We start from the raw sequence: 1,153,433 nt of genomic DNA, 5'->3' as shown, positions 1-1,153,433 counted from the left end.
CCAAACTCTAAATGTGTACTGAAGCTGCAATAAATATTTGAATCATGAGTTTTCTGACTGAACTAGAAGTCAAGTCAAGTCAAGATACTTTAATAATCCGTAAAGGAAATTGTCATGTCACAGCAGCAGCATTCTTAGACAGACACAAGAGGAAACGGAAACCATTAAATACAACCATTAAATAAAACAGATTTAAATAATTAAAACACTATTTGAGATAAGAACAACTTAAAAAGTCTTATGGCCGCAAGCAGAAAAGATTTTCTGTACCTCTCTGTCTTACATCTTGGTAGGATCAGCCTGTCACTGTGTGTGCTTTTTATAAAAACCTCTAATGCATTGCTGAGGTGATGGCATTCATTTTTTTGAGCATCCTCACTCCAGCTACCTGCTCAACTCTTCTTGAGTGATACCAGTGATGTTATTTGCTTTTTATTGACCTTGTTCGATCTGTTCCTATCAGCTGTACGAGCACCCTCCCCCAACACACCACACCCAAAAACACAACACTGGCCACAACAGAATAATACACTCAGTGTCACCATGTGTTGCCATCTGAGGGTCAGACAAACCTCCGGTCAGACCATCCATGCCTTGAAGAAAGGGAGCATGTCAGAGATAGTACACCACATGTGGTTCTACCTCATTTAGCCCAGGGCTGGCTCTACGCAGGGGCAAGAGGGGGCATCGCCCCCTCAAATAAATGTCTTGCCCCCTCAAATCCAAATTTTAGAAGTTGAGAAAGCACATTTTAATATACTCAAAAAATGTGTATATTACAAGTTGACAAAATTATCTGCAGTAGCACAAAAATCTGCCGAAAAGGGACACTGTTCTTTTCTAAAATGTTCTGTTCTTTTTTTTTTATTTTTTTTTTTAGTATTCTTAAGACTACCTTTCAGTTTTTTCAGACCCCCCTACAGGGGTTTAGCTACTCACCTTTTTCATCCCCTCTGGGTTTGCAATGCATCTTCAGGTATATGCACCCCTAACCCCCCATATAATGTGGCTCTATGTATTACGACAGTAACACATTTGGGCTCTAAGACCCTGGTTGGCCACCCCGGCCCCGAGATGGACAGGTCTGAAGGTAGAGGCCTGACAAAGTGCAATCTGCTTCTCCAGGTTGGGGTTGGACACCTAAGTCAACAACCCAATTCAATGAAGTTACTATAAGGACGGAGAAAAAAAAGTGCTGGAGCATGATGTGTTCACATGATGCCCCCTTCACATTTCTGACTGCCCCTCATATATGCCTGCCTAGAACCGGCCCTGATTTAGCCTCACATTTGCATTTATAGTGTAAAAAGAGTCCATGTATTTTTGCATGGGCACATTAGCCAACACCTCTCTGTCTTTTGAGGTTCGTATCTCTTATTGTTTTCTTAATGCTGTGTTCAAGTTGATGTAATCCATGTTTCATCATTTGAGGTGTTGCCTGTGTTGGGTTGTACCAATTAGTGGTCCATCATGACTGAGACTTCTGTGTTGACCTTCAGTGAGAGTTTGTGTTCTGTATTCAGGGTTCCATGTTAGGTTAAATGGCAAAACCCGTCGTTGAGAGGTTGTTTGGGGCACAGGTGTTGCTTTGGAAACTGAGATCTCTGCCCTCCACTATTCCTTCTCTGCACACTCACCACAATACAATATGCAACAAGCCTGCCAAAGCTCACTGAGCTCTAAGACAGTGTGGCTTACACATATTCACCCTGAAGATGCCCTGTATTATTAAAATATCCATGCTGATGTGTTGTTGTGCTGAGGTATTACACCTTTGGCATCTTGCAATACTTATAAGTTCTGTCTACATCAGTTGCCATGATCACCATTTTTTTTCATTGATGTTCATTTGTATCAGACTGAAAGTGAGAAATCAATACAGGCCAAATAAACAATTTGACTGGAACTGACAGAAATGGTTGAACTTCTTTTAATGTGTATTTACTCCTGCTGTGCCAAGCTTTTGTAGCGCTTTTTTAGTTTTTTTTTTTTTAGTTGACTTCTGCTGGGAGAAGCTGAATTCATCTGTTCATTAAAATGAGGCGTAATTAAACATAATTGCATTTACCAATTTTAATTTAGAGAATGCTTTTATCAGAGGCAGCAGAGCAGGCTTAATCCCTACATTTCCTGTTGTATTGCATTAAATGTTAATTTAGAAACTTCCTTATTGGTAGAATTACACCGATCAAGAAAAATTATGTTCTCACTGCAAGAACTGTGTGACCTGAGGATTTAACATTGACCTATTTATTATTTCCTGAGCTCCTTCTCTGAGTTCTCTCCTCAAACCAACATAGACACAAGAATCCTGCAAAGACACTATGGTTGTGGGGGGGGGGGGGGGGGGGGGGGAATAACATATGTAGTTATTTTCATATGTAGTCCCTAGGTGTGCCATTCACACCACCTATACAGTGAGAAACAATTGTTGCCTGATGTGATATTAAAAAAGTTGATTAATTGGGACTACGAGCATGATTTGTGACACCACAGTTTAGAAGCCAATCCTGGTCCAAAATGTAATGTTCATAAGTGTGATGTGTAAACCTGAAGTGTACAATACAAATGCCTACGATTTACCATAGTGAAGTAGATTATATACATATGTCCGGCAGGTAAACTTAGGCTATGTGAACAATGTTTGTTCAAACAATAACTTTGATGAAATGGATTCAAGATAAATTATGTGTGGTTATTTGCTTTGCAGTGAATCGTGCAATAGAAATACTTTTTACTTTTAATAATACTTTTGAGTAAATTTCAAAGCCTGTAGGCCTACTTTTTACTTTTACTTGAGTAGATATTTGGATCAGTACTTTCACTTTTACTTAAAGCAGAAGTAAGCGATCCGGTCGTTTTGGCTAATGCTGCGTTCCATGTAGGCTTTTGAAACCGTAAATTACGGCTTCAAGTCACGACTTACGACTTTGTAGCGTTCCAGGCAACCCGTAAATCTTGTTTTTCCGACCTGTTGCCTGTGAAAGTCACTATAACGGTCACTCGTTACTTCCGACCCATGAACTTGTACCAGATCGAACTGGTACGACTTCACAGGTCAGAAAAACACGAGTTGCCTTGAACGCACCATAACTTCTTGTCAGCCGATGGAGTTAGCAGCCCCCGCCCTCGTCATGGATCTATTGGTCCTCGTCCCTACGTCACCACATTCAGGCGCATCCCTTGGCTGCACACACAGCCCTTCATGCCGTTCTCTCTCCTCATTGGATAAAACTTTTAGGATAGGCTACAAGAAAAGTTTTCTCCTCGGCTCAGAGCAGAGCAGAGTGACTGACAGACCCGTGTTTCGGTCCAAACACTCTATGTAAGTGATTGCTGTCGGAAGATATAACTATTTAAGACTTATATTAACACAAAGATATCGCTTACTTCTGCTTTAAGTCGTTTTTTACACAGATACTTTTACTTCTACTCAAGTAAAGAATCTGGGTACTTTTGCCATCTCTGGAAGGTGGACAGAGTAGAGTGGATTCCTATTTGTTTTTGCCTTGTCAGACGACAGATGTATTTATGTGGACAGACACCCTGTGATTAGTAACATCCGTGCCGATGCAACTGATCTGATCATGTTCAGATGTGCTGCAGCAAATCTTCAAACTGAGCCGACAAACTGTCACCAACAAATTGCTGATTATCAAATAACATTTTGATAAATTATTGTTTCAGCTCACGTCTGCATGGCTGCTGTCTGGACAGCTACTTACATTCAGACCAAGCTGTCAGACTCCTCATATCTGGTTTCTCTTATTCTGATAAATAACTGCTGCAAACTCTCTGTTAAAGGTGAGGATTTTCAAAAGGACTCAAAATGCAAACAGAGACCCTGAACCAAGCGAGGTGGGTTGAAGATATGATTTATTGACTTACAAAATGACACAAGGAACTCGCTGGGGAACACAGAAACAGGCAGGTACACACAGGAACACATGAAATGACAAACGGCAATGGGAAAACACAGAATTAGAATTACAGAGTAAGGTCTCGCTGCAGCCTGTAGGACACGGCCAGAGGGCCAAACGGCCAGGTGCTGTCACATGACAACGTAGCTGTAACGTGACGACGTAAAGATGGCGGACCCGGTAGATTTAGGTGATTTAGATGATAGAGAGAGTAAGTAATGAATGAATGAATTACTATTGAATATTTATTGAATGAACAATTATTGGAACTTCGGTAAATGTTCCGGTACATTTTGACGACATAACTTGACATCGTAATTCTTCTGTATTTTTTTTTGTAGGATAGGTCCGGCCTCTGATTGGCTAGAAGGGCTCTCGCCTGATTGGTTGTTTGTTTTGGCTGTGAAACGCAGGCTGTCAGTTGTGATAAGTGCCTATCTACCTGGACTCTCTCTACTTATCTGGCCTGTCTACACTCTACCTGGTCTTTTTACTAAACTTAACCAACTCCTTTCTTCATTGCCTAAACCTAACCAATGGCACAATTACACTTCTCACTCAAACTCAAAATGTAAACTTGGAATATAAATTAAAAAACTAAATGTGAATGTGAAATCAGCGGGGATCGAACTCGGATTCACCACACCGCAGGCGAAAATGCAACCCGCTTCGCCATGGCACCAGATTACATTAGAAATTTCAGTTTGTGGATGTGGCAAGTGGAGGGATAAGGTCACGTGACAGCACCTGCCGTTTGGCCCTCTGGCCATGTCCTACGGGCTGCAGCGAGACATTATAGGAAATACAGGAGGATACAAGACACAGGTGAGACACATGAGGTAATGACAGGAAGGAGGACACAGAAAGACAGGGCAAGGGGAATTTCACAATAAAACAGGACGAACAGGAAACAGACAAGCCATAAAACTGTCTGTTTCAGCAGCTTGTTTGGCTCTCGAACAACTTGGCTCGTCCTTCCACTGGGCAGCCAACAGATTCTGAACTGTTGCTGCTCCTAAAGTACTATATAATGCATATTAGAATTAATAATATAGGCTCTTTTTGCCGCTTCATTTTTCATGCGCAAAGTGGATTTTAGCGTGGTTAATGAATGTTCCATCAAAAAGAGGTTTCCTAATGATGAACATTTCATACAGTGGCATGGGAAGTACACTGCTACTACTACCAATATTACTACTCCTAATAGAAATGTAAGCACTGGGTTTTGTTTGTGTGCTTTCACTGAGAAGGAGAACTATAGCCAGAGGATGTTCTTCTACAGTCTGTCGTTTGACCTTTGTCTGCACTGTATGTATGTAAGTAGGTCAGTGAGAGCTCCTTGCTGCACATACAGGACAGTGGAGGCAGCTGAGGCCGGAGTAAAGATGGCTGAGGCCCAGGGGCTTTATTCATAGACAGAGAGACTATTACATCTAGGGTATGAAGCTTATCAGGAGGCTTCATCACTGCTTAGGTAAATATTGGCATAGTAGCAGCAAATTCCAGGTGCAGATACAGGGTTTTGGGTCAAAAAGGAATGGATCATTTTAAGACAGACTCTTAAAATGTGTAAGAGGGAGTGGTACTTGTGAATTTAGAGTGAGGGTAAAATAACAGAATGTTTATGGTGAAGTTTAGCCACAAGCCGTGGAAAACAAACACTTATCCTGGTGACATTAAAATTAGTTCCCCTTTCTTTTTAGTTTTAAGCTGAAGATTAAAACAATCCATCTTATTTTAGGGGGTAAGTCTTATGTAATAGGAGCCTATCAGGGTCAGGCAGTAAAGAGACAGGGAGGAGGGAAATGAAAACAACCAAGATGGCATGCTGCAGAGTGACAGAACGAGAAACTGCTTATATCACACTTGTTTTAGTTTCTTGTTGAGTGTTAACACAACCTAAATGACAAGCATATCTGACTGTCCAGTTGACTTTTGTGTTGGGAAAAAGTCAAATTCCAATATTCTGATAAAGCTTTCAGGCTAACCACAATTGTGTGTTCTATCAAATAACACACTGAAATAATTCTGACCCTTGGGAATCAATTCAGAAGATAAAACAGTTTTTTTTCCCACCACGTTGGTTGTCTACAAATCCAGAAAATTGACCTACAACTATAATGGTTTAGACATTCACAAGAGTGGCCACTTGTGGGACAAGGGTGGAAGATCTTGCTCTAAAGCAAGTTTACAATTTTCACACATACTCAGAAAAAGAGACATACTGTATGGTAGAGGAAGGTACAGATGGACTTAGACTAAGACAAAGACTAAATAACTACCACCACAAATGAATACTTCTAAAGTTCACCATGAAGATGCTTAAATCAAGACATTGAGGTTGTTATAGTTGTCTGTGAAGTTGGCAGGTACAGTAACCAGAGAGCTACAGTAGTCCCAGCTGGACCACCAGATGTGACAGTAAGTAAACTGAAGAGTTGCTGGTATTGGAGATTCCGCTCCTCTTTGGATAGTTAGATCTTGGTTTAGCTAAAGGGACATTTCAACATTTTGGCTAATTTGCCTATTGCCAAAATCCCTATAGTCATAGCAGATTCATTAGGCCTACCTTTAATTGTCAGTGTATGTTGTTTTGAGATCCATCATAATGTTACATAATTATACGTTATTATTTCATAGCATGGTGAATGTGCAGGTCACAATTTGTCCACGAGTGTTATGGAGTTGTTGGATTGTGTATTTAGTTTGATGACTACTACTGTATGCAGCTCGCGTACTGCCCCGCTGATCTAAAAACAGCTTGCACCAACAATTAAAGGTAACAAACCTACTCCTAAAACTAAAGGGATTATGGCAAAAGGCGAATTTGCCAAAATGTTGAACTATCCCTTTAAGTTTGGGTCTTTGTGCTTAGTCGAGTTAAAGTGCTGTTAAATACAGTCGTAATTACTGTTGGTACAAAAGTGCGGTATCCAATATTTCATTCGGTTTTTTTTTTAAAATATTGAGGGATTTCTTTAAATAAGTTGCAGAACTTAGTCTAGTTTGGTAACTTGCTAACTAGTTACTAACTAACAATATCATTTAATGTCAATTGTCAAACCATAAAGTGACAGATAACTGTTGAGACCATAGTAGAATGTCCAGCAGACTGACACATGAAACCGTCTCTAAGTTCTGCCCATAAAAAAACAAAACAAAACAAAGAAGGAAAGAATTGTCATTCTAGTTCACCCAGTATGATGACCAGCTTCTCGCCCACCAATTACAGGGAAGCAACATCACAAAGAAATATGACATGCACCTCCTGTTGTAGCTAACCGTGTGCTGCATAATGCATGTCTGACAGTGAGTTGAAGGGTTGAGATGGATTGTCAAGACAGTAAGGTATCTGATCAGATGCATCATTTTCAACATGTGGAATGCTAATATATTCTATATATATACTAGCTTTAACACCCAATGCTTGCAGATCTGTCCACACTATATTGCCTTGTTTTTTTTTTGCCCGAGTAAATTTTGCTGGGCTAATTCTTTTCCCAGTATCACCACTCCATGGAAGCTGTAAGGATATTGAAGGCTACATTTAGGCTAACGTGGGCAATGCTGAGCTGCTGAGCTGCATGATTGTGATGCACTGCCATTCTGACGGGTAGAGTTGATTGACACATCCCTGTGAAGTTATACATGAAACGTCTGCTACTTTATTCAAGGCCCGAGCGGTTGTTCTGTCTGCTAACCATGGGTTCCCTCACAAACCTCTGATTTACTGTCGCTAAAGCTTTGTTTGACCGCTGCATTTCCTTGGTTAGTTAGTGGGTTTGCATAGAAAATTGTAGCCTATTAATATTTTATTTTGCCGACAAGAACAATGTGTTGTTAATAAAGTCGAATAATGCATCTACATATCAAGTTACAAGTTGTGTATGACATTCTGGATGTCCTTTTTATAATCTTCAAATATTTGCGACGACTAATAGAACTACACAGGTGCAGAGTGAGTGGTATCAGTCTTCTCATAAGTCTGTAGCTACACCTCTGCAGCTAGGCTACACATGGTCATAAAATCACATTCACCAAGAAATGCAGATCACATGACATCTGAAGAGCATCAGTTGTAGCTCACTCTATGAACACGTGTTTTCATTGATTTCATATCTGATGTGTTGGGATATAAAACAGAAAGTCAGTGTTGTGCTCTATTACTTCATGTCTGACGTCACATGATCACACAAGGCCTGCAGCACTTCACAGTTTTACATGTGATGAGGGGAGTGGATGTGGATTCTCTGCCACTTTACCACAGCTTGACTTGAGTCCCTTCAGATAAAGAGTAAATGTAGTATAAATGTAAATCTAAGTCAGACTGCAGACATTTACCAGAGACAGAAGATGCACAGGAATGTGCTGGGATCACAGAGAAAGCTGTTGGCAGTAAATACACCAGGATATAAGGACTTGATTGCTGATCGTCTCACTGTGTCTCACCTCTATAGCAAATAAACAACTTTTACACTTGTATCATTATTACTAAAGCAGTCAGACGAAGAAAATCATAAAACACACCAATGTTTCATACTAATGACCAACTCCAACTTCTGGAGTTGAAAGTAAATTAAAGCCAAACAAATTATAGAGCCCAGACAGATGTGAGACAAAATAAGAAATATCGTCTATGTTTGCCCCTGCAGCCTGGGTTCAAGTCCGGCCTCTGGCAAAAACCTAAATAAATAGCTTACAAAGAGAAAGATACTCTGTTTCTCCTGCTCTTTCCTCTGAATTTTTAAGAGTAAATAAAGTTGAAAACACAGCTGAGTCTATGTCTTTCATTTGTGTGTTTTGTCAGATAGCATCACTGTCATGAAATCAGGACACACACACACACACACACACACACACCTGTTGCTGCGCTGTCTCTCTCTCCTCTGCTCTGTGTGCGAAAAGGTTTTGATCTAGTTGTGTGTTTTTTTTTATTTTTTATGATGGATTTCAATCCACATAGGCAACATTTGTGTATTTGTCATTGGTCAATCCAGTGACACCACATATATTCTTCTCCTCGGAGCATAAATTGAAGCAGGCCCAGGCTGAATCAACTGGAACATGGCTCCAGACGAAATGATGACAGAGGCCGAATTTCCTTTACAGTGCAACCAGTGGAAGGGTTAGTTCGGAAGTTCTGAATTTACCTGCTGGGTTGGAAAAATCTGCATTTCAAGAAACAATGCAACTTCCGTTCTTGAATCAACTGCAGGTGAGGGAAAGTCAGGTCATCAGATCATGTGTTGACATTTGAGTTATGTGAGTCCTTGTAATCCTCATACACAGAACATAACTTTTCCATGATCTCCGTAAATACTGTGGCTAATGCACGTCACCACCATATTTGAGCAAGTGAAAGTAGAGCACTGTATTTTCTTTAAATATTCAGGGAAAGAGCAGCTAATGGCTTCGATAGCCTTCTTGGATATTTTCAAGGCTGAAGTTCTATTTTTTCCTGTTCATTATCAATACTGTCAAAGGCTGCTTTCAAACCAAGGTTACATAAGTGCTTATGCCACATCAGGATGTTGTTGTCCGGACATCAGGTGTATTCAGAAAGGTGGAAGGGTGCTCATTCAGTAACTAACAACAAGTCATTCGGGAAATACTTCTATTGCATGTGGTCTTGCTCTAAAGCTCAATCTGTATTCCTCTTGAATCCTCTTCGTAAACCTTTCAGCACAAAGTCAGATGGGGGGAGTTGATTCTTGTGCTGGGAAACAGAGAGAACAGTTGCAGGGCTTTTGCTGTGTCGATTGCTGTTTCAATGGCCACATTTGCTTTGTAGGTTCAGCTGTGAGAGTGAGCAATATTTTCTCATACAGTACAGCAGTGCAATAATCCTCATTACAACGGGTATGTCTGTAAAATGTACTCATAAATAATACAGAAGTTACTTTACTGCATATTGTCTCCATTCCACTGGAAAATAAATCGAATTATCCTCTGTGCTTCAGGTAATTGTATCATGTTTCTGCTTTATTGCTTTGTGTGGAACAAGAACAAAATGTGACATGTTTGGAATTTGCTACTGTATGCAGTGATCTACTGGATATACTGTCCTCAGCAGAAAAACACCAACATGGATTGCTCATCCGATGTATAACTCAACCTGGAGAATAAATTAGGGGTGAAGTAAAGCCTAATAATTGCATCCGTAAAGGTCACGAAGGTCACTAAACAGTTTGATTGAGTACATATAAGAAGCCCTACACCAGATATAAACCCATCATCGAATCACCAAATGAAGGAGTATGTTTTGGATGGATGGTGTTCATCCCTGCAGTAAATGTCTGGTTCTTTTTTACTGTAGAGGCTCATGATATTGCAGCACTTTACTAAGTTGACTAAGACAGTAATAATACATTTATCAGCCAAACACCACAAAGAAAAGAAAAGAAAAGAAAAGAAAAGAAAAGAAAAGAAAAGAAAAGAAAAGAAAAGAAAAGAAAAGAAAAGAAAAGAAAAGAAAAGTAAGGAGCATGAAAAATCTTAAATTGAGGCAAAATATGCTTGGTCTTGGTTTTTACCAGTGTTTATGTTGAAAGTATCTCACTTGTTTCAGGCTTCATTCCTTCATATATTCTTTTAGAGTGCTGGAGGACGGGAGTGGGAGTGGGAGTGGGTAGTGGGTGGTGGGTGGTGGGTGGTGGGTGGATTGGAACAGACTCCAGCCGATATTGAGAGAAGGTGGATGTCCCTAGCAGAAATGCTAGTGACAGGACCACCTGGATAGAACGAGATCCATCTCCAGCCAGCAGGTTCAAACCCAGAACCCTCTTGCTGTGAGGCGTTTATTTTCTGTAATATTTCCTCCATTTCAATATTGCTGTGTTTTCTTTTTGGAGTGTAACAAGCAGTCTCTTGTGGTCATGTGCATGACATTCTGCATGTCCTTTTTATATTCCTCAGATGTGTGTGATGATGACTAATGTAGAACTTAAAGTAGAGTTCCTGGCTACTTTTTCACTTTCTTTGAAGTGCTGGGTGATTTTGTGTCGGTCGTCTCCCGATGTTCCCAGTCTTTTCATCAGTTCAACCAACTTGGCTGTGGCTCAGGTGGTAGAGCAGGTCGTTCACTAACCGGAAGGTCAGTGGTTCGATTCCCGGCTCACCCTGTCTGCATGTCGAAGTGTCCTTGGGCAAGACACTGAACCCACACCTGCCCTGTGTGTATGTGTGTGAATGATTATCTCCCAAAGCCTGTCTGCGAACAGTGCTGTATGAATGTGTGTGAAAGCGACCATTACATTGTAAAGCGCTTTGAGTGGTCCGAGTGACTAGAAAAGTGCTATATAAGTACAAGTCCATTTACCATTTACCTCTGGTTATAATTCCATATTCTGGTGCACAGGAGCGGTATCAATCTTCTCATCTTGGTAAGTCTACAAATAAATACATAATACAAAATGGAGAATATTTTGGAGGAAAAAAAACATTCACATAACTTGGTCACATCATGGTCCTAGAAGAAAGTGATTGTAGAAGGCAATGAGATAGAATCCATTCTGTTGTTTAGGCTGGAGAACTTAACACTTGTACCCAAAACTCAGTCTGTGAAAGCATATTGAGACCATGACAGTGGAGACAATTTTCTGCAGTTAACAATGAGCTAATTAGCCATGTGTCAAGTGCATACTGCCCTGAGATGAAGTGTAGTCACTGTAAATGAAGCTGTCTTTTTGTGCAGCAATCAATACCCATTCAGCAGCAGAGGAGGATGAAGTCCTTGGGGCACAGCAAATGAGTGAATCCTATTTAACCTGTCTATCCTTTCTGTCTTCTCCCAGCCTTGTCTTCCACTCCTCATGTGTGATTTGCTTTCCTCTGCAGTCACACACTCATAGACATTTCAGGGTGTACCTCGGGTCAGACCAGGCAGGCATGGTCCTTTTATATTTTCTTTTTTTCATATGTGTTTATCACTTCCTGTTTTATTTGGGTCTGTCTCACCTTCCCTCTCATTTTAGATGTACACTTCCTGCCATATGTTTCCTGCACCTAATGTGTAGCACCTGTGCCCCATTGTCTTCCCCTCCTTGTGTATTTAGCCTGCATGTTCCCTGTCTTCTGCGCCAGTTCATCTTAATTTCCTGTAACATGCGTTCCAGGATTCAGCCTTGTGGTTGTGTGCGCGTGTGGGACCAGTTTCCTAGCTGACCATGTGTAGCCTATAGACCTTCAATAGCTCCATCCCTTAGTTTTGTCTTCCTGATTTGAGGTTCATCAAAGGCAGCTGAGTCACAGTGGTTGTTAAAGGAATAGTTCACTCAAAATTGAAAATTCACTCATTATCTACTCACCCTCATGTCGACTAAGGGCTGGGAGAAGTTTCAGAGTTAATTTTTTTCAGAACAATTTCGCATTTCGGGGCTTCAGTACAAGACGGACATTACATACAAGCAGCATGGAGGTATTTGGATTTTGTTTGGTGTGTCTTTTTGTTACGAAGACAGTTGGTATCCATTTGCAACCGTTATATTGACATGCACTGCTACGCCGAGACTCCCTGTAACTCTGAGAAGCCACGGAGGACTCTGAAACTTCTCCCAGCCCTTAGTCGACATGAAGGTGAGTAGATAATGAGTGCAATTTGAATTTTGGGTGAACTATTCTTTTAAAACAAAGCCTTCATCATGGGCATCAGGAGGGCTCATATAAGAGCCAACTGTGACATCCTTCCTGCTCTTGGGAGCTCATGTAAAGACGGTAACTTATTAAATTAAATAATTTTAGCATTGAGATACAGAGACTATAGCATGTAAACAAAATGAGCACAACAGAAGTCCCCTCTTTTATATGACATCTGATAATAGGACTGATATTGATATAATATTGTAATACAGTCTCTTGTAAAGGAAAGTCATCTCCTGTTCTCCTATTCCTGCAAACCAATACATTAACTTAAAGGAGTATTATCGCAAAATTCGGCCACTAGATGGAGCCAGGCGGAGCTTATCAGATATAAACAAGTGGGCAGCTGTCAGAGAGAGAGAGCAGCCTCGTTTAGTCCCCCCCGCCCCCCCTCCTTCTCCCTCCCCCCTCCTCCTCCCTCTCCAGGCCGAATGAACGTGCAATCGCGGGAAAAAGAAAACTCGCTAGTGGAAGCGGCAGCTCTACGTCGCGCACAACCACAACAACGACAACAACAACTGAAACGTCCTCCTCCTTAATAACGCTGAGAGGACAGCTGAAGAAAGACACAGGGACGTGGAGACAAAGTGTTCTACCAGCGATTCAGTGACTGTAAGCAGCCTAACACTGCTACATTACTTACTGTTGCATATTTGTCCGGTTCGGAGGTCGGATTTGCGAGTTCCGAGTGCATTTTAACGCAGCAAGCGCCGGGCCGGCTTGGATCATAACAAAGACAAATGCTGCATTTGCCCCAAGGACACTATACTGTTGGCGATTTTTTTTGTAAATTTACTTATGGCTCCCCCCGACCCATCTTTTGCATATGTCAACTTATTTTATGCTATTACTGCTGTATTTGCGATAATGCTTCTTTAAGTGTTTTAACATCTTAATCTAACACTTGCCTCCCAACTGCAGGGTGCGTGGCCATTCTTAGTTGGTGCGACCCATGGTAATCCTAATGTGAGCTATGCAGCCTTCCACAGTAGTCACGTGTAGCGAGGCCTCACCTTGATGTGAACCCAATGCTGAACAAGCACTGTTTGCTCCTGATCTCTGGGGGTGTGGCTTCAGAGAGATTTTCAAAATGTGGACTGCTAGAACTGCTTTTACAGGATCTCCAACCCTACCTTTAAGCAGGTGAGAGAAATAATTTAATGAGCTATTATTTTGAAAATATATATTTCTATATCGAACGCTGAACTGAGGTACTTGTGTTTCATTCAGATGGCTGCTGTATGCCATGGGAATCAAGGAAAGACGGCATACTGATATATGGGGGTTTGGGGGTTGCCCTATCTGAGCCAAAGGCAGTTGCCTCAGTGATTGTGGCCACCTCCTTAGTTAAAGCATGTGTGTATGTGCATGGGGGGCCGTTCAGATTTATGATGTATACAACATTTATGTCCTGTCTGCCCGTCCTGGGTGAGGGATCCCTCCTCTGTCTCTCACCCTGAGCTTTCTCCTGTTTTTTCGTGGGAGTTTTCCCTCAGTGGATGTGAGGGTCTAAGGGCAGAGGATGTTGTTATGATGCCATGTAAAGGGTTAGGGTTAGCCTGAACTGTGGTAAAAGTGAATAATTCACACTGATTCATAAGAGACCAATTACCTTATGGCACCATGTGGTGCCGCTCACCCATCATGAAGATGTACCAGAAAAGACTGGACTCCCACGTCAGAGGAAAGGCCACACCCCCCACTGTGGCAGTCTGGGAGATGTTCTGAGCATCAGCATCTGACATTTAAGTTTTTGGAAGCAACAGGTTATAGAAGAGCATGTCAGTTCATATGTAGTCAGCTATTTTAAGTGATTCTAGAAACTTAGAAATAGAAACACCGTTGTAATACATACACTGTGCTCCTAAACATGAATTTCCTTAAATATACTTTACAGTAGGTAGAATCAAGAGACAGAGAAATAAATCTACATACATACTGTATATTACACGTACACAATTGATATGAATTTATTTGTTGCATTTAAACACTGAAGAAAGGTTCAATACTGCTGAAAACATCCGCAGGTAATAAGTGCCCATACAGTTCTTTACTGTATATCGTTACATTAAACACATCTATATAATCTTGAAGGTCATAACATTAAACACATCTACTGTATATAATCTTGAAGGTCATAAGGAAAAATTCAACATATGTAGCATTTAAAAAACAGCTGAAAACATGGCTTACTGATAACCAGGTCTGTGAAAATTAAGGGTAGTTCTCTTATTTTAGATTACGAAAAATAGTAGTTAGTTTGTTCATGAAAACGCAGAGTCCCGTTACAAATAAACAAATAAATGAAAAAATGATCAGTTAATGAGGTTATTGCATTTTCATGTATAAGTATGTGACTAATCAAGTGGTAGTAGAAAGAATTGGGGGGTGGGGAGCTATAATGACTGCCACCTGCTCCCAGCAGACCATGTGCTACAGCAGAGAAAAGTAGTGCCTATATTTTTATGTTTGCTTATACTGACATAGGAAAACTAACGCATATATGTCAACACTGTAGAATGGTGGCAAGATTGGAAAGACAGCCTGGTTAGACTAGATGGAGAGAGGACTTGTATTATCTGTCAGAAATGCTTTTTGGCTTCCGTTTGAATGATCCCACATGTGGCCCCTGTTCCAGAGAGATCCTCCTGCAGCTTCATGCGAACATGTTTTTCCCAACATCTGCCATCCCATTCCAACAGCTACAGGGGAAAGGAATTCATGCACCTGCTACATTTCCACTCGTGTGTGTGGAACTGAGGATGTATCCAGAGACAGTAAGGGTCTCATTGCATCAGCATGGTGATAAGGCCCCCCAGGGCACTGCTGACTGACAGACTGGGCCAGGGTGACTGGATAACCAGCCAGCAGCATGTCAGTCATGACTGAGGAGAAACACACTGCTGGCTGACACAATGTGGACGGAGGAAGGGTGCTAGTGATATATAATACAATCACATGTTGCTATTGGACTGTTCTTGTAGTCAATGTTTCTTCTAGTAAATGTATCTCATTGGTGATGAGAAATGAACACAGTGTGCTACGGAAGCATTGAGGCTTTCGGGCCAACCAATTTATTTATTCTTTTTTTTTGTTCTTTTGAAAAAAATCTTTATTTAGTGTAATATTTGGCAGTACCCCAAGGTTTTAGGATCATTCTGAGTTTCTGACCCAAATGCTAACATGCTTACATGCTCACAGTGACAGTGTTTAGCAGGTTTAATGTTTACTTTTGTTGCCATCTTAGTTGCATGTTACTGTAGCATGTCAGGATGCAAATGTCAGGTGATTAACAAAGACTAAACCACTAACAAATTGAAATGTTGGTGTTAAAAGTTACAAGGATCCCCAAGGTTGGTGAGGATTAACAAAAATGTACTGGTATAATAATGATAATAGTCATTATAAACATTAAGAAATCAACCCAGTATGTATCGAGACATTTTACATTCACTCTTGCAACCTGCTAAGAGTTGCAAGTGAAAAGTCTGGGGATCACCCAAGTCAAACTGAAGAATTCATCAAGAATGTGTCATGGCAGTCCGTCCAAAAGGTGTTGGGCTGTTGAGTTGTAGTCAGTCTACAGTGTGACTAAAAAGTGACTCACAGTGAGGAAAAAGAAAGTAAGCAAGTCACTTTGTTGAATTTATATTTGGACCATAATGTGTATCAGCAAACAGACAAATACAGTAAAACAAAGCTTGTTAGAAGGATATACTGCAGTAATACATGCTGCCTTACTTTATCCTTATTTATGGAGGTTCTGAGGCTTCACAGGCCAGACAATCTGTTCTGTCTGCTGTGACAAAAGAAGCTTTCATGTGCAGCGTTTGATAAATGCATCGTTGAACTTGTAATCAGCATAAAAACAAGATGCAATGCCACATTATAGGTGTATTTTGTTTGTTTTTGGTCATCACAGTGTTTGCAGTGATTACTGGGATCTGGAACTATTAAAGTCTGCACATCAAAAATCAAAGGTGATATGTCTTCTGTAAAGTTTCCCATCACAGACGTGGCAGCAGATCATCAGTACGTGTCCTCATAGAGAGATGCATCTACGGGTCATCTGTCAGGTCAGTGGAGAACTGGGCAGCTGTGGAAAACCACACAGGATGCCATGACAGTGATGCATCACACCAGGTTGAGCAGAGATTTTGGGGGGATTTTTTTCACGGCAGTTGAGGGGATGATGTGTGGACCCAGGTGTCAGAAAGTTGCCGTTTTTGATCATGGCTGACTGGAGGCTGCTCTGTGATATTAAAAACTGGTTTGGGTGCTCACATGTAATGCCTAGAATGATCCTTGATCAAATCACCTGCAGAAAGATGTAGCATGCAGCCATGTGTGTCTACAGTCTGCATCAAAAGTCCTGACTTTGTATCTACTGTCTAGTTTTTCCCAACTGAACAGATTCAAGCCTAGTCCAATGTCACTCTTAGGGGGTTCACTCTGTGCTGGTTCCAGTTCCTGCACCCAATTTTGAACCGGCCAGACCCTTCAGACTGAAAAAATAGCAGGTTCAGAACCTGAAAAGTTGGTTCCTTCCTGGGAACCAAGAAAAAGTTGGTTCCTTCCTGGGAACCATGACATCACCAGTGGGTGTGTCTTCTAACCTGTGAAGATGAGCAAGAAGAAGGAGGAGAAAAATAATTTGTCAGGGTCTGCTGAGGAAACTAAATGTTTGGGGGTTAGGATTTGGGCATAGACAAAATTTCAAGAAAAGCTAGAAAGCAGAACAAGAAAGAACAAGTTGTAAGAATTTACTTCTGGGGCTAAATAAAGTAAAGTAATTCTCATCTTTGAACTCTGGGAAGAGATGGTCAAGGGCTGGTTCACTCTAACACCAGACCAAATAATGAATAGACTTATGATGTGAATGCAGGCCGGTTCACCAGAAAGCACCAAGGTTTTGAGACTCCAGAACAGAACCAGAGCCAGAACCAGAACTGTGTCAGTCTGAAAGCCTTCTCTGAGAGCTGAGGCAAGAAAAGGACTTTCCCAGTCAGACCAGTGCAAATGAACCAATCCTCCAGTCATTAACTCATTAACCCAGATGTCAGACCTTCCCCCTAGCCACAGCTGCACCTATAATTACATTCTTTCTTTCATACAGGTTTGTTCAGACCTTTAGACGTGTCAAGAGTAGATCTTTTCATTTACTTTTTTTTTCATTCATGTAGGACATTTTAAAGGAAGCACAAACAGTTAAAGGATAATTACCATTTTATTTAACAATCTGGACCTTTTTCTAGCATAAAATACGATAATTTACTCACCCAGATAACTTTGGTGTCATTACAAGTCGTTCCGACGAAATTAGATCCATCCGAGAGCCGCGTATATCCGTATAATGCGAGTACACGGGGCAGCGGAATGCAGCCTCTAAATAACACATTATCTGCCATGAAACTGGTTCATTTCAACAATATTTTGTTATGATACGCTAGTGCTATTCCCCTCTGAGTCTGGGGTTACCTGTAGGTTGACCTACTAACCTCTGACCTAGATGATATCATCTCTGACCGCCGCGCAGTGTGTTGCTACCGCTAATCCTACGGTTTGTTTCTGCGTGTTTCCGACTTGTCAGAACAAAATGAGCAGCTGGATGAAGTTCAGCTTCCACAGGCTTCCTCTCTGCAGCCTGGACTTACTTAGCGGTCGGAGATGACATCATCCAGGTCAGAGGTTACTAGGTCAACCTACAGACCACAGATGTTGATAACAGCTGATCCCGGACTCAGAGGGGACTAGCACATAGCTTATCATAACATAATATTGGTGAAATGAACAAGTTTTGCGGCAGATAATGTGTTATTTAGAGGCTGCATTCTGCTGCACTGTGTACTCGCATTATACGGATATACGTATAATGTAGATTCTCGGCTGAATCTAATTTCATCGGAACGACTTGTAATGACACCAAAGTTATCTGAATGAGTAAATGATCGTATTTTATGCTAGAAATAAGGTCCATATTGTAAAAAAAACGGTAATTACCTTGTTTGTGCTCTTCTACTCCTGTCACAGAAATTTGTAAAATGCTTTATTAACCCTTTGATGCACAACATATGCACACCCCCTCTAATGCGCAACATGGGTCTAAAATGACCCGCATTCATTTTCCATGTGAATTCATGCTGGGTGAGTGTTTCTTTGTGGTATCTTTTAAAATCAATATATTTTATGATTGAATCCTCCAAGTATCATTTGAATATCTTGTTTTTAATTAGTACAGGGTGTTATTTCCATTTTTACTTTCTTATTTTATGAACAAATAGACAAAACGTCTCAGAGAGTGGACCAGTTAGCTAGCTAGCAGTTGACATTTCTACATTCTACTGTATTAGCTAACTACAGTAGAACATGTCACCAGCTAGCTAGCTAGGTAGCTGTTGACATGTTCTAGCTGGTGTCTACAATAGGATATTATTCTATTGTTGTCACCAGCTAGAACATGTCATCATGTTAACAGTTAGCTAACTTGCTAATATTAAGGTATTTCCCTTTATGACAAGTAATGTAGCTACTTATTCAAGGTAACTAAAACCTTATCAATTATGCACAGTTATCTTTAATGAGTCATCAAATGTTTCTTTAGGTAAATTGGAATAATTGTAAAACAAGTAAATATGATTATATGTGCTTAAAAAAGAATATTTACTGAAGAAAATGATAAATACTGTGCAGTGATTTCAAAGATATAACATTGAAATAGCCTACTCAGATAGAATAAACTATGGCTAGCTGTTGACCACAGTAGAATATGTCAACAGAGCTATTAATGGGGAAAAGGGACAAGTAATGACTAGTCATTATTGTAATCAAGGAAACAATGGTCTGTTGTTGGTATAGATAGTGAGGGAATGCTAAAATTAAAGTATTCTTGCTATACTTGTTTTTTCAACTGGTCCACTCACTGAGACATTTTTGTTCATTTTTGTTCACAAGTAATAAATGAAAAATGGAAATAATGACCCCACTAATAAAAAACAATATATTAAATAATACTTGGAACATTCAATCATAAAATAGATAGATTTCAAAAGTTACAGCAAAGAAACTATCACTCAGCATGAAATCACATTGGAAATGAATGTGGGTCATTTTAGACCCATGTTGCGCATTAGAGGGGTAGTGATACAAAATGCGTTTTTATTAAAAAAGTGAAAAAGTAAAAAATAAAATAAGGATGTATTATGATCAAAAACAAGTTAATTGAGGAATACCGGGAATTCTATATGATGAAATACATTTTTCGCAAAGATATAGCACAAAAAAACTCACTCGGGTCACTTTAGACCCATGTTGTGCATCAAAGGGTTAATGATTATTGATGATTGAGACTCACTCTCTACACTGCTAAAGTGCTGCTTTAGTGTGAATGCCCAACCAATCAGACTTCACTACGATATCCATCAGCCAATCGTGTCTTGGCTGTCAAACCTTAAATCTGTTCTGCTCTCTCCTCCCATCACACCCCTCCCCTCCTGCCCTCACAGCCTCACAGTGTCCAGGTCGAACCCATCGCATCCACATCTTCAGCATCACCACTCAGATTCCTCTGCCAGTAGAATGTCATCATGATGTGATCTAATCATCAAAGTGTTTGGACCGAAACACGGGTCTGTCAGTCACTCTGCTCTGCTCTGAGCCGAGGAGAAAACTTTTCTCGTATCCTACAAGTTTTATCCAATGAGGAGAGAGAACGGCATGAAGGGCTGTGTGTGCAGCCAAGGGATGCGCCTGAATGTGGTGACGTAGGGACGAGGACCAATAGATCCATGACGAGGGTGGGGGCTGCTAACTCCATCGGCTGACAAGACGTTATGGTGCGTTCAAGGCAACCTGTAACTCGTGTTTTTCCGACCTGTGAAGTCGTACCAGTTCGATCTGGTACGAGTTCACGGGTCGGAAGTTACGAGTGGCCGTTATAGTGACTTTCACAGGTAAAACAGGTCGGAAAAACACAAGTGGGTTTCAAAAGCCTGCCTGGAACGCAGCATTAGCCAAAACGACCGGATCGCTTACTTCTGCTTTAAGCAACGTTTCGGTCAGGAACATGACCTTCATCATGCAAATGGAAAACATTTCAAACATGATTCATATACGTAGCCTATATACTGTATATTCCCGGTGGGACTGACCAATCAGGGGACTGGGGGGCTCAACTTGTGATGAGCATCACCTGTTGGGGGGCGACAACATTCAATTAACACATAGACACATAAAGTATAACATGATATGAGTAAGAAAATTAAAAAATATATATATATTTTTAATAAAGACATTCTTAAAGAGAACCATATCAAAACACAAAGATTAGCAATATATAAATAGGGGCAGCTATGCCAATTGTTAAAAAGTTCTATTTGTTAGTTTTTTTTATATCAACAACAGATCTAGGGGCTATGATATCAAAATAAATAGCCAGCATTCTATATTCAAATCAAGGATGGAGGGATAGCCAGAGCTGAAGCAAAGGAGCACATTTTAAATTATTTTGTTCATTCAGAATAAAATGAAATACCTACTGTAATATGTGTCCTGCTTTCACACCCTGCCTTTGCTTATGATCCATTTTTTATTTATATTTGATATATTATTTATATGTTTACAAGACACAAAATTTCCAAACAAATGCAGGTGGAAAAATGTTTAAAAACCTGTCACCTCCACCAGCCTGCACCAGAGCAGAGAAAAAGAGCCCGGTGTGTTTAAATGTGTGTGTGGATGCAACATATTATCGCCCCAGGCCTTCCGAATTTGAGGACAGAGGTTTCTAATTTAGCTGTAACATTACATATAGTAGAACAGCTTCTGAAATGTTCATCTTGTGATGGAGAGTGAGACACTAAAACCAACACAGAAACCCTCCGGCAGTGCGCGACTGCGCGCCCTCAATTTAATATAGAACCTAAGCAACATGTTCATTCCACCTGAGAGCCACCATGTTACCTGTTACATTTACATTATTACTTAGATATTTATGGAGACCTGGTGAAGAAAAGTAGGTCAGTCAGGACATAATCATTTCCAAACCACAGCACTCCATAATGAGGTCATGATTTCTTCTACAAATAATGTCTCATGCTCAATAGCCAGAGAGCCACAGTGTGCCAGATGAAATTAGGATATTATATTTGGTTGTTTTTACAAATGAATTCTAGTAGGGGACGGATTTGAGACTGAGAGGATGATAAAAAATTGAAGGGTTGCAGTGTGCCGTCTTCCTTTGTCCATTCTATTCATTATTGTTGAAGGTAAAATTCATCACCTAATGGCCTTTTTGGCTGCAGTGCCAAAGGAAAATCACAGTCACACTGGGACAGGAGGAACTGCTGCACTAAAACACTCTAATTGCATTAAGATATATGCCCCAGCCTACATTGTTCTGTCAACATGTTTTTAATCTCTTGCACTCATGACATTACTTTAAGAGAATACGATATGGTAGAAATTATACAACCCTAAAATCAGATTAAATAAATCCTTCTCTGATGTTATGAAAACAGCATTCCTGGTAAACCAAGTGGTGCAGCTGTGGCAGTGAGGTTTTTTTTTTTTTTTTTTTTTTATGATCACCTTTAAAACTGTCATCTTGATTTAAATCCAGTCATTAATCCATTTAAAAATACAATTCCTTCTTGAAATGATTTACAAAAACAACCACACATCTAAGTGGTTCTGTTGCTCTCCTGCTGTCCACCAGCTGTTTGAACATTTGGCTGTTTATCACAGTCCCCTGTCTCTGCCTGATCACATAATCAGGCAAATAATGAAATGTCATAATATGATGTTATCAGTTCAACAGAAGTTTTGATTCCTTTAATGGGTCGAGGGAAATAAAAGCAGGCAGCGTGAGAAGAAATGTACCACGCTGGGATGGAAAATACTTTTACCTCTGCTTAACATTTCCATACTTCACCCAGTGTTCTCTCTATAATAAGATTAACTTTCAAAGGATCCCATAATCCATCAATGACATTAACTAAAGAATTCCATCATACCAGCAAGTCAAGCTACATTACTGATTAAATATGGGATAGATGGGTCTGGCCTTGAGCTGGCCATGTGGACAACGCATGGTGCACTGTCAGGGTCCTCGTCATTATACATATCTCATTGGTGATGAGAAATGAACACAGTGTGCTACATACGGAAGCATTGAGGCTTTCGGGCCGACCACTTTAGCTCATCTAGTGGCGTCCTCCCCACCTTTGCCATCTGTCTCCGTTTGTCTCCCGCTCTCTAAACAGTGTGGCTCACTAATGGCTGGATGTAGGAGATGACGCACCACCTCCCTGCCCAGCACGGAGCGTCACTCAGGCAGTGAAGTAGCCACACTGCTGCTGCTGCTAATGGTCTCTAGGACTCACCGTGTATCTACCCAGATTAAAAGATTCATGCCTCGTACTGATGTCCACAACCACTTTATGCTCTCCACAAAGTTATGGAACGACGTGTAAACTATAGCAAAATAAAACACCTTTCACATACATTATTTCCACAGATTTTTTTGTTGTTGTTGTTGTGAAGAACTTTTTTTATTGAAGCACAGTGAATACAGCAACATTCGTACCCTCCACCCACCTCCCACCCCCCTGGCAGCATCCCTCCCTCCCCTCCCAGGTCTGGACCAGGGAGGGGACATCTTCAAGTGTCAACAGTACATTGTAGTGAGTGGTGTCCTCTTGTTCACAACCCAAGAAGTTTATCCTTTATCTGCGCAGCTGCACCTAACCACATCTCCAAAGTGGAGGCTTTAGCATTATTAATCCGTGCAGCAGACAACTCAAGTAACACTATATCGTGAAAATAAATCAACCATTTCCTAGTATAAGATCATGAGCTGGTAGCCATCTTTGCACTAGAAGTTTTTTGGCAGCTGTGAGGCCGCTCAGCAATTTTTGCGCTGTTTCTCACTTATATGTATTTGAGAACCATCATTAAGGAGAAGTAAAATTGGATTGCATGTTATGACAGTACCTAGTAATTCAGACACTTACTTTAACCATTTTATTTCAGCAAACTTTAGTCTTAAGAAACTCTGAAATTTTGTTTTTGTCTATTTCAATGATCAAAATAAAAATATTTCAGCCATATTTCAGCAAACTAGAAGAATAATATAAGGCTTTATAATGAGAATTTATTTGTATGGCTTTTTTTATGGTCAACTCTCAAGTCTGGAATGAATAGGATCAGAAAGAAGAGTAATCTTAACCTGGTGTAGATACAACTGATCATTTCTACTTCGATGACATTTCCATTGCTTTTAACAGCTGTCCCGTTGCCAACATCATTGCAAAATTTTATATTTTAGGTCTGATTTGAGCCGTATCTGTATCTCCATCCTTAAAACATGTTTCTCTTACTGTGATTTTTCAGAACTGCATTAATAATCTGTCACTTTAGAAAAATTACAGTTCAGACTTCTGTTGAAATGGATGATAGACAGTTCCATCATTACTTCATCATTAAATTGCTCCTCCATATGTACAGCCGTTGTTGACAGAGACAGTGGTAGATAAGTTAATGTTTATTGCTTTTCAAAATTGTGTATTTTATATTCTGATTCCTCATTTAAATGTGTGTACAGTATATACCTGTGTTCCCATGTATACGTATTACATACCCTGTCAAAATGCTCTGACTCAATTTTCATCTTCCATGAATCACTTTTCAATACAATGGGCCTAATATAAAAAAAACATATAAAAGGACTTAAACTAAATTAAATTAAATTAGTGTCTCAAAAAGTGAATAAGTTAAAATCGGAAACTGACTGTATATCTCCTCAGGAAGGTTGTTCCTGACAGCAAAGTCCACGTCTCCTTTAGTTTTTAACCCAGACCTCAGAACAAGCAGCAGTGATATACAAGAGGATCGGGCTCGTGGGGAGAAAAAAGCTTAGAAAGATCTGCTTGTTAACTGTATTCTTTATGTATTATATATTTCTTGGTACATGAATAAAACATCTGAATCTGAATCTGATATCACAATAAATCTTAAAATAAACAGACAACCAGACATGGTAAGACTGAGGTGGACTGATGTCTGTCTGAGACAGGTTTGATACAGAAGTCTGTTTCAGAGGAAGCATGGACGGCTGCAATAAAAGCCTTAACCTTGGCTATACTTCTGAGATTATATAAGAATAGACAAAATCATAATGAGATTTTGTCCACCTGACTGTGGGCCGGGAGAAAAAGTCCAGGTTGTATGATGAGGAATGCAGCTTCACAGAGATGGCGTCTGGTCAGATGTGTTTAATTCAAGCAGTACATCCACACATCAAAGAGGATAGAACAATGGTGTCTGAGGGGATACAACAACATAACCAACCCAATGCTATATGATCTCAACTTGATGTATGACGACACAAACCCTGAGCAGCCTGTTCATGAAAAACAAAAGTAGAACCTGGTCTGCTACACCAACACATAATTAGCAGTCTGATGGTGAACAGGGTGGACTGGAGTCAAATTGCCTGAATGACTTTTTCAGTCCACCGCTGGTATGTGCACAGCTGCTGTAGCTGAAGAGCTGGGAGCTGAAATGACAGCAAGGAACTGTTAAATGGTATTTCAACTTGCCTGTCTGACATAAGCAAGATTGCTGTCTGACAGGAAGCCTGAGCAGATAACCAAGTGTATACAGGGTGTGATAATAATTGTGAACCAGAGACATTATGTTCATAGACAAAGCAATGAAGTCAAACTGATTTCCTTGCATAAACTTATGTAACCATTCTGGAAAAAAAAACTCATGATGAGAAAATGATTTGATTAAGATATCCATCCAAATAGAAATCCAATTCGCCTGATACAATAACTATTTAAGTCAAATGTTGAAAGAGAATAATTATGTAACATCTTAGAGATCAATTAGTTCGGATCGCTATTTAAACAAATTTCCTATTCCAGTCAAAATATATCACTGACATCTATCTGAATTACCCAACAACACATGCTCTTTTCATTCACTTTTCTGCCTGTGCCTTTTTTCCCCCCAGGGATAAAATATTAACCTTGAAGTCTTGACAAAATGACGACACCTTATCAATTAATGATGGGTTTAAAAGTGCAGGGGAAATAGAAAGCCCTAATGTTCTTTTTCATCTTGTGGAAAAAAGACAGATGTAGTGGAATATTTATATACCAGCAATTAGATCCAGCCCAGACCCAGAGTACCACCTCTAGGCAAATCGCTCATCATGTGAGAGACATTGATGGTGTTTTGTTGTATTGGGACTCCGACTTTTCATGATGACGTCATTTACAGACAGGGATTCCCATTACAAGTCTGTCTTTTTGTTTTGCTTCTTTACTTTTTTACTTTATTCACCCTTAATTCACTCAAATGGCCAATTTCTGCCCATGTTCATGTAAAATGAATCAGTCGGTGTTGTGTTTCCAAATTATTGCAAAAACAAACATCAGTGAATGCAGACTTCACACCTCTCCTAACATGAAAAGCAAACAAAACATTTCATCTCACTGTATCTGAGGGGATGAAGGCAGCTAAGTGTGATGATTTGGCCTTTTTTTTTTTTTAAACTTGGATTCTAGCCTATTTACAGTTTATTTTTCATTCACTGTAGCAGTTTCAATAATGCTTGCATGGAGCTGTGCCAGCCAATTTGATGGGTGTTATGTTGGCTTTGTCCTGAGTTTCAGCTGTTTCAGCTGAGGCATACTAGAATTAACAATGCCAACATTTTGGTAGTGTTCTCTATTTCTTTAAAATCTCAAATCCGTCCCCATCTTACCTTTAACTTGTCATGGTCTGTGCCTCTCGCCCTGTTTTATTTTGAAGTTCAGTGTCCTGTCTTCCTGTGTTCACTCTCTTATGTCCCACCTGTGCTGATTACACCACGTTTCCTTGTTTCTTTAATATAATGTTTTCCCATTGTCATTTGTCGGATCATCATCGTTCCTGTGTTTCCTGCCTGGTTTTCCTAGAAGTAATTAATAAATAAATAATTTTTATTCCACTGTAGCTGTTTTGCCTGCGTCGGCATTTTTTTTTTTTTTTTTTTACAAACCCTGACAAAACTGTCGTATTCAGAGTCTAATGGTGAAAACAAACACATCACTTACTGGTTTTATTTATCAGTAACAGCACATTACCACTACAATTACTCATATTTTCATTTTTAAACTACACAGTTTAACTCATGTACAACTGTCCACTTTGAATTAATACTGCTTACACTGCATATCTACAGATAGTTGACATTATGAACCCAACACCTGTTCAACATCATTTCAATAATGTTGTAATAATGTCCGTATCAGAGCTTTATGAAGCCATCGTCTGTGATGATATAGATTGTCCTATGGCATATTATAAAGCGTACTGTATGAAGTCCTGCACGACAGAAGGCCTTTGTTCCTTTGTTGTTCGTTTTAAACTGAGTAGATCTGCATTTATTCAGCTGAGGAAAGAGTTCAGTTCTTCACTCAGACACCAAAATGAGACTGTTGACATTTGAGGAGGAATGTGTGGCTGTCTGGAACTGTGACTGCAGATGATGATAGACCAAATTCATTATTGGACTATTTGAGTCTTATCTCAGCTCTCCCACTGTGCATTTGGTCATCTGTTTTTGTCGTCTGCATACTGCTCTGTGTAAATCAACAAATCAATAATAACAAAGTGACAAGATTTAAATGCACACGGTAGCATCCCTGTGCATTACTGCAGTGCAATATTGTCTTTTCACTTTTATCTGCCCTTCTCAAGACTATTACTTATACTGCTAAAACCTGTTTTTAAGTATGTGTTGAATGTGGTGTATGTTGTATGTATGCTAGTGTCCTCAAATTTAAAGCAGAAGAAAGCGGAATGTTTGTGTTAATATAAGTCTTCAATAGTTATATCTTCCGACAACAATCACTTATATAGAGTGTTTGGTCTGAAACACGGGTCTGTCAGTCACTCTGCTCTGCTGTAAGCCGAGGAGAAAATGTCCTTGTATCCTACAACGGCATAAAGGGGCAGTCCTCTCTGTAGCTGCGTTTCCATTACAGATTTTCGCAAAATAAAAGCGATATTTCTGAAACTTCGAAAAAGTGCAATTGCTATTTGCGGGTGTTTCCATTGAAAGGTATTTTGCGAATGAGCCGTAAGGCGTCTTGCGTTTCTATAGTGACGGCACAGCGATCTCAGCTGCCTACAGCTGTTGCTGTTATTGTTTTTAACAAAGACAAAAACAGTGCTTGATTACTGAAAGGCAAAGCCCGTGTGGCGCTGGCAGCGGCCACAAATAAGGGCACACTCACACGGGCCAGTTGTTCTGTACCGTGCTGAAGCCCGAATGCCCCCTCCTCTCTCCCCCGCTGGCCCGCACTCACACCACCTCGAACCCAAGCTGATCAAGCACGGTTGCCTCCGTTGATATAGAGGGATTATTTGTTTACCAACACGGCGGATGTGCGCTTTAACCTGACTGCAGAAAGAACGGAGCCTTTTAAACACCAGCGGTGATGAGGCGCTGACAACAATATAGGTGGTTGTGTCCACACACCCGTACTGGTTTATGTGACTTAAGGTGACATTTCGGCGCAGGAGGGAGTGGGAGCGTGGATGCGAGCCAGTCTCCTTCAACCATGCACGGAAAAGGGGAATGATAGGAAAGGTTTTTCTAATTTAATTAGAAACAATGCCCAGGTCAGCAATGCATGACAATAAACATGTGGTTCATTTGTCCCCTCAAGTTACGTAAACCAACACAGCGTGGACACACATAACTCCGGTGACGCCGGTGACGTGTAGAAAAGCGAAAAAAGTGTTTCCATTACACTTTTGCGATACACGTTTGTATCGATACGTCTCAAAAACCACCTCATGAGAGCGTAAAAACTTTTTTGCGATATTTGAGAGTTTTTTCGAAATGTTGGTGTTTCCATTACCAGTTTTTAATTTCGATATTTAGGTTTTGCGCATTTCAAGGGGTAATGGAAACGCACCTTGTGTGTGCAGCCAAGGGATGCACGTGAATGTGGTGACGTACTAGGGACGAGGGCGGGGACTGCTAACTCCATCGGCTGACAGAAAGTTAAAATTTAAAGCCAAAATGACCGGATCGCTTACTTCTGCTTTAATTGTATCATTTGTACAATGACAATGAAGGTAATCTAATCATCACCATCTTCCTGCAGGTCACAGGAAACGGGGCACACACAATTGTTGTGCAGCTACCATGGTCAAATGTTGTGATCGTCATTTTCAAAAAAGTGTGAAACTTTTCTGTTGAATTAACCCAACTGTTAGAACCTGCAGTATTTCCCCCTGTCATCCTGTGTTTGTGTTGTGTGTCTGTGTGGGCTGGGCGCTCCACTGATGTCTACACACCTGCTCTGTATCAGCTCATCAGCCTCCTCCTTTGTCTGCATGAAAAGATCCCATCTGTGACTTTGCGCTTTCTTTCTTTTTGCATTTACTCTCAGTTTTTTGTATGTGTCATGTTTGTTCCAGTCTCACTATTTGCCCTGCCACCCTGCTGCTTAACCCCGCTATGCCGTCTTCTGAGTTTTTTCTTCCCATGGACGACACAAGCCCTCACAGAACCAGCCTCATTCAACCTCCCAGTTTGCCTCTTTCTCTCTGCTTTGTTGTGAATAAAACTTAGAACTTTGAACTGTATTCTCGTGGTCTTGTGGGACTCGTTCTGCTTGATAGTGCAAGCTTAAAGGGATAGTTCACTCAAAATTGAAATTTCACTCATTATCTACTCACCCTCATGTCGACTAAGGGCTGGGAGAAGTTTCAGAGTCCTCCGTGGCTTCTCTGAGTTACAGGGGGTCTCGGCGTAGCAGTGCATGTCCATATGACGGTTGCAAATGGATACCACTTTTCTTTGTAACAAAAAGACACACCAAAAAACATCCAAATACCTCCATAGTGCTCGTATGTAATGTCCGTCTTGTATTGAAGCCCCGAAATGCGAAATTGTTCCGAAAAAATTAAATAAGTCTATATTTCAAGCTTGTTTGTAGCGGAAGCTCCTCTTCCTGGTCCGTCCAAATCAGCTTCCAAATTTAATTGTTCGCATTTCGGGGCTTCAATACAAGACGGACATTACATACGAGCAGCATGGAGGTATTTGGATGTTTTTTGGTGTGTCTTTTTGTTACGAAGACAGTTGGTATCCATTTGCAACCGTTATAATGGACATGCACTGCGACGCCGAGACCCCCTGTAACTCAGAGAAGCCACGGAGGACTCTGAAACTTCTCCCAGCCCTTAGTCGACATGAGGGTGAGTAGATAATGAGTGAAATTTGAATTTTGGGTGAACTATTCTTTTAACACCAACTACACAATTAACTAAATAGTTAATACTACAAAATGAACAGTGTACAAGTCCAAATGCATAGCAGTACAGTGAGCCTGGATGTTTTTTTGTATGTTTAATCTGTTAGCATGCTAACATTTACTAATTAGTATCAGAATTGGAAATTGTGCTTTTGAAATAATAAGGTTACACATTAATTATTATTAACATGTAATAAAGTGTTTTGATTACTTAGTTTCAAACTAATGTAACTTTTATTGTTACACTTGCTGTAGTAACTGTAAATTAAGAGTGTTTTTTTTCTCTCTAACTGCAACTGATTACTATTATATTTATTTTTGTAATTTAACTATGTAAAGCTACATCTACAGTGAACAAACAACAGTTATTGGTATATAACACAACATACAGCTGAGGGCAGTGGGGATGGTAGTGGTTTCACTCATTTTAAAAACCATATGCTTCATGAATGATGATCCCCTGACACATAAGCTGCTCCTCCTCATCAACAAGCTGCAGCTTTATTTTTGTTGGCAGCGAGGAATCTGTTGTGCTGAGCTCAGTGAGGAGACACACATCTACCAGGAGGACAACAACAATACAACATCACATGCCTGCAAGGAAACAAAAAAGTAAAGGTCAAAGGCAGAGTAACCTTGAATTCCCTTTAGGATGTGGAAGCAAAGGAAAAGAGCCGTGTGTTTTTACAGCACTTGAAGAGGCAATAAACTTTGTCCTCTTTATAGAGGGTGAATCTGAAGCGCTGAGGAGCAAAGGGATCTTAAATTACCTGGGAACTGCAGGCTTGCAAGGAAGAGTTCAGTTAAATCTATGGGCTCCTGCTAAGAGCATGTCCCCCCACAAGTCAGGAGTTTAGCTCACTTTGTAGAGCTGCCGCCCCATGTTGAGGCTACATAACAGTCCTCACTGCAGGCGGCCCCGGTTCAAATCCTGCATCGGGCAGACCTTTCCTGCATGTCATTCCCCCTCTCTGCCTCCCCATTTCCTGTCTCTCTCTCGGCTGTGCTATGAATTAAAGGCAATAAAAAGCCCCCAAAAATATACATAAAAAAAGAAGATATAAGATATTTCCTGTCTTTAGTCACCAAGTCTCGCTGAGTAGACGTCTCCTCTAATCAAAACTTTCTCTGATTGTATCAGGCATTTGAGTTCTATGGCATAAGCCTCACACCAAGGCTGGTTTTGTCCCATAGAACTCTTTTCTCTATAAGGTAGTAAGGTATAAACCATGACATGTTTGATTTTGTATCACCCATGGTCAGCAGAGATAAAAGATGGGTCACATCTGTGCAAGGAATTAGATAAAAGATGACCATCAGGCTTGCTGACTCAGCCATTTTTATTCCCAGCAGTAAAACATGCCCAAACAACTCTAATAGAGTTGTTTGGGCATCAGCCTTGAGTGGGTCAGTTGGTAGAGCACATGCCGTTACCGCATGCAGCATGTCGTCCTCTTTCCCTGAAGTCCCTAATTGTAAAACAGCCTAGGCTACATTTTCTGTTACTCTTGATATTTTTATATCAAGGGTAATGAGCACATGATGAGTCAGTATTGGCGTTTTGAATTCTTAAAGGGATATTTCAACATTTTGGCAAAATCACCTATTGCCATAATCCCTAATGTTTTAGGAGTAGGTTTATTACCTTTAATTGTCACTGCAAACTATTTTTAGATCAACAATCCAACAACTCCAAAACGCTCTGGTGAACAAGTTGTGACCTGCACATTCACCACGCTATGAAATAATAACGACAATGAAGCAAATACTCAGAACTACTTTCGCTACTACTTTTTCACTCTAACTTTCGTAACGTTATATGATTATTTAATTGCGTGGTGAATGTGCAGGTCACAACTTGTCCACGAGAGTGTTTAGGAGTTGTTGGATTGTGTATTTAGTTTGATGAGGGAAAGCCTGGAAATACCGCACGCCGTGCAGACCTCACGTCTCTGCCCTGCCGATCTAAAAACAGCTTGCACCGACAATTCAAGGTAACGATCCTACTCCTAAAACTATAGGGATTATGGCAATAGGCGAATTTGCCAAAATGTTGAAATATCCCTTTAAAAAGTGTTTAAAATTCAAACCACACAATAGCCACTGTCAGAGCTGAGGGTCATGTGATATTATCTGATCCAGAAAAATAATGCAGGAATTCTAATATGCATGATGTCTTAAGTCTATAAAACTCACCTGCACTGGAGTTACACATGCATGAGCCAAGTTACCAACAGTGCATTGGCTCATCACATGTTAGCCATCAGTAGATCAGCCTCTGTGATGTTTCAGCATCTTGAGCAGACAAGACAGATGAGTTCAGTGCTGTCCACAGCTCTCTCCTTCATTCTCACCACATCTTGTCACCGTATTCACACAGATGATGGACGGCACCTGTCACTGTTTGGACTTCACAAGAGTATGAGCACTTACAATGATTTATGAGAGGGTTAAAAAGTTCTCTAAAGATGAATTATTAAATGAGTGAAGAAGAAGGCGGCTCTTCTATTTGAGCATCATCGTGAAACAAAACATATTAAGACAGATGATCCTGATATTTCTACCACTTAATGTTCATATTCACAGGTGGATGACGTCCATGCCATTTTATTATGAGGTCATTTGGTTTTTACACTTCAGAGAATTTCTTCAGTATCTTCATGGGCCTACAGTAATTACACTCTAAGAAAACTGCATCCAAACTGTACATTTCTTTTTTTAGAAATCCATATTTATCTCAACATACATGTAAATGAAAGTGAACCCAAGTCTGAGGTTCCTTGTTTTATTAAATGGACTAACTGTATGACACTTGCCCAACATTCAATAACACACATTGTCTAAGCTGTGTGTTTTCAAATGAGTCCTCTTGGTGTCCTGTGTTGTGTCTTTTCTGGTCAAACCTGTGTCTGTCTGTACTCCGGCTGAACTGAGGCAGCACTTTAAGGTAGAGCTGACTACTGATTTGACATCTGACTATAAAAGACAAGCAGGAAAACTACCTATGCTAATGCTATATATTATATCATATAGGTGACATGTGTGCTAGGTGAGTATCAAAGAGTATCACTGGTTCTCCGTTTTTAGATAGAGTTCTGTCTAATTCCACAGTTCAGGACCACATAGTTCAGGGGGTTTGACATGGTTTCTGAAATAGTTATGTCATATATGATGTTTCTGCCTTATACAATCTTTAAATTACAACTGAGAAGCCCAAGAAACCTTACACTTATTACAGCAGTCGTTGCCTCTGGGACCGAAAACCTCTGCTACTTTGTTTTTGTGCCATCCTCTTGTTCTCCCCTCTCCATCTTTGCCCACATGGATGCTTTCATCTGAGCTGTCATTCGTGGCATGTACTTCAACAATCTTTGTAAATATTTATTATTTCTTCAGCTTGAAGGATATGGAGTCACTGGTGTCACTATTGCGTCAAAGGATGGATAGAAATCTCACACTGTGTGCAGGGGAGAGAGGAAAGACCACTTGAGAGCAGCAGAGATGCTGATCAACAAAGACCTTTGAGCGCAGCACTGAATCTCAACTAGTCCTCCTCTGACTGTTCCACCCCTCCACTGTCCAACCTCATAGGGTTCTGCACAGATCACTGCTGGTGTATGCCTCCCTGTATTAATGCAGCACACAAGCCCAGGCTGCCTTACAGTAGCTGATGATAGCCTTCAGTATGAACTGATTTCTATCAATCATTGTATACTGCATCAACACCATCATCATAATCATCATGATTCACAAGCCACCAAAACCCAGAGTATGCTTTCAGTGACAGGAGCTGCTCTTTCATCCATCCACCAGGTCTGACACCAAAAACAGACGAAAGAAAGAAAGAAAGAAAGAAAGAAAGAAAGAAAGAAAGAAAGAAAGAAAGGGTAACACTTTAGTTAAGCATTAATACCAAATTATTCATTTATAAAGCATGAATACTCATTGGTATGTAGTTTAATATAGTTAGTGCTTATCAATGATGAGTAAAACATTTTTATAAACTATACAAATGAGTATTCATGTGTTATAAATGATGAATTCAATATTTAATGCTTAACTTATGCTTAATAGTGTGTACTTATTATAAAGTGTTACCGAAAGAAAGAAAGAAAGAAAGAAAGAAAGAAAGAAAGAAAGAAAGAAAGAAAGAAAGAAAGAAAGAAAGAAAGAAAGAAAGAAAGAAAGAAACTGGCCGCTTGATTTACATTAGCCTACTAACAAAACCTTAACCACATGCAAAAAACAGCAGTTGAAACGTTAATACTCCTTTAAGTTAGATGTTTGACTTCAAAATTCAAAATGATGAGTGAACTACACACAGAGAGAAGAGATTAGACAGGAGACAAATTTGAGGGGAACACAGGGAGGGAGTTACATTTTATTTTAAATGTATTATTAAGTAGACCTCATTTATTTAAGGATTCACATTCTTTAAAAGCTCTCTGTCATCTACAGGTGCATCTCAATAAATTAGAATATCATGTAAAGTATTTTTTTTTTTACTATTATATTATATAAGTCAGTTTAGTGAATATAGTGGAAAAAGTTCACTATCTTAACCTAATGGTGTCACACTCTAATCAGCTCATTAACTCCAAGGTTTCCTGAGCCCTTAAATGGTCTCTGGTTCAGCAGCTCCACTGTCATGGAGAAGACTATTGACCTCCATCATATTCTACTTTACTGAGATGCACCTGTACTTATTACAGGCCTTAAGTTCCTTTAAATGAGAACATTTAACCTTTTTTTTTTTTTTTTTTTTTTACCACATTCATGGTGGGATGGGTGACCTGCACTTTAGAGGAATGACCTGCTGCACCACTGTCCCCCTTTTATACATGGATTCTAAGAGGTGAGAGGGTCACATTGATCGTCACAGTCTGGATCTGTATTGGCTGTGAGGGGGTTCAGAGAAGTGGGAGGAGATGAATGAGAGGGTTGACATGTCCCCGAGCACATCTCGATTGGAAAGCACACCCTTTAATCTACAGCAATTACGTCAGTGTGTTCACCTGAGTCACACAATATTAGGGACATTTCCTATTAATGTCGTCCTAATAGGACATCTGATGGGACCTGAGGACGTACATGCAGCCCCCTGATGGCTGCTGTATTGCAGGGTCAGTCGATACAATTACTTTACAATACATTTCATGGTGTATGTTACTGGCTGTGGAACATGCATGTGATCAAACATCCATCATCACAAGTAGGTTACAAATATTGATTGGTTCAATGTAGGAGCAGGAGAGGACCTTGAGAGTACCTACACTGGACGAGAGAGAAACTGACAGAGAATGAAGACAGAGAAGAGAACCCTTTCTGCAGCAGCAGAGACAGTTTTACACCTTTATCAGTTAGTTTGTGCTGCATTTTTGGCAGCAGCTGAACTAGTTATGGATCAAATAAAAGGACTGCTCACATACTGTAGCTCCAATTTTGCATTTTTTCATGCTTTACAATCTAATCATATGTAGTGTTTACTGTGTAATGCAACTCAGTGGAGTGTAAACACCAAAATCCACACCATAAATACAACAAATAACTGAGGGAATGTGACAATGAGACACCCAAATACCACATATTCACATCAGCTCCTTTCCTTCACTCCCCCACTTTATTCCATCCCCATCCTCCGCCAGCTCTGGACGACAGCACAAACTCCTATCACTACTACCGGAAGAGATGTAAGAAAAATAAATAAAAAGTCCACAGAAAGGGATACTTTAGATCCACAACTTCCTGTCCCTGTCGTTGCTATGGGAGAAACCTTTATGCAGAACAACATATCCCGAGTGTTGGGGGAATGAAAACAGGTGCAGTTGTATAAAATGTGGCATGAAATATGGATTTGTGTGCTCAGATTTATGGTGGATTATGTCTTCTTGTTCTGCTGGACATCCTGTGCCAAGCAAACACCTGCTGCTGCTGCATGCTGGCTCCTCCTGTAGGAAAGTATGATTCTACATATACTCACGTTGTCTTTAAAAGCAGTTTTGATAAAGGCTATCACTTTTGTTTCTGTACAGCTAAACAGCAGTGTTTGACTTAATAAAGATGAGTAAATGAAAGAAAAGGTCCATTTCGGTCGAATTATAAATGAAGGTTCCTTTTCGATGAGCAATGCAGACTGATAATGACATTTTTTAAATAACACCCACAATACTGAGAAGTTCATATGTCAACTATAATATCACAAAAGAATTCAGGCAGTCAGATTCATAACTTAATACTGAATTGGCTACTTCATAAGGCTAGCTAAGCCCACAATGACAGATTTGATGATTCAGATTTACATGTGAAGAGTTCATTTGCAAAAGCAGACAACTAAAAAATATTTGAATTTTTTTAATTATTATTTACACCAGGGGATATCAGTCAAATCAAAGTTGAGTGGCTTTGACTAAGGAGATGAGATGTACAAAAACAGATGTAACTCAAAAAAATAAAGCTTTATTGAAAACAACACTATGTAAAGAATAATTCAAAAGCATCAGCTATTTTTTTTTCAAAATGGCACTTATCTGCTTTTTACAAATTAACTCTTCATGTGCAAATCTATTTTTTGTGAATTGTAAACAACTGAGCATAAAGACTTTGGACTGCAACCTCAGACTGCACTGGTGGAGTTAAAGTAGCTCCCATTTTAATTTGTATAGCTGCAAAATGTAAGAAAACAACACAGTTGCATAACTACTTATTAGTATCCAGTGCAGTCTGTAATCCTTGCACCGCTGGTTCTGCTAAGACTTCTACACTGTCCGATCTTCAAGGTGACGTCACTATATCATGTTCGGAGAAACGCAGGACCCAAAAGCACAACAGAGTCAATGGTGTCAGGTAAAGTTTCTTTACTGGATAAGTTCAACACAAAGCAAACAAAGCAGGCAGGCGACAGTACAAAGGGGTGGCAGGTAGAACTCTTATGAAGCAGGCAGATAGGAATCAGGCAGGTACACAAACAGAGGTTTACAGAGCTTAGCAAATAGCACAAAGACAATCTGACAACTGGTGAGTGGAGAGAGAGAGGTCTATATATACAGATGGGGTACTTAGGTTGATGAAAACAGGTGTGTGTGTGTGTAGGGGCAGAGGGGCCAGCAGACGGACATTGGGTAGAGAAGGCGTGGCTGGGTCACTGAGAGTGAAAACCATTCCAAAAGCCCCTACACACCTACAATATCCACAGCTGTAGATAGATCTGTGTGTGTATTTGGGTGTGTATATGCCTGAAATAAGTAAGGAGGGGAGGGAAAGGTGATTTTTTTTTTTGTACTGAGTTGTTAAGACAGTGCGTGTGGACATTTTAACAGTAAGTCTGGATTTAGTGGGACTCGCTGGCCAGATTTGATATTGATGAATGGATGTTAGCTAAGGTCAGCTTTACAGTGGTTATGGATCTCCAGCAAGACGTTGCTTTGTTATCCAAATATAAACAACTGACATCTCAAGCCACAATTATAACTCACACACTGGAATGAAACATCATGTCCTCTCCGGATTTTCATTTTTCATTTGTCCAGGTCATAGTTATCTCAAGGAAATTTAAATCGAACGCAACTGGACTTGGTAATTTGTCTAGGAAGACGTTTCACCTCTCATCCAAGAGGCTTCATCAGTTCATGTTCGCATCTGACCAGGCTGAGACTTCACTGGACTGAGACTGGTACTTTCCTGCTGACGTAAGCTGGTGCTTTACTACACGCTCACAGGAGCCTTTGATCGTGGCCCACAGCAAAGGTTGGGACATCACATAATAATAAGGTGCATGGACGATTCACTTTTTCTTCTTCTTTTGTTTTCCTGCTGTTCATCTTTGGATTAAGCCCGCTGGGAGATCTACAACCACAGTATTCCTTGGCGGGGCACATGTCCACACATTTCCAATGAATAACTCAGATCACATCACATCAAAGGAAGCTGAGCTACCGCTGCAAAACCTAATGTCCAATGTACATTTACTGACAAAACAACAGATGCACAGCCACCACCATATCACACTGTAATGGCTAATGAGTTAACAAACAGTTCCCGACTTACACGTATACATATTGAGCAACAGAGGAATATTAGTATTTGTTCAGAGTGCTTGCTTCCTTCAACCTTCTTCACTAGCTGTGTCTGTCCAACAAAAACAAAAAGAAAAAAGGAAAAGGAACATTAACTAATGTGCATTCAAGTTCCAAAGGTGAGGGTTCCATAGTTAACAACTAAACAACAAGGTCCATGGGAAAAATGAATTCATTCTGGTAAACATGTCTGCGAGATAAAGGCTATGCCAGTTGTCAATCATATCGAGGCATCACTATTAATTTGATACAGATGCATTGTGGTTAAAGATGCTAAATGTTACCTTTACCAGACTGGCCAAACATTACTGAAACACACGATCAGTACATTGCAAACAGACACCATTCTGATAATTTTTTTAAACATAGTGAATTACGGTGCAGCATAGAGAATACATCTGGACAAATATGCAGTAATAGTGAACAAACATGCACCACAAAGTCAAGTAGAAGACTTTAATACTCATACTCATACATCTAACGTAGCTAACACTAAAGTGTTCAACTGTGTGACAGTATTGATCTTTAATATTGCTGTTGACCTGTGCTAATGACGGGAATACTCATTGCTTTTGTACATGGCTGCTTAGCAAAGCCACTCTTGTGCTAGGATATTTATTGGTGCTTCGCAACATCTTCACAGTGCCTATAGAGAGCTTATTGTAATACAGGCAGTGAACTGCAATCTGAGTGTGTGAGTGTGAGCTTGTTTTACAATATTTATGGTAACCAACAACAACCACCACCACACTTGTGGGCTCTCAGTTTAAACTGCTTTTTGAGGTTGAAAACTTTATTTTATGTTAAGGGTTAAAATTGTGTTAAGGTTAAGGTTAGGTATTTCATCATTACTTCAGTCAGTGATGGTCCCCATTAATATAGTAAGACAAGAATGTGTGTGTGTGTGTTTGTGTTGCCTCTGTGGGACCTTCTCCAGTATAAACACCGACCCTGTAAGGACCGCTACTTTTCAAGTATTTCTGGGGACCACAGACGGGTCCTAATGAGGGCCGGTTTTTCATGTGTGTGCATGTGCATGTATGGGCCTATGCACATGTGCTACTTGTTGTTGAGTGCATGATTGTATGCTCTTTGATGACCTCCTGGCAGTTCAAAAATATGTTGTCCTCCTACGTCTGCAGCAGAGGCAACAGGAGACCGGCATCTCAGAGTCCGATTGACCGCCTTCATTAAAGTTGAAAGCTGTGAACAAAACTAGTCTGCGTGGGATAAACTAAAATAGAAGTATCCAAATTCAGAAGACCATTCCATCCTCTTGATGCATGGAGATGAATGAGGATGTGCTGCCTATGCACAGAAACAGCATAGAAAAACAACACTTTCTGCAGGGATTAAGAGGAGCCTGCAAGGACAAGGTGAAAGGCGGGATGCATTGTGTTTCTTGGAGAACATTGACTAGCCCTATACTAAGTGATGTCAAGGTTTCCCGTTCTTTCATGGAGATATGGAGGCAGACGCTAGGTCAAATCAAGTGTCCTCTAATGAGACAAACTAGCAGGTGTGTAATGATAGTTGAGACAACACCCGTGATATTTCTCATTTGAGGACAGAGGAGTGTCCAGAACAAGATATCTTGCGGGGAAATCTCTTAGCATTTCTTTTGGCACAGTTCTTGTCTCTGGTGTTGTGTTGTTTTTTCAATCAAATATGAAACAAACTGATGAAACATCCTGGAGCACAAAACTGTTTGTTCAAGTTTTGTCTCTATCCTTAATTACATTTAGAAGTGAAATATAAAAATGTGCTAAAAGCATCCACCCATTAGAAGATGACTCTCTGCTAACACTGCACCGCCAATCTCCCCAAGACATTAACAAAGTTCTGCAAATGTCCAAACAGTTTTGCAAACATCTAGATCACAGCTGGAGGTTATCATGGACTCTTGGGGGTCAGAGGACAGTAAGAGGACATCTACTTAAACGAGGATTACTGTTACATTGGACACACTTTGTTTTCTGGGATGGGCAGCTGAGCAAACGAGCCGCAGTCAGTTGGAGAATCATCAGACCTCGGAGATCCAGTGCCACCCACAGGGATGCGAGCCGCAATGGCTGACATTTCTCCTGTTTGACTCTCTGCGGTTATTCCAGGTCGCTCTGAGGTCTGGTTGAGGTTGCTGTCTGGTATGGTCCCCCTGCCGGTGAAGAGCTGGATTAGGCACTTCCTGAACTGAGAAGAAAAGAAGTGACATTAAGCGATTAACATTAAATTAACTTACATTTATATGCAATTACAATGAGGTATCAAGACATTTAAAAATTATGTTTTTAGATATTTGGTTTATTAGATCTCATGTGGAACAGGCAACAATCTTCAGTATTGTTTTATAATCGTTTTTGCTCCAGTGTATAATACCTGATGACAATTTTCTAAGCGTAATATCATTCTATCATTCTATCATTTTTTTTTTTTTTTTTTTTTTTACAGTACTATACCTGAGACAAGTATCACAAATCTGAATTGATGAATCTAATTTTGACTGTCCGTGTAATTTCCATGTTGTTCCTTAGATGCAGAGGTTTTAGTTTCTTTATTGAGTTTCATAATCTAAACTTTTATATAAACTATGCCTATTTTCATAACAGGAGGAGCACCACTCACAGCTAACTCCTACACTGTCAGTCACAGCTCAGTTTGAGTCTTTCAGTGTCCTAATAATGTTAAGTTAGACAAAGATGAGTCAAACTGGCCTTACCTGAGCTTCATGTTTGTAGTTTTAGAAATAATAGTTCCTTTCATTTTAAATCTTTGATTTGTGTAACTTCATCAACACTGACAAATCTGTCATCCAATTTGAGAAAGCAGGTCAGGTAGACCTTAACACAGACATCTAGTAGTTTGGGTTTTATGCTGCAGTTGGTCAAAAACATTTTGTGAATTTTTCCACCAATGTATTGTACTTGCAATTTGCAAATCCACTGCTAACATATGAACAACATGACTTTACCCTGAAACACATATTGTCCAGGAGTATACTATACTTTGACACAGGTAGATACAGAGGTGTACATGTCCAGCTCTGACTATATTATACAACATTAATTTGTGTCAATCATGTCCTTTCGGGGACACACAGTGGCAGGGATAATGGTGCCCTGTCAATAGCTGTTCTTGGAAGAACACATCTATTGTCAATCAGTCCTCACTAAAAGCCCTACAATCATTGGTTTTCCACATTACTTTAAATCACAAAAAAACACAAATTGACCTTTTTCAGTGTGCAAGCTCTCACTCTGTGATGCCCTGGGGAGAAATCATGATTCCTCACCCTTAATGACCTGTCTAATTTAACACGCAACCCTCCCTAGTCCCCCTGTCAAGCCAGTAATGCTTTTGGAACAGTGGCATTAACTCCTCCATTACCCATGTGAAAAGCAAAGGGCTGCTCATGACTTTGTTCACTCCAGGACCTTCAATATGCTGTTACACCTCAAACAACACTTCCTTCCACTTTTGAAAAATAGAGGTTTTAAAACACTCGTGAGGATAAGATCATAAAATGCTATAATGGCCTGCGCTTTGCACATTCGGTGGGCCTTATAGGAGTAAAAAAAGGAACACTGTAATTTGGTGAAGAAACTCAGTTAAGTATTCTGTGTGTGGTGTATAATGTCATCTGAAATCTACATTTTTCTATTTTGAGGCAGCACAATGTCAAAAATGTATTTGAAAAACTGCTAAATGTATCTGTAACAATAGTGGAGCCACTATAAACATCAGTTCATGGTCTCTCAGAACTACTTCTATAAACCTTAACCTTTAGCTACAATGGGCACCAGAGTAAGAAAACTGTTGAGACTCAGTATTGTTGTTGATTGTTGAGCTATGTTGTATGGAGTATTAAAAAAAAAAACTGCGACAGTTGCTGCATCCAATTTGTTCATGAGCGAGTTTGCATTTACATGTGCTGCCTCTTGCGTTAGAAATGAGGCTGGAAAAACTAAAACAACGAGCTGAAAGAGGCTACAATGATGACAGTAAAGTCAGGTGAGAGCTGCAGGTTTAACATTCTGTTTGAATTGTAAAGCTGCAGCTCATGACTTTCTTAGTATGTACGGCAAGGCAATTTTATTTGTATAGCCCATTTTTATAAACAGTTTGTCACAAAGGGCTAGTATACTGACTACATTTCATTCCACAGATGATTTTGTGATGGTCATTATTTTGTGAATTGAGCCCATTACATACCTCCATACCATAAAAACTCAAAATCTCTAAAAGTTCAACCTGGACCAAGTCCTTGTTCCTTGTTTAGAGGTAGGTAATGACAGATAAATCTACGACCACCTCTATAGCTGCTATTCACTGTCAACGACCCCCTAAGGTATGTGATGACAATGGTGAAGCCAAGGGCTTGGGGATGGACAATACAGAGGAGAGAATTCTGTTGAGATAGAGCAAATAGGCTATGTGATGAAGGGGAGGTACATGGAGCTGTCGGTGGTGACAAAATTCCAATGCCAGGAAACGACATCCCTCACAGAAATTAGACTGTGATTCACAAGTCGTGAAGTCAGTGAGTGACAAGATAATGATTAGAAAAGGATGGACAATGAGGGGCGTTGCTACTGCAGGAACTTCAGCGTAATTTTACTGGGCCACGGCTGTTGTTGTGTGTCTTCATAGCAGGAACAGCCCCTGAAGGACCATCTGCTGGAACTGTTGTTGGGGCTAAATGAGTCCCTGCCCAGGGGCAGGTACTCAGAGCGGCCCGAAAAACTCCCGGTTGGGGCTTGAGGTATACTCTGTGATGACTGGGTGTAAACAACAACAATTATAGTTGCTATGCAGCAATGGTCGGAGCTGGGAAATTCTAGGCAAAATTAGGCAATTTGAAAGTGAAAGTTCCAAAGCTGTAGCACATATGGTTGATTTTTTATGAATTTTCAAAGGTTTGAAATTGAGATGCATGCTGTAACGCCACCATCAGGACTATTGTTTGTGTTTCCAGTTGGGGACATCTGGCATTCCTCATGGTCAGGAAACCAAACAAACCACAACATCTTCCAAGAGACGCCTCTCGTCACGTTCCTCCAAATCTAGCGGCTCTCCAGATGGTTCTCCAGCTGACAAACGTCCTCGTCTCGCTGGCGCAGGACCCGTCCACAGCCCCCAGAATCATTCCAATCGCTCACCTGGTAGCGCCTCTGACACCCCCCCCCCCCCACCCCTCTCTCCACACAGCTGATCCGCTGCGAATCCACTTCCTTCAGCCATGCTAATGTGGCTAGCGCAGCGAGCCCGGTGAACCGTCACCTCCCACCTAAACTCTCAGTGTACGGCGACACTAGCAACAAAAACCCCAGCGATCTGGTTCTAGGGGACTCCATTGTAAGATTCGTGGACCTTCCTGGTGCCTTAACCTACTGCCTCTCTGGTGGCAAAGTTGTCGACTTTTTTAAACTCACACCATCACAGATAGATCTTCACCCCTCCGCTCATACCATCATACTGCATTGGGGGACGAATGACGTCATGTCCAGGCAGCGAATCAAACTCCAGTACGAGTTTGAATCTCTCGTAGTAACTATTGAGAGCCTGGGCAAACACTGCCTCCTATCTAGTCCCATTCCCACCACTTCTAAAAAACCAGAGCGTTTTAGCCGCCTTTTCAGCCTCCATCAATGGCTGAAATCCTTTTGTATAGCAACAGGCTATGGTATTTCAAAGGAGGTTAAATCGAAAGCAACTGGACTTTGTCTAGGAGGACGTTTCACCTCTCATCCAAGAGGCTTCATCAGTTCATGTAGCATCTGACCAGGCTGGGACTGGTCCCGTGAAACGTCTTCCCAGACAAATAACTAAGTCCAGTTGCTTTCAATTTAACCTCCTTTGAAATACTATGACCTGGACAAATGAGAATATGCACAGGCTTACAACAGGCTATGGCTTTATCAGCAACTTTGATGCATTTTGGAAATCTGATGGCTTGCATCTTAACTCAAAAGGAATCAAAACCTTGACATCTAACTTCATAAACTATGTTGCTTTTAACCTCATTTGACCAACAGCTCAGCATGACCCAAATGTCAGCCTCTCTCCCATTCTTAACAGAGAGGGTCCTGCTGACCATCATATGACCGTCCAAGGAAAGGTTTATTCCTCTCTACCTGCTGCTTCAAATTGTTTAATGTTACATCTCAAACTCTATCTTCAGGTCAACAAAGTGCTGCCTGCTCCCCCTACTGGTCTCAGCCGACAGTGATTCTCTCCCCAGTCTCTTTTCCTATCCAGACAATTATAAGTCAAAGGGCTTCACGTCCACGTCCTGTTGTCCGTGAGGGCTCTGGCCCATGACTTCGCCCCCTGGCTCAGACTGTTGTTAAAAGTGGGTCTGTGCCTCTTAAGATGGCACTGTTAAACGCCCGCTCTATTGCAAACAAAGGCCCAATCCCATTTCTCTTTTTTACCCCTACCCCTTGCCCCTCGCCCCTTGAAACGGAGCTACAAGGGGTAGGGGTAGAAAGTCAACCCCTCCGAATTGGGACACCCCTTCAACAATCACATACGTCATCACGTAGTCTCACTGGCTTTTACGTAAGCTGATGCGGCGAGCTTTTGCCAGAAATCAAATAGCGTGTTCCATATAACTTAATAAAATAAGATAAAACTTAATGCAGACTGATCGGTTCATTGTAAAACATTTATTTACTGATGTAAATGTGGTGATTTCTGTACACAGAGCCCAGAGGCAGCGCTGCCTGCCCCTCTGACTGGTACATGAAGCATAACTTTTCATCCAAATAAACTAATGCTACTGCCACAATTGTCAGATTTCATCAATGAGACCAACATTTAAATGCTGAAAAGAATTTAACATGCTGGTGGTAAACCTCTAAAAACCCGCGGATAAGTTAATTAACGACCGCCTTCTCCTCCGGCGGGACCGGGACTAGGACGTAATTTGGCCGGTGGAGCAGCGCTGCAGACCGGCTGCTGTCTCTGTGAGGAGCCGCTCCTCCTGGAGCTTCACTTCTCCGAAAAATCGTCGGAGCAAACTTCTAACCCGCCGTCATTTGGATAAACTAACCGCACATTTGGGACCTAAATAGTTACTTTCTCGCAAGAAAAAATATTAAAACTTAATAAAGTGACGTAATAACCGCGCTACAGTGAGAAATAAAACAGCTTTTCGTTTTACAGCCACCGCTGCCGGCTGCCGCAAGATGCATTCTGGGAAATTTTCATACCCCTCCGTTTGGAGTGTGCCTCTGAAAAATCTCCGTTTGGAGGGCTATGTAGCCCTACCCCTTCCCCCTACCCCTCTGTCCTAACGGGGATTGGGACACCCCTACCCCTACACGTGAACGCGCAAAACGGAGGGGTAGGGGTAAGTGGTAGGGCCAAGGGGTGAAATGGGATTGGGCCAAAGTATTTGTTTTGAATGATCTTTTTACCTCAAAGTCCTTAGACTTTCTGTTTTTAACCGAGACCTGCCTATGGACCTGGGCCACCTCATTGAACTATGCCCTCCTGACTGTACGTTTATCTCCACTTCTAGGCCTTTGGGCCGGGGAGGTGGTCTTGCTGCAGTTTTTAGGAAGTGTTTTCAGAGTTGGAAGGTTAGCACTGGTGTTTTTTCCTCTTTCGAACTGCAGATAACGCATTTTATTGCATATTGATTTACCGCCCCCCAGGGTTAAATGGTTCTTTTATATCCGAATTCAGTGATTTTTTATCCTCCATCATAAGGCTGGACAGACTTATTATGATTGATATGAATTTTAATATTCATGTTGACGATGCCTCCTGTAATTTTGCAGCTGACTTTCTAAATGTCACAGAATCTTTCAATTTTATTCAACACATATCAGGTCCCACACATGCAAAGGGGCACACGTTGGATGTTTTTACACATGGTCTAAACATCGACTCCATTTGCTCTGAGGAGATGCCTATCACTGATCACAACTGTCTCTTCTTCAACTTATTTTTTGACATTGATTCTCTGCCAACTAAACGCTTAACGTGCTCCCGCATCTTAAACCATGTCACCACTGAAAAATTTTCGCCAGCATTTGACCCAAAAGCAGTGTTGCCTCATGATGCACATGTAGATTTCTTAGTTCAATCCTTCAATTCACTCTGCTTATCTGTGCTAGACTCTAGGCCCCTATACAAACTCGACTTAGCTCCTTCTCCCTGGTTAAATGATTCTATTCATTGCTTTCGGCGTAAATGTTGAAATGCAGAGCGTCAGTGGAAATCCACTGGCCTCCAAGTACATCGGCTCCATTACAAAGATCTTCTCACTGAACTAAACAACATGATTAAAGTTGCGAGGGCTTCATACTTTACCGATCTCACTGCAACTAGTAAACGCAATCCCAGAGTCCTATTTGACACCATTAATAATATTGTCTCTCCTGCACCTCCTGATGTGCCCATTGTAGTCGCTTCCTCTCCTTTTTTGTAGAGAAGATAAAGAATGTAAGGGATAGCATTATACCCTCCTCTGACCCTCTCATCCAGTTCAGCCATTGATTTTGGATGCTTTCACCCCGATTTCCCTGCAAGACCTCAGTGATCTAGTTGGCAGCCTAAACACGTCTTGTCTTCATTTACTGCAATTGTTTGCAGTAAATGAAGACAAGACGTATGACTATGACTATGTCATTATGGGACAATTGAAACAGCATTTTTAAAACCCAGCATTATTAGAAAGCGTCTACACTGCTGGAAAAAAGCAACAACAACAAGAGCAGTAAAAAGGAAACTGCTGCACAAGCACAACCATCGCACAATGAACAAAACTGTTGCACAATGATTATGCCTGCGGCCAAGTGGGCCAAGTGAGAGGACAATTCCTGTGAAGTCCCCCCTGCCTCCCCTTTGCCAGGGATTCCTTAGTGGAAATGTGGCAGAGGGTTAAAAGCACAGACAGTCATGACACAACACAACATTCATCACACTTTCTGTTCTAGTCTTTATTGTTGAGCTCCTTGTGTGCTAAGTGGGTGGTCTTAGTTGACCGGGACACCATTAATGTATGAAGGGTGGCTGTAAGGCTCTTGCCTGTTGAAGGCAGCACTGTTTTGCCACTTGCTCCAGGCATTGCCATTGGCACTGTTTGTCTCCTACAGGGCACCACAACTGTAAGTTTTGCTAGCGTGGGGTGCCACTGTCTTTTAATGTTGACTTCCCTTTGTCACATAAGATAAACTTGTAATAACAGTGTTTATTTTCATGTGACATTTTATTTTTTATGTTAATTTTCATGTGTGAGATTTATTTGCTATTATTTTGACTTTACTTGCCCTGCAAGGCCCATGCTGCTAGCAGCAGATAAAAGATGAATGTTTGCAGGAATGTTACTGCCAAATAAAGAACAGGGTCCCCGCCACGATCCAAATACTGCACCTGGGGCTTCTTTCTCTTTGCACAAAACTACTCACAGAATAATAAAAACAAACACAGAGTCCATGTGAGGTGCAGCGAGTCTGGCAAGGGGTGTGCCAATGCAGTGAGTTACATATGCATGTAATTAGAATATCAACAGTTAGTGATAACAGTTTTACTGTGTGATGCCATTATTGCTTTATAGTCCAGTCATTTTATGAGAAAAGGTTAAACAAATTGCAACAGAATCAAACTCAACTGATTTTGTATCCTCAACATGTCCTGAGTGAGGGAAAAAAAGCCCCGAAGAATCCCATTAGGGGAAAGTTTCGAAAAACACCCAAACATATCCCATTTATATGCATAATAAACATTTTTTTCACATGAATAGGGTAAAATCTTTAACCTTTAGATATCTCCATGAAAATTACTGAGTTGATTACTTACATTAAGACAAACAAAAAATGTATTACAAGTTTTTTTAAATTATTTGTTAACATGTGCAAATGTGCATAAATCTGCATAAATCTGCATAAATTGCACCGTTTTGACGGCACATGTATATATGAAGTTGCTGTGGTGGTACCGGCATGGAAATTGGAGTGAGTTGACTCCATCGGTCAACCGACAAGTTGACCACTTTAAATTTCAAGATGACTGTAAAATCCCCTGATTCGCACAAACTGAAATACGCTGCTATGGCCGGGTTTTGGTTGATTTTTCAAGACAGCCACATCCTTAGTAGAGCAGGTATGACATGAGCCAACAGTGCATAATCCAATTACGTATGGCTAATTTGCATACGGACAGCACCTGATCTAAACATTGGGTAGAGCAGTTGAAATGTCTTGTTCAATCTTGTTAACATATAACAGTTAAAACACTTAAGGAATGGAACCAATTTAGGCTACCCATGAGCATTAATAGAGACGGAGCATGTCATACCTGCTCTACTAAGGATGTGGCTGTCCTGAAAAATTGCAGTCATCTTGAAATTTAAAGTGGTCAACTTGTCGGTTGACCGATGGAGTCAACTCATTCCAATTTTCATGCCGGTACCACCACAGCAACTTCATATATACATGTGCCGTCAAAACGGTGGAATGTATGCAAATGTATGCAGATTTATGCAAATTTGCTCATGTTAACAAATAATTTCAAAAAACTTGTAATACATTTTTTGTTTGTCTTAATGTAAGTAATCAACTCAGTAATTTTCATGGAGATATCTAAAGGTTAAAAATTTTACCCTATTCACGTGAAAAAAATTTTTTATATGCGTATAAATGGGATATGTTTGGGTGTTTTTCGAAACTTTCCCCTAATGGGATTCTTCGGGGCTTTTTTTCCCTCACTCAGGACATGTTGAGGATACAAAATCAGTTGAGTTTGCTTCTGTTGCAATTTGTTTAACGTTTACCCCTTTTTTGGCCTAAAATTACTGGACTATTAATGATTGGAGTTTAAACTCATTCTAAAGTAAAAGGAGAAAAAAAAAAATCTCAAAAAGGATCAATAAACTTTTCCTGTTTCATCAAGGCAAATAATCAACTAATTTATATTTAAATATTTCCTGTCAAAACAGTGTGTATGTAGACTGGCCACCTGTCCGGGGTGTACTACTATTACCGACATACAATATGACGAAAAAAGAGGAGATCATGAAATGACTTTTTCCCCCCTTAATGCAGCAGTTCTGTTTCCTGTTAACACAACAGTTAACTGGATTAAAATGCTCTGAGTGTCTGTGTCCCGACCCTCTATCGGCGATTGAGAGGATGATCGACTATGTATTTTTTCTTGCCGTTATAAAACACACACACGCTGCTACAGATGTGCAGCGCCACACATCCACTGTGCTCTGGCTCAGCTGATTGGTGGTTAGATCTTCACATTTTGAACTCTTTTTATACAAAGTGCAGCCAAACACCATGGTGAAAGAGAGCAGAACAGCAGAGCTCCTCTGACAGCGAGGCTCAGCTGCAGGTCAGTTACAGGTGACTGTGAGCCGGCTGGAGAGCGTTTTCTCTTCTACTTTTTTGCGGCACATGCAGATGTCTGTTTAAGTTTGTTGTCTGACCTTCTTTCACAAGGACTGCGCCACGTAACTGGCACATACTGTAGGCTAAGTACCCCCTCCCGACATGCCCCCATGAGTTGACGACATAAAGAGCTAATTGTATTAATTGGTCAAAGTTCTTGTTATCGGTTAACGGTTTAACGGTTAATCGTGTGCATCCTCACTGTGAGAACAACATGCCATGTTGAGATGTGTATTTGAATCAGTCAGTGGTTTAAACGGTTTTAATAAATAATTTAATAAATTAGCAAATAAGAACATCTCCCATGTCTGGGTGTATTATATCAGTTTTCATTGGCTAAAAGGACTAAAATAAAACTAAAATGCTAAGACTAAATATGAGACTACATATGATAAAAACTAACAAGGACATTTGACACAGGACTAAGAGTAAGACTAAAAATAGCTGCCAAAATTAACACTAGGGTGTACCCTGCCCCTGCACTGTGTCAGCTGGGACTGACTCCATCCCCTCCCCTGACCCTCCCGGGACAAGATGTAATTTTCTCACTCTGACTTCTCTTTTCATTGATCCAGCGGTGTGACACTGAGTAATTAAAGCCTGTTTGAGTCACATGTGGAATGGATTGATGGAAAAAAAATACCAGCAGAACTAATAATTAGATATTTCTGTACTGTTCTTTCACCTTCAACCTTTTGACCAAGAAGATCCCAGAAGGCCATGTAAGTCAATGGCTTCTACTACAAGTAGATGTGGTCATGAATCATGGAAATCCTGGATTTTGTTATGTGAGAGAGAGAGAGAGAGAGAGAGAGAGAGACAAAGGGAGGGCTGCCACGATCAAACACTAGAGATCAGCTGACTTCCACAGGCACCCATTGGCCCTTAGTGAGAACTGCCTGCTAGCTTTCTACCTACATCCACTTGATGTCTTATTGGAGATTCTGGCAGATGGTAAAGTGGGATCAGATGGAAGTATACAGACTCCATGCAGATCCCTGGACTGGAGTCTGATTTAGGCATGCACTATTCCACTTTCTGAAAATAGATCACTTTAACTTGCGTTCCAATTGATGTTCATCATAACTGGTCTTGACACTTTTAATATTCACTATACTGGCAGGACAGTAAAGAAAACTTGAAAGAATAAAACCTGTCTTGTCCATTAAAAACTTGCCACACTCAATGGACCAGTGGACAAGTGTTGAAGAAAAGATGTTAACACGAAAAGGCTGTTAAAGAATGTCTGTTTTATATGATCTTTGGTAAAGTGGAGGCTGCAAACTGTCGCGAGAAGTAAAGAAGACTGATGTGGTATCAGTAAATTGGACACAGCATGCTCATGTTTTGCACAGCTACAGCAGCACAAAAGTACAAACTTCAGTGTTCCAGGAGGAGAGAGCCCTGCAGTTGTGTTTTACTTACGCACACTACATTTCTGCACATGGGAACTGTTTGGCCGAAGAGCAGAGTGAAACTATTTGCACAAGCATCATTCTCTGCATCTACATACAACTGCCACCGTTTTTTTAATCTTTCTGCTGCTTGATGAAGTCATGGAAATATAAAAGTTTGCAGATATAACATATCATATGTGTGTACAGGCTGATGCCAGCTGCCAGAGCATCCATCAAGAAAGAGTCTTTGATATCCTGCTTCATGGCTCCAATCTGTAGCTTGTTGAGTAGTCTTAGAGCTGCATGTATAAGCACTTCATCTTACAAAGGCTCACAAACTGATGACATGAGAATGTGATCCCAATGCATTCATATTTTTAATAAATAGGCTACCTGTAATTCACATACTTTACCTCCACTGCCACTACACATCCACATGAGTTTTCAGTTAATTTCAGCCACCCACAGTCAAAGTAGTGGAAAAGGGAACTTACATGAAGTGTTAGCTTCATTGAGGGTATTGTGTGGTGAAGTTATCATTGGTAAAGTAGCCATTTTATTTATTTTATATCACATCTGACATTTAAAAAAAGCACCACATTAAAAGAATCGAATGCTTGCCAATCAAATACGTCCCTAAATCCAGTCGTTTGGAACGTGTTTTTGACCGCTATGCTCAGAGGAAGTAAGTGTCAGCTCACAACACAGCTCAAGACATATGGCTGAATCATTTAAGGATGATATACACTCTTGCCCATAAAGTTAAGCCTAATAAAATATATTTTTTTACCTCTTCTCATAAAATAATTGTGACTATGTGATTTATTTTTGTTAGATAAACTCTATATCTTCTCAAAACTTTATTGATCAATCTCTTCCAAATATATCACTGTGAAAATTAAACAACGATTAACCTTTGCAAACTCAACTCAATCATGTTGATCCTATTGAACAAATAGGATTGAGAGCTTGGTTTCAATTTTTCAGCCTTGGTCAGTTTAACTAAAACACATATTCTCTGGAATTTCATGCATGAGAATGTCCAATATTACTCTTTCAAAAATCACTAAGTCAATACTATTGATATGCGTCGTGGCATACTGTCCACAAGCATGAATTGGTTTCACCTACAGGGACTTAAGTTAGTATGTAATCATTGCACCTGGTCAAAGCTGATTATTGATGTGTATAAATAGGAATAAAAAGAGGAATGTGTCTGAAAACGAAATTATTCCAACTTTATGGGCAACTGCCTAGTTGAAAACACCACTGAACTAATATCATCACACTGTTTTAATTCTGCCTCATCGTGTCAACTGGTTTAGTTTCCATTTGTTTGTTTCTCCTCTACTCTTTGTGCTCACATAATACACTGTTTTAATACAGCTGGATTATTATTTGTTTTTCTTTCTCTGTTGTCAGACAACACAAAAAGAAACTGAAATAAGACTGTAATATCCTCCAAGATGCTGACTTTATAACATAATCTGACACCATATAAGTTAAAGATAAATAATGCACTTTGACTTCTATTTACTTATATGTGATTTATAGAGTGACCGCTTGGAGAATAAGTTATAAGTGGCAGTCTCTTTGTCTAACTTTGTCTCTCACACACGATATGTATCGGGGTAACAAACTACTGCTCTAGCTCTTTGACACTCACTGAACAGAGCAGTCAGAGAAAGGTCAGTCACATACAGAACAAAACCAACAACTGACTCAAGCAGCAGAAGAGCAATACAGCCTCTTTACACAAATTCTTTTAGAAAGAGCGTTGACCTATGGGAAAGTCCAACATGCCAACTAATGATGTGGTTGTACAATATTTAAATATAGGACTAACAATTATTTTACAGAGGAGCCTTCAACATAATTGAACTGTGGGTTAAACCATAAGTATTTCAAAATGCAACCATAAAGACATTTTAATCACTGATTCTATGAGAGGTCGTAAAGAACTAGATACATCTCTCTTTTGTAATAGCTGCTGCGTGACATCAGACTGAGAAAAGGAGCTCAAATCAACATGATGTAAAACTAAACTACCCTGTCAACACCAGCCCGTTCATTTTTGCACATCGCACAAGCACATTGCAGCTGGTGGATGTATTTTTAACAACAGATGCATTCATGGACAATTTTGATTAATTCATAGACTATACATTATTGAATGACAGGTTAAGAAAAAGAAAAAAAAAACGTGTGAGTGTTCTGCAGCAGCTTTTATCTGCTGCATACGTGTTGTGATGTGTCAAATGTGTCAGAGGAACAAATGGAGCTTCCTACACCGCGGTAACCTGTTTGGTTCTGGGTACTAGTGTGCAGCCAAATAAGAAATAAAAAATATCCCTGATTCCCTACCTCTGAAATGGTAAAGTTACCTGTTTGTTCATGAAGACATAGATGACTGGGTTGTAGACAGTAGCTGTCTTGGAAAAGAAGGCAGGTATGGAAGCCATCCTGGGATCCAGTTCGACGCTGGGATGAGCTGTGACCAGTATGGAGAAGGCTGCGTACGGCGTCCAGCCCACCATGAACGCCACGATCATGACCACCACCATACGGGTCACCTGCCGCTCCGGCTTCCTGGCCGTGGCCAGACGCCCATGGGATACCTGGAGGAAAGAACCAACAGCACTTCAACCGATCATTGATGATTAAAGAATTCTGAAAAAAAAAAAAAAAAATTTGAAAAAGTTTGAATATTTTAATTTTGATAAGAAATTACTGATATAATGACTTCCTGCATTTTTGCAAGACACCAGTCACTCTTATGTAATGCCAAAGAATTTTCACATGTATTTACTGTCTTCAATCAATTAATTAAATAAATAAAAGAATTAGGAGTTGGGAAATAATGATGATAATAATTTAAAAAATGCATATATATATATATATATAATTTTAGTTAGTTAGTTAGTTGATTTTATTGTCTCCCTTAGGAGAAATTTGTTTTGGACACAAGAGAATGTCACATGTTCACATATAGATCTGTCTGTTTACATAGATTCCTATCAGCACAGAAGGCCGGCCTGGGCCTTATTGTTACTAATGAAGTCCCTGTTGAACCTCTTTATGCTCTTAATTGGCTATGGGCCCATTTACAGCAAGTCATCAAAATATGCAGTTTGTCCCTAAAGGCCAGTTTCCTGTTTCCTACAAATACCTCGAAAATATTTGTTATAATGCTCTTTTTCCCCCGATCCATGAACATTAGATCTGTGCAGGGAGATATAGTAAACCTCCTGAGTTGGATACATGTTTCTTTACTTCATGTGTCAGCTAAAAACCACAAGACTAACATTACAGCTTGTTTACTTCATGCACATCACATCAAAGAAATGTCACATGCCAACATGGCAAACTATGCATCGCTGCATGTCTTTGTGTGTGAGCATGTGTGTGAGTCTGTGAGCAGCGATGCCATAAGAGATACTTTTTCAGCTCACTGACTCACTCAGTGGATGTGAATATGATCCTCCTGATTCCTTCTAAGCTGCTGACACAAGTTTCTCTCTAAGTTCTCAAAAATTGAAAAAAGTTTTACTTTATACCTGCCATTTATAACACACAGGGATAATGGTATTACAGTTGCATGAAATCTGAAAACACACCTTAAATAAATGTCTCATGAATTCAGTCTCAGAAACAAACACTTTTCCCGTGTTCTGTGTAAGAACTGACCTTCCTGAGCTTCCGGAGGAGCTTCCCATAGCAGAAGATAATCACTCCAAGAGGGAAAATGAAACAGGTGGCGAAGAAAGTGAGGATGTAGCTGTGATCTATCATGTTGGTTGAATACCTGTTTGGAAAAAAAGTTATTAATTACTTTAATGCTATTTAAACATTACATAACATCCACTATTACACTGATTACATTTTTTTTTACTTCTAATATTTTGATTTCTGATGTGGATGTCTCGATAGATTCACAAGATGAAGCCAAACTCTGTGTCTGAACTGACTGAAGTGTCACTTTAAGGACAAAATGATCATCAAAGCCATGATTTCCCAGCTATGATCTGCCTCTAAAATGTCATGTAGAAGCTTTCATCTGGCTGGAGAGAGAGAGAGAGAGACAGCCAGCAGTGTTACAGCTCATTTGTGCCTCAGCTAACAGCTAAGACAAATCCCTGTTTCACAATTAGGGGCCCCGAGGCCTCTAATTTAGTCTAATTATGGTATTTCCATGAGAATGCCTACCACCGTCAAATGAAACAAGCCTCAGATTAATTTGCAAGGAACCACCTGGCACACAGAGTGGTGTAGTGTGTGTGTGTGTGTGTGTGTGTGTGTGTGTGTGTGTGTGTGTGTGTGTGTGTGTGTGTGTGTGTGTGTGTGTGTGTGTGTGTGTGTGTGTGTGTGTGTGTGTTTGTGTGTGTGTGTCTGTGTGTCTGTGTGTCATGCATGGTTGCACCTTAATCCTTATCAAACATGTTTGTGATGCAGCACAAACCTCAATCCTCACTCAAACAGTCATGTGACACGTTTGTAAAAAATCAGTTCATGGTGCATAATGATTTCACAGTTAAAAAAAAGAAAGTGTTTCACCAGGTGTTTTCCCACAATGTTACACTGTGATTAAAAACACATTAGAATCTCAACACATAACTGCACCAAACAACTGTGAACATGGAGGAGCACTTTCTGGCAATTCTTATTTCTGTCAGAGCTCTTCACTTCAGGCCCATGAACTGATAATAGGGACTGTGACTGCTACAGCGGCCACATAGTTCACTAAGATCAAACAACATTCAACTACAAATACAACATTTTATTGCTACTTCTTGGCACTCACTCTTTTTACGTCAAACTAGTCTTTCTTCTGTACACACAGTCAGTGGGCAACATTTAAAATATTAAGTACGTCACGGGCCAAATGCTGAGACGGGCCAAACGTTCACTTTTTTTGCATTTTGGAAAACATTTTTACATCATAAAACAAAATGATATTCGATAACACATTTACAAGATCTGGCCCCCGGGCCTTGAGTTTGACGTGTGAATTTGGAGTCACATCTTGCTGTATAGCCACTTCTTCAACCACCGCTGCTAAAAGTCCCTAATAATTGAAATCTCTGATCTGTTCAGGGGCCCATGTGCTGGTTTCATCCCTGAATCACACCTCCCAGCATGCTCAGTGTTGTCCTACTTGCACTCTCTGCAGTAAACATAACATCGTCCTGTGTCCCTTTCAAGCCATTTAGTTTGATCAGATGTGGCATGTGGCCCAGCAGTTAATTGTTGAAATGGACGTGTTGCATTAGTCACAGAACAAAACACACTGAGTGTGATGGGGTCAATCACATGAGTCAGATTTCCAAACATGTCATTAGTTTAAAGGGATAGTTCAACATTTCGGGAAATTGGCCCATTGCCATAATCCCCAGTAGGTTCATTACTTTTATTTGTCGGTGCAAGCTATTTTTAGAACGGCCGAGCAGAGCCGCAAGCTGCTCAGAGCTATGCCATGGAGGCTAATGGGATTTCTTGGTTTTCTTCATCAAACTCATCAAATTCACAATCCAACAACTCCAAAAATGCTCTAGTGGACAGAGGATTATGGCAATGGGCCAATTTACCAAGATGTTGAACTATCTTTCACCCTTTATAGTGAAACTAGTGCCCCCCTGTCCACGAACAGTCCTCTCCACTGTAAGAGTGTATGCCCTCATTCACACTGAGGAGTTTTCACAACATTTGTTTTTATATATTTATATAGGCAGTAAACTGTGAAAACCAAAATATACTGACAACATTAAGAAGGAAAATGAATTGCTATCAGAAATACAACAGGAATGTTTTCACTTATTTACTCATCTAGTTTATTCAGAAGAGTTGCACAGAAAAGGAGGTCACAGTCTGTCCACTGGCCCCCGAGCAGTTTTCTAGTTAAGGACAATGCCCAAAGGCACCACAGTGTGTTGATGGGGGAGGGGCAAGCATTGTTTATTTTGTTGTTGTTGTTTAGTTTTTTTCCTTTTCAACAATAATTATGATTATTGGAAACATTAGAAATCACAGATGCAATAGCTACACAGAGGGCAGTGAAGCCAGGTGGCTCTGCTTTGAACAGGTTTGTATGGAAAAACAAATTCTGTTCATGGCTCAACTCTCTGCACTGTCTTTATGATTTGTTAATGTCATCTCCTGCTTGATAGAGTTACATGATTTAACTCTTCATTAAATTAAGTGCCAGGTCTTTTATGTCAAAACTGAAGTTTTCACATTTCACAAGTAACACAACTGTAGCAATGATCAGTATGGTCTGACATAGATAAACTTACAACAATTTCTCTACAAAAAAAAGCTTCTTTTTTTTAACCCCTTTTTATTTTTACACAACATCTATCTGGCCATCCTGGGTGAAGTATCCCTCCTCTGTCTCTCACCCTGAGGTTTCCCCTAGGGTTTCCCTGAGGATGTTGTTACGATAAGCCCTCTGAGGCAAACTGTTTGTAAAAATGGGTTGTACAAATAAACTTGCCTTGCCTATTGACACTTTATATTCACAGCTCAAAAAACAATATGGCTGTCCTAACCTTTGAAAAAAATAAAAAAACATATTATAAATTGCTGTGGCAAAGTATAAATCTCCTTCCTTGATACCTTTTTATTTAAAAGGGCCCCAGGGTCATCATAGAGAAATGTACAGACATGAAGGAAATGAAGAACTATATGGAGGTTTATCAATCTATGCATGGGGGGAAATATGGGAGCAAACAGAGATTCCAACTATATTACCTAAGACATACATGTAACCTGTCAAAACAGTAACATCCTGATACCTGTACTAAGTGTCATGATTATTGTACCATTGGAAAGTCAGTTTCAGTACACCTCCCTGCAAGATTTAGTTAAAAATTCTTATTATCATAATGTTATCAGGGAACATGAATGCTACTTTAAACTTTCTATTTTTGCAGGATAATGTTGTTGTGGTTCAGCTATCTGAATCTTCAACCTGAATTATTGAAGGCTAATTTCAAAGTAAACTCATAAATCTGAGGCAACAGGACAGTGACGGCGGAGAGCACAGGCAGCTGGACTGATGCCAAGTCAGCCACAGTTGGTAGGGAGGTAATGAAATGGCTAAAATATGACTCAAATTACATTAGGACTATGTGGAAAACAAAATCAAAATGAAGTCAAAACAAAATAAAAACATGACTGCATCAATTTTGAGTACTTTCCAATAAGCTTGGCAGATGCTGCCAGAGGAGGGCAGGGGGTAAGGTCTCTGATGTAATGTTTATGAGCAGCTCCAGGTACTTAAGCCGGAAACTTCCATTATCTGTGTGTGGTCTGATGTTTGGTTCTGCTTGTTGTTGTTGAGCCTTAGTTGCGAATAACACTGTCTGTTTTCATGAGTGAGAATAGCTATGATGTTCATTCTGCATGTAGTACAACACACATTTCCCCTTGGGGATAATAAAGACCACCTAACTAAATTAATTTTTAATAAATGTCCTCCACAATAGCTGAGCAACAGCAGGGCTTTGAACGAAATTGAACAACATTCCTGTGGCACATTGTACCTGAACCTCTCTGCAAGGACACAGCCACTTGCCGACAACCCAATGACACCCACTCCTCCAGTACAAACCTTCCATTTCTTTTTAACGCCAACATTTTTTTTATGTGTCTTGCCTCACTCCTGAGTCCATGACAAGCAGATAGACACCATCCTTTCGACTGTGCGTGCAATAACAAGGGAGATACGGGCAGAGCTGGCGCACCGCTAATTAGCTTAGCTCAAACGCTGGCCTGCCTCCACCTTAAGTCATCAGAGAAACTCTTCTAGCTACATCGAGGGTAGGTTAGCTTCCTATTTCACAAAACACAAATTATATCGTCATGGTTTTCTGTATGTAAAGGGAAACTGGTGTTTTATTTTGTGAAAGTAACCGCTGCGTTGGTCACAATGGCTAGCTTGAATAGCGCCGAATTCGTCCGAACAAAATTGTAAACAGCTGGTATTTAGACAAATTAAAGCAGAAGTAAGCGATCCGGTCGTTTTGGCTAATGCTGTGTTCCAGGCAGGCTTTTGAAACCGTAAGTTACAGCTTCAAGTCACGACTTACCACGACTTTGTAGCGTTCCAGGCAACCCGCAACTCGCGTTTCTCTGGCCTGTTGCCTGTGAAAGTGCACTATAACGGCCACTCGTAACTTCCGACCCGTGAACTCGCACCAGATCGAACTGGTACGACTTCACAGGTCGGAAAAACATGAGTTACGGGCTGCCCCGAACGCACCATAACTTCTTGTCAGCCGACGGAGTTAGCAGCCCCCGCCCTCGTCATGGATCTATTGGTCCTCGTCCCTACACCACCACATTCAGGCCATCCCTTGGCTGCACACACAGCCCTTCATGCCGTTCTCTCTCCTCATTGGATAAAACTTGTAGGATACAAGAAAAGTTTTCTCCTCGGCTCAGAGCAGAGCAGAGGGACTGAGAGACCCGTGTTTTGGTCCAAACACTCTATGTAAGTGATTGCTGTCAGAAGATATTAGCTATTTAAGACTTATATTAACACAAAAATATCACTTACTTCTGCTTTAACGACACACTGCTGATCTAAACGGCTACTTTCTCTCCTAAAAATGTTTGAAATGTCGATAAAGTGATGTATTTACAGAGTTTAGAGCTAAAATGAAATCAGCTTCTGCTAAGCTAATTAGCGGTGTGCCAGCTCTGCCCGTATCTCCCTTGTTACTGCACGCACAGTCGAAAGGATGGTGTCTATCTGCTGGTCATGGACTCAGGAGTGAGGCAAGACACACACAAAAAATGTTGGCGTATCCCTTTAACATTCAGAGGCCAAACTGTGCTGGACATTTGGATGTACCCAGTTCTATATATAAACATTAAATAAGGCATTTAAAATGCACCAGACCATGCATATGGCTACTTGTGCCGTGTGTGCTACCGCTGTTGACCAAATGGTTTCTGACAGAACTCGTGCTGAATGCAGCCAGAGGTGGACTGGGTCATCTATGAGATCACCTTATGGAGATACTCTTAATTGTATTGTCTGAGCCATTTGTTCCCCCTGTGCTGAGCAATGGTTCCCTCGCAGGGCTGGAGGCAAACACTCAGCTTCATCTCTGTACGCCTTTGATCAAAGCAGCTAAATAGCATTACCCAGATGGCACCCTGAGGGCCAAGGTTAGAGCCGACCTGTTTCTTGACTTTTTCCACGAGACACATTTACACTGTTGGAGCAAATGCATTTGAAGCAGCACTGTGGATCTGAGCCACAGGGCTGAGTGTTGAACGTCTATCTTTATCTGTCTGTCTGCCTGGAAAAATAATGAGGAGTCAGTATTTCAGGGTTAAAGATTAGGTTGTGGTTAAAGCTTATGTAATCAACATTCTTGAAGTATCAGAGTATCATATGTTTAGGCAAGGCAAGGCAAGGCAAGGCATTTAATGTAAAGGGGTTGGCTGTAAGGATGAACATGCAGAAAATCCCCTCTTCCTGCCCATTTTGGTTTTATCCATAATTCAACCGTTTGGTTTGGTAGATGAACAGATACACCACTCCCACAACGCTGAAGCTGAACAACAACAAAGTTAGAGCCTGACCAAAACAGAGCTGAGGTGTGACTGATTACTGGAATTATTGCTAATATTGTTCCCTGTTACCTGGATGTTTTACATTTGAGAATATCTGGTAGTACTTCAGCCAGATTATTAATATAAAGATGTTGTTTTTACCAATTTGTTGCGCTGCCACCAAGTGGTCAGAAAATCAACTACTGCAGTTTTAAAGTGTGTGTGTATGTGTGTGTTTTCTAAAACCATTGGCAGAGAACTGTGTCTATGTAAATAAGTTTGCCTCAGCTATTCTTCTTCTTCTTCTTCTGCAAATGGTAGATGAACTGCCAGGCAAATGAGTTTCCCTTTGGGGATTAATAAAGTCATTCTTATATTATCTTATCTTATCTTATCTTATCTTATCCTATCTTATCTTATCTTATCTTGTCTTGTCTGCAGCTGCGAGTACAAGTATTTTTTAGTACATTAGTGGATGTTAGTTAAAAAAAAAAGACTGAAAACACTATTCAGTATTACAGGGCCACATGGAAGAAGACTTATTTTCTTCACTCTATTGAGCTGATTTTGTGCCATAGTGCTCTGTAACTTGTGCTGCCACTTCAGCTCCATTGAGAATAACAGAATTGTATTTGCACTGATCAAAGCACTGGAAACAAAGTCTGTAGAACTCCACAGTAAGTTTTCTCTCCAAGAACAATGCCCTGGGCTGTGTCTCAATTCGAATACATGAATCCATGAGTGCACTGTCATGTAGTATACTAGTGAATACGGTTAGTGTTGTCTCAAATTGAATACTGTCGTTGTGCACTTACCGGAACTAATGATCGCAACGGTTGCCAATGTTTTCGGGTTTTTTGGATCGTTATTGTCAACTCATGCTTGTTTTGTTTGTTATTTCAATTTAGCGATTTTTTTCTTTTCTTTTTTTTGCTTGTGTGCGCCAGCTGTTAAATGAGAGGTGGAGATTATGCCGCCACATCAGCCGGGTCTTCTTACTGGCGGAAAACATTTGCCTACCATATATTCTCTGCTACGTAGCTGAGACGGTTATCATGGAGAGTGCAAAGTGTCCATCGTTCCACACTCAACTTTTGAACCGTTTGAGTGCACCATCCGGGTACACTGCATTTTCACATACTTGTGAATTGAGACACACTTACATACACAAAATACTTAGTTGAAGTATGGAAGTATTCTAATTGAGACACAGAACTGGTATCAGAATGATATTCAACACCCTTTCTATGAAACATGTTTGACAGGAGATTAAAAACTGAAACAAAGAGGCAGAAAGGGAAGATAAAATGTGTGTCGACTGACCCTTTGACATGACACTCACTCTTTCGTGTGACGGTTCAAACACTCATTGATCACAGACTTAGTAAAACACTCATTTCTTACCAGTCAGGCTCACAGGTGGTTCCAATCTTGCTCACAGTGTATCTGTTCCAGCCCAGCACAGGTGGGAAGGTCCAGATGAAGGAGAAGGTCCAGACGAACAGCAGACCCAGGACTGCATGCTTGGCTTGCAGTCGGATGTTCCCCAGAGGACGGCAGATCACAAAAAAACGCTCGAAGGACAGAACGGCCAGGGACCACAGGGCTACAATCCCTGCAGCAGACAGCAGGAGGTCAGAAACACACAAAACCAACTCCTGGGATTAGTTTTTATCATCTATGAGAATCAGGGCTCTGTGTTCTGCTTTACCTATCTCACTGTAATAACCCCAAAGAAATGACATTCTGACATTTGAGCACATAAGTGTGTTTCTGTCTATGTGTGTTTTTTCTTTTTGTGTTGTTTTTGGATTTACCCCCTTAATCAGCAGAGTGTGAAATCTCACGACTTAACACTTTTCGAACTCATCCCACTATTCATAGATATCATTTGAAGTCACACAGCGGTCACAGCGCCATCTTGAGGACCGACTTACAAGTCTCACAAAAAGAGTGGATTAAAATTTTTTTATGACACGGCTCTATTGAATGCTGTATTTTGATTACACATACACTCTGATTCTACATTTCTACATTCTACTTTTATTTCTGTATAACAGACCGTTGCTAGGGATGCCGGTCGGATCAGAGCAGCCCAGAGCAGAAGAACTATGCAGGATATTTATCTTCTGTTTCATTTTTACCGTCATTAAACAGCTTGGGACTTATTGTGATGTTAGATAAATGACTTGTGGGAGAATGGAGGCTTTCTGCCTTCCACACCGCTGCTGGAAACCAAACCTGCGATCAAACCCTCAGACCTGGTGTCACAGCTCTCCTCTCTACAAACACATCCCATGATCTCTTTGTTTATGACAGATACGACTACACAAATACACACATAGTGACATGTATGTGATAATCCATCGATCCCCTGATTGATTATAAAAGGCTTCATTGAAAACAAATGCACACGACCGGGAGGAGGCTTAGCAAAACAGCAGAGAAGTGACCGGACTTGCAGATTCCCTAAATGATGCAATTTATAAATCGATAAAAGTCGTATTTTGATCAACATTACGTCTGAGCCGTGTAATAAGCGGGATGATGTAGAGTTAGTCTGTTGTTATGGGGAAATAAAGACTGAGACATCCTTCATCGTAGCCCATAGAGTCTAGAATCGTAGCTGTGCCTCGGTCCCCGGTAGATCCTCAAGATGGCGCTCACAACAGCAACGTTACATGACTGAAAAACCTATGAATAGTGTAACCATATTTCTCAACTTTGACAAAGTATCCATTTGTGCGCTGCACACAGGTGAAAGAGGAGGTGCTGTTACCTGAAATAGTTTAATGATCGGAAGTGAACGCATTACGCTGTCTTTCAATGGGCTAAAAAAAGCTGACTTTAATTATGGTAATAAGCCTCTGTCACAGACTGGTTAATTAACTATTCCTCCACAGCCAGAGACTATTAGAGTCTGCCCACTGGGCTCACGAGAGACGACAAAGGAAAGGGGTGAAAATCAGGATGTTCAGGTATGTCGCCCACATTTCAACAAGAGAACTGCAAATACGATCAAAAGCAACACTTTAAAACAGCTGCATTTTGTTTTAAGTTACCTAAAACTGATCATCACAGACCAACCTGACTCTGTTCATCCAGTTTTCATGTATTTGTCAGTGAAACACATGGCACATGTCCACAGGACAAACTCCGGCTCAGAAAACATGCGTGCCCTGAACAGAATATTAAGCGGAGCATCCATCCCACTCATGGGGATGAGCTAGGTCAGCTTAATCACTTCCCAAACTCACACACACACCACCTCACACACAGTTGTGTTGCAGTAGTATCACCTGCACGTGATACTACTGCAACACAACTGTCAGTCACAGAAACTGCTGTCAAGGCTGGAACTGGTGTGGCTTCTTCAACATATACGCCTACATACATTTTGGTTTCTTCGGTGTTAACTGTGAGCTGCAGATGCTCTTTGCCCTGACCTATTTATTTTTACAGACTTTTTCCTTCTTCTTCCTAATCACAAGTGGTCAGGTGGTAATTCATTACGTCACTATGCACCCGGAACACCAGGACCCACTGTGCAGTACGTTTCGCACAATAAAGCCGCTGTAGCTGGATTACTCTGGTCTTTCTCTCTAGCATTAGTATTAAAGGCTGCTATATATCTTAGGGAAAAACGTCATGCCTTCAGTTAACACACAGTGTAGTGAAAGTCTGGCATGTGGAACCAAAGTTGTCTCGTTAAATCACAATGATTCATGTGAAAGTAAGCATTCGCACAGAATCATGAGACTCATCATATCCTCCTAATTATCTGTTGTGATGGCTTAATGTTTTCTGCTGATGGTGAATCTGGCAATCTGACGGCGTGTAAAACAAACATCCTGTGACTTCCTCTGCAAGTTGTTGCACAAACCTCGTTACCTAATTGAATAAGGAGCCTCTTTGCCCGACAAACAAGTATTCTCCTTCCTCTCTGCGAATTGCAGGCTGCTCCGCCACACACCTACTTTTCCCACTCGGAATCCTTTATTGTTTTATTTGAAATGTGGCTTCAGTGGTAAAGCTGTGAAACCAATCCACTGGCTTAGTTAAATGTTATTGGTGGTCATGGTGCAGGTAACCTACTTATGGCTAGTCATGCACGACTACAGTATGTGAGGAGGCTTCTGCCCCACACTGCTGCTAACGTTTGCTGTGAACGCAGCTTTGAATTCTAGGTTGAAGACCCACAGTGGGCTTTGTTACTGATCCTAGTGCGTCTGCTTTTATACACACATCACAGCACGAGCAGCAAATGTCTTGCAGGCACAGTTTTCGAAAAATCAGATACACCGCAGTTAACAATGAGCCAGACATGTGACTTTTTGTTACCGTGTTTTGTTTTTACACTGAAAATTTGGATTATATAAATATATATAAACTTTAAACCTCCTGAACTCTGTCCATAACCCCGACTCTGACCTTGGTGCTCTGGTTTTAGTGTGCCATGTTCTCCATAATAACACTTTAAGAGGTGCATTATGGGATTATATGACCTTTACATAATGTTATTTACAAATTGGAATTTATAACACATTGACACACAAAGATTCCTGGTCAAAAAGTTAAATGTTGTAAAAAAAAAAAAAAAAAAAAAAAAAACTATTATTTTATCATTATTAGTGTTTTATCAATGTATTATTTTCCTGCCGTCGATACATTCATTAAAATATGTTGCTAAAATTGTAAGAAAGAACCGAGCAGAACTTCACCCTCAGCCTTTTCCCTCTGACTGCTGTTGTAGTGGAGTTCATTCATCATTTGTCATTTTTATTTCACCTTCATCCCAGATGCTCTGATTTATGAACAGATGCTGATAGAAGTGTGAGAATGAGCCATGTGCAGCTGGCTCTTCATCATCTTCCATCTTTAGCAACACATCAATTAAAAAAAAGCTCCAACACTGACATCTACAGTTGTGAAAGTTGCGCTTCTGTAGCGCTGCAGTTATAGTACTTGAATAAAATAATAATAATAATAGAAGGACCAATGTTGAAACCTACCGAAAAATGTCACAGCAAACCCTTCCAAGACGCAAGCCCACTTCCCCAGGAAGAAAAAACCCCTGGCGTTTGTCAGGAAACTTATTAGTCCACCGGTGAGAGAAACAAGAAAGTCAGCGATGGCTAAATTGACTATAATATAGTTCAGGGGCTGTCTGAGTTGTTTGAACTTGAAAGTGACAAACATAACCAGGAAATTCTCGCTCAGAGACAGCGACGTCACCACGAACATGAGCACGGCCAGGATGGTGAAGTTCCACGGCGCGATGTTCCTAACGGGTGCGTTAAAAGGATCATCAGTATAGGCGAGTTCTGCCGCCACCGTGTAGGACACGGCGTTCACTGACAGACTTAGAGTATCCATTGTCCACGCCCAGATTGTAGGCTACTTGCTTGGTGACCCTAACCGAGGAAAAACCATGTTTGTCTGTCTGCGCTGTGGTGGAGCATCCTGCGCGCCCTGGCACTCTGCTTTCATAAAGTTCTTGCACTGAAATCCGCGTCGCTCGGGGCGCATGGTGGAAAAGAGGAATCCCACAGAAAAATCCTGAGTGGAGCCGCTGTGAAGAGCGCGCGGGGGTCTACATGTGAGCGTGGAGCGGTGGTGACGGAGCGCACGGTGCACGGCGCAGCCAAAGTCTTGGAAAGCGTTTGCAGCAAGTGCAAGTGCGTGTGAGACTGATCGGTAGCATCTTGGAAGCTCTTATATAGGCGGCTCGTGCACCGCTGCTGCTGCTGCCTTCAAGGAGAGACGACAGGACGCCACGCGCCCCCTTCATGTGCGCGTTTCTCAAACTGATGACAACAAAGTCTCCAGGCTTGACGCACACACTCTGGCTGAACCCGCGAGTTTATAGCTGCCAGCCAATAATCACTCTCTGTCCCGATTAATACACCAGGGAGGGTCTGTTGTTAATTAATTATACATTGACACGTGGTGGCTTTTCCTTCTAATTCAGTAATCATGCGTAATTAGGCAGCTGATTGGTCTCACTGTAGTTGCATCCACCCAAATTAAGAGCTACATCTGTTTTGCATATTACCTGTAGAGCTACAATCAACTATGTGTAGGCTACAACACGTGCGTGGTTAATTGACCAGCCCCAATTAAATGAAGCTTTTTAATCAACTTTGACACACCGCTGTGCATTTGCGCAAGTCCACACTTATGAAATTATGACTTCAAAAGTGTGGACTTGTTTCACCGGGGCCTGATCATTAGAGTTAATGGTACTTCTTACTGCAGTTAAATGTAGCATTAAGAGATCAAGTCACCACCGCTGGGCTTTGATTATGTTAGTCCGCTCTCACCACAGCACGCAGCATCACACCAGTTCACTAATCATCAAATAAGCTTCACGTGCTCATACTGTGCAAGGAGTCACAGCCACATCTTCCAAAAAATAAAAATCTCAATATAACAAACATAATCACTTGTTAAAGTCCCAGCAACACAGAGACAGAGAACTTCAGCACCTGAGTCTTTCACGATTGAATAAACCTGATAACCAGGTCTGTGAACACTAATTGTAGTTATCTTATTTTTTAAAGCACTTTATTACAGATGCACTTATAAAAATTAAAAAAAGGCACTTTATAACAGATGCACTTTAATGAATCTTAACAGCGCTATACGACACTCTTGTCGATTAAATGCACTTTAATTTTGCTACTGCTCCTTGCTCCTTCTGGCTGAAGCTACTGTATGATGTATTGTATGTACAGTATCATGATGTGGTATTTGTACCATGTTGTGTTTTGTTCTTGTTCTCGTCCTTGTCTGGTGTTGTTTTTGTGTGAACTGCGGGACTGCAGATTGAAATTAGCCTTAGAGCTAAATCTGGTGTATTTACATATTGTATGTTCATGAATATGCAGAGTCCCCTTACAAATAAACAAATAAAATAAAAACATAACAGGTGATCCATTGGCACTTGTTTTCAAGTGATATGACAGCAACAGGTGACTTAGCAGGTGTATTGCTTTGCTCTGCATATTTAACAGCACATTTAAACCACAGCAGTTTTTAGAAGGGGTTTGCATAAATCCCAAAACAAAGATAAAAACTATTTGGAGGTCATTTAAATTAGCATGAGAGGATGTGACACACACCCAACACATCAGATGATTTGTTAAAGACTATAGATAAAGCTACACTTTCAAAATTAGAGGTTTGTGATTTATAGGGTAAAATAATGGGAAATATTTGACAGCATGTTATGTAGTGACTGTTGTCTGTTTCTAGTCCTTAATCCTCATAGTCAGTATACAAAAGGACATAAACTGTACCATTTTTGTGCCTATGTAGAAAAGGTGTCATTTCATTTCCTGTCTTCCACAGCACACCGTCAGTACTGTCAATTAGAGGTAGCTCCAATGTAAGATGGGAAATAAGGCATCCCTCACATGACCATTTCTATTTTTATTATTTGGGGGAAGGAGGAGTATTTCTTCTTTAGAAACCTGCCTGTCTCACCCTTTAGCTATCTGTCCAAAACATCCTCTTTGAGAGTGGAAGGTGTGAGGAACTGTCTCATCAGTGACTCCAGTGACCATAACATATGGATCTGACCCCCAGATAGTATCAGTAGCTCAAAGGCTGGAGAAAGCAGCCACCAGCTGAACCTAATAGTGTTGCAGTGATCATATCGGATGAACTGTGCATGGTGCAGCTGCACTGAAGAGCTGCTGCCGACATTAAAATGATTTCACCCAGACATTTTCTTTTCAATGATTACTTGATTGTTTTTGATTCAGAATCAGAAGGATTAGGAATTTTAAAAAGATTGGGAGTCAAATACGTCATTTTTATTTCAGCTCAGTTAACATGGAGCCAGAACTGAAGGTCAAGGCCACAGAACTTCTCCTGAGAGGAATGAATCACCTTCCCTCTGTCCATCTTTGCCCAGTCTTTGATCTAGTTCCCTCTTGTGGAAGCCAGCTTGTCACACCTCAGTGACCATCACGTAAATGAGGATTTATTGCCTGTGCTGTCTGTCCAGACCTCTGTACTGTATGACTGTTTTTTTTTTTTTGGCAGGTGTTTTAAAGTGCCAATGCCAAGTCTAACCTTGTGCTTTGCACAAGAAGAGTCCAATTAGATTCACTCCAGACTTAGTTTCCATGAAAAACTCTCCATGATTTCCTTCAAACATGCTTCATTCACTCTGCAGTAGCACTGACACAAACACAGGTTTATATTGTACCTCAACGACTCCAGTGTTATAGATGAAGCCTGCAACACAACTGAAGAAATCACCATTGTGTAGTAACACCATTGTCACTGTGGCACAACTTTATGTTGCTACAACAAAACTCCATCTCACCCGTCCTCTCTATTACCTGTTGACCAGACTCATCAGGGATGTGACCTGTGGAATTGACTGGTTCTCCAGAGGCTGAAGACTGGAAATACAAGTCCACAGGATCAGTACTCCATTACACCGTGGCAATGTTGACAATGACAGAAACCTTGCATAGATATATTTTTTTCAATGACTCAATGAAAAATGTATCCCGAAATAGAAGGTGCATTGTAACATACAGTAGAATGACACATGTATGACATTAGAAAATGAAAGATACCTTATGCAGTTTAGTGTTTGTAATTCAACTTGTATAAAGACTTTACCATCCTAAAAATAAAAATTACAAGATCTAAATTCTCCAATTGTTATTTCAATGCTAAGTACCTGCTAACCTCTACAGAGAGGCAATATCAGCAAAGAAAAAGTAGTATTGGAAACCTTGAGCATGAAGCGACGGCTGTGGATTAGATTTGGATTTTTTCTGCAGCAACAAAAAAAAACACTTTAATCCCTTTTTGTTTTAGATGTCCAACAGCAACACTGTCTCCTTATCTCCATGTCATCTCCATGGATCATCCGAGGATTTAAACCTTTGTTTAGCCCCAGTTTGTTTTATGTGGTTCATTATACACGTTGTTGTTGTGAAAGCAGTTATTTATCTTGTTCGCTGGGCCTACTTCACACAATAAAATCCACAGGAATTGATCAAGCATTCGATCGATAAATAGAATCCATAATGGCTTGGTATACAATTTAACTTAATTAATCTAATTCAATACAGTCAATCTAATTGATTCCCATTCCTACTGGTTTATCTGAAAGGGATAGTTCAACATTTTTGGCAAATTCTCCCATCGCCATAATCCCTAGTCACAGGAGTAGGTTCATTAACTAATAACGGGGCAGAGACGTGAGCTGCTCAGTGAACACAATGGAGGTGAATGGTACAGGTCCCCTGTCCCTCATCAAACTCATCAAATACACAATACAACAACTCCAAAGCGTTGCGACCTGCACATTCACCACACTATGAAATAATCATGTAAAATTGTGTAATATTACAACATATGAAGCAAATAGTTGGAACTACTTGCGCTTTTGAAATCACTCTGCCCAGCAGCTGTGTCTGGAATGTAGTTCCGGCTATGTGTTTTGCTCGAAAACAACTCTGTCTCGTAATGTTACACGATTATTTCATAGCGTGGTGAATGTGCAGGTCACAACTTGTCCACCAGAGCGTTTTGGAGTTGTTGGATTGTGTATTTGATGAGTTTGATGAGGGACAGGGGTCCTGAACCATTCACCTCCATTGTGTTCACTGAGCAGCTCACGTCTCTGCCCTGCGGATTTCAAAACAACATGCACTGATAATTAAAGGTAATGAACCTACTGCTATGACTATAGGGATTATGGCAATAGGAGAATTTGTCAAAAATGTTTAACTATCCCTTTAAAAGCAAGTGCTCAAAATCAGTAACCTGTTGCTTTACCAAGAACTTAATAGTTGAGGTTCAATGGTCATTTTCCTCGAATCTCTGCAAGTGCATCCAAGGTTCATTTTAGCCCCCTTCAATTATAAATTCAGGTTCCATACCCGTCTTAATTTGAATTGAACAGTTTCTACCTAGCCAGGCTCGACCCACCTACAGTATGTTCTTCCGCTCAATTTTCATTTCCCTTCAGTATTCCTCCTGAGACTGAAACCTACCGGCCAATCAGTGAACAGAGGGAGTGTCTGAGAACAATGACATTGAGGTTATGCACCAAGTTTGAAGTTGAAGTTCAGTAATGGCGGCAGAGATTGATGATTGCAAAGCCATTTGTGCCACCTACCAGGAAGGGTTAGTACTAATTAAACAAAGTACAGGAGGCTGATTAGGACCAGGAAACTTTCTAACTACCGTATTTGCACTAATCAACACAGCAGTCAACTTGTTGCAGCAGCTCTGATGAACTGTTATGGTACATTCCATTTGTGGCAAACCAATATAGTCTTGGTTTTCCTCCTGTCCTCCTCACGCCAGCTGCAACAGTTCCTCAAATAAGATAAAATCCTATAAAAATGATAATAATAATCTTAATGAGAATGAAACACCTCAACTGCATTCCTTCCTTCCTGCTCCCCTAGTTCTCTCATACTCAGCCCAAGAGTCACAGGTTGGATCATACTCTGTGTTCCTAGTAGACAGGAGATGAACTGACTTCACAGGTCTTGTTTATTTCACTTACCAAGCTCCAGATCACCTGCAGTGTGCAGAAACACCCTCCAGCCCTGTAGCTTTTGTGTCTGTGTGCGAGTGCAGTTTGCAATAACGTTATGTGACTTATTTAGGTGAGTGTGGACATGACTGTTACACTCCAGTCTTCTACTCGATGATGTAGTGAAATACAGAAAACAGTTTGGAGGCCTGGCGGCGAATTCTGTCTCACCCAGGGATTGGACTAAAATGTTTGAATATACACATGGCTTTGGAGCTTATTGTGTATTCAAGCTGTAGTATATGTAATATGTTTAAAGTTCCCTCACAGACCTGCCTGGTTATCAGAAGTCTAATAAAAAAAAACAAGGGATTGTTAGAGCTGTGCTTTTTAAAGGTCACAATTAGTTACTACCACAAACGTTTCAGGCATCAGACATTTGAGGTCTCTGAACATGTAACGCACGTGTGTACTGAATGTGTGTTCCCAATGTTCTGCATCCAGCAGGTCCGCTTAAAACAGACCTGGCAACAGTGTCAGGGATCATAACCAGTAATCATAACCAGTGGGAGAATAAATGTTTTACAACCACCTCGTTACATCTAAACAAACACAAACTCCTGTTTTAATTTCCCATGTTCACCCTGAATTTAGAAATTACAACGACTTTTACCAAGTGAAATCAAGTGTGCATTTGTACGGTGGCCCTGAAAGCTCAACATATAGCAACTTAAGAAAACACGTTCATAGAAAAAGAAAGTGCTGCTAATTCAACAGACATCATCAATTTGAAGATTTTCAAGATGTGCTGCAAAACATCACAACACAGGCAAGTAAACTAGTAACTAAAAATTCAACACAACATAAGTGTTTCCAGGGGACAATAAGAGTGACGGACCTGGCTGAGACTTGTAGTTTAATACCCAAGAGTGACTTCTGAGGTTAAAAACATCAAATATCCAGTGTATCTTGTTATTTCTTTAAGATTTTTATCCTTTAACCTGAGTCCACCTGGAACACACTGTATTTGCAACATGTTTATCTATAAATGAAATGAGTTGGCTTGAATTGTGAGGTGTTGTACAGATTCTCACCACACAAAGATGCTCCTGACATTCACAACCCTATGATGTGAGTGGGATTACCGCAGCGTGACGAGTGGCTGAGCAACGCGTTGTAGAATGTGTGTGACTGGCTTTAATTTTTACTCCCAAATTATTTTCACATTTTGCAGTAGATCCATTCATTTTTTGGTTTTCTTTCAATTCAAAATACGAGTAACGCCCCATTAATTGTGCTTATGCAAAATGAAGGGTAGTAAGTTGGAAAGCTTTGGAGAAAAAATGTCTCTTTGACACACTGTTGCCAAGTGACATGTATGAGCAGATTATGCCTTTATTGTTAAGTGTATTATCATATGAATTCAAAGAATGTCAAGAGAAACAATGGGAAGAAAGGCAGCACATTAGTGTAGTGCTTCTGTGACAGGGTGAAGCCAGTAGCACTGTGCACTAGTGCTGTGCAAACAAACCAACAGTGTTCACATTTTACATTGAAGTAGCTCCTTCAACCATTTAGCAACAAATAGCATGAAAACAGCAAAGCAGCATTGAAGTGATACTATAACAACTTTTATTTTCTGTTGTTTGTGAATGACATGAAATGAGACTAGAATTTGTGATCTGTTTTCAAGGAGTTATTTAAAGGTTTTTGTTTTTTTAATTGCCACATTGTCAGTGTTGAGTTTGATGAGGGACAGGGGACCTGTACCATTCACATCCATTGTGTTCACTGAGCAGCTCATGTCTCTGCCCCGCTGATCTCAAAACAACATGCACGATAATTAAAGGTAATGAACCTATACTGCTATGACTACAGGGATTATGGCAGGAGAATTTGCCAAAATATTGAACTATCCCTTTAATATACATTGTTAAAGACACAACAACCGCTTAGCTACCTCACTGTTTTCTGTCATACTGACAGTGTCATCAACGTGATGACGTCTCAAAACGCCAGCTGGAGAGATTCGTTTTTTTTAAAGAAGCCCTATGCCGATTGGACGTAAGCTGGTCAACCCGTGTTTAAAAAACCTGCGTCGACCCGCTAACTTCAGTGGGAAAGCAGTATAATGCAATACTGGCTGAGCGTCTTGTTAAGTGAGAATCACGACCACAGGGAAGAAACCACACTGGGTGCTACAGAAAATGTACAAATGGTCCCTTTACAGATTGAAATCTTTAGAGGGAGCCAGCGTGTCTGATGGCTGATAGCTGTGTTGCTAGTTTTGATACTTTAGGGGAATTTGTTCAGAAAAATATCAAACAAAAGAGTTCAATATAGAGTTTAATATAATTGTTATGAAGAAAATCATCTGCAGCCACAGTCAACACTGTATAACTCAGGTAAGACTTGCACCATAAAATCCACTTTATTACCTCACTGGCCTATATCCAGTTTTCAACGCATCTCTGTTTATGGCAATGACAAATAGTGTGAAGTTGGTGAGCCTGATGAAAACAACTTCTTCTTCATCATAAAAAGCGCTGGGGCTTTTAGAGACAGTTTGTGTCATTTGCTTATAGACTTAACACTGGATGTTATAGCCTAATTATTCTGACATGCTAACATACTAGTGTTGACTCACTTGTGATTATGATTTAATTGATGATTCTTTACCTTCAGGAGCAGATGAATCCTCTGTGATAGATGTGATGTCCCTCTATCTTTGGCCCACGGCTGTCAAACAGAGGTCACACCCATTTCATTCTTTGTGAAATCACAATGAGGTGAATCGACCCCCCCCCCCCCATCCCCCCACCCCCCTCCCCAGCTGCTGCAGACTTGGCCTGTTGACCTCTGCCATTCTTCACACAGCTCTCTGCATTTCCAAGAATTTTTTTCCAGGGGTTTTGAGTAATGACTTGGTGAAAGGTCTTAACTTGATTACTCTCAAGGCTCCACTGGACACTTGGCTCTGTGATGATCTGCCAGGTTCCCCGGGGAACTGCACAGTCCCAATGACACAACAACACTGATTGGACACAAATCTCCACAATCCCAGCAATCCCTCCTGGCTCACCTGTTTCCTTTAGAGACAAATGTCATTAGGTGTGACACGCACTTTGGGGAAAAAAGAACAATGCATTAAATGGACACCATACCTCCATTAGGAGGTGTGACTATACCCGTGCGTCTAACCTTGCTAGAAATGTCATGGTTACTATGAAAATCAATTAGAGAGCCACAGTGACAGGCGGAGCCAGTCAGAGTAAAGATCTGTATAATTACAGGTCACCTCCCGGTATTGATTGTTAGATTAGGTTTTACTAATTTGAAATGGAAGTATAATCAGATAATCAGTTGCTGTTACTTGTGTACTTTAAACACAACCTCCAGTCATCCTCAGCCTGTGTTGAAGTTGGTCTCCGGTGAGATTGGTATTGGAATCATAGGGATGAGTCCGAGTATTTATGTTTCATACAGTGGGATATGTCCAGGAAATAACCCTGGAATCAGAAATAATCTAGTTTGGATTCTCCAATCCAAATCATAACTTCTTTTCTATTAAATTTCTCTCAACTCCAAGAACTTCAATAACGGTGTATTTCAAAACACAAATCTTTTGGCAACTTGAAAAGATGCCAAAAAGAGTTGAGGCCTCACTGTTGGAGGATTTATATGTCTCCTCTGTCCTTCTCTTTCAGAGATTCTTACCCAAAAGAAAAGTTTATCTGATGTCCTGTAGCAATATATAAAAATGCAGTTACAGCGGATTAATGGTCTACGGTAAAAAGACAAAATACTCAGAGTAACATGAGTCATGTGTGCTTTATCTTCGCCTAATGGATCATGAAAGACTCAGCAGAAACTCGCCTGAATCCATCCCCACTGTCTTTACCTGACAGTGTGTGTGTGTGTGTGTGTGTGTGTGTGTGTGGGGGGGGGGGGGGGGTGTTAAATGGATTTTTGGTCCTCTAACTTGTCATTAAAGCCTTAGTCTGTGTGAAACGCAGTTTCAAGATTTAACATTTGCAACAGGCTGCTGAGGTCATTTTCCTGTCATATCTAAATGTGTTGCTGTGTTGGTAGGTAGATCAATTAGCTACGTGGAATGTTGCTCACAGCTGCAGCTGCATTGTTTTCTTCTTTTCTATCTTTTCATCTTTTCATGCATACCTAATATTTAAATAATTTTATGATGCAAATAGTCTTTCTTTGGGTTTTTTTCCATATATGAGGGAAAAGCATTTGTAGCTTACTGCTGAAAGCCGTGGTTTATGGTATAAGCCTGTGTGTGTATGTATATATATTTATATTTATGCTCTACTTGTTTTTGGACAGCCACAGTGTGTAACCAGCATCTCTGCCTGCCCTCCTAACAGAAGCACCTACCGTCATCATGGCAGTTGGTTAAGTCAGTGGATCATTATGATCCATTCAGACCACATTTGGAGCAGGAGGTGACCATGGTGCTTCTTTATCTTTGAATCACAACAACAGTAAAAATGAAATGATCAATTAGATGATAATCTGCATGACAAAATGAAGAATAGCTTATAATAATCATAACCTTCTTCTATAGTGATGTGATAAACCCCTCCCCCCAAAATACAAGAAAAAAATAATAATAGCGATAATAAAAAATAAATAAATAAAACTCATTGAGGGTTCCCTTTGGGGGACTTAGACTCAGTGTTCATGAAGCTGTAGCTACGGCTCTGCTTATCATTCCATGTGTGTGATCCACAATGACAAAGACAAGATAAGGGGGAATGACACATCACAACAGCTTCATTTAGACTCTGGTAGAGCTCATAGGGCGCTGAATGTCACTTTGAGAGACAGCGCGCATGCAGACCTGTAAACGCTGAGGTGAAAACCCTGAAAACAAATCACTCCACTGCTGCAGATCAGCCGAGGAGAGTCGTCCAGATCACACCGGGTTTACACTCCTCACCCCGATTTCTCACCCTCTGAATGAACACCTATTGAGTTTGCAGGCCTATGGGAAGCAAAGATGACCTACAACAGAGAGTCAATATCATTCCTGCACCTTGAGCCCAAGATAATTTCTTCCACTCCGTGGACCTTTCACAGATCAAACAGCTGTGCCGCTGACTCTGTGTGTGTGTGTGTGTCTGCTCTGGGAAGGCGACGGAAGAATATTTTGTTGACTTGTTTTGATGACACTCATCCTGGGACCTTTCTTCACATGCCAGTCAGCCAAATGACATTACACGTTTCTCTTCCCCAGTTTATTTGCCTACTCTCTTATCTGCCACATGAGAGGCCCAGACAACCCCCCATCAGGAGACGACTGATAATTGTCAGCGCCTTTCCAGGAAGACGCGGGTTAGGGAAATGGACTGGCATTTATCCACCCATTAGTTTATTGGTCCAGCCATAGAAGATGGAAGTGAGGCTATACGGGCCACAGGAAGCAATCTGATTGTGCCACTTTTGCCGACCACATGAGTATAAATCACAACCTCAGCAACTACATTCCTTTCATGAACAAGATATGAAAAGCTGTAAAAGTTCAAATCCTTTTATCTCATTTTCATTCTATACCATTAGACGTCATGTTCACCAACATGTGTTAATTGATCTGAAGGGAAGAATGGCATAATAGCAGAGTGGGATGTAATTGAATGCTCTCATTAAGGCGAATGGATCAGAGGAAATAAGACCTCAGCCTTTACCCCTCATGTAGTTATCTTAATCATGTCCCCTTGCTACACGTGGAACCTATATAAATGCTAATTGCTCTTTTGTAATTGTACACAAAGCCAGCTGTTCTGTGCACATGTTAATCATATGCAACAGTCCCATAAAGCCGCGGCGGGCTTTGTGATTGGACGAACGAATGACTTTGGTGTGAAGCTGTTCATTTGTTGTAACCTTTCAGCATTAGGCTGAATCGAGCAGCATTATGCTGTTCATTTGGTGTAATGTGACACTCTCACAGACGGGCCTCCACTGGTGCTTCAGTGGTTTGACCTTTCCAAACCACACTGCGGGGGCCAAGTCTGTAAATGTCGAATCACCTCCTATTATGAGGAAAAAGTTACTCGTGTCTTACTTCTTGCTATCCCACTCATGGAGCAGGTACAGTATGTTTACATGTTACAGTGTGGCAGCATCAAACACTCAAATGAATCCCCTGTGGTCTCAGTCTTTGCCTGATATTTGAGTGATGAGGAAAATATGAATCATTTAAAGGGACACGCCAACATTTTTTTTTTGTGTCTTGCCTCACTCCCGAGTCCATGACAAGTAGATATCACCCGTTTCGCCCGTAATTAGCTTAGCTCAAACGCTGGAAGTGCATAGGTAGTGTTAGCCTTCCTCCACCTAAAGTCATCAGAGAAACTCTTCAGCAACTCTAAACAGAAACTGGCGGGCCGATCTTCGTCTCAGAGCTGACAAAACTCTCCGGTAAGGCATCTTGAGCGGTCCAATGCCGGTAACGGGACGAGATTGGTCAAAACGGAGGGTTCAAGCAAAGACGGTTTATTTTGGTTCAAGCTAGCTACATCGAGGGTAGGTTAGCTTCCTATTTCAAAGTAAAAGCACAAATTCTATCGGCATGGTTTTCTGTATGTACTGTAAAGGGCAACGGGTGTTTTATTTTGTGAAAGTAACTGGAAGTGCGTTGGTCATAACGGCTAGCTTGAATAGCGCCGAATTTGTCCGAACAAAATTGTAAACAGCTGGTATTTAGACAAATTAACGACACACTGCTGATCTAAACGGCTACTTTCTCGCCTAAAAATGTTTGAAATGTCGATAAAGTGATATATTTACAGAGTTTAGAGCTAAAATGAAATCAGCTTCTGACTACTGATTTCGGCTCGGGTAGGAGGCAGGCTAACACTACCTGTGCACTTCCAGCGTTTGAGCTAAGCTAATTAGCGGTGCGCCAACTCTGCCCGTATCTCTTGTTACTGCATGCACAGTCGAAAGGATGGTGTCTATCTGCTAGTCATGGACTCGGGAGTGAGGCAAGACATAAAAAAAATGTTGGCGTATCCCTTTAAAGTTGCAATCTTTTGAATTTCCACAAAATTCAAGTTTTGATACTTTTAATGCATTTTCTGCCAATAGTCATTCACAATCATCATTTAGTTTGGTGAAGGCAGAGTCTGATTCCCATGTTAAATTCTTATTCACGTCACAGAGTGATGATGCATTGAAGTAAAACAAGCCACTATTTACTCATCACACTTTCCAGAGCCGTTAGACATTGCTGCCAATGCAAATGGAACATCCTGCTGCTGCTTCACAATCAAAAACATTTGTCAAAAAACAGTCGTTTGTCGGATATGCTTCCCCTGCCTGCTTCCCTTAGTGTGAACTGGATAAGAGGAGCTCACTCTCATGTCTGAGCCAGCAGCCTATTGGCATCAAGCTGAGGCAGCAGGGGAAAAACAGCTTGCACATGAAACCACATATTTTCATTCTTACACTTAAGACTTTTCAACAAACATTAAACAAACAAGGTATTTAGTGTTGAGCGGTGAGCGTTAGAGGTGCTGGTAGGTGGATTTTGGCAGGACAGTTGTTTCTGGTGTTAATGCCAAGTTAAACTTCCAGCTTTAGTTGGAATTTAACATGGGTGCCGTCATGGGAATTGTCAAAACCTTCTCACACAACTAGTGGATGAAGGTATTTTCCAAAATGTCAAGCTATTCCTCTCAGCCCATCAGGAATCTAATTTGTTTCTTCTTTGTTTGATGCTCTTTCCCCAGAGCATCAGTCAGAATCAAATTGTTGTTCCATTGTCAACAGTATCAATGTTCCTATAATCTTCAGGGCCACCAGTGGGTCGCAGGCCACAGGTTGAGAACCACTGCCTACGTGGCTCTATAAGGTTGGATCATCATATTCTATTGACACATAAATGACTTGGCAAACCAGGTGCAGCCTTTCTATCAAGTGATTATTCATGTTGAAAAGTCGAGAAGCTCAGTCCAGACCCACTTTATCATCCTGATCCAGATCCTGACACTTTAATATGTCTTCAGTTTTCCTAACATACCGCAGCTAAAAGACAGATTGCTAATAAAGAATGATTTGTTCATATGTTCTGACAACACAATTTCTTTTAAAACGTCTCTTCATCTTCAGAGTGAACAAACAACTTGAAACATTATGAACAGTGAATAGAATATTAAAACCAGCTGCAACCTTTGCTTCCCATTGTACAGACACTGCATCACACATTTCCCCATGGTGCATTGGGTGTCTTTATAAAACTTAAATTCTGTATAGCAAAATGTAAAATAAAGTTCTATGGGCATAGAGTTTGGCTGAGCAGTGTGGGCCGGTGACGACCGACCTGTGAGGGAAAGTCAAATGTGCACTAGTTCCTATAGCATACATGTCATGGCGGAAGTCCTCAGTCTTCATGTTCAGTCCTTCTGTCCCTCCCACACATGTCATCTGTCTTTTCATCTCTACTACTACAACAACTAGGCCTACAACTTCCTTTTTCTTCGAACATAGCTTTTATGTGTTGTGTAATGTATTGTATATGACGTGGTTGGATGTGATGTGGTTTTAATGCAATTACATGTAACTTGTCTCACATGTAAGACAATGACACATTTATGTCATTGCAAATGGTGGACAATTAAGTATTTTATATTCTATTCTAAGAATATTAATTATTAATTTTTATGGACTGACTTCTCTTCTATTTGAGCTTTATTTATATTCAGACTTCACTTTGAGGTCAGAGCTGGGCAGTAAAGGTGAAAACCCTGATTAGCGGCTTGTTAGCTCCCCATGTGGCTGCATAGAGTATCTCAGTGTTGCTAAATGAGCATGGCCTCAGGTGACAAGTGTGATGGAGCAGCTGGCTGTCTGTTGGGACCTTCAGCACCGCTGGAAATCCAGGCTGGGTGCCCCTGATGCATGTCTCCAGCCACAGACATTTCTGAGAAAGTCAACCAGATTTATCTGCACCCCCCCACCACCCCCACCCCAACACACATCCATTCCCCCACACCCAACACATACACATACACACACTTCTCTGTGTGTGCCTGTGTGTGTGTGTGCTTAAGTAAAAATACATGAATGTTTGCTTCCTGTGATAACATATGGTGTAGTTTGTGCTTAGACTGGCATTTGTAGGTTTTCAAGCTGACTGAAATGTGAAGAAAAAAAAGTCAAAATCCTTACATCTTCCTTTAACACTCTTTCATACTCTGGGCTGTATTGCATTGCTGTATGTGTATTTTTGAAAAAAGATGTAAATCACCTTTAAATTTTTTCACATGCCAATGGATTGTGCGTTTCCCAATTTCTCTAGAATTTAGTTCTTTTTTATTATTATTATAATTTCGCCACATGATTCCTTTCTGTCCCTCTGATTTTCTTTATTTATCATTAGTTGTTTATGACTTTTAACAGTTCAGTAAAGGCGAAAATGCTGCATAAACATAAAGGGATCATTACATAACTAAATTCACACCCTAATAAACACCTCACAGATTAATACAAATTCTTTTCGGGATATCAGCTCAGTTTAATACTCTTTAAAACACACCTGGAATTGCAGTTGGGAGCGTCGTAATTCCAAGGTCACAAGTTTCTCTGTTGCTCTAATGAGCTGTGCTGCAAATTTTAAGTCAAACACAAATCACGTCAGGAGGGCAGCGGGGCACGGCGAGGCAGGCGAAGACGGAGCTCCGAAAACGAGGCCAGTCTCAGCTGTTCGCCCCGAGACTCGAGAAAGCCAGGGAGATGTTAATCTGTCTACATGGAGAAAAACCATGTGTCACTTCAAAAACACAACCTTCCTCCCCCATCATCCCACTGAGACCACATGGGGACCGGGGAGACATGATGTTCTTCACTTCCTTCTTCTTTATTACACAACATGACCCACTTTGTTTAGGTCATCCAGATAAGGTCATACTAAGAGTTGGAGTTTCTGACGGCAAATGACAGACGATCATTTTATTTGACCACATCTCTCTGTTACTTTGGGTATGGACAAAGAGAAAATAGAATTCTTGTTTTTCAGTTTAGCAACCAAACAATTCTAATGTCAATTAAAGGGATGTTCCAGCTATGGAATTTTCATATAGCATTTCTGTCTCATCAGTGACTGACCGGCCCAGCAATGCTACTTCTAACCCTCTCAGTGGAGGTTTGAAGCCTGTAACCTGATAAGAAACAATAAGAAGATCTTAAATTAAAAACATGTAAAGAGACAGGATTAGGATGAGGATCATTTAATCTAGCAACGCGTTTCACCTACGGCTTCAAACTCATACGGGAAGTGACTTACAGTATATAGGAAATGGTACTCAATAAATATACATTGTTTCAATGGCAAAAACAAGTACCATTATACCATACAAATATGGACTAGCCTCACAAGATCAAATTCATTCAACAAGTAATATAAAAAGATCATCATAACTTCTGCAAAACCTCTGCAATCGTATAGTGTTTAAGAACATCAACTCAGAAGTATGGTACTCTCAGGATTACATCACAGAGGGGGGGAAAAAACAAGAAAATCACGAGTGGTGGTAGTAACAGCAATGCAGTCACAATCAAGATGGTGTCAAACAAATAGAACAGCAATATCACATCCATCAGAATAATGATCATGGTGGAGTCACAAGAACACGTTGCACGTTTCTATTTTTAAGTTAAAAATAAATAAATAAATAAAAATGCTGTGAAAGTTCTACACATTTTATTTCAATATCAACCGCAACGTACCTGGACCAAAAGGCAGATTTCTTAGAACAAAAAAAGTTTGCTTACAACCTTTGAGCCACAAAAACCACTACATGAAAATATAGACACATCAGCAGTCAGCAGCTTAACAGATTGGTAGCACAGGCAAGTGTCCAAGTTAGAAGTGGAAGAGAACAGCTTGAAGGCTAATGAGCCAGTCAAGTGGAGATCCTCTAGAAAAATATGACAGGAGCTGCGCTCATCTCAGTGATGTGCTGCACTGAACCATGGCTTAATTCCTCTTTAGACACACAGACCCTTTTTGGAATCTTTAGATGAATGAACCAGAATAAACCTATTAACCTGTTGGACAACATGTAAAAAATACCACATCACCACATTCAACATCTATCACACTCAGGAAAATCCCTGTGAAAAAATACAGAAGGGGCAGTCTGCTGCAAAAATGTGTAGAACATATAAGCATTTGAAAAAAACAAAAAAAGACTAAATCTGTCTGGATTGGGAAAGAGGGATTATTGTCTCAGGGGCAATACTGATGTGCAGTAGGGTCACTCTCATCAGATCAGCCACCATGTTGACCTGGATATAGATCCCTCTGCAGCTGTAGCATTTGGAATTATTGATTCATGAGAAATCCACCAATTACAAATGTATAGTTTTCCTTCAACAGAGCATCTGAGTGTGGGTGACTGGTTCATTAATAAACAGTGTTTCTTCAGTGCAGTCTGAAGTTCAGCAAAACTTGATATGAGCCTTGAGCTGTCTGAGACTGACAAATTAAGTGGATACTGTATCTAAGTGTAAAATAGTGTTTCCACAAGAGGGTTTTTTGTCCGTGCGACCCTTCAGACTAGTGTCTGATGAATATGGGTTGTGTTCTTTAAGCAAAGCACCAGGCTCATGTAAATTCATGAGGGCAGAGTGGGAGTGACTCTCCCTGTCATGGTAACAGCTCTCCTGGAGTGAATCACTAAGTGGCCCGTGAGCAGCAGCCCCCAGGGAAAACAGTCTGAAAAGCACCTGGCTTCCACCCGAGGGTCACCTGGACGGGAAAAGTTAAGGTGAGACCCTACAGGTAAAAAGGGGAAAGAAAATGTAACTAGCAGATATCACCATGAAACTTCCCAAGTTTATCACTTACATGAAGACAAACATTTTTTATTACAAGTTTTGCCAAATGTTATGTTTGAATATGTAAATGAGGCAATATCTAAATAAATATGTGCTGATTTGCATTTCCAGAACAGAAATCTGAGCCACTTTCAAAATTCTTGTTTTATTTTGTTGACACATTGCAGTCACAAAGGGGCTTATCTCATTTTTATCACTTTGTGAATGAGAAAATACTGTCAAAAAATCAATGTTTTTAAATCAGGCTGTGAATGATATATCAACAGCTCTGTAAAAACCTTCAGAATATAGAAAGGGGTCAAACTGGAAGGTGTGGTGTATGTGCTGATGAAGTGGAGATTTCCAGGTCAGAGTCTGAGGAAAAACACATTTTGAGAAAATGGCCTTTAAAGACATGTACTGTAAAATTCCATAGATTATTATCATACTTTTACGATTGGTTGCTGATGACAAGAGAGAGAGCTTTACAATGATACCTGATATGACATGGGTCAGACAACAGGCATGGCACAGTTTGCCACAGTAGCATGTTAACCTTTGGTGAATTTAGGAGAAATCTACCAACGATCAAAATGAAGTACAATAAATGTGGATTTTCTACCATTTCTTTCCACTATTCTGGAAGAAGACATGTTAAGGAAGCAAAATAGCCCCAGATCTCAAAACCTTAAACCTAACCTTAAATCTTGACATTGTTTTGTAGTAAAGCAGGGATAACAGGCAGTGTAACTCTGCACCTGACTATCAACCCAGATAGCTCCAATTGTAAAGCAAAGCTGTGACGGCCTGTGGGAGAGAGAACGCAGCAGGGTTTAATAGAAGTTTTGCATAAAAATAATCAGCCCTGCAATTGTCCAGCTCTCTCTGATTGAGTGAATGACCAGAGTTGTCTGGTCATTGTTCTTGAAAATGATTTGGTGTGATCATTTTCTATTACATTGTACACCAGACTTGGGCAAATCATTCCACAAAGGGCCGGTGTGGCTGCAGGTTTTTGTTCCAACCAAGAGCAGACAGTTTAACCAATCAACCGTCTGAAACTGTCTGAAACCTGCAACCACATGGGCCCTTTGTGGAATGAGTTGCCCATGCCTGATGTTGGATGATGTACTGTAGAAGATCCACAGTAAGTCTCAACTTAAACATCCTTTAAAAGAAAATGCACCTAGTGACAATTTTTCTTGTGAGGTGCCTCGCTGTGATAAAGCCCCTCCTTTATCATAGCAAGACACCCCACAGGAAAAATGAAACAAAAATATCCCATTAATGAGGTATAAAGCCTGCACAACATGAATCATCCACTGTTAATTGGTTCCATGAGCGACTGTGCTTGTCTTTGGTTTAAAGGGATATATTGTGCTTGGAGACAAATAAATGTTTCTTTGTTGGGATTTGTGTTAGTTACTAGTATCACCTCAATTTAGTTGCAAAAACCCAGTGTTAACTCTTTTCTCTGTCACATCTTTTCTTCCCTTGAGGTAAAAAAATGAACCAACTAGTTCCAAGTAATAACCAACAGCACCCATGCAAGAAGAAAGTAATCTTTGTAAATGTTCAGGAGTTCAGAGAAATCACAACAACATGTTGACAGCAAAGATTGCAACATTGTCCAACTAGTGCTCTAATGTAGTTACAGTATATGTCAGTAAGTAGTTTCATCAACCATGTGATGTCTTGGTTCTCCTCCACAGCTGATGTGACTGTTTTTAGTGTATAGCCTCTGAATCTGTATGAGACAAACTCATTAAGCCCCAGTGTTCATTAAGAAATTGATCTTGTGGGGTGTGTGGCTTACACTGCAACAAGAAGTAAAGGCAGTATCAGTTCAGATCAGTTGTTGGTGGTTATTCCAGTCGATCCTTATCAAAGCCTGAAAAACACAGAAGAAACAAGACAGCGGTTCACAGTGAGGTCTGTGGATTGTCATCCTGACTGTGTCTGGGAAGAGGGTTAAAGTCAGGGTTATGTTCCTGTTGATATTCTTAAAATGTCTAATTAACCACAGACACCACAAACAAAATTATACTCACAGGGCCTTCCACAAGCGCCGGCTGCCGGCCATATAGCCGACTACACAATTAATGACTTTAATGACTATTATTTTTATAGGCTATAGGCTATATATTATTTTTTGATTTTTATAAAATCATTTTCTAACAGACTGACAATAATGTCAAACTGAACTACAATCATTTAAGTTGTGATTTGCTCTGCTTGTACTGATAATAACCACAAATTACGCTGATCACCGCCAACTTTATTGGTAACTGCTTTCACAATAAACATTACTTCATGGTGTCTTCTTCCTTCTCCTGTGTTTGCCTCCCCACAACTCATAGTCTCTGTTCGGTCACCAACTCTGCTGCAGTGCAATGCACAAAACATCCAGTGTTATCTTGGAAATGTTTCAAGTTATTGATAAGTGTTGAAATCCTCCAGGACCCCCTCTTCCTGCTTTAGTGAGCAGGGCATTGATTAAAGGGATATTTCTACATTTTCGCAAATTTGCCTTTAGACAAAATCCCAATACTCCTAGGGGTAGGTTTGTTTCCTTTAACTGGTGCAAGCTGTTTCTCGATCCGCTGGACAGAGATACGAGCTGCTCAGCTAACCCTATGGAGGCATATGGTATTTCCAGGTTTCCCTCATCAAACTCATCAAATACACAATCCAACAAGTGGACAAGTTGTGACCTGCACATTCACCACAAATATTAATGTAACATTACGAGACAGAATTATTTTCGAGGCAAATGTGTAGCCGTACCTACATTCCAGACACGGCTGCTGGGCGAAGTGATTTCAAAAGTGCAAGTAGTTCCGAGTGAAATCTTTGAATCCAATATCCTGAACTACCTCATGGCATTGTTTTGCAGGCACATGGAACCAATCATAAGGAATCGATAAGGGTATCGATGAGCAAAAAGGATTGATTGTTGGAATAACTGGTTGGTCACTTTGAACTGCAGAGAACCAAACTCAGTCTCATAGAAACAGATTTAAACAGCCAGGGAATCATGCTTTATAAATCTTAGAAAGTGGTGAATTATCTTTTTTGGTGCACGTGGTGCAGGTCTGCTTGCTGCCCTGTGTGCTCTGGCTTAAGGACGAGGAACGACAAACCCACCAAACTCTCCAAGCCACGGCATATAGGCTACAGCACAGCAAGCAAACGAGATCCGCCTGCACCAAAACAGGATGATGCCACACTAACAGACAGCCAGGACAGATGGGCAAACAACCTATTGGACAGGGAAGTCACCATATCTGAATAGAATGTTCCAGAAAATGGACTCAGTTTTGCCATTTCTCCACTACAACTGCCCATTCCCATCCAGACCATTCCCACAGAGTCAGTGATAAAAACCAAGCTGACACAGTCTGTGGAGCAAAATCAGCATGACGGTATCAGCTGAACTCACCAATGGAAAAATACAATATAATAAAATAAAAAATATATATAGTCCTTTTGTATATAAAATACAAAAGGAGGGCTATCTCTTCCCTTCCAAGGACCCAAGTGTCACCATTCTGTGGACTACCACCCCAAAATATCCTTACTCCTCAGTGATAGTAATACTTCTGACACCCCAACAGGGCCTGAGTGGGACTCATTTTCAGCCCTGGAGTTTCATGCCGGTCGCAAGCTATTATATTAAAAATAATGTAATTATAACCTTACATGTTAAGTCTGTAATAGCCCACTGTTCTTGTTCACACTCTGTTACAACAGCTCACTTGTTCCTATACTGACAGCAGCAGTCATCTCTTGGCAATTTTGCCACATTTAGCTGTGTCTGTTCTCAGAGCTGTCCTTTTTTTTTTTTTTTTTTTTTTAAATTCTGGCCTTTTCACTGTCATCCTTGCTCTTTTTTGTTCTAATTTCTGGCGTTAGCTTAATTCTTAGGCCTACTTGCATGACTGCAATGTTGGATTAAAAACAAAGGTCTTCAACAGGGCCAGTTGTAATCAGAGACCTTTATTCTAACAACCCATAGTATAAAAATCATAGTCTCCAAGCGTGTTTCATTTCATTTCTACTTTAATTGTCCCCGTAGGGAAATTTGTCGTGGACTCTCCGATGGTCCGCAGTTTTCAAATAAAAGAAGAACAGCAACATTGAATGATCGCACCACGCGGCACACATCACACATGCAAGACAAGTGCACAGCAGCAACAAGCATCAGTGGCCCATATCAGCAAACAACAAATGTCAATCTATCAATTACCCGTACTGTTACAGTACAAAGCAGCATAAAATATCAACCAATCAATCAATCAAGCAATCAATTACCCATACTGATACAGTACACAGTAAATAACACATATCGATCTGTTACCCATACCGTCACAGCACACAGCAACAATCAATGGCAGTTGCCCAAACCATTACAGTACACAGTGTTTTGTCAACTAAACTAACAGATGTTGGAATAAAGGAATGTTTGTAACGGTTCAACCTGCTCCGGGGAACTCTAATAATAAGTAATTCCATACCTTATACAGTAGTACTCTCCAGTACGGCATGATAAAACAACAACATAAACTTCTGCTCAACACCAAAACCTCTCAATCTGCGCAGAAAGTACAATCTCTGTTGCAGTTTGGAGCAGAGACTCTCCACATGGACCCTCCAGCTGTGTGTGTGTCATCAATGTAAACTCCCAAGTACTTATATGAAGAGACAGCGATGAGTTCATTGTGGATGACCACCGACCTCAAGTCGTCCACAGCTTTAATATTTAATAAGACCATCTCTTCGGTTTTCTTTACATTCAGCATGTAGTTCAATAAGTAAATAAAAATGCTCAACAATGTGTCAGGATAAGTCCTTCAAAATGATCAGGACAGACTGAGCTTGGTGCAGCAGGCTTTATCCCAGTGGAAATTGAGCATAAACCTGAGTTGTTGGTCTCTGTGTCTCTTTTAATTCTCAAATGGGGTGAGACTCCACTATTTCTTTCATTTCCAATACAAATTCTCCCCAAATAAGGATGTAAACTGTCTTCAATGCAGTCTCCACCTTGACCAGGTGCAGTTTTAACTGTGTCTACTAGAGCTGGGTCATAATGGTCTGGGTTCTTTTTTCAAAACTTTTCATAACTGTAATTTTTTGTCTGCAAATTCCTCTCACTCCCTGAATGCATCATGGTCAAGATAAACTTAAAAACTCTTCTGAAAACCCACTTCTTTTCATTGGCTTTTCATACCATTTGTATGTGCACAGATATTTTATCTGAGGTGGACAGTCTATTTATTTATTATGTGTATATGTGTTTTTTATCTTTATTATTTTATCTTTTTATTATATTTTCATTGTGTTTATTTTTACTGTACAGTCCTTTGGAAACCTCTGTGTTTATTTAAATGTGTGCTTTATAAATAAAATGGATTGGATTGGATTAAATATTGGTTTCACAGTAACTTGTCTGCCGTATCTTTGCCCCAATCTGCTCACAGATGTTAGTGAGTAGGTGAATATGATTTCAGATTTTTTGGGTTAATCTGAATTAGGAGATGTGAAAGCGAGGTGAATACAAAATCTGTGAGAAACATTCCCCACTCCACTGACAGTGACAATGAAAGTCATTCACAGCAAAACACAATGAAAAGTAATGGCTTCACTGCTGCTGAAAGGAAGCCGGGTCATGGTGTGCTTACAATCTAACCCTGATTTTGTTAGTAAATCAGGATAATTGTATGAATGATAGGATAAATAAATGAGCCGAGGTTATTAATTGGTCTGAATGGCCATGCAGTCAGTCTCTTTGAACAAAACCTTCATCTGTTCCTCCCGTTGTGTGGGTGGATGTTTGCCTGTCTGACACAATGTGTGCAGTCCTGGTCCCCATCTTTTACACAATCCAGCCAATCTCCTTTACAGTCAGTCAACACAATGAGGTATCCGCCTGAGCTAAATGGTAATGAGACCACGAGAAAAAAAAAAGTGACAGGGCGCTATCGTCTATCAGCTTTTATCCTGGTCCACACAGACCTCCTTCAGGCCTGCTTCTATAATCAGCTGTGACATTAGTGTGTGAAAGCTCGTCACGTGTGCATAGGACATAAACAGTATATGGCACTCTTACATAATATTATAGTGTTTTGTCCTCAGCTGCCTGGTACACGTAGACACAGAACCATGACCTTTAACCACACAGGTATTGGACCTGAGTGGAGATGGAAGAGTTGGACGGTCTTTTTCCATCTCTGCCCCGCTGCAGGATACGTCTTCATTTGGTTTGATACAGGACTGTATGTCAAGGTCCTGTTGTGATTCCAGCCACTTCTCACATGTTTTCTTGTGTTTGTCCTCTTTTCCCCTCTGTCTCCTCCTCCTTGTGTGGGTCTGTCTGTCTCTTTCTCTCTCTTGACAGGGGCGTGGCGCAGCACTGGAGTCTACCCCTTCCCCTACCCCTTGCCCCTCGCCCCTTGAAACGGAGCTACAAGGGGTAGGGGTAGAAAGTCAACCCCTCCGAATTGGGACACCCCTTCAACAATCACATACGTCATCACGTAGTCTCACTGGCTTTTACGTAAGCTGATGCGGCGAGCTTTTGCCAGAAATCAAATAGCGTGTTCCATATAACTTAATAAAATAAGATAAAACTTAATGCAGACTGATCGGTTCATTGTAAAACATTTATTTACTGATGTAAATGTGGTGATTTCTGTACACAGAGCCCAGAGGCAGCGCTGCCTGCTCCTCTGACTGGTACATGAAGCATAACTTTTCATCCAAATAAACTAATGCTACTGCCACAATTGTCAGATTTCATCATGCTGGTGGTAAACCTCTAAAAACCCGCGGATAAGTTAATTAACGACCGCCTTCTCTCCCGGCGGGACCGGGACGAGGACGTAATTTGGCCGGCGGAGCAGCGCTGCAGACCGGCTGCTGTCTCTGTGAGGAGCCGCTCCTCCTGGAGCTTCACTTCTCCGAAAAATCGTCGGAGCAAACTTCTAACCCGCCGTCATTTGGATAAACTAACCGCACATTTGGGACCTAAATAGTTACTTTCTCGCAAGAAAAAATATTAAAACTTAATAAAGTGACGTAATAACAGCGCTACAGTGAGAAATAAAACAGCTTTTCATTTTACAGCCACCGCTGCCGGCTGCCGCAAGATGCATTCTGGGAAATTTTCATACCCCTCCGTTTGGAGTGTGCCTCTGAAAAATCTCTGTTTGGAGGGCTATGTAGCCCTACCCCTTCCCCCTACCCCTCTGTCCTAACGGGGATTGGGACACCCCTACCCCTACACGTGAACGCGCAAAACGGAGGGGTAGGGGTAAGTGGTAGGGCCAAGGGGTGAAATGGGATTGGGCCTTAAGGTGTTCAGAAATGGCTGTTTGTCCTGTTTGTCGTGCCAAGTTTCCACGAGTTGCCGCACAAGTTTACCCGAGTAAGGAAAACAAATTTGATTGGTCGTTATCGAGCGGGTGTGTGTGTGTCTCAGGCGTTTGATTGATGGATGACGGATCCAATATCAGTGGCTGATGAATTGTGAGCAGCGTGACGCATAATTTGTGCACCTGCATTATCCAATGCGGAAAAAAACTACCCCACATTCATCCCGGATTTACTCGAAAATATAATTTTGCACAAAGTTTGGGCTACATCGTCTGATAGATGAGTTATTACACTAATTTTATGAATGGAATCAAATTCATTTTTCTTTTCTGTACACCTTTAAGATCAGCAGAAAATCCCTGGTCCTCACCTCACTGAGTACATACATGGTCAACAACACTCTGATATTAATGTGATTATGACAATACTCTGATCCTGTTTTAGTCACATTACCAAACACATGTACACGTTCTTAACGTTCTGTGGGAGTTTTACTGTATTTTGCGACAGGACAGGTACACACATGGCAGGGGTCAACGGCAAACAAGAGATATTGCATGGTCAGAGACGGTTTCTTGGCATGGTTTCAAAGAAAAAATCTCATTTGGATGGAATGTGCTGGAGGGAAAGTCAGACAGTATGACGGTGTAAGCCTACAGACATGTGTCATTAATTAATCTGTGGATGCTCTATAATATTCTAAAAGCAACCCTTAAACACCATAGTCAGAATATTTTCTCATTCGGAATAAGGTCAATAGTCAGATTACTACTGTCCATGTAAACGTAGTCGCTGCTTGCCAGATTGTTCTGCTTCAGTGGTTGCTAGTGAAGTTCGAAACCTTTTCTGAAAGTTTTTACCGTGAACTGACGTCGTAATCTTTCTTTTGTGTATCGCCAGCTCCAGTGGTGCTGCCTGCTCTTGTCCTACTTCACCTCTCACCTGCTGTGCTCCATCGCCATTACCAACCACACCATCCACCTGCTGCCTGCCCTGCCATACCCATCTCCATTTCTGAATCATCTCCCCTTCTAAACTGGAGTGGTTTGGTCAATAAACCATTTTTTACTTCCATTAAATGGCTGTTTGAGTGTGTGAATCAGCTCCAGGAGCCAAATAGCAATTGCATCAAAATGTTACACTCCAAGGTGCTGCAACATGTTGTGATGTGATGAATGTAATTAATTACAGCAGTGATGGTAGGAGACTTGTGGCACTGGTGCCTGGAGGAAGCAGCACCAACCCCGTCCCTCCGACTGCCCCCATCAGTTCATCTCTATTAGGGAGCAAATGAGCTGTCCAGTTGCCCAAAGAATGGGACTCCTCTGGAGAGGCTCCATGGGCATGTACGTTACACATGCATCGATCAGTAACCTGGACACTGATTGCCTCTTTAAAAGAAAAAGTAAGCCTTTATAAACCACTTTAAAACATTGATTAAAAAATTATGTTGTTCCACAAACTTGTTCTTCAGGGATGACTTAGCTGATACCAATGGCCATTGTACATGAAATATCTCTGGTTAAAGTTCTGACCCACAAACAAAAGCTTTGAGAGCAGACAGCGCTTGCTAGTCCTGGACACTCATTTATCTTAATCTAGATAAACTCTTTATCCTTCATCTGCCTTTAATTCTCTCACTTCTTATTCACTCTGTCCTCAATACCGGCAGAAGTGGGCGAGCTGGCCTCCAAGGAGAGCAGACAGCAATACCGTTGGCTGACAAATGTCCTCAAGAAGGGAAAAAAATGCTAAATGTTTTCAGGAAAGAGGAGAAAATTCAAACAGTTGCGGCTGCCGAGGCCTTCGGGGCTGCATCGCAAGCGGGCGACCCTAGCGGTGCTGACCTTTGGGTGTCGGAGCGATCAATCAGCCCGACCCTGTGGGTGCTCCGGCTCTCCTTAAACAGCCCGGTCTGTACCCTTGATATCTGCAAAACAGGATGCGTTACATTAATCTCACTGCTGACAACACATTGCGGGACCATCAGAACCTCCCTGCTGCTCCAGCTCCACCTTCACACATCTCACCTCAGATCACACCTCTGATCTGCCTAGTGATGATCTCACAAACTTTTTAGCTCTAAAAACCCATCTCATGTCTACACTGCTTTACCCACTCCCTAGGATGTTAACACTCACAGTCGGAGATCCATAAATCGACCAGCCAACTTCCTTTTAGACTAACAAAACTATCACAGTGAAAAAAAAAACTGTTTTTTCTTCCAAATAGATTTGTTGAAACACAGTGACTCACCAAAAGGACACAGACATCATGTGTTGGAAATCATTGACAAATGAACTTTCAGAATACTCCAAACCAATGTTTTTTTTCAAGACATTAACATTTTAGCGAAAGGTTAATGTTTCGTGATTGGCAGATATTTCTTTTCTTTGCTCAAGCCCCCTCCCCTCTAGAAAAAAAAAATCTAAATCCAACACCCTGAATCCAGACATGATGCTGTCATCATCTGAGTGTCTAAACCACTGCTGCCTCATGGCTGAATAAACATTATCAACATTCAAATAAGGACTGGTGGTAATCATCCAAACAGAATGTTGACAGCAGCTTCACCCACCTCATCTCCTCCTTCAGCGTCTGCTATGATGTAACTGGAACAATGCAAATGGGTTCAATTCAGTGTTGGGCACATTAGCTACGTTTAAAAAGCAATTAGTTATAGGTACTGGTTACTTTTCCAAAAAGCTAACTGAGTTAGTAGTTGAAATAATACATTATAAAAGAAACTAATTACCAGGAAAAGTAACCATTGCCTTACCTTTTTATAAAATGCTCAAATATGTCGAATTACTTGGACTCGCCCCCCTAACCCACAGATAACGCAGTTTGTCTGGAAGTTATTTGATAATGTTGTTATTACTTGTTAAATTCAACCAAAGTGAATCCTAATTGTGTGTGTCTCTGATGGGATACCAGGTTAGAGAATGGAAATGGAAATGCTTACATCTTCCTCATGTACTGTGATGTATGATCATGGTGTGTAGCGGCATATTATGTAATAACATTGCATTATGTAATGTAATACATTTCCACCTCATGATGTAATAACACCGCATTTTGTAATAATCTCCCACATTTTGTAATCTGGAATGTAATAGACCAGCGGTTCCCAACCTCTTTCAACTCAGGGCCCACTTGAAAATCTAAAAACATGTTCACGCCCCACCTTCGTCCCTATAAACAATACATAGACCAAATGATGCGTTCTCTGAACACTTTTTTATTTAAATTTAATGATAAAGATTGCCTCCTGAAAGCAGGGGGATGTAGGAAGCTCCACAGTCACTAACACAGCTGATGCTGCCAGTTGGAGGAGCTTCCTGACTGGATCCTGAATAACAGAGATGGGGGAGGACATTCACTTTAATGTTCACTGAGAGAGAGAAAGTTCACAAGTCCACAGTTTGGTTTGATTCATATTGTTCCCTATTTTTAACTCTCCAGAAACACCATTTTGTTCATTTCAAAGAATATTAATATTTTATTTTTATTTTATTCATATATTTTATTTTTTTTCATTATAAAGATGTTGATGCCTCTCTGTTCAATGTTAGACTGCATTAGGACTAGGCTACCTGCAGTGTAGCTGCATCTACATCTGTCATCATGATAAGATAGGATCTCCTTCTATGGTTCTTGATGAATATTTAGCTTTTTTTATTGCTCTGACTCACAGCTCACGTCGGCTCAGGTGATACGATGCAAAGCCTGCGGAGCTAGTTCAGGCAGACAACTCAAGCCGCGCCCATCCTGATCAGCTGATCAGTCATATGCCCTCCTCGCCCAAATAGGGCGGGTTATTTAAATCCCCCAGTTTACCTGCTCATCCCTGGCTCTTCTGCTGCTACTCTGCTGCTGCCTTGCTGCCCATGAGGTTTTGCAAACCCACCTCCTCCCCAGCATCCACCTGTGGGCTCTGTCTCTTGATTCCCTGTGAGGGGTCTGCTTCATTCCCTGTAATGTCTGGCAAAGCAGGTCATTCAGGGAACGAATATGAGACAGAGCCTGACGCCAAACCTGCTGCAGCCATGCTCAAGAATATGCTATCCATGCTGTGCTTCAGCTTGCTATGCTTACAATCAATAAATGATTTCTCATTCCAGAGTTGTCTGATTGAACTGCAGGTTTTTTATTTTATTTTTATTTAACCAGGAATAATCCCATTGAGATTCTTGAGTGTCTTTAAAAAAATATTTCCCAGTTTTTTTTTAACGTCCTGCACGTTTCCTTTCCTGGGCAGGAGAGCAACAACCTGTGGCCCTGCAGTAATGAACCTGCTTTGAGGTTTTCATTAAAAAGCAGAAAAAAGCCAGAAAGGAAAGAGATAGCATCTTTCTCCGCTGTGTTTTGGACTTGGGACTGGACCACCGCATCTTGTACTTTGGTGTCCAGTAGGCAGGCTTAAGCCATTTCATTAGTCTCCAGGATTTTAATATATCCTTGATTTCCTGTGGGCTCACTTTTACATTTTAGTCTCCAGATCTCTAACAGATCTAGTGATGTCATGTGTGACACTGAGAGTGTGCTGCTGATAGTGAAGTTTAATCCACCTTAGTCCTCCCATGGTCCCACCACTGCCACAGACTGGTGAACTTACACCTCCTCTGTCTAAAGTAAGTCCAAAAACAACTGAGAGCTCCTCTAAAACTTTGGTCAACAGCTCAGTCAACTCCAAGCCTGCTGGGAGACTGGGTGAGGCTCCGCATGATGACAGTCTGAAACCTAATGTTCTGTACAATTAAAATCCACAAACAGGCAGACAGACAGATGACCTACAACCTCAGAGTCCCTGATTGATCTCCTCAAGGTCTTTGTTGTTAACAGAGGTTTTTTATTTATTTATTACTTTTTTGCATCAAATATTCTTGGCTGAACACTTCTTGATGAGTGAAGCCAGACTCTTTCGAGTGATTTGGCAGGATAAACCATACCCAGCTGACTGGTTGACTGCTGAGTGTGGGACAGGTCACTATGACCTGATAGGCAATTAAGAAAAGTGCACGCACATCCAAAACAATCAACATGTGCAGGACAAAAATGTAATAGAACAAGGAGAAAAGATGTCAGTACACTGCTGTTGTTGCTCCCAGAATTTAATGGGGAGCATACATCAGTCCAACTGCCCAAAAGTCCGATGGCTCATTTTTCCGACTACCCATTCTACAGTGTTAAGGTTAGGTTTAGGGTAAGGTTAAGGGTTAGGGCTACTTAAATCGGAGAAATGGGAGGTCGGACTAATGGACGCAAAAATAAAGAAATGTATGGTCGGAGAAATGGGTAGTCGGACAGACGTCATGCGTCATTTACACCCTTTTCTGAAATCAAAGTACAGTTTTCATGTTTGGCCCATGACATACTGTGTCTTAAATTTTGGCCCCTTGTGTAAGAGTTTGACACCTCTGATCTACACTAAGCAGTAGTTATACTCCCCAGAGCTGTCTTCTGTGAGACACAACATGTTTCAACAGAGACTTCCAGCTCTTTAACAGCAGCACCTTCCTGAGTCTGGACAGCTCTCTGCTCACTAACTCAGCACTAATGAACGGAGGCACATAAAACACAGGAGTGATTGTGGTGGTGCAACACAGACTCAGTCCCGACGCTGTGGGCTCCATCATCATCTTCCACACCACAGGCCTCTATGTTTTAACTGAGTGGTTCTCAACCTGTGAGCCACAGCCCTCTGGTGGACCATGAAGGTACTGCAAGTGGGTCAACTAATTAACCATTCCAGTCAGAATGACCACTGTCAAAGTAGTGTGTCTGATGTGTCCACTAATACTAACCACCTCAAGACACACGTATTAGCTAATGAGCAGCTATTATGGGCTGCTGCCAGGGCCTGGTTCAGAATTTCTCCAAAAAAAGAAAGATCATAGCAAAGTAAACATGTCCGGAGGGGAACTCAAATTATGAACGGAGGTCAAAGAAACATGATAAGTCATACAAAGGTTTTGCCGGGGGTTTTTGGTCAGTGCACCACAGGGGAGCTGTCAAACTGTCAGACACACCAACAGTGACCATGCCCTGCATGTTCTTTGTGCCCTGCAAATATTATTAGGAGGCAAAGCTCCTCCAGGGAGAGAATTACTGGTTGAATTGAACCTCTGTGCTCTGAACCAAAATATAATCACTTTTTTTTTTTTTTTTTTAGAACTTCTTATTTAAACATTTTAATTATTTTACAGAACATTTCCTGACATATGAGTTCATATAATAATGACAGGCCGTATATCAGTATAAGTTACAATTAAAAATAAATAATTAAATAAATAAATAACAAAAAAAAGTAGAAGTTATAATAATAATGATAATGATAATAATAGTAATAATAATAATAATTACAATAGGGTCCTCCCTGTGACGTTGTCACTGGCTCGGGCCCTAATAATAATTTAAAAGAGGACAAAAATGGGGAAAAATTTAAATAGGAATTAAGAGTAGAAATAAATGAATTAGTTATATAAGCAGTTTTTATACAAATGTAAACCGTATACAGAGCAAATCCATGTAATCTATTACAGTACAGCATCAGAAGATGAAACAAGTGCAGTTCCTTGACACAACATGTTGTTATAATTTCCACAGGAATATCCTCAAACAGCATTTCTAGAAGTGCAATGTAATGGATGGTTAATCAAAACCATTTCATAATAACATGGTTTGTCTGTGGTAATGGCCAAGGGCAGCTGTGATGCAACAGGCAGCAGGCAGTGTGTGTGTGTGTGTGTGTGTGTGTGTGTGTGTGTGTGTGTGTGTGTGTGTGTGTGTGTGTGTGTGTGTGTGTGTGTGTGTGTGTGTGTGTGTGTGTGTGTTATCTCATTACCTCAAGGTGTCTGGCTCTCCCTTCATCTCACAGAGGAAGTGATTCAAACAGAGATCGATGTGTAAGGTCAGCTTCACTATCTCCATTAGTTATGTAAAATGCAGCCTGGGGGGCAATTCACCATTATTAAGAGCAAATGTCATGCAGACTGGCGCTGCAACAATATGATATGCAGTACCAGCAGTAATGCAGGTCATCGAACATCACATTTGTGCCATGTCACCATACATGTACACAATCAGTGCTGTCTCTCTCATTCTTGTTCATGTTGCAAACACAAAGCAATAAGCTGAGCATGGAGCCGCTCTAAAGCCAGTGTTCACTCAGGTATCCATGGGAAATTTAAGTGGATGATATTCCAAAATCCTTAACAATCCATGGAGATATGACTCTCTGCAGTCCTGTGCTGCCCTGCCTGGGACAGGCTAATAGGCTGCTTCAGAGGTTGGCCAAAAACAATGTTTTTCTAAGCCAAGATGCTCCACCCAACATTTTCATTTCCCTCAAGTCCCCCAAGTTGCTTCCTGATCTTTGTGGTAATGCAGCTCTCAGACAGAACGGATAAGATACTTTTGTGTGGCGTGAAATGTGTCCTGTGATAATTATCATTGTGATTCAGTGGGTCACTTCAATAAAAATGGGGAAAAACATGAACATCTGCATTCATCAGACCTCACTTTAATGTACAGACTGTCAGAGGAAGCTGAAGCACCTGCAGACACCCAGTTTAACTGGAAACAAGAAGGATGAGGCCTTCAGACCTGTTCAAACCCTGACCTGACCTATTGACCTAAAAGTCATTTATATAAACAAGACTTCACTTGGATGCTTTGCCAACATGTGTTGTGTGGAACCAGATATTCAAATCACAGCATTTTTAATTACTGTGAAAATGAAATAATAAAAACGACTTGCAACTTGCAGCTTCATTGTAGGAATGATGGCAGCTGCCTGCCATCCACCTGTGGACTGCTCCCATTACAGTTGTCATTACAGTTTCCTGTCCCTTTGATGCAGGGCGCCATCTAGTGGCTTTACTGGGTTCATTCTTACATCTAATGTAAAGTGTTCAAATTCCTACAAGGGGGAGAGGCCTCATCATTAGAGACGATAGTAAATTTAAAGTAATTACACTGTGTGAATTTAATTTTATCAAATGGTCAATCAGTCAAAATCATTAGCCAATACAGTCGTGCCATCAAGAGGCAAGGGGCGCAACTAACTCATTGTTTTCCAAAAGTCTGGTTGAACATAGTGCAGTGAAAATAAAGAAGACTTTTTTTTTTTTTTTTTTTTTTTAGATATTAAGACTTGTCATAGACATAGACACAGGTCACTAGTAACCTAAATTGTTGCCACAACTAGGGCCCTTTAAGTCAGTCCCAAGTGTGCTTTATCATTTATTTATTTAAAATGAGCTGATGGAAACTGTTACGGGTTAACTGTTTAAGAAGTGTATAGGCAAAATAAGCTGAAGCTGCAGCCTACACCTTTCAGTCAAGGAACATTTGTTTTGTTTTGTTTTGTTTTGTTTTGTTTTGTTTTGTATTTATTTATACTTTAAGGGAAAAGGAGATGTGTCTATATAATGTTGTGTATTGATGTGTGTACTTGATTCAAGACCAAAATACACTCACTAAACTCAACAGAACTCAACTCAACTCAACTCAAGTCCAAGTGGAAACATGTGGATATGGGTGATAAAGCATATGAAAAACTTTTTGAATTCACTGTTGGTTTAGGCTATCATGTATGTGTTGTGACAAAGTAAACTAAAGATACATTTTTTCATTGCACAACAACAGAGCCTTATTACTGTAAATATGACTGAAAATGCATCTCTGGTGTTAATTTTGTTACCTGGCCCTGAGGTAGTTGGTAACTTTTAGGCCACAATTGCTACATTTATTGCTACATACGATTTGTAGCTGTTTATTACCAGTCTCACATTGCCAGACTACAGTCCCCTGTTAACTTGTTAGCTCCAACAGTAGAGAGGGGTCATCCCTATTTTCCCTGGGTTCTATGTTCCCCGCTGTTTGGGTGAAACTAACACTGAATATTTACCTTTACTAACTGGAGTTAATATTGTGTCTTACTGATTGATAATTAAAACAGAACACAAATGTCTTACTGACTGATGAGATAAAGCTGAACCTGTGTCTCTACACTGGAGATTGCCAAGCTGAAGCTGCACACAGTTACCTCATCAGAACTAACACTGAACAAGTATTCTCCACTTTGAGATTACTAATCAACACCGGATATATCTCACTAATGATTGTTTTAGTAGATTGAGCACTTAATTTAAAAAAAAAGTTAATCTTGAGTGATGTGAAACTTTTGTCTTTATGTAAGTTGTTTTTGAATTGTTTTTTTTTTTAGCTGTTGTGTCCTGTTGAAGAATGTGAGGGAGTCAAGCATTAACCCCGTGGTACGAAGGGTTAACACATGGAGAGAGAAGTACCAGTACCAGTACCAGTACCATATAGAAGGATTTATGTACCTGTTTATGCTTTCACTTTGAGTAGCAGTAAAGTTTAGTCTCATGTTTTTAACTAACCTATTGTGTCTTATATTTTTGACTAACCCATTGAGCTTAAAGAAAACTAGAACTTGTAAGCAAACCCTATAGATTTGTGTTGAGCTTAATTCATAATGCAGTAAATAGGCCTACCAGTAACCTGTTGGCTCATTCAGAGGCACGTTGTGAGCACACAGAGCCACATGGTAAGAAAACACCTGCAAGGAAAGGGAGGTGAGCTTGAGAGGCCGGTGTGGCCTCTGTGGTGGCAAAAAATGTTGTTCCTTCAACATAGTATTTAAAAAAGGATGAGTGGACACGTCAGCTGTCTTTCTTGAGTTTTAATAAAGGACATTCATGAATGGAGTCACACACGCAACCGAACAGGAGTACAGTCAGTGAGTGAGTGAGCTGAAGAAGTTTAGAGACACGCTATCTTATAGTAAAACAAAGCTTTGAACAGACAAAATATATGGCGCCCTGACAGCCATGCCTGGCTTTACCACCTGATAGTGAGAGTGGTAAATCCACAGGCACTGTGTCAAAGCGATCCTTCAGGTCCTGACCTCGGGCCTGCTCTGTGTGGATATTGCTTCCCCTGATAAGGCCACATAAATTGTCAGCACAGGAATGTTCACTCGAATAACATGTTTGTGCTCTAGTCTTAAAGCATACACTGGGTTATATCAAAATTTGCCATTACACCTCCTGATCAGAAACATTGTGCAGAAGGGTTTTGAATTATCAGTGTTACGGCCTTAGACTCTCAGAGACCTGGGACAAAAGGTTATGGCAGTGTAGGGAGGATTTCTGCTTTGTTTCAGGTCCAGAGGCTTGTGTGCTGAGAAGATGGAGGGATCACAAACAAATCTCGCTCTCTTAGGATGGTGGTTGCAGCTAACTGCTTGTAGACTGCAATTTCTTGAACAGGAGAGTTTCTTGTATTTGATTTGTATGATGATCCAATTGTTGTTTGTCCTCTTTTGGAATAAACAAACACACATGCCAGTTTTCCTGTTTTCATCCTGACACTGCTTACTAAAAAAAAAAGGTCCCCACTTATCTAAAAAAAAAAAAAAAAAGGCAGGGAACACAGCAGTAGGGTTAGGGGTTGGATTATGGTTTATGTTCCGTTGTGTGTGTTAATGCTACTACCTGTAGGTTTCCTGCCTTTTTTTTTTTTTGGATAAGCAGGGAACATAGGCTACAGTAGAACCTTTTTTGGGTAACTGTGGAACATAGAACCTTTTTTGCAGGGGTAAGAGGGGAACATAGAACCAGGGGAACATAGATGCTCCCATAGAGGGCCAGTGCAGCAGCAGCAGCCAGTCCGCCCTGAGGAGGCAGCACAGGGAAAACTGCTAAACATACAGCTAACAGCTACTGTAACTGAGGACATGGAACAGCTAAACTGAACTCTGTAGCTTTGCTCTGCTGCTTTTTCACTTTATCTTCATATTATGAAGAGAAAGGGTTTAATAGTTAAATTTGAAAATTATTGAAATTCAAATGAAATAGCCTATTAAATTGCATAGGCCTAATTTGAATAACTCATTAGCCTATACTCATGATGACACTTTCTAGCCACGAATACAAGAATTAGTAGGTTTGTAGAAAATCAATATCCTTTTGTCAATAATTGATCAAATTTGACGAATAACTAAAGACTGTGATTGTTAAGATATTATAGCCTAATATTGAATTTTCACAGGCTATAGCCTATAGGCCTGCATTTAGGAAATTTGAATTATAACCCTGAAATGTCACTTTCTTCAAATAAATCAGTGAAATAGATAAACAGTAGAATAACAAATACGTAAACTCCAAAAACAATAACTATTTGAAAATGTAGAAGCTGTGCTCATATTTTTGTTTTCTTTAGTTTTTGTGTGTGACAGTTTTCTTTAATAAAATTTTCATCCTTGACAATCAAACAACTGAGTTGCAACATCTGTGTTAGTAAGGAGGGGGAAGTGTATGTTCAACCTCTATCAGTGACATAACCTCATACTCAGTTTCCACCAGACATCATTCTTAATGTGACATTTCCTTCAAGGAGGATTAACTATAGCATCGCCTACTCCTACATTTAGTCTCATCAGAAGCTGTAGATTCTATAGCCGACACATTGTTCCTTTAGAAATTGTCTAGGCCTATACAAACTGTGCAGCTCAGGGTAAGTTTGACGTTGTTCCACTAGAGGGCGCTCCTGGTCAAATTATACATGTTTTCATGTTGCTCCAGGTCACTGACTAATTTACATGCAACCGCAACTTTGACAGGGATTCAGTCCATTTTCACCCATTGGATTTTCCACTGGGAGTCTGGAGACAAAACGTTTGAATGGTGAGAAAACACCAGCTAATGAAACGGTTTAACACGGTCAGCTTGTGAAATTCTATTGCTGTATAAAACTAAGGGGCTGTAGGCATCCTATATTCAGGCTTAGTGCCAAGAGCTTTTAACTTTTAAATCAGGAGTAGTATTTAGGATTGTATTTAAATGCTGTATTTTTCTATACTAGTTGTTTAAGGCCAGAGAGAGGCAGTGAGTGGTGTTGAAGCAGCTGCACGCCACGGTGACTGAAGCAGATCTACTGCCACCATACAACAAATGTCTCTTTTTTTTATCCAAACATCTGCTTATCAGGCCTGTCACTGCTCTGTCAATTCCCATTTGTGTCGTAACACTCAGATAAGATTATCTTTACGCTGTTTATTAACCTATCTCCCTTCGTGGGACAAAGGCCGGTGGTCTGCGCCATCAGCAGGCCAACGAGCCATTATTAAAAGTCACTATAGAATTTACTGCACACATCAGGACTGCTGTGTAAAGATTCAGCGGCCTGAGCAGCACGTTTACACCATGAAAATAATAAATGCATCATGAATAAATTCTAAAATCAAAAATATTCAGGAAATTATTATCATTATTATTATTATTATTATTAATATTATTATTATTGTTTGGATTATGATGTCATTAGGTTTTATTTTAGGACCAATAATGTAGACCATATCAGTGAATACATGGATGTTTAAATGTTATTTCTTTGATTTAATTAATTTTTTATATCAATCAGGATTCTCATATTCTATTTCTTGCGCATCGTCTATTTCTTTAACAAATCTGAGTTTAAGGGTTTAAACTTTAAATTAGTTGTAAATTTACGAGATAAAAATCCAAATCATTCATTATGTTAAATTGCGATTATGGTTTTGCGGTGACGGGCTGCTTGGCAGCTCTCGTCTTTGGCTGGAGATGAACTGGAGAAAGTGCCAATCTTTCAGTCATTGATCTCACACTGGGTCAGCCACTAACTGCTGTATTTAACTTACTGACATTTTACAAAGACGGAGGAGACTGAGCAGCGGCTCTCTGCATGCGGCAAGATATATAAAGTGGAATATTCTACTAAATATATATAGTTTTTCAATAGCTTTCCCATACTGCTCATTTTAGAAAGCCTTTAAAACAAGATAATAAAATCAATGATATATAATGAGGGGAAATATATACGGATATAAATTAGCAATAAAGGGACAGAATTAGAAAGCGTGTGTGGCCTGCTGCTGCTTTCCCTCAGCTTGGAGAAATACAGTCCAACCTGTGAATTACCTCCCGTTGAAACCCCTTTAAAAACCACAATCTTTCCCCGGTGAGCAAATGGGCAGCAAGGTGCATTTGCTGGAGCCTTTCAACCGCTAACGTGGCCATATTTCACTCTTACAACCTTCTCACATCTCCATAAAATATTACAGCACTCAGAGTGATGACTGGAGCCTGGCGCCTTTTCTCACGCACTTTCACCATAATAACGCAGTTTGTATCTGAAAAACACTGATGATCTCCCTCATATTAAAAAAAAGAAAAAAGAAAAAAAAACACACACACACAGCTCCGTCCTTTGAAAAACTTTGACTGCTCTTAAATGATCCACATCAGTTTTATCCCACAGACCATAAAGCTCTTCTTTTCGTTTCTGTCAGATGAAAAAACAACACAGACTCATATGGGATGTTCAGCAAAATGGGACTGAGTGAGTGAAACGAAAACCTAATCTCTGACGAAGGCAGATTACAACAGAGCTGGAATAACTCAGTTTATCAGACCTCATCTGCCAAAAGCACCGACATCAATGACAAAACTGCCCAGAGAGGAAATGGAGACAAGTCCTAACCGCGTCTATCAGGTCTGTCTCCTCGGATGGAGGCTTTATCCACTGGAAACAATGTGGAAATACACACAAATCAAGTTGCTTCGAGTTGTATTCCCGTGGATCTGTATTATTTAAGATTTAATCCCGTCTCCGTCATATTCACTAAAAATCATAAAGACCCCCACCCCCCCTCCTGCCGCTTGACTTTAATACACTCACACTGTCTGTGCAAACAGCTCCTAATGTGAATGTATATTCTTTGTTTTATAAGGAAACAAAGATTTCCTCGGTGGGAGACGCATCATTAACAACAGCGCTTAAGATCTTAATAGAGTGTTGCTGCGTGGTGCATTCAATGTCTCCTCTGGCAGATTGACTTCCACTCTTTTAAAGCCAGTTAGACCACTTGGAGCAAGATTCAACAGATCTTATAGTTGCTATTTTCCTGCCAACAGGGTTTTTGTTGTTTTCTCTGATCAAATTGAGTAATTTAGCGATTGAAATTAAAATGTTATTATTATAATTCATTGTATGTTATGTTGGCTATCTCACTGGATTTGCAAACTGAGTGCTTGAATAAAAAGAAAAACAATGTTTTATCATTTAGAAATTTAAAAAATTTAGCCAATAAAACCGGCATAGGCTGCTTAGTTTTTTTTCTCTTTTTTTTTACTATATTATATACGTCCATACTGTTATGAATACTACATTCAGTCTGTGGTGAGAAGCACTGATATCCTTTATGTTGCAGTTGAACAAAAAAGTCTCTTATCTCCGACAGCACCTAAAGGCACCATCGTTCCAGCAAAGACGCACGTGTGTATCAGCGGAGTTTCTGTCCCCTCCAATCACGGCGCCGTCTCACTCCGCTCCGTCCAATGGGAATAACGCGCGTGCAGGTGGCTGCGCTGTTATCAGCTGGTCCCGCTTCACTCCCACCAGAGAGCGAGTCAATTTATGGCAAGAGAAGCCGACCCTTTAATGGTTTCCATCAAAACCACTAAAAACATCATCAGATCGCCCGACAAGAAGCGAAGGATCCTGGCGGCGGGGAGCAGCAGCCTCCTCCCTCCCACACCAAAACAAACAGCGGACACACATTTAGGGAGTTTGATCGAGCTCTGCGCTTCCCAAGAGACAACAAGTTCATTTTTTTTTTTTTTTTTTTGCTCAAGTTTTTCCAACATTTCCAGAGTGTTGTCCTGCAGCAGACTTTTGGAGACGGAGGAACAGTGGCGCGGCTCCAGCTCACCACCGCTCTGCTTCTTTTCCTCCTCATAACCTGATTTTTTTTTTATTATTATTATTATTTCCCGTTTTTGTCCAAGCGAGTTCGGTGGTTCATGTTCACAAATGTTAGCGGTCGGGCAGATGGAGGCTAACCGGCAGAGTGCTTTCGTCCTGGGCAGCACCCCGCTGGCGGCGTTGCACAACATGACCGAGATGAAGACGTCTCTGTTCCCGTACGCGCTGCAGCAGAGCCCGGCGGGCTTCAAGGCGCCCACCATGCTGTCCAACCTCAACTCCCATCTGGCCGGGGGCACCCCGCACGGAATAAGCGACATCCTGGGGAGACCCATCACCACGGCCGGTCAGCTACTGTCCGCCGGCTTCCCCCGGATAAACGGCCTGGCCACCACGGCGGCTGCTGCGGCGGCGGGGATGTACTTCAGCCCGGCCGTGTCGCGGTACCCCAAGCCCCTGGCCGAGCTGCCGGGGAGGGCGCCCATCTTCTGGCCCGGGGTGATGCAGGGCTCTCCCTGGAGGGACCCGCGGGTTCCCTGTCCATGTAAGTGTTTGTTTACTTTCTTGAAGGGTTTAGTTTATGATGAGTGTAAACTGAGACAGAGCTGCTCATGTTTTTATATAGAGCTCTGTTGATCTGTGGACATTATTTAGGCCTGAAGAGCTGCTGTCACTGCAAAAAACAAACAGCACATTTAACAACCACATTTAATTTTCACAATAACTACTGGAAATTTAAGTCTATGCATTTAATAATAATAATAGTAATAATAATAATTATAATAATAACAATAATATTGCAGCTTTACCAAACCAAACGGTTATAACTAATACAATGAAGATGGCTCCTGATAGAGGATCAAACGTTAGTGAGGCTCCACTATGCTGTTCACATTTATAGTTGTGTGTATGTCAATGTATAAACTTGTGCATCATACTTCAGATCAGTGCTGATGCATAGATTGTGTGGTTAACTGTCACTTCTCTTGTGTGTAACTAGATCTCCTTGTGTCTCCTCATGCAGCTCAGGGTATGATGGTGGATAAAGACGGCAAGAAGAAACACTCCAGACCCACGTTTTCAGGACAGCAAATTTTCGCACTGGAAAAAACTTTCGAGCAGACAAAATACCTGGCGGGTCCAGAGAGAGCCCGGCTGGCCTACTCTTTAGGAATGACCGAGAGTCAAGTCAAGGTAAACACCGTCTCACACCCGCTCACTACATTCTGACTAATACTAACCTATAAACTGTAGGGTCACTGGTCAGGTCAAGATCCACGTTAATACTGAATAACTGTATTATTATTATTATTATTATTATTATTATTATTATTATTATTATTATTATTATTATTATTATTATTATTATTATGTATTTAATTTAATGAATTATTATTTTTTGTTTACACATGCTGTTGTTGTTACTTTGACCTGTGCACCAGCTCTGCTTTGTGCCTTGTGGGCCTTCTGCTTGACGTGCTCGTATCTTGGACCTGTTGAGCGTCTCAACATGTTGTGTAACTTGTGTGTTTCTCTCCATCCTCAACAGGTCTGGTTTCAGAACAGAAGAACCAAATGGCGGAAGAGACACGCGGCAGAAATGGCCACGGCCAAGAAGAAACACGACTCTGAGACGGAGAAGATGAAGGAGAGCTCGGACAACGAGGAGGACGACGAGTACAACAAACCACTGGACCCAAACTCAGACGACGAGAAAATCACGAGACTGTTGAAAAAGCACAAGGCCACCAACCTGGCGATGATCAGCCCCTGCAGTAACAGCTCGGACACTTTGTGATGCCCACGGCCTGAGGGTGGAGAGCGGGGGGGCCAAAGGGTCATCATAGGAGAGACTTGTCTTGTCGCACTCTTTCACCCGAACACTTGACTTTTCCAACATGCGTCTGAGGGAATGGCATTTTACTCAGACAGAACTGAAAAACTAAAACAAAAACAAAAAAAACACCACAAGTGTGCGTAAAGACGCACCGAAGACGCGCTCACCACGACGTGGCCCAGAGACCGAACCCCGCTCACAGACACTTGTATGCACGGAGATATCAGACCGCCAGTTGAAGGACTCAAACACTGGACAGAGAACTGGCGATGCAAATCACCTTTTACATACAACTGGAGTTTAACAACACGTGTAAATGTAAAACAAATTATAATGTAGAATCCGGATCAGTGTCGGACTCCACAGGTCATGGTGTTTCACTTCATTCATGACACTTGTTACATCATTTTCCTTCACACCTCTACCCAACCTCTGTCAGCGAGGCCTTTACGTTTAGACCTTAGAATATTCCTATAGGACCACACAGCTGGTATGATATATTTTTATCAGGAGAGAGATGATGACATTATTGTCTGTTCTGTTTCATCCTGCTGTGAAGCGAACTCAATTCTTATAGCTCACTCAGCCTTAATGTAATTTAGATTATTTTGGTTTAAACAAAATCGACAATTTCCTCCAGTGGTTGTTGTGAGAGGTGACAGGAAGCTTTTTTTTTTTTTTTTTTTTTTTTAAGTAGAGGTGATTTATTTCCAGCCGGCCACTGATCCGGATCCCATAGGCGCATGTTTTAAAAGGCAGGTGTAAACGGGGCCTGTGACTGTGACGCTTCTAAAGCTCAGTTTAACCAGGGTATCCACTGGCCTGGGGGGGGCGAGAGAATAAAATGTAGTGAGGGGTGTGCTGTTATAGCCTAAAGACGACGGTGTACGTGAGATTGTATATATTTTTTACTGAATAAGTTATGTTGTTTTAACGAGAGGAACCGTGGCAGCCTTCCTCAACCCCCTCGCAGCCCTGACGCGCTTATCCCTCCTCAGATAAACCAGCTGCTTGGTTTTTTTTTTTTTTTTTTTATCCCTGCGGAGTGAATGTCGCCCATTTTCTCCACATTTCACCCATTCTCTCTCTTCCAGGCCCGGCGCACACGTGTATAGACGCAAAATGCTGTAAATAATCAGTGTAAAGAAAAGCAGCTTGTTTTAACGACGTCCCATCAGTATCCGCTTCTCTCTGGATTTCAGTTTTCAGATTTTTGATGTTTTTACCTCATCAGCACACAGCGGAACAGACCCTGGACCAGCGTCTACGGTGGAATGAAGGAGAGTATTATTGCTTCCTGGAAGGTTATAGGAAGAAAAAAAAAACACTTTGTATTATGAATAAATTATTTAACAAGCATTTTTGTTTTATTATGGATTTTGTTTTAATGTATGGGCTTAATATAAATTAAAGACAAATTCATGACTATCAATAATTGAATTTCATTATTGATGCTTTTAGAAGATTAATGCTGATATCACTGTTTTATATTTCTGTTCTTATATTTCAGATTATATATATATATACATAGGCCTATATATTTATAACAGTATTATTTCTATATTAAAATATAAATACATTAATTATATTTATTGTTATCCTTTTAATATTATTATTGCAACAAAAGGTCAAATTATTATTATAACTAGAGCTCACTAAAATAATCATTAAGAATATCTAATATTCTTTTTCCGTTTTTAATAGTATTTTAATAGTGTATAATTAACAGAAGACTTTTGGACCTTTCCTGGCGGCAACACTCGTTTTTTAATTCATTATTTATTGAAGGGAATTATTAATTATTAAGACTTAATACTTTTGGTGTTCAGCTTATACTCAGTAGACTGGAGCTCAGTGACAGCAGGGCGCCCCTCTGTCTCTAACGTTGTCACGGCGTGGTCAGTGTTGAATTCAACCAATCAGGAACCAGAGGTCATGAAATAAAGTACGACAGGAACCTCCAATGATTCGAGCATGAAGTTTATATTTCCTGTCATATTATCAACGTGGGAAACAGTGAGTCATGTTCCAATAAGTTTATAATAAGTTACTTCCCAATGATGATGTAGGTTTAACTTCAAAGGCCATGTGTTGTTCTCATAGGGAGTTCAACATTTTTTTGTATTTATTTTATTATTATAACGAAATTAACCCTTAGTTATTTTTTTGTCATTTACCATAGGATAATTAACCTAACTGTTTACAATAATATCCAGGAAGGTTTAGTGTCATTAGTATATTAAACAGCCCACTTTATTTATATATATTAAAATAGTCTAATAAGGATTTCTCTGACTAATTTCTGGCCTCTGGCCTCAGTGAACTTTCCTCCACTTCAGCCTAAAGATAAATATTCTTTACTGAGCAAAATCATAATGTATAAAACATCCTATGGGGATAATAATAAATGTGTTGCTTCCTAAAGCAGACATATAATATGAATATCCTAAAAACAACTACTATTTCATGGTAATATTATATTTTAGTGTCAGAGTGCAGCTCTAAGGAAGACAACCAAGAGAGGAAATGTGTGCTAGTCCCTGTTGGTGAGGCCCATCACTCTGTAACAATCCACTAATAACACACTGATGATGCTGTGGATACGGAACCGAGAGGAGCTGTTCATCAGCAGCTCTTATTGGGCAGCAGAAAGGTGAGACCAGAGGTAATGAGGACAAACAGCTGTTGAGCTCTAATGGTTTTTATTGCTTGAGAACTGCATCACCTACAGTAGAGGCCAGGTCGTCCAGAAGGGGTATAGAATAAAATCTCTATCTGCTTTTATAAGATGGAGTGAAGAAAAACTGCAGCTTATATTTCCTACGGTTTACTCACAATGACCAGCAGGAACAAAAACAAGCAGGGATTTGTCTTTTTTTTTCTTTTTCTTTTTTAACTTTTTGCCTACAAACCAAGTCACACAAGACAACATAAATTCTGCAGCAGGCACAAAACCATTTCTACTTGCAGTGATTTAGATGAAAAAAAAAAAAAAAAATCACGGAAGATCAATCTGACAGCTTCACACAGTCTAAATTCTGTAGTGTAGTAAATGAAATCAATAAAAAGAAACAGTGGCGGCTCCTATCACCCCTGTAATGCTCAAATTATTTGCAGTGAAGGCTGCTGAGGGCTACATACAAAACAAATAAAAAGCAAGTCTCCCTGCTTCTTTCCCCACATTTAGAGTTTCTCTTTACACATGTCATAATCAACACCTATATACCATCTGACTTAAGTATTTTATATAACTCTTACACACTTCATCTCTGTGTAGGATACTTGGCACCATAATGCAGTAACAAAAATAGACAAAAAAAGTTTACATTTTAAAGATACCCAAGCCTATCTAAAATATCACATTCAGAACCATAATATTATAGAAATAAGTTAGAGTAAGAATAATAATGTGAGAGTGCTATATATGAAACATTATCTTATATACTTGCATGGTCTATGGCACTGCTTAAAACATTCTTGGATAGGCAATAAATCACTGAAGAGTTGTCTCTGTTTCTCCTCTTGTACTGACTCAAAGGTCACTGTTGCTGCGGGAACCAACTCCCCGTCTCTGCACTTCAGCATCAACATTTTGGTAAGAATTATAAATTATCTCTTTAAAAATGACAGTATATAAAATGAGACTCAACTGATGTGTCAGGCATGGCAGTGTGTTGTGCACACGACAACGGCAACAACGACAACAACGACAACTCAAAAACAAAACAAAATATATATATTTATATAGAAACTGCCGAAATAAAGTGAAAAGATTCTATCTATTCCAACAAAAGGGACCACAATGTTTGGTCGGAAAAGAGAACGGCACTAAAACCATCAACAACTCTATGTTATACTGTCCAATGTACAAATAAACCTAACAATATAGATATACAACTTTTTTTGCATTGCACTTTTCTTTTTTTTTTTTTTAAAACACCTTACATACTGTATGGAAAGTAGCTCCTATACATAGAGGCATACCTAAAAATGGCGAGTACGGTGTCTAAAAGTATGTAGTAGGGTTGATTTCAATTAGAGTTTTGGCAACAAGGCTGTGGCATGGAAAAGAGTCGTCCGTCCTTCCTTTTCTCTTCTTGGGGAATGGGGTTGCATGGCAACGATGAGGTCAGCGATGTGTGTCTTGTCTGGAGCCGGGCCCTCGGGTGCTCGTCCACATCTCAACAAGTGTTTTATGGAGAGAAAACGGCCGGTTTTCATATGAATGAGGTGTCAGGACAACTGCAACTGGTCAGCACTGCTGAAAAAAGTTTGTCTAGGCTCTTCAGTGTACGCTGTGCAAAGTGTGTGTGCATATACATGTTTGTGTGCATGTGTATGCCTGTGTGTCTGTCTGTGTGTGTGTGTGTGTGTGTGTGTGTGTTGGTGTCCTGTTTGTTTCTCTGGTGTTCTCACAGAGGCGCTTCGCGAAATATGTTCTCCCCCCTTTGGCAACACTTCCCTGCGGAGGAGAAGAAGGAGAGGGTTGATTCATAAATACACAGCAGTGGTTTCAACCTGAGAAAAACAACATGCCCTCTTAGGCCACTCTTCTCTGCTATGTTAAAGGGATATTTCAACATTTTGGCAAATTGGCCTATTGCCATAATCCCTTTAGTTTTAGGAGTAGGTTCATTACCTTTAATTGTCGGTGCAAGCTGTTTTTAGATCGGCGGGGCAGAGACGTGAGCTGCTCAGCTAATGCAACAGAGGCTCATGGTATTTCTACATTTCCCTCATCAAACTAAATACACAATCCAACAATAATTATGTAACATTACAACACATGAAGCAAACTCAGAACTACTTTGATGCCCAGCAGCCGGGTCTGGAATGTAGTTCCGGCTACACATTTGCCCCAAAAACAACTCTGTCTCGTAATGTTACATTATTATTTCATAGCGTGGTGAATGTGCAGGTCACAACTTGTCCACCAGAGTCCACCGTCTCTGCCCCGCCGATCTAAAAACAGCTTGCACAGACAATTAAAGGTAACGAACCTACTCTATATGGCAATAGGCGAATTTGCCAAAATGTTGAAATATCTTTTAAAATATGAAATGAAGCTTTAGTCTGTCAGTACATGTCTTAAAATGTCTGGAGCATTTTAAGCAGCACCCATGCATCATTTTTTTCCACTGATGATGTTTTATTCTGGAATAAAACTCTTCAAAAAGGGGGCAAAGCCGCCTCTAGAAAAATCTGTGCAAAGTCATGAAAAATCAAGCAAAACAAAGCAAAACATAGCAACAATGAGAAGAATTATAATAAAGAAAAATTAATATTTACCACGACATCACTGCACCACACAACACTTGTGCTTATTTGCATTAGGTTTACCTGCCCCCGCTGTTATTCGGAAGGACAGGAAGACAGGCTGGAGAGGGGGACAAAGACAAAAACCACAGTTAGAAACAAGGAGCTGGAGACTGTGCTGACGCTCCGTGGGACGAGCGTCGGCTCTCTGGCTCCCTCAGCACCTATGACACGCAGGTTAAACTCACATACCAGGCCCCGTGCGTTTTGGGGCCAGGGTGCTAACTACATCGGACATTTTTTAAACATAGCCCGCTGTGATTTTAGCAGCAGTGTGTGGTTCGGAGGTGACGGCCGCCGCGCTTCTCCGTCGGTGTGCTCGGGTCACCTCGCACACACACACCACTGTCTATATCACACTAAGTAATGATGAAAGACCTGACTTGAGGCGCCTCTCTTTTAGCATAACCCTCTGTCTGACACGGCCGCCTCTGAGGGAGCTGTGTGAAACGCTCTCTATACACTCAGCTCCAACAGACAGAATAACACTCCGCTCTGCAGCTTCATCCTTCACACTCTTTATGCTTCTTCCTGAAAATGTTGATGTGAAATTGAGTTATTTTGGTTGAAATATATTTGTTGCTCCACATGACATTTTTCTTAAAAACTAGAGCTGCAACAATGAATCGAACAATAATCGATTATTGAATTAATCGTCAACTATTTCGATAATTGAATAATCGGTTTAAGTAGTTTTTTAAGAAAAAAAAGTCAAAATTCTCATGCATTCAACTGCTACTTATAGACTTGCTTTACCTTTAGAAGTCCAAAACTCTTACCTATCAGGACATTTAAATATTGTATCATCAGAGTTAGAGCTGCAACAATTAATCGCATAGTCGATTATTAAAGTAATCGTTAACTATTTTGATAATCTAATAATCGGTTTGAGTAGTTTTTTAAGAAAAAAAGGCAAAATTCTCTGATTTCAGCTTCTTAAATGTGAATATTTCTGGTTTCTATGTACAATAAACTGAGTCTCTCTTTGGTTTGTGGACAGAACAAGACATTTGAGGACGTCATCTTGTGGTTTGGGAAACACTGATTGACATTTTTCAACAACTAATCGACTAATCGTTTAAAAAATCGACAGAATAATCAATAGTGAAAATAATCGTTAGTTGCAGCCCTATTAAAAACTCAAGAGGGATTGTTTAGGCATCAGAATGTTCATCTGCATTGACATTACGGGAAACTAAAACTTAAAACCTGAACTCAGAAGAATAGCAAATTAAGATACAATATTGAGATATCATTGATAAGTGTTACAAAAACAAAACAATTAAATAAAATACAGTAAAACTAAATCATATCCTTATTTCTAATGACATTATGAACTCCACATACAAGTAGTTGATTCCCCCAGTGAGGTGCAGATGTGCTGAGAGTTGGTCCACCCTCTCCAGCTGCACGCTCAGACTCACACACTTTACTCAACAACAGCACGACACAATCACACAGTGAGTGAGGGTTCCGTCGTTACCTTGTGGTCCCCCATGCAGACATTGGGCCCAATGTTATCATAGACTATAGACTTCTCTTCATTTTCAGGCTGCAAGAGACACAAAAACCAGAACGTTTGTGATGTGAACAGGTGATAAACAAGAGTTGTATTCATGATGTGAAGGAGCCGGCCCCCCCTGCCCCCCCCTCGCTGCTGCTACTGCTGCTTCTGCTGCTACACAGTAAATACACACAGGATGCAGAGTCAGCAGCACCGTGTTGGTGTTTACACAGGCTACTCATTACAGGCTTTTATCACGTTTTATGACATATTCATGGATGAGCAATCAATGTACCAGCTTCATTAGACACAATTAGCAGGATTATGTTGTTCCTTCCTTTCAAAGTAAAAGTCACCTGGGGGGTTTGCTGAATAAATCCAAGGTTCAGGCACAGGAGAGGTGAAATAACACAAAGCACAGTTTATTGCGCTGCCACTGAGATTCTTATTGTGTCGCCCATATGCGGTGAAGATCCCTGGGTAATATTTCCCATTTAAAATGAAACACCCACTGGACCTGATAAATAGCTGTGGTTTTCTCATATGCAGACACCAGAGAACCGTGGTAGCCATTAGTGGAATGAAGCCAATTTACAGGCACAAAGAATGAATCAGTGACCAACAGAGAGTCAAAAGCATATCTATCTATCTACAGGACATGTGCAACGCTTTATGATGATAGATTTAAGGCCAGACATTAAAGGTGAACAGGGTAAAATTTTTAAACTAAGAGATATCACCATGGAACTTCCCAAGTTTATCACTTATCAAGACAATTATTTTTTGTATTACAAGTTTTGTCAAATGGTATGTTTAAATATGTAAATTAGGCAATACCTAATTAAATATGCGCTAATTTGCATATATTTCCAGAACAGAAACCTGAACATCGAATAAAGCTACTTTTAACATTCTTGTTTTATTTTGTTGACACAATAGAGTAAAAAGAAAATTAGGGGGGATTTTGGATATCTCTTTTTATGTGTCCATTAATGAGAAAATACTGTCACCAGCCCTAAAAAAACAAACAAATTTCGCCACGTTTTATATGATATGATATATCAACAAACTCTCTCTGTAAAAACCTTCAGAATATAGAAAGGGATCAAAGAGGAGGGTTTGGTGTCTGTAAGTGCTGCTGAAGTTGAGATTGTGTGTGAGGTAAAACTCATTTTGAGAAAACAGCCTTTAAAGATTGTATTGTATAAATTCCATAGATTGTTATTGTCAATTGTACTTTTACGATTAGTTGCAGATAGAGAGGAAATGACAATGTTTGGAACCTACATTATTGTTTAGGGTAAAGAGAGCACAGTATGTCACAGTAACATGTTAACTTTTGGTGAATTTAGGAGAAATCTACCAACAAAAGAGACAAAATGAAGTGAAATAACCACCTTAATGTGGATTTCCTACCATTTCTTTCCCTTAGTCTGAAAGAAGACATGTTTAGGAAGTAAAGTTGCCCAAAGCCTCAAAGTTTGACCAGTGCGTGATGTTTTTGCCTGTAGTGCTCGCCTTAATGTTTCTGAGAAACTCAGGAAACATCACACATTATATACATTGTTTCGTTGAATCTTTTCCTCTCACACAGCGGCAGCATGGTGTCTGATTTATGGGAAACACACGGCTCAACTGAACTGAAGTGAACACACCTTCAGAAACTCAGCACAGTCTTTACTTTGAAACTTGTTCAGGGAAAAGAGAAATGAAAAGCGGGAGTGATTTACAAAGTGGACATTTGCCTCTGGGCCAGATTCACTTCCCTGTGTAATCTAAGAGCTCATCCCAGAGAATCGTGTTTCAATATCACTCTCTGCAACACAAAGAAGCTGTTACCCACTCACACATGAATCTGCAGACTGGAGAATAAATCACACTTGTCTGGTTGAACTAAAGACTTTTTAAACAGCCGCCACAACCCCCCCCAACACACACACACACACACACACAGAGAGGCTGCTGGGTGCTACCAGTTGTGACTCGGTGAGCTGCGCTATGGCACTTCAAGATGAGAAGAGACAGAGAGCATGAGAATGAACCATAAAGCGAAATCCAAATTAACTTCAGACCAATCCTGCGGCGGAGCAGGGTCAGCTCACCGTCTGCCTCCACCTCACTACCTTTCCTAGCGGGCCACGCACTGCCACCTTCTCTATTTGTCTGGCAGCCGGGGCCCCCGAGCCGCCGCCCGCCCGCTGCCTGCCACAGCCGCGGATACATTCATCAAACACACACTTGATAATTTACAAAGGCAGCATAAAATTGTGGATTTTCGGGCTGCATAATCTTTAGACAGATAAACAAATTACCCGGGGTCCCTACGGCAGAGAGGGAGCGCTCGCTCGGCTAAACATTCATTACCGGCGTTCCCAGAGCTGGTGCCGCGCCGCATGGCCGGCGGGCAACCTTTGGCGTGTTAGGGCTCGGCAAGCAGAAAAAAACATGATGGCGAGTTAACCGACCGTGCCATGATAGATGACGCCACACACCGGGCTGTTTACGGGCCCATGTCTCAACAATCTGTAACGCTGTGAGGCGGAGAAGCGTGTGCTCAGTGAATCATCAGCCAATCTGCGAAACACACTTACTGTTCCACTCCGTCCCCGCATTACAAGCAATTAGCCGCGTGCTTGAGGGGAAGAAAGGCAAACAACCCAGCTGTGGGTGTAAAAGTGGGTGAATCACTTCTTTTTCTATATACAGCTCTGGAAAAAACTAAGATACCACTTCAAAAATGTTCAGTTCCTCTGGTTTTACTATTCATAGCTATGTGTTTGAGTAAAATGAACACTTTTGTTTCATTCTATAACCTACTGACAACATTTCTCCCAAATTGGAAATAAAAATATTGTCATTTAGAGCATTTATTTGCAGAAAATGGCAACAGGTCAAAATAACAAAAAAAATTCTGGTGTTTTCAGACCTTGTATAATGCAAAGAAAACAAGTTCATATTCATTTTAAAACAACACAACACTACTTTTTAAACTTAGGAGGAGTTTAGAACTCAACTTTGGTGGATTAATCCCAATTTTTAATCGTAGCAGTGTTTTTTTTATTCATTTATAATCTTTCTTCCTCATTAAATATGATTTGGTTGAGGTGATCAGCTAAGTAGAGTGAGGTGTGCTTGTGTTGGAGTTCAATAGACACTGGAATCGATGGCTGCCATAGCTACATGTAGAGAAGCTGATTTATTAACAACATTTTGGACTTGGTCTCTTAATTTTTTCCAGAGCTGTATATACTGTATATATCATTGTGACTAATGAAATGGGTGAAACAAAGCAGGTGTTTATCAGGTTGAAATGCTCCACAGCTAACTGTACCACAGTCAGAGTTATTGTTCTGCTCCTTGTGATGCTTCAGTCAAGTGAAAGAAGAAAGCTCAGGAAGGAATTTCTCATTTGTGGCAGACAAAAGAAAGCCAAACTTCCTGAGCAGCCCCCCTGCTGCAGCGCGCTACTGTACAATACACTTTCACACACATTAACAGATGAAAGCCACTGGAAACACTCAGGCCTCAAAGCTTCAGCTTAATGGTTTAAGAACCCAGAGTTTAGGGATCTAAAACATACAAACTGATCTTTGGGTTGTCATAGCAGCCTGATTTCTAAATCAAGAGGCGAGGGCTCTGCGGAGTAAATCCAGCAAACAACACAGTCAGTCAGTCAGTCAGTCAGTCAGTCGGTGAAAAGAGAGAGGAGAGGTGGCAGATTGTCTGGGATGGGTCCTGGGTTTTATGAAGAAAATATAATAAGGCCCACTGGAACTCTATAAGCGCAGGGACATATACACTGTCTGGGTGGACCCACGGCTTAGTGCTCCAAATTAATATTTACATACACTTCATCCTCCCATCTGTGAGGCGGCAGGAGGAGGGGAGGGCGATGAGGATCAAGGACGATGGAGTTGTAGAAATAATTAGCAAGGTGTTAATAAAGAGCGTGTATATTAGCTGAGTGAGTGGGTGTGACATTTAGGTCAAAATATGAACAAATCTGACATTTAACCTTTATCTTGTGTCAACTTTCTGCTACCATCTCTTGTGTTTTGACCTGTATCTTAAATCAGCGGTAAAACACACTAAAAACATTTTTTTTCCCATCCAATTCGTTTTTCATCTCTTGGTTACATTGTTAGGCTTCTTTATCCATGAAAATGTTGGTTTTAATATTTTTGGTGTGCCCCCCTGGGCCTTTTTTGTCAGTATACCACTTGACTTCAATGTAACCTTCCTCTTGTCAGCTTTCTGCTGCCATCTCTTGTGTTAGGGTCGGTTCTGACCCGAGTCTTAAATCAGCTGTACATTAGCCTATACTATGCACTAAAAACATTTTTTTTCATCCAATCTGTTTTTCTTCTCTTGGTTACGTTGTTAAGCTTCCTTATCCATGAAAATGTTGGTTTTAATGTCTGGTGTGGACCCCTGGGCCTTTTTTGTCAGTATACCACTTGACTTCAACGTAACCTTCCTCTTCAGTCAGTTTTCAGCTTTCTGCTACCATCTCTTGTGTTAGGGTCGGTTCTGACCTGAGTCTTAAATCAGCTGTAAAACACACTAAAAACAGTTATTCATCATTTAATTTGTTTCTCATCTCTTGGTTATGTTGTTGGGCTTCCTGATCCATGAAAAGGTTGGTTTTGCACTCATAATTTCAGTTTGAACTCCCTAACAACACAAATTTTAGAATTTTGTGAAATTATTTTATTTTATTTTGTTTAAATATAAGTTCCATCCTGACAAAGTCCAAAAGCTGTTACGCAATAAACAAACTTAAACCTAAAAACGGGTCAGTGGCGACTCTAACACAGGTGAAAGGTTAAAAACAACCTCCAACCCCTGAGCTGGTCCAGTCCAGGAGTGGGAGGTTGATGCTCACCTTTAAGACCAGCTCTCTGGCAGAGGAAGACATGAGGATTCGGTCACACCAGGCGGGGCATCTGGTGTTCATGTACTGCTTCCCCTGGCTGCTGTCTTCACTGTACGGGTAGCTGTGAAAACACAAGGGAAAAAAACACCACCAATAAATGCAAAAGTACAGACACGTGTTGGTGTTGCGCATCAATAGGCATTTAGAAAGGTTTAGGTGGTGTCCAGGCAATAAGGAAACTTTGTACAGTATTCTAAAGGAACAAGACACCAAAGCAAAGGCAATAAGGAAAGCAGTAAATATGATGCATATGAATCAGAGTAATAAATATGAGACGTCACGTCATCTGCCTTATCTCTGAGACGGAGATCAAAATGTTTTCCCCAGAAAACAGGAGGTCCATTAGTATGACCAATCATCTGAGTAATCTCCTGAATCAACACACATGGATGGCTCAATCAAAGCAATCTTTCTCTGCCAACTGTGCAGGTTGTGAGTGTGTGTTTGCGAGCAAGACGGAGACAGTGCGAGAGAGAAAATAAAAAAAAATAAAAAAGAAGAGGCAGAATGAGAGCAATTTAAGCGGAGTGGGCCAGAGGGAGATTCAGTTGCCCATATGTATAGCTACATCCCTACATGGTCATCAAAAACAGATTAGGTGCCACGGCAAATGGCCAAGAGAGATTGTGTCTTGGAACAGCATGGAACAATTGCATGATTTAAGCGGCGGCGGGGGCTGCAGTCGGGTGGGGAGCCATTGAGCTGATACAGATTTACATTGTTGAGAATTCAATTTGCTCCTTCGGCTCATCAAAGTGCTTCAGATTTACACGCCACCAATCCAATTTGTTTGTCGGCATTCATCAGGATGTAAGAGCCGGGCTTACATACTGTAATACCAATCCAATTTGCTCCTGCAGCGCCACATGTGCTAACTGTAGCACAACACATAGTACATCTTCTCCGAGGACGGCCAATCCTAATGATAAAATAAACACACGCGCCGGGCTCTCCATTCATCACACTACCCGGGCTCTCACAGCTTAATTGGTCTTTGTGCTCACACAGAATATGTTTAATAAGCATTTGGTTGCAGTCGTTCTCTATGTGTGTTTGCGTGCATTCAAATGACTCTGCCTAATTCAACTGCTAGTTATAGACTTGCTTTACCTTTAGAAGTCCAAAACTCTTACCTATCAGGACATTAAATAGTTAGGGCTGCAACAATTAATCGCATAGTCGATTATTAAATTAATCGTCAACTATTTTGATAATCTAATAATCGGTTTGAGTAGTTTTTTTAAAGAAAAAAAGTCAAATTCTCTGATTTCAGCTTCTTAAATGTGAATATTTCTGGTTTCTTTGTTCCTTTATGACAATAAACTGAGTCTCTCTTTGGTTTGTGGACAAAACAAGACATTTGAGGACGTCGTCTTGTGGTTTGGGAAACACTGATTGACATTTTTCAACATTTTATTGACCAAACAACTAATCGATTAATCGTTTAAATAATCAACTGATTAATCGATAATGAAAAGAATCGTTAGTTGCAGCCCTAATCAGAGTGGTTACAAAATGACAGTTGTTGAGACAAATACATTTTGACAGATAGAGTCTCTTGACTGTGATGGAACCAAAGAAGAATTTAGAACTTGATAATTTTATCATGAATCCAAAGGAATTCAAAGCTCATGTCATTTATTTCAGATCAGTCTGTGACATGAGGTTCAAAACCATGTTTTCACATATTGAAGAAAAGACTGAAGATGTTTAGTAGCTGTGCAACTCAAATCCAGTCCGTCACTGGCAACTTCAGTACTGAACATTAAGATACTTGCAGTGCTGTTATCTTTTATATAACCATCTGTTATGGTGTTGCATTATTTCTTGTTTCTCTTTTTCTGCTGATCAGTTATAATCTTTGTCAAATAAACTAATAGATAAAAGTAAATATTCATCATCAGATGAAGTGAGGATTGGCCAACAGAAGATAGGTTCTCCTGTGATAGACTGCACCGGTGCCGACATGACACACTGACACTGTTCTGCCTATGATGAAGTCACACACACACACACACAAACACAGATATGTGCTGACACGATGACCATACATAATGACCATGTGCTATCTGTGTGAGTATGTTTTCTCACAGCCTCTGTGTTGGTTTGGGGTTAAAGCTAGGGCATGAAGGAGCTCATCAGCACACCACACACACTCACACAGTCACACAGTCACACACACACAGCCCCCCCACTAGGTGTACAAATAGACCTGCAGAGAGCTACTTAGAGAAGTTCCCTGCCTCCAATTAGCATTAATAGCACTTAAGCCGTGGGGGGGGAAATGCCCGGGGTTTTGCTATGCTAATCAAAGTGATCCTGGGATAAAAGGGAGCATGAAGAATGGATGAGTGACACAGATAGACAGGGAGGCAGAGGAGAGGGGATAAAGATGGATCAGACAGAAAGAGGCAGCGTGAGGGTGAAAAAGAGCAGAGTCTTCAAAGGGCTGCTGGAGCGGCTCCACTCCCGGGTGGCCCCGCCGCTTCCTGAGGGACCGTCCCCGTCCTGCTGGACACTCCTCCTATCAGGGACCCTCTTATAGCTTTATTGACTAACAAGCTGAGGTCATTTTGGTGTTAAACAGATTGAGAGAGAGTAAAGTTTCCCCCCCCTCCCTCTTCACCTCCTTCAAACAATGAACTCCTTCCTGATAGGAAACTTCCCAAAGCACTTCAGCAACAAAACCTCTGCTATCGTTCAGTCATTTTTGATGACAGGCGGCCATTGTAAAAAACTGATTAAAAATACTCAGCGTGGCCATTAAAGGGCCATTCTGCGTCCCGGTGTGTGTGGGTATAGGTTGTTTCCCTTGTCTGTTACACCGCACACTCCTTTGGCCCCAGTACAGATAACAGGTCTTAATGCAACAGCAAACAGTTGAATGGCGCGCTGGGGCCGCGTGATTAATGCGTCCGATTAGCGAGCGCACAAACTTATCAGCGAAGGTAAACGGTCCGAGAGGGCGTGTGGGCTGGAGGCCGTCAGCACATATCAGACCCTTATTGCCCGCAGCAAGACTAATTACACTAATTAATGGGCCGAGCTGATAACTCCAACAATCGTGTATCTGTATAAGGAGGGGGAGCTGCACTTCCAAGGTATCCACACACAGACACACACACACACACACCACTTACTCCGAGTCAAGACGTAAAATAAGAGGAAGTGAGAGGCTTTATTATAGGTTCAAACGCTAAGGGACAGATGTTAGAATGAAGGATCCATATGTTTCCAAGACAAATACATTGTTGACGGTTACAGGTCACCCACATATCAACACTTTAGTTTAGTTTTAGAGACAAATTTGTTCTTTCACATGCTCAGTTGGGCTGAAGGTTTCCCACAAACACCTGAGAATTCTCAAATAGATAGACAAATTTGTTGACCGAAACTAGATTTGAAAAATTAAAGAACGAAAACACAGATTTGGATTTGCCATCCTTCTAAAATTAAATCTAAAAGGAGGGTAATCTATCAAATCCCAAAAACTTTGAATCCAATTTTGAGCTGGTTTTCAGTGTGTACAAACTGTAACCACATCAGGCGCTGAAGATAACAGTCAGTATGCAGGAAAAAAAAAATCATAATTCATAACGAAAATGGAAGCAAGTGTTCATTTTGCTGTCTCTCTAACTGCTAGACTGAGATGGTTAAAGGTTGATTTATTATACACTGAATGCAAAGTCCAATATATTAAAAAGATTAGGATGCTTATATATCATATTATATTATATTGTATTGTATTGTATTGCACTGTATTGTATTGTATTTTATCGCACTGTATCATATTACATTACAGTATTAAGCTGGGACATAACATCTGTTTCACCATCCTTCCTTGTTCCCAGTGACATGTAAAGGGATCTGCACAGTGCTTTAAACAGATTGCTCAGGTCCAACAGGTCAAGTTTATATATAAAATGATACTTCACTTAGATGCTACTAAAGTATAGAAGTGACGTTTCTGACTCTCATCAGTAATAATAATGATGCTGAGATTTCGTGTGATTGTTGTTTCACCACCCGTCTTTGTCCTGTTCAGTGGTGGTTCTAATCTTTTACGACTCTCACCTGCTTGTTCCTCCATTGTTTCGTGTTGCTGACCACATACGGTCAAATATCGAGACCACCCCCGCCCCCCCCACCACCACCACCCTGCCCATCCAGGGCCCATTCATTCATGCTTGGTTTGGGGTTTAATGTTTGACTTGGCTGCTGACACATTACTCACATGTGTTCCGGTCGCTGTCAGCTTGTTTATCTTGCAACAGTAAAAAAAAAAAAACAACTGGCGAAGTGGGAACAGGCCCTACCTAGTGTGTCACCAAGCCTCACCCAGCAGACACAGAGGCTACTGTCACATACAAGCTGCCGCGGATACACACTGGATTTCAATAGCCCTGTTTTCTAAACATTAAAACAATGAATAATTTAAAGGGATATTTCAACATTTTGGCAAATTGGCTTACTGCCATAATCACTATAGTCTTAGGAGTAGGTTCATCACCTTCAATTGTCGGTGCAAGCTGTTTTGAGATCAGCGGGGCAGAAACGTGAGCTGCACAGTGCACAGTTCACCTTTTGCTCATCAAACTCATCAAATACACAATCCAACAACTCCAAAATGCTCTGGTGGACAAGTTGTGACCTGCACATTCACCACGCTATGAAATAATAATGGAACGTTATGAGACAGAGTTGTTTTCGAGATAAATGGGTAGCCGGAACTACATTCCAGACACGGCTGCTGGGCGACTTACATAATTATACGTTATTATTTCATAGGCTGGTGAATGTGTAGTTCACAACTTGTCCGCGAGACAGTTTTGGAGTTGTTGGATTGATGTGTTTGATGAGGGAAACATGGAAATACCGTGCAGCTCGCGTCTCAGCTCCGCCCATCTCAAACAGCTTGCACCGTCAATTAAAGGTAATGAACCTACTCCTAAAGCTACAGGGATTATGGCAATAGGCCAATAGGCCAATTTGCAATGTTGAAATATCCCTTTAAAGATTTAATAAAATGTGTAAATGTGAAGAGTTTGTGATAAGACAGACTACCAACTACCAGAGCAGAGCTTCCTGTCCCACATTCTCCTGTCTTCTGAACAAAAGCTGTTACTGTGTCCTACATTATGACAAATAAGTGACAGGCCAAACAGTGGACTATTCACTTGCCTAGTATTTAATGAGGGCAATATAAACTTGGATACACAGGCAGGGCAAGAAACTACAGATAAGAGTCATAGGATCGGCAACATGGGGTCAAGGGTCATCATGGGATGTCGGAGTGGCTGGTGGAGGGCCGGCATTGGCTAAAAAAATCAGAAACAGTGGGTTTCAAATGACTAGCTGCCCCTACAGCTATGTTTGTTTGCCGTTGTCAGGGGAGGCTTGGCAAAACACACACACAGGCGCACACACACACACATACACAGATTCAAAAAGATCAGCCAAATGCTATCAATAAAGCTGAATGTTTGCTTCAGTTTGCAGAGCTGGGAGGCTCGCAGGCACAACATTGGCATAGTGCAGTACAAACAGAGTGAAATGCCATCAATAGCTCATGGCTCGCAGCCTGCCGGGGGTTCAGCTATGACACGTTCTGCCTTTAACTGCTCTAAATGAAGACAAGAAGACACAGATGGCGTCCGTTTCGTTCTCTCCATGTAAGATTGTGGAAACAAAGCCTCCCCTCTCAGTGGCATCATCTCAGACAAGAGGCAGTGACACACGACAGTGAACAATCTTCAGCTATTATCACCACAATGGGCTCTCATCATTTTCACGGGCTCTCCAGTAGTTAGAATGATGGATGTGCTGATGGTTGTAAAACAATGTTCCTGTTCAGTAGATCAGCCTGTGAACCCTGGGATGGTGTGCCACACGCTTACAGCGGCTCAGACACACTCCTAGGACCAAACCCGCTCCTCTGCTGCACCACGGCACCACTGTTCACAGTGCAGAGAACAAAAAGCCTCCTTCATACAGGACGCACACAGCACTGTTACAGGACTAATGTATTCACAGTGAAATACACATGGAGAGAGGGTGACATCACTCGTACAGGCCCTCTGAACGCAGCACAAACATCTGTGTGAGCACTTCCTATGAGCTCCAAGGACTCTTGAGGAATTCTCCATCGCTCCGTTAACTCACTCATGTGCACTTATTAGTGTAGCAGATTCACCAAAACATTGTCTCACTTGAGCGGTGAAGTCTTTCTGGAGTTTATAAAAAACTGTAGAAGCAGCATGCACATCCCAAAAAAATAGAACTGGGTACTAGACAAAAAATTTATCAAAATAGTAAAACACAAGGTCTGCACACCAGAAGTATGGGATGTTTCGGGTACTTATCACCAAAACACGAGGTGATAATGAGCTTTGGAGCTACTTCTGGTGTGCAGACCTTATTTTGCTGATGTTGTAAATCAGGGGTCACCAACCTTTTTCCCTCGGAGAACTACTTTTACAAAATAACAATGGCCGAGAGCTACTCGTGTTTTGTAACATAAATTCTTTACATTCGTAAAACAAAACTGTGTTTCCCTCTCTTCATGGAAATAGTCTGTCTTTAGCCTCTATCATACTGATAACTGAAATGATCACTGTCAGGTATTGTCCCTTCTCTATTAATATGAAAGGAGGCTGAAAATCACAGGACATGTCTGTTCTGATGATACAAGTCAGTGGTTTTGAAATGTGTGTTTCTCTTCGATAATACACATTCTACATCCCGGGGCAGACAGGGAACAGGGATTTGACACTACACCGACAAGCACTGAGGGCCGGGTAGCATGTCGCTGTAGGAGAAGCAGGCCCGTGGAGCTGATTGGTCGATTCTTATCACATGACATGCAGTGCGCTTGCTGCCTCCCAAAAAGTTGAGATCTTTCCACGCCATGGAAATGCGCGAAAAAACGTTACGGCTTCGCTTTAGTTGTGAGCGAGCATGGTGCACATCTACACGTTACATCTGAATGGCTCCATGCACATACACACACTTTAACCAAGGTAGCCCGCCTTGCAGGGAAATCCTGGATGTAAGGTGCAGGTTTGCTGAGTGACCAATCCAATTTTCAAATGCATGTATGATCCATTAATCCTTTGGCAAGCTACTGGGAAAGGGGCTGTGAGCTACTGATAGCTCTTGAGCAATGTGTTGGAGACCCCTGTTGTAGAGTTTCCCAGCATCCTCATGGATCCTCAGCTGTGGAAAATGCATGCTAACGTGCTAAGGCTGGTCCCAGGATGCATCTCACACAGTGAAGACACAACTGTTTATATTTCTGGCTCCTCACTGCTTCACCTCCTGACCTCTGGGCCGTACCCTAGTGCTCCTGCTTGTCCCAAAGTCTAGACTACACCAACACTGGAGCCATCCTGTCAGGTCTGAGGCCTCCCCATCATTCTATATGCTGAGAGAGACAGCTTCTCCTACACAATGAAATACATAGAAGTCAGAGAAGTATGTGTATTTAGGGGATGCCCAAAATGCAGCATTTTAAGTTTTTGGCAGCCAAACCTTTAGAAATGTCCAGCTTGATCCCAGTAGGGGATTTTAAACTCATTTTAAGGGCACTGAAAAAAGCACTATTGGAAACTCGTTCCTGTTTTTAGTAACTAGCGAAACTATCTGTGATGCTAACCCTCCTCTCCTCCATGTGCATTTGTTTTCAATGAAGCCGGTGAGAAATCAATCCACGGAGCGGTGGATAACGTTATTTATCATCTACCATGTTACCATGTTATGTGTATATTTGTGTAGTTTAATCTGTCATAAACAAGAGATTACGGGTTACGAGGCGCGTTTGTGTGGTGGTGCCGCAGAGACGAGAGCTGGGACACCGGGACGGAGGCTCTGATCTTACAAGGTTGGTTTTCAGTCAAGAGACGCTAGGTGGAAGGCAGAGAGCCTCCATTCTCCCTGGAACAAGTTACAAGTCATTGATTTAACCAGCACTAGGACTCTGAAGCTGGTAAATTAAGGTAAAAATGTAACATAGTTCTTCTTTAAATCTGCTTCTATTTGGCATTTTTATGTAAATGTTATTTATTGTATTGTAAGTCTGTCTGTCTGTAACTAATTGCTGTCCATCTGAAACAGGTCTCTCTTAGATGGGACCCCCTGCCTAGTGACACTATAGTACCCTGATCTTGGCTCCTCTTCCTCACGTCTCCTTCACAGTTCCAGACATGGCACAGATGCCTTTTTTACTTTTCTTCTTCTTGCCACTGCACAACTCCCACACCATCTCCCTACCCTGAAATCACTCAGGATTTGTCCATCGATGGAGTTGTTCCTCCGCTCTGATGTCACTCAAAATCTCCCTCAAAGCCCACTACCAGTAACCACGTTACAGGCAGAATACATTCTTCCACTGCTCCCTCATTGTCCACTGCATTTCCTCCTGCAGCCGGGGTCCCGATTCAATTTTTGCATCGATCTTGTGCAAAAAAAGGGCAAAGAAATCAGATCAGAGGAGTACTAAAAGCTTTCCCTTAAATCAATCAAAATACATGAATAAGTTACAAGGGCCTTAGTATGTTTTAGGGGATATTACCTTTGTTATGCCATTTCAAATATGAAATCAAAGCACCATAATGTATAGTATCATTATTTTTAGTCAAATGGCCATGCTGTAGCATGTGCAAAGATAACCACATAATGGCTGAATGGAGTATCATACATTACGCCCCACGGAGAAACTCTGTCTAAATAAATGATTGGTTTCTGATTACTTCTCTCCCAGAACGCCGGCTACGAAAAACCCGTAACCGTACATGTGCGTGTATATAAGTCGTGCTGCGGCCAATCAGAGCGCAGCAGCCAACTGGCTCCAGATCCAACTGTGACAAGGCCCGGGCAAATTCCTCACCCCGGTGCCCAAGTACTTAGACTTGTCACGGCCAACTTTGACAGACACCTTCTTGAAAGTAAAGAAATGCATTTTACAGCCTGAAGCCTCTGCAGCAGCAGCGTCGAGAGAAGAATTCATGTGTCTATGTTCGAGGGACAGAGATATATGTCTGCCAGGAGTGGATGTGCATTCCACAAAAAAAATGAAACAAACTGCTGGCCAGGGACGCTTCAGCTGTAGAAACATGGTCAAAAATAGAAAGCAGCGGACATTACATTTTTTACACTGTCACTTTGTCACCCACCTCGGCTCAGCCCTGACCACTCCGACCCAGCGGGCAGAATTAACTTGCAGATTAAATGTTTGCAACGACTATTGATTTGCAGATTTGAACAAAAGTGAGCCGTGTGCTCGCATGAGTGTGTGTGTGTGTGTGTCGGTGAGGGTGTGTTCTGATGGCCTGCATTAAAAAAGAGTAATAACCTCACAGATGGCGAGGGGCTGGTCCGGCGCAGGCTATGAGATGGAGAACAATCCTTGAGGCTTGATTGCTCAAGGAGCACAAGGCAGACCTGACAGGGGGAGGGGAAGTGGTATATGTATGTGTGTGTGTGTGTGTGTGTGTGTGTGTGTGTATGTGTGGAGGGTGTGTGCGTGTGGGAAGTGGGAGGAGGGGGTTGTTTAAGTTTAACTAGGCCACTGCTAGCCATTACAAGGCAGACAATGTAATATGACGCACACACACAGTAGATCAAATCAAATTTCTTATGCTGCTCCCGAGTTTCATCTATTTGATTCATCATCGCCTCAAGTATGTGGAAATCATTTGTATTCTCCCACAGCCGCGCATTCATCCCTCCCTGTGGAGAGATGATTCAGTATTATATGGATAGGTGCAAAAGTCAGCTAGTGTAAAAGGACAATAAATCCACCTGTCACTTATGCAAAGTGATGTAAATGGGGTCTCTGATTAAGACACAGAGTCATTTAAAAAACAGGGACTGGCAGAACCTTGACACACACACTCTCACACACACCGTTTCCCCGGCTGGTGCTACACATGTATGCACACACTCAATTTGAAAATCGCACTCAAAGCCATACACACACACACACACACACACATACACACACTAAAATCCCCCGCCGCCCTGCGCCTGCCACTAGAGCAGTTTATCAAGTAATTATTGTTTGATTACAGCGTTTCATTATCTGCACTGATTGAGTCACAACCGACGGCAAAGGTCAAGCACCATTAACGCGCTGCTCCCGAAACATATTTCCACGCCGGCCGCATGTTTGCCCTCCCTCTCCTCTGAAAGGGCTAATTGCAAATGCATTTGTTTGAGGAAGAGGAGAGGAGAGGAGACTACCCCGCTCCAATCTCCCATAAGTCCCACTGAGACAGAATACCAATGCAGGCCAAAGACAACGCACAGTGACAAACACTACGCACATATACGCGTAATACACATGGGAGCAGTTTGGGACCTTATCCAGTTATATTTAACAAGTGATAGCCATCAAACACAGATCCAGCAGAGTAGCATTTTGAACAATAAGAGAGGGGGGGGGGGGGCTGACTCCTGGTTTTACATATTAATAATGACTCCTCATCTCATGACTAAGATCACTGCGGTTACCAACATTAGATGGGGCCTGTGTAGAGAAACCTGCAGCTCAGGGTCTGCTCTAATGAGGGCATTTCATCCAATCAAGACCCTGCATCTTCAAATTAAAGGTTAGGGTTAGGGTAAAAAAATTACCCCAGTTTCATCCCGGATTTACTCGAAAATAGAATTTTGCATAAAGTTTGGGCTACATCGTCCGATAGATGAGTTATTACACTAATTTTATGACCCAGAGTGGAATCAAATTCATTTTTCTTTTCTGTACACCTTTAAAAACATAATGATTTGTTAAAGTTTCAAATAGACTGAAGGAAACCTCTATGAATTCTTTCATTGCACAAAACAGACTGTACCAAAGTTTTAAAAAAAAAGTTGAGATCAACACATGTTAAGAAATTCACAGTTATCCATTCAGCATTGGTTTTCAGTCACAAGGAAAGAGTTGGACAGAAAGGCTAATATACACACCAACACCATCCTGGATGAGTGGCTCACACATCCAGGACCTGATACTGTATCATTACAAGGATTTCAGAAAGAAAAAGACAAGAAAAAAATATGAAGCTAACGTCTCCATACCTGGGTGGGAAGGCGATCTCCAGTTCGTGCAGTCGATCCTTGAAGACAGACAGCTCTTTGTCAAACTCTAAAAGCTGCAGAGAAACAGAGACACAACAGGAATAGTCAGAGAGGTTCTTCACTATTTTTAATAGGAGGGGGAATCAAACACAAGCTGGTTTCCACAGCAGACCTCTGGGCATTTGAAGGTCCTGATGAAAAGTCAGTGAGCAGAAATGTTTTTTTTTATTCATAGGTTTCAGAGAAAAGGATAAACCTATACAGATCAAAGACAACTTCTGTCTCCTTCTGACTCAGACATCTAAATATGATGTCTCATCTCAACTGAGAGCAGTATCAATAGGCCTCAGTGTGGATAAGGCTGAACCAGAGTCAGACGATATCGAGGCCTATAGTTTTACATCAACACAGCCCAACTTTGACAGCCACTGCCTAGTTGTTGGGAGTGTTCCCCGTCCCGTCCCATCCACACACTCTTCATCAATCATGTCTCCTCACCCAGCTGTACTCCCTCACCAGAGTCTACACACATCCTTCCCCCAATTTCCCCCCTTTCACAAAACCCATAAATCATTAGTGAAATGTGCAATTAGCGGCTTCTTGTACACATTAATTATCTGGGAGATGAACAGGTAGCTCGGGCACCTGCATGACTACCTCCCTGAGAGACTGACGGGCGACGTTTCCCGGCAACCCCCGGAGGAAACCCCCCCCGCCCGCCCTTCCTCCTCCGCGATAGCCCCGCCCCCTTTCCTTTCAACCAGGAAAAGGTGTCAGGACGGAGCTGCGACGTGTTAGTTTAGTAGTAAATTGGTCTGTTGTCCATGTTTCAAACACAAGGCGACAATTATGTCCTGATGAAGACGCTGCCAGCCTGACAGCAGCTGTAAGGAAGCCTGACATTAATGACATTACATTGGTGTATTACATGCAGCGATATGTTGACGGATACATGATGAAATATCAGTGTTGTGCACACAGGGGAGGGATATCTGGAAGGACATCCTCACAAGGTGGAGACATGGGAGGAAGGTATTATTACTACGCCGCACTGACATCTTTATGTTGTGCATATGTGAGCATCTGAACAGCGTTTGTCTTCACACGACTGCCGAGAACACGTGTAAATAAGACAAAGCCGGGTATCTGCTCTCTCTCTGTGTGTGTGTGTGTGTGTGTGTGTGTGTGTGTGATTATGTGTCAGTGGTGTAGAACAGTGGCCATTACTTGCAGGCAGAGGGGCCTCCCAGACGGAGTCTCGGTGGTTCAGGAGGGCAGATGTGGCGCATTCATCAAACTCACACTGCCGGGGTCACAGGAGAGACTCACACACTGTGGATGAGGGATGGCAGAGCAGGGGATGCAACCCCATGCACACTCCACTGTACACCCTCTATCTCACCATCTATCCACTGAGAGCTTTCACTGCTCTGTGTGTGTTAGAGTCTGACTGACGGTGGATTTTACAACAGTCGATAACAATATTGTTCATATCAACATGATAACATGTTTGGAGGGAGTTACTGGAGTGTTCTTAACCTTCATCTTGTGTCAGCTTTCTGCTACCATCTCTTGTGTTAGGGTCAGGGATCAGCTGTAAAATACACTAAAAACATTTTTTTCATCCAATTAGTTTTTCTTCTCTTGGTTACATTGTTAGGCTTCTTTATCCATGAAAATGTTGGTTTTAATATTTTTGGTGTGGGCCACTGGGCCTTTTTTGTCAGTATACCGCTTGACTTCAATGTAACCTTCCTCTTGTCAGCTTTCTGCTGCCATCTCTTGTGTTATGGGGTTGATTTTGACCCGACTCTTAAAGGTATAATATGTAGGAATTACCCCCATCTAGCGGTGCGGTTGCATATCAGAACGTGTTCTTGATGTTGCATTCACGTGAAATGGGGCAGACGTCAGACAGAGAACAGACGCTGCATGTAACAGGATAAACAAGTGGTCCGCCAGCACGAGGCAAAACAATACAGGCGTGACAATATGTTGTCATGGTGATGTCGTATTGTTTACCTGACCCACGTTTTACCGTCTTTCTCTCGTCGAGTAAAATGACATCCGGTTGGTTTGCCGACGGAGGCGCTGATGTTGCATTCAGCTGCATTCAGGTGCATATTTGATTTTTGCTAATAAAAAGCCAAATAAGTTACACACTGGGGCTTTAAATCAGCTGTAAAACACACTAAAAACAATTATCATCCCATTTGTTTCTCATCTCTTAGTTACGTTGTTAGGCTTCCTCATCCATGAAAAGGTTGGTTTTACACTAAATGATTTCACTTTTAACTCTCATTGTATTTATCCTTGGTCCTTTTAACCTGGTCATAACCGACCCTAACAACACAAATGTCCTAATTTTTAACTGGAGCATTTTAGAATTTTGTGAGAAAAAATAAGTTTTGTTTTATTTTATTTAAATAGAGGTTCCTGACAAAGTCAAAAAGTCTTGATGCAATAAACACATTTATGTGTTACTTTTATGCATTAAAAACCTAAAAACGGGTCAGTGGTGACCGGAACACAAGAGGAAGGGTTTAAACCCATTAAAAATCAGAATAGCACCGCTGATGCCAGAGACTACACTCTGACCTTTGACCAACAAAAATAAGTGCTGATGATACAACTCCACACCACAAATTTAAATGAAATGCTGAGTTGGAAGTGGAGAAAATGCATCAGGAGCTCTAAAGGACCAAACTTGAGATGGAGCAGTGGATGTTACAACTGGTTAAGAAGGAAGTAGTGTAGGGAAGGATGTGACTGGCGTTTTTTTTTAGGAAAGATCCTGTAAATGTTAAGGACCTGCAAACAGAAAGAAAACCAGACTCATCTTGAGTTTGCGCATTATCTTGGTGCTGGGCCACATGCGGATAGTCTGTGAGAATGAATGACGCTTGAACAATGCAAACATTCTGTACCAGTGTGTATAGCTATACTACATCTGTGAACAAAAGGCAACATGGACATCAGTTGGTTGGTCAGTGCTCTGAGTCCAGTTTGACCTAGATTCACTTTTCATGACCTGGATGAGTGAGACCCTGCACAGAGTTCAGTTGAATAAAACCATTAGCTGGTGTCTCCCTCCTTCTCTGGCCTGGCTCTGAGCCGGGTCCTGACACTGTGGCAGTCAGAAGTCAGAGGTGCAGTTGTGTCTCACTGAAGTTTCACTTCATCTCACCCCTTCTTCAACCCACAACACTCCCTGCTAACCCTCAACATTGCTTATTTAGAAAGTGACACTGTAGAAACTATGCATGCACTGTAATTAAAGACAAACTAAAGCTACTGTTATACTCCTCAACTATTTAAAGGAAAGTATTATATTACTTTAGTTCTGTATTTTCTTCATGAATGAAAATTTTAGAAACAAAACAACTTATAAAACGTAACATATTAATTATTCTACATACATATAGTCACAAGGACCATTTGTCTACATTCTTAGATAATTAAATTAATATTGTGCTCATATTTTCATGCAAACAGAATATTTTTATATTGCAGCTCTGCAGCCTGCAAACTGAAGACTTCCTCCAGCACTAAACACACCGACCCTTTAAAGCAGACACAAGGTAAACCCCACTGTCTATGAATGAAACTTCATATGGAAACACTATGTAGCGGATGTGCTCATCACGCTCTGAGCTTTTTATGTCGTCTGTGCTTTCACTCCTAGATACTGTTGCTAATAATTGCTATCTGCAGTTCAGTTAGAGAGATTTAGTAGTTTTCACTTTTTCAACATTTAATTAACAATATGTTTTATTTATATTTTAATGACTTGCTGCCATAATGTCTAAAGAGAAGGATGTAAACATGCTCTCTAGTGGACAACCTATAAAATGACATTTTTCGGCTTCCTGCTACATTTAGTGTGTGTGCATGTGATATATGATGCAATATTGGACTAAGGTGAAAGGTGTTTATGTAAGAGTTTATTTAGCGATGCAGGGTTCAAATCAATAACTACCAATCACATGTATCAATGTACGTGGTCAGAGGTGTGTGTCTGTTTGAGGTAAAGCTCCTCAAGTGTGTGACACAGTTTAAACAGCAAAAGCATGAGCAACATATGGCTGTGTGTATCTACAGCACGGGGGCTTTAACTGAATATTGAGTAAGCTGCAAATTTCACACTACATTTCCTCCCAGGTCAATTAAGCAGAACGCTCTGCTGCTCCGCTAGGTGAGAAAAAAACAGCTCGTATTGGTTCAAGGTGTCATGACTTGATAAAGCCGGTGGGGGGGGGGTTTGGGGGTAGTCTGTCAAGCAGAAGTGACCTTGGGAGTTGTGTCGATGATGCAGCTCAGAGGGAAAAAGATGAAGAAGTGTCTGAGTAAAAACTAGCCTGTCATTGGGCTCAAATTTCTGCCTCTGCTTGGGCGATCAGCACACTCCTAAATCAGAGCGCCGGTGATAGTTAAGAGGCAGGAATTTGAGGGAGGTAAGAAGAGAGGGACGCGAGGGCCGTGGCCCCCGACCGTCCCCCTCAGTGTGCCGGCTCACTGTCCACCACCTGTAATTGTGCTTTGATTTACGCATTGTCAAATAGGGCCTGTGACAACACCTGCTGCCATTAAAAACCATCAATAAATGTTGGGGTGAAAGGTCATTTAATTTGATTTTTACACCGCACACTTGGCTTTCATTGCGGGGGCTGTATTTTCATGGGCTCTTCATTATTATGTGTGGAATAAACTGTCTCTGACAGGGCTGGGGTGGTGGATGGGAGGGGCTGGGGTGGGGTGGGGAGGGGGGTCCACCCAAAATAAACCCAACACCACAATGAACTGCAATAGAGTCTGCCAGTAAACCTGGAACTCTGGTTCTCTCAATATGTTTTTTGAATGGGATTTTGGTGAAATACCTCAAATCAGGTCTGTGGTTAAGAAAAGCTTAAGCGACTTTCAGGTTTTGTTCTAGGACATAAAAAACGCCAGTAATACCGTACTGGAGAATTTTGAAGCTTTTACGTGTGGTAAAAAAGGCGGTTGCTAACAAGTTGCTCAATACATCTACAAACCCTGTCAGGGACATTAAACGTCATCATCCCCAACAGGCCAGAGTGTTCTTATGGATGTTATTTTATGTTATTTATGGCTCTTAAACAAGTAAAAACACTCCCATTTCTGCAATGTTTTTAAAATAAAGCAGCTGAAATCAGTGGAAAGCTTAGTGGTGGTGACGTCCGTTAAAGCCTAACGTTAGCTTTTTACTTCTGGCCATCGCATTTAAGCTTCAAATACGGTAGAAAATGTTCATATGTAAAGATTATCTCGCTGAACAAAACTTGTATCATAAACTTGTGTTATTTTCTGACATAATCCAAAAGGCAATGCAAAAATCCCATTCACTTTCTTTCCCTGAAACCAGCACCGTGATAAACTTCCGGGTTTTGACATCAGCCTTGGCAACACTCCATACAGTAGAATGTTAGTTTCAAGTCTGTTAAAATGTGTAAGTGGGGAGGAAGGAAGGAGAACTTTACATGGGGAGGAGTGAAATTAGATGAGGAGCTCTGATACAGATGGAGGAAGTGATTTCATTAAGGACACCAGAGGAACAGGCTGTCGTAGTGAGACATAAAACTATTCATTCTCATAAAGCTACAGTATGTAAATTGACTGCTCGGAATGAAGTCCAGCTAAAGTAAAAGATAAAACACAAGGCAGGATTAGTTTATAGAAATCCCTTCAGGTCAGATTTCATTTAGCACGGCCCCTGTTCGGAGCTCTGACAGGTAAAATATGAAGCAGCAGCATTTGTTCTGGTGTTTTTTATGTTCCTCTCATGTTTAAAGTGTTTGTGGGCTTGAGTAACGCTGAGGGCTACGCCGCCCGCATGACAAGGAGAGGCAGGCCAGACAGAAAGGTTCATCACTTACTACAGCTAGTACACAAACACACCCTCCTCTCCCAGCCCCCCCCACCCCCTTCCCCATCTGCCGACACCACACTGATAAAGTTACAATAAAGAGATACTGAAACAAAATCAATGGGGACGGCCCTGTGGGTGTGTGTGATCCTGGAGAGGGAGAGATGGTGCAGATCTATGGATGCACGGCGCAAACATGCACTGTATGCATGCACACACACACACACACACCTCCCATCTCTCCACCGGAGCAAAGCCCCGCGCTGCCCCTTGACGCCACGAGCGCCCAGAAAATTTAATCTTCCCAAATACTCATCAGGGCTCTCCATCGTCCTGCTGTGACAGCTCTGGGGATAATTAATTATACAATTTCGATGGGAATATCGACTAAACAAACCTATTAATCATAGCAAAAGTCAATAGGCATGGACACATTCAATCATGTCCTGGCCAATGATTACTCCTCTCAAAATACTATAATTATTTTCAAGAGCTGCCTCGAATTAAATTTCTGTCAAGCTGGTACAAGTCTTAGAGTTGATGAAGGATGCAATGGATTTTTTCTCCCCCTTCCCCAGTGGAGGAGTGTGAGGAGGAACATTTATCCTTTTGGAAAGGTAGTTTGTTTTATAAGGATCATAACATGGTGTGTTTAACTAGACCATGACCATCAGATTATCTCTGATGCCCCATTATGTCATCCATCTTGTCTGGCTTGGTGGGGAGGGAGGATGGGAGGAAGGGAGGGAGGGAGGGAGGGAGGGAGGGAGGAGGAAATGAGGGGGCACCTCAGCCTCCTACAGCTTCTGTTACATCCATGACTCCTACATATTTCTGCTGATCAAATTCTATGATGTCTTATGGCACAATGTGAAGTGCCAGCATCTGTGTCCTCCAGCCTCCACCTCTGGTTAATCAGCTGAGTGATTAAACGTCCCCGCCTGCTGCTTTAGGGAGGGAGGAGCCTGTTGGTGTGCTTTCACAGAGGAAACAGAAAACCACAAAATCACATTCATTCAGGATAAGCCTTGATTATTTCGCTTTTAAGAAATGAGGCTGTCTCCTATTGGTGGAGCCTGCAGGAGGCTGGATCAGAGTCAAACTGCAATGATGTGACTAATCATTATTTAACCTACAGACGAAATAAATGTAATAAAGTCTCCCAGCTTCCTTCAAGAGCTGGAAAAGCTGATGATGCCCATGAAACGTTATATAATAAGAAACACCCATCCACTCCAAAAGGTAAAGAAAGTTTAGTTAGTACACTGGTGAATGAGTCTTGTCAGATAAATGAAGAACAGAGACATAAACTAAACATTTCAGCAGAACAAAGTGACTGAAGCCAGATCTTTGCATTTTTATGTGACTTCAAACTTAGTCGAAAGTCCTGATTCAGTAAAATTCAAACAAAACAGATAATTCTAATCTATATGACTGACTACAAACATACTCTAATAGGCTATGTGTCAAATCACACACAAAAACACTCAGTGACAGAACATCGGGTGTAAATGATACACCCATTTTAGACCGTGTTGGACAAAACTGGATAAATACCAATATTTGTCAATCATGTTGTTCCACTGTTATAAACTGTAACAATTCTGTTTCAATTTCCTTGAACCTCTTTTTTTTTTTTTTTTTTTAGAATGGAACAAAATGTTAATGTCACTTCATTTTCAAATTAAAATTCATCATCAAATTCCTTATGAACTACTGAATTATCCCCGTGAACATACACTTTTACATTAAGTGAAAGTGTAGACTGGGCGGGCGTCCATTCAGATGAGACTGGTGCGTTCACACATCTGTATACAATATGTAGGTGTGTGTGGAAGGTTGCAGATTTCATCAGGATTTTTTTTAATGAGGTCCAACTTTGAACTACTTTATACACAGCTATATAAAAGTGTGTTGCGATGCTTTCCCTCTCAATCTGCAGAAGCTTGAAACTTCCCTTATTAACACTCCATTATTCTCAAGTTAATTTGGTCATTTACAAAGAGAGTGTTTGTGTCATGCTGGAGTCATATGAGGAATCTAGTATGGCAGCCATTGATACTAAAAGGAAAAAGAAAGATCAGTCAGGATAAAATAATTGTAATGAATAACTACAAGATAAGAGATAAAAGACTAGATGAATAAAGGTTAGGAAGCACAGATGTGACTTACTGAGGTCCCATTGTTTTCCCGGAAAACATCCTGGTTGACATAACTAAAAAGCTTCTTTTCAAGCTGAAGAACAACCTGAATCAGAGGAGAGAGAGAAACAGAGCCGTGATTAATACTGATAATGATGTGAACTGCACTTTGTAATTAGAGCACTAATGAACAGCAGAGCGCTGAATGAAGTTCAACACTGGTGAACTCTGACACAAGAATTTTGAACTACTGACCAATAGCCCATGTTGCACCCACGTCTAAGAGTATGGGGTCTAATTAGAGGTGGGCCAACCTTTTGGCTGAGGGGCCACAGTGAGGTTTAAAGGGGACATATTATGGAAATACCACTTTTTTTTATTTATATGTACAAAGAACATGAGATCATCATGGGTGTTACAGTCATCACTTCTTGAAGGCTCTCTAACATTTATTTGGGTGTTTGTCTTGCCTTCCGGTCCCCAAAATGTGAGAATTGACAAAATAATCTGTAATTTTCAGGCTCCCTAGTTTAAAATCCATGTGGTTTTATGAGCTGTTCCCTCAGTTGTCTTCCAGTGATGTAACTAGTTTTCAAATTTGCATAATACCACCCCTACCTGGTACCATTAGAAGGGGCGGGGCAAGCAGTGGTTTATTTGCATTTAAAGGGACAGGCACTGAAACCAGCCGTTCTGAACAGGGCTGTTTCGAGAGGATGAAAAGAGCTGTGATGTTTGATCCTTGGGGTATTTTGACCAAAGCATGTCACAGACATGGCTTTAAGACACCTGGGAACTGTTTTAATTTGTGGAAAAGGGACATAATATGTCTCCTTTAAAATTTGATGGCCGGGAACTAATATAAATGACATGTAAAAGCCATTACCTAACGGTAAAAGAAAACTTACATTCAAATGACATTCAGTTTCAGTGGGATAGGAGCAATGTTGTTGCTTACCCCTCACAATTTTGACCGGCTGGAATAAAAAGCCCAACAGGCTGTAGTTTGCCTTGTCTAAGTGAAGGAAGCTAACTTAGCTGATTAGCCTAGCACTGCCTGGTTTGCTAACATATATGAGACACGAGCCAACGGTCCAAATCTCTGTGAAGTGAGTGAACTTATTGAGCCAAGTCTATGCTTGCTAACAAACCATTAGCAGGCTAGCTAGTTATATCAAACACTTTGCCCAGTGAATAAAATAATGAATATGAAAATTATTGAAAAAGGGTGTTGAGATGACAATATTATTCAAGTGAAGCTTTAACGTTTCTATTCATTTAAACAGGGTGACCGCTGAGTGTTGTGACAGGCAGCGTTAGCTCAGCGGAGCTTACCTTTCGGTCATTATCACTTTCTCGGAATATTAGCTTGTCCACTTCATTGGTGTCGGCGGCTCTGACTGTCTGCATGGTGGCAGTGGAGCAGAGACTCTGGAGGAGAGAGGAGAACGGGTGATCAGACAGATGAAAGAAGACGTTTCAGATGTGACCTTAGCTGTGTGTTCATTAGAACAGGGGTTCCCAAACTTTTTCGTGGCAAGGCCCCCAAATAGCATCAGGGACTCCCCTTTGCAAACCCACTGAGTTTTGATACAAACAGAGAAAGATGAGCATGGCAAATAAGTTTCAATGTGTTATATTATCATGAATTAGATTTTATAATAATGCCCAAAATACAATAATTTATTTGTTCTCATCTTCCCTCCAATTTGCTGAGGACCCCCGAGGAACCCCTGGTGGCCTCCCAGGGGGCCGCGGCCCCCACTTTAAAAACCACTGCATTAGAATAAAGAAAAAATATTTTAATAAATTACTAATATTAGATTGTAATTTACATGTATTTTATTGTGTTACCCAGGTGTTATGTAAAGTCTTCTTCCCTCACACCTTCAAACACATGCACATCATTCAGGAGTTTATAATGCTCTTATAGAACAAACTATTGCTGCGGCCCTTATAGCCAACATTGTGCAGTCCACTGTGCTCCATTTGAATGATTTTTAAAGAACATCCCACAAACTACCACCTCACTGTCCCTGCTCTTTATCTGGGTCTATGTACTGACCCCACGGACTGTGTGCATGGTTAAATTCCCCTTTGTGGACTCTTTTAACAATTAGTTAAACATTCGACCATCTGTGTTTGAAGACAGTTGAATGAGATAATCCCTCAGCCAGTGGTTCCCATACCACACGGCAGAGACTGGCTGACCTGATTGAAATTCAAAACACAGATTAGATAATCGGGTCAAGCCAATATTGCGAGCAGAAAAAAAAAAAAAAAGAAGCCCTTTAGACCGAAATGTCACAAACCGGCGCTGCTTTGGCCGCGAAGAAACTGCACAGCAGATTAGAACAAACACCGTGCCCTGAGAGAAAGTGGAACAACTCTCTGCTGTCTCCCCCTCACTGCCTCAACCCCATTCCTTCAACCCCCCCCCCCTCACCCCCTCCCCTCCCCAAAAGCAACTTTCTAAAGCCCTAACAAATCGCTCCATCTTTCACTCATTTAGGCCATCCAAATGCAGGGTCAATATGGTCCCCTGGCAGCCAAATGCTAATGCGCTTAAGTGCGCTTAAGCAGCTTTGTGCAATGAATAGGCCAAAGAAGGAGCTAGTGAGAAGGGCAAGAGATACTTTCCCTGTCAAAAAGTCATTGTAGCCACAGCTAGCAAAGACAACCACAGAGTCATTTTTTTTTTTGCCATCTCTGATTAATCAAATACACCACATGTAGTCATACGGTTTTGTTTGCAAAAACTGCAGCGTTTTCAATATATTCAAGATATTCCTCAAAAGGACTTTCGTAGCATCTGGATTCTGTAATTCTGTTAAGGTGAATTCCCCTCTGTCATTTGTTTTGCAAATCCAAGACGAGTCACTGACCACCTCACTGCTGCTCCTGACGCTCACACTCCCACTGGCATCAATACACATCAATATCTAAAGCACAGAAGCAGCTCTTTCATTCAGGTTCCAGTGATTCAGAGAATCTGCCAACAGAAACCTTTGATTAAAAAAAAAAGGTCAAACATGAACATGGACACACACTCACATACAGTACACATGGATGTGAGCAGAGAGAAGACCATGGAGAACATTTGGTTTTTGCACCTTGAGCCGACGGTGACTCTGCAAGTGAGGTTCATTAAAAAAAACGAGAAGATAATTATCTAATGTTGCCTTTTCTTGAAAGAAAATGTCTGATGAGACTAAATGAACCTGCTCTATCGTCAAGGAAACTAATGAATCCAACTGCAGATTTGCACATCACTACTCATCCAGCCCGGTCTTAAAGGTGTCGGCTGCTTTGCCTACCGCTGTATGTGCCGACGTGACCGATCCATTCATAAGTTTGCTGATTGATCAATCAGTGTGTCATTGCAGCTGGTGGTTCATTGATCACAGCTCTCCTACTGTCATCCTGGCTGAAAAACATCCTCCTCTTCAAACACACACATATAACCTCGGCACTTTGCTCATCCCGGCATCTCTGTCATAAGCTCGGCCCGGCAGACACTTAGATGGGGGGGAAAATGAGAACCTCATGCTGTCACTTAAGGCTATATCAGAGTAGTGATGTCTCTTTTGCTATTGCCAGCAGAGCCCAGGTGCTTGTGCCGAATCTCCGAACAGATCTCTCCCTTCAAAGTTCCTGCCTCCTAAATGCATTACATGTAGACACGCTCTCACTGACCGTCCTAAATGATATTACCATAATTCATTTGACTGCAATTGGGCCCTTATTTGATACATGCCAATTAGTCTGAGAAAGGGAGCGGGGAAGGGAAGGGAAGGGAAGGCGAAGGCGAAGGCAGGCAATGGGAAAATATTAACCAGCAGCTGTCATGGAAAGTAGCTGTGGTGGAGGAGACAGTAGGGATGTCTTCACTCCTTTAAGGGGGAGATAAGAGTGATCCTTGTCAGTCTTGGAAACACATCTCTGCAATATGGGTCACAGGTCAACACCGGGTGTTTGCAGAGGGCCAGAGGCCGGGCGGCGGGATGAGGGGTTGCCGAGGAAGGCGCTGTGCTTTGTGCATCAATGGAGGATAATCTCGTGACTGTCAAAGGAGGAAGCGGCTGTTTAAAGGAGCTCTCTATTCCAGCTGCTCTCCTTAGAAGAGAGGTTAAAGCAATCTGTCCCACTTCAAAGAGCAAAAGACACACACACATTCAGGGCCTTCTGTCCCCGGTCCAGTCAACAGATGGAGGCGGATTCGCTGTGCCCAACTTAAACACTAAGACACCCACATACAGCACCAGGGCGTTCCTCACAATCTATATTGAAACACATGGGAGTTTCATTCAGTCACAAATGGAACACATGTTAGATTAAATTTGGCTCACACAGATTTAACTGAACATAAATATTCAATTTATTTTTACAATAAAACCTTCTCAGGTTCACACTCACTTCGCCCAATACAAATGAAAACAAGGAGGAATATTCTATATGTAACTTATTCTTAATAAATCCCACAGAAGCCCATCTCCTCCCATTAGCTTCTACTGAAGATATAAACCGAATTAATTTTTGGAATCTCTTTTCATTTCCTTAAAATAGCAGGCCAAATTAATCGTGTACACTCAAGGCATTGTAGTTCATGGTAAATGTTGTGCATCAACACACAAGTGGTGGATTTTCTGGCAGCAGGACACCAAAGTACCATGTGTCCAGGGTAATGAAGGAACAGGTCCAGTTCCACTGCTGGTTTTTAAATTGTTTTTTGATAGTAATGAAGCTCTATGGCATGGATGGTGCAAAACAGCCAAGTGTTGTACTGAAAAACTGTTTTTAAGGGAACCTGTACTTTACTTGAGCATTTCCACTAGCTATTAATTAATTGTGATGAGGATTTTTACACAATAATTAAAATACAACACATTGTTGAAGAATAAACCAGTGGCTTCCTATGTTTCTGGCTTCTGACCTCCTACAAAGAGCTGTATATAGAGTCAGATTTTAATGTTAACAGCTCCGAAAGTCAAAGATTAGAGAAAAAGCCTGATAACAGAGAGACGCTTTTGTGAATCAGAACTTTGTTTTTTCTTATATCCTCTCACATTAAAGGGACAACGAGGAGTTTTGGAAAGCGTAGCGTAGCAAAGTGTTTTCATACTACATTTCCCATGAGCCTCCGCGCGCACGGTGAAATTCCTGGACCGGCGCAAGACGGATGTCTTGCCAAGAATGTTTTCATTCATCAAGAATTAAAGTCAGAGGTTCGAAGACGATCAGATACCGTCGTAGTTCCGACCATAATCGGCGATTCGGCTGTGTTATTATCATGACCCGCCGGGCGGCGTTATTATCATGACCCGCCGGGCGGCGTCCACGAAACCCAAAGTAAGGAAACGCTGGTCGGCTCGCCCAACATTTCCGCCACCACTAATAATAACAAAATAACGATAGAGACAAAACGATATATTTATCAAAAATGGAGCCATTACCAAGTGTGGGTAACGTAGATTCATCCACATTAAGATGAGACTTTTTTTATTGTCGCGAAACTTTTCGTTCTGCCGACGGAGAATCTCCTCGTTGTCCCTTTAACATGTGATGACGCCTCAGGTTTATCTGGTAATCATATTTAAAACCATATTTGAGGTACTTCCAACTAGCTCCAGCTACAACTGTTAGAACACTGATGCTTCACTATTAATTATTTAATCGTGTCATATATCATGATATATCAAGAGTGGGACCGGTCCAGTACTTTCACTTTAATCCATTAATACAACATTTTGATTATACTTGTATTTGTAACTTATATTATGCTAAAGGAACAAAACTGAAAACTTCTCATAGCAGTGTCCAGCACAGAAAACCCATGAAAGATGAATCCTTTTAATATATATTTGTAGTAGTATATTATTGGTATCATATAGTATAGTAATATAGTATTAGTATAGTATATTATAGATTTTATTACAGCATATGATTTGCTCTCTTGGATCCAGCCATGATTCATATGCAAGTTTAAATAAAAGTTGAAAATCTATACTTGAGTGTATGTGTATTAGTTTTATGCACCTGTCTGCTTGAGTGCATGTGAAGACTCTCTCCTCTGGTCAGTAGAGGTCAGCTGACCTGATATTTTTCAGTACAATCAGAATCCCAGATTCACTGAGTGTCCGAGCCAAAGCCCCATTCATTCATCCTAACTGCTCTGGAGTTTATATTTATCCCCCCTGCCCTCACCCCCCCACTCCCGCACAATGATTCACACCGTTCACTTAACACTCATACCAGCGATATAATAAGGCATGGAGTACATTTAGAACACAGTGATTAAAGCTCAATTAGGTAGAGAGAGAGTATGGGCCTGTGGGCCGAGGGACACGGAGGATGGAAAGACAATAAGCTAACTATTCATTCTTCATTACCAGAGCAGGGGACAGGGGCTTCCCTTTGTGTCAGCGGGGCCAGCGGCATTGTCAGAATGCACCATTATTCTCTCGTTGCCACGCAGAGCGCCTCTGCCAGCTGAGTTAAGGTGTGCCAACAGGAGCTGGCAGGTTCAGCACCAATGGCTTTTTTGCGCTGCGATCACTTTTCCTGCCGCTCGCCACCGTTCATCACGCCCCATCCCATCCCATCCCATCCCCATCCCCATCCCCACCGCCGGCATGCGTGATTGCAACATCTGCCCCCCGGTGGCTAAGGTAGACGGCGGAGGTGGGCAATCCAAAGCAGGCGACAACAAATTTGGCCCCCTTCCCTTTGCGATCCATGCCACGCTATTACACAGGGAAGCCAGTAAATCAGCTGTGACCCTCCCCGCCCCGATCTGACTGGACAGCAGCCAGAGTTATCCACTCCTCTCTCCCCAAGTGGCCGAGCAATTTAATGCCTCCAAACACAGGGGATTCATCACTGACACATACACACACACACGGCCGGAATCAAGATTGTGGAGAGAGGTACAAGAGTGGACACATTATCAGCCGCAAAGTTAGCCTCTGTGTGACCCACTGGTCAACGCTTGACCCTTGTAAACCTGCCCTGCGTCACCCCCTATAACAGCGAGCGGCAACATAACGCAAACTCTCGCCCCTTCCCATGAACTCGCTGAGAGCCATGCAGCGGCCAGGCTCGTCGGCCAGGGCCGGCATCGTAGGAGGTCTCTCTCTGAGTCGCCACGCCCTCGTCCATGGACAGACAACTAGAGGTAAGAGGTAGTGAGGTAGTGATAATGTGCCCTATTTATCTTGTGCATTATAACATCTGGGAAACGTCTCTAAAAAGCAAATGGCACGCATTGAGGGCTGCCATTCTTGTTGCTTTACCTTCACAAACCGGTCCCCAAAAAAAAAAAAAAGCATTTGTCCCCTCGGAATGGATAATGGACAGGCCACAAATCATTCAGGACAACAGAACGGAGGGGTGTGTGCATGCGAGAGAGAAACTGAATGTATGTGTATGTTTTGTGTGAGTGTGTGTGTGTGTGTGTGAGTGTGTGTGTGTGTTCCCCCCCCTGGTATTTAACTTCTCTGCTGGCTCCATTCTGCAGGGCCCCGCAGGACAAATTGCCCTGCATGGTTGTCTTTGAGAGGCAGTGCAGCACGCAGAGAAAGGGACAGGGCTGAAACACAGGGAACAGGCCTATAAAAATTCATCACTTTGACCCTGGTGACCTCCCACTACTTGGGGTGGGGGGGGGTGGGGGTTACACACATACACTCACACCCACCCACCCACCCACCCACCCACCACACACAGATGCACGAGCACACACTTGCCCACCCACCAGCCCGAACCCCCTAAGAGTCTCAGCTGTGGAGCTTCTCTTCAGAACTGATCTCTAAACATTTTTAGGTAAAAGAAATCAAACACACAGCGACTTAAACAAGACCAGTGGAGCTCCAGATATCAACTAAGCCTCCTCTCTGTTTCTCTCTCTCTCTCTGTCTCTCTCACACACACTCACACACACACATGCACACGCATAGTCACAATGGCCATGGAAAAGCCTTCCACACAGGAAAAGGCCACCAGATGCTTCATTGTGACCGTGTCTCTGTGTAAAGTAGTGGCAGTAAAAGGAGGGTGGGTTCTCCTGAGGCATATTAGTCCCAGTAAGAGGAGGGCATTGTCTCAGCCCGGGCTTTTGACACATTACTGCCACCTGTACAAAGAAAACCTAATGAGAGATTTAATCTGAGAAACCTCCCCTACCACTTTTAGTCAGCACTTTGAAACCAACTGCAGCAGATGTCTGGAAGACTGTTTAACGCAGCAGTTTCTCTTAACCTCTCAATAAAGCAATGCATGCTTAAATGGCTCAATAGCCATCTTAATGTGGCATTCATTTGAATGTTGTTAGCTGCAGTTGTTATGTTTTGAAAGGGGAGCTTTGTGATCTGAAGGAGTAGCCAGCAGGGCGACGGGCATTCATGCTTTCTTTTTTTCCTTCTTCTTTTTCTTTTTAACGCTGCATGCAGACTTAAAAAGAACATTTATCCTACTAATGAGGAAACAAATTCTCATCCAACCGTGAAGCAATAATTGTAGCACATTTAAACATAGGCCAAAGTAGTGCTATAGATAGGTATAAACACTTAGCGAGCAGCCAAAAGCACTGAACTCTCATTTAATTCACCTATTCCATCACGGCTCAAGCTGGGAATCAATTAAAGGAAACAGACAGTGAGGTAATTTGTCGTTGCTGAGTCAATTACAGAGTATCGAAGAGCCATTCAGTGACTGGTGATTAGTGACGGCCCGATAGGAACGCAGCCCGTTGAGTTCATTACACTGGTATTCGATAAACATCAGGACCGAACAATTAATGAAAGTCTAATTCTGCACCTTTTAGGAGAGTTTGGTTAGCACTGTGCACAACATGCAACAGAGCTTGGCAGGAAATGTCTTGTGTCAGCTTTCTGCTACCATCTCTTGTGTTGGGGTCAGTTTTGACCCGTGTCTTAAATCAGCTGTACATTAGCCTATACTATGCACTAAAAGCATTTTTTTTTCATCGTCTTTCTCTTGGTTACATTGTTAGGCTTCCTTATCCATGAAAATGTTGGTTTTAATGTCTGGTGTGGGTCCCTGGGCCTTTTTTTGTCAGTATACCACTTGCTTTCTGCTACCATCTCTTGTGTTAGGGTCGGTTCTGACCCGAGTCTTAAATCAGCTGTAAAACACATTAAAAACAATTATTTATCATCCCATTTGTTTCTCATCTCTTGGTTACGTTGTTAGGTTCCTTATCCATGAAAATGTTGGTTTTACACTTATGATTTCAGTTTTAACTCTCATTATTGTTCTTATCGTTATAACCGGGTCAAAACCGACCCTAAAAACACAAATGTCATAATTTTAACCACAGCATTTTAGAAGTTTGTGAAAAAAATAAAAAAAAGTTTTATTTTGATTAAATAGAGATTCCCGACAAAGTCATAAAGCCTTGATGCAATAAACTAATTTTTGTGGTACTTTCATGCATTAAAAACCTAAAAACGGGTCAGTGGCGATCCTGACACAAGAGAAAGGTTAATCAGATCAAGATTCATTCATACACACAAATCAATGATTGTTTTTCTTTTTTTTTCTTCAACAGAAATGGAAAACTTCCATAAAACTGTTTTTTGTTTTCTCTATAGCAACAGTTGATGGCTTTTTCAGGCAGGTGACCAGATATCCTCCTTCCACGGAGAAGCACAAAACCCTCCTGACACACAAAGAACATTGATTCATTTGGAGCACCACCCTTTAATTTGTTTGCACCATTTCATCTAAATGATGCACTTGTCCACAAGGGTGAGAGAGAGAGGTGTAATTCAGCCAAGGAAAAAGAGGAAAGGGGAAGGTACACGGGGGGGGAGGAGGGGTTTTGACACCCCACCACAGGGCGCTAGGCAACCGTTTAGTGGGTGGGCTTTGTGATACATTTTACCAATTTTTCATGCCCATCCCTCTTGATGTGACCCCACTCAGGGCCTTTTATGCCCCTGACAGCTCTGCGCAGGAAAACATGCTGCCACTCTGATAGCATGAAATCGGGAACAAAGACCCCCGGGGAAAGGAGAAGGGGGCCACCGAGGCACGCTGTGCTCCGGTCCCGCCTGGCTCTGGACACAAACAGATGTTAGGCCAGCCCTGGCTCTCTCTGCAGCCTGAAAGAGAAGGCCCTGTAGGAGAAATGGGCCTGAAATGTATTGTTTCGGGCCTCCTCTAAGACAAAAAGTGTAGCCACTCCTTCTGAAAGAGCACAGCAATATGGCCATCACAGATAAATCACACAAGGAAGGGGGCTGAGAGAAAGGCTCATGAATTCTCCGGCCTTTAATGGGCCCTCTTAAATATGATGGGATATTTGTGTGTGAATGGAGCCCACTGACTTTTAATGTCAGGTTGCAGAGTTGTTTAAAAGCCCATGGTGCCAACAGTGGGTTTACAGCTGTGTTATAATAAGCCATTCTGTAGGAACATCACTCTGCCGCTGACAGTAAAGATTCAAACTGGGGGAAACCTGTGAGCCAAGTTGTTTAAATAATGCAAGCACCTCTGGCTTCCTCAACAACACCATCACTCTTCCTTTTTAATTGTGCAAAGGCATGAGCAGGACAAGCAAATACCATGAGTTAAAGATGTCACCTGCTTTGAATAAGGACTTGTTGAATGGTGAGTGTATTCAGCCATGTGCAGCCATTCTCATGCAGACGGCTGTTTTGCATATGCATTAGAAACAAACTATAATGAATATAATGATGGAAACGGCTAAGGGAGATGGTGTGTTTGCCCCCCTCCCCCCCTCGAAAAAAAAAAAAGACAACATGCATTACCCTGGCATCCACTCTATCCTTCAGATGGAAAAAAAAAAACATGATACAATTATTGTGTTGTGCTTTACAAAGGCTGAGGACTGCATTAGTCAAAAATGGACTGACATCATACAAGTCGGACACTATGTGCCAGGCACAAAGAGATCCCTATCCTTCACAGTTTATGCCACATTTCATCTGGACTAAATAATAGCATCACTGTTGTTGTTGCTGCTGCTGTTCCTGCTTGGGATTTCAAAGGCAGGGGTCAATTCCGACTAACAGAGGACAAGACAAACCATCAATAAAGCAGGAGATAAAGAAAGAGTGAGCTGGGAGCCAAAGTTGATTATTCATGATTTATAGAGAGATTACACTGTTTAGAAAAAGAGGCGTATTAAATAAGAAGGACATAGATTCAGTATTAAGTCTACTTGAATTCACAGACTGATGGAATTATTCACTAACTAGATTTGGAATAATTATTATGGATAATCCTGGCTGCTGTTACTAATACATATAACACGAGAATATCATTTTATTTTAAACAAGATGTCAATAGTAGACTGCATTAGACTCCTTATACAGAGAGATGGCTCAGGGACGTTTAGGGATGCATCATCTTACAATATGCTTCTACTGCTTTGGTGTCTGTATGCAGCACAGTGCTGGGTTAGGGTGAGAGGGCTCTGGGTTCAATTCCCAGGCCTGGGGTCTTTCTGGGTGGAGGCTGCTTGGGTTCTCTCTGGGAACACGGTGGACTGGGGACCCATTAGGGTTCTCCATAGTGATTTTTGTCTACATATCGTTAGCCTCATAGCATTAATGCCAAAGTCTCATTTTGGCCAAATCATGAAATCTGCCCAGCTCTCTCCTAAGACTGCTGATTCACTGTGCATTATCATGCAAAAAAAATTGAAATATGATTTAGGCAACTATGCTATAAGGCTAACGATATAATCTGATAAAAATATTTTACATTTTAGATCATTCTCTTAAAAAATATCTTTTGTCTTCTGACACGTGGACATTTGTCGGTTTTCTTAGATTTCAGACAAACAATTGAAGGACACCACTCTGAGCAGATTATAAAGACGACTCAAATTAATTTTCAAATCTTCAGTTAAAGGTCCAGTGTGTAAAATGGGGGGAAAACCGAATCAGCGCTCACTCACTCGCACTCACCCCTTCCATCTGCAAAGTGACGGTGGCCTCCGAGGAACTTGTTTACCACGACTGGGAGTATTTCAGGAGCATGGAGCGATGAGGTGAAGATCTAAACCATTTTACAATGACTCCTCCTTCTTCTTCGTTCGTTCATTTATGAATGTGAAAGTTGTGAAATGTGCTCTCTGGCTGGCTGGATTTTCCGTTCGGGCTGCCGTACAAACTCTCTAAAGCAAGACCCTTGTTATATGTATATATACAGTATATAAAAGAATAATTATAAGGCGAAAACCAAACCAATTTTGTTTTATAGCAATTATACACTTATACAAATATATTCCGATTTTGCCAATAAACCTTGTTAATTATTACACACTGGACCTTTAATTGAGAAAATGTGTGTGCAAGAGAAGATACAGTAAGTGGATGAAAGAATGAGTGAGTGGATGTTTTGGGGAGAGTGACGGTGTCTAATGTATAGTGAGGAGGATTTTCTACTTCTAGAGTCACTTTTATGAGCAGTTATAAAACTATTCTGGGAGAAGTACGTCTCCGTCTCAGCTTTGGTTCCATCTGGAGGAGACAGCAGCGGTTGGAGGATTTAGGGGGGAACTCAGGCTACATCCCTGACCAGGGCCAACCCCGAGGGCCTTCGAGGCAACGTGCCCTCCCAGGCCCTGTTAGTGCCAGGCTCTGCGCTCATCCTCAGCTTGGTTTGTCACGCCATCCCACCGTTGGCATGGTGTTCCCAGCTGCCAGTCACAGTGCCCCCCCCCCCCCCCCCCCAAGTACACAGTGGCAATAGCATGGCTGGCGCCGGACTCAAACGGCCTGTTGTTAATGAGCAGGACCAACAGAAGCCATTGCTTGTTCTTCATTTGCCAGCATTTTAATTATATGGACAGCACTCCCATTAAAGCTGCATCGCTCAAGTTACGCCCTCATAGCTGAACTCCTTTTTTCCTCTGTGTCTTCAGTGCTGTATTCATTAGCATCGAAAGCAAACAGAGAGAGGAGAGAGAACAGACGCTGTTGTCTAGTGGGAATAGTCTCCCTCTATATCCAGATGGGTTATCTCTGATATAATGGGCCCTCATTGTGATAGATTGGGCTCTTCTAGACCGATAATATGCTTTTATTGTATTGTAAAGAAACATCTCCATCACGGGCTTCGACTGTGAAGCCATAAACAGGCGTGGGTCAAATAGTAGGTGTTAATAACTCTGTTTTAACTTTCACGGTGCAGTAAATGGGAGGAGTTTACTGCATCAGGACAATCTAAACAGTGTCAGGGTTGGTTGTCTTTCACAGAAAAGTATATTGATTTAGGAGGCTACGACAAACCATTTAGAGGATCTGTAAATACAATTTGGCTTAGCAATAAAATAGTCACATACATCCCTCCTCATGCCTCCTGCCAGTGAGCGGAGTCTCGCTAATTCTTTATGTTTGGGAATAAATTGAAGGACATTCCAGATCATTGGAGCGCTGTTCTCAAATAATACTGCATGAAACAGTTCCTTTTCATATAATAAACCTCTTAATTCATTGATATACTACTTAATTCAAAGTCTGATTAACTACAGGTCAGTTGGTGCGTGCGTATATATACATGTGTGTATCTTTGACTCTAAATGTAAATGTATGAGTGTATCTGGGAAGCTGAGGGCAGCCAAGGAGGGTTGCAGTCCCTAGTGTCAGAGGTGGCACAGAACAGAGGCCCAATCAGTGCTGGCCCACTGGTTAATGGATGGATGGCTCCCAAAATTAATTAGCCTGACTAATGTAGTGTACACTTAATTACACTGGCCTCCTTTTGATTTATAGCTGGCCAGATACACACATGATAGTCAAAGTCACATTAAAAAGGGAAAAATTGTTTAGCCTTTACTTGTGCAAATTATTTAGCCAGACTGGGTTCAGTGGCCAGGACAATGGCCGTCACAGATTTGATGAACAGCTGTAGGTTTCTGCAGGTTACATGCACAGACATGCTTTGTTTTTTTTCAATAATTAAAGATAGATAATTATTATTTTTTAATTACAAATAAAATAATTGATTATAGAACTAGATAAAGCTCCTAGAATGTCCTTAAAATCCTATTTTTTTCTCCATTATACGTGTACAGAACTAAAGAAGCGGCCCATTCAGAGGTTATAGTATGAAATTCTGCATATATGTGTAATAATAAATGAATAAAAAGCAGGCATTCACAATAAGATTTTTCCCTGGATGTGTCTCTCACAAATTGCTGGCTTGTATTTCTATCTCCATTGTCATGGTCGTGCACACTGAGTGACTCCACAGTGTGAAAAAAGAATGATCTATCATGTTGGCCTGTCATTACTGAGCATTTTACAGCATTCATTAGTTGTGGGCCTAGTCTGGGGCCCCACCTATAATTTCATGCTGCTCAAGCGAGAGAAAAGGACACGGGACAAAGGAAGGAAGATTGATGCCTGGTCCGGCCCCCTCTGCGCTTCCTGCAGCTGCAGAGAGGGGGCGCTGGTCCGGTAGCGCTCTCCAGTCAGCGAGAGGCCAGCTAACCTAATGAAATCTGTCCATGTAGCAGCAGATCAGGCCCAATTAAAGCAGCCCCACGCCATGTCACGGGGACAGTAGATCAAGTCAGCAATTAACCTTCCCGCTGGCCTCTATCAATCCTTAAATTGGAGCGGTCCGGCCAGAAGCACACAATCTCTGCAGATATTAAATTTACATTCTATTAAGTTTAATTAGGAGGGATTTTAAATATACTAGGAGTCCAGGCATGGAGCCCTGAGCCTGTCATCCACACCGTTGATTCACAGCTACCAGCCACCACGAGGGACACACACACTCGCACTCTCACACACCAGTATACCTTGTACCACCTTCTGACTAGAGCATGGAAACAAGAAAAAATATTGTTTGCTGATGGTGTGATTGGGTGAACAAAGGTTATGTGACCTGGTGTGATGACTGACATCCCAGCGGGGGAGCTGGCACCAGACATGGTTTCCAATTCCATCAGAAGATTTTTAGGGAAGGCTACAGGATAACTACTGTAGCTTTATTAGATGATATCATCTTTATGATAATAAAGATGACATTGGAAGTTATCAATAGTTATGGATCTCCATCCCACCTTCTCCCACTGAGGTTCTCATGAGTTGTACCTGCAGCGATAGCAATCACGTTGGTGTAGGTACACCTGAAGACGTGAACTAGAATCTTACAGTATCAAACACTTCTCTATCACAACTACAGTGTAGCGTTTTAGGAGATATTATAATTGATGATCAATCATAAGAACAAACTCTCAGCTATGTACTCAGCATTCTTTCCTCCTTCAACAAATTGTCCCATTTCCAATGTAGCAGTGACTTCCATCTTCTGATTCTGAAATGTAAATGTGATTTAAGAGAAGTAACATGGCAAACACATTTCATGAGGTGGGAATAAAGGAAGGGTAAAGCTTCACTAAACTTTAAATTAAAACCCTCCAAGTCAGAATCCAGCTGCTGGAGATCTAACCCAGATCTCTGGATGCTCCTAAAAAGAAAAAAAGGTCTGACACACTGGCTGTGCAGCTCTGATTTGAATGCAACAGGTCTCCATGCAGGTCCAGAGCAACATGCGCTGTGTCTTTAGTCAGTTAATCACCAGAGGCTTGAATGTACCTCGAGCACAAGTGCTTGATAAGGGATTATAAGGAACTGAGGGAAGCGCATCAGCAAATGGACTGTGAAATATCAGATTCTCCAGACAAAACCTTTTCCTTTCGCGGTTTCCTGTTTTATCAGCACTGATGCAAAGCGTGATCACACCCATGGGAGAGAGGACAGAGATGGTTGGTGGGGACTGGACCACCTCCAGGCTGCTCAGCCCTAGCATTAGTCTCCACGTGGCTGTGTCCTTTGTCTGCCAGTCAAAGGGCTGCTGAATGAGGGTCAATTGAAACCAATTCCCTCTGTCGGACACAATTAATGGGGTTGCCCGGGCTGGGCCTAAAGCGGAGGGAGGGGGGGCGAGCCTTTGGTTACTGATCCTGCCGCACAAGCATGCCAGGAATTTGCCACCTGGAATTTGCCCTGCGACAATAACAACCACCCCACACACACACACACACACACACACACACAACCAAAACCCACCTCCTTTTTCTGTACACACATGGATACATCCTAAAATACCCCCCCTTGTCCCATCCACCCACCCACAAGGGAGGATGGGTGACAGGGGAGTGGTTGGAGGTTGTCCACAGTCTAGTCAGCCACAAAGGAGCAGAGGCAGAGAAGAAGAGAAGAGGTGTAGAGTACAGCTGTAGAGAAATGTACTCTGACTCAAGGTGGGGTCTGGGGAGCCTCCCGGCTGTTTGAGTCTTCACTATGGTTTTCAGCAAATTCAAAAAGACAAGCAATTTAATTTTGTGATTATTTCATCAACATAAAAAAAATATATGTATTTATCCGTGTGTTATTTGTACGGAAGAGGATTAGGGCCACTGCGAAAAAAAAGTGAATTCTGACTTTTTTTCTGAAAATTCTAACTTTAATCTCAGAATTCTGACCTTTTTCTCAGAATTCTGACTTTAAACTCGGAATTCTGACTTTAAACTCAGAATCCTGACTTTTTTTTCTCATAATTCTAACTTTAATCTCAGAATTCTGACCTTTTTCTCAGAATTCTGATTTTAAACTCAGAATCTGGACTTTTTTTTCTCAGAATTTTGACTTTAAACTCGGAATTCTGACTTTAAACGCAGAATCCTGACTTTTTTTTCTCAGAATTTTGATTTTAAACTCAGAATTCCAACTTTCTTCTCAGAATTTTTACTCTCAGAATTCTAACTTTAATCTCAGAATTCTGATTTTAAACTCAGAATCCTGACTTTTTTTCTCAGAATTCTAACTCTCAACCCGGAATTCTGACTTCAATCTCAGAATTCTGACTTTAATTTCAGAATTCTGATTTTAAACCCTGAATCCTGACTTTTTTTCTCAGAATTCTGACTCTAAACCCGGAATTCTGACTTCAATCTCAGAATTCTGACTTTACACTCAGAATTCTGACTTTTTTCCCCTCAGAATTCTGACTCAGAATTCCGACTTTAATCTCAGAACTCTGAGTTTAAAGTTGGAATTCTGAGGAAAAAAAGTCAGAATTCACTCTTATTCCCAAAGGCCCAAATACTCTTCCGCAATTTTGGGCCCATCCTGCCAATGGAACACAGAGGCTGGATTGTGCAGGAAGCAAAACAAGCCAGACAGTGAGAATGAAAGCTGAATCTGCCTTCTTCTTCTTCTTCTTCTTCTACTAATTGCTCTGTTGACTTTAATTGTCATTAAAGTGCCTGCAGCAACCTCTGGGCTGAGCTCCATCCTGCACCAAGGTTGCATCTCATCTGTTTATTGGTGATGTTACAGCCCGCTGTGCTGCTAACACACAGCTTACTGTTAAATCAGACAGGTTGACCACTGTGTGAAACAGCTTTATGTGATGCAGCGCTGCCCATTTCATGGCACGTTTCTCACCGATGACATCATCGGTCTTTTCTGTTGTCCCCATTAAATGGTCAGTGTGTTTGAAGAGCCTTCATTAAAGCAGAGGGTAAATGTCCAGGTGTGTGTGGTTTATGCCGTGGCCCGAGCAGAAGCCTGGAGAGGATGTTTTTCATTTATCTTAATGGAGCCATGATGCATCAAAACGCATCAGAAGCTAAAACTATTTCACATATCTAAATGTGAAGAACACCGTGTCTTTTATAACGGAAAATGCTGATAAGACAGAGACCAGTTTCTCGCTGCTATAAATCACCGTGGCGACCTAAATGTATGCCAGGTGACATTTAATTGCGATAGCTGACTTCTGAATGGCCTCAGTGTTTGCACATCTGCTGTTGTGGATTTCTGTACTTGGGATTTATTATCTCCGCAGCAATGCATGTTCACATGATCAGTGGGTGACCCAATTACAAGACCAAAATCAAATGTACTGCACAAACTTTGAGGCAATCAATCCATGCCCCTGATAGATTGCTGAGTAAAAACATGTGACCAGCATCCCCGTTCAGCCGGGGTGGGGGATGGTGGGGTGGTGGTGGTGGTGGGTGCTTCTCCAGGAGGGGTGGCGATCTACACGACTGCTCCTCTAGTGGCCGGATGACTAAACTACAAAAGGTCTGGGCTCCTCAGTGCCACACAGAGGGAAGTCCTTCCTAATTCATTTGAGCAAAACCTGCCATTCAGAAAGCTTTCCCTCCTCTTCCCTCCCGCCATGAATGGGAGTCTGATTAAAACGAACAATGCCCACACCTTGAACAGGACCACTGATTCGAGGGCCCATTGTGCTGGGGAAGAGGGAGAGTCCTATGATAACAGACTGGGAGAGCCAACAGTCTGTTATCATAGGACCCTTGGTGTCTGTGGTGGGCCCTTTATGACTTGTTGTGCCACTAACCCCCCCCCCCCCCCCCCCCCCTCTCTCTCCTTCACATCATGGAGAATCCTGAATGACTGCACTACCTTAGCTCTCCCTGGCCTCATTTGCACCAAGAGAAGGAGGGGAGGAGAAGGAAGGGAGAGGAAGAAAGTAGGGGGGAGGGAGGGAGCAGGAGAGGAAGGCCGAGAGAAAGAGCAGTGAATGGCACCATAACATAACAATGCACTTGGAGGCTCGGTGGGCAAACACAGCTGGAGCAGCCACAGTGAAGCATTTAATGAGTCATAACTCTAAAGAGACAGGGGGCTCCTAAAGCCACTTTTACTATATTGCAGTCCCTCTACTAATGCACACAAATACAAGCACACTAACAATTTATTTTACTATGAGTTTGATAGTACTCAACCACATATACGCGTATAATATATTTGCATACGGTTGCACACATAATCTATATAATTAGACTTCCATCTAATTCACCAGGTGGATGTAATACAAAGCACTCACCTCAATAACCTGCTTGGAGTCCAACCTGAAGTTAAAGTCCCCAAAGACGAAATATGGCACCTTTTCAAACCGCTGGTCTGTGATCCTGTAAAAAGAAAAAAAAAAGAAAAAAAGAGAGAGAGAGAAGCACAGAGTGAGAATGTTATTAAACGGTCATCATAACCTCTGTGACGGCCGCTGAGTGCACAAGACGACACATCACAACCCTAATGATCCTCCATAATGACCCGTCGTGTTAAATAACAGGAGATTCTGCAAACCGCCGGGTGAAAAACATCACCATTAGCAGGCAAAGGCTGTTAAAGCGGCCATTTTATGATCCCCTTGACCTCAGGATGCTCAGTTCACCAGGGCCACAGTACCACCTAGTGGTCTGCTCACTGTGATTGGAGGGTTTTCACCTGTGCACAGCTCAGACCGTGCACGTTGAGTGAAGCTGCTTTTGCCTTCTGGTCAGCTGGTCCCACATAGTATAGATGTAATGATGGAGCAAAGAGGGAAAACAAGAGATTACATATATGAATATAGTCTACAATTATATTTAACTATTCATGTAGAGGCAATCGCAGCACAGTGTGTTAGGTTCTGCTCCATGTTTTGGGACTGGGCTCTGATGCTCATTTCTTTGAAAACATGCTAGAGGTTCACACAAACAAACTGTCCGCTCGGCATCAAACCCCATACTAAACCCAATAATAAATCCTGATCATTTCCTTAATAATCGGCTTAGAAGTAGAAGAAAATTCAATTTGCTGGACTGATCAAAGGAAGAGTGAGGCATCCCGAGCCCTCTGAACACGTAGATCTGTGGGTTTAGACCCCGAGTTATAAACCGACCCATGATGCCACAGGTTCCGCCTCAGGGGACTGAACTTGTTTTGTTGTTTGTGCTCCTTTGATGCCTCATAAATCCAGCACTTTTTTTAATGCTACCTGCATTGAGCATGTTTTAAAGGGATAGTTCAACATTTTGGCAAATTCTCCTATTGCCATAGTCCCTATAGTTTTAGGAGTAGGTTCATTACCTTTAATTGTCGGTGCAAGCTGTTTTTAGATCATCGGGGCAGAGACGTGAGCTCTGTGTGGCGCAAGGTACTTTCGCCTCATCAAACTCATCAAATACACAATCCAACAACTCCACAATGCTCTGGTGGACAAGTTGTGACCTGCACATTCACCATGCTAGGAAATAATAATGTAACATTCCAAGACAGCGTTGTTTTCAAGGCAAATGAAAGCCAGAACTACATTCCAGACACGGCTGCTGGGGGGAGTGACTCCAAAAGCAAGTAGAGTATTTGCTTCATGTGTCGTAATAATTATATTATTATTATTATCTCATAGCATGGTGAATGTGCAGGTCACAACTTGTCCACCAGAGCATTGTGGAGTTGTTGGATTGTGTATTTAGTTTGATGAGGGAAACTTAGAAATACCATGAGCCTCCGTAGCGTTAGTTGAGCAGCTCACGTCTCTGCCCAGCCGATCTAAAAACAGCTTGCACCGACAATTACAGGTAACAAACCTACTGCTAAAACTATAGGGATTATAGCAATAGGAGAATTTGCCTTTAATGAACTGAATGCAGAGTCTGGTGTCAGAGGAGATCTGTGAGTGCTGATCTTCTCCGTCATTAACTAATTCCAAATCTTTAATACCTCATCACAGTGCCAGCATCCCAGTTCTTAAAAAAAAAAACACACACACACACACAGACACACACACACACAGCTAAGTGACATATAATTAACTCTTATGCCTCATCACTTACTTAGAAGTGGCTCTTCTACAGAGCAGAGACAGGAAATTAAGGTGGACGTAGCGCAGCCTCTTGTGTAATTAATGATTCAGGATGCTTGGCTCGCTATCTCCACTAATCGCACGGATAAATCTCACCATGGACTTCCCAGGCCCAGATAACAATATATTTATGGGGCTGTAAAGAGAGAAGAAGGTCCTTCTTAGTGGTGGGTCTGGGTTTTGGCCGGCTGTCGTAAAGCACGACCACTTCTTCTCTGGGAGGGAGGGAGGGAGGAAGGGGAGGGAGGGAGGCGAAGGTGACTGGAGTAAGAGGCGGGGAACGTTGCTGTGATATTAAAAAGAGAGTATGTCATTTTGACCTCTCATTATATTAAACAGAAACTGGATGGTCTTTCTATTCCAGAGCCTTTTCAGGAGGGGTCAAAAATAAAAGATGTTGACATTGAGAATTTCATTTCTCAAATAACAATCCAAATGTTTTTCCTTCCAAGACTGGCCCATCAATCTGATAGACAACTTCATTTAATCCTGTGGTAAACAAACAGTAGAAAATAAGATCTCATGTTTACTTGTCTTTTTTTATTATTAAAATGATAGAGGTTCTATATAATTATTGTTGCAATTCAAGCTGGAACTAACAATTATTCCTCCATAATTTAAAGGTTTGCTCTACAGTGAATCAGAAATAAAGATGTGTGAAAGTTTTCCAAATTGGACTTTGAGCTCTTCAAGTGTTTGCCCGTCAAGCTGAATGATTTTCACTCGACTGTCTCTGAAAAACAAAAATAGTGTTTCTTGCTGAATCTTGGACCATTGACTGAATAATGATTTGCGGCTGATCTGGAAACAGACTCACAAGGCCAAACAGCCAAACAGAGGGATGAAGTTCTTAGATGGACAGTTACTTGAGGACATGACCCTCAGACTCCACAAACACATTACCTACAATATACCTAAAGGGCACTGATCACCTAAAACTCTATCACAGCTCAACTTTAGTTCATTTACCTGAGTGCAATTCTTCTTCTCAGTAATCAGAGCGGAGACACTGAGTCCAGCGTTTTCTTAAAAACAAGGACGATGTGTCTCCTGCATTAAAGACACTGGTTTACTATATACAGCAGGTGGATCTTAAAGTTACTTATAATGGTCCTGGAGCCAGAGAGTCAGTGTCCAATGGCAACATGAATCAACATCATCAGCCAAAGACGGAACCATCACACAGACTATTTTTTCAGGATTCCCACTCTTTTCTTGAGATAGTTTTCCAGGACTTTTTCAGTTGACGGACATTCGTTTTTATGCCATACACTGATTCATCCCCTGTCCCATTCATGCTTTGGAGAAGTGTTCTTTTCGACAATGGTATCTTATTTTGTAAATTTAGTCAGTTTGTTTCTATGCTTATTCCCCTCTCTCATTCTCTCCCAGAAATCTGATTTGAAAATGTGCAGTCTATGGCTCTAATTTATGAAATAATCTCTTAAATGCTTAGAAATGATGACAAATTTATCATAGAACAGCATACATGTTTTTTTTTTGGAAACAAAATCCTTAGAAGGGTCTGAAAAAGTCAAATAGAGCTCTGGTAGCTGTAATAAATCATTTTCCAGGACAACTCAAGCTTTTCCAGGACATTTGACTTTTTTTTCTCATTTTCCATGTGTTTTCCATGACTGGAAAATTGGTGAACCATTTTCCAGGTTTTCCAGATTTCCCAGGACACGTGGGAACACTGTTTTTTAATATTTTAGTAAAAAAAACTAATCACAGCCTGATGAAGACTGTGTATGTGTGTGCGTGTGAGAGAGAGAGAGCAAGCGTGAGTGTGTGCTCGTTAATACACTCAAACTGGCAGTGATGTCATTAATGACTTCACATTCTGGTGCTAAGAGACTCAGCTCTATTTAAACAGGGTTAGCAGGCAGTTTATTCTCTGGTCCTGAACAGAGGGACCCGGCGTACACGTCAGTGTGGGGCCGTAACAACTTGTTCCAGACGTGGGAACTCACTTTGTCCTCGCGCCGATAGACAATTCACTGGGTCTGCTTTTGTGAGTGCAGAAAGTAAACTGAATAAGGTATTCACTTTGTGGTAACATGAGACACACATGTATCCACTCTGCACTTTCCACTCTGCTTTTTACTTTTTACCTTAGTATCATTGGCTATTTATTGTCACTCTCCTTCTTATCATTTATTATTTATTACCTTGATCATCATTTTAATTATCCTTTTCTATCTGTCTATCTATCTGTCTATCTGTCTATCTATCTATCTATCTATCTATCTATCTATCTATCTATCTATCTATCTATCTATCTATCTATCTATCTATCTATCTATCTATCTATCTATCTATCTATCCATCTATCTATCTATCTATCTATCTAACGATCTGACCAAATGATATAAGAGCAAAGGAGTTCTGAAAAACAGGAGATAAGAAAAGAGTGTGGAAGTCCCTGAGAAGAAAGAGGAATTGGAAAGCAAGGGAGGAAGGAAACGTGTGTGTGTGTGTGTGTGTGTTTCTCCTGAGCCTGGAGGTGTCTGTAGCTTTATCCCTCTAATAGCCATGTCTAATACCCGCAGCCTGGCTGTTTTGTCTGCCACTCCAAGATATCAGCCACAGGTCAGAAGGTAACACTGTGTTTACATGATCATTTCCTAAAGCACTCATGGTGACCCACTGGTGTGAAAGGTGACTTTTTTTCCGCTTGGCCTTTGAAGGAAGGAGGGGGCGACGAAGAATTGCAACATTACCTACAGCTACTGGGCGTGAATAGAGGGCCTGAGGGTGGGGGGTCCCAGAGCGTGGGGGGCCCACCCTCGGTGACGCTCACCCCTGAGAGGGACCTCCATTAGCCCCGTCGTGACACTTCATTCATGCGAACTGTTACAGTGTCAGTGACATTCTCCCACAAAGACGCACTCCTTTACACAGTCTATAAACGGGCATTCTCCCGGGCCAATTCATCGTGCGCTGACACCCCTGAAAAAAAAAACTTCTTCACAAGAGGCCGTTCTCACTGAGGCTTGGGCTGGAGCCTCCATCAGGTCTTTTCCTAGGGGCCACCCAAAGACAGAGGTCAGACACTAATTTATAACACGGCCCTGACTCTGCTCCCAGGATCCTTAAACCAGCAGCACAAAGCCACTACGGTGCATTCTCTCTGGTCTCCCACAGGCAAACGCGCTGTCATCATCAGAACAAACATGCAGGAAGGAAAAAGAAGGAAGAAGGAAAGAAAAGAAGAAGGAAAAAAAAGAACGTTTTTGCGCCACAGACACATCTAAACCTCACAGACAACACTCGGTGTACTTCAAAAATTCCCGTTTGCCTTTAAATCGTTCTCGCTCCCAGCAGCCTCAGCTCTCTCACTGACTCCTCAGCAGATTATACTCTGTGATTGACAGCTAAACTGAGCCATAATAGACAGTCCATATAGGATTATGAGGGTGAAACCGGGGGCCATGTCATCATTATATTGACAAGATGACTTACCGTAAGTTGGCCGGTCAGATTGGACTTTTCACACAATAGCTGGGCTGAGCTCAGTCTCCCATTGTAAGTAAATGTTGAGAATTTGGGAGAATGTTAACATTGTGAAGAATGTTCTGGGTGACGTCTCCGTGAATGGGCCAGGGGTGGCGCCTGACAGGACCTTTGACACGGCAGGACGGCCTTCCCCTCGTCCCCCCCTGGTAGCACCCCGGCTCCTCGGCAACGCCCCATCCCAACCAGAGCACCAAACAGGAAAAGATGTGGTGCTGAGGAGGGGGGGGTAGCGGGGTGGGGAGGGGTGCAAGGATGCTGCAGCGGTCACACAGAGGTTAACCAATAAGTTGGGTCAAACTAACAGATCTGTCTGCACAGACTCAAGATGGAGAGGACACCTTTGAGACAAAGTGGAGCTGACTTATGGGATAATGAGCGGAGCAGGTTTCTGGAACTGTCAGTGAAAAGTGTTTGTTGTCTCCTGGTCATTTATCTATAATGGACTGAATTGGACAATTGTGAAAATGACATAGTTTATCATTTCTGGGACACCTGTGGTCAAGGCTGGCTAAAGCTGGCAACGGCCTCACTGTCCCAGACCTCCACTGCTCCCTGGAGCACCAGTTTCCCTGTGTGGAAAATGGCTTTTTTTTTGTCATTTGATTACCTGCAAATCTGTTTTGAATTATTTTTCACTACAATGTCCAGTATCAACTGGATTCTGATCTTCAACGTTTTTCAGGCCAAAGACCCCAGAACTGGCGGAGGGATGGAGCAGGGACCCCCTATTATATTTATCTTATAAAACTGTGTTTTATATTAAACTGGACCTAGTGCCATGTATGAATGTACCTTGTTATTGTGCATTCAATACTAAGCTATTCAATAATACACAGGTTCATTCATGTCTTTATTTTTAATTATTCATACATTATTTATATCAATAAGGTATTTACTTTTTATTATTCTAACTAAAATTGAGACATTCCCTGTAGGAGAACGCCCAGATGAAGAACCCAGACTTATTCTGGATGTCTGAATATGATATGCTGTGTTGGTTTTTTAAAGAGGAGATTTATGCTCTAGCTAGTTTCATTGATGGAGCTTGGAAATTAATAAAATTAATTCAATTTTTGTTTTGTTTTTTCTTTTTCTCTCTAAAACGACACACCAAAGCTATTCTTGAATGTATGTATTTAAATGCTGAGTGTCTTGTAAGCCCATGTGGGCTGGGTACAAAAAATGTGCATGACACTTCAATCAATCAATCATATAACAGACCTTGTTAACTGATACCAATGCAAACATCAACGGCGTCTGTCTTTTGTATGATAATCATGTATACAAGCTATTCAAATTGTTCTTAATCTTTTTTTTTCTAATCATGAATGTGGAAACAGAAAAATATTAAAAATGTTCTGCTTCACACCTTTGTTTTTTCTAATATATACTGTGCCCATGTTAATGCATCATCATGAAATATCAAAAACGGACCCTGCCTCTTCCTGATGATGCTGTGGACATGGACGGGACGGGAGCAGAGGTTTTGGTCCTGGTCTTCCAGACAGGTTACCTCAGGAGAGTCTGTAGCAGCTGATTAGATGATGAGCAGCCAACCAACATCAAAACCTGTCTCCTAAGGAATCATGGGAAACACTCCACTTGATTACTCCAGCTGCGTGCCACCGTACTCCGTTACTCAATTTGGCTTCATAATGTGAATATTCGATTTCTTATTAAGTTACATGTCGCAACTCTGGCAACACTGATAAATACGAACGGTGGGAACATGAGCTCTCTCTCTCTCTCTCTCTCTCTCTCTCTCTCTCTCTCTCTCTCTCTCTCTCTCTCTCTGTGTGTGTGTGTGTGTGTGTGTGATAAACAGGTCTATGGGCAGAGACACTGAGGCAGATTAACCTCTGCTCCTGAAGGCCTCCCAGGGAAGCCAGCTCAGCATCACACAGTGACACCACCAATACACAGACACCTGTACACACACACACGCACACACACACACACACAAACAGAACACCCTTGTGTGTAACTCCTGTACATCTAGACACGTCTTAAACAAATGAGAATAAATGGACTAAATCTTGTATTGTACATGTTAAGCTGCAACAAGAATACTTGAATTGTACCGGCACATATCCTTGCGCGGACACACACACAGGCACACTAGTCTCCTTAATACATTTATTCAGGCTTTATGGAGGATCTCCCTGTGATTATCCAGTCCTCCCTCTTGCAGCTCAACATGTCTATTGGCTGGAAACTAGCCGGCCTCTTTCAGCCTGTTGTTCTGGGAAAAGCCTAAAGGGAAACATTTAGATTGGAGGGCTCTTTGAGACGCTCTGACAGCTGACTGATGACCGTCCATAAAATGACAAAGCATTGCTGTGTGGTGGCCAGTGCGGCCCACTGCCTCCCCATGGGAAACTAATTGCTTTGAATTGTTAACGGCAACATTATTTTTCTGCCAATCATTGCTTTTCAATGCCTCGAAAATGAGCATGAAACAAGTCTTTTCAGCGAACAAAACAGTTAAATGTCCCCAATGTTGATCAAATTAACTTCAGCAGTGTGACAATGGACTATATTTGTGTGAAAATAATGGCGTGCCACAAAGGACGCCTTTATGCCAGGATTTCACAGTTGTAATGTAAAACTGTTCTCCCCTGAACCGGACCAGGCACTCTGAATGGGGGTTGGAAAAAAGAAACAAATGCAATAGACAAAAGGGATTTTTTTTTTCCAAGAGGAAGAAAAAAAATGTTGATTTTATCTCATGCTATCATTTCACAGGCTCATTTAGCAGCCATGTTTTCCATCCCCAGGGTTTTCACCATCACTCTCATTACATCGGCTGTCTCAGGAATGAATTAAACAAATTTGAATAATTTTCAAAAGCACACTCATCTCCAGTATCTTGTCCCCTCAGGTTGTGTCAGATCCTAATTATCCAATTGAATCTCATTAAATACTTCTTTTTTTTTTTTTTTACATGTGTTCACACAGACTCTCTTCAACCTTGACATAATAATCAAACAATGATTTCTGTACATCAAGGCCTAGCTGAGTCAACAAGGTGAATAATGCCTGATGTGATGCAGCCCTGGCTGGGCAACATAAGTGAAGGACAGGAACTCAGGCGGAGGGAAAGCGTTTCAAACGGAGCCATGGAAGTGGCTCACACATCAGTGCAAGCTTCAGAGCAGAGCAGTGCTTTTTTGATGTGACTCAATAGTGCAGGTCTGGCCCCGGCTAAACGCTGTTCCTTCTCAGCATTGTTCCCCCGAGGCCTTGAAGCACTTTGGAGATAAACAGCGTTTAGCAGTTAAAAGGGCCACAGAGGAAAAGGCTTATCAAATGTCTTCTCAATGGGCTGAGAGCGAGCTGCATTATTAGTGGCCCGGGCCTCAGATAAGGTGGAAAGCTGCAGGTTTGATGCTCGGGTCCCCGCCGGCACCGCCGTGTGATCATGCTCCTGTGCCGGCCGGCCGCCCCGCGGATCTCGGCCGGTGGTGTGTTCACCGACACCCCCCCACCCCTCCTCCTTCCCCTCCTCTCCCATTCCGCAATGAGAGATTAGAGCTCAGAGAGGGAGAGAGAGGAGAGAAGGAGGAGGAGGGGGGGGGGAGTTTGGCTTTAGATATTCCCCCTGTCCCTTTTCCTGCTCTGTTTTCAGGGGGTAGGAGTCAGAGTTAGGACAATGGCCAAAAAGATGGTTCCCAACCAGCCGCTGAATGGGAACACTGTTGGTGGTAGCGCTTCATTCAAAGCCCGGCCTGGGCACATTGTCCTCCCAGATCGGTGGAGGAGAATGGAGTTTGCTGGTGGCTGCCAAAAGGTTAGCAGCCTCTGTGAAAGGACCGACCCATTATTCACTGCCCTTTACAGAGCCCGAGCACCCTTTGTGCTCCACCTTCCCTTCCCTCTGCACCGCCAGCTTTTTCTCACTTCGGTGCTCCGGATCCGCGCCCGACAGTTTCCCCCAAAGTGAGCGACTGAGGCGCGATGCCCCCCACTATCCCACCCCCTTAGCAAGGAGAAACCAGGGTAGCTGGAACATATAACGACCTCCCTACCACCACCACCACCACCGCCACCTTCCCTCACGCCGCTTACCCCCCTCCCCTCCCCTCCATCTCACCCCCTGTCAAAAAAGAAACCTTTAAATGATATGGCCCAGAAGTAACAACAGCGTTACCATCCCAACACAAGGGGATTTAGAGAGCGCGAGCAGGAAACTGCAACTCAGCCAGCACAATTCCAATTCAATCCCCTCGGCCGGCCATCAGAAACTGAGGGACTCTGCTATTAGGTGCGTTTACAAGGCAACCTTTAAAAATAAATCAACTTGCAAAAAGCGTGATGAAAGCAGAGGAAACACAATGAAAACACTTGAATGTAAGCGACAAGCGAGGCGCTTTTCAAACTTCACCACGCCTGTAAATCCAGCTTAAGTTACAGCGTAATAAAAATTGCAAAAGCTGCCATATTCTTGAGAAACACTCCCACTTCCCAGTCCATTAAAGGTGGACCATTCTTTCATCAAATCAAGAATGAAGCATAGGTAAAATATGGCCTCGGAGAGGATACTTTAAAAAGTGCCTCATAATTCATGCACATCAGAAAGCCTGGAGATAATGTATGCCACCCATATATGCATGTAGTTATTCAAAGCTGAAGTGGTGCGGAGCCACGTCGTGCATTCTGATGCTGTTTGAATGGCAGCTCTCCCGCTGCGAGGCCGGCGCCAGGCTTCTACTCTGTTACATGGCCAGGTGGAGCAGGAGCTGCACCAGGCGCTGGCTCTTAATACACACCATTTATTTCAAGGGTTGAGCCTCTGGGGAGCACAAATATGCAAATGACATAAACTGCTCCTTAAAAAACAACACATGCAGAGTAGAACCAGAGTTGTTTTCCTGTTGCTACTGAAACAGAGCAACAACAAACTTAAGGGATCATCCTCTGTAGATGATGAACACCTGCAGCAAATCTAATTCATGGGAAAATAACACAAATAGGGAAAATATATGTTCATATATACTACGAAGCTGGGACTTGTTCCTCCTCCAGGAGAGCAAGGACATGCCGAACATGGCAATAAAATAAAGAGTGATTAATCAGTATCTGAGGTACGTTTAACATAACATATCTTCTTTTTTTTGTTTCTGACTAGATTTTGTAAGACGTGATATATATATATATATATATATATATATATATATATATATATATATATATATATATCCTGGATATATATCCTGGACAGTCAGTGGAATTCATACATTGTATATTATGTACTGTATATGAACATGAAATATCTACCAAAAATCAGACCAAAGTATTATGGATGAAACGTGGTGAACAAATCAATCTACAAATATTGTCTTTCTTCAGTTGCCAGTAGGGAGACAAAACTGAGGAGGAATGTAGAATTAGAGAGGTGAAAGAGGTGAAGAGGTGAAAATGAAAAAGGGTTGGAAGGAGAGGCAGTAAATAACAGTTAAAGAGACTGGAGAGCTCTCCTGTTCTTTTTTCTTGTCTGACAAAACTGGGCTTTGTGTCTTGCTACTCCTACTTTTTTGGTAATATGCAATTTGCATTCTTTACATATACTTTGTCTTATATGTTTGTAACACATGCATGCGTCTATACACTTTATTTTACCTGATAAAGACATGACAACCAAAACCTCATAAATAAAGTGAGATCAAGTGGTCAAGCTGCTTCTTTTGGTTCTTTCTCAGTGGATTTTTGATTGAATTAAATTGTCTATTACTAACTGACCTGCTTTAGTTATTATTGTAATAATTTATTAGACATTATCATCTTCCAAATACATCAAAAACAGGTCATCTAAACATGGATACAGGCTGAACATGAAAACAGAGGTGTGGACGGTACCTGTCTAAGACGTAGCCCAGGGCCTTCTGCCTGGTCCCAGAGTAGACGGAGGGGCTTTTCTCCCAGGCCACCAGGTTGGAAGCATCATGGAACAGGTGGATGTTGACCAGATCAAAGGCACTGGGATGAAAGAATACACAGTGAGTGAGCTCCTTCTTCCAGACCCTCATATATATCTGCTAATACATACTACAACTGCACTGGGACACATGTGAAGTTTCATTTCAGGTGAGAAAACTGTTTAATGCCTTGATAAGTAATGCTGATTCTTACTTTTCTTAATGCTTGTTTTACTGTGATTTACTGCTTGTGTTACTGCTATGCATGCTTAAATGTTTGTTTGTCTGATCCGTTGCTTTATGTTGCTGTTGTATGTACTTTTTATAGTATTATTTTAGGGATATGCAATATGTATACATAATATATAGTATGTAATGTTGTTTTGTTACAGGTTGGCAGTTATCTTGCCCAGGGACTGCAGTTGAAAACTAGCTGCTTAGCTAATACTGGCACATTTACAGAAATGTCCATTAATGCGCACAGGTCCTGCAAAATAAAATAAATAAAAGTGGTAGATTTCTTACTGAACATGATTTAAATATTATATTATCTATCCGGACAGAGTAACAAATATTTTCTATCAAATAAACACTGTAAAAATAAAATGTGAGAGCACTTTAAACACATCTGAACCCATCTGAACACACACACATACACACACTGTAAACACCACTCTGCTTCCTTTCAGTTTGTCCTGTCAGGCAAAGGCAAGATAGCTCAATGTTGGGTGATGAACACCGCCCGGCTCATCCTATCAATCTGGCCTGTTTTGTTAGTATAATGTCGGGCAGGGTGACCCAGAGGAATAGCTCTTATCTCAATGGGGTTTATTCTGCAGTGACATCCTGAACAAATGAATACATGCACGCTCTCCCCTATCTCTGTCTGTCCCATCTCTGATCTGATCTCCCTATTCTTCACCAGCATCTCTCTCCCTGCCGCTCTTGTCAAACGTCATGCCCCTATTAAATGCTTACCGTTTCAACTCTTTAGTTCTCATGTCATCCCTCTATTAGATTACAATCCCCGTCTTGCCCCCCCCCCCCCCCCCCCCTCCCTCCCCCCTCCCTCCCCTGGCTGGCTCACTCCCTCCCTTACTCCCCTTGGTTCTGACCACTGGAAGCAAGTGTTTTTTATTCAGCTCATACAGGTTCAATTGCATGTAATGTTTTTTGTCATCTGTCATATGCAGCTGTTTGACTAATGTGAGCATGTGTAATCAAATCGCTGCCTGCTGCTGTGGGACACCATCCACCGAGGACTCGGCTACAGTATGTAACCTGTCCCTCCCTCTGTGTGTGTGTGTGTGTGTGTGTCTTGTGCTGTCTGTGATCACTGCAACACAAGCAGCCCAGACAGGACTCACACGGTTAGACGTGTTCCCGTCTAATCTCAATGATACAGTCGTAATGATTCAAGGTTGAACAAAGATGAGGTGGGAAGCGTCATTGAAGGGACTTCTTAATAATAAAACTCACCAGTCAGCCAGGGCCCATCGAGTTCTGATGAATCCCTTTCTGGACCACTTGCACTGCAGAACAGGAAGAGACTCAATTCAGCATGACAGCAGTAGACTTTGACATCACTGAGGCTTCAACTGTCATCATGAGGCAAATTAAAGGGACAGGAATGAATGATTTATGGCGAAACAGTAACAGTGTCCACTACCTGAGAGCACTGATGCATGATATCTGGACATTTTCCTGCATTATCAGAGAGTTTTTACTGTAATTTACATCCTTTAAAGGAGAGATATTATGTCCCTTTTCCACAAATTAGTTCCCAGGTGTCTTAAAGACATGTCTGTGACATGCTTTGGTCAAAATACCCCAAGGGTCAAACATCACAGCTCTTTTCATCCTCTCAAAACAGCCCTGTTCAGAACGGCTGGTTTCAGTGCCTGTCCCTTTAAATGCAAATGAACCACTGCTTGCCCCGCCCCTTCTGCTGGTACCAGGTAGGGGTGGGGTTAAAAACTAGTTACATCATTGTCAGACACCTGAGGGAACAGCTCGTAAAACTGAAAATTACTGATTTTTTTTGTCAATTCTCACATTTTGGGGACCGGAATGCAAGACAAATACCCAAATATACAGTATATTAAAGAGCCTTCAACGGTGATATTTCCATTATATGTCCCCTTTAAATTTGGAGTAAATTACTTCAGAAAGTACTTAGTTACTGAGTTAATACATTTACTCAAACACTTCACCTGAGTACAGTTTTGGAGCTCTCCTGTTCTACTGAAACAGGTCTGATGATATTTGATATTCACTCCATTTTCACCTTTAACAGCACCACATTTATAGTATGTGACAGTTACAGCTGTAATTTACTGCACACATTAAGATTTGCTGGCACACAAAATGTTTTACATTCTTGTTGGTAAAATGAGCCAAAGGAATAAAACCTAGGAAAACAACATTAAGGTGCTGTTTATCTGTTCATATATAAAGAGGGGGTGTGCTGCTTTCCTGTTTTATTTGTTAATAAATATAATTTTGTTTTTTATTTTAGATTCATAACAGGGATTTTTAATTATTTTATAGACTCAAAGAATAACTGCTTAATTCAGAAAGAAATATCCAAATTCATTTATAATGGAAATAATCATGAGTTGCAGCCACACACAAGAATGTATTTAATAAAAAATACAGGCAGGAGGCCTTAAGATAAAACTGCATCAACACATTTGGTGTTTCAGACGCTTGTAAAGTTGGCTTGAATTTTTTTTTTTGAAGGACAATAAAAAAGTTATGATAGATAATGTAGATAAGTGTCATGAAACTGCTGCCTGCTTAGGTGAAAGCCTCACAAAATATAAAAAGCATAGCATGTAGACATCTTGTATGCAGCTGTTTGATCAGATCCCACCAGCCTCCAGTTAATTATCCAATCACAAGTCCAAAGCTCTTACTCAAACAGCACATGATTCACCATGAAGCTGGTTATTAAATGAGAGACAAATTGATGTTGTGAGTGTTCTCATTCTGAATAGATAAATAAGTCTCTTTCCTTCAGCCTCTCTCTTTTTCTGTCTATCTCTCTCCAATACGCCTGATGGGGAGTTAACTGCAGTGATGAATAAACTAATTATGGGCCAGGTCACAAAATTACAAATTGCCTAATTTTATTTAAAAATCTCAGATGCAAATTAAAGGGCTAAGAGGTATTTGATTGCGCCTCACATCCTTCAATCTGCATTAGTACAAGATTAACTGTATCAAATTGAATTACATTAGCATACTTGAATTAATCCATACTGCCTCTGCAGGATGTATGGGCCCAATTTTAACTTGCTGTCCCAATATTGTGTCTTTGAAAAGAGCAAATGGAATTAGATGCGAGTGTCACACTGCATCAAAACTGATTGACCTTACACTTGAAGAAATATGTTTTTTAAACTAACTCAATATATTTAAGTGATAAACACAAGCAATGAGGATTGAGTAAGTAAGTGTGGTAATCACAGTCATGTGTTTACGTATATGCACAAAATGTATACGCACACCGGCTTAGTAGCATGGAATATCCATTACTATGTGTTTGTTGAAGTAAGTTGAAGGGGGGAGAAAGTCTTAGAGAGGGGAGGGTGAGGCGGGAGGAGATGGAGAAGGGGGGGTGGGGGGGGGCAGGTGGACTTGCTCAGTGTACATACAAGCTCTGACTGCAGCCAGAGACATTTAATCTCGATTTAATTTAAAGAGCCATTAACTACAATCGCAGCATTAAAATCCATCACTTCCCTGACACCCGGCCCCAGATTGCCCCATTTCCTCCTCCTATGACTGATTGACCCCCTGCTTCATCGCTTGCTTATAAACACACACACATATACACACACACACACACTTACACACACACGGTATCACGTGGCCGACCATTGAAGGTAAGTCAAACATACATCCACATATCAGGAAGTTTAAAAATATACACTCTTCAACCTTTTTATTGTCCTTCTTTACCAAATTGTCGTGCTTTTATTTTGCGATAGCAGTGGAGCTCACGTGATTTTATCTCTCACAATAAATCAAAGTGCAGCAGAAGACGAGTGTCCCTCTCTACTGGTTGACATGATGACATCATGATTTGGTTGCTGCAGCTGATATTGCAGCAGAGATGATGACACAGATGCTGTCCAGCCCCATTTAATCTCCTGCTGAAACATCATCATCGCCCCTCCCCCCCCAATACATACACATACACACAAAAAAAAGATGTATTTAGCCAATTTGCTTTTTAAATATGCTATTCTGAATAGAGGATGTAGCAGGATGGGATGGATAGTGAGCTGTAATCATATCATATATCATGTTTGGTGGCTATAAAGAGTCAGTGAGCGGCGACGGGGGGGGAGTCAAAGGACGACGGTAAAAGGTCACACGGGGCTCAGGTTGACTTTGGCTGACCTTCCACAGGTCAGCGATGGCGTCTCCGTCCGTGACAGTGATGAACGGCTGCTACACAGTGTGGGTCACATCCAAGGGTGTGGGCCAATACATATACGGGGCTGACCACAACACACACACACACACATCCTTGTAATGCTATCTTTGTGAGGACACTCATTGACATAATGTTTCCCTAGCCCCTTACCCTAACCTTAACCATCCAAAACAAATGCCTAACCTTAACCATTACTCTTGACCTAATATAAACCTAATTACAACCTAAAGTCTTAACCCTAAAACAGCCCTTGGAAAAAGTGAGGACCGGCCAAAATGTCCTCACTTCCCAAAAATGTCCTCACTCTGTTGGTTAAAAACTTCCGGTCCTCACAACGTAGTAAGTACAAGAACACACACGCACACACACGCGCACGCCAAAGATGAGAGACATGAGCCAGAGTAAAAAAAGAAAAAATGAGAAAAAATCAAGGAGACGAGGAACCATCAGATTCACTTGAAAACTGCAACCACTACATAAAACTCCCCAATTGTGACCAATGGAAACGCTTCTATAAAATGTCAGATGTGACAGTCTGGACACACACACACACGCACACACACACACACACCTCTTCCCCTCACCATTTCCCGGTCCATCCCGTTTTGATTCTTTGACCTTTCTTATATTTCAGCTCAAAGTCCGACCCCCATAAATAATATTATGGCTGGGTGATGTTTGGTTGGGGGGTGATAGAAGAGTGCAGGACCATGAGGGGGCGAGGGGGGGGCCGGGGGTGTGAGGAGAGGGGTTACACAAAAGCCCCGTGACAGAAATGCACTGTGAGTAATAAGTAATACACACAAACGCTGATTGATTTGAGCCCTGGTAGACAGTCACATTTATCTTTATTCCATCATCCAGAGGGGGGGCAGGGCGGGGGCATCAAATAAGAGAGGGCCTCACATAGAGTTTATATAACTGGACAGCAGACGTGTGTGTGTGAGCTGTAACACAAACACAAGGGCACTCTCTTTCATCGTCCTCACTGCCAGATTGCAGTAAACACGACGTGAAGAGTTCTGAAATTCACCTGCTGAGAGGCTGACGGCAGAACGACCTCAAGCGGGAAGAAAATGCCATGAAACAGGAGTTCTGATGTAAACTGAGGAGGATGTTTCTGATCCTTGTGTTCACTAAAAAAAAAAAATGAGCGAAGAAAGCCTTCATTTGGCTTTCATTTCAACATTATCTCCACGTTTATGAGCCGCTGGGCCGTCCTCATGGATCACAACCTGTCACTGACAACAGCATCATGTGTCGCAGGTGTCTTGTCTGGTGATAAATGCAGAGAGCATTTTACAGGCAATGCCAGTTTAAATGACTTCATCTGCCTGACGTCCGCGTCGCACCTATGAATCACACGCCGGGGGCTTAAATCAAAGGGGAAAAATGTGAAGGAAGTTAACTTTCATCAGGGGGCAGAACTTGAAAGTAATCACAGGCCCGTAGCGCGGCTTACTACAGAGGGCACTAAAAGGCTATGAAAAGTCAATGCTTTTATGGACACGCTCATGGTGCCAAACAACAAATAGAAACTCATACGGATGTTGATCTACAGCCTGTCGCCTATTTTCCTCCTTTCTCTTTTTTCTACGGCTGTGTAAAACAATCAATAGCAAGGGCACATTAAGGTCTGGGTCGTATACTTAATTTATATAAGGCAATGACAAATCCTTATGATGCAATGGTTTTTTGGAGGCATGTATTACCGCGCCAAACAAATAAATATATTAATGTCCGACCGGGGAGATGGAGAGATTGACGGAACAACAGGAAACGACAAGCCGCCCAAATCCATCATGGCGGCCTTTCAAAAGAAATGCGCCCACAATTTTGTCCACTTCAGTTCTTATTCAGCATTTCAATTAATGTCCCCGCTTCACTCCCCTTCGCTAACAGCTATAACTCACCGCGGGATTACGGGAAGTAATCTCATCTGTTGTTTTGCATACGGAGGGGTTGTCGCTTAAATCAGAATCAAAACCAGGAGAAGAGGAAGGCCGCGAGCACAAAGTGAGAATCTGAAGTGATTTCAACCAATATTTTGATTTCACTTGAGTTTGGACACTTTGAAATCTGCATGAGTCTGATTTAGCTTCATTGCAAACTGAGCTTTTCAACACGTTTTACTATAAAAGATGTGTGTCGATTACTTTATGGTTTATGATTTATTTTTGGAGGAAGATCAAGAGTTGAAAGATGATCAATTTATGAATAATTCATCTCTTCCGATCAGAAATTATTAATCTGAGCCAAAATTCACGTAATTTAAAAATTTGAAGAAAAATATTAAAAAATGGTTTCTTAAATGTTTCTGTTTTTCTCAGTTTATATATATATAATAATCAATTAAAACACATTCATCAAAAATTAAAATAGTTAGTTGCAGCTTTAAGAATGTCACACCATGACCACTCAAGTTCTCTGAAATGTTTCTGTTTTAAACACACACACACACACACACACACACACACACACACACACACACACACACACACACACACACACACACACACACACACACACACACACACACACACACACACACACACACACACACACACACACACACACACACACACACACACACACACACACACACACACCAAGTGTCCTGCCCACCACCATGATGTCATCAGCATCTCACTCATTGTCACTTTATTAATGGGGGACAGTAAAGGTAAGACACAAGCAGGGAAACACACCATCCATCTGAGCTGTCTGCTGTCACTCTGATCTTCCTGGATTACTTTCAAACACTTGTTTTATTTTTTATTTGAATGGAGTCATATCATGAGCACAGTAAATAAGATACCTGCCCCGCCCCCTCCCTACACACGCTGCGTTAACTTAAACCTTTTAGTTCACGTATAGCGCAACCCCGGAAACCTCCCACCCAGATAGTCCAGGCACTGGACTGGAGCACCTGGTTCTGGACTCTTGTGCTGCGTCCCGTCTGGTCCAAGATCCCTGTGTAATAGGATTCCTCAAAGCTGCAGATGGATGGCAAATCTAGGCAGTTTCATCTACTAAAAGAGGGCATAAATCACCAGCGGAGGAAGCAGAGACGAGGCAGGGGTTATCACCAGTCTGCCTCCCTCATGAGAGCTTTGCATTAAAGCATTAGTGAAATTAATTCATCTTTCATAAGAGGTTTGAGCAGTATCTGTGATCTATGATAACAACCAATTTCTCACTACGGAGGGGAGTATCAGGAGGAGGGAGGGAGACAGGAGAGGGAAAAAAAAAATACTCGGCGACCCTGATAGACTACACAAATCTGCTCTTTTTAAATGGGCTAACATTATCTGGAGTGCTGCTCTCTGGAGCATCATCCCAGATTCATACCCCAGCCGGGAAAGAGGCATAAATCACCAGGCAAAACTTTTCTCATCTGCACCCCCACCCCCCCCTCCAACACACACACACAGACACACACCTCCTTTCTCTCTACATCACTCCCTTCATCCATTTCACAGCCACACTGTGCCAGGTTTGTTTTGTGGTTTTCTTTGCTTGTCCTGTTAAACGCAGAACAATGCTGCGCTGTAATCATTTTAAATGGCTTTGCGCCTCAAACGGCGTAATTAGTTTTAGATCATCTCTGGAATGGGAAAATGAGGGGGGAAAAAACTAGAGACGTGAGGCTTTATGTTTGTGTGTATGTCTAGGGTGGCTCAGGGTGGGCAGAGAGGAGGTGGTGGTGGTGCTGTGTGTGTGTGTGTGTGTGGGGGGGGATCCTGCAGTGTGTGAAAGAGACGGAAATTGGGGGGAAGTGTGTGAAGGGGCCGTATCCATCTGTTTTGCATATATTTGCTGTGGGGGGGCGGCCGTCGGAGCATGGTTGACAGATGAGTGGGGAGTGCGGGGATGACACACGGGCGGTCGTGCTCTTTATTACTATATCAGCACTGCTATGCTCAGCGCTCAGCTCAGCTCAGCCCCCCCACCCCACACACACACACCCTCTCTCCTCAAACCCCCCCGATGGTACACACCGCACCAAAAAACTATAGGAAAGTGAAACACAGCACAGTGAGCAGACACAGCGAGGACTTCCTCTGGTTTACCGTCCCGTTTGATTTGTTTTCAAATCAGCCGAATGTGGGCGGAAATCAAATGGGATGGTAAACCAGGAGCAGAACTAACACTAACACTGAACTGGACGGTTACACAACAGAGGAACGACACTTTCCATGAATCAGTGAAAAGTTGGTAAAAAAGGAAATCTTTTGTTATGGATGAATTATTTTTTTCCCTGTTAAAAGTTGATCCTAAATACCGTCACTTTGTGGAAAAAAGATTATTGGAACCATATTGGCAGATGTGCCAAAGTAAAGTGAATGCACAGATACTGGTCCATCTATCTATCTATCTATCTATCTATCTATCTATCTATCTATCTATCTATCTATCTATCTATCTATCTATCTATCTATCTATCTATCTATCTATCTATCTATCTATCTATCTATCTTATCTTAACATTGAATTGGTAGGAATTTAAATGTGTCATTTGAACTGTAAAAAAATGATTAAAATAAACTTAAACATTTGGTATAGATGACAATGAATGACTTAAATATTTCAAACACTTCCCCCGGGGGATTAATAACTGGTCCTATATTAAGAGATTAGTAATAAAATTATATTTTGACTATATTTGATTTCACACATTCATAGTGTTGTGAAATGTATTGATGCATAATAATCGTGATAATCGTAATACCATGATTATTTCTCTGACAATAGAAAATCTATAATCATGACATCCCTAGTGGAGATGGATCCAGCTGTGGGTCAACAACAGGAAGTTGTCACAGCATCACCACAGCAACACAACCCACCTCAGGGAAGTAGTCCTGGGGAAACTTCTCCTTCTCCAGTGACGGTGTGCTTTCTAGTGTCTCTGAGCAGGTTTCCTTTCCCACCACCTTCTTGAATTTCTTGGCTGAAGGGCAGAAGAAGAGACAGAGCGAGGGGGGACGGGGGAGGGGACAGGAAGACACTTCGCTGTTATAAACATAGCAGGTTCATTTCTGGAGACCCCATGTGTGGTTGAGAATCTCCATCAGAGCCACCTGCAGCCTTCCTCAGACAAACTGCCCCACCTGCTGGTCACAATGTGGAACATCCACATCCAGCTTCACCCTCCTGTTGTCCTGCTGGGTCAGATTGACCCAATCTGTTCTCTTCTTCCATCTTTCCTTCTTTCCTTCCTTTCTCCCTTCCTTCTTTCCACAATCCTTTTCCTCTCCCTCCCTTCCTTCCTTTCGTCCTTACTTCTTCCTTCCTCCTTTGATCCAATTGATTTGATCTGTTTCCTCCCTCAATCTTTCTTTCCTTCCTTTTTCCCTTCCTTCTTTCCCTTATTCCTTCCTTCTCCTTCCTTCCTTGAACGAATCTGTTCCCTCCCTCCATCTTTCTTTCCTTCCTTCTTTCCCTTCGTCCTTACTTCTTCCTTCCTTTTTGACCCAATCTGTTCCCTCTCTCCTTCTATCTTTCCTTCCTTTTTCCCTTCCTTCTTTCCTCCCCTCGTCCTTACTTCTTCCTTCCTTTTTGACCCAATCTGTTCCCTCTCTCCTTCTATCTTTCCTTCCTTTATTCCTCCCATCTTTCCCTTTGTCCTTCCTGCCTTCCTTCCTGCTTTCCCTTCGTCCTTCCTTCCCTGACCCAGGAGGACAACAGGAGGGTTTTAAAGAGGGGGGAGTGGGAAAGGTCACAACGTGGGGAACATTTAAAATACAGATACGTCTCTCTTTTTTTTTTATCTCGTAGGAAGACTGCTGCAGTGTGTGAACACACATCCCAGTCGATCAAGAACATACACTGAGCTGAGTTCAGACTGAGGTAACTGTGTTGGGTGAAAGACAGAGCAGCAGACGTGTGTGTGAGGACACTGCGTTAGTTAGGTAGTTAGTTTATTGTCCCTTTGTAATGTCAGATACATGTATTCAGGTTAAACTAAGAACATGATTATAATAACAAGGTTAGCATTTGAACTGTGGCTTTCTAAGGACAGGGTGTGTTGTACATTGTACTGCATTGTTTTTCAACCTTGGGGTCGAGACACCACGTGGGGTCGCCTGGAATTCAAACGGGGTCGCCTGAAATGTCTAGTAGGCCGAATTGCTTAAAAAAATTTCTGATAAAAATATTTTTTTTAACTAATCATATTCTTTTTAAATGTATGATTAAAAACATTGCACACAATCTTAAACAACTATATTCGATACTTCCACTTTCTCCAATATGAATCGAGTTCATAGGAAAAATATTTTAACAGTTTTTAAACTTTTTTGACCAAAGAGGAAATACTATGGGCACTGTCCAAACGGGTGTCGTTGGTTTAGTTTTCTCTTTTTGAGGGTTGTGTGTGTTGCACCTGTAGGGTGACCTGGTGTGAGTTCATGTCGTGGTTTACACAGACACTTGACGTGGTTTCTGCAGGTTTCACCAACATAAATCTAAGACCTTTTTAAGACCATTATGGATGTAATTTAAGACCTATATTCATGACAAGTAAAATGTACAAAAGAAATGCAGAGTCAGCATTACATGGGCATAAGAAAATGAGGTAACACTTGACAGGTGGGTGCATAGCACATTCATATGACCTTTCATACTATACTGTAATGTGTTCTTAATGCATCACAATGGCTTCATAAGACATGACTCAGTATTCATACATTGGGTTACATTACTATGGAATAACAAACTGAGAATTATTTTCAAAATAAAAGTCCCCTAATCGCACCTTCAGCATTCTATTGCAATGGTTCATGTCAGCTGTTAACATGGGTGTAAGCCTATATCAACTAGACTACATTACATTTCAGAATTGGCACCCTGGAAGGGAAGTTGGAAGTTCAGTTTTCATGATTATTTCATAAATACCTTATGCATGTTATTTTGTATGTCACTTTACAATACAGTCAGTGAAGGCTCCATAAGGGCTAGGAGTTATTTGTAAATCTTTTATGAATGTTACTTTGCAAGTCACTTTACTATCCAGGTGGTGAAGGATTCATAAATACCACTAGTTTCCAGGCTCAAATAGGGGACTTTTATTTTGAAAGAAATTCCCAGTTTGTTATTCCATAGCAATGTAACCCGGTGTACTGAGTCATGTCTTATGAAGCTGTCATGAATGCATTAAGAACACATTATGAAATACACCCACCCATCAAGTAAAGTGTTACCGAAAAGGGTGACCTGTCTAAAATGATTTTAGACTTGAACTTCAACAAATTTAAGACCTTTTAAGGCCTAAAATTTTGACTTTCAATTTTTTTTTTACTTTTTCTAGGCTTTTAAGACCCCACAGAAACCCTGCTTGAACAGAACAGAGCCACTGCTGGTTCTGTCTGTAACACCTGTGCTCTTATACCAGGTCCAAACGTCGTCTGTGAAAAAAGCCCCGTTCCAAAGGAAAAGCAAAGCTGCCCTGTGTGTGTGGGGTAGTTTATGTCATTCTGATTTTAAATCAAATCTTGTGTGTACAAGGGGAGTGGTCTTCCCCCCTCCCGACCCCCCTGCCTTCGCCCTGTCCTTCACTGGGGTAACTGGTGCTAATGCTGACTTGGGTCTAATAGGAAGCGAGGTGCCTCCACATCTATATCCCTTCTTTAATTAGCCCAGCGGCGAGCCCCCGGGGCCCTCTGACACCGCAGGCTGATGAGACCGCTGTAACTGTCCAATAACCCGCCACACACCATTACTGTAGGCCCGAAATCTTATGAATTAAATCCTAATATTAATAAGCATTACCATTCTGTCGCTTCCCCCCTTTACATTATCCTCAAAGCCAATCTTAGCTGGCTGCTTTTGATGGAAGTGGGAATAGCCTGCAAAATGGTTGTGTGTGATATACAGGGGTGGGATGAGGGGGGCAAAGAGGTGATGATGTATCAGAGGAGGTGGGTGGGCACTCACCTTTGAAATCAAACTGGTGGACGTTTTTCAAAGACTCGTGGATAAAGTAGAAACTTCCCAGAGCCTGCAAGAAGAAGAAAAAAAAGAAGGAATGAGTGATTCTGTATTTTAAGACTTTCATTTTCTGACCGGATCTGGATTCAGTCCAGATTTATCAAATCCTTTCACAGATGAAGATTTTCCACATGAAGCAAAGGGGGGGTTAAAACAATTCCCAGTCTCCAACCTGCTCAGGAGTGACTCTCATTGTCTCCCTGCTCATAACCTTCTGTGTACAAAGGAGCTGATGTGAGAAAGCGCCACTAATAAACTGGGCTGAGAGTAAAGAGCCCCGACTCTTTACCACACTCCACAGCTCACTTCCCACAGCTCGGCTCTCAATGGGACGCCGCAAACACTACACACCATCAACTACACAACAACAGGTGCAATGTGCTCTCAGTACAGTACACTCATACACCCTATTCTCCGGCTAAGAGTCTTCTAATGTGGCGAGTCAACAATTTGAGCTTTCAAAGGACACATTCAGATGGACTTTTGAATGAGCAGAGATCGACTTCAATAGGCTTAAAATCTTAATTTTCCCTCTGAACAATCAAGAAACTTTCCCAGTCGCTGGACAAGCCAATCAAAGTCTGTGGGAAGAAGTAAGAGTTGTGCAGAGAGGGGATTTGATGCGGTTCACAGTCCACTACACTGCTTTCTGTTGCCCTCTTTACATTTAGGGCAAATGGAGGCAAAGCTCAAGCTCAATCCTCTGTGTCTTTGAGATAGCAGACCTTTTGGCTCAGGATAATTCCGAGTCTCCTTTTCCCCCCCTCTCCTCAAAGAAAGGCAGAGGGTGGCGAGGAACTTTCACTATGAAGACGGCAGCCACCAAATTAAAACATAAGTGAGTAGAGTGAGAAAACACGGCGAAAGACAAAGAGTGGGATAGAAACGCAAAAGACGGAGCAAGAAGGAAGCAGATCAGACGGCTCAGGTAGAACAGGTGGAAGGGACCAGGTTTAGTGTTTTCCTATGGAGGCTCAGGATAATTCTAAGTCCCCCTACCCCCTCAAGGAAAGGCAGAGGGTGGCGAGGAACTTTCTCTATGAAGACGGCAGCCACCAAATTAAAACATAAGTGAGCAGAGTGAAAAAACACGGTGAAAGACAAAGAGTGGGATAGAAACGTATGTCTTGTATCTTGGCTTGTAACTCGACGGCATTGAAAATGAGGGTAACCTCAATGTCTCTCGAGAATAAATAAAGGTTACATTTAAAAAAATAAAAAATAAATAAATGCAAAAGACGGAGTGAGAAGGAAGCAGATCAGATGCCTCAGGTAGAACAGGTGGAAGGGACCAGGGTTTAGTGTTTTCCTATGGAGGCTCAGGATAATTCTGAGTCTCCTTCCCCCCCCCCACCTCAAAGAAGGGCAGAGGGTGGCGAGGAATGAAGACAGCAGTCACCAAATTAAAACATAAGTGAGTAGAGTGAAAGAACACGGTGAAAGACAAAGAGTGGGATAGAAACGCAAAAGACGGAGTGATAAGGAAGCAGATCAGACGGGTACAGTAGAACAGGTGGAAGAGACCAGGGTTTAGTGTTTTCCTGTGTTTTCCTATGGAGGCTCGGGATAATTCCGAGTCTCCTCCCCTCGCCACCCTCTGCCTTTCTTTGAGGGGGGCGAACTTTCACTATGAAGACGGTAGCGACCAAATTAAAATATAAGTGAGTAGAGTGAAAAAACACGGTGAAAGACAAAGAGTGGGATAGAAACGCAAATGACGAAGCGAGAAGGAAGCAGATCAGACAGGTACAGTAGAACAGGTGGAAGGGACCAGGGTTTAATGTTTTCCTGTGTTTTCCTATGGAGGCTCAGAGGGGGGGGTGAGGTGGTGGCGGTGGGGGGTGGACACGCTGGGAGAGAGTTTGGGCCCCGGTCCCCGGCCTCTGAATTATTTATGAGCGGCCGGCGCATCTTGAGATTAAACATTTGCTGATTTGTCAAAAGCACAAACATGAGGTCCTGCCCATCTCCTTGACATGTAAGTTCAGCCGACGGAAAAAAACACTGTCGCACATTTAATTGATGAGAACAGGCGGCTGGTGACCAGAACCTCCGCCATGCCCCCCCTCCTTCCCCACCCCTCTCCCTTCCCCTCCGTCATCCCTTCTCCTGCTCTGATGGAGGACAGAGAAAAAGAGGTGTGTGTGAGGGAAGAAGGGGGGGGCATATGAGAGGGGTGTCAGGCTACCGCGGCGACTCAAGGTCACAGCTTCCCATTGCGAGAGGACAGGCTTCCAGGAAGCCCCCCCCCCCTTCCTTTACATTTATTTGTGCTCACTTGTCTTTATGTTCTCTTTCACCTTAAAGTGCCGACAACAGACTTGGAGACAGAGATGGATAGGAAACAGGGCGACGGAGAGAAAACGGTGCTATTTGTCAAAACGGCTGCCACTATGCTAACTGCTGCTGTTTGTGTAAATATTTCAGTGGGTTAGTGAAATAAAAATGACCGCGTTGAAATATGACACGTATGAGGGAAAATTATGTGGAAGGGGGGAGAAAAAAAAAGAAAGAAAAAGAAGATATACTCTCTTTCTACTACAAATTAAATTGCAGTGCTGTGTTATCTCTGCAGAGAAGAGCACACCTGCTGCTTCATCAACAGAAAATGAATAGACAAACACTTCAGTTATTGATTAATGGTTCGAAGAGTCAAATATTCATTGATCTGAGGTTGTTCAGATTTTCTCTGTTTTACAGTTTTGTACTCTTTTGGTTTTTGTTTGGCATTTTCGGACTTTTATCAACTCCAGCGATCAATCACTTTATTAAAACACACTCAAATGATGAGTGGGAGGACGGCTGAATAATGATCCTCTGCGCAAAATCAAAAACATATAAACAAGTGATGGATTGAAGCCACTGTGCGGTCCGGCGGTGGGAGCTGATCCCTCCATACGCCCTCCATGCTGCACGCTACTAAAAATAAAATTAATATGACATCAAACAAATCGGCATGAATCAATTTTCAAATAAATGATAAACAACTATGCTTTAAGTGGCTATCCGTGTAATCGCAAAAATCTACTTAACCCTCAACCCTAATAAATATTTATTTGACATGGGGGTTCAGAGCCTCGCAGCTGCTCCGCTCCCTCTCCTCTGCCTCCCTCCCTGTACTCTTCATGAAGAAGCTATTATATTAGCAGGGTGCAATTAATCCATTTGTCTCCTTCCATGACAGGCTCAAAATATTCATTAGGGCCGGACTGCGCTGACAGGCCATGCTTATCTTTTACCAGTAGCTTTACAATGGCCTGTGTCAAACGTATGTTTGTCACGTCCCTCTTTATTGATTAGCTGCCAGATTCACTTGAAATAATTAAAAGTATATTTTACATATTTATAAACCCCACTGCCACGGCGGCTACTTAATTTTCCATTAGTAAAATGCAGTCTATTAAGTGCACCATGAGGGCCATGGGGGGGGGGGGGGGGGGGGGGGGGGGGTAAAGGGGGAAATGAGTAATCACCATAATTGTAGACAGAAAGACAATAACTGCACCATAAAAGCCTGGGTTTTATGACTCGTTCTGGCAATGTTATCTCTTATCACGAGTCATATTGGGTATACTGCTCTCAGATAAGGGCACAATGACACAACAGCAACTGCTTTCCATGTGTATGTGTGTGTGTGTGTTTGTAATATGGGGTTGACATTTCCAAACCCCCTGCAGATATGGGCTGAACAAGCCCCAATAGACTTGCTTGGTGGAAAATAGAGACTTGAGAGCTGCAGTACATAGCCTGCATACTTTGTGGCCGCTGAATGCTTTATCAATACCGAGGGCTGCAAGAATTAGTTCTGGCCGACGAGGAGAAGCAGGAATTCCGTGACCTCTGGATAGATTTTCTGCGTATAATGTGAAAAATGAGCCATAAAGCAAACATAAAAGTAATAATTTTTCTTCAAGGTCTCACCTCTAAACTGTGCAGAGGGAGAGTGGCCGGTCCCAGGAGGGCTGACACATACTCCAGTGTCATCCCAGTGTCACTGTACAACTTCAGAGGGTAATGTTCTGCTGTCCCCAGACACTAGCAAAGTGCTGGATTATGGCTTTCTGGAGCACAGCGATGAGAACATGTGTCTGATGAGTGCTTTAATGGGAAAAGATGTCCTAAAGGTAAACCCAACATGTTCCTGTTGGGTTTAACCAGGGTGCCATGTGTTTCAGCTGTGTTTAGCTTGTAAACTGTGTTCATCATTACACGTTATTACTGTATGTTTTTTTTTCAATAGTGTGCATTGTGCAGCACCTACCCATCTTACCCACGGTAAACATACAGCCGTAACACAGTGTTTTTCAACCTTGGGGTCGGGACCCCACGTGGGGTCGCCTGGAATTCAAATTGGGTCACCTGAAATGTCTAGTAATTGATAAGAAAAAATATTGATTTACTGATTATTATTCTTTTTAACATTATGAATAAAAACACCACACACAATCTAAAACAACTTTATTTTATACTTTCACTTTCTTGAATATAAATCCAGTTCAAATAAAATGCAGCATATAAAAATATCTGAGCTGACGCAGCTTGATTGACGGCCGCGATCACATGACTGCACATGATAGGGGGTTGCCAGAAATTTGTGATTGTCAAAATGGGGTCACGAGCCAAAAAAGGTTGGGAACCACTGCCGTTTTGGTCTGTAAAATAAAGTTAAGCCTAAAGTTGGTTATAATCTCTCATAGCTCAGTTCATGTGTGTATTAGGGCTGAATTTATTAGTTTTTGTCAATTAATCAATTAGTCAAATCAATAGATCAATAGAAAGCAAGGTATCAACAATTTCAAGACTGATTTTTAAAAAATTAATATTATTTTTGTTTAAAAAAAAAAGGCAAATAGCTCTCTCTTCAATATGAACATCTGTTGGTTTTCTACAGAATTTGAAACTCTCCCTTTTCGGAGCATTGATCTGCCAAAAAAACCAACAAAAAAACAATAAACATGTCAAGAAGTATAATCCTGGAGTCTGGGAAAATGTGGTGGTGAATTTTATAACTATTTTATGACATTTCATATACTAAAGTATCAACAAATGAAATTTAATAAGTTAACTTATTTAGATAAAATTAAACATTTAAAATGTAAAATTGATGAAATTGACTTATCTGATAAGTTTGGCTAACTTGTTTGTTTACAACCTGCCTGAGAGTCTTCATGTTGGGTGTGTTGGAGACCGACAACTTGGTGGGTGCAGTTTTTTTAGTTTTTTTAGCACGGATAAGAGGGATGGTCAAAGCTACAAACATTACACTCAAGTTGTCATTAATTATCCCTGAACAGCAGTTCTTTTTAAAGTGAGCCTTGCACTGTAATCACACAGAGACATATCCCCTCTGGTTCTACAGCAGAGACTAAATGGGCTGTTTTCCCAGTTTATATCTCATTGCTCAGAAATCCCCTGGAGTCCCCTCATCTGTCAAATCACAGGTGATGCCGCACACTTCCACATAAACCTGACCTCAGACACATCACCGCAAAAAAACAACTCACAATTGTCCACACACACGCACACACAGTCTTATTGGAAAGGTCAATCTGATGTGCTGTCTGTCATGAAGAAATGGTGTTGTGATAGATCAGAAACACATGCTCCGTCCAGACAGCTTAGAGCGGGAGGCACAGAGACTAATAGCTACATAACATCCTCATTAGTCACTTAATATCTGCATTCATACATGGCCAAACTCTAAACATACTCTAAATCAAAGTGTGAAGGGTGAATCCTTTCAGCACACAATGGAGCGGCTCACCGTGCGCTCTGACGACAGCTGCTGAATGCAAGAATCCGCGTATCTATTTCGAGATCGGCCCTCTGCGTCCCAGCGAGGGAGGTGGGGGGGGGGGGTCCATTCATATGCAGGATCCGGGGGCTAAAAGAGCACCTTCACAGGAGCCTCTCTGCACAAATCTCCAATACTGCACAAACAGCCTGTTTGTCATCCCCGGCAAAGGAAAACACCCCAGCACAAAAGTGAGCGGCATCAATAGAGATGGCTTGCTTTTTTCAGCCAAGAGATGGAGAAGCCTTAGTATTTTCTACCCCTCCTGAGTCCACTGCCCACCCCCGCGGGCTGCCATATGTGTTTGCCAAGGCCCTCTCTCCCAGTGCCATTGATTGAGTATTCAGAGTATTGAGCCACAGTGTCTATTATTCATCGGCTGCCTGGAAGGCCTGACTGGATACACAGACAAAACTCTCATTAAAACTTCCTCTGTCACTTCCTGTGATTTGAAAGTGGCCTGTGTGTCGGAGCCATCCGTCACGTCCTGAAGGAGCTCTTGTCTCTGGGGGTGTATGTTTCTGTGTGTGTTGAGGTGGGGGTGTAGGTAAGGTCGGGACAGAGGGACAGAATTAGACTCTTTGAGGATATAAGGACACATGGTCACATAAATGTTCTTAAAGGGATATTTCGACATTTTGGCCAATTCTCCTATTGCCATAATCCAGTGGTTCCCAACCTTTTTTGGCTCGTGACCCTATTTTGACATCACAAATTTCTGGCGATCCCGCAATCATGTGACTGCACGTCATTCAAGATGCACCAGCTCAGATATTTTATCTGAATTCGATTTAAGTTAAAGTATAGAATTGTTACTAGACATTTCAGGGGATCCCATTTGAATTCCAGGCGACCCCACGTGGGGTCCCGACCCCAAGGTTGAAAAACACTGCCATAATCCCTATAGTTTTAGGAGTAGGTTATCTTTAATTGTCGGTGCAAGCTGTTTTTGGATCAGCGGGGTAGAGACGCGAGCTCTTCATGGCGCACGATATTTCCACCTTTCCCTCATCAAACTCAAAACAACCACAATCCAACAACTCCAAAACGCTCTCATGGACAAGTTGTGACCTGCACATTCACCACGCTATGAAATAATAATGGAACGTTACGAGACAGAGTTGTTTTCAAGGCAAATGCGTAGCCGGAACTATATTCCAGACACGGCTGCTAGGCGGAGTGATTTCAAAAGCAAGTAGTTCCGAGTATTTGCTTCATGTGTCGTAATGTACATAAATATACGTTATTATTCATTATGGGTGAATGTGCAGGTCACAACTTGTTGTTGGATTGTGTATTTTGTTTGATGAGGGAAACGTGGAAATACAGTGCGCCTCTGTTGCGTTAGCTGAGCAGCTCACGTCTCTGACCCGCCGATCTAAAAACAGCTTGCACCGACAATTAAAGGTATTGAACCTACAGTAAGACTATAGGGATTGTGGCAATAGGAGAATTTACCAAAATGTTGAAAAATCCCTTTAATCATTTCCCATTGATGAAGATTTACATTAAACTGACTCTCCCTGGTGCTCCTCCATGTGGCCCCGGGGGGCCCTCAGCAGCAAACCTCACAGGAAAATTGGTTTACATGGCAAAGCAGGACTAGTATTGATCTCTGGCAATTAATACAGGAAGAGCAGATCCTCCATTTGCTTTCAGTGACAGGCCACCTGAACCTCAATGTGACTGGTGGCGTGTCTGTGGACAGATGAGGCCTTCCACACTGACATAACTGCTTCTCTAATGATTACGATACCTGCAAGATGTGCAAGACAAGCTAGATAAAATGAAAAATAAAAAACGAACAAACTGAAATGACTGAAGCAAAATGAAACGTGTGGGGATCACCAGAGGTAACCGTGATGGTCATCCATCAAAACAACATTTCACCCTGGACCAGAAACGTCAAGCTGCCTGTGGTCTCCGCAACATTACATGTCAGTCCATCTAATGTTTTCTGAGACATTCCAAATGGACAGATCAACCTCCATTGTCTTTCCTGGATCTATAATAGGAAACCACTGTATTTGCTACATTTCCCCAAAGCCGTGCTGCATCCATTCACTTATGGTCCATTTCAAGTAACCCCCCCCTCCGCCCCATCGCTGTATGGATCATTTATGATGCCGTATTTTATTTAGCTTTACCGAGTGTTTCCGGACTTCCACTTCATTATTCTAAAATCTCCCAGAATGCAGAGCGACATGCGCTCATGATTGATCTCAAAACCACTGATTTTATTTTCTTTTGAGGAAAATATTATGGATGGGTCTAAACAAGGCATAATTGGCCAAACCCACGGCAGCGCCTGACCTGCCAACAATCCAGACCTACTCCCAAGGTTGGCTGCCTCCCTGGGAAATATTGTGCATTAATTTCATTTAGTCTCCCCTCCAACATTCAATGGTAGAAGTTAATTAAATTGCTTGTCCATTGTGTTCATCCACTTACAAAGTTAATGATATTGTGCCTGAGAATTAAAGAGCGTTTTATAAAGCGCACAGGATGGGAGCTGGCAGGCACTACATTGCCCAGTTGAACCCTGTCAGTCGGCGGGCTTCTGAATCCCCTAATTAGCGGTGAAATGGATGCTTCCATCTGCCAATTTCCTGCCACGCTCATCAGTCGTGCAGTCGCTCCCCTAACCTGCCCGGCAGAGGGGTCTAAAGCAATAAAACCATCACGGCAATGACATTCAACAACAAAAAAAATAAATAAATTAAAGTGAATACGCGTATACATGATATGACTCAGACTTTAAAAGAGCTTCGCTATAATGCCGGGGGCTTTCTTTTTGCTGTAGACCACATCATTGGCTCCTTCGGCATAATTCAGATGGAAGACTTTGATAACTTTGTTAAAGATATTCCGCGCACGCAGTAATAGCACCTCGTTTCTGTTTTCAGACGGGGCGGTTTACAGAAACGTCTTCAGACAAAGCAGAGAAAGAATGCACAAAGGTACATCGCTCCAGACCTAATTAAAGAATAACAATCTAAACTCAGCTCAATGCATGGTTTCTATAAAGTGCACAATTTCAATTAAGGTAGCAGTGGCCCATTCTGAGAGAATGATTAATGCTCACATATATTTCAGCTGTGTATTTACTAATACCATGTTGCTGCCCCAGCAGTTTTTAACGAGGACATAAAACCTGAGGATCAAAGTAATGGGATTACACCTGTGGGGCTTGTGCTGCTGTTGACCTCTTAATGAGGCTGGGCAAAACGCTGCTTTGCATCTCAGAACACTCTGTACTGTATGAATTAATGGTTCAAATAAATGAAATGGAGGCACAGTGACAGCATTTGGTTTGGAACTTCACACACTTCCACCTTCCATCACGTGACCTGCAGGCTCAAAACGTGGAGAGCAAATCGTACCAGATCAGTGAGTTTTACATTTTGACTGGGCCTGTATCAGATTGATGGAGAGTGTTTGTGAACTTATATAAATAACATGCGAAAGCCATTACCTTAAGGTAAAAGAAAACTTACATTCAGATTGCATTCAGTTTCAGTGGAGCAGTGTTGTTGCTCACCCTTTTTATCAGCGCATCAAAGTTTATGGGCTTTGATATAATTTGGACAATTCTCTACCAATATTGGACAGGCTGGATTAAAAAGCCCAACAGTAGTTTGCCCATGTCTGTGCTACAGTCAGTTGTGATAATGGTTAGTCAGATCAGATCAGATCAGATTGGTGTGTATTCTGTCAATAAAGTATCAAGGTAACACAACTCTAAAAATTTAATCTTAAAGACATACAGTACATCCCAGGTGATGTTGTCATCTTGTAGTAATGGACACCCTAACTGAGCAACTTGTGCAGAGTTATCAGTGTCAGGCAGTAAAACCTGCCAGTGATGGATCACTTACAGCCACTGCTCACAGTCTGTTGACATGTGTGTAGTTTGTTTCCCCATGTATGAGATTATCACTGGTGTTAATGCAAACAGAACAGTCATTATTAAGTTGCCTTTCTATTTCTACAGCTACTGCTGAAAAAGAGAGAGTGCAGGAGTTTCTTCTCAGTCACCTTTAGCTCCATGTAAGCACAGTACTAAATCACCTGGCTGGCTGGCTTTGACTTCTGATCTTGACCACAATCTTTTATCAGAGTCTTCAACCCCAGTCACATTCTGAATTGAAACCACAGTTTGAAGGGCCCCACTGGTCAGACACCCATTCACTGTTTTAAAGGTCCAGTGTGTAATAATCGGCAAGGTTTATTGGAAAGATCTGATTATACTACCCATTAATAAGTGTATAAGTGTATAATCGCTATAAAATAAAATTTGTTTGGTTTTCGTAACTTTATAATTTTTCTTTTATAGCAAGGGTCTTGCTTTAGAGAAAGTCGCCATCTTGCGCCGCCATGTTTGTACGGCAGCCTGAATGGAAAATCCAGCCAGTCAGAGAGCAAGTTTTGCAAGTTTCGCGTTCATAAATAAACCAACAAAGAAGAAGGAGTAGGAAACAGCAGACATATTGTAAAATCGCTCCATGCTCCTGAAATACTCCCAGTCGTCCCAGTCTTGGTAAACAAGTTTTTTTGTCCTCTGAGGCCACCGTCACTTTGCCGATGGGAGGGGTGAACGCGAGCGAGCAAGCGCTGCAATCTAGAATCTGAATGACAGATGTCACGGTTTTTACACACTGGACCTTTAACCTGTCAGGCAGCTGTAGACAGTAGGAGTGACACACTGTACCATACTGATCATTTGTCAGTTAATATAAAGTATATATTTTCAAAACTCAAACAATCTAATATTTAACATGACTAGTGTATGATGCTTATGTGGAAACATCATACAAGGGCAGTGAAGTGAGTATTGTTTTTGTCTATTTAAACCTTCTACATCTCATATGATAGATGTGAACAAATACCAAAAAGGCTCAGGCAAAGCTTTTACAAGCTGTTGCTAATCCAACCCCCTCTACTTCTTCATGCCTAAACATGTCATCTGAACCTTGTATGCATATGTGTATGTATGCATGTATTATCTTCAGAACTGAAGAGTCTTTTAACCTAATTAGAGAGCAATGTCAGACGACCATTGTGTCTCATGCGCTGGTGAATTGTTGTCAACTACAGCACTTAACAAAGCAAGCAGAGCACCTTTAAGGTCACTCAGGCTGCAGGATTTACACACAGCTTTGCTGACATGGTTCTCTAATTTCATAATAAAGCTCAGGAAAACAGGATGTGATACCCATTCAGTCACAAACAGTGAGGGACAATATGTGGGACAATTATAGCTCTGCAGGGAAGTCTGACCTTGTCTGTCCCTTCTAACAAGGTCAGCAACCGAACCCTTTGGGGTTGGACATGAAAAATATTGTTCCTCTTTTTCCACAGGAAAAGAATCTTTGAAAGTAATCTTCAAATACACCATTGATCCTGGAGGAGCGTGGGCTTTCTTTAAAGAGCTACGCTGGCTCTGCTTGACACGATCATTGCTTTAAAAGGGGATATGAGGATGATGAATATTTACCTCATTAGATTGTCCCTAAAGATGAAAAATCAAAGTTTGAACAATTGAGGTATCCATTAGTAATTAAAGTGACATTACCTCCTCTGTGTTTTCTCGCCGCTGCTTAGTTGCCAGAGCCATTATTCAATTGTATCGGATGCTGGGGGATAAAATGCCTTTAATATACTTATGCTCATTAATGTAAATCATATTTGGCTATGGATGTCCAATAATCAAAAAGAATATTTCAGCTGGTAATTCCCTGTCTGCAGGAGTATTCCCATTAGGGGAAGAGGCTCATGCAAATGACAGGTCTTTGAGCTCATTGATTTTTTTCCATTTCTGCATTTTGGAGAGGCTGCTAATGTTGTCATGGACTGTTCATCAATCTATATTATTATCTGATTTAATATTGCGCCTATTCATGTGGCCTCATTTGTGAAAGAACTGATTGAATTAGGATCAAGCAGGCTGTAGGGAAAATGGAAGCAATATAATATTATCTGATCACTGTGGTCGAATGAAGACTGTAAAGAAGTTTGAAAAGTTTTTTTTTTCATATATTGACTGAATGCACAACTTGTTTACCAGCCTTTAATGAAAGCTTTTGTTTTTATTATTTCTAACATGGATGGAGCGCATGTGCGCAAAGAGCCATCAACATCAATGAGCTGTGACACGAGCAACTTTCTATATGTCAAATAACTTGTATTGAGCAACTCCACTGTCCCTAAGGACACTGATGGCCATCAGAGCAGTGATGTCAGCTGGAAAAGTAATCAGCCAGCCTCTGTCCCTGTCCCATGCTGCCTGTGGCCAGCACATGTGGCCTTGTAGTGACAAAGTGGCATCCTTGGCTGCCCAATGAGATACAGCTCTATTGCAGAGTGCCGTAATGAAAAATATTAGTTTGCTGCATCTTAGTGGCATTACTTTGTCACATGTGAGAATAATTTATCAGGAAGGTCTCCATTTCTCTGTATCAAGAGCCCTTCCTCCTCCCTTACTACAAACACAACTCTTCCCAAATGAAGGCAACATCGTCTAGATCATGAACCATCTCGTAAAACATGTAGAAAATATGACAGCTTCCTACGGCACAACCAGACAATCGATGGCGGTCTCCTCCGGCCTGCAGAGCCCCGCAGGTGGAGGAACTGCCCCCGAAGATCAGGACGGGAAGTCGCCCCGTCGGAGGGGGGAACGCTGAGTTTTTTCGAGGTTACACTCAGAAAAATCAAAAAATTTTCCCCCTCGATGTATAAAAAAAATAAGCAGCTTTCTGTCTGTGTGCTGTCTGGGTATGAGCAGAGGCGTTCTTGGAACACAACAGTGACCACAGGACCGTGAAGCTTTAGAGGAGTCTGCAAAAACACGCACAGCGGCTCGTCTCAGGCTAAGACGCCCGTCCGGTGGCTCTTTGTGGCCTTCTTTGTCTTTATGTAAAAACCGATGCTCGCCAATGATGTGTTATGTAAAAGTCCCAGAGGCTTGATTTAAATGGTTGGATATCCTCCATGCTAGCTTAGTTATACTCCAGTGCATCGCCCCTGAGAGCACATGGACGCTGCATGAAAAGCAAATGTAAATGCAGCCTCAGCTTCTTAGATAACAAGAAATTATGTCATGGGTTTTTTCCCTCTTATTGTATTATTATAATAATAAATAAAAAAAGAGCGAACAACGGAGGACTTTTCTTACGCAGATGTTTCTTTTTATCCGTTCAAATCGCAGCATCCGGCCTTTTCCAGTGGCCCCTCTTAAAAGCCAGCTTTAAGATGTTGAGTGAGCAGAGGTCCTGGTGCCAGGGGCAAGAGTGGCAGCAAACCCACGTCTGCTCTCCTGTAAATATATCACACCCTCAGAAATGTGGGAAGAAAAGAGGATTTGGAGGGGCCCATGCAGGTCTGCAACAAGTCTCCTGGGCCCGCCTCTTTTCAGAGCTTGACAGATGACCAGGTGGCACCGGACCGCGTGTCATTGAGTCATGTGTGAGCAGAGGAGAATACACAATGTACAGTACATCTGTTACATCTGAGAGCAAATCAAACTCAACGCTATAGACATAACTAGGCTGCGCACAAGTAACAATATCTGCAGCAGAGCTCGTCTGGTTTCACCTCCCACCGCTGAGTCTTTCTGAGGTGAGATGCAGTTGAAATGGTTTATTATATCAACGGTGGCTCTATGGTTAATTGGGAAGTCCTTTTTTTTTTTTTAGAAAACTGGATTTATATGTGGAGTAAATGTTTTGAAGAGGGGCAGTGACATTACAGGTGCATCTCAATAAAGTAGAATATGATGGAGGTCAGCTACAGTCTTCTCCATGACAGTGTAGCAGGTTTAGGAAACCTTTGCAGGTGTTTGGAGTACATTAGCTAAATAGAGTGTGACCCCATTAAGTTACAATAGTAAAGTTTTTCACTATATTCGTTTTTTTTAGATTTGGGGTTTTCGTTAAATGTTAGCTGCAATCATTACAATCAAAAGAAATAAAGACATGAGCTATTTCAGTCTGTGTGTAATGAATTCATATAATATATGATTTTGCTATTTGAATTGAACTACTGAAATACATTAACTTCTCCATGATATTCTCATTTACCGAGATGTAATTCATGCATTAATGTGTAAATGGTGAACATTTTTGTATTGACTGTTACTTTTGTTACCACAAAAATATGAACAAGCTGAAGGAACACATTTGTCTCATATCGAGATAAACAGTTTGCAGTGCAGCTAAATATAGCTGGTGCCAGTTAGCCAGTACAACACTAATTAAAGGTCCAGTGTGTAATAATTGGCAAGGTTTATTGGCAAAATCTGAATATACTACCCATGAATATATTAGTATAAGTGTATAATCGCTATAAAATAAGATGTGTTTGGTTTTCGTATAGCCTTATCATTCTTCTTATATAACAAGGGTCTTGCTTTAGAAAGATTCGCCATCTTGTGCCGCCATGTTTGTACGGCAGCCCGAACGGAAAATCCAGTCAGCCAGAGAGCATGTTTCACAAGTTTCGCGTTTATAAATAAACCAACGAAGAAGAAGGTGGAAGGAAAGAAGAAGGAGGATGGAAACAGCAGACATATGGTGAAATGGTTTAGATCTTCACCTCATCGCTCCATGCTCCTGAAATACTCCCAGTCGTCCCAGTCGTGGTAAACAAGTTTACGCGAGCAAGTGAGTGTTGCAATCTAGAATCTGAACGCTGAATGTCACGGTTTTACCCCCATTTTACACACTGGACCTTTAATGTTTTCTCAAATTCAAATAAATACGTGAAAAAAGGTTTTTTATTTTGTTTTATTTTGAAAATCACATATTCTAGCTGTATTAAAGGGACAACGAGGAGTTTTGGAAAAGCGAAGCGTTTTCACACTACATTTATGAGCCTCCGTGCACCGTGAAATTCTTTGACCAGCGCAAGAAGGACTCATGTTTTCATTCATCAAGAATTAAAGTCAGAGGTTCGACCAGCATTTCCGCCACCACTAATAATAACAAAATAACGATAGAGACAAAACGATATATTTATTGAAAATGGGCCCATTAACAAGTGTGGGTAGCGTAGATTCATCCACATTAATATGAGACTTTTTTATAACCAAATAGAAACTCCTCGTTGTCCCTTTAATAGAAGTTCCTGCTCAGAAACAGTTCAACCCTGATTTGTCCCTTCTGTGGACGCTCTAACACAGGTTTTGTTTTCTTAAGATCTATCTGATAAATCTTGCTATGCTAACTTGACGGCCCTGCTAGCTGAAGCTCTCTCTGGCTAATTGTTTCTTAAATCGGTCACATTTCCAGAGTTTGACTTGTTCTAACAGGAAACGCACAGGTGGAAGTCAGGATGTTAACGAGGTCCACATCCATGCAATTAGCACCGGTGCCGTAGTGTGCCATCAGTGTGATTAGCTACACCTGTGTCTGACAAAGCCAAAACATCCAAACGCTGCTTAGCGTCGGGCTACATGTCTACCCCGGTCATGTGAGAAACCCTGGTGCAGATCCTCCATCAGCTGTTTGGGGCTCCAGATGTTCCACTCCATCAGCGCCCCCCGTTTGATCCCGTAGATAAACAATTAGCCGTACATTTCTTTAAGCTCTCCTCACAGATTGATACTTGTGAAGTCGTAAAGATACAGACACAATAAACAGACACAAGATGATTCAGGTCTGTGCAGCTCAGCGTTCACAAAAAAAAAAAGAAAGAAAAAAAACTTCATTTCCAGTAGGCCACAGGATTCTTTGAAAAGTGCCTTTTTCTTTTCAGAAATGCAATTAGGCTGTTAAAATTAAGAGCTTGAATTTAACTGAAAGAGCATAACATCCAATCTAATTAGAGGGCTCTTTAATGAGTTGGTAATTAGCTACAGCATGGTGCACACAGGGTGCCATTGTGGTTTGAACTTGTGCAGGGACCCTGCTGACTGGAGCACCCTTTGTGTTAGATTGGTTCCCACTTGGGAAGCATTACTCTCTGAAATATGGTTATGTTTTACTTTATACCTTTATAAGACACCGCTTGGATATATGCTCAGGGTCAGGCAGAGGTTCGGACTACTCATCCGGTTTGCTGGGCAACTTGAGAGAAAAAACAGCAAAGTTTCAAGTGTTACAGGAGGTGAAAGGTTTGTGCGGAGCTCTGAATCCGGTTAAGTCTAAAATTAATTCTTATGAAGAGCAAATCCATCTCATGCTTTCAAGCTGCTGTCAGGACGGCAAACGGAACACGCGACATAAAACAAGGGGGGAACAAACGCGGGTGACATCGGGGTGAATGAGTGTAGTCCATAAATGGGCCTATATATTTGCTTGGTCAATCATAGCAGATGCATTTCAGTGTGTGCATGAAACATGGACAATACATAATAAGCTATTGAAAACTCCGCCCCTCCGACAAACACACAGCAAGTTTCATCAGGCGACGCTCCGACGGTCCCGTAGCCGCACGTTGCCTTCACTTTGCCAGCACCGCCCCTCATCTGCTGGGGCCCGTCTACCTCTGACCTCCAGAACCTCACGGCAACTACATTAATTTTCCTTACAAAAATCAATCAGCCGAGGAATGGGAGAAGGAGGGAAGGCCCTGGTTATTACACAGGGCAGGACACACCCTTTGACTGGGAGTGTATGGCTGTTTTTATAGGTAATAGTTTAACAGGGGGTGGCGGCTAGGGGACAAAGGGATTGCTCATTTCCCCTGACCCCGGAGATGACTCATTCCAAATAAACTTACATGTGCCCCTTTTTAATATCATTAGAAAATGAGGCCTTAAGACAATTTTGAGGTTATTTGATGTGAATTTGTTCTCTGTTAATCACAAGTTGGGGAAGCATATGAGACTAATTTGTTTGAAAAGATGGCATTGGAGTGTTGAGGGTTGCAAAGCAAAATAATGCATCCAGTCAAGGGCAAGAGAGCGCATATGACTGCAAATTTCCAGACATGTGGCCGTTTCATTTTTTGTGTCTATTTATATTCTGGCCGACCGAACAGACTCCCAAACATTCCCCAAAATCAGATTAGGAAATTATGAGCCCTATCATTAACCAGCTGTGTCAGTCTAGAGCTTCGGCTTCCTCTCTCCTAATGAATAGCAAGTAAAAAATGATTTAATAATGCAACAAATGTGCTTTATGAGCCATTAATATGTAGTACATAACATAAACATGACAACAATATTGGCTAGACATTTAAATATGTGAATAAACTGTCCCCGGTAGGCAGAGTATAGAGTTATGACAGTTAAAGAGGAAAGGCAGGCGCTGCATGGAAGCCTTGTGATGCCATTACTCTGACAGCGAGCGGGGGATCATCGGCCCAGCCACTGCCGGGGAGGTGCAGTGACTGAGTGTGTGTGTGTGTGTGTTTAAAATGGCCCTATGTGTTTAAAATGTGCTGCACAATACCTGCTAATTCTATTAAGTGCTTCTGTGGTGTGGCTGTGTGGTTACGGGTTGATGTAAATGGACGTCTGGTTGACTAAACAATGCAACAGCATTAGAATAAGGTGATTGGATAACAGAGTGGAGTAGAAGGCCCGAGCCCAGCCACCCCGGGCTCTGCCAAGTCCATTACGCGTATTGGAGACATCTCGATATCCGTCATGCGGCGTCGGGCCGGCCAAGAGCGAGAGAGGAGCTTGTTGTTTTGTTTAGCTTTCATTGTCAAGATAGCTTCCACCTCCCGACATGTCCAGGTGTAGCTAATGCAATCAAATGAGGACCTCACAAACAACCCCCCCCTCACCACCCACCTCCCGCCTCTTTCAATCTACTCTGCCACTTTTAGGCCAGTTTAAGGAAACACACAGCTAGTCAACGGGCTCAAGGACAAGAAGAGGCTCCCAGATCTGTTGTGACTTTGCTGCAAATCATTCGACCCATCTGATTTCATCATGAGCGCGAGGTCGCTTTTTATGATTCACATATTTATTTGAATGTGAGAAAACATTAAAGGTGCAGTGTGTAAAATGGAGGGAAGACCGTGATATCCAGCGTTCAGATTCTAGATCGCAGCGCTCACTCACTCGCTCGCACTCCCCCCTCTCGTCGGCGAAGTGACGGTGGCCTCCGAGGACAAAAAACGTGTTTAGGAGTATTTCAGGAGCATGGAGCGATGAGGTGAAGATCTAAACCATTTTTCTGATATGTCTGCCGTTTCCTCATCCTTCTTCTTTCCTTCCTCCTTCCTTCCTCCTTCTTCTCTGTTGGTTTATTTTAACGCGAAACTCGCGAATCATTCTCGCTGGCTGGATTTTCAGTTCGGGCTGCTGTACAAACATGGCGGCACAGGATGGCAACACTCTCTAAAGCAAGACCCTTGTTATATGTATATAAAAGAAGAATTATAGTGATTATACACTTAAACAAATAAATTCATGGGTAGTATATTCAGATTTTGCTAATAAACATTGACAATTATTACATACTGGACCTATCTTGTTTGAATTGAAAAGTCACAGCCACTTTGTGCTTCAGCGGCAAAGCACCGTCAGCCTGATTCCACCTCCTATCGACCAATCAGCACGCTGAGCTTTTCAGGAAATAATACAGCAGGAAACATAGCAAGAATTTTGGAATCCTCAGCACAGATGGTAAAATGACCAACTATACACAGGTTCACTGACACAAAGACAGTGCTAATGTGCATTTGTCTCCATAGGAGCCGGTCCAACAAGGCCTTTGAGTTCACCTGTAGTAACACATTAATGACTCTTAATGCACGTTTGACAGCTGATGAAGTTACCAGCACAATTGCACATCAGTTATGGCTTGTCCAGTGTATATAGATGCATTTTCTTTGTTCATTTTGTCGATTGTCTCCATTTTTGCACTCTGAGAAATTGCACCACTGTATTTACATTATGTGCTGTCCTGCTACAACAGGTCTGGGTAATATGATGATTTATATTGCGAGTGGGAGACTGCTTTATGGCAGTATTGGATTTTTAGCTGATAAACGGATTTTTAACTTGGTGTGATGAAGTATCCACATTTGTCAAGTATATGAGCTTTTTTTAACCCCAGGCAAAATAACACTTTCTTTGCATCACAATAATTATTGATACCATGATTTTGAAACATTACATATACCATGATAAAAGACTGCACTCATATTATCCATCCCTGCGCTCCAGCATCTCAGGTCCAACGATGTTGGGTCGGTCAAACACTGACCCTGTTGACAAGACAAATACCACTTCTGCTCCATTCTTGCATTTCATTTTAAATGCAGAATATGAACTGTATTTATCACTGGTCCAAACAGGCACACAACTCAATGATGCTGTCCAACTGTGCTCAAAGAAAATCTCTATCTACTATATCTCCCAAACACTGCTCTGTGAATTTAGTTCTCCTGATCTTTAAAATTCAACACAGCTAAAAAAAAAAAAACAGTTGAAGAAATAAAACATCATAATTCAGGGGGAAAAAAGACAATCATTGGCTATGTTTTCATCCACTTGTCAATCAAATTATCTGAAGATCACTAAAAATATTAAAGCTGGGGTAGGCAGGATTTGTTTTAAAAATAAATAAAGAAAATTATGTTTTCCAATTCAGCTATCAGTAAGGAAAGGTCCGTGTGTTTGGGGTGATCACACTGTTTGTCTATGTCTCTGTATGCAGCCGCCTGACCAGCCTACAGCTCCCAGTATCTTTGAGCAATTAAAGCTATTCTGATCTGGGGGTTCCTGATTGGGCCGGCCCCTCAACCAATCAGGAACCCCAAGACCAGAAAAGATTTGATTGGTCAAAGATACCAGGAGCTGTATGCTTGTTTACAAAACAGATCCTGCCTAGCCCAGCTTTAATGCAAATAAAGCGTGTTTCCACCTAAGAGCTTTAAATCCAATAGAATCTCATGTTAGAAAATACCTTTCTTGGAATTTAAGGTGTTTCTATTAATGTTTGCATTTTTACAAACAAAATCAAATCGCAAAACCAAATGTGCACAGTCCAAAAGTGTGACGAACCGCTGGAGTTGTTGCCTGGAAACCACTGAGCGCTACGAACGGCAGCCAAGTTAAGTTAGCTTTTTAGCAAACATGGATCGCATCTACTAATAAATGGTAAATATTGCGCAAGTTATGAAGTGATTATGTGCCAAAGACACTTCAGGGAAAGCCTGTCTGTTTGTCTGTCTGTCCACTTGACTCTTTCTTGTCTTTGAAAAGACAGAAACGCGTAGCAGAACTGACGTAAAACGTGATCGCAATTCACATGGGACGCAAGACAAATTTCAGAGTGATCTGACAATAAAGTATTATCTTATCTTATCTTATCTTACATTCATCCAGTAAAAAACTGTTTCCATCAGCATTTATCGCATTTAAGCCTTTTATCCACGAGGAGAAAATCTGATGAGATCGACAGTGCAGACCTTTTGTCGATATTCATGACATTAAATTGAATTTTACTGTTTCTCCATAAGGCATTTTTAATTCCATACAACTTAATGCGCATAAAAACGTGTGGATGGAAACACTGAGCTATTGACGTTCCTCACTGCACCTGATGAGATTGAGATCTTTGATAACTGCTCCATTCACACACAAAAAAAGAACATTCTGTCTGCTCTCAGCTCCAGCTTTTATTCTGCCGGGGCCCCCCACCACCACCACCTCGCTCTAGGAGCCAGTCATTAAAGGCACTTGTGTGGAGTGTGACTGTTTGAGTGTGTTCATTGGAGACAGGTGTCAAGAGGTTGTTTCTACTGGTGTAATTACTCGGCGGCACGGCAGTTAACCAGCGCAGCCGGCGGCTTTTCTTCAAACTGAGGAGAAATTGCTTGGATTAAATGTAACGATCCCCCTCCCCTGATATTAAGCAGCTGTGCGTGACACCGAGCCCGAGCGAGGAGATCCATTCCCCGGGAAACTGTTGTCTTCCCTCAGACAGGCCAGTGAGCCAGAATGAGGGGGGGTGGAGGGGGGTTTGGGGGGGTCATGGAGCAGCACTTCCACCACTGGAGGACGTGTTTAGATTAGAAGCTGCTACACTGCAAAAAACTCAAAATCTTTTCAAGAATATTTGTCTTATTTCTTGTCAAAATGTCTCATTTCTAGTCAAAACTAATCTCTTTCCACTTAAAATAATCATCACCTAAAAATTAACTTGTTTTTAGATCATTTTCACTTGTTTCAAACTATTTTTCACTTGAAATAAGTAGAAAAATCTGCCAGTGAATCTGCAAGTTTTTGTACTTGTAATAAGGAAGAAAAACTTGCTCCACTATCAGATTTTTCCACTTATTTCAACTGAAAATATGCTTGAAAGAAGTAAAAAGTGTCTGAAAGCAAGCTGCTTTTTAAATGTGATGTTTCTTATTTGAAGTATAATGAGATTTGTTTTGACTAGAAATGACATTTTGAGAAATTGGTACGTATGCACATATGTTTTGGAAATGCTCGAAGATACAAGTGTTTTGGAATGAGGTTAAGAAAGAACTGGACACTCTGATTGGACATAACTTGGACCTATCACCTCTTCAGTGTATTCTGGCGGCCAAGGTCTCGAGCGCAAATAAACAACCACAACGCAAAACTCATCGGAATACTCTTGTATATGACACGAAAAACTATTCTTAAGTTTTGGATTCATAAAGACACTCCTACATTGGACGATTGGTACAAAGAGGTAATGAATATAATCCCTTTGGAAAAATTGACTTACAGTATAGCCTTCATGATAACTTGGAGGGTTTTACAAAGGTATGGCAACCAGTTTTTGATGCTGTGGATGATCCCTCTGGACTGAGCTTCAATATCCCTCACTAATTGACATAACATGGATGACTTTGGTGGTGTATTTATGTGTTTATGTATGTTTGTAAGCTGTTACTTGCTTTGTTATGTTTATTCATAACTGTTGTAGGGCTGTCAGAACGAACTTCGCTATTCGAATACAATTCGAATGTTAGTCAAAATGAGAACATTCGAAGGTGGAAACTGACGTTCGAACGTTTTTAACGGGGCAAATTAACGTGCGTCGCGACGTTCAGAGTAGTAGGCTACACATGTTGATAAAACAGCATGCAGTTGTTGTTGTGCACAAGGTAAAGCTGCAGCTTCAAATATACGAGCAGAGTTTTTTTAAATTGCCCGTTCATTCAGCCGCCACGGTGCGCGTATGTGTCCCCACACTACACGCACACCTTTTTTTTTTAATCAATAGATCCGCGGACCACTTGTGTGCTGATCACGGATCAGCTGTGATCTGTTGCACCACTACTCTGTGCCCTCCCTGCAGCCCCCGCGAGGAGGGGGGAGTGGGGGGATGCCGCCCCCACCTGTGAAGTCGTGTTTCCTCCTTTTTTTTTTTTTTTTTTTAAATATATACCGCAACATATGGTTCACGTCAAGATAACTTATGTATTTTTGCTATTCAAACTTCCACAGTCCATAGTTGTCTTTGTTTAACACTTCAAGAGACTTTTGGTTAAGTAACCATGGACAGCTCCTATGCAGGATTGTTCTGCGTTCTGCTGTGTCGTTGTCGCCACCGTCATCGCTGCGCTGCGCTGCCCCCCCCCCCCCCCCCCCCCCCCCCCCCCCCCCCCCCCCCCCCCAATAATGAGGTTAAAAAAAAAAAAAAAAAACATATTAAAAATTCGAATGTTAGTCGAATATTTAACATAAGATGGGTTAGAAATTCGAACCTGATTTGGGGGGAAGATTGACAGCCCTAAACTGTTGAGTAGCTTATGCTACAGAAAAATGCATGGTTCTGTGGAAACCAAATGTAAAGGACAATATGTGCCCTGATTGAACCTTAATAAAAAGAAATTTAAAAAAAAAAAGACATTTTGACTAGAAATAAGACAAATATTCTTGGTTAAGATATTTGAGTTTTTGCAGTGTACTCCCTGTAGGTGTCTCCCCCCTCCTCCTCCTCCTCCTCCATGCTCCTCTCTGTACATGATACCTGTAATGGGGGGGGCAAGGTGCTCCCAGAGGAGGGAGGGAGGGAGGGAGGGGATATATATATGTACACTTAGGCAGGAGAAAGGTCAGGCGGTGCTGAATGTGGCAGGCAAACATGGCGGTGGTGGTCTGGGGGGGCCTGGGGATGAATCACAGGAGAATTGGTGCATGGCAGTGAATGAATAACCCGCCATGGCTCCCCAAACCCCATTATTTCCCTCCTTCTCCAGTGGGGCCTGAAATTCATGTCTGCGCATGCTGCCAGTTCATTAGGGGGAGGATGTCATTCCTCTTCTAGCTGCAGCAGGACAGGCCAGCCAGGCCCCAGGAGGACCGGGCCCTGTTTAATTCCACATCAACCGCTCCACTGAGGGCCTTAATCTCTGCCTGTGTGATCAATACTATATCAGTGTAAATTAAAATGACAATTTTAAAGTAATTAAGCCTGTTAATGCTCGATTCAAATGTCATTATTCGCCAGAGGAGAAGCAGAGGGTGAGTGGATGTGTATAGAATGAGGATGGGGATTTTTTTTTTTGTTTAGTTTTTTTTTCTCACCGTTGTTGTTTTTTGTATAGAGGGGGGGTGAAATTACGAGCCATGTCCACAGTGACAGGTAAAAAACGCTTTAACTGGCACAGCCTCATGTTGCCACTGCAGCCACTAAAAGGAGGGCTTAACAAAAGCAGATTAACTCTCCACCCCTGCCGGCCCACAGACCTCTCCAATTTCAGAGGAGGATAACCCAATTGCTGAAATCTGATTTGTACAACCAAACCCAATTATGGCCATATTAGATGAGAAGTGGCAGGGAGAGAACGCTTTGCCGAGGGGAGGCAGGAAAAATAGAGCGGGTGGAAAGGGGTGGGAGAGGGGTGCTGGGGAAAAAGAAACGTTACACAATAAAAATGCACTTAACTATAGAATGAAGCCCAGCAGTAATTGTGTGATTTGATTATTTTTGTCTCCCTCCTCACTCGGCTTTTGAAAGGCTATTTAGAGTCATTGTTAGAGTGAAATAAATGAGGCCCTGCGTTAACCTTGTCCCCTTGTGTGTGGGTGTATGTGTGTGTGTGCGCATGTGTGTCTGTCGTGTCTCATGTGAAGCGAGGTGATGTGTAAGTGAAAAGGAAATGAAATGATCACATTGTTGGTTGTTATTATGACAGGCTTACAGCCCATACCCGGCGACCCTCCACTCCTTTAAGACCAAGATTCACCAATTACAGCCAGGCACAGCAGCAGCGAGGGGCTGCACAGGGCCGCACGGGGCCGCAGGACAGGACAGGCTCGAGTCCTCCTAAAAAACGGAGGCCCTCGCATGCACAGACAGGAAAACTAACATCATTAAGAAATCATCCGCGGCGTCTGTATCTTCGTTTTCTCAATTTCCCGACAAGTCCAAACGACAAAGAAACACAAGACAATTCTATTAACTGTCACCGGTGACTCCGTGTCTCCGTCCTGTGAGGCTAATGAAGCAGCTAACTGGATTTCCCTCTGCGGAAAATGCCCCATCTCTCAGAATTAGCAGCTAATGTGTCGACAAAACAAAAGAGGAAGTGTAGTGATTAAAAGCGAGCCATTAGCACAGCGGTGTATACATCAGTCATGGATGTGCCAGCAAAAAAAAAAAAAAAAAAAAAACGACCGCTGTCAGTCACTCCACAGGATAATTCTGTGACGCTGCCTCAGAGGAAACGGGGGCCGGAGCTGTAGTTATTTTGCAGCTGCACAGCAAATGTCCCACAGTGGTGCAACCTCCTCAGAAAGAACGTTAAGAATAATCCGAGAGCTAATTATTATTAATGTGCGCCATCTTTATCGAGCGCCGTCGGCATTTAGGACGTGGGTGCGGGGGTTCGGGAACGGAGAAAAAATAGCGAAACGTCCTTTTTGCTCGAGTGAGCTGCGGCTGAGAGTGTGTTGTGTGTGTTGTGAGCTGTTAAATCTATGAAACCTAACTGACCTCCTCACACAGTCTGCAACACGAAACCTGAGCCGCGTTCCTTAGCGATGCAGCTGCAAGCTCCATGAATTATTAAATACATGCCAATAGTGAACAGATAGAAAGCATCCCTGCTGAAAAACAAGGGCAACCAGTGGGTATTTAATTAGCAGGGTGGTGTGCTCCTAGGCATGCCTGATGGTGCGGGGTAAAGGACGCCCAGGGGGCTTTCAGACGGCTGTTGAAAAGCTTGTCATTGTATTGGTTTGCATCCAAAGCTGTCCGATCCATCATGCTGTCTGTTGGACTTGCTGTTTGTGGAGCTAGCCCTTATTAATTATCAGCTCATTTGGAGAGGTCGGGGTGGTAAGGGTGGATGGTGGGCGGTAGGCGCTAGGTCTTCTTTGATCAATGAAAGCTATCGCTCTGACAGCGCTCTGCTGAGAGTGATTAAGGTCAATTTGTCCTGGCACACGTGGAACGTTCCCTCCAAGGAAAAGGATGAGTGGATATTCCTGGGATGGAGGTGTGGGAGACGAGTGTGTTAGCCGCAGACAGCTGATCCACTTTACTGTATCCTATTGGCAAGCGCTGGTGATAGCATTGGTCATTAGTTTTCAACCTAGAGGGTTTCACAAAAGCACTATAATCCCTTTTCAACCATGTAACTAGACAATAATATACAAATTATACAGTCTATATTTTGTGTTTTTCTTGAATGAGGTACAGCTGGATGCTAAAAGGTTTGGAAATGAATGTGACTATGTAGCGTCACTGGACTGAGTCAGGCATAATTAAAACCTGAATGTGACTGACTGTGTCATGAATCAGCTCCTGTTTATAGTGTAAACTCTAATGCAAGAACGCTGGGAGAGTTCAGAGAACAGGACCGTTAGCATCTTCTCTCCATGCGGCATTAAGTGAACAGATTCCTCAGAGGAGAAGCAACTCTCAAGGAAACTGTCTTCTACATGACTGCGCCACTTTGAAAGATCAAAACACTGAAATGTATCTTTGCTGTTGCTATATAATAAAAGGCAGAACTGACCAGACGGTGGACCCAAGTACAGCTTTAAAGTACACTAATTATTCATTTATTTGGGCAACTTTATGTGTTTACTTTAAGGTCCAGTGTGTAAAGGGGGGGGGTGACATCTAGCATTCAGATGCAGCGCTTACTCGCTCGCTCGCACTCACCCCTCCCCACCCCTGCCGTACAAACATGGCGGCGCAAGATGGCGACACTCTCTAAAACAAGACCCTTGTTATATGTATATAAGAAGAATTATAAAGCTACGAAAACCTGAGAAATTTTATTTTATAGTGATTATACACTTATACAAATATATTCATGGGTAGTATATTCTAATTTTTGCCAATACACTTTTAAAATTATTACACACTGGACCTTTAACTGCATTTCAGAGAAATGTAGCATTTTTTTTTTTCAAACTACACTACATTTATCCTACAAAAATTGATTATTTGATGATTATTTTAACAACTAAACATTTTAATCATGGGAAAGTTGCAATATCTTTTGAGAGCAAGAGAGAATATATTTAAGAGGAGCTGGGGAAACAAATTAGCTTTTACTAGAGACAATAAAGACTCAATGAATTCCTAATTAAAATAAGTAGATGATGATCTTTATATATCTCCCGAAAACTCCATTGTTTAATTTCATATTTGGTTCTGTAACTGTTTTTGTTTTGTATGCATATGTATGAAAACTATAAGTGCTCTTAGGTTTATTCATCATTAGAGATAAAAAAAAAAAAAAAAAAAAAAAAAAAAAGTGTTATTCAAGTAAACCTCTCCATGCAGGATTTTAATCCGTGATCTTTGTTGTTGCTGCTACATGAGTAAAACATCTGTAATCAACAATATAACGCAATAATATGACACTGCAGTGTTTAAATCTACATACGCATGTGTGTGTGTGGTTTTGGAGAGTTTGGTGCCTGGCGTGGGGGGAGTGGGGCTCTTCTTTTCCTTCATTGCAGAGTGGGGCTGTGAGGGTTGTGAGGGCTCTCAATAGACAGAGGATTATGGAAATCAAAGCTCAGAGATTAGCTAATGGGGATATAATGGCCACTGACTGCCTGGGTCAGCTAGGCCATGCAAATGAAGAGGCTGTAGCCGTTGGTGGAGGAAGAATCAATACATATGGACAAAGTGTTGGCTGGAGATGGCCCCATATCACTAATGCTACACAGGCATGAGCACGCACAGATATATCAACAAGCACACACACACACAGCAGGGTTATTATAGTAAACTAAAACTAAAACTGGCTGTGAAAAAATAATTTAGTAAACTGAAATAATAATAAACGAACAAGAACTACAATGATGAACAATGTAAAACTAACTAAAACTGAATGTTTTCTTAGAGATGTCTAAAGCTGCAGGAAGAAAACGCCACAGCTCAGTATAGGACGACTTGGAGTACGACCCCACAGGTAGATAAGAGTGAATGGAACCTATAAGGACTGATAGGAACATTATGGGATGGGAACTAAAAGAGAAAAATCCCACAAATGTGGAAGTTAATCTTCAGAGGTCTGACAGAGGCTTTTTCCTAAAACCTGAAAAACTAAGACTAAATAAAACAGTGTTTTTCAACCTTAGGGTCGGGACCCCACGTGGGGTCGCCTGGAATTAAAATGGGGTCACCTGAAATGTAAAGTAATTGATAAGAAAAAATATTGATAAATATATATTTAACTGATTATTATTCTTTTAAACCTTATGAATAAAAACAGCACACACAAGACAACTGCATTTTATACTTTCGCAAAGAAATTTGTGATTGTCAAAATGGGGTCACAAGCCAAAAAAGGTCGGGAACCACTGAAATAAAAACTAAAACTAGTCAAACTAAACTGAAATAAAAAAAGCAAACTGAAAAACTAAATAAAAATAAAAACTAATGAATATTTTAAAACTATAATAACCTTGACACACAGAGAGAGAGAGAGCGAGGGCCTGAAGCCAGCAGACAGGAGTGAGCTTTCAGCGGGAGGACCGGGCTCAAGTGGAGGACCAGGGACACGGCCAGGCCACGCAGCCTCTCACTGATGTCAACAGGCAGCGTGTGATTCTGCCCCGACGCCTGGCACTCATCCCCACTGACACAGCACCCAGATGCAGATGCTGGTCCAGCCCCGCTCTCCACGCTCTCCACGCTCCATCAAATATCTATTCATCGCGCCTTGGCCTCAAAACACAGCAAACGTCCTTGTGGACAATCAATAGCGCCGCATCCAGGACGGCCAAGTATTACGACAGCATTTAGATACACTAAGTAGTTTATTTTCCTACAGACTCTGGACAATCTGACATCCGCCATTTAGGATGAGCAGATATTAACCTTCTTCAGATGTCTGAGGTAAAGTGGGTGTCGTAAACGCAATTGACTGGGACACATGACGGCTCTCATCATCAAACTAAATGGAACATCGCCCTCTCTTATATATCAGAATACCAATTTTGAGCATGTCAGAAAAATTTCAATTTCAGGTGGGAGCGGCGGGGACGCCGTGCTTCCTGCGCCTGGCCTCTCCCCTCTCATTTTCATTCCTGAGCACTCGGCGCGGCCATTCATCAGGACCCGGGCAGAGGACACCTCCCGCCTGCTCACAAATGCATGGAACAGGCAATAAAATTAACCTTGTGGCAATTGTTTTCCCACTCGTTTGATGGCCCCGTGTCAGCTCATCCGTTATGGCGAGAAGGAATAAAAAAGTCAAGCTTGGATGTGCAAAAAATTATGACTCAGGAGGAGGAGGTGGCCGAGAGCGTGGAGGGGTAGGGGTGGTGGTGGTGGTGGGGGGGTTACCTGAATAGAGCCGGGCTAATGCCAGATTATGAAGTCAAAACTCGATCAATCAGTGTTGGAGAGTAGATGAAAAGATGGTTGCTTGTTGATTTGTGTGTGTGTGTGTGTGAACAACAAAGAGCATCAAGAGGCTCGGTGGGTACTACACACTAAAAACCCCTGGGTTATTTCTTTAACCTAATTTATGGGTTACATGTGTTGGGTTAAAATGATGGGTTATTTTATGCAGAGTAACATATTTTCTGGGTTAAAGAGCTAATATTTTAACCAAATTCTTGGGTTGTTTGAAGGATTGAATCCGGCTGTGGGTACAATACATTTTAACCCAAATGTTGGGATAAAATAACCCCACATTGTAGTCAATATCACCTAACATTTGGGTCAAGTAATTAACCCAAAAGTTGGGTTAAAAAGAAAACCCGATTTTCTGGGTTGAAATAACCCAGAAAGTACTGGTTCCTTTTTTAACCCAGGAGTTGGGTCAAAAAATAACGCATTATGGGTTATTTTTGACCCTGTAGTTTATCTAGTGTATGAAGTCACTGAGCAACAAGATGGTGGGATATTTTTTATATATATAGTTCAGCCTGCTACCAGCCCTGACCTGGCCCCTTTCACTGGGCGGGAGGGAACAGGACGAGGAGGGGGTGGGGTGGGATAAAAATCCTTCAGAGGGTGTTTATTTGCTCTCAACACCTCCTAAGCGATCAATATTTTTAATTTGGGTCCGAGTTATTATTTTTCACATCACCGCGCCGGGGAGCAGAGTAAAGTGGCTCATATTTTAGCACTAAAAAGATCGATATGACAGGCTCACCTTCACTCTGCCCCCTCGGTGGCTGGGGCCCGCACATCATAATGGACGGTGTGCGAGGTACACCCGGCCCGCCTCATGCTGGAACCACATCATTATCTGTGCCCCCCCCCCCCCCCCACACACACACACACACACCTCACCTCCCACCCCTCCAACCCTGCACCCAACACACACACACAACAACAGGACCACCTCTAACACAACTGATTTACTTCCCTCGGCTACATCCCATCAAAACACACACACACACACACACACACACACACACACACACACACACACACACACACACACACACACACACACTCAGACAGGTAAACACTTTATCAGAGCGTGTTTATGAGGAGGAGCTTGCTGTGAGTTTGTGGCAGTGTGTCTGTGTGTGTGTGTGTGTGTGTGTCGTGCAGGGATGATCCAGCGGGGGGCAGAAGGCTCGGTTCTACAGATCTGACTCCCTGTAATAAATGCATCAATTTTTGCCACCTCTTTACACAATCCATTAATTATAACTACATTTTCGGTCAAAATATTTTCACACGGGGGGGAATGCCCACTCTCTCTGCCTCATAACTCAGCTCTGATGGCAGTTTCATTGATTGTCGCTCAACACATGTCCAGAGTGTGTGTTTGTGTACGCGCGTTCTTCACCGTGGGTGTTTGTTGGGCCTTGACACTGTGTGCATATGCACTTATGTCTGCCCTGAAAGTATGAGTGATGGCCGAGGAGAGTTATGGCCCGGCCATATTACCGGGCTGACATCTACTCCATTCAAGTGGCCTCAGTCAGTGCCGTACTTCTCGCCATATTGAAATAGGAGCTCTCTTAGATTTAGTTTGCAATATTTTAACCTGCTTTATATGCCTGCTGCAGTCTTTTTAAACACAGCACACCGAGGAGGAGGAGGAGGAGGAGGAGGAGGAGAAGCTGCTCCTGCTAGTTACCCCCCTGTGTGTAAAAACCAACAGAGACCCCTCCTCTGTGACCCCACTTTCTCTGGAAAGTATATATAATCTCTATATGCAACCTGGTTTTGTTTTGTCATAAAAAAAGGTGGAACAGGGGGGTGATATAAGATGGAGTTATAAAGAAAAAAAAAACAAGGCGATAAATGCGAGTGACACGCATTTCTGGGCAATACCATAAACACAGTGGCGCTGAGGCCCTGTCAGCACAGAGGGACACTAAGTGTTCATAAATTCCTGGCCGAGCAGAGTGGTAGCGATGATTGCATTACAGCATGCCGCCTGCTTGAGAATGAAGGACTCACCTCTGAGGCGGAGCGAGGCTGAGCACTGCCGGGAGCTCTACTGACAGGGCCACTCTGCTGACCAGAGATCAGCAGGCAGGGGAAGGCAAAAACAATTAGACAGCGATGCTGCTGATCATTCCATCAGGAAATATTTTCACTTCAGGCGAGACGCTACAGGCAAAAACACAGTTTTTTCATGCACTGATCAATTTTGAGATTTGGGGCTATTTTTCTTCCTTAATATGTATTCTTTCAGAAAAGTCAAAAGAAATGGTAGAAAATCCACATTAAGGTGGTTATTTTACTTCATTTTGTCTCTTTCGTCAGTAGATTTCTCCTAAATTCGCCAAAAGTTAACATGCTACTGTGACATACTAAGCTGTGCCTGTTGTCTGACCCATGTCATGTCAGGTATCATTGTAAAGCTCTCTCTCTCCTGAACAGTGATGTAGGCTCCAAAAATTGTCATCTCATCCGTATCTGCAACCAATCGTAAAAGTATGATTTACATTAACAATCTTTAAAGGCCGTTTTCTCAAAAAGAGTTTTTCCTCAGACTCTGAACCCAAAATCTCCACTTCAGCAGACACCAAACCTTCCAGTTTTATTCCTGTCTATATTCTGAAGGTTTTTACAGAGAGGATTGTTGATATATCATTCAAAGCCTGATTTATATAACATTTTATTCCTAAAAACATGGCGAAATTGGATATCTTTGGGCTGGTGACAGTATTTTCTCATTTACAAAGTGATAAAAAGAGATATCCAAAATCCCCTCTGTAAAAAACAAAACAAAATAAAACAAGAATTTTGAAAGGGGCTCTATCCATTGTTCAGATTCCGGTTCTGGAAATGTATGCAAATTAGTGCATATTTCATCAGATATTACCTCATTTACATATTTAAACATACAATTTGACAAAACTTGTAATACAAAACAATATTTGTTTAATGTAAGTGATAAACTTGGGAAGTTTCATGGTGATATCTGTTATTTACATTTTTTTTTACCCCATTCACCTGTAGTGTCTCCCCTTCAGAATTAGATTAACATGTGGCTGCTGGTGATGGGTCAAATTAGCAGCCTCCCTTCTGAAAGACAACCTGAATGATGACTTGTTTTCTGTATTTGTGTGTGTCTCATGTTTAACCTGCTCTACACTGTCCCTGCTGATTTATGATCCACGTCTGAAAGGAAAGTAAACTCCTCTGTTTTCCTCCAGTGCCTCAAACAAAATAATGTTAAGGGTGGACTCTGATCAGACTACTTTACTATTCATGCATCAAAGAGTGTGGAATTAATATTAAATTATCATTTATTTCTGTCTTAATCATTACTGTTCTCAAGTAGTTTCTTGGTTTGTATTGGTATGTCCTGTATAAACCAAATTGAACACTTAGTAAGAAAATAATGACAATGTATTAACACACACAATTTAAACCACTTGTGCAGCAAAAAGCTGAGAATTTTTTTTTCCTCAGAGGAACTGTCTAATTTCAGTGTTTGTGCATTACCTGTAAATTGTCTTTGCATTAGAAAACCTTTATCATCATTGTAAACTCTACATACAACACACAGTATTGAGAGTGTCCCTGTAAGGATCTACAGTAACTATGTATTTTTTCGGTTTTTGATACGTCTTACTTTGCTCTCTTTCATTTACCCTGCTGCTCTTCAAATACATTTTTTATGAAATCAGATTATACACAAATTAGGATTTTGACTCCCCCTGTATGTCACCCTGTGCTCCTCCAATTATCTGATCATCCTGCAGCAGCTTTCTCACTGTAAATGTATTGTTGCTAATTTTCTTCAGAGGACACAGCACCTCGGTCATTTAAAATGCAATATACTTCACATTACATTAATTTCATGTGAAATTAAATTAAGCTCACATGCAGCCTAACAGGTACACATCCTTATTCACCGCACAATCACTTCACTATGCCACACAATCACCACACAATCCATTCAGATCCATACAAGTCAGGATTCACACCTGCTTTAGGGCTGGATGGTATAGACTAGAATTTATATCTCAGTGTAATTTAACATCACGATTTATTAATCCATCTTAAAGGGATATTTCAACATTTTGGCAAATTTGCCTATTGCCATAATCCCTATAGTTTTAGGAGTAGGATCATTACCTTTAATTGTCGGTGCAAGCTGTTTTTAGATCGGCGGGGAAGAGACGTGAGCTTTGCACAGTGCGCAGTATTTCCTCCTTTCCTTCATCAAACTCATCAAATACACAATCCAACAACACCAAAACGCTCTGGTGGACAAGTTGTGACCTGCACATTCACCACGCTATGAGATAATAATGTAACATTACAAGACACAGTTGTTTTCGAGGCAAATACGTAGCTGGAACTACATTCCAGACACAGCTGCTTGGCGGAGTGACTTCAAAAGTGCAAGTAGTTCTGAGTATTTGCTTCATGTGTTGTAATGTTACATAATGTTACATTATTACCATAGCGTTTTGGAGTTGTTGGATTGTGCATTTAGTTTGATGAGGAAAATGTGGAAATACCATGCAGAGCTCATGTCTCTGCCCCGCCGATCTAAAAACAGCTTGCACCGACAATTATGAACCTACTCCTACAACTATAGGGATTATTATGGCAATAGGCAAATTTGCCCAAATGTTTAAATATCCCTTAAAATTTTTGTATCTATGCTTCTACAGTATGCAAAACAGTACGGCAGTACTGGTATGGCAACACTGGTATGGAAGCTTGTACTCTTGTATATTACTTGTGCATACAGTAGTACACAATTATTTTAAGAACATTAATTGTGGAAAACTGCAATAATTATAATAATAAAAACGTCTTTTCAAGTTACTTCAATGTCTACACCAGCACTTTTTCATGACATACAATAAAACCAAGCTGCACGATCAGAAAATAAAAACTTCCACTGCAGTTACATCAGGATCTAACTCCATAGTCCACAATAACCTACATGATTCTGGTTATGTTGTGATTCACTTGTCAGTGACTCTGAACTACAGTACTGTAGTTAGTGACAACACTGGCTGCTGGTCTGTGTCTGTAGTAAGATCTGGTAGCCTGTTGGTACATCCATCCATCCATCCATCAGCTGCACTGCCACATACACATTCGCACCTATGGGCAGTTTACAGTCCCCTTACAATAAAAGTCTCAGAAATACCTCTAAGAGAAATTTAAATGTACATCACTGTATCAAAATAAGGCGTCTCAATAAAATATGTTAACGTGTATGTATAACCATTAAACTCTGTTGATATGAAGGAGCGTGTGTATTTTAACAGAGGTTGACTATCTAGTGACACATCCTGTTTACACCGTCCACTCCTGGTGTCATGTGTGTTCACCGTCTGACTCTGCTACATGTGAATTAGCCTGAATCAGAAACTGTAAACATGTACAAGAAGCCTGATGTGAACTGAACTCCCAGAGCGACTGCCACCAGATCCATGACACAAATTAGACACGACAGTGCCGGCCTACTATAACTCTGTCTCCAAGGGTGAAAACAAACATACAGACGCACACAGACACACACAGACACACACACACACACACACTGGGTAAAAGGAGACAGCGGTGTCCTGTCAAGCCACAGAGCCTGATTTATCCTCTGTCGCTGCTCTCGTTCCTGTCCTGCAGACCACAGACATGAGGGATGCCTTTAATTTCCCATTAAAATGCCCTGGAACAACTGAGGGCTGAGGAGGCAGTGTGTGTCACTGTCTTGTGTGTGTGTGTGTGTGTGTGTGTGCATTGCGTGATTAGTAACAATGGTATGTGCGTGTGTATGTGCGTGTTTGTGCATGAGGGTTTTTTCTTCTTTTTTTTTTTTGCAGGCGTTTCTTGTCTGAACTGCACGGACACCCGAGCACGAGCGTGTGTCAGGAAGCGGTAACATAAGCACACATCATTCCAGATGATACGGGGCTGCAGCTCCTGGGCCGGGCCCACCATAAATATTAATGGCCAAGAACAAGTGGATTGGGAGTTCAGTTATCAGGGCGGGCCTTCCTAATTGACATTTTACCTGCTGTATACCTTAACAGGGCTGTAAAACACCAGGCACCGCACTCAGCCATAGGGGGAAGTGTCAGTCAAGCTCTTCCTCCCCCCACCCCCCCGTCACGGCCTTCCTTCCTTCCTCTGGGATGAGAGGAGGAGCTCCGGCTCGCCGACCGCCTGCACTTCTCATTGTTCAGATTCAGCAGCAAGGTGCAACATGTAGCGTTTCAGCATGAAGAAATGATAAGCAGGTCTGATCTGAAGGAATTAAGACTGGAGCAAAGATTGTAGTATGTATCAACAGGTTGGATCCGAGGGAGATCTATCAGGTGGTTTTCCTCAAAGATTATGGTCAGGTTCACTTTTCTGACTGAGTCACTGATTTATTTATTTTTTAATTTATTTATCTATTTTTTAATTGTGCAATATAGAGCAAACATAAAGACACGACACAGCACAAGACAAGAAAACCTAAAACACAGCCAAAAAAAGTAAATGAATTGAGAAATTGTGATGAGAGAGAACAAAACAAGAGAAAAAAAAAACATCAGCAGCCAATCGATCAATCAATCATTTTTTCCCTTTCCCATCCCTTTCCTTTCCCCCCACTGATTTACTTTAACTGGCTCTGGAATTTCAAACTTCCTGTATTTTTAGTATGTGATATGCTCCCATTCAAAGAGACCCAGCTCCACTTGTTAAATAGATATTTTTTTCCACTTAAACAGTCAGGGGCTTCCACAAATGATTCATTTACCACCAATGATGTGATGATTATTTTCTCAATTAGTCTTTGGTCTTTAAAGTGGAAGCAAATTTCCCCAGATCCTCATTTTTTTTTCACAAATCAATGCTCCGAAACCCGAGGAAATTAAATTCATTGCGAGAGAAAAGCATCAAATATTCATTTTGGCATTTTTGTTTCGAAAAAAAAAAGAAAAAGAAATAAAGAAAGTTGTTTACATTCGTGTCTATCTCCTAATTGATCAACTAAATCTTCTGCTGTGATAAACAAAGGGTCTCTCATAACGGCAGTTCACACTGTCATTTATCAATCACATTCCTGTCTGTCACTGACACAGTTCAAACACACTCCCACAGCGGCCAGAGGCATGTAAATAATGTGACTGGCCCTTTAGCATACACTCGCTACATTACTACACTCCTCATCCAAAACATCCACTTGTCTACATGCAAAGAAACGACACACAAAACTGCATACAAAAAAAAACAATCCACACCAGAAAAGTGTTCCTACTTACATTATCTGAAAATTGACAGGTGGGGGGCAGACAACAAACAATTATCCCCGGAGCAAGGGGGAGAGAGGGGGGGTTGGGGTGGTGGGGGGGATCGAAGACTGAGAAAACAAATAGGGGTGATGTCATCAAAGCTAAATGGCAAGCCCTGTGTGAGAAAGACTGGAGAGTCTATTCATATTTACCACTGCCAGGATTTCAATATCAACATCATAGAAAGCACATCAGATGTTTCTCTTTCCTCCGACCGCTGCACAAAGAGAAGCCCAGACTGCAATCTCTACTTGATGAAAATGTGAACGGAACAAAAAGGTTAATCTATAGACAAACACCATTAAATAAACAAGCTCATGATGCTGTTGGGATATTAGCGGGCGCTTATATGAAATGGCAGATGATTCTACTTTCTAAAGGCCAATGTTTGTAATATTTTTTTGAAAAGAGCAAATGTGACTCAGCGGGAGCTGTGATTTATGAGCGTTTGTGGAGGTGCAGCGTAGCATGGTGATAAGGCCCCCCAAAAAAAACATGGAGGAGAAGAACCACCACGGGCTCGTCACGGCTCGGCGATCACAGAAAAAAAACTGCCAAAAAAAAACGGCTCGGTATCCGAACGAGGCCCGCAGCATCGGTGTGCCGCGCGCCCTGCACTCCATTTCTCCACATAATCACCCAGGAATGCAGAGATAATCATCTGACAAACCCACAGGCTGTCAATTAAAGCTGCAGACATAAAACTACACTTGAATCAATGCTTGTTGTACTCCTCAGGACAATCACAGAGCACAGGGTTTCAATCTGCTGCTGCTCTTAACACTGCTGAGGATCTGGCTCCACCAAAAGGCCACACTCATCACAGCTGATGGTCTGAGGGGAAATCGATGAATGACCAACATTAAGAGCTTCTGTCATAAGGACTCACTATTTCATACATGGCCATATTACTGTAGGTTCATAGGGGTTTGCCATGTTCATTATTTACCAGTTCAACAGGAAACATTTTATATTAAGATTATGGTATCTTATATGCATCATGCATCTTTAAACGTGATTACAAAACTAGATAAGTTCAGATATTTACATCTCAATTTAGACAAAAAATACCTCCTTTATTGATTGGTTTAAATGTCTATCTATTGTTAACTAATATAACTGAGCAATAAGGAATGTATTAATGCAAACAAAAAAAACATAAGCAGTCACAAAACATTTTACAAGTTTAACCTGATGGCTGATGACTGCATTATTTCCATGTGTCTACTGCCATCATGTGGCCATATGGTGTTACTACACCTCTGAGAGACTACATTCAATCCTGAGTAGACTATCATGTACTCAAAGCAATGCTTCTCTGTGTCTTACTGCTCTTGATGACTTGATCTCATAGAGCAGAGGTGTCAAACTCATTTTAGTTCAGGGGCCATGCACATTCAGCGCAATTTGATCTCAAGTGGGCCAGACCAGGTAAAATAAGAGCATAATAACCTATAAATAACAAGAACTCTAAACTTTTCTTTTTGTTCGAGTGCAAACAAGTACATTATTAAGATATTTACAGTATATTATTTATCCTTTGACAAAAAATATTATGAACAAACTAATTTCCTGAGAAAAGTTTCGGCGATATTATGCCTCTTCTGTCTTTAAAATGATTTTCATACTTGCCAAATTCATCCCGCGGGCCGGATTGGACCCTCTGGCGGGCCGGTTTTGGCCCACGGGCCGCATGTTTGTATCTACATACAGTAGATACTCAGCCACCAGCTGCAGGTCAGTGCAGCTCTTGTGTTTTGTTAGTGGGTCTAAGTTATAAAGTCACAGCTTGTTATGGCTCGACAGTCGACACACACTTGAATCTGAACTCGCATGTTTACTGCTCAGAGCCGAGCACTAAATAAAATTGTTTGCGGCAAGGGATTTGACCTTTTCACGCCGAACATGCGCTGTTTGTGTTTTATCTCCTTCAATCTGACCACATACAGATTCCACAGCAGCGGCCTAATTTATGAGCTGTGATCACAGAACGACTTGAGTGGTGACACATGTTCACTGTCACTGTCAGAGACACTTCCCTGCAGTGACATCAGACAGACGGCTTGCCTGTTCAAACCAAACACAATATTCATAATTCAATTGTCTTGATTGATGAAACTGGTTCAGTTACTACTGATGGCAACATCACTGCTACTGCTGCGGTTCCATTGTTCAGAGTTAGACAAGTTGGCAAAACGTTCTGCTATACAGGATTTTCAGGCTTCATCTTATCTGGTTTGATGTAACTACTCTGTGGTCTTCAGGTTTAGGTGAAATAAGGGAAAACTTAATTTTGAACATAAAGAAAATGTTTGGGATGTTCTAAGTATATTTTACTGTATGTGTAGTCCCGACTAAAATAAAAATTATATGATGATGATAGAATTATTTCTGAAATTGAAAAGTAATGATGCTTGTTAACATAATTAAAAACCTAAAGATCAAGTCAAACCAGGTGACTGAAGCCATCCATCCATTGCCATATATCCCTTATCATCCATGCAGGGTCACTAAACTTCACATTCACATGTTGCATCTCAACGTGGTACACCAGCTGGCAGCTGCACTGACGCAGACAGGAAGAGGCTGCAGAGAGTCACTATAGAGAATCATCAGCCCCCCTCTCCCCTCCCTGGATGACATCCACACCTCTCACTGACTAAACTAAACAGGGTGAGAAACATTGCAAAGCACAGCTCACATCATGTGTTTGACCTGCTGCCCTCTGCGAGGCGCTGCAGGTGCATCACACCAAGGACAAACACACTCAAAAACCATTTTTTTTCCCCCAGAGCCACGGTCATGCTGAATGCAAACATCCACTAACCCCAAAAACTTTACTTTACTGTGAGTCTGGTTATCTTATATGGAATCTGTGCAATATACATTGACTTTATGTAGTTTTGCATTGTGCATGTTCTTAAAGGGATATTTCAACATTTTAGCAAATTCTCTTATTGCCATAATCCCTATAGTCATAGCAATAGGTTCAGTACCTTTAATTGTCGGTGCAAGCTGTTTTTAGATCGGTGGGGCAGAGACGTGAGCTCTGCACAGCGCAAGGTTATTTCCTCATCGAACTCAAAACACAATCCCACAACTCCAATACGCTCTGGTGGACAAGTTGTGACCTGCACATTCACCACGCTATGAAATAATAACGGAACGTTACGAGACATAGTTGTTTACTAGGCAAATGTGTAGCCGGAACTACATTCCACCCCAGAGTGATTTCAAAAGCGCAAGTAGTTCTGAGTATTTGCTTCATATGTCATAATGTTACAAAATGATACGTTATTATTTCATAGTGTTGTGAATGTGCAGGTCAAAACCTGTCCACAAGAGTTGTTGGATTGTGTATTTAGTTTGATGAGGGAAACGTAGAAATACCATGCATCCGATGCGTTAGCTGAGCAGCTCACGTCTCTGCCCCATCGATCTAAAAACTGCTTGCACCGACAATTAAAGGTAATGAACCTACTCCAATACGCAATAAGCCAATTTGCCAAAATGTTGAAATATCCCTTTAAGTAGCCTATGCATGTTGTGATGTGAAGTGATGTTGTCTTGCACTTTAGGATTGACATTTTAGGGCCACTGTACAACTCAGCAGGTTGTGCAGGCGCCCCATGTGCAGAGGCTACAGTCCTGTCTGCAGTCGGCCCCGGTTCGAATTCTACATGAGGCGGCCCTTTGCTGCATGTCATTCCCCCTCTCTCTGCCTCCCCATTTCCTGTCTCTCTCAACTATCCTGTCAATTAAAGGCATAAAAAAAACCAAAAATATACTTTACTCATTTACTGATTCTGATTCTGCACCTTTAATAATATAAAAAAAATGTGACTTACTGTGAAATGCTCCTGGGATTTGTAGTTCTCATCGAGGTAGACACGGGCTCTGCTGTACTCCTTCATGGCATCACTGGACAGCAGCTCCCTGATGGACAAAACACACACACACAGATATATCAGAAACATCAATCCAATACAAGTCACTGAAGTGTTTGTCAAGTTGAATTAGTTTGATCAAAGTGATATGAATCTAGATTTGGACTAGAAGGCATGTTGACGTACAGCCTGGATGTGACCAGTGGGGGGAGCAGTCCACTCAGTTTACCACAGCCTGCTACCTGCAGCTAACGGCTGCTTCCTTATCAGAGAGGCTGCTCAGCAATTACCACTTCACTCACAGCAATTACTACCAACAGCCACATTAGGAGCCCGGTACTTACTTGACAAAGCTGTCCACATGTGACATGGACTCCTCATAATTCTTCCCGCCCACCTCTTGACAGTGCACTGCCAAGAAGTGAGGCTTCTGTGACTGTACTGTCTGTAAGAGAGAGAGAGAGAGAAACAGGTCAGACAGGAGGGAAACGGACAAACACATGTTTCACTGCAGACCTGTCCATCAACAACAGCTGGAGCAACACTACGCTCACTCCCATCTGCTGGTGATGAACTTAGGGATAGTTCATCCAAAATTGAAATTCATTATCGACTCACCCTCATGTCGACTAAGGGCTGGGAGAAGTTTCAGAGTCCTCCGTGGCTTCTCTGAGTTACAGGGGGTCTCGGCGTAGCAGTGCATGTCCATATAACGGTTGCAAATGGATACCAACTGTCTTCGTAACAAAAAGACAAACCAAAAAACATCCGAATACCTCCATGCTGCTCGTATGTAATGTCCGTCTTGTATTGAAGCCCCGAAATGCAAAATTGTTCTGAAAAAAATTAAATAAGTCTATATTTCAAGCTTATTTGTAGCGGAAGCTTCTCTTCCTGGTCCGTCAAATTTGGACGAACCAGGGCCCGTCCTCTTCCCAGTTCGTCCAAATTTGACGAACCAGGAAGAGAAGCTTCCGCTACAAATAAGCTTGAAATATAGACTTATTTAAGTTTTTTCGGGACAATTTCGCATTTCGGGGCTTCAATACAAGACGGACATTACATACGAGCAGCATGGAGGTATTTGGATGTTTTTTGGTGTGTCTTTTTGTTATGAAGACAGTTGGAACCGTTATATGGACATGCACTTCTATGCCGAAACTCTGAAACTTCTCCCAGCCCTTAGTCGACATGAGGGTGAGTAGATAATGAGTGAAATTTCAATTTTGGGTTAACTATCCCTTTAACTTAATCTGAATTATTCAGACGACTGTGGCACCTCGGCCTCCACAATTCCTCCTGAATCCACTGTGTGACACGCTACTATATTTACACAAGACAAAGTGCGATGCTAATGTAGGCAGAAGGCACTTAGCGAGCTTGTTCCACAAGCATAATGTCGGCCCCTTTTCATCCAGCAGCAGGGATGTGCTGTATGTACAGCAGGGTGTGACAGATGCTCACACGTCACCACTTGTGCTGACATATCATTCACAATAACAGCTCCTCTGCTCCAGGAATATGTCAGCAGGGCTTATTAGAGCGCGGGCAAAACTCCAGCAAACACAGGCTGAAATGATATAAACCTGCTACGCGTGGTGTGTCGTTTCACTGGAATTTGTGATTCCGGCGGCAACGTCGGCATCACACGGCATCACGTGACCCGGTGTGGCTTTCCTTTAAAGGAGACATATTCTGCCCCTTTTCCACAAACTAAAATAGTTCCTAGGTGTCTTAAAGACATGTCTGTGACATGCTTTGGTCAAAATACCCCAAGGATCAAACATCACAGCTCTTTTCATCCTCTCAAAACAGCCCTGTTCAGAACGGCTGGTTTCAGTGCCTGTCCCTTTAAATGCAAATGAACCACTGCTTGCCCCGCCCCTTCTACTGGTACCAGGTAGGGGTGGGGTTATGCAAATTTGAATGCTAGTTACATCACTGGAAGACATCTGTGGGAACAGCTCATAAAACCACATGGATTTTAATCTCGGGAGCCTGAAAATTACTGATTTTTTTGTTAATTTTCACATTTTGGAGGCCGAAAAGGCAAAACAAACACTCAAAGAGCCTTCAAAAAGTGATATTTCCATAATATAATAATAAAACGTGGTGAACAAACCAATCTACAAACACTGTCTTTCTTCAGTTGCCAGTAGGGAGACAAAACTGAAGAGGAATATAGAGTTAGACCACAAAAACTAAAAGAGGTGAAAATAAGAACTAGTTGGAAAGAGAGGCACATACAATATATAGTGCTATTTCCATAATATGTCCCCTTTAACATTCCCTCTTACACATGACGAGGTGTTTGTGATCGCCCTGTCAGAGGTGTTCAGAGCGGCTGACCTCTAATGGAGAATCAATACCACTGAGTGATTTACAGCACTCACAGGCACTCACAGGCTCCGGCCTATGGATGGCAGTCAGGGGCCATACATCAGTGTCACTGGGTATTGGGAGGGGGAGGCTACAAATGGTCCTTGGACCCTCTGCTACTTCACCGGCACCCACCTGCTCACTACAGGCCCAATCAAATAAAAGTAATGTATGGCAATAACAGTATGGATTTTCCATCAACCTATGGCTTGTCACTTAGCTGGCTGACCCGGCAGTGGAGACCTACAGCAGCTCAAACCCGGGAAAGATTAGTGGACCTATCAACTAAAGGGTCACACTCTCAAGGAGGTTGCGACTGAAATGTGACGTGCAGGACATGTATATGTGTGAACGCATTACCATGCACATGCTTGGTGTTAATGGGCCACGTTCTATTTATCTTTCCAGGCTGTAAAGTCAGGTCTGTGTTGGCAAACAGACAGGTGGTAATTTCATTACCAGAATAACCTGCACTATCAGTTCAAATTCAAACAGCGCACAACCACTGACCTTACTTTATTTAGAGAAAACATGTGAACACTTCAATCCAATCAACCGCTGTTAACATAACACCCTGTTGACATTTGAGGTGAGACATTAACATGCCAAATATTGCGTTTTTACAACAGATGGTTTTATGATGAGAAGCAGTGACAGCTGCCGTGGTGGTGAGACAGACAGAAGCCTGTCCGGCCGCGCTGACATGACGGACAGAGCGAGCGCCACCATATGGAACCCGTTCTCGACCTCGCAAAGATGTCAGACGCTGACGAGCTTGTGACCGGTCTAATGTGTGAGCGCTTCGTGTGGCTGGAGTAACAGCTTCAGGATGACTGCAGAGCACAGAGTCAGTTACAGAGAGAGGAGCGGACGTGTCAGTGGAAGCTCAGTGTCGGTGATGAACAGGCTGAGGTGTGTGAACTGAGCTGCTGAAGTGAGGTGTGTTTCAACAGTAGAGGTTGTTGGACATGATCATCACAGCTCATACTCCTCTATATGTGTGTCATCTTCCTGCACTGGGGGAGCATCTGTGGACTTAGAGTAGAGTAGTATATTGTGACATTTGAAGTTATTGTTTTATGTTAAGTGTTATAAAGTTACATTAAAATGACTTTTAATTGATAATTACCGTTTTTTACAACCAGGACCTTATTTCTAGCATAAAATATGATCATTTACTCACCCAGATAACTTTGGTGTCATTATAAGTCGTTCTAACGAAATTAGATCCATATATCCGTATCCGCGTATATGTGTATTGCGAGTACACGGGGCAGCGCAATGCAGCCTCCCGGAACGACTTGTAATGACACCAAAGTTATCTGGGTGAGTAAATGATCGTATTTTATGCTAGAAATAAGGTCCAGATTGTAAAATTATCCTTTAATACATAGAGGTATTTTAGGGGTGTAAGAAATTATCAATACACAGATATATTGTGTTATTCTGTTTCACAATACTGTATCCATATTCAAAAGCACTGTATCAATTTTTAGTTTTTAGTTTAAATATTTAGTTATAGTACCATATTTAATTAAGAAAGCTTTCTGCTAAATTTTAGCACTTTTTATTGCCTCTTAATTCATTCTGTCTTGTGTCTCTTTTTAATTAAGTTTGCATTGTAGCACTTTGAGATTGTTTAAATGTAAAGTGCATTATAAATAAAATGTATTATTATCATTATTATAATATGCAAACATTCAGAGCCATGGTTGATCTGACTCCTCCGCTCCAACTGAACAACAAAAGGACAGCTCTGTGGCTCAACATATGCTCAAGTGTTAGCTAACTTAGCACTGATGGCTGAAGACAAATGGATACAGCCGGCTCCTGTGCGCACACTGCACATATTTGGTCTTAAAACTATGGAAGGCAGTGGGGGAGACTAGGGTAAGGTGAGCATAGGGGCAAGTTGAGCCACCGCTTGTTGCCAGGAAACCATATGAAAACCTGAGCACAGGACCAAAACATTTGGGAGGAAGGCTTCATTACATGGAGTCTGTGAAGGTACAGTAAGAACCACATGGGTGAAGTGGTTTGACATTTATGTCCAAAAAAATGTTTTTAACTCTCAAAAGTGAATGTAGTCGATCATAAGTTTTATGAGAAATGTGTTTAGACCAAAAGAGATCATTATGAATGTGTTTTATACATGAGTTGTGGTATCTAATGAGCTACAACATGAAGTAGTTAAACCCAGCATGAAAGTGAACCATTTTGTGGTGAATAATAAAGTCAATGTGGTAGCTGTGGGGCAAGTTGAGCCCTAACCTGCCCTATTCACTTGATGAGTGTATTTTGTCTGTGTATGTCCTAATTATTAAATCAAGATTCTGGATGTTTATGAGTACAGTAAGTTCCTGAGAAGAGATGAAGCTGTTTATGGTGAGGCAAAGCTTTACTGTCAAAGAGAAAGATGAGGGATTCTTCCTAAGATGTGATGCCATCACAAAACTCCCCAAACCTCAGTGAGTTGGTGTCTCAGCAGCAGGAGTAAAGGGGGAGGTGGGAGATGGATGGAAGGAAGGAAAGGAGGGGGGAGGATCAACCTCCCCCGCTCCTATGCTGATGACATGCTATATGATCAACACAGTTAGGTTTACACACATTCTGTTTGTTTGTCAGGATGCACAACATCCTGAAATATATGCAGTTAGACTACGTTCACACTGCAGGTCTTAAAGCACAATTCCGATTTATTGCTCAAATCTGATTTTTTGTTTGGCTGTTCACATTACGTCTTTAACTGTGGACAGTCTACGGATTGTTGTGTGAACAGCTCACGCTCCTGAAGTGACCCGCATGCGCAGTTGATCATTGATGACATCACGCCACAACGGTGTTTACGGAAGCGCCCATGGCAACGGCAACCGGTATTGTAGGACTTTATGGCTTAAAGCAGAAGTAAGCGATCTGGTCGTCTTGGCTAACTTCTTGTCAGCTGATGGAGTTAGCAGTCCCCGCCCTCGTCATGGATCTATTGGTCCTCGTCCCTACGTCACCACATTCACGCGCATCCCTTGGCTGCACACACAGAGAGGACCGCCCCTTCATGCCGTTCTCTCTCCTCATTGGATAAAGGTTGTAGGATACAAGGGAAGTTTTCTCCTCGGCTTACAGCAGAGCAGAGTGACTGACAGACCCGTGTTTCAGACCAAACACTTTATAAGTGATTGCTGTCGGAAGATACAACTATTTAAGACTTATATTAACACAAAAATTCCGCTTACTTCTGCTTTAATGCTAAAAAAAAAAAAAATCACGTCGGATTCAAACCCTAGAGTAGCGTCTCTCCCCACTACGCTATCACCATTGCTCTGATATCCGTGTTTTGATTCTGTTCTTGGCTCCCGCCTGTGGCACAATTTTTTTTCCAATCATCTTTATTTGTCATTAATTTACAAAACAGTGCAGCGCGGGTCAGAATGACATCAAAGTCGCATTAAATGAGACCTGGCTGTTCAGATTGCGGTCGCAAAAATCCAATACGTATCCGATTCAGTACCACGTTTAAAAGTGGCCTAATTCTGATTCAAAAATGTCAGATTCAATGCGACCTGTGCCATTCACTCTGTCAAAAGCAAATCAGATTGAGGTCACTGCAGTGTGAACGTAGCCTTTTATTAGTTAGAGACAAAACTATAATTGCCTTGATGTAGTGATCCTGAATATGAGAAGTGGCTCTTACCCCACTCTCCACTAAAGACTGCGACAAGAGCCATGCAGTCTGTTTACACCTCTAATGTGAGCTGGGCTGTAGTTTTCTACAGAGTTGAGGAGCCATGGCGCGATAAGAGTTTGTCTGTTTTGAGAATGAATCTCCAGTTGTGCATCTGTGCAGTTTACAGATGACAAGAGTGCATGTCGGCACCTGACACAATCACTGGCCTCAGACTGTCCAGAGAAGTTTCCAATGCAAATCAGCTGCGGGATTATCCAATTCAGTGCGGTGTGATGCAAAGCACTGTTTATACTGCCATGCCAGATTCCCATTTAACTCAGTCTACTGCACACGTGGAACAGGCAAATGACCCTGCTTTGCTTATGTGTAAAAAGACTGGGATATCCTGAGACCGGGTGAAAGCCATAAAACACCATTTGATTGGAGTCACTGGCATGAGAAATAAGGAAACGAGAACCAAGAGCTTTGAGAAAAGCATTTATCATCACATGTGTCCCAGCCTTCATAATAAGAACGGTTCATAGTTTTATCTTTAACTTTACTTTCCCCTTATTTAGCTTCTTTCAGTCCAGTGAAATCCTACCGAGGGCTGAATTTAAGACAAAAGGACTTGCCAACAGCTCGTTTACTGAGGTGACTTGTGATCCCAAAGTCAGAGTAAAATATCTGTAATGAATCCTGATGGATGTCTCCTGCACTCTGTCCTGTAATTTACTGTCTCTACTGTTCAGACCAGTTAAAGGGATAGTTCACCCAAAATTCAAATTTCACTCATTATCTACTCACCCTCATGTCGACTAAGAGCTGTGAGAATTTTCAGAGTCCTCCGTCCCTTCTCTGAGTTACAGGTAGGTCCGCGCAGCAGTATTTGTCCATATAATGGTTGTCAATGGATACCAACTTTCTTCGTCCAAAAAGACACACCAAAAAACATCCAAATACCTCCATACTGCTCGTCTGTAATGTCCCTCTTGTATTGAAGCCCCAACATGAGAAATTGTTCCGAAAAAAATTAAATAAGTCTATATTTTAAGCTTGTTTGTAGCGGAAGCTCCCAGTGTCTCGGTTCACTGCTCTTCCTGTGACAGTGCAAATCACGCGAGATTTGCGGAACAATTTCTCATGTCAGGGCTTCAATACAAGAGGGACATTACAGACGAGCAGTATGGAGGTATTTATATTATAGGATATTTGGATAGTATTTGGTTTTTTGGTGTGTCTTTTTGGACGAAGAAAGTTGGTATCCATTCACAACCATTATATGGACAAATACTGCTGCGCGGACCCCCCTGTAACTCAGAGAAGGGACGGAGGACTCTGAAAATTCTCACAGCTCTTAGTTGACATGAGGGTGAGTAGATAATGAGTGAAACTATCCCTTTAAGAACAAAAGGTTGAATGAGTAACGACACAAACTTTGTTTCATTTCATTACAACCAGCTGTACAGGAGTCTCAGTAAACTGTTGCTCTGCAGCCTTACAGTATTACAGCCTCACAATCAGATTCCTGTAAATCTGTTTGGATTACAGTCTGTCTGCTGCAGTAATGTTGTGCTGCGGGGTCACTCGGGGGAAGAGAGCCAGACATGTTGGTGTGAATCAGCCCGCAGTCTGCCGACACCTTCCTATCCTAAACGAGTTCAAATAAACAAGTTAACACTCAAGATTGTCTAAAACTGCTTCAAACATGCTTGGTATGAGGAAAACACGCCCTCTGCAAAATAAGGAGCCGGCTGCATGTGGAGAGAGAGAGCCAGATCACACAAGGTCAAAGAGAGAGCGCTGTGGAAACATCCTGGTGAACGATGACAGAGGTGTATCGTGAAATAAATACTGATTTTTCATGAAGGAATTCCCTCCAGCAGCAGCAGTTACAGGCTCTGAGGCAGAGATATGCAGGTAACCAGTAGGTTGCACAACAACCTGGCTGTAATTGCAGATCTATAAAAGCCAGTTTTACAGCTTCTATTGTTTATTTTCCAGGATGTTGCAGAAGGAGCCGTGTTTCAATTTGTTTTGATGCGTAGAAAAAAATGCGGCACTTCTTCAGTTAAAAGCCTTCAAGTCGTCAGCGGCAGTCGACAGGGTGTGAAATGCATACAGTCGCCTTAGGGCGGTGATGCGTGCAGCGTTTAGGGCGGTGTTACAGAGTCAATTGGTGACATCTGCAAATACGTCCTTCTGACAGGACGTTCCAACACGATTAAAGTGCAAATTCAATTTATTGAGTGCGAGACCAAAGTCTTCCTTTGTGAAACACCCTTTGGATTCTTTCCAAGTCAAGTGAAAAGCCCAGTGCATGACACAGAATGTACTTTCTGTTTTCACACACACTCAAGGCTGTTCAATGAGATTCAAAACTCATCTCAGATCAAGATGAAAGCGGAGTCTATCATTTGGAACAAATTTAGCCCATCAGATTATTCATTATAAATTCACACATAAATTTTATTTTACTCCAGAGCGCAGAATTTAAATGAAAATAACTGAGAGCGACTGTTGCACTAAATGCACTGAGGCTGTGAAAGGAGATTTTCTACATGTTTCGGTTCTGTTCAGTTGTCAAACCTCTTTGAAAATATATAAATGACACTATTAACACTATTATAGATAAAGTTCTTCCCTTATGTCCCATTCTATATCTTATTGGATCTAATCCCAACATTTTACTGTAGTTTCATTTCAGCAGGAAAGAATAATAGCAGCTTCTACGGCTGCCAAGAAAACCATTATTAAGAATTGGTTTGAACCTATCACAGATTTTAAGAGAACCTGGCTCTTATTGTTTTTTGATGTCTGTCTTCTTGACAGGTCAACAGCCAGGATTAATAATGCTAGACCTGAAACTATACTCAATTGGTCTAAAGCTGTTGCTGTAGTCCAAGGGTTACTTTAAATTTAGTTGACTTATCATATGATTCTCTTTTTATCCTGGAATCTGTGTATATTACCAGTCTCTACAGTATATATTTCAGTTTGGGCTAAATTAATGTTTTTTTTGTTTTTTTGATAGTTTTCTTTGTGTGGCTTTGTATTGTGGTATCGTCGTCTTTATTGTTGTTGTTGTGGTTGTCCTTTATATTACTTTATGTATGTTATTGGTCTAATTTGTAATTATGTATCTGAGTCTTTGTTGTGTAGAATTGTAAGTGATTTAGTGTTTTGTATTCATTTTGTTTTGTGGCTCCTAATAAGTAATCCACTGTTCTTTTTTTGGAAAAAAAAAGAATAAAAAAAAAGATGAAAGCAGAGGCGAGCGGAGGGATCAGAGGCCGCAGCGGGAGCACGGAGGAGGGGGGGGGTCACGATCTGCCAGCGCAGCACGGCTGATTGTAGTCAACACCAGCGACCGCTGTGGGTCGTTCCCAGCCGTGCCCGAGTTCAGAGTCTGATGCTTGTTTCCATGACGTCAGCCGTCGGCAGCGCAGCGCTGGCATGAGGCTACAGGCCAGGGGCACACCTCTCCCTGCCTGTCTCTCCACACACACTTTTCTGTCCCTCTTTCTCACTACACACACATTAGCCGACGTGATACCTTCCTCTCAAAGTGTGCGAGGCGAGCCTGCGGCGCAATGCAAACAGAATTCCTCAATAGCTGCAACCAGGACGTGCCTTTCCACACACACACACTCTACAGCCATGATACCCAACAAAAGACAAACAAAGGAAAGACTGGGTGTTGAAGTGTAGAGTAGAAGTTGATTTGTGGAGGCCGTGTTTGTTTATGTGTTTCCCACCGTCTGTAACTAGCTGGTTAATATCTTACCAGTGGAATTCCCTTTTAATAGTTGGTCTGATCATTAGAACTGATACAAACCACTTCAAACATCGGAATCTCAGCCAACTACAGTAAGACATGTTCTTTTATTTACTGGCATTGCTTAGATTAAGCCTGGGGGCAATCCAGATTTGTTTATTGTAGCCAATCAGGTTCAAGGAATGCAATACATCAACTGTGTCCATGGAAATCATGGGGAGACATGAACAAATACATTGCCGTAAGCTGTTTCTGTAAAGTCATAAACACTGACAGCTATTTCTTACTTTTCATCACCTCTTCATCTTCCATACTGTCAGACTTCCCTCGATCAACATCTGCACTGTCATTGTTCAAAAAACAACCGAAAAACAACATTGTTTTAGCAAAAATATTATTGGATCTGTTCATCTTTATCTATCATTTTGTATGTAATTGCTTTTTTATGCAATGCATTATCATATTTTCCTGACTCTGAAGACAACCATTGTTGTTTTTACATAGGAGAGGTATTTTCATAAGCTTTTTTTTGGCTTCCACCTCTGCTGCACAATGTTTAACTTCACTGTTTTCATTGTTTTACTAACTAAACTCAATTATTACTGCATCACTGTTTTTTATAGGGCCCCAGCACGTTAAAGGGTGCAGGGACCCTGTTGTAGTTCAGATGTACAGGTGCATCTCCATAAAGCAGAACATGATGGAGGTCAGCAGTCTTCTCCATGACAGTGGAGCTACTGAACCAGGCTCAGGAAACCTCTGCAGGTGTTAATGAGTTCATTACAGTGACACCATTAGGTTACAATAGAGAACTTATTCTAATTTGGTGAGATACCAATGTCTGGGTTTTCATTAAATGTAAGCGGGGCCGGCTCTACGCAGGGGCAAGAGGGGGCAGTGCCCCCTCAAATAAATGTCTTGCCCCCTCAAATCCAAATTTTAGAAGTTGAGAAAGCACATTTTAATATACTCAACAAATGTGTATATTACCAAAGAGAAAGAAGTTAAGTTGGGGGTTCAGACATCCCTCTATCTAGACATGCCGGTAGTCTGACACTTTTTGATACCGCTATTCCGCGCGTCTCTTTTTTTTTTTTTTTTACAGCTGCGATACCCAGGCGCGTCACTCTCTCTCTTTTCTTTTCAGCATGCCTATCACCGGTTTGATGAGGGAGTGATGTTCTTAATCTCAACAACTAAACTATCAAGCCACAAACAAAACTGACACACATGATAAACAAACAGAACTATGCTTCAGTTTGTTTGTCAAGTTAACCTGTCACCTTCAGCACCACGGACAGCGCCGCGGATGAGCCGCTGAGAAGCTTCATCTGTGAGCGTCTGGGCTCTGGGCTTATGGCCTGGGGCCTCATTTATCAAAACTGTATAGCAGTGTAAAACTGCTGCTACTAAATGTTTTGCTTAGCCCTACGGCGAAAATACACCCAAAATATTTACACCTTTTTCAGATCTATCAAACTGTGCGTGCACAACTCTCAGCAATTTCTCTTTGATAAATCAAACTGGATCCAAGAACGGTGCGCAATTGCGCAAGTGAACGCACCTCCGTCCCGGAACCCCTAGACACAACCATATATGGTCAGCACGTGCATATTAATTAGCCATGTGCTCTGTGGAGCGACAACAAAGTGACAACGAAGACAACGGGCGGAGGGCGGGGGGAAGAAAGCCAGATAGCTACACGGCATCGGGCAATAAATCAGTCAGAAAAATGATATTGCATTTTAACAAAGCTACAATAAAAACAAAAACCTCCCAAATCTCAACAAAAGGGAGCAGAAAGAAGAATAATCTTACTCTTAATAATCTTAATCCTACAAATTGACAAAATTATCTGCAGTAGCACAAAAATTTGCCGAAAAAAGGGACAGTGTTCTTTTCTAAAATGTTCTGTCTCCCCCCCTCCTCTTCTCAGAGTACACCAGAATGCTTCACTCACATTTTAAAATCACAAAAATTTTCTGGGGGGGATGCCCCCAGACCCCCCTACAGGTATTTAGCTACTCACCTTTTTCACCCCCTCTGGGTTTGCAATGCATCTTCAGGTATATGCACCACCCCCCCCCCCCCCCCCCCATATAATGTGGCTCTTTGCATACAACAGTAAAAAATTTGGGCTCTAAGACCCTGGTTGGCCACCCCTGCCCCTAGTTGGACAGGTCTGAAGGTAGAGGCCTGACAAAGTGCAATCCACTTCTCCAGGTTGCCGTTGGACACATAGTCAACAACCCAAAAGAAGTTACTATAAGCACAGAGAAAGAAAAGTGCTGGAGCATGATGTGTTCACATGATGCCCCCTTCACATTTCTGACTGCCCCCTCATATATGCCTGCCTAGAACCGGCCCTGAATGTAAGACATAATCATTCAAATTAAAATAAAGACATGAAATTGATATAAATAATATATGAGTTTCAGTATTTGAATTAAACAATTTAAACAAATCAACCTTTCCATGATATGCAATTTAATGAGCAGGCCCTCACAGTTCAGAGCACACCACTTAAAAGCAGCCACCAGACTCTGCACTCAGCCCTTTATAATATAGGACTGTTCTTTCCCTGTCACTTTTAATAGTTGTTAGTCCCCTTTTTACATCATCACACAATATCCAGTATATTCCGGCTGATGCAATACTCTATTTCTATTTCATTTACAAGTACAAGTAGATCTGAAGAATTGGAAGAAGAGAGTGAGGACCTGCTGGGACCGATAAATTACATGATGTTTTCATTGGCCATTAGGTGGCGCTCCGTGGGCAACCAAATACAGTCATGGGCTGTTTTCGAAACCACATACTACCATACTGCCTACTACATGCTGCGTTAGTATGTACTCTATACTGTGATACTGAATGTGGGATTCAGTATGCTACTTCAGCAGACCGACACAGTTCACACCGCAGTATGCAGTATACGAGTTTCCCAGAATGCATTTCGCGGCAACCGGCAGCAGTAGCTGTAAAACAGGGGAAAAGCTGTTTTATTTCCCACTTTAGTGCTGTTATTATGTAACTTTATTAAGTTTTAATATTTCTTCATGCGATAAAGTAACTGTTTAGATCCCAAATATACGGCCAGTCTATCCAAATAACGGCTGTTTAGAAGTTTGCTCCGATGTTTTTCGGAGAAGTGAAGCTTCGCAACAGCCGCAACATCACAGAGGCAGTAGCCACTCTGCAGAGCTGGTCAGCCGGCCAACCTTCGTCGGCATCCCGGGGGGAGAAAAGGATCGCTAATTAACTTACCCGCAGGTTTTTAGAGGTTAAATTATTTTATGAAATCTAACAATTGTGGCAGTAGCATTAGTTTGTTTGAATGAAAAGTGAAGCTTCCTGTGTGTATTGGACAGAAGAGCAACGCTACCTCGGGGCTCTGTATGTACAGAGTGGAGTCACACCACCACAGGTGTTTTAGAACACTTCCAAGGAGCAGTAATGAGGCATTTTAGTTAGAGTATGAGAATAAGAATTGGGCCAAGTTGCAAGTCAGAATGGCTGACTTCCTGTTTGTTTTAGACAATGGCTGCCAGAGGCTTTTTGGTGCGTCTGGACAGGTTCTATGTTCCTGTCTGGCAGTGACCAGGAACCCTACAGTCACTAACTACATATGAGCTTCTAGTCTTATGTCATATTCAATCGGTAAAATGTTAAGTGAGTTTTTGCAAGGCAATCAATTACTGTTATCATTTGACTGCAGATACACTACAAGAAGTGTGAGTAAGCAATAGGATAGGATAAGATAAGATTTAATTGTCACATACACAATACATAATACAATGTGCAGTGAAATGTTTTATTGTACCCGCTTCTGTAAATAATAAAATAAAAAGATGCAGTGTAAAATAAGAATATAATGTGAAAATAGCACATATAGTGGGTTTACATGATTATAGTTGGCATTAGTTAAGTTTAAATGTTTTAATAACTTGAGTTACCAACCACCCAATCATCTGAATATCATGTTTTTACATTACAACTATATTCTTATGTCTGTGTCAGATTAGATTGTGACAGACATAATTCTTGCATGAGGCTTGAGGCTAAATAGAATATCACCTGAGTGTGTGTGAATGTGTGTGTGTGTTCAGGGTGAGTCTGGAATATTTTCTGTCACAACCAATGGACCATTGCTTCCTGGGAATGGTAAATAAGACTGTGTGTTTTTCTCAGCAGTGTTTGAGTTGCCGTTTATTTACTTGGTTTACATACTGGTCTCAAGTCAGCTAATCCCCAACCACTACTGCACAGTGCATGGAGGAGGAGCAGCAGAGGAGAGGCTGCTCAGAGCAAAACATACTGAAAAAATATACTTAAAAAAAAATATCTAACTTGTGTATGAAAATGAAATAGCTGAGATAATCCTAAACATGAAGCCTGATAAAGTGTCCTTCTATTCCCATAGTGAAATGCTCCTGTACTTACATTTACACTTTAACAAAACTGTTTTTGTACATTCCTCCAATAAGTGCAATATTATGAATGAAGTGTAGAACAATTTTATATAGAGGTCTACATTGAGTCTTTGGGCCGTCCACTCATGTTAATGTGCCAATTATGTCCTGCACACATCTCCAGAACAGAACACAATCAGTTTGGAGAACACCTTTCTGAGTGTTTTCTGTCAGGTGCTGCCACATTTTTCTTTCTTTGACGGCATTGTATCAACTTCTATGCAGAATGTGTAACTGGTGAAGTGTTTAAGGGGAAATAAACCAAAACCAAACGAAAATACTGCTGATGTTGTACATATCCTGCCATTTTTCAAATTAAGATGCATTAGCCTAATTCATCATTGTGTAAACTGAAAACCTCTGGGTAAGCATTTCAGTGTTAGAGAGAATTCACCTCACATAACAGAGGATGGCATCTATAGTGTTAGCTCTCTTTTCTGCAAATGTTGTGAATGAATCACCAATAAAAATCAGAAAGGTGTTTCAACATGGAAAATGAGACTTGATCATTAGAGCCCTGGATCAACCTATGAACTTGTTCTCAAATGAGTCACTGGCTGCAAGCTGTTTGCGACACACAAAAGGGAAGAGAGTGTGATCTCTTTGTGAGAGTCCGTCCACACCAATACGGGTTGAAGTGAATCCACATTTTTTTTTTTTTTATCGTTTTGCGTTTCCTCCATAAGGAAGCTAAGTCTGGAGGCCGAAAACACTATTTTTTGGAAACAGGTTTTTTTGTGTAGACAACCAAACCAATGATGTCATAGCCCCGACCTCTCTAACATGTAACCTGAGCCACACCTCTAGACATCACACAACAATAACAACAACGGCGGACTACTGTCAGATCCCTCCATTACTGCGCTGAAACGCAGTCATTACATTGTCATATTTGGACTGGAACGAACACTGGTTTGAGTCATTTTCAGTGGTTGTTTGTGTACGCTGACTTTTCTTCAAACTATGCTCTTGGTTTTTTTTTTTTTTTTTTTTTTTTTTTTATATATTTTTGGGGCATTTTATTGCCTTTAATTGATAGTACAGTAGAGAGAGAGACAGGAAATGGGAGGCAGAGAGGGGGAATGACATGCAGGAAAGGGCTGCCCGATGCGGGATTCGAACCGGGGCCACCTGCAGTGAGGACTGTAGCCTCAACATGGGGCGGCAGCTCTGCCAAGTGAGCTACATGCCACCTCAACTATGCTCCTGTTTTTACGAAAAACTTTTTCTTTTTTTTTTTACAACAAACAAGAAAAAGATTGTTTTGGGAAAGCTCTGTTTCTGTGTGGACAAGGCCTGAGAGTGACACTGGTAATACTGAAGACACAATCAGCTCCATGGCACCTGTCAAAGACATGATCAGGTGCAAGGATGAGCAGTCTACACAGTCTCAATGACCATCCCCTTCAAACTTCAAAGGCTCTTTAAAGCATATGATGAAGACAAGGCCTTTAACACTCAGCTGACATAATACACACCATGATACACACCATGGTACACACCCTGCAGCTGCTCTAGACTTTCACTTCAAAACTTCACTTTATTCTCTCAGCATCACACTCACTTTGGAGTATTTACTTTATTTATATGTTAAAGGGATAGTTCAACATTTTGACAAATTGGCCCATTGCCATAATCACTATAGTCTTAGCAGTAGGTTCTTTACCGTTAATTGTCGGTGTAAGCTATTTTTAGAACGGCCGAGCAGAGTCGCGAGCTGCTCAGAGCTACGCTACGGAGGCTAATGGGATTTCTTGGTTTCCCTCATCAAACTCATCAAATACACAATCCAACAACTCCAAAACGCTCTGGTGTACAAGTTGTGACCTGCACATTCACCACGCTATGAGATAATAACGGAACGTTACGAGACCGAGTTGTTTTAGAGGTAAATTCATGCAAAACTGCTGATGCGCATTCCTGTCGGGGGCAGTTTTTCATCAAGCAGTCTCTGCATTTGACTCGAAAACAACTCTGTCTCATAACGTTCCGTTATTATCTCATAGTTTGGTGAATGTGCAGGTCGCAACTTGTCCACCAGAGCGTTTTGGAGTTGTTGGATTGTGTATTTGATGAGTTTGATGAGGGAAACCAAGAAATCCCATTAGCCTCTGTAGCGTACTGTAGCTCTGAGCAGCTCACGGCTCTGCTCCGCCGTTCTAAAAACAGCTTGCACCAACAATTAAAGGTAACGAACCTACTGCTATGACTATAGTGATTATGGCAATGGGCCAATTTGCCAAAATGTTGACCTATATCCCTTCAAGGAGTTAAATGTGCATTGTGTAGCCAATATAATGCACATATAACTACATCACATAGGAAATAGATACTATGTATTGCTGAATGAAAAAGTAAACACAATCTGGTAAGTCTTGAAATAATGAATTTGTTTTCCTTCCTTTCCTTACAAAACTACTCATGGATTATAGATTAGATTTATTTTTGTTTAGGCTATATTCCACCAAGTGATTCCATATTAGTTATTCCAGAGTGTGACAGCCTGTGGAACTTCATATGTTCTGAATCAGCTTCAGAAGAGAGCTGCTAACCTCTGGAGTTGGCCAAAACTCAGAGCATCAGGCGATCACTTATCAGTCAAATGTAAACCTGCTGCAGCCTGCGGTAGACTGCTAGGGGCTGCTCTCACAGCATCACAGCAGGAAGAGAAGAAAAGTGACATTTTTACCAAATAAGCTCACAAGTCAAAACAAACACAGGATATCAAGACAACGTTTGTCAGATAGGATGAATTTCAAATTTCTTTTCAGACTTGAACTTCTTCAATTTGCTTAACAACAAAATAGCAACCGCACACTCAAAGTGGCTTTTAAATGAAAATATTTTGCACAGTATGTTTGTTTCACGAGAAAACCAGACCTGTGACAAGAAAAAAACCTCCTGGTTACGTCACTAAACTATCAGTGTCTCTTTCTCTTCTCTGTGCCTGTGACTTTCAGACAGTGAAAGCAGCTTGACTTGTAGCTGCCTCACTTCCCTCGCCCCAGTGGAAAGAGTTGCGGTTAGTCAGAGGTTCCTATGCAGATGAAAAGATATGAAACATGACTGAGCTCAAGCTCTGCATGGCTGAAAAAAAACAGTGCATGAAACAGGTTGAAAGCGAGGTGAGTGGCATTAGTCTGCAAGATAAACTGAATGGGCTGATTAAAAAGGAAAAGACGGAATTAAAGCAGCAGTTTAAAAGCATCATGCATTGAAGCTTTAACAAGCAGCATGCTGCAGAGGCCTCAGCTGGATGATTGAGATTCTCCTTTCAGAGAGGATGTTGCAACCACATGTTTTCATCTGACTTGATCATCTACACAACTTCCAACTAAAACGATGATTAGGTGAAGTAGCCTGAAGGGTTTGTTTTGGTCACAGTCCCATGACAGCACTTGAAGCTGTATGGTAAGCTCTACTATGTCAACAGCACATCATGTACTACGCTACTGAAGACGGGTGATGGGGAAAATTATGATTATGATTCTTCTTCAGTCGTGAATGCAAAAGGGTGAAACTCGGTGTCACCAATGTAAACACAACCTTTTCAATTGAGACGACTTATGAGGTGACGTGTTTTAGCAGTAATCAACAAACACAGTTTGCGTCAGCGCATTAAAAGACATTACGATACAAACTGCAGCCAAGAGCCGAGACGTCACTCCGTCCTGCACATTACTGCACGTGCATCACTCCAGCACTTACAGCATGGGGATGACCTACATTGTGAGGCTGAACAGTAACATGTTAGTTGCTCTGTGTGTGTGTGTGTGTGTTTGTGTGTGTGATGCTGGACTTACCTGGTAAAACTCCCTCAGCCAGGTTTTCTGTAGATTGTCAGGCTGCAGGAGAAAAGAGAAGAAAAAACAGGAAAAATCTGTGAGTGACTTCCTGACAGTATCACAAACCCAGTGCGTGTTTTAACTTGATCAAATAAATACACAACTCTCACATAGTCTGATAAAGTGCCAGTTGGAGGGAAACATACCAAAGTGACATCTGGGCAGCCACTCTGATATCTGACGTCTACACAGACTCATTTCTTGTAAAACTTCTCTTGATCAACACAAAACATCTCGGTGTTGGAGTAGAACAAATTGTGTAGAAAACCAGTTTGAGAACAATAGTGACGGACGAGAGTTTTTTTCATGTCACTATATCGCCGTTGAGACTAATCTGATGTCTATAAAAGTCTATAAAACCAATGATTGGACAAACATTACTATTTCTGTGTGCACTTTTTGGAATTAGTCATGGTTATCATAGATTAGCCGGGCTAACGGTTAGCTGTTTAACTTTAATAACTCAGTGACTCAATAAACGGTCCATGAAAAAAATATTTTCTCCATCTTAGTTACAACATGACTGAGCTAACTGGAGTAGTTTCATGTCGTGTCCGACAACGGGAGGGTTTTAACAGTTGACATCCTGATGTTAGCCTTGCTACCGCCGTTAGTTTAGCTGCCACTGTTAGCTTAGCTGCCGCCGTTAGCTTTGCTACCGCCGTTAGCTGTCCCTGTCAGCTGAGCCAAGTGCTTTCTAGACACTGTGATTCCCTCAAACTGAATAAATACAGTACACCACATAGCAACACAAAACACACACACACACACACACAGTAATGTTTCTTCAATCACTTCAACTGTGAAAATATGGTATATATTATAGCTAAAGTCTCGTTCGTTACTACTGTTCTCATTCAAATTACGTGCTGGTTCTCTACCCGGAAGTAGCTGTAAACAAGGCGATTCGGTCTATAGACTGATAGGGTGTTTATACAGTAGTTTTATCTACACTGTAAATACAACCATGTGTTGCCTCTCCCCCCTTATAATATCCCATACTCAACTTCTCCATTTGCCATCTCTGTTTTCCTCTCACCTGCTTTTACTCTGCCTGTATCCATTCTTCCCTCTCTCTCTCTGACTCTCTCTCTCTCTCTCAGTCTGATTCTTTCCATCTCTCTCTCTCTTCGTCTCTTCTCTCTCCTCCGCTTTAAAAGGCTATTCCCAGATCTGGACTTCATTTGGTTTGCTCTGTGGAAACATGGGCCATGGGCAGTCTACCATTTAAGGAGAGATCTCCTTATGTCGATAACTAGGTCTGGTGAACAGGTCCGTGTGTGTGTGTGTGTGTGTGTGTGTGTGTGTGTGTGTCCTAACAAGACAAGTCTATAATAAGAATACACAAGGGATCAGCAGGCTCCGTTGGTATCTGTAACAAAGCCCAAGTATATTACAGAAGTGGATGCAGTTCCCGTGGATGGCATCGGGGCACGGAGCGCACACCAAATACCTGATCACCACGACAACCCTATCTGAAAACATTCCTATTGTTGTTTTTACTCTGAAATCCTGTCTTTACATGGAAATCTCTGCGAATGGCTGGATTTGAATCACTTCAACTGTCAAACACTAACAGATGAGTCCAAGCTCTGATGTTCATGTTTCTTAAAGCAACAGTTCCACATTATGGGATGTATGCAGTTTGCTTTTTTGGATATTGATTTGAGAAGATGGATGCTGGGGTGCAGTGGCGCAGCTAGCCTTCCCTCCCCCACGTTTCAAATTCCTCTAAAATCACTCCTGTAATCTGTGTAGCCTACAATCTGTACACTGTAAAACAGCAATCTGTGGTTTTAGGGAGGCTACAAACCATTTCTATATATATGATATCTGTAGCAGCCTACCACTTTGACCATCAGAAGACTCTTGACATTAACGCACCCACAAGATACAAACAAGCACAGGTGTTAAACGGCGGAGGTTCAGAGGTGCATGTAGCATCTAGGCTTGTGGTTTCCTACACTTCCGGTCCCTGCGCTATAGGTGAAACAGGTTGCTGGGCTCCGGCTCAGTTGTTCATGCACAGTCATGAATGAGTAATATCAATCTCAACCATAAGTTTCAGAGAGAAGTGTACTTCCCAACATGCTGAACTATTTTTACTTTAAAGAGACATCCATCCATCCGTTGTTTATACAGCTTATCTATGTAGGATCACAGGGGGGGGGGGGGGGCTGGAGCCAATCCCAGCTGACATGGGGCGAGGGCGTGGTGCACCAGTCTACAGTGAGGGGAATAGCAGCGTTATAAAATAACGCCGGTACTAACGGCACCACTTTCTTCAGTAACGAGTAATCAAAAAAAATTACTGTTTCCCCCGTTATAATGCTGTTAGTGACAATTCATGCATTATAAATAAAGAATTCAGTATATTAATGCTGAACTAATGCTTAATAGCGCACTTATTATAAAGTGTTACCCAATAAAATGCAACGTTACTTGCCTCAAGAAGATCCGACATAAAATAATACACCCGTTAAGTTTAGTTTAGTTTAGTTTATTATTACGGGACAATGTACAATACCATTAATCCAGAATAGAGAAGAGATGGTTGTACCAGATTTAGCCACTAGGGCTAATTTCCATCTGTAGTCCCAACATACAACTCACAATACAATCACAATAAAATACAGTTTACAGAAAAATACAGATCACAGTAAAATACAGGAGAAACCCAAGACATAGAACAACACATGGACGCACAGAGGCAACACACATACCGCCGCCCAGTAGCCACATGTGTAAAAAAGTGTACGTTACATACACTTTTTTTCAGCCCATCAACTGGTCGGAAAAAAGCTGTTTATCTAGAACTAACCAACTCAAAGCGCTCATCGTAGGAATACTGAGTGAGTTGCAAGTTCCAGATAAATGGGTGTTAGACGGGCGAAGTAATTTCACATATTTGAGCTTTTTTTTTTAACGCAATAGTTACTTTTCCTGGTAATAAGTTACTTTTATAATGTAGCAATTCAGTTCCTGACTCAGTTTGCTTTCCTTTTTTTTTTTTTTAGGGGGGGGGGGGGGGGGTAAGTAGTAACTTTAACTAATTACTTTTTAAAAGTAACGTGCCCCACACTGCCAGTCTACCACAGTGCTGACATATAGAGACAAACACACACACACATACACCAGAACCCACGCAGGCACATCAATTTAAATGTGTTTTAGAGAAATGTGTTACCGGGGTATAAGTCATTCCTCTAATGCATGAGCTAAAAATAGTGCACCTGCAGTTTGCACAGCTGTGACTCCAACATACTCACAGTTTCATAAATGTGGTCAAAAGCTTATGTCTGATGTACATTGACATTTTCAGGGGCATCTTAATGTGAGACCCAGTGTGTGTGTGTGTGTGTGTGTGTGTGTGTGTATGTGAGAGAGAGCACAGCATCGTCCCGGCCTCAGCTCGATCAGACAGAGCATAGGTCTATATAAGGACATAAGCACTGGACGTTGTCATTAGTCACATGGATGAAGGAAGAGAAAAAGCGAGTGAGACGGAGACAGAGACATTAAGGAACAGAAAGCTTCATGGTACAAAGTTGCCACCTGATCATTGTGGTGAAAAACACACACACCCACACACACACACGCAAGTTCACACGTACAGCAGGTCAGACAGATAAGTCCCTGCTGCTTCACTGTCAGACCTCATTTTAGGTAGTCGTCAACACACACTGTGCGTTGCGTGTGAGTTAGTGGAACCAATACCACATTAAAAAGACGGCTGTGTGTGTGTGAAGTTTAGACCCTGAACCATGTGAACATTGGATTCATCTGATGGTACCATTCAGTAACCTGACAGCCCTTGACAAATCATTCAGATATTTTTAGCTCTTTTCCTTTGGTGGTTTCTCCCAGGATCACTGTTAGCCACGCTCACTGCTATTTCGCACACACACACACACACACACACAGCGGTGAGGCTACAGGAGCAATTAATTCGATCTCTCAAAAATCACCTGTAAGTAGTACCTGCGGACTTTGCAGGAAGAAAAAGGGGGGTGACCATGGTAATGAGGCAATAAAACCATACAGTTTTATAAATAAAGCTTAAAGCAATGTTTCTCAACCTCTGGGTCGGGACCCCGTGGGGTCGCCTGGAATTCAAAAGGGGTCGCCTAAAATGTCTAGTAGGCTAATTGATAAAAAAAAAAAAATTACTGATAAAAATATTTTTAACTAATTACTATTCTTTTTTAAAAATTATGATTATGATTTAAAACACTCAATCTTAAACAACTGTATACTTTCACTTCACTATACTTTCACTTTCAAATAAAATGCAGTGATGTGATGTTAAAATGGGGTCACGAGCCAAAAAAGGGCTGGGAACCACTGTCTCAAAGTATCTCATCTGGAGAATTCATGTCCTAGATCAAGTTGACATGGAGCAGTGAGTGGAAAGAAAACAGCCACGGCAGCTTGGTCATCCAGGGCTTTTCTAGAGCGCTCAGATTTAGGCTGACCCGGCTCTGATGCGCAGCGGAGACGTGTGATGATTCCGGGGGACCAGATGTTGGCCCTGCCTGGCCGGCTCCCAGGGGGGGCCCGTGGAGGCCTGAACCCTGGAGAGAAAGTGGGCTAATAGTGGAAAGGAAGGGAGGATGAACCGAGGCTATATCTGTCACCGTGGCGCTCTGCCACCGGCCCCTAGCTTATCACAAGTTAATTGGCACTTAATTAGAAAGTGGAGCTATACTGCCGCAAAAGGTAAAAATAAACCCACTCACTCACTCACTCCACCTCCTCCGTCCTCAAACCTCTGTTTCCTCAGTCGATGGCCTACTTCTCAGACAGCACAGGAAGCTCAACTAAGAGGTTACCGCTCATTAGTGTCCTTGTGTTTCTGATGAGTACGACACAAAGCCTCAATTATGTAAATTTACACCTGAATTGCATCGGTATTCTTTCTTTGACTTCCTTTGGAGGTGTCATCACCACTGGCTCAGGTTTTGAATTTAACAAATACCATGCAAAGGACCTTGGCCGCACTGCCTCGTTTATCACACTGAAATTCTACTGTGTCAATGACCTTGGACTGATTTTCAAAACATAATGGTTGCACTGTGCAATATTTTAATTGGTGTAAGCATTGTTCCCCAAATAGTGTAGGGAAGGGGAGGTATTTCCTGTTTCAGTTTTATTCTTTATACAAAGTAGCTTCTAGTCTATGGATATTCCCATTCATCCAGGTCATCGTTTCAATTTGCCCAGAAAAATAGCTTCTACTAGTCTCACTGGATTCATCATCATCTACTGGGATGGATGAGTATGACAATATACCATTAGTTTTTTGTTTTTTAAATTCATTCATATATTGAGATATATTGCGGTACTATACTTAAGACGATATATTGCGATTTCTTTCCTTTTTTGACTGTGCTAAGTTAGCAAACACAGCATGTGATGAGCAACAGTTGTGAACTCTCTGAGATCTCATTGTTCCATTGGAGTGGATGGCTGAATGACACTGAATGACTACTGCGAACCAGCAGTCAGAGTTTTAATGCAACACAGAAATGAACCACCGCCATGAAATAAATTGTTAATTAAAAATAGATACAGAGCTTTTAAAAATCAATACAGTATTGCAAAAGGAAATATCAATATTACTTACACCCCTAGTGCGTTCCATTTACATTGGAAGTCAGAAACTTGGAGCTCAGAATGATGTCATCTCCGAGTTGGGTGTTATCCAGTTAATAAAACCAATGTAAAGTAAGAAAATTACAACAAAAACGTGTAATGAGCCGTTAACCACTGTACGCCATTGCTACCAATACCATTTTGATAACAACGCTAGTCGGTTTTTAAACATACAGAAAGCGTTGCAAAATGTCCCGGGATAAGAACACAGTGCTATGCACATGGCTGACTTTAATGTGAGACAATTACAAGAGAAGTAAAATAAACAGTAAAATTGCAGGGTGTTCACCGCTGTTTACGTGAGTAGCAGCCATCATTAATCATCGTGTCGGTGCTGGTTGCATTTGTCTGACTTTCAGAGTTGGAGATCTGACTTCAGGGGACATTCCAGATTAAAATTCCAACACGCCGTTCAGAATTCCTGACTCCCAAGTACAACTGGAACGCACAATAATACCTGTTTCTATCCACCTTCTTCCGAACTCCACAAACGGAAGCGGGTTTTGCTCTTCCGTTGGAATTTTATGTTTATGTTCCATGGTTTGATTAGCTGTCAAAGTCGCACGGACCTATTAACGCTGGCTATGGATATCACACAAATGTCCTGTGAGGAGGGCACCGCTTAGATGAAACAAATAAATAATGACTGCGCTGCCCTCTCCATCCAGCTCATGCAGCTCCACAGACGAGCTGTCAGAGCAGCTCTGCTGTTTGTCTAATGAGCTTCTCTCACTGGGATCACGCTGCCGAACTGGCACACACTGTAAGTCCTCACAGAACTGTTCTTATGACTTTTTAAAACATCTGTACTGTGTATCCACCTCAGGTTTTTGTCCATTTGTGTGATATCCAATGTTAAAAGCTGGCGTTAATAGATCCATGCATTTACCGCAACTATGACAGCTACTGAAACCATGGAAATGTATGCATTAGGGATGTCACGATTATAGATTTTCTTGGTACGATTATTGTCAGAGAAATAATCACGGTATTACGATTATCATGATTGTTATGCATCAATACATTTCACAACAATGTGTAAAATCAAATATAGTCAAAATATAATTACATGACTAATCTCTTAATATAGCACCAGTTATTAATCCACTGGGGGAAGTGTTTGAAATAATTAAGTCATTAATTGTCACGAGTTTAATGATTTTTTCACAATACAAATGACACGCTAACATTTAAATTCCTACTAATTCAGTGTTACTTTAGATAAATTGACCAGTATCTGTGCATTTATCTTTACTTTGACGCACATCTGCAGATACGGTTCCAACATAATCTTTTTCAGAAAGTGACGGTATTTAGGAGTCTTTACGATCAATTAATTGTGGCTTTTAATACCACGATTAATTGTGGAAACAAGTGGCTTAATCGTTGACATCCCTAGTATGCATACAATTCCACCGGAAGCGCAAAACTGGCTTCCGTTTAAGGAGTTTGGAAAAAGGTGGATATATGAGTAAAATCGAATTGTATCTCTTCTATACCACCAGTTTCTTAAAAGATTAACAACGTCAGCAACTCTACTCCTGCTGACAGAACCAGTAAGATGACACGCTGGCCTGGGTAAAGCCGAGGTCACAACCTTGAGGCTGCCACTGGGTCTCAGAGGTCATGGCCTCCAGTCTTCTTCCCCTTGTGGCTCTTTACTGGGGAATTCTTCAGCGAACAGTGTAGAAACACGCCCCGGCCCAGCTCAGGATTGCAGCAGGCTGTTTGAACTGAGACTGTGGGGGACATTACGTCAAGGCCGCTCCCGTCGAAGCCTCCTGTGGTGATTCTTCTGAGAACACATGGCCACCACATGAGGTTCCTCCCTCTTCCCCTACTTTTTCAACTAATCCTCACCCTGTTTTCTCTTGGCCTCCGGTTCAGCTACAATATTATTATTATTTTCACTGGGTTCTGCTGATCTCTAAGTTTGTCCGTTCTCTCCTCCCATTTTCCTTGATCTTTTCTTTTTCAGAAAACGTTGCTCCTCTCTCCTTCACCCCCACAAGTCTGCTCGGCTCCCGCTTTCTCAGACCACGACGACATGGGGCTGGAGAAATGCTGCTATACAAAAAAATCTGCTCTGCAACGAGCCACCTCCATAATTGAAAAGAAGTGGAGTGGAGATGAGGAGACTTAAAAAAGCAACGGTTGCTTGGTTACACCTGACACTAATACCAGACACGCACAGGTCCAGCACAAAAAAAGCTGCATGAGGCAGAACTTAGAAACCAAATAATGTAGTTGTGTCCTTCCATCTCCATCTGACAGACATACACATTCACCTCACTCTGAAGTCAATTAAATACAAACCTAAAAGTAGAGCTGTCATTACAGCTCCCTAAAGGGATAGTTCAACATTTTGGTAAATTCGCCTATTGCCATAATCCCTAGAGTCACAGCAGTAGGTTCATTACCTTTAATTATCGGTGCATGTTGTTTTGAGATCGGCGGGGCAGAGACGTGAGCTGCTCAGTGAACACAGTGAAACTCATCAAATACACAGAAGTTATGACCTGCACATTCGCCACGCTATAAAAAATAACGTATCATTATGTAACATTACGACACATGAAGCAAATAATCGGAACTACTTTCGCTTTTGAAATCACTCCGCCTAGCAGCCGTATCTGGAATGTAGTTCCGGCTACGCATTTGCCCCAAAAACAACTCGGTCTGGTAATGTTACATGATTATCTCATAGCGTGGTGAATGTGCAGGTCACAACTTGTCCACCAGAGTGTTTTAGAGTTGTTGGATTGTGTATTTGATTAGTTTTAAGGGACAGGGAACCTGTACCATTCACCTCCATTGTGTTAGCTGAGCAGCTTGCGTCTCTGCCCCGCTGATCTCAAAACAACATGCACCGATAATGAAAGGTAATGAACCTACTGCTATGACTATAGGGATTATGGCAATAGAAGAATTTGCCAAATTGTTGAACTGTCCATTTAAGTTTCCCTGAATCATGTACAAGTGTGAAAGGTGTGTTGGATGCTTTTTCAGGAATGCCTCTCATGCTGGTTTCAATGATGTGGGCTGATGAGCAGCATTTCTGAATGGAAGCTGCTGAAGGTTGAGATCCACTGCCAATACTCATCACTAGATCTGCAGACCCTTCAAGCAGCATGTTGATTTACTATTTAACAAAGATGATACATCATGATTCATCAGATTAAAGAGGCATGGCACCAGTGTTGTAAACGTTGCGTCAGTAAAAGTTGTGTCAGGTGCTACTTCCCCTTTGAATACTAGATAGATAGATAAATAGATTCATTTATTTTTCCTTTATAGGAAAATTGTGACCACCATTCGGTACATGCGGCCTCGAGAAGTGCTCATAATGAATATGAGCTTTGTCAAATCTGACAAAATTATTTTTAATGAGGTCAGTAGGGCTCAACTGAAGTTGATCTGAAGATGAAAAATGTATAAAAGATTTCAAACAGTGGGTACAGAGTTACATAAAGAAATACTAGCCTGTGTGAAATGTGGTGCGGGATGGAGTTGAACTCATATTATGGACTGGGAGTCAGTGCTTCAATTGTTCTTCTTTAATCTGGAATAACCTTGTACAGATGATACAGCTAATGATAAATTCTAAAATTCCACCCACAGTGGGTAAATCCCTGACCAAAAATACACATGTCTGTCACACAGTGTCCCCAAATGACTCTGATTTGACACAGTCATGTGATCCATTGTCCCTGACCAGGTCTACACCTACATAAATAGCTGGACTGTGTGTAGTCAGTGTAGGAACTCAAAGTGGACCGCACTGTAAAACCACTATTGTGCTTTTTAAGCTAAAGCTGCTGGAACAACCACTAAATGTCACTGGATGGCATAATATTAGCACATCCATGACATGACATCAGCATTTCATATTTGTGTTTTTATCCAGCTGAAGCTGTTTTTCTTCCTCTCTGTGATCACAGCAGAGAGAGCCACGTCCAAGCTGCTGCTTTTATGACCAGGACAGTGTCACTGACTAAAGCACCAAACAAAAAAAAGACAAAGACTCAGAACAGAGTAAACTCATCCTTCATTACAAATTCAATACTGAGGACAGCAGCTCTACACTTTTGGTATGTGTGGCCGAGCAGTAACCAGATACAGTGCAGGGCATGGTGACACAGTGGCATCATGCTCTGCATTCATCTCATAGTGTGTCTCATCTCCTACACTGTAACGATCTAAGACCAGAATGAGAACCAAATAGAAATGGCACTCTCAAACAAATACTCCACTGCTGTGATTTGAGCAGACCAGACCAAACCAGGAGTGATGGGAGGAAGTGAAGTGACCCCGACGTGCTCCAACTCCTGACCACCTCATTTGCTGTGCAAAATGAGAGCATAAATAAGTGACAGCTTTTACTACCAGTAAGGCTTGGAATGGTTCCCCAGACAACCACAGCTCACAACATCTTCTCACTCTGTTGACTGTTCCAAACTCAGCTGAATTATGGGACCACTTCTTTTTAGAACAAGACTTCATTTTGTCATATTTGTCATATCTTAAACAGCCACATAAGAATTCCATTCTGTTCAATCCCATACCATAATCTAGATGTAGTGCAGAGGCAGCGGCCATGCAACAGATGGTTTTCATGTCTAGAGCTGCAACAATTAATCAATGAATGGAACAATAATTAACTTAAAGCAGAAGTGAGTGATCCGGTCGTTTTCGCTAATGCTGCGTTCCAGGCAGGCTTTTGAAATCATAAATTACAGCTTCAAGTCACAACTTACGACTTTGTAGCGTTCCAGGCAACCCACTCGTGTTTTTCCGACCTGTTTTACGGGTGAAAGTCATAACGGCCACTCGTAACTTCCGACCCGTGAAATCGTACCAGTACGTCTTTTTGTACAGTCTATGTACCAGATCGAACTGGTACGACTTCACAGGTCGGAAAAAAACGAGTTTCCTTGAACGCACCATAACAGTTCTCGTCCCTACGTCACCACATTCACGGCGTTCCTTGGCTGCACACACAGCCCTGCATGCCGTTCTCTCTCCTCATTGGATAAAAACTGTAGGATACGATAAATGTTTTCTCCTCGACTCAGAGCAGAGCAGAGTGACTGACAGACCCGTGATTCAGACCAAACACTCTATGTAAGTGATTGCTGTCGGAAGATATAACTATTTAAGACTTATATTAACACAAATATATCACTTACTTCTGCTTTAAGTAAACTATTCTGATAATTAAATTATCGGTTTGGGTAGTTCTTTAAGAAAAAATGTCCAAATTCTCTGATTTCAGCTTCTTAAATGTGAATATTTCTGGTTTCTTTGTTCCTTTATGACAATAAACTGAGTCTCTCTTTGGTTTGTGGACAAAACAAGACATTTGAGGACGTCATCTTGTGGTTTGGGAAACACTGATTGACATTTTTCAACATTTCTTAAACATTTTATTGACCAAACAAATAATTGATTAATTGTTTACATAATTGACAGATTAATCCATAATGAAAATAATCGTTAGTTGCAGACCTAATCCATGCAGCTACATGTTTGTTTTCACTCTGGTCCAAACAGTAGATAGAGTATCTTTGGTAGATCCGTGAGTGTCACGTTTCCATGACGACTTACCGGAAAAAGATGGGTGGGTACGTCAAACCTCTGAGAAAATAACGCTACACTTTAACAATGGAGACACCATTGTTTTATATTTTATGACCAAACAACTCATCAATTAATCTTTTAAATAATCAACAGATTAATCGATAAAGAAAATAATCTTTAGTTGCAGCCCTGTTCATGTCAGAGCCTTGTGTTTTTTGCCAACCCTCATGGTACAGCTACTAATGCAAGGGCAGCTTACACAGCGTACGTGCGTGTGTTGACACACTGTTAGAAAGGAGGTTACTGGTTTCAGGGGAGCGGGCAACTGACTAAAAATACCCTGCTTAGATGGAGGCCATTGAGTGAGGGCGGGGATGTGAGGAAGGAGAGCAGCTGGAGAATCAGCAGGGGAATCAGTTGATTGGTCTTCAACAGGTTGCTGCCCATGTCACTTTCCCTAACAACCTTCCTCCGCAGCTGCTAAGAGGAGGCTCCGCGATGCCGAGGCGTGTCCCCTCAGTGTTTTATGTAACTTCACATCAAAGAGGCTCATTATGGAATTAATTAGAGCAAACCCAGAGTGAGAAAACACCGAATTAAACCTCGGCTGGCTCCTGAGAGATGTCCTCATCCCGGCGGATGCAGCTGTGGAGGACGTGTGGAGGAGGACTGAGGCACTGGTGCGCTTCAGACTAAGTGACTGTCAGATGATGAAACACCTGAAAGCCCACTTGGGTTTTCAAGATCAGACTCGGTGGGGGGGGGGGGGGGCCTTTTGACTATTCTTATAACTGTCAGACACAAACCACATGACAAACGCTGCCCACCTGTGTGGAGGTGAGGCAGTGTTTGTGAAACCTCCACTTCACACATCGTCTTTGGTGACTTTTTCTCTGCAGAAACAGGTTCAACATCATTGTGCACCGTCTGCTCATTCAAACAAGGAGGGCTGCAACTAACGATTATTGACATTATCAATTAATCTGTCGATTATGTTAACGATTAATCGATTAGTTGTTTGAAAATTGTCAATCAGTGTTTCCCAAACCACAAGATGACGTCCTCAAATGCCTTGTTTTGTCCACAAACCAAAGAGAGACTCAGTTTATTGTCATAAAGGACACAATAAACCAGAAATATTCACATTTAAGAAGCTGAAATCAGAAAATGTTGACTTTATTTCTTTAAAAAACTACCCAAACCGATTATTAGATTATCAATATAGTTGATTATTGTTCAATCAATCGATTAATTGTTGTGGCAAGTATCATGTCTGCCCATTCACACCGTCCAGAAAATCCACAAAGTAAAGTGCTGAATTCTTTTGAGTTTCCATCTTGTGTGGGAATATTAGGACGTGGTTCATGGAGACAGATGCTGGGGCTAATCCCCCAGTCACCATAGAAGCAGAAACTGTTAAAGGATGACAAGGGGCTGCGGACATGATTGAAATATGTCATTTATGATATAATTTGATGCCATTGCCATGCATTTTTTACAGTGAGATTACAGTCTCCTTGTGACTGTGTGTGAGTCACTTTCTTCACATCTGTCATGATTCATCCACAAAGCTGTTTTTTCTTCACACTTTGTCACATTTTACTTTGTGCAATACAAAACGCTCTCACCTCTGGAGCGTAATAAAAAATTGTATAACTTGTCAATTCTGTTTTGTCTCCAGGAACCTTCACCTGCTGCAGTGATGCTCAAGTGTCCTCCAGTGTGACTCCACTATGACATCAGAGGCACAACAGTGTGTGTATTAAGCAACTAACTCAACATTTACAGAAGAGACTGGTTTGAGTTTAGTCTCAGGTCAAAATCCCAGAATAAACATTTGGGAAAAAGGAGATCAGTGCCCCTTAGTCACACCTACAACCATACCATGCCTCTGTTTACCCGACCACAAAGATAAAGACTGGATGATGCTGCCTTGGGCTCTTATTCAGAAAACATCTAAGATAGTGTAGATTCACAAAAGATTACGCACATTGTATTAAGTCATTTATCCATAGTAACAACTAGACATGGACCAGGATGAGATTCTGACGCTATGATAACCTTGAGCAAAAATATCACATTTTGACGGTATTGCAGCTAGAAATGTCTTTTGAAATGAAAAAAATGTTCCAATGGAACAAGGTCTTTTATTTTTACAATAACATAACAATATAGAACATCTGGATCATTAGTAAATGTCTATTGAGGTGGCGTCTGTGAAAAGTCACGGCGGTAACGCAGTGAGAAGGAATGGAGCATTACACTGATGCTGCATTCACCTGCAGTCGGGCAGACAGCCGTCGGTAACAAACCAGATGTCAATTTAGTCACAGAAGTCTAGAGAAAGCCGGTAAAACGTGGGTCAGGTAAACAACACTTGTTTACATAGAGGCTGGTTTATGCCATTACGTGCAGGGGCTGTCGTCCGTCTGCCGTCTGCCCAATTCCACGTGAATGCAGCATGAAAAATACGATTGAGTTGCTTGCGATATACAACCGCAACGCTAGAAGGGAGTAATTTCTACACAATGTACCTTTAAGGGAGGCAATTTTTTTGGAATCGGGCCCTAGAGTGGGTAAATCTCAAGATGTATCTTTTGTGAATCATCTCCATCGATTGAGTCGACATTTAGACAGCTTCACGTCTTCTTCTCTGTTGGTGTGTGTGATAGTCTGTGCTGCAGCTGCAAACGACCTGAGGGAATTCCGACCTGCACTTTCTCTCTTTCATGAGAAATTAAAAAAAGAAGAAAAAAAACAGCACATACCACAGGAATGATATGACGGAAAATGTTTTTGAGGTTTTGAAACTGTGACTTCTTCATACCTTGAAACCGGTAATCGGCCCATGCATGCAATTTTTCGTTTCACAATACCGTATCCACATTTAAAAGCACTATATTGATTTTTTTATTAACAATTGACATGCAAGGAGAGCCAGCAGAGCACTGAGGATGCATAGTAACAGTTTGCTGGGCATGTCAGGCTGGAAAGAAGACGAGTCTTCATGAGGTTCTTGACAACAGAGGAAAGCCCCATCCTCATCATATGAAGAACCAACAACATGGAGGAGACATCTACTGTTGTTTCACTCAAAATGCTTTATGAGAATTAACAAAACAAACTGTACACACACACACAGAATGGTACAGTAGCTGCAGTGTGAACGTAGTAATGAAGAGTGAACAAAAGAAAACTAGCATTCACACACACACACCCTCTTTTGGTGAGAAACTATGTTGCAATCAAATGGGATTTGTATAGATTAAGTGTCATCAGAAAACAGGAAATTACACCACTCAGAACAAACCGCAACTGTGTGGTTCAAGAGCGTGAGACTGCAGCGCACAATGCGCCATTCAAGAGCTCACACATCCCTGGATGGATGTGTACAGTGTCCGCAGAGGGAGATGCTGCATGTGCACTTAAGGCTCAGATGTTGCCGTGTAACACTCTGCAGCAGAACACACACCGAAGCCCTGGCCTATCAGGAACTCAAATAGCCCTGCTGATAAAATACATCACAAATGTCTTCACGGCAAACAATTCCCATCGAAGATTCAGAATGCACAGTCACCTTGGAAAAAAAAAAGCTCAGTATTGAAGGATTGTGTAATACATACTAGGTGTAGAGGGAGAACCAGCATTGCTACTATCTGAATAGTGTGAGCTCTCCCACTCACACCTCTGCCATGTTACTCAACAGACGGCAAACTCCTGATGACGATGCGATGCACACAGCCACTGCATTGCACTCTAATACCTCTTAGTGAGAACTCATAAAGAGGAACCTCTAACACAAGATTATTTCCACTGAAAGAACAAATAAAACGCATGTGTGACTAAGCATTCTTCTGTGTGTCTCTAAGACTTACACAGAACTAGGCAGTGGTATTTACTTATAATTCAGTGGCTGGGTGGAGACGGGTGACGTCCTAATTCTATGTGGTTTTGATTTAGGCTTAAAGGGACATTGTGTAACTTCTCTATTCACGAAAATCGATTATTTCGTTCAAAAGTATGTTTTTCATTAACCAGTAATCCCCCCCATCAACAAACTGAAGTGTTCCTTTCAGCTCTGAATTTGCCGTTCATATCATTCATATCTACATGGAGCGGGTAAGCTCGGTGCTGGCTGCCATGTGGTGTCGCCATGTTTTTACGTTCAGTGTCAGCGTGACGGTAGGAAACCACGGAAACTCAGCGGAGACACCGGAGCTGTCGGTGTCGGTATAAACCAGATGTCACTTTAGTCACAGAAGTGGAGAGAAAGCCGGTAAAACGTGGGTCAGGTAAACAATACGACATCGCCGTGACAACATATTGTCACGTGTATTGTTTTGCCTCGTGCTGACGGACCACTTGTTTACATAGAGGCTTGTTTATGCCGTTACGTGCAGCGGCTGTCGTCCGTCTGCCGTCCGTCTGCCGTCTGCCCAATTTCACGTGAATGCAGCATGAAAAATACGATCGAGTTGCTTGCGATATACAACCGCAATGCTAGATGGGAGTAATTCCTACACAATGTACCTTTAAATGCAAGGCAGTAAACTAAAACTGCAACAGCACATCTTTCATGTCACAGCATTTATCTTATAGCCACTGGTGTTATATGATAGTGAATAGAATCAAGCAGACCTCATTTAGCAGGAATGTACAAGATTAAGTCATCACCCGGGTTTCCCCCAGAAAACTTGTTAAACCCGGTGGTAGGGTGGCCCAAATGCAGCAGTAGAATTTAGAAGGCGTGATTCCATATGTTAGAAGTTGACTGGAAATTTGAAAATATTACCATTATCATGTCTTATTATAAGACATTTATGTAACATATTTAAACACCAGCTATAGCAGAGTCTCACAGATTGCACTCTTGAAATGTTGTTCAACCAACCACAAAAATGAATAAATAATAAAAAATACTATTTAAATAAATCAACTGTTTGCACTAAAAACTAAAAAACAACTCCTTGGTGTCTCCATTGTTAAAGTGTAGCGTTATTTTCTCAGAGGTTTGACGTACCCACCCATCTTTTTGCGGTCAGTCATCATGGAAACGTGACACTCACGGATCTACCAAAGATACTCTATCTACTGTTCAAATAATCAATTAATTGTTGCGGCTCTGAAATGGATTTTGCAAATGATGATACAATTCTAATGCATCTTTAAACTTCTGAACTAGCTGAGACTGGACAGGTAGAGGCTGAAGTCTGGGTCGACTCCCAGTGTGTGCTGGTTGTGATTCTCACTGACAACGCCACAACAGATTCCAAGATTCACCATTGAAAACCTGATCTTCACTCTCAATCTTAATAATAGAGGAGGAGTGATTGTGATTAAGAATGGAACAAAACAGTTCTGTTCACAATGTGACACACTGGTTGATTTGTGATGAGCTGCATCTTGAATCTCATTATCCAGTCTCTGGGATTCCCTCCAGCCTTTCTCCATGTATGGCAGTACAAAGCTATGTTGTACCAAGTTCTGTCTATGTGCATAAGGTTATATTTTTTTACTGTTATCTGGGAATCCCAGCAAAGAGTGCTTTGGCACAATATTTACGATGCGGGCAATCTTGCCCGAGGGTTTTCCAAAATCATTGTGGAAAGAAAGCACTACCAGGGAATCCATGAATCACTGAACGCTTCCTGCAAAAACACCGACTGCACCCCGTGAAAGACAGAGTACAGGGGGAAATAAAGAACACCACAGCAAGAGGAAGGGCGTGTCTGCTTCAGATGCCACCCCGACCTATCACACTCTAATTACAAGTGACAAACCAAGAAAAGATTAAGACTACCCATACAGTGAAGGCCTGCTGCGTCAGAGGCTTGTTCACGGTCAGCTGCTTGTTGCATCTCTGCTATTATTCATGTGCATCTTTTAGTGACCATGAAACAGTAGGAATGACAAACCAGTGCTGTATGTAGTATATATTATGTATATGTTTGCCAGGCATTCATTTCTCGACTGATTTAATCTTGGGTGGTGTCTTCTGTAGCTTTTTATGGTGGTTATAAAAACAAAGAATTGCTGCTGCTCGTGGAGATAAGAAGCTTTTCGCATCAGTAACTTTTTCAAATGGTGCAAAGAGGGCTCACTCAAGCCTGCCTGTTACAGAGGTTGGTCTTGTTGGCTCAGACATATTCAGAGAAACAAGGAACAGCATGCTCACTTAAAACAAGGCCCAGTCCATTCTTGGAAAAAAGAACTTGGTGTGCATTTATTGTTCTGGCTAAATTTCTGGAAAAGTTTATGGCAGCTTCAACAGAATGGCATCATTCATTAACAGTCATTCATGATAAACAACATCACAGTGGGCTGGACAACGGACTGAATGACACCACTCGACATTTCTTGCTTCCAGTGAAGCAGCACGTTAAAAGATGGAGTTGTAATAAAAACTGAGTGAAACGAGCTCAGACATGTTCCTGAAAAATCTAATAAGTGAACTGAACCTACCCAAAGATCCAACTCAGTCCTCAGGTCTGTCCTCCACTCTGCACTGCTGTGAATACTACTTGTTTTTTACTGTGTGTCTATTTCTATAATGTTTTATCATTATAGGGTCTATCTTTTAAATGTTAAATGTTATTCATCCTGTACGAGTGATGTATTTTTTTTTCCTTCATGCTTTTAACATGTTGAAAAACAATAAACTTCACTGAAGTGAACTAAGGTGAAATAAATGCTGTACAGGCTCTATGGAGGATACTCTGACTGTAAACACAACATGTTATTCACTTGACTAAGTATTTCATGCAAAAGCAGCATGAGAGCATCAGGTTTTACTGAAAAAAAGCTCTAAGCTGAGGTTTTCTACAAACATTAACAGCTCACTCGGGCATCTGCTGAGAAAAAAACATGATTTCTTATTGTCCAGAGGAGGAAAAATAGATTCAATCTGCAACTTGAAAGCTGTGTCAGATCCAGAGCTGAAAGTTAATCCTTGTGTTTACTTCGCTCCCAACAGGGTAATTCCACAGGAGTGGAGGCGGTAGCTTTGCTGCAGTGTGTGTCACGTTATCAAGGATCCCAATAAAGCGCTGTGTATATCTGCACTGGATTTGTCATGCACAGAATCTGGCCGACGGTTTCCCCAAAAGTAACATTTTCCCTCACTTTTCCCAAGATCTGTTGTGACTGTTGTGACTTTCATAAAAAGTATGTAACTTTTTATTTACAGATTTACAGAGATGTAAATCTGTTTAGCATGTAGCTAAACAGATTTACATCTCTGGCTGCTGGATACACTCATTTTCTACTACACTGACATCATTTATCTATGTTCAAAGTGAAGTACAAAGAAGTCATAGCTGGGGTTATTTCAGCAGACAAGGTTAAAGTTTCTGCACAACTTTACATACTGTATTCTTAAATCTTTTAAGATCAGAATCTCAACATCTGTAGCAACAGAATCTGAGGCTTTCATCGAGTGATTGTAATGAAAACACTGCTATCACCATGTCCCAACCACTGCAGCACTGCTCCACTGCCATCACACTGTCCCTCAACCAACCTGAACTACTGACCTGGACTGTCACAATTATGACATAATAGCCTGATCCCAATCATTTCAGCTGACCGCAATCTTTTTTGCATAATGGTTCAAATGGTTTCCACTCATTTGTATAAGGACAGCTGGATGAAATGTAGGGCTGCCCCCAAATAGTCGACCAAGCACTGGCTTGACATTGACATTAGCATCATGAGGAACGTTTTGCTTTCTGTCATTTTGGTTTTATACCAAATGACAAAGAAGAGTCCAATAACTTGGAAGAGGTGATATGTTGTATTTGCAGCAAAAAAGGTGGAGTTCAAAGATGCTAACACCACAAATTAAAAAAAAAAACTTCTACAGATCAACCGCTCCACCCAGTCTGCTGAACTTGGAAAGACAGCAGCATCCGCAAAACATATCATTTCTAACTATATGTTCCTATGTATAACAATAAATGATTCTTCTTCATAAGGTGTAGGCTGTATCAAACCATGTTTGGGCTTGTACTATAATAGTGGCACAAAACGAAAAGAAGAAAAAGACAACTGAACCATTAATTGCAATTATCTGTTTGACCATTAACCATCAACTAAAATTTCATGATCATGACAGATCCTGGACCATTACTGTTCACTATTGATTATTCCAGTTAATGTATTTATCTGTCTACATCTATTATCTAGCATGCTACATGGGTTTCCTTCAACAGCAGGTGTCATCTGGTGTAGCGACGGTCTGTACTGACAATGAAGGTTTAGATTATTAACATGGGACTTAAGAGTAATGCTTAATGACCATTGTGATACTCACGACTGAGATGCATCATTTCATAAAGTTCATCTACTACAGATTTTTTAAATTCCGTCATAAATGTTGTATGATACAGTCCATGAACTGTAGCTTCTACAAAATGTCTCTCTCACTGCGCAACAGTGACAGATCCAGTGACACATTACTGAATGGCGCAATTAACATTACAACGCTGCATAGGTAAACAGCTAATGAATAATTCTGTCAACACAGCCTCCAAGGTGCCTGGGCTACCTTAGTGACGGCCAGAGGACAGGACACCCTGAGGGACATGACCACCACACTGGTTCTACTTTGAAAAAGGAGGATTCAATCTGCAAAAAAAAAGGACATGCTCAGAAACGTATGCATAATTTATCGACGGAAGAAAGAGAGAAGGAGAGAGAATTAGGCTGTGACAGATTCAACATAAAAAGCCTGCTCCACTTTCTCCAGCTTTGAAAGAAAAAGTCTCTCAGATTCTTGTCATCTCCAGAGGCATCAGCACGGAAAGGTTGGATGCGGATAGAGAGCGCTTCTTTGGTTGTGTGTCTCTGTGTCCGCATCTTAACGGGAAGGACATCGATTCTTGTATTGATTGTGTAGGTTGTGTCTTTGTATCAGGGACCATTACTTGTACAGATTCAACACAATAAGCGACACAACGGTCTTTCAGTGTTAATCTTTAAAGCTTCCTGCCACCGCAAAACCCAAACACAACACGGCAAGGCTTTGTGGAAAAACCAACTATTCACATACCTATTTACTATTTTATTGTCTGAACATGTCAATCATGCCATCTCCCTCCTTATATAAACTGAACGTGGCTTTCACTGCAGTTTTCTTTCTTCTGGGTCGTGTGTGTGTTGCCCAAAGGGATGGGCCTGGAGATGAAAGGTCTGCAGATAAATGTCAATATTTAAACATCCATAAATCAATGTGTGTGACAGGTGCAGTGTGGTTATTTGGTTTAAAAATAGTCCACTAACGTACTCTAATGACCATCTTAATCATGCAAGATCATTAAAGTTGGATGGAGAATGCATGGAGATTAAAAGGATAGTTCACCCAAAATTCAAATTTCATTATCTACTCACCCTCATGTCGACTAAGGGCTGGGAGAATTTTCAGAGTCCTCCGTGCCTTCTCGGAGTTACGGGGGGGTCAGCACAGCAGTATTTGTCCTGGTTGTGAATGGTGCTCACTTTTCTTCGTTCAAAAAGACACACCAAAAAACATCCAAATACCTCCACACTGCTCGTCTGTAATGTCCCTCTTGTATTGAAGCCCCAACATGAGAAATTGTTCCTGAAAAAATTAAATAAGTCTATATTTTAAGCTTGTTTGTAGCGGAAGCTCCCAGTGTCTCAGTTCACTGCTCTTTCTGTGTAGGCGGAACAATTTCTCATGTCGGGGCTTCAATACAAGAGGGACATTACAGACGAGCAGTATGGAGGTATTTGGATGTTTTTTGGTGTGTCTTTTTGGACGAAGAAAAGTGAGCACCATTCACAACCATTATATGGACAAAATGACTCCAAGACGGCACGGACGACTCTGAAAATTCTCCCAGCCCTGAGGGTGAGTAGATAATGAGTGAAATTTGAATTTTGGGTGAACCATCCCTTTAAAAAGGAGGGAAAAAAACTATTTTGAGGGTTTGTGTTCTTGGAAATAGAAACTGTGTTGCAGTACAATAACTCCTTTGTGAGGGGAAATAAATTAAATGTGACATGACCCACATTTTACAGCTGAATTAGTGTTTTAACGGCTACGGGTAAGTCCAGTGGAAAGTGAAAATACGCTAATCTTTGGCTTAGTGGAAAACGAGGAAAATCATCCTGTAATCCATTTCTGTGGGAGAACAGCATCATCATCATCACACCTATAATACAATTATTCCCTGTCGCCGGCGCCTGTGTGTGTGTGTATGAAACGTGCATTTCCGAGCCGCTTGTCACACAAATCAACCTGTAGTTTCCTTGGTGAGTAAAAGTCGGTGTGAACTGCTGTCGAACAAGGAAGCGACAGGAAACGGTTGAGAGCAGGAGGAGGAGCAGAGTGTTTCTTCCACTTTCTGTACAAGAATAGAACGAGTGACACTGTAACTGTACTACTGCTGCTTGTCTGTCTCTCTCGGAGTCACAAGATCATTTATGCATCATCAGCCCACCCCCCCTCCTCTGTGTCCATGTTGTCCTCTGCCCCCTGGTTACCCATTCTTTTGGTCTTTCCCTCTCGCCGTTGTCTGTTCTTATCTCACGCCGCTCTCCTGCACACGGCATCCTGTTTGCACTGGGGCAGGACAAACATTGTCTCTGTGTGACGCCGAAGACATTTCACAGGCTATCACGTTTTCAGCATGGGCCCGATATCTCTATAATTGTATTCTTCCTGCTGTGGGAGCGCTTTAAGAGAGTGAGAGCGGAAAAGAAAAGAAAAAGCGGAGGAGGAGGGAAGACTGAGCGACGGCGGTGGAAGGAGGAGAAGGGGGGGTCGAGGGGGTGAGGGGGGGCAACAGAAGGGTCAGTTTTCATTTCCACCCGGACCCCATTAAAAGCCCCGCAACGACTCTCTCCGTCACTGTGCACTATGTGGAGCAGAAAGATCAACAGATCTGTGTCGTACTAAAATAGTTGGAATCCATCATACTTGGTGGAGTAAGCCCAAAACGGGACAAACCAGGCTCTCTCCTGCTCTTCCAATGTCCAAAATATGTCCAAATCAAGAACATGTCTCCCATGTAGAGCTCTTGTTTAATGGTTCCCTTCGGTACTGACCTTCACAAAGTGCCAGAAAACTGGACTTTCAAAAATAAACAGCGGAGAGGGTGCTGAGTTTCCACAATACCCAGACCTAGAGTGGAGCCATGGCCCCCACAAACACCCCAACACAACTCAGTGGTTAAAACCTGAGACACAGCACACACATCAGAGTTGTCCCAAGTGTCTATCTGGAGCCTTTTGGACACGTCCAAGTCTTGGCATTAAGATGACAGAGCATCTGACTGTGACCCAGCCCTGCAGCTGAACTTCTGACTCCTTCTCCTTCCTTCCACATTCACATCTTCTCCTTTCCTGCAGAAAATATTCTCCGTGGCTCCTCCCTATAGATATTTTAAGAAAATTCCCATTTTGCTTTCACAGACATCAGAACGCAAACCGTCCGTGGTGGGATCCCCCTTAAAAGGACGATGATTACATAACCCCCCCCCCCTCCCCGTCTGCAAAAAGTTACTCATAATTTGCTGTTTATTTGAGCTCGGGCCTGGCAGCGTTCTCACAAGCAGGAGGAACCAGATTCCCTTTCTCATTTACCCTTTTTGGCCATCGGAGTTCACACTTCAGATGACACACTTGAATCGTTTCACAATCCAGTTTCACAACTTTCTCATGAACTGACATCACACGGCAGCAGTTGGGAAAGTGTGGTTAGCCTACATTTCAGAGGACGCCCTAACTTTATCATATGTGTCATGAGTGACGAGTTAATAACTTATTTTAGTTTGAAAAACTCCGCCTGAGGGCATTTGTGGGTCGTTTGAAAGACAGAAGGAGAAGGAGGGAGGATGAGGTCTGAAGAGTTCTATAACATGGACAAGTGTGATGCCAGAACAGACATGTAACATGTCAGTCACTTCAGCTATTCACACTGTTTCTTCTGCATAGTGAAGTCACATGGAAAGTTGTTTGGTTTAAGCACATGGTTCACCATGACAACACAACATTGTGTATGTGAAAAGCAAGACAAAAGCTGTGTCTCTCAGCAGCAGTAGTTCAGAGGACACATTTGAAGGTGGAGGACGTCACAGCGCTGTAGCCATGGTCGGCCGGCTTGGAGGAGCAGTCGCCTCCTCACTGTGCGTTCACACCAAAAGTCAATTCATTTTCAATGAGAGCCTGGCGACACTGAGCGACCAAAGCATCAACTGGCGTCACCGCGCTTCCAAAGCATCCAAAGTGTCACCAGACGAGAAGTTGAGCCATGGTTAACTTTAGGGTAATTAGCTATGAAACGGTTCAGCTGCAACCTGTCAGAATAGAGATGTCCTTCCCAATGACCAGCGCGATCAAACTTTGACGTCAGTCACGTGACGAGCGACCAAAGTGGCTGAAAATATTTGCCGTTTTGGAAGCTGTCTTGTCTGAAGCCCACCCTCGAGCGTTTTTGACGCTTTGGAAGCTTGTGAACGCACAGTCAGGTGAAGAGCTGAGGAACCGTTGGAAGTGTAAAAGAGCATCCACTATAGGACGTTTATCGCGTCCGGACGAAATCAGCAAATGCTCTGAAGGCTAGACCGTCCTGTTGACGAAGCCGTCGGAGGTGCCTGCAAAGACATTGCCTCCGTAGACCGCATAGGCCTATGGGTCCTAACAAGGACGCAGCCCCTGAACTGGGACACAGCTATGATGAAATGTCAGTAGATGGTTTAAGTTGGGAGAATATCCTCAGAGGACCATGAATTTTGTATTTATTTTCATGGTGATCAATCCAATAGTTGTAAAGATATGTAGGTCCAGACCAAGGGATGGGCCAACGCCACATCTCCTGGAGCTAGAGATGCACATTCTGAAGATTTTTTTAACCGATAACCGATGCTCGTTAACTGATTAATAACTGTTAGCTGATAGGGTTAAAACGGGATCTGATCGTCTTTCGAACCTCCGACTGAAAACATTCTTGGCAAATGTTTTCGCTTTCATCCGTCTTGCGCTGGTCCAAGAATTTCACCGTGCACGTGGAGGCTCATGGGAAATGTAGTGTGAAAAAATGGTTAATTGTGTTCATCCCTACCTGGAGCCATGCTGCAAACACATATCCACTCTCGAAACTAGGGCTGCCCCCGACCAAAGATTTTGTTGGTCGACCAGTAGTCGTCACTTATGGCGATTAGTCGACTAATCGACCCCCCACCTTGAGGGGAAAAAAAAAAAATTTTTTTTTTTTTTTTTTTTTTTTAATATTTTTTTTTTTTTTTTTGTGCCCGCGGTCAGGTTGAGAATTAATTAATTAATACTCGTGACTCTGGCCGTGTTGGGTCCGAGATTCAACAACAAGCCGGTCGTGTTTCACCGTTATTACCGGCAGAATGCCTGTTTATCACCAATAAACACAGTAGATGAGGAGGGTAAAAAGTTACTGAGCTCAGGCTGTGTGACGGGGTGCGGGGGTGGGGGTCCGCGGCGTGGAGCGGTGCGGGCATAGATATGTCTATGGGTGCGGGTCTCTGACTGCAGCGGGGACTATCATGGATCCGCTCCGTGACACTGAGACTGACCGCCGGTGAGCGCTGTGGGACGGGACCGGGGCTCAGACAGCACCCGCTAATGGTGACAGCGGTGATACGAGAGAGAGACTGCCTTGCCTTGTAAAAAAAAAAAAAAGTGTCACGTAACGACTTCCTGTATCTGGCCCTTCAAAATAAAAGCCCCATAACCTTTCCTATACAGTTCAGTCATTGATGTTGGCTTAATTTTGACAAGACACGGCTCCAAATGTTTGTTTTATTTCCTGCGACCAATCGACCAATGAAATTGTGGTCGGCTAATGATTTTTTGGTCGACCAGTGCTTGGTCGACTATTTGGGGGCAGCCCTACTCGAAACCAATTCAAACTGAAAAGTTACATACTATATGTTCTGTACAAACCTACATGTGTCTCAGGTAGTCCAAGACTGACCCTCATACACGTACGTACGGCTGAGTGGGGCCTGCAATGCGAGCAGGCACTGAAAGCAGCAACTTTCATCTGAACTATTCTGGAAACAGCTAAACCTGATTCCAGGCCTGCCAAACTTCTATTCCTACCCTCCAGAATCCAGATGATTCACTGGTTTCAGGTATTAACGCTCTGCAGGAGTGTCCTTGCTGTGTCAGGCTACATCAGCACAGCGGGCTTCACCAAACACCTCATCGCTTTTACAGATGCACCCACCCACATTCCTATTTACTTGAGCCTGCTCCCATACATCATCTTAGACATCCCATCGTGTCTCCCGGGGCTGTCCTGACAATCTCTGATGACCTTACAGCCGAATACAGACACACAATAAGACAGGATGAAATGGGGAAACTGCACGCAGTCAGGCTGCTACACACACACACACACAGGATAAGGAGTGTTGACTGGTCATCATGAGAGATGCGTAAACAGGAATTGAGGGACAAAGTTGTATGTAATCTTGCTGTTCCAGATGCAAACCTCATCCAAACTCACAAACACCCTTTGTATAGATACACACATTGTTGTCTCTAAATAAAACTGAACCATTTGGGCTCAACTCAAACACCCCGTGGCAAAGAAACTCCACTGACTCACACAGACAAATGCAAAACACTGTGTGCCTAAACTCACCTCCACTTCCCCTGAAGGGAAATGGATGTGTGTTTAAGGCACATATGCACACACACACAAGCGCACACTTGGCCTGCCCATACACACAAACGCATGCACGCGTACAATGACTGGACACAAATAATGAATCACAATAGGTGTGACAAGAATGAAAAAGTAAAGGCAGCCCCTGGACTACTGAGCTAGCTCACAGAGGTGAAGTCAGCTCGGTGCATCCACTTCACACTGTGACGGTGTTTGGTGAGTGAATCCACTCTGATGGCCAGCACTGGGCCCGGCTGAGCTGTGTTGACCTTTAAGTAACCGTAGAGCTAAATGAAGGAAGCTATTGTAACTTATTATGCACATTTTCAATAAACTTCATCAACTTAACACCCAGTTAGCTGCATGTGAGACATTACCTAATCAGATATAGTAGTTTGATGCTTGTCACCATACCAGAAGTTCAGTAGTCAATACAGTGGATTTCCACTATTCTTGATACTCATTTGATACCATGATAAAAAATCAAACAACAGAACCCATGGATTTCTAAATTCACCACTTTATTAAAAAAAACTGTTTCACATCAAACTTTCTTGTTTTTCAGCTCCACTGTGCTTCAACAACTTCTCAAAGAATTTAAAGTGCAGGCAGCAACATGAGGTTAACAACAGTCAGTTTACATGACAGTTAAGGATAGAAAATAACTAATTATTGCCTTAATCCGACTATAACTGGACAACTGAAGTGCATGTAAACGCATTACTCCGACTAATACCGGATTTCTCCAAAACCAAACATCCAAATAATGTGATTGGAAACCGATTTTCTCCATATGTCTTAATCTGCCTGAAACTGAACAATGCATGTGCGCATGCTTCACAACAGTAGAGACGGTACAAGTGCAGCATAGAAGCCGGCCCAGCACCTGGGCTGATGCGTCAATGCATTTCACACAGTGAAAAGATGTGATGTTTTTTTTTTTTAAAGAAAAACGTTAAGTCCGAGGTCTGACCTGACCCGAGTTGGCAACTGTAGTTGAGAACTATTTATTTCCAGTTATTTACTACATGACAGAAGAGTCAATTATTCAATTTTCCCTGTTGCATGTAAACCTTATACAAGGACAGAACTCCAACAAGACGCCCAAATCAGGCTATGAGCAAAGCTCAATTAGTTGTGCATGTAAACGCACTGAATGTTCAAACGGTAAATCAACACAAACAGAAAGTCATGTCATTACTGTCAGGAATCAACACGACACCAACACAAGTTACTCAAAGTACCAAAAAAAAAACAGGTATCGACTGGATAAAATTCAAAAACAGTTCAATGTACTGTGCAAATCGAACCTTTTCATTCCTCAATGTGTTTGGACATATGGTGTATTTCTGCCAATGGGAATAATATGTTTAGGTCAACAAGGACGTTTAGTACAAGGAGTAAAGAAGATCGTTTTTGCATTCCTGTTCTCAATGTGCCATCAATTATCTTTTTCACCACTGACGCCCATGTCCACATAACTCTTATTTCTGGCAAGCACTAACAGATGGCATATGTTTCATTTTGGTGGTTTGTTGCTGGCCAACACAGTGAACGAGGTGGGAGGTGGGAGTATTACACAGCACACAGCTCTTCTCTCTGCCACAGACACCACAGTATTACCCACAGGTGATCGGTGTCTAGCCTCATTAATTCCAGTCTACCCATCATTAGTTTTTATTGATCACTGGCTGATAACGTTCAGTTGGCCCATCACTAATGAAAGGCTCATTCCTACAACTGAATCTGATAGTGTCATAGTCATCAGAGTTAATGTAACACAAATAGCATTATCTCATCATCTCATTAGGATGGGACCTCAACAGAAATTAATCATTAAATCAAATAAGAACATGTTTAGTTCAAATATTAATGTTGAGTGCCACTGGCTACAGTGACAGTGACATTTCCCAGCACCTGGAAAAATGCCCAGTGTTAATTTGCCAGATCAGATGTTGGAACAGTTTCAGTGTCACCAAAGTGTGCGGAGTCCTGTACTCGTTTTTCCAGCTGCGAAGAGGGAAGTAGGAAAATGACAGACAGGAAACGCGAGACCCATACCAGCATCCCCAGCCACCTATCTCCTTAAGTGTCTGCCAGCAGCCAATCAGATAAGACACGCACTCTGCCTCTCATGTCGCACCGTCGCTGTGTTTGAACCAGTGTGAGCAAAGAGGATAGAACAGGTTTTCCAGTCAAGGCCAACATCCAGAGTGCTGAATATTAATCGCAGAACGAAATATTGCGATATTTCAGTGTATGGGTATTTTCTTACACCCCTAACATCTAGCTGTCACTTCACTTAAAGGTTGGGTCTGTGGTTTTGTGCCCAAAAATAAACACTCGACTTATACAAATGAAATCTGTCTTAATCATCACCTATGGGCTTCTAGTCCTTTGTGGTGGTGGCTGTGTCTGCAGCCCCCCCTCCCACGCCTGTATTTTGGTCTTTTGCTCTGTTTTGTTTTGCACGTGGACATTTCTTTTTTTTAAAGTATATTTTTTATGGCTTTTTCCATTTATTTGATAGCACACAGTAGAGATAGACAGGAAAGGGGGAGGCAGAGAGAGGGGAATGACACGCAGGAAAGGTCTGCCTGACGTGGGATTCGAACCAGGACCGCCTGCGGTGAGGACTGTAGCCTCTACATGGGGCGGCCGCTTTATCAACTGCGCCACACGCCCCCCCATGGACATTTCTGGGTGGAGAGCGAGAGTTGGTGTTTTCTCTCCAGCCAATGACGGAGCTCAGGTGAAGCTACGTGCAGCAGAGTAGCAGAAGGCTCAGGGCTGCTAGCCGCACTAGCTGTCCCTGATGCTAGCACGTCTCTCTCTCAGCAGCAGCAGTCAGGACCGCAAAGAAAAAGAAATACAGTCTGAGTGAAGCGCTGGAGCCGCGGACCGATTCCCGGCCGTCACCGACAACTAAAGCCTCAAGGGGTAACAAATACAGCGGCCGTTGTGGGGAGCTAGCTCGATGCTAACTTCGGCAAGTGGCAGCGGTTAGCATCCGCCACTAACACCGTCTTCCCAGCTCACCACAACGGCATAAGAACATAACGCTGGAGGCTCATGTTGTTGGTGACTACCGGCCCACGGCTCCAGCACTTAACTCGGACTGTATTTCCTTTCCGGTCCTGACAACTGTTGGCAGGGGCAGGAGGCTTCACCGTTGAGCCTGAGAGGAGCATACTTGCCAAAATTGGGTTGTAAAAAATAGGGAGATTTTTTTCATCGGTGTATCAGGGTTCATTCGCCAGGTGTGCCTATAAATTGTCATTTCTTGCCTTATATTTTAAACCTGATGAAAGACCCTTGTTCTGAAACTGTTCTTTGATATTTAATAAGGACAATGAAAAAAATAGCAGTTTTAGTAGTTGAAATGAGTACCAGAAGGCTGACCAAAGGTGACCCTGTAGGCGTGCATACCTGAAGATGCATATCTGCAAACTGAGAAGGGGTGAAAAAGGTGAGTCACTAGACTGGGTGGTCTGGGGTGGAATTCCCCCCCCAGAAAAAAATTGTGATTTTAACACATAAATGAAGCATTCTGGTGTACTCTGAGAAGATAAAGGGAACAGACAACATTTGCTTCAGATAAAAAAAAAAAAAAGAAGCACATTTAGTACTGACTGAGGTTCAATGCAAGAATGGCTGGAGTGAATGAAACTTTAAATGAACTCAGAACTGGTCTAGTAGGCAGCAGTGGCTGGTGGGCCAGAGTTGCCAGATACTGCAACAAATATCCCCCACAATCTTACTTGTTTCCTTCACTGTAGTTGGAATGTTTTGTTTACAAACTGCAACGAACAAAACTCCAGACTTTACCTTTAACTTTTGTTTCTTCAAAGAAAGAAAAATGACTACACATATTTCAATATAAACAGTAAACATGCGCTGCAACAGTCTTCAACATCACTGAGAGATTCCCCTGGAGGAGCTTTCATCAAAACTTAAAATAAAACAAATGGATTAACACATGTCAGTGCAAATGGACTAACAGTATGCAGAGTGATGGCTGCAGGGACATGGTGAACAAACACAGAGTGCCATAGAGTGTAGTCACTAGTAGGCTAACAGGATCAGTGGCACTCAATATGAACGTACCTGTTATCTATATCTCATCTGCATCTGTGCATATAGAGACAACAAAAATGTGCCACACGAAGAAACATCCAGCCAATGGCTTTAAATTTCATTTTACAAGACAAGAGCGCAAACCCGATGCCAGCCCTTGTAAACCCTTGTACTGTTTTGTGTCTGACACTTTTATGTCTTATAGACTTCAAATGGCTCTAAGTACATGACTTTTTTTTTTCTGCTACCAGTAAAGCTGGCATGTTTCTACGACATGCCCAACACACTGAGCAGGAGCATGCATTTAAAATTTGACTTCCACGGTTTAACAAGGCTTCCATCTGTCATGCAGACTGAGCAAATACCTATAAAAGCTAAATCATGTTCATTAGCAGTGAGATGAATATAGACTTTTTTGCAGCAGATAATTGCTGTCGTTCTCTAAGTGACCTGTCAGCGGCCAGGTCTGGGGTAATAAAAGCCTATAAAAGTAGGAAAGGTAGAGCCGGTGCCATCTGTTCAGCTGGTATGTCAGCTGGCATCTTGGGGCTGGTCTGTCCCACAGAGCCCGCCAGACCAATGGACACTTGTCTGCCCGAGTGCTTGACAGGCTGCAGGCAAAGGGCCAGAGCTGCCCTTTAGACATGCATGTGTGTGTGTTTGTGTGTTTGTGAGTGTGCGTGCCAAGTGTGAAGTCTCCTCCCTTTCATCTACCGACCAACAGTCCAATGACCTCTTCAATCGCTGCTTGACTCTTCACCTTTCTCTTCAAATCCACATTGTAAATGGCTGTTTACTGTTCCCCTGGCAGACCCCCGGTGCAGCACAGGTGTCACTGCTAAAAGCATCGGTAATGAAAGAAAGTCGACAGTGAAATCTGGAGAAGGTCCCAGAGGAAACTTGGCCACAAAAAGGACCAGGAAGAGAGTACGTTAGACAAGTCAAATCACAACTTAACCCTCAAAATACATTTGCTGCTTGATTTATTGTTTCCTTTGCCAACTTTGTCAGTGGAAGAGGAAGCTGTGTGAGGCTCCATGCTCAACTCTTTCTCAGGCCCTGGACCATGGGCATTTTCCCAGCAGCACAATAAAGAAATACGATGTCTAAGGCCGGGTTCAGACTGCACCATTTTATTTGTCTTTCACGATGGTCACCATGTCAGATTAAATGATCATAAGCATAAACTGAGAAACTAAGAAGCAGTGTGTGATGCCAGCGGTCTTTAGCTCAGACACGAAAAAGTAAAGGAAGAAAAAAGGACCGTGTAGCCGTTCCTGGGTCTGGTGAAGAGGACAGTATGAGGAGATGTCAGACTAGGCAGTGTTTCCCCCAGAAAATGTGTTAGTTAAGGTGGTGTCTGTCCTGTTGGCGGGGGGGGGGGGGGGGCGCGAGCGGATTGATCGATCGTCGGGGGGGGGCGCCGTATTGTTTCGCTTTCAGCACGCGCGCTGCTGTTATTTTAAGACGTTAGTTTAGGCGGCAGCTCTTTGTTGTAGGAAAGCGCTGCGGGACACCCTGCTAGGTGAAGAAACACAACAAGTTCTAACATGCTAGACTTTCAGCTGGGGCGTCATGAAGCATCGTAGAGTGTCCTAAACGCAAAATCACTGTTTGCCAGTTATGTTACACTACACGTCCGTTCGTTGTCCACAACGTTGAAAATCTGGCCCGATGCCGGAAATTTGTCAGCCACGTAAAAATTGTGTGAAAATCGTCCTGAAATTTGTGTCGTCTGATCCTACCTTAAAGCAGATATCAGCTTCACGGCCGTTTCGGCTAATGCTGCGTTCAAGGCAGGCTTTTGAAACCGTAAGTTACAGCTTCAAGTCACAACTACGATTTGGTAGCGTTCCAGGTAACCCGTAGCTCGTGTTTTTACCATCCTGTTGTCTGTGAAAGTTCCCTATAACGGCCACTCGTAACTTCCGACCCGTGAACTCGTACCAGATCGAACTGGTATGACTTCACAGGAAGGAAAAACACAAAGTACGAGTTTCTTTGAACGCACCATGAGTTAGCAGCCCCCGCCCTTGTCAGGCATCAATTGGTCCTCGTGCTACGTCACCACATTCACGCGCATCCCTTGGCTGCACACACAGCCCTTCATGCCGTTCTCTCTCCTCATTGGATAACACTTGTATCCCACAAGGAAAATTTTCTCCTCGGGTTACAGCAGAGCAGAGTGACGGAGAGACTCGTGTTTAGGCTGAAATACTTCATGTAAGTGATTGCTGACGGAAAATAGGACTATTTAGGACTTATATTAACAAAAACATTCCACTGATATCTGCTTTAATATCCTTATTTCAACATTTTGGCAAGCTGTTTTTTAATCGGCGGGGCAGAGAAACGGAGGCATATGATATTTCCTGGTTTCCCCCATCAAACTCATCAAATACACAATCCAACAACTCCAAAACCGTCTTGTGGACAAGTTGTGACCTGCACATTCACCACGCTATGAAATAATCATCAACATTACGAGACAGAGTTGTTTTCAAGGCAAATGCATCCGGAACAACATTCCAGACACGTGGCGAATGTGCAGGTTACAACTTGTCCACCAGAGTATTTTGGAGTTGTTGGATTGTGTATTTGATTAGTTTGATGAGGGAAACCCGGAAATACCATTAGCCTCCATAGCATTAGCTGAGCAGCTCACGTCTCTGCCCCGCCGATCAAAAAACAGCTTGCACCAACAATTAAAGGTAAGGAAACTACTGCTAAGACTATAGGGATTATGGCAATGGGTGAATTTGCCAAAATGTTGAACTATCCCTTAAAGACAAGTGGTGGAGCAATGACGGAGGGTCTGCATTGCTGGAGCTGTGGACAGCACAGTGGAAACTTCAGTGTCGGCAGTGGGAGACCTGGAGATAACCCTCTGTACAGGTCAGAGGTGATACAGCAGTGAGAGGGACCACACACATATCAACACACAACACACGCCATGTGGAAAATCCGGCAAAGACACAGTGGCAATTTTAGAAACAAAGGAAATCAGTGAGGAGTGGCTGGACCCTGACCCTGCAGTTCACAGCTCAGGACCCTCCACAGTCAACTGGAGTCCAGAGGGACCACAGCAGACTCCACACTAGGGTTGCAAAGGGGCGGAAAATTGCCAGAAAATTTCTGGTTAATTTCCAGAAACTTTCCACGGGAAGTTAAACTCGGGAATTTTGGAAATATTCCAAATTGGAAATGGAAAGTTTCCAATTTTGGAATATTTCCAAAATTATGGGAATTATGGGAATTAACTGGAAATTGGGGGTAAAAACAAACTGTATCATATTCTTGTAATAAATGTAAATATTTTGTTTTGTCATAAGCAGACATCCATGCAAAATAATACAATAAAAAACATGACATTTCAACAGATTTGTGAGTAGAACTTTATCAAGTTTTAATTCTTGTTTCTTACATTTTTGACCATTGGAATAAGGTCGATAGCATAGATATTCAAGTGTACTTGCATTAAATCTGATTGTTTTAGCAAAGATTATGCTATAATATATTTCCCCCAGCTATATTTAAGTTCCTTGTTAAGGGCCATCCTTCAATTTTGTACATTTCTGATTTATTCCCGTTAATTCCCATATATTCCCGTTAATTCCCATATTCCAAGTTTCCAATTTAGAAAATTCCCGGAATTTTGCAACCCTACTCCACACTCATCAACATGATGACATCCAAACTCACAAGTGCTCCAATAATCAGCCATGACAGCAGGCATACTAGTGTTACCTTTTAGTGTGTGTGTGTGTGTGTGTGTGTGTGTGTGTGTGTGTGTGTGTGTGTGTGTGTGTGTGTGTGTGTGTGTGTGTGTGTGTGTGTGTGTGTGTGTGTGTGTGTGTGTGTGTGTGTGTGTGTGTGTGTGTGTGTCATCATAATGTCGTGGTGGAGACACCTGCTGAAGCAGGAACTCCCACAGTGGTTTTGGGTACTTGAGGCAGGTATGTATAGATTATATCGCTGCTGCAGTGTCACAACCTGAAAGATACAGTCACACAGATCACAGATACCGACAGGTCTGAACCTCAACACGACGATGATGGCTGCTGTGGTTTCCATGGGTTGGACCCACACCCACTGAGATCATTCTGATTGCTGCAGCTACACACTTTTATTGTGATAACGATCACACTGATAACATCTGTCAACAGGCAGGAAGACAAACACCTGGGAAAGTCCTCAAAACCGGCCCTTTACTGTAGTTCCTGTTACATGAGGAGTCTCCTCCACCAGAGGCTGCCATGGTCACTCACTCACACACGATGCAGTCCACGTGCTCCTTTTGCACTAATAAAAGACTGCAATCATTTTTCAAAGCTACCTAATGTCAATGCCATGGTCTATGAATGCGGTGCACACAGTGACGAGCATTCACACCACATACTGAACACTGAATGAATGTTTTCTATAAGACCAGAGCTCAACAGATAAAGAACTATGGATTTCCTGCTCCAGCGTCAAACTCTTTGTCGCTTTGCCTGCACTGATAACTACATTATAATGAGTTTCAAGCAGAACACACTTTGTTTATACACTACTTCTGGTGCTAAATGGGTGTCCAGTGTCTGATGGTCTAACGTTCAGTGTTTTGAAAGAATAATACATTCAAGGTTGTTCTCTTCTCTTCATTCTCTCCAGAAGTGAGGCTGAGAGTGGGAGGACTAATGATACAGTAATTAAAGCAGGCACCGGGGCTCTAACATCACAGCAGCTTGCTGAGGAGTAACACTCCACACTCGCTGCCCCCCTCCCTTCCCTCCGCCCAGTCTGCAGCTGGCCCCTCTATTTGCATCCAAGGGAAACAAGCAACATGTGCGCTCTTGGGTGCAGCACGACAACTGACCGGCAACAGCAGCACAACAAATATTTCCGTGTACTGTGAATACACAACTCCAGTCCAGTCTGCGTTCAACACTCTGCTTTTCTTTTTCCTTCAAGGATGAAGGCCTTTGGAGTGCCACGTGACATATATACCAGGAGCTAGCGATGAAGTGTCAGTAGTGAGTGTGCATGTGTGTTTATTATGCGTTTCTCTATCAGGGCAGATCTTGACTTTAATGGAAACCATGGTGATCAACCAGTCAAACCCTGACGCTGGTTGGAGAGGAGCACTCGTGTGAAGTTGTTGACAGAAACCAGACCTCGCTGCGAGCGACTTTTGATACTGGTTGACATGTGAATACTGTTTTTAATGTGTTTGTGACCACATCACACTTTGTATAGGAGGCACTAGGGGTGGGAGAAAAAATCGATTCACATAAATATCGCAATATCTTTTTTGATGATTTTTAAATCGATTTTTTTTTTTCAAAAATCCATTTCTTTTCTTTTTTTCTTTTTTTAAATATTGTGAAATGTGCATTTGTTAGCCTTTTTTACATACAGAGAGTACAGGTTTTGAAAAGGGTTTAAGTTCACTTTATAATGGAGTATGTTAATTTATAGGCTCCTACAGTATTTGTGTGCAGATAAATGTTAAAAATGCAGACTAAAAATCGAGAGAATCGGCAATATCGTAGAATCACAATTTAAATCGAATTCTCCATCCAAAAAATCATAGAAGAATCGAATCGGGAGAAAAGCATATCGTCCCAGCCCTAGGAGGCACGACGTACAGTAATATCATCCAGGTGCAGCTGACCCACAGTCTGACTCCAACAGAAGAACCAGGGGGGTTAGAGGTTAAAAGGAAAACATAGTCAGAAGCAGATCCTGCTTAATGACTTGGCCAGACCAAGCTCCTACTGTCTCAGGCTGGGGCTCTGGTGGAAAAAAAAACATTGGCCTGTAACTGGGAAACATTCACCCACCGACTGGACGTGGACCACAGACAATAAGCATCCTCCATCAAAGGCTTAGGGTTAAATAAACAGCCGTCCTGCTGGAGCTGTGTTCTTCTGAGTGTTCCTCCACAGCTCTCTTTGGCTTTTACAAATTGAGAGCTTTGTGTCTTATTGCCACAGCCATAGTGTAAACATCACACACAGACAGACACAGGAATAACTGGTAATGTAGATGAGGTGCAATAAGGCCAAACATCCCTTAAAGAGGAACTACGTAAGTCTGGTTGCTCTTTTCTTCTGTGTTGCTAACCCTCCTCCTGGCCATGTGCATTTGTTTACAACAAAGCCGGCGAGGAAATCAATCAATAGAGCAGTACATAACGTTATATATCCTATATTATCTGTCATACACAAGAGATTACGGGTTACAGGGCGCGTTTGTGTGGCGGTGCTGAAGAGACGAGAGCTGGGACAGCGGGTCGGAGGCTCTGATCCGACATTTTTGGAGAAATGCAGAGCTAATGTGGTAGCCGCGAGCAAGAGCAGCGGCGCTTCCCAGAGGCAGCGGCCGGTCTGCTGAGCTCATGGGCCGGTCAACCTCCGTCGTCATCCCGGGGGAGAAAACCTTGCCTGAGGTGATTCCCAAAAAATAATAATGCTGCATGTCCACTAGCACTACTTGACTCGATTTGACTCTACTAGACTTTCATTTTCCACTAGGGATACCTTAGTGGAAACTCAAAGTCTAGTAGTAGTGCTCGAGTTGTGCTAGTGGAATATTCATCAGAATAAACTCAACTCCTCCTCATATCTGGTTGTTAATAGCCACATTCATGATGTCTTCTTTACACATCATTATAAATTCCTTTCAGAGTGTCACTCTCTGCTGTACAATAAAACAATAAAAAAAAAATCTAACTTCCGTCCTGTCTTTGCTGTGGTTTTTTTCTATGACTCCTCAGCTTTTACCAGACAACAGCCTCTCCTCTCAATCCAATTACAATGGACGCCACCTAATAGTTTACTTATCACTGGTGCAAGCGCAACAGGCAGCCAATCATTCACTGCTAGTGATTTGATTTTATTGCAGTCAGTTTATATTGCAGTGGCTGATAAATAACGACGCACTCAAATTCTATTGTCACGAAAAAGATGGTAACTCCACATCATTTGGACAAGGGAGGAAACCATTCTAAATTTTGTATGTAAATTTGAAGTCAAGGTCGTTTTACTTTCGACACAGCGCTATCAAATTCCAAATAGGAAGCACGGCACAGTTGCATCAACATCGCTCTGTAACGCTCTCCCTTGCGTTGATCCGATGTGTTAAAGCAGAGAGGACGGACTGTCTTCTGACAGTTCAGCTGCTGCTGTGAGCCACTGCGCTCTTATTCAAGAAGTTTGGCTTCTGTGGAGATAAAAAGAAGTACCAGCACTTGTGCAATTATTCAGTTTGTGTCTCTCGCCGGCAGACTCAGCAGCTCAAGACAAAACACAGCATGACAGAGGAAACCCATGTCCACGCGCTCATGGGAGTGTGTGACTCTTACCAAACACAGTACGAGCCGAGGTTTAAAAATGGCATCATGACAACGGATCCGACGTAGGTGCGATTATTGTGGATCGCCGATGAAAACACAAGGAGACAGGCGGCCTGCTGTTGCTAAGCGCGCTCTGTAAAACACACACTTTGGGTTTACAAGATGAAAGAGAGCCAAATTCCTGTGATAAACAGCTCTGACAGAAGCTTAGATACAGCACATGAGCTGCGCAGGTCTCCAGGTATAAATACAGAGTTTCATGACATGCTGTTAAAAACATAAAAACATAAATCTCCTTCTGCAAACTTCACAACAGTCTCCACCTCCAGATCATTATCCAAGTCCCACTACGCAGTTGTTCCTGGAGAAGACCAGAGCTCAGCTCAGCACGCAGCAGCAGACTGTCTAACGTCAGTGTGGTGTCACTAGCATCACTAGTTTTGATTTCACAAAATAATAGAACATGACTGTTTGGTAAAAGTCACATCACCACCATCATTCTTATGTATTTTACATGTAAATAAACCACAAACAATCACACAAACTGAAATTATGGTTCAGATCAGAATAGAAGTATCTGACAAAATAATAGCAATAGGACATGGGGGGTTATATTAAAGGTCCAGTGTGTAATAATTATCAAGGTTTATTGGCAAAATCTGAATATACTACCCATGAATATATTTGTATAAGTGTATAATCGCTATAAAATAAAATCAGTTTGGTTTTCGTAGCCTTATAATTATTCTTATAAAACGGAAAGGTGAAATCCGGCAATCTGATTGGTTGTTAACCATGGTATAATGAGCATATACCACGGCTACTATTCTAAAGCCTTATCACAGCATAGGCTATCACTCCGCGTCAGGCACGACTGGTATGAATGGAAGTTGTTGTCATGTATCCATGACAACGGACTGTTGCAGTCCATAGCAAAAGACAGTTGATGTTTTTACGATGTTAAAAAATGGACTATAGTAGTTGAATGAACATGTTCAATAATGGTAGAGGGGATTGAGCAGTGACTTTCACGACAGGCCGTGGTATAATGTAATTATAATAGCAAGGGTCTTGCTTTAGAAAGTTTCGCCATCTTGCAGCGCCGTCTTCATCGCTCCATGCTCCTGAAATACTCCCAGTCGTCTCAGTCGTGGTAAACCAGTTTGCGAGCGATTGAGCGTTGCAAACTAGAATCTGAACGCTGGATATCAGGGTTTTCCCCCCATTTTACACACCGGACCTTTAATGTAAAATAAAACATATGCCAATGGTTTTGGTCTTTGTGAGGAGATTTTGAGATATCTACTTCTAAAACTGTCATCCTGGTTGTTGTGAGGCAGCAGCAGATATCTCTGAGGTGCTGTAGATAATCTCAAAACCTCAGCAGATCAAAACACAGCTGTCCGTTTACACAACAATGTGGTGTCACTTTGTTTGTGAGGACTGAGCCCTTAAGGTTAATATCACATGTACTGCTGAAGCCAGACTTGGTGCGAAACAAGAAACTACATTAAGCATTAGGACATGTATAATATAAAATGACTCTTTAAAGACCTTTGAAAGGAATCAGCTTTAAGAATAACCTTTGCTTTTCATCCATTCTCTCTCATTTTTCCTACAGTAGGCCTATTAGTTAAATATGGAACAAGAGGCAAGAATGACTGGAAAATGCAGTCATTACACTTTACATTATGTCTCACCTCCTGAAACATAAAGCAGTAACAACTTAGCAGCCAGACGTGTCTGGACATGGAGGTGTAGCTTGAGAAATCCAGTGTGTAGTGTGGCTGCTGACAGAGACAGGGAGACCTCCTTCAGGTAGCTCCTCTGGAGGCCTACATACTGTAAGGCCACAAAAAACTATTATTGATCAATCTCAGATTATTTTGCAGGTCGATTACATATTTTGTCTTCATACAGCCCAGTCTGAGATCTGATGTTCCACTGACAGATCCAGTTTACTCTCATATATGTCAAAGAACAAATAACAGAACATTTTTCAGTTAAAAACAGACGGGCAGGTATAAGAACAGGCGTTCAGCATGTGGCTGTGGCTCTGACATATTACCACCTTATCACCACTAGATGTTTCCACTCTGCCCTTAACCAGGTCATGTAACCTGGTTTTTGTGTCTGTGCGTGGACTGTACATGTTGTAAACAGGTTAGAATAACCCAGTTAGAGATAATTTACTCCAATATTCAGCAAGTCGTTATTGGCTCGGAAACTTTTGACCTTTTCTGTGGTTGTCAGTTTGTGTTCAAATCAGACTCCACACACGCCACACAACATTTTTGATGTCAACAGAAAGTGGCAGCGAGCACTGCGAATCAAATAATACACTTGATAATTAGTTTAAAGGCGTTAAACGTCTCCTGTCTATTGGGTGGGACTTTAATGAACCTTGCTAATGCTAATTAGTATAGCTGCAGTGCAACAGTCCCCAGAGGTGACTGTTACCTCTCGCACTGAAAGGAGTGGACATATGCAAAGAGACTAAAATAAACATTCCAGTCAATCAAACTTGAGCAGAAATTCAATTCTGATTAGCTTCCACTGCATGTCCTCCTGCATATGGGGCTTTATGGGGACTGAGCGTCCACTGCCGTCTCTTCTGGGAGTCTTATGAATGAGTGCTGACTCCTGGGCCTATAATCTGCAGGATGGGAAAGCCAGCGAGGGGGGTGTCCCCTCTCTCTGGCTTTCCCATCCTGGATAATTATGGCTCTTGAACTGAACCCAAGCTTCCCCGGGCCGGCGTGGACACTCCCACCCTTATCCTGGTTCCTTATCTGGATCCAGTGGGGCCGGGCTGTTCATTGTCCAGCTCCGCTCACACACAAATTATCAAACCCTCCTGAGGTGGGTCAATGAACTCTTGACAAACTCCTCTGTGTCCCTGTCTCATGTTATGTATTACAGAGTGCGTATGTCTGTGAAGGAGCCGTTTCCCCCTGATAGACCCCCACTGTAAACTCTCCTGTCCGCTTCAGTGGCTGCTTATTTTGCCTGCTAAGATCAACAGCTCAGGCCAGCCGTGGAGACATGATTATCTCCACACCTCTTGCTGTTTGGGCCTGACCAGACAGACTCTTGTGTTCTGGGGCATGGCGACCTGACTCGGTACCTAGGAGATAGAGCTCAGAGAATATACAACCTGATGATAAGATCTGTGGATTCAGATGAGCCACACAAACAGGAGATGCTCTAGCTTCAATAATTCTGAACATCTGCCTTAATCTTTCATTTTTAACACGCTACATGAAGACATTGTTACTGATGGACACTATGTAATGTCGTTATGTGGACAAGATTGATGGTTAAATGACATAAATCATCTTTAATATGAATACGATTGTGACCAAAGTGACATGAAACATGTTAGACATCATGTTCTCACAGATCTGAGAGCAGCCAAAAGAGCTATGAAGTTGACAATACAATCAACAGTCATGCTATAGAAGGGCAGGCAGGGCCATTAATCTAGTTTTACTTTCCCTTATCATGTTGGCTGTGCAACTATTATGAAAACAAGATAATGGAGATAAAACAATCATTGTGCCCCATTTTTTTTCCAACAACAAATGCCATCCTCCCTATAAAAACCATCCACCCATCCTCTCTGGGCCATACACGCAGACAAGTGGAAAAGTTTACTCAAAATAATCAGTTACAAGTTAATTTAACGCACCTAGCCAAAATTAATGTTGTTTTTTAAAACAGAATTATTACCTTCATGTAGGTTAGAATGTCTCATTTTGTAAAAGTTTTGTTTTTGGGAGGTACAGTTTCACCTTAATAGAGTGGAAAAAATAACAGAGGCACCACTCCCGGTAGAATGCAACACAATTCAAAATGAGACTGAAACACTTGAACTAACACCTCCCTGACATAGTGTGAACAGAAATGAAACGTCAGGTCAGACCCTCCATGACAGCAGAGTGCAATGCAGCCCTCTTCTATTAGACTGAGTTCATGTGCATAAAGTGATGGGCAACCATCTTTGTGTTGCTGACTGCTGTCTCAGAGCTGTTTGCAAACCACACATCATTTATAAGGCTTCCGGTGTGTGTGGAATTACAAGAAATTGAAAATCTATTAACATAACATGTTATGGAAATATCACTCCTGTTTGTCTTGCCTTCAGGCCCCAAAATGTGAGAACTGACAAAACAATCTGTAATTTTCAGGCTCTCTAGGTTGAAACGCATGTGGTTTTACGAGCTGTTCCCTCAGTTGTCTTCCAGTGATGTAACTAGTTTTCGAATCTGCATAACCCAGTAGTACCAGTAGAAGGGGCGGGGCAAGCAGTGGGTCATTTGCATTTAAAGGGACAGGCACTGAAACCAGCCGTTCTGAACAGGGCTGTTTTGAGAGGATGAAAAGAGATATGATGTTTGATCCTTGGGATATTTTGACCGAACATGTCACAGACATGTCTTTAAGACACCTGGGAACTATTTTAATTTGTGGATAAGGGACAGAATATGTCTCCTTTAAACAATTCCCATAATCACTACTCGGACTGAATCTTTATCCAAATTAATCCTCATCAAAAACACTTATGGAAGAACTAAGTCAATGCAAAATGAGTGTTACATTCAAATGACAACAAAACATTACACTATATTTGTACATAATACATGGTTCTGTGGAAGTGATGTCCAGCTGTCACAGGCTGTAACCATCAGTAAGCCTGGCACACATTCCATCATGGCAGCCACCCAGCACTGAGCGATGCAGACAGCGGGGCTCACCTCTCCAAACAGCAGATAAATGATCCTAGAGTGTTGTCAACTTTCACCTTAGTAACGGGCTGGAGTGTTTGTGTGAGGCTGGAGGCTGAGGCAGAGACCTACAGCTGCAGGGCTTTCCTTAAAGACCTCGCACAACATCACACAGCAACTTCACAGACAAATTATAATGGACATTCACGCTGCTGCATTCATGGAACCATTCTTAAATCCGCCTTTTCCACCTCACAGTCCTGTATAAATGGTACAAACAGCACCAGCAGAGGCTCCCTCAGTTCCACACCTACATCTGTGTACAATGGTAAAAAAGCAGAGCAGGCATGGCGGGACACATGCCGAGTCGACACTGTTGTGTTACATATCACATCTGCATGCCATCTAAACATCACATCACACACTGGGTCCAGCCTTATCCCAGCATTGTTTGGTTCACTGAAAACTAGAGAACCCAGTACAGTATAATGACAGATCTTGATATAGCAGCAGCTATCTGTAGAAAAGGGACGACTGTCATTTCCATAGAGGTGTTATTTTAAAATGAAAACACACTTGTAACACATAAAGTGTCATACAAGGTGATAAAAATTCTGTAACACTTTTTTTTAAGTGTGGTAATACACAATTTTAACAAATAGAGAAGAGAATATAAAACTGTAATGTAGGGAACAGTTCATATGAACACTTAATAAGACAATTGGTGTAACACAATGAGAAACCAGACACTGCTGATTAATTACAGTGAATAAATTGTGTTTATCAGACATATAATAGCTCGTATTGGCTATTAGACACTGATAGGGAACCTGCTGCACTTCCAACTCCGACTCCTCGCTGTCTGCTGGTGGCAACTTCCAGCTCTTTCCAACATCTTTCCCTTGTGAAATTCTAAGTCCGTGTTATGACAGGATGGAGGAGGGCAGAGCGGGGAGAACACCGAAATAGCATCATCTGATCTTTCTTTCATAAACTTTTCCACTCCTGCAGCAACACTCTGGAACAGACTTTGGACGAGGAAGAAACACAAAATCAAGCTGTCAGATGAAGTATTTAGTCACAGTCCTCTGCTGCTGAGCCTCTGCTCATAAAAGCGGAGCTAAAACATGAGGAGACAGACACAAGAGTGAGGATGTGACATTCAGAATGAAACATGTTCACGTAACGTTCCCTCCGCCTGAACACAGCATCACTTGTGGAAATCACACATTTTGCACTAGCATTGCCAACACTATGAATACACACCCTGAATGCTCAATTACATTATTCAGTTAGGGGATTCACTACCATGCACCATGTGACTAAAGGCTAAATATAGTTTCCAGGGTTTATGCTGCCTGCAGTAACATCTTCACATGCTCACAAGGAAAACTGTGTTCCACCACTAATGCAATGCAGGAGGATAAGCCGGCTGCTACACTTCCCAACCACACACACTTACACTGTATAGGCCACTGATAAAAATAAAGAAAAAATGAACTGAAGAGTTTGAGGAAACACTGGGGTATTTTTTCCTGCTCTGCTCTATCTTTAGTGGTGTAAATATGCCAGCTCAGTGGTGTCCAGGCCGTGACAGCCTGAGCTAATGAGCTGTCAGTGGACAGGAGAGGGAGAGAGAGAGCAAGCCAGAGGTTTTATAGACAAGAAGTTGCATCACAGTGTCGTCATTTCGGCTTGGCAAACAATAGATGTATGGAATCAAAAACTGTGGTAGTAATTAGGGATGTCACGATTACTTGTTTTCACAATTATTTAATCGTAAAGGTTCCTAAATACCGTCACTTTCCAAAAGAGATGAACCATGTCGGCAGATCAGCGCAACACGCGCGGAACGAAAACAAAAGTTACACAACAACCGCGTGTGTAACTTCGTTTTACGTTCCGTGTCAGTTCCCGAGTGGTAAAGGATTTGATTCCCTCCAAACAAGCGTATTAAATTGATGACGCTCTCCGGTAGGGATGTCACGATTACTTGTTTTCACAATTAATCGCGGTATTTAACACCACAATTAATTAATCGTAAAGATTCCTGAATACCGTCACTTACCAAAAAAGATTATGTCGGAATATCGGCAGATGTGCACCAAAATAAAGGTAAATGCTCAGATACTGGTCCATTTACCTTATACGTAACATTAGGAATTTAAAAATTTGTATTTAAAAAAAACAACAAAACAAAACAAAAACGACTAAAATAAACTTAAACATTTGGTATAGATGACAATTTATGACCTGAATATTTCAAACACTTCCAATGGGAGAGTAATAATTTGTCATATATAGATATTTTAAATATTTTGTGTAAACAATTAGTAATGTAATTATATTTTGACTATATTTGATTTTACACATTCGCAGTGTTGTGAAATTAATGAATGCATAATAATCGTGATAATCGTAGCACCGTGATTATTTATCTGACAATAATCGTACCAAGAAAATATATAATCGTGACATCCCTACTCTCCAGCCTGTCATACATGTACATGCTGCAATGAAGTAGCGGCCAAAGGAGGAAATTCGTCTGATATGAATCATCACCTGCGGGATACCCACAGACTTTGTACACCAAAGTAAAAGGTAAAACTGGGTTATATATATTACGTTAATGTCAATTTACCTAACTGAATTGGTAGGAATTTAAATGTTAACGCGTAATTTGTAAGAAAAAAAACTTCACACATTTGAATACTTCAAACATTTCCTCTGAAGGATTAATAATTGGTCCTATATAAATAGATAGTGTTGTACAATTATTTAATCTTGATTATGTCTCCGACAATAATCGTACCAAGAAAATCTATAATTGTGACTACAACTAGAAGTAATGAAATGAAAACCACAGCTGGTGAGCAGTGGCAGTGCATTAGACAGTGCGAGCACTTGAGGACAATGTAATAAGCATCAATATGATAATATCACCAGACTGGACTCCTACATCAACAGTGTAGGAGACATACCTCTGTCCTATCTCAGAACCAAACGTCATGGTGCAGTTATTTGATGACAGCCAGCCGCCCCGGTGTCCACCTGTTTAAATAAACCAATACTAAAAGGAAAACACTCCGCTCTCGTCGTGTGTTTGGCATACCTCTCCAACCTGCATCCTACACAGAATAAAGGAACCACCATCCATTTCTGGCACGTTGGTGCAACAACTGATGCATTTATTCAGTTATTTATTCATTCTTCTTTAGCTTTCTACCTTCAATGTAGTATCTTGGGCCCAAGCGATATGGATTTTTGGGGGCTGATGTCGATATCGGGGGGAAAAAAGTTCCGATAACCGATATATCGGCCAATTAAATTTAGCATTTTCAAAAAATTAAAACAAATAGCTGCTTTTGATCCCTTAACTGCAGTTTAAACACTTGTTACGAAGACAGAAATTGAAGGGAGAACATACTGTATATGACTATTTTCAAATACTTTTGTTGTCAAAGGTTCTGTGGGGCGAGCAGCATTTGAACAGTTCATTTGAAATGTGCCTGCTATATTATTCATTTACTTCAGGCCAGCAATGCATTTCACCTTTAATGGATAAATAATAGCACAAGGACATAATTTTTTAAGTAAAACCAAGTCATATTCCCTGCACTTTATGAATGAAAATGTAAGTATTAACATAATGGTGGCTATTAACCATTATTCTCAAAGGGCTAAAACCAGCCGGCCCATTAATCGGTCGGGCTCTAGTAGTATCTATTACTGGCATGTGTCAGTTTATGGTTAAGCAGGATAATTAACTGGCTTTGCCTATGCTGAACTATGTATTACAGGGTGACTTTGGATCAGGAATAGAGCAGGACCCATGGGAATCATGCAGCATCCTCTATGGGAACAGATTACAGGACAGATACCACATAAAATCTTTTTAGAGCCACATCATCTTCGCAAATAAGTTAGTTTAGCATGCACGGGGTTATCATGTTTTGTCTTGTTTTATTGGCTCTGGATAAAATAAGAAAATTGTTGCTCCGGAGGCCAGTTTTTAAACTAAAAGTAGGCCTACAGTCCAGCAAAACCTCTGCAAAGCTAGACGTGGAAACTAGTTCAGTGAAAGGACTAAAAGTGATGAATTCAGAACACAATTAATGGAAAAAATAAGTCAGACTTGGTGTGTAAGGTGATTCACATGTCCCCTTTCATGAATCTGAGTGGCTGTGTGCTGCTGTATAATCAGGTTAGCCTTTAAGAACGGGATCCCTGCTTTGCTTAGACTCGCTGGTTCACTCACAACAAGAGGAAATGAGCAAACAGACATAGCTCTCGTCTCTTAAACATGAAGCTAACTTGTGAAACTCGTCAAAAAAGCAAACAAAAGGTTCGTTTTTTTATGGCTACATTACACTCAGGAGAAACCGGTGTCTTCTGTCACTATTAAATGGGCCATTGATGGCTCGGAGGGCTGACAGTGGAGAAGGACTTCAGCTTGAGGACGGCTGTTCGTCTTCTGCTGTACAGCCAGCAAAACGCTCCTCAATGAAACATTAAAGCTGACCCACAAGACTGACAAGCTGTTTTAATGTCAAGGAATTGGTTTTAACAGACCACAACAGAATAACCCTGAACACCAAAGATAGTAGATATCTGACACGCGTCCATTCCCTCCCCCAAACGTCCCGATAGGCTGCTCTATAACAGCTGATATCAAGCACATCGTGCCGTTGCAGTTGACAGTAAATCTTGTGAATTCTTGCGTACGTGTAGCAGAAGTAGAACATTGTTTAAAGGGATAGTTCACCCAAAATTGAAATTTAACTCATTATCTACTCACCCTCATGTCGACTAAGGGCTGGGAGAAGTTTCAGAGTTATCCGTGGCTTCTCTGAGTTACAGGGGGGTCTCGGCATAGCAGTGCATGTCCATATAACAGTTGCAAATGGATAATTGTCCCAAAAAAAATTAAATAAGTCTATATTTCAAGCTTGTTTGTTGCGGAAGCTCCTCCTCCCGGTTCGTCAAATTTGGACGAACCAGGGTCTGTCCTCTTCTTCCCAGTTCGTCCAAATTTGACGAACCGGGAAGAGGAGCTTCGAGAAGCTTCCACTACAAAACAAGCTTGAAATATAGACTAATTTAATTTTTTTCGGGACAATTTCGCATTTCGGGGCTTCAATACAAGACAGACATTACATACGAGCAGCATGGAGGTATTTGGATGTTTTTTGGTGTGTCTTTTTGTTACGAAGACAGTTGGTATCCATTTGCCACCATTATATGGACATGCACTGCTACGCCAAGACCCCCTGTAACTCAGAGAAGCCACGGATAACTCTGAAATTTCAATTTTGGGTGAACTATCCCTTTAAATGAGGCATTTCAAACTCTATATATAGACAAATGAGCTAAAAAGCCCCAAAATATACTTTAAAAAAAAACAAAAAAAACTCTGGTGTGGTCCATTTGTGAACGAGGCCGGACCTCGATCCACTCCAACCTACACCATAAAATTGATTGAGTCATGTAAACATGACGTATCATGCGTTTTTCCAGTCAGTCGTCATGGAAACATAACGCTCTGCCAGTGGTGCAGTGATTGGACCAAAACAAACTTGTGTGAACGTGAACGTACGAGCTGAAGAATGAAACAATGGATCATTTTCACCCTGGGTCCACAGCAGTATGTGTGAAAACACCCTAACAGTTCATTAATGAGAACAACACTATGGTTTAACCACATGAAGGACACAGTAATGACTACATGACTTTCTGTTTCTGTTGAGCCAGGGATTCACATTTATTTATGGCCAACAACCAGCGCTCCTTAACCGATAATTAACCGTTAACCGATAAGATTAAAACGCTCGCGGGGCGATCAACGATGTTTTTGCCGTTATAAAATACACACGCACTGCAACAGCTGATTAGCGCCTGATCCACTGTGCTCTGTCTCGGATAGAGGTCAGATCATCCAATGTTGAACTGTTTTTATACAAAGTGCAGCCAAACACCTGGAGAGAGGGAACAGCAGAGCTCCTCAGGTGAACCGGCTGGAGAGCAGCAACGTGCTTTTTTTTTTTTGCAGCACCGTTGTTACAGATGATGCACATCACATCCATGTCCGTGAAGGCTACATTTATCGCCTGACGTGGAAGTCTGCACGTAATGACACCCCCCCCATGAGTTCACGATGTAATGAGCTAATAAATGTACTAATTGGTCAAAGTTCTTGTTATCGGTTAAACGTTTAATCGTGTGCATTCCTAGTTGGCCATAATTACCATTTTAACACTGTTGTTAACTTTGTTGCTGCCAGCACAATAAATACTTTGAGTGTATGTTGTTTTTGAAACACAATGGAGCTTAAATACAAGAATGTTTTTTACAGCTGCATGTTTGATTTTCATCGTGGTATCGAATGAATATCAAGAATCGTGGGAATTCACTGTATTGGTAGTGTGTACTGTATATTGGCTACTGGCAAGGCAATTTTATTTGTATAGCCCAGTTTTACAAACAGTTTGTCTCAAAGGGCTTTACATGGCATCATAACAACATTCTGGTATTGTGATAAAGCCACTTTGTAATAGTTATGTTTCTCTCACTAATACCTTTACACTTTTTTAAAGTGTTTGTGCATTTGACATGTGGGCATGAGTGACGAGATGGCAGAAACTAATAACACTCATATAACATACTGTTAGTTACCTTTACGCTCTTTCTACAGTTCCTTTTAGGTGGAGACATCTGTAATTCACAAAGAGACTGCAGCATTACACCAAGCCCATAGAGCTTTGCACAACAGCGAGCAGCGCTGCTATAATAATAATCATGCTTGAAGTTTTAAATTGCTGAAGTGAAACAGTACAGTCAGTTATACAGTAGTATTTATCTATCATTACAAGTAGCAACTATAAGCCTCGGCTCACACAAGACAGAGACCGGCTGGAACACCCTGAGTATACTGAACAGAGTAAGCCTGTTAGAGGTTTTCATTTGTAAACTAATGAATATGCAAATTCTGTTTTCAAGAACGTTCGCGTAATTAGTGTAAACACATAGGTACGCCACAGCAATGTCACCTGAGCAGTAGGAAAAAGAACTTTTCAAAAAAATATATTGTCACTCAAGAAATCAAGCTCTATGACTGATGATGACATGTGGAACTTTACAAAGGGTGCCGGTCAGACGATGCTGCCATAACAGAGAGTCTTCTCATCCACAACAGACCTGATAGTGGAAGCAGTTGACAAAGCCTTCATTCAACCCATGTATGCATCATAAGGGGTGCCACACTGCAAACTAAAAATAGCCTCATATATGAACAACACACACCCAGTCATAGAAGGAAACATGCTCTAATGTGCACGTTGGCCCAGTCTGTTATAGACGTCTTGTGGAGGAAAAAAAAAAAAAAAAATCCACAAAACACCCATAGAGTGGTGCTTGCAAAGAGACGGGCTATTTATAGGCTTACTCCAGCGAGGGAGACGGCTCTTCCCTCATGTTTTGGATCAGCACTTCACACGGGTGAGAGGAGGGGGAGGGAGGAAGAGAGGGGGGGGGGGACTCTATTTACACAACACTGAAACTGACACAAAGTGTTTCAGCTTGAAGCATTTAATTGGAACAGTTATACTTGCCCGCTACAATCTAGTGTCATTAGGTACCAAGCTGCAGCCTCAACATAGAAAGAGGGTAAAGGAGTCCAAAATGCATGATAACAGCTACAGATATCATTCAACAACCTGCACCGACACTCCTTATAGGAGGCCTGGCTGGCTGGCACACCTATTTCTACACAGCGTATGATGCTTTTGCAGCAAAAAAAAAGTGGCTTTATCTTAACCAAATACTGTTTGTTCTCCGCAATTAAAGTGTTTGTGAGTCTTATAATCTGAGCTGGCAGTGGTGTTATCCATATGATTGTCTACTTTAGGAAACACCCTACTCCTTAGTCAGCAAAATACTGCATTGAAGACCTGAGGTGAAGGAAAAAAAGAAAGGAAGATAGGCTACAGCCGCTCCACCACTACTGATGCAGCTCTGAATAAAAAATAAAATTAAGCCCCTTTCTGGTAAGTGATCATCTCTAACAACCAACTCTCATATGGTTGTGAGTCCTAATAGAAAATGAATGTCCCATATGACTCACATAAGTTTGGTTTGACGTGTTGTGATGCACAGCAGCATTTTCACATCAGCCATCTCTACCTGGAGTTCCATGTTGGGCTACCAGACCAGTAACTCTCATATGTACATTGTTATTCAAACAGAACAGACAGGAAAGAAAAAGTGGGTCACTATATGTAGCAGATAAACACACACACACATAGCCTATACACACAGCAGCACAGAAACCATGTGTCTTTATGGTTATGAGAGGGCCCATGTGTTTATAGCGTGAGGGTATACCTAGGTGTTCACGCTGCTGCACGCGACCTGACTTGATACACAAGAGTCGTGACCAGCTGACGTTAAACGGCACAACACGAAGATGAAGTTGAGTGTGTGATGAGGAGACAGACGGTGTAGTACCGGTGGACAAACTCACATCTTCGAACAGGGATCCGACGTTGGCTGTCACCAGCAGTATTCCTGTGCCTTGCGCTGCTGTCAGCTTCCCTGCCATAATTCTTTTCTCGCAGGTAGGTCAGGGACTCGAACAACCGGGGACTTTGAGGGTTTGAGAGACGCTAACACAAAAAAAAACCGAACAGAAGCCACGGGGGGAATGTCTCACGGGGAACTGGGTTAAAACGCGGAGATTCTGCGACTGAAGCCGGGGTTGCGGCGGCTCGGCTGGAGCATATTTTTTCAGCAGGGGCCGTGCATCTAACCAGGAGTTGCTCTGCAGTGGAGGGGTCTGTTGTTGGCGGCGGTTAGCGTTGTCGCTTTCTCCTGCTACTTTTTCATCTTCAGAGCCATCGCAAAAGTTTCCGTTTTTTTTAATCCACGGCGAGTGCCCGAGGGCTCTGGGTCATTTCAGTTGCGAGTGTTTGCCTTAGCTTTTGAGCAGTGTAAAAGTCTCCCTCCTAGAGCCGGACTCGCTGCCAGGACCATTGCCTTCACTGTTTAGAGAGGATAGGCTGGAGCCCTTCGCTGCTCTGACGTCACGGTGCCAATGGAAACACGGGGCTGTCTTAAAGGGCCAGCGCACCGTAAACACGACTTGCTCTGCCCCTGTGTCCGTTATCGGACACAACTGGGCTACCCCATAGTGAGTGTTATGTCCTTCTCTGTTTGTCCATCTGTGCATTGTAAAAGCTGCGACCCGCTTTACCTGTTACCTGCTTTATGTCATTGACAGTATTACATTTATTTATTATTTTTGGCACAAAATGATGGACTGTTTTGCATGAAAGCAACAGTAAGCACACCTTCTCCCTTATGGTATACTGTAGGCCGGCCCGCTGGCTATGACAGTTTCAGACCTAGGAATTTACTACTGTAGGATGATGAAAGATTACTTAAACTTATTTTATGCTACTTTTGTTGTTCTTGTTCTTGTTCTTCTCTTTCTTCTTCTTCTTGTTCTACTCCTTCTTCATTTTCTTTTTTGCTTGGATACATAGGAAAGGATTTCTTTCAAAAAGGGGTAGACAACATTCTTTCTGTCCGTTTTCATTCAGGAGTTGCATTATTGTTATTTTTCTAGTTCTTTTCTTTTCTTTTTTCAATGAATGAAACAAAGAAATAAACTAAACAGTCTGTCAGGTGAACCACTGATGGATTTCTGTTTTCAAGTGGATAGACCTGCAGCTACAAACGGGGGAATGAGTTTAGGCATGTCGGTCCAATCATAAAGCATGAACCAGGTGTGATTAAGTTGTAAGACAAGTTTGGTGGCAGAGCCTCTTATGATAACATACATACTGTTAAGGTTTTCTTTCCTGTTTTGTTATTTTGCTCATTTTAGAGGTAAAAAAAAATGTGTCAGAAAGTAAGAATTTGGGGAGCGGCCCTGCACTGGGATAAAAACCCTGTGTCTGTGATGTGTTCAGATATCAGATATCACCAGTGTATGCATATGTCACCAGGAGTATGATTCAAAACAACATGGACACCTTGATTGTCATTTGAGATGCATAGACTATATTCATGCCACTGCAGGTAACAGCAACGTTAGCCAAGTGTCACGCCATCGATTACAAAGCCCACAGAACGTTAAAGATTTTACCTGGTCGCCATGGTGGAAGAGATGCAAAACATTTTGTGTTTTTATATAACACAATAATGATACGTTAAAGGCCATGCTTTACTTATTCAGACAAGAAACTGTGCTGGGATCATAGGCGTCTTAGTGTCTAGATGTTCTACATTATTTATAAACCACACCACACTGGGCAGGAAGTGTCAAATTGAGTTGGTTATACTTTAATCAAGAAAATAGTGAGGTGAAAGGGGCTGATGTGACCTGAGGTGTTGTTGATCTATAGTTTTCAGAAACTATTTAAAGAGTAAATTACAGCATATTTGTTTAATGCACATTAGACCTATGAGCTACTGCTCTTTATGAGTATGCATTAACAGTTTAAAGCAGTTTTTCTACAAGCTGAAGATCAAACCATGACACATCGCTTCTTATTACCATACTGTCTTGTGTATTACTGTCGCAGCTTACAGGCATACTTGAATACAATGGAGCCACTGATACTAGAAACACTTTTGCTTGTTTGACACATCTTTCCTAAGTGACCGTTGTGAATATAGTCAGCTGTTAGAAGGTGTCATTTTCTCCACTACGTTAACAATTAAGAAATGAGAGCTTACGAGAAAAAAAGTGCAGTTTTGTTGTCATGAATAAACATCAGCAGCATCATATGTTCAGATTAGTCTTGACAAGAAGAGCTGCAATCTAGTGGATGCCTAACAGCAGATGGCTATCTCTCTAATCTAACTAAACTGGGTTCAGTCAGCAGCCATTAGCAGACAGCTAAAATCATCCAGATCTGACACATGCCCTTACATGTTGTGCTGCAGAATTTAGGCTATAATTGTCTTTTCCGTTACGTGTGTGTGAGATCCTTGCTTAGCTCCAAGCTCACTTTGCCAGAGGTGAGCACACTCTTTGATATGAAGGATTCCTGTTCAGGTTTGGCACAAAGATCGAGGAAAACTTCATATTAAAAGCCTGGAAACCAAATCAGCATGCATGAGCACAGCCAAGCCCATGTGTAGTGGATTATTGTTACTGAGAATATCTTATATTGGCCTTTTCCCTGGCATTACAAAACCTGTTTGTTGACATCGTATTGCTCATCCAGCATTAGCTCACCTGTTTACTGGCAAAAGGCTTATGACTGAGCAGCGGAAACCTGAAAAAAGCTACTTCATCTGAAAATTAACTGTTGAACACTACAGTAGCTTACACTGGAAAGTACCCCTGATTACAGTGAGCAGAGATCAAACTGACAAATAGCTGTCAACTATGATGGTCATGTAAGTTTTAGAAATGGTCTGTGGTGTTGCTTTCTGTCAACTTTGAGCATCTGAAACCAAACATCTGGCCCAAACACAGTGTGACTCTTCTGCATCATTCACAGATCATGATGTATTAATTACAGACATGCCTTTCACACAGCATGATGTGATCTCCCTTGATGGTTTTGAGGGAGCTGGGGACCATAAATAGCCCACTCTGGTTAAAGGTAGTTTGAGGTCAACAGCTTAGGGCAGGCATATGACGCGCTGGATAACAGCGCTATGAGCTCCTGTTCCTAAAAGGAATCAGAGTGAGAACTAACTAAAGTAGCTCAAAAAATACTTTCGGCACTGTTAGTGCTGTTATTTGCATTATAAGTGTGAATTTTACTATTTTCGACACTTTCAGCGAGTGTCCTGCTGTGTACAGATAAAAGGACAGAAGGGTGGTAGCCTCAAACGGCTAAAGAATGGCTCATGGAGCTATTATGTTAACAGCTTCAGGTTTGTGTGTGTGTGTTTAGGGAGGGGGCCCATAGTCATGGCTCACTGCGAGTCTTTGAAGAGAGCTGAGAGATTATCGCCAAAACGAGAGTGCTCACAGCTGTGCCTGGCATGGGAGTGCGTGCATGTGTGTGTGTGTGTGTGTGTGTGTGTGTCTGGGGGGGGCATGCATCTTTGTGACTCCCATGTTATGATTTTGTTTGTATATGTTTATTTATGTGGTGTTTATTCATGTTCTGTATGTGTGAACATTATATTCCTTAGAATAACTCTAATCCATCATTCAGATGCATGAAGAGGATAATGATAACATTCAAAGGGAAGAAATTAGAGCTTTTGTGCGTGCAATTTTTTGTGCAGCCGACATGTACAGAGCATTAATTAAAAATGGATCAGACTCCCCTGGAAAACCATAGATAATATCTCTCTTCTGCAGAATATTATACTCACCATCGTCACAGTGAACTAAGCACATTAGAGCTGTGGAAACTGTGGAGAGGGCTGGAACATAGTCTGACTGACTAATCTTTATCATAGAGTGAACTTCGGAAGGCATGCTTAGTTTGGATGGCGGAGTTTCCAGTTTAGGTCATGAGGAGGCTGACAGAAAACAATGCTAAAGAAACAAACAAAAAAAACATTAGTGTTGTCCTTAAGTGTCCTTAAGAGGCACAAGACGGAAGGAAAAGGAGAGGAGGAAGGCAGAGGAGAAAGGGGTGGAAAATGAAGTTAATGCCCCTTCACTACAAGTGGAGCTCAGCAACTTAAGCTGCATGAAATAACAAATAAAGCTTATCTTTAGAGGATTCTGTGTGACATTTTAGGGGAATAAAGAGGGACATTGAAATTAATCCGTCTCAAAATGTTCAGTTTGAGAAATCTTGTTTATTTAATGACTTTTTGTAGCTAGCTTGATCTGGTAAGCTCTTCACATGCTAACCAGCTGGTGCTAGTGACAATAATGCCTTCTTGCTATTTCAGTCTACTGACTGCATATAATTTTTTTCTATAAAGATTTTTTTGTGAACTGAGGGAAAGGCTCTCTGAGTTACCAAGCTTGCTAGCTATCACTTATTTTACCGTCTCCATTCTCATACCTGTTTGCAAATAACGCCCCTTTCTTGGATGACTTAAAAGAGCCTAAGCGAAAGCAGGAAGTAACGTCGCCATGGGACCTGGGAGTAAAAGTTTTATTTCGTGATCCAATTGAATTGTGCCATGAGAAAAAAATATGACCTCTACCTGTTTAAAACATCACGTTTCATGCCAAAAAAATCAGCAGTTTATCGTAAAACGGCAACAGAAGAATGTATTTTGTGTGAAGACGGCTCTACGGACTACAGATCTGGTGTCCCACAAAAAATATGTCACCAACTGACACGGGAAAAGGTGGCATTTGGTGTGTGACGTCACCTACGCGACTTGTAGTCTTTCTGGTTACGGATTCTTCGGAATTTTATTTTACAATAGTTTTACAACAAACTGCTGATTTCTCTGCATGAAACGTGATGTTTTAAACAGGTAGAGGTCAGATAGTTTTATCATGGCACAATTCAATCAGATCACGAAATAAAACTTTGACTCCCGTTCACTGACATGGAGACGTTTTCCGAATTGAGGTCCCATGGCGACTGTTACTTCCTGCTTCCGCTTAGGCACTCTATAGTGAAAGTTGAGAGGATTGACCCAGCTCTCATGTCAGTACAATAACTTCATAACTGGAGGTAGGTAGTTTAGTTTCACAGATTGCAGGCAGATTAGAACAGACATCCTTGAATTGTCCAAATGTAATAAAGTCAGTTAATATGCTCTCTTCATAACCATATGCACTTCACAGTATCTTCATACTGAATGTAAATTGCCAAGAGACCAGAATAGATAGCAGCAGCATGTTTCCCCAAAATGAAGTACTTTTCCCTGAAAGCTACATACAAGTCAAACCTTCGATATCCATGAAACTGTATCCCAGCTGTCATCTCACTTTCTGCTAAGATTTTCATACTTCCTACTTTTATTTCTATTAATCAAACTTGAAGGAACGGCAAGTGGAAATGGCCCTAAATGTGACAGGACAAATGAATGTGGAAGTCTGTATGCACAAAGATAACAACACGGGTAATGTGTTCCATGAGGGTCAGTAAATACTACACCGTTCTAGGCAGATATCCCACAGTGGGAACATAAGGAGGGTAATGAAATTTTTGTGTGTGTGCATGTGTGTGTGTCGGCTGCTGATAAAGAAGTTCTACACACTGGCCAGAAGCCCCTCCTTCTGCACTCTGGGTAATGGAAAAAATTATGTTGGAATTCCAGACTGCAAGCAAGTATGTGCACTTTGACCCCGATCTCTCTACTGCTTAAATTCGCTTATCTAAAAATAGGCAAACCTGGAAACAATCTGGCTTTCTCATGTCTCCTAAGGAGCAGGGATTCAGCCATGTTACGATGTATTAAGACTCCCTGGCATGAAGTTCTGTCTCCAGCTACACTCAGGACTCAGTCATGTAAAGCTGATATATGTATTCTAGATACACTGATGTGTGTCTTATGTCACACATCAGACACACTGTAGAACACACTGTATTCTTACCTATTCCATCTCTAGAGTAAATTGATGAATGTTTTTTATAGGGGTAGAGCACATGGGCGGTGCAAAACGATAGTCGCAATGATTCGCCACAAAAAATTTTTAATTGCTCTTACACCACCATACGTTGTTTAAACAGCTACCCTGAATGCAACAGTTCAAATACATTTTGGTCGTACTCTAAATGCTGAAAACTTAAATCAGTCCATGGTCTTCCTTTTTTCACTGTGTGAAATGCACTCAAACGGCACTGATGCCACTTTTTAAAAAGAATTTCTTTGACGGGTTCAGGCCGGCGTCTGTGCTGCACTTTGTGTCATCTTTACTGTTGTGAAGCATGCACACATGCATTATCCAGTTTCAGTCCGATTTAGGCATATACATGCAGATTAAATTTGATTTCCAGTCACATTGTCTGGGTGTCTTAGTCAGATTTGGAGAACTCCAGTATTAGTCAGACTAACGCGTGTAAATGCACTTCAGTTGTCCAGTCATAGTCGGATTAAGGCCATAATTCGTTTTTTTCAACTGTCACGTAAACTGATTGTTTCAACCTAACTGTGTCTCTCTGACAAGAGTCCTGAGGGAAGGCTCATTCTTTGCTACCTTTAGCTTTAATTTCTTTCTCTCTTTTTTATTTTCCAAACTCATGTTGTAGTGGATAGATAAAAAAGTTTAAGATGCCTTATAGTAGCCTATGCATTGTGTGACTGTAATTTACCAGTCTAGAAGAAATGTTTTGAGTTCAGTTCAGTATCACCATTCACACCATTCTTTTATTCACAGCAGTCTCCAGCAGTGGGAAGCAACCTTCATGTTTTGTGTCTGTCTATTGCTTATTTTCACCTACTTATCTTGAAATGCTAACTAGCTAGCCCCGAGTGAGCTGAAATGTCTCATCACTCTTCAGTTCTGAGTCATTGTAGTATCCAGTCTGAAGAAGCAGTGCTGATCAAAGGCTGTATTAACCTCTTGTCTTGTAAAAGCAATGATGACTGATGCTTGGCCAGATTGAGTACCTGTTAATGCTCATGCTGGTTATGTAGTGTTAGCAAAACAAAACAAAAATTGCCCCTGTAATGAATGTAAGCCCTTAAAACAAGACTCTCATCTATTCCCATGCTTCTTATTACATTAATGTTAGCTTTCAAATGACTATGGAAATAACTGTCTCTTTATCTGTTGAACCACTGACTGATTTGATTTATGAAGAATTAGGCTACTACAATTCCTAAATTCTCTATTTGTGATATGTCAGATCATAACAGCTGTGTGAATGTACTACTGTAGCCTATGGGAAAAAAATTGTGTCCACCACACAAAAACACAAGGACACAAAGCAGATGCATAAAGCCATGTAGATTCTATTTTCCCAAGCTGAGGGCATCAGTTAACCCTGTCACATTATTTCAGTTGGGTCAGTTCACAAAGTTAGCCTGGACTGTACCCTTAAATCTCTGGCATGTTTCTCCACCTCCCTCTCTTGGCCAGAGTGGCTCCCACTGCGAGGAAGCCTATTTTGGAGCTCCCGAGGGGTGCTTTATAATATCGCCCCATACTAATTTATCCTCCCTTACCAATTAATTTGGATCACGTTATTCTACTGGGACAAAGGTCAGTTATTTTCTGAAAATGGCTGCTGATGGCCTAAATCATTTTTAGTTTAAGGGAGACTGACTGCTTTAACTCATTGTTCATACTATTTCCAGAAGAAAGAAAGAAAGAAAGAAAGAAAGAAAGAAAGAAAGAAAGAAAGAAAGAAAGAAAGAAAGAAAGAAAGAAAGATTAAAGTTTAACCTTGGATCTTATAAACCTTATACCCAATGACTAAAGAAAATATTGTGAATGTACGGGAAAAAATGAGTGATTATAGCAACATTAAAGCTGCACTGTTCAATTTTATTTATACTAAAGATTTGGTAAACCATTGTTACTGCCACTAGATGTCACAGTAGACCACCAGCATCTCATATCAAAACAAACTGTGTCAGCCTTTGTAAGTCAATGAAGTCTAAACTAAACCCAGTGAGAACAGCAAAAACATAAGATAATAAAACTTACCATCTCCAAAAACAGCCACAACACTGGCTTACTGTGATGTGTTGCATAGCAATGTTGCCAGAAAACTAGCTAGTAATAAGGTGACAGCATGTTAGCAAATGTTATTATGCATACTGTAGGTTGTCAGTGATGAAAACAACATATAACATTACACAGTTGTAGTATTGTAGCTACAGTAGGGATGTGTAGCTACCTTTCACAGTTGAACCGATACGGTACCAATACTCAGTTCCTGGGAACCAGTACCGGTATACAACAGTACCTGTTTTTGGTACTTTTTGTGGGTGGTAATTAAAATTATTTTGTCTATAAAAAATTGTCAAAACTTCTGAATTTTGAATATTTATTTCTCAACAACATCACAACTCCTCTGCCTTTAAAGAGTAACTAAACCCCCAAACCACTTTTTTTCTGCTGAAAACAAATATATTTGGGTATGAAGTAGTGTTGTTGATTGATTGTGGTCGAACTCTTGACATTATAGTCAAAATATTTCAATTTGGTTATTTTGTTGTAAAAATGTGAGAGTGACTGCCCTCTATGGGTTAATGACCTAGGCATAAAACAGTGAACCAGTTCTTTTTACTTGCAGTGCTGAGGGCGTGGGAGGTTGACCAGCAAGTCTAAATGTGCTTTGTGGACTTGGAGAAGGTTTATGACTGTGTCACCCGGGAGGGTTCATGGACAGGATCTCAAGGTGCAAGGAGTGTGTCAGGGCAGAGACAAAGAAAAAATTCAGTAGCAGAGTGGAGACACAAGTCAAACAAGTCATACACTTACTGGCAACACTCAGAAAAACACCCTCCTGGCTTGGGAATGCTTCGGGATCCCCCAGGGAGGTGATAGAAAGCGACGGGGCGACGGACATCTGTAACCATCTGCTTAACCTGCTGCCACTGTTACCCACCCCTGACTGAATACACAAGAAGATCGATCGATGGAGGATGGACACTGATTTAGAATTATGCATGTGAGTGAGTCTGCATGTTCACAACTTTTAGCATTACTAACAGAGAAGACGGTTAAGTAGGGGAGCTGTGTTGCATCTCTGTTTGTGTGTAAACCTCCAACTAATTTGCAGTGCTATGTGTTGTAGGGTTGTGGAGTCTGTTGAGGCTTCCTTATGTGGGACTTGCTGGTTTCGGATGTCCCGTATTATCAATGAATCTGTCTTTTCAGTAAAGAGTTGCTTCTGTTAAGGTGGTGGAAGCCTTATGTTCATTTAGAATCCTTAAGGTGAAGTTTAAAACATGTAACTGAACCTCTTTTCTTTTCTCTTCTTTTCACTTTTTCATTTTCTTTCATGATGCCAGACACTGAGATAACACATTAGGCCCATGTGCCAGTACTAGAAGTGGCATGAGACAAAATGATTCCTCCAACATTACTAATACCATGTAGAGGTGATACATCGAGCACACACACAGTGCCTATAGTCTACAGCATGTCAGGCCAGGATCATCTCTTCCAACCACTCACCATCATTCACTCACCATGACTGGCAATATGTCAACCGGATGGCCCCGTGATCCAGACTTCTTGTAATGAGAGGACTGTGCTAAATATAAACGGAGGGGATTAGGCCTTTTTTGCCGCTTGTCAAACACAAAGCTCCTGAAGGTGCTGAAAACAGGCCTGTGTGTATCTAGGAAACGGCTGCTGCCAAAATGGGAAACAAACCGCACTCTGTGCTGCTCTCCAGTGCCTTATGTAAATGTCCCGGCAGAGTGGGGCTTAATTGACTTCAACTGGTGGCCTGGGCCTATGGAGGTTTAAAACTGCCATAATTAGAAATAAATAAGTACATGAGAAAATATGACATGTTATAAATAAATGCTGAAATAAAAAGCCTATTTATTTCAATAATCTTGTTTTGTTTTATGTTTATATTAATTTGTATGCTTATTTATTTGCTCATTTATGTATTTCTGTTGTTTTCCTTATATATTTATTCATTTGTTTCTGTATTTTCTCAACCATATGTTACCATGATACTGTGGTGCCGGTTACAGGAGTCACTTCTCTGTAGATCTCTGACGTGAGATCAGAGGGGTAAGGGGCAGCTGGGACACAATACAGTACAGAGAGTCACTCTGTTCCAGTTAGGACTAGTTTACACTTTACCTGTGGAAAAATCCTGTGATAGAGATATCAGAATCATATTGTGGCCATGTTCACTCACCCTGAACAGTGTGGGAGGGGAATCCGACCTGTCCCTGGACAACAGGTCCATACCTGTGTTCAGGACTCCTGAGACCTGCATCTCTGTCATGGAAAGATGACGCCTGCTGCTGCAGGGTATCAGTTTGCGTGCCAAAAGAGGAGTGACGATTGATATACGCCACTGTCGTCCTGTTGTCCATCCTCACTAAGACGTAATAACCCATAATATAAGAACACACTCCAACCAACTCTCCACACACCATGATGATGCTCAGGGTCCAGTCAGTAAGCTACCCAACGCTGGAACTCCCTCATGTGGAGGTGAACAAGACTGTTCACAAGGACGGCAGAGACCATCAGACAGAGTTTACTACAACACAATATGAACTGAACAGATCCTTGTGGATGAACGAGTGCGAGACAAGTTCTGAAGTATCACTTATTAATATCACCAAATCAGGTAACTGACATATGAGAATATAGATACGGCTAATATTTGAGACAGGCGTCAAAAATTCACATTTAATTTTGAACAAATCTTCTGCTCAGCAAAGTTTGGAAAACACTATCAAATTGTTCTATTCTTACTGTTTAAAGGAGTAAGAATAGAAGGAAAAAGTCAGATCCAGAACAGCATTCATTTAGAAGTTGGGTGGGCCCTTGGAACAGGAAGAGGTTAAACTTCTTGTAAATAATTGCGTGTTCTGGCCATGGACTGTATATAGGCTCCGGCTCTTTCATTGGTCAGTTAAGCCACGTTTCCATTACATGGTACTGGCTCGGCTCGACTCGACTCGAATCGACTTGACTCGGCCTTTTTGCGTTTCCATTACGTAAAAGTACCTGGAACCTGGTACCCGGTACTATTTTTTTAGTACCTGCTCGGCCGCGGTTCCAAAACGGGTGAATCGGTACTAAAATGTGACGTGTAAACATTACAGACCACTGATTGGTCAGAGAGTGGTCTGCTTTGCTACCTCCGGGTTCAGGTCGAAAACACGGGGGGTCGGACTGCGTTGAGTCTTAATGGGACCCAAAATTCAAATTTCACTCATTATCTACTCACCCTAATGTCGACTAAGGGTTTGGAGAAGTTTCAGAGTCCTCCGTGCCTTCTCTGAGTTACAGTGGGGCTCCGTGCAGCACTGCATGTCCATATGATGGTTGCGAACGGACCCCACTTTTCTTCGTCCAAAAAGACACACCAAAAAACATCCAAATACCTCCATAGTGCTTGTCTGTAATGTCCCTCTTGTATTGAAGCCCCAACATGAGAAATTGTCCTGAAAAAAATTAAATAAGTATATATTTTAAGTTTGAATTTTGGGTGAACTATCCCTTTAATTTTCAGGCCCATTGAGAGAAGCAGCTTAGAAACTGTTCAAATGGACGATTGTGTGCTTTGAGAGGTTTTGTACATTCACAAGAACTTGTAGAACAGAGAAATAGAACTGGCTTCTAATTGAGACCAGCTTTAATTGAGAATTTACGGTATATTACAAACATACAGTATATTTCTGCTTTGACTGTGCCAACAGGAACCACTCATCCAAATAGTATGTTGCCAAGCGGTGATGGCTGGTTCTGTCCACTGTACCTACACCCTCAGACTGACAGACAGGCCAATGGGCAGAACGAGGTCCTCCCTATACTCACACTGTATCTTCTCAGAAGTACAGTAAGTCTGAGATACCTTGTGTGGGAGCTGTATCATAGCAGAGAACCGGAGAGGGACGATGGTGAACTGAGGCCTGTATCTCCATGATACTGTGAGAAGACCTAAGGTGACACTGTGAGCATGCTCCATCCGTCCAGTCTGAGGAAAAGACCACACACACACACACACACACACACACACACACACACACACACACACACACACACACACACACACACACACACACACACACACACACACACACACACACACACACACACACACACACACACACACACACACACACACACACACAGTGCCTCTGTTCATTTTGATTTATTTATTGTTAGTGAAATGTTTTGGTGAGTTTGTACAGAAGCTGACAGACAGAGTTGCAGTTAAACTGTTAAGTAACTCATGTTTGTATTCAGATTCATCTTCTACAGCTACAACTGTGTTTCACCTCAGATCAGATTTTGTCTTCCAATGGGAATTTTGATCAGACATTACAACACCACATACTCAGAGCCAACAATAAATTAACACAAGTCTGCAAATATAAAAGACAGACATAAACTAGAGCTGCAACTGCAGCTGCTGATATTCCCCTGCTGAGTCTTCCCTTCTGACTCACATCACTGAGAACACCCCAGCAAATATCCAAGCAGACACTGATTGAATAAACTGACACCATATTTGGAGTCTTAACAGTCACTTTCTCTAATGAAGAAACACCAGGAAACAAAATGAGCAGGCTCCAGTGCAGGTGCTGCACTGCTGATAGACATTTTGTTGATAAAGTTTTTGTTTTGGCATTGCTATAGCTGCACCACTGCTCTCAACCTGTGCTGCAACAGCTGGATCGGACTTCATTTATTGTGGACATGAGGAAGGGACAACAGCTAATAGCCTCTGCAGCAATGTCCCTTTGTCTCACTCTCACCCACTCTGGTACAGTCCATGGAGGCCGGGCGGGGGCCCTGGGGAAGCCCACTGAAAAGCCACACAGGTGGGGCCCAGGAGCGGGGGAACAGCCAGATGCCTCAGCCACAGTGAGAGAGCCTGTCTGACCACTCTCTCCTTCTCTTGACAGCTGCAGCAGCTGCAGCAGCAGAGCTTCAGCAGGGCTTTCCTGGGCCAGCTGGACCTGTTCTCCTGCTCAGAGGAGATTTGGAGGAACATAAAATAATAAATTGTGAAAAAAGCTGATAAGAAAATAGATTGCAAAAGAAACGATTACAGCATTTTATATTATTATTATTATAACATTTATTATTTGTGTTAGTATTTATTTATTCATTCATTAAGTAGTTTCTTGTTATGGCAGCTTTGGTCCTCCATACCAGCCAGGCTGAAAATGATGAAATTGTTCCATCTTGTGACCAACCGATGTTTACCTTCAAGATCACAACTGAGCGTCCCTGTCTGACCTGTTTACATAGGGTTTGGCAGTTGAGTAATTTTAGTATGTAAACTATTTACCAGAAATTTCAGTTTTATGTTGTTGTTTGTCACTGTACAAACTGAATTATATAACATGCTGCTCCTTATTACACAAGTAAGGAGAAGCTGTGACTTTTAAATCCTCTTTTTCAGCACAGGATCATGGGACTGTGATCATAGAACTACGCTGCACAACCAATAACTGTAACAAATGTGACACTGTGTTCTAGCTTTTTTCCAGGAGGTGGCAGTAAAGATACAAATTCAAGATAGATACAATAAATGTTTGCAGCATTACTGTAATATACTTCCAAAGTAGTCTTTGACTCACTTGCATCATTAACTTAGACAGACATGGCAATAAGTGTTTGTCTACTGCGCACTCCGTTAAAGCAGATATCAGTGGAATGTTTTTGTTAATATAAGTCCTAAATAGTCCTATTTTCCGTCAGCAATCACTTACATGAAGTATTTCAGCCTAAACACGAGTCTCTCCGTCACTCTGCTCTGCTGTAACCCGAGGAGAAAATTTTCCTTGTGGGATACAAGTGTTATCCAATGAGGAGAGAGAACGGCATGAAGGGCTGTGTGTGCAGCCAAGGGATGCGCGTGAATGTGGTGACGTAGCACGAGGACCAATTGATGCCTGACAAGGGCGGGGGCTGCTAACTCATGGTGCGTTCAAAGAAACTCGTACTTTGTGTTTTTCCTTCCTGTGAAGTCATACCAGTTCGATCTGGTACGAGTTCACGGGTCGGAAGTTACGAGTGGCCGTTATAGGGAACTTTCACAGACAACAGGATGGTAAAAACACGAGCTACGGGTTACCTGGAACGCTACCAAGTCGTAGTTGTGACTTGAAGCTGTAACTTACGGTTTCAAAAGCCTGCCTTGAACGCAGCATTAGCCGAAACGGCCGTGAAGCTGATATCTGCTTTAATATATTCACAAAGGGACTTCTGTCTTTTCTATCTAGCTCTTCTTGCAGACTTTTTTCCTCTAGCACTGTATTATGGTGCAGTTTAAGGTGGGACTTTTTTTTTTCATTGTTGTATAGATCATTTTACATTAAAACATTTAAAGAATCACCAGTGTTTACAGGCTGGGATCCACAGCTCCATAGAGTTAAACGTTCTAGATGTTTTTTGCATTCAAATACAGTCTTAATTTTTTATTTATATATTTTTAATTATTCTTTTAATCATTTTTGATTTCTTTTTATTTATTATTGGTGTGTAGTCCCTGAGATAGTCACACACATTTCCATTGTACTGCTTGTATAGTGACAAAGTTCATTCATTCATTAAAACATACTATTTAAAACACAGATTTTAAAATACCAAGACTGGGTGTGGACTTGTGGACTATGGTTACTATTAGGGTTAGATGATGTGGGATTGTATTTAAGTTCCTAAAAGAATCCACAATGTACCTACTAAAATCATCTTTAATACAGATATTTAAAATGAAGCTCAATCAATCAATCAAAAGCAGGTTGCAAGAAACAAAAAAACAATAACTATATGACAACTGACTATGACACTGTCATGTTATGACAGTAGAAGAGGAAAAATCACATAGATAAAAATTACTATAGCCAATGAAGGTCACACAGATACTCTAACCAGGGCCGTTGTAGAAAGGTGATGATAATTCTAGGGGCCCAGCGCACAGTAGGGCCCACAAAAAAGTAGTCTCATCTTTGTATGACTGAATTATTCTGCATAAGACCCTGACTAATACTCATAGTAATGCTGCATTAGCATCAAAACAAAGTAGGCTAAATAAAAATTGATAATACATACGTAGTCTAAGAAAAAAAAACTGGAAAAGTTAGGGGGTGGGGGCCCACTTTAGTATTCCTAGCAACGGCCCTGACTGTAACTTAAATAACATACGGAGATTTAATAACAAGAATGAATATCTTTATTCATAATACTGAAAAACTACATGACATTTTTTCCATTCCCATAACTCCACCTGTTTTGTGCGACTATATTCAATTCATGATTTGAATTGTTATCAATGAGCATTTACTGTAATAAAGTTCCATAACAGTGTCAGAATCCAGTCATTTGCGGGTCATTGTCAGTTGCCTCTAAAGTACCACTTGGTGGCAGTGTAGCCTTGATTGAAAAATAAAGGACCATCAGTCAGATTTGTGAAGACACTGATTACATTTAATTGAAAGCCATTGGGCCAGTTGTGTGTAAGCTGTATAGGTAATTTAGTAATAGTATAATTGAATCACATTACCCCCATCTGACCTTGTCATCCTACAGCCAATACAGACACATCCTTACATGAATGAATATTGAAAATCATCCACTTGTCATTTAACATGAATTATCCCAGAGAAAAATGTCAGAGTGTGTACTGCTAATTCATTTTTGGTTTATTCTGACTCAGCTCAGCTCTTGAAGGTTGTGGCTATGGTATCCAGGGGTCAGTGTGGGGGGTGGTTGTCCACTGCCCTCATCTTCCAGCCAGATGAGGGGGCAACACATTGAGTGACAGGTCTGTGGCAGCTGTGTGGTGAAGGAGTAAACACAAGTGTGAACAATAACAGACTCCAACAAAACAAATTGAAAAAAAGAAGAAGAAAAAACCCATACAAAAGCTCAAACCTTTTCAACAGAAATTCCACAAAACAAGATGTTACATTGCACACACACTTTGTGTAATGCACAAATGGCACTTGGGGAGTGGAGAATAAACTGAAAAGCATGGAGGTCTCTGGAATACCAGCTCAAATGAGTAGACATTATTCTGCTTCACAAAGACCTATAGAGGCTGGAGTAATCAACATGTTTACACAATGACAATGCTAATATGCTAATATCTTAACCATGATCTTAGTTTTGGCAAACTTCATTTGTCCTGGTTGTGAATGTTTGCACCAAATTGCAGCCAGTGCTGTAGGTTTTTGTTATCCAGTCAAACAGCTTTAGACAGCTGTAATGGTTAAATACTGTAGCAAAGCAACATGAAGGTCTTTTTATCTGAAGGTGGTTGGATTAAAGTGGTTCCATGTGTAGGTATGTGATGTGAAGGTTGTGTTGAGGAAGCACCGAGCACATGTGGCTTTTTATTACAGGATGAGTCATAGACTCATCAGTTCTTCTGCATACATTGTAAATCAGGGCGATATCAGGGTTAGGGCAATATGGGCCTTGGCTTTTTATTAAAGACTGAATGTCATCTTGTTGTCATCATGCATCAATGTGATGACTACAGTGTGACACAACTGGTTTTTACAACACCGGAACAACTTTGGGTTAGTCAGTGCTAGTAATGTTCATAATAAACTAATCTAAACATACTGAATAGGAGCACAGAATAAACATCCACACCCATTACAGTAAACCAGGGGTTCCTTCTCAGTATACAGTGATTTCCTGAATTTATATATTAACGTTATTCAGTCAAATCTGAAGATTTTAAATGATTTTGTTTGGTGTTGCATTTCCATTAGGGGTCAGTCCTGACTGTTACTGTGTGTTGGATGAGTCACAGATTGAGCCACTAATTCAGGGAGGAGGTTAATCCAATGAAGGTAAGGACACAGTCCTTCCTGCACACCACACCATCCTGTTGATTCTTGGCCTGTTTAGCCATGAATAACTTGGTGAGTCATCACTAAATCACACTAAACTCTACATGTTATCTAATTGGACTGGAATCAACTTTGGGAAAAATAAGCACTGATTCACAACCTTCTGTCAAATACTGCATCTGCATGTGCACAAGAGGTGGAGCAAACACAACTCACAGATGTAGCTTGGCTAACACTAACCAACCTGGGTTGGCATTCTTACCTAAAGGAAATGTACACAAAGTCAGTCCATTTTGAAAAGAATCTATTTTATTTCAGTACAATGAAATAAAACTACAGTGGGACTGTTGGGATGTTGTTATTGCTCACCATTAAGCTAGCAGAAGCTTATTATTGTGCAAAATGCCACTAAAATGCTCTTTCCTGATGTTTTTATACTTGGGGATATTACTTACAAGCTACAAAATAATCACACACGCGCAAATACACAGTGATAGATGAAGTGTTTTTATGTAGGTTTTCATTTAGAACAAGATTACTGTAATACATGTAGCTTAGCTGACAGCAGCCAAAAGGCCATATACCAAACAACTTAACCTGCTTCTATTTTGTCATGGTCAATTTACGAATACGAATTACTTTATTTATCACCAAAGGGAAATTAATTTGCCTGTCAGCTCATTGACCATTTGCAGAAGAAGAAAAAAGGTGCAAAGTATCTTCTTCCTCTGTCCTCTCCACACAGAAGTATCCATCAGTAGGTGACAAAATATGACAAAAACACAACAAAAATAAAGCAAAGGTTGAGTAAAAAGTCAGCCCTATACCAGACTTTACTGTTCTCAGTTGAAGTGCATGTTCTGGAAAAAAAAAATAGTAATAATAGTAATAAAAATTGGTCAATTTAGTTTGCAAACCTAACTGAGACATATGAATATGAATATGAATACCTATACAAATCACTTTATTAATCCCCAAAAGGAAATTAATTTGTCTGTCAGCTCATCACCATTAAGAAGAATCTAAAAGCCTTATGGCTAAAGGTATAATGGATCTCTATAGTTTTCACATGACATATAGTACATGAAATCAGTTGAACTTTTTTTTTTTTTTTTTTTTTACAGATGATGCATTTTAAATCCACACAACTAAATAGAACTATTCACTGGTAAAGTAACTGTTAGTTGCTTTGCGTAGCAAAACACCAACAGGGCCCTTTCCTGTTTTATACTTTTGAGGAGGACATGATTGACTTGAATTACATCCACTGAAGTGACAATAGCAACCAGGAACCTCCTTTAGGATGACTGTAATGAAGGTGTTCAGCCAGTCCACGATCCTCCTCTACATGAAACCACTTCCAATGGGTCCAGTCTGAACTATGCCACTCCTAGAGGCCAGTGAGTGCTGCATGTTTGTAAGTGGATTCATTCATTCCTTATTGAGTAAAACCACTGGCCAAAATACCAGCGCAGACAGGAGCAATATGAGGCTTGAGTTGGTGACTGGATTTTCTGGATGTTTTGCCCAGTCAGTTTCTCTGCTCGGTTCACTGTGTCTTCATCCTGTATAATTCCACCCTGCATGACTCACTGCTGCTGTCAAAGTAGTCTGGCTCAGATTCTGTCCAAAAGGTTACACTGTTGTGATTCAGACCCTGAATCATTTATGAGCTTGTGATCTCTGGTGCATATGGTGTGTGCATGTGATTGAGCACGCACCGTATTGTGGGTATTGCGCCGGTAATGGCAGGGGCACTTCATTTAAATATTATGTTTCAGCAGCGGAGGGAAACATGGATAATTATATATGAGATGTGATATCAAATTAAACACAGATTGTGTGACATTTAATTAAGGGGTAATTAATTGCTACTCTGATTAAGGGTGTATCACAGATATTTTCATTTGAACGTAGAGCACGGTGGATAACATTTGATAGGACCTATTGGATGGCTTTAGTAGAGATACAATGCAGTGCTCTTTTCTTTCAAAGAAAGCCATTGATTTTTACCCTGCTGAGAACTCTGCAGTGTGTGTGTGTGTGTGTCTGTGTGTATGAGTCACTCTGAGCTGGAGCTGGGAGTTGTCGATGAGATGAGCGGAAAACCTGTCAGAGAGAGAGAGAGAGGTGGCAGTTACACACCACCACCAATGGTGAGAGAGGAATGTGTTGCCTCTCTGTAGGATTATACCATCCCCCTGTGCTGGCATTCAACCACTGAAGCTCCTTAACTAACTCCATGGGCACGCTGTCAGAGGCTCAACTCAGTGGAGGCTGTTGAATGCTACTGTAATAATCATTATCATATTTCAGCTTATTGGCTGATGAAAAAAATACACAGACACAAACACAAAGTGGAACAGAAAGTAACTTATCTTAAAGGGTTTTTACACCTTTTTTTTGTTACACCACTTGTAATGCTGATGAAAATACAGCATGTTCAAAGTGTGAATGAAACTGATTTAATCATGCCATAGAATGTGACCAGAGAAGCTACACTTATATATAAGCAATTAAGTCAAATCTGGAGCCTTTAAAGGTGGTGGTGATTGTTGACTGAAGAATCCGATATTTTTATATGCTGCATTTTATTTGAACTTGATTAATATTCAAGAAAGTGAAAGTATGGAATACAGTTGTTTAAGATTGTGTGTGGTGTTTTTAATCATCATTTTTTTAAACCATAATAATTGGTTAAAAAATGTTTTTATCAGGATTTTTTTTTCTAATTACTAGACATTTCAGGCAACCCCATTTGAATTCCAGGCGACCCCACGTGGGGTCCTGACCCCAAGGTTGAAAAACACTGCCCTAACCATAACCCTAAGCTCCTGTTTATCTGGAACTAACCAACTCACTTCCTTCTTCTCCTCTGCAGAGGAATCCTGGTCAGTGGTTACTGTCAGAGTTCACCCAAGTGCAAGGCAACATATTCTTCACCTCTGTAAGTGAGTCCATTGACCAGCTTCTTAAAGGGATAGTTCAACATTTTGGCAAATTGGCCCATTGCCATAATTGCTATAGTCATAGCAGTTGGTTCGCTTCCTGTCATTGTCGGTGCAATCTATTTTTCCTCTGCAGAGGAATCCTTGGTGAGTTGGTTAGTTCCAGATAAACAGCTTTTTCCGACTAGTTGATCGACTGAAGAAAAATGTGTATATAACGCAAACGTACACTTCAGCTGTGTATTATTTTGTGATGGGACTTCTTGAGTCAAGTAACGCCGCATTTTATTGTCAGTAACTGTAACAGCGTTTTAACATAAAGTAACTTTTTTGATTACTTGTTACTGAAAAAAGTTATTTCCATCACTGGTGCTAACATCAGTGGAAGAAAAGAAGTGATAGAAATGGAAGAGAATAAAATATATCATTTTGTTGCTTTCCACCACTGGAGACAGTTCATGGTGAGAAAAGCAGTGAAGTTTGATACTGAATTTACAGATGTCCTTCCTGATTGGTCAGTGGGCAGCTGTTGTTTACTATAGCAACAGCAGAAGTTCTCGTTATTTGAGTCATGGGGGAAAAAAGGATCATATTTAAAGATTTACAAAGAACCTGCAGACGGTTGTCAGCATTTTGCAATGAAAATGAACTGTTGCAGCTTCATAAAATATTGTAAACACACACTAACATGTTTGTAATGCTATCTTTGTGAGGACACTATGTTTCCCTAGCCCCTTACCCTAACCTTAAAGGGATAGTTCACCCAAAATTCAAATTTCACTCATCATCTACTCACCCTCATGTCGACTAAGGGCTGGGAGAAGTTTCAGAGTCCTGAAACTTCGGTTGCGAATGGGGCTTACTTTTCTTCGTCCAAAAAGACACACCAAAAACCATCCAAATACCTCCACACAGCTCGTCTGTAATGTCCGCCTTGTATTGAAGCCCCAACGTGAGAAACTGTTCCCAAAAAAATTAAATAAGTCTATATTTCAAGCTTGTTTGTAGCGGAAGCTCCTCTTCCTGGTCCGTCCAAATCTTGTGCGATTTGCGCCGGCGTCAGTGACATGCAGTGCTGCACGGAGCCCTGCTGTAACTCAGAGAAGGCACGGAGGACTCTGAAACTTCTCCCAGCCCTTAGTCGACATGAGAGTGAGCAGATAATGAGTGAAATTTGAATTTTGGGTGAACTATCCCTTTAAGGTTAGGGTAAGGGGCTAGGGAAACATAGTGTTTCCCTAGCATAGTGTTTCCCTAGCCCCTTACCCTAACCCTAACTATCCCTTAAAACCATCCAAAACAAATGCCTAACCTTAACCATTACTCTTAACCTAACTTAAACCTGATTATAAGAAGTTATTATACAGTCCTAACCCTCAAACAGCCCTCGGAAGGGCCGGCCAAAATGTCCTCCCTTTCCCAAAATGTCCTCACTCTGATGGTTCAAAACTCAAACCGGTCCTCACATGTATAGCTGTAAGTACACATACATACACACACACACACACACACACATGTCACACTTACCCTGATATCTATCTAGGCTTTCCTGTGTGTTTGAAGGCCATAACAAAGCAAGAATTAAATTAAGCTGTAAAAGTGATTTGTTGATTTATCTGTTGAGTTTTATTTCTCCAGGGTTTCGTCTAGTTTGTGAGATTGCCTCACAGATGTTTTTATGATATCTGATCTGCACCCAAAATGACTGTAAACATTTCCTAGAATGCTCCGGAGGGAACTGAAACCCCGGAGCGATCTTGATCCGACGCCCTGAGGTGCATAGCAGCAATTACAGAGGAAGAAATTACACTTGTTATCTCAAATGTACACTTCTCCTTTCCTTTGCCTGAAATCATGTGGATGATTCATACAAGAGAGAGAGTCCTTGATGAGACAGTGATATCGGGCCCTCTTTAAAATGCCTGTGCATGTCACATGGAGAAGCAGTGATAATGACTGTGCAGCTTTGGGTACTATGAACACACACATTGGCATTTCCTCCCGACAGTCTGCAATCAAGGTCTCAAAAAGTGACTCATGAGGACATGCACGCTGTAGGGACGCATGAAGACAGAAGGAATGAGGAGGAGAAGAAAGAAGCAGAGAAGCAGAACTTGTAATTTGTTCTGCACATCTATCATTTTTTGTGTCAGCTGTTACCTCAATGAGAGGATGGAGGGTGTTTTCAAAGAATTGAACGTGGTCCCTGGTGCACATATCAGCAAGTTTTTCCAGCTGTGGGGCTGAATATGAAGTGAGAGTTGTGGAATGACCTGAGCAGCCTCTTTTTTTTACCCACTGCGGAGAGGGCGGTGGCGTGCAGAAGACTTAGCAAACTGTGGTTATTATTCTCCTCTGGAGCACCATCTGATGCTGATCTGCCATACAAGGCCAAAGAATGTTAAATATGAGGGAGGGCAGGGAGTGTATTAAGCAAGCACGCTCGCTTTTGCATCTCAGGACGCGCACATTTACTTTACGTGCACGTTTGTGAACTTGCGTGGAGAGCAGTCACACACACACACACATATACACACAGAATTATTGAAGAATCAACAGTTCCCAGGCCTCGGGAGGTGGAAGCTGTGCGAACTCAGCTGCTCTGACTTACAGTAAGCAAGTAAGCTCCTCAGCTTAACCACAACCTGAGCACAGATCTGTTTTCTTTCCTTCCACAGAACCAGGCCCCCAAGCACTGGAGGTAAACTCACTCGTGCTTGTCCCATGTCTTTTAATGTGATTTTTATCTACATGAACTATATTTGTGTCGGCACCAAGGCTGCAGGACGAGCCTACAGGGAGAGCTGTTCAGAACAGATTGAAGATTTTAAGAGGTCTTTATTGTCACTGCATTAAAATACAATAAAATTGCAACTGCCCATCACAGTGGTGGCATACATACATACACATCATAAGAGCAGGAAAACAGAAAAAAACACATAGAGCACAGAGAGTGAAGGCTCAGTCGCAATAGCAAAGTTTAAGACAGAAACAACTGATTTAAAGGGATAGTTCAACATTTTGGCAAATTGGACCATTGCCATAATCCATATAGTCATAGCAGTAGGTTCGTGACCTGTAATTGTCGGTGCAAGCTATTCTTAGAACGGTTAGAACGCGAGCTGCTCAGAGCTACGCTACAGAGGCTAATGGGATTTCTTGGTTTCCCTCATCAAACTCATCAAATTCGCGATCCAACAACTCCAAAACGCTCTGGTGGACAAGTTGTGACCTGCACATTCACCACGCTATGAGATAATAACGGAACGTTACGAGACAGAGTTGTTTTCAAGGTAAATTCATGCAAAACAGCTGATGCGCTTTCCTGTCAGGGTCAGTTTTCCGGCAAGTAGTCTCTGAATTTACCTCTAAAACAACTCTGTCTCATAACGTTCTGTTATTATCTCACAGTGTGGTGAATGTGCAGGTCACAACTTGTCCACAAGAGCGTTTTGGAGTTGTTGGATTGTGTATTTGTCTGATGAGTTTGATGAGGGAAACCGAGAAATCCCATTAGCCTCCGTAGCATAGCTCAGCCGTTCTAAAAATAGCTTGCACCGACCAATAAAGGTAACGAACCTACTGCTACTAGGGATTATGGCAATGGGCCAAACATGTTGAACTATCCCTTTAAGAAGCTGGTCAGTGGACTCACTGACAGAGGTGAAGAATATGTTGCCTTGCACTTGGGTGAACTCTTGACAGTAACCACTGACCATATGCAAACTGCTTCGGAAGTGCTGACCTTTGATGAAACCATCAAAATAGGCGGAAGCAGCCACATTAGCAGCGTTATGCAATCCACCTCTATGTACTTACTTTACTCTTACTTCTTACTGATTTTTTCTTCTTTTTCCCAGTCAATCATACTAAGGTACTTCTGACTCCTTCTGTTTTAATGAGATCCTTTCCTCTTTAAACATGGAATACGACATTGCTGGCTTCATCTATCTGTTAGTGTGGTGATGACATTTTGGGATTTGCAGAATGAGCTGTGACATTTGGCATCTGGCGCACAAGAGCAGAGCAGAGCAGAGATATGCCAGCAATGAATTAACGAAGGTGTGCTGGAAAAGGAAGAGTCTCTCTCTCTCTCTCTCTCTCTCTCTCTCTCTCTCTCTCTCTCTCTCTCTCAGGCTCCATCGCTGATGGATTTTTAAACTTATTTGGTCAGTGAAGTTTTAATGACCATCGTCAGTCGAAGAGCTGCCAACTCCGACTATAACAGAGGAGCCACTGATACATTTTCACATGAGTTTTATTATGTAACATCAGCTAATTGCAAAATCAATAGGAAGCACAAGACCTTCATTTAATATATTGCTCTTCCTTCATATTTTAAATTGAGCTATGTTGCTGCCTTTATATTAATTCAGTTGTTTTCAGTGCATGTTCACAGTGCTGTGGAAATGTTGCTATGTCTGACCGCTGCTATAACGTTCACATTAGGTGATTTTAGGGATCTTATTCAGACGAGAGGTGAGCATGTTTTGCCATCAGATGAAGCTGCTAGTGAAGTCAGTATCACTTATAATGGAGCACCCATATTATGATTATTAAGGTTGATTTCCTGTCATTCTAAGACAATGCTTTGAGAATGACATTTGAGTGCAATAAAGTGTCAGTAAAAAACAAAAAAACAAGGGAATAAGAAGAAGCATAAAGTCCACAGCAGCAGGAAGGGGCAGAGGGTTCAGTTAATGAAGCAGGATGAAAGCATGGGTGTAACTGTTTCAGTCCAGCCAGACCACAAGGCAACCCTGGAGTTTTCAAACCAAAACATTTCCTAAAGTCTCTGTTTCAGTGTTTTGAGTAGTTTTTTATATGTAGGCTATGTATGTCTATCCCCAGTCACTTCCAGTGTAATGAGAGAACAGCAGGGTGCCACTACAGTGACCAGAAAGTGTTTCACTGGAAATGTCAGTTTACTGTTAAGTTAAGCAACCGGGACAGTGATCAATGTGTCACAACAACACCCTGGACCGCCTGTTTCTCAAGATCAAGTAAATAACGTTGTGCTTTTCTGGTGCAATAGCAAAACATGTGGGTCTGTCGGTTCATGGGTTTTCTAAGGCCAAGTGTGACAGTGGTCTTGTAAGAGGAACTTCAGATCTGCTCTTCACAAACTCACCAACACTGCAGCTGTATCAGAATTAAAGAAGACACTGATATGAATGGATAATCCAATTCTGGCCAGATCAAAGCAAAAAATTTGAAGTTAATTTGGTTATTTTATCTAATCAAATCCAATCAGAACAAAGATCAAACCAGCATAAATTTGACCCGAGTTAGGAGATTGGGGTTATTTGTTGCCTGTTCACACTCAGTTCTTTATTATTATTATCCTTTTTCTTCTTTCCTTTTTTGGTCACTAACTAGTAGTGTGTTACAAAAACCATTCAAATATCAAAACGTGCTGCTATTTCAGGACATGCTGATATTCAACTTTTTGATATTATTTGTAATTTTAAAAATATTGAACTTTTGCAATTTTCTCCTCTTCAAACTTCAGCTACTTCTACATACTTTCATCTACAGACTTCATTCAACCTTTCCACAAAACCTTTATCTTTGACTCAGCTTGTTGATATTTTCAAAGGTTATTGATTTATGACAGTTTCAAAAACATTCACATTTTCAAAAAGATTAGATTTTACAATGGGTGTGAAATGCACAGAACGTCCAGGGCTACAGTGGGTGAGATCATCGACTAGAGTGAAAGAAGGTCTAAAAATGATCTGAAATTTGTATCTTTACATCGTCCTCCTGGCAGCAGATAACAGTACACTCTACACACATGATTTTGACAACCTTTTTGTCTTCAAGACAATGTGCTTTCAGAAAGCAGAGACTTACAGAATTTAAACTGAGTGTGGCCTGTCTCATCCAGCTATCCATTAACTCCAATACCCCCCCCCCCAACTAACTAACATAGCATAATATCAGCCATCACAAAATGTAGTCAGTTTGGAAACATCTTGCTTTTCATTGTTAATCTACTTGGTAGATAAAGTTATGAGTATTGTTATTATGTAACACTAGGAAGGGTACAGTATGTAACCTATGGAGTGAAACCTATAGAACAAACCTGCTCCACCAGTTAGTCATAGGTCACGTACCAGGCACACCTACACTCAGGTACAGTATGTCCTCTATCTATCTATCTATCTATCTATCTATCTATCTATCTATCTATCTATCTATCTATCTATCTATTTATCTATCTATCTATCTATCTATCTATCTATCTATCTATCTATCTATCTATCTATCTATCTATCTATCTATCTATCTATCTATCTATCTATCTATCTATCTATCATCCACACATTAACACACACACACGTTGACAGCTCCTTATGTAATGTCAGTACTCAGTGAGAGATAGATGATCATGTGTCTGTCTGAGTAGCTCTGGGTTTGATTCCCATGTTGACAGAGACTCAGTATCTATGCTGGAGCCACAGATTATGTAAAGCCTTGGTTTTTGCTCTCTGCGTCTTGATGTGTTCCTGCGTAGCCCATAGCCCATAGCCCATCCATGATTTCATATCTTTGGGAGGAATTACTGTAAATCAATAATGTCTTTCTTTTTTTTTTTTATATATATATATATTTTTAGGGCTTTTTGCCTTTAATGTACAGGACAGTTGAGAGAGAGACAGGAAATGGGAGACAGAGAGGGGGAATGACACACAGGATAGGGCCGCTCGGCGCGGGATTCAAACCGGGGCCGCCTGCAGCGAGGACTATAGCCTCAACACATGGGGCGGGTGCTCTACCAACTGAGCTAAACACCGCCCCCAACAATGTCTTTCTATTCAAATTGTTCCCTTAGATGCATAAGTGGGGTCAAAAATGACCCCATGGGTGGTTTTTCGTCAAAATCTTTTAAATTAAAAGTATTTATATTTTCATATTCCAGGTATTCCTCATGAAACATGTTTGTGACATGAGGCCATTTGTATTTAAAAAAAAAAAGTCATACATTTTAAGAAATTGCAGTTTTTGTATCACTACCCCACTCTTCCATAAGCGGGGTCAAAAATGACCCCAAGCATTTCCTATGGAATTTCCTATGAACCTTTGATTCTTATCAACTCTGACTGGCAGTATATATTTACTGCCCCACTTACACATCTAATGTCAGCAGTCTCATCATCCAGGAGGTCATTTTACACAGCAACATACATGTAAGTATTATCTTCATTTATGAACTTATTTTCCACATCCATGACTTTTCTGTGATAGAGTATAACGTTAGTATTATTGTCATCAAATTAGCCTACTTTGTTGTTACAAACTTTGTTAGACTACTTTGTTGTTACTTTTTTGTTACAAAGTAGGCACTATTTAGCTAACTGCAAAGTAAGGTTAGTACTTTAATGTTAGCTAGTTTAGTAAGGTAGCTAACGTTACTGCATTTGCTGTGTAGAGAGTGAGACTCTTAATATATTTATAACTTCCCTGTAATAAAAGCTAACCCGTTATACAATTATTGATGTGATGTATGCATATGATGTGGTGTGGTGTGTGTGTGTGTGTGTGTGTGTGTGTGTGTCTGTGTATTTACTTACATATAAATGCACAGACATTTACTTACATAGCTACGTATTGATTTATACAGTAGTTTTGTGTGCCATTCAAACATTGTCCTTTTTATGTTTTCTCATCTAAAGTATCATGGCCTCTATAGGAGGCCAGCTAGGATTCCTGAGGACCTTGCCCAACAAATGATCCTGCTACAGTGAGAAGAGAGAAGATGTTTGTCTGTTTACATATGCGTGGACAGTGTTATGGTCCCCAGACCTACTGAATGTTCTCATCCTCCATAGTTAAACAGACAGACGGACATACAAACAATGGATTTTGATATTTTTGATACCTGATTGATCTATTGTTTTGTGATCAAATGTGAATAAAAGTGATAAATGAGCATGTCAAAAATGAAATCACTCTTTTGTTGACTAAAATATAATGAAAATCATCATCTTTAACCAAAATTAAAGACATTTATTGCAAAAACGCATTGATTCTAATTGGGGTCATTTTTGACCCCACTCATGGAAGAGTGTAGGTATTGGTCGCTCATGCATCCAAGGGTTAATTATTTAATTTGGGGCCTCACTTTACGTGGGTTACAAATATTCCACTTACTATCAGACATGAGGAGGCTGGAGGGGATAAATACATTGCAAGTTATCAACATCGGTCCATTTCAGATAACACCTGTTCCTCTATTGTCTGAGCTGCCCAACACACATCACATATTTTCCAGGCACAGGTTGTTATTTTTTTTTACTTGATATCAGGCTCCAAAAACAGACGTCACAAGCTTTTACACTATCCTGAGTGTCAGAGCACTAGGCCTATGTGGTAAACTAACTAACAACTAGCCCAAGTGATTTCAAGTGAAAATCTGCTAATGTCACCAGCCTTAACCTTGGATTACAGTAATATCAATAGTTTTAGTTTAGTTTAGTTTATTTCAGTCAATACATGTCATTAAAAGAAAAGTAACAAACCAGAAAGAAAAAAGTAAATAAAGAAAAACATCAATCAGAATAAACAATAAGTAAACAGAAAAAGAAAATTTGGACCGAAAAGGCATAGGCTGAAGCATAGCTTATTATGCCTACCCTGTTACAACTCTGATTAATTAAAAAATAAAATAAAAAATGTAAAATGTACAATTTGTTATTTATTAATAAAAGAAATAAGCAATCACAAAACAGTGAAAAGAGAGAAGCTGCATGATTCGATTTCCCTTTCTTCTTCCTTTTCTTTCCCTTCCTTTTTCCTCTCCTTTCCCTTCTTCCCCTCTTCCTCCCCTACTTCCTTCCTCCTCAAAAGAAAAGAGGAAAAAAAAGAAGACAATCAAACATACAGAAAACAGAACAAAAATAGCAGCAGCATAGCACGTGTCACCACTCATTACTCTAACTTATATAAATTAATCATCCTGTTTTTAAGTACTTTTTTAAATAAGATTATGGTATTACATGTTTTTAAGTCATTCTCCAATTTGTTCCATAAATTAACAGCTGTTACCGTAATGCATTGTAACATCAATATGTTGTTGGATGCACAAATATAGTTTGATTTTCCTCTTTTCATAGTAATTTTGAATTTCGGTCTGTCACTGTGTGTAGTTTTTAACCAACACTGAGATCAACTTGCATTACCCCATTATCAAAAGGTGCTAATCCACTGGATCCTGCTAACCTCACACAGACATGCACACACACTCTCGCACACACTGGCCCCCTTCAGCCCCTCCTCCTCCCTTTTCAAGTTAATTAGATTGCAGTCTGTTCAGAGGAGAGATTTTTGGGAGCCATCCGGGCTCCCTGCTGCAGTGTTAATAGTCCTGGATTAGAGAGACAATAGAGGTGATGCTGGGATCAAGCTGTGAGGAGGCAGGGTTCACAGATGGGATCAGCATAGCTGTAGGGCCGGGCTACACACAAACACATATACAGTACAGGGGAGTCAACACCAGGGAGGTGCAATAAAAAAAGTAATCTCTTGATATTTTGGGGGATTTTGCTGATAACGATAAGAGAGGTGGTCTAGTGTGGTCTGGGGGCAGAAAAATGTAGTGCAATGTCCCCTTTGGCACTAAGCAGCAAATTCAGAGTTCAGCTGGTGAACTTGTTGATGCGGAAACAGAGCTTCTCCCAAAACTATCTTTTTCTTGTTTGTTTTGAAAAGGTCAGAACAGAGGTCGGCTGTTGTTGTTATTGTCCATCGACTGTATATATCTTGCAGTATGGCTCAAGTTACAGGTTAGAGCGATGGGAGCTATGACATCATCGTTTCACAAAATATCCTGTCTACACGAAAACGCTGTGTTTTGAGATTTTCTCTGACATCTGTTTTCAAAAAATACAATTTTCTGGTCTTCATTTCTATCTGGAAGGAACGCCGAAACGATAAAAAAAATTATGCTGATTCACTGAAAGCCGTATCTGTTTGGATGAGCTCTGAGTTTCCCATAATGTTCCCCTTAACTGCCAAATCTAAAGCTGCAAACCAGAAGCTTCAGCATCTTCCGAAAGACTCTGCCAAAGTTTCCAGGGTGTTTTTTTCTCACAGGTAGCTTAGCTGTTCTGTTTTGAATATTTTTGTCTCTCAAAGGTTTTCATATTGTGCATTCTGTGTGGTAGTTAATTCATAGTAAGGTTTTTGAGCAGCTTTCATGGCAGCCGTTCTCCAACATGGTTTACAGATGCAGTGCATTTTGAGCAACATCTGTCTTTTCAAAGTGAAACTACCTCCATGTGAGTGAGGTAATGATGTAGATTCAGAGCTAGATAACTGAGACTAAGAAGTGGTCAAGAGCTTTAATACCATGCTGGTTAAACATAAGGTCTGACGGAGACAGGATGAAGAGCCAGGATTTAAATACAGAAACCAAAAGTTGAGGCATCAAAGGCAGTTTCCCTTTTAAGATGAGGTTCCAAATCCTTTTGATTCAGATAAATTGGTGTTTGGTTAGTCATTAAAGGAATAGTTCACCAAAAAATGAAATTCACGCGGACATGACCGGACTTTCCTAAATGACGTTGTTTCGCGTAAACTCTGGACTATATCCTTTCAGGACACTTGGATTGCAGTGGATGAGCAGTAAGGAGGAATATTAGAGTGTTTTTGTGTAGTTTGGACGTTTTTGTGTCGGGCCCCATTACTCTCATATAGCCTAAAGTTTTTGTTGGACTACAAACCGGCCTCCCGGGCCTCCAGATGCACTTTGAGGAATAAAAAACTACTGAGTATTCATCATCATAAGGGTGGGTCACTAATAACTGAATTTCATTTTTTGGTGAACTATTCCTTTAAGAATGGGTAATGTTTTCAGTTTTTCAGTTTTACTCTGTCACCATGATGAGGTCCAACTGGTGGATTGGAAATCCATTCACCTCCATCTGAAACAAGACTTCATTGAATCTTCTTGTGCTTCAATGCAGCAAAAGCCTCTCTCAGCTTCCTTTCTGCACCAACACACTGTAGTAGCCTAGTTGGTTCCAGTATTGTACTTGATATGGACATCCTTACCTCCTGCTAAAGAACATAAAACTCTACACATGCATCAGTCTCCAGAGAATTTCCGACCTCCAAATAAACAGCTTTATTTGCCAAGCGTAAGTATCACTCCATAAAACTTGCAAATTTGTCTGCCCTTTTTATTTCTTCCATTGTAGCATCTGCAAAAGGTGCATTCATGAGCCTCTTCAGTCTGCACATCTGAGTTGCCAAAAGTAATCCAGTACTTCCTCCTCAGAGTTGACCATGTATGATTTTGGACCAAACAGGCCCAACAGCTAGTGAAAGTGCCAGACAATAAGCATGAAATATGCTGGTCTTTAAAGAGGATTATAGGTGTCCTTCCAAACCAAAATCAGACTGTTGATGGAATTTTGCCTGCTTACTTGCCTCTGACAATAGCCAATGATAACCACCTGTGACTCCAACAGGTCTTTTAGCCCGAAGATGCTGCTCTCTGCCGCGATTATGGCCTTTAATCCTTCCAATTGAGTGGCTCTTTCATGTCAGATGCTGCTCCCACAACTGAGCTCCAGCAAAGTGCCTTTTGCTTGAATTCTATCAGCAGAAAAGTCTGATTTGCTGTCATCTGCAACTGATATTATGCACTTCAATTCTCCAGTGCTTCCTGAGCTTAAATGGTCATTTTAAAACAACCATTTTCATATTGGCTGGCATATCCAACTCCATGTAATGCAGTTCCACCATTACATTATAACTTCTGCACAGGAATAAATGATGGGCCTACAGTATAAGGCTTTGGCATCTTCAGATGTTATTATCAGCCATGTGAAAGCCTGTTCATATAAGCAGCAGCAATTTTGTACTTGTTTCCAAAATGTTCCCCTTTGCCACAATGTAGCCACACTTAGGGGCCATGTGCTGGCAACTATGGTCCAGTTCCTTTGGCTGTCCTCTTGTGAACTGTTCCTGCGGGCTTTATTCTCCGTTCTTTGTTTGTATGCTTAATGAATGTGTTATACTGCAATGGAACTCAATAGAGTATGGGAGTTTTACATTCTGGCAAAGAAAATAAATACTGCTGATGAACAAGCGCTGCTGTTTTATCATTTTGCCTGAGCAGAAGAGCAACATTACCCCGGATTGACCTTGGTCATAGTGTTCCTGATTTGAACATTGCCCTAAGGAGCTCTCTGGATGCTTTGATGCAACTGAAACCTGCCTTTCAACTTGGTTTGGTGTGGTGTCCATTTCTGTTTTATTGAGGGATATATAATCCCTCCAGCAAGTTCTGGGTCTGTCCCAGGGTCTCCTCCCAGTTGGACATGCCCAGAACACTTCCAAAGGGGGGCAGCCAGGAGGCATCCTTATTACAAGCCTGAACCACCCAAACTAAACTGACTCCTGAAGGAGCAGCGTCTATACTCCAAGCTCTGTCCTGAAGTCTGAGCTCCTCAGCCCATCTCCAAGGCTGAGCTCAGCCATCCTATGGAGGAATCCCATTTCAGCTTGTAGCCGCAATCTCATTTTACCACAGCTCATGACTATGAAGGCTGGAATGAAAAGTGTTTTGCCCTTCAGCTCAACTCCCTCCTCACCACAATGGACTGGTACAGCGTCCATATTAGCCTATACTGCGGACGCTGCCCTGGTCCATCTGTTGATCCATCCTCCAATAACTCATAAACAAGACCCTGAAATGCTCAAACTCCTTCACTTGAGGCAGCAACTGGGATTTTTGATTATTTTGAAATGTAACAAAGGAAAAATGGCGAGTGTAAAAGCAAAGGTAATCAACACAGTAAAGTACAGCGTGTATTTCAGTGAATTATTTTTGACATAGCTTTTCTTTCCATCAACTTGTGGTTGATGGAGACACAAGGTGTGAGTGTGTTTCACTGTCTGTTTTTACTGTTTGACTCTGCAGTGTTTGGTTTACTTGTGTTAGTTTAAGCTAGCTAAATGACACATGTAACTTTGACAATGACTGCAGGGACAGGAGATATTGATATGTTAATGTGTTATTTTATTATGCAAGATGAGATTGAGAGAGACTGTTAGAGATTATCATAAATTAAAGAAACTGTTTAAAAAGAACATGGCAATAATTCACAAGATATTTAATTTATAGGATATGTAGGAATTAAAGACACTGCTCCCTTCCTGCCTGCTTCTGGGAGCAGGGTAACATACATTGACAAAACAGTGGACATGGTTCAAGTATTGTCTTATCTTGCATGACATGATGTGACATCTTGAAAACCTTTGGATAGATGCAGATAAGTTGATGCAAACCGGCCATCAGTGCTCAGAGCTTATTCTACCAGCAACTTGACTGATGACACAACAGCCAATCAAGATGATGTTCTCCAGTTCAGTGACTGGCTACTGTACAACGCTGAGTGGGTGTGATTGACTGTGTGGAAAAAAAGAAAATGGGGAAATACATTCATTGAGCACAGAACAAATTTTTGTTTGCTCAGGCAGTTATTCTTTGCGCAAGAAGAATTCTCTGAAAAATATTTTTCCATGTTCAGAAAGTTCCACTTCACACTTAGGAATGAGGCACAAATATAACACTATAGAGAACATCTGTGTGTGTCTGTATGAGAGAGGGAGAGGGAGTGAGTGGATGATCTTGGAATGTCCTTTTCCATTGTGCCTGATGCTTTTGATGTTGGCAACATGCTGTGGTTCAGAATAATAGACAGATAAAGAAGGACCAAAGCAGCCAGAGGGCACGCACAGACTGGAGGATGAATTTTAAAAGCTAAACCAGAGAGACAGCAGCAGATAAGCAAAGCACTAAATACCACCACATGTACAGAATTTGTGTGTGTGTGTGTGTGTGTGTGTGTGTGTGTGTGTGTGTGTGTGTGTGTGTGTGTGTGTGTGTGTGTGTATGTGTGTGTGTGTGATTGAAGACTGGGAAGATACCAGCAATAACAAGATGGAGTATGGTATGATAGGTGACCTATTAAGATCTTAACACTGTGATCAGTGTGACCATCCAGCCCTCATGTAGACCCGCCCTCACATTCCTGGTTAATATGAGTCCACCTGTTCTGATGCTGATACAGCTCTCCAGGGAATAATTTGATTGGCACACACACACACACACACTTCCAAAGAGGGATGGGGGAAATTAAATATCACACTGTTAGTGTGTGAATACATAATCAACTGCAGACATGGGTTAAAACGTGTTTACAAATGAGCTTCCAGGGTTTTATCTGCGCACTTTACCATCTGTGTTGGGCCACAGGTATTGACCGAGAGTTGCTCAATATGAAGGTTTTATTTGAATTGATCTCACACTTCTGTTATTAGCAGCTCATTTAAGATGTCAGGGAGTGCTTGACAATCAGTAAAACCAGCAAAGTGGTCACAGTAACAAATGTAGCACACGTACCATGCATGGCACTTGAGATTAGCATTTAGCTTGGCCATGTAGTAACCAGATAGTTACTACATATGTAGTATAGGCATTGAGTATTCTGTCATGTATCTTCCTATATGTAGTAACCAGTTATTACATAGTAATCAGATAGTTATAGTGATTCGTTTAATGAATCCTGTTCCTTAATACTATGTATTGCTGATGCTCTATGATGTGGGCACTAAGAACTGATTATATTATGAGCACTAACTACCTTGTGCCATCGCAAACGTGTGTTATGGCCTTACAAATGTATATTTACAGTATTAATGTGAACTGAATGTGTCTTTGGTATTTTGGTGCCATCGCAAATGTGTGTATTGTCTTACAAATGTATATTTATTAATATGTCTTTGGTATTTTACCTCATTGTTGCTTTTTTTTTAAGGTTGCCTTTTATCATCAGGCAGAGGGACTGGCGATGAAAACTAGCTTTTTTAGCTAACTCGGGTGCATTTACATTTGTTTTTTACAATGTTTTATTAATGTACATTGTCCATTGTCAAATAAATTAAACTAAACTAGTACTAAACTAAGTGAGACTGCTGTAGTGTACAGTCATAGATGTTTTCCAGCTGTGGTGAGACTCATTTTGCCACATCTCTGTGGCTCAGTGTGTCATGGGAGTTTGGAACCCACAGGTGTGGTAGCGTCAGCGTTTCCCGGATTTTCCTGTTTCACCAAGACATTGGTGCACTGCACATGTCATACTGCCAGTGATGCACAGTTATGTTTTGAACGATTACAGCAGGGAGCAACTATAAAGGAGGTCATTCAAAACAAGATGGACACAATCAGATCACATGATAACGCTCTAAGCTACACGTTCAAAATGAATGACTATACACAATCTACATATCATGTTTTAAAATAACAGCATTCTTACAGTAACTTATGAGTGGCTGCTGGAAACATTAGTCATAAGAGATGTTGTTAGAAACATAGAGGCAGGTGTTGTTGGAGTGTAAATCTTTAGATCACTGCCCCCAGTGATTACCCTACAGTGTAAATCTGTTATGTGTACGGGTTAAATACTGACCGTCCCCCTACAGGAGGTGACAGCTGTCTGGGGAATAAGGTGGTGACACATTAGCATTCAGGTGGGATGTTGGCAATTAATGAGATGACACTCAATTCAGTTACAGACAGAGGACCAACTGACTTTATCAATTTAAATTCCCTCACACACTAAACAACTGTTGTATTTAGTCTTCATTTTAGTGCAGTGGTTCTCAAACTTACTCACACCAAGAACTCATAAAAGGACAGCGATTACACATAAGATCTTTGATTGAAAAAATCATATATTCTGTGATCATATATCCATTGTTTTATTTAATCTGAGATTAAAGTGAAAATACAGGAGAACCACTGCATCATGGCTATTTTATAGCTACAACAACACCCCAGGCTTATTCTAATGTCTTGTTCAGTGTTTCACCAGTGTAATATTTTCTTTGATACAGCATTTTCATTGCACTAGCACTGCTATACTCCTTATTAATTTTAAAGTTGAGACCGGCAAACAGAAAGGACTGACATGACATAAAGCTCCAGCTCCTCTGTTTTAGGTTTCATATAGGCCAGTCGCAGCCTCGTTGCTGCTTCCTTCTGTCCAAGGCCAAACATCGCTCGTGCAGTTGAACATTTCAGATGACCTTTACTGGATTTTATCTGCTCCATTCTGGATGCATGCAGCTGCCACAACAGGCTGTTATGCCATCATTAGTCAGCCTTGTCGGCATTATTCTGTCATTTTGTTTTTCACTCTGACACCGCTCTCGTCTCTCTTCCTTCCTTCCTTCCTTCCTTCCTATACGGTGACACTGGCACTCTGGTTCTAGAAGAAAACCCTGGAGGATGTTTCGCCTGGCTGTGGTTTCATCACACAACACCAGTGCAGTCAAAGAGACAATGGAGGAGGTGGTAAACAGGAGGCTGAGAAAGAGAAGAAAGAGAAGGCCAGATGGGAAGGTATACAGGACTGAGACAAAGGCCAACTGTTAGTAAATCCATTTGGGGAAAGGACGAATAAATCAACATGATGGGTGCGATTTACCGGAGCTTTAAAAACTGATTTCATAAAGAGATGCTGAGAAATTGCACATGATTTCCCCCATGTTTTATCTCTGTGTTATGAGTGCCCATCCCCCTTTTTGTCCCTGCAGTGAGAGCAGGCAGGCTGGTGAAGTTGGGGGCAGGGAAACTCTCTCTCTCTTTCTGTCTCTGTGTCTCTGGAGTCGGCTGACAGCTGCTTGGGCCTGGGGCTGCTGCTCATGGTTGGGCTGAGCTGCTGCCACATCCTGGATCCTCCAAGATTCAGTGAAGAGCTCAGCTCACGCATGCTCACGGCCAAAACTGGAGCAACCTGAAATAAAGAGCGCCCTTGACAAAGAAGTCCTAATGTTTACTCAGTCTTTCCACTTGTGTTAATATTTGAGGAATCCCTGCATGGCTGCATGGGGGCTGGAGAACGGCATGACACACAAACACACAGTGTTTAAAAAGTCCATAACTGACGGCTGCTTCCTGTCGTGGGCCCAAACTGTGATTACCCAGGTCGCATGGTTTGACCCTCAGACTGTCATGTAAATTGTCAAGCAGAAGCAGTGCTGCACCCAAATCCTTGAGATATATATATCATCTCTTCCTGGAATTGTTTGTGAAAGTTTGGGAAAGGCTGCATATTTTGTAAGAGAAATTCAAAAAGAGGAACATCTCAGTACTGTGATATCCTTTACAGCACAGGCTTCAGTTATCTTTTTCACCTTGAAACAAGAAAAACAAAGTTTCACTCAAAGCAAATGAGCCGTATATCAGATATTTATTCTACTAATGGCGTTCTAACGGCAGAGGGAGGGAGACAAGCTGCTCTGTGCTGAATGTAAATGAGAGCGGAGTGATCACACCCCAAATGATTAACCTGGATCAATACAACGACCCAATTTTAAAAGCCTGGTCAGCACACCCACGCTGTCAATACAGATGACAGGGATGAGAAATGACTCTGAGGCATCAAGGACAAAGGAGACAGCTCACTGACACTCTGGCTCTGGACACACGCCAAGGCCTGTTTTTGAAGCCACCATGCCATTTCCCCGGCAACTCCGGGTACAGGTGGAACACGTCAGATAAACACAAACACATCAGGCTGGTTCTCATTTCCTTCATGACGGTGAAGCTATAAGGTTCAAACTACATCCTCATTAGTTTGGCTTAAAAGCTATGTGTTAGTGATGACTGAAATAAAATGTAAGTAGTAGCCTATGTTTTTACTGACATGAATCAACATCCAGTTGCAGACCTCCTGTTTAACTGATCTGTGTCACCACACCCTCTTGTGTAAACTCAAGTTCTCGCTAAATTCCACAGGACAATCCCGCATGGTGTTGCTCCTAACCAGGGGCGGTCTTCCATGGTGGCACGGGGGGCACCCACGCCCCCTGCAATCTGATTGGCCACCCTGTGTGCCCCTCATTGACTTGTGGAAATGCCAATCACTGTGTAAAGCTCTTAACCACTTCTATGTTCACTGTACAGAGCTACAAGCACTTCTGACTAAGGCTCTTAATCAACTTTGCCTAGTAAATAAAGAAAAGTTGAGCTCTAATACTGGCTAAGAGGATAAGATATTTCAGTTCACTGTGAGAATTTTTTGTGTTATGCTAAGACTTCCTATTTGCAAGATAGAGTTGATTACTATAATTTTAATATTGACAAGTGAAGAGTTCGTTTGTAAAAGCAGATAAGTGCCATTTTGAAAAAAATGAGCTGAGGGTTTGCAATTATTCTTTGCAAAGTGTTGTTTTCAATAAAACTTTTTTTTTGAGATATGTCTGTTTTGTTACAATCATGAAGATTCTAGAATTTTTTTGAGTTATCTGCTGAAATGAAATGAAAATGTCATAGGCATCTTCCTTACAATGTGAAAGATTCAATATAGCCAATAAAAGCAAAATGAAGACATAGACAAGACAAGACTGTAAACAGTGTGTAACTGTACAGTATAAATATTCAAGACAGCGATCATTTTGTTACTTTTAGGTGCCCCCCACCAGAAAATACTCTGGACCCGCCCCTGCTCCTAACATGGAACCACTCAACATGTCTGATCCGGGGGCAGCAGACATGTGGTCTGAACAATGTCCAGGTAGGTTTGCTTTCTTAGCCTTGACTTTAAAGTGCTCAGCCTGTTCCTGGCCAGCATCCCCTCACACAGAGCTCAGACAGGCCGGGCTTCCTCCACACTTAATTATGGCCACAGCTTGCATGGAGGCATATCATTAGCAGTAATTGCACACAGCATCCCACTGCCATGTGCCTCCTTTTTTTTGTCCCAGATTTACGCTGCATTGATCCATGACGGACCAGCGCACCACTGCACATGCTGGACGGAGGAGAAGGAGTGATGCAACGAGCGAGCATGTGTTGACATCTATCAATAGGAGGAAATCGGGGTCTGAATCTGAGACTGGGTTTGAAGGGAGAGGCAGAGTGTGTTTGTTGTGAAAGCATGTTCATGTGTGCAGGTCTGTTTTCACATCAACAGTGGGAGAGTTGTTCCCTCCTGCTCGGTTGTGGAACCGGCTGTTACACGCTGATCCATGAACTGTAGATTTTCACATCCAAATTAGATTAGTCTGTTTCCACATGTAGGAGAAGAAGAACACACTGTGACTTCAACGTTGCATATTTCACACTTCTCTCTTTTCCCATACTCCCTTCTGGAGCCGAGAAAGAAGAGGTTGGTTTGTGTCCGTCTCAAAGCCTCTCATTGATTGGCTGACTCATTTGCGGTACATGGTGAGCCAAACCACAGTTAAGGACTGTAGCCTACTACATGTTGGGCTTTGACGAGAACAAACAGTATAAATCAATATTCATTTGAATAATATGACACTGATGCATGAAATCCTTTTCATATAGAGCATAAAGCTTTAAGTATTTGCCCTGCTTTTATTGGACAAAAGAAAAGCCATGAGCAAGATAACGAGAGGACGACCTCCCTCCCTTTTCTTTTTTGAGTTGTTATCTGCACAACCAAAAGGTCACCTTGAATAAAAAGCATATTCGAACTACTTTAGGCACCGTTCATAATGTAAACATTGGAATCTGTAACAATATAGACATGATTTACAGCATTAGTCCTCTGCTTCATATCCAAAGAAACCTGGTATTGTGACTGAGATATCTAAATGAATTAACATTGAATCGAATTGGGAATCTCATTGAATCAGGACCGTGTGAAATGAATCAACTAGTGGCATTACCCAGCCCTACTGCTGTAGCTAAGTGAACATCTCTGGTAAATGCAAATGACAACAGTGAATCACATTCAATCTAAAATGCTCCAGTAGAAAAAAACATTAACCATTGTTCTTAAACATATCCTTGGGAAGGCTACAGTATGTGCAATGATACATTCAAACGCTACGTCTCGCAGCTTGTTAGCTTACTGTTTATAATGATATAAAATCAATACAACAGCACAGTGACTGTGGTTGTGACCTCACAGTGATACAGAAGTCCTGACGGCTCGTTTTAAAGGGATAGTTCAACATTTTGGCAAATTGGCCCATTGCCATAATCGCTATAGTCATAGCATTAGGTTCGTTACCATTAATTGTCGGTGTAGAACGGCGGAGCGGAGCAGCAGGCTGCTCAGAGCTACACTATGGAGGCTAAAGGAATTTCTTGGTTTCCCTCATCAAACTCATCAAATAGCCTACACAATCCAACAACTCCAAAACGCTGTCGCGGACAAGTTGTGAGCTGCACAATCACCACGCTATGAGATAATAACAGAACGTTACGAGACAGAGTTGTTTTAGCGGCAAATTCATGCAAAACCGCTGATACGAGTTGCGTTCAGGGACAGTTTTTCAGCAAGCAGACTCTGTATTTACCCTGTATTTACCTCGAAAACGGCTCAGTTTTGTAGCGTTCCGTTATTATCTCATAGCGTGGTGATTGTGCAGGTCACAACTTGTCCACGAAAGCGTTTTGGAGTTTTGGGATTGTGTATTTGATGAGTTTGATGAGGGAAACCAAGAAATTCCTTTAGCCTCCATAGTGTAGCTCTGAGCAGCCTGCTGCTCCGCTCCGCCGTTCTAAAAATAGCTTACACCGACAATTGAAGGTAACGAACCTACTGCTATGACTATAGCGATTATGGCAATGGGCCAATTTGCCAAAATGTTGAACTATCCCTTTAAGGCTCAGTCTCTGAATACAGCTGAGCCGTTACTTCTCTGTGGCCTGAGGCTTTGATACCTCTGCAGAATTAACATAGAATCTGAAAATGAAGAACTCATCTTCACCAATTTGACAACACACACATGTACAATAAATCCACTGCTCACTTCCCACTGCAGCTTCTTGTTTCTATTCTGCTTACTAATCTGTTGGATGGAGAATTTGCATGCATGTGCATTCATGAATATCCAAATAGAAAAGAATGAATTTTATCACAGAATCTCCACTTGAATGCAGATCACAAAAAGCCCATGGTGAATAAACTGGAGGAGGCATTTCATCCTTGATGTTGGCTCCGCTTCAATAAAAGCCTCTCCCAGCATCACCAATCTCTCCACAGTGGTCACTGCTGATTTGCCTGCAGCTACATTGTTTCTCACTTTGCGTGCATAAATGTGTTTATTTCTCTGTGTGTGGCTCCTTAGCTAGATTTAGAAGATGGGGTGTGCCTGCCTGCCCTGCATGCATTCCTCTCTCTCCCTTCAGCCTCACCTGCAGAGAGAGGCAGATCGGCGCTAAGCAACAGCCACGGAGCCAAAAACACAGCCTCAGATGGAAAGGACTCGCCTGTGGGAAGAACAGACTTAAAACAAACTAGAAAAACCAACTCAGACACCACACCTGTTATGAATATGAAGACAGAAGCAGATGGGTTTATCTAAACTGTAAATCAGGGTTGTATTGCCCCTGGGCTCGAACTGACCTTTCATATGTGAATGTGAAACATGAAGAGCAGACAGACAGCAATAGGAATGAATGTAAATGCCCTCTACAGACACACACAAGTTGTGACTTCACTGAGCCTCAGCCACCTACGATGTTCAATCATTGACTTATTTTCTGTAAAACAATGGAAGTCTGTTAGGTGCAGGAAGACAGCAGACCTTCAAAGGCCAAGAAGAAAATAATGGATCATCTTTTTCGATGTGATGTAAAAGGCTGACTGTTTGAGGAGCAGCTCAAGGTGACTTCACCTTGGAAAGCAGCAGGAAGTATTGTTAATCAATAACCCTGTCAACCCACAGGCTCAACTCTACAATATGGTGAAAGTCAAGGCATTTACTGTTTCTGAAAACATTAACATGTTTCTATTGTTATTATTATCAGCTACTGCATAAAGTGCAACTGCAACTGTCCATGATACCTCACATGATTTAAAACCGTGGCAAATAATAGTCAGGCATGTATCTAAGATGAACTCAAATCAGATTTTCCAAGGACACATCCATAAGGCACAAGGTGAATACAGCCTGATGCTTTCTTTATCAGAAAGTAGAGGCATGAGGCATGCTGGGTAATTGTGTAAAAGACTTGACTTGTGAACTGCCCTGTTAGAAACAATGACCTACACTGCTCTCTGTCTATCTGTTTAATACCACACACCCTTTTCAGGCCTATCCGTTCTGTCAGTTCATTTGCTATGGAGAGGCTTTGGCGCAGGCGGAACAGAGTGGAGTTATGAAATGTCTGGCAGCAGACACAGTCAGGTCAGAGGTATGAAACGGGAGCAGGCGTGGGGGGAAGGGAGAGCTGCAGCTGAGCCTCGACGGTAAAATGATCTGAGCGGGAGAAAGGGTCATCTCACCTTGACCAAACTCTCCGAGCGTGCAGCAGTTATGCAACAGACACGCTCAACCGCTCCTATTTATGACATGGAGGCTACAAATTAGCACACACCACATGGCCACGGTGAGGAAGAGTGAAGAGGAAGGAAGATAGAGGGAGAGACAGAGGGAGTAACCTGGCTACATTAAACTCTAATTTCTACCAGTCATTGTGGAGGATATGAGGCGACCTCAGACTTTCTAATGTTTCCTGTGTTGACTGAGAACATTTTATTTTAGCTACTCTAAAACACGCAGCATCAAGCTGTTGAGCAGATGCAGCTGAATGGCTGAACATCTTAGCACAACTCCAACAAGAAATCCTGTTCTGCTCTTTGCATTGTTGCACCTCCATCCCAGTTATCCACCTCTCCCAATCTAATTTATTCTAATTTAATCAAAATGTAACTTTTACAGTGACAACTGTTATAAGCACTGCAGCACTTTATAAATTTACCCATCATATTTATATTAAACATTATGCCAATGATCATGGATTTGTATTGGTTCATTTACATACCATCCATAGCCTCTCGTTCAATAATCTTCCACTGTATGTATTGGTTTCGTTGTGTATTACTGTCTACTAGTTATTGTTTTGTAGTGTTGTATGGATGTCTCTCATTTAGTGTCATTGTCTGATGGATTCTGTTTTCTGTATCAGTGGATGTCTCGAACTTTGTGTCCTCTGTGTCCTTGTTTTATGCATTATGACCTCTGTGTCCTTGTTTTGTGTATTTTAATGGCCTGAGGTCTTTTTAACATCATACTGGAGGACTACAGTTGTAAACTAGCATTTGGCTAACACTAGCACATTTATAGAACTGTTAATTAATGTGCACTATGCCCTAAATAAATAAATAAATAAATACATGTGACTGGAGAACTCAGGAGGCCAGAGGCCATGTGTACATGCAGGTGGAGGCTGTGGAGCCTGGGTAGACTGGCTGTTCTTTCATTCTTGCCAGGTCAGATAAGAACTGATAGGCCTACCCAGGGCCGTTGTATAGGGGAGAAAGGTGATGATAATTCTAGGGCCCAACGCCAAGTAGGGCCCACAAAAAACCCCAGTCTAATCTTTGTATGACTAAATTATTCTGCATAAGACCCTGACTAATACTCATAGTAATGCTACATTAGCATCAAAACAAAGTAGGCTAAATAAAAAATGATAATACATACGTAGTCTAAGAAAAAAAGTGGAAAAGTCAGGGGCCCACTTTAGTATTCTTTCAGGGGCCCCAGAATTCCTAGCAACGGCCCTGGGCCTACCACTGTCAGAGCCGGCCAGTAAAGCTACAGGTGGAGGCAGCTACCAGTTCACCTGAGACTGGATAAAGACTGGGAGGAAGGGACAACAGTGGAGGTAGTTCAGGTACAGACACCTCTTGAGTTTTAAAGCATTTAAACTGAAAACCAACAAACAGCTGAGTCAGGCTAGCTTGTCATCCTGCTAAGCTAGGATAAACTCAGCTAGGTGCTCCAGCTGGCTCTGACTGTATCGACCAGACAGGCAAGAGAATAGAGTCTGAATATCTCACCTAACTGTCCACAAGAAGGGATAATAACATACAGTATATCCCAATGTGTCAACCTCCTTCTGTAAATAGGCAAAACATTTCCACTCTTCACACGGAAATGGTAGCTTATTGGCCAAGTAAATGGGATCTGGGGTCTAAATGAGACAGTCCTGATAAGTAGAAGACAATTCAAACATACTAGCCTACAAAATAACAACTAGAGAATCTGAATTAAAATTTAAGTTTAACAATTAAATGATAATCTGAGATACTCATAAAACCCTGGATGTTACATTACTCCATTGTAAAGACCTCTTTTATACAGTCCATGGTAAAGACCCTCATTTTCTAATAGCAACATTTTAAAGGCCCAGTGTGTAGTAATTAACAAGGTTTATTGGCAAAATCTGAATATATTATCCATAAATATATTTGCACAAGTGTAAAATCGCTATAAAATAAAATAGTTTTGGTTTTTGTAGCCTTATCATTATTTTTTTTATAAATACATACATAATGTTTGTACGGCAGCCCGTACGGAAAATCCAGCCAGCCAGAGAGCACGTTTAGTGAGTTTCGCCTGAATAAATAAACCAACGAAGAAGGCAGAAGGAAAGAAGGAGGAAACAGCAGATACAGTATATCATAAAATGGTTTAGATTTTCACCTCATTGCTCCATGCTCCTGAAATACTCCTAGTCATCCCAGATATTTTTTGTCCTCAGAGGCCACCGTCACTTTGCCTATGAGCGCTGCAATCTAGAATCTCTAAACGCTGGATATCACGGTTTCCCCCCCCATTTTACACACTGGACCTTTAAAGGATAGTTCACCCAAAATTCAAATTTCACTCATTATCTACTCACCCTCATGTCAACTAAGAGCTGTGAGAATTTTCGGGGTTATCCGTTCCTTCTCTGAGTTACGGGGGGGGGGGGGGGGTCCGCGCAGCAGTATTTGTCCATATAATGGTTGTGAATGGATACCACTTTTCTTTGTCCAAAAAGACACACCAAAAAACATCCAAATACCTCCATACTGCTCGTCTGTAATGTCCCTCTTGTATTGAAGCCCCAACATGAGAAATTGTTCCGAAAAAAATTAAATAAGTCTATATTTTAAGCTTGTTTGTAGCGGAAGCTCCCAGTGTCTGGGTTCGCTGCTCTTCCTGTGTCAGTGCAAATCTCGCGTGATTTGCACTGACCGGCGGAATAATTTCTCATGTCGGGGCTTCAATACAAGAGGGACATTACAGCATGGAGGTATTTGGATGTTTTTTGGTGTGTCTTTTTGGACGAAGAAAAGTGGTATCCATTCACAACCATTATATGGACAAATACTGCTGCGCGGACCCCCCCGTAACTCAGAGAAGGCACGGAGGACTCTCAAATTCTCACAGCTCTTAGTTGACATAAGGGTGTGCAGATAATGAGTGAAATTTGAATTTTGGGTGAACTATCCCTTTAAGCTTCATATTGAGAAGCCCAAGACACAAGCTGAAATGGTGATGACATAACAAGGCCAGAACCCCTCAGACAGACCACAACTGTTAACAGTTCATCGTAAGTAAACTATACATCATTGTGTAAATTTGGTGAGGTGGCCCTGAGAAAAAAGGAACATCAAAGGCTGAGCAACAACAGCACAGGTATTGCTTGTATATTTTATTTTATGTACAGTACATGTAAAAAAGAAAACAAAAAAAGTAGCCAATAACATTGACCGACGTGGGCAACAGTAGATAGCCATGTTGCTCATACATGGGAAAAATCCTGACGACCAGTTCCCCTCTCAGGCAAACGTAGATGTAGACTCTCTCGCTTGTCGTTGTGTAAGGCTGCCTGGAAACTAGCTGGCCTTGATAGCGAATGGTCAAACCGCAGATTATCAAAAATGGGAGGAGTGCATTATCTCCATCTCCTGTGGTAAACACACTTCTCTCATCGACAATCAGTGGGAGTCCAGTTTTCTGAACAAAAGGTTCCCAGACAGGCAGAAAGGAGACGGGCTGGTTGGCTGAGCGTGACTGTGTGCAATCTTCGGTTAGGTTTCTTTTTTTACTTTTTTTTAATACAGACGGGGCTCCGCTTGACAGCCGTGGTCTCTTGCCTTCCCTGCCTCCCTCCCCCTATTCCAACAATGCTGCTTTCAACACAAAGGTCACTAAAGGTCAGCGTTGCAGTCTGCTTTTGCTGGATGACTCAATATAACTGCAGGCTCCAACTAGTAGAGAGCTTTTCCTCAGCACACTCAGCAGTTGAATTCACAGTATTCTTACAGCATGTTATTTGTTTTTCTCCCAAAGTCACTCATAAAGCTTTAACTGATAATGCATAGGGGGGCGTTGACACGTTTGTTCACCCATGTTTCTCCAGTGGAAAAGTTTTAAAAAATGGATTTCTAGTGTGTTTGTGTGTCTGTACTGTATGTGTGTGGTGATTAAGCTGAGAGAGGAACACACCCAAGTCCAATGCGAGAATACAGTGTACACAACCGTCTGTGTCTGCTGTCCTCAGAAATCGTACAATAAAATAAAAAATAATGAGACAAAAAAAATAAAATAAAAAAAAATCTCGTATCTCAAAGGCCATGGATAGTCAACCACAAAGACTTCTGAACTCCCCTGCTGCCTATCAGGGCTGTATCTCGCAATAGTGTTTCAGATAGTGAGCTTACAGCAGGCCACCAAGGTACAGATAAAGTGCTTTTTTTTTTCTTTAACATGACGCTTTAAATAATTGAAGTGATGTGAAAATGGTTCTCAGGAAAAAAAATAAAAAGATGAAATAAAGTTGGAGGGGTAAGTATGCCGATGTGACACTCCTTAAGTTAAAAAAAAATAAAATAAAAAGATGAAATGGAAGAGAAACACAACCAACATCATGATTCTGGAGAGGAATAAAGAGTTCAGTATAAATACATCCACAAACCCAACTAATGTCGCAAAAAAAAGGCTACGAGGATGGAACACTGAGATCACTAGAAGAGCTGGAACAGTCACTCACTACTGTTTCTGGATGGAGCCATTCACATTTTCAGAGGTCCGACGATTCAGGGTAAGACTTTTCAAATCATGGGAAACATGTCTGGTGGCTGAAGAGGAGGAGGGATGGGTGGGGTGGGGGGGTATATCTCAAGACGCCACTGGCTTCCTCTGGCTGGATGAGCTGGACCTCATAGTAAACACATTGGCGGTGAGGGCCGTGATGATGATGATGATGATAAAGATGATGATGACAGTAGCAGACTGGGTGGGGGGGCTCTTGGGAGACTGTAGTGGACTGGTGTACTTCATGGGTCATAATAAACCATTAGAGATAATTAATACATTCGGATCCTTGTAGTGTCGTTATTTAGCTCTATTGAAATATGTTTTACATCTAGGGAAAAACAAAGAGAGGAATAGTTTGGTTCATGGGGGGGGGGAGACCATGAGATGCCCGGCCCTTTATTTGCTCCCTTATCCAGTCTCAACAACACTCCACCTTGGCGGCCATTTTCCACCAGCCTTGTGAAAAGAGGAGGAGGAGGAGGAGGAAAACAAAAAACAAAACAAAAACCAAAAAAAAAAAAAAAGAAAGAAAAAAAAAAAAACGGCATTATAAATAGTAGCCGTGGCAACCGCACGTATTCCCTCCCTCCTGGGTCTTGATGACAGAGTCTGAGAATTCAGGCAGACCTTGAAGACCTCTCTTCAGTCCTCAGCTTCTGCACAAGAGAGAAAGAACAAGAGTGAGAACAAGAGTCAGAGTCGGAGACGACAAGCTAACGAGGCCGGTTGGATCTCAACTGTTGACTGTGTAAAGGCTGTTTTCACCACAGCAGGTTTGTCAGTGGAGCGCCGCGAAGCGAACATCAGCGACTTTGTAGCCCGACTAAAACCTCTGTGTGGCTGACAGAGCAAGAAAAACACTTCCTTTATGAGCGCTTGGAAAAAGTACCAAATATAGCCTCGTCTTAACCCCTTACTATGTTTATTCTCAACTACAACCGCCGGCTCCTCTGGCTGCTGAGCCCAGAACAGAGTCAACAGGAGCTTCGAGAGCTGCCTGTCTGGGCCTCATCTCACTCACAGACAGTATCTACTGTACTGTAGGCTCCGAGTGTGTGTCGAGGGCCGGCTGCCTGGCTGCACGGGGTTAATGAACAGGGAAAAACTCTGCAGAGCCATAGCATGACTTGACTTGACCTACTTTAGACACAATCGAAAAAGTAAACATACACAGCATATAAATGAGTGGGAAATCAATAGAAAGAAACAGGATTAGGTGTCTTAATATGGTGCTGTTCCACCTCGAGCCTCCAAAACAGCTTCACTGCAGAGTCTCAGAGCTCTGGTGCAGGGGAGGACGACATCTTCCTAAAACATCTATTCTATTCTATTCTATTCTATCAAACTCTTCTATCTATTTGTAGAGGGCAACCTCCATCTCCCATAGATGTTCAGGGAAGCTGAGGTCTGGAGACATTCTCAATGAATGGCTTCATTTGAAGTGGGCTTTAAGTGCTCACTAAATAAAAAAGACAAATAGAAAGTATGGAGGAGCTTGTGGAGACAATGTATTCAACATTGTCTCCACAAGCTCCTCCATAACTTAGCTGTGAACATTTAAAAGTCAAAATATTTAAGCTACAGGACACAATATGAGCAGCCTCATCTCAACACAAAGATATATACGGCCACTTCTCATCTGAGCAGTCACTGAGCCCTTGTCCCCGAGCACTGGCATCTGCATCTGTTATAAGGCACTCATTTATTCAGACTCTTCCTTTAATGTATCATCTGTCTCTATATGAAGCAGCACCTCCAGTTCCTGTTATTGTGCTGAGGCTGTTCTCTCTACAGCATCTGCGCTCAGCCTGTGCCTTCATTACAGCTGCTGTTCATGCTGTGGCCATGTATGAAGGTAGAGTCGTGGTTCAATAGCAGGTTGGTGCTCAGCTCAGAGTTTCACATGAACGTCATCAAAAGTGATGTTAAGGGTTGCCTGGGTGACATGGTATTTATATCAGTAATGACAAATAACACCTTCACAATTACACTTGTACACAACCAGTTCTAAGACGACTCTGGCAGACCGACTCTGGAGAATGACATGTCAAGCTGCTCTGGAAAAACACAGTGACCCATCCTCCCATTCATTCTGAGGGATATTTTAGGGTTCACGATGCTATTGGCTAATCGGACAGTAACCATGTTTCCATCCACTTGATTGATAAAAATATTCATGTGAATGTGATTTCCATCTCAGACCTTTAAATGGAATAAAAAGCCGTGCGTAATAACGTCATGTGCTGTTTTGTGATCATATTGGTGTATGAAATTGTTTTCTTGCAATTTAAAGGGGAATTGCCGTTTCTTTTACAATCTGGACCTTATTTCTAGCATAAAATACGATCATTTACTCACCCAGATAACTTTGGTGTCATTACAAGTCGTTCCGACTAAATTAGCTCCAGCCGAGAGCCGCGTATATCCATATAATGTGAGTCTACAGGGCAGCGCAATGCAGCCTCTAAATAACACATCATCTGCCACAAAACTTGTTCATTTCACCAATATTTTGTCATGATAGGCTAGTGCTATTCCCCTCTGAGTCCGGGGTTAGCTGTTATCAACATCTGGGGTCTGTAGGTTGACCTAGAGTTCTCAACGGGCCGGGCCAGCCCGACAAACCCGACTGGACCCGCGGGTTCGGGCCGGGTTCGGGTCGAAAAAATATGAAAGTGACTCGGGTCGGGTCGGAACGGACCTCGGGCTTCCTTTTTTCTCTCTCATAAAACATATTTCTGGTGTAAATTGTTGTTGTTCATGTGTGAGTCTCAGACAAATATCCCACTCTGCATCTTGTGCTGCTGTGGGCAGAACCACTGAAAACATTACCGACGATAGGTATGTGCCGACTCCACAGCTGGAGCTGTGCGTCAACGGCACGCGCACTGGTTGGTGGATAAATCTCCACAAAGGCGCACCATTCCCGCGGCGGAAATGTAATCAATTGCGCCCGCTGATCAAAGGGCAAGTGTAGCCTACAGCAGTACGTTAAGTCCCGCCCGTTAGCGGGCCGGTACCGGAGTCCAGATGACGTGAGGTGAGGCAGAAATGAGTGCTGCGTCACCGGCAGCGGCACCTCCTGCTGCAAAGAAAGCACGCCGGTTTTTTTTTTTGGGCCGGGCCGGGTTCGGGTAGATAATTAATGCTGGTGTGTCGGGCTCTGTCGGGTCCGGGCCTAATAACCCACGGGTCGGGTCGGTTTGGGTTGTAATTTTCAGGCCCGTTGAGAACTCTAGGTTGACCTACTCTGACCTGGATGATGTCATCTCTGAGCTGCCTGGCTCATTCTGATAATAATCATTCCACTTGGGCATTCTGGTCCATTTTTAGCACAACTAGCCGGAGCTTTAAGCCAGGAACACACCGCCACGACGCTTCCCGACGCGTCCCGACGCCGACGGCTTTGGCCGACGAGTCTGTCGCCTCTCGTCGGGAGAAAGGAAAAAGTGAAACACACTGCCCCGACTGCCGACCAGAGCGACTGAGTGGCGAGGACTCCCCCATAGAAATACAGACCAGGGGCAGCTCTGCTCACTGTTCATTCAAACAAACTAATGCCACTGCCACAGTTAATTTCATCCATGAGACCAACATTTATCTCCCCAAAACAATTTAACCAGCCACGTTTTAACAGCGCTAAAGCCGAAATTAAAACAGTGTTTTAGCAGCTTACTGCTGTGGCTCGGTTGCCGCGAATTGGCGATAGCCGATGCTAATTTCTGTTAGCCCGTCTATGGTGTTTTACATTACACGTTAGCATTAAGCTAGCGGGCTTTATATGCTTAGTTGTGAGCTGTGTGTGTTTTGAACGTTGTTTCAAACTATGTGGGTTTGATTGAACATCTTTGATGTTTAAATATATATATATAGCCGCTTAATATATTGCTTTACTCCTCTTTTTATTTTGTATACCATTTTTACTGTAGGACAGGCTAGGACACCGTTTGTTTACTGTGGTCACTTCCGTCCCTTCCACACACCGCGCTGATTCGCTTAGGGCACCGCCAATCAGAATCGCCATAGCTAGCACACAGCCAATCAGAGCACCCGACGAGTCTACTCTCCCGACGGCCGACGAGTCCCGACTGAGCATGTTCAATCGGCCCCGACGAGATCCGACAAGACCCGAGGCTCCCCGACGGAGAGGAACACACCAAACGGACGAGCTGCCGATGCCGTCCGACGAGGCCAGACGCCCGACGGTCGGCTCGGTGTGTCCCTGGCTTTAGTGAGTTCAGGTTGTGGAGAGGAAGCCTATGGAAGCTGAACTTCATACAGCTGCTCATTTTGTTCTGACAAGTCGGAAACACACAGAAACGAACCGTAGCATTAGCAGTAGCAACAAGCCGCGCCACGCGGCGGTCGGAGATGACATCATCCAGGTCAGAGGTTAGTAGGTCAACCTACAGGTAACCCCAGACTCAGAGGGGAATAGCACTAGCGTATCATAACAAAATATTGGTGAAATGAAGGAACAGATGAAGTTTCGTGGCAGATAATGTGTTATATAGAGGCTGCATTCCGCTGCCCTGTAGATTCACATTATACGGATATACACGGCTCTCGGCTGGATCGAATTTCGTCGGAACGACTTGTACTGTAATGACACCAAAGTTATCTGGGTGAATAAATAATCGTATTTTATACGAATATATATATATATAGAAATAAGGTCCAGATTGTAAAAAAAATCAATTCCCCTTTAAGGTGTTTCCATTCATTTTTGTACTAAATCACAAAATAGAAGGACATCCATTCTTCATCTTTAACCGACTGTTCGAGGTCGGGCTGCGCACACCTTGAACAGCTGGGATATGTAGCGGAATTGACATAAAACATGATCGCAAGTCACATTTATCCGGCAAAGACCTGTTTCTATCAGCATTTGTCGCATAAACTTTGTATCAATCAAGAGCAAGCATTTTTAATTTGATATTGCTTAATGCAAATAAAAACAACTGTAGTTTTTATTGCCATGTGACATGGTGTATAGTGTCTATAGTGCACAGAACACGCATGAAGAGCTGTGTTATTTTAAGCCGCCCACTGTCAATGGCCTGACCACAGAGCCACGTCATATTATCCGCTGCTAATCGATGCTAATTTAATCCCAGCATGGTGTTGGTGCGCTGCGTGTGGAAGATCAGATGTGTTGAATCCCCACTTACCGGCTGTACAGTCAAAATATGTGTAGCTCATATAACTTGAGAGTAACACGGTGTTAAATCCTCTCATAAAAATACCGACTCATCAGTTTCAAAAGTCTGAATCTCCCACGTTAACTTCACTCAGATCAGATCAATAATTGAAGCTGATCAGCCTCATGTTTTTAAACCAAGCCTTCCATTTTTCATGAAGCTCATGAAAAATACGGCGTGTGAGTCTGAAGGCTCGGCCTGATATTTCAAAGTGTCAGATGAATATTTCATCAACACTTCATATTTCCTCCTTGCTATACATTTAGTCTGTTTTACTCTCAGATTTGGCACATGGAGATGACTCCAGCAGGAATCCCACTGCATTCCCAGATTGGAACAATTATTCTGCTACTGAATCTTCTCTTGGTTGTTTAGAACTGTCATCTGTCTTCATTTGATCACAGGGTCTTATGCAAACTGTGCAATCAACAGCACAAAGAGGCGTTTCTTCTGGAGTTAAGTCTTTACTTTGCTCGTGTCATTGAAAATAAACACATATGGAGCTTCGCAAATGCTCCTGTAATGACACGCTTCGGATTTTGTGGTTTGCGTATTGTTCAAGGTGGTGGAGCATCTACCTTTTGTGACAGCTCTGTGCCTGTGTGTGCACCTGTGCTCAGAAGCAACTATCCCATCTGACCTGGTATTAACCTGCACCTTATAAGCATGTGCGTCTTGATTAACCCCTTGTGACTGGACCTCACTTCACTGCTTAATACGCCAGAGACAGAGAGGGAGCGGGGGGAACCGGGGGAATTAATTTGCTGCAAACAGCTCTTTATCCATTTGAACTGGGGCTGTCAGAACAAACCTCCATATTTGAACAGAATTCTAATATTTTATATATGAGAACATTTGAAGGAGGAAACGTGTGCCTTTTGCAACGACGAAAATTAACGTCATGCTCTGCGACGTGGGGTTCAGGGTGGAAAACATGTTGATAAAACTAACAATTCTGGGGGCAGTGCATGGCGCAGTGGTTAAAGCGGCCGCCCCATGTCATTCCCCCTCTCTCTGCCTCCCCCTTTCCTGTCTATCTCACTATGTGCTATCAAATAAAGGCAAAAAAGCCCAAAAATATACTTAAAAAAAAAACAACAACTAACAATTCTGTTTTTGTTGTCCGCGACCTAGAGCTGCAGCTTCAAATTCTACGCTTACGTGTTCCCACTCTACACGGACACATTCTTTTTTTTTTCCCGTTGCACCACTACCTATAATACTTCCATTTCTCTTCTCTAAGTTTAAAACCAGGTTGAAACTTATGCACACCGGCACGGACGGACAGGTGTGTTGGAGAAGACCTGCGTGGTTGAGAAACATAAGAAAAAGCTCCCGCACACTGTCATCACTTGCATAGATTTATTGAGCTGAACAACGTTTCGGTCCGGAGACCTTCGTCAGGTTCGGGAAATCTATGCAAGTGATGACAGTGTGCGGGAGCTTTTTCTTATCCTTTGAATTATCGGGGGAGGGGGGGAGGGGGGGGGAGAGTTGGTAAAACTCACTCAGCGTCATGCCAAGGAAGGGTTTGGAGAACTTCCGGAGTTATCAAAACACTTTTGGAGTTTCAGGGGGGGTCCAGCTGGCAACGGATTTTCATATAATGGCGGTGAGTCCAAAACACACACACTGTGAAACATCCAAATACCTCTATACTGCTCGTCTGTACTGACCCAAGTGTCTTGAAGCCGCGACGATTCAAAAGTGAGCACTATCCACCGCCATTATATGAAAAACGTTGCCAGGACCCGTCTTGGAACTCCAAAGGCATTTTGATGACTCCAAACCCTTCCTTGGCATGACGGTGAGTAGAAAATTGGTGAATTATCGATTTCGGGTGAAATATCTCTTTAGGTGTGTTGCAAATGTTAGTGGATGCAGGATGTGTTAATAAGCTGGTATATATAATGAGCTAAAAAACAAAAAAACATTGAAAACTCAATTATTTAACATAAGAAGCATTAGAAATTTGAATCTGACTCGGGGGGAAGATTGACAGCCCTAATTTGAACCAGTAATATATTGTTGAGGTCAATGAAACATACGTGCACAGCCTCCCACAGAGCCAGGTGCTGGTAGCAGCAGGAACATATAACATTAACCTGAAATGGAAAAACCACCGCACACTGACAGACTTTACTATTTATTGAGGGGGGAAACATTATTGAGAGCGTCACTGATGCTGAAAGTGGAACGAACTGTTCGCTCTCAATAAATAGTGAAGTCAGCCAGTGTGCAGTACGATATTTCTGCTTCATTATAAAACCATACTGGTAACAATGATTCTGTGGCTGGGGGACATGAGTGGAGAAGACAGTCCTTCATTGTGGCCAGGGATGCATTTGCACAAACTATCAAAAGACAAGATGCACCCTCAGAGATGCACAAAATATTAGAAAACATGTTTCATATGAAAATACCATATCATTTCAAAACTTTTAATCTGGGAGAAATTAACTTTCTCACAGGGCATCTCAACAAATTTGGTGCTCTGATTTCTGCTGGCAAGAAAACCATCACACGACACTGGCTGCATCCTGACTCCCCCACAATAGAGGAATGGACTAATATTGTTAATGAAATATATAATGGAAAAGATTACTTTCTCACTTTGCCTACAAATGGACAAATTTACAAAGTCATGGTCAAAATGGGTCTCCTATGTACAAATGTCACAGTCACATCCTAGAAACTAAATCACTTGTCTCCGCCCACTTACTTTCTGTTGGTTTGAAGGATTGCCTGGTCTTATACGTCTTATACACACATATCCAAACTCAGGCAATATTGTTGCTTGGTCTCCCTACAAGTGAAAGCAAGCCCATACATCCTGTTTTGATTCATCATTGTTTTTTTTTTGTTATCCCACCTTCTGTCTGTCTTTAGTTAGTGTTGTTTTTTTCTTATAAATATACAAATAAAAATATGCAGATTTTGTTTCTTTTAACATTACACATTGGGCTTTATGCCGAGCTCCACTACTTCCTCTACTTCCTAATCCCAAGGGACTACAGATGCAAATTATCTTAAAACTATAATCTGGTACAGTGCATCAAATGGCAACATTTATGTTTGAACTGTACACTGTCCCTTTTTAAATAAATGAAATTAAATTGAAATTCCTGAATTTAAACAGGCTCCTTTATTTCCTGTCTTATATTATTGGACAAACTGATTAATCCAGGTGTGTCTGACCATTGTTGTGACTACTGAGGGCAGAGTCAGACACACCTGGATTAATCAGTTTGTCCAATAATGTAAAACAGGAAGTAAAGGAGCCTGTTTAAATTCAGGAAGTAGTGGGGCTCGGCATAAAGCCTATTATAATACTGTAACAGCTATGTTTTGATATGCTGATGTTTTCCTCTTTTTTTTTCTTGACAATAATTGTGAACCAAGAAATCAATACCAGCTGTGTAATGTATTCTGTGAGGATGACAATGATAAAGAAAAAAAATTGCAAAGACGTGATGCACCCATGTGTAAATGCTGTGGACTGACCTACGTGTCGCAGTGGGAAAGCAGCGATGTAATTTCCGGGCTCATGTGACCCACGGCCTTGGCCGCCTCCAGGATGGCTCTCCGGTACATCCCTTTCTTCTTGCGGTTGAAGCGGGACCTGAAGAGCTCTCTGAAGGGCGACAGTTTGGCGACGGACAGCTGGGAGGTGGTGGGCGACCCGAACCACGCCACCTTGGCCTGGGGCCACTGCGCCTCGCAGCTGGCCGTCTCCTGCTTGCGGGTGCCGCTGATGCTGAGGACGCGCGCCGGCCACCAGGGGAAGCCGTGGATCTTCCCCCACACGATGTCGCCCACCGCCACGGCGTGACCCTCCTCCGTCACGCACTTGGTCATGCTGCGCGTGTGCAGCCGCACCGTGAGCGGCGGCACCGTCTTGCAGTCCTCCTCCCGCGAGGGTACGGACGACGAGGTCACCGAGAGGTCCTCGCCCGGCGCCAGGTCGCACAGCTCCGGCGAGGTGCCGTCCGAGCTGAAGGACTTGGACTCGTCCAGGCTGTCGCTGCTGCAGACCGACAGGCTGGAAGAATCCGCTTTGCGCTTACGGAAATTGATGAGGAGGGTGAGGTCGCTGTGGCCGCGCTCGGCCTCCTCCCCGGAACTCCCCGACCACAACTCCAGAGAGTTCTTGCCCTCCCCCGAGTCATCGGAGTGGGGCAGGCAGGGCCCGGGGACTCGGGGGCTGCGTCTCCTACTGCCCTCTACCAGTTCCGCCTCGTACTCCACCACGCTCTCCTCCCCCTCCCGCTGAGGGGGTCTCAAGCGGATCTTTGGAGAAGGCAAGTCCTGACCCACCGTTGTGAAAGGCCTGGTTAGTTTGAGTTTGGGAATGGACACAGTGAGGCCAGACCGTGTGGCATCTAGAATATGCCTTTGTTCCTTAGTGGGATCGGAGGGAACTTTGCCGTTCTCTTCCACGCCGTTCTGCGCCAGGTGTTTGGGGCAGAACGGTTTGACCGAACCGTGGACTCGCGAGGGGATCTTCATGACCTCCCCCTTGCCCTGTGGAGTGCTGTATGAGATCTTGATGACAGGACTGTGGGGGATAATGACATCGCCTCCGGGGAACTTCTCCCCGTCGGCCTCCCCCCTTTTGTCCTTCCTAAGTCGCTTGCTGTCGAGGCTGGGGCCATTTTCCCGCCTTTTAGTGTCCTTAGAAGCGACTACGTCCTCTTTTCTCGACAGCTTGGAGGGGACGTCCTTGTCGTCCTTGTCGTCCCCGTCGTCGTCGCTCTGTAGTGCATTTTCTTTCCTGGACGTCTTGCTGTTGCTCATGCCGTCCTTGCTGTCTTCGTCGCTGTTCAGTGTGTTCTTGCATTTTTCACATAGCACCTGCCGCGGCCGCAGACGGATGGTGCTCATGGTCATGCGGCCGGGCTCTCGTGTCCGTCTCTTCTTCCTTTTGATTGGTCGCGGCGGGGGCTGAGGTACCCATTGGCTGTAGCTGTGGCGCACCCATAAGGGCTGAGGGAAGGGGGCTCCTTCAAAATAAGGAGGGTAAGGAGTCTGTCCGGCCGGCACTGGTGTGGGGACGGGGCAGGCCGGAGGTATGCTGCTTTCAGGGAGAGTGTTTTCATCCTTTGGTTTGTCTGAAGCCTGGCTGGGAGAACTGCAAACCGGCTCCTCACTCAGAACTTCTGGGATTTCACAACTTGGTTTTGATAATGGACAGTCCCCTGGTTTTGCTGTGAATTCTGGTAGACAGAAGAGCCCAGTCCTAGGATGAAAAGGGAGAAAAGAACACAAAACAGTATATTAATAACTGTCCAGTCTGATGCTGCTTTGTTCACAGGTCTCTGTGAAGTCCATTCAAGCCAACACAAACACAAGAAATCCTTGAATTTTTTTGTTAGTTGAGCAATTTCCTCCACAAGAATGACACTATAATGCTGTGCTTGTATTTCTACATGTTAGATAACTAGGCCAGAGTGACAGCACTAATCACACACCCAACTGTTTCAATTAGGCCAGATGAGAAATGAACACTCAGAGCTGAGCCCAGTCTTTCCGTCAAGTGGACCACCTCAGGCCACAGGGAGGGAAACGCAGCTTACCACTTTGTCTTAATTTAAAGGGATAGTTCAACATTTTGGCAAATTCACCCATTGTCATAATCCCTATACTCATAGCAGTAGATTTGTTACCTTTAATTGTCAGTGCAAGCTGTTTTGAGATCGGCGGGGCAGAGATATGAGCTGCTGGTAACATGGAATGTTATGAGACAGAGTTGTTTTCGAGGTAAATGCGTAGCCGCCAATCCTGCCCCCGTTTTTTGGCAAGCAGTCTCTTTTCAGCTCTGCAATTTACCTTGAAAACAACTCTGTCTTGTAACGTTACGTTATCTCATAGCGTGGTGAATGTGCAGGTCACAACTTGTCTATGAGGGTGTTTTGGAGTTGTTGGATTGTGTATTTATTTGATGAGTTTGATGAGGGAAAGCAGGAAATACCATGAGCCTCCGTAGCGTTAGCTGAGCAGCTCGCATCCCTGCCCCGCAGATCTCAAAACAGCTTGCGCCGACAATGACAGGTAACGAACCTATACCGCTACGACTATTTGCAAATTTGCCTAAAAATGTTGAAATATCCCTTTAACTGGACACACTGACGCCACTCTCTCCCTGTCACCTGTATGCTGAAAATTCTTTTTGTGTGGGGGTTGGGAGTGGGAGTACACACAGGCAGCCAGACATCCTGCTGCTTCAGGCCACAAAAATGAAGCAACAGTATCACTCAGCGCCTTTGAGTGATTTTTAGATGAGGGTTTTTTCATACTCTGGGATCAGCAAACGCGTCCCAAGAAGGCCCAACTGCTGAGGAGTCTTTGAGAGGAGGCTAGCAGGCAACAGTAACATGGCTGTGCTGCTTTAGTCAGGAGACAGCAGACAAAGAAACAACTCCCCCCCCCCCCAAAACACACACACACAAAAAAAAAACAATCCCATGAATCACTTGGGACTCTCTGAGGTATGGTAGGAGCCAGGAGATTTCAGTTTGTTTTTGCTTCCGTGTCTACTCAGGGATTATGTGTGGTGAGATTATTAATTAGTGCACATTTGAGGAGTCTGTTTTCCTCCCCAGGAGAAGCAACTGGCAGCCACCTCCAAAATAATATTCTCTTGGTGATCCTTGTCCCTCTCACCTTTTTTTTTCTTTTCCCCCTCTAAGTGCCTCTAAAGCAGCTGAATGTCGGCCTTCAGAGAGATTGACACGGCACAAACAGTTCAGCCTGTGACAGGGAACACACAGTGCCAGTTAGGCACAGCAGAAGGGTGCAGCGTATGACTAGCAATGATTCACCACACTGTTGCCATTTCATAATGTGTACAGTGTAACTAGATGTAAAGATCTACCAGTGTGATAGGCCTAAAAAAAAAACCTAAGAGAGAGAGAGAGAGGGGGGGGACAATGACAGGAACTGAATTTCCATGAGCTGAACAGGAAGAATTAGTCCAATTTTGTTAGTGACAAGGCCTGAAATATGGGCCTATTTTAGTTATTCCAAGGACTGTCTTTTCAGGACAGTGTGAGCTCTGGCATGAAAAACCATCTAAGCACACTAAGGGGCAAAGCTGGTCAGATTCTGATTCTGCTACACTATAAATAGACTAAAGCCACTGGCTTTTAAGGTGTACAACACTAAGAGCAACATAAGACTTACACATGTGACACACACTAACAAGGGAAGATAAAGACATGATACAGTTATGTGATATAATCACTCTCATATGGTGTTCTCATTTATATCTGGTTTGATTTCTTCAAAGAAGAGGGGACATGTCCCTGCTCAACAGAGACTAGCATAGTGACAGGATTTTCACCAGAGAGAGGTTTTCAGTAAAACCTTTAGAATTGTGATTCATCAGATGCTCCATGTGTCTTTATTGTCATGTGCTATTGTTTCTGTGGATTAAAAGTGACTGGCAATCAAAGGCATCTGTTAAAATACCAGCTGTAATTCTGGCCATTTCAATTAGAACATCACTTCAGGTTTTTGCACACAATGCTCTGCCATCAGCATGTATTCACACCAAAATATATCTGATTTGCAGAGTGCTCTTCAGCCAAGGCCTGTCCATTTTTTTTTTCTCTGAATACGTTTTAGCTGTATTTGATTAGGCTAACAATAAGCTAGAGATGAACCCAGTGACATTAGCTATTGTTCAAAAAGAGTCATCCACAATCTGTGTAGACAGGGCTTTACCTGGCTCTGTCTGCATGTACTGTTTTGTACAACAGTGAAACAACACACTTAATAATCGTGTAATGGGCTAAAATGACAGCAGTTTGCTATTAGCAAACAGGCTAACAGATAGCTACCTTGTCACCTATAAGTCTTTTGTAGGGAGGCCCAGTTAGCTACCATGTAGCTCAGCAGCTAGCTCTGGCTTGTTAGCATCAAAGGTAGATTAGCCGTTAGCACAGTTTAGCAAATGCATTTCAGAGATAAATGTACACAAGAAATAAAAGAAACGCGACTCACTTTTTGTTGCAATCAAGTAATATCCCCGTGTAGCTCCTTTCTCGGTAGGTCAGCGTCACCACCAGTGTATCGTTAACTATTTGATCGATAGTGACAGGTACCCGAGAGCCGGCCCGCAGCTCCTCGGCCACAGCCTCCATGTTTCCCGGGGTGAAGTGTCCGGCTCGGCGGTACTCGATCCCGGCCAAGGGAGCCACGGTCGCGTCGGCCAAAGATCCGTCTCCCCTTCGCTATTAGAGCAGGAGGCTACACCAGGGCATAAAATGACGCCATCACCCCCACCAAGTCAATTACAACAGCACTGCTACCGCTGACATCACGCTCTCTAGTGCTAGAGGAGCAAAAATCCTCCAAGACAAGGCCTACCCTTTCCCTGTCTCACTTTGATTTGTTTGATGCCGGTTATTACCAAGGACTTATATGTCGGAAATGCCTGTTTTCCCAGCGAGCGCCTAATAGCGTTTTGTTCTACATGTACGCTATTATTACACTGGAAAAGGAATAACATATGGATGCATTCTCTGTGATGTAGTGAACGATACTGTTGTAAATAAACTACAAAAGTAAATAATTTTGAAATGTTTGTAGCTAATCTTAAAGATGTATAGCTATAATTATTAATAGTTTCATATGAGAATCAGACTTGCAGATCAGTACATTTCCCTTTGATTTCTTCAATTTGGCACTGTACCCACCTTTGTCTTACCAATCCTCAGTCATTCCCCTTAATGATCCTTATACATGAATTTACAGTGTGAGGTGTATTCAGTTTATATGAATGGATGATAGTCTTGCAGAATTCCTCAGACAAAAAAAAAGAGACTAAAAGAAGCGTAACATAGTAAAACACTCAAAACATCCACTCACTCAACTGCCATTATTTTAAGATTTGAACACTACTGTGGTCATTCATGAAAGGCTAAATCTATACAGCTTCTGATCAGAAGGAGACAATGACACAAAACTCTGGCAGAAGGAAGGTTTAATCCCTGTCACTTGTAAAGGTAACTGGGCCAGGTATCTCCAGTGAAGATAGTAAAACAATTTTCAGAATCCCTCCCTGGGTTTCTCTTCCGCTCTAGAAGACGCCTCTGTAACTTCCCCATCTGTCATTAAAAATAAGAATCAAAACAACAAAAACAAAATCAGGTCAGTATTAGTTGGGGTTCAGTATGGATCAGCTGTGAATAATGAAGAATAGATTTGACCTCTTCCACATCTTGCTCTGCTGCTGCCATCTGCTCGCTGGATGTTCCCCTCAGGTACCTGCGTCTCTGCATTTTCTCAACATGGGCACGGATCTGCCGCTCTAGCTCACGGGCGGATCTGGGAAATTTTAAATCAAAAGACTTAAATATTTGGATGCTTAGGTAGGGCCACTTGTATAACCACCTTTATGGAAGGCAGTCAACTGGTTGAAAAACACAAGTCTAGGACATGAGTTTTTCCTAAGTTAAGATTTATCCTGTCAGTGAAAACAGAAAAGACTTTAGGAGCGCTGTCTTCTCTGGTTTATCTGTTTTATCAAAGGCATAATGTTGTTGAAGAAGAACAAAGGAAACTGCTGATGATCTGTGATGTTTGTATTCCCCTCTCTGTCCACTAGATGTCTCTAGCTCTCTCTCTTACAATTGCATCTCAATTGCAAACCATGACAAATTCTGTTTGGATGATAGTTCATCAATATGTTCAGCACAATTTTCATGAATTAAATGATGAGATAATATACATTGCACCCCCATTACCCATCAAAGATGAGAAAATTGAGAAGACATCAAGTGTTTAACCTAAGAGAAGAACAAGATGTGACAAACTAAAGCAAACATCATCACTTCTGATTCTGAAACTGATTCACGTTTGAGAATGTTTTGAGAAGGTTCTAGTTCTGGTTGGTAGCTAACAGTATGAGTTTTAAAACATGTACCTGGTCTCCTCACAGTCTTCGATGGACATGGTGGATGTCTGCTTATGCAGAGTATCATGGGCTTCCTCCACATCATGTTTGACATCTGCCTCTTCCTCTGCCTCCTGTAACAGATTATAAGATTGTTTGTTATCATGTACAACAACACCTTGTTCCTGAGCGCACAGCTTGTGTGAATATACCAAGACACAACTGTTGTGACACATCCTCCAAACACAGCCTACAGCTGCATTTGCAACAAAGAAACCCCCTTCAAGTGGGTTGTTTTTAAAAAAAATACATTTTCAGTGAATGTTTACTTTGATGTTGCTGGTTGAATGCAAACATTATGAGCTCCTCTCCAGCTCCTTAGTAGCTGAGAAGCAAATGACTGAAAAGCATTCATCTGCATATATGCACAGTGTGGGCATGTGTTGCTGCTGGGTTCCAACTGGAGCAGCATGCTCCTACACAGACTCTGATGGCTCTGTGGCTGCCTTTAACAGCACAAACACCACCATTAAGGAGAACTCACACAGATTCTTATCATGCCACTACCTGAAAACCCATTCACAAGCATGGAAGGGTTGATCTTATGCCTACAGTCCTCCATGCAGTATTACAGAGGTGGTGCTCTACTGCCTCCCTGTGGTTGGCCAGTTCGCAGGTGGAAAATGATGATTTATTCCACACATACCTCTGATTTACTTTGTCTCTCTTTCTTCCTTTGCTTGTGCACTGACATTTTCTTCTCCTGCGTGATCTTGGCCTGTGTGCGCCAGTTCCGGAGAGCCTCGTGGCTTCTGAGAGAGAGCCAGACAACAATGCACGGTTAATAGATTTATGTTAAGGACAATGGCTCTTGGGCAGTTGTTTCTAAATGGTTGCAAAAAGGTCTGTAAACATCGATTGTCCCTCTGTCTTTATATAGCAGACGTAATATCGACCCTATGCTTTTGGTCACTTGAACAAATGCCAGTTAGATAGAGTGTACCCATTTATGAAACAGTATTCTGTCTTCCACGTGAAATGCTCTGTGTAATTCAGTGTAGCAGGGAACAAGATGTTAACAATAGAGCACACTGAGCTAAACATCTTTCTGCTTACTTTCTCCTCTGCTCAAGAATAGTCTGTTTCTCCTGCAGCTCTTTCATGGCAGCCGGTGTCCTCTCTTCTGGCTTCTTCCAGTGTTGAGTGTCAAACAGGAGAACCCCAGGTATTTCGGTGGCCTTGGTTGTTGCCTTTTTCCTTGACAAACACGTTGAAACAAAATACTTTATTTTATTGCTTTCCTGAACCCTGAGTCATAGCCTGGGGAGATTTTTATCACTTGGTTCCCTCTGTGGAGAATATTATTTAAGTGTTTTGTGTCCTTTTCCAAGGGACCGTGCCATATCCTTTACCCTCCACCACAACTCAGCTCTTAAGTTACCCACTGAAACAAAACAAATTCAACTCCTCTGTCTTACTATTAGACAGCCGATAAGACTTCCACTGCATTAGAGATCTGATCTGAACAGGTCCAAAAGATTTATGTCCAACAGCCTGGATTTATTGTACAAAAACAATGGTAGAGGCGAGTAGATAATAAGCTGCTCTGACCTCTCTGAGCCCAGTAAATGTCTACAGCTTATACTCGAATATTTACTTTCTTCAAGAAATAGTTTTTCACCTGGGGAATATGTTTATTTGCCTCCTTGCAGAGAGTGAGATGAGAAGAGCACTCCTTACTTTTCCCAGCAAATAAATAGTCTGAAACATAACCCCAATAAAATGTAGAATTGTTGTTTTGTTACTTGCGTATGTGCACAATTAATGAGTTGTGTGAGGTTTAGAGGTGCTGGTAGGCAGTCTTTATGCTAAACCAAACATCTCCTGGCTGTGACTTTTTATAGACAGCAGAGTGAATCAGTCCTCTCCCCAAACTCTTGCAAAGAAAGCAAATAAACACCACGTATCCCAAAATGTCACTGTTTTATATTACGGATTCTCACCTTAAAAAAAAAAATCTCTCATTCCCTTCGCTCTAATATCGCTACCTTCGTTACCTTTTGATAATAGGAAGAAGACAGGACTTCGGGTTTCTGTCACCCTCTGTAGCTGAACCCAGCTCAGCTTTGTCCAGCAGGATCATCTTTTGCTTGAGCTCGTTGAACTTCTGCAGCTCGTCCTCATCCACCGACTCATCCTGCTCCTCCACACTGGACCACATCAGCTCTGACAGCTGGAGCTTCTCCACCACTGGCGCCTCTACAAATGACACTGTCATAGCACATACAAGTGTGATGTCAGGGCAGCTAACACTAAAGCCTACAGCTACATGACATGTCTTTTGTTGATTTATAAGCTTTTTACAAGCAACTTCACACAACCAATTACAGCAGGTAGAGCTTTTTTCCCCCCTAGACACATACAGTGGGGGAAATAAATATTTGATCCCCTGCTGATTTTGTAAGTTTGCTCCCTGACAAAGAACTGGACTGTTTATAGTATTTATGGTATGTTTGTTTTCACAGAGAGAGACAGAATATCAACAAAACATCCAGAAATAAGATTATCATATTAAGGTTATAAATGTATTACATTTGATCAAGTTAAGTAAATCAGCAGGGGATCAGATACTTATTTTACCCTAGAGCCGCAACAATTAATTGATTAATCACACAATAATCGATTATTAAAATTAATCGTGAACTATTTTGATAATCTAAAAATCAGTTTGAGTAGTTTTTTTAAAGAAAAAAAGTTCAAATCCTCTGATTTCAGCTTCTTAAATGTGAATATTTCTGGTTTCTTTGCTCCTTTATGACAATAAACTGAGTATCTCTTTGGTTTGTGGCCAAAACAAGACATTTGAGGACGTCATCTTGTGGTTTGTGACTGTGACATCTTTCAACATTTTTTAACATGTTATTGACCAAACAATTAATCAATTCCCTGTTTACATAATAGACAGATTCATCGATAATGAAAATAATCGTTAGTTGCAGGCAGCCCTATTTTCCCCACTGGATATATAGACTGCAGAACAGAATATGTGGCCAATAAGTTTTGAGTGAATGAAGCAAATGGCCAAGTGGCTGAATGTATCACAATTATTCTCATTTACTGTAATTAGTCTCAAACAGACAACATATTCCATGTTATCACAGCTAAGCTGGAAAGGGTTGATGACAATGCAGTATGTAAATGAGTGGTGGTGTGCATTCAAATCTGCTTCACAAATACTCTGAGCCAATTAAAAGGAAGGAAGTTTCCCTCCCATGGAGACCAGAGCCCTATCTTTGTTAATAACATTGTGGGCAGGGAGATAAATGGTTTGATTGAGGGGTTTGGCTGTGTTCATTGTGCAGCAGCAGCCTCTCCTGTGGAGGGCTGTCTTGGGCTTCTCATAGTGATTACCTCTAGACAGTGCTAAGTGACACAGAGCTCCAGTTTAAAGCCCACAGGTTATTGATCACTTTCATCTGGCTAAAAATATTGCAGAGCTGGAACAAGGGTGCGAAAAAAAAAAGAAAGAGTCAGCTGCATGGCACACGCCGTCTCCAAGGGAACAGGAGTCACACCACTGAATCCGTACCAGTGCTAGGAGCTATTTTTGTGACCAGCCGTCCTATCTTTGACAAAAAAAAAAAAGCAGATGGCTAGGATGCACATGCATACAGAACACCTTGTTCAAAGTTAAGGTGCCTTTGATTCACCTGGAGGGGCCCTCCTTGTGCTAAGCTCTCGCTCAGCCAGGTTACGCCTCAGGAACTGGAGGATGCCCTGGACACCTTGGTGCACAATGTCTTGTGGAGGGAAAGTGATGGGGCAATATCTCAAATTCAGGCCTTTGAGGGTAATCACATATCCTGAAAACAAGACAAATGACAGAATTAAAACCACATTCTAATAGTAAATACTAGTTATTCATCACAGGTAAGGTGGATCTGAATTTGCTGCCAGTGAAGCTCATTGAAACTGATGAGACTTTTAGTTATTTCAACAAGAAGAGACACCAATTACTGGCAGAGGTGACTGATCTCAACTCACCCAACTCCTCTGGAAGTTCTGAGATAGGGTTCCCTTCTAGCAGTAAGGTTTTCAGAGACCTACATGAACCAAATACTAGTTCAATCATCAAATGATTGTGAGAGTGATACAATGATCAAGACACATACCACATCCTAAAATGAACTAGGGAAAACTGAACAGGATATATCTGAGGGAAACATGCTTATAACCTGAATCTCATCTGACATATTTTTCAGAGGATTTATGCTGCTTGACAGATCAAAGAAATAGAAAAATTCTCAATAAAAATGATGAACTGAAATGTGACAAATAAACATACTGTAATTCATTGGTGGCCTAGGGGTTTGTAATCCATCAATTGACTACAAAGAGCTGTTGCGTAAGTGGCCTACCTTTGCAAGCCAATCTCAGCAGGGAGTGACACAATTTGGTTATTTCTGAGGTCCAGCCACTGCAGGTTGGGCAACCTGATGAACAATGAACCTGGGACACTGGACAGCTGGTTGCCTTGAAGATATAAATACTGAATATGATAAAATGAGCAATTAGAATGAATAGATAAAGCAGGAGAATAGATGAATTTACAACAGTATGTTGGCCTGATGCTGTGGTAGTATGCCGTACATACACAGTGTGTAGAAGTAGACAAGTGCACAATAAAGTTGAAACTCACCTTTAGTGTGTTATTTTTCAAAACACACTCTGAAACATGCTTTAACCCAGTCCTGCTTAGACACAGCGTCTCCTCTGCATAATGTTCAGCAGGCTCCTGCGGCTCTGCATCCTCCGGCAGAGAGCTGGGAGTCTGCGGTTTAACAACAATGTTGTTGCCAAAGACGTATCTCTGCTGCAGGTCTGCGATCTGCTCCTTCTCCCTCTCCTCGGGGGAATTCATTGTAGAAGTGATGCAGAGATGTGGTCGAGGGCGTTAAGTCTTTTTCAATGACATTTTCTTCCCTGAGTTTGAAAACACAAAAGTTTGAGTAAAGAGTTTTCGTCACAGCTGCTTTAAACTTGACTGCAGATGCTCGGCTAGTCCTTCTCTGGTGCCTAGCTTCTCCTAACGTTAGCAAACACTAGTTTTACTGCTGCTGACCCCACTTTACCTGCTGACCCACCACCGCGTGAACTCACCTGCTGTTCCAGTAAAACAACACTCAGTGTCCCATTAAAAGGAAACGTCATAAAACACAAGAAAAGAAAAGATGAAACAGGAAAACGTCATGCTAGGTTTTAGCCACTGCCTCACGAGTGAGACGGCGTAACCATGGCAACGCGTTCAACACTATGGTAACTGTCCACGTGCAAACAAGGCGGACTACATTTATAATCGACCGCGGATTTTATTGTATTTTATTTGATGGATATTTTATTTTATCTTACAAATTTAATTTATGAATCGCATTAATACTTTGTAGGTGTGAATTTTGTAAACAAAAAGCTACACTGAACAACATCAAAGATGCCATACTTTACAATGATGTGCAGTGAATGAGTGCATCAATAAGTGAAGCTCGTGTACAGGCTCGGCACCACCCATCCATCTTTTAATGAGACTGTGGAACAGTTTGTCAGCTTCATTTGGCAGCAGTTGCCTTCAGGTAGCCTACCAGAAGATGACGACCGTTTCCACTGAGACACTGAGCCATCCTGGCTTCACCTACTGAAGCTGCTCCTTATATGTTGACATGCATGGCAGTCTGTGATACAGAGCTACGTCGACAACAGTCACTGGCCAACAGCCGTCACACTACTATCACTAGTGTCAAGTTAGTCGCCACACATAGGAAGAGCGTCCGGTTATTACTTTCAACATAAAAGTCTCTTTAACGAAACGCCTAGTTGAAAGGAGGGTAAGAGGAACACTGAAATGTTGGCCAAATGTTTTTTTTTGTTCCACGCTACTTTAGCTCTACTTTGCCCTACAAGCTAGAGGTGATTTAAAAATATATAGGCCTATATATATATGTGACAGACATTCTCATTTCCTTACATCAAAATAGTTGTCAAGATGGCATTTATTCACTAAATTAAAATACACGGCCTAATCAGTGATCAGAATCAGAATCAGAACAGTTTTTTATTTATTGCCAAGAGCAGTGAATGTCACTTAACAAGGAACTTGATGTGGTGTCAGGTGCAGACACGAAAGGTACAACAAAAATTGTAAAAAGTAGCGATTACCCTACATAAAAATTAAGATTAAAATAAAAATATTAATAAAATAGAATCAATTATAAATATTCTAGTGCAAAAACATGCATACAATTTAGGATTTCTATACAATAGAATAAAATAGAATAGAGTAAAGATAGATATGATGATTTATTATGCCACACTTGAAACTGTAACTTGAAACTCCTACTCAAAATTGAAACCTGACCATCGAATCGAATCAATCGAATGATAGGTGGAATGATAGATGGTTCTTCATCTATCCATTAATGAGTTCATTCTCCAACTCAAATCCATGCTGCCGGTGCATGCTTTTATTTTCCATACCAAATCTATTGACTTCCGGTTTCCTCCTAGCTAACTGTCGGGAGCTCGACGCAGCTCGTACTCAGCCCGGACAAACAGAAGTGTGTCGGTTAGTGCTGGTAGGCTACGGAAGACAACCGAACAACACCAGCACCGAGTGAATCCACCTAACAGCAGCTGGAACTCAATGAAGTCAGTGAGTGAAGAGAAGACATCTGTCAGCCTGCCACTTCCCGCTACGCTCGCTCTCCCCCGCTGTTGTTTTACGACTCCAACTCGCGGTGCTCAAATTTTCGGCAGAATTAAATACCGGAGAAGTGAACCGAAATAACGGACAGGGGTTTGGGTGAAATGTGTGGTTATTATTATTCCTACTGTCTTCTGAGGAGCGTGTCCAACACAGAGCTGTAGTTTCTCTCCAAGAAGCAAGGAATGCAATCTGAGCATCAATGTTTCACTGGGGCAAGTGGAAGAAGAGGATGGGAGCCAATAGTTCTTCAAAGAGACCAGTTTTCGATGAGAAGGAGGATGGTAAGTGATGCAAAGTAACGTTATTTCCCTCGCTAAACACATCACACGTGAGTTACAGCTGACACTTTGTTAGTCTGCCTCTTTATCACTGTGTAGTTTTAGTTTAACTGTTATAGTGTTGTTGATTTACACTAGCACTAGCATGTGATACCAAAGCTAACAAAGTTGTGAAAGTTCCCACTCGGACTGGGGCACATTTGCTGTTCAAGCTGTTGCAAGTTCATCTTAAAACAAGTAGGCTTTGTTATAGCTTTTTTTTTCTTTCTTTTTTTAACAAAGCCGGCTTTTTGGGGAGACTTGGGAAAAATGTAGTGGGCGTGATGAAGTCCAACTTCCTCCGAGCTGACGGCTGTGCTGTCTGTCAGCTTTATTATCCAGAGGCCAACCGTGCTCATAATTTGTATTTCCATCATTCTCACTGACGCCTACATAACGAACACTGACAGAATATAAAGTTCCTGCTCCAGATGAGCTCGTGTGCAGATAAAGTGAAGATCACTCTCACAAAACAGAGAGCATTGTCAAAAAAAAAAAAAAAAAAAACTGTGAGAAAATACTTGAAAGCCTGAATGAATGAACTGTTTGAAATAGGGGCTATTTGAAGACAGAGAGTTAATGGCGTAATTAAGACAAGATTAGTGTCATGCATGGAAGTAATGTTAATTCATGGTATCTTGTCAGCGTATAGGAAATAAGCCTCTTGTGAAGTGAAACCCGCCAGCTCAGCACTGAATCACAGAATCAGTGTGATAGACTATGTGCAGAAACCCTCTGTTGCTGTCTGTCATCAGTGTGCCTGGCAAGTTACAGGCACAACTTAAGTAAATGAGGTCATTTCTCTGCAGGGATATGGTCATATGCTCTCTCCTCTCTCCCCCTTCTCTTTCCCCCCTCTCTCTATCTATGTGTGTGGGTTTGCTTTTGCTTTGTATTATAAAACCAATAATCAAGATCACAATTTTTTTGTCAGCAACCTTTCTCAAGAAAGTCTCTGATGCCAACTGAGATTATTATCAAGGGGAGTGGTTATGGAAGAGAATAGGAGTGGTGGTCCACTCTTAGATCAAGGCCAAATGATCAAAGGCCAAATTCATGAAGGGTTGGAGAGGAGAACTGATCTTGGCTGTAGTGTGACACTTTCTTGCCTCTGCCTTTTGTAAGAAAAAAAAAAAAACAGTATCAGGATAGGCTGAGCTTTGGTGCAAAGGTTCATTTGATGTCATTACGTAAGGTTGTAGTGTGGAGTGTGTCCCTTCACGCAGCTCTTCAGATGAACATACAGGGAACAGTAGGTATGTGCTCTGCATTTGTAAAAAAGAAACATCTGTTAATCTTAGTCTGATCACCTTGTGAAGCACAGACTCTGCACAGCTTTTGTAAACCAGCTGCTTCTCTCTCACCCTACTCATCTTTCAAGGAGTTGCCTAGCGCTGATAACAGTCTGAGAAATCCATGGTGTGCTGTGCTGTTGCTGTTGTTACGGATGCTAACGTAGACTATAGATGTCAGCAGCCTGTCAGGGTCTCTTAGAAACAGTATATCTATTGGCTTCTTGGAAAACAGCATATGGCCCATATTCGCCGGTAATATTAGAGCAGCGTTTGGCTCAAAAGGCTGCAAACATAATCATAGCGGTCAGGATGATGTCCAAGCGTAGCTGCCAAAAGGGCTTTTTTGGCAGATAGTTTGATTAGCAAAGGAAGGCTGTGGAATTGATTGAGGTGCACATCCTGATTATCGGCCCATTAACGTTTCTCACTGGAACTCTTCGACCGCAGCGCTCAGGGTGAGAGATTAAGGGAAATCAGTGGTAGTTAATGGCAGCGAGGGTGAAGTCTCTTTTTGTTTCTCTTTTACTCAATTAGTGAACAGAACCCAGTTTTCAGAATCCTCACCAGTGTTTTCCAAGCTTTTTGACTTGTGCTCCTTTAAAGGAATAGATGTTTAATTTCCTGCCAAGCAATAGCTGAGAGTGTTTCTATTCTCATACAGCATGTGTGGTACACAGCTATCAGCACTGAAAGAGGAAAGGTAGCCTTGGTCTCTCCATAGGTAACAACACAATCTCCAGCACAAAAGCTCTCACAAACTAGTTGTGGTTTTATGGTTTGTGGAGAAACTGTCGGGCAAAGAGTGACACATGACTTTGTGTTGTTTTTGTCAAACCGACACAATGTAACATGTCGGTCTTTAGGTGCTGGAAAGCAGCATGTGTTATCAGGCTCTGTTTCCAGTCATAATGCAAAGTTTAAGGCGACCAAGTGCTGAAAATCTAACTGTTCCCTTTAAATGAAGCAGTAGCTGTAATAAGTGGGTCGGTCCTCTTGTAACTGGTTGTGTAAGATACTCAAAAGTGAAAATTCTCATCCTTCAAAATGTTTTATGTCTGAAGTCACTTTCTTTTCTCATAACTGCATATTCCTGATTAAGCCCATAACTCTGGGCTTTAAAACCTCATTCAGTCAGTGCCTATAGAAAGTCATCATCCCTGCTGCCAAAACCTTTAGCCTACCTTTTCTCACATCACACCCTAGAAATTAAAATGAATTCCATCTACCTTTTTGGAGCTGTACACAATACAATTCTCCACATAATAACATTTTAAAACATTCTGGTCAATTATTAAAACAATATTAGTGAAATAGCTTTTTTAGTAAGTCATCAGCCCCTTAGAATAGACCATTATAAACTTGTTCAGACTCAACCATGGACTGAATATAAAAAATCAACTTTTTCATCAAACAGCAGGTTAACTGAGCCCCACCTGGCATCACGTCCTGGATCAATGACTTCAGAATAAAACCAGCAGTTTCCTGAGGATTCCACTACTAGTAGCTATGTGGTGCTGCAAAGAATTCAACAAACAAGTGTTTTCAAAAGAAAAGTTGTAAAAAGGCACAAGTTAGATGAAGGCTACCAAAACACTTCCAAGGCTTAGCTATCGCTGCGAGGACCATTCAGAGCATCATTACAGTAAGAAGTGGAAAGCATATGACCAACACCAACACCACCAACACCTGGCCTAGACCAGGTCATCCATCCAAACAGGATGACCAAGCCATTTTTTTTTTTACCTCCAACAATTCTGTAAAGAAGAATGTGCAATTATACCCTAATCCAGGTGCATCTATAGAGACACAACCAAAGAGAGTGATTAAAGCAAAAGGTGACTCTACAAATGATTAAATCAGGGAACTGATGACTTTTTCAACCCTGCTATTCCATTATTTTTATTCATTTTCAAAACTGTCATCGTCTTTTATTTTTCATTAGTTTGATGTTGTAAGGAACTTTTTTTTTTAATTAAGATGGAAAAAGTTTATGCTTAATGTGACTGATTTATATGACAAATAATCTAGCTATTTCAAGGGAGTATGATGATTTTCTATTGGCACTCTGTCAGTATTTTTTTTTATATTATGAAAAAAAAAAAAACATTAAGTCATCCAATGCAATAAAGGAAACAATCAGCATTTTCATTCAGTCCTATAAGTGGATGAAATGACTCCACAGTTGGAGGTGAATGAATGAGTGTGTAGATTGTTATGTTTAACTATTGGCTCCAGACAAATGAGCACGACTCTGCCACGTCCTCATCTGCACCAGTCACAGGCCTGTTGCTTTCTGAAAGAGGACACATGTTGTGAATGTGCAACAGTATTCAAGAGAGAGTGCCGAAATTGGCAAATTCCCTCTCTAATCCAATATGGGTGTGGACTTGGCACACTTGTTATTTTTTGCTCCAAAGGATTTACAGAGTATGCAAAATGTGTGCATGATTGTGCATGCATGTCTGTGTATTGTGTCGAGATATTGTTGAATCCATTTGATCCTCCTTGTTAACCCAAAGGCAAATTTCCACTTCTGTGGACAATAAACTTCTGTTCTTTGTGTGGGTGCGTGTGTGTGTGTGTGTGAGAGAGAGAGAGAGCCTGAATGCCTGCGTGTGCGTGACTGCTTTTCCCATTAAGGATGAGTATATGAGGCAACCAGAGCAGATTTGGTTGAGGATAAAGATAGATGCAGAGTGAGATGGCTGATTACTTGCACTGAGTACTGAGGCGCATTTTCTTTCATCTCTGTTATAGACTCTCAATTTCTCTCACTCTCTTTATTCAACTCAACTTCATGGCAGCCTGCAGCTACTGGCCGTTTGCCACAACCGAGGTCCACAGAGGTCTGATGGCAGTAACACAATAGGTGGGGAATACCGCCTTGGCTATATTGCGGTATCGTCTGAATGCAGTGTGGCCACTGCTGAGACTGTTGAGTATAATTCCCTTGTGGAAATGTCACATTTGTAATGATCCAAGTCACAGCTCATTTACCAAACCTTCATCAACCTCAGAAGTAAATTGAGCTCGCTGATTTGAAGATAATACAAAATGATGTAATTCTTCATCAGTTGAAAACGGCCTCTATATGTGGCATCTATAGGGATCCTCACTAATTTATTCTGATGTTACATGAATAGAATAACGTTACACTCGATAAGGCTTACATTTCTGTCATGTTTTTGGTCGTCACAGCTGAGAATTTGCATCTGGACCATCTGAATATGGCATATGATCTACTGCTATAGGGGCTATAATTGTACACCATATAATGTAAGCAAAAGTTTAATTGGTTGTGTATTTGTAAAGAGAAGACAGCATTGTGGGTGAAAATTGCCTCCAGCTGCAAAACACCTGAATGAGGGCAGCAGTGGAGAAATATAGAGTGTAACTTTTTATCATAAAATCAGAGCAAAAACAGGAGGCAAAGATGTGTGAGCTGAATAGAGTTAGTGAAGAAGACAACCCAGCGGACACTAGAGCTTCACCTGTTGACATTCAGTCCGAGCCCAGTCCGACCCATTACTGTATTTATGGGCCCAAGCCTGATTTTAACACGTGTATTGTTAGAAGTTAAAGGTTATACTGTAGCTACAACTTTTTCATCAAAACGATAATTAAAAAAAAAAAAAAAACATCCACAGAACGTCTAGAGGGGTGCAGAACAAAAGTATTAATTTTACAGAATTTTTTATAGTATAGAAATAATTGTTTTATAAATTTTGACGGGTCCAAAATATATAAATATTTACATCTGGTTACGTTGGCAACGTCGGCATGAAATGATCTCTTCGCGAACAACATTAGTACGTTGACGCACGTGAGGCGGAGCTCAGAGGGAGCCAGATCCTGATAGCTCTGAGGAGAAAATGGCATTGTGCTAATGCTAATGCTAACTAGCGGTCAGCCGGTACTGTAACGTTTCCTGTACAGGCGTGATGCTGCGGGTTTGTCAGGTTCGTCTGCAGGTGAGTTAGTGTGAAATGATTCAGATGTGTTTCCAGTCCGCTGTCAACACCAGAGCTGCTGGTTAGCATTAACTTAGCTTTAGCTACTAGCCGCTCCCTATAGGTGTACCTGGCAACCAGTACAATTGAAGGTTGGAGCGAGAGCGGGCGAGTGTGAGTGCGACACCTACTGGCTGGGAGGAATTTAACTTGTAGCGATCACCTTTAAGTTTCAAACTACAATTCCAAGTTGTTTGGATGACATAAATCTGTTCAGATGAGCTCCAGATGACAGCAAATACCAATTGACCTCAACACCAGCCTGACCCGGCCTGGGCCCAAGAGGAGGGGAGAGGGCTGGTTGTGGGCTCTGGCAGAATATCCAACTGGACACAGCTCAAGGTGTAGAAGACAAGGACATCGTCACCACAGTCTGTAGCAGGGTAATGTGTGGTCCAAAAGACAGCAGTGAGAGACAGTACTGCTCTAATGGTGGTTTATTCTGCCTTTCTTTTTTTGCCGTGGATCTGACCACAATCGAGTGACCATGTCTTATTTTGATGCTGTGTTCTTCTTCATTTACTTCTTCTTCAAATACAGTTGTATACTGTACTGAAGTATATTTGTCATGTTCAACTATTGAGTAAAATAGATAAAAGTCAAACGAAAATGAAACTTATAGTATGATATAGGTGTCACTGGTCATGTGATCACAAATTCAACTAAATCCATAGACGTTTTCACACCAGGAACGTCCGTTAGTTCACTTTCTGCAAGATGGCTGCATAGGGAGAGTGTGTTCTCATGTGCGCCTAACATGGCATAATTGTTACAATAATAATCATACATTTTTCCCACAATTCCTGACTATGAAACCTGTTGACTCCAAAAAGGCGTATGCTTTTTGCAGCTGGGTCAGATCGAGGTTGGGCTGCGTTCAGGCATCAAACGAAGCGCACCGGGGTTCCAGTCATGACAAAATTAACTGAAAAAAGTCGAGTCATGTCAACTCAGTACGGATGGAACTGCTGAAAGTTTTAGTTCAAGTGTGAGCAGCAGTAGATACAGTAAGTACACTTGACATTTGTCAGAAATATTCAGTGTCATCATCATCATATCATTTCTATGTAACAGCCCAGTTGGCCACTTCATGGTAGCAATGACAAACTGCTGGCAGGTCACGTCTGACAGTGTTTTTACGTCCGACTGACTGCATCCACTTTTCACAGCGAGCGTCCCAGTGAGTCATGACAGCGAGCCAGCCCTCAACGGTGCCAGCACCCGGGAAAACAAACAAGCCAAATGGAATTTAGCCACCTTTAATTTCATTATTTACACCTGTGCTTCTCCTACCGCGACCTGTCAAAACGTGTTGTCCTGAAGCAGAGGCCCTGTCTGCACTTAATAACACCGTTAGGGTCACTCCCCCCCCCCCCCCCCCCCCCCCCCCGACCCCCCTCGCTTTTTCATTTTGACACAATTCTAATAAAAGCAAGTCCACTGTGCCTTGTGCCTGCTTTTTGTCCATCACTTGAGTCTTGTGAAACCTTGTTTGCTTCAGGTGATGCGCAGGTGATGACAGTCGCGGCAGCTCCGGTGCCAGAGGGAAGCCGTCTTCAAAGAGACGGGCTCAGCTTGATGTTGACGTGACAACAGAGGGAGGAAAGGGCGGCTGTTGCTTGTTGAGGCGTTTGTGCCTGTGCCTGTTTCTGTGCGGGGAGGAAGGGATTAGGACGAGGGGAATACAATTGATGTGGCCTGGTAGGGTGGAGGAGTGGATTCTCTCACACCTGCTCATTGTTTTGTCGTCTATTTCTGCCGTTTTCGCGAGTGCTGAGCTGGTCGAAGGCAGGCGAGCACACAGAGCTTCGTTGTTGACCGTAAATCCATGTGTTTTGTCGTTTTGTAAATGCAAGGGCTGGAAGCGTCCAATAAAACCAGCGTGGCGTCACCCCGGCCGTAGGTGTTCTTGTAGCAGCTGTGAGGTTAGTTCAATGTTCGCCTCTCTGCCTGTACAGTTCTTTTATGGAGAAAATGCATTACTGCTTTCAGCCCGCCCTCAGCTTATCCCCACCACTTCGATTACTGAACTAGATTTCATGATGGAGAGAAGAGAGGCAGCACTCTGGCTGAGACAATTCCTGGGGGAAGCCCGAATGAAACTGTAAGTACATTTCCACTGTGCCCAATGCACAGGCAACCTCGCAGCAAATAAGGAGGATTGGAGAGAATAAAACCTGGGATTGCAAATCACAACGTCAACGCAAGTAGCTTGACAGACTGACAGATGTAAACTCACTAGTTTATAAACCTGTTCATTATGCAGGGGCTGTGTGTGTGTGTGTGTGTAGTGTCTGTATTTGTGTGCAGTGTAGTGAGACAAACCCTGGGCTTCTATATTTCACTTGGCAGCAGCCCAGACGTTATTGCCCATTGAAACTAATTAAAACCAGTTTTCTGATCATCTCAGTGTCCCTGCAATGGTTCTATGTCAAATGTGTTTCCATTTTCCTTTAGCAGGGCAGTCTCACTGGTTCTGCGATGGATACTCAAGTGTATAGGCTTTACCTTTTTTGGTCATGTACTTATAGAGCTTCAGTTTAAAAAAAGTTGCAGGGGGATTATTGAGTTCTTGCCAAGGAAGTCTTCTCAGTTATTGTTGCTATGCTGGTCAGGCTTTTCTTTGTTACAGTTCCCAGTGACAGCAGAGTCTATACTGCTGACCTGTGGGTACACCCTGGACAGTAGGTTTTGGCGGTAATAAGGTATCCCACCGTATCTTAAAATAGCAGCATTATCAGTTTTATTACGTCATTGAAAAAAAAAAAGCAGTGCACTTATAGACGGGTTTCTGTGCAACGTCATCGCAGATGTGCGTGCGCAGCCAGGGGGCAGTAAGCGGGACATTTCTCATTGTTTACAAGCGGAGTCAAGCAGCAAACGAAAAGGACAAGGAGTCGGCAAAAGGATGGATAGAAATTGCATAATATCCCGAGGGGATCTCATCCGTTTTACCAAAAAAAAGAAGATTATGGCTCGGGGCCAGTGAAAGGGTGGATTGGGGTCCCGAAGGTCCTAAAGGCGGCGAGAGTCTGTGCAGCACCGGTGTCATAAAACTAAAAATAATATAAATAAAAAAAAAAAAGTTAAGTTTTGCACATACAGACTTAAATGCACGGAAATTGTCGTTTCTGTACACACTGGGCCTTTCTATGAGATAACTGCAAATGTCGGGCCATATGATAGCTGGCCATTTGGACATATCTGAAATCCATTAGTCACTGGAAATATTATAGCTATGGGTCTGATAAAAACGAAACTTATCAACCAGGTCGCGTTGTGTTGGTAACATGCCATTGCTAGGCTAGCTAATGTGTTCAAATTGCTACCCGCCCCCCATCAGACCCTCCGACCGGTGGGGGGGGGGGGGGGGGGGGGGGGGGTCCGAGTAGTGAAATTGCACCTGTATGTCCAGCACCTACATGTGTGTGGTTGAGTTTCCAGTTTTAGCATCATGTTTTCCTTTGGGAGATGTTTGATAAAGTTGATGGACGTGACGTCGTCACGTGACGGCTCAGAGAAGAGAGAGAGGAAAAGACAGCAAGTCGCTTATATAGTGAGTTGGTCCTCAAGAAAAACACAACTTCTGCAAAAACCTTGGTAGATTTGAAGCACTATGTTGCCATAGTTACCATGTGTGTCTTGTAGGCTTGTGCCGATGTTATAAAAACACAGAGATGCTGCTACAGCTGATCAGCTGAGCCACATCTGCTGTGATGTGGCTCAGCTGATCAGCTGATCGTTGCTCCGACGGAGGTCAGATCTTCTAATGTTGAACTCATGTTATAAATACAAAGCAGCCAAACACCAGGCTGAAGAGAGGAACAGCAGAGCTCCTCTCACAGCTGCAGGTGAACCGGCTGGAGAGGCAGCGCTGTCCTTTCTCCTTTCTTTAGCAGCACCATCCACATTTTGTTAGAAGCTATTTGTTGTTAATCTTGGTAATGTACATGTTTTGTTATTGTTTCAGTATTCTTATGTGGTATTGGTAGCTGTTCCCTTTCTCCATCTGAGCTGTACAACATGATGTTTAATTGGCTACGGTAATATTGTATACCGCTGTAAAATGTGGAGGAGGTTTAACGGTATCAACACTTGGATACCGCCCAACTCTACAGGACTGGTCGCAGAGATGAACACACACTTACAATTTAGAGTCTCCAGTCCACCTATTGTGCATGCCTGTGGCAGAGAACCCAGAGAAAACCCATGCAGGGCAGGCGCATGGAGAACGTGCAGACCTCAGTGCCTCTCCTTAATATGAGAAAGAGGTGAAAGAGCTGAAATGAAATGACGACTGTTGCTGACAGATCTGATCAGCTGCAGCTAAGTAATTAGTCTGTGAGCTTCATCAGCTTTGTGCCAGTGCCATCCTAGACTTTAATTTTCGAGTTTGTTTTGAAACCCAGTGAAAGAGCTATGTATGGATTGAGGGTTTGCAAAGCAAAATTATGATCAACAGATACTGAGAAAAAAGAAACAGCATGAAATACTGCAGTGAGAAGCTGCTTATTCTTGAAGTAGCATACATATGTAAGGGAAAAGATCACAGTTCTACATGGACTCCCTCCACCGAGCGGATAACACCATATACACCAGCACGTCCTCTTTGCTCACTCAATGCTGGTCTCCTGGCCCTTCCTGCTGCTAAAACGATGACAGCTGGCGATAGAGCATTCGCCTACTGGGTCCCTTTTCTTTGGAATGGCCTCCCATCACATGTTAAAGAAGCTCTTACAGTAAATCAAGACTGAAGACCCACCTTTATTCATTTTATTACAACCAATCTTTGGTCACTTTTCTTCTTTTAATATCTTATTATCATCATCATTTGTTATTTTCTCTACATTTTGATGCTTTAAATATGTTTGTTTTAATTTGTCTTGGTATTTTTGCCTCATGCACTATTTCTTATTTATTCACTTTATGTGTTGAGTAAAAAGCCTTTGGGACAAGGACTAACCAATGAGTTTGGTAGCACCCCTTAGCAGCTGTTACTGTTAAAGCGGTAGTTCAACATTTTGGCAAATTTGCCTATTGCCATAATCCCTATTCACAGGAGTAGATTCATTAACTTTAATTGTCGGTGCAAGCTGTTTTTAGATGGGTGGGGGAGAGACATGAGCTCTGCACAGTATTTTCACCTTTCCCTCATCTAACTAATCAAATACATAATTCAACAACTCCAAAACACTCTGAAATAATAATGGAACATTACGAGATGGAGTTGTTTTCGAGGCAAATACGTAGCCGGAACTACATTCCAGACCGAGTAAGTACTGTGCGCCTCCGTTGTGTTAGCTGAGCAGCTCGCGTCTCTGCCCTGCTGATCTAAAAACAGCTTGCACCAATAATTAAAGGTAATGAACCTACTCCTAAAACTACAGGGATTATGGCAATAGGTGAATTTTCCAAATGTTCCAAACTATTCATTTTAAGGACTATTGTTAGCTTAACCTCTGATAGCATATAACACACATGGGACGTGGGTTTATTTTAAGAACCTGTAACTCCACAACGTTCTCATTTAGTGTAACTCTTGGTCATTAGCTATAGTTACCGTAGCTTAAAATGTTAAAGACTGCAGCTTATATTAGAGATAAACACAATTAAATGTTTTTTTTAGACTGTTGCTCTGGTATTGCCTCATAAATATTATACAACCCTATGCCTTAGCTAAACTTTGTCTTTACTACAATCCTGTGCACTTGTATTGGTTAGCTACTAAATTATGACCAGGCATCACTGTTCAGAGTAATGATGAGATGTATTTGATATATATGATGATATATTGATATATATAATAATATATTGATAAATATAACTTCAGTTTGATCTAAAAGCTTACAGTGCAGTATTTCCAGAACCCAAACTTGAAACCCTCCCTGTTAAATTAGTGTTTGTCAGTGTTTTTATGGCCATCCGGCAGCAATGGGATTTTTTTTGAAGGGGTCTATTTGTAACTGAGAGAATGAGGTCAGAGGAAGGTGACTCTGTTCTTCATATTACTGCTGGAGGACAGGGCAGGACTGCCAGCCTGTTGGTCAGCCTCTTTGATGTCAGAATCCTGCACCACCCACTACCACGCAGCCTCTTTTTTTTTTTTTTTTTTTAATAGTGCCATATAGTGAAAAGACATACAGTTACTACGGACAAACTACAAAGGTGCAACGTGGGTGATTAACAAATAACAATATCATACCAACAAGACTTCAAATAGGCAAACAGAGAAGAGACAAGAACAAAACAAGACACATATATACATATGATAATGGTAATAAAGTTAGTAAATTTCATAATAAATGAAAGAAGAAAAGAAAAGAAGAAGGATATAGCTATATCATGAAGAAATAAATACAAATAGAATGCGAAAATGAATAATCAAAGGTAGGTAAAGATTTAGGCTATTTTTCTCGTGTGTGTGTGTGTGTGTGTGTGTGTGTGTGTGTGTGTGTGTGTGTGTGTGTGTGTGTGTGTGTGTGTGTGTGTGTGTGTGTGTGTGTGTGTGTGTGTGTGTGTGTGTGTGTGAATGACTTCTTGTGTAAGATTGCAGAGAAAAGTACAGAGGGGATGAGAGTATGCGATGGAAGCATGAGATGGAGGTGGGGACAAGGGGGAGGAGACAGATGAGAGACAGGAAGAAGCAAAATAGTCTCGTAAGAAAGGATAGGGGGTAACATTGTTTTAGATCCCCAGCATGCCCCGGGGGCCAAGACCTCCAGGGTGGGAGGAGGGCGGGACTGGAGGGGTATCAATTAATTAATCATTCTTTCTCTTTTCTTTTCTTTTTCCCTTCCTTCCCTGATTTGGGTTTATTTTGTTTGTTTTATTCTTAAAATATTAGATTTGTTTTAATTATTCTTACCTCTCTCCATCACATTAATTATTGCGTACTTTGGGCTGCCACCAGACCCGAGGGAGGTGGCCAGTCCGTTGTAAGTCGGTTCCTTTTAGAGTGGAACCCACCCCTACGGGAGGGTTCCACTCAGGTTGGTCCGAAGGGCAGTTTTTATGATTGGAGAGGGTTACGATCATGTTCATGTCTTATCCAAAAGCAGTCATATCCGTCAATCTTCCCCCCAGTCCCCCAGCCTACCCATCCCTGGAGCCCCTCAGCTCCCGTGGGCAGCCGAGATGGTCCCCCACCTCTGGCATCGAGGGAGGTAACTAGGTGACTAAATAAATGCACGAATGGAGGGAGGGGGGGACAGGAAGGGAGGGCAGAGCAGAGGGTGAAATAATTAGGCAAGAAAAAAACAAAAACAAGGAGTGAGAATGATGAGAATAGAGGGTGGGAGTGAAAATGAAAGTAGAGAGGGGAAAATTGATGCATGTACTGTAGTGTAGTGGGCTGTTGGCTCGGTGTACATACAAAAGAGAAAAAATAAATCAGATAAAAATTAATTAATGCAAAATAATAATATAATAAAAATAAAATAATAATAATAATACCACGCAGCCTCTTAATGTGGAGCACACAGCGCCCTTGTGTCGCCAGAGAGCTTGTCACACACATTATGTCTACATGCACACAAGAACCGGGGTTATTGAGAGAAATCGGGTTAAAGCAGGAAATCTGAAAATGTGATTACATCCACGTCAGGGTGGAGGCCGTGTTTACATGCAGTCCATCAGTAATCAGATTTCTCCTCCACCTCTTAACATTTTGTTGTCCAAGAGCTTTGGATTTAATTATTTGGGACATTAGGATGCACCGCTAATCGTGAGACTCTTCCCTTTCATCGCAGCGCACAAAGCAACACTTTCCTTGTCTTTGTCGAAATCCAGAAAGAAAAGCAAGATAAGATGCTAATCATTTTAGAGTGGTATCCTGGTTAACATCCATGTTAAACAGGATACTCTCTGTCTCGGCGCCCTGCCCCCCCCATCACAAATACCGATTTTCCTGTTTACATGACATTTAAGAAATCAGATTACTGCAGACGGTCAGTAGTTATCAGGTTATTTATGCACATGCAGGGGGAGTGTGGACGCATCCTTTCATAAACCATGGCTGTTGGTCACATTCACAGTTCTACAGTACTTATCAGTTGTTGAAAGTATAGATTATACATTTTCTTGGTACAATTATTGTCAAAGAAATAATCACGGTACTACGATTATCACGAATTTCACAACACTATGAATGTATAAAATGCTCAAATATAGTCAAAATATAATTACATTACACAAAACATTTACAGTATCTATTAATATGACCAATTATTAATCCCCCAGGGGAAGTGTTTGAAATATTCAGGTCATAAATTGTCATCTACACCAAATCTTTACGTTTATTTTAATCTTTTATGTTTGGTTTTGTTTTGCTTTTTTATAACAAATGACACGCTAACATCTAAATTCCTACCAATTCAATGTTACGTTAGTTAAAGCAGAAGTAAGCGATCCGGTCATTTTGGCTAACTTTCTTCTGTCAGCCGATGGAGTTAGCAGTCTCCGCCCTCGTCCCTACGTCGCCACATTCACGCGCATCCCTTGGCTGCACACACAGAGAGGACTGCCCCTTTATGCCGTTCTCTCTCCTCATTGGATAAAGGTTGTAGGATACATGGAAAGTTTTCTCCTCGGCTTACAGCAGAGCAGAGTGACTGACAGACCCGTGTTTCGGACCAAACACTCTATATAAGTGATTGCTGTCGGAAGATATAACTATTTAAGACTTATATTAACACAAACATTCAGCTTACTTCTGCTTTAAAGGGACAACGAGGAGTTTCTATTTGGTTATAAAAAAGTCTCACGTTAATGTGGATGAATCTACGCTACCCACACTTGTTAATGGGCCCATTTTCGATAAATATATCGTTTTGTCTCTATCGTTATTTTGTTATTATTAGTCGTGGCGGAAATGCTGGGCGAGCCGACCAGCGTTTCTTTACGTTTGGTTTCGCGGCGAGTCATGAGAATAACGCCGCCGAATTGCTGTTTACGGTAGGAACTACGACGGTATGTGATCGTCTTTGAACCTCTGACTTTAATTCTTGATGAATGAAAACATGAGTCGGTCTTGCGCCGGTCAAAGAATTTCACGGTGCGCGCGGAGGCTCATAAACGCTTCGCTTTTCCAAAACTCCTCGTTGTCCCTTTAAATGGACCAGTATCTGTGCATTTACCTTTATTTTGCCAATATGGTTGCAACATTATCTTTTTTGGAAAGTAACAGTATTCAGGAATCTTTACAATTAATTAATTGTGGCGTTTAATACCACGGTTAATTGTGGAAACAAGTAATCGTGACATCCCTAGTTGAAAGCAATGTGACTCACAGACAGACAAAAAAAAAGTTCAGTAATGTTCAGGATTTTGAAAATTGGGTCTGGGTTGAGGCATCATGTGAGTGCGCACCTGACCTGAACTGAATATATAGCTCTGCCCTAAATACCTGTGAGGACTAACAGAAGTCAGGTGTATCTGGGCCAGAACACATAGTATTGCTGCCTCAAATCACAAGTGTTGAGGGGGAAAAGAACTAGGCCACAGTGTCCATTCCCTCAACCTTAAGCATACACTGAAATACAGTGTCATGCACGCTGTGCTTGAGCACCAGCACACATTTAGCAGTGTTAGAATATTACATCTCATCATGGTGCAGTGCTACGGTGTTGCCTAACTGACGCAATCCTCTTTCTTCTGCTTGGTGCACACAGGATATGTTTGCACAGTTAACATTTCCTGATGATATTGTGACTAATTGTGTGTATCAACATCCCACTGGAGCACATAGTACTGTAGTATTTTGTGTGTGTGATCCATTACTCAGCCCTCAGTGTGTTTTATTATCTGCCCCTGCCCCTTCTTTATCATTATTTTATATAAATCAATATCTAAGACTTTTTCTTGTGTTTTGTTTTTAGTGGCTTGACAGTATAGAACTCTATTTTCAGTACAGCATCACTATTTTTTCCTAAGAGACTCTGTGTGATTGCTCTTCCTCTTACTATCCCTCTACCACGTTCCCTCCCACCACCTCCTACCAGGCTCTAAATAGATCCATAATGTATCCCTCTGTGAACAGTGGAAAGGTTAATATGGCATTTTAACCCCGGAGCGTGGTCCATTTCTTCGGCGTGATGTCGCAGCCCAGTGGTTTGTGAAACCAGGTTGTGCTGGAGATGCACAGGGATGGTGGGAACATGGAGGATTTGGAGATAGAGACAGTTTTTAATTGGAAGAACTTGTTCCAAATCTGTAGGCTGCAGGGAGTTTGGACCCACTCAGCAGATGTCTACATGTTTGATTATGCCTGAGTCAATGCTTGTGTTGGGTGTTAACAATATGGTGAATGATCTCTTGGTGTTGCCAAAAGGCCACAGCATACAGCTCATGTTAGCATGTCTGAAATGATGAATGATGAACATTCAACTTCTGCAAGGAAAGACACAGAATCTAGAATTTTTTTAAATATTCCCTTCAAATTTACTAGAATCACAAAACAGTCCACCATGAATAATAAACGATGCCTTAACAGAGTTGAGTTTCTTATGTGTAAAGCAAAGAACATTTTTTTATCATTGTCAAAAGTGTTAAAGTTACATCACAAACTGTATCACAGAACAATCTGTGGAAATGTGTAAAATAAAACAAATAGCCCAGAACTCTGTGGTCCTGAGTTCTGGAATTTGAACTGAATGATGTGGGTTTTTTTTGGCAGGTTACTGATGATGATGCTGCTGGTACTCACACCCCTCCTGGAACGGTTACATGCTGTCATTCTGACATCCCAACATTTAGACATACCACCATTCCGACATACGGCTATTCCGACACGCGAATGTCCCACCATTCCAACAAGGATTTTAATGTAAGGAAATGTGCGTTACTCAACAGGTGACTCCCTTCATTAAGACATGCTGATAGAGGAATACCGACATTGTGCGTAATTACGCAGCAGAGCGCAGACAGGGACTAGTCTGCCTGTCTAGCCTCTACCTGGTCTTTTTAATAAATTTAAAGTCCCCCTAAAGAGGCATTTTAAAATTTGTAAAAATGCCCTGCTGTGACAATTTTTTGTTTAAAATTGCTTTCCCACAAAAAAGTTGTTTAAAAAAAGCTCCCAAATAGGCTAAAAATAGGTCTACTATTTCTCCCTCATTGAAAAATCCAGATTCTATGAATATTCATGAGTATGCAAATGCATCATGACTTATGCCCGCCCACCATCGCGTTGCTAAGTAACGGCGGTGCGCATTAACGGGGCAGGGGAAACGGAGGAGTCAAAACACGAGACTTGCACTCTGGTCTACCGCATTCAAGGCAGCGACTAAACCTCTGGGACACGGCAAATAATGATAACATTCTTGAACATCTAGCTGTGTGCAAAATCTTTTTGGGGAAAAAAATACGCTATTAAAGGAATTGTCGGAAAGGCAAGATGTTTAAAAAAAGAAAAAAAATACCGTCATTCCGACCATAGGATGCAAAAATTGTCGGAATGATGGGACATTTGATAGAAAATTAAGCGTTGCCATTTAGACAATTAGAGCCCTATGTCGGACTGTTGGGATGTCGGAATGGTGGTTACCCCCCTCCTATAATGTTATATAAATATCTGTTATACAGCACTAGCATCAGTGGTTTTCCTGCTTGTTCTTGAGTTACTTCTGGTCAGATTGCCAAATAAATTGTCAGCTGAGCTCTTCCTTCTCTTCCCTGGAGGTGACAGGACCATTGGTGATGTGTCGTTATTCAAATGCCTGAGAGATAATGAAAAGGGGAAGAAGCGGACTGTATGTGTAAATTGAACGAAAAGTGGAGCTCTCCAACCGACAGCTGCCTCTGCGGTCGTGTGTTTTTTTTAAAACAGCTCCAAAAGCACCTGGGATTCACTGATAATAGGCTGAAGAACGGAGCCAAACTGACCTGCTGCTCGGCCAGGAAAAAAAACAGACCAATCTGTTGCAGAGTCAGAGGGATGAGGTTGCCATGATGTTTTATGGTCCATTCTGTACAGTACCTTAAAAATATTTTTCTGCTTTACAGAACGTTTTGTGCCTTTTTTGGCAGTAAAGTCTTTCAAAGGATGGAGCTTGTTTTGTCCCCACTCTCTTCCAGAACCTAATTATGTTCAGTTTACAGTGAGGTAGAGTAGAACTGAACACACATTTATTATAACTAGATGGCTTCAACAAATGTTTAGCAATGTGTGCTTGTAAATTGACCATCAGAATAGTTGTCAGTTAAAGGGATAGTTCACCCAAAATTCAAATTTCACTCATTATCTACTCACCCTCATGTCGACTAAGAGCTGGGAGAATTTTCAGAGTCCTCCGTTCCTTCTCTGAGTTACGGGGGGGTCCGCACAGCAGTATTTGTCCATATAATGGTTGTGAATGGATACCAACTTTCTTCGTCCAAAAATACACACCAAAAAACATCCAAATACCTCCATACTGCTCGTCTGTAATGTCCCTCTTGTATTGAAGCCCCGACATGAGAAATTGTTCCACCGATCGTGATTTGCACTGACACAGGAAGAGCAGTGAACCGAGACACTGGGAGCTTCCGCTACAAACAAGCTTAGAATATAGACTTATTTAATTTTTTTCGGAACAATTTCTCATGTCGGGGCTTCAATACAAGAGGGACATTACAGACGAGCAGCATGGAGGTATTTGGATGGTTTTTGGTGTGTCTTTTTGGATGAAGAAAGTTGGTATCCATTCACAACCATTATATGGACAAATACTGCTGCGCGGACCCCCCCCGTAACTCAGAGAAGGCACGGAGGACTCTGAAAATTCTCCCAGCTCTTAGTTGACATGAGGGTGGGTAGATAATGAGTGAAATTTGAATTTTGGGTGAAGTATCCCTTTAATTTTCTGTTGATCAATGTATTTAATCATGAATTTGCTGGAGATATACTGTAAAGATACCCAGCCACAGCAGCAGTGGTGATGGTGATGGTGATGGAGCTTCACTGTAATTGTAGCACACGAACTGACCTGGTTTCACAGTGCTGGCTTGGGATGATGACCTTTTGAGGAATTGTTAGGGCCGACCAATAAATCCATAGATTTCTCACAGAGGAAACTTAACTCTGCGCTGTAGGAGTAACTTAACACGGACTCAGACTGCAGACGGTCTACGCGGGTAGTCTGACCCCGTATTTTCAGCAGAAGTCCAGCAGCACAGTGCCCTCCTCCTCCTCCTCCTCCTCCTCCCCGTGTTTAATTAATGAGTCGCATCATAATGAATACACAATGTGCCGATGCTGGGCCAGCAGTTGTAAATCACTGTGAATTAATAATATGCCAGAGCGGGGACCAGGAGGAGACGATGTGGCAGCGCTGTAACACAACGTACACAGAACAGAACAGAACAGATACACAAAGGGACACATTACCATGGTAACGTCAGAAGTTTTCACACAGTCCAGATGATGTTTCTTCGTGACAATGCTGTGGATGCAAGAGTCCCCCCCTGCTGCAGTGCAGAATCGTCCTCTGAAGTGCTCTCGCTTTTGGTCTTAACAGTCTTTAGATGTGCAATACAGCCTCTCATAATGACTTGACTGTGCACAGGTCCAATTTCACATCTCCTCTTTCATTCTCTGCAGCAGGGCTTCCTGTTTGTGAGGATTTACCTGACATCTGTGTGGATTTTTCATACCTCATTCAACCGTGCAACCATACAATTCTGGTCTCACACACACACACACACATAAACAAACACACACAAACACACACTGTGTGGATGGGGAGTTCATCTCCTTGTGGTTTTCCTCTATCAAAATGTAACGCCTCGGGAGAAATGCTTTGCCGGTCACAGCGTTTAATCCACATCAGTTCTCTGATACTGAAGTTGTTGAAGAAGTCAAGCTTTCAGTTCATTTTCAGCTGGATGTTTCGCATTCAAGTTACCACTGATACTGTGCCACGTCCTGAATGTGCCTCACAGTAAATGCATTGGAATGTGACGGCTGCATCTTTTGGAGAAAGAAGGCCCTGTTTACACGATAACGCTTGTGGGTGAAAATGACATTGGATGTGCCTTTCGTTTAGACAGCGACTGCGTTTTTGGCTTGAAAACGCAAAGTGAAACTAGGGATGCACCGATCCACATTTTTTCACTTCCGATCCGATCCCGATACAAGAATTTGGATATCTGCCGATACCGATACTATTCCGATACAAGAGCTTTTTTTTCTTGATAAAAATACACGTGCAATTTCAACAATAATATGCCTGTTCTGCCTACTATGTAATTTTCACACTTGGCAAATTCATTCTGAGGGCCAGATTCCAAGTAAACATAGCCGAAGTCTATGAACACCTACGTCCATCTGAAGGTTTACAAAGTTTGACAAATGGAAAGAATAAGTGGTATCATTTAGTGCCTTTTGTTCCGCAAATGGTGTTGATTTTGACCAAGAAATACTGTAGTTTGATTGGTGCATTCCTTCTGTGAAACAGTGGATGTTTCTCTATCTCTGACAGTAGAGAAAAAACTGAAAGAAGCATAAACTGGATAATCAGGGCCAGGTCTGTGAGGCAAAAGAAGTCAGACAGCATCTCAGAAAAAAACAGCACAAAAGCCAGAACACAAAATAGGCCCATAAAAATCCATATGTTGCTTGTAAAGTTTAACATTGCTATAATATCTATAAGATAACACCATAAACATTAAAGGCAAATTTCCCCCCAAAATTCTTTCACCTATAGGCCTAGATCCTAAAGAGGCTATGGAATACCTTACGTCAGCTCAGACATCCAATATTTTATTCATATACTTACATTAATACATAATATAAGTAGTCTATGTATTTACTGTTATACCTTATTTCAGGCAGGTGGGGGGCTGATGCTGTGGTTGGTTACTCATGTGCTGCAGTGACATCATACAACGTGTCTGTGGGGCATGCAGGTGACATACTGTATGTAGGTCTTTACTGATCTGGCCCGGAGTCAGTTTGACAGGATTTGGGTATAAACATTTGTTATTCAAAATATGAATCTTGATTAACAAAATATAGCCCAGTTCCATGGGAAATGACAGACCTGGCAACCCTGTGGATAATAGGGCTTTACTTAGTGCTAGAAGTTAAAGTAAAGATGTCTGAACAGAAATATCAAACCCTCACATGTTCTTGTGCAAAGCCCTTGTTGGGGAAATAGGTAGAGATATAAAAAGTAAGGCTGTAGAATTCAGAGAACAGAAAAAGAGATGGATAGTTCTAAAGAGGTGGGTAGTGGAAACCAGTTTGCTGGCCAGTGTCTCCATCCATAAAAGTCTAGGGAGTAGAGAGTAGGATGTGAGTGAAATGAACAGACCAGGGGCCTCATTTATCAAAGAGCGTGTAAAAGTCCTCTTAAATTTTCAGTACGACGGAAAGGCAAAATGTGCGTACGACCAAAAAATATACACTCTTTTCAGATCTATCAAACTCCGCGTACACACGTCTGCACGGTATTTCCCTTGATAGATCACACCGGACCTGAGAAAAGCGTGGATGAGAACACGCCTCATACCCAGCCCCCTAAACGGCCCCATACAACCATATGTGGTCAATGCAAATCAGTTACGTGCATATTAAGTAGCCATGTGCACTCTGGAAACGTGTGGAATGACGTCAGTGGAAGACGGTGAAGACAACAGACGGACGGAGAGCGGAGAAAGAAGCGGAATTTCTCTGAAAGCGAGATACACGGTAACACGGCAATATCAGTCAGAAACATCATCTTGCATTGAAAGGCTTCAATAAATACAAAAAACTCCCAAATCTAAATGAAACAGAACAGAAAGAAGAAGAATCACATTTATTCTGCCCCTTATTTTAGATTATGTCATAATAATTTAAAGCAGGGTTTCCACCGCCAGTCAGTACTACTTTGCACCCCTTTCCACTAACCCCCGATCCGTTCACTGGAAGATTTGATTTTCATTTGTGCATAGCTATATATTAAAAAAAAAAAAAAAAAAAAACATTGAAGTCCACCAGTCTGTGATTTTTCCTAAAATGATGTTTGGCAGCACCCATTTTTGTTAAATACAATAAATATTATTCACACAAAAAATATCGATCATGTTTTCTCATTTGCTTTGATTTGCTCCGACATTATTGTGCTTGCTGCTTGCTTGTGTGCGTCCAGTCTGGCTACTTAACACAGCACGTCGCAGAAATTATTTTCCAGACTGGACAGACTGGTTGTGGAAGAGGTGTAGTCTACATGCAGGGGAAAAATATCAATATGATATCAAAAGAAAACGAAATTCGTTTTATAAAGCCAGTATTTAGGAGCAAACTAGTGTAAATGCACAGGGGAAAAATCTGAGTCGCTGTGCTTTTCATGTAAAGTGCCGACGTCAACACGTGTGCGGTGGTGGTGGTGGTGGTGGTGGTGGTGGGGGGGGGGGTCATCATCACCACCACTTGCTACTTCAACACTTCAAACAGTGTCCGCGCTCCTCTCTCCCTCGCATACTGCAGTTCTCTGACTCTGCAGCGGCGTCGCCAATTCCTCCTGTTCTTCAAAAAGCGTGTAAATGCCGGTACGCCATGGTCGGACTGGTCGTAAATTTTTGCACTTACTCCCGACAAGTTTTGGTTTGATAGATCCCAAATTAGGCGGAGAAAAGTGCGTACGCACAAAATGGGGGAAAGAGCGTGTAAAAAAGCGTGTATCCACAATGATAAATGAGGCCCCTGATTGCTCAGAGAGAAAATCAGTTATTTCTATCTGCTGGCAAAGAAACACCCAATAAAACTTTGACAGTTGATGTGTACATCCCTGATCTATGCCTCCTTATTGATCTCAAAGGCATCAGCAGTTCAACTTCACACTTGAGTAACCTTAGCAACAAGGTACAGTGTTGTATAAATCACACGCCACGCTTGTTGTTTTTTAAATAGAGGTTCATCACATTAGCGAGGCGTACAAACAGGCCAGGGGGAAAAAAAACAGCCAGATCAAGCCCTAATGGCTGCTTTAATTTTCCAGCAGTATGACTCTTTTGTGTCATCATGAAAGCCGTTCAGCAGATGAAGATCAAAAAAACACTCTCAGGGCAATTAACATGCAAGGACACTCAAAGACAGTAGAAGCAAACGGCAGTCTGCCCACGGGGAGCGTCAACTCACCACAGGAATTGAATATAGACTTGCACCATCACACCCTCTTTGTGCATCTCCCTATCCTTGTCCAATTATTGGTTGAGATCCATAGCTGGAATTGTCAGGCCTGTGAGGACAATGAGCTCTGTAGTGCTCATGAATATTCATTAGGTGTTCTGTTTAGAGAGCCTGCAATTAGGAAGTATTAGCGCTGTAGTGTACAAGGAGAAAATGATGATGATGGCTGTTCAGTGATGATAGTGATTTAAGTAAACAGATTCATCAAATGTGCCCTTAAGCGCGCTGCAGAGGCACTTTCCCTCCATGTCAGTTTGAAATATTAGATTCCAGCATTTGTTTTTTGTCAGCAGTTGTGGAATTCATTTGGGTAAATGGGAACACAATGGTTGGTTAGCGTCTTTCAGAGCCAGTGTATGTATGTATACAGGGGCGGGGCTTGAGGGGGGACTGGGAGTGCGGTACTACCCTGGATACTGTGACAAGGAATTGTATTTATTTATTTTCTGGGTTTTTATGACTTTATTTCGACAGGACAGCTGGAGAGAGACATCGGGGAGAGAGAGGGGGGTGGGATGACACGCAGCAAAGGGCTGCCAGGTGGAATCGGTCAAGTGGTACGACAAATTCAGTTTGAATATTGAACAGAATCGCTGATTGTTATAATGTTTTGAATTGTGTGTTTAAAAAATGTAGTAATGCTTGTAAGTCCCAATGCTGTGGGCATGTGTACGTTGTAATGCTATTTAAAGGGATACAGCAACATTTTTTTTTCGTGTCTTGCCTCACTCCCGGGTCCATGACCAGCAGATAGACACCATCCTTTCGACTGTGCGTGCAGTAACAAGGGAGATACGGGCAGAGCTGGCGCATCGCTAATTAGCTTAGCTCAAATGCTGGAAGTGCATAGGTAGTGTTAGCCTGCCTCCTACCCGAGCCGAAATCAGCAGTCAGAAGCTGATTTCATTTTAGCTCTAAACTCTGTAAATATATCACTTTATCGACATTTCAAACATTTTTAGGAGAGAAAGTAGCCGTTTAGATCAGCAGTGTGTCATTAATTTGTCTAAATACCAGCTGTTTACAATTTTGTTCGGACGAATTCGGCGCTACTCAAGCTAGCTGTTGTGACCAACGCACTTCCAGTTACTTCCAGTTACTCCCAGTTACTTTCACAAAATAAAACACCCGTTGCCCTTTACATACAGAAAACCATGATGATAGAATTTGTGCTTTTACTTTGAAATAGGAAGCTAACCTACCCTCGATGTAGCTAGCTTGAACCAAAATAAACCGTCTTTGCTTGAACCCTCCGTTTTGACCGATCTCGTCCCGTTACCGGCATTTGACCGCTCAAGATGCCTTGGGGAAAAAAATGAGCGGCTTTGATTTGTTCCGTTGGTATATCTGTGGTACTTCAGACTCTTCACTCTTATTTCTAATGTCCTCATGTCTTCAGCAAGTACTTTTAGTACAAGAAACACACACCATCTTAAAACTTCATCTTGAAACGAAGCTCACTGCTAACGATGATTCCAGCCACCATATTCCTCTTTATTGCCGGCCAAGGCACACGCAGCTTCTCCTTTGCTGATCAAAGAACATGCAAGTCTTTTTTCCCCCTAAGACAAAATGAGAGACCCATCAATAAAGATTAAAGAAGAGCAGTGCAAGGTCAAGATCAAGATTGCCGATGCAGCACCGAGATAGCTTTAGAAATTTAGATGGCCAGTCGCTAAATGTCTGGGAATTGCAGCCAGTTCAGTTGTGAAGTAAGTCTTCCAGCATCTGCCTCTCGATGCACTTGATTGGATGCTCAATATATGAAAGACCATAATGTGTCCCAGCAGCAGCAGCGCGACTACGACGGAGACCATAAAATATGGCTTAATACTGTGATTAAATATTCAGTAATCACGTGGGAGAGGAAGCTGCTGTAAAGCAAACAGGTTTTAAAGAGCAGCTCTTACTGTGATCTTAGTCACACTCTGTACTGTCACATGAATGCAGACTCTGATCCCTCTGCCAGTGTTGGTGGAGAGACACTTAGAAGAGCTTGAAGAAAGCACATAGCCCTCATCATATACAGTTCTGCCTGCTGCTGATGCTCTAAAGCTGCCGAGCATGCAGCAGAGTGGTTACGTGCACTACTGTGTATGCAAATGGTAAACCTGTCAGCAAAATCTGAGCTAAAGTTCGTACACTGGCTGATAACATAGCACAGAGGCAGACAGCATGGGATTGGATTAGCAGCAGAGGTCTATTCTCTAAAGACAGAACAGGAAGGGATCGATGTTAGGAGGATTTTTGATCACAGTCCAATAGGCTTGTCTGCGCAGGGTGCACTCACTCACTGTGATATAATGGGGGCTCATACTATAACTGTAATCTTCATTAACATTTCAGAGTTCACCTTCTCTTTACATGTTAAAAGGTTTGAGGCCTTATTTTGATAACTATCATGCCCTACAAAGGCAAAGTGCAGTATCTTTAAAAATGCCAAACTGAGAAAAACAGCTTTTTGTGTTTTTCATTGTCAGGTTTAAGCATCAAATTATGAATAACTACCAAGTCTATAATTGATTAGATAAAGGTGGACTGAATTAAATGTATTTTGTAGTTTGTCTTTCTGACCAATTTTGACAATTTTATGGCAGATACTGCACTTTTGCCTTGGTATTAGCTACAGATACAGCACTTTGCCTTGGCTTTAATATAGAATGTAGGGAGTACAGTACTCTTTGCAGATACTGCACTTTGCCTTGGTTTCACAGTGCTTTTTTTGGATGTTATTGGGAGCCCAATAACTCTGGAAATTTTAGCAGTACCAATATCAAATTCTACCAGATTGAAGAGAAAAAAAATTGAAAAAATGCAGATACTGCCTTTGTAGGGCAGTATTGATATAAATATTACCCTCAGATCTGTGTAGCAATTTCTCTGTTATTATAATAATGAGTTATTTGATGCCAGTTCGGCTTTTGCAAACTGTACATCCATCTACCACATTGTTTGGTAAACTGTCACAACAACACTGATATAATTGAATCAAAAACATGAAGCATGGCTATACATAGTGGTGTTATTCCGCCTTTGATGGTACATTGATAGTGATAATACAAATAAGAGGAAGCTGAACAGTTGTTGACAACAGTATTGTTTTTTTTTTACTAATCTGACTACTGTTTTTTCAATTATTGTTTGGTCCATGAAACATTTGAAACAGTCAGAAATTTAAAAAATCATCTAGCGCACACAGTGACATCATTTAACATCTTCCTTCCTCCTGTGAGAGAGCATGGATCCATTACGACATCATTTAGTATTTTGCTGTAGTAGGCCTACATCAGAATTTATTAAATAAACTGAATTCAGCACTATCATTATATGAACATAGGGTGTTTAATGACATTAAGTTTTTGTGAATTGTTGTACTGAGAGCACAGCTTTATAAGGAGAAATACCTAATAAGGTGAAGGTGTGGTGAATGTGCAGGTCACAACTTGTCCACCAGAGCGTTTTGGAGTTGTTGGATTGTGTATTTGATGAGTTTTATGAGGGAAACCAAGAAATCCCATGAGCCTCTGTAGCGTAGCTCTGAGCAGCTCGCGGCTCTGCTCCGCCGTTCTAAAAACAGCTTGCACCGACAATTAAAGATAACAAACCTACTGCTAAAACTATAGGGATTATGGCAATGGACCAATTTTGCCAAAATGTTGAACTATCCCTTTAACATGTTACACAACATGAACAGCACTATTGAGACGTGAAAGGAATAATCATGGTGAAGCATTGTAGCATCACATTAAGTGGTATCACGTAGATCAATGTGCTGAAGGCCTCCTGGTTTCCTCCAGTCCCGTCCCACCAGCCGGCCCCATAGGGCCCGCGCTCAGCCTCAGCCTCAGCCTCCTTCACATTCCATGAAAGCACTCTAGCTCAGCTTGACGCATCAATTTCAGGTGACAGTGGAACAGTATCATTGGTGCAGTTTATTGATCATGTAGTGAGTCTCTTCCAGTTAGGTATAGCCTCTGAAGGGAGCCCAGGGTGAAATTGGAGTCTTCGTAGTGGAGAATGAGATATCGTGGATGCTGTTTTGATTTACGGGGGGATGCATCAATACTTCATCTTCCCTGTCTGTGGTTTCAAATTAAACCTAAGTGAAGTTCAGCTGTTTTTCCCCACTAGATTTCTGTAATGTGTTCTCAAAGGAAAACCTGTTATTTGATGTCCCCTACACTCAGAATTAGTCAGTAATTGATTGATTGGTTTCTTACACTTTGCAAACCCCCCCCGCCCCCCCCCAAAATAACCAAAACATCACAAGTCCAACTTCTCTCATTGCATATAGCAAAAACATACAATCTTGAAATACCAAGTGTGTGTTGGTGGTGAATCACTCCACAGATACCCATGCTGCAGATACTTGTATATTAGTTGAACTCATAATTCATCAGCATCCTCTGCGCTCTTGATAAATTGCCACCCCACTTCCCCTCACACAACCCTCTTTGTGCCTGAGAGCAGTGACTGTGATGCTGATTAATAGAGAATGTCTCATGAAAATTATATTACCTTCTGATTTATAATTAATACCAAAATATGACTATAGAAACTTCTAGAAAGATTCATATTAATCCTTTCACTTCAATGTGTTGGATTAGCTTATGTTTTACTCTTTTGTGTCCTTTAATTAACATTTACTTCCTTTTTTTTTAAACTTTTGTCTTCAACATACAATATAAAATAGCTATTAATGTGTGAAGGACCATGCCTTTTTTGTGTGCATGTATTTTTATTGTTTTTATATCAGAGGAATCGATACATTCACGAGTCCAGTCATGTCTTTTAAAGGGGAATTGCAGTTTTTTTTACAATCTGGACCTTATTTCTAGCATAAAATACGATAATTTACTCACCCAGATAACTTTGGTGTCATTACAAGTCGTTCCGACGAAATTAGATCCAGCCGAGAGCCGTGTATATCCGTATAATGTGAGTCTACAGGGCAGCGGAATGCAGCCTCTAAATAACACATTATCCGCTGTAAAATTTGTTCATTTCACCAATATTTTGTTATGATACGCTAGTGCTATTCCCCTCTGAGTCCGGGGTTAGCTGTTATCAACATCCGGGGTCTGTAGGTTGACCTACTGACCTCTGACCTGGATGATGCAGACACGAGATGACATCATCCAGGTCAGAGGTCAATCGTATTTTATGATAGAAATAAGGTCCAGATTGTAAAAAAACGGCAATTCCCCTTTAGGTGTTTGGCGGCAGTTTGGTTTTCTTTTTTGTTAGTTTGTAAATCTTACCCAGTTAAACAGAAATACTTTTAAAGTCCATCTCTCCAGAAATACTTGAAACTCTGTGATACATTATTTCCCAGGGCAGAATTAGCCAGGTTAATGATCCTGTTGCAGAATGTATTTTTCATGATCTTGAAGGTGTCCTCACCCCGGCTCACCCTTCTAGCCCCATCTCCTCTCTCTTATCGCTGAGTATGCTGCAATTGATTTTATTAATTGCAATCATCAGACATGCAGGATAGGCTAAGAGACCGACTCTGAATTACCCGTGTAGCTGCCAGTCAGTACGTTTACATACACAGCTTAATCGAGCTATGCTCAAAATTCGATTTTGGCGTCTAATCGGACTTCTGTCCTCGTCCCAGTTGACATGCAGAGAAAATAGAATATGCGATATGCCTCGTTTCAGCGGTTTAATACGACCCCCTGTCCTGTTGAGACTTTGCAATTCAGCTTTATGATTAAATAAGACGTCTTGAGGGTTTAATTGTGACTTCGGCTCAGGTAGAGGATTAAGTGCAGGTTTGTGAATCCATACCCGCTCTCACAGATCCTCCCATGCCTCTTAACATGGGCTCCATGTCAATATCAGCTCCTCCACAGGAGCCAGTCACCTATGGACCCCTGCAGAGCCGACTCAGCATATCATCCTCAAAGTGTGTGTCGATAGCTTCCTGCCCTCACCACGGACAAGATGTTGTTTTCCCAGGATCAGATTCACTCACACCGTACGCTGCAGTTCAGCTGTCGTCTCCACTGAAACCTAAGAATGGAGGATGGAGCCGACGTAGTGACTGCAAACACCTTTTATCTCCCATTATGTCACGTCTAGGGTTGCAAAGGGGTGGAAAATTTCCAGTAAATTTCTGGTCAATTTCCAGAAACTTTCCATGGGAAGTTAAGATGGGGAATTTTGGAAATATTCCAAATTGGAAACTTTCCATGGTAATTATGGGAATTTATGGGAATTATTGGGAATTTATGGGAATTAACTGGAAATTGGGGGTAATTTAAACAAACTTTATCATGTAAATATTTTGTTTTGTCATAAGCAGACATCCATGCAAAATAATACAATTAAAAAACATGACATTTTAACAGATTTGCGAGTAGAACTTTATCAAGTTTTAATTATTGCGCATGTGATTGAGGAATAGCAGAAATATTCAAGTGCTTGCATTAAATCTGGTTGTTTTAGCCAAGATTATAATATATTTTCCCCAACTATATTTACATTCCCTGTTAAGAGACAACCTTGAATTATGTAAATTTCAGATATATTCCCATATATTCCCGTTAATTCCCATGGAAAGTTTCCAACTTTGAAAATTCCCGGAATTTTGCAACCCTAGTCAAGCCCCACCATCATCGATGTGCTGGGTTCTCCGGAGTAGCCTACCACTTGACTGTGAAACAGCTCAGATACCATCAGCGGTGGTCCACTGATTTCAGATCATTTTCACCAACGTTATCAGAAGGGCACATGGAGTTAATTGAAGTCTTTGTTACTCAGCCTGGATGTACTGTGAACTGTTCCCATTCGTGGATGGCAGATCAAAGAAAGGCCGCCCTCAGTCTTTCAGGCATTTGTCTCCATCTGTTAAGGACACACATTGACAGCTCTAGAAAAACAAGTCATTGAAAAGCCAGTGAATGGGCAGATTTGATAATACAGCCATCAATGAAGGTAAAGAACTTAAGCTCTCACATGAAAACCCTCAAGGTTGGGATTGAATAGCGGACAATTGTGCTGCTGGGAACACGTTGAACGACCCGACAGAAAACACTTCACCTCTGCTGTTTCACTAGTCACGCAGTCTGCAGACGGTCTAAGGTGTGATCCAGGTCAGCACACAGCTCTCTTCATGTGAAAACTGAAAGGCTTTTTCAGAGTCTCTAGTGGTGTTCTTCCCAGCAGCCTGTGGGAATCAGCCTGGCACGCGGGGTGGGGTCTGATGCTGAAGTGGTGGTTACAGGAAACGCAGTGTCTGCTCTAATTATCCCTTTAACACGGAACAAGACCCAAATCTCCTTTAGCCGTGAATGTGAAGAGCAGCTCCTTTCACCAGGCCAGCTTTTGTTTTGCTTCCCATTACCAGATGACTCATACTCTGAGGAAGTGCTGGGATCCTGGGGACATTAACTAATGGTTCAAAGTTAAGGTGCTTGTACTATCTGTCATGGAGAATCACATCTAAAGGCCTTTGCACACTGAGTCCGTTGTTTTTTTGTCCGAAATAGCCGCAAGTTAAAAAATATATTCAACCTCATGTTGTGGCAATCATGTTTATATACCGAAAATTTTCAGAACAGGTTCAATTTTCTGCGTTTTTCGCGTCCGTGAAAATGCTTTCTGACCAATCACATGAGTGTTTTGAGGCTGTTAGATCCTGCTGAGCTGACTGTGTGCGTGTGTGTGTATGTGTGTGTGTGCCAGCCGCTGTTCAGGATCATGGAAATTGCTCCTCTTCTTTTTAATGTGTGGCTTCAGTAGAGCTAATAATCCATCAAACTGCACCACTGACGTCCTGAAATAAACAGTTGAAGTGATGATGATTTTTCTGCAGCTCATTTACCCTCAGTCAGGTCTCCTCGCTCTTGACGTCCTCTCAGGATTGGATGGACACCAGATTTTCTTTTTCTCTTTTTATTTCTCGACAAGTGAGAGGACCACAAAGTCATCATCGACTTTTGTCTCCCTTTCCGAAGTTTGGAACAGATAATTAAAACACAGAGTAATAAAACAAGATTTTTGTCGAGTGACGGATTAGAAAAACGCACACAAAAAAAATGGACTTGGTGTGACCTTAAGACTGGGATTTTTTTTCTTTCTCTTTATTGGGTTTAGATTTGAACCATGATTCAGCTGTGTAGCCTCTTTGAAATGAAAGTCAGGAACATTTTGATTTTTCTGTGCAGGGAGACAAATTATTTTTTAATTTCACACTTTCATCACTGATAATATACAATGACTGTTTGGCTGATGTCATTTAAAAAATCATAACTTGCTATTGAACAGAACTGGCGTTACCAGAGAGTTAATTAAAGCTGAAATAAATGTGGATTAAGCCATATAATAAAGATAATTGAAAATATATTCATATTAGAAACGTCATACAAAATGCCTGTCGTGAACCACCACGCAGTATTTCCATTGGGATGTTATATTGGGCCAGAGATAATGGCAAAAGTAAAGTGGAGCTTTCTTGAAGTTTCAGTACTTCTTTATACTGCTTTCATTTTTTATGATGTCTTCCTGAATAATATAAAACTTCCTGCTTCTTTTTTTGGTATAACCTTTAAGAAATCCCCTCCTGATACTTCTATGAATTGGAGTTGTTGTTGTTGAGTAAGCTTAAAACAGTGAATGAAGTGAAACATATCATGGAGTTACCCTCGTCTTGGTAGTCAACACTAATTTTACAGGCAAATGTCTAGATATATTCAAGGAGCAACTTTGCCTGGTGTAGCAACAATTTATACAGCTCATTATTTTTAATCAGCTCCACCTTCTCAGTCTTGTCACTGAAGAGTTTGCACATCTTCATCTTGCTGCCGGTCTCGTCCACCAGCATCTGGACATAGATGAACCGAAGGCCTGGCATTTCAAATTAAATTTAAGAAGCCCACCTAGGGTTGCAAAGGGGCAGAACATTTCCAGAAACTTTCCATGGGAAGTTAAGGGGAATTATTGGAAATTTATGGGAATTAACTGGAAAGTTGGGGTAATTTAAACAAACTGTATCATATCCAAACATAAATGTAAATATTTTGTTTTGTCATAGATATCCATGTAAAATAATACAATTAAAAAAACATGACATTTCATTAGATTTATTTGTGAGTAGAACTTTATCAAGTTTTAATTCTTGTATGAACAATCAATTCTTTTATTGAACAACAAAAACATGAATGTTGAGTAAAATATTACTCATACTGTACATACTTATGCATACTAGGGGGCTGCAGTAAGAAGTGTGCTGTGTGCATGTGATTGAGGAATAGCATAGATATTCAAATGTACTTGCATTAAATCTGGTTGTTTTCCCCAACTATATTTAAGTTCCCTGTTAAGGGCCAACCTTCAATTTTGTACATTTCGGATTCATTCCCATATATTCCCATTAATTCCCATGGAAAGTTTCCAACTTTTTGCAACCCTAAGCCCACCACATTAATACTGCACCCACTTTATACTGTAAAGTTATTGCAGCATTTATCATACATTATAATAAAACCAAAAACCATCAGGAATGTAAACTAATAGTTTGACACACCATTATGACACAAGCTTTAAACACCGTCCTTGTCTGCCTGAGTGAGTCCAGACCATAACACAACTGGTGTAAGCTGGCAGAGAAGCTAAAGGGGAAATACATCATTGTTCTCATTTGGCAAGTCACCAGAACCACTATGCTGTACATTTTCTCACATTTCCCTTTATCCCTTTTAATACCACATACAGAGTTATGTTCATGGCACAGTGTCTCTGTGTGTTGGCACTGGGGTGCAGTCAGAGCTATGCCATATGAGAGGATTAGGTATGTACAAAAGACTGAGTGGGGACAATCCACGCTGGATTAGTCTATCTACTAGACCAACCATAAAAACCACACCTTGTCTTTTTGTGTGGAAGCCGTTAAAGGGATACGCCAACATTTTCTTTTTCGTGTCTTGCTTCACTCCCGAGTCCATGACCAGCAGATAGACACCATCCTTTTGACTGTGCGTGCAGTAACAAGGGAGATACCGCTAATTGGCTTAGCTCAACCGCTGGAAGTGCATAGGTAGTGTTAGCCTGCCTCCATCTAAAGTCATCAGAGAAACTCTTCAGCAACTCTAAACGGAGACCGGCGGGCCGATCTTCGTCTCAGAGCTGACCAAACTCTCCGGTAAGGCATCTTGAGCGGTCAAATACCGGTAACGGGACGAGATCGGTCAAAACGGAGGGTTCAAACAAAGACGGTTTATTTTGGTTCAAGCTAGCTACATCGAGGGTAGGTTAGCTTCCTATTTCAAAGTAAAAGCACAAATTCTATCGTCATGGTTTTCTGTATGTAAAGGGCAACGGATGTTTTATTTTGTGAAAGTAACTGGAAGTGCGTTGGTCACAACGGCTAGCTTGAGTAGCGCCGAATTCGTCCGAACTACAAATTAATGACACACTGCTGATCTAAACGGCTACTTTCTTGCCTGAAAATGTTTGAAATGTCGATAAAGTGATATATTTACAGAGTTTAGAGCTAAAATGAAATCAGCTTCTGACTGCTGACTGCCCGTATCTCCCTTGTTACTGCACGCACAGTCGAAAGGATGGTGTCTATCTGCTGGTCATGGACTCTGGAATGAGGCAAGACACGGAAAAAAAATGTTGGCGTATCCCTTTAAGATGGTGGAGTTGACTTCCTGATTCAGCACAGGGGTGCGTAGGTCAGCCGGCAGTGAGTCAGCCTGGAGGAGCTCAGCATGTGCTTTCTTTTCTCATGATCAGTCCTTGTCCACACGGACAGGGGGCTGGGCAGATCAGATGTGAGCTTCAAAGGGTGACTGACTTTTAAGGAGGAGCTGAATGAGTTAGTGCCATGCCTGCTGCGCTCACATCTGCCTAGGGCACTGCTACACACACACACACACACACACACAAAGAACAGAGGCGAGTCTCAATCAGTAGCAAATGACCAGGAGGAGGTTGTCAGTGGTAACCCATCTCATCAGCCCACATGCTCTCATTACACTACGTGGAATACATAGTAAAAGGGCGACTGATTTCTGAGACTTAAATCTCTATCAATGAAAAAAAACACTTTTTAGTAGAAGTCTAAACCTTTCATATACAAGAAAAGAACATTTTAGAAACACTTAACCACCACTGCATTTCTAAGTAATCAGAAGTAGCACAACAAGCTGTAACAGGTGACAGTGTGAGCCAGGAACCTGTTGATTTCACCGACTACAATGCCAACTGTCACCAGAGGGTTTCCTCAGCTGCAGCTCATTGCAGTTACTTCTGTGAGTTGGTATAAACAACAACAAAAGAAAATCTTGGATGCCTGGGTTGATATGCATCTGGCATTTGTGTTTTTTACACTTGGCCAACAACGGTTTTGTCGAAGAATAAACACAGTGTTGTCTAACATTCAAAATGAAGCTATACCAAATTACTGTGGTTAATTTAGCATTAGCTGTCATCAGTCTGGTATTACCATGAGTAGAGGTAGTGTTGAATTCATTTGGTTCATTAATCGGCACCATGTAGAGGTGGGAATCACCAGAGGCCCTGCCATACCATATTATCACGGTACTTGTGTTTCGATACAATATTATTAGGATATTTAAAATGTTGCAATATGCTGCAATATATTCTAGTTTATTAGCTAATTAAACTGCAAATTAACTGCAAATGAAAGCTTTGTTAACATCTGTTTTCTTCCAGTAAGATAAACTGGTCTGTTCAGATCAATACTTAGCGTCTGCATATCAATACAGTGTTGTCATGCAAAATATCATGATACCATGCTGTATCAGTGTTTTCCCCACATTGGCCGATAATGGCTGATGGGTGTACACTCTCCACCAGTCGCTGTACTGTTATAGCTGTTATTGTGATTATAAAGTGTTTTGTCACTCGGCTTTTTTTTTTACCCAAGAGCCATTTCTGACCCGAATTACCCAAGTGAATTTTTTATTAGTTTATTGCTGCTGTATTTATTCTTTTGCACCTGGGATTGCGAGCAATTTTGTTGTGCTTGTGCAATGACAACAATGAAATCTATTCTATTCTGTTAATTAATTAAAGCAGAAGTAAGCGATCCGGTCGTTTTGGGTAATGCTGCGTTCCAGGCCGGCTTTTGAAACTGTAAATTACAGCTTCAAGTCACAGCTTACGACTTTGTAGCGTTCCAGGCAACCCACTCGTGTTTTTCCAACCTGTTTTACCTGTGAAAGTCACTATAACGGCCACTCGTAACTTCCGACCCGTGAACTCGTACCAGATCGAACTGGTACGACTTCACAGGTCAGAAAAACACGAGTTACGAGCTGCCTTGAACGCACCATAACAGTCCTCGTCCCTACATCACCACATTCAGGCGCATCCCTTGGCTGCACACACAGCCCTTCATGCCGTTCTCTCTCCTCATTGGATAAAAATTGTAGGATACGAGAAATGTTTTATCCTCGGCTCAGAGCAGAGCAGAGTGACTGACAGACCCGTGTTTCGGTCCAAACACTCTATGTAAGTGATTGCTGTCGGAAGATATAACTATTTAAGACTTATATTAACACAAAAATATCGCTTACTTCTGCTTTAATATCGGCACTTTCCTGCTACAAAGTATCACTATTATATTGGCCTTTAAATAATCCACTATTGGTCGACCTTTGACCCATGATTAACCAAATGAATGTAAAGCCATATTAATGAGAAATGTCCATCATCCAAGTAATATTTTATGCAATCCTGCCCAATAGCAATAATTACTCTATCAATGAAAGAATTGGTGCAGTTAAATCTTCCTCATGTGTCCATCATAAATACAGGTTTGTGGTTATATTTATCAAATTTCACTTTCAGCATTGTAGAGAATCTACTGTCTTTAAAGGGATAGTTCAACATTTTGGCAAATTGGCCCATTGCCATAATTGCTATAGTCATAGCAGTAGGTTCGTTACCTTTAATTGTAGGTGTAAGCTATTTTTAGTACAGCGGAGCGCAGCAGCAGGCTGCTCAGAGCTACGCTATGGAGGCTAAGGGAATTTCTTGGTTTCCCTCATCAAACTCATCAAATACAAAATCCCAAAACTCCACAGCGCTTTTGTAGACAAGTTGTGAGCTGCACAACCACCACGCTATGAGATAATGACGGAACGATACGAAACGGAGCCGTTTTCGAGGTAAATTCATACAAAACCGCTGATGCGCGTTGCGTTCAGGGACAGTTTTTCAGCAAGCAGTCTCCGTATTTACCCTGTATTTAACTCGAAAACGGCTCCGTTTCGTATCGTTCCGTCATTATCTCATAGCGTGGTGGTTGTGCATGTCACAACTTGTCTACAAAAGCGCTGTGGAGTTTTGGGATGTTGAATTTGATGAGTTTAATGAGGGAAACCAAGAAATTCCATTAGCCTCCATAGCGTAGCTCTGAGCAGCCTGCTGCTGCGCTCCGCCGTACTGAAAATAGCTTACACCTACAATTAAAGGTAATGAACCTACTGCTATGACTATAGCGATTATGGCAATGGGCCAATTTGCCAAAATGTTGAACTATCCCTTTAAACTGTTGCAGGGATGTTTTATCCTGACATCATACACCATATCTTCTGGCTCACTGAGAGGAATTCCTTTTTACAGTCCCTCTAACTGTTCCTGGCCCCTCCCACCCACACCACCAGGACAATTCTATCAATCGGCAGAACACACATCTACTGAAGGAGGCAATGAGCCAAAACATCTAACTGTGCCATTACACATCTTGAGACAACATGAAATAAGATGAATGATTGTATTGCTGTGAGCCGGTTGGTTTCCTCTTATGAAATCAGACTCCTCTGCCTTTGGCTGATCACCATGTGATCGCTTATACGTTCAGAGATGATGAGCCTTTTGATTTCTTCTTGTTAATTTTCACTAATTTAAGCACACAGCAGCTGATCTTGATAATCATTTTTCGGTGGCTTTCTTAAGTGTCCAATTTACAGCGAAGAAGCTAATCTAATCATTTTCTGTGCTCTGAATGTTTTATGCTTCATTTTTATAAAGTTAATGATATGATAAGACAGAATGTAGAAAGTTTGGAAAGATGTAACTTTGTGAATGTCATTAGTTGAGCGGAGTTGAAGCCCACTGTGTATCTTGTTAATCTAATCTAAATTGTCCTCTGCATCAGGATCTGGATGTTCTCAGCTCGGCAGACTTTCCCTCAGCTAAAATATAGTTTTCCTCTCTGACGGCGTACAGATAAGCTGGCTTTCTATCGAATGGAAAACATCCTTTGTGGTATATGGATTCTTTAGGCTACACTACACCTTTACTATAACAATCACCGTACAGTCACAGTATATTAGGAGCAGGACATTGGATTCCAAATGAAACACTGACTGTTAGGTACAAGTGCTGACTTTCACCTTGACTCTTGGTTTAAACTAAGCAACATTGCGGAGTTTCAGCTCAGTGCTTCCACCATCTGGTTGAGAAGCGCTATCGTCTGGGGGGAAAAACGAAAACGAAACTTATCAGCGAGCGCATCCAGCGTTTATTCCCATTAATAAACAACAGTATTTCCCACATGTTTGCAAGGAGACGGCGGGGACGACCGGAGGGGAACCGTAAGTTTCGCTTTTACCCACCGCGTCTCTCCCTCGACGCAGAGGGGAGGGGGGGAGGAGGGGGGGGCGGTGTTTCGTACCCGTGCAGGGAAGTTACATAGTGCAGTTTCAGCCGACGCGACCCCGCTCAGGCTGCAGCGGCAGCACCATTCATCCTATTAACCATTTTTCTACCATTGCAATGAGTCTGGAAACATTATTTTAAGGCCGAAAAACTCCGCAATGTTACTTTAAGATTGTTCAGCAGTGTACTGGATGAGAACTGTAGGGCTCATTACCATGAATCAAGAACCTCGTCTTTGTTCAGATTTTTTTTATGTTTGTCCAAAAAAAAAGCACATTGTTCCCACTTAACTCATTGAGTGCCAGCCCTTTTATAAAATGGTCAGTGCCATGTGCCAGCGTTTCGGGGCATTTTGAGTAATATTTTAAGACCAAGAGAATATTTTGTATTATGACTCTGAAACACAAAATAGCTCAAAGGAAAGAGGAGACTCTCTATTTAACTAGGGAAAAACCATTTGTTTGTACCTTGTTCCATTCTGAATTTATCTTAAGTTGAATAGAGCCTGGTTGCACCAAAAAGACCACTTTTTTTCTAGAAAGCTGAGAAAAATGCATTTTTGTGAAAGAGAGTCTCTCAAGACAAACAGTGATTTATCCGTTTTAATTTTGGCTTCAAAAACATGTAAGACATCTGAAAATTTCATTTCACATGTTTTTTCATTGTACAAAAAAAAAAAAAACTAAAATACAACAAGTAGGAGTCTTACTCTGCAGAGTGATGCCTGCTCTCCTACTCCTCCTGCAGTTGCTGCCCCTTCACCCTCTCCTCTCCTCCCCCCTCCTCTCCCCCTCCCCTCACCCCCTCTCTGCCCCTCCCCTCCTTCTCCTCCTGCTGCATCTTCTCTGAAGTAGGGAGGGAGGCGTCGTGGCGTCTCCAGCCTCTCTGCTGGACGCGGCCGCGGCAGCGACGCACCGCGCTGATCTCTCGGTTCGTCGTCACGTCGGTTTACAGCAGCTGGTGAAACTGACTCCGCGATCCGCTTTCGCTTCGGCATTTCGGTGCTGATCATCTAGATGAGTTTACCTTTCCTGCCTCCTCTGATCACTTCATGCTGGATGCTAATGCTATGCTAATAGCATCCGTGGCTAAGCTTTCCTCCAGCTCCACGTTACACTTGTTCCAGGCTCTGCCCGTCGTTTTCCTCTAGAAATAGAAACTTTTCCCAACTTTTTTATCTCTGTACCGATCGCACTCGTCTTCTCCTTCCTCTTCACTTCTTGCTCTGATCTACAGTCTTCTTCGTTCTACACATCCTAGAAGCCCCAAAATTACTCACAGTGTGCGCAACAGCGTCCCCATTTACCAGCAGCAGAAAACTGCATTTGACGTATATATACGTCAATGGCACTCAAGCGTTGGATTTTGATTGACGTATATATACGTCAATGGCACTCAATGAGTTAAGATGGACTTTGTATTAAATGTTCCTCCCAAGTGTTTTCACACCAACATGGTAAACTAATATTATGAATGTGGTGAGGCAAGACACTATCAGTCTTGTTACCAGTTACTTGTTAATTGGACTACTACAGGCAAGCATAGAAGAAAACATATACCGTATTTCTGCAAAAATAGTGACCGGGGCCTTTATTTCTAATTCCCTCTGTTTTATAAGTTTGTTTGCTCATACTTTGCTATGAAGCCTCTTTATTTTCAGTTTTCCTTCCATTTGCTCTCTTAATTTTTACACATGCAACAACGAGCTCCTCTCAGCTCAGCACCTGTTCTCCTCGCTTCGCTGTCAGAGCTGGGTCACCCCCAGTTTCCACATAAACTCTGTCTCCGCTCTGTTCTGTCTCCGTTGTGGACGCTGGAGGAATTTGTTCCAATTCAAGTCGATAAGAGCATTTCCAGTCCCGGGTGGTTTTGGGGCCGGCCTTTATTTATTTGTGTAAACAACAGTCATTTAAGCAGAATTGCAGTAGCAGCACTTCACGCACAATGATGCTGTTGTTATTTCCTACTCATTTCCTTCACGTCAGTGCTCCTGTTTCTCCTGGAGACGGACTGCAGAGCTGGCTGTGGCTGGATGCTACGTTATCTTGACCCTGCCCTTAGCTGATGGAAACTATGCAAAGCCAGCTTGACAAGGAACCGTCACCTGACAAAGGGGAAGGGGAAGCTCAGTGAAGAATCCTGGGCTGTGCTGCCCATTGAACCTTGTTTGTGCCTACAGCATCTCACACCCACTGAGCTTGTCAATCATGTGTGCAACAACCTTCCATCCTGGTGCTGTTTTTTGGAGAGCGGTCAGGATCTGCCTGAGGAGGCAGCAGCACGACTGGAGCTCATTATTTTTGTTAAATTTCATGCTTAGGCATTTCAGAGGGTGCCAGTTTTTACCCCACCTGCCCCCATCTGTTTGCAGAAGGACTCCACCTAGCAAAATTGGTTTTCCGCCCCCATGATAACTCATCCATCCCCCATTTTTTTTAAAAACAAACTCGACATTAAAGTGGAAGACTGAAGATCTCATCCCAGATGATCCACTTCCTCTCTCTGATCAGTTTAGTCAGGGATGACTTGCCTTTTGATGGCACAGACTGAATTTTCAAAGACTGAGATCAAGATTTTAAACCTAACCAAGCTGCCCTACCACCACCACCACCACCTGTCTCTGGCTGTCTTTTTCACAACACACAGCTAAAAACTGAATGAAACTTACAAAGAAGGGTGAAACGGAGAAGAAAATAATGATCGCAGACGTTTATGAAACAATGAATAGGAATAGCTATTAATTACCTGTATGGTATATGGCAGTTACAAAGACTGATTTGAATCCTTCCAGACTTACACTAAAACCTGGTTTATGCTTCTGCATCGCGGCATAGCTACGGCGAACCGCAAGGACTGTGATTGGTCCGCTCAGAGCGTCAGTGTGGTAAATTCACCCGTTCACCTCCGCAAACGTCTTCTTCATCGCCTGCGCTTCAACATTTGCAGAAAAAGCGTTTGTTTTTCAGTCGCCATTGTTTACTGTGACTGGAAGCAAGGCGTTCCCTTGATGCAGAACTTCGAATGCTCAACGACGGCGTCGGGTCTACGCCCTAGTAGGTACGCCGTCGATGCGACGCGGAAGCATAACCTGGGCTTAACAATGTTGAATCTGTTTTCACATTTCAAACTTGTTTGATTTGAGTCATTATAGTTCTGCAGTACAGGTGAATTGGTATTTTTTATTGTTACCGTGATAAATGCCAGAAATTATAGTGATACATTTTTTAGTCCATATCGCCCATCCCTAGTACTCGGATGGTGCACTCATAACGGTCAAAAAGTTGAGTGTGGAACGATGGACACTTCCCACCCTCAGTGATCGCCGTCTTGACTACGTACGTGAAAAGTAATATGTCAATCAACAACCTGGTAGGCCATTGTTTTCTCCACCAATAAGAAGGCATAATCTCCACCTGGCATTAAACAGGTGACCCACAAATACAAGTAGGCTAAGGCCTTCATTATCGCTAATTGAAATTACAAACAAAACAAGCCAGTAGATGTGTTGATGGGCAACAATGACGGTCCAAAAAAAGAAGACGACGTTGGCAACCGTTGCGATCGTTGGTTGCAGTAAGTGCACAACGACAGTATTCAAGACAATACTGACTGTCAGAATTTGCGCACTAATAGTATACTACATGACAGTGTACTCATGGAGGGATGCTAATTGAGACACAGCTCTGGTCAATGTGATGGCAAGTTATGCATGAATGTAATTTGACAACCTATATATATTTTGAAAGAAAAATGCTGAGTAACCCTACGTCAAGCACATTGGAGGCGCTGAAGCCAGAGCCTCTTCATGACACAGTGTACATGCAGGAGAAAAGGAACAAAAAGACCAAACCAGGGTTACCATGGTGTCGTTTGGACGCCCTACTTAAGAAATGGGACAACTTGAAATGTTGTTCCCCCTAGCATCTTGCAATAGCGGTTACATGGACACACACACACACACACACACACACACACACACACACACACACACACACACACACACACACACACACACACACACACACACACACACACACACACACACACACACACACACACACACACACACACACACCTCCAATTATAGTAGTAGCAGGGTAATACCAGAAGGGCAGTGATTTTATTCTTCCAGACAGGACGACCAAGGGCTTTTTTGAGGCCGGACAGACTGTTCTTGACAGGCCCGGCCAGTCACCTGACCTCCGTCCAGCTGAGCGTCCGTTGCTAAGAACCAGAATAAACTCAAAATCAAACCAAGCCTGACACGAATATGGTTGTGTAACACAGGCCTGTCAGAGACACACCAGACTTAAGCCTGTTATTGGTTGCACAGGATTTTCACCAAACTATGAAAACTGATGACTTCATATTAACTGGTCCAGTTAGTTTCCATTTAAGTGGAAACAGAGGGCTTCATGCAGGAGCTGCACTGTTCTATGTATGCTCAGAGAGAAGACTTGAACCTCAGTGACCGCTTTAATTAGATTCCAATATGCTGAATATCTATGATCAGATATTATGCTAACAGCTTCGTCTTCTCTCTCTGTTTCTCCTTTCTCCTCACAGTGAACTTTGACCACTTCCAGATCTTGCGAGCCATTGGGAAAGGCAGCTTTGGAAAGGTAACGTAACCTCCACCTCCCATGCAGTGGGTGTTTGTGTTCTGTTCTGTATACCTTCAATTACGCAGCACAGCAATTATCTCTTCTGAAGAATCACAGAAGGTGAGGCAGAAGGGGCTGAGAGAGACTGCACCTCAGTTCTCACCTTGTTTCGCTGCTTCCAAGATTAATAGTTTTTCTATTTTAACAATAGTTTATATAATTGTCTTAAGTCTCTCTTCACAAGGGGAGCTAATTTACTTTTCATTGCATGACGGTGAACCTTTAGCGAGTTTTGACTGCATGCCTCCATTTAATTACAGAGCAGCACAATAGTGTGGCTGCGTTTGACATCATTCTCAGTGGTTGGGCTGAATACAGCGGGGAGAGCAGCCCGCCATGTGTCCGCACATTGTGAAACTAAATTATCGTTTTTCTCAGGTGCCAATATCACCATCAACTGATAAAACAGACAGTTTGGATTAGCTTGCGCGCCATTTGTCAGATGAAGCATCCTTTTGTGTTCCTATTGAATATCTGTATGAGACTTCAGTAATGGATTCATGGTGCGCTATGTGTGTGAGTGTGTGTGTGCGTGTGTTGTTACACAATTGGGCCCCTGAGATTGGAATAGTTTATCTTCATTTTGGATCCCAAATATCACGCCTAATATTTGTTCATTATATTTGTGCACGTCTTTGCAATTCTCTCTGCTTTGCTTCTCAAAACACAATCTTTTTTTTTTTCAAATACATGTCCCTCTGTTATATGGGAAGTCATTGCCCAATGCTGCATACATTACCATGTGAATTTATGTTAATTTCTTTTACTTATTGCTTTGTTCCCTCAAGCTGTCACTTCCCGTATGATACTGAAGGGAATCTGCAGTAAGGAGGGAAATACACTGTGTTCAGGCTAAGCTTCAGAGGCTGAAGCAGGCCACAGCCCAGATGTTTAGATTAACATGTGTAGCCTACACTCTGTACAGACTTTTTGGAGGAAGTGTCGCATGTAAGCTTGCACACTTTATGTTTTTTTTTTTTTTTGTTTTTTTAATACCCAAACTCAGAGAGCTTGAAATAAGCTGATGTGGTTGTGATAGATTAGATGGAAAGTAGAGGTGTGCCAAAATATCGATTCACATAAGAATCGCAATTCTCATTAAATACAAGTCAAAGTCAAAGTCAAAGTAAAAATCTTTATTTGCCATTTGTGCATACACACTTAGGAATTTTTGTACGGTTGTTCCAGGTCAGGTGGAGAAACAAAAGAGAACACACAAAGACATACAAGACACAATGAAAATACAATTCAGAATCGATATAAAATGTTCCAAAATTTTAAAAAATAAAAAAAATGAAACAAATCTGCTGGCTGTCGGCCTCCGTTTCCTTAGAATTTAAAAGGTAGCATGTTTAACTGCACTCTTTTTTTAAAATAAAGAGGCACTTTTAATTTTGTTACTTAAGCAACATGTGATATTGATTTTATGCAACAGTTTCAACAATTCCATCTAAGCATGGATAAATGTTTAAAACTCAATGCATGTGAAAAAGACACTTTAGTCATTCTGTCTTGCAGAGTAGACTGGAGTAGATCATGATAATCCTTTGCACACCGATAGACTGAAGCAGAAATCATTATGAATCAAATCGTTTTGAATCGAAAATCGATTTTGAATCGAAAATCGATTTTGAATCAAATCGTGAGATAGTAAAAGATTCCCACCCCTAATGGAAAGGTGTGACCTCCCTTGAAGCCATCTGCCTCATCCAAAAGGCAGGAGAAAGAGAAATAGTTAACAGTTACACAATAGCTGCACTGCCATCATGTTCACATAACATTTTATGGAGACACGTGCATGCACATACAGGCAAGCAGATGTCCTGAGAAAATGTGTCCTTGGTGGAGGTCGTCTTGTCTGTGTTATTTGGCCCACTGTGTCCTCACTCTGGGATCCTGCTGTGTGTGAATACTTATCAGCATGAGCCCTTAACTTTAAACTAAATCAGTGTGTATGTCAGCATGAAGATGGAAATAAATAAGATGGGTGCATGCACCACAACCTGTAGTCGGCATCAGATAACACACAAAAGAAACTATGATGTAAGACAATTTGGTGATAGTGGAAGATAAAGCATTGTGTAGGAGAACAGAAAGACGCTGATGTGTCTGCAGCACTGTGAAACATGTTCTCCAAGAAAATTTGGCGGGCATAATGTGGTTATGTACTGCATGTGTGTGTTTGTGTGTTGATGTGGATTTGTGAAAGTGACAGCATGTGTGTTGGGGGTGTCGCTCTCACACAGCAGGGAGTGGTGAGGTGTAGGCTGGAGCTGGGAGAGGGGAGGCAGAGGAAACCCCCTCTTGGAAATTCCATCTGCAAAGATGGCTAACACTGGTTTTACTCTTCTTCTCTTTCCATCTCTATTTTTTAATCTGCATGCATTTTAATGCTGCTATCGTTCTCCACCACTCTTCTTTCTGTCTCATCTTTCTGTGTCTTGTGACAGATATTTTTCTGTCACAAGCTCTTGTCATGTTATCAGGAGGTACACAAATTATGTAACTAGGGATGTCACGACTTGTTTCCACAATTAACCGTGGTATTAAACGCCACAATTAATTAATCGTAAATATTCCTGAATACTGTTACTTTCCAAAAAAGATTATGTTGGAACCATATCGGCAGATGTGTGCCAAAATAAGGGTAAATGCTCAGATACTGGTCCATTTAACTAACATAACGTTGAATTGGTAGGAATTTAGATGTTAGCGTCACATTTGTTATAAAAAAGCAAAACAAACCCAAATATAAAAGATTAAAATAAACGTAAACATTTGGTATAGATGACAATTTATGACCTGAATATTTCAAACACTTCCCCTGGGGGATTAATTATTTATTATTAAGTATTATAAATACTGTAAATGTTTTGTGTAAACAATGAGTAATGTAATTATATTTTGACTATATTTGAGCATTTTACACATTCATAGTGTTGTGAAATGAATGGTCATAGTATCTCAAAGGAATTTTAAGTCGAAAGCAACTGGACTTGGCTATTTCCTAGACAAATAACCAAGTCCAGTTGCTTTCGACTTAAAATTCCTTTGAGATATTATGACCTGGACATGAGAATATGCACAGGCTGAATGATCATAGTGTTGTGAAATTAAAGCAGAAGTGAGTGATATATTTGTGTTAATATAAGTCTTAAATAGTTATATCTTCCGACAGTTTATACGTTTCCTCTGCTGCTGAATATGGTTTCTCACTGGAAGCAGGTTGTGGTGATCGTCACTTGATGAAAAGATCTTCAGCCATTGTTGCGTGGACTAGAGGTGGTAGACCTGGGTTAAGATGCGTCTTCAGGGCAGAGAGGAGGCTGCACTGAACTGGAAAGAGATGGCATGGACCAAGGCTGAAGTTAGCATACAGGTAGTGGAAGCAAAGACATGATAGACAAAAGTTAATGTTGGCGTTGGTTTCCACCTCTGAAGAGAGAAGCTGCTGGGGGATGAAGGATCAACAGCAACAGCAAAACTGTATTTTTAAGGTGCCATTAGACAACTATAGTGTTGTTTCTTATAACACTGTCAGATGGATCTGGTTACAATCTTGTCAAGGCTCTATGATACAGTATTAGTTTATAGGCATTTCAGATAGTGTGATGAATGAATCACAGTGTTGATGTAAATGAGAGAACAGGCATGTTAGCAGCTTGTGTCAGCCATCTGCAGTTCCATGTGCTTTTTGTCTTAAAAGTCACATACATTTTTTTTTCCTCTTAATGCCTTCTTTTTTTTTTTTTTTGCGCAGGTCTTAGCCTTAGTCAGCCGAGTGTGTTCCCTGTGATTTGGTCGGTTGGTATATTTGACACTGTCTCGTAGGGATGCACCGATCTGGCTTCTTCAGTCCCAACGCTGATACGGAAACCTGGGCATATAGTGTATCGGCCGATACCCGGTACTGTTGAATTAGTAAACTGTACACCTTGCCATGTGGAAGACAGTGAAGGCATCAGGCCTGACTTTAAAGGTATTGTTCAACATTTTGGAAAATCCACCTATTGCCATAATGCCTATAGTCATAGCAGTTGGTTCATTACCTTTATCGGTGCATGTTGTTTTGAAATCGGCGGGGCAGAGACGTGAGCTGCTCAGTGAACACAATGGAGGTGAATGGTACAGGTACAGAATTTGATCCATTCAGTCCGATTACGTTTGGAAAGTCTAGAAGAGCCGCACGATTAAATTATTTTATAGTTAGCCGAGAGCTAAAGTGGAAGTTAGCCGGCTAGCTCGGTGTAGCACTAGCTCGGCTGAAGTCAGTGTGCCCACTTCCATTTTTTTCCCGAATCCGAATCCAACGTTTTTTTTTAAAGCCCAAATCTGAATCTGAATACAAATAGTGCACTGGCTGTACACCCATAGTCTTGATGTTACATAATTAAACATGATTATTTCATAGCATGGTGGATTTGCCATATAGCCACAGAGCTGGCCCAGGGCAGAGGCCAGAGGTGACAGAGTGGCTCTGTGTACAGTGTTACAGACAGTTGCATTTCTAGAAGCACCGTGAGAAGCACTGTCCTCTCCTCCGGGGCCACGGGCTGATGACCAACCTCATTACCTCACACAGCTTTACAAACGATCTGCAACATCCTGAATTTGTCACACCATTAAGAACTCCTTCAACTCCTTCTCTCCCATTTGACATATGAAGGTCTTCTGTTATTTTCAACTCCGGTGGTGGAAGGAAAAGGTGAAATACCTTTTCCTTCCACCACCGGAGTTGAAAATAACAAGACCTGAAGGTTTTGAGGAAAGATTTCAGATGGGATCATTAACAGAATAATCAGTTTTGTCAGAAAACGGATTATTGAGGAGCATGTAAACGCATCAAACGCATTATTAGCATTAACGGATTACTCCTAATAATCATTTATTAATGTGCAATTAAACGCACTCATTGACACTAAAATAATAATGGGGATTCAGACAATACAAGTGCTGCTCTTGGTGGGGCGTGCCATTAAAGGTATCAGTGGAAATGAAATCCAGGAATCCAGGAAGTCCAGCTGAAGTAACTCGTTTAATAGCTTATGATACCAGACACCAAACAGGATCTTATGTTTGACTTCAATGAAAGTTAAAGGGGAACTATGCAAGTCCGGTCTCCTCCATGTGCATTTGTTTTCAATGAAGCCAGCAAGATAGCTATCCATGGAGCAGTGGATAACGCCATATATAATGTTACGAATTTATCTGTCATAAACAAGAGATTACGGGTTACGAGGCGCGTTTGTGTGGCGGTGCTGCAGAGACGAGAGCTGGGACACCGGGTCGGAGGCTCTGATCTTATAAGGTTGGTTTTCAGCCAAGAGACGCTAGATGCATTCTCCCTGGAACTAGTTACAAGTCATTTATTTAACCAGCACTATAGGACTCTGAAGCTGCTTCATTAAGGTCAAATTTATGTATTTGTTGCTCAGTGTGAAAACGAATTTCCCTATGGGACAATAAAGGCATTCTATCTTCTATCTATCTAAATGTAGCATAGTTAAGGTAAAAATCCTGCATACTCTTTAACGTTAAATGTGGGCCCATCTGTCACAGTTTGTTGCAAGAGGCACAAGCAGACATTTCCATACCAACACAAGGGTTTAAGATCGTGAAGTGAAATCTTGACTAAGGTTGCGTATTTTGCACTTGGTATTTAAGTTTTAATGTGTCTCTGTCCTGGGGCATCGTCCTCCCTTTACCTCCTACTGATGCAGCAGTGCTTCCACCTCTCTCCTTCCCCTTCCTCTCCTTTTGTTACACCAGCGCTATAGTTTCTCTCTCACAATTTAATTCAAGTGTTTTATGGGCTGTAAAGAAACCTGTGTTGGATATGTGATAAGTATTATAGGAAATAAAATATGGCGTTAATGTTGTTTGAGTCTCTCTTCACGTCTACCCCAGATGTTTTGGAGCATCCATCCTCTTGCAGTTGGGGAGGGGGGGTGATGGCAGGTGAAGGATACTCTATACATGGCTGCCAGAGGGCTGGATGGCCATACACAGCACCACAGTAAGGATAACTACTGCTCCCCTGCTGTTCCCTCGCTCCTCCTTTGCCTTTTCCCCCCTATAAGCATCACACACTCGCCCCCCCTTAGTCGCTCCATCTTCTCATCTCAGGCTGCATATGAGACTATGCTATTCCTGCTGCAGGCCTCATTAAGGCTTGTGCTGGAGAGCTTGAGGGATGGGCTGACACTTGAGGGGGGTTGAGGGGGGGGTGTAGCAGTGATAGGCACTGACAAGAGTTTAGTGACAGCTCCTTAATGCCAGCAGTCAGATTGGCAGGTAAACATCTAAACAGAGGCGGTAGAGCGCAAGGGGGAGGTGGATGGAGAGAGACAAGGAAGGTCAGAGGTAGGATATGAGCTCAGCTGGTGGTTTTCCACATCCTCTCATATACACTGCAGCGCGCACTCACACGTCAGTGGGGAGAAACCCTCATTAGGACAGACTGTAGTGAACATAGAGAAGTAGATGAACATAGACAGGTGGTAGAAATAAGTGTGACCGGAGGAGAGAAAGAGATGAGGGCAGTGAGAGTGGCTTTGACACCTTCATCATATACTGTAAGGAGGGGAGGGAGGGAGGGAGGGTGGGGGGCACCAGCATCTGTGAAAAAGGTCAGGAGACGATGAAGTCTTTGTTAGTGTTTTCTCTTCACTCCTACAGGGTTCACCAGAGTCCTCCGGCCTCGGAACATTCACAGCCTCTCCTTCATCTTTACTTCTGAGCTGCAGGGGATGAAATTAGGAAAATACTTTGGGGGCAATTTTGGCCCCCAAAGTCCAAAAAAATGGGGGCATTTTCAAAATGTTTGGGGGCCATCTAAAAAAAAAAATATTATACTGCTAGCAAAAATGACTGTGTTAGTGTCTTCACTCTTCAGTTTAAACCACTAGATATATATACAAAAAAAAGGGTTATATAAAGTTATGGTTGCTAAATATTACTCAGATTTTCTATAATTCAAGCTGTATTAATTTGATTTTAATATTTTTAGCCTTCTATGAGAATGAGAATATTACTGGTGGTAGGCTATTGTCAAAAATAAACGGTCAGAGATATTATAGACATTACCACCGCACTGCTCGACCGTTTATTATTGTAAAGAAATCATCACAACAAGGATCACATCATATTGCCGAAATGAATGGTTTCGTGGCAGATAATGTTTCATTTAGAGGCTGCATTCCGCTGCCCTGTAGACTCGCATTTTATGGATATACGCGGCTCTCGGCTCGTCGGAACGACTTGTAATGACACCAAAGTTATCTGGGTGAGTAAATGATGGTATTTTATGCTAGAAATAAGGCCCAGATTGTAAAAAACGGCAATTCCCCTTTAAACATAAAAGGAAACTGAAAGCACAGGATGTGTATGTTCTGATTATATGTTTTTATATGATTATATCAGCACAATCTTGTTTATTTCCATTATATTAAGCCTATATCAGGAGAATAATGAGATGCGATGGTAAACGAATGAAAATAAAATTATAGTTTAATAATGTACAAATATAAATATATATTTGTTTTGAAAACTTGGGGGCAATTTTGGCCCCTGGAGCATGGTCTTTTGGGGGCATTCTTGGCTAAATTGGGGGCCAAATGGCCCGTGGCTAAATTTCTGACGCTGGGTTTGAGGAGTTGAACATGAGAGCAGGTTCTGCAGAGTGCAGCTTTGCAGCAAAGCCCAGTTGCAGTGTAGCCCTCACCTATTAGCCTAGAAACAGATGCTCCTCCATTACACTACTCTTCTATAGGACTCAGAACAAAGCTGCAGAGTCACTAGAAGAAGCAAGAGCCTTAATAAAGCAGCTTCAGGGGATGACGAGCATCCACAGAGCTCTGAAGTCTAAACCTCCAAACGCCCCATGCTCATTTGTTTTGTATTCATTTTATAATTTTACCCATCTATATTTTTGTTGACAAAAGCTGGGCACATTCGGTGCCCAGAAGAAATAGGCCATTTGGAGGCGTTAATATTAACATTCCTGCCAACTAAATGTAATATACATGGTGAAACACAGAGAATGGCAGCAGTGGTGTGTGCCAGAGCGTTGTCAGGACCTCAAAAAAAAAAAAAATCCCCACAATGCATCGTATTTCATCAAGATTCCAGTAAGCCCGTCTTTGTACTGAGAACCACACATGTTGGAGAGAAATGTATCACGAGCATTTCCATCAATAATATAGTTAATTCTTCCTGGCTGTCATTATCATTCCTACCATTCTTCCCCCGAGAATACCAGAACTCTCAGTATGAATTCATATGTACTGTATTATTTAACTTCACCGCCTGTGTTGGCCAGAAGCAAGATAGTTTTGTTCCACCTCCACATTTTTGATATCTGTGCTGCTCCGTAGAGAATGAATTGCAAAACTGTGTCTTGGGATGAGGTTACATTTTCTGATTAGAATCTGATAGAACAATGATAAAATGACTCTCATCTGGCTTTGAAATGTCAGATAAGACTTCCATCAGCCTGCAAACTCAGCATCCTTTCATCACAAGTATTGCTGGCCTGGCCTATCATCAGGGCAGATGAAAGACTTGAAGATATTTGAAGATACTGGGAAATGACATTTTGGGTATGGGCGGCTGCATTAGTCAACTCTCCAGAATGGACAGACATAGATTAACAATTGGACAACTGACTCTAACCGACACAGACTAATGGTAATTGGATGGGTTTGAGCCCTTTTTCACTAACTCGACTGTTTTTTTTTATTTTTTTATTTTACACTAGGGACAGTACCTGGTACTTTTTTGGTGTGGCGAGGTTCCAAGCGAGCCGAGCCGGTATTAAAATATGACGTCAACCAACTGCTGGCCACTGATTGGCCAGAATGTCTTCACTGGAAGAGTCATGAGTCTGTCAAGTGTTTGGAGCTGAGGAGAGGATTGAAAAAAGAGAGGTAGACGGAGCAATGCATTGATAGTTTACACACAAAAAGTTAGGGATGTTTGACAAGAATCTCCCTATAAAAAGTTCATGCTACAGTTATATTCTATCATGAAAGCCTTTTAAGTAGAAGGATGCAATGGTCATTTCTTTATCTCAAACAAAAGCTAACAACAGTGGTGGCTATAGCACAACAAACATCTCAATGTCTCTATAACTTGATCAATTTGATCAAAGTGTTGTCTTGGTCTCATGATGTCAAAATTTGAACATCAAGAGGAGAGGGAGAGAGAAGAGGACAAATTGTCATTGAACCAGAACATTTAGTGGTTCAATGACTATTGAACCACTAAATGCTTGTGATTTTTGTGGTGAATCACCTTGTTAGAGAACAGCATGTTATTCAATAAGGACTGAAACATTGAACAACTGGACATGTGCATTCAAAAGCTTAGAGAAGGTTAAATTAAGTTCACCTGTAAAGGTGCATTCTGAAATTTAATCCAAAAGCCAAACATCCCTAACTTTTTGTGAGAAGTGTAAATTTATTGCCCTAAGATATTATAGTAAGAGCAAACCTCTTACATTTGCAACGGTATGGACTTGATTACAAAGGGTGGTAGGTGTTTTTTAGGCTGTCTTATTATTTACGATAAAGGAACGTTACTTTCTATCAGGTAGCAAATCTGTCCTGTCCTGGTCTTTACTGGATATGGGGAATTTTACACTCCTGCAATCCCATCCAACCTACCTTCATTCTACAAGACAATACTGAACCAGTGCTGTTTCTTTATTCTCATGTTTCCCACATGGATGATTAACTGCTGATGATGCTAAGGTTTTTACCAGAGGCATATAACTTTTCTTTGTTAATCATGTATAGCCACCAAGCACTGTATCTAAGAGTTTTCATTTTTAATATGAGCTGCAAACTTTAAAAGTCATCTCGAGACGTTTTTAATGAATTCTAGGAGCTATCATTAGCTTAATGACCTTGGTAGCAGCACCTATTAAAATCTGCTACAGATGTCACCTCATGTGGAAAAGGTAAGATTTGCCAATTAGAAATGAAAAGCGTGCTTTTTGTCTGTCTTTAAGATCGAGGCCTCATTGTTTCAATGAATACTAATTATTCCATGTATCACTGGTGCCAGTGTTATCACTGTAAGCTGCCGATGTGCTGTATGAGAACAAAAGGAAGGGGGCAGGGTGTGAATTGAACAGTTGTGTAATCTAAAGTGTGGTGGTTGGTCTGCAGGGTATGGATGGTGAACTGAGCTCAAGGAATAAAATCACTGCTGCAGAACTCAAATACCACATCCAATCATCCATCGCTGTGGTTAACAAGAGCAGGATCAAGGTAACAGGCAGGATGCCAATCATAACGGTCAGTTTAATCCCTCAGTGCAGCGGAGTTCATAAAGTTTCTGTGAGGTCGTGGCACCTCGAGGCATCAAACAGCATTTATTTCCATTTTAACGATATGGAACAAGATGTGAGATAACAGCTTTCCACATCCAGTCATGCTGATGGATATGTATGATGTTCCACCTTTAATGAAACACACAGTTACACCTCAGTACATTAAAGTACAGTGTATTCTTGTTAGTGAGCCTAAAGACAATGTACTAAGTTGAGATAAGCCCTCAGGCACCTTTGTGGATCTTTAATCTCCTTCACGTTGTGTGATGCATGTCATGCTCATTATGCTGTCCTTCTATTTTCCGACATCCGCACATCAGTGTCTTCAAAGTCTTTCTCTGTGTGTTATAGAAATTGAAGTTAAGTGCAGACTCCAGACAAGCCTGTTTATGCAATTTGGTGTTTTTGCGCTGAGGGCATTATAGGATTTTTACATTATAGTTAAATTATTTGTACTGTAGTGTAGACGTTTTTCTTATAGATATCAGCTCTATTGTCTCTCTTTTATCTAAGAAGTGGTTGGTCTGGGTCAGTGCCACCAGAACAACCATCAATTAAAGGTGAGGGCAATTTGAAACAGAATATTAGTGGGAAATGTTACAGTGTATTACACTGCCTGATATTGAACCTATTAATCTATAGTATTTATGAGCCATGACGTGACCCAGTCATAGGATGTGTAATGAGTTCAATCCAGTCAGTCACAGCTGATCGAGCCTTGTTTTAATCAGAGTCATGTGAAACATTTAGTCAATCACCTGATTAGAAAGCTGATGGTAAAGGTTAATGAACAGATACTTTGATAATTGGCTACTTCAGGATTTAAAGAAAAGTGTTGCAGTGAATCAAATGGTAAGTTATAGTTTTTGGTTTTTGATGATGGAGAATTGGTGGGTCAAAATATACTGTTGCTGGCAAAACACTTACATGATCTCAAGAAATAATTCACACATTAAATGATCTGCTTATTAAGAATAATTGTTTAAATTCCAGTCACTGTTCCACAAAGTGAGGTACTACAGAGTGGTTTTCATATTGGGGAACAGAGAGCACTGGTATCTGAGCTATACAGATTATTAGCACATAGAGACAGTTGAGTTAGTCTCATAAGAACCAGTTGCATTTATACATCCTTATATTAGTCTTTGTAGTTTTAACATGGAGTGTTATTCAGACGGTTTTGGCCTTTCCCTATGTTGCATCACAACTCTGTATGATTGTCAGTGATTGAGCCTATATGGTTGAAAAGTAAATTTCCAGGAACCTTCCATGGGAAGTTGAGCTTGGGAATTTAGAAAATATTCCAAATCAGAAATTTTACCCCCATTTTCATTTATTATTTGCTAGTTAAACATTAATACCATAGATCAAATATCCATATCGAAACTTACCTGACTTGATGTAGTCTACCAGCTCAAATCTGTGGCTTCAATAGTTTTGTGCTTTAGTCTTAAAGCAGAAGTAAGTGGAATGTTTGTGTTAATATAAATTTATAAGGACTGCTAACTGCATCGGCTGACAAGAAGTTAGCCAAAACGACCGGATCGCTTACTTCTGCTTTAAAACTCCAGGGTTTTAGAACTCACCTGTGCATGTGATGGAGGACTGCACAGTGCATGTAGGGGGCGTGGCCTCAATAGCCCTGCAGTAAGCAGTGTGCATGCTTGTGTTCAGTCTGGTTGGTTAAATCTATTTAGCCAATATTATGATACAATATATCCCCCCCAACTATATTTAAGTGCCCTGTTTGTGCCCAGCCTTCAAATTTTTAAATTGACAGTTTATTCCAGTATAAACTTTGAAAATTCCTGGAATTTTGCAACCCTAATTGAGAGAGGCACTCACAAACTCTGCACTGTGTGTGTAAGTGTAGCCTACAGAATATCATGACCTGATGTGGCTGCACTGAAAGTGTCAACACATATTGTAAAGTTATTTGTCATCCCCTCGTACAGCAGCACCTACTTCCTCTCTTTGCCCATCTCAAAGAGATGTCTGATCCGCGGGGCTGCTTATTAATGGTCATGCCTGCCATAACACTGCATCCTGGAGCTGTGCAAATGGATGGCCCGGCTCAATATAAACACTCCCATTTCCTGCAGGCTGTCAGTAGCCACTGTGGAACAGAACACATCCAGTGGAATGAACCAAATGAAAGAGCAAATTATTCCTTCTTCTCCCTGCATGACATGTTCATCAGACCCTGAAAGTGTGTTTGCCTCACTTGCCCCTCTCAAAGCACTCTTGCTAAAATGCAGCATTTGTGAGTGTGTGTGTGTGTGTGTGCATGTGAGTGAGTGTGTGCATGCTTTTTCAGTGGACGATGAGCGTTAAACCATTGTACCACCAACAAACACACGATGAAACTTAATCTGCGGGGATGATGGATGTCAGCACTTAATGAACAGTATATTTCCGGTGAACTTAAGGGGAGAAACAGAAGATGCACTCTCCTCCCTTCCTCTTCCTCTCACCTCAGGCAGTGGTCTTCTATCTGTTTGTGCTGCCCCATGTGTCTCAGTCAGAGGCTCCTGGCCGACTTGGCACTTACCTGACCTAGAAAACGGAAAATCTGCAGCTTCCTGACTGCGTCCACTAAATTTAACACCCAACCCTTTTCTCCTCTCTGCAATCCTTGTTATCCCAGGAGCTTTAGGCCTTCTGACAACAATTGATAGGACTGCTAAGTATAGCAGAACAGTGGAGGGGATGAGGAGGAGGAAGAAGGCGGATTGTAAAGGTAAACAACATGCAGCCATCCCTGGGATTTAACAGCGACACTTCGCTTTGAAGCACGACATGAAAGAGCTTCTTTTTGTGTCCAAGTCATATGTTCAGCTAATAAGTGTTTAATAAGTGCATGTGTTGAAGGGGGCGCATAATATGGAGACAAACCAGAGGGAGGTCTGAGCAGACAGAGAGGAGCTGGAGGCTGAGCCCAAAGTTTTTTAACATATGAAAGATTTAGAGCAGCAGAAAGGGAGTTTGGGCTTCTATTTTTATTTGTTGAGAATCACCTGCCAAGAGGCCGGGCGCTCGAGGACACGCAGAGGGGGACTGCAGGTCACTTGAGACCTTAAAGGAGACATGATAACAAAATGCTACTTATGTTAACCTACAGTACTGTGACTAATGATGCTATGGTGCTGTCAATACTGTGTATAGGTAAGACTCTTCTTTACTCCTGTTTATATTTTCATCTGCCTTAATCAAATAACTTAAGCCATTTCCCATAAACCCTCAATTTTTGATACAAAAGAAAGGGTTGGTACATTTTGAGAAAACCTGGAAAAGTCATGGAATTTGAAAATGTCGTTTTCCAGATCTGGAAAAGTCTTGGAAACCTAAGAACACCCCAAAAGTCATGGAATTGTTTTCTCACTTAGTACTAGTAACAGCCTATGTGGTTGATTTAAAATTGATAAATAAAAATTTTGTATCGACAAATCTCGCACATTGATCTGATCTAGATCAAAGAGAAACACACATTTCAGGGCAGGACAGACATGTCATGTGATTTTTAGTCTCCTTTCCTATAGAGGAGGGACAATACTAAATGCTAAATATAATAGGTACAAGAAAATCACAGCGTATGTCTGTTCTGATGATACAAGTCAGAGGTGTAAAACTCAAGAATGTGGGAGCCTCCTTTTATATTTAATAGAGGGGGGGACAATATCTGAAAGTACAGCTGTCAAGATAATGTTTTTTTTTTTTTTTTTTTACATAGTTTTATTCCTATATTTCATGCATACACCGACAGTTTAGGCCCTAAAGTTTCCATGATTATACATGACCCCTGCACTTTAGGGGTCATGTATAATCATGGAAACTTGCTGCCAAGTCATGGAAATTTGTTGGCTAAAATGTGTATGACAAGACAAGACCATGAGAGACTGGAGGGTTTATAGGACAGAGATGGACGTTTTTGGAAAGAATAAGTGAAAATGTTTCAGAAGAGAACATTGGTGAGTTATACAGGGATGACTTGCTCACAGTCACAACACTGGCTACTGGCTGTCACCGTTCAAGGTTCAAACCTACCAAGACCTTTATGTGTTTGTACAGTATGTTGTCCTATGGAACATTTATTATTCATTTATTTATGTTATCACATATACAGTACATTATGACATGATGATATTGAACTAAACTTCATTCATTCAGTCTGTCTGTTAGGAGCATTTTGCAGTCAAACAAACCAAAGCCTTTGGGGACTGTTCTAAAAAAAAAAAAACATTTAACAGCTTACCCCAAATTGTATAGTGCCATTATAATATGAATATATCATAGATGCTTTTACATGCTTTTAGAAGATAATTTGATGCAACAAAACATTAAGGGGCTACTGCCATACTGATCAAACACATAAGAGTCAGATTTACTAAGACACAGAGTATACTACTGTATCATGATCATAGGTATGTTAATTAACCATAGAAAAGTAATTAGTCTGTCCCAGTTCAGGGGCCCGTCCTTCAGAGGCTGTATTTCAGGACTGATTGTATCACAGCGCTGTGACTAGGCCGTCTCATTAATGCTCCTTCAGATGTGGCCTTCTTTTCCTGGGCTTCAACAGGTGCATCCTCAGTGATCCAACCTACCCACACCTGTAATCAAGTTATTATGTTTTTGTAATTAAGTTGAAAGGCCACAACTCTGAAATCATAGCATATAGCAGGATAACAGGACAGCCATGCAAAGCGCAGCCTCATATAACAGTACTAGACTGGGACGCCACCTTGCTCTCTTGTTAGAGACCATATATCACACCTCCAGTGTTGGTGCCAAGGTTTACAACCACTGCAGCACTTTAGCCTCAGTTTATCCTACCATACCAACAACCTTCAACAGGCCGACCTGTGGGGTCAACACAGGATACCCATCCTAACGGTGGGAGAAATGTCTTCAGTGCCGTTACGTATACAGCAAAACTGTGATGGTGTGTAGAATTTAATATTCCCCCTGTGATAGATGAAAGACATCATTAAAGCGGAGTAATGAACTTCCTAGGTTCCTATTTTGAGCGTGGTTTGAGGCTGTTGCCTATAGGCCTGTCAGTCTGTCAGTATCTGCTCTAATATTTTCCACTCCTCTAAACCCTGCTGGCTGAATACTCAATCACTCAGTTAATAAAAGGCTGTTCAAGGAGCTGTTCATCTTCAACTCAGCCACACAACTTATCTCTGTATTGGGAGTATTGGTGCTTCAAGTCCAGATAAAGTTTTAATGGAACTGAAGGAGAAAGAATCACTTGAGTTTAATTAAACTGAGCAAATAATTATCCATTTGACCTAATAATTGGTATTCCTATGACATGCTGGTACTTTCTTACCTCAACTAAATAGGATTCTCTTCAGTCAGGAGGATGATTTTTTTTTTTTTTCATTGTGAGTCTTCCAGTGCCCTGTGGAATCATTATCCAGTGACCCCTCCAAATTAACATCATGTGCCCATCAGCCAGCGGGTAGAAAGTGCTCAAGTTAGAGCTGGACAGAGCATCTCGGTGGAATATAAAATTAGTCTCATGATCTCCAGTAGATGGGTCATACGAGTAGATGGGTCACATCAAGTCTCTGTGGAAGTTTCCCACAAAATTTAGAAAGTCTTGTGTTTTACAAGAAGGAATTTAAGAAGCTGTCTTTGTGTCAGATGTGATCATCGCAGTTTTATATACATTTCAAAACTCTAAACTCGATAATATTGAGCTAATCCTTTTTAGCTTTTTAACTTTATATATACTTGAGATGGGAATGTGACAATAAGTGGTCTGTAATGTAGCGTACGTGGTCCAGTCTGGTCCTGACATGAATGTGGATGAGTGTTGAGAAATATATGATAAACTGTGTGAACTCATCATCTCTCAGTAGTCTGTAAGGAATCTGCATGGTTTACTGTGCAGTCTCTGATGCTCTTTAGAATATGAAGTACTCAATTATTAATGAATTACCCCTCTCCTTTTTAAAGCATTACTGCTGCTTATAAATTTACAGTTTACAAGCTCTGTAATTGTAGTTCGTATTGCCTCATTAGCGATCCTCAGTGTGTTTTCTTTCAGAGCATGTGGCTGAATAAGACCGGTGGCTTTATTTAGAATGCTGGATGTTTGAATGTGTTGTTCAATTGCAGGAACGTGTCTCCGTGGCTGCCAGGTTCCCCTGGCTGCCCCTATGGAGATTAACTCCAGGAAGCAGCCCGCTGAGCTCCTCGTTATTAGTGCTGTTCTCCTCTCGTAGCGCTGATTAAATAATGATTGTGCTGCAGAAAAACAAAGTTAGTTTCATGCTCCAGAGCTCAAAACCATTAAAAGTGAGTGTGGGAGCTGTTGTGATGCTAAGGAGATTCTCTTTGTCTTTGAGGGTGAGACGGACAGGTGCCGTCATCCACCCGCTTCATCGCCTTTGAATACCTGCACATTAAATGACTGCACCTCTTAACACTGTTTATGGAGGTATCAATAGGTCCTGCCTTTATGTGTACATGGCACGTGTGTGTGTCGGTGTGTGTGTCTGCACGTGTGTGTGTGTGCCTGTCTGCCCACCTCTAAGAAGCTGTCTTTAGCAGAGATAAGCAGGTGCTCTGTGCAGCTGGTGGTCAGAGATTACAGCCAACAATGTGACAGCTTCTCACCCTGGTCCAGCGCTGTCATCCACACCGCTGCTTGGAGACATGGATTCTCAAGTCAGACAGCCTGGACTCATATGATTGGCCTTTTTTTTTTGCCATTTCACTGTATTTGCTCATTAACTGTAAACCCATTCAATCTGTCCGTTGCTTTGGACTATTAGGGATAAATTCATTCTCATTCTGTTGGACCATAACTCCTTCAATCACCAGATATAAACACAGCAAATCTAAACACTGGTGTACCTCCTCCCACATAGCCCACTTTTGAATTAAAGGGATAGTTCATCCAAAATTCAAATTTCACTCATTATACTCACCCTCATGTCGACTAAGGGCTGGGAGAATTTTCAGAGTCCTCCGTGCCTTCTTGGAGTTATGGGGGGGTCCGCGCAGCAGTATTTGTCCGTATAATGGTTGTGAATTGTGCTCACTTTTCTTCGTCCAAAAAGACACTCCAAAAAACACACAGCTAGTCTGTAATGTCCCTCTTGTATTGAAGCCCCGGCATGAGAAATTGTTCCGCGAGTCAGTGCAAATCACGCGACATTTGCACTGACACAGGAAGAGCAGTGAACTGAGACACTGTAAATATAGACTTATTTAATTTTTTTCGGAACAATTTCTCATGTCGGGGCTTCAATACAAGAGGGACATTACAGACGAGCAGTATGGAGGTATTTGGATGTTTTTTGGTGTGTCTTTTTGGACAAAGAAAAGTGAGCACCATTCACAACCATTATGGACAAATACTGCTGTGCGGACCCCCCTGTAACTCAGAGAAGCCACGGATAACTCTGAAAATTCTCCCATCCCTTAGTCGACATGAGGGTGAGTAGATAATGAGTGAAATTTGAATTTTGTGTGAACTATCCCTTTAAACCTTGAAAACCTTGTTCTGTTTCACACATAAATGCCATAAAATTCATCACCTGATTTATCTTACTCTTCTCTATAGGTCGCATAAAATGTATATTGTATACAATAAAATGTCTACTGTATGTCACGGCACTTAGTCCACAGAAGAGGCTCAGAGCCTCTCTCTCTTCTGATTTGTAGTTGCTATGGCTAAGGCTCTGGAGAGCAGTCTGGGAGAGGAGATGCAAGACTACACTGAGATAAAAATATATCTTCTAATTCAACAACGCTTCAGATGTAACACAGGAAAAGTGTAAAATATGTGACCTTGATATGTGTGAATTCACATCAGTAAGTCCCCCAACATTCTCACTGCTCAACCAGATACACAGTAGATGAAAAATGGCAACATGGGATTTGTGGAGCGGTGAACACACTATAACTTCATTTTAATTTATATATTTGAACCTTCAAAGTTCAGGTTTCCAAAGTTGGACTGAATGGTAAAGTCTTTTTTTTTTTCGTTTTCTCCTCTAATGGATTTGCAGCACATGACTGCAGAATAAGTGCCATCTTAATAAATACCTACTTTTAAAAGTTAATTTCTTTTTTATTTAATTTGATTGCTTCTTTTTAGACAGACTTTTCAGTTATCATTGTTGTTGGCTGGAGGCTTGACAACCCAGAGCCCCATTCGGATACAGGGCCAATTTTATTATCCAACTCCTTCCCCAGATTCACGGCTGGCCAGCCAGCCAGCCAGACAGAAGGGAAATTTGGCACCGTCCTCGGACTCCACCCTGCCAGTTTGAAAACAAAATGACCTTTATCACTGACAAATATTCAAAAGCAATTTGAATAGCAGGTGCTCCTAAATTAGAATTAAACAGTGAAACCCTGCAGGAGACTAATAGTGGGTTGGCTCATACTGACCATTAGCATTTTGGAGATAATATTACAGAATTAATTAGAGATACTTTAGTATCCATTACTGCTTGGAAAGAATAGTCTCAAAAGCCATCACTCTATGGAGGCCTCAGTCTTAAATGGATGTCACAACCATGGGATGATTTCAATCTAGGTGAAAATGTCTCCATTCATATTTAAATAGCTCACAAAAATATCCAGCCTCACACCAATCGCTTCGAGATTGAGACTTTTTTTCTGTTCCATACTAAACTAATGCATTGAATTGCTAATATGCCCTATGAATAAATGAATAAATCCTTTTCAGAAGTCATCATTTCCCCTCTCTGTCCAGTCCCTGGGGAGTCCAGATAAGATAGGCCTGCCAGGAGATGACTGATATAATGATACCTGATTGGTTGGGGAAACTCAGTTTCTTTTTTTACATTCTGTACAATCATTACAGTCTCATAATGAAGAACATCTATAAATAGGTGTGTGTTATTCAATGAATACAGGGAGAACAGTCAGTAACAGACAAATGAGGGAAACCAGAATCCTTTCACATTGAAAATGAAAATGACAGAGTTGAATTTGAAGAAGCACGCACAGGAGATGTGCGAGAAATTCACAACAAAGCGATGAGAACATCGACCTGTTGGCTGCTGCTTTGAAATCAGTTTTGAAACAGGCTTTTTTCCGCCTTCCTCATCTTTCCCTCTGTGCCTCCGTTAGCTCTCTCTGGAGTTACTGCAGCAGCATGCAGCACCGGTTCATTTATACTGTAAAGTTAACCTTGGGTCATCACCGCAGTCAAAAATTAGTTTTTTCAGAGTGCTAAGCAACAGGCTCTGTGCTCAAAGATACAGTAAGTAAAGCTGCATAATTAAGTCATCCATAGACAGCCTCGGGGCAAAAAGAGAGACTGAAAACACAGGAATAAAGATGGAGAACGGTTCATTCATTCACAAAGAGAAGCTTTTCTCAACTTAAGATATTTATGTTGACAGTAAAGAGAAGGACTTGTTGAAGTGGAGCCTTCATGGCAGGCTTTTCCACAAGGCTTAAAATTATTCTATTTATTTGGTCCAGAGGGGCACATCAAGGGGCAAAGGGGCAGTAGCTTTAGCAATCATAACCATACAGAGCATGTCACTGCATTTGAATGAAGCCATATGAAAAATTAAAATAAGAAGGAAGGATGATGGCCAGTGAATATTGGTTAATAAATGATGATTTAAGATTTTAGATCCATTCCCTATTGAATTTAATAATCCAATACAGTGAACATTTAACTTCCTACATTTATTTTTAGTTGCATTTTGTCCATGGAGTTGTGGGCAGGAACAGTTTTTAAAACACTTTACTCAGTGGTGCTATAAGCTTTACAGATCAAACCTCTTGGAAAAAGATTGTGCTCTGTACCAACGATATAAAGTAAATGTCATGTCCACTGAGTGCAGCCATAATTTCAAGATAAAGTTGTGATTTCTATCTGGCACCCAAGGGCCTCATATAGAAACTTCTATTGCAAATTTCACACAGCGTGACTGACACTTGCAGGACTTAGTATTTGGACTTTAAATGTAGGAGCCATAAAGAGGTTATACAAAAAAAGGTAACAGGCCAATTAAAAATACACAGTGTCTCTAAAAACCAACTCACATGAAACCAACATGGAAAAACACTGTCTTAACAATGAAGGAAAAATAACTATTGGATTATTGTTTGTTAGATTGAAATGAGTTTATTTAGTCTACCTTCTAGCACAGTGCAGATGGTACAGACGGGCTTGGCTGAGAGCAAAGAGAAACTGGGTCTGTGTTGAGCTCAGTGAGGGAGATGGAAAAAGGGAGGGAGCTTTTATAACACTCAGGCCTGAGAAAAAATATTTAAAAAAAAGGAGATATGGGGTATGGTTAAACCGATAGGGAGACTTTAAATCCAATATCAGCAGTTTGAGGGGTTTTCTTCTAATATTTAATGTATTAATAAAAGACTGTGTTGAATGTACAAGTTCAAAATATCTTTGTTGTCCCTACAGGGATGTCGAAAACACACACACACACATACTGTAGCATTGAAAACTCAATCAACAGCCTCATATGATGGCCGATAGTGATACGCATAAGTGTTCATTCATCAAGATCAAATTGTAAAGGTCATGTAAGCACGTGTAAGCATCTCCAGAGTCCAGACAACAGTTAAAGGGATAGTTCAACATTTTGGCAAATTAGCCTATAGCCATAATCCCTATAGTCACAGCAGTAGGTTCATTACCTTTAATTATCGGTGCATGTGGTTTTGAGATCAGCGGGGCAGAGACGTGAGCTGCTCAGCTAACACAATGGAGGTGAACGGTACAGGTCCCCTGTCCCTCATCAAACTCATCAAATACACAACTCCACAACAACAAGTTGTGACCTGCACATTCGCCACGCTATGAAATAATCATGTAAAATTTTGTAACATTATGACACATGAAGTAAACACTTGGAACTGCTTGCGTTTTTAAAATCACTCTGCTCAGCAGCCGTGTCTGGAATGTAGTTTCGGCTATGCATTTGCCTCCAAAACAACTCTGTCTCGTAATGTTACATGATTGATTATACATGATTATTTCATAGCGTGGCGAATGTGCAGGTCAGAACTTGTTGTTGTGGAGTTGTGGGATTGTGTATTTGATGAGGGACAGGGGACCTGTACCGTTCACCTCCATTGTGTTCACTGAGCATCTCACGTCTCTACCCTGTGGATCTTAAAACAACATGCACTGATAATTAAAGGTAACCTATCTACTGCTAGGACTATAGGGGATTATGACAATAGGCGAATTTGCCAAAATGTTGAACAATACCTTTAAAATACCATCTGCCGTTTGAAGACTGAGGAGCAGCAGAGGAACTTTCACTTCAGTCTATCAGTCATCAAACATCATCAAACTGGATGGGACTATTAAAAACTAACATTTATATCACTGCCAATGCAGATTTATGAATGGTAACAGGAGTCTGCATTATCTTAGCAAGGCAATTTTATTTGTATAGTCCATTTTTATAATTTTTTGTCTCAAAGGGCTTTACACAGCATCATAACAACATCCTCTGCCCTTAGACCCTCACATCGACTTAGGAAAAACTCCCTGGAAAACCCTTTCAAAGGGGAAAAAAATGTAGAAAGATCAGTGTGAGCAACATAGGAGGGATCCCTCACCCAGGACAGGGAGACGTGCAATAGACGATGTATACAGACAAGAAAAAAGTTTATAACACAATATGGAAAAACATGGAAATGGTTAACAAGCAACTGTTCTGCAGGAGAGCAAACGTGTAAGGACTCTGCTACTTAATTTACACTGGATAATCTTAGTCAGTGTTATCTAAGATAGCAGAGCATCATATTTGCAACTCCAGTCAGTGCTCATCCTCAAAGGCTTTTCTGTATCTGTTGGATATCAGAAGCCTCTGACTGTGATAGCCTTTTCACTCATCTGTTGTGGTGCTAATGCTTTAATAGTTTATTAGTTACAGCTAATTAACTCTGACAGTTGTTATTTCACCCACCACTATCAATGTGTAGCTTTTGTCTGCCATTCTTTTATCCTTTTCCTATACCGCTTCTGCATGCATGATAATGGTGGAGGCTGGAGCCAATCCCATCTGACACAGGGTGAGGGCGGGGTTCCCCTGGACAGGTCACCAGTCTGTCACAGGGCCACTTATAGAGATGAACAACACACACACTCACATCAGTGCCTACAGGCAATTATGGAAGAGTCTCCAATCAACCTAATGGGCATGTCTTTGGACTGTGGGAGGAAGCCACCTTGAAGCTACACCTGGACAGGGAATCTGACCCAGAACCTTTTCACTGAGAGGTGACAATGCTAACCACCGCCACCACCACCACCACCCCTGCTTCTGAAATTAAAGGGATAGGCCAACATTTTTTTTTTCGTGTCTTGCCTCACTCCTGAGTCCATGACCAGCAGATAGACACCATCCTTTCGACTGTGCGTGCAGTAACAAGGGAGATACGGGCAGAGCTGGCGCACCGCTAATTAGCTTAGATTAAACGCTGGAAGTGCATAGGCTCTGTAAATATATCTCTTTATCGACATTTCAAACATTTTTAGGCGGGAAAGTAGCCGTTTAGATCAGCAGTGTGTCATTAATTTGTCTAAATACCAGCTGTTTACAGTTTTGTTCGGACAAAGCTAGCCGTTGTGACCAACACACTTCCGGTTACTTTCACAAAATAAAACACCCGTTGCCCTTTATACAGAAAACCATGATGATAGAATTTGTGCTTTTACTTTGAAATAGGAAGCTAACCTACCCTCGATGTAGCTAGCTTGAACCAAAATAAACCGTCTTTGCTTGAACCCTCCATTTTGACCGATCTCATCTCATACCGGAGATGCCTTACCGAAGAGTTTTGTCAGCTCTGAGACGAAGATCGGCCCGCCGGTTTCCGTTAAGAGTTGCTAAAGAGTTTCTCTGATGACTTTAGGTGGAGGCAGGCTAACACTACCTATGCACTTCCAGCGTTTGAGCTAAGATAATTAGCGGTGCGCCAGCTCTGCCCATATCTCCCTTGTTACTGTACACAAAGTCGAAAGGATGGTGTCTATCTGCTTGTCATGGACTTGGGAGTGAGGCAAGACACAAAACATTTTTTTTAGCTTATCCCTTTAAAAAAGAATAAAGGCAGCTTTATAGGCATAGCAGCAGTAACACAGGTCATAGGTGGTGAATGAAGCTGGCCCATGGATGCTCTGGTGTCAGAATGAGGAGGGAGGAGGAACAGGTTTGATTAATTTCAGCTGTGAAGCGCTAATGAAAGTGACAGAAGTAGGAGAAGTCTGATCGCGTGGAGTGGATCCAGATGGAGGGAAGTGGAGAGACAGCTGATTCAGACCTGGCACCTCATTTGAGCTTTGTGTTAGAGAGGAAACCACGAGTCTAATTAAATGGATGGTGATTTACACAGTAATAGGTTCCCTCCTGTCACCAGATAGATAAAGTCCATTTTAACACCTCAGTTAGCTCGCTGTTCATTCTCCAAATGTTTTATTTTTTTGTTTTAATGTATCTAATCAAATGAGAGAAATCCTCATTGGAATGGAAAAAATCTACATTAGCGAAGCACTTCTACATCACTTGATCTGTCAAGTAATTTGTTTTTCCTGAGATCATTTGAATATAGGAGACACTTCATTCATGAAAGATGTGAAAGTGTGCAACTGCACAGCTGTGCAAACAAAATGCACCTGCATGGCAACAAGGGAGACTTTCTCCTGTTGGCATTTTTCTCTCTCTCCCTCAAAGACAGAACAAAAGAGCGACTGACTAGCTGAGATGGGTGTTTTTACAGCGCATCAGAGACAGAGTGCTGCGTTAAAAACCATCTGAGCCATCTGCCTGGCTCAGAGTGTAATGAGGAGACCTGTGCTGTGGTGGACAGTTCAGTTCAGCTAAGGCCTTGTGTCTCTAACAGGAACAGCAGTGGTCTGTTTAGCTTTGGATGCTCCATGAGGCAGACCTGTTCTCCACTCAAGACACCAGAACAACCGCATAGATTTTGTTCCCAAAGCACTCCAGTGAACAGCATGATGGTGTGAACCCCTCTGTCTTTCTCTCGCAGGGCTGTTGCTAAGAATTCTGGGCCCCCTGAAAAAATACTGAAGTGGGCCCCCACACCCTGACTTCTCATCGCCACTTTTTTGATTGACTGTGTATAAGAGGAATTTAGTTTTTTTTTTAAATCAGTTACCTGGGGGGTTTGTGGGTCCTACTGGGCTGTGGGCCCCTAGAATTGTCATCACCTTTCTCCCCTATGCAACAGCCCTGTCTGCAGGGGTCTCACATTCACCATGTGTGCGTACAACCAAGAAGCCATCTTATTGGGAGAAATCCAGTTAAGGAGGTAAATGGGGGGACTGTGCTTCGTGCAGGTGCTCAGTAATCAGATTGCAGCACTGTCTCCGACCAAGGCTGGCAGATTAAGTGTATTACACAGATGAGGAACGATGTTTCCTGCTCCGCTGCTGCCACAGTGATTGTGAGTTTCCGCCTTAAAGGGATAGTTTAACATTTTGGCAAATTCGCCTATTGCCTTAATCTCAATAGTCTTTGGGGTAGGTTCATTACCTTTAATTATCAGTGCATGTTGTTTTGAGATCGGCGGGGCAGAGACGTGAGCTGCTCAGTGAACACAATGGAGGCAAACGATATTTCCGCCTTTCCCTCATCAAACTCATCAAATACACAATCCAACAACTCCAAAACACTCTGGTGGACAAGTTGTGACCGCACATTCACCACGCTATGGAATAATCATGTAACATTACGAGACGGAGTTGTTTTCAAGGCAAACACGTAGCCGGAACTACATTCCAGACATGTTACATGATTATTTCATAATGTGGCAACTGTGCAGGTCACAACTTGTTTGGTGTTGTTGGATTGTGTATTTGATGAGGGAAAGGCGAAAGTACCGTTTGCCTCCATTGTGTTAGCTGACCAGCTCACATCTCTGCCCCACCGATCTAAAAACAGCTTGCACCAATGATCAAAGGTAATGAACCTACCCCTAAGACTACTGTATAGGGATTACGGCAATAGGCGAATTTGCCAATATGTTGGACTATCCCTTTAAGTCTTTGCTGTGCTTAGCTGTTCCTACTCAGATAAATACAGCCAATAAAAAGAAATCGGCTGTCTCCATTAGAAATCGAGTTGGCTTAACCAGATTTCTCTTAACCTCTATCTCTGCTCGAGGAAACCGTTTACATGACATTGAACAAATCAGGTTAAACAAATAAAGGCTTAACTGAATTCTTTTTCATTTTGTTAGCCAATCTGATGGTGCTGTGAATGTGTGTTTTCCCTCTGGCCCACTCAGGCATTTCACTGGCAGCGTCGGTGGTATCCTTGCTCAACTGTCATGCAAATTAGATATTGCCAACCTTTGGAAATTGCTAAGACATAATAAAGGAAAAATTCCGCTCTTTTCAAGTCATACAATACACACACGTCAGGTGTGCTGAATGCTGAGAAAGCCCCCTCGCTAAAACAATCCCATATGGTGTGTGAGTGGTTCAGGTTATTTGGCGTTGGTAATGCACAGTGTTGTTATCTGCAGTATATAGGAGAGGCAGGCTGAAGCAGCAGCACAGAGGCAGAGCCATGTGCTGCTGTAACACAGGGGCCAGCACAACACAGCATTTCTGAAAGATGCCCACTGAAAAAATCCAATTATGCATTTCAATGTACGCTTTATGTAGAATATTTTAAATGCCTTATGTTCCCATCAAGACAAAGAGATGTTTATGCTCAGAATGCCGTACAACCTGTAGGTGTGCTCGTGCGTAGGGATGGATACAGTAATCCAGCAGGTTTAGAGAACTGGAAAATTGAAAGTTCTGTTTTACCAAGAAACTTGAAACATGCTGAAATCTTCTACATAAAGCATATTTGGACTTTCCAAAAATTGTCCCAAACACTTTTTTCTGGTGGCCCTGAGTACAGTAGCAGCTGTCACACACTGGTCTGAATCGACTGAAGCTGACACACTGACTAACTCAATACAGTCCTACATCAAATAACCTAACCATCCCAGGGCTCCACACTAACTTTATTTACCAGGAGCACAATGGCCCCTGACTTTAAATTTTAGGAGTGCAGGCAGAAAACTTGAGGGCGCACACCATAAATCAACTTTTAAATAAAATATTTACATTATTTTTCTAATGAGAGATTCCAAAGTCTTTGAGTCGCCTCTACTATGATTAATGTGTTCATGCTAAAAAGAAAAGGAGGGGGGGGGGGGGATTTACTGGGTGCACATGATCAGATGAAAAATGTACTTGCACTGTCTCAAATTTAGGGGCCGCCCTGCATCCTAAACTAAGGCCGCACTCATACTAGGCAGTCGTACCGTGCCCAAACACGTTTGCCTCAGAAAGTCTGGATTCTATTGGTAGTGTGAGTGCAAGTGTACCGTGTTTGAGTACGGTTCACTTCCCTGGCCCGGTACGGTTAGAAGAGGTGTGCTTGAACACGGTACACTTGCTCAGGAATGCGCACATGCACGTAATGCACTTTGGGTTTGTTCTCCATCACGTTTCTGCAACCGCGTATAAACAACAGTCACTTAAAGCAGAAGTGAGTGATATATTTGTGTTAATATAAGTCTTAAATAGTTATATCTTCCGACAGCAATCACTTACATAGAGTGTTTGGACTGAAACACGGGTCTCTCAGTCCCTCTGCTCTGCTCTGAGCCGAAGAGAAAACATTTATCGTATCCTACAGTTTTTATCCAATGAGGAGAGAGAACGGCATGCAGGGCTGTGTGTGCAGCCAAGAAACGCCGTGAATGTGGTGACGTAGCGACGAGGACTGTTATGGTGCGTTCAAGGAAACTCGTATTTTTCCGACCGTGAAGTGGTACCAGTTCGATCTGGTACGAGTTCACCGGTCGGAAGTTACGAGTGGCCGTTATAGTGACTTTCACAGGTAAAACAGGTCGGAAAAACACGAGTGGGTTGCCTGAAACGCTACAAAGTCGTAAGTTGTGACTTGAAGCTGTAATTTACGATTTCAAAAGCCTGCCTGGAACGCAGCATTAGCGAAAATGACCGGATCACTCACTTCTGCTTTAACGATTACGTTGTGCCATGCGTATGTCAACATCGCTAGCTAACATCGCTTTGAGTAAACTTCAAGATAACCATGGCAACTGGTCAAACAGTGGAAAAGCGCCGTTCTTCTGCAATCAGGTTAAAGGGATACGTCAACATTTATTTTCACGTCTTGCCTCACTCCCGAGTACATGACCAGCAGATAGACACCATCCTTTCAACTGTGCGTGCAGTAACAAGAGATACGGGCAGAGCTGGCGCACCGCTAATTAGCTTAGCTCAAACGCTGGAAGTGCATAGATAGTGTTAGCCTGCCTCCTACCTGAGCCGAAATCAGCAGTCAGAAGCTGATTTCAAAATGCATATTTGTGACCAATGGGAGAGAGAGGGGTGGGCCATGGCATGCAACTACAACTACGACAACTACAAAACAATTAAAATGCTGAATTCCATTCTAATGGGGAAAAAAAACACATGATAACAAACATATGTACGTGCCTGTCAATAGCTCCTCTCTATGACACTTGTATCTTGACCAGTAGTTTTTTTTTTTTTTTTTTACCTTTCTGTCCTGTTTTGGTCCTGCTTTATTATGTCGTCAGGTTTGTTCTGTCCGTTGTTTTCTGTTTGTCTGTTTTTGGTCAGTGTATTGTCAGTTTATAAATTGTGTATGTCATTGCCTGTTTCCATTAAATAAATAATAGTAGTTTTTTTTTTTAAATGCTGAATTTCATTCTAATAGAAAAAAAACACATGATAACAAACCTGTTTGTCCATAGCCTGTCCATTATCTCCATCGTGTTTTTACCTGAGAGTGTCTATGCTCTTCTCTCTGACACTTGTATCTTGACCAGTATTTTTGTTGTTTCTGTTGATTTTCTATACGATACACAACTAGCCCCCTCATGGCACCAGGTGTGAGCCTTGGGTTGGGTGGGGTTTGGATTCTCAGGCCCATTGAGAACTCTACTCCATGTTATAATCCAGTGATTAAAGATGCATATCTTGTCTTAATGTAAGATAACACAAACACAACACAGAGGTAATAAACAAAACTAGGACCAATAGCTTCAAGAATTGAACAGTGTTTTTGCCTGCAGGCCAGGACTGACCTGTTCGGTGCCTGTGGTTGGACAGTGATGTTAACGTAATGACCCTGACCTCATGGAGTCCCATCCTGCCTCTTACCTTCTTTTTTTTTTAGCCGCTTCCTGACAAAACCACAAAACCTGCGATGAATAAATAATGACGTGATTCGGTTGGAAGTGGTTTTCAGCCGCAAACTTAAGTGTCTAAAGTATGAAGTTCATTAGAGCTGCTCAGCGTGTCAGCGTTTATGCACCGGTGGAGGGTATCTACCCCAACAATCGCATTAATCAACGGCTGAAAGACGCTGTGGGCTATTTTGAAAACATGTTGTATTTGCATAGCAGCAGCGAGGCTTCGTCTGTGGAGCTGAAACTTGGCGGAGGCGCTCTCTTCCCCTGCCAGTACAGATATACACGTTGTGTGGATGTGTTCATTTAAGCATGCTCATTCAGATTTTGTATACAGCCTGTCTGAATTCATTTGATCTCTTACTTGATGCTTAATTCTCTCTCTCTGTGTTTTCTCTTCTGTTCTCTCCCGCTGCAGGTATGCATTGTGCAAAAGAGGGACACGGAGAAGATGTATGCCATGAAGTACATGAACAAGCAGCAGTGCATAGAGAGAGATGAGGTCCGAAACGTCTTTAGAGAGCTTGAGATCCTACAGGAAATTGAACATGTTTTTTTAGTTAATCTCTGGTGACTATCCCATGTTTTTATACTTTCACTGTGGCCTGCTTTGCCTGTGTCGCGTCATCTGCTCTGTCTGCCTGCTCTGTTCCAGTCTGCTCTGTGTATTTACTTCTCAATAGAGACGTGCATGCTCACTCCGAGATCTGTTGCAGCCCCTAAAATAGATGTACTCTTTGTGGATATTATGTTCGCGCTGTTGCATGCACTTTATTTTTCTGCATTTGGCACTTAGTGAAAAAGAAGTTTTATTTTCTGTGTGTCATTAAAGCTTGAAACAAGTCTTTCACTAGAAACAGCTATCAGCGTAAGAAACAATTTGAGCAGGAGCGACAATTTTCAGATATTAATTTAGACTCTGAACCCATGAAGCAACACTTTTGATAATTACTGCGGTTTTGAATTGACCTTCCTCTTCCCCTGAGTCTGATATGTGGCTGATTGGAGGCTGCTTTCATTATTCAACGCTCATCTCTGTGTGTGACACATTTCTAGATGTAATTGGGAACCTGGCACAGTATTCACGGCGTATTACACAAAGCACTTTGCTACTACTGTAATTGGTGGGACGACACTGCACGTGCTTACACCCTCACTCTGATGGAGTGATCGTGAGTAGACGATTCAAGACAACTTGTGTCTGAAGATGTGAATGATCAAGGTTGAATCTGGAGAGAGGATATTTTTTGCCTGCTAGAGAAAAGCCACACTACTAGAAGCGACCGAGGGCATTTTAATGAGCATACAGCATTAGGCCTGTGTATTTTTTATAGTATAATTCCCTGCAGGAGTATATGCCTGCCAAAGCCTTCTTTGTTCTAGTTTTTTCCTATGCTGCGCTGCTCCCCGCTCTTCCTCTCAGACTCTGCACCCGGCGCTATTTCAAATGCCCATTAGTGACAAAGATGCTAAATGTTATCATTGCAGCTACATATGTGGGAAGGAAGAGTTTCACACTTTACATCTCCACCTCCTCTCTCTGCTTTTTAAGTCGGCTTCACAGAGACGCTCCAAAGAGGGCCCGTCCATCTCACTGAGTTCAGAGAGAGAGAGAGAGTGAACCTGATCTCACTCAGCCTCCCGAAGTTGTAACAGTCCCGTGCAGTTAATTAGTCTGAATCTGGATAATCCACATATGCTTGTCTGGGACCATTATCTTTGACATCTATAATTGTAAGGCTCATTTACATGTATAAAAATAACAATGAGGATAGATAATTACATCAACATTAAAAGGATAGTTCACACTAATTGCAAAACCTCCAGTGATATCCAGGCATGCAGGAGGGCCACTGAGATTTCTGCCTACCACCCTTACACACACTGGATCTAATTAAATTATGTCATTAGTGCTCATAATATTGAGGAATGACACTGGAAAGTGACTGGTGTGTTTGTGTGAAGACACTGCAGTTTAGTTTTTTTTTTTTTTTAATCTGCTGAGACCCAGGTTATTATTATTTATTAATATGAACTGAAATGAACCAACTCTTAAAGGGGACATATTATGGAAATATCACTTTTTGAAGGCTCTTTAACACATATCTAGGTGTTTGTTGCCTTCTGGCCCCAAAATGTGAGAATTTACAAAATAATCAGTAATTTTCAGGCTCTCGAGGTTGAAATCAATGTGGTTTTATGAGCTGTTCCCTCAGTTGTCTTCCAATGATGTAACTAGTTTTTTAATTTGCATAACCCCACCCCTACCTGGGACCAGTAGAAGGGGCGGGGCAAGCAGTGGTTCATTTGCATTTAAAGGGACAGGCACTGAAACCAGCCGTTCTGAACAGGGCTGTTTAGAGAGGATGAAAAGAGCTGTGATGTTTGATCCTTGGGGTATTTTGACCAAAGCATGTCACAGACATGTCTTTAAGACACCTGGGAACTATTTTAATTTGTGGAAAAGGGACATAATATGTCTCCTTTAAAACATGAAAAGTTTGCCATCCAGATGTTTGAGGACCAGTCCGTCCCATTATAACACCTCTGATCTTTTTGTTTCTTGCAGAAGTGAAGACTTGTACCTTTAAACACGAGTGTCTCCCTCCATGTCTCACTCAGTCTGTGCCTGTTTGTATCATACGGCCCTTTAAAAAAAAGAAAACATAGGGAACCTGTCAAATCTGCATAACAAATCCAGCGTGGTGGTGGGTGGGTGCATGAGGCGAAGGCACGCTGCTGTCAGAACGTATGATATACGAGAGAGAGAGAGAGAGAGGTGGCGTAGAAAGCCAGCTGTGTGATGGTTGCAGCTGTCTCCATACGAGTGTGTGGGTGCAGCACACACAGACCCTGAACCTGGGCAGCTGTGTTGACGGTTTTGAAAAGTTACCATCACTTGTCTCATGTACAGTAAAGACACCAGGGAGGGAAACGTTAGCATTTTTCAGCTGTGTGTTGCTGCTGCAGTCCGAGGCCGGGTGAAGCTCCCGTTGATACAGGACTGCTGTACAGATCATCTGCAGTGGCTGAGGTCCTGCTGTGGAGAGCCTTCTCTGTGCACACAAATGTATAATTGATGGGAAGTTGTGATTTCTCTCGTCCAGCTGGAGAGAGAGAGAGGGAGAGCAGGCGCTGGGAGATAAAGGAAATCAATTTACAGCTTGAGTCTATGGTATGTTTGTTATTTCTGCCTCCAGTTTACACAGACACTTTGCTGATCCTCTGTGTTGTTACGTGTTGTATTGTATGGTACAAACTGTCTGCTGCGCTCATCTGCTGCCTCAGACGAATTCTCAGCTGGGCAGGTAATGAGATGGGACTGATGAGGAGCTCTGCTTCATCCTTCCATCATCTCCCTCGCTGTAGCACACCTAGGTTTCTAATTGGATCGCCGTGTGGATGCTGCTGAACCAGATTTGAATACAGGCTTTTCAATCAGAGCATCGCCAATCTGGCATTAGAACATTTATCTACCTTCTAAATCGACATGAGACGGTCCAGCTGTTTTTTTAAAATATATTTTAGTTTGGTAACACTTTATTTGACGCCTATCTCTATAGCGGATTATAACCATACTTATAATGAGTTATAATGCAGTTATAGCACTGTTAACTATAGTCATAAACACTCATAAATGATCATAATGGTTTATCATAACACACTTTAAAGCATTTTATCATGACTTATAAGGTCAGGTATTATAATATGTTATAATTGTTAGTAACTCTCTGACAATGCCCACATCGATAATGCATTATAGATATAGTTATAATGTGTTATAATTGGCAGTGAACGTGTATACCTGTCATTATAAACACTCATAAATTATCACAAGGGTTTATAACAATAAGCATAACACATTAGAGCATTATAACTCTATTGTAGCCTAATACTTGACCTTATAAGCCATTATAAAATTATCTATGATGTGTTATGCTTATTGTTATAAAGCATGAGGTGTTAGTTTTTTTGTTTCAATTCAGTTTTTATTTGTCACTCTCATGAGAAACCATTTGTTTAACATGGGAGCGAGAAGCCGTTCTCCCTGTCATGTTGTATGCAAAGTAGGGCTGACCCCAAAAAATCGAAGCTTCGAAGCTTCATTCGTTGCCATGGTAATCGATCATGAAGTCCGTGATCGATTGTGTTTTCTTTCTTCCTATTTCCTTTTTGACACCCGTTCTCATCGGCAATTGTTACATTTGTCAGACGTCAGACGTTACGATCGCGCACCCCCCCTGGCCGCCGAAGCTTCGATTAAAATCGATTTTATGTCTGCGAAGCTTCGATTATCAAAATATGATAATCGGGTCAGCCCTAATGCAAAGATAAAAAAATAAAATAAAAGAGATAAGACATGTTTAAAACAGGACACTAATTCTAAAATTCGAAAAAGACAGCAACGTTTTGTTAAGTAAAATAATTAGTTAGGAATAGATAAAATTACATTACAAAATAAAGTGCGCCGGTTGCAGTTAGTTAAAAAAGTGCAGGTGCATGTGTGTATGGGACAGTCAGTCAGTGCGTTGTCCCATCGTGTTGTTGTTGGGGGGAGATGGGGGCAACATGTGGTGGGCTTTCAAAGTTGTGATGGCTTGGGGTTTGTTTGGGAAGTGACTCTTTAAAAAAAAAAAAAAAGATACCACTCTTTATGAAGCTTTGATGAAGCTTCATCAGTGTGTTTTTATTGATGCAGTGCCAGGAGGGAGCCTCGGCTAGTCAGAGATGGAGAGAGAACACAGGAAAACACACCAAGTAGCTGTCAGAGGAAGTAATGATTCCTGCAATCATGGAGCTGGGAAGAGGAGGGGGAGGGGGGGCATCAAATAGCAAGGAAGGGTGCACAAGACTGCACAAAGAAAGTATATGACATTGATTTGTTTGGTCCAAAAAAAAAGAGAGAGAAAGATGTGCAGACTAAGAGGATTTGTAAGGTTTCCCTTCAGCTTTTCCCTCTCGCGCTCACAGGCGCTGGTTCAGTCTCAGAGCCGGGTTCGGCTTCCACTGAGACGTCTTGGGTTCTGCCGTGCCTTTTCAGCGGTTCTGTCTGTGCTGTGTATGGCTTCAGAGGAAATTCATTAAGGAAGCAGCCTGGTGAAAGCCCACACTGAATCCCGTCAGCCAGGGGAAAGGCTGCTTTAAGCTGGGCGGATGTCAAGTTTTGCAGCCCACAGTAATTGCTGCGACCATTCCCTTGCTGCATAGATGCGATGTGTAGGAGTCAAGGGTACACTGAATGGATTACCTTGGAGGAGGAAAAAATTAACCATCATCTGCTGCACACAACAAATCCACACAAATCCTTGTAAGGATTTGCGACACATGAGAAGACGCCGACTTCCTCTTTCCCTCATACATGTCGGAAACACCGGAGAGCAGGGGTCAGCTCTTCCCCGCTCGGAGGCAACCAATCACCATCGCCATTTGATCCCACGGTCTGCACGAAACCAGTATACGTCATTAAAAAACTGTAAGATTTGGCCTGAGGCTTTATACCTCACAACAGATCACTCTCAAACACCATCACCCCGTCTCCCTCGGGTGCTCAGAGACACAGCAGTGAATCACAACACAGTGGACGCCGCCACAGTGCTGTTGAAAACAGACTGCTGAGGTTAGCAAGGGCTGTCGCTGCTGTCACTGTTACTATGGAGTCTGAGCTTTAAACACATTCCCTTGGGATAATCCCCGAGGATTTTAAAGGTTTCAAAACCAGAAACAGGGGTGAGTCATCTGGAGAAGCAGGATACGGTTGCGTTTGCTCTTTACTGTCCATCCCAAGCAAGTGAGAGGAGTGGTGAGGATGGATGTGCTGTGTCCTGTTCAGCCTCCATTAGGAATATTGATTTCAGGCCTGGATGGCGCAAGGCCTTAGGAGACTGGAACAAATTAGCCTCTCCACCCCCGGTCAGCAGTTATAACAAGGCCTGCGAGGGGGCATGGCTTTAAATCATCCTCATAAAAGGTAAAATATGGGCTCATTTCCAAAAGCACCGGGGTCTGTTTCTTTAATACTGCATTGAGCATCTGCTGATTGTTTTGCCCTCATGAAGGACTTAAGGCTTTGATTGAAACCGCCTCATCCACCACTTTTAAAGGTATAATATGTAGGAATTCGCCCCATCTAGCGGTGCGGTTGCATATCGGAACGTATTCTTGATGTTGCATTCACGTGAAATCGGGCAGACGTCAGACAGACAACAGACGCTGCATGTAACAGGATAGACAAGCATCTGTGTAAACAAGTGGTCCGCCAGCACGAGGCAAAACAATACAGACATGACAATATGTTGTCATGGTGATGTGGTATTGTTTACCTGACCCACGTTTTACCATCTTTCTCTCGTCGAGTAAAATGACATCCGGTTGGTTTGCCGGCGGCCGTCTGCCTGACTGCACCTGAATGCAACATCAGTGCCTCCATCCTTCCTCACACTACACAGTGGTGACAGTTCTAACAGACGCTACCTGGAAAACTTTCTCCCCGAGCCGACAGCTCTGCTGAGTTTCCGTGGTTACCTACGGTCACGCTGCCACTGAACGTAAAAAATGGCCATGCAACATGGCCGCCTCGGTTCGGTGCATCGCCCACTTATGTATTTGTAACGACTTGTAACAACTCATTCTAAGGTACGAGAAAACTTTCATTTGTAGCGGGTGTGATTCGACTTCAGTGAAATACGTATTTATGAAAGCAATATTTGATTTTTGCTAATAAAAAGCCAAATAAGTTACATACTGGGGCTTTAAAGAACTTTCCAAGTGCACCTTGTGAAATGAGGCCAGTGGAGCTGCTGTGTCTTAAGGTGAGTGGTTGGGGAGAGGCAGCGTTCACTCACTCATTGTTTGGGGAATCCTCAGAGGAACACGCCCATGTCTTGTGATTGAGTCGTGGCCACCGGCTCCGGGGAGTCCGTCTCCATCATCAACTTTATGTAGGCCGTCGAAACTTTTCAGACAGACTCCAGCCAACAGAATCACATGCTCGCCTTTTTTCCTCTCCTCATAACTGTTCTCCTCTTCCACTGTCCCTCTATTTCCCTCTCTCTCCGCCCTGCCTCCCTGGGCCCATTTGTCATTGTGGCCTGATTATTTCAGCCTGTTCCTTGTACTCCTTCCAGCCGGCTAACCTTCCTCTGTTATAGTCGCTGTGATTGTCGCAGCCCAGTCCTGTCATGGCCTTTCAGCGTGGCCTCCTCCTGCTTCTGGACACTAACAGCTCTCCCCTGGCTGCACATTACGGCCTGGAATTCATTCAAACTCAAGGATTTGACCTGCAGCTTCTTAGTGCTACATATAAATCACCACTGTGTTCATTATTTGAGTATGAAGAGCAGCAGAGGGCACATAAGTATACAACTTCAAGGAGATTTTCAAAGAATGGAATTCACCCAACTGCCTTTCGACAGGATTTCACATCTTTCAGCTCATAAAAACAATCCACTACTTTGTAATCCAACAGAGAAGCAACAAAAACTACAGCTTCCAATTCCCAGTTCCTTCAGTTGGCCACTTGAGGTTGGTCACCTTCATACCCCAGGCCTTTGCTCGTTTTTGTATTTTCTTGAAATTTTGTGGTGACGGCCCAGCAGCTCCTCTGAGCTTCGATACCACTCCCCTGAAGCCTATGACCTGGAACCCACAGCAGACTAATGTATGTAGCTCAGAATTCTTTAACATTCATCAGTTCCAGATATTCTTCATCAGTTACACTGCTCCAGTTTCTTTTCTTCTTTCAAGATGTAGGTTATTGCTGAAAATGCTAATCTGTATCCGTTGTTCTTACTCCTGCAAAATGACATCATTCTTGACTCTAATGTGACATTAAAGGAGACATATCCTGCCCCTTTTCCACAAATTAAAATAGTTCCCAGGTGTCTTAAAGACATGTCTGTGACATGCTTTGGTCAAAATACCCCAAGGATCAAACATCACAGCTCTTTTCATCATCTCAAAAACAGCCCTGTTCAGAACGGCTGGTTTCAGTGCCTGTCCCTTTATATGCAAATGAACCACTGCTTGCCCCGCCCCTTCCACTGGTACTACTGGGTTATGCAGATTCGAAAACTAGTTACATCATTGGAAGACAACTGAGGGAACAGCTCATAAAACCACATGGATTTTAACCTAGGGAGCCTGAAAATTACAGATTTGTTTAGCCAGTTCTTGCATTTTGGGGGCTGGAAGGCAAGACAAATACCTAAATATATGTTAAAGAACCTTCAAAAAGTGATATGTCCATAATATTTCCCCTTAAGTGACTTTAAGTTTTTTGGAGGGATTTTATGCCTTTAATCAGCACCGCTTTCCAACTCCTGACAGACAGCAAGACAGCACAAGACTGCTGCTTTTGATTTTTAGGGCTTGGGAATAAAATTGTTTGTCATTCTCCTCCGTCCCATCCTTGGCAGTCTTAAAGGTGACAGGTCTTGTCAGTGCCAGAGCTTTCATATGCTCCAGTTGTCATCCTCTATCTGATATCTCCCTGTCACGTCGGTGAAATCGGGGAAGCAAGTGACGGGCGACCCCGAGCCGCTGCAGCCTCTCGCTCTCGCTCTCGCTCTGATATTTTGGCAGAGGCTTGGGAAGACCGTTTTGTGCAACACTGAGATAGTGAGTGGCGCCTTGGATGAAGCTCATCTGTCAACTGGATACCATGGAATCAGACTGTGACAATGAGGTGATAAAAAGGTGACAGTGAAGAAGTCCCTGCTAATGGCAGACAGTATCCTGGGGCCGGCCATCTGCTGAGGCAGCTATGTGTTTTAATAGCGTGGCTGGGGGTTATACCTTATCTGTTGTAGGTGCAGAGATGGACTTGAGTACTTGATCTCAGTACTTGAGTAAGAGTACAAAATACTACTGGTCAAAATTTACTCCGTTACAAGTAAAAGTAGCTCAGTCAACATGTTACTCGAGTAAGAGTAAAAAAGTACTTGCTTCTAAAGGTAGGCTACTTAAGTATCCAAAAGTACATGCTTTTAAATCTACTATAAAGCAGAAGTAAGCGATCCGGTCGTTTTGGCTAATGCTGCGTTCCATGTAGGCTTTTGAAACCGTAAATTACAGCTTCAAGTCACGACTTACGACTCTGTAGCGTTCCAGGCAACCCACTCGTGTTTTTCCGACCTGTTTTACCTGTGAAAGTCACTATAACGGCCACTCGTAACTTCCGACCCGTGAACTCGCACCAGATCGAACTGGTACGACTTCACATATCGGAAAAACACGAGTTAGGGGTTGCCTTGAACGCACCATAACGTCTTGTCAGCTGATGGAGTTAGCAGCCCCCGCCCTCGTCATGGATCTATTGGTCCTCGTCCCTACGTCACCACATTCAGGCGCATCCCTTGGCTGCACACACAGCCCTTCATGTCGTTCTCTCTCCTCATTGGATAAAACTTGTAGGATACGAGAAAAGTTTTCTCCTCGGCTCAGAGCAGAGCAGAGTGACTGACAGACCTGTGTTTCGGTCCAAACACTCTATGTAAGTGATTGCTGTGGGAAGATATAACTATTTAAGACTTATATTAACACAAATATATCGCTTACTTCTGCTTTAAGTAAGAGTAAATTTCTTATTTTTCACATCAATGAATTACTATAATGTTTTCTAAATGAATTTAAGGACCTTTTAACTCTTGTTTCTGAGAATTAACTCTTTGAAACCAAGAGCAGTCCTGAAAGTAACGAGTACTTTTCAGCCTTTCTCGAAATTAACTTGAGTAAAAGTTAAAATATTTGTCTTGGAAATGTATTCAAGTAAGAGTACTAAGTACCAAAGAAATCTAATACTCAAGTAAAGTACAAATCCTCTGGATATGTACTTAAGTACAGTACTCAAGTAAATTTACTCTGTTACTGTCCACCACTGTGTAGGTGTCTCTGTCATTTCTTGGAGTGCATCCTGCACAACTGTCTTAATATAGTGATGGCAGGGTGTCTATAATGGCCGCTGATGGTAATGACGGCCCAATCTTGATGTTGTTGTTGCGGTATTTGTAGCTCTATTAGCAGTAACGCAATGCATTAGGGAAAATATTGTGTTACTGCATTCACTGAATGTGTGTCCGCCCACTATCTACCCTATCACATAAAAGTGGAAACCATTTCATCATTGAATATACACAGCGGAGGAGAAAGAGTGAGAGGAAGAGAAAGACCCAACACTTCTGCAAATGTCTTTTTTTCCTCTCTTTTCCAATCTGTGGACGAGATGGAATGAGTTTTCACTCTGCAACAAACGTTGGGCCCATTCCTCACTTTATAGAGGATATGACACCTGAATAGAACCAATCAGAGTGTTCCCCCGAGTGTTCCACACCAAGCCTGACGATAGAGAGAGAACCTGCAGCTGTAAGAAGAAGCACTACCCCCTCCCCAGTATCACGTTTTAAGATTGAGATATTATTTTCATTATTGTACAAAACCACTTTGATCACCCGTGTGGCTTCATGTTGTGTTCAGCGTCTGGGGCACAACTTGGGGAGTGTTATGGACTGCAGAGAGGCTGTGTTTTTAATTGGACCTGCTTGATTAGTAAGCCTGATTGACATAAACTGTTCAGCGGTCCAGGAGCAGCCTTCAGTTAAGTAACACTCGACAAAGACTGTTTCCAAACTTTAATTTGACAACCACTTTCTCTCTTCCTCTTGTTAATGTTACAATACAAGGAGCATGGTTAGAGCTACCCATACAGAAAAAATATAACTCAGGCCTCTGCATTATGCATGAAGGTTTCCTCATTTGTGTAGGTACATGGCAGAGAAAGATGCATGAATAGAGCATTGATGGAACAGCACTGAAGAGAAGGCCTTGTGCCATGCCTGTCCTTGTTTGGGTTTCTGTAAACATGCTTGTGTTTATCTGTGGAGGCTTTGCACTGGTGATGTGTACTGTATGTGTGTATGTATGTACTGCCTGCTGCAGCAGAATTCCCTGTACAGCATGTACTGGTTGTTTGTGTGGACATGTTTAAAGGGATAGTTCAACATTTTGGCAAATTCACCCATTGCCATAATCCCTATAGTCATAGCAGTAGGTTTGTTACCTTTACTTGTCGTTCAAGCTGTTTTTAGATCGGCGGGGCAGAGATACAGTACAAGCTGCTGAGCTAACGCTACAGAGGCATATGGTATTTCCAGCTTTCCCTCAAAACTCATCAAATACACAATCCTCCAATCATCAATCCTCCAACTACTCCAAAACGCTCTCGTGGACAAGTTGTGACCTTCACCACGCTATGAAATAATTATGTAACATTACGAGATAGAGTTGTTTTCGAGGCAAATGCGTAACCGGAACTACATTTCAGACACGGCTGCTGGGCTGACTGAAAAGCGCAAGTAGTTCTGAGTATTTGCTTCATGTGTCGTAATGTTACATAATTATACGTCATTATTTCATAGCGTGGTGAATGTGCAGGTCACAACTTGTCCATGAGAGTGTTTTGGAGTTGTTGGATTGTGAATTTAGTTCGAGAGTAGAAACACAATGCAGCTCACGTCTCTGCTCCGCCGATCTAAAAACAGCTTGCACCCACAATTAAAGGTAAATAACCTACTCCTAAGACTATAAGGATTATGGCAATAGGCGAATTTGCCAAAATGTTGAAATATCCCTTTAAAGCATGTCCACTTTCCACTGGACAGTGACTGAGTGCTGTGTCCTCTTCCTCCTCCTCCTCCCTGCCGGTCCCAGGTACTCCTTCCAGGATGAGGAGGACATGTTCATGGTGGTGGACCTCCTGCTGGGAGGAGACCTCCGCTACCACCTGCAGCAAAGTGTCCAGTTCAGCGAGGACGCCGTCAAACTCTACCTCTGTGAGATGGCACTGGCACTGGACTACCTGCAGAGCCAGCACATCATCCACAGGTATGAACTCGTCTCTCCTGCTCTTCATTCCAGCTCAAGGCCTCTGTCAGCCTCCAAGCCTTTTGTGAACATTTGTAAAGAAATACATTTCTCTCTCTCTCTTCTGCCTACACAGAATTGAAAAGAAAACGTATTTTTTTTTTAATTTAAAGCTCTTTTACTTGAAACGTGAAAAACAGTTCTGGACCGTGGTTTACCTGACGATGATTCTGTCAGAAACTGAAAGAAAATGAAAGATATCCGCACACTGCTGAATAGAGCTCCCAAATTTATATTAATGAACCACAACGTTTCGACCACCTATGGGTCTTCTTCAGGTCATCTGAAGGCGTGTTTGGGGTGGAGCCTATAAATAGGGGAGGATGGAAGTGGGCAGTGACCCATGATATTCACCTGCTGCAGAACCCCATCTTAGTAAATCATATGTATAGAACAATATAGATCTCTAATTAGATCATAACAATGACAACAACTTTAAACCCCAGGTAGCAAAAAGACATATGAAAGACCTGGAGCAATGGACAAAAAGTGATCTTAAATAAGAATAGAAAATAACTAATCATCAAAATATTCAAATCCCATTAAAATATGACTCTCACTATAATAGCACATAGAAATGAATGATAAATCCTTGGCTCCTTGGCTTCTATGTCAGAAACTCTCAGTCAGTGAAAGCTACTTTCAAACCAAAGATGGATTAAAACAGCTCTGAATGATTTATTCGCAGGATGTCGAACAAAAACAAATAACCTTACAACAAAAGACAAAAATATTCATTACAGTTTTTTCCAATTGCTAAAACACAATTTTGCAAACTAGGCTGGTTAAAATACTCAACACAATTCATAAAACCACACAATCAAACTGCAGAACACCTTATCTTTCATACCTCATATATCCAAAATGAAGCACTGCAACCAAAACTACTGTACATATAGCATTATCTAAATCAAATGTATGCACCAAACACCACACACTTCATTCAAACAGTAGTACCAGATTTTTGTCTAACCAACCAACTACACACAATGAAAAGCACTCATCTTGCAGATACACACACATGCTGTTGAAACATTTATTATTTTATTTTTCACCAAACAAGTCAGTGCAACATATGCACAGCAGATATATTTACATTGGAGTGAACAAAAATATGCTCACAAAACAGTAAACTAAAAAAGAAAATTGCAGAAGAAATATAGAAAGACTCTCACTCTTCCTCCCCCTCCCTCCTCCTCTTCCTCTCTGCAACGTCTTCCATTGTCCAACGTCAAGACTGCCTTGTATATTCACTTAACCCTAAGACAATTATCAGTATTTCAAAAAAAAAAATTCTGCAGAAACTTCAGCATCAGAATCAGACAAGAGCAATGGAAATTCATCTTTGATGTGTCTCTAAGAAATTACAGTAAGAAAAGGTGGTTAAAAACATCCAAAACACAGTTAAACACAACACATAGAATGAAAGTTGATGGCAGTTGAAATGAATAATGTTTCCAGTAAGTTTGTCCATGCTGGAGGGAATCCTACAACAACAGCCGGGGGGAGGAATTGAACTGTGGAGTGGATGTGAAGGGTGGTGTGTGATGGTGGATGACGGTGGTGGCTTTCCGTCTGACTGCCTGAGTGTGGAGATGTGAAAGTGAAGACTGTGTGGTGCCTGTTATTTTGCTTGCATGCCTGATGACCCGTGACAGTCTGGATTTGTCTTTAACAGAGAGAAGGAGAAAGGTGTACAGAGATGAGATACTGTGGGAGAGGAGTGATTTGATTTTTAAAGGGATACGGCAACATTTTTCAAACATTCTTTCCAACATCCTTGCGACTGTGCGTGCAGTAACAAATAGCTTAGCTCAAACGCTGGAAGTACATACTGTAGGTAGTGTTAGCCTGCCTCCACCTAAAGTCATCAGAGAAACTCTTCAGCAACTCTAAACGGAAACCGGCAGGCCGATCTTCGTCTCAGAGCTGACAAAACTCTCCGGTAAGGCATCTTGAGCGGTCAAATGCCGGTAACGGGACGAGATCAGTCAAAACGGAGGGTTCAAGCAAAGACGGTTTATTTTGGTTCAAGCTAGCTACATCGAGGGTAGGTTAGCTTCCTATTTCAAAGTAAAAGCACAAATTCTATTGTCATGGTTTTCTGTATGTAAAGGGCAACGGGTGTTTTATTTTGTGAAAGTAACCGGAAGTGCGTTGGTCACAACAGCTAGCTTGAGTAGCGCCGAATGCGTCCGAACAAAATTGTAAACAGCTGGTATTTAGACAAATTAACGACACACTGCTGATCTAAACGGCTACTTTCCCGCCTAAAAATGTTTGAAATGTCGATAAAGTGATATATTTACAGAGTTTAGAGCTAAAATGAAATCAGCTTCTGACTGCTGATTTCGGCTCAGGTAGGAGGCAGGCTAACACTACCTATGCACTTCCAGCATTTGAGCTAAGCTAATTACGGGCGATACAGGCTCTATCTCCCTTGTTACTGCACGCACAGTCGAAAAGATGGTGTCTATCTGCTTGTCATGGACTCGGGAGTGAGGCAAGACACAAAACAAAAAATGTTGGCGTATCCCTTTAACTTCATGGAAGTTCTTTTGCAAACGGAAGAAAGAAAACAGCAGTTAGGCTACTTGAGTTTTTATAGGCGAGTGCTGGTGTCACTCCTCTGTCCATGTGATGGACATAAGGCTGATCACTCCTGTTTAATGTTTTTATTGGTCTCCAGCACCTCCTTCTACAGCAGCCGGTGACTAACGTGTGCCTGCTGTGTGCTTGCATACAGTGGCTTTATCACAGCTGCTTCTCAGGAGCTGCAAGACTGAGCATTAACGGTGTAGTTACAGGATGTAAAACCAAAGCAGATAACTTAACCCCATGTTGAACCAGGCGTTTTTCAAGGTTCTCAAGATTTAAAATGAGCCCAAGGATGTTTATATAACTTTTCTTATTCAAGATGTTTTGGTCATGTGTGTTCAGCTTCTTCAGTAACTCGTCTATTAATGTTTCCAGTTCCGGCTGACTGCTGTATCCATAAACCCATGGTTAAGAGCTATTATCATGCAAAATAATACAACAAAAGAGTATTACATCAGAATAAGCAAAAGCAAATAGCTAGTCTCTCCCTTAGTGTGGGCTTGTGGGACTGTTTTTTTATTTCTGTTAACTTTACACAGCTAAAGATAGCCTTCGTGTGTGTTCCAGTAATTGTTACCATCCATCATCTTCAGCCAGACTTGCTATCTGCATCTTTTTGTCCAGATATGCTGAGCATGGCGGGAAGTGTGCAATAAGTGAAAGAGCTGCGTCCCCGCAGACTACAAATATGCTGCAACAGACGGCTGAAGAACTGTTGGAACCTTGATTTTTTTCCCTTTTAAACAACAGTGCGTCTGTCTGTCTGTCTGTCTATCTGTATGTATGTATGTATGTATGTAGTATGTAGCTATGCATGTCTCTATGTGTTTATCGTTTTGCAATCTTGAACCTGTGGACAGTAAAGTTTACCTGTGCAGCAGTGTTTGCGAAATATAACAGTAAAATAATGAAATGAACATTTCAGACATGTAGCACCTAAATCCACCTCTAAAATGTAGGAACATGTTATAGCTGCTTTGTTTAATCCCAATAATAATGTTGGAAAATTAAGTTACAGTTTTGCAGTGACTCAGAGCCTCACCTGGTTGCCTGGCAACCTCACAGTGACGGTAAGAGACGAGTCACTTTCTTAATGATGATGCTCTCTCTAATGAAACACAAGTTGCACTTCAGGCATTAGTGCATAGACTTAAAACCACACGTGCGCAGTACAAATCCTAACATGTCTAGTATATAACATAACAGTGTCTGTAATTCTATGTTCCACTTGCTCTCCCTTGTTTTACTACACCACCGTCAGGCTTTCTTATTCTCCCAAGTCCAGTCAGCAAAGTTCAACTGAAGTACACTACCATTCATAACAGACAGAAAATGCTTTTTTTTTTTTTTTTCATTGTTTCTTCACCCTCTCCTTGACATCAACTGTTCTGCCTCTGACACTCTGCCGTAATCCAATCCCTGGGTCCATGGCCGTCCCCAGCTCTACAATTTTGTTCCACCCTGTAAGTTTTTGGCAGGAGAATACTATACAATTATTTTGTTGCACCAACTGAAGGAGGAAGGGTCTCTGGTCTCCTAGCAACAGTCAGCTGCCACCATGCCCAAGGAGGTAAAATTAGTCCTATGAGAAGAAGGGAAGTAAAAGTCTCTTCTCCTTCTCTTCTCTTCTCTTCTCTTCTCTTCTCTTCTCTTCTCTTCTCTTCTCTTCTCTTCTCTTCTCTCCTCTCCTCTTCTCTTCATCGTATACGTACTAGATCGGCTCACACAGGAGGCTTGTTCCTGTACAAAATATGAAATCACTTAACATGCAGTTTCATGTTGGATTGGTGTTTCTGCACTTGCTGCAAAATGAATGAAATGCTAAGTGAATTTTGTACTTCAAACAAAATAGCACTGTGCTGTGCTGGCAGTTGTATCAGGATTCCTCCTGTGAACATGTATGTATTTCCCTGGAGCCCCGTGCTGCCGGAGCGTTTTGGCAGATGATTTTAGCATCAGCTTGGCATTGCGGAGCCGTAGCCAACACATATGTCCTATGAGGTGTGTCGACGCTCTCTGCGGACGGCGTGTATTCTCCGTATCAGCGTGACGTGTGGCATAATTAAATAAGCTGTGTGCGCTCTGTTAATTGCCTGTGGAGGGCTCCGAGAGGCTGAGGAAATGTTGTGATGTGTGTGTGCAAGCGTGTGTGAGTGTGTGTGTTGCATGGGTGGCCGGTGTAAAAAAAAAAAAAAAAGCATGTGCAGACAGACCTGCCAGGGCCTCCGGGGGGGGGGAAGGGGAGGGGGAGGGTGGGGATTGGTGATGCCTGTGCTCTCGTGCACTCGGGCAATGTTTGAACTGCAGGGAATGAGAATTTCTCCATGTCTCACTGACGCACACACACACACACATACACTGGCATAACATGTTGCACCAACATGCAATTCACACATGCATCGGCCTACAAGCACCGCCTACAGCCTTTCACATTCACTTACTGTGTAGCGTACACATCCTTTCTCAGTATATGACCACAGACAGTCCTGATCTGAGACACTGTGGTTCTGTTTCACTGAGAATAAAGGAGTGACGTCTGCACACTGTATAAAGCTCCTCTAGTGTTTATTGTGGATCAACATTTCGATCACGGTGGATCTTCGTCAGGATAACAAGGCCAGGCAAACATTTCTTTTCTTTTTTGTAACTTTTTTTTTTTTATTGATGTTTATGACAGACAGATACAAATAAATACTTGTTACCTTGTTGCAGTTACATGGAGAAGATAAACATCTTGTGCATTTATCAGTATCTATCTGCCCAGTGTTTTTTCTTTCTTTCTTTCAAACAGCAACAAAAACAACAAAAAATAAATGCAGTCCAGCAACAATGTACAAAGCAAGCCAGACCTACAACACAAAACATAGATCCACAAAACAAAACAAAACAAAAACAAAACACACCCTATAAGTCTACATATTATACCAACCCTGTACCTGCCTCTTATAAAATATAGATAGATGGTGACATCCTTACATATCCAGCAATTGAGCTAGGAATGGGCCCCACACCTCGTTAAATAAGTCTTCCCTGACCCACTCGTAGCTGGCCATTGAGCTTAAAACCTGCAAGGCAAACATTTCATTCATACAGCCAGTTGGTCCCAACCCCCAAATAAAGCCCGAGATGCAACTCAAGTGAGGCACATCACTGAAAAATCTGAGGCTGTTGTATATTGTACATCTGTATTTGTCTTGCTTATATTGTGTCTTTCTCTGATAACTTCAAAAATTCTATAAATTCTAAATACTTTTTAAGATATTTTTCAGTGATGTGCCTCACCTGAGTTGCATCTCTGGCTTTATTTGGGGGGTGGGACCAACTGGCTATACAGTATGAATGAAATGTTTGCCTTGCCTTGTTATCCTGACGAAGATCCACCGTGATCGAAACGTTGATCCACAATAAACACTAGAGGAGCTTTATACTGTGTGCAGGCTTAACTTCTTTTTTCTAAGTCAATTTTGTTTGTTGGTCCTGCACCTGTAGTGTGTTTGGATGTGCATGCTCTACTCCACTATTGTGTTCTCTGTTTCACTGAGAACCAGAGAAGTAGGAAGCAACTTACATTATTCTGTTGTATGGAACCACATAATAATATTTCCTCCATGCTTTAGAAGTCAGTGTCTTGGTTACAATGCACCATTGGGTCCTACTATATGAACACAGTGTTTTCACACTTACAATATGTTTGGTTTCTTCTCTTAGGGCTTTTCTCATTGGTTTTAAATGAGTGGGGCTCTGCTGAATAAAACATCATTGATGACAGTTGTTTTTATGTCAGTGAACTCTGACTAAACCATAGCCATGAAGACTTTTTCTGGGGTTTTTTTGTTTTGGGGTATTTTTTCCCAAAAGTTAAGGCAATTTATTTTTTGTGATGAGTGTGTGTCTGTGTTTGTCTGTTTCAGAGATGTCAAACCAGACAATATCCTGCTGGATGAGCAAGGTAAGGATGTGAACTCTTCTTGACTAAAGCACAGGAGAGTGTTTGTGTGAGCTAATATAAATGTTATGTTAAAGCCATTCCCTAAAAGTCAAAGAAAACTTACATTCAAATGACATTGAGTTTCAGTGGGAGCAGTGTTGCTGGTCACCCTTTTTTTACCAGGGCATCAAAGTTTGAGATCTTTGCTAGAATTTGGACAATTTTGTCAAAGCCCAACAACCCCCATAGGCTAGTTAATAGTGGGTGGATGTTCACAACATCAATGATGGCATGTGGAAATGGATGTATCTCTCCTGCTAACACGGTTCTGTATTGGCAGCAGGAAGTACACACATTTCTACATATAATTACAATATGAGTTTTAATGCAGATAATATACATGGCTCCTCTCCAGATCGATGCATCTTGTGTTCATGTTCTTCACACGTCTCTGTTTAACCTCAAACTTGTGCTGAATGTTGATAAAAATAAAATGTGTTTTATCCTCAGGAACTCATAGTTCTCTCACAGCTTTCTTTAGATCATACTCAGTCCTTATTAAAACAACTTCATCTGCAGACTGCTTAAGTCCTACTACCCCAACAGTAAATACTGAACAGGGGAACACTGGCTCCCTGTAAACTGCAGCATATACAAGGAAAAACAAAGGACTAAAGATCTTGTGTCTCACCGTCGTAGATGCAGTTAAACTATTCCTTTTGAACATTTTTATAGACTGTACTTTGTACAGTGTAAGTGTATTGAAGATGTTTTTTTCTGCTCAAATTAGCTTTTTGTGCAAAACAGATCTCAGTCTCTCATCAGTTAAAGTCAGTGCATATGCAAAAACATATTTTCAGTCTTAGAGGTTGTAGCAGCACTTAGCATCTATGCATGTCGGAAAAGTGTGAAATGTATAGTGGCAAGCAAAAGTTTGGGCACCCCTGGTCCAAATGTCTGTTAATGTGAACAGTTCATCAAGTGGAAGATGAAATGATCTTCAAAAGACATAAAGTAACAGATGACCATTACATTTTAAACAATATAATATTTTTTTCTATTTTCATCTTTTACATTTTCTAACTGCCAGAAAAAGAAAAGGGCAGCAAAGGTTTGAGCCCCCTGCATAGTTAGCTAGTACCTTTGGAATCTATCACAGTGTGTAAATAGTAAATATCCTGTCTGATACCTTGATCAAAGTTATCTAAGAGCTCAAGTCTCCTGGGTTTCCCATTCTTTTGCAGGCTGCTGCTTTGTTTCCCTGTTTCACTCTAAAACTGTAGAAAACTGAAATAACACATTGATATTGATTAAACAGAGTGTTTCATGTTTAACTTTATGCCTTAAAAGACATTTTGACCAGGGGTGCCCAAACCATTGCATGCCACTGTATCATAGCTAGCATGTTGAATGCACAGTATCCAGGCAGCAGTGAGATTCAGCCCATCCTGAGGAGTATGACGTACAGAAACAGCCCTGTGGGTTTGAATAAGTCACAGTAACAAGATCAAAGAGCGATGATGTGTGTCTAACACACAAAACCACAAGGACACATTAATCCAGGTTACTGAAATGTCACATTTATTTTTCCTTCATTGAAGATTAGGATCTTTCCTTTTGACGTAATTCGTGGACATTTATCTTAAAATACCAAAGTTCAGATGGATTTAGTTTTGATGGATTCATTTTGTCTCTATCTTCTTAGGTCATGCTCACTTGACCGACTTCAACATCGCCACAATAATAAAGGATGGGGAGAGAGCCACAGCCTTAGCTGGGACGAAGCCCTACATGGGTAACTTTCATTCACAGTCGCATCACAGTTATCGTCTGTATCAGCTGTATCTTTAGTCACAGGCGAAGGTCTGATTGCTTTCTACGAATTAATATCCTGACGGAAAAGATGAGGGAAGGCAAAAAAGGCAAACACAAGATGTTACATTCAAAATGAACAGTCTGAGGAGGAAGACGGGTCTCTGAATACTCAGAAGATTAGAACAAAATGAATCAGGCATTATTATGTAAATAACAAACCCAAGCAGGATGTGACAAAGCATCTAGGATGAATTGTAGCCCGGCATGTGACAAAGGAAACATGCAGCGTGTTCAGCTGCTGTAAGGTGTTAGACTTGATATCGGCTGATCTTTACCATACACACTCATCACTTGTGTGTGATTTAAATGATAGAATCTCCAGACTGGCGTTTGCTTGTGAGAAGCTGAGGCAAAAAAAAAAAAAAAAGAGCCACATCTGGTCCAGTGATGACTGAGGAGAAAATGAGCCTTTTTTTCTGATGACATTTCATAGAGGGAGACCAGGCAGTGGTTTTAAAAGCTTTTTCTGCTCCAGAAGTGTTTGTGTTCTGTGCTCTCAGCCCCAGAGATTTTCCAGTCCTTTGTTAGCGGAGGGACGGGCTACGCCTTTGAAGTAGACTGGTGGTCACTAGGGGTGACAGTCTTCGAAGTGCTTCGTGGATGGGTAAGACATGATGGCAATCTCAGATATTTTATGTTAGAAGGCTGCAAGAACCACACCTGCTTCCTCCCATCCACTGTATCTTTCCCCTCATCTTTCCATTTTTTCCCCCTTTTTGTGACTCACCATGCTTCCTGACCAGAGGCCCTACGATATCCACGCTAATAACTCAGTGGAGTCCCTGATTCAGCTCTTCAGCACAGTCAGTGTGCAGTACAGCCCGGCCTGGCCCAAGGACCTGGTGTCCCTCATGAGGAAGGTGAGCTGCACACAGTGACATGTCCTTCACTCTCAGCTCTGTCAACCTCACAGATCTTTCACTCAGAGATAAAACCATCATGAAAACATGGCAGTTGTAAAGGTTAATGATGCTGGTGTTGTTTTGCATTAATATTACAAATTGCATGTGTTGCATAGATTAAAGCCCCAGTATGTAAATTATTTGGCTTTTTATTAGCAAATATCAAATATTTCTTTCATAAATACGTATTTCACTGAAGTTGAATCACACCCGCATACAAATGAAAGCTTTCTCGTACCTTAGAATGAGTTGTTACAAGTCGTTACAAATACATAAGTGGGTGACGCACCGAACCGAGGCGGCCATGTTGCATGGCCATTTTTTACGTTGAGTGGCAGCGTGACCGTAGGTAACCACAGAAACTCAGCGGAGCTGTCGGCTCGGGGAGAAGGTTTTCCAGGTAGCGCCTGTTAAAACTGTCACCACTGTGTAGTGTGAGGAAGGACGGAGGCACTGGTGTTGCATTCAGGTGCAGTCAGGCAGACGGCCGTCGGCAAACCAACCAGATGTAATTTTACTTGACGAGAGAAAGGCGGTAAAACGCCATGACAACATATTGTCACGCCTGTATTGTTTTACCTCGTGCTGGCGGACCACTTGTTTACATAGAGGCTTGTTTATCCTGTTACATGCAGCGTCTGTTGTCTGTCTGACGTCTGCCCGATTTCACGTGAATGCAACATCAAGAATACGTTCCGATATGCAACCGCACCGCTAGATGGGGGGAATTCCTACATACTATACCTTTAAGGAGATCTTCTTAGATTTAACTAGAATGAAATCAAGTTAAGATTATAGTCTATTTTTTTTTCTTCCTGGTTTCTGAAAAAAAAAATCCATTCTCTCTGGCACCTGATGTTCCAAAGAACACTCTTCAGAAGTTTTATTTTCATTATAGTCAAAATATAAGATATAATGGTAGGTGAGCTGACAGACAAATACATTTTTCTTTGGGAATTAATAAAGTAATTCTTATTCTTATATAAATATAAAGGAACAATTGCAGAGCAGAATTGATTGACTGAAAAAATACTCTGCAACTCTTCTGATTATTAATTAAGCCTTTAAGTAGTTTTAAGCCAATTCCCAGACTTTCTGTAGCTCCAGCTTGTTATTATTAGCAACTAATTGTTGCTTTCCATAGTCTTATGTGGTCGTGGTTGGTGTTACTATACAGACCAGATGATGAAGGAGGAGGTGGATGAGGGGGTGGGGGGCAGAGATACAGTGGTGATATCGGGGAACATACTGAGGTAAAAAGCCGGTGAAGCTGCAGCAACAGAACAGATCCAGGTAGTGCAGGGGGAGAGGAGCTGGAGGGAGGGAGGGATGAGCCGAGACCCTCAGGGCAAAGGAGAAGGAAAAACGACAGATGGGAATCTGAAGGATGGAGGCACAGAAATGGAGCAAGTGGGTGAGAGTGTGTGTGTGTGTGTGTGTGTGTGTGTGCGTCTGTGTGTGTGTGTGTGCATTGCTGCTGATAATATCCATCATAATGATTAATTTAATTTGATGTAGAAGTAAAAAATCTGACACTTTGACGAGATAATTCCCTTTACATCAAATGGGAATAAATCTGCTCAGCAGTCCTCCTGAATCAGACTCATTCTCCCTCATTCTCCTTGGTGTCAGGATGTTGTCATGTGAACAAGAGAAACGGTGGTGGAAACAAATTAGTGTATTCCCTGTGGCAGCATTCCTTTTTATCATTTTAAGACAGGATTTTGTGAGTGAGTAAGAGAACTCGGGGCTTGTTAAAAAGAATATTCCGTGGCTTGGTGCATGTGAATGTGCATGTGCTGTGTGTCTGAGCGGCTGAGCTCTCTGGACCCAGCCTCGGTCTCTTCCGCTCTCCTGCTGATCGATTACCGTGTCCACTCACTCCACTGGAACGGACCTGACCGGCCCTGCAGGAGCAAACTGAATCAGCCTGTGACTAAAGCAAAGACGAGAGTTAACATGACAACAAAAGCCCGTTCCTCTTCACATTTCCAGTGTTTACCGAGGAGGTGAAAAATGAAACAGATGGCGTTCCATTAAAAACACAACTGCATCGGCTCTGGTTTTTATTTCCTCCCTGGGATAAGTGACTCCACTCATGTGTGGCATGTCATCTGTGTTGATCAGTGCAACAATTTGGATTCCAAGCTGCTGAGTGGCTGGTTTGATTAACAGTGCCCCCTGTTGGTGACTACAACAGGAAGTTGATCAGTGTTTAATAGCTTAAAAAACAGTTTCCTCACATGGAGCCTTCAAATGAGTTTTTTTTTTAAAACAACTTATTAGATAAATGATCAATAGTAGATAAAATGTAAATTCACAAGTTAGTAGTAGTAGTTTTTTTTAATTATAGAAAGGTTTATTTCAAACAGCTGTAAACAAAAGGCAGTTTTATTTCAAGATGGAAACTGTTTCCGTTGTGTTTCATGTGACATTTGATTATATAATGTTGGTTTTTCTTTGACACTGTCACTCTTCCTGACAGTAGTGTTGGCCTCCCCACCTTCCTGTCCATCACATGCAGCCATGCTGACTAACTGCTTCCAGGGTCCTGGTGATGGACTTGCTGACTCACTGTCACGGCTCACAGGGAGATTTGATGGAACCTGTTGAACAAAATTTGTTTTTGTTTCATCTGTTTTTCCCAAATAAGCCAACAGAAAGGCCGTGGCTCTGAATAAACACAGTATCCAGACGCTGTCTCTTAGTAACATGGCTGCAAATGCTGCCTTCCTGACAGCGCCGCCAGCACGGCAACGTTGTGAGCTTTAATTGTTACTCAGTGCCAAAGTGAGAAAACAGTGTTAACTGCAGCACCTGGATACTTATTGCTCCTCATAGAAAAAAAATAACACACAACTCTGTGAAAAGCTGAGAGATAGAGACTTTCCTCAGTGGAGTCAGCTACAGTAACATGGCTGGCTTTGTTTATTTTTTTAACCCTAAGTAGCTCAGCTTTGCATAGTTTTCATCTGTCTGAGACACAACTGCTTTGACACTGGCAGTGCTCTGCAAACTTACCAGAAAATTCATTATTCATTCATTATTATGATGTTAACGATTAATCGATTAGTTGTTTGGTCAATAAAATGTAAAAAAAATATTTAGAAATATCAATCAGTGTTTCCCAAACTACAAGATGACGTCCTCAAATGTCTTGTTTTGTCCACAAACCAAAGAGAGACTCAGTTTATTGTCATAAAGGAACAAAGAAACCAGAAATATTCACATTTAAGAAGCTGAAATCAGAGAATTTTGACTTTTTTCTTAAAGGTATAATATGAAGGAATTACCCCCATCTAGCGGTGCGGTTGCATATCGGAACGTATTCTTGATTTCGCATTCACGTGAAAAACAGACGCTGCATGTAACAGGATAAAAAAGCGTCTATGTAAACGCCAGCAAGAGGCAAAACAATACAGGCGTGACAATATGTTGTCATGGTGATGTCGTATTGTTTACCTGACCCACGTTTTACCGTCTTTCTCTCGTCGAGTAAAATGACATCCGGTTGGTTTGCCGACGGCCGTCTGCCTGACTGCACCTGAATGCAACATCAGTGCCTCCGTCCTTCCTCACACTACACAGTGGTGACAGTTCTAACAGGCCGAGCCCACAGCTCCGCTGAGTTTCCGTGGTTACCTACGGTCACGCTGCCACTCAACGTAAAAAAAAACTTACGTATTTGTAACAACTTGTAACAACTCATTCTAAGGTACGAGAAAGCTTTCATTTGTAAGCGGGTGTGATTTGACTTCAGTGAAATACGTATTTATGAAAGCAATATTTGATTTTTGCTTATAAAAAGCCAAATAGGTTACATACTGGGGCTTTAAAGAACTACCCAAACTGTATTCGATCATCAAAATAGTTTTGTACTTTTCTTGGTCCTGGAAAATCTGACATTTTAATGGCAACATAGTATCAGGGACGAGTCACTTGGCTCCTTCACTCTAACCACCCCATTGTGAAACTGCACAATCAACACCCACAATTTGCCAAGTATTTCACTTCCCAGAGAGAAGAGGCAGGCTGTCAGTGAGGAGAGAAGTTGTGAAGGTTATATTGCTACTCGGAAGGTGACATAATGTAGGTGACATTGGTATGTGTGTGTGTATGTGTGTGTGTGTCCATTGCTTCCAGCTACTGACAGTGAACCCAGAGCATCGTTTCTCCAGCGTGTCTGACATGCAGACATCTCCCTACCTCGCTGACGTCAACTGGGATGCTGTGTACGAGAAGAAGATGGAGGCCGGATTTGTTCCTAATGTTAGTGTGAAGAGATCAGATATCATTGCACACACACACGCACACACACACACACGCACACACACACACACACACACACACACACACACACACACACACACACACACACACACACACTATCCACATGATAAACACTTCAGTGCATACACAGGTGCCTCTTCATGTTTGCAGATGGTAATGAGCATGTGTTGCAGCTAAATAATGCAACATTTAATGTAGCTTCTTCGTGTTATTTCACAATAGCCTGAGCATTTGCATGTGAGTGTATTTGTGTGTGTTATTTGGTAGGGTGAATATGGGTTAAGTGGGACAGTTAAGCTTAATGATGTTTATCTTTACATACTTCAATTACTAAAAATCATCATTCAGCTCATCATAGCAAAGTATGAGATTAAAAAACATTGGTTCTGTGTTGATGACATCACTTCTGGGGCCGTGGCTATCCATATTCAACTACCTCTGCTGTGAATCAAGATGGTCAGTAAAATGACATAGCGTTTTTAGGTGAAAGATGTTAGTGTTCTAGAAAAAAGAAATTGGTGGATAGTTTGTAATTGTGATATATTTTATTAAGGGGTGTAATGGTGATTCATAATTTTATAAAATCGCATCCATGTGAGTCTTACTTTTGGCATTTTTTTGTGTTATTGGCAAACTGGGACAATCATTGAAGTCATTTTATTCATCCCTCATAAATTTAGTTATCTAGCTAGCTAGATATACAAACAAATGTACTTAAATTGCTGAAGCATTACAGCAATCAAGCCTACAGCAGTTAAGCATATGGATACATTTTTAAGCCCTGTTGAGGCATTAATAAATATATAGGGTGACAATTGGCTGACTATAAAGTGAAGTCATCTGTATAACTATAGCAGGATATTTTGTCTGTGCTATTAGGGATAGCTGAGTTTCCTCTGGGAAAATTTAGATAGGACATCTTTTTTCCTCCTTTTTTTTTTCGAGGGGGTCGTGTTTTGAATATTGAATTGTGCATTGTTCTGGTTTTTGAAAATTAATATAAATATTTAAAACAGAAATTAATGTTTTTATTATTGTGTTTAAATAAAAATGGAATGTGTTGCAAGTGTCCCACTTTCCCAATAGTGCCAGGAAATTTTGGTTTTGGGTCAATGTGTTTTTGGTGAAGGGTCATCCATCCAGTGTTTAATGTTTCTTTGTTTTTTCTTCTACTGTACATAGTATAGTAGAGATCTTAAGCTGTTTAGAATGGTATCATATGATGGGCCAAGACATTTGGTTCATAATCAAAAATGATGTTGAAGGTTAATTTTCAGAAAGTGTTCCAGTTTACCCATATTCACCCCACAGTACATTATGTTCAGTGAGCACTTTGTGTACTCTGTGGCTCTATGTATACAGCGTCAGATTTACAACCCTGTATATGTATGTATATGTGTGTGTGTGTTTCTGTGTCTAATTATACCATATGCATCTCCCTCCTGCAGAAAGGTCGCCTCCACTGCGACCCCACCTTCGAGCTGGAGGAAATGATCCTGGAGTCACGTCCACTTCACAAGAAGAAGAAGAGGCTGGCCAAGAACAGATCCAGAGACAACAGCAAGGATTCACAGTCGGTGAGTGACATCATCCTCTACAGTTCACTGTTCAGTGGTCATCACGCAGTCTGTTCTGTCAAATCAAGACTCTCATTTTACAATCACATCAAACTAAGGAAAGCAGCACATCCTCACATTAGAGAAGCCTAGAAACGGCGGCAAACCGTTTTCTAAATACTTCCAAATTGATCTTCCCATAATTGACTTCCTGATTAATTGATCAACAGCAGGGAAAATAGAACTTACCAATATAAAAATAAGAAGCTAACAAACTAAAAAATACATATAAAAATCACATATTATTAAAGAAAACTACATATTAAATGCAGCTTGTGTTTAGGTGTGTGCGTCTCTCCTTAGAGAACATTTCAAAAGACAGGCTCACATAACTTAATCTGCACCATCTTTCATAGTTTATCTTTAAAGATAAAATATTAAAATGCCTTATAAGCTCAGCATTAACAGCATTATGTTGTGTTGGAGAGGAAGATTTAGGAGCTGTGAGGATGAAGGTGGAATTCAAGATGTCACTGCATCTGTTAAAGATCTGTATTCCCTTTGATGAAAGGGCTATTTTTAGCTTTGCTCACATGTTAAAGGTCTGTTTTCATGAGTAAAATGATTTGATTTGTTGTTGTTTTTCCCCCTGAATGTGTTGTGTCCCGATGCAGATCACATTGGTGTGAATTTCTGTAATGGAAACAAATGTATATTATGAAGAGGACATTGGCACACACACATAATACGTGTCTGAGCAAATTATCACCTGCTGCAGATGAAAATTACTCATAGATACTGTACACATGCAGAGGAAGGGACAGCCTGGGGTAACACTGCAACTCTCAATGCACTGTATATTTTTAGATGGTTGTGACTCAAATCCCAGCGTCCTCTTTCTCTCGGCTACAGTGAATTACCTCGGCTTGTGACAATAAAGATAGATTTACTGTTCGAGGATGTGAGCTCCAGGCGTCTTTGAAACATAGTGATTGAATCATACATCTTCCTAAGAAGACAATAATCAGTCTCTTACTGTCACACTGTACATTTTCCTCCTGCTTTAGAGTAAACTCTGAGGAAAAATAAGATTACTACAGCATGACATTACCGCTTTCATATTTTTGGTAAATTGACTTGCTGGGAGTGAGATAAAGAGGTTGATACCACCCTCATGCCTCTACATCCAGCCAGCAGCTGGTGGGCTTTACATTTGGACAGTCATTCCATCATTACATGTATTGTAAAATGTGAAAGATGTTCTCGTGTAATTAATTATGGAAGTACGATGGAGTATTAGGGCCACATTGAGAAAAACAAAACAAAACACAGACTTCAAGAATAAAGTCCAAAATTTACGAGAATAAAGTCGTAAATTACGAGAATAAAGTCGTACATTTCCTATGAAAAAAAGTCAAAACATTACAAGAATAAAGTCGTAAATTTACGACTTTATTATCGAAGTTTGTGATTTTTTATTTGTCAATGTGTCCCTAATACTCCATTGTATGGAAGAGAATGATCATATTCCCTTTTTTTCATTAATAGTAGGAAGAGTAGTAAAAATTGCACATGTGCAATTTTAATGAAAAAATGAACAAAAAGACCCCCCTCCCAAAAAAAAGAAGAAAAAAAAATCCCCAAATTTTCAAGCCACCTCTATAAGATACTTATTATGACCAAAACATTGTTCATTGCAACACAGTGATGTCTGGTCATTGTGATTTCAAGAAGTCTCTGTCTGAGGCGAAATGTTTTTTAGAAGGCACCACCTTTGGCTCTGGGAAATGGGAAATGGGATGTGCTATTTTCTAAACCTTTTAAAATTTGTAGTCTGAAGCTTAAGCAGCCTTCACAGTATTTACTCTGTTTAAAAATAGACAAAGGAAAAGGGAATAGTACAGTAGAGCAGTACAGACACAAAGGAATTGTGAAATGAAAGACAAGTCATCACATACATGATGAAGCCTGGGCCTGTCCTGATGTGGCCCGTGTGTGTGTGTGTGTGTGTGTGTGTGTGTGTGTGTGTGTGTGTGTGTGTGTGTGTGTGTGTGTGTGTGTGTGTGTGTGTGTGTGTGTGTGTGTGTGTGTGTGTGTGTGTGTGTGTGTGTGTGTGTGTGTGGAGGAATAACTGGAGTCTCTTCCTCTCTCTGCTTTGCTGTGTTTGATGGAGACATTACTTACCACAGACTGGAGATATCCTCTCTGTATTTATGAGAAACAGCCTGTTCCCATCAGACAGTCATCATGACATCAGTGTTATTAACATCAGCCCTGTGTGTGTGTATGTGTGTGTGTGTTATCAGCATTCATCAGCCTGTGCAAGGAGTGTGTACCCCTAACAATAGCAGGGTTATGAGATTTGCGCGGTACCTACGTACGTGTGTGTGTGTGTGTGTGTGTGTGTGTGCCTGCTTGTGTGTGTGTTCATACTGTGTTATTACCGAGATTATTAAATTATGAAGCCTTCAGTGCTATTGTCATGGCCTCAAGTGCTTTCGGAAATATGAGCTTCTATTTTTGTCTCGGGCCAAACATCCAGTTTGAGGAGGGCTCACAAACAATTCATGACTCGTCTAAAAAGAGCAACGAGGAGAGAAAGCAGTGAGGGAAAAGACATAGCCTCTGAGGTCACACTGACAGATTCATGTTCTGTCTGTGGCTTTTGATGATGATGATGATGATGATGATGATGATGATGATGATGATGATGATGATGATGATGATGATGATGATGATGATGATGATGATGATGAGCAAGACGTTTGGTCTGTTGAATGCCTGCAGGAGAATGACTACCTACAGGAGTGCCTTGAAGTGGTGCAGCAAGAGTTCATGATCTTCAACCGTGAGAGGTAAGAGAGCGCAGCAGCAGCAGATACAGCAGATACAACAGCAGATAGAGCAGCAGATACAGCAGCAGATAGAGCATCAGCAGAGCAGATACAGCAGCAGATAGAGCAGCAACAGAGCAGCAACAGATAGAGCAGCAACATATAGAGCAGCAGCAGATAGGGCAGCAGATACAGCAGCAGATAGAGCAGCAACAGATAGAGCAGCAACAGATAGAGCAGCAGCAGATAGAGCAGCAACAGATAGAGCAGCAGCAGATAGAGCAGCAGCAGATAGAGCAGCAACAGATAGGGCAGCAGATAGAGCAGCAGCAGATAGAGCAGCAGCATATAGAGCAGCAACAGAGCAGCAACAGATAGAGCAGCAACATATAGAGCAGCAGCAGATAGGGCAGCAGATACAGCAGCAGATAGAGCAGCAGCAGATAGAGCAGCAACAGATAGAGCAGCAGCAGATAGAGCAGATAGAGCAGCAGATACAGCAGCAGCAGATACAGCAGCAGCAGATACAGCAGTAGATAGAGCAGCAGCAGATAGAGCAGATACAGCAGTAGATACAGCAGCAGCAACAGATGGAGCAGCAGCAGATACAGCAGTAACAGATAGAGCAGATATAGCAGCAGCAGCAGATAGCGCAGCAGATAGAGCAGCAGCAGCAGACCATGTGTTTGTCTATATGTTTGGACCCCCTCGAAAACGAGGTGGTACATCTCAAGGGGTTTTATCCAAATAAACAAATTTCAAATGTATAACACGAGCTAAAAGCAGCATTTCCAGTTTGATCATTCAACAGTTACAAAGCAGCACAGCCAGGAAACCATTATCCTGTTAGAGCAAATGTAAAGGACAACATATTACAATAATTACACCATATTTTCTCCTTTGAACAAATAAAAACAGCCTCTGCTGGCACACAATGACAGTAAATGCTAAATTTGAAGAAGTGGGCGTTCACCATGGAGCATTTGGGGAATGGTGTTATCATTTGCCTTTGTTTTCTCTTCCAAATGAGTCATCCTCACCTGAGGCTTTGATGTGCAATAATCTGACCACAGGAGCTTCTGTTATCTTGACTAATTGACTAATGTGGACCTTAATCTAACCCAATTATTTTGTGGGGCACAATGTTATCATACCTGCTGAAAATGATGATTAAATCCACAAAAGTAAACCTCAGAGCTGCAGTCAGCGTTTCACATGCATACAGTATTCCTCCTAACCTGTGTGACAACCAAATGAATTCATGACAAGACTTGGACATGAAAATCACAGATGACAGACGAGCCACGCTGTCATTAAATATACACTGTGGGTCATATAAACAGCATCGTATCTATATCTACTTTATCATAGAATACATGTCCTCCATGCGATGTGAGGGGAGCAGTATTGGTTCACCGCTGCCCTAAATTATTGCCTCATCTATTATTGAGCAGGTCCTGCCACTGCAACATTATTGAAATCCTTCTGTGTGGGAAATGTCTCATCATATCCTATTGCTCTAATTAATGGCAGTCGACTTCTATTTATAACGGAGGCCATAATATCTAGAATTATACAGGGCAGAGAGGAGCACTATATAATAAACTCACAGCCTCTTATTACATTCGACTACTCTCATGTTTGATTGTAAATTACTTCTGTGCTGAGAAAAAGAGAGAAATCAGACAAATATTAGAAATTAGAGCCGGCTTTGCTGCCTTTATCTGTGTGTGTTGTTTTTCTGACCAATCAAAAGTGTGGCATATTCTCTTCAATCTGGTAGAATTTGATATTGGTACTGCTGAAATTTCCAGAGTTATTGGGCTTTTTATTTTGCTGTCCATCCAAAAAAGCACTGTGAAACCAGAGTACCCTACTCCCTACATTCTATAATTTACCAAGGCAAAGTGCTGTATCTGCAGCTAATACCAAGCCAATGTGCACCAAAACCAAGGCAAAAGTGCAGTATCTGCCATAAAACGGTCAAAATTGGTCAGAAAGACAAACTACAAAATACATTTAATTCAGTCCACCTTTATCTAATCAGTTATAGACTTGGTAGTTATTCATAATTTGATGCTTAAACCTGACAATGAAAAACACAAAAAGCATTGAGGCATTTTTACAGCTACTGCACTTTGCCTTTGTAGGGCAGATAATACTGTATGAACATGTATTCACGAACAGGTTATAAGATTGTATTTGTTTCCATGTGTCTCAGGTTGAAAAGGCGTCAGGAGGAGGGTCAGTCAGAGGCCGGGGGTGACGACGCCAGTGGAGACGGAGACAGAGAGGCCGAGGCCGGGGCCACCGACGACGACGCCACCGAGCCAGACCCCGACCCCGGTACCGAGCCCGATCCCGATCCCGAGCCCGAGCCCGAGTCCTCCTCCAAGCTGAGCATGTGCGGCTCGGTCTGCTCCTCCCCTGGCAGTTGCTAGCACCGCGTGGCCTCACACTGACGATGGCAGGTCTCTCTGGGTGCTGCAGTGTTTGTGCCATGCCCCGTAGATTGGTTGTCACCCCTCTCTCTCCTGTATTGTAGCTATAGGAGCGGAGGAAAACACAGCAGGGCGATTTGAAGTGCAGGACCTAACTGTACAATGGCTCCCACTATTTCCCCTTCTCCCTCCCCCCTTTTATTTTTTTGTAGCATCTCTCCAGTAAGGCATGAATGAAGCACATCTCTAGAGAGTCCCACCTTCTGTATCTGTCCACCCTAGAGTAAGCTCTAACTTTCTATGCAACGTTACAGTATAGCATGTCAAATAAGGTATCACTTAACAGGAGGTGTTGTTCTGGAGCAGAAACCTCCTCAAGCATGATGACATCCCAAGCAATAGCAGTCCACGTTTTCTTTTCTTTCTTTTTTTTTCGTTGGGTTGGTGGTTTTGGTGGAGGCGCCTCCCCTCTCAGCCTTCCTGTTCAAATTCTGATGGGGACGGCTGAATTATTCAGCACACGCAGGCACTCAGTTTATGTTATTGCTTGTGTCTTCAATTCACTCTTCCCCTCAGCCTCTCTCATGTAACTTGTGCCCTAATTTGGAAAAAAAAAGTAGTTCTTCATTCTCTCCTGGAGCGCCTTCCTCCTGTTGCAGCACCTCTCCGAGGCACTTTTACAGACAGCTCTTTTCAGTCGGGCCAAGACGGTGTGGCTGTTTCCATGTTATAAACCTGTTCTAAGTGGTGCCTGATAATCAGTATTTGTTAATCACATTGTAGCCATGGATGCATTATAGATCAGAATGCTAGTTTCTTCTTTGTCCAAGCTTAGGATGACAAGGTATGATCATTTATGGGAAGTCAGGGCAGCAATCATACTGAAAGTGTCTGTATCGGTTACCAACATGTAGTATTTTAGCCCTGCGTCATGTTCAGATTCAAGAAGCATCCAGAAACCCCGCTCTGGGGGAATAAATCACGATTAGCCACAATCCCATCCTTTAATAATCGATTAGAAAGCTTCACCCGACGCCATCGTCTCTTTAGCGCTGGGTTACTATAGACATCATCTCCCTGTAGAGTTTGTTTTGGGGCTGTACTTAAACGTGTAGCTGTGCCCTGTTGGAACTTCAAACTGTATAGATGAGCTAGTCGATAACCGTCATCGTGATAGTGGTACATTTAAGGTGGCACCATCAATCTCAGTCTGAACAACTGGGGACATGTAGCAAAAGTCCACCTTAAAACCCTAAGGCCTAATAAAAATGAAAAACTTATGTAAATAGCATACAGTGTAGGGTAATTAAACTCGCCACAGTTTTATGTGGGACTGCGAACTTGACATATAAACTAAAGGAAGAGCGGTGTGAAGCTGCGTGCTGCTTCATGCTTCTCTTCTGTCCAAGTGTGCAGGCACAACTTGTAGGCAAAATATGCCAAAGCTTTTCTACCATTTGCATAACCATTTCTAAGGAACTTTGTGTGTGTGAATATATGTCTCTTTTTCCCCAGTATAACATAAATTCAATGTTCCTTCTGCTGGTGAAAAAAATACTATCATTTATACAATAATATTGTGATGATGTATAAAAAAAAACACAAAAAAACGTCTAGCTTTCAGTTTAAGGGGTTAGATCTCAGAGTAAGTTTTGGGAAGTTCGCTGTCTTTACAAGAATGAAATGAGAAGGTTGACACCACCACTCTGGGGCAGTTAGCCCAGCTTAGTATATTTAGTCTGAAGTGTGGCTCTGCACAAAGTTTTTAAAAATCCACCTACCAGGACCCTCGAGCTCACTAATTAAAAGTTAGTATTTGTGTGTGTTTGTGTGTTTAATCCACACACAAACAGTAATGTAAAAGTGACAATTAGTTTCAGGGGAATTCACTATTTGCCAAACAACAGCCGGCAGCGGGACATTTCCAGATGTGCAGCACAGAATCAGTTCACATTTACACCAAGTCATTTACTCTGAACACACAAAGGATAGTTTTTACGTTTCTATGAAAAGCGAGTTATATACAGTATGTTAGTTTCTAGCTGAAGCGGTGTGGCTTGGTGGAGCCTGAACCTGATCCAGGAGACCGGCCAGGAGGGCTGTGAGGCCTCAGGCAGCACGGTGCTGCGTTTACACACAGCGGTGAATGATTCCAGCAGCCTACATGGTACTTTATCATGTCTGATTCAAAAGTTTCACTCACATTCACAATATGAGGAGTGCCCTTTAAAATACAACCTAAAGATCTGACACTCACAGTGGCTCACACACAGAACACATACTCATTCAATATGACAAATACCACCAAATACAGAAACACAGAGCAGGCCACTGTAGATAAATTGAAAAAAAAAAAATACAGATCTACAATACATGGTCATTATGACAAAACAACAGTCACTTTTAATAACCGTCTCCCAGTTGATTGTAACCAGAGAATGAGACAGACCCCAGTGTTACCATTTATGTGTTTTAATGAAAAGTTCTAACAGCATCATAGAGTATATACAGCCAGTGGTGCTATATGTTGTACATGGTATTGTGTTGTCAGTGTGATGGAGGTGTCAGGTGAGTGGACAGCATCAGTGGTATCAACCTTCTCATCCTTCAGCCTCAGAGAGCCAACAGATGAGTGCACTTCCCAAACAGTAGAAGTATTTCTATCAAACCATCATACGATTAGATACAGAAGCTTGTTTAAAGGGATATAAAGTGGCATCCTCCAAGTTCGCCAAAATATTATGATAAATTGAATAGTATCAAGCCCTATGCTTTTATTTTTTTGCATGTTTCTTTACAGTATAAGCCTGTTTTTGCCAAAGCCTTGAGCTTGAGCCTCACTGGCTGATTTGTGCATGCACAAGCTTTTGGTAATAGCATACCTCGATACTCACCTGACTACTGACACAGTCCAGATCAAAGTATATCTGACATGCGTAACTGTTTCTAAAGTGAGTTTTGTGAACTTTAAACTGTACAAAATCCTATAATCTGCAGTGTTCTATGGACGGCATGATATTTTTAGATGATATGCAGTACCTCTCTCGGCATCTTGTAGATTGTCTTAATGCTGTGTTGGAGTAAAGAGGCTCGTACTCTTGCCGTACGAGTGGAATGAGGTCAGCGGCTGTGTGTGATGCTCTGTTGTGGGTTAAGTGTTGCAATATTGTCTGTGCAGCAAATGGAAGTAGAAATTGGAAGTGGGGCAGGTTTTCACTTCACCCCCATCACTGAATTTTGCTGCATTACTAAACACTGAATGTCTCCATTTGTAGTAAAGGAAGCTTGGTTATTTCTCTAAGATTCATTCAATGGGACTACACTCCATCAGAATCAACATAGGCTTGAAGTGGATGTGTAATTATATGTTAATCATTTGTAAATGGATAAAAAAAAACTTTGAATTCAAGTGTAGCTTTTCTCTAAGTTACAAGATCTACAGAATCTACAGTTTTGGCATTTTGTTCCTTGACATCAGTGATAATTCCTAATTGGACTGTGCTTGCCTCCTGACATGTTTCTTTGTGCGTGAATGTTCTGGATGCTGTGAGGCATTGTGCTAGTGTTTGACCAGCAACAGCATGTCTTCTACTCAAGCATCTACTGATTGACGGATGCTCTCGAGGCGTACTAATACTGTAGTTGTCTTACCTCTGTGGAAACAGTTTGAAACTCATTGCCCTGTGGAGAAACACGAAACAAGAAGAAGATATGTTTTATGCCACTCTTTTCCTCCTTGTGAACTTATTTTGCATAATGTTCTTGTGCTGCAGGATTTCTACAGGGAGTCAGTGAAAGCCTTGTTACTGTACCAATTGAAACTGCTCTATGTGTTTAAAACATGCTGCTTTAACTGCTTTGATAAAGAAATAAAACTCCTTCCAGTAATTTTGCTCCCCGTGTCTTTGTCATTTCCAGCGTCAAAGTCACAGTCTGTCAGCAGACAGTAGGGGGCGACGGAGAGCAGGAGTGGGAATTGACTGGGCAGAGATGTCCAAAGTGAATTAATCTCTTTGAATGGCACAGTAAACATGAACTGTGCCACCAGCGACTGCAGGGGGTTAGAATCTGGGGCTGAATCTAAAGCTGAAGAAGAGAAGAGGCTGTCACAGGATTAGTATGAATAAATAATGCAGACAGGCTCAGCTTTGTGCAAAGAGCTGCCTCCTCGTCTCAGATATATAAAAAAAACACTACATTTTGGTACACAGATACAGATACATATATCCAGAAATATCCTAAAAAACTGTCGAGGTCATACAAAAAGATTTAATCTTCAAACACCAAGTTCGAGACTCTTCTCCTGTCCCTTCTTCATAGGCTGGTTATAGTTCAGGACCGGCCCCTCTGCCCCGGGTCCTCCAGGATGTCCACCACAGCGGTCTGTCCTGCATTGTCCAACAGGGGGCGCCACTTAGGGGCTTCAACAGCATCCAGAAGAGACGCAAGCTCAACCTCCAGCTTCTCCACGGTCTCCTCTACCTTCTGCAGGAGACAGAGGACATCTTTGTTTGGCTGACTCATGAATAAAACATTAATAAGTTGTAGTATGCATAATAGACTCATCACTAATGCATTATGCAAAGACTTTCATATGAATATTACAGTTGCCCAAAACAGCTGGTGAGGTGAGGTGAGTGTGGGGTTTGTCAGATTAAGATGAATGGAGACTTTAAAGTCATCAGTAATTTTGGGGGAAAGCTGAGGGGTGTTTTGGTCGTCTCAGACGGAGCTGACATTTAATTATGAATTTGACATCGGGAGTGAAAAAAAACACACACTGAATCCTGATAGACTCAAACCACTGAGGGCTCAGTTTGGAAACAGCACCTTCTCCACTACATCCAGGCGGCTGTGGAGGTTGTTGTGCTCCTGACAGGCACTTGAATGCATCGCTCGAGTCCGCACGTCAGGCTCAGGACCTGAAAGCATACAAGACACATCAGGAGACATAAATGTTCTCTCCTTTGACTGTAGAACTTATTTACAGTGATAGTTAGGGTTATTAAACATGGGGTTGTGGACAGGGCCGTTGCTAGGAATTCTGGGCCCCCTGAAAGAATACTAAAGTGGGCCCCTACCCCCCTGACTTTTCCTTTTTTTTTCTTAGACTACATTATGTATTATCATTTTTTATTTAGCCTACTTTGTTTTGATGCTAATGCAGCATTACTATGAGTATTAGTCAGGGTCTTATGCAGAATAAATCAGTCATACAATGATTAGATTCCTGGGGGTTTTTGTGGGACCCACTGGGAGCTGGCCCCCGAGAATTATCATCGCCTTTCTCCCCTGTACAACGGCCCTGGTTAGGGTTATTAAACGTGGGGTTGTGGAGGTAGGAAATCATCGGTGTGTTTTCCTTCAGTTCACACAGTGCACTGCAGAGGACGCTCATGGAGACTGTCCAGTATCTATTTTAATGCTCGCATCATGAAAAATATTTTCAACACTTCCTTCCTCTGCTAGTACATTTTTCTCAAATATTGAACTTCTGTGCTGCACCCAGAGTGTGCACTGTATTATGCTGCAGGTCAGCTGAGTGAATCAGAGAGAGCTCAACCTCACTTTGTTTGACAGGAGGGTATATATGCTGAATATATTCCACATTTCAACAGATATGACTGTGTTTTGGAGGCCATATTTCAAATGTTTCTGGAACATGTTTAACTGCTGATCCTGTGAGCACAACCACATTATAACCCCAACCATCCCTCTGGATTTTTAAATAACCACCTAAACTAGTGGTTCAAACAAATATTATCTGCAGTGCCTTTCTGCAACATGCAAAGCTGTTTAAACCATTAGTACTTGCACACAAATTATGAAAATGGGCAACATTGGAGAATGGCCACTGTTGGTCAAAATAGTGAGTGCATGATACATATTGTTAATCTTCTCCTCTAAGGTTTTCATACCAATAAATAATGTGGACCTATACAGGAAGAAGAAAATAGCAACAAAACTTTCAATTGCGATGGACTACTAGGGGTCCACATATTCGAAAACTACCACTAAGCCAACAAATTGTGAACTAGAGATGTCTAGCATGTCAAAAAACAAACCAGAAATTGCCCACCCACCCTAATTTCTGGGTCTTGGCTCATGGACTAAAAAAAAAAAGAAAAAGTCTGCACACCAAATCCGTGTGCGGATTTTTTCATTTTCTTTAGTTTCCCTCTCTTTTGATCCAGCACCCATCCCAATTGGGCTTTTGATGTGCGTGTTTTTTCTCACAGTTTTTCATGGACTAAAAAGAAATTTAGGATTAGGAAACACATTAATTAATGTAGCCTATAAGAGGTTAATGTTTACTACTCAAAGTTAGTTAATAAATTATTAAGTAATAATAAAAGTTGAATAATGTCATTCGTTATCATTATGTATGCATTAGTCAGCATTAATTAACACATTTGTTTATACTTAATAATGTACTAGCTAACATTAATTAAGGGACCCTTATTGTAAAGTGTTACCCTCACTGCTGTGGAAATTTCAAAGAGAGGAAATCAAATGCTTGAATTTTTGGTGTTGCTTGTTTCTAAATCACATCATCCATCCATCAGCTGCATACTCTGCTTATTCATGTAGAGCTGTGCCAATGACGTGTTATATTTTTCCTCCCAGTAGCAGGACAGTGAACAGCTTCAGTCAACATGAACTGTACAACAGTCAGCACTGTGAGGAAGGGCCCAGTGCTCTCTGTGTGAGTTCACCTCGGTGGGGGTGGGGAGGGGCCACCAGCATTGTTCCTTAAGCAGTAAAGTCTTTGGCAGCAGAGTCAGCCAGAAACGATCCCCATATCTGATTCTGCACAATGTACAGCTGTGCCCCAGCATCAGGCCGCCTTCATTTTACAGCCTTATCCCATGGAAACGTTTTACAAGCTCCTTTATTCAGGCTGGAGGGGCGCCAGGCTCAGCACATACAGGATAGAAGAAGCAGCCACAGATGAATGAATGAGAGTGAAGAGTATAGGTTTCATCAGACAAGTGTCTCAATCCAAGTTTGGTGAAGACGTGAATATTTCCTGCCCAGGATCTGTGTGTTGTTGTTGCATTTCACAACAACCACAATCCTTAGCTGTAGAATGTGCTGCTGGTTTCCAGATCAGAAAAAAAAACCCACAGCTGTGCTTCCACTGAAGTGTCAGTGTGTGTTTGTGTGATCAGCATGTATACCCAGCACATCCTGCTCTTCAAGAGTGGAAAAACATGCAATGGAGAGTTACAAGCTGATGTTCACAGTGAATGTCTCAGCCGCTGAGTTTTCCAGAGCTGCTGTGAAAAGACAGGAGTGAGTGTGACAAAGTACAGATGCCACTTATGTGGCTGAGATCTTATATTATCACCAGTTGGTTTCCAAACAGCTCGAAGGAATTTGTTCCTTTTCCTGCTGGCTGTTCTGATGACGGAGGTTCCAGGAGGTTGAGAAATCAGAGTGACCCCACCCTCCTACATACTCCAAGAAAACACACACCACAGGACAAACAAACATATAAAGATGGATCACATCTGAGCTGATCTCACACATGGACTGACCGCTGACCTGCTCTGAGCTTCTGTCACCAGAGTTCACAACTCAACCCTCAGTCCACCGCAGTGACTGAAAGTTAACGGCTTTATCAATTTCCTGGTTTTACATTTCAACTCAACAGTATTTAAGCACATGCAGCATTAAAACCAGTGTTCTGGCTCTCATAGCTGCAGTTTGAAGCACAGAATAAAAATGTCTGAGATATTGTTCTTCTTTGTGCTCATCTCCATCTTCTGGGGTCACATAACATTTCTGAGATCAGTGTAGTTGTCATTTCTTGCCTTTAAAAAAGAACTATGTCATCTAGGTAAGCTTTTCTAAAGGTACATTGTGTAAGAATTACTCCCATCTAGCGTTGCAGTTGTATATCGCAAGCAACTCAATCGTATTTTTCATGCTGCATTCACGTGAAATTGGGCAGACGGCAGACGGACGACAGCCGCTGCACGTAACGGCATAAACAAGCCTCTATGTAAACAAATGGTCCAACAATACATGTGACAATATGTTGTCATGGTGATTTCGTATTGTTTACCTGACCCACATTTTACCGGCTTTCTCTCCACTTCTGTGACTAAAATTACATCTGGTTTGTTACCGACGGCCGTCTGCCTGACTGCACGTGAATGCAGCATCAGTGTAAAGGCCCCCACATACTCGGGCGTACATGACTCTGCGGACTCCGCGTACGCGTACTCAGTGTCATGCAATAGACTGCTCGGTGGGAAACCTTCACATCGACCTGTTTTTAATGTGACACCGTACGCTCGACTCTGTGGGGGCCTTAACGCTCCATTCCTCCTCACTGCGTTACCGCGGTGACTTATAGATGCCACCTCGACCTGAGCCGACAGCTCCGGTGTCTCCGCTGAGTTTCCGTGGTTTCCTACCGTCACGCTGCCACTGAACGTAAAAACATGGGGACACGACATGGCAGCCAGCACCGAGCTTACCGGCTAATTCAGAGCTGAAAGGAACACTTCAGTTTGTTGATGGGGGGATTACTGATGAATGAAAAACTCAAAATACTTTTGAACGAAATAATCGATTTCCGTGAATAGATAACAGGAGAAGTTACACAATGTCCCTTTAATATTTTATGTTCAACGTGAAACTGGTGGAAATACAATGAAATGATGCAAAAACGCTCAGTGTGTTGGTAACTATGTGTGTACGCTGCCTGCAGTTGGCCATTCTTGCAGTATGAAGTCAGTGCAATTCATACTGGAGGCCGTCACTCACTGCTCTGGCTCCGGAGGATTGGCCCACATTTCTGTGAATTTCCACTGGATTATAGTAACGCTGGTAAACAAAGCTCCAAACACGTCTGAGGGGCAGGAAGATGAAGATGATAGATGAAGGGAAGAGCGGTTGTCTGAAACTCTGCTGACAGTATATTAGATTATGTGCAGCCAGAGCTGCAGTTAAATTAGTAACAGATGTGCTGGCAAATCCGGGAACACACAGAGATCTGTGTGTGTGTGTGTGTGTGTGTGTGTGTGTGTGTGTGTGTGTGTGTGTGTGTGTACAACCATGATGTCAGTTCAGCTCCATGTATGTTCATCCACCCTCCATTAACACACAATGCAATGCAACAAAGACAAACTGTATGGAACTGACTCTGGTTGAAAACCAAACACTGAGACTGTGTCCTCTGCTGTATGTAGTGTGTGTGTGTGTGTGTGTGTGTGTGTGTGTGTGTGTGTGTGTGTGTGTGTGTGTGTGTGTGTGTGTGTGTGTGTGTGTGTGTGTGTGTGTGTGTGTTCAAGTCTTGACCTATGACCCCTACCCTCCCTGCTCCAGACCCCACCCAGCTCCCTTACCTGCCACTGCATAGCCAATCAGGAGGAGGAGAAGTCCGACGGAGGGGGTGGGCGGGCGGATCATGGCGAGGAGGTGAGACCCGCTGAGCGCCAGAGACGAAGAAAAACTAAAAGCGGGTGAGAGAAACGAGGGAGAGGGGCCTAGAGCTCCTCTGATTCAGAACCAGACGTCTGTGCTCGCTCTCTTGCTCTCTGATTCTTCTCTCCTTGACTTGGTTGCACCCAGTTTCCTAATGAAAACATTAGATGCAGAACAAAAAGCTCAGTGTCTGGGAAGGGGCGGGAGGAGAACTGGGGAGGGGACTCACAGACCTCAGAGCAGTCAGCGCTGCCTGTGGACGACAAGTCTGCTCCGACTCATGATGAGCTGCTGCTTTTGTCTTTACGATTAACTTGATCAAAAAAGCAGGAAAAGATGTTATTAGATGGTAAACTGGTGGTTTGGTTAAATTGACTTGTGTTTTTCCCCTGAGCTGGAGAATAATAAAAGAACCGCGCTGGGTTGCCAAGTGTTTTCTGGAAAAATCAGCCAGTGTTTTCCGCTCAGCAGGAAGTCTGACGAATCAAAATCAATTCAGCAGCAGAGAATGGCCTTTATAATCGCATTGATTGGTTCCTGTTATTCCCACTGACCTCTCCCTCTACAGTGTCTGAGTGACTCACCCCCCCCCCCCACACACACACACACACACACACACAGCACACCAAGAGACAGCCAAGACTCTTACGTAGTAAACATGGTCATCTTGGTTAAGCCCTGTGCTCTGCTCTGCTCTGCTCACTTGTTTGGTCTCTTAAGCAGATCGACAGGTTAAGCAGCAGAAAACGAAACTGGAGGAAAAGTGAAGACGGGATCAGTGAGGAGAGGAGAGGAGTCAGCAGACAGACACAGAGATAAATAACAGGAACGGATACAAAGAGGAGAAGGAGAATAATATACAAAACCTGTTTTTCCAGTGTGACACATTGACAGAATTTAACAAGCTATTCACATGTGTCATATGTAACAGTTTTCTCTCTCTCAGTGGAGCCTCTTGAAGAGTAGAGAGCTATTCCACTATAACATATGTATTATGAATTATTGATATGAAACAAATGCACTTGTTATTATATCATTGCAGAGATGCAGCAATTTCTCCTCTGTAATGGCTGGATGTGAGATGACAAAATGAAGCATGTTGGAACTGTTTCCCAGCATGCAGTGCAAGAATAAAAAGAGAATAGAAATGCATCACGGTACCAAATAATGTGGCAAAAAATAAAGTGAGTTTAGTGTTGTATTTACACAACATGGCATCCTGAGAACATAAGATCTTAACATTTCAACTTGTCTCTATTGACATTTGTTCTCCTTTTCTTTGAGCTCTATCTTCCTCTGTCGTCATGTGAACCGCTGAACTTGGTCGAGATGAATCACAGAAATCTCTTCTCTCTCCTGAAGTAGAAGAGGCATTTTAGAAATGTGTGTCAAAGGTCACTCAGGTATTGATTGTTAGTTCATGTGCGGCCAGCAGACACATGCTGAGACAGAGTGTCTGCACACACACACACACACACACACACACACACACACACACACACACACACACACACACACACACACACACACACACACACACACACACACACACACACACACACAGTGGGAGGATCATGGGATCCAGTGAGCCAGCGTCACGCTGATGGGTGGCGTGACAGACTGCTGGAGGCAGGGTCACCTTCTCACCATCTATTTCTGTCCAGCTGTCTGTTTGTCTGCTTGTTTTTCTTCACTCTAGTTACCATGACCAAATGTCCTCACTGCTGGCCTTCATCAGCATCATCAGCATCATCATCATCATCACCACTATCTTCACCTCACCACTGGCAACTGTCAGTGTTTTTACCAAGACATAAGCTCAGCTCTCTGGCCTGTCTGCCACCTGGCAAACAGCGGCTTCCTGTCCCCTTTTGAAGAGTTAGATCTAAATGAGGTGGTGTGTGTGTGTATGTGTGTGTGTGTGAAGTCTGTTACTACATCAAAAGAAACAAAGCACCGCCCTCTACTTTTACGACCAGGCTTTAGTTGATTTCTGGTTTCCCTTGACTGTGTCCAAATCCTATTGTGGAGCTGTTGGACTGATCAGTTGGATGTTATCAGCTTATTCACTATGCTGCCTGAAGGCATTACAACATCATCACATACAGATGTTACTGGTTCAAATTTGCGGGGTTTGTCCTGCACTGCAGGATCGCGTGATCGCGTGACTTTTCACCACAACTGTTTTCCTCTAGGTGGCAGCACCGTACTAAATACTGCTCAGACGTTTTGGGGACAATGCTGACAGCCTGATAGCCGCGATTAGGAGTGGCGCTGTTCATGATACAGAATACAAGAGGATGAAAGGAGAACTAGCTGCAGACAGTAAATAATATAGTAGCCTCGTTTTTCAATGACAAAATGTAACGACGGCAGCTACAGTAGACTATAGCCCACGTCTCACTCTCTTTTTTCGGTCATCTGTCTCGTCATCTCCAAAATGTGTTTTTAAAATGAGCCAACTACAGTACTGTGCAGTAGTGCCGCAGATTTCTCACTCCGCACCTTGTTTGAGAGTGCAGCTGGATGATTTCTTGTGAATGAACGGGTCTGTGTCACTTTGGGGCTGGGCGATAAAACATAGGATAAATAACTTTCCCTCGATAGAAGACGCGGCCGATACAAAGTGACACCGTCAGCCATGCAGCCGGCCTGGACTTTTTATTTTTAATTATGAAGGATCATCTACGCAAGGCAAAGATGATAGCATCAACAAAACACGGCGTAACACACGCGGCTGTATGGGACAGGCTTTTATTTAATTCAGAACAAACCGCTTAGCAAAAATGGAAAATATAGTCTATAATAATTAATTGATCTGTTGTTTGGCCACTGTTTGAAAATAACCCGAATTATGAGCAAATAATCTGATCCAGAACAGCAGTCATAATCAGACTTCTTCTAAATAAACCTAAACATTAAATAACTGGGTCAGGTCGGACCATGGGGTTATTTTTTCTCTTCTTCTTCACAGGAGAAGAGGAGGCTATGTGCAAAGTACCACATTAACATCTCTATTCATATAACGCCCATCGAAACAGCTGATTTACATGTCGGCCGTTAAGGCAAGGCAAGGCAAGGCAATTTTATTTGTATAGCCCGTTTTTACAAACAGTTTGTCTCAAAGGGCTTCACATGGCATCGTAGCAACATCCTCTGTCCTTAGACCCTCACATCGACTGAGGAAAAACTCCATGGAAACCCTTTTAACAGGGAAAAACAGGAGAAACCTCAGGGTGAGCAACAGAGGAGGGATCCCTCACCCAGGACGGACAGACGTGCAATAGATGTTGTTACAGACAAGAAAACAGTTTACAGTTTGTCACAGAATGTGCGGAATATGGAAATGTTAACACATGGCGATTGGCCATTCACGCGGCTTTGTTCTTGGTTTCGGCCAATCAGCTTATAAGCACATGGCTAATTATCAGCTTTCAACCAATCGCACTGTTTTAATGTGTGTGTGTGAAAGTTATTTTCTTTAGTTCATTTTCGTTTCTTTTGGATTTTTTTTACAACAATGTATCAATATAATATTGTTTTCGTTTCATTTCGTTATAAAAATCAATCCCTTTTCTTTGAAACAATGAGATTGAGCAGCTAAAACTCAATAAACTCAACCATGGCTTGTCTTATTGTTAATCTGAACGCACATGTATAAAGGGCAGAGTCAAGGCAGCAGATAAATCACAAAACATCAACGCGTCCGTGAGCGCAGCGCACCTCCTCTTCTCCTGTGAAGAAGAAGAGAAAAAATAACCCCATGGTCCGACCTGACCCAGTTATTTAATGTTTAGGTTTATTTAGAAGAAGTCTGATTATGACTGCTGTTCTGGATCAGATTATTTGCTCATAATTCGGGTTATTTTCAAACAGTGGCCAAACAACAGATCAATTAATTATTATAGACTATATTTTCCATTTTTGCTAAGCGGTTTGTTCTGAATTAAATAAAAGCCTGTCCCATACAGCCGCGTGTGTTACGCCGTGTTTTGTTGATGCTATCATCTTTGCCTTGCGCAGATGATCCTTCATAATTAAAAATAAAAAGTCCAGGCCGGCTGCATGGCTGACGGTGTCACTTTGTATCGGCCGCGTCTTCTATCGAGGGAAAGTTATTTATCCTATGTTTTATCGCCCAGCCCCAAAGTGACACAGACCCGTTCATTCACAAGAAATCATCCAGCTGCACTCTCAAACAAGGTGCGGAGTGAGAAATCTGCGGCACTACTGCACAGTACTGTAGTTGGCTCATTTTAAAAACACATTTTGGAGATGACGAGACAGATGACCGAAAAAAGAGAGTGAGACGTGGGCTATAGTCTACTGTAGCTGCCGTCGTTACATTTTGTCATTGAAAAACTAGGCTACTATATTATTTACTGTCTGCAGCTAGTTCTCCTTTCATCCTCTTGTATTCTGTATCATGAACAGCGCCACTCCTAATCGCGGCGATATGTGATACATAATCATCAAGTCATAAAGCAAGACAGGCTTTATCATATTACAATAGTTTCTGTGATTTAGGCAGTGTATACAGTAGTTAGTTCTAGTTTAATAGCCTAGAGTTTAAGCTGTGGATTACTGCACAGATCACTGAGTCATCCGCCTGTCGTCCTCCGTTCTCACAGATGCCACCTGGCGGTTGTTTTGGCACATTGAGGCTTTTCATTAAAACCTCTTGTCTCGCCAAAGAAAAAAAATGCATGAGTCTTGTGCCGTCTCGCGTGGACCACGCGTGAAGTCCGCAAATTTGAACCAGTAACATCTGTATACTATATGTCTGATATCAAGTATGATGATTAGGGTTGCAAAATTCAGTGAATTTTCAAAGTTGGAAACTTTCCATGGGAATTAACAGGAATATATGGGAATTAACGGGAATAAATCAGAAATTGACAAAATTGAAGGATGGCCCTTAACAAGGAACTTAAATATAGTTGGGGGAAATATATTGTAGCATAATCTTGGCTAAAACAACCAGATTTAATGCAAGTACACTTGAATATCTATGCTATCTATGCTTATTCTGATGGTCAAAAATGTAAGCAACAAGAATTAAAACTTGATAAAGTTCTACTCACAAATCTGTTGAAATGTTTTTTAATTGTATTATTTTGCATGGATGTCTGCTTATGACAAAACAAAATATTTACATTTATGTAAGGATATGATACGGTTTGTTTATACCCCCAATCTCCAGTTAATTCCCATTAATTCCAATAAATTCCAATAATTCCCATGGAAAGTTTCCAATTTGAAATATTTCCAAAATTCCAAAGCTTAACTTCCCATGGAAAGTTTGTGGAAATTTTACGCACCTCTGCAACCCTAATGATTATAAACTTTTTTTTTTTTTTTTTTTGCTAATTCACACCATCCCCTCTCAATGCCAAAGTTCTATTATTCAGTTATGTATTTGTCTCCATGTCTCATTTGAGTTGCCTGTGTAAAAATGCACCTCCCTAGTTGGCCCAGTCGCCTTCATAGTGTGAGTTTGGCAGTAAAATGACCCCCAACCTCAATTGTAAAGGGTCCAGGGTGTTTGAAACCAATCAGCATTAATGAGCTGTGCTGAACTTACAGCAGCTACAGTGCACTGTCTCCATGGTAACCCTTGGGAATATTAGTACAAGGTGGCTCTGCAACATCAACAGAAGGAACTGGGATGTTTGAGTTTGTTGAGTGACAACAACAGTGAAGACACAAAAGACTCACACTGTTAGTCACAGATCAGTCACCAGCCTGTTACAGTTACTGATCAGCTGGACCAGGGACCAAACTCCTGGTGAGACTGCTGGCTGAAACCTAAAGGTGACGTAGCATTAATGGGATTGTAACTGTAATGCAATTACTGTATTTTAATATCTCTCCCTTACATACGTCATTAATGAAAACACAATCACCCATACAGTAACACTGAAACACTTTACTAACTATAATCACTATAATCAAAGCCCTGGCCATCATGACAGGGTTTACTCCATATGCTGATTATCACTCCATCTTAAATAGCCACTCCTGAAGATTTTCTTTCTTTCTTTTGCATTTAATTATAGAGATAAAGCAAAGTACATAAATATATTTAAAATGATGTATACTTTTTTTTTTCTTAATAGGCACATGGAAGATTAGGGATACAAATAAAACATATGGGATATAAGTTGATATGGATATTTATGTAGTATATGTGTTGATATATTTTAACGGATGTTGTATGTTTATTGATACAGATATGTAGTATACTTTAATTACTATAAATATCTTGTGGAAAGATATTAAGTATATATATACGGATATACTGTACTGTACATATTTCCATATAGGCTATATGCTTAATATTTTTCCATATGATATTTATAGTATACTACATATCCGTGTATATATATCATAAACCAAGGGGTGGGATTTTTTTTTTTTTTACGTGCATACTTATTGCATATTATGATTTTATGATGCTTATATCATTTTTTTTGTTTTGTATTTCGTTCGAAATAAAATTCATTCATTCATTTGGTCCATTGTTTACAGACAATAGGTATTTATGCTAACCAGAGATGTCAATTCAAATAAGCTTGAACCTAACTCATATTCAGATCAGCATTGAAGATGAGCTGCAGTAGGTTCCAGCATCAAATTCCTGCTCTTTTCCTGACCCTCTACCTGACAACACCTGCAGTGTGCAGAGTGTTAACTCCACCCGCTTACACTCCATTCATCACACTCAGCTTCACCTGCAAAGACTGTCTGCTGAAGGGATTATCTTTGATTAAACACACTGCTCTGATCTAAGTTGGAGCGCACATATTCTGTTGACACATCCTGCCCAGTGAACGCTGCCATGTCGCTTCGGAGTTCAGATTTGAGGGATAGATTGGTTTACCTGTTGTCCTCTTTCCCTAAAGTCTTGGTTATCTGTCTGGCTGGCAGCTTTTCTCTCTCTTTTGGAACCTGTACAGTTTGTTTGTGTTCAGATATGCCTTGTTCTTCTACAGTATAGAACTCTGCTTCACTTTTCTTGTAGATGCAGACACTGACATCTTACAGATGAGAGTGAAATCATCTGCTATCACTGTCAGTGTAGAGACAGGTGAGAGCTGGAAGAAAAAAACAGCATAAAGTGTCTCTATAAAGTGATGAGACACTTCGGGCAAACACCACTTCCTCATGGAATTCTCTCTTTTTAGGCCCTGCCCAGCATGTGGGTCCAAAACTTGTTGATTGTGAGGGTCATCATCCAGTGACTCCTCTTGTCCTGTGGATGGGGGGATGTTCATCCTGGTAGTGTCCACTCCTGTTAGGTTAGAAATGTCTCATGATATGATCAAATGTGCAGTCCACCACAATGTCTGACCCTGTTCACCAACATACTGTATGTCCCACAGATCTAACCACAGACTTTAGTCACTGTATACTCTGAGCAGTTCACCATTGTTTTGACTGAAACTCCAGCCATGTGTGCTCCAACAATGAGCCCACTGTCAAAGTTACTCAGACCTTTACCTCCTACCACTTTGATCTAAGTTCGGAATCAGCTGGGCCTGCTCAGCATCTTCATACCTGTCACAGAGCCAGGGCCGTTGCTAGAAATTTTGGCCCCCCTTAAAGAATACTAAAGTGGGCCCCTACCCCCTGACTTTTCCTTTTTTATTTTCTTAGACTACGTACAGTATGTATTATCATTTTTTATTTAGCCTACTTTGTTTTGATGCTAATGCAGCATTACTGTGAGTATTGGGCAGAATAAATCAGTCATACAAAGATTAGACTACTGGGTTTTTTTGTGGGCCCCACTGGGCGCTGGGCCCCTAGAATTATCATCACCTTTCTCCCCTATACAACGGCCCTGCACAGAGCACTGACTGGATCTCACTTACTTAATTGTACTATGCACTGTATCTGTAGGTCTGTGTTTGTTATGTTAGAACCCACAGAACTCAGATCTGAACATGGTCTGGGTGCGGACCTGCTCCCCTCACCTCACAACCCTTCATTTCTGATCCTCCGTCCGTAGTTGTATCCTCTAGTGGTTGAGTCTCCAGATCACTGCTCCCTAGATAAACCCTAAGTCTGCATCTATCTCCTTAGAGCGTCTGATTAGCACTACGTCACACAGAGGGGAAGTAATCCCAGTCTGGGCCCAGGAATAGAGCCCTGGGAGTGGCCTTGCCACTGGAGAGACACTCGAGAGCCGCGGCGCATGTGTCCCTAAGTAATCCCTTCTTAAATAGCCCATTGGGCAGCAAGAGAGGGAGGGAGTTAGGTCAGGGGACGTTATACCGTGGGAGCTACGCCAGTCAGTGTCCTGCTATCCCTCGGACACACCACACCAGCTGGAGCAGGAGAGGGATTCGGCCACAGAGAATCTTGGGACTGTAAGAGGACGGTGCTTCCACCAGGATGAACTTTGCTGCCCAGTTATTCTACTCAAGCTACCTGAGCGAACGACTTGAGCGTTTGTACTCGCCTAAGCTTGCGCTGAAGGACGGCGAGGAGAATGACCCCTTCTGGCAGAGGTGGGAACTTCCAACAAGTAGCCCCCAGGATCCCCCAGAGCTCCCCTCTACCTGTACCCATACCGTAGAGACTGATCTGCTCTCTGCCCAGAGTTCAGAGTTAGATCCAACCTCCACATTGACCCCTCCTTCACACCCACCTCGCTTGCAGCCTAACCTAACAGACTTATCCTCAGATCTGAAGAGTCTTCCTCTGCCACCTTCTCCTCAAGAAAGGGAATCAACAAAACAAATCCCTTGTCCTCCTCCTCCTGATGATCATGTTCCCCAGACCTCTATGTCCCCAGCAGGAATGGCCTCCTCCTCTTCCTCTTCCTCCTCCTCCTCCTTGGCTCCAACCCCTTACAGAGGAGATCGACTCCCTACCTTTCAAACCCTCATAGACTTGCTCCTTCGCTTGGTCCTCTACCTTGTTCTCCTCCCAGTTGTGACAGAATTAGAGAAAGAACCAAAAAAATCAAAAGTGACCTTTGGCTTGAAGAGGTAAACTGTTTGTTCAAGAGTAATTTTAGTGAACAGTGTCACTGCTTTGTTCTATATAGAAATAATATCTCATCCAGCGTCAAACAGGGGAGGAAAGTACTCTGTCTGTGTTTATCTTTGAACTATCTTTGAACTTTGAATGTCAAATGGGTTATCTTCAGTTACTTCAGATGAATCTATTTATGTGGTCTTTGTAACATCCAAACGTTCAGGTGTTTGAGGTATTAAAAAATCAGACAGTCTTTGCCTCCTGGCCAGACAGAGTTACAGTAGTTACAGGGATGCTATAGTCATAATACTCTGGTGCAAAGAGACACTTACAGGATAAGAAGCCCTACAGCAGCAAGTTAGGGCATTTAGTCTTTAAAATGACATTAAGAGGTGGTGATAATGTAATGATGACAGTCTGGTGGGTTTTAACATTTTACTCTGTCCTTACTTGTTGTTTTTGTACCTCCAGCCTTTGAGAAAGATTTCTGAGGCTGTTGTGTTGTGGCCCTTGTTGTTGCTCTCAGACCAAAGCATCCTAATCACAGGTGCAGCCTGGGGAGTTTTCTATTCAGAGTCAGGTCATCTGAAAAAGCTGTGGCTGAATAACGGGCAGAGAGTAACTGATAAGTGGAGCAGAGGGCAGTAATGGAGCCAGGAGATGAGGTGAAAGGTCAGCGTATTGTTTATGGCAGATCATTGTGACATAAATAGACTGGGATGTTCTGTGCAGAGTGCCAGCTGCACTCCTATCCTGTAAATCACAAGTTGTTTGGTAATACTGCTCCACCTGGTGGCCCTTTGCAAACCACTCTCATCACTGGGCTGGTGTTACTTTACTCTTCTTAGTTAAAGAGTGAGATTATCAAACCTGCATCATGTCTGGTGGCTACAGTGTTTCTGTTCATACTGAATACAGCTGGCATGGCTCCACTGCACAACCTTATTCAAAGTTTCAAACATAGCTGTTAACCATTTGTGATCTGCTTTAGTGGCTAAGTCACAGGATTAATCTCCAATGGGTGTAATCCTATTATTATATTTCTACTGCGTAGAGGAGCTCCTCATTTACTATGTGGACAGGGAAACAATCAAAAAAGTGCAATGTTTAATTAAGTTTGTGCACTGTCACTAGAGAAATGAAAGCAGAGTTAGGAGAAATGTAACTATTAGAATAAATTGCACTGATTGATTTTTATGATGCCAATATACTGAACTATTATAAATCAAACTGCTCAACCCAAATTACCACTTTAATTCTTGCCTAATATTATTTGTCTCCTAAAATGAGGAGCTGAAAGACCCAATGAATCATAAATTGATTTACAGATATAATCTGAGGGAGTTTAATGGATCTTGTCTGCCAGAGGATGCAGAAAGACATTTTACATCCTGGCTCCTGCCTGAATGGAACAGCTGAGTCTCCTCCTCAGATCTTTCCTCTGCTCTTGAATTTTCCCTCATAAATGTAAAGATAATTTTTTTGTATCAAAATACACATATTCTCTCTGCGCAGAAACAATGAGGATTATAGTTATTTTGCACCTTTTTTTCTTACTTTTTTCTATTCTAATGAATCGTGCCTATATCTTTCCTCACTACCATTTAGCTACTGCAGTGCACAAACAGTATGCATTTCACCATAGCGTACTAGTTTTTAATGCAGACACTGGTTTCCATGGTTTCAATGGGTTTACAGCAAAATTAAGCTGTAAAACCATTTACACTTCGTGTTTTTTCACTAAAGAACTTGAAGCTGCAAAAAAACAGCCGACAACATTCACTCACAACTTCATGCTTTCTCATTTTATTGCATTAACTTGCATCAGCAACACAGGTCTAAGAAAAATTAAACTGCACTCGGTGTTCATCATGGTAAATTATTTATGTAGGAGAGTATCAATTATGCAGGTTGATTGTATCACTGCAGGTGTGTGTGCAGTGAAGATTGTAAAGTTCAGAAAGTTAGTTTAGAAGTTTAGAGTTTACTTTAGAAAATAACTTAAAGGGATACGCCAACATTTTTTTTACCGTGTCTTGCCTCACTCCCGAGTCCATGACCAGCAGATAGACACCATCCTTTCGACTGTGCGTGCAGTAACAAGGGAGATACGGGCAGAGTTGGCGCACCGCTAATTAGCTTAGCTCAAACGCTGGAATGCATAGGTAGTGTTAGCCTGCCTCCACCTTAAAGGAGCATTATCGCAAATACAGCAGTAATAGCATAAAATAAGATGAAATATGCAAAAGATGGGTCGGGGGGAGCCATAACTAAATTTACAAAAAAAATCGCCAACAGTATAGTGTCCGTGGGGCAAATGCAGCATTTGTCTTTGTTATGATCCAAGCCGGCCCGGCGCTTGCTGCGTTAAAATGCACTCGGAACTCGCAAATCCGACCCCCGAACCGGACAAATATGCAACAGTAAGTAATGTAGCAGTGTTAGGCTGCTCACAGTCACTGAATCGCTGGTAGAACACTTTGTCTCCACGTCCCTGTGTCTTTCTTCAGCTGTCCTCTCAGCGTTATTAAGGAGGAGGACGTTTCAGTTGCTGTTGTTGTCGTTGTTGTGGTTGTGCGCGACGTAGAGCTGCCGCTTCCACTAGCGAGTTTTCTTTTTCCCGCGATTGCACGTTCATTCAGCCTGGTGAGGGAGGAGGAAGGGGGAGGGAGAAGGGGGGGGGGGGCTAAACGAGGCTGCTCTCTCTCTCTGACAGCTGCCCACTTGTTTATATCTGATAAGCTCCGCCTGGCTCCATCTAGTGGCCGAATTAAGGATTTGGATTTGCGATAATACTCTTTTAAATCAGCAGAGAAACTCTTCAGCAACTCTAAACGGAAACCGGCGGGCCGATCTTCGTCTCAGAGCTGACAAAACTCTCCGGTAAGGCATCTTGAGCAGTCAAATGCCGGTAACGGGACGAGATTGGTCAAAACGGAGAGTTCAAGCAAAGATGGTTTATTTTGGTTCAAGCTAGCTACATCGAGGGTAGGTTAGCTTCCTATTTCAAAGTAAAAGCACAAATTCTATCGTCATGGTTTTCTGTATGTAAAGGGCAACAGGTGTTTTATTTTGTGAAAGTAACTGGAAGTGCGTTGGTCACAACAGCTAGCTTGAGTAGCGCCGAATTTGTCCTAACAAAATTGAAAACAGCTGGTATTTAGACAAATTAACGACACACTGCTGATCTAAACGACTAAATATATTTACAGAGTTTAGAGCTAAAATGAAATCAGCTTCTGACTGCTGATTTCAGCTTGGGTAGGAGGCAGGCTAACACTACCTATGCACTTCCAGCGTTTGAGCTAAGCTAATTAGCGGTGCGCCTGCCCGTATCTCCCTTGTTACGGCACGCACAGTCGAAAGGATGGTGTCTATCTGCTGGTCATGGACTCGGGAGTGAGGCAAGACACGAAAAAAAAAGTTGGCGTATCCATTTAATTTACCCTCTGTGTATTCATGTTGCTAAAGCAGAGGACAGTATTTTTGAGAACTAAACTATTTGCCTCTGACCTTCTCACCCAGAGAGGAGCTGCGTCTGGGCCCCGGTCAACCTGGAGCCTCTTACAAATGTGGTTCCATCTGTAATGGCACGGCGGGCCGCAGACCCACCCTCATTGAACCAGAGCGGCTGAAGGACTTTGGTGAAGAGGATCTTGTCAACGGGGATGTGAGGGTCTACGACACCAAGGTGGTGGGGGGCGCTGAGATCATGCTCATGGACCCCCCCAAAACAAGAAGAGTCAGCGAGTTCAGGATCATCCCCAGACCTCCGATCCAGTACCTCCGCTTTGAAGACATCAGCGCAGCGGCCTTCAGGATCCAGTCAGGGATACAGAAGACACCCTGCACGGTAGGCTACACTCACACACCCTCAGCTCATTATATTCAGGGACGTGGTGATCTCTGACATCACCTGAGAGCTCTGTCTGGGGTTTAGAATGTGAACAGACGGTGAATCTAATATCTTTTTCTTTTTTTTTCTTAATATCTTTTTATTGAGAGTTTTTTTTTTATGGGGGTATACATTTAGTTTCAAAGAGAAAAAAAAAGTGACAGAACAAGTTGAGGACAGGGAGTAGGCTATCTTATACAGCTCCAAATTCATTCAAGAAATAAATAGAAAAATAAATACCTTCCCCGCCTCCACAGTTTATCATCCCCCAAACATTCTCAATCTCATATGCACCCACCCACCTCCCACAGAGCAAAAAGAGAAAACAAAGAGGAAAAACACAATCGTTTAAGTAAATACATAATAAAAATGAAAAGGCTCTTGTAAATAAATACCTTAAAAAAAAGATAAAAGCAAATTAGCCCCATAGCTTCCCCTCATAATACTTTGATACAGCATCCTACACCTTCACATAGTCAAACAATTACGACAGGGCTGGTAAATCCCAAATACACACAGTGTGGTCTACCTTGGCAGAGACCACATTTCATACATAACGGGACGTTACTCCCAATCCAAAACCATGTCACTATCACTCAAACCATAGCAGATAGAAAAGAACACCACATATTTTCATATTGGTCCACAGAGTTTGTGTTACAGTATATGACTCTTTCCAGTTTTGCTACTTTGGTGAGTACATTGAACCTGTCTTGGATAGTAGGAGCTGAAGTGTTTTTCCATTGACAAAATAATAACTTTTTATCAACTGTGAAGGCTATTGAAGTGAATCAAATATCTATGTTTGTCGGTTAGAGATGAAAGCATCTTGCTTTTGACTGGTTATAAAGAATCAGTGTCTTATTAGAAATAGGGAGGGGAGATACAATACACACACAACCTGCTAGAACCAGTGACATCAGAACACAGTTCACATTACAAGAACGTATAGAACATTGAAAATAATAAATGTTCTAATATCTCTAATATGCAGTACTCCAGACTGTCCAAACAGTATGGGATGGAGATCTACCTGAAGAAGGAGCATCTGCACTACACAGGCTCAGTGAAGGAGAGAGGAGTCCTCTACCTGCTCACCTCCCTCACACAGGTAAGACAAGAGAGAGGTGTGTGATCTACCCTCTGTTTGTACTGACACACATTAACATTCGTCTTGTGTTAGCTTTCTCTTCTCTTGGTTACATTGTTAGGCTTCATTATCCATGGAAATGTTATTTGTTGTATTTCTGGTGTGGGCCCCTTTGTCAGTATACCCATCGTCTTCAATTTAAAATGGTAAATGGTAAATTATATAGCACTTTTCTAGTCACTTGGACCACTCAAAGCGCTTTACACTGTTTTAGTCGCATTCACCCTTTCAGACATTCATACAGCGCTAGGCACAGCGCGGGAATCTAACCATCCACACACATTCTTACAATTTGTGTTAGGGTCGGTTCTGACCCGAGTCTTAAATCAGCTGTAAAACACAGTAAAAACAATGATTTATCATTCCATTTGTTTCTCATACGTTGTTAGGTTCCTTGTCCATGAAAAGGTTGGTGTTGCACTTATGATTTCAGTTTGAACTCTCATTATTGTTCTTTTTGTTATAACCGGGTCAAAACCGACCCTAAAAACACAAATGTCATCATTTTAATCGGAGCATTTTAGAAGTTTGTGAAAAAAAAGTTTAAATATAGGTTCCTGACAAAGACAAAAGGCCTTGATGCAATAAACAAATGTATGTGGTACTTTTATGCCTTAAAAACCTAAAAACATGTCGTGACTCTAACACAAGAGGAAGATAAACTGACCCCTTCTGACCAGTTGTGAGAAATATAGTGCCAGTGTGAGAAGCAGTAGCTTGTGAATGTGTCCGTTTGCATGTGCACTGTGTCTATGAACACGCTTGAAACTAGGAAATCAGACAAACTACCATGTAATTCCTCTTTGTAGTAAAAGTCTTTTTCAGTTGATGGTTTGTTGGATAGAAGTGAACCATCAGTGTTCCTCTGTCCACGTCCCTCCAGGAGCAGCAGAGGAAGGGTGTGATCGTGGCCACAGACTGTAACTTCTCCATGGCCGTGGCTCACCACGCGGTGGAGCTGAAGATCCCCATGTTCGTCATCATGCCGTCGTGCTGCTCCTCTCCTCGCCTTAGGATCTACAGAGACTACGGCGCCATGGTCATCTCCTACGGGAGCACGGGCCGGGATTCCCAAAACCACGCCCGCCATCTTGCCAAAGAGAACGGATACCTTTATGTGGAAGAGTCAGTCCCTCTAACATTGACCTTGACATGTGACCTAGTTTTGGTTTGCAGTGGCCATGGTGCACGACAGTGGCTGTTGCATGATGGAGCACCATTTCAATAGTCAGTCCAAGTCTGGAACAAATCTAACTACACTATTTTTAAATTCACGTACATCTTTTATAATCTGTGTTTCACCTGCGTTATACAAATGTAATTTGAAATGAGAGATTTCACTGCACACGATTGAGTTTGTCTGGAAGAAAAAGCTCAGGTGTGACTAACAACATTAGTTCCCAGCCACTTCCTGTAAGTAAGTCAGTCTGCGTCAGTTAGTGTCTCAGTAAACAATGAGACAAGTCAAAACTTCTCTCCATGAACAGGTTTATTCTCCTGTCACTGTGGAAGCATCCCATCACTCTACAACACTGTACATGCATTAGACAGTGTTATAGCTTACAGCTTACAGAAATGTCTTCTTCAAGCAGAAACAAATGACACACAGGTGCCATAGACTTATTACCAGACCAAGTAAATCTGTGGCAGCAAAACCCCAAGAGGAGCATTTATTTCTTATGAATCCAACTTTTAATTGGTAAAGACTTTAGAACTGTTGTTGCTCTTCTTCTCTACTGAACATAGTTACATTTCCATAGTGGCTGGAGTAAACTCAATCTGAAGAACCATTTCATACAAACGCAGCTGTAGCATACACTGAACTGCACTGATTATGTTACACTAAGGTTTTTTTTATCATTATTATTATTTATTTGCACCATAACAATCTGTCACAATTACAAAAACTAAAATGAAACAAGTGAGTGCGGGAGAGGTTAAAAACCCTATATGGGCTTATACAAATACCACCCCAAAAAACGCAGATTCAAAAACAGTTCAAGTGTAAAATGACTGCGCATGAGTGGGTGAGCATGTATAGATGATGATGATCCAATGATAATTATACTAGGAAAAGAAACTACTGGGAGTCTTGATATATCAGACAGGCCTTCAGTCTGGACTTAAAGTTAATCAGGGATGAAGATATTTTACTAAATGAAGATGAGAATTCCAAAGTGAAGAATCTCTGTAAGCTAAAGAAAACTGACTGTGGGGAGGATGAAGTTTATCAGTGTGTCTTGTATTGTAAGAATGAACCGGAGAGTTAATTGTAAAGATTTCATTGACAGTTTTGGGAAGCAAATGTGTAAGATTAATATATTTAAATAATTATGCAAGGTTACTTTTAAATACTGTAATGTAAGCTGGGGAGAAGCTGAAATCATATTTCTGGAGTGGATTTCTTCTCTCATCTGTATCTGTGCAGAGAAACAGGGATGGGACAGGGACTTTTAGGTCTGCTGACCATCAGGACGCTCTGCAGCCCTTCACATCATCTGCTCTTCTTTCTTTCTCCCTCCTCCAGAGATGAAAGTGCAGAGTATTTGGCCGGACTGGGCACCGTGGGCATGGAAATCTATGAACAAGTGCACAAACTGGATGCAGTGGTTGTTCCTGCGGCTGGACAGTACGGTCTACTGGCTGGCACCGCTGCAGCCATCAAACACCTCAACTCACAGACTCTTATCATAGTAGGTGGATGCAGAGATTCTCTGACCGATGTCCATCCAAGTCATTTTCATTCTGCTTTGAGCTCCTTAATAAGATAAATGTGTTTGAAGTACTGTATTCTGCCTTGACCCACTCTCTGCCTACAGCTGTTTGCTCTATTTACACTGGGTGAACAGATCAACCCTCTGCTTTTATTTACCATCATAAAGAAATTTCTGCCAAGCTTGGTCCAAGACTGAGCAGTATGAAATGCAACATGATGGCTGATGAAGGCTACCAGTCTTCCCTAATGTTTCACAGTCACTGATGTTGGTATGGCAGCTGTTACATCCCAGTGGGCAGGATGCTGCAGGTCTGTAGACAGGGTAGAACTGATAGGATTTCCATCAGACTGGTGGTGAAACAAAGGTGAACATCTAGAGTGTCTACACAGAGTAACATGGACTTGTAACTGAGCCCACTTCCTTCAACAGGGAGTGGAACCAGAAGGTTTCCCTCTGCTGCTACAGTCTCTGAAAACAGACAATCCAGTCAAAGACATCCACAGCAACCCTAATAAGAAACTCTATGGAGGTCAGTTCTGCACCATGTTTCCTGTGTCCTCCGGTAGCAGACCTGTACAAAGTAGTAGCATAATGTTAAAGGAGACATATTCTGCCCCTTTTCCACAAATTAAAATAGTTCCCAGGTGTCTTAAAGACATTTCTGTGACATGCTTTGGTCAAAATACCTCAAGGATCAAACATCACAGCTCTTTTCATCCTCTCAAAACAGCCCTGTCAGTGCCTGTCCCTTTAAATGCAAATCAACCACTTTTGCTCACCCTGAGGTTTCTCCAATTTTTCCCTGTTAAAAGGGTTTTCCCAGAGTTTTTCCTCAGTGGATGTGAGGGTCTAAGGGCAGAGGATGTTGTTATGATGCTATGTAAAGCCCTTTGAGACAAACTGTTTGTAAAAATGGGCTATGCAAACCACCATCTACCATCAAATTCAAAAACATAATTGTCAGACAATCGTGGGAACAGCTCATAAAACCAGATGGATTTCAACCTAGGGAGCCTGAAAATTACATATTTTTTTGTCAATTCTCACGTTTTGGTGGCCCGGAAGGCAAGACAAACACCCAAATATATGTTAAAGAGTCTTCAAAAAGTGATATTTCCATAATATGTCCCCTTAAACACTGGTTTGTCATCTTCCCTGTTAGAAAACCACCTGTCTCTGTTAATTCTCTCCTGTCATTACTAAACACTGTGTCTGCTCTCAGATCTCATGGAGCATTCTCTGGGTGTCAACACCTTCCAACTCGCAAAGAAACTAGTAGATAAAGTCATCACTGTCAGGTGCAGCACCTTCACACCTCTCAGCTTCTCTTGATAGCCGCTGTGCAATCATCCACCTTTCCATCTTACCTTTTGAATTTCTTGGCATTTCATATCAGAAACTGACTTCCATTCAGTTTGAACTCTTTTGTATTTCTGCTGCAGTGAGGAAGACTCTCTGGTGGCAATGCTGCGGTTCCAGGAGTTCGAACGCTCCACTGTAGATACAGAGGGAGCCATGGGATTGGCTGCCATCCTGGCTGGACAACTGCCAGAGCTGAGAGGCAAAAGGTTGGTCACGTTTGTTCATGTAATACTTCCTCTGAGCTTTATGTGAACGTTGACTTCACCCGTATCTGTTTGGAGAGGTCAGAGAACGCATCTTCAGAAGAACCAACAAGTTAAAAATCCTTTATATCACTGTAAAAATGTAGAACCTGAGGGCTGAGATAGTTTTTATCGCTCACAATTTGGCAATAAAGCAATATCAGCAGTGCTAATGGGTTTGGCTGCAGATCAAACCAGATTCCCTGTGTGTTTCTGCTGCAGGGTGGCTGTAGTGGTGAGCAGCGCTAACATGGAGCTGGAGCTGGTGAGGCAGTGTGTGGACCGAGCCCTGGTGTTGGACGACCGGGTCAGTAAGTTCTCCGTGCAGCTGGGAGAATGGCCAGGAGACATGGCCAGGCTGTTGGACGTCCTGTCCAGAGAGGACGTCAGGTAGGCTCAGGCAGCACCCGGGCCATTTTAAAAAGCTTTGTTGTTCTCTCCACTTCCTGCGGCTCCAATCTGTTTTATGTTTAATGTCTCTGCTCCCTCCGTCTATTTCCTCCCAGGTTGTTGGACATCTGCCATCGGAGACACAGTGAGAAGTCAGAACTCTTCAAGGCAAAGGTAGGCGACTAATCTGTCCTCTTCACCTCCGTCTTCCTCTTTCTCCTCTCCAATCCACTCATCTGCTTTTCCTCCACTGCCTTAGAACTCTTGGCTTGGAGTTAGCAGTGAGTTGGTGGCACGTAGAAGGTCCAAATATAGAGAGGGCAAAATATAGAGAGGACAAAATAAAGCCTAGATGGTATCTTGCTTACATTGCAAGAAAAAAATCTTCCACAGTCAAATATTGCACCCTTCCTATGGTAAACACGAGAAAAGAATCTATTTAACTGTTTGAAAAAAAGCTGCAAATAGTATGAACTAAAATCCATTCATCTGTAGTATATCAGATGTTTTATTAATGACATAGGGACATTTATGATTGCAGGTGATTGTCTATTAGAACATCATAAAAACCTTGATAATTTACTAATGGATTGCCAATATTCCCAGATGCATTATTATTCTTTTCTGCATTACCAAATAGAAAACATAAACATATTAACAGATGATTAATTATCCATTAATAACTAGATAATTACAAAGTGTTTAAAAAATTTATTTTACAAAAATTTGGACCCCGTCCCCAACCCCCTTTTATTTTAAACAAAACTACTTCTCCACATTAAAGAACTATTGCTCAGTTCTATACAGCCTTGGTCTGTTTACCTGGTGACTGATGTTAGCCCTACATGAAGATACATTTTAGCTTTTACCAGCATCCTGTTAATGTGATTTGTGGACACATTTCCGGAGTTAGTCTCATGCATTCAAAGCTTATTTTCCTTAAACTAAATTAAATGGAGAAAAAAAAGCTATGCTATAAAATTAATGGAACTCTTAAATTGCCTTGGAAACTAATAGAATTGTCTCATTATCTCCTGCTCTGCATTATTACCTTTGCAATCTGACAAATTGACATTGTGCTGTTAATTCACCAGCGGTGTCAAAAGGTGAAAGTTGCTGTGTAATCAACTGGCAATGTGCCCTGATTCTATTGTGTGTGTTACATCAGAGGACTAACTGTGTGTGTATGTGTGTGTGCTAACAGGTGGAGTGTGTAGTGGAAACCAGGGATAAGTCACAGAGCGCTCAGCTACGCAAGACGCTGAGCGACCGCTACCCTTCTATATGCTGGCTGGACCGGTGATCCAGCATCATCTTCAACACAAACTATTTACCATAGGAAAAAAAAAAAGAGGAAGTGACATACTCATTAACTGTAAAACAACTTGCAAACACATACACTACTATCATTAATGAACTGTGTTAAATAACACTCATAAAGAAAATGACTGTTCAGCAAAACTAATACAAAAAGCCTTGAGATTATAGAGCAAATATTATTCATATTACTCTTATTAATTATGCTGCTGTTTTTGTTTGATCATGGCACCCTTTAATTAGAATAAAGTGGTTAGACTGCATTCAGAGGATGAATATACAGTAGATCTTATAGATCACCATTAATCACAGAGCATGACTCACACACTGAAGAGACAGGCCAAGTCCTGCTGTGGTCTCCTTCAACAGGAAGTCCACTCCACAAAGATCCATAAAACAGCAACACAAAGTTCTATTTTTCCATCCATAATGTTTTTAAACGGTTGTATATATTTCTGTATTTATACTGTCTGGAGGTGGTAGTGTCAGTACAAATGTATTAATAAGAAATAAAACTGGACTAACTCTGTGACCTGTCCTGATTCTTTGGTGACTCCTTGACATTCTACTACAGTGAACGGTCAGTTAGTAAAAGGGTTATAATACAGGATGTGAAAGTGTGTTGCTGCTACGTTATCTATCCCTGATTAATGGCTGGAGACGGCTCTAGTGGAGACTGTTTAAGACAGGCTAATGCTCTTAAGTTCATAAGCAGAGGACAACGTGACCCCATCTTACTGCACCAGCCTCATCAAGACGACGTCACACTGTTTACCTGTGTTACACAAAAACATTGTGTTGAATGCAAAATTGCAATAGCCTACCTAGTAATTCCACCACAGCAGTTGGACTAGTTGTGCTAGAGCTTGACCCAACTGACTCATTCAAGGCTCAGATGAATGAGATTATGTGAGAAATGTCACATGATAGAATACAGTAACTGTCAGTGGACAGTTACTGGAAATCCGAAGTTTGAATCATTTACAGTCTTTGTCAAAAGTAGCAGAGATGTATGAGTCATTAAAAATATAGATCTGCATACTATAAAAAAACAAATCAAAAGTCCTTATATCCTGGTGTAGGCCTACTTACTGCCAACAGCTTTCTCTGTGATCCCAGCACATTCCTGTGCATCTTCTGTCTCTGGTAAATGTCTGCAGTGTGACTTTATGAGACTTAGATTTACATGTATATTACATCTACTCTTTATCTGAAGGGACTCAAGTCAAGCTGTGGTAAAGTGGCAGAGAATCCACATCCACTCCCTTCATCACATGTAAAACTGTGAAGTGCAGCAGGCCTGGTGTGATCATGTGACCTCAGACATGAACTAATAGAGCACAACACTGACTTTCTGTTTTATATCCCAACACATCAGATATGAAATCAATGAAAACACATGTGTTCATAGAGTGAGCTACAACTGATGCTGTATTTCTTGGTGAATGTGTTTTTGTGACTATGTCACACTTTGAAACTGTAGGAAGTAAAAAGATGACTGATCACTGTGTTGTTTCCCTCCACTATTCCATTTGCTTTAGTGCTCTGTTTGTAATTTGGTTCGCAATATAATGAGAGAAAAATTCTAATGATTTAGTAATCAAAAATGTTTGTGAACATTGATTATCCAGCATCACAACAGGCTGACTTCACCTTGTGAGTAGGACTTAGACTCACACAGACGCATGAGGTGAAAACAAAACCAACCTCACTGTTACATCCAAACAAATGAAAAATGACACAGCAGTGCACACGCCATGTAGTTTGCCAGTCATGTTTTATTTTGCTGTATTAATATAAAGAAATTCCCATCTTCACAGCACTGCAGTATGAGAAAGGCCAATGTGGATTTACACACAGCTAGCAGCAGCTCTTTTTCTCTTCATGAGGCTGGTGACAGCTCACCATCTGCAGCCAACCTGTCTGACATTATGTTCATCACACAAGCTGAGAAAATACCCCCCCACCCCCCACCCACCTGGACTGAATGTAAACATTATGAGATACAGAAAAAATTGCATCAAAGATTCACCTTGGTCATTCCAAAGTGAATCTTTGATTAAATATTTTTGTATGAAATCAAGTCCACAAGTAAAACTCAATGATTCTGTTAATAGCATAATTAATAAAATATTTTAATATCATCTGTAAAATACCAGTTATCTTTCTGTAATGTCTATAGAAAATCTATGGAATGAAACAGAGTTGTCAGTCCATTTTATCACAGGAAATTGTAAAACCCATGATAATAGTGTTTCTATCAAAGTTACGTCTCCACTTCAATATCTTTAGTGTTAAAATAAAAGGCTCAGGGTTCTTCATCCATGAGTTGGTCCCTTGGTAGGATTTCACATCACAGGGAGAGACAGTGGAAGAAGAAAAGGCACAATGAAGGAACCCATTGATTTTTGAAGCTCAGCTTGTGCAGGGTGTTTCCTCCTCGGGCCCCTGCTGCTGGCATCAGTGCTGTTTGGGGCGCTTGGGGTCGTACTTGATGAGCAGGCCGAGGGAGGCGAAGCCAAACAGCAAGGTCTGGAACACCCACAGGAACCGAGTGCCCATGCCGTTGATACCTTTGTCACTGCAGGGGTGTGGAGAACAAACAAAGAGCCTGTAATGATGCTCCATTCAGTACAAGTTGCCATTAAAACCTTCAACAATAAACTCCAATGATGAAATAGCAAAGAACTTTTAAATACATTTCAGGTTTTCATACGATACAAAGAGAAGACAGGACAAATTAATTCAAAAATAACTCATTTACGGCTTTCATAATGCTCCAAGTAATAACACACTTGTGTCTGGATTTTGGTTCGTTTACACTGACACACAGTGAAAAGTGTGTCTGATATTTATTTTAAAGGTATAATATGTAGGAATTACCCCCATCTAGCAGTGCGGTTGCATATCGGAAGTTAACGTACTCTTGATGTTGCATTCACGTGAAATCGGGCAGACGTCAGACAGACAACAGACGCTGCATGTAACAGGATAAACAAGCGTCTATGTAAACAAGTGGTCCGCCAGCACGAGGCAAAACAATACAGGCGTGACAATATGTTGTCATGGTGATGTCGTATTGTTTACCTGACCCACGTTTTACCGTCTTTCTCTCATCGAGTAAAATGACATCGGGTTGGTTTGCCGACGGCCGTCTGCCTGACTGCACCTGAATGCAACACCAGTGCCTCCGTCCTTCCTCACACTACACAGTGGTGACAGTTTTAACAGGCGCTACCTGGAAAATTTTCTCCCCGAGCCGACAGCTCCGCTGAGTTTCTGTGGTTACCTACAGTTACGCTGCCACTCAACATAAAAAAATGGCGATGCAACATGGCCGCCTCGGTTCGGTGCGTCGCCCACTTATGTATTTGTAACGACTTGTAACAACTCATTCTAAGGTACGAGAAAACTTTCATTTGTATGCGGGTGTGATTCCACTTCAGTGAAATACGTATAATGAAAGCAATATTTGATTTTTTCTAATAAAAAGCCAAATAAGTTACACACTGGGGCTTTAAGGCTTGAAAAATGGGAATAAAACTGATGAACAGCCCCAGAATAACAAGAGGATGATGGGAGCAGGTTTATAAGACATAGCTTACACTGCCCTCTGGTGGACAATTAGATTCTTGTCATTCTTTTTTTTTTTTTTTTTTTTACAATTTATTTATTAACATTTTTTCCATACAGTTTACAGCATCAGTAACAGCAGTAGTACTTCAAATGCCACCCAAACCCACCCCCCTCCCAAATCAGACCCATAGGCCAACTCTTGCCTTAATCCCTAATAATAATAATAATAATAATAATAATGATGAAAAATAAATAAATAATATAATAATAGTAAAAAAGGATAATAATGACAGTAGTAATAAAGTAGATGATAGATAAATACAGTACTGAAGTAAATAATAGAAAAATAAATTCAAACCATAAAAAAATATAAAGAAAGTACAAAGCACAGTAAATTACATTCAGCAAAGGTCATGATATTGGCTTGGTCTTACAGGTGTGGTAACAACCAACAACAGCCAACAACTACAGCTACACTATTGACAGTACTCAACCAGTTAACTGTGAGAAGTTATCCAGATATGTTTTAAAGTCACTCCAGCATTTTGTCATTCTTACCTGCACACCCTCAGTGCAACAATAGCCTCCAAGACATGAATGGCCAAGGCTGCCCACCACCTGCAAAAAAAAAAAAAAGTGTTAAACTCAACTTGTCTTTTACACACAACTCAACACTGACACTTTGCACTCATGTGAGTCACATGACAACACTCCACACTGAACGACTTCCACTTCAACCTTCTCCTCATGAAGACAGGCCGGACGTCACGTGACTTAACCTGACTGAAAGGAGCAGTTAGCGCCCAGCAGAGGTGCTGCCAACGATCTGCTAACAGTGAAAAACATTAAGGCTTAAGTTGATTTCAGCCCTGTGACATCACTTCACACGTCGTCGGACCGCCATCACAGCTGATCTGGGGAGGTGATCGGTTTAACTACTAATAAGAATACGAATACAAATTATTTTATTAATCCCGGAGGGGAAATACACTTGTCTGTCAGCTCATCGACCATTTGCAGAAGAAGAAAAAAGCCTGATCAGAAATACATCAATACATTTGCAAAGATTATACTACAACAGAACTAATGTCCTCCACACCAAACTATTCTCAACACAGTACAAGATTATAGTGTACAGTATCCTACTTAATTATAAAAATGAAAATAATAATCTCTATTGTCCTCATGTAGTGAAATTTGCCTTTGCAAAACAACAAATAATAACATTAGCACAATATGCAGGGTACAACAACAGTAGTGGAGGTTATTTCACTGTGGATGATACTTAGGAGTTCAAGGTAGAAAGGACTTTCTGCAAATGTCCCTGGCTGCTGATGCAACTCCACAGTGTCTCCTTGAGGGAAGATTTGTGAATTTTTAGAAAAGAGGATGAACAGGATCAGAGTCAATTTGTCAAGCTTTCTGTGTGTATACACGCTCCAGTTGTTCCTGCTCTTTCCCTGTTATTCCCTGCTGGCTGCGTCTGTAGTCCTGTTCCCTCTGTTTTTGTTCTTCGACCCCAGATGCCCAAACCATGTTCACATGTTAAAAGTTAGACCACTCCCACCGGGCGCCTGTAGACAGGATCTCTAAAATGTTCTGCTCAGATAGACGACATTGTCTCTGAATACCCAGCTCCTTAGTCTTATTTTCATTAATAACCAAACAGGTGAAAGCACATGGCCCAAAAATCAAGCAGTTTAAAAACAAACACAAACAAATGATTTTTACTAAATAGAGGGAGGAAGGGGCTTGAGGGGGAAATCTGGATGTTCTCAGGATGGGGCTTTGCTGCTCAGCATCCTCGACATGTCGTCAGTCTAGTCTAGTCTGTTTGTTCTTAGTTCTTATTTGCTATCCGTCGTGGCGACCTCAGCGTCTATGTTGGTGTGACAAACTCTGTATTTGAAATGTTAAACACTCACCCTTTGTACATAAGACCAGCATAATTATCCACCAGGTATCTGCAGAAGGTGCCGAACAGACCCAGGTAGTCGTAAGGGATTTTTTCTGGCGCAAACACAATGCACTGCAAAACACAGATATTTCAGCATTAATCCAAATAAACAATACACACATACTGAGAGAGCCTTCACCAAACCAAAGACTTTTGTTAACACCTCATCATATTTTTTAGAACACACATTTCAGAAGTGATTCCTGAAGTGGCCTTTACAGTAGTCAAAAGACTAATTATCTATACAATAATCTGGCGTGCACTGCATGACTCACAGTCGATGCTATGGGCGCTGAAGTTCTGTTCCATTTAGATTTAAATAGTAGATTATTTGAACAGTGGATCATTTGAAAGGTGGCGGGAGCTATGATCTTCCTGTTACTTATGGTTACTCCTTAAGCCGAGGAAGAAACCGTGACAGTGATGAACTCTATCGTACAGTCTGAGGTCTGTGTGGCTGTGAATGGCTTCTTTACAGCAGAGACAGGCAGAGCTGTATGTAGCGCAGGCACAGCCTTGTTGTGAGCGGTGCCACTTAAATTCTATTTGTTACAGTTCTGGAAGAAGATCAGTTCTGCACCATGGTGGTTTGATATTTAAGTCTTGTCATGTGAAATTGAATGAGCAGACCTTTTGTTCAGCTCCATATCCTCTGTTACTGTCACAATCTGAACTTTTCCTCCACAAGATAAGCATCACTTTATAACAAGTTGACCCCATGATGTCTAGTCTGATCATTTTACCATCTGACATAAGGGAAATAACAGAAACATCAGAAATTATATATTTTCACTAAAAAATTAATATGCAAAATATGTTATTTTTATGCCCTCTTTGATCACTTCTTTATTGTATCAACCCTGTTTCTTTTTAAAGATACAAATACCAGCTTCCTCTTAACCTAATTACATGACTTAAAATGAATAATTTACAATGGACACTTGACATTAGTGCACAGAAACATGAGCATCAAACACAACATTCCATATCTCATTGACCTATAATGTTACATTGTGCCATACAGCTGTTGTCCCCCTCTGTCCACCTGTGACCCGTCAGGTATGTGTGGACTATGGACAGAGACAACACAAAGGGCTATTGTTGAAGGGGACCTCCACACACTGCACTTCATTTATGGTCAGACCGTCAAACACACCTGTACACTGAGCAGTGTGTCTTCATGTAGTATTGACACTAGTGAAAACACTTATAAACTTGTATTTATTTGTTATTGCGGCGGTGACTGTACGTCACTGTACACGTGGCGACTGGTCAGGGAGGTTTGCAGGAGCTTTTCCCCCACACCGAATTCCGTTGAGAAGGTTTCATATTTTTAAGAGCTGCATTTCAGGCCGAGCATTTACTAATGGAGACATTTTAGCCAAGCACTGTGTTATTAATGAGTGTAGCCTTTCTATCAGCATGTGATTTATTCCGTTATAAATCACATTACTAACGGCGCTACTTTTTTTTAGTAGCCTAACAACTCAAGAAGTCGCGACACAAAATAATACACCCGTTAAAATGAACGTTATGTAGGCCTAGGCCTAGTCTACACCTTTTTTCAGTCCATTAACTAGTCGGAAAAAGCCGTATGTCTGAAACTAACTAACTAGGTAACTTAGTAGTAGGCCTAGGCTATTCTGTGCGGAGGAATACTGGCAACATTAGTTAGGCTAGTAGTAATTCACTTAACTTACTAACTCAGTTACTATTTGGGGGAATGGAAGTAACTAGTAGCCTAACACTAGTTGGCTATCACTAATTACTTTTTTAAAGTAACGTGCCTACACTGAATTAAACTGTTCACTCATAAATAACGCTGTTCGGTCACTGGTAAACTACTGCTGCCGTCGTCATTTGAATGTATTGTTTTCTTTCCGTGTGTGACAGACAAGCTCTAATAGCTAACATTGGAGTTACTACGGTGGACATGTAACTTTGTCCAGTGGACTTCGTCCATCAGTTTGTTTGACCCGAGCAGCTCCTGACAGACTGAATGAGTCCTGATAAGACTCGCTGTCAGCGGCAGTGACTCGGCTCGGACTTATTTTATATACATTATTACAAATAACAAGTGTTAAATGAAGGTATAAGAACAGTTAGCTACACATCCACGGATACAACGTAACTTACGATATGTTTTAATGTGAATAACACAGGACCCGGAGGATATTCTACGCAACACAACACGCTAGCATTTACAAAGAGCAATGGTAGCAGGTGTGGGACCTGTCTTTAATCTATTTTACTTCAAGTATGGCCAATTTCGTGAACTTACAGTATAATATGCAACCCCGAGTGTCACGGAGACAATCCAGAACAGGCTGGTTCTTCTAAAGTAATCGCATCCATCACTTTTGGCCATGGCTGCTGCTGCTGCTGCTGCTGCTCTGTGCAGGTGTCGCTTCCAAATATGACCGGGTAGTAACTAACAGCTGTGAGAGACGAACTGACGGGGCAGCAGGGCGGTGTGGTGTTATGATTAGCCTATATACGTTTTACTTAAAGCAGAACTATGCAACTTGGCCGGAAATAGCTCGCTCCTTCGTTGGTTTCTCTTTTTTTCCCCCTCCGGGGCTCCCCCACAGTTCTGGGAGGCACATGTCACTGTCGTAAAAAAAAACTCGCCGCCCCACCTCCTCCACCCCCTCCCTACACGTGCTTGTGTTTACTGCTGAAGGTAGAGAGCGGTGTTTACTAAGCACGGAGCTAATGCTAACACGGAGCTAACGCTAACAGGGAGCTAATGCTAACACGGAGCTAACGCTAATACGGCCACACACAGACAAAGACACAAAGACACAGACATACACACACACACATGAATAAAGGTTCCAAAACGCGAAGGCGTGTGTGTGTGTGTGTCATGATGTATTACATTATCTTATAAAAGATCCATGGTGTGTGTGTGTCTGTTAGCATTAGCTCCGTGTTAGCCACAAGCCGAACTTCATCAGTACAAACATGTTTCCATGGTTTCCTCCGACTTTCCGAACTCAAACCAATCACGATTCATGACATGCATGACGTCATCTGCGTTCTTATCTCGTACTGCCGTAAGGCAGTTTCTCGCGATAGTTCTATCCATTGATGAGATTTACACCGAGACGGAGGACTGATCTTGCAAGTGCGGTTTTCAGCCAGTGGGGGGGGGGTGAGCGCATTGGCCTAGACCCCATTCACCTCATAACAGGTCACTCTACCATCACAGTGACTCTGAGCCACAATAATTACAGCCCAAATCCTGCATAGTTCTGCTTTAACGTGCTGCCTTTGGCTCTTTGCTGCAACTCTCTCAAATAAGATAGATGTTAAAATACATAAATAGAAGAAGAAGAAGAGAGAAAAAAAAGATCAGAATAATAAGACAAATCAAAATGCTCTCCGAATTAAACTCGTTTTGTTACAGGCTAACATTCCTTGAACTGTCTCACCACACTAAAAATGTCTATTGTCATTTCCAGCTGTGCATTTCCCCTGTTTTACTAAGAGGTAATTTTGTCCATATCATCTAGAAATAGGCTACAAATGCTGACATTAGCTTCTCCCAGTAAATAGGATAAGGACAATTGTTCCATTGCAAAAAACCTGGTAAATGTTTTGTTGCCTTCTTTAATTCAGATAATGCTAAAATCTCCTATGTTGTGTTCAGATCTTTCTATGTCATGCAATGGAGTTAAGGAGCAGCACAAACAGAAAATCAAGGGGTTTGTTTCTTTTTGAGTTCACTTATCTTTAGTTAGGCTATACATTTTACAAGTATGGTGGATAGTAACACTGACTAAACAAAACCATATGTTTTATTCAAGAGAACAGAGAATAGAACAGACCCAAACCAAAGAAAAAAGAAAAATTGAACTATTACACTAGTGATAATCGGATCAAATGGCATTTTGTCTTTCTAATTTGCAAGTATCTATGGACAAAACTAAATAAAGCTCCTCACAGTGATTTTGCATTAGCTGATAAGCCTACATAAGGCTGAACCACCAGTATTAGCTTTTGTCACTCAATCATTGTATGTAAACTTGAGCAAATATATAATCTACTGAAATTTATATCGATCATAATCATTCCCATATTATTATTCTATCAGGCCAATTGTACGATCCTTCTTTTCAGGCAATCCTTATTTCACATTACTGTGTTTGGAAACGACAAGCTATTGCAGAATGTTGATGTCTGATAGGATTTGGATAAAGCATAGAGAGAGTTGGGGGACTTTCAGGAGCCGTCTCCACACCTGGAGACAGTGATTGTGCTGGTTGTCCAGATAAAGATAAAAAGAAATGATCTGAGGTTGTTGTGTTGCTTTAGATAACTCTGACCTTAAGATGCATTGTTTTCTAATACACACACAAACAGAAAAAATAGCCTACTGTAAATCTGCCTCTGCACTTTGTCCTTTAGACTCACTTTGTTAGTGTTCACTGCAACAAACTGAGTCAAATGGCATTTTGATTGTACAGTTGCTGTTCAAATTATCAACTGCATTTATGATCGAATCCATAGTGTGCATAAAAGCATAAGGGGAAATAGAGAATGTAAAGATATCACACAAGATTTCACTGAGGTGGCTGTCTTCTGGCAGCACGTCCGAGGGAACCTCACAGAGAGGGATACATTACATAATGAGGATGAGGTTAAAGGTCACAGCATTAGCACACAGCTTGGCCCGGACATGTTAAACCACCTGACAAGCTTCACTCACTTTGATACATTTATTCAGTGTAATAAGACTGGTGTGTGCTGTGCTGTGTGCAAAGAGTAACTGTCCAATTAATCACTAAACAATTAGCCACCTTTGTTTGTCTTCATGTGATAGCAGGGAGCTGCTCTGCATATGAAAAGAAAACAGGAGCCCCTGATAGGCTTCAGCTATTTTGTATTTTGGTTGGTTAAATATTTCTTTAAGGCTATTGTTGATTGATCAGTGTTACACAGTTAGTGAAGCTGCCTGTGTTTGCGCTTTATACTAATCAGAAGACTCTTAGGAGACAGATTTGAATTCAAAGGAACCTCTGAAATATGTCTGTACTCTTTCTTCAAGAAAAAAAAAACATCTGAAAAGTGCTGGGATAATATGTATTTCAACACATTATAATAAAATTAATTAATGACAACTGACTTGTTAACAAAAACAAAACTCTGACTCATAGTGAAACGTCTTTTGCTATCATCAAAATAACAGCAACACTAAGAAAAAAAAAAAAAAAAAAGATTTCTGTCTTTAAGCTTATTTGAATTGTCACAAATTCAGTGGCTAAAAAATACAGCTGATCACATGCCTGTTGTCTGTCAGTAACATGGTATCGATGAGGCTAACGACCTTCTTTTGTTTCACCCACACTTTGTCATATTTACCATTGACCTTGCCACTACTTTGATAGGGATTAGGTGATAACGGGCGTGGAAGGGACACTCTGGTCACAGTACTTCTATTAACCACCCATCCTCAAAGTAAACCACCACCCTCCTGTTGTGGCTCTACCACGGCCTTCTGGGCTCTCAGGTGATCAATATAAAAGGTACCCTGACCCAACCAGGAGACACACTCAGAGACTCTCGGTGAAGGAACACACTGCCCTACTGAACTCTGTCCCAGCAGAAGTGCACTAGGAATCTTTCCGTGTCCCCAGAGCTTCATTCATTTAACTGCTGCAATGTGGAAGGACTCCAGCAATGGTAAGAGCTCTTTTGTAATTGGAGTAAACATTTTTGCATGATCTCCTGCCGGATGGAACAGTTCGAAGTGTTTATTAAACCTGCCTGCTGCACCAGGTTGGATGTGTGTTATTTAGTTGTTGCAATAAGAAAACATCCACTGCAAATGAACTTCAGATGCTTCTGTTAGGTTGTGTACAGGATGTATGTTAGAATTCCTCACACCAACAACTACTGCTTGTTCTTTTCTCTTCATACATTTTATAGAAAATATAATTTTACAGTATAAACAAAATTCTCAAATTGCAACAACAGAACCATACAAATAGGAAGTCAGCATTCAACTTATACTGCACAGGTTAGATGCAGTGATAGTGAGAAGCAAAGTTGGCCCTCAGTTTACAATAAAGAATTCATGCTGAGTAATAAGGAAAGAATATTTGTTATGGGTCTTGTCAGATAAAGAACCTATACTCTCCTCTGTTCCCTCAGATGATGCCAGATCTTCATCCTCCAGCGGCGGCTCCTCTCGTAGCGCTAGCCGCAGGAAAAGGACCAGTTTTTCTAAGGAGCATGTGGAGCTTCTGCGTGTCACCTTTGAAACGGACCCGTACCCTGGCATCAGCCTCAGAGAGAGCCTGTCCCAGACCACGGGCCTGCCAGAGTCCCGCATCCAGGTAAGCAGGCACCTTGTGCTCTTATCTTAATATTATATACCTTCAGTTGGGCAACTTGATGCTGGTGTTGTTTAAACAATGGCATCCAACATTTTTGTTGATGTGAACAGGTCATTAAGTGGAAGATGAAATGATCTCCAAAGTCTTTACAATTTAAACAATACAACTTATTTTTTATTTTCATCAATCACATTTTCAAAATGACAGAAAAGGAAAAGGTTTGGGCCCAGTTAGTAGCTAGTAGCCCCCCCTTTGGAAACCATTGAAGCATGTAAATAGTAAATATCTTGTCTGATACCTTGGTCAAAGTTATCTGAGCTCAAGTCTCCTGGGTTTCCCATTATTTAGCAGCTGCTGCTTTGTTTCCCTGTTTCACTCTAAAACTGTAGAAAACTAAAATAACTAATGCAAAAGAGTGTTTCATGTTTAACTTTATGCTTTATATTTGGAGATCATTTCATCTTTCACTTGATTAACTGTTCATATTTACAGACATTTTGACCAGGGGCGCCCAAACTTTTGCATGCCACTGTACATATAGACATACTGTACTAATTTAAATGCATAGAGTTGTGCTGTAGGGCATTTTGCACCGTGTTCTCTTATTTTACAATCCCTCTGTTTTCAAATGCATCTTGCCTAGAAATGTAGATACTGCTATCACTCTATCACTTTATGTCTTTATCTGTGAAGATGACACAAGCTGCTTTTATCAGGGTCTTGTTTGACTGGGCAGATAGACTGTGCAGCTGAGACCTGCCAGAGGTGCTCTGTCCATAGTTGACTGATTAACAGAGCAGAATGTGTTGTCTTATCTGTCCAGCTTTGGATCTCAACTCCTTTTTTTTCTCTCTTTCCTGTTCAGGTGTGGTTTCAAAACAGAAGAGCTCGTACCCTGAAGTGCAAAGGAGCCAAGAAAGCCCTGTGGCAGTCTGACAACCAGGATGTTCTCCCTGTTGCTGCCACCAGGAGACCTCAGCTTGGCCCCGTCCCTCTGCCACCTCAGGGACCCCCACCGGCCTACCCGGTCCAGGTGAAGGAGGAGATGGACGAAGCCTGCTACTATGGACAAAATCCTCCAGCCTACTCCACCGTCGAAGAGCACGGCCATTACGGCTCCATGTATGGACGCCAGAAGGGCAGACTACTGGGCAGCAGCTCAAGTCCACCCCTCCTGAGGGGCTACTGGTCCCAGCCAGGCAGCCAACCGTCCCCCCTCTCTCCGCTGTGGTGTCACTCTCCTCTGGGAATGAGAAACTATAACAGCGCCAGCTCCGGCCAGGCCCCGGCCTTTGGGTACCCAGGACCAGCAGAGCAGCAGACGTACATGACCTCCTCCACCTCCCACTCCTCCACCCCGGACACTCCTGATTCTGGATACTGGGATGCCAGTCTGGAGAACAGTCCACCACAAGACGGTCATTATTCACAGCTGGAGGACTCATGGAGTGGGGTTGCTGTGGAAGGCTGCGGGGAGGCCAGACATCCAAGGCCGGTCCAGCACGCCCCCCTGCCTGAGCTGTCCCTGCAGGAGATTCTAGGGGAGCTGAACGAGGACTGGCTGGGAGGAGACGGACTGGATCACCACACCTCTGGGGAGAAAATGGCTTTCTGCTGATGACTGTATTAAAACGAACCCTTAGAAATCACATGTATAATTCTGATTGAGAGCCATTTCTGTGTGTCCTCTGAGATACTGTATGTACATAGAAAAATCCAAAGATTCTGCTTGGATATTGGAAACAGGATCCATCTTCTTAAACTCTACAGTCCTGCATTTATTCCACACTGACTACAGCTTCTTTTGGTCAATGTCTTTATTCACTGCTATTTATAACATGTATGTATGATTTCTGCACTTTTTTACAAATAAATCAGTAGTAATAATGCATTATGCAGTTGGCTTTGTTTTCTTTCATTCAATAATTTGGGTTAATTTAAAATCTTTGGCTCCGTTTCTCAGTGTCAACTGAGCCAAATCCATTACATGATATCTCCTTGTGTTTAGATGAGACAGATTTTCTGTGAAGCTGGGAGGAAAAGTAGGTCACACACTACAACCAGTAGATGGTGCCTGTGAGTTGGTAAAGGAAGGAGAAGGCTACTGATCCTCCCAGGCCTCTGTGGGGATATGAGGCTGAATATGAAGGTTTTAATTTCACATGAATGAATTTTCTTTTGAAAAATCTGATTAATTTGTTGTCAAATCTCTGTGTCATATAGTAAAATGAAATTTTAAATGAATTCTTTTCCAAAAAACAATTTTGATATTTGATATGCTGAGTTTTGGCCTTTTAAGCATAAATGTGACTTAATATCATAATAAAAAACTTTCAAATAAATCAAAGCTCATCAATAAAGTGAAGGCCCTGGTGAATACAAAAGCACCACTCGAAGAAGCAGATAGGAACACGGGGTCTGTGAACTTTCACTAAGGGTTGCATAGCTATTTTTTGTTGCTGTTAGCTTGCCAACTAAAATGTTCTGGCTTCTGTTGCTATGGAGTTTGAACAATCATGGTACAGTGGTTCAGGATGTGGATGATCAATGGTCACCTATTATTATATGGTTGCCTTTCTTAAAGATGGGCACCACTACCACAGTTTGCCATTCTGAAGAGGCTTGTCAAGGTGAATCTCATGCACACCCGGCGCCTTGCCACCAAAGCAGCTTTATAACCCCCCCCCCCCCAATGACCTTGGCCAGCGTTATGGGTGAGCCTTCCTCCACGTTTTTCAGGCTCTGCCTCCTCTACGGATGATCTCAGCTGGGCTCAGGAGATCAGGAGAAGTATTCTTTTCAGCCCAGCAGCATCCCCAGTCTCCTGGCCACCCAATAGGCTACCTGTCTGCTGATTCCTGGAGACCTCTGGTTCAACCAAACCAGCCTCAGCCCTCCAGAGTCCACACCACCTGATCCAACTCAACACCAGGTTGTGATCAGTTGCAAGCTCCACCCCTCTCCTCACCAGTGACATAAAAACATATAATCATGGGTCTGACTACAATAGCCTCGCGTCACCAGGCTCTCTGGAGAAGAGCCTGGTGTCTGTTAACTCTAAATTTTGTCTGCATTCTGCTTCCCGTCTTCTAAATCACCAAATTCACCAAAGTAAAAGTGTTCACCAACATAAAACTTATAAAATAGACATTAACTTGTAATACAATAAAAGCAAAAGGTTAGCTTAATGGCTAGAGGACTTTCTTATAAATTATATTCCTTAAATTAAAGAGTTTCACCGCATTTTATTAGCTTGGTGCTTTTATTTTGACAGAAAGGCCTGTCTCTCTCGCCCTGGATCCGGTTGCTTACCAAAAAAGCGAGTCAACAAATAGTACCACAAAGTCAGGCTGTAGTTGACCAATGGCCTAAGGTGCTCGTTGCCTACGGCATTAAAGTCCTCCAGCAGAACTATGCAGACCCCCCCCCCTCCTACTTGGAGGCAGGAGAAATAAAACATGCTAAGTTCATGATTGATGATCATGATCATTATTACAAAATGAGAGGATGGACATTTTTAACACATGTAAGTAGGCTACATAGACTTTTTATATGTAAGTTTAATCTGGTTTTTGTTCAGGAGCTGGAGTCATTTTGTAATTCAACACTTGAAGAGAAGTCCTTCTTTTCACTGAACATCAGTTATTCCATCATAAGGTACAAAGGGTTAAGTTATCAGGTCAAGATGAAAGACATATTATCTTTTGACCATCTGCCAAAGCCCCCTGTGTGTACTGTATCAGCCCTGTGTTTTCCCCTAACCCCATGACCCCAACAACACGTCTCTTTATCAAACAACCAATGGAAAAAGCTCCACGCAGTTCACAGGATGTTTGGCTGGAGGTTTCCCAGAGTGACTGAGTGAAATGTGAACAAGTTGTTTATACTGTTTTGGCCTCCTGCCTTCACCCTCAAGATGCAAGGAAGGGTGTTGTCCTTTTTTTAGTGTCTGACGCGGGTTCCAGTCACCAGAAAAAACACACAATAGGCAGGAGGGAACGTGACACTTGGGCCTGCTCTAGCCTCTGTAGACAGCTCGGCGGAGGAAATGTCGCAGACTGCCGGCGACTGACGTGTGTCGGGCAGGTGTTCACCAGCACAATGCTCCACAAACAAGACGCAAGACAGCTGAGGGAAGAGAGAGCAGCCAAGAAACCAAAGCAGGATTTCATTAAGGGCTTTCTAATGTTGATCCATAGCTGCAAATCATGGGTTGTTATATGACTATCCATCTATCCATCCATTGTCTTATCCATGCAGGGTCACAGAGGGGCTGGAGCCAATCCCAGCTGACGTAGAGCCAGAGCCATGGCAGGATACAACCTAGACAAGTCACAGTCTATCATAGGGCTGGTTACAGTGTGTAGAACATCAGATAAGATGTCGTGAGCTTAGAATTATTTTTTTTTCAAAATTGAGTTTTTTGCATAATATCATCCATTAGTGGTCTGTTAATGCCTGTGTGGTGTTATTTTTAAATTTTCATCATTTTTTAATTAGTTATTCATAAAATAAAAAGGTTCTATCAACCAAAACACAAGCCGAGTTGGAATTTGATGCTCAATATCTCGGAACTACCCAAAACGGAGATAGAGCCTTATAATTCTAAGCTCACGAATGATTAAATTGATCACAAAGTAGGTCTCACTGTGTTTTGTTGAAGTTTGGTCTGGAGTTAGACAGGGTTGGAGTTTCTCCTCATCGCCATGCACCCACCTTTTATGTAAATGCCTGGCCCAGCTCTCCAGTCTGCACCAGATTGTATGGTCACCTCAGTGATATACTGCAGTGCCCTGGCTCACATCAAGTTTCCGTGTTAATTGTTTTTTTCTTTTTCTTTTTTTACTCACCTTGTGCATCAGTCCATGCCCCCTGCCTGTTTCCCCCTCCCTGCCTTTGCCCCTCCTGTTTAACACACAAAACTGAAACAGCTGACTCTGAGTCAGTGAAGACAACTGTTTCTTAATGACTCTTCAAATGAGACACATGAGCGGTGAATACCGTGGATGTTTGTTTACCTTCATGAGAAACCTGAGGTTTGTCATGAACCTCTGACAGCTCCCACACACAGACATGAGTCAACCATAAAGCTGTGTTGCCCATCAGACCTTCAGATGTCACTGTAAATGGGATCTTCCCCTATTATACATGTTTTGAAGAAATATTCACAGTGCTGATCATCTGCCTGTGTTTTGCTGTCAATGTTTCAGCTTGTTTCTCCTCATCTTGACCTTGTTACAGTCAGCAGCGATTGCATAACAGGAACATTTCCTCTAAAAACTACGCTTGGCGATAGCGCATCTACCAACATCATGAGGCTTATCATGTGTTCCGGTGTTACTTAATAAAACCGATCCATCGCCCCGTATCTATCAGCCTACATGCAGACATGTGGTCATTGACTCAGCTGAACAGTAGCTACATGTGATGTGTGGATGATTAGTGACCTTCTCCAAAAGACAGAGGGAGCTGGCTGAGACTGAAGTCTCCACCATCCACGGCAAGCCAGTGGAAGTAGTGGAGAGGTACAAGTACCTGGGTACAGTATTTGACCACCAGTTGAAGTTCGACCACAACACAGATGAGATTATAAAAAAATGCCAGCAACGCCAGTACCTCCTGAGGAAGCTGAACTCCTTCAGTGTGAGCAAAAACATCCTCACAACATTCTATTACTCCTTCATAGAGAGCATCATCACCTTCTCCTTCACATGCTGGCTTCATTCCATCTCACTCCAAAATAGGAACCGGCTGTCTGGTGTTGTCAAGCTCTGCTCCAGAATCATTGGTCTTCCTCTAAGACCTCTCTCCACCCTCTGTGAGCAACAGACCTTGAGGAAAGCCAGCAGGATCCTTCAAGACCCATCTCACCCCCTCTTCTCCACATTTGAGTGGCTCCCCTCTGGGCGTCGTCTCCGATGCCCGGGCTGCAGGACTCAGAGAAGGAGGGCGACCTTTGTGCCCAGAGCTGTCCTCCTGCTCAACTCGCAGCCATCGCTGGCCCAAGAACTGTGTGGAGCCCCACCCAATCCCAGCCCCACCCAATGCCCCCTGCCCATCCCCATCCAGTCACTTCAACCCAGCCCCACCCAACCACCCATCACCCTCCACCCACCACTCACCTCCTAAATTGTGTGGAGGGTTGGACTGGATCTGATTGGCCTGAAGGACACGAATGCACTGCACTTTAAAGTTGCATTATTTATTATTTATTTATTTATCTCATTCTTGTGTGTGTGTGTGTGTGTGTGTGTGTGTGTGTGCGCGTGTGTGTGTGTGTATGTGTGAGTGTTTGCTGTTTATTGTGATCTTACCTGAACTGCTCAGCGTGCTTTTTAATTGCCCCTTGGGGATGAATAAAGTTTTTTGAATTGAATTGAATTGAATTGAATTGGTTGTGTATGTTGGCTGGAGGTGTATAGAGATGAGCAACATGTTTGACATGACCCACATTCTGCTGCAGACAACATCTACATATTCTCCCTCATACTCTGTCTGCCTCTGACTGTTACACACACACACACAATCCAGAGAACAATCAGACTCCAGAGCTAGAACACTGGAGATTAATTATTATTTATGATTATAATGTAGAGCTGCAACAATAAATTGATTAATCGCACAGTAATCATTTATTAAATTAATCGTCAATTATCTTGATAATCTAATAATCGGTTTGGGTAGGTTTTTAATTTAAGAAGAAAAAAAAAGGCAAATTCTCTCATTTCAGCTTCTTAAATGTGAATATTTCTGGTTTCTTTGTTCCTGTATGACAATAAACGGAGTCTCTTTTTGGTTTGTGGACAGAACAAGACATTTGAGGACGTCATTGTGTGGTTTGGGAAACACTGATTGATATCTTTCAACATTTTTTATTATTTTATTGACCAAACAACTAATCGATTAATCGTTTAAACAATCCACAGATTCATCGATAATAAAAATAATCATTAGTTGCAGCCCTAATATGCAACTCTACACACACTAAGGCCCATACAAAGCATCAGTAACCTGTTTCTGAGGAGCTGTCTTGTTTTTGCTTCTGCCCATCAAACACATACAGACATACACACAAGTGTTAACAGCTCCGGTGTTGAGCAAACTGGGGGCAGACAGACAGACATGTGAGTGATGGTCCTCAGCTGTTGGCACAGACACACTGATGAAGCCTTGCCTTCACTAAAAATATGGCCTGTAATTTAACCAAACCCTCCCAGGGAGTCCATGTTGGCCACATGGTCTAATTTAGGAGCTCATCTGAGCGCTTTGTGATTCTCTCCCTTTACTGCCTCATCCTCCGTCTGCAGGGCTGTGATTGATGGTGATCAGTGACAGGGAACAGAGAGAACGTGCGTGTGTGTGTGTATGTGTCTGTGTGTCTGTGTGTGTGTGATCGCATGTGCAAGACTATACAATCCAGGAGATAGCGCCTGGAAACTGGATAGGAGACATGGGAGTGAGTAGCTCTTGCATTTGTTTGCCTTTCCTAAAATAGAACCACTCGCCGGCCAGACTGCAGTCCTCTGCAAATAGACTGATGTAATACTATACTATTGAATATTTGTATTTTCATTCACATTCATTGGATGTGCATATAATGCGCACGGGCAAGATTATCTCTCTGAAACATGTTTCTGTCAGGAACACACAAAGTGAGTGGGCTGTCTTGTTTCTATTTATTCATATTGACAGGTGAATATGCTGAAAGGCACAATGCTGCAAACCAATACATTTTATTGAAGCCTCAAGCTTCCAGCTTAGCTTCATACAGAAATAGAAAGTTGATATTAAATGTCAAGCACATGGGAAATAAGGTCAGCAGCTCACTAATGAACTCATGGGCAGCAATGTCCTCTGGTACCTACCAGCACTAACCCACAGTGTAGCAACCTAATAAACCCGATACACAGCATGAACACAATATATGCCCTTCACTACCTGTTCTTGAAAATAATGCAGGTAGAAAATAACAGGGATAATCTTGTAGTAGCATAGCAGTCAGAAATGTGTGGACATAATGGGAAACCGTATAATATAAAGCATATTTAACGAGTATAGAGTATCAAGATGAATCAGTGAATTCAGTATCAACACAACAGTATTAAATATAATAGGAGCACAAGTATAGCATCACATTTATAGTCTCATTTAAAAACAGGTCAGTTCATTGGTCTTCCTGGAAATGAAAGGCTGCATGTTATATCATTTACACTAAAGACTAATGAGTACACTCATCACATGATGACTTAAGGGTCACACTTTCACTCCTTCATTTCTAAATAGCTCTGTTTATAATTGTATACAGAGTCCATAGACTGTGAAGCTGCAATTCAAATAAATCAAAGCTGTTACATAGAAAGTATTACACAGATCTGCATGACAAGACATATTAATATAGATACAATCCCAGTGGGAATATAAAGACATCATGTCACTAAATATAGAGCAGTAGTGATGTGAAACCAAACTAAGTTTAGCAACAAAAAAAACCCCAATTCGGGAAATGTTCTGTAATATACGTTTCACTGTTTTGCCTTTTAATAGCACATTATTCACTTACAAAATCAGTGAAATCTTCAGTTTTTATGACCTCATCACCACTTCAGGTGACATAAATCTTGTGTCTTATGTCTCATGACAAAAACAGGAATGTCACATGTCTGTCCATATGTCACATGTCAATGGAATTACTAATAGTTGTCAGATCTTGACCAGCATTAGAGTAAGCTAGGCTTTGTATGGTGTGGAGGTGCACACAAAGCTCATCTGGCTGTGTACCATAACCTGAGCTGTTACTACACTGGCCTGGGTTCAGCTAAACCATGGGCTATGTACTTTATTTTATTCATGTCATAATTAAAAGGTGATAGAAAGACAGTGATAGACTATCAAATGTCAAAACAAATCTCAAACACCAGAAATTATTATTGATACCAATAAAGAGTCATGATGTGAATCACCATAAGTGTAAGCAGTATCAAGGATAGGCAGTGAAACATAGGCCTACTATATAAAGTTTTGTTTAGGTGAAGATACAGCAGACTAGGGGTTATCTGCCTTGTCATGAACACTGACTGGAATTAATAACACTCATCTTAATCTGTGAGAATAGACTAATATCAGAGTGATTGATTATAGGAGTTGTTATAATATCAGTGTGAGGTGCATCTATTAGAGCTCATCCCATCAGGCTGAGATGAATACTTGAGCCTTTGTTGCTCTCCTGCCCTGCCCAGCCCAGTGCATGGAGCCATGCATGTCTCCGAAGCAACACCTTCAGCAGGAGTACTACATGTATGAGGTAATTGTTGTTTGGTCATGTGAGCCGCTGCAGCAGCTGTCAAATGTGATGATAGCAGGAAAATCCTCAACCCCGCCCCCTGCAGCTGATTGGACCGAGCACAGACGTCTAGGGACCATCAACCAAGAGATAAACCTATGGAGAGACACAGGGTGCAGTTTCAACCAGGGAAGAGTGAGAGGGGAAAAAGAAACATGGAAGATGTTGTCCATGTGTCAACACTGCAAATCTTAGGAATATTCAATACTATCACATATATATTCAATACATTTAGCATGTCAGTGTAAAATGAATGGTGATAGTTTGTTATTGTTGCTGTCCTATGATTTCTTCTCACACTGATGCATTAAAAGATACTGTTGCATCCGCTCATAGAATCAGATATCAGTTATGAAAACATGTTCGGTTTCCTGTCACTGGTGACTCAGTTGATTATCATATAGTTTGTGTTCAAGTGAACTATATGATATGATACAGGTTGTATTTGTCTATTGCACAATGTAAACACAACTGACTAGAGAGGTATTTTGCATTTGCAATTTCAAAAATATAAAGTAAAAGCCAAACAGATCAGACCAATGCTGTGGTCTGAACAAACCAAACGTATATATTGATAATAAACACATCACACAGCTAATCACATGTTCTTTCTACTGTATTTCAAGCTGATGGAGAAGCACATAGTTATTCTACATATCTTATATAAAGGAACTGTGAGCATATTATATTTATTATTATCATTTGTTATACTTATTATCATTACAGAATGATGACTTTAGGATCTCCCAGAGCTTTCCAAGTCCCCAACATGCACTTGAGGAACATTTGGCCTAGAGAGCAGGCAGACCAAGACGGACAGAAAAACGATAGCCATGTGAGCATGTGCACGCTCATTCCTTTTCCATTCCTAGGGAGACATGCTTTATTAAGACACTTATGAGTGCTCTAATTCAAGGAGACAGCCCAACCGTGGCCAACTGCTCCACAGAGGTCACATCTCTCTACCTCCTCGCCCTCTTTCATAAACACATACCTCCTCCTGTGGTGTCTCCATCTGCAGCCCCCTGGTCCCATCTCACATATTCCATCCATCCTACACACACACACATGAGCTAAACATTAGCACAGTACGGATAGATCATCTGTTCATCTCCTCAACCATAAAGTCATGTAGAAAGCAGACAGACCCTTCCCTAAATTTAGATGCTAAATGTTTATGACTTGAGTTACAACATTTTGGTGTCCAAACAAACAGGTGGCACATATTCTTATATTCTAGGCTGGGTTTTATGGGTGGACAGATGCATGTCTAGCCAAAGTAAAATCAATATTAGGCTATCACAAGGGTTATTGTCTTTACTTGCAGAGTGATTGTGACTTTAACCTTCATCTTGTGTCAGCTGCTACTATCTCTTGTGTTAGAGTTGGCTTTGGCTTTCCTGTATCTTAAATCAGCTGTAAAACACACTAAAAACGTTTTTTTCATCCAATTTATTTCTCATCTCTTGGTTATGTTTTTAGGCTTCCTTGACCATGAAAAGGTTGGTTTTGCACTTATGATTTCAGTTTTAACTCTAGTTATTGTTCTTATCGTTATAACCGGGTTGTAACCGACAAAAGTCACACTTTTAACCAAAGCATTTTAGAATTTTGTGAATTTTTTTTGTTTGTTTTATTTTGTTTAAATAAAGGTTCTTGACAAAGTCAAAAAGCTTTGATGTAATAAACACATTTCTGTGGCACTAATTTGCATTAAAAACCTAAAAACGGGTCAGTGAATGTTAAGTGGACCTAATGTTACTGGGCAATAATTTTAATATGAATCCCTTAGGCCTAATGTTCCAAGGATTCCCAGGTATGTTCAGATCTGTATAGAAAGCCACATACTAGCAGTGCAACTGAGCACTGATGTCCGTTTCACTCACACTCTGGTTCCTCTGACCCTGAAGTTTATATAGGGGCTAAGAGAAGTTCTTTAGATGTCCATTTTACTAATAATTCTAATGGTCTGTCTTACTGTCCTTAGTCCAAACATCCCCACCAGGCGGAGTGTAGCTACTTTATCCAGAGCCCCTTGGTTTCAAATCCAAGCTCCGCCTCTCCACCAAGCGCACCCACCTCGTTCACCAGCAGCACAGTGCGCCAGGGAGCCAGAGCACAGGCGTGGGGCGCACCGGGGAGCGGACAGTACTGACCGGCAGCAGCACTGAGTGAGTGGCAGCGGTGCCACTTCTCGGTTGTGTTACACTTGGTTGGGAGAAAGAAACCGTTATCAAGAAGACCTATTCAGGACCTAGAAGGACCCTGCTGCTCAATTTATCAGCCGTGAAAGGGGAACTCCTTCACGGCTAAATTTGGGAGTACCGTAACCGGTGGTGGTGTGTGTGGAGGAGGAGGAAGGAGGGGAATAAGGATGCAGTTCCAGTCCGACTCCGTGCGCCGCGGAGTCCGCCTCCGGCGCTGGTGATGCTGGGGATCACCGCCCAGCGCCAGCAGCGGCATCAGCAGCAGGAGCAGAAGGAGCAGAGCAGGAGCAGGAGCAGGAGCAGGGGGAGCAGGGGGAGGCGGGGGAGGTCGGGACAACAGGGCGTCTGGGGCCGATGATGACGACGGTAAGGTCGGGACCATGGCTAACGGAACCGGTACTATCATGTTAAAATGCGTTGTGGTCGGAGACGGTGCAGTGGGGAAAACGTGTCTTCTGATGAGCTATGCCAATGACGCCTTTCCAGAGGAGTATGTGCCCACAGTCTTTGATCATTATGCAGGTAAGAATACACTTCTTCTTATTTGTCAGTGTCTAGTATTAACATTGTGACACAATCAACTGCGGCTGTTGTATGTTTCGTAATGATTTCCCCTGTATCCATCCCAATGAGAGGCAACTGTACAGCAAATTCTACTGAGACAGTAGAATAAACAGCCAGTTTCCTCTGCCTCGCTCCCTCCAACTGCATTGGCTCTCATCTGTTGCTATAATCAAAACCACTTGTTTGCCTTCTTCATAGCAGAGAGGGGTTGGGGGACCTAGAGTCTCCCTCCCTCCCTCCTTCCTTTTTTAGCCCCCACCCCCCCTCTTCTTCTTCCTTCTCTCAACTGCTCTTTGTCATTTTTCTTTTTTTCTTTTTTGCAGTGAGTGTCAACGTCGGTGGAAAGCAGTACTTGTTGGGACTGTATGACACAGCTGGTCAGGTACAGTTTATTTTCTACTCTGGCCAGGTGCCAAGCATGTCAAGGACACACACACACACACACACACACACACACACACACACACACACACACACACACACACACACACACACACACACACACACACACACACACACACACACACACACACACACACACAGGGTCTTGCTCTCTGTCTCTCACTCTATCTCTATCTCGGTCTCCCAACGTCCTCCTGGGACCAATAACTATCCAACACGCCCACAGGCTTCATATTCAGGCAAGACACTAAGCTGCAACAGGTGATGGTTTTCGCACATGGGTTTACTGCCAGAGTCTGGTGTGCCATGGACAGTGATGGTAGTGAAGGGGGGTTTCAATAGTTCTATTATGTGGAGAACAGAGCTCCTATGTCCAATAGTGATGTCACAGGTTTGTTAATAGGGTTGCCTAATGCCTGGGCTTTTTCTTTACAATGTGCCATTCAGAGGGCGAGAGTTAAAACTGTACTGGAAATGCACTGCCTTATACACGCGTACACACACAATAGTGTTTCCACTCAGCAGAAGAGCCGATATGTACAAACACACCAGCATATGGACACACATGACAGACACGGCCTCACTAAAGTTGACAATACCAACATCTGGGACAAGATTGTGTCTTGACAACTCAGAGGACAAACACTCTCATGTGGTCTTAGTTATAAGTCGGCCATTTGGGCAAGAGTTGAAGTCAAATAATCGATGATTCGATTGTCATGGCTTTGGTAATTGATTATAAATGTAATTTTTGCTTCAACAATCAAACAAATGACAAATGTCAACATTTTATTTTCTGACATATTTGACTCCAAAAAATGATTATGGGATAAGCAAAACCAACAGATTTAATTGATGTTGAAAAACAGACTTATGTCCATTTGAGACAGTACTTGAGCCCTGAATGCCCATCTTAGTCTTTTGAGATAAGGATGCACTAGTTCTATTTAGTGCTATTCAGTAGAAATGGACCCCCATATGATTTGTTTAGGACACACCAGATACACTAGATAATATTTTGCTGATTGACAATTGTGAGCAGTAACATGGGAAATGCAAACACAACTTTGTTTGCAAGACAACGCTTCGTAGCACCACAAAGTTTGGACTGCAACACTCTCTGTGTGGCCTTCACCTGCCCATTCTGCAGGCTGAAAGCCAACGTCAAATTGTCAGACCTTTAATAGTTAACACTTTCCACAGGACTGGATTTAACTGTGTGAAATCAGAATGAGTCACATTCTGTAACGTGAGCTGCTCTAAAACACCGAGCACCGAGGGGTCAGCTGGGGAATATTCAGGCATTTCTCTCATCTGTTCATTCACGAATGCTAAATGCACAAGTCCATGAATAGCAAATCACAGCCGCCCTCCCTCCCTCCTCCCTCCCTCCCACCCAGACAGCTACCTGTGGCTGTTGCTATATTTTTTCCCTCAAGAAAGCAGATGGCAGGAGGAGCGTTACTACTCCGTAGTAAAAAGAGGAACACAACCTTATTGTCTATTCTTGCGAGCTTGATACTGTGTGTTAGAGGAGGGGTTGTTTTTAGCTGATTCAGAGTGTCTCTGAAATGGAGAAGTTCTCCCAGATGTCTGCTGTGGGTGCTGCCTCCCGCCCAGGGTAGAGTTACTACTCTTGAAAATGCAAAGCCCCCACCCCACCCCACCCCCCTCACTCGGCTGACCTCTTTATGTGGAGCACAAGGCCAGCTGGTAATGTTTATAGCTTCAACATCTGATCAAAAAAGCGGCGCCCCAAAGAGAGAGAGGGGGAGAGGAAAAGTGAGAGGAAGACAGAAAGAGGAAGAGAGAGAGACAGATGGGGGAAGGCGAAGAACGGCGAGGAAGAGGAGGGGTGTGGAATTGCTCAGAAACTGGGTGAAGTCTCTTGGTTTCATTTTCTTTTCCCTTTCTTTGTCATACTTTAATTTAAACCTTTCTCTAGTCGACATCATCCTCCCCCTCCGTCTGGCCTGTCCTACACATGTTCCATTCATGGCTTCATGCTCCCTGTAATATTTATATTCCTCACATGACTAGAGCTCCCATAATGCTTTGCTGTTCCAGCAGCAGCATTACAGTTCCTCGCTGCCGTCGTGCCCTCATCAGACGGGGGCTCCTGGCTGTCACGTCACTGTTACATGTCAGGCAACATAATCACGACTCGGCAGTGACCTGAATGCCACTGAGCTCTGTCTGCTGTTGATACCACTTCCCCTCCTGCTATTATTGTCTGTGCGCTCCCACGTCGCTCCCACGTCGCTCCCCCCAGGCGTGCGCCTATTGAATTATTCCATATGCAAGGTCTGTAAAGTCTGTTTTGCTGAATGTGATGAGGGAACAGAGGGGAAAGTCTTTATTTATTCATTCATTCTTCTGCTGCTGCTCACGCTGCACTCAAGAAAATCTAGCATCGCTGCCTGAGGAGGAGCAGGATGAAACAGGAAGTGGATGCTAAGTGCTGTGGTACCCATGGAAACGCTTTAGGGAGAGGAACTCCTGAGTTGGTACCATGTGTGGGATCCGTGTCCCGTCGCCCTATTAACCTCCACTTTGTCGTTGGAGTGTTCCTCATTTATTCGGCCCCCTCAAATACTCCCACTCTCAACTGCACATTCTGTTATCACTTTTACCACTCCACAAGTTCTTCTTACCCCCGCCCCCCCTCGCTCAGCGTCTACTACAGTCTGATCACCTCTATGTGTGACTCAGCAACCCGAAGTGGCCCAGTGACCCTCAGACGTCCCAGTGGAGGATGACAGGGTGGCAGGTGGAGGCTGGGGGGTGAGGGTTGGAGGGCTGGAGAGCTGGGTGCCTGTCACCCCTCAGCTGCTCAGACACAGAGGAACAGGAATCCTATAGACATGCCTCAGCTCACACTCTTAACGCTTTAGAGTAGCCTCGCCCTCGTACCCACGGTTTCCTGGTCTGGAGGGAACCATTTCAGTACTGAAAGTTAAGGATTATGATTAGTCAGTGTGGGTTTCAATGAACTGATTTGTCTTTTTAACAAAAGAATAAGGGTTACCGTAGTGAAAAGGCCTAAAGCAAAGTTGCCAAATGAATCCAGATTCCAGACTCTCAGCTGGACCAGAGGCGCCAAGACATTATAAACTGTCTCTCTGCACAATCTCAGTTCCACGTCTTGTGACAATAATAGAGCGATCAAGGGCTGACGTCAAAACCGGAAAGTTTAGCATCGCGCTGGTTCCCGGAAAAGAAAGTAAATGGGGTTTTTACATTGCATTTTGGATGATGTCAGAAAATAAGCTTTGTGGCTAACACAAGTTTATGATACAAGTTTTGTTCAGTGAGATAATCTTCACACATGAACACTTTTTAGTATTTGAAGCTTAAATGCGATAGTAAAAAGCTAATGTTAGGCTTTAGCGGACTACTACACAGTCACATGACTGATGTCACCACCACTAAGCTTTCCACTGATTTCAGCTGCTTTATTTTAAAAACATTGTCTAATGGGGAAATGGTAGTGTTTTTACTTGTTCAAGAGCCATAAATAACATAAAATGACCTCCATAAGAACACTCTGGCCTGTTGGGGGTGATGACGTTTAATTTCCCAGACAGGGTTTGTAGTCGTATTGAGCAACTTGTTAGCAACCGCTTTTTTTGACGTGTTTTATGTTGTAGAACAAAACCTGAAACTTGCTTAAGCTTTTGTTAACATATTTGATTTTATTAAAATCCCATTCAAAAAACATATTGACTTTTAGACGAGGGAACAGGAAGTGATGAAAGCTTGGAGTTCTGGGTTTACTGGCAGACTCTATACTGTTATTATTCATAATATGCTTACTATGTGGGGGAAATGGCTAACCTCAGTAATCCTCCCACCAACAGCTCCACAGATCACTCTTCAACACTTTATGTCCCTGCTGTTTACTCTGGACAGAAACAAGATTTTTAAACTTCATATACAGTTGTTTCATAATTTTATAAGAAATGTGCAGTAGTAGCTACATTTGTTGGGAACTATTTTCAGCAGCTGATAATTTGGTGCACAAGTCAGTGTTTACATCAGCTGCACAGGGTTGGTTTGATAAACAAAACTACTGTGTGTATGTGTGTATGTCAATGCAGGGTAACACCTGACCTCACCCAGTGTAACAGTGCTTCTCACTTGTGTTTTTACAGTTTAAACTACAAAACTGCACCTGTTAGTAGGATTGATGGTTAGATTTGGTCATCATACAGCTGAGATAAGCCCTAATGACATCATCAGAGAGTAACACATCATACAGCTGTGTTCATGAGTTCATACTGGTGGGTAACGGACCTCTAACTGCTGTATCATCACCACCGAGAGCAGCGTATTTAAATATTGTAACATTCAGTGTTTAAGTGTTAAGCCGGTGTTAAAAGGAAGTATTTAAAATTAGAAGGTGCTGCAGCTTTTAATGAAGGTGTCCATTTTCAGTATGTTGGACCATGCGTCGTCTGTATACAACTACCATTAGAGGCAACATTAAAGGTCCAGTGTGTAAAATGGTGGTAAAACCGCGATATCTAGCGTTCAGATGGTAGATAGCGGCGCGCACTCACTCGCACTCACCCCTCCCGTCAGCAAAGTGACGGTGGCCTCCGAGGACAAAAAACTTGTTTACCACGACTGGGAGTATTTCAGGAGCATGGAGCGATGAGGTGAAGATCTAAACCATTTTACCATGCTGTTTCCTCCTCCTTTCTTCTTTCTTTTATTTATGCGCCGAAACCTGCTCTCTTTTCCGTTCAGGCTGCCGTACAAACATGGCAGCGCAAGATGGCAATACTCTCTAAAGCAAAACCCTTGCTATATGTATATATAAAAGAAGAATTATAAGGCTACGAAAACCAAACCAATTTTATTTTATGGCGATTATACACTTATACTAATATATTCATGGTTAGTATATTCAGATTTTGCCAATAAACCTTGTTAATTATTACACACTGGACCTTTAAACTGTCAGATTTCCCCATCAATAGCAACCTGTTTCATTTACTCCAAAGGTTAAATCCAGTTCTGCAATATGCAGATATCAGATCAGAGACTGAACTTTGCAAACAGAGGCGACGTCTACTTCTGGGTCCCGTTTTCCCGTCGGCCATCTTAGAGCAGGCGTCCCTGACATAGCCGGGTGATGGTGGAGATAGAAGAGGAGGAAGGCTGTAGAAAGAGAGAGCAGTAGAAGGAGGGGGTTATGGAAGAGGGAATGACTCACTCATATCATTGCACTCATATGTCACTGAGTCAACAGAGCGCCGGCACACGGAGCTCACGCAGCGGCCAAATGAAGACACTGCTGGATATGTATGGACATGTATGGAGAGTAGGGTTAGTGTTGAGATTTCATCACACCAAATCGCTCTCACTCCCTTTTTGTCCACGTCCCACTGGTCATAATATTTACCAGACGCTCCTCCTGACTGCCTCGGAAAAAAAGACTGTTACGCAACGTGTCTGGGATGTACACATAACCTGTTGAACTGTGCTAATAAAATCATGCGACATACCTCTGGTGGAAACATTCATCAAAGCGCTCTAACAGCAGCATGAGTGTAAACATCTCTGGGGTCCTAATCAAATTTAACACTGAACACTGGGGCGATGATACAGCCTCACTGTGTGCACGCTGCGAGGCGAGTGGGCACACTGTCTTCGGTAATGTGTCAGCGGTGCACCGAGGAACGTGTGAGAGGCCAAGACGGGTCTCAGAGAAGCTGCAGGCCTGTTTACAGTAAACTGCTGAGTGGCTTACACTGTATTCCTTTATGTCTGTGGCTCGCAGAGGGACCAGACTATCCACTTGTGCAGGGAAAAGGGAAAGGTCATGGACACACATAAGTAGACACTGTGTGACAGATATTTTATATGCACACTGCAAAAACTCAAAATCTTTCCAAGAATATCTGTCTTATTTCTTCATTAGTCAAAACTACTGTAATCTCTTTCCACTTAAAATAAGACTCATCACCTAAAAATTCACTTGTTTTTAGATCATTTTCACTTGTTTCAAACAAATTTTCACTTGAAATAAGTAGAGAAATCTGCCAGTGAAAGCAAGTTTTTTATGCTCGTAATAAGGAAGAAAAACTTGCTGCACTATCAGATTTTTGTGAAAAGTGTGTTTTTTTCAGTATAATTAGAATACAATATATAATTAGAACTAGAAATGACATTTTAACTAGAAATAAGACAAATATTCTTGTTAAGATATTTGAGTTTTTGCAGTGCAGTGGCAAAAAAAGTATGTGAACAATTGTAATTTCCTAGTTTTCTGCATTAATAGTTTTGAGTTCCATTGCAGGCCTGAAGTTTGCCACTGACTCCACAACACTAATGGGAACATGTTTTGTGGGCTGATAAAACTAAGATTTCATTTTTAGTATTTTTTGTACATATAAATGGCGCTGCATATTAGCATCTCTTAGCTGTCCATCGTGTACGATGATGACGCTTGCTTCTTGGGGTGGGGAGGGGGGGTGGGGGAGGGGGGTTAGCGATGTTGTCGCTGGTGCCACTTCAGGTGGCTGACGAGGCCGATCCGTGAGCCGATCATCCGTCCGCATTCTGGGCAGGGGAGCCCGGATGCAGGTTGGATGCCGGCTGCCCTTTGGTGTCGCTGGGCTCGTCTCTCGGTCCTCCTCTGCTGGTTGCCGTCATGTATGGACGAGGTTACTCTGGCACAGGTGGCCTGCCAGGCTGGTCGATCGAGTGCCAGAGATTCAAGCTGCGTGGGGTTGATGGTGCTGCGCTTTAGCAGGTCTTTTGTGTAGTCCTTGTAGCGTCTCTTTTGTCCGCCAGGGGCTCGCTTTGCAGCACTTAGTTAGCCATAGAGGACTTGGCGAGGCAGGCGGTGGTCAGGCATGCGGATGGTGTGTCCTATCCACCGTAGGTGTCTTTTGGCAACGGCTGCGTCCATACAGATGGAATTGGTGCCGCTCAGGATTTCAGTGTAGGGAGTGTGGTCTTCCCACGACAGACCAAGGATCTTCTGAAGGCAGCGGATGTGGAAGCCCTCCAGGTTTTTGATGTGCCGTCTATATGGGGTCCATGTTTCTGCCCCATAGAGTAGGGTTGAAACACAGACTGCGTGGTAGACGGCGACCTTGGTGCTGACCTTCAGGTTCCGGTTTTCAAAAACTCTGTTGCGCAGGCGTCCAAAGGCTGATGAGGCTTTATTGATGCGGGTGTGTATTTCGGTGTCAAGGCTGCAGTGTTGGGATAGTGTGGAGCCGAGATAGGTGAAGTGGTCGACAGTTTTAAGTGGGATTCCATTTAAATGAAAGCACGGGGGGGAGGCAGGTTGGGTAGAGAGTTGGGTCATGACTTCGGTTTTTTGAGTGTTGACCTGAAGTCCAAAGGATTGGTACAGGGAGGAGAGGGTGTTGAGGGCTTGCTGCATGGTCTCTGGACTGTGTGCTAGGACTGCACAGTCGTCAGCGTACTGCAGCTCGTGAATTTTATTGGTCTTGGTCTTCGTGTGAGCCTGGAGGCGTCGGATGTTGAAGAGGTTACCGTCCAGACGGTATTCTAGGTTGACACTGTCTCCAGGTTCCAGGGCACGATGGAAGAGGTATGTGATAGCAGAGAGGAAGAGATTGAAGAGTACCGGTGCCAAGACGCAGCCTTGCTTCACCCCAGTTTTCACCTCGAAGGGCTCTGACTGGAGCTCTCCGGTGAGGACTCTGGCATGCATCCCGTTGTGCAGTTGCTGCAGGATGGAGAGGAACTTGGGTGGTACCCCAAATTTGGAAAGCAGTTGCCAGAGCAGCTCACGGTCGACGGTATCAAAAGCTTTGCTGAGGTCAATGAAGGCTATGTAAAGGTCTTTGCGCTGCTCTCTGCTCTTCTCCATTAGCTGTCTCAGGACGAAGACCATATCGGTGGTGGATCTGGTCTTCCGGAAGCCACATTGTGTCTCCGGAAGAGCAGTTTCTGAGATGTGCTCCACCAGCCTGTTGAGCATAGCCTTAGCTAGGACTTTCCCTGCGATGGAGAGGAGGGAGATTCCACGGCTGTTCCCACAGACAGCTCTGTCGCCTTTGCGCTTGTAGATGACAGCAATGTTGGCGTCCTTCCAGTCCTGTGGGAGGGTCTCGTGTTCCCAGGAGTGCTGGATCAGGAGGTGTAGGCGGCGGGTTAGGAGATATCCTCCGTGTTTGAAGATCTCGGGTGGGATGCCGTCGGGTCCTGCACTTTTGTTGTTTTTCAGGCTGCTAATGGCCTGGCGGATTTCTTGGTATTGTGGCGGGGAGTCGAGGTGCGTGACTGGTGGCATGTCAGGGAGTTTGTCCAGGATGAGAGGGTCGGTGGGGTTGGTGTTGTTGAGTAGGGTCTTGAAGTGTTGTGCCCAGCGGCCAAGGATCTCGTGGTGGTCCTTGAGGAGAGTGGATCCGTCGGCAGAACGGACAGGGGCAATTGCCTGCTTTCTGGGGCCGTACAGCGATTTAATGGCGTCGTAGAAGCCCTGGGTGTTGTTGTGGTCTGCCAGGGTCTGGATCTCCTGGGCCTTCGTCACCCACCAGGTGTCCTCCATGACCCGAAGCTCACGCTGGGCCTCGGCTCTTGCTGTGGTGAAGGAGGCTTTCAGAGTGGCAGATCCAGGGCAGGACAGGAGAGCTTTGTGAGCTTGATGTTTTGACTGAAGAAGTGACTGTATTTTGGCTGAGTTGCAGTCAAACCAGTCCTGGTGACGTTTCCTTGAGGGACCTACTGCCACTGAGGCCGCGCTGTAGATGGCATGATGCAAAGATGGCCAGTCAGTGGAAGCCTCAGGGATCTGGTCAAGGTTTGCTGCAAGGAGCCGTCGAAGGTTGTCTCTGGTGGTGGAGCTGTTGAGGGCTGCACAGTTGAGTTTTCTGATTGAGGCTTTCTTCGGACAGCGTGGTTGGATATACATGAGGAGCTTGGATCTGACCATGAGGTGATCGGTCCAACATTCTGCTCCACGCATGACTCGGGTGATGGTAACATCCCGTCTGTCCTGTTGGCGGACAATCACGTAGTCCAGGAGATGCCAATGCTTCGAGCGGGGGTGCTGCCAGGTGGTTTTGAGCCGGTTCTTCATCTGGAAAGTGGTGTTAGTGATGACCAGGTGATGTTCTGCACAGAGGGAGAGGAGCCGTAGCCCGTTGGAGTTCATTTTCCCCACTCCGTGCTGACCGATGACCCGGTTCCATACAAGATGGTCTGTGCCCACTCGAGCATTGAAGTCTCCCATGAGTATGAGCTTGTCCGTGGTTGGAGTTTTCTGAATGATGTGATCAAGCATCCGGTAGAAATCCTCTTTGATGTTGTTCTCGGCGTCAAGGGTTGGTGCTATATATATATATATATATATATATATTGGTGTTATATTAGCATATAACCATCATGTCAGCGGTGAAGTACGGTGGAGGAGCATCATGGTTTGGGGCTTTGCTGCCTCAGGGCCTGGACAGTTTGACCTCATCCAGAGTTTATTAAAATGCTTCCTACAGGATAATGTCAGGGTGGATGTCCACCATCTTAAACTCAGTAGAAGTTGTGTGATGCAGCAGGACAATGAGACTAAAGATTGAAGTAAATCTACTATCTAGATCATCTAGAGTAGCTTCAACAAAAGAAACTCCACCTTTGGGAGCGGCCCAGTCAGAGAACCAGACCTGAATCCAAAAGGGATGCTGTGGAATGACCTCTAGAGAGCCATTCTCACCAGACATAATACCAGACCATAATAACATGGTTGAGCTGAAGCAGTTCTGTCAGGACCAACGGTCCAGAATTCATTTCAGTGTTGATCAGTTGTGATCTGCAGCTACAGGAAACATTTGATTGAGCTGCAACCACTTATTAAATCCAAGGGTTCACTGACTTTTTCCACCTGCACTGTGAATGTTTAATGGACATCTTCAATAAGGACATCAAGTATTATAAAGCACAATTTGTGTTTGTTTATACTTGTGACTTAGATGTAGATCAGATCACATTAAATGACCAGATAATGCAGAAAACTATGAAATTCCAAAGGGTTCACATACTTTTTCTTGCCACTGTACAGTAGCTATATGAGGACAGGGGGATGCACATAAATGCAGATACAAAGGAACAGTGATATCTGAAAAGGGTGGGCAAATGTTACACTTTACGTTTGCTCATTCACTGCCAGGGTACACGTCACACACACACAGTGAATATATGTATGTAATAAAATCCCCTATCCCAGTCTACAGGGCTATAACAGTATATAGGGCTTTTTGTCTCTACTATGTCAGCGTGTAAGAAATTGAGGTTCTATAGACCCCATTCTGATTTACAACCTTGACAGTGTGGCTGGTATTGCTTTCACCTTGCGAGTCTGCGTGTGCAAGTCATCATGGAAAAATGTGGCGGTGGAAACACTTGTCTGCTCTGGCTGGTGTTTACACAGTGTGTCTGTCTGGGGACGGGTTTTGTCACAACGAGCGAGATACAGTACTAAAACTTTACAGGTGTGTAGTTGAGATCAGAACGATGGCAGAGTCTGGTGAAGGTTGTGGTCTGGGTTGTCAGTATGATTGGTGTTGTGGCCGGTGTGATCCCATAGTAAGATGCCCTCTAGTTCATTACTGTGAAGCAACCACAGTGTGACCAACTGAACAGTTGCCTGCTATAGGCTGAATCAAACACATCTTGATGCACTTTATCCTGCTGTAAATGTAGTTGCAAAATGACGTCTGCAGCCTTTGCTGCTCATGATGACTTGCTTTCCTCATTGAAGATTCATAGACCTGATAATATATTTCATAAAAATGTAAAAGTTTCATTTGATGTAAGTGGGGGTGCTCTTCAACTCAGATGGGATGTGAACTGCTGCTGGCAATGTATCATTTTTACATTTCAATATTGGAATATACTTCCACACTGAAATACATCATGGAAAATCTAATTAATGTACTTCAAATGAGTAACTTTTAAAGTATAATATAACCAGACAGGAGTGTTAACTCAGTGACTGAAATACTCGATGAGTCATGGTTCTTCGTCATCTTGATGCTAAATATAAAAATGTAAAATGCCAGTACTGCTGTATCAGTCCTGCTCATCGATCTGCAACATTTACCCACAATGACCTACTTACTCCCTCAGACGTCATAAAAAGGTTTTGGCCCAAGCACTTACTTTTAGTCCAAGATCAATGTAGCAGAGGCAGACACATCTTGAGCTAGGGCTCCAAAAACCACAGATCCTACAATTCCTATAATGCAACTGAGAAGTACTTTTCATCCCTGACTCCTAAGCAGGGGCGTTTCTAGACACTCTGGAGGCCCCAGGCAAGAGGTAACTTGGAGGGGCCCCCACCCCCGATCGTGCACAAACTGTTAATGAATCCAAAAATCCCAAAACATTGATGATTCAATTCTGCATACTATGCCAACCCAGTCTCATATAAAACGTACCTTGGCTACATTGGTCCAAAGTGCAAAAACATAGAGGGTTTACAATAATGGCTCTTAAATTGTATGACAGTTACATTTTTTTCGATTGTTTTGCGTCCAGTCACGTGACTCTCAAGTTTCCGGCTGTGAGAACAAAAAAACATAGCAAACATTTCTATCATTTTTAGTAGAAAAATCAATATTTTGAGGTAGTTTCTGCATAAAAATGCCCTTTGATTGCATTTCTAGTGAGAAATATATATTTTACTTTCATAATTTTTGCTCAATGAATGTACATAATCACTCGCTTGCTTGTTGTTGCTATGTCGCTATAGGGTGGTTTTATTTTTATATATGATAGTGGGATGACTATAGGCACAACATTCAATGTACACAGCCAGTAGCAACATCAAGTTGTCACTGATATGGACCAATGCCAGTCCGTCCCTGGGGGCCCCCTTCAAGCATAGGGCCCTAGGCAATTGCCTGGGCTGCCTGCCCTGTTGCAACGCCTCTGCTCCTAAGCACCCACCTCTTCAGGGCTTCATGTTCATGTCTTCATGTTGTTGCTTTGTCATTTGCAAAATGCTCATCATTTGACTCTGCTTCTTTGTAGCACTAGATGATTTGCTTTCATAACTGATGTATCCCATCAGGAAGTTCACATAGTGTCAGGTAAGTTGTCATTTCCAGAAGTGTCGTGTAGAATCTCACTGCCCCTGTCAGCCCCCTGACCTTCTGCACTCTTAAGAAGTTAAAAGCACCGCTAAGAGTCATCTCCTTACACCAGCCGCCCTGTGAACACTCTCAAACACTGTACACGTTTGGAAGAGCATGAACACTTCATAAATTTTTGAATTACATCCACTTGCCCCGTTCCAGTGAGCTGCAGTTGAGTCATCGACACTATACGAGCGCTGGCATGAAGATTTGTGCTCTGCTGTAGTCATCAATCCCAATCTCATGTAAAGTCACTACATCCTCAATTAATTACACAAGCAACAAATAAAAGTGACACCCTTGCTTGGCAGATTTACCGGTGTTTGGAGAATTTCCTGACATTTGCATAACAATTTCCTATAATCCATTTGTACGAGACAGCTCAGTCTCTGGGATTGTAGTGGTGTGATGGTATTGGACTATGTGTGTGTGTGTTTGGCAGAGAACGGGACACAGACAGACTGTCATGCCAGCGCTCGGCTGTCCCACTCCAGCTCTCTGGCACAGTGGGATGTTGTATCCAATTTGCTTTGATTTGGGGGGGATGTGGACAGTATATTTCCAAGACACGAGAGTGAGATTGATTCACTTGGTCCAAGCTGGTCTGGTTGAGTCATATCTGATTATTGGACATCCATTGACGGGCTGTGTCTTCAAGCTATAGCAGCAGAAAGCCATCAGAAGAAGAAGAAGAAGAAGTGAGCTGGGCCATGAATATTCATGTGTGAGCAAGTCAGAGACTCTGTCAAAAGGGTTTATCTTTGCTGAGGACAAGGCAGCACTTGATCTGGCGCACAAAGGACAGTCTTGCGTCTGTGAATTGGCCATTTACACCACACAAATATCAGAGATGGCAGCGTGTCAGGTTTTCTCCGTCTTGTGGCATTGCCCTATGTGCTCCGCTCGCAGATGTAAAATAATCCCTAACTGTCTTTGTCAGGATGGGAGAGTAAAAGAGAGAGGAAGTCTCATGTGAAGGTCATCTTCTTCACTTTCATTTCTCTTCAATTCCAAGTGCACTTTTTTATACTTGACATTATTGTCCTGTAGAACCCAACCAGAGCTAGCTGAGCACAGTGTAGTCAGTACTGTAGCATTCTGCCTGCATTCGGAGCTCTCTTTTACACACATTAATAATTCAGGAATTTCTTAGATGTTAAGAAATTGAAATGAATAGTCTCCCTATTATTTTCTTTGTCCCTCTTCAACTCTGAGCCCTGTTAACTGTTGGTGTCCTGTTCTCTTCCAGGAGGACTATGACCGCTTGAGGCCGTTGTCCTACCCGATGACCGATGTCTTCCTAATCTGCTTCTCTGTGGTCAACCCTGCCAGTTTCCAGAATGTGCGAGAAGAGTGGGTGCCCGAGCTGCAGGAGTATGCACCCAGTGTCCCCTACCTGCTCATTGGCACACAGGTCAGTCCCTGAATCTGTTCCACATCCAGATTGTAATAGGAAAAAAAAACACCTCATCATGTTTTGTTATAGGCAAGGCAAGGAATCTGTATTTATATAGCACATTTCATACGAAGGGGCAACTCAATGTGCTTAACATAAAGACAAAACATTGAACAGTAAGAACTGGAATTGGAGAAAAAAAACAGAAGTCAGCCTGTTTCCCTCAGCACATTTTATTTAGCATAATAATCTTCACAAATGCACAATACTTGAATGATTTTAAAGCCAAAACACAACCAGCAGAAGTAAAAAGTTAATGTTGGACTGTGCTTACCTTTTCAAAAGCCACGCCTTTTACACAGTAATAGTTTGCAAAGGTGCAAGTAGAAACATATAAATGGATTTGCTGTAATTGTAAACTGTATCTGTGATTTTTGTACTGTTGGACATAACAAGACTTTTGAAATTGTCATGTTGAGCATTTTTCATTGTTTTCTTACATTGAACAGATACAATAATGAATTGATGATTTGATTATTCCTTGCAAATATTCCACATATGGATTGATGATAGAAATAACCAGTGGTTGACTCTCCCAACATCACACATACACTTCACTGTAGCTGCACATCAAACAGCACCAGCTGCTCGTACAACCTGAAGTAAAACATGACATTGGGAGGAAAAGAGAGGGCAGTCTGGAAACCAGACTTATGATTCCTGGGGCACACAGTCATACATGGAGCAGCTCCAAGAATCATCAAATCTCAGCCAGGTCATCTAAAGTGAGGCTAGAACGATCCAACCTAAAAGCATCAAGGACCACTGCTGAGGCAAATTTAATCAAAAGTATGCTAAACTAACATTCAGTCACCATATGATCACCGTCGTGGCTCATCAAATGTACAGAGAGGTTTTAGTCTTTTGTTGCCACATTGTGTTCCAGCAGCTTTTACAGCTCAGCAGCTGTGTTAAGATTCTCTGACTCCTCTCACTGCCTCAGGGTCTTTATGCAGGTCGCTGCCCAGCATCATCCTCTGTTTAATATCTTCCAGTCTAATGTCTCGGCCTTGCATATTGTAATGGACCACTTTGCTTTTAGAAAATGTTTTCCAGCGTCTAACCTCATGGAGCCTTTGACCATCACCTCTTTATTTCTGTAACAGTACAGAGCTGCTCTCATGCAATGATGCTGTTTTCATTTTCTAAATCAAACCTTGAACACTTCTGATGGAACAAAGTAGAGATTTGAAGGTCAATAATACAAAAATGTTCTAACATGATGCCAATTGTCTCACCGCACCACACCACCCTGAAGAATGCTAACTCTCCTCGTGGCTCTGCTTTGGTCTCCACCAGCTGTGTTCACCAGCTAGTTGTGAACTTTGTCTTTTAGAAACTCTGTTATCAGTATTGAAAATAGCTAGAAGCCCAGTTGATGAGAGCTGTGAGACTGAATTACATCAGTAAAAGCGTGGGTTGTAAACCTAAAGCAATGAGCTGATAGCTGCTACGATGCTCCAGAGAGCTGATGGAAACTGTAGAAGTGGGTTATGGTCTCCTGGGTACAGGACTACACATGACCCTTTTTTAAAATGACACATACTGTAAGTGGGGCTGCTCTGTGGTCAAGTGGTCAGAGCACGTCCCATATGGACATAGTCGGCCCCAAAGCAGTTGATCGGCAGTTAGACTCCCGACTGTGATGATCTGTACTGCAGGTCAGCCCTGCTTCCCTGTCCATCTCCATTGCCCTATCCACTAAAGATGAAAATGCACCATAATACATACTGTATATTTTTACATTGTTTAATCAAAAGTATTTAGAAGACCATTGTAGCTTTAAAGGGATATTTCAACATTTTGGAAAATCCGCCTACTGCCATAATCCCTCTAGTCATAGGAGTAAATTCATTGTCTTTAATTGTCGGTGCAAACTGTTTTTAGATCGGCGGGGCAGAGACGTGAGCTCTGCACTGTGCGCTGTATTTTTGCCCTCCCCTCATCAAACTCATCAAATACACAATCCAACAACTCCAAAACACTCTGGTGGACAAGTTGTGACCTGCACATTCACCACGTTATGAAATAATAATGGAACATTACGAGACAGAGTTGTTTTTGAGGCAAATGCATAACCGGAACTACATTCCAGACATGTCTGCTGGGCGGAGTGATTTCAAAATCACAAGTATTTCCAAGTATTTGCTTCATGTGTCGTAATGTTACATAATTATACGTTATTATTTCATAGCGTGGTGAATGTGCAGGTCACAACTTGACCACCAGAGTGTTTTGGAAATGTGGAAATACCATGAGCCTCTGTTGCGTTAGCTGAGCAGCTCACGTCTCTGCCCCACCGATCTAAAAACAGCTTGCACTGACAATTAAAGGCAATGAACCTATACTCCTGTTGAAATATCCCTTTAAACAAACCCGATTTAGTCTTGTAGCACTGAATTCGAAGCAGGTCAGTTATTTTATTCAGTCAGACATAAACCTCAGGCTGATCTTGCTCCTGTTGCTTTAAAATGTCTGTGGCTTGTTGCAGAAATCCTCACTGCCTTGGAGATATCATACAATCTCATTTTAAATTATGCAAATATGCTGAAGCAGGACTTATGTCTTGTGATCTTCATAAAATGTTTAGAGATGATATTAATCCAGAGTATTAGTTTATTCCTTCAGTTCTAAAACTGTTCGCCAGTACCATACTGTATGTCAACATCAAAATGTGAGCTGACTGCTGGGTGATTTTTGCTCTGTGTTCCCTGGCAACCAAATTCAGTGCAAGCCCAGGCCCAGTGGTGATGAGGAGGATGTAGCGAGTGCCTGATTTATCTTGTGTCAGCTGATGTTTACTGCTCTGTTATCAGTTCCTGTTATAATTCACTCACTGCTCTTCGGGTGGACCGTGCAATGTGCACATGAGCCACGGTAACACAAATCGAGCCAATTAAAAATAAAAAAAGGCTTAATGATGATTGCTTCCTGCAAGACTGTGTAGGTGGATGCATTGATCATAATTGGTTGGGAATGAGGTGTTTGTGCTGATGAGCATTGCAATGAATAAAAGAAGTGTATGGAACTTTGTGGCTGCCTGCGAAATCACTTTGCATAAGAGCAGGAAGTGTGGGCTAACATGACTTTGTTTCAAAATGAGACCAAACTGTACGTTATTCACTCCAGCTCCTTGACTCAGCTCGTGTTGATGATGATGCATGGACTCAGAAAAGTGTTGAAATAACTGATTTTGCTGTTGGCAAATCAGACAAGTCAAAAAAATATATATAATATAGCTGAGCACGAGAGTCTCTTTCTCTTTCAGATTGACCTTCGTGATGACCCCAAGACCATTGCCAAACTGAATGACATGAAGGAGAAGCCCATAGCCACTGAGCAAGGACAGAAGCTGGCAAAAGAGGTTTGTGTGTTTTTTCTGACAGAGGGGATGAAGTAGCAGGAACGCTGGACAGAGGAGAAGCCTCTATTTCACGTTTAGTGTTGCAGAATCGAGTTTCAATATTATGTCAGGTCTGTTTAGTTTCCTGTGTGTTGATCTGATCCAGGAATGAAATTGCTTCTGTGAAATGCTTGGAATCAAACACTGGACAGTCTCTGCTTGGAAACGAATCCAGGGATACTTTGTGTGTCAACAGGATGTCCAGTGGAGTTTAAGACAGGAGGATGCAGATATAAAATCAATCAGTCCTGTCAGGCAGAAACCGAGAAATGGTCAACCCATCAAAACAGTCTAGATTCATTTATAAGCAGGTGTTTTGTTTTAGCAAGATAGAATAAGATGTAGGATTCAAAGGCCCATGTAAGATAATATCAGGCTACTTCTATCACTCAAAGTGAGTGAACCGTCTTTTGTTGTCATGGATGACCTGTCTTTCCTGTAAGTCCATGTTAAAATCCTAAAAATGCAACAGCCTTGACTTTATGCCAATAATTTGAAGTCACAGAGCTAAACATCTTTATTCATCCAGCACCATCTCTAACAATCTAGATTAAAAAAATAAAAAAAAGTCATCTGAGGAATAAAAGTAGTTGAATATTTTAGTGATTATACTTATTCTCTTTCTTATGGAGAAGATCAATACCACTCTGATATCTATGCACTAAATGTGCACTGGAGCCAGATTACAGCTAGCTTGGCTTAGCATATGGTCTGATGGAAATAGGAGGTAACGGCACATTTGGCTTTGTGCAAAGGACACGAGAATGTTAAAAATGATGACCAGGCTGTTTCTTGTTGAGGAGGTGGCGGTCTCAGAAAAGACACAGTCCCCACGTTTCCAGTCTCTGTGCTGAGCTAGTCAGATACTGAAAAGAAGAACAAAGCAAATAGTTTCATTTTCCAAATTATTTTGAATATTTTGAGTGCCTGCATTTTGCATTTTGCATTTTGCATTTTGCATTTGCTACTGTGGCAAAACACAGGAGTCAGTAACATAAGAAGATAAATGGAAACTAAATGTGACTGATATCTTATGTTTCAATTTTGTGCATGTCATACAAAATAAGCAACAATATATGACACTTCCTGTTATTACTTTTGAGCGCTTGAGAAATATCTTTAGAAAATTGTGAAGTATTAAAAACATATTGAGATGCATGTTTGAAAACGATTGTAAGCAAACACATGAGATACTGTTACAACATGCATGAACTTAACAGGAGCTCTGTATTTGCACAGTGGAGAAGGTCTTGTAAAGTAGTAGCTCAACAGCTAACGTTACCAGATAATATCACGCCTACCCAAAGCAAATGATACATTATTACACTGCTAGCCACATAGCCGTAGCATTAGGTTACAGAAATACACTCAGCCTTACAAGCTAGTCATGCAGCTGCCAAGCTTCTGCCTCTGATGAATTTCCAGTGTCATATACTTTGAACCTGACTTGAACAGGAAGTCTGTTATGGTTATGTACATTGGCAGGTAGTGAAACGCTCGCCTGTCGCATCTTGTCCCATAATCTGTAGTACATCTATTGTGTTCTTCTTTTTTTACAGATAAAACCAACAAGATAGAAGTTGTGAATAATTGAGCTTTTAGAGGTTGTTACATTTGGACAGAGCCAGGTTTAAATAGCCGTTTCTATCACCTGTCATAGGCTAAGCTAGTCAGCTATAATATTTACCAAAAAGATATAATAATCATAGTATAGGTCCTTTTACATGTTTGACAAATTATTGAACTATTCATTTGACTTAAATTACTTGTAAAAAAGGTTGTTCAAGACTGCATTGATTGGATTTTTTCTGGTGTTTTCCCTCTCATCAGATCGGTGCATGTTGCTATGTGGAGTGTTCAGCATTGACCCAAAAGGGCCTAAAGACAGTGTTCGACGAGGCCATCATCGCCATCCTGACACCCAAGAGAAAGAAGGGGGCTTTGAAGAGAAGACTGGGACCTCGCTGCATCAACTGCTGTCTGATCACGTGATGCATGAACCCGAGAGATTGTTCAGCAACCAACCATCAACCAAACCTAGACTGAAGGCAAAAGACAGACAAAAGTAAAATGTGCAGACAGCAGAGTGAGACAAAAGAGAAGGACAATGCAAGAGCTAGATTTAAGCTGCAGTGCTCGTAAAAGGCCATAACTCTCTCCTGCTGCCTGTCACTGGGGTTGAGGATGCAGTTTACTACCAAAGGAGCACAAAACCCAAGTCAGTCTCTTCTCCTTAAAGACTTTTTGCCTCAAATTTACCTTCTTTTATACCATTTGTAATCATTTTCCTGTACAAAATTGTTGTATGCTGTCATACAAAAAAAAAAAAAAACTAAACACAAAATGACATTTCAGATTGAAGAGAAATGCTACAGTAAAGGAGTTCATATGATGTTTATGGTTTTAAAAGTTAGATTAGTGAGTTTTGAATTTGACAAGATGCATCAGATGTCCAAATCAAGTGACAGAAAAACCTGCTGCTGATAAAATTAGAAACTGATTTAAGTGACACTGTGACAGTGCCAGGGATATACACTATCCCTGGACTTAGGGCCCATGTTTTTTCACTTCATGTTGGCCCACAAAGTTTGTCTCCAATTATTTGTCATTTGAGGACCTGCAGATTAATTCGCACAGCTTTGAGTTGTGGATAACACAGATCAAACAACTGTGAAATCAGTGGTGTAGTATACAGGCTATGCAGGTATATGACATATACCCACTAAGGAAGCTCCTGAACTCCTGCATTGTTAATGATTGTAAGGCATTTTACAGTTTTGTGACAGAACATGCACTTTATCTATCTATCTATCTATCTATCTATCTATCTATCTATCTATCTATCTATCTATCTATCTATCTATCTATCTATCTATCTATCTATCTATCTATCTATCTATCTATCTATCTATCTATCTATCTATCTATCATTTGTCCATCCAATGAGCAAGAGAGAGCAGGAGAGAGAGAGAAGCCAGCACTAACCGCTAAGCTAAAGTCAGCTGATCTGAATAGTGTGTTAACAAGTGCAAGATTAGTAAACTATTACTGTAAGAGTGTAAAAGGAGCAGAGGTTTGGGTATGTATACCGCTAAATTCAGTAAACTATACCACTGACTGGAACGTTGTTAACACAGATTTTGGACCTAGAACTGTTTCTTTCTAAAGTTTGAGAGTTCTTGGCCTCGTAAAAACCCATGGTTTTATAGTATGGCATGCCAAAACATATTGTAACTTGAGATCGGGGCTGAGGTCTTTATCAGAAACGGAGGTGGTATATTAAATGGAGTTTATGTTTCTGTATCTCTAAAATAGTGATCATCCAGTCCTTGCAAATATTATTTTGTCAACCAATAGCTTTGTTTTGTTTTCTCTTTTGTAATCTATCTATAATGTTATCATTTTATCATCTATAAGAAAGTTTAGAAGAGAGATATCTTTTTAGAAATATAACTCTGATTCATATCCAATGTCCAAAGATTCACATGCACACGCTTTTATCTACATCAGGTGACCCCCATACTGTATAATTATGGAATGCACAATACAGAGCACAGTCTACGCAACTTCATTTCGCAGCAAAACAAAGCACATTCCTCTGCTTCTACTCACTGTCCCTCCCCTAGAAAGTAAAGCACAGTAGATGCACACTGATTCCTCAGGCACAAGAATGAGCATAGCACATCCTCTTACGACAAACAATCCTAGTCCCCCACATCTCCAAAAAAAATCCTCTCAACAGCACCTCCAAAATGGCAGCTCTGCAGGAACCTTGGAAATCACACTGATCCAAACTGTTATGAAAGGCAAGAAGATCAGTGGCACCAGCTATTTGTACATTTAAATTTAGAGCAGTCACCATCCATGTCCATATAAAGTGGAAATGACATGACTAAATTCAAATAGGCTGCAACCCAGAGCCTGGTACTTAGATAAAGAAAAATGATCATGGAACATGTAGGTATAGGCTTTATCTGTTTAGCAGCATTAGCTGAACCAACTGACACATTACAATGTCACTCTTATAGGATGATATCTGACCTGGTCTGTGTTATACTGTTACTGTTCAAAATTTTAATCAAACTGAACAAAAACATCCAATAGTTCCCTACAGAAAATGTCATGCTAATAACATTAGCCAGAGCTAATTATTGCTCAATCAATCAATGATTGGAGTGCATTTTATCATACCTACATCTACGAAATTGACTCTAACTAGCGAGTGCTGCAAGAATCAGACCTAAAACATGGAAATCGGTTAGCATTGTAGCCAGTTTATGCATTACCTAAGTCTTATACCTAGACAAACCGTTTGTTTCTTAATGCCACAACCTGATTTAGTTTTAAGTCATTTAAGACCAGAAAGTAGTTATTGGTGTGCCAGGGTGTGAAGTTTTTATAGAATTTGAATTATTAGCATTTTGATGAAGTCATGATATCCCTACCTGACATCATCCATGCACCTTAGAGACACTTTAGAGACACATTACCCCATAAGAATTCAGTAATCTGTGTAATAAAGTCATATTCTACAAAATTTGATCAGAAATGAAGATTATAGCCTATGTGAGGTCTACCAGAATTTAGAGAATAGTTTTAATATCTGTGAACCCCTAAAAACAATTTTATGCAACTAAGATTTCAGGCCTACATGTCTGTCATGCTGTAGGTAATACAGTAACTTGAGGCTGGGAGGGAAGTTTTCTTGCAAGCCAAACATCTCTTCTTGTGTTGTTGTTCTTGTCTCTTATGCATTTGTTATTGGCTTTTTTAACTTCTTTTTAAAGATATTAATCAAAGGTGCCAACTTGCTAAATGACTTCTGTTAGTTTTCTGTTCGAATGATTGATTAAAAGCTTTAATGTAAATGGTGCTCTTCCTCTCTGCCCCAGCCTGCGTTGTATAAGTGTCTTTTTGAGCAGAACAGTGGATTGCAGGGTCAACAGCCTTCTCTCCCAGGACAGTTTTGCTTGCTTACATTGTGTGAAGGTCCACCCTCAGGATCCAGGACCTAAGTGCCGCAGCCACCAATGCATTATCCTGTTGATGCTTCTCTCTTCTGAATAAATGTGTTTACTGTGTTAATAAGTCGGCTTGGACGGTTTAACTTGGAGGGTCAGATCAGATGTGCCCTGAAATGCATTTGTGAAATTACCTTTTGCAGTGTTTATTCCTGGAACTAACGACATTTATGATGATAATGGGTCAGACATCACTGGGTTGACTTGATAAATAGGTCAACAGAATCAAACTCGTATTTGTGAATGAGTACACTCACATCTTCTGCATTGATTTGAATATCCTTTAAAATGACTTGTTCAGAAAATTTCGCTTGAATTGTAAACCTCTGAAGTTGAGAACATTTATTCAAAATACTTTTTATAGCCCTTGTAACAACAGGACAGCTAGCCAATCAGTTAAAGAGGAACTATGCAAGTCCAGTCGCTTTTCCGCTGTTTTGCTAATCCTCCGCCTGGTCATGTGCATTTGTTTACAACAAAGCCGGCGAAAACTCAATACATGGAGCGGTGGATAACGTTACATAACATATACGATGTTACGACGTGTGTGTTTGTGTAGTCTTAACCGTCATAAACAAAAGATTACGGGTTACGGGGTGCGGTGTGCAGAGACGAGAGCCGGGACACCGGGGCGGCGACCGAGTAACTACACTGATGTTGCAAGGTTGGTTTTCAGCCATGAGACGCCAGGTGAAGACAGAGCGACTCTGTTCTCACTCGTACCAAGTTACAAGTCATGTAGTTAATGATCACAATTACTCTGGGGCTTTTTAAGGTAAAAATGTAGCATAGCCACGGGAGAAATCCTGCTTAGTTCCTCTTTCTAGGGCTTTTTTTGTAATGGACCCAAAATGCAGACGCAGGGGTCAAAATCAACTTTTGATAGTCTATTGTACAAAACTGGAACGTATAGAACACAATCTGGGGTTTCAACAATTTTATGGTTATAGCATGGGTGCAGCAGAGATCTGTGGTGGGGAACATCCAAGAAGGACTGGGTGAGAAGACCAGGTTTAAATCCTGCAGCTGGAGGAGGTGGCAATCAGGTGAGTGTGATGATCTGAGGGTGTGGGGTTTTATGTTTTATGTTTCTATGTATTTGTGGGTGTATGTGTATGTGGGAATGTAAATGTAAATGCATGTAATTTGGTCAAGGACACACTCCTGTGGTCCTTTTTCCTGACTGTCTGCACTTCTCGAGGCCGTAAGTATGGAATGGTGAAAACAATTTTCCTGTAAAGGACAAATAAATTCATCTATCTATCTATGATCTCAGGGACCCAGCCTGGAAACACACACACACACACACACACACACACACACACACACACACACACACACACACACACACACACACACACACACACACACACACACACACACACACACACACACACACACACACACACACACACACACACACACACAGTGAGGAGAAACTAAGAAACGGTGGACCACGAACATAATATGAGGGGAAAGGGGAAGCAGAGAAACACAGGGATGGACCTGGGCCTGCAGACCCTCACATAAGTTCTTGTGTCTGTCTGTGTTGGACATTGTGCAGTCTGCATCTTCTATACTGTCACAATCCAGAAATAAGCAAATTAAACTATTCAGAAACTGCATTTTGTGCATGATGCTCCAAAATGTCATGCAGTAACAACAAATACATACTGTACCATGACCAAACAGCAACTATAGTTTCATACAGTATCAGTTTGCAAGGAGGAAACCAGAATGTATGAAAATGTAAAATAATACTTTGTCAGTGTCACATTTAAATTGTGAAAAACACCCGGAGCCCCTGTTAGCCATTATTCCCACAAATCTATCTGCTCAAAATCTTTGACAGAAATAGACTCTGATCCCAGGTTGTTGCATGTTACCAAAGTGGACATGTCCCTCCTCCTGCGTCCTTGGATCTTTTGGAAAGTTCCCAGCAGGACACCTGTTATCATCTGTATGCCTCACATCATATATAGGCTATATATAAATAAAAGAAATAAAAGTAGCTACTGTAGCTACTCAGCCTAATCTTAAACAATTTATTTTATTTTTTGAAAATATATTAATTAATTATGGTCATTTTCCTGATGAAGGGTTAATATTTGTAAATAATAAAGTATTATTGCCTTCATGGAAAATATTTAAAATTAAGTGGACATTTTGATATTCATGTTATAATCAAAATGAACAAGATGAGTTGCAAACAAATACTCAAGTTCTCCAGCAGGAGGCCTGCGTCTTGTGCTAAATTTATATCTAACTGGTTACTATTCGTGGAAAGTATAAAGAAAATCGTAATAATAACAAGATATCATAATTTATATGATGACTGAACCAAGAGGTTTTGGATTTTTGTCACTAAGGATAAGTAAATCTAAATTTTGTGTGATTTTGTTTCCACACTACCACCACAAGATGGCGACCCTGCCTCTGACACCACATGAGCAGCTCCAATGCAGATACTCTACTACAAGATTCATACAGTTCATTCAAACAAATGACTCATTTAGTGTTTTATATATTCGTATTTGCCATTTGTAGTCTGTGTATTTGTTTAGTTTTGAACACTGCACTACTCTAAATATAAGACACTGCTGTCTACTATAACTCTTCAGTATTGTTGGGGCAAATATTTCTGTGTGTGTGTGTGTGTGTGTGTGTACATGAATTGGATCGTGTATTTGATGAGTTTGATGAGGGAAACCATGAAATCCCATGAGTCTCCGCTCTGAGCAGCTCGCAGCTCGGCTCCGCCATTCTAAAAACAGCTTACACAACAATTAAAGGGGATTATGGCAATGGGCCAATTTGCCAAAATGTTAAACTATCCCTTTAACTGAACCCTCTGTCCCCCTTCTGCTGCTGATGTGTCTAAAGTTCAACCTGTGTGTGAAATGTTTTCAAAAAGGATGAATGAAAACATGAGTCACTGAAACCATTTATACCTTAATTTAACTAAACAATATTAATTTAACTAAACAATATGAATACCAACAGAGAAATTATGCAAAAAGAAGAAGGAAAAAAAAGAATAAGTTTCAGAGGAGCAGTTGAAATTATATTGGTTATGATGAACCAGAGGATGTGGAAATTCCACAGTTTAAGAGCTTTTTGACAGAAGCTGATGTGAAGTTGTGAATGGAAACATGGAAAATGGTAAACAGCAAAGGTAATAGACCTAATACCTTCAAAACCCTGCTGGAGTGGGTTGTGAATGGTCCCACCATTACAGCCAACCGAATCCCAGCTTCTGTGGGTAATCAGCCAAAGAAAAGTCAGAAATGTCCAGAGAAGGTTTTGGAAATCATGAACACATCTGCTCACTTCAAAAGTTGCCATTACTGTCCTAGATTGCCTCAGACAAGATAATGTTACCATGCTCATCAACCGCCAGGTTGCTGAGCAAAGGACTGCGTGTCTGAAAAGGAAAATGCTAAATTTAACGGTATATGTCAATTGTCTGGATTATGTCAAAACCAGAGGCCATGCAAAGAGAGTGACAGAGCATCAAATGGAAGGCCAAGAAAGAAAGGTCTGGAACATCCCTCATAGTGTGCACAATCCAAAAAAGGGAACCTTGAGATTGGTATTTGACTGTGGTTCCAGGTTTAAAGGGGTGTCAGCTATAACAGGGACTTGACTCGACAAACTCGTTGTTTGGAGTCCTCACAAGGTTTCATCAAGAATGTGTGGCAGTGATGGCTCCCATTCAAGCAATGTACCATCAGGTCAAAATGGCAAAACAGGATGCAGACTTTTTTTTTCACTTCCTGTGGTGGCCAAATGGTAAACTGACACGGTGAATCCTGCTGAATATAGAACAAAGCACATGTGACTGACACCATCAAAGACAATTTTCATGTGGACAATTGCTTCATGTCCTTGTCTTCAGATGCATAGGACATGGCCCTTGTGAGAGACCTGACAGCTGTTGGCCAACCGGGAGGGTTTCAGCTGGTAAAATGGATCAGCAACAGTTAAGTCAGAGTTGGAATACACTCACATGAAAAAGGAGGTGCCAAGGAGGTGAAAGACTTGGAGTTGGACAGAGACAGTCTTGTCAAGAGACCTCTAGGATTACTGTGGTGTGCTGAAACTGACACCTTTGGGGTCAAGAAGGTAGTCCAGAAAAGACCACTCAAAAGAGAGGGCATCATGTCCATGGTCAGTGTATGACCCCACTGGTTTTCTCACACTTTTCACTTTAGTTAATGCTGCAAAACCTCTGTGGATTCAGCTACAGTTGGGATTGTCAAATCCCTAACCCCCTTACCTGTTGCAGTTGGTGCAAAAGCTCAACATGCCAAGCATGCCAAGGTGTACCAAACCTTAGGTTGGAGAACAAAAAGGACAACATTCATCTGGCCTTCATGTGAGGAAGAGCACATATTGCTCCAGTTCAGAAAGTGAAAGGGAAATCTCAAAGATGCAACTGATAGGTACACCCCCTGTTGGCAATGATAACCCAGAACTCAAAGGAGAGGCTAAAGTGAATATCATTATCATCAAGGATGGATGGACTGCTACAAACTAATTGATTATATGTTTCTCCATAGGCTGAAAAGAATCTCAACTGCAAAATACAAGCTTCTGTGTCTGGTGGTGGACTTGACGGCACTCAACAGAAGATTGGAGAGGTTCCACATTGAAATAGTTGATTTGAGAAGTGGAACATCTGGAATGAAGAAAGGTACTAGTCACATTTACAAACTTAATCCAGTGCTGGAAAACGGGAGTAGAAAATTGAGCGCAGGAAGAAGATTCAGCAAAGCAGCAATGCCAAATGACATGAAACATCCATTCATTCTCGCCAAAGATCAGCACATCTCCACTCTCATTTTACGCCACATTCATGAGCAAGTAGGACATTGTGGAAGAAATCACCTGCTCTACAGACTTTGGAGAAGTGCTGGATTAACAATGCTTAAAGAAAATCCTCTCCTCCGGTGCTGTCTGCAGACGCTATAGGGAAAGCTTTTTGAGAGGTACAGTAGAGGGAAGGCTGCAAACTCATCAAACGCTACGGGGCTATCTTCACTTGCATTGCCAGTCATGCAGTGCATTTGGAAGTGGCGTATTCATTAGATACAAGTTTTTGCATTCATGCACTACATCCATTCATTTCCAGAGGAGGTCGAGTGCCATTCATCAGATCGGATAACAGAACCAACTTCGTGGGAGCAGAATATGAACTGGGAGAAGCTCTATCTGCTCTGGATCACACAAAAATTCAAAACTCATTACGACTCTTGCTGCATCACATCATGGCAAAACATGGGAGAGAATCATATGTATGGTCAGAGGGGGTGCTTAATTATTCTTAATCTTGCTGAGAGGCCAAAACCTGCACTGTCTACCACCAGGACTTTTTGAGAAAAGTGACTTGTAACAGGGTTTCAGCCTGCTCCTGTCCTGAATATACTGTTTAAAATGATTTGATTCTATGTCTTCAGTTTCAGTAACATAGACCAATTCATACCTTTATTCATCAGCAGTGGTCCAACATAACTCACTGAAAGGGTTAATATTCCAGTCTTTCGTTTGACATGCTATAATACACACCACTGAGGTGTTCACTCAAGTACTGTATAAATACACTTTTGAGGTTGTATAAGTTAAAGATTCCAACATGAAAAATGATCTGCAGATCACACACAATAATGCTTGTGTACTTTTTTTAGTCACCTTACTTGGAAAATAACATGAACTTCTCACTAAACATCCGACCAAACTTCTGTCTCACTTCACCTATTTAATATCATGACTGATCTGCTTCCAAATCTATTTCTGTACTTAGTGACTCCCCGTGCCCAAAGGCTGTCTGTCAGCACTTATGATTTGCATTTGGATGTAAGACTTGTAGTAGCTTGCTGTGGCAAATTAAAGTTTACTTAACACATTAACAACAGCATATTCTTCTCTGCGATTCAAACTGACCCTGGTATAATAAACTCCATGTCCTGCTCTTTCAATTACTGGCAACCTAGTTTACTCATACACATTAGTTTACACATACTAATTTCTACGGTGTTGTGTTTATGTTAAAACTGGTATGAGAGAATGATATTGCCATCTATTTCATTCTCTTTCAGATCCCACTGGATCAGACTCATTCACCCTGGACACAGTTGGGAGTGTTCATATCCTCCCTGAGGACTGCATGCAGATGACACACAGTCACTCACAGCATAGACCTGGTAAGGAAGGTCCTCGCTGACTAAAATGGTGTGAATCACTCCTGGCAGAAGAATCTGCGCTAATGCAATTCTGTTTCATTTCCTTTCATAAGCACAAATTAGATCAGAATCTCGGAGATGTAAAAGCTTAATGTATTCGGGCTGCTGGTCATTTCCTGTGAACTCAACTTCAGATCCAGCCAGCTACAACGTTACTCACACCACTTCCCACTTCCACTTCCCATTACACCTTGTGTCATGTGCACATGAATGATCTGACTCCAGGAGGTGACGTCATGTGTGGGTGCAAGCTGTGACTGAATGCTCCTTTGAGACATTTTAATTGCTCTAAGATTAACTTGGTACAAGCTGTTACTCATACGCGTAAGTCAGGGTAACATTACTACTTATGGCACTTAGAGCATGGTTTTAAAAAGTGGATTTCATTTCACAATGGAGGACATTAGTTTTTTTTCTTTGTGTATATGACTTAGCTCTGTATGTGGCCAAGAAAGTTTACATAGTATGCAAAATTATCCAACCAAAGTCTATTCAGGTCTATCAAAGTCTATCCCCTACCATTTCTATGCTGGGGTACTATGAGTTCCCAATTTGCCAAGCCTTGATTCATAACAAAGCACAAATGTAGGCCTACAACAATAAAAAAGCACAAAACTTGAATAGTGAGAATTAAAAACTAGATCTTATTCCCCCTCTTCAATACAAGACATTATAGGTAATAAAGCAGGACTCACCTTGAGGCCTTTGTCATTAAGTTAATATTAACCTATAGGCTGCTTTCTTATACCCAAATAGGTTTCATTATAATTTATGAAAAACCAGGTGATCTTGAGCTTTTCAGGGCCCAAGAGCCGTTGCCAAGCTGGCCTCGGCTATGTTGATAATAAGGCATATTGGTGAGAGTGGTGAGATTAAATTAATTAATGGCTCTCTAATCTTGGTTGTGGGACGGAGCTACGGCTCGTTCTGCTCGTTCCCATCCCGGTGGTTTCATCCGCTCCACCAGCAGAGCCTCCGCTGGCCTTCATACCTGGATGACATCAGTGAGTAAGTAGCCCGGTCTGGCTGGGACACCATCAGCATCACTTCACCTCTCCACGTTTCCAAGTAGCTGCCAGCGGACGGCCTCAGCCTCCTCTGTCCGCTCATTGGTGCCTCGCGACGCCCGTCACGAGGAGCCACCTCCGGTGCATTCCCTATCCGCGTGCTCGGTCGGAAGTGGCCGCCTTTTCCTTTTCCTCAATTGGACTGAGCCGCTGTCAGTCGGGTTCACTCACGTTGAACATCGTCCGCCTCTCCGGCTCTGTGTCGGCTGAGACCGCCGTCATATTGGCTGCTAGAGTCAGCAGCAACCACGGCAGAAGAGGAGACCCCCACCATGATGAAGAACGGGCTTCGCGGAGCTTAAAGAATGATTTAACTTTTTAAATATTTTTTAATAGTAATTTACTAATTATCATCAAAATATTCGGGATGATACGGTCAAGTAGCCGCGTACCTTTAGTGCTTTCATCCGACACCGTGATCCGCAGAGGGGATATATGCCTGACTTCTCTTAATAGCCATTTTTTGCAGACAAAGAGAGCAGTTGAATAGAGCTTTGAGAAGGCACAGCTGGGTAAGATATGAAATCGAGAAAAAACACTCATTGTCAAGCATGTTTTGTTTGTCTGTGTAGCATCCGTAAGCACCGCCGCACCTCTTGGCTAATTTGTGTAAATTTTGTGTCGATTTTTCACAGGCTAACCTGCTAAGTCCGCTAGCTGGCTGGTTAGCCGAAGCTAACTGAAACGCCAGAAACCCCCTATCCAGGGAATGCTAACGGTTAGCATTTTTGACAGCTCAAAAGCCTGGACTATAAGTTAGCCATCTGTTGCCAGCTAAAAGCGTGACGTTTCAAATTAATTCAGAATAAATATCACCCATCTGACCCGAGCCGCCCAGGCAGCCCGGCAGTCGGAGGCTAGCCGGCGGTACGTTTGCGGCTGTAGCCACATTTAGCGGTGTACGGGGTCTGGCTGTGGAAAGTAAACGTGTTAGCAAGTCAGCTAAGTTGGCTGGGACCGGGGGAAAATAGGGCCTCCAGTAGCCTGAAGGCCTTCCAACCATTTCTACAGACCAGCTCCAACTACGTTCAGCCTGATTATTGTGTGTCTTGCACAGACATACCTGTCTGCCCGTTAGAGTAACGGAACCGTCCTGACCACGTTAATCACTATGACGAGATTACGTTGAAAGGGAGGCAGCTGTAATATTGTTGAAATAACTTAATATAGTTAACATGAACTCTTTGTACTGAGATGCAATTTATGGTATTTGTCCACATAGTGACTGAACTAATGTCATATGTTATGTCACTGATGTGTTTCTGTGTCTACCCTGAATGCTTTTGTTATTATTGAGTTAAACTACTAACATAGCTACACTTTAGCAGAATAATCCTTGTACAGAGTCAGACACTAGGCTATATTTTGATCTGATCAATGCAATATTGAGTGTAAGCAATATCTTTGATTATGCACGTTCTGCCTCTATTTGAAACATTTAGGGTTTAGCTAATAATATATATTCTAGCTCTGCTGTGTGGAGAGAAATGGAGCCTGCATATCAACATTTCTCTGCAGGCTTAATATTTGTTGAGATTTAAATGATGGGAAGAATCAGTGTGTTTTATCAGAAATTTACAGAGCCTGTGTGGCTATCTGCCATCCCACATATCTTTAAGAATGCGCGACGCTGCAGATATCTCATTAACTCCGGTCTGGTCTGAGCAGAGAAGACGCCCTCCCTTAATCTTGTCTTCTCTCCAGCCCTCTCTTAGATCAGTGTGATCCCAGGAGAATGGGTGTGTTGGGCTGCCGGAGAGCAGAAGTAGCCTAGTTTTGTTAAAGGGAGACTTGTGGACTGCACTATTGGTGTGGACATTGTTATCAGTGGCGACTCGCACAGAGAGATTATATAGGAAGGCTATATTTAAAGTAGTCACCCATGAATCAGCTGAGCACAGTTAATTCTGGGCAGAAATCAGCCATATGAGATGCCTTAACACTGTGTAGGCACACAGCTCAGGTTTCTTGGTTGTAAAGTCGTATCAATGAATAGAGCCAGAGTTCTGAACATTTAACTATAATATAACTTGTGGTGCCATTGCAAACTCTTACTGAGTGGATAGCAGCATGGGTTAGTGTTAATTAAGCACAATAACATGTAAGTAAAGTGATCTGTGTGGTTGCTTGGTCAGACAACTGCAGTGTTATTAATGTTGTGTGTTTTTAAAAGCTTCATCAGTGTGTTTAATGAAGCAGAGCTGGCTAGCTGACTAACACGGTGGCACATGGCGGCAGTTTTTAGCTCTCAGTGGTGATTCCTTCTTGTTTGCAGTCATTGATACCATCACTTTGCTTCAGCTCAGTGTTGTGTTTCTATGCTGCTCAGATGAATCTTCTGAACCCTTGCTATTCATTATTGTTGAATTGTAGTGCTGAGTTATAGATAACGCTGCTTTGATCATATTGGGTTGTTGTAATCTAGTTTTTTCAGATCCTGTCTTTTTTTTTTTTCTCTTGGTCCCTGGAACTTGTCATTGTTTGTATTTTTAAGTGATCAGCAAGCGGAGGAGTAAAACACACCAACCCGGATGGAAAATCCAGCCTCTCAAGATGTATCTGATAAAACATTAGCCTTGCAGTTCCAGTTTATCTTGGAGCTTAAACAGCAGGGTGTGAACATGCAGTTGTAGTTCTGTGGATCAGTGTATTCCTGCTGACAGTGCAAACTCAGAATTGAGACAAATCTGGAAAATATAGGCTCTGGCTCTGTTGCGCTCCAACAAAAAGTTTACCCGCTGAGTCGTTTGCATGTTTTGGCGGCTAAAGTGGATACATTATGTTTCGTCTTTGGTGAAACCTTTGTTTCCTTGTCTAATACGTTTGTTTAAACTTGAAATTGTCGAGATGTGTGAGTTTGCTACGGAGCCAAGATGCTGAAATCAACTTTTAACACTCCATTTATAAAGAAACATGTGTGTTATACACAACACCACACTTTTTCATTCCTATTCAGCTGATATGCAGTAAAAATCTGATACACATGCTTTTCTATTTACATTACTGCTATATGCATTCATTGAACTGTAACATGAGGCCTGGCTTCTCTTATCTAAAAATGAAAACATTATACATCACTATCCTTTTGTTTTTCTTTATAAACTTATCTTGTTACTTATTACTAAGAAACATTTCATGCAGCTTACTCTTTCTGGCTTATTGCCTGATCTGTTTATAGAAGGTGTTTACTGGTATCAATAAGATGCAGTGGACTGAAGCATAACAAATGACATTTTCTAAAGAAAATTTGAAGCATGAATTTGTCTTTTTCTGCAGTAATATGCTTGTATCAAAAATAATTAACATGTTAAAGGTGTTTGCTTGGAATAGTACTTTAATTAGTGATCACTGTGAAGAATAGGTTTTAAATGACCATAGTCTAGAGATGCAGTCCTGCTTATCAAAGAAAACAAACCATTGGCAGTTGATTTTTCTTTTGATTGGTCAACTGACTAATTGATAAAGCAGGATTATGTTAGTATTAGCTTAATGAAGATGTGTTCAGTTGGCACAACATTATTTGTGCATATGTGGGACAGCTGAAGTTCCACACAGTGTGGACACTTGCCATAATACGAGTTGAAATCAGAGCTCATGCTGTGGGCAGTTGGGCACGGTGCCTGTGGTTTTCCATATGACAGGAATGGCACAGGAGAAAAAGGTTTTCTTACCTTGGTGACATGTTGCAAATTAGACTTTGCTTCAAGTGGTGTAAGCTCTTCTAACCTGCAGAAATGGTGAATCAAAGCTGACTTTTATGATCAGCTAGAGGTCGATGTATAATGGTTCATGTCCTACGATATAGATCTACTGTATGTCCATGTCTTTAGATCTATTTAAACAGGACTGAGTGTATTGAGAAACAAGGACTGCACATTGAACGTTTTCCCTTTTTAATAGAGCCATGACGGCTGCTTTCTCAAAGCAGAACTGATTAGTTGACAATAATCAGATGAAGTTAAATCTTTTCAATGTAGTAAAGCCACATGTTGCATAAGCACATGCAGGATCAGAGATGTTGGCATTAGCAGTGACATTATCATTCAAGTTACCTCGTGTTTTGGTATTACTATCCTAAATACATCTAATTCTGTCAGCCGTGAAAATTAGATTTAGAAGAGAAACATTCACTTTCAATTTATAATAATGCAAAAATATAATTGATAAGTCTTTGCAAGATTCATTACTAAGGATCTCCAACAGCACAAGCATTAGAAACAGCAATGCTAACATTTATGTTAAAATGAATCAGGCAAGTACATTCACCTGGTATTTTACCGGGACAATATTATAATTATGATATATATTTTTTATAATTTTGTTATCAAATCTAGGGGCACAATAATTTCTGGCCACAGCTGGCAGCACTGAAGAACTCACTGGGGAGTGTGTGTGCAAAAGTGTGTGTTGCAGTGTTACACAGACTTCCTTGTAAATGAGGCAGATGAAGTTTTAAACAAAACAAACACGTTAAAGCATATTTAGTGATTGTCATTTTGACCCAACATATTTGGGAAAAAATCCTGAGGTGAAATAGAATTGCAGCGTACAAATGTTAGTACAATAAGAATCCATCATGAAAATGATTTTTCACATTCATGCATTTGCTGAATTGGCGTTCAGTGCTGAAAAGCATGTGGGAGCTTTACTTTGGTTGTTGTTTGTCAGAAAAGTTTTTCTTTGGAGTTCCATCTGAAGCCAGTGGTAATCAGATTGGGAGTGTAAAGCCAGTGGTGGATTAAGGTACTGGCACTGCTGCTTTAGAGAATAAGAGGAAGATGTGCAACAGGCTGGATGGTGCACTCTCTCAGGCTTATTTTATTTGTGCAAATTTAACACAGAGTAAGGGTTTGGTAGTTTAGCTTAGCTGTGTGAGTAAATGATTATCTTCATAGCAAGAAATCTATCGTTGGTATGTGGATCACAAAACTCTGTTCATGAAAGGGAATGATTTCTACTGTGAGCACAGAACGGGTCAGTGTGCGGATGACCAGCGCCAGGTCTGGAGAGATGTCATGAGTTTGTCAGAGATCGGCCGTAAAACTGCCCTCAGCAAATCTAACTTAATCAGTCATGTGCTGAAGACCGGTCTGGTTTCCTGCACATCACAAGCCCTTGTCTCTCAGAGCTGACTGTGCAAATCCATAACGTCATTATCATTTTGTGGAGGCAAAGTCTGCATGCAGGTCGACGAGATGCCATGAAGCTGGAGATCAGTAGCAGAAGCAAATCCAATGGTGACAGGGTTGGGGATCTAAATTTCTCTTATAGTTGCCATTGCATATTCTTACAAGTACCATGCGATGCACTGCTCGCAGCTTACACACTGTACTTGTGTTAGGGTCGGTTTTGACTCGTGTCTTAAATCAGCTGTAAAATACACTAACTTTTTTTTTTTCATCCAATTTGCTTTTCATCTCTTGGTTACGTTGTTAGGCTTCCTTATCCATGAAAAGGTTGGTTTTGCACTTATGATTTCAGTTTTAACTCTCATTATTGTTCTTATCCCTATAACCGGGTTGTAACCGACCCTAACAACACAAATGTCATCATTTTTACCTGAGCATTTTAGAAGTTTGTGAAGAATTTTTTTTTTTATTTTGTTTAAATAGAGGTTCCTGACAAAGTCAAAAAGCCTTGATGCTGTAAACAAATGTAAGCAGTACTTTTATGCATAAGAAAAACCTATAAACGGGTCAGTGGTGACCCTAACACAAGAGGAAGGTTAAGATAAGTCAGTTTTAGTAACAGACACCAAAGACCTTGGTGTGAGGACATGTGAAAAGATCTCAGATGTTTCAACTTGGCCAAATTTGTCAACTATCAGACTATTTTACTGCAGTAATTTGGACGACTGAAACAAGAAAGAAGTGGCGCGCTGTGGAAGCCGTTGAAATGTCGTGTCTGACAGGCCACGTACCTGTGGTGACACTGCGCACTTTAAAACTCGAGCACAGTTTGGTGCCACTACCTCCAAATCCCTGTCAAATTCTAGGGGAGTGATAAATCAATGGCTTATGCGAGTGTGTATGTGCATGTATGCGTCTGCTGCTGTTACAGGGAAAGTTTTTGGTCAGGTCTAGACTGGCTCTGTAATACAGTACATACCAGCAGATCAGCTGTGAGCAGATCCCGGGTTCATTTATAGCTGTGGCCTTGTGTCCCTGCACGTCTGCCTGGCAACTCCTAACTCTGCTGTTCCAACTACTCGAGCTCACCCAGCTCTCAGACACTTTGGCCCTGTTCGACTCACACCATGTCTAATTACTAGATACACAGTAGTCTGGGGAATTTAAATGTAGGACATTCTTTATATAGCTCGTACCTCAGTATTAAATGTAGGCGCCGTTGATGTTGTGAGTGTTCTCCACCTGTGACTTCATCAGTAGGGGTGCTTAATCGTCCGACTTCCCGCTTTGATTCCATTACGATTATTGAAGTCTCGATTCGATTTATTCCAATTATTAACGATTATCGATTTGATTTTCAATTATTGCCAGTTATGATTTCCCATTTGAGACTAACAGTAACTAAAATACACCACAAACTTAATTGCACTTAAAAAAAAAAAACTTATGAATTACTTAACTTCTCTTTTATTTAGTCAAAGCTCAATTTTTGTTTTAGATGTAGTCTTTCACAGTCTTTTTTTTTTGGACTATGTCCACACTTATAAAATACAATTTTTTCCATAGTTTGAGTTTTTCAGACAGAACCAAATGCAGCTTTAAAAATTTAACAGTAAAATAATCATTTGTCAAAATTAGTCCACATCATCGGTCCTAAAGCTAATAATAGATAATCGTCCATACAATAATCGCGATTAATCAATAATCAACTTTTTCCATCAGCCCTATTAATCAGATGTGTCTCCTGTCCCCTCCAGGTCCCAGGGGGCTCCTATTGATGAAGAAGGTGGGCAACATGTGGAGCAACCTGAAGAGCAAATGCCAGACACTCTTCCACAACAACAGCTCAGGACCCATCGACAGCAGGGTGGAGGCCGATGCCGTCCACTGCGTGGTGGATCTCGGTCAAGGGGGGGGCTCAGGTGATCCCAGCGCATCGGGAAGCTCCAGTCCGTCGCGGAACCTCCTACCGGTGCCAATGGCGACGTCAGGACGCCGCCATCACAACTGCGTGTCGGACATCCCACAGATAGTAGAGATCACTATCGACAAGGACACGGAGGACGGGCGGGGGGGATCGGGGGGCGTCCCCCTGGCCCGGAGAGACTCCTATTCCCGTCACGCTCCATGGGGGGGCAAGAAAAAACATTCATGTTCCACCAAAACCCAGAGCTCTTTGGAAGCGGACCGGCGATCCGGTCGTCTCAGGGGGAGCGGGAACCGCAGGGACCGGCGCTACGCCATCAGCTCCATCCAGGAGATGAGCGACTCGGTGTCGGGGGGGCGCAGCCTGAACGCCCGCTCTCTGCGCCAGCGGCTCAGTGAGACGGTGGGGCTGTGCCTGCCCCTGCCCACCCACAGGCGCGCCCGCTCCAGCAAGAACCCCGTCACCTCCAAACGGAAGATCCACCTGACGGAGCTGATGCTGGAGACCTGCCCCTTCCCGCCGGGCTCGGACCTGGCCCACAAGTGGCACCTGATCAAGCAGCACACGGCGCCGGTCAGCCCGCATTCCTCCACCGCCCTGCTGGACGCCTTCGACCCGGCCCACCCCTCCCCCGAGGACGAAGAGGAGCGTCTCCGCGAGCGCCGCAGACTGAGCATCGAGGAAGGTGTGGACCCGCCGCCCAACGCCCAGATCCACACCCTGGAGGCCTCAGCGCCGGGCTCCTCTCTCTACAAACTGGGACCAAAGATGGCTCCCGGCATGGGGGAGACCTCCGGGGACGGCCGGGCCTCTGGGACCGGCAGCTCCGCGGGCGTGTCGTCGTCATCATCAACATCGTCATCGTCGTCATCATCATCATCATCAGGGGCCTGCGGGCAGGTGTTGGGGGCTTCGGCATCAGCCCAGGACTGTGACTCGGAGGAGGACTCCACCACCCTCTGCCTGCAGGCCCGGAGGCCCAAGCAGAGGCACGCCTCCGGGGACGGCCACCTGGGCCGGCAGCAGCCCGGCCCCTGGAAGGTCCACACCCAGATAGACTACATCCACTGCCTGGTGCCGGACCTGCTGCAGATCACCGCCCTGCCCTGCTACTGGGGCGTGATGGACCGCTACGAGGCGGAGGCGCTGCTGGACGGCCGGCCGGAGGGCACCTTCCTGCTGCGCGACTCGGCCCAGGAGGACTACCTCTTCTCCGTCAGCTTCCGCCGCTACAACCGTTCCCTGCACGCCCGCATCGAGCAGTGGAACCACAACTTCAGCTTCGACGCCCACGACCCCTGCGTTTTCCACTCTTCCACGGTCACGGGGCTGCTGGAGCACTACAAGGACCCCAGTGCCTGCATGTTTTTCGAACCGCTGCTCACCGCGCCCCTCCATCGAACCTTTCCCTTCGGCCTGCAGCACCTGGCCCGAGCCGCCATCTGCCGCTGGACCACGTACGACGGTATCGGCTCTTTGCCGCTGCCCCCTGCCCTGCAGGACTTCCTTAAGGAGTATCACTATAAACAGAAAGTACGAGTTCGCTGGCTGGAGAGGGAACCGCCACTCAAAGTCAAATAGGGCGGGCTCCTCCACGGCCTATACACACATACTGCAGCAGGACAACAGAACTTGAGAAATTCCTCGTTACCCAATTAGAGGCTCTTTCTTGTGGGGGATGGAATTTAAATATTACAAGCTATACAAGATTCATTCTAATCTTTGGTTTAGTTATTACTTACATCACAGAAAATACATATGATTATATTCAGTATAAAGCTGTCTGGCAAGCACATGTTTTTGTGTTCAACAGGTTGTTTTGACAGGAAGGGAAGGCACAAATATCAGTGCTTTGTGTCTCTTTTCTTCCTTTTTGTGCTTATAATGTCTGCCTGATCCCACACCATCACCCTGCCTGTAGACCTGCCTGCATGCCCCCCCCCCAGCCCCCCGTTCATCCCAAACTGCTATTTAGGCCCACATGGCTACGTTGTACAGTTCACTTTGTGCTTTCTCTATTTTTAAAAAAAGAAATCCTCAGCTTGTCAAAGCACCTAGTGGAGACACTTTCCCCAAGAGTTTTTTTTTTTAAAGGTGTGGGTTGAGAGGGCATCTGGAGGTGTAGTGCAGTCAGAGCTTGTCCCATGGACACAGCTACATAAGGCACATTCTGTCCCAGCCCTGCACGCATGAGACAGGGACGGACTCTGAGAGAGTCCAGGACATATTCCACCTGTCCTTAATAACACTAGTTCCTCCTGAAGCGGTAGCTCAGTCCACTGTGTGCCACAGTGTCAGTCTAAACCCGTCAACTCCTCCTCTCTCTGTGCAGAATCGCTTTTGAAACCAGAGAGACAGACTTAAGGAAAACGTTCAGGCTGTTATTGCCATGGTTACAGATTTCACAACAAGTCTGTCAGCTCTTCACTTCCCATAAGCACTCTGAACACCTAGTGCACATATTGCACACACCTCATTACTTCCTGTTTGGCATTCAGCTCAGCAGCAGTCACTGGAGTCCTGGTCTGGTTTTCTGGTGTTCAGGTCTCAGTGGACACCCTGGGGTGGCGTCCCGCTCCACACCCTGCTCCCGTGTGCTCAGGTTGGTTACTTTACCAGACATGGAGCCGTGCTGCAGCTAGGTGAGCACTGTGGTCACTGTGAGGAACGCCAACAGGGTGAGTCCCTGACAATTGATGAAAACGCAGAATGTCAGTGTCCCCTAAAACATGAGAGGGAGCTGATCAGCTCCTAGTGGGGAGATTTGATTGGCAACGGGCTTTTTCCCTGGAAGACCCCCCATCTCCCCCCACAGTACAAGATCTGAAATGGGCAGGACAGATGACGTCATGTGGGTGTCTCTAAGAATCTGCTGGTGATGATAGTCAATTAAAACTGCAGCATTCTCTCCTGCATGAGTTAATATCTTAATATATGAGTTAATGGAACTACTTTTAAAACATGTCGAGCGCTGTGTCACCAACAGGAAAGAGGTTGTGTAGTTTTTTTCTTGGGAGTGAATGTCTCAACACTTCACAGCTAATTACCCCAAGAAATCCCCCCTGGTTGCATTTATAGTGCCAGCAACACCGGAGCGTCCAGAGTCGCACCTTCATGGTTTTTAATTGGGAAAAAAAACTATTAGTGGTGCTATGTTGGTTGATATATGACAATTTAATAAAAATTATATTGTGCTAATAAAATTAAAAGGTATTAATAAAAAGTTCTCACGCTAATGCATGCATTAGTCTCACAACATATTATGGGCTGTGTGGTAGTATTAGGACTGCGGAGGGCCCAGCACCAGCACCACTGTCCCAGCACTCAGTACTGCTCTCAATCAGAGTTGGTAAACACACATTTCCTGGCTGGTTAAGAGACTAGAGCTACACACACCAGATCATAACTGGAAGGGTGCATGTGTAGATGTTGTCCAGCTAGCTCATAGTTTTAGTCTGTATCACCAGCACATACATTTAAGGTTTTTTTTTTTTTTTGTTCTCACCAGTGAGGATGAATCATAAACAAATGTGACACATGAATATCAGTGACTGGGAGTGGTGTTAAAGGGACATATTCTGGAAATATCACTTTTGAAGGCTCTTTAACATACAGTATTTTGGTGTTTGTCTTGCCTTCTGGTCCCCAAAATGTGACAGTTGACAAAAACATCAGTCATTTTCAGGCTCTCTAGGTTGAAATCCATGTGGTTTTATGAGCTGTTCCCTCAGGTATTTGACAGTGGTGTAATTAGTTTTAAAATTTGCATAATCCCACCCCTACCTGGACAGGCACTGAAACCAGCCGTTCTGAACAGGGCTGTTTAGAGAGGATGAAAAGAGCTGTGATGTTTGATCCTTGGGGTATTTTGACCAAAGCATGTCACAGACATGTCTTTAAGACACCTGGGAACTATTTTAATTTGTGGAAATAGGGCAGAATATGTCTCCTTTAACACTAAAGCTCAGTTGGCCCCAGACTATATTGTGGAGACTTTTCTTCTTTGCTCCAACATGTTCATGTGGGAGGACCCGGTCACATGCAGCTCATATCTACACCCTGAAAACTCAGCACTTCCCAAATTCTCTTATTTATCAGGCAGCACCATTTATTATTTTTAAATGCAAGTAGTAACAGATGTGTAGATGAAAGGGTTAATGTTTCTCACATTTCACAACCCGGTTTGTACCTCCTACACTAAATTGTGAATTGATCTACTTTTATCAAACATTGACTCACAGCGATATCCAGAACATTTTTCCTCTGCCCAGTACTTTGTGGTCAGAAAGCATGAACACCACATGTGAATCACCAGTGTGTGTGTGTGTGTGTGTGTATGTGTGGAGTGGATGAGTGGCTGGAGTGCATGGAGGGAGGAGGGGAGTAAGGCACAGACATTTTAGTTGCTTGCATGTGCACTTTTATTGTTTCAACATTTTTTTAGCATCCATATTGTCAAATAGAAGAAGTCCACAGGCTGAGGAAGTGCTCCGACTCCCTCAGTGTTGTGTAGATACAGTTTTAGAGTTGGTCAGTATACCCCATCAATCTACTACTCACTCTTTGTGGGAAAACTTGCAAATTCATTCATAAAAAATCCAAAACTGAAACCTCTAACTCTCTTGAAGCTTCAGGAACTCTTCTCTTCTGTCGTCTTCTTATTCCATTCATAAAACCTGCGACGCAATGAAGTGAGCGGGTCTGAAGCCACTCACCGCCACCTGCCCCATCACGCTGCTGCTTAGCAACAGCCTATAACGCCCTACCATGCCCCACCCCTACTAATCACAGGCTGATTTCACCATGTGGGGACTTGGTACTACTTGGTGCTGCTGTACGACTGAGGCACGTGATATTGTGTTTGTTCTAACATCTTCATCCGGCCCCATCTCTTCTGACATCACGTCACGTATTTACACAGAGGTGACCCTGACGCCCCCGTCTGTCCTGCCCTCTGACTGTCTGTGACCCTGTGAGGGCGATGTGGAGGTGGAGCTGGCTCACTGAGCGTGCGACCAGTGAGGGATCCGTTGAAGTAAATAGCACTTTAATTGTGTATTTGTGTTGTGTAAGGTGCAGTCTGCAAGTTTTCAGACAAGGACAGTGTTTTTTTGTTCCTGTTGACTCTTTACTGCATCGGAGGTTTATCAATATTGGGTGAACATGGTCAGAGTTGTACATCTGTACAGATACAACATCTCCTGCAGCACCAAAGACTCTTTTTTGGGAGCAGTTTGCCTGCACTCTAGTTAGCAGCAAGTGAGATTTCCTCACTTGGACTGAGGTCAGATCATTCAGTAACACTTGACTTGACGGGTGGGTGTGTAGCACATTCATAAGGCATAATCATTTCATCAGGTGTTCCTAATGCATTCATGATGGCTCCATAAGGCATTCATACATTGGTTTACACTGCTATGGAATAATGAACTGGGATTTTTTTTTTTTTTCAAAATAAAAGTCCCCTAATTGCACCTGGGAATACAAGAACAGGGGCTAGGAGTTATTTTGTAAATTTTTCATGAATGGTTTATGAATCTTACTTTGCATGTCACTGAAGATTGATAACTGAATTACAAATGCTGCCACCACTGGAATGGTGAAAGGAACAAAGCAAACCATACATAAATTCTACATACATGACTTCAAAGGGGATATATGATAGAAATTGTTTAAATTTGCATTTAAAGGGACAGACATTAAACCAGCCATTCTGAACAGGGCTGTTTTGAGAGCATGAGAAGAGGTGTGATGTTTGATCCTTGGGGTATTTTGACCAAAGCATGTCACAGACATGTCTTTAAGACACCTGGGAACTATTTTACTTTGAGGAAAAGGGACATGATATGTCTCCTTTAATGAAGTCTTTGTACAAGTCATTTTGTCCCAGTAGGCCCATACTTCCTGGTGTGATAAAGGGACTTTTATGAAACATCTGGGTAACACGCTATGTATTTGTGACTATTTTGTGAGGCCTTCATGAACCATTGCAATAGAATGCTGAATAGGGGTATTTTGCTCTTAGATTCCCAGGTGTCATTATGGGACTTTTATTTTGAAGAGAAAAAAAGGAAAAATCCCAGTTTGTTATTCCATAGCAATGTAACCTGATGTATGAATGCTGAGTCATGCCTTATGAATGTTGTGGGCACTTAACCTCCAAGTAAAGTGTTAGCGACCTGACCTGAATTTGCATTAAAAGACACACTGTTTTGTGTGTGTGTGTGTGTGCACCCAATATGGATTTGAACACTCTTCAAATCTCGGTGACAAAACTTGTATGATCACAGTCATCGTTTCATTACCAGTGTGCTGCACTACAGAGTCAACACAACTGGAAACGTCCCGCTTGTGGACACCACTGTGCGTGTATTAGCTCGAGAGGGGGGGCGAGACTTGACTGAGTGAGACTTTGAGTGTTGCGAAGAAGCCGGTTGGTCCTGAAAATATTTCACTATGACCAGGTGTTGTGATGTGAAGCTGCGTCGATGATGATGCGTGTGCGTGCGTGCGTGTGTGGTGTGGTAGCGTAGTAGTGTAACGGACAGAACCACACACGAAGGGTTCCAGTGGAGGGGAAGCAGAGTCAGCTGTGAGGGGTTGATGACTGGAACTCCAATGAACAATGCCTCTCTGCCCCTGTCCCACCACCCCCACCCCCCACCACCACCCCCTTTATTCTCAGGCAGGCCCGTTGCAAGGAGAGTCCCAGGACCCTCTCAACCCAGTTTTCCCCATGGGAAATATCTGATGTTAAGCGTAGCACATGTTTGCCATATAACCCGTAGATTTAGGAGAAGGAAAAAAAAAATCATTGTATGTATGAATGATGAATGATGGAGTTATGTATTAGGAGCCTGATGAAAAGACATTTTATTCTTCTGTGGTGCATTAAATGTCTGGAACACACACATTTGCACACATCGTGACACTTCCTCTTAACGACCGACTACACTACCCCAGGTATAGACACATACCACGCCCACCCACCCACCAACCCCACCCTAAAAGATGGACCACATTTAGCCAGCACCACCTTTTGTGTGTGACTCCCCAACACCCCCTTCCCCCAGAAAGGGAAAACAAAGCTGGGTGTTTCTGTGTATATTCTATGTTCTTAACAAAAACAAAAGAAAATGCCATGGATTGAACTCTCTTGTCCTTATATTGTCATTAGTATGACACCGTTTAGCTGCACTATGAAACCACTGGGCCTGGTCTCCATGATGGTTATATCACTAGTTGTACCTTTTAACAGAAACAAGAGCAACACCCCCAGGATGTAGGACTCCTACCCCCCACCCCCCCACCCCCACCTCGGTACGACACGTGGTTTCAGCTCAAGAGGACAAACAAAAAGAAAAGGATATTTTTTTCTTTGTTCCCATATATATTTTAGAAAGCTGGGTTAAGTGCTATATACAAACAGAAAAAAAAGATGTATGAAAGAATTATTATTTTTCATTATTACTTCTCCCTAATATGCAATGGAGTATAGTGTAACAATGGTTGCAATCCTCTGTCACTTTAATGCTGTATGTGCACATTGGTTGCTGTGTGGATGAGGGTGCCGAGGCAACAGGACTTGACAATGATGGGAACTAATGGTTGTCACTCTGCAGCGCTGTCGTGTTCCCAGACTGCCTTATTCGTTCTGACCAATCACAAGAGCCCTATTAAACCCAGGGGCTGCAGCCACCGCCCCAGGCCGACCGAGCTGCAGGCAGACGAATATCACTGTTCCATTTTCTTCGACTTTTCTTTTCGCTTTTTCATTTTCTTTCCCTCTTTTTTTTTTTTTCTTTTTCTTTTATTCTGCTGTCAGGTAGGATTTGGAGCGTGTAAATGGCATAATCATGTTCACATCTCACTGTCTGTTCTGTGTATCTGCTTCACCATTCAAAGAGAAAAAAAAACTTGTTTTCCAGTGTAACCTGTTCATTCTAAAGAGCCGTATGATGCGACACTTGTAGCTGTCACTCTTGGTGCTTGGCTTATGCTTCATTGTCTTAATATTCCAAATAAAACTGTTAAGTGTAATCCACACTGGCCCACGATATAATCTGGACTATGTTTTTGTGTTTCTTACCATGCTGCACTACACCTGTGATGGGTTAGCAGTGAGTCAGGGAGGGATTTCATCAGAAACCATGGAGACATCTGAGAGTTCATGGTGATGGATCACTACTGTCTTATTGTAACTCTACCTCTCTTACTCTATATTCATGTTGCTTCATACTGTGTCAGTAGCATGGCACTTCAATTTTTCTGCATTTTGTTTTAATAACAGAGGAATAGAAACACATTCATCACAGTTGGTGGTTATACACGGAACAGCACAGGCTTTCTGACAGAGGGTTTTGACATGTGACCAACAGGACATCAAAGATAGTGGCACAGTCACAGATTAGCATCAGGTCAACTTCCATCTAGACAGTAAGTTGAGAAAAGGTTTCCAGGTTTGAAAAAAGATTTTTTCTTTAGCAGATATAATGTACGTGATTTTGGGGGGTGGACAGACTAAATGGCTGGTTCAAAGCCTTAGTGAAAAAACTCAAAGGAGGAGCCCCAGAATGATTGTAGCTTATGGCATAGCAGGAATTGACACTCAGGCACCTATACATTGGGATGACACTTCTGGAAATCTTTTCTGCAGAACAGTGTAGTCTATGGACCACCTTGAGTTGTATCTAATTGTGTCTTGTATTGATTGAACTATCATGAGTGTCTACAGGCTTGTTTTACCTTGGGCCTGTAGAACTGATCCCAGAAGAGTGGCTCAGTTGGATTCATTGAAAGCCTCTGAAAACTGAATCAACAATGTGCACTGTACTGTAGAATCTTAAAATTGTGTTGCTCCTTTTTTCTACAATGAATTAGGATTTAACAGAAAACTAATTAAATGTCATATTGAATTGCTTTTCCTCCAGATGTCACGATAGTTTGGACCCATCCATCAGCAGCTGAGCCAGCTGGCAGCTTTTTATCGGCAGAGGGACATGAAACTGCTTTAGATGGGACACAACCCATTCACATTCATTTAATAATATAAACTTAAGTTCATGTTTTTGTTTATTCAACTTTATCAACTTATCTTAATTTTCTAAATTGTCCAATCAAGACCTGAAGTGCCCTTTCATTTCATTTCATTTATTGTTTATTTGACGAGGACAATGCACATTAATGAACAGTTAAGTGATACGCACATCACGTCATGTAAATGTGCCAGATTTAGCTTAGAGCTAATTTCCATCTGTAGTCCTCACATTGACTGACATACCATACAAAAAAACAACAATAGGAAGCTACCTGTGTAAGTGTAAAAAAAAAAGACATAATAGCAGCAGTTACAACAATAAGAAAACAGATAGCAACCTGCATAAATACAAGAGAGGCCAGAGTGCTAGCAGGAGTTATATAAAAAATGAGAAATAAGAAAACGGATAACAATGCCATGCAGCGCAGCATGGCATTGTTACCTGCATAAATATAAGAGAAAACTGAATATTTGCAACAGTTTCACAATAAAATGACAATACATAATAATATATGATAAGAAATAAGGGCTACAGTAGTACTGTATTAAAGTGCAAGTAGATATTTCATTCATGGCTGCAAATTTTAACCATTCTTTAAGCTGTTTTTTGAATGCATTAAAAGTAGGACTGTCTCTGATCGGGGTTGGGAGACTATTCCAACATGTACTGCCCTACACATTTAGGGAGTGTGACCACAACAAACCAGTTTCATACATTTAACCATGGGTCTGCACAACACACAAGAACAATCACACTGCTGCTGAAATATCTTATTACTCAGCAAGAGCTAACAAAATGAAAGCTCACTCACAGAGACCTAGAAGTTGAAGGACTGTCACATGGAGTCCCAGAGAGGAGTCTCAGGCAGAGCAGCTCAGAGAGGGAATAGGACAGAGCAGAGCAGAAGGACCAGGATCAAAAACTCTGGAAAACTTGGTAGAATCTTGAAATCAGCTGTGAACAGGTCAAAGTACAGGAATGAAACTTAAAGTCTGATTTGATTTGTGCCTAGAAAAGAAGGTTGAGATTAATATTTGGATTGATTGGGACTATTAATAAGCCTGTTAATACACTGAATAAAGCATAGATGAAACACAATTGTACTGCATGTAGTGCAGTGTTTTCTGAGCTCTGTGATTCAACCTTTCTCCCCAGTAGACAGATGACCCCCACCCCCAGCCCCCAGCCCAACCACCTCAGCCATACCCACAGTCTCACTCCCCTCACTGTGCCCAGCAGCAGCTATGCAGACAGACACGCGCAAGCTGCCTGGAACTTCACAGTTAAGTATTTGTTCATTTGAAATGAAGTATAAATAGCATGTGGGTTATCGGTTTCAAGTTAGCAACCCAAGGCTTATGAATAATTGACGTTCAGCGAAGAGGAGGGTGAGGGTGAGGATGAGCTACAAACTTTCTGCCGCCTCACAAAGAGGACAAGAAACAAAGAAAAACGGAGCAAAAAACTCATAAACGTACAAGCGTCCATTAATATCCATGCTCTCAAAACATACCCTGGGGTCCCCTGTTAAACCTGGCACAGCAAGAATAGAAACCAAGCAATAACTCTCAAGCAATAAGTTGTGGAATCCAGAGTTGGATGTGGGTCACTGACAGGAGGAGGAGGAGGAGAAAGCACAGATGATGATGGTCTCGTCAGTTCATCATCAGCCCAAACCCTTCAGATTTCATCTCGCCGTGGCCCAGTCGGCTTTGTCTCAGACGCCTCCTTATCAGCCCACTGTGCCAGTCTCCACTGTATTCACCGCTCTATCTCTGCTTTGCACATTGAGCTGCAATAAGCAGTCTCTGGCTGGTTGTTGGCAGCGGCATCAAAAGACAAGTCAAGGGTGAGAACCATCACACAGCTATCAACATGAAAGGTTTTTTGGCCCGCTGCTCTTTGCTAACAGCCTTATTATGTATTTTTATGTCATTTGATAATGAGGGTTCACACAGAAGTGCATTACTTTTTTGGTAACACGCACTTAAAATGCATGGTTTCACATAAGTGTTGTCACATGCTCTCTTGTCCTCTCCGTGCTTTATTTTATGGTGGTAATGTGTGGGAAAGTACAAAATGTTTTGGTGCAGAAAAAAGCATTTCATGAATGTTGAAGGCTGGAGTTTAAAACCCTGCTGACATTTCTAACAAAAAAGTCATTCTGTGTGTTTTAGTAGCCATTAAAGACATAACACAAACCAAACTACATTGTGTTAAAGGGATAGTTCAACATATTTCAAATTGACCCGTTGCCATAATCCCTATACCGTTTTAGAACGGCAGCGCAGAGCCGCAAACTCAGACCTACACTACGGAGGCTAATGGGATTTCTTGGTTTCCCTCATCAAACTCATCAAATACACAATCCAACAACTCCAAAACGCTCTGGTCGACAAGTTGTGACCTACACATTCACCACGCTATGAGAATGACAGAATGTTACGAGACAGAGTTGTTTTCGAGTTGTTGATGAGGGAAACCAAGAAATCCCATTAGCCTCCCTCTGTAGCGTAGCTCTGAGCAGCTCGCGGCTCTGCTCCGCCATTCTAAAAACAGCTTGCACCGACAATTAAAGGTAACGAACCTACTCCTAAAACAATAAGGATTATGGCAATGGGCAAATTTGCCAAAATGTTGAACTATCCCTTTAAAGAAGCTCCTGGATGGGTGGTTTGTGGTCGAGTGGTTAAGAGCACATCCCATCCATGTTGGCAGTGCCCACTGCTACCCAAACAAAAAAAAGAAGCTCTACAGAGGATGAGATGTAATGGATCCATGTCAGTTAACCACTTCCTGTCTGAATCTGTGCCTGTCTATGTGATGACTTTGCTCCTCTGTGAAGATAAAGGCGAAGTGGTCCAGCAGGGTAAAAGGAGCCTTTTTGTTTTAGCGGGTTTAGTTTAGCCGTAAAAAGGTTGTAACTCTCAGCAGAGTACGCAAATAAGCATATTTCCCAAAATGGTGAACTATTTCTGTAAGTTGCAGCATTTCTGGTAACAGGGTCAGTATTATTTAGTATTTTTAGCTTTTACTACACCAGTAATACCTGTGAGGCCAGTTTTACAGCCCCATTTTCTCAAAACATCAGCCGAGTGTGGGGAAAACTTTCCTCCTGTTACATTCTTCTCAGCTCATCTGACTCCTGTCTCACTTGAGAACTAGTTAGGCCTTTCATTTCCTTCTCTTCTCATGCTCTGAGCCCACATTTCTCCCCACACACACAGTGCTAAGCCCAGAGCTCAACACAGATACACACCACATGGCTCCCTGCATGTTATCTGCACGCAAACTACAGTAACACTGGGCGAGAGGAGGAGGAAGAGCATGGAGAGAGAGAGAGAAGGAGAGGGAGAGAGGGATAGGTCAGAGAGGAAGAGTAAGAGACACTGCTGCTGCTGCTGCTTCTCCAGCACTGGAGTGCCGCCAAGCCTGTGGCGGCAGAGTGAGCGTTGACCTCCAGTTAACCTTACGTGGATGCACATACACAGATACGCACACACTCACACAAGACTTGCATCCATATTTCATCGCAGAAATATATCCGCCTGACACTGTTTTACACCCACTGCAGAGCTCACCTCCCAGTGGCTGGGAGGCCTGAGGGAGGGCCGGGCCTGGAGACGAGCCGGCTCCTCTTCCACCGACTGAGCAACAGGGCCAATCGCACAGGCGTGTGGAGCCGAGGACTTGAGGCAGCTTCAGAGGCAGAAAGAGGAAGAGCCACCAGTCCAGCTTTGTCTCGCCTCACAAATTTATTGATCAGTAACTCAGCTCTGACAACATCTGCCGCAGCTGGATCTTGATCACGAAAAGCCAAACTGGCAGTGTTGGGGAGACTTAAAGCAGAAGTAAGCAATCCGGTCGTTTTGGCTAATGCTGCATTCCAGGCAGGCTTTTGAAACCGTAAATTACAGCTTCAAGTCAGGACTTACGACTTTGTAGCGTTCCAGGCAACCCACTCGTGTTTTTCCGACCTGTTTTACCTGTGAAAGTCACTATAACGGCCACTCGTAACTTCCGACCCGTGAACTCGCACCAGATCGAACTGGTACGACTTCACATATCGGAAAAACACGAGTTACGGGTTGCCTTGAACGCACCATAACGTCTTGTCAGCCGATGGAGTTAGCAGCCCCCGCCCTCGTCATAGATCTATTGGTCCTCGTCCCTACGTCACCACCACATTCAGGTGCATCCATTGGCTGCACACACAGCCCTTTATGCCGTTCTCTCTCCTCATTGGATAAAACTTGTAGGATACGAGAAAAGTTTTCTCCTCGGCTCAGAGCAGAGGGACTGAGAGACCGTGTTTCGGTCCAAACACTGTATGTATGTGATTGCTGTCGGAAGATATAACTATTTAAGACTTATATTAACACAAAAATATCGCTTACTTCTGCTTTAAAGCCCCAGTATGTAACTTATTTGGCTTTTTATTAGCAAAAATCAAATATTGCTTTCATAAGTACGTGTTTCATTGAAGTCAAATCACACCCGTATACAAATGAAAGCTTTCTCGTAGCCTACCTTAGAATGAGTTGTTACAAGTCGTTACAAATACATAAGTGGGCGACGCACCGAACCTTGGCTGCCATGTTGCATGGCAATTTTTTACGTTCAGTGGCAGCGTGACCGTAGGTAACCACAGAAACTCAGCAGAGCTGTCGGCTCGGCCTGTTAAAACTGTCACCACTGTGTAGTGTGAGGAAGGACGGAGGCACTGGTGTTGCATTCAGGTGCAGTCAGGCAAACGGCCGTCGGCAAACCAGGTAAACAGTACGACATCACCATGACAACATATTGTCACGCCTGTATTGTTTTGCCTCGTGCTGGCGGACCACTTGTTTACATACAGTAGACACTTGTTTATCCTGTTACATGCAGCGTCTGTTGTCTGTCTGACATCTGCCCGATTTCACGTGAATGCAACATCAAGAATACATTAAGATATGCAACCGCACCGCTAGATGGGGCGAATTCCTACATATTATACCTTTAAACTCCATGTGGTTGAACTACATAGCTTAACTACAATTTGCTGTAACTTGCTGGTAGTTAAACTACATTCATATTTTGTGCTGTGTCAAGTATTTCAACTACGTTTTGGGTAATTCTTTTGTAGTTTAACTACTCAATTTACAAACTACAATTTTGGACAATAACGTGAAATATTTTTTTATTAAAAAAAAGACCTATATAATATACATTTTAGCATTATTGTGTTCTAGAACTCTCTTTGAAAAAAGGCATGATCTCAACTAGGCTACTTTGAAAAAGTAATTTGTTATAGTTACTAGTTACTTTCCCCAAAAAGTAACTGAGTTACTACATGATATAAGTAATTAATTACAAGAAAGCAATTGTGTTGCGTTTTTATAGAGTGAGGCATATTTCTGCTGGCATGTGAAGTTTTTGTAGGCTATTATATTTAGTTTCATAAACACCACATGTTGATTTATTTAACTCTGAGTTAAATGAGTATTGCTAAAGATACTTTTTTTAGCTGCAGTTTTACAAACTACATTTCTCAAGGGGTAGAATTGTAGTTTGTTCATACTACTGCCAGGCTGAACTACATGTAAAGTAGCTTCCCCAACACTGCAAACGGGTTACAGTAAGTGGTAGTTTTACCTCGTGGCCTTTGCCCCCTACAAATTCTCAGACCCCCTGCAGAGTTGACTCCCCACCTGTCCAACATCTGCTGGCCAAACGAAAACCTGCTTCTGCTTCACATAATCTGATTATAGCCAACCCCCCTCCCCCATCCAAACCCCTGCTTTAGCCTCCTTCTTCGACACCCCTCTTTCTTCGTCAGTTTCTCTCCCCATCCCCTCCAGAGAGGTTGGACCACATGTGAACAGTCAGTGAACACGGCATCTGGACTGACCTCTTTTTTTTGTTCTCTGGCAGAGACACTGGAAAATTTCAGTGGGCATGTCCTGTTAATTCCTCTCTCTTTCCCCCCTCCTTTGCTGTTTCTCATTCTCCATTACTGTCTCCCTCCCCGTCTCAGTCTCTCTCTATAGCTCTGTCTATGCATATAGATCATGGAGGGAATGCTTTATTTATGAACAAATCCAACTTAGACACAGTATGTCCTATATCTACCCTCTTATTTCCCTTTCTTTCTGGTTGCCTGCTCTCATTTCTATTATGCCTCTTCTCTCCCATGTCCCTCTCCTTCATTGCAGTGTATCATTGCTGTTTGGCTGGCCTCTGCATAAACCCTGGGCTCGCTCAGCAGCCATGCTTACTCTCACCATCGGCCTCCCCGCTGCTGAGCGAGCCTCCGGAAAGTTCTCCTCTCGCTGAGGGCTGGCACCGGGACCCGGTCCATGTATGTGTTTATGGAGTTCGGACAAATTCCTTCCTCCGTGCTCCCTCTCTTGTGTTGCAGACTTGTCATGCGAGCATTATATTTAATCCCTCATTCCCAGTTCAGGCAGCAGCGGTGTGGTGGAGGAGAAATGGGGCTTGGAGCTGGAGCTATGGCCTCTGTGGTGGCTGGAGCACCATTATGGAGGCAGCAGGACGGGCAGGCAGTGGGTTCAGATAGGCCTTGTGGTGGAGCAATGGGAAATGTGGCCAGGCTGTATTTTCTTATAGCAGGGTACTGCCTGGGTCATTGGCACTGGGAATACTGGTCACTTTGTAATTAATTGAATCATGATTAAACTATTCCACTCCACTGGCTATTAGGTTCTCCACTAGAGGTTGGAGAAATAACTGGGGCTCTGCCTGCCTCTTTGTTAACTAGACCCAGTTTTACCGTGCCACACTGTTCAGATGAAGTAAAACAAAACACAGGAGTTCCACATACAGTGATTAAAACTGGCTGTTAGTTCTCAGTATTGAAAAAAAAAACACTAATTTAAAAGCAGTGATGGGAATAACAGCATTTAAAATAACGATGGCTCTACTTTTTTCTGTAACGAGTCAAAAAAGTTACTGTTTCCCCGGTTACAACGCCCTTATGACAATAAAATGTGCCGTTACACTGTTACCTGACTCAAGAAGTCCCATCAGAAAATAATACACCCATTGACGTTATATACACTTTTTTTTCAGTTCATCAACTGGTTGGAAAAAGCTGTTTATCTGGAACTAACCAATGCACTCACTCCACAAAGGCAGACTATGCAACGCACTGTATCACTCCGCCTATCAGCTGTTTAGATCAGCAGTGTGTGGAAGAGGTGCAGTGATACAGTGCGTCATGGAGCCTGCCTGTTCGGATGAATACTGAGTTAGTTGGTTAGTGCAGCAGTTAGATAAACGGGGGTTAGGGAGGGAAGTCCAAGTCATTTGACATATACGCAAAACTTACTTTCCTTGTAATTAATTAGGCTACTTTTATCATGTAGTAACTCAGTTACTAACTCAGTTACTTTTTGGGGAAAGTAACTATAACTAATTAATTTTTCAAAGTAACATGCCCAACACTGTTTAAAAGTATCCGAGGGCTATGGTGTAATGTTGACGCACTACCTGCTTTGTCACACACACAAAATGGCCGACTTCTTGTTCAGTTAAAGGACAATTCCAGGCGAATTCAACTCTGGGGTGTATTTTCATATCATTTTAGGTCTAAAAGAATGAATCTGAAGATTTTCAGTTTAATTGCTCCTGTTTTACGGTAGTTGCATCTGTCCCCGCATCCCCACGGCAGCAATGAATGGGAGTGGATGTGAGTTCCGCTGTTTAGGCTGTTTCCAGCCCTCAAAGCCGCAATTTTTTTCCACAGACAGCGTCAGATGGCGACTCAAACATGCACCGAGAAGTTTATTTACTTCAAGCAAGCCGACATGTTTGTAAAACTAGATCTAATTCAAAGTCTCCCGGAATCTCGCGCGAGACCCAGTTGCCGTGCGCGGTGTATTCAGGTGCAGTGGGAAAAGCTCCCGTTTGTGTCATAAACACAGGAATATCAACTCTTGACTTGCTTCAAGTAAAAAAAACTTCTCGGCGCATGTTTGAGTAGCCACCTGACGCTGTCTGTGGAAAAAAATGTACACTTCAAGCAAGTAAAGAATTGATATTCCTGTGTTTATGACACAAGCGGTAGCTCCAACTGCGCCTGAATACACCAGCACTGCAACTTCGGGCTCGCGCGAGACTCCGGGAGACTTTGAATTAGATCTAGTTTTACAAACATGTCGGCTTGCTTGAAGTAAATAAACTTCTCGGTGCATGTTTGAGTAGCCATCTGACGCTGTCTGTGGAAAAAAATTGCGGCTTTGAGGGCTGGAAACAGCCTAAACAGCGGAACTTACATCCACTCCCATTCATTGCTGCCGTGGGGATGCGGGGACAGATGCAACTACCGCAAAACAGGAGCGATTAAACTGAAAATCTTCAGATTCCTTCTTTTAGACCTAAAATGATATGAAAATACACCCCCTAGTTGAATTCGCCTGGAATTGTCCTTTAAGGCCATCAACCTACAACCTAACAACCTGAACCTTGAACCTACTACACACCATGATGTCAGGAGGTGCTGCCGTCCAGCCACTGTTGCCCCGCCTCCATGGAACAACCTTTAAAAAACATACATTTTCACCAGGCCCAATGTGTGTTTGAGTTTCACTGGTTGTGATGTTTTATAAAAAATGTTGTATAAATTCTCCGGGAACCACTGCACCACGCCATATTACCACCCATTAAAGTTTATGGGCAGAACATCTGAGCACTCCCAACATGGAGCATCATTAGCATAGCTGCAGAGCTGGGAGCGATTGTTGTATAGCTTGTCAAAAGCATGTAGCCTATAGGTTTTTAGTCTGCCTGTGACTTTAATATGTTTCTTGTAAAACTAAACAAAACAGAACAAAAAAAACCTCTGATTTCAAAAAGTCAGATTTACAAAATCAATGAGTGGTCTCATTAAGGTTATATGCTGTCATTCCGACATCCCACCACTCCGACATCTCACCATTTAGACATACCACCACTCCGACATACTGCTATTCCGACATGCGACCGTTCCACCAATCCGACAAGGTTTCAATAAGGAAATGTGCGTTACTCGACAGGTGACTCCCTTCTTTAAAGCCCCTGTACAGACTATTCATTTAGTGTTGATTTTGGCGGCCCCTGTGGACAAAAGCGGTGGTGTTTTTCCGGAATGAAGACTGCATTTCCCACTGTCATGAAGACGTTTGTCTGGCCGGTGTGTGTAGATTTGTTTTGGAAACGTCAGAAAGAAGACGGGACTTGCTTTTTTTTTTTTTTTTGCAGCGTAATGTATCTATTCGTATTGTTTCGTCAGTGGTCCGACCCAACCATGCCTTCCAGAGGTATAGAATTAGACTACTTTAGCGTATCTTCACACTGATGGGCTCATTTGCTGTTGTAGGTAACAGAGACACATCAGCAGAAACCAGAGACTTTTGTGTATCCAGTTAAAAGCTCCGTACAGGGGCTTTAAGACATGCTGATAGAGGAATACCCACATGGTTGTGTGTAATTACGCAGCAGAGCGCAGACAGGGACTAGTCTGCCAGTCTAGCCTCTACCTGGTCTTTTTTTACTAAACTAAGGAGCCCTGTTAGTCTATCATAATGGCTGTACTCTCCTCAGCCTGGTTTCATCTCTGTCTTCATCAACATTTAGCTTTGTTTTGGTCAGTTTCAGCCCCTTCTGTAAATGTTTCTTATTCCTGATGTTGCTTGTCATAGGGATCCAATAGTGAGGGACTCCTATTCACAAAATGTTAAATAAACATTAACATTGGCTCAGGCACTTCTCTCAGCAGCCCAGCTGCCTCCATCCTCATTTCAGAACCATGAGCTTGCACAGTAACACACTCTGAAAGACATAAATTGACACTGAGCAAAACATAAATGTCAAGTCACCATATAGGTTTCCTAAAAAAGTTGTTAAGTTTGCTGCAAACTCTAAAATATCATCATTTGTTCTGTTGACAGAGTATGAACAGTAATGAAGTGCAGCTGCTGATTAAGGCTATGTACAGTACGTGCGGTATTTCTCTTCTTCGGATCATCTTAACACCACTGCGCCTGCCAGACAGACTTGACTCAATATCTTGGCTGTGTTTCGTCTTCTTTTCCTGAGTTGAGTGATTACACTGTCATCCACAGTTCTGGCGTCCCATGTCCTCTGAAGTCATTGAGAGCAGATGCTCCATGACTTTGGTAACCTCAGAGACCAAATGAACAACTAGCGATAGTTTCCGTCACAGTGAGAGCATCTCCTCTGCCAACCCTGCCTGGTCGACCAGTGACAGCGACTGACAGGCAGCTGGTTCTCCTCATTATGGCACACAGACACAGCAGCCTATGTATCTTACTTCAGAAGGTTGTTTGTACTACTTAGGACGAGTCACTGTTGTTTTTGTTGTGTGTTCCAGTAATGACGATAAGTGTCCTCTGGCTACATGCATGATCTGACTTTGACCTCATGGTTTTGTCTGAAGTCACTCCCTCCTCCCTGCTCACTATCCTGGCAGAGCTGTAGACGACTGTGTGTAAGCTCTTTGGATAAAAGAAAGAAGACGCAGAAAAAAACACTTTCTGACACTTGGATAATTTACTTAGCACAATTTTTCCGTTTTTCAGTGTGACTGCAATGCCAGTTCCTTTAATCACTTTATTCATTTATCATTTTATTTAATAAAAGGCTGCCTGCAACAGAACACAAGATTTCCTGAATGCACTGCAGGCCAGGATGACATTGTTGTTTGATTTTGGTTTCTTAACAACACAATTTAAAACCAACAAAATCAACTGTTCAGTATTCTACATCAAATTGATGTTGCCATTAGAAATATCATCCAACAACACTGGTGGCCAGCTGCACGCCTGCTGGGTCACTGCTGGAAAAGGCAATGAATTATTTGTTAGTAACTGTAACCACAGTGGAAAAATGCACACAAAAAAACATCCCCTTCAACTTTAATAATGAGAAGTATCAGCAGCTATAGCCTCTTCCTTCACTGCTGTGATGATGCCTTCAAGGCTCAGAGACGGACGACATGAAAGAAAAGCAGACACAAAAGAACGAGGAGATGAACAAGACTGTGTTGCGGTTTCTTCTCTTCTGACCGAGCTTTCCCAGAAGAGTGAATCAGCCGAGGGCGACCACAGAGGAGCCCAGAGGCTTCTCATCCAGGCCCCAGGGTCATATATTTATCTTTTCCATGGTATCTATGGTCCATGGTAACTCTGCTCTGAGGATATAACCATAACATATGAGCTGCAGTGTTATGGGGTGATCTGACTGCAGATCAGATCGGAGGCCTATCAGTGCTTCAGATGCATGAAGCACTTTTATTATGAAGCATTGCAGTGTTTTTGTTTCAGTGGAAATTTGAACAGTAATTTGAGTTGCTGTTTCTTTTAGTCTCTGTTATACTAGAAAATGTTCTTGGATCTCTCTGCTCTTTTGTCAGTGAGTCTCGCCTTCACATCCTGCAGGGAGGCTGCCCAAAATGACCGCAAGTCATTGAGCAACTCCGCTGGAGCTGCAGCCTGTTGTGTAACTTGCTCGAGAGCTTCTGTGAATATGAACCAGTAACTTCTGGTAACAATTTCTCCAACTATTCTAACACATCCTGACTCAAGAAGTTGCTTTAAAACAACTTTTTACCAAATAATGACTCACAACTTGAAGTCAATAATAAGAACATTTCTTGGGTATTACAACTTTGACATTGCCCTGGCTGTCATGCTCTGTCTGTCATTTACACAATCACATACACTGTGGTGCATTTTTCATGTGAGTACTCGTTTGAGCTCCCAGACAGTAGCTCATCAATTATATATTAATACACAGCTGAAAATAATCCTCAACAAATACACTACTGTTTGAGTGGCATGTGTTTAAAAACCACAGTTCCAAGATGTGTCAGAAAATTATTAAGTCTCTCATTTAGTTTTTTCCTTTTTAAATTTGTATGGAGGGGTCTTGGCCATCTGAGAGGCAGAAACAGGCAGAGTGAGTCAAAAAAGTGTTGAGACTCACATAACATCATCATTGGTTTGAGTGGCTTCATAGGATTTGTTGACTGTATGCTAGCCTAACACAAATATAGAATACTTATATATGTAACCTTTAAATAATAACTTTATTTATCTACCAGTATCTCAACAAAATCACCAGGTGCTTGTACAAATAAAAATGAAATAGAATAAATTAAAGACAAGCAGAGAAAACAGCAAACAAACAACCCCAAGGAATCCTGTGCCTCGTGGTATTTAAAACACTAAGTTAAGGGCCAAGTCATGCAGCTTTCAAGTTCAGCTAAATCTGTGATGTGTGATCTCCTAGTACCTGAAATCAAGTGTAAACTCGCTGTGGACCATGTACAGTTGTACCCTGGAGGGCTGCACTCTGCCATGCTAACGTTTTGGACTGCTGAGAGATGGGTAGTGAAACTGGACAGTAGAGAGTCCTTCCTCTGCAGTTTTTTTTTTTTTTTTTGAAAGCTTCCTTCCTCCCTAAGGTCAGTTATCTTTTTGTGTGCTTTTTTCAGGAAAAAAAAAGCTGTTCTTGTTTTGACTGTTTGTTTGAAGTCATTACTGGATCACTTACTCTATGTTTTACTGCCTAATAAAATGGTTTTGGTGACTTGGATAATATACAGAGGGCAAATGACGGCCAGAACAATGAAAATAAAGTCCAGTTTTTTTTTTTTTTGAAAGAACCTGGAATTAGAAGAAACAGTATTATATTTTATGTCCAAATTTTTCCACTTTTAATTGCTTGGATGTTTTGGCATAGGAACTATTTGTAGTTATTCTCAACCGCCAAACATTCTTGTTTGGCGAGTGAAGGTCACTTAACAAGAGCGTTAGCCACCGTTATTGTCCTAGTCTGGGAGGTTATAATGTGAGCAGCAGGTTGGAGGCTAGTGAGTCACTATCGGAACGTGACAAAATGGACTACCCAATAATCTGACTTATTCTAGAGGGTTATGGTTAGGTTAGGTCGGAGAAATGGGAGGTCGGACTAATGGACGCAAAAATATAGAAATGTATGGTGAAGAAGAAATGGGAAGTTGGAAAAATAGGAAGTCGGAAAAATAGGAAGTTGGACAGACGCCATGCGCCCCAAGATGGGTCGGGTGGTTACAGTAGTATGCTAACTTCAGCAGAAGAAAAGACATGAAAGAAGCAAGAGTAAAGATTGGTGTTGCTTTTCCACTGCTGGACACTGTTTTTGTAAAGCAATAAAGTTTGACGCTGAACTTGCTTCATTTCTTTTGGACTGTTAAACAGCTGTAAATGCTAACAGTGGCTACAAAATAGCTCCCTCATAAGCTGTGCACTTTCTTTGTCAGTTCAACTCCAATGGCACTTATCCAAGTTATTACCCAAATCCTATATATTCTATTGCAGATACAAGGAATGCACCATTTTATGTGTGGCAGAGGATGTTAACATATTCTAAAGTACTATTGATTCACCGATAGTGGAAGTGGAGTCAAGTACACTGTACCGTGTGCACTTGCAATACATGAACACTGACTTGCCAACACCTTCCACTGATTGCACTGCATCCATTGTATTGATGTATTCAGTGTTGAGTAGATCTGCTGGACCAGAGGACTTCCCTGTGCAGCCATGCTGTTAGACACCCTGCTTCAATGCAGCCAGTCATTCTGCTCCCTGTTGAATGTATATTTGTAGAATGATGTGTATAGTCTACTCTCCACACTTTGTTTTGCACCACTGTGCCTTCGCACTGCATGTGAGGTCCTCATGTCTCAGGCCAGAATTGGTAGACTGTATGTTAAGTCTCTCCTTTGGTGTCCACAGATTTCTTTATATTTATTAGTGTGGTTCTGAATGTTAAAGAAAAAAAGTACAATGGATTGTGTGTAATTTATCACTGATATACATCAGGGACATGAAATTATTGAAGCAGCTTTTCTTTACTTATTTGCATCATTTTACATGATGATTTTAGGTGTCATCCAAAACCAAATGCAGCAGTAAACCACTGACAAACAAACGCCTTTTGGACTATCTCTGTGGAAATCTGTAGGGTCAAACTGTGCTTGGGTGTGTGAGAAACGGTGTGATGGTGGAAGCCAAGCATAGAGGTAGACAGTGTTTGAGTCTGCTTGTGGTAGAAAGCACAGCGAAGCCCTGCAACAGGAAATGACAGAACTCCACGCAGCGGCTAAAAATAACGCACGTTGTTAAGGGAGAACAGAGCCGGGGAGGCAGCGGAGTACAGCAAATATTATTTCACTTAAACCGCAGGAACCAAACTGCGGCCTTCTCTTCAGAGAAAAACCCAGGTGGCTGCCAGGAGAGAAAATAAAGTGCGGAGGCCGAGAGGTGAGGAGTTGAAGCTAATGGAGTTGAAGGTGGGGTGTTGGTGATGGTGGAGTTATGCCCTTCTGCAGTGACTCAGTTGACACACACTGTTTTGTTTTTTTGTTTTGTTTTTCGCTTCTTTCTTTCACAATGGCTTCCACAGCCGGCCGTGACTTCACTCTGTTACCAAAAGTAGGAGGAAGGGGTGTGGAGGAGGAGGGCTGTAATGTTGGCATTAAACTGAAAGTAAAGTCACTCAAATTCCCCCCCACCCCTCCCACTACTCCCACACACACACACACACACACACTGTCAAGCTCAACACACCCTGGCAGTCAGTGGTGCCGAGCTAAGAATGGAGCACTCCTGAAGCTCACGCAATGTGGTGTGCTGAAATTTCCTGCAATAAAAACTTGATTGGGAAGATACCCATTAAAATGTGTGAGGAGAGAAAAGAGCCGAGAGCCTGCCAGCCAGCAGAGCAGAGGAGAGGAGGAGGAGGAGGAGGAGGAGGAGGAGGAGCTGGTGGACGGGGGGGTCTGTGCCGCTGACCACTGTGCTACCCCCCCCCCCCCCCCCCCCCACCACCACCACCACCGAAATATATTTTGGCTTCTTTTGCATTCTCTCGCACTCCCCTTCTTTCTTAAATAAATGTTGTTTTCATTTAGCACATGGCAGCGCTCCCTCAAGCTCTTGAGTTTCCCAAAGCAAAAGCTATTTCCTGATTCACTCCCTCTCTCATATAATTATTCTGCTGGCCGGTACTTCTCAGTTCTTTTTTCAGGCCTTCTCTTCTAGCACTGCCTGTTCTGTACTCGGGGTGACATCACAGCCACAATGGGGCAAAGACGTCCAGGTTTGTACTCTATGGTTCACAGGTCAGAGCTGCTCCCACTTGTTCACACATACTTAATGGCTATTTGCGCTGGCATTGCTTTAAACCTGATGTAATCTTATGAAACACGTAATGAAAATCTGGCTGAATCACGTGTCCTCCAAATACAGTCATTTAAGGTGAAGAATCTGAATTTAGCATTTAAAATCCTTAAACATGCAGTTTCAATTGAGTGTACATTTGCACAAGTGGGTGTCTGTCCGTGTGTTCGGGGGTGTGGGTGTATCGCAGGAGAGCAGAGCCGGGGTTGTTACAAGACTTTTTTCTGAGCTCAAGCAGGTCACATGGTTAATATGTTAAGGGCCCTTGTTAAAGACTGCAGTATTCACCCCATTAATGGCCACATTGTTCCTGTTGACACACACATTGGTGCACACACTGAGGCTTTTTATGCCAAAACTGTTCTGAATCACTCATAATGTTCCCTCAAATCTGCTGTTAAAAGTGCACGCTCTGTCGCATCGACAGCGCTTTATAGCCTTTCCACCTATGTTGTGTATATTTTCTAGGCCCTCTCTCCAACTCTTCCTGCTGGCTGTGTTGAGCTGCGTTCACACTCATCTCTTTCCTTCTCTCGCTCTCTCTCTCTCTCTCCCAGCTGTGTGCTTCTGTCCTGGTTCCAGCTGTTGGGGTGTGGCTGCTGCTGGCACCATGAAAAACCGCCACAAACCCTGGGACGTTGTGCTCATTAATTGACTGGCTGTAAAATGAGAGGCAGGCTGCAGATAGACATATGCTAGATAGTTATGTTCTGCATGCAATGTGCTATTACTGCGTGCATGTTAGCACAATGACTGGCTATAAACTACCAACAAATATAAATACAATGCATCAATCTCATGGATAATATACTGTATAATTATATAGTCTAACAGCAGTGGGTTCTATCTGTAATGTCAATGGTGTCCTTCATCCACAGCTTTACTGTTTGGGTTCACTCTTAGCAATCTCAACAACAGCATTAAGAACAGACGGACAAAGCAGCAAGCTTTTGCATGCACTGGCTTATTAGTCAACATTTTCTTTCATTAGATCCTGGAATGATGAGATAAATGGAATATTGTACAATGTTGAATATAGGAAAATTGACTTCTAGATAGCCATAAACATGTTGGATCCCCAGCCCCATTAACTGTATGGACTAAATATTTTATTTTCCCAACATTCAGTGTTAATCACAATTTCACCACACCCAGGAAGTTCTATCACCCCACCATTCTGGTCTGCAAAACCCTTTCTCTTCAAAACATTGAGAATGAAGAGAAGCAAACCCTATGCTATTTTCTATTATAGCAATTATTTAGGTAGAAATACTTTTAAATGTTCCTTTGTATCATTAGATTCCTCTGTTTAATGCCATGAAGGCAAAGGTGGGTTGATAAATGAAGAAGTAATGTCAGCTTTATTACCGTAACTGGAAATTGATATGTAATGATAATTTTCACTCTTGTGTACAGGAAAATTCATAATGATCTAACAGTCTATATAAGCATCTTTAGTTATGAAAATGAAAATTGTTGAGTGGCTTCTGGATCCTGCAAGTGGACTCCACATCAGATGAGCAGTGAGCTAATGCCACCATCTTGACTGTTTTTTCATATAGTATCAATGGGAACAGCAGATTGTATTTAGGACCTTATGACCAGTTTGAGTCATTTGTATGGAACTGTGAGCTGAACTGTTGTGTTCGACTTTAAAGTGGAATACCATTGACAGAAAGCAAAGCTGCTTTGAATTTGTGAGCCTCATAATGGGTATTCAAAAGGTGGAGTCCAAAATGCTAGAAGCTATCCAGCTCATTCAGTTTTATATGACTCGTCTGGCAGAGCAAAAGTTGCATTGCAGGCATTAATGGCTGTTCTGTCCTTTTATTTATTTTTCTTTCTTTCTTTCTTTCTTTTCTTTTTTATCCACGTCCTTATTTTATTTTTAGATTGTCCCCTATGGGTCCTAGCTTTGGAAAGGCCTTTTGCCCTGACACTGGGTATTTCCACTCCTCTCTTTCACAACAACCTCCACATCCTGGGTGGCCTGTTTTAATCTGTTTTATGTGAATGATAGAGCCAGTTTGAGAGCTATGGCTTGTACTGCTGTGACAGCACAAGAGGTTTGCGTGCACTGTAGGAAACCAAGTTATAATATATTTCCCTCTGACTTGGAATTATTTCAGTGAAAGGCTACAAACAATCAATGCCTTTGACAAAAACAAATAGAAACAGGCTAGGACAGCATCAAAATATTTCTGTCTTGATGCATCAGATATTTAACATGATGGTTTGGTTTGGTGTCAACATATATCTGATGCAGGATTTAAAAACTTCCAACTTTCTTCCCATGTTTTCATGTTAAGTAGTGCTTAGTATAGCATGTAGAAACTACAAAACTACATTATGCACTGTAATGGCAGGAGCGATCCTATACCAGTCTAGAGGTCAGTCGGTGTGCATGCAAAGTGCTGACCTGAGTTGAGCGAGCACATGTGTTTGTGGGGTAGCCTACATGTGTGTTAAGTCAGGAAGCATGCATGTCTGCATGACTTGAAGTGCATGTGTGGTCTGACAGTACTGGCTGGTGATGAAGAGGGATCTGTTGGTCAGTATATTATGACGGCAGGTCAGAGCAGGGCTTAGCACTACTGACCCTGATACAACACAGGATAATGCAGATATGGAGGATAGCCAGCAAGCAGCTGTCGTCATCATGGTTACAACCGCCAAATAGTGGCACACGCTGTCTATAAGCAAGTTGTTGCGCAAGAAAGACAAAATGCTTGTCAATCAATGCAAGCATGCTCATAAGCAAGGGTAGATAGGCCTATGTATAATATTTAGAATATCATAAGGTATTTTATTGACCTGCTAGTTGGGGCCTTTGGATGAATTTAGCTGCTACTTTTGTCTAACCGACCATTAGATAAACCCTCCAATCATAGCTCATAAACCATAGGCACAGCAGGCCTGTCAAGTTTTGGATCTCCCCTTTAATGATGGTGTAACAGCAACAGTAGCCTGAGGAGGAAACAAGTGACAAATAATTAGTGTGTTTATCTGCTCAAATGTGAGCAAATGTTTGCACATGTTATGTTAGCATACTAGTGTTCTACAGATAGCAGTTGGTAGGTAGCTCCATTATCTATCTATACTAGCAAATACAGGACTGTAAAAATACTACATGACTTTACAGATGTGTCATGAAAAATCCTAAGAATGCCCCTTAATGCTGTCACAATGTAGTGAGAACATTAAGAGGCTGAAAGATGATTAATGGAGATCAAAGTTGGTAAAACAGTTTTCATTTGCAAATCTGTTTTCAATTTTTAGACTTATTCTCTAATCTTTGATTTTGGGTGACATATTGAACATTAACTGAAATGAAACCATGTGAGGAGTTAAGAGGGTGGAGCTGTTAACAACTCAGTCATCTGAAATGTGACCCTGACTACTATACACACTGTTCCATGGAAGACATCTGAGGCCAAAATGTTGGTTGTTTGTTGTAATTATTCTATTTTAAATGGTTTTAATCTCTGGGCCTGAAACATTAAAGAGTCAGACAGAGACCGTTCTCAATCAGTTTGTGCAGCTTTACAGAGGTTATCATATGGAATCACTTAGAAATGAGAAGCGTGTGTCTACCTGTGTCTGAATCAAAGAGCCATTGGTTTAAAATGACAGAGAATCTGGAGCTGAGTCCAACGTGGCAGGTGTAGCAACTGCAGACTTAGCAAATGGTCAGTTATAGCCATGCGGGGGAGTTTGGGGGGTTATAGCACCCCCCCAAAAATTGTTTTGCCACTGGCAAAAAAAGTTTGCTATAGTGGCTATGGGTACAGCTACATGAGGACACAACAGAATCAATGTGCTGTAGGATCTACATGTAGCTGATCTGAAAACTGATCGGCTTTTCTCTCTAGAGCAAATTTGGTATAGCAGGCAGTCTTGTCATAGCCTAGATGCCTAAATTACCCATTTAGGCAGCAAAAATAAAATACATGACTGAAATCCCTTCTACTAATATGGGAATGCCAAAATAAAGAGGTAAATTAGCCTTGTCCTTTTATCAAAGTTAATGATTTTGCACTCTTCACCCGTACTGGGACACATGCTGACCCCCCAATAATATCCTGACAATCAGTCATTGCTTTCATTTGTCAGTGTATAATTTGATATAAGTATTGGAACACTACCCTATGTCCTCGTCATAGCTTAGCGGTTAGTGAGTTCATGCCCCTCTTAAGTAAACTGACCCTGTCTACGAGGCAGATTGAGACATCGAGGTATCATGAGTCGTATTATAAGGAAACCAAGGTGAAGAGAGACAGCAAGCAGAGAAATATACTATGTCACTGTGCCTCCCCTGTGGCAACAGATGATAGCAGGGGTAGAGTGTTTGAGGGCAGTGTTTCATGCTTAAGTTTGGGAGGGGGGGGGGGCTGCTTTTGAGGAACACAGGAGGCCCACAGAGCCTGAGAAAGGCTGTCGGGACAAAATAAATGATATTACTTGATATTATTTGAAGCTACAGTCACTATATTTACACAGTAAGACTCAAAGCTGCTCCTGTATGACAGACTGAATGGGACATGTTTGCAGTGGCCAGGACAACCTGTCCAGTTTAAACCTGGCATTCTTGGCTTTATATCTGAATCTGGGAAAGATGAGATTCCCAAGGTGCAGCGTAATATGATGAGTTAAACATCATTAGAGAACACAGAGTACTCCTGCAGGCACATGGGCATCGAGAGGGTGGTGCTGCATACCACACCATCTGCTGAGTCATAATGGGTGCAGTGGTTCCCACTTCAGCCTGCAGAATGGCCCAGTGAGCAGAGACAAAGCTATAACCAGTCTGGGGTTGTAAATGTGTTGATATGAAGAGTCATTTGTGTCAGTGACCATGAGTACTGTCCAAATGTAACAAACTGCAAATCAGAGTGAATTAAACAGAAAGTAACTGAAATGAAAGAACTAATAGCTTTCATTTGGAGTCACGTTTCTGGTCACCTGACACGGTAGTAATAATACACCAGCAATAAGTTGTGATCTTCGACTGTAGGCTATGTGATGGACATAGTCAATCATGTGGCAATAGAAATACCATTTCCTATATGTGGTAAATAATAAATTAAAGATTGACTGTACATTCTCAAATTAATCATGCAGTAGTGGACGACTCCTCTCTCTTCGCTGAAGATATTGTACCTTCAACCATCAGGCTTTTTTATTCTTCTGCAAATGGTTGATGAGCTGACAGAGAAATGAATTTTGCTTCGGGGTTTAATAAAGTAATTCATATTCGTATTGGTAAAGGGATATTTCAACATTTCGGCAAACTCGCCTATTGTCATAATCCTTAGAGATTTAGGAGTAAGTTCATTACCTTTAATTGTCGGTGCAAGCTGTTTTTAGATCGGTGGGGCAGAGACGCAAGCTGCTTAGCTAACGCAACGGAGGCTCATGGTATTTCTACTTTTCCCTCATCAAACTAAATACACAATCCAATAACTCCAAAACACTCTCATGGACAAGTCGTGACCTGCACATTCACCACGCTATGAAATAATGACGTATAATTATGTCACATTATGACACATGAACAAATAATCTGAACTACTTTTGCTTTTGAAGTCGCTCTGCCGAGCAGCCATGTCTGGAATGTACGTATTTACCTCAAAAACAACTCTGTCTGGTAACGTTACATTATTATTTCATAGTGTGGTGAATGTGCAGGTCACAACTTGTCCATGAGAGCGTTTTGGAGTTGTTGGATTGTGTATTTGATGAGGGAAAGCCTGGAAATACTGAGCACTGTGCAGAGCTCACGTCTCTGCCCTGCCGATCTAAAAACAGCTTGCACCAACATTAAAGGTACCGGTAATTAACCTACGCCTATGACTATAGGGATTATGACAATAGACAAATTTGCCAAAATGTTGAAGATATCGGCCACTACTTGGCAACAGGCCCAGTGGCCACCTGTTTTTCAACCAATAGCTGTTGGAAATGTGCTAACAAGCTATAGTTAGCGTTGACACGATAGGGTTGACAATGTGGGAACCTGTGGGACATGGTCAAGTTCCATCACACCACAGCAGTTTTAATGAAGTCCTGCAGCTCGGTAGCTAACTTAGCTAGCCATATCTCTCTCTATCAGTCCTGTTAATGGGTCTGCTTTTGTAATAATAGGTTGTTTCATTCAGCAGATGGTTCCCAGAGCACCGACACATTGGCAGGCATGATATTGTAGGCTAAACAAGATCAGTTAGGTAACCAACAGATAAAAAGTAATAACCTACCTTGTCTTCTGTGACTTTGAGTCATTCCCCTCTAACAGCCTCGGCACATCCCTGACCATGCTGATGGCAATTTGAGCCGTATTTGCAAGTGCGCTGGTTGACATGGCAACGTCTATTTGATGTGGATGTTACTTTGGGCTTTAACATTATTACAAGCTGTGTTTTGAGCTCATAGCTAAATTTAACATGTTTCTGTAGTTGTATCTTGTTTGTTGGTGTTAAGGGTGAGGAATGATTATGTGGTTGCCTTTGTTTCTCTTTGTTTTCACTGTTCTTATTGTGGAGTTTCTTTTCTTGCCTTTTGTTATTACCGCGTCTGTTTTCACTTTCTCGACTCTTGTTGTGGCAGATACTGCTCTCGCTGCTGTTGCTGTTTCAGTTGTTGCATGCTGTTACGGTTGTTGTTTTGGTGGGACTGGAAGTACTTTGTGAGTAGCATCAGAAATAAAATATGTACCTCAGCATCTTTTGGCACTTCAGTGACACCAGCAGACATGATGATGCCACACACAGATGAATCTTTTTCCACAACAGACAAACAGCAGAGGATTCAAATTTATGAATATTCACCAAAGTATAATGAGGCGTTTCATGAATTAGAGGTGAAATACATCCCTCTCAACCTTCGGTACTGTATGTTCCTCTTACTGTCCTCTCACAGCTGGGCCAGCAGACTGCTGGATAGATGGGAGGGGGTGTAGTGGAGGGTGATGTGGGGGGAGTTGAGTTACATTCCTTCCATCAGGGCTGTGTGTCTGCCAACCAGGTCACTCCCAGTTCAGGCCCGGGATATTGGAAGAGAAGAATTTCCTCTGTGTGTCCATACTGGGTATGGCCACAAACATACAGAGGCCTGTGTGCATCCCATGCACGTGCATGTGTGTGAGTGAATGAATGAATGAATGAATGAATTTTTATTTTCGAACATGTATAAAAAAAATATGTAACTATTTGTACATACAAAAAAAATAGTAATAGAGTAGGAAGAAGTACAAAACTTTTTTAAATTTCCCACCCCTTTTTTAACTATTCTTCAGTTTGTAACTACACAGATATCCTTATAACTACATTATACATATACCATATATACACTTCATACATATATATACATATATATATATATATATATATATATATATATATATATATATATATATATATATATATATATATATATACATATATATATATATATATATATATATATATATATATATATATATATATATATATATATATATATATATATATATATATATATATATATATATATATAAAAGTTAGTTACAATATAACAATCAACACTATTCTATTTATAGATGTATAAATTTATAGAGGTCCTCCAACCTCGCTGCAGCCCAATTATAGAAATATGGAAAAACAAACATAAACATTCATTAATATCTTTTTGCTAGCCTAAGTTCTTATTAAAAGTAGCCTACTTTTCTATTCTATTCTATTCTATTCTATTCTATCAACCTGTGCACAGGTCAGTTCAAACACTCATGTGCCCTGTTCCACTTCATCTGTGGAGCTTTTTGGTCAAGTGTTATGATAATTTACTTCTCAGCCTGAGGATGTGCTCATTCATGTCTGATAAAACTGGGTGTGTAAAGTGAGATAAGCGAAATCTTCAACAAATGAGGTGGTGCAGATTTGTGCAAGACCATAAATATTCTTAAAGCTGCACGAATCACATGTTTCATCAACAATGAATTTAAAAAAGGTATGTGTATAATATGTGGTAATGTGTATCACGGTTTCTGTTTACCGGCCCGCAACTCTACTGTTCTGACTGCGACTGCCAGCACATTCAACAACACTGTGCACAGCAGACAAAATGTTATTACAATATTTGCAATAAAGAGTTTGTGTGTCATGCTCAGGTCATTTAGTCTTGGTTGTAAGTATGGCATGACCTTCAAACAACCCAATATCACTGTGCAACTGGCATCTTTATTACAGTACAGTGCTCACATTATTCACATTACTTTCAAGTATTCTCAGTGTTGGTAGATATGAGAAGGCTAAGGGAATCTAGTGTATCACTGGTGGCTGATATATTGATACATCAGACTTGTTAGTAGACAGCTGAGCAGAATCAGTATAACATGCTTCAGTCATGTGAGTGTTGGTCTAAACGTCACTCTTCTTTTGCCTCTGTTTTTGGTCTCCACCTTCTGAGGGAAATACTTTTGTATTTAGTTGTTAAACTAAATAAAAAACAACAGGCATTTACCATATGTACAACTGCCTTTTGTTTAATTCTGGGCAGTAGTGTTCAGTCTGTTTATCAGTTAGGTTGTGTTAGCTGGGATCAGCTGTCTTCTGCACCTGGAACCATAACTAATATGGAAAATAAGTTGTGGACCATGAACCAAAACATTCAATCAACAGATAGTGAAACAATACAAAATGCTGGAGGGATTAGGTTCTGTGAGTTTGACATCCAAAACAATCCCTTTCACAAACACATAGTAACTGAATCCATTCAGTAAGAAAAATGATAATAGCAGCTCTAAAGTAATGGATCAGAACCTGGTAGCTGGCATATACGCACAAACCAAGCTTTAAAAATAACTGCCTTCCATTGTGCCACAAAGTTTTGGCATGAGACACCGTCCGGGTTTGTAACACCAAACAGAAACTTATTTTGCACAGCAACAAGTCAAATTTTGACATCAGTTCCACTTCTCTGATGGCAAATGTTCAGTTTATGCTTTTTATGCCTTCAACCAAATTCCTGTGGACAAATCGATTCCTGGTGCAGAGACCAGGACAAATGGCAACATCCTCTTTGACACAGGAATGTCTGTTTTTTGGTGAAATGTGGGTTTGATTTTGTGATCCATTGAACAAAACAGTGGTTGTTGCTCATTCTTTGCTTGAGCAAGTGCAAAAGTCTCCCATTTGTTTATTTTAAGGACACCCCCATTAACACCAGCTACTCCTCCTGACGACCCCAATGCGAAACCAAGACTTACACTTATATTAATACATAATCGTACTTGTACTTATACGCCTGTATTCATATTTAAGTGCACACACACTTAAAGGGATAGTTAACCCAAAATTCAAATTTCACTCATTATCTACTCACCCTCATGTCGACTAAGAGCTGTGAGAATTTTCATAGTCCTCCGTTCCTTCTCTGAGTTACGGGGGGGGGGGTCCGTGAATGGATACCAACGTTCTTCGTCCAAAAAGACACACAAAAAAACATCCAAATACCTCCATACTGCTCGTCTGTAATGTCCCTCTTGTATTGAAGCCCCGACATGAGAAATTGTTCCGAAAAAAATTAAATAAGTCTATATTTTAAGCTTGTTTGTAGCGGAAACTCCCAGTGTCTCAGTTCACTGCTCTTCCTGTGTCAGTGCAAATCTCGCATGATTTGCACTGACCGGCGGAACAATTTCTCATGTTGGGGCTTCAATACAAGAGGGACATTACAGACGAGCAGCATGGAGGTATTTGGATGTTTTTTGGTGTGTCTTTTTGGACGAAGAAAGTTGATATCCATTGACAACCATTATATGGACAAATACTGCTGCGCAGACCCGCCCGTAACTCAGAGAAGGAACGGAGGACTCTGAAAATTCTCGCAGCTCTTAGTTGACATGAGGGTGAGTAGATAATGAGTGAAATTTGAATTTTGGGTGAACTATCCCTTTAAATACACATTGACCTGAGATAATCCACTGCTTCCACATTCAGAATCAGAGGCCATTCATTTAAGACTAAGAATAAAAGATTTTCGGTCTAAATCCCTGAACTTTGCAAGACATTATCAGGGAGACAGACAGAAGTGAAGGTATTGACAGAAAACACAGACAGGCTCAGTGTGCTCTGCTGAGGGGGTGGGGGGGTTGTGGCTGAGTTGTTGTCTGGGGCAGGAAACATGTGAGCTGAATATGGGAACCGTAGAGAACTTGGCAGCCACACACACACGCACGCACGCACAATGCAGGGAAGATGGAAGCTCCTGCAGGACACACAGGACTTGGCTCGTGCAAACGGCGTGTCACAAGGAATTCAATCAGATGTTGCTGTGCACAGAGCCCAGAACAAGTCACAGTGACTTTCTCAAGGAATCTGCAGAGAAGTTGGTGCAACCTGCATGGGGATTCGTTGGTCACAGACAGTCCAACAGCCGTTTAATCACTGCATTTTGTCTATTACACCTTCCTGGAAAGGATCCTGGACGGAGAGGGAGGGGGGGGGCTACAGTCTTTGGTATCATTGTGACACATCAGTCTCTCGTTTGAATGTCTGATTTACTGGTTCTCAGGAGTCACATGTATCGCTCAGGTCAAATGGCTAATGACAGACATGTTACACAAGAAGTGGAGGGACTACTGAGAATCCAGCACTATCAAACACACACTAACATTAGAACGTCTCAAGGTGATATAGCACCCACCCCTCTGTATGTGTAAACTGAATGTTTTTCCAGTGCATGATTGCAACTATATATCTATATATGAATACTGTAGGCCTACACACAGGCAGCAGCACAGATATAGTGCGTGATGACTTGCCGTCTTGTTTGAGCTCTGTTAAAAAGCCAACTGCTAGCTCTCCAGCTATGTAGCTGCCAGCCGTGCTGCCCTGTCATGACTCAGTGCTGAGTAGGACGTTAAAGGGGCTCTTCCTAGTATCCAGGGTGGTGTGGGGAGGGGCAGCCCTCCACGTTGGCCCTGGAATGAGTTTAGCATCATGGGATCTGCTGATAGTTAAACAGGAACTATGTAAGTGCGGTATCTTTTCCTCTGTGTTGCTAACCCTCCTCCTGGCCATGTGCATTTGTTTACAACAAAGCCAACGAGAAATCAATCAATAGAGTGGTACATAACGTAATACAATGTTAGGATGTGTATATTTGTGTAGTTTAGTCTGTCACAAACAAGAGATTACAGGTTATGGGGTGCGTTTGTTGGTTGGTTTTCAGACAAGAGATGCAACAAGTGACACATGGAAGGCAGAAAGCCTCCATTCTCCCTGTAACAAGTTAAGCCATTTATTAAACCATTACAATTACTCCAAAGCTGTTTAATTAAAGGCCCCATGCCTCGCACTTTTCTCTGGGTTTATTTACCTGCTGATATCCCTAACAAGATGTATCATTGGTTTTGAGTACCTGTGATCTGCTTAATATCGTTTATACTGCCCCTTTCTGTTGCCTCTTTCTGGAGCTCTAGCAGGCACAGGTCATTTGGCCGATCAGAAGAGAGAATGAGAACCTCTCCTCTGATTGGCTGACTGTTTTTGAGTGGCATGTGGTCGGGCCAATCACAGGCAAGTAACTGAAACCTAAGCTGCATTCATAAAAATTGATGGTCACGGTGGGCGGAGTTACCTTGTGTGTGACATCACTGAAAGGAGGAAGTGCTATCCGCTCGTCTTAAAGAGAATGTTCCTACAAATAGGCGGTGTGTGTTTCTCCGTTTATGACCAGTTTGATGCATGGGGCAATGTATACATGGCCCAGAGACCTCCCCAAGCACCAAAAATAACCAAAATCACATTTTTCATGCAATGGGGCCTTTAAGGTAAAAAATGTAGCATAGTTAAGATACAAATCCTCCATAGTTCCTCTTTAAGTCAATCTGGCCCTGTCAATCAAGATAGAGTGAGCCTACCTGAGAAGGGTGGTGTTTGTGGAAGACAGCCGGGTGGTCTCCACACTCTGCCCTTGTATCAAAATATAGACCGCTGAGGATTGTTCTTGTTGCAGATGTAAGATTTGGTGACTCGATTTCCAGTTTGTCTCTGTGATGCAGGTGACACAGGGCCACCTGGTGGTCACACCGGCAGCTGCAGCTCACCAAATCTCTTCAGCATTTGTGAACATGTGAATCGATCAGAAGCAGCATTTCAAGGTCCAAACACTTTTTATGTTTTTGTGGAAAAAAACAACTTGAATTTAAATGAATGGATTACATTAATTGATAGTATGCCCCAACAAGTAATGGGCTCAGTCAAACACACCTTTCTACATTCATGACTTAATGCATTTACTGGATTATGTTATATCCATCATATTGTAGGCTATGTCACAACAAAACTGAGTTTGTGTACAGCAATTCCTATTCAAATGACAAACACATGTTATCAATGAAAGTGGAAATGCTCAGTTAATTGCCTTGGATTTGTACTTGAAGGCATTGCACTGTTAATGTATATATTTCATTCTCAAAAACTAAGTTTAAATGACTTACTGGGCAAATGTACATGAAACATTCAAATAAATTCAGTTCATGAGTAAAGGTGATTTGTAGAAACATCATGACTCACTGATACTGAATGAGTTTACAGGGATGAATGATGATGACGGCCAGGAAATCAAACCTAAATGCAGGACTTTAAAAAAAAAAAAGAAAAAAAAGAGAGGATACAACAAAAATGTTGTCATTTCAAAGTAAAACCTCAGATAAACTAATCTCAGGCATCTCATCTGAGCTCCACTGACCCCTGCTGCACACCCATGTTAAAGGTAACCCTGATGGGTGGGACATGAGCACAACATGTGACTAAATGGTCAGGTAAGTCTGTGTGTGCATCAGACAGTGCAGATCAGAGGTGCAGCTATGGCCCAGGTAAAGGTAGCAGTGGACGCCGTGAGGAGCCACCAGGACTGTGCAGAGGTGTACTCTGATATGGCTACTGTCAGCTCCAGCGCAGGTGAGTCCCAAAAAGAAAAGACACATGATGTGAACATTATTAGTATTTATCATATTTAACTTACTTTTAATGCAGTGATGCTTTCCTAGAGTCGTTGGAGAGTTGATGTGATGCTCAGTGATCTGGAAGCTGTTGAAGGAGGGCTACTTTTAGACAAGTCACAGTTTTTACTTGAAATGTTTGGGATTTCTTAATCATCTAAACTGCTTAACTTATTTTTTTTCCTTTTAAACCTTTTCGATCAAGTCCTAACTGTTTGTTAGATGCTGAGGTTGAAGTTTAAAATAAAATATAAATAAAATGATAGTACATTTAGTAGTATGTTCAATATAAGCCAATTCAAAAATGTTTGAGTGAAGTCACCAAATTTTCAAAATAAATGAATGTATAGCATTGTATGAATGCATTTCTGTCAGAAACCATGTCTTCTCCAGCCAAGGTCAACTCAGTCCACCAATTTGACAGATTAGTCACTTTGTTAGTGATTGTGTTAATAATCTCGGTCAAATCCCCCAGTTTCTGGTATCTCTTTCTCACGAGCTTGTCTTTGGCAGCTAAAGCTCAGTGGCTCTCAGGTTGCCTGATGGCAGTGGGAACCATTGAGTCAGTGTAATCCCTCTTTTCTAGACAGTCATCGGTGAAATTCACCGTTCGGCAGCTATGCAAAGCCTCAACCTTTTTTTCCCCCCCTTCCTGCTCAAAACAGATATAGGACAATCAGTGAGGAAGGGGTCAGTGAGTGAGACCTCCATGGCTGCTGGTAGTCTGAGCCGGCGGAGCAGTGCCTACCCCACCCCGGCCAGGAGACGCCATCGCACCACTTTCAGCCACAAGCAGCTGGAACAGCTGGAAGTCGCCTTTGGACAAAACCAGTATCCTGACATCTACTACAGAGAGGAGCTGGCCCGCCTCACCAAACTGAACGAGGCTCGCATACAGGTGGGACGGCTTCCACACTGCAGTGTAACTACCATCCTTTGACTGTTGTAATGTGCAATTTGATATTTATTTATTTTTTAGGTAAGTGATTGTTCAGAAAATCAACTTCACTTTGTTATTTTGTCTTGGCAAGAAAAACACAGATGTCCCAGTAAGTGTAGTCCACATAGTGAAATGGCAAAGCCCTAGAAATGATGGCACGCATAACGCCTCATGCTGATAAATCAATCAACCTGTATTCCTTATTCACAAACTTATTGATTAGTCTGATGATTCTAGACAAATAGCAATGACTGTTTGTTTTAAACAAAATAACACAATTCTTTCCCCAAAAAATTCTAAAATGCTCTGGTTAAAACTATGACATTTGTGTTTTTAGGGTCGGTTTCAACACGGTTATAATGATAGAAACAACAATGAGAGTTAAAACTGAAATCACAAGTGCAAAACCAACCTTTTCATGGATCAGGAAGCCTAACAACGTAACCAAGAGATGAGAAACAAATGGGATGATAAATAATTGTTTTTAGTGTGTTTTACAGCTGATTTAAGACTTGGGTCAGAACCGACCCTAACACAAGAGATGGCAGCAGAAAGCTGACAAGAGGAAGGTTACATTGAAGTCAAGCGGTATACTGACAAAAAAGGCCCAGGGGGGCACACCAAAAATATTAAAACCAACATTTTCATGGATAAAGAAGCCTAACAATGTAACCAAGAGAAGAAAAACTAATTGGATGAAAAAAAAAGTTCTTTGTATCTTACAGCTGATTTAAGACTCAGGTCAAAACTGACCGTAACACAAGAGATGGCAGCAGAAAGCTGACACAAGAGGAAGGTTAAATGTTCAATTGCACCTGGTATTACTTGTAACAGGGAGCACAGTCTGACTGATCTGCCTCCCTCCCTCTCTCTCCAGGTGTGGTTTCAGAACAGAAGAGCCAAACAGAGGAAGCAGGAGCGAGCCCTCCAGAAGGTTCTCCCCATGGGTGTGATGCCGGGCCACCGGGCCCTGCTGGGGGGCGTGCACGTCCAGCCGTCCGGGGTGGCCAGACAGTACTACACCCAGCCCCTGCCCCACATCCCCCGCCTCCCCCCCATGTACTCCCGCCACTCGGGCCCGGCCGGCCAGTGCCCCTACTCCAGCGTGCCCCCTCAGCCCGCCCCCCAGCGCCAGCACGACGACTGGTACGGCCCCCTGAGGGGAAACCTCACCTCCTCCATGTTCTCACTGGCCTCCATGCAGCCTCTGGACCCCACCTCTCACTGGAGCTAAGACGTAACCATGGAAATACTGTGTGTGGTGTATTGCTAAATAAAATACATTGAAACATTTTCTTTTCATCTAAACCTTGTATTCACCCTCTGTCTGTACATTTTAGTCTAAAGTGTGCTGAGTTATCACAGAAACAACTCATTTCATTTCCTGCAGTCACAAGTATATAAATTGTGAGTGAAATACTTTGTTTACATGTATAAAATATTCCCTTTTTTTTTGTAGAACAGAAATGGTGTACAATCTGACAACTGAATTATCGCCATGAAAAATTTGCTAACTGATGAAGGCTGCAAACAAGATGTCTAAAAGCTCCATAGGAACAAATCTACAGCAACATGAAACACTGTTTGACACATTTCAGCCAAAATATTGTCTGGAATCTAATTTCTAACAACTTTATAATATTGCAAAATGAAGTTTTCTGATCTGAAAATGTTATAAATACAGTATCTGTATATTAAATCTGACCCCCCCTAATTTACCTAAAAAACAAGAGACAATACAAGACAATTCTTTTGATAACTTTTTTTTAATATATATTTCACATCCCAGAGACAACAGAGCTGCATCTGTTATGTTTTCTGATTTATATATATATATATATATTTGCATTCAACAACCTGAACTGATTGATGAATCAATACTGAATGGCAAAAATATAGAATTCATCCATACGAAACTCAAATTATAGAAGACATTACAGATGTACTCAACAACCGTCGACACACACAGAGACCTGAGGTGTCTCATCTATATCTGATTTAAAGGCAGCTCATCTCTCCAGCAGAGGAGTTAAAGCACAAGTGCTTTTTTCTGGAAACCCATGAAGCTGCAGCGGCCGCAGCATCAACCAGTGTGCTTCAAGTCTAGCTTATCCAGTGATTAAGAACCAGCATCGCACAGTTATGATGCTGATTTACATTCACTTTATGACATGTACTGTACCTAGATTTATTGTGTTCATTTTGTCTTCTCAAATATATTAGTTATATTTTTCTTGTGTTCAAGAACACAAGAAAAATATAACTAACATGTACTGTACCTGCTGGCTGATCCACTACAGGGAATATAATGGTGATTGGCTCATTCTGTTCATGAAGAGCACAGCAGGAGAATCTGTGGGACTGCTGAGCCATTCAGCCTGCTTGTAACTTTGGAATTCCCTTTAAAAAAAAAAAAGTCACCTCAAAGTTTTCTACTCCCTACACACACACACAAACACACATACACTGCATCATAGAATATACATTTGAGCAAGGCCACTTTGTCATGAGAACAACCGGTTCGTCTCACCAATAGCAAATGAATGGATTCACAGAGAGAATCTTTTGGTCCACTATGTTAAGCACAGACATCTACACAGCACAGGAAATCCAATGGAAACTGGTGGATGTGTTTGGATGCTACAGTACTGTGCCATCGGGCTGAATTAAGTGTAGCACCACTAAAAGACCAACACACATCGCACACCGCTCTCCTAGATGTAAAAGGGTCAGTTCACCCTAACTTTGGAAAATCAACGTTCAGGTTATTCTGAGTAAAGTTACAGTCAAATCAGGAAAAATAAAGACAGTGATCTCTCAAAAGTACAGTGACACTGATGTGGAAAACAATAAATAATTGTGAATGATGTTGGGTGAACTAGCTCTTTAAAAATGGCACAATTTTCAAATTAGGGGAACTATGAACAGAGGATGTAGAAACTAGGTCCTTCTGTGTACATCAAACTAGTTTGATGTCAAAGTAAGTCAAAGTAAAAAAAAAAATTAAAACTGCTCGGACAAAACAACTGTGACAACGATGAAAAACAACACTGACTGATCACCTTTGACCAAAAAAAGAAAGAAAAAAAGATGAAATGATGGCCCTCCTCCTCCATGAAGTGGTGCAGCTTCTCAGTTTGGCTCCATCTACACACACACACGGCTCGTCCCCTCTCTGCAGATTCCTTGCTGTTGTCGAGGACGCAATGACACGTTAAGACGCTCTACTCCAGTGATTTGGCAAACTCTGCATAATCTATATAACCGTCATTGTTTTTATCATCGTCCCTCAGAACATCGTCTATTAGAGAAATCAGTTCCTCCTCTCTCATTGGCTGGCTGTTCTCTCCTCTCTCCTGTAACAGGAAAGAAGAAAAAAAATCAACAATATTTATATTTAAATTCAATGAAACACAAATAATTAATCAGAAACAATGGTTTTACAAATGTGAAACTTTGCTGCTCTTTTCTATGTTAATTTCATAGAATGTTTTTGGATTTCAACTGAATAAGACACCTTTTATTTCAAAACCTGATAAAAAAAATCACTATTCAAAACAATCTATTACAGCAGCAAGCAAACGCAAGCTGGAAAACATGGCCGCATAGTTGGCAGATATTGCAGTACATTGTGTGATACCTGGGTTTTGTAGTTTTAACTCTAACGCTGACATCATTAGCTTAACTCTGACTCAAACAGGACAATAGCATGGGACTTAATTCATGGACATAACAAGGTGGTGTGATGTGTAATAGTGGCAGTTAAACTTGTTGCACTGTCTGGTTTATGGTGAGATTTTATTCTTTTGTAAATGTTTTTTTTTTTTTATATATATAGATGTGAAGACAATAACGCTTCTAATTCTAATTAATTTAACCCTCCTATTGTCCCAATCTGTTCACTTCCTCCATCCTTCCTTCTTTCCTTCCTTTCTCCCTTTCTTCTTTCCACAATCCTTTTTCCCTTGCTTCTTTCCTTCCTTCCTTCCCTTCATCCTTACTTCTTCTTCCTTCCTCTTTTGATCCAGTTGACTGTTCCCTCCCTCCATCTTTCTTTCCTTCCCTTTTCCCTTCCATCTTTCCACAATCCTTTTTGCCTCCCTCCCTTCCTTCCCTTCATCCTTACTCCTTCCTTCTTTTTTGACCCAATCTGTTCCCTCCCTCCATCTATCTTTCCCTTTGTCCTTCCTGCCTTCCTTCTATCCCTTTATCCTTCCTTCCTTCCTTCCTTCTTTCCCTTTGCCCTTCATTCCTTCCCTCCTTGACCCAGGAGGACAGCAGGAGGGTTAAAAAAGAAAAAGAAAAAAAAGCACTGAGATAAAGCAACCACTAGGTGTGTTCACAGGGTCAAGAAAAGCAGCTGTTGACACACACATTCTCTGAGGACTCTGTTGGAGACACTTGAAGCCAACAAAAGCAACAACAAACAAAGCAAATCTATACACAAGCACACACACCCACCTCTTTGTGTACGTGTGTGATGGCTGTGGCGAGCTCCAGCCCATCCAGGAGGTTGTTTCCATCGTAATCGTGCATCTTGAAATAGTGCAGCTGAAGCTCCTGCGGTGACATCTCTTTCTCCGGTTGGTCTATCACTCCCTCCAGGTGCTCCATGATGTGGCTGGTGGACAAAGAAGATCAAACACCACAGAGTGTCAACCTGGCTGCTGACTCAGTTCAAAGTGCATCACTAAGTGCAAATAACTCCTCTGAAAGAAGAGATATCACTCACTCTTTGTCCTGGACCATGTTTTTGTCCAGGCGACCGTGACCGTGGCCTGTCACGTGAGCTGCGCTCTCTACGGCAGGTGGCTGCTGCTGCTGCTGTGGGTCCACATGAGAAGACACACAGAGCAGACAGGAGGACAGGAGGAGGACACCCCCCCAGTGCCAAATAAACCTGCCACTCGTCATTCTGCTGGGCACAGAGGGACACACAAACAACATGACAGGCAGAGTTTAGAGATCAATGTGCTGTATTCTGTATTCTGCTCATCTAAAAATATGGTGGACATCATACAGTATAGCCTCATGACACTTTTTTTCCGTCATTTTAAATTTTAGATTAGGTTTTCCAACCATACAACCATCAAATGTAAGACTTAGTTATAGTAAAACCTTTTCTTGCTGTCTTGTTTAATTGCAAGTGTGAACCATATGTTCATCATAGGAACACTGCTGTAAATAAATCTACCATAGACTGGTCTAACGTTAGGCGATGTAAGCACTGTTGTGTCTGTGAGAAAATAAGACTGAACGTCCTGCTACCTGCAATGTAAGATCAACTTGTTGTGCCAGTTCAAAGCCCAGAAATGTAACGTTACTGAAACAATCATTACCGTTAGCTCAAAAGCTACCGTATAGGACTATAGGATTGGCTAGCATGAAGCTTCAAAATAAGCCTACAACAATGACAAGACCTGTTCGATGTATACACTTCTGCAAGGCTCGCTATGATATAGTAACGTGAAGTAAAAAGACAGGTTCAGTACCTACTTGAAGCTAATTGATGTCTTCACCCGGCTCCGTGGACACTACCGTTGTTTGAAGGAAGGCAACAACGTCCAGTCAAGCTTTTTGGGACTGAATAGCTTGCCGTAGTCTCTCTTGGACACGACAGCTCATTACGATTGGCTACAATGATCAGAGAGTATACAACTGAAACGAGAGAGTTAGCGCCACTGACATCCACGCGCTGTTCAGTTGTGTCGTTTACCCACAACAATTTTCAAATAAAGTTTTTTTGTGTTGTTTTTTTTGCATTTTAAAGCCATAAATTGATGGATCCATGTGTCTTTGGATTATAAAACACAAAAAAAACTTTTTTATAGGATGCTTGACAGCCAACTGTGTATCCCCACTGACCAGAATCACTTTATTCATTGAATTAAAAACAAATAAAAACTGCAAATTAAACTATATTTTTTGTTAATATTTAATAGACTATTTCTGACAACTTTACCCATAGGCCCTATCAGTTATTACCTATGAAATAGCAATATTTGTCCCTTTTCAACCCCGTAACAACATCATATTGAAGAATATTAGCCTATAATTTCATGATTTCCTAAATTTATGTATAACTTAGCCAAAATCTTCAACTGCGTACGTAGTCTTCAAAGAATCACCCAGCTAACATCAGTTACCGAGGCTAGTAGGTGAGCTGTGGCTGTCACTGTGTAAGTAGGCTAGTAGCGCTTAGAAAATCATTCTTGCGCTTTTTGTCGTTTTTAACCTCTGTAAAGCACTTTGAAGTGCTCTATAAATAAATTTACTATGCAACAAAGCGTATGTTTTGTACGTTCGTATTAACTTGTTTCGTCAGGTGAGTCGAGGGCTAGGCTCGCACTTCGTAATCAAACGGGCTATTTGCACTTTTCAGGGACCAGAGTATTTTCGAGGGACTTGAACTATCTTGACAGAGAAAAAGCCTTTGACGTGACTATCAACACGTCAGCAGGGGGCGTAAAGCTGCCGCTCAGCTGTCAAATCTGTTTTACACAGACACACGTTGTACACACGGTGTGGTGGACACTCTGCTGAGGAGGAGAAGGACAAACGTGGACTTATGTCAAACAAATGTCAAGTTTCCAGAGAGAAAATGACGCAGCAAAATCTCTGTTCAGGAGGCTCGAGGTTTTATGTTTTTATCATAAAGTAGATATAGGCTAGACTCGCAGTAAACCCCCCATAGTGAGTGACCCTTGTATCCCAGTGTGTTTACACCTTGTGCTGTGGTTGATAGGACTGCTGCTAACTGTTGTCCAGCTACAGGTGGACTCATGTTGATTCTTCCAAACTATTTTAGTGGGTTCCCACAAACTGCTTGATAGTGATATTATGGAACACTAGATAATATCTGAGCCAGGAGGTGAGCCAGCCTCAGCCTGCCAGAGCTGCTGAACCCAGACCAGGCCAATCAATCAGTCACTGTGTTTTTTCCGCTGAACTCATCTGCGACGTTAGAAGAATCAAACAGCACCTTACTGCATACCCTGCCTCAGCTGAGTTGCACATTCTGGTGTTAGAGTAGCCTACAGCAGTCTTTCTATTGCTGTTGCTGTTTCTGTTTCTTAAGCCTCACCTGATCCATTTAAAGTGTTAACGGGGTTAAGGACCACGGGTCCTTGGAGGAACACATCCCTCCTTCTCCTGATCAAGCCCTCTCAAAAGGCCCTACTTATTTCAATCAGACACCTTTAGGAAGACAGTTTATGCAGGCCTAGTGGATTGCAGTAAATATGAATTGTAAATGAGGTGGCAGTGAAGGTTCAAGGTAAAAAAAAAAAAAAACGGAATTTACTCTAAATGTTGCAGAAATGTCCATGCATTGGAATAAAGCTGGGGGCTGTTATCTACACATGAATAACTATAACTTTAATAACTGGTTTACATTAACAAAAACATCCTAAAACCTATTTAAAAAACAAAAAACAAAAAAACATCAGCAATGTAGGCTAGTTTTTGCTCCTTCCCTTGTGTTGTTCATACCCCTGCCCTGCCTGCAGTTACCAACACTCCACCCTCCATCCCTCCGCTCTGGGAGATTACTCATTTATTTCTCCTGGTAGTCTGCAGTCACTCCCATCGTGTCCGGGGAGTACAGTCACCACCGGGACAGAGCACCGATGGCATCCCGGGTCTCCTTCACTCAGCTCCGCCTGGAAGCGGAGCTGGAGCGGTACCGGGCCGAGTGCCAGTGGGACAAGATGCCGGCGATTATCGACCAGATGCACGCCGCGCGGTTCCACGCGGACGGTGAGTGGGTTTCCACCTGGTTTCAGTCTACAAGGTGCGCGCGGTGGCTCCCTGTGCGCGCGGCGAAAAAGTTACAAGGTGTTGAAAACCTTGTGTCACGCATAAGAGATGCGAGATTCCACTTGTTGACTAGTTCTTAACTTGTTCCAGGAAGTTTTTTTTATGAGTCATCGTTAGTTAGGCTATATTAAGTTCATTTCTGCGCTGGGAGCAATGAGGATTCATGGCTGAAAAAAGAATCCGTGAGAATCTGTCTTGTTGCAGCACACATTTGCCAGATAGGCTACACAAGCTGGACTTGATAAAAAAAAAAAAAAAACAGAACAGAACCTAATATTTACACCTGTCCATGAGGGTTAGACCTTAAATCAGACAAAAATATCATTCACGAGAAGTTTACAGTGTACTCCATGAAATGTTGTGCAGCCTGTATTATCATATTATGTGGGCTTCAGGACAGGACAATCCACTATCTGCCTATACCCTTGAAATCAAGCCACACTGTATGTGCGCCCAACGAAATGCAAACACAGTTATCAGTCTGTGCCTCATAAAGCATTACTTTGGTAAGTCACTAATGCACCTGCCTCCACCTCTTGCCTTAGTAAAGTAAACACGAGTGGCTCACAGAGCAGCCAGCAGTCTCTCTCTCCGTATACACACTCACCAGTGTTAAATCAGTGGTAATACCCTGTGCATACATGCCTGGCATTAGCTGATCTAACAGTGTTTGTGCACTGATGACATGGAAAACGTTGGTTTATTAAAGAACCTCATGACAGATTAAGCTATGAGGAAATAAAGCCAATGATAAAACTCACTGTACTGGAAAACAGGGGGAAAAACACAGCCTAAGTTATTCTTATGCCTCGTATTTTATTTTGGTTTTTGAACTCAAATGTTCAAAAGTGTAACTCTTCTAGGACAAAAGATCACAATTGTGCACAACAGAGTGACTCCTGCAGAGAATGCGAGTGAACTCACTTTCTCACACTTAAACATTAACACTTAATCTCGGACCGGCTGACAACAGTTCCCTCTCTATTGCAAAACCGGCTCCGACCGCGCTGCAACTTGTTTGAAATCACTCTTACTGTGTTATGGGCTGAAACACGTCCGGCTGTTTATCCCTCACCTTCCTCTCACTGATAGGCTAAAGCCTTGGCTGTGCAGATAAAAACCACCCCGGCAAATATGTCAAGTATATTCGAACATAAACACTGCTCACAGGGCTGGCGTCAGAACACACACACGCTCAGAAAGAAAAAGCTAAACAGGAAGACTTCAGTCAAGTGTGTGTGTACACTAAAAACTGAGTGTTACTACTGGGCAGCGAGCACAGTGGCACAGTCAGAAGATGGTCAGTAAGAGTAATACTTTGATCCCCTTGTAGATGGATGTGGGCTGTTTATCATGTGGTTACAATGTTGAAGCTATTCGATTAAAGTTTGAGGAAGTCAGAATATGGAGCTTCTAAATAGACTCCAGCGCTGTGACGTCTATTTAACTGCTCCCTCTGCTCTCTGAGCTGGTGGGAAATGCTGTTTTTAAAGAGCTGAGTGAAGTTTGCTTTGGCTACAGAAAGAAATGAACTCTGACCCCTGAGCTCAGACCTACTCCAGCAAAGTCAGTTCACGTTTAACTTTTGAAATCCCACCCCCCCCAGATGATTATGGGACACTGCTGATGGCTGAGTCTCTGCTGGAGGAGTGCATACAGGAAAACATGGATCTGTTACGGAGATCAATACCTTTGATGGACAAGACTCAGCCCGGAATGTCCAGAGCCAAAGGCCACCTCAACACCATCCTGAGCCGAGGCCGCCTCACAGTCAGTCTCAGTCATGTTCCTTCAGGCTATACATTCCTCTCTGTTTCTATAAGGGTTAGAATAATAAAGGAAGTAGATTATTTCCACAAAGGCTCAGTTATTGCCAACCATGTATTCTGCTTTGTCCTCCAGCCCAGGTACTTAAACGAGGCTCTGCTGCTGATGGCCAAAGTACACTATGTCCAGGGTCGCTACCGGGACGCCCAGGGAATGTGTGCCAGGGTGAGGCTGGAGGAGCTGACGCAGGACGACCAGCCTACCTATCACCTGCGACTGTTGGCAGAGTCCTTTGTTATTAAAGGTACTAGAAGCCGCTCTAGACTTAAAGGGCAATTGTGCCGCTGTTCCAACTGAAGCGGTGCTGTCACAGCCAACAGTCTGCTAGACATCATCAAGTCACTAAACGTTACCTCTCATCTGTGTTTGGGCCTTTCAGATGAGTTCAGTCAGGACAGACTATTTACGACAAGAGAGCCAGGTTTGAAGATGAAGATGAAATTACATTTATTGTGCACAAAATAAACTTTGGTGCTTAAAGCCCCTGTACGGAGCTTTTAACTGGATATGCAAAAGTCTCTGGTTTCTGCTGATGTGTCTCTGTTACCTACAACAGCAAATGAGCCAATCAGTGTGAAGATACGCTATTTAAGTAGTCTAATTCTATACCTCTGGAAGGCATGGTCGGGTCGGACCACTGACGAAACCATACTAAACGATACATTACACTGCTAAAAAAAACCCCGGCTGGATGACAGGAGAGAAAGAGAGAACTATTAAATTTGATGCTAATGACTGATTGGTGGAAGAGAAAGAGGATGGCAGACTGTTGGTTGAATTATGAGAATAAGGGTGGAGCGAGAGGATAGCGGGAAAACAGGGAAAGGGCTTTGAGGCGTGCTTAAAGAAATAGTCTTCCTGTCTGAACTTTCGCTAAGCTTCATTTAGCTACAGTGGTACAGATGTTACTGGTTCAAATTTGCGGACTTCACGCGTGGTCCACGCGAGACGGCACAAGACTCATGCATTTTTTTTTCTTTGGCGAGACAAGAGGTTTTAATGAAAAGCCTCAATGTGCCAAAACAACCGCCAGGTGGCATCTGTGAGAACGGAGGACGACAGGCGGATGACTCAGTGATCTGTGCAGTAATCCACAGCTTAAACTCTAGGCTATTAAACTAGAACTAACTACTGTATACACTGCCTAAATCACAGAAACTATTGTAATATGATAAAGCCTGTCTTGCTTTATGACTTGATGATTATGTATCACATATCGCCGCGATTAGGAGTGGCGCTGTTCATGATACAGAATACAAGAGGATGAAAGGAGAACTAGCTGCAGACAGTAAATAATATAGTAGCCTAGTTTTTCAATGACAAAATGTAACGACGGCAGCTACAGTAGACTATAGCCCACGTCTCACTCTCTTTTTTCGGTCATCTGTCTCGTCATCTCCAAAATGTGTTTTTAAAATGAGCCAACTACAGTACTGTGCAGTAGTGCCGCAGATTTCTCACTCCGCACCTTGTTTGAGAGTGCAGCTGGATGATTTCTTGTGAATGAACGGGTCTGTGTCACTTTGGGGCTGGGCGATAAAACATAGGATAAATAACTTTCCCTCGATAGAAGACGCGGCCGATACAAAGTGACACCGTCAGCCATGCAGCCGGCCTGGACTTTTTATTTTTAATTATGAAGGATCATCTGCGCAAGGCAAAGATGATAGCATCAACAAAACACGGCGTAACACACGCGGCTGTATGGGACAGGCTTTTATTTAATTCAGAACAAACCGCTTAGCAAAAATGGAAAATATAGTCTATAATAATTAATTGATCTGTTGTTTGGCCACTGTTTGAAAATAACCCGAATTATGAGCAAATAATCTGATCCAGAACAGCAGTCATAATCAGACTTCTTCTAAATAAACCTAAACATTAAATAACTGGGTCAGGTCGGACCATGGGGTTATTTTTTCTCTTCTTCTTCACAGGAGAAGAGGAGGCTATGTGCAAAGTACCACATTAACATCTCTATTCATATAACGCCCATCGAAACAGCTGATTTACATGTCGGCCGTTAAGGCAAGGCAAGGCAAGGCAATTTTATTTGTATAGCCCGTTTTTACAAACAGTTTGTCTCAAAGGGCTTCACATGGCATCGTAGCAACATCCTCTGTCCTTAGACCCTCACATCGACTGAGGAAAAACTCCATGGAAACCCTTTTAACAGGGAAAAACAGGAGAAACCTCAGGGTGAGCAACAGAGGAGGGATCCCTCACCCAGGACGGACAGACGTGCAATAGATGTTGTTACAGACAAGAAAACAGTTTACAGTTTGTCACAGAATGTGCGGAATATGGAAATGTTAACACATGGCGATTGGCCATTCACGCGGCTTTGTTCTTGGTTTCGGCCAATCAGCTTATAAGCACATGGCTAATTATCAGCTTTCAACCAATCGCACTGTTTTAATGTGTGTGTGTGAAAGTTATTTTCTTTAGTTCATTTTCGTTTCTTTTGGATTTTTTTTACAACAATGTATCAATATAATATTGTTTTCGTTTCATTTCGTTATAAAAATCAATCCCTTTTCTTTGAAACAATGAGATTGAGCAGCTAAAACTCAATAAACTCAACCATGGCTTGTCTTATTGTTAATCTGAACGCACATGTATAAAGGGCAGAGTCAAGGCAGCAGATAAATCACAAAACATCAACGCGTCCGTGAGCGCAGCGCACCTCCTCTTCTCCTGTGAAGAAGAAGAGAAAAAATAACCCCATGGTCCGACCTGACCCAGTTATTTAATGTTTAGGTTTATTTAGAAGAAGTCTGATTATGACTGCTGTTCTGGATCAGATTATTTGCTCATAATTCGGGTTATTTTCAAACAGTGGCCAAACAACAGATCAATTAATTATTATAGACTATATTTTCCATTTTTGCTAAGCGGTTTGTTCTGAATTAAATAAAAGCCTGTCCCATACAGCCGCGTGTGTTACGCCGTGTTTTGTTGATGCTATCATCTTTGCCTTGCGCAGATGATCCTTCATAATTAAAAATAAAAAGTCCAGGCCGGCTGCATGGCTGACGGTGTCACTTTGTATCGGCCGCGTCTTCTATCGAGGGAAAGTTATTTATCCTATGTTTTATCGCCCAGCCCCAAAGTGACACAGACCCGTTCATTCACAAGAAATCATCCAGCTGCACTCTCAAACAAGGTGCGGAGTGAGAAATCTGCGGCACTACTGCACAGTACTGTAGTTGGCTCATTTTAAAAACACATTTTGGAGATGACGAGACAGATGACCGAAAAAAGAGAGTGAGACGTGGGCTATAGTCTACTGTAGCTGCCGTCGTTACATTTTGTCATTGAAAAACTAGGCTACTATATTATTTACTGTCTGCAGCTAGTTCTCCTTTCATCCTCTTGTATTCTGTATCATGAACAGCGCCACTCCTAATCGCGGCTATCAGGCTGTCAGCATTGTCCCCAAAACGTCTGAGCAGTATTTAGTACGGTGCTGCCACCTAGAGGAAAACAGTTGTGGTGAAAAGTCACGCGATCACGCGATCCTGCAGTGCAGGACAAACCCCGCAAATTTGAACCAGTAACATCTGTAGCACTACTGTAGTTATGGTATCTGTGTCTATTTTCGCCATACCTTGCTTGTTAGCTTAGCTTGTTAACTAGCTACTTGGATAGCAAATGAATAAAGCCTTGGGTTATCAAAAGGCCCTAACACCCTGTGCAAATGGTGCTAACAGTAGGCTATATTTACCCCAGCTCCTTGCTCATTTGTTTGGATCAGCTGGGGGAAAGGTGGAGTCCGGCACTACTAAGATGAGTCAATTCTGAGTTTCAAAACTAGTCTACATCACACTAGAAGCTTTTGGGTTTTGTTAAAATAACCCATTACATCTTGGACAAAGACACCGTAGAGAAACCTGCGCGGTCGGTGATCTTCACACTGCTGTAGGGCAATTGTAGCACAAAAAATACCAGTGAGTTATGTCAGTATCCTCCTTGTGTATTTTTCTTATAGGAGCCTCAGCTTGTAAATGACACTGAAGCTGACACCATTTAAAAAAACTGGCCTCATTGTCTTTACTCTGGAGCTACCTCTACTGAAGGCATCTTTCAGATTCAGAGTAATAATGTTTGAGACTGGACAGATCCACAGTGAACACCATAATAAAGCTCCTCTGGGAGCAGATTTGTGTCATTTTTTTGCTCCATTGGGAACAAATATTAAACTACATGCGATGTATCACGTTTCACAGCTGTGACACTGTGACACTTTTTTGCAAGTAATTAGTCAGTCTATTGTATATGTATTGATATAGATCAAAATAATATTGATGTTGTCTGTATCAGTCAAATTAGTTTTATTTGTATGGCACATTTCATATACATAAAATCACTGTACTGCATATTCTATCAATTTTTTTTTAAAATAAGGTGAAGTGTTGGATGTGGAACCAGAAGTAGAACCAGAGAACACGATCTGTTCTTCTAATCAACTAAACTCACCTGTTGCTGCTGCTGAGCCAGCTCTGCCCACCAGCCTCTGTCCCACAGCTCAGTGGCCAAACCACACCCACCTCCACAATGCTGTTTTTAAAACCCTGGTGATCGTGAGTCACATGTCTCCCTGTTACTCATAGTCACACAAGCTGTCTTAAGTTAAAATAAAAATACAGTTTTCATATAACAGGTCATGTTGGGGTAAATTTAGAAACAAACATTTTGCAGTGAGATATTAACTTAACACTATTTTGACACGTTGAATACCGACTTAATGAAAGGCCAAAGGTTAGAGAACATTACCGTTTGTAATCCTTGGAGCACTGGAGAATCTTGTTACACTCATCATCATCATCATCATCATCATCATCATCATGTCATTATACTCCCTGTTTCCTAATAATTGGACATGACCTCATGCTTGTGAAACTGAGCAGAAATTTATTATAATAACTGTCAGATTCCGATTTCCTTTGATTGTTATGAATCCTGCAAAACGATATGATAGTGAGGAAACCTCACCAGATCCTGTGGGGGTTTGCATCGTTCCATCCCACATTTTTCTTTTTGTTTATGTATTGTGTGTTGTAGTGGGAATTCACTAAATTATGAATATTTGGATGATGATGTTGTGTCTCTTGGCAACTGTCTGCTTATTTGATTAGGCCTGGCATCTGGCCTGAGGCTGCTGTCGGTCACAGGCTAACAGCGGTCTAGAAAAGTTCCTCCTCCATCCATTTATTTATACCAATAAGTCCACTAACGGACATGAGGACGGTCATCTAGACCACTGCTGCCCCACTCCCTTCTTCCTGTGTGTTCACAATGAATGTGTCTGCACAGCACAGTGGAAAAACAAGCAGAGCAAATGTAGACATATGGAAAGAAATGCAGCCTGTTAGAGAGCAGTCAGTGGTCTGAAAGTTATGCTTTTCTTTATATCTAAGATAAGCTATCAGCTCTGCATAGTTGTACCTACGCACAAGCTAAAAGATAACAATGCTAATATGACCATACTGTACTAACACTTGCTTACATGTTAATTCAAGTATATCAAGTTTATTCTACCTCTTGTGTAGTTCATACAATGTGAAGTGGTGGATTGACTTTCCTGTAGGTTTAGCTGTGAATTCAAAACAGCAGAACTGTGTTAAAGGGATACTGGGCCAACATCATGGGAACACTAATATTCCCATGATGGTATCTGAACTGCTTTTAACTGTTGTATTGGTGAATTCCCTGGCTGTGTTTGTCAGGCCTGTCTCTGGACCACCAGACAGTGTCTGCAGTGTCTCGGGTTCGTCTGTCAGAGAGGGAGGAGGAGAGTCTGTCGTGTTATCTCAGGGCCTGTGACGCTGCTCTGTCCTACCTACAAGAGCTTGATAAGGTAGGTGTTTACACATGAAGAGTAACCCTTTATGTGTGTGTGTGTATTTCTGTTGGGTCACTAACACTGAAAATAGTGTCTGTGTTTTTGCATGACTTACATGCATCTCAGTGTCAGTTAAACTGGTGTCCAGCACGGTCTATTTGAACCAAAGTTACTTGATTCAAATATTAATAGTTAGGTCTTTGCAATTTTCTGACATGTACTGATATTTTGTGGTTCTGTGTCTGTCAGTGGTGTAAAGTAAATATGAATAAATTACACATTTTGCAGATTTAAATAATTTAAAGCTATAGCGCGTAACTTCTATCGCCCCCTAGAGGATTTCTGGGCGATAGAAGTTATTACAACGATACGGCCGGCACTTCAATATGGCGTATGGCTCGGTGTAACCCGCCCCTCTTCAGGTTCTCCGCCATGTTGCTTCTGCTCCCCCCTCCCTTCTCGTTGTCAGGTAAAACCGAGCAGAACGCGTTATGTTGCGTTCCAGGAAGGCTGTTGAACCCGTAAGTTACGACTTCAAGTCATGACTTACGACTTTGTAGCGTTCCAGGCAACCTGTAACTCATGTTTTTCCGGCCTGTTACCCGTGAAAGTGCACTAGAACGGCCAGTCGTAACTTCCGACCCGTGAACTCGTACCAGATTGAACTGGTACGAGTTCACAGGTCGGAAAAAACATGAGTTACGGGTTGCCTGGAACGCACCATTACTTCCTGTGCGGGAATGTCGCCCAAGACACCAAATACAAAAAGAACAAATACTGAAAAATACCGCAAGGTGTTAGAGGAGCCGAACGGCTTAATCAGCGTTGTATCATCTTCTCTTGTAGTGGCTTGGGTGAATCAGATATTTATAAACACGTAGAAGTTGCGCACTTGTAGCTTTAACCTTTGAGCAGTGAGGAGATGCTCATTTTTTGCTCCAGGGTTGTGTTTACTCCTTTTCACTTCAGTTATCAACAAAACAATGAATTTACTCCAAACTTTTCATGCAGCTGTCCACATACAAGGTGAACACTTGAACGTTTCCATTTACTCCACTCCATTTAGTTCCCATCTAGAGTTATAGCTTAGTGCTTACCTTTCAGATAAATATTTTACATATAAACATGATAAGGTCATGAAATATGAAGCACAGGTTATGGAGCAAAAAAACCCCAACACTTCCTCCACCGGTGTCATCTCATCTGTGGAACTTGCACTGTTATGTCCTGATTTGCTCATCCAATCTTTGCTCTTTGTTTCTGTATTGACAGAACACCAACTGCATCAAAAGGTCACAGTCAATTATTTACTACTAAATGCAATAAGTTGGAATGTTGTTGTGGATGTGTTTTCAGTCGGTAACCACACCTCACACCAAGACAGCCAAAGCCAGTCTGCTTCCCCCACCTGTGGACATTGACCTGGGATACTTCCTGCAGGCTGCATTGCAGAGTGCTTACATTTGTCTGCTGCAGAGAGGGTGAGTCCAGCAAGTGTACAGTATACACAACAAACAGCACACGACACACAAACCTGAGTCTGCCTGCTTCTGTCATTTGTTACCTACTAGCTATGCTTCTGAAGTAACTTTGAAAAGTCTTGCACGTTTTGACAAAAATCTATATTATTGACTGAACTTGAAAATCTGCCTTGTTTTTAAAATGAGTAAAAGTAACAGAATTCATCTCTTTAAATTGATTTCTTTTATACAATTGGACAACTGCCATATGCAATCACAGACTAGAAATTGCTGCTTATTCACTTGTATTTGTGTGACAGTAGTTATGCAGTATGTTTAGTGGCTGCAGTCTTTTGCTGATTCATGATTGTTGGAGGGAACCTTGGGCTTCGACCTCTTGTCTTGTTTTGGAAAGTGAGGAGAAGAAATCAAGTTATTGAGCCTTAAGTGATCTCAGAAATGCATTTTAACTTGCGACCAGCAGGGGTCAGGGTTGCTCTTTGAGTCTAGCAGGTGTTGGGCCTGTCACATCCACTCACTGGCTAGTTGATTTATCTCCATCTAGCTAAAACTAATGCAGTATTAAAAAGATGCCGATTCAACTTTGTGGTCATTTCAGTGTGGGGTGATGTTGAATTAAATTATACCTCTGATTGCTATCTTCAATTTTAATACTAGAATATGATATTTCATAATGATAATACTAGTGCTGCATCTGCTTAAAATGTGCATACATGCGGTTAAATATTCCATTTGATATAAGTGCTACACAGTTATGAACAGGCTGTGTTTTAGTCAGAAAACACAATAATGTTGACTTGACTGTAGAAACAATGACAACTTATGGAGTTACTGAACATCGACAGAAAGAACAGAGTATTCACATTCCTCAGTTTTGATTTTGATTTAAAGTCGTTGACATGAAGAAAGGAAGGAGTTCCACCACACACAATTTCAATTTCAATCACGCATTTCGACACTGATTCATTATTAAAAGTAAAAATAAAGGAACGTGTTTCACCCAGTGGGCTTCATCAGGCTTATGTCAGCTTTGACCCATCCGCTGGTTTTTATAGGCCACTGCTGTGGTCAGTGAGATGGGCAGCAGCTGGCAAAGCCAATCGGCCAACACATAAATCAAGAGATCTCACAAATACACAATACATATCAAGGGCTCAATAATTATTATGTATTGTGTATTTGTGAGATCTCTTGATTTTTTTTTTTTTTGTATTTTTAGTTGGATACTTTCCTGTTGCTTTATATTGTCCTGTTACAACTTGTTTGTATGTTACTGCCACCTGATTATTTGTGTCATTTTTTCTTAAAATGAAAGAAAAAAGAATGAAAAGAAAAAAGAAAAGAAAAATTTAATGAGAAAGAAATAAAGGGGAAAAACGGTCCTCACTAGGGGGTGGTGATGGTGGGGTAAAAAAAAAAGAGGATGGGTCAAAGCTGATGAAGCCCACTGGGCGAAACACGTTGCTTTACTTTTACTTTTAATAATAAATCAGTGTTGAAATGACCACATTGTTTGCAGTGGAACTCCTTCCTTTCTTCATGGACTCAATTCCTGACACCACCTGCACCAATGTGAGGATCTAATCTGTGCAGTGCAGGGCAATCTCCCCTTTCTCATTTTTGACAATTGTTGACAGTTGTTGCAAAGTATTCTCCATCCAAACAGCTTAGACTGGTGCAGTGATGCTGATCAGTGCTGTGCTGTGTGAGAGTGGCGTGGTGGCTGCAGCAGCTACAGCCAAATCGGTTTCTGTTCACAATCTATCTTGCATTTCTCATCCAAATAATGTCAAACTTAGCACTCCACTCAGCCATACCGTTAGCAAGACACCTGCCAAGTTTGAAGTCAGTCGGGTGAGCTGTTGGAAAGATATTGTATTCCATCACCATCACTGCTATAAATAGTTTGGACATAACACTGTAAAAACACTTACAGTACTAGTGGGAATGTTGCTCCAATCATTGCACAACGTTTCTCTTCTGTTTTTATGGCAAGCTGTGTTTACTTGTGTTTATTACAACTCCACATCCTTCTGCATACTGTACTGCACTATACATGACACTGATAGACTCATGCCAACCCTGTGTGTGTGTGTGTGTGTCAGCCATCTTGCACAGGGGGCTCACCAGCTGCGTCGGGTGCTCAGGGTGGTGGAGTCACGAGGGTCTCAGAGTTTCAGGAAGGTGAGGCATCTCATGTTCACACACACAATAGTGTCAGTAGAAAGCATTTCTAGTCTGTGAGTATTCATTATTCTATAGCATCTGTGTTTGCAGGAGAATTGAAAAACAATCAGTTGTCTTTTTGTGGGAGGTGACATGTTTTTGTTAACACTTTATTTCTGTTAACTGCCGTAGTTTTAAAAAATCTGCTCTGATGAAAATATAACACAGTGCTTTGAACTTTAAGGAGTACTGCACTTTCATTGTTTCCATCAGGAGTTCAGATGCTGGACTGATGGAAAGTGTGTATAGCTTAAAGTCAGCAGTTTAGCTGCAGCTTCATTTAGTTTATTTAGTTTATTAAGGGCCAGTGTGCAATGACATGAATCATTTGCAGGAAATGAGGAGACGGTTGCACCAGATTTAGCTCACAGCTAATTTCCATCTGCAGTCCCAACATGTACAGTAATACACAGAAGACACAAGACCACAAACTAAAATACAAGGGAAAAAATAGACAATGGACAGCACAGAGACAATACAGAAACCCAGTTTCCACACTTAAAAAAGACCAAGTCAAGTGCAGTGCAATGCATTTGAGAAATTTTAATTTACACTATCCTGTATGGTCAGCGAAAATAAAAGCTAGCTCATCTACATGATACAAAATATGATAGTTCCTATGAAGTTCCTATTACAAAAGATCTAAAAAATATTCCTTACATTTAATGCATTAAAAGGTACTGAGATACATTTTGAAGAAACTGCTTTCAAGAGTGCAGGCAACTTTGATTATCCAGTAGCCATTGTTTTAAGTTATGAGAGAAATTTAAAAAGTTTATTCCGTTTATTTGAGTTGTGTGATCAGTTGATCAGGAATGATTGTCGATCATGTGTCTGCCTGTGTCGTACTATAAGCTCATCGACGTACCAATCCAGCCATGGTTTAAACGTGTTCATTAATCATTGCCTTATTGTTGCTTCCTAGTCTGCAGCGAGGAAGCTAGCAGAGGTGCTGCTGAGCTCAGTGAGTGATGACAGCTACTGGCCCCCGCTGGGCCCCCCACCTCCATCCTGGCTCCACAGAGAAGGAGCTGCTGCCTCCAAGGATGCCATCTACCCAACGGTTAAACCACCACAACGTTACAGCACTGACTGGTATGTCTTGTCTCATTTGTTTCATTCTTCTTTTGTAAGCTGTCCTATGTCTTTGTCTCGTCTCCAGTCTTCTGTATTAAGTGCACTTCTTTGTCAGAGTCTTACTTACATCAACAACGATGGAAGATCCACGAACTTTGTGCCAATTTTCTTTGTTCTTGAGAGTCCTGGATTACTTTGTTCTATAAGACAATGAGTCATCAGCTGGGTGGCGTGAATCTGAGCCACGTCACTACAAAATAAAATAACACCCTCTTCTATGGAAACAATTCTATTGTATAACACAACTACCAGCAGAGAGCTCACTGTACCTGAACCATGGCTAAACAAGCAACAACCCATTGTTTTATTACTAAAACTGGGAACTAAAACTGTGTGTTGTGTGTAATCAATAACATACTATGGTATAAACAGAGCATAGCATGTATGTATGTTTATTTTATTTGATATGGACATCACAAATACATTGACACTGTTCCAGTGGACAGACCACATGCTTTGCTTGGGTGTTTTTATCACATGTGCTAATTTTCAACACCAGTCCTTAGGTGGCTATTCTAAAAACACAGAGCATATTATCAACAGTATGAGATACAACAAAGTGCATGACACAACATCACAACAGCAATATGCTAATCTAAAAACACAGAGCACAAGATTAGCAAAAAGGAGATGAAGCCATGAAATCATGATCGCAGCATGAAACAATGAAAAAGTCCGTATTTATACATGTGAGCATTGTTGTTTTGCTTTTAACCATGCTTTAGTCCTCTGTTAAAAGAGTTTGTATCAGTCTCCAGTTTCAGGTGAGTGGGTATTGAGAAGGCAGACTGTCCAAATGATGTTGTACATTTGGGAACAATGCAGTCGCCATTGTAGGAGGCTCGTGTGTTTACTTGGCTTGAGCTCCAGCGTCTTTTTATCAGTGCAGAAAACAGGGTTGATAAGACAGTTATGAAGACATTTAAAAACCAGTCTGATACAGTAAATTATAAAGTTGTCAAATGCAAGAAGGTTGTGTAATGTAATATAGTATAACATAAGGATAAAACAGAGAACAGAAAAGAGAACAAAACATAGAACATATAACAGAACATAACAAGTTCTCTGCATCATCACACCTGACTCTAGCACCATTTTGCTGCCTCGTTTCTGCATTTCCTACTTTGCAGGGATCCTGTGCTCCTCGTTCAGGCCCTGTGAGCCAGACTTAGTCACCGCCACATGACTAATCCTGCCCACACTATCATAAGTAAATATCTAAATCCATGTCTGAGATTAGAAGGAGAGGTTGAAGAGGAGAATTTACCCTAAGGAATAGCTGTACGTCACAGCATTGTTCATGGCTTTTATAATCAGTTATGTCCTCTGAAAAGGCCGTGATGGTGTCTGGAGAAGTGGAGACAGAAGAAATGAAGGAGCCTGTGTGTGTGTGTGTGCGCGTGACATCTGAGATAGTGCTGTGTGCTGATACATTCAGGGTGGTCCGTGTTGAGTTACAGCACCACAGGTGAGACAGAAACTTGACACTCCTGGCGATTTGGCTCTAGACAAGCAGCATGTGTGTGTGTGTGTGTGTGTGTGTGTGTGTGTGTGTGTGGGATATACTCCCTGTTCTTGATACTATTTCCTGTTTCCTGTGTCCTGGCAGTTGCTTCTGTCCTCAGGACGTGGTGGAAGAGGCAGTGTTGCTGCTGCTCATCACAGAGTCCATGGTGAGATGCACACTCTCACACACACACACACACGCTCTCACATACACTCTGCCCTATAAGGCAAAGTGCAGTATCTGCATTTTTTCAATTTTTTTTGACCAATCAAAAGTGTGGCATATTCTCTTCAATCTAGTAGAATTTGATATTGGTACTGCTAAAGTTTCCAGAGTTATTGGGCTTTTTATTTTGCTGTCCATCCAAAAAAGCACTGTGAAACCAGAGTACTGTACTCCCTACATTCTATAATTTACTTCAATTCCACTGGAGTAAAACCAAGGCAAAGTGCTGTATCTGTAGCTAATACCAAGCCAAAGTGCAGTATCTGCACCGAAACCAAGGTAAAAGTGCAGTATCTGCCATAAAACGGTCAAAATTGGTCAGAAAGACAAACTACAAAATACATTTAATTCAGTCCACCTTTATTTAATCAATTACAGACTTTGTAGTTATTCATAATTTGATGCTTAAACCTGACAATGAAAAACACAAAAAGCTGTTTTTCTCAGTTTGGCATTTTTACAGACACTGCACTTTGCCTTTGTAGGGCAGCACTGTTCTCTGACTTCTTGCTTCCTGATGTCTCAGTACATTTCCTGGAACCTTTCAGCAGAGACACACCTGTCTGTCTGACCGTATCTTCCATCTGTATCTTTCCTCCTCTTCTTCCTCTCTGTGCCCTTCATCACTCTCTGCTCATCCAGGCCAGCGGTGAAGCGGTGATCAGCCGTCTGCCTGACCAGGCCGAGGCTCGGCAGGCCAGCCTGCAGGACGCCACCTCTGTCTACAATCTGCTCACCATCGGCATGGCCAGGAGGGGGCAGTACGCCATGCTGTCTGAGGTGTGCGCGCTTAACACAAGGACACACACACACTTTATGCTGGAGGTCTAAAGGGAGGAGAGCAACAGAGTGAGAGATGAGATGTGTTAGTAAGAGCTTTGCCTTTGCCAAACTTTTTAATGAATGTCTTCATCACTTGGAGACGAGGGGATTATGTATATTTTTCTCATTCCATCTCTCAGCACTCCCTTCATTGTCTTTTTTTTTTACTTCTTCCTCCCTTCTAACACTTTACTGCTCCAGATTCCCCCTTTTTTCTCACTTTTTTTCATACAAACTCTTCAACCCCTAGCTATGAATTACTTTATTAAAGGGGCATTGTGTAACTTCTCCTGTTATCTATTCACGAAAATCGATTATTTTGTTCAAAAGTCTGTTTTTCATTAATCAGTAATCCCCCCCATCAACAAACTGAAGTGTTCCTTTCAGCTCTGAATTTGCCGTTCATATCATTCATATCTACATGGAGCGGGTAAGCTCGGTGCTGCTGCCATGTGGTGTCGCCATGTTTTTACGTTCAGTGGCAGCGTGACGGTAGGAAACCACGGAAACTCAGCGGAGACACCGGAGCTGTCGGCTCAGGTCGAGGTGGCGTCTGTGAAAAGTCACCGCGGTAACGCAGTGAGGAGGAATGGAGCGTTACACTGATGCTGCATTCACCTGCAGTCAGGCAGACGGCCGTCGGTAACAAACCAGATGTCATTTTAGTCACAGAAGTCGAGAGAAAGCCGGTAAAACGTGGGTCAGGTAAACAATACGACATCGCCATGACAACATATTGTCACGTGTATTGTTTTGCCTCGTGCTGACGGACCACTTGTTTACATAGAGGCTTGTTTATGCCGTTACGTGCAGCGGCTGTCGTCCGTCTGCCGAATTTCACGTGAATGCAGCATGAAAAATACGATTGAGTTGCTTGTGATATACAACCGCAACACTAGATGGAAGTAATTCATACACAATTTACCTTTAATATGACCTCTACTCACATTAAAGATGGAGGGAGTTAGGGAGGCACAGGTTGGAGGGGCCATTTGAAATGAGGTCTGTTCACCTGTCTGACTGGTTCATAGATACCATCAGTCATTTTATAAGGAGGACCACACACACACACACACACACTGAGGTGATTCCACCTACAGTACATCAGTGGATCAAAAAGGCCAGTATGGGCTATTTATGTCAAGCAATCACTGCCATCCATCTGTGATATGATGAATAAGCTTCACTGACCAGTGCACTGTGTTAGTATTCATAGAATGCTGCAGTTCAGTCACATTTTTTGACATAACAACAGTCTGAAATGAAAACTGTAACATTCAATGCCTTAAACTAATCATAGAAGTAAATCAACCACTCACAGTGAAACTTGTGTGCATATGCTGTTGTGACAGAAACAGTAGAGTTGAACTGTGTTCAGTGACAGACTAGCATCATGTTTTACAAGATGAAAATCACCAATGTTTGTAGAATCTTAATCTGCAAATCTGATTTTTTTGTTTTTTTGTTTTTACTCACTGGAATAATATTATTTCTACATTATTGTTTTGAACTTGTCTTTTTAGACAGTTGGTTAATATAACATAATGGGAAATGGACCAATCACGGGGCCTTCAGTAGCTGGAATGGAGGCCTGTGTAATTTAAGTGGATGTGGACATGAATGTGATATTAACAGGTGTAAGGTGGAAAAGCGACCTGCGAAGTCAGTGAGTGAGTGCAAGGAGGAAAAAGACTGAAGGGAAAAAGTAGGAACTACAACAAAGACACATGACGTAAATGAGGAGAGAAGACTGTGTGGCTGCTGGATTAATTCCAACTCTGTTTCCAATGGGCAGCACTGGGTGCCAACAAGCTGTACTGCTGGGATTGGTTGCTTCTCAGTCCCAATAGAGGCCCGGTCCAGCAGGGACTCAATCATTTGAATTGTTGAGTAAAGCAGCTCTGACATCAGTCCACTCCCAGACACCTGCTGCCACTGACTGTCTCTCTGAAGACTTTTGGAGACACACATTGATCTGCCGGCAAGTGACCAGTAGCAGAGAGATCACTGCCCACAACAAGAAGCTGAAGCATTTGTACTGTATGGACTTTGCTGCCTGGATTGTCCTAACCTTCATCTTCAATTTATCAACGGCAGTGCCAAACTCCTGCAACTTTGCTATCTCTGCCTCCACATCGCACATCATGTCCGTTGGAAATATATCCACCTTGGTTCTCATTGCAGACCCCAAATCAATACAATCCGGTAACCTTTTAATTTACAGGCCATTAATTACGTGATAATGTCGAGAAATAGCCAAAAAATAACAATTAATTGTATCATAATGTCTAGAAATAGCCTAGAAATAACGGCCAATTTTATAGTAATGCCAAGAAATAAAGCCAAGAAATAACAACTGATTACGTAGAAATAGCCCAGAAATATTGGCCAATTGCAAAGGACTTGGTGGAGAAAAATTCTGTCTGTTTCCAAAAAAATCAAAGCATGAAAAGCATTTATGAAAAACATGACATTCCTTTGAAATTGACCGTTATTTCTAGGCTATTTCTTGACATTACTACATAATGAATTGTTATTTCTTGGCTATTTCTTGACATAAATTAAAGGGATACATATCACTATCTTTATGACAATTACAATAGTCCATCCATCCATCCATTGTCTACCACTTTATCCAATTACAATAGTCTTAAATTGAAAACACTGAGCTCACAGCTGTTGACAGACAAAACTGCATTGGCATACCATAACACACAATGCACAGTAGTGCATAGTCATTAATTGAAAATAAAAGAATTGTTTGGTGCAGCTTCAAAAACAGTTAAGTCACTCTTCACCTGAACAGTTGTCTGTTCCTGTGTCTAAGTCTGTCTGAACCATACATGTAATTCAGACTCTACTTGTTAACCCTGTGAACAGGGGTTAAAGTGGGATTTGTAATTGGGTGGGGCCTGATTTAGCAGGGTTAACAAGGGTCAGCACTGTTATGTAGCAGCATATAGTTAGAGCTTTGAATGGCTTAATAAAGACCTAGTAAGTTTTACTGAAGCAATACATTTCATACACAGCTTAGTTCATTACTTTGCCCATTTAAGAAATATCCAAAGTCTATTCAAGTCCTCAGTTAATCTGATCACCCAGGGGACACCTCTGTCTGCACGGTCAGCAGCCTTTCCATTACAGTAAGAGCAACGTATTAAATCAGAATATTTCAGCAGACCTTTCTCTTGGTTTCGCTCACTTCTGCGTGACTGACAACATCTAACTGAGAGGCGCTCCATGCCTTCCTCTGCTCATCCACACACACACATCAATCACACCATTATGTACCCAACTGAAAAGAGTAGGTGGTGTGTTGTGTGGTGACTGACAGTCGTTTCATGCTAGAAGAATGTCAACGTGGAGAGTGGCCATTCAGTTGGTGCCTATAGGAGAAAAATTACTGCTAAAGTGAATTTTACGGTGGCCCTGAGGTGCAAATCACAACACAAAAAGAGAAAACACAACAACAAAAGAAAAAACGACAAATTACAAAACTTTTTTTCTTTTTTGTTGTGATTTCTCTTTTTGTGTTGTGTTTTCTCTTTTGCTGTTGTGTTTTCTGATTTGCTGTTGTGATTTGCACCTCAGGGCCACCGTAGAATTTTCCTGATCCTGGTTTCCCGGCCATAAGAAATGTTTTCCTGGTGGCATGGTGTGAGGACAGTTTGAACACAGTCCTAAGGGTAGTTTACCTTGGCTGTCTCTCTGCTGAAACTTCTACCCATAAAAAAATTACATAACAGAAAAATGTATTTGTGTGTCTGTGTGTGTGTTTCTTCCCTAGTGTCTGGAGCGAGCCATGAAGTTCTCATTCAATGAGTTTCACCTCTGGCACCAGCTGGGACTGTCACTCATGGCGGCTGGGAAGGTGAGCTAATTTCTCCTTATATAACAGCAGCACACCGTCCTACACACACACACACACACATACATACACACACACACACATACACACACACCACGCCACGCCTGAAGTAGACATCCATCTTCTGCCATGCCTCTGCACCGTACACTGCGGTGCTCCTTCCTCACCCTCGTGTCCAGACATGCAACAAATAGCATTCATAGCTAAGTGTTCAGTCTCCTTCTGTGTGTGTGTGTGTGTGTGTGTGTGTGTGTGTGTGTGTGTGTGTGTGTGTGTGTGTGTGTGTGTGTGTGTGTGTGTGTGTGTGTGTGTGTGTGTGTGTGCATGGGGGGTTAGGGAAATGGGTTAAATAGCTGTGAGGTTCCCTCATAATCTAAACCAGGTAATACACGTTGTGTTATCCTACGCAACCCCCATCTGCTTTTATTAATACTGGGAAATAAAACTGAATTTATTCCCAGCTAAAAAAAAAAAATGGGAATCCTTTCAAGGGGAAGGAATATCTCACAATTCCATCTCTGTTTCTCATGTCTCTCAGTCCCTCTTTGATTGAGTACATCAGTGTGTGACAGAAAAATTGATCTGGGATGGAGGATAAAGTGACAGTGCAGATCAATGGAGAGCTCTAGAAATAGGCTGCTCCCTAAAAGGAGAAGGGGCCGCCTCAGTGTCGTCAGATCCGCTTCTATTTAGGGCCAGTCAAGTGTGTGTGTATGTGTGTGTCCGTATATATGAGTGCATGTGAGTGTGTGCACGTGGTCCATTAATGATTGACCTACATGTATTAAATGACTGTGTGTCTAAATGGGTCTATTAGGTCTGTGTAAGGACAGATGATGTGTGTTTGATACACTCGCTTAAAAGCGATCCATGTCATCTGTGGCTGCGTGACACCTGGCTCCCAAAGCACAGGAATCACAATTTGTCACTGACATTAGTGTGTGTCTGTGTGTGTCTGTGTGTGCATACTGTATGTGTGTTCCAGGGGGTTGGTGCTGTTTCTGTATTTAAAGAGTGTGCCAGGATGAGACCTGAGGATCCCTCACTGCCCCTGTTGGCTGCTAAAGTCTGCATTGGTCAACTGCACTGGGTGAATACACACACACACACACACACACACACACACACACACACACACACACACACACACACACACTAAAGCCTAAAGCATGCCATACAGTACAAGATTTTTTTTTTAAATAATATACAGTACAGTATACTGTATATTTAAAGGTACATTGTGTAGGAATTACTCCCATCTAGCGTTGCGGTTGTATATCGCAACTCAATCGTATTTTTCATGCTGCATTCACGTAAAATTGGGCAGATGGCAGACGGACGACAGCCGCTGCACGTAATGGCATAAACAAGCCTCTATGTAAACAAGTGGTCCGTGACACGTGACAATATGTTGTCATGGCGATGTCGTATTGTTTACCTGACCCATGTTTTACCGGATTTCTCTCCACTTCTGTGACTAAAATGACATCTGGTTTGTTACCGATGGCCGTCTGCCTGACTGCACGTGAATGCAGCATCAGTGTAACGCTCCATTCCTCCTCCTTTTGGTTAAATACCTCATGTAACAGGTGTTTCTCAATGATAGGGTGGAAGTCTTGCAGAGAGTGGGCATCCCTGTGGTATTAGTCTGGATGAAGAATTCAGGCTGTCAAGTGTGCACCAGTTCCAGAGAGCTAAACAGGTGTACCATTCAGGGTGCTTTACTCTGCCCCACCAGTCTGAAGCTCTAGGAGCCGATGTTTTCTTTAGTAGCTATAGATGTGGCCACTGGCTTCTATAATTTACTACATCATGAGGGTGACAAAAGGTGCACTGCATGCACAACCCCTGTTAGCCTTTATAACAGACCAATACAGGGACTCTACAACAGTCCAGGCTCCTTCATGAGGCTCACCCATCTTTGCTGACTTGAGATGGTGTTTGGAACCTTAAACTTGCTGTTGAGGTACTACAATGACTTACTGAAGAATTCTCTCATTTAGCAAGACCACTATACAAGCTGACATCTGAGCCCAAGCTTCATTCCAAACACCCAAAATGGCATAAGCTGTGTTCTGCTGACTGGACTAAGGAATGCTAGGAAGGCTTCCAGTCTCTAAAACCAACTCTCTTGACACTGTGGTGTTGGCTCATCAAGATTTCAACAAACCTTCATTTGTCAGTTGTTTGTCACACTACTATCATGTGTCATAATGTTACATAATTATACGTTATTATTTCATAGTGTGGTGAATGTGCAGGTCACAACTTGTCCACCAGAGTGTTTTGGAGTTGTTGGATTGTGTATTTGATGAGTTTGATGAGGGAAACCCGGAAATACCATATGCCTCCGTAGCGTTAGCTGAGCAGCTTGTTTCTCTGCCCCGCCGATCTAAAAACAGCTTGCACCGACAATTACAGGTAGCCTAATGAACCTATGACTATAGGGATTATGGAAATGGGCGAATTTACCAAAATCTTGAAATATCCCTTTAACAAGTTGACATTAGCACTGTGCAACCAGAGTGACTAGCACGGCTAGATTTGGTCAGTGTTGAATATTGCCTCACTGAGTCAGATGGGATATCACTCATAGACTTTGCATTAATCCATAACTCAACGACATGAGCTGTGAAAAGCAGCCTAAAATAAGCAGCATGGCTTTGAGAGGTTATAAGCAGAGAAGGTTTCTGACATAAAGTTCCCATCCTGTCTGTGTCAACAAAATGCCTCATCACTCATCACAAAGCTAAATGGAAATAAATGTAAAGGTTAAAATTTCACTGGATTATAGCCACAGTAGCAAGGATCCACTGTCCATCTGGAACTAATGAGATACTGCAGATCTGCATGTGAACGCAGCATCACGGACAGCCACTCCTGTAATCCATGCATGTTCATTTTCATTTAGGTAGACCTGCCCACTCAGCTTTTGTTAACACTTAAACAACGATAAGCTGAAAGGTGACGTTGCCTCACGGATACAACATTAAGTGTGTATGATGCATGTGTTTGTGTGTGTGTGTGGAGTCAGGAAGGCATCATGCAGCATCACTGTGTCACTAATGTTTCAGGATTGACACCGGGGTCACACAGACAGTCAGTGTCAGTGTGAAGACCGGCCAGCCTGGATAGTCCTGCTGCTGATGATCCAGGCAAGGGGGGAGGAAGTCACATCAACAGTAGTACAGTATTTAGGGTGGAGGGAGAGCGAGATGGAGAGAGAGAAAGAGTGAGGGTGTGTTGGATAGAGAGAGAAAGGGGTCAGAGATTAGAAAAGAGGAGCTAACAGGGGCGAGTGGAGAGCGCACATCTGTCAGTGGCTGGAGATCATGGCAGGCCGGAGACACTAAGGAGCTTACAGCCTTAATCACAATGAGACACTATGGCCATAGTGCAGTGGGGCATTACATAAATGGGCCACCATTATCCACCATCAACTCCACTGGAGAGTCTGGACTGTTATTTCGTCAGCAACATTGTTTTGCTTCTTGAATTGGTCCATTAGACCTCAGACAAGACCAAAAACTTCATAAGAAGTTCAAATCGTATTTTGTTCAGCTTTTCACTGTGGTCCTGTTCAGGGCACATGAAACCCTCAACGAACCCACTATGTCGCCATAAAATTCATGACTGGTGATCTGAAAGTAAAGCTGCTTTTCTAAATTCCTGAGGAGCAGTTTTTGCAGGTGCAGTGTTTTCTCAGCAACAACAGTGGCATGTTCTTCTTTCACACCATTCGAGGGAAGAAAAATGTTAATCCCCCCCCCAAGAAGAGCATGTGTGTTTAAATGACTGGCTATTGTGTTCTGGCTTTGAACGGGCAAGGACTGGATTCAGAGAAAGAGACACAGAGAGAGAGAGAGAGAGAGAGAGAGAGAGAGAGGAGAAGGAGGATGATGGGAGGAAGGAGACGGAGGAGGGTGTCAGAGCAGTTGGCTTGCTGTTGTGCTGGCGCTCTGTCAAAGGCATTACCCCCCCTACTCCCACCTACCCACCTGCCCGCCTGCCACCAGCCATACCTCAAACAGAGTGACACACTTTTTCCTCAGCTCAGAGCACCTCAGCTCAGCCACACACCGCCTGCAGTCTACTGCTGCGTGTGGGCGAGTGTGTGTGTGTGTGTGAGTGTACGTGTCCTTCAGCAAACTCTGCGTTGTCCTTCAGATGAATCTACTCTGAGTACACTCACACCGTGCTCAGCCATCAATACCCCGTTCCCTGCTGCGCTTTCAGCCTCATTTCCTTTTCAGTGAAAAAGGCTTTTCCTGTCACACATACCCAAACACAAGGCTGTTGCTCGTCCCGCTTACAATACAACACACACAATACCTCATGCTTCTAGGAAAATCAGTTTTTATATTATATGTCACTGGCGTCATGATGTAGTGGATTTATGCACGATAGCAGTATAATTCTGTTCTACCTGGTCTGCTGACATGTATTAATTTACAGTTGTGTTAACGTCTTTTAGACCATACCTCTGATCATGCATGTGTGTGCATGTGTTTGTCCAGTTTGAGGAAGCAGAGGCTCTGTCCCAGAGTGTGGTGTCCATGGGGGAGGAGGCCGGAGAATTTCTTCCCAGGGCCTACCTGGCTTTGGGCCTCTGCTACAGTCTACAGGCCTCTAATGGTATGGCTACACCAACTAACTAATACTGTGACTCTCCTTAGCATTAATCTCTTGTTCAAATGTTGAAAAGGACCAGTGTTTACATATTCCTGACGAGCAACCGCCGGTGGGCATACAAGCAGTAGTCTAAGAGGAGGCAGCAGGCCACAAAACCTCCTAGGTTAGCATGGAGACAGAAAGGAGAAGTAACAGCTATCACTGGGATCTGGCTAGCTGGCTAGACTGTCTTGTGTAAAAATTGTGGTTTTCCTTGAATTTTTTACCAGACTGTTTCTGTCTGAACCTTCGGAGTGTTGTCTCCAGCAGAGACTCCAGGAACTTAGTTTGCTTGTCAGGCTACCCTCGCACTATGCTACAGTATAGAGCCAGTAAACCTGGAACTCCATTAGCGCTTTTAGCACTTCCGGTTCCCTCGTCTTTGAATGCAATTCTGGTAAAATACCTCAAATTAGGTCTGTGGATAACAAAAGCTTAAAGGGACAACGAGGAGTTTCTCCATCGGCAGAACGAAAAATTCCACGACAATAAAAAAGTCTCATATTAATGTGGATGAATCTACGTTACCCACACTTGTTAATGGGCCCATTTTCGATAAATATATCGTTTTGTCTCTATCGTTATTTTGTTATTATTAGTGGTGGCGGAAATGCTGGGCGAGCCGACCAGCGTTTTCTTACTTTCGGTTTTGCGGCGAGTCATGAGAATAACGCCACCGAATCGCTATTTCTGGTCGGAACTACGACGGTATGTGATCGTCTTCGAACCTCTGACTTTAATTCTTGATGAATGAAAACATGAGTCTGTCTTGCGCCGGTCAAAGAATTTAACGGTGCGCACGGCTCATAAATGTATAGTGTGAAAACGCTTCGCTTTTCCAAAACTTCTCGTTGTCCCTTTAAGCGAGTTTCAGGTTTTGTTCTACGACATAAAACACGTCAGTAAATGCCCTACTTGTGAATTTTGAAGCTTTTACGTGTCATAAAAAAGGTGGTTGCTAACAAGTTGTTTAATACGACTCCATACCCTGTCTGGGACATTAAACGTCATTGCCCCCGAACAGGCGGCCTGCCAGCACTCTCGCCTGTTTGGGGGTGATGACATTTAATGTCCCCAGACCTAATTTGAGATCCCATTCAAAAAACGTATTGACTTTTAGACGAGAGAACCAGAAGTGCTAAAAACACCAACAGAGTTCCGGGTTTACTGGCAGACTCTATAGGTGAATGATACAGTTGTTTGCATCATTTTAAGAGGGAATGTTCCACTTTGTTGTTGAGGTATGAGGAGTTATTGAACATATGATTACATTTACATTACATTTATTCAACATGAACTGTTTACTATAATTGTTTTTTGAAAAAAATTAGAATGAATGTCTTTTTGTGCAGCTACTCTCAAAAAAGACCGGAATGAATTCAACAAAAAAGCTCTACAAGCTCTGAGCAAGTATGTGTTTCTTCCATTTCCCCATTTCTCTGTTGCCATAGTTTATGTCACGAGAGTTACTGACATTCTTATTAGCTGTGCTCTCGTTTGTACTACTTAGCAAATGTTAACATGCTCATATGAAATGGTGAACATTTATACTACCAAACATCTACATGTTAGCATTGTCATTATTAGCATTTTAAGATGTTCTTGGCAGCATTTAGCTCAAAACACCACTATGCTGAAACAGTAGTGCTGTAATTTTGTAATACATATTTGTAGGTTCAGCTGCTTTTTTTTTCTACATTAACACCCTGTTTTTTAGTTGAAAACATATGGTAGTTGAATCCCATGGCAATAGAACCGTATTTACTTACTTTGCTAACACCTGGAATGTCTGTCTCCCCTCCACAGGGCTCACTCATTAGACCCACATGATGCTCAGATTTCTATGTATCTGTCTCTGCAACTGGCACTTGTGCGCCAGGTATAAGAAAACAAATGGAAAACATTCTGTATGGTGGGATTATTGACAACAGATATTACTTATTAAAAAACATTTCAGATTTATGTTTTACTTGAGCATGTACTGTATGTGTGCCTGACAGGTATCAGCAGCCATGGATCCCCTGCAGGCAGCTTTAAATCTCCATGGGGATGACTTGCACTCCCTCCACCTGCTGACCCTGCTGCTAAGTGCCCAAAAGCACCACCGTCATGCCCTGGACACCCTGGGCCTGGCCCTCAGCCAGCACCCTGGCAACTTCAAGTAAAGCCCACTACACAACTACACTCATACAAACAACAGAAAATATTGGTAGAAGTGTCGGTAAATCGAAGATAGCTTCCAATCGATTGGTGTACATTTTACGAGTGTGTGTGTTTGTGTGGAGTAGCTCATGTGCTTGGGAGTAGTACTAGTGAGTGGTGCAACAAGGCCCTGTCCTAACACTAGCCCTCTCTGTAGGGATAGGATGTCTGAACTCTACTGTGTTGGAGGCCAAGCTCACACACATGCATGCGTGCGCACACACGCAGACACACACGCACACACACACACAGACACACACACACACACACACACACACACACACACACACACACACACACACACACACACACACACACACACACACACACTTAACGCCTTATTTAGACGTGACAGAGCGGAGGTCTGCATTGCGGTACTTATGCCCCTCACACACCCTTACCCTTTTAACACTGTGGCTCTGACCTGAGCCTGAGTCATCCAGCATATAAACTCACCCCTCTGCTTTGCAAAGTAGGTTAAAACATATTGAAACAGACTTGGATCTTAACACTCTAATCATTTTTTGGGCATGAAGGGATTTGTTGGTTTACTAAAGGACACTTTTAAAGGACATGCCATAGTTGCATGAGCTCACCCTGTGACCTTTTGGTTATGACTTGATATCTCTAACCATCCAAGCACCATTTGATTTTTGGGCCAAGTCACACTTGGCATAGGGTTAATTTGACATTATTTTATATCATGTAACTACAGTTTATATTATTGTCTTTTAAAAATCCTGAATAAGAAGTCTTTTAAGATGTTTGCACTCACTCGTAAGAATGTTTCCAGTCAGTCATCTTTAGCAAAAATACTGAAAGTGAATTCATTAGCTGTGCAGGGAGCACTATTATATCAGTGATAGACAACATTAACTATCCAAGCCAATTATTTCACAGGAGGGTTAACCGTAACATGGGCGCATGTTGCATCATCTCTCTGATGCATTTTCTCCCTATTTCAAAGCCCAGTAAAGCATTTCATAGTACAACCATTTGGGGTCAGTGTTGGCCTCCATGGTCTCAGCTGACAGATGGGGTACGTCTAATATCAGGAGCAAGAGGACAAGAAAGGAAATGCAGAAAAACATGAAAACTGATGACACAATGAAGGGAAGGAAGAGCCTGACAGGAAGAGGAGACTGAGAGAGTGGGAGGATGGAGGGAAGGCGATGACTTTATAATTGCACAAACTTGACTGTTCAGTGTTGTGTGCTCAGTTGGAAGGTAAAATCTGTTCTCTCACTGTCTAGATGCACACACACACACACACACACACCTTCTCCATAGAGACACTTGACTGCTTTGACCCATTTAAGAGCTCTTTTCCAGGCTCAGCCAATCACATTGCTCTCTGCGCCAGGAATCCCCATCGCCCCAGTAACCATGCGGTCATATGGGTAGAGCAGGCAGCATCAGTTGTCGTTCCCAAACTGTTGTTATGGTGCGGTAGAGAGACACTGACTCAGAGAGTAAGTGAGCTAGAGAGACAGAAAGAGAGTGAGTGTGAGAGAGAGTCATGCACATATTTGTTACATATCATATTTGCTGAATAGAACAGCTGAGGGGAGATGTCTTAGTAACCGTACTATTGCCTCCTAGATTTATTGATCTCTTTTTAGCTTGCTAGTCAAACAAATACAGTACTAACTAAATCAGCTAAGAGCAAGAGAGAGACCTGTACAATTCATCTTTGAATGGACCTGAAATTTCCAGCCTTACATATCTCTGTCTCTCTCAGTGAAGTTGTAGACTGTGTAGCAAAAAATGGATCTTCTATCTATCTATCAGTCTGTCCATTATAGAATATTATAACTTGTATGGGATAGTATACTATACTGCACTTTACCATACATTAAAGAGATATTGACAAATAAAGGGTTATGTTACACTTCTCACAAAGCATTGAAAAGCCAATAGCTCTCCCAACTGTTACACTGCTAAAAAAAAAAAAAGTTGTTGATACTACCTGGTGAACATGTGTTGCTACAAAGCCAGATATGTCCCTCAGGACTTGGTGGATACCAAAACAGAGCCCAAAAGTAAATAAAGGTTATTATATTATTCATCGGGTTACCAGGGATACAACGATCGATCTCTGATAATTTTGAGTTTTATGAAAACAAACACTGGACCATATTGTTCAGAAATCTTTGACAATTGGCTCTTTTCTCAAGGCAAAGTGGGCCGTTTGCATTTAGTGAGGAGGACACGTGTAAAAAATATTGGCCCAGCATGCATCTTCCAATACAACAGGCTTTACAGCCCAATTATATGAAGCTCATAAACGTATTGGTTGATCCAACTCTCTGTTGAGAGGCAACTTTCAAACACATAAAAGGTATAATGTGTAGGAATTACCCCCATCTAGCGGCGCGGTTGCATATCGGAACGTATTCTTGATGTTGCATTCACGTGAAATCGGGCAGACGTCAGACAGACAACAGACGCTGCATGTAACAGGATAAACAATGTGGTCCGCCAGCCCGAGGCAAAACAATACAGGCGTGACAATATGTTGTCATGGTGATGTCGTATTGTTTACCTGACCCACGTTTTACCGTCTTTCTCTCGTGGAGTAAAATGACATCGGGTTGGTTTGCCGACGGCCGTCTGCCTGACTGCACCTGAATGCAACATCAGTGCCTCCGTCCTTCCTCACACTACACAGTGGTGACAATTTTAACAGGCGCTACCTGGAAAACTTTCTCCCCGAGCCGACAGCTCCGGAGAGTTTCTGTGGTTACCTACGGTTACGCTGCCACTGAACATAAAAAATGGCGATGCAACATGGCAGCCTCGGTTCGGTGCGCCCCCCCTTGTATATTTGTAACGACTTGTAACAACTCATTCTAAGGTATGAGAAAGCTTTCATTTGTATGCGGGTGTGATTGACTTCAGTGAAATACGTATTTATGAAAGCAATATTTGATTTTTGCTAATAAAAAGCCAAATAAGTTACACACTGGGGCTTTAATTTTACACCAACGATCACCAACAGTACCTATTTTGCATTCAGGCACAAAATAAATCAACTACATCCAAATGACACCTGTACATGTTTGCTAGAAAAAGTGTGTATTGTATGCATGCACACGTACATACATTATATACAGTATGCACTGAAAATAATGTGTCACTGCACGCAGCTATAATAATAAAAGCAGTAGTTGATTTTAACATCTGATTACTTTAGGCCTAAACCAGACCCAAACCTGCAATATACACGTGAAAATTAATCCAGATGCTGCCAGAATATATCAACACCCTGGGGTCATATCAAATGTATACCAGATTGTAATCTTGCACATGCATGTTTGCGTGTTACTGTGTGTTCTTTACTGTGTGTGTCTGTGTGTATGCATGCATGTGTGTGATTCTTGTTAGCCACTGCCTCTGTGCACCATAACAAACTGTCAGCTTGCTGTAGCATACCAAATTTCTCCTTCCTTCTTTTCACCCACACCCTTTACCCCCGGCCTCTGTCTTTCTCTCTCTCTCTCTCTCCTTGTCCATTTCTTCCTCTCTCTTTCTTCCTTTCTTGCTGTTGCTTTCTCTCCTTGCCTCTCATCTTTTCTATCTCTCTGTCTCTGTTTCTGTCTTTTCTTTGAAATTTTAATCATCCAGTAAACAGGCATACATTTCAATGTGAAATGTGATTCTGCCACAGATTGAGAGAGCTAAGGAGAGAGAGGGGGGAGAGGAGGGTGTGTGTGTGTGTATGTGCGTGAGAGTGAAAGAGAGAGAGAGAGAGAGGGAGAGAAAGTGATCGTGGTCTCACAGTTTGTACTAAAGGGAATGATTAATCCCATCCTTTGATTCTGCATTCATCTAACGAGATGTTGCAGCATGAGCAAGTGTGCTTTTGCATGTGCATGTGTGCACTTCTGTAGAAGTGTGTGTATAAGCATGCCTGGCTTATGCCTTCCAACACAAGCATGTCTGCCTTTGTTGTGTATATCTTTTTCTCTTTTTCTAACTGTTGTGTGTACGCACTGTATATGAGACTAGTACAACATAGAGATTGAAAAGGTACAACATGACTGCTACAGCAAGGGGGAGCCAGAATGACAGGCCATGGGGATGATATCTGACCTGAGACTAAAGATCATAGACTAGCTGAAACATTCGTAGTTGGTTACCAAGAATAAGCAAAGTACCCTCTGAAAGTCTGCTAGAAATTGTGAGTGCAGACAGACAATCCCTACTGTGACCATCACCGAGAACAACAAGGTGATATACACAACAGCAACAGTGATTCTTAAGATGCCTGGCTACAGGAAGAACATCAACCATAAGTGCAATATCCTCCATGTAGGAGAGGACTGGAGTCCAAGGTAGATTAGCTATCAGAACTACGGAAAGGTGTGATAAAGAAAGTCCTGCCCAAGAAGTACAACAAACTGCCCATACCTTCTGCCTCGTCTTGGAGGCTGCTGACACCCTACCTGAGGCCCTGGAGACTTAAGGCCCCCACATACTCAGGCGTACTGTGAGCAGCGCGGGACTCCCCACGCACTGTCTGTGGACGTTTGTGGTTTCATAGTCGAGCATAGGGTGTCACATTTAAAACTGGTTGATCTGAAGATTTCCCAACGAGCAGTCTATTGTGTGACACCGAGTACGCGTACGCGGTCGTAAAAATTGGGCTTTGTGTGGACGGGTCCGGTGGACGTCTGCTTTGGGTCGGCACTGAGTCTGCCTCGAGTATGCGTGGACGTCCACGGAGTCAAGTACGTATGTATGTGGGGACCTTTACACTGGCTGCCTGACTGAAAAGGTACAACAGAGAAGTAGAGGCCAGGAGAAGAAATAGGATCTCTTCACTGCGTGGCAGGGTCATAACACAAGGCTAGATTCACAAAGGCCGGGGACTGAACAATACATGAAAAGTATATGGGAGAATGGGGCATCACATAACACCTATGCTCCGTGGCTGGTGGATCTGAGAGCAGACCACAGCAGTCTCCCTGAAGAGGAGCCAGTGACCATCACAGTGGCAGACATTCGCGAAAAGATTCTCAAGCATGAAGGATGGGACAGCACCAGATATGTTCCTCAACTACTGGCTAAACAAGCTAACTCCACTCCATTAATACCTGGCAGCACGAAATGGCCCAGCTATTAATGGATTGGACCAACCCAGAGTAATTAACTAAATGCTGAACAGTCTTGATCCTGAAGGATGCTCAGATGGGAGAGAAAGCATCCAACTACTTACCAATAAGCTGCCTCTGCACAACACGGAAGCTCCTGTTGGGTATCATAGCAGCTAAGATGAGAAGGCACATGGCTCAGTACATGGGCAGGGTCCAAAAGGGAATTGGTAAGAACCAAGGGTGCAAACCACCAGCTCAAGGTAGATAATAGAGCAGTCAATCAGGACTGTAAGGCCAGACAAAACAATTTGTGACTACAAGAATGTGTGTGACTTGATGCCCCACACGTGGTTCCTAGAATGTTTTGAACTCTACAAAAGGAACTCAATGGGGCTGTGGAAAACAACTCTAGAGGTGAACTTCAAGCCAATCGCACAAGTCACCATCAAGTGCGGCATACCAAGGACATACTCTGTCCCTGCTGCTGTTTGAGAGGGTTAGGTCTGAACCCCCTCAGTCAGATCATCACAGAGAATGGCTATAGATATCAGCTACAGAGTGAAGCAACCATCTGCCACTTCCTCTACATTGAAGACATCAAGCTGAGTGCCAGGAGTGAGTCAGACATCAACCTACTGCTCCACACCACCAACATCGGGATTCAACTCGGACTAGCGAAGTGTGGTCAGATGGTCTTCTAGAGAGGGAAGGTGGACAGAACTGAAGGGTTCAGACTACCAGAAGGTAACATAGCAGATGTTGAGGACAGCTGCAAGTACCTTGGGATCCCACATGCAGGAACCACAAAAGGGCCACAAGCAATTCAGCCACATCATGATCCGAATACCCACACAGAGTAAGGCAAGTCCCAAAAAGTCATATGAATGAGAAGAACAAAATTCTGGCTATCAACACTAATACCCAGCTGGCATAATAAACTGGCTAAAGGAGGAGATAGAAGCCACTGATATCAAGAACAGGAAGTGCCTCCCAATCCATGTAGGCCTACAGTAGATCCATGCTCATCATGCTTACTGAATACCTCAGGCAGCAGAAGCTCACTGAAGAGGGAGAACAGACAGGACCATCATGGGAGGGCAAACTCCACAAGCAGATAGAAGGAGTGGCTGATGTTAAAAAATCCTACCAGTGGCTGGAAAAGGCACAGAGGCACTGATCATGGCAGCACAGTAACAGGCTCTGAGCACAAGACAGACAGAGGCTGGGGTTTGCCATACCAGGCAGCAGCCCAGGTGCAGTGCAAAGATGGCCCCAAGACAATCCAGCGCATTACAGCGGGGTGTAAGATGCTAGCAGGCAGGGCAAACACGGAACGCAATAACCAAGTGGCTGTATTAGTATACAGTAACATCTGTGTTGACTATGTGCTGAAAGTACCAAGGTCAAAATAGGACACACCTCTGAAGGTGTGAGTCAACATCCTGTGGGACTTCCACATAAGGACTGTCAAACTGGTAATGGCAAATCAAAAGGGCATATAGTGGTGGACAAACGCTACAGTATAGTAATAGATGTTGCAATCTCAAGTGACAGCAACATCAGGAAGAAGGAGCATGAGAAGCTGGAGAAATACCACGGAATGAAAGAAGAATTAGAAAGGATGTGGAGAGTGGAGTCCATATGTGTGTGTGTGTGTGTGTGTGTGTGTGTGTGTGTGTGTGTGTGTGTGTGTGTGTGTGTGTGTGTGTGTGTCTGTGTGTGTGTGTGTGTGTGTGTGTGTGTGTGTGTGTGTGTGTGTGTGTGTGTGTGTGTGTGTGTGTGTGTGTGTGTGCACTTCTGAGTCTGCCTGTGGAGAATACACACTCTGATCTGTGGGAGTACAGAGTGAGTAATACTGTAGATGTACCACTTCTCCAAGGGAACATTATTAGCTATTTTTATATGGCGTTTACGCTGGCACTCACTACTCTTAGCTGGCCACTGCTGAGCATTTGTACTGAGCTACACTGCTCATTGCCATCCATCCTGACACACTACACTTTGTACACACCAGGCATATTCCCAGGAGGCTGGAAATGACAGCCTTTGCAATCTGATGTGTAGTTGTGAGTGCTGTAATCTTGATGAAATCTAGTTTTCTGGAGGGAAACACTAGTGTGTTTGATGGAGTGGTGAATAACAAAGTGGGAAAGACTCTATCCTTGAATGCTTCAATCAGTGTGCTATTACATAATATGACAAATCAGGGGCTACTCGTGACAGAATAAAACTGTGTGAATACAAGTCAAAGAAGTAATTATACATTTCCATTTATTCATTCACCCAGTCATTTATTAATTTGTTAATTGAATTGTTTATTATTTGTTTGTTTATTTCCTTACCTGCAGACCTGTAGACTACTGTAAACAGACTCACCAACCAAGGCTTTAAATTCACTTCTTTCTAGTTTACCTATTGCTGCACAGCATGAACTGGTCCTTAGGCTAGGCCTACTTACCAGTTTTCCTCTGAGTAGGGCTGCTCAGACTGGATGGAAGTGATTGGCCACAGGGAGATATTTAGCATGCTACTTTCCACCTCTGGAGACAGCACTAGGAGAGTAAAGGCATGAAGTTTGATGCTGTGCTAGACTGACAAGTAAATTGCTAATGCTAGGTATGCAGCAATAACAAAACAAAGCTCCTGATGGGCTTTTAATGTGAAATACCTTAAGTGCTGAGAGTGCAAATAGATATTACAATAAGGCGCATTATTCTTAATGTTGTCAAACCCAAGGCCTGGGGACCAGAAATGTAGGCCTATTTCTTTTATTAATGGCCCTCCAGTATAGCACTCACAGTACAAATCCCACAATACACTGCACCAGCTACTGTGCGGTTATGACCAAACAATAGATTGACAAGTGCCAAGCGCTATCTGGCATGGACAAAATGGCATACAGTAGCAGAGAAACTAGGCACTAGGAGAGTAAAGGTCTGTGGTTTTTTACACCCTTTTCTGAAATCACAATACAGTTTTCTGTACTGTTAATGAAAAACAATTTTATTTTCATTCATTATATTTGTATTTCATTTTTGTTGAGAACATTTACAGTATGCTGGCTGTATATATCTGATGAAAACTGTCAATATTGGTTGGGTTAATTGCGACATAGCTACTTTGTGTTTTACATTTTGACCCCTTGTGATTGAGTTTGATACCCTCGCTCTATACTCTGTGTTTGTATACATACAGACCCCTCAGCATGTATGTATGTGAGTTGTTTCTCTTTGGGGAAACATGGAAACAGTTAGCTACAAAATCACAGCCTTATCCAAACTATTATTACAATGCACACCAGGAAGGAAAGAGGGGACCCTTGTGTTGACAACAGTCTGTTGCAGAGTAGAAGAAAGTAGAAATAATTTGTGAATAAGATCAGTATTTGGGCTATAAAGACACACAAAGACACTAATTGAATTTAGGATGGAAGTTTTTCTTATGTCACGTTGCAACAGGAGGATTGATTAACACATGTGCACTCATGTGCAGTTCAGCCCTACTATCAGGTGTATCCTTAACACAACATCCCTGGGCGAGCACTTGGTATCCACTTGTCAAAAAACCCAACCCCCTTCCTCCCACACACATAAGATTTCAATTTTTTCTTTTTCCAGCATCTCTTCTTGTCACACCCTCTACACACACACACACACCCTCCCCCCTGTTGTCTACCAACCAGTGAGTTCGTAACAAAGCACATTTCACAGAGTGTTTTATCCCCTGACACAAGCTCATCTCGCTCTTCTATTGATTCCTCACCTTCTCTCCATGCCTTCATCCATGTCTTGGTCCTTAGTCCTCCCCCTTTCTCCTGCTCTCCACCCCCACTCCCCTCACCCACTCCCTGACAGGAGAGTACAGAATAATTGGAGAAGCCATCAACAAGAGGGAGGCAGTGGACAGCTAGGCAGGCGGGCGTCAGATGTGGTGAATACCATAGTCTCCCTGTCTCTCACTCTCTCTCTCCATCCTCACACTCATGGATGAGTGATGCCCCTGACAGACTGCATCCTCCGAGAGCCCCTTCTGGCAATTACTACACAACCACACAGACACACACACACTCACATCAGAGACTCCCACATCACTTAACCAGTTGTCATCAACTAAAAGGCCGAGCGGAAACACTCCATGGCCTCTACTCATCAACCTTTCAACGGTCACAGCACATACACACACTGCAGCGCACGTACACATGCATGCACTCCAGCCTGTAGTTCTTGATGACAATCTTTACCCCCACTCTTTTTCTATTGATCTGTGTTTGCCTCAGTCCACACACATCAGTTAGATGGCCAGCTACTGTAAAAGCCCAAGCACTTACACAGGGACAGAGGTTTACATGTCTGCATATTTCTATACTCATTTATTTTTTTGTGGCCCAATAGACACTTTTGATAATATTTACTAATTCCCATGGCTCATCCACATATAGGGCCCATGATGAATTGGCAATTAACACAGAATCTCTCTTTTTAACGCGGAATATCGTGGAATTTGTCATAATTTGACTGAAATGCTGTTTTCGGGTGAAAGAGGTATCTTTCTAACTAAAAAAAAAAAGAAGAGAGAACTAAGACACTAACCCCTCAATACAGAGCTGAGCAGTTCCCAGGTGACTTCTATGTGTCAGCTGAACTGTTGTTTTGCAAATTCTGCAACATTCTGTTGACTGGAAGCGTAAAAATACATGCAAGGACCACCCGCTGTCCAAAAGCCAAGTGAAAAACAAGGACTTTTTTTTTTTTTTAAGTAATATATTTATTTTACTGGAAACAGTTTAAAGCTCAAGCATACTACTGTATTCTATTTAATGTATGTACATTTTAGACATTAACATTAAAAACACACTCTTTTTGGTAGTAAAATAAGAGTAAAAGGTAAAAAAAAAAAAAAAAGACAAGAGAGAAATTAAAACAGAAAAAAAAAGGAATTTGAGAAAAAAAACAGATTTCATAGGGCCCTACACATAGTTGACAGTTAACAGGCTGTATGTTCATACTGTAGCTAATGTGATCAGTGACAATAAGGTTTGATAACAGGTTTGACCATGTTTGGGTCCAGTCCAGTTTAGAGTTGACTATATTTCAGGTTTGCCTAGAAGGGCACACAAATTATGGCAACAAAACACTAAGGTGCCATAACATTAAACAAAGATGTGTAACGTGTCTGTGTGTTTGTGTGTGATCCAGTTTGCTGTTTACAAAGGTTAAGCTTGAACAAGCCCTGTTTGGCCCGGCTGCAGCCCTGCAGACCTGTGAAGAGATGTTGCAGTGCTGGCAGAGCCGCTATGATGTCAGCCGCTCCAGGTGGGTGTGTCTACAGGATATGTCTTCGTGTGTGATGTCTCATGGCTTATGCATGATAAAAGAGGAGAGGGAAGCCCCTGCTGTTCTGCTACTGATTGTATTGATTATTTATTTTGTGTGTGTGTGTGCGTGTGTGCATGCGCATAATGTTATGCACTCCTGAGTTCCTTAATTGCGTAAGTGATGACATTTCTCCATTGGTTGTCCAATGTTGCTCTTTCAAAGCACAGCCAGGCAGTATGTGTTATGTTACAGGGTGTGTGGGTGATGGTATTGTACATGTCCTTATGGTTGCATGCATGTGCATTGCAGTGAGACAGATGACAGCAGCAGTATACCAATGCCTGAAGGGACAGAGGTCATCCCTGCTGGAAGCAGGAAACCGTCCATCCACCTGACCCTGCCCGACTTCCAGGACAACTCCACTGGTCTGCTCAGTCTCTTGCTGGTTTAAGTGTTTCTAATGAGAGCATGTCAGTGTATATGTTTGGATTGCAGTAGGCCTACGCTGAATTGATTGTTTTAAGTTGAACGCTTTTCCTTCTAGATAGTTGAATGTTTGGGTCAGTTTCAATCCCCCTGCATTCTGCTTAATAGATCAAAACTACGTATGTTTGCATGTGTGTAACCCAGCTGTGGCCCACAGATCTGCTCTATACATATGAATGATCTGACTCACCTCTCTGTCAGTGTCTCAGCCGGATCACGGGTCTGTACACTTGTCATTCAGTCACAGGATACCTACTGATGTTGTAAAAATGAACAGAGAGCAGCCTCTCATCCTGAGCCTGGCTCCATCCTGTCATGGTGTTACTTTCTGATCGCATAGAGATTTCTGTTTTATTATCCATCTTGTCATATTAAAGGGGCTTGAACTGAATCTGAATGTAGTTACTAGGGCCAAAATTTTGTTTTCATGTGTGTAGCATCTAGTATCTGTAACATATTAACATTTCATTATGTTAAAATCAGGATCAGATTTTTTTTGTGCACCTACAGCTTTTGTCTTTTTACCTCCTTTCCCACAGGTTCATTGAGCCCTTCATCAGTTGCAGTGTCTCGCCTGGACGCAGCGCTCTCTGAGGTGTCGGACATGGGCTCCACCCGTCGCCACGGACCCACCCACATCTGGGCCACCCTAGAACGCATTTGGCTACAGGCTGGTACGACACTGATACACGTTGCTCTGACACAAGTTTTCAAAAGTTGGGGTTGGAATCTCTTGGAAAATTGGACTTGTCAACCATGAATTTCTCCTCACTCTTGGTAATCACGAGTGCCAAATGGAGCTGTTGAAATGATAGAAGGAAGGGACTCCCTTCATGGATTTATTGACTGAGAGCTGAAAAAGAGTTGGTTATGAGGAAACTTTTCTTGGAAATTAATCATCATATTCCAGTTTTGTGATTTTCATGGTTATCAAGATGTAATAATACCCATTGGCAATCCCATGTCCAAAATGAAGAGAAGAACATTGATTTCAGTGAAACTGTTTGCATACAGATTTTTAGCAGGCACCATCTTCATTTAGTGGCTAGCATGCTAATTGGCATGAAATGGGAAGACTCTCACCTTTAGATATCAAAAATCAGCATTTAGGTCTGTGTTCGGCATTAAAGGAGAATTCCGGTCATTTTTGACCCCTAAATCCTTGTCCTGATGGTCACGCAGTGTTGGGGGGAGCAAAGACATTATCCGATCGCAGAGCGCCTGGTCGCCTGGTCTGAGATATTTTGGACATTACCACTGCACTGCTCGACCATTTATTTTTGTAAAGAAATCATCACAACAAGGAAAAAGTGTTTGTTTCTGTGGCGGGGAGAGCAGGCGCTCTGCGATCGCTTAGTAATGTCTTTCTAGGACGTTTCAGAGTTAGGATATCTGAGGTGAGTGATTACATGCAAAAACACAAAGTTTATACTGTTTATACTGTACACTATATGAGTTCAGTGGTGTGTCATTAGGATTCGAGTCATGTACCATAGATATGTGATTGTTTTTTGAGTGTTTGTTATGGTTGAAAAAATTGCCCCCATAGGTTAGCGTTGTCGCTATCCCTAGCGCCGGGTAGCCATGATGTAACTCCAGTTTGCCTGCATCAATTTTAGTGGCGTTTTTTGCTCCCCCCAACACTGGGTGACCATCAGGACAACGATTTACGGGTCAAAAATGACCGGAATTCTCCTTTAACAGGTGACAGGTGCCATTGATAATACTCACAATTACCTGCTCATCTGTACTGTGGTCATGGATTATTTTGCTGTTTGTTCTACAGGGAGTTGTCGGCCAACCTCTGCACACATTTTGAACACTGTTTCTGATTCCATTGGGTACCGGTACACTAGTTGGAAAAAACTTGTAATAACATCAGCGATATGGATATACAACAAAACAACTCCTGCCAGACATAACCTTGTTCACACAACATAATTGAGTGTGATTACTGCAGCCATTTGCTGCTACATTTACCATCACAAACAAGACTAAATAAGGAAAATGTTAACAATTTAGCGCTCAGAGCCATTTCAGTCCCATTGAGTGCTACATACCTTATGTAGGAGTCCACAGTTTACCTGCATACACGTGGCCACTGCTCTATTAAGGGCAGAATGGTAGTGATGCATACAGCTATTACTTCCACTTTTTCAGCCTTCAGTCTGTATGTGGAAGTTCACAAGAGAGCAGAGCATTAGCAGGAACTGAAGGGGGAGGAGCACGGTGATGCTCTGCACAAACAACACTCCAACTATCTGCTTAGCTTGAGTGGATGAGGCATGGGAATGGGAATCCATATAGCGACTGAGCGAAAGGCAGTGATGCAACCAGAATAGCAGTGGTGCTGGAGCAGAGAATGGGATGGGTGGAGAGGCCGAGGGGTCACGTCCCCCGTGGGCCGGCTGTAATTTGAAGGTTATTTTCTACGTCCGATCTGTGAACCTTTACTATTCCTCTGCTGAGAACAGGCAAAATAGAACACACTCGCTAAACTATGTGTGCGTGTGAGACCCCTCACTCAAGGCTGAGCCAGTTTTACCACCACCCGCCCCCCACAATCCAACCCCTCCCCTCCTCTGGCCATCTTCCCAGCATTCCTCCTCACATCGGTCACTTCCTGTCTCAACCTCACACCCTCATTGACCAAATGGTAGCTTTATGAACAGCAATTTCAAGTTTCATTTATATTATTTTTTAACAACTTAAAAATGGTCACATAACAGTTAAAGGGACAACGAGGAGTTTGTATTTGGTTATAAAAAAAGTCTCACATTAATGTGGATGAATCTACGCTACCCACACTTGTTAATGGCTCCATTTTCGATAAATATATAGTTTTGTTTCTATCATTATTTTGTTATTATTATTAGTGGTGGAAATGCTGGGCGAGCCGACCAGCATTTCCTACTTTCGGTTTCGCAGACGCTGCCTGGCGAGTCATGGGAATAACGCAGCCGAATCGCCATTTATGGTCGGAACTACGACGGTATCTGATCGTCTTCGAATCTCCGACTTTCATTCTTGATGAATGAAAACATTCTTGGCAAGATGTCCGTCTTGCGCCGGTCCAGGAATTTCACCGTGCGCACGGAGGCTCATGGGAAATGTAGTGTGAAAACACTTTGCTTTCCAAAACTCCTCGTCCCTTTAACCACTCACCATTATAAATCAACATAAATTACAGCTTAATGTATTTTAATATATTATATTAAAAAATGCTTGTGGTGGTTGGTGTTAATGATCATCACTGGTGTTACCCACTGTGGTCACTGGTGTTACTAACTAGAACTGATGTTACTAACACCGGTGACAGTAACACCATGCAGTGACACATCGACAGACAAGATTCAAGCAGACAAAACCACACTTCTTAACTTCTAACTATAACAGCATATCATACAATTTGATCAATTATTTTAATAAAATTTCCTTTCCCCTTACTATAAACTCTATAACACCAGTGACGCATCGTAAGTCCTCACATGAAATTACTCGTTAAATCTTAAAATTGTCAACATTTGAGGAGAAGGTGCTGACTAACCATGTGCTCTTCAAAATGGACACATGTCCAATTAACTCTAGACCCCAAGAAGATGTTTGCAGAGATTAAGTAGTTTTTCAAAATAAAGGGTTTTACAAATAGTAACACCAGTGGCATGAAATCAAGGGACAGCTATTTTTTGTAAACTATTTAAATTATTTATTGATATTTTCATTTTTTAAAGTATTATACAAAATAGCTATAACACTTTACTTTCTTTAAAACAGGAGAAAAACATTTATTTAAATTCAATTACCTGGGTGACAAGCCAAATTCATGTCACTAACCAGATTGTCAAGATATATTTAAAAGAAAATGTGCATTATAACTGTCTTATGCATGGTTTAATAACAATAACACACTTTAATTACAAAAAAAACATGTATTTTGTGTCATTGTTTAACACTTTTGAGCGCTGTTCCTGGTGAATAATGCTGGGACAGGAAAGCCACCATTTCTATAGAATGATCCACAAACACAAACACATGTACTGTAAGCATGTAAATGGACTGTGCACTGATCTAATAGTTTCCTGAGCTCAGGTGACGAGCAGAAAGAGGGATTACATAACTTCTCACTGAATCGTTTTCCCCTGAAATGAAGCTATGAAAAGGAACCCTCGGGCTGGGAAACGGCTCTTTTTCATCTGACAGCGGTAGCATGCAGTATTCCCCATCTGTGAATGTATGAGACACAGGTAAACAAACAAAACATTCACTTGCCAAACACACACATGGGTTCACACAGCACTCAGGAGCAGCCGGCGCGTACAATGTCTTTGCACAGCACAGTTCACTCCATATCTCAGTCACACGCACACACACACACACACAGGGCTGTCTGTGTTGAGAGCCTAGAGGTTTCTTTCCCAGGGTTTCACTGGGTGTTGACCCCCCATTGACTCATGAGAATGATTGACAGGCTCCCTGCTACAGCATCCTGTCCATTCAGTGGTCTGCTCCGTCCGCAGGGGGCAGGTCCTCTGGTCAGCCCCTCAGTCCGACTGCTTATCGGACAATGAAATTGCTTGTAGACATAATTCTGTGTATGTGTGTGTGTACATGCGTGTGTCTGGGGTTTGTCCTCATCTTCCCAGCAGCAGCAAAGAGAGGAGGCAGCCAGCTTCAGTATGTGATGGCCATATTTAGTCAAGACTTTCATGACTTCCCAGGCACTGCTCCCACTGTGTGTGTGCGTGTGTGCGTCTAAGTATAGTGTTTTGTGTTAGTATTTGAGTGCTGCACAGTTTACATTTGAACATGATACTGATGAATTCAAAGTTAAGTAATCTCACTTTCACTGTCTCTCCATGTCCACCACAGGGGAGCTGTTCATGGCAGACGGTCGACTGAAGGAGGCCCAGTTTTGCTTCACCGAGGCCAGCTCGCTCTTCCCAAATTCCTACTCGGTGCTGCTGCAGCGGGGCCGCCTGGCCGAGCTCCAGGGACAACTGGACGACGCCAAGGGCCTGTATGACGAGGCCCTGGCCATCCATCCCACAGGAGAGCGCATACTGGTGCACATGGTGAGAGACAGTGAAAGCATTCCAGACTGTTCCTTTAGAAATTAAACAATTGCCACAATTTTAAATCCACAAAATAAAATTACACATAATTCAGTTTGACATGTATTCATACAAGCATTTTTAACAGGTTATAATATAGTATCTTAAAGGGATAGTTCAACATTTTGGCAAATTGGCCCATTGCTGTAATGACTAGTCTTAAGAGTAGGTTCCCTTTCTTTAAAGGGACAACGAGGAGTTTTGGAAAAGTGAAGCGTTTTCACACTACATTTATGAGCCTCCGCGCGCACCGTAAAATTCTTTGACCGGCGCAAGACGGACTCATGTTTTCATTCATCAATAATTAAAGTCAGAGGTTCAAAGAGGTTCACATACCGTCATAGTTCCAACCATAAACGGCGATTCGGCTGCGTTATTCTCATGACTCGTTGCAAAACCAAAAGTAAGGAAACGCTGGTCGGCTCGACCAGCATCTCCGCCACCACTAATAATAACAAAATAACGATAGAGACAAAACGATATATTTATCAAAAATGGGCCCATTAAAGCAGAAGTGAGTGATATATTTGTGTTAATATAAGTCTTAAATAGTTATATCTTCCGACAGCAATCACTTACATAGAGTGTTTGGACTGAAACACGGGTCTCTCAGTCCCTCTGCTCTGCTCTGAGCCGAAGAGAAAACATTTATCGTATCCTACAGTTTTTATCCAATGAGGAGAGAGAACGGCATGCAGGGCTGTGTGTGCAGCCAAGGAATGCCGTGAATGTGGTGACGTAGGGACGAGGACTGTTATGGTGCTTTCAAGGAAACTCGTATTTTTCCGACCGTGAAGTGGTACCAGTTCGATCTGGTACGAGTTCACCGGTCGGAAGTTACGAGTGGCCGTTATAGTGACTTTCACCGGTAAAACAGGTCGGAAAAACACGAGTGGGTTGCCTGGAACGCTACAAAGTCGTAAGTTGTGACTTGAAGCTGTAATTTACGATTTCAAAAGCCTGCCTGGAACGCAGCATTAGCGAAAACGACCGGACCACTTACTTCTGCTTTAACAAGTGTGGGTAGCGGAGATTCATCCACATTAACGTGAGACTTTTTTATAACCAAATAGAAACTCCTCGTTGTCCCTTTAATTGTCGGTGCAAGCGCGAGTTGCTTAGAGCTACGCTACGGAGGCTAATGGGATTTCTTGGTTTCCCTCATCAAACTCATCAAATACACAGTCCAACAACTCCAAAATGCTCTGGTGGACAAGTTGTGACCTGCACATTCACCACGTTATGAGATAATAACGGAACAGAGTTGTTTTCGAGGTAAATTCATGCAAAACCGCTGATGCGCATTCCCGGCAAGCAGTCTCTGCATTTGCCGCAAGAACAACTCCGTCTCATAACGTTCCGTTATTATCTCATAGCGTGATGAATGTGCAGGTCACATTCACGTTTAAGGGATCTGTAACTTTTAGCATTGAAAGGATTTGTAAATCAATGTTTCATGGGATATTTTATCACAGCTTCATCTGCACTGCCATGTTTAATATCTAATAAAACCTCATCAGGCTGAGCCAGGTGTGCTGGTGGTCGTATACTGTGCGTACTTGTCAGTGTGTGACAGTTTGGTTTGTGTTGCTGAGGTTAACAGGTAGTGTTTCCAACTCATTGACTTGGCTGCAAAGTACAATTATAAATATGAAGCAATGATGTCACAAATATGCTAATTAGACCATAGTATCATTTAGAAACTATTCTATACTTGCAAGCTTTCAATTGAAAGTTGTCAACACTGCTATTAGCTACTAGTTTTCACTAGTTTCCTGGCAGCTGGTTTTAATCATTATTCTTATTGAACTGAGCTAATCCATGCTTTTTCCAGCTTGTTCAAGCATTGTATGTAGTTAGTATAGTGTTTGTATAGTGCCTGTCTGGAAACACAATATTAATGTTGGTTTATGGCGATTGTGTTATTGTTGTGTAATTGTGTGGCACATTAATATTAGGAGTTACTGTACTGTATCAAATTCAAGGCTGGTTTGCTATGAGCTGCTAATATTAGCTTGAGAGCTGGTGGTGGAGATGTCAGCTCCTCATAATCATTATTCTCCTCCCATGTGCAGCACTGCACTGTGTCAGTGTCAGGAGTGTGGTCATTATACTGTAGTAATATCACATTATATCCCAGTCATATTCTGAGACGTGTTAATTAGTCGTGGGCAAACTTCAAATTTCAGAAAATAGAAACAAGCTTTGGTCCGTAACCAACAAAGGACAAACACCGCTCAAAGACTGGCTTTCTCTCGCCTCATCACTCCCCCACATTTCTTTCATCTGAGCAGATCCTCTCTCTCTCCACAGCATAAAGATAATCTCTCTCCCACTTCCACCCACTCTCTTGCTCAGTCTCTCTCTCCCAGTCTGTCCCCCAGATGATCCACTGGATTAACCACAATTGTTCTGACCTTTGAACTATCTCTGTTGTCATGGCGAAGCGACTGGAGAGGGAGAAGACTCACACCACCTGATAGTTGCTCAGACACAGCTCACACACACACACACACACACACACACACACACACACACACACACACAGTGGGAGTAACTGTGGCCTCCATAGTGACCACAGATGTGCTGGTTGATATCGCTTTAGACTTCAGCACTGGCCCCCTTGTGACCACATAAGGCTAATGCTTTTCTTCCTACTGTGCACTTTAGGCTGAGTGTGTTTGTATCCCTGTGTGTGTCTGTGTGCGTCTGTCCGCGTGTGTGTAGTAGTCCCTTTGGGGGAAGACAGAGGTACGCGTCTTTTCCATATTTGGCCTGTGGGAGAACCAATCCCAAGGGGTGAAAAGTTGAAACCAAGCCAGCTGGCAGTGTCGTACTCTGGGTCTCGTACAGGGCAGATGTGTTCTCCTTGTGTGAGTGAGTGTGTGCACATGTGCATGTGTTAAGCCATGACTTTGTTTGTGTATGCCTGTGCCCTCCTCCCATGGATTTGGCACACACATTGACTTTTTTGTGTGTATAATATGCACACAGGCTTCATAAAGTTTTAAGACTCCTTCACTTTTTGCACAATGCAGATTTTTTTAGTTTTTTAGTTTTTTAGTTTTGGGACCATCAAAACTAAATCCATTAACCCATAATGATAGAATGAAAACATTTATTCTGCCAAAGAAAAATCAAAACATTCAGTTTTCATCTTGTCAGTGTGGGTTATTAAAGGTAGACCGAGGCAGAAAAAAAAAAAAAAGCATTTCCTTACAAATCCAGTGCAATGTGCTGAGTACTGAAGCTCCTGCATTATAAAGGCACATGTTGTAGTAGGAACTGATATAACCCAAATACAAAAGTGGTGCAATATGAAATTCAGTATGTTGTGGATTATACATTATACATGCTAATGGAGCAGGGTGCTAAATAGTTGCATCTTCCATGTCTGGAGTCTAAGTGGGACAGTGTGTGGGACATTTTTATTTGGAGCACAGTCCATATTTCTGGCTTGCATCAGCCCTCCAGAATACAACCTACAGTTGCTGCTACTCACTGGCTCTGGCTTCATGCACTTATTTTTATACTGTATCTGCTGTGGACACTTTGTGTGCCGGTGGCCCATTTATTCTGCTCTGCCTTAAGGGGAACTCTGATGATATTCTTGGTTGATATTCTTACACTTGAGCAATTATTCTGCAAAAGTACATACTGTACTTTCCTTGAATGTCCTTAAGATCTTTTACAGCCTTTTTTAGTGTTGAGCAGCGCTGAATAAAAACCTGCTCCTGCGCTCCTTCCACCACAGGACCTTTGTCTCATTTTCAATTTTCAGATTTTTTCTGAACATGCAGGATCGTGTAAATACAGTATATGAACCATGTAAAACGTCTAATATTATTCATATTATTATTTGGCTTTTCATGGGCAGTTTACAGTTGCAATCTGAACTAATATATAGGGACTCACATAGAAAGAGAACACTGTGTGATATGCAGCAAAGGCCTCCAGATTGTCTCCAATTGGTTAAATCTTTGCATTAAACAAAATATGAATTTTGTCATATTTGGTCTGAGCCATTCTCTTTAAATTTGGTAGCCTACATACTTCAGTGATGAACTCAATAGATTTCTGACCCCTTCCACAGCAAGATATTGCTCAGCCTCTCTGATCCAAATCTACTGCAGGTGCATTGTGATATACAGTAGGCTACTGTACAGTAATCAGGGCCGTTGCTAGGAATTCTGGGCCCCCTGAAAGAATACTAAAGTGGGCCCCTATCCCCTGACTTTTACACTTTTTTTTTAGACTACGTGTGTATTTTTTTTTTATTTAGCCTACTTTGTTTTGATGCTAATGCAGCATTATGATTATTAGTCAGGGTCTAAGCAGAATAATTCAGTCATACAAAGATTAGACTACTACCTGTAGGTTTTTTTGTGGGCCCCACTGGGCGCTGGCCTGGGCCCCTAGAATTATCATCAACGGCCCTGACAGTAGTACTAGTATTAGTGCACAGGCAGGGGAAACAACTAGCCTGGGTTCCTCAACAGAAACATAAAAGTACTTGATACTGTAACCATGTCTTGTTTAAAAAAAGAAACATTTGGGATCAGTGACTTTTCTTGTAGCTGCCAAGCAACAGTTGTGAATGAAGAACACACCGCGTGCAGGTATTTTGTGTAAAAAAATGTACTCAAGAAACAGACAGACTCTGGATCTCCAGCTAAAACCACAAACTGTGCAGTACACTTAAGCTTTGGAGGCTTGTGTAGGCTTATGGTAGGATAGACAGATGGTTCATCCAATCATCTGTCAAATTTTTTTTTTCAAAGTGCTGTCCGTCCCTTTTCCAAACATCAACAAAGCCCTCCCAGATGGCTCTGTGTAACAAACCATCTGGTGCGTCAGGTTAAGTCTGGAGTGTAGTAGTAATTTTCTCCACAATAGCCACAGTATAAATGGAAAGGGGGGAAATGTGAGTAAGGGAAACACGGAGCTGGAAGGCAGACAGAAGCTCCACAGCAGCTCCATAACACACCACCACCATCTTCCCTCATTCACCACTCGCCATTTTACTCCACTTCCACAGGTTGACATCATCTGTGCCTTTTGATTTTTTTTATGAGCATGCATGTGTGTGTGTGTGTGTGTGTGTGTGTGTATGAGAGAGAGAGAGAAAAAGAGATGCCGTAATCAGACAGTGACTCACGGCTCTAGTTAGCTGCTGGTTTCAGAGTATTTTGGGATGAATGAGGGTGTGTTAGTGAGAGTATAGGGCAGTGGTATGCTGTGTGGGTGCAGAAGTTAGCGTGTGCTAATGATTAGCTGCCGATTTCTGTTTTAATGTCTTGCGTGTCGTTGCAGCAGTCCCGCAGGTCAGATCAGATCTACACAGCTGTTGTGTTCGTCTGTCACCGCATCAGACATAGTCAGCTTTTACACATTTGTTTGTCTGTTAACCTCACCATAGTGTGGCATGTGGTGCATGTGCGTCTGTTGTGTGGCCCAGCCTTGCTTGCGGACATGGTATGAAATGAATCTGACCCACTCCCAACATCCTCCACATCTCATCCCTCCTGTTCACACACATATGCACACCTACGCACATTCACCAAGACTCACACACACACACACACTTAACACAGACACTTTACTTCCCCCCCCCCTCTCCAACAGAGGCATATTCATACACAGCTTCACATATGCATGCATCCTCTCAAGGACGAGGACTTTGTGCTCATTGAATTAATTGCGTTCCAATTATCAAATGCCCCCCATCTCTCTCTTCCTCTCTCTCTTCCTCTCTCTCCCTCTCTCTTCCTCTCTCTTCCTCTCTCTCTCCTCTCCTTTCTGTGTGGATGGGGGTGGTTGTCAGCTGATTAGATAATGCAAATACATTATTTATAACACTTTGCTCGTTCTCGCCGCTTTATGGGATTGCCTAGCAACCAGGGAAATATATTCTATTGAGCAAGACCTCTGATAACCACAGAGGGAGGGAGGGAGAGAGAGAGAGAGAGAGAGAAGAGAGTGTGTCAGAGAGGGAGAGGGAGAGAGGAAGAAAAAAATCCGGGTTGTGATTGGGAGTTGGCTGGTGCTTCCGTTGCTATGTATGGCTCATCTGGGCTCACTTATTTTTTCCTCTTTCTTTGACACCTCTCTCTTTCTCTCTATCTCTTTTTCTTTCTATTCATTGTTCCCATTTTAGCTCTTTCTAGCTCGCGCACATTCTCTCTCTTGTCCTCTTCCCTTGCCTGTGGCTCCTGTATCACTCCTCTCTCATTCCTTCTCCCTCCTCTTTGCCGTTCCTGTTGCTATCTTTCCATATGAGTGTGTTTGTACCAGTGTGTATGTGTTATGTCGACTTTTCTATATTCATGTGTCTGCTCCAACCTGTAGGAGGAGAATGCAGGAAGCACTTCTAGACACATTTTTACATCCAACAGACACACGACTGTACATGCAACAAGCGCTATCTTCCATAATGTGTGAACCATAATGGAGATAAATAACATGCAAAGGTCAGTGTGATCAATATCATATTGTGCTGTCAAGACGGAAACCTACTGTGAACAAAGAGGTTTCTAATGGGCGGATCACTGGTTGGTGGGTCAGTCATTACACATTGTTCAAACCCAGGAAACTTTATTTAAATGTTAAAGGTCCTACAGTTTCCAAAGATACCGTCTGGTTAAATTCTATGGAAATGTACTGAATAGCACAATGTTTTTATTTGATGGAATGGTGGAGCCCTTGAAGGGATCTTGGGTGAAAATATTTCACTGATTCTGATCGTCATTGATAACTTCAAGTGAGCTAAAAGAGAAGATACACGCATGATACTGTCAAGCAGCTAGAATAAAGATGATGATTTTGCCATTGTTTAGCTTAGCATCAGTCCAGGTAACAGAAACCCTGGTTCTATCCAGCTCATGTCTACCCTTTCTCCCTGTTTTCAGTCTTTATAAGAAGCTAAGCTAATCAACTGCAAGCCATGGCTTTATTATGAGATTAAACAGGGAAAGTGTAGATTAAAGAGTTAATACCTAAGCAAAGTTCAAGCACACATGACCATGGTAAATATAGTAGCCTTGTCTCACCTCATCTCTCCCTGTCTGCCCAGACTTAACCACTGATGGGATTAAGGGTGAAGGTGGAGGCTCTCTTCCAGGTTCAGTGGCAGGGCATGGGGCCACTGGGTTACACTGAGTGGATGTGTGTAATAGATGTTCGCCTACATGGGTTCAACAGATGGTTATTTAGTGTCATAACAAGCCCTCTGGCTGCCACATTACATTATTACTATTATCCTTTTGGACCTTAGCGACCAAAACCGTTCCAGTCAGCCACTAAACCACTCAACACGACAGAAACTGTAACATAACAACCTTTATTGTAAACTGGAAGAATTATTACTTTCTCTTTATTCTACACTGTGCCTGGTCAGTCACTGCTCCTCAGCTATGTAGGCATGCGTGGCTGACAACAGCAGATTGCAAGTCTATATTTAGAGTTCAGATGTCTCTACACTGTCTAGAAGATACTAATTCCTCTGCTCAGTGTTTTCTGGGAACTGGTCCATATGACCATCTTGTGACTGACTGATGATTTTGTATTTATTTCATATACAATTGCTTTAGAAAGTATTCATCCTGGTTGCTCCGCTGGTTCAGCCCGTAAAGCGCAGCCCATGTACTGTAGGCATAGTCCTTATACCGCAGTGACCTGGCTCTGAATTTGACTCGTGCATGTCATCCCCCCCGCCTTCTCCCGTTATTTCTGGTCTCTCATACTGTCCTGTCATAATAAAGGTACTAAAAGACCAAAAATATATCATTTTTAAAAAGAAAGCATTCATCCTGCTCCACAACTCCACACGTTAAGTGTGTGGCTTGTCAGTATTTGGTTAGTTGGGTCATAATGAAATGCTTTAATGTTATCTTTAGCTGATAAAGAAGTTACCCAGTACATCTTGCTCCCATACATAAATCCCTATGGTTGATGCTTAACTTTAGTTGGCATGTAAGAACATTACAAAGAACTCTCTGTCTTTGTCTTTGAAAAATAAATTACATTAGCTGATACCAAAGAACAAAAACGAATTTCCCCAATGCTAATCAATTCTATAATCAAATCTCTGCTGGGTGTGTTTTCTTTGTGACATCCAGGAAGCTTTTTTTATTGCCTTCAATCTAGCTGATGGAAATGCACTTAATTAAATACTGTTTATTGTTGCAGCATTTCAAAAGTTTGGTTAAATTTCACTTAAAAGATGGATGAAAACAGCACTGCCCACTCACTCAGTTTGGCTTAGTTCAGCTCAGTTGCGCTTTAATGGCACGACAAGAAACCAACCTATGCTGCCAAGCCTGATGGGATCAGCTGAGGTAAAACTGGAGACAGATGGCTGCGAGTAATTAAAGCGAAACCAATAGATACCAGTTTTATCTGTGTAATGCCAGAAACACTCAGTAGCAATCTCAGTGTTCTTCAACACTCACACTCACATCCTTTTTTTTTTAATCTGTTCACTCTCCTACCCCCTCTTTTATCTTTTTTCATGGCTGCATTTATAAAGCGCTTTCATCCATAACACCTTACAATTTCTCTCATTCACCCATTCATATTCATATAACAATGTAAAGTAAGCTGCCATGACTTGATCATCACAGACAATTGAAGATCCAGTGTCTTGCCCAAGGACACTGTGGGTTGAGATTGTACCATCAACTCTGCGATTAGTATACTTGGCCCGTGTAGGACATCTTCACCTTCTCCATCTAACTCTGAATGATTTTCTGTTCTCAAAATGTAAGGCAATAGTTCGGTTTTTGTCTGTTATGACCATTGTGTGTGTTAGTGCTGTGCTGTGCAGCATTAGCCTTCCCTGACACGAAGACACTGACCAAAGCCTCTAAAAACTCTCACATTTAATTTACACAACTACCCAACTTTTTAATTGTTAAGCAAAAGTTACACCAACAGCTAGTGGGTGTAACTGTGTATGATGAAGTATTGGCAGGGCCTATTATCTGCATTGTCCATTTGCACAGGGCTGTTAACCCCACTCTCACATTTCAGTTTCAGTTTGATTAGAGGAAAAACTGATTACTTTCTTGCTGGCCTTCTTAAGGGCTTCTTCAATAATTACACATACAGTATATTACGATACAGGAGCTTTCTCCATCTCAAATCCACCCTTAGCACAACAGTTTGCCACTGATACTGTAAAATTTGCAGACAAAGGTCACAAAAGTCAAGAGCTTTATCTTGCTCCAGCACCGATCAGGCATTTCATTCTGACCACCTGCCCTAATATTGTGTTGGTCCCTTTTTCGGTCACATACACAACAAACTGCGCTGCACTGTGTATTCTGACAGCTTTCTATCAGAAGCAGCATGAACTTGTTCAGCAGTCTGAGCAACAGTATCTGGTCTGTTGGATGGGAGCACACAGGCCAGCCTTCTCTCCCCACGTGTATCAGTGAGCCTGTGGCCGCTTCACCACTGTTCCTTCCTTGGACCACTTTGATAGATCCTGACCACTGCAGACCTGGGAACAGCCCACAAGAGCTGCAGCTGCAGCACATGAGAGACCCAGTCGCCCTTGTAGAACTGGATCAGATCCTTACACTGCCCATTTTTAAACTTTGAGGTCAACATGTTCACCTGCTGCCTAATAAATCCCACCCACTAACAGGTGCCATGATGAAGTGTTAGTCACTGAGACGAATGTGCATGCATGAAAGTAGTGCGCGGTAAAAGAGACTTGCACGGTCTGTTGTTTTCGAGGTAAATTCATACAAAACTGCTGATGCGCATTCCTGTCGAGAGCAGTTTTTCGGCAAGCAGTATCTGCATTTGCCTCTAAAACAACTCTGTCTCGTAACGTCCCATTATTATCTCATAGCGTGGTGAATGTGCAGGTCACAACTTGTCCATCAGAGCGTTTTGGAGTTGTTGGATTGTGTATTTGATGAGGGAAACCAAGAAATCCCCACTAGCCTCCGTAGCGTAGCTCTGAGCAGCTCACGGCTCGGCTCCACCGTTCTAAAAATAGCTTGCACTGACAAATGAAGGTAATGAATCTACTGCTATGACTATAGCAATTATGGCAATGGGCCAATTTTATCCCTTTAAACACATTTAGACACATTAAAAGCTATAAACTATACAAATTATGTTTGGTAAGTTTATTTACTGTATTGACTTTGACCAGGCTAGATGTTCAGTCCTGCCAAGTTAAGCTAATTATGTCTTGTACCTAATGGACAGATGTAAGGTTAACATTGATCTATTTTTCTCCTAGAAAAATACCCAACTTTCATTTTACATGATGTATTGTTGGCCTTGTTTATCGGCATAACTGTAGTGTGTGTGTGTGTGTGTGTGTGTGTGTGTGTGTGTGTGTGTGTGTGTGTGTGTGTGTGTGTGTGTGTGTGTGTGTGTGTGTGTGTGTGTGTGTGTGTGTGTGTGTGTGTGTGTGTGTGTGTGTGTGTGTGTGTGTGTGTGTGTGTGTGTGTGTGTGTGTGTGTGTGTGTGTTAGCCCAGGAGCTGAATGTGTTTATGCTAGAAACTGGAACAATGTAACCCCTGTGTGTCTGGAGACTGGAGAGCACAGACAGTAAGATGTGGAAGCTAGTGGCTAAACCAGCGGCAAGGAATACATCATCCACCTCCAGCAAACACCCGTACACACTTCTGCTACTGTATACACACAAACACACACACAAGCTGGTAAATCTGTGTGCACATCCTTTGACAGGTTTTCTCAGTACCCAAGAGTTTCGATCTTCCTCTGTTTCCCACACAGCAGCACTGTCAAAAGAAGAACAGAGGAAGAGGGAGAGAATGTGCGTGCACACATGCGCACATATATGTGTGTTGTTTTGTGTGTATGGTTGTGTGTTTGTGCGTGCGTGTGTGCTCTTATTGAAAGTTGCAACAGAGCCCCTAGACAGCTATGTGAATTTCAGTCCAATTAATCTGGAGCTGCATAACAAGACTCGTCTGTCTGACCTCAGGCCAGCAAAGAGAATGTGTACGGTTGTGCGTGCGTGCATGTGTGTGTGCATCATCGCATGCATGCATGTTTGTGTGTGTAACAGATATTCAAAGTGAGGGAGGGGATGATATTGTGCAAGAGTGTCTGCCTGTTGTCACCTTGAGACTGCATATCATGCATGACAGTGTAGCTTTCATGTGTGTGTGTGTGTGTGTGTGTGTGTGTGTGTGTGTGTGTGTGTGTGTGTGTGTGTGTGTGTGTGTGTGTGTGTGTCTGTGCAATATGTTTTTGCGTGAGACAGATTTAGCTTCATGCTGTTGGTCAGTTGGGTGAAGCCCTCTGATGAAACAGTGCAGACACACACACTCACACACACTCACACAAAGTTCTGTATGTCACAACACTTTAATATCCCTCACTTTCTCACTCTTACTCTTTTCGACACACACACAAGCCACTTACTCAGTGTATGCATCCATACATTTTATATGAAATAGCCTACTTCTGTCCTCCCATCTTCAGCCATTTCTGCCACACACACACACACATACAGTTCACACTGATACAGTCTAAAACCAGTGAGTGTGGAAATCGCATGCATACCCACCACTCTGCCTGGCAGAGCCCTGGGCAGTCGTTGCCCAGCACGCCACCGCAGATGAACACTTTGGAATAACATGTTCTTTAAAGGTACATACCAGCATATTTTATAGCATTTTTATTATTAATGTTCTGCCTTCCACCAGAGACACTTCATTTTATAAAATAATGATTTTGAATCTTGAGTTTTGAATTGCTTGGGGGAGACAGTTACAGCCAGATGCCTTATTGTCTGTCTTCTTACTTACCTGGCTTGTGAACTTAATCAGCTGGTAAGCCAAGAATCACCTGGTTGGAGGATGTGTGGATCCTTGGGGCTGCAGCATGCAATCACCAAGGCTGACATTGTGCTTGCTGTTGATAAGTTAATGCTTCCAAAATGTAAGCTAGCTACAGTACAGTAGGTAGTAAATTATAATGTCATGGTCTACACATGCTAAACATAGAATATCATATGTGATGATAATAATAATAATAATGATAATAATGATAGTAACAATAAGAAGAAGAAGAAGACGAAGAAGAAGAATTCTTTATTTATATAGCACATTTCACAGCTCAGAGTCACAAAGTGCTTCACAAACAGTTTAAAAGACAGAATACAAGGCATCAGAAAGAAAACACCATACGTATGTGTGACAGTGGGAAAACAACACTGAATATAACAATTAAATATCTCACGATTCAAAAGCTTGTGGAAAAAAAGGTACGTTTATAGCTGCGCCTTGAAGAGGCTCTTCAGTGTGGGGGGAGGGCATTCCAGAGCCTGGGGGCCACAGATGAAAAGGCTCGGTTGCCTTATGTTTTAAGACTGGTCCAGGGCACAGCCAGGATGTTTGAGTATGGATGAGTTGGAGTTGTTGGAATAGCTGTTGCAGTGTATTATGGGATTTGTAGTGTGAGAAGGGTGAGCACAATACTGGCGGGCCATTAATAAGAGAAATATTTTCTCACAGGCCACATAAAATTGTATATTGGGCCAAATTTGACCTGTGTGAAGTAAAGTAATGAGTAGGCTAGCCTACACAATTTCTTCTATGGCCACATAGCTAACGTTAGCATTAGCAGCTGGTTTATCACCAGTCAATAAGAAATGTTGTGAGTTCAGCATCAAACATGGTTGCCGTCTGGAGGAAAGCAATGCCAATGTTAACTTGCACGTCGTTCAATTCCTCAAATCGGCACGCTAACCAGCCAGCCCCAGCATGTCTTGTTTCTATGGCAACTCACTGTAGCCTCCAATCCATCCTGAAGATATAATACTGGTGAGAGGATGTATTACAACCTTTTTTTTATGTAAAAGCCACAATATTGCCGAAGCTCGTCACGCGTCAATCAACGCCACACAGTCTAACTCAATGTTAACTATATAGCCTACTTCCAGAGCAGTCACATAATTGTACTGTACAGAGGCCTACAGGTTTAACATTGCAGTACAAAATGTTAGGAAGCTTGTTAAGACATCCATGGTTGTCTTTTGGGTATGACCTCCCATACTCTTTTTGTCAGCCGGTTCTTAAATGTTAGATTTTGCCAGAGGGGTTACAGCTGAACAATATCCCCTGACATGAAATGATGTTCCAGCTGTTTGATGGGATGTAAATCACTGTTAAGTTAATGGTCAATCTCAGTGCATTTACTGAATCCAGTAAAACCAGGCATTTTTCTCATGATTTGTGGATTTTCTCCCCGACATCAGCACATCGGTGAAAACCCAGTTGAATATCAAGTGTAGTACAGTTTGTTGTTGCTGCTGTTTTAAAATTCTAAACTAGTCCACAGGACAGCAGGCATTATAATCCAAGATTTGGATTTTTTTTTTTTTTGCAAAAAGCCACCATCTGCTTACTTGGTCTTATCATGCTATGAAAAATGTTTTAATGGTCAACATTAAGGATAAAAAAAAATGGTGTATTGTGAAAATGAGAGCATGCCATAGGTCAGCTTTTTGACTTAAATTCAGCAACATTGTTCTATTTGAATCCCTGTTTGATTAACTGTTTGATTGACCTTTTATTCACACTAACTACTAAATAAAGGTTAAATCAATCAATCAAATCTTCATGACACATTTTCTGCCAAGAGTCCAAATACCTCCATGCTGCTTGTATGTAATGTCCGTCTTGTATTGAAACCCTAACATGAGAAATTGTCCCGAAAAAAATTATGGGAATATCTGATTTATTTCACTTAACATGAAGAGCAGCCAAACAGTAGTAAACACTTGTGTTACTGCTGAATTAAATTTCCTTTTATTTCTTGTCTCTCTGCCGATCTGTTCGCTCAGGGCCGTTTACTGGTGAGGAACGGACGTGTCCACCTGGGAGAGAAGGTCCTGCGTGATGCGGTTCAGGTCCACAGCACTTCCCATGAAGCGTGGAGCGGCCTGGGCGAGGCCCTGCAGTGTCAGCGCTCCAGTCAGGCCCCAGACTGCTTCCTGACGGCCCTGGAGCTCGAGGCTTCCTGCCCCATCCGTCCCTTCACCATCATCCCCAGGGAGCTCTGAGGGGCCTGGGCTGGGGGTCGGTGGAGCTTTGGGTTCACATTATAAAGGAGTCTGTATGCAGATCCAACAACAGAAATGCTGGCTGGAAATCGACTCGAATCGAAGAATAGTTTGACATTCAGGGAGTAAGATGAGACTGAGACACCTTTCTGTCATCTGTCTGATAATTATGAATCTACTGAGCTTTCATCATCTTTGGACAACTGTCTTTATGCTAATAGCTTGCAGTAACCCTGAAAGCTCAACACTGCATCTAAAGAAAATACAATACAATACAAAATTGCAAAACACAAGACCCCCCCCCCCCCCCCCCCCCCCCCCCTTCAATCTGTGCTACTTGCTGTGCGTTTTTGTATTTGTAAGTTGCAGTGCACTGAGCTCTCAGGGCCACTGTACTAACAGTCTCCTGCTTGTGATTTCATAGCAGAAAGATATGAGAATGGAACTAATTTTATCAATGTATGAGTAGCGAAAAAGAAAATAAGAGCCCCTCCCCAATTTTGTAGCATTCTATACCCTGATGAGTATGTTCTCAGGAATTGAGTTGAGACCACCACTGTACATTCCTAGCATCCACTCTCAGAAAGCTGTATGGAATGAAGAATGGAATAAATATTTGCCTATAACATACATACAGTATACTGTATAACCTCAGGAGACTGATCCAGGTTTCATAATGAATAGAAAAAAAATATTTACCAAAGATTCTTTTGCAAGTATTAAAAAATGATGATTAACATTTGTAATGATCTTTAATGTATAAATGGCAGAGATGTGCTGGTTACGTCTTGACATAGAATGTATGTTGTTGTGTGTTATATGTGGAAATGCAGATAGGTGGATCATGTGAAGGCTGACAGTCACAACAGCAGCTCCACTTCAGATTTATTTTAGCCTTTGATTTATTCTGATGTATTCACAGATTTGATGTGCACAAACACACACACACAGTCATTTCCTATGTCATTATTATGTGTGTATCCCTGTGTTTTCATACCATGTGTCTTTATGTAATGAATCTTCATGCGTGCGTGTTTGTTAAGGACCGTCCCTCTGGGGTGTTATCGGTCCCTGTTATGTTTGTTCTTTTTGCACAGTACTGTAGTCGACTCATCCCCTAATAAATAAATATGTGTGTCTGTGTGTGTGTGTGTGTGTGTGTGTGTGTGTGTGTGTGTGTGTGTGTGTGTGTGTGTGTGTGTGTTGTTTTTTCTGTTTGTGTTTTTGAACTCATCTGTTTGTAATGCTTTCTATTCTAAACAACAATGGCTTTTGAAAACCACTGCTGGATGCCACGTCTTCACCTGCCTTGTCACTTGTGACTAATGGACATCACTTCCGAGTGCCTAACCACATTAATGTGAGCAGTGGGACTGGGCTGCTGGCTTATGTAATACTGCCAGCACAGTTTTCTGCCTCCAACTCCCTCCTCCTCCTCCTCCTTTCTCTCTCTCTCTCTCTCTTCTTCCTCCTCTATCTCTGTGTGTCTCTCGCTCTTTCCCGGCTCGCCTGATGTGATGTGATGTGGCTTGGTTGCCTAGCAGCCATCCCCTAGTTGGAGTAACTGGGGAAGCGGAGAGATATCTGGTCTGCCGAACAACACACATACACACACAGTGAGAGGCAGATAATGCCCCTGTTGTGTGGTTTTACAGGCTTGACAGTGTCTGTTTGATGTCTGCTGTTACCATGTGAGGTATGAGCCAGCTATAATCAATGTCTCAGCCTGCTGTAAATTGATTTGTGTTATGGGAAGAGTCCCTGTCTTTGCTCTCAGCAAACCCACAATTTCTTTACCACCCTGCCTCCCTGTAGGGCTACAAACACTAATCTCTAACCTCTCTGTCTTATTTTAAATCTCCGCTATCACCCACATCCCTGACGCTCGCAGCATGAAAATCTCATTCATCAATACTTTGATTTTCACAGAGGAATTATCGATCACTGTCTCCTCTTTTCTGCCATCCGCAAAATCTATTTTTACTTTTTCTCCCTCCTTGCTTGGCGACTCTCCCTTGTTCCATCCTCTCCTCATTAGCACTGTGTGTGACACCTACACAGGGGCTTCGGGAGATGAATGGTCTAATCCCTGTGGGGAAGGAGTGAAATATTACATGGTGTGCTCACACATGTAGAAATACACATGTTCACACTGACACATGAACATGTTGTGCTGCACAGCGGCTGTGCTCATGCATACACACACACACACATGGCATGGTCAGCTCTGGTAAAAGGAGACAGATTAATGGAGGACGTGACCCACTGAGCAACAACAGGCAGATAAAGTGATGTTTTTTTGAGTGCCACATGCACACAAACACAACTCGCACATATACACACATACAGTTCATATCAATTTGAACGCATTACATCTCACTTATTTTCCTTCCTTCTTGGTGATGTCAGAGCACTCAGGTGTATCACTCTCTCTCTCTCTGCAACAAATTGAGCTTCTCAACATTGTTCAACCTCCCTCTTGTGTTAGGGTCGCCACTGACCCGTTTAATGCATAAAAGTACCACATAAATCAAGGCTTTTTGACTTTGTCAGGATGGAACTTATATTTAAACAAAATAAAACAGAAAAAAAATTCTAAAATGTTCTGGTTAAATTCATGACATTTGTGTTGTTAGGGTCGGTTTCGGATAAGAACAATAATTAGGGTTAAAACTGAAATCATAAGTGTAAAACCAACCTTTTCATGGATAAGGCAGCCTAACAACGTAACCAAGAGACGAGAAACAAATGGGATGATAAATCATTGATTTTAGTGTATTTTTACAGCTATTTCAACCGACCCACAAGAGATGGTAGCAGAAAGCTGACAAGAGGAAGGTTACATTGAAGTCAAGCAGTATACTGACAAAAAAGGCCCAGGGGCCCACACCAAAAATATTAAAACCAACCTTTTCATGGATAAAGCCTAATAATGTAACCAAGAGTTAAAAAACTACAGTAATTGGATGAAAAAAAAAAAAGTTTTTAGTGTGTTTTACAGCTGATTTAAGACACGGGTCAAAGCCGACCTTAACACAAGAGATGGTAGCTGAAAGCTGACACAAGATGAAGGTTAACAGAAGGGTGGGTCCATATATTTTATACCAGCAAACAAATAAAAAGTGGTGACCGCTTAGAGTGAGCTGTGCATGGCCTGGGTATTCAGGGCACTGTGATGTGTGTGTGTGTGTGTGTGTGTGTGTGTGTGCGTGCGTGCGTGCGTGCGTGCGTGCGTGTGTGTGTGTGTGTGTGTGTCAATGCCAGCTCAGCTAGGGGCATATGGAGGGCACAGGCTGGGTGGTGTTGGTGGAGGAAACCATAAACCATCATTGTGATGACCAAACAAGGCCGAAGAGTCACGGATCGGTGAGGGGTGTGATGGAGGTTACAAGGATCAAATGCAGTTCCATAATCTCATTTATAAATTAAATGGCTGTTACTGTAGATGTACATAGATCATCCCTGGGAGCCAAATGTGTCCCAGCAGAGTTCAGATGCTGAAAAGAAAACAGCCTAAAGGTGAGGAGTAGACACACTATCAGCTCAGAAATACAATATTTTATTTTAAAATATTTCAACATTTTGGCAAATTCTCCTATTGCCATAATCCCTATAGTTTTAGGAGTAGGTTTGTTACCTTTAATTGTCAGCGCAAGCCGCATTTAGATCGGCGGGGCAGAGATGTGAGCTCTGCATGGCACACAGTATTTCTGGCTTTCCCTCATCAAACTCATCAAATACACAACTCCAAAATGCTCTCATGGACAAGTTGTGACCTGCACATTCACCACGCTATGAAATAATAATGTAACATTACGAGATTGAGTTGTTTTTTATGCAAATAGTTTGTAGCCAGAACTACATCCCAGACATGGCTGCTCAGCAGAGTGACTTCAAAAGCAAAAGTAGCCTAATTTAGAGTATTTGCTTCATGTGTCGTAATGTTACATAACTATACGTTATTATTTCATAGCATGGTGAATGTGCAGGTCACGACTTGTCCACCAGAGTGTTTTGGAGTTGTTGGATTATGTATTTAGTTTGATGAGGGAAACTTAGAAATACCATGATCCTCCATTGCGTTAGCTGAGAAGCTCGCGTCTCTGCCCCGCCAATCTAAAAATGCCTTCCACCGACAATTAAAGGTAATGAACCTACTCGTAGGGATTATGGCAATAGGTGAATTTGCCAAAATGTTGAAATATCCCTTTAAGAACAAATTCTTATTTACAATGGTAAAGTATTTAGTTAGTATAATGGCGAGGCCCTTTGAGGAAGAGGGGGGAGGGGCTGGAAAGGATTATACAATTCAAATTGTTAGCATACCATCAACAGATTATGCATAGCCTACAAGTATCAATATTCAAAACAAAACACATCCAGCACGGGATGTTAGTGGGTCAGGAAGCAGTTGCATGTGGCATCGGTGAGAATGTTCATAATAAAGGCTGAATGCTGATGTGGAGATGAAATCGTCCAGTTTTAATGTAGATTGTTCCAGTTTGTGAGTGCGACTGCAGCAGATTGGAATGTCAGTTGACCAGTTAAGTATTTATGTAATCTTTAACAAAATAAGGTGAGCAGAGCAGGCGTGGAAGGCATCCAATGTAATTTACAGCAAGCTACAGTACACAGGTAAGGGGGTAAATATATCAAACCATTCTTTTAGGGCTTCTGCAAAACTCTATGAAAGCTGTGAATAGAGAGTGGAAGCGTGAAGGCAAGGTCACACTTTCAAGTTCAAAAAATAAAACTTTCGCTCTGCAAACCTCAAGCAGCAGCCCAAATAACCCTGCTGAATGATGTGCAATCAGTGTTGTTATCCTGACGTTGTTGCCACACACAGCATTAGACAGATTTAAGAGCCGCTCTGATGTTCATTTATGAGGCTGAAATGATCAAGCGCAGAGTCAACTAACACCGCCATAAAGAGCAGCTTGGCAGGCGCTGTGTTCTCCTCCATCAGTCTCTCCAGCTCACCTGATCACCCTCCAGCTCTCTTGGTCCAGGTCCACACATGCCACATCGGTGCCAGCACCATTACCCACTTAAACAATGACCCCCCTTTGTTTCGCTAACAGTCGCCCATTGGAGCTGATTAAACTTTTAAATGTCATTTAATAGAAGCGTAATGTTGCTCCGATGTGTCTGTCAGCGGCCTGAGGGAAAGGGGGTAAAAGGAAACCTGGTCACCCTGCTGGCATGTCACACTGCCCGCTGGATTCCTCAGCTGGCTAGTCATCACCCTTAGAGTGGGATGTGGTGATGAGAGGGAATGTGACCTGGACTTAAAGGAGACACGAGGGAGCAGCACCTCTGAACCTGCTACCTCTTTGTTTGACCCTCTCGCCGCTGGCTGGAGTTTCTCAAGGTGCTCGTGTTAAACAACCGCTGAGAAAGGGAGACAAAGCCCTGGTGCTGTGATACAGGGAGGCCATTTTAGTTCAGCACAATGTCAACGAGCACAACAAAGGCCGTTCTGTCTGAGGGTTTTGTTTGTTTGGCGACCTTTAGCTGGGGCTCAGCAACTGATGATGGCATTCGTCCCACATCAGTATTGGATTATGGATATTTTTAAGTCACCTCAGATTCTTAGGAAATTCCAGTATTCTGCCTCCGTCATCATTCTGGAGCAGGGTCCCATTTTCTCAGCATGCTGTCCTGCGTTAACTGTTAATTTGATGTGGTTGAGTGTGACCCACCTCCTGCAGGAAGCTGCCAAAAACACTGATTTCTCCCGGACCCTTGCTGATGTGCTGAGCTGATGTGCTTCCTGAGCACGCTCATTAAGATCTCCCTGGAAGCCGAGGTTGATGTTTTTGCTCTGTGTAGCCTATGCCCTCACACTAAATGCTTATAATTTTTTCTTTAAATACTACAATTCCACTGTGCAGGCACGAGTCAAACATTAGATTACATGTCAGTCACCTTCTCAACTCTTCATACCGATCAGTTTCTCTTCAATGTTGATACAAGTTCCACTTTACTCTTTTAGTGCAAGGTTTATTTATCCCTCGTCTTGTGTTAGCTTTCTACTGCCATCTATGGTGTTCGGGTCAGTTTTGACCTGTGTTTTAAATCCACTGTAAAATCCACTAAAAACTTTTTTTTTTCATCCAATTAGTTTTTCTTCTCTTGGTTACATTGTTAGGCTTCCTTATCCATGAAAATATTGGTTTCAATATTTCTGGTTAGGGTCCCTGGACCTTTTTTATCAGTATACCCCTTGGCTTCAATTGAACCTTCCTCTTGTCAGCTTTCTGCTACCATCTATAGTGTTAGGGTCAGTTTTGACCCAAGTCTTAAATCAGCTGTAAAACACCCTAAAACAATTATTTATCATCCCATTTGTTTCTCATCTCTTGGTTTTGTTGTTTAGCTTCTTTATCCATGAAAAGGTTGGTTTTGCACCTATGATTTCAGTTTTAACTCTCATTATTGTTCTTATCATTATAACCGGGTCAAAATTGACCCTAACACCACAAATGTCATAATTTTAACCAGAGCATTTTAGAATTTTGTGGGGGAAAAAAATTGGTTTTATTTTGTTTAAATAGAGGTTCCTGACAAAGTCAAAAAGCCTTGATGATATAAACAAATCTATGTGGTACTTTTATGCATTTAAAACATGTAAACAGGTCAGTGGTGACCCTAACACAAGAGAAGGGTTATATATACATTTATTTATATGATTATTATTATTGGTTATGATTATTATGATTAAAAATAATTATGTGAGAGGAAAACTCTTAGGACCATACAAATGATGCAGGTTATGAAATAAAAACAAACGTGTGCACATCACTTAAAAAGGATCACAAGTGTATGCTTATGTTTGCATTCACTACATTGTATGGCTGCCTGTGTATTCTTTGAAGAATCATGCATCTGTTTGATTGACAGCGAAAGAGCGGGTGCCCAGCCATGCCTGTGGTCGAGGCGGGCTGTGGGAGATGGAGGGTGTTAAGTCGTCAGTATGAGGCATATGTCAGAGATCAGTGCTGGACTATGGAGATCACTGAGATGATAAGGGAGGAGGGGTGCCGGGGGTTGAGAGGGACAGAGATTACTGCACTGTAAAAAAAATTCCGTAGAATTTACGGTAAAATACTGGCAGCTGTGGTTGCCAGAATTTTACCGTAGAAAATATGGTCACAATGTATTGCACATTACGGTATGCTGTTTTGGCAACCGTAAATTTCACAGTAGAGAACTGTTATTTGTTTACGGTAATTTGCTGTAAAAATAACAGTTATAATATAAATCTGTTTACGGTAAATTCTTTTAAAAATAACGGATATACTGTAAACCTAATTACAGTCCATCAGTGAAAAAACACGGTAAAACCGTAAGATATAGTACGGTATTTTATTGCAAAATTCACGGTAAAATACTGGCAGCTGTGGTTGCCAGAATTTCACCGTAAAAAATACGGTACAACACATAATGGAATTACAGTTTGTTGGCGTAGATTTTACAGTCAGCAAATGCAAATGGTAAATTATAAAGGAAATAACCAATTAAAGGACAATTCCAGGCGAATTCAACTCGGGGGTGTATTTTCCTATCATTTTAGGTCTAAAAGAAGGAATCTGAAGATTATCAGTTTAATCGCTCCTGTTTTGCGGTAGTTGCGTCTGTCCCCGCATCGCCATGGCAGCAATGAATGGGAGTGGATGTAAGTTCCGCTGTTTAGGCTGTTTACAGCCCTCAAAGCCGCAATTTTTTTCCACAGACAGCGTAAGATGGAGACTCAAACATGCACCGAGAAGTTTATTTGCTTCAAGCAAGCCGACATGTTTGTAAAACTAGATCTAATTCAAAGTCTCCCAGAGTCTCGCGCGAGCCCGAAGTTGCAGTGCTGGTGTATTCAGGTGCAGTTGGAGCTATCGTTTGTGTCATAAACACAGGAATACCAACTCTTGACTTGCTTCAAGTGTAAATTTCCACAGACAGCGTCAGGTGGCTACTCAAACATGCGCCGAGAAGTTTTTTTTACTTGAAGCAAGTAAAGAGTTGATATTCCTGTGTTTATGACAAAAAACTGTAGCTTTCCTACTGCACCTGAACACACCGAGCACGGCAACTGGGTCTCGCGGGAGACTTTGAATTAGATCTAGTTTTACAAACATGTCGGCTTGCTTGCTTGCTTAAATAAACTTCTCGGTGCATGTTTGAGTCTCCATCTGACGCTGTCTGTGGGAAAAATTTGCGGCTTTGAGGGCTGGAAACAGCCTTAACAGCGGAACTTACATCCACTCCCATTCATCGCTGCCGTGGCGATGCGGGGACAGACGCAACTACTGCAAAACGGGAGTGATTAAACTGAAAATCTTCAGATTCCTTCTTTTAGACCTAAAATGATAGGAAAATACACCCCCGAGTTGAATTCGCCTGGAATTGTCCTTTAAGCCCATTGTAAACCAAAGTACAGACTATAATTGATAAACTTTAAGAACCTCTCTTATACACATTCTCTGTGAAAAACAGAACTTGTCCAGTATACTCACAAGGCAGTGTTGACATCTTGAAAAGACAGTGTGTGTCCATACATATGAAGAAGGATAGTCCATGATAGAAGAAATAAACATAATGAAAAAAGGAGCCACTTGCCCTGTGTTGATCAACACTAATAAGTCACTGAGTCCAGACTTGGCTGAAGAGGGCTCTTAACATATACATGGTAGGGATGCAAACAATTAATCGACTATCGATTAATTGTCGATAAGAATTTAATCGATTAAATTAAATTACTTGCAATTAATCGTTCCTTTTCAATGGGAGTTTTACTGTGAAATGTAAACAAGCAAAGCCGACATAATGTAGCGGATCTCTGTGTAAACTTGTGCAGCGCACTGCAGCACACAAGGGAGAGAGGGAGAGGAGGTGAAAAGAGACAACACTGTTACCTGTTGTAGCTATAAGGGACTCAGGCTGTACCATCGCTAACACACAGACGACCAGTGAGTAGTCAAAAAGCCGCGGACACGGAGCTGCCTGAGGAGTTGTAATGCAGCCTGACCGCAGCTCAAACCCACGGTGCCTCAGCACGGCGACCAAGCTTTGATAAACACACCGGATCCGCGCTGGTTTACAGTATCCTTCTGTAGTTTAGCCGGTCGCTACCGGAGCTTAATTTTTAAAAAAAAGAAAAGAAAAAAAAGCGCTCGTTGCGGTGCCGCGGAGAACAGCGCGTGTGTCCACGCTGTGTTGGTTTATGTAACTTGAGGGGACAAATGAACCACATGTTTATTGTCATGCATTGCTGACCTGGGCATTGTTTCTCAATAAATTAGAAAACCCTTTCCTATCATTCCCCTTTTCCGTGCATGGTTGAAGGAAATTTGGCTCGCATCCACACTCCCACTCCCTCCTGCGCCGACATGTCACCTTAAGTCACATCATCACCGCTGGTGTTAAAAGGCTCCGTTCTTTCTGCAGTCAGGTTAAAGCGCACATCCGCCGTGTTGGTAAACAAATAATCCCTCTGTATCAACGGAGGAAACCGTGCTTGAGCAGCTTGGGTTGGAGGTGGTGTGAGTGCGGGCCAGCGGGGGACAGGAGAGGTTCAGCACGGTGCGGAACAACTGGCCCGTGTGAGTGCGTCCTTATCTGTGGCCGCTGCAGCGCCACACGGGCTTTGCCTTTCAGCAATCAAGCGCTGTTTTTGTCAATGTTAATAACAATAACAGCAACAGCTGTCGGCAGCTGAGATCGCTGTGCCGTCACCATAGAAACGCAAGACGCATTACGGCTCATTCGCAAAATACCTTTCAATGGAAACACCCGCAAATGGCAATTGCACTTTTTCGAAGTTTCAGAAATATCGCTTTTATTTTGCAAAAATCTGTAATGGAAACGCAGCGGTGTCTCTCATCTCATCTCATTATGATAGGACTTCAACCTCAGAGCTCTCTGTCCCAAATAACGTGCTACTTAAACATTTTCATTGTGCTGTGCTCTTAAAATAAATTAACAAATACTAGTGTAAAGTCCATAAGGAATGTTGATCTTAAATTTTCCCCTTAAATTTAGGTTCTCAGGAAAATCGCCGCTTATCAATTAATCGATCATCGATCGATAAGGTCTATCAACTATCGATTAATGAATTACTCGATAATTTGCATCCCTAATACATGGTGTTCAAGAAACTGGAACTTAAAGCATCCAGCAGTCACCAGTTCTACTTGAAGACTCATATATTGTCCATTTGGTGTCCACTGTAGACTGGCATGATCCTCTCTGCAGCCAGAAAACAGAAACAAAGCAAAGGTTAGATTGATGCAGTGCCTGAGCATGGTGCCTACAGAGATAAATTCAGCCTTCTGTTGTTAAACTGAGCTCCAATGAGCTATACATAGAATGAAACCAGCACTCTGGAATATAGTTTTGCAGGTCATCAGGAGTATTTCATTTATTTTATTGTATTAGTGTGAAAGGTAGAAACTGTCACTTTTCAGGACTAAATGATCATCAGTATTTGTTTCACCCTTGTCGAATTGCAGCCTAAATCCTGAATCCTGTCCGTAATACTGATTTTTTTTTCTACTGTATGTTTGTATGAAGCTGTTGGCACCGTGCACTTGTGGGAGATTGATTAAGTGAAGTTTGAGTTGTACATAAACCATTGCTTACCTCTACTTAGCCTTGACAAGACTGGTGTTTGAGTCATTGGGTCCAGACTTGACTGAAGACAGGTGGGACAGAGTCTCATACAGACATGGTACAATGTTGAAGAAACTGGAACTTTGGGCAGGTGTTGTCATCATTCCTGCTTGAAAATTCACCAGCAGTCTTCAATCAGGTGTTTACTGTGGACTGGCATGAACCTCTCTGCAACCAGACAAAGAAAGACAACAAAGAAAACATTGTTAATGATAATGATAATTATTATTATATAGCACACTAGGGCTGTCACTTTTTATTCGACATTCGAATATTCGTTCGAATGTGGGGGGAAAAGTTTGTATTCGAGCATTAATGACCTGCTCGATATGCAGGCTGCAGCAAAGATACTCTATTTACCGTCTTTGGCTGCAGTGCCCGGTGCCTGCATAGCGCCGCGGAACGTCCACCGGACGCGGAAGGGCCGCGAAGAGCCGAGAAACGGAGCCAGTTTACTTTCTGTGCCCATATTAACCGCTGGTGTGGTGTCGCGGCGTGCACCTCCGCGGCCGGCTCGCACCGTGCAGCGTCTGGTCTATTTTGTGTGAGAGCCGCGAGCAATCGCGTCAAGCTGGGAAGGAAGTCAAACATGAAACAACGAGAGTATCCGGTCAATTTTCAAAATAAAACACCGCGACTGTGTGTGTGCTGTGGCGTGGCGCGGCGGGGGGGGGGGGGGGGGGGGGGGGGGGGGGGTAATATTCGAATATATCCGAACGAATTACGGGTCATTCAATAATCGTTCGAACCTCATTTTTCTAAAAACTGACAGCCCTATTCACCACTTTATTTTCCCATGATCCATTGCGTCACACCACCCCAGAAGTCGGTTGTTTACGTAGCAACAGCTAGCGGCTAACGTAGCAACCGGACATCCACAACTCTTGCGATTGGCTTTATGGTCGTTACAGGCTCCATTCATAAAATCTTTAACTTTCCTTGAGTTGTTTGTGCATCCAACAACAGCACATGTCGTACCGGAGGACATTCTATGAACTTGTAATAATAATAAAAACACTTCTAAGACAGACTGCTAGGCTAGCTCCATTCTGCTTGAAGTGAGACAGAAGTGCGAAACCGACTTGTCGGTGAATTGAGTGTCATGGCGACGCCCAGCGGCGTTCTACGGAAAGTGGTGAATAGCACACTGTTGCAAAGTGCTTCCTACAGCAACAACAACAACAAACAAAACATTAATAAAAGAAGTTGGAACAGAAAAAAAATAAATGGTGAATGAAGAGTAGGTTTAAAAAATCTAATAGAAAGGCCAACCAATAAATATGATTTCAGGAGGCGCTTAAAACAGTTAACAGATTTAGCAGATCTAATAGATTGAGAGAGATTGAGGGAGAAACTGTGGAGGCTACAGCTGAAAACACACAATCCTTTGGATTTGACATTGAATCAGTGATTTTGATGGGTTTTTTTAAGGATAGTTCCGAGGATTTATCCTTAAGGAACTCCAGATAATAGGGTAGTAGACATAAATGGGAGACATAATTATTGATGTGGCCATGTAAATATTTGACAGGTATGAAGAAACAAAAACATTTAATGGCAGCACCAGTTCAGAAGCCTATCAATTTAAATGTACTCACTGAAGCTGAGTGTTGATAACGCTGAAGATGTACTACTGGCCATGCCACATTCCTGCAAAGTAGGCTGCCTTGCATTCTCCAGCTGCACCATGCTGAGGAGAAGGTAAAATGATTTTGTAGTGTTAAAAATGTGTACAACTAAGGATGGGATGGTTCTGTACAAATATGTTGAACACCAAATGAACTCATGTAACACTTCAGTAATAATGATAATGGACAGAAGTAACTACATGGATATCTGAACAAGGCAGTTTTAGGCCGGTGTATTTTCCCTCTTCCACACAAACACAGTAACACATAACTTTACCTTAACAGTAATGATGTTGGCCTCCCTTAGGAACTTCTGCACCTCCATGAGAGCAAGGCTCCTCTTCAGACCGTCTATCTCCATGTGCTAGCTTCCACATACTTTACTCTGATTAGAAAACACAAAAACTCTGGTTACTCTCAGGTCCTGTCTCTCACGCTACAGTCTCATGCTATAGTAGTCAGCGTTATTAGCGTAACGATCGACCGTTAACGTTATTAGCATAACAATCGACCGTAGCTGTATTAGCATAACGGTCGTTAGCGTTAGCCTAGCCATCGTTAGCGTTAGCCTAGCTCATGTGCTAAACGGCCAAAGTAACACAAACCATGCTCATTTTTAAATACTTACAGTTCATCTGCAGCTTTTCCACGGACAGTTGGTATCGATCCAACCTGAGAAAGTCCAGTCCGATTCACTGACACTCGTTGCTGAAGCAGTCAGACTTTTTTGCAGACTGAAGCTGGGGCATTTCCATCAAAAATAAAATTAATCCACTTTACTTAGGTCGTCTTTGGCTGACCACAGAGCAGCTTGGTTGTAACCAGGTTGTAACGGCGCTCCGGCCAAAAATAACGGATCTTGGTGGCGCGCAGCAAACCAACCGTTGACCCAACAAATGGGTTACTATGGTTACTAGCTGGGTCACCTGTGGGTCACCCAAGCCAGAGCTGACTCAAGCTTCTTTTTTTCCTTTTTTTTTTTTTTTTTTTTTTTTTACTGTGTGTATGTTATGGAGACTACATGTTTGTACAATAGAGATGTTTGTATTATTATAGATTATATTATAAGATTATAGTATCTTATTCTTAAATTCACTGTGTTTTGACAACATGTAGTTTTTCTATTGCATTAAGTGCTTCGCATCTACCCGAACAATGCCCACGTGACCACAGCCTGTCCTGATGTATTGCCCTACCATACTTTTTAACATTTTACTTTCTATAGAAATGATGGTATGATTTAATGGTTGTGTACCGTAAATTTAAACGTAAACACCAGCAAAATCTGTAATTCAGACAGAATGATACCGTCAATTTTACGTTAATTACACGCTTGTGACATTATGGTATTTTACCGTGAATTTTACAAACTTTTTGCAACATTCACAGTAAAATTCCATATTTTCTACTTAGTAAGACCGTAAAATTTAAAGTTATTTACTGTATCTTGATTTACGGTAATTCAGTGTATTTACTACAGTGATATACTATTTTTGATTTTACGGTATTTTACTGTTGCTATTTGACAGTTTTTTACCGTAATTTCTACGGACATTTTTTACAGTGTGGGAGCTTGGTGCCTCGACCACAGGCGGAATAGCTGCTCATCGCTCACAAAGATGCACACACACATACACATCTCTCTGGTTGCATCTTTTCCCAAAGCAGTGGCTCCACATGCCCAGCCTCCAGAGGCCGCGTGCAAAGCCCCATGTTAATAAGATTGTCTTCCTCTCTGGGTGTAAGTGTGCGCTCCTTTGTCTCCACCATAATGACAGGGGGAATAAGAGCCCGGCTCTTGAACCTCTTCACTCTCTTGAGTGTCGGCCACTGAAGGAAGTGGCGGAGATTAAAGTGGGCCGAGTAGATGTGCTGTGATAACGTCCTGTGGTCTCAAACAAAGCACTTGACTGGCATCACTCTGTGTAGAGGAGTCAACACAATACATCCTAATGCACAGTAGCTCACAACCTCCAAATTCTCCCGAGGTGCTCTGTGATCACTAACAAATTGCTCCTGAATTTACCCTCAGCTCTCAGTCTGGTTTTTTGTCTCTGGTGAAGCGTCCTTGAACACAACACAGCCCCCACCAGCTCTTGGGTTCTGCTGTGTCCTCTGTGTTAAAGGGATACACCAACATTTTTTTTCGCGTCTTGTCTCACTCCCCGAGTCCATGACCAGCAGATAGACACCATCCTTTCGACTGTGCGTGCAGTAACAAGGGAGATACGGACAGACCTGGCGCACCGCTAATTAGCTTAGCTCAAACGCTGGAAGTGCATGGGTAGTGTTAGCCTGCCTCCACCTAAAGTCATCAGAGAAACTCTTCAGCAACTCTAAACGGTCCGGTGTGCTTGTTGTGACTCGCGTTATGTTACGTTATCTATCTAGCAATCGTTCTTCTACTCCTAAAGAGAGGCTTTGTTTTGTTGACCTACTTACAAGCATGTTGGCGGTGGTTTGCGCATGCACCCTGCGGTCTAGTTTTGTATTTCTTTCGGAAAATTCCATTATCTGCTAATATTAGTCTAAAAATAGATAACGTAACATAACGCAAGTCACAACAAGCATACCGGACCGTTTAGATTTGCTGAGTTTCTCTGATGACTTTAGGTGGAGGCAGGCTAACACTACCTATGCACTTCCAGCGTTTGAGCTAAGCTAATTAGCGGTGCGCCAGCTCTGCCCGTATCTCCCTTGTTACTGCACGCACAGTCGAAAGGATGGTGTCTATCTGCTTGTCATGGACTCGGGAGTGGGGCAAGACACGAAAAACAAATGTTGGCGTATCCCTTGGAGGTAGTTGGAGATGTTGGATAGGATCAACTCTTTTATCAGAGCTACCACCTCAAAACAGCAGCCTGGATCTGAATCTGAGTCCTTCCCACTAGCCTACTGTGTAGACTCCACACAGTCATCCCATCTCCAACCTTTGGGGAGAAAACTAGAAAATAATTGTTGAACCTGCCAGCAGCAGGTTGCCTCCTCCTCCTCTGGTTACAGATGTTTGCAGCCTGCCAGGAGTGATAAAATACTTTCCTGTGGAAAACCATTGTTTATATTTGCACGGACGGCGGCAGACTACAGACATGGCGTCAGTTATCTTTTCTTGACTGTGCTACTTGTTCTTTCCAAATGTAAAGGAGCATTAAATCTGTTGTTGTTGATGATTATAGTATTTCTTGATCAGCAGGAACACTGACATCTGATCATATTAGCAAATTTTATAAATTCAAAAGGCACACAAAAATTAGTTCAGATCCTCTATCATAGCCATGACCAATTTCCTGCTTTATTACTGTTAGTTAACAGCCCTGTACTGTGTAATTAGTTGCTATGGGTGATTATTCATGCACTAAAATAAAGCCCAATCCAGTGGGCTTTAATTACTGTTGTACATCTTTTCTTCCTTGGATCTGAAAGCTAAATCTAGGTGGATGAATATAACTCCATACTCCCTTAACAAATGTCCAACTGGGTGTGGCACAAAATTCTGCCACTCTTTGAGTATTGAACCCTATGAATATGAATGAGTGCTGACAAAGTGAATACATGCTCAGCAAAAGCCTTCTCTGAATAAGTAGCAGATAAACAAACATGGTCCTGGAACACACACAGTACAGATTTGCAATGTGTCTGTTTTGTTTTTTATCCTTGCACCTTTTCCCTGTTGTGTTGTAAACTACACCACCATTATGCTCCACACTCCTGTTGCCCCCTGTTCCCTGTGTCCTGACATTATTGCCCATGTTTGTTGGGTTCATCAAGAGAAAGAGTGAGTATGCAGAGTGGGTAGTGATAAGAATAGCTGTTTTATTGTGTGCCACTGCTTTGGCCCCTAATACTGAATGTGTTATCTGAGGGTGCAGAATGCCACACTAAGCTATGTGCATGTGATGCATGGCTGAGCAGCATTCCTCCTCCTGAGTGCGTTGCAGGGCAGAGATAGTAGGAAGGCGAAGCAACCTGACTGCCAACAGAGAGGGGGAGAGGAACGAGAGCAGGCGAGAGGAGAAATGAAGGGAGAGAGCAATACTGGGAGCATGTAGTTAAGTGGAATGAAGTATCCTTTGTTGCAGATAAGATCATTCTGCTTCCCTGGCTGCCATCACAAAAGGGATTTGAGCACAGCTAATATAGCTGATTATGTTGTTGGCAGCCCATAAAATGCCTCACTAACATGCAGATGAACACTTGTCAAGCAATGAGAGACCAGGTGGTTTATTTCTTTTGTGCAGTCATGATTTTTACTTTTCATTTTAATCGATCAAGCAGGGTCACATGTGATCTGTCTGTGCAGGTTGGGAGGAGAGGGCATTGTGGGAAATAAAGTCCACACTAGGGAATGTTGCGGAAAAAGAGGCTAAATGTGGGATCCATGACCTCTGGGTTCAGACGGTCACCCAACTTCCAGCAAGGTTCATAGGCTCCTGGTCCGGGGGTCTTCTGTGGAATACAAAGTGTTTACAGAACTGTCTGAGATAAGCCTCCACTTATATACAGTAAGGATTTTTTTTTCGTGTATCCTGTTATTATAGTCGCTTCAGACAGTATTCAGACTCTTGACTTTTTTGCACTCACTCTATTATGATATAGAATTTATTTTAATTGTGGGGGAAAAAAAAAACTATCCCTGCCTGGATTAACAAGGTGATGATCAGTGATCTGTCCAGATAGATTGTCATGTATTTCCTCATTGTCTCTGAGGCTACAAGAGCGGTTACACAAAGTGGCTCTGACACTGGTCACTCTACCATAAAGGCCTGTTTGATGGATGGTCATCCCCCCAGCGTCTCCCATCTTTGCATAGAACTTGGGCAGCTCTGTTAGCTTGACCACTGGGGTTGAGGTTCCACATTTATATCACAGTTACTGTGCTCCTGGGAACACTTTAAGCTTTACAAATGTTTTATATACCAAATTTGAATGCAGAAGGCTACAGAGAGTTCCTTGAAATCCATGGCTTGCTTGTCTTATCATATACCTTTCTATATGTCCACTCAGTTCATTCAGCCACAGATATACTCTGGTTTAAAACACATCTCATGGATTATTCATACAAAGAGGATAAACCTGACTGCAATTTGCAGTAAAAGGCCATATTGCTTCTGTGAAAAAGACATTTCAATCTGAAGCAAATTGAGGTGTGCAAAATTGACTGCGTCTGATAGATAGCCTATCTGAAGCCACTTTAATGATGTGATGTCTATTATACCAAAATGATCACTAACTGTTTTAAAATGTGAGAAAACATAGAATAAATGTGAAGTGCTGGACTCACTGGGTGGACATAGTGGAGCCGTGGTAAAGTGGACTTGAAGCAGGAAGTAATGCTTTTCTCAGGTCTGGTCTGTGGACTGTAGTCACATGGAGCAGGTCCCTCCTTCTGAGGTGGTCAGAGATAGGAGGTGTTACTGACTTGGCCCTAAACTGCTGCAATACTCTAGAGTGATACTAACATAATCATAACCATGTAATGAGATGGGTGAAAACGTCAATTCAATTAATACTAAAGTTAATTTATATAAATAATGTACCTTGGTATTCTTTGCTGTAAATTAGGGACAGAGTGAACACAATGATTAACACCTAATGTACAATAAGTTGTGTGGGTGTTACATAAATAATAACATTAGAATGAAAACATTTCAAAAACGCACAACAACATGACACATTTTCCATCCAAGGCCGCAGTCTGTTCCACGATCAGCTAACACAGACGCCCAGAATGAAACTCTAAACGATCAGCGTCAATCATGGAGCCTCATCTATAAACAGCCTTGAACACATAGTAACCTAACCCCGACGCCGGCCCATAAAACGGGTGCTAATCCTGTAGTTTCAGTGTAAAACTAACCAACGGTAACTCTGCAACCTCACCTCATATGCAGCTTTTATTTTTGAGAGAATGAACATTTCCCACTCCTTACGCTCTCTCATTAGCGCTCCATCATTTGTGCACATACTGTATCTCCATGATGACATTGCTTGAAATTCTGTCTGTGCATGTGAGGCAACATGAGAGCACTTTATACAAAATTGTTTGTGCTTTGTTTTTAAGTTGTTGTATCTATGTTTGAAATTTTGTTTTATGTAAAGGCAAATACTCCTGATTGCTTGTGTGAACTTTCCCTGAGGACAGTTTTTCTATAGATTTGCCTACTGTACACCCTCTTAACCTGCACTCATTAAAACTCTATTGTTATACCATGCTGCTCTGGTCATCTGACCGATGCACTCCCAGTACACACCAGACCTATTTTAGAGTCTCATACCAATATTTTTTAAGACCTACGACATATCATTTGACTTGTGACTTTATAGTCTTTGCCAGTAGGTCTGTTGATTAGATATGTTACGGTTGTCAAAAGTATATCTCTCCCCCCTCTCTCACTATCTCTCTCTCTTTCCTTGCCTTTCACTTCTCCTTTTCTCTTACCTACTAACACACATAGTGGTCATCACCAGCGGCATGCCATGCAGAAATAGCATCAACCCCCTCCACCCTCCTCCGCAGACATAAAACTTTCTCCCTGTCCCTGAACACACTGCGTGGCCTTTCATTTTCAGCCTGTCAGTCTCTGATTCTGACAGAGGAAGACAGGGAGGTGTCTTTTCCTCACCTCCTCTCCTTGGAGGAGCGGCTGCTATCATTACATGCCATTGGAAGTTCGTCGCCAGTGCACATGAACTGCCCCCCCCCCCCCCTCCCATGCGCCTAGCTGATGCTCCCAGAGGTGCTAATGCAAGTGTATTTCACAAGAGGCAGTGGACAGCAGTGAAACTCTTTTATGGATGTGTGTAAGTGTCTTTGAGCCAAAGCACCTGGCCTACTTTCCTACAGTGGCACAGCATGTAGGAAATGTGGCACATCTTTGAAACTTTTACACTTTGGCCTGTAATGAATAGGTGGATCCAAAAAGTGCTCCTTAAATAAACAGGAAACCTTAATTGCAAATACATCAAATAAGTAGAATTAATATGAGAAATTCTTTAGTTTCTTGATTTGGAAAATATACAGCTAGACTTATCGGAGTGTGGTAATGCTAACACAATCACAACGACAATACTAACATTAGACAGATTAACATGATTACCATTTAAAATGTTTACCATGCTTCTATTCTATTTCAATGGGTAGAGTCAAACATTTGCAAACTAGCACTAAACACAAAGTGCACAAATGAAACATGAGATACAAAATGAAATGAAAAGGGATCACCAGAACACACATCATTTAGTGGGGGTCATGAATGTATGTTTTAAACGTTATGGAAATCCATGTGAATAAATGTTCAGTCAAATATCAGGTCACAGATGGTTACAGTTCATCCTCTGCAGACCATGAATGTGTGTCAATGGATTCTCATGGAAATCTTCAAGAGGTGATGAGATATTTCTGTCCAGATCAGCCAATCGTCTTTGCCAATCAGAGAAAAAAAACTACCAGGTGTTTCAATATCTAAAGCAGTAGTTATAAGCTGAATCACATAGTGCTAGAGCAATATACAGTGGGACATCTATTCATATGAAAATATATGGGATTATGATTTTAATTCAAGCTGTCTTGAATCTCAAGGGAGGATTTGTTCCTTCCAAGCAGCACGAGCCGCTGATATTGCAAAAAAAACATGCAAATCTAGGACACACAGTGGCCCCAGGATGGAGAAATTATGTGAAATCATAGAAAAAGGAATATATATGTTGTTTCTACTACTCTCACACTGACAGTCCGTGCTCAGAGATGGCTCAAATACTTGGCTCTTACACCATGAGTCTCCAGTTTAAAGACACCTTCATGTTGATCCACTGTCTGGTCAGCTGTCTGTACGATCTGCCATTTCAGTTTAACTTCCTTGTGGGATTTGTGTGGCTTCACAGCCTTTGACAATAAATTTATCTCAGGGGGGTCACCATGACACCACTAACAGCAGAAAACTGCTCCCACCTCTGCAGTAATAACCCCCTTGGGATTTCTTAGCGCCTTTCCTTCTTTGTCAACACTCAGCACCTGCCAGCATGGCTCAAATATCCATCAGCTACCAGCATGGACATGTGGGTAAGCCAGCAACGCTGCAATATGAACCAAAGCGGACTGGTCAGCCAGTACAGCACCATAACAGGCCCTCAAATGGGTCGAATCAACCTGAGGAATCAGTTTTCCTTGACCCTTGTGGTTGTCATAACTAGCTCACATACCAGACACACAGTAGCTCAGAGGTTGTAATCAAAACCCATTGAAAGGGTATTGTAATGAAGCCTTTTTGTGGGCAGTGGAAAGATTGAATGGTCCCTAATAACTAGTTTTGGTGACCAGATACTTACAGGTGGAAAGCTGATCCGCTGCACAGTCGACCGAAACATCACATGCCTGCGGGGCGGGGAGAGAAGGAGAGAAAGGAATAAGGCTGTGTACGATGATCAGAGGTAGACTGTAGTGAAAATGAAACTGATAGGGTAGGTTGGTGGCTGTTCCTTCATCTTTGACATGCAAGGAAGATGAGAGGGGGAAGGAGAAGCTGAATGAGGAGGAAGAGCTCAGCAACCAAGGCCTGATTCATGGTTTGCCTTCTCTGCTGTGATCTGAGAGCTGAAGAGAGGCTGTTTGTCCAGAGCTTACTTGCAGGGGATCTTCTCCACTGGTCTTGGTGTTACATTGTAGTCACATGGTGAAGTGTTTATATCCTGGCACAGGGAATGAAGATAAAGAGGTGTTAATGTATATATCATCATGAGCTTGTTTTTCTATTTCCAATATATTTCAACACATTCCTTTAGTTGGTGCTGAAGGCTCATTTTGAAGAGTACTATCATTTTAAAGAAAGGACTGTGGAGATGTCTATGTCACTGTCAGAAAACTATTAAAACATAACAATTAATAAATACTCATGAAGCATATTATACCCTTAAAGGGATAGTTCAAAATTTTGGCAAATTGGCCCAATAGTAATCCCTATAGTCATAGCAATGTTCGTTACCTTTAATTGTTGGTGTAAGCTATTTTTAGAACAGCCAAGCCAAGCTGCGAACTGCTCAGAGCTATGCTACGGAGGCTAATGGGATTTCTTGGTTTCCCCCATCAAATACACAATCCAACAACTCCAAAACGCTCTGGTGGGCAAGTTGCGACCTGCACATTCACCACGCTATGAGATAATAACGGAACGTTACGAGACAGAGTTGTTTTAGAGGTAAATTCGTGCAAAACAGCTGATGCACATTCCTGTCAGGTGCAGTTTTCCGGCAAGCAGTCTCTGCATTTGCCTAGAAAACAACTCCGACAAATAAAGGTAACAAACCTACTGCTATGACTATAGGGATTATGGCAATGGGCCAATTTGCAAAAATGTTGAACTAACCCTTTAAGTTTAAGATATTATGTCAGTTCTGTTTGTCAGTAGGAGGGAGTCATCTGAATCACCACCTTGTCTCTGATGCCAAGGGTGACCATGTCAGGTCGAGGGCAGTTTTTAAAAGAGTAGGACGCCTGGTGCTTCAGGACCTCTTGGGTGGAGTCAGTGTAGCCATATGCTCCAGGTAACAGGACTTCACCATGACCCATGCCCAGAGTCTTGGCTTTTCTGCCCACACCTTTAAACCCATAAGTCTTCCTCACAGGGTTCCTTTCAGCTTCTTCAATGAAGTCTTGAATGTGATAGTAACCAGGAACAGGTGTGTCCTTGAAGGAGAAGAGAAGTGAAAAGTTTGGGGAAGATGTGAATATGCAGTTTATTGTAACGTAAACATGTTGCAGGAATCACTGGATGACTGTCTGTGTGAGCCAAATACAGGTCAGACAACTGCAACACTGGCTTGAGCCTGGATTTTATATACTTAACCTCCAACCTCGAAGCTTATATATATTACATAATAAATGTGATACGCTGTAAATCGATGCTAAACACATCAAATTGTTAGCCTGCTGTTTGCTCTATAGACGACATTACTAGAAAGAAGAAGGCAGCTGATTAACAATGGAGCTGAGTGCTGGGATCACATTAAGATAAATTGATCATTAATTAGGTGAATGCACTTTGAGGCAGCTAGAGTCTGGGGCACTGTCGTGTGAGGTTGTGGAAAGTGTAAAAGTTTGGAATTATCTCTGGCAGACAACAGACTTTGGCAAGAGATGATTGGAAAGTAGACGGGGCCTCCCATTTCCTGTCTCTCTCAACTCTCCTGTCCATTAAAGGTGGAAAAGCCCCAAAAAATATACTAAATAAATAAAAGCCAGTAACTTAACACTATGCACGTGGCAAATTCAGTGGTGTGTTCCTGAGGATCTGTTCCATTTAATGAAATCCAAGCTATTGGAAGCTCCCTGATGTTCTAGTTACACATGATGAGCCACCCCAAGCTGACAAACCAGTGCCAAGTGTTTGTGCCTGATCAGAACATAACACCAAGACATCAAACTGCAGCATGACACCTACTTTCAGAGTTCCCAGCCACCAGCTCCCCCGACCACACAAGTCCACTTTGTCTTCAGCCTGTAGATAAGGACAGGATACAAGCCACAGACAGCACACACTATTTCAGATATGATGACATTGCTATGACAACAATGTGTTGACGGAGCTCATGTATCATCCCGTGGTTCACTATTCAACAACAGAATTGTGGAAACCTTAAAGACACTGTAGATCCTTACCTTATCTGTTCTCGTACCTCCCCTGGACATGTCACCCACTTCAGACACGGCTCTGTTTTTCCATGTGGCTCTATGCAGCGCTGTACCCATTGTCAGTCACTATCTGCTTGGCTGGATATCCAGTGACACCTGACCACCATTAAAACACTGGCTGTTACTATAGCAGCGTTTCCACTATTGATCAATTTTTCAACAAGCTGGCCTAGTGGAGTCCTATATTTAGACCCAACTACCAGTTTGGTATAGAGTAAGAAACAATGGCAAAAGTAAGAAACAATGGCAAACCAGCACCGGTGGAGGCTAGTCCTCATTATCTATAGCATCATGTGATATTTAGAGGGAAAGTGTGATATTGATTAGAATATACCATTCAAACATAGGCATTATGATGCTACAGCAGTCCAGGAGAAGCCAACACAGGAAAACATGTTCACTCTTCCAGTGTCTGGAAGTGGACAGGCTGTTCTGCACTGGGCTGGTTGATGTCTACCTGCAGTTCTAGGAATAGTTTAATCATGCAACTTATTATCTCCTTTTTGACATCAGTGAAGAAAAACCAGAGAGGGCTCTTGAGATTAGGTGAAAGAACCCTCAGGCACCAGAGAAGTTCACTTGGTGCTAAACTGGAGCCACTACTACAGCTGATGAGGTTGGGTCTGGCCAGGGCACTGGCATTCATGTCCTTCCACGACCTCCTTGCAGTTACTTAGAAATCAATCTTTAACCAAAGAACAACACATTAGGCATGGTATTCTGTTTGTAATACTTAGATGCATAAATCATATCTTAATATTAGCTAAAGTTTATCAAACCTCTAGTAATGCATTACACAGCCTCTCTTGGTGCAGCAGAACTTCATTCTGGAAGCAAATGTGCCAAATTCAGCCTTATTGCTAGGCTTCATGAAATGCATGGTTGGAGGGAACCAAGAATCCATGTTCACAAGTGGATAAAGAGAAATACACACACACACATAGAGAGAAAGCACCGAGCAGCAAAGAAGTCGTTGTGATTGTGATGTTGCGCTGTGATGTGATTGATACTGTCCCTTTCACCACAGTTTCCTGAGTGGACAATGCATGAATGCATGGGAGGGCTGGGACTAGCATTTAATATGCAGTGTAATTAACAGCTTTTTTTAATAAGTAGACTGCAACAACACTTACTTTTTTTTTGGGGGGGGGGGGGGGGGGAAAATTGGTTTTGACAAGATAAGAGACACTTGTGTCATCCATTCACACCTGAAATTGCTGTGGGTCGTGGTGTTCCTTTTTGTTCTGTTCAAGTGCAGACTCTGTAAAATACTTAATTGGACCATATTTGGCTACACAAAATATTAGGGACAGGAAAATAAAACCAGGTGTACTGTAAATGATGTGAAGCTGTTATTTCTGTTCATTGTGTACTGCTCAAGCCACCACCAGAGTACTGGTCTAGACAGCCAGAAACACTACATAAAAATTTAGAGAAGAAAAAAAAGTTAATCAAATCTATCAGCAATTTACAGGTAGCATAAAACCCACACAGGAGGCAGAGCAGAGGTCCACAATAGAGCTTTATTTTGTCATTCATCAAAATAACAAACTTAGTATCTCTGCAAGCTACTGTAACAAACTCAATAATCCAAACTCAAAGAAAAAACAAAACAGGTACACCTCTTATTTACACCTTGGTTTCTGATGTACACTCAATCACCTGCTCCTTGTGATTGGGGGCAAATGCCAAGTAAGACATGAAGCAGTCAGCTTCTACATAGTGCTGTGCCAACAGTAGCAGACAACACATGGCCCATATAGTCAGTATGGGAGCTGGACAGTACAAGGCTCATCTACTGTTGAGTACCATTGTTAAGCACTTCACAATAGAAGCCTTTGATCCCACTCAGTGCTTTCATTGTAATGACAAGAGATTTGATCTCAGTTTATCTGAACATTAAGAGGCATTGGCTGATGCTCCTCAGTGCTTTGGGGAAAATAACAGGAGACACTTTAAATTTAGATGGTAAACATTTCATGAGCAACAAGAGGGGGAAAAAATCCTATCAAAAACGGAGCATCCTGTCATCAATACAAAAATGGGAATAATTACAGGGTATACAAACTCAAGGATCCATTAACTGAGAAAACAAGACAATTTTCATATCCGGGTAGATTGTAAATTTTATTGGAAAACAAAAATATACAACTTGGAATGAATTTTTGAGGCATGACCAGAGGTCATTAAAAAAAGAAGAAAAAAAAGAAAAAAAGTTGTGAGTAAAACATTTAAAAGCATAAGATTAGTTGTTTTCTGGTATATAGAACAGCAGATACAAAAGAGTTTGTACGAGTACCTAGGAGATACACCCGTGTCATTTTTTTTGCAGTAGTGCAATGCTGAGAGATTTCCATATATATTTTGTCCGTAGTCCATGCAGAGTTTTAACTCCTCTACACTGTTTCCATGCCAACAGTGTTGCCAAGTGACAACCAGCTGACAGGTTTCCAATGTCGCCATGCGTGGAGGGGCCCCGAGCACACAAGACAGGAAGATTCGAAGTTCTCCGGCTCCCAGGGGCCTCCACAGGCATCTGGTTGTATGACCGTTCCGTCACTCCAAAACACCATGACAGCAAAAGAAAGGGACATGGGGACAAGAGCCTATGCAGTTTACATGCAGTTCCTTTGGACAGCAGAAGGGGTAGGGACAAAAGGGCTATTAAGATTTTACAGATAAATTACACAAAGAAAAAAAGGCAAATTATTTATATACGAAATCTGTACAAGGCCTTCACTTCGCCGTCATCATTTGTACGAATTCTACAGGAGAGAAGGGAGGAAAAAAGTTGCAAATTAATATCCAATGGGTAGAACAAGCAGATTGAAAACATGAAAACAAACAAAAAAACCATCTACCAACCTTCATAGTTGACCTGTCCATCTCCATCAATATCTGCTTCCCTGATCATTTCATCCACTTCCTCATCAGTCAGCTTTTCACCAAGGTTTGTCATCACATGGCGCAGCTCAGCAGCACTGATATAACCATTGCCATCCTAAAATCAGATCAGTTGGTTAGCAAAAAAAAATAAAAACAAGACACAAATTGATGGACATGCAAATGTGTGGGATTGCAGACAATATACCTTGTCAAAGACCCGGAATGCTTCTCTAATCTCTTCCTCGCTGTCTGTGTCTTTCATCTTTCTGGCCATCATGGTCAGGAACTCAGGGAAGTCTATCGTCCCATTTCCTGAAGACAAAAAAAAAAAAAAAAGAGAGAGAAACAGACATCAATGAGGGATTGCCACACAGCACATTGACATTACATGTCACGTTTGAAGCCATACTAGATTCTCACCATCAGCGTCTACTTCATTGATCATATCCTGCAGCTCTGCCTCTGTTGGGTTCTGGCCCAGAGAGCGCATGACTGTTCCCAGCTCTTTGGTGGTGATGGTGCCATCTCCATCCTTGTCAAAAAGCGAAAATGCTTCCTTGAATTCTGGTTGCAAAAGAGAAGAGGATGGCCGTCTTGAGTAAAGAAAAAGGTATCACAACAGCTGCATATGCACAAGAACATTGTATGACAGTGGTTGTAAAACACTGCAGAATGCTCAATCTCCAAAAATTCATTAAAAATACATGTAAATGTTGCCAGCCCACCCAGCATGACACACTCTTCATCTAAACTTAAATCTGGCAATTAACATTAAAGCAAGGGCTGAATTAGCTCAAGTAGCAATAGGGGTATTCCATCACTCATGTTTCAGCTATAAACTAGCTACACTGTAATGACAAGCCCTTCTGTTTTGAGTTCCAACTGCAGTCGTTTCTGGCTAAACAAGGACAGAGACCACAAGACCAGGCAGCAGGGCAGAGTCAGGCAACATCATAAATGAATGACAGCCTGTGTAGTTTGGTGAAGCCATGAGGAATGAGGAATGATGACACACATCAAATGTGATGAGGCCACTGGGCAGTGTGTAGTGGCATGCAGCAGCTTGTCAGCGTCATTAAAACTACAACCTACCCTGCCATTTGCAGGGTCAAATATACAGGGCAACACCCTTTTTGTTATGAGCAGAGGCCTGCGGTCTGCACCTTCCACAGAAAGCATCAGACAGGTCAAAATCCCTCTAGTGCAGGCAACTGAGCCCCACACATCACTGTAGCTACAGCATTCTATCAACTTTCCCAAGACAATAGCACATTTGTGTATTCATGCCATGCTGATTAATCAAAAATGGGACATCTTAACATCAAGTACAGCTTTACTCACTAGATGATAGGAGCATGACAAACACTAAGTATGATCAGCATATTGTGAAACCTAAGACTTAAGATTAATCTAGTCAAATGCAAGAAGATATTATCCAGGAATCTACAACAGTGCCCCAGTTTAGACATTTCATGCTAAAATGGTTGCATTTCAGCATGTAAACAAGAATACTGGTAGCAGAGGTTCCTCCAACATTACAGCACAGGGTAGCAATAAATGTAAGCCCTGGTTACTGCTGATAGTGTTCTTCAGGCATTCCATCTGATGAGAACACACCCAGGGCAAAGGACACATGCACTGCATGTAAAAGCCGACGGCCAACACCTAACTAGAATACACAGCCCTTGAAGATTACATCATTTATTACATGGCAACCATGAAAATGCAAAGTTTTCCATGAGGGAGTCCTTCTACGTCCCAGAGCCAGTAAGCAACAGCTGTTTCATTCATTCCTGTTTTATGACCAGAAGGGTGCCCTGTGGAATGCCTTAAAAGGCAAAAGCATAAATCCACTGCAAGGGATGCAAGGGTCCATAATGCAGGCCACACTGCAGGATATGAGGAAAGTAGAAGATCAGTGCAGCGATGTCTTACCAGCAATCTGCTCTTCTGTAAGCTGGTCAGCCTGTAAAATAAAAAAAATAAAAAAAATAAAGTAATTAATAGCATGCAACATAGTAAAATATTCAGAATTAGCTTTGCCATCTTTAGGTAACATTAATGGCCATCCCAATTTGTAACAGCTTACCAAAAAATGCAACCACGTTTCTGTATAGCATTAAAATTACACAAAAGCCATTTCAGGAACTGCAACATCACAACCACACAATACATAATGCATTTTTATGCTGATAGGTTGCAAGGTTGTTACTGAACTTCCGACAAGACTGGCTTCAGTCAAGTGTCCGCTGCCCCACAGACATTACACTCTGCTACATTTGAATGTTCGATGACGCAAACTTTGCCACAGACAAAGAATGACTTAAAATTTGGCGGTAAATGTTAGCAAGAAGAGCTAAAGTTAGCTAGCTACCGTTTCGTAGCTTAGACTCCAAGACTGCACACTTTTAACGAAGACTGACGAACACAACAGCTATCACAAGCAAAGCACCGGCTGGCCAGGGGTAACATTACGTTTCGACTATTGCTGTTACAAACTGGGACAAGGAACGCATTTAGAAATCGGCCATAGTGGCCATATAGGGAACCGTGCATTATCAAGTTGGGCTTGTACTAAAGCACCACATACAGGAAGCGCAACTGCCGTGAGCGGGTTGAAGTGTTGCGACAGTAACATTAGTTACACGGGGGTTGCTAAATTCATTCAGAACAACTCAGCTTTCAACAACGTTAGCTCCGTCTGACAGCCCAGCATCCAGTGAGCTGTCATTCGCACTGCGGTAGTTACAGCTCAGCATTTATGCTGGCTTAAGCTTGAGCACTGGTTACGTTACGTTTTACGGACATTAATCATGAATAGTTTAAAACGACATCCGCTTAAGACTCGTGGCCAACCCTAGACTGGAGAGAAAGTAGAATCCTGCTTGCCTTACCATTTCGATGTAGATGCAGCGGCCGGTTCACGACAAAAAAATCCTTATCAACCAATGCCAACACAAAGTCTCTATGGACTCCCAGTCTCTGTGCATACACTGACTGAGAGGCAACTGGACTCGCCTTTAACGACTATCCTAAACCCCTCCTCTTTTCAATATCCCTCCGCCAACTTCCCTTTTCGTCAGTTTCGAAATTAAAATTATACACGGTCGTAGAAATTCTTAGCGAGACCGAAAGATGAAGAAACAACTGCAATGCCCATGCATGACTGTCGGGTATGTTTTGGCTTTAATATTAGCAATAACATTGCGTATGGTTGGCGGTCTACACAACAGCGTATGAATACTTTCTGCTACACTGTGATGAGGCGCCGACGTAGCCGAAAGAAATCGCGCTCTCTGATTGGTGTGTTTGTACCTGCAATGCGTCACTCCTATGGCCTGCGCTGCCGCTGCATCTTGTCCATAGACATCCCAGTCAGTGCCACAGGCATAGCAAACAGGGTTGTTGCAGAGTGTGTATGGTTATGGGCATCATGCTACTTAGACAGACCCAATAAGATAGTTTTGATAAGTAATTAGCAACGAGTATGGCTTGTGACTTGTTACTGACCGAGTTTTGCTTAGATCAGTTTCTATTTTTCCTATTCCAGCAGTTTTATCATTTCCGATTAGACACATTTGTGTTTTGGTAGGCTACAAGTTAACAGAGTTTGTGTGTACACTGAGAGCAAAGTGTGTTGCTCTGAAGTTCCTCCTGTCTGCAGTTCAAATCCTCATCAAATCAAATTCTATGTGTAATAAAATGCTGTGAAAGAGCTGGAGTGCTAGGGTGTAATAGTTGGTAATTGGTGGCAGTTTGTGCATGTGTGTGAGCATGTGAATTGTCTGCGTGTGTGCACATTCAGATGTGTGATAAGTGACTGTGTCTGTGGCAGGCGTCGCTGTCAGATGACTGTGGATTCTCAAGTCTAATTGTGCTGCTGGTGTGGAGGGGAATATCTGATAGCCTGATTGCTTATGCCTGACTGCTCTCCTGTCTCCCAGTGACCACCTGTCTCTGGTCTGATCCCATGGGAGATGCTGTGGAGGAGGGTGAGCTGAGATGTGCGAGAAGGTTTCACTCAGAGAATGTACTAGAATCTTCATGTTCCCAAACAGCCCCCCTTCCTCCCAATTCTGCCACCTCTCTTATTATTAGACACAGATGTCACACTACAGTATAAGCAGAAAAGCTCAATATCACACAAGTAAGAAACAAAGATCTAAATTGGTCCTCACTTCCGTCTGCACCTCTTAAAGAGGTGACACTGCCAGTGCCATGTGTTCTGCTGAGCAGCTTCAGAATCAACCAGGCTTTTTCCCAACCTGCTTAATCTGGAGCACATTGGATTCCTTTCAGTTAAATCTGTTTTTCTGCGGGTTTTTGTCACTGTGCATTATGTAATTCCAAAGATGACGGCACAAAGGCCTAAACCTGTCACAAGAAACAGATAAGCTGGAGCATGTGTGAACAAGGCCGTAGCTACCATTGAGGACACCGAGGTCATGACCTCGGTATTTTTTTCGGCCTAATGAATGAAAAAAAAAAAAAAAAAAAAAAAGTGCAAAGTATTAGGGAGGACAGATGGAAGGTGACTGAGTGACTCCTCTCTTGTCCAAACAATTCCGGTAGGCCTATAATGCTCTTGTTTATTGACGCCCTCACGTACGCTGGTGTTTGTTTACTGGTCACGGGAAAAAAGGCGATTCATTCGGAAAAAGCGAGTGATACAGCGCGTCGCGGAGCCTGCGTGCATGGAGGAGAAGGCTACTGAGTGAGTCGGTTGGCTCTAGATAAACTGCTCTTTCCAACCAGTTGTTACACTGTAAAAGTTTCGTATACGTGCACTTGAAGCGCTGTATTATTTCGGGACGGAACCTCATGTATGCGGAGAAAACAGCTGTTTAATAGGGTCAATTCAGCGCCGTTTACTGTCTGTGTCCTGCACTATGCACTAGTTGAGCTAAGTGGGGGAGAGCAGAGACCTCTTTCCTGCAGATACTACAGTATACTGAGGGGGCATCTGCACTGTCCATTCTTCCATCAACTTTATGTGAAAAGCACAGTGACATGATAAATGTTATGTTTACAGACAGGGGCGTCACTAAGTTTTAAGGACAGGGGGGGCTTAGCCCCCAGGAGATGCACAAGATGTGAGCATATGTGGTGCACAAGCACAAATATTTCACAAACAAAGACTGTGAAATTGTTTCTAAAAAATTTTGGACAGATTTAACAAAGAGCATACGGTGTAAAGTTTAGGCAACCATTAGTTTTATTTCAGTCTTTTTTATTTATTTATTTAAAGAAAGCTAAGACCGGTGAGATTACTACAGACATGTCTGGAGTAGGCTACAGTAGAAAATGTAAATTTTTCATCTCTGCCTAGTAAGAATACTAACAAAAATCACATTAGAGTAAAATCTACCTTTGAATCATGGGATATCAGGCAAATGAATAAGTAATGTGTAGGCTAACTGTGTAAAAGTAGATGCTAAAAAAATGAACCTGAGCAATTTTGCAGCTGTTTATTATCAGAGATACGTATGTCCAGGTGGAATTTGACCTTTGGAAAACTAATTAGGCTATATTTCACTAATAGCCTGTGTCATAATATTCACTCCATCCAAATACAACTGTTTTTGGCTCATTTTGATTTCACCTAGACCTCTTCATATTTTCCCATTCAAAGAAGACCATACAACCGAAATTAAGTTTGACACCAATATTTTACTAATAAAAAATATGCATAGAAATGTGAAATACTACATAGCTAAACAACGTGAATAACCAATTATAACACAAACCAAAATTTGCTGCAACAAGGAGCAGTCAGATGTATGTTTGTGGTAACTATAAGGAAAAGCAAACAAACTTCCTGGGCCTGTTTCAAAGTGAGGAACACAGCTGACGCTCCAGAAGGAAGTCACCCAAAAATAGTAGGCTATAGCTATGGTAAAAAAAAGAGTGCACACTTCACCCTAGAAACCTGTTCATCTTTATGTTAACAACCAGGACCTTCACATTGCATTTCAGACTTTTTTTTTTCGAGCTGGAATTAAACTTTATAATATAATATTTTTGCTACTCTGTGGCTGCTACGAGTGTGAGGAGCTAGTCTACTGTTTGTAATAGGTGGTGTGTTCTCATCAGAATTCAGTGAAGTTGGGTCTTCTCTGGATGATCACTAGTGATGATAATATCATAAAAAATGGCATTAATCTAATATGATGTGTGTAGTTTTTATCTGTGAAAGTGCACCAGATTGAAGCCTTTTAATATAAAATTGCCCCAAATTTCTGACGCCACCCCCCCCCCCCCCCCCCCCCCCCCCCCCCCCCCCCCCCCCCGCGCACCACGACTATGACCTCGGTATTTCAAAAATCCTGGCTACGGCCCTGTGTGTGAATGACGGCATGTGGAGGTGTATGAATTCACCTTTTCCTCTTTGAAAATATTTGGCCAACACTTTAAGATGTGTGAATGTATTATATGTGTATATGCAACGAACAATGAATTTCATTTCTTGTAATGATTCACACGTTGTAGACATTATTACGCAACACATTGTCTATTGTTTCAATAAAACAATTGTGTAGGGACAATGGTTTACTGTTTGGTCATAAATATTTCAAAATCAGAATAGCTCTCTACTTTGTCCTCCTACTAGATTTCAATAGCGGTACTTCATCCAATATGCGCTGTCAGCTGTTTGGCTGGTTGATGATATGCCCCTCAATGAGCCTCAGGTCTCAGAGGAGCTGCTCCAGGCCAAAGGTCATAATAGGTTGTAGGTTAATATGGATAGGGAATACTAGAACCTAGGAGACATGTCTTAATGGTCTATAAAATCCGAAACTAATCTCCATGAAGTGAGCCAAAAATGTAAAGTGAAGAACCATACAGTGTATGTTGGTGTCATTTCTGTACTGTGGATATTATAGCTTTAGCTGTTACAGTATTTTTTGTGTTTTGTTTCACTCAAATGCATGCACATACACACTATCCTCAAACCACTGCTGTTCCCAATTATGTTTCCCCTTGTTATCAACTCTGTGAATATGTAACTGCCTCACATAATAAATCCTTATCAGACACAGCCCAACCCAGAACATTTTTTAGAAAACAGCAGCTTTTATTCTCATATCACAGGGGGGTCAAGGTTCATTTTAGGTCAGCAGAGGCCAGGCTGAAGTCGCCCCTCCGTCGTCATTAATGTCACCTCCCGATGGCCTGAAACATCACTCCCGCTGATAACAGTTAGCATTGTTCCCCTTCACAGAAAAACGTACCATGTGGGTCAGTTCATTTTTTGGCAATGGAGCTAGGTTGGCAGTGGCAACCCCGCACGTGATATTACAGTATGTAGCGCCGTGCAGGGTGTTGGCATTGCGCAATGGTGTTGTAGAATAAATCAGCTTTAGAGAAAAAAGCTTAAAGAGAAGGCTTATTTGTGGCCTGCGAGGGCTTTGAGGGATAAAACACGAGTGACAAATATGAGAAGATGTTTACCTGTGTAACTGAAAGACGGGGACACCATTACTAATGAATGAGCCTTTGTAATGCACCTGCTGGTCCCATGCCAATGAAGCAGATCACCTTTCATGGGAGAGAATGGTGGTTGTTCACGTGTCATGGATGTCGCTACTATCAGTGAAAAAAAACCTTTACATTGTGTGAGTGAGCATGTCCATCACTCTCAGGCTCTGCATCTTCCTTTTGTACGGTGTGTTTGAACATCTGCACATGTGTTTGTATGTTTAGATTAGCCCATATGGCTCTGTGCAAGCCATCTGTATATATATGCACTGATGGTAAATACGATAGGGGAGGGGTGTTTTCATGTGTGCATGTATTTTTTATGACCTGCAGGCAATTTCAGCTACGTCCGACTGGCCTCTGAAAGTTCCTGATTACCCGCAATACTTACTACTGCACACTGGCCAAAGGTCTGACTCAGTTGATCGCCGACAGAAAGCCATTTCCAGTTAGCGTGAATGGTTTTATTGCCATGCAGTAAGGGCAATATAGCTGAGTAAGGTCCAACAACAGGCTAGCTGCACATGAGCCAACCCCACTGGCATCCTGGCCTACCTGTTACTGAGAAATGACTTGTTTTCTAAAATTACATCATGAGGCAGAAATGATTAATGGCCTCAAATCAGATAAGAGGATTTGGTTGGGCCTGCTATTCCCTGTCTATTTCAATCATGTTGTGATGAAATGGATATAGTGTTAAGCATGCACTTAGTTGTCTATCCCCCGAACATGTTTCTATTTGTTGGGCCTGGCGCTAGATCATCAACTGCCTCAAAACCTGCACATGTCACTTGTTTTATTTGAGAGGATCTGAGGGACAAAACCACTTACTGGCTGTCAAGTAGAATCCCTGCTGTTGATTTCACTCCCTCACTTTTCATTTCCCTCTCATCCTCTCTCTCTCTCTCTCCTTTCTCTGACTCGTCACTCTCTCTGCCTCCCTCTCTCTCTTTCTGGCTTGCCTCCAGGTTGTCTTCTGCAGTCAGTGTGGAGCTGGAGTTCAAACACTGCAGCCTTCAGCAGCACTACAAAGATCCCTCTCGCCAAGGTGATTTCATCCTCAGTGGCTGTTTTTTTTTTTAGTTGGTTGCTATTCGCTATTAGTGGTGTCTTTGTATCACAGGTGTCAGTAGCTTGCTTGCTTGCTTGCTTGCAACGGATCTTTATTCCTTCCAGAAGTTTCCCTCACACCACATGGCCATGCTATGCTGTTGCAGGCATAATCTCTGTTTACTCACTCAGTCAATCTAGTAAAAACGGAAAGCAGAGAAATCAAGAGCCACTGCGGAGGTGATGCGGGGATACTGTAGCTCTCTAATGAGTAGTGTAACCACAATACGGAAGTGGCAGGGGCAGACTGTTCTAGAAGCGGCCCGTCCTTGACCCTGAATGTAGGATAGGCCAGGTCTGTGTCTGCAGTGGCAGGGACCTGCAGGGCTGCCTTGCTCCATACCCCCATACCCCCCCTCGAGATGATCTCATTCTGCAGGGGGCAGCAGGCTCCACCGCATGCTGTGGCCACTTTCAGATGAAGGCTGCAGAGCAGGTGTCCAGTCATCTGTGTAGATGTGTGTGTGTGTGTGTGTGTGTGTGTGTGTGTGTGTGTGTGTGTGTGTGTGTGTGTGTGTGTGTGTGTGTGTGTGTGTGTGTGTGTGTGTGTGTGTGTGTGTGTGTGTGTGTGTGTGTGTGTGTGTGTGTGAGGCTGTGCCTGTGAGAGTACTGCGTTTCTTTTTAGCCCCTGCTCATAAACAAATGTGATTGATCTGCCTTATGTGGACGACTCAGCTGGGACACCTGGTGGCCAGAGAAGAGCCTGCAGGTGAGTTGAGTTCAAAACTAAAGAATGTTTTCCTGTAAAATGAGTGAGAACATTTAAGCAAGTATTGTAAGAGCAAATATGTAATGGTTCACACACAGTATTAAATGCATTCAAACATGCAACAGTTACCAGTATCTGCAAAACAGATACAGATTAATCATCACAGCAGAGTTATTAAAATTAGAAAACTTTTTCAGCACAAGAATGATTTTTTCACAACTGTAGTCACTTGTTAGGCTACATTTGATCTGGTAATTAAAATAGTGGTGCAAATTCTTCTTTTTTTTCATCAAAATAAAAATATTCTATTCAGAGTAGTGTGAAAACCCTTAAACAAACTTGCAGTTAGGCTAATTACACAGCCACCTGGCAGACTGGGGTTGCTGGGCAGTCATCCGGTTTGCTTTGCAAAAGTTAAATACACATTGTTCGTGATAATTTTATATATTTCTGTGGATATGTATGGACATGTACTATTTTTATGTTATTGCAATACTTTAGTACATGGAAAAATCTGATTTTGACAGGTTGATGTTTGATAAGCAGTTATGTTAATGTGTAAATTGATCAGTAGGCCTACCACACTGATTGTCAATAGAAAATGGTGGTAGTTAAAGCAGAGTTTGTTTGTTTTTTCTAATTTATTCCAGTATTTAAGAGCAAGAAGTGCTTTTCCATCCGGTAAACATAAGATTATGGGGGAAATAACATCATTCTTTAAGCATGAACACACAGTCCGCTATCAGCAGCTCGACATGTATCAGCTTACATTTAGATGACAATAACAATTTTTTGTGGTCATATGTACTGTATTTTGCAAGAGAACTGGACCCAGATGCAGACACAGACAAAAACTAGTGCGATGAAAATGAAAAACAGGGTACAAAGGAACACACAGGAAAACTGAAGCAGCTGAAACATGCAGGAGAGTGCGTGACAAACACAGAGGCTCAACGCAGACAAACCAACAACGGACAGGAGGAAAACACTGAGGTTAAATACACGAGGAAACGAGACACGTGGTGCAATCAGACACAGGTGAGACACATGAGGTAATCACAGGAGGGAGAACACAGGAAGACAAGACACCGAACTTCAAAATAAAACAGGAACTAAACTAGAGTCTAATGATTAACTGTCAAGAGGATATCTTCCTGTATATTAGTAAAATGACATGATTGTTTTAATTTAAAAAATGTAGGCTGATGCTAAAGTTGCATTTTTTGAATGATTTTATTTATATTTACACATCATTTGTTAACTTGCAGTGACAGTCCTACCAGCTGAAACACTGATTTACTCTTTTACTTTACAACTGGGAGACAATCCAGCCAATGAACGATACATTTCTGTTTGTTGTGATGGGTAACTCCAAAGTGAGACAAATGCTCTTGAAGAACCGCGACACCCACATTTTTATGGAGTGGAGTGTTTGCAAAATAATTACAGTTAGGCTACTGATTATGAGTGATGCTGATTTTGCAAATGAGGATGTGTTACTGTACACTGCCTCCAAGAGCAACAAAAAAACGAGCTCTGTATTGAATATGAGTGTGACCGACCGGATGGCTGGAGTGCAGGTATTCTGGCAAACTGTTGTTGCTATCAAGGAAGCTGTTGGACTAATATCAGCTGGAAGCTAAACAGCACTGCAGTGGTTTACTTTTCATCATCATCTCCAGCCAAGAGATTGTCGAGTTCTGCTGGGTCAGACTCTCACTGTAATCTGTTGTCCAGGCGAAAAAAACGTCCAGCTCACAGTTGGCAGGTCCATCTCTCAGCAGACACGACGGAAAATAATTGACTTTAAAAGTCACTCAGGTTTAATTACTTGTTTGTTACAGTATAAATAAGAGTCATTTATCTTCTCATTATATAAAACATATACAGTGGCTCTAAAAGTGCTTACACCGTGTTTGTGCATCTTTTATGTGCGAGTTATGTGGTTTCCTAAGTGTTATCTGAGGCGTTGCCTAGGTGTGATGCCGTCTATGAGCCGAGGGCTGCAGTGGGTAATGTAGTGCAGAGCGGGGTCAGAGTAGTTGAAGGGCGGAGGGTTGTACTGCTCCTGGATGTATTCTGGCAATGAGTGGGGGAGGCTGAAAGGAAAAAAAATAAGCCAATGAGAATGCAAGAGTAGACAAAAAATCACCAGCCTGTCTCAGAAATGCTGTAAATCTACAAATACATAAAGTGAACTGTACTGTATGTTATTTCTTGGTCTCAATATGAGAAGGTCCAAATGTTGCACTGTGCGACTGGGAGGGTGGTCATCATGCTTTTCTTTTCTGAACCTTTTGCAACATATCTAGTGAATTCCTGCTTCTGATTAGTGCTGTATCTAATTCTCCATCCAGCCAACAATCATCTCATGTTTGGAAAGGCAGCAGTTTTTGTGGAATACTCAGTAACTTATGAATATTCATGCAGGTTCCAGCCAAAATATTCAGACTGTTGAAAGATGCAGAAATCTGGGGGCTAAAGCTGATTTAAAACATGAAATATAAAGCCTGCGTGCCTCTCAAGACCCACTGTTGTCTGATTTGCAGTTCAGATGCTTTGGATTGTATATGATTATGGTTGTTCTTCATGTAAATATGTATATCCTGACTGATAAGAAGGGACAGACTGTGCAACCTGGTGTGCCATGAATCACTCTGTGGGAAAAAAAAGGACCAAAGGAAGAAAACACAATTCTTGCCAAATGATTTCTTGCCTTCTAACTGTACCAACCTGTTCAGACTGTTTGTCTGATCCTTAATAGTGCTCATACTCTCACGCTCAGTTCAAACTGTAGTTAAGGTCCTGAAACAGTTTCTATAATGCTCATATTGTGATGTTTTATTAAGACAATGCTATAAAACACAGTAAAACCTACTGGATGTTACATAACAGGAGTTGAATAGAACACTGGAAAGTCTGCATCAAACCATGGCCGCTCCATCTTCATCATATCATGTAGCGTACGCACATCTGGGATATGAGGTATTATTATATCATAGTACATAATCTTGTTCAAAGACAACAGCATAACCTCCTCCCTGGTTTTCGCTCCTCACTCTGATCTAACAACGTAATCCTTCAGTGCAGGCAAAGCCCCAGGCCATTATATCCATAGGGTCTAGTTTACTGATAGCAGAGAAAGCAGGCCAGTCATCTGGGGGATTATATGTCTCTGTGGCACACTAACACCTGGCCCAGATGCCGTACATCTGTACGTAGACGCTGAGGCCAAGGACACATGCACATCATGATGGACACAGTCACGAATAGATGCCCTCCTGTGCATTATGCACATCGGCATGCATACACACCTACTGTACAGTTGGATATGAGATGTATTTCAGCCTGGACTTATGTGATACATTCGTTCACCACAATCATGTGGTGTTTGCGTGCGATTAAATCACCTCAACCTCTCCTGAATGACTTTTCAATCTGTGTTGCTTGTCTGAACTGTAAAAAGACTGAAAAAGTAATGTCATCTGTTTCACCAACAACCCAAGTCAGTAACACTTTAAATTAGGGAACACATTCACCATTGGTGCTTATTAATATGCATATAAGTAGCTTACTAGCTCCTAATTAGTAATTATTAAGCTCCTTATTAGTAATTATTAAGATTTTTCCTGCTCCTAATTATCACTTATTCATTGTAAATCAATGCATTGTTGTTTCTGAATAATGATGTGAATAACCAGTGGGTTATTGGGGCCTTGTACAGGGGCAGTAGCACAACAACAGTAATTCTTCCTTTATCACTCTGAATTAGTATAGCATTAATGCATTAATTTACAATGAATAAGCGATAATTAGGAGTTAATATCAGGAAAAATCTTAAATCATGGTGTAATAGAGGTAGAATAAGGCTATGTAGAATAAGGTGTTAATACGTGCTTAATAATTACTAATAAGGAGCTAGTAAGCTACTTATATAAGCACCTATTTAATGATGAATATGTGTTCCCTAATCTAAAGTGTTACCCAAAAGTCTTTTACTCACCTATATAGTGTCATATGAATCATCTATCTCATCACAGAAAGAATAAGATTAGGATTCACTAATCCTACCTAAGAATAAGTCTGACTCATAGGTCTGACTGTAATTCAACATTTGACCAGTTATTTTTACACTTTTTTACATGGACAACAATATCATGTGAAATTAGCGGGTTAGCTGCTTCCTCATTTCCAGTTTGTATTCTAAAATAAGCTGAATGCTTTAGGCTCATTGTACCATCAGATATGAAAGTTGTATCAATAAGCATATTCACTGAATGGTATGACTTCATGACGCTGTGGATGTGTTTCCCTCACTATAATCTTGGTTTACTGTAAATCTGCCGACATTCCTCAGTGTTACCCAACTGCAGTTTCATAAGTCGAACCAAAGCAGTTAGTAGGAAGTGAGTTTTGTTTAATATAGTAGGAGAGTGGGCAGTCTGCCCTCCAACTGAGAAGTGAAATGCCAGAAGACAGTGCTGCAGAAGCAGCAGAGGACAGGATTTAAAGCCTCATGTGTTGCAGTGAAGGTTTGGCTCCGGTGACTACTGTACTTTGAAAACGTGTGTGTGTGTGTGTGTTATCATCTGGTTTTGCTCTGCAGCAGTTTTGTAGTGACTTGTAATGAACCCTGCCTCACCCTGCCTAAAGGAGCTGCTGACCCACCTAAACCATAGTTTTATAGTCAGTCATTAGCATATTGGTGCCCAGTGACAATCTAGCTATTGTTCTCATGGCTGTGATGCTCCATTCAAGTGAAAACAGATCTGATGTATGATTGCATGTTATTGCATGTTATTGCACGCCAGAGAGATGTCCCAGAATATGAAGGGAAAATTTAATTACAACCATGTTGTGGTTTACCACTCACGAGGTGGAAAAGAAAAGAATCATGTTGATACAGAACCACAGATATCCACTTAACCCAGACGATTTTATTCTGTATAAGCTGTGAGGAGCATTTGGTGCTAAAATGTAGTGTCTTTGGGTGTATTTAGCATAAAAGCAGCAGGTTGTTTTCAAATTAGTCTTCAAACACAGTTTATGAGTAAAACCTGTCTGTACATTGAATTTAAATGGATAGTTCACCCAAAATTCAAATCTCAACTCTTTATCTACTCACCCTCATGTGGACTAAGGGCTGGGAGAAGTTTCAGAGTTATCCGTGGCTTCTCTGAGTTACAGGGGGTCTCAGCGTAGCAGTGCATGTCCATATAACGGTTGCAAATGGATACCAACTGTCTTCGTAACAAAAAGACACACCAAAAAACATCCAAATACCTCCATGCTGCTCGTATGTAATGTCTGTCTTGTATTGAAGCCCCGAAATGCGAAATTGTTCCGAAAAAAATTATATAAGTCTATATTTCAAGCTTGTTTGTAGCGGAAGCTCCTCTTCCTGGTTCGTCCAATTTGGTCCGTCCTCTTCCTGGTCCGTCCAATTTGGACGAACCAGGAAGAGGAGCTTACGCTACAAACAAGCTTGAAATATATTCGCATTTCGGGGCTTCAATACAAGACGGACATTACATACAAGCAGGATCTTGGATCTTTTTTGGTGTGTCTTTTTGTTACAAAGAAAAGTGGTATCCATTTGCAACCGTTATATGGACATGCACTGCTACGCCGAGACCCCCTGTAACTCAGAGAAGCCACGGATAACTCTGAAACTTCTCCCAGCCCTTAGTCGACATGAGGGTGAGTAGATAATGAGTGAAATTTCAATTTTGGGTGAACTATCCCTTTAATGTGTGGCTGGTGTTACTCACTCTCCAGTGACAGTCTTCTTGCAGCAGAAGCAGGCCAGAGCAGCCAGCAGCAGCAGCAGGAGCAGAGGGATGCCGATGCCCAGAACCAGACCCAGAACCAGGTCCAGCTCCACATCGCTCATCTTGTCTCTCTCTGGAATTAGACAATCAATATAAAACGTGCTGGCAAACATTCATAGTCGTATGCCTGCTACATTATTAAATAGGTAAAGTAGGAGTAAATGTATTCTCTAGTAGATGTTAATGGGTTTCTAATACACTTTTTTATCTTGTATTAACTCTAACTGCAATTAGATGTTGTGACATTTTATGAGCCTCTGCTCTTCAGCAGCATGGATGTATGAATGTTCAGATCCTCACCTAACACACAGGACTGGGTTTCATCCACATCAGTGCCGTTACAAACACACCTGTAGCCTCCGTATGTGTTGGCACAGAGAGCAGGACGAGCACACCCCGCCTCCTTGGCCTCACACTCATCCAGATCTGTAGGTGGAGGCATGAGGAGGCCTTACCAACACATCTAATGTTGCAGTATATTTACATTTATTTCACTGAAACCCTGTTGGCTACATTTATTATGTTGAAACTGTATGTTATTCCTACTTGCCAATCCTATATAAAGGCAATCATTTACTGTACTCATATAAAATATATCAATCAACAATGCCCACTGCAACTCAGGGGAAAAATCTATATCAGGTCAAGTATGTAAACCTTCTCTCCAGAAATAACTAACAGGTCAAAGTCATGAAAATCCCCAAGGTATTTTACCATCAACTTCTATTTCGGTGATGTTATAGTGGCCGCTGACTCTGGCCAGGTAGTCTCTGATATACCAGTGGGGTGTGTCACTGGATACGTTGATACGATATTCCTCTGAGCCGGGTCTGGAGCCCTGACCTGCATCCTTCTTACTGGCGTTGTAGAATTTGTTCTGGAAACCCATTGACACAATGTCCACCAGCTGAGAGGCAAGCATGAATATATTAGTGTTTAACTCTATTTTAAATATTATGTAGGTTTAGGTTTATTTATATAGCACACATTTATATTCGATAGTGCAAGGAGGGAACGAAGCCGATTGGCTTGTACATAAGTTCCACCCCTGTCACTAATTACAACAAAACAAATTTCTATGGCTACCAAATAAACATAGAGAAGAAAAGGAGATAAAGTGCATACATAATCAACGTTATATGAGCAAGATGAGCAAAAATGAGGAGATAGAGAACAAAGTGATCAGTAACAAATAGAGACAATGGAGATAAGGTGCAAAAAATTCATAGATTGAAATCATAAAAAAATACTGACATCCGCGCACACACACACACACACACACACACACACACCTGTTTGAGCCCATCAGTTCTCTTCATCCAGCTCAAAGAGACATTAAACACGTTGCTCCCTGCAGAAACACAACAACAACAGCAGCAACAACTGTGTGATGACCTCCCATTACCACATAAAGGCCGATTTACCATGACAACAGAAGCAGGGCCAAGCTTTGATGCCCTGGAGGACAGAGAATGACGCTCTTACCTGGGGGGTTGGCAGAGTCACCTGCAGAGGAACACATCATTTGGTGAAGTGAATGAGATACACTGATGCACACTGGACATGTATACTAATGACAGCTCTCATAAACATGGTTTATAGTTTAGTTATCCAGTTATCAGGACAGTTATATATTAGATACTTAGATTCTTGCTTTAACCTTAATCTCAAGCAACATGAATGCACCACAAGCCCTGAATATAGACATAATAAAGACAATAAATCTATTGTATATTCTGGTATATTATGACTGTTTAGGACCATAACACATTGAAATTACAAAAAAAAAACATGTACAACAGTTTGTGGGGGTAATTGGACTACATGTACCATCCTTTAGACTTAAAGTATCTGACTAAATTCTGTCTAAATGACAGTGAACACATATGATTGTCCACCTACCACATCCATCAGTGTCCTTGGTTACCGTGTATCTACAGAGGCACTCGACAGAGCCTGGTTGGTTCTTACACTCAAACTTAGCATTGGGGCAGGTTGACAGCTCTGCACACTCGTCTATATCTACAAAACAGGAAAAAGCAGATGTGCAGTTAAATTGTTGTGGATAACATTCTCACTATTACCATGCTGAAGTGTTGTTGTGTATTTACCTGTGCAGTTGTATCCATTTCCAGTAAAGCCAGGCTTACATGTGCACGTGTAGTTTTGTTTTGTGCTGCGGCAGTGTGCGTCTTTGTGGCAGGGGAAAGGGAAGGGAGGGCTGCACATGTCTGAGAAGGTGCACAGAGAAACAACAAGATCCATCATAATCTATGGGATGGCTTTCTTAAACTGATGATGTGACCGCACAAAACATTTTGTAAAGTCATTACTGCGCCACAGACCATATTCAAAGCACTTGTATCCCTGTTTTCCACTGGAGACGGTATTATCAGGACACTCTCCACAGGTGAACTGCTCAGGCTCTGCCTTTGACTGGCATGTCACACCTCGGTAGCAGGGCTTGCCTTGACATGCATCAGAGGCATTTCCACAGAACATCCCACTGAACCCCTTTGGGCACAGACACGCAACCACCTGGATGGAGACAGGCACAGATTAACATAGGCCTACAGCATTTGCCCAAAATACAAGCTTTCGCTAAGACTTGTAGATTGGACAATACCTTATTCTTACTTTCCCACTTTCCCAATGGACTAACAAGGCTGCATTTTCCACCACTATGTTCTATACTCTCAGTGTTGGGATAGTCAAAACATTTACATCTTTCCTAAAACTTCTATAGAAGACATCATCAGTGCAAATAGAAGATCTGGTAACACTTAAAATTAGGGAACACATGTATTTACCATTAGGTGCTTATTAATATGCATATAAGTAGCTTACTAGCTCCTTATTAGTAATTATTAAGCACGTATTAACACCTTATCCTTATTCTACCTCTATTATACCATGAATTAAGATTTTTCCTGATATTAACTCCTATTTATCGCTTATTCATTGTAAATTAATGCATTGTTGTTGCTGAATAATGTGAATAACCAGTGGGTTAGAACAGTAATTCTTCCTTTATCATTCTGAATTAGTTAATGCATTAATTTACAATGAATAAGCGATAATTAGGAGGTAATATCAGGAAAAATCTTAATTCATGGTGTAATAGAGATAAGGCTATGTAGAATAAGGTGTTAATACATGCTTAATAATTACTAATAAGGAGCTAGTAAGCTACTTATATGCATATTAATAAGCACCTAGTTAATGGTGAATATGTGTTCCCTAATCTCAAGTGTTACAGAAGATCTTTACCACACTTGCATCTTAATCCAGTCCCCATTGTCACTGACTATATAAACTTCTGCAGGGATGTGGTGTTGCCGGTCAGAACAGTTCGTTGCTTCACTAACAATAAACCGTGGATCACAAGTGACATCAAAAGCTTCCTAAATAATAAGAAGGAGGCTTTTAAGATTGGTGACTCAGTCTTGATTAAGACAGCACAGCAGGAACTGAAAGTGAGACTAAGGCAAGCAAAGAGAGACTACAAGAAAAAGCTGGAGAGCAAACTACAAAATAATAACATCAGGGAGGTCTGGAGAGGAATGAGGACCATCACTGGATACAAGGAGAGAAATAGGCAGCCTGAGGGAGATGTTGACCTGGCAAATGAGTTTAACCAGTTTTACAACAGGTTTAACATAGCCTCTTCTCCCTCACCATCACCACTTGGCGGTCCTGCTCCATCTGGCGGTCCTGTTTCCGGCGGTCCTGCTCTACCTGGAGGTCCTGCTCCATCCGGCGGTCCTGCTCCATCAGGCGGTCCTGCTTCCAGCGGTCCTGCTTCCAGCGGTCCTGCTCCTCCTGGCCCTCCTGGCGGTCCTGCTCTACCTGGTGGTTCTGCTCCTCCTGGCGGTCCTGCTCCTCCTGGCGGTCCTGCTCTACCTGGCGGTCCTGCTCCTCCTGGCGGTCCTGCTCCTCCTGGCGGTCCTGCTCCTCCTGGCGGTCCTGCTCCTCCTGGCGGTCCTGCTTCCGGCGGTCCTGCTCCTCCTGGCGGTCCTGCTCCATCCGGCGGTCCTGCTCCTCCTGGCAGTCCTGCTCTACCTGGCAGCCCTGCTCCATCCGGCGGTCCTGCTCCTCCTGGCGGTCCTGCTCCATCCGGTGGTCCTGCTCCAGCCGGCGGTCCTGCTCCTCCTGGCGGTCCTGTTTCCGGCGGTCCTGCTCCATCTGGTGGTCCTGCTTCCAGCGGTCCTGCTCCATCCGGTGGTCCTTCTCCAGCCGGCGGTCCTGCTCTACCTGGCGGTCCTGCTTCCAGCGGTCCTGCTCCATCCGGTGGTCCTGCTCCAGCCGGCGGTCCTGCTCCTCCTGGTGGTCCTGTTTCCGGCGGTCCTGCTCCATCTGGTGGTCCTGCTTCCAGCGGTCCTGCTCCATCCGGTGGTCCTTCTCCAGCCGGCGGTCCTGCTCTACCTGGCGGTCCTGCTTCCAGCGGTCCTGCTCCATCCGGTGGTCCTGCTCCAGCCGGCGGTCCTGCTCCACCTGGCAGTCCTGCTTCCGGCGGTCCTGCTCCTCCTGTCGGTCCTGCTCCATCCGGCGGTCCTGCTTCCGGTGGTCCTGCTCCTCCTGGTGGTCCTGCTCCACCTGGCGGTCCTGCTCCATATGGCAGTGACACTCTACTCTCCCTGGAGGAAGTGTCGGCAGAACTGAGGAGACTGCGTCCTGGCAAGTCAGCTGGCCCTGATGGTGTTTCAGCTAGACTCCTTAAGGACTGTGCTGCCCAGCTGGCTGTGCCTCTCCGTACCATCTTCAACCTGAGCCTGCAGTCATGTAGGATCCCTCTTCTCTGGAAGACCTCGTGCCTGGTGCCGGTTCCCAAAGTGGCGAGGCCAGCAGGAATCAGTGACTACAGACCAGTAGCCCTGACTTCTCATATTATGAAGACTCTGGAGAGACTACTACTTCGCCACCTTCGACCTCAAGTGCAGCATTCTGTGGACCCCTTGCAGTTTGCATACCGGGAGAACATTGGGGTGGACGATGCAATCATCTACATGTTGCATCGGATTTACTCTTACCTGGATGAACCTGGGCGATATGTGAGACTGCTGTTTCTAGACTTTTCCAGTGCCTTTGACACAATTCAACCTAGTATTCTGAGAGGAAAGCTGGAGAAGATGGGTGTAGATCCAACCATCATCTTGTGGGTCTATAACTATCTTACAGAGCGGCCACAGTATGTGAGGCTGGGGAATTGCATGTCAGACACAGTGGTGAGCAGTGTAGGAGTACCACAAGGTACTGTGCTCTCACCTTACCTCTTCACACTTTTCACTGCAGATTTCACATCCACATCTGAATCTTGCCATGTTCAGAAGTACTCTGACGACACGGCCATAGTGGCATGTGTGAAGAAGGGACAGGAAGATGAATACAGGGACCTGGTGGGGGCGTTCACAGTCTGGTGCAACAACAACAACTTGTTGCTTAATACATCAAAGACCAAAGAAATGATTATTGACTTTGGCAGGTCCAAAAGATCCTTACGGCCTGTGACTGTGGATGGGGTGGACATTGAGAGAGTTCAGTCATACAAGTACCTTGGAGTACACCTTGATGACAGGCTGGACTGGTCCGTACACACAAATTATGTGTACAAAAGGACACAAAGCAGGCTCTTCTTTTTAAGAAGACTCAGGTCTTTTGATGTATGTAATGTAATGCTGCGTATGTTTTATCAGTCTGTCATTGCAAGTGTTACATTCTTTGTTATTGTCTGCTGGGGTAACAACATCAAGGTCAGGGACAGGAACAGATTAGACAGGCTCATCAAAAAATGTAGCTCTGTGATGGGGGAGGGAGCGGAGCTGGTAGAGGCTGTGGTTAAGTGGAGGATGGGGTGTAAGTTGAAGACCATCCTGGGTGACCCCCAACACCCTCTACACAAAACCCTCTCAGGTCAGAGGAGCAGCCGAAGCAAAAGGCTCATCTCCCTGACCTGCAGAACAGAAAGATTTAAGAGATCATTTGTTCCTGCTGCAATCGTTTTATATAACACTTGTTAAAATGTATTTTTGTGTTCATCTTTTTTTTTGTCATTGTTGTATGAGCTACTGGACTAACGTGAATTTCCCTGCTAGGGATGAATAAAGTATTCTCTATCTATCTATCTCTATTCAACATCTGACTAGATACAAGCATCAACTAAAGTCAAAAACAAACCTGGAACTGCCCCTTCTGGTGGTTTGTGGCAATGCTCTCAAACTGGCAGGTTCCTCCATTCAGGCAGTTGCAAACACGCAGAATGGGAGCGAACAGGGAACTGGTGAGCTTGTCGCTGACCTTGATGGTCAGCTGAACAGGCTGGGTGCTGAGGGGAGTCCACGTCAGGTAGCCATCACCTGGAGAAGAAGGTAAGAGCTGCATTACTGTAAGGACTGGGAATAGGAACTCGGTGATAAAGTTGGTGAGATGCAGCTATAAAGGAACATCATGGAATATCTATAGGTTCTCTTTCTGAGAGAAAACATGAAAAGACATCATGATTATATAAAGAGGCATCTTTGCAAAAGCATGAAAAACAGCAGCACTTTTTTATTTTTGTCAATTTTTTGTGTGTTGCATGAGCCTGTGCGTGTCTGTCTCTGTCTGACCCATCCACTGACTCAGCCCAAAATGTCCCATCTGCTCCAAAACAGCACTGCTGGCTACAGCAGTGGACCATCCCACTAACAAAATGTCAACGCTAACGTCATCTCTAACAGTGATGGATGAAAAGGCAGGGGGTGGGGGTGGGGGTTGGGGGGCTCTTGTGTCATTATTTCTGAATCTGCGTGTCTCACCGCTGCCAATAGAAGCCTGTGGAGGCCTGGGGAAGAGCAGCGAGTAGCTGGCGGCGTCTCCGTTAGGGTCCTGAGCAACGACCTGAATGCTGACGGTGGAGTTGATCTTAGCGTGGATTACTGTGGGCTCCGTCACTATGGGGGGCATGTTACCTGCCAGAACACACACAGACTGCATCAAATTAGGACAGGTCAATTTTTTAATACTTAATTATTGCAAGGCATCAACCTTCACATACATAATCAGTCATTTAATTTTCTTTGCAATATTGTACCTTGCTCCAGGTATATATTCACAAAGTAAATAACAAACCATAAAGTAAACCGACAAACATACGAGGCAAACTGTGTTTCCCAAATGAGCATCTCAAGGAATGGAAAAAACATAGCTGTTTTTATCAGACTTTCTTTACTGTATAACTTATTCCAAATATGTATTTTATCCCTATTTATAAAAGTTAGTCTTTCCATTTCTAAACTTTGTTCTGTTGTTAATACCCATGCTCTTAGTTTTGGTGTATTTGATTGTTTCCATGCTTTAGTCACCTGCTTCATGGCAGTTACTCTCATCAAAAAAATAAATGTCCTTTGCTCTTATCTTTCCCTTTAAATAAATTCCTAACCAATGTTGTAAATTAGGACAGGTCATTGATGAAAAAAAAAAAAAAAAACATTTCCACAGTGGAGTCGACAGCTCACCATAGATCAGAGCCAGACTTTGGAATTGTTTCTTGGCGTCCAGAGTCCATAGGCCCAGGTCAAAGCTGCCAGATGCTAAGGTGTCATGGACACACTCCATGCTGCCTTTGCAAGTCCTTCTCAACTCCTCCATCTCTGCAGGATCAGTGCTTTCCAGCAGGTACTCAGAGGAGACATGCTTCAGTGGAACCAGTGGAGGCAGAGAGAACAACAGGCTCTCTGGGACTGGGACTGCCCCTACACATACACACAGGAGCAGAAAGGAGGACAGATGAGTATTTCATGAGAAACTTGACTATTTATTGCAGCTACAGGCTTGGTATGTGTGCCCATTGCCATAATCCCTATAGTTTTAGGAGTAGGTTCATTACCTTTAATTGTTGGTGCAAGCTGTTTTTAGATAGGTGGAGCAGAGACGTGAGCCCTGCAGTGAGATAGACAGGAAAGGGGGAGGCAGAGAGAGGGGGAATGACATGCAGGAAAGGTCTGCCCGATGCGGGATTTGAACCGGGGACGCCTGCGTTGAGGACATGGGGCGGCCGCCTTAACCACTGCGCCACGCACCGCCCAGTGGACAAGTTCTGACCTGCACATTCACCACGCTATGAGATAATAATGGAACGTTACAAGACAGAGTTGTTTTTGAGGTAAATGCGTAACTGGAACTACATTCCAGACACGTGACAAGTATTTGCTTCATGCGTTGTAATGTTACATAATTATACGTTATAATGGTGAACGTATGTGGTGAATGTGCAGGTCACAGCTTGTCCACCAGAGTTGTTGGATTGTATATTTAGTTTGATGAAGGAAACGTGGAAATACCGTGCATCTCATGCCTCGCCGATCTAAACACAGCTTGCACTGACAATTAATGGTAACGAACCTACTCCTAAAACTATAAGGATTATGTCAATAGGCAAATTTGCCAAAATGTTGAAATATCCCTTTCTTATCTCTGTTCTATTCTCCATGGTCTAGTGATGGCTCTGGCTCTTTGCCTGCTAAACATTTCCCTGCTTTTGGTAAAACTTGTGTCTGTTGTGTGGTGCTGTGCAGGTGGTGAGCTGTAGAATGATCTGGTCTATGTCTATGTCTGTCAATCTACTATCCACTCACAGGACATGCCGAAGTAATGGAGTCTCTCCTCTGAGGGGGGGTTGAGGTCTGCTGAGGGGAGGAGCCTGCCGTCGGACATGAGGAAGTCGTCTGAGCGGTTGGTGCTCCAGAGGCCCATCAGGCCGACGGTGCGGTTGTAGAAGTTCTCCGGCACCTCCACTATGGCCGCCAGCTGTTTGTGGCCTCCGACCCGCCACACCACCACATGGAGACCACCGGCATACACCGCTGCACAGCGACTCACTGACAGACAGCGCACAGCAAAGTCTGTCTCACTTCTGTATGTGACACCTGAAAGGACAGTTATGGCATACGTTACATAGATTATTGGAATTGGGATTTTTTTTAACAATGTTACAGTATCTCAGGTGTGTGGGCGTGTCATTACCAACTGTGACTGGAACCTCAACATCATCCACAAAAATCTGGAGTCCATCTCCTTCCTGTGCACATTTCCATTCAATCTAAAAATGATGAAAGTATGATTTACAAATATTGTGTTATTTTTATTGTTGATACTCTTCTTATTCCACTCCTTCCAGATATCTGTCTAAGTAATTATTGTTCATATAAATCTAAGTAATTATTGTTCATATAAATCTAAGTAATTATTGTTCATATATGTGATGTTGATCATGAAACTCCCTTCTTCTATCCCTCCCCCTCAGTCAAGTGGATTTGACATTCATTTATGGCGTATATTTACATTTTTCATGGGTATCACTTTACAATAACACTAAATTACAGTAGTAACTGAGGAACTAATGAAGAAATAATGACAAACTAATGACTAGTTACTGAGGAACTAAGGTACACAATATTAGAGTAGTAACTAATTTTGATGTCTCACTTTGCTTAGGGTACACAAAAGGGGTAACTAATGATTTAGTAATAGTTAGTTTCACATTAGTTCCTCAGTAATTTGATGAGGCGTTACTGAAGATCTGACCATTAACTAATAGTTAATTCATTATTAGTTCCATAGTAACTACTCATTTGTTCATCATTATAGTTCTTTATGAGTTCCTCATTTGTTCCTCTTTAGTTCATCCACTACTCATTAGCTCATCATTAGTTCTTCATTAGTTCATCAGTAATTGCTCTAACTTTGTGGCCCTTATTGTAAATGTAAAGTGTTACCTTTACTGTACATGTGATAGGGATGTGCTCAAATCCGATGAGAAGCTCAATTAAATCAACAAGATTCAATGAATCAAGTAATGAGTTCATGCTAAGCTGGGCCAATCAACTCAAACTCATCCAACTCTCAGAAAGAAAGTCAAACAACTTGTTTTTTTTTTTTAACATGCAGCTAATTTGATACACATTACCAGTTCCTCTGTCTCTACATACACACACACTCCAGCATCATCCCTCCTCCTCACACACAAACTCCCTGACCTTGCCGATGCCCTGGTGGAAGGCAGCCATGCGCACCACCACTGGGACTTCAGTGATCCCCTTTGTCTCTGTGTGGAGCTTGTCAGTCTGTCCTTGCAGGGTGAAGATATTAGAGCCGCTGCTGGAAGAGAGACGCAATATCACAAACTCTCCCAGGGCCTTGAAGGAGTACTCTGTGCCGTCGAAGGTGATGAGATGGAGGCTGCCGTACACCATCGCTGTGACGGAAAAACGCCAAAGAGAGTTCTCTGTGACATCATTGAAATAGCTCAGAATAGACTTCTCCGACTGACTGGATGTATAAACAAGGATTTCTTGAAAATGACACTCACCTAAACCTTGTGTAGCCTTCTTGGACCCGATGCAGCTGTCAGGGCTGGCCCAGCTGTAACCTTGGCAACGATCCAGTGGTCTCTTGTTGAGGTATAGGTGACATAGATGAGACTCGATACAACACCACTGGAAAGGCAGGAGATCTGCATCTAAAGAGAGAGGTCTGGTTAAATGGTGGCTGAGGCTGTATGGATCAATAGTCACACTGTCTGTCCTGTGAGTAGAAGGTTGCACATTCAATGATGATAACATTAATAAAAATATTTCTTTCTACTTTTTGGTGTGAAAAAAAAAAGATGTGGGCATCTCTCTTTGTCTATTCCAATGTCATAATCACTAAACTGTTGATAAATACAGTGCAAATAAGCTGCAGACATTTTCTTGTGGAGCAGAACTTGACAAAACAATCCTGGATTAAAAATATTCCCTGCTGAATAATCCTTATTCTCTTTAATACATAGCCCAGGGTTCCCACTCTTTTCTTGAAATCATTTTCCAGGACTTTTCCAGGACATTTTCAGCGGCTACAGTCTGACAGACATGTTATTATACATCCTCTGTCCCGTTCATGCTTTGGAGAAGTGTTCTTTTCAACAGTTGTACCTTATTTTGTACATTTTTGTTTCTATGTTTCTTCCTCTCCCAGCCCCAGAAGTCTGATTTAAAGATGTGCAGTCTAATTTATGCAACAATCTCTTACAGTACATGCTTAGAAATTCCTATGGATTTATCATAGAACAACACAAACATGGGGTCCAATATTGGAAACACTCATCAACTCAAAGTCTCTAGTTTTCTCACTAGGCACTTTTTTTTTGGAAAATAAATCTTTAGTGAGGTCTGAAGACGGCAAATAGAGCTCTGGTAGCTGATGTGGTAAATAATTTCCGAGGACAACTGGAGCTTTTCCAGGACATTTGACTTTTTTTTCTCATTTTCCATGTGTTCCAATTGGTCAACCATTTTTCAGGTTTTCTGGGTTTTCCAGGACAAGTGGGAACCCTGATAGTCTACTTGTGGCAAGGTGAAGAGGGCCCGGGCGGGGATTGAACCCACACCTCCCGGGTAAGAGTCATGCGCGCTTGCCAGTCACCCAAAGGGACATCCCCTTGGCCAAGTAGCCAGGGCACATGATCAATTGGAGGCATAGTGACAGGAACCTCAACTGTCACATACTGTTTATTTGAAACCATAAGGAGTTGGTGACTGTGTCACTGACCAACAAACAAAGACAACTACAGTATATTACCTATGTGTTTCTGTACGCTGTGATCGGAGAAGTAGCGTTCATTGTACCCTGCCAGCAGGGGGCCTTCTGGTTCATACACACACCTCTTCCCTGAACCATGTCTGTTGGACAAGACTGACCGGAAGATGTGTCCCCCTGAGCCCCCCCAGCGCTGATCCCTCAGTGTCTTCACTTTCAAGCCAGGATCAACGGTATCCTGCAAGAATGACAGGTCCTCCAGGGCCTGGGTCCGGGTGCAGGGACATGAAGACAGCTCCGTAGTCCATTCGGCAGGGTCCGGCTCTGTCATTGCCCAAGCTTGGCACCTAATTTGGGGATCCATGTTGGACCCTGGTGGTCCTGTCAAGTCATACACCAGCTGGCCTAACTTTCCTAGAGTCCCTTTCACCTGCTGGGGCCTGTATCTGCCTCCTGGCCCGAAAAGGTTTTCTGGGGGGACAGTGGGCTCCATGAAGGAGAATTTTCCATCTGTGTAGCCAATGATAGCATTGTGATGTTGCCTCTGGCCAGGACCCCAGAGCATGTCACCGTACCGCAGCAGGGCAAAGGAGCGTGCTCCATCTGTGGTCAAGATGCACTGGAAAGTGTTAGTCTGAAAATACAAACAACAACTGTTAGTTATTAAGTTTAAATCTACATTCATTTTTATCAGTCTATGTCTCCCTGCATGGTAACATAATTCTCTCTGTAGAATTACTCACCTAAGTAGAATAACTAAGGTAAATGACAATGCAAAGACAGGTGGCAGAATACTATATGTCCTTACTCCGAAACAACCCCAAGATGGCACCAAAGTAAAACAAAACAGCCACAGAGTTTCAGGAATTCTGACTGAATACCTGCTTTCCTCATGACTAAGGGCTCACATTTCAAATAACAATAGCAGCAAGTAGGACTCACATGCAAGCAGACAGTAACGCTGACAGATGATTTTTTTTTTCTGTTGTGTTTTATCCGACAGACACAGTGAAAGAAAATCATACCATGTTTACTTGTTTGTCTATCACTAACACAAGGTGCTCAGAAATAAATGAACTAGTAAAATAAAAATTTAACTAAAACCAAACTACAGTTAAAACAACCAAAATGTGTCAGTACAAAGCGTTAAGCACATACTTTAATATGAACAATTTTGTAATGCTTCAATATTTTTGCAACATTTCATTTTCAGATTTTTAATTTTAGAATGCACTCTCCATGCTTTTAAGACTATGAATTTGAATATTGTCATGAATTAAACAATCTTTACCTCTGACACATTGAACTTCTGGTAGGAGACAGGCACAACGTGGTCCCAGGTGATCTTGAGGATCCAGGCAGGAATAAAATCAGGCTTGCTTCTCCGCATCTCAAATTTTGTCACTTCATCTGTTGTACGGTTAAATACGATCTGCGAGTAGATGTCTGACTTATCCAGCTTATGGTATTCCTGAAAGGCAATGAAGAGCAATTTAGAGCAGCATAAAGCTATTTTATTATCAGATGTTTATGGAAGCTTGATTTTTTTAGGCTGGATCTCTATCAAATAGACTGAGCTCTTCTTCTCTTTGAGTTCAACTACAAACAGTCCAACATGAGTATTGACCCCTGATGCAGACTGACCTGGTAGAGCAGCCGTCCGTAGCCTTTGGTGAGATCGGCATCATCCCAGAACGCTGCCAACAAAGCCACATTCATGTGGTTGGGGAACCCACTGGCTAAAGGAGTGGGGAACAGGTACTGCTCATTCTCAGCAACTGACTGAAACTGGACAAGACCATTGTCTGAAAACTGAGAAAGTAAAGGGACAGACGATATCAGACAGATATCAAAGTGGTTGACCATCATCTGCTGTCAATACTTTTTGGATAATAATGCAGTAATTATCCAATTGTAATATTTATCTTATTTCAAAGTAATTCAGTCACTTATTAAGTCCAGATTTCATTTTAAGAGCTGAATGCATACCATTTCTGATCCTAACTTGGAGCATTGCACATCAGTCCCATGAGACTGTGATCTGTCTGCGGTAATAAGTTATGTGTAGTGCACATATTATCATGATGATGATGATTTTACAGTTAAACTTGTTTGCAGAATATCTAAAATAGGAGAAATATTGATTTGCTGTAGGCTACAGCTAAGGAAAAGGTGACTCATTAATACTGCAGCCCCAGTTTCTTTTCTAAATATTATGAAAAATTCAACAATTCAATCAAGACGAACATTTCTAAACATATATAATATTCGGATATTAAGAAGCCCCTTTATATTGTTGCACAGAACTGTGCTTAGAAACTCACATAAACCCTGTCGTACAATTTCCCCATGAAGGGGAAACCCATTGGTGGGGTGATATATGGTGAATTCCCATCCTCTATGTCCACTGTAACTCCGCTGTCACCAACCTCTGCCCCAAAGGGAAACAGGTTGCTCTCTGTTGGAGAAACACAGGAGTTAATCAGTGGCAAGTCTAAAAATAGCAACATCCTATATTAAACCAGTTCACTTGCTTGACATGTCATTTTGTATTGCAAATTCAAAATACATAATATTTCAAATATAAATTTGAAAGAAGAAAAAAGGTCAGGCCGTTAGCTGACCATGTGCAAATTGAAGATCTTACAGTTGTTCAGAAATGGTGAGGCACATACAGTGATTAGTGTAGGATAGTTGATTACTAGATGATTAACAAGAACATAGCCAACCCTTTAGAGCCATTGTCGTACAGACGCTGCTGTTTTGGGAACAGGAACAGGTGTAAGACCCTGGCAGGTTGGTACAGGTTGTGTGCGCAGGACATGTCGTGGGTGAAACACACTCGTCCGAGTCCGTGCATCCTCCTTTCCCATGACCATTATCTTTGGTGGCATTCCAGCCGTGATTACAAGAGCATTGAAAACCTCCTATATGGTTGGAGCAGGTGGCAGCAGAGTGACACTTCCCGTTAGCTTGATTGCATTCATCAAAGTCTACGCACAATGGCCCAATACTGACAAAGCCAGGCATACACACACATATAAATGAGCCTGGGGTATTGTGGCAGTGAGCGAGGGGGTGGCATGGTTCGGTCAAGGCAATGCACTCGTCCACATCTTTGCACCAGGAGCCATTTCCAGCAAAGCCCAGAGGGCAGTGGCATGAAAAGGAGCCGGGGGTGTTCCAGCACCGCGCCATGGAGTGACATGGCAACTTATCACATTCATTTGTATCGATGCAAATCTGATCCTCCTCGTGATACCCCGAGGGACAAGAGCAGTTGTACCCTCCGGGCAGGTTGGTGCACACCTGATCCAAGCGACAGGTGGTGTTGACCTTGCATTCGTCGATATCCTCACAGCCCCAGCTGACGGGCTCATACCCAGGAGAACACAGACAGAGGAATGACCCTGCTGTGTTGTTACATATTGAGTGCTCGGGGCATGGGGTGCCCTCTGGGTTGTGACACTCATCTACATCCTGACACTCCGTACCATTCAGAACAAACCCCTCAATACAGGGGCAAAGGTACAAGCCAGGGGTGTTGATGCAAACAGAATGGGGCGGGCACACTGTAGAGTTGTGGGAGTCTGAGCATTCATCTACATCCACACACTCTGTCCCATTACTCCAGAACCCTGTGAAGCATTCACAGTAATATGACCCTATGGCATTCATACAGGTGCCGTTGATGCAAAGTTCCTCCAGCTTGGTGTTCTTACATTCATTGATGTCTACGCACAAATCATCCACACTGGAAAATCCAGCATCACAAAGACACAAGTAGCTTCCGTTGGTGTCGATGCATGTGCTGTGCTTAGGGCACGTGGAGTTGTCTAGACACTCGTCAATATCTTCACAGCGGGTGTTGTTGCCTTGGTAACCTTCCTGGCACTCGCAGACAAATGATCCACCTGTGTTTATGCAGTTGGAGTATTTTGGGCACTGTATGAGGTCGAGGAAACACTCATCTACGTCCAAACACAAGGAGCTGTTTCCTGAGAAACCTGGGTCACAGGTGCATTCGTAGCTCCCCTCCGTGTTGGTGCAGGTACTGTTGTTAGGGCAGGTGAAATTCCCTGTCACACACTCATCCACGTCCTGACAGCGTGTCCCGTTGTCTTTGAACCCCTCCCAGCAGTCACAGATGTAGGAGCCATCAGTGTTGAGGCAATGGGAGAAGGGGATGCAGGCTTCATCTTGCAAACGGTTGCATTCATCCACATCCCTGCAATCGGTGCCATTTCCTTCGTAGCCATCTTTGCAGCGGCAGTAGAAGGAACCCTGGTGTTGATGACACTGAGCGAGCCGGTGGCAGTCACTTGTGGCATTGAGGCAAGCGTCTTCGCTCACACATGTGCCTCTGTCGTACACCGTGCCCAAGGAACAAGAACACGTGTAGGAACCGGGGGTGTTGCCGCACGTCATGTTCCTGCTACAGGTTGTGGTCAGCTGGCATTCGTCCACGTCCTCACAAACAAAGCCATCACCATGGTATCCATCTAGGCACTGGCAGATGTAGGAGCCGTTGGAGTTGAGGCACAAAGCCTGAGCACTGCAGTTGTGCGGCAGGGAGGAGTTCTGCTCACATTCATTCACATCCCAACAGTCAAAGCCGCTGCCCTCCATGCCAGGCGGACATGTGCAGTTGAAAGATCCAGCCGTGTTAGTGCAGCTCGCAACAGGATGGCATCCTCCATTTTGGACTTGGCACTCATCAAAGTCTATAATTTATCCAAAATGGGACAGTGTCAGGGAAACAGCCCCAAATGGATGTGCACATAGTGGGGCAAAGAGAAAACAAGTGCAGCTACAGATGTTAACAGTGAGAGGTTGATGCTTACCAGAGCAGTTCTTCCCATCACCTGTGAAGCCACTGAGACAGACACAAGAATGACTGCCCATTGTGTTGATGCAGTGGGCAAACTCACTGCACTCCTGTTGCCCTGTCTCACACTCATTCATATCTAGAAAGGTGGTGGACAAATGGGAAGGGGTAGGGGTGGGTGTGGAAGGGAGAGAAGTCAGGTCAAATTTATTTATATAGCACATTTCATACGGCAAGCGCAAACTCAATGTGCTTCAAAATAAAATAAAAACAAAGACACATTGTATAACATAAAATAGCATATAAGAAAATATTACATACAGTATATAAAAACATTTAGGACATGATAAATAATACAAGGATGTATTATTATCATCATTCTTAAAAAAGGGAGATAATAATAATAATAATAATAATAATAATAATAATAATAATAATAATAATAATAATAATAATAATAATAATAATAATAATAATAATAATTCTTAAAGGGAAGGAGAAGGGCAGAATAAAACCCATGCTTTAAACATAACTAAAAGCTTGCAAAAAAAAGACATGTTTTTAGTTTGCTTTTAAAAGGAGATAAGATGAACAGCAACCTGTCAAAGAGTTGAGTGAATTATTTCTGCAGCTGCTTTAGCCAAGTTTTATGGCCTTTTGGGTTGTGACAGAGAGAATTCTGCACTTTCATATTTGCTGAAATGAAACTCATCGGACTTAAACCAGGACCAGTGGGGTTTGTGTCTCACCCTATAGGCTAGAATGCATTTCCGTTTCTGTTTCTCATAAACTCACAAACTGTTTTAACTGTGGATCTAACCTCTTTGTTCCCACAGTTGGAACTATGTGTTTGTTATGCTGAAGTGTTTTAATTAGGTAAGCTCTCAACAAGTCCTGACTTGAAAGCTAAAGTGGGAAATAAATGACACTGCAACTAAAAATGATGGAAAAAAGAGAGCTGTTGGGATTGGGAAAGGATGCTTTGTCATCTTAACTGCCATTTGATGATTGATTCTAGTCAGATAAAAGAAATGTTGTTTTTTTTACTTACGTAGTACCACTTTCCTTAAATCTGTTCATGACTTTCATTTTCCTTTTTGAATGGAATGAAATGGAAAAAAGAAAATAATCTAAAGGAGAATTGTTTCTTTGTGGCTCTATGTAATTTGTTCACTCAATGACAAGAAGAAAAAGTCATGAATAGACTTCACTGATGCAGATTATCAACTACTCTCTCAAATATCACACATTAATTTAGCCTAAAAAGAAAGCTGACTTTCCATTTTGTTTCATTTCACCCTGGCTTCAAAGGCACTGTATAACACTACTCAACTCAACAGTTTGAAATTATGAGTGAAAGAACAATGTTTTACCAACACACTGGGTTCCATTGAGAACGTAGCCTTGTCTGCAGACACAGGAAAAGGATCCTGGGATATTCACACATTCAGTTTCGTTTTGAGGACAGACATTCTCCCTCTGACACTCATCTATGTCAGAACAAGTCAGGCCGTCGCCCACGTAGCCAAAGTCACACACACACTGGTACCTGGCAGGTGACGGGTGACACAAGCCGTGGATGTGGCAGGCAGGCTCACATAATGGACTGGGTGGCTCACAGGTGTCATTTAAGGCCACTGTACCATTCAGACATGAGCACACGTGAGCACCAGGGGAGTTGATACACTTTGAGAAGAGCGGACAGATCGTATCAGGAAGTATGCACTCGTCCACATCCTGGCAGGAGAAGCCATCGCCTTTGAAACCCAGCTCACAGGTGCAGGAGAAATCCCCGATGTAGTTGGTGCACACAGCCCTTGGGTGACATGTTCCCGGTGCAGAGCACTCATCTATATCCTCACACTGGGTGCCGTTTGCTGCAAAACCTCGATTACAGGTGCATGTGTGGGACCCAATGGTGTTGAGGCATGTGGCGTTGACATGGCAAGGGTTGTCTTTACACTCATCCATGTCAGCGCAGGCCATGTTGCTGGCAGGGCGGTAGTAACCGGCACGGCAGGGGCATTCATACGATCCATCGATGTTTATGCACTCTTCATTGAGTCCGCATGGATTGTTCAGTTCCTTACACTCATTTATATCCTGGCAAATAGTCCGGTTAACCAAGATGAAGCCCGGCAGGCACAGGCAAGAGTAGGAACCTTTATTGTTTACACATGTGGCCTTGTTTCTGCAACCTCCATAATCCACCAGACACTCGTTGACATCATTGCACTGGGTCACCCCATCTCCAGAATAACCCACCCGGCAGGTGCAGTTATAAGATCCAGGAAGGTTGACGCAAAGGCCATCTGGGTGGCACTGCCTGGACAGTGAACACTCATCTACATCCGTGCAGGTGAAGCCGTCTCCCCGGTACCCCGCCGCACACTGACAGGAGAAGAAGCCGGGTGAATTTGTGCAGTTTGCAAAGCGGCTGCAGCGGCCGGCCGAGCACTCATCCACATCCTCACACTGGGAGTTATTGAAGACGAAGCCGCTGCCACAGTCACAGTAATATGACCCAGCAGTGTTGATGCAGACGGTAGTAGAAGGGCAAATGTTGGGCGTAGCGCACTCATCAATGTCTTCACACTGTCGTCCCTCTCCCACAAAACCTTCCAGACAGGAGCACTCGTAACTCCCCAGCCTGTTGATGCAGGCGGCATTGGGGTCGCACTGATTGTTTTCACCACACTCATTTATGTCTGCACACGTCAACCCATTTCCTACAAAACCGCTGTTGCAGGTACACTGGTACGACCCCATGGTGTTCACACAGTCCGCATATAGGCTGCAGATGTTGCTCGCGCATTCGTCGATGTCCACGCAGCTCTGCCCATTACTTTCAAAGCCATTGCTGCATGTGCAGTAGTAGGTGCCCGGTAGATTATTACAGCCTTTATAGCCAAGTGAGGAAGAGCAAACACGAGGGGTCTCTGAGCATTCATCAATGTCAAGACAGAGGTAATTCCCATTGCCCTTATACCCGGCGTTGCAGGTACACACATAAGACCCAGGGTTGTTGGTGCAGGTGGCATTCCAGTGGCAGATCCTCGAGTTCGCACACTCATTGACATCACTACACTGGAACCCATTTCCTTTGAAGCCGACTTTACACAGACACTGTCGACCTCCTTCGAAGTTGGTGCAGAGAGCATTGGCATGGCAACCACCGTTTTCCTTTTGGCATTCGTCGATGTCCTGGCAGTTGGTGCCATCTCCGACGTATCCACCGAGGCAGACACAGCTGTAGCTGCCCAGAGTGTTGTTGCAACGTGCCTTTGAGTGACAGCCATGCAGGCCAGTGAGACATTCGTCGATGTCGTCGCACAGCAGCCCATCACCCTGGTAGCCCATGCGGCACGCGCAGGTGAAGTTGTTCTTGACCTTCAGACACTCGGCCTGAGGGTGGCACCTGCTGCCCGCTGCCTCGCAGTCCCTTGGGTCAGCAACTGAAGAGGAACAGGAGAAGAACTTGAGACACACTGAATCTGATTTTCAGTCAACTCTGTTTTCTGAAAATACTTTTCAACAGCTGTCTACTGTCTAGAAAAGGGGTGTCAAACATATGGCCCGCAGGCCAAAACCAGCTCACCAGAGGGTCCAATCTGGCCCGCAGGATGAATTAGCCAAGTGCGAAAATTACATATAAGACAGAAGAGGCATAATATTGTATGTATTTTGCTCAAGAAATTTCAGGTTGTTCATAATGTCTTGTAAAAGGATAGTTCATTAAAGCAGAAGTAAGCGGAATATTTGTGTTAATATAAGTCTTAAATAGTTATATCTTCCGACGGCAATCACTTAGAGTGTTTGGTCCGAAACACGGGTCTGTCAGTCACTCTGCTCTGCTGTAAGCCGAGGAGAAAAATTTCCTTGTATCCTACAACCTTTATCCAATGAGGAGAGAGAACGGCATAAAGGGGCGGTCCTCTCTGTGTGTGCAGCCAAGGGATGTGCGTGAATGTGGTGACGTAGGGACAAGGACCAATAGATCCATGACGAGGGCGGGGACTGCTAACTCCATCGGCTGACAAGAAGTTAGCCAAAACGACCGGATCACTTACTTCTGCTTTAACTGTAAACATCTAAATAATGTAGGCTACTTGTTCTTCTTTGTACTAAAACAAAGAGAAACATCTAGGGTTCTCGTTATTTATAGGTTATCATGCTTTTATTTTACTGGTCTGGCCCACTTGAGATCAAATTGTGTAAAATGAGTTTGACACCCCTGGTATAGACAGTAATGATGGTTTATATGAAGGTAAGGTACCTGCGCTGCAGTACTCCAGTACAGCAAACAGACTTATCAGCCACAGGAATGGAGACCTGGGAGGGCAAAGAAGAGAAAAACATTAACCTTACATAATGCTAATGCTGTGTTTCTGGAACATAGTCACTACTAAACAGGAAGTAAAGTCTTGATTTGACCTCCATGCAGAGTGAGTGTCACCTTTCTCCTTGTGCTACTTGTGCTTTTCACAGCCTCCTCCATCATACTCTAACAATGGTCAGGTTTCCATTGTAGCAGTTACCGTAACACCTTTAAACCTATTGTCTTATCCTGACTCACCACCCAAAGAGGACATTAATGTCACTCTGTTGTTGCATATCCATCTGTGTGATTGAATCCTTCCAGATTAAGTTTCATAGTGTGCACAATCTTTTCTTAACTTTAGTCCAGTAAACAGGCCGTTTAATGCCAGAACCGTTTCTAAACTAGTTTTTTGGGTCATGAAATAGTGGCTTGTTCACCAATGCCAAAATACGAAAGGCTCCATGAATCCACTATTTTATTTAGTTTGAGTATTTTAATTCTGCATAGTTCTGGAGGTATTTTGAGTCCTTTCAGCATTCAAATAAATGTTATCTAAAAATAAAGATTTTGTCATCATTCTCTCTATCTCACATTAGTCCAAACTGTACATTTAGTTTTGGAGTAAAGTTGTAAAGTTACAAATATTCTATGATTAATTTATTTTTTATGTAAAAGATAGTCAGATTTTTTATTCTTACTTTTTCATACCACACTTTACCACGCCAGTTTGACTAATTTTGTAGTGTTCAAAATAGCTACTCATTAAGCCAGCATCATAGATTAATTTATGGCTAACTAGTTTAAAATTGCTTTCCCGACATTGTTCCACACAGTCATCCCCTCATTTCTCTTTTACGGGCAATGCCTTAAGGAAGTAGTTGAGCTGAATTATGAGAACAACAACACTTTTTGTTTGTTCTGATTAAGTTACCATCTAAATGTCAATATTCCCTTCAGGCCATGTAGGGCTTTTGTCTGAATCTCAGGGGAAGGTCCTGGATAGGCAGAGGGAGCGCTGAGGCAGACTTCTATTACATAAATGTGGGACAGTCTACTGTAAATCATATCAAGCCTCCCTATGGGACTGCAACTGGGGCAGAGAAGTGTATGACAGTGGCCATAATCTCCTTCCCCATCTGCAACGTGAATTGCCATTAGAATCGATAGGGAATAGTTACTGTTTGTGATGTTGAAGTATGAAAGGTCAGTGCATTTTGTTTATCTAAAGTATGAATGCTTGTGTTTCATCATTCAATAGTGTTCTGTACAACAAACAGATTTTCCCTCAACGGTATTAATTCCAATAGATTCTATATTGTAGTTATGTAGGACTGGAGGAGGGGATAGATAGCCTAGCTATATCAAAAGGTACAAAAAAGCTAACCATTCCCTCTAAAACGTTTATTATAGGTCATCTATTTTGCACTACTACATACAGTATGTAGCTTATTATGTGTGTGTGTATGTGACAATTTATCAGTTTACAGTCTGTTAACTAACACACCTCAGTGGTTTTTATGCTGCAGCTGGCCGTGGGATTAATGAAGCGCTCTTTCTATCTATTCCATTTATTTGTTTTTGGCAAAGGACATTAAGTGAATTCCTGTTAACTAATTACCAAGAAAAATGTATTCTTTATTCAGGTATTCTAATTTTGTATTCTCTCTGAGATTCTTTCTTGGTCATCCAGGTCATCGTAGTCATTAAAATTGAAGGCAAATGGAGTTATTTTGGCTCTTGAGGAAGTGTTGCCTCTTCAGGCTTCTTCAGTTCTAAAAACTGGTGTGAGAGTCCCAAATAATTAATAGGTAGGGACGACACCTTGGGGGTGGCCCCGGTGGTCATTAAACTACTCATCGTGTGAGTGGTTAACCTGCCTCTTTTGTATTATCATTTATTAGTTTAATTCAGAGCCTTTGATGAGATAAGATGACCCAGTAACAAACAATTAACACACAGAAAGAAAAAGAAACAGGTAGATTTTCACTCACCGCATATTTCCCCGTCACCTGGTGGGCTCTGAGTCTTTTCTGGGGAGACAGTGCGGACTCCCCTCCTCTGGGTCTCGGGATTCTTTTCGTCTTTCTCCGAAGAGTCAAATCTGTGTCGTCAAACTGCTTCTTCTATTGCCTTCTCTTACACATGTGTCTTGATTCCTCCACCCTGGGGTTGGGGACTACCCCACCATACCATGTACTGCCCTGACATCTTAAACCTCTGGGAAGAGCAACACCCATATTCCCCTGCTTATGTGTCAGCTCCGCACAATAAGTGGAAGAGCCCCAAGGGCCTTTGTTTGCCCTGTTTGCCGTAGACAAGAGGACAGAATGCCAAAATGACTTTCATTCCCCTGTTCCTGCAGGGACGATGGATTTGGATGCTTCCAGCTTCTACCACATGTATCATTTTATAGCAACAACGCATATTTCAAACAAAGGAATATAGCTCAATCACTTCTGATGCTCGTATGAGAACCAGTTTAATCAAAGTACTGAGGGAATTTAAGCCACTTTTTTCATGATCCAACACATGTCTTTGTTTCCTTTTTGACATGTAGCCAGTGCACTGCAAAAACTCAAAATCTTTCCAAGAATATTTGTCTTATTTCTAGTCAAAATGTAATTTCTAGTCAAAACAAATCCCATTATACGTAAAATCACATAAAAAGTAGCTTGTTTTTAGACACTTTTTACTTCTTTCAAGCATATTTTTACTTGAAATACAGTAAGTACAAAAATCTGATAGTGGGGCAAGTGTATCTTTCTTATTACAAGGACAAAAAACATGCTTTCATTGGCAGATTTTTCTACTTATTTCAAGTGAAAATTTGGTGATGAGTCTTATTTTAAGTGGAAAGAGATTAGTTTTGACCAGAAATTAGACATTTTGACAAGAAATATGACAAATATTCTTGGAAAGATTTTGAGTTTTTGCAGTGAGACATCAGCTGACCTGGTAAATGTCAACAGAACTGACTTGACTTACTTACTGCTATTATCTATAGTATATAGTATTGTCCTACTTGGCAAATGCCATTTATACACACATGGTGTCAGTATAAGATAACACAAACAGTGTTTCATTGTATGGTCAAATATATGTACATTATGACCATGCATATTTTCAAACAAAGTAATAAATCCTTGGCAACTGCTACTGGACAGATAAGGAGGGAAAGTGGGACTGTTTTTAAGACCTGTTGTTAAGATTTAGACTCACTTCCAACTGTTTCTGCAGCCTTTGTTACTGCTTGACATTCAAGTCATGAGGCTTATGGTCATGGTTTTACATTACATCCAGTCTGTGGCTAGATCAAACACACTTTTTAATTCTGCACTCTTCTTTTTTTTCTTTTCCCCATGTAGAGACAGGCAGGTTGCCACACCCTGCGTCCCTTTTCTCAACTAAACACCTCCTGGCTCCTGAACCAGTCTTCTCGTCTTTCTCTTGGGTTTTCTCCAGATGATTCCTTTCAAATGTGTCCCTGCTTAGAGAGGTTTGGTAAATGACAGCTACTGACATGTTAAGTTTCACTTCTTGTAATTAATTCCCAAGAAATTCCCCAAGAATTTTTGAATCACCTGAATTTTAATGACAAAACTGCCATCTTTAGAAATACATCATGCTCTTTCATTTTTGTTTCTTTACTGGGTAACTGGGTACTTTTTTTTTTTTTGAAAGACTGGTTTTAGATAATACTGCTCCAAAGATGGACTGAGTTGTTAAGAGGGCCAGGAATTGTGAGTGAAGGTAGAGATGTATGTAGCTCAGATGTGTGTTTGAAGAGTGTGGAGGAAAGGGAAAACGGTATCCAAACAGGCTGTTTAAGAAAAAGAAAGGTTTACTCTACTATATCATTATTGTTATCCCTTTATTTAGTAGAGTTGTATTTTTTTAAATCCAGATTAATCTCACTGCAATCCTGTAGTTAATCTAGAATAATCTAGATATATCGATAGATAGTTTTAATCTATAGATTAAAATGCTAGATTTGAATTTTGAAGACATTCAAAAAATACGTGACCTATCTGGAGAAAGCTGTTCTACTATGATATTTGGTAATGAAAATTCATGTTCAATACTTTGGTGTTTAATTTTATATTTTGTTAAATATGAATAAAGTTACGGAATTTTACACAGGTTCTGTCTCCATGTGCATGAACAGCCTCTGATAACATAACATTATTGAATATATTGGAATATATTCTAATACCCAATGGCAAAAATAAATTATTAGCACTATAGCAAGAGACACACAGCAGTAAAGGAGCAACTTACTACATATTTGACATATCATGTCATCAATACTATTTGTGCAGATTCTTAAACCCATCTGCAAAATGTCCACAAATACAGCAATTCCTATCGATAAGAGTCTCGCGTTATCACAGCACGTTATCGCCGTTAATGGCCCAGCACTGAAATAAATGCAGTCCTCTAATGGAGACGAGACATTAAAAAAACAGCTGATAATGCTGATTTGACACTTTGACTTTGACTGACTTTTTCATATACGTTGAACCCAGTACCTGGCCCATATGACAATATGGTTTTAGCTAAGATCCAGGCAGAGACACTGAGACAGCAGCTGGCGGACAAATGGATTTAGAAAAAGCTTCAGTCCAACAGATGAAGGCTGGTTTGAGGTGGTGCAGTGCCTGGCAGAGCTGTAGGCTGCAGAGTGTGGGGAGAACAAAGAGAAGACACTGGTGAATAAGAGCCACGATAAAACACTACAGTTAAGTAGTCACTAGCTGGTTCACTGCAGAGGTCTCTGGGCGATGTGGAGATGAATGCAGAGAAGACAAGTAGCAGATACACTAGACGGAAGGCAGGTGTACAACAAGCAGGAAGGCCACACCCAGCCTTGACTGAAACAGACACAAAAAGAAAACAGATCCACAGTCATGGCAAGGTGCACTACACAGCAGGTGAAAATTACTCAACCACAGAAACGCTGAAGCACCTGACAGAACTAGATACCTGGGTATGTAATGAGTTGAGCAGATATAAACAATTGCGTAAGCTTGTTTGGCTCTTCCTACATGTTCACTCATCATCAATTGTATATCCTTTTTGTTTGAAACAATGTGAAAAAGTGTGAAAACATCTAAATGTGTTTTTAATAGGAGGTTATGTAACACTTTCTTGGCCGATGGCAGTCATTTACCCAAGTTCCAAAATGTCGATCTGTTCCTTTAAAACATTTTTTAACTGTCTGAACTACATCCTCCTATTTAGCAAACACAAATCCTTACTTGTCTTGAAAAGCTGTTAGGATGTGTAGTAGCCTAAATATACTGTAAAATGATATCAAACATGAGGTTATGCATTATTACAGCATGACAGACTAACTCCTGTAAGTTAGACAAAATAAAGGGAAGATAAAATGAAACTGGCTGTTTCTTGCTCTGTCTCAGGTAAACACTTCAAGTATGGTAGCTTTTCTTGTTGTTGAATGACATACAGTTAGGTGCACTGCTGGTGAGAATGTTTCTATTATGAGATCTGACGCTGTGATTGAGCTGTGAGGCGTGACTCATAACACCCGACAAATGTTTCCCAACCTCAGGTTTCTGTCTTGTCAGATACCTGCTCAGACAGGTGATGATGTCATCATATCACTATGCTTCCCCGCTTGTAAACAAACATTTTCTCACTGTGCCTTTTAAACACATGTTTGGATATTTTAGGTGATCTGAATAAAACCAGTACAATAACCGGCTTTGAACTCATGTGATGTCTTAATAACTATGAAGATAATAATAATAATTCATTTATTTTATATAGCGCTTTTCAAAGACCCAAAGAAGCTTTACATAAAGAAAAAAAAAGATGCCACATTACACAATATAAAACTGGATTATTATAATGATTCAATATATTGGAAACCCATGAATATCAATAAATACATGGCTTTGGACTATCTGAACTGTTAATTCATGAAGGCTGCACATGAAAAACAAATGTGTGAAACTGTGACAAAAAACATATTCCAGAAATATAATAGTGATCAGGCCAGTTACTTATTTGTCTTCCTGTTTAAGTCCAACTGTCCATGTTTAAAAAACATCCCATAATGTTTTGTCCTTGCACTAATAGAAAAATAAATAAAAAATATTCCGTTCAATATTAGCCTATGAATGAAACTCTACGAATAAGTTTCACAATAATTGCCTGTGGGCAAAGAAACTCGCCGAAAGTATCACAGAGAGTTGGGCCGTCACCAAATATGGTCAGACCGGAAAAAAGGTGCGTTTTTTTTAAACCCCACCCCCTGAACTACGTCATGAGACCTGGGGCTTTGCATTGCCTATATATATGAGTTGATTTCCCAGCAGCTCTGTGTGAGTTCGACACAAACAACAGGTAGAGAGTCAATAATTACCTGCGGTGGTGCACGCGCAGCTTTTAGTCACTACCTGAGAGTGCGCGTTCTCGTTGAGATTCTATCCAAACAGGTTTGACCAGGACACACCTGCAGGAAGCAAAGGAAGCCCTGTGAGCGTCGACGGATTCTTTATTCTTTCTTTGACCTCTGCGGACGACGGACAGATAAAACCCGAGGAGGACACTTTGTTTTAGCTTTTAATTAATCAACATGAAAACTTGGATTCTTCTCGTCCTCGCTGCCTTTGCAGCGGGAGCCTCAGCTCAGAGCTGTAAGTAATTCCATTTATTCATCTTTTGTTAGAATAAAGTGTCTCGGGAGTTTGTAGTACTGTAGACTCGGTGCTTCTGTTATCTCATTTCAACTGTATTATTATTTTTTCTTTTCTGTGTTTTAGTTCATGAATAACTTCAGATACTAAACATAATTGTTAAAATATAGTTTAAACTGTGTGTAGCGAAGTCCTGCTCACCTGTGTGCTCTGCAGTGTAATGTTTAGTGGAGACATAAAGGTGTTGGGGGATGTGGTTGCTGAGTGGGGGTTGGGAGGGTTTGTCCCGCTCTCAGGGAGAGAGACAAACCAACGCCCAGGTTCAGTAAACCTGCTGCTCTACCTGCTCTACCTGCCCCCTCCTGTTTATGCTCCTGTGCCATAAACCCTTCTAATACTCTGGGTTAAACTAGGCCTCTCGTTTATTTAATGTGTCTTTTGTATTTCCAACCAAAGCATATTATATAGGACTTTGTCAAACTATATGATTGTTTAACACAATCACAGCAGGGGGTTGTTAAATTTGAGCCATTCCTTCCTGTGGTGACGTAATGCTTTTCTTTGTTTTTAAAGGTGGTTGTGAAACTATGAAATGGGCCACCTGTGAGGATAAACCTACCTGTACATGTCACGTGCTGGTTGGCGCGGGTGAGAAACAAAACCTGGACTGCACTAAATGTAAGTCATGATATGATCAGATCTTTGTAATCTTCTCTGTCCGGCCTGTTTTCCCCTTCCCCTCCTCATGATGTACCTTATTTATTTATTTTTTTCTGCCTTCAGTGGTCCCAAAGTGCTTCCTGATGAAGGCTGAGATGTTCAGAGCTAAAAAGGGCCTGAGCACCCGCACAGGAGGAAAGCCAGTGGAGACGGCCTTCGTGGACAACGATGGCATCTATGACCCAGACTGTGAGACCGATGGCAAGTTTAGGGCCAGGCAGTGCAACAACACCGAGGAGTGCTGGTGTGTGAACAGCGCTGGCGTGCGCAGGACTGACAAGGGAGACAAGACCCTGAAGTGTGACAAGCTGGTGGAGACCTAGTAAGTAATGCCCCCATCATCACCATCATCATCATGGTTACAACCTCTCATCCTGAAATATTTACACTGTGTCTCTTTTTTCCTTTTTTCTCTCCAGCTGGATCCGTCTCCAGCTGACTCACAAAAAAGTGGACACCCCAGTGAATGCTGCCAATTTGAAGAGGTAAGTGCACACAAAAGCAAACAGACCCAGCCTTATTCTTCAGTTTAGAGTGTCAGTAGTCTCACAGGTGTAATCTGTTCCCTACTGCAGTGCTATCGCTGATGCCATTAACAAGCGCTACAAGAACTTCAACAAGGACCTGGTGGAGAATGTCGAGGTGAGGGAATGTTTTTTTTTTTTTCTTGTTTTTTAACTTTGGCTGTGACTGCCTCCTTTAGCATATTTGAAATTCAGAAATTCATCTCAAAACAAAATCTCCTGTCTGTCCTTCTGCAGTACGACCCCGAGGCTCGCTTGCTTGTGGTGGATGTGAAGAAGCCAATGGGAGACCGCAAGAGCGACCTGACCAATATGGCCTATTACATGGAGAAAGATGTATGTATTTTCACAATGCACTGACGACATATTCATTTTGTATGAGGCTCAAACACAGGCCTGTGGACTGACCCTGTCATTTCCTTATCTGGTCCTCCTCCTGCAGGTGAAGGTTCTGCCTCTGTTCCAAAACCAGGACAAGTTTATGCCCACCATGGGAAGCCAGAAGCTGGAGATGGAGAACATCCTGGTGTACTATGTGGATGAGGAGGCCCCGACTTTCACCATGAAGCACCTGTCTGGCGGGATCATCGCTGTCATTGTTGTGGTGGTGTTGGCTGTGGTTATTGGCCTGCTGGTTCTGGTGAGTACATGTGCATCAACCATTCTACCATCATTGTGTTCAGTGCTGTGTGGTCTCTGATTTCAGAGGAAGTAAAATAATGGAGGTCTAATTCTCTTTTCTTTTCTTTCTTTCTTTTTTTATTTGCAGTTCTTTGCCAGAAGGCGTCAGCGGCCTACTAATAAGGCTCAGGTGAGATGATGAACTTGTCTAACTTTTGAGTTTTCAACATTGCTCTGTGTAAAAGTTTCTTGTTGCACCACAATTATTTACTAACCAGATTCTACGCCCTCCCTCTTTCCAACAGCACAGAGAAATGGAGAACTTGTAAAGTCCTCGTCGCAGCAAGAACTATGAAGAGCCTGCCTGTACATAACCATTGGATGAACGTCTCTGCATTGGGTGTGTGCCATTTGTGCCATTTTTACCATTTTACTTGAGGATTGAAAGTAGATTGTAAAGGAACAATCGACTTGCTGTTTGATATTTTTGTTGGCACTATTTGTTCGGCCATTTTATTTATATATTGTGTAATGTCTTAACTCATCATCCAATCTATATGCCATAAAGAACTGTGCTTTTTAAAATATACTTGGCACATGCCTAATTTTTATGTTAGAATTTGTTGAATGGTTTAAAGTCTACATCATGGATTGTACAGTTTCTTTCTTACTAATGTGTGTTTGATGGATTGTTTTTAATAAAATGTTTTGAAAGACTCCCGGTTGTGCTGGTTTGGTTTTGTTGTAAAGGTGTGTCACTCACAGGACCGTGTCCTCTGTCTCAGTGGAAAATTACAGCAGTCTGTATGGGGAAGGGAAGACAACAACAGGAAGCCACTGTGATCCTATCTTAACTTTATACATAATTCTCTCATCAAATCTCTTCTGACATTGATGCAGATATAAAATCAAACCCTTAATTCGTCGAGTAATTCTAGTTCAAGCACATTTGACAATTCAAACATTGATGTTTCAAGTCATGTAAGATGGCTGCTTTGATAAAGGTGGATGCTCTTGTGTTTACATGGTGAGGTGGGGTGTGGCCGTCCACTTCTCAATCTGTTAGAATGGTTTGTTTAGTTTTAAAGAAATGAAACCTTTACTGCAATAGCAGGAAAACGTATTGATAGACTTTCTGTTGAGGGGAAATACACCTGCGCTCTGCATGAGTCATTCTCATCTGACATGACCACAGATCTCGCCTGCAACAGTATAAAAACACCTGAGACTGTGGTGAGTTCTGTGGGAGGTTTTAGGGTTGTTAGTCATTTCTAGCTGCATCTGTGAGACAGTTTGGAATCACGTTCAGCCTGTTGGTCAGGTTCTAAGTATGTACACAACACATACTGACTAAAGGCAGTAATGCAGGTTTTAGCCGCAAGTCAGATGAAGAGTCAAAGTCCGGCGGCCCAGGAAGAGTCTAAAACTGGACAAACGGACAAGAAAGTGAGAGATGGGAATTGGTTACACAACAGACTCAACACTGTGATGTTGCACTGTTCAGGCCAAAGTTGTAAAAGTCAAAATTCCTCAGGGTTCCTGTCAAAACATGATCACAGTGGTGATTAGCGTCTCTGACACTGCACCTCAGCAGCCTGGACCCTTATGGCACAGTGGAGACTTCTCTTTCTCAAGTCAAAACACAATGCCAAAAAATAAAACTTTATAAAAAAAATGAATGGCAATTAATACATCTGTTTTGATTACCTTTATTTTGAAAATACATATCAGCATTATGTTTGATCTATAACCATGACGATAGACTTCCTCTTATTCCCCTTCAGCTTTGTGAGCCACCAGATGACTATCAGTCATTTGTCTATTATGCTTTAACGCCATTTTGCTTCACCCACTTTTTCTCCCCTGTGACTCCTCCCCCTCTTTGTCTCCTTAGCAACCACAGACTGTATATAAAAAGGTAGCAACACACAAAAGCATTTCTCCAACTAGTTCAGGCAAGTCAGGGATCATATATCGTACCCTCCCCCTCTTTCTGTCCCTCTCTCTCTCTCTCTCTCTCTCTTGTGAGAGACTACAGGAATGAGGGTGTGTCAGTTGCTTTCAGGCACCTGTGTCAGGTATCACTATGTCATCTTCACTTGGACCAATGAGGAGCCGCCGGGGGAGGTGAGAGGGGGAGGGGCGGGCAAAGAAGGGAAAACGTCCTGGTTTCCCTGAGGATATGGTTTGTTACCTGAATGAATGAACCAGCAGACAGTCACTTTGGTGTAGTAAAGTTTATTCAAGCATTAGACTTGTAAAATTATATCATTTATTTAAAGTTTGATTTAAATACAATGTAATTTATATGACAAATAAATATAACACCTGATAGTTCTCGCTGTATACAGGGGGAAGAGCAAAGGGAGGGGGGAAATCATTTTTAAAGTACCTTACACAAAAAATGTCCTGTTTTCCAGTTTATGTGTCATTTAGGAGTCACTGTCTCATCCTGTCCCTTCAGTAAAACACCTGCAACAACAGGAAACATCCTCGCTCTCTGCAGGTTCTCCTTACACCAACCTCTTCTCACCTTCTCCTCCCATTTGCCGTTAAATGACACTTCATAAACGCACTTCTCTTCTCTGTTCTGACCCTGTGATACTTCCCGAAATGAATGTGCTGACTTTGGTCACTCACTCCACCAGAGAGTGTGTTCAAGTGTTTGTACTCTATTAAAGTTTCACAGCTCTCCTGGCTGTTCAGTAACTACGAGCACACAGACTGGTTTCCCCTTATAAAGTTCAGTCTTTCTCAACAAAACTAACTCATCCCATTCTACATTTATCACGTCTGTTGTGTCGTGAGCAGGTCACACACAACGCGTTATGTTTTCACTGCAGCTGGGTTACGCTCTTTTTGAACAGTTTCTTCAGCTGTGGTTGGTTAATGCCTCCTATCCTTCATCATACAACACCTGGGCCCTACAGGAGGGCAGAGGAAGTAAAAAACAAAAAACAAAACTGTTATTAATAATAATTTCTTCATAAAGCGTAAAGACTTCCTCTATACTGCGTACGGTTGCATTATTTCTGCAGGTAGAAATAGAAATATTAACTGTAAAACAGCATCTTTACCAAAGGAGCGACCAGTACAGACTGAGGAGACATCCCAGAGCGCTCAGTGCATCAGTGAATGCTGTTGACCTTCCTTCTCGGAGTCAGGACATAATAGAGACACTCACCAGGGAGACAGACTGTCCCCTGAGGATGCTTCTCATTTGTTCTCAGACTCTATTGTACCTTCATATAAAGCTCAAGCTCCAGTTTAAGCCCAAATCTCATACACTGCAAAAACTCAAATATCTTACCAAGAATATTTGTCTTATTTCTAGTCAAAATGTAATTTCTAGTCAAAACAAATCTCATTATACATAAAATAAGAAACATCACATTAAAAAGTAGCTTGTTTTCAGACAGTTTTTACTTATTTCAAACATATTTTCACTTGAAATAAGTAGAAAAATCTGATAGTGGAGCAAGTTTTTCTTTCTTATTACAAGCACAGAAAACCTGCATTCACTGGCAGATTATTCTACTTATTTCAAGTGAATATTTGTTTGAAACAAGTGAAAATTATCTAAAAACAAGTTCATTTTTAGGTGATGAGTCTTATTTTAAGTGGAAAGAGATTAGTTTTGACTAGAAATGAGACATTTTGACAAGAAATAAGACAAATATTCTTGGTTTTTGCAGTGTAATGTGTTCTGTGGGAGAGGAGACTGTAGAGATCCTGTATGATGATCAGTGACCTGCTGCCACCTCAGCTGCTTTAGCAAGATGCTATTTCACCTCCAGTAGGCAGAGCACTGCCTGTTACACATACCTGAAATTATTCTGTGCCACTTACGTATGAGTGGAACTGCAGCTGTAAATACATTGAAGTAAAAGTGAGTGTGTTTCTCAGAGGAGTGGGAGCGTCACAGCAGTGTGGGGGCCTTACTGGGCCGTCCCTGTGCTGGGGGGGATTTGCTCCTCAGCTCTTTGCTCTTCAGGCAGACGGGCTGAGCCACCATCAGGGCCGGGGCAGAGAGGTGGTGGGTGGTGGCCTTCTGCTGATGAGCGCTGTTGACGTAACTGGATATGAGGAGGGTGATTTCCCTGATCTGTTGACCAAATACACGAAAAGGGATGTCAGTGTTTGTTTCCATTTATGTGAACCTTTAACTTCACATAGAAATCGTGTAATCATTGATTGATTTGTTGCACAGTGCCATGCACATTATTGTGTCCAGCCTGTGGGCTTACAAGACACTAAACAATACAAACATCCAAAGATGGATATTAAAGTCTCACAAGTCTATATCCATAGATCCATGCAATGAGAATTTTAGAGTAGCAAAATATACAAACCAACAACAGTAAATTGTAGTAGGATACGTAGGATACAGTGTTTTCTGTCTTAATGTCCATGCTTTTTCAATAAATCTCACCAGGACATAGATCTCCCCCAAAACCAACTCAACAGACATCCAAAATAAGTCAGGATTCTTCACCTTCAACAATATCAATGGTGTGAGTCAACATATGGTCAATATCATTAAAATGTCAACTAACAACTTTCAATTAAAACACATTTTGTCTGTTGTTTGACAACTGCAACAAAAATCAGTACAGCCTCAATTGAGTGAGACTCAGTTATTTTATTCTCTTTAAGGTTTTAAGATTCCCATGTCTTGTTCTTTTGTTCTTCATTATTTCACAGCTCTAGGTTTTATATTAATACTGTGAAAGTATCAAAGCCTTAGTCACAGAGAAAGGCACACAGCCTGTATTCAAGAAACACAGCATTAAAATGAGCCCTGAGGATGTCTTAACTTAAGTTACCACTCCCAGTCATGGCCTTGGCACACACTATCCAACCTTTACCTAAATATGCTGCAGTATATGTTTTTCAGTGTGAGGCTGTGTAAGTATAGAGCTGTGCCTGCCTGGTGGTTCGGCTCGGACTGTATGTGTCAACTCTGCTGCAGCTGCGGTCTGCTTGTTCTTCACCACGAAGAGGAAACTGATAAAGCTGCAATGTTCACAGCTTACTTACTTTATAACTCATGTTGCAGTTCAGCTGAACTGGAAGTAACTGGTTTAATCACTTGTTACACAGATTCATGTAAACTAATTTTTTTGTGGTGTTGATTTTAAATGCATCTGTTAACTCAGTGTTTTAATAACACATACAGGAAATCGAACACTCCATTCCCAAAAAGAAAACACTTACCGTATTTTGAATCTTTGACATCTTAGTGATGTAGCTTTGTTTTATACTGTAATATACCAGTATTGTCAGCACCAAATGCTATACAATAAAATAAGTTGAATTCTGTAAGATTGTATTATACTCTATTTGAATGAATCTGTTATCATTATCATTACTCGTCGTCGTCATACTGTGTGATAAGTGCAGCATAAAACTAAGATGAACAGCATCTTTGATGCACCAAAACCATAATAGGAGGTGGATGAAATGATTGGTGTAAATCTCTCACTAACCTTGGAGGTGTCCATGGCAAACAGATGTTTCTCTGTGGGTCTGTCCTTGCTGGTGTTGGTCCCACTGCTCTGTCCCACCACCAGCATCAAGTCCTGTCTGCAGCCTCCAAACGTCATCAGGCTCTTGTAAGGATGGGACACCAGCGGCTTCTAAACGCAGACGCAGAATGATTTATTTATTATACACAGTGCATCCAGTGTTCAGAACCGCACTCTTCTTCATATTTTGGTATGTTGCAGGCAACTTTGTGCTAAAATCCCAAAATTTCTTAAAATTTTCCTCATCAATCTCAATCACTCAACACTTCATTATGGCCAAGTGACACATCTCTTACATGACCTGATTTGTACACTGTTTCAGCAAGTCACCGCAAGTTTCAGCTACCTGGTTTTGGCTCAAACTAAAATACATTATATAAACAAGTAATTTAAGAGTGTATAGACCAGCCTTTCTCAAAGTGGGTGCCGCGGCACACTGGGGTGCCGTCTGACTGCGTCAAGGGTGCCGTGAAAAAAATACCTCTTCTGACATTTCATACAATACATTCTCTTTATATATGCAAAGGGGCCGTGTCCACCGTCTACTTTCCATTCAGATCCTATGGAGCTTGGAAAAAAGCTGTCGGAGTTTCCTTTTTTGTTGGTTGCGGCACTCGGAGCGCTCAGAGTTGAAATATATATTTATATATATATCAGCTGCGGAATGGCTATCAGGACGACCAGGAGATCTCCCGGTCGGCCGCCCAGCCAACATGCTCCAGCATACCATCAAACAGGTTACCCTGCGCGGTAATGCGGCCTTTATGACCAGCCTCAGTGAGGCTAATGTAAGTCAATCATGTTCTCATGATAATCTTCAAGGTTTCCTTGAATTAATTGATAGTAACAGTCCAACCATTATTTATACCACTTCTTGTCTTTTTACATCTCACTCATGGTTGCGATAGTGACGCAGACTCTCATCAATCCAGACTACTAAATGATTTTTGTTTAGCCTCCTGTCTTTATCTAATTCTTTTTGTTCAGATATAACTGAATTTTCATGACCAAACATATAAAATAACCAGCAATGTTTGTTCGTTCTTAAATTGTAGAATGGCGCAAAGCCTCATGGGAAATGGGAAACGCGCTAGAGAAAAGTCACTGAGAAAGTTATCATTAAACTAGCGGCTACGGCTAAAAATAGAACGACTCACGGAAGCTAAACAGCAAAGCTTATCAGTCCTGCCCGTGTGTCACGTTATTTATAAGTTATATTAATTTAACAAGACAACACAGCCCGTGCTAAGTGGGCCGGTACGTCGGTACCTGGTCGGTACGCGGTACCGTTACTTCTGGATTTTAACCACTTGAGAGTCGGAACTTATGGGCACCGAAGCATGTTGGTGAGTAGGACAAGACCCGAAACCGTGGCGTGTGCAGCGCGCTGTCAGTAAGATCCATTCGCAGAGCAGAGTAGGGAGGGGGAAATATACCTGACTGGATGTAATGTTATGGTCAGCAGCGTTAATCCTTGAGTGGCACTAATTGCAGCTCTTTCACCCCATTCAGCATTTCTGTAGCCTACTTTTAATACAAATCCATGATCTAGCTGGTGCCCACTTCTGAAGGAAATAGCAAAATATAGCTACCCATATGTCTTATTTTTCTTATTCTAACCCTGCCCCACTCCACCCCTGATACAGTATATCAAGCGGCGCTGGCGGCTCGTTTCGGCAGCGTTCAGAGAGAGAGAGAGAGAGAGAGAGAGAGAGAGAGAGCGCTCCGTGGACACGGCCGTTGGTCACGGGCAGTAGGGTCCGTGTCCACCGGACGCTATGAAAAAAATGCGTCGTACCAGGCTCACGTCTCACATTGATGGTGAGTCACAGCCTCATCTCTCCTCTTCCACCGGTGGAAACTCTCTGATTGTTCGCAACGGAGTCAGAACGGAGCGGAGACGCCGGTGGATATTCATGTGAACGCGTGCCTGCGCGCTGCGCATGTAGACCTTTCTCTCTTCCACTCACATTGCGGATTATTATGTGTGTGCATATGTAGGCTACAGAGGCACCTATGCATAAATACTGTAATACTGTCCCGTCTAAATAAACAGGACATTTACATTTAGGCTATGCAGTGTCATTTTGAATTATATTTTACACAGGGGTGCCGTGAGATTTTATGCACTTTTGAAAGGTGCCCTGACTGAAAAAAGTTTGAGAAACGCTGGTATAGATCATATGGAGCTATTTGTTTCCAGGGGAAATTAAACATTGTTGTGATATCTGCTTTTTGCTTAGCATTAAATCACTTTACTTACTGGAACCAATTATGCTTCACAGGATACATGACACACAATACCACAACAAAAGGAATCATGTCTGGACAGCGGTGGAGATGCTTACGATAGAGTTGTGCTCCAGAACACTGACACCGTCCTCATGCACTGCCAGCCAAACACGCACACCCTGCTCTGGAGAGGAAGTAATGGACTGAAACCAGACACAGAGAAGGAAGTGAAATCAGTTATTCATTCTTTTCCAGTTTATAACAAAATATGATGAGCACAAGGATCTACAACATAAGGCCAAGTGGGCAGATCAGTGGCCACAGCAGAAAAAATGAGGGCTGTGGAAGTTGTGTCATCTGCTACTCTGTGATGCCTTGTCGTTTCATTTGAATACAACCGAAATAAAAGAATCATATTTGTCAACCTGCTATGTCCTTATGTAATAATTTTTTTTCATTCTTTATTTATTTTGATTTTGATTTTTACTTAATGTTTATCTGTATTTGTTCTCCACTCAGAGATGAGAGCAAATAATAGTGATGATAAGACTTGAACTTTAATTTACAAGAGATTATAGTTACATACACTCAGACACACACTCACTTCTGCTTCAAACAGTTTGGCACCAAAGTAAGGCCACTTCCTGGCAACGGTCAGGTAGATTCTGATGCACTCTGATGAACTTCGACTTCTGAGCGAGGCCCAGCGCGCAGAGAGACGCTGCAACAGTTGCCTGAGAATGGGGAGGAGATAAAAGGATAGTTTATAGTTAAGTCAACCACAGTCGTAGTTTGATGCGTGGGGGAAACAACGTGTCTTAAATCTGCTCATCAATGTTCAGATTTGTGATGAATGCTTTTTGTTTTCTAAGATTTTGAACAGTGTAATTCTGATCCTAGATGACCAGTCTGATTTCTGTTCTTATGTGAGCCTCATTATTATCTCTTACCTTGATGGTCACCTCTTTACCCCAGATAACTAGTCTCAACCTGAATAGCAACTCTGAACTCTCAATCTCTCTGAATTCTCAACCATATGTATGTTGAAACATGCAGCTGTCTAGGAAGCATTGTCTATTTTCTTTTGAAGCCCTAAGCAGAAACATGTAATAATGTAAAAGCCATAATTTCCATTCAAAGTGAACATGCTGAACAAACAAAAAAAAGTACAGTAAAAAGTAAAAATATAAGACGCTCTATAGTGGATTTTCCTTTGATGTGTCACCCGTGGATACGTTTGAGACGTGTGTGAACTGAATCACGTGTGTTCAGGTACCTGAGTTGCTCGACAGACGTCGTTCTGCGGTAATGTTTGGGGTAAAATCTTTCCAGGACCTGTTTCAGCGTTTGGTTGGACTTGGTCTGGGCTGATCCAGGAGCAGAGAAGGGACGCTCAAAATCTCCATACTCCATCTGAACACAAGGAGTTTCATCAATCAACAACAAATGTGTTAGTTGTACCTGCAGCTTCATCCATGACATTCAATATCTAACTGACATGATAAACATATGGGGAGTTGCTGAAAAAGCGATGCAGTTCCAGACCTGAGCGAGCAGGGCAGCCATTTCCAGAGCCAGCTCTTTGTTGACAGGAAAGTGTCCACCTACAATGGCTTCGTTGGTTTGATAAGCCAGCAGCATCCTCTCCCTGTCCGACTCCCCCCGGACCTGGTGAGAGAAGTACAGCCTGGGAGGGGACAGGGACAGACACAGAGGATAAAAGGAGACATCAAACAAAGGGAAGGAGAAGTAGCAGGAGAAATAATGACAGATGGATTCAACATTTATCAAACTTCCAAGGTTTAATGTGTTGTGAAATGATTTTGCATTAAACTGGGATATATTGAAATAAATTAACTGATACTTTTCATTCATCCTTTCACAGTTTACCTCTGTCGTGAATGATGTTGATCTCCTTCTACTACTGTAAAATCTTGTCCTGGTTGGTCGTACCTGGCTGTCATGAGCCTTGTGTTGCTTCCTGGATTCCTCCCCTGTTCTGTTTTATTGTTTTATTTTACTTCCTACCCCAGTGCATGTCCTATCTTTTGTGACTCCCCCCTCCTGCAGTTAGTTGCACCTGCTTCCCTTGTGTGAATTTAGTCTCTGGTCCAATCCCAGTGTTCCTATGGCCTAAGTGAACCTGAACCCCCATGGACTTGACGTCACCTGGTGAGTGACAGAGTGAGGGAGGCTGCAGGGTCAATAAAGAGTTGTGGGTTTCTAACTTTTGATTGATGTTTTTTTTTTACTCCTTCCTTTTGCTTCCTGTACAAAATAGCAATGTTATCTAATTATAGGATCGGAATCCATGATTTATAGCAGCATAGGACAAATAACTGCACACAGTTCTGGCTCTAAATCACCACTGAGCTCTGTGTTTATTTTTTTTTTTACATGCAAACGTTTTTCTCTGTAACATCTCTTATAACATTCTCTGTAACCACTGAAAACTTGTTTTTGAAGTTAAAATGTTTCGAACTGTGGGCCAATTCTCTCATTATCTGTTTCTTCATTCTCTTTGTGGTGTCTCAGTGTTGGATTCTGCTCAGTCTCCCTTTTCCATTCCTGCCTACCATGCCGCCTGCCATCTTATCCCCCTGAATGACTCTATTCATTTTAAGTAGAAAGCAAACCTTATGTCACCTTAAGCTGTTTCTCGCTACCTGTTCTTGTAGGTGAGCCGTACAGTCTTGGTGTTTTCAGACTTGCCAGTGTGCTGCTCCTTACAGGCCAGCTCCCATTTGGAGATAATGTCACAAATCTGTAGAAGATTGTAGAAGATATGGAAATGACACATTTTGTGGTGAAGGTTTGGGAAAGAAGTAACACTACCTTCAAAAAGTAATCATCACATGAACTAAAGGTGCACCTTGATGCTTCCTTGCAGACAGTGTTCCAGCTCTCGTCCGGTAGGATCATCGGTGTACAAGCTGAAACCAGACAGCCCAGGTTTCCTCATGCCGGTGTCTTGGTTGAGGCGACACTGGAACTCATCCACTGTGGTTGAAGCGTCGAAACTCACCACCTGTGGTAGGGAAATGAAATGCAAAGGACAAACATTAAAGTAATGGCAACTATCACTCAGTCAGTCATCAACATTCCAAAAAACTAAAATGGCTGAGTAGAGAGTATTCTCCACTGTCATGGTCTGTGTCCTTATTTCCTGTTTTATTTTGTAATCAGTGTTCATCTTCCTGTGTGCTCCCTGCAGGTATGGTTGTCTCATTTCCTGTTTTATTTTGAAGTTCATGTCTCATCTTCCTGCGTTTGCCCCCGTGTTGATTTAATCACCTATGTCTCATTCCCTTGTGTATTTAACCTGTGTGTTTTCGCTTGTCGGTTCTTCTGTTGTCTGTGCTGTGTTCGTCCTGCGGTCAGTCCCTGAACCGGTGCTCCATATTCCTGCGTTCCTGCCTTTTTGTGGCTCCCCATACTGTAAGTGTTAATATAACATTTTTTGCTCATTCTACTTTGCCTGCCTGAGTCTGCATTTGCGTCAGCATTCCACCAACACACCAACATTTTTTCCATTAGGACTGGATCTGGATCCAAACAATATTTCCTATGAAGTGGAAAAATATGCTGAAAAAAACAACAACCTTGTAATGTGACGGCCGGTTACTCCCCTGACATACGTATGTCCCGCCAAATCCATTCAGTATTTTTTGTAACAAACATACAAACACACACAGGTGAAGATACACCTTCCTTGGCAGAGACATAGTTGGAACGGTACCTTTCCTAGAGTTTAAGATACTGCATCCAGAAGTTGAGATATTTAAATCTGGTCCAAAATATGCGCTTTATATTATTACTATTACTATCATTGTTAAAATTTCAGCACATAGTATGTTCATGAGTCAACTTGTACTAACATCTCAAAACTGATTCCTGATATGTGTCTTTTTTCTTTATTTGATGTGACGTAAGACTGAATTTGATCCAGACACAGGCTGACTGCAGCCTGCTGTAAAAAGTGGAATGCTCCACCAGAAGCAGGAAGGGACAAAAAAAAAACCCTCCACTGTGGGGTTGTGGGGCGGTACAGTCAGCATGTGCATTCAAACATACTCTGCCCAGTGGACTGTTGGATAAAATGCAACAATGTTATCTGTAAGAAACTGTTGCATGAGGCCAGCTGGCTTTCAGGCTTCACTCATTTTTACCTGGTAGGTGTTGTTGAGGAAGTGAACAGGAATGCTGAATGGCAGCGAGTGATGATAGGGATTCCTCAGTAGGATAGACAGGATCTCCATACGGGACGGCCTGGCCTGCCTCTCCCCCTTCTGCTGGGTCCGCTCCATGGAGCGCTGGCAGTAGATGGTATACTTACCCACCTCAGTCCTGAGGACAGCAGGAGCACAGTCATATAATACATGCACAGTAGCATGTCAGCAACTTCAAGTTTTCTCAACAGTCAAAGAAACTAACATTTAAAGGTACATTGTATAGGAATTACCCCCATCTAGCATTGCGGTTGTATATCGCAAGCAACTCAATCGTATTTTTCATGCTGCATTCACGTGAAATTGGGCAGACGGCAGACGGATGACAGCCGCTGCACGTAACGGCATAAACAAGCCTCTATGTAAACAAATGGTCCAACAATACATGTGACAATATGTTGTCATGGCGATGTTGTATTGTTTACCTGACCCACGTTTTACCGGCTTTCTTTCGACTTCTGTGACTAAAATGACATCCGGTTTGTTACCGACGGCCGTCTGCCCGACTGCACGTGAATGCAGCATCAACACTTCAGTTTGTTGATGGGGGGATTACTGATTAATGAAAAACATACTTTTGAACGAAATAATCGATTTTCGTGAAAAGATAACAGGATAAGTTACACAATGTCCCTTTAAAAGTCAAATTAAGAAAATAAAAGTGAACAGTTTTATTGTGTCAACAAAATAGTTATGTTAAATCTAACTTATTAATCACCATAAACATATTTTATGCAAATACATGTAATCTCTTTACTGGATTAATGTTAATCAATTTTTTTTTTTTTTTTTTTTTTTTAAAGATAGACAAGTTGGTGGCTGGCAGAGATATCCAAAACCTTTGTCCTTAGTACTAGTCAAGCAAAATAGTCTAGGCAAAATAGCGTTTTACGACAGACTAATTGTCACAGAAGGTTTTTCACCATACATAATTTCTATGAGGTGTCTAGAACAACATACTAAAAGTCCTAAGAAATCCTAGTTGGGGAAATATGTTTAATTCGCATCATTATTTACTATATAAAGTCTATGGTGCTGACAACAATACACCCCAATGGGCTATTTTTTTCCTTTACTCCTATCACAATGAAACTTTACACAATGAAAGTATCCATGAAATGTAACATTTTTTGTATTACAAGTTTCTTTGAAAATGAATTTGAATATGCAAATGAGCCTTACACTAATCAAATATGCCCAAAATACACCCGGATAGGCTTCTTTTTTTCCTTTACTCCTACCACAATGAAACTTTACACAATGAAAGTAGACATTAAAAGTGACATTTTTTGTATTACAAGTTTCTTGGAAAATGAATTTGAATATGCAAATGAGCAATGCACTAATGGAATATGCCCAAAATACACCCGAGTAGGCTTATTTTCTTCCTTTACTCCTACCACAATCACACTTCACACAGTAAAAGTATACATGAAAAGTAACATTTCTGTATTTCAAGTTTCTTGGAAAATTAATTTTAAATATGTAAATGAGCTCAACACTAATTGACTTAAATGGTCAAGAAGCCATAAAGCCACAAGCAGCAACAGGGGCCAAATAACTAACACATTCATGTCCATTCAATAAGTTAACCTATGCACTGAGTGCTGACACTTGCCACACTTGACTTATGCATACACACATGTCACTTGCCACACTTAAAAGACCTATATTGACCTTAAGAATTAATTGCACAGTCTTGTCTCCAGTTGCTTTCTAAATTATTTTTTATTATTATTACCGAACAAGCCTTACCTAACGACTCTCCTCCCAGTTTGCAGAGAACATCAGAAGAAAGTCAGAATTCATCAAAGTCATTTCAACGGCCATGTGTGATGTTATATATGCTGAACTATGTTCAACAAGATATGAGCGGGACTAAGAACTAAGTTATTTACCCCCTGTTTTTGCTGCTTGTGGCTTTTGGCTTCTTGACCATAAGTCAATTAGTGTTGAGCTCATTTACATATTTAAAATACATTTTCCAAGAAACTTGAAATACAGAAATGTTACTTTTCATGTATACTTTTACTGTGTGAAGTGTGATTGTGGTAGGAGTAAAGGAAGAAAATAAGCCTATTCGGGTGTATTTTGGGCATATTCCATTAGTGTATTGCTCATTTGCATATTTAAAATACATTTTCCAAGAAACTTGTAATACAAAAAATGTCACTTTTAATGTCTACTTTCATTGTGTAAAGTTTCATTGTGGTAGGAGTAAAGGAAAAAAATAAGCCTATCCGGGTGTATTTATTTGATTAGTGTAAGTCTCATTTGCATATTCAAATTCATTTTCAAAGAAACTTGTAATACAAAAAATGTTACATTTCATGGATACTTTCATCGTGTAAAGTTTAATTGTGATAGGAGTAAAGGGAAAAATAGCCCCATTGGGGTGTATTGTTGTCAGCACCATAGACTTTATATAGTAAATAATGATGCAAATTAAACATATTTCCCCAACTAGGATTTCTTAGGACTTTTAGTATGTTGTTCTAGACACCTCATAGAAATTATGTATGGTGAAAAACCTTCTGTGACAATTTGTTCTATTTTGGGGTCCAAAATGAGCTAAATTGCCTGGACTAAAAGGTACTGCTCCCACAATGCAACTCAAAAAGCCACATCATTCAACTCTTCACCTCGAGTTTGATCCTCCAGAGTTATCAGAAATGCATTTAAAATGCAGCCATGTTCGCTGTGTCAGTACATTATATTACAGGAGTTAGAGGAAAATGAAGCTGAGTTGAAGCTGTGTAACCCTCCAGTTTATCCTTGGGGGATGTAATCAAATGAGTGGTATTCAAATACATGCAAGGCAAGAATCTGTGATAGCTACATGACATTTATGGGAGGAGATACACAAAGACCAATGCTGTGTTAAAACACCAGTAGAGCATAATGGGTTCTTTTTAGGTTTTAACAGCTTTTTTCAAAATGATGGTAATGACAGATAAGTCAATTGAACTGTTTGTTTGGAGACAGACTTGTTTTCAGTTAGAACTGTTTAAACAATGGAGCGTGGTTCTTAGTGTCAGTGTCACCTGGAGTCTCCGTGTCGTTTGAGGTGAAGCTGGAGCAGCCAGAGGAAAGGATGCTGGGGCAGAAACAGTCCAACACACAGGGCCAGAAACTGCCAGCCCTGAGTGACACGACAACAACAATAACACACTGTTATGTAAAACCCTCTTTACAGACTCACACACACGAGACAGTGACGCTCTAACATGAGGACGGACTGGAAACTGCAGCTACACATTGTTGCAGTGTGTCATATCATGAAACAACTTGTCAGGCGCTTGTCACACATTTGATCATGTTAATCAGAGTTCATTCATGTTCAGCATAGTTTTCTAAGCTTTTAAACAGGTTGTACTCCAAAGCGCCTCTTCAACTGCTGCCCTCTGGTGGCCATGTGACCGTGGGTGTTACTGGTGTCTGGTCACTGGGTTTGGAAGATCACATGACCACATGTTGGATAAAGAGTTTCTGGTGTGGTACAGTATTACAGTAAGAACTGTCAAGGGCTTGGTCGGTACAGACAAAAACTCTTTTGTATTGTGTGCCAACAAAAGAGAGACAAGTCTCTCCAGTCAGTTTTGAAGTAACAGTTCAGACCAGCAGCCACATAGATTAAAATGTTAAAAGCCAAAATGAAATAATTGACTTCACTTTTATCCAGGATATCAGAGTCTGCAGTGAACCTCGCTGATTCAGCAGTTTGTTGATTCAACATTTTTTCAATCATTATGTCCAGTAAGAAAAAAACCGTGAGTGACTGGTGACTCCGTGTGGTGAGAGTGCCAACCTGCAGCGGTCCTGCGTGGCCGTGTGGTTGCCTCCTGCGGGTCTGCTTGATGAGCTGGCAGTAGAACTCGTTCTGAAGCTCCGGGTGGGCCAGGCACACCTGCAAAGCACTCTGGGCCAGAGACACATGGTAGTCGATGGCCGGGGCGTCGATGGCCACGTTGATGAAAAGCTGACAGGTCTGAGGAGAGACAGACACAGTGTTACATTACTGAGAGTCCAGATGGTTATCTGCCCATACTGAGGTTTCTGCATCAAACATCATCAATATTAGTGCTTCAGTGTATTTTGGTATTTACTTTGAATAGTTTAAGGGCTTCTGTCTGCAGGGCCTGTGAGGGCAGAGTGGTGAGAGGAGATGACAGAGCCTCTTTACTGAAACACAGCATGGGATGTCTCCAGATCTGAGAGTCTGAAAACAGAGAAAGACAAATAGTAAGAAAGATGCATCACACTGATGAATTAAAAAACATGTGCTGTACCCAAGAGGAACACTATGTTGAACAGACAAAAATACTAGAAGAATGAAATCCAACAATTGAATAACAGGTCTGTCTCCAACAATGGAGTGTAGTGATACAGACTTATTTTCTCAATAACCTTTTGTGGTTGTTGATCCAGTTTAGTCATAAACATACAGCACACATTTTTATTCATGGTGATTTTGACGGTGGAGGATGAATCTCATCAATCTTACATCTCATTATTTCCACAGACATCTGAGTACAGGCTGTAATTAGAGGAGGCGGTTGAAAATCTGCTCTCACTTTTTAGTCAGTCAGACAATTCAAGCATGAAGGAGGTTGTTGTTTAATTCTTCACACAGTTTGTTGTGTGTACACATATTAATGGATGGTTTTTGTGAACTAATTAGAATGATTGAATGATTAGCATATAGTTAAATGGGGCATAACCAATCACAATAAAATGATTAGGGATGTCACAATTATAGATTTCCTCAGTACGATTATTGTCAGAGAAATAATCACAGTATTACGATTATCATGCATTGATTATTATGCATTCATTAATTTCACAACACTATGAATGTGTAAAATCAAATATAGTCAAAATATAATTACATTACTAATTATTTACACAAAATATTCTATATCTATTAATATAGGACCAATTATTAATCCTCCAGGGGAAGTGTTTGAAATATTCAAGTCATTAATTGTCATCTATATCAAATATTTAAGTTTATTTAATTGTTTTTTTAATCACAATTGACACTCTAACATTTAAATTCCTACCAGTTCAATGTTACGTTAGGTAAATGGACCAGTATCTGTGCATTAACCTTTACTTTGGTGCTGATCTGCCGACATAATTTTTTTTTCGAGAGTGACTATTTTGGAACCTTTACGATTAATTATTTGTGGCAATTAATTGCGAAAACAAGTAATCGTGACATCCCTAAAAAAGATTTTTGTGAGACTGACTAATAAAAAAAAGGCAGAGCACATACTGCAATCAATACAATTTGTAACTCAAACACTCACTTGGATCTCCATCCAGCTGGAAAAGTTTTCCCACCAGTTGTTCAAACTCGGTGCCGACTTTCCCCACCATGGTGCCCGCCGCCACAGCCAGATGGTACAGCCACGAGTCCTGTGGAGGCACAGCGACAAGGATGAGTCAAGACAAGCAGAATCCACAATCAATCACAGCCAGATTTAGTGATCAGTAAAATATTAACTTGACATTCCTCCTGCTCGACATTACATACACTGCAAAAACTCAAAATCTTTCCAAGAATATTTGTCTTATTTCTTGTCAAAATATCTAATTTCTAGTCGAATCTAATCTCTTTCCACTTAAAATAAGACTCATAACCTAAAAATTAACTTGTTTTTAGATCATTTTCACTTGTTTTAAACAATTTTTCACTTGAAATAAGTATAATCTGCCAGTGAAAGCAGGTTTTCTGTGCTTGTAATAAGAAAGAAAAACTTGCTCCACTATCAGATTTTTCTACTTATTTCAAGTGAACATATGCTTGAAAGAAGTAAAAAGTGTCTAAAAACAAGCTAATTTTTAATGTGATGAGTCTTATTTTAAATATAGTTTGTTTTGAGTAGAGATGGCATTTTGACTAGAAATAAGACAAATATTCTTGGTAAGATTTTGAGTTTTTGCAGTGTACAGCAGAACACAATATAGGCCGACCCTCCAACCATCCACTGAGACAGTGTGCAAGACATTTCGTCAGTGCCTTGCCTTACTGGAACACACGGTGATAAAAAATAGAAAAGCTACGATGGCAGTGGTGTGAGAGTGCTGCTCTGACCTTTTCGTAGCGGGACTCAATCAGCAGGTAGGTGGGTCCTTGCTCCTGTGGATGGACTGCGATGGTGAAGGGTGCTGCCTGTAAGCCCCGCCCATGTGCCTTCAGGTCGTCATCGGAATCCCGGGACCTGTCCACCTCCTCCACCTTGGCCTCCCACAACTTTATCTGACCTAGTGGAAACTGCAAACACACAAATAAACATAACCTTCCATGTTGCAACAATTACATTTAGTAAATAATGAGAATATAATATGACACAGTTTTCTTTACATTTAAAAAATCGAAAAACATATTAAATATCAATCACATAAGCATTACAGTTTCATAAACCCATAACAATAAGAAAGAGTTCAAGTGATGAATTGAACCTTGTCCTCTTGGCTCCGAAAGTAGTAGAGTGTTTTGCCAAACAGAGCGCACCACACCCTCTTAGAGTAGCCATGCTTCACCTGCATTCAAGCAAGTACAAAGTTCAGGAACTGCAGCATTTTCAGTGATTTTTTCAGTACAATATGTAAAAAGATGTAAATACAACAGTGTATATATAAGATAGTTGGACCTTTATGAGTTGTCCCTTCATGCCAGGGCGAATGTCTGGCTGGGTGAAGAGAGGACTGGCAGCTTTCACCCTCAGCACGCTCAGCAGAACCCTCAGCCACTCCTCCAGCAGGTTGGGAGAGTCAGCCTTCAGGTAGTACACATGCTTCCCCGTCACTATCTTCACAAGACGACACAGACACAGGTGGAAGTGAAGACAGGAAAAGTAAAGCAGAAATCATCTGGCAGTGTTCACAAGGGAAGGGAAGCAACCTCCATAGAGAACTTCAACACGACCTATTTTTATACCTTTGCTTTCAATTACTGGTATTTAACCCCTTTTCTACATGTTCTGACTTGTATTCCCATCAAACTGTAAATTACTTGCATGATGTAATTTCTAATCTATTGTATGCTTTTGTCTCGTCTCTATTGTCTTTTACTGTACTATTATTGCATTATCATACCTTTTTTTCTCTTGCCCTGTGAGGCACCTTGAGTGCTATACAAATATTTAATTATTATTAATAATAATAACTCATCCCATTCAATTCTTTCATTTAATCAGTGTCTCTCGGGTTATGTGGTCAAGATCATTTGAATTAAACGATGGTGGGGCCATTGTTTGGAACAAAGCTCTTTATTTGGAGACAGAGGTGAAGTGAATACCTGGAGAACTTGTTTCCCCTCTCCACGAGCGATACTGCTGCTGGCGTTGACCTCAATCTGACCCTGGGGTTTCCTGATCACATCGCTCTGTGTGAGAATAATGAGCACAGAAAAATTGAGATTTTAGCTCTATAATAAGGCAAAAAAAAAAAAAAACGAGTACTAAGTGGAACCCACAGGTGACTTGAAGTAGAGCAGCTCTCCGTCTTTAAGGACAAACCAGCGTCTCTTCCAGGTTTTCTTCCAGGTCTTCACCATTTTCAGCAGGTAGCCTGACTTCTCCATCGGCTCCTACAAGACACAGCAGCTCTGTTCAGTTTTATATAGTAATACTGTATGTACATTACAGGAGGTTAAGGAGAACCTCGCAAAAATGTTACTTCAAACTCTGCTCCTCCATCTCATGCTTTATGTTGAAGGTCTTCCTGTGCTTTCCCTCCTGTAATTTTCTCATGTGTCTCAGTTGTGTCTGATTGCACCACCTATGTCTAATTTCTCCCTTGTGTATTTTACCTCAGTGTTTTACTATTGTCCTTTGTTGGACCGTCTGTGTTCGTCCCGTGTTCCCGTGTATCTAAATTCTTTTTCTCCCCATGACTTGATTAAACCATTTTTGTTGCACCTTATTGGTTTCTGTGCCGTGTCTGCATCTGGGTCCAGTTGTTGTTGGGTCCATTGTGCTCACTGAGCAGCTCACGTCTCTGCCCCGCCGATCTCAAAACAACATGCACCAATAATTAAAGATAATGAACCTACTGCTATGACTATAGGGATTATGGTTAGGGGCGAATTTGCCAAAATGTTGAACTATCCTTTTAAAAATATCTTAATGGGTTTGAAAAAGTTGCATATAAGCCTCACAAAATACACACTAATACACTGTAACAGCCTTGACAGTGTTCAGTCCAGCAGATCTCTGTTATTCTGCCTGGAATGGAGTCATACTCAGGCCTCACCCGATCCAAGCCTTAACTAAAACACTTTGAACCACTTTGCAATATGATTACTTTCCAGTTCAGCTTTGTAGTGTGTGTCATGTGAAGCGATCAGCAGGTTCCAAACAAACAGACTGACTCACAGTCTTGCCGTTGTCGCTGACTGAGGAGCAGGTCTTGGGCAGTTTCTGCTCTGGTTCGGAGCACTCTGTGTCAGTGGAGTAGGCGTCAGGAGGGATGGCGTAGTCGCTCTCTGACGTCATCGAAGACATGGACACAGCTGGAGGAGACGCAGTGTGGTCAGGTGGGTGACAGTCCCAACATATGTTCTGTTACTTCACAACCATAAACCTTTGTCAGGTTTCAGGCCCAGTGTAGGTGGGTGTGTTGTACCTCTCTTGAGGGAGCGCGGGCTGCTGGGGCCGCTGTCCCTGTGGGAGCTGGAGGAGGTGTGGGAGCTGCAGAAGGAGCCGTCCTCCTCTCCTGAGCTGGACGACTCGTCGGAGCTGGACGACTCGTCTGAGAATGGACTACTGCTCAGGAGAGTGGCTTTCTGCAAAAAAACAGACATAAAGTCAAAACACCAGTGAGACACTCACATACATTTACAAACAGACATACATCAATATGTATGTCCCCTGTGGTCCCATTCTAACCAGTCTCTGTCTGTCCAGGTTACTGATCTGGAGTCCAGTGTGCTCCAGGATCTATACATTAAGGGCCGGATTTACTAAGATCCCAGATAGCGGGCGCTATATTGTTTGCGCCCGCTATAATATTGCGAGTTTGGTTAGTGCACGCAAAACAGGTGATCTACTAAGAGTAACCCGCTAAATGAAAACGCGTGCAAACCGCAATATGTAAATGAGGGTTTTGCGCGTGTAATCGTTTCCGCCATGGAGAGAGTGGACAGAGAGCTGGACGGTCGAAGGGACAGAATGACATTTGATCCGATGCATACAATGACAGCATGTGTGTTCATCTCTCTCGCGCTCTGTTTAGATAAATAAACACAAATCGCTACAGGGCCCAACTCGTCATATAGTGACGAACAGGCAGCAGCTGCAGCGACAATCACACACCTGTAATATGTGTGTGTGTGTGTGTGTGTGTGTGTGTGCCGCCCATGATCGAGTGGATTAATAGAGAGCTCAGGTGGGACACACGGATGTAAACGCTCTGACCACTGACCAGAGGGATCAAAGACAGGTGAAGGCAGCGGTGACGTGTCCCAGTCCGGGACCGGGACTGAGAGACGGAGCTGAGCAGCCAGGTACTGGAGAGGAGAGGAGAGGAGAGGAGCCAACAGAGCGCACTGCAGGACAGACGTGCCCCGTGTGTACCGGCACGTAAAAGACTTTTAACACGGCTGAAAAACTATTACAGAATTACCCAGACGTGAGGAAATGCAGAGATGTAAGATCACGGGGCTCTGACAGGTATCAAGTCAATAAACGCATACGTTTTGGCAAAGTTGTATCAGTTAGTACATGGTTTTCAGACGTGGTAAATAAAGACGCAAAAACAGCCACCGCAATCTCTACCTGGTTTGGTAAATCACACTGCACGCGCTAAATAAATCTATTTGCATCTACTCCTCCCAGTATTTTGCACGTTCTGGCTGAAACGCCCATATTTACATATTCATCAAGGCAAACACGCTAAATGGATTGCACGTGCTATTTTGCCCGTGTGAGGGACGCAATCCTCGGTGCGTCCGGTTAGTAGATCAGGTTCCACATGTGTTTGCGCGTGCAATCACGTTTGCACACGTTTTAATACACGCAAACCTTTAGTAAATCCGGCCCTAAGTCCCAGCTGCAATCTGACAATTCTCTCTCTGCTCCTTTGGTTTGGTTGTGTCTCTTTATTTGAATCTTTATGTACACCTGCACACAACACACTGCTGACTGCACTGATTTTCACGCCCCTGTAATGTGAGTATGTTCATGACCTCCCCTTCTCCTGGGATAATGTTTTTGCATGTTGACCAATGAAGTTGACTTTTGACCTTCTGCATATTCATTTTATCCTGTTTGTAAATGTTTGGTCACATTAAAGGTCCAGTGTGTAATAATTAACAAGGTTTATTGGCAAAATCTGAATCTACTATCCATGAATATATTTGTACAAGTGTATAATCGCTATATAATAAAATTGGTCTGGTTTTCGTAACCTTATAATTCTTCTTTTATATGCATATAACAATGGTTTTGCTTTAGAGAGTGTTGCCATCTTGCGCCGCCATGTTTGTACGGCAGCCCGAATGGAAAATCCAGCCAGCCAGAGAGAGCAGCTTTCAAGAGTTTCACGTTCATAAATAAACCAACGAAGAAGAAGGAGGAGTCATATGGTAAAATGGTTTAGATCTTCACCTCATCGCTCCATGCTCCAGAAATACTCCCAGTCATCCCAGTCGTGGTAAACAAGTTTTTTGTCCTCGGAGGCCACCGTCACTTTGCTGACGGGAGGGGTGAGTGTGAGCGAGTGAGTGCTAGACATCAAGGTTTCCCCCTCATTTTACACACTGTACCTTTAATGTATGAATTTCCTTTGACCTTAGATCACCAAAATCTAACCAGTTCTTCATGTGTCAAATGTGAAGCGACCCTGAAGACGTGGCTGAGATCTTTTTCATGTGAATGAGATGCACAGCAGTGGTTCAGGAGAGTGAAATCAGTCTAACTGTTGATCTCACTATACTTACCCCCTTCAGAGTAGTGTAAACTGGTGAAGTCATGTTTTTATAGATGAGGGATGTGTACATAACGAAGGCAGGATATGAGGACTGGAGGGAGGAGTCTGCAACACAGATCACAGTTCAGTTAAACCTGCCGAACATCTCTGCACCTGGACAAGCAGCTCTGTCTCTTGTTCAACTGTCTCACCTTTGCTTGCAGGATCTGTGCAGGAGGTCTCAGACAATCTGATTCCTGATTTAGCCACAGCATAGATACGACTCTCCTGCGGAGAATACAAGAATTCAGAAAGCTTTTCTGAGAAAATCACTTTTGTGTGATCAAATATCCAGCTGGTGATTCATTTGCAATGAAAAGGCGATGGATTTGTAGAGGGAAAAAAGCTGCTTAGAATTTGGCTTGTGTGATTTTCAATAGAGATCTGAAATTTCATCTTCGGAAAATTGTAACATCAGCCTCCTGACTCATCACAGCTTCTTTCTGAGATCAACCTGGCAAGGCACTTGTGTGCACTTATGTGAATTCTAAGCAAAAACATTGTCTTTGTTATTTCGATTGTGTTATTTTATTTGTTTGTTTTTGTTGTTTTGTTTGATTGGTATTGATATAGTTATCATTGCGTATTTTGACATATTAACATCCCCTCTTGTCTCGTGTTATGTATGTTTGTTTTTCACCCCTGTTTTACACTTGTTTCCTGTTTCATGTTGTCTTATCACCTGTATCACATGTAAATAATAATAAAAAAATGAATACATGACTTTTACACATTTAAAAAAAAAAAAAAAGAAACCTTGCAAGGCAAAACTTGACAAGAAGAATGTCTGTCTGAGGTTTTCAATAACTAAATCCTGAAGAAACATTTCTGCATGAAACTAAATATTGACTTTTTACAGCTTGACATTTTCTGCGCTAACAGGATTAAAGGACAGAGCTGATAATAGATCATATTTTTCAAGTATTTCCATTGAAAATAATAAAAAACATCCATTATAAATATAAATCACAAGAAAATACAGAACCTTTAATTTTTAATATCAGCTAAACTTTCCCTTATGCAGCTGGCCAGTGTCGTTATCATCAATCTTTACTCAAATTGAAATAAAATGTGTATTTTATTTCATTCATAGTCATGGATCTGGTGAGTTGCCAGTATTATAATATATTATTATTATTATAATATTACTTTTATGATTAACAGTGGACATTCTTACCCAGGACGGCAGCCTGTGTAGAGGAGGAGTAGGAGGTTTGTTGCCAGGGGCTGAGACGTTACAGTCACTCAGTTCAGATGAGGTCTGCAAGGGGGCGGCTGAGACATCAGGGGGCGTGTCCCTACCCGTCTCCATGCCGACCTCCTGCTCCTGCTCCTGGTCGAGGTCGGTTTCCTGCGGCTGGAACAGTCGCAGCATGCTGAGAGCGTTGCGCGACTGTCCGTGCGCTGCCTCTGTGCTGATCGGCGGCTGGCTCAGGTGTTTCTTGGCCAGAGACGCGGTCGACCTGAACCTCAGGCACGGCTGCTTGGGCGAGGCCGGGTTGTCCCTCTGGTCCTGGGGCGGGTTGGGTCGTTTAGGTGTGAGGCTGGGGCTGGGAGTGTTGGCTTCACTGGAGGAGGAGGACGAGTCCAGTCTTTGGGACTGGAATCGTTTGTTGAGCTCCTCCGAGGTGCAGCAGTCCTCCAGCTTGGCTCCGTGTGCCTGCTGCTCCTCCCCCTCCTCTTTACCGTCTCCCTGGAGCCCATCGGACGCTCCCAGGAGGCTGAAACCACGCCGCTCCGGTCGCTGCATATCGTCGTCGAACAGGGAGCTGCTGTCGTCTGAAGCCGTCAGGTAGGTCTCGCTGCCCGGCCGGCTGAGCTCCAAACCACACACTCCACCTCCTGCTATGCCTTCACACCCTCCTCCTCCTCCTCCTTGCCCCTCTGAGGCAGAGGAGAAGACCACCTGAAACTCAGGTCCACATGCCTTATCACCCAGCTGGTCCTCTGTGGGAGAAGACACAAGTCCAGTTTGGTCTGATCTGTGGACTTCACTGTTTGTCTCTGAGGAGGCTGTCCTCTTATTCTTCCCTGTCAAAGTAAAAATGACAATACATAACCAACAGGTATTACCGCAATCATCTTTATCTCATATGCAAAAAGAATTTTATTGGTCCTATATTTAACAGGATTCCTGCTCTTTTCTTGAACTAATTTTCTGTGACTTTTCCGGGACATTTTCAGTTGCTACAGTCTGACAGACATGTTATTATGCTGTCCACCTTCTCAATTTATCCTAAATGGCACTAGCAATTAACTGCTCTCAATTTCCCTTTTTTTTCTCTTCTCTTTCTATTTATTTATTGTATGATTAATTGTGCTTTAACTGTTTCCTTATTTAACTGTGTTTTTAATGAAATATGTATCTCTTTCAGGGTGAGCTGATGACAATTTTCCACGATGGTGGACAATAAAGTTTTATTGTATTGTATTGTATTGTATTGTATTGTATTGTATTGTATTAGGCCACCCCCCCCACACACACACACCACCATTCATTCTTTGGAGAAGTTGTAGTTTGACAGTTGTAGCTTATTTTGTACATTTAACCAGTTTGTTTCTATGTTTATTCTTTTCTCTCATCCCCAGAAGTCTGATTTAAAGATAAACCTACGGCTCTAACAAACTTATCCTAAAACAATGCAAAAACAAGTTGTTTTTGTTTTCAAACCACAGCTATAACAGCTCTCTGTCACTATCCATCTGTCACTCAGCAGAGGAGACAATAGGTCCAATACTGGAAACACTCATTAAGTCAAAGCCGCTAGTTTTCTCACTAGTCACTTCTTTGGAAAAGAAATCCTTGGCGGGGTCTGAAAAAGTCTATGGTAGCTGATGTCACCATGTGATAAATAATTATTAATAATAAACAACTCAATCTTTTCCAGGACATTTGACCCCTTTTTCTCAGTTTCTACGTGTTTTCCATGACTGGATAATTGATCAACCATTTTCCAGGTTTTCCAGGTTTTCCAGGACGTGTGGGAACCACATCCCCACTATACTTATTAGCTAATGTTATTCTAACATGCCATGGATATGACCTAATGGCAGAGAAGTTCTGAGTCACTCTGTTTTCCACTACCAGACTGTGCCTTCCTGTGTCCTGCTCCTCCACCGTCTCTGATTTCACCCAGAAATGTGCTGAATCACAGAAGCTGTTTCCAGAGCCACAGCCACTCTGAGGACTTACCAGTCTCATCTCTCCCCTGGCTCTCTCCCTGGCTGCTGAGGCTCCTCTGGGAGGGGGCCGGTCCGGTCAGCACCTGTGGGTTCTTCCCTCTCACCTGGAAACAGCCGAAGGTCAGGCTGCTGAGCCGCTGGGCCTCACCTGGTCTGCACAGAGCGCCTCGCCCGCTGCTGCACTTCTCCTCAAACGCTACAAACACAGAAACACGCGTGAATAGATTTTATTTACTGGCATTTACTGTAGCTCTGCTGTGGAAATGTTTTTCTAACTTCTTTCGGTTGAACAGATGTGACATTCTTACCCTGCACTTGTTTCTGTAGCTCCAGAATCTGAGCTTCCTGTTGCTTGGTGGTTTCTCTCAAAGCTGCATTCTCTACCTCAAACTGAAGGATAAACATGTTGTCACATCGAAATGAATTATCATCCATCCATTGTCTTTACCTACGGGCAACTGAGAGTCACCAATCCACCTGTTGCACATATCTTTGGACTAGAGATGTCATGATTACTTGTTTTCACAATTAATTGCGGTATTAAACGCCACAATTAATTTATCGTAAAGATTTCCAAATACTGTCACTTTCCAAAAAAAGATTATGTAGGAAACACAGAGGCAGATGTGCACCAAAGTGAAGATAAATGTAAGAAATACTGGTCCAATTACCTAATGTAACATACGATTGGTAGGAATTTAAATGTTAGGGAATCATTTGTGCTAAAAAACAAACATTGATAAACTTAAACATTTGGTATAGATGACAATTAATGACTTGAATATTTAAAACACTTCCCCTGCAGGATTAATAATTGGTTAATGGTTATAAATTAATAGTAGAGACTTAAAATATTTAGTGTAAATAATTAGTAATGTCATTTTATTTTGACTGTATTTGATTTTACACATTCATATGATGTAAATTAATAAATTCATAATAATCATGATAATCGTAAAACCGTGATTATTTCTCTGACAATAATCGTACAAAGAAAATCTATAATCGTGACTGTTGGAGGAGGCCAGAGTACCCAGATAGAAGCCATGCAGGGAGCAAACCAAAGAATCCATCTGCTGAAACTCAACTCTTTCGGTGTCATCAGAAATATCTTATGTACCTGTGTCATCCTGCCTTCAGGGCAGCCGTGTTATGTGCCAGTGCAGAAACAAACCGCTATGCAAATTCTTTTCTCCTGTCTGCCATAAAGCTGCTAAATTATGTGAACTGTGAACTTACTGTGACTTGTGAATACTTTTCATCCTGTCACTGGTTGGGGTTGTTGTTGTGATTATATGTGTTGTGTTTATATCTTGCCATATTGTATTTTGGTTGCCATGGACAGGTTGACTGTGAATTGCCCTTTTGGGACTAATAAAGGAATCTGAATCTGAATCTGTGTGAACGCCCGGGAATCGAACCCACAACCTCCTTGCTGTGCGGCAACAGTGCTAAGCATTAATGAACTGATTAATTATTTATCACCCAGCTTCCATCTTGTCTCCTTTCCATCCACACAAACATTTTTTCAACACTATAAAGTACTAACCTCTGACAACTTCAGCATCACCCACTCCTTGATCTTTGCTGCTTTCTCCTCCACTGTTTTGGCATCTTGATGTCGGATCTGTTTCTGTTGAAAGGGAACATAATATTTGGATGCATGAATAGCAATGTTTGTCTCTGACTGAGTGGAAACTAAATGTTTCAGGATGCAAAGACAGATCAATCAATCAATCAATCAATCAATCAATCAATCAATCAATCAATCAATCAATCAATCAATCAATCAATCAATCAATCAGACTTTATTTACAGAGAAATAAAATGCAACACAAAGTGCTTTACATCATAAAAGCAGACAAAACAAAGCAAAAGTAAAACCCAAAGTCACGCAACTACACACACACACACACACACACACACACACACACACACACACACACACACACACACACACACACACACACACACACACACACACACACACACACACACACACACACACAATAAATAAAAGGAACTAAACAGCATAAGTGCAAGGACATGATAAAAATAAATGAAATTATACAATAAATTAGCTAAGACTAAAAAGACTAAAAAAGAAATGATAAAAATTGATAAATAAAAGGATAGGAAAAATCGTACAATAGTGTAGATCAGTGTTTCTCAACCTTGGGGTCGGGACCCCACGTGGGGTCGCCTGGAATTCAAATGGGGTTGCCTAAAATGTCTAGTAATTTATTTAAAAAAAATTACTAATAAAAATATTTTTTTAACTAATTATTATTCTTTTTAAATTATGATTAAAAACACCAGATTCAATCTTAAACAACTGTATTCTATACTTTCTCGTATATAAATCAAGTTCAAATACAATGCAGCATACAAAAATATCTGAGTTGGTGCATCTTGATTGATGGCCGCGATTGATGACTGCACATGATGGCGGGGTCGCCGGAAATTCGGTGATGTCAAAATGGGGTCACGAGCCAAAGAAGGTTGGGAACCACTGGTGTAGAAAGATAACCCTCTCACTGTGGTGGTTGTGGTTGCTGTGGTCTGAATGACTCTTACCTGCTCCTCCAGCTGCTGCTCCAGCTGGACGATGACGTCCTCCTTCTCCTGCACCAGGGCCTGTAGCTCCTGGCACTGCTGGAAGAGACGCACCTCCGAGTCTCCTGACTTCCCATCTGGAGCCTTCAGCTTCTCCTCCATCCACTGAACCTTAAATCATCGTACGTACATACACACATGAGGCCAATGGTCCACACACACTGAGCACAGCAAAAAAAAAAAAGTGTGTGTCGGCACTCTTACCTGTTGATGAGCAGCGAAGGCTCGTTTTTCTGAATCCATCACCTGAGCCTCTAATTGTTGAATCTGAGAAAGGAGAAACATGTTTTTATTTTACTTTGATATACCCTTTTTTTCTCCTCATTTTCTCCTCCAAATATTTTACTGTTGATGTTACTTAACGACACATATTACATACACGCACTACTAACCGCACACTCTCTACACAAATAAAGGAGCCCTTTTATTCCCTCCAGTGCTTCTGACCACACTGTTTGCATACACACAGAGGTGAAATATCAAATCCACTTCTGACCAGGGCCAAATACAACAGTACCAAATGAAGACAAAGAAAAAGCTGCACGCTAGAGACGTAATGAGAACTCCAGTCAAGATAACACTGCTATGCTCAAAAAAAAAAAAAAGAGCAGATGCTTTTCAGCCTGTCTTTGACATTCTTCATTTCATGTGGCTCAAAGGAATCTTTTACAATTGAGAGTTGACATATGACATATGTATCTGACATCCACAGTTCCACTTTAGGCATTTATCAGTTTTTTCCAACTTATAAATACCTCCAGTAGACTCACAATTTTGATAATGAATTAATTTGTGTACAACATGTAAATGCCTACTTGTGTCTCAGTTTTCTTTGCACAGACATGTGGCATACAACACCTTTAACCAGTTCCATAATGCTGATGAGGTGTGGTTACTATGACAGCACAACCAGCTCTTTGTGCGCTGAGATCAGAGTGCAGCATGTGGAAGGTGGTAGGAGTGTGTCAGAACTGCAGCAGCACCGAAAGGTCAAGCAGTTTTGGCACACACAGGCTACAGCACAACGGTAAAGAGGGTTGCATAGAGGGGAAACTGGCAGACACACACTATACATACACATACACAAGATTTTAAAAAATCTCTGTTTGGGAATTGAGGAGAGAGATGCCTGTATGAGCAACATTCCTCTGACATTTCTCTACTCAAAGTGGTTAAAGAAGCAGAGGAACTGGTATCTTCTGTTAAACCTTGATGGAGGAAAATATGTAGGAATGTCAAAGGAATTTTGTTGGTGAAGCCATCATGGTAGGAAGACTTTTCTACAGTACAAATTAAACTAAATTAGAGGAAATGTGTAACAAGCCCTGCTGGGAAACTGGCACTCACACCAGAGAATGGGATGTGACTCAGAGAGGGACAGAGAACTGGAGAAAGTGAAGAAAGTAATTCATTGATAATTCAAAATGTACACCTGCAACAACCTTTCACTGTCTTTACTGACGGATTCAAAGGTTCATCTGGTCAAGAAAACTGTTGCCCTTTATTTTCAAAGAGGATGCCTTAACACAAGACAGCAGTAAAAGCACTGGAAGAATAAATGTCATAATGATTAATGTCAGATATAAGGATTGTTCCATTTAGGTCCCAGAAAATCAGATCAATATATGAACATACAAGGTCACTGGAACTGACAAACTGACATGGAACACAATGTTCATGACAGACAGAATCAACTATGAATTTACAAATCTTATGATAAGTTATTACAAACAATCATTCCTAATCATACAGTGTGACAATATGTGACTATGGGTCTACTTTGAAGGGCAAGTACAAGTCACTGTACAAGTACTAGTCATTGGGCGCTTGGGCTCTGTACTCAAGTAACCTGAATTTTGTAAAGGACGGCTGACTAAAGGATTTAATCGTTACAGTGCTTCAGATGTCTGAGTTTTCGCATCAGCAAATCCACACTGACTGGACTTCATCCAGCCTTCCAACGATGCTAACTGTAAGCCGACAGCATCAAGCTCGCTGTGCGCAGTAAGGGTCTGACTTCACCTTGTTTTGCAAATCCACAGAAGGAGAAGCTTGTTTCCGCCCAGTTTCGAACTGAGGACCTTTCGCGTGTTAGGCGAACGTGATAACCACTACACTACGGAAACTGTGCTGCTGGGATGCTCCTGTGTTTGACGTGGGGAAACCCACCAGCGTAGACCAGAGCCTGACAAACCTTGGCCGTGCTCTGTGAGCAGTAAACAATGATTTTCTCCGGAATGGTCAGACTGAATCAGGCATTTATTTAGCCAAGTACTGATTCTTGAAACTTTGGCAAAAACATGTCCCACTAAGAAAAGTGCTCATTCTGTTGGAAATGAATAACATTGTCATGAATAAAAAGAAGAAAGATTATACTCAGGGGGTCCTTTGCACACATGTAAGGTTATTTTATGGTTTTATTTTTAATTTGTATTAATTTCATGATTATATGCTGGCCCATGGCCTACAAAATCAGTTGTCCTCGGATAGGGGTTAATAATTTCAACTTGATTAAAAAAACAAAAAGTAATAATTTAATTGAATAATATCTTTACTAAATGAAAGATTACATTGTAATGTTTATTAAAAACTACAAAAAGTGAGTTTTGAACAATATTTACTATTACTTTGTGGCTGCTGAAAATGTGTCCCATATATTCGTCACCACCGTCAGATATTTATAAAAAACAATAAAATCAGGCAAATACAAGGTCAGCAATATTTCTGAGGACCCCCTTTCCAAACCTTCAGCTCTACAGCATGCTTTAAGATCACTCAAGCTCCTGTAAGTTTGCTATTTTCTCTTAAAATGGTTCATATTTGTTGACACTGATAATGTCGCAACCATAACATGTCAACACCGTCTCTTTTGTAAAAAAAATATTAGATTAGATTATGACATTAATGTATACTTTTTAAAAAGAGGTTTGAAGTAGCTAGCAACAGGAGGAAAACAAAATGGCTAATGTGAACAACTCATGCATATCATGTGAAAGAGTAGATTTTTGTCACCACCGTCAGACGTCACCACCGTCAGGTTTTGTGTCTGACGGTGAAGAAAATGTGTTCATACTGCTCAGGATTGTTATGTTTTGGACCAAATACTTAAATAAATTTGTTAAGCAAGAAGTGATTGACTTTGGTAGTATTAATTTTTGAATTGTATGTTGTAAATGAAGCCATTGTCACCACCGTCAGATTAGTGTCACCACCGTCAGATTAGTGTCACCACCGTCAGAGGGACTTTTATTTGTTTTAAATGAACATACTTACAACATTTCCTCAGTGCTGTTGAGTTATTAAAGTACTAGTCTCTTTTAATTCAAAAATGTGTTGTAAATACCAATTAGACCAAATAAATTCAAAATAATGTGCCTTTTATTGTGTCTGACGGTGTTAACAAAAACAAAGTTATAGCTGTAAAAACGCCTATTTTATGAAAAAATAACAAAATCAGGAGGTTGCACCGATACATTGCTGTACTGCCAAGACCAAGGTCTATAATGATATACCTTTAGATTTTGTCATTTAAGTAACTTTTTATTTTCAAAATTAAAACCTGTTTTATCCAATTTTCCAAGAATCAGTGCAAGATTACCAGCTTTTTCACCTTGGCACGCTCACTGTCGCCAACATGGAGCAATTTTGAGTCATCTCTTTGTAGGCTGTCAACTGGAGGATTCCCAGTAACTGCCTGATTCTCTTCTAAAACCGTGGAGATGGAGCCTTGTCTCCGCCCGGTTTCAAACCGGGTACCTGGATAATGTGTTATTTATACCCCTTTCCCACTGGCCAAAAAACCCGTTTAAACCCGCTAACAATCGGCTTTTGGTGGCAGTGGGAAAGGCGCACCGAGCCGCGTCGACCGATTAAAGGCGATTTTAACCCGCGTCGCTTGCCGAGTCGTTTGACCCGCGTCGACGCGGGTTAAAATCGCCTTTAATCGGCTCGGCTCCGAACGGCTTGCAGTGGGAACGCCAGACCCGCGTCAACCCGCTAATTTACGTGATGACACTGAACGTTACGTGACGCTACGTCATCGCGCCGGTCGCGTCTCATATCACGCACCAAAACAAAGCTCTGCTCCGCTCTGCTCTCATCCGAGACTGGGATCAAAAGATCAGAGAACACTGACCAAAAACGATAGAAAAAAAGAAAAGAAAAGAAGCGACAGTCTGTTTAACTGACGTGTTGTGCTGCGGACGTCCGTCATCCGGCCGCAGCAGACTCTCTGTCCTCCGCGGTCCTGGTGCTCCAGGTCAGCCAGCCAGAGAGTCTGCCTCGGCGGACGGACACTCCGCGGTGGGCGGCTGTGACATGACTGTGTGTGTCTCTTGCACCGCGGATGAGAGCGGGGCGACTGGTTTATGCTCTGTCTGATCCCTCAGCGGGGGGTCAGACTCGGCTCATTTTGGTCAATGGGAAAGGGGCCAAATGCCGATTGTTAGCGGGTCGACCCGCGTTTAAAAAACCCGCGTCGACCCGCTAATTTTAGTGGGAAAACGGCTTTAGAGGCTGCATTGCGTGCCCCTATATACGTGGCTCTCAGCTGGATCTAATTTCGTCGTAATGACTTGTAATGACACCAAAGTTATCTGGGTGAGTAAATGATCGTATTTTATGCTAGAAAGGTCCAGATTGTAAAAAACGGTAATTATCCTTTAAGTTTATATAATATAGTATTTGTTGTAATTGTCCATCATGAGCAAATGAGCTTCATGTGCTGACTAAAACTCCAGTCTCTGCGGAAAAATCATCTTAGGTAATAGGTGTGTATTAGAAATACTAAAATATATTACTGAAGAAAAAATATGCAAGACTTGTACACTTGTATGAAACTTGTACATTGTACTGAAAAAATAAATAAATTCTGTTTTCTCATTTATTAAAAAAAATATTTTGTTTCCATTCTTCCTCCACCCAGATTCCTAGAAGCAGTTCAGTTTTCCTAGTATTCTGGGTACAATGTTTTAGAAGTGGAAAATTACTTGCAACAGACTGCACACTCTGATGCTGCCAACTACCTGACGTCTACAGCAGTTCTATTACATTCTGTACAAATCACCAAATAACCACTCAAATTAGTCAGTCAACAGATTTTGTCCTGGTTCTGCTCCTGTGAAGAGCAAAAAGAGTTGTATCTGGCCCGGGCCTGGATGTGACCGTTGGAACCTGGCATGGCTGCGCTCTAGTTCTGCGTCTGCTAACTTCCATAGACCGACAGAAGTGGACCCAGCTCGCCTTAAAGCAGCCACACCCTGGCCTGCAGGAGTTTCCACTGCACAGCGTTTTTGGGAGCAACAGCAGAAGCAAGGCCTTCACTACTCCACTTGTCATTTCAGTGTAATTTGGGGACAATAACACACACACACACACACACACAGACATCAGTGGAATCTGAGTACTTTCACATCTGATGTTGAAGATACAGTTCTGAATTTCATCCTTTTGTGCTGATAAAAGTGGCAATGAAATGATAGTTATAACCACAACATACACACTTTGCATTAAAAAAACCAAGATGGACTATTGGGTACTGACATGAAAAAGGTTAATATTATATTACAAACAAGCAATCTCCCTCTCTCTACTCTATATAGATCCTCTGCTGCACCACAAACCACATGTGCCTCTCTCAACAACAAATATAGCATCTGGCAGAGAGCGGCCTTTTAATTACAGGCCATGTATTCTGTAGGCTGCATCTGGAGACGACACACACTCAGTCTCACACACATACACCAGACATAACAACATATAAAAAGCCATGAAAACAAGTCCGTGATGATGAGCATATTCTCCTGTGTATCAGACCATGTGTGCAAGGGTGTGTATGTTTTACTCCTTCTGTATGTTATCATACATAGGCCTAGGGTGAATTAGGGCTGTGTGGCATCCTGTTCAGCTCAGTTGTCTCGCAAACTGATAGTTCGGTTACAAGTCGATGCCGACACCTGCATATTTTCGACACCGAGAGAATTAACAAAACTTTTTTTTTTGCAACTTCCTGTTACCGCGAGTACCGAAAAAATACAACGTTGCCCTCGGCGCGCCGCATCGAGTCCTGTCAGGACTGACACGGAGATTATGCGTGTGGTCTCGTGCAGCTACAGTTGAGCTCGCAGTCCGTTTATGTGAATGCGGCCGGACCTCGAGCTGCTCCAACTGTTCGGTGTGCGTCACAAGTTTCCGGTGAGCCATGACAGTGGTGCGGCCATGGATGCAGCGTTTGGACTAAATACATCCATGGTTTGGACCAGGGCTGGCCCAAGCCTCCATAGGGCCCAAGCAAAATCATTATTTTGATGCCTTTTTTCTATTACTGCCAATAATACTGATTATGGATTATTTACTAACCTCCAAATTTATTTCATTTTATAATTTTTTTTTAAATTTTACATCTAACGGGAAAGTGGGCGGAGTCATAACTGAGAGTGGACGGGACTATCACTAAAATTGGGCGTGGTCACACCTGAAAGTGGGTGGGTCTATAATGGGAAGTGGGCAGAGCCATAACCGAAAATGGGCGGGGTTATAGGGGATAATAGCGGGGGAGTGGGCGGGCTTATAACAGGAAGTGGGCGGAGCTATGGCCGAAATGGGTGTGCTACAATGAGGAAGTGGGCGGAGCCACACCAGAAAGTAGGCAGGGCTATGACAACTTGGGTTGGGTTAAAACGGGAAGTGGGCGGAGCTATAACCGAAAGTAGGCGGGGTTATGTGGATAATAACATAAAGTGGGCGGGGTTATAACAAGGAAGTGGGCGGAGCAATGACTGAAAATGGGTGTACTAGCCTACAATGGGGAAGTGGGCGGGGCACATCGGAAAGTAGGCGGGGCTATGGATGAAAATGTGTGTGCTGCAATGGTAAAGTGGGCGGAGCCACACCTGAAAGTGGGCGGGACTGATGAAATGGCACTCGGATGCCCAAGCCGAGCGAGTACTCGAGTACTCGTATATCGGCTGCAGCCCTCGTCATTTTTGCACGCGTGTGTGTGAAAACAGCCGCAAAGTGAATGAATGAGAATAACAGTTCTCTTGTTGAACTAGGCTACAAGTAGCCTATGACTGCATTACTTTCTGTTTGTGTTGAGCCATATTTACAATTTTAACTCTGTTATTACTTCATGTTTCTGCCTGAGAAGTTGTTGAAGCACAGTGGAGCTCAAATACAAGAAAGTTTTATGTGAAACATTTAAAGGTCCCATATTATACTCTTTTTACTCAGTTTCACTCAGCTGTCAGACGTCCAACTAAACTGTATTCGAAATGTATTGCCCCAAACTGATCCGTGGTCCTGAATGGCAGCTGTCTAAAAGTCGCTCAAATGAGCTCTCCTGAGAACAAGCTGTTTCTGTGCCTGTACCTTTAAATGTTAATGAGCTCCGTCTGTCACAGCCTTGCCTTGCCCCTCTCAGCCAATCAGAGGCCTAGTAAGGCGGGTCTTGGCGTGGCCATAGTAGGAAAGATTCTGCCTCAGGGACAGGATGTGGCTAACGGTAGCATGGGCTAATGTTTATGGGTGGATGTATCACTATAGCCAGAGCGATTGATATTACAGCGTGGCGACAGCTCTTGACGTCGCCGCCAGTGCGGTCTCGTGGTTCATGTAGCTCCCAATAGTCCCAAACTAGGCTTGAAACAACGTTCAAAACACACACAGCCAGTATCACAACTAAGCATAAAGTCCGCTTAGCTTAATGCTAACGTATAATGTGAAACCTCATAGACGGGCTAACAGAAATTAGCATCGGCTGTCGCCGCTTCGCGGCAAACAAACAGCCATAGAAGCTGCTAAAACCCTGTTTTAATCCTGGCTTTAGCGCTGTTAACACGTCACAGTTTCATGCAAGAAAGTTTAATCCAGAGTCTGTGGTCAGTTTGCTCCGATGTCTGTCCTGGGAGTAGTGCAGACTAGAGTCTGTGTGAGCCCCGACCGGGGACCAGGGCAGCGGCTGTCAGCTGCAGCAGCAGCCGCTCTACTGAGCTGATCTGCCGGCACGGACATCTCCTCCTCCCGGAGGAGAAAACGAGCCGAGTAACGTATCCGCATGCTTTTAGAGGTTTACCGATGGCTGGTTAAATTATTTTTAGGAGATTTAATGCTGGTCTCATTGATGAAATTTAACAACTGTGGCAGTGGCATTAGTTTGTTTGAATGAAAAGTGAGGAGGAGCTGGGCTATGTACTGAAATCACCACATTTACGTAAATAAAGGGGAGGGGGGGCGACAGCGGAAAAGCGACCAGACTTGCATAGTTTGTTCATTTTAAAACATTTATTGATTGAAATGTGGTCATATCTGATGACTTTGGCGCTCGTGTGTGCAGCTAACAACAGAGCAACCACTATGTTAACAAGCAGGGGAAAAAAATGGCACGGTTTAGAAAATTTCTTCAGGAGTGGCAAACCTTCACCGGGGGCGGTGCCACCAACCTAGGGGGTGGCGTCGAGTCTGTCGGTGACGTCACCGACAGACTATCTTCAACATGGCCTGTTTAAGCACACATTTTCTAAAGACAGAGAAAGCGAAAAAGGGAGAGGATGAACTTTTTTCATACCAGGGGGGATTGTAGACAGGCCGAGGATGCATATTATTGATAGAAAACCGCTCTAAAGTGCATTTTGCATAATATGAGACCTTTAAAAAAGAAAAAAAAGTACATGATCTTTTTTAAAATCATGCTATAAAATACGTATCGAGAATTGTGGACATTTACTGGTGTTGGTATCAACTACTGAAATTCTGGTATTTAATTCAATTCGAAAAACTTTATTTATCCCCAAGCGGTATTGTGACAAGCCTACCAGTGAGAGGTTAAAGTTTATGAAGAACGCCATATTACCTTTTCCCATACACACTACGCCTGCTGCTTCACTGTCTATGCCTGACACATGGCTCTCCTCTCCCTCTGAACAATGCTCCAGCACCTCTGCAGTCAATTGATTCCCTCTTCAGTTCCAGACTCTTTTTCGACTTCCATTCCTGGAATTCCACAACTGGCGCTCTGTGGCCAACCTCCCCTGAACTCCATCCGTCCCTCCCCCATTGCTCCATCTGCAGCCAGACAGCCAGTTCACAAAGCCTCTTTCTGCAGCCCCTGTGACCCGTAGTGTTCACCTACAATTATACAAGTTTAACATCAAATACATGAAGCAAACAAATCTAAAGTGGAAACTTGTTCCTAAACCAGTGCCCTAAAAGTCCAGTTTAAGTGTGTTAATTGTCAAGTATGTTCAACCGGGGACAAACACAGGGATAAAAAAAAAAACAAGCTTCACAAAACATGTGGCTGTATCCACATGGAAAAAAACATGAACATGGATGGAAAAAAAACAATACCTCTGGGTTGAAAAAATATCTAAGGAACTCAAGATGAAAATTGCAGGCGGATGTTTGCGTGCTTTGTCCCCAAAGTTACGTTTTGCCATAGGTGATGAACTTGATCCTGTTGTTGAACCTGTTGATTGAGCCCAACATGTCTGACCTGACACACGACTGGTTCATGTGGCCAGTAAGCCCCGCCCACCACATGGGAAGATATTTTATTTCCGTCTAATAGTGGGATGAGAGGAAGACCAAACTAAAACTGTCACTCCTCTTGTGGTTTTGCTGTGTGTCTACTGTACAGTATGGATATCTGAGTGTGTGCTGTGTGGGTGTTCTCATGGGTGTAGCTCCCTGCCTAAAGGATAGGTCTGGTGATATTCAACATGTTTCTTATTTCCACAAAAATCCTTGAAAACCCAAACCAATGTCCCTCTGTCAGCTGTGCGTATGGCTTTGTGATGATGAGCATCATCATACACATCAGTCACACTGTTGTACATTTTCCTTAATGATTATGAACTGTTCTGTGATCAAATTTCCATTTATTTCCACACACATAACACTACTGGAAAGGATGGTGGCATGATATCAACATTAGATAGTTCAACATTTTGGGAAATTGGCCCATTGCCATAATTGCTATAGTCATAGCAGTAGGTTCGTTACCTTTATTTGTCGGTGTAAGCTATTTTTAGAACAGCGGAGCGCAGCCGCAAGCTGCTCAGAGCTACGCTACGGAGGCTCATGGGATTTCTTGGTTTCCCTCATCAAACTCATCAAATACACAATCCAACAACTCCAAAACGCTCTGGTGGACAAGTTGTGACCTGCACATTCACCACGCTATGAGATAATAACGGAACGTTACGAAACAGTCGTTTTCGAGGTAAATACAGAGACTGCTTGCTGAAAAACATCAGCGGTTTTGCACGAATTTACCTCTAAAACAACTCTGTCTTGTAACGTTGTGTTATTATTTGATAGCATAGTGAATGTGCAAGTCACAACTTGTCCACCAGAGTGTTTTGGAGTTGTTGGATTGTGTATTTGATGAGTTTGATGAGGGAAACCAAGAAATCCCATTAGCCTCCTTAGCGTAGCTCTGAGCTTACACCGACAAATAAAGGTAACAAACCTTGCTATGACTATAGCAATTATCAATATCGTCCGGCTGCGGACACAAATGGGCGTTACTGTCGCCCCGTTGTCGAGGCCAGGAACGCCCCCTTCGCAGCCAGGAACGCCCCCCCCCCCTCTCCCCTTCTTCTTCGTCTACCCGCGCTTGTCAACATCCGGGGGTTAATAGCTGGGTTAACATAGCCACATCCGCTAGTCAGTTTATACGACAGGTAGCGTAGAGCTACCATTAGTAAGCTAAGCAAGATAAAGAACGTTAATTTTAATTTAATCTTTCGTTTGATTTACATAGTCAGTTTGATTACGATAGCCGCTAACAGCTCTTTACCGAATAAATCCATGCTCATTACGTTAACGAACTTAGAGAAACCCGGTTATTCAGTATCCCTGTGTACATGATAAATACAGTGTGTAACGTGTGTATTTCATGTTTCCAACCGGAAGCGAAACTACTGGGAAATATGTAGGCCTAGGTCATAAAATTTACAAATTAAAAATGCTGCCATGTTATATAACTTCAAAAAGGGTGATTTCTGTACACACGTTAGGCTGCAGAGCCTCCAGACAGGGCTGCTGTGTCCATAACGCTGCACACATGAAGCTTCACTTTTCATTCAAATAAACTAATGCAACTGCCTCAATAAGATTTCATCAATGAAACCAGCATTTATCTCCTAAAAAGAGTTAAACCAGCCGGTGGTTTACCTCTAAAAACCTACGGATAAGTTCATTAACAGTCGTTTTCCCCCGCGAGGTGACGGAGTAGTCTGGCCGGTCGAGCACGTCAGGAGACGTGGTTGCTGCCTCTGTGATGTCCCGGTCACAGCTCATATTTATCCAATATTTATTTTATCCAAACGACGGCTGTTTAGAAGTTAACCTCGAAGCGAAGCTCCAGGTCCGAGCAGTGACCGCGGCATCACAGAGGCAGCAGCCCGGCTCCTGACGTGCTCCGCCGGCCAGCCTGCAATCGTCACCCCGGGGAGAAAACGACTGCTAATTAACTTACCCGATGGCTTTTAGAGGTTTACCACCGGCTGCTTAAACTTCTTTTAGGGAATAAATGTTGGTCTCTTTGATGAAATCTAACAACTGTGGCAGTAGCAGAAGTTTGTTTGAATAAAAAACCATGGTTGGACAGTAGCAGTGCTGCCTTGGGGTCAGTCTACGCACAGAAAACACCACATTTACATAAATAAATAAATACTTTAAAACGAGCCAGGCCTGTCTCAGAGCTGGCAAGACTCTCCGGTGGCATATTGAACGATTAAATGCCGTTAACGGGACGAGAGAGCAGTCAAAACGGCAGCTCCAAGCTAGCTACAGCGAGGGTAGGTTCATTTCCTGTTTACAAAGTAAAAGCACCTAAGCGATAAAAGGCAACGGGTATTTTATTTTGTGAAAATAACCGGAAGTGCGTTGCTCACTACGGCTAGTTTTACTAGCGCCAGAGAACGCCGACTTCGTCGGAACAAATTTGTAAACAGCGGGTATTTTGTCAGATTTTCAACACAGTGGGGATCTAAACGACCACTTTCTCGCCTGAAAATGTTTCAAATGTTGCTAAAGTTATATATTTACAGAGTTTAGCAGCAGCTAGCCGCTCGCTAGAATGCTACTTCAACCGGAAGTACGTCACATGAAAGGCTACCAGCCAGGAACGCCCATAGGCGTTCCCGTGTCATGACGGGAACGCCCCTGTCCGCAGCCAGACCCTTCTCGCAATTATGGCAATGGGCCAATTTGCCAAAATGTTGAACTATCCCTTTAAGGGTGAAACAGTTCACTCATTCAGTTTCATTTGATTTACATTGTTTGTTACATTTTTTTTCTACCATTCACCATGATGATAGCCGATAATCAAAATCAATCAAAAATTTATTGCGAACCCGAATCAAGATAGTTTTATCGGCCCGACCCAACTGCCCATTGTCTGTGTGGGTTCTCTCTGGGTTCTCCGGCTTCATCCCACAGTCCAAGAACATGCACAATAGGTTGACTGGTGACTCCCTATTGCCTGTAGGTGAACATGAGCAAGTGTTTTCATCTCTTTATGTTGGCCCTGCGATGTGTATCCTGCCCTTGCTCTGTCAGATTGGCTCCCTCCCTCAATGCGAACACGCACAGATAAGCAGTATAGACAATGGATGGATGGATGATATCCACAATCGTAATATCATTTCATCAGATTCAAAGTCTTGATGTTTTTTTTTTTATCAGTTTGAGGTTCACAGTTGATCTCAGAGAAGCACAGGCAGATGGAATGAAAAATGTCAGTGAGTGCAGCAGGTCGGGAAGGCTGACAAAAACAGAAAATATAACACACATGGCCTCTTTGTCTGCACGGAGAGATGTGTAGACTACTGTTACAGCTAGAGGCCTCGCTGGCCAAGACCAACGTCCCCTCCCAAATAACTGCACCCACACATCCACACACACACAAGCTTCTACATGAATTTGACCGCTTGTGCATACGTATACATGCACACACAGAGTGAGCAAGTATTTCAGATCGCAAACTCACTTCCTGTGCAACACACACATACATATACACATTCTATTTACTAAACTGGGTATTTCCTCCCTTGGGCAGCTCAATCTTTACACAAGACTTCATTTTTTTCTCTCTTCCTTTTGCTTCCTCTCTCCATCCCGTCACACATTCGGCTTTCTAGGATTTCAGTAAATGCAGAAGTCAACCTGGAGTCCTGTCACTCATCTCAAATTCATTGGCTCAGACTGATGCGTACAGTTCAAAATAATCCTGATAACCATTTTTTATAGTTTATATTTATCTTAAAGGGACATTGTGTAACTTCTCCTGTTATCTATTCACGAAAATCGATTATTTCGTTCCGGTAATTTCCGGTATTAAGTGTTCCTTTCAGCTCTGAATTAGCCGTTCATATCATTCATATCTACATGGAGCGGGTAAGCTCGGTGCTGGCTGCCATGTCGTGTCGCCATGTTTTTACGTTCAGTGGCAGCGTGACGGTAGGAAACCACGGAAATTCACCGGAGACACCGGAGCTGTCGGCTCAGGTCGAGGTGGCGTCTGTGAGAAGTCACCGCGGTAACGCAGTGAGGAGGAATGGAGCGTTACACTGATGCTGCATTCACCTGCAGTCGGGCAGACGGCCGTCGGTAACAAACCAGATTCATGTTGAATGTGGTATGAATGAATAATGGTTACTGTACGTGCTTTGGGTATTGGGTAATGATAGAAAAGCGCTAAATAAATGTAGTCCTGCTCTAGCACACAGGAAATTTAAGGTTTTAGGTAGAAACAAGGCCAGCAAAAGAAGCGCCCAAGACAAGGTTCAGGTTTTTTCTGTGTAGGCTACTACAAAAAGCCTGGTTGTTCAACAGAAATACAATCAAAGATGTATGGTGAGGTGTGACAGATGTTTGCGGTGGCTGCTCTCAGTGAAAATGCAGTGCTTTCTTGTGTTAACGGAATGAGTGGCATGGCTGAAAAGTGTGTGAATGTGCCACAGTGTGACCGACAGGTTCACGGTTTTTACGCCGTGAAGAACCAGGAAAAATGTGGAAGGAAGGATGTGTGTCAGTGCTACAGTACGTGCCTACACTCATGGTAGCAAAATGTTCGCTCCCTTGTCAACAACATGGATTACATCAGACTGTGGAGAGCTTCTCAACGTAGCGTGAGTAACTGCTGTTCTTACGCTCTCATGGAAACCTGGCTGAACCAGAGCACCACGAGCGCTGCAGTCCAGCTGGAGGAGCTAATGCTACATCGAGCCACAGAGTAACTACACTAGCCAGTAGGGGAGACTGTGTGCAGTACACCAACGAATCATGGTGCAGGGATGCTGTGGTAGTTTCCCCTCACTGCCCACCACACGAGACTCCACGATGCAGATTTGTGGGGATATTCGCCACTGTTACTTATGTCTGAGTCATGGCAGCCTCAGCCATTCAACTCCGACAGAAAATTATCTTTCGCCTACCAGTACCTTCATTCGTGTATGTTTGTGTGACAGCAGCCTGTACTGCCAGATACAGTACAGTACGACGTGGAAGCGCCAGTAGGGTTTCTGTAATTACGCAGAATTCCTCCAGGGGTTAACAGTACACACTATTGCTTTAACAAATCTTTTTTATTATTATTATTGTTCAAGTTCATTTAACAATGTACTCATGTATTATACAAAGTAGTAGTAGCACAGAATCAGACAGTGGTTTGAGATAATTGTACTTGATTCAAATGCAAATCATCTGCTTTCAAAACAAAATATGTAGGATTGAATACATTCTTGATTCGCTGATGTGATGATAAACTGACTTCAGGATCTACAAACATTCCTTGTGACTACTTCGTTATTTGTTTTAATAAGGCAAATACTTTCCAAGGAATTAATTTTTTTTTGCTTTAAGCAACATTCTCAAATAACATTGTAGGATCTGAATGGTAAATGTGCAGTACAGTCATGCTACAGCTGGATCAATGAATACACACAACGTACTGTCTTTCAGCACTAGAGGCCACAGCAAACGGCACACAAAATGACTTCTCTTAACACCCCCCCCCCCACACCCACACACACACACACACACACACACACACACACAAGTGCACACACAGACGCACAGTGAGATATTAGGGGGATTTTGCTGTGATGTGATTTTAAAACAACAAGCTCTGGCTGTGGGAGTCACTGCAGAGAAAAAAAAACATCAGCAGGGGTCTGAATGTTAACATGATGAGCTCATGGCATCGGTAGGTCAGTGAGCACAATGTGAAGGGTTATACTACAACAATCAGACTAAAATAGCTACATTAATTAATTCTGTCAAGGGTTGTCCACAAATAGTCCTGATACTTACAGACTGTGCTTAGATTTTATCTTAAAAACTGATTCAAAAGTGGATTTAGTTTTTAATGTTTTATCTGCATGAATTGGCAACATAAAGCTGAAAATAATTAAATAATGTCCAATGACTTTCATTAATCTCTGATATAATGGCAAATAAGTAGTAGACTGATTATTGTAGTGATTATCAATGCAAGACTTTAACATTAATATATTTTTATGGGACATTTTGAGTCCCACTATTGATGTATGGTTTGTTTATGATTTGTATGTGTTTCCTGGAAAACTGGAGGATTTTCATACTATACAAATAATATTCTTCAACTGAATTAATCTGGTTATAAATTAAATTGACTTCAGCATGTTGTCTATTGCTTGTTTGCAAAATGTTTTAGTCACTAGTCACTAAGTTCTAAACAAATCCGCTGAACTCTGGTTGAACTCTGGATCCTTGGGAATTAAATGAGTGATCCTCTATGCTGATCGCAGCATACTGAGGAAAACTGTTTGAATCAGCATAAATGCGACAAGGTGATGATCCAACTTAAACAAAGCTGTTTCAAACTAACATGATATTTAACTCGGCAAAAGAAGCTATACTTTAAACCAAATAAAACAAATCTACGATTAAGTAAACACCATTGAAGAAGAGACTGGTGAAGTTGAGGTTTAATGGTGTTTTTTTTTTCCTGGGTGGAAAGTTGTTGAAAAGTAGTTAAATTCAACCTGTCAAAGAGGATGGATGAGGCCCAAAATATCTAGCAGAGACTTTCATGTATAATGTGGGCTGCAAAACCCACAAAATCTTTCTTCCAAGTCTCTCCAGGAGTTTGTTTTGCTGTCCAGCTGAGCTTACTTTGACTCTGTAATTGACTGGAGCTAGGTTAATCCCATCATGCAGTGCGTGGCAGAGCAATGTGGTCAGACTGCTGTTTACATTAGAGCTCTAATCAGCATCCCTGGAGAGCAGCTTCAGATCTAGGCCACTGAACAGTTTGGGCCTGCTCAGTGCCGGCCAGCTGGGAGGGACGGGCTGCTCTGTAGCCACCAGACACACCATGTTTAATTGTCTGAATGTGGACATTCTGCCCCTCCGAGAATAACTACCTTGCCGTGGTGGAGGGGTTTGAGTGTCCCAGGGATCCTTGGAGCTGTGTTTTACATCCCAAGTCTAGGGGAAACTGACACATACCGGTAATATGATTTTGAGCCCCCTCGGTCGCTACCTGCCATCCCCAAGAAGGTGGTCAAGTCCTGGTATAGAGTCTCAAGACACACATCAAGCATAGCACACACAAAACAACCACAACATTATGTTTTAATACAAGAGACTGTGACATAGGGGCATTGCAGGACACCCCTGATGTGAAGGGGTGAGACTAAGTGTGATTCATGACCCCTGAATGGTGCAGACATGGATGAGCAGTGCTACCTTGCTGAAAAGGGAAGACCAGAGTCCCTTCTCAGAGCCAGACCAGAGAGGGGAGCTGAGATCTTGCCGCCAAGTGTCTGGTGGCCAGGCCTTAGCCCATGGGGCCTGGTTGATTACAGATTGAACCAACTACATGGAGTGGCCACCCTAGGTAACCACCCACAAGGCTGGATACTGGGGTTGGGTACTCTTTCGATTGTGCAGCAGGGTTCTTTTTCTGAAGTGCCCATGGTGACGGGCACTGGGCGGATGGGGATACTCACAAGCCCTCAGTGGAGTACAGCGATGTTAAAGTTCTCCCTGTGGAATTAGAGGTTTGCCTCTATGCGGCCAACCCCGAATTTCCACAAACTCCGCTGGGATTGGGCTTTGCTCAAAATAGACCTGGCGTATATTTCGAGCCCACCAGAGTGAAGTGGTGCTTCTGGGACATGCTGGAGACAGACTGCAGCTAGTACTGTGGAAATGCAAAGGAGTTCTGAGAGGCCATGGAAGAGGACTTTAAGGCCTCAAGGAAGTTCTAGAAAACTCTTCCGCCCATGTTGGGTTGGGAGAACTACTAACCCGGACTGGGGATGTCACCATGCTTTGAGGATCTCCTGAACCTTGTGAACATGTCATCCCTGGAGGAGACGGACTTGGAGGACTCAGAGGAAGCCTTATCCATAATCCTGCAAGAGTTAGCTCCTCGATGGCAAAGCAGCAGGTGTGGATGAGATACAGCCTGATATGCTAAAGGCCCTGGATATTACAGGGCTGTCATGTCACGTGGAATTTAGGAATAGTGCCAGTGGCACTAATGGCAAAATGGGGTGGGAAACATTACCCAAGTATCTTTAAGAATGGGAACAATCACACTGTTCCCTGGGAAAGCTTGCGTATGGGTACTGGAAAGGAGACTCCAACAAACTGATAATGTCAACCCTCAGATTCAGGGTGAACAAAGTGGATTCTGTCCTGGGCGTGGAACAGTGAACCAACTGTTCAACCTTGCAGGAGTGATGAGGGCGGCATGAGTGTTTGACCAGCCACTCTACTTGTGGACTTGGAGAAGACTTATGTCCCTTGGAGGGACACCCGCCAAGGCCATGTCCCTTGAAGGGTAACTGAGTATGGGGTGCAGGGCTTGCTGCTACAAACAGTTGGTCCCTGTACAGCCAAAGTGAGAACTATATTCCCAGCACAAAGACATTTCAGGTGAGGGTTGGAATGGACAACGTTGTTCCTTGCCCCCGATCTTGTTTGTAGTATTAATGGACAGGAGAAATGCAGCTGAAGTGAAGAGTGTGTCGTGTCCATTTTCGTAACCCCATCATTCTCTTTGAGGATGATGCTGTCCTGATGGCTTCGTCATGACCACCAGTGCTTGATGGGAAGCAAGCCAAGTGTGAAGCGACAGGAATGAGAATTAATACCTCCAAGTCTTAGACCATGGTTCTCAGATGGAAAATGGTGGACTGCTCCAACTCACACTCTGGGTTGGGTGTCAGTTGCTGCTTCAAATGAAGGAGTTCAAGTATCTCAGGGACCTTATTCGCGAGTGAGGGAAGGATTTAGCGATATTGACAGACAAATTGGAGTGACGTCAGCATAATGCAGACACTGTGGGCATGCCTAACTGAGAGGAGATCCTGAGGCAGATCCAGAACATGCTGGAGGGATTATACATCCCTACTGGTTTGGGATAAGTCCCCAGGTGGAGTTGAAAAGAGTTGCCAGAGGTAGCGATGTCTCTGCTCAATAAAACCTGCTGCCACATTAACCCAAATCCCTGATAAGATAAGAAAATGGATGGATGGATTGACATTCTCCTGTGGTTATGAGGACCACATTTTGATGATTTTTAGATGTTTTCTTCCTCCCCTACTAGGCTGCATGGCCAAAGCTTGATTTTCCCTTTGTTCCAGTGAAAGCATAATAAAGCAGTTTACCGTATGAACTGATTCACTGCTGTCTTTGAATAGTAAGAGAAACAACTGGTTATTGTTTAAACTGCATTATTGTAAAATAGGGATGCAAATTATCGAGTAATTCATTAATCGATAGTTGATAGACCTTATCGATCGATGATCGATTAATTGATAAGCGGCGATTTTCCTGAGAACCTAAATTTTAGGGGAAAATTTAAGATCAACATTCCTTATGGACTTACATTTGTTAGTTTATTTTAAGAGCACAGCACAATGAAAATGTTTAAAGGGACAACGAGGAGTTTCTAATCGGTTATAAAAAAGTCTCACGTTAATGTGGATGAATCTCCGCTACCCACACTTGTTAATGGGCCCATTTTCGATAAATATATCGTTTTGTCTCTATCGTTATTTTGTTATTATTAGTGGTGGCGGAGATGCTGGTCGAGCCGACCAGCGTTTCTTTACTTTCAGTTTCGCAACGAGTCATGAGAATATCGCCGCTGAATCGCCGTTTATGGTCGGAACTACGGTGGTATGTGAACCTCTTTGAACCTCTGACTTTAATTATTGATGAATGAAAACATGAGTCCGTCTTGCGCCGGTCAAAAGAATTTTACGGTGCGCGCGGAGGCTCATAAATGTAGTGTAAAAACGCTTCGCTTTTCCAAAACTCCTCGTTGTCCCTTTAAGTAGCACGTTATTGGGACATAGAGCTCTGAGGTTGAAGTCTTATCATAATGAGATGAGATGAGAGACACCGCTGCGTTTCCATTACAGATTTTTGCAAAATAAAAGCGATATTTCTGAAACTTCGAAAAAGTGCAATTGCCATTTGCGGGTGTTTCCATTGAAAGGTATTTTGCTAATGAGCCGTAATGCGTCTTGCGTTTCTATGGTGACGGCACAGCGATCTCAGCTGCCGACAGCTGTTGCTGTTATTGTTTTTAACATTGACAAAAACAGCGCTTGATTGCTGAAAGGCAAAGCCCGTGTGGCGCTGGCAGCGGCCACAGATAAGGGCGCACTCACACGGGCCAGTTGTTCTGTACCGCGCTGAAGCTCTAATGCCCCCTCCTCTGTCCCTCGCTGGCCCGCACTCACACCACCTCGAACCCAAGCCTGCAAGCACGGTTTCCTCTGTTGATACAGAGGGACTATTTGTTTACCAACACGGCGGATGTGCGCTTTAACCTGACTGCAGAAAGAACGGAGCCTTTTAAACACCAGCGGTGATGAGGCGCTGACAACAATATAGGTGGTTGTGTCCACACACCCGTACAGGTTTATGTGACTTAAGGTGACATGTCGGCGCAGGAGGGAGTGGGAGTGTGGATGCGAGCCAGTCTCCTTCAACCATGCACGGAAAAGGGGAATGATAGGAAAGGGTTTTCTAATTTAATGAGAAACAATGCCCAGGTCAGCAATGCATGACAATAAATATGTGGTTCATTTGTCCCCTCAAGTTACATAAACCAACACAGCGTGGACACACGCGCTGTTCTCCGCGGCACCGCAACGAGCGCTTTTTTTTTCTTTTTCTTTTTTTTTTAAATTAAGCTCCGGTAGCGACCGGCTAAACTACGGAAGGATACTGTAAACCAGCGCGGATCCGGTGTGTTTATCAAAGCTTGGTCGCCGTGCTGAGGCACCGTGGATTTGAGCTGCGTTCAGGCTGCATTACAACTCCTCAGGCAGCTCCGTGTCGGCGGCTTTTTGACTCGTTACTCACTGGTCGTCTGTGTGTTAGCGATGGTACAGCCTGAGTCCCGTAAAGCTACAACAGGTGTTGTTGTCTCTTTTCACCTCCTCTCCCTCTCTCCCTTGAGTGCTGCAGTGCGCTGCGCTGCACACGTTTACACAGAGATCCGCTACATTATGTCGGCTTTGCTTGTTTACATTTCACAGTAAAACTCCCATTGAAAAGGAACGATTAATTGCAAGTAATTTAATTTAATCGATTAAATTCTTATCGACAATTAATCGATAGTCGATTAATTGTTTGCATCCCTATTGTAAAATTAATATTATTGTATGGCAGTACTTATAAAGGTTATTCAAGGTATTGGATGAAAAATAGGATACATAACGATCTTACCTACGTACATGTTACTTAATGATTCAAATGCCTCTTATTGACCAGAAACAGTTTTTACTTATAGCATTTTCATGTTTCTTCTTTTGTTTTAGCTTAGCTTTTTAGTCTTTTATGACTATTGATTAATGATTCACATGAGAGGGCAGCTGAGATGTTATACCAGGACTTATTTATATGAGATTTTGTCTCTTCAATGCAACTCATGGACAATTAGGAGCCAGTTCAGCTGTTGCAAAGTATTGATTCTATATTTACACAAACTTCTACACAGACCTCCAAATGAACAGCAGCTTTTCAATCCACTTTCCGACAACATGCAACATCATTATCTCACTTCTACCATTTGGACAGAGATTCTCAGTGAGATGCTCTGAGGATTTATCAAGTCATAGGCTAACTGATGAACAGAATAAACTTTACTTGAACCAACTTTGTCAGCGGTGAGTTCTCGAATCTTGATGATCTGCAATCTAAACTTCATGAGCAGAGCCTCCAGGACTCTGCACTTCTCCTTCCAGTCCTCCTGGCTCATGGCCTCCTCCCCATCCACCATACCGGCTGACATCTGCCGACACACACACACACACAAAGCAATGAGAGAGAGACACTGGGTAAATGAACACAATAATATAGGATTCTCCTAGAGGCTTCCTGTGGGAAAATTCACTTTTCATTTCCTCCTCCTGAGGGATCAGTGAGGGTCAGCTAGAGACAACGATCTGTGAAGCTGGTTTGGATTCAGAGTCTTGCTCAAGGCATCTCCAACAGTATGAAAAACTGATGACATGGGGATTGCGATTATAATCCTATGTGTTGGTTGTTGGCAATAATTACACTGAAACTCAGCGGAGGATTGAAGCATATTTGTGTTGTGTTAAGAGATCTACGTGGGTAAAAAGTGATACTGTGATACCGCTCTTTAACATTGAGTGTTATCCATCAAATGTTTTCATTTTTATTTTCATTATTACATGAAAAACAGTACCATATCTGATGCATATGCACACACAGTGGGTTTGTTGTTGTACAGATTACTAATTGTTGCAAGCAATCACCTGAAATATTCCAGGGTCAAGCCCAGCTGGCCTGGTGTGGATGGTGGGCGTATCGCTTAGTACTGGCTAAACAGTAAAACATCACAGTTGCTCCAAAACACCTCAACACCCACCCTGGCTGGGACAAATTGCATCATGTTTTCCAGGGAAAACAGTAGGTAAACACAGGGAGAGAGCCAGAGAGAGAGAGAGAGATGAGGATCTCTGATGAAGGTGAACAGAGACAGGAGCAGTAACAGCAACAGAATGATAGAAAGTCTGGCTCTCGCTTCTAAGTAATAACCTCTCATTACTAGGGGTGGGCCAAAATATCGATATGGCAATATATCGCGATACTTTCTGCCGCGATACGATATCGATATTCAATATTTAAATATCGATTTTTTTTTTCCAAAAAAAAAAAAAAAAAATTCAAAAAAAAATTTTTTTTTCAATTTTTTTTTCAATTAATAAATCATGTTTCAGACCTAAATCCAATTGAAATATGTTGTTGTAACTTGCACTTGTATAAAATGGCATGGATAATTTGAATTACATTGTTTTGACTCAGTTTGTCCCATAAATTATCACTATCGTCTGATGTACATACAACTCGGATTTTAAGTGACACAGATATCGTGATGTATCGTGGATGAAATTTCTTGCAATATATCGATAATCGCAGAATCGCTGTACCGTGATATTATCGTTATCGTGGGTAAAATATCGTGATAGTATCGTATCGTGGGGTACCTAGTGATACCCAGCCCTACTCATTACCAGCCTGGCCTCCTCACAAAGAGACTGAAAACATGTGTGGAGGAAGGCCATAAACTGGTTTCCACAGGCTTATTTCTGTTGCTTATTTGCTGTGGTAAACACTGACGAAGGCAAGAGAAAAAGAGGAGCTCTCACCCAACATAACAACATAAGAACATAAAAGTGGGTACAGAACTTAATAACCTGGGGATAACACCTACAAATTAAAATTATAGCACAAGAATTAAGGAATTTGTTTTTTACATGATAGTTCTCATATTCAGTTCTCAATTCTCAGCTCTCAGTTAAATTGTATTAAACAAGTTAAGAACATGAAGGAATATGTTACTCAGGTCCAGCAGTGTTCAGGATAATAACAACAAAATAGATCCAATAATAATAATATAGGTAGTTAATGTAAAAATAAATAAATAATGTAAATAAATACAATATCTAATACTAGCTAATAGCTATAATAGCATAATAATGTGCACTCATTAGGGCCCGAGCGGCGACTGCAAGTCGCAGAGCGAAAGCCCTATTGTAATTCGTTCATGCCCCAACGTGCACGTGACCCCAATGTGCAAGTGACCCCAAAGTAATCAAGTAGTGAAGTAATCATGTGGTATGGAAGACCCAGGGGGAAAAATGCTATATTGAAATTGTAATGTTTATTATTCTTATTATTATTATTAGGGCCCGAGCCAGCGACTGCAAGTCGCAAGGCGAAAGCCCTATTGAAATCGCGCTGTTTATTATTATTATTCTTCCGCGACAACATGCCCCAATTTCGCCCCTTTCCCCAACTCGAAAATGCGTGAACTTTTTGCCGGACGTCCGTCCGGATCCGACATTCGATATTTTGTGCTGATCGCGCATGTCCGACGCGAAATGGCGAAATAGCGCCCCCTACAAATTTTAAAAAGTCCCATAGACAATTTCGCTTATTTTGGCGTAGACCAACAAAATTGGGTACACATATGTATTATACCCAGATATGCAAAAAAGCCTCTTGACCTTTTGACCTCAACCCAACAGGAAGTCGGCCATTTTGGTTTTGATTTTTCCCGCCTAAAACTAACTCCTCCCAAAGCGTTCGCCCGATCAAGTTGAAATTAGGTACACCACATCTCCAGACCTAGCTGAGCTTATCTTGTGCTCCGTGAGTCCGTAGGTCAAAGGGCGTGGCTTCCAGCGCTCAATTAACTTTGGCGTGCTCGCCATGTAATACGATTGGCTCTCACGCCCACATACTTCATCCAATCAACTTCAAACTTGCTGGACATGATGATGGCTTCGCCCTGAACGTCCCGATATATTAACTTCCCACTTAACTCATAGCGCCCCCCGGTGGTAACAGGAAGTACGCAAAAATTCATTAAAAATACATAGTTGACCCCATCAACTTCATTCCACTTCTAAAACATGCAGAACCAGTTGGTGAAGCTACATTATGAAGACTGTGAAGCTACGAGTAATGGCGTCCCTGTGGGGGCGTGGCTACCATCAATTCCTCGCCATGAAAATACGTTTGGCTTTTTGATGGCTTTAATGAACTCGTATCATCATGAAAATTGATACACAGGTCCAGGATGGAGGCCTCTTCCATCTGATAGGGGTGTCGCTCATGTGGCCCCCTAGTGGAAACCGGAAGTGCCATTTTTTGCATCAACATTGTCCGATTTCCACGAAACTTCACATGTGTGATGAGGGGCTGACCCTGAACACACCTGCATGCATCCCATTACTGCCCCCTAGTGGACGAACCTTTAACTGCTCATAACTCCCTCATGCTTTGTCCGATTTCCACGAAACTTCACATGTGTGATGAGGGACTGACCCTGAACACACCTGCATGCATCCCATTACTGCCCCCTGGTGGACGAACCTTTAACTGCTCATAACTCCCTCATGCTTTGTCCGATTCACTCCAAACTTCACATGTGTGATGAGGGACTGACCCTGAACACACCTGCATGCATCCCATTACTGCCCCCTGGTGGACGAACCTTTAACTGCTCATAACTCCCTCATGCTTTGTCCGATTCACTCCAAACTTCACATGACTGATGAGGGGCCGCCCCTGAACGCACCCACCTACAACTGCTTAGCGCCACCTGGTGGATGAACGAAACATTGCAGCCCCGACATGCCTCAGGCCCCGCGGTCGCATGGGTGAGCGAGGGCCCGTCATCGCCGCTTGCGGCTTTAATTATTCACGCGACTTTTCTTTCCCCAATTTCGCCCCTTTCCCAAACTGGAAAAGTTGTCTAACTTTGCATGTCCCTCCGGCCTCATCCGAAATTCGATATTTTTGGGTCGTCGCGCATGTCCGACGCGAAATGGCGAAATAGCGCCCCCTACAAATTTTAAAAAGTCCCATAGACAATTTCGCTTATTTTGGCGTAGACAAACAAAATTCGGTACACATATGTATTATACCCAGATATGCAAAAAAGCCTCTTGACCTTTTGACCTCAACCCAACAGGAAGTCGGCCATTTTGGTTTTGATTTTTCCCGCCTAAAATTAACTCCTCCCAAAGCGTTCGCCCGATCAAGTTGAAATTAGGTACACCACATCTCCAGACCTAGCTGAGCTTATCTTGTGCTCCGTGAGTCCGTAGGTCAAAGGGCGTGGCTTCCAGCGCTCAATTAACTTTGGCGTGCTCGCCATGTAATACGATTGGCTCTCACGCCCACATACTTCTTCCAATCAACTTCAAACTTGCTGGACATGATGATGGCTTCGCCCTGAACGTCCCGATATATTAACTTCCCACGTAACTCATAGCGCCCCCCGGTGGTAACAGGAAGTGAACAAAAATTCATTAAAAATACATAGTTCACCCCATCAACTCCATTCCACTTGTAAAACATGCAGAACCAGTTGGTGAAGCTACATTATGAAGACTGTGAAGCTACGAGTAATGGCGTCCCTGTGGGGGCGTGGCTACCATCAATTCCTCGCCATGAAAATACGTTTGGCTTTTTGATGGCTTTAATGAACTCGTATCATCATGAAAATTGATAGACAGGTCCAGGGTGGAGACCTCTTCCATCTGATAGGGGTGTCGCTCATGTGGCCCCCTAGTGGAAACCGGAAGTGCCATTTTTTGCATCAACATTGTCCGATTTCCACGAAACTTCACATGTGTGATGAGGGGCTGACCCTGAACACACCTGCATGCATCTCATTACTGCCCCCTAGTGGACGAACCTTTAACTGCTCATAACTCCCTCATGCTTTGTCCGATTTCCACGAAACTTCACATGTGTGATGAGGGACTGACCCTGAACACACCTGCACGCATCCCATTACTGCCCCCTAGTGGACGAACCTTTAACTGCTCATAACTCCCTCATGCTTTGTCCGATTTCCAAGAAACTTCACATGTGTGATGAGGGGCTGACCCTGAACACACCTGCACGCATCCCATTACTGCCCCCTGGTGGACGAACCTTTAACTGCTCATAACTCCCTCATGCTTTGTCCGATTCACTCCAAACTTCACACGAGTGATGAGGGGCGGCCCCTGAACGCACCAGACCACATGCGGTGACTGCCCCCTGGTGGGTGAACGAAACATTGCATTTTTGGCCTCCTTCCGGGTTTTTTCTCCATTTCTGCTCCGCGCCACGGCCCCGGCGTGCCTCAGGCCCCGCGGTGGCATGGGCGAGCGAGGGCCCGCCATCGCCGCTTGCGGCTTTAATTTTTTAATTGTTATTGTTATTTTATTTCTCATGAGTTGCATTTTTATGTCTTGTAGCTGAATCCCACAGGATTATTAGTCAGATGAGTGATATTCCTCCTGCACACTTATCTAGTCCCTCTCCCCCAAGTGTCATCCACATGGTGACAAAAGGATGTGGTTGGTGGAAAATCTCTGGCCATTTAATGTCTGAACCCTGTCGGGGGTTTCTCTGTCTCTCTTTCTCTCTCACTTCCTGTTGAGCAAAGCTGTGAGTGTACCGTGAACCAAAATGTGATGCATGAGCACTTCTCTGGGCGCTGCAGTGGGCAATCAGAGACATAAAGACCCCTACCCTCTGATAATGTATTTAATGTTTAGTGTATGGAGATTATCCACTTCTCACTCATGAACTGTGAAGAAAAACATAAAATGGAACCAAAGTAGGATACACAAAGCATGGAGGAGCTACCAGGCCTATGAATCATAGTTAGTCAGTTAATTATCAGAAGTTAACAAATCCCACAAAATCTTCTAGTAGGATTTCAGATGTGAAGACTATCAAAACTGTGAGGGTTTATTACATTTGAACTTCCACTTCGTTTTCCATGAAACTCAGAATGGCTACTATAACAGGCAATATGTTGTTTTAAGGTAGACAATTATTAAATGGTTATAGGCTATGCTCCCAGACAAAATATTTAAAAGGCTTTATGTTAATTCTATATTGTTCATTAAGTGTAGCACATTGTGGATTGAAGGTAGGCTAATTGTGTTATCACAACAATATCCTGACAGTTTTAACACACTAAATTAGCCAAGGCTACTCTTGTAGGCTACCAAACTGTTGAACATAAAACTTTAAAAAGTTTAGTGTTAACGAGCGAATGACAAACTCCGTTTGAATCTCTCTCGACTAAAAAACAGACCGTTAGCTGAAATGGTCTCTTAAATACACAACTCTGTCGTTTCGTTTTTCATTAAAAAATAGCAATTTTCATCACTTACCCTTGAGAACTCTTAAGTACCACCTGATCCACTTCACGCCATGTCGACTCCAGTGTCTGTAGCCTATGTTTATTATTATTCCTGTGGCAGAAGTCCTAATTCATGGGTAAAAGCTGTGAATTGCTCTCTTTCCTAAAGGTTTTCATTTCAGCTCTCAGGCAAAAGTTGGAAACGATTTGGACTCAGGTGGGCGTGGCTTCATGAAGTACGTCCAATCACAGCGCAGCGGAACCATGAAGCATGAAGTCCGAGATGAAACACCACCAATCAAAACCCGGAGCGCTACTTTATGGACAGTTGAGGTCGCTGCAGGAAATGACGTTTCTGCTGTGAGGCATGGCCCATGGTTGTGTCAAGCGCCCGAGAACAACACAGGAAACCCTGAAAGTTCCATAAATAAAATTTTCAAGTTTGGCCACTACACATTATGTGCCACTGCCAAGTAATTTATCTCAAATGTGTAACCAAAAATATAAATGAATGAAGGAAGAAATAGAATATTTAAAAAAAAGAAACGACTTGCACTTTTTATGATGACTTTTAGATGTAGGCTATGTGAAACCCGTTATGAATTTGATATAAATGTCCAGCCTATGTATAAATATTTTTGTATGCATGCTCCTTACATTGTATGCTCAAATGTTACATAAGTATTTATATCCAATCCAAATCAAAGCCTGTCAATTGTGTTGACATACATAATCATGGGTTCCAAAGGGTTTAAACCACTTTCCCTGAATGAGTGTTAGACATTTTTAAATTTATAAGAAAATTATCAAAAAAAATTAGGATAAATCTTTTATTTGTTGCTATAATAACCCTCCATTAATTAGATGCAGATGTTGATATTGTCACCACATAAAATAAAATCGCCTCCTGAACAATGGTCATGTTGATTTTTTTTTTATATTACAATATATCCCTCCTACAGGTGACAAAATGGCAACATCTGTCTTGATATAGTGATTTTTCTTTTTTCATATTAGAGGTTTTATTTTGAAAAGTAACCCTACCGGAAAAGACGGTTTTCAGTTTCCTACTTGACGTTAGTGACAGTTACCTGAAGCAGTGGAACTCCAAGTAAACCACATGTTCAGCTGAGGTGAATGGGATTTAATTTTGCACCTTTATTAAGATGTTTGAGCTGTTGGCAGCGTTTAGTAGTCGCATTGTTTCAGTCTGTACTGTCTGTCTGTCCGCCTTTTCATTTGGGGCGTATAACGAGAGGTAGGCAGCTAGAGCTAGCAGTAGTGGGCTAACGGTACTAGCAACTGGACTTGTAGCCAAGCTAAGGCGAAACGCCGGGTGTACACTACACACACAGTTGCAGTGTGTTTGTTGTGTGCATGAGAGACAAGGTAGAGGGGGGAAAGAGGAGGAGAGGCGCGTTTTGTGTTATTTTCATTCAAAGGGAGAACTCCTGAGGTGAAAAGTCAGTATGTTGTGTTATTTGATGGACACTCACAACTCTCATGGAACTAATGTAAGTGATGATGGTGCTCACACAGGGCAGAGTCATGGTGGTGAAGAAGAAGACAGCCAAAGTAGAGGCTGTGGCACTGGACGAGGAGAAACTGCACAAGTTGATAGGTAACTGTGGCCAAATGACTGATGAAGTGAATGAAACCATCCACTACATGTGTGGCAGCATTTCACATTAAGCAATGAGTTGTGCCCTTCTTTATACAGTCGTTTGTGCCTTGGTCTTTCTTAGCATCCCTCTCTGTTGATGGTGGTGGAGATGATGGAGTCAGGCAGGTCGCTCAGACCCTGCAGTCCTGTTTGGAGATGACGGAGCCGGTGCAGCAGATCCAGCTGGTTAAAAAGGTCAGTCACAAAATAAGATGAATGTGTTTCTTGAATGAACAGTGTTGTCACAACTGAACAAACTTTAAGTTTAGTGGCACAAAGTAGGCCAGTGTTTTATTCTCTTAAAGGGATACTTCAACATTTTTGGCAAATCGGCCTATTGCCATAATCCCTATTACCTTTAATTGTTGGTGCAAGCTATTTTTAGATCGGCGGGGCAGAGACGTGAGCTGCGTGGTATTTCCATGTTTCCCATTTCAAACTAAATACACAATCCAACAACTCCAAACCACTCTGGTGGACAAGTTGTGACCTGCACATTCACCATGCTATGAAATAATAACGTATAATGTCACAACTTCTTGTCCACCAGAGTGTTTAGGAGTTGTTGGAATGTGAATTTAGTTTGATGAGGGGAAACGTGGAAATACCATGAGCCTCCATTGTGTTAGCTGAGCAGCTCACGTCTCTGCCCAGCCGATCTAAACACAGCTTGCACCAATAATAAAAGGTAATGAACCTACTGCTAAAACTATAGGGATTATAGCAATAGGAGAATTTGGCAAAATGTTGAAATATCGCTTTAATACAGTATGTAACCAGTGTGTGTCCATACTGCATCAGGCTGGGTCCCAGTTGGAGGCACTGAGTGAAGATCAGCCTGACAGAGCTCTTCTAGAGGCCTGTCTACACACCCTGGCCCTGGTCTACACCTCCCTGCAGGCCAAGAACCCCCTACGACGAGCCATCGCCAGGTATCACAAAATGCAAAAAACCCAATACTTCTTTCTCACTTCTCTGTCATTTCTCTACAGTTTCAGTAATACACAACATGCCTGTCATTCTCTGTCCTCAGTGCCTTGGGTTCAGTACCGGGCTGGTTACAGGAGTTGACTGTCGACTGTTTGTGTGCCTGCTTGTCAGAATGTCTGTCCAGCTCAGATTCAGACAAATACCCTCGTGTGGTAGACACCATCACTGCCTGTTTGGATGGCTTCCCTCTTGGTAAATGAGCAGTTGCTTGGATTTGTTTTTATTGCTGATTTATTCAGCTTTTGATAACTAAAAAATATCAGATAAATCCTAACTTTTCAAGATGAATTAACCCCTCACGTATCTCCCTCTTCCTCCAGGTGAGAGATGCATAAACAAGCTCCTGCCTGAAGGTTAGTGTCTCTACATCCTTAAGGTCTGATTTTAAGAAAAGACGCTTTTTCTTCAGCTTTTTTGTCTCTTTCTTCTCTGTATAGTGCTGCAGTTCTTTCATGAGGGACTGAGTGGATACCTTTGTCAGAACAGGTATACTGCTGTAATCCCTCTTGTCATAAAGATTATTGTTTATTTAAGACCCCTTTGGGTAATTTTTTTTTTACTATTTTTACATCGATTTATTTAACATGGAACTAAAAGTCTTTCTGTCACAAAAGTCGATGCATACGTCATTTGCATCCCGGTATACATTATTCATCTAAAATAGACCTTATTGTTGTATTTCTTTTTGTGCATGGTTGCATCTCCACCTTAATGTGATTCTTTCCTGCTCTGACTACACTCAATCACTGTGTCTCTGTCTCCCCCTGCTGTTGTCCAAGTGGTCTAGCAGGCCGTCACATTGCCCAGGCCAAGCTGATGCAGTCCTGTCTGGCCACAGTGAAGACCTCCATGCTGGTAGTGCAGAGATCTCAAGAGAGCATCAGTGCTGCCCTGCAGTCTGAACACAACCACTGTCAGGTGGAGGACACGCTCAGCAGCCTCCTGAGCTGTTGCATACAAATCCTCACTGATGGTAAGAAGCAGAATGTGTACTGTAGAAGCCAGCTGTTTAAGTAGAGGTGGTGATACACGTATGACTGATGCAGTTTGAATTTTATAGCACTTTGCAAAGTAGCACTGTACTGGCAAAAGGCTCCTAAAAATCAATATACATGATGCTTATTTGGATTAAGTTACACTTTTATACTCTTGTCTTGTTTTCAAGCTCTAGCTAGTGATATAGACATGTCGATCTGCCAAACCGTGTATAAACTATAGGGTTGTAAAATGTAATTCTATCATACAGTAACCAAAAACTACAACAAATATTGTCCAGAACCCCTAGAACGTGAGCTCAAATAACAGACAGTGACTGTTAGGAGAGGTGGTTTAGCTTTCAACAAACTGTGAGCTGCTTAATTTCCAGATTCAACCTAGTGGTCAAGCCAAAGGCCAGAATAATAGAACATGGATTAATTGTGCGGTGTTTAAAGGAATTTGCACTAATTCTGCAAATGGTACATAAACTGCCAGACAAATGAATTTCCCTTTGGGGATTAATAAAGTCATTCTTATCTTATTTTATCTTATTATCATATGAGCTTTGTCAGCCCTACTGTAATAGTTACTATGAGTCTGCAGTGCAGCGCATGAGTTTATATATAAATAATTATATTAGCTTCTGATTTACTGTACTCAGCCATAACATTAGAACAGGTCACTGGTAAATGCGGTGACTGACCTGTGTATATCATATATACAGTACCTCTCTGTAGGCCGCCATCTGCAGTCAGATTTCTGTACACCTGTGTTCACTGTAAATAAAATTACGTATCCTTAGTTTGGAATTCTTAATCATATTATACAGTCATTTAGAAAATGTTCTAATTTGTGTCAAGATTTGCATGTGAAATTCAATGTGTACGCTAGTAGCTATAGGAAACAATACTATAGTATTGTGCTGAGCAGCTTCACATTAGCAGATTAAGTAGACTGACGTAGATAAAGGATTTGGTTTGTCACTAACAGCCTCACTGAATTTGAGTGTGATACGAGTCATATTTTAAGCTTGAAAATGAGAAATGAGAAACTGAAAAACTATTTTTCTGATAAATTTTGTCATGTGTCCTTTTTCTGTCTCTAGAGGAGTTTGTCCAGTCAGTCCAGAGTACGGCCGGCATGGCTGTAGTCTTATTGATCAGGTCGGCCATGGGCTCTGGAGATGAAGTTGCTGCAGTGGTGAGTTAAGGATTAGTTTTCTGAAGACACTGACTTTAATATGTCAAATATACAGTATAACTTAAAGCAGAAGTGAGTGATATATTTGTGTTAATATAAGTCTTAAATAGTTATATCTTCCGACAGCAATCACTTACATAGAGTGTTTGGACTGAAACACGGGTCTGTCAGTCCCTCTGCTCTGCTCTGAGCCGAGGAGAAAACATTTATCGTATCCTACAGTTTTTATCCAATGAGGAGAGAGAACGGCATGCAGGGCTGTGTGTGCAGCCAAGGGACGCCGTGAATGTGGCGACGTAGGGCCGAGGACTGTTATGGTGCGTTCAAGGAAACTCGTATTTTTCCGACCGTGAAGTCGTACCAGTTCGATCTGGTACGAGTTCACCGGTCGGAAGTTACGAGTGGCCGTTATAGTGACTTTCACCGGTAAAACAGGTCGGAAAAACACGAGTGGGTTGCCTGGAACGCTACAAAGTCGTAAGTTGTGACTTGAAGCTGTAATTTACGATTTCAAAAGCCTGCCTGGAACGCAGCATTAGCGAAAACGACCGGACCACTTACTTCTGCTTTAAAATGCATCTGCATAAACCTAAGGAAGTGTTTAACTTGGTAAATGCACATGTGCTAAGGTTCAACACCTTATGAATGCACAGTCATTTCCATATTTAACTGCTGTAATGTGTTCTAAATGTTGTAAATTCCAGTGTAATTTAAAACAATTAAAGGTTTGCTCATCATTACCAGAGTTAATGCCACAAAACATTTATTTTGTTTAAGTCTTTCTAAGTTTGTAATTATTTTTGTTCAGGGTTGAACAACAGTTTTGCACAACATGAAATGCACTGGAATCATTTTAGATTTAAGTTTATCCACTTAAAGAGTTTAGACATTTGAAACCAAAAATATTATACAACTCATTTTAGAAATTCAGATTGAAATACATTGAAATGTTTCAGTGTTCATGGTCATTCTTTGACTGTGTGTGTCAGGTGTGCAGTTTGCTGCGGAGCTCAGCCCAGGGATTGGACCCAGCCCCTCAGTGGCTCAGACAGAGGTGTGTCGGTCTGTGTACCAGCGCTCGCCCACTGGGTGTCTCTCTGTATCTGTGCCATGGGGTTCTGGCCATGTTGAACTGGAAGGCTGGTCTCCCAGGTCCACAGTGGGAACAGCTGCTTTTGCTGGTCCCAAACACGCTGCTGGATCTGGACGTGAGGTAAGTCTGTCAGAGTGAATCACCGTTTTAAATTGATTACTTTAAAGGTCCAGTGTGTAAATATTGACTTTAAAGGTTTATTGGCAAAATCTGAATATACTACCCATGAATATATTTGTATAAGTTAATATATAAAATAAAATTTGTTTGGTTTTCGTATTATATGTTTCGTCTTATAATTATTCTTTTATTTATTATTTTAAGTATATTTTATGGGCTTTTACGCCTTTACGCACAGTGACACAGTTGAGAAAGAGAGACAGGAAATGGGGAGGCAGAGAGGGGAGGGGGTGACATGCATCAAATTGATGCAGGATTTGAACCGGGGTGTCGCCATCTTGCGCCGTCATGTTTGTACGGCAGCCTGAACAGCCAGAGAGCACGTTTTGTGAGTTTTGCGTTCATAAATAAACCAACAATGAAGAAGGCGGAGGGAAAGAAGGAATAGGCAACAGCAGACATATCATAAAATGGTTTAGATCTTCACCTCATCGCTCCATCCTCATCTAGAATCTGAACGCTAGATGTTACAGTTTTCCCCCTATTTTACACACTGGACCTTTAAAGTTAAATTCAAAGTAAATCGTAATTGAAAAGTATCTCAGAGCTATCCTGGACAATCTACAGGTGTAAAAAGTGACATATCTGAAAACCTATTTACAAGCGTGCTGATGTTTTTGCTGCAGTATAAAGGAGTCCAGTACGGCCATGGTGGTAGCTCGGGTGCTGACCCTGTGGAGCAGTGTTGTTCTGGACTGCCTGCAGGGAGGGGGGCAGCCTTGCCCTCCCCACCTCCAGAGGTCCCTCAGTGGAGGGTCGGAGCTGCAGCGACACCTGCTGGAGCACATCTACTCCCACTGGGAGCATCCACTAGATGGAGTACGCCACCAGACCCGCTCACTGTTCTACAACCTCCTCCTCCTCCATCAGAAAGCAAACCCCTCCACCTCTGATCCAGCTGAGGACTCTTACATCACAGAGCTCACCCAAAGCCTGCTGGGACTAGAGTGGCACATGAAGGGGAAGTACGGCTCCCTGGGCTGCCTGGTGGAGCTCTGCGGTGCAGGATACTTGCTGAACATCCAGCCCCAACTGCCGTCACGTCTCCTGGGTTTGATGGGGGATCAGACTCTGGCTCCGTACACCAGCGACCTGCTGGAGAGACTGTTCGTCAGTCACAAGGCACAGTTGATGAGGGAGGCTGCAGCAGCAGGAAAAACTGAGGAGTGGATGGAGCAGTGGCACCAGACATGGGTGACCCCCCTACTACAGGTGCTGTGCTCTGCCAGGCTGGACCAGACCACCTACATCCTGGACTACTTCCTGCCCAAGCTGCTTCGCTGCAGCCCCTCCAGTCTGGCTCACATGGTGCAGTCCTTGCAGGACATGCCGCCCCACAGCTCAGGCAGAGGTATGAATACACAGATGACTGCACACACAACCAAATTCTCCTCCTATATACAGCTCTGGAAAAAATTAAGAGACCACTTCCAAAATGATCAGTTTCTCTGGTTTTACTATTTATATGTACAGTAATTTTACTCAATCAACTACCGACAACATTTCTCCCAAAATATTGTCATTTAGAGCTTTTATTGGCTGAAAATGACAACTGGTCAAAATAACAAAAAATATCAAGTCTTTTCTAGGGCTGACCCAAAAAATTCAAACCTTCGAAGCTTCGTTCGTTGCCATGGTAATCGATCATGAAAGTCAGTGATTTTTTCCTCCTTTTTCCCTTTTTGACACCGGTTGTCATCGGCAATTGTTACATTAAAATGAGTAGGCTACTTGGCATCCTGCAAACCTGCCCCCCCCCCCGTCAGACGTTACGATCGCGCCGGCCGCCAGCTTCGATTAAAATCGATTTTATGTCCGCGAAGCTTCGATTATTAAAATATGATAATCGGGTCAGCCCTAGTCTTTTCATACTTAATAATACAATAATAATGCAAAGAAAACATGTTCATATTTATTCCTAAACAACACAGTAAGAATATTTTAACTCAGGAAGAGTTTATAGCTAGTTTATATATATTTATTAGCAGTGTTTTTTTTATAATCTTCCTATAAAACCAGATGTGGTTCAGGTGATGACCTCATCAGTGTCTCATTAAGTAGAATGAGTTGTGTTTGTGTTGGTATTTAAAAAAGAAGAGAATGACTGTTATACATGTAGAGATGCTTTTAAGAAACATTTGTGAAAGTGGTCTCTTATTTTTTTCCAGAGCTGTATATGTTTGCATGTGCCACTGTCTCTATTCCCTTTTGGTCATATTCACCACATGTGTCTCACTCTCACAGAGGATGTTGTTGTAGCCTGAAAGATTGTAGTTAACAGAGAGAACATTCTATATCACAGTCATGACGGTTTGAAGAATCTTTTTCTTAATGCAACCTTTTTTTTTGTTTCTTCTACTTCTAGGCAGCAGGGGGGCTCTGGGAGCTCTGATGACGTGCCTGCGTGCAGCCAGGGCCCAGGGTGTGGTTCCATCCTCAGTGGAAGGTCTGTGGGGAGGACTGGTGCCCCTCTCCCTTCTTCAACAAGCGCTAATTCACAAACACGATCAAGTACGCACGCCCCTGCTCTTAAGTGTGTATTCATGTCCTCCTCGATATGTTTCTTAGATTGTGAGTGACAAACATCTGCCGCTGTACTTCTGTGTCCTCATTTCCTGCTGTTCAGGTGAGGATGGATGGTCTGGGCTTGGTGTGTGAGAGCCACCGCAGCACTGAGGTTCTAACCTCACAAGAGATGGACCTGATCCACCACTTCCTGCCGCCCAACCTCAACAGTCAGTCCCCACATGTGAGGCAGCAGACCATCAGCCTGCTGAAGAAGGTTCTGCTCTTTGAACACATGACCTCTTCCAGTATATGTATATGACAAGGCATTTGGAGTGTTTGGCTGGAGGTGTATTTACCTGTAGATGGAAGTCCCAGTCTGTGTGTTCATCAGGGGATTTATTTAAAGGGATGTTTCAACATTTTGGCAAATTGGCCTATTGCCATAATACCTATAGTCTTAGGAGTAGGTTCATTACCTTTGACTGTCGGTGCAAGTTGTTTTTAGATCGGCAGGGCAGAGATGTGAGCTGCTCAGCTATCGCAATGGAGGCTAATGGTATTTCCATGTTTCCCTCATCAAACTAAATGCACAATCCAACAACTCCAACACACTCTGGTGGACAAGTTGTGATCTACACATTCACCACACTATGAAATAATATTGTAAAATTATGTTACAGTATGACATATAAAGCAAATACTCGGAACTACGAGCGTTTTGGAGTTGTTGGATTGTGTATTTGATGAGTTTGATGAGGAAAATGCGGAAATACCGCGCCGCGCAGGGCTCATGTCTGCCCCACCAATCTCAAAACATCTTGCACCGACAATTAAAGGTAATGAACCTACTCCTAAGACTATAGGGATTATGGCAATGGGTGAATTTGCCAAAATGTTGAAATATCCCTTTAACTCATTGATATTGATGCTAACAGGGTTCCACAGTTCTTACAACTCATTGACATTCGATCAGACGAAACCAACATAAACCTAACTTAATGAAACTTTGTGTGTTCTACTGCACAGTTACTTTGTAGACTGAAGGACAGCACTCAGCTGCTGCAGAAGAGACTGAGCCAGGAGAGAGACCAGGAGCAGAGAGCCCGGGACCAACACACACTACAGCTCTACAAGGTGCATCACACACACACAGCACTGAGCTTATCCAGTAGTGATGATCATTTTTTATTACAGGCAGCCTTTTTGGTAAATATATAAAAGTTTATTTTCGTGTGTGTGATGTAGGAGTTCCTCTGCTGGTTGTGTGTGATGCTCCTGGAGGTTTTGATTCCTGGAGCTTCATTTTCCAAATGCATCATGTCCCTCCACCTGCTGTGTGTGCTGGGCCAGCTCTTCACCTTCAGCACAGGTACACCCCATGCTCACCCGTCACAGTTTCAAATGACTTGATTACAAACTGCTCCCAGTGATCCTTACTGCATGAAATATATGAACATAGTATATTTATACAGTATGGAAAAGTAGCTATTTATAATGATGCAACTCTAACTTCAGTCTTTTGAATTTTGTTTAAACTGGAGACAGCAGTGAATATTTGTACTAAGCTGTCATCATACACACACGGAGCGACTTGAAGGCTACTTTTTCTTTTTTTAAAGGGACATTGTGTAACTTCTCCTGTTATTTATTCACGAACATCGATTATTTTGTTCAAAAGTCTGTTTTTCATTAATCAGTAATCCCCCCCATCAACAAACTGAAGTGTTCCTTTCAGCTCTGAATTAGCCGTTCATATCATTCATATCTACATAGAGCGGGTAAGCTCGGTGCTGGCTGCCATGTCGTGTCGCCATGTTTTTACGTTCAGTGGCAGCGTGACGGTAGGAAACCACGGAAACTCAGCGGAGACACCGGAGCTGTCGGCTCAGGTCGAGGTGGCGTCTGTGAAAAGTCACCGCTGTAACGCAGTGAGGAGGAATGGAGCGTTACGCCTAAATTCCACTGGATGCGGAACGGCTGCAGATCCGCTCCGGTACGGCGGCGGAGCCGTTACGTATTAATTATAATCACCGTGTGAGCGTTCACCGACTCCGGGTCCGCTGCGTCGTGAGTCCGGAACGGCACCGGCATCCGGCAGCCCTCGCAAAACATACGCAGAGCTTCTATTTTTGCCGGACGCCGGAGCACGGCGCATCAATCAGCACAGAGCAGGTCGTGTATGACAGGAAATCGCGGGCAAAATACAAAATAAAACACCCGGTTAATTTTCAAAATAAAATACACCATGTTTACAGCGGAGCATATTTCCTGCTTTACACCTTGAAAACGTTGTAATGGGCAGCGACCGGCCTGAAGTCAGCAGCTCGGAGGTTTTCAGACATCATTTCACCCCGTTTACACCATGGACAAGGAGATAGTGATTGTAAAATCAAGTCAGGTCAGAACCAAGTTGTTTCTCTACTCCTCCTCTGGATTAAATTAATTTGTTTTTGATTTTGTGGTTCACTTTATGGAAACTACAACCCGCTTTATCGCGAGATCACGTGTTCCCGCTGTGCGGCGGAGCCGCAACAATCAACATCACGGACGGAACCGGTGTGAGTTGACGGAGTCAGAGTACGCAGCCGTTCCGTAGCGGACCCGTTTCGGAATCGTTCCGCATCCAGTAGAATCCCGGCGTTACACTGATGCTGCATTCACCTGCAGTTGGGCAGACGGCCGTCGGTAACAAACCAGATGTCATTTTAGTCACAGAAGTCCAGAGAAAGCCGGTAAAACGTGGGTCAGGTAAACAATACAACATCGCCATGACAACATATTGTCACGTGTATTGTTTTGCCTCGTACTGACGGACCACTTGTTTACATAGAGGCTTGTTTATGCCGTTACCTGCAGCGGCTGTCGTCCGTCTGCCGTCTGCCCAATTTCACGTGAATGCAGCATGAAAAATACGATTGAGTTGCTTGCGATATACAACAGCAACGCTAGATGGGAGTAATAACTACACAATGTACCTTTAAGACAGTTAAACACTAATTAAATGTGGTCAAGCTAGTCATACAGTACAGGATACAGCACACTCTCTAACAACACTCAGAGCAGTGTTGACTTCAGTGTTTTATTCAAGGGCACCTCAGTGATAATGCTTGGCACCTTTCATACATAGTTGGCCAACTCACTGCTCTGGAATCTTACTGTACTACAACAGCCTGTCCATTACTGCTCAGTATCTTTACTGTGATGCCAACTTGATGCTCAGTGTGTACTCTACCTCTTGTCACTTACCATCACATCCCATGTTTCTTTACCTTTACCTCTTCCTTATCCTCAGGGACTGACGTGTTTGCCCTGGGTGAGGTCATGACCTCTGCACATGCTCAGAATGTCCTCTACTGTGTTGCCAGCAACTTCCTGGAAGTCAAACAGCTGGCGTCATCGTTGGTACTGCAGCTCCCCCCATCGGCTGTAGGCCTACAGGTTAATACTCCAACCAGTTATATGTGTATTTAAAGGTCCAATGTGTAATAATTGACAAGGTTTATTGGCAAAATCTGAATATACTACCCATGAATATATTTGTATTAAGTGTATAATTGCTATAAAATAATTTCGTAGCCTTATAGGAGGGGTGAGTGCGAGTGAGTGAGCACTGTGATCTAGAATCTGAACGCTAGATATATTTACACACTGGACCTTTAATGCCCCTATTTTACTGAAAAATATTTTTGTGCTCAGTGATTTAAAAGACTGCTTATTTTTATAATGTCAATTATCTTAATAAAAAATGAAATGGAAGAGCTCAATAATCACTGTGTGGTGATATTTAGCTGATATCTCCTTGGTCTTCATGATGTTAGGTGTCGGAGAGGATGCGTTGTGTACTTCAGGCTGCTTTGGACCTCAGCACCAGCACCAAACCTTTTGACAGCGTTACAGCAGCACACCTCCTCAACCTGCTGCTGCACCAGCCAGACCTGATCCAAGCTCTGCATCACTGCGCCCAGCAGCAGGGCCTCAGCTTCCAGGCCCCCTCCCCTCTGCCCCAGGCTTCTGACGCACTCGTTTTGGAAGTCAACACTCTGGCTGGTAAGTGTCAGATACAGACTCAATGAATTTAGGTACTGCATGTGCTAAATACCACTAAATCTAATATTGGATATGAGACATATGTGAATATGAATTACTTTATTAATCCTTAAGGGAAGTTAATTTGTCTGTCAGCTCATCTACCATTTGCAGAAAAATTAAAACGTCTGATGTGGGTATAAAAGATCTTCTGTATCTCTCTGTCCTGCAACGAAGAGAGAAGAGCCGTGCACCAATGTTACTTCTTTGGTCCATCATGTTTTTATGAAGTGGATGATCCATGATGTTCAGGATGGCCTCCACCATCCTTATTGTGTATCTCTCCACCACTTCCCCCAGAGAGTCCACCCTTACTCCGATCACAGAGCCAGCCTTCTTGACAAGCTTATTCATGTACAAACAATTCATGTAAAGGTGCGTTCACACGGACCTTTTTATTTTTCTCGCTAGCGACGAGTTTACATATTAAGTCAATGCAAACGAGCGACTGAGCGATTAATCGCTGGGGCTCTGAGCGACGGAGCGATTTCTCTAGATGAGAAATAAATCCCACCGCTATGGCCGTCAATCGCTTGTCGCTCAGCGCTGATTGGCGTCATCAAAGCGAAAATGCGAGTCTGTGCCAAATTGTTGATTTTTTTGGAGCGATACGGAGCGACAGCGACAAAAATAAAAGGTCCGGTGTGAACGCACCTTAAGAATCGCGATCCTTATCCTCTACGATTCTGGATTTATTCATAATCTTCAAAAATCGATTTTTATTTACGTTTCCTCCATCTCAATATGTGCCCTCACAGTTGCAGGAAGCCATGACGCTAAGACGCTCGTTAACCGCCTACTAACGTTAACTGATCAGATTTAAATGCTCTAATGAATGTGTTGAATGGTTCAAATATATTGCTGCTGAATAAATCTGCAACATTCGATGTGCATTTTTTGGGGGGAAAATATGGCTCCTGATATAATAGTCTGTAGACATCATTGTCATTCAACTTTTTCACATGGTCTGGTGTTAAAAAAGCAGACAAAAAATCGCAAAGAAAAAACGGAGAATCGTTTTGAATTGAGAATCGATTTTGAATCAAATCGTGACCATAAGAATCGGAATCAAATCAAATCAAATCAAATCAAATCAAATCAAATCAAATCAAATCAAATCGTGAGACACCCAAAGATTGCCACCCCTAGTATCCAACCTCCTTGCCTGCTTTTTCCCAAACTTCCTCCCCAGCAGACTGCAAAAAACACAGTACTGTATACTAGGGATGGGTACCTTTCGCATTTGAATCGATACGGTATCGATACTCGGTACCTGGGAACCGATATCGGTACCAATCGGTACCTGTTTTCGGTACTTTTTGTGTGTGTGGTAATTAAAATTTTTTTTTGAATAAAAATGTCTAAAATGTTATTATTAACCTCCTAACAACATCACATATCCTCAGCCTTTAAGAGTATTTTATGTTTTAGGGATGGGCAATGATTTTCATATAATGGTATAGTCATTCAATGAAAAAAAAAAGTTTATGAGACTATCGTCTTGTCTGAAAAAATGTCCGTTTTTACTGTGGGGAAAAGTAGAAACATGGAGAGACTCCTACAGCCATCAGAAAGCTCTGTGTGAAACTTTGTCAAATAAAAAAAACAACTGAAACTGCAGTGCAAACTCTGCAACATGTGAACTTCACGTTTCGACGAGAGGAGAGGGGGAGACTTCATCCTCGTTTAGATCTGCTCTCATTACATGACGAGGACTTGAATGGCGCCGCTGTGATGAGGAGCGGGACTCGGGAGTCGGGACCGGACGGCTTCAGTACGGATTGTCACAACAGTCCGTTCTTCACGTTAAATGACGGACGGCTGTTTTTCAGGTAGTGATTTAAAACGACGGGCTGGTCCTACCGCTTCTCCACGTCTCATTTCAGAGAGAGAGAGAGAGAGGGAGGAGGGAGGGGGGGCGTGTGCGGGGCTCATGCAGACTGCACTCTCACTGACGCACGACGAAGGTGCGTTCAGGTACCGAAATGTGGTACCGATTGACTTTATGTGAATCGATACTCGGTACTTTGGTGGGAATTCGGTCGGTACCAAAAAAGTACCGAATTTCGGTACCCATCCCTACTGTATACATATAGTATATGTTATTGTCTTTGTGTCCACAGTGGTTCAGTACCTGCTGTGCTGTCTGCAGTCTGAAGTGTTGAGGGCAGAATCGTCTCTCCTACAAGCAGCTGCTTCCCATCCGCTGTACGGCAGAGCTCACTGCATCACAGCTGTGCTGCAGCATCTAAACACCGAGTGAGTAACCGACACGCGCATTAAACCGCTTTCGTCCCATCTGAGTTTATCTTTCTGTTGCTGGCGGTGTCGGAAAGGCTGCAGCACACACACCAAGTACGGGAGCACTTTGTGTTTCAAGAACCTGCTCATTTGTGTGATGTTTCATTGCTTGTGTGGTAAGTGTTTACTTATGGTGCGTGTTTAGGAGTTTGAGTCAGACGGAGCAGTGGAGACGTCTGGTGTCGGAGCTGATCGCCGTGTGCTACAGGATGTCTGATGTGGTTTCCCCCGTAGTCCAGAGCTCCTCCCCAGAAGGACTCATTCCCATGGATACTGACTCAGGTTATCTCATTTCTCAACATCGTCTCCTGATTTGACTTTGTAGTGTGTATTGTAAAATGTGATCAACAGGAAACCGTAATTAAAGGTTTAGGTTTAGTGCGCAAAACTATGAAAAGCTGGGAAACAAGAGTAAAGAGTCTCACGCTCATATAACATGTAAACCCAGAAGGTTTTACTGGGGACAATGAAAGGTTGGGGATTTGGATTGGTTTGTCTAAATATACTTGAATGGAAGATAAAATAAATGATTGTCCTGGTTGATTTTATCTCTATGACTAAAAAACAATCTAATGTCATTTTTCAGGACAGAATTGAACTTTTAGTCGATAGAATCATTTAAATGTAGTCACAGAACGTCATGGAGGTTTACATACTGTAATGAGTAACACTACTGCTTCACAGTTGTATTCCTCTGACACCCAATGGTTTCAGATTCTATCCCTGTACACCACATAGACAAACAAAATATGAATCATTGAGGTGAAAGTTATTATAATTGCTGTCGGAGGTTATGGTTAAAACCTGTTTTTGAGGTTTTCCTGACCATGAACTTTGACCACCAAAACCTAATCAGCTCATCCTTAAAGGGGACATACTATGCTCATTTCTCCTTCTTGACATGGTACCTTAATGTCTAAAATCACCCGGTTTGTTACGTAACAAGCCGGGTGAAATTAAAACGGCTAGTTAAGAGACACATTTTCTGACTATGGCAGTTTACAAAATGCTGATGTAGTTGTCAAAACCTACGCTTAAGGGGTGAGGAGGCACTCCGGATATGCAAATACACATCCAGTACTAAAGCAATGAAAAAGTGAGTTTTGCATAATATGTCCCCTTTAAGTTCCAGCTACTGCCAAATTTACAGAGGTTTTGTTGAGGCTGTGTAATGACGATTGTCGCTGGCTGAGTGATGGCACTATCACTGCTCACTGCTCATCAAATGTCACTCTGATGTCCTTTCTGCTTGGGATTTTAGCGACACAGAACTGCTTCTATTACACTGATTCTCACCTGCATCACAACTACTTTGATCACATAAGGACATACAGTACTGAGCAGGAGAGAGAGAAGGCCTCGTACTGACTCGACCAACTGATACATTTTAAACTCAGAGTTGGTCATAAAGACCGGCTTCTAAGAAAAGTCAGTTATGCTGTGTAGTTAAAGTAAATCCCAGGTGGAGGCTGTGCTTTGTGTGGGTAGAAAATGATAAGTCTAATCTGTGTTGGAGTGCCCTGGTGCTTCACGTGCTCTGGTTTTGACCTATAGTCTCTCTTTGTGTGTGTATGTGGACAGAGACTTCAGCAGGTCTGCAGAAGATCCTGCAGGAGATCCAGCCCAGAGATACCAACGACTTCTTCACCAGTGCTAGAGAGCTCGACACACAGCGTGTAGATGACCACAGACAGAGTCAGACCACACATGCAACACCACTGGACACTGGTGAGTTACAGATCATGGTATTACACTGATGTCAGCAGGTATGTGGCTGTTTCAGACTCAGTCAGGTGTAGTTGTGAACTGTGTGAGTTACAAGTTGTTTAATCATTTTAAGGTTGGCCCTACTTTGCACATTAACCCGTTAGTGCAACCATACAGTCATGCTTATGCGTGCATTACCAGTGAAATCCTCATGGGGGCAGTGTTTGGCCTTTTTGGATGATAATGTATTTACACGTTTCTGCCTGTCACTCTGAAGGACCTTATTAAATATTAACCTAAATGACTGATGTCACTGTGATGAGGAGAATAAAAAGGTTTGAGGTTTGTGTGTGTATGTAATTGCACATTGTCCCTTATTAAACTAATAAACATGAGAATATGATATGATTTAGTTTGAATCCTTAGGTAAAAAATCAAAAGATGGTCAGACTTTTCTAATGTCAGTGTTTGACTGTGTGTGTGTGTGTGTTGGCTGCAGGCGGCGAGGGCTACAGGGTGACAGCCCAGATGGTGCTGGTATGTTGCTGGCGGAGCATGAAGGAAGTGGCCATGCTGCTTGGACAGCTGTGTCAGAGCCTGCCTCTGCACTGCACCAGCGACAAGATCCACACACACCCAGGGCTCATCACAGAGGAGCAGGTGAGATCCTGAAGAACCAAACACACCTCACCTCAACACAAACTCGGCCACTGTCACCGCTTTTTGTTCTTGTTCCAAACTGTGACTTTGGGAAAACAAGCTGGCTCAATGAATAATTAAGACTGTTATAACGCAGTGGATAGAAATAGAGTCTGACCAGCTGTGGCTCATGTTAGCCCCCCGGCCTTGTTACTGTTTATATCCAGTACTACGTATGGGATTTAGTTTAAAACAGTTTGAATGAAACAAAAAATCAATAATAAGTCCTAAATAAAACTAAAACTATATTGTTATCCTCAGTAATTTCCCAGATTCTGTAATGTCTGAGCCTGGGATCAATAAAGTATCTTTTATCTCTCTTTTTTTTTTTTGCTATTAAGAGTTTTTTATTTTACAACAAGACAATATATACAAATCACACATACATACAGGACAAAACACACGGTGAGGGGGGAGAGAAAAAAAAGGGGGGGGGTTGCAAGAGTGTCATCTAGTATATCATCATGTATCATATAAAATTAAAAAAAGACATACAAATCAATTCATGAGGCTGTTATAGACAATGTCCCAGTGATCATTCATACTTTTATCAAAGTCTTTTAGCAAGCACGCTGCCCGTTCCATATTCAGGAGATCTAAAAATTCTCCAAGCCATGACTCTCTGGTGAAACAACCCGGTTTGCGAACTTTCCAATTCATACGAATTAGTCTTTTAATTGTAAGACAGCCCAAAGTCCAAAGCCGGTCCACTGTGACTCCTGGAGTGTTGACTGGTCTTTTACCAAGGAGGCAGGTTATTGGACAGATAGGAAGCTTGACCTTGAAAAGTGATGACATATATGATATAGCGTCTAGCCAGAGAGATTTGACTGCTGGACAGTCCCACAGTAGATGGAGCAGTATCTTTTATCTCATCTTAAAGAGGAACTAAGTAAGTCTGGTCGCTTTTCATCTGTTTTTCTAACCCTCCTCCTGGCCATGTGCATTTGTTTACAACGAAGCCGGCGAGAAATCAATCAATAGAGCGCTGGATAAGATTATATATTATATGATTTTACCATGTGTATATTTGAGTACTTTAATCTGTCATACACAATATTTTTCATCATAGTTATTGATGAGCTCTATTTTTTTTTCCTATTGTCAACAAATCCCATGAAAAGACTGGAAAAAACAAATGATCCGTCTGTCTAACAAGTCTTGGCTCATGTATCTTGGGAGAGCCATACAGTCATTTCCATGCCTCCACCAGGGGAATTACTGGGAACGTATTGAGGAATTCTTTTCATAGAATCGGTTTACCATAAGAAAAATAGAGCATTGCCTTATCACCATCTTTCCTCGAGAGCGAGCTATAGGGTGAACGTTAAATACACGTTAGACGTTATTCTGCCTGCTGTGCTTGTGGCAGTAAAAATACACTGACTGACCCGTCTTGGTGGGGACACTCCGTTGCTCCCTCCTTGTTTTATTTTTATTTTTTTTATTTTTTGCATGATGGTGCCTGTGCACATCTGACAGCAGGCTCATAGAAACATCTGCTGCCACCGTTCAGCTCCGTCTCGTTGCTATTCCTACTACTTTGAAGTCTGCTTTTGGGAATGGGGGAGGCTAACAGAGTTAACCGAGCTGCTCCAGCTGAGCTGTGGTAGTCGTGTTGCTGCAGAGCTGCTCCACCTCGGTCGCATCAGAAAGTGGTGATCTCACACTGTGACGGCCAGATGATGATGTAGAAATGCACATGGCTGCTTGACCCTGATGTGGACGCTGTTGTAGTCGGTTGCAGAAGCTGTTGGCAATCCCAGTATTCCAAGGTGTTTTTTTTTTTTTTTTTGCTATATGAATGAATGAATGAATGAATTTTATTTAGTTCGGTATATATCAAGCTTATATAGTAACCGAAAGGGTGTAGGTTGAAGCCAAAGCTTATATACCCCTACCTCTTTTACCTTAACAAATGATACTCCATAATACAAACGGATCAGATCACAGACATTTAAAACTAATCAGAACACTTATATTTCTGATCACAACAAAATAAAGAATAGTGCACAGCGCATAACCCACAATAGTACAAAATCATTAAACTTAATTTTCCATACTGTAACGAGAAATTGTGTTCTTATAAAGCCTTTTAAAGCCGACTAGAGTACAACATAATTTCATATTTTCAGGACAATTATTCCAGATGTTAACCCCTCTAACAGAAAGACAGTGATTTTTTTTTTTTTTTTTACAGTAGTTCGAGTCTTTGGTTTCTCAAATAATAGTGGTCTTCTCAGGTTATAACTGGAATCCTTCATTTTAAACAGATTCTGGATATCTCGAGGAAGAAGTTCTCTGTGTATACTGCACCGTGATGCCGATCCATGTGTGTCTGTGTGTGTTTGTGTCGCCGCGCTGGGAGGCTCTTCAATTAGTATCTGCCCTCGTTAGCGCTGAGCTTTCATTTGAGGAGCGACCCTGCTGCTTTAACAGCCGCGACGCCCCTCCCTTTGCTCTGCATTCTTTCCAAATCACTTCCACCACCAGCAGGAAAACACTTGAGTGCTGCAAACAACACACACACAGACACACACACGCATACATACACACATACGTTGACTGAATCAGAGGCAAACTCACACAGAAATAGCTGTCTGAGTGGTTCAGCATGTGAGCGTCCATAATAACAAGAGTGCCAGACATAGGCTGGGTTTGTCTGTGTAGGGGGTGAACGGGGTGTGTGCATGTGCATGTGTGTGTTTGTCTGTTGACCATGTATATACAGTAGGGGGGAGAGAGAAAGTAGGAAGTATCAGACTGTATTTTGTGCTGAATGCATGTTTTTTTTTTCTGTATGTTCAGTTTCTTTACCCACAGCACCATGGTTATCCATCCCAGTGGTCAGGCACATACAGGTTAACATGGTTTCTCTGTCAACAGGAGTCCACGCTGTAGTTTCAGTTGCTCAGTTGCTGGTCACTTACAGATTGAGTGAGTGTTGTGATCCAACTACAACAGGCAGAAAGGGTCAAACCGTCCTTTTCTTATTGATTACCTATTGGTGATTTTAAATATGATGTGGAAATGAATGAATTGAATTTTTGTTATTGTGTCATGCGTACTTGCATACTAATTCATTCATTAGTATGCATTCATACTAATCTGTATTATAAAACACCAATAAAACAAACCAGGACCAGAACATGTGATCACATCAATAAAATAAGAAAACAAACAAGGGCTCAAAACCATTATCCAAAAAAAAAGAGAAAAGGAAAACAATACCAAGCTTCAAAGGAAATCATCAGAGATTAATTAAACACATTTCCCTGTCTTCTTTTCCAGGCTTTGGAAATAAAATTAACAGTCTTAAACACAAAAGGAAATGAGACTCACTTTTCCACTTCATCCAACTCACACATTTCACATATTCTATTCTCCTCAGGAATATTTTTAAATTGCCCAACCTCAATGGCCAGAGGAAGAATACCAGATCTCAGCTGTGCAACTAAAGATCTTTGACTTCCTCTGTAAACGTGATGTAACATATAATTGAGGGCCAAAGTTAGATTTAATCTGCATATGTCCTTAATTTAGGTTTTGATAGAACCTTTTTTAAACCATTTTGCCATTTTGGAATTAACATTATTATTCCTGTGTGTGTATATATATATATACACCATATCCACCTCATCAAAGTGGGGTAAATCTCTTTTGACCAGGGGGACCTACTATGTAATGTTATGATGTGGTGATGGTGTCTGTATAAGTGCAGAACAGACGAATCAGATGAAGGAATGTGTCTGTTGACAATTAGCCGTTTATTCTCAGGAAGGGGAATGATGTGAAGCCTGAAATCATTATCTTGTCTCTCCGGCAGATCTAAAGCTACAGGGCAGGGCGGCTGTTTCCAGCGTTTGCACTCTGCTAACTGCTTCTTGCTGGTAACTTCATGTTTGCTGTATGAACGTGAAAGTGGTGTCACGCCTGAAATGAGCTTGATAAGTTAACGATGTCACCGCCACAGTGTCCTGAAGAGATGATTGATGGTGATATTGTGGAAACCATGTTGTCCACTGCAGTAACTATGGTGACTGTGGCCGCATTACATAATCGATGAGTGACAAACTCATGCTGAGAAATACACAGACAAGAGGAAAACCTCAGCTCTGCTCTGTCTTCACCGCATCCATCCATTTTGCTTTTTCATTGGCTTGTCACTTTGTGTGAACAGTGTGTGTGTTTGCATCAGCAGTCAGTGAGGTGATTCCAGTGATGTTTGGAAACTTGGGTCTGACTAAGTCAACGTGTAAGAAAGTCATTCTGCCCAACCACAGTGATGACACGCATGGGCAAACACATGTGTATGCAAGTGTGTTTGTATCTGACCAAAACTCTTCTCTTTCCAAAATGTGTTTGAGCTCAACAACTTCTGCATTCCAGAATCAACATCTTGTGTTATATCCCCGTTGGCCTGGCAACAACACTGAAGATGTTTCTGTACTGGGTGGCAACATGGCAACAGTAGTGGTTCTACGTATTAAGCCGTTAAAGGGATAGTCCTACATTTGGGAAATTCGCCTATTGCCATAATCCCTGTAGTAGGTTCATTAGCTTTAATTGTCAGTGCAAGCTGTTTTTAGATCGGTGGAGCAGAGACGTGAGCTGCTCAGCTAACACAATGGAGGCAAACGGTACTTTCGCCTTTCCCTCATCAACTCATCAAATACACAATCCAACAACTTCAAACCACTCTGGAACTACTTGCCCTTTTGAAATCACTCCGCCCAGCAGCCATGTCTGGAATGTAGTTCCAGCTACGCGTTTGCTTTGAAAACAACTCTGTCTCTTAACGTTCTGTTATTATTTCATAGTGTGGTGAATGTGCAGGTCACAACTTGTCCACCAGAGCGTTTTGGAGTTGTTGGATTGTGTCTTTGATGAGTTTGATGAGGGAAAGGCGGAAATACCGTGCCCCGTGCAGAGCTCACGTCTCTCCCCCGCCGATCTAAAAACAGCTTAATACAATGTTATGTAACATTGCGACCTGCTTTATTAAAATCAGCTGGTTTTGGTGTGTGTGTGTGTGTGTGTGTGTGTGTGTGTGTGTCTTTTGGCATGTGTTCTTGAACATTTTATAATCACCAATATCATCTTCTATCAGCACAACCCTAGTCTGAAAGTCAGCATGTTAACAGGCCAGAGCTGCAGCTGATTCCACTGCAAGATGATCTCTGGTTTGTTGTGTGTGGACCTGATGAACCAGATGGGTGCAGGTGTGAAGCATCAGTGACAGGAAACAGGCAGGAGGAGTCAACAGGAAGCCACGCCCTGGAAAACATGACAGATAGGGGAGACACACAAGAAACACAAAGGGATACAGACACAACAGGGATGAAGAGGTTTACTGCTGGATCCTGAGTAATAGCAGTAACAGAGAGAGAACATTGTGGTGGGATGCATTGGCTGATCTGCCACCTGCACAGAATAGACTCCACCCTGACAGAAAATTAACACTCCATTTTTGGAGAGATGCCACACTATCTGTTGTGCATCTTCCTGCAGAAGGACTCACACTGCAGCAGGATAATGACCATAAACACACTAGAGAGAAGAACTACCTAAAGACTAAAGAAGGGCAATGAGGCCTAACTGTCATAGACTCTCCTCCAGTCAGTCACCTGACTTCAGTCCATTCAGAGCTTTTAAGGGGGGGTCCTGAAGAATGAAAAAACAGAGGATTCTGGGACATCATAAGAGGCTCTTTCAGATCATACTGGGAGTGGGAGAACATGAGTCATCAGACATTTTAGACTTGTAAAGCATACAGCTGGAGTGTCTGCTGTCATTGAACCAAAAGTGGGAGCAAATCAGAATCCAGGATAAAAGTTCAAGCCCCAGTATGTAACTTATTTGGCTTTTTATTAGCAGAAATCTAATATTTCTTTCATAAATACGTATTCCACTGAAGTTGAATCACACCCACATACAAATGAAAGCTTTCTTGTACCTTAGAATGAGTTGTTACATGTCGTTACAAATACATCAGTGGGCGACGCACCGAACTGAGGCTGCCATGTTGCATTGCCATTTTTTACGTTGAGTGGCAGCATGACCGTAGGTAACCACGGAAACTCACCGGAGCTGTCGGTTCGGGGAGAAAGTTTTCCAGGTAGCGCCTGTTAAAACTGTCACCACTGTGTAGTGTGAGGAAGGACGGAGGCACTGATGTTGCATTCAGGTGCAGTCAGGCAGACGGCCGTCGGCAAACCAACCGGACGTCATTTTACACGATGAGAGAAAGACGGTAAAACGTGGGTCAGGTAAACAATACGACATCACCATGACAACTTACTGTCATGCCTGTATTGTTTTACCTTGTGCTGGCGGACCACTTGTTTACATAGAGGCTTGTTTATCCTGTTACATGCAGCGTCTGTTGTCTGTCTGACGTCTGCCCGATTTCACATGAATGCAACATCAAGAATACGTTCAGATATGCAACCTGTGCAGAGTAGAATAATATTCATTCTATTGCAATGGAAGAATATTACTGTTGCCTGTGCATCCTGCAAATCGCTGCAGCAACCACAACAAACATTGTCAGAGTGTTTTCTAGCCCTGTCCCGCCGGGGGGGAGAAGTTAGCTATTTGGGTCACTGTCATGGCCCCGGAGCCATACATGTAATTAGACTTGGGAAACTTCTGTCTCCGCACATGGAAGTTTTTCTGGGAAACAGGCACGTTTGCAAACAGGAAGTTGACGTCTAAATAAAGTCCCGTCCTCCGCCCCCCTGCGCAGGAAGCTTGCTTGGCCCTTTTTGAACAGTTACACAGACGGGAACCTTCGGGAGGGAAGCTTTAAATAAGCACGGCTGTGGTCCGACGCAGCCCAGCTCAGCACCGCAGTGGTCTGGGCCCCGGCAGCCACGGGCCATCTAACAGTGACTGTCGTTGCCATTTTTAATTCAGTGAGGTCAGGCCTGTCCTGGGAGTCCACTCTGGCCACCAATGTGATAAGTCATTGGGCTTGGTACTGCTGCGGTCTACTGGGTCCATACTTTGGTGGTTTAACTTAGTCCACTCTTTGGTTCCGCAGGGTCAGTCGAGTTTACTGACCAGTTAGAAACGGGCTGTCGAAGCCCCACATTTTTGTTGCATTCATTCCTTTTGTAGTATTTCCTTTTTTACGCACATTTTTCATTCATTGCCTTTGTCCGTTTCAGCACATTCTCCAGCTGTTCCACTCATTTAAACCAATGCTCGTACATCATACAGTAGTTCCATCTTTCTGTGACATCAGGGACGGTAGCTGAAGGCTACGACGGCTGGTGAACTGGTAGTTGATCTGTGGGTCTGTGTCTGTGTTAGTTTAGATGTTGTGTCTAACCCTACATCCCCTATGGGGCCGCTGGGTTTTTTTTTCTCCTTTTCACATAGGGATTTTTTGCAGCGGGGCCGTGCCTCCCCTCCCTGTGCCCTCCATGCCACCCCTGACTAAGTCGGGGCCTGGCTTGCCTATGTGGTGGCGGTGATACCACAGCCTTAATGACAGGGCACTGCAGCTCCGCGTCCGCCTCGCCCTCCCGCCTCACCTGCAACACACTCACCAGTTTACACACTGCCTCGGAGGCAACACTCAGTTGTATATGTATGTGTGTATGTGTATAGTTAGAATAATGCTGCTAACACTGACTAACTGGATGGTTTTACTGACAGTGGCCATTATGCGGATGTCTCAGCATCCTTATTTGAACACACTTGTCACGCTACTGACATACCGCTCTCACGCTCGACATGCTTTATGCTCGCTGGCTGAAAACTAAGTGGTGTCTCTAAAACAAGAGAGCAGCCAGTATTACAGCTGCTCTGTGCTTGCCAAATCGAGAAAAGGCTTAAGTGTGATTAGGTAATGCAGTGTATGACTGGCTTTTATACAGTTGACATCTTTCAAAGAAAATGAACAATCTTCCATCTATGGGGCAAAGCTGGTTAGTCTCTAGGTTAAGGTTGGATATGAGTGGAAATATTGTCATTCATTTTGCTCAAAATAAGTAAAAAGTCCTTTTATTGCTATTTATACATAGAGAGACAGTGTACAAAGCACATGAATTCAGAAGCAGGTGCACAGAAATAATACAAGTATAAACATCATACCCCCCCCCCCCTCCCCCACTCCAACAGCCCTGTCCCTGCAACAATATTACTGTTCATTCAACAACCTAGTATTGATTGAACTTGTATGCAACCACTTATATTACATGCATCACTTTTACATATACCAAAAAATATATATATATAAATAAATAACAAGTAATAACATTTAAACAAAACAGTATGATACATAAGTATCATACGAGGATTTGCTTTTTTCCTTTCTGTTGTTTTAATAGTTGTAAAGTGAATGAGTCGTAGCCTAGTGGCAGGATGAACCTTCAGTTCTGGCTCACACCACACTTCGAGTTATAGTCTTAGTAATTTGATGACATCATCTTGAATTCTGGGAAATTTTGTTGTTGTTTTTTTTCTTTTTTTTGACATTTAACTCAAGACTCAAGACGACTTTATTAATCCCTTAAAGGGCAATTCCATTTGGTGGCTCGCACACCACATGCTCATAGCACAAGCACATAACAGCACAAACACACACATAACATAACAGAGAAAGGCAAGGCAAGGCAAGGGAATTTTATTTGTATAGCCCGTTTTTACAAACAGTTTGTCTCAAAGGGCTTTACATGGCATCGTAGCAACATCCTCTGTCCTTAGACCCTCACATCGACTGAGGAAAAACTCCATGGAAACCCTTTTAACAGGGAAAAATCGGAGAAACCTCAGGGTGAGCAACAGAGGAGGGATCCCTCACCCAAGACGGACAGACGTGCAATAGATGTTGTCACAGACAAGAAACCAGGAAAGAAAAGGAGGGTTGGCAGCTGTGTGCAAAGTCTGCTAGTTGCATGTAAGAAAATGAATAAATACATCACTAAAAATAGGAATTCTAATAAATATCACCATTAAAAGTACATCTCTAAGTCTCTGGGTAAAGATTCACATAGGGTAGTTTTGTTCAGCAGTCAGACAGCAGAGTGAACAAAAGACCTAGACAGACGGTTGCCCCTACTGGCAGGCTGGGCAAAATGACGACCTGAAAGCAACAGTAAAAATTTCATTTTTTCTCTTAAAAGAATAGTTCACCCAAAATTCAAATTTCACTCATTATTTACTCACCCTCATGTGGACTAAGGGCTGGGAGAAGTTTCAGAGTTATCCGTGCCTTCTCTAAGTTACAGGGGGTCTCAGCGTAGCAGTGCATGTCCATATAACGGTTGCAAATGGATACCACTTTTCTTTGTAACAAAAAGACACACCAAAAAAAGTCCAAATACCTCCATAGTGCTCGTATGTAATGTCCGTCTTGTATTGAAGCCCCGAAATGTAAAATTGTTCCGAAAAAAATTAAATCAAGCCTGTCTTTCAAGCTTGTTTGTAGCGGATGCTCCTCTTCCTGGTCCGTCCAAATCTCGCGAGATTACTGATTACTATTTAATTTTTTTCGGAACAATTTTGCATTTCGGGGCTTCAATACAAGACGGACATAACATACGAGCAGTATGGAGGTATTTGGATGTTTTTTGGTGAGTCTTTTTGTTACGAAGAAAAGTGGTATCCATTTGCAACCGTCATATGGACATGCAGTGCTGCACGGAGAAATTTCAATTTTGAGTGAACTATCCCTTTAACACCTCGCTCTGCTCCCTCACTGTTCAGCCAGTGGACCCTGATGCACTGGTAACTGCCTCCACTGTTGCAGCTTTCAGGTGGTGCACATAATCCTTTTGATTGTAGTTACATCATTCTGAACGTGCGTGACAGGTCACATCCACTTCTTGACTTTTGGCTTACACACACACACACACACACACACACACACACACACACACACAGAAAGCAGAGCTGCTCGTGTTACAGTTGAGTTTATGATTCTCTGTGTGTCTCTGTGTTACAGGTGGAAGGGGTCGGCCTATACTTCCGTCAGCAGCTCCTGCAGTCCCGTCATCGTGGCGCCTTTGAACTGGCTTATGTGGGCTTTGTACGCCTCACAGACATGCTGTGCAGGTGTGTATGTGTGTGTGTTCACATTCTGAGTAAAAGGGGCTGTAAGGTAATACTGCTGAATGGCTGGGGGCATTATCTTCCGTCATGACCGTGAAACATCAGTGTCTCTTGTAATTATCAAGAGTGGGAGTTCTCTCAGTGTCACTCCTCTAATATAATATACTGTAATTACGTCAAGACTGGGTGACTGCAATTATTCATCATCTGGTGCCCTCAGGACAACCAACAGTGATACATGGAACACTGAGCTGCTGCTAACAGAGTGAAGGCATGTGTGTAAATCAATTCAAAAACTCTATGAATTAAAAAGTTGGTAGGGTTTTTTAAGTTCTGATGCATTAATTATTGAATACATTTCAAGCCTGGCTCCGTCTGAAATCTACAGACACCTCTAGAGCTGAATAATCATCATGTGATGGGTTTACCATCCTCATCCTCTTTGCATTAACACAAGCTGTAGCAGCAAATCTGGCAACTTCATTGTGATGGATGTCTCTGTTGTCCTTATGCTAGGCAGTAGTTCAGCCACATAACACCACAAATTACAGTTTTTTTTTTACTTTTCTATGTTTGTTCAGAGAAAACAAACGTAGCACGCTGGCTCGTGCAGCGCGTGTATGAGCTGTGATTGGCTGCTACTCCTGCCTCCTCTACCAGACTGGTGGAACAGCACCGGTCCCAGTGGATTTTGGCAAATAGGATTACAGGCTGTAGGTGAAGCCAGAGGAGTTCGATTTGGTCCTAAATTACCTATCAGAATACAGTGACAGTTCCAGCGAATATGACTGAATAACTGTTACCAACTGAAGCTTTAAAGGTCCAGTGTGTAAAATGGGGGGAAAACCGTGATATCCAGCGTTCAGATTCTAGATTGCAGCGCTCACTCGCTCGCACTAACCCAGTGATTCCAAACCTTTTTTGCCTCGTGACCCCATTTTGACATCACAAATTTCTGGCGACCCCCAATCACGTGCATTCATGTGATAATAGCCGCCAATCATGCGTCAGCTCAGATATTTTTATATGCTGCATTTGGATTTATATTCGAGAAAGTGAAAGTATAGAATCCAGTTGTTTAAGATTGTGTGTAGTGTTTTTAATCATAATTTTGAAAAGAATAATAATTAGTTAAAAGAATATTTTTATATTATATTATTTTGTGCTCTTGCTCTCTGCCTGCCTGGATTTTTCCATTCAGGCTGCCGTACAAACATGGCGGTGCAAGACGGTGACACTCTCTAAAGCAAGACCCATATAAAGAATAATTATAAGGCTACGATGCCAAACCAATTTTATTTTATAACTATTATACACTTATACAAATATATCATTGGTGGTATATTCAGATTTTGCCAATAAATGTTTCCAAATATTACACACTGAAGCTTTTAACAGCCAGGTCATTATACTCAATTATCACAGGTACAATATCATCAAATGTGATGTTGCTTTATAGATGAAACAGTTTGCAGTGCAATTACCATCTAGAAAATACAAACACAGCTAATAACAGTATTATATATTATGTATAGAGAACATTGTAATTACTTAGTTGTGAACTTTGAATGACTTTGGTGCAAAAAGTGCAGCTACTAGCATGGTTACAAAGTTCCTGCATAGCAAGTTAAGGACAAATATTTTCCCACTGAGGATATCCTCAGATTATCTCAGGTTTGTAATTCAAAGCTATTCATGCAGTTGAATTCCACAGTGAACAGTCCTGGAGTGGTGGGGCTTCTGTAGCAACATACCTCCAGGGACAACATTAAACTTGGCTGGAGTCTCATACTAAACTCCACACTCCCCCTCCCCCCTGCTATTCAAGGAAATAATCCAACTATTATCCTCTTGAGGGGAAGAAAAACAATCCATTAACTCTGGACAACATGAAAGAATTTCTCACTTTCTTTTCGCCTCTCCCTTTTCCTGAGCGGTGGGTTGTGGAAGACGTCTTAAGCCCTGCGGCAGGTGACAAACCACAAAACCGTCCCAGCAGTGTTGACTTGGAAGGAACCACCCAGTGCTCAGCAGTTTAGACAGAACGCACTTGTTTTGTTCTTGTACTGGAACTAGCCTCTCAGTGTGTTGTGTAATGAGGGCGACATTCTAGTGGTTGTGTGTAGGCGCGCTGGGAGTGTGTGTGTGTTGTGCCCCAGGCATGTGTGGAGAGTATGCAGGCCGTGTGCTGGGTTATGGGGTGTTGATTGCTGGGTGCTTAACCATGGCCTTTTGATGCTCTGCCTTGGGATCTGGCCCTGGTGTGTTCCACTGTGTTTGCACTCTTTCACTGTGTCTCTCCTTTATTCTTCCCTGTCTTCTCTTTCTTTCTTTTCATTTTTTTTTGTGTGTATTCCTCGACTTTCCCCTTTTGTCGCTCGGCGACTGAGTTAGACATGTGTATTTATATCTGCCCCACTGGTTCACAACCTTTTGTTTCCAGATGCCCCCTGAAGGCCCTGCCATATGATATTCTTACATGGACACCACCTGTCATTCTAAATGTGTTTAAGGTCCCATATTCCTCCAACACGTTATTTGAAGCTTTGATATGTGATTTACAGTGGAGGGTGAAATGATTTGTCCCCACTTTTTTGTAAATATTTCCCAAGTGCTGTTAAACAGAGCAAATCTTTTTTTAACACAGTGTTTTCAAACATCATACTGGGTCTGGGTTGTTGCTATCTCAAAAACATAGGTCACTCCTAGTGATGAACGACCTCCAGAGGACCAAAGTGAATGTTACTGACTGTCCTGCACAAAGCCCTGACTTAAATACTATAGAAAATGTGTATGGTGGACTGAAGACCCAGATCCATGTCAGAAGGCTTCACATCTGGAGGAGCTGGAGAGATTTCCCAAAGACGAATGGTCTGAGATTCCACAGGAGACGTGTCACAGACTTATTGAAAAATAAAACAAATGATTGTTTTCTGTTATCCAGCAAAAAGGATACACAACAGACTATTTGCATCAGGGGGGGTGGTAATAATTTGGTACGGTAGTTTTGGTTTTTGTGAAATAATTCCATTTCTGTGTGCAAAGTATGAATGCAAGTATCCAAAATACAACTATGTTTGAAAACACTGTTAAAAAATCTCTGCTCCGTTTATCAGCACTTGGGAAATATTTACAAAAAAGTGACATTTTCATAGGGGGGCTACTCATTTCATCCTCAACTGTATATATCCATAAGAAATGTATGTGGATTTAAGTATTAAATATTAAAAATCACAAGTGTAATATTGTGCAAGCTGCTACAGATCATGTTTTTTAGAAAGGAACATGCTTGTTTGATATAACTTAAATTACATCATCCTGTATATTCTCTGTGGACTGAGGCCTTGATACTTCCATAGTGTTAATATAAAACCTAGACCTGCTTCATAATCACAAAGACATCTATTTTTCAAAAGATATCTTATCTCATATTGCTTTTAACTATTTTTCATCTATTTCTTCATTAGCTCTATCATCCATTCAATCACTGGAATGAATTCCACTTCTTTGATGCCTTGATAACTAATTTTCCTCGCCCTCTATTTTCAATTATACATTTTTTATTTATCTTTTGGCTGAAATGCTCCATCATTGTTTTGTGTCAGTGTTCCCACTGCAGTCTACCACCTGGGGTATTAAATGCATCCTGTTTGGAAACTTATTCCTTTATAGTATAAACTCATCACATGTGTTTGTCATTGTGGATGTGTGTGCCCTCAGGGTGTCAAGTACTGTATGTGCAATGGAACACAAGGGGATGTGTGTGTGTAGCACCACTGCACTCTTGGCCCGTCGGAGGGTTTTGGTTTATCATCTCTGCTCCTCTGGTTCTTGTCAGACAGCTGCTTCTCACAGATGAGAGGGAGCGGAGTTTGTTACTTTTAGATCATATTCTTAGCATTTGTTGTAAAACTGCTGGAGTACCAGATGCTGCAGAGGACAGTAAATGTGTCACAGAGTTTAGAGCAGCAACTTCCTTTGTAAATCAATCCCTCCTAAATGGATACACAGTTGGATTAACATGCAGTAATATTTGTGTCTTGGCAAAAGCAGTATGATGCACGTCTGATGTTGGACGCCCTGATGGGAACCACAGTTTTACATTTTCTGGAAGCCTAGTATGGTGCACATTACATAATACTGTATAGCTGTTAACATGTTTAAAGCAGTACTAAAGAACTTTCAGTTTTGGTTGAGTTTGGCGGCGCCTGTGGACCAAAGCGGCAGTGTTTTGCCTGAAGGAAGACTCCATTTCCCATGAACACTAGCGTGAAGCCCTGTAAATATCCTGCATTAAAATTAACAAAAGACATCAAAACTAAGTTTCTGTTTCCAGTGGATCATTTCAAAGTGAAAACACAAACATAATCCATTGCTAAAGTGCCGTTTTGCCTGTTCCCTCCTTGTTGTGACTCGCAAAAGTGAAAGTGAAGGAAGACTCCATTTCCCATGAACACTAGCGTGAGAGCAGGGTTCCTACCATGCTCCTCAAAGCTGCTTAGTGCCAGAGAAAGAGATACAGACCCCCTCAGGCCATGACAGAGGTGTCATTCAACTTGTTGTAAGTCGATGTATCATCACAAAAGTTATGAAAATATTTTATGAAGGTTGAAAAGTTCCTTAGTGTCGCTTTAAAATAAGTAAATATTTAACTTAAAGGAATACGCCAACATTTTTTTTTTCCGTGTCTTGCCTCACTCCTGAGTCCATGACCAGCAGATAGACACCATCCTTTCGACTGTGCGTGCAGTAACAAGGGAGATACGGGCAGAGCTGGTGTACCACTAATTAGCTTAGCTCAAACGCTGGAAGTGCATAGGTAGTGTTAGCCTGCCTCCTACCCGAGCTGAAATCAGCAGTCAGAAGCTGATTTCATTTTAGCTCTAAACTCTGTAAATATATCACTATCGACATTTCAAACATTTTTAGGCGAGAAAGTAGCCGTTTAGATCAGCAGTGTGTCGTTAGTTTGTCTAAATACCAGCTGTTTACAATTTTGTTCGGACGAATTTGGCGCTACTCAAGCTGCGGTGTGACCAACGCACTTCCGGTTACTTTCACAAAATAAAACACCCGTTGCCCTTTACATACAGAAAACCATGACGATAGAATTTGTGCTTTTACTTTGAAATAGGAAGCTAACCTACCCTCGACGTAGCTAGCTTGAACCAAAATAAACCGTCTTTGCTTGAACGCTCCGCTTTGACCGATCTCGTCCTGTTACCGGCATTTGACCGCTCAAGATGCCTTACCAGAGAGTTTTGTCAGCTCTGAGACGAAGATCGGCCCGCCGGTTTCCGTTTAGAGTTGCTGAAGAGTTTCTCTGATGACTTTAGGTGGAGGCAGGCTAACACTATCTATGCACTTCCTGCGTTTGAGCTAAGCTAATTAGTGGTGCACCAGCTCTGCCCGTATCTCCCTTGTTACTGCACGCACAGTCGAAAGGATGGTGTCTATCTGCTTGTCATGGACTCGGGAGTGAGGCAAGACACACACAAAAAATGTTGGCGTATCCCTTTAATGTATTTTTTGATCAGTGCACATTAAAATCACCTTCCATCTAAAAAAATGATGCAGGTTAAAATGAATCTTTCTGTGATCCTATGATGATGACACATTCAAAGACAGAAGCTGAAAAAAGACATAAGAAGAAAAGAAAACTGATTTTATTCTGTGTGTTTCTGAATGTGTAGGAGTGGCAGCCCGGCCCTGCAGCAGCTCCCGGCCCGCTGGCTCTCTGAGGTTCTGGAAGAAGTCAAATCCAGTGACCCCATGTCCAAGCTGTGTGCCACACGACGCAGTGCTGGGATCCCCTTCTACATCCAGGTGTGTGAGAGCACAGGTTCCATGCTGCTGAGAAGTATCCACAGGGTGCTTGTGAAGTTCCACTCTGGATGCTGGACTCGCACTGTTGATTTTGAGTGTTGAGAAGAGTTTATTCTTTAAATTGCAACACCTCAGAGCACAGAGATGCAGACTTCCATCAGTAAACAGCTCATTCCTCTGATTTAGTTCCTGCAGTATGTGTGTAGCAGGGATGACCCACATCAATTCACCCGCTGCTCATGAATCAAACATCCAGGAACATTATGATCCTACTCCATCATAACTGATCGTAGATTTCATCTTGGAAAAAATCTTCATATAGACATTTTTTTCATTATTGCACTTTAATATAAATTCAGTTTAAAGGGATAGTTCAACATTTTGGCAAATTGGCCTATTGCCATAATCCCTGTAGGTTCATTACCTTTGATTGTTGGTGCTACAGTAGCTGTTTTTAGATCGGCAGAGCAGAGACGTGAGCTCTGCACGGCGTGCAGTACTTTCCCCTTTCCCTCATCAAACTCATCAAATACACAATCCAACAACTCCAAAACGCTCTGGTGGACAAGTTGGGACCTGCACATTCACGACGATATGAAATAATAACATAACATTATGAGATGGCATTGTTTTTGAGGCAAATGTGTAGCTGGAACTAAATTCCAGACACGGATGCTTGGTGGAGTGATTCCAAAAATGCAAGTAGTTCTGAATATTTGTATAGTAGTATATGTACGTTATTATTTCATAGTGTGGTGAATGTGCAGGTCATACCTTCTTCACAAGAGTGTTTTGGGCGTTGTTGGATTGTGTTGGATTGTGTTGGAATGCTGTTTCGTGAGCAGCTAACGTCTCTGCCCCGCCGATCAAAAAACAGCTTGCGGATTTGCCAAAATGTTGAACTTTGAATTAGTTAAATTATGATTTTACAAACTTGTGCTGAGTTGCTGAGTTGTTGAGGGCACATGCAACATGAATGCAGCGAGTCCTCAGAGTTAATCCATCTGTCCTTTTTGTTCACTCACACTCTCATAAACACTCAAAGCAGATGCATGAGCACACATACACACACACACTCTCACTTACTGTCCTTTCAGTGACCCCTCTGAATAGTTGCCAGTCCCACACACCTTAAACAACGTGTTGTAATCTCTTACCTGCTTACCTTAACACTTGACTGACTCAGCGTGTTACCCAGCCTCCCCACTTCCTCTGATTGCTGATATTAAAACTAGACATGACAGAGTTCATGTTTTATCATAGCAGGCATTTTGGAGTGGAGTGGCTCTTTTTTTTTTTTAAATGATTCTAGTTATTAGTGCAAAACATACTTGGCTGAGTTGATTTTCAAACGAGGATATTACAGTAATGTGGAGGAAGAGTAGCGTGGATGGATAGAGAGAAAGAGAGGATAAGATCATGGAGGAAGAGGAGTTCTGCACACTGACGACGTCAGATCCAGGAAGGCCGGCGTCTCGGCTCGCCCCAATGCCGGTCTGGACCGATCTGAGACTGACCTGGCAGGATCCAGGCTAGCTCTTCTTCTTGCCTGCCTCCGTCCCGACCCCCTAAGAGTTCATAGGAGCCAGGCTGGGCCTCCTCCTCCTCCTCCTCCTCTTCCTTTCCTCCCTACCTCTGTGTCCTCCATGTCTCCATCCGTCCCAGGCCAAACCTTTACCCATTATCATGGCCAGACACGCAGCTGGTTCCCATCAGCTTCCACAGTAAGATAACCACTTTCTCGCCCAGCAGCCAAGTGCTGTCACCCCCTTACTCCCACATTCCCAACTCCCACTCCTGGCACATACAAGTGATGTCATTCATTGAAACCATCGGTACCAACAAACCTATGTACTGGCTGAGGCTTTATATCTATTGCACATCTGCCAATCCTGGGTGAGGAATCCCTCCTCTGTCTCTCACCCTGAGCTTTCTCCTGTTTTTTCTTGGGAGTTTTTCCTCAGTCGATGTGAATGTCTGACGACAGAGGATGTTGTTATGATGCTATTAAAGCCCTTAGAGACAAACTGTTAGGGTTAGGGGCTTAAGGAAAAATGGGCTATACAAATAAACTTTCCTTGCCTTATTATAGATAGGATTTTAGTTCAGAGGTTTTCTGCTGTGATTTCAAAAAGAAATAAGAACAATTTTATGAAATATACTGTATGTATGTTTCCTTTAAAAAGAATAGTAACATCAGTTGTACAAGCTGTATTAATTAATTAACAGGTCTATGGGGATATTCAGCTGTTGTATAGAACCAGGTGGCTTTTATCTGCATAAACAACACACTTCTACATAAGCACATCACATTTCTTTCCTTCATATTTTTCAGCATACATTATTATTGGTCTACCTGTGACATGATGGCATCAGATCCAGGCCTTTGAGAATAAAACTGGCTGTGCATCTCTCATTACAAATGTAAAGTTCCATCTCTGTCCTTTTTCCATGAATAAAGACAACAAGGAAGTGCCAACAGCATACATCCAAATAGTTTAATCACATGTAATATATATATATATATATATATATATATATATATATATATATATATATATATATATATATATATATATATATATATACTCTGATCATCTACTTCTCATCTACTAATTTTTTGTTATGGCCAGTGTGTGGGTTTTTTACCTTGTTGAGCCATGAGGCCATGGAAAATAACTGATTGACTATGATTTAAGTTTCAAATCAAATGACTAATGATTCAGAATGAACTTTTAAAACAGCAAACTTATCTACACCAAGCAGCCCCAACCATAACAACTGTTAGGTGTTTTAATATTGTGGCTGATTGATGTGGTACACCGTTTAAACAGACCTGTTTTTCTTTTTTCCACTTTATTATTCTTTCTGTGAACCTGTTTATGTTTTTTCCCCAACCTCCTCAGGCTCTGCTCTCCTCTGAGCCCAAGTCCTCCAGTTGCAGTCTCCTGAAAGTGACCATGAGAGAACTGATCGCTCTCGCCATGCCGTCTGCTGACAGGAACACCGACGCTTCCACTGTCCCTCAGGTATGATCATGTGACCACAACTCTCAGCAGTATCACAAGAGTGTTAGACTGGCAGAAACAACTACAGTAGTTTAGTTCAATAGGTTTTTAAAACCAATTACTACACTGACAAACTACTGTTTGTCATATCCATGGTCGTGGTGGTAGATGGCGCTGACAGTCCAGCTCTTGATATTAACTTATGAAGGTAGAATTAGACACTGAGTCGCTCAATTCAATTCAGAATGTCTTCCTGGTTCGTAGTTATCTAAAGTATTATTGTCCACCACAACAGGTCCATGCTCTGAACATCCTCAGGGCTCTGTACAGGGACACTCGTCTGGGGGAAAACATCATCCCCTTCGTCTCAGATGGGATGCAGGCTGCTGTCCTGGGCTTCACCTCTCCAGTCTGGGCAGTGAGTTGAACTGTTTTTGTGCCTTTGTTCATCATTTCTAACACACATCCTGACATGTTGTGAATGTTTTTCTCCAGCAGCTCTGAGGTGTTTCTCAGACTCCTTCCACTCTACAACCTCTAATCACTGCACCGAATGAACTAACACAGACTGTAACCTGCAAAAGGACCATAAAATTTAATTGACTCTAATGATGCAGATGTTTGCTTTGGTGTGTTACACTCACAGATTTTCTCTCCTTGTCTAATTTCTCTCTCATTCCTTGTTTTTCTTTTTTTTGTCCTGTCTCAGGTGAGAAACTCCTCCACTCTTCTCTTCAGCACTCTGATCACAAGGATCTTTGGAGTGAAGAAGGGGAAAGACGAGCATTCCAAAAAGAACAGGTCTGCTCCTCCAACACTGCTCTCCCAGTTCAAGTTCACTGTCATGTACATCAGTGTGCGGTGATGCTTACACTCCAATAAGGGATGTACAAAGCAGTGGTTATCAGTCATGTATGTGCAGATAACCTCAAAACATCAACATTTCCATTGTGAAAACAATCAGATGTAATGCTTTAGAACAAAGTCAATACAGCCAGCTGGTTGAGGTTCCCCTTATATTTCCGCTTTAGCCTCATTTGCTTCAATAATTGAATGAAAACTCAGCTTGTACTGTAATCATCCCAACTGACTGGTACATTTAAAGTTCACAAACTCAAGGTAAAAGTTGAACATGTGTATGAACAGTAGCTTTTTACTCCACAGAGGGGCGCTGTTGCACCAGCACTGACAAGTTTAACTACCTCTCCTCCAACCCAAAACTGATTTCTGCTTGTGACGATGCAGGTCTCCACTGCTGCTGTACCACCAACAGGGAATTGACACCAGAGCCAAAGCAAGAAGAGCTATTTTGATATCAATTAATAATTATTCCTCTATAAAATACTTGAGAGCACCGGTTTAGTGGAGAGGACAGAACCTACTTTAATACCTGAGGGCTGTTGGACTGATAAAATACAATTTGACTGATACTGTATGATGAAGTGCAGCACTGCATTGTTTAGTGTCAGAAATATAATTACCGGTACAAACAAAAAGCTTCATGTTCAGTCTTATGAGGGCCAGAAACTGATGATTCATCCGTCAACGTTCATGAACGACATCATTAACACCTGCTCTCATACCGTGTCTTTAAAGGGATACGCAAAAAAAAAAATGTGTGTCTTGCCTCACTCCTGAGTCCATGACCAGCAGATAGACACCATCCTTTCGACTGTGCGTGCAGTAACAAGGGAGATACGGGCAGAGCTGGCTCACCGCTAATTAGCTTAGCTCAAATGCTGGAAGTGCATAGGTAGTGTTAGCCTGCCTCCTACCTGAGCTGAAATCAGCAGTCAGAAGCTGATTTCAGTTTAGCTCTACACTCTGTAAATATATCACTTTATTGACATTTCAGACATTTTTAGGCGAGAAAGTAGCCGTTTAGATCAGCAGTGTGTCTTTAATTTGTCTAAATATCAGCTGTTTACAAATTTGTTCGGACGAATTCGGCACTACTCAAGCTAGCCGTTGTGACCAACGCACTTCCGGTTACTTTCACAAAATAAAACACCCGTTGCCCTTTACATACAGAAAACTATGATGATAGAATTTGTGCTTTTATTTTGAAACAGGAAGCTAACCTACCCTCGATGTAGCTAGCTTGAACCAAAATAAACCGTCTTTGCTTGAACCCTCCGTTTTGACTGATCTCGTCCCGTTGACCGCTCAAGATGCCTTACCGGAGAGTTTTGTCAGCTCTGAGACGAAGATCGGCCCACTGGTTTCCTTTGACTTTAGGTGGAGGCAGGCTAACACTACCTATGCACTTCCAGCGTTTGAGCTAAGCTAATAGCGGTGCGCCAGCTCTGCCCGTACTGTATCTCCCTTGTTACTGCACGCACAGTCGAAAGGATGGTGTCTATGTGCTGGTCATGGACTCAGGAGTGAGGCAAGACACGAAAAAAAAAAGTTAGCTTATTCCTTTAAATTACTGTAAATATCTAGTAGCCATGATATTTTAACACATAATCAGCAAAAGTGTTGATATTACAAAAACCTATGTACATACAGCAGACATTTAAACACACGCTGTATACATCTATATGTCTGATATGTCGGTCATGTCCAGAATGCTTTTGCTGGAGGATGTCTCATTTTGAGGGAAGGAATGTTATGGGATTAACTTCAGCATTTACACGGTTGAAATACGAATGAGTTGTGCAAATGATGAGTCTGTTTGGAGCTCTAATTTGTCTTGTTAGCTGGACAGGTTATCATTTGATAGCTCTGCTGTTTAAGCAAAGAGGCGAAAATGATCAGCAGGTCCCACTGGCTCGTCAGGCAGCCATCCAGAAACCTTGGTAAAGGTTGAAGCTGGAAGTGAAAGCAGGCCTGGGTCAATCATTTTATGGTATCCAACTGAGATGCAACTTGGGTGGAGCTGAACACCTAGGAAATTCAAATCATATGTGACTCATTTTCTATTGTAACGTAGTTGAATCACATTCTTCTTTTCTATTTGCACTAAGAAATCAGGATGTAATTCAATAATTCAACCCCCTAAGCAGTAGTGGTGTTTTTGAAAGCTGGCTTGAATCATTCAGAGAACTACTATGTGCTGTACATTATGCAAGAGATTCACATGGTTCTGCTCTAGTTGCTGTGAATTTCTGCCTACTTCTCTGAACACTGCTGAAAGCTGTGCACCAAGCCAAGGCTGCTCCTGTTTGTCTTGTCTGTTTTCAGACTGTGATCCCTCCCTTTGTGCAGCCCTCAGTTATCTCCCCCTCCCCATGTCTGCTGCTTTCTTTTTTCTTATTACTGCGTGAGGTTATTTTTATGTGCATGTGGGAGAGTTCATGATGAATGACGGGGCGTTTGCACCCCTCCTTGCATCTCGGTTTGACCGTTTTTGAAATATTTTCATTTCAAAAGTCATTACCTTCAAAGTACAATAGTGTTCTTGTCGGGGCCGGCTCTACGCAGGGGCAAGAGGGGGCAGTGCCCCCTCAAATAAATGTCTTGCCCCCTCAAATCCAAATTTTAGAAGTTGAGAAAGCACATTTTAATATACTCAACAAATGTGTATATTACCAAAGAGAAAGAAGTTAAGTTGGGGGTTCAGACATCCCTCTATCTAGACATGCCGGTAGTCCGACACTTTTTGATACCGCTATTCCGCGCGTCTCTTTTTTTTTTTTTTTTTTACAGCTGCGATACCCAGGCGCGTCTCTCTCTCTCTTTTCTTTTCAGCATGCCTATCACCGGTTTGATGAGGGAGTGATGTTCTTAATCTCAACAACTAAACTATCAAGCCACAAACAAAACTGACACACATGATAAACAAACAGAACTATGCTGCAGTTTGTTTGTCAAGTTAACCTGTCACCTTCAGCACCACGGACAGCGCCGCGGATGAGCCGCGGAGAAGCTTCATCTGTGAGCGTCTGGGCTCTGGGTTTAGGGCCTGGGGCCTCATTTATCAAAACTGCATAGCAGTGTAAAACTGCTGCTACTAAATGTTTTGCTTAGCCCTACGGCGAAAATACACCCAAAATATTTACACCTTTTTCAGATCTATCAAACTGTGCATGCACAACTCTCAGCAATTTCTCTTTGATAAATCAAACTGGATCCAAGAACGGTGCGCAATTGCGCACGTGAAAGCACCTCCGTCCCGGAACCCCTAGACACAACCATATATGGTCAGCACGTGCATATTAATTAGCCATGTGCTCTGTGGAGCGACAACAAAGTGACAACGAAGACAATGGGCGGAGGGCGGGGGAAGAAAGCCAGATAGCTACACGGCATCGGGCAATAAATCAGTCAGAAAAATGATATTGCATTTTAACAAAGCTACAATAAAAACAAAAACCTCCCGAATCTCAACAAAAGGGAGCAGAAAGAAGAATAATCTTACTCTTAATAATCTTAATCCTACAAATTGACAAAATTATCTGCAGTAGCACAAAAATCCGCCGAAAAAAGGGACAGTGTTCTTTTCTAAAATGTTCTGTCTCCCCCCCTCCTCTTCTCAGAGTACACCAGAATGCTTCACTCACATTTTAAAATCACAAAAATTTTCTGGGGGGGATGCCCCCAGACCTACCTACAGGTATTTAGCTACTCACCTTTTTCACCCCCTCTGGGTTTGCAATGCATCTTCAGGTATATGCACCCCCCCCCCCCCCCCCCCCCCCCCCCATATAATGTGGCTCTTTGCATTACAACAGTAAAAAATTTGGGCTCTAAGACCCTGGTTGGCCACCCCGACCCCTAGTTGGACAGGTCTGAAGGTAGAGGCCTGACAAAGTGCAATCCACTCTTCTCCAGGTTGCCGTTGGACACATAGTCAACAACCCAATTCAATGAAGTTACTAAGCACAGAGAAAGAAAAGTGCTGGAGCATGATGTGTTCACATGATGCCCCCTTCACATTTCTGACTGCCCCCTCATATATGCCTGCCTAGAACCGGCCCTGGTTCTTGTAATGTTTCAGTTGTGTTAACCTGGAGCTGCACAGCATGTGTTTGTGAGAAAGCTGCAGCTCCTTGCTAATAGCCTCTGAGAGTTTGTCTTTTCCACAGTGCTGTATGCCTGGTCTCTGTTATTACCCCGATTTTACGGTTGTAATCTCTGGCAGCAGAAAACGCAGTGTGACAGCTTGTCCACTCTAATATTTGACTGTGTTTGTGTGTCTTGGTCGACTCAAACTGGAGTACAAATGTGTATTTCCCCTCGCACACAGACCTGTTCATTTACAACAAATTGTTTGAAAAGACTGAGCTTCCCACTGGGAATTTTAGCTTTTAGCTTTTACATAGTTACTTCATCCAGATATATTGTTTGCTTGTAGATCATGTTCCTCACAGACCTCTCCACTCTATAGCTGTACATTGACATCGCTGCTGAGATTAATGCAACTTTAAACAAAGCAGACAGAGTGAAGATTTACAATCTGCATTCCAACCAACTCCCCGGCTTTATCTAAAATCTATACTGCATGTATAGTAGAAATGTCTAAATCACTATTGCTGAGGCGAGTTTGAGCATTGCAGTGCAGGTTTGTAGAAAGTTAAAGACTTAAAGCTGAGATATCATGGAAATGCAACATTCTGAAGGCTCTTTTACATATATTTAGGTGTTTGTTTTGCCTTCCGGCCCCAAAATGCGAGAATTGACAAAACAATCTGTAATTTTCAGGCTCCCTAGGTTAAAATCCATGTGGTTTTATGAGCTGTTCCCTCAGTTGTCTTCCAATATGTAACTAGTTTTCAAATTTGCATCATCCCACCTCTACCTGGTACCAGTAGGAGTGGGGCGGGGCAATCAGTGGTTTATTTGCATTTATTTATTTTTTTTAATTTTCCAATAAACAAACAATTAACAAACAATGACAGACATTCCCTCCACACTCTACAGGGTTATAAAAGGGGAGAAAGAAAAAGAAGAAAAAATAAGAATACAAATAAAAAGTTAAACAAAAAAAGAAGAAAACAGTATTAGTCTACTTGCCAAAAATGAGTACCCGGAAATGTTGAGTACCCCAAAGTTTTATGTTAGAAATATATAGTATGGGTCTCCAGTATTCAGAAACTGCCGGATGCTAACTTATTGGGCAATTAGCACAATTGACATAATTAGCATAAATTAGCCTAGTTTCCTATATGGACAATATTTCAGCAAAATTGACTTGGCTGATCTGGGCAATATTGGAGTGGTTTTAGGGGTTATTGACAAGGGGGCAGTTGTCGGTCTGAGAAGTGAAGCTCACTTCCGCGTTCAAAAAGCTGCAATCCCCTCGGCTGTCGCTGGGGGCTGGCTCCAGAAGGGAGCAACTCCAATCGAGCCCCATGTTAAAATAGCCGATTTTACAGCTTAAAAAACATATTTACAGCCTGGTACATTTTATTTTTTTGGTCTCAACCGATAGTTTCTACCCCCGCACACACTCTGAGGGGGGTGAATTTTTTTAAAACTCTACCGTTTTACTGTTATTAGGTTTAAAGTTCTGGCCAATTAGGGCGCAGAACCGTTGAGTGACAGGTCCGGAGACCGCTGCTTCGAGGCCAGTGGGCGGGCCCTCGGCCGGCTAACTGCCGCACCTCTCCAAATATGGCAAGTAGAATCCAACATGGCGCGGCTCAAACCCCCGTAGTAGCGGCACAAAACAGACTCCCCCAAACCAATGGGTGACGTCACGGGTGCTACGTCCATTCTTTTTACAGTCTATGGTTATTGATGATGCTGAATCCATTTCTGACATTTTCAAAATTCAAAATGGCTGTCTAAACCGGAAGGGACCAGATTGAAATCCATCAAAATCGGCCCACTGGCGGTTTAAATCTGGTCACTACCGGTTTAGACAGCCATTTTGAATTTTGAAAATGTCAGAAATGGATTCAGCATCATCAATAACCCCTAAAACCACTCCAATATTGCCCAGATCAGCCAAGTCAATTTTGTTGAAATATTGCCCACATAGGAAATTATGCTAATTTATGCTAATTATGTCAATTGTGCTAATTGCCCAATATATATAAATTAGCATCCGGCAGTTTCTGAATACTGGGGACCCATACTATATATTTCTAACATAAAACTTTGGGGTACTCAACATTTCCGGGTTCACAATGGGGCCCTATGGGCTGGCAAGTAGACTATATAGCAATATACATATACATATGCGCACACATACATCCATGCATGTGCACGCACACATACATACACACATATGCCGACATAAGCATATACATAACAAAGTAAGATAAATTACAACTAAGGAAAAAAAAAATATATATATATATACTAAATAAATATACAAACGAAACACACAGAAGGCAAAAACACTACATGTTGGGGATGATCAGAGACATCAGAAAAAAAAAGAGCAAAAATTAAGATAAACATTTATTTTATTATTATTTTATTTGCATTTAAAGGGACAGGCACTGAAACCAGTCATTGTGAACAGGGCTGTTTTTGTGTACACAGTTGTTTATTAAACCATCAGTGCAGAGGAGAAATGTCTCTAATATCTCCAGCTCAGTGTGATATTCTCCTCTGAAATGTGTCTGGGGAAATTAATAACGGAGCATGAGTTAGAAATATTCCAGTTATTACTTCAAAATGTTACCTAAAGACAGTTCTAGAGTGAATTCATTCAGTTACCCTGCTCTCCTGCTCACTGCATGCTGATGAATATGTCACTCACCTTTGTCCCTCAAAGGTCCTGCAGTCTAGATGTGTGTGCACAAACTAAAGCAGACCTTCCCTCTCTCCTTCTCTGTGACCCTCACCTCTTTTGCCCCCTCTAATCTGCTTCTAAACCACCTCTGGCCTTTGTCCTCCAAGCAGCTCGCCAGACTGGGAGACTCATTAGAGAAAACACTCTTATATAATACACACAGTCCTGTATTTGTTTATATCCAGTGACATTAATGTTCATTTGTTGTTTTTATATTTGCCATTACCCCCACACCTCATCTGTCATCATGTCAGGTCACAGCAGGTGAGGAAAAGGCTTTTCAAACCTACACAAACAACTGACATCCCTAGCATGACGGTGCTTGCGGCTAACTTGAACCGGGTCCAAGAGAGTGTGTGTGTGTGTGAGAGTGTGTTTTTGTACGTTAGTCAAGAATGAGTGACTGAGGCAGTGTGTAATCTCTCCAGTCTTGTGATCATGTGCTTGGCACATCAGACCTCTTCATTTTAGAACCAACCTGATTTAGACAGGCAGAATTAAATAAAAAAAAAACTTTACTGGCTCTGAGGCTGAATGGTGGTTGCAGCAGTGAGACCGCCGGTGTTAAATATAAAGTTTGTCATTTTATTGATAGTTGTGTACGCGTGAGGGCATATGGCGCTGCAGTAGATGCGCATGCACACAAACACAAATGTTGTTTTCCAGCTGTAGCAGGGAAAACAGACACACAAAGGCCTGATTTGTTGTAGGAGACGGACCTTGGCACAACAGTGTTGTCTTATCACAACAAGTTTGACTTCAATCCCTCTCATTATTTCCCCTGCTCTGCCTCCTGCTGTGTGTTGTTATGTCACTTTCCCTTCATCTGTTGCCGGTAGAACGGGATGGATCTGTGGGAGACCGAGTTAAATTACAAATGAAATATAATGTTTACATGCAGCTGATCCGGGAAACTAGGAAGTTTGGCTGAACTCAAATAGGAATTTAGTATTTCTGTTCACAACTGAGTCATTTACGACACAGCTGCTTCAGACCAGCACAGACGGCCTCTGTCCGATACAACACTGATGACATTCTTATCACTAGCTGTTGTTATTCAGTGTAAAATCATTTATTTATTTATTTATTTATTTTGGGGTATTTTTGCCTTGAATTGATAAGATAGTGGAGAGAGACAGGAAAGTGTCTTTAAAAGTCAGTGTGTCTTATACCTATGATCTACTTTGTGTCTGTGTGTTGTGGCTTTAGTCTGAAGTTCTTTGTTTTTGCCAATATCTTTTATTTTTTTCATAAAAAAAACAAGAAAAACATGTATTCAGAACTTTCCCACAATCATCAGTAATTTCCTCAAAGCCAGTAAGCCAGTAGTTTTTATGAGAGATTTTTTTGTATATTATGTTTTCTTTAATTCCAGTTTGAAGTGGGCACTTCCCTGCACCAATCAGGATCCAACAACATTTGAGGCAAATTCTGATGACGGCTGTCTTTTTCAATGAAATTAGATCACACCGTGTCCACACAATCCAGTAAAGGTAGTTTGACATTTTATAGAGTATCTATTGTTATGGTGGAATACATTCAAACACAATATATGCTGAATAGGGAATTTACTAGGGCTGACCCAAAAAAATCGAAGCTTCGAAGCTTCGGAGCTTCGTTCGTTGCCATGGTATTCGATCTTTAAGTCCATGATCGATTGTTTTTTTCTTCTTCCTTTTTTTTCTTTTTGACACCGGTTCTCATCGGCACTTGTTACATTAAAATGAGTAGGCGACTTGGCATCCTGGAAACCTGCCTGATTTTGGAGATATGCAGTGTTTGTTTGCCATTACTTTCATTATTTCGGCTACGATCGCTAAAGCTTGAAAACTGCTCTGCAGAAAGTGATGTCTGTCCATCCTTCTTTTATTTATGTTCATGGTTTCAGTGCTGTTTTCCTTTTCAGTTCAAATTTTGTTTTCATTGCCACATTTTAATGTTGTCCTTCTAGTCCTATGTGCCAACAAGCTGTTTAAGAAACCAAAGGTGTGTGAATCCCTCTATGACTGTTAGATTCACATATCGTCTCTTTCCTGCTTCTCTTTTCAGAATGACGGGCCGAGAGTTCTTCACCCGTTTTCCAGCTCTCTACCCGTTCCTCCTAAACCAGCTGGAGGAGGCTGCAGCCACCGTAGACAGGTGAGGTGGTTCCTCTTAATCCACACATTTCACATTGAGCCCACATCATGGCTTTTCACACTTTATTGATTTCATTATAGGTTTATTTTACTCAGTTATACAACTTGTTGTCAGTCCTGAAACCAGCCTGTGTAGGGAGGTGGGACGTGGGAACATTAACTACAAGCTGAGCTATATTCATGTATATATCATATATTCAGTGAGCATTGGGTCTGGATTGAGACAGTGTGGTTCACTTGCAGTTACAGACTATTTACTCAAAGCAGAAGACTTTTACAACCAAATGAAGTAAATGTTTAGTTTCAGTGGGGACTCTGGGGAGTTGCTTTTTCCTTATCGTTTTTCGGCTCAGCATGAACTCCCTTATTAAAAGCATTGGAGTCGTCAGCAGCTTCTTGTGCAATCTTATCCTAACATGAATCCAATTAATTGAACGCTTTTTTCGACTTGCTGTTCCAGAATTCCCCTTCACTCCCTTATGACCCTTGTTAAAACATTTGCAAATTTCCCATGGAACAAGTTCAGCAGTCCCACATCATTGTAGGCCTGCGCCACCCAAACAGACCATCCACACCATGCAGTGGTGGTGCACGGCAGCACATGAAGTAGTAGAAACTGTTGTTAGTGGTTTTCAGCAGTCTAGTGGAAGCTGCATTACAAGTTCATTCTCAAAATAGGGCACAATATACAAAGGATTATAGAAATGAGATTTGTACTGTAAGGTTATACTTTACGGCCCATGTCTATACATTATGCAGTATGGAATCCTTTCATTTACACAAATGCGCTTTCCAAAAACACTATAAAAAACAGAATTATGAAAGAAAACAGAATCCTATAGCCCAACATAATTGAGTGATCAAACTGTCGGACCTATACACAGCTGGAATCAGCATTTAAAGAGCATGCAAAGACGTGAAAGTTGAAGAAAAAGTTGTGGCAATGGAACAAACCTGCAGAGAGAGGATTTGTAGCATGTAGGCAACACTTTTCTGTATGCTATGTTACAGCTAAAAATATAGAGGAAGAAATGCGTATGTTTAAATCTTTAAATAGCTGCCAAAATTAACACCTCACATTTGACTCCACACCCATTCGCCAGCAGAAAAGATTCATCTCCTCAGGGGTTGTTCATCTTTTTTGACTAAACGTACGATCTCCTATTGTGATTGATTGTCTCACTTCCTTGAATCTGTGTGTGAATCACCACCTTCCACTTCTCTAACATTTACATAACATGCTCAGAGCACTCTGTTTCTTTGTTTTGGATCTCACCTGTGAGATTTTATTTAATGCTATGCTACAGGCAATGTGTACTTGTATGGTCACCCACCTTGAACATAAATCTTTTTCAAAAACACGCCGTAAGCCAGAACAGATGCTTAGCATACAGCTCAGTAGATTTATCTCCCAGTGTCAGAATGGTGTTGATGATTTCTATGTGGCCTGTAGATTCATAAATGTAGGAATGTTCTGATCTAGTTTAGCAAACTTAACCCAGGCTATATCTCTGAAGCTCTTTCAGGTCACTACCCACATTTACACGTCTTATCTGCTGCTGCCTTTCGCTTCCAAAGAAAACACATTGCTAAACAAAAGGAAAGATGTATTTGTCTGAGAAAGAAACTAAATGCTAAGCTAAAAGTGTAGTTTACTTTACTTTCTTGTTCTCTGCCTCTGCTACTGTGTCCCACTTTTCCTGAATATACACATACTTAATGAGACTTACTGGAGATGATCGAGGAGCTAAGGGAGAGATCACAGGAATTCATGGAAGACCTCAGCATGGAATTTATGAGTGCCATTAAATGCCACAGTCTCTTTTTCATCCTGTCAAGTGTGTGGGCCTCCAGCTGTATCCCAACCTGGCCTAATATGTTTGCAATTCCCCTCTATCTGCCCCCTTTCCTGTATGTGACATCACATCCTGTCATGCTGGGCTGGATTCAGCTGTGACACTAAACACATCAGACTGCTCACCGATGGGGCCGCCATCGCATTTCCCATCTTGCCGATCTGCAGCGGTCCCAGCGGACGGTTCTGTGCTCAATCAAGTCATAAAAAGCAAAACGTTGTTTTTGCCAGTGGTCTGTTGTTGTGTGTCTGTTCTGTGATATCCTCGTGACTAATGACAGGGCCTGAAGGGTATTCTGCTCTCCTGACACGCTCACGTCAGCAGATAGTGTACACACTGACACAAACAAGCGCTCCGAACATCTTTAACACTGTTTTCTCATCATATTTTATATTCTAAGACATTTTCACATCACTCGCTGAAGAAACAAGTGCACTTTCTCCACACCATTCATACTTTTTAGTCATTATTTTCTTCTTTTTCTTCTTCGGCAGGAACTGAGTATATTTTGTGACAGCCTGATAATGCTTTAAAGAGGAACTATACAGGATTTGTAGCTTAAAGGGATAGTTCAGCATTTTGGCAAATTGGTCCATTGCCATAATCGCTATAGTCATAGCTGTAGGTTCGTTACTTTTAATTGTCGGTGCAAGCTGTTTTTAGAACGGCGGAGCAGAGCCGCGAGGTGCTCAGAGCTACGTTACGGAGGCTAATGTGATTTCTTGGTTTCCCTCATCAAACTCATCAAATACACAATCCAACAACTCCAAACCGAGAGACAGAGTTGTTTTCGAGGCAAATGCAGAGACTGCTTGCCGAAAAACTGCCCCGACAGGAATGCGCATCAGCGGGTTTGCACGAATTTACCTCGAAAACAAATCTGTCTCGTAACGTTCCGTTAACTCATAGCGTGGTGAATGTGCAGGTCACAACTTGTCCTCGAGAGCATTTTGGAGTTGTTGGATTGTGTATTTGATGAGTTAGATGAGGGAAACTAAGAAAAGGATTATGGCAATGGGCCAATTTGGCAAAATGTTGAACTATCCCTTTAACTTTGCTACATTTTTACCTTAATTCAACAGCTTTGGAGTAACTGTGATGGTTTAATAAATGACTCAACTTGTTCCAGACAGAATGGAGGCTCTCTGCCTTCCACCTAGCATCTCTTGGCTGAATTACAACTTTGCAAGATCAGAGCCTCCGCCCCGGTGTCCCGGCTCGTAACCCGTAATCTCTGTTTACGACAGATAAGACTACACAAATATACACATGGTAACATCGTATATGATATATAACGGTATCTATGCTCTATTGATTGCTTTCTCGCCGGCTTTGTTGTAAACAAATGCACATGGCCAGGAGGAGGGTTAGCAACACAGAGGAAAAGCGATCATTTACTCACCCAGAGGCTGCATTCCGCTGCCCTGTAAACTCGCATTGATATTCGCTGGATCGAATTTCGTCGGAACGACTTGTAGTTATCTGGGTGAGTAAATGATCGTATTTTATGCTAGAAATAAGGTCCAGATTGTGAAAAACAATTCCCCTTTAAGTCTCACAAAACTTTGTTCACACGTCAGGACTGGTTAAATATGTATGTCCTTTAGGGCTCTCACACATGGATGGGCCTTAATGCCTCCACAGCCCCTCCTGGACCAGGCTATAAAGCCTCTGCAGTGGGGTTGTTTTGTACTAGGTGGATGAAAATAAGGCTCATAGACCATGTCCAGATGCACAGAAAAACCTCTGGCAGCTCATCTAAAACAAACAGGAAGTTGGCCATTTTCAGTTGAATGTGTAGTTTTGGTGCCATTTACTGACCTCATACTTTTAGTGACTCTTTCTGGGAACTTTGTCCAATCAACTTCATATTTGGTGAACCTCATCTTACGACCTTTGTGATTAAAGTTTGTACAAAACTTGTCTTTGTCAAAGAGCACGGCCGTGGCGCCGCAGCAGTTTCCGATGATTTGTCATAAGAATTTAAATCACTCTCACTCCACCACACGTTGTCCAAACAGCCTCCAACCGTCTGTGTTTGATAAGAGCCTAGTCCTGAATGCAACGATGTGTGAATATTCAGTCTTACTCAGCGCTGCAGGGCAAAGGAGAGCAAGGGCCTGTTCTTCCTCTCTTTTCTCTCTCTCTGCATTTTCTTTCCTTCTTCCTCATCATGAGTGTGTCACAGTTGTGAAATCCCTGGCACAGACAGACGCTTTCCACTCTGACTCAAACAGTGATAATGAGATTTGGATGAACAAAAAAAAAAACAATGGACGTCAAGAAACTAAGCTCGAGGCTGGATGAGGAGATATCTGTATAAGACTGTGGGTGGTTTTCAAAAAAAGAGCCAGAGGAATTCAGGCCTGTAACAGTTTTTGTTGGAATTCTGATTATATCTGGTTTTCCTATTACTATCCAGCTCTGTTTCTAATGTGTGGGACAACACATGAGAACTGCATCCAAACTTTTTGTTTCTCATACACTACTCTGACTCGGCCTATCAGATAGCAAAATGAATAGGCTATAAAAGTGACATCAGAACCTCTCAGGTAACACTCTTGGCAGGAGTTTAGTTATATGAGACAGTCAATTATGGACACGTTGATATGACTAAGATCATAAAGTAGTGGTTGCCAAATAGCGGCCTGTGAACCAAACACAGCCCTCCAAAAAAAAAAAAAAAAATTGGCCTTCCAAGTTTTCCCTTTTATAGCTTGCAACAAAGCCTTTACATCATTTCTCAGAAATCCATTGTAGGTGTCAATGCACAGATGAAGCTTTAAAACATCTAATAAAAGGCAATAGATTGCTGGCAGAAAAACAATCCTTTCATTCAACCATAAATCCAACTGTGTGTTTGTGTGTGTTTTCAGTGACAGTGGTAAAGTGAAGCTACACCCCAGTTTGTTCTTGCTGCTGCTGGTGCTCAGCCGGCTCTACCCCTCTCCTATGGATGGATCCTCTTCACCTCTGGGACTCACGCCCTTCATGCCCTTCATCATGAGGTGGGTGTCAATGCTGCACACACTCGCACATACATACGCAGTCGCACGTGCATCGTACATGTTCCATATACAGTGAGAATGAAATTTAGGAACTGTGAAATCAAAAATATATCATTCTTGAAGACAATTTATTAAAGGGACATTGTGTAACTTCTCCTGTTATCTATTCACGAAAATTGATTATTTTGTTCAAAAGTATGTTTTTCATTAATCAGTAATCACCCCCATCAACAAACTGAAGTGTTCCTTTCAGCTCTGAATTAGCCGTTCATATCATTCATATCTACATGGAGCGGGTAAGCTCGGTGCTGGCTGCCATGTCGTGTCGCCATGTTTTTACGTTCAGTGGCAGCGTGACGGTAGGAAACCACGGAAACTCACCGGAGACACCGGAGCTGTCGGCTCAGGTCGAGGTGGCGTCTGTGAAAAGTCACCGCGGTAACGCAGTGAGGAGGAATGGAGCGTTACACTGATGCTGCATTCACCTGCAGTCGGGCAGACGGCCGTCGGTAACAAACCAGATGTCACTTTAGTCACAGAAGTGGAGAGAAAGCCGGTAAAACGTGGGTCATGACATCACCATGACAACATATTGTCAAGTGCAGCGGCTGCCGTCCGTCTGCCGTCTGCCCAATTTCACGTGAATGCAGAATGAAAAATACATTTGAGTTGCTTGCGATATACAACACAGGAACAGGGAAAAAAACTAAATGATCAGTAACTGTCATGGCTCATGTTAGCTCCTATGTAAGGAGTGGGTTTGAATAACCTCTTTACTCCATCCTGTTACCATCCATCTGCCAGCTCCCTCTCTTTCCTCCTTAAAGAAGTGACGCGTCTTTGAAGAAGACATTTCCTAACTGCACCATTGAACCATGCAGAGATGTTCATGCTGTATGTGATCCATTAGCACATCCTCCCTCATGTCATCTCTGTCCATGTTTTTCCAGTCAGCTTATATAAACATTCACAAAAAAAGAGAACAGTAAAAGAAGGGAGTCTCACACGTTCCCTCTCAGCCATGATAAACCCTCTCCAACAACACTTCTTTGAACCACACCTCAAGTATAGAACAAAACACAGTCACTGAGACAAAACACCTGCAGTCTAAACATGAGCGTGTATCTTTTTTGCACAGGTGTCTCTGCATCCTTCATGTTGTCCCCCATCACAGTGTCCCAAATTCTGATTATATTGTCCACTCAGCAGCGAAAAACAAGATATATACACGATTCTGTGTAATTCTATGTTGTGTTCTCAGACAAAACACCTGTCTAGTTTGAGTTGGGCTCTTCAGGGATTTGTTTTGCTATTTGTGCTGTCTCTTGTCGCAGCGGTTGATTAGATTGTGACTGGTTTTTATCTGAATCCTCCCAGTGTTTACTGCTGTGTAAACCTCACAGACCACTGGGAAACTGTGGTCGCAGCCTTCGCTTTTTACATTCCTCATATGGAGAAATCTCTAAATATTATTGGAACATGTTCATCTACATGTACTGTACTCACACATCAAGTGAGGGCCTTCACTGATTGAGTGTGCATCAGAGAGGACACATGGTGGTTACACACTCCCTGGAAATGTAAATTATATCGCGTCATATGTTTAGAGAAGCCTTTACATGTGTTTGTGAGGGAGGAGGTGGAGGGTTAGGCTACGACCTTGAGGTTGGAATTCTTACGGACAGTTTAGATAACAGCACTTGAGCGTGGGTGTTGTTCAGATGTGTATGTGGCAGATATTAGTTTGTAGTCTGGTTGATATATCAGTGAAATGTCTGCTTGCTGCTCCATTAGCAGTACATTTAACTGTTAAAGGGATAGTTCGACATTTTGGCAAATTTGAATCTGCTTTGAGTGTTTATGAGAGTGTGTCAACAACATCACATGGACACATGTTACGATACAAGTTTGTATTATTTTTGCGTAAAATCATAATTTAACTGATTTAAAGTTCAATTTTGACAAATTCTCCTCTCACCATAATCCCTGTAGTCATAGCAGTAGGTTCATTATCTTTAATTATCGGTGCATGTTGTTTTGAGATCAGCGGGGCAGAGACGTGAGCTGCTCAGTGAACACAATGGAGGTGAATGGTACAGGGCCCCTGTCCCTCATCAAACTCACAAGTTGTGACCTGCACATTCACCACGCTGTGAAATAATCACGTAACATTACGAGCCGCAGTTGTTTTCGAGGCAAATGTGTAACTGGAACTACATTCCAGACACGGCTGCTGGGCGGTGTGATTTCAAAAGCGCAAGTAGTTCCAAGTATTTGCTTCGTGTGTCGTAATGTTACAAAATCATACATGATTATTTCATAGCGTGGTGAATGTGCAGGTCACAACTTGTTGTTGTGGAGTTGTTGGATTGTGTATTTGATGTGTTTGATGAGGGACATTGGACCTGTAACATTCACCTCCATTGTGTTCACTGAGCAGCTCACGTCTCTGCCCCGCAGATCTCAAAAAAACATGCACCGATAATTAAAGGTAATGAACCTACTGCTATGACTATAGGGATTATGGTGAGAGGAGAATTTGCCAAAATGTTGAACTATCCCTTTAAGCCACATGATCATTGTTTTTCAACAGTTAGAATAGCAGCATGACTTTATGGATGTTTTCTTGTATGGTTCACCACCTCAGCCAAAAGGAAACCATTAGGGCTATTACGGTGTCGCAACAAGTTGATGGATTGCCACAAATTGTGTTACGCACATTCAGTGCTCCTCAGGATGCAGGTTTTTGTGCCTGCGTAGCCAGAGCCCAATGACATGCCTGGCCTAAGCTGACCTGCCCCCTGGGCCAATGCATCAAGGCAAATAGGGCAGTTGAGAAAACCTGGACTTTTTTTTCCCACCAAATCTGCGATTCAGTGACATTTCTAAGCGATTCTTTAAGGAATATAAGTATCGATCGGCTGTCTGAGTCTCTGTCAGAGAAGGCATGCAGTGCACACATCCACACAAATGAAGGCCACATGTTGGAGATGCTAAATATAGCTCAGCCCTCACTTCTTTGGCTACAGCCATGTTTCTCGACTCTACAGCCCCCCTCATCTCCCGTCCCATCTACCCCGGGCATGTGTGGACGTGTCTGATGAGGTTAGTGACTGTCAGCCCCCTCCAGCTCCTCCGTCTACGATGTGAGCCACCACCTCCAAGCATTCAATGTAGCTTAGCTTGGCTGCTCTTCTGTAAACAGGGCAGAGCATTGTGCCTAATAATTCTTCCTCCGCTACAAGTGAACGGGAGTGGGCTCAGACTTTGAACTGTTATCTTTCTACCCTCCTTCTTCCCTGCAAGAACTTTCACATTCCTTTGCTTCCTGACCTCTGCATGCGTCACACCTGCACAGCTAATGAAGTGAATGATGAGGATGGTGATGATGACGACAAAGAGGAGGATTTGACGAGCAGGCACATTTATTTTAATAAATGATGGCTGCTTCGTTCCTGTCTTCAACGTCTTCGTATCTGCGGAACAGTCGGTCTTATCTGCTCCAGTCTCTCTTTTTCTTCTCTTTCTCCTTCACTGTCCACCTACATGTTCAAACCTCTGAATGCCTGTGTAGTGATTTATGTCCTGTGATATCCAGTCCAGGCATCTCTCCTCACCCTCCTTCCCTCCCTGCCTTACTCCTTCCCTTTCCCGTCCTCACTGTCTCATATCTCATTTCTTTTCAAAGGGCACAGTTATGCCCATAAACTAAAGTGAGGCTTCGGGAGGGCCCACTGTCATTTCCTTCCCAAAAGAGATGGTGTATATTTCTGCTCCATGCTCATGTTATTATTCATTTGCTGGCTCACAGTGGACAATGACTCACCGTGTGATGTAATGAAATTCAAAATGTCAACTGATACTGTACCTTGTGTGGCAATCCGTGCCCACCAGCGTTTATATAACTCAGTTGTAAAATGAATTAAAATGTCCATGTTTTTAGTCTCAGTAGACAAGTTTCTGAAGAAAAGAGAGTTGCTTCAAAAAGAGTTCCTTGGGGGCAAGTATTGATTTAGTCAAGGGCCCAAACTTGTACATGCCACAATTCCTGTTTCACTATACAGTCTACTATAGACTGTATATAATTATTTATTTTGCTTATATTGAGTATTTTTATATTGTGATGTGGTATTGCTGAATATTCCCATCTTAAATCTATTGCGCATTTATACTTCTAAGGATAATTGTGTCAGGTTTAAAGGAGATATATTATGTCCATTTTCCACAAGTTAAAATAGTTCCCAGGTGTCTTAAAGACATGTCTGTGACACGCTTCAGTTAAGATACCCCAAGGATCAAACATCACAGCTCTTTTCATCCTCTCAAAACAGCCCTGTTCAGAACGGCTGGTTTCAGTGCCTGTCCCTTTAAATGCAAATGAACCACTGCTTGCCCCGCCCCTTCTACTGGTACCAGGTAGGGGTGGGATTATGCAAATTCGAAAACTAATTTCCTCACTTTTTTTGTCAATTCTCACATTTTGGAGGCCGGAAGACAAGACAAACACCTGTGTATGTTATGTATGTATGCTTCAAAAAGTTAAGTTAATCACTTAAAGGTCCAGTGTGTAAAATGGTGACATCCAGCATTCAGATTCTAGATTGCTGCACTCACCCCTCCTGTCGGCAAAGTCACGGTGGTGACACTCTCTAAAGCAAGACCCTTGCTATATACAAAAATAATTATAAGGCTACAAAAACCAAAACAATTTTATTTTATAGCGATTATACACTTGTAAAAAATATATTCATGGGTAGTATATTCAGATTTTGCCAATAACCCTTGACAACTATTACAGACTGGACCTTTAATCCATAAACAGAAATGAGACTATTTGGAGTTTTGGTTAAAAAGTAGGATAGTGATGAGTGAGTGAAGAAAATGGATTACAATTATATCACCACTTAACTTCCTAACTTACCCACATTCTTCAATGACAGACTCTGATGCTTCGGCTTGTTTAGCTAACACGCTACAGTCTCTGCAGAGGAAACTACTCTCCCAGTCGTTCCAAATGAGCCCCAGATGAGTCTGGTCCACGCCAGTCAACAGTCTGTCTCCTGACCCCATGGGGGACAGCCCTGTTTCTAAAATTACACCCCTCCAAACTGTCATTTCCTTTTGCAAAAGTTTCAATGGGACAAATTAGCACAGATAGTTAACATGTGGGCCCCATATGGTGGCTGGCTGGGGGGGAGGGGTCGAAAGTGAGGGGGGGGGGGGGGGGGGGGGACATGGATTTTGGTCATTAGGCATGTTTGTGTGTGGATGTGTGAGTGTCAGTGAACACAAATTCACGTGTTCAGGCGTGTAGACCTCAGGAATGCAAGCTGTCTCTGTTTGATACAGGCTCTTTGGCTGCCTGTCTGGCTATAGGTGTGGGTGTGGGGGGCTGTGGGGGAGGGGGGCATGCTCTGAGCAGGTGGAAAAACATTTGTTGACAGTTGACTTGTTGCTCCAAACAGCCCTCTCTTTGTTCTAAGTCCATATAAACGTCTAGTCCCTTGTCTTTTTTATTTTTTATATCCTAAACACAATGATTGTAATTTGCAAGCAGTTAGCGTCTTGTTCCTCTGCCTCACTTTTACTGACTTTTTTCTGGACAGATCAGTTTGCATCTTTAAAACTTGTCTGGCCGTCCTTCATACCAAAGCCAAAAAAGCCAGCTTCCTTTTCATCTCTGCATACCACTGTAGTGATGGATAGGTGTTTCACATTTCTCTGGAGCCTTCTGCTGTACTTTCCACAGTGGAGCTGAGCCACTTGTTTGGCCTCCACAGCCCACTATACAGACCCCATAAACATCTCTCCGGCCCTTTGACTTTTGCTCTGCATGCGTGGATGTGAGTGTGTGTGTGTGTGCCTGTGCTATGTATTCAAGGCATGCTCCCTATACATGCGAAGACCCAGTTGTTGTCCTCAGCTGAGACGGTGCTGTGTGTTCCTCTCTGCTGTACACAGACATAATTACAGTTTTAACCCACAGCAACTGTAACTGACATGCCAATGATGGCCATCCATTTGTTACCCCTCTGTTAGACTCTGCTGTTTATTTCTCCTGAAGGCAACTTGGAAACTCAATTAAAGTTTTTAGGTGTTTCTGGTAGGGCTGCTTTTCTCCCGATTCGATTCTTCTACGATGTTTTGGATGGCGATTCGATTTAAATTGCGATTCTACGATATTGCCGATTCTCTCGATTTTTAGTCTGCATTTTTAACATTTATCTGCACACAAATACTGTAGAAGCCTATAAATTAACATACTCCATTATAAAGTGAACTTAAACCCTTTTCAAAACCTGTACTCTCTGTATGTAAAAAAAGGCTAACAAATGCACATTGCTGTGTGAAGCCCTTTGAGACAAACTGTATGTAAAATGGGCTACAGTATACAATAAGCTTGCCTTACCTTAGTAGTCCTACTTCTTCGGGGCTAGTGACTCAGTATGAGGAGATGATGTGACAGGCTTGGGCCAGCATGCTTAGGCCCCGTCCAGACGAATACACGGCTTCACCGAATCCGATCTTTTTCTTAATCGTTTTGAAAAAAATCTCCGTAAACACGGCATCGTTTTCAGAAATATCTGCGTCCACATGGATTCAGTGAAAACGACCCAAAACGCTGTAGTACATACTCAGGCGTGTGTGGAGCGGGTGTCGCTGTAGCGCTGCCACATATTAAGACAGCTGAAGAAGACGGGAAGTCCCCGCTGTAATTCAATAGAAGAAGTTCCCAGCTGTATTCAAACTCAAACATGGGATTAAATGTTGACAGAGAGTCGTGTCAGTCAGAGTAAATATGATGATCAGTGATGATTAAACAGGCGCGATTCAGCCGCAGCAGCGACGCGACGGCAGTCGGCCGTTGTTATTGTTACGTTAAGTCCATAGACTGTCAGTGTGCAGCAGCTGCTGCAGCGGTGTGTGTGTGTCTCAGGTTACAGGTAGAGCGGCGGGGGGCATGACATCATCGTTTCTGAAAAAATCCGTATTGGCCGTCCAGACGAAAACGCTTTTCAAATTTTCCCACTCTGGGACCCGTTTTCAAAAAATACCGTTTTCACCCCTGAAAACGCCGGATTCGTGTGGACGCGAGGCCAATCCGATAAAGTATTTATCCGGATTCGAAAAAAACGGATTCGTCTGGACGGGGCCTTAGTTTATTTCAGTAGTAGAAGAGAAGTGACAGAAATAGGGGGTTGTGTTTCACCTTCCAAGGTTTATCCGAGACTGGAAAGTAAACAACTATCATACTGTACAAATAGCTCCTTCAACGGCACAATGTATGAAACTTCAAAATGTCTGACTTTTTTGTGTCCAAGTGGTAGTTATCACCAGCAGCAGACAGCAGATAATTTTAAAGGTACATTGTGTAGGAATTACTCCCATCTAGTGTTGCGGTTGTATATCGCAAGCAACTCAATCGTATTTTTCATGCTGCATTCACGTGAAATTGGGCAGACGGACGACAGCCGCTACACTTGACAATATATCGTCATGGCAATGTCGTATTGTTTACGTGACCCACATTTTACCGGCTTTCTCTAAAGTTCTGTGACTAAAGTGACATCTGGTTTGTTACCGACAGCTGTCTGCCCAACTGCAGGTGAATGCAACATCAGTGTAACGCTCCATTCCTCCTCACTGCGTTACCGCGGTGACTTCTCACAGACGCCACCTCGACCTGAGCCGACAGCTCCGGTGTCTCCGCTGAGTTTCCGTGGTTTCCTACCGTCACGCTGCCACTGAACGTAAAAACATGGCGACACCACATGGCAGCCAGCACCGAGCTTACCCGCTCCATGTAGATATGAATGATATGAACGGCTAATTCAGAGCTGAGCGGAACACTTCAGTTTGTTGATGGGGTGATTACTGATTAATGAAAAACATACTTTTGAACCAAATAATTGATTTTCGTGAATAGATAACAGGAGAAGTTACACAATGTCCCTTTAAGTTATAGTGTGGAGTCAGAGAATATAGAATTTCTTGGGAATCATCTGGTTTGCAAACTTTGTTCTAAGGAAAGCTCATGAATACAGCAGCAATGTTAAGAAATGTAAAGAAGAACTTGTTGGATTTCCCTCTTGATTCAGTAGCAGGCACTCTTACTCTGCCCCTCACCATCTATCTCCCTGTCTCATTCAGGTCTTGGTCATGTCCTTCCCTCATATTAGCGGTGGCGGTGTTATGACACTGGAGATGGAAAGACTATCAGCTTGTAAACAAGGTTAATTTTAGCCCGCTCTCAGGGTGACTGGCCACATTCCCCATCGCCAGCGAATACTGTAAATGACCATGTGTGTGATACAGACATCTTTGTGTCGGTCATCTGCTGCCTTGTTAAGCTGTTAAGGTTCAAGGTTTTTGCCAGACGGAGTGAGGGAGGAAGACGGCCATGTTACGTAACATACGCTTTAAAAATAGCAACCAACTGTTTGAAAGTGAATAAAGCATGGCTCATGATTCCTAACTCCAGAATTTATTCATAACATCATGTGAGTGGAGAACAAAATAATCATGGAAAAGAATGATGCTAATCAGCAGAGTAATTACAGTATATTAGTTTTCATAACAAAGTTACAGAGGTGAAATAAATTGAACTCAACATACAATAACAATCCATGACTTGTGATAATGGGTAACCTTATTACTTCCTCCACTGACTCAATGCTCATGTTATGTAATGAAAGACCAAAAGGTTATGGTTATTGACGTCAGCAACGCCTCTTTTTTCTCCGTAAACTTCGCAAACTTCAGGTTCATCAAACAATACTCTCTGCTTTCTACAAATGCTTCATTGAATCCATCCTCACATTCAACATAACAGCCTGGTTTGGTTCACTCAGCATCACCCACCCAAACAGTCTAAACAAAATAGTCAAACTCAGCAATAAAATCATAGGTCAGGAACAGGAGCCACTCATCAACATCTACAATACTCAGGTCAAGAAAAAAGGCACACAGATTGCCACAGACACAATACACACACACACACACACACACTACATAGCAACTACAGCCTACTACCATCAGCACGCAGATACAGGTCACTCCCTCCAGATTCATTCCCACCTCAATCCGACCTCTAAACACCTAACTCCCACCATAACTTTTTCCTTTTCAATTAACCTGTTTTTAACTAATTTCTATCTTTGTATGTGTCTTTTTAACCTTTGCTGCGAGTACTTGTACTTATGTGTGGTTGTAGGAATGTTTATTATTATTATTGTGTTCGGTATGTCTGTGGTATGTAGGGATGTGTGGATTGTTGTATTGTACCTGCACTTTTTATGTCCTTCCGCAACGAAGTTCCTAACGGAATAATAAAGTACTTTTGAATTTGAATTTGAATTGTAGCAGTGTAGCCATGATTGTAATAACTGTCAGTCACAGTAATGTTTCCTATATACATGTGTATTCCGCAGATGCGGCCGTTCTGCGGTGTATAGGACCAGGGAGATGGCGGCCCGGGCCCTCGTCCCCTTCGTGCTGGTCACTCAGGTCCCGTCCACAGTGCACTCTTTACTGCAGGAGCTGCCCTCGGAGCCAGGACCCGGAATCCTACACAACCACATCCATGGGACTTTGTTGCAGGTCTGAACTCACATGCGTCAACATGAAACAAAAACACTGACAGGGGTTGCATTGCGATGATGTGCTTTGAATGTATTGTCCTACAAAATGATCATGTGACAGTACATGTTGAAACTCAACATGAATCAGGTGTGAGGGATTTATGATATATTAGGAAATGTCAGCATCTCCAGTTTCATGAAGCATTTTTCATAAAGTCATTTTTTCTTATAAAATACTTGGAGCTACATTTCTTGTATGAAAAGGGAATTAAGAATATTTTTAAACTCAAGACATGATAGTATTTCCACTTGTTTTCATAAGATATCCTCCACACAGAGTTTATTGTCTTCTGCAGATACACTGGGGGTAAAACAACATTTTTGTTGGTTTGTCCCGAAGGAAGAAAACACACATGTTGAATCAAGTCATTATCAGAGAGTTTTTGTGTAGTCTGGTCCCGACATCAACTACAAACACACGTTCCAGGGGCTTGTTTATGAGATGCATTTCTAAGCTATTTCTATCTATTACCACCATGATCTGTTTTTATGATGCACATGGCCTGAGTCAGTCAACAACAGCAGGCTGAGAAACTCCATCAGCTCTTCATCTAACACCTCACTGTGGCTGCTCCTACCATTTCTATTTCTATCTACAATATTACAAACTGATCGACTGGCAGAAAGTGATGGAAATGAACACTGTCATGTTGTGTTCTTCTGCCTTTTCTGTCACTCCCTCACAGTAGTAGTCTGGTGTAAATAGGTAAATCTTTATATGTGAAGCTGCAGCAGATGGAAATGTTAGGTTTGTATGAGCAGGAACATGATAGATCATTTCTCTGAGAATGTTTTCCACAGTGCATGATAATGAAAATACTGCAATACGTCCATTAATGAGCCAATGGCTAATCACCTTTGTGTTACCTCATTCTTACATTTCTCATCCTACCATTATTATCAATATTATAAGTTGCAATTCAAAATTAATGTTTATTTAATTAATTGTATATTCGGTAATAATCTCTGACTGTTAGGAAATTGTCCATCTGTATTAGGGGTGTACAGCCTGTGCACGATTTGTATTCGGATTGGAATTCAGGCCTTTAAAAAAAACGTAGGATTCGGATTCGGGAAGAAACTGGAAGTGGCACTGACTTCAGCCGAGCCAGCTGGCTAACTTCCGCTTTAGCTCTCGGCTAACTAGAACGGGAATAAAATAGTTTAATCGTGCGGCTCTTCTAGACTTTCCAAACGTAATTGGACTGAATGGATCAAATTCTGGTAGAGAAACGAGTCGTTATGTGGGGGTTGTGACACTCAAAAAAAATTATCCACCGTTTTATAGCCGCTTCTTTTCCCATTATTGTCTATGAGAAAAATGCTAAGTTGGAAGTATCGGTGAGCACTTCCTGTCTACTGTAATGCAATGCATGCAGGGAGTTGCTGTTTCTTAGCAATCCTAACATGAACTAGACACAAATGAAACAGGGTGACTCCTGTCGCAGCAGCCGGCAGTGTTGCCTGCTCGTGTTTGGCACTCTACTCGTGTTGAGGCACACCAACGTTAAGGTGCATTAGCGCCACCTACTGTGTTGGAGTGTGAACCAGAATCACCTGGTTCTGTGCTGTTGCTGATCCAAACGTTTCTTTTTCTTTAGAAAAAAGCTCCCGAGTAATGAGGAGAAACTTCAGACAGCAAAACTATTCGGGATCAGAGCATTACTTGTGTACAGTACTTCCAAATACGTATTCGGGTTCGGGTACACCCCTAATCTGTATCTCCAGGATGTAAAGCTTTCCCAGCTGCTAGAATCAGCTCTGTACTGGTTTTAGTGTAGTGAATGTAGTAGTCGTGTAGTTTCACATCTTGGACATCTTCACAACTGGTTTTCAGAGACTTTATCTCTAATATAAAATCCTTCCAAAGCAGTTATTGGAAATATGCCCAATAATTTAACCCTCACAATTTACAAGTACACAACACACACACACACATCCTCATGTCAGTCCCACACACAGAGCCTATCCAGACAAGGCGGTTATCGCAGGGTAAATACCAGTGTTCAGTTCTGTCATCACACTCTGACAAACACAACCAAACAGTCTGCTGGTAATATCAACACACCCAGAGGAAAAAGGGGGGATGGGGGGTTTCCCCGGCCTTTTATTGAACAACGCTGCCGGGGTCAGTGAGAGAGAGCTGGGAGCACGGAGCGGTAGGACCCAGGCAGAGGAACCAGAGCTGCACCATCTCCTCAGAGTTTGATGGAGCACTTGTGGTTTGATTTGAGTCTGGACTGCAGGGAGGTCCTGCTGCAGGATGAAGGAAGGCATTCTGAGGAGGCGAGTGGGAGGGAAAGTCGGCCTCTTAACGGCTTAGAGGAGATTTCAGGAGGAGAATGGATCTTAGTTTTTTTTTTTTTCCCTGTCATGGACGCAATGTGTGGAGCTTCCCCAGATGTCTCCTGATCCGCTTCTGCCTCGGTCTCTTCTTGTCCATCCCCGTCTATTTCCTCTGCACCTCTGTTTCTCTGCTTTCTGTCTCTCCTTTTACAATCTCTTCCTCCATCTCTCCCGTCTCCTGTTCTATTTGCTCTCAGCTGTCGTTCTGTCTTTACGTCTGTCCCACAGAATCAGATATGTCTCTTGTTCTGTGTCTCTTGGAATAGAATGTAATGAATGAAGCAGTCCTGTCAGGTGTCATGTGTGCCCCGTACCATAGCAGCATTGGAGATGCAACAAGATCCAGAAACTACTTCGATAAATAAAGATAAATTGACCTGTCATATAGGACACAGAAAATCAGTAAATCCTACTTGGGAAGCTTGAACCAGATGTACCAGAATGTAGATGATTAAAATGATAAATGAATGACCACAAACGTATATGTTTGCATGTTTTACTAGTGATTAAATGATTATTCCACCATTAATATCAACTAAAACAGGGCTGATGACTGTTTGTTTTTGCAGCATGGGACATATAGCCGCACCAATAGGAGTCTTTGAATTGAACTCGGCATTCCTCCAAGCTCATAAGAAATGCATCTTTGTAGTTAGTTGTAAGTCTTTTTTTAACCATCAAGAGGAGAGAATAGAGACGAACAAAACATCACACTCACACAGTCACAAAAATGTCTGTATGTGATGGAGCACAGATGATGTCTGCAGCCGTCCTGAGACATTTCATTTCCTTTTTCCTTCCACCAGAAAGTACTCCAGACCATTAAACCTCACACACTGTTCAGCTTCACTGGACATCTGACTACAATCTCTCATATGACGGGCGTGGGCGACACCGGAAGGTCGGTGGTTTGATTCCCAGCTCCACCAGTCAACATGGCAAAGTGTCCTTGGGAAAGACACTGAAGCCACACTTGTCCCCCGATGTGTGCATTGGATGTATGAATGTGTGAATGTGTAGCTTTCAAGTACTGTGTAAAGCACTTTGAGTTGTCCTAGAGACTAGAAAAGCGCTTTATACTGTAAGTGCAAGTCCATTTACCATTTGTTCCAATACTGAATTGGTGACGCTGATCTTGGTGCCAACCCTGTGACTGGTGACTGACATGTAGATTTCCTGTGCCACCAGGGTGAAGATTTGTGTGAAACATACAGTAATACAGTGGCAAGAAAACGCATGCGAACCCTTTGGAATGTCTTAGTTTTCTGTATTAACTGGTCATTAATGTGATCTGGGGCCGTATTCACAAAGCCTTTTATCTTACCGCTAGGAGTGCTCCTAACTCGCACTAAAAGTTTTTACGTAGGAGTTTTTTCTTTAAAGCTATTCACAAAGCCGCTGAGACCTACTCTTACTAAGGATAAATCACTAAGAGCAAACTAAGAGTCACGCCCCTGGTGACGCCCCGTTGCTATGGATTACGTTAATTCTTGTGCACGAATTCGAGGCGCTCAACACGGTGATTGGTTGTTGAGTGCCGGCGGCGCCTCCCCTCCCCTCCCCTCCCTCCTCCTTCTCCTCCTCCTCGCCGCCGGCCGCTTTTTTTTTTTGCCGTCAGGTCCGACGGGGCTTTTTAGACTGCTTCGAGTCCAAACCACTCTCTCTGCTGCCGAGTTGGGCTCTGAACTTTCTGTCTTTCTCTCTGCCATCTGCATCTTTCTGCTACAGTTTTTGTCGCGTCTCACTTTCTGCAGTGTGACGCTGTGCAAATGCAATGAGGGTCAGTGCGCACACTCGCAAAGCAGCCGCTGGTTTTTTTTCTTCCCACATTTTAATATTAATTTTCACATTCGTTGACAGCCCTATATGGTGATCATAATAATGATGAGAAAAGAAAATGCATTACCCACATTTGTGGCCTATAGAAGGATTTGAACCCAGACTAACAATAAGTTTAGTTTACTGGGGGAGCAGCCTTATCACATGAGCTATTACTACTAACAGATGTGTGTGTCTAGCGCACCCACCAACTTTTTAAAAATATTTTTGGCTCACATCAGCATGACTGCATCGCAGCAGTCGCAGTTACCTCGGTCCGACCGTTGTGACGCCTATATTGGACATTTCGTCACCGTCACTACTCCCGTTTTATAGCGAAAATGTTGTAGATGAAAAAAAACACAGACAAAAAGGCACGTTGGGCATCAAAGGGCAAAGGGGCAGGTGCTCCAGCACCCCCCTCTGCAGCAATTCGCAGTCCTCCATACATTTGCCTGGCTGCAGCCATTTGCGATTCTTTGTGAATAGGTCTTACTGAGTTAGGAGTCCTCACGAGGACTTTTAAGCTCTCCCAGACTTAGGAGCTACTTTTAGGCATAAAATACTTTGTGAATTACTCTTATTTTAAAAAACTAGGAGTCCTAAATTTAAGACTGACACGCCCACTTTTTTTTAGGAGTTGCTCCTAAATTCGGCCCTTAGGAGCTACTTTTAACCTTAAGATTCTTTGTGAATACGGCCCCTGATCTACATCTAAGTCACAAGTATAAACAAACACAATGTGCTTAACCTAATACTACACAAACAATTATAATATTCCATGTCTTTATTGAACATTTCCATTAAACATTCACAGTGCAGGTGGAAAAAGTCAGTGAACCCTTGGATTTAATTAATAAGTGGTTGAATCTCAACCAAACGTTTCCTGTAGCTGCAGATCACAACTGATCAACACTCAGGATGAATTCTGGACCGTTGGTCCTGACAGAACTGCTTCAGCTCAGCCATGTTATTATAGGATATCTGATGTGAACAGCTCTCTGGAGGTCATTCCACAGCATCCCTATTGGATTCAGGTCTGGGCTCTGAGTTGGGCCGCTCCCAAAGGTGGAGTTTCTTTTGTTGCTACTCTAGATGATCTAGATAGTGGATTTACTTCAATGTTTAGGTTCATTGTCCTGCTGCATCACACAACTTCTACTGAGTTTCAGCTGGTGGAGCCCTGACATTATCCTGTAGGAAGCTGGATAAACTCTGGATGAGGTCAAACTGTCCAGGCCCTGAGGCAGCAAAGCCCCAAACCATGATGCTCCTCCACCGTACTTCACCTTTGACATGATGGTTATATACTAATATGCAGCACCATTTTTACACCATATGTACAAAAAATACTAAACATGAAATCTTAGTTTCATCAGTCCACAAAACATTTCGTTGTGGAGTGGCAAACTTCAGGCCTGCAATGGAACGCAAAGCAATTAATGCAGGAAAATAGGAAATTCCAATTTGTTCACATACTTATGAGTTTAGACAAACACGCAAACAGCAACAGGACTGGTTGGTGGAATCCTAGAACCACCAACTGACCGGCATCCTGAGAGTTTGTCTATATCTTCCTGCAGCATCTGTAACCAGGCTATAGATAGCAGGTGTGTAAGGAAACTGGGTGGGGGTATTATGTAGATGATGGGGGCAGATATTTAAGGCGTGTTCAGCTGTGGGAAGAGGGTAGGAGCGTCACAGCAGGAGCTGGAGCTGTGTATGCAGGTGAAGCGGTCTAAACATAGCAGAGGAGTGATAGAGGTCTGCAGCGTACGTGTGGAGGGAAGCGTCACACATGGCTGCTGATGGGGCAGATAGCGGCTGTGTGTGTACAATCATCTGCACGTATGTGTATAAGAGGTCGAGATGTTTAGGCTTCAGTATAATGAACGAGAGAAAAGAGTGTGTGTGTTTCATTGTGTGTTTGAACATGAACACTACATACTGGTTGTGTTTACACTGAGATGATGAGGACGGAGTGTTTAGCCCCGGATGATACTTAAAGGGATAGTTCAACATTTTGGCAAATTGGCCCATTGCCATAATCGTTATAGTTACAGCTGTAGGTTTGTTACCTTTATTTGTCGGTGCAAGCTGTTTTTAGAACGGCGGAGCAGAGCCGCGAGCTGCTCAGAGCTACGCTACAGAGGCTCATGGGATTTCTTGGTTTCCCTCATCAAACTCATCAAATACACAATCCAACAACTCCAAAACGCTCTGGTGGACAAGTTGTGAGCTGCACATTCACCACGCTATGAGATAATAACAGAACGTTACGAGACTGCGTTGTTTTAGAGGTAAATACATGCAAAACCACTGATGCGTGTTGCCTTCAGGGACAGTATTTCAGCAAGCAGTCTTTGCATTTGCCTTGAAAACAACTCTGTCTGGTAACGCTCTGTTATTATCTCATAGCATGGTAAATGTGCAGGTCACAACTTGTCCACCAGAGCGTTTTGGAGTTGTTGGATTGTGTATTTGATGAGTTTGATGAGGGAAACCAAGAAATCCCATTAGCCTCTGTAGCGTAGCTCTGAGCAGCTCGCCACTCTGCTCCACTGTTCTAAAAACAGCTTGCACCAACAAATAAAGGTAATGAACCTACTGCTATGAGTATAGGCAATGTGCCAATTTGCCAAAATGTTGAACTGTCCCTTTAATGTAGTACAGTGTATGTATATATGTAATAGCCGTGTGTGTGTGTGTGTGTGTGTGTGTGTGTAACAGGTAGCAGATGTTTCTGCTGGAAGGAGAAATGACTTCCTCTGTTATCTGCAAAGAGCAACTGTTAGTGGGCAGAGCACAGAGCTGGGAACCATCAGAGTGACTGATGCAGACTGAGACTGTACCACCCTGACTTTCTCACACACAGTGAAGAAGTCCAGTAGCACACCCAAGAAAATGTTTCAGTCAACCTCCACTGGATTTTAATTTATTGCAAACTCCTCTCTGTCATTGTGAACAGAGATTTGAGTCATAGCTGAATTGAAGAGTGTGAGTAAAACCCTTATTCCTGACCAACGCACACCCAGAATGTAGTGAAATATGGATTCACTTTTTCACATTTGCCCTATTTTTACTTTGCCCAATGGGTGGTATGGTATGCATGTAAATTTTGTTATAAATCTATTGGTATATTCTTATCATTTTTTATTTTGTATGTTTGCATGACCCGATCCAACCCTGGATAAGAGGAGGAAGATGGATGGATTAGTTCGCATGATTGATGTCTCTCAGGATTTTTTTCCCCAACTCTTTTTTATTGATTTTCCTCATTTTGAACATAAAACTTATCAGACACTACAGACACCATACACATTTACATGTACATGTTTACATAAAAACATACACATACATTTAAGTTGTATTAACTTATGTATCTCAGAATGAAAAATAGACAGATGAAGGGGATTAATTAAAAAAAAGAAAGAAAGAATAAAGATTATACATATATATGTACCCAAACATGTATACAAAAAAACAACAAAAAAAACTAAACAGAGACAGGAATAAAAATAATAATAAAATAAAAGTTCTTTCCTTCTATTAAGATTACTTGTATAACTTGCCCTCAGACTATGTGTTCTGGTTAAAATAATCAATAAACGGTTGCCAAATTCTACAGAACTTTCTTTCCTGATTTTTCAGTAAGAATCTGATTTTCTCCAGCTCTAAATGCCTCAAAACATCTGTCATAAGATTTGAATAAGTTGTGGCTGCCTTTTGTTTCCAATTAAGTACTGTAAGATCAATCTTGGCGCAAGTAGGCTGACGATGTGTCTCAGGCTTGATCCATTCTTGTTGTTCACATAAAGCCAACTAAGTGAAAGCAGACAATTTGGGGGGTCGAAAATCATATTCCTGTCTGAAGAAATTGTGACAGAAGAAAGCCTGAGGCCTCAGCTTCACTCCAGTTGGTACATGAAACCAACTTCAGAGTTATGTTTTTGTCAATTCTTTCATGGCTTTCAGAATGTATTGCTGCTCTTTTTGTTGCATCACCTCTTGCCGTCGTCTTCCTCTGCTGTGGTTTAGTGTTCCCTGACTGGAGAATCAGCACCACCAGCTTTATTTCACTGACTTTACTCCTGATATCCACATACTGTAGCTGTAGGAAATGGAAAGAGGACATGGCAGACTAGGAGTCAAAGACATGTGTACACACTCTGGATCAGCTCAATTAAACTCTTTATCTAACTAACTAACTTTAAACACAGTGAAAATTTGAGTAAGTTAATGCTGGTTTGCCATTTGAATTTTGTCTAATCATCATAATCAAATAAGACTCAGAGATGAATGACAGGACGACAGCAGCCTGGTTTGTCCTCTGAGTGGCCTCCTCAGCAAGGACCTACTCTGTGAGAAAACATCTTAAAACACATTGGAATCACTTCCCTCACTCCAACATCCAAACCTCTTGGGGAACCAGAACGGCCTAATCAGCCTGTTGGACAGACCGGCACTAAACCAACCCGACACGCGCCAACAACAGCCGTAGGGCTCAAAGCCTGCTACAGGTATTAAACCTGCGGCTTGTGGTGGTTTGAGGAGGGTCAGCTTGGCAGATGTAATCCTTTGTGTATTTCCACAACAGAAGTTAAATGAGAGAGAGACTGAGAAGAGAAAGAGCCTTGAGAATTAGGATTATTGCTGTTCCTCTGGCAGCGGTGATGTCGGTGTTGTTTTCCCCACATGCATTCTTTTCCCGCCATCTTCCAGCTATTTTCCTTTGGTCCGCTGGTCACGCCTGCTGCCTCTGGCCAGTGGTCTGCCTCGGCGCTCTGAGAAAACCTAAAGCGTCGAACCAGTGAATTCCTGAAAAGCCTTCATATCAAAAGCCTTCTTTTAATACCACAGAGGACTGATCTGATCAGGACAGAATCCCAGCTGCTTGATTCTGGTCTCAGACATTAACCCTCTGCAGTGTGATAATAATCACTGATCAATAGTAACACAACTTCAGGGTCACCCACTCTGTGTAATGGAGATTTATAGACCGAATCGCCTTGTTGTTTACATTCTACTTCCGGGTAGAAAACCAGCACGTAATTTGAATGAGATCAATAGTAACGAACGAGAGTTTAGATCATATGTTTCACGCTCTATCACCGTTTAGACACATCTGAAATGATTGAAGAAACATTACTATTTATGTGTGTGTGTTTTGTGTTGCTATGTGTTGTATTTATTCAGTTGGGGGGAATCACGGTGTCTAGAAAGCATCAGTGGCTGCAGCTACAGGGACAGCTAACGGCGGTAGCTAAGCTAACATCAGGACGTCAACTGTTAAAACCCTCCCGTTGTCGGACACGACATGAAACTACTCCAGTTAGCTCAGTCATGTTGTAACTAAGATATCCGCTGGAGAAAATATTTTTTCATGGACCGTTTATTGAGTCACTGAGTTATTAAAGTTAAACAGCTAACTGTTAGCCAGGCTAATCTATGATAAACATGACTAATTACAAAAATGTGCACACATAAATAGTAATGTTTGTCTAATCATTGGTTTTATAGACTTTACAAACATCAGATTAGTCTAAACGGTGATATAGTAACATGAAAGATTAGATATATATAGCGAAACTCTCGTCCATCACTATTGTTCTCATGCTGGTTTTCTACCCGGAAGTAGTTGTAAACAACAAGGCGATTCGTCCTATACATTGTTGTCCTCTGACATCTGTTGTGACATATGGGCTTCTCCATATTCTCACCTCATTATCTTGCCATTCATTCTCAGCCTGAATGAATTATTATTAAGATCAAAATAGAAAATTATCAATCTGATTTGAACATTTGAAACCCTTGTTCCACCAAATCTTGCCAGACCATTGCAGCTTCTCTTCAATGTCAAGAAACCCAAAAAACTAAATTCATTTATCTCACTATGGGATGTCCCCAGGGTTTTCAACCACATTTCACAGTGGAAATCACAGAGTCTGCTTCTAGGCCGAGGTCACATGATGAACTGAGCCAACTCTATCCTTTATCCTATAATAAAGAATGTCATTATTTTATAAAATGAATATTCAACTTTTTTTTTTTTTACTTTTAAAGTAACTATTGAAAATGGAGCCAAATATCCCGATTAGAATTGGTTAAGATGTCCAAACCCAATGGAAACGCTCCATAGAAACAGCTCAATCAGAATAAACTTAAACCGAAAGAAATGAAAATTGTGTCATGTCAGCAGTGAAACTGAATGTTGTCTGGTTCCGTTCTTTCTGCGCATGCTCCATGCCAACGTAAATGTGTAGTGATGACGTTTCTTCACTTGCAAATGTTTGAATGTCAAAACTGAGTCAAAACTATGAACAGCTACTGAGCTGATCAGACCAATGAATGAACCATTGAATTCAATCAGAAAGAGGAAAAAATGTCCAGGCATGTAAACCCACCAAAATGATATATGGTCAAGATCATATACAGTAGTAGGCTGCTGGTGATGCACTGGGTTTAAACTGTTAAAGTGAGAGTGACTGTAGACGGCTGAGGTCATATTTCACCGTGGTCAGAGGTTAAGCTTGTTTTCTCAGTGTCGATGCAGTTGAACATGTTGTCTAATGTTGCAGTAGTGAACACCTGGTTTACATGGTCAACACTGTAAAGAGTCAACTCCGCAAATTCAGTTCAAGTTTTCAGGAGAGGAGATGAAGAGAGAGAACTGACCCCTGTTGTTGTAGAGGCTCACAGTTCATCTGTTTCAGGTGACACAAGCACTTTTTTGGATTTTCAGTCTCACACACAAGTTCAAGTTCAAGTCAAGTTTAACTTTATTATCCTCGAAGAGGAAATTCATGTGGTCATTGCACAGTCCATGTCATATAGATAAAAACGAAATCGGGATAAATAAATACATACATACAAGCATTAAAAAGGAAGGATACAAACAGGCATACATAAGGATATCAGCAGGTCAGTTCAACATTATCTGCTGTTGAGCAGTCTAATTTCTGTTGGCACGAAGGATTTGCCATATCTCACAGTTCTGATTTGTTGCTGGAGGATTCTGCCCCCTGGCCTGCCACTCCTTCTGAACCTTAGATGGAGAGGGTGTGTGTGATCATTCAGGATCTGATCAGCCTTTTTAAAGATCAGCTCCATGTACAGTTGGGCTGCCGATGCCTGATCGATCCCGATGATCTTACTCGCTGTCTTAATCATACGTTGTTTGGCTTGATCCTGAGCACGCATATTTCCAAAAGTACAGAGGAGGCCAAAGGTCAGAACGCTCTGCAGGACAGTTTTATAGAACATTTGGAGGATACGTCGATCTATCCTGAAATAGGAAGAGCAGCCTCTGCTGTAGCTTCCTGGACTTGTTGCGAGATCATTGAATTTAAGTTGGTTATCTATTTCAACTCCTAAGTATTTATAGGTTGAGACCCTCTGGATTTGCTCACCATTCATGTTAGGGGTGGGGGAAAATTATCTTTCTTTTACTAAAATCAATTACCATCTCTTTGGTCTTTTTGGCGTTGACCTCCAGGAAGTGGTCTGAGCACCACTGAATAAAACTCTCTATCTCCCTGTTAAAACCCTCCACAGATGCTCTTTTAGATTTAAAAAATTCCGACTAAGGCTGTATCATCTGCATATTAAAAAAACGTATGCTCAGAAGAAGCTGCTTGACAATTATTTGTATATAAAGTATGTAACACTGGGGACAAAACACACCGTTGAGGAGCACCGGTGTTGATGATCTTTGGTGCTGAGAGAGCTGAATTGAACCTCACTCGCTGACTACGATTGACACACACACACACACACACACATACACGGGATGCCCAGTGCTCATGCATGCCAACACAAAAATACATACCTCACTCTGGACATAATGGAAATAACAAGCAGCTCTCTGGGGGCCCTTTGGGCTGCACTTGATGAAGTAGTAACACAGACATACACACCACTAAATGACTTGGTTGTCACACCCATGTGCATATGAGTCCATATGGAAGCTTTGTTTGGGTAAGAATGCAGCTATATGGAGTGAGAGAATGTGTTTATGTCTTTTATATTTAGCCTTTAGTCTTTATAGGGATCTCTGGGCCTAATTGGGTGCGTCCACACTATCTGCTTTTATGTGAATGTCGATTTATATGTTTCTTTGTGCTTGTGTTTTACTGGACTGAGCCACGAATTGACGTGCAATTATTTGCACTTGTGCTTGCTGTGTGTTTGTGTGCGCCTGTATGTGCGTGCGGGCATGTGTGTGTGTGTGCGCGTGCTGCCGTGTGTGGTCAGTCTGAGGTTGTGGCAGTGGGAGGAACGGCAGGGCAGGCTGATAACAGAGTCTGAAAGGACCTCACATCCACCACTACTATTTTTACTGGGCTCCAAAAGAGGAGTAAGGCTTGTTGCAACAGAGAAACACACATGCACGCACACACACGGACACGCGCACACACACACGGACACGCGCACACACACACACACACACACACACGAGAACACACAGGCCATTAAGCGGCTCACTAGAGAACAAGATGTACAAATAGGCTTTAATATTTCTCATATTTTGCAATGATGTTTTTTCCCCTCAAGAAAGTTCATGGGTAGATTGCCACAACAGATATGTATTATAAAGTATATCAGGGAATTAAAGGTACATTGTGTAGGAATTACTCCCATCTAGCGTAGCGGTTGTATATCGCAAGCAACTCAATCGTATTTTTCGCGCTGCATTCACGTGAAATTGGGCAGACGGCAGACAGCCGCTGCAGGTAACGGCATAAACAAGCCTCTATGCAAACAAGTGGTCCGTCAGCACGAGGCAAAACAATACACGTGACAATATGTTGTCATGGCGATGTCGTATTGTTTACCTGACCCACGTTTTACCGGCTTTCTCTCCACTTCTGTGACTAAAATGACATCTGGGATGTTACCGATGGCCGTCTGCCTGACTGCAGGTGAATGCAGCATCAGTGTAACGCTCCATTCCTCCTCACTGCGTTACCGCGGTGACTATTCACAGAGGCCACCTCAACCTGAGCCGACAGCTCTGTGTCCGTGTCTCCACTGAGTTTCCATGGTTTCCTACCGTCACGCTGCCACTGAACGTAAAAACATGGCGACACCACATGGCAGCCAGCACCGAGCTTACCCGCTCCATGTAGATATGAATGATATGAACGTGAATTTTCGTGAATAGATAACAGGAGAAGTTATACAATGTCCCTTTAAAGCTGCACTGGTCAATATCTTGATAGTAAAAATTGATCAAATGAATTAGAGGTGTTCATAGGGAATAAGTCTGGTTCAGTATTGCTGTTCTCATCAACCCTGTTTCCAGCTGCAGGCAGCTGTTCAGAGACATACTATGATAAACCTGCAGTGCACCAAGCAGACAAGATTGACTTGGAAACACAGAGAATTATTAAATGGTTAAAATGCCAGATATTAAATGCTAGTGAGATTTCAGTGAGTCTCTGTGAATCTAATGAATAGAAGATGAGAAATGTTTTCTATATTTCGAGAATACAGGCATCAAAAAAAGTAGGAGGTGAAGTGATCCTTCTAATTTGACAGGACTACTTTTTTTCAATGTACTTGAAAATATGATTCTATAGTAGTTGTGTTTGAAAGAGTAATAATTCAAATGATACATCTTCTTTAGGTGTAGTAGTTGTAGCAGGACTGACTGAAGCTTTGTGTCATCTAGAAATAATTTGATTTTTAAAAAATAAATCACAATGACTCTTACAAATAGTGGATGGGGGAAAAAAAACTCTGAAAAATTAGATAAACAAAAATGATTCTCCACTAGGTGCCTGTGCTGCAGTCTTATCCTCTCCCATCAATTCCTCTTGATCCAGCCCCAGCATCTCCTCCCACACGGGGTGTAGTTCTGTACTCCGACTTTGGGAGGAGGAACAGGGAGGCTGCATTTTCTATAAATATTTCAGTTTTCTCCATGCCAGGCTGGATTGAGCTGGTTGAGTCTAGCGTACAGGGACTTCCCAGCCCGGTGGATGAGGTGGTGTAGCTGTGGAGTGCACGGAGAGGGAATGAAGACGTAGCCCTCAGAGCCTCAGCCACTTCCACGGAAACCAGTGGTGGTGGGGGCTGGTGCTGGTGCTGGTGCTCCTGCTGCTTTAAATGAATGCTTCTGAATGAGTCTTACTCATTTCGTAACTGTGTAATAGCACTGAACACGAAGTACTCAGAGTCTATTTTGAGGTGCATGTTGTTGTTGTTGTCGAGTGTAACGCCAGGTCAAACTATCATTTAGACATTTTTCATATTGGTCAAATTGCAAAGTTGCAGATTGAAGTATATTCTACAACAGGTGAGCATTCCTCCAGTCACATGGGACTCATGGAGATGAATGAGAAGATCAGTCAGTAATTGTGGAGGCTGGTTCAAGTCCAGTTGTTTTATTAGGACCAGCTTTTAAACAGTTGATCTACATGGGGTTCAGTATTTGGTATTTTGGGAATCAGCACCGACACTTCATTGGAGGAAAAGCCTTGCAGAGAGTGACAGCAGGAGGAGCAGGGACGTGGGGGTCTGGAGGCTGTTTGTGTGAGCCTGTGGGTGTTGCCTGGGCGTGGAGACTGCCTGAGGAGAGAAGGGGGCAGGCCAGGATTTAGTGGCCGGGCTTGGTGCTACGTGGTCGTCCTGGTTTTTCCCCACGTTGCCTTCCTTGCACAGCGTAATGAATGGCTTCCTACTGGTCTGTGGCCATGGCCCAAGCTTAAAGAGTATACTTACCGAGGCCCAGAATACACACCCCAGCCAGCCAGCCAGCCGGCCTGCCAGCCTGTGTCCTGCTCTCTGAACACTCCCCAACCACCAGTCCACCTGCTACTAAATGTTTTACTCTCACTCCGTCACATCAGCCACAATGACAAGAAAGATTTTTTTTTTGTTATAAATATGTTTTGTTTTGTTTTTCACCACAAGCTGTTTCAGACTTATTGTTTTCTCCTCGGGTCCAAGTTGAGTTAAGCACCAAGTAGGTGGTTCAATGTCTCAGTAGTAGAGCTCAACAATTAACTGATTGGATCTTACTCTTGTCATTTAATTTGATAAATACTTTCCCCACTGTGAGCATTCAGGAACTGTCCCCTTAGAAAAATGCTACGTCATGTTCAGTCACATGTCTGAGTTGGTGATATAAATGAGACATGAGCAAACTAACCTCATAAGCGTATAACTAATACCACTAATTTGTTTAATCACTCAGTGTACTATCACACTGCTGAATAAAAAATGAAAGTGTGAATGGTTCAAGAAAGGGAAATTCTGGAGAACTAAAGTCATTGTTTTATTAGTTGATGAATCATCACATCCTCCTCTGGATGTTTGTTTCAGCACAGCAGCACCGAAACATGATCTGGTTTCAGTTTGATAAAGTTCATGTAGTTTAATCAGCTAAAGTTCGAAATACAAGATTGAGGAGAACAGAAATCACATTTAGTCCAATTGTTTCCTTCTAATTGGTCATTTTATGAAACATTATCTCATAACATAAAAGGTGTCTGTGTTAGAAACAAAGTCTCCTCAAAGTCTTTTCCATTAAAAAAAACACTTTTTGATAAGTCTCTGTTGGTTGTGTTGGGCCCATACAGCTAGTGTTTGTATCCTGGAGGCAGAGCGAGAGAGATTTAAAGGGGACATATTATGGAAATATCACTTTTTGTAGCCTCTTATATTTTGGTGTTTGTTTTGCCTTCTGGCCCCAAAATGTGACAATTGTAATTTCCAGGCTCCCTAGGTTGAAATCCATGTGGTTTTACGAGCTGTTCCCTGTTTTCATAACCCCACCCCTACCTGGTGCCAGTAGAAGGGGCGGGGCAAGCAGTGGTTCATTTGCATTTAAAGGGACAGGCACTGAAACCAGCCGTTCTGAACAGGGCTGTTTTGAGAGGATGAAAAGAGCTGTGATGTTTGATCCTTGGGGGATTTTGACCACAGCATGTCACAGACATGTCTTTAAGACACCTGAGAACTATTTTAATTTGTGGAAAAGGGACATACCGTACTTTTCGGACTACAAGCCGCTACTTTTTTCACCTGCCCCGTTGTCCCAGCTCTTGTCTCTGCACACCGCAACCAAACGCGCTCCGTGACCCCATAATCTTTTGTTTATGACGGTTAAGACTACACAAACACATGCCGTAACATCGTATATGTTATGTAACGTTATCCACCGCTCCATTTATTGATTTTTCGCTGTCTTCATTGGAAACAAATGCACATGGGCGAGAGGAACATAACCAAAACAGCAGAAAAGCGACCGGACTTGCATAGTTCCCCTTTAAGACACCTGGGAACTATTTTAATTTGTGGAAAATGGGCAGAATATGTCTCCCTCAACATGCTGCATTTACCCTGAATGGTTGTACACAAACAGAAAAATGTCTGAGTAGCAATGTGATTTGAACACAAGGTCCACAGACCCTGCACATCTTCTTCTTTTTTTTAGGAGGAGAATTTAATGAGCTGCAGAAGTTAGAATATGTTGGATGACTACACATAGCAGCACTGAGGTCAGACTGAGCTGGTTCATGTATGAATGGTAGTCCAAAAATGTATAAAAATTCAAGTGTGTGTGTTCCTCTGTCTGTTTGTGTGTGTGCAGGTGCTGTTCCTCCTGCGCTCCTACCAGGCCGATTCTCACAGACCGCTGCCGTCAGGAAATGGCATCGGCGAAGCCCTCAGTCAGCGCATGTGGCTCTGCTCTGGGTAATCCTAGACACACACTCACTCACTCACACACAGATAAGCATCCCTCCCTCTTTTCCAGCTCGCTCACCAGAAGAATGGCTCCTTGTGTCACCAGCGATCCCCTCCCCTCATGTCCTGCCTGAGCTTTCATTTCAAAGAGACCGCCTGCTACACACACACACACACACACACACACACACACAACCCTCCTCCCCCCACCTCTGGCCCTCTCACCCAAGACTGCGGCCTCAAGATGGGGCACAGATTACCTACCTGCCCTCCCCCCACCCGGGCTGAGGTCAGGCCCAGGTCTGTGGTGGGCTGTGCCACCGCCTGCAGCAGATAACACAAGGTCGCCGGGTTAGCAACACTAGCCCCGCTACCTCCGCTTGGTTACACTGATGAGCCTTTATTAAGATGACCGGGTGAATTCTTGCTCACCGGAGCGCGCCCGCAGACTGTCCATTTGATCACGCAGCCCTACAAAGCCCAGCACCCACCAGATCTAAGGACACCACAGGTCAGAAGATCTCTGTTTTTGGGAAAAGAAAAACCTCTCTCGTCCAGAACACCACTAATTTGAGCGGCCGCCTTCCAAAGAGGATGGAATGCATTGTTCGTCTGCTCTGACTCAGTGTTTGGTTTGAAGTCCTCACACCGTCTGTGTTGTGTCATTTTTTTTTTTTACTTTTTCTGGATCTCAGAGAGGATCAACGTTGTAACGGCTGCAAGACGCTCACTCACTGCTTCTGTTCACTGCAGTTGACTTCACACCAGAGCTGTTTGGTCCGCTTTAAACGGACCGGGGTTCGTTTCCTGGGATGGTCCGCTTCGCTTGGGCAGGTGGTGTGAGGATGCTTTCACACCAACAGCAGTTGGTGCGCACTAAACAGTCCATTCCAACCAAAAGCTCTTAGTTCGGTTCGTTTTCATCAGTATGAAAGCATCAATCGCACTTGGGTGCGCACTAAATCAACAAGTCACAAGTCATGTAGTTAAAGCAGAAGTAAGCGGAATGTTTGTGTTAATATAAGTCTTAAATAGTTATATCTTCCGACAGCAATCACTTATATAGAGTGTTTGGTCTGAAACACGGGTCTGTCAGTCACTCTGCTCTGCTGTAAGCCGAGGAGAAAACGTTCCTTGTATCCTACAACCTTTATCCAATGAGGAGAGAGAACGGCATAAAGGGGCGGTCCTCTCTGTGTGTAGCCAAGGGATGCGCGTGAATGTGGTGACGTAGGGACGAGAGCGGGGACTGCTAACTCCATCGGCTGACAAGAAGTTAGCCAAAACGACTGGATTGCTTACTTCTGCTTTAACGATCACAATTACTCCAGAGCTTTTTAATTAAGGTAAAAAATAAAGCATAGCCACGGGAGAAATCCTGCTTAGTTCCTCTTTAACGTTGGTGCGCCCGCCATAACTGCGCTCACCGATACTTCCAGGGTCACCGTTCAACAACTTAGCATTTTTCTCATAGACATTAATGGGAAAAGAAGTAGCTATAAAACGGTGGATAATTTCTTTTTGAGTGTCACAACCCCGCGAAACGACTCAGAATTTGATCCATTCAGTCCGATTACGTTTGGAAAGTCTAGAAGAGCCTCACAATTAAATTATTTAATTCCCGTTCTGGTTAGCCGAGAGCTAAAGCGGAAGTTAGCCGGCTAGCTCAGCGTAGCACTAGCTCGGCTGACGCCCACTTCCGGTTTCTTCCCGAATCCGAATCCAAAGTTTTTTTTAAAAGCCCACATCCAAAACCGAATACAAATAGTGCACTGGCTGTACACCCAGAACAAATTACAATAAATGCAACAATGTTACAACTTTCAGCTCCACAATGGAACCGAGTCCTCTTGGTCAGGTGTGAAAACGACGGTTGGCGTTGGTTGTGTTGTGTGGATTGGGACCTCATGCCTCCACCACTTACAACCTGTTTTGTAATGTTACCTCACGTTCACACACACACAAACACACACTCAGCCCAATTCACAAGACTCCAGGACTCATCCCTTCCCAAATCTGTTCTCACTTAAGCCACAGGCACACAACCACACACACACACACACACACACTCCCCTTTGCCCCTGTTGCCATATTCCATCACGTGTGTTGTGTGTGTATGTATGTGTGCATGAGATGTGCAAAGCGTGTGTGTGTGTTATTAATATCTGAGTGATGAAAATGTGACGTCAAGCTCACACACTGTGTCCTTTGTTTTCACGTGCACACTTGTGGGCTCTCACGGTGTTGTGGTCATACCCTCAACGGAACACACACATACACACACATACACACACATACACACACACATGCACTACTTCCACTTACTACTTACTCATACAGGCTGACATAACACATTTACCTCAGTTGTCCTGAGTAATACATCAGTAGTGCTGCTATTATGAACACAAGGAGTCAGTGGCTTCATAGTAAATGAAATAAACTGCCTCCTCGTTGGGGCAGTTGGGGCATTGGAACTGATTCCCCAAGGATTCACTGCAAATGAAAATGCGTGTCAGTCAGTGTCCGGTTGACACGGTGATGTCTTTTTAGTTTACTTGATCCAATCACAGGTGAGACTCACTGACATTCTTCATTCATCAGTGAGAGCTGGCTGCTTGTTTTTCTTTCTTCTTCACCGGTTCAGTCAGTGCTCCCTGACCTCTCATTGGTTCCATCAGCCCTGCTCTCCTTGTTGTTTTTTTAAATGAGCAACTGTGTAGAACTATATCTTTGGAAAATGGAGAACGTCAACCACGTTGCATCAACTATTATCGATACAATGATGCTAAAAATGTGCAGTCACTAAATAATCAGCAGGTGATTGATGATTACTGTATATATGTATTTAGTATTATTTATTTATGTGTTTAAGCTAGTCGACTAATGAATTGCAGGTCTTTGGTATTTAACGGTATATTTGACTAAACTCTGAAATTGCCATTTTGGCCCAGAAATATACACACGATGGCAAAGAAGAAAACAGGAGTACTCAGACCATGAATTCACTACTATGTCAAACCTCTTGGTAATTGGTTCAGTAATTAGAGTCTCCAGTCAGAAGTCTCTTCAAACTGTGCACACCTGGACGTGGGTGGTTCATCCCATTCCCCTGACAGATCCTCTCAGGTTCCATCAGACTGGACAGGAGGCATCTGAATCATCTTCAGGTCTCTCCACACACGCTCCATTGGATCAAAGTGTGGGCTCTGACTGGGACAGTGTCTCTGTCCCACTGAGAAGTCCTCCAGTGATACCATTCTGTATACAATATGATGAGCAGTGTCTAGTGTTGTTGACCACACAAAGTGTTTGGTGTGTTGTTACAGTTCATATTTAGAGTTCAGGTTTTGTCTCATCTAGAGATGTCATGATTACTTGTTTTCACAATTAATCGCGGTATTAAACGCCACAATTAATTAATCGTAAAGATTTCCAAATACTGTCACTTTCCAAAAAAGATTATGTTGGAAACACAGAGGCAGGTGTGCGCCAAAGTGAAAATAAATGTAAGAAATACTGGTCCAATTACCTAATGTAACATATGATTGGTAGGAATTTATCTGTTAGCGAGTCATTTGTGCTAAAAAACAAACATTGATAAACTTAAACATTTGGTATAGATGACAATTAATGACTTGAATATTTAAAACACTTCCCCTGCATGATTAATAATTGGTTAATGGTTATATATTAATAGTAGAGACTTAAAATATTTAGTGTAAATAATTAGTAATGTAATTATATTTTGACTATATTTGATTTTACACATTCATATGATGTAAATTAATTAATGCATAATAATCATGATAATCGTAATGCCGTGATTATTTCTCTGACAATAATCGTACAAAGAAAATTTATAATCGTGACATCCCTAGTCTCATCAGACAGAGAATCTTTTTCCTGGGGCTCAGAGTCATGGTTCATGGTCGTCCTTTGTCTTGCTTCTCACATCGTTGCAGAGAAGGTCGCCTGACATGCACCTCCAAAAAATTGTAACTTTGCGAGGCGACGGACCGCAAGGCCTGTGAGTGGTCCACTATGCCTATCGTTATGGCAGTGAATTGCACAGCAACGCATTTCCTCGACGCAGAACACCCGGCGTAGTCATGGTGTGGAGTTGCACAGAAGCATAAACCGGGCTTAAGAAAAGTCCTGGTGGTTTCAGACTTGTTTCAGTACACAGTTATTGAGGCTGCTGTGCTCCCAGGAACACTGAAAGCTTTAGAAATGGTTTTATATCCTCGTCCTGATCTATGTCTCACCACAGCTTTATTGCAGAGGTCTACAGAGTCTACAGTTTCCTGGACGTGATGGTTTGGCTCTTCTAGAAACATCTCATGGATAATTAAAGCAAATAGGATGCACATGACCATGATGTAGAATACCACAGCAACAAGTCAGAATATCTTTATTTTCGACTTTTTGAAAAACATTTTTGGAGTTTTAAATTGTTTGCAAAAATTGCAGTTGCATCCTTTTAAATAAAATCTACAGCACAATAAGTGAAATCTGACCTCATGATTTTATGATCCTCATAAAATTAGATTTTTCTATCTTACACCTGGAATTATTCATATCTGCTTTAGCCAGTTTGATCAGGATATTAATGTCTGCACTGAATAACACCAAATTTTGTGACCTAATTCAGTCGTTTGTGGTGAGACATGAGTCTGTTTGCGAGGAAAATCTCTGTCTGTGATCTTTATGGAAAATAGATAATCAATGACTGGAGGCTGCAGTGTTGCCGTCTTTGCCCCTGATGTCTACCAACATTTACTCAATGAAAGCAAGCCCTCATCAAAAAATGCTCTTACAGACCAATTCTGTCAAACTCATTCAAAGCCAGATTCTAAAAAAAAAAACATATTTCTGGGGTTAAACTGATTTTGTTCAGTTTTCTGTGCAAGATCGATGGCAGAACTAATTATCTGATGTTCATTTGTTGAATGGAATAGTTTAAAGAAAAACCCTTTGTATTTTGTATGTTTGCCTCTTTTTAGACAGAACAGCTGTGTGGTGACCAGAGGAGCCTTTCTGGATGTGCTGGTGTGTCTCTGTGGGCCAAAGATCAGTCTTCTGGAAGGTGAGTAGTTACTGTGGAATGTCATCTACAGTGTAATGAAGAATTGCCAAAATCTAGGGATCAGGACAGTTTGTTGTTAGCAGCAGATACAATTGAATTGACAAGAATTTCGCAATGACAAGTTTTAAAAGGACACCTATGCACACTTGTGTCCACCTCCTCATTGGTCGGTCCATACTGTCTATAAAATAAGACTGAATGCACTATTTCTATCACACAACTCTCTTTTGCTAGCGAGCATGTTTTCCTGTCAAATTGTCCTTTTCCTGTCCTCCACTTTCCTGACATTACAAATATTGAAGTTGTACTTAATGGTTTCTTGACGTCACCCAAATGGCTACCACTATGCATGAAACCAGCAAAAGCATTAGAACTGTCTTATAGTGAGGATAGTATGGCGGTTGCATTTTTGATAGATACCTTTTCCAATCAAGCTACGCTGAATTTCAAAGTCATTTTTTATCTTTATCCATCTCTATCTGATTACATTTATAGAAATGTGAGTTATTATGGTAATAATTAATTTTTAATTTACTATTTACTGTACATGAGTAAATGAGAAAAATAACTTTATTAAAACCCAAAGGGAAATTGAAAGAAGTCTGTAAGTTCATCTATTTAAAGGGACCTTGTGTAACTTCTCCTGTTATCTATTCACGAAAATTGATTATTTCGTTAAAAAGTATGTTTTTCATTAATCAGTAAGCACCCCCATCAACAAACTGAAGTGTTCCGGTAAGCTCTGAGTTTGCCGTTCATATCATTCATATCTACATGGAGCGGGTAAGCTCAGTGCTGGTCGTCATGTTTTTACGTTCAGTGGCAGCGTGACGGTAGGAAACCACGGAAACTCAGCGGAGACACCGGAGCTGTCGGCTCAGGTCGAGGTGGCGTCTGTGAAAAGTCACCGCGGTAACGCAGTGAGGAGGAATGGAGCGTTACACTGATGCTGCATTTATGTGAAGTCGGGCGGACAGCCGTCGGTAACAAACCAGATGTCATTTTAGTCACAGAAGTCGAGAGAAAGCTGCTAAAATGTGGGTCAGGTAAACAATACGACATCGCCATGACAACATATTGTCATGGGTTGTTTCTGCCACTACGTGCAGCAACTGTCATCTGTCTGCCGTCTGCCCAATTTCACGTGAATGCAGCATACGGGCAACACTGGATGGGAGTAATTCCTACACAACGTACCTTTAACAAAGAACTATGAAGTCTGATGGCTGTGGGTTTAAAAGATCTTCTGTCTTTCTCTGTCCTGCAACGAGGAGAGAGCAAATACTGAATCCATTATAGAGAAATTTAAAACTCTGGCCAATTATAGATTTCTAACCTCACATCTATCTACTGGCCTTTGAGATTCCATGATTGCGACTGTGTAGTTCTGTAATGCCTACTATGTTTGTTTTTCTTTCACTTTCAAGTGGTCGGGAAACTGCTCTCTGACATTTGAAGCCCACACTGATAATCATGCATCATTTATTTCACTGAATGTCGAAGTCGGAGCGTGTGGAGGGTGTTTTCTGCTGATGTAAGACAGTTGGAGTTGAGAATTCCAGCACGCAGCAACTGTGTTCCCTCCGTCTGTGAGTTTGACTTTGGATACTTGTAGGTCTGAACAGGCGAGCTGAGAGCGTTTGCCGGCGAGGCTGTCGATGTGTTCTCCAGTTAGACGGATCGTTGACAGACATGAGCTTCATGTCTAGGTTAGTTCAGAGAACCCCCCTGGTGTGGTGTGTGTGTGTGTGAGTGACGGGAGGGGGGTTGCTCCACAGTGGAGGAATGTGAAACCAAAGGCGAGTGATCTCTGACAGATGGTGGGATTGTGCCTATGACCCACTTTATGGAGGGGTGCTGTACAGAGAGGGAGAAAAACGAGCGGGGAGGAGGGGGGGAGGCACTTATGTTTTTGGTCGGCCATGTGCTGAACACATGTTCGCCTTGACAGTGGAAATACCAGAGATTTCTCAAAACAAGCCTGTAGATGGAGGAGCTGGCCCGGCCCGGCCCGGCTTGGCTCTGCTCCTTACATAACTAAATAGGCAGTTTTTAGCTCCCATCTCTCTAATGCCTCTATTATTATCTTAAATCTGTCTCCGGGCCTCATCTTCTCACCTCTCTGCGGTGGCGTCTGAGCCCTCAGTGGGTCTTGTCTTTCTGCTTCTCCCTCTCTTCTTGTTGTGTAATTGCACTTTTCAGACAAATCAGGTGTTGAGTTAAAAAGCCACAGGCTGGGCAGCTCCATGTGGAAGCAGCAGCAGCAGGCCTCACAGGGGCCTGGCAGCGCGGCTGAAGGTCAACACTTGGCTCTTCCACCATTACTTCTCTTTTCCCCCCTTTTGCCTGGCACAGTGCATTGAATAGGAACTTTGCATTTACCAGCCAATTCCTCCCGCCTCTGAACACAAGTCTTTGTGCGTGTGTGTGTGTGTGTGTGTGTGTGTGTGTGTGTGCGCGCACACATTTCTCTGCCCCAGCCCTTTCATCCAGGTGGACTCATAAAAAAAGCCCCCACTGTTAATTGCTTCATCTCTACCTCGGCCAGTTTTCAGTTTCCATGCCAGTAAAGGGAAAAGAAGTTCGGAAAAGGGACTGACAAAAACTGAAGGGAGAAAAATCAGACAAAGAAGTTTTAAAGGGATAGTTCACCCAAAATTCAAATTTCTCCGTGCCCTCTCTGAGTTACAGCGGGGCTCCGTGCAGCACTGCATGTCCATATGACGGTTGCGAACGGACACCACTTTTCTTCGTCCAAAAAGACACACCAAAAACCATCCAAATACCTCCATAGTGCTTGTCTGTAATGTCCGCCTTGTTTTGAAGCCCCAACATGAGAAATTGTTCTGAAAAAAAAAAAAAGTCTATATTTCAAGCTTGTTTGTAGCGGAAGCTCCTCTTTTATTCTGTCTTATGCTTCTTTTTTTAATGTTTTGTCTTTATGTAAAGCATATTGAGTTGCCTTGGTATGAAATGCGCTATATAAATAAAGATGCCTTGCCGGTCCGTCCAAATCTCGCGCGATTTGCACCGGCATCAGTGCGATTACTGACGCCGGCGCAAATCGTGTCCGTTCGCAACCGTCATATGGACATGCAGTGCTGCATGGAGCCCCGCTGTAACTCAGAGAAGCCACGGAGGACTCTGAAACTTCTCCCAGCCCTTTGTCGACATGAGGGTGAGTAGATAATGTGAAATTTGAATTTTGGGTGAACTATCCCTTTAAGTAACATTGAATATGCTGAAGTGAAGATAGGAAATGATTGTTCCACTGTCTAACTCAGCTCATCTCCTGGTAAATCTTCCGTGGTCTGTTCAGAAAATTATAATAATAATAATTAGATGAATTATTTTTTGTGTCAGTCTTGCTGAATGATGGATGGATGTAACCTCAGAGTAGGACTAATAGGAAGTGTTTTGGGTTCCACTGTGCATCTGACTTCATTACAGATGATACAGCATGGATGAGGATTGTTCAGGCCTATCCTAATCCAAAACGTTTTACAGGAACTGGAGCTCCTTTAAACTAATCAGGGTTTTCCAAACCAAACAAGTGCATCCTCATCCTGATGACTACATGAACTGAGGGTTCAGAACATGTCCTTGTTGACGGTCAATTTAATTTCCCATTTCCTTTTTTTTTTTTAAGTATATTTCTTGGGCTTCTTTGCCCCTTTTTTTTTTTTTAATTGATAGTGTAGCAGAGAGAGACAGGAAATGAGGAGGCAGAGAGAGGGGGAAACATGCAGCAAAGGGCCGCTCGAGTTGGGGTTCGATCCAGGACCGACTGCAGCGAGGACTATAGCTTCTGTACATGGGGCGCCTGCTCTACCCACTGAGCTAAACGACGCCTTAATTTCCCGTTTCTTACAGCGTAGTGGGGCCAATATCGTTGAAGGACAGATGCAAATAAATCTTCTCCCTCACGTTTAATCTGTTTGAGCGTAAAAAGTGAGTCACTGTAATTAGACTTCCAGTAAGTGTAGCACATATGATTAATTTTAATGTGACACAACTTGGTAAACCCTGTAGTTCCTGCTGCTCCATATTTGGATGCTCTCATAAACCAAAAAAGAGCTCAGTGCTCCTCCCCCTCCTCTGAAACACTAGATCATACTCCACTCTACACATCATCACAGCCTCCACAGCAGGGCTGCTCTCAGCTCACCAGCTCACAACAAATAGGAAAGAGTAAGAAAACATATTCAGCCTAAAAAACTCACTTTACTCTCTGAATGAACTCTCTTCTTGTGGGAGATACTGGATAGTCTCATCTCAGCCAAAACGTTTACAAAGGAAACAGGAAGCATCACAGCTCACTGACAAAAGCAACACAGAAAAACATTGGTTTGGTTAAAAAGTCATAAGCTTTAATGTTTGGGAGCTGGTGCCCTCAATGCCTTAAAAACAAATAACAAAAACATAATACACTCATAAAATGTGCCAAAGTGAAATTCATATTTTGGAAGAATAAATCTGCTATCAGAGTATACGCGAGAGTATCATGGCCTGTGTCACACTTTACTTGTAATTTATGAAGTAATTCATGACTGAACACTAATTCTGCTGGAAGACCAGATTAGCGTAATTTACTGTTATTTTATGTCACTGAGACATTAAAGCCCCAGTATGTAACTTATTTGGCTTTTTATTAGCAAAAATCAAATATGTCTTTCATAAATACATATTTCACTGAAGTCGAATCACACCCGCATACAAATGAAAGCTTTCTCGTACTTTAGAATGAGTTGTTACAAGTTGTTACAAATACATAAGTGGGCGACGCACCAAACCGAGGCTGCCATGTTGCATCGCCATTTTTTACGTTCAGTGGCAGCGTGACCGTAGGTAACCATGGAAACTCAGCGGAGCTGTCGGCTCGGGGAGAAAGTTTTCCAGGTAGCGCCTGTTAAAACTGTCACCACTGTGTAGTGTGAGGAAGGACGGAGGCACTGATGTTGCATTCAGGTGCAGTCAGGCAGACGGCCGTCGGCAAACCAACCGGATGTCATCTTACTCGACCAGAGAAAGACGGTAAAATGTGGGTCAGGTAAACAATACAACATCACCATGACAACATATTGTCACGCCTGTATTGTTCTGCCTCGTGCTGGCGGACCAATTGTTTACATAGACGCTTGTTTATCCTGTTACATGCAGCGTCTGTTGTCTGTCTGACGTCTGCCCGATTTCACGTGAATGCAACATCAAGAATACGTTCCGATATGCAACCGCACCGCTAGATGGGGGGAATTCCTACATATTATACCTTTAAGGATATGGAGTCGCCCCCACACACATGTATGTATGTGTGGGACAGATCTTTGAGGGTAATTAGAGGGAGGGGCCCACCAATTGTAAAGCTCCATCAGCATGAGAAGGAGGTCAGTACTTTTACACTGGCAGGCAGACACACACACACACACACACACACACACACACACACACACACACACGTAGCGTCTGGGGATTGTTTTTCACAGTTTGGGTAATGACATTGGAAGTTGATGTGAAATCCAGCTGTGTGCTTGCGTGTGAGAGCATGTGCAAGTGTCTGGCCAAGGCTGGAGCTTGACACAGCAAAGTGTCTTTACTGCCAGTGGGTTTGTGGACTGGACTGATGGAGAAGGCTCACTGACACACACACACACACACACACACACACACACACACACACACACACACACACACACTCCCAAGTTGTCATCTTGCACACTTTCTTTTAGTTTCTGTGGTACATGGATGCACACTTGTTAACTTTATAAAACACACATGGTGTCTAAATGTGTGGTGGAGCCGGAGCGTGTTTTCTCTTGTCAGTTGGGTTTGGATCACAGAATCTTCTCTGGACCTTCATCCTAGTAGATCCAGACACCAGTGGGTCTGTAAGGTGGGCCCAGGTTTATTTAAACCACATGTTGTGGTCACGTTTAGTTTAAATATTTGACCCGTACTGTAAAACACGCCATCACACATGCATAAACCCTCCCAGAAGGTTGGAGACACGTGAGCCGCAGATGACCGAGATGTAGTTTTCTTAAGCTTTTATGGGCTATATTCAGAGTTTAGATTTGTCTACATGCTGTAGGCACAGTGCGCTTTGTGAGTTGTTTTCATAGCTCCAGTGCAGTGTTGAGTTTCATTTTGGGTGTTTATGCAGGAATGCTAATAACACCAGGTTAAGGTTTGTTCTCCCAAGGTTCAGGTCTCCTGTAGTAAAACCTAATCCCACTGTGGAAATCAGCACAACCACAGACCTTGATATCTGACAGGTTTCTAATAGTTACCATTCTCACGAGCTAAGTTCAGCATGATAGCTTGTTAACACAAAATACAGCTGAGGATGATGGGATGTCATTTGATTTGTATGAATATAGCCATAAACCCAAGTAGCTGAATTGATTTATTCATGAATTGATAAGTTAATTGAATTCATCAGAAGCTATTTGTTTGATTTTTGTTTTTATTTAGTCTGACATCACATTGAATAAGTTTGGGTTCTTTGCCGTTGCTCAGACAAAGCAAGTAATTTTAAAGGGATAGTAGCATTTTTTAAAAGTGGGGTTATATGATCTACAAATAGCCCCTAAGTACTTTAATTGCAATAGAAGACTCTCTGCACTCCTCCCGTTGTTCGCTATTCGCAGTTTTTATTTGGACCTAACCAACTCACGTATCCCTCCGCCCATGGTTAGCGCCCGCTGATCAGCAGTTGGTTAGGTCCAAATAAAAACGGTGTTTTTCCTGCACTTTGAGGGGCCATTTGTAGATCATACCACCCCACTTTTAAAAAAAATGCTACTATCCCTTTAAGATAAGACAGATAGAAATCAGAAATCAGGCCATTACTAAAGATTCTCAAATTCATCCTTCAGGTGAGATCAGGGTGATGGTGTTGGATCAACAGACAGAGCTGTGCTTCTCACACGACCCAAATCTTTATCCATTAACATCATCAACCATCACAGGTAGTAACAGACTCTGCTGACACCTGCACATTAACAAACAGTAGCTGAAGCTCCACTCGCATGGTATCCTGCTGATCGTCCTGAAATATCAAATAGTAACCACAGCTCCAACCAGGCACAGAGCAACGTAGAGACACAAGTGTAGTAGACGGAGATTTAGATAAACACAGCTGTGGGAGAACAATGACATGACAAGTGGCCCTCACTTCCATTTAATCCCCACCTCCACACACAGAAAACAGCCTTGCATCCTGTCCACTGATGCTTTCCTCTTTATTTCTAATAATGTCTCTGCTTATCAGCTTTTGACTTTTCTTTCTTCTCTCTCTTGTTATTTCATTCTCTCTATCTTTTATTTTTTGTCTTTTTGAGACGAAAGTATTTGTGGTCCTCTTTGCTTCATGATTTGCTTCCCTTTTCTGTACGTGTTTGTATCTTTTGTCTTCTGTCTTACAGTAGGGTCTGGATAAGGACTATACTATGATGGTTGAATGCTTCAGTGTGTGACTAGCTAATGACCGTGTGCTCCTTCTACAACCATTTGACACACAGACACACACACACATCCAGGTTTCCCTCTGTTCCACCGTGACAAACAGCCGTTCTCTCTTTGACACGCTCCCATTCTCCTTCAGTCATCCTCCTCTCTCTCTTCCCTTCATCATCGGTGTCATTACTGCGCCTCTTACCCCCCTATAATAACCATTAGGCTATGCTTATTTGGCCCGGGACCACCCTTTGAGGATCAGGTTCCACAGTAACCTGGCCCATCTCCACGGTAACCCAGCCCATCTCTGGAGGAATGCAGCATTTCCCGCTCTTTTGTCAGGCCACGTTTTGACTGGCACTGCAGGGCCAGATTGAGTTGCACTGGGTTTCATAAGCTTTGTCTGTGTGTGTGCGTGCGTGCGCGTGTGTTGTTGCACGCGCATGCATGCATGTGTGTTAAACTAATTGAGTTGGCTGTCAAAGCAGGGTCTGTGTGGAGTCTTGGAGCAGTACTGTAGGGAGGAGCACAGCTTTAGAATGGCATTGGGTTACTCTATAGCCGCCCTGCCTCCGGATTATACTTATATTTCACAGGAAGTGCGTGTGTGCATGCGCATGTGTGTGTTTATTTGTGTGTCTATCACTCCCAAAGGGGTGTATGTTCACAGGTGGCCGGGTTGGCACAGCCATGGGCATTTCCAAACAGACACTGACACAGCCTTTCCTATAAAAGTCAAAATAGAAAGGAACAGAAGAACAGAGGACACTGGCCTCAGCCTGCTCTGTTGTTAGCATCTGTTCACTTCACAAAGGACTGTGTGTGTATGTATGTGTGTATGTATGTGTGTGTGTGGGGGGGGGGGGGGGGGGGGGGGTGTACAGGTTCATTAATAATCATCATAAGTGTGATTGCAGCACTGCTTTGCTCTTTGCTCATGTTATCAACACTTCAATACATCCTCATTCATCAATATTCAGACCCGTTCCTTCTGACTCTTATTTAATTGCTGCTTGGACATGTGTTGTTTGTGAAGTGGTGGAACAGCTGGCACGATTAAAGACTGAAAAATGGTAGGATGCCCCTTGTGGCCTATGTGACTATATTGAAGTCTATGAACATTCTTAAAGGGATAGTTCAACATTTTTGGCAAATTCTCCTCTCACCATAATCCCTATAGTCATAGCAGTTTGTAGGTTCATTACCTTTAATTATCGGTGCATGTTGTTTTGAGATCTGTGGGGCAGAGATGTGAGCTTCTCAGTGAACACAATGGAGGTGAATGGTACAGGTCCCCTGTCCCTCATCAAACTCATCAAATACACAATCCAACAACTCCACAACGCCCTGGTGGACAAGTTGTGACCTGCACATTCACCAGAACTACATTCCAGACACGGCTGCTGGGCGGAGTGATTTCAAAAGCAGAAGTAGTTTAGAGTATTTGCTTCATATGTCTTAATGTTACATAATTATACATTTTTATTTTACATTTACATCTACATTTTATATTTTATATTTTAACTTCTCCACCAGAGCGTTGTGGAGTTGTTGGATTGTGTATTTGATGAGTTTGATGAGGGACAGGGGACATGTACCATTCACCTCCATTATGTTCACTGAGCAGCTCACGTCTCTGCCCCACAGATCTCAAAACAACATGCACCGATAATTAAAGGTAATGAACCTACTGCTATGACTATAGAGATTATGGCAATAGGGGAATTTGCCAAAATGTTGAACTATCCCTTTAATTCCCCCTCTTTATCAGAAAGGTTCAACAGTACCTATGAAAAAATTAAGAAATAAAAATGTAGATTTTTTTTTCCAGTGTTCTCGTATTCTTTGTACTGCAGCACAAGGGAAAAATAAATTAAAAAAAACACTTTTACAGACTGATCTGATCATCAACAACATCATGAATGAACATTGACTCACTCACAGTATTTCTCGGTTTATTATATTTTATTTGACTTTTTTTGTGAATGGAATTTATTACAGTTTTCCTAAAGAAGGCCAAAATGTGCATCATTGCTGTAAAAGTGTGTTCTCCTGTAGCTTTTACATTAATGTGATGGTTTTAAATTCAGATAAGAATTGTGTTTGCAACAGGGAAACTTAGGTCCTCCCAACATGAAAACATGCTGCCACTTGATGAAAACAATATCAACACAAAGCCAAGATTTCCAACACATGTACAGTATATGATCAGAAGAAGGTTGCATTGTATGTATTGTACTGTCTCTCCCTAAATTATTTGCAGATCTTTACATGTTGAATACAGCTTTTCCTCTTTGCTTGTGTAACCATCTCAAACCAGCAGCACTCCGCTACAATGAACCAAAATATCAAGTGTGTCCACATACTGTATTTTCAGCTAACATGAAGTTTCACATGTTTTTCAGATTCAGAAGTGAGCAAGCTCCGTCACAACACCCTGCCAGTCCTCTTGGCATCAGAGCTGCTCGTCTCCGACACCTCCTCCCCCACCCCCCAGCCTGGCCGGACCCAGTATCTACTCAGCCTAGCCAGGGTGGCCCTCAGCACCAGTGTGGAGATCCCTGAGCTCTGGAGGGGCCCTCAGGTGACGACCCAGCTCTTGGGATGTCTGCTGCAGTGCCCACAGTACGAGGTGAGGGAGCTGGCGCTGGACGGAGTCCTGAGGACACTGGAGGAGGAGGAGGAGGAGGAGGGGGAGGACAAGAGGACAAGACCTCAGTGGCTGGACCAGACCACCCTATCTAACCTGACGAGCCAGGCTCTTCACGAGACTCACCCCCAGTGTCTGGCCAAGGTGGGACCACACACACACACAAAAACATTATGAGATGTGTGTTTGTCTTATAACCCTGTATATGTGTCTGGATGTTTTATAGGTGCATGCGTAAGCTCTTGTTTACCCATGGGTGTGAGTCAGTGACAGGCCATAATCTCAGCATCCTGTCATCACATACTCGACCAAAATACATTTTTCCCATTCATCATATTTCCACTGAACCACAAGGACAGTCGGTGTAAATTGATTAAATGTCCAATTCCGTCTTGTGGAGGCTTGCGTGAGAGGCTAATCGGCTGCAGGGGACGAGCCAAGCACACTGGCAGCGATCTGACTCTGTCGCTATCCCTCTCACTTCCACACACTTATGAGAGGTTTGGTAGACTTCCATTATAACGAGTTTTGGAGGGGAAAACGCAGCTTATTTCCTGTTTGGGGACAGAAGGTCGTATTTCAGTGTGTTCATAAAGCGCAGCCAGGCAGCCAGCAGACCTGCTCTGTCCTGCTCTGTTACTCCTGTCGTTAACACTCCTCCAGAGCCAGCTCCACTCACCACTGCTGGGACTGTGTGTGTGTGTGTGTGTGTGTGTGTGTGTGTGTGTGTGTTTCTGTGCTGCTACAGACCTTTCTGTTTTTTTTGTGCCTGTTCTCCAGGCCAGCCGTTAATGTTTAAAGTGTCGGCCCCATTAAGTAGAGCCTCCCTTCCGCCAAGGACACGCCAACCCAATGGACCAGTTGCCATAGCTCACCCTGGTCTCCACTGAAGCATTCTGGGAGAGGAGCAGCAGTAGGCCAAGGACGTAGTGTTGGTCTGCTGTCATCTTCAGTCCCTTATCAGATATATAGGCTGATTAGGGGAAGATTTCACACAAATAAATCCACTTTCTCTTTAATTTAATCCAGTGTGCAAGAAAGTGACATGACAGGATTTATCACTGATCATAAACATCCAAACACAAGGCCGAAATGCAGCAGAAAACTATATACATAACCAAATCTCTCAGGTATCTCTATTTAAATTAGAAAGGAGGCTAAAAAACACAGGACACGTCTGTTCTGATGATACAAGTCAGGAGTCCTGAAATGTGTGTTTCCCCTATATAACACACATTCTACATCTCGGAGACCACGTCCTACCACATACTGTATGGTCTTCCTTCACCTTTCAAACGGGGCAGAGCTCCGTGGGAAACAGAGACACGGCCTGAGGGGGAACCAGATCTGGCACAACACCGGAAGGAGAACAGGTCCATGGAGGTGTGCGTGCAGGAAAGTGCATTACACCAGATCCACGCTGATATGGCCTACGGCCCCCCATGCACACACACGTTTAACCAAGGCGGCGGCCAAAATCACCCAGATGGCCCGCCTCTGCCTAAGATAGGCAGGGAAACCCTCTACGTCTTGACTTCCATCAGTCTATCAATGTTCATCCACTTACTACAAAATAACCCCCTTACAGACGGGTGTTAGAATGGTTAGAGGTTGCTATTGAGGCATTTTGTGCAAGACCCCTAAAATATGTAGCTAAATATTTGCCAGACATGTGAGTTTTTCGACCACGCACCCTGTGGTGTGTTCAGATCCTGATAATTATTGGACAGCACTGTTCAGTTCAAGCTACATAGAATGCAGTCTTGTATGTGTTAACATTAGTGTGTGTCCGTTCATGCAGGGTGCATGTCACTGTTTATTTACAGGTTATAGCCATGACTCTCTATACACCTCTACCACTGTGTTGGCATATTTTCCTTTGTCCGTGTATATTTGAGCATGAGAGCAGCTCAGTGTGCAGCAGGACTGGAGCCCAATAAAGCAGGTTTTAAACATCAGAAGCAGCAGAGATGGTCGGACCAGCAGCTGCTCTGGGGCTAGCAGTCACATTTCCCTTCAGACTGACAAAGAAATAAGAATAACTTTATTAATCTCCAAAGGGAAATTCGTTTGTCTGTCAGCTCATCTACCATATGGAGAATAATTAAAAAGCCTGGTGGCTGTACTGTAGGTACCAAGGACCCTCTGTATCTCTGTGCTACAGTGAAGAGAGAGGAGCCATCCACCACTGCTGTTTTCTTGGTCCATTAAGGTGTGATGAAGTGGATAATCTGAGTTGTTCAGAATGACCTCTAACATCTTCGGTGTGCATCTCTTCAGTCTCCACCACACCCCCCAGTGAGTCCAACCTGGTGCCAAATGGCAACTAAACGGATGAATAGTTAAAAAACGCAGGCAGGAACTTGAGTTGTAGCTAATTAAATGTGGTAATGTGGTTCCCTCAGTTATGCAGAAATAGAAAGCAAAAAGTTCGTTTTTCAGTTATGCAGCTGAGAGAGCGAAAGATGCAAATGAATAACACTGACTTGGCATTACTGGCCCTGTGATTGGTTCACTGGACTGCAGGTAATGGACATGACTTGTTTCTGTCCTAGGATGATTTTGAACAGTATGAAACATTACACTGTGTGTGTACTAATGCAGACTAACACTGATTGGAGTTTTTTTATGAAAGCTGTATTGACAGATTAAACTGAGCAGTGGGGGCAAGAGAATAAACTGAGAACATTCAACAGACATTCCCTCATTATATCACATAATGTTGCTTGCTACATATTTTTTTGTTTGTTGACAATTCTGTGTGCATCGTTAGTGAATGAATCCCTTTAAAACATATGAGTTGAAGTCCAGTGTTCTGTTATGTCTCTTTGAGTTGGTTTTAACTTAACAATAACAATGAGAAAGAGAGAAAGTCAGAACAACAAACTCAGGAGCTCTATGCTGCGGCTTTGTCTTTTTACTGCTCACATACACAAATATACAGTGAGTGACACACACACACACACAGAGATGTTTACACACTGACGCTGCATACAGCCTCTTGGCCTGGTTTCCACCCACACAGATCCTGTAAAGCAAGCTTTATTTTAAAGCTCAAATAACAGGCTGGGGCCTTGAAGAAATAATAATCAGTGAGATATGCAGGAGGAATGTCAACATGTGTTCTCGGCTGGATGTGTGTTTTTAACAGGGGTCTCATGGTGGAGAACAAGTCTTTTGCTCCTATGACATGGTCAGCTGCCCCCACCCCACCTCCCCCCCTCTGGAGGAGTGACTGGGCAAAGAAAATAGCATGGGGAGGATGGAGAGGAGCTGGAAGCAGCGAGGAGTTACAGAGACATTGTGTAACTTCTCGTTATCTATTCACGAAAATCGATTATTCCGTTCAAAGGTTATGTTTTTCATTAATCAGTAATCACCCCCATTAACAAACTGAAGTGTTTCGGTAAGCTCTGAATTTGCCGTTCATATCATTCATATATCGAGCGGGAAAGCTCGGTGCTGGCTGCCATTTATTTTTCATGCTGCATTCACCTGAAATTGGGCAGAGGGCAGACGGACGACAGCCGCTGCACGTAACGGCATAAACAAGCCTCTATGTAAACAAGTGGTCCGTCAGCACGAGGCAGAACAATACACGTGACAATATGTTGTCATGGCGATGTCATATTGTTTACCTGACCCACGTTTTACCGGCTTTCTCTTGACTTCTGTGTTTATGCCGTTACGTGCAGCGGCTGTCGTCCGTCTGCCGTCTGCCCAATTTCACGTGAATGCAGCATGAAAATACGATTGAGTTGCTTGTGATATACAACCACAACGCTTCCTACACAATGTACCTTTAAGCTGAGTGAGTGAGGAAACACATGTATGTTCTCCTCTGCATCCATATACATGCATATAATTGAGTGTTGTGTATGTGAGAGAGAAAGCAAGGCAGCTGTGTACCCGTGGTTTGGGTGTGCGTAGGGAGGATCTGACCGGTGTGGTAAAAATACCCTCGGGGCAACCTGCCAGGCGTACTGCAGAGAGGACACCAAAGCTGTGTTGATGGATGGCCCGGAGCAACTTCGGTGTGTGTGTGTGTGTGTGTGTGTGTGTGTGTGTGTGTGTGTGTGTGTGTGTGTGTGTGTGTGTGTGTGTGTGTGTGTGTGTGTGTGTGTGTGTGTGTGTGTGTGTGTGTGTGTGTGTGTGTGTGTGTGTGTGTGTGTGTGTGTGTGTGTGAGATGGAAGTGACACAAGTGACTGCATCAGTATGTTGTATCCTCTCTCCCCTCAGGTCCTTCAGGTGCTGTGTGTGTTGAGCTCCAGGGGTGAACTCCTGTGGAGGGACGGAGCTGAGACGTTGTCCCAGGAGGACGTCCTCCTGCGTCTCCTCACTCTGGCCCAAAACTCTGTTTACAGGTCAGAGAACACACACATACACACCTCATCTTCTTTGACATCATCCTGGAGTTATCTCAGGATGAAACTGTGTTTTGTTTTCCTCTAAACCAAACCATGAGACGTTAGTTTAAAAACGGTGCACTGTTTGGTCTAACGATGGTAACGCAGTGAGGAGGAATGGAGCGTTACACTGATGCTGCATTCACCTGCAGTCGGGCAGACGGCCGTCGGTAACAAACCAGATGTCATTTTAGTCACAGAAGTCGAGAGAAAGCCAGTAAAACATGGGTCAGGTAAACAATACCACATCACCATGACAACATATTGTCACGTGTATTGTTTTGCTTCGTGCTGACGGACCACTTGTTTACATAGAGGCTTGTTTATGCCGTTCCGTGCAGCGGCTGTCGTCCGTCTGCCCAATTTCACGTGAATGCAGCATGAAAAATACGATTGAGTTGCTTGCGATATACAACCGCAACGCTAGATGGGAGTAATTCCTACACAATGTACCTTTAATCAATATTGTCAGTCTGAATTTTCATAGTGTGAATCGTATTCATACATCATCATAATCATCATAAATCACATTTCCCTGCTCAGATTCTAATTCTACTTTAAAACTTGTATTTTATTCAGAAATCATGGTCTACTTTCATACTTTCAGATTATCTATCAGGATATTTTATTTAATTTCCCCCTAAACAGGCGCGGGGGCCCACAGCCAACATCTGAGTTAGAGCCTACAAAAACACATCATCCCTGCAGCACTCTGTCAGTTCACCAGAAAGCATTTGGACAAACTTTGACCTAATGGTGGCGCTGGATAGAAAGGGAAGAGATCAACAACAGCCCTGAGCTTGAGGGTTCATGTCAGTACCTGTTGTAACTTCAATTCGTTTCATGGTAACTGCAGGAAAAGGGAGGCAAATGTATTAACTCCACACTGTTCTGAAAGCCGGCTGTCAAAACAATCCCTGAGCAGACCAGGAGGAGCTCTCAGCTCTGATTGATGGAAGAGACAGAAAAGTTCCACAGGGCAGAATCCATCCTCACACCTTTCTATCAGAGCTTGTTTGAAATATAGTTCATACATGTTCTCACTTGTAAAATCATATTCTCACACACACTATTATACTCTCCCACACTCATCACTACACGCTGTCTCACACACAGACACACACCATATTTACTCTCACTCACACGTGAGTGTAAATAATAACATGTATGGAACAACATGATAGTGAATGTACGAGAGAGATAAGGAAGTCTGTGAGAGAGAGTTTGAAAAAAGAAGAGACAGACGACTATTCTCACACACATCCCATATCATCTCTCATACATTCACTATCATGTTCCAAAATTGATATAATAGTGTATGTGTGAGAGTGTAGTAGTGTGTGAGAGAGTATAGAAGCCTATGTATGAGATAGATTATGGTAATGTACAGTTGCAAGTAAATGTGAACCCTTTGGAATTTCATAGTTTTCTGCATTAACTGGTCATTTAATCTGAGGTATAGGTAAAGGTAAACACAATGTGCTTAACCTAATACCACACAAACAATTTTAATATTCAATGTCTTTATTGAACATTTCCATTAAACATTCACAGAGCAGGTGGAAAAAGTCAGTGAACCCTTGGATTTAATAAGTGGTTGAAGCTCAACCAAACGTTTCCTGTAGCTGCAGATCACAACTGATCAAGACTCAGGATGAATTCTGGACCGTTGGTCCTGACAGAACTGCTTCAGCTCAACCATGTTATTATAGGATGTCTGGTGTGAATGGCTCATTCCACAGCATCCTTATTGGATTCAGGTCTGGCTCTGACTGGGCCGCTCCCAAAGGTGGAGTTTCTTTAGTTGAAGCTACTCTAGATGATCTAGTAGATGTACTTCAATGTTTAGGCTCATTGTCCTGCTGCATCACACAACTTCTACTGAGTTTCAGCTGGTGGAGCCCTGACATTATCCTGTAGGAAGCCTGGAGAAACTCTGGATGAGGTCAAACTGTCCAGGCCCTGAGGCAGCAGAACCCCAAACCATGATGCTCCTCCACCGTACTTCACCGCTGACATGATGGTTATATGCTGCTATGCAGAGCCATTTTTACACCATATGTACAAAAAATACTAAAAATGACATCTTAGTTTCATCAGTCCACAAAACATTTTCCCACTAGTGTTGTGGAGTGGCAAACTTCAGGCCTGCAATGGAACTCAAAGCTATTAATGCAGAAAACTGGGAAATTCATGTCAGAGTATGATATTAAAGCTGAAATCAGGTATGAATGATCTTTCAAACGAGCTCTCACTTCCGCCCTCCTCTGCCTTCATGTCCCAGTGTTGTTCTGGCTGCTTCACCCTGTCAGAGAGCTGTGGCCGCGCTGCAGCAGTCTGGCTGTCAGGCCTCCATTCAGAGCCAGGCAGCGTAGAGGAGGGGCACACGGGTTCACTGGCTGCACCTGGGTACCTGGCTGTACTGCCACCTTTCTCTCTGTGGGTATTTGTGTAATGGCTTATGCGCTGTTGCAACATTTACGTAACTAAACCCGTGCAGCCGTTTTAAAGAGTCGGTTGACAGAGGAATCTGCCTGGATGAAAGCTGATATTTCTGCTCTAAAAGCCGTCATCAGAACATTCTGCCTCTGTCACATTGTTCTCAGGTGTCAGGGTCAAGACATTACTTTTGTTAGAGCTTAGAGGTTCATGAGTCATGGGGGGGGGGGGCTCATCACAAACTGATGTGGCACATAGTGTCCCAGTGTTTGTGTGTGCATATACACTGTACGCCCTATGACATGAATTGACAGGCACACACCTTACCTGACAAGCCCCCACTGTACTTTTTACCCCAACAAGAGACTACAGGCTTGAATAAGGATTGGATTACAATGGCTTTTAGTTGTGTAAAGCCTTTTCCTGGCTGCAGTCCCTGGACCAGGGATCCACTTTCACTCTGGAGCCGCCCCAGGGTTGTGATGAGAGCCAGGGAGCGCTGAGGTTGGGTTGCTGGCTGCCCTTGTCTGCTGTATGATTGAATGGCACAGGGGCTGTTGTAATCCATAATGTAGTGGCGAGTACCAGCACACCTCTTCTGTGGACTGTAGGTCAATACAGTTAAGTGATGTATGTGTGTATCTGGGAGTGTGAGGTGTGCATCATAGAGCACATTTACTCAATCAGACCCTCTCACTGCATTGATATGGCAACTCAATGAGCAGTGTCATTCAATATAGAGCCCAAATGATGTTCTTTTCATCACCGGTGTATTGAGAAGAGTGAACCTAAAACCCTTTCAGTCCTACCTGGAAGAGAATCCAGTCTGCACATCATCCAGCACCTTCTGTTCTCAGGCTGCCATATCAGATCAACTGGACTAAGACTAGAGTTACCACCTTGTGGTTTTCTGCCTCTGCCACTCAGACTAGTTTCAAATCTGATTCTGATTCATCTGGCCATGTGTAAATATTAACCAGTTCTGAAGAATGGAGTCATAATTGGTGTGTGAATTCCAGAGTTATGGCTAAAAAGTGTCTTGTGAGTTCACAGTGACTTTGACCTTTGAGCCTTGATCTTTACCCACCAAAATCTTAATCAGTTTGTCCTCAAGTCCAAGTCAATGAGCGAAATCTGAAGGAATTCTCTTGAGGAGTTCTGGAAATATTGCTGTCACAAGGACAAAATCATGTTTTCAAACGGCCATGACCTTGGCCCCCACAAGTTTTGTCATGGCATTACTGAGACGCCGTCCACAAGAATGGGATGTACTGTATGTACGGCTTGACAAGCCAGCATGCAGGCATACAGTAGGTTTTGACGGTAATACGCTAATAAGGTATCCAGCCGTATCTTAAAATAGCAACCGTATCAGTTTCATTAAAAAAAAAAATGCAGTGCACTCATATATTACCTACTAAATCTAATTTATTTTACTGCCTATAATGAGTGTATGTCCACCTCCATGTGTGGTTGAGTCTTCAGTGTTACTCCAGTAGCATCATGTTTTCCTTTGGGAGATGTTTGATGGACGTGACGGCTCAGAGAAGAGAGAGAGGAAAAGACAGCAAGTCGCTCACTAACCCTATAGTGAGTTTGTCCTCAAGAAAAACACAACTTCTACAAAAACCTTGGTAGATAGTTACAATGTGTGTCTTGTAGGCTTGTGCCGCTGTTATAAAAACACAGAGAGACGCTGCTACAGCTGATCAGCTGATCGTTGCTCCGATGGAGGTCAGATCTTCTAATGTTGAACTCATGTTATAAATACAAAGAGCAGCCAAACACCAGGCTGAAGAGAGGAACAGCAGAGCTCCTCTCACAGCTGCAGGTGAACCGGCTGGAGAGGCAGCGCTGTCCGTTTTTCTTTTTTTTTTTTAGCAGCACCATCCACATTTTGTTAGAAGCTATTTGTTGTTAATGTTGGTAATGTACATGTTTTGTTATTGTTTCAGTATTCTTATGTGGTGTTGGTAGCTGTTCCCTTTCTGAGCTGTACAACATGATGTTTAATTGGCTACAGTAATACCAGATACCGCTGTAAAATGTGTAAGAGGTTTAACGGTATCAACATTTGGATACCGCCCAACTCTAGCAGACACCCACATCCAGGTTGAGGCAGTAAAACATAAGCAAGTTCAACAATAGAAGCTAAAAGTCTTTGATGATGTGTTTCAGTGTGGAGCTCCACTGTGCCACCTTGACCCTGGTCTCTCAGCTGGTGGTTCAACTGGTCAGCTCTGACCCTGAGGTAAGAAACTAATAGATAAACACATAACATTTTGAATATTCCAGGCCTGGCACAAAGGAAACTGTTGGGAGCCTCACAGTTTAAAGGGATAGTTCACCCAAAAATCAAATTTCACATTCATTATCTACTCACCCTCATGTCGACTAAGAACTGTGAGAGTTTTCAGAGTCCTCCGTCCCTTCTCTGAGTTACGGGGGGTCCATGCAGCAGTATTTGTCCATATAATGGTTGTCAATGGATACCAACTTTCTTCGTCCAAAAAGACACACCAAAAAACATCCAAATACCTCCATACTGCTCGTCTGTAATGTCCCTCTTGTATTGAAGCCCCGACATGAGAAATTGTTCCGCCGCGTGATTTGCACTGACACAGGAAGAGCAGTGAACCGAGACACTGGGAGCTTCCGCTACAAACAAGCTGAAAATATAGACTTATTTGGGGGTGGTGCGTGGCGCAGTGGTTAAGACGGCCGCCCCATGTAGAGGCTATAGTCCTCAACGCAGGCGGCCCCGGTTCGAATCCCACGTCAGGCAGCCCTTTCCTGCATGTCATTCCCCCTCTCTCTGCCTCCCCCTTTCCTGTCCATCTCTACTGAACTATCAAATAAAGCCAAAAATATACTTAAAAAAATATATATATATATAGACTTATTTAATTTTTTTCGGAACAATTTCTCATGTCGGGGCTTCAATACAAGAGGGACATTACAGACGAGCAGTATGGAGGTATTTGGATTTTGTTTGGTGTGTCTGTTTGGACGAAGAAAGTTGGTATCCATTGACAACCATTATATGGAGAAATACTGCTGTGCGGACCCCCCCTAACTCAGAGAAGGAACGAAGGACTCTTCAATTCGGGTGAGTAGATAATGAGTGAAATTTGAATTTTGGGTGAACTATCACTTTAAACTGACTCGACACACAGTTTTGAACATGAAGCCTGTAGTCACCAGCCATCGGCCGTCAGCCCTCATTTCAGCTTTAGCCTAGCGTCCTGCTAGCGGTTCTAAACACACAGGAAGCACACAGGCTAATCAAACACAGGTGCCACTAATAACACCGCTAATTACGTCAAATTGCAATAATTTCTGAAAGTGAGACATCAGTGTTATTAGTTCCAGCTGTGAAGAGTCCAAATGTCGCCTGAGTGAAACTATAACAGATGATTGTTGTGAACGTCATTGTGATTATGTCATATCATACTTTGCATCAATCTGCATGTTGTCATTTTACATTATAAAAATATGTTGCAATTCAAATCCTCAGGGTGCAAGTGAAACATCTGGCTTAGCTCAGTGGGGGGCGCTGGTGAGCTCATGCTGCACTGAAGAGCAGCCAGCGGAGGTGAAGCTGATGGCTGCCGGTGTGTTGGTCAGCTGTACAGACTGTGTACTGAGCAGCGCTCATCTGCCACTGGGTGAGTCCTGATCCTGGTGAAACGGAGTGTTTCCATCTGCTTTGATGTGAACAGAAATGTAAACAAGCTAAATCTGTGTTTGTTAAAGGGACATTGTGTAACTTCTCCTGTTATCTATTCACGAAAATCGATTATTTGGTTCAAAAGTATGTTTTTCATTAATCAGTAATCACCCCCATCAACAAACTGAAGAGTTGATGGGGGGTTAGGTCGAGGTGGCGTCTGTGAAAAGTCACCGCGGTAACGCAGTGAGGAGGAATGGAGCATTACACTGATGCTGCATTCACGTGAAAATGGGCAGATGGCCGTCGGTAACAAACCAGACGTCATTTTAGTCACAGAAGTCGAGAGAAAGCCAGTAAAATGTGGGTCAGGTAAACAATACGACATCGCAATGACAACATATCGTCACGTGTATTGTTTTGCCTCGTGCTGACGGACCACTTGCAGCTGTCGTCCATCTGCCGTCTGCCCATTTTCACGTGAATGCAGCATGAAAAATACAATTGAGTTGCTTGCGATATACAACTGCAACGCTAGATGGGAGTAATTCCTACACAATGTACCTTTAAAGATGAGGTATCACCTAATGAAAATGTGTGCATCTGAACTGCATGCCTCAAGTCAAACCATTCTGACTGAAGAATCTTGTGTGTGTTTGTGTGTGTCAGGTCTGTCCACTACAGTTACTCTCTGGGGGAGTCTGTTCACGCTGTTGCAAGATGAAGACCATGAAGTCCGAAATTCAGCCTCTGACTTCCTCTCTAATGTCCCAGCACCTCTGCTCAGTAAGGCTCCACACTAACACACACACACAAGAAGCAAATAATAACCAGGGGCCTCATCTATAAACTTGGCGTACGTCACTTTCCACTTAAAGGTTGTGATCTATAAAAAACAAACTTGACAGGAGAATATGCGCTCCCCTAAGTAAGGTTGGAGTAAAAGGGGACACAAGAGGAAGGTTAATTCAATGGCATTGTTTTGCATTGGACTGAGGAATTGTTTCAGAAACATCTTCTTACAATCTGACAGAAAATTCTAAATCAACCTTCTTTCTCTATATTTCATATAATTTATAAACTTCTAAATTGACTAAATTGAGAAAAGTTTTATAAATGAGACCCCTGGTCCTGGCAGATAAACTTATACAGCAACGTACAAATGCAAGCTTTTGCTTGATTTCCACTACCAGTAAATCCCAAGCAAGCACACTGTGTGTGTGTGTGTGTGTGTGTGTGCTCATGGGGTTCCACGTCATTGTTTTTGGATTGTATGCAGTCAGTTTTCTAAATGACATGTTGCCTAGCTCTAGTGAGTGAATTTGCTCGTTGGCCACACACACACAACCAGCAGTGGACAGTAACAGAGTTAATTTACTTGAGTACTGTACTTAAGTACATATCCAGAGGATTTGTACTTTATTGGATTTCTTTGGTACTTATTACTCTTACTTGAATACATTTCCAAGACAAATATTTTTACTTTTACTCGAGTTAATTTCTGGGAAGGCTGAACAGTACTCTTTCTTTTTTTTTTCTAAAATACTATTGGACACAAGCTGTGTTTGTCAAAGAAGGAAACCCTGACCCCTAAAAGCAGCACATCAGCTGCTTTCAGAGAGTTAATTATCAGAAACAAGAGTTAAAAGGTCCTTAAATTCATTTAGAAAAAATTATAGTAATTCATTGATGTGAAAAATAAGAAATGTACTCTTACTCTTACTTTTAAAAGCATGTACTTTTGGATACTTAAGTACCTTTAAAAGCAAGTACTTCTTTACTCTTACTCAAGTAACATGTCGACTGAGCTACTTTTACTTGTAACGGAGTCAATTTTGACCAGTAGTATTTGTACTCTTGCTTAAGTACTGGGGTCGAGTACTCTGTCCATCTCTACACACAACAAAGATCCTCCCCTCTGTCCCCGTCGGCCACACGGAGGCCAACCAGCTGACGGCTCAACAGCTCTGGTGCAACTTCCTGTCATCAACACGCTCATTTCCTCCATTTTCCCAGCTTTTCTCCAGGAACCACCCGTATTGTCCGTCACCACTGATGGGCATCTCAAAACATTACACAAGATAGCAAAGCTATTGGGGAGTGGGTGGGGGTGGGGGTGGGGGCATTTTTTTGTTTATGTACATAAGGCCAGTCAGGTTCAGATAAGCTGTCAGCAGCAAATCTGATAGGAGCTCAACAACATGACTAAGATACAGACGTATTCTCTAGAGGAGGAAGAGAACACAATAGGCATAATTGCAGTCTGAGTTTCTTGGTGTGTGTGTGTGTGTGTGTGTGTGTGTGTGTGTGTGTGTGTGTGTGTGTGTGTGTGTGTGTGTGTGTGTGTGTGTGTGTGTGTGTGTGTGTGTGTGTGTGTGTGTGTGTGTGTGTGTGTGTGGTGTGTGTGTGTGTGTGTGTGTGTGTGTGTGTGTGTGTGTGATGGAAGGGACACAAGTGAGTGTCAGTACGTTACATCCTCTGCTCTTATTTCCTTCAGGTGCTGTGTTGAAAAGAGAGAAAAAGCGATCACATGTTTAATCCATCACTATTCACCGCTCAGTTGGAGATTGTGTGTGTGCGTGTGTGTGTGTGTGTGTGTGTGTGTGGGAGGCTGAGAGTGTGTTGTTTACGGTAAACTGGCCTACATTTCCTCCTGGACACATGTCTCCACTGTGGGAAATGAGTGTGAATGTTTGTCTCAATTCTTTTGTGCGACCTTTCACTCTTATCCAAACCACACAAAACAACCATGAAGACTGCACTGAGTTCCTGGTTTATTTTAACACATGTCGTACACTCTGCAGGAATGTGCACTCAACACAGAAAGGAGAAAGGAGGTGGTAAATTAGTGATCTTGTATCAGCCAGAATGAGTGGCTTGTTGAGTTCCACATGCAAATGAAAAATAACAGAAAAACCCCAAAGAAATCACATCAACCCTAAAAAAAACAAAAAACAAATCTGCAATTGGAGAAATACACAACAGTGAGCATGGAGGACATGTCTGATGTGGAGCTGAGTGAATGAAGTTCTCGAGGAGGTTGTACTGTAAGCATATAATGCATCAATGTCTTGTTTTGGTCCAGAGGACTGTTTACACAGCAACCAGCAGTCTTCATCCATACTGATACCAGTACATTAACCTGTCTGTGTCGCTAAGTCTGAGTTTATCGCTATTAGTTGCACAACTAATCTTCCTGGGGTCCATCACATAATGGAAAACAAACATTTTTAACAAAAATGATTACACAGAGGTAAAAAGCTGCTGGTTTTGCAAGCAAATATTTACTGTATATTACATTCATGTAGGGCAAGGCAAGGCAATTTTATTAGTATAGCTTTACATTAGTTTTACATGGCATAACAACATCCTCTGCCCTTAGACCCTCACATTGACTGAGGAAAAACTCCATAGAAAACCCTTTTAACAGGGAAAAATCTGAGAAACCTCAGGGTGAGCAACAGAGGAGGGATCCCTCACCCAGGACAAGCAGACGTGCAATAGATGTTGTTACAGACAAGAAAACAGTTTATAACACAGAATGTGGAAAACATGGAAATGTTAACAACAGCTGAAGAAGGGGTCTCCAACATGTGGCTCATGAGCTACCAGTAGCTCACAGCCCCTTTTCCCAGTAGCTCGCCAAAGGATTAATGAATCATACATACATTTCCCCTGCCTATGGCTGAAGCGTGTGTATGTGCATGTATCATCAGAACAGACATCTCCTGTGATTTTCAGTCTCCTTTCATATTTAATAGAGGAGGGACAATACCTGAAAGTAATAATTTCAGTTATCAGTATGGTAGAAGCTAAAAACAATACCATTTCCATGAAGAGTGGGAAACACAGTTTTGTTTTACTAATGTAAAGAATTTATGTTACAAACCATGAGTAGCTCTCGGCCATTGTCATTTTGTAAAAGTAGCTCTCAGAGGAAAAAAGGTTGGAGGCCCCTGCACTAACGTATCAGACAGAGCACCAATATATTCATGTAATGGAAAATAATTATTTTTTCTTTTTTTAAAAAGCACATTGATGGTGTCTCTGTTCTATTCAAGTGGCCCAGTAAGCTAGGGCAGTGTGGCTGCATCCACAATGCCATGAAGCTAAATGGAATCCAGCCCATCTATTTTATGAGTAACACCAAACCACGTATTTACACTGAAAGGTCACAGACAAGAACAAGTCCAGGCCAGCTCAGTGTATTGTGAAATGCACTTAGTCATTTCCCATAGGATCAAGTTGTTCCAAGAGGATCACATTGTTGTTGTTGGGTGTGTGAGCGGCGTACAGCTGATTGTGTTGTCTTGCATAGAGAGTTTGGGAAGTCGAGTGTGTTGAGTTGTAGCCACACTATTACAGGCACCCAGTGTTTGATTCCAGTTGTGATGCGACTGGCTGGCTGACCTGTAGAATATCTGTAGTCAGCAGAACCCCCACCATCCCCCCACCACCCCTACCCCCGCCTCAACCCCCCCACCCCTGCTGTCAGAGCGCCAGTGAAACAGAGTCGTGCAGTCACATTTAGAAAACAACATTACTGTGTGTGTGTGTGTGTGTGTGTGTGTGTGTGTGTATGCAGGTCATGGTGAATGTGTTTGTTTGTTTGTGTGTGTTTTTACAATTCCCTTCATGTCAGCTCGTCTGCTGGGAGGTGTGTGTGTGCGTGTGTGTGTGTTTTACGACCTGCAGTTGCAGAGTCAAGTATCCGAGGTGTGAGCTGCTTCAGATGAAGGTGATGACTCCTAACCCTTTGATATGGAGGACGGTCAGAGATGTGAGAACAGAGACGGGCTCAGCAACACACACACACACACACACACAATCACACAAAAGGACAAAATGCAAAACAATAAGCTGCTTTTAGAAATAAATCTAAAAGTGAAATCTAAATGTTTTATCTCACTGTTTTTGCTCGACAGTGCAGATGAGGAACTGTTGTGACTGTGTGTTATACACTATGTATCTGTATGTACACTATGTACTGTGTTTTTTAATTTAAAAGAATAGTGTGACATTTTATCATATTTTTCCTATTAGCTTTCTTTCTACAGTCGTACTACGTCTAGACTTTAGTGTCATCCATCTTATTATCTACAGTAACTCTACTCCATTTTTTGTCACCAGACGACAACAACAATGTGACATGTGTAAACAGCAGTGGGACTCACAGTGTGTGCCGTTGTGTTTCCGAGACACAGATAAACCTTTAGCTGCACGCGGAAGAGACATTTGTAAGATTCACGTCAAGTTAGTGAAGCCGCTTCTTCCCAAAGCTGTGAACCACAGTGGAGCACTGGTCACTGACGGGAAGAGCAAATCTGATTTACACCCCCATCCCCCCTCCCCCCCCCCTCCCACCAGAATCACCACCACCCAAATACCTCCAGTCTAATTGGGTCTGAAATCAAACTCCACTCACCCTCTCTGGACCTCCAGCACTGTGACAGACTGAGGGCAGGAACAGAGGGATCACTTTATATATAGAGCACAGAAGGATTTGGATCAGACAACAGTGTATAAGAAGGCAGTGATTAGAAAAGTGACTGGGATGGCACACGGCAAGAGAAACTGAGCTACACAGCCTTCCTTTCAGAATGTTAATAAAACGTTGAACCTATATAATATCAAATGTCTGGTATTAGGTTTCCTCCTTATCTGCTGCTTACATGTGGTGAGTAGAAAGCACGTGTTTAGCCTGGCTGAGGATAAAGATTGTAAATGTGTTGGAGCAGCAGGTCCTCACATGTTTGGGTCATTTTATTATTTATTTATTTATTTAAGAAGGACAGTGCACATTAATGAACATTAAAGGGACAACGAGGAGTTTTGGAAAGCGACGTGTTTTCATGCTACATTTACCATGAGCCTCCGTGAGCACGGTGAAATTCTTGGACCGGCACAAGACAGACATCTTGCCCAGAATGTTTTCATTCATCAACAATGAAAGTATAACGGCGTATTAACGGGGTTTGGCGGCGTTATTCCCATGACCCACCGGGCAGCGTCCGCGAAACCGAAAGTAAGGAAACGCTGGTCGGCTCGCCCAGCATTTCCACCATTAATTAAAATAACAAAATAACGATAGAGACAAAATTATATATTGATCGAAAATGGAGCCATTAATAAGTGTGGGTAGCGTAGATTCATCCACATGTGAGACTTTTTAATAACCAAACAGAAACTCCTCGTTGTCCCTTTAATAAATGTAAAGGTGCCAGTGTTAGCCAAAGGCTAATTTCCGACTGTAGTCCTCCTGGCAAGGTGTTAAAAGCCATTAAAATGAACAACAAGGACAGAGGGAATATAATTCATAAAAGCAGGAAAACACAAGAAACACAAAAAAAATACAAAGAAAAAAACACAAATCAGCACACGAATTGGAACGTAAACAGAAACCAACAGACAATAAAACTACAAAAGGAGACAATTAACATGACACTACTATAAAAAACAAAACAGCAAACAAAACAAAAAAACAACTATCTCTGAAAATGATGCAAATTTTCCCTTTAATAATAAATGTTGAATCTTCAGTCTGTCCTGGAGCAGTGTTGTGAAATGCAGCAGTCAACTCCCAAACTCTGCTGAAGTGTCCACATTTTCCAGGCCGTTCCCAGTGAACCATTATCAGCCCGCCGGCCTGCACTAACCTATTTAGCTTTACTGTAAAGCCGACAAACTCCGGCGCAGAATGAGCCATTCATGTGTCCTTTCCCACAGTTCATTCATTTACAGTGGATAATGCAGCTGAATGCACGTCAACAACCTGATAGAGCTGAAGGACACTCATTAAACAGACCTCGTCCTATTTTAGCACAATACTCACTCATCCATTAAAGCTGGGTTTGTGTTAGCTAATGTTAGATGGATGAGACTCTGTGAAAGTGAGTTCAGAATCCATAGAAACCGGAGTCTCTTCGTGCTGATGGATTACTCAGCTTTTCCTTTGCAGCTTGAACCTTTTACTTTTGAAATGAAAAAGCTGTAAACTTGAGTGAATGACATTTTAACGATTTAGAGTTTGGTGTGAAAGGAAGTCACGTGTCTGATTTCTTTTGAAGACAGAGACGCAGCATCTTTCTATGCAGCTGTTTCACAATGTAACTGCGTCCGGCCTCGTGGCGCCTCCTCGGTTATTGTGAACCCGGTGTGATCACGGTCTAATCTGAACGTAGTTTCAGATCATTGAAATGTTCTGTCTAACCCACATGGGAAATAAGTGAAGCTTACTTCATTGGGACAGTTCAGAAAACTTACAGAAGTAGAAGAAGAAGAATATCCCTTATTGTCATTTTCACATGTACAATGACATTTAAAATGCCAAACCAGACGATGCAATCATCAAGATAAATAAAAAAGAGATTGTAAATGAGTGTAGCATAAAAATAGCTAGAATAAGTAATGTTAATAATGAAATAAAACAAAAGAAATCAAACACACAGGCATACACATATAGATTTCATTCGTTTTCCTGTTTTCAGACATGTACCTCATGACAGAAATGAATCTAATGAAGTCTCTTTGACCTCAGTAATAATAAACTATGAATTCAGTGCAGTCTGGTTGATTTAAAGGCAGTGAGATATTCACAGACGGAGAAAAGACACTTCAGATTATTTTATTAGTCATAGTTCCAATGCAAACTGGTGTGTTGCACAGAGTTTATAGCTATTGCTTATTTCCAACTCTTGTTCCCAATTGGCTGTACTGTACAATATGATTAAAAGTAATAGTCAGTATTCACTGTTAAGGCAGACAAAATAATAGAAATAACTCCCAGTGCACTTGTAATGTATGTAATTGGATTAAACAGCATATAAAACTGTTCCTGAGAAAACTCAGATGTCCCAACTGTTATTCTGTAGACTACTGCAAGTCTGTTTTATTAGACCATTGGCTTCAGTGACTTAAAAATCTATTGGTGCACCAGTCATCAACAGTTCACTGGCTGTGATTCAGTAAGAGAACAGAAAACATAATAATATTGTTGTAACTTTTCAACTGGAGCACGGCTGTCACTTCCTCTCCATCACCAGCTGCCAAACTTAAAGAAGCATTAGCACAACAGAAACCAGTGGCTGCATGACAAACAGGACATTACTTTCAAACCCCCCACCCCCCCCACGTGAGAGCGAGTCCTGAAGAAGTTCAGCCTGTGAGAACACTCGTATCAGTCGGTCCCCCGATGATGTCTGGGGTGTCGAAATCAAGAAGCCATTGAGAAAAAGCCTATAAACTCAAACCACCAACCCTCACACAACATCATCAATTACTTAAAAATCATCTTTCATCTGTGTCTCATAGTGAGTACAGTGACCCCCCCCCTCCTCCCCCCTCCCCATGGAGACAGACCGGAGCCTGTGTCGGCTCCCTGTGGAGCTGGCCAATGACTTGTATGTGTGATCCTTTGACTGAGCCAGAGCCAGCCATTCACTGCTGCTGCTGCTGCTGCTGCTGCTGCTGCTGCAGCAGAGCCTCAGATGCGGAGGCTGTGTGATTCACTGTGCTGTTGTCATGTGTAATGTTGTTGTTGCTGCTGGAGGAAGTTTGTTAAGTGTCTATTTTCTTTCACACCTCTCTTTATATTTCACACCTTGAGCTTCCTGGTGTCTCTGCTTTAGCATCTGTGTCCTGTGTGAGTCAAACGTGAGAAGGAAAGAGTGTTTCTCAGAGCTCGAGTGTAGATTGTGAGTGTGTTTTGTTTTGTTTTTTGAAACCCCATATTCACCTGTCAGTGAATTTGTTTGTTGTCAGACTGGCAGGAAGGTATTGCATTGTAAGCTGCTTCAAACAAATATTCAGATGACAGATTAGATAGGACAGGGTAGGTGTAGCTGGCAGTTTACAGCAGTCTGGATGAAGTTGCTTAAAGTCAGTGGGTGGAGCAGCTTCTAACCCAGATCCTGTAGATGTGTGGGTGGGAGAGACTGTGCGTTCACACCAAAAGCTTCCAAAGCATCAAAACGCCGGAACTTTGACGTCAGTCACGCGACGAGCGATCAAAAGCGGCTGAAAATATTTGCCGTTTTGGAAGCTGTCTTGTCTGAAGCGCATCCTCGAGCGTTTTTGATGCTTTGGAAGCTTTTGGTGTGAAAGCACAGTAATGTCCTACTAATGTGAACATTATGACACCAGTGAGGGGATGGGTAGGATGAGCATTATTCAATATGAACACACTCCATCCTGCTGTGTTTTCTAGCAGTAGGATAAAGGGATTGACAAGTGAACCGCTGTAGCTGAGCCACTCGACTCAGACTGAGATAAGAGGCTGAAACAGGGAAGGAAATGAATTGACAAGAATAGGAATCAAATAATCTTAGTGTGAAGATTGACAGTGTGCTGCTAGCATCAGCATTTAGCTGCACGCTTCAATGCGCTTACAAGTGCAGGGTCAAAGAGCAGCTAGGGGGCACTGGGCCAAGTCTGGAACTAGGTGACTTCCTCAGGAATCCTCTCTGGGATTGGAGAGCTTTCATGCCAGCAGGTTCTGGTGCTTCAAGAAAGGTGATCATGTGTCTGGTGAAGGTCTTCAAGCTGATTAAAGGGATATGCCAACATTTTTTTGTCTTGCCTCACTCCCGAGTCCATGACCAGCAGATAGACACCATCCTTTTGACTGTGCGTGCAGTAACAAGGGAGATACGGGCAGAGCTGGCGCACCGCTAATTAGCTTAGCTCAAACACTGGAAGTGTATAGATAGTGTTAGCCTGCCTCCACCTAAAGTCATCAGAGAAACTCTTCAGCAACTCTAAACGGAAAGTGGCGGGCCGATCTTCGTCTCAGAGCTGACAAAACTCTCCGGTAAGGCATCTTGAGCGGTCAAATTCGAGCTAAGCTAATTAGCGGTGCGCCAGCTCTGCCCGTATCTCCCTTGTTACTGCACGCACAGTCGAAAGGATGGTGTCTATCTGCTTGTCATTGACTCAAGAGTGAGGCAAGACACACACAAAAATGTTGGTGTATCCCTTTAACATCTAAAGTCAAGTCTAAAATCTGAGTTACCATGGTTTCTAATAAGGCAAGTGACGGAGAAAAACACAGAAGCTGAGAATTGTGCATCTGTTCTTCTGCTTCCACAAGTGGCACAAGGTTAAGTTTTTCCCTGACACTCCTGTCCTGCCCTGCTCAAATGAGTGGCATTGTATGCCAAATGCACATTACACACACACACACGCACACACACACACATATTCACAGCCTCACCCCATCTCACTCAAATCCATTCATTCACCAACTGGCGCTGATATCATCATTTACAAAGACAAGATTGTGCCACAATAAACTTAAGTAGTCTGTCATCACAAACAAAACCTTACCACAGGCAACTACCACACACACACACACACACATTTACACACTCCCACCCACAGCAACAACAGTGTGAAAGACAATCCCCTTGAGAAACTGAGTATTTTGCGCCAAAAGCTTGAGGGAGGAAATCGTGTTAAGCGACGTGTGAAACCTCCATAGAAAAGTAGATAAACTGAATGCAGCTAAAATTTCATACTACGGTGGGGGGAGCGGCTTGACATCAGAGGCAGGGCCATCACAGAGAGAGGGGGCTTTTTGGTTAAGAAAGGAATTTGTCACTCAAGCTTCTAAACTCTTAAATCTCCTCTAATACAGTCCAATCAACAGGCTCTGATGTCCAGGAGGCAGCCAGACTTCAGACTCTGCTCTGATTTTACGCCTCCTCTCTGAGGAGGAAAAACAGTCTGAGTTCCCAACATTGTGTGTGTGTTTGCACATGTGCCTGCCTCTGTGTGTGTGTTTGTGTGTGTGCATGCACATTGATGTGGGTCTAAATACCTCCCCCCTCCCTCCCTCCCTCCTCTCTTCCCATAGTGTTTTGGCTAGTGGTTCTCAAATCCTTTTGAAGTGTCTGGTGTTATCTGGGTGTCAGCTGTGGTGAGGATAGTCAAGGTGGTAGGACAACAACACACAAACCTCTGTCAGACAGACAACTGGAGATGGTAAATGAAGGAGAACGTTCTGCTTTTCCTCTCAAGTGTTTGTCGTTGCACTCACACTTCCTCCACAACACAACCAACACAACACAGTGGGTCTCATTCATGAAACGTGAGCAGCACGGATTTGTGTGTAAACCCTGAGCAGCGCAAATTTACGTGGATTTCCACATTCATCAATCTTTTAGTAGTGCTGATTTTTTCGTAGCTACTCACAAAATCTACACCTGCTCCGGACTGTGTGTAGCGCTTGTGTAAATGTAGGAATGCAAATAAATACTGCTTGTTACTGTTGAAAATTACAATTTTAATCCGTATTACTCTCTCTCATGTTCAAAATACGCCGACGCCTTTGAAACACGTAATTTAAACATGACAAACAATTAGAAATATTTGGAGAGATAGACGTTTTAGGGATCGGACACGCACAAACACGTCAAGGCTCCATCTAATGATGATAATAATCTGATATAAAACCGGAAAAAAGTTTTTTGTGTTGCTACACGCTTGGTGGGCGCACACTTCACCCTGCACAGCAGCGCAGTCGGCACCGGTTTGGATGGAGCTGTGACAGACGGCTGGTGCTTCTGTAACAATATAACCTGCCTATATAACTTCATGTGTTGATACAACCATGCTCCTCTACAGCTGAGGCTGTGAAGAGCCTCCTCCTCCCGTCGCTGCTGTAGCTCTGTAGTTGTGTTTTTTTTTTTTTTTTTTTTTTTAATGTTTCATATCGAACTATTCTGGCTTTACGTCTTAAACAGTTCTTTAATAAACCAAGGAAACTTAATTCACTAAATCTGTTACTTCCCTCCACGCCTTTGACCTGTCCCAGTCACACCACCACTAACAGAAGAGAATTAAATATTTTTCTGGACTCCACTTCACCCAAAATGACTTCGATCCGCAATCTTTCTCTTTTTTTCTCTCTCTCCCTCTTTCCTTGATTGCGTCATGGCTGCAGGTGAACAGGTTGCACCTACCTCCTAATATGGTGGCAGGATCTCCTTATATGGCTATTCATGTATGGAGATCTATGCTAATTGCTGATCACCGGGGGCGTGTTGTTAGTTTACGATGGGTTGGCATTCATCATCTTACACACGTGTTTACGATCAAATCTGAGTTTCCCGCACCGTTCATGAATCCGGAGTAGAGTTTTAGTAGAGTGAGCTTTTATGTGCAAATCTACACACAAATTTACTCACGTTTCATGAATGAGACCCAGTGAGAGCAATGGGCAAGAGCATGCCCCTGTATGTGTGTGGACATATACATACAACAAGAGCACTGAAAACTACGGAAGAGGATTAGAGCCATTGTGGGGGGAAAAAAGTGAATTCTGACTTCAAACTCAGAATTTTGATTTTTCTTTCTAAGAATTCTGACTATAATCTCAGAATTCTGACTTTAAATTCAGAATTCTGACTTTAAACTCAGAATTTTGATTTGTTTCTAAGAATTCTGACTATAATCTCAGAATTCTGATTTTAAACTCAGAATTCTGACTTTAAACTTAGAATTTTGATTTTTTTTCATAAGAATTCTTACTATAATCTCAGAATTCTGACTTTAAACTCAGAATTTTGATTTGTTTCTAAGAATGCTGACTATAATATCAGAATTCTGACTTTTATCTCAGAATTCTGACTTTAAAATCCTGAGAAAAACAAGTCAGTCATAAACAGTCACAGTTTAAAGTCAGAGCTCCCTTTTTTTCACAGTGGTCCTAATCCTCTTCCGCAGAAAACTGCATGTATTCTTCAGGAGACTTAAGTAGTAGACGCCGTAAGTATCAGCATGAATCATTTGGAGAGTCCAATCATCCATGAACACGTACACAGGAAGTGCAGCAGGACAGGCTCTCACTGTGTGTGCACACCAACATTAGTGCAATGTGCAGAATATTTTTGAATCTGCTCATACACACCCTGACAGTGGTTGGTTATATGAGTTATAGGTTTGTTTCCCAGAAGGCCGTCCATGACACACACATGCACACACATTCGCTCTAAGTTTGGAACATCATGTCAGCTCTCCAGCGTTCAGACTTCACTACCCCACACACACCAAGGATGACATTACCCACAAGAGACAACGCTACTGAGACATCGATCGAAGGCAGAAAATATTAAAAAATATTTTACAAATACAAGTCGATATAGTACAATACAAATGATCAGTAATCAGGTTTCCATGATCGTAAACCAGATTAGATGCATTTTATATTTGATAGTACTCCTGTTTCTTGATTTGCAGCAGTGACGCACACACATTTTTTCCTTCGAGGGCAAATTCATCAGAGTTTTACAAACAGTGCACTGTTCAGCTGTGCAAGCCGACTTAATTACAACTATTTACTTCAGTCTGAGTTTTAGTCAAACTTTGAATTTAATTATTTTGGATACATGGACACACAAGTTGAAGTAATGGTTTTTCTTTCCAGGCTACTGAATCACACAATAATACTCCATGGGCTGGGACAGTGTCATTCACATGCAGTGTTGTAGAAACCCTTGAGCTGAGATGTGCTTTAGCAGAAATCTGGCTGTAGTAGCCACTGTCTCCTGAACCAGGCTTCTCTTTAATAGGACAGAAGACTGATGTTCTTCCTCCTCTATCCTGGCAGAGCTAAGCCATGTTTATGACTCCTCTAATGTACTTAATGTCTCCATCATTATCATTCTGTTAGTGAATCCCTACAAAGGAAAAAGAAGCTCAGATTCAGCCTGTTGTGCAAATTGGAGATTTATACATCATTAAATATCATTAACTACAATAACTGATCTTATTCTGCTTATAAACCGAGTGTTATCTTGCTAATATATGGTCCAGCTAGATTGAAAAGATCTAAGACAGGAAACTGGGAGGAGTTTAAATTACATTTGACTGAATATGACTGAATAATATCTGTTAGGTCAGAATGCAGTCTAAAGTGCTTTGATACCATTATCTGCTAAATCTGTGTCACCAGTGTAACTGTAGCTATGGTTACTAAGAGCTAGGAAGGATGGACACTGCATCTGTCCGTCAAAACTTTTAGTCTTGAATGTTAAAGGGGACATAACATAGAAATACCACTTTTGAAGGCTCTTTAACATATACTGTATCTAGGTGTTTGTCTTGACTCCTGGCCCAAAAATGTGAGAACTGAAAAAGAATCAATTTTCAGGCTCCTCATGTTGAAATCCATGTGGTTTTCTGAGGTGTTCCCTCAGTTGTCTTGCAATGAGGTAATTAGTTTTGGAATTTGCATCATCCCAGGGGACCAGTAGACCAGTAGAAGGGGCGGGGCAAGCAGTGGTTCATTTGCATTTAAAGGGACAGGCACTGAAACCAGCCGTTCTGAACAGGGCTGTTTTGAGAGGATGAAAAGAGCTGAGATGTTTGATCCTTGGGGTATTTTGACCAAAGCATGTCACAGACATGTCTTTAAGACACCTGGGAACTATTTAAATTTTGGGAAAAGGGGCAGACTATGTCTCCTTTAAAGTGTTTCTTCTTCAGTTGTGACCCTGTCTCTTCCTTCATTATGAGCTTAACTATGAGCTTTATCCTGAGTATACATCCTGTGGTCACTGTAAGGATGAACTTGAGTGATGACTGGCATCTGGCACAGAGTCGTGGGGGTAGTAATGGGTGGGAAAACAAATGTGATTTATCATCTGTCAACATGCTTGTTTGTTGCTTGTTCATATTCTGCTTTTGTTCATTTTGGCTCGTTGTGTGTCTTTGAACTCGTTTTGTGTGTCTTCAAAGTGAAACAACATTTACAGAGTCAGTAGAAACATTTCGTCTCCTCTGTCCTCAGATATGGCCGGTGTGTCCGTGTGTCCTCCGGTAGCCATGGACCGGGGCCTGGAGCTGCTGTGTCAGCTGTTTGAACAATGGGGCCAGGTTCCTTCAGGGTTCCTCACTCTCATGCAGTGGCTGCTGGGAGATGGAGAAGGCAACGACGAGGCAGTTTCAGACAAAGCTTCTAGTCTGGTGAGTTTCTGTTATATAACTTGGTCCTGGGGTGGATTAACCTTATGTGTCCTCTTGGTGTTAATGACAACTTACATTGTTACACTGTGGTACAAGAACATCACACACTCTAAGACAGTATGTTTTCCTCCAAGTCAAATTTAGGACTGTCATAGTTACGGTCTCTGCCAGGAAAACACCGGATGGAACAAACGGGACATTTAAATTGATCATGAGCAATTTAATCAACAAGTTACTTTGTTGTAACCACAGCTCATATAAATATTAATAGAAAGAACAGAAAAATCCACAAATGCTGCCAGTGAAGGCAACAGCTCAGTTCAGACATTAAAAGGTTGCTGTTATTGACTAACTTGTGATTCTTGTTGGTTGGGCTCAGATGACCAGAAATGTTTGCCTGTGTTTAGTATTAGTAAAATATTTATATTCTGCAATAACAGCTTTCAATGTCAGCTGTGCTTTTACAACTTGCTCAATTGCCCCAAGTGGCAAAAACTCCACTAACTGACATGTTTGCAATTGTCCAGGATGAGGAGGACTTCCTGTTTGAGAAGGGGGAGCTGAACTTGTGGGCCGAGCCCGTCCAGTGGGTGAAGCTGCTCCACAGGAACCTCGGCTCCCTCGTCCAGACCTTCAAGCAGACCCAGCAACACACAGGCCCAGGTCCAGACCCGGTCCAGCTCCACTCACTGTCCACCCAGGCCCAGGCCAAAGCCCTCAGCTCCCAGCAGGCCCTGGACGCCCTGCCTCCCCTGCCCCAGTTCTCCTGCCCCATGGAGCACGCCCGGCTCACCCTGCAGCACCAGAGAGCTACGCTGGCTCTGGATGTGCTGCAGAGGCTGAGCTAGAGGAATAACTAATATTCAAAAATGAGAATGTTTTCAGATACATGACATGACACATGAGACCACAGACTGGCCTCCTGGTCTTCTAATTATGACATGAAGGGAATGAAGGCAACTTTTTTTTTTTAATCTGTACTTGTCTCTTTTATTGTCTTAAGACTTTACCCTCACTGTTTAAATTTTTATGATCACTGTTCCTTGCTATCTTTATAAATAAATAAATGTCTCAAATCACAATTTTGATTATCTTGCCTTTCTAAAAGGAAAGACAAAGCCTGGTGTGTCCCTTTAATTGTAATAATTAAGCAGGGGAGGGACGTAAGAGACAATGTTAGCATTATGGGAACACATGTGAGGAAGTGTGGCAGTTGTTAAGGCATAACAATAATTCAGGCCCAGCTTGTGCACTGCAACACTCGATGCACTGTCCTCTTTATCACTGGGAATGTGTCACGCGACAAATTTCAACAGTGTCAGCATTGAGTAAACAGACTGTTGTGCTTCCTGCGTGTCTACCAGGGATTAAAGGTTTGGAACAAAACAACTTGGAGCCTCAAGCTTCAAGTGCTCACTTCAATGGTGTGATTGTGCAGCCAGCCAAGCTTTATAACCACAGTATGGGATTGTGATAGTAAGTGTTCACGCTGACACGTCACCAAAGTTGTATTTCAGTGTACGCTTTTACCTCTACTGTATGTTTACACAAGGTGTTATTTTCCTGTGATATTTAATTTACTGCAGGATTCTTCCCATTGGACTGTGTTTTATGCTTCCCTTCAGTTTTTGCCGGTTATGTAATTAGGAGGACAGCACAATGGGCTACTGTCCTGTGTGTGTGTGTGTGTGTGTGTGTGTATGTGTGTGTGTGTGGGGATTCATGCTGCTCGCTCATACAGCTGGACCCTTCTCCCTCTCTCCCTGGTAGCCATGTTCCCTGTTACAGTAAAACTGACGTAATGTTTTGGAACAGCTCGACATCCCCCAATAAAAACAGAGCCGTGTGATGGGAGAGCGGTTTCTGTGGACGGGGACATGTTCGAGGGATTTCTCAGGAGAGTCGTCGTGTCTGTCCTTTGCATTAAACTATTTATCACAACTTGCAAAGCGCAAATAGTCCTGGGGCAGCCCTCAGCCTAATTTTAGGCTTGGTAGTAGTAGATTCCAAGCTCTTATGTCACTTGTTTTTCGCCTGTTGCTATTTTCCGTTTTTTTTCCCCCCCTAACCTTGCTCCTTCCTTCAACCAAACCATTCAGCACTCCAGAGAATATTGAATCATGTCACAGAAAGAAAAATGATTTTTAAACCACTCTCTCAATTACTCATATATGGAAAAGACTTAGTGGTTACCAGTGTCGCAAAACCTGCAATTTCTGGTGATATGTTGTTGCACGGCGTATTTACACCCTAAACACAAAGATATGAGGAGTTTGGAGCCCTGATATAGAGTCTCATGCTGTGCGGCCAACTCTGCAATCTTTCCACTGTGGTTTTTAAACTTGACATAAGTCCAAGAGTAGAGAGGGGTAGTTTGACATCTCCATGGACATTTTGCCATCCCGTGATGGTAAAATCATGCTAAGAAGGGGGAGGGGGGGTTATTGCATGCAGCTTCACTCCACTCTGGCTGTATGAACTGTGGTGACTCTACTGTCAGTGGCGTGTTCAGGGAGTGGCCTTGGGTGGCACAGGCCACCTCTGAAATCTGACTGGCCACCCCAAAATGTAATGCTCTATAGCCCAGAGGCATTTTATACATTTTTTATACTGGCTTTTGTTAAAGCAGAAGTAAGCGGAATGTTTGTGTTAATATAATAGTATAATATAATATAATAGTTATATCTTCCGACAGCAATCACTTATATAGAGCGTTTGGTCCGAAACACGGGTCTGTCAGTCACTCTGCTCTGCTGTAAGCCGAGGAGAAAACTTTCCTTGTATCCTACAGCCTTTATCCAATGAGGAGAGAGAACGGCATGAAGGGCTGTGTGTGCAGCCAAGGGATGCGCGTGAATGTGGTGACGTAGGGACGAGGGCGGGGACTGCTAACTCCATCGACTGACAAGAAGTTAGCCAAAACGACTGGATCGCTTACTTCTGCTTTAAGTTTTTTTTTTTTTTTTCCAAGAATAAAATCCAGCAGCTTACAAGAACATATGACAAAAAAGATAACACACACAGCAATAAATAACATAAATGCAAAGTGTGAAAAAAAGTGTGAGAAGTGTACAAAGTATGAAAAAAAAGTGTTTATTACAATTGTATGTTGCCACATTGTATTTTGACTAGTAGGTGTAGTGTTTCTTGCAGTGTTAGTAATTGAACTAGATATGGGTTTTGCAGACAAAACTGGGTATGGTGTAGGTGTGTGTTTGCGTGTGCACGTGCATACACGAGTAGGCCTACGTAATGTGTGGGCACAGGCACTCATGCTCACGCTTCATGCCACCCCCCACCATAAGTCAGTGCCCCACTTGGGCCACCTCTATCAAAAATGTCTGGACGCGCCCCTGTCTGCTGTCACACAACAGGTTTTGCAAAAAATAACCAAAGCAGCCCTACTGATGGCTGTGACCTGTCTGTGTGGATACTCTGCAGAGAGTAATGTCATGACATCACTGCAGCCAGTTTGGGCTCAATGTACCTCTCCATCCTGCTCCAGCTCTGCTCAGCAGATGGCGCTTCAGTCGTTTACAGTCACTTCTCCTGTTGCTCTCATGGGGGCAGTGTTGCGCCGCTGTATCACAATAAAAAAAAAACACACATTCCTGCAGTCTGGGCTCCCTCACTGGGGAAAAACAAGTTAGAGAGAGAGGCTGAGAGTGCTTGAAAAAAAAAAGACATAACCAAAGCAACTCCTCTTTGTGTTTATAATGATTCAACATGCTACGCTTTAAGAGAGACACTTTTCTAATCTTAAGGTGAAGTCAACATTTCCCACTTTAGTTTTGAGACAGTACAGAAGTAGGTCATGTGAGCACACTAGGTATTAACTGTCTATTTTTCCATGTGAAGTAGACTGGAATAGGCTGCTGCTGCAGTGTGGAAGTTGATTATGCAACCAGTGGAGGCTAAAAATTGTACTGCACTCTGCCTGGACTCCTCTCTGCTCATACTTGTGGTCTCACCCCATCCACAGGGAGAGAGAGAGGGAGAGAGGGAGAGGGAGGGAAGGACAGTTTCCTTCCATTACAAACACATGTGTCAGCTTCCAAGTGTGGTGGTCCAGAGGCTAGTGGGGTGGCCCCTTGCCACTGGAGGGACAAACTCCGGGACATGACAGAGGGAGTTTGAAGAACCATTTCACTTATATTTTTAAGTTTAGTTAAGAAGTTTTAAGCTTTAGAGCAAGGCAACCCCCGCCCCCACCCTTACCCCTCCACTCACTGCTCCAGAAGAGGACCAAAGTGTCAGTGACTATGGTTAATTGGACGGAGAACAGCCTGTAGACATAGTAGACTTCCCTTGACGGCTCTACATTCTTTCACAGCGAGAGACAGCCCAGAAAGCAAAACCAACTTCCACAAAATTGGATGTGTGATTAAAAGAGCAAAAAAAAAAAAAAAAACTAGGGAGCGGAGGGAGAGGGGGGCCGTGCTGGGTTAGATTTCAAGGCGTGGTGTTGAAGAATAGGTGGCCAACCGGTGAATGGGGAAGGGGCGGCTCCTCGCAAAAGTTTGTACTAACTTGAGTTCGCCCCTCCCTGGACACCGACTAGCATTTATATTGGTGCGGAGGAGCCGGGGCGCAAAGCGAAGCACCCTGGCTCTGCGCTTCACGAGGGGACGAACAAACCCACTTCCAACCCAACAACAGTACTAACCTTCTCCCCTCCGCCTGCCTTCCTCTGCGGACTTAAGACTGCACACAAACTTTTTAAAAACAAACTTTTTCCACAACCAAAACCAGTCGTGGCACAAACTACCGCTCGTCGCATTCAAGGATCCTGGTCGGTCCTCCATGAAAGAGGGAGCGCGACAGCAAACTTGGGGAAAAGACATGTCTTCGGCCGTCTTGTCTGCTTTCTACGACATGGATATGCTGTACAAGGTAAAGATATTCAGCAACTGGAGCGGGTTTCGACTTGTTTTCGAGTGCAAAACATCTGGGCTGGAGCAGGATTAGCATGCCTCGGCTAGAGTAAAGTTAGCATTTAGTTTTGCTGCAACAAGTTGCAGCCTGCAGTCAGAGTCTTCAACACGCCATGTGCTCTGTATGGTCGCAGAGGTTGTTTGCTAACTTGTGTCTTTTCCCTTTTCCAGCAGCAAGATAAAATGAACATGAACGCCCTCCACATAAACAGCATGCTGGACAAGAAGGCGGTGGGCGCCCCCGTCACGACCCCGGGCACCGGCGGCTCCTTCGCTCCGGGATTTTTCCGCAGAAACTCGACCAGCAACGTGGACGCGATGAACAACGGCAACAAGTACCCGGTGGGCTCCTACAGCAGTCTGAAGGAGAACACGCCGAGCAGCAACAGCAGCAGCGCCACGGTCCTCATGAACAAGGAGAACAAGTACCGCGACCGAGCTTACAGCGAGAACGGCGACCGGGGCGTGCTGCAGCAGCAGCAGCAGCAGCAGCAGCAGCAGCAGCAGCAGCAGAAGCCCGGCTCTCAGATCAACTCCACCCGCTACAAGACCGAGCTGTGCCGGCCCTTCGAGGAGAACGGCGCGTGCAAGTACGGGGAGAAATGTCAGTTCGCTCACGGCTACCACGAGCTGCGGAGCTTGTCCCGCCACCCTAAGTACAAAACGGAACCGTGCCGCACCTTCCACACCATCGGTTTCTGCCCGTACGGCCCCCGGTGTCACTTTATCCACAACGCCGACGAGCGCCGCCCCGCTCCGGTCGCCAACGCCAACGTGCAGACCGGGGAGCCGCGGTCGCCTCGCGAGCTGTGCGGCTACGGCCACAGGGAGTCGATCCTGCCGCCGCAGCAGCAGCTCGGCTACACCCAGAGGGACAGACCAAAGCTCCACCACAGCCTCAGCTTCTCCGGCTTCTCTACCCACCACGGACTCGAGTCTCCCCTGCTCGACAGCCCCACGTCACGAACCCCGCCGCCACCCACCACCGCCTCCTCCTGCACCTCCGCCTCCAGCTTCTACGAGGAGGTGCTGTCCCCCTCCTGCATCAACAGTGCCTTCGCTTTCCCCGGACAGGACCTAAAAGCCTTACTGGCCCCCCTGGCTGTGCACAACCCCGGCGGCTACGCTAACAACCACTCCACGGTCGCCTACTACGGGAACATGCAGAGCAGCGTGTGCCCCCCCTCCCCTCCCGCCTACAACATGAGCCACTTGCAGGCGCTGCGCCGCCTCAACGAGTCGCCGGTGTTCGAGCCTCCTCCCAGCCCGCCAGACTCGCTCTCTGACCGGGAGAGCTATGCGAGCGGGTCCCTCAGCTCTCCCGGGAGCCTCAGCGGCTCCGAGTCGCCCAGTCTGGACGCTGGACGACGTTTGCCAATCTTCAGCAGGCTGTCGATTTCTGATGACTAATGTTTTGTTTTCGAACGGATTTATGGACGGGTCAGACATGGGGGGTTAGAAGTCAGGGGGGTTGTCAGTGTGTGAGGTAGACTGTCTTTCTAACAGAGGATCCAGGTCGAGCACCCCCCTTACCCCCCCACTTCAGCAGCATACATCCTGCTAAAGTGCCTTTGAGCAAGACATTGAAATCCTACCAGCTGACCCGGCTCTGACCCCCCTGGAGGGGGGCATGAGGAGAGAATTACATCCACAGGGATCAACGAATCTTCAAACAGTTTAAAGTGTCCTTGACTTGGCATTAGTCTAGTTTTTTTTCTGTATGTAATATAGCTGTATTAAAAATAGATAGCAAACAGAAGGCATTCCAACAGTGCCTTGCCCAAGGGCTCATGGCAGCCCACTCTCCCTTTTGCTCTATCAGGCAAGCCACACTTTTCCTGGGATTAAATGTGTGTAACATGACTTGACAAGAAGAAGAGACAGTAAGCGGTTTCAGATTTCCCATCCTGCCAAGAATATGCCTTGACTCAAAGTAACATTTTTTTTTCTTTATCAACGTGTGTTTTTTCCCTTTTCTTCTCTGAAAGCTTCAGCTTCCATTCCAGATCTGTCTCCTCCCAGCGCCACCCAGTGGTTCGTTTGGTTAGTCTAGTTTGTTGCTTGGTTAAAAAGCACTCTTGAGTTGGGTTTGTTTGGGGAAATCACTGCTGATGGTTGAATATATATTTTTTTAGCTGTTTTTGAGTGATTTACATAGCAGTGCATAACTGGCTATGGACTATTTAACTTATTTATTATCTTGTGAAAAAGTATAGGCTACATTGGTAATTTGTGTCCATACTGTATTTATCAAGTATGATGAAGCAATAGATCTATATTCTTTTATGTTTAAATTATGATCGCCATTATTAATCTGCATAAAGTGGAGTGTATGTTCTTTTCACAGTAATATATATATTTTGTTTTCTCCTTTTTTTTTGTAACTTCGCTTGGTTATTTTTATTGTAAATGAGTAAAAAAAATCTTAATTTAAGAGAACGTATGAGATATTTATTTCATTAATTTTGTTTCCTTGTTTACGTTATTAAAAAGTTTGCGTGATTGCTGTTTGCTCCTGAGGTTGTGTCAGTGCTGTAGAAGGCTCTTTTTTTTTTTCTCTCTCTCTCTCGAGGATCCCTATTTAGATGTTTCTGTAGAATGTATACGATGTGGTTGTACAGACCGTCCAAACCTTACTTCTTTTGTTGATCTAGATCAGACTTCAGTGACAAAGAACCCAAGTCAATAAATTAACCAAAAAGTATTTTGTTTTCCTTCTGTTTGCACGAGGACACACTGTGATTCCAGCCACGTGCTAAAGAATGTAGCAATCCCTTGTGCCCCAGTATTATTGTGTAGTGCCTAAGGGGTTCACCATCTTGACATGCCTTAAAATTAACCAAATAAAGTATTTTTCCTGCTTGGCATCTTTTTTTTTTTTTTTTATACACAAGTCGAATTGAATGTAGTGTTGGATTCTGAGAGTTTTTTTTTTTTTTTTTTTTTAAGGTTGTTACCACTCAGACACTCTGATAAACAACCATGACCTTTCTCTAAACCCCCATTCCTCTTATTTTGGTTTCCTATGCTTGTTTTTGTTTTGTTCATTTGTTCTTTTGGTATTGAAATCTAGTCTGATTCTTGAGTTTGCTGGAGGGGGAAGTGGATGAACACGTTTGGTTTGTACATAGTAGGTACAGGGGGATGCGCACTATGTACTTTTGACTACTTTATCAGAAGTAAAGCTTTTTGAATGTAACAAAAAACGGACAAAAAGACAATGAGAGTTGTAATATTTTTGGGGGGAGTCAGTTCACTACAACTTGAGTGTGAGACTGTTAACTTTGTACTGTACATTTTTTTTGTAGTTCTCCCAATAAAAATCATTTTGAAAAAAAAAAGTTTTTGACTGCTTGGCCTGTGATTTTGAGAATGAAAACATGAACTGATGATGTTGAGGAGTCTCTGGTTCTCATGTTGCTCTCATAAATACGTCAGATGCTTCAGTGTGATTATAGTCTTTCTTCAGTGGAGACAGGCAGGAGGGAGGGACTGTAGTGGAGCTGCCCTGTCACACAACTTGGCCTGGGACCCTCAGGGGGGCTTTGAAGCAAGTGTTGGCCCCTTGTCCTCAACATACAGTAAAAGCACTGAGTTTCCAGAGGAAGGCACGACCTGAAATCCGGCTGCGTCCTGTCCAGAGTAGGAACAACTGAGATGTTGGCGTGGTCTGTGACGGGGAAAAAAATCTGATTCAGGAAGCAACACCACCAGAGAACTGAGCGCCATGAATAAAAGCAATTTAATATTACATAATGTGTAATGTTCTGTTGTAAACAGAGGGCAACGACGTCTGCACCATGTGAGGAATGAGGTCTGGAATTTTAAAATGGAAAATGTGCAGGAACACAGCGTGTTGCAGCCACAGCAAAGTCAGCTGAACTGTGTTGGTGGCTGAAGCTCTAAGTCTGTCTGGGTCTTCGCCATCACAGTAAGATTTTAATCTTTTAATAAGTTCAGCATTATGATCCCATTTTGTGACAAAAGTGTACGCTGCCAGCTCTGCAAGGCTTCCCCATCCCCGGGGCACAGAAATAGGAAGTCTATATGAAGATTTAGCACAAGCTTTGATTTATTTCAGAGAAGGGAAATGTCTGTTTGATAGATCTGCTCATAGCACATGTGAAAATAAGATGTGGTGACATCACTGCTTTTTGTGAGCCACAAATAGTGGGAGTCACAGGTGACCAGAGTATTTTATAAACTCACACTGCAAAAACTTAAAATCTTTCCAAGAATATTGGTCGTATATTCTTGTCAAAATGTCTAATTTCTAGTCAAAACTAACCTCTTTCCACTTAAAATAAGATTCATTACCTAAAAATGTATTTGTTTTCAGATCATTTTCACTTGTTTCAAACAAATTTTCAATTGAAGTAAGTAGTCAAATCTGCCAGTGAAAGCAAGTTTTTTGTGCTTGTAATAAGAAACTCGCTCCACTATCAGATTTTTCTACTTATTTCAAGTGAAAATATGCTTGAAAGAAGTAAAACATGTCTAAAAACAAGCTATTTTTTAATGTGATGTCTTATTCTTAGTAGAATTTGATTTGTTTTGACTAGAAATAAGACAAATATTCTTGGTAAGATTTTGAGTTTTTGCAGTGCATGGTTTTCACCTCAAATAGATGAAGCACAGTAATAGTACACTTTTCCTCAACCAGACTTATAAAATAGCAGTGGAAATAACAGTGTCTGAGTGAATGTTAAGAAGTGATTTGTAAGCAACAAGCTGTGATCTGTAGGCCTACAAATGAACTGATTGCTGTGAAATCATTGGGCCTCCCCTGAATGATCTTATGTGTCGTTTTACTGACTAATCTTTCAAGAAAAAAAAATCCATGCGGAAGCTGTTAGTGTGAGTGATATCATGGTGTCACTGAGGTCAGTCAGGCTGAGATGGATGGACCAATGGGGGAACTGAACATCAGCTATCAACCCATAACTGATTAACCCAGCAGCTGTAGATGTGTTTCTACTATTGGCCACTTGAGCAGGTAAAACAGGGGCAGTAGGGAATTTTTCAACTCACCGAGCATGTAGTGGGGCAAACAAACATCTTTCCCCCCCCTGCCCTGTTTGCACTGTCATATTCGGTCACGTCTAGACCAAATAACAGCCCCTGATGTTATTCTCCCTCGATTTCCTGGAGCTTTCCAAAGAAAAACTCCTTTCTACGGGCCATTCTGCAGAGTTATCAGTGGCGGCAAAGGCATTAAGAAAATAAAGGGCTAAAGAGTCATGCGGTGCCTGCAGTTCACGCCAAGATAAGGCAGGGTGATAAGGGCTCTGGCAAATATTTACCGTGTCCTCAGGATTTCATAATGAAGTGTTTATCAGAGCAGAGCCAAAGAGCTGCACAATGCAGCAGGCCCGCCAAGTAGATCCACACAGCTATGACTCAGAGTGAGTGTGGGACTCAATCAACAAACACTCATATATATTTAATTGAGTGTCTCAACGTTCATATATATAAGTTATGTCTGTGAAAGGTTAAGCGTTTCTTTAAAAGGATGTAGCCAGTGTGTAGTGTTGTTTGTGTGTGCACACAGGGGTCTTTCTGTTTAATGGGGTCTGGAGCTCCTACAATGAAAGGAAACACTCTGACTTGTGATTAGAGCAGGAAGAGTCACACTTCCTGGCCACCACCCATTTCCACCTCTTCTTCGTCCTGCTGTTTTTCCTCCTCCTCCAGTTTCCCTTCTCCTCTGTAGTGGCGGCTCCTAGAAGTTACTATTTGTGTTGCTGTACTGGGAAGCGAAGCTTGTCCTGGTATTGTTTTGGCATGCTAAGCCCCAGACCTAGGGTCAAGTAGTAAGAGCACATACTTTTGAGACTTTGTTTCAGCCTACATGGGTGCCAGATGGGTGGCTGTTTGCCAGATAGAGAGCAGAGAGCTGAGGCTGGTCATAGTCTGTATCAAAAAGCCAAATTAGAAACAGATAAGGCCTTAACCCTGCATTTCACCCCAGTTTCCCTCAGGTTCTGTTCTTGTGTATTTAGTGAAAAAAGGGGGAAAAAGTAGCTGATTACAGAGATTTAAGATCTCCTCCTGTTTTTAATTAGCTATAATTGTGACTTATAATTAAAATGAAAGTCAACAATTTCTCATTATAACTAAAAGAGCCCAGGGCCCATAGGCACTGGTGTCATAAATTAGAGAACTGTACAAGTCTTTCCTGTTTGCTTTTCTGTGATTGCCAACTTTAGGTGACGCTACTCTAGTTTCACAATAAAAGAATATGAAGCATGTGCTTGTGTGTTTGTGTGTGTGGCTAGAAACCTCACCCAACTGTGTGAGATGTAACTGCAACACAGTTTAAATATCTAGAGATGACTAAGAATCCATTTTTTATGCTGTTACTGTAATGTGAAGGCGGATGGTATAACTTCATTTCAAGGTAATAATAAAGCTGAAAATGTGATCAGTGCTCTGAATTCACAGCCAGGAAGCGGCCTGTAAAGCACAACCATGTTCCCTTTGAGCAAATAAACAGCATCTTCTTCCTGTGTAACGCATGAAGAGATGAATCAGTAAGAAAAGACACACACACACACACACACACACACACACACACACACACACACACACACACACACACACACACACACACACACACACACACACACACACACACACACACACACACAGTCTCAGGTCAATAACAAACTGTTTGCCATTACAGCTTGACTTGGTCTGGTATGACTAAGAAGCAAACTGAATACCGGACCAAGTTTAACAAACTCTATACAGATATTTCATACCTAACTTGTACAATTTGTTGTTTTCATGATGTTGTCTGTTGCACCACAGTGACACATGAGATCTAAACAGATTTTATCACAAGAGTTTGAAAAGGAAATAAACACACATCATCTCAGCAGGAAACATGTTTGGTCTCGTCTCCACTTACACTCCTCTTGCCATCAATTAAGTCCACAAAATAATAATGTCTTCAAAGCTGCACTCATCAATATCTTTTGTATTATCGACAAATCACACTAGGCTATATGTGATGTTAAAGACGTCTCATTGTCACAGCTCCCTTTTTTTGGTTTATTCCCGACCATTCTCCTCTCCTCACCTCACCATGACAACTAGCACATCACTGTTGGCATTAACCTTCAGTCTATCGCTGCCTCTTTGATTGTGAGGAGCTACAAACATAATATTAAAGGAGACATATCATGTCCCTTTTCCACAAATTAAAATAGTTCCCAGGTGCGGTGCTGTGCGATATTACGATATATAGCCTATCGTAGTGCAATATAAAAATGTCTACCGTACGATAGAGCTCTCTATCGTTTATATCGTAATTTTGACGTGTGGGGTACTGGGTTAGCTCTGTTGCTACCGCTAACAACAACCGCTAACATTACTACGGTCGGGGGCGGGGTTTGGCTCAGTTGGTAGAGCACCCGCCCCATGTGTTGAGGCTGCGGTCCTCGCTGCAGGCGGCCCCGGTTCGAGTCCCGCGTCGAGCGGCCCTGTCCTGCGTGTCATCCCCCCCCTCTCTGCTCCCATTTCCTGTCTCTCTCTCAACTGTCCTGTCCATTAAAGGCAAAAAGCCCCCAAAAAAATACTTTCCTACGGTCGGGGTCGCAGTGTAAAACTCAAGGATGTGGGACACTGAATCATCCCTGGACGCTATGAGTGACAGACAAACAGCCGAACTCCACACGTGAGTTTGTTTACAACAGAACAGCTGTAGTGAGAACATGACGCTGCAGGAGAGGAGACTGTAAACTAAACAAGACACTTAACTCTTAATTATTGTGCGTCTGCCCCGACTCTGAAGCAGCCTCTCTCTTCCTCCTTCCTGTCTCTCTCCAGCTGTCTTTTCAAAATAAATGCACAAAAAGCCAGAGGGAAAAAAAAAACCAAAAAAACACTCATGAGCTGGTGGCGGTGAGATATTTAGAGTGGCAGCCGCCACCTAATTATCTATGCAGGAACAACCCTGTGATTTTAAGAGAAGATACTACAGTGTTTCCCATTAATTCTCTCTCTGGCGTGCGGTACGTACACACAACGGTAAATGCACTATATTGCGCAAACTGTAAAGTGTTCAAATTAAATTTTCACATTTCGGGGCCGGAAGGCAAGACAAACGCCTATGTTAAAGAGCCTTCAAAAAGTGATATTTCCATAATTTGTCCCCTTTAAGTTGATTTCCAGGATGCAGCTGCTCGGCTGAGGTGACTTCCCAGGCTGCAACAAGGTAAAGCAACTTAAGCTACAGTGCACTGATGCTGAATAAGGTTCTGTTGTTTGCCCAGTGGATCTGAAGTCTAATGATGGTCAGTGATGGGGCTGGGGGGTGGAGAGGGTGGAGACATGAGGAGAGGAGGGGGTTGGCTGAGCTTGGTCACGGTCAGCTGGCGCTGCTCGGTCCGCCATGTTGCTCTCCCCTCAACGCCTGCCGAGCTGTAAATATTTACAGAGCATCTTGTCAGGGCCCTGAGTGTTTACCACCGATGCTTGTGGCTCTTCAGCACGTGGTGTGTGTGTGTGTGTGTGTGTGTGTGTGTGTGTGTGTGTGTGTGTGTGTGTGTGTGTGTGTGTGTGTGTGTGTGTGTGTGTGTGTGTGTGTGTGTGTGTGTGTGTGTGTGTGTGTGTGTGCAAGGGAGTGCGTATGAGCAATACAGAAGATATGCATCTCTTAGTCTTAATGCAGTGTAAACCCTCGGCTGCATGTGTGTGTCGGATGAGGTATTTCCCTGGGTCTGTCCACAGTTTACTAACACTGGCCCCAGCTCTGAGCTTAACAAAGAGCACTAATGAGAAGACAGGCAGTCATACCTCACTCTACCTTCTCTGACCCCTGCAAATGACAGAGAGGGGAAGATGGGAGAAGTGTTTGTTTACCTCACCCCACCCTGTATACGAGGCTGTGGCTCTGACATCACGTCTTGGTGGGTGGAACATTCTCATAAAACATGTTTTCTTCGCTCCTTTTGAAATGTAAATAATACAGATGGTGTAAATACTGTAAGGGCCCAGTTAGGCCATTTTTAGGTAAGCAGCTCTGTATAAGGATGTTTCCAGAGTCATGAAACTAAGGCTGGGCACAGAGGTATGGAGATATACACACAGACACACACAGCTGCTGTTGGATACCCTTTAATCTACTGACACACTAAACCTACCATGCAAGAAAGGACACAGTACAGAACAAGTCCCAAACTCATGCATGAAAAAGCTAATTATCCTTTGACGCACAAGGTCAGACACATAACGTGCATGGACTGTCTGCATCAAGTGATGAGTAGATTTTGCTGCAGTAAAAAGCAAAAACATGAGCTCTCACCATCCTCTACATTACATTAATACGATCTGAACATTGTTTCCCATCCCCACACTGCTCTATTACAGAGCTCATAAGTGACAAATTCAAGGAAAAGCTGATTAAATGAGTGAAAAGTGTAACAAATGGTTCCATACAGAGCATGAGGATGTCACTAACTGAACTATTAAGTATGAACATGATGTGACTCGTATGCTATGACCAGGCTGTAAGTTGTGTAAGACTGAACTTGTGTTTCTGATGATGTAAGTCTGACATTAACTCTCCTTTTAGCTCTTTTTTGCCCTAATGCTAACAAGGATTTTCTGCTTTTAGCTCGCTGGCTAGACTGTTGTGACAAGAGCTCTGAATCCACTGAACCCAGCAGCAGTGTGTTTTATTACTTGTGAATTGAAGTTTCATTTGTTGTTTAATCTCTCAGATGTTTATGCTAAAACACACTCACAGTAACATGATAGTCATTCATTACTGCTTCCTAATCTTAGCCACAATCAGCTCGTAGACATACCAGACTAACTGTGGGTGCAGTAGTAGGGTGTGTTTTGTGTTGTTATGAATTCAACTTTTCATAGATGAAAGATGAGATAAGATAAGATAATATATTCCTTTATTTGTCCCATAATGGGGACATTTTCTGCTGCAAACAAAATGAAAAAAGGAGAAAAGAATAGAGGACAGTTAATAACAAATACAATGTGATAGAAAACATTTGAAAAATGTATATCTACAATAAAATAGACATGATGCACAGAGAATATATAATAAGAAGATGTGGTGGAATTATAGATATTAGATAGAGATGTAATATTGGTGCAGTGGATACAGTTTGAACAGACCCTGGAAAACGGTTCTATCAGGCCACATTTTGAAAATACACAAGTCCAAAGTCCCAGCCCCTTTCCTCAGACTGCTCTCTGAAGCCACGCCTTCACCTTCTGTGGATGTGGGTGAAGACACCCAGCGTGCATTGTCAGAGCTACACTGCCACCCATCAGACTGGAGTGGCTTTTCCGTGGACGTAGGTGAAGACTCTGGTCGCACAAGCAGGAGGAGAGAGAGAGAGACGACAGCTTGATTGGGCGTAGGCAGAACTAGACATGAAGGCATCTGATTGGTTTTTCCTTTTCGGAGCGAAAAGCATGGATTGGTCAGAGTTTTGTCAGTCCTGCAGCGGCCACAGAAGTCTCACAGGTCTACAGGTTAGAAGGACCATTTCACCCAGTATAACACAACATGTTTCTGAACAGGATTACCAATCATAACATTAAAGGGATAGTTCAACATTTTGGCAAATTGGCCCATTGCCATAATCGTTATTATATATATTATTATATATAGCAGTAGGTTCATTACCTTTATTTGTCGGTGTAAGCTATTTTTGAGACGATGATGGTCCACGCTTGAGTGTGCACAATGTTAGACTGAAATGGAGCTCAGCAGAACCAACATTAAACTTCTATCTATAACACTACTTTCACAGATTAGCAGCTTTGAAAACAGATCTGATTAGTGAACAGTTCAAGTGCCTCCGTACAAAAGAGAGGAGCCTGGAGATAACAACCACTATCTCTGTGCTATATATTATGTTGTTCACTGCCTGTTTAGCTTTTGCAGGCCAACATGACTCCTGGCCTGAAACTGAAGAGATGAAGGACAGGTAGACATATTTGTAAAACTTTGCATGTCCTAAAGTAGAGTAACAGACTTTACTTAGACCAGGCGTGGTCTAAAAAATGTGATCAGCAGCCGAGCTGAGAGGGCGATAAGGAAGTATCTGTGAGATGAGAGCTTGGGACTAGTGAATGCTGGGAGTGTGTGTGTTGACATCGTGTGGCCTACTTACATTTTCTGACCAATGGCGTTGAAGACAGAGGGAGCCACACATGAGATCTAGGCCATGATGAATGAAGCTTCATGGTCAGTGCTGTGGTTTGAGAGTGAACAGAGACTAAGAGAGAAGGGAGTATGGTAATAAGTGACTTAACTGACAAGAAAATATTTAATTTGGGTGTTTATTTGGAGAGGATCTTGGCAGTGAGCATGTGCCTGACTTCTTTCATTTCCCCTATTACTCAGTAAACACTTTTCGGCATGGAAGAGAATCCCTGAGGTCAGTGTGTGCAGGTTTGCGTCCCTCCGTTTATGAGTGTGTGTGTGTGTGTGTGTGTGTGTGTGTGTGTGTGTATGAGTCAACGTGGATGTCCATGCACCCGTTCTGCACGGGGTAATTACATATAATCATCCAAAATGTTTATACTGTACAAATAGCATAACTATGCTGAGTGAGTGGCTGTGTAGGATGGGTAGAACTGGTGTTGTGAATGAGCCGGCCACTCGGTGATTACCCAAGGTTGAAGGCCAGGCTAAAATTGTCATGCAGCAACACAGAGAGAGCCTGCTAACACATTTTATGACCACCAAATCCATAGTGCACCAGACAACATAAAGACATGCTCCATAATGTAGACATCATGCTTTAGGGCCCACCCTATAGTCTACATCTGCATTTAGAACCTCAACTTCCTCCACAAAACGTCAATTAGTCCGTTATGTTTTTTCAAACATATGTTACCTATTAAACTGTCCACACTTTCCCTTTAATATTTACATTAAATGATATTTTAATGATGGTTACTGGCCAGTGCAGTATGTTTGTGTCACTGTATGACTCACACTTTGCATTTCCTTGCTAACTAGAGTGTGATGTATGGGATGTATCACTTCCTCTGTGTTAATCAAATTTAATCACAACATTATGTTTCTCTCAGATTATATAAAAAGGACTTTTTAGAGCTCCAATACTCACATTTTTGGTCATGCTATGCTAGCATTGTGGTTCTTGGAAGGACTGTCACTGATATATCTCAGCAGTTGTTTGATGGATTAGCATGGTCCAGGTATCAGTGGCCCTCACAAGTTGATTCCCAACGACTTTGGTGATCCCTTGACCTTAAAGCCCGGTACCGTCAAATCTAAACAAAATGTCTATACAGTTCAGCTCTGTTCTATACCTGATGTTTTGTTCTGCTCGTTGTTGTTGTACATCGTCCAATGCTGTCTGTTTTCATGTGTGACAATAGCTGTACTGATCACTGCTATGTTAACACTGTGGGAACTGACTGACTTTAACTAACTCACTTTCCTTGACCATGGAGTTGAGATTTTAGGTTTCAGTGAAATGTTTCATTGAAGTTTCCCTGATGTTTTGACCTATACAACACCATTATCAAGGATTTTTAATTTTGTCTTTGGTTTAGTACACATATAATAGCATCTTTAATTAGGCTTAGCTGTACTGGTGACATGACAGCCTCATGTCATCAGTACAGGTGGTCAACATAGTAAATGTTATATGAAAACGTAAACATGTAACATATAAACCATTCATGTAAGGTATAAATTTAAGTCCTTTGAATAAAAATGATTGTGTATCACTTACGTATCTATTTCACGTCTGCCCGTCCTGGGCCCTGCCCTGAGGTTTCTCCTGTTGTTTCTTGGGAGTTTTTCCTCAGTGGATGTGAGGGTCTAAATTGTTATGATGCTGTTTAAAGCCCTTTGAGACAAACTGTTTTTAAAAATGGGCTCTACAAATTAAATTACCTTGCCATAGTAGGCTCTCCACAAAGCAACAAGATGAACGCTCATATATTAAATGATAAAAACAAGGTATGGGGGCTCGTGAGTTATGAGTTCAGCACATCTTTGAGGTTTGACCTACATCTGGCAGAAAGTTAAAGGGGGCTGAGGGTCATCTAGTCCCGGATGTGGCGGCTGGTCAGGCCATGTGTGCTAACAGAAGAGGAGGGGTGTTGGTCATTACTTCTCAGTTGAGTTGCGGTGCTCTTACTCACGTCCATATTTCATAACTGAGGCTTTCAAACAAAAGCCATATGTTGATACAATCTACTGGCTAGTCAGAGGAAATGAGTGTTTGTGTGTTCACTAATGATGTTTTTATTTCTCTTTCTAATGTGTTCCAATTTTTTTTTCCATTGAACTCATTAGATTGCCATGTTTCATTTCTCAACACAGCCAAATATCTATTCTTTTCCGGGCAGACTGTTTCATCATACTCATGTGATGATGAAAGACACATGTGGTGTTAACAGTACTGTGTAGGTGAGACTGTGTGTTTTTCTGTTTACTGGAAACATGTTCTGTAACATCTGTCAGCTGTGTGGAGATCAGACCTGAGACCATGAGGTTTCCAGTAGGCTTACCATGATAAGTTCACACTAGGTGGGATGAATTGAGACAAGAAAACCTGAAGATAAAACGGCATCTATTTAAGGAGGGAAACGTTTTGGGATCATGGGACCAACATGGTAACAATTTATTTGACGCCTCTCTCTATAACGCATTACAACCATACTTATAATGAGTTATAATGCTGTTATAGCACTGTATAACTGTAGTTGTAAACACTCATAAATGATCATAATGCTTTATAACAATAATCATAACACACTATAGAGCATTTTATCATGACTTATAAGGTCAGGTATTATAATACGTTATAACTGTTAGTAACTGGCTGACAACACCACATCGATAATGCATAATGTGTTATGATTGTCTTATAAACGTGTATAACTGTCATTATAAACACTCTTAAATTATTATAAGACTTTATAACAATAAGCATAACACATCATAGAGCATTATAAAATGCTCTGTGATGTGTTCTGTTTATATAGTTATACAGTGCTATAACTGCATTATAACTCATTATAAGTATGGTTATAATGCGTTATAGAGATAGGCGTCAAATAAAGTGGTACCAAAAGGACCACCAATTGGACCACCAATTGGGAAACCAGAGCTCTTGTGACCCCAAAGGCTCCATACTGGAACAAACTACCAGCAGAACTGAAATCAGCCCCAACTGTGAGCACTTTTAAATCCAGGTTAAAAACATTTCTCTTTTCATGTGCTTATAGCTGAGCTCTTTTTTAAGAACTTTTAACTTTTTGTTTTTATGCTGTTCTTTAAAAAAAAAAAAGTGTTGTCTATGTAAAGCACATTGAGTTGCCTTGGTATGAAATGCGCTATATAAATAAAGATGCCTTGCCTTGCCTTGCCATATTTATTGCCTGGTGTGCAAATGAATCCGAACAGTGTTTTGGAAACACACTGTTTGAAGCACGATACAGACTGGTTATGATGAGGGCCAACATCTAGTTTGAGATTCTGAAATTTCAGTTTAAAAATGAAATTGCATATTTCACAAATTAAGTGAAGGTGGAGAAGGCAGCAGTTGAATATCAGTCTTGCATCTGTCGACCATTAAAAGCCAGTCAGTCAGTCTTTATAACTGTTCGCATTGGTGTCCATGTGCAGGGCCATACATCAGCCTGTGTTGGCCTCACATACTGGAGGTCTTGGCTGTGTTTGCAGGCTGAAGGATCTGATGTTTGGCAGCTCTGGCCATGTTCACAAACTCAGTGTTAGACATTTTATTTTACAGACCCACCTCCTGCCCCCCCCCCCCCCCCCCCCCCCCCCCCCCCCCTCCCTCCACTCTCTCCATCCATCCTCTGCCGGTGTGCTGCAGACAGATGCAGGTCCTGGATCTGCAGTAGCCAGCCGCCCTCCCATCAATGCTTCCTTTAAGGGTAAGTGGAGCTGAGCTGCAGCACAGACCACCTTTATCTAGTACTCTCAGGACACTCATTCATACTCCAGAAAGCGGGAGCTATCTGAAGCAACACACATACATACACGCACACAAACACATGCAAAGTGTATGTGTGTACTTACTTATTCAAACACCATCGGGGAGCAAGAAAACACACCTCCTGTGCTCATTTGCAGACTCCGTATGTGCATCTGTGTCTGTGTGTGTTTTGCATCTGGGACTAGGCATACACACACCTCTGTTTGCTCTAAATAAAGATAGGTTTCATTTTATAAACAAACTCGTGTTTATTTGAATGATCAATCTCAAACCTGTGCTTGTGTGCAGGCATTCAGGGCTTTGGTTTTTTTTGGTGGGCACGGTGTGGCCAGTGCTCCAAGATGAACAGCAGATGACGTTGGCTGTTTCCCATGAAGTTCTTAGTCAGATTTCTCAATGATGCATTTCACTTCAATAAAAAGGAAGGAAGGAAGAAAGAAAGAAAGGAAGAAAGAAAGAAAGAAAGAAAGAAAGAAAGAAAGAAAGAAAGAAAGAAAGAAAGAAAGAAAGAAAGAAAGAAAGAAAGAAAGGTTTTCAAAAGATGATTCATCTTGATTCTCTGTTGAGTTTGTTTGGGTTGGACACACACAGTGACCCACTAACACAAGCACAAACATACCTCTGTTGTTACTGTGGCAAATGGAACTAACCTAAATAATCTCTTATTTAAAAAGTTGAGTCACGTTATAAACACAGAGGCAGAACGGCCTCAAATCACCCCGAGTCAACACAAAACAGGAAAGCAGAGTAACTGTGTCCTAAAATCATTTCTTTTTTGTTATCATTTTGTTTGTTCTTATCGTCATACAAATCCGTCTTATACTGCTTTTAATCCAGCTGCTAAACTGGAGCGAAAATAAGCTCCATTACATTTCAACTGTTCTGTTCATGTTAGCTAAAAATGTTCTAAAAAAATTGAAGACAAGCCTAAACCAGCTAATTAGCTGGTTCAGGCGCAACGTGAGAGCAACAATGTTGGCGTGTTTTTACGCTAACTGACTGCAATAATGAACACAATGACAGATGGTGATTAGGCCCAAAGCGTTAAGACTGCTTGACCTAAATCACAATCTTTCTCTCTCATTCCTGTGTGTGTGTCGCTATAGTACAACACATCCGTTATTTACCCAGGGCCCAGACCTTATGCAACATTCATTTCCAAAAGCGACTGTTTTGGAAACTCCTTAACCCCATTTACTGAAAGTGAGGCCTGCAGAAAGTCACAAGTGTCTCATCAGAGAAACCTGATAAATGCAACAATGACAACAGTTTTCCCCTCAGTTATTCAATCACAACAACGTAGCATTTCCCCTCCATGATGTAACAAAATGCAACCTTAGTTATGGCTGCTGCAGCTGTCAACCTTTCAATTGTTGCACGGGATATAAAAGTTTAAAATGATAACAGGAGCATAACACTCAGTAGTCTTGGTAATGTGCTCTCTCAGATACTAAGTCACTGCCTATGGAAGATATGCTCAAAAATTAGCAATTAGCAATAATTTGCTCGATAATTAGGGGTGTGGCACAGGGAGTACATACAGCCACTTTGTCCTAGTATTAAAGTGTGATAGGGAATGTGTTGGATTTCTCTTTCATCCTGTTTTGCTGGATAAGCTAAGTTTACTTTATCTAATTCACTTTTAAACCTTAAAGCTTTTAAAATGAAGACTAATCCTTGTTTTTGAAAGCTAACACTTTCACAGGTGATGACGATAAATCCAAATAATGATAGAATAACTACTAGTTAGCAACATGTGCTACCATTAACACTTTTTTTGTCTTCTTTGTTTTCTTTTTGGTTTTGGAAAGGAAACTTTTGAAAAGAGACATAACAAAGTCATGTAGAAATGCAGAAGAGCCCCATGTACAGTAGGCTATGCTGCTTCAACAGGGGAAAAATCCAAAGCTTTTCAAAGGCCTGTAATGTTAAGTCGCGGTTGCTGGGTGGTGTTTTAATAGTCACTATCCAATAGAGTTGAGTCATCACAAGATGGTCACCTCCAGCTGGAGCCATTCACAAGCATGTATCACTGACATGTTATTGATGGTACAACACATAATACCCTCCATTCCTCCTTCCCACATCCAAATCCCCAAGGACTGCAGCTCTCCAAAGGAAATGAGAGGTTTGAGATCTCCCCGATGATAAGGTAGGAAATCTGTCACTGTGTGTTTACACAGTGACAGGTTTCACTGATTCCCCTTCCTTCAAGGACTTTGGCAAGAACTTTTTTATATAAATCATTTCCCATGCTGCTGTTTATTAGAGGATCAATAGATTGGCTATGTATGAAAAAAAAAGTTGTTTTCCTTTCTCAATCCGAGAGAAGTGTATGAAGTGATTCATTAATGGCCTGTGTGTTTTAGCCACACTCTCGATTAATTCCTTGTCAAACATTTTGGCATGTGAATTCATATTCATAGAAGTAGTTTCCAGCACTGAGGTTGAAACTTACTGATGGGGTCTTTTACTCTTCTAAAAGTCTTTCCAACTGAGGCCAAGAGGCAAAATGTGTGAAGACTTTGTGTGAGAGAAATTACTGTATGAGCTAGGTCTCACCAGGAACTTAAATACTAACATATTTGTAATATAATATATATATTGTCATTGATATGTGATGTGTGATGTGATATGTGATGTGATATGTATGTAAAATTAAGTTTTTTCTAACAGTTTATATTGGAAATGATTCAATAAGTGAATTATGCTGTCTCTCTTCTCTCTGCACTTCTTAGGAATACCACACACAGGATGTCCAACTCTTATCTATAAAGAGTTCTAGAGCCACAGCCTGGTAAACTTTTGTTTCAAAGGTCTTTCTTCTCTCCCGCCAGCTATTAAATCCTGGAGGAAACATTTATTTACCCATGGAGTTTTCCAGGGAAATAAATGATCACATGTTTATTATGTGATCGCTGGATCAATAAACAGATTACTGCTGCAAAATGTCAATCATTGATGTGCCTACAAAAAGCATGCACCATTCAACCAGGGAAAACACAAGGAAATGTGCCTCTTCACATTATTAATATTCAGCTCCCTTCAGTCCCACTCCCTCTGGCACTGGGGCTAAAACTGGATCTTGTGAGGAATAGGAGGAGTAGTATAGTATTGCTCTGAAAATGGCAAGTCAAGTCAAAGTTTATTTGTAAAGCCTGATAACGTATAAAGAATTCTCAGTGGGCTTTACAGAGCTTAGCAAAACTTTCTAGGAAAACAAGGAATCACAGACAAAACATTAACACGAAGAAAAGTCAGAATCACAAAGAGGAATTTCAAAACAAGAGTTGCAGGCAGGTTTATTGTAAATCACAGAAGAAACGGTAACCCACTTACCAGCTGTGTTCACTTCACTCCTGCCCCGCATTGTACCCCTGGTTGCAACACTGACCTACATTCCCATCTAAAGTGTGTGTGTGTGTGTGTGTGTGTGTTCACATGCACGAATGTAAAACGATAAGAGACGCAGATGGTCACGTTGCTGCTCTCCATCAGGTTCAGTGAGACCAAGTACAGTACTGTACAACTAGGCCTCCCATAAACACACACGCTGTACTGTGGTTATTGACTCACTAATACTGTAAGCCTGTGCTTTACAAACACAAACTGCACATGATGAAATGCACAAGGAGGACTCATGTGACCAGCATCAGAGGGAACCACTGTGAGAAATGAAAGGAGATGATGTAATCAAATTATAAAGATCATATACAGTCATTTGGAACAGTGTATAATCAGATTTCAACCAACAGCATTATCAGATTTACATTGCCCTCACAGTCTCAACAGTTTTTTAATTTGTGTTTCTAAAAAACATGAATTATCCCCCCCAATAAAAAATACCCCAAATTATTCAAAACTGAACAAATGTATTTTCAGACTTCACATTCTTCACATTTTAGATTCACATCTAAAAAGAAATTATTGAAATGGTGGAACAAATAATGTTTGACAAAAATATTTCAGACTCCACATCCCATCTTTGGTCTCCTCCACTATAATGCAAATGAATGGGTAGTTTCTTACACAGACGCTGATGACATCACCAGGCTTTAAAAAAAAAAAAAACGACCCCCTTAGGGCTTCATATTTTGATATTCATCCATATCAATTAATTATATAAAGTAGTCCCATACACTGGTAGTGGGGCAGATAAGCAAACTAATTGTGCATTTTATGACTAAAGCATGAAATGTTCAGCATTTCATCTACATACCCCAAGGTTTGCTTTCAGACGTGGAACCACTTTGGTGGCTGACCTTTGGTGACCTTTAGGGGTCTCTGACCTCAGAATTGCATTTTTCCACATTATTCTCCATTGGAAACATATGAAAATCTGGGAAATAAATAGTTTACAAGAAATGTCTTCACCATTGTGTTTAGGAAGGTGTGTAATATCATGTAATAAAATGTTGAAATCCAACTCCAGTGGGAAACCCCTGAAAAACTACTCAAAATTGGGGTACCCGTAACTAGATTTTTCGAAAATTCCGAAATGTTAAATTTGACTTCCATATATGAGCTTATGTGCCCCACTATGGGAGAAAATGAAGATGGTGAGAAGAATTGGGGATCTGGGAGGGTCGGTGGGAGGCGAAATAAGATAAGAACGTGACCCTTAAAATTATAATTTACTAATATAACAGCAGTGATACGCGTTGTTGGCTGTTTAGGACAAATAAACAAGAAAGGTAAGCACAATAAATGATTCCCTGTGCAGTACTTTATGAATGATATGCCGAGCCTCTGCAGAGTTGTGATTTATGGTGGCATGGTATGAGTTGCATCTTGGCAAATAAAGAAAAAAAAAATCACTTCTGTGCCCCCCCAGTCCTGACATCAGATCTGCCCCCCTGACACTAGTATTAGATCCCCAACAGTGCGACAACATGTTAAAGTATTTAAATTCCTCTCTCTTGCCCCGGGGTGTACACAGAGGAATCTCAGGCCCATCCAATAAAACAGAGTGTGTTTGTACAACTCCTGACTACTAAGGGCTGCTTTTCACATTACCAAATACTGTACATTCCTCCAAATGGTAAACACATCCCCGTCTCTCTCTCTCTCTCTCTCTCTCTCTCTCTCTCTCTCTCTCTCTCTCTCTCTCTCTCTCTCTCTCTCACACACACACACACACACACACACACACACACACACACACACACACACACACACACACACACACAGAAGCTGAGACACTGCTGTGTTTGTGTGTGTCAGTGCACAGCACATAAATCCTGTGAGTCACAGATAGCCGCTGAGATAACAGTGGTAGTGAGCGTCCAAATGAGTGTGTGTTGAGCACGTGTGTGTGTCATTAGCGCTAAATGCCACCCAACCCACCTGAGGAGTCAGGTAGGTAACAGCTGGTAGCACGTCGCAACATCTGTCAGTCGCCTCAAACACACCCTGTCTGTGTGTATGTTTGTGTGTGTCTGTGACTGTTGGTATACCCATCAGTGTTAACCTCTGACACCGTTCTCGCCCCCCCCCCCCCCTCACACCACTCCAGCCACACAAGTGCAAAACCTCCAGTGGGTTTGGGGTTAAAGTCATATCTGCCCTCAGGCCCTGATACTGCTATCAGCTGCAGTGTGTTTGGTCTCTGTTGGGATGGATGCATGCTGCAAATAAATATCATAATGACAATGACAAGATAATCTGTCCATCAAATAATTCAAAAGGTCTCATCAACTACTCTTGCACAGTGGTTTGCACAATCCTTTTTTTTCCCCACAAGACCACATTGTTTATTGTATGACAGTGTAAGAAATCCAAAGATCACATCCTTTCATCCTCTTGTTTGACTGTGATTTTTTAAAATATATATATTTTTATTTTCACAAAATCAAAATCATTGCTTCAAATCCACAATTGCAAACAAATAAACACGATGAACAGTAGAACCAAACCATAAAGAGGACAAAAATAATAAGAAAAAAAAAAGCAGCAACATCAACCACAAACACAGTAGCAACAACAACAGAAACACAATAAAGGTGAAAATGATGTATAGAGAAAAAGAAAATAAAGAATGATAGAAAAGAATTAAAACGGCCCTCCATTACAATCATCACCATTTCAAGGTAAAGGTTTTAAGACCAACCTTCACCCTAGCTCAAAATTTCCCACCCACGTTCGAAAATTACACTCTGTTCTTTATTTCTGTTAATGTCTTTTTTGAGTGACCACTGAAATTTCAGGAATATTTTGAAGCTTTCTAGATTTAAATGTTGTCTTTTTGTAGCTTGGAAAATAAAGGCTTTTCCCACCATAATATTAATATTATTCAGGTCTTTTCCTTCTGTGTTGATTTGCACAATCCTTTCATTGAACCACTGCATCACATGCATTGTTTTTTACTTTTATTTGAAGTTTCCTATTTTAAAGTAAATTATGTATTTTTTAATGCAGCTCAAACTTATAGTAAAGAGATGAACCTAGCTTATCTAAACTGGGTTACGGACCGGTTATCCACAAACAGGTGACAAATTAAGGGAAAAACCAACAAAGTGTCTTTGTGTGTCAGAGTTGGGCTGTCACAGGCCACCAGAACAACTTCATTGATTCTGGAGAGCACCGAGGAGCTCAATGGTCATTACATGTTGTAATTAACATTCCTGACTTCATTAAGTCACTTATTTAACCACCTGAGTATGAAAATGTTACCAAGGAATTTTAAAATGGTATTTATCTTTAAATATGTAATTGTCATTCCTAATACACAACAATCAAGGTTTAAACATTGACATTAGTTTTTATTTACTAAGAAGTTAATGTTAAAAAAAAAATCAATCAATCTTTAGTGTTTGCAACATTAACAAAAATGGTTGGTGCATGGAAAAAAACAACCAAAACTACAGAACAAAAATACTGAAATGAGTTGTGATGAACCAGAAAGAGCAGACATTCATTGGCACTGTGTCTTTTCTAAACCTGAATGCAAGAAATTGATCTGATTTATTATTCTAAGACCAACTTCCAAAACCTGGGAAGTCTGAAGTGATCAAATCAGTTCAAACCAGTTCAAACCGGTTCTAGCTTTTGTTTATATCACAGCTCAGAGAATAGATTTTGAAAAAAAAAATGCAGTAGTGCTGAAACTGTAAAATCAATGAAGCAATGCTCTGACACATTAACCCAGTGTGTGGTTTAATAACTACACAGTCTTGACCCTGACACTCCAGTTCAGATACTGTTCAGAGATTTACAACTGCTATGACCTTTAAGTGTCACAAACACATATATTACATATGTTGTCTGTGATGATGGTTTCACCTCTACTGAATGATTTGAAATATCGAAGTCTACCACAGCCTCAGTGCAGGAATCAGTTCAATCTCACTTATTATGTTTCACGTAGCATAGAAGTTTTATTTAAATTAGTTTTTATCAATTGTTTAATTTTTGTCCAGACAGACAGCGATTAGGGGAAGGTCAGGACACGCTATAAACTACAACTTGACCCCAGATGTATAGTTCTCTCCTCTCAGGATGTAGCCTATGTATAAAGTTGCACTAGAGTGAATACATTGATTATCCAACCAGGTTGCTATTCCTGCAGATGTATGATGGGAAATAAGTCTGTCTCCATGTATCACATGCTGGTTCACAGAGTCTCAGAGCTCTCTTACAGCTCAGTCACGTCACCATTTATTCAACTGCTCTTTGAAAACAACACCACTTCCATTCAGTATTTATCAGTGCATCAACAGTCAGGGGAACACATGGCTGTCCTCACACTGCCGTGTTCTCCCTCGATCATATTTCATCCTGCATCTGCTCCTGAGAAAGAGTCTATGTGGTTGCAGTAAATAGTTCTATAGGCCTGGAGCAGAATATATCTTTATCATACAGACTCTTTTTAGAAAGAAAAACACGTTACATGTTGTTAATTTGATCGTTTTTTATTAAAAACCTGAAAATAAAACTAAGTGAAGGTTATTACTGTAACTTATCTAATATCCCACCCCACCACACACAGATCGATATATATCTATCTATCTATCTATATAGATATATAATATAGATAGATAGATAGATAGATAGATAGATAGATAGATAGATAGATAGATAGATAGATAGATAGATAGATAGATAGATAGATAGATAGATAGATAGATAGATAGATAGATAGATAGATAGATAAAGATAAAACGCATCAGATGTTCATCTAAAAACTAAAAATACCAGGGGTCTCTGAACACTCAGGATCCTCTCACGATCAGCGCTCCAAGGTTTTTTTTTCCTTCTTTTTTTGGACACTTATGGCATATACAATATCCACACATATATTTTGGACCAGTGTGTGTGTGTGTGTGTGTGTGTGTGTATGTGTCCTTTTTAAGGCGCATGACTGTCAAACAACTATTTTTGTTGGTTTCGGTTGAATGTTTGTCTGTGAGTGGGAGAGAATGTATGTTTTCCTTGTGTGGTTTTCCTCTGGCTGTGGAGTTCTAGCCTCAGCCTCCTTCTCCATCATTACAGCAGACAGAAAGGGACGGAGACAGAGAACATTACATATCAAATTCATGAAGAAATCTTAGGAAGTGAGATTTTAGGAACTCTCAAGCTCACAAACTTGTCTCAGCATGAGTGGACATGATGGCTAAGTGTTGCCTGAGACCTTATTGTTTTTTAAGCATTAGTGTGGTTGTCTGCACATTTTTGCTAAACAAAGAAGCTAAATGCTAACACTGATTTCTGGAGCTTCACACACACTAGCACACAGTAGCATGGTATTTATTTATCTTTACAATGTGTCAGTCTTCAGACATGAAATTTGAACCAATCAACCTCAGACAGGTTTAGGGTTTCTGAGGTGACACACACTGTCTTTCACAGCAGGTGCTAAAGAGCCCAGTGAGTTTGTGCGTGTGTGTGTGCTTGGGGTCAGGGAGGTCAGTGGGTGGTAGCTTGGATTCGTTCATGCTAGTATTTAGCATCGCTGCTGCAGACTGTGTGTTTAAACCATGACAGCTGCTAATCCGTCGTCCCGATGGCCACTGACAACCGGACTGACTGGAAATAGAGGCGTCTGTGCCTAGGCCTGTGTGTGCATGTGAAATTTTGTCCTTCAGGTTTACATGCTTGAACTTGAACAACATGTAAGCTGACACAGAAGAGGCCGTTTCAACAGCCCCGGGGGTTAAACATTTTGAAAATTGCCCGTTTGATTTTTGGTCATTTTCTCCAAAACCACCGGCCTGATTTCAATCAAACCTTATGCGTTGGACTCCCCCTCGGAGAAATTTGAAGAAATTTTAAATTTTGCCCCCCCCAATATACCTTTTCCCTCAGGGTAGCTGTGGGTGACATGAGCTGTATGTGCTAATGACCCAATCAGATAAATACACAGAACAGATGCAGACGTCTTATCTATATCATTATTTAACACTCACTCTTGATCAGTGGTGCAGATGCATGTGTTCACCAAAGTTGAACTCCTGCAATGAATTATCTTGCATGTATTTATCCTCACAAGTGATCAGTGATAACAGTCTGAAAAACAAAAACAACTTTTAATGCTTTCTTTAATTCCTTAACCAAAATTATATAGCAAATATCTAAATATTTGCACCAACCAGTTTAGGTAAAGCCTTAAATGGAGGCTCCAGCTTTTTTGAAATGGGGTTGTATGAGGTACAAATGGCCATTAAGTATAATATGCGCTGTATCACTCCGAGACCTTTCTACTGCAGATACTTAATGGCCATTTGTACCTCATACAACCCCACCTCAAAAAAGCTGAACTATCCCTTTAAGAGGACAACACAGGTAGCACCATGAAGTTTCTTGGTGTTGTGATGAAGTGATTTTTCCTGTATGCAGCAGCCACTCCACATCAACATGCCTGTGGGTAAGCAGATAGCTGACAGCCACGAGACTCAGCCCTTATGGTAATATATCATTCATATCTTGGATTCCCTGGTGAGGGTCCATATTAAAACTCAATGACACAGTCTCTTATCCGCTACAATGTAGGTCACCAATCTACTATACAGTTAAAATCAGGGGTTTTATTCCAGCTCTTTACCCACAACACTTTATTTGATGTATTTCTATGCTTATTCAGCACAGAACCTAACGACAGCCTAAGTATATAGTATGTATGTTCCTCTCCCGCTGTCTCCCTGTTACCAGGCCTCTACATGACGTGCCTGAGTGAGTGGCATGAGTGGGGTGACTGAGTTCACAGTGTATGTGTGTGTGTGCATGAATGAGAGAGAGAGAGAAGGATGGACAGAGGGAGAGATAGACAGGACAACCGGGGCTGGCTGACCACAGAGGAATTCTCCCTGCAGGCCTCAGGGCCCACAGCTGATCGCAGCACATGCTAATTAGTTTACCTCAGTGTATACACACGCAGTCGCACACACACAAGAACACCACCACAGTCTAACATAGCAAAAACACATCTTTTACACACATATCATTTATAGACTTCCCTGAAATCCATCAGGAGTTATATGTGACTGGGCTTTTTCTCTCTCCCACAACCACACGCACGCACACATCTGGTTGAGCTGCACACACACACACACACACACATTGTCTGTCTCTTTCCTTGGGGAACATAGTGGCGCACTCAAATGACATAGAACTTTGTCACACACATGACATCGCAGTGTGGAAGTAGGTGTGGAAGTAGGTCAGACAGTATTTGCAAAGCACAATGTTTGCTTTAAAGTGTGGAAACCAGATGGGCGGAGTCAGCCGGAGCAGAACGGGCCCAGGACAGTTGTTGTCAAACATTGTTAAATTTAGCAAGAAAAGGACATAATGTTGATTTTGCCGTGAAAAGCCAATGCACTTGTTTTATTGTGTTAGTTAACGTGTTAATCAGTCACAGTGTGTGATGTCCGTGACAGAGATGATCCAACTAGTTAAATATGATGTTGCACATATTTCTTGGTGAAAACAAACATCTCAGTGTGGGGAATATACCTTTACACATATTATGGGGATACATTTTGGTACTTGCCACCAATACAAAAACATGATATTTTTTTACTGGAGTTCACCAGTGAAATTATGATAGCAACTAATACTTACTTTTATGATGGAGTCATCTTTAAACAACCTGGTAGAATATCAATTTGGCTTAATTCAGAACTATGTGGATTCAATTCCAGGTCCTTTGCTCCAAATGAATGTTTTTCATCTGACTAATCATCTAACTGATAAAAGTGATTGTCTTGGCAAAAGAGAGGAACATATGAACACATTAAAAGAAGAGAGGAGCTGTGCTGACAGCAAAATGAACAGTGTTCAGTGTGAAATGTTATAGTCTGCTGCCAACACTATGAAAAGCACAATTTCAATTTGTTCATTCATCTCATCCTCGTAACATCTACTGTCCATGCTGTGCTAAGTAAATGCTGTGTTTGCTGTGTCACAGCAGGTAATGTGTATTGACCATCATATGACCGGACCTCTGCTCTATAAAAACACAGCCACATGATCTGCGACGTTGACGCAACGATTCTTTTTCTCTTGACATTGCGCACCACACCCACTGTCCACTTGACAACCCTTGATGAGTCGGTCACCATGGCCACCTTGACTCCACCCTCTCTTCTTCTTGGTGTGATCTAATTCATCATGAGACTATGGAAACATGCAAGAGGGAGGGGGAGAGGGCTGGGGAGAGAGCGTGAGAGATGACACACATGAAGAGAGAAACAGATGTAGATACAGAGATAGAAAAAAGATGTGTGTGTGTGTGTGTGGGGGGGGGGGGGGGGGGGGGGGTCGACCACTTAAGGACTGAGTTGATTTCCATTTATGAAATAATGCTTGGCGTCAGTTGTTCAATTACTTTACAGTTACCAGGAACCTGAGAAACTATGAGTTTGGGGAAATAATGTTTCCTGTTTGTTAGTTCTAATGAAACTGAGATTTAAATATTTTTTGATGAAACTGAATGATAGTCAGAATGATAATGATTTCATAGCTGTGGCATATTTACATGACTAGACATTTTTACCACTTTAAACTAAGAGACAACAGGAAAAACAAGGTCATCAGTGCCTTCTCAAGATATCCTTGTGACCTGCAGTGTACGGTTACCTAGGTTACTGCTGTGGCCCACTCATGTCCAGCAGTGTGCTACAGTGACAGTCCATTCTTCTTGTTCTGTGTACAGTTTATTGGAAAAGCCTCTGGCTGTAGAATCCTGTGATGACTATTACAACTTTGTGATGCATACTTACATAACATAACACACCACTGGGTCAATGCAGTCTTGTGTAGCTTAATGGTAAACACATGACATGGGCTGCAGCAGGTCACAAAGTTCAATAAAGTTAAGTTAATTTGTCAGTATAAGAAACAGCATGACAGCATACTTCCTGTCTGCATTTAACCCTTTTTTTTCTCTCTCATATCAACTCCTTGTATTCTTATGTATGACAATGTTTTAGCAGCAATATCTAACTTTCAGAGTGGCTGTGCTATTGAACCCTCTATTTCCCTGTTATTAAAAGGGTATCTTGACATATTGGTTTATATCCTTTTATAACATTTCTTGTGAAAAGTCATGGGAGAATCATTCATGTCTGTCAGTGAATATGAGGCCGGACCAGCTGGCTAGCTTAGCTTGGAAAAGGTGGGCCTTGCTCTGCCCAAAGCAACAACTCTATCTTCCAGCGTCTCTAATGTTACTATTATCTGATCTGTTTTTTTCCACTCAAAATCCATAAAAAACAAAACAAAAAAGAATCTAACAACAATTTAAGCAAGTGTTTTTCCTGCCCCTGCCTGAACTATTCCTTTTTATAGGTACATGTCTGAACTGCCTGGGGCTGGAGCTAATCCCGGCTGACAGAGGGTGAGGGCAGGTTAGGGTACACTCTGGACGGGTCTCTACATGTCGTAGGGCCAAAATATAGGGACTAAAAACAAACGCACATCACAGAGTGATTGGATTGTGGGAGGCAGCTAGAGTACCCAGAGAAAACCCTAAAGACAAAGACACTATGAGAACATGCTCCACCCAGAAAGGCCCCAGGCCTGGGAACCAACCAAGAACCTTCTTGCTGAGAGGAGAGAGGCCTTACCACCACACCACTGTGGACTGTAGGCAATGTGAAGAATTATGAAATCTCAGGGGTCAACTGGCATGTGTACATGTGTGTGTGTATGTACTATAATGTGTGTAGGTGCAGTATCATATGATTACAATAGTCAAAAAATACAACCCAGTCGCCAGAAAGAAACGTTCACTATGGACTATTCTGCAAACTCTAGAAAAGTCCAGGATCAACGTTTCCGAGCGAAAATACGTTATACGCCAACATTACGTTGCCCATTCATTTAACGTGAGCCAATTGCTGCGTTCATTATCAACGTTTTCTACATGTGGCTGTACAACGTTATTTTTTCGCTGGAAAAACAACATTTTAGGATATATTTGGCATGGTTTTGATGACTTTTTTAGCGAGAAATGTGTGTTTTAGTTTCCAAATGTATGTTGAATTAATGCAAATAAGCTTCTGTTTGTAACATATTCTGCGAATTTGAAAATTGAAAACGTATATATTCAACATTATTCATTAAGCTTTCTGGCGGATAAAATGTGATTATTTGGCACTATTTGAGGACATTTCTAGCGAGAAATGTGTCTTTTACTTTACAAATATGTTGAATGAATGAAAATTAAGTTTTATTTGTAGCCTACTCCAGCGATATTTTATCCGACTGATTGGGGCACTGAATTATGATTATGACAACCTGATACTTTTTTCGTTTTGACGAAGATTTTTTCAGCTTGTAGTTGCTGTCGTGGTTGTTTTAAACGCTATTTTATGAATGTAATTTTTTTTTTCATTATTGTGGTAGGCCAACGTTTGGTGCATTATTTTAATCATAAACGTTATATTTATTCAGTTAATGTGTATTTCGTTTGTTAGTTATTACGAAGATTGCTCAGATTTCCATCGTTGCTATGGTTACAGTGAACGATCAGCTGATTTCATTGTGACTGACGTAGCTTCCGGCAAGTCCGTCATCGTCTCACCGACAGGCAGCCCCAGCCCCCGTTCAGGTAACGTAAACAAACAACATGGAAAATTGTGATAAAATAATTAACAGTTATAGCTATTTTACCTCCAAAAGCCAGCCAGTGTCGTCAACCACAAACAAAGTTTGACAGATGTGGTTGATCAAAGTTGTTAAACTGGCTAACTTTACTAGCTGCACTGTTTGATGTAGATTTTAATGATTAGGCTAACGTTAACATAGCTAGGCTAACATTAATGCTACATGCCAGCCCTCACTGTACTTTTCTCACTGTTTTACAGGTAACAGATAATACCTACAATGGCTACAGCTGAAGCTGAGTTCAATGAGATGCTCAGTAAAACGAAGAGCCTGACACAAAGGTAATTTAAATATCTTATTCCATGCATGGGGATCAGATATTATGATGCATTTGTGCAGGAAGTCTGTGTGGTTAACTGCATTACTTTGATTATATTGTGTTGTTTTTTTTAGGTCAAAAAAGAGGACAAAGGCATCAGACCTGCCACGATGGAGAAAACGTGATGATCATCTCTGTGTCCTTGAGGAGACCGGTGTGGAGATGCTTGATGAACAAGAGCCAGGATTTGGTATGTGATTGTGATAATTTGTGCATCATTATTCTTATTTTGGTAGAAAAACATCATGTTAGGATTTCTATGCGGATGTACCAGTCCAAGAAGCTTTCTGAAGTCTGTAGTAGTTGTAGTCGTAGGCCTGCACACCTCAACATCACCATAATACTTCATTTAGAATGTGATTTTCACAGGGCCTGATTTAAGCCACAGTACCACCTTAAATTAGCTCAGTGCAGCATCACACCGGTGCTCTTACCAATCATATTTCCAACACACGCAACATAACACCACCTGAGAACTCTCTCCTAAACTTCATATGGATGCTGGCAGAAAATGGAGTATGCCAGGGTGGGCTGGCTTAAATGCAATATTTACAGAGTTTTATGGAGTGGGTGATAAGCTCTTTCAAGGTGGACAAGCTGTGCGCAGAAAGAGGATGACACTTGTTGGAAATTCCCACGGGTCACGTGATTCCCGCGGGATGGGAGTCAAAGTTTTATTAATCCTGTGATTGGGACGGGACGGGAATAAAAAATCAACGGGAGCGGGCAGGAGCGGAAACTCCATTAATAGATGATGATTTTCAGCCGTGTTAAACTACCAAAAGGACAGATGCGTCCATTTTTGCCGTCATCTTTCAGTGAGCCAAAACTATTTTGGCTTGTGTTAGTTAGTTAAATGGGGAGTGGGCGCAGGAGACACACAATAACAACAAAATGCAACATTTTTGCAACATGTTTGGGTTCATTCAACTGAGATGGACATAAATGGACATGGTGTGTACTGTTTTTATTTTTTATTTTCTCCAGCTCTGAGGAAGGGGGCTACTTTGACGGGTGCTTCTCTGCAATGATGATGACATCCAAATGAGGGCCAAGCATGTACAGTAAGTGTTTTTGTGTATTTTCCACATAGATTCTCATTGAACTTCTTGTACTACTTGAAAGTTTATTTTTAAAATAACATTAGAAACTGTTTGTCTTTGTATGCACCAGGAAAGGGCATCTGTGGTCGGTCTCAGCTGAATGCAGCAAAGGCGAGGACAACGAGGAGGAGTAGCTCCAGCCTTGATGAGCAGGTGTGTATCATATAAGAGTTATGCCATCATGGCATTATTCTTTGTGCTCTAAATATGTATGTATATCCACACATCAGCTGACCCACACTATAGGCCCAGTTCCAATCCGCCCCATAAGACTCAGGCCCTGAACCCTCACTGACTAAAGTGACGTCAGATCTAAGACAGAGTGTGAGAGACTGTGAGGGTCCAGATGCTGTAAACATGACTGGAACAGCACTTACCCACTCTCACGACACGTTACCTTGACAACAAAATGTTGTTGACTCCGGTCATGAAATGATAATTCAATTTGCCTTGATGAGCAGGTGTGTATCATACAAGAGTTATGCCATCATGGCATTATTCTTTGTGCTCTAAATATGTACAGGCAAGTACCGTATAATAACATTCTTATTCTTGTTGATATAGTCCTCAACTATATTCTCCTAAATCTATGCAACCAACATGTTTCACTGTTTAAGCTGACACACTATACTCTTCTCTACAAGTCATTTTGCACTTCATCTATTCACAACCGTACTACACTTGAATAATTGATTAAGGTTTCACTAACTCACTTTCACAGACTAACAAAAACCCAGCAGTTGAATGAATCTATCTATTGGGCTCTTTTGGTTTTGTTTTGTTTGTTTGTTTTTTGAAAGAAGACAATAAGAGTTTAATTGCAATTTTACTTACTACTTTTTGTGTGACTGTTAATATATTTTCACCATCAGTACAACAATTACTGCTATTAATGCTGTATGCAATCCTACAGGGGAGAGATCTTCGCATATCCCATGTTCTCAAGTCCTCCAGTCTTCTGTATGGACGTAGTTGGCAAGTACTGGTCCTACATAAATGAAGCCTGCCCAGAATACAGCCACCTGACCACCATGACGTCCTTGTTGTCTGTGCTTTATGCCAAGGCATATGGCATCAAGTGAGAGGTAACTGTAACTGTTTCAGCACTTTCAGCTGACTGACACTATACTCTTCTCTCCAAGTTATTTAGTACTTTATCTGTTAACAACTGTACTACACTTGAATGAAAATCAGTGTTGATCAAGGGTCAAGATCTTGTATACAGGGATGCACATGTACAGGCAGGTGTATATGCATTCACACACATCCATTATGTAGATAGCATCACTAACATTAAGAATTGCTCAAATTATTTTCTAAGTATTAATATTTGTATTCATGTCATTCATGGATGTCTCTATCAAAACAAGTGTTTTAGTCATTTCAGTAATTTAGCTTTTTGTGCTTTTATGCTAAACTTACAAACTTTCACTCATTTCCAGACTGTGACGTCCACATAAACCTGTAGAGCTTCCCTTATTCCAAGATTGTGGGGCAAAGGATTACCAAAGTAAGTTGTCCTTGTGGTGGTTGTTGTTTCTGTTGTTTTTAGTTGAATACTGTTTACTAGTGTGCAGATATTACAAGGGCTTCTACCAACACTTCTCATCTTTTCAGGGTTTTATGTAGGCTACATGAACCATTTAATATACACATTCACCATGCAGAGGAGAATTGGGCAAGTTGAGCATAGGAGCATCTAAGTTGAGTCCCCCCCCCGACCCCCACCAGCTCCCACCTCCCCCTTTACTTCATATTCCACCTGTCCAGGTGGCAGGTGAACACAAACTGCAGTGACCTGCTGCTGAGCCACCAACTCACTGAGCTTTGGGGAGTTTTGTGATTACATTGCATCTTGGGAAGAATCCTTCATCTTTCTCTTTTAAAGTAATACATGGCTCACCATAAACAGCAGCTTGTTTTCAGCAGCGTACTTATTGTAATCATAATCCAGAATCCTGATTTAGTAATCAGGACAAGTAAAGACAAAATACATTCATTTAGGAGCGTCAAGTGAGCAGATGCCCCATATGTAGAGGCTACAGTCCTCACTGCAGGCGGCCCCGGTTCGAATCCCGCATCGGGCAGTCCTTTCCTGCATGTCATTCCCCCTCTCTCTCTCTCTCTCTCTCTCTCCCTCCCCATTTCCTGTCTCTCTCAACTGAACTAAAAAAAGGAAAAATATAAAAATACATTCATGTAGTGTATGTGGCAGGTGGCACAACGTACCCCACAGTTACCATATTGACTTTAATACTTCCCACAGCTAAAAAGTTTCAACTGATGCATACTACACATTTATAATAATCTCTTTTGGTCTAAACACAATTCTCATGAAACTTGTGATTGACAAAAATTCACTTTCGAGAGTAAAAATGTTTTTTCGGACATAGATGTCTAACCGTTTAACCCATGTGGTTCTTACGTCACAAATTCCATGAAATGATGCCTTCCTCGGTCCTCCTAAATATTTGGTCACATGCTCTATTTTTCTTAATGGTTCCCTAGCAACAAGGGGTGGCTCAGCTTGCCCTATGCTGCGTACCACAGTCTCCCCTACAGATTTACTGCAAACTTTCTATAATCACCATTTCACCACACACAGTTTAAAGTTAAGATCTTATGTTATAATAGCCTGACAAGCCAGACTATATCATTAAAATGTCTAGTCTGGCAACGACCGGTAGACCTCGGCTCAATCCAGGGGGCGGGATGAAGGCTGTCTTTCAAACTGCCTCTGCACGTAATGGGGTAGTGCTTGAGCGCTACGACTAATCAGAGCAAAGAGCAGGATGACGTTAGCCTGACAAGCCAATTAAAATGTATGTCGTCATGGCGTTAAGCCGCCCAACGACTCTCTAAACAGATAGAGCGCTGTGATTGGTCAACACAATGTTTTTGCTGCCGCTAGGGTGCGTCTAGATTTCTAGGCTAATGTTATAATAGATATTATTATAGATTATTATTTCTGCTTATTTTTTGTATTAATTTTCAGTCATTTTGGTTATTGCTTGTTTTTCAGGGGTTTAAGGGAGGTGAAGGTGAAATGGCTGCCCTGCTCGAAGAGGTACAGTATGTATGTTGTGTCATCATAGATGCATCACCACAAATGCAACATCTCAAATTCTGTGCACAACTTTGCCATGAAGCGTAGCTGTATGAGAGGCTTCTGGGTTACAGGGTGAACATTCATGCTGGAGTAACAGATATAGTTCAGAACACTGTAGTTACCAATCAACATTGAATGCAAGTAACACCATACAGTATTTCTAAAAGAAGTGTGTATATCATGTTCAACATCATGTTTAATTCATGATTCATTGATACTAAAGCAACTGTTACTAAAAAGAATTTCTCTTTTTTCCATTTCTTCTTTCTCGTAGCAACATGATGGAGAGATTCCTGGGTGCCACACAAACAGCTTAAAACAATGTACAATTATGTGGTTAATGATTATAGTTACATTGTTATGAATGATTGAGTGGTGGATCAGTTGATAGATTGGTTAGTTATGCTTATCCAATTGTACAGTTTTTGTGTGTTTTTGTCCTTTTAATCATTTTTTAAACGGTAGTCCATGAGTTCATCAGTTGTATACTGTATTCATGTTTGAAAATCTCTTCCCACAGATAACAAAATAAAAGTATCTGCATTCATCAACCCGAATGGAAAATATGCATGCCTGTTAATTGAAGAAATGTAGTACATTTGAAACATTATGTTCTCCAGAGTACAGTTTACCTTGTAGTATGTGTTGAATAAAGGTTGCCTTAGACTGTCATCTTTCAGATTTCGTTTTTATGAGCATTTGCATATAAGCCCATCTTGACAAGTCCATCAGTGGAAGAAGAGAAGACCAAGAAGGAAGGGCTGATCTCACTCAACCAACACGATTGACTGCTTCATGGCTAGAGGATATTTCAACAGTGATCCAACTTCCCAAACACAGCCACTGCAATACTGACAATAACTATAGACAAAAACAATGGTTTCTGTGTGTGTGTGTGTGTGTGTGTGTTTTGTACAAATGAAACAGCAATCACTAATACCTTTCACTAATGCCTTGGAGAAAAGGAAGGTGAGGAGACCATATGGCTTTCAGCCATTATAGAATAAGGTGTTATAACAGACTTATAACAGAGTTATGTAATATTTTTTTATATACTTGGGGAGGAGGGGTATCCCATCCAACATACAGTGCACTTGTGATTGTAAGACTGTAACATATCCTAAATTTGGGGGAGGGGCTAACACAAATCAAAACTGCAGTATCAATTTGGTGTAGATTTATAAGAGAAATTTAGATTTATAGATAGATTTTTATCAGGGCAAGTGGGAAAATTGTATAGAATGATTGGTTAGGCTATTTAAAGTTTTGTTCTCTGCTGCTGACCTCCTTTCTCAGAGTCAGGGCATCCTAATTAGAGAGAGGACAGCTGGTCTTCCTTGTCTGACCTTTGTGTAGATGTAGATTATGAGGAAAATTAGTCTAAACTGGTCAAAATTTTAAAGTCTAACAGTGTATAAGTCAGACACCAACATCTTGAACAATTTTTGGCCACTCACTACCCCTGAAAACATGTTTAACTGATTTCATCCAGTTAGGCTCATAGATAGGGCTAGGAACGTATATCTCAAAGGGCCATAGTTTTCAAGCAAGATGAAAATTAAACTTTGTCGTAGGACAACAATGAAGACATCGTTGGAAAGGTCTTGACCTAGGGAGTAACATGTGTCAGTATGAAAACTGAGGTCAGCTCTTGCTCCCCACAAGTGACCTTTGAACCTTGATCCTGACACACTTTTAAAGGCTTCTAGAGCAGCAACAAAATGTGCTACAGACAAGTTATACACATTTTTGGAAAGCTCTTGACCTCTACTATCAGGTCCAATGGCAAACCAGCAGGAAGGGGTCAAGAATAGGGTCAAATATGGCACAAAACACATTTTCTCCCTTTTAACAGGAACACACATCAAATCTGACCAAACACATGTGCTCGGCACCCCAGAAAACCTATAAAAAGATTACAATGTTCCTGGTCTTAGACAAACATAATAGGGAAAACACATTAGAACTACAACCAACATGGCGGAGCGCACATACAGTCAACGTGTCACTATGGCAACATGTAGTTCTTGTGTCGTTCTCCTGGGTTGGGGTTGGGGTTGTCACACTAGGGTTCAAAAAGCGTCTATTCGCTCATTCTTTAACAAAAAACGCATAACCATGACATATATGTTTATATCGTGAGAGATTGTATGTTATAAAATATAAAAATAGTAATGTATTAGTGCTAGTTTAGACGTGATTTCTGCCACGCTGTTTCGCGGTCTGAACGGGATGCGTTCAAAGGCAATAGGATTAGGCAACGTTTCAAAACGGAACACCCAAGCATCATTCCTCGACACATTTTTGTTGCTATAAAGTGAGAGTGTTGTTTGAAGACTGTGTTCATAAAATGTGGCTTAAAAAATATGCAACCAGATGGGTTAATAGCCAGTTTAGCTTACATTAGAGCATTGAGCTATTGAACGCAGCCCAAGGTGTCCAAGGCACACAACAGAGAGGTTACAAGAAGTTGTCAGAGAGGAGATTTACTATATCAATTTTATCAATAAAAGATGGCTACATCTATCCAATGCAATATGGTGAAAAACTCAAAAGATTGCAGATTTCAGTGTAGCCTATTGAAATGAAATTATTATATATATTGGAATATGGTGATAGAAAGAAAATTGTGTTTTAAATACTAACGTTTCTGTACATTTGCAGGGTCAAGAAGTGAAGGAATCAAGGTCATTTGATTTGAATTCATTTAATTGTCATTTTATAACACAGGGTGGTAAAAACAAAACTTAAAGAGTCATTTTCATACTACAGATAAAGAATACATACACAGATCATTACAACTAGAATAAAACATGGTTAAGTAAGACCATCTACACATATTTATACACACATACACATTTAGTGGTGGAAAATCTAACCACTTACGGCATTGCAAGTTTATCTGTATAGCCTGTTTTTACAAACACTTTGTCTCCAAGGTCATTACATAGCAACAACATCCTCTGCCCTTAGACCCTCACATCCACTGAGGAAAAACTTCAGAGAGAAAAAAACAGGAGAAACTTCAGGATGAGCAGCAGAGGGATCCCACACCCAGGACGGCCAGACGGGACATAGATGTTGGACATAGAGTATACAGGACATATAGTATACAGAGAAGAAAACAGTTCACAACAAGCAATAGGAAGTACTAACCTTTACAGTTTTGAGGAAAAACGTTTAATCTACTTTGTCGTTGACTACAACCCAACAGTACTGTGGTGATGAAAAATGGTCACGAAATAAACAAAGCCCTATACACCTGGCCTGATCTGTTTCACAAGAATGTATTAATTTATCTCCTCCTTGTGGGTCTCTGGGCTTTGCCTTTGCCTGTGGAGATGCTGGTGTGTCTGGTGCAAAGAGAAGCTAAAGACTTTCATGAGCCCCTGTTGGTCACTTTTTGAGTCGGGTTTTAACTGTTTTAGTATCATGTTGTGCTCACTTACTGTAACTAACAACAATGTAGTCGGACTATTCCACTAAAATACCTGAAATACAATAGTCATGTAATGCTAAAATGTAGTGAAATGTAAATCATAACTCTATAACAATGTGTAACAGCCTAAAACAAACCTCCCTTACTCATGAGCTTAGTGATAATGGCAGTCCTGGAGAGGAAAGAGTTGCCCATTTCCTCCACCAACGTAGATCCAGCTCCATCCTGGTTGTCTGCTCCCCACTTTATCTGTAATTAAAGAACAGTGCACATCATTAGTCTGAGTCTGAGTGGAACATTCATCAGTTTGCTTGAGCGTTGTAATCCAGCACGCTCACTGGATTTGAAACTTTCCAATGACTGTCAGCATTATCATGCTGAGTTTCACCTTTAATAATGATAAACCATGTATTACCTTGTGTCTTATGGGTTGTAGAATTCAATACAATTATGTTAACATCATCAAATTATAGCTAATAAGAACTGTTAAATATCACTGTAATTGGATATGAAACGAATAATAAATAAAATGATATTGCACTTGATGCCATATGCCTTGGGATAAAGCACAGACAACAAGGACTTCATGGCAGTCAGGTGGCTGCATTCTGGGCAGGCTTCACTTATCATAGTTGCGTACACCCTTAATAGCAGTAATTGGTGTTGTACTGATGGCAAACATATTAACAGTCACACAAAAAAGATGAAGCTAATATTGTAGTTTCAAAAAAAGAGCCCAATAGATAAATTCATTCAACTGGGTTTGTGTTAGTCTGTGAAAGTTAGACAGATTTTCATTCAAGTGTAGTACAGTTGTGAATAGATGAAGTGCAAAATAACTTGGAGAGAAGAGTATGGCCCAATTCCAATCTGAGCCCTTACGGACACACTGACTAGGGTGTACTCACACTAGGCACACTAGACTAAAGTCCTGATTCTATTGCCAGTGTGAGTGCAAGTGTTCCGTACCTGAGCACGGTACACTTCCCTGGCTCGGCACGGTTGGTGAGGTGTGCACGGTACGCTTGGCCAGGAATGCGCACACATAATGCGCCGCGGGCTCGTTCTCCACCTCGTGTCTGCAACCGCGTGTAAACAACAGTCACGATTGCGTCGCGCCATAAACATAGCTAGTTGACATCGCTTTGATTAAACTTCAAGATGTTACCATGACAACCGGTCAAACAATTAAAAAGCGCTGTTCTTTCTGCAGTCAGAGCGCATCCGCCGTGTTGGTATATTATCAACGCGATGACGTATGTGTCGGAGGCAACCGTGCTTCAGCATGCTTGGGTTCGAGGTAGTGTGAGTGCGGGCCAGCGGGGGACAGGGGAGGGGGGGCATTCGGGCTTCAGCACGGTACGGATCAACTGGCCCTAGTGTGAGTGTGTCCTTAGAGGCGCATTAACGGGAATTCCGTGAGTGTGTGAGGGCTGTTCCGTTGTCAGATCATCAAGTCAGTGAGTCAGTGAATGAGCTGCCCCCTTACCGTAATTTAGCACTGATGCATGGTGATGCCGTTGGAACGCAAGTGTTCAAAAAAAAAGCAAAAAGCAAATAAACAAACGTAGTCAGAGAGAGCTCCGCCGGTCTCTTTATTGTTAATGGACAGGGGCAACAAAAAAATAAAAAAAGAAGTTTACCGTCAGTATTAACATGTGCAGTTTGCACACGTTAATACTGACGGTAGTAGTACTGCAGAGTATTGATGATGATTTGATCAGATCTGATCCAGGAACATTTTGTTTTGAGTCCGTCCCCCTCACACACTTTGTGCGTGTTGAAATTACAGTAAATTATCATTTCATGACCGGAGTCAACAACATTTTGTTGTCAAGGTAACGTGTCGTGAGAGTGGGTAAGTGCTGTTCCAGTCATGTTTACAGCATCTGGACCCTCACAGTCTCTCACACTCTGTCTTAGATCTGACGTCACTTTAGTCAGTGAGGGTTCAGGGCCTGAGTCTTATGGGGCGGATTGGAACCGGGCCTATAGTGTGGGTCAGCTGATGTGTGGATATACATACATATTTAGAGCACAAAGAATAATGCCATGATGGCATAACTCTTATATGATACACACCTGCTCATCAAGGCTGGAGCTACTCCTCCTCGTTGTCCTCGCCTTTGCTGCATTCAGCTGAGACCGACCACAGATGCCCTTTCCTGGTGCATACAAAGACAAACAGTTTCTAATGTTATTTTAAAAATAAACTTTCAAGTAGTACAAGAAGTTCAATGAGAATCTATGTGGAAAATACACAAAAACACTTACTGTACATGCTTGGCCCTCATTTGGATGTCATCATCATTGCAGAGAAGCACCCGTCAAAGTAGCCCCCTTCCTCAGAGCTGGAGAAAATAAAAAATAAAAACAGTACACACCATGTCCATTTATGTCCATCTCAGTTGAATGAACCCAAACATGTTGCAAAAATGTTGCATTTTGTTGTTATTGTGTGTCTCCTGCGCCCACTCCCCATTTAACTAACTAACACAAGCCAAAATAGTTTTGGCTCACTGAAAGATGACGGCAAAAATGGACGCATCTGTCCTTTTGGTAGTTTAACACGGCTGAAAATCATCATCTATTAATGGAGTTTCCGCTCCTGCCCGCTCCCGTTGATTTTTTATTCCCGTCCCGTCCCAATCACAGGATTAATAAAACTTTGACTCCCATCCCGCGGGAATCACGTGACCCGTGGGAATTTCCAACAAGTGTCATCCTCTTTCTGCGCACAGCTTGTCCACCTTGAAAGAGCTTATCACCCACTCCATAAAACTCTGTAAATATTGCATTTAAGCCAGCCCACCCTGGCATACTCCATTTTCTGCCAGCATCCATATGAAGTTTAGGAGAGAGTTCTCAGGTGGTGTTATGTTGCGTGTGTTGGAAATATGATTGGTAAGAGCACCGGTGTGATGCTGCACTGAGCTAATTTAAGGTGGTACTGTGGCTTAAATCAGGCCCTGTGAAAATCACATTCTAAATGAAGTATTATGGTGATGTTGAGGTGTGCAGGCCTACGACTACAACTACTACAGACTTCAGAAAGCTTCTTGGACTGGTACATCCGCATAGAAATCCTAACATGATGTTTTTCTACCAAAATAAGAATAATGATGCACAAATTATCACAATCACATACCAAATCCTGGCTCTTGTTCATCAAGCATCTCCACACCGGTCTCCTCAAGGACACAGAGATGATCATCACGTTTTCTCCATCGTGGCAGGTCTGATGCCTTTGTCCTCTTTTTTGACCTAAAAAAAACAACACAATATAATCAAAGTAATGCAGTTAACCACACAGACTTCCTGCACAAATGCATCATAATATCTGATCCCCATGCATGGAATAAGATATTTAAATTACCTTTGTGTCAGGCTCTTCGTTTTACTGAGCATCTCATTGAACTCAGCTTCAGCTGTAGCCATTGTAGGTATTATCTGTTACCTGTAAAACAGTGAGAAAAGTACAGTGAGGGCTGGCATGTAGCATTAATGTTAGCCTAGCTATGTTAACGTTAGCCTAATCATTAAAATCTACATCAAACAGTGCAGCTAGTAAAGTTAGCCAGTTTAACAACTTTGATCAACCACATCTGTCAAACTTTGTTTGTGGTTGACGACACTGGCTGGCTTTTGGAGGTAAAATAGCTATAACTGTTAATTATTTTATCACAATTTTCCATGTTGTTTGTTTACGTTACCTGAACGGGGGCTGGGGCTGCCTGTCGGTGAGACGATGACGGACTTGCCGGAAGCTACGTCAGTCACAATGAAATCAGCTGATCGTTCACTGTAACCATAGCAACGATGGAAATCTGAGCAATCTTCGTAATAACTAACAAACGAAATACACATTAACTGAATAAATATAACGTTTATGATTAAAATAATGCACCAAACGTTGGCCTACCACAATAATGAAAAAAAAAATTACATTCATAAAATAGCGTTTAAAACAACCACGACAGCAACTACAAGCTGAAAAAATCTTCGTCAAAACGAAAAAAGTATCAGGTTGTCATAATCATAATTCAGTGCCCCAATCAGTCGGATAAAATATCGCTGGAGTAGGCTACAAATAAAACTTAATTTTCATTCATTCAACATATTTGTAAAGTAAAAGACACATTTCTCGCTAGAAATGTCCTCAAATAGTGCCAAATAATCACATTTTATCCGCCAGAAAGCTTAATGAATAATGTTGAATATATACGTTTTCAATTTTCAAATTCGCAGAATATGTTACAAACAGAAGCTTATTTGCATTAATTCAACATACATTTGGAAACTAAAACACACATTTCTCGCTAAAAAAGTCATCAAAACCATGCCAAATATATCCTAAAATGTTGTTTTTCCAGCGAAAAAATAACGTTGTACAGCCACATGTAGAAAACGTTGATAATGAACGCAGCAATTGGCTCACGTTAAATGAATGGGCAACGTAATGTTGGCGTATAACGTATTTTCGCTCGGAAACGTTGATCCTGGACTTTTCTGGAGTTTGCAGAATAGTCCATAGTGAACGTTTCTTTCTGGCGACTGGGTTGAAAAATAAGTGCATGTCAGCTTTTACATTAGACTTCTGGTAATAGAATAGAATTCTCTTGTTTTAATACACAAGTAAAAAATTATAGGTCACCTTCTCACTGCAACATTTTCTTAGCATCATGTAAATTTATGAATGTGTAACTGTGTATTTGTTCATGTACTCAGCACTCAGAACAGTTTTCCCATACTTTGTTTATTCATTTTGAAATGACCTATTTGTAAATTGACCTAAAGAGCTGCATTGTCATAGATGTAGCCTCACAGGTTCCTGTGTTACATTTGCATGTGGTGAATTTGCCTGTGAAACCACAAAGCGACAGAAACTATGGTTTAACCCTCAAAGCACTGACTCATATTAGCCCACTAGGGCACTAGCTTTGTCATGCCTTGCAGCTACTGCTGAGAAACACCCTTTTATCTCTTCTCAGAAGATTCTGGATGGATTTATTTGAAACGTATTAGATCAGTGTGAAACTGAAAGAGTTCCTGTGATATAAGCTGTTTGTGTCTTATCTGTTCACTTCCTGAACTTGCTCTGACTCAGACTCTGGCTTCTCTCTCATTCATGCTGGCACGCAACAATGCATAGTGATTATCATCATGAGCAGATGTCTCCTCTGTTCTTTTTCGGTGGGGCAGGTAATTGAAAGCATCCTCTGTTTTCCCTATGCACACTGAGGAGACATAACAGACATGGAATTTATGATAATACTAATGGTTAATAATAACACAGGATGTTAATAGTACACAAGTGGTGAAAGTATACACATTTTTATGTTACTGTATCCTCAGTATATTTTGGCAGAAATTGTACTTGCCACTCCACTTCTTCTAAATGAACCATAGTTTATTAGTTATGATGATGCATTGTTAAATAAGCTATTTGCGAGTTTTGTTATCACTGCACACCCAGTGTTAGCCACAGCTGTTGTACTACTTTTGGTGGGAACAGTTGGTTTTCTCTCTGTAACAACGTGAGGTCTTGATATTCCCCTGTGAAGTGCTTTGAGGTTGTGTGTCTTATGGTGTGGTGTGCAATCAGCTAAGATAAGCCCCCACAAGCTTCTGATCATACTGTAGTGGTCTAACGTATGTTCAAATTCTCACTCATGTATTTGTGTGAATATCAAGTGTTAGCCTTAGCTGTAGCTAGCCAGCAAACTGATACCAATCCACCAGACACAAATCGTTACATATTGTTACATTTTTCCTATTTTCCCTCTCGTCTCGGCATGTAGCAGTGACGCAAGAAAGACGGGGAGACAAATGTGGAGACACAGAGAATTAAAGACTTAGCAACACTTAACACAGTGTAGATATGACAGACACATTTATGAGACCATTGCTTGTGGTGTCACCAGTTCTGATACGCTCTGAGCTGATTATGGCTTTTTATCCAGCAGCTGTTCTATTCAATAAAAGTGACTACTACTGTAGATAAGCTAACATGTACCACATGACAAAGCAACAGATATCTATTCATTACAAAGTGCAGCTGTTGCTGGCTATCACCTTTTAGTTTTGTGCATACAGTACTGTATGTGTGAGGCAGAGTTAATTCAATTCTTGATACATATTTCCTCTATTTCCTTTCACTGTGTCCGTGTCTGTGTCTCTGGCTACAGAGACCCATGTGGGACAGAAAGCCCTCAGGGGGGAGTGGGATAAAAGTTGGATAACTGTATCTGGTTGTGGTCAGACCAGTCATAACCTGTAATTCACCGTGAGGAACATCTCTGGCCTGGAGGGTAAAAACTTATGAGACAATACTGGCTAATGCTTTTTAATATGGCAACCAGCTGTCTATCTGGACCTCTACCTGCCTGCCTGTCTGACTGTCAGTCTGTCTGTGTCTAATATTACATCTTTTTAAAATCTGCTGCTGCATACCTGATCTGCAACTTGTTTATGGAAACTCTATCCTCCCTGATGTGATTGCTTCCTTGTCTCAGGCCTCCCAGTCATGCTTGACTCACTTTATGAGACGTCCCCGCGGACAAACAGGCTTTCATGCTTCACGTTACTTTTTGTGTGTATGTGTGTGTGTGTGTGTGTTGGGAAACTTTTACTCACTCTTTAATTGTTTGTGAGTGTGTAGTGCACTAGGACACGTCTTGTGGGTTTACAAAGGTCTGGAGAAGTGCTTTTTCTTTGCACACAAGAGATTCACAAGTGAACGATGTCACTTCCATTTTGATACTGTTTGCCCAGAGCACATGAACTGAAGGACATAGCATGGTTATCCAGAGGTTCACTGGTTTGTACACATGAATCCTAATCACGTGACAGTATTACAAGATTTTAAACACGGAAGTTGTCAAGAACAACAGCTGGACATTGATGACTGACATTATCCGCTATATCTTTTTTTTTTTTTAGTTTAGTTTAGTATGTTTATTTCGGTCTCATAAAAACAAATACAGTAGACAAATATAAAGGTATAAATACAAAACAAAATAAATCAGAACAAAAACACAACAAGCAAATCAATTTACTTTGACCGAAAAGGTGTAGGCTGAAGCATCAGCTTATTTTGCCTACCCTTCTTAAATTAACATTTTTCGTTCACTCAAAAGGATATCTAGAGCTTGTAGCTGCATTTGTGTCAGTATGGCGTGACTGACACACACACACACACACACACACACACACACACACACACACACACACACACACACACACACACACACACACACACACACACACACACACACACACACACACACACACACACACACACACACACACACACACACACACACACACACACACACACACACGCCTTGCCCTTGCTCCTCTGATGTTACGCTCAGTCCAGTATGTAGGCCAGCCAATAAAAGCAGTGGCAGCAGACAAGTAGTAATCAGACAAAGGAGACTCATTTCTAATCATCTGTCAACACAGTCCTGCTCAACCGCTCCTCACACTTTTATGTAAGAGATATTCAAGAGTTATTCACCATGTTAAACTCGTATTGATTGAGTAAGTTGTCAAAGGCAGGTCAATTCCGGTGTCTAGAGGAAATAAGGGCTATGTTATCCCTTTCACCAAGAAAAAAAAGGTTATACATACAAGTCCTAGCTCAGGACTGTAACATAGGTCATATGCATAGAAAGGACACTGTCTCACCTGTATCTTCAAGCTTGGGTTGACACACAAGGTTTGGTTAAAATATAATTGGCGACCTTTGCAATCTCAGCCTCTACCTATCTCATTACTGTAAACCATGCTCAGAGAGGATAATGGTAAAAAAAAAAAAAAAAAAAAATAATAATAATAATAATAATAATAATAATAATAATAATAATAATAATAATAATAACATAGGCTTTCAAGAAACCCAAGGTCGCTTTACAGTGAAAAATAAAATAATACATTTAGTTAAGTAAAAAAAAAAAAAAACTAAAAACTAAAACTAAACTACGGTAGAACTAAATGACTAATTTGGAAAGACCATGCAAGGTGAGTCTAGAGGGCTGATTTAAAAGAGTCCAGGGTTGGGGTGTGGTGGAGTTCAGCAGGGTGAGAGTAGAGTGGGGGCTGCAACGCTGGAGGCTCACCAAAGGTCTATAGTCTGGTATGGGGGATGTAGAGTTAAGATGAAACCAGTGTCTTCATCAGTCTAACTGTGAACTAACCTCAGACTGTAAATGGCTGTAAACTAAATAAAGGACAAAATCTAATCATTTCTAATTAGATGTTATGTCCGTTAGCAGGCCAGGCCCCTCACTTCCTGGAACTATTGTATCTTACAGCAATTTAAGAGTAAGTCAACCCCTCATAGATAGATGGATATCAACTTAACATGTAAAACCTACATTATCAGCAACCTGACAGCTGCTAAATGGGGTCATGCAGAACCAATCTAACCTCATCTAACCTCATCCAACCAGCCTCCATGACGCAGCACCATCAATCCATCCAGTATTCATCACCATCTGTGGGACCTCGCTGCAGGCAGAGCATCCAGTGGTTAATATGGAAGTGTTTGAGAGATGCATGTATGAGGGATTTGCAAGGATAGAGTGAGTGGGCAGGAGGGCCCTGATGGAATAAACTGGGTTGGAAAAAGTGAATTAGTCATTACTTAAGATGTATTTTGTAGATGTGAAGGTGGCTTGGGTTTAGAGTTGGAGCACCTCAGATCAGCTAAAGGACACACGGAGAGATAAAGTTGAGAGAATCCACAACAAGAAATGAAGGAACAAGAGGAAGCGACATCACTGGAAAGACACTTTACACCAGTGAAAATGTGATTGACAAGCACAAACAGGTTAACCAAACTTTCAGCTGGTGCTGTGTGTGTGTTGGGGGGGTTGGGGCTATCTGCCCCCTCTCTACGTCAGTATGTGTATTTGGTTGTGGTATGTGAATGACTGTGTGTGTGTGTGTGACTCAGTGTGTATAGTGTCCTGCTGACAGCAGTGTCCTGGCTGTAATTTGGACAGCTGGAGGTGCTGACAGGCTGGGGTTGTTTCATGGTGCTGTTGGAGGCTGTCAGGGCAGGACGTGGTGCAAGTGCTGCAGCCTGCTCCCCTTCTGTCCTCACCATTGGCCGACATGGCGGTTAAATGTGGAGCCTCCCTCAGAAAACCTGTTACCTCCTCAGTACTTACCCTCGAGGGGTGTTTAGCCACTTTGGTGGTTTGACACTGAAACACAAATTTCCTTTGGCGTTGACCACCTTTAATGTAAAGTTGCACTAATCCATTTTTATCATTGATTAAAGGTATAATGTGTAGGAATTACGCCCATCTAGCGGTGCGGTTGCATATCTGAACTTATTCTTGATGTTGCATTCACGTGAAATCGGGCAGACATCAGACAGAAAACAGACGCTGCATGTAACAGGCAAAACAATACAGGCGTGACAATATGTTGTCATGGTGATGTCGTATTGTTTACCTGACCCACGTTTTACCGTCTTTCTCTCGTCGAGTAAAATGACATCCGGTTGGTTTGCCGACAGCTGTCTGCCTGACTGCACCTGAATGCAACATCAGTGCCTCCGTCCTTCCTCACACTACACAGTGGTGACAGTTTTAACAGGCGCTACCTGGAAAACTTTCTCCCCGAGCCGACAGCTCCGCTGAGTTTCCGTGGTTATACGGTCACGCTGCCACTGAATGTAAAAAATGGCAATGCAACATGGCAGCCTCGGTTCGGTGCATCGCCCATTTATGTAACGACTTGTAACAACTCATTCTAAAGTACGAGAAAGCTTTCATTTGTATAAGGCTGTAATTCGACTTCAGTGAAATACGTATTTACTGAAAGCAATATTTGATTTTTGCTAATAAAAAGCCAAATAAGTTACACACTGGGGCTTTAATATATGTTTTTGTGTTGAATGACAATGGGCACTCATAGAGATGACACCACAGAAAATAATCACAGTTCACAAGTTGATGTTAGTTTTGGTTTGGGCTGCAACATTGCTGTTTAGGTTCAGTCAATATCATGACACACTGAATGGCTAACTGTAAGGCCCTCACTCGTCTCTGTGTGCTATGTGCTCAGGTTGCTTTGCCCTCTATCAATCTTCCATTGGCATCATTTTATTTTACTATCAGCTCTTTTTGCACACAGGTAATATTTGTACAGTGTACTGAAGGTCCAAATGGAGTTTGGTAATTGAGCTTTTACGTAAGCAGCTCCATGAACCTTGTGGCAGGTCATTTGTTCCTAAGGGCAGGTTTAAAGATTTACTGCAAAAACATTGTAATCTATCTGTCAGTATCAGGATGCCTGCTGAGAGCTTTTTACACTTTACATCGGTGCTGGTTTTCATTTCATGATTGTGTTTTGTTGTGTTTTTTAATGGTTTTATGGTAAATTTTTAAGATGATAGAATACATGTGTTTTAACCATTGAACTCCAACCTTATCAATAGATGTACAGCTGTGTTCTGTGAAGAGAGAAGGGTTTGTTCAGTGGAAAAAATATCCAGATGTGAAGTGACATTTACATGGAAAAGGTGGACATTTGATCACAGTGGTAGCCCCACTGACCTGTGTGTGTGTGTATGTGTGTGTGTGTGTGTGTGTGTGTGTGTGTGTGTGTGTGTGTGTGTGTGTGTGTGTGTGTGTGTGTGTGTGTGTGTGTGTGTGTGTGTGTGTGTGTGTGTGTGTGTGTGTATGTGTGTGTTTGTGCGTGTGCGTGTATGTGTGCAGGAACATCCCCGCCAGTGAGAAGGCCAGGGAGTCTTTCCATATCTGTCATATCCTGTTGGAACAGGCAGAGGGGACATTGCAAGCACAGAGAAATCATATAAGCCAAAGTATGCCCCCCTCCCCCAAAAGCCACACACGCACACATGCACACACGGCATCTATATATATGTGTATGAAAGTTTTGTTTTATTCATCTGTCTTTTTGTCAAACATCTGTGAGTGTTAATGGCCACAGAAGTTTGGAAATATTGTGGTTTTGGTGCCTTTTTGTCATGCTGCAATGATATAAAACTCACTTCTGCTATTATTTACACTTACAGCCGGTTGCATAGTAGCCAGATGAGTAAGCAGAGAAATATATTTACTTGTGGACTTTTTGACAAAATTTGGCGCTCTCCTTTAAGCGGGCTGTCATCCACAACCATCCTGGAGTCAGGGGATGGAGCGGAAGGATGGAAAAAGAAAGGGAGGAAAGAGAAATGAGGACGAAGATGATGACAGATGTTGAGAACATCACCCCTGACTCATGAGAGAAGACGGACGAGCCAAATCTGACATTTGTATCTGATTTAGCTCTGAGGCCCAGTTTAAATCTCTCTCAGCGCTCCACTTCTTTTCATTATATTTCCATATTTCCACCAATTTCATATTCATTCATCATACTCCAGTGATTCTGGTGAGAGAGAGAGCAAGAAAGACCACCCTATGTTCTCTCTTTAACCTGTTTTTCACCCTTTACTCTTTTACTGATCATTTCTATGTGAGTTCCCCCCGCCCGTCTTCAGGGATCACACAGTATGATAAGAAATATGCCAATTTGTAGGCCACTGTGGCCAAGGATGTCTGCCATAATAAACATTAAACGGCAAACACGGGTACATGGACTTAGTCATGCACTCTCAGTGTGCCACCCGTTGAAGCTATCACCGCAGAGACTTGGCAGCAATGTTTCAAAGAGGAGATAGTAAATAATAGATAGGCTGAAGTCTCATGTCATCTGTGTGTGTGAGTGCCTGTTTACCTGAAGTCTATGTGAAGCTGGATTAGTGGCTAAATCAGTGAATAACAGGCTATTGAAGTTCATAGTTGAGTTTCCTTGTTTACCATGCTGCTGTTCATTAGTTAGATTTAAATATATAATCTAAATATAATGATTGCTAGGTATATTTGGTAGGGTAGGTTTCGGTTCTGTACGTAGTGAGTGAGGACACATTTAAGCGAAGTGTGTTTCTGTTTGGAATGCAGCCCAGGAGTCTGGGAGGCCATCTGGATTGAAGATTGACCTGTCATACCTGCAAATGATCTACAGCCCGCTGGAATCTAGCACACACACACACACACACACACACACACACACACACACACACACACACACACACACACACACAGTATACACGTCCTCGCCTTTCAGAAGATTTACTAACCTACATCAATACATAGACTTTCATAGATCTATACAGACATCAATGCAGTAATATGCAAGTGTACACAGCTCAGGCCATTAATGACACTACAGAAAGTAATGTTGACTTTTTAAAATCTGACTTGTATTACTGTAATGATGCACTTGATATAATGAGTGGAGGACAGAGGTGGAGAGCATTGGTTTTTCATTGGATTTTTCCTTTGACTTGTACAGAATCAAAGGTTAACTCCAGTAAAAGAGTGGAGGTTCGCTCCTTCTCAATCTCAGATTTAGAGATAAACATCCAACAGTGAGAGGAGAGGTTGTTTCAGCATGTCCACCAAGAAGTCACGCTGTTGGACCTGCAATAATTAGGTTTAATTGCTTTGAAAGGAGTTATACTGTACGTCAGGTTTAGCTACTGCTGCATAGCCAATGTTTGCACTGGTAGCAGTGTAGCCCACTTCCTTGCATCTATTTCTTTTACTCCCCCCACTTCTACTGTTAAGTTAGTATGCAAAACAGCTAGCCCCGGCAAAGGGTTAGTTGATTGCTCAGAGGACACCTTGTAAACAACAATGGCTGTTGCACTTAGCAAGTAGCTGTTAAAAGGTTATTTTTCTGTTATTGTGGAGCTACAGCAGGTAGCTCCAATCAAGCCTTTTCTTCTTACACTTAAAATTCTTTCCATAAACTATTTTATGTTAGTTTTTATTCTGATGACAGGATGGACTTAAAGGTAGTGTAGGAATTACTCCCATCTAGCGTTGCGGTTGTATATCGCAAGCAACTCAATCGTATTTTTAATGCTACATTCACGTGAAATTGGGCAGACGGCAGACAGCCGCTGCACGTAACGACATAAACAAGTGGTCCGTCAGCACGAGGCAAAACAATACACGTGACAATATGTTGTCATGGCGATGTCGTATTGTTTACCTGACCCACGTTTTACCGGCTTTCTCTCCACTTCTGTGACTAAAATGACAGCACGATCTGATATCACCAAGTAATCAACAGCCCAGGACTAACCCTAACCGGTTGGTTATAACAGTGCTCCTGGGCTGTTAATTACTTGGTGATATCAGATCATGCAAAATTACATCTGGTTTGTTACCGACGGCCGTCTGCCCAACTGCCCGTGAATGCAGCATCAGTGTAACGCTCCATTCCTCTTCACTGCGTTACCGCGGTGACTTTTCACAGACGCCACCTCGACCTGAGCCGACAGCTCCGGTGTCTCCGGTGAGTTTCCGTGATTTCCTACCGTCACGCTGCCACTTGTAATGTAAAAACATGGCGACACCACATGGCAGCAGCACCGAGCTTACCCGCTCCATGTAGATATGAATGATATGAACGACAAATTCAGAGCTGAAAGGAACACTTCAGTTTGTTGATGGGGGGGATTACTGATTAATGAAAAACAGACTTTTGAATGAAATAATCGATTTTCGTGAATAGATAACAGGAGAAGTTACACAATGTCCCTTTAAATAAATAAAAAAAACAAGAAAAAGACTTATAAACTAATAAACTACCTCACTAAATAATTGTTGTGTGTAAAATCTTAGCAACCAAAACTGACAAGTGACCTATGTTATGTAGTTCAGACATCAAACGGCAACCGTGACAGGAATGGCACCACCCAAACCAGTAAGGTTCAAAGACCAGTCAAGGGTCACAACCACACTTGCTGCGAGCGGCAGTCATAAGAGAAAGACAGAGGAAACAATCTACCATGCCTGTTTGTCACTGGTCATTCCATCAGACAGACTGGTATTTTACATCTCCTGTAAATACATACAGAGCTGTCACTTCTAAACATAAACTCTACAGCATGTAATATACACTTAGTAATGGGGTTGTGACACCACGTGTGTGTGTGTGTGCTGCCTGTTGGCTGTGTGTTTGGCTTCATGGATGGGTTAAACACTTCACTTGCTGTCTTTTCAACAGCAGCTAACAGCTATTCAGCTCATGTGTGCATGTGTATGTGATAGTGAGTAACTTAGTGAATTAGGGGGGGAAAAAAGTCAGTAGGAAGCTACTTGTGATCCTCCTGTCCTTGGGCCTTTCAGCACATCTTTGTCCCTCCTGTCAGGGTAGTCATAAAAGCGTATGAATCAGCCAGTGTGTGTCTTTGCTCGTGTACACACAAGTGTGTTTTTCCATTCAAGTGTGAAAAAACAGACAGCGCTGTCAGGGAAGAGAGGATGACTCACCTGACCTGCATTTCTCACACTCATTGCACTTGCCTGGGAAACAAACATATCACTGTTATTTTCAACACGTCTATACGTCTCATGTGAAAGGATATGCTGAGGGCTATATAGAGCGTTCAGGTATTCAAGGTGACAATCTTTCTGAACATCTAATTGTGTCTCTAACTTTGCAATCTATCTATTCTGTCTTGATGGATCACATTAACTGGACCACCACAGCATGTCCTATGCATGAGTGACTGACTGAGTGATGGAGGTCATTGGCCAGCTGAATGCCATGTGACTGAAATAGAATTTCCCCATTTGCAACAGGGCAGCGTTTACAACCTGCAGGTGTGCCGAGTTAACACATTTATCACCAAATTTGGAGGCTTTCTTTTTAGAACAATGTTTCAGAAAGTGAGTGACTGTCTCTGCATGTGGTGCTACAGTGAAATAACAGGGTTTGCATGCCTATACTCAGACATTGCAGGGGCCGGTGGCAGCTCTCTGGCATCACCAGCCCTCTGTGGGGTTACACAATAGAGTTGTTGTTTTTAAGCTGTATTTACACTGATCTGGACATTGTGATTGAACATTGCAGTACAACAGTACAGGAACAGTAGTTTGCCTAATTAACAGGAAAAATTTGCATAAAGAGCAACAGTCAAATCACAACCAACGACTGAAACAGACAAGTAACTGAATGAGAACAGTCCAACAGTGGGTGTGTGCCTTGAAACTCACTTTTGGTAATGATGGAGCGTAAAAGAGGTTTAACTGCTAAACAAATGCTCAATTTCATATTTCCTTTGAGGGGAACTATGCAAGATTTAACAGATTAAACAGCTTCAGGGTAACTGTGATGGTTAAATGACTTGTTTCAGGGAGAATAGAGGCTCTCTGCCTCCCAAGTAGCATCTCTTTGTTAACGTTATCCACCTTTAAAGTTTCAGTAAGTGAAAGAGGAACAAGAAGATTTTGCAGATTTTCCCCCAAATGATTAGCATATCAGTGAGGAGACCAAAATGACACAAAAACATCATTTTAGTGGGCCTAGCATGGATATAGCTAACAAACAAGTTTGTTTCATTCACAATACGTACTGTAGATCCTACTTACTTAGTATTCTTGTAGTTGTGAGGTATCAATCACTGAAGAAAATAACTTCAATTTCAACTTGAGTGCTACCGATAACCATGTTGCTTTAGAGCCCGTCCACACCGATACTGGATAAAGGTTTAAATGAATACGCACACGTTTTTCATCGTTTGGACGAAATGGTGTTTTTTTTTCGGGCATCTGTGAATTGATTTATTAATAAAATCATGTTGTATTAAAGGGATAGTTCACCCAAAATTCAAATTTCACTCATTATCTACTCACCCTCATGTCGACTAAGAGCTGTGAGAAGTTTCAGAGTCCTCCGTGCCTTCTCTGAGTTACGAGGGGGTCCACGCAGCAGTATTTGTCCATATAATGGTTGTGAATGGATACCACTTTTCTTCATCCAAAAAGACACACCAAAAAACATCCAAATACCTCCATACTGCTCGTCTGTAATGTCCCTCTTGTATTGAAGCCCCGACATGAGAAATTGTTCTGCCGGTCAGTGCAAATCACGCGAGATTTGCACTGAGCAGTGAACCGAGACACTGGGAGCTTCCGCTACAAACAAGCTTAAAATATAGACTTATTTAATTTTTTTCTGAACAATTTCTCATGTCGGGGCTTCAATACAAGATGGACATTACAGACGGGCAGTATGGAGGTATTTGGATGTTTTTTGGTGTGTCTTTTTGGACGAAGAAAGTTGGTATCCATTCACAACCATTATATGGACAAATACTGCTGCACGGACCCCCCCGTAACTCAGAGAAGGCACGGAGGACTCTGAAAATTCTCACAGCCCTTAGCTGACATGAGGGTGAGTAGATAATGAGTGGAATTTGAATTTTGGGTGAACTATCCCTTTAACATGATCGTTTCTAGAGATAATATTAGTTATTCTTGTCATGGATATCATTGTAACATACAGTATTATAGAGCACATCTACATAAAACACACAATTCTACACTGAGGTGTTGGACTGTTATAATCAAAAATAAGATCTGATGTCTGTATCTTTGCATTTGGATGACAAATAAAATTGCTTTCTATTAAAAGCTTTTACTCCTAGACCATAACCCTTTTTTTTTTAGTAATTTCTAGTCATTACATTATTATATGTCTCTTATTAAAATGGCATTATTGGCCTCAGCAACTCAGATTTCTGTTTTAAGACTACTCAGATTGCTATAGCATGTGTACTCTTTAAAAACATGTAACTCTATGTTGAGATACACCTGACCTTAACCCCTTTTTGGCTACTTTTCTCTTTGTCATTTTGCAGCTTGGACCGACACCACAAGCTCAACTCTCTGCTGTCTCTGCCATGCCTGGAATGACAGAAATGGCTGTGTCAGTCAGCTGAGTCACTGCACCCATTTCCCTGAGCATTAAACACACTGAAGCTCCGCCCCTTTGGTTAACCCTTTGGCCCAGGCTGAAAGGTCAAAACTGGCTTAGTCTCAAGTTTGAGCTTTGTTTATCTTTTAGAACCAACGAGCATGTTAATTTGTCTGATGCAGTGGTTGTTTGTGATGACTTTGTCTCGCTGTTTTACCACTGTGACACCTACCCCATGACAGACACAACCATTGCATGTGATTAAACTGAAGAATACAAATCAAACACAGCCGGCCACAAGCTGAAACATGTCCCTTGGAATACACGCCCATGTGTATAGTTCCTTGTCGTTCCTCTAAACACTCTAAAAGTACTTTCACACTGTTTTTGTTACGTTTAAACAGCAAGAATATCTCAGGGTAATCCTGGAACTTTAAAATATGACAGTCTCATGAAAAATCGGTCAGACAGGACCCGTGTGAGAAGTTAGACAACCAAACAGGTTGTAGCCTACATCAACTTTCACCCATCAAACTGATTTATGACTTTCGGTAGGTTCTGAGTTTTCAGCTCACCAGAAATCAATTAGCCGCATGACAAAAGTCTTATACTATTGTGATTAGTTTTTAGTCACATTCTCCCACCACTGAACCATTATAGCTATGCTGCTAAAGGCTCTGCTGGGGGACACATCCGGTTACATGGAGCCCTCTCCTCTCCTCTCCTCTCCTCTCCTCTCCTCTCCTCTCCTCTCCTCTCCTCTCCTCTCCTCTCCTTCCAGCACATTTTGAACTGTTATCTTTATCTATTGCACCTTGTAAACTACAAGGCCTTGGTGTCTCGCACTCTGTGTTTCTACAGATCCACCGGAGCTCCATCTCTCTGCACCAACTACCGCCTGCATAGCCCCCCTTCCCCCCTGCTGTTAAACCGGCCTGCCCTCACTTCCCATGAACCAGTCTGCCATCCAGTCCTCCCATTACAGGCAAGGCAAGCCGGTCTGCTCTCCCTGCCTTTCCTCCCACCAGAAGCTGCCTTCATCAGCTCTTGTTAACCATTTCCACATCTTCCCATTTTCCATGTTGTAGAACTGTTTTCTTGTCAGAGGATGTTGTTATGATGTCATGTAAAGCCCTTTGAGATAAACTGTTTGTAAAAATGGGCTATACAAATAAAATTGCCTTGCCTTGCCTCATTGGGTTGTTGCAGCATGTTCTGATTTTCATCTTCCCCGGGTTGACCCTGGACAGGTCACCAGTCTATCACAGGGCTGACATAATAAACAGCCAGTATAGTAACACTATGTTCATGCCTGACCCTGGGGTCACCAGTTATGTTAGGAACAGTCTAAATGTGGTGCATCTAAATCACCTGTTATACCAGACTAAAAAGACAACTTTACAAAGAGGATGTAATGTTATAAATGACAGCAACCTATCCCATGGATATTTTACACTTTAATGCACTGACTGGCATGAACACACACTCAGATACACACACACACACACACACACACACACACACACACACACACACACACACACACACACACACACACACACACACACACACACACACACACACACATGGCATTGTTTTTGGCCAGTGTTGCATGCCAGTGAAAACAATGACCATTTGTGAGAAGCAGGTTGGAGCCAACCTGTGTTTGATATGACAGGTGTTATAGCAAAGCCTATCACATATACCCATAATCATTAACTACTTGTGGCCCAGTTTGTGTGTGTATGTGTGTGTGTGCATGTTGTCTCAGTCAATCACTCAGCCCTGCTTTCTTATGCAACAGGTCATTGGTTTTGTTGACTAATGACCTTATCAGGTCTCTGTGCACAATGATGTCATTTCCAGGTGTGAGAGTGTGTCTGAGACTAGGAGTGGCAGTGTTCTGTGTACTTTAGTTTGTTATTACCAACTCTACTACTCATATCCACATTCAGAAATGCACTTGAAGTGCAGCTGTAAAAGCAAAACTTAGTATGAATAAGTCTTTAAAGGCTCAGGACAGATATTATTTAACCCTTGTGAAAGGCCATCGCTTTTTTCGTTTTTTTTTTATCAGTCACTGTCTGGATCTATATGAGTAACTGATAACCTGATAAGAGCAAAGATGTCAGATATTTGAACCCTGCAGCACTGAGGCGCTGCACAAGGCACAACACATTAAACCCACTTGCAGCACGGTTTTGTGTTTTTTTTTATGTTCATGGGTATCTATCTAGGGTTGAACTGATTTAAAGCAGAAGTAAGTGGAATGTTTGTTTTAATATAAGTCTTAAATAGTTATATCTTCCAACAACAGCAATCACTTCTATAGAGTGTTTGGTCTGAAACACGGGTCTGTCAGTCACTCTGCTCTGCTGTAAGCCGAGGAGAAAACTTTCCTTGTATCCTACAACCTTTATCCAATGAGGAGAGAGAACGCCATAAAGGGGCGGTCCTCTCTGTGTGTGCAGCCACAGGGATGCGCGTGAATGTGGTGACGCAGGGACGAGGGCGGGGACTGCTAACTCCATCGGCTGACAAGAAGTTAGCCAAAACAACCGGATCGCTTAATTCTGCTTTAAGGGATTATTTTTGTAAATGTATGTTTATAGTGATCACAAACACACATTAGTTTTAATGTTGCTTCAGCTGGATGCAAGATTGAAGTCATAGCAGTGCTATAAAGAAGAAGAAATTATAATATACAATCAGTTTCAGTGAGCAGGTCTGAATGACGCTGAAAGAGTTAAATGCAGTCAGTAGGTGTTGCATTGGTTATTTTCCATCCACTTACTGAGATGTAGCATCCGATTAACCTGCGGTATGTGTCTAATGTTAGTCTTGGAGCAGCATGGGGGAATCTCCGGCTGCCCAACTTTGTTTAGTCAAACACCTGCTCATTACCGCACACAAACACACACTCATGCACAATCCATTTTCTCAACACACACTCGCTTAACAAAACTCTGAGGTGCCAAGAAATTCCTGTCTAATTGTAGAGCTCAGGTAAATTAACTACGACAAGTGCAAACCAATCTCTCTCTTTCTATCTCCCTCTAACTGTCTGTCTCTCTTAGTGTTTGTTTTTGCTTGGCCTCCATTCAGCTCTTACGTAACCGTGTTGGTGAGAACCTGCTGGCTGTCCAAACAGGTCGGCATCACAGAGGATTAGAGGGTGATGGACACGACCCACATACTGAGACACTTCCCCGCAGGTAGCTGTCAGCCTGTCAACCCTGCCCTCTCTAACACACAAACAGACTTACAGATACTGTGTACCAACTCATACATGCCCAACGCGGAGGAATCTGCTCTTGTCATGTTTGAAGATCAAGGCGATACAAAGATAATAAATGGAATCAGGTGACTGTGGCGCTCCAAGTCCTGTGTGAAATCTGGCTAAAGGCCACAGATAGGCTTTCCATTGTTCTACCTCGTCTTTTGTTTGCACCATGACTCATGTCAGATAGGTGGCAAATTTAGTTTTGTGCCTTGTGACTTGCAATTGTGCTGCTTTTACTTGTGATCTATGCCCAGTGTTGATCAAACCACAGAAATGGGCCACTTACTGTGTTGTGGAAGCTTTTAGTTAAGATTTGTAACATTTTTGGATCTGTCAATTTGTACCTTTAATTTTTTTTTCTTAATAATTCAGTATCTTTCATTTTTCTATGTTAATTTGTTTTTCTTTCTTTTCTATTTTTTATGTTTTGAATGTTATCTTCTTACTTTGAAGACTACCACTGTTGTTGTTGTTTTTTTTTACATAGGGGAGGTATTTTTATAGCCTTTTTTGGCTTCTACCTCTCCTGCACAATGTTTAATTTTACTATTTTCATTGTTTATGCAGGTTATACAATGTGCAAATAAAAACTAAACTAAACTTAACTTTTTGAAACTGTTGTTACCCAAGTTACAGCAACTCTTTATTAGAACTGCACAAGTTATGTGATCAACACTGTAATGTATTCTGTGTTGGTTAGCGTCTGTGCGTATGATGTCATGATATAAAGATGCATAGAGGAGTTGGGGATGCATTAGTGATGCAGAAAACTACACTAAAGCACTTGTAGCGCTACACAATCATGCCAGTTCACCTCATATTGGCGGGCACATCTGAGAATCATTTACAATTCTTTTCTGAGTAGCAGTGCTGTCCTGCTGTAGAAAAATGGAAACATTACATCATTTAGAAATGCAGCATTGCCTCATGTATTTTCACTGCTTCCCATCATAGATGATCATGGATTGATTATCCACTTCATGTCATTTCCTTAATCAACATACCGCAAAACTGAAATATTTTATTCTATGACTTTGGCGCTACCTGGGCTGGGGATTTAAAGCAGACACCAGAATTTTGCAATATTTTATACACATTAAACCAATCATATTTCTATTGTGAGAGCTACATGCATAACATAATGGAGCTCACAATCAAGCAGTTATAGTCAGTATCCATGCATATGGAGCTTGTTTAAAGCTTAATCCAATAAAATAAAATAAAATAAAAATACATCACATTTAGTTACATATGGATAAACATCCATCGTGAATGACAATCACAGACATGACAGTTTTTATTGGAGATAGAAATCATAGGGTTGATGAGGCCTTGATGAGGCCTTGCCTCATCAACCCTATCAACGTAACAAGCAGACATAAAAACATAAAGTATGAGTCACACAGTATAGATCTGTGCTCTCAGTTGAACCCTGCCCAGGAAGCCAGATGAGTTAGACTGGAGTTAGTACTGATCTATGTAGCGTTTGAAGCTTCACTGACAACAGCATCATGAACCTGTCCAGTCTGAGCTACCAGCCTTTTGTGAGCTTACAGTAAGACACAGTGGTGCACAAGCACTTACCATCATCTGTGTTTACATAATAAGTGTGTATTTGAATGTGGTGTAATCAATGTGCACGTAGCCTCGCGTCACCAGGTTCTTCAGAGTGGAGAAGAGCCTGGTGTCTTTTAACTCTGGATTTTGTCTGCATTCTGGTTCCCGTCTAGAGAGTGGATCCAGAAATCATCAAATTCGCCAAAGTAAAAGTGTTACCAACATAAAACTTATAAAATGGACAATAACTTGTAATACAATAAAAGCAAAAGGTTAACTTAATGGCTCAGGGACTTTCTTGTAAATTATATTACTCAAATTAAAAAGTTTCACCGCATTTTATTAGATTGGTGCTTTTATTTTGACGGAAAGGCCTGGCCCTCTCGCCCTGGATCCGATTCCTTACCAAAACAGCGAGTTAACGGCCCCAGACTAATGTGCACGTGGTCTTTTGCCTGTTTGCCAATGTTGGCAAGAAGGAAATAAGAAAAAGCAGCTCAGGCTGGAATGATGTCTGATCTTAAACAATCCACACAGCCTAGATGAACATCAACAGTGGAAGAGCATCATGCTGCTGTTCCTGGCCTTGACCCATGTCCATAAAACAATAACCAAATGCTGTCTTTGTGTGTGTTAGAGGTGTAGGTGAGGGGGGATTGTTACCTTTGGATGGAGTCAGGGAAAGGTGAAAGGGGGAAACATTGCATACATTTCACACGCTGTTCTAGGTAGATTTGAGTCAAACACCCACACATGTTTTCACATAAAGCAAATTAAAATGTCATTATTAATAAAGATAACATAGATAGCTCTGTGTGGAGGGAGTTACTAATACAGTACACAAATGTGTATGACGTGTATAGAATCAGTATGTTTTTGGGGACGGGGGGTAAATACCCGTAACTACTCTTGGTTTCAGCAGATGCTGGTTTCATTTTTTGGTGAGACATGACGGTTAAAGACTCCCTCTGAGATTCATTTCAAAACAAATGTTATACAATATCTTGGAACTATACATTTCACAAGCTCCACTGACTGACTGCACCTTAAGACGTTTTCCCCTACATGTTATTGTCTGTGGTTGCTTCTTTCTCAATTTAATGTAGAGTCAGAACTCAAAAGTAAACATGTGATTGATGTGGTTAAGTTCTTATTTCCATACCTGTCTTTAAGGCTACAAGCTATTGTATTTGTTGTTCTTTTACATGTGTTTGTTTGAAGCCTGTGGTGAACAGATAAGACTGTGCGTCATTGTGGAGTCTCCTCAGCATACACACACACACACATACACACAGATGCACAGTGTGAACCAGCTGAGTGACGACTCTAAACCACAACCCTGACTCACCATGCTGCTGTTTTGCTTCTGGTTGCTCATGGTGCTCTCTGTAGCTCGGCGACCCTCACCTTTGGACTAGTTTCTTCCAGCAGTGAGAGAGCATCTCTCTGTCCTCCCTCTCTTTCTTTCTTTGATAATTTCCCTCCTTGTTTTCTTTTAACTGGAGTTGGAGCGGGCTTCCTGCCTAACAATTGGAGGAACCCGGCAGTCAGAGGTGTCACACTCTCTCATCTCCCTGTGTCTCTGTGGCATAGAGAGGACACACGCTAACACAGCAGGAGAGATGAGGGAACTCTGCAGGAAGACGTGCTTCCTGTTCAGGAGTTCAGGGATGATGACGGCTGGAGGTGGGAACTTGTTCTTCGGTCCACCCATTCCTGGGACATTTGAGCCTTGTCTGGTGAAGGTAATAATACCTTTAATTTAGAGGTGCCTTTCATGACACCCAAAGTCACCTTACAGAGAAAAACATCATTAAAAACAAGACATCGTGAAAAAAACAAAACAGAACAATCAAGACAGTGTCTAGTTATAAATTGTATGTGAGTTTGAACAGGTGAGTTTTGAGTTTCTTGAAGGTTGTGATGGTATCTGGCTGTTTTATGTGTGGGGGGGAGGGAGTTCCAGAGCCTGGGGGCCCTAGTTTGCTGGCGCAGCGCAGGTGGCGCAAGGTAGCGCAGCTGGTCTAATGCAAGTTTCGACCAGCGCAGCCGAGCGCAAAGTCAGATTGGGAGATTGGCAGATCGCGCTGCACTGAGATAGGCGTGGCGGCGCAGCAGGGGGAGGCGTCACAGATTCAGCTTGGTGCAGTGGAAGTTTCGTCCGAAAATGTCCCGCCGAGGTTGCGCTGAAAGCTCGCCACCTCCAACCAGGTCTATTCTCAGCGCAGCGCGGAGCGCAGCAGGTGCAGTGGAAGTTTGGCTGACTGACCTGCAGTGCACACACGTCACCAAGACCTCACAGGCAGATCTCCACAGTTCCAGACACATTTCAATGCAATAAATATCCACAATAACCACTATTTAATGCAACTAACGGAATCAACACGTGAATTTATATCTATATAGATTGTCCCGTCACATCTTACGTCAGATCAAAGCAGAGATCAAAGGCTGTCGGCGCGTAATGGAAACTCCACCTGAATTAACACAGCAGGGACGAACTGGCACTGAAAAGCAGCTGTGGATGTCCCAAAAGCAGGACTGAGGGTGGATGACTGCATGTCGCTGCCGTGTTGAGATACCACTCTGCCCTTGTGATGATCGCTGTATTTATTTATTTACTTATTAATTCATAAGCACGTGCGACCGCATCACGCGGCCGTAATGAAAAACAAAACACAAATCATCATCTCTCTTAGTCCATCACAACAGCCTCGCTATCAGATAGTCAGTATATAGCCTACTACAGTACTCAGCATCTCTATCACAGAAAAAAAAAAGAGAAAAAAAGAGACGGACAGAGAGAGAGAGAGGAGGACAGAGAGAGAGAGAGAGAGAGAGGGAGAGAGAGAGAGCGCGTCCTTGCTGATTTCATCCACATGGTGTGTGTTTATGTTGTGATTAGTGTAGCCTACACCTCTGATCTTATACACAGGGTTTGAATAAATGTGAGTTTCTTTATTAGTTTATTAGTTGTTGTTTCTTAGATTGCGTAGGGGTTCTCAGTGTATCAGATCAATCCTGGTTAAGTATATTAGTAAACTCATTATTGGTCACTCTGAGCTCGGACCTCCGGGGAAACAGCTGTTTCCTCCGGGGAGAGGTTCGGCCTCTGGCGTCGCTGTCTCCTCCGTCCATGTCAAAGTATAAAATGACAAACTTGCAGCGCGCATCACCCGCCGCGCAGTTAAAGGTGAGGAGAGGAGCTCCTTTGATTGGTGAAGATCTGACTCGGCTGTGTCAAACCCACTCCACGCCTTTCTCTCCTCCTTCTGTCTCCCTCCCGCCCTCTCTCCTCCCTCTTCGCCGTTTGCGCCGGTGGGAGGGACGAGGGGAGGGGTTGCGCCGGTCTAAGTCTGACTGCGCGGCCCACGAATCTTGCGAAATGGACCTGGGCCACACCCCGTTGACGTGGCGAAGCTGCGCTGACGTTAGACTTCACCTGGTCGACGAAACTAGGGCCCTGGGTGCTGAACAGATGAATGATCAGGCACTGAGGTGTGATGGCACAGCCTATCTACATCACTAGCACAACACAACAACAACATAATACATAAACACTAATGTTGGGTGAAACCAGGGATGGGAGCAGGGAAACATGCCTACCTTCAATGATGTCAGTGAGCAGACTGAAGCTACCAAGAACCCATGCAACTCAGACAGCAGCAACACAATGAAAATCATGTGACAGTATGGGTCAAAATCACCCGACGTTATAGATATGTCTTTATATAGATAGTTATCTGCTGGTTATATGACACAGGAGTGAACAGGCCCATCAGCAGTCTTCCTGATGCTCTCACAGGTTACAACACCTGTCCCCGACACCACCAACGCCTTCAAGCTTGATGCTGTAAGTCATCACACTGTTTGAATATTATACTTTGTTTGAATATTCTTTGGGAAAGCAGAGTCTTAACAACTCATGACTGGACCTTACCTAACACAGTCACACACTGGATACACACACACACTGGAGAACGGCAGGAGGTTGCCCTGGGTGCTGTGGTCCACTCTGCTGATTGACAGGTTACTTAATGGGCCGTGATTGGCTCTAATCTCACCTGAGATGGAGCAGTTGCTGGCCACCATCTGCAGTAACAACACTTGACACACATGCAGAAAAGCAGAAGTCCATACATACATACACACACCTACCTCACCCCCTGCTCCCTACACTAACAAAACCCCCTCAATGTCTCAAATCCACATTTCATCCGTCCCACGTTCATTTGGAAATGAAGACATTCTTCATGATCTGCACAGGAATTTCCCTCTCTGCCATCACTGGGACAAGGACAGAGCAAGAGAGAGTCACACAATGTACCAGTTAAAAAGACTTGGTCTCCATTGAAATTGGGCCCTCTAAACTCCCTGTAGAGCCCCCGGGGCCCCCATTACAGCTCTGGTCTCTATAGAAGGAGCTGCGGCGCTGAACACTGGGCCTCCTTGTATTCTCCTGGTGCCCCAGCAGAGAGCCATTGACAAGCCCCACAATGTCCTGAGCGCTCCTTTACAGTAGAGAAGGGCTCTTTTCTCTAAAGGGTGGCTCAGGACTCAGAGAGGGGGACCTACTTTTTCACAAGGACTCCTCTCCAATAGAGGCATCTGCAATCTGTTGCCTGCCCCAAGCCTGGTCCAACCCCTTTACCCCTTCAGCTCCTTTTTATTGCAAACCGCCCACAAACAAGGACAAATCGACCATGAATTCCTCAGTGCCTGGCAGCCGCTGCCCGCTGCAGCTTTCTCTCTGTTCTCAGCTTTCTCTTCCCCTCTTCTCTGAGCATTCAGTCTCCCTCGCTCTCTAACTCTGTCTTTTGTCCTCCACTACCCCTTACTTCTCCACTGCTCCCTCCTCATGTGTATCTTACAACTGCTTCCCACTCTCTCTCCGGGAGTGAAGTAGCAAATACAGGAGGTGAGAGGGCTAACGAAGAGAGTACCCAGTAAAAAGGCCTTTATACAGAGCTGCTGAATGGGAATCTGTTTTACAGGCCATCTATCCATCTAGTGGCGGTACAAGGTCCCTTTCCACCCTGTGAGATAAACACAGATAAGAGACAAGAGAGGGACAGGTTGTTATGGTTACCGCATTACAAACCTTTAACTGAAAACTTTGATTTGAGCTTTAAAGTGAGGACAATGACATCGTTAAAGATGTTTTCTGTATTGTCTGCTGTCCTAGATGTCTGTCAGTTTGCCATAGAGCAACTTCCCTTCCACTGTAATTTTGAGACATAATTTGACGTATCCACAAGTTTCCGATCATCATCTATGGTCAAAACCGGAAGCCGGTTTTGCATTTCCGGTGGAATTGTACGTTTACGTTTCCATGGTATTCAGTCGTTGTCGTGGTTGCGGTAAACGCATGGAACTATTAACGCTGGCTTTTAACACGGATGTCAATTTGTGTGATATCCATTGTTAAAAGCTGGTGTGATGATCCATGCGTTTTACAGATTTTTCATTGAAAAAAAAAAATCCATGCATTTACTGCGTCTACCGAAACCATGGAAATGTAAACACAAAATTCCACCGGAAGAGCAAAACCGGCTTACGTTTTTGACGTTCGGAAAAAGGTGGATAGTTCTTGCTGTCTGAGCTGTACTTGTTGTTGAACTTCTGCAGCATGTATTTACCACTATATATCACCGGTGTGTTTTATTGGTATGAGATACAGTAACTAACTGTTGAAAATGTGTTGTGTTTTTGCCAAAAGAGTGATTGATTCAGTTGGTTTCAGGCCACAGATGTTGGGATTTTGTGTTTTTAGCATATCAGAAAACTCTAATAACATGAAGAACTGAGGCCACATGAAAACACATCCACAAGCTCTTCATGTGTCAACTGCAGTAAACATAAGCTCTTCTCAAATCCAGGGCCTTGGTCACACAAGCCCTCTGTCAAGGCCACTCTCCTCCTCCCTCTCCCTCTCTAAAGCCCAGGGGATCCAGTCATCCAAGGCCATTCCTCTGTGCACATCTGCTGTGCTGGACAGCCAGGCTGGCAGGCGAGGCGAGGGGCCGATTTGGGGGCCCAGTGGTCAGGGTACTTGGCTTTGGAAAGGCTGGGGTGTAGAGACGGGGAGGGGGGGGGAGGGGGAGGGGGGCTGGCAGCTGGATGGAGATGGGGATGAGATGCCTCTGAGCAGTGCACAGGCTTCCATGGAGATACTGTCTTACAGTGTTTACAACCTCCAATAGCGTGTCCAACCTCTCCTCCCTTTCCCTCTATCCCACCACAGGCCTGCTGTGTCCTTCCTCTTCTAATGTTAATGTCGGGAGCTGGCAAACTGATGAGAGAGAAAGGGAGCGAGAGACAGGGAGGGAGAAAGAGAGGGGGGCTGTGTGTAAGTTGTTTTGGTGATTCTCTGCCTTTCCTCTGTGTCCTTGATGGAGCAGTGCTTTACGGTGTCGGCCTTTCATTTTATAACTCTCCCCCTATCTTTTCTCTTGGTTTTATAAGAGGTTGTGTTCCTCCAGGCCTGCTGCCCACCAAAGGCTGGCCTCGGTGCCATCAGCCATTCACACTGCCACCTATTAAAGTGAATGAAAGGTGGCAGGACTTAAGAGTGCTGTCTGGCCCTGAGCAGTAGGCACCTGGCAGTCTCCATGTGCCAGGCCAGACACCAGGCCAAAAACATCCATCTGACCAGGTCATTTAAACCAAATGGAGTCCTGAAGTGTTGGTTTACTTCGGTCAAAATAATCCAGAGGGAGAGGTTGTACCATCTGCTTTGAACTCAAGTAAAAATAAGTCATCACATCAAATCATGACCAAATTGCACGGATAAAAATGTACATCCACTAGGAAACGCTAATGTTGGTGATTTAATGACAGCGGAGAAATGAATGTATGTGTAAATTCAACATAAATGTTATATTTTGACATGTCGAGAAAAACATCAAGTCTGTACTGTCACTATATGAAATTAATTTTGATGTCAGATTTGAAGAGAGGTTCCCGGGGACCTCCAGCAAAAAGAGGAACTGTTTAATTTCACTATCTCTGGGTTTCAAACACTTTCTGTTTTACTGTTTGTTTGTTTTTTACGATCGCTATGACCCGTTTTTCAATAATTAAAACACTTTTTCAAAACTCTTCACACAGTTAGCACAACATCAGCCTGTGTGGGCTATACAATTAACACATTTATTGTTCTTTTGACACAAATACATACATTTAACACATTTAAACTAAACATTTTAACTTCTTTTACACACAAACTCAACTAAGACCAAAACAGTAGAAGTTAACTGGTACATTTTCAATTGCTTTCACACTTTTTTTTGTCAAAACAGAAAACCTCATGTTCAAAGCCAAACCTAAAGGCCAAAGTGAACAGCAGTTCACATTGTAAACTGAAACAAGACCTGTATTTTGTTTCATTGCTTTTGAAAAACAGTTGATTGAGTTCAGGCAAATACATCATCACAGCTGATTCTTTTTTTTGCTTTTTACAGTAACAGTAATTTCTTCTGCTCCTTTTTCTTTTTGTAGGCGACAGCTACTGTAAATGCTGAATTTTTTCTCTTTACTCTATTTCATTTGCAAATACTCTAATACAGTAGGGTTAGGTTAAGTGTTTACTGCAAATCCTGTCATTTTCTGTCTTTTTCATTTATTCTACATTCTGCAAAGCTGCTCTGAGATGGCTCGTTCACTTTCTGTACTGAGTGTTACAAAAAAAGGAACAAAATTCATGCCCAACAAATGAAAAATGAATAGGGGTTCACAATAAACTACAGCACAAACATCAATTTATGACCTATAGTGATTCAGTTTGTGTTATTTATGACGGTTGTCAGTGTTTTTTTTATGACACTGTGCTGTTACTGACTTCATGTTTCTGTTGGAAGACAACATGTGTCAGTGTTTTGGTAGATTTGGTGAGTTGTGTTAGTGTATTATTATAGTTTGGAAATGTGTGTCTGTGCTTAGTTACAGTACACTGTGTGATTTTGAGCATGAAATTAACTGTTTTGGGAATTATGTGTTTTAGGTGTGATGTGTGTGAAGAGTTTTGAAAAAGTGTTTGAAGTAGATCGTAAAAAACTGTAAAGCAAATGTGTCTGATGGTGTGAAATGATGTCAATGGTACAATGTGTGTTAGTTTAGGCCCCCTAATGTAAACAAGTTGGAGAACCACTGTTCTACGAGTTACTTGTGTTTATCTCAGCATTGTGACCAAAGTTGTTTCTCAGTAATCTGTTAAAATCTGTAAAAGTCTTTATTTCTTTGAAAACGGCAAAAAAAAATATTTTTTGTTGGTACAGTTCTTCTAGAAAGAAACCAACAAACTACTGTAATAGCAAATCAATATGTGGGTTGAAGATCATGACTCACATCTGAGACTAATGTTTGCATTTTGTGCATTCTTGATGATGAGCTGAGTGAGAAACTGTTTAAACTACACTGAGTCATTTCTAGCTCCGCCGCATCAGACATCGCTCTCCTTTCTAAGACTTAGTGGGACTACAATAATTCACCTATACTGAAATAGTCAAAGTGGGAAAGGGACACACACACACACACACACACACACACATACACACACCATTTACACAACCAGACAACTAGCAGACTGCTGATTGATTCCTGTGGGTAAGAACAGAAGCACCTGAACATTAGTGGAGAACAGAGGGGCTTTTTATGAGCCCACTGTGACTGACAACAACACCAGGGAACTGTGTGTCTCTGTGTGTGTGCGTGTGCATGTGTGTGTGTGGGAATGAGAGACAGAAAGAGATGGAGGGGGTGTACACATGCAAGTATGTGTCCCTTTTTTGCAGTGTGCGTGGGTGAAAAAGGAAACTTTCACTATGTGCATGTGCATGAGGGTGTGTGTAGGTGTGTGTGTGCGTGTGCACCTGTGTGTGTGTGTGTGTGTGTGTGTGTGTGTGTGTGTGTGTGTGTGTGTGTGTGTGTGTGTGTGTGTGTGTGTGTGTGTGTATTTATGGTGGGTATATTGTGGGGGAGACAAGGAAGCTCTCATCACTCCCATCAGTCCAGCTGTGCCTCTTCCGGAGCCCATCAAGTTTGCTTTTTCACAACTCCCTCCCAAACCCCTACCCCATCAACACACACACACACGCGCGCACGCACACACACACACACACACACACACACACACACACACACACACACACACACACACACACACACACACACACACACACACACACACACACACACACACACACATTTACCTTACCCACCGCTGCACTTGTCAGAATCCTGGACTACCGCTGCACATCAAAGGCAGAGGGAGGGGAGAGGGGAAACGGTGATGAAAGAGTGAAAGAGGGGAGACCCCCTCCCTTTCAGTCTCTATCTCAGGACCCCCTGCTCGCCTCTTTTGTTGTGTCACTTTTTCTTTTCTCCCCTCCATTTTTTTTTACCTACCTATCCTATTCATTTAGAGGACTGTAAAAAAAAATAGACAAAAAAGGAGATTGCTAAGTTCATAAACGGCTCAACTCTGCTCAGACTGTGGGACAGAAAATCAAACTCACTTGGTGCAATGCAACAGTGCTCCCTCTCTGTAAAGACAACATAATTGACTTCACTGTAAAAATACTAGTTTACCAATAACTCCTTTCCCCCAAGTTATGTGATCATCTTCTTTTCTGGATGAAGTAAATTCAAAGTTTGTTGTTTGTTGGACTTTTGACTTGTGTTTATTTATTATTTTGTAAAGAATAAGCGGAAAGTTGTTGTAAAGTTATGTAAAGTTCATGTTTGACTTAGCCTCGCGTCACCAGGCTCTTCAGAGAGGCGAAGACCCTGGTTTCTGTTAACTCCGAATTTTGTCTGCATTCTGGTTCCCGTCTTCAAGCGGATCCGGAAATCGCCAAATTCACCAAAGTAAAAGTGTTCACCAACATAAAACCTCTGACTTTCATTCTTGATGAATGAAAACATTCTTGGCAAGACGTCCGTCTTGCGCCGGTCCAAAAAATTTCACCGTGGAGGCTCATGGTGAATGTAGTGTGAAAACACTTCGCTTTCCAAAACCCCTCATTGTCCCTTTAATGGCTCCGGGACTTTCTTGTAAATTATATTCCTTAAATTAAAGAGTTTCACCACATTTTATTAGCTTGGTGCATTTATTTTGACGGAAAGGCCTCTCTCGCCCTGGATCCGGTTGCTTACCAAAACAGCGAGTCAATGGCCCCAGACTATATTTGACTAGGTAGTTTTCCTGTTAAGCTATAGGCTAATGTACCCATGGCTTATCACTGTGTAGATCCTATTAGATTTTGTAATAGCAGAAACAGCAGTTATTATACTGTTCCATGTACCATCTCTGTGAGAAACTCTTTGGATCACTTATCTCATAGTATTTACATTCTGTCATTCTATTTTAGGAGTCTGTGTAGGAATTAAAAAGAAAGTAGAAAGGCTCGCACACCGCAGGGCTCCTAAATGCAGTCCATTTAATGTCAGGAACGTTTCGAGCAGCTGCTCTTCGTCAGACAGTCTGTGTAGGAAATATTGAAAATAGTGTAATTTCTCATAAGTCATCATCACCTCCGTTTACTGCAACATGGGGCGTTTTTATGAAAAAAGGGCATCAGCTGTGAACTTTGAGTTTCATATGAAAAAAAAACAAGGGGCCGTAAATCATGTGATCTGAACTCACTGACAGCCCACAGCTCATGCAAATCACCTGTGGTATTTGTCTGCACATCACTGGAGGAAACCTCTTCAAAAGATCTCCGCAAGATTTCAACAATGATGAGAGCTGTGCAGAATGAGCTGTGCAGCTGCTCTGTGCACAAGAGAAGCTGTGGCAGACTGAGAGAAATGAAACAGATAGAAGGATAGACAATCAATGCACCCAAATGATAGTGAGATAAAATTATTATATAGTATTGTATCTGACATATCAAATCACCTATACATATATTCTACAGGTGACAGGTGAATAGTTTAAATAACAGATATCACCATGAAACTTCCCAAGTTTATCACTTACATTAAGACAAATATTTTTTTTACATATTACATATATTTTAAATATTACAAGTTTTGTCAAATTTTATGTTTAAATATGTAAATGAGGCAATATCTGATGAAATATTTGCATACATTTCCAGAACCGAAATCTGAAAAATGGATAAAGCCCCTTTCAAAATTCTTGTTTTATATTGTTGATGTAACCGATGGGTTCTTTTCATTTCATTTCACCAAAAATCACTTTATATTACAACTTTTAGTTTTAATACATGTTTTTCTTTAATATTTGGTTTTGGGGGCTTTTATTTTGTTAGTTTTATTTTGGTAACGTAACCCTTCCTTTCCGTCAACATCCTGTGCACGTTGCGCCGTTTCTCTCAGTCCGAAAAATGGCTGATGAGAAGAGGTAGGGGTAAAACGTGCTAGTGCTTAAAATATTTGTTGATAGTGTGAAATGTATGTTTTCTTTGTGTTTTAACCAGGCGGTTTTAATGCCATGGTTTTTTGAGCTAAACTTGAGTGAATGGGTATGTTATGTATGCAGTTGTGAGTGTATTTTGCACGGTGCTCCGAGTGACGGTCGTGAGTCTAAGCTAAGCTAGTCTCTCATGCAGTTGTTATTTCTCCCCTCCTCTAGAGGTGTGTGAGACTGAGAAGAAGAGTGCTGTGCTGTACTAACAATAATATTGCTGTACGCAGGTGAGCTCCCATTTGCTTTTGTGTATTTTTTTATTGCATTTGTAATGATTTCATATTTCTTATTCACCCTTTTTGGTGTTGATGTTCATATGTGTTCTTATTTACTTACTAAAATATTGCCAGTGGGTCATGGGGGGTTGTTTGATGATTGTATTATGACCATGAGAATGAGATTAGGAGTTTCACATGCAGTCCGAAAAATGGCTGATGAGAAGAGAGGTGTGTGAGACTGAGAAGAAGAGTGCTGTGCTGTACTAACAATAATATTGCTGTACGCAGAATAAATCTCCCCCTGCTGGCTGAAAAAGAGAACTGTGGTCCTTCGTTCCTCAACAACACAACACAACACAACGCAGACCGGTTACAGTGGTGCCGTGACCCGGATCCACGCTGCTTCAGACTGGTTCTTCGTTTCTTCTGGAGCTGTGGATCAACACCAGCTTGGTCACATGGGGTTGCTACCCGCCAACCATCTTCATTAATGTATCTTTTGGTATAGAAAAAAAAAAAAAGAAAAAAATTGAAAAGTGATTTTGTTCAGCTATTTTCTATTTCCTGTTCTGAGGGTAAATTTGATATTTTTCTGTATTTTATTGTGTACAGTTGGGTGCAGTTTAAGAAATTTAAAATGGCATTCTTTTGGGAAAAAGCTGGGAAAGTTGATGATGACAAAATTTCAGCTGACATTTTTAATCTTTCTGTTGGGAGGGGAAGATTTCTCAGTGAGTTAGCCAGTACTCCAGTCAGAGGTGCAGCAAATGTTGGTTCACCCGCTCACTGTTCCACACGTGCACCTGGTAATGTCGCACCTAGTTCCAGTCAGGGTGCCACACCTTCAGGTCTTCCAGACACGACAGACCCAGTGTTAAATGACTTGATAACACATATTGCTCAGCAAGTAGGACAGACTATAAGAGATCAATTGAGGGTTGATTGTGACGGGAGGGACGTTAAAGGCACACAAGCTCAGAGCAGCGTTAGCCAGATACCCAGTGACCCTACTTACCTCAACTTGACTGGTACCAAGTTAGTCCTACAGTCAGACGTCAGAGAGCCTCCAGTCTTCAGAGGAGATGGCTCCGACAAGAACACAGTCTGTGAGTGGGAAGAGTTGATGGGAGTGTATCTCAAGAAACGAGCCACGCCTCCACACGAACAGTACTTTGAAATAATGTCCAAGCTCATGGGAAAAGCTAAAGACACAGTAAGGATAACTCTGAGGAGCAGTCCAGCCATGAGACCTCAAGAAGATCCAAAAATCATCTATGACATTCTCAGGCGACATTTTAGTGATGTAACTTTTTCATGCATGCCTATGGCTGATTTTTATAGCACCGTCCCAGTGCCAGGAGAGACCCCTGTAGATTATTGGCTCCGCCTGAACAAGGCCGTTGATGCAGCAGAGGAAGGTTTGAGAAGGTTAGGCAGACACATGGAAGATCCTTGTCAGGAGGCAACCATGATGTTTGTTAAATACTGCCCTGATCCCACTCTCACTGCTATTTTCAAGCTTAAAGCACCAGATAAGTGGACAGCTAGTGAAATTCAAGAGCACATTGATCGCTACCAACTTGAAATGAAAGAACACACGCTCACCAAATCAAAGCGCCTTAAGCCAGTGACAGCTCAGGTTCAGACTCCTGCACTTGATGATCTTGGGAAAAGCTGTCATTCAGTAGAGTCGCCTGCGCAGAATGAGAGTCTTGCATCATCCAATCCCCCCTGTAATGAGAAATGCCTTCAAGCATTAGTTAGCCTTTTTGAAAATGCACTATCACAGAAGAGTAATGCTGTTCACAAACCAGTCTCCCCAGGACAGTTTCAGCATAGCCCCTGCAGGGTCTGTAAGTCCACGGAGCACTCCACGCTTGCGCATTGCAGGCAGAAGCGCCTGTGCCTGGCATGTTTTGAGCCGAACCACATAAGAAGGAACTGTCCTAACCGTAAGTCTGACCAGGCTCGGAGTGCCTCTCCACCACAAAACCCTCAGCCTTTAAACTAGCGGGCCTGCATCTGGCGAGGGGATGTGCGGGTGAAGAAAAAGAAACCCTCAACAGTGTTGACGAGCAGCACTACATAAAAGCATGTGCGGCAGCACCACTTGGTGCTAAAGTAATAGTCCAAAGTACACAAAGACTGGGTCCTTATGATGAACTGTTTTATACCCCAGTTACAGTAAACAACACATTTCAGGTGCAGGGGATGATAGATTCAGGTTCCATGGCCTGTACACTAAGTGAGCAAGCAGAGCAGAAGATGTTGAGTGAAAATGTGCTTTCAGAACCTTCTCCCTTGACTCAAGAAGTTGTGTTAGTGGGGTGTGGAGGAACATTAACAAAACCTAAGTGTATGTATGAAGTTGAAATGAAGCTGTATGGAGAGACCTGTGTTGTGCCTGTCCTCGTAGTGCCTGGCCAACGTGATGATTTGATCATTGGCACAAATGTCATCAAGTTTCTTATGCATCAACTGAAAGTAACCGATGACTATTGGCGTCTTGTCTCTAGTGGCAGTCTTCTTCCTGAGTGTGAGCAGTTCCTGGACCTCATGGCGAATTCTTCCCGGTGGAGAGGTGAAGAGCTTCCGGACAGGATAGGAACTGTCAAGCTCCAGCAGTCAGTCACTCTGCTGGCAAGACAAGAACATCTAGTCTGGGGTAAACTGCCAAATAATGTTCCCATGTCACCAGGCAGCACAGTAATCGTGGAGCCCACCTCATCCAAGTCCCTCCCCCGTAACATCATGATTGGTCGTGTAATCACACCTTTGTGGGGTGATAGGTGGATTCCCATGAAAGTTACCAACATGTCAGACAAACCTATTACATTGAAGAGAAACAGTAAACTGGCAGATGTGTCTCCCTGTTTAGCTGTAGAAGATTTTGAGGTTTTCCAGGGCACCAGTCAACCTGAAACAGTCAAACATGAGAAAACACATGATGAGGGCAGACCAGTGGACCTAAAGCAGCGACTACAACAAGCTGGGCTCACTGACATCGACATTGATCAATGCCATGCTGGTCCGATGGGAAAAGAAAAATTAGTTGAGCTGCTTATCAAGTACAATGACATCTTTTCAAGACATGCACTGGACTGTGGTGAGGCTAAAGGGTTTGTGCATCGCATTAGGCTCACCGACGAAAGACCATTCCGCCTCCCTTATCGGCGAGTACCACCAGCCCACTACCAGAAGCTGCGACAGGTTCTGTCTGAAATGGAAGAACAAGAAATAATAAAGAAATCAGTGAGTGAGTATGCATCCCCACTCGTTCTAGTGTGGAAAAAGGATGGGAATTTGAGACTCTGCACTGACTTTAGGTGGCTTAACGTGAGAACTCTCAAGGATGCCCACCCACTGCCACACCAATCAGACTGTCTGGCTGCGCTGGGTGGAAACACCTACTTCAGCACAATGGACCTGACATCAGGTTTCTATAATATCCCGATGGCAGAGGAAGACAAAAAATACACTGCATTCACGACCCCCATGGGACTATATGAATATAATAGGATGCCGCAGGGTCTCTGCAATAGTCCTGCCTCATTCATGAGGATGATGCTGAGCATATTTGGGGATCTGAACTTCAGTAGTTTGTTGTGTTACCTTGATGATTTACTTGTTTTTGCTTCAACAGAAGAGGCAGCTTTGCAGAGGTTAGAGACTGTGTTCCAGCGGCTCAGGCTTCACAACCTCAAACTGAGCCCCAAAAAATGCCACTTAATGCGGTCATCAGTCAAGTTCTTGGGCCACATTATAGATGGCTGTGGTGTTGCGGTGGATCCGGCAAAAATTGAGGTCATATCCAGGATGTCAAAAGCGGATCTCATGGAGGAAGACGGCTGCACACCATCGGTCAAGAGGATAAAATCTTTTTTAGGGATGGTTTTTTATTACCAACATTTTATCCCCAATTGCTCCTCTATGGCCAAGCCCCTTTTTGCACTCACTGCTGGGCAGAAGAAACGTGGTAAAGTCCGAGCCAACTCCAACGCTGGCTCTTACAGAAAGCTCAAACCCTCTGATTGGACAAATGAATGTGATGTAGCCCTGTGTGACTTGAAAGAGAGCCTTTTAAACTGTGTTGTCCTCTCACACCCAGATTTCTCTCGTCCTCTCATCCTATCCATCGATGCCTCACTGGACGGACTGGGGGCTGTATTGTCACAAATTCCAGCTGGTGAAAAGAAAGCCCGCCCCATTGCTTTCGCCAGTAAGACTTTGAGCAGCTCTCAGAAGAAATATCCAGCCCATAGGCTGGAATTCTTAGCCTTGAAATGGAGTGTGTGTGAGAAGTTTAGTCACTGGCTGAGGGGGCTTCCTTTCACAGTATGGACTGACAACAATCCTCTCACCTACATCATGACTAAACCAAAGTTGGATGCGTGTGAACAGCGCTGGGTGTCCAAGCTCGCCCCTTACACCTTCGACTTGAAACACATACCTGGCACTAAGAACACAGTGGCTGATGCTCTCAGTAGAGATCCCTTTGCAAGAACAGTCAGTCATAGGCTCATCACTGAACATTACAGCCACCTTCTCGCTGAAGCTGAAGCTGTCAGTCAAGATGGCATCCAGGACGCCTTCCGATTAAAGGTCCAGTCTCATCAGGTGAAAAGAACAGCTTGTGGTGTTGCTAGGTCTCAACATGATTTTTCTAAGTGTAACTGTGATGCTGTAGCTGTTAAAGCTTTGTTAGACACACATGATCAGTGGGAGGCTGCTAGTGAAACCAGAGCTGTGGAGCTGATTCAGTCAGTTCAGAACCTGCTGTCGCCTGGGCAGGATGCCCTTCCTGTGTTTACATTGGAGGAACTACAGCGCAGTCAGGAGCTAGATCCCACTATTTCAAGCATCATGTCATTTGTCATCCGCAAGAGGCGTCCCTCTAGGCGTGAGAGAGCAAAACTAGACGGGAAAGCTATGGTGTTTATTAAGCAGTGGGAGAGACTCAAGGTTCAAAATGGTATTCTTTACAGAGTCATTAAAGATCACATCAGTAAACAAAGGAGACACCAGTATGTTTTGCCTGATAGTCTCAAAGAGAAAGCACTACATGGCATCCATGATGTTGCTGGGCACCAGGGGCAGGCAAGGACCCTGCATTTAGCAAGACAGCGGTTTTTTTGGCCCAAGATGGAGTTTGATGTGAAGGAGTATGTTAAGTGCTGTCAAAGATGCATTCTAGCCAAAACACCGGAGCCCTCGGCCCGAGCCCCACTTGAAAGTATCAGGACTTCCGCTCCTATGGAGTTAGTGTGTCTGGATTTTTGGAGCGCAGAAGACAGTAAGCAGCGCTCAGTGGATGTTCTCGTTTTAACAGACCACTTCACAAAGTTAGCCCATGCTTTCCCATGCACAAATCAGACTGCAAAACAAGTAGCTAAAAAGCTGTGGGATCACGTCTTTTGTGTGTATGGTTTTCCTGATCGCATACACTCTGATCAGGGGGCAAACTTTGAGAGCGAGCTTATAGCCGAACTGCTGTCACTTGCTGGAGTTTCAAAATCACACACTACAGCCTACCACCCCATGGGAAATGGAGGAACTGAGAGGTTCAACCGAACACTTGGAAACATGTTACGGTCTCTCCCTCTCAAAGAGAAACACAAGTGGCCTCAGCAAATACAAACCTTGACATTTGCATATAATGCAACAGTACATGAGACCACGGGATACGCACCGTTCCAGCTCATGTTTGGTCGTATCCCAAGGCTTCCGGTAGATGTGATGTTCAAGCAAGTGCTTCAGGATCCAGTGGTTGTTGATCACACAAGTTATGTAAACACGCTGATGTCATTTCTTCATGAGGCAGTCAGAGTTGCACAAATACACGCAGTGAGAGAACAAGACAAGCAGGCAAGGAGCTACAACAGAAAAGTAAAAGGCACTCACCTGAACATAGGAGACAAAGTACTGATTGCAAACAAGACTGAGAGGGGGAAGAGAAAACTAGCTGACAAGTGGAGTGCAACAGTGTACACAGTTAAAGACAGAAACCTCCAAACTCACACATACAAGCTGGAAGACAGTAGAGGTGACACAAAGATAGTACACCGCAACCTGGTTTTGGACATCAGCTTTCTGCCTGTGGTGACAAGTGAAGAAGGGCTGTGTGACACTGAATCTGAGGACCTGGATTGTGAGGAGGAAGAGGATACAGGAGACAGAACAAGTGATTGGATAATGAGTGGATCAGAGGACATTCAGAGTCAGGAGACTAGGAGTGAAGGATGGGCTGACACAGACCAGTCATGTCAAGATACTCCAGAGCTGGACTATGACGAGCCATCTGGAGATGACCAAAGCAACCACTCAACCAGAGACAATGACATGGACAGTTTGATAGTAGAACCTGACTCAGACTCCCCAATCCTGTCAGATGTGTCTTCAGGACACCCAGACACTCAGTTATATCCAGAAGACTCACACGCTGACGCAGAGACTAAGTCACATTCAACCAACCTGAGACATGACACTGACACACAGTTGCATTCTTTAACTGACACAGACAATGTTGTCAGGACACGGGTGGGTCGGGTTAGTAAGAAAGTCAACCGGCTCATTGAGTCCATGGTTCAGAAACCTTTTTATTTTAGCGACTTGGCAGGGTCAGTCAGCAGAAGGTCTCAGTCACTCCTCACATTGTTTTAAGAGGGCAGTCTCTCATGTTTTTTTATTTTCTTAAGCTGTGAAGATGTATTTAAGGGACACTGAGACAAATTGTAATGTGTTTGATAGAGGCAGGTAGTTGTATGGTGTAAAAGGCATCATATTAATCTAAGAGATGCTAAGGCTTGATCACCCTTATGTTTTCTCTGAACCTATATTAGTAGGTGGCTCATATGGCCGATGTTAAAGCTGAGATGCTTTCAGTGAGTCCTGGCCGGGTTTAAGCATTATGGTTCAGGTGTCCCAGTGCTTTACTTTGATTTATTCAAAAGTATGGTCTGGATTTTGGTGAAATTTAGGAGGGGAGGATGTAACCGATGGGTTCTTTTCATTTCATTTCACCAAAAATCACTTTATATTACAACTTTTAGTTTTAATACATGTTTTTCTTTAATATTTGGTTTTGGGGGCTTTTATTTTGTTAGTTTTATTTTGGTAACGTAACCCTTCCTTTCCGTCAACATCCTGTGCACGTTGCGCCGTTTCTCTCAGTCCGAAAAATGGCTGATGAGAAGAGGTAGGGGTAAAACGTGCTAGTGCTTAAAATATTTGTTGATAGTGTGAAATGTATGTTTTCTTTGTGTTTTAACCAGGCGGTTTTAATGCCATGGTTTTTTGAGCTAAACTTGAGTGAATGGGTATGTTATGTATGCAGTTGTGAGTGTATTTTGCACGGTGCTCCGAGTGACGGTCGTGAGTCTAAGCTAAGCTAGTCTCTCATGCAGTTGTTATTTCTCCCCTCCTCTAGAGGTGTGTGAGACTGAGAAGAAGAGTGCTGTGCTGTACTAACAATAATATTGCTGTACGCAGGTGAGCTCCCATTTGCTTTTGTGTATTTTTTTATTGCATTTGTAATGATTTCATATTTCTTATTCACCCTTTTTGGTGTTGATGTTCATATGTGTTCTTATTTACTTACTAAAATATTGCCAGTGGGTCATGGGGGGTTGTTTGATGATTGTATTATGACCATGAGAATGAGATTAGGAGTTTCACATGCAGTCCGAAAAATGGCTGATGAGAAGAGAGGTGTGTGAGACTGAGAAGAAGAGTGCTGTGCTGTACTAACAATAATATTGCTGTACGCAGAATAAATCTCCCCCTGCTGGCTGAAAAAGAGAACTGTGGTCCTTCGTTCCTCAACAACACAACACAACACAACGCAGACCGGTTACATTGACATAAGTCAGAAGTTTAAGTTATTAACCCTAAACCTAAACAGTGTTTTTGCCTGCAGTGTCTCGCCTTATAATAATAATAATAATAATCACAGGAAATTATTTCAGACTTCAGCTTACAACTTCACATGATGCTACTTATTATTGACATGCACACTGAAACTACCCATAAAGGAACATTACAGAGATTCCAAAACAGTTTTCTCCATCTACCATGTCTGTTTGTTTTTTTGGAAACTTCAAACAGGTAGGCCTATTGATAGTGATTTTTTTTCAAGAGGAAAGAGAGAAAGTAAGAAAGGGAAATAGAAAGAGATGAAGATGGGTTAAGATAACATCAGAACACTAAGTTCCTCTATCTGTTGGTGAGTTTGGTTGCTGAGCAGATTGACTGGAAACCTCTATGATGCTGCATGGTTGAAACCACATCACACACACACACACACACACACCTACTTACATACATACACGCACGAGTGCCGGGTTGCCAGTGATGTGGTGGAGCAGAGACAGAGACACGTTTTAAAGAAAGCACTGCTCTACTCGCTGTTGCACATTCAGAGGAGGTATGAGAAAGAACAGAACAGCGAACAACAAACACATGCACAGACACCACCACCACACACACACACACACACACACACACACACACACACACACACACACACACACACACACACACACACACACACACACACACACACACATACACATGTGAGCAGAGATTATGCTGATGCTACACCTCATACAAAACCACACTGCTGGCAAAAGACTACAACTGCAGCCACACTTCCTGTACCTGCACTGGCAGATGTGGAGCAGACACATCACTTTGTGTACATGGGCATCATGGTGTGTGCATGTGTGTGTGTGTGTGTGCAATCAGTTCCTACCACCAGGTATGTTTATGTTCCTTCCTGTCTTTATGCATGTACGTGTATATCCATTTTCTATGTCATTGTATTTGATCATGTTTACATGACGTCTCTGGGAAATGGGACATGTCCATATCATATACACAACATGACTGTCTATACCCAGTGTGTGGGTGCATGCTGTCAATCAGCCGGTCCACTGGCTCAGTGTGGACAAACAGAAACCAGCCACATGCATGAGAAACGCATACGTGCTTCCCCACGTCAAATACCCTTCATGTTGCCCTTAGCCCTTTGGGAAAACATTGCAGTGTTCTATCACCCCCTCTTTCTAGACACATAGTTGTGAATGAGGACACTCTGTACCAGCCTGAGTCAAGATGGGATGACTCATTCATGGACTGTACAGATGAGACATGAGATGCTCAGTGACGTGGGTGGGATTCACATGTAGGCACACTGTGCATAATCACATGCACCAGCTAAAATAATCTCCATATTTCCATGCACATGGATGCTTGTTTTAGACATTTCCAGAAAAAAAACTTCCCCTGTCTATATGGTAAAAGGTAAGTACACATATCTACACACAAAAGCAATAACAAAGCACAAACATTTTTCTGAATGCATTCAGTCTTTCAGGTTAAGCTCTTCACACACTGGCACATACACTTCCCATAATGCAACAGTCATTAGTCATTCGAGACAAGATGTAAAACCTCCACAAATATATCTCCGTATGGATCAACACTTCAAATGAAGCACTGGTCATGTGTAAAGTATGACACTTATTACTAAAAAGACTGGACACAGTGTTGAACTAAAGTAATAATAACATCAGTATAATGCACCAATGACATGAAGACCAAAACATAAATAGTGACCTACACAAGTAGCAGACAACATAGAAACATTTTGTGCACAATGTCACAAGTTCATACAAAGTGAAAGAAAATCAGCAAAGGTGCATGCAAAACACAAAAACAAGAAGCAGTGACACACAGAGAAATTGCACACACGCATACAGCACACTGACATTACAACTTACAACAGTAAAGATGAATAGCAAACATGTCTTATCTCCTCTATGCGTTTTGCAAGGTGTAATCATGCTTCCATGCATGTTATTGTGCTTGTGAGAAGTGTTCATGGCGCTGTATGTAACTGTGCTGGTGTGCTAATCGTAACCTTGCATCTCCCTCACATCAGCACACTCAGCATGTGTACCTGTCTGCTCTCTTACGTACACTGTGGTTTCTCAGTCAGCCCTGCAGTACGCTTGCACAGATACAAGCTGTTTATCTGACCGTGGTGGCTTCCTCTCCTGCATACAAACACACTCCTCTCTCTCTCTTTTACTTCTCCTGGTGTTGATGCAACAGTAAATGCTGCCGCACTGAATATGTTTTGTTGAGCTTTTGCTCTTGTGCTAATCTTTCCTGCCTGAGTGTAGATAAACATGTGAAACAGGCTGATGGTGTTTGTGATGGCTTTTGTGCCAACACACCCAAATGCAACAAGTTTCTGCAGGCATTCTCACACAGACTCCGACAAATGCTGCATGCGTGCACTGACAAGCACCCTAACAGAATCCAGGAAACAAAAACACATGCAAAGAGAGAGATGCATGTCAGGAATCCTCTTACACAATCACCCCACATCACTCTGCTGACATGGGAAAGTCTACACTGGAAGACAGATCTTGAAAAAGAAGGCTAAAGCCAAAAAGCCATTAAGTGCACTGATGATTGACAGCCTTCTGCTAATTTATGCTCTGTGTGTGGATTAAAGAGCATTAGGCTAGACTGAGGTAAGTGTTGCACTAATGCCTGAAAATGTGTGCTAGCATAGAGAAAGGTGGAACTCTGAGGTTGTCATGTAGATACCTTGAGGAGGCCTCATCGTAGATCTATTATCTATCCTCTGAGTAACAGTAAGAGAGGAAGTAAACCCTGCAATCATGTGAATAAAGTAAATACATACAGTATGTTTCATGCTTTTGTATACAACGCCTTACAAGTTAGGTGATATGTAGGAGTGGGGGAAAAATCGATTCATGTAAGAATCGCTATTCTTATCCTCTACGATTCTGAATTGATTAATAAACTTCAAAAATCTTTTTTTTTTATTAACCTTTCCTCCGTCTCTCTGCGCCCTCACAGGCTTCCGTACACAGCGTTGTAGCAAGCTGTGTTGTTAACATAGAGGTTGTTAAGCTAGTTAGGTTGGCTATAGGGCTTTTAATTTGAAGGGCCAGATACAGGAAGTCGGTGTTAAAGTTGGCTAAAACATATTAAACTAACTGAAAATTCAAGTGCTACTGGACATATAATCAATGTTAGGCATTAAATGACTTGTATTTCATATTTAATCCTTATCTCCTAGTGCATTGCATTTTTTCATGACGGTATTGAAACTGATAGGCTACCGTTGCTATTTTTAAACACCTGCAGTATACGGTATTACCGTAATACCGCCCAAGCCTGTGCTGAGACACCCAAAGATTCACATCCCTAGTGATATGGTAAGAAGACTGAGTCAAGACGAGCTGTTGGAGAGATAAGAACGGATGTTGCCTGGCAGTGATGCTTCACTATTACAGTTTGTTTGTTTTTTTCAGCTTTTAAACTTGACACATTGACTTCTGACCAACTTGGAGTCAGGATCTAAACATTGTTGTAGAATTTCCAACATGTGATCAGGGACGAAGTTTTGTGGGGATATAACTGCAGACAGCCAGGCCCTAACAGTATGTTACAGACTGTGTTTTCAGTTTGATTAGTGAAATTAACCTTGAAGAATTGTTGCTTCAGGCTTCATTGTAGTTCCATCATGGAGACAGAAGGAGTGTTTGGCAGGTGGGAAGCAGAGGAAGAAAAGGACAATAAAATGAGAGGAAAATGAGTTGGAGATAGAGGGGGGCGAACAGAAAAAGAATAGTGGGGTAACGGGAGAGTGGGAACGATGGCGTGAGAGAGCACCTGTCCTGCTGGAGTTTGGGTCTACTTGTGGTTAACCAAAGTTGGCAGCACATCAGCTTGACCTTATCCCCCTTACGCTGCTGCTCCCCTCTGATCCCATTAGGGGCCAGGCACAATGGCAAGACCCTACCCGCCATACACACACACACATACACCAACATGGGCCACCATCACTTGTCGACCCCTCCCGTATCTTTCCCCCCATCTTGAGCTGGGCATGGTTTTACGGGGGCCCAGGACAAACATCAGGCCTGTGGAACAAACAGGCTGCTAATGTGGGCAGACAGGACAGACAATTAGAACCAAGCACATGCTGTACATGAGTGTGCATAGGTCTGAGAAAAGGGGAAGAAAACCCACATACACAGAATAAGACATTAAAGGGATATTTCAACATTTTGGCAAATTCGCCCATTGCCATAATCCCTATAGTCATGAGTGGTAGGTTCATTACCTTTAATTGTCGATGCAAGCTGTTTTTCGATCGGCGGGGCAGAGATGCAAGCTGCTCAGCTAACGCTATGGTGGCATATGGTATTTCCAGGTTTCCCCCATCAAACTCATCAAATACACAATCTAACAACTCCAAAACGCTCTGTTGGACAAGTTGTGACCTGCACATTCACCACGCTATGAAATGATAATGTAACGTTATGAGACGGAGTTGTCACAACTTGTCCATGAGAGCGTTTTGGAGTTGTTGGATTGTGTATTTGATGAGTTTGATGTGGGAAACCCAGAGAGACCATATGCCTCCATAGCGTTAGCTGAGCAGCTCACGTCTCTGCCCTGCTGATCGAAAAACAACTTGCACCGACAATTAAAGGTAATGAACCTATGTCTATGGCAATGGGCGAATTTGCCAAAATGTTGAAATATCCCTTTAAGATTGACCTACTACCTTTTATGTTGAACTCATTATGTTTTTGTTTTTTTTAAGTATATTTTTTTCACGGCTTTATTAGAGCAGTTAAGAGAGACAGGAAATGTGAGATTCAAACTAGGGCCGCCTGCATTGAGGACTGTAGCCTCTATATATGGGGCCCCTGTTTAACCTCCTGCGCCACTCAACGCCCCGTGTATAAAGCAAGGTTATAGGTACCTGCTAAAAATGTCAAAAGTCACACACATGCTCAGACTGACACGTAAAAGCTGACCCAACTATGCATGCATAGCAGAAATTTCAAGGTCAGTAACCCACAGCAGAGGTTCCTAAGCACTTCAGGCATCATCATCAGGCCTCAAATTTTAGCCTGCCACAAGATTGTGACCTAGATAATCGCATTATGCAAGAATTCTACAATGGGCCAGGTGAAGAAGTGAGACACACACTTTACTGACAGACATACCAAGAGGAGGGTGTCAACACAGAGAAGTTAAAGCAAAAATTATTTTGTCACCAGACTATGCAGGCCCCTTTTGTCCCTCTTTACACACTTGTCAGGGAAACCCAATTTTGGTTTGTGCTGGTTTGGAAGCTCTGACCTAGTTGGTTAATTATGTAAGACTATAAAGGAGGCTGCAAAAAACTTGAATTCTTATGTACACAAAGTGTTTGACCTCACCTAATACATTGACAGCCTCATTCAGGCATTTGCATTCCTGTCATAAAACATATATATATATGTATCTCCTCTTCTCATCCTCAGCTCTGCTTTGCTTTGGCTAGAATAAAATAAAAAAGCCCCTGACTGGTTGAATATATAAGCAACACATGAATGTAGCATGTTAGCATTTGTCTGGCACAGTCACAGTTCTATAACCACAGATTCAAAGACATCCAGCCATATACATCCAAGCGCACAGTGTAATACCATCCAAGAATGCAAAGCAGCTGCATGGGAAAAAAAGTGCAGCCTGGGAAGGAACATGGGATTCAATGAAATGTATGTCACTGTGATTCCTATTTGATCCCTAAATGACTGCCTGTGATAAACCAATACAGATATGTATACATACATGTGCATACACCCCCAAGAATCCAAACACAGACAATACAAGTCAGTTTCTCCCAACATTCGCTCTCACATACTCCCTCACAGGCTGATGTCTGCTGCTGAACCTCAAGCTATCGGTCAGTCTCACACACAGAGAGTCATATCTGCACACACACACCCCCAGTGCAGTAAAAACTGCCAACACACCTTCAGTGTGACACTAGATTAAATCACACATCTTTTGGCTGTTCCGACCAAAGAGAAATTTTAAAGACAAGATATTGGACCCATCAAATACTAAAGTTACACCAAACACAGAGAAAGCAGGCCCGCATATAGCAGCACCATGGGACAGGAAGCTCAAATGCCAGTGTGGCTACAATGAATAAAAGTGGAAACATAAACAAACAATACACTGGGCTGAATCCAGGATATGACTATTATTTCCTATAAAAACAGTTAAAGTATTCTGGTAGGCTTGAACTCACACCAAATGGAAAAACACGGTTTCCTACAGGTCACATTTCATGTGATAATGACATTGTAACTGCTAGTCTTAATGTATAAACTGACATGCATTTGTACTTGTTTCCACTGAATAGCTGGTGTTGTTGACAGCTGCAGTGGTAATAACATTATTTGATTTGAAGCATCCTTGATTTTAATTGCCTCAAGAATAGCACAATTTGAAAAGTAGCTTAATAAGGTGCATGTGAACCACAATTTGGACTCTTAACTGCTTGAATTTACACTGACCATGTAGAAATTCCCAGTTTATGCTATGTATTGCTCGGAATCATATTCAATAAAGTTTCTCCGTGGAGGCCATCCTTACACCGAAACAACATTCAGTTTATAAATACTGTCACAACTCCAGGAAACCAGATGAAGCACCATAAAGGTGAACTCCCGCCTCAAAGGCCAGACATGAGCTTTGTCACTGGGCTGTGGGCAGTGAGCTACAGCATCCTGGGGCTCCTGCTCCCTCACACAGTAATAGGATTAAGGCTTCCACAGAGCAGATTAAGGGGCTCTTGGTCCTACCCTGTTCCCCCTGTCATCCTAGGTAACTCACATCCAGATTTATGCATAATAGCAGAGTGGGACTGTTCCTGCAGTTGGGGAGGAGGACGTTCATAATGACACGAACATGAACTTGACCTTCTTTAATATATTGTATATAATGACATGACATACTTTTACGTTACATGTGACATAATATAAAACGTACATTTCTATAATGTAACACGTGTAACATAAAGTAACTTATACAGAACTTGTAGCACCTTATTCATGGCAGTTGATGGAGCCAGCAGGGCTGGGAGATTACACTAGTATGGATGTCATAAATTGGTCATTCTAAATATAGGTGGATGGGGTTATTATTACACAAGGCATGTACAGACATGCTTTCACAGGATTAAATGTACACAAGCGTGTGTACACGGACTCATACAACCACATCAACGTTTCCATGCATACAGAGAACTATGATTACACTGAGAGAAAGGCAAGGGATAAAGTCAGTTTGGTTGTATTTACTTGTTTTCTGTGATGGATTCCACAGTGACAGGAGAACACAGTGATCACAATTAGGACAATAAAGCAAGTAATGATAAGAGAGAGTGAAGTTATATAACAGGACATCATTAGAAGGACTATTACAGACAGGACAGGGTTAGATGCCTTTCTGTTAGGCCCCTGTCTAATGGTCTGGCCTCCAATGACCGAGCAGAAAGCCAGTCTGACTCATACAGGATGATGGGTGGTGGTGGTAGTAGCAACTCTCTTACTTGTATAGGAACACCGCCCCCTAGTGTTCATCAAAAGGTCTTCAGAAACAAAAGCAGAGAAAAACCTCCCACCTTCCTATTAAATAACATTAAGGAAGATAATGAATGGTGGCACTTCATAAAAGTTGTGTTTGACCATTAAAAAAACAAAAAATAAAAAAATAAATAATAGTATAATTTCAGGGATGCTTCATTATTTTTTCCTTCATACATATGTATATATACATATAGTGAGATTAAAAATAATTCTGTCATTCAAAGACACTGTTATGTAATGTTTGTGAATATATATGTGTCCTACTTCTTCTTGCTGCTCTTTGATCTCTTGCTGCACACTCCACTCTCATGTGTTTTTGGTTCCCTAATCGAATTTGGTGAGATGCATCACATCACATCACACACACACACACACACACACACACACACACACACACACACACACACACACACACACACACACACACACACACACACACACACACACACACACACACACACACAAAGGCGCAGGACCCTGGGCTGTAGTGTTTCTGGCCCCTGCTATGTTAAAGTTTCCCTCTCGGCCCAGCTGGCAGAAGTTACAGCAGGGTAACAATGTGCCTGCAGGACGGGCCAGGACGGGTACGGGACTGGGGCCCCATGGCCCTGCTGAAAGGCTCCTATTGTCTGGCCCCACCTCCATCAGGGACCATTAATTATGGGCTGTGGAGCACGGCTCTGAGTCAGAAACACACACACACCCACACACACACTCACACTGGTTCCCCTCCCCCCGTTACAGTATAAACACATGGATGGGGTTTAGGGGATCCAGCTACAACCGCCCCCCACCCCTCCATCCCTCCTCCCCTCCACTCCTTTTCCCGTCTTTGCTGGTTCTTTTAACGAAGCCAAGTTGAGAACTAAGCAGAGAGCCATTACAGCTCCTACTTATTTTTTCCCCTCGAGAATTTATACATGAGCATTACAGGACATGAAGAACCAAAGAAAGAGGGGAGATGTCATCAAAAGTGTTTTCACTCTCTCTCTCTCTCTCCCTTCGTTTTTACAAGGGGGTCTGGAATCCTGTTGGCTTTTCAATGAGTCTCAACTGCTCAGCTTTCTTGTATTCCTGCTGGCTCAACTTGGCATGAAAGCACCCACAATTTTATACACATTTCATGAGACAAGAAGTAATGGCAACACGATCTCAAAACATTCCAAAAGAATAACAGAATGTAATACAAGATGGGTTACATAAAAGGCAAATTATTTAGGATTATATGATAAATCCAAAATGACATCAACTAGTATCATAATTACCCTTAACACTGTTTGATCGATCCTGGGGGATGACACATAACATTACACATCCCTCAATAATGTGACGCCACCCAAGAGTGGTGACTCAGTGCAAAACTACATTTTGATTAGGACAATAACCTGTGGTCTAACTGTAGCCAACAGACCCCAAATTCCCCCAGTCCCACTAGCCCCAGGGGGTTGACTTCATTTATTTGTGGCAATATTACAGTTTTTTTCAATTGCTAACAAGTAGTGGTCGAAACTGAAGTCACATGTTCAAAACTCTTAACACAGCCAGCATTTCCATCAGGCATCTCAGCTAAACAGTTCATCTCTTCCCCAAAACGGTGCCTCACCAACAAAACACTTCATACATGTCTCAAAATAAGCTCATTCAACCACAACACTAGCACATAGTATCACTTTGGAAACAAACACTGTCACTCTTAGCACACTGAACTACAAAACACTAACAACAAAGAACATTACTTCAAATAAATTTGATCTTTGAAGTTTGAATGATTTTTTTTTCAAAATCAGTAAATCAGTTTTATTATAAAATAAATACTGCAATATCTTTGCACTTTGAGTGTTCTAGATAATATATTGCAACAAGAATGAATCAGGAATGCAGCAATTTACGTCAAGAAAATGTATTTTCTCTGTGCCCTTGCATAGGTAGGCAAAGGGACCTTACAAAAAAATAAAAAGTTTACTGTAAACCATGTGATCCATATTTCCAAAGAAAAAACAACCAGAAGCCCCCCCCTCACACACACTTTTTATATGGTTTCTAATGAGGCCAAACACAGAGATCACCTGGATCAGTTTTGAGCTGGAAACTAACTTCACCTGTGTTTGGAGTTGCATAATAATTTTATTTATGTTATTCAATAAAATATTTTTGATTTGACATTTTATATATTTCAATGTTCCTGCAACATAAATTCCCCACGCCCCCCCCCCCCCCCCCCCATCCCCTCCCTCCCTCCCTCCCATCATTGTGTTTTGATTGTGTTTTTAACTGTTTTGAACAAAGTGTGTTAGCATTTGAAAAATGTGCTGTAAAAGTCTAGTGTTTTGCAGGTGGTGAACTAGTAACTGAGAAAAGAGTCCATGAATTTTGGTGACTGTGGTCACTGAATGCATTTAGTGTGAAAGCAATGAAAAGTGCTTCACAGTTTGGTCCACATGGACTTGTGTTTTGCAAACTGTGTTAAGAGTTTTGAAAATGTGACTTCAGTTTCGACCACTGCTTGTTAGCAATTGAAAAAAACTGTAACATGTTCACATCATAAAAGAGTTGCTTAATGGCACACATGAGGGCTCAGTGAAACAGTGTGAGAAAGACAGAGGGTTTCCAAAGCACAGACCTGAATGAACTGTTTTGGGCAGGATGTGTAAAACTGATGGCCAGATGCGATTCACATTCAAGCATATGGGCTTCAATGAAAATTAAAGCCGCAAGCGGCGATGGCGGGCCCTCGCTCGCCCATGCCACCGCGGGGCCTGAGGCACGCCGGGGCCGTGGCGCGGAGCAGAAATGGAGAAAAAACCCCGGAAGGAGGCCAAAAACGCAATGTTTCGTTCATCCACCAGGGGGCGGTCACCGCATGTGGTGTGGTGCGTTCAGGGGCCGCCCCTCATCACTCGTGTGAAGTTTGGAGTGAATCGGACAAAGCATGAGGGAGTTATGAGCAGTTAAAGGTTCGTCCACTAGGTGGCAGTAATGGGATGCGTGCAGGTGTGTTCAGGGTCAGCCCCTCATCACACATGTGAAGTTTCGTGGAAATCGGACAAAGCATGAGGGAGTTATGAGCAGTTAAAGGTTCGTCCACTAGGGGGCAGTAATGAGATGCGTGCAGGTGTGTTCAGGGTCAGCCCCTCATCACACATGTGAAGTTTCGTGTAAATCGGAGAAAGCATGAGGGAGTTATGAGCAGTTAAAGGTTCGTCCACTAGGGGGCAGTAATGGGATGCGTGCAGGTGTGTTCAGGGTCAGCCCCTCATCACACATGTGAAGCTTCTTGGAAATCGGACAAAGCATGAGGGAGTTATGAGGAGTTAAAGGTTTGTCCACTAGGGGGCAGTAATGGGATGCATGTAGGTGTGTTCAGGGTCAGTCCCTCATCACACATGTGAAGTTTCGTGGAAATCGGACAATGTTGATGCAAAAAATGGCACTTCCTGTTTCCACTAGGGGGCGAATGAGTGAGATCGTCTATGAGCACATAGAAACGTTGAGGTCGTGACCCTGGACCTGTGTACCAATTTTCATGTTGATACGAGTTCAATAAAGCCATCCAAAGGGCAAACGTATTGTCATGGCGAGGAATCATAGCCACGCCCCCACAGGGACGCCATTACTCGTAGCTTCACAGCGTTCATAATGTAGCTTCACCAACTGGTTCTGCATGTTGTAGAAGTGGAATGAAGTTGATGGGGCAAAGTATGTACATTTTCAAAATTTTAGTACACTTCCTGTTACCACCGGGGGGCGCTATGAGTTACGTGGGAAGTGAATATATCTGGACGTTCAGGGCGGAGCCATCATCATGTCCAGCAAATTTGAAGTTGATTGGATGAAGTATGTGGGCGTGAGAGCCACACGTATGGACATGGCGAGAACGCCAAAGTCTGATGAGCGCTGGCAGCCACGCCCTTTGACCTACGGACTCACGGAGCACAAGATAAGCTCAGCTAGGACTGGAGATGTGGTGTACCTAATTTGAACTTGATCGGGCGAACGCTCTGGGAGGAGTTAATTTTAGGCGGGAAAAATCAAAACCAAAATGGCCGACTTCCTGTTGGGTTGAGGTCATGAGGTCAAGAGGCTTTTTTGCATATCTGGGTATAATACATATGTGTACCAAATTTTGTGAGCGTAGGACAAAGTTAGCAAAATTCCCTATGGGCATTTTTGGACTTTGTAGGGGGCGCTATTCCGCCATTTTGCGTCGACCGTGTGCGACCACTCAAAAATATCGCTTTTCGGATCCGGCCGGACGCCCATGCAAAAGTAGACGCATTTTCGCCTTTGGGAAAGGGGCGAAATTGGGGTTTTAAGAACGCAAGAATAAAGAATAATTAAAGCCGCAAGCGGCGCTGATCGGGCCCTCGCTCACCCATGCGACCGCGGGGCCTGAGGCATGTCGGGGCTGCAATGTTTTGTTCATCCACCAGGTGGCGCTAAGCAGTTGTGGGTGGGTGTGTTCAGGGAAGGCCCCTCATCACTCATGTGAAGTTTGTAGTGAATCGGACAAAGTATGACGGAGTTTTGAGCAGTTAATGGTTCGTCCACTAGGGGGCAGTAATGGGATGCGTGCAGGTGTGTTCAGGGTCAGTCCCTCATCACACATGTGAAGTTTCGTGGAAATCGGACAATGTTGATGTAAAATATGGCACTTCCTGTTTCCACTAGGGGGCAACATGAGTGAGATTGCCTATGAGCATATGGAGACGTTGAGGTCGTGACCCTGGACCTGTGTACCAATTTTCATGTTGATACGAGTTCATTAAAGCCATCAAAAGGGCAAACGTATTTTCATGGCGAGGAATGGTAGCCACGCCCCCACAGGGACGCCATTACTCGTAGCTTCACAGTGTTCATGATGTAGCTTCACCACCTTAGTCTGCATGTTTTAGAAGTGGAATGAAGTTGATGGGGTCAACTATATGGCATCAGTACACGTTAAGGTAAAACCTGGCCACTTCCTGTTACCACCGGGGGGCGCTATGAGTAACGTAGGAAATTAATATATGGGGACGTTCAGGGCGGAGCCATCATCATGTCCAGCAAGTTTGAAGTTGATCAGATAAAGTATGTGGGTGTGAGAGCTGTTCGAAGGTGAAATGGCGAGCAAACGAAAAGTCGCCAAAATCCTCAAGGCCACAGAAGCCACGCCCTTTGACCTAGAGACCTGCGGAGCACAACTTTTGATTAGAGTGGCATCTCGGTGGTCTCCAGCCAATTTGAAGTCAATCGGACAAAATCCCTAGGAGGAGATAGATCAAACAGGTCAAAAATTCAAATCAAAATGGCCGACTTCCTGTTGTGATTTCACCATGACATAAGAGGCTTTTTTGTGTGTCTTGCCATGTTCTATAAGCCCACCAAATTTCATGCGTCTAGGTGACACACAAAGGCGGGGCTGATGTTTTGAAATTTTGTAGGGGGCGCTATTTAGCCATTTGGCCACGCCCATTTCCAACGACTTTAAAATATCAAATTTTTCGCCAGTCCTGATGTGCATGCCAAAATTTACGCGTTTTGGGGCATGTTGAAGCCTCCAAAAATGCGATCCTTTTGAGAGAAAAAGAATGAAAGAAAGAAGAATAATAATAAACAGAGCAATTACAATAGGGCTTTCGCTGGGCGACTTGCAGTCGCCGCTCGGGCCCTAATAATAAACAGCGCGATTTCAATAGGGCTTTCGCTGGGCGACTGCAGTCGCCGCTCGGGCCCTAATTAATGCTACAAGCAGCTATGAACGGGCCCTCGCACTCTTATGCAGGACACAGCACTTGTAAACAATGTCTCTCACACTGACACACTGCACTGTAAGGTCGACATATCCTGCATGCATGATTCATACGTAGGGCTCACTGTACAGCCAATGCAGACAAAATGATGAAAGTTTATTGTAGGCCTAAGTCAAATGATGATCATTACTTCCTGTATCTTTTAGATAATGAAGTCATATTTTTAACCCTAGAAACTGAATTCTATTTGGGTTGTTCTCAAATTTGTTTGAAGTTCAATTCTTAATCTGTTCATGAGTTGTTATTTTTTTCTTATTTTATTGTTTGTGTGCTCCAGGAAAAAGCAGTTGCAAACTTTACACAACAACTAATAATGCCATGCCCTCTCTTTCTTATTTCTCCCCCAGCTCACAAAATAAAACAGAACTGCCTTCTTCCAACACAGTACAAAGACAGGCCAAGCCTATCAGACACCCCAAAATAATGTGACTTCCATTGGGGCCAATGTGCAAGGAAGTAACGTGACAAGACAATACTCTCAAACATGGCAGTTGACAGTCATTAATATACAGACAGAAGGCAGAAATGCAACAGTGGCTATAGAAATGACTTTGTTTTGTAGTTATGTTGTCAGTGACACAGCAGGACAAATGGGTTCTTTATGAAAAGTGCCATGCTTACCCAGAAAAACAGACACATCTAAACTAAAGCAATGGTGAAGATATTTATCTTATCAGTGACCCTTCAGGTTATATACACCCACATGGGGAATCATTGAAATATGCTGTGTCATATGCCCTCTGACAGAAAGCTACATAGCTACAGGAAATAAATTGAACAAAGGTCAACCTTAAATCACACACAACGTTCACAATGAGCCAACAACCAGGAGCTTGTGCACAGTCAAATATATTCTGCTTCCTCATGGCAGGTGAAGCAAAGATGTAGAGTTTCTATTCATCTATTTTCAGAAACACCTTCAACCACATAGCTATTACTGCAGTGATCAAATTTTACATTATTGTGAGACCCCCTCTGCCATAGACACGGGGTTGACAGGTGTAAACAAACCCAGGAGTAAATTCATTCTAGGGGCTAAAAGTCATGAAGTTGTTGTAACATTTCTGTAAAACACAGAAAATCCAACTTTAGCTGTTAGCTGACGTTAGCTGGCCTAGCTAGGCTGGCTAACACACTGTGGTCAACATGCCATCCAGAGTTCTATGAGGAATGAGTTGTTAAGACCAGATGGGTTGCACTGGTTTGGACTTGTTGATGTTAAAGGAGCTGTGTGTAAGAAATGTATGGCAAGTAATCATAAAATCACTCAATATGTCACCAGAGACTAAGGAATCATGTTAATTTGAAATACTGATTGTAGACTGTGTTGACAGTTGCTATGTTACTGCTACAGCGTGATGACGTCAGGGGCACGGGGAATGCTGGGTACGCGTGGTTGTTGTGGTTGTTCATTATGGGCTAATAAAGCTAACGGGTGTTTCACCGTAACGGTCCTCAGTCTCCCTCATTCATGCACATCTACATGGTGTAAGAAGTGAGCCGAACTTAATCTAAGATGGCACAAGGACTCCGCCGGATTGACCCGCTCGTCTTTAACGAGGATATCGCTCACAACTGGGAGAAGTTCAAGCGGGAATGGCACGTCTACAGCAACGCCGGGCTAGCAACGGCTAGTAAGAAAGTGAAAGCCTACACATTTCTCAACCTCGCCGGTCCGGAGGCACTGGATAAATTCGACACGTTTGATTTTGCGGACGACGAAGATCGCGAGGACCCTGCCGTGCTGGTAAAGAAATTTGAGGAACTATGCCTGCCGGTAAAAAACGTAATTATGGACAGACATGCATTCAACACTACTGACCAGAAACAGCACGAGTCAGTCCAGTCATATGTTTCCACGCTGAAAATAATGGCCAAGAAATGTGACTTCGGGACACTGCATGATGAACTGATAAGAGACCGGCTGGTCTGTGGTATTCAAAGTGACGCTGTCCGTGCACAGCTGTTGAAGGAAAAGAAACTGACACTAAATTCGGCCATTGAAATCTGCATGCTACATGAACAATCTGAGAAGGGCAACAGAGAACTAAAGAGGGAAGCAGAGGTGTGCACAGTGCAATTCAACCCATGCACAAACTGCGGCGGTCAACACGCACCTGACCGAAACAAGTGTCCAGCTCTCAACAAGCGCTGCAACACATGTGGAAAAATGAACCATTTCTCAAGATGCTGCAGATCGGGCAAATCGTTTGCCGCCAACAGGCCAGGGCAGGTTCCGCCCCCCACTGCACGCCGGGGCAGATACACACACGTGAGTGAACTTGACACGCAGCCAACACAAGAGCCAACTGATGTGTTTCGCTGCGAGACTGTAGAAATGTTTTACTGTGAGAGCATAGACAAGCCAAAGGATGTGCATGAGCAAGATGAAAGGTTTGCTGAACTGTCTGTTTGCAACACTGGCAGACAACTGACTGTAAAGATTGACACTGGGGCCAAATGCAACGTCATATCCAGGGCTCTTCTTCAGCACATTGATCCTACTGCTCACATCAACCTCAGCAAAAGAGCAAATCTTGTAGCCTACGGAGGTCACATAATCCAGACTCTTGGTGCGGCAGACATGAACTTTAGCTGCGGTTTGCTGCGATTCCAAGTTGTGGACAGAAACGTCAAGCCATTGATGGGTCTCAGAGACAGTGTCAGACTCGGCTACGTGACTTTTGGACCAGAGGTGCATGCTGTCGTCCAGCAGGAAGCGCCAGAGCTGACAGAGTACAAGGACTTATTTGACACCAGCACCATCGGTAAGCTGCCTGTGGTGTATCACATGCGCCTGGATGACACCGTGCACCCCACTATATGCGCTCCGAGACGGGTGCCACTGGCCATGAAGGACAGGATTGTGGCAGAACTGCATAGGATGGCCCGACTGGGAGTCATCACACCGGTTCAGGAGCCCACTGAATGGGTTTCAGCCATGGTGGCTGCGAGCAAACGAGATGGTAGCATCAGACTATGCATCGACCCCGTCAACCTCAACAAAGCCCTCCTCAGACCACACCACCCGTTGAAAACTGTGGAAGAGGTGATCGCTGACATGCCTGATGCCAAAATGTTCAGCATTCTAGATGCTAAGTGTGGTTTCTGGCAGGTGCCGCTCAGCAAAGAGTCCTCAAAACTCACCACCTTCATGACTCCTGTGGGCCGCTATGCTTTCCTGCGAATGCCTTATGGCATCACCACGGGGAGTGAGGTTTTCCAAAGGTGCATGGAGCAGCTTTTCGAAGGACAGCCGTGTGCAATTGTGATCGATGACATCTTGGTGTGGGGCCGCTCGAGGGAGGAGCATGATCTACGTCTCCGCCAAGTCATGGACAGGATACGGACTGTCAATCTCAGACTGAACCCTGAGAAGTGCCGTTTCAGGGTCACGGAGGTTGCTTATGTCGGTCACTTGCTCACCAACCAGGGTGTTAAACCCGACCCTGCCAAGACCGCTGCCGTCCGCCTGATTTCCCCGCCGGAGGACAAGCGCAGTCTCCAAAGGTTCCTAGGCATGACCAACTACTTGGCCAAGTTCATACCAGACTACAGTGAGACCACAGCGCCCCTGCGTGAGCTGTTGCGCCAGGATGTAGACTGGTGCTGGCTGGAGCACCACACAGCGGCTTTCACCAAACTCAAAGAACTCATCGCAGGTCCCCCAGTGCTGCGGTACTTTGATGTGCACCAACCTGTTGTACTGTCAGCTGACGCCTCGCAGCACGGACTGGGTGCTGTCTGCCTCCAAAACGACAGGCCGGTGGCTTTCGCTTCAAGGGCCCTCACAGAGACTGAGTCACGCTACGCTCAGATCGAGAAAGAGCTCCTGGCCCTTGTCTACGCTTGCACAAAATTCCATCACTACATATATGGACGGGCTGTGACTGTCGAGACTGACCATCAGCCGCTCATTACCATACTAAAAAAGCCACTTCACACAGCCTCTGCACGCATCCAAAGGATGATGCTCCGCCTGCAGCGTTACAACCTCGACGTCATCTACAAGAGGGGCAGGGAGCTCTACGTCGCTGATGCTCTCTCCCGTGCACATCTGCCCTCCACTGACCAGGCTGAGGAAATGGAGGAGTACGAGGTCATGGTGGTGGACATCCTCTCCTCACACAGGGTTGAGGAACTGAAGCGTGAGACGTTGGCTGATCCTGTGTGCCGGCGTCTCTCTGTGGTCGTTGCTGCAGGCTGGCCTGACACATATAGGGAGGTTCCACGTGACCTGAGGCCATTCTACGCCATGAGAGAGGAACTCACGACCGACAGTGGCTTGCTCCTCCGTGGACAACGGTTCATCATTCCACACTCCCTCCAGCGTTACTACATGCAACAGCTGCACCAGGGCCACCCTGGTCTCGAGGCCACAAAGCGCAGGGCCAAGGAGACACTGTTCTGGCCGACCATCTACAGTGATGTTGAAAGAGAAGTTTCCAGGTGTGCCCCCTGTAATGCTCTTAAGCCACACCAGCCTAAAGAGCCCCTTCAGCTGCATGACATCCCTGACCTACCGTGGTCCCTCACTGCAGCAGATGTTTTTGACTGGGAGGGAAAGGAGCATCTTGTGCTTGTTGACTCTTACTCTGGCTGGTTCGAGATAGACCGTCTCCCAGGAACAACCAGTGCCACACTTGTAGCCAAGCTTAAACGCCACTTTGCTACTCACGGAGTGCCACAGCAACTCATGACAGACAATGCTGCTTACTTCACAAGTAGGGAGTTCCAGGAATTTGCTCGCAAGTGGGACTTCTGTCATGTCACCAGCAGTCCCCTGTACCCTCAGTCCAACGGGCTTGCTGAGAGGGCTGTGCGCTCAGCAAAGCACCTGCTGGAGAAATGTGCACGAGATGGAACGGACATAGATGCAGCTCTCCTCAGCCTACGCAACATGCCCAGGGACAAGCTGCCATCGCCAGCTCAATGCCTGCTTTCTCGGCGCACCAGGGCTTTCATTCCCATGACCAAAGCCAGGTACTCACCCAGAGTAGAAACACAGGTCCAAATGGCCCTGACACAAGCAAGACAGAGAGGAAAAGCCTACTACGACAAGTCAGCTAGGCCGCTGGCTCCACTGCGGGCTGGGCAGACAGTGAGAATGCAGACACAGAGAGGACATGACAGGCTGGCAACAGTGCTAGGAACAGCACCACAACCCAATAGTTACCAGGTCAAGGCTGGAGATGCTACATATATCAGGAACAGACGCCACCTACTTCAGACACCTGAAACCTATGTGTCTAACTCCACGGCAGGGGATCCACCTGCTGTTGCCGCAATCGCACATCCACAAAGCCCACAACATGACAGTGTGGGACCAGCACTGTCACAGGGACAGCGGCCTATGATTGTTACTCGCTCAGGGAGAGCGTCAAGGCCCAGCTCTCTCTACAAGGACTTTGTCACAGACCAGCTCTGTGATGTGCAGGCACACTGACATTTGACCCCCCCTCATGTTGCAGCCTGTTCTGGCTGAATGGACTGTTGGACACTCTAAAAAAAAAAAAAAAAAAAAAAAAAAAAAAAAGACAGATATGTTACATGTTTTGCATTTACACATTATATGCATAATGTGCTATTTTCTATTATGTGCTCGTTGACATATAACTTAAGAAGGGGGATGTAGACTGTGTTGACAGTTGCTATGTTACTGCTACAGCGTGATGACGTCAGGGGCACGGGGAATGCTGGGTACGCGTGGTTGTTGTGGTTGTTCATTATGGGCTAATAAAGCTAACGGGTGTTTCACCGTAACGGTCCTCAGTCTCCCTCATTCATGCACATCTACACTGATCGAACTGACAACAATAGTAGCTACAGCCAGAATATGCATATTTAAAATTTTACTTGCAGCCCACAAATCATGTTTATGTTTTGATTTTTGTGTTTGGCCCACCCACCGCTCTCTCCCAATCACAGCGTCAGTGGCATTTTGGCCTCCCGGTTGCCAGTTACAGTAAGCTACAACTGAGCTGCGGCTATGGCTGGGATCTCCAATTGAGCTCAGGATGACATTTTGATCGATTATCGGTATTTTCTTGATATCATATGGGAGAAATAAGCGGCCTGTCACTCTGATACACCGCCTCCCTTCGTGAGTTAGTTTGAACTGAATCAGCTAAAGGGAAGAATTACAAAGTGAAAGTTGGAAATCAGGGAGGAAATGTTGTGTAACGGTTCATGAGATTAGTCCGGCCTGGTCAGTTCGCTTGTCTCCGGTCGTCGTGTGTTATGATCCGACGGTCAGAAAGAGGAGAAAACTCTGACTGTGAAAACACGGAGCTGCTTGTGTTGTTTTTTCTGCTGTAACACGTCTCTGTCGGCTCATCTACGGCGTCAAGAACATGCACTAAGGCTCCTGTAGATGCAGGGTAACAGTGTGTGTGTCTGTATGTGTCAGCGCTACACACACACACACACATGGGGCGTAGCGTCAGAGTGAAGAAGTGAAACAATAACCTGCAGATCACCTGAGCTGATGTGAACTCTACTCGTAGTTACTGTGAGTCAGAGCAATAAAACAGTCAGAGTAAAAAGCTAAATATTCATCAACAACCTGTTCAAACTACAGAAACATGAACACATAGGTTTATTATGATATAGATGTACTGCTGCCTTATCCCTCTGACTAATGCAGTCTATCATAGAGAGGCATGATGATCTTTACTTTGAGACTGTAGAGACTGTGTGAGTGAGTCTCGGGGTGCCATGGCCACAAAGCTGGAGCAGGGCAGAGGTTAGTGTGTGGCTATCTGGCAACCACGAGTCTGGGGCCGCGGGGGAGGGGAAACAATGTGCTGCAGAATTTTGAATTTGACTGCAGCAACAGTTTTGGCCACAGATACAGCTCCTTTAAAGTTCCGCTGGGATCCACAATGGGTATATGATGGCACAGTCTATATAAACAGCTGATTAACCTATTAGTGCTGTCTGCACTAGGGGAAGGTGAGGGGCATCTCCCTGTTCTGTTCTAGAAAAGATTACTATTATTCCAAATACAAAGAAATAATTAAACAAATAAATAAACAAAACATCTTTCAACATTTGTCCTAGGCTTTCACTAAATACCTTCAGGGTTCAGAGGGTTCGGTTCCCCTCTGGCAGCACCTGACTCAACTCAACCCAAATTCTGGCTAATCCAAAAAAATAGGCGAAGAGGTTGGTCGTGTGTGGACATAGACTCTCCAACCTGGGTTCCTCCATGTCTGGTTTAAGTGGGGGAAGTCATTTTAACGTGATGGAGAGTCTGTTTAGAGCAAGCCTCAAGTGGTCAATTGAGGAATTGCAGTTCTTTGGTGGTGGTGCTTCATTATTCAGCTGTTAGAAGATGCTGCTTAAATGAACATGTTTACAGCATTGTACAAGACATGGTTGTGGTCTAGGCTTATCATCTCCATGACAACTGTATAAGAGGAGCAAACATTTATAGAATTCACCTGTTTTATTTGTTTTTCCCCCCCAATTTCTTTATTGAGTTTTTGCAGACAGTACAGAAAAATACATCAGTTTCACATTATGTTAGAGCGTCTGCATTACTGTTTTATCTTTTATCAAGGCTTGAATTAATGCATATTTTAGGATGTGGCCTAACAACCAAATGCACTGGACGAATGCTTGGTGCAACTCATGGCTCACTCACTCACAGTCATGGCTAAAAGGAATTTATATGACATATTTATATTAGGGTTGGAGATGTAGTTGTATACAGGAATAGTATGTGTTGGGGTGTTTATGTAAGAAGCATGGTGTGTGTAGGAGAGAAGGATATTGTGTTAATACATGAATGAGGGACGGCAGAGCAACAGAGAGAGGTCATACAGTGAAATCATACAAACTCACACATACCTCATACCAATAAGATGAACTGAGAGGAAAAGTTTTTCTTTCCTTTTTTTTCCCCCCACTCCTGCCACTCCCCTCTTCTTCTCTTCTCCTCCCTCAGTCTGACCTTCCCCTCTCTTTTCCCCAGAGGGGAGGTTACATAACATATTTCCACACATGGAAACACACACACATACCCACACACGGACACACACACACACAGAGACTTGTCAGCTGTGAAATATCTCTTCAGCAGACCTCCTCTGCTGGACATTGAACAGACTCTCAAATGCGTCGAGAACCTTCTCATGCCCTGATTCTTCTCTCTCACTCTACATTCTATGCTGCCCCCTCCCCCTCCCCCTTTCTCCCCTTTCATCTCTCAAACAAACACCCAGTTGCATTAATCAGGGTTTTTTTCCCTGCCACTCTGACAAAGGTTCTGTTTTACATCACTGATTGGGGATGTGACCCCCCTCACACACACATACATATACACACACTCACCCCACCTTTTCTTTCTCTCTCTTTCTCTCTTTCCCACAATGCTGCAGCAGAAAAATTGCATCCCAACTCCACGGCTTGGAGAAGGGGTCTCAGGGTGGGGTGCAGGGGAGGTTGACACCAAGGTCAGGTTTGTCCGATCTGGGCCCAGGGGTGGGAGGGAGAGTGGTTTTCAAGAGCTGATGGAGGCGGACAATAAGTCTCTCTGACACCCCAAGAGAAAACATGCACTTTAGTCAGAGGCTGAATATCAATGACCAGTTTGACAGTGTTTTCTGGGATCCACTGTTTCCACCAGAAAGGACTTTGGGGGTCTTTTGTTGGGTCTTTTGTTGGTGACAAGTATGATGTGGGTTGAGAGGCCACTTCAATTTATTCATATATTCAGCTACAGTATGTATACAGAAATGTAGTATGATTCGATACCTTCAAATTAAGTATCAAACATTAAGGTACCCAGAAATGAGTACCAATGCCCACTGCCATTTGAATGCTGTTATAATTATCATATTCAATATTAACAAAATTAATTTCAAATAACAATGAATAACGTTAAAGATAGTGACGAGAGGGAATTATTGTCCAACTTGTCTGTTTCTCTTAAGATCTTTGGAGGACTTTAGTGTGTTGTGATGTGAGATAGGATTGGAAGCAGTCAGACAATTATATGGATATTGGATTACCCAAAGGTTCATTTTTAACCCCCAATGTTTCTTGTGCAATATTATTATATAACAGCAATGAGGCCTAAACTACAAAAATAAAGTCGTAATGAAACACAACGTTCATTTCAGTTGCATTGATCCAATTCTGTTTCAATTGAAGTGATCCAATATATTTTGCGTTGAATAAGTGTTTGCTGAGCATGCAGGTGGTGCATATCAATAGCATTAAGATGAGGAGCTTACCTGTATCACTAAGAGCTGAATGAAAAATGTGGCAAACATAAATATAGCCTACTTGTTTGTTATTAAATCAAAGTGTGTCTGCACATTTGAGGGTCAGTCTGCTCTCTGACAGTCTAACATCACATCCTGACATACAGCGAGTGAGCAAATGGCAACGAAATCTCGCGCGAAGGTGTTCTGATATGCAGTGTGATGATTTTGTCATGAGTATATTATACAGTGGACGCATTCAAATACTTGGGAATAACTCCGGACAATAAACTCACCTTTGATCAGCACACCACGGACATCCAAAAAAGAAGCCAACAAAGACTGTCAGCCATTCGCAAACTTAAAGGACTATACGTTGCACCTCACCTCCTGTTGTCACTCTATCAAAGCATCATTCAACCCATCCTTCTGTACTGTTCCACATGTTTCTTCACTATGCTTTCCGTCACCAACCGGGCCAAACTCACACGCATCACAAACACAGCTGCTAAAATCATTGGTCTCCCCACACCCAACCTCTCAGAGCTAAACAGAAAGTCCATCATTCGCTTAGCAAACATCATAGTACAAGACATCACTCTCCCACTGCACCAATACATCATCCCACTAGGGCACAGGTACAGAACCCTTAAGTTTAGGAGGGCTCGCCTTGGGAGAAGTCTAATCCCTGCAGCTATAGCTGCCCTGAACAGCAGGCCCCGCTGATCTGTCTGTCCGCTATTGCACTGTGTCCTCACGTATTTTGTCACTATTGTTGTGTATGCTCTTACTGTTGCTGTGTATATAATTACTGCTGTTGTCTGTCTTGTGAGTTCTTAACACAACTTACATTGGCTCCCAGTCAGCTACAGAATATATTTTAAAGTTCTGCTACTGGTCTACAAATCACTGAATGGTTTAGGTCCAGAATACATGAATGACATGTTAGAAGAGTATAAACCCAGTAGAGCTCTGAGATCTACTGACTCAGGCCAGATAGTGGAGCACAGAGTTCAAACCAGACATGGTGAAGCAGCATTTAGCTGTTATGCTGCACACAACTGGAACAAACTACCAGCAGAACTGAGATCAGCCCCAACTGTGAGCACTTTTAAATCCAGGTTCAAAACATTTCTCTTTTCATGTGCTTATAGCTGAGCTCTTTTTAAGAACTTTAAACTTTATCTATTTCCTTTTATTTTACTTTTTTATTCTTCTTTGCTCATGTTTTTAACTCTGTGTTTTTTGTTTTTATGCTGTTTTATGCTGTTCTTTTTTAAAAATGTTTTGTCTTCATGTAAAGCACATTGAGTTGCCTTGGTATGAAATGCGCTATATAAATAAAGACGCCTAGCCTTACAATGTCGTCCTTCATTAACGTACAGTCAGTAAAGACGAATCTCCCCATGGGGACCAATAAATCAAAACAATCAATCTGTTTGTACACAGATATATGTTGAAACGATGCTGTGTTTATGGAAATCTTTTTTTTTCAAAATGAACATGAAAAAGATTGTTTTGGGAGAAGCTCCGTTTCTGTGTGGACAAGACCTAAGTTAAAGTCCTGAGCAGTCAAACTTATTGAATTACATTTTGAAGATATATTTTGGTTACATCACACTACTGTGACTGGCATTTTGGATTCAAGGCAGATTGTGCATATGTGCTCAAGTGTATTCAGTGTGTATGTGACAGCCTACATGTGCTACTACCCTTAGCAGGTTTTTCCCATGCCTCATCCTTTGCTGATCATCATGAGTTAAGTTAAATCTTTGAAAACCACAGTGAAGTAAAGCTGTATGGGCTTTGTTAGGTGTTAGACTGAGTTCACCACAGTCTGGGTGGCAGACTGAGGGCTGAGACTGACTCAGCTGAGAGCCTTGTGACTTGTGTAGTGTGCCCAAGATTGGACGGCTTCAAGTCTCATCAACACGTCTGACTGAGAGGCAGAGAGACTGTAGGGTGGGGTGGGGGGGGGGGGGGGGGGGGGGCTGTAGGGTGGCACAGTGCTTGCTCAGACTTGGCACGAGGTATAGGCACAGAGAGATGAGAGCTGGGCTGATTTGGGATGCAGCTTCATAGCAGGGAGTTTGGTGCAGGGGGATGAGAGCTAGGTGAAGAGGCTGAATAGGTATCACATTTTGATTCTCTAAAAGCCATCCCTGACAAAAAGAGGGGCGTTGGTCCCCCTGCCTGACCTAATAACACACAGCAGGACCCAAACAGGGACGCCATGCTAATGACTGCGTGCGATTACCGCAACAGAGCGCACTAGCGATGTGGAGGGGGGAGTAGGGGTATGGGATGGGGGTGGCTCTTAATGAGAAGTGAAGAGACCCCCTTTCTAAGCAGTGGCCTGGTTTTTAGGGGGGTCATTTCGGGCTGTGTTGCAGATTAATGACAGGCCACATACCAGCAGATAGAGAAGGCTGCGGTGGGGTGGCAGTGGCAGTGGGGAGGGTTAACTAAGACAAAAGTAAAGCTGTGGAAAAATGCTAATTCACTAGTGGCTGGGCAAAGAGGGGTGGTAGGGGGCGAAGACAAAGAGGCAAGGGGTGGAGGTGGGATGAAAGGCAAGAGTGTAGCGTGTGAGAGATATTTTGGGAAGGGGGCTTAGAGAGAGAGAGAGAGAGAGAGAGAGAGAGAGAGAGAGAGAGAGAGAGAGAGAGAGAGAGAGAGAGAGAGAGAGAGAGCATATTTGAGCGTGGGCACGGCTGCAAACTAGAAACAAAGAGTGAGGCCTCTGACTCCTGTGTTGCATGCTGCTCTGAGAGTTATGATGGCTTTTACCCAGAGATTGTTGAACAGTGACATAAACAGTTAAACATCTTCTAAAAGGTCCAGTGTGTATCTATTAGTGCAGCACAGGGCCCCTGGTTCTTCACCACTGGCTTTGATGTATCAGTGATTTATGTGGAGAACAGAATTAAGCAATTTGTAAATGAGGATGAGATTACAGGTTTGTTCCCAAAGCAAATTTTTGAATTATTATGAGTGATAACTTTAACTTTCTTTGTTGCTGCAGCTGTACTTAGGAGTGCAGCAGGTAGTGATTCAGGGTCTTAATGTCCCAGTGATCTTTGAATGAGAAGTAGATGACTCCACAATAAGTTGCATGTCCTTGTTTAGTGCACGGTGCATCGCCTTCATACACCAGTGTTAAGCTTAAAGTGGATAAGTAATGAAAGCAGAAAGTGTTTCTATTTCTGTCATAATATTGTGTCGATGCCTTTAGTATTTTTTCAATAAGCGAACAAAACTCAATTAAAACTAATTTAATACATTAAAGATACATGTGTTTGTTTGTTCTTGTATTAATACAGTGTCATTGTCTAATCATTTAGCCTCTTTGGTCGCTGACACTATTTCTTGTGAATGAGACTTTCCACCTGTAGCATTGGCTATGCTAATGCTAACCATCAGGTGTCATGGATGTGCAACAGGCTTTCAGTTTGGAAGCAGAGAGAACAGACATTTAAACTTTAAGCGTTGGTGGATCTGACTTACTAACCCCATAGATACAAAGAGAATTTGTTGATAATCATAAGTGTTCTCGCATGAGGGTTATTTATCAGAGATGAAAAAATGAAAAGTTTGTTACTGTTCTTATGAAGTGTGGACAAATGCACTTTGCTTTGGTTTAAGGGTTAAATCATGAAAACTCAAAACATTTGACACAAAGTATAGTGTGAGTCCTAACAGCCACCTGTGGAGTCAGAGGAGCAGGAGATGGTCCTGCAATCCTGCTGCTTTCAGGTGGTTGCAGTGTGGTTGCGTTGACCCACTTTCCCTCCTGTCTGCTGGCTGCATACGACTGCGGTTTCAGCAAACAGAGTTCACACCCTGGGAATAGCTGGCAGCCATGGAGGGAGAGACGTTGGAGGAGCAGACTACTGTAAGTGTGTGATTAATGAGTGAGTGTTATGGCAGCGGCTCAGAGAACAAAGAGACTAATCTACAGCACATGGAGAGTGGAAAACACTGCACATACCAGAGCATGGATATAAAAACTAACCTTCATCTGCTGGTTTCTAATAGAGCTGGGAACACCAGGTAGACACATACTAAAGGTGAACACTTGGCCGCTGATGTGGAGTTACATAATGTATCCCACAGCTTCAAGGTAGCAGGAGTGTGCTATTTCTCCAGAGTCTCCACACTGAAAGTAAATGAAACAAACTTGTGCACATTCTTGTATATCAGAATCAGCCTTTATTGTCACTATACATAAGTACAGCAAAATTACAGCAATCAACCCGTCCGTACATTTACAGCATAAAATACATAATAAGACAGACATAACAGGATGACTGGGCGGTAAGAGGGGGGAGGAAAAGGGGAGAAATAAATGGAGAGGGGAGGAGAAAAAAAGCAGCTCCCAGACTATGCTCCTATGCAGGGGTGCAGATCCGATGTCAGGATTGGGGGGGGCACAAAAGTGATTTTTTATTTATTTATTTGCTCGTACAGTATGCAGCTCATACCATGCCGCCATAAATCACAACTTGGTAGAGGCTCACCATATCATTCAAAAAGTACTGCACAGGGAATCATTTATTGTGCTTACCTTTCTTGTTTATTTGTCCTAAACAGCCAACAGCGCGTATCACTGCTGTTATATTAGTGAATCATAATTTTAAGGGTCTCAGACATATAATATCTGCTCACGTTCTTATCTTTCGCCTCCATCCGACCCTCCCAGATCCCCAATTCTTCTCCCCATCTTCCTTTTCTCCCAGTGTATGGAACTTTATGCATGATTAATTGATATGGATGAATATCAAAATATGAAGCCCTAAGATTGGGGAGGTCATTTTTTTTAAAGCATCGTAGTGAAGGAGACCAGAGACCAGAGATGGAATATGGAGTCAGAAATACATTTGTCAAACATTATTTGTTTCACCATTTCAATCATTTCTTTTTAGATGTGAATCTAAAATGTGAAGTCTGAAAATACATTTGTCCAATTCTGAATAATTTGGGGTATTTTTATTGGGGGGGACAATTCATGTTTTTCAGAAATTGGGGGGGGACATGTCCCCCCCGTCCCCCCCGGGATCTGCACCCATGCTCCTATGGGGGAGTACAGTGTGGGACCGGGAAAGGCATTGATTGATGTTGAGTGAGATGGCACAGGTAATCTAGACATCTGACAAAAAGCAGCGCCGGCGTGATGTTCAGTGTGATGTATTTCACAGTAAGAGTCTAAGAGTCGTGCACAATGAGAGGTGCTTTTAGACTGCAAGGGAATCTCTGATTCCTCTAGAATGTCAAAAGATCAATAGTGAAATATTATATGTTGTGCTTACATTTCATTGAATAAAAAATGCTTTAGAACAGGTTCAACTCTTAAGATGACTTCATTCAGGATCAGCTGCAATAAGCATTGCAGGTCAACCGATGGATTTTCCAATAATACATTCCTGTAGTGTCTCATTGTATTAAACCTGTTGAAGCTCGGCCTCCATGGACTTCAATGGGCAGATAATTGTTTTCTTCACTGCAGTGAAACTAGATGCTCATTGGATAAATACATGGACGTTCAACGTCTCTGGGAGTGAATGGAGAATAGGCAGACCTGGACGCTGGGCTTCTGAATGATGATTGGAGGACCTGTCTACTGGTATTTGCTTGGTGATACAGCCCATATCCATTGTACATATCATACATTGTAAATAAAACACAATTGTAACATTCCCTTGTTTCAGTTTAACATAATTCTCACATTTCCTTGTTCGAGTTTAATATAGTTTGTTAGTTCCATGTATGTATGATAATGTAGGCCGAAAATTAGCTCCCATCCTTTGAAAGACCAGCAGCCGCCACTCTTTAGATTTTTTAAATCCTTGATGTGGTTTGTCAGATAGTTAAACTGTGATGAAAAGCAATATGTGAGTTCTATTACATCATCTAAAACTTGCAAGCATAGTTCTTTCTTCATTGTTGATATTTTATGATTTGCTGACAGCTTTCTTTGAGTGACTGTTTGCCTGTCTCTTTTCTTTTGGAGTTGTTTGTGGGTCCAGTTGGAAGCGATCTGCAGGCTGGCAGGGAATGAAAGAGTTTCCTAGTTCATCCCTGATGCTCCCCCTGCCGCTCCTGGACTGACTCTCTCCTCAGGCCTCTGTATCCAGCCCTCCCCAGTGTGCTGAATCCTAGTCAAGGTCCCCTCTGTCATGTGGACTGCCCAATAAAAGCCACTGTTAGATTGATTCCCAGGCCCATTTTCCCCCCGAGTCTTTATCTTTCACAGCATTGGCTGAAGGTGAGTGGCTGCCAGAGAACTAGGTTTCAATCTGCTTTTACAGACTGTCTCGTTCTTTGCAAAACCATGGATGGTGAAAGGAGCTGAAGCAGCCAGAGGAGTGTGTGTCTGGTCAGGTTTCCATCTAGGCTTTTTCCTTCAAATCAAGACTGGCTGATCACAGAATAATAACTCAATACTTTTAAATAGTTTTTAAAGCACAGGGTCTTTTTTCTTTTTTGTCTTTTTTTTCTCCAACTGATTTCATGCAGCTTCAACATGCCATAAATAATAGTTTTAGATCATGATATCAAGCCCTATGTTAAAACCATTAAGTGCAAGTGTACCTGCATGCGCTGTAAGCAAGGAGAGATAAAACCGACAATCTTTGTTCTGTGTAAAAGCCCATTTCAGTGTTGGGCTGAAGTTGGGCAGTCTTCTCTTCTTGTCACTGTGTAGTTATCCTGCTTGTGTCAAAGTGCGTTCACACCGGACCTTTTATTTTTGTCGCCGTCACTCATGTCGCTCCAAAAAAATCGCTCGGTCGCTGTCGCTCAGAGCCCCAGCGATTTTTCGCCTGAGCTAAACGCTCAGTCGCTCGTTTGCATTGATGTAATATAATATGTAAACTCGTCGCCAGCGACAAAAAGGTCCGGTGTGAACGCACCTTTAGGATGAAGGCCACCACGTCCTCAATAAACCTACAACTGTATATTAGTTTCAGATTAACTTTAAAAACCTGTTTTATTCATTCAAATTTCTTCATCTAAAAACAGTACTTTGTTCTTATTAGCTTCTTACAGCTTACAGCCAGTGTTTGCAGCAACAAACAACTCTTGTTCAATTATTAAAATATAGCAACACCAGAATTAATGGTGATTAGATGGTGATGCAAGATTTTTCTCATGCATGAGAATGAGCATGCAGGTGAAGGATGTTTTAAAGGGACATTGTGTAACTTCTCCTGTTCACAAAAATCGATTATCGACAGCATATTGTCACATGTATTGTTTTGCCTCGTGCTGACGGACCACTTGTTTACATAGAGGCTTGTTTATGCCGTTACGTGCAGCGGCTGTCGTCCGTCTGCCGTCTGCCCAATTTCACGTGAATGCTGCATGACAAATACGATTGAGTTGCTTGCGATATACAACCACAACGCTAGATGGGAGTAACTCCTACAAAATGTGTACCTTTAACTCTAGCTTTAACTGTCTCTAACAGTAATATTTTGAATTCTGAAAGTTGAAGTTACACACCAACATTCATCATTCTGACTTTCACAGCTCAGATGTGTCTGAAAACTTATTTGAAACATACAAATGTGACGCCATGTTGCTTGTCCAATCAGAGTTTACTGTCAGTCATAGAGCTTCCTCCATGTGTCAGGAGCCATATTTAAATAAAGCTCCCAGCTGCAGTTTAAATACAAGTCTGACCTTTCTCTGATGCAACCTGATGACAGTGAAGAATGGGCCTCCAGTAATGTACATGTTTGTGTTTACAGCAGCATAGCAGCTGCCCAGACTGCCCGCTGCTTCGCTGTCGAAACAGGAAAAGCTTTATATAATACTTTACACACAGTAAAAGATTAACATGCAGTGAGTGAGTTAATCTATTGCACAAACACAGACATAGAAACAGGTGTGCACACAAACATGCGCACAAATCTGCTTGAGTTGAGTTGAAACAGACATTTATCTGTGTGAGGAAACATGCAAACACACATGTGTAAAAAAAGGACACACTAGGACAAACAAATCTCAGCTGAATCTATAACATAGTCTGTCGTATACAAAAACACACACATCCCTGGACAGAGTTTACCCAGTCATTCCTTGCAGCAGTGAAGCTGTTTTTCCATCACTAGGCTCTTAGTGTGACATCACAGTCCAAACAGCAGTGAAATATTACATGGGCCGGGGTTATTAAAACTGTTATTAGCATGGCCAATTGGGCCTAAACAGGACCTGACTGTCACCCTAATGACAGGGTGGCTGAGAGCTGGGAAAAGACGGGAAGAGGGGATGGTCTGCTGAAACCTCAGCCCCAGTGGATTCTCTGCCACTAACATCCATCCACCACCAACCAACCCCTTAACTCTCTGGATCCTCTGTTGCATGGGAAAATTAAAAATGTGGTGTTGACACACAAAGCTGCAGATGTGAGACAGACATGGAGACAGGCAGGAAAACAAAGGAAAATCTTTTATACAGATAAATACTGACGTTAATTCCCATGCAAATATACAAGTTTTAGAAAAAAATTTGTTTTCATTTTTCACAAGTCACTTTTTTAGTGTGTCCGATGCTATTTTATACATTCAGGACGAACACATTAGTACAGTACATTTATCTGCAGTTACTTTGCATATGTGCATAACGCTTTCTGTATGTTATCTTATGCACTGTTATAAACTAAAACAACTGTGAATCAACATTTTTAAGTACAACCAAAAACAAAAAGTGTTTAATTATTTCCCACCAAATCTGTTATTCTTGTTTAATCAAAAGAAAACAAAATAAAGAAAGTTACTGATGGCGATGTCTGATCCCTCTCTAACTCTACTTATCTCAAGTGTTTGTTGACACAGTCACTTTCTCATGAGGGAAAATGTTCTGTTTTTTTATTTTATTTTTTGTAATATTCCTAAATTATAACCCTAACCGTTTCCCCCACTATTTTACCCAAACGGCACAGAACCCTGTAATCTGTAACTTCCTATTATTTCTTCCCACAAGTATCTGCTTCACAGTAATGATATGAAAGACTCACAAATTGACCATGTGTATTTAAACAAAAGTAGACAGTAGCACAGATCAAATCTCTCTGTCTTCCCACTCACGCTTAATGTTTTCTGTCTCGCCCACAGTCTCAGCCTTGTCTTCAAGTTTTCCCTCATAGAGTGAGGCCTACAACGCAATAAACTGAACTGAATATCTTTAGACAGAGCACAAAACATACTGTAGCCTTAGCCCAGTGGTGGCCGATGCTGACCAACTATTGTGGGGTTCAGCTGGAGCCAGAGAGACCACTGTGGTTATCACTGGGCCTCTGGTATCCAAAACAGAGTTATGCTAACCCCCCTACCCTCGTCGTCAGCCATCTCAGACTCCACTACCAAGGCAAAACCATTCAAACTTCCAAAGACACAGTGGAAATAAAGTCTACACACCCTCAAACTTTCTAGTTTAATTTAAGACTTCAGTGCAATAAAACTAAAGGGCTATATATCACAGTTTTCCCAGTTGCACTTGGACAAAGGAAACAGTGGAATTTGTAAATAGCCTACTTACAACTGGTGAAAATATGAGATCGAAAGACTATAACTCACACTTAAGTCAACTACTATATATATTTTGCACAGATTTCCATGTGTGTGTGTGTGTGTGTGTGTGTGTGTGCTTTTACAAATAACAAACTTTAAGATTCTTATCATTGACTTATTATTGACTACACACACACACACACTCCTCCATGATCCATTCATTTTCTCTAGACCCATAACACACATGGTTGGCGGTTGAGGAGGGGTGAGTAGGCTAAGGGGTGACACTTGTGTAACAGTGAGTTGTGGCCCTCTGGACACTCAGTGCAGATGCAAACGGTAAATATGTGTCAACAGGTTGTGCACAGATTGTCCTTGGGATTTATCCACAACCACTCACCTCTTCTGTGTTTTGTGTGTTTTTTGTTTTTTTTCGGTCTCTATAATGGTGACTGTCATGGGAAATCACCTAGGCTGCCCACTGATTTACTCCAGGTGGCTCTTTGGCTATTCTCCTGCCCAAGGAGCTGCCCTGAACCCTGACCCTTGACCCCTGGGGTCAGCCCTGTCCACCAACCAGAGGACAGGGCTGGAGTTGTTGCTGAGGGGAGAGGCAACATGGCCATTAGACCAGCTTAAATAGTTTGTATGTGGAAACTGGAAACAGACCACAACTCCAGACTCACAACCCCCAAAGACCCAACTAGTGATTATATACATGCATTTTAATGGTGCTGCAGGAGGCACTGCTGTTTACACACGTCCGTATCATGAAGCTTGTCTTTGATCGTATTAACTATACTATGAGTAATACTTGGATAATTGCCGTTTCATCCTTAAACACTGTTTTAGGAATCCAGGTTCAGAGTGAACAAATCTCAAAACGCCACCCTAGTGTTTGCGTGAATAAAACCAAAAAGCAACATTTATGAAATGATGATGTCATAGCCTAAGCTCTCTAACCTCAGCCACGCTGCTAGATGGCTATTGAATGTCAGGTACCAACAACAACAATGGCAGACTACAGGCTTGTGTTTGTGCTGCAGAAGCTACTACAGCAAAATATCCTGCTCCTCTAAGAGCCCGTCCACACGAATACGCGGCTTCACTGAATCCGATCTTTTTCTTAATCGTTTTGAAAAAAATCTCCGTAAACACGGCATCGTTTTCAGAAATATCTGCGTCCACATGGATCCACTGAAAACGACCCAAAACGCTGTAGTACTTACTCCAGGCGTGTGTGGAGCGCATAGACTGTAGGTGGAGCGTGTGTGTCGCTGTAGCGCTGCCACACACAAACACTTAAGACAGAGAAGAAGACGGGAAGTCCCCGCTGAAATTCAATAGAAGAAGAAGTCCCCCGCTGTATTCAAACTCAAACATGGGATTAAATGTTGACAGGGAGTCGTGTCAGTCAGAGTAAATATGACGATCAGTGATGATTAAACAGGCGCGATTCAGCCGCAGCGTCTGAGCGACCTGACGATAGTCGGCCGTTGTTGTTGTTACGTCCATATAGGCTGTTGTGTAGCAGCCTGCTGTAGCGGTGTGTGTGTGTCTCAGGTTACAGGTAGAGCGGTGGGGGGTGTGACATCATCGTTTCAGAAAAAATCCGTATTGGCCGCCCAGACGAAAACGCTGGGGCGGCGTTTTCAAATTTTCCCCCTCTGGGACCCGTTTTCACCCCCCAAAAACGGCGTATCGAATACAGATTGAATGAATCCGCATTTGTTTTTTATCATTTTGGTTTTTGTCCAGACGGAACGGCCTTTTGGTAAATACGTTTCCAAAAACTGTATTTTTTGATATGATACAAATTACAATTTATTCTGTGAACAACGCGTTTCGCTTGTAGCGTCGTCAGGTTCATCTCTGACATTGCTGGGTATGTCCCACTATATATATATACAGTATATGTGTGTGTGTGTGTGTGTGTGTGTGTGTGTGTGTGTGTGTGTGTGTGTGTGTGTGTGTGTGTGTGTGTGTGTGTGTGTGTGTGTGTGTGTGTGTGTGTGTGTGTGTGTGTGTGTGTGTGTGTGTGTGTCCTGCATGGAGCAAGATGATTGTTGCTTTCACACTGTGTTGGTACATTGCTGCAGCTGATGACAGAGAGCGAGCAGAGAAACAGCAGCTGTCCATCTGGCTCAGTTTCAGCAAAACACCACCAACACTGATACTACTCACTAATACCCTGAGGTCCACGTCTCTAGAGTTCTCTCTAATAACTGCAAGTAAATGTAATAGGGTTTCTTATTGATGGCTTGTGGGCAAATTTCCTCAAACTTCTTTACATTGTAATATCAGTGTATCTTACATGAAAATAACCATTTATTGTGAAACCACAGAAAACCCCTAAAATAAATATCAAAAATAGTTCAACACATTAACTATAGAAGTTCCATTAATGGAGTTTTCTTCTCAATGAGAGATAAAGATATAAATACATTTTTAATGAACCAGAGGTAGTCAGTCATGATTTACCGTTACAAGAAAAAGTGTGTTAACCCATTAGACTGACCTGAATGCAGCATTAATTGTTGATAAAATGTGATCTCTATCTCTAACACAAAGTGCGCTACAGGTTCAATCTTTTGTGAACACTCACCCATACAAGCAAAAAACACATACCAGCTCTACTAGTAAGACTCATTTCACAGCATGTCTACTGGATTAAGGCCTGGACTGCAACAAGGCCAGTACAACAGGTGGATTTATGAGGCTGAAGTCATCCTGTAGCGGATTTACTTCCATGTTAAAGGTCATTGTCTGGGATTTGCTGTTTAACCTAGCCTCCTCTACTCTACTTCAACTTTATACACAAGCATAATGTGACATCCAAATTATTCAGCCTTATAAGTCCTACATGGCAAAATTCAGGTGCAAAGTAATGCATTTTGTTGAGAGCAGGTCCTGCCATGGACACATGATACAATTATATACTGTATACATACATACATACATACAGTACATATATACATATATACATACATAAAGGGACATTATCACACTAATTTCAATATTTTCTGTCTCTGTGCTTATATGAACCTTACTGCATGGATCAATTTACATCCTCCCAATACTTCCATGCTCCGCCTGACTGGCATGGAATGGACATGGGACCTTTGTTGTACAAGCTGAGCTTACAAAAGCGATATACACCGGCTGGAGCTGGGTAGATGTAAAAGAGCCCTCATCTACAAACATAAAGTATAGACCATGTATATAGCTAGGTCTTGCTTGAGACTGAAATGTATAAACTGGTTAAACAAACACATATACTCGCATGTACATGCATACAGATATCAAGAGAATGAGAGAGCTATATAGATAAAGGAAATGAAAGTGAGAGAGGGAATGCAGGGGGTTATGAGAGAGGACGTCTGGAGTAATAAAGGCTGATACCAGCATTCAGAGTTTAAGGGCCAACAGGGCTTCGGATATGAATCTCGCCCAAGCATGGAGACCTCTGACCTTCTCCCAGAAGCCCCTGGGGGATTTGGCAGCGTTATTGTCTTCATCATTCCCTCCCAGTTCCCCCCTCTGTCTTCCATCTTCCACAAGTCCATTACATTTATGTCATGGTTACAACTATCTGCACATAAACTGGGCTTTTCTCCACTGCTCTATTCAGAACCTTGCCATTCCCATCCATTCATGGCTTGAACAGAGCCATCGATTCATCAGCAGAACATGACTGTATTGTGATAGAATGCAAGGATGAGAAAGGGAGAAGAGGGAGAGTCAATTTGGCCATTAGGGCATCACTGAAAAGCGGAGAGTGGTCTTGGGGGTCAACATAGAGGAAAGAGCACGAGGGGGAGTGGGATCTACACTGGACCAACTTTAGATTGTCTAGTGTGTTGCAGCACATCCAGAGCTGGGCGACAGTGGTTCAAAAGGACCTTATGTGAAAAGGTCTTAGCTTTGTGTGAATTGAATGCCTATTAACCTATTCACTAGTTAATAAGCAGAAACAAAGATGTTACATTTTGTCACAAGGAGATGTCTTGTGTGCTCTTTGTCACTAATAATAACAGAACAGTATATCCATTTTTCCTGTTTTGTCTGTTGCTAATGGTTTCATATTGTTTGAAGTGGTAGCTACATGATTGTATTAGTATAACTGCCCCTTCCAAAACTTAGTGGTATGTCATGGGAAAAGCCTTCCAGGGATCTTCAGTAGACAATAGCGGAGGGGAGCCGCAGAGCAGAATTTTAAACTTCTGGGAATGATTTCAGTACAAAGACTGTTGTTGTCGGGATGTGAGCTACAGCTAGCTTCAACAAGACAGCACTGTCCAACAGGAAGATATTTCACTGGCTCTTTGTGCTGCACTGCTTAGCCTTACACTGATCAGATTAGTTTATTTGTTCTACTGACTCTGCAGGGTCAGAGAACTAGGGTTATATTGCACACAGTAGGGACGCATGGTAGGGGGTGAACAAATAAATTCTCCCTGTTTTAAATGCAGAACCTCTGGCCCTGCGGTGATCTTCAGCCTGGAGGGAAAAGATTGAGCGCCAGCATTTATTTCAGCGGCTCAACACTTCCTCTTGACATCACCTCAGTGCATAACAACAACCAGGCCAAAATGTAACTCAATGACCTTATAGCTAAGCAACCATCAACAGTGCTTCTTGGACTCATTCTCCTCTTCATCATCCAACTCCTCCAAGACCTGATGCTCTTTCCCCTCGGGTCTCCAGGGACCTCCAAGTCACAGATGAAGCAAGAAGGAAGGAGTAGGCTCATAGCTGGGGTAATACATCTGTAGCTGGGTCTATGAGAATGACATACTGGCAGGGTTATGATAGAGCAGAAAGTTTAAAGGGATATTTCAACATTTTGGAAAATCTTCCTATTGCCATAGTCTAAAGTAGGTTCATTAGCTTTAATTGTCAGTGCAAACTGTTTTTAGATCATGCATGAATGTGCAGGTCACAAGTTGTCCACTAGAGTGTTTTGGAGTTGTTGGATCGTGTATTTAGTTTGATGAGGGAAATGTGGAAATACCATATGCCTCCATTGCGTTAGCTGAGCAGCTCACATCTCTGCCCCGTCGATCTAAAAACAGCTTGCACCGACAATTAAAGGTAATGAACCTACTGCTATGACTACAGGGATTATGGTGATAGGATAATTTGCCAAAATGTTTAACTATCCCTTTAAATACCTTTATAAACTATCGAGGAGGTGATGGAGTATACACCAGCAAGTGAGGACAACTTCTTTAGAACAGGTTTAAACACCATGGTTGCTCAGTTTGGTCAGGACATTTCCAACTCCTTTTTCCATGTCGACCCTGCCCTGATCGGGCCCTGCAACAAAAATTCCACTGCATCATGGGACATATAGCTTCACAGGCTAATGAAGATGAGGTGAGGTGTGATGGGAGAAAAAGTCATCAGGCGAAGGGGGGTGGGGGGTGGGATAGCAGTGGTGGGAGTCATAAATCAGAACTCATTATCTATGGCGAAGAATGTGTGTGTGAAGGGGTTTGCGACTCAGGGGGTGGAGAGAGTTCTGAATGGGGTTTCGGGAGGAGGGGGTAAAGATGTCAGGGAGATCAGGGTGCGGTCAGTGTGATGTAATCCACTGGACATCTGTGCTTTAGTGACAGACAAGACACACCATGTTCCTGCTCTAGGAGTTCACACACATACATATACACACACACACACATAGATGTGCACCTCCCTCCCCCAGGAAACTGCGGTGCGGTGCTGTCCCTGTCTGGCAGCCAGAGACTTGGTACTAATGAGACTAAATGAGGCTGGAGCCTCTCTGTGAGGAGGTCGCAGTCTGTCAAACAATCAGCACACAGCTGGTTGCAATACTGATTCTAGAATACGCCAACCTGTTGAACAACCTGTTAGATATTCAGTCGGTTAGCCAATCAAACAGCCAAGAAAAAGATCCCTCAGAGCAGTCAGTGAGCCAACGGACTAGCTCTTTTTGTGGTCAGTAAGCAGGTTAGCTCATTCAGTGGTCACCAGCTAGCTATAGTCAACCAGTCACGTTGCTAGGTGGAAAATGCACAGTTCAGTAAATAATTTTGTCAGTTAACCAAGCATCCAGTCAACTGGCCTGACTGCCAGTCTCCAGGAGCTGAGTTTAGCCATGCATTTACTGATTAAAGCGATGGGGGAGATGGGGGCAGGCTGGGTGAGTGAGTGAGGGGCCGGACGGCACTAAGCTTATGTAAAGGAAAGGCTAGGCAGAGCAAAAGTGACACAGGCCAGGCTTTAGACTGCCTCTGCATGGGGCAGAAATGTGCTGACCAAGGATAAAGGCTGATTGAGATTCCAGGGGGGGTCGAATGGGATTGAAAGAAGTTTATTTGACTGTGGGTAATATAGGCTTCCTTTAAAAACAAACAGGACTAATTTTGTTTGCTGTGTGTTTTAGCAGCTGTGACCTGCTATATGACTCAACCTGACCTCGTCCTTGCAGCCTGTGGGGGGTTTCAGCTCCTCAAATGTCCGTCACTGAACGACACATATGTGAATTTACCCAGTGTCTGTTAGTGTGTTTAAATTTGTGAAGTATGGGCAGAGTTATGTGTGGACTGTATGGATTACATTACATCATCCTCTCAGGGTTGGGAGAAAACCAAGGTACAGGTGCAGGATGGAAAGATACTGGACAATGAAAATCACCGCACGCACGCACACACACACACACACACACACACACACACACACACACACACACACACACACACACACACACACACACACACACACACACACTTGATCTCTTACATCTCAAATAACAGAGACAACACAGCCACTCTGGCCCTTTTTAAAGCCAAACCAACACTTGGACCTGACTATTCCCATGACTTAAGGGCTGGGATGATGATTACACTGTTGCCATGGAGATAGTTCAGATGAAAAAATATTGTCAGTGAACTATTCATGACAAAGTATTGCAGCAGATGTTTCATGACCAAAGAATTGTAATAGTAAACTACCAGTGGATAGAAATAAGCAAAATGACAAGGATTTGTCAGTCAAACGTTCACAGTTCACCACAGCAGACAGTTTTATATGAAACACACAGGGCTCTGAGACACACTCAGTCAAGTACACAAGTCGATGCCTATAATGGTTAACTTTAATTGGAAATGAATGAAGAAAATGTGTGTGTTAGCTACTATGAAGGATATATGCGAGAGTAAAGTAGTGCATATAAATATAGCTGCAAATGGACATGTTTTCCTGATTTGCTCTGTCTACTATTCTCTCTCTTCCTCTCTACTTCTTGATTCTAATCCTTCTAATTAAATTTTGAGAGCCTGTGGGGCTCCTTCCTCCCCCCCGCCCTCCCATCCTCATCTCCACAACTTTCTCACAGGGACCATAAAGGGCTGGAGGAGAGTAGAGAGAGGGAGAGGGAGAGAGTGAGAGGCTGAACAGAGGGTGAATTCATGGCAGCTCTGCTTCTTATCAGTATCCTGGCTCTGTGAATGAAGCTCTTCAGAGGAGCTGCTAGCCCCTCGACACCCAATACACCTCCAAAGCTATCTCTCAATCCCCGCTGCATGTCCACACACACAAACACACACTCACACACTGAGGTACACGCACAGACCATATTTATACTGCATATTTACAGACGGATGTTGCAATGGGACTAAAAATCACTCCATGCAATGGTGCAAAATAGGACAGCAACTTACAGCTAGAACTGGTCATTTTGTCAGTTATTTTGTTGAAAAGTCACTTCATAGTAACATCTTCAAGCAGCTTGCTTTGTCTAAAGACAATGAACTTTTGAACGCCACAGTGTCCATGTGCTAAGGCAGAATAGAGATATAGTACTCTAATGTTGGAACAGAAAATGATAACTTACGCACAGTCGACTTTGATATTAAAGATGACACTGTGTAGTGTGTTGTTGTTGTAGATTTAACTTTGAAACTTAAAATGACGAAGCGAGACGTTTTCTTCCATTCAGACGTACTTTAGTTACTGTAATAATAATAAAAAAGAAAGGAGAAAAACATACAGCGTGTGCAAGTTTGGCAAGGTTCAACATGGCTGCATTCCACAACAACAAAACTCTGACGTAATCACGTTATGTTCACCTTCTTGCTCCGAGAGCATCATGGGTAATGAAGTCCATTTGAAATGTAGTCTCCTTTTTTAACCATATTCATCATATGAACTGTTTTTATCAATATTACGTAATGTTAACTTATATTTTAACTCATATTAACTATTTATCATTTATTTATTCTTCTGAAATAATGTCCCAACAATAAATTCTCAACAGTTGTGTACTTACCACCATTTGAATGTGACAAGGGCATTTGCTGGAAATGAGAATTACTGCTGGCACCATTTGGTTTCCTGTTATGAAGACTTGTTACACAAGGAGCTGTGTGGACAGAGGTTTTGTGTGTCTGTGTGGGTGATGGTTTTTATCAAAGGAGTTCTTTAGCTCAACACAACACTGAGTGTTAACTTTGCAGACTTCTTATTAAAATGACATTCATCCTTGGCAGGCTTCTGGCATCTCTCTGCTGTCTGTTTGTGTTCTGTTACAATGCGTATAGGAGTATGCATCAACATTGCTCATTTATCTTTGGCAGATTAACAATGAAACTAACCACCATGTCATAACTTTGATCTAGCTCTGGTTTATCAAGGCGAACAGCACCCTAAAACCTGCTTTTCCCAACGCTGAGACAAACCAACATGCCATTATTTCCTGATGCTCTTGCTAAAGTTGTTGCTGGTGCTTATTTATTTAATTCCCAGTAACACCTACTTAGTGGCCCGCGTGAAATGACTGGGAGCTGTTTTGGAGCTATGCACGGGATAAAGCCAAATAAAAGAGGGGGGATATTGGGTATCCACGCTTATTTGCGGTGTGGGCAGCCCCCCCACCACCTTCCATTCCCTGGTGGAGGCTGTTTTGGAGATGGTGGGGGGGGGGGGTTATATTATAGGATATTAAATGGTAATAATGGGCCTGGAAGCACGGGTCCATGGGAAAGTGGCTGATGCATCTCACTGTGGCCCAGCGTCAGACCTGAGACACTGGGAACCAGAACCGGGTCACCCTGCCGCAGAGATTATTACAGGGTGGGGAGGTGGTGGTGAGGGTTGGGGGTTGGGGGAGAGATTTTAATGCCAGACCCCATCCACCACTTTAACTTCCCCCCTCCCCATTCTGAGCCCTCTTCCTCCCTCAAAACCAAAGTCCACTGACCGCCCCTGCCTGCCCTCTGGAAAAAGACTCGCCACAGTAGTTGGGCTTCGCCGACCCTGTCGCCATGCGGACCGAGCATCCAGACAACATTGAGCAACTACGAGACGGACAGGAAACCGCCAACACCAAGACAATGGGGGTGGGGGGTGGGGGTGGACGTCAACCATCGTGTTCATCCCATGAATGTCCATTGAGGAGATGGGAAATGGACTGTAAAACAGCAGCACGGAGGAAGAGGAGGAGGAGGAGGAGGAGCTCCTGTTTCACTACATTCCTTTAATTCAACCATGCTTCCAGCATATTACTGACAAAGTCCATACTGACAGCTCCCCACAGTGTGTGTGTGTGTGTGTGTGTGTGTGTGTGTGTGTGTGTGTGTGTGTGTGTGTGTGTGTGTGTGTGTGTGTGTGTGTGTGTGTGTGTGTGTGTGTGTGTGTGTGTGTGTGTGTGTGTGTGTGTGTGTGTGTCTGCATGAATATATGTCTCTGCATATATTGTGTTGGTAACAAATAACTCTTACAAAGTGCGTTATGTAATCAAGTGCAAGTTTGTTTATGTGTGTGAGACAACATACATCACACGTGTTACACTGCATGAAACATATTTTGTAGTGTGCTCATGTGTATACAAGATCTCCAAACAAAAATCACAGCCTCCTCCACAAATGTGCATGCCTGGGGTTGGCTTTAGCTGCGTGTTAGTGATGGGAAAGACAGTCTATTGACTCTGACCCTATCTGCATGTAACAGCTCGCTGTTTAAAAAACTGACTTTTTCATTGATGGTGGAGAGGTTAAGGAAAACAGCACCTTTGTAGGTCTGGATACTTCAAATAATAGCTGCATCAGGCTTTTATTCCAGGAGACTGAAAGTAGGCTCTTATAGTTTTGCTTCATAATAATGTCACTTCATATAGCCTACTGTATGTCATGACATGTTGCATCAACATCAGTATTTGCTTCGGTGTTAGATTAAAATGAAATCCTGCAGCAGATATTCTTGGTTTCATTTTCAAAGTAAATCCTGAGGTTGAAAGAGACGACATATGACAGCATTCACAAAAATATGGGGAATAGCTTATTTTTATCGTTATTGCATCCACAATGACCAAAAGCCACTAGTTTAGATTACTAAATTACTATTTTAACAGTGCAGGTGCATTCCTCCTTCATATGGGAGACTGGGGATGGTTGTAACATGGGTCAAGTTATGAATTATCTGATTCACTCTGTATATGCTCAGTTTAGTCCTGAAGTCATGAAGAAGTAGCACCCCGTGACAGACACAGACAATTTTAGAATTTGGGGCAGTTCAAGTACATTTGAAATTTCTACTTGAACTACAACATTTGAGAACATTGTTGTAATTATATCACCAAATAATTTTCAATGTCATCCAATGAAGATGATGAATCGCCAAACATTTCTGTAAAGTCACCATAAACTCATCACTAAACAGCATAGACACAGTTTAAATACCCAGAGACATTAGAGCAAAACATGCCAGATAGAAGTGAAGATAAACTCAGCATCCCATACCTAAGACATACTGTAGCATTATAGGAATGTTACACTGTAGGAGATTAGACCATAAAGTATCATATAATTGTTACTGGTTGAAATGGGCTATGCACGTTATAATATATACCCAATGAAATCCTTTTTTAGGTTACTGATAGGAATATGAAAACAATCTCATCAGCTCGACGTGCTGATCTCTTTCACATTGTCACTGTATTATTAGAATTATTTTCCATATAGGGAAAGTGCCTTGGCAGCCTTACTCTCCTCCTTCTCCTCCTCCTGTATCACTTCAGCAGTATTTTCGACCCAAACCCAACCATCCCAACATGATCCCTATAATTAAGCAGGTTTAAGGCCAACTGATCCCTTCGGAAAGCCTCGTCTTCCATACATTCCAATTAAAAGCAATTACACACAGTGGTCTTTTACTGCTGAAAGGCCTCTGTCAACTCTTCATCACCCCCGCACCCCCACTCCCCTATCCCCTTCATCCACCCACCAGCTCTATGTATTCCCAGGGTTTCAGCTGACATCAATCTCAATACATTTTTTTCCGGCATTTTTTTTTGGGGGGGGGGGGTTTGTGAATAATTGTATGTTTCGTGTTGGTTGCTTGTGCTAAACTAGTTCAGATATTTTCTCTCTCTTTTCCAATCATTGTCCTCTCCTTCTGGCCTTTACATTCCCCACTTACCCACATGCCTTTTATGACTGCTAATTCACATGAATAAGAGACACACAATCCTGTATATTCACATTTAAAGACAGGCCAAGACAAAAGCTTGAGCCACGCAAGTCCTTAAATCTTGTTATGTCTCTCTCAAAGCACACACCCCATCACCACCACCACTACCACCACCCATCTCCCATGGCCCACCACTCTTCCCTTCCTTATTCTTTTTGGAGTTGAATAGAAGCCCCAAATTTCCACATGAAATGAGCAGCCAGCAGTGATCGTCTCTCCCCTGGCAAAGTTTACTTTTCTTCTAGCTGTGAGAAAGCTTGGTGGGTCTGTGGTTAAGAATATGCATGCTGGAGGGTTCCCTGTCAATCAGTCAATGAGAGCAGAGGGGGAATTTATGTCTCCAGCGGTTCATTTTGTCAGGGAAGAAATGTGTACTAATTCAGGATTAGGCTGTGTTGTGTTTTTCTGCTCTATTTCTCAATGAATCTTTCTGTCTCTCTCTTTGCTCACAAGCACAACATCTTCATGCTTTCTACTGTTTACATTAAACACTGACTACTCACATCTATGTGGCTACATATATACAATAAAGCAAAGACAGTCTTTTGTTGAAATATAACCATGTATTCAATGCAGCTGTTGGCATTTAATCTGTTAACAAAGAAACTTAAAAGAAAATATATATTATACATTTATTGTACAGGATTTTAAGTCTTGAAACTCCAGTGGTTTTACATAATGCAACTGCAGTCCTTTACACTATACCTACAGGTGGCATTTGCATCTCCCCTTTTTTTTGACAGAAATTCTCAATGCCTGTGGAATTGATCATGTCTAAAATAACCTGGATCATATCCTCTGTTGTGAAGTGATCAAAACAAGATATCTGAGTGCTGGCTATAGCAGTGGTGTTGGGTCCCCAGATCGAGCCCCTTACCAGATGGTGTGGTGTCTTATGCTGGGTTTCCACTACAACACAGAAAAGAGACGGTCCGTCCTCTCCCTGGTCCGTCCAATTTGGATCCCCAGTATATGGTCAGATCATCCAAATAACGCACTTTTGGACATTTACTCTGACATGGAGATGTGAAGAGCCACCAATGGGACCAGCTTGCCAGCCGGGAGCAGCGGGAGCAGCCAGTCTCTTGAAATGATCAGCCAGTCAACCTCCGTTGTCATCAGGGAGAAAGCGATCCAATGAAGTTACCTGCAGCTTTTTGGAAATTTACAGCTGGCTAATATAATTAATTCCTTTTGGAAGATAAATGTTGGTCTCTCAGGTGAAATCTAACAACTGTGGCAGCCACATTAGTCTGTCTTGATGTAAAGGGATGCTTCATGTTTGTACTGTACAGAACAGCAGCGTTGCCTCAGGGGCTCTGATATCACCACACATCACCACTATTGATCATTTTCCGATACAGCCCTATACTACTTTGTCCTGTACACTGCTTCAGATTTGTGTACACCATGTCAGACCTGGCATGAGATTTTTGTGAACACTACACTCATGATGAGTTTAAAAAATGTCAATCCTTGTGTCAGATTTACCGTACACTTGTTTCTTTGGTGTATGCACGTTTGATAAACGAGGGCCAGTGAGAAAAGATGAGAAAGAAAGAGGGGTAGAAAGGGAAAGCCAGAAAAAAAGCACTGCTGGGTACCACTCACAGAGGCATAAATCTAGGCGCTCACAATTGGATTCAAATGCAAATCCAGCACTGAGCACCCAGTGGAAAAGCCGACCTTAATTTAGCCAAGTCCCAGTGTCTGTATGCTACCCCCAACTGACAGGAACACTTCATTCTCCTCACTTGTTTTCTCTTAGTGTGTGCATGTTCATGCACATGCATAAATGTAGGCCTATACCTCTTACTGGAGGCAACACATCGACAGTTTCTGGTTTTGAGACACGGCAGAAAACCTTTTTAAAATGTTACTCCATAGGTTTACTCCCGCTACACCACTTGAATATTTTTGTTTGATTTTTGTGTATAAAGTGTAATAATGAGGTTAGAGCTGTAGCCCATCACTTACACACTCACATGCGTGTCCTTGCCCATCCCCACACTCCCCTTTCTGTTCCCACCTCCCGGCCCCTCCAGCGAGGGAGTCAGAAATGAACCTGAACTGATTGAGAGTCAAAAGCAGTTGCCGGGGCAGGTTCAGTGGGGCAGAAGCAGTTGCCAGGGCAGTTGTGGTGGTTGGTAACCAATAGAGGAGGGAAGGGTAGGTAGCCAGTTTGTTGCCAGGGGGCAGCCCATTGGTTGCTTGGGAGTGCCGTAGCAATTGAGCGAGTGTTAAAGCCATTAGGAGGCCTTACCATATGAAAAGCTGGGTGGGTGTGGCAGGGCTGAAGATGAGTCCTGGGAGGATAGCCCCACTGTCAAAAAGCTCACAAAAGAGCCTTTCACCACGCCCCGCTAGGCACATTTAGGCTCAGCTACCATGGCCACAGAATAGGGGAATTCCCCCTTCAAGTATGGGAATGACAGGGCAAACAGAGTAGAAAGAAAGAGAAAGAGAAAGAGAAAGCACAGAAAGCACTACCAGCTTGTACGCTGATCTGTATTTTCCAATAAGTTGGCATCAGATAGTCAGATAAGTCCCCAGAGAGTCCAGTCCAACACCCTGGTGCTCTCCAACCTCTCTGAGAGTAGATAACTTTATTTTCCTAAGTTACAAGCTGAGGTACTGCACACAGCAAACTAAAAATAGTATGAACTGTGCCGTCTAACAGCCAGTGAAGGAAATATAGGTATATATAACTGTACATAGGTTTTGTGCATGCGCGTGTTGACACAGGGCAGCAGTGGGGAGAAGCAGTGATAAAAGCCAGCTCTGTTTCCTGTGCTTCATGGGCTAATGCTGGGATTTACTGGCCTTTTATTATGATTGCTCCAATTAGCTGTTAAGACCAGTCCTTTTACAGCCTGTTTGTCTTTCTGTCTATCAGTTTCAGTTTCAGTAATGAATGGCCTCTCTGTGGTTTACAACAGCTGGCGATAGATAATCTGTCAAACTGTACAACAAAATGCAGAATACTTCGGCTATATACTGCAGAAGAAAACCCATTCCCTCAACCTGGAACTCACAGACTAACCAAAACACACTGTTGACTGTGATGCACTCATGATGCAGGATGGTAAAAACAGGTTGCAGAACTTGAACACTAGTACAGCACAGGGCCTTGACACAACAACTCAAAACTGTTAATGCTTAATTTTTCTACTCTGCTCCACTATCTCAAAACCACAGAGAAATACACCCCAAATATGCTGACACTGTTCACAGGGAAAGGTACCAACATCATTATGGTTAGGACCACATCTCAATATGAAACTGAAACAAAGGAACCAACTGGCAAAAACACTATAATTATGTAACTTTAAGACTCATGAAGCAAATACTCACAACTACTTGCACTTTTGAAATCACTCCACCAAGCAGCCATGTCTGGACTCGTAACGTTACATGATTATTTCATAGTGTGGTGAATGTGCAGGTCACAACTTTTCCACCAGAGCATTTTGGAGTTATTGGATTGTGTATTTGATGAGTTTTGAGGGACAGGGGACTTTGTACCATTACCTCAATTGTGTTAGCTGAGCAGCTCGCGAGCTGTAATTAACCTTCCCCTATGTCTATAGGGATTATGGCAATGGGTGAATTTGCCAAAATATTGAACTACCCCTTTAAATTAGCAGTTACTAAGTCGGCTGTTTTAGCATGCACATGTACAACAGTGTCATCTGTGTACATCCTACATCAACACACTGTTCAGCCAGATCATTAATATAAAGGCAAAATACTCCTTGTGGAACACCCATAGTGCATTTCATGTAACTGGACTGTGCATCACAAACTTTGACACATTTCCTCCTGATAAATATGAAGACATCCAAGCCAGAACTCTAGGAGAAAAGTTAAATTCAGAAAGTTTTGATTAAGACACTGTGTTGACTGTATCGAATGCTTTACACAAGTCTAAAAATACAGCACCAACTATTCCTCCTTTGTCGAGCCGTGATCTAATTTGCTCTATTAAATGTAAAGTAGCAATCTCAGTAGAAAGATTGTTCTCTAAAACCAAATTGCATATGGTGCAGCCCAAAATTGCAATTGTTTAGGTCAGTTGTTCAATGACAACCTTCTCAGCAACTTTTGAGAGTACTGGCAGCAGTATGCTTATTGGTCGGGAGTTACTAGCTTCAAGGCGATCTCCAGATTTAAAAACAGGTGTGACAATGGCACATTTCCAGTCCTGAGGAAAAAGGCTAAATTTAAAAGACAGATTATTTAGGTGAGTAATAAGACAGGATAAAACATATTTGTGTGACTTAATAAACTTGGTTTCAAGATAAAAAAAAGCACCTCTACTTTTGGAGCTTTTTTAAGGAGGTAATGATTTTTTGTACTTGTGGCACACTTGTTACTACCAGTTCAAATGGTCTGTTGTATCTAATGGAGAAATAGCCAGTTTCCTTGTTGAAAATTCTTTCCCGAGTTCACATACAGACTCAAGAAAAAAATGACAGAAGCAACAGCATGATTATATCTTCAATGTAAGATCTAAAGATTTTGGGTTCCTCCTTGTGAGACTATATCAATCAATTTATTGTTGCCTTTTGCCTCATTCAGTCTATTAACATAAAAATTATATTTAGCTAACCTTAGCTCTTGGATAACTTTGTTCCTTAAACCTTTATAAAGCAGCATGTGAGTGTCTCTTCTAGTTTTAATTGCCTTCCTTAATGCAGCATCTCTAGTTTTCATCAGCTTACACAAATGTACATTAAACCAAGGTAAATTATTTATCTAAAAACAAAGATTTTCTTCTAACTTCTAACGGCCTCTTGGTTTTGTTTTACTTTCATGTCTTCCATTTGTGCGTGATGGTGTTTGCTATTAATTGCTGATATGCAGACACAGGTGTGAATCAATGAAGAAGTAGTCTTCTATATAATTTCTTGTCAGTGAAGTAGTTGCAAATGAACTCTAGCTAGCTAGTGCTGTAGTTAGTTTTAGGCACTCATGCTTTCTGTTTTCCTACTATCCATCTGTGTGTTTGTATCCAGTACTCTGAGCTGATCTCAGTCCAAACATCTGTGCTGAACTAATCTAAATGCAGCAGTTTTGGTTCTTGTGTTGGTCTTGTTATAAAACCGCTCACCACATTTTGTAACATCAAGACCAAATACATCAATTATCTGTCCACATGTCAGCGTAGAACAATAAGTATAATAGAACCTTGAATTTCTACTCTGTGTTTTTTTAGGGTGGGGGGGGGGGCTTTTGTTCTCAGTGGTCAGAGGGTTTTATTGCTAAAGGAGAGACCAGAGTAGATGCAGCAGACTGATTGGGATGCAAAAAAGGGAAGAAAACGTTTGGTGAAGCTTTGTTAGAGTTTCACAGCAAAACCACTGAATGAACCTTATACTATTTGATCCAAACAGTCATTTCGCAATTACTAGTTGGCAGTGAGGCCATATGAGTGAGTCTATGTCATGGCTGGTGTGTGTGTCTGTGTCTGTGTGTCTGTGTGAGTTGGAGGTTGGAGCTATGTGGCCGACAGTATGACTAAGGGGTGAGGGAGAGAGGGGGGGGGTTACAAGTGATTGGCCAGAGACTGTACAGACACTGACCACAACAGAATAAGAGTGTTCCTTTACCCAACATTGGATGTCCTTCATAAACAAAAAGGAATGTTTAACCATTTGTATGTAGAGTATATATCATGTTTTGATGAAACTTTTAGAGTTCTGGCTTTTGTTTTAGAAAGAGTCCCACACATTGCTTCCAAAAATGTCATTAATAATATGTTCTCACAGGACACCAATCAGGATGAAATTATGGTAATCTTGATCTTGGAAGGGAAATGAAACTAAAACCATTTCACATTGTGTGTCACAGCAAACTCACTGCAGTTAGTGGTGGGGGAAACCGGAGTACCCGGAGGAAACCCACGCAGACATGGATTGACATGGATTCGAACCCAGGACCTTCTTGCTGTGAGGCAACAGTGCTAACCACTGTGCCACATGCCTACATTGCTTTGCTTGAACGAACTGTTTATCAGCTAAGCTCTATATGGAGCGACTACTGAGTTTCAGTTTCAGTTTTTATGTGAAGTGTCTGCCTAGGCTCCTTCCCCCCTTGTTAGATATGTATAAGGAGACTCTTTATAATGGGAAACTGCCCGATTCGTTAGAACAAGCATTAATCATCCGGTGTGGCCCCCCCGGCGTTACGGTGTGAACCCCCCCACCCCGTCGATCAGACCACCCTCGCCGCCACTCTTTAAAAAAATCCTGGAGGAAACACTGTATTCGGACACTGCGAGCTTGGACCGGACCAGAACATCAGTTTCCTCCCGTCTCACTGCTGCCTCCCTCTTCTACTGTGAAATCAAACTTGCGCCTCGCGAGGAGAGGAGCTCATTTGATTGGTGAAGATCTGACTCGGCTGTGTTAAACCCACTCCATGCCTTCTCCCCGCCCTCTATGCCACTTGCGCCAGTGGGAGGGAAGGAGGCGGGATGCGCTTCGCCATGCATTGAAGGAAAATTGCAAACTGCTCCTGGACACGCCCCGTTGGCGCAGGGCAGCGCAGGGCAGATCAGCCATGCCTGCACCTAGTCTAGGAAAATAGAGCCCATCATGTCAAGAGTACTGAAATATAGGGTTACCACTACTTAGATTACATTTTTTTCAAGTAAAAGTCCTCGTCTAAAAATGTACTCAAGTAAAAGTAAAAACTAGCTCATTTAAAATTTCCTCAGAGTAAATGTTACTTAGTTACTTTTTAAGAGGGTTGGGTTTTTTGGACATGGGGTGAAGGAGCTGAGTCTACTTGAAACTACTGAGATGCTTGACCAAGGAGTAACCTGCTCGACACGCCTCTATTGTTTGCTGCTGTCACACCCTGCCGTTTTTTTTGGGGATGTGTTCAGCAAGAGTCCAGACGCCCTTCTTCTGTTGCAGCACGCTGACCATTTATTCTTTGGTGTGAGTGCACGTAGTCCAAGTCCATTTCTTTACATTTCCATAAATAAACCGAACAAACAAAACTTCAGCATGAGGTTATTACACATGGGGTATCATGGGATGCAGGTGGGATGATGCTGCATTAAAGACAAATCGGAAGGAAGGAAGGAAGGAAGTATTGATTCAAAATGGGACTCGCTATTTAATCCTCAAATACTAGACATTTTTAAGTGCAATAAAATACATACTTAAGTAAAAGTAAAATTACATATTTCTAAAATTACAAGTCCACAAAAAACCTACTCAATTACAGTAACGTGAGTAAATAAATATAATTTGTTACTTTCCAACTCTGTTTCCTGGTAGTATTCAAGTCACAGAACAGACTGTTTTGGTTCATGCTATGTCAAAGTGATTGTGTGTTAAAGAAAAAACAGACAACAATGTGCTGGCATGAAACAGTAGCAGACTGGCGATGCTGCCATTTTCTAGTGGGGCCTGCACACTTTAGTGACCTGGACACACACACACAGCTGAACACAGCAGCGGCCAGAGCGATTAGTCACAGGGTTTCGTTCCCTCCCTGTATTTATCAATTAACACTCAGAACGTGGGAAAGGGAGGAAGAAAAAATCCAGAGGGATTAAAGACAGACTGACAGCAGCACATGTTCCCCACCTCCTTCCACTCTGTCTCTTTCCTGTGTCTCCTTCCTCTTCATCCGTTTCGCTCTTTTTCTTACTTAATCATCCCCCCATCTCTCGATCTATGAAAATCCTTCCCCAGCATTCCTGCTTGACCATTTGTTGATTTCAGCCCGAACACATGACAACCACGATAGTATTTGCAAAAAAAAGTTTGTTTTGTCCAAACTTGATGGCAACTGTACAAGTCATGTGGGACCCTATGAAGATTACTAGAAGGTGTTATGAACAGTTAAAGAAGTTATTGGAGAATACTATGTGCATGTTAAACTTTTGTAGGCTCTATATGTGAAGACATACATTTTAAGCACTGCAACACAAACGGGGAGCAATGTTACTGCTCACAAACCATCATTGCTGGTTTAATCATTGTTTGGCAGAGTCCAGCTGTGGTTCCAAAAGGATTTTAAAATAAAAATTAACTCTTTGTTTTTGAAAAAGCACATATCTAATGACATAAACATGGCTAAATATTTGTTTATAGTCACTGTATACAGTATATATATATATATATATACACTGTGTATATAGTGTTGGAAAAGTTGACTTTCTACATGAAGTTCAGTTCATAATTCAGAGGCTCATGGTTGCAAAAATGAACTAGTTCATTTTCTCTTTTTCAATACGTTGCTGCAAGCTTATTTCTTAAATAAAAAAAAAAAGATTGCCACAGCAATTATTTTATCAGTTTTAACACTGAAACTATGTGTCAGATTTCATCTTCTTATCTAATTTTGAATCATTATCCAACCAGGGTTTACATTAGTGGTGTGACACTGTGGTGGCTGGTGTTGCCATTGAGTGGTTTTCCGCTACATATTAAGGCCTGTTTAAGGTGTGTTTTAGCTGGGGTTTCGCCTGGAAGGCTCTATGGAAATCTGGCACACTCTGGAACAAAGTCATACTGAGAGAGCCCCGTTCACAAACACCAGAATGAACGCATTCACAATAACGTTCCCCAAATGGAGACACAGTACCGCTTGATGAGTTCAGTTCACGTTCACCCAAAATATGAACGAGTTTATGAACAATACGTACATATATAGTGCATATATGGTGCATTCACATACTGCTTTTCTGCTGGTAGAGTTGCAGACATGATTGAGCACTTTTCCCAGAACTTTTCAATCTCCATCCTTCTGCTCACATTGGGATTTTCCACATTTGTACTAATGAAGTCTTAGACAGACAATCAATCAGGCTACATGACTTACTAAAGTCACTGGCTGTCGCTGTGTTTTCTCTGGCTCCATCCCTGCCCCCTCTAAGAGAAGTGAGCATTTCAGCTGTCTAGTCCAAATTCATGACTGGTTAAAACCTTCTGCACTGCAACGGGGCATGGTTTCATTACTAAATGTGACTACTTCTGGACCAGACTTGACCTCTACAATGATGGCCTGCACCCCAACACTGTGAAGGCACCAAATTGCTTACTCATAACTACATACAACATGTTGCTTTCTGCTCTGACTTGAAAAACTGACATCCAACCCAACATAACCCTCCCTCAGGAGTCACCCACACTCATAATAAGGAGGAGTGTCTCTCACTGGGTCCTGCCAGGCCTTCCTCATCTAGTTTGAAAACTGCTAGCCAACTCAGCTCTGTTTCTATTACTGCTGACAGACCCAACTATTCTGCAAGCACCCTCAAATGTGGACTTCTTAATGTTAGACCAGTATATAATAATACTTTCATTATTAATGATTTTATAACCTCTCACATGCTCGATCATATTCTCCTTACAGAGATGTGGCTTTATAAAAACCAGTAACATGGAGTTGAATGAAGCATGTCCATCTAATTTTTCATTTTCGTATTGTTCCGGGGTTGAAAAGAAGAGTGGTGGTGTTGCTGCCATTTTTTCAGACAATTTATCATGTAAGGTAATCCTGTTTGGCAGGTTCTCTACTTTTCACTATTTACCCAAAGCCATGTAATCTCCTTTCTTGTGCTCACTGTTAACAGTCCAACAAGGTTTAAGAAGGGTTTCATAGATAAATTCACAGAGCTGCTACCTAGGACTATATTGGATATGATTCAGTCCTCATTTCCAGAAATTTCAACATTCACATTGATAATTCCACAGATTATCTTGCCAACCAGTTCACTGACATGGTATACACCTTTGACCTTATAGCTGTTCCTACTCACAATAAGGGTCACACGCTTGACTTTGTCATTTCCAAAGGCCTTGATAGAACCACAAACTGCATGATGTGGGGATATCTGATCATTTCTGTATTTTCTTTAATTTGTCCTGCCTGACCAAACGTTGAATTTAAGGATACCAACATTAGGATCAATATTGCAGTTAACTGTATCAGCAGTTGTATAAGCATATGTCATAATAATTTATTTGACCTTTACCGGTCTGATTCTTGAATTAATCACAATAAGAAACCAGCCCCTGTAGTTAATGACCTTGAAATTGATTCTGATAATCATAAAGTCTTCGTCTTAGTCCTGCTCAATCTCAGTGCCACCTTTGACATGGTACACTGCTATTCTGCTTAGTCGCCTCAAAAATTGTCTTGGTTTCGAAGTTCCCTAGTGACCCCTCTTTCTGTGATACCTAGTGAGCACGTCAAGAACACTCAGCTCCAAGTGCAGAAACATTTTTTTTTTTAATCTTTTTTAAATGACATTTCAGCTAGAAGCCTGTGTCAGGTCCTTGCTCTTGTACAATAAAATGTCCTTGCTGTTAGGTGTGTATGTTTTTGTGTTGCGTTTAAATTGCTTTTATTTTAAGCACATTGAGCTAAGCTTATTGTATGAAGTGTGCTATACGAATAAACTTGACTTAACTTTCTTTCTTTCTTGCCATTTGTTTAAAAATAGCTTAGGCCTTGATAGCCTAAGCTATGATATACGATTTACATGTCAGGTGCCTTGTATTATTAAAAGAAAGCCTTGGCTTTCTCACTGTCTTTTCATCAGGAGTAATACCAGTAGTGTGGCAGCCAGCAGATGTGTTGGTCCAGAGGATAAATTGGGCTCAGAGGTCTGTTGTCCTGGTTGCAAGTGTAGTGTCAGGGAGATGGGGTAATGCATACTGATGATGTTTGAACTTCTCCTAAAGTGATTATTTATGCACAGCAAGACTTGCTTGGCGAGGTGGGATTAACTTCATGAAAATGCAAAAGGGCATGCAAGCAGTCACACACACACACACACACACACACACACACACACGCTTTCATGGCCCAGTGCCTTGCCACTGCTAAACCCCCACAGAGCCTTCACACCAACATCTCCATGGAGATGCTAAAGAGATTGTGTGTGTGTGTGCATGTGTGTGTGTATTTGTGTCACCCATGATGAGGGCAATCCCGCATGGTTTAAACTTTAACCAAATAATTTTTCTCGCTATCAATCAACAGGTTGCATTCAGTGAAAGTGAAGAAAGGGACTGACAGTTGTCTATAAACCAGCCTTTGTCCAAAAGAAAAGTGACACTAACTGATTTTCTTAAGAGATGAAATGTAAGCTCCCATACACCCATCTATCCCTTTATTCATCCATGTATTTATGCCTCAGTGAGTGAAGTGAAGCATGAACACTCTCTCAGACTAGTCCCACCAACCAATAATGCTGAAGATGGATGTAAACATGTCTATACTGTAATGTTGAGTAAATTCATCAGCATGATCAAGTAAACAGAGATCAATCACTCACTGACACACTGAGAAGGGTAATTAACTTAAAACCAATCCAGTGGTGGATGATGTGGGGGTGCCAGGGCTTTTGGTTCAAGACATTTTGACATTTTGTGCCTCTGTTACAAGAATGGGACTTGTTGGCACGAAATCAAGCACATTCTCTGTTTGTACTGGGCTCTGCCAAATCTGTGCCTTTTAACTGGTTGGGTCTTGCGTTTCAGTAGCAGAGGGTGGGAAGAGTGTCTAGTACAGGAAACCTTGTTTTTTTGTGGGGGGATGGGGACGTTTGCAAGTGAGTTTGAAACGGGGGGCAACCGCCGTTCCGACATCCCACCAGTCTGATGTAGGCCTCTAATTGTCTAAATGGCAACACTTAATTCAAATCCATCAAATGTCCCGTCATTCTGACAATTTTTGCCTCCTATGGTCGGAATGACAATATTTTTTTTGTTTTTTAAACATCCTGCCTTTCCAACAGTTCCTTTAATAGGGTTTTTTTCCCAAAAGATTATGCACTAGTTGGGTTTAGGCAATGAAGAAAGGAGTTGGTTAAGATTAGTAAAAAGACCAGGTAGAGGCTAGACAGGCAGACTAGTCCCTGTCTGCGCTCTGCTGCGCACAACCATGTGGGTATTCCTCTATCAGCATGTCTTAAAGAAGGGAGTTACCTGTTGAGTAACGCACATTTCCTTATATTAAAGCCTTGTCGGAATGGTGGGATGTCGGAATGACAGCATGTAACTGTTTGAAACAAAGCCAAGGCGGCTTCTTTGCATCAGGAACTGGTACCCAAAGTGAAAGACACCAAGTATTTTTGGGACTTGATAAGTGAGGCTAAGATGGAACAGGAGATGGACAGGGGGACTGATGCAATGTACAACATACCCATGTAAATAAAAGTGTAGTTTTGGCTGGTGGTCAAGCTAGCATCCCAAGATAGTAGCATACTGCAAGAGTGTCCAGCAACTTACGAGATGAATGTTAACAGGCAATATCAGATCCCTTATGACAGTGGTTCCTTGGAATGTGTGTTTCTCTTCTATTATACACATTGTACATCTCAGAGGCAACATCTTTCCACATATGTGGGCTTCCTTCACCTTTCAAATGGGGCAAAGCTCCATGGGAAACATTAGGAGACACACTGAGGCAGAATCGGGGTCTAACACCCACAGGAGAAGCAAGTCTGTGTGCTGTGTGCCGAGTAATGGGTTTGTGCACACAAAAGATGATACATGTTGTAACTAGGTATGGCAGGGCAAGGCAAGTTTATTTGTATAGCCCAATTTAACAAACAGTTTGTCTGAAAAAGCTTTACACAGCATCATCACAACATCCTCTGCCCTAAGGCCCCCTTAACAGGGAAAATGGTGAGAAACCTCAGGGTGAGCAACAGAGGAGGAATCCCGCACACTCTGGTGACTCAGGACTCTCAGGCTAGCTGTAAACTATGTCTGAGTGTTTCCTGTGGTGAATGGAGGCCTGTCAGATGTACCGCAGCTTCAGGAGGACAACACTCTTCATTCACAATGAAGCCTGTGATGATTTGTTTATGATGGTTGATTTGTTTAATACACTAATCAACATATAGCGCTGTAGTGAAAAAAAAACAACAACTATGATGTGTTGTTATTTTTCACCAATCTGCAAAATTGCATCCTTAAATTCTTATGGATTTACTGTAGGTACATAAATTGCATCCTATAAGAAACAATGAAAGAAAATACAAGTAATATTAGACATTTAGTATTTTAATCGTGATTAGTCACAGAGTATATTGCTATTAATCAAATACATTTTTTAAATCATTTGACAGCCCTAATATACGTACAGTATATGCGTGTGTGTGTGTGTTCTCCACTCTATTCTATTTTGGAAACTAATATCTCAACGCACTTTTATTTCTATGGATGTCACATTGGGTGCATGAGCTGCTGCTGCTGCCATTTACCACTACTTCCATAACTCCGAAGGGGAATACTACAAGGAGACAATGAAGGCAGCAAAGACAGGAAAATATTTAAACACACTTTACCCACCACATCAGCCGTTGTCCCTTACCTCCTGCAATCACAACATCCTGAAAATCTGACATCTACCCTGAGTCCGAGTGTCTCTGTCTCTCCAGAGGGTGTAAGAGCAACAATTCCATCATCTTTGAAGTATCAGGCAATGTTTTGTAATATGGGGGAAAAGAAGGGTCAGGTCTGTACAGTACACACACACACATGAATGCACGCACGCACACACACAATGTCAGCCTTGGGTAAAATAGACAGCAAGACTCGTGAATTAGAAGGGAGCCAGGTTCCTCCCTCCACTCCCCCAAAAGCCCACCTCAGGGTGCTTTGAAATGGGAGGAGGGTGAGCATATACAAACAAGGGATAAAGAGGAAGAGCAAGAAGGCAGAGACACACATGTTGCACCCCATAATAAAGAGGTTTCCCTTCTTACCTCTGGAGAATGAAAACACACTGATAAGAAAAATAGGGAGGAACACCTTCTTCCTGTATGCTGCTGAGAGGAGAGGGGAGGAGTAACACAAACTAGAGTAAGGTGGACACAACAAGAGTAAAGATCCAGACTGGGCAGCAATTGAAAGATAAGAACACAGGAAGAGAGTTGTGAAAACTACAGCACAAGTTAAAGAAAAGAAAAGGTAACCGAAGAGAAAAGTCTAATAAAATCTGATAGCGTATAAAGATTAAACAACCGACAGTGCATCTCTGCTAGGCTGGTTAGCTTTGGCAGGACTATGGGCCCTAGTTTCGTCGACCAGGTGAAGTCTAACGTCAGCGCAGCTTCGCCACGCCAACGGGGTGTGGCCCAGGTCCATTTCGCAAGTCTGGTGGGCCGCGCAGTCAGACTTAGACCAGCGCAGCCCCTCCCCTCGTCCCTCCCACCGGCGCAAACGGCAAAGAGGGAGGAGAGAGGGCGGAAGGGAGACAGGAGGAGGAGAGAAAGGCGTGGAGTGGGTTTGACACAGCCGAGTCAGATCTTCACCAATCAAAGGAGCTCCTCTCCTCACCTTTAACTGCGCGGCGGGTGATGCGCGCTGCAAGTTTGTCATTTTATACTTTGACATGGACGGAGGAAACAGCGACGCCAGAGGCCGAACCTCTCCCCGGAGGAAACAGCTGTTTCCCCGGAGGTCCGAGCTCAGAGTGAGCAACAATGAGTTTACTAATATACTTAACCAGGATTGATCTGATACACTGAGAACCCCTACGCAATCTAAGAAACAACAACTAATAAACTAATAAAGAAACTCACATTTATTCAAACCCTGTGTATAAGATGAGAGGTGTAGGCTACACTAATCACAACATAAACACACACCATGTGGATGAAATCAGCGTAAAGGACGCGCTCTCTCTCTCTCCCTCTCTCTCTCTCTCTCTCTCTCTCTGTCCTCCTCTCTCTCTCTCTCTGTCCGTCTCTTTTTTTCTCTTTTTCTGTGATAGAGATGCTGAGTATACTGTAGTAGGCTATATACTGACTGTCTGATACTGAGGCAGTGGTGGTGGACTAAGAGAGATAATGATTTGTGTTTTGTTTTTCATTACGGCTGCGTGATGCGGTCGCACGCGGTTATGAATTAATAAGTAAATAAATAAATAAAGCGATCATCACAAGGGCAGAGTGGTATCTCAACACGGCAGCGACATGCAGTCATCCACCCTCAGTCCTGCTTGGGACATCCACAGCTGCTTTTCAGTGCCAGTTCGTCCCTGCTGTGTTAATTCAGGTGGAGTTTCCTTTACGCACCGACAGCCTTTGATCTCTGCTTTGATCTGACGTCAGATGTGACGGGACAATCTATATAGATATAAATTCACGTGTTGATTCCGTTAGTTGCATTAAATAGTGGTTATTGTGGATATTTATTGCATTGAAATGTGTCTGGAACTGTGGAGATCTGCCTGTGAGGTCTTGGTGACGTGTGTGCACTGCAGGTCAGTCAGCCAAACTTCCACTGCACCTGCTGCGCTCCGCGCTGCGCTGAGAATAGACCTGGTTGGAGGTGGCGAGCTTTCAGCGCAACTTCGGCGGGACATTTTCGGACGAAACTTCCACTGCACCAAGCTGAATCTGTGACGCCTCCCCCTGCTGCGCGGCCACGCCTATCTCAGCGCAGCGCGATCTGCCAATCTTCCAATCTGACTTTGCGCTAGGCTGCGCTGGTCGAAACTTGCATTAGACCGGCTGCGCTACCTTGCGCCACCTGCGCTGCGCCAGCAAACTAGGGCCCATCATCTTAATTCCCAAATAGTGGCCAGGCCTCCATGTGGCTCAGCGTTAGGCCTTGATTCCGGATATTCTTTTATGACAGCAAGGACTTTACTGCTAATTTTCCAAGTTCCCAGCTAATGCAAATCAAAACTTCTGTTGTGTTTTTATGGTTTGTCTGGATACATTCAATATGACGTTCATTTCCACAGAGCTAATTCCATAAGGACAGTATGTTCTCTTTGATCTACAGGTATTAATGTGGTATGACAATCAAAATGTGTAGTTGGTATGTTTTGGTTTTGAGAAAGTGTAAAAAAAAAACCTATGAGGGGAAGTGAGATTAAAAAAGAGGAAGGAGGAAAGAAGGAAATTAAAAGATAGGAGAAAAAAACACAAGAAAAGTAATACCAACAGGTCAAAGGAGAAGAGAACAAGGAGGAAAATAGGGTGATGACATAACAATCCAGTCACCCAGAGTAGACAGAAAGGAAAGGAAGATTCCTGTAGATTTTGCTGATCCAAACAGGTAAGAAAGGATAGAACAGAACAGACAGTGAGGAGCAGTAAACTCTGTTCACTGTGGTAGAGCCATTACTGCTGCATTGTTCTCCATCAGCCTCTGTACTGGCTCCTGACATCATTATCTCACTGCTATTGTCTCAGGACCCTTAGGTGATGAGAAAATGAACTGGACAGCACTCTTTGTGACACACACACATGCATGCACAGACACACACAGACATATCATTTGACAGACAAAAACAGAGAAGAAAGTAAGGACAGTAACCCTGTAAAGTCTGAGTCACATGTTTAAACTACATTATAGCTAGCTCACAGGGCAAAAGGTTGGTAATGACGGTGATGAACAGGCAAATATCACTATGTAGATGCTGATTAACACAATACCACTCACAAGATAGTTGCACATTATATAAGAAACATAAATTAACTCAGAAAAAATACAACTATGGATAAATAAACAATACCAGTGTGTAACTTAAACACATGAATGTTTTCTTTGGATGTACACAGGAGGGTTAGGCAGATAAGATCCAGCTGTCCATCTGCTCATGTTACTGAATCATTCACCTACAGGAGATCTGGGGAGAAATGTGCATGGCCTGTTTGACATCTTGAATAAAATGACGAAGGAAAGAAAAGAAGGAAAGAAAGAGAATTAGCTCGTTAATGTCTTTTTGCACATTGTGTCACTCAAATTACTCCTAGCCTATTAGCATAATTTCCAGATGCATTATTTTCTTTTACTGGAGTCATAAACATTTTCCGTGGTAAATGGACTTGCACTTGCCGTAGTCTCTAGGACCACTCAAAGCACTTTACAATGTGTGTTGCATTTACCCTTTCTCATACACAGTGCTTGAAAGCTACACATTCATAAACCCAATGCACACATCGGGCAGCAAGTGTGGGTTGCCCAAGGACACTTCGACAGCCTGGAGGAGCCAGGAGAATTTAGCCACTGACCTTCCGGTTAGCCACTGACCTTCCGGAGACTCTTAAACAGACTCAATACAGTTATATTTCATTAGTTTAAAAATGGTGTTACATTCAGTATACGTGTGCAAAGATACATGTGTACCAAGTACTAAATGTAAAAAGGTGATAATCAATGTGTTATCCCATCAATGCTATGACTTAAATGTTTATCACACAGAGAGCAAACAACATGCCATTAGGTACTGTGGGATAAATGAAAACCTCTGAAGCTATTTGACCAGCATGTTGAAGCTAGCTGTTTGTTTTTGACCCTCCCTACTCTCTAGCCTATCTTGTAGGGAGTGGGTTGGACAGGAGTGGAAGGACTGGGGTGTGATGTTTTCTGTGCAGCCATAAATAACTATGCCCCTGCTCATTCTTTATGAAATCCAGAGCCTCTTTATCCCTTCCATGCGTTCCATATGCGCTAAGGCCCTGACCTTTGATCTCTGGGCCCTGACTTGGTTATCTCAGGCCTATGAGGCACAATGTGTGTCTATGTGTGTGTGGTATGTGTTGGCGGGTAGAGCTGATCAGGAGTTGATTATCTCATGACCCTGTTCCCCGTAATGCATCACCTTACCCCCCATCTTCATTTCCCAGGCTATAAAACAAATACATACCCAGACACACACACACAAACAGAGGTTGAATGGTTCAGCTGTCACTCTACAAATCACATCCAGGCCGGACCAGACTGACCTCAGCATTCAAGTCTTCCAAAATGTATAAATACATAAAACATTAGGTCTGTACATTGTGTTAAGAGAATTATCAAAAAACGTTTTTTTGTCTTTGGGAAGTGGATTTTCTAATCATTTTTGCTGTGGAGTTTTCAACCTCCTCCGCAATGTGTGGGTCAGTGAAAACAGTAAGTAGATTATCAAGAGCTAACAGTAAACTGTTTATGGAAAGACAGGATGTTGGTGAGGAGAGTAGCAATGGCAGTGTTTTCTCCCCAAATCAATGCACCATGTTGGCCTGAAGTGAAAAATGTTATTTCTGCCACAAACGTTTATGGTCCCAGAGAATTAATCTGTGGGGGCATTTCAACAATTAATGGATTGAAATCAAATTTGACAGGGATATTCATGGTCCCAGAAAACAAATCCTAACAGCTGTGGACATCCTTTCGTTTTTTTTGTTTTTTTTCATGGCTGTAGACTCGTAATCTCTTTTGTCTCTCTTGAGTATCAGTATGTGGTTTTCATTTTATTGACTTGGTTTCACAATATTAATTTACGGCAAAATAAAAACAAAACATTAACCGTTGACCAATGACCATAAAATGTTGATCTGATTTCTGTGATACTGATTTACAACTGAACATTTATGGGGAAATAAATGATTTTGTAATGGACTGTATAGTTAATGTTGTACCGCTATATAATATTATTACTTTAGAACTACTGTATAAACTACTGGTCCAAGTGAAATCTACTGGCGATAATGGCATGGCAAGGCAAGGCAAGGCAATTTTATTTGTATAGCTCGTTTTTACAAACAGTTTGTCTCAAGGGGCTTTACATGGCATCATAACAACATCCTCTGCCCTTATCCTCGCATCCACTGAGGAAAAACTCCATAGAAAACCCTTTTTAACAGGGAAAATTCGGAGAAACCTCAGGGTGAGCAACAGAGGAGGGATCCCTCACCCAGGACGGACAGAAATGAAATAGATGTTGCCAGCAATATAAATATCAGCCACACTGATTGTACTGTACATAAGAAAACTATGAGTATCAGGCTCTAATTAATCCATGGATTGGGAAAGTTAGATAGTTTGGTCTTAACCAGTCTCTCGCACTTCATTTCATTTCACTCCCCACTGAGAAACATTTACTTCCTGGAAGGTGGATAGTCTGTAGAAGTTTAAAACAGTTGGATCTGCCTTTACCCAATCGCTTTTGTTTGGTTGTGTGACGTATGTCATGCTCCGGGACGCAATAAAGCTGCTGCACGCTGTACACAACAACCACCCCCCCAAAGCAAGTGTGTGCTAGATGTCCTTCAACGACAGCTGCAGATTTTGCGCGACAAATTTAAGTTTCCACAACAGAACAAATGGCATTGGAAACATCGATCTCCGCTGCCATTACTCAACTACAACTTCATTCGTCATTGTTCTCAGCCACTCCCTCTGTTCGCTGATTGGGATGTAGATTCTCGGCAGGACAAAAGCCGCGAAAGCATTTCAATTCCGGAAGGAGTACTGAAGGGACATGAAAATTGAGCAGAAAGACGTAGGTGGCTGGAGCCAGGCTACTGGGAAAGTGCACACATAAATATACGTCTTGCATTTGTAGATTGTAGATTTAATCATTTACTCAAAATCAAATCAGCACAAACCTAGAAAATTATGGGATTTGAAATAGAAGTCTTAAAGAAGCTAAGTGAAAAATATATGAAAATATACGTAACAAACTTTGAAGAAGATGAAACAGCTGCATGCTCCTGTGTGTCTTCCTGTGTTTCTGGGTATGTGTGTGCTCACAATCAGTGTGTGTGTGTGTGTGTGTGTGTGTGTGTGTGCATCAACATCCCTTTTGTAGTCTGATGTCCCTTGTGCAAGTCTCGGGTCACTGCAGACCTGTGGTCCAGAGAAAGGCGTCTTTGTGTCAGTATGGGACCAAGCAGCCACTTCTGCACTCTTGGCACCCCCTTAAGCCCCTGGCCAACCTCCAGATCCCAAAACCAGGCCAGGCCTTGCATCTCTGCAGTCCATCCGAGACAAAGAGCCTCTACACTGTGCTGACTCTTTTCTCACCCCTCCTCCCCCACTCCCATCACAAACTGGGTTACAACAGTTCACCCATCTATTAATGTTGAAATCAATACCTTCCATTGATCCAAACTAAGTTTTCCAGAGTAATTCATGATTTCCTATTCAATTATGTTATTTGCTTCAAAGTTCATGAGAGGAATGCAGCTCTTAATGACTGATTTAGGATTTGTGATCACTTCTCTTTTTCTTGGAAATAGTGTTTCCAGATGATTTAAATAAGAAAAATGTGTTTAAGAGGAGAAATATCGGTACCATGCTTTAGATTGTACCTTCCATTGACTTACCATGTAGTTTTGCAGTTTTGGAGTGTACCTCCCATTCACTTACCTCCTACTTACCCCAACTTCCCACGACTTACAGTGTAACTCCCGGTCATTTCCCATGTACTTTTCCGGTACATACAGTATAACCAGTAATTGGGACTTACAGTGAGGCTATAACTTGCGATCACTTACCATGTACAGGATGTAAGGCCCCCACAGCATCAGGTGTACTGTGAGAGGACCCGCAGTTGTTTGAGGTTTCAGAGTGTTGAGCGTACCATTTTCCTACATGCCAATCTCCCACATCCTTGCGCTTTGTGTACACTTAGTGTCATGGCGCAGTCCTTGATTTTTTTTTTAGTATAGTATATATTTTTGCCTTTATTTGATAGCACACAGTATAGATAGACAGGAAAGGGAGAGGCAGAGAGAGGGGGAATGACATGCAGGAAAGGTCTGCCCAATGCGAGATTCGAACCGGGGACGCCTGCGTTTAGGACTGTAGCCTCTACATGGGGCGGCCGCCTTAACCACTGCGCCACGCAGTCCTTGATTTTTAAATCAGTATTTTATTGTTTGCCCAGGTTCCACCATGTGAGAGTTTTGACTATCTCGTTGTTATATTGACTATGACAATGACACTAAAGCACTTTGAACTCTTATGTGGCACTGGTATGCAAAGTCTGCGCAGTACTTAAATGTATCTTTGCATGGACTTGCCTGTCTGAGGAAAGTACATGGTAAGGGACTGAGAGGTACACTCTACAACCAGAAAAGTACATGGTAAGTGAACAGAAGGTACACTCTACATTGAGGGCTCTCTTATAAAGTGTTACTGAAATATCAATCAAAAAACATGCATGGAGTGCTGCATGGGGAGCATACGTCAGTCCGACTGCCCAAAAGTCCAACGGCTCATTTCTCCGACTACCCATTCTACAGTGTTAAGGTTAGGTTTAGGGTAAGGTTAAGGGTTAGGGCTACTTAGGTCGGAGAAGTGGGAGGTCGGACTAATGGACGCAAAAATAAAGAAATGTATGGTCGGAGAAATGGGTAGTCGGACAGACGTCATGCGCCCGTGCTGCATGGGTATTAGTCTCTACCTCTGGTGCTCTTCAGTGTGAGGATCCAAATACTAGATGGTAGCAGGAACTGAGGCACTCAGAGTAGTAAGGTGATTTTAAAAAGCCTTTATTGCAGCATGGCCAAACAAATTAAAACCAAGCCAACGCATTGCGGCCACAGGTTACTGAAATATCTTTTTTTTTTTTTTGGGGGGGGGGGGGGGGGGGGGGGGTTCAGGTTGCTGCAGTGAGGACAGCCTTGTGGTACTTGCTTGACCAGGTAAGCAGGGCTCTCATATTTCTCATATATCTCATTAGATCCCAAATAAGGAGAGCTAAATTGCGTGCGCCTGGTAAAATTTTCCGTTTGGTTTGCACACGCAAAACAGGTGATCTACTAAGAGTAACCCGCTAAATGACAACACAAGCAAACCACATTTAAATGAGGGTTTTGGCATGATAACTGTTTCCGCCATGGAGAGTGTGGACAGAGAGCTGCATGACCCCAGACGCACAATGAAATGATCCAATAGATTAATAGAGAGAGGCAAATAAACATAGGCTATTGTTAAGAAACAGCAAAGGAGAAATGTGGGAGAATATCTGTGAGAAAGTAAATGTGGTTGGTAAAACAAGAAGAGAACAGATGAAGTGAAGAGAAGATGAGGAGAAAAAAATGGTTCATCATAAAACCTCAGCAAGCAGGGAGGAGATGCTCTGACCAGTATTGAGCAGCATGTGCAGCCCACTGTCTTATCTGAGCAGGTAACTGGGACTGAGGTGCGCGCTATGGCACAGAGCTACGGTGATCTAAACGCGAGACACAGGAGATCACAGAATGGGTGACGACAGCATTGACGAGTTGTTGTTGAAGTTGAAGTTGTTTATTTATAGTAGGATAAGCCCCTTGAGTTGTAACAACTCGTTTACGAGGGGGTCCTACACAAAAAACATCAAGACATAACACAACTCAGCACAATACAATGAAAGGAAACAAGACAATGCAATACAATACAGACACTTAAGCAAAACAAACAAACAAACAAACAAACAATCAAACCTAAAGAACAAACAAGACAGACATATACAAAAATCACTTAGACAAAATTGCAACCAGAGTTTGAACAAATATTAGCTGAGAAAATAATAGATGAGAAAATAAAAAATATGGTGACAGAGTTAATGAAAGCAGGAGCAGGGTGTTTCAAGGTAGGTGGATAGGACTTGATTAAAACAGATTAATGATTGCGATGATCTGATAACTACAGGTAGATGGTTCCAGTCGTTTGGACCTTTGAACATGAATGCTTTTGTACCTATTGATTTCCTATTGTGCGGCACTGCAAAGTAAGGATAAGTAGATTGCCTGGTTTGATAATTAGATGTAAGTTGTACAAAATACTGTTTTAAATAAGGCGGGTAATCATAAAAAATACATTTAAATATAAATTGAAACCAGTGTGTCTGTCGTCGAGTATGAGGAGAAGGGAAGTGAAGAGACTGGTACATTGAACAATGGTGAGTATGAAAAGGACAATCCAGTATAAATCTGCAGATTCTATTGTACACTTTGTTAAGAGGAGCTAAAACACATTTAGAAGAGGAAAAAACAACATCACAATAGTCAAATATCGGAAGGATCAGCTGCACAACCAGTCTCTTTCTAACACGATTTGTAAAACATTTTCTGGATCTATGTAACATGTTCATCCGACAATTCACTTTACGTACAATACTTTCAACATGTGTATTAAATGACAAGGTGGGATCCATCCATACACCGAGATATTTAAATTTGTCGACCTTCTGCAGAAGTGTGCCATCTTTACAGGATATAGACAGTGAACTTGATATAGATTTCAATTTCAAGTTAGAACCAAAGATCATAGTGACAGATTTGTTTTTGTTAAGAAGTAATTTGTTGCATGAGAGCCAGTCTTCGAGTCTATTAAAGTCAGATTGAAGGATGGCCTGCACTTCCAGTGGGTCAGATTTTGATGTATAGATGACCGTGTCATCGGCATACAGTTGTACAGAGGAATTATTGAAGATGGATGGTAAATCATTTACATATATAGAAAAAAGAAGGGGTCCCAAGGTAGAACCTTGTGGCACTCCTCTTTCCTGGATCAGACAGTCAGAAAATTTGCCATCCAATACAACACATTGTTTTCTATTGTGGAGAAACGCACTAAACCACAAAATTGCATTCTTAGATAGACCTATATTGTACAGTTTATCTAATAACAAATACCGGTCAACAAAATCAAACGCTTTGGTTAGGTCAATAAATATTGCACCTGTGACTTCTCCATTGCCTGCAGCAGTGAAGATGTCATTTGTTATTTTCAGCAATGCAGTGGTTGTTGAATGATTGGATCTGAAGCCAGATTGAGCGGGTGATAGAATATTATTAATCTTGAGATAATCTGTGAGTTGAGAATGGACCAGTTTTTCAATTTTTTTTGCAATTGAACAAATAATAGATATGGGTCTATAATTATTACAGTCAAGAACATCACCTGCTTTGTGGAGCGGTGTGATTCGTGCCAGTTTCCAGATGATAGGTAATTCATTTGTTGAAAATGATAGATTGAACAGATCTGCAAGAGGATACATAAGAACATTAACAGCTAATTTGATATATCTATTTTCTAGTCCATCAAGTCCAGCGCTACTATTACCATTGGATTCTTTAATAGCATTCAGTACTTCGGTTGGCATGATTTTTCTAAATGAAAAAGATGAACTGACAGGAGGTGAAGTGCTGCCATACCATTCATTGGTGTTCGAGACAGGAAGAAGAGTAGAACAGACAGAAGAAAAATGCTGATTAAATGCTTGGGCAACGGATAAAGAATCATGCAAAATATTACCATCAATTCTTAATTTGTTAATTATATGTTTTTCTTTATCATTTGTAATCGATTTCATCTTCCGCCAAAATAGTTTTGGATTTTTGAATTCAGAGTTCAAACATTCATTATAATAATTAGACTTGGCGTTACGAGTTTTACTCTGATTTCTGACGAGTCTCAGTCCTGGTCCTAGAGCTGAGCAGTACCTACTGGAGAGGGAGGAGAGGAGCGCATCCACTGGGATTTAAAAACAAATGCACTAGGACGGTTAGCAGAGCAAAAGCAACCAGACTTGAAAAGTTCTCCTTTAATGAATTTATGGAATTTATGTGTCAACAGCGCATGTACGAGCTGTGATTGGTTGCTACTATTACCCCCTCTCCCTAACTGGTGGAAATACTCTGGGAGCCGTGGATTTTGGTAAATACGGTTACAGGCTGTGGGTGGAGGGAGAGGAGTTGGATTTTGTCCTAAATTACCCATTTCATGTACTACTATCAGAATATAGTGACAGTTCCTGCAAATATGACTGAATAATTGTTACCAACTGAAGCTTTAAGGCCTTGGAAGCCATACTCAAGTGACTGTTGGATGATATCATCTGATACCACATTACATTGTAATTTGCATATATGCAATACACAGTGATTCTAATTCTCACAACAGCCAAAAATAAACTTTCCACCAGAACTGTGCCTCCAGCACTCTCTTCATGATATTTTATGATTCACTGCAACAACATATTTTATTCAATGTATTTTCAGTTTAAAGTGCTACCTTTGATTTTCACTGGGGGTGACTTTTGTCATGCAAACACATCTGCTTGCAATAACATGCCAATTCTTTTATAGGGTGGATTTCCCCTCGTGGAGAGCCTATGGAGCCCCACTCCTAAGGAAATCAACCTGCTGTCAAAGGTTTTTATTGCCTTCAAATGTGGCCACCAATTGCTGCACATAAAGTATTCAAATCCCAACCAATAATTACTTGTGCCACGTGCTTGCTCGTGAAAGAGATTCACACCTCAGGTGAGTGCTGTGGCAGGCAGTTTATCCCTCGGCAGCAGCTGGTATACTTGAGCCTTTCCCTGTGGCTTCAACTATCTGTGTACTTCGCACATTAATGTGTGACCACACACAGAAAAAGCATGGATTCAAATCACATCAACCTGAGGTCCCTGATGAAGGGCCCGAGAGCACGAAGTTGAACATCCACTAGTTCCAGGTGCAGTTAGAGAAAAAAAGTTAGGAAGTGCTCGAGCCACATAACCATGCCTCACTTCTACAGTGACTGGCAGACACATCAAATCTACCCACAGCTGGCAGGACACTGAGCTTCCCAACTCTGATCCCCAGGAATGTGATGGAATTCATGAAGAGGGACACACACACACACACACTCACATTGTGGAGCAGAAACCAGAAGAGTCTCTCAGGGAACTGTTTATACACCCTCCTCTTGATCTCATAGCGAGTCATTATTCCCCTTTAACCCCTTGCCGTGACATGTCAGTCTGCCTTTATGAATCATAGTATGTCCTGTGTATTTTTGTGTATGTGTATGTGTGTGCAGGCTGGGGGTGGGGGTCCATTAAATCACATGTGTAGACATGTGTGGCTTTCTGAATGCACACACACACGCACGCACACACACACACACACACACACACACACACACACACACACACACACACACACACACACACACACACACACACACACACACACATGCGCAGACAGCTTCACTGTCAGGGCTCTTCCTCATTCACAGAGCGCATGAAGGCATGGAAAATTCCCCTCACAATCGCAATTCCACACCTTTATTGATGTTGTCAGGCCCGTCAGACATGGCTGTCTAGGGATATGGGTAGGGCAGGGGCTGGTTACGCTGAATTGTGTAGAGGATAGGGGCGTAAGCTCACCAGCACATTATTCTCCATTCCATCAAACAGGTTCTGTCATCCATCACGTTGTCCCCCTCTCTACAAGTGGGCCTGAACCCTCTCCTGTCACCTTTGACCCTCTTCCAACCCCCTCCCTGCAAGAAAAAACAGCCCTTAAGGTCCAGAGGAGGAGGAGGGGGAGGTGGTGGGGAGACGATACAGGAGGATAACATAGAGAGATGGATTTTAGTTACATGGAGACCACTACCACCCACTTCAGGTCTGGATTTCAACAGAATAGTGATCCAGAGTTTGTACTGAAGAACTCAGCTGAAATAGGATCTGATTGGCATTTATTACCTAATAACCACATTTACATTATGCGCTAATGTACAAGGATAATGATTAAAATAGAGAATATTTTTCAGTTACTGCATGACAGTCCTCACCCACCCACACTCACAAAAACAGAGAAAAAATGAGACAGAGCCCAGTTGGTTTCACTTATTAACCCAAATGAAGTGAGATTATATTACCAGCAATGGTAGGAACAGCAGGATTTGCTTAGAGCTTGGCACAGGCAGCAAGGACGCTGGAGAAAAATGGTTCAAAACAGACCTTGACTCAGTCAATGAGCTAAACAGAAAGCAGTGTGTCACAACTCATACACTCCATTTCATCAGAATCCACCAAATCCACAAGAGCGTACAGTACTAATAGCTAAAAAAGCAGCCAGGCTACACATGTTTTTCGGCAAATTTGTTTGCTGAGAGGGAGGATGATGGATGCCTGACTAGAGTGTATCATGGTGACTAGAATTCTAACTGTTGGTTATTTGCAGTTTCTTTAATGATTAGACATCATGGTGCAAACCTAATGTCTTTATCAAAGCAGTTGTGAAGGAGAGAGTGAAAACATCAATACCACATTCATATCTATCTACTAAATATTAAAGCAGAAGTAAGCGGAATTTTTCAAGTCTTAAATAGTTATATCTTCCGACGGCAATCACTTATATAGAGTGTTTGGTCTGAAACACGGGTCTGTCAGTCACTCTGCTCTGCTGTAAACTGAGGAGAAAACTTTCCTTGTATCCTACAACCTTTATCCAATGAGGAGAGAGAACGGCATAAAGGGGCGGGCCTCTCTGTGTGTGCAGCCAAGGGATGCGTGTGAATGTGGTGACGTAGGGACGAGGACCAATAGATCCATGACGAGGGCGGGGACTGCTAACTCCATCGGCTGACAAGAATTAGCCAAAACAACCGGATTGCTTACTTCTGCTTTAACCTGTAGCATAGCAGCAAGTTAGCTTAGCCAAGCAAGAAGAGTGAAAACAATGAGACTGGCTCTGTAGACATCCACACATTAGTTAGGGTAGCATAAATAGTAGAAACAAGGGGTAACAGCACAAGTAAGAGTAAAACAACAGCATTTAACTGGAGTTGGTAGGTTTAGAGACTTGGGTTCACTTTGGCATTACACAGGTTTGTGGTTTATACATATTATGTCTACTACCAACACTTTTTATATATTAATGCAGTCACCAGATTCTGTAGCACTGAGAACTTTGGGAGGAATCTCAAACTAGTGAATGATGGATTTATGAATTGCTGGGGCAAACACATTCCAGGTATGTGTTCCTTTTTTGCTGTTCACTTTAAGGTCCACTAAAAACACAAAGGTGACCAAGCCAACTCACATAACCAAGGCTTTTCAATGAGGGAAGTGACTGTGAGACAAATCAGTGGTTAGTGGAGATGTAAGTCAAAGGAATGCCTGGAAATGACGCTAAGCTTTTGTGTGTGAGTTACATGCATGATTATGTTCAGGAGCAACCTCTCCCTGGAAAGGTTTGCTCATAATTTGTGTTTATGGCTTCCCCCTTGTGCCTTGTATATGCATAATTATGCTCCTGCATGACCAGACATTTTTTATTTTAATGGCTTGTGTGCAGATGTGTGTGTGTGTTCATTGTCCAAGTCAAATTGAGGGTGGGTGGGTGGGTGTGGCAGCCCCCCACCCCCATTCCTACGGGTCACCTGCTTTAAGGGGCAACATTCCCTTATATTCCCTCGTTTGGAGGCCATTAGAGAGGAAATGGGGCCGCCAGCTATCTGACCTTCCTCCCCCTTTTTCCTCCATCTTTTCCCAAACTCCCCTTAAGCTCTCAGAATACCGTCATCGCCCCACATCCACCCCCATCACCACGTCCTCTTCTCTGTGTTAACAATCAAGCGGTGGCCCTGAGTGTTCCGGGGGCCTAATTGGGCCAACGGCTGCCATTGATTGTGATGGATGGAGGAGGGATGGAGCCAGGGCCCGCTGTGGACAATTCTTTCATCTGCTAGTTCCAGCCTGTTGCACAAGAAGCAGAGAATGGAAGTGAGAACTACCTGTGAGTCCTGAGTGCTTAGTATCCAGCCGCAGGCCTGTGAACATTGTCAGTCACCTTCAGTTTATGTGTGTATGCCAGTGAGAATATGTCTTTGAGATGTTTGAATAGTAGCTCTAAAGAATTTGTAACTTGCTCCATTTTCAGTTGTCCATTCCCTCTTGAACTAGAGGTGTTTTCTGATCTGGGCAATGTCATTTCTCTCAGATTTTTTTAAATTTTATTTTATTTTTATTTTTATCAATGCAATTATTAAATGTTGAATATGGAGAATGCTTATTAAAAGCTATATATTTTTTTCAAAAATAATACATCCACAGAGCATTTAGAGGGGTGCAGAATACAAGTATTGATTTTCCATAAAAAATTATATTTAGTCTGAATTAATTAATTAAAGTTTTTTTTTTCTAAAGTATTTTTTTTGGCTTTTCACACCTTTATTAGATAGAACTTTCGACAGTTTCGACAATAACTTCCTGTTGTTGTAGCCTGTATTGGGGGATCACTTCTCCGCTGTTTTGCTCACCATCCTCCCGGTTTTCAACTAAACCTATTATAATCAATCAGTGGATCAATGGATTATCATATACGTGTTATGATGTGTGTATTTGTGGAGTCTTATCTCTCATAAACAAGAGATTACAGTTTACCCGGCACGTTTGTGTTGCAGTGCCGCAGAGACAAGAGGTTTTTTTTTTTTTTTTCGGGTGGGGGGGTGGGGGGGGGGGTTTCACTGAGGCGAGAGCTGTGACACCGCATCCCTTGGCTGCACACACAGCCCTTCATGCCGTTCTCTCTCCTCATTGGATAAAGCTTGTAGGATACAAGGAAGTATACAAGACATTTTCTTACAGCAGGCTTACAGCAGAGCAGAGTGACTGACAGACCCGTCTTTCGGACCAAACACTCTATATAAGTGATTGCCGTCGGAAGATATAACTATTTAAGACTTATATTAACAGAAATATTCCGCTTACTTCTGCTTTAATGAAGGTAAAATTCTGCATAAATCCTGCATAACTCTTCTCCTCTTGCCAACAGACTGCATGAATTATTTGTAATTGTTGTAATCCCTATCTTGATCAATAGATGGTGGTATTCTGTTCATTCTTATATTCAACCTTTAACCTTTAGGTTTCAGGCAAAGGTCATGCTTGGGTCAAAACAAGCACTTTATTATTATAATCCTATATTATTATAATTTGAGGAGTAGAATGACTGTGTTAAGGTTAAGGGACTTATGTTGTGACCATAGTTGGAAAAATGGTTTAATATGAGAATCAGTGGTCTCCAGTATCAAGGTCTAGGTTCACTATTAAGATTTTGTTGCTCTGTAACAAAATCACCTGACTTTTTCATTGAGTGTGTCACTGGGGCAAGTGATTCAAAGCAGTGCAATCTCACTTAGCCTGTTCCCAGGAGTTGTAAGGAAATTAGAGTTTCAGTAAGGTGTTGATCCACCGGGAGCCTTCAGGGCAGCTTCAGTCCTCCCTGGAATAGATTTAGGTTTGAACCCTATTTTCCTAAGTGATGACAAGCAATGAGCAAAAACAAACTCCCTTCCTTGTTTAATTGAACTGAAACATCTCGAAACGTTGGCATATTTTCCCTACTTCTCTGACTGTTGATATACCTATACCAGCTATATTTGACTGTCAACTACTGCATATACAGCAGGTGTGACCATTACAGAACAGACATACCCTACAACAACTCAGGCAGATAACTCTGGCAGTATTCCCAGACTATTTCATATGAGGTAGAGGCACACTATTCATCAAAGTGAATGTCACGGGCAGGGGAATCCCAGAGACACTGCTGGAAACAGAGCCAGTGATTTAATCTGTCTCATGCTACCAGATCAAGAGATGTAAGCAGACCAGCACTGACAACCCCCCTCCCCCCCTCACAAAGGTAACTGGCTGTGGGCACTGAATCCTTTTAAAACGAAGCCAGTGTTACCTGTGTTTACAGAGCACTTAGGGCCATTGGTGGCTTGTGGACCATTTGCTTATCTTCAGGGTGAGTAATGTATGTTTTTGTGTGTCTGTGGTTTCAGCCTGGCCCTGGCTAAAGTCATCAATCATTGCAACCGTGGCACAGGTTGAGTCACTGTCTGGGGGTCCTTGAATTGGAGTGGGTGAACTGAATACTATTTATCTTAGAGAGATATAGTGAAATACCGACGTATGCATTATGCAAAACCTGTATGCATCCGCATCTGAGTGGAAGAAGCTACTTCATGGAAGTCACCCTCATTTGTTTAGTCAAAGCACTATTTGGACACTCAATGTGTTAAATATTTTACATGATGAACTTCAGTGACTTTTAGCTATATGACTCGAATCCTTGTTAGTCAACTGTCATACCGGCACTGGCTGAATAAAGCCGGGCTCCGGGAGGGATCTGGGCTTACCTCCTTTATTTTTCCATTCAAACTATAACTATATGGAAGACTATTTGAAGGTATGACATTTGCCATACAATAGTCATAATACTTAACATGTATATATATGGCCTATATATATATAAAAAAATCAGATCCATTAATTTTTATATAGCCTCAAAAACTTTGAACAAGGGGCGGTGCGTGGCGCAGTGGTTAAGGCGTCCTCAACGCAGGTGTCCCCGGTTTGAATCCCGCATCGGGCAGACCTTTCCTGCATGTCATTCCCCCTCTCTCTGCCTCCCCCTTTTCCTGTCTATACTGTGTGCTATCAAATAAAGGCAAAAACGCCAAAAAATATACTTTAAAAAAAACAAAAAAAAACATGGTTCCACAATTCACAATGAATGAAATGTGTCATTGGTCACTCTATGGGCTTTAATTTCGTAGACCAGGCGCAGGGCATCTTCCCTGTGCCTCGCCTGTGTCCATGCGCACTTTGCAATTTTCATGCACAGCGCAGTGCAGCATAGCCTGGCGCAAGCCCGCCTCCGTCTTTCCCACCGCAAGTGGCAAAGAACGAGGAGAGAAGGCGTGGAGTGGGTTTAACACACCGAGTCCGTTCTTCACCAATCAAATGAGCTCATCTGCTCACCTTTAAATACGCTGCGGGCGAGGCGCAGTGCAACTTTCATTTCACCATGGAAGAAGGAGACAGCGGCCAAACTTCTCCCAGGAGGAAACTGATGAGCTTGCAGTGTCCAAATAATATATGGTCACGCTAAGAGACCTCCATAGGCTGATGATACAAAAGTAGTCTGGGAGGAGGTTACTGATATTGTGACCCAGGTTTGCTCTGACATACTGAGAGCCGTTGCCCAGTAAAAAAAAAAAAAAAAAACACACTCAACCCTTTTCCACTAATAAAAACGCTCATATTTAGTAACCTATATTCAGTTTGTCCCTGGTTTCATCCATGTTAAATCAGTCAGATTGAGTTTCCATTACGCATGCCGACAGCCTTTGATCTGTCATCAGATGCGACGGGACAATCAATATAGATATAAATGTATGTGCTGATTCAGATAGTTACAATAAATAGTGGTTGCTGTGATTATTTATTGCATTTAAATGTTATATAAATATCTATTTTTCTTTTATAAAGAAGCATTTTATGGAGCTAATTTATTCCCTCATTCTGGGGAAGATGTACTGGTGTGGGCGGAGTTGTGTTTTGTTTAGTTTGCCTGTGAGGTCTTGGTGACGTGTGCGCACAGTGCACTGGTCAGCCAAATTACCACTGTGCTGGCTGCGCTTCGCCTTGCGCCGAGAGTAGACCAGACTGGAGCTGTCGAGCTTTTGGCGCACCTTCGGCACGAAATTGTCACTGCGGCAGGCTGAATCTGACACCTCCCCCTGATGCCCCGCCACAACCATCTCGGCGCGCCTCGGTCTACCAAATTACCAAATTCGCTGCGCACGTTGCTGTGCCGGACAAAATTACCACTGTGCCACCCTGCGTCACGAAACTAGCCCTATGTGTCTATTGTGTTAATAACTTTATTGTGTTATTTTATTTATTGATTTACTGTTATCATTTGTCATTTTTATCATTTCAGTTACAACAGATATTGGTGGCTTGACTGCTCAGCACGTACAGTGTGTCCCCAGTATTTCCAATCTTAATGTGTCTGGAAATATAAAATTATATGGTGCTAAATTGTTCAGAACTTGCAGCTGATATAAACTGAATATTAACAGTTCTATAAGCACTGATTATCCATCATTAGACAGTGCCACCGAAGAAAGTCATTATCACAGACATCATGGTTTGTGTAACATGTTTTTGCAGAAACCAACTGACAAGGCAAGGCAATTAGCCCATTTTTACAAACAGTTTGTCTCAAAGGGCTTTACACAGCATCATAACAACATCCTCTGCCCTTAGACCCTCACAAAAAAATTCATACAAACAAATAGAAAACTAATTTTCTGAACAATACAAAAAGAGCATAAAATATTCATCTTCAAAATGTGCTGGACTGCATACATACCCTCTCCCAGTGTGAGACATTATAGGCTTCATAAATGTTGCATGGATCAAACAAATGTCAACATGGAAGAAACCAAACTCTACAATAACTCTTCTTGTATAAAAATAGGAGCTCTTAGCCAGCAGAATGTCTGTGCATCTCTTTTAGTGAAGTTGAGTATGAAAACATTTGGGAGCAGGTATCTGGAGGCCTCTGAACCTCTCCTTCCTTCCCCTTGTCAAGCAGAGCTCCTCTGCTCTCATTTGTTCCATATCAGAGTCATATAAACTCTCAACACACTAGGATCTGTATGAAAATAAACAGCCGGGCAGGGAAGCAGCCGCATTGACGTCAAAGGAGACGGAATCTGATCAAAAACAGATCGAGGCAGCGACTACGACCATGATGAGATATGACAGTCAGAGAGAGGATTTTACGAGTGGAAACCCACAGATCAAGATCGTTATTTAGATTTCTACAGCCACTGTTAAGGTGCTGTCGAGCAAGGCATTTACCTTGCAGCAGTGCAGGACTGTGGTGCACTGGATATCTCCCAGGTGCAGGCTTGTGTGCTTGAATGTAACCCGGGGGGAGCAGTCTTACTGACGTCAGGCTAGAAAAAAAGATCTAATCAGAAACACACACAACAGCTGAGGAGGATAAAGTGCTGGAGTGGGAGCTGATCTATATTCAGATTTGGATGTGATATCTGAGGAGCGGCTGGCTAGAGGGGTCTGTGTTAAAGGTGCACTGAGGTGAAGGAAAGAAAAATGCTGAAGGATTTACTTTTAAAAAGTGAGCGTAAAACTTGTGTGTGTGTGTGTGTGTGTGTGTGCGTGTGCATGTGTGTCTGTGCCTGTGTGGGATATTATCCAGACACCTAACGACTCAGCACCATCAGCCTGTGTGGTGATAGGGTTGGGAGGGGCCTAAAGGTTGGAGTGATAGGTCAACCACTGACAGAAGACCTGCTGACAGCAACACACACACACACACACACACACACACACACACACACACACACACACACACACACACACACACACACACACACACACACTGTGTATTCATGGATGTGTATTCTCTGTATTGTCTCTCATATGTGCATTTACATAGCTCAACACAAGAAAACACAATCATCATCAGTCACGCCCATACTTCGGCCAATGTCACCCGACCTCCCATCACCCCCCAAAAAACACACACATCTTCAAACATCAAACAACACCCTGTACCAGCTCAACTGAGTCCTTTACCCCATCCAGACCTTTCCTAACCTCCACCAACTTAACCACTCCCAGAGCCTCACCCCTGACCTCACACTCGCACACTGCAAAACAAAACAAGCAAGGCATTCCATCACAGCTCCACTTGGCATATGTAGAGTGATGCTTTGCCCCTGGTGGATTCTGCATTGCACTCCTAGACCACCTAAACATCCACAAGTGACAAATGTCATGTTATCATACTTATCAATTATTATGGAATCTTAAAGCCCCAGTGTGTAACTAATTTGGCTTTTTATTAGCAAAAATCAAATATTGCTTTCATAAATATTTCACTGAAGTCAAATCACACCCCCATACAAATGAAAGCTTTCTTGTACCTTAGAATGAGTTGTTACAAAGTCCTTACAAATACATAAGTGGGCGATGCACCGAACCGAGGCGGCCATGTTGCAACGCCATTTTTTACGTTCTGTGGCAGCATAACCGTAGGTAACCACAGAAACTCAGCAGAGCTGTCGGCTCGGGGAGAAAGTTTTCCAGGTAGCGCCTGTTAAAACTGTCACCACTGTGTAGTGTGAGGAAGGACAGAGGCACTGATGTTGCATTCAGGTGCAGTCAGGCAGACGGCCGTCAGCAAACCAACCGGATGTCATTTTACTCAACGAGAGAAAGACGGTAAAACGTGGGTCAGGTAAACAACACGACATCACCATGACAACATATTGTCACGTCTGTATTGTTTTGCCTCGTGCTGGCGGACCACTTGTTTATCCTGTTACATGCAGCGTCTATTGTCCGTCTGACGTCTGCCCGATTTCACGTGAATGCAACATCAGGAATATGTTCAGATATGCAACCACACCGCTAGATGGGGGGTAATTCCTACACATTGTACCTTTTAAAGGATGTTTGGATGTGTACAGTGTTTTGTAGAGTTGTTGCACTGGCTATTGGTCAGCTGATTGTTACTTTTGTCAGATACTGTGAATAAAACTTATGCAGGCCTAAATAATTTCTGCAAAATTAAAGTTGAAATTTAACGCTTAAAATACCCATGACAATGTAGAAGCTTGTTTTGCAGTTTACTTTATGTATCACCAAAGCTAAGCCTCTTGAACTTGCCACAGCCTTGTTTGCATTGCATTGTTTAACGACCTCTGCTAACTACTATAGAAGTGGTATGATTTTCCACTGTAATAACAAAAACAGAAAATCATTCACCTTGGAAGTTTTTTTCATAAGAAAACGTGATCAACATGAAAACCAAAATGATACACCCACACATATATACGCACACAGAGTGTTTTCACGACCTAAGCCACATGACAGCAAGGGCCGTACACAACGCACACCACATCCCTATCATAATGGGTCCCTGTCCAAGACACCCAGGAGGAGCCTAGTCTGTCATTGGCTCTCTTAACGCACTGCTTTTCAACAGCAGTGGCATGACACCTCTCTAATTAGCCTCATTTAAGGTTTGTAATCTCAGTAGGGATGACTCTCTGTTAACACACACAATAGCCCCCTATCCTTCTTCTCTGTCCCAGGCTGCCTGTTCGGAGTGGCTATCCCACCAACATTGACTGCAGTGTAGATCTTTGTGGCGAACATGAATTGAACAGTAATGTCGAGCGCATCTGCTGTACATGTGTGTGTTGTGGGCAAGAGTGGCAGACAGAACGACAATAAATTGTTTTTAATATTGAAAGTTAATGTGTTTATAACAATAAAAGTGAGTTTTTGTTAGAACATATACGCATGTCAAAGTTGTTTATGTGTCTGCGAGTGTGTGTATCCGTGCCAAGAGGTCAGTAATTTGGTTAGGTCTGTTTGGCAAGGCTTGTGATCACTCAACCTTAAAGACTGTGATTAGGAGACACACACACGGACACACACACTGACACACACAGCAGAAAGCATATCCCAGAGCGCAGGAGCACACACATGGACACAAATAGACTAACCACTCAGCAGTAGTTGCTTTGCAGGCACACACTTACTCAAACAAAGCTGAACTATCACACACATACACACACTCTTACGCATGGACTTTGTCCAGTGACACAGACACAGGATGCACCCGGATGAATGTAAGTCATGATGATAGATGTCTATTCACTCTTGTCGATGTCTATTACACTGGGAACCTCATCTCATCTCATCACCCTCACACCCATTTCTGGCAGGATGCATCATGCACTGATGGTCAATGGTACCACATACTGTAACACCTTCACCAAATTCATGTGTAACCAATAGTTTTTACAATCCATGCTGAGATGTTTTAGTTGCAACTCAGAGTGTATGTTTCATAACAATTAAGTCCAAATGAAGTCTACAGTTGACTAAGCAAGTGAAAGTTAAGTCCTAAGACAGCAGTGACAGTGAGTTTTCATGTCTTGTTAAAGTAAGTCCAAGTCAAGTCTAAAGAAAAATCTAACCAAATTATGTCGTAAAATATCCAATACAAGCCTAAATAAAATCTCAATTCAACAAAGAACATTTCAGTAATGTTTGAATATTTTCTGACCTGTTTTGTTTAGGAACAACACATCTGTATTCCAGTCTTATCTATTCTCTTTTTCCACAACCCTAAACAGCCCCCACAGCCAGGAAGAGCTTAGTCATAGTTTGTGGATTGAATCATGCATAGCAGGTTTGTAAGACTATCTATTTTGTGAGATTCCATGTCAAATCTGGAATCTGCCCCTTAGAATTTTTGGATGATAGGGTGTCAGTAATAAATATTACCTAAGGGTTCCATTCAGCAAAATAGGTCTTTCTTTTGAAACGAGATTGTAAAGTGCAGTTCAGTTTTAAAAGGGTCGGGGATAGGGTTAGCCGGATTCAGTGTTTACATTTTTAAAACCCTACAATCCCCATCAGCTCTCTGAGGGTCTGCAGGGCACCAAAATGGCCAACCTCCTGTTCCCATGGACTTTAACTATAGGCTTCGGCAGAAAATGACCACCTTAAGTCTGCCTAGACCGCCCTCCATGTTGACTGGCACCCTGGAGACTTGTGATTGGCAGGCTGGTGACAAATGCATGTTTTGATTGGTGGTGCCATAATTCAGGCTGTAATTTGCAAAGTGGAATTGTAGGTGACCGTTTGTTCGTGTGTGTTTATGTATATGAGATAGAGGGGAAAAACAGCCATGAGAAAGTGTGATGAACGTGCTGCAGGGAAATCTGAGATACACTGTCCACCAATTATAACTTTACAATGTAAGTATGACAGTATGTCCTTATATCATTGTTGACATCCTGTGGTCAGGGAGCCTAGGACATTGTAGTGGTCAGGGCTGTGGCACACACAGTCATGAGTGCATCTAACTAAATTATGAAACTAGCCTACAGCCAGCCCTACACAGGTAATGATGTTTTCTGTTTTTCCCTAACCCTAGTCACCAAAATCCCAGCACAGAACAAATCATCACACAGCCACATTGCAATTATCACAGTGTAAATTTAAATACTGAAATAACACACCATCAATACCAACAGAATTCAAACTCAACACTCAATTTCCCCTCCCATTCAGAATCATACTCAGAGTCCTTTCTCAGTCCTTGGTTGGTCACTTGTCAGTCATTGGCTGTGTTTACAGCTGTGGATACCCATTCCCCCCTGTCCTTGTAGCTCCCAGTGAAATCCGTGTGGGTTTGGAGGCAAAGAATGGGGGAGTAAGGTAAGGACATCCTAGAGAAGGTTGATCCAATGAGGTTATCCAGATCGACCGTTGCCTGGGCTATGCGGTACCAGGAAATGGGAAAGTGCCAGATGTATGCAACTCGTCGATTGAATTGGACTGCTCCGCCATATTCGTTTTTTTTTAGAGGCTGCCACCATTCATCAATTCAAACACATACACACAGCTGCTACACATGAAGCACTGTGGGAATCTACCCTACCGGGAACGATCAGTGGTTCCCAAAACAGTGCAGACACCACTACCTGCTGCCAATGCAGCGAGGGAAGCAACACAAGGCAAGAGGAAGAGACGTGCCTCCACCTCCATCAGCAAGAGACAGATCAGCTCCCAGCTTCCTGCCCATATAGGATGCTCTCCCCCAGCCACTGGCTAGGGAGTGAAGTTCCTAATAGCACAGGCCGAACTACCACGTAGCTGTGACAATCTGGCAGTGAGCCCACAGGAAGCCAGCCTCTTTATACTGCTCCTGATGAAGGTGATTTCTCTCAGGGGTGTAGCAGCCAGCAGCAATCTTGGGACCCATGCCCAGCCTCTGCCAAGAGAACACAGAGCCAACCCCCAGCCTCCACACACCACAGTGGGTACAATTCCCATTCGTAACATCGGCTTCATTTCAAAGTACCCAGAATATATTCAGAGCTTGGCAGATCTGCTTTTTCCTAATATGCTGCACCTTAGTCACGGAACAGTCTGCAAGGTTCAACTCAAAACACTACTGACAAACTGTTTATGGGAAGAGTGTAACTGCTAATGCTTAACGATTTTGTGAAGTCTAAATTGTAAGCAAATTGTCTGCCACTGACACCCTGTGCTTTTCACAGATGAGAGCAGGTTGAACCTAAGCACATGTCATGACGTGAAGGGGCTGGAGACGCCATGCAGAACTTTATTCTGCATGCAAGATCATTCAGCATGATCAGTTTGGTGGTGGGTCAGTCTGGAGAGGCAAAGACGTCTACAGGCTAGACATTAGCTGTGTTCCAATTCAGCGACTGCATCCTTCAGAGGTGGAATTGAAGGCTGATTATGTCACAGCGTCGCAACAAGGCCTGTCCCAATTCAAAGGCTCCTCCAAATGCAGCTGACACATCTGGCATTCCTATTCTAGGAGGGCACCCCACTATACTTCATGGCCTCCCGTATCCCAAAATTCTGTTATTATTAGCCACCTAGCATGCTAGCTATCGAATATTGACGCAGCTCCACGCTGTAGCCATGGTAGCCCCGCTCTGCCGCAAGCTTGAAGGCGAGGAAATGAGGAGATGTTGGAAGTGTAAAAAACCCACCACTTTCAAATGTTAGTTAGTTGATTATGTTCAGATGCAATCAGGAAATGCTCCAAAGGCTAGACTGTCCCATAACGGTTGATGCGGCCGTCGGACGTGCCTCTGAAGCTGTTGCCTTTGTAGACCTCGTAGGCTGGGTCCTCCGAAGGATCCAGAACCTGAATTGGGACGCAGATAATGCCACTCTGACTGTTTTTAGGTATTGTGATGAAATCCTTGGACCCACTGTAAGACCCTACACTGGTGCAGTGGGTCCTGGGCTTCTCTTGGGGCATGGCAATGCCCAGCCTCATGTGGCAGAGTATGCAGGCAGTTCCTGGAGGATGAAGGAATTGATACCATTGACATGCTCGCCTGACCTAAATCCAATAGAACACCACTGGGACATTATGTTTTGGTCCATCTGATGCTGCCAGGTTGCACCACAGACTGTCCAGGAGCTCAGTGATGCCCTGGTCCAGATATGGGAAGAGATCCCCCGACGTTGTCGGGCATACATATATACAAGCACATTAACAGCAACAACTATGAACCATTTTTAGTTGCTGCAATGAAATTTCAGCAAAATGGACTACCCCGCCACTTAAGGTAACATTACACTGAACATTATCAGATTTATGACTGCTTGGTTCATAGAGAGTTGAAATGTGTTCAGGTTGAAACTAAAGAGGACTGACATGGTAACCACAGTACAGAAGAAAATACACAGACACAAAGGATAGAAAAGGAGCAAGAGATGGAAGGTAAAACCAAAAATGGGTCTGTGTTTGTGGGTTTGTGGTGTCACCGACAATCAAGGCCGATAGTTGTTTAAAGAGATAAAGATACAGAGAGAGAGGGTTTGAGAGAGAGACAGAGAGAGAGAGAGAGAGAGAGAGATACAGAGAGGGGGGTTTTAGAGAGAGAGAGAGAAAGCTCTCAAAGAATGAGAGGAAAACAGAACAAGAAAGAGACACAGTTCAGCATGAAGAGGACAGCCGGAAGAACAGTGAGTTCATTGTCCATGTGGCCTGGTTATTTTAATGAAGGAGCCTCGTCCAGAATCCTGGCACTAACTACACACTGACTCACACAGTGATTAATACTCTGCAAATATGCTTAGACAATGACACAGCACACACATGAAAACATGCTGACGCATAATGGACACACGCCAATTAAACACACAAACCTGTACCTTCAAAAACGCAGACAGGCGTCCACATAGATGAATACTCAAAGGGTTGTGTACAACTTTTGGTCAGTCATTTCTTGTCCCAGGACACATTATCTAATATGACCTAAAGCCTTTCATAAACATTTTATCACCACTGCTAACATCTTGCTGGTTTATGTTTAATGTATATGACATTGAGAGCAATTCTATATATACTTAAATTTCTGTCTCAAATGATAGAAAACTAGCTGAACGTGAGAAAAATTAGCTAAATACTTACAGTACAATATATCATCAACAAAACTGTAACCAAAATTCTACATTTGGTGCACCATATTTTTCCCTGGAATTGTAAGCGGGAACTGATAAATATCAGAGATATGCTCAGCAAGTCATGTGTGAGACACACTGAATCTGTGTGTTAATCTTCAAGCTGACACAGTTTTCTAACACATATTGCAGGCTTTTTAAAGAAGCCCTCCTAACTTGCCATGGCTTCTTTTGTTTTGTTTTGACAACAGCTGCATGCATCTGTCCTTTTCAACTTGTACTGTATGGTATCTCTGCCTCAAAACCTCTCCAGTGAGTCTTTTTGCCCCCCTTACAGTGTAAAAGCCTCTGGAATTGCGAGCTACAAGTAACACCAGCACATGTGAGGCTTAAATGTATCTATCAGGTTTTGCCAAAAATCAAACCCCAGATTCCATCCTCACAATAATGAAGACGACTGGAGGAAACTGCTTTGTTTGCTGGCAGGGAAAACCAAGTTGTATAGACAGAGTGGAATGTGTTTTTCTTCCATGAAATGCAATTTTCTATGATTAAAAGCAAGTTTTGAAATTGTAGGTGAAATGACTGCTCATGTGGTAAAACAACCATAAAGACTAACATCAGGACTGAAATGCAGCCATCAGCTGTCAGCCCACCACCCCTACTGTTCAAGCACAAGAACCCAAAGATTCCTACGTTTTGGTCAGATGCCTGACTAAATGATTGTCCTTTTAAATAAGCTCAAAAGGAGTTCACCTACCCACACTCTGGCTACTCCCCCCCTTCTCTTCCCCACATACTCAAATACATTATCCCACAGATGTAAATCTGCAAGACATATGTTGAGGGGGACGACATAGGGGTTGTTTTCAAACATGATGTCAATATTTTTGAGAGAAGACAACAGAAACACACACACATGTGTGTCAGCAAAAGTTCAGCGCACCTTCTGCTGCCACTGTGTCAAATTGTCTCTCTCTTCTTCTCACACTCTTTTCTGTCTTCTCATCCTCCTGTTCTCCTTCTTTCATCTCTCTGTCACGTACATGCCCACATGTAACATAACATAATGTTTTCCACAGCTGTCTCTTCAGGGGAAGCAGAACGAGGTGATTTGCTGAATAGAGTAAAAGAGAAGACAAGGGAGGAAAGAGGGGAAGAAGGGGGATGCAGGGTCCCCAGCACTGTAGTTGGATTCCTTAACACCAGTTGCTGAAAGTTTCCACTGCTTACATGTGAACATGCATGTGTGACAGTTGACGGTCCTGTCACTATGCCTCCTATTGATCATGTTTAGTTTAGTTTAGTTTAGTTTAAGTTTATTTCGGACATGTTAAAATAAATAAAACATATGAACAAAAAAAAAAGTGCCCTGGCTACTTGGCTACAGGGATGTCCCTTTGATTGAATGGCAAGCGAACATGACTCTTACCCGGGAGACTAGGGTTCAAACCCTACCCGGGCCTTCCTTCGTCCTGCCACATGAAAACTAACCAAATACTTGCTTCTCTAATGAGGTAATTGAGTTCTGTGTGGAGGTAGGGAGAGACTTGGCTTGATGTAATACACAGGGCAAGTACTTAAGTTTTTAGTTAACAGGATCCTGAGTTCTTAGCTATTGATGATGAGCAGGCTAACTATCCAATATACCAAATAAATATCAGTGCAGGCTTGACTAAAAAGAATAATAATGAATAATAGCGTGGTTATTATTACCCAAAAATATAGCTGCTAGACTCATAAACTACGTTCTAGGCTGTAAGTAAGCAGCACAGAAAAAAATACAATAGGTATGGTGAGAATCAGTATGGTCACTGATGAAATAAGGATATTTAAAAAAAAATGTTCAGGCGTGTAAAGGGAATAACAAAAATAGGATTATTTTCTAATTCTTTCTAGTTCTTTCATGTTGCTTTAACTCAAAAATATGTTTCTTTTTAGCTGACAAACGTAACCACTGTCCTTCCGACACAATTTCCATATTCCAATTCCAAATATGTCTTGACCAGGTGTCTTGGATCACACACACACACACACACACACACACACACACACACACACACACACACACACACACACACACACACACACACACACACACACACACACACACACACACACACACACACACACACACTTTGTCCTGCCTCCCACAGACCCCACATTGAAAGGAGGCAGAGTTTCTTATAGTAGATTTTTTCCCAGAGAGGTATGCAGCGGCAGCAGCAGCAGCAGCAGCAGCAGTAGCAGCAGCAGCAGTAGCAGGTGAGCAGTGGGACTTTCCAGTCCCCCAAGAGAGAGAAAAAGCACAATGGATTAAAATGCTCCCCCAAATCCCCCAGTTGCTTCCCAATGCTACGGGTTGGCCTCCTTTTCTTTCTACTTTCTACTTCCTCTATCATGGTAAATTAATAATTATCATTTTTAGGCCAAGGCCATATGTAGGGCTACATGGGTAAGATGTGTGATGCAAGACTGCAGCCATTTACCAAGAGGGAGGTTAGCAAAACAGTGGAAAAGTGACTGGGACTTGCATCCTCTTTAACTGACAACATTAGTTTGTGTGTTTTTTGTTTTGTTTTATCTTTTTTTTTTAAAAGACAGAACATTGACTGTGCTGGATTTGGAGATGTTTACATCCCAGCATGATGTGATATTATGCTTGGCAGAGACATGAGAGAGTCATCAAAAGTATTTTCTCTTGTTCAAAGTGCAAAAGTCATATTTGGACATACATGTAGTTTGTGATGTTCATTGGAAAAAGTCAAAGCTGCTCTTCAGGCCTTTTGGACAAATGCAGCATCAGAATTTTTTTTTATCTATGGTTAATGCAGAAGTTTTAGCATGTAGAAACAATTTATTTTTCCATTGTGACAATCATCAAGGCATTTAGTCCATTTAAGATAACAACTCGCAGGAAAAAGCATGACATCACTGGAATAAATGTTTAAAAAAAATAAATGTATAAAAACTCAACCCACCACTGAGGATTTTGTTGAAACTAAACATATCTGCCCTGTGTACTGTGACAGCACTGGAATAAAATCACAATATTTTGCAGGAGAATTCCAACTGCATTACATTACTACATTATATGGTCACTATAAAAGTTTAACTGCTCTCCTAACTAGCAATTATTGGTTTAGGGACCGTTTCTCTAACATTCTTGTTCAGTTATAAGATCAGAACCTGTTTTTTTGTCTCTGAAATGTTTGCACCAATGCTCTAAGAACCCATAATATAATATTTGATTTAACAAGTAGATGAAAGTAATGCATTTCATAATTGACTATCTTGAGATACTTAAAGGGGAATTTACCTTTTTTTTTACAATCTGGACTTATCTGGACCTTATTTCTAGCATAAAATACGATCATTTACTCACCCAGATAACGTTGGTGTCATTACAAGTCCTTCCGACGAAATTAGATCCAGGCAAGAGCCACGTATATCCATATAATGGAGTCTACAGGGCAGCGCAATGCAGCCTCTAAATAACACATTATCTGCAGTGAAACTCGTTCATTTCGTCAATATTTTGTCTTGATAGGCTAGTGCTATTCCCCTCTGAGTCCGGGGTTAGCTGTTATCAACATCCGGGGTCTGTAGATTGACCTACTAACCTCTGACCTGGATGATATCATCTCTGAGCACCGCGCGGCGCGGCTTGTTGCTACCGCTAATACTATGGTTAATTTCTGCGCGTTTCCGAATTGTCAGAACAAAATGAGCAGCTGTATGAAGTTCAGCTTCCACAGGCTTCCTCTCCGCAACCTGAACTCACTAAAACTCCGGCTAGTTCCGATAAAAATGGACCCGAAGTGGAATGATTATTGTCAGAATGAGCCGGGCAGGGCTCAGAGATGACATCATCCAGGTCAGAGGTTAGTAGGTCAACCTTCAGAGGGGAATAGCACTAGCGTATCATAACAAAATATTGGTGAAATGAACGAGTTTCGTGGCAGATTATGTGTTATTTAGAGGCTGCATTGCGCTGCCCTGTACACTTGCAATGGATATACGCGGCTCTCGGCTGGATCTAATTTTGTCGGAACGACTTGTAATGACACCAAAGTTATCTGGGTGAGTAAATGATTGTATTTTATGCTAGAAATAAGGTCCAGATTGTAAAAAACGGAAATTCCCCTTTAAGTCACATTTTGTGCCACTTAATACATACATAGCCTATATGGGGTTTTATATTTATATGAGTTTTTGATCTACTGCATTGAGTTCACAAGTAAAACTACTGCTTCCTTTGCAAATTTAGATTTTATATACTGTACATTATTATTAGATTTTATATATTTAGAACAAATGTTTAGATGTTCATTTAAAACAAATACAAGTCTGTAATATACAATGTTCTGTGGGGAATTGTGGGAAAGATTTAGAAAAAGCTAAAATGATCTAATATGTCCCCATCAAATGAATCTCTTGACCCATACACCTTTTGACCCTTTAGATAGGCCCAACACTTTTACTTAAGTTAAAGTGTTGGACTGAAGTGGTTTTACTTTCTTTTGCTTTACTCACTGCATGCTTCTTCCACCTCTGCTACCCAACATCATGTCAATGTTGCAGTCATAATGTCATTGTCAGAACAATTTGTATGTATTAAGCTTCTATGAGACCTTATGCAATAATTTGCAGTGTAATTTAATATCGCTATCACAGTACTGAGTGTACTGACTGAACGGAATGTTCTTGTTATCACTCAACACATTCAACACACACCTTTACCTGACACCTAGTGCTCATCAAATAGCACAGTGACACTGCACATTGGGCTCCACATACTGTGCACATAGACATACACATAAACACACCTACTGTGTGCACATGTGTGACATTTTCCAGCAGGGATCAGTGGCATTTATCTTATCTTATCCGTGCACCATGCACAGCAGCTTGCACACACACTCCATGAATAGATGCATACACAAACTCAAATGATATAGAAATGCATGAACGTACAAGGACGCACACCACACACAAAGGCAATGAAGTAATGGCGGCAATGACTACTAGAGAATATACCTCACACACAGTTCAACTTGCATTGGCAGGTATGTAGAATGTGGAATACTGGTTAGTGTGAGCAGAGCAATGCACCACAATACAAGTGCACACACACACTTGCACACACAGTAAACACATACAGTATCTGTGCATGGCTGGAGGTGCACGGTGTTTCTGACTGATATTACAGCTCACTGAGGCAGCTCCATGCAGCCTCTTGTGGCTGCGGCTCTCATACCTCTGAAGCCACATCAAGGAGCACTAGCTTCCCTGCTAAACAGACACTTCAACATCACTGCTGCTGGGTCCCACCAACATAGACAAACACAGGGAGAGACCTCCACCCCGCAGCATCACAGCCACACCACAGCCATTATGTGCAGACTGAATGGAATCTAATGTGGAGGATGTGGCTGGCTATCTCAGATGTTTATGTAACCGTGAAGAATATTGAACAGAGAATAATGGAGGCCAAAGACAGACCAAAGCCATCCATTCTCTGCCTTTTGTCTAACCAGGCAAATGCTGCAGTGCAGTTCTTCAGCTGCTCTGCACTTTCTAATGGCTTAATGAGAACTAAGCACAGCTGTTATAGACTAAATGACAATTTCTTTAAAACTGGTTGAAAATTGCTAGGTGATTAGAAAATGATGTCCATCTGTATGCATTAAAAGAGGGTTATTTGTGCCATATGAGGGCTGTGCAATATGATACAAGAAGTGGTGAACTTCACGTAACAGGCCTGTGTGTGATCAACCATCATGCAACTCAGTCTCAGTATAGTGAGTGATTCAGGAACACGCAGTCCTCTTGTTTTGTGTTAGACTGCCCCCTAGTGTTGCCACATCCCCTCCCTCATCCCCTGTTTCTGCTTTCTCTCTCTGTCTTTGTCCTTTGTCTGCCTTGAAGTTATCACGTATTAGTGCCGAGGGAATCTTTAATTGAGTGAAGCCAACAGATGTGGCGGTGATAATGACTCAAAGTCTCGTCCTTGGCTCAAGGCGCTTTCCCAGACTTTATGTGCTCAGTCAGCTGAATTAGTAGAACAACGGGTTCTTGGGGAGCCAGAGCGCACTGTATGCGTGGATGGTGAAAGATGGAAAGATCATGCTGACCGCATTTGATCAATCCCTTGTGTTCCACATAAATGATGCTCACAGTGCTCTCGACATCTAAACAAAGAATCCTCAATAAGTTCCAGATGTTTTAGTTATTGTTGAACTGATAAGTCAATCACCAGTGTCACATTCCTTCCTGTCCACCCCCCACCCCCCATAATACTGTTATGATAGTAAAAACAGCATCATTTCTTTTAAAGGTGCTGGTTCAGTCTCTGTTTAACACATTCCCAGCAATGTTTATCTGAGCACAAACCAAGGCCTGATTTTCATTTATTTCCAAGATGTTTAAACTCTCTTAGAGGGAAAGTTTGGGAGCACTGGAAACAGGTGGAGTTATCTTACCACTTTGCCTTGACTGACTCCATTTTCTGAGACTTGATACCCCCTCCCCCAGCAGCTCTTTTCCTCCTCTGGATTAATCGGACAGCTGCAGCATGTGAAACCACCAAGATGAGTTTAAACTGTGCACTGTCACTGTATATTGCTTACTGTGCATGCATGTCCACACAGGTGGTCACTGCAGCACATAATGTACAAGTTTTACTCGAGCACTTATTACTTCATGTATCATTATTTGTAGGCTACTAATGAGTGGCTGAACACTTGAATAAAGTGAAGTATCTTGGTGATCTATATGGCATGTGAGTGTTGTTTCAAAATAAAGTTGGAAAAAGTGGTAGTGTGTCCCACAGAGTTACAGTGTGGGAGTTGATAGGGGCTGACATGTATCTTTTCATTCATTCATTAGCTTTTCTGTGACTCTGGCTTCCTCCCATTTCTGTCAACTCTGTTCACATCATATCCAAGGTGCTAATGTAGCAGAAGTATTAGTCTCCACTGAGAGGTCAGAGTATGGTATACTCTATATATCATGTAAACCTATTGTGGGGCACTCCAGTGGTTCACCCCTAGAGCTTAGTCCATGTTGACATTGTCCTTACCACGGCCCAGCTTCAAATCTCACTCACAGCCCTTCCTTCACAGATCTCCTTAAAGGTATATTGTGTAGGAATTACTCCCATCTAGCGTTGTGGTTGTATATCGCAAGCAACTCAATCGTATTTTTCATGCTGCATTCACGTGAGATTGGGCAGACGGACGACAGCCGCTGCACGTAACGGCATAAACAAGCCTCTATGTAAACAAGTGGTCCGTCAGCATGAGGCAAAACAATACACGTGACAATATGTTGTCATGGTGATGTCGTATGTTACCAACGGCCGTCTGCCCGACTGCACGTGACTTTTCACAGACGCCACCTCCACCTGAGCCGACAGCTCCGGTGTCTGCGGTGAGTTTCCGTGGTTCCTACACGCTGCCACTGAACGTGAAAACATGGCGACACCACATGGCAGCCAGCACCGAGCTTACCCGCTCCATGTAGATATGAATGATATGAACGGCTAATTCAGAGCTTACCGGAACACTTCAGTTTGTTGATGGGGGTGATTACTGATTAATGAAAAACGTACTTTTGGACGGAATAATCGATTTTCGCGAATAAATAACAGGAGAAGTTACACAATGTCCTTTAAAAACAGTTGGGATGTTAGAACTGTATGAGTGTGTGAGGCATGGTATGGTTTTGTGGCTCTTTCCAAAACTCATTCATTTCCCCAAGCAAGGCAGGTTTCAGTGCATACCTCAACACACACACACACACACACAGACACACACACACACACACACACACACACACACACACATTGGATTAACAGTACAGTGTGTGTTTAACTTAGCAGCTAGAACAGTTCCCCAGTGACAGCTGGTGATAGATGGATGTCAGAGGGCAATGACCTGCCTGAGTCTCTTCTATTTCATACAGCCACATTAAATGGGTCATTAATCAGTATGTGTGTGATTTTGAACATGTGCAAGCTCCAAATGGCAGCATTCCAATATGAATTTAGCATGGATCCATACTATGTGCACCAGGGATACACTCATTAACAGCAGGATACATACACACACAAACAGTCAAGGGATAAGGATCTGTGCTAATTGACCTCCATGACCTCATTACAGGCAGCCAATCAAGAGACAAAACATCAAGCTGATTAGTGAAACCTGCACAAATAAACACCAAGACTGAGCAGAGAGGGGGAGGGGGTCGAGGGTGAGAGAGAGAGAGACTGGGAACAGTCAAAGAGAGACATGTGTGTTGCCTGAGGTGAAAGGGGTTTCTCTCTTGTACAATATGACCTCACACTGCTCCCAGGAGCTCAAGCCAGAGGCCCCGTGGATACATGACTATGTACAATTGGGATAAATACACACACGTGCAAACAGACTCACTCTTTTTTTTATTATTATTGTGAAACAGACTCATTCTTAAGTGCATCTGCATTTGTGTGTTTCCTTCCAGCTGTTCCCTACTTCATGGTCCAGTCCTTACTGATACTGAAGTGTGTTTTATAAGAACTGGCTGACTCAATTGTTAAGTGTGCATGTTAGTAAATCACTACACACTGTTCTTTACTGCCTGTAGATTCAAGTGTGTGTGTGTGTGTGTGTGTGTGTGTGTGTGTGTGTGTGTGTGTGTGTGTGTGTGTGTGTGTGTGTGTGTGTGTGTGTGTGTGTGCAGCAAGAAACTGGCCTGCACAGCAGTAAAAGAAATCACACACATGCACACACGCACACACACTCATTTACACCAACAGTGCACACTGTCAAACACACACATCCTCACATACTGAATGGCATTACAAGAGCTGAGGAATCTGGCTGCTGGACATTTCCTTCATTCCTCTGTTAACCATTCATCTCTCTGAGGGGAGAGGGAAGTGAGGGATGAGAGAGGTATACAGGGAGTCAGAGATGGAAAGAGAGAGAGAGAGAGTCTTTTCATTCACCCACTGGCAATCAGCCAAGAACATTCTGTACTGGTTTGTTTGTGAGGGAAAAGGAGAATACATTTCTATATTTCATGAGCATGACCTTCTCATCTGCTTTTCTGTCCATGTACAAATCCTCTGTCTACTTTTACATCTCCATGTGTAATTGCCGGAGTTCCTCATGAGACTGTAGACAAAATCAAAGATTTACTGTAAGGCTCTTACAGTAGAAGACTTCTTGCCTGCTGCAATCAGGCTGTACAATAAGGCCATGTACTTTTATTGCATTTTATATTATTTTAGGTTATTTATAGCTGTGTGTGTTTTTAAGCTGATGGACACCTGTATTTCCCCCATGGGGATGAATAAAGTATTTTTCTCTTCTATTCCTGGATATCTTAAAGGAGAACATAGCTCAGCACCTTTTTAGCATCTCTCAGCTCATTGTTTTCGTTTTACAGCTCTTCATTTGACTGGTTTGGTTCACACTCTCTCTCATTTAATAAGTAACAATGGTCCACCTGCTGGATGCTACCTGCTCAGCACCAACCAGCAAACTATAACAGGTGAATAGAGGAGCATTTACAGTTAAACACTTTGGGCCCTAGTTTGGTGGCGCAGCGCAGGTGGCGCAGCCGGTGTAATGCAAGTTTCGACCAGCGCAGCCTAGCGCAAGGTCAGATTGGCAGATCGCGCTGCGCTGAGATAGGTGTGGCCGCGCAGCAGGGGGAGGCGTCACAGATTCAGCTTGGCGCAGTGGAAGTTTCGTGCGAAAATGTCCCGCCGAGGGTGCGCTGAAAGCTCGCCACCTCAAACCAGTACTACTCTCAGCGCAGGGCGAAGCGCAGCAGGTGCAGTGGAAGTTTGGCTGCCCAGTGCGCAGTGCACACACGTCACCAAGACCTCACAGGCAGATCTCCACAGTTCCAGGCACATTTCAATGCAATAAATATCCACAATAACCACTATTTAATGCAACTAATGGAATCAACACGTGAATTTATATCTATATAGATTGTCCCGCGGTCAGATCAAAGGCTGTCGGCACGCGTAATGGAAACTCCACCTGCATTAACACAGCAGGGACGAACTGGCACTGAAAAGCAGCTATGGATGTCCCAAGAGCAGGACTGTCAGGGTGGATGACTGCATTTTGCTGCCGTGTTGAGATACGCACTGTGACGTTGTGATGATCCGCTTTATTTATTTATTTACTTATTAATTTATTAGAGGGCGAGCAACCGCATCGTCACGCAGCCGTAATGAAAAACAAAATACAAATCATCATCTCTCTTAGCCCACCACAACGGCATCGGTGTCAGTATATAGCCTATACTCAGCATCTCTCATCACAGAAAAAAACATAAAAAAGAGACGGACAGACAGAGAGAGAGAGAGAGAGAGAGAGAGGGAGAGAGAGACCTTTACGCTGATTTCATCCCGCATGGTGTTTGTTTATGTTGTGATTAGTGTACACCTCTCATCTTTCTTACACAGGGTTTGAATAAATGTGAGTTTCGTTATTAGTTTATTAGTTGTTGTTTTTTACTCTGGGCAGCGGTTCTCAGTGTATCAGATCAAACCTGATTAAAGCAGATATCAGCTTCACGGCCGTTTCGGCTAATGCTGCGTTCAAGGCAGGCTTTTGAAACCGTAAGTTACAGCTTCAAGTCACAACTACGACTTGGTAGCGTTCCAGGTAACCCGTAGCTCGTGTTTTTACCATCCTGTTGTCTGTGAAAGTTCCCTATAACGGCCACTCGTAACTTCCGACCCGTGAACTCGTACCAGATCGAACTGGTATGACTTCACAGGAAGGAAAAACACAAAGTACGAGTTTCTTTGAACGCACCATGAGTTAGCAGCCCCCGCCCTTGTCAGGCATCAATTGGTCCTCGTGCTACGTCACCACATTCACGCGCATCCCTTGGCTGCACACACAGCCCTTCATGCCGTTCTCTCTCCTCATTGGATAACACTTGTATCCCACAAGGAAAATTTTCTCCTCGGGTTACAGCAGAGCAGAGTGACGGAGAGACTCGTGTTTAGGCTGAAATACTTCATGTAAGTGATTGCTGACGGAAAATAGGACTATTTAGGACTTATATTAACAAAAACATTCCACTGATATCTGCTTTAAGTATATTAGTAAACTCATTATTCGGTCACTCTGAGCTCGGACCTCCAGACCAAAACAGCTGTTTCCTCCTGGGAGAGGTTCGGCCTCTGGCGTTGCTGTCTCCTCCGTCCATGTCAAAGTATAAAATGACAAACTTGCAGTGTCGCCCGCGGCGCAGTTAAAGGTGAGGAGAGGAGCTCATTTGATTGGTGAAGATCCGAATCGGCTGTGTTAATCCCACTTCACGCCTTTCTCTCCTCCTCCTGTCTCCCTCCCGCCCTCTCTCCTCCTCCTTTGCCGTTTGCGCCGGTAGGAGGGACGAGGGGAGGGCCTGCGCTGGCCTGAGTCGGACTGCGCTGCCCACCAAACTTGCAAAATGGACCTGGACACGCCTCGTTGGCGTGGCGAAGCTGCGCTGCGCTTAGACTTCGCTCGGTCTAGGAAACTAGGGCCCTTAGAGGAAAACAAAACAATGTTGTAAGGAGAGTAAATACTGGACTTATGTTCAGCAGCTGACAGACCTACAACTCAATATTTATGTTGCCCTGTGTTAACTGGATAAATAAATGTACACTGACTGCCATTTTGACCAAGTTCCTCTTGACAGGTAGGGGGCGTGCTGATTGATATACTATTATAAATCTGTATGTATGCAGGGAAAACCCTGACTGCAATTCTGATACTACGCAATTCGGCAGATCCAAGCACCCCTAGTTACAGGGGGAGAATGGAGGCTCTCTGACTTCCACCGTGCGTCTCTTTGGCCGAAAACCAACCTTGCAAAATCAGAGCCTCCGACCCGGTGTCCCAGCTCTTGTCTCAGAGGTACCACGACACAAACGTGCACCGTAACCTGTAATCTCTTGATTATGACAGGTTAAGACTACAAAGATATACATATCATAACATCGTATATGATCAACAACGTTATCCACCGCTCCATGGGTTGCTTTCTCTCCGGTTTCGTCAAAAACAAATGCACATGGCCGAGAGGAGGGTTAGCAACACAGAGAAAAAGCGTGGCGCTGTATAGGTCAGTGGGTTGAGCTGGCGCTGCATATGCAGGGGCTACAGTACTCACTGCAGTTGAGCTTTCCTCCTGGTCCTCTTCATCCCACTTGGTCTAAACAAAGGGACTTCATGGCATAAAGTCTGCCTTGGTTGAGTCGGGTGAGATCAGCTCCTTTTGTATTTGTTTTTTATTTTGGTGTACACCGCATTCCCTGTGCAATCGATCACTTACGGTTTTTTCATAATGTACTTGAAATGTCTGACGAATACACTTGAATCAAATATAAGGGACATGTAATGAGCTTTTGTTTGTGTTGACTGTTCATTTGATTTAGAGAATATTAAGATTCAAGGGAGGAGGCCCCGTGGAAGACCCAGGACGCACTAGAGTGACTACATGTATGTCACTCAGATGGCCTGGGAACGCCACGTGATCATCCCGGAAGAGCTGGAGGAAGTGTCTGGGGAGAGGGAAGTCTGGGTGTCCCTGCTCAGACTGCTGCCCCCGCCACCCGGCCCCGGATGAGTGGAAGAAGATGGATGGATCGGTAAGGAATTTATTTTGTGTGCTGGTGCACAGGAGAACGTTGCACGCAGTGTCGGGAAACTTTGAAAACATTGAAAATCAAGTCAAGTGTCTTACCGAGTATGGATTATTCTGCAAAGAATCCCCCTTGTTATAAGCAATTGATGTCAAGAAAACAAAACTGTAAAACAGCAGCCTTGAAACCAAAACAATGAACCGAAAAAGAAAATATTGAAATATTAAAGACGTTTTGAATTGTCACTGAAACTACTTATTATGATTTAGAACATCTGCAGAAAATATAAATATAAATATATAATGTTCCCCCTGATGGGTGCTTCTCCAAACTTTGCTCCAATTGCCTCAGGCTAGCTGCAGTTTCACAGGTAAACAGCTCAACTAAATGACTGACCACTGCTGTAGTGGAGAGTTGACATTCTGAGGGAAAGGAGAGCAAAATGTCCTCTGCTGCTGGGAAAAAAAGTTGCATATTAGGTATAAAGGTTGCATCTTGCAACATAACACCTGAGGCTGATCTCATCACTCAGGAAATTTCCATCAGGTTTGTTACAGCAGCTAATGAATATCAAACCTCCTTCCTAACAGATAAATCAATTAAAACAAACCTTCAAAACCTTCTCTATATAAAAGATAAAACTGTCTTGGTTTTATCATGAATGTGCTACAGCATGTTTCTTCAACTTTTGATTTTATCCTCTAAATCCAAGCCAAACAATGAGTCTCACAGCACCACATCCTTTTACACATACACGCTCCCTCACACACACAAGAGGTTCACTGTGTAAAAGGTCCACTTTTCTGTCTTTGAAACCAGTCAGAGCATTCAGCAGCTGTAATATGCTGCTGCTGACTTCATGTTGACTTGTGTAGCAAGTCTGAAATCAAGACCTGCAGAACTGTTTGGCTTTGACGAAGCATGCTTTATACACTTGAGCTGGGATAAACCGTTGCACCTCTGACACAGTCCTTGCACAAGTCATTGGTGTGTCACTTAAAGAGGTATATCACATGCATTAATATGAATTTCTCATGAGCAAACTCAGCATCAAATTCCAAAAAAGTGATCACAATTACTCCAGAGCTTTTTAATTAAGGTAAAAATGTAGCATAGCCATGGGAGAAATCCTGCTTAGTTCCCCTTTAAGGGACAGACCTTTCTGTACTGAAACATGCTCTGGGACAGGTGATGTATTTTATGTTCCAAGTACAGATGTTTTTTTTTTTAAAAAGAGGTGCAGCATTGATATAGCTGTTTTTCTACTCTGCTGATAGAGCATCTGCAAGCTCCATTACTCAGAGCTGAGTTTAATTGTGCAACTAGAACTCAGGGACCGGGAAATGCTGAGATGACTGATATACAAACACACACTCACATGAGCATGTGCAGACAAATGTGGTTTATCTCTCAGTTCAGATATGATGTTTCTGCATAAGCTTCCCCCAACAACTGTGTCCATGTGCATCATGTAGGCCTACTTAAAAAAGATGATGATGAAACACATCCCAGTTGCACTATTTATGTGGCCTTATTTTAGTCCACATGTAGTGAGGGGCAGGGTTGCCATAGAGAAAATGTATGTCCTATCCTCTCTTCTCCCACAGTTAAGGTAGGGTGTCAACCAGTCCTGCTCTCCAACTGACCTAAATGCCCTGACTTCAAATAGTCTGGGGCCGTTCACTCGCTGTTTGGTAAGCAACCGGATCCAGGACAGGGAGAGACAAGCCTTTCTGTCAAAATAAAAGCACCAAGCTAATAAAATGCGGTGAAACTTTTTAATTTAAGGACTATAATTTACAAGAAAGTCCCCGAGCCATGAAGTTAACCTTTTTTGTATTACAAGTTAATGTCTATTTTATTTTTAAGTTTTATGTTGGTGAACACTTTTACTTTGGTGAATTTGGTGATTTCCGGATAACAGACACCAGGCTCTTCTCCACTCTGAAGAGCCTGGTGACGCGAGGCTAGAGTTGTATGACTGCAGGAAAGATGATTACCATATTCTTTACTGTTTCCACAGGAACAAAAGTTTATTTATTTTTATGTGGTGATAGAAGAATGCTGTCTATATGATGGATCAAAACAGTGGGATAGCGATCTGTTCATCACTTACATTATGTGACCTTTTTGATTCATCCTGCTTTTATGGCGTATGTGCAGCACCAAACCTTATTTAATCGCTTTGAGAAATAAAGTTTTTTTTTTGTCTGAATCTCAAGTTACAATCAGTAGCACTATCTGCTTTAAATATCTTTAGAATCTTTCCTATATTTTCTCAAGGCATTTCTGTGGCAGGCTAAAGTTGAACTAACCTGAGCTAACCCTAACTATAACACAGTCTGACAGTAAGATCACAATAGTTTATTTTTCTGGCGATTCTTAGAATAATAAAATTCTGTTCCACCAGTCTCTATTATCTTTTCACATGGACAGCAACTTGGTTCCAGGAGAAACAACTCATTTGTCCAGTTATCTGAGACATAATCTTTTCTGAATTAGCATTATGGAATATAGCTACACCAGTGCTCAGCGCTTTAACATAACAAGGGCAACAAATCATTGGCAGACATACATGCCAGCACACACAAACCACACGTGTGTACTGTAAGCACACACACACACACACACACACACAGTGCGTCAGCTGAGTAGTTATTGTGTAGAGAAGTGTAAACAGGAAACATGCAGCAGGACCCCACAGTCAAGAGACCTCCCAAAGATTTGTAAAAAGTAGAACAATGTAAGTGAGATGCTAAAAATACTCACACACATTTGTCAGTGTATCTACACATACCTGCCGTGAGTGTACGAGTGCATGTCTGTGCATGTGTATACATTTATCTAGTGTATGTCTGAGTGTGTTTGTGTGTGGTTAGCTCTGGTGGTAAGGCGGCAGGGATACAAACAAACTTGTGGTCTGTTTTGGAGAATGGGGCAATTTCCTGGTAGACATGGGAGGATAAAACCCAGGACAAGTTAAAACAGAGAATGAGAAAGGGGCGTGTCATCTCACTGTTCTCACAGTAAAGGGCTCTGGCTGATTTAGAAAATGACCCGCTCCACTTGCAGTATTAGGAATAGTTGCTTGACTTCTAATTCTACACTTCGCCTCATTTTCTCTTTGATTTGCTTCAGAGATGACAGGGTTACTGCCCTCAGGTCGTCGCTACAGTATGTTTCACTTGTCTGCAAGACAAACCGTTTTTTAAAATCTTTTATCCCCTCTGCTATTCGCCTCTTAAATTCTTTATAATGATTTTATTCCTCTTACCATGCACATTTTATTGGTCAAACATGTGCAACTTATGTATTTATTCACTCATTCAACTGATCTTTGACAACACTGTACCCTTGGCATCCTATTCTATTTATTTACCTTATCTTTTATATGTATTTATTGTGTGTACTGTGTTTTTTGGGGGGTCTTTTGGACTGTGCAAGCTGCTGAAATCAATTGCCCCTGGTGGGATTAATGAAGTTGTTTGAAGTTGAAATTTAAGTCATGTGGGCAGGTTTTTTTTTTAATTGTTGCTGTGTGTTTGTTTAGAAAGTGGTAGGTGAATAAATCAATCACATTTTGATTTATATTCTAGGGTTTCTGATGAAAACTGTCTCACTGAAATTAAAAAATTGATGCAAAGAAACTATCTCCAACTGAACAGTGACAAATCAGACATCATCATCATTGGTCCTACATTCCACACCAGAACCACCCAAAACTTCAGCCTCACCGTCAACAACTGCACTCTGTCCTCCTCCCCTCACATCCAAAACCTTGGAGTCATCTTTGACAGCCAACTCAAGCTCGACCGCCACATTAACCACATCACCAGGACTGCCTTCTTTCACCTCAAGAACATCGCCCGTCTCCACACCTCACTCACCTTCTCTGCTGCCGAAACCCTGATTCATGCTTTTATAACATCCAGACTAGATTACTGCAATAGCATCCTATACGGCTCATCATCCAAACTCCTCAATAAACTCCAATACATCCAGAACTCTGCTGCCCGCCTGCTCACCCACACATCACCCCTGTGCTCCAAAAACTGGCTGCACTGGCTCCCCATCTCACACCGTATACAGTTCAAAATCCTCATCCTCTCTCCTTGCCCTACCCCCTCGGACCGGGTCCATGCCTATGTTCCCACAGCCTTATGTTCCCACAGCCCTATGTTCCCACAGCCCTATGTTCCCACAGTTCTAAGATTTTTCTCAAAATTAGGCCCTATGTTCCCACTGGACTCTCTCTACCTATCTGGGGCCGTATTCACAAAGAATCTTAAGGCTAAAAGTAGCTCCTAAGGGCCGAATTTAGGAGCAACTCCTAAAAAAAAGTGGGCGTGTCAGTCTTAAATTTTTTTAAATAAATTAAAAATAAAAATAAATTAAATAAGAGTAATTCACAAAGTATTTTATGCCTAAAAGTAGCTCCTAAGTCTGGGAGAGCTTAAAAGTCCTCGTGAGGACTCCTAACTCAGTAAGACCTATTCACAAAGAATCGCAAATGGCTGCAGCCAGGCAAATGTATGGAGGACTGCGAATTGCTGCAGAGGGGGGTGCTGGAGCACCTGCCCCTTTGCCCTTTGATGCCCAACGTGCCTTTTTGTCGGTGTTTTTTTTTTTTTTTTTTTGGGGGGGGTCATCTACAACATTTTCGCTATAAAACGGGAGTAGTGACGGTGACGGACTGTCCAATATAGGCGTCACAACGGTCGGACCGAGGTAACTGCGACTGCTGCGATGCAGTCATGCTGATGTGAGCCAAAAATATTTTTAAAAAGTTGCTGGGTGCGCTAGACACACACATCTGTTAGTAGTAATAGCTCATGTGATAAGGCTGCTCCCCCAGTAAACTAAACTTATTGTTAGTCTGGGTTCAAATCCTGCTATAGGCCACAAATGTGGGTAATGCATTTTCTTTTCTCATCATTATTATGATCACCATATAGGGCTGTCAACGAATGTGAAAATTAATATTAAAATGTGGGAAGAAAAAAAACCAGCCGCTGCTTTGCGAGTGGACGCACTGACCCTCATTGCATTTATACAGCGTCACACTGCAGAAAGTGAGACGCGACAAAAACTGTAGCAGAAAGATGCAGATGGCAGAGAGAAAGACAGAAAGTTCAGAGCCCAACTCGGCAGCAGAGAGAGTGGTTTGGACTCGAAGCAATCTAAAAAGCCCCGTCGGACCTGACGGCAAATAAATAAATAAAAAGTGGAGCGGAGCGGGCGGCGGCGAGGAGGAGGAGAAGGAGGAGGGAGGGGAGGGGGGGCGCCGCCGGCACTCAACAACCAATCACCGTGTTGAGCGCCTCGAATTCGTGCACGAGAATTGACGTAATCCATAGCAACGGGGCGTCACCAGGGGCGTGACTCTTAGTTTGCTCTTAGTGATTTATCCTTAGTAAGAGTAGGTCTCAGCGGCTTTGTGAATAGCTTTTAAGAAAAAACTCCTACGTAAAAACTTTTAGTGCGAGTTAGGAGCACTCCTAGCGGTAAGATAAAATGCTTTGTGAATACGGCCCCTGGACTCTATCTATCTGGCCTGTCTAGCCTCTACCGGGTCTTTTTACTAAACTTAACCAACTCTTTTCTTCATTGCCTAAACGCAACCAATGGTGGGACCAAAGGGCTGTGGGAACATAGGGCCTAATTTTCAGTGACAACAAAAGTTAGAAATGTGGGAACATAAGGCTGTGGGAACATAGGGCTGTGGGAACATAGGAATGACCCCCCTCGGGGACCAAGCACCGAACTTGAGGGGACAGAGCCTTCTCCGTTGCCCCCACCCTCTGGAATTCACTCCCCAAACCCATCAGAGACTGTACAGACCCCCATACCTTCAAATCACTCCTAAAAACACACCTTTTTAAACTGGCTTTTAATCCGTAAACTGTTCTTTAATCCTCTTTTCATTTTATGTCTTTTTTAACCTTCTTCATTGTTTGTTCTTTTCATTTTATGTCTTTTTTTTTTAACCTTCTACATTGTTTGGTGGTGTGTTACTTTGTAAAGCGTCTTTGAGCACTTGTAAAAGCGCGTTATAAATACAGTTTATTATTATTATTAAAACCCAGCTCACTGAGACACACCGAGACAATGAAAGCTGTACATTTTATACATTGCTGACTATGTTTAATCTGCCATTAATGGCATGTTGTCCCCACAACGTATGCACAAGTCATTGCATATCCAACCCCCATAAAACACTTTTTAGATTACTAAGGGCATAAACCCTATGATGGTTCTCATTTGAAGTGTATTGGAGTCTTTGTTTGAGTGCAGCACACCCCTTACCGCTCCAATGGCCCGCCCACGGGGGGTTTTTAAACAGGGAGGTGTCATAGAGGATGTCACCAGTCACTTGAAATACACATGCCACATATCATTGGAAAGCTAAAACTCTTGTGATTAAAGATTTGACCATTTCAAAATATAATCATCACAGCAACACACAAATCAGACTATAAACAAGCTAACAAAAATTTAAAAAGCTGATATAACTCACGATTTGTGTCAAGGCAGGCTCCCGATCACAGGGTTTCCCCACATGGTGTTGTTACATTCAGAAAAGTCCAGTAAATCCAATCCAGTAAAGTATTTAGTCCAAAACACACGGTTGTACCGGTAGATAGCCTCAAACCGCTGCTGCATCATATGAAATTACGCATTGTATATCCAGTAAAACCGTTTATTTCTCCTCATAAGTCCGGCATTTACAAAAAAACAAAGTTGAATCGCTTCACAAAATGGCCGCTGCACTGACCTTTCGATTGACAGCTTACTCAACCAATCACAAGCTCCCTTTCCCAGGCTGCCGCCTGCAATAGCGAATGAGTGGCTGTGTCTCATGAAGAACATGCCCTCCGGCAGCGCTGAATGACTTCAGCCAATAGGAACCGATCCCGATGGCAACTGATGAAAATTCAGGCGAGAATAAAAACATTCTAATTCAGTGTGTTCCAACTTAGATTACTCAATGGTAGTAGCACTTACAGTGATTATTTCAGTTTGGGGAAAAACTTCAGAGTGTTACCTTTCAAAAGAGACCAAGCCCATCCATATAGAGGGTATGCACGTGACGTCACGGTACTCGGAAGTCGCTGTGGAACGTCCACTGAGTGGCAAAAAGACGAGTGGCAGAGCCGCCAAAGTTAAAAAACGAGCAAGTAACAGAGCGATTTTCTCCGAGCCCACACAAGTCTGACATGTCTAGCTTTGCCAGCATGTAAAGCATGCATGACCTCACAGAGCTGCTAAAAATCTTGAGGATACGTCTCACTTTGACCGAGTTACATTCAAGAACCTGTTCTCAATGACGGAAAGTAAATTCACTGGAGCGGTCATTTTTTTCGATCGATCAGCTGTGTTTACAGTTTCAGGTGTCATAGTTATGATGCTTAGACGGATAAATTAGTCCTTTAACCCATCCTACAGTTTGACTGGTCAAAGTTTTTCAGAATAAAAGCAGCGCGCAGGTTTAAGTGTCGGGAGTCACGGTCAGGACGACAGTAACAGCTGTAATCTCGTCCCTCTGCACAGTAACAGTGAGCCTGTCAGTCACTCTGCAGGTACCGCGGTCACACTGTGTGTTACAGGAAGTGTCAGTGGAGCAGACGGCTTTGTGGAGCTGGTTGTCGATTCCTTTTGACATCAATTTGTTTTGATATAAGATATTTTATCCAGTTTATGAGTCCACCGCTATCCGCCAGCATGTTGAGGGACGCTTGTTTTGCCACTCAGTCCGATCGAACGGGGCGTTGCCGAGGGCAACGTGACGTAAACGCATACCCTCTATTCTCCAAACTGTTCAAGAACAGCATTCAATTTACTTTGGGTACGCCTTGGATAGGCGAATATTACAGAATTTATAGGAGTGGTAAGAACATTTTTAGAGCTTAATTGACCATGAACGTGTCTGTAGATTTTTCGCCCAAATGTCTTTTTCCATACTGAACTGAAGAAGGCTTTCTTTGCAAAGTCTGGGGCTTAAAGCTCTGTGATTACTGAGGCTGTGTTAAGGAAAGATGTAAGTGGGAGGGAAGGGCAGAGACAATATGAAAGGTGAGGGTGGTAAGGGTGATGAGAACGGAATAATGTGGTGGTGAGATGATCCTTGACAGGTGACAAACATCTCAAAACTGTGTGGAATCATGCCAAACTCTCACAGCCTTCAGAGCAACCTGACACCTTTCCATTGTTATCTCTGTTTTCCATCATGTGTGGGCGTGTGTGTAAGGGTTAAATCGATGTCAAAACAACCAGAGACACGCAGCAACGTGCAGGGTTGGCGAGTAACGGATTACATGTAACAGCGTTACGTATTTAAAAATACAAAATAAAATAAAAAGTAACAACATCTGTCAAACTGTGACAGACAGACGTGCACACGGTGCTTTGGACGTACGCAGTTTCTTGTTACGTGTGACATAGTTTGCGCACGTCAATTACGTGTACGTGTGAGCGCGTGACAAAAATGTTCAATTATCTTCATGCGTGCGTTCGCTAAAAAATGCATGAATGTTATGCGTAGTCACTACCAATCGTGTGATTACCAGCGTGCAGCAGTCACGCATGAACGTACACGTGAACGGGGGACCATTATGAGTCAGTGAGGAAACTACATTACACATCAGGTGCTGTTTGCTGCACAGGTGTCAAAAGCACGGGCATGTGACACGTTCAGATGATGCATGTGCACGCATCATGACACATTTGAAACGGCAGTGTGTATGTGTGTGTGTGTGTGTAGTGCATATTGGTGCAAGAATAATCCTACTGTAACTTTGAAACCTGAGCATACAGATATTTTGCAAGTGTACAAGTGTACTTACAACTACATAGTGGTGCAGTGGTTGTAAACTACTTGGTTGTAGACAATTTTTTTCGACCATAGGAGGCAAAAATTTGCCATTTAGTCAATTAGAGCTCTATGTCAGACTGGTGGGATGTCGGAATGGCGGTTGCCCCCCATAACAACATCCTCTGTCCTTAGACCCTCACATTCACTGAGTAAAAACTCCTGGAAACCATCAATCATCAATATGTTCTAATAAAATTGCTTATTCAATGACATTTTCTTTTTTTACATAAAAAATCTGGGTAAAATATGTAATATGATTTCACCCTTTTACTTTCAGAGTTCTATGGGTCAAACACTGAGGAAAAGGACCAGTAAATTCAATCTCACAGGTTTTTCTCACAGTCCTGGGGCTGGTGATTTATAAGATTTAGGAGTTCATATTGTTGCTGTAGCACAATGGAATTAGAGTCCTCAGAGCAGGACTGATGTATGCTGTGAGACGGATCCCTCTCTCATAAATGTAAAGATTTGTCTGATTCTTTTCTTGGCCCTGCCTTTGAACTGCAGCTTGCGTAATAAACTCTGCATACAAGCACAATTTCCTGCCCCACTGGAAGATGCTTTGTGATTGAGAGATAACACACACACAAAGGCCCACATTTTATCTCATACATATGCGTATGCACACACCCATATCCACCCAGGCACACTTGTTATACAGACTGATCAAATGCGATATGGGGCCTGAGGGAATCCAGATAAGGTTGAGATGAGCAGAAATAAAAGTCATATCCAGCCTGACACACCTAAAGGCTTACAAGACATAACAGGAAGTGTAAATACCCTCAGTAAAATCATCCACAGTCAACTGCCACTCTAAATTGAAACCTCTGAACTTATCTGAGCTCAGTGCTGAGCCAATGCAGAGAAGGTTTATATTGTTATATTGTTTCTATATTATTATTCTCGGTTACACCCTGCCTTTCTGAAAATAGACTTCCATTCTTCGTAATAGCAGGGTTATCTATTTTTTTCTAAAGACTGTGCTATGCTATTCCGAAAAGGCTACTGGGGAAAACCCTCCATTCCGAAACCCCCCCACTCCGAACGGACAGACCAGACGGATGCAATCAGAAAGGAAACAGAGCCTGCACATTGATCCTTTTTTCCTTTTTGGGATCAAACATGTGCATAATTAACTGCAAAACAAGCAAATACCTCATATTAATGGCATACAACGTTCATTATGCTTCTAGCATGCCTAGCCTCTACATGGTCTTTTTACTAAACTTAACCAACTAATTTCTTCGTTGCCTAAACCTAACCAAAGCATCTCCCAGTCCGATGTCAGCAGGAGCGGCGGCTGCAGCAGGCTTGCGGGTTCAGCTGCGCTCGAGTTAGCCTCGTAAACCAGCCTCTCGCGGAAATGCATTTCATTTCATTTCGACGGAGAGTCTGGCCTCATTCCCCCTGTAAGCGTTTGGGGTGGGCGGGAGCTGGGCGGGAGTAGTAGTGTTGACAGACAACCCCATTCAGCCAATCAGCAAGTTGGTGTAGTGACGAGGCTTTGCACCAGTCGGTCCCTGATTGGCCAACGTGCTGTGTCAATCACAGCGGCGACGCTGATTGCTTGGCCTTCTGAGGGTTTCAGACCAAACGCTTACAGCGGGGATGAGGCCAGACTCTCCCTCGGAATGAAATGAATTGCATTTCCGGGAAAGGCTGGTTTACGAGGCTACGCTCGAGTGGAGCGGGGGAGAGAAATAAATTTGTAGCCTATTTCTTTTACTCGGTGGGAGATCTCCCACAACGAAGTGGGGGAGAAAGCAAGTGGAACAGATCTCCCCAGTCCCTGAGCAGCACGCATTTCACAGACAAGCCACAATGCAGAGTGTAAACAACGTCAGCCGGTTCAGCACCATGGACAGCTGCAGGGGGGGTTCGGAAAAGCGGTGTTTCGGGGTGACATTCGGAATAGCAGTGTTTCGGAGTAGGGGGGTTTCGGAACAGCGTCATGTCGGAATGGAGGTGTTTCGGAATGGAGAGTCGTCCCCATTATTCTCCTTTCCTGTCACACTCTTCATTATGGATGACCCCTATCCCATCATCTTCCCAATGCTCTGTCTGTCTCTTCCTATCTCTCTCACTCCCCCTCTTTGTCTCTTTCCCTCTGTAGCCCCAGGACAACACAGTTGATCCTCGGCCTATGCACTGAGTATGGTGTGTTTGAAGGGCAGCCTTTCTACTCAGGGCCTTGTTTATTCTGCCCACTCCCTGTCAACTGTGTTTAATGTCACCAAGGCTTTACTCTCCCCTGCACGCACGCACGCACGCACACACGCACACACACACACACACACACACACAGTCTGAACAGAAGTTGTAGCAACAAAACAAGAGAGTGAAAGAAGAGAAAGAATCAGGCAGCAGTTGTGCCTGCATGTGTGTGTATGTAGTTATGGGAAGTGCAAGGGTAATGCATGAAAGCCAAAACTAATAAGTGTGTGTGTGCGATCAGAATCAGAACTGTTTTTATTACCAAGAGCAGTAAAGGTCAGTTTACAGCACGAGGAACTTGTCTTGGTGTCATGTATAAAGGTACCAAAAAGCAGCGGTCGGAGATGACATCATCCAGGTCGGAGGTTAGTAGTCAACCTACAGGCGCAGCATGTTGATAACATGCCACCACGGGCTCGGAGGGGAATAGCACTAGTGTATCATAACAAAATATTGGCGAAATGAACGAGTTTTGCGGCGGATAATGTGTTATTTAGAGGCTGCATTGCGTGCCCCGTGTTCTCGCATTATACGGATATACGCGCCGCTCCACTGGGGCTAATTTCGTCAAAACAACTCCAAATGACACCAAAGTTTCTGGGTGAGTAAAATGATCTTATTTTATGCTAGAAATAAGGTCCAGGTTGTAAAAAACGGAAATTATCCTTTAAGGCGGCCGTGCCATGTAGAGCAGTGGTCCCCAACCACCGGGCCGCGGACCGGTACCGGTCCGTGGATCATTTGGTACCGGGCCGCAGAAAGATGAAATGAAAATGAAAAAAAAAAAAATCATTTGTTTCGTCTATTTCACACTTCCGGTCGTTTTATTTTGAAAATGTTGCCACTTCCGTTTGTGCATCGTTCCAGCGCTGCGCAATTGACAGGCAGGCACAAACGTAAAAGAGTGAAAAACACGTCGCCGGGCCGGGAAAAACTCAATAATGAGACGACAGAAGACCCGACGCCTTCCAACAAGAAGAAAGCTGTTCTAAAAGAAAAAGCACGAGTCCTGTTTAAATGACGGGTTCATTGCAACAGGTGATTCACATGCTCCAAGCTCCAAAATGTGTGTGCGGGACCCGGCCGGCTCTCTGCCGCTTCATCACTTCACAGAAAACTTCTCTCCCTGCGTTCTGGATTTAAGCAGAATATCCTGAGATCGCCACAAAAGCACTGAAAACCTGCTTCCATTACAAACATATTATGTTTGTGAAACGGAGTTTTCTGCAGCTTCAGCAGAAAAACGAGATGACAGAGTAGACAGGAACCGAGATGACAGACGGAGCTTCACCCCCAGATGACTGACAGTATTATTGTGATTATGGTGAGAAAACTAAGCTATGTGAACGTGTAGTCCTGTTTATACAGTAGGCCTACATGTAATGTAAACAGGAGAACGTACGCTACCCCCCCCCCCCCCCCCCCCCCCCGGGCCGCGGTAAAAACTTCCACCGGTGACCGGTCCGCGGAGATGTAGAGGCTACAGTCCTCAACGCAGGCGTCCCCGGTTCGAATCCCGCGTCGGGAAGACCTTTCCTGCATGTCATTCCCCCTCTCTCTGCCTCCCCCTTTCCTTTCTATTTCTACTGTGTGCTATCAAATAAAGGCAAAAACGCCAAAAAAATATACTTAAAAAAAAAAAGAAAAGAATTTAGATAAAATAAAATAGAATTAATTATAATATACTAGTGCAAAAGATACGCATATACTAGGCCTATATGCAAAAAAAAATACAAAATACTACTAAATAAGTTGTTGTGCAAATTGTTGTAGTAGTGCAGAGTGACTGTCCATAGGTTTAGGGTTATTTAGGGGGAACTGGCCAGAGGGGAAGAAACTGTTCTTGTGGCAGAAACCGTTCTTGCGGCTTTCCTCAGGTTGTAGGCTACTGTATGATTTGTACAGTGTGTGTGCAGTAAATGTTAAAAGTCAACTTAGTGTAAACTGAGTGCTGACATTTAGATCCCCAGTGGGAAAGTGGCTTTAGTACAGTGTAGTTTGCAGACGTGGACATATCAATTATACATAAAACATACAGTATATCAAATATCATTCATTAAACTGGGGAACTACTGATTTGGAAAAAAACAAACACAAGTCACAAGATGATATCCTTGGAGAAACAAGCAGCAGCAGTGAATTCAGGGGGTTTATGTCTATTTCCTCCCTTTTTGGTGGTAATTCATGGGATTAAGTTGTTTTGCTCTGAAGCTAATCAGCGTCTGCTGCTGCATTTAAGACGTTTCACCTCTTATCCAAGGGGCTTCATCAGTTCACAACGCATCGGTCCGACTAGTCCCCAGGTATTTGTAGGAGAGGGGGGGCAGCGTCTGCAGGAGGAGAAGGAGGAGAGCAGGGCCCCGTTTGAAACTCTGAGTCCCTAGCTCAGGGTTGACGGAGCCTGGGCTGGAAAACTCTGAGTTTTCGGTTTCAGAACAGGTGATCGGCATCAGCTCAATCAACTCTGAGTATGTTGAGCCTCATGGAGGCGCGTTCACCGTGACCATAAAAAGCCATCATCAATGGATCACAGATGGCAGGTATCAATATGGCTGAGGAAGACACCCGTAGGAGAGCAACATATTTTACACCAGTAGAGCTCGAAATATTAATGCCGGTGTTGTGCCGTCGTATGCACCCTTGCCATGAAAAGCACCCCCTCGCGGGAGCGCGCTTAAGCCACTCCGCTGTTGGAAAAGTGAAGCAATTCGCCTCAATATCGCAAACAAACACTGGGGGAAATGCTGCCTCGTGATTTATTTATTTGTGAGGGAATAGAAGGGAATGGCATTGGTTCGCGGGAGTTATTGAGCTCTAATGCTCAGTATAAAATATATAAAAATTAATATAAAATATGACATGTGTTCAAATGCAATAAAAACAGGTGAGTGTCATAGAGGAGGCTTAGATCTTCTGTACTGTGTTGGTTTTGAGCAAATAGGTCACATGACCTGGGAGTTATTGAGCTCTAATGCTCATATTTACAGTATAAAATATATAAAAAATTCATATAAAATATTACATGTGTTCAAATGCAATAAAAACAGGTGAGAGTCATAGAGGAGGCTTAGATCTTCTGTTCTGTGTTGATTTTGAGCAAATAGGTCACATGACCTGGGAGTTATTGAGCTCTAATGCTCATATTTACAGTATAAAATATATTAAAATTAATATAAAATATTGCATGTGTTCAAATGCAATAACAAAGGAGTGTATCGTGATGGTACCACCTCTCACAGCTGTCACAGCAAATCTGGGCAAACAGGGATGTGTAGTGGTTAATAAGTTTTACTTTATATAGGGTACCCCTAAATATATGATACCACAAAATGTATTGACTATCAATATCCTTAATATTCCTTAAAATATTTGATGGTCACCAGCATAAATAGTGTTCCGACAACAAATTGAATTTCCTACAGCACATTGTACAATTGAAAGTAAGTAATCTTACATGTCAATAGGAAAAACAAGCACATTAATCATGCCTTTATTACATTTCGGGAATGCAGAAGGTTGTAATTACGTCTGCAAACCTAACATTGACAAAAAAAGAAAAAAAAAAGCTTTTATGATTTTGTCAATGTTAGGTTATGAAGGCATTACCCATTGTGCTTCATCTTGGTCCTGGTCCTCCATTCCACAGTAAAAGCACAGGCTGCTTAGTTCATCTGTTCAGACAAACAATATTCAACAATATTAATTCACTTGCTTATAGTTGCATATTTATGAGATAACATGAATAAAAAACCAACAACATGAAGTGATTGAGATTGTAGAGGAAAAAGGAAACAGACCAGATTCTTTGAGGAGGGAAGTGGCTATGTTCAGCCTCAATTTCTCCACTGCCTCCTCTGAAGTGTCAATATCCATTGCCTCTCCATGCTAAATTTTTTCTGCAAACTTAAGAGAAGTTTGATTAGTAGATGGTGTGAGGATTGCATCTGTGACTTTTTCCCTCCAATTGACTACATACAAATCAAACATGAAATGTAAAGTATTGTAGTATATTGTATAAAATCTGGTCAACATCTTCAAATCAACTTTATTTATATGGCACTTTTCATACGTTACAGTAACACAAAGTGCCTCACAGAGGATAAAAACAAAACACCATGAAAACCCCAAACCTCCCACTCCCACAAATATACACACAGATACACAATTACATACACACTCACACAAATACATACGCACAGACATACATACCCACACACACAAACATACACACACCCACACACATACACTAGCTGTCGCTGAGGAGACATGACGGGGCACCGAAATCTGAGGTGAGGAAGAAGCTACCTTTGGGGGCCGCGCTCACACGGGGAGCCAATGCAGCGATTTTAAAACGGGTGTAATATGCTAATTGTAAGTTATGCATGCTCTTTTTGGGAAGACCAGAGAGCAGGGCATTACAATAATCTAAACGACAAGAGATAAAAGCATGCATCAGCACCTCCGTGCTGGCCTGAGAGAGAAACGGGCGGACTCTGGCTATATTCTTAAGATGGTAAAAACCTATCTTTGTTATGTTTTTGATGTGAGGAATAAAAGTGAGCTCAGAGTCAAAAATCACGCCCAAATTTTTTACTGATTTTGAGGGTTTAAAATCCTGTAACTTTGGTAAAGGTTTTTTCTCTCTGGCCTTCAGGACCAATGACTTCACTGTAACTGCTACTGAATTTGAGTTTGACAATGATTAAAGGTAACTGGATTTCACACTCACTTTTAAGGCAAGAACTCCACATGATGTGCCATCTTGTTGGCAATCATGAGGGAGAGTGCTGCATGTCCATGTGGATACCGGGCAGCCTTTTTTCCTCATGAAGGCTCTAAAGTATGGAAATAATAGGCTTCATGTGTGAAAACGATTTCACATAATCATTTAGCAACTCATTGGATAGAAGTACAACTACATTTTAGAGTCAAATTTACCTCGTTGACTCCAGGCACTTCTTCATCTTTCCTGATGTTTCCTCGAGTGGATAAAGGAATATTGTTTTTCTCTCATGTGAATACATAACCTTTTATCATTGGAACATGGAAAAACAACATACATTAGTCAGAAACCCCTGGTTTTAGTGATATTACTGAAATTCTTTGATGTCAGGTTTTGTGTAGAACTTTTTAATAACTGAGTGTATGTAAGCATAGCCAAAAGTAAAATGGCTGTAGCAAGAGTTGTGCAGTGCTCCTCTTACCACCAACATCCAATGATGGTTCTCATTGACAATTCCCACAATTACATCGTGTGCCACTGGATCAATTTGAAAGCAGTCACAAAAATACTAAGGGCCGGATTTACTAAAGGTTTGCGTGTATTAAAACGTGTGCAAACGTGATTGCACGCGCAAACACATGTGGAACCTGATCTACTAACCGGACGCACCGAGGATTGCGTCCCTCAAACGGGCAGAATAGCACGTGCGATCCATTTAGCGTGTTTGCCTTGATGAATATGTAAATATGGGCGTTTCAGCCAGAACGTGCTAAATACTGGGAGGAGTAGATGCAAATAGATTTATTTAGCGCGTGCAATGTGATTTACCAAACCAGGAAGAGATTGCGGTGGCTGTTTTTGCGTCTTTTTTCACAACGTCTGAAAACCATGTACTAACTGATACAACTTTGCCAAAACGTATGCGTTTATTGATTTGATACCTGTCAGAGCCCCGTGATCTCACATCTCTGCATTTCCTCACGTCTGGGTAATTCTGTAACAGTTTTTCAGCCGTGTTAAAAGTCTTTTACGCGCCGTTACGCACGGGGCACGTCTGTCCTGCAGTGCGCTCCTCTCCTCTCCAGCACCTGGCTGCTCAGCTCCGTCTCTCGGTCCCGGTCCCGGTCCCGGACTGAGACACGTCACCGCTGCCTTCACCCGTCTTTGATCCCTCTGGTCAGTGGTCAGAGCGTTTAGATCCGTGTGTCCCACCTGAGCTCTCTATTAATCCACTCGATCATGGGCGGCACACACACACACACACATATTACAGGTGTGTGATTGTCGCTGCAGCTGCTGCCTGTTCGTCACTATATGACGAGTTGGGCCCTGTAGCGATTTGTGTTTATTTATCTAAACAGAGCGCGAGAGAGATTAACACACATGCTGTCATTGTATGCATCAGATCAAATGTCATTCTGTCCCTTCGTCCATCCAGCTCTCTGTCCATTCTCTCCATGGCGGAAACGATTACACGCGCAAAACCCTCATTTACATATTGCGGTTTGCACGTGTTTTCATTTAGCGGGTTACTCTTAGTAGATCACCTGTTTTGCGTGCACTAACCAAACTCGCAATATTATAGCGGGTGCAAACAATATAGCTATCTGGGATCTTAGTAAATCCGGCCCTAAATCCCTGTTGCTTGAAAAATACATATTTGCAATATTTACAAAATTTAAAGTCATTAACATCCGGTACATACCCGTATTTTTCAAATTTTTACTGCCAGATGGCAGTCATCGCATAGGTGTCAATAACAGTGGCTTTACCAGCATTGGATTGGTTGTATTTTTGCACAAGCACTGTCAAATATGCGTTGATCACCTATAAAGAATTGTTTCAAAAAACGCATTACGTATTGCACAGAGGCAGTTTCACAGAAAAAAACATCTACTGCATTGTTGTAGTGTTACTGAATTTCTTTGCATGATCTAGGTAACTGCATTACAATGTACTGTAACTGTCATTGCTGACATATTCGCCATTAGGGAGTGGAAAATCATGATTTTATAAAATAATGAAAAGGTGCTACCTCACTCTCAAGCTCCTTGTTGGGAGCAGTGTTGCTAATGTTTTAAGATTAAGATATTAAGATATACTTTATTAGTCCTTGACGGGAAACTTGTCTTGGGCACAAGTGCTGACACAGCTGCATCTAAAACCACACATAGCGAGCACATGGTACTCATACATCTGCACATTCACATGTACACATAGTGTACGCACACATCCACATACACACAGAAAACATAATTACACATGGTGTACACATACATGTCCATATACACAGAGCATAATACACTGAATATATTACACATGGTGTACACATACAACTATGCAGCAACCAGGGAGCCGCAGAAAGTATGGTGCGCGTGGAGCACATAGACAACCACCATAATGTCCCAATAAAACAATTTGTACGGGCCCACTCGGGAAAGAAGCACATGTACATCTTTTCCAGCCCATGCCTCCTGCACATCTGAAAAAAATACAGTACAACATTATAACATTTGCCATCAATATTATTGTACAAGATTTGTCCTTTTTTAAAATATAAAATTACTAATCAAATTAAAAAAAAAAAAAAAACAGTATCAAAATACCTACATTTTTCAGCTGAGGTGTGTGTATGAATCGGAGCTGGTGAGGTGGCTACTGAGACAGGGCCTGTTGATGGTGCCACTATCATGGAGGCTGGTGCTGCCACTGGCGGCGCTGGCGGTGCTGCTGGTGGCACTGCTGGTGGCACTAGCGCTGCTGGTGGCGCTGCTGGTGGTACTGGTGCTGCTGCTGGCGCTGCCGGTGGTACTGGCGCTGCTGCTGGCGCTGCCGGTGGTGCTGTGGAGGCTGAAGCTGCTGTGGCCATTTTTCTGGGGATTCGGGGCAGCTTCACCTTGGCAATTTTTAAATGGTCAACATTTATACTCGTAAAAACCGTACCATCTTCTGCCACCAGATCAGCACTTTTCCCTTGCAGTGCCACCAGAGTGAAAGGGCCAAGGAAGTTTGGCTCCAGCTTGCCACCTTTCCTTTGCTGACTCCTGACATTCTGTCTCCATACTTTGTCTCCCACTTTCAATGCAGGTTTGGCAGCACCCTCCTTCATGCGCCTCTTTGTGCTCTCCTGCTGTTTCTTAATGTTTTCGTGGAGAATGTCTTTTATGTGGTCAAGGCGCTTTATGTCCTCTGACACAGCCTCCTCACCAACAACATCCTCAACACTGCTGTCCACCTGTGAACACATGTTTTACACTCTTTCAGTCCATATTTTCAACACTTCATCAATCTCAAATCAACTCAAAATTGATTTACAGTATATAGCACATTTAAAAACAACCTTAGTTGCCCAAAGTGCTGCACAACATACAAGTGCTAGCAATATAGATAAAAACAACATAAATCATCAACATAGATTAACAATACGATAGGACAGGCATCACCAAATGGCGGGTCCGGACCGAGTGATGGTTCGATCCGGACCGGAGACCAATCTCTAATAAGTTAACATTTTCCTGGAGCATTTTATTCCGACGGGACAGCGGGCTCAGCTATAGGTCAATACGGCAGCTTCACTCAATTGAGCCAATCAGATCGTTTGTTTACCCTGCGCGGCCAGTGCGTCCGAGAGGGAAAGAGAAAGGAGACGGAGTGATGACAGCATGTCTTGCTCCAAAATAAAAAAAAGTTGATGCTGAAGTCAAAGACGAGCCGCCGGCAAGGGGGCAGTTGTCGGTCTGAGAAGTGAAGCTCACTTCCGCGTTCAAAAAGCTGCAATCCCCCCGACTGTCGCTGGGGGCTGGCTCCAGAAGGGAGCAACTCCAATCGAGCCCCATGTTAAAATAGCCGATTTTACAGCTTAAAAAAACATATTTACAGCCTGGTACATTTTATTTTTTTGGTCTCAATCAATAGTTTCTACCCCCCCACACACTCTGAGGGGGGTGAATTTTTTTTAAACTCTACCGTTTTACTATTATTAGGTTTAAAGCACTGGCCAATTAGGGCGCAGAACCGTTGAGTGACAGGTCCGGCGACCGCTGTTACGAGGCCAGTGGCCGGGTTTTCGGCCGGCCAACGGCCACACCGCTCCAAATATGGCAAGTAGAATCCAACATGGCGCGGTTCAAACCCCCGTAGTAGCGGCACAAAACAGACTCCCCCAAACCAATGGGTGACGTCACGGACGCTACGTCCATTCTTTTTACAGTCTATGGCCGCCGGGCGTTTGTGGCCGCCGCCGCCTTGGTTAAGCATGCGTGTGTGTGTGTGTGCGTGCCGTTCAGATGGGTCTCTTGTTGCGCGCACAAACCCATTACTTTCATGTGCGCTCACAACCGAAAGCGACGCAGTAGCGGTGCGTATTCGGTGCGCCATGCTTGTTTCCTGCTTCTCCGCCGGTGTTGTGTCAGACCCCCGGTTCTCCCTCGGTCTGTAAACTTTTTCATGCGGAGCTCTGCCCCGTTTGGAAGGAGAAGGAAGCCTGTATGCGGGAAGACGTCGCTTTAGAGATGTAGAATGTGTGTTATAGAAGAGAAACACCTATTTCAGGACTACTGACTTGTATCACCAGAACAGAACAGACATATCCTGTGATTTTCAGCCTCCCTCCATATTTAATGGAGGGGGACAATGCAATGACAGTGCAGCTATCAAGATGCTTTTGACACCTTGGCCTCAAAAAAAGAAAGAAAGAAAGAAAAAAGCACCAAATGTCATGGCCCTTGGTCTTCCGCCATTTAGTGGCTCGGTTTTCTGTTCTGTTTTGTTATTGGACTCCTAGTTTCTGTGTTTAGTTTAGTTCCTGTTTTATTTTGAAGTTCTGTGTTGTGTCTTGGTCTGTGTCTTGTCCTAGTTTCCTGTTTTATTTTGAAGTCCTTGTCTTGTCTTCCTGTGTTTTCCCTCCTCAGTCTCCTTGCACACCTGTCCTGCGTTTCACATCATCAGCCCTGCGCCTTGTGTGTCCACCAATCAGGTTTCTTTGCCCTCCTGTCTCCTCACCTGTTGCTTGTTGTTTTGATTAGTTCTGTTGTATTTAGTCTTGTGTTTCTTTCAGTTCCGTGTTGGATTATTGTTTGTGTCACGGTGTTCTGTCATGTGTCCTGTTCCTGCCTGTTATTTGTAGTAAAATCAGTTTGCAAATGCTCGCTCCTGCGTTTGGGTCCTGCCTGCTTCCACACCCTGACAGAATAATCCAACCCCCAACCATGGACCCAGCAGGTAATTCCCCACCCCGTATGATGACTCTGCTGGAGTACTTTTTTCACATGGCCAAGGAGACTGCTGCAAGGGAGGCAGCGTCCTCGGCCATGCCTGCTGAGAGACCCTCCACGAAGGGCTCCTCTCACCGCCGCCAGCAGCCCAAGCCTCGCCCCCAGCCACCTACCTTCCCCGAAGAGGACAACCCTTTCCGGGGCACCCGGTTGGCACTGGGGGGGCCCCGCTCGGTCCAACAGGCCCACAGAGCGGTGCTAGCTGCCTCCAGGCCAGTCAGGGCCTCCAGGCCTGCTAGAGGAAAACGGGCTGGCAAACCTCCTGTTTTGGCTGTGCCACAGCCTCCAAGTCCCCTGCCTGCAGAGAGGCAGTCGGCGGTCCGGCCGACTCCTGCTCCACGTGCCTCATTGGCGGTCCGGCCGACTCCAGAGCTGCAGCTTCCCCCGGCGCCACCTCTGGAGCTGCAGGGTGCTCCAGTGTTGGGGGTCCCGGCTGACGCAGCTCCTGATTCCAGTGTCCAGCAGGAGGCCCGTCCTGCTCCTGATTCCAGTGTCCAGCAGGAGGCCCGTCCTGCCCCTGATTCCAGTGTCCAGCAGGAGGCCCGTCCTGCCCCTGATTCCAGTGTCCAGCAGGAGGCCCGTCCTGCCCCTGATTCCAGTGTCCAGCAGGAGGCCCGTCCTGCACCTGATTCCTGTGTCCTGCCAGGGGCCCATCTGGTCCCTGTCTACAGTGTCTCTGCCTCCAGTGTTGAGCAGTTGGAGTGCTCGACCCCTGTTGCCGGTGTCCAGCCGGAGGTCTGTCCAGCCCTGCCTCCGGAGGGGACCCGCAAGCGGCGTCGCCCCCCTGCCCGGCCTTCGGGCCGACCCCCAGACTCTTGGTGCTCTTCTGCCCAGCCTCCGGGCCGACCCCCAGACTCCCTGTGCTGTTTTGCCCGGCCCCCGGGCCGACCCCCAGACTCTTGGTGCTCTTCTGCCCGGCCTCCGGGTCGACCCCCAGACTCTTGGTGCTCTAATGTCCAGCCACCTGGCCATCCTCCTGAGTCCCTGAGCCCTCTGCTTGGCCTCTCAGGCCGCCCGCCTGAGGTCCCCTGTTCTTGCCCTTGGTTCCCTCCTCCAGGCCCCCTCCGCCCGCCCTGGTTGGGGTTGTCTGGCCTTGAGGGACGTCTGGAATCCGTCCCTTGAGGGGGGGATACTGTCATGGCCCTTGGTCTTCCGCCATTTAGTGGCTCGGTTTTCTGTTCTGTTTTGTTATTGGACTCCTAGTTTCTGTGTTTAGTTTAGTTCCTGTTTTATTTTGAAGTTCTGTGTTGTGTCTTGGTCTGTGTCTTGTCCTAGTTTCCTGTTTTATTTTGAAGTCCTTGTCTTGTCTTCCTGTGTTTTCCCTCCTCAGTCTCCTTGCACACCTGTCCTGCGTTTCACATCATCAGCCCTGCTCCTTGTGTGTCCACCAATCAGGTTTCTTTGCCCTCCTGTCTCCTCACCTGTTGCTTGTTGTTTTGATTAGTTCTGTTGTATTTAGTCTTGTGTTTCTTTCAGTTCCGTGTTGGATTATTGTTTGTGTCACGGTGTTCTGTCATGTGTCCTGTTCCTGCCTGTTATTTGTAGTAAAATCAGTTTGCAAATGCTCGCTCCTGCGTTTGGGTCCTGCCTGCTTCCACACCCTGACACCAAATGAACAAAAAAACAAACAGGGAAACCCCCTTATTTATTCTGTCTTGTTCTCTTTAATTGAAATAACAGGCCTTAAATTAATTTGCCTGGGGGCTACTTTTATTCATGGTAAAACAAATTAAAAATGTTTCCTGTGTTGAAAATTAACAATAGATATGAAAATGCACTTTGTTGGGGTAGGCTATAGCTTATATATAAGACACCATTTGGACTTTATAAGGTTCGGACCTTTCACTTGGATGAAAGTTTAGTAACTGGACCTCAATGAATTTTAATTGAATACCCCTGCGATAGGGCAATAAGAATAAGATAAGAGGTCCGGGGTGTGTGTGTCAGGGTGAAATGAAGGCCAGAAAAAAGAGGTGGATCTTTAAGAGTGATTTTGAGACATGTTTACCGACCATGAAATCTTCATGCTGCTATTCTGACATGCCGCTATTTCGACATTGACTTCTAATTGTCGGAATAGCGGCATTAACATTATTTTTCAAGCGTCCCATTATTCCGACATTTTTTTTTTCATTGTCGGAGTAGCGGCACTTTACTATTTTTCAAACATTCCGCTTTTCCGACATTGATTGATTACGTAATAGTCAGACGTGTCTTTCTGATTTTTCATCTGAGACACTGTTTCTCATACACAAATACATAGGCCTATAAGAGAGAAGAAAAAACAAACCCGCCACTGGCAGCAGCGCCCGCTGATCTGCAGCCTACTGAGACTGTTATTATTCTGTCACCTGAGTTAACGAGGTGCACGTGTGTTTGGAGCTGACGAGAGAATAAAGAGTGAGACAACGCGGCCCTGAGGAGGAACTGTGAAGGACTCAGCTGTAATGGAAAATGACCTAAACCGAGTCCAGTAGAGCTGTAACTGTGTAGTGGAAAGGCGTTCAAAGTAATGGTAACTATCGTCCTGCTTTACATTGTTTTAACATAGGTAAAAGGAAACAAAAAGATTTTCTGGGATAAAGGGGCAGATTACATAAGATTATTCTTCTTTCTGCTCCCTTTTGTTGAGATTTGGGAGGTTTTTGTTTTTATTGTAGCTTATTAAAATGCAAGATCATTTTCCTGACTGATTTATTGCCCGATGCCATGTATCTCGCCCCCCCCTCCGCCCGTTGTCTTCGTTGTCACTTTGTAGCCGCTCCACAGAGCGCACATGGCTAATTGATATGCACGTGCTGACCATATATGGTTGTGTCTAGGCATTCCGGGGGCGGAATATGAGGTGTGTTCAAGTGTGCACCATTCTTGGATTCAGTTTGATTTATCAAAGATAAATTGCGGAGAGTTGTGCACGCACAGTTTGATAGATCTGAAAAAGGTGTAAATATTTTTGGTGTCTTTTCGTAGGCCTAAGCAAAAAATTTAGTAGCAGCAGTTTTACACTGCTTACTTACAGTTTTGATAAATGAGGCCTGCAGGCCCTAAGCCCAGAGCCCAGACACTCATGCACTTCTCCGCGGCTCATCCACCGCGCTGTCCGTGGTGCTGAAGGTGACAGGTTAACTTGACAAACAAACTGCAACATAGTTCTGTTTGTTTATCATGTGTGTCAGTTTTGTTTGCGACTTGATAGTTTAGTTGTTGAGATTAAGAACATCACTCCCTCAAACCGGTGATAGGCATGCTGAAAAGAAAAAAAAGAGAGAGACGCGCCTGGGTATCACAGCTGTAAAAAAAAAAGAAAAGAGAAAAAAAGATGACGTGTCGGAGTAGCGATACCAAAAAGTGTCGGAATAGCGGCAAGTCTAGATAGAGGGATGTCGTAATAGCGGGATGTCTAAATAGAGACATGTCGGAATAGCGGGCGGACCCCGTCTTATACGGCCTGAGCTCAGTCACTTAACCCCCTCATCTACTGTGTTTATTGGTGATAAACGGGCGTACTGCCTGTAATAACTGTAAAACCAGACCGGCGTGTTGAATCTCGGACCCAGCATAGGCGTACTCACAAGCATTTCTCAACCCAACCGCGGGCAAAAAAGGAAAAAGAAAGCCAGTAGCAACACTGGTTTTAGACAGGTAACTGTTAACATTAATCAACGTTTATAAACTGTGTGTGTGCCTGTGAGTGACTATGGCGGAACGTGTCGACGGGGAGTCTGACCGCGGGGGGATGAATACAACGTAGCCTACTAATCGCATTTCAGGCAACCTTTTGCGATCTGTTTATCGTGCATGTCGACATCGCGATGACGATGGAAATACGATTTATCGGGCAGCCCTAATCAGTTATTCACTTATGGAGCAAATCAATCATTTTTAAAAACAGATGATCAACTTCTCCATGTTGTCTAGATGCAATAAGTGTATTTTCAGATTTTTTTTACAGTGGTTTCAAATCTGCCTGCACGACAGTGAATGGCTTTCTCAATTTGTGAAGCCACTGTTGAGTTGCCACTTGCCAGTTAGCTCAGAGTGATAGACGACAGTCTTTGGTTCCAGAAGTTGTGGGTTTGACCCTCAACTGGTGCAAACTGAACATTATAATGTCAACTGTCTTGTCTTCCTATTCTCCTGTTTGTTGCTCAGAATTGCCTAAATTTGCCACAAATAGCCCGGACCTGACCCATCGCTGCGCAGCAGCTATAATGTTTCTCTTGTTTTGTTAAAACAAGATCACGGAAGGAGGAGATAAGACAGATGTCTACACTTTTACAAACATTCACAAGTGCCCAAACAAAGACACACAAACAGCCCCCAAAGGTCCACCACGCTCAACATCCCCCCACCCCCACATCTGCTGAGTCCACAAAGAATTTATTAGCAAAGGTGGAGCCACATCTGCAAGCCATTTCAGCTGTTGTTTTTAAGTCGGGCCAGGTCGAGGAAAAGGACTGGACACTGAATCCAGCCAGCCCCCACCCCTCACCGACACACATCCCCTATCCTCCTTAGGTCAGAACAACTTATGAGGTCCAGAGAGGAAAAAGAGTTGAGGAAGGTGTGTGCATGTGTGTTTGAGAGAGAAAGTGGAGAGAGAGTCCAGCAGGATATCTATCCACTCATTTTATGCTCAGTGGGACTTAACTGTTGAGGTGCAGGGCTAAAACTTTCAAGTTCTTTACATGTTAAAACTTCTTAAGGTTTCTTTACCCCCTCCCACCTGCCACTTCTACAACTAAAGCAAAACAATAGTTCTTCTCACAAGGATTAACATTCAAATTAAGCATACGTACAGTACAGGCCCTTTGGATGTTAATATTAATGGTCCTTATGCATGTGAATATAAACACAGTGGGCGGCAGAGCGACTGACTGACCCATTGCATGTTTCATTGATCTATTAATTGTGCATTCGATCTGTTGTATGAAGACAGGCTGAAAGCACAAAAAAAGTGAAAATACTGTCAGAAGTAGACGGAGCACACAGTTGGGTGTTTGGGTGGCATGTACAGTTATGTGTGTAAAAGTGTGTGTGGGGGTGGGTGGCGTGTGTATGAACTGGGGAGGATCTACAGTAAGCCCTGTGCACACAGACCGTCATCGGTGATGAATAGACCTGCGTGGTGAGAGAACTGTTCATGGACACAAACACACATCTGCAAATGGATAAACTGTACATTGAATAGTTATCTTCTGCTTTAACCTCTCACACTCACAAACGCAGACACACTGCATTTACTGAGTTTATTCCACTGTCTATATTGTCCATGAACAATCAAGGCTGCAAAAAAAAATAAAAAATGCATGAGATCAAATAACTTTGTAAAATTAAAGGGGAAATGGTTGTTATTGTTCTGGGCCCTGTTAAATCCACTCCATGCTGCCATCCCTTCACAAAATGCACACAAAATTAGTAAATACATATAAGTGTAGCACTACCAGCCAGATGCTTTCATTAGAAGTTAGTGGAGAGCAAAACTGAGAGTGAATACTGATGTATAATTGTGATCATATGGTGGTAGTTACAGTATGTGTCTGCTCAGCTAAGAGGTCACTGTTTGCTTAAAACAACAGTTTGATATCACCTCCTTTAAAGCTAATGTGGCAGTGTTACTCTGCAGTGCCCAAGATTAATCATTTTCTCGTAATTATCTTTTCTTCAATTGTTTTCATTCAACTGAAGTGGAGCTGATAAAAACACTTTAATTACATTTTGGTTTCATTTTCAAAGTTTACAGTTCAGTTGTGACAAATTTTGCTTGGGTCTTGTAGCACATTGACATTGCAAACATGTATCATTTATAATCTCAGTGAGTAAGTGACGTCGCTTTTAATTTCAGCAGTAATCACTCAGAGAAATTTTGTGAGTAACATGGCAGGTCAAAATTGAAACCGGATGTTGGTTTGTGAACTCCGTTACATGTTTACAGTGAGCAGTCTGGGTGAAGTTTTCTGCTCCATTTTGTTTTCCTTAAGTCTCTTTAAAATCAATCTGGCTGCTCCAATTTCCTCTAATAGGACTAGCTTTACGTGGGGGGCAACCGCCATTCCGACATCCCACCAGTCCGACATAGGCCTCTGTCTAAATAGCAACACTTAATTTTCTATCAAATGTCCCGTCATTCCGACAATTTTTCCCTCCTATGGTCGGAATGACGGTATTTTTTTCTTTTTTTAAACATCCTGCCTTTCCGACAAATCCTTTAATAGCGCATTTTTTCCTCTATCAGCATGTCTTACAGAAGGGAGTCGCCTGTTGAGTAACGCACATTTCCTTAAATTGAAAGCCTTGCCAGAATGGTGGGACGTTCGCATGTCGGAATAGCAGTATGTTGGAATGGTGGTATGTCTAAATGGTGGGATGTCGGAATGACAGCATGTAACCACTTTACATGATAACATTCCCAGATCTTACTGAAAAAACAAAAAAGACCAAAGCTGTAACAAAATGCAACAAAATTATCCTTCTGAGCAGCAGAACAGAGACAAACATCAACCCCTCCCTTTGATCACTGAGGGAAGCAGCAGTTGCCTGTCACTTGCTCTACAACTCAGGAAACCACTGTCCAAACAAGATACACTGCCACTCAGGCATCCAGCTCTGACTTGTCTGACTCATCTTCCTCCATTTTATCACAGACACCACTTTCCCACAGCCACACCCAAAACCATTACCAAATAGCTTCCAGGTTAAAAGGTCACAGTGGCAGTCTGAGGTCGTTCTACACACAAGTAGGCCGTAAGGTGAACCTGAAAAAGTCTTCCAGAAACCGATTTCCGCTCTGACATCCGGGGACTACACAATCTTTATTTCATAAAAAAGATTGATTCATGCTCAGCTAATCGGCGGGAGTCCATAGCTCATAACCCCGCAAGAGGCCTGTGATCGTGACCGTTAATTCGTCACTAGTTCCTTCTGAGTGTGACCGATGTTTTGTGACCTGCACTGAGCTGTTTTAGTTTCATCCTGCTCCGACATCTGGGGACTACACAATCTTTACTTCATAAAAAAGATTGATTCATGCTCAGTTGTTCAATCGAGGGAGACGGTCTCGCGATTTTATTTTGAAGTTACAGGAAGACGGATGTTGATGTTACTAACTTCCGGAAAGGTCAATGGACAAATAAAGATTTAACTTATTCCATCGTAAATGTGTACAAGATGGAGAAAAAGAAGAATTGTAAATGTAAGTGTGTGCAAATCCGCGGTGTTGATGAACGCCATGTCAAAACACGGAGCAAATCGTCACGATTGTCACACGTGTGTGTATGTGTGTACGTGTGTGTGTGTGTCCCTGCTGTAACGGCTGCTTGCAGTGTTACTGTGTAGCTGAACGTCATGTTGTCACAATCATAGACTGTATGGGCAAAACACGGAGCAACCGCTGTGACGTCTCTGAACACCCACAGGTAGACAAAACCAGGAGAGGGACAAACAGAAGTCATGGTCAGGGACAGAAGGCTGTCGGGCAGTCAGGAGGAAGCCGGGTTGAAACTAGGGGATCAGTCCGAGAGAGAGTGCAGGAAAGGGGGGGCGACCGCCATTCCGAAGGACCGCCATTCCGACGGTCTGCCAGTCCGAAAATTCCCGAAGGTCCGTCATTTCGAACTTCCCGAGGGGCCGCCGTTCCAAATGTGTTTTATTTTGAAAATTGACCGGATTCTCTCGTGGTTTGACTTCCTGCCCGGCTTGACACGACGCGCCGCGGGGACAGCGCCCGACCGGCCCCTCCCCCTCCGCCTCCAAAGTTTCACCCAGGTGCGAGTCTGATGCATTACATCCATGGTCTGATGCAGCCGCGGCACTCCTGCTGAAAATAAATGTCCTTGCTCTGTGCTTTGGTTAGGTTTAGGCAATGTAGAAAGGAGTTGGTTAAGTTTAGTAAAAAGGTTAGGTAGAGGCCAATAAAATCGCAGTTAATATGTATCTCCCCCGGGAGTCGAACCCTGATCCACCGCGTCAAAAGCAGATGCTCTGACCACTACGCTACCACCGGAATTAGGCACGGAGTTTTTGCTTTTTAATTGGTTCAGATCATGACTGACATATTTACCGATGACTGACGAACACCTGCTAAATACGACATGGTTACGTGATGTGCAGACTAGACATGGGCTGCCACAACATACTGTAATGCCTAAAGTTTACTGTTTTATAACACAATTGATGTATTAAAAATAAAACAAATAAAAAAAGTTGATATAGATCAACTGAAAAAAAGATGAAAAGTAAAGGCAAGGGTAGCAAATACCTCTGAGGTATTATGTGAGTGACATGCAGTAGATTGCAGGACACTGTGGGATGGAAAAGATGCACAACTGTGTCCTCTAATTTTGGACTGGAAATGTGACATTGAACATGGCACCAGAGAACTGAGGGGAAAAACTGTGTGTTTGAAGGAGCTCGTTAGTCTCATGTGAAGTTGGCAGAAGAGTGAGTCCCACAGACTGAATCTGCCACTGGTAAAGGAAACTAGTTTCTTCTAAATCTAGAAACTACGACAGAGTATTAGGGCCACATTGACAAATAAAAAAACCAAGTCGTAAATTTACAACTTTATTCTTGTAATGTTATGACTTTATTCTCATAAATGTACGACTTAATTCTCGTAAATTTATGACTTAATTCTCAAAGTCGGTGTTTTTAGTTTTTTTCTCAATGTGGCCCTAATACTCCGTCGTAAGAAACTGATCTTTTATTTACAGATTAATTCAAAAAGAAAACACTGACATATCACAGACTTCTCTATTCAGACACTTTGCTATGGGACTTGAAACTTCACCTCAGGGGCAACGATCATGGATTTGATTGGCTATGAGTTGAAGCATACATACATCTGTGTGTATAAAGTGAAATCGCTGCCGTATCGGGGCTAAACCCGAGGCCACGAGGTTGAAGGAACTGAGGTGAACAACCTGATGGTCAGTCTGGCTGAGCTCCAGAGATCCTGTGTGGAGATACGACACCGCTCGTCTGGGCCGAGTGGGAGAAACAAGAGTCGTCTGGTCTGAAGAGAACTAATCTCGCTCTGTGATCTGAAGCACCTGAGCTGAATCTGTGGCAGCAGAGTGTCTGAATACTTCTGTCAGGAGGATATGTCAGTCTGTCTACGACTGCTGATTGATGAGGGATTCTTTATAACTTAAGCTGCAACAAAACAAAATGAGAAAATGCAATATATTTGTTTTTTTCCTCCACTACCACAGGATAATCTTAAAATCTGATTTGTTCTGGATGACGTATATTATGTCTGCAGAGCGCTGCTGCTGCAGGACTGAATCAATGTGAGCCTTCAGTGTCTGTCCTTAACAAACACACCACAGCTACTGTGTTGGCAATAACCTTTTTAAATCAAGTTAAAGAGCTCAGCTACTTACATGAAATAAATCATAATTTGCGTTAAAGCCTTCAACAATGTGTGGGAAAGCCGTGTTAAATGAGCAGAAGAGGCTGAGGGTGAGAGGTTCACGAGCCGCTCACCTTCTCTCTTCATGCCCATGGCCAGGCACTTCTGGTAGCGGCAGTATTGGCAGCGGTTCCTCTGCCTCTTGTCCACCATACAGTCTTTATTGTCCCGACACGTGTAGGTCAAGTCTTTGCGTACTGTTCTCTTGAAGAAGCCTTTGCAGCCCATGGCCAGGCACTTCTGGTAGCGGCAGTATTGGCAGCGGTTCCTCTGCCTCTTGTCCACCATACAGTCTTTATTGTCCCGACACGTGTAGGTCAAGTCTTTGCGTACTGTTCTCTTGAAGAAGCCTTTGCAGCCCTCGCAGCTGTAGACGCCGTAGTGTTTACCTGCAGGTTGAGGGGAGAGAAGACCAGAGCGATGACACATCTCTGTTCTCTAACCCTCCGTGCCGTAAACCATTCAAGATTTTTTCAGGTTCGGAATGGCACCCTTTCTTTCAGGTTCGTAATGGCACCCTTTTCCCATAAATAATTAAGGGTCGGCATTCCGACAAATTAAAGTAAACGTTCGGAGTGGCGGCCCTTCAGAATGGCACCCTGGAACCGCAGGAAAGTCAGGCATAAAGCTGAGAACAACGCTGGGCCGACTGAAGGTGATGAGGAGCAGCTGTGTTCACAGGTGAGTAGTGTTGGTTTGATGAGGGGGTGTGGCTTGGCAGGTTGATTGAAGCAGAGGCGGAGTCAGTGGGAAGGTACTAAAGAAGTGGGAACTGGGTGGTATAAAGAGGAACTAAGCAGGATTTCTCCCGTGGCTCTGCTACATTTTTACCTTAATTAAAAAGCTCTGGCGTAATTGTGATAGTTAACTACATGACTTGTGACTTGTTATGAGTGAGAATGCAGGCTCTCTGCCTTCCACCTGCCGTCTCAGGGCTGAAAACCAACCTCGCAACATCAGTGTAGTTACTTGATCGCCGCCCCAGCTCTCCTCTCTGCACACCGCAACACAAACACGCTCTGTAATCCGTAATCTTTTGTTTATGACGGTTAAGACTACACACACGTCGTAGCATCATATATATTATGTAATGTAATCCACCACTACATTATTTTTCGCCAGCTTTGTTGTAATGTAAACAAATGCACATGGGTGAGAGGAGCGTAACCAAAACAGCTTTGTGTAGAGGTGGAGCCACACCTAGACCAACATCAGGCAAGACAAGGCAATTTATTTGTCTAAACTAAATCTGACAGTTCTGACGAAGGCATTAGACTCACATTGAAACTGTTAACAAGGTAACGACAACTTCAAGTTAAATCAGTAGACATAATGAACTTTCACAACATATTCAGAATCAGAGCAGTAAGCTTATCTAGGTTCGGTATGGCCTTTAGCAACTAATGTTGATCAAATATGGGAAGAACAATATAAATGCCTCATCTCTGTTAATTGTTTATCTGATACTTATTTTGTAATTTCATCATGCGTCCTGGCTTGAAGTATTTTCTCTCAGTGGCACTGCATTTTGCTATTTTTTTTTCTGCCTGAGCATGTGCACCAATCTCACGAGATGTGATTTGCTTCTTGCCAAACCACAGAAACATTCTTAAACAGCCTGACCAATGTTAAATTACAAGAAGACAGAGTAACAGAAGAAATATAGACTGAAGGTTGAGATCCATGGAGAAGCAGAGAGCTGGAAAATTGAGAGAATGAAAAAGAGAGGGAACAGAAAGCAGGAGGGGTTGCATTCATCACTTATTATATAAGCCCGGCTGAATGAGTCAGTGTAGAAATTAGAGCCATCAGACCAATGAAACAGACAGACTTGGCCAAGCGAACTGGAACACTGTGAGGAATAACACACAACATGATAAGGCTGTGTTTTATGGCCCTTTTGGCTGCTGAGTCACATTTAGTCTTAGTATTGTTTTTTAATAAACCCAGAGGTCAAAGTTTGTAAATCAAACTCAGTTGCTGCACGTACCTCTGTTTCCATAAAACTCTTTAATACATGCAGGTTCTGGCAGGCAGGCTATTGATCACGCATTTATAAATGCTTCATTATCATTGAGTATACTTTCTGGCATCCCTGTTGTGCAAACCCATTACAGATTCTATTTGACCTTAGGTAGGTACGTGCAATGGAGCAAATGTCATGAAAATGTGTGTGGCTGATTAGCTGTAGATACATATAAAAAAACGTAGGTTTTGGATTTCACTCCCTCCCTTACAGTAAATCCAACTTTAAAGGAAGTCAAGGTGTGTGTGTTTAGGTCCTGCAAGCAAGCATTCCTGTCTGTACGCTCGAGTGTGCTGTGATGCCACAAGGGAGTCAGGCTGTTACTGTCAAGCACAGTTTCTCCTCTCTTCGTGCACATTTTTTTTTGTCTCATCGTTATCTGTTGTACTTTGTAGTTTGGCCTTGGTGTCTCGCACTCTCTCACTTATCTCTCCAGAGCTCCATCCCTCTGCAAACCAAACACCCCCTGCATCACCTCCTTCCCCCTGCTGCTAAACCGGCCTGTCCTCCCTGCTCATGAACCAGCCTGCCCACCAGTACTACTATTAAGATGGCCTGCTCTCCCTGTATATGGCCCAGCCTGCCCTGAACAATCCCCAATTATTCCATATTCCATGTTGTAAACTGTTTTCTTGTCTGTACTGACAATATATTATATTATATAGTATTATGTCACTTCTGCCTGTCCTAGGTAAGGGATCCTCCTCTGTCTCTCACCCTGAGGTTTCTCCAGTTTTTTTCTTGGGGGTCTTTCTTCAGTCGATGTGAGGGTCTAAGGGCAGAGGATGTTGTTATGATGCTGTGTAAAGTCCTTTGAGACAAACTGTAAAAATTGACTTCACAAGTGAACTTGCCTTGCCTTTGTTTGTGCAGCCAACCAGAGACCCAGCAGGTCTCATATTTAACATAACTTAATGAGTTGCTTCCGTTTGTTCAAAGGAAAGTGAAAAGTGCACATATACATTATGCACTACATATGCACACACACAATATTACAGTATGTGTGTGTTTGTATGTGTATGTCCACAACTCTTGAACTTGTGCTTGCAGGAGAGACTGACTACAGACTACCTGAACTTTTTTATGGATGTGGTTGCCCCTGCTAAAACCGTGCACTGTTTCCCCAACAAAAACCTTGGGTAACACGTGAGGTGTAAGCATTGCTCAGTAAGAAGAATGAGGCCTTCAAAAGGAGGGACAAAGAGGCCATGAAGGCAGCACAGCATGAAGTGAAAGTGTTCTCGAGGGAGGAGAAGGAAAGCTACAGGAAGAAGTTGGGACAGAAGCTGTGGGAAAAACACATGCACCTCAAGGAACGGTGCTTGCCCCTCTCCTCTTCACCTTGTACACTTCAGACTTCAGCAGGAGGAGGAATACAGGCATCTGGTGAGGGACTTTGTCTACTGGTGCAATGCCAACCACCTGCAGCTCAACACATCCAAAACTAAAGAACCGGGATCTTTATAAAACTGTGCGTAGGATCGTTACTAGAAGTGTACGTACGCTCAAAAGCAGAGTTTTGCATATGCCAAAAAAATTCCAGACTTATAAAACCATGCGAGGAGGACAGGTGCTGACGAATGATGTTCTGCAAAACCAAAGAGAAACAATTGATGAATTAAAAATTAGAAGAGTTTTGAGTAATTTGTGTGCTGTTATGTCTGACATGTCAAACACATTAAAGGACTTGTTAAAAAGTGAACCTTATTGCTGTAATGCTTCAGTGCCAGGTTGTAAAGCACCACACGCCTTGATGATCTTGCACACCTTCCTCGGATGATATAAGAGTACGCCCCCCGACGCATCCAAACACCACCACCACAGGAGGCCAATGGCACGCTCCACAGTTGAGCGCGCACGGGGGTGAGCTGCATTATACCGCGCCTCACCTGCGCTCTGGGGGTTTGGAAACGGGGTCAGGAGCCAGCGCCTGAGGGGGTAGCCACTGTCCCCTGCAGGTTAGCGGAAGAGTGCATCAGTACATCAGGCCAGAGTTTGTTTTTCATTGACTTACCAAGCAGCCAGCCATCACGTATAGCGCTTGCCTGCAGTCTGTTCCCTACACTGCATTGAGCCAGGATGAAGGAGTCATGTGTTGAACCAGGCCATCGTGCCACCAGATTTGTAATGTGCATGTTGGAGTCACATTTGTACATTAATAGAATGCACACGCTTTCTATTTACATATACAAATTCATTGTCACATGGAGCCCTCATAGCAATGCGAGTGCAGTCAATTGCCCCGATTACATTTGGAAAACTGGACATTGCTGCAAACCGCCTTTTAATGTTGGCCTGTTCTCCTGCAGCGTAGGGAAATCTGATGTATCGACTGGTCATATTGACGGTTCCAGGGTGCCATTCCGAAGGGCCGCCACTCCGAACGTTTACTTTAATTTGTCGGAATGCCGACCCTTAATTATTTATGGGAAAAGGGTGCCATTACGAACCTGAAAGAAAGGGTGCCATTCCGAACCTGAAAAAATCTTGAATGGTTTACGGCACGGAGTAAACAAGCCTAATTGCGGTGGTAGCGTAGTGGTCAGAGCATCTGCTTTTGATGCGGTGGATCAGGGTTCGACTCCCGGGGGAGATACATATTAACTGCGATTTTATTGGCCTCTACCTAACCTTTTTACTAAACTTAACCAACTCCTTTCCACATTGCCTAAACCTAACCAAAGCACAGAGCAAGGACATTTATTTTCAGCAGGAGTGCCGCGGCTGCATCAGGTGAAACTTTGGAGGCGGAGGGGGAGGGGCCGGTCGGGCACTGTCCCCGCGGCGCGTCGTGTCAAGCCGGGCAGGAAGTCAAACCACGAGAGAATCCGGTCAATTTTCAAAATAAAACACATTTGGAACGGCGGCCCCTCGGGAAGTTCGAAATGACGGACCTTCGGGAATTTTCGGACTGGCAGACCGTCGGAATGGCGGTCCTTCGGAATGGCGGTCGCCCCCCCATATTGACAATGCCATTCAGGACGGCAGGCATTATTGTGCTTAGCGCTGGCTGAGATACCCCAGGCCTATGGATAATTTCACAAGCAGAGTGGTTAAAACCTGTAACTGAACAGCGATGGCGTGGTTCCCGGTGGGTCGAGCCAGGAAATCTTGGTGATCCCTGAAAAACCGTAATTCTCCCAATTGCATGGTCTTTGAGCAGTCCCAATGCATCCATTACGCAGCATTACGCACAAGTGTCACCATGGTATTTAAATATTTACAACAATCAGGCTGATTGCCTCACACCCTGTCACAATTTACGTGTTAACACGTGATCTTCGGGGGGAGGAACGTGATGACAAAACTTGTTGTGCAGACTTTGATATAAGATTTAAGTTGGTTTATAGGCCTTTTTTTATTTTAAAGGTCCCTTTATGTGTAGTTATGGCTCACCGTCGTGAGCATAAATAACACTGCTGTTTTGAATGCTTATGATAAAGTTGATGTATGATTAACGATTGATATGAGTGAAATTAAATATCTGAGAGGGATCATGATGCCGTGTGGCTTCAATTCCCCACCTCACCATCTGCGTCGCCAGTTCCCCCCTGTCTCCAAAATGAGCGTACGTATGGGCTAGAGTTTGCGTTAAGTTTGCACATTCTCCCGTCAAGTTTTTTTTCTATAGATCACAACCTTTGCGTAGAAAGTGACGTACGCCACTTTCAGGTCCGTTTTGTGCGTAACGGAAAATAGGTGAGAAACTCCTGTGGATGCTCTACCAGTCAGTGGTTGCCAGTTTCCTTTTCGGTTACATGCTGCTATTCCGACATGCCGCTATTTCGACATTGACTTTCGGAATAGCGGCATTAACATAATTTTTCAAGCGTCCCACTATTCCGACATTTTTTTTTTTCATTGTCGGAGTAGCGGCACTTTACTATTTTTCAAACATTCCGCTTTTCCGACATTGATTGATTACGTTATAGTCAGACGTGTCCTTCTGAATTTTTTTTTTTTCATCTGAGACACCGTTTCTCATACACAAATACATAGGCCTATAAGAGAGAAGAAAAAACAAACCCTCCAAGTTTAAAAACACACCGGCAGCAGCGCCCGCTGATCTGCAGCTACTTTTTTTTCTTTCTTTTTTTTACAGCTGCGATACCCAGGCGCGTCTCTCTCTCTTTCTTTTCAGCATGCCTTTCACTGGTTTGATGAGGGAGTGATGTTCTTAATCTCTTAATCTCTAAAATAAATTGCGGAGAGTTGTGCACGCACAGTTTGATAGATCTGAAAAAGGTATAAATATTTTGGGTGTCTTTTCGCCGTAGGCCTAAGCAAAAAATTTAGTAGCAGCAGTTTTACACTGCTTACTTACAGTTTTGATAAATGAGGCCTGCAGGCCCTAAACCCAGAGCCCAGACACTCACAGATGCACTTCTCCGCGGCTCATCCGCAGCGCTGTCCGTGGTGCTGAAGGTCACAGGTTAACTTGACAAACAAACTGCAGCATAGTTCTGTTTGTTTATCATGTGTGTCAGTTTTGTTTGCGACTTGATAGTTTAGTTGTTGAGATTAAGAACATCACTCCCTCATCAAACCGGTGATAGGCATGCTGAAAAGAAAAAAAGAGAGAGAGAGAGACGCGCCTGGGTATCGCAGCTGTAAAGAAAAAAGAAAAGAAAGAAGATGACGTGTCGGAATGGCGATACCAAAAAGTGTCGGAATACCGGCATGTCTAGATAAGAGGGATGTCGTAATAGCGGTATGTCTAAATAAAGGGATGTCGGAATAGCGGGATGTCTGAATAGCAGGCGGACCACGTCCTTTTCTATGCTGTTGTGTGCTGGGGTGGCAGCATGGCAGAAAGGGACTCCTCCAGACTCAACAAGCTGATCAGGCGGGCTGGCTCTGTATCTCTCTTACTCTTTGCTGTCTCTGAATTTGTACTGCCTCATTTTAACACCCTCTCTGAGTCAGACTGTAGTAATCAAATAAAAAGGGGGTAAATATCCAGGTCAAAAGTTAAAGGCAAATATTGACCCACTGACTCGAGGCCAGAAAGCTCAAGAACACAGCTCCACAAAATGGGCAAGGTGAGCTAGGAGACTGGGAGACATTACTCGTGGAAAGTTTTCACTGCAGCTTCACGGAAGAGCCGCCTTGGACCATTTTCACAGGAAAAGAAAAAGGTTATACCACAGATCCACCCCCCTTCATTGCTATGTGGGCTTTAAGCTTTCCAGAAATGATACAACTACTCCAAGTTCAAGTTCCCTTTAATTCCCACAGAGTCAGGCAGGAGGAATTTGTTTCAGCTCAGACAAAAATCACTCTGACATTTACAACACCTAGCAGTGCCATACTGAACATAAGAACAACAGATCCTGTACAGGGAACAGAGTGCAACAGTCCTAGACACTTAAAGTTCAAACATAAATAAACTAGTGTGGCTGCTTTGTGTTAAGCATTTTGCTGCTTGCTCCTGTAACTCTCATATCAGAAATGGGGAAAAAGGGAACTGCATAGCATTTCCTAGTATATTACCTATATCAGTGTGTGTCCAGTGTGTAAAAATATTCAAACTCTATCACGACTATCACAATAAAGACTACAAAGTGAAAATCTGGAGCAGAGGCCATTTTGGTTCCTCAGTGACAAGTAATGGAGGCCATTCAGCGGTTCTTGGACAGGAAACGAGGGGCAGCTGGGGGTCATTGACAGGCGTCACTGACCCCTTTCTCCACTCATCTGGGGAGAAATCAGAGCCTTCCAGCTGACAACACAACATCTCCTCACATCCAGAGCCAGCCAAAGATTTGGTGCAAATAGCTGAGGAGTGATGATTGTCCCTGTGGTCAGGTTTCACAGAGGAGACATTTGCAGACAAAGAATGGGGAGGGGAGAACCAGCTCAGTGTCAAACATTGTGTATGTAAGCTCCAAGTGACATAGGAGATGTTTCTACTTTCTGGTGATGGAAAGTAAAAGTGATTCAACCTGTGTAAAGTTAATAGAAACGTCCGACATCCTGGACATCCCTCTATCATTACAACCATTTCAAATGATTGGCTTGAGGCCCTGTGATATGCTTAATTTTTGCCAGTGAATTGGAAACTCAAGGACCTGCAACCCAAGCAACTGATCATAAACAGGACTTGGCTGTACACTTTCTACAATTCAACCCCCACCCCATCTCCAATCCATGAATCAATGGAAATTCCCCCCGATTGGAAGGACCCACTTTGTATTGATGCTTTTGATTATTTGTAACTGAATCAGGCAGCTATAATTGGTCCTAATCTATATATCATTTGTTCTTTCCATTTTCAAAAAAAAAAAAAACTGTTCCTCGATATCAGAGAGAGAAGAGCCATCAGAAAGATCATTCATAGTTTTCAGTTACGTGACCCGTAAAACTCAGACATGTTCAGTGACAACAGTCAAGCTAAGTAATATTTTGCAAGTTATGGATTGAGACACTAATTTACACAGCTTTACATAGGCCAGTGGGACCAAACAGGATTTGTGTTGATTGCATAAAGCACTAAGAAGGACAAAACTCTTTCTTTACTTCTCAGACTACAGTTTGAAAATCAGGATGTGGGTCAACAACATCCATCTCTGTTTAAAATGCATCCAGACCTCTCATCCTTCCTCTAACCACAGCTATCATACAACTGCCAAGTCTGCCCTTGGCCCCTGTCCAGTAGACAAGCACAAACCTCCTCTCCCTCATTCCACCCAACCACCCAACCACCCATCCATCCCTCCATCTTATTCTTACTCAGTCTGTTGTGTAAACCTCATAACTACAGCCAGAATTACCATGTTTGTATAAGAAATTATGTTTGACAAGGTCCTTGAAGGCACATTTGGATATGTAACCTACTGTACAGGTGCCAGCAAATTAAAAATGCATCTTCATAGTGATGTATGTTTCAGGAAAGTTTTTTTCTTATCTTATCTTAGTATCCATCTCATTTGTCCATCTCCCTGGCAAAGTTCTATTACCACTAATCCTGCTGCCTGACCCTCTTCACATGGATGTCAAAGAAGGAGAAACCCTATCTGGTTGTGAGCAACCAAAACCACACTACTTCATGAGGGATGTGTGAAAACCCTGCAAATATCTGGAGTAATGAGGGGGGATCTGATGTATAGCACAGAAACATAAACCCTTTTCTATTTTTGTTCTCTTGGCTATACCATCTCTCTGCTCTGTGTGTGTCTGGGAGAGAGACTTTTTATTTTTATTTTACATTTAAAACCATTAATATTGTGTAACAGACAGAAGGATGCTGGAGCACATGGTCAGTTAAAGCTTTTTAATGTGGTGCGGCTGCTGACGTTTCAACCTCTTCTTCAGAGCAAACAGCTATTTTGTGAATGGGGGGGTTTCATGAAATAAAATAAAGTTTGCTCCCTCCGTGGCCCTTGCCGTGTCTCTCTCTTTTTCTATTTAGGGCTGCCAGGACACTATTGTATTCCTAGGTATTCTTCTTCTTCTTCTTCTGAGGAAATCATACTTCCCATGGGTGAAAACTCACCAAACTTTACAGAAATGTTCGACCCCATGCCAGATTTACTCAACTTATTGAATAATGTTCATATAATGTTCAAGTCTGAACATTATACACAGTTGTTGGAATAATTTTGTTTCAGACACAGTCCTCTTATTCCTATTATAAAGGTCACTTGTGGTTTAATTTCCACAGTGATAAGAGTTTGACCAATAAAGATCTATCTATCAAGAGTATATCACACATATACTCTTGATAGATAGATCTTAGATAGATTATATATATATATATATATATATATATATATATATATATATATATATATATATATATATATATATATATATATATATATATAATAAAATTATTCCAACTTCATGGGCAACCATGTATGTGATGAAATGTTCAAAATGTCTTAACTATGATGCTGAAATGTAGAATAACACTCAAGGACTTGTTATTTTCTTGCTCACACTCCAACTACCATTTACTGTGGCATTTCAGAAGTGCCACTATTAGGTGCTATTACATGGTGGATTACAGTATATCTCCCAACACACATGCTTACTTTATTGTAAATGTACATAGAGCATGCCACACACACATGTAGCAGCTTGTACGTTAGTCCCTACCACACACACACACACCACCACCACCACCACCATCATACATTTCAGACACTGATAGACCTCCATTACTTTAATATGAAAATTACAACCACATGAAGTTTCTCCCAGGGTTCAAACATACAGCGGGTGGTAAGCATGCTCAATGGCAGCCTGTCACTCCAACCCTCCCTCCCCCCATCCCTCATCTGTAGATCAGGCACTTCAAGGTTTGCCAACCATAACATAGTTGGCACAGCATTTGCCCTCCCATCACTGCTGTGCATGCAAATGTTGTTTCACATCTTTCTTCTCTTTTTCCTCATCATGTTTGTTTTGGGTTTTCTTTTCTTTTCCGAATGGAAATTTTGAGGGTGATTGCTGTTGCCTGTTCTGGCTGAACAGTTCCAAGCACAAAGGGGAGGATGAGGAATGGGTGGAGGGTTGAGGATAGACAGTCAGAAGTCGCGGGGGAAATTTAGATTTTTTTTTTTACCCGGCATTGACTGATCTTCAAAACAGCTCCCATGTGTTCTTTATTACAGCTGGGGTTTGATGACAAATGGAGCGAGCCAAGAGCTGGCTAGACCCTCTACCCAACACACAAGTATTGTGCACACATTCACACACACACATACATACACAGAAAGATGTGCATACTCTGCCCACTATCTACATCCACCAACCACATTCTGGCTACAGACCGAAAATGAGCAGAGGACTGTACTTTCCCAGACCCTGCTGCCAGTTTGGACTTATTACATTACCTAGATCTAGTTTATGACAATACAACAATACACTGAGGTTTACAGGCACGGAGGCTGTCTTACACAGCCATGAATATATATAGATTGCAGCTTACAGGCATCCAGGGAGGCAACTGAGAACACGCCCTCTTTTCCAGGAGCAAGCGTCTGTTTTACATTCGATCAGTTTCAGGTTTGGGAGCTGCCAGCAGACTGTTGGCCACAGAGCAGTGATCCCTGCCTTGCTCAAGGGCAATGTGGCTCTCATTCACATCTTCATCTTAAACACACTGAATAGAACAAGGTTTAGCCACAACTCTGCTGTGTCATACTCTTTGAACATTTTCATTTTCTTTCGACTGAAATGCGTGATAGTTTTAGTCACATTTTAATCATCTGATTATTGTTGTTTTAGATTTAGAGCGTTTTCCCGGGGGGGGGGGGGGGGGGGCAACCGCCATTCTGACATCCCACCAGTCCAACATAGGCCTCTAATTGTCTAAATGGCAACACTTCATTTTCTATCAAACGTCCCATCATTCCGACAATTTTTGCCTCCTATGGTGGGAATTACGCTATTTTTTTTCTTTTTTTTAAACATCCTGCCTTTCCGACAATTCCTTTCATAGCAAATGTTTTCCCCAAAAGATTTTGCACTGGTTGGGCTTAGGCAATGAAGAAAGGAGTTGGTTAAGTTTAGTAAAAAGACCAGGTAGAGGCTAGACAGGCTAGAAGTATAATGAACGTTGTATGTCATTAGTATGTGTACTTGTCTCGCATGTGTGATGTGTGTCGCCTGGTGCGATCATTCAATGTTGCTGTTCTTTTATTTGTAAACTGCGGACCATCGGAGAGTCCACAACAAATTTCCCTACGGGGACAATTAAATATGTTAAATAATATGAAATGAAATGAAATGAAATAGACAGGCAGACTAGTCCCTGTCTGTGTTCTGCTGCGTAATTACACACAACCATGTGGGTATTCCTCTATCAGCATGTCTTAAAGAAGGGAGTCACCTGTTGAAAGCCTTGTCGGAATAGCAGTATGTCAGAGTGGTGGGATGTCAGAATGACAGCATGTAATCCGTTTTCACAAGGAACATCCATTAGTTCATAGTTGACCATATGCAGTGTTTTTAGTTTAGTTTTTTTCTTTTTTTGCTTGATGCAGTTTGCTTTCACATTGCATTCTTTGCATGTGGACGAGAATTTGTAAACAAAGCCACATGTATGTTGAGGTAGTTCAATGAAAAGCAGGGAGCAATCAAGTAAACAATCATGGAGAGCTTGCACACTGCACTCATTCTGATATTGATCTGGCTCGTACACCTTTAGACATTCACAGAACATGTTGAGGATAAAAACAATGCATCAGTTGGAGACCTGCTGCAAGACGTCTGCGAAAGAGAGAGTGTTTTCTCATGTGTGCCATGGCGTACGGTGTATGCTTTTGCAGCTGGGTAAGATCGAGGTCAGGCTGCTTTCAGACCTCAGACAAACTGTACCAGGATTCTTTTGGAACTGTACTTAGACCACCTCTTCAGCTGGGTCTTGGTCCACACCTGTGTTCGATTGATGTATTCACATCTGGCGAAAAAGGTCAGCACCAAGAGGAAAAACAAACAGGCTCTACACGCTCAGGAGTTTTTGGACTGATTAGTGACTTACGATCCGATCAGGTGAGGGAGGAATTTGTCTATTTAAATAAGTCGTTTATTTACTTTTAGAATATTTTTGGGGCTTTTTTCCTTTAATTGATAGGATAGTTGAGAGAGACAAGAAATGGGGAGGCAGAGAGTGAGAGAGAGGGGAAATCGCATGCAGCAAAGGGCCACCAGATTCGGGATTCAAACCGGGGCTGGCTGCAGTGAGGACTGTATACTGTATTCATGCACTGTTTACTGAGTGTCAACAAAAGTATTCTTAACCGACTGTAATCATAGACTGTAAAAAGAATGGACGTAGCGTCTGTGACGTCACCCATTGGTTTTTGTGAGTCTGTTTTGTGCCGCTACTACGGGGGTTTGAACCGCGCCATGTTGGATTCTACTTGCCTCGAAGCAGCGGTCTCCGGACCTGTCACTCAACGTTTCCGCGCCCTAATTGGGCAGAATTTTAAACCTAATAACAGTAAAACGGTAGAGTTTAAAAAAAAATTCACCCCCCTCAGAGTGTGTGCGGGGGTAGAAACTATCGGTTGAGACCAAAAAACGTAATGGTACCAGGCTTTGATCATGTTGAGGACGTAAAGTCGGCTATTTTAACATGGGGGTCTATGGAGAATGCTCCCTTCTGGTACCAGCCCCCAGAGGAAGCCGGGGGGATTGCAGTTTTTTGAACGCGGAAGTGAGCTTCATTTCAGTATTTATTTCGCACAACACACATGACATTAGTAGACAGAGCAGAAAAGAACAGAAGCAGATGTGTGGAGCGCCAGGTCTCCCAAGAAGCTATTTAAAGCTTATGGCGGGAGCCTCAAACGTAATACTAACGTATTACATATTCATACATATGTCAAATCATGATAGAAAACAAGACAAAACATACATCACAGAATAGACGGAGACAATGAGACAATACATATTACCAAACAAAGCATAACATACTATCACAAGACAAATCAATAACTCACAACAGACAGACATAAAACAGACATACCCAGATTACGATGATAAATATGAGTTAAGAAGTTGCACCTTTAACCTTTTCTTGAAGACTGTGATGGAATTGGCTGATTTCAGACTCTCATCCAGCCCATTCCAGATCAGCGGCCCCCTGGTGGTGATACATAGGCTAGTGCGTTTTAAACGTCTCTTTTTTCAATGAATGAGATGTAAATTTCTGGTATGGTAGCCATGCACAGGGCTGCTGACTGGGATGAGCATAGACAGTTTAGGATTCAGGTTATGTACAACTTGGTAAATCATTGTTGCGTTCTGATGGATGTTGAATTCTGTGAGCCTCAAGAGATTAAGGGCCCTAGTTTCGTTGACGGAGCGAAGTCTAAGTGCAGCGCAGCTTCGCCACGCCAACGGGGCTGGACCAGGTCCATTTCGCAAGATTCGTGGGCCGCGCAGTCAGACTTAGACCAGCGTAAACCCTCCCCTCGTCCCTCCCACCGGCGCAAACGGCGAAGAGGGAGGAGAGAGGGCGGGAGGGAGACAGAAGGAGGAGAGAAAGGCGTGGAGTGGGTTTGACACAGCCGAGTCACATCTTCACCAATCAAATGAGCTCCTCTCCTCACCTTTAACTGCGCGGAGGGCGATGCGCGCTGCAAGTTTGTCATTTTATACTTGGACATGGACGGAGGAAACAGCGACGCCAGAGGCCGAACCTCTCCCAGGAGGAAACAGCTGTTTCCCCGGAGGTCCGAGCTCAGAGTGACCAACAATGAGTTTACTAATAATAATACAAATATCCTTAATCAGGTTTGATCTGATACACTGAGAACCCCTGCCCAATAGTATAAGAAACAACAACTAATAAACTAATAAAGAAACTCACATTTATTCAAACCCTGTGCAAGATGATGAGACAAAGATAAACAAACACCATGCGTAACGGATGAAATCCGCGTAAAGGACGCTCTCTCTCTCTCTCTCTCTCTCTCTCTCTCTCTCTCTGTCCGTCTCTTTTTTTCTCTTTTTTTCTGTGATAGAGAGTATACTGTAGTAGGCTATATACTGACTATCTGATACCGAGGCAGTGGTGGTGGACTAAGAGAGATGAAGATTTGTGTTTTGTTTTTCATTACGGCTGCCTGATGCGGTCGCTGGCGTTAATGAATTAATAAGTAAATAAATAAATAAATAAAGCGATCATCACAAGGGCAGAGTGGTATCTCAACACGGCAGCGACATGCAGTCATTCACCCTCAGTCCTGCTTGGGACATCCACAGCTGCTTTTCAGTGCCAGTTCGTCCCTGCTGTGTTAATTCAGGTGGAGTTTCCATTACGCGTGCCACAGCCTTTGATCTCTGCTTTGATCTGACGTCAGATGTGACGGGACAATCTATATAGATATAAATTCACGTGTTGATTCCATTAGTTGCATTAAATAGTGGTTATTGTGGATATTTATTGCATTGAAATGTGTCTGGAACTGTGGAGATCTGCCTGTGAGGTCTTGGTGATGTGTGTGCACTGCAGGTCAGTCAGCCAAACTTCCACTGCACCTGCTGCGCTTCGCCCTGCGCTGAGACTAGACCTGGTTGGAGGTGGCGAGCTTTCAGCGCAACCTCGGCGAGACATTTTCGCACAAAACTTCCACTGCACCAAGCTGAATCTGTGACGCCTCCCCCTGCTGCGCGGCCACGCCTATCTCAGCGCAGCGCGATCTACAAATCTCCCAATCTGACTTTGCGCTCGGCTGCGCTGGTCGAAACTTGCATTAGACCGGCTGCACTACCTTGCGCCACCTGCGCTGCGCCAGCAAACTAGGGCCCTAAGACTATGGAAGAGTGGACGTGTGGGAGTGTTGAAGCCGGAGCGAGATATGGCACGTATAATTTTCTTTTGTAAATTTTCTAATTTCCTAAGATGGGTGGGAAAAGACCGACAACTGCTCCCTTGACTGTAATGCAACAATTTTGTTGTTTATAGGCTTGAGTGTCAGTGTGGCTGCTTCTACGTTGGTCGGACAAAGCGGAGGATACGTGACAGACTTGCTGAACATAAAAATGCCATCAGAACCCAAACTACCCCATGGTGGAAGACTACAGGAAGGCAGGACACCCCAGTCCCAACTCACTGAAAATCATGGCCTTGGAAGTAATCCCTCCCTCTGTGCGAGGAGCCTTTCCGAAGCCCCGCCTTTCCGACAATAGACTTCCATTCATCGTAATAGCGGGGTTTCGAAGTGGGGGTATTTCGGAACAGCGGGGTGTCGAAGTGGAGGTGTGTCGGAATGGAGAGCTGTCCCCGACGGACTCAAACACCTGCTGAAAAGAGAAACTTTTTGGATCCACACACTTAGAGCCACGTCCTTCCCTGGAGTCAATGAGGAAAATGACTTCTCCCCATTCCTATAATGCTAAACATTACTCCTTTTAAAACTATTATGTAAGGGATAATGTATAGTTCGGAGGTTGTTATGTAAGGGATAATGTATAGTTCGGAGGTTGTTATGGAGAAATAAACCCCGACAGTTGTATGGACAACATGAAGGGGTTTATTTCTCCATAACAACCGACCAACTATACATTATCCCGCTTAGAACACGGCCTACAACTAAATCATTCAATAATGTAACACAAAATAATGATAAAAAGAGATTTTATTCATGTAAAATTAGACCGTTGCTCGGGACGCCGCTCTGACCAGCGCAGCACAGAAAAGAAAGTAGCCTATGCAGGATATTTACTTTATGTTTCACTTTTACCGTCATTAAATAGCTTTGGACTAATTGTGATGTTATACATAAACGACTTGTAACCTGTTACAGGGAGAGTGGAGGCTCCTTATTTCCACATCGTGGCTGAAAAAATGCTTAACACGATTTTGCACTAATGATATGCCGGCGCAAAATAGCAGTTTGCCCACGTTTGTCCAGTGCATCTCATTAAAGCACACAGATTGGCCAGATAATTCAAACGGCAGACAGAGGGACTCCACAACCTCGTAAACCAACGAAGGAGGAGATAGGCCTTGAACGGGAAGCAGACCGTGCTTTCAATCACACACTCCGAACCCACTTGTTGCACTTTAGAAAATATAATTCAGGGGGAAAAAAGGCTTACAAACATGGACCAAAACGGCTCCAAAATACGCACAAAAATAAAAAAAGAAACGAAAATTAACTAAAAGATTAACTAAACAGGTCGGTGTTTTACGCATGCCTCTGTGCGTCTGGCACACGCGTCTTGGACCTCTCCCACATTGGTTTGTGAATGAAAACTATATGTTCAGCTCCCCTTGCATGTGAAATTTATTATTATTATTATTATTATTATTGCTGTAAGAGTCAAATACGACGCAGAGCCAGTCGCTCGAAACGTTGTCTTTTGAATTAAAAAAAATAAATATATTTTTCAACTTCGGGAGAAGACAGTGTTGAGTTCTCTTTCTGTCTCATAAGGACAGTGCCATGGATTCATCGGGGAAGAGTGAACTGCTGATATTTTGTCTTACTACGACCAAGCGCGCTGTCCGCTGTCTCAGTGCTGAAATGAATGACAGTGTGTCACCGCCAGAGAGAGAGAGAGAGAGAGAGAGAGAGAGAGAGATGCGCTGCGACCTGCTCTGACTCTTTATTTTCTTTTTTCCATGGACCAGCTTTCCTGCTTGTGTACATATTTGTCTTTCAGCTCATGACACGTGCAGTCCCTTCAGATTGACAGCTGATTTGAGAACCTAATGCATATGATTTACTATTGCACATTTCTATAATAATGATACAAATACGATGGAAACTGGTAATAACAAACATGCATCAAAATTACAGAAAGAAGTGTCGGGCAGGGAAGTGAAGTTTTGCTCGGTGCAGAGGGAGAGAGCAGAGCAGAGCAGCAGATATTTAGCCTAACTGCTCCACAAAATGACACAAACAGGAGGCAAAAAAAAAAAAAATCATTTTTTACTGCCATCTTCGATTAAAAAATATGTCAATTTGATAGGCTTTCAAATCACCAAATGATTTGCTGTGAATCATTTCGTTTGTTGTAATGATTGTGAGCATGGACAACGGACGTTTTGTCTGTTGATTACTGTACGCAACGAAATTCAGTCATTTTACATGTAAGCGGAGCTGAACAGGCAGATGCGTAAAACACTCACTCACTCAGGGAAATGATCAATTATCCTTGTGGTTTGCGCACGGGGACGTGCGGACCTGTAATGAATGAATGCATGTTTCTTTTTTGCTGTAAATTGTGTGCGTAATGCGTAAAAGTGCATTAGTGGGACCGAGGCTTTAAATGGGGAAGTGACGTGGTGAGAGGGGAGGAGAGTGAGAGACACAGTCGGCGTTTGGACGGCTGGCGTGGCGGCAATTCCAAAGCGGTGTAGTGGATTATTTTTCCTGGTGGATTACCCTGTGGATCATAAAGGCCCGTTTGGACACCGCACGGCCGGGCCCGTTTTCAGCCAAGCGGGACGAGGGAGAGGACTGGCGTGGTCACCTCGGCGGAGCCGCGGCGTCTCTCCCGTGTGGACAGTAGGACAAACAAACTCTCTCTCTCACTCACCAACACACGCACGCACGCAAGCACGCACACCACACGTACACACTCATTCCGACGGCTGGGACTCGGACTTAATGGACAGCGGGAGGGGGAGGGCTTTCGGGTTCTGTTGATCTGTGTGGAATTGTTTATTATATGCCGCCTGTGATGGGCGCGTTTTGGGTTCAGTGACATACAGAGACTCTAAGTAGCGACTTTGATTATTGCTTCCCTGGACGCACCAGTAGCGCGAGCCTAGATCCGCCTGCAGCAGGACTGCGTTGTGCCAGTTCCTCTTATATCCTTATTGTAAGGGGAATTGTTACAAACTGACATCGGAGTGTGTGATTGTAAATGGCGAGACTTTGTGTTTGTTTATTTATTAAGCTTCCACTGACTGTATCACATCTGTACACATGTCTTAAAACATGAAAAAAAAAAAAAAAAACATACACACATACACCTAACCGCCGCTCGGAGTAACGCACATTTCCTTATGGAAATTAAAGCCTTGTCGGAATGGCGGGACGAAATTGTCGGAATGGCAGCATGTAACCCGACACAAACGCACCCCATAATCTCTTGTTTATGACAGATACGACTACACAAAACACATAATTTTAAACCCTGCATACACGTTGCACCCTCCACTCGCCAAATGCGGGTAAAAATATGATTTGGCGAGTAAAATTATTAGGTCACTCGCCATTGGCCGGTGTTACAAATCAACTGGTTTTCACGTTAACTGGTTACCTTTGTTTGTACACGCTGGGCCTCTGTCACTGCGACTGCAGATGTTCCAATCAGGGAGAGAAAATGTAGCTGACCTCGCGAATGCCTGATTGTATATTATCTGCTGATCTCTCGCTCCACCTCATTAATCCAAGTATGGTGCTTCATGCTGAGCATTACAATTGTGGGATCCGAAATACTGGACACAATAACATGTATTCATTTTCAAATAAAATCAATTACAAAAAAAAAAAAAAAAGTCAGCCAACACGGGGTTCGAACCGAGTCTGCCACCGACTGCAAAACCGTAACGCTATACGTTATCCACTACACTATCTCTTTCCAGTGTCCTAGTGAGTTACAAGGTCGTGCTGCTGTAGAGAATAAAATGACGTGAGTAGTCGTGGCTGTCAGAACAACACCACGGCCAAATTAACTTGTGACCACTGTTATTGCAATGATACCGCTTTGCAACTCCAGCTTGTTGCACCTCTGAAAAACATTTCACGATGATCAAGATCAAGTCTGGTGAAGATGGTCGAGGAATATCACGCATTTGATGTTTCAGACATTTTTACGTCTACATGTGTAAATAAAACAATTTGAAGTCGAGCGAAGTAGCCTAACGTGTGGTGGCATATAGGATTCCACACATTTTGGCAATAGCCTACTCCGTGTGATTGGAGCACACTTTCCATTAGAGCATGTGAAAGCAGCTGTAAACTGCTGTTATACGTTTCACATATATTCGTGAAATATAAAAACAACTCAACAAGATCTGTGGACAACTACCTACAACATAATAGAAAAAAAATTAAAGAACAATATTTCTCAATTACACTTCAATGGATAATTTGCCAATTCCCCTGGCACACAGTGAGACATTAATTTGACTTGCACATGATAGTATTCGGCTTTGCAGCTTTTACTCGTGCTGAACTCTGAATAAGTTGACGGAGGCAGAGATGTTCTTCAAGCATGTTTATTCGAGACTAGCACACACTCACTCCTGTGCCATAGGGAAATTAACTTATAGCTTTCCCAGATGCAGAACATTACAGACATTTGCAATTACAAATAAATGAAACGATGACATGGGGTTCGAACCCAAGTCGCCATCAACCATAAAATCTCAATGGCGAGTAGATGACCACTACGCCATCTGCTTACACGGTATTTCGGTGTCACAATGTGATACAATTACTGTTGAAATAAAAATAACGTGTATAGCCATGGCTGTCAAAACACCACCATGGGCCAAATTCACTTGTGACCACTGTTATGTCCAAGGACATATAAAAGATACGTTAAACATAAAAACCCAACAGGATCTGTGGGCAAAAAGTAACAATATAATAGAAAAGAAATGAAAGAGAAAAATATTTCTCAATTACATTTGAAGAGGAAACACACTTTCTGGCCTTTAAATTATGCCATGTAAAGCCCTTTGAGACAAACTGTTTGTAAAAAAAACGGGCTATACAAATAAAAATTACCTTCCTTGCCTAAACTTAGTAGCTATAACAAAAGAAGATGGAAGGATTTTTTCCCCTAAGTGTGCCAAATGGACAAACAAAATATAGGCTAGACCACTAGCCTAACAAACAGGGCATATGTAGTCCCCATCTGCCTTTGGTTTTCCCACACACCCCCAGTGGTACCACCGGTGGCATGATGTACACTGGATCTGAAAAACAAATAATCTGTTCTGGAGGAGACAGGATCTCAAAGTGAATGAAGTCAATATCATCAAGCAGAGCTGTGGTTTCTTACCCAGTCAACATGCCCACTGGTTTCTTCTTTATCAGTCCTCTCGCCACAGCAGTGGCAGAGGTCTGTCATGGAATCTGTCAGAATGAAGTAATTTAACTCAGTATTAAGTATTACCTTCTGTTATGTATTTATGTAAGACAATCACATTCATACCTGACTCTGCAATCAGCATGCTTGCCATCTCCAGCCTCATATTGATTATGGCCTCTGTTTCAACAGAAAACTGCTGCTGGGTCCCCATCATGATATTCTCTGCCATCTTGAATACAGATTGGATTAAGCCATCTCACTCAAAAAAAGGGATTAATTGAGACTATAAAGCTTACTTTACAAACCAGCACCCCGCATGACGTGCTGTCCTGCTGGCGGGGGTGCACGACTGTCCCACAGGTCCAGCGAGAGACATTTATGTACCTTCTTATGAAGGCTCTACATGAATTAAGAGGTCAAAGTATGAGGTACTGCTTTTGTGTCCATTTAGCAGACCAGATTTTTGGCCCACTAAGAGGAATCATTCAAGTTTGGCTTACCTCGTTGTGTTGCGGCAGTGTTCCATCTGGGAAGCTGTTGCCCCAAATGGATCGACAAATACAGCTTCCCGCTTGTGTGGATACATTGCCTGTCAAAAATACAGATGGAGTCCTAAATGTGCATGGCCGTTGCAAGTGTGTCAAAGATGAGCATACCATTTTGGACAAAAGTGCACTCACCACCAGCGTCCAGTGCCTCCCTTTACACACTGCCCCGATTAAGATATCGTAATTTGATACATCCAGCTACAAAGAATGACAATAATGTTAATTATACACAAGTCGTTTTCTCTTTTTTGTAATTCTGGGCTGAGCTCATTTAAATATAATAGTATCTGACAAGAATGAAAATGTGACAGAGAGACAGAGAGAGAGAGAGATGACCTGCAGCATAGGTCCCTGGCTGGATTCAAACCAGGGTCACTGCACCTCTGTGGTATGCGCTCTAACTGCTCAACCACCAAGACACTCCACTATGCTAGTCATTATTTCAATGCATACTCACTTTTCTTAGGCCCCGAGAACGGCCATCCAACACAGCTGTCATTTCAAAGCTGTCTATTACAAACACCCTCTGTGGTACCCTCTTCGCCACCAGCCACAGGTATGCATTTAATATCTGCAAAGAGGTGACACATTAATGGGCAGATCTGCCTAAGATTTGGAACACCTGCTTAGGACTGAATAGCCTACATACTTCACTTTCCACCTCTTGTCCAGGGGCAAGGCTTTGCAGGTCTGCCGAGAAAAGTTTATATGGCCCAAGTTTTGCCCATAGAATCTCGCTGTCTCGGCTCCATATATTTATGACTGGAAAATAACATTGTATGTTACTGTAAGACAACACAGAATGATGATACTACATACACATTCTACATTTACATACCATTACTGTGCCGAGGATCTGCCGGGTGAGTAGCACTGCTGGTTGTGGCTGGAGAGGGGCGAGTAGGGCTGCTGGTCGTGGCTGGAGAGGGGCAAGTAGGGCTGCTGGTTGTGGCTGGAGAGGGCAAGGGGTGAGTAGGGCTGCTGGCTGTGGCTGGAGATGGCAAGGGGTGGGAAGGGCAGCTGCTACATGATAATGTGGAAAGGCTGCTGTCTGAGGCCAGAGGAGAGGGACATGCCGCTCTTTTTTTTAATTTGGCTGGAACCCTCTCCTCTGGCTCAATATAATGAATGAGATGATCAATGTTGGCCATGATTATTGAGGTGCCCGTTAGGGGTCGAAGGTGTGTTGTTTTTTTATTGATGGTGACAATCTCATACGGCCCCAGCATGTTTTTCTCCAGTTTCCCCCCCTTCCTCTGGTGTTCCCTAATGTTCTTCATAAGAACGTTGTCTCCAACCTTGAAGTTGTCCTCTTGACCCCTGTCCTTTCTTTTTTGGACCCTCTTTTGAGAGTAGACAACATTTTGTTTGACATCCTTGTAGACGTTGGTGAGGTCTTTGACGCCATGAGATACCGTCTCAGTCCCCACCAACGTCTCAACTTTGTCATCTGTTATCTATAAGAGCAGAACAAAAAAAACAAAAAAAAGTGAACATACACACACACAATGACTGCCCTATGTTAAACATTTCAATACCTTGATGTCCTTACCTCATAGTCACTGAGGACTTCTGACGGGTACCTTGCCTCCCTCCCAAACATCAGATAAAAGGGGCTATACTTCGTTGTGTGGTGGATTTTCGTCCTCAGGCCAAACATTGTTTGCTGGAGAAATTGGTCCCATCTTTCTGGCTTGTCTCTTGCAAGCTTGCCCAGACATCTAACATGTTCAGATACATGGGAGTATGACATTAACTCTATATTTTTACAATTAACTTGTGATGTGGTCCTGAGCATTATGAATGCAACATACCTTTGGATACTACTGTTGAGTCTTTCCACCAGCCCGTTGGTTTGTGGGTGGTAAGGTGCACAGTAGCTCCTTTTTATGCCCAGCTTGTCACAGAGTTTAGAGTTGATCTTTCACATGCCAATAGAGAATCACAAGTGAGCATGGATAAACATTCTGGGGTAGCCAGTTAACATGCATTCTTATCTCACCTTGTTTTTAAACTCTGTTCCTTGATCTGTCAGCAGTCTTTGAGGTACCCCAAATTTGTATACAAAATCAAGAATACAATGGGTTACCTCATCTGCTGTTTTATTTTTAAGAGGATAGGCCTCTGCCCACTTCGTAAAGTAGTCAACCATTACACATATGTACTGATTACCACTCTCAGTGACAGTGAGCTTGAGAAGATCCATTCCCACAAGCTCAAATGGCTCTGATACCTGAAAGACACAACTGAGGGTTAACCACTGTATACTATAGTGAAAATGTTAGTCAGCACACCCAGTCACACAAATCACCTCACCTCTATTGGGACATATTGGCTTTTTTCTTTAAGGCTCAGCCGCCTTGCCTGGCATACAGGGCATTGACTGACCTGCCAGATGAATGGAAACAAAGTTATTCCACATGTCCTCATATCATAGTGACCACAATATTGTGCTGAATCATAGAGAATAATCACATTGCTGTATGGTAATTCCGTGGACTGTATGTGGTTAATGAGAAACTGAGGGGTACAGTGCTATATTCACTTACCCATTTTCTTATGTCCCCCTCCATGCCTGGCCAGTAAAATCGTTGAATAATAGCATGATGTGTTTTGTCTACACCACAGTGGGCCCCGATGTCACTGCAGTGCAGATCTCTGAAAACACGGTCAGCCTCCTCCTGCGTTGTGACCACCTTGGCCACATGTTCCCCTCTGTTTTTTCTCCTTCTACAAATGTAGAAAAGCTCCCCATCTACAGAGGGTGAGGTTAATGAATTGACGTGAAATTAGGCCAAACCACCAGGCACAGGCCATATCGACCATGCATGCTGTGACCACACCATTCAACAATTTTAATTACACTGTGCATGGTGACAACTCTTGTGGTTCAACACTAACTGTTCAATATTTAGTGACTAACCTCTACAAAACATGTGGTTCAGACTGTATTTTGGACTCTAAATGTAATGCTACATACAAGGACCACAATACCTTCTTTAATGTTAGAATATTATTTTGATGTCTACCAATGATGAACAATGACAATTTACAAACATAAATGTATGTTCTAATGACCAAGGCCTCTGTCAGTCATGGTCCCTTGGAAGCGTCACAACTTTTCACCTCCCTTTGTTGCCGATGGACCACATGTCACTGATCCAGGGCTCTCAAGTCTCACACATTTGGCGTGGGACACACACATTCCCACCTGTTCACATGCCATACATTGTATTTCTCATCTGAATTTGTTTTTTGGTTTAGTTTATTTTTTTATTTTTTATTTTTTACACCTTTCTTTCATATCTTTCTAGTTTTCATCTGTTGATTTCTGATGACTTGCTTCTTGTTTAAACTATTTAAACTGCTGAGAAATCTCACTCCAAGCAAAGTTTAAAACTTGAAAGCCCTGGAACACATTTTGGATGAGGATATTTACCTTTGTTTAGGAAATTAGATGCTCTTCTTTTAATGATGAAGCGCTCTTGTTTGTCAGAGCCCACAGGAAACTTGTTGTAGGTTAGATAATCCTTTATCTGTTTGACAATTTTGCCATCCATTGTTGCCTAACTGTTCACTCATGTTCACTTCTCTTAAATATGATTCTTACCCATTAGGTGCAAGCCATTAGCCTATTAGGGTTGACCCGATTACTCATGACATACAGCTGACATGACTTCTTTGGGGCAAGTGGTGTGTGCATTGTAGAATCTGTGTCCCTGGCAGCCATAACCAAAACTGAAACACCTTTCATGTTTTCTATTTTTGGCACCATTACATGACCTCAAGAGGAACTTTGAAAAAATAAATTATAGATCACCTAATTTATTTTACTATATAAATCATAGGTTTGTTTATATGTATTGTTTTTACTATATTCCCTTTGTCCCTGGGCCAGATTTGTGACATTCAATCCCTCTTAATGTTGAATTAAATTGTAATCTAATAGTAACTTTATAGACAAGTGGTACATAAATCCCTATTTTAATGAAATGTATCATGTGTTGTAAGATATATTTTATGTATTTTTTAAAGAACACCTGTCCCTGTCCCCCGTCATTTCCATCACACACCACAAAATGTAAATTTAGGGATGGTTTTTAAAGGTTAAGTATACTTGAAATTACTCTAACAGTCTTTGTTAGGAGAGCAAATGGCTGAAAAGAAGAGTTGGCTCCCTGGAAGCAACTGAAAGCAGAGAAAATCAAGGTTTAATGTTTTCAAAACAAAGAGTATGTTTATTGGTCGTCATTTCCAAACAGCTCATATTTCCTTTGAATGTAGGCTACTACAAATAATGTAAAAAATAAATTAAAATAAAATGAAATAAAATAAAAATGATATTGTGCATTTTGTGTACATTTATTACTATCTTTAAAGATGAGACCATCATGCCATTATATCATAAGATTAAAAAAAAATATGACAGATTGTTATTTTCACAACAGTCATTTCACTACATCACGTTTTTGGAGGTGACTCAGCTATTTGTATGTCAAATGTCATTTCCTTTTTTTTTTGAACCGTCTGTTTATTGAGTTTTACATATTACAAAAACAATAGTGTTCTGATTACAGATCTAAATACAATATACCCCAGAACAGATACCACCCCCCCACCCCCCCGGCACCCAGCCCCAACAGATGGACATGCATAGGTAAAAGTAAATTAAGGACAAACGAAAGAAAAAAATAATAATAATAATAATAATGATGATGATAGAGGAAGAGAAAAGGTAGGTAAATAAATAAGCAAATGAATAAATTAATGTATGAATAGATAAAAATAAATAAGTAATAACAGTTGTAATACTCAAAATAAATAAATAAATAGACTAATAAGATCAATAGGGAAACATAGATATGAGTTGGCAGGTAGTAGGAAATATAAATCAATTAAAAATAATTAAATAAGTTAGTAATAATAAAGAATATATAATGTCAAATGTCATTTCCAACATGTGCAGTCATTTCCACCACACATTGCCATTTCCATCACAACACACATTTTCACATAAAATTAATTTAAAAAAAAAATACATCAATTTGCAGTTCTGGAAATTATGCAGCTGACATTTCTATAAAAGCTCTGAAAAATTGGTAATTTTCATAATTTTGTTTGGAAAAACTTTTTCGTGGTGTGATGAAAACGATCTTTCCACATAATGACTTAAATATCAAAAATCTTATATTATCTAAATAATGACAGACCCTACTACTCTGCTCGATTTCAAATTGTTTTATTTACATACTTGCTTCAACATGATTTACAACAAACATTGTTAAACGTGTCCAAAACATCAAATGCTTGATTTTCCTCGAGCATCACCAACTCGTTGCAATAACAGTGGTCACAAGTTAATTTGGCCGTGGTGGTGTTTTGACAGCCATGGCTATACACGTTATTTTTATTTCAACAGTAATTGTATCACATTGTGACACCGAAATACCGTGTAAGCAGATGGCGTAGTGGTCATCTACTCGCCATTGAGATTTTATGGTTGATGGCGACTTGGGTTCGAACCCCATGTCATCGTTTCATTTATTTGTAATTGCAAATGTATGTAATGTTCTGCATCTGGGAAAGCTATAAGTTAATTTCCCTATGGCACAGGAGTGAGTGTGTGCTAGTCTCGAATAAACATGCTTGAAGAACATCTCTGCCTCCGTCAACTTATTCAGAGTTCAGCACGAGTAAAAGCTGCAAAGCCGAATACTATCATGTGCAAGTCAAATTAATGTCTCACTGTGTGCCAGGGGAATTGGCAAATTATCCATTGAAGTGTAATTGAGAAATATTGTTCTTTAATTTTTTTTCTGTTATGTTGTAGGTAGTTGTCCACAGATCTTGTTGAGTTGTTTTTATATTTCACGAATATCTGTGAAACGTATAACAGCAGTTTACAGCTGCTTTCACATGCTCTAATGGAAAGTGTGCTCCAATCACACGGAGTAGGCTATTGCCAAAATGTGTGGAATCCTATATGCCACCACACGTTAGGCTACTTCGCTCGACTTCAAATTGTTTTATTTACACATGTAGACGTAAAAATGTCTGAAACATCAAATGCGTGATATTCCTCGACCATCTTCACCAGACTTGATCTTGATCATCGTGAAATGTTTTTTCAGAGGTGCAACAAGCTGGAGTTGCAAAGCGGTATCATTGCAATAACAGTGGTCACAAGTTAATTTGGCCGTGGTGTTGTTCTGACAGCCACGACTACTCACGTCATTTTATTCTCTACAGCAGCACGACCTTGTAACTCACTAGGACACTGGAAAGAGATAGTGTAGTGGATAACGTATAGCGTTACGGTTTTGCAGTCGGTGGCAGACTCGGTTCGAACCCCGTGTTGGCTGACTTTTTTTTTTTTTTTGTAATTGATTTTATTTGAAAATGAATACATGTTATTGTGTCCAGTATTTCGGATCCCACAATTGTAATGCACAGCATGAAGCACCATACTTGGATTAATGAGGTGGAGCGAGAGATCAGCAGATAATATACAATCAGGCATTCGCGAGGTCAGCTACATTTTCTCTCCCTGATTGGAACATCTGCAGTCGCAGACTAGTGACAGAGGCCCAGCGTTTACAAACAAAGGTAACCAGTTAACGTGAAAACCAGTTGATTTGTAACACCGGCAGCTGGAATATGCCAACTTCACTATATAATTGTCATCATAAATGCTGAACAGTGAAACGAACACAGTTTACAGCTACAGGAGATCTACTGACTGTTTTTTCGAGTGTCAGAGTTGTCCCGTTATCCTCCGTGATTCAACATTTAAGAAAATGTATCAAGTTTTCTGCTGCTGTAACGTTCGTGCTCAGTCGGTCATTCAGAGGAGGCGGTCAGAGGAGGCGGTCAGAGGCGAGCGACGTTAAGTTTGTGGTAACGTGCTCATGTGGCGACACATCACGAACGATGGTGAGGGGTAGGGTTACCAGGGTTACCACATGTCCCCGACAATATGGAATCATTCCGCAGATTAAATAACCCCGTCCTGTTTTGCATCAATACGGGACCGGGTTTGTCTCGTATTTCCGAGTTCACTTGAATGCAGCATCACCCCACTCGCAATCCTGTGAAGAGGTGCCGACTCTGCCCGTGATCAGGTGAAACTCTGTGTTTTTTGATCACAGACGAGAGTGGCAGAAATTCAAACACTGGGCTCGACAGTGTCAGTGACACTCAGGGCCGTGAAGTATACCCCCGCAGCCCCCGCCCGTAAAGCCTTTCCACCGAATCAACGGTCTTTTTTTTTTTTTTTTTTACACCGCAACATGATTCACGTCATGATAACCTCTGTATTAAGGCTATTCAAACTTCCACAGTCCATAGCCTAGTTCTCTTTGTTTGATATTTCAAAAGAAAGTTGCATCCTTCTATCCACCTTTTTCCGAACGTCAAAAACGTAGCCTGTTTTGCCGGTTTTGCTCTTCAGGTGGAATGTTATGTTTACGTTTCCATGGTTTCGGTAGTCGCGGTAAATGCATGGATTTTTTTTTTTTTCCCCCCAATGAAAATCTGTAAAACGCATGGATCATCACACCAGCTTTTAACAGTGGATATCACACAAATTGACATCTGTGTTAAAAGCCAGCGTTAATAGATCCATGCGTTTACCGCAACTATGACAACGCCTGAAAACCATGGTACAATTCCACCAAACCGGCAAAACTGACTTCCGGTTTTGCCCATAGATGACGTCGGAAACTTGTGGATAGGCTACTGTAGGATGAACAGTAGGCAATCTACATAAAAAAAAAAAACCTGTGTTCACACCACTTATTCAGTCTGATTAAATGTAGGCTAAGTTTAAAAACTCACATCACTAGGCTATATCTTCCTCTGAAAGCCTATTTGTGTAATGTCTGTTGTCATTCCATCAGCTAATCTGATTAAACCTATTTTTATATATATAAGCCTATTTATTGCAACAATTTAGTTTAGGAGGCAGGTGTGTGTTGTTACTGTAAGATAGCTGCCTAACTATAATGCAATGGGGAAAACACTGCTGATTTTAATGACTTTGTGTTGTGAGCAGTTCAGTGGCCGGTTAAAATTTTTGACCTACCCGCCGTTGGCAGATAGGTCAAAAGGTTAATTTTATACCCTGCGTGTATGGTAATCCATCGATCCACTGATTGATTATCAAAGGCTTCAAATGCACGAACGGGAGGAGGCTCAGCAAAACAGCGGCCGTGACCGGACATGCCGAGTTGGCCGTTGCTATGGAGTCCCTAGCAACGGCCCGCTCAGCGGTGGTCTATCGAGAAATAAACACCGCAGAATATTGGTGATTGACCAATCAGAATCGAGTATTCAAGAGAGCCGTGTTCTAATTAAAAACAAATGTGACATATTTTGCTGTTTAAAAAAAAAAACTGATGTTACGTGAATTGAGCAATGTTATGAAGTTGAGCTGCTTGTGTACACTTCGGGCACAGACTCCTGGTGTGGGATGCGTACAGGTGCCACATCAGCACCGCAAGGAAGGCCAAGCTCAAACGGGGCTACAACAACGGCGGTCATTCCTGGAGGCTGTACCAAATACATCCAGGCCCCAGATGTCGTGTGGAATAAGCCGTTCTAGGCCAGCCTGCATGACTCGTACGATAACTGGATTATTAGGGCCCTAGTTTCTTAGACCGAGCAAAGTCTAACCTCAGGGCAGCTTCGCCACGCCAACGGGGCGTGGACCAGGTCCATTTCGCAAGATTGGTGGGCCGCGCAGTCAGACTTAGACCAGCGCAAGCCCTCCCCTCGTCCCTCCCACCGGCGCAAACGGCGAAGAGGGAGTAGACAGGGCGGGAGGGAGACAGGAGGAGGAGAGAAAGGCGTGGAGTGGGTTTGACACAGCCGAGTCAGATCTTCACCAATCAAATGAGCTCCTCTCCTCACCTTTAACTGCGCGGAGGGCGATGCGCGCTGCAAGTTTGTCATTTTATACTTGGACATGGACGGAGGAGACAGCGACGCCAGAGGCCGAACCTCTCCCCGGAGGAAACAGCTGTTTTGGTCCGGAGGTCCGAGCTCAGAGTGACCAATAATGAGTTTACTAATAATAATACAAATATCCAGGGCTTAATTTGTGCCGGATCCTGCCGGAACAAGATCCGGCACCTCGCCGAGTGGATCCGGGACCTCCTCTGTCAATCAAATAGACCTACGTGCAGTGGCGGCCTTAGACATCTGGGGGTCCGTTTCAATATTTCATATGAGGCCCTACCCTGTTAAACAAAATTATTTGCCAGCTATGTGCCCATGTGTCGCTGATGCTTTAAACCCTGAAAGGACGCAGTAAACGCACTATCCATGCATCCCAGGTACGCACAACACATTAAGTGTTAAAATCACTATCAGGGCAAGAAACCAGGACTTCGCAGAAAAAACGAGGACTGAAGTTGGTTTTCATCAAAAAGCAAAATCATTATGTAGCCTACATTTTCAGACAAACTACAGGCTTTAACAATATTCTGAATTTAAATTGGCAACAAAAGTAATGAGAGCAAAGTGCTCCGCGTTATTTCAGCACCACGGACAAGGAAAGGACAAGACATGCGGACAGACAGACGTCTACAGGTGCTGATCCTGTCGGTGCTGCGGTGCTGGAGCAACAGACAGACAGCTGTCTCCTCCATTATTACAATCTGTAAATAAGCTGCCAATAATATCACATTTTAGTTGTGCTCTCGCTGTGTTTTATTTCTCTGTTAAGTTAGGACGTACTCATAGATCGCCTGTTTGGAGGCATTTTAACCCGAGGAAAAAAAGGAAAGAGGAGGAAAGTGATTGAAAGACGTCAATCATCAGGTTACGCAACTGGGCGCACGTCAGGAGGAAAGCAGGAAAAACAAACACTAAGAGAAAAGGAATAATACTGGGAGAAGGAAAACGAGGGTCTATTGATAGTTTGCGGGCCGTTTTCAAAGGTAAGCCTACGTTGTTATTGATATTTCCTGCCGTATTATTAATTAGGAGCGATTAGTGTGCAAAGAGAGAGGCCACTTTGGCATTTCTTATTACAAGTGTAACAAGGACCTGTAAGTACACCAAAATACACTATGTATTTACAATGTAAGTACATGTTATTACATACGGTTACAGGTAATAATTAATTAGGTAGATACACAGGAACAAGGACCCCTTAAAATAAAGTGTTACCTTGCATTTTTATAATCTTTGTTCAAGTCTTTATTTTATATACCAAAGGTTTATTGCATTTTTATAATCTTTGTTCACGTCTTTATTCTATATAAGCAACAGTTTATTGCATTTTTATAATCTTTGTTCAATGTAGGTCAGAAGGAGGGTCTATTGCCTTTTGTCTTTATATAAGCACAGTATTGCCTTTTAGTCTATTGTCTTTTTGTTTTATTTAATAGTTCACACTGAAGATTAAATGCATTTTAACAAAAACATGGTTGCTCATTTCAACTTCTTCAAAAAATAAGTTATTTTTCCTTAAATAGCCTAATAGCCGGTATTCAGTTATCTAAGCCGGCCGGGTCAAAACAAACAAACAAACAAACATAACTCTTCCAACCTTGTGGACTGTCTGTGAAGACTGACGGGAGTGAAGCCGACCTCATCCTCTGCCTGCCGGTGGGACAAATTGCACTGTCGGATCTGGGTCTTCGTGTCCGGAACCCGTTCGGGATGACTTGAATGGTGCTGAAGCGCTATGGCGCAACGGACACAGAGACCCAGGTCGGACAGCGCAGCCAGGGGAACAGCACATGAGGAAGATGATGAACTCAGATAAAAGCCATAGCGACGTGAGCTCTTATACCTCTGAATTTCACCGCATCGGGGTCATTTTTCAGGTGTGTTAAAAGTCATTTAAGCGCCGTTACGCACGCCGCACGTCTCGCCTCCTGTGCGCTCCCCCCCCCCCGGAACAGCACCCTCTCAGTGTTCCGGGACCTACACATGGACAAATTAAGCACTGCAAATATCCTTAATCAGGTTTGATCTGATACACTGAGAACCCCTGCCCAATGTAAGAAACAACAACTAATAAACTAATAAAGAAACTCACATTTATTCAAACCCTGTTTAAGCAAGATGAGAGGTGTAATCACAACATAAACAAACACCATGCGTAACGGATGAAATCAGCGTAAAGGACGCTCTCTCTCTCTCTCTCTGTCCGTCTCTTTTTTTCTGTGATAGAGATGCTGAGTATACTGTAGTAGGCTATATACTGACTATCTGATACCGAGGCTGTTGTGGTGGACTAAGAGAGATGAAGATTTGTGTTTTGTTTTTCATTACGGCTGCCTGATGCGGTCGCTCGCGCTAATGAATTAATAAGTAAATAAATAAATAAAGCGATCATCACAAGGGCAGAGTGGTATCTCAACACGGCAGCTACATGCAGTCATCCACCCTCAGTCCTGCTTTCGGGACATCCACAGCTGCTTTTCAGTGCCAGTTCGTCCCTGCTGTGTTAATTCAGGTGGAGTTTCCATTACGCGTGCCACAGCCTTTGATCTCTGCTTTGATCTGACGTCAGATGTGACGGGACAATCTATATAGATATAAATTCACGTGTTGATTCCATTAGTTGCATTAAATAGTGGTTATTGTGGATATTTATTGCATTGAAATGTGTCTGGAACTGTGGAGATCTGCCTGTGAGGTCTTGGTGCTGCGCTCCGCCCTGCGCTGAGAGTAGACCTGGTTGGAGGTGGCGAGCTTTCAGCGCAACCTCGGCGAGACATTTTCGCACAAAACTTCCACTGCACCAAGCTGAATCTGTGACGCCTCCCCCTGCTGCGCGGCCACGCCTATCTCAGCGCAGCGCGATCTACAAATCTCCCAATCTGACTTTGCGCTAGGCTGCGCTGGTCGAAACTTGCATTAGACCGGCTGCACTACCTTGCGCCACCTGCGCTGCGCCAGCAAACTAGGGCCCTTAGTGTGAATGCTGCCCCCCAGTATCAGTACCTGCACAGTACAGTAATAAGGTTGGTCCCGTTATACTAAAAGAGGTAGTGGGACACAATCTTATTTACCTTAAGGCAGACGTAGAGCCCAGCCAAAGCGTTAAAGACCTTCAGCACCGAGCCTGGGTGTTAGTGTCAGCATCAGGTGAAATCCAAACAGCAGGGTGTTCATGCATTGCAGGTAAAGGCAGATCTTGCAGCCATGCTGCTTCCATCCTTTGGAAGGTAAATGTTGATGGTCTGGTAGTTTCAACCCTCTTCAATCCCCAACAGCCTTTTCGGAATTGCGGGGTCTTTAGAAAAAATAGGAGACCCGCTATTACGAAGAATGGAAGTCCATTTTTGGAAAGGCGGGGTGTAACCTCTGGAGGGTGGTTTCACTTTTTTGCGCTTTCAAGCCCCCAAAACGCCATCGCCGTCTAAACGAAAGACCATCCGATTAAATATTTTTGCCGTTTTCATTCGCGAGTGTTGTTGTGTAAACAGGGCCTAAATCAGCTTCACATTCTGCCCTGTACACGCCCCTTTTTAACCATAAATGGTCAATGCAAACAACCTCATGAATGCAATCTGCATATAAAACAGACTCAGATGCAAGTATTATGTCTTGTCGGAAACGATGGCAGAAGGATTGAGAAAAACAAAAAAATTAAATTAAATTTCACGGAGATTGAAGTGGAGACACTTGTGGGTGAGGTGGAGGCCCGAAAAGTAGTTTTGTTCGGCGGTCACGCGACTGGGATAACTAACAAGAAAAAGCAGAGTGAGTGGCAACATGTAGCTGGAGCCGTGAACTCTGTCAGTGGCACGGAGCGCACAGTGCCAGAATTAAAAAAGAAGTGGTCTGACGTAAAGGTAGTACATATTTTTATTTCCTTACGCACAGCACATGTCTATGATGCGAAGCTAGTTCAGGCAGACGACTCAAGCCGCGCCCATCCTGATCAGCTGATCAGTCACATGATCTCCTCGCCCAAATAGGGCGGGTTATTTAAATCAACCAGCTCATCTCCTCGTCCCTGGCTATGCTTCTGCTGCTACTCTGCTGCTGCTCTGCCTTTCTTTACTGCTGCTGCTGCCTATGAGGTTTTTGTTCCTTCTAGGGCTTTTTGTCTCTATCACCGTGTCTTCCGACTCCTCCGAGCTGGGGTGCGAAGGCGTCCAGCCAGATCGAGCGCTGGAAATCCCAGATTCCGACCTGGACGGGTCTTCTCCTTCCAGGGACCAGGATCCCTTGGCTCCTCCTCGCCGCAGCTCCCGCCTGGTGCAGCGGCAACTGCTCGACTGGCCGGTGGTCCGGATTCTGGAAGTGGTGTACGCCCCCCACCCGGCCTGGGGTGCACAGTGCCAGAATTTAAAAAGAAGTGGTCTGACGTAAAGGTAGTACATATTTTTATTTCCTTACACACAGCACATGTTGATAATTTATTGCTCAAATGTTACTGATTGAATAATGAAGATCGTTAATTACAGGTGGATGCAAAGCAGAGGCTGTCCTCACACCGCCAAGAGCGTGACTGCAACTGGGGGTGGGGGACCCAGTACTCCTGACCTGACACCAATTGACACAAAAGTAGCATCCATAATTGGCACCAAAAGTGTGAGTGGCATCGTGTCCGAAAGGGAAGGAGACACTGACAACACAGAAGAACAAGGTAAAGCTGATTTCTGTTTTTTTTTTTTTATAGATTTTCTTTTTATTATTGATCATGTAGTGATTGTGCTGTTTTGCTTGTGCGTCATCCAGAGTCAGCGGTCAGTGGGTGAGAGGACGATGATGCCGGCGAGGGGCCCTCAGCCGCAGGCCATCCGGCTGCCCCCACCCCTAGCACCACGTGTCAGTCCACCGGTCGGGTGCTCACAGACACAGTTCTGCAGCTACAGAGGGAAACGATATGCAGTTAACAACTTGGCTGAGGAGATGAGGCAGATTCGAAATGCTGTCTCAGAAATTGCCACAATATTAAAAGACACTGTGAAAAAAATTAACCTCGAGTTGTGTTAATTTCATAAACGATGCATGACATCCGCACGTGCTCTTGCACCCTGTTGAAATCCCTCTTGCCTCGGAGGGGTTCTGCCTCCGGGTCGAGGTAGGGGGGGAGAGGGATGCCGTTCCTATGGGCCAAATTGTGCAGCACGCCGCAGGCTCTTATAATGTGGCACACTTTGGCAGGCTGGTATAAAAGCCTCCCCGCCGACGCATCCAGAGCACGCTGACCGAGCACGGGCATGGACGTCAGCCATCCCTGTAAAACTCTTGTACTAACACTTTGGGCTCTATTTTCCTGGCGCAACTCACGGGGGGCGCAGCGAGGCGAGCCCTGGCGCAGCTGGCGCAGTGGCATTTTCCTCCAGTGCAACAACGTGCCCACGGATTCGGTAAATTGGCAGACTGCTGTGCGCCGAGATGGGAGTGGTTGCGCAGCAGGGGAAGGTGTCGAGAGATTCACCTTGGCGCAGTGACAATTTGTTGCCGAAAGCTCGCCAGCGGACTGGTATTTTGACTGCCCAGCTCGCAGTGCACCCATGTCACCAAGACCTCACAGGCAGGTTTCCACAGTTCCAGGCACATTTAAATGCAATAAATAATAATACTACTACTACTAATAATAATAATCACAATAACCCCTATTTATTGTAACTATCTGAATCAGCAAATACACGTATATCTATATCGATTGTCCCGTCACATGCGGTCGGCATGCGTAATGGAAACGAGACCTGACTTAATTAACACAGCTGAAACTGTGGCACAAACTACCTCTCAGCCAACCACAAACAGACACGCCTTCAGATAGTGAGTATATATTCGACATCTCTCATCTTCAAAGAAAATTCAAAAGGAAAAAAAAAAGAGACGCCACTAACAAAATGTAAGTCACGTTCGGTGCCTTAAGGATTTACCTGTTTCATGTGATTACCCCTTAATTTAATTTATATCCTTAACGTGATCTACAAAGATGGAGTACATTGTTGCATAGAGGAGGAGGAGGAGGTACAGGGAGCGAATATATCACCAAAGATCCACCTATTTGGGCATGACAGAGCAGGAATGCAGGTGGACCACACGAATGATGCATTAAATAGCATGCAGTCAAATGTAATTGTCACTTAATTGTGTACTCTATTCATGTAACAGGAACAAATTACATCTGTCCCGCGAGGTGGTCAACATAGTGACACGCATCTTGGCCTCTGATGGGCATCCCGGTGGCCCGTGCGCTCTCCCAGTTGCTGTAAAGGTGACAGCGGCTCTGGCCTTCTTCGCCACCGGGTCTTTTCAGCACACCGTGGCCTCGGTGGCGGGGATAAGTCAGGCCGCTGTCAGCTCGGCTATACATGCAGTGTCTTCCAGTCTAGTCCGACATGCAAGTGAGTACACCATTTTTCCATCAACACCTGAGAGCCAGCTGGAAACGAAGCGAGGCTTCTTGTTGAAATGTGGATTCCCTGGGGTACTGGGAGCCATCGACTGCACACATGTGCAGTTGCGCGCACCAGTTACCCAAGCCATCACTTATGTGAACCATAAGGGAGTACACTCCATTAATATCCAGGTGATTTGTGACTCAAATTGCCTGGTGACACACGTGTATGCCAATTTCCCTGGGTCTGCGCACGACTCATTCATCTTGGCGAATTCTGTCATCCCTACAGTCTTTCAGGGGGACACCCCTCTGGATGGGTGGCTGCTAGGTGACAATGGATATCCACTTAAAACGTGGTTGATAACACCATACATTACACCCACAACAAGAAGGCAGCGTGGTTTTAACCGTGTTTTCAGTAGTGCCAGGTCAGTCATTGAGCGTACTTTTTGAATACTCAAAATGCGTTTCAGATGTCTGGACCGTGCGGGTGGTTCATCATCATACAGCCCCCAGAGTGTCAGTGCATTCTTTGTGACATGTTGCGTGCTACACAACATAGCTCTTCGCCATGGATGCCACTTTGACCTCACGGAGGAGACATTACAGGACTTAAGACAGAGAGAGGCCGGACTGCATGTGCCGTATCAGCAGGGAGAGCAGCAGAGCGCACGGGAGAGGAGAGACCATCTGGCTGCACAGCTCTGTCCTTAAATGTGAGTATTTCCGTTCATACATTCTTGGCCAAAATTTACTCAATCGCATTAAAGAAACAAAATCACTCATGAAACAAATGCTGTTATCCATATTTTTATTAATTAATCGCCCCTGCTTCCTCCTCTCCCTCGCGCGCGGGGGTGCTATGCGCTGGTCGTTGGCGGAGGGGAACCCGGGGAAAGCCGTCCTCCCCTAACGCGTGGCCTCAACGGCCACCTTGGAGGAGCGGGGGGAGGCGGGGGGCGCGGGTGTCCCCTCTCTTGAGGCCAGGCGCTCGGCGGCATCCGCCAGCCTTCTCAGACTGGCGTCGATGGACGGAAGCACGGCGAGGTGGTACTCCAGCCCCTGGAGCCGGGAATTCATTGTTCCCAGCGCCCTCTCCAGCATCCCGAATTCCCCCCTGCTGGACGTCCAGGAAGGGCTGGTCATGGTCCTGAACGCGGGCCCTCCTCCTCCTCCGTTGCCACTGGCTCTACATGAATAAATATAATAAAGATGAGTGTAAATGCACAGTTAATCAAACGTGTCCACATTTGTGTAATCCAGAGTAATGATCATAATTATATTGGGTAAAACAAGTTTATTTCACATGACAAAGGCCAGACCACCCACGTGCGTCTTTTACGCACAGGTGCTTCTGATTATGTCGTTACGCATCAAATTTATTTAACGGACTGTGTTTATTAGTGGAATAATATGTTTGCCTTACCAGTAGCGCCAACTTCAATCCCACCAAAGCCCTCGATGCTTATAGCTGAGAGGGTGGAAGATGCTATATCCTCAGTGGAGCTCAGGGTCACGCTGGTGGAGGGGCCGCCCCCAGTGGCCACCGTCTGCCTCCGGTGCTCAGAGAGCTTTTGTTTGGCCCTTCTTCTTACATCATTGAACCGTTTTTTACACTGGGCAACGGTTCTCAGTGTATCAGGGCAAACATTATTCACAATAGCTGTGACCTCCTCCCAGGCTACTTTTGCATCATCGGCCCGTGGAGATCTGTTCGCGCGACCATATATTCGGACGCTGCGAGCCTGGACCTTAGTTTACGAAAATAGAGCCCTTTGACTCAGGTGCAGAAGGAAAAACACAGGAGACACTTGAATGATCTGCAAAGAGGAAATTTTTACTAGTCCAGTCCAAAGTCAAACACGGTAAAGTTCGGGGATACAGGCAGAGTAAAAAACCAGGCAGGCAAACACAAAGGAACAAAGGCTGGAGAGCATGTGAACACAATGGCTACGATGACAATCTGGCAGAGGACACCTGGAAACACAGGGAATAGATAGGTCAAGACTAATTACAAACAAGACACAGGTGTGTGAGGAAAAAACTGGTGGGAAACAACAGGAAGTAACTTAGGACAAAATACACAAGGATAATTCCTACAAAATAAAACAGGAAATCAACACAAAATGAACAAGACTACACAGAATGTCACAATCCTGCCCTGCGTCTGCCGGTAGTCTGTTCCCTACACTGCTGTGTGTCAGAATAAAGGAATCGTGTGTTGAACCAGGCCAACGTGCCACTATGTTTGTTACCACTAGGACTGCCAATTACCGTTCATTGGACGACTATGATTTTCAATTGTGCGTAACTTTATTTAAAAAAAAAAAACATTGTAGTCCACCAGTCTGTGACTTTTTCTAAAATGATGTTGGGCAGCACCCCCTTTTGTTATATACAATAAATATTATTCACACAAAAATATCTATCATGTTTTCTCATTTTTACCTATAGGCTAACCGCCACGTTCATTCATTGGACGACCAGAGAATTCACCGATTTGCGCCGACATTATTGGACTTCTGTGGTCTCTCTCTCTCTCTCTCTCTGTGTGCGTGCGTGTCTCTCTGTGTGTACACGTGCGCAGGCTGCGCAGATGCACGCTCACGTCCAGTTCGACTACAAAAACCCGCCGAACTGATCCGAAACCAGACAAATTTTTATCCACCTGCCCAAACCCATTTTTGCCCGCAAAATAGATTACAAAACCGCCCAATTGGGTGGCAAACCGCCCAATCTGCCAACACTGACTGAAGGTGCACCATTAGTGACAAAAATCGAAATATTTATGTTACTGTCTCACGAACCAGTTTCAATAAATTTGGTTTATGTAACACAGGAGCAAAGCCCAGCTCGGTTAGATTTCACACTCAAATGAAAAATCTTGAAGCACTCAATGTGGAGTGGTACGTCCCACTTCTCACATCCATACACAAGTGCGGTTGTAGCACTGTCTGCATCTTTGGTAACGTTTTCCCGTGTTTCCCATCACCTCTTGTGGAATCCTGATGTTTCACAATGGCAGATCTTCTGCCTTGCCCAAAAGGTTGTTTTCCATCCTGCAAATTGAGACACTGATTGTGAGGCTAGACGAAACGACTCTCCAAGCCTATGTACACACACGCATCCATGGACACGTACACATAAGCAACTTACCCCCCCGTACCCCCCCACCCCACGCCTTCGCCGCTTTCACCCCCCCAGTGCGGGTCCGCGGGCTGCGCCGATGATTGCTGCAGCTGGCTGCCTGCGCTGGATCACCTCCACCCCCCACCCCCTTTCCCCCCTCCTCCGGTGCAAGTTGTTTTGAGTTCTTATGTTGTAAAGTGTGCTCATATGTGCCTATGTTGAGGTTTTTTTCCCGGTCCCACACAGTACTCCCCCACAGGAGCATAAGTATGGGAACTGCTTTTTTCTCCTACCCTCTCCTCTTGTTTCTCCCCTTTTCCTCCTCCCTCTTATTGCACAGTCATCCTGTTATGTCTGTCTTATTGTATGCCATGTATTATAAGGCCGTTTCAGGTAGATATGTGTGGACTCCACAATAAGGCTCCATAGCTTGTACCCAAACTGATTGGTTTGCTCCTGATGAACTGCTTGCAGCCATGCCTGCCATAATAGGGTATCATGCTTTCATCAATTGACAGCTGTTTTGTGTATGTGGCCGGATCTACTAAGATCCCAGATAGTGGGCGCTAAATTGTTTGCGCCCGCTAAAATATTGCGTGTTTGGTTAGCGCACGCAAAACAGGTGATCTACTAAGAGTAACCTGCTAAATGAAAACACGTGCAAACCGCAGTATTTAAATGAGGGTTTTGCGCGTGGTAATCGTTTACAGCATGGAGAGTGTGGACAGAGAGCTGGATGGACGAAGGGACTGAATGACATTTGATGCATACAATGACAGCATGTGTGTTCATCTCTCTCGCGCTCTGTTTAGATTAATAAACACAAATCGCTACAGGGCCCAACTCGTCATATAGTGACGAACAGGTAGCAGCTGTGTGACAATCACACACCTATAATGTGTGTGTGTGTGTGCCGTCCATGATCCATTGGATTAATAGAGAGCTCAGGTGGGACATACAGATCTAAACGCTCTGACCACTGACCAGATGGATCAAAGACGGGAGAAGGCAGCCAGGTACTGGAGAGGAGAGGAGCGCACTGCAGGAGAGACGTGCGCTGTGCGTAACGGTGCGTAAAAGACTTTAAACACTAAACTGTTACAGAATTACCCAGACGTGAAGAAATGCAGAGATGTAAGATCATGGGGCTCTTGTAGGCATCAAATCAATAAATGCATACGTTTTCACAAAGTTGTATCAGTTAGTACATGGTTTTCAGACGTGGTGAATAAAGACGCAAAAACAGCCACCGCAATCTCTTCCTGGTTTGGTCAATCACATTGCGTGCGCTAAATAAATCTATTTGCGTCTACTCCTTCCAGTATTTTGCGCGTTCTGGCAGAACGCCCATATTTACATATTCATCAAGGCAAACACGCTAAATGGATTGCATGTGCTATTTTACCCGTTTGAGAGACGCAATCCTCGGTGCGCCCGGTTAGTAGATCAGGTTCCACGTGTGTTGGTGCGTGCAATCATGTTTGCACATGTTTTAATACACGCAAACCTTGATATTGCACAAAAGTAGAATAAAGAAATTCAGGATAACTGAGCAAGCGCGGCTTGACCTAGTCTGATGGCGCATCTTGGCTTAATTGGTTGCACCAACGCTGAGCCAGGCTGAGGAGCAGCGGCTTGGTCAAGCCAGGTGGAACTTATTCCCTCGTCAGTAGACCACAGAGATTGATCACAGATTCACCGATGAGAGGACAGGTGTGGCTACTTTCCTCCAATCAACAGGAACTTAATGCTGACGTCAGGTGACTCACCTCTTAAAAAAAAAAAAAAAAGCACCGCTGTCGTAAAGCTCAGAGAGAGCGCAGCGGACAACTGCGGACTGATTGAATAATCCAAAACTATAATCACAACTCAAGTTCCTTTCACAAATGAACAGTTGTGCACTTTGCCTTAATGATGAGCAGTGGAAGTTGATTCATTGCACAAATTCCTTATAATCTTAAATACATAATAAGTAATAGGCCTACAAGTTCATAGGCCTACAGCAAAAGTGGCCAAAAGTACAACAGGTGAAAATGAATTACCGGTAGGCTAAATATAAAAACATTATGCAGTCTGCTGTTTTCAATAAATTGCTGGTAACAATGTTCACATGAAGTGTATAAATTATTTGGAAGGTGGTTGCTCACAGTCCCTCAATTTTATTCTCATTTTCTTACTTCAACCAATGTTTAGGCTAATATATTAACATTTTATTTAAACAAAAATAAAAAATAAATCTATGCCATTTTTGCTCCATTGCTTTTTATGAGAAGCCAGTGATGTATAGCTACTAGTGGTCATAGAAAATATCATAGAAGGACACAGATTTGTAAATGTATTTTGTTTGGTTATAAATCAGGCCAATATGTACATAACATGGAATAACTGTATGAAACATTGATTTCTGATCAGAGTGACTGCTGACTTCACAGATAAAGACAACAGAATCAACTTAGCCTGGCTGTTAGCCTGGTCTGGAGCAGGCTAGCTGCAGAGAATAAATCGCCATAGTAACTTGACCAGGATAGATTTAGCCTGCTTTTGAACAACCGACTTGAGGCTAAATTCAGCCAGGATAACCAACAAACACAGGCTTAATCCCTTATCTAGGTTTTGTGCAATACCGGCTGGTGTGGTGCAAAAAGCCAAACAACAAAAAACACCAAAACGTTCAATTGCAGAGTTCAGTGAAAATTCTGAGCATTTAATTTCCACCATGAGACTGGGGTATTTTTCCACTGATAATGTTAAAAAAAAAAATCGGTGCAGCTTTGACAAGACTGGTACACAATAAAGGGACTCGAGAGCACAACTCAGAGACAGATGATAAAAGGGGATATTTTTTGGAAACAGGTCCCAGAGTGGAGTCTCAAATTGCCACCCAAGCGTTTTCCACCCAAAACAGATCTTTTGTGAAACGATGATGTCATACCCCCCACTGCTCTAACCTGTAACCTGAGCCACACTACTAGACAGTCAGACACATCAGCAGCAATCCTGAGAATTAGTGCAAATTATAGGAACAAAGTATAACCAATTTGTCTTAGTTGTTCTTTTATGCTTGCTGCTTGTCAAACTCTAATCACTTAGAGCAAGTGTTTTGTTTCTTACTCCTCGGAGCAAAGGCAGTCATGGAAACAAGCATATTACAGATAAACACAGAAGGTGAAGCTTTCCTCTGTTTGTTCTGCTGTAAACATGAAAGCACTGTCATGCTGGTGGAATGCAGTGGATTGTGTGTGTGCATCTCTGATTGCATGTGTGCTTTCATGTATGAGTGTGTATTGTTGCTTCCATCACTGCTTATGTCAGCAGCATTGCTCAACCTTGACACGTCACTGCATTGTGTTATGTATTCTGTATCTATTTGCATTGGCTGCTAATAGGAGATGTTGGCTCCACAATTCAGCTGCAGCCAGATTCTCACAAACAACCAAATGATGAAAGGTGATCGTGGCTAACAGCAGCCAGACAAATTTTGCTTGTCATTTAAAAAAAATGGTCTTTTGAAGTTTATTTAGGCAGTTGCAGTGAACACACATCTAGCATTCAAAGCATGTGGTTGTAAAGAGCATACATGCAAACACTCGTCATAAGTCAGTGAGTGTTTAAAGGTACATTGTGTAGGAATTACTTACAAGTGGTCCGTCAGCACGAGGCAAAACAATACACGTGACTATATGTTGTCATGGCGATGTCGTATTGTTTACCTGACCCACGTTTTAGCAGCTTTCTCTCCACTTCTGTGACTAAAATGACATCTGGTTTGTTACCGACGGCCGTCTGCCCGCGGTGACTTTTCACAGACGCCACCTCGACCTGAGCCGACAGCTCCGGTGTCTCCGGTGAGTTTCCGTGGTTTCCTACCGTCACGCTGCCACTGAACGTAAAAACATGGCGACACCACATGGCAGCCAGCACCGAGCTTACCCGCTGTATGAATGATATGAACAGCAAATTCAGAGCTTTGTTTGTTGATGGGGGTGATTACTGATTAATGAAAAACATACTTTTGGACGAAATAATTGATTTTCGTGAATAGATAACAGGAGAAGTTGTAGTATGGATGTATGCCAAATTCAATTCATTTCTTTATTTCAGACCAAGGGGACCCATATTGCAAAAAAGCACAATAAAATTTTTAAAAAGATAGAATAAGAGTTGTTGTTTTTTTTTTTAAAGAAGAAAAACACAGAATACAAAGTACAGAGCCTTCCCCACTATTCATTGTAGGCCTGCATACAAGTTCTAAAATGGTTCCACAGTCTGGACGGAAATCTGACAGTACTGCGTTGTTATGCCCAGCTCGTTCAAGAGCATAACCAAGGAGGGAGGACCACACAGCGACCAGGTCAATTAACCATAAATTTATTAAAGGAACACAAGTTTAAGTATAGGTCAGTAATCTGTAGTGTGGTGAGAGGTGCTGGATATGTGTGTGCAATCATAAAGTAACAAAAGGCTAACAGAACACAAGAAAACAAAACAACGCTGAGGTGCCTGGGTGGCACCAGCCATCCAGGAGGGAGGAAGAGACTGCCGTCTTGGAAAGACCTCCTCTTTATAGACACAGCTGCAGGTGGAGTTGATCCCCCTGACGAAGTAGGAGGGAGACATGCAGAGAACCTATGGAGGGGAGATGAGACAGAGAGACACAGCAGCAACACAACATGGCCGAGGGCCATAACAGCGTACAGGATTGACCAAGACATTAATAAGGTCATTCTCTGATTCTGACGCCCTATACATACTGTAAATCTATGCATCAGATTGTGCAGAACAGCAGAGCAGATGGGTACCCCGACACTAACAAACATGTGACTTGCACTGGAGCTTCTTGGGGCTCACAACAGTAGCCTCATGCTGTCATTATAAGCCACTATGAGCTTTCTTAGTACCTTGTTTATAGCGACACCACAGGTGGGCCGTGTACAAAGGTGTGCAATATGCTTTAAACAGTGAGATTTTTACAGATACAGAGCACATGCTAAACTTACGACAGCATGTTTGCTTGTGCATAGAGCTTACGTTGCCTGTACATATCTTTATCATCGGACAAGTCATTAACAATAATATACCCCAGATACTTAACTCTCACTGCACTGAGTGCAGTGCCAGACAGATGGAAGTCAAGGTTGACTGTCTTCTCTGCTTCTAACAATCATAATTTTACTCTTGACAGCATTGTACTTTATGTCAAAGTCAGCACCATACTGTATGCAAGTAGTGTTCTCAGTAGCTGTTGGAGACCAGCACTGTAAGGGCTGAAGATCAGGGGTTAATTTGTGCCGGATCCTGCCGGAACAAGATCCGGCACCTCTTAATTTTGGCCTCCCTGTGTTCCGGTACTTATTTGGGCAGATCCGGCACCTCTCATGAAAAAAAACGTTTTTAAAATGTTTAAAATAAACACGCACTTTGTGACGGTTTCGGTAGGAGTTTTAGTGGGGGGTCTTTAGGGGGTGCCAACCAGGTCTCTCTCCTGGTAGTAAGATATGTTTTGTTTGTTTGTCAGTCTTTGTTTGGTCGTACCCACTGTTAATTTACTTCACCAAAAACCACACAAAGGAAATATATTTATATATATATATATAAAGATATAAATGTATATATGTATATAAATATATATTCCCTAAACCCCGAAAACTAATAAACCAATAATAACAAACACTCAATGCAACACAAAATGTAACCCAAAACAACTGTATTGGCACAATATCAACAACAATACAACAGACAGCAACAATAGAGTTCAGTTTGTTTGCGCAGTTCAACTCTGCAGTTTATTTTGAAAGTGAAAAAACTCTTCTTCGTGAGAGAGAAAAAAGAACCACCGTTTCCGGGGAAACAAAAAACACCAGGCCGAGTAGGAACGAAAAAAAAACCCTATTGCGGAAGAGGGGAAAAAAAACACAACTCGGTACCTGGGAGCAACAGTCAGTCGGTCAGTCAGTCTGTCTCCCCGAGGGGAATCCGTCTCCTGGAGGAGATCAAGCCAGGAGGGAAATCCAGGGGACAGCGTTGACACGGAAAGAGAGGAGAGGAGTGGAGTGCTTTCAGGGTCCGGTTCACGGAGGAGCGAGAGGGTGCGTTGCCGAGCAGGACGCTTTCGCTACGGACGAGGACGATGCGGCTCACTGTAGCAATTAGCACGAGCACGAGCATGAGAGCTCCGACGCTGCTGCGACACACTCTGAGGACCCGAATGCCAGGTGAGGCGGATACCTTTGTATCGGGCGCCATGACACCGCGACGCAGCGGCAAATCAACGCCGGACAGCGCGCAGCCAGGGGCGGCTACGAGGGCGTGGACAGGCTGGCTGTCACAACTTGACGCACTGCTTTTACCGCGCGCACTCGCACACTGATTGTCTGTCCTGCTGCGAGCGCACAACTTCTTTCAGTGGTGACTGACTGTATATAAAATATAATATATAGGCTGATGCGAGTACCAATAGACCATTTCTATGTTTATAAACATTGATGACGTATGTTGTGGGCGGGGCTTCACTGGTGGCAGAACGTGACAGCTGATCTGGTGTCAACAGTGGAAAGCCGGGGCATCAAGAGCGATCAAATCAGAGGAAGATGGATCATACAGAGGCCTTCTCTGATTATTTTAATGCTTTGTCAACAGAAAACAGGTTGTCATACCTGAGTAGGCTAAGTTAACGATTAGCAACGGAGTGTGTTGTGTGTTATGGACCGACGTAGGCTACTGCCTAGGGACACAAAACGCTGCGTGGGCGATCATCAACAAGTCCATCAACTACGGTATGACAGCAAACTGTAGCCTACTTGTATGGCTGTATATTACAGTTTATTTAACGGATCCATGTCTGTTATTTCTGTATTAGTCAGACCGTTGTTAGGCTATATATCACAGACCGTTGCTAGGGACACCGCTCATGACCCGATGTGTGTAAAAATGAATGAATGAATGTCAAAATAAATGAATAAGAGGGTGAACGTGAACACGTGTTAACGTTTACACTGAATGAAACAGTAAATGTTTAGTAAAAATCCCTAAACGATGCACGCAATATCTACATATAGTTTATACACTGATACGAGTATT

The 1,153,433-nt window shown here is 42.3% G+C and overlaps 22 protein-coding genes across 31 annotated transcripts; 11 read left to right on the top strand and 11 right to left on the bottom strand.

Annotated features, from left to right (window-relative positions):
* Positions 1–39,903: 39,903 nt before the first annotated feature.
* On the bottom strand, positions 39,904–65,689 carry valopa (vertebrate ancient long opsin a; the record flags this gene model as incomplete). The annotated part of the gene is made up of 5 exons (XM_083987931.1): positions 39,904–40,140; positions 53,134–53,367; positions 54,437–54,554; positions 61,718–61,928; positions 65,326–65,689. The coding sequence occupies 5 exons, from the start codon at positions 65,687–65,689 to the stop codon at positions 39,904–39,906; spliced, it is 1,164 nt and encodes a 387-aa protein (XP_083844057.1).
* A 39,241-nt stretch (positions 65,690–104,930) lies between these two features.
* On the top strand, positions 104,931–106,620 carry nkx6.2 (NK6 homeobox 2; the record flags this gene model as incomplete). Its single annotated transcript, XM_083987926.1, has 3 exons — positions 104,931–105,366; positions 105,847–106,016; positions 106,372–106,620. 3 exons carry the CDS (start codon positions 104,931–104,933, stop codon positions 106,618–106,620), a joined length of 855 nt encoding a protein of 284 aa, XP_083844052.1.
* Positions 106,621–111,002: 4,382 nt separating this feature from the next.
* inpp5a (inositol polyphosphate-5-phosphatase A) lies at positions 111,003–289,025 on the bottom strand. Its single transcript, XM_083988008.1, has 16 exons — positions 288,531–289,025; positions 237,925–237,966; positions 220,176–220,276; positions 219,793–219,880; positions 180,006–180,069; positions 176,918–177,021; positions 169,100–169,152; positions 167,562–167,681; positions 156,387–156,471; positions 138,852–138,947; positions 137,548–137,622; positions 129,492–129,565; positions 118,365–118,476; positions 113,459–113,527; positions 111,949–112,036; positions 111,003–111,121 (listed from the first exon to the last, which is right to left on the bottom strand). Exons 1-15 carry the CDS (start codon positions 288,606–288,608, stop codon positions 111,956–111,958), a joined length of 1,242 nt encoding a protein of 413 aa, XP_083844134.1. The 5' UTR covers positions 288,609–289,025; the 3' UTR covers positions 111,003–111,121; positions 111,949–111,955.
* Positions 289,026–335,719: 46,694 nt separating this feature from the next.
* Positions 335,720–348,661, bottom strand: pwwp2b (PWWP domain containing 2B; the record flags this gene model as incomplete). Its single annotated transcript, XM_083987877.1, is given in 4 exon segments — positions 335,720–335,852; positions 343,902–345,636; positions 348,402–348,631; positions 348,638–348,661. Coding segments are annotated over 3 exon segments (1,989 nt in total). The 3' UTR covers positions 335,720–335,852.
* A 732-nt stretch (positions 348,662–349,393) lies between these two features.
* On the bottom strand, positions 349,394–355,216 carry LOC310998019 (leucine-rich repeat-containing protein 27-like; the record flags this gene model as incomplete). The annotated part of the gene is made up of 10 exons (XM_083987903.1): positions 349,394–349,507; positions 349,610–349,727; positions 350,326–350,429; positions 351,002–351,107; positions 351,412–351,552; positions 352,353–352,566; positions 354,006–354,158; positions 354,340–354,398; positions 354,714–354,844; positions 354,995–355,216. 10 exons carry the CDS (start codon positions 355,214–355,216, stop codon positions 349,394–349,396), a joined length of 1,362 nt encoding a protein of 453 aa, XP_083844029.1.
* A 1,705-nt stretch (positions 355,217–356,921) lies between these two features.
* stk32c (serine/threonine kinase 32C) lies at positions 356,922–464,263 on the top strand. Its single transcript, XM_083988007.1, has 12 exons — positions 356,922–357,333; positions 399,033–399,088; positions 428,137–428,288; positions 439,422–439,595; positions 446,144–446,181; positions 447,866–447,955; positions 448,536–448,639; positions 448,779–448,895; positions 453,081–453,206; positions 454,676–454,804; positions 457,571–457,638; positions 459,839–464,263. Exons 1-12 carry the CDS (start codon positions 357,252–357,254, stop codon positions 460,056–460,058), a joined length of 1,356 nt encoding a protein of 451 aa, XP_083844133.1. The 5' UTR covers positions 356,922–357,251; the 3' UTR covers positions 460,059–464,263.
* On the bottom strand, positions 463,208–469,676 carry LOC310998111 (placenta-specific protein 9-like). The gene is given in 4 exon segments (XM_083988019.1): positions 463,208–464,405; positions 464,408–464,543; positions 464,889–464,980; positions 469,418–469,676. Coding segments are annotated over 4 exon segments (363 nt in total). The 5' UTR covers positions 469,482–469,676; the 3' UTR covers positions 463,208–464,334.
* Positions 469,677–477,807: 8,131 nt separating this feature from the next.
* LOC310998446 (L-threonine ammonia-lyase) lies at positions 477,808–489,974 on the top strand. The gene is made up of 11 exons (XM_083988489.1): positions 477,808–478,012; positions 482,010–482,337; positions 483,374–483,490; positions 484,413–484,654; positions 486,057–486,222; positions 486,676–486,775; positions 487,469–487,544; positions 487,689–487,814; positions 488,073–488,240; positions 488,357–488,414; positions 489,445–489,974. Exons 1-11 carry the CDS (start codon positions 477,897–477,899, stop codon positions 489,541–489,543), a joined length of 1,596 nt encoding a protein of 531 aa, XP_083844615.1. The 5' UTR covers positions 477,808–477,896; the 3' UTR covers positions 489,544–489,974.
* Positions 489,975–491,317: 1,343 nt separating this feature from the next.
* tmem254 (transmembrane protein 254) lies at positions 491,318–803,606 on the bottom strand. 2 transcript variants are annotated; one of them, XM_083988018.1, is made up of 5 exons: positions 803,601–803,606; positions 497,372–497,483; positions 495,059–495,162; positions 493,692–493,751; positions 491,318–492,138 (listed from the first exon to the last, which is right to left on the bottom strand). In XM_083988018.1, exons 2-5 carry the CDS (start codon positions 497,456–497,458, stop codon positions 492,018–492,020), a joined length of 372 nt encoding a protein of 123 aa, XP_083844144.1. In that variant the 5' UTR covers positions 497,459–497,483; positions 803,601–803,606; the 3' UTR covers positions 491,318–492,017. The 2 variants fall into 2 exon arrangements, with proteins under 2 accessions (XP_083844144.1, XP_083844143.1); XM_083988017.1 differs by lacking the exon at positions 803,601–803,606 and adding an exon at positions 529,079–529,083.
* Positions 512,857–535,160, top strand: LOC310998108 (rho-related GTP-binding protein RhoQ). The gene is made up of 5 exons (XM_083988012.1): positions 512,857–513,503; positions 513,869–513,927; positions 527,316–527,480; positions 530,791–530,886; positions 532,756–535,160. Exons 1-5 carry the CDS (start codon positions 513,362–513,364, stop codon positions 532,915–532,917), a joined length of 624 nt encoding a protein of 207 aa, XP_083844138.1. The 5' UTR covers positions 512,857–513,361; the 3' UTR covers positions 532,918–535,160.
* socs5b (suppressor of cytokine signaling 5b) lies at positions 543,442–557,321 on the top strand. Its single transcript, XM_083988358.1, has 2 exons — positions 543,442–543,767; positions 550,142–557,321. Exon 2 carries the CDS (start codon positions 550,162–550,164, stop codon positions 551,890–551,892), a length of 1,731 nt encoding a protein of 576 aa, XP_083844484.1. The 5' UTR covers positions 543,442–543,767; positions 550,142–550,161; the 3' UTR covers positions 551,893–557,321.
* Positions 587,421–589,729, top strand: prop1 (PROP paired-like homeobox 1; the record flags this gene model as incomplete). The annotated part of the gene is made up of 3 exons (XM_083988011.1): positions 587,421–587,514; positions 588,221–588,453; positions 589,373–589,729. The coding sequence occupies 3 exons, from the start codon at positions 587,421–587,423 to the stop codon at positions 589,727–589,729; spliced, it is 684 nt and encodes a 227-aa protein (XP_083844137.1).
* mcfd2 (multiple coagulation factor deficiency 2, ER cargo receptor complex subunit) lies at positions 590,268–594,128 on the bottom strand. 4 transcript variants are annotated; one of them, XM_083988013.1, is made up of 5 exons: positions 593,988–594,128; positions 593,228–593,410; positions 592,957–593,116; positions 590,775–591,851; positions 590,268–590,677 (listed from the first exon to the last, which is right to left on the bottom strand). In XM_083988013.1, the coding sequence occupies exons 2-4, from the start codon at positions 593,407–593,409 to the stop codon at positions 591,720–591,722; spliced, it is 474 nt and encodes a 157-aa protein (XP_083844139.1). In that variant the 5' UTR covers position 593,410; positions 593,988–594,128; the 3' UTR covers positions 590,268–590,677; positions 590,775–591,719. The 4 variants fall into 4 exon arrangements, with proteins under 4 accessions (XP_083844139.1, XP_083844140.1, XP_083844141.1 ...); XM_083988014.1 differs by having other exon boundaries at positions 593,228–593,413; positions 593,988–594,103; XM_083988015.1 differs by having other exon boundaries at positions 593,992–594,079.
* Positions 595,050–653,336, top strand: ttc7a (tetratricopeptide repeat domain 7A). Its single transcript, XM_083987999.1, has 21 exons — positions 595,050–595,131; positions 596,067–596,253; positions 597,920–598,083; positions 598,216–598,384; positions 603,870–604,000; positions 605,342–605,466; positions 607,572–607,650; positions 608,618–608,787; positions 610,439–610,502; positions 611,204–611,341; positions 615,171–615,254; positions 616,237–616,341; positions 619,769–619,886; positions 621,275–621,332; positions 621,729–621,801; positions 621,923–622,083; positions 632,419–632,535; positions 632,848–632,963; positions 633,564–633,698; positions 637,894–638,096; positions 651,977–653,336. Exons 1-21 carry the CDS (start codon positions 595,075–595,077, stop codon positions 652,193–652,195), a joined length of 2,673 nt encoding a protein of 890 aa, XP_083844125.1. The 5' UTR covers positions 595,050–595,074; the 3' UTR covers positions 652,196–653,336.
* plekhh2 (pleckstrin homology domain containing, family H (with MyTH4 domain) member 2) lies at positions 642,532–778,575 on the bottom strand. Of its 3 annotated transcripts, XR_014595968.1 has the most exons (31): positions 778,418–778,575; positions 772,357–772,491; positions 751,386–751,448; positions 751,143–751,292; positions 750,115–750,198; positions 748,874–748,955; positions 748,576–748,761; positions 746,560–747,413; positions 745,535–745,610; positions 745,354–745,448; positions 743,040–743,199; positions 742,790–742,926; positions 741,889–742,002; positions 741,712–741,798; positions 741,065–741,223; positions 740,874–740,954; positions 740,506–740,685; positions 739,718–739,826; positions 738,512–738,624; positions 738,214–738,393; positions 737,450–737,547; positions 734,346–734,523; positions 733,049–733,204; positions 732,843–732,940; positions 731,722–731,863; positions 731,453–731,589; positions 730,781–730,910; positions 730,293–730,379; positions 727,906–728,055; positions 726,242–726,521; positions 642,532–642,542 (listed from the first exon to the last, which is right to left on the bottom strand). XR_014595968.1 is itself a non-coding variant. In XM_083987996.1 (30 exons), the coding sequence occupies exons 2-30, from the start codon at positions 772,489–772,491 to the stop codon at positions 726,336–726,338; spliced, it is 4,407 nt and encodes a 1,468-aa protein (XP_083844122.1). In that variant the 5' UTR covers positions 778,418–778,575; the 3' UTR covers positions 726,108–726,335. The 3 variants fall into 3 exon arrangements, 2 of the variants coding, with proteins under 2 accessions (XP_083844122.1, XP_083844123.1); XM_083987996.1 differs by lacking the exon at positions 642,532–642,542 and having other exon boundaries at positions 726,108–726,521; XM_083987997.1 differs by lacking the exon at positions 642,532–642,542 and having other exon boundaries at positions 726,108–726,521; positions 727,906–728,052.
* On the bottom strand, positions 668,827–675,169 carry stpg4 (sperm-tail PG-rich repeat containing 4; the record flags this gene model as incomplete). Its single annotated transcript, XM_083987902.1, has 7 exons — positions 668,827–668,934; positions 669,770–669,874; positions 672,814–672,859; positions 673,109–673,173; positions 673,913–674,167; positions 674,922–674,978; positions 675,140–675,169. 7 exons carry the CDS (start codon positions 675,167–675,169, stop codon positions 668,827–668,829), a joined length of 666 nt encoding a protein of 221 aa, XP_083844028.1.
* On the bottom strand, positions 677,281–681,068 carry calm2a (calmodulin 2a (phosphorylase kinase, delta)). The gene is made up of 6 exons (XM_083987856.1): positions 680,953–681,068; positions 679,994–680,024; positions 678,479–678,622; positions 678,264–678,370; positions 678,038–678,173; positions 677,281–677,937 (listed from the first exon to the last, which is right to left on the bottom strand). The coding sequence occupies exons 1-6, from the start codon at positions 680,953–680,955 to the stop codon at positions 677,909–677,911; spliced, it is 450 nt and encodes a 149-aa protein (XP_083843982.1). The 5' UTR covers positions 680,956–681,068; the 3' UTR covers positions 677,281–677,908.
* On the top strand, positions 720,253–723,127 carry epcam (epithelial cell adhesion molecule). The gene is made up of 9 exons (XM_083988082.1): positions 720,253–720,551; positions 721,125–721,229; positions 721,335–721,593; positions 721,691–721,756; positions 721,847–721,913; positions 722,033–722,131; positions 722,238–722,435; positions 722,565–722,606; positions 722,722–723,127. The coding sequence occupies exons 1-9, from the start codon at positions 720,491–720,493 to the stop codon at positions 722,743–722,745; spliced, it is 921 nt and encodes a 306-aa protein (XP_083844208.1). The 5' UTR covers positions 720,253–720,490; the 3' UTR covers positions 722,746–723,127.
* thada (THADA armadillo repeat containing) lies at positions 779,450–897,564 on the top strand. Its single transcript, XM_083988020.1, has 38 exons — positions 779,450–779,519; positions 779,926–780,007; positions 780,132–780,244; positions 780,851–780,981; positions 781,083–781,231; positions 781,360–781,392; positions 781,477–781,525; positions 781,819–782,012; positions 783,123–783,217; positions 784,207–784,430; positions 785,117–785,841; positions 786,856–787,001; positions 787,117–787,272; positions 788,025–788,132; positions 788,244–788,367; positions 790,291–790,436; positions 790,817–791,045; positions 793,208–793,343; positions 793,531–793,667; positions 794,967–795,113; positions 795,592–795,752; positions 805,747–805,856; positions 811,547–811,679; positions 814,586–814,708; positions 814,983–815,105; positions 815,397–815,488; positions 824,427–824,516; positions 829,248–829,379; positions 838,811–838,979; positions 855,783–855,886; positions 860,881–860,963; positions 870,824–871,212; positions 875,309–875,433; positions 880,093–880,165; positions 881,432–881,582; positions 882,254–882,370; positions 896,373–896,548; positions 897,076–897,564. Exons 2-38 carry the CDS (start codon positions 779,935–779,937, stop codon positions 897,394–897,396), a joined length of 5,787 nt encoding a protein of 1,928 aa, XP_083844146.1. The 5' UTR covers positions 779,450–779,519; positions 779,926–779,934; the 3' UTR covers positions 897,397–897,564.
* Positions 897,565–901,123: 3,559 nt separating this feature from the next.
* On the top strand, positions 901,124–904,801 carry zfp36l2 (zinc finger protein 36, C3H type-like 2). Of its 2 annotated transcripts, none has more exons than XM_083988469.1 (2): positions 901,124–901,441; positions 901,657–904,801. In XM_083988469.1, the coding sequence occupies exons 1-2, from the start codon at positions 901,352–901,354 to the stop codon at positions 902,890–902,892; spliced, it is 1,326 nt and encodes a 441-aa protein (XP_083844595.1). In that variant the 5' UTR covers positions 901,124–901,351; the 3' UTR covers positions 902,893–904,801. The 2 variants fall into 2 exon arrangements, with proteins under 2 accessions (XP_083844595.1, XP_083844594.1); XM_083988468.1 differs by having other exon boundaries at positions 901,654–904,801.
* A 25,562-nt stretch (positions 904,802–930,363) lies between these two features.
* LOC310998326 (uncharacterized protein) lies at positions 930,364–935,641 on the top strand. Of its 2 annotated transcripts, XM_083988310.1 has the most exons (8): positions 930,364–930,519; positions 930,776–930,856; positions 930,969–931,084; positions 932,068–932,150; positions 932,911–933,082; positions 933,440–933,507; positions 935,020–935,064; positions 935,381–935,641. In XM_083988310.1, exons 2-5 carry the CDS (start codon positions 930,795–930,797, stop codon positions 932,995–932,997), a joined length of 348 nt encoding a protein of 115 aa, XP_083844436.1. In that variant the 5' UTR covers positions 930,364–930,519; positions 930,776–930,794; the 3' UTR covers positions 932,998–933,082; positions 933,440–933,507; positions 935,020–935,064; positions 935,381–935,641. The 2 variants fall into 2 exon arrangements, 1 of the variants encoding a protein (XP_083844436.1); XR_014595989.1 differs by lacking the exons at positions 935,020–935,064; positions 935,381–935,641 and adding an exon at positions 931,882–931,958 and having other exon boundaries at positions 933,440–933,521.
* A 1,412-nt stretch (positions 935,642–937,053) lies between these two features.
* On the bottom strand, positions 937,054–942,414 carry LOC310998067 (uncharacterized protein). 2 transcript variants are annotated; one of them, XR_014595965.1, is made up of 5 exons: positions 942,259–942,414; positions 941,922–942,002; positions 941,694–941,809; positions 940,628–940,896; positions 937,054–938,794 (listed from the first exon to the last, which is right to left on the bottom strand). XR_014595965.1 is itself a non-coding variant. In XM_083987952.1 (5 exons), the coding sequence occupies exons 2-5, from the start codon at positions 941,981–941,983 to the stop codon at positions 938,672–938,674; spliced, it is 384 nt and encodes a 127-aa protein (XP_083844078.1). In that variant the 5' UTR covers positions 941,984–942,002; positions 942,259–942,414; the 3' UTR covers positions 937,054–938,671. The 2 variants fall into 2 exon arrangements, 1 of the variants encoding a protein (XP_083844078.1); XM_083987952.1 differs by having other exon boundaries at positions 940,628–940,710.
* Positions 942,415–1,153,433: the final 211,019 nt, after the last annotated feature.

This window comes from Trachurus trachurus (genome assembly GCF_905171665.1).
Source record: "Trachurus trachurus genome assembly, chromosome: 15".
Taxonomy (NCBI): Eukaryota; Metazoa; Chordata; class Actinopteri; order Carangiformes; family Carangidae; genus Trachurus; species Trachurus trachurus.
The sequence above is the reverse complement of the archived record's forward strand: the minus strand, read 5'-3'. Positions and strand labels throughout refer to the sequence as shown.

Bases quoted from the DNA above. Each gene is read 5' to 3' on its own strand.
- inpp5a (XM_083988008.1), bottom strand. From the start codon at position 288,608: ATGGCAGGGAAGCTGACAGCAGCGCAAGGCACAGGAATACTGCTGGTG. The intron at 219,881-220,175 runs GTAAGTACCGGG...TTTGTCCATCAG, and splicing joins CATGTGGACAGCTTTGTCAA to GGAGCTGCTGTCCAGTGATG. The intron at 156,472-167,561 runs GTACCGTCCACA...TTCTTTTTACAG, and splicing joins CTGGGCTACGTCTTAGACAG to GATCACAGACCAGCGGTTTG.
- stk32c (XM_083988007.1), top strand. From the start codon at position 357,252: ATGTTTCACTGGGGCAAGTGGAAGAAGAGGATGGGAGCCAATAGTTCT. The intron at 453,207-454,675 runs GTTAGTGTGAAG...TCCCTCCTGCAG, and splicing joins AGGCCGGATTTGTTCCTAAT to AAAGGTCGCCTCCACTGCGA. The intron at 457,639-459,838 runs GTAAGAGAGCGC...CATGTGTCTCAG, and splicing joins ATGATCTTCAACCGTGAGAG to GTTGAAAAGGCGTCAGGAGG.
- LOC310998446 (XM_083988489.1), top strand. From the start codon at position 477,897: ATGAACTTTGCTGCCCAGTTATTCTACTCAAGCTACCTGAGCGAACGA. The intron at 482,338-483,373 runs GTAGGCTACACT...TCTAATATGCAG, and splicing joins TACAGAAGACACCCTGCACG to TACTCCAGACTGTCCAAACA. The intron at 488,415-489,444 runs GTAGGCGACTAA...GTGTGCTAACAG, and splicing joins CAGAACTCTTCAAGGCAAAG to GTGGAGTGTGTAGTGGAAAC.
- tmem254 (XM_083988018.1), bottom strand. From the start codon at position 497,458: ATGGCCAAAAGTGATGGATGCGATTACTTTAGAAGAACCAGCCTGTTC. The intron at 495,163-497,371 runs GTAAGTTCACGA...TGTGTTTTGCAG, and splicing joins TCGGGGTTGCATATTATACT to TGCATTGTGTTTGCGCCAGA. The intron at 492,139-493,691 runs GTAAGAATGACA...ACACCCCTGCAG, and splicing joins GTTGCACTGAGGGTGTGCAG to TGACAAAGGTATCAACGGCA.
- LOC310998108 (XM_083988012.1), top strand. From the start codon at position 513,362: ATGGCTAACGGAACCGGTACTATCATGTTAAAATGCGTTGTGGTCGGA. The intron at 513,928-527,315 runs GTACAGTTTATT...GTTCTCTTCCAG, and splicing joins TGTATGACACAGCTGGTCAG to GAGGACTATGACCGCTTGAG. The intron at 530,887-532,755 runs GTTTGTGTGTTT...CCCTCTCATCAG, and splicing joins GACAGAAGCTGGCAAAAGAG to ATCGGTGCATGTTGCTATGT.
- socs5b (XM_083988358.1), top strand. From the start codon at position 550,162: ATGAAGAAGGTGGGCAACATGTGGAGCAACCTGAAGAGCAAATGCCAG.
- mcfd2 (XM_083988013.1), bottom strand. From the start codon at position 593,409: ATGACGAGTGGCAGGTTTATTTGGCACTGGGGGGGTGTCCTCCTCCTG. The intron at 593,117-593,227 runs GTGAGTGATATC...TTTGTCCACCAG, and splicing joins AACATGGTCCAGGACAAAGA to CCACATCATGGAGCACCTGG. The intron at 591,852-592,956 runs GTGGGTGTGTGT...TTCCTGTTACAG, and splicing joins TCACACACGTACACAAAGAG to GAGAGAGGAGAGAACAGCCA.
- ttc7a (XM_083987999.1), top strand. From the start codon at position 595,075: ATGTCAAGTTTCCAGAGAGAAAATGACGCAGCAAAATCTCTGTTCAGG. The intron at 610,503-611,203 runs GTGAGATGCACA...CTGCTCATCCAG, and splicing joins TGCTCATCACAGAGTCCATG to GCCAGCGGTGAAGCGGTGAT. The intron at 633,699-637,893 runs GTACGACACTGA...TGTCCACCACAG, and splicing joins ACGCATTTGGCTACAGGCTG to GGGAGCTGTTCATGGCAGAC.
- calm2a (XM_083987856.1), bottom strand. The intron at 678,623-679,993 runs GTAAGACATCGC...TTTTGCAACCAG, and splicing joins TACAGAAGAGCAGATTGCTG to AATTCAAGGAAGCATTTTCG. The intron at 678,371-678,478 runs GTGAGAATCTAG...TTTTGTCTTCAG, and splicing joins CAATGAAGTAGACGCTGATG to GAAATGGGACGATAGACTTC.
- epcam (XM_083988082.1), top strand. From the start codon at position 720,491: ATGAAAACTTGGATTCTTCTCGTCCTCGCTGCCTTTGCAGCGGGAGCC. The intron at 720,552-721,124 runs GTAAGTAATTCC...TTGTTTTTAAAG, and splicing joins GGGAGCCTCAGCTCAGAGCT to GTGGTTGTGAAACTATGAAA. The intron at 721,594-721,690 runs GTAAGTAATGCC...TTTTCTCTCCAG, and splicing joins GACAAGCTGGTGGAGACCTA to CTGGATCCGTCTCCAGCTGA.
- plekhh2 (XM_083987996.1), bottom strand. From the start codon at position 772,491: ATGTCAGCCGGTATGGTGGATGGGGAGGAGGCCATGAGCCAGGAGGAC. The intron at 751,293-751,385 runs GTAAGAGTGCCG...CGATGATTTAAG, and splicing joins CCTTCGCTGCTCATCAACAG to GTTCAGTGGATGGAGGAGAA. The intron at 748,956-750,114 runs GTTAGTACTTTA...TTTATCCTTCAG, and splicing joins TGATGCTGAAGTTGTCAGAG to TTTGAGGTAGAGAATGCAGC.
- thada (XM_083988020.1), top strand. From the start codon at position 779,935: ATGGTGGTGAAGAAGAAGACAGCCAAAGTAGAGGCTGTGGCACTGGAC. The intron at 793,344-793,530 runs GTGAGTAACCGA...GTGCGTGTTTAG, and splicing joins CTGCAGCATCTAAACACCGA to GAGTTTGAGTCAGACGGAGC. The intron at 795,114-795,591 runs GTGAGTTACAGA...TGTTGGCTGCAG, and splicing joins TGCAACACCACTGGACACTG to GCGGCGAGGGCTACAGGGTG.
- zfp36l2 (XM_083988468.1), top strand. From the start codon at position 901,352: ATGAAAGAGGGAGCGCGACAGCAAACTTGGGGAAAAGACATGTCTTCG. The intron at 901,442-901,653 runs GTAAAGATATTC...TCCCTTTTCCAG, and splicing joins ACATGGATATGCTGTACAAG to CAGCAAGATAAAATGAACAT.
- LOC310998326 (XM_083988310.1), top strand. From the start codon at position 930,795: ATGGCTACAGCTGAAGCTGAGTTCAATGAGATGCTCAGTAAAACGAAG. The intron at 930,857-930,968 runs GTAATTTAAATA...TGTTTTTTTTAG, and splicing joins ACGAAGAGCCTGACACAAAG to GTCAAAAAAGAGGACAAAGG. The intron at 931,085-932,067 runs GTATGTGATTGT...TGTATGCACCAG, and splicing joins TGAACAAGAGCCAGGATTTG to GAAAGGGCATCTGTGGTCGG.
- LOC310998067 (XM_083987952.1), bottom strand. From the start codon at position 941,983: ATGGCTACAGCTGAAGCTGAGTTCAATGAGATGCTCAGTAAAACGAAG. The intron at 941,810-941,921 runs GTAATTTAAATA...TGTTTTTTTTAG, and splicing joins ACGAAGAGCCTGACACAAAG to GTCAAAAAAGAGGACAAAGG. The intron at 940,711-941,693 runs GTATGTGATTGT...TGTATGCACCAG, and splicing joins TGAACAAGAGCCAGGATTTG to GAAAGGGCATCTGTGGTCGG.